Source organism: Delphinapterus leucas, chromosome 11, assembly GCF_059928025.1.
Source record: "Delphinapterus leucas isolate spDelLeu-1000000601 "Yukka" chromosome 11, BTC_Dleu_Yukka2, whole genome shotgun sequence".
In the NCBI taxonomy this organism is placed as follows: Eukaryota; Metazoa; Chordata; class Mammalia; order Artiodactyla; family Monodontidae; genus Delphinapterus; species Delphinapterus leucas.
The window spans coordinates 21398016-22483214 of NC_143139.1; the positions used below are offsets into that span (position 1 = coordinate 21398016).

A 1085199-nucleotide genomic window follows, 5' to 3' on the forward strand; every position below is an offset into this window, starting at 1 on the left:
AAGGTACTGTCCTGTATTCCACAATAAAGCTGCGTAATAAGCTTTACAATGCCCAGCTTCTACATTTTAACCACTTTTCAATGTGGAAGTATATAAATTATCTTTGGGTTTTGTTTGTTTGTTTGTTTGTTTGTTCTTTGCGGTACGCGGGCCTCTCACTGTCGTGGCCTCTCCCGTTGCGGAGCACAGCCTCCGGGCGCGCAGGCCCAGTGGGCATGGCTCACGGGCCCAGCCGCTCCGCGGCATGTGGGATCTTCCCGGACCGGGGCACGAACCCGCGTCCCCTGCATTGGCAGGCAGACTGTCAACAACTGCGCCACCAGGGAAGCCCTATCTTTGTATTTTTTACCAGTAGAAGTTCGATCTTGTTCATGAAATTATACATATGAATAATAGGATGTTATAAAAGCAAAGAGGAAATGAGAAGCATTAACTCAAAATGTAAATTATTCTATGTCCTAGTTTGGACTTTTAGAATTTTAATTTCCATCCTGTCTAACTCACATGCTGCCCATTCCATGTGTTTGTGCTTGCCTCCCTGAAGAAAGACCAGCGGAGTTCTATAAAATGGGCATAAACACGCTGGGCACATTCATGCTTTCTGCAGACATTCAGAGAGCCTCTGCTGTTGGCCAAACACCGGACTGAAGTTAATATGATTTGTTCTGCACCTCAGGGAGGTTTACAGTCTATTGACCACCATTAAAGGAGGGCTTCACCCCAGCGTGGGGTGTTGGCAAGCCCTGGAGAAGGGGATATAAACTGGAGAGGGCTGCCGGCACAGACAAGAAGATAGAAAGATGAAGAGGCTAGGAGGGCTAAAAGAGAAGGTAGCCATCGATCATTAAGGGCCTTGGTTGCCATGTAAGAGTCTAGACTTTATCCTTAGAGCCACAGAGGAGTTTTAAGCATGGAAAGGAAACGATCAGATTAGCATATTAGGAAGATCCTTCTGACTGGCATCATGAAGAGCTGCCTGAAGAAGGGTCAAGGCTAGAGGCAATGAGGACAGCTTATGAGGTCTGCGGGAGTCTGGGCCAGAGGTGGTGGTAACCTGGACTAAGTAGGCTGTTAGGGTTTATTCAGTAACAAGTTCTTACTGAGCACCTACCGTGCACCCGGAGAAGAGGAGAACCAAAGAGAGCATAGACATCTGAAGTAGACAGTAGCAAAAGGATATGATGTTTAAATGGTGGAGGAGGGAAAAAAGAATCCAAGAAACCCCAGGCGTTTGACAGCTCTCCGCAGCCTTAAATGAAACGGTGGAAACGGTGCCGTGGGTCTCGATGCGTAGTCACAGATACTCTGTTCTGTGTGCTGGGTGGCAAGAGATTGGGACAGGAGGAAGGGAAGGGAGAGGATAAAGACACAGAAAATATGTATTTGAGAGGTGGGCCTTCAAATGAGTCTCCCCCTTGTGACAGCCCCTGCAGGCTTTCCTGCAGGAAAACCATGGTTTTGGGGGAAAAGCTCTTTGCAGCACCAAATTTAGACACCCCAGTCTCTTAGTCTGGTGTGTTGGAATCCTGTTTTCCCCGCATTATACTTAACTTTGTGTTCTATTGTTGTATCTGCCACTTTCATTCATCTGCCATGGGTATGTGTCCACGATGACAGAAAGGTCTGACTGTGGTCCAGAATGAAAGGAAGCGAAGGGAGAACGGACAATACAGACGCATCTTCGTTTATGCCAAGCCAATATTTACAAGTTTCCTGCAACTGCCCAAAGCGAGAAAATCAAATAAGTGAATTGGAATACTTAGTGTCATGCTGTTTTTAAAGAACAAAGCAAATCACAGGCACTTCAAGCAAAGAGCACAATGAGCTAACATGCTGTGCAGCCACAAGCAGCAGGCAGGAGGAGGCTGGCGAGAGCAGGGAGCGTGCAGGGTGCACCAGGGGCCGCCCTCTCAGCCCAGAGGGCCGCAGCGTGGCAGTCGCTGAGCACCACCTGATGGCTTCCACACCATCCCCACCAAACCCCAAAGACTAGACCCGCACGGGCCACCTTGGGCTAAAACGGTCTCCCTTTGGGGCTTCCCTGGTGGCGCAGTGGTTGAGAGTCCGCCTGCCGATGCAGGGGACACGGGTTCGTGCCCTGGTCCGGGAAGATCCCACATGCCGCGGGGCGGCTGGGCCCGTGAGCCATGGCCGCTGAGCCTGCGCGTCCGGAGCCTGTGCTCTGCAGCGGGAGAGGCCACAACAGTGAGAGGCCTGCATGCCGCAAAAATAAAATAAAATAAAATTAAAAAGGTCTCTCTTTGATTGAGCCAAAATAGATTTCCTTATAATTTCCAACTTTCCTTAAGATCTCACAGAAGAAACAATTTTTCACCAATATGACAGCACTGCAGAAATTTGAAGGCATCTCTTATGCCATCTAGTGTTCTCTTTCCCGGGCTAAATATTCCCAGTTCTTTCAAATAAGTATAATTTCCAGTCTCCACACTTGAGAATGTGTCAGCTAGGACTGATCACAAAACTCCATCTGTGATTTAACCAGGTCAACGTGGAGGAACTTGATTCACTGTTATGAAGCCTAAAACTAAACTGGGTTGGGTGGGAGTGTGGGCAGTTGGTTAGTTTTTTGTGAACTCTGCCCCATTATTGAGTCATTGAGCTGATAGTTCGCTGAAATCCTGTCTTTTTCACATTTTCTGCTGTTAGTGAAATCGTTCCTAATTTGTAATGTGTGGAATTGAGTTTGGGAATGCATGTGCAGCATCCTAATTGATCAAAATACTTATCATCTCTGAACACTCTGAAAGTGTGTTTAATCCCAGAAGGAAGAGGTGAGCTTTAATGTCAGATCAATCATGAGGTTACTTTTGTGGAGGGCAGAGTCCTGCCGGAGCACATTGGAGGTGAGCAGGAAAATCAGGACAGGCTCCATGGAGGAAGTAGATTAGGCTCTGGAAGAGTTAGCAGGCTTTCACTCAGTTGTGTTTATTGAGTTTCTACTATATGGTGGTCACTGGAGATACAGCAGTGAACAAAAAAGACCAAAATCCCTCCTCACATGGAACTTGTATTCTAGAGGAAAAGACAGAGGAACAAAGGAGTAAAATATTTAGTCTTTTTGATTGTGATAAGATCAAAGGAGGAAAAAAAAAGCAGCAAAGAACGATAGGAAGTGCCAAAGGTTGAGAAAAGACTGCAAGTTTATGTAGGTGGCTCAGAAATCCTCTCTTAAAAGGTGACATGCCTGCAGACATGAAAAGGAGGTACCTGGGCCACGCAGCCCACGTTCGGCTCCTGTAAGCGGTGTCCCAGGTGCCCGAAGAGCCTGTGGAGTCCAGCTTTCTGTTTCCAAGCAACTGACTCGGAATATACAGTCCTTTTTTGGATGTGAGCTAACAACCCCTTCTCCCAATTATTTGTTCGGTCGATCCTCTCAAATCTAATAAAGTGAAGGGAGAAGATATTTTTAAATGTTTAAAATTCAAATTGAACTAACCTTAATCCTTCCCAAATTAAAATTAAATTCATAGACTTCTATGAATAGATTCAAACCCGACCTACCCTTTTTTCCAGATACTGGCTAAAGGAATACCTTTGATCTAAAGAAGCTTTGTTTTGTTAGACATCCTCTCCAAATTTAATGCAGCTTTATAACCTAAAGATATGTGTTTTTCGATGCAAGATCTTACACAAAAACAAGCTATTGTCAGGTACTCTACCATATAATGACCAGCCTATGTTTATGGAAGGCATCTGTAACTTGAGTCCATGGACTCATAGGAAAGGTTTCAGAGGTTCCTTGTACAGAGACTCCTAATATGGACATTTGGGAGGTCGTGGAAGAGTAGAGAGTACGCTGAGCTGGGGTAAGATGAGGAGGGAGTGATAGATGGGGCCATATCGTGAAAGACATTGAGTCTTATCAGGCAGGCAACGGAGAGCCAAACAGGGTCAAAGGAGCCTTAAGATTAGTTTGCTTTTTCGAGAGCTTACTCTGGCAATCTTGGAGTGATCGGGCTGCACTGGGAAGAGATTGGTCTTAGGGGAACCTCGTGGAAGGCAGTTGTAATAGACCTGCTTAACTATCTTCTGTGAAAACTGCCCTGAACATCCACCCCCTCCAAACTCTAATAAATAGCATTGACAGTTCTTCACCTTGTGTCACCATTTTGCCCTGAACATACGTCTAATACAGCCCATGAAAAAATCCCAGGTGGACATAAATGGAAAATCCCTAGACTCTGCAGTGCAAGGACAGATATGGAGAAATTGCTCAGATGATGGCACAGCAAAAATTTCAAGGCCTGGCATCTGGCTCAAGGCCCAGTCAAGTTGACCCATAAAATTAACCATCAGAGTGTGTGTGTGTGTATTTAGATTATACATATAATAGCAGCCAAATAAAAACCTTTCTTCTTAATACCACTGTGTACAAACTCTCCAGTATGTCTCAAGTAAACCACTGGAATCGCTATTGCTATTTGACCATATCTCTCTTGCCAAGGGCTCTGACACCAAATAAACGTATAAGATTTAAAGAAAACAGTGGCTCAATCCTTTACACAGTCCTCCCTAAGCAAACACTCTTGGAGAGCTCCCCTCTGCAGTGTGGTAAACGGAACTTCAAGTGAAGCTACCGAATAGAAGTTTAGGCAAATTCTTGAAAACCTGTTTGCTAGGAACCAGTTCTATCTAACCATAAATCTCTTGTTGCCGTGACTGTTTCTCCTTTTGTGACACAAGCAAATAAAGATAGAATGCTTCCAAACCAGATTTTCACTTCTTTTCGTTTGCTCTTGCCTCAAGATTATATCCTTGATTCTTCCAAGTCAACAAACAGTGGCATGTTTTTCAGGTCCATTTAGGGCACTGGGGAGCTGGTAGTCATCGTTCTGGAATTCCACTACTTCATGATATCTTTCACGGGGGTGGGATCCACTGGGAAAGGAGCTATTGAGAGGGTGGTGACTCAAGTTGTGTACTTGTCCTGTTGAGATGCTGGTAGAATCCACACTGATGTTTCCAGACAGCATTTGAATATGCAGGTGTGACGCTTGGGCAGGAAACAAAGCTGAAGGTGGACCTACAGAGACCATCTGCACTGAGGCATTTTCTCTTGAAGATGCGAGAGACCGCCCCCCCCCAAAAAAAAAACATACAAATATATTTTTAAAGGAAGAAGTAAGTTTCTCAAGGAGAAGTATACATTATTGCTATGCAGTATGGTCAGGACCAGCAGCCTCGGTGTTGCCTAGGAACTGTTTAGCAATGCAGAGTCTCCAGCCACACTCCAGACTCCCGTGAGTTAGAATTTGTATGTTAGTGAGATCCCCACGTTATTCACATGCACGTCTGCATTGGAGGAGTCCTGGAGTGCACCCAGGAGAGGGCCAAAGGCAGGAGCTGGAGGAACATCTGCATTTATGAGGCTGACAGACAGAAGAGGCTTGAAAGCAAGACCAGGAGAATCAGAAGCTGGAAACATCGAGAGAAAGGTCTAAGAGCAGGTGATAGAACACCAGTCTAGAAGAATTATACTTGGGTAAGAGGGTGATATGAGGACAAAGTTAACCAATGCCTTTTCGTTTTTAGTTTCTTTTGTTTTTGTCTTTAGCAACTCCAGATTTTCTAGAGAATATTAGCAGCATCACCTTTCTCTGCTCTTCTGGCCTCCATGCCCAGAAAGGATGAAAAGATCACCAAGTATCCAAATATCTGGGCTCTTCTTACCTTTTAGGGTGGCGAATTGCTTTTTGTAGGTGGGTGATTTAGGGGAAGTGAAGAGAATTTTGAGATGGGAGTAGACTGCCCTGAAAACAGTATGATTTAAAGGTAACAGGCCAACAAAACAAATAGACTGGCTTGGGCCTGAGGACCGAGGGTTGAATAGGGAGGAATAACCAACACCTGGAGATGGGCTCAGCCAAGACGGAGAGGCTGTGAGGTTTGTGAGCCTCAGGGCCATCTGCAGGGCTTCTGAGGCTTCAGGGCAGCTGGGACACACCCACGTAGAGGTGGGGAGGGCAAAGCTGCTAGCACAGCCTCCCACTTTCCATCGCTTCTCCCACAATGGGGACTGAGGACCAAGCCCTTCACCTCTTCCCCTGAATTTTGTGGTCCAGGGCTTCTTGTGCTGTCCAGAGGGGTGGAAAAAAGGAGGGTAGGGAAAATGCCAAAAATTGATATATACTGATATAATTAAGAAAAACAACAGGGGCTTCCCTGGTGGCGCAGTGGTTGAGAGTCCGCCTGCCGATGCAGGGGACACGGGTTCGTGCCCCGGTCCTGGAAGATCCCACATGCCGCGGAGCGGCTGGGCCCGTGAGCCATGGCCGCTGAGCCTGCGCGTCCGGAGCCTGTGCTCCGCAGCAGGAGAGGCCACAACAGTGAGAGGCCTGCATACCGCAAAAAAAGAAAAAGAACAAATGTGATATTTATTTAACTTTTACTGTTGTGGAGAAATTTATGTCTGTTTCATTTAGTTTACCCTCTATTGCCACCAGAGTTGCTTTTTTTCTGATAGACTTTATTGGAAGTGGTTTCTCACAGATTAGCAGTCAATAACTCCTAAAACAGGATGAGGATGCAGTCTCCCTACTCCGTGTGACTGGACAGAACCTCTCTGGCTAAAACTTACCCACTCCCACACCCTCACTGCAGGGTGTCCTTAGACATCAGGCTTCCCACTGTGCTTAAAGACTGACCCTGCATGAAGACCTCTCTGTCTCCAATCCTCACACCTTCCCTACTGGCTTTAGCTAAAAAACTTGACCTAACATACTCCCTTTCTTGTCCCCCCCATCAATTAAGTTCACCTATTATATGCTAATAGCATCCTTTACTTCCTATCACAGAAGTTATCATAATTAGATAGTGATTTGTCTGACTATTTAATATCTATCTTCTATAGATCATTTAATGTCTATCTTACTATCCTGTAAGCACCACAAGGGCAGGGACCGTGTCTCTTTTGTTACCCCTCTATTTCCAGTACCTATCACAGGCCCCGGCACATGAGATGCAGTCAATAAATATTAATGGAATGAAAAGATGAATGAATTTCATCTTGCATACGAGAGGATGAAGACTCGTTAGCCAAGTCAAATCACTAACAAGTGAAGTACAGAAGCGTGGATCTGTTCTCACTGGTTCCACTGCCTACCCATCCTCCACACCAGAAGGGACCTCATCTCCCTCTAGACTTCAGTGTCCTGGCAGAAGCACTGGTGCTGGACAAGGTGGTGAGGGGGAAGCAGGCACAGAGGTAGCTCTGGACTGGTCCCTTCTCACTTGCCCTTTCTCTGCTTGTTCACCAATTTCAGTATATACTCTATGAACATTAACTCGGCACCTACCGAAAATAGTCTGCCTGTTTGCAGAAGTCTTAGCATCTCTGGCCCAATGGCCTTAACCCTCATGTGGAAGGTCATAGAAATATCCAAAACCATGACCTCTCACTTCTCCTCCACCTTCATCTATATCATGGACTTGTTGACTGGGAAAAAAAAAAAAAGCACAACCTAAAATTTAAGAATTATGTTTTATTCGGTGAACTTTCAGAGGACTAAAGCCCAAGAGGCAGCCTCTCAGATAGCTCTCAGGGACAGCTCCCAAGAGGTCAGGGAGGAGCCAGGGTATATAGTTTTTGCAACAAAAACCCAGGTAGTTGGAACATCAAAAGGTTACTGTTAAGAAAACCAGACACCTCAAGTTAATGAATTTAGTACTTTTCTGTGTATGGGAAGGTGCAAGAGTTTGGGCTCATTGAAATCATTCCTGTGATACGCACCTGAACTATCTAGGGTGTATCCTGCTTTGTTCCATCCTGAATCCCCTCAGGGTGCACAGTCGTGGGCCGCCGCAGTGGCTGATAGCTTGATGGCTGCAACATCGTTCATTTACTGATATGGCAGGAGACATTCTTCATCCACGGACTCTGGTACACGAGCACTCAAGTAAATATATGGTACTAGTACAGTATTTCTCCAATGGACAGGATCACCTCTCATTCCTAATGCAGCAATTCCGTCTCTGTCCCAGATACCTGGATTATATAACCTGAGGCTGGTCCTTGATCCACCAAGCAAGCTCGAGGTCCATTTCCAAAGCCCAGGTGTCCTTTGCCTCAAATTCCTTTCTCTTGCCCAGAGCTACATTCCTCAACATGTCTACTCCCATCTGCTATATCTGCTTACCTCCCCCTCCCTCTTCCATGCCCACGGTTCCCTCTTATTAAAATATTTCATGGGAGTATGGGATTAGCAGAAGCAAACTATTATATATAGAATAGATGAACAACAAGGTCCTACTGTAGAGCACAGGGAACTATATTCAATATCCTATGATAAACCATAATGGAAAAGAATATAAAAAAGAATGCATATATCTGTATAACTGAACCACTTTGCTGTACAGCAGAAATTAACATAACATTGTAAATCAACTATATTTCAATGAAATAAAATAAAATATTTGTTCAAAGCTCCATTAGGCTTAATATCTCTAAGATAAAGAGAGTAAACACATTCTTGCCTAAATGGAAATTAGTTTAACTACACTTCTTCTCCTTATAATGTCATTGAAGCAAATTCTCAACGTTTGAATGGCTCGAAGTACTTTTTAATGATTCTTTTACTTGTTTGTTCTATTTATCACAACTCAGAGAAAATGCATTTTCCATACATTTTCCTTCACCTCTGTTGACCGTTTCTTGGGTTAAGAAAAAGCCTAACTTTCTCCAAACCAGCCTGCAGCACCGAGAACACATGTAGAAAGAGTGGGCAATTTTGCCTGCGGGGAGCACGTAGTTAAAGCCTGACACTGCGTCTTTCCTGTTCCAGTTGCTCCTGGAGTGTGATGATGGATCAGAGCCTGATTTAAGAGGGGCTCCCACCTTCCAGGCGGATGCAGTGCGCCGCAGCCGTGCTCTCCCTGCCTGTTCGCCGGCGCCCTCTGCAGGAGGACTCTGTGTTGGCTTTACTGTATCCAAAGTTCCCTCAAGTTAGGCTCCTGCAGTCTTCACACAACTGGAAGCTTGATCTTGTGACATTGTGAATATTAGCTGTATTTGCCCCACAAATTCCCATCTGTTTAAGGTTGGGGATTTGTTCTCATGCTGCAAAATTTCACTTAAAAAATTCCGTCTACACAGAAACTCTGATGCTTGGCAGGGATATTCATGTTCAGATTTTAATTTATTTTTAAAATCCCTTGGCATATAAAAATAATTACCTTCTTGTTTTCCCTTTGTTCTAGATCTCTACCCCAAGTCTATATTTTTATTTGCTCTTCCATACTGAAGAGGAAATATTTGGAGCAGGCTGAGCTGAAGACTAGAAAGGGTTGTAGTGAGAGAGAAATTAGGCTCTAGGCCTCACTTTCTGCAATTTACTGTGATGCCTTGAAAAGCCATCTCACTCCTCTGGACTCTGGCATTATCTTCTGTAAAATTAAAGGACTGACCAGAATGATTCCTATGATTTCTTCCAGCTCTGAAAATTAGTCACCTTATACTTACTCCTGGATTATGCTTCTCTGTCAATATTCATCACTTTTTAAAAAAGTCATATAATTACCTTTATCTCCTACCTTGTCTTTTGTGCCTTTTAATGGTCATATTTATGGCTCTGTTGCATTTGCTGTATTCTCTTTTTTTTTTTTTTTTTTTCAGTACGCGGGCCTCCCACTGCTCTCTCGTTGTGGAGCACAGGCTCCGGACGCGCAGGCTCAGCGGCCATGGCTCACGGGCCCAGCCGCTCCGCGGCATGTGGGATCTTCCCGGACGGGGGCACGAACCCGTGTCCCCTGCATCGGCAGGCAGACTCTCAACCACTGCGCCACCAGGGAAGCCCTTGCTGTATTCTCTTAAACAGAGATCAATGATTTTACGTAAAGATCTTTCAAGAAAAACAATGACACAGTCATTGTGGTCATCTTTTTAAATTTAAAAAAAAAAGGTTTTTTTTTTTCACCATCCCCTTTCCAAATTACATATTACTTAGCTGTTTCTTTACTCTGTAGATTCTTTAGTATCCAGCATCAGTCTCTGAACCAGGGATACTTGTTAATGATCTCTTATCATCCAACAATAAAAACATTTATTGAGCACCTAATATGAGTCAGACATTCTGCCAGGCTATGAATACAAAGACAGACTAACCCTGGACCCTGTAAATTAAGGCTAAGAGGAAATGACCCTGTATGTTTAGAGGTTAATGTGCTGCTACCTACTCTTCATTATTCCTGCTCTATCCCAAAACTCACTTCAAAGATATGACACTGGAACTACACACCCTGATGTGGACAGATAATCTAAGGCAGAGGAACACGATCTTCATACATAAAATATGGCTTCTGTCATATACATGTGGCAAATGAAAATTCTTACATGATTGCCACAGCTTCTTTATCTCTAAAATATGAAAGTTTTTTGTGTGGACTTAGGGCAGGGATTGGACTCCATGATTCTAAGATTCATTCTAATTCTTATGGGCCTGTGGTTTGGACTTATAGCTTAATTCTACAATGCTTTCAATAATTGATAAGAGGCAAGACTTTACTTCTTCATAAAGTCTAGCAGAAATGAAACCAAATCCGTGGAATCTTCCACTGTAGGAAAACCAAATACATATCTACAGTGATGGACTAATTGGTCAAGGTCACAAGATCAGTGGGATAAAAACTTACTCCATTGGGGCTTCCCTGGTGGTGCAGTGGTTGGGAGTCCGCCTGCGAATGCAGGGGACACGGGTTCGTGCCCCGGTCCGGGAAGATCCCAAATGCCGCGGAGCGGCTGGGTCCGTGAGCCATGACTGCTGAGCCTGTGCGTCTGGAGCCTGTGCTCCGCAATGGGAGAGGCCAGAGCAGTGAGAGGCCCGCGTACCGCTAATGGCTGGTTGTGAAGATCATTATCATCTTTCAAAAAAAAAAGGTGAAATAAACAAAGTTTAAGGGATCCATGGCCAAAATACCTGCACTACAAGAAATGTTAAAGGAAGTCCTTTGGGCAGAAAGAAAATGATACCAGTTGGAAATATGGATCTACACAAAGGAATAAAGAGCTCTACTTGGATACAAATTTCATTAGCTGGTATTCAGCCTCTACCATATGAGAGGCAGCAAATGAAGAAATGGTAGAAACACATAGAAGGTCTGGTAGAAACACGCTGATCATTCAGGGAAGAAAGAGCCGATAACTCTACACCCAGGGAAGAAAACAGGAGAAAGAAATTTCTTGGAGGAGGAGAAGAAATAATTTAAAAATTCTAACGGGCTAATGCCAATGTGTGTTGGACATCAAGGAAAAAAATCAAACCACATTCAAGATACCCTTTGAGAAGGTAGGAAACCAACTATGTCTTTAAGAGATTTTTGTCTAAATTGAGTAAGATAAAATTTCATTACTAGACTAGAAAAAATTTTAAAACTGGCCCTTCTACCGTTTCTTCATAATTTCGTGGCTATTGTTCTGATTTCCAAACCAGATGGGTCTTGGAAGGCAGGAACTTTGCCTTCCACCTCTGGACTCGCTCACTCCCAGCACGGGCTCTAAGCCTGGTACTCACAGAACAAGTGCATTTTGATTGAATCCTTGGTTTTATAAATTTTCAACTAAAATTCGGCCCTGTTACCAGGCACATTTAGACACATTTTGAAAGGTTACGCTGAAACAACACTATTACTAGTCTATTCCTTAATATTATGAAGTTTAAAAAATTAAAAGTTTGCCTCTTGTCACGATTATTTCTTTACAGCAAATATCCTTCTAGTCTTTTAGAGCATGCCCCATTAGATGTAGTAAACCTTCTCTCACAATCCCTATAATAATGATCTGTATCCTCACCTCAGAATGATGGCTCTGAATGAAACCATGGTACCACACCCCACCCCACCCCATCCCACCTTCCCCCCCATCCCCCCAGGCCAGGGCCCAAGCACGAGGCTCCAGCCACAGAATCCCACTTCAGCTGTCCCTGCCTGCAAGTAACTGTTGACTGGTGATTGTACACTAAGAAAAGTCTCTCCACATTCTCCCAAAGACCCTGAATTACACATTCCCATTTGGAAATAATGGAAGTCCAAACAAGCAAAACAGATTTGGGGTGTACATTTGTGTAACTGATTCAAGTTACAAGAGGCCAGATTCATGGGCCTGCAACCTGTACAAGGTCCTGAACTCAGAGGGGCCCTCCCTGTGCTTGGTTTAACGCTCTGCTGTCACTGTCATGAAATTCTTGATAATTTGATTTTTGACCTTGTGAACTGTAAGTGAAGTTAGATGCAACAGTGGAGCAAGCACATAAGCAGAGGAGATAAAACATGCGTGTCCATCATTCCTTAGCTCCCCATCTGCAGACAGCATTCTCCACGTCCCATGAACACAGAATTCCAGTGGGTCCACAACACCAGGGAGTTCAGTGACATTCAAAGCTAGTACAAGATAAGTGTGCTACATCTTTTTTTTTTTAAGTCTTTATTGAATCTGTTACAATATTGCTTCCGTTTTATGTTTTGGTTTTTTGGCCGCAAGGCATGTGGGGTCCTAGCTCCCCTCCCAGGGATTGAACCCGCATCCCCTGCATTGGAAGGTGAAGTCTTAACCACTGGACCTCCAGGGAAGTCCCCAAGTGTGCTACATCTATGATTGAGTAAATGGGGGCACTGAGAGTCCCGAGAGGCCATTCTTTCCTTTGGAACCATAACTTGCTCCTAATGCAAATAGAAGGCAAAGGTGTTTAAAAAACACAAATGACCAAGAAACCCTATCATATTCTTTCCTCCTCCTGTTACCTAGCCAAGCACTTATGCTGCATATTTTGACATAGAAGAAAAGGGAAAGATCGGGCAACCCATAGTCCCTTTTCCATTCAGTCCTTACTTACTCATCAGTAAGCCAAAGGTAGAGAGTGTTGGTTGAATGTGCATGAATCAGGAAGTGAAATAAAAACATTTGAAATACATTTTTTTTTTTACCATTTCCATTGTCCTGGGTAGAACAAAATACATAAGTGTGTATGAGCTACAAAATATGAATTGTATAGTTTCAGTAATTTCATAGTGTGAGTTAATTTGCACTTAATACAATTATATTTATTCTTATATTTGCACTTAAAATTTGCATTGCACAGCATAAAAATGAATGATAAAGTTCATTCAACTAATTAAAAATTTCAAACAAATTTACATTATTTACATTAAATAGCAAATAAAAACCACCATAACAAGTCAAGGAGAGGTTGAAAAAGAAAGGAAAAAGTATTTTGGTACATATTTTAGTACTTTTCAAGGCTCTCTTGTCCTGTTTTATAAACAAAGGATCCCACATTTTCATTTATCAGTGGGCCCTGCAAATTATGTAGCCAGCCCTGAAGTGGGAAGAGCAGAAAATGATGATGGGAACGTCAAACTCTAAGCAATGACAGGAAAACATTTAAACGACTTTTTCTTCAAACAATTACAAAAAAGTGTTATAACTACTCGTTCTAATAGAATGATATACTTGAAAAAGTTCTCAATTATCTGCATCATTTAAACACGGCACCTTTGTTTATTTCCTATGCATTTGGCAGTGGGCTTCTGGTTATTCCAACCCAGTGTGTGCAGTAACAAGGAGCCCTACACTAGGGGGCAGCAGCTACCGTCCATCAACCTTGTGAGGCTCCAACGCCGCAGGATTAGGGTAATTCCTTACTTGAAGAGACCCGGAGAAAATGAAGATACTCGCTACCGAAGAAGTTGGCTGTTTATATTAATTTGCCTTGCTGCATTGGATTTGAAAGCGTATGGGCCTCTTACTTCAAGGACTTAAAGTGTTTCTTTGCCAAAAAAAGAAATAATAGTAAACGTATTTTATTTGCTGGCACTCCCTGACTCATTTCTAAAGTGACAAAGTAACAATAGTTTGAAAGTTTTAAACTTAGTTTCTCTGTAAAGCCTAGCAGCCATTGGTCATTTTTATCTACTATGGATTTGATCAAAAGGAACAACTCATTTCACTGAGGCCACTTAGCAGCTGTCAAGTGATAATTTTGTAACTCATGAAGGGTGTGCAGATTTCAGAGGGAAACTGACAAGACAAGGGATTAGTTAAACCATTACAAAGTCCACACTCACTCAACTTGCCTTGAATCATTGAAGAATTAGAATGTCCTAAATAGAAACAAGAATCTAAAGTCCATATTTTTAAAGGAAATAATTTGCAAAGATGACTGTATTTGCCCGGATATGGAAAGTTATTCAGTTAGCCTGAAGTGAGAATGGCATTGCCCTACAGATGAGTTGGCTCAAACATATATATTGTATTCAATTGCTCCAACAAGATTTCCCAAATAAAAATTTTATAAAAAGTGGATTGAAAGTTCAATGAAGCAATATACTAGGAAACCACTGTTGGGTATTCCAGACTCTTTGGCAAGACAGTAAAAAAAAAGTATCCCAGCTTATTACAAACCTCCAGGGAGGTGCTTCTCAACAAAGGCGGTTCTACCCACGAGGGGCATTTGGAAATTTGCAGGGGTGTTTCCACTGGTCCCAGTGATCAGAGGCACCATGTAATACAGTGAAGAGCAGGGATGGTAAACCTTCCACAACTACAGAGCAGCTGCAAACAATGAAAAAGTATCATCACATGTGTCTCACAGCGTTTAATGCCTTGCCTTAAATTTACTGGTGAAAAAGTTGTGTATAATTTTATGAGCCTAGAAACTAAGTCTCTGAAGATCATGTCACCAACAACATCTTGGCTTGTGGAACTGAGTCCTCAATAAAATGCACCGGCAGGGGCTTCCCTGGTGGCGCAGTGGTTGAGAGTCTGCCTGCCTATGCAGGGGACACGGGTTCGTGCCCCGGCCCGGGAAGATCCCACATGCCGCGGAGCGGCTAGGCCCGTGAGCCATGGCCACTGAGCCTGCACGTCCGGAGCCTGTGTTCCACAGCGAGAGAAGCCACAACAGCGAGAGGCCCGCGTACCGCAAAAAAAAAAAAAAAAAAAAAAAAGCACTGGCAACAGTTTGTGTCAGTAACTCTTGATTCATGTTGATTCTATGTGTACATTTAAATATACCTTTTCAGTCTTCATTCATAATGTCAAATATAAGAAGAATCAACTTGCAGATTTTCCTACATCTCTTAAGTTCCAACATTTTATCAATGTAAGTATATGACTACTTCATTATGTTTTATAGTAGAGCTATATTTATGTATTTTCATATATATATTTCTTTCCTCTTATTTCTCCTTTATATTACAGTGAAGGTATTATATATTTTTTTAATTATGTGTATTATAGACTATATTTTCTATGGACTTTGTTTCAGGGTAGTAAAGGAGGATAACAAAATATTTGTCATAAAAAGGAGGCTTTGAGTCTCATAGGTTTGAGATCCAAGGCTCTAAGGGTTCCCCTTCCATGTGTAGCTACCTCACCATCCCTCCCTCCCTCCCCACCCTACCCTTGATGTTTTCACAGAAGGGAATAGTTAGTAACAAGAAATGGTTAGTAGCTAGCCCATGAACAGATTTTTTTCTGATTAATAATTTTTTAAACCAACACTTGTAAATTAAGCATTCTCATATGATATGATATAAATATAGTATTGTGAAAAGTACATATTAATTAATTAATTTTGTTCATTAAGTATTACTAAGTACCTACCAGGTGTTAAGACATTTTGCTGTTAAATAGATAGTGTCTAAATAGCAACAAAATCATTGCTACCCTAAAGAAAAGCTCTTTCTGGAAAAACAAAACAAAATTTAAAAAATGGATTTAAAAGGATATTACTATAGGTGACAAAACAACTGACTGGGTGAAATTTTCCTCTGGATATATTGGAAGCATTTAATTTGTATCCTATGCATATTAGGCAGGTTAGGTCTCAATAAGCCAAAATCAGAATAGACATGCAAGAAAAAAATAAGGATAAAACTTTAATAAGATTTCACATTAGGGGGATAAAGCAATTTTTAAGGGAAAAACTCATTAATAAAATGATGATACATTATTTTTGACACAAATATACATTTTTTAGAGTCAGAATTACATGACTGTAAAATTAGTCCAGTTTTTAAAGTTCTTTTATATGACTGGAATCAAATTCTTTATAGTAAATTTAGTGATAGAAAGAAGTAGTCTTCAGCAATTATTAGAGACAAATTAAATATTACTATGGGGATTTTTTTTTTTTTTTATCCCTCTGACTTGTTGCTAAAATCAGGTATGGACTAGCAAAGGGCAAAACAAGCCTAGGGAAGGGTGGCCGTGTGACTAGGAGCAAGTTGCTTAACCTCTGGGTTTCCTTATATGGTAGCACCTACCTCATAAATTTAATAAATTAGTACATGTTAGGTGCTTAGCAGAGTGCCCAGCATATATAGTAAGAGACACGTAGCAAATAGCCACTGTCATATCTCTTTTCCACACCAGAAACATGAAGATTGTTCGTGGGAACAATTGCCTAACTCAGGAAGAGCCATCGTGACCTGACTAGACTCAGGTGACTTGCCTAGCCGTTTAGGGCTCCAGATATGAGACGCCAATCAGTCTGAACGTAATTAAGGGTGTTTGACAGCCTGGGACTCCTAGGATGTTCCTGACTAAGCGATGTTCAATTGTGCTAGTTAGAAAAATGGAAGATCTGTGTGGATTTGAGATATTGGAGTGTGTCACCCAGCAACAGACTGAAGTTCCAAAGAAATTCTGAATTATCTCGTTAGTGAGGCAACTTCCTGTTAGGTGGCTATTGACTCTGACCACAGTGAACCCAAGAACTCATGATCCTCTGACCCAGAAAGACACTCACGTGAGAACTGATTAGATGGCAAGACACCAAGCAAACTAGTTTTACAACCTATCCAGTGGCTGCACGTTGCTCACATTGTCTGGGGCACAGGAAGGGCGGGGCCACTGCACCTCGAGTTCACGCGTGGGAATGGGCTGCACAGCCCTGTGCCGCGCTGTGGCCCCAGAAGGGGCCCAACGCAGCTGGGCTATGCAGGCCCATCATCCCCAACGGAGGCCACATCTGTCTTCCGTCCTTCCGGGCTTCCCACAGCAGTTCATGGCCACAGAGCTCACCCAGAAAGAAATGCAAATACAGGAGGTTTTAGATTATGTCATTTAATCCTCATAGCTATTCTAGCTCATTAAAATCATCCTTTTTACAGGCAAGGAAACAAAGAATTAGAGAAGTAACACCTAAGGTCATGATGCTGGTAAGTGAGACTCAAACCAGACTGCTTCACTTCAGAGTCCATGCTCTTGACCTCTATGCTAGACTGCCTCCTAAGAACCAACTACAACTAATGTTTGTTTAGCATTTGAACGTTCACGGAGCTCCAAACACTCGTGGACCTTATACCATCCCCATTTCTTTACATAGATAAGGAAACAGACAGAAAGACATGTAAGCGATTTTCCCAAGTTTATGCAGTTAGGTAGTGGAGCCAGGATTTGCACCCCAGGCTTTTTGAATCTCAGCAGAATTTACAATTCAAATGCTCAAATGGAACGGGGTGAGCTATGCTGAGCACCCAGCTTAAGGGGAAAGAGTTCTGAGGCCAAGACCGTAGCCTATTTTTGCCTTTGCTTTGCCTGTCCAGACAACACTTTTACATGGGTAGAATTACCTGATGATAACCTGTATCCTGATTACTGCATTTGTGCGTTCTAGATACATTACTTTTCTCTAGATGATATATAGGATTGGTATAATCTGGAAATGTCTTGTCTATTGAAGATGAGTATTGGAGAGAGCACTTTTAGATTTAAGCAATATCCTTAAAGTAACATGTCAGGAATACTCCGCTCCACATGGTAATCCTTCCAGGGTTAGTGAGCAAGTACTATCGGTCCAACATGCCAAGACTCAGAAGAAGGTCACAAGATGAGACTCTTCCACCGCACCCCCAGGACAAAAATCTCTGAATTCTGGGGTGGCGGGGGGAATGCCATTTTCAGACTCATTCACTACTGTGATCTAATAACCTACTGCTTACTATGGATTTCAGAAGGTCTGGTGAGGGGAGAGTTGCTGAATCCATAGGGGATTGTCCAGCATGAGAAAAGAAATAACCAGTAGCAATCTCTATTAAAGTTGACTCCCCTGAGCTGGTCTTGAGCCTCTGTGGTGCCTGGTCTCATAACACTGGCAGGCACCACAAGGAAGTTTTGTGAGCTCCATGAGGTCTGCAATCATAGGGACCTTAGTGTCTAAAGGAAAAAGAGAGTTATGAACATCAGTTACCTCATACCCATTTCACTACATTTTTCTCTCTACAGGGACTGAATATATTCATCTGGAAAACTATTTTTTCTCAGCTATAAAACATGATACAATGTTTCATCAGTTTATCCCTTTAGGCTCTATTGTAAAATGTATTTAACGTTATCTAGTTAATTTATTATCAATTTATAATAAATGTAGAGTATACTATTCTCTCAAGATAGAATTTCCTCAAAAAATATTTTCAAACCATGAAATAAAAGGTAATGCAATGCTTTTCTCAACTGCGTAATAAATTGTCAATACCACCCAATATTACCTATTTCCAATATTAGAGACATTAAAACTTTAGAAGGGCCATTCATTTTATGAATGAATGAGTGAATGGACGAATTAACTAATTTAAAAAAATATTTACTGAATGCTAGGCATGGGATATCCGGATTAATAATGAACCAAAACCCAATAGCCCACCTGGTCAATAGAATCAATATAATTTCATGAGCAGGAATGAGAAAGGTTAAGTACACCAGAAGTATTCTAAGTGAAGACATTTGGGGAAAATTCAAAGATAGAATTTAGGAGACATTGTTTTTGCCCTATTCTGGTTCAATTACTTTGTTCTCTGTGTGAGCTGGAGAGCACACGTTCTCCCAGTGTGAGAGGAAGGAGGTGACATACACTCCAAACCAACCACATGTGCTTTGGGCAGAAAGTATCAAGGTTAAGGCAAAACAACTACAGTTTATTGTTAACCTAGATCCAAACTGAAGGAAAAAGATTCCTGAAACATGCCTTGGATGCTTGATAACAGTGCTTTGGAGCTTGACAGATGTAAAGATGGGCAATTCACTTTTTACCTTTGCCAACGTACATATTCCCCAACAACCAGAAAGAAGAAATGACTAAAGCCACAAGTGTGGGGAGGGGAGTGAGTATTAAAATTCCAGAGGTCTTGCAGGCTGATGCTAAACCCTGTGAGGAAAACCAGCGCGTTAGGCTTCTTACCACAACGAACTTCCCAGAAAAGGAACGCTACTCTCCACAGGCAGGCGTCAGAGAGCTTGCTGGTTAGAAAGGAGTGGAGTCACACTGACCTTCAAAGTGGCCAGGACCATGGCACGCCAACTCATCAACCTGCTAACCCATCCCTCGAAACCGGGTAATCTGGGTTCCAGCCGGGTCAACTGTATGAGAAGAGGCCTTCATCAACAGGTAAAGGGGCCGCACAGCAAGGGTGATCCAAACGACCACTCTGATGAATGGGGCTGGGTAGTGGGCGACAATGGCCTGAGCACCTGATTTCGCAATGTCCTAAACTTCTCAGGACTCTAAAATTAGAATAAAGTTGATAAATTCACACATATCATCCTCATTTCTCTAGAGACAGATGCTACTTAAATTAGGTAGAAGTAAATGGAATGGCTAATATTTACCCTATTTGAAAAGTCATTTAAGGAAAAGTGTATTTAAGGATCCCCATTAGTTCTTAATTTGGGTTATAAATCTTGAGTAAGAAAATCTGCTCATCACATAGTATCCGTGGGTACATGAGGTCCACATGACTTAACAGCTGGTGATGTCAACCTTATCACCTAGTGAAGGTGGTGCTTGCCAGGGTTCTTCACTATAAAGTTACTATTCTTTCTTTCCATACTAACTTGGGACGTGAAGCCTAAGCCCAGTCCACACTCAAGGGGATGTTTCGTTCACTATTTATTTTGAAAACGTTTCAAGCTTCTAGAAAAGTTAACAAAAATAGTGTGATGAATTCCCATATACACTTCATCTAGATTCTCCCCAATAGCATTTTCCACGTATACTTTATCAATCTCTCTCTCTCTCTTGCTCCCTCTACAAATCTACGAATTAATACTATTTGTATTATTATTGTTTTGACTAAACCATTTCAGAGTAAGTCGTAGACAGCTTTATCCCAAGTACTTCCGCATGTATATCCTAAGAACAGGAGTTCTTTCATAACCACATTATAATGATCAATTTCAGGAAATTTTACATTAATACAATACTATTATCAAATATATAGTTCAGCATTTCTGCTTTTGTCTATGATGCAGTATCTGGTACTAACCCTCTTGCTTTAACTATAAAGCTAGGCAAAATGTCTAAGGCAAGTGTTTCAGACATTGGAGAAGCAGCAACACAGGACAGAGCCGGCAACGCAAGACTGCAATCAATCCCTGTAGGCAGGGAAACCTAAGAGGTGAGCCTCATGACTCCTGGCTGTCTGCCTGGGGAAATTCTCCTGACTGCAGTGTAGCAATCTGGAATCCAAGCAGAGAGCGGCAGTCCCTCTGAGCTAAGGAGGAGGAGATCAGGGGTTAGGGCAGCTGAACACTGGAATCTGCAAGGCAGGGCCTCAGAGAGACAGGAGCTGTGCAGTTTATATAAATATCATCATGAGTTCATTCTAATCCCTCTAACTCTGATCTAGTATCACAAGGCTTTCCCTAGTTTTCTAGTCCATACTTCTGGCTCTTTTTTAGAAACCCAGAGCAGACTGGCAAGCTAAGTCACCATTTGCATTGTCAAGTCTCTCAGCTGAAGAAGAGTGTGCCCGGGGTGAGGTGCCAAAAAGCGGGACATGGGGCAGCCATCAGTTGTGTGAACCCCTGAGAATGAATGATAGAAGCCCCAGAAAATAATGGATTTGTTGAGAGAGTGCACCAAACATAAGTAGAAATTTAGGGGGTACACAATAACATGTTTGTCTTCTAGAGCTCCAATTATTATATTATTTAACCAAAATTCCAAGGTAATTTAGTTGTAGTTTATTTTTTATTTAATTCAATAATTACTTCAACCCAGCTTCTTCATTTTTGAACTCTTTCTTTTGATTCATTTCTTTGTTGTCTGGTGTCCATCTTTCAGTAATTTTTTCAGGACGGGTTCATGGATTTGGTTTTCCTTGATTCAATGATTTTCAGCCTTAGCTGTATATTGTAATGACATTGGGAGCTTCTGAAAAACTGGCCATCCTCCCAGACCAATTCTATCAAGTTCTCTGGGGGTATGATCCATGCACGTTTTTAAAAAAATCCCTCAAGTCGTTCTGATGTGCAGACAAATATCTCCAATCTCAATTAAATTACATAAACAGGCTTTCTCAGAAAAAAGAAAAAAAAAAGAAGAAGACCAAAGAAAATTGCAAGCAAAGTTCAAAGAAGCAGCCTAGAAAACACCCGAAAATCTGGTCAAACGCAGATTCTGATTCAACAGCTATGGAATGGCAACTGAAATTCTGCGTTTCTAATAAGCTCCCAGATAATGCCAATGCTGTTGGTTCATTGGTTCTGGGTAGCTTCTGGGTAGCAATGGTACTCCTCTGTCTTCTGTAGTAAATATTGCTATGGAGGAATCTGGAGCTACCCGAACTTTTTAACCTTTTTTTCCCTTTTGTGTAGCTTGATTCTTATTCCTGGATCTCCATATGATTCTCTTCTTTGAAATTCAGATTTTGGTAGGTTACCTGTATTAACAAACAACAGAATGAAAATTCCCATATTACATTTGCTTCTGAATTTTGTTTTGTTTTGTTCTAGTGACCAAATCCACAGCAGTTCCAGCTCTTTCTGAGGATGTCCCATAGGATAGGCATGATGCCTGGCCTACAGAGTGGGTGAGATTCCTGCTTCCTCATTTGCACATTCATTCTTACAGTAAAATGCCCATCACTTGAGGTAATTGGAATAAGTTTGTTCCTTGCAACCAAAAGAAATTAATTAAAACAATTAGAAACCATAGACTTAAAGATATACAATATGAAACTAAAGATTGCACAGAATGTTGTGTCAAAAAGGCAACATGAATGCAAAATACAAAACAAGTACTCACAGTGATGGTCGGCAGAAGTGGGGCAGGGGCAGAGAAGTTTTCTTAATTTCAATGTGCTTCTAACAAATAATTAGACTAGACTGATTGACAGATAATAAATAAGAAAAATGTAGAAAAGTTATAGTGTCAAAAAGGAATTGAAGAGAGAATAAAGATTAAAATGTGATGCTAAAAGATTCTGGAAGATTTAAAACCAATTAAAAGCTGAAAACTGAGAAATAAGAAAATCTTAAAGGAATAGTAAGGCAAAATTTTAAACCAGGAGAATTATAAAAACTCATAAAACAGAAGTACAACATGGACTATAAAAGAAGCTGACTAAAGATGAGAACAAGAAAATAAAGTTTGAAAGGATACCAGAAGGTTAAAATAACTTGTTAAAATTAAAATAAGAGTGAAGTTATTTATGAAATAATTTTAAACAGATGAAATTCAAAAGAAGAAAAGGTTGAAGGTGAATAGGGTAATAAGGAAGATATAAAATAGAATATGAGAGTAGGATTAAAGTTAAGTATAATTAATTTACACAGACTTTAATATACCATCAAAATATTTTTTTAAAAGTTTAAAGGTTAGCGGAAAAGAAAATAGAAAAATGTCTCAAAATATACAAGGAATAAGAAAGCTTGGTGCCTATCGTCTTTCCCCAAGGGACAATCTGCTAACGCAGTGTGGTGTCCTCAGGTGGAACCTGAGGGGACAGACAACAATGTGACACCTTGGACGTGGAGGCTTCCCCATTGCTTCCCTCAGCAAGTGCCAGAGGCCAGCCTCACCAGCAGTAATCAGAGAAGACAAGTAGGAGGTATTAATACAGCAGACTCACAGCTGGATGGCACCGACCTGACCCAGGAGGAACTCCCTAGCCTGCCAGCCACATTCCCTCCTGGAATATCTCCTCCAAATTTAGCCCACTCTCAGAGTCAGGGGAAACTACTCTCTCTATATCAATAACCCATGAAGCATCAGGTGTCAACAGTTGTCTTATGTCTCTAGACAATTTTTAGGAACTGTGGTACAGCCCCCAGATTTAAAAAAAAAAAAGCGTTTATTCGATAAATGCTTATTGGGCATCTTGCCTGTCCCTGGCAGTGTACTAGACTCCAGGAGTACAATGATGAATGAGTAACAGAACTCCCTTAACAGAGATCCAGACCCACTGTGTGGAAAGGGTAGTGAAGTTTTAACAGTTATCAGTGGCACAGATAGAAGGACTGGCTCTGAGCAGAAGGGCTACATTTCCCTCTGCAGTGGCAGGAAGGGAAGTAAGGGTGTGGGAGGAGGGAGGTAGGAAGGGTGAAAGTTAGGGAGATGATGCCCCATGGTTTGAATTCTCCTGATGAAGTAGGGAGACTGGGGAGATAAGCAGAGGTCTTGAGGTAAGTGGGAGAGAGGTCTGGGAGGGTCATACAAGAAACTTGAGGAGCTAAGGACAAGTAAACAGTCACAGCAGCGAGGGCTAAGTGAGGCTGGAGGTGGTGCCCGTCTGAGCAGCAGCAGTGTTTGAGTGCCCAGGTGCGGGAGACACACCCAGTTTATTACAACATAATGTGAAGAGTCCCAGGCGTGACAGGGTAATTTATTGAGACATTGTTGGTGTCTGTTCTCATTGCATTTTTCCCTCCACCCGTTTTCAAGAATGACTTCAGGGCTACTTATATCAGGGAAGTTTGGAGTTAAATGCTTGAAGGAAACCTCACATCAGGCCTTTTTTTCCCCCCTTCTTTAAGCAGATGTCTCAAAGTGGGCTTCTCCAGGCTAATACTTTGACAGATATGCTTCATTTATAAGGAATAGTGTTTTGAGGTTTTTAAAAATAGTTGTCAACATTTTGAGAGTAGATTTCACATTAAAATCTAGACTTCAGCTTCTCCTGGAAAAATCCAACGACCTGGCAGTCCTGGGCTACCTTTTCACCTGGCTACAATTAGTTAGAGCTGCGTAATGTCTGCCCCTTTTAAGGGGGTACAACCTCCGATTCACTGTGGTCCCTATTATTCTCTGTGGTCTTATTCTTGGCCAACATCACTCATTTAGGTTAACTGCCTGGTCCCTGTAACCCTCTCCAAAGTTGGAGATTATGTTAGGAGGAAGGAGTACAGGCAGAAGCAATAAGGCAGTGGGGTCACAGGTCTGTAGTTCCTTTGATGTGGCAAAGGCCCAGACAGGAATGGGGACTCAACGGCCCCAAGGCCTGGCTCTTCCCGCCTCAGCAAAGACACCCATCCAGAAAGCTGCAAACTTGCATACTGACAATTATCTCAGACAGTCTGAGTATGAACAGGTCCTTTCCTTGTGAAAATCCCAGGTCCTTGTAAAATCCTAAGGAGGGTGGGAGCGGGACAGCCCACAATGCCTGAGATTATTTCCCACCAGCCCTTGGGGAGGTGGCTTGAAGTTAGACTTAATGAGAGAAATAAGGACATAATTTCTTACACACGCATGTTTGTGGAGTGAGAGTTTAAACAGCCAAGTGGAGATTTAAAGAAAGGGCTAAGAAAACACAAAGCAAAGGAGTGGGTGAGGTTACTTTTTGACTCAGAGAGTTTTGGAAATTTTCACAGAGGGGATGTAATTTGGGCTGAGTTTTGACAACTGAGTAGGAGACCTCCAAATAAGGTTATTCTACCCAAGGACAAACATTTGAGAGTGCAGAGCATACAGTATTCAGGAATTTGTGGTAGTTCAGTGCAACAAGCGCAGTCGATGCCCATCGTCTGGTTGGGGGCAGTAGGAGAAGGGACAGAGTAAAGGGAAGTGAAACTAGAAGGGAAGTTGAAGCTTTCATGCCTTCTTCATGTAATGGGTTGTTCCTAACTATTGTTTAGTGCACTACTGGTGTTTAAAAAGTTAACTGAGCTGGGAGTGTGGCCAATGCGTGGGAAAGGAAGACTGGACCACGACCACTGAGCAGGTTCTTGCAATAACCCAGGTGTGAGATGATAATGCTTGGAACTAGGACAATGATTGCGGGAATGGGGAGGAGAGTTTGGATTTCAACAGCTGTTTATTGAGTGCTTACTGTATGCCAGGCATTGTGCTAGGTGCTGAGCATACACTGATAAACAGATACTGGCTCTTGCCTTGAAGAAGCTTATTGCCTAAGGGACAAAGCTTACCACACCTGGCAGAGCCGGTGAAGAGCAGAAGCATCTGGGACCTTCAAGCCCTAGTCACATGTGTTATACATTCCATCAGGGGTTGAATTCAGTTGGTCCCACTGAGTTTCACACAGGTTCAGTGGCCATCTGAGAGCTGAGATACAATCTGTTTTGACACTTACTTCTTCTACAGGTTTGTTCTCTCTGACTCAGGGGATGGAGAAATGATCAGACTCTAATTTTAAATTTCAAAGAAGGTATCTCAGTTAAGTGAACAATTTCTTTTAACATAAGATGTAATCATTTGGACTAAGGTGAAAGTGATATTAACTCTATTGTTAGGGGAACTCTATTAATGCTTAAATACTGTATCTATAATTTTATTGCGACAATAAAATCCAATCAGTTTCCAAGTCACTCCGAGTCTTTTCCCATTTGCAGGTATCAGATGTTAACTGCCTTTGACTGCTTACCACTTGTTGATGTCTGTCACACAGGTGCTCAGTAAGTGTTGGTGAAATGAACTTTAACATGGAAGGGGATGCTTTGAGAGGCCAGTGTTGTGTTGTCTTTGGTGAGGTCATCAAGCAGAAGTGCTTGCCAGAGATTCATTCATTCATCCAGCAAATGTCTATTGAGAATCAATACATGTTTATTTTAAAAAGGCAAATAAATAAATATTTATTTATTGCCAGGTACCATTCTTGGCATTAGACAAATAGCTGTGAAAAAAGTCCCTATTCATCCTAATGAGACAGACAAGCAATAAACAAATATGTCTGTGTATTCATATACATCAGTATATACATAATGTCAGGAGTAATACCTGCTATGAAGAAAAAACAGATCAAAAATAATGATGGAGGGGTGGCATTTTATTTATTGCCTATGGGATGCTCACGGGGGGCCTCTCTGAAAAAGTGGCATTTGAGCAGAGATCTAAAAAAAGGTAGGGGTGGGCTTCCCTGGCGTTCCAGTGGTTAGGATGCTGTGCTTTTCACTGCAGGGGACGCAGTTTCGATCCCAGGTCTGGGAAATATGATCCCCGCATGCCCAGTGGTATGGCCAAAAAAAAAAAAAGGTGTGGGTGCAGTTGTAATCAGCTATCCCCCATCTGGGGACTGAGTGTTGCAGGCAGATGGATGAGCAAGTGCAAATATTCTGAGAAAGACCAAGCTTGTCCTGTTAGAAGAGGAGCAGGGAGGCTAGTATGGCTCCAGAGAGTTAAGGGAAGGGAGAGGGGACAGGAGAAAGCGATGAAAATTGATGCCTTTTGCCTGGCATCTTCCTAAGCTCCAAAGGAAAAAAAATCCAGTGCAGAGGGATATAAGTGCTAGCTGTCATAAATAATAATTGGTTAGCAAATGCCTGGGAACTTGGGAGGCGTTATTGCAAGTTTTGAGCACCATGATGGGTGATGAATTTGTATGGGTCACTGCTGTATCCCCAATGCCTGGCACATAGTAAGAGCTCGATATATATATTTGTTGACTAAATGTTGGAAGTCTACCTTTGCTTTTTCAACCTTCAGAGTGTTATTAATAACTAAGCTGTTTCGTACAAACAGTTTGGGTGGTAGCGAAGTGTTATTCAAACTCAACCTATAGGACATTATGCATACATATTCATTACAAGGCAAACAGCAAACAATGAATTCATTTTGTGCTTTGTGAACGTCTGTTAGCTCATACCAGTCTGTCTCCAGGGTGGCACTCACTGTGCCCTTTACGCTGGAGAGTTTACAACCACTCTAGGATGTCTTAGCAAATACTGGCACCTGACTTGTCCAAATATTACTGGCAACCCCCGAGATCGCTTTCCATCACATGACCCAAACTAAATCTGCAGAGGGGTAGCGGTGCTTCCCTATCTTTGTAACACTGCTGTGTGCACCCGGTTATCCAAAGGGTATCATGAACTCCAAATTCCTCCAAAGGAATTACTCATTTCAGATCCTTTATAAACATGCACGTTTCCAGACGTGTTACAAAATCAGCCTGTGATCACTTCAAAAAGCGAAAGTGTGCGACTTGATCATTTTTCCTAAGAGAAAGTGTTTCTACATATTTTTTTAAAAATATAACTTAAAAAACCCATCTCTCAGCCCCTGACTACATTAATTTCCTTCACTTTACGGCACCATGCAGAATCCATCAGGGCCATAAAATCACTTCTTTTCCTTTACACCTTCCCCGTTAAGTCCCAATATATTGATCACAGTTAACTAAATCCCCTAGTGCTTAACTAGTGGGAATTCAATTTGCAAAACTGAAATCAATGAAAGATACTTCACCACACCCACACCTACTGCCAGGGGTTTCTCTAGCAAGACAAGCCCAGGTCAGGCCAGGGTCTGGCCCGCTTCCCGGCGCCGCTGGGTGTGTCACGGTGTGTCACCCCCCCAGCCTGTCACTTCCCCCGGCTGCGGCCGGCCCAGGCTTGAAGTTCCCGCCCCAAGGCCCTCCGAGGCGGTTGTCGACCTTCCTCTAACCCGCGCCGGGAGGGCTGCTCGGAAACTGCTGTGTCAGAATGGTTCGAGGAGCACCGAGTCACAGCCGGCTTTAATTCGGGATGAATGACTACCTCGGGCCGGCCCGCTAGGACTCGGCGCGGCAGGGTGCGGCGCAGCTGTCGGGAGGGCGCGTCCCCGTCCCCGCCCCGCCCTGCCTTACCCTGCCCTGCCCTGGCTTACCCTGCCCTGCCCTGCCCTACCCTGCCCTACCCTGCCTTACCCTGCCCTACCCTGCCTTACCCTGCCCTACCCTGCCTTACCCTGCCCTACCCTGCTTTCGGCCGTAGGCCCTCGGCCCTCCACCTGGCCGCCCTCCACTCGGCAGCCCGCCAGCTCCCCGGAGCCCGTTTCAGGGTAAAGGCGGGGGCAGGGGCCAGTGCGCACGCGCAGAAGGCGGTGCGCCAGAGCCTCCCGGCCCCCGCCCCGCCCCCTCTCACGTGCCGCGCAGCGTGCGCCCAGGCATGTGCGGGCGCACGTGACAGCGCCGAGTCCGGCTCAAGCTCCCTCAGCCCGCGCCGCTGTACTTTGAACCCGGGCGTGGGAGGGGGCGAGGAGGGAGAGTGGGGAGGGAGGAAGGACAGCCGGGCGGGGACAGGAGGGGGAGGCCGGCCTCCCCGAGAATGATATCATCGGCAGATTTATCGCTAGGCAACCTAAGAATGCTTCTCTCTTTCCAATCCTAGAGCTCCTTGAAGATCTCCAGGCTGGTGACATTATTCCCCTCGGCTTTAATTCCCTCACTGTGAAGCGCTCAAGCGGCGATTTCAGAGCTAGGGTTGGTTTTCCAGTTTTTAGATGAGTACGCTTCAAACACAGAGCTCAGAACTAGATCCTTTATCGCGCCCACTTGTGTCTGCAGAGCTCTGCAGGGTGTGGGCATATAGTCAGGTTTCTTCACCTGTTCTGTCACGTGCGGGTCACACAGCTACGTTATAGAGATGCAGATAAGCCCTATTAACGCAATATATACTCGAAAACCAAACCCTGCTTGAGGTGTCACAGAAAGAGACGCTGGTATCTTTAAAATGTCCTATCAGAGGGAATTTTATAATTAAGTAACTGAGGTCTTCAGGAATTGGATCCAGGGTGAAGTACCCCTGTCAAAACTGGTTTTTGAAACACTGCTGAACCTGTAAAGCCGTATATGAAAGCGAAGTTTATTACCGAGTTATGTGGCGGATACTCAGTGTGTCCACTGCGAGGCATTTGATATTCTGTGTATACACATGAGCAAACACATATGTAAAAGACTTCAAATTGAAACCGTAGCTGAAGTTTACAACACCCTAAAAATACCCCATATAAAAACTGTAGCAAATCGCCCTCTTTCCTACTTCCTCAATTCTAAAGGTTCCCTCTGTCCAGATTCAAGGCTTGCTTTAATCCCTTCTTTCATGGCGAACCTTTAGAGTTCAATAGACCCACTAGGTACGGAGGGGTAGAGGCAGAGATGGAAAGCTCACCAGATCATGTGGGGACTTCCAAACCAAGGAGGACACATTTCTGGATGTCTCCAAATTGAGTGGACAGCAAAATTGTTTAGCTCTGTCTGTGGATGTTGAAAATTGTTTTTCCAGAATTTCTCCATCATAATTTTTGCATGCTCTATGCCATAATTTGGAAAGGCTACTACCGTGATTAATCTTCTGTTGTCCACCAAAAACATATACTCTGCCTCTTAAGACCGCGAATGGACTAGCTTAACTCAGTTCATGAGAAAACAGCCTATCGCCTTCCTAACTACTACACTATGGGTAATAATATAAACAGCAGTGGAATCAAAAACCAAAACATCTTGTTCCAATCTTGGTTCTGCTACTTACTGAGCTATGTAACCTTGGACTAGTGGCTTGCTTCAGCTTCCTCCCAGAGGTTTCAAAAAACAGGCTTTAGGATTCCTTGTTTCCCTCTAGGACTCCTATCTCTCATTTCCCCTTTGGGTACTGAGTGGAGAACATGAATCATCATGCCCCTACTTGAAGGAGAGGAAGTCACCGTTAGTGTTTTTTTTTTTTTTGTAAGACGGATGAGGTGAGACAGAGCTGCTTGTGAGGTACTGTTTTTTCCCCCTCTACTTCATTAGATATTATCATGCTCTGAATGCTATTCTTTGCAGTAGGAACTATCATGACCCCTCAATCCCACCTTATGGTCCAGATCCTCAGGAGGAGATGATGGTGAGAGTCAGTATGGCAGTCAAGTTATAAAGAGACTGAGAAGTTAGGAAGTACTTGCTCAGACCTCAAGTCAAATATAGCCAGTTAAACTGTCCTGGTGCTTAGCACAGGGCCAGAGTGTGCCAGAGCCTTCTCTTTGGAGATGGACTCAGCTACTTCTCAAGGTCTTCTCAAGGTCTTCTCTGGCCCACCCAGACGAAGTTAGCAACCTTCACCCCCAAGTATTGTAATCACCCCTGCGTGGCACATGTAATTTATTTTAGTGTGGGTCTGTCACCCCCAATAGACTTTGAGATCCTCAGAGATTGTTCATCTTTGATTAGCCAGCACTTACACAGCACCTCACATATAATAGGAGCGAAACAAATGCCAGAATCCCCATACCCACTATTTCTTCAAACTCTAGGCTCAAGGAGAAAGGAATGTGTTGCAGTCCACAGGGAGTCTGAAACCTCTCACCAAAGGATTGACAATGGCTGCGTCTAAATTCAGAGGCAGCGTCAGGGCCTACACGTCCTCCCTGCCAGTTCCCCAGAATGCTTTAGCTGGGCCTGCCACCCAAGATGTCCAAAACCCAGAGGCAGAGATAACACACCAGAAGCAGGGTCCAGAGTCATCCATGAATCAAAATGCAGTATCAGTTTTCACTGAAGGCCCTTGGTCCCCTATTCCTATCATCCTGAGAGAAAGAAGTGCTCATCAAATCAAACAATTTGCTTCTGCACGGGAATTTCCTTATTTTGAAGTTATTGTGGGATAAAACCATTTTTTGTGTGTAATAAAAATGATTAGAAATATATAAAGTGTCTGAAGGCTTTTGCATAAGTGTTCTGATATGGAACCTTGCTGAGAATGTGAAAGTTAAATGGAGAAAAGAAGTTGGCGGGATCAACATGTCACTGCCTCTACAAGCTCACACAATTTAGAGAAGTGCCCCTCAGGTACTCTGTTAGAACCTATTTATTCTAATTTTAGATGCATTTCAAATGGGTGTGGTTTTGGTTAAATGGTTTCCCAGCCCACAGTAAGTCAGAAGTGGCAAATCAGATAAGACTTAGGCAGGCGCTCTGACACATCAAGAAGTGATAGTTGGCAGCCTGACCCTGAGTAAAGAGACTGAAAAGCCTATAAAAACGGGTATAAGAACTCAAAAAGAATTCTGTGCGGGTGCCAGTACTCGCAGATGACGTGTGTAGTGCAAAAGTGATGTTTATAATCATGACCCTGAATTATTGAGAAAGGTTAACTTTCTCAGTAGGGTATTTTTTTCCTAAGACATGTGTAACATATTTTACTAAGCTTTTCACTAAAAATAAGTAATACAGGTAAACAATGTTGGCACCTGAACATAGAAGCTTCCGTTTTCTCAACCATTGTTTCATGGGGGCACATATCATTCCCTGAAGCCACATAAATTGGGCATCACTGAATTCAGGATTTTAAAACATCAACTTTTTACAAGGTTTAGTTTTACATTTGTTTGGAGTTTTGAATATAGAACCACTGAACAAGTGCAAGAAACTCAATTTAAGACAAGTGTCCGACTGTTTTCCTGGAGCATTTTTATTTTTATTTATTTAATTTTATTTTTATTTTTTGTCTGTGTTGGGTCTCTGTTGCTGCGAACGGGCTTTCTCTAGTTGCGGCGGGCGGGGGCTACTCTTCGCTGTGGTGCTCAGGCTTCTCACTGTGGTGGTTTCTCTTGTTGCGGAGCACGGGCTCTAGGCACGCGGGCTTCAGAAGTTGTGGCATGCGGGCTCAGTAGTTGTGGCACAGGGGCTTAGTTGCTCCGCGGCATGTGGGATCTTCCCGGCCCAGGGCTCGAACCCGTGTCCCCTGCATTGGCAGGAGGATTTTTAACCACTGCGCCACCATGGAGGTCCCTGGAGCATTTTTTTACAGTACATGCTGCACATGTTTTTTAGTATAAATCCCATCTTAATCACAGAAAATATGTGATAATTTTCCATGTCAATCCCCTATTAAATTCTATGAAAAACTGGAACTTACATTGGACTTAGGCATGCGCTGTATATTCATTTTGAATTTATTTAAAACAGCACAGTTAGAACAATGGGTGGGCCTAAATATGTTGATCTGAGGGTCCAACGGATTAAGGATTTTTGTTTAATGAAAAACATCAGATTGCTCTCTGAAATAAAATACTATGATCACAATAGTACAGACAGCTTTTAGCATTATAATGGGCTTAACTCGTTCATGAGGGCTCTGTTCATTTTTTTTTTTTCCCCCGGTACGCGGGCCTGTCACTGTTGTGGCCTCTCCCGTTGCGGAGCACAGGCTCCGGACGCGCAGGCTCAGCGGCCATGGCTCACGGGCCCAGCCGCTCCGCGGCATGTGAGATCTTCCCGGATCGGGTCATGAACCCGTGTCCCCTGCATCGGCAGGCGGACTCTCAACCACTGCACCACCAGGGAAGCCCGGCTCTGTTCATTTCTGTCTAAAGTAAAAGCCCCTAGTCTGTCCAGCCTTGTCTTCCCAGAACCTCAAATGGCAATCACCTCCCGTGAAGAGGTTCAGAATCGACCCGTGACATAGACGGGAACAGCCTGAGGCTTCTTTGACATACTTTTGATGGGCAATAACAAAATTTATGGCCTGTATGGCTAGTAACAGACAACTAAATGAAAAATAGTTTTCACAATGATAGGAACTAAAACTCCAGTCATACTTTAAAGAGCTATTAAAATGTAGTGTCTAGTGCCTTAAAAGTGTGCTTAGCTCTTTGTGGGAAGAAAGGATGTTTATCAGTTCAATATAAACTTTGCTAAGAGATATGTGTATGTAAAATTAATTCGTGTAATACTATACATGTAAAATATTATTGACTCAAGATTCATATTTGTCGTATATTGAAAAATCACATATAATACAAAGGGTTTAGGCTAAACTTGACCGCTCTAGGTATAGAATCCTCCTTAGCAAATTATGACGATTCCAGTCTTTTGGTTCATTAAAATAAATCAATGACCAAAATAACATTTTTCAGATGCAATCCGGACAATATTATTTTGCAGTTCTATCCTCACTAACTTTATCCTATTACTATGCTAGTATAGAGGCATCTGGACTAAACAACTAATCTATAAAATCTGGTCCAACCCTAAGGTTTTTTGTTTTATTATACCAAAATCATACAAATGCTAAAAAATTTTATTATCCTGACTTACTTTGCATCTTTTTTGGCTATGAAACACATGATTACAATATGACATTAACATGTAGCTCAAAATATTTTAAATGCTACTTTTTTCCATTATTCTGGTTTGGGCAGAACATTTTTCTAAAGTTCAGTAACTTACAATGCTCAAAAATCCTACATGGTTTTGTAATGTTAATTTTTATTGCCTTTTCCTGTGATTTATTCATGATGTTTCATGAATGCTGCCCAAATTCGGTTTATTTGGTTCAAGATGCTGCAACGGGAAGTAGGTCACTGACTGGGGGATACAACAGACCTGGCCTCTAGTGCTGGCTCCAGGTAGCTTTGTGGCCTTGGGAAGATATCTGATATCTCTGGGCTTCATTTCTCTCATATTTAAAAGGCAGGGGCTGGACAGCTGATCTCCGAGGTTCCTTCCGGCTCCACTTTCTATGACTTGCAGTTTGGTTGCCATAAAGTCAGCAGAGGGAGCACTTTTTCTACATCTCGTAAATTTTGACTTATTTCAACACCTTTCAAAAATCAAGGGGTTTGTGAAGAACATTATTGAAACTAAATATTGACAATCTTTTGCACAGTTGGTATCAAATCACAAATTTGATTATAAAGTTGAGAAAAGTCTAGACATAATTATTTCTGTTCCTTGAATTCCATGATAAAATCCCACAAAAGAATTATTTTATAAAGGCTAAGAAGCTAAAATATACCGAGAAATTAACCACCCCTAAGTGATAGAGTATCTATACGGGATCCAGTGAAAGAGAAGCACCAGACCACACAACAGAGGCTACCTGGTGTCAAAGATGAAAAGCTCCATCAGTCATAAAAACATTAGCAAACTGGGTCTAACATAAACCATGGAAGTGACTGGTAGGTTTTTCTTTTGCACTTTTCATGTAGATATATTGGGAACAACCAAGTAGACACAGCCAGAGCCTGGAGGCTTGCAAGAGATTGCAAATGTGTGATATCAAACCAGTGACAAATAAAGTTGTGTATCTGAGAACCTAAATGACTTTTATCCCTATATTCATAGATTATCTTAAAACTATCCGAGCATCCATTATGTCTTTTTAATTATTAGACAATCTCATAGCGTACGTATATTAAAGTTTTTATTCCTTAGTAAGAATTTTAAAATCACAAAATAGCGTGGCAATATTAATTTTAGGTAATAGAATTTGTGGAGTGCTGAAAATACTAGAATATAAAGATAATTTCTAGTTTATCTTCACATACTAAACTTTTCTAAACCAGCTAGTTCTTGCAGACAGTGTTTATTTATTTTTTTTAATAATTTAAGACAGCATAAGCTTGTACCAAGCATAAGCATTGTAACAAAAGTGCAACTTTTCAGCAAATCCTCCCCCAAAGATATTTTAACTCAAAATATCATTAGCACATATTTTCTCCCTACAAAAATAGCATGTCAGACATCATTAATTGGATGTATTAACAACTATGTACATAAGAGCCACCTTGTAGGCTAAGAGTTTAACGTTGTTTAAACACAGCGTTTGAGGCAAACAGTAGCAACAGCAGCAGCAAATGCACCAAACTGACTAAAAGACCCAGATATTTTCTTCACTCATAGTCAGACTGTTGTGTCTCACCCCTTACATAACATTCAAGTGAGATTTCTCACAGTGCTACCTTGGCAACAAACTAAAAATATCTAGACAAGGTCTTGGTTTAAGCCTTATTAAAAAAGCTTTCTTTGTGATTATCTGGTATCTGGTTTGGTCTCCAGAAAATACATAGACTTGGAGATAGGAAGGCCTCACAGGGCTTCGTTCCACATCTTTACAGCATTTCCAACCCAAACGGACCAGTTTAATGCTTTCCTCCTCCACTCTTGTGAATTAACAGAATATAGGATAAATCAGTTTGGACTTGTTTTTCTTTTTCTTTTTTTTTTCAAGTTCAGCGCACATTCTTTTTTTGTTTTTTAACACCAAAATGATACAAACTTAGAAACATGATGGATTAAATAATGACAGGGTGAAAACAGATGCACTCAATTTCATATATATATATATGAAATTAAGATGAGTTAATTGATTCACGGTCAATTTCTCAATAAAGTGCTAGCAAATGTACTGAGAATGACTCTGGCCTTCCTTATCCATCTCCTTCCCTGACTTAGTTCTGACGTTGGCCCAACTCCACATCTCCTTAAACAAGCGCAACTTACTAAGAGACACCATTCACACCACTTCAGAATAGGTTGCAACGTGAGCGACTGCATCCTCACCGCTTCCTCTTTGAAAAATATACGCCTCTTGAAAAGCTGAACATTATGAAATACTGAAGACTAAGTTGAATTCTAAAAGGTCCTCCTTCTATTTGTGGAAATCTTCCTAAAGCAAGCAGGACAGCTTTGAGACGCAGGCAGACAGCAGCTACCTGCGGTTCCACGTCAGCTCCTCCGCCACCTTTCCCCTACCCTGGTTCAGCGAGCTCACTCGCTGAGCAGACCCTTCTCACTTCCTCGAGAATTCGGTCCTATATTTTAAAAGACAATGGAACGTGGCCTAAAAGAAGGCAAAACTTATTACGGGGAGTTCTTTAAAGAAAAAAGAATACCTATGAGGTTCTTGTACAGCTGGTGGGAGAAGAAAGGGATGTTGGTGTGTGGAGGTTGGTGGGCGGTGAGGGATGAGCAAAACAGGAACTCCAAACGTACACAAAACACCTGTGGTTTTTTTGCTTGTTATGTTTTGTTTTCTTTTAAGCCCGTCGTGCATCTCTTACACTTCCTCCCTTGAAAACGTTAAGGGTGTTTTAACTTATGATTCCGCGTGAACCCGGGTCCCTTCTAAGCGGAGCAAGGATTCAGGGGGTTTCCTTTCCTGGCTGCGACGGATCTTCCTGAGAGGAGCTCTCCGGGTTCCCCGGCTCGCTGCGGCCGGCGAAGGGCAGGTGGGTGCGGCCGTGCGGGGGCGGGGGGTGCAGCGCCCCAGGGGGCGCCACCTCGTGCGGCAGGAGGGTCGCGGCAGCGGCGGCTGCCGCCTTCTCGGGAGGGGGCGACAACACGGAGGACAGGCAGGGGAAGGCGGCGGCGGCGGCAGCGGCGGCGGCGGCGGCGGCGGCCGGGGCGGGGATGCCGGGGTACAGTAGTGGGAACGGGGCGGCGGCCGCCGCCGGGTACAGGTACTTCTCCAGGCCGCTCTTGTCCAGGAAGGGCTGCACGTAGGCGGCGGCCGCCGAAGGCGAGAGGAAGTAGAAGGGCAGGCAGAAGGGGGCCGCGGCGGCCGCAGGCTGCGCGAAGGGCGCGCCCCCGCCTCCGCCGAACGCCACCAGCGAGCTGAGCAGGGCAGCGTCGGGTCTCAGCAGCGCGGCCGGGGCGGCCGGGTCGGGCCCCAAGAGCGCGGCGGCCGCCGCCGCCGCGCCGCCCCCCAGGCCGCCTCCGCTGCGGGAATCCAGCTTCATCCTCTTGGGCGCCGGCGAGTCCTCCCCGGGGGGCTCCTGCTTGATGGTGACGCGGCTTGTCCCCGCGCCTTTGCCCTTCTCGCGGTCCGGCCTCGCCTCGGCCTCGCCGCCGTAGCCGCTGTCGGTGTCCGTGTCGTTCTCGGCGGCGAGCTCGGCGCTGGGCTGAGTCCGCTGGATGACCGGCACGCAGTGGGCGAGGGGCTCCAGCTTCTGCCCGGCGCGCTCCAGGCAGGGGGCGGCCCCGGACCCGGCGGGGGTGGCGGCCGAGGGCACGCCGGTGCCTTTGCTCAGAGGAACCTGTTGAGTCAACAGCTGGGGGGTGGGCAAGAACTGGGTGGCCACGGCGTGCAAGTGGTTGATCAGCTGGACACACCGCGGCTCCCTGGGCGTCCAGCTCTCAAACCGGGCGAGGTATTGCAAGACTTCTTTGGCGCATGTTTGAAATCCCGAATGGAACGCATCCAAGTCGGACTGAATGGGCGATTTCAGAGATCGCTCCCCTAGGATGAGGAAGGGGTGAGGGGCGGGGGTGGGGAACAGAGGAATGGAGGCAAGAAGAAAAATACCGACGTTAAAACATCTGCTTATCACGTGGGCCCTGCATTGACTAAAGTGATCTCGGTTTTTCCTCCGTATTCGAGTGATATAAGCCACCGGTTGCCCAGAGGTGGGAGGAGTGGGGAGGGGGGGAGGCGCTCTACTCCCCGCTGAAAAACCGAAGTGGAGAGGGCGCAGCCGCCACTTTAAATACAAATCTGACTCCTCTGAGTTCGGCTGAAAGCCTTTAGGATGCTTCGGGAAATGGGCACTTTCCAGTGAAGGGAAAGTGTAAGCAATTTAACAAATGAAAGTGAGCCCGTGGGCCCCAGGAAGGAGGTGGGGCTGGGGGAAGAGTCCTAACACTGCTCCTCTGTGGGCTGCCCGGCTTCCTCGGGGTGGGCTGGCTTCCCTGAACTGACTTACCATTCTGTAAAGCAATTATCTTCTGATGCTGCTGCTCCGTTAAGGCTGTTAAAGCTTTTAAGTGTTTCAAAGTTAATTCCAAGACCACTGCTTTCTCCAGGTGCCCCAGAGTCTGCAGTGCAAAAAAAAAAGGGGGCACTTGGTGACTTAAAAACACACATTTGGCTTCACTGGCTCTCCAGTCAGCACAGCAACTTAAGCAAACACTTTGAAAGAAGTACTATTCCTATACTTCTTGAGCTTTCCACAATACAGTTTATAAATGATTTCTTGCCTTCAGTTGTGAACACCTACTCTTGAGTTTGCAGGAAACTCTACCCTCTATAGCACAGGTTGTAAGGAATCTGATATTTACATTTATTCTTATATCTCTGGGAGTAGTACCAGGCTATTAACACGCCCTTGGAGAGCGGCAAAGAATAAAAATCTGCATCTTACTGTCAACTTTAGATGTTCAGGCAGTAAGTCTTTCAGCTGAGCGATGCATTCATTAATTCGGTCTCTTCTTTTCTTTTCTATTAATCTGTGCGGTAATTTGTAGGTATCCTTAATATATGAGAGTCATGGAAGAGAGAAAACAATAAGCTAAACATTCATTTACTGGATATTACAATACCGCCGCCCCACCACCAAAAAAAAAAACTGTGAGAAACTATGCCCAAGACAACTCTTTCCTCTGGACTGTTCTGAAATGCAATTTAAATTCAGGTATGATGTTTAATCTCCCCTTGAGAGTATCCCGCAAACCACTTAAAATTCACAGTCGGGGAAGCTGGAATATATTTGCGGGCAGAGCTTCGCTGTGAAATCAATGGCCCTAATTAACTATCCAGACAGGTTATGAGGAACATCAGAAACTTACACTTACCTTGCTATCGTCTCGCTTCATGCTCCTTTTGGGCTTACACATATACAAAGAGGGATAATCCAGTCTGCAAAACAGAAATCAGCATCAGGCATCCATTCGGGGAGGGGCTCTGCCCTCGCCCGCTCCATACCACTTTCTGGAGAAGAAAAAAATCAAACTGAAGCCTAGACAGATATTCGCAAGGGTGCGTGCACCTTACCCTATAAAATCTCTATGTTCCAGTAACTGTCTCTCTTGCAAATGAGGAATTCCTTCGTCCATGTTCCACCGCTGTCCGTTTCCTCTGTTTCGATTTTTGGGGATCTGTTCTATAATCTGTGGGACGGTAGCTTTGGGAGATCTTGGGGGGATCTGTACGTCTCCAGTCTCTCTCTCTCTCTCCCTCTTCAGTGCAGTGTTGAAAGTGTGAAGCGGTTGGTCCCCTCCTCCCACCGTGCTCGCTCTCTCGCACACACACGCACACACACGCACGCACACTCGCGCCGGCCCCACTGCGCTGGTAGTTTGCTCTCACTCCGGGCAGTGTTTGGCCACAGGGCACGCGCGTCGCCGGCCAGACCAGCACCCAGCTCACGTGCGGAACGTACCATCCGCGGTCCAGCCCAGAGGGGGGCGGGGGAGGAGGGGCCGGGCCGGGAGGGGGCGTCTGGAGAAAGCTGCGAGGGAGGGCAAACGGCGGGAGGGGGCGGGGACACCTGATCAGGGCCACCGGAAAGGAAAAACAACTTCAGCCAAGCTATTCATCTTCCCGAGGGCGGTGCAGTCAGCTGGGGGAGTGTGTGTGTGTTGGGGGGGGGGCGCCGGGGGGTGCAGGGCAGCCAGGGCTTCCTCGGCTCGGAAGTGAGACTCCCTCAATCCGTCCGTCATTGCGGTTCAGGAACGTGAACGTGGCTTTTTGCTTTTCCACCGACTGTGCTATTGGTTTGGACCAGAAAAAGGAAAGAGAAAGGGAATTCGCGGTGGGTCAACTTCAGTCCCAAAGGACAATTTGGAGACTTGTTTGCTCACCGCTCGGTTGCCGGCGGGGACCCCTTAGCCCTGATTGGAGGTTGCCCCGAAAGGGGACAACTTGAAATCCGCTCCCTGAAGGATTTAAAATAAACTAAAATGTAGCCAGTGGGTCAGAATGTCGCAATCCAAGTGTCTTTCGGCCACACAGTGTCCCTGGGCCACCCAAACTTCCCGCAGCAGCCGGAATTGCGGTGCCACTAATCACAGCCGCAGATGACGACGTTTGGGGCCTCAGGCTCTCCCCGAGGAACGCGGCAGGGAGGGAGGGGTGAGGAAGGGGTGGCACGAGAGGGGCTACCGCGGAAAGCGATGCAGCATTATCACTCGCTGGCTAAACTCCGCCGCGCCCCGGGTGGCACTGCGTGCCTTCCCCGCCCCCCCCTCGTGTGATAAGCGACTCCGGGAGTGTGCAGAGCCCACGTTTACTACCGCTGGCACCTCCAAAGCCTCCTTCCTTAATCTTGTCTCAAACGGGTACCAGCACAGGGCCAGCAACGTGATCCGACCTGCAGCTGCTGCCACATCACTGCGCGGGGAACCGGTGCGCGCGCGCGCTCGCCCTGCAGCCGCGGCGCCCGGCGCGGGGAAAGCACAGGCCAGCAGCAGCCGGGCTACCTTTCCCCAGAGCCACCTTGGGAGCATGACTCACTGCTAGTGAGAGTTACCGGGAGGTGCCCGCAGTTGCGCACTGCCCCTGCTGCTTGGAACGGCGGACGGCAAGGGGCCTTGGAGGCCGGGGGAAAAGCGCGTCCTGCGGGACTCCCAGGTCTCCGGTCCCGCTGCCGCCGCTCGGGTCTGCCAGGGCGGGGATGGAGAGAATAGATATTAATCTCTCTATATACAGGTAGATAGATGGCAAACCAAACGTCTTTCCTTCCTGCATTCTCCCGGGTGATCCCCGAAACATTCTTTATTGCCAGTGGCGCGTGAACCAAGGGGAGAACTACGCCGAATGCACGCGCACCAGGGCGCAGCAGGGACTGGGGCCGTCGCTACGTGTCCCACGGCCCGCCCCGCCGAGCGCGGGTTCCGGGGACGGATCTGGGTCGCGGGAAGCGGCGGCTGGGAGGAGGTCACGTGTCTGCGGGAGTCGCGTCTCTTCCCAGCCTCCAGGAGCAGCCGGGGCCGCGGCAGCGCTGCTGCAGTCTCCCGAGTCCTGGGCGGAGACGCGCCGCGTCTGGCTTCGTGACTCCGGAGGCGGCGGCGGCGGCCCAAGCTCACCCCCGCGTGAGGAGACGCTCGCGGTCCGTCCACTTCATCTGCTTAGAGGGCCCTTTAAGGTCTCTCGACCTTCTCCAAGAGGGAGGCTTATTTGCACCAAATAGGCAATTTAATCATGATAATGCTTAAAAGAAAAAGTATTTTTTTAAATCCTAATTCTACTTTATACCTAGAGCCAGCCTCTCTCTTGTTTTCAAGTGATTAGGTGATTAATTCCCTTTGGTGGGGAGGACAATTTGTAGTCCTAAAAGCGGCATACCCCTGCAGTACTGTATCGTTTGGTCCTCTCGTTCTAAATTGACACCCCTACCCCAAAAAAAGCAGAGGAGGCGGGGGGGGGGGCCGAGGGATGTCGTCAAGGTGAATAATTAAAAAAAATGAAATACCAGCTCCCCTTATGGGTTTCTGACGGTTTGGAGAAGGAAGAGGGTGTAAATATAAGTATGGCTGGAGTATTTAGTGAAAATGAAGTGAAGATTGGATCACTGCATCTTGGCTTTGTCGGTAGAGCGGACCAGACGCAAGTCAGACAGCTCATCAGGGCAAACCTTAGGGGGCAAGTCTGGGGCAGACTCTAAGGCAATAGGAGAAATTGGGAAGGAAGTCTAGAAGATCAGAGGTGTTAATTTTGGATGTAAACTTCCCCTAATTCAAAGACAGAGGCCTTGCTGCAAATGAAGCCTTTCCTGTTACCACTCTTATCTCCCCTCTCCTCAAGTGTTCTGTTCCAACATTTCTGTTTTCTCTTTCACTCCTTTCTTTTTCTGACACCCAGCTCAAGCTGTAAGTGGAGTCTTTTCTAATGTTTGGTCTCCTTTGTTATCCTCAGTCCTTCTTTTCTTCTTCTTCCCTATTTCATGCCCACCTTTTTATTCTTGTTTCCCTTTTACTTTTCTTTTTTTTCACCTTATATTTTTCTCTTTCTACCTTTCCCCCCATTAAATGTCTGCTTTTCCTCTTTCCCTATAGCTTTCGTTCTCTTATTTGCTTTTTGTCTTTTTCAGTTTCTCACCTTGATCACTCTTCTTGCTATTCACTCCCCTTAAACTTGAGTCCTATTCTTTTCTTTCTCAGACTTTTGCCTTCTGTAACATCGAGGCTCTGAATGTCCCTTTGCTGCAAGGAGGATGTAACAATAGCTGACAAATATATAGCATTTAAGATTAGGGTCCAGACACCATTCTAAGGGCTTTTAATATAGTAACTCACGAATCCTTTCCACAATCTTATAAGGTAGATACTATTATTGTCTCCATTCCTCAGATGAGAAAATAGACACATAGGGAGATTACAAAATATGCCCATGGTCCCAGACCCAGGATTTAAGCACAGACAGTAGGCTCCAGTGTCTATGCCCTTCACTATTACCGCCTGATGTGAATAGTGAGGGCCGAGATCTAAATGTTAACTAGCTGTTTCAGGGATGTTTTTTAATTTACCAGTGTGACTGTGCACATTTGTTGTAGTGTGTATGTGTGTTCAAATGTACTGGAGCTCATGGCAGAGAAATAAAAAGGTATGAAAAAAAGAAGGGTGGCAGTGTTTTGTCAGTAATTCCATTGGCATCTAGCTCCAAATGTATTGGTTTAAACCCAAATATCTTAATTAATTGTTATAATTTCATACATATGGACAGATGGAAGTACAGTTTAGAAGAAGGCTAATGATGACCAGCAGTTCATTTCCACTGAGCAAACTAAGCCAAACTCCAATGTGAAGGCTCAGGTTAGTAATAGGAAAGTTCACCTGTGGTGAGGTTAGAAAGGGAAAAAAACTCCCCTGTCTAACAAAGGAACAGAAGACTAGAATGTCCTCTTTGGGTATGTTTAAAAATAGGTTGAGTCTTATCTTTTCAGGAAGGTTTAATACTGTCCTGCTGAAAGCCAAGGAGCTGCAAGATGAGCCCAAAACCCCTTTGAGCCTATAATTAAAGAATTCTGTGATGCTTTGATTTCAATTAAAGATACCCATCTTTCTCCTTTTAAGGGTTAGGCTGGGAGCTGCTTCCATTGCTTTCTTTTGGTTAAATAGGGAAATCACTACCTATAGAGACTCTAATTAAAGGAAACACCCCAGGTCCCACCCCTCTCCTCTCACCCCTGCCTAAGTATTCTAAGCCCGATACTCATTCTAGTCACCTTGTGACTTTGCAAGTTCTTATCGTGTTTGCTTGCAAAGTCTTGAATTTCCAACAGAAAGCGAACTCTCCTGGGAGCGTTAACGTTTCCATGGAGAAGAGGTTTTCTGCCTTTTTAGGGTTCTACAAGCCTTACCACTCTCCTGGAGAGGTGATTAGGGTGTTTGGGATAAACTACCTGTGCATCTCTAATGGCTTTAAAGGCCCTGGATCTGCCCAGGGGTGTGGCGCCTCCTGCCTGTACTGCTGTAAAGATGTACCATCAGGTGTGCAGATGCCTTTCTTCATCACCTCTGTTTTGGGTAGTGGACAAGAATTTAGTCATTCTACATTATTTTACATCAAAAACTTCATCAATCAGTGTAAGAAAATCTAAAAGAAAAAGTTTAGGGTTGATGCTAAAATCAAGGTGGGGACCATGGGGGGCAGGGACCAGAGTGGGATGATAGATCAGGGATGTGTGAAGCTCCTCGGAATCCCTCCTTTGGGCATGCACACTGCTGTCACTGTTAGTGTTTTCAGGCACACCGCTGGAGCAAGGTACATCGCCTCACAGGAGGATCTTAGGAGAAGAGAAACCCCACTGCTATTCACCAGAAGCCAAATATGACTTTAAACCATTGATAATGCTATTTGCTAAAGGCACCAGATTTAAAATCCCAGAATAGAAGGCTGGGTTTTCTAGTTGCATCTTCAGTAAATTAGCACAAGTAACCCTATTTATAATCCCTTCCTTCCTTTCTTTCTTTCTTTCTTTCCCTCCCTCCCTTCCTCCCTCCCTTCTTCCTTCCTTCCTGGCTGAGTTTTGTCCGGGTCTTTGTTGCTGCACATGGGCTTTCTCTAGTTGTGGTGAGCGGGGGCTACTCTTTGTTGTGGTGCGCAGGCTTCTCATTGTGGTGGCTTCTCTTGTTGTGGAGCACGGGCTCTAAGTGCACAGGCTTCAGTAGTTGTGGCACACGGGCTCAGTAGTTGTGACTCGTGGGCTCTAGAGCGCAGGCTCAGTAGTTGTGGCGCACGGGCTTAGTTGCTCTGCGGCATGTAGGATCTTCCTGGACCTGGGCTCAAACCCGTGTCCCCTGCATCGGCAGGTGGATCGTTAACCACTGTGCCACTAGGGAAGTACCCTGTTTAATTTGTAAAAGAACTTCAGGGGCTTCCCTGGTGGCGCAGTGGTTGAGAGTCCGCCTGCCGATGCAGGGGACACGGATTCGTGCCCCGGTCTGGGAAGATCCCACATGCCGCGGAGCGGCTGGGCCCGTGAGCCATGGCCGCTGAGCCTGCGCGTCTGGAGCCTGTGTTCCGCAACGGGAGAGGCCACAACGGTGAGAGGCCCGCGTACCGCAAAAAAAAAAAAAAAGAACTTCAGTCTTTCTGTAGACTATCAATGTGTTTTTGTGGTTGTAAACATACACATGAATCACATTTTATGTTTATGTAACATTGCTCAAGAAGTTTATACACTTATTAGTCTTTGCATAGCAACACAGAGCAGGTAATATTAAGTATAGGAAATGAATTTTATTACTGCTGAAATTATCTGTAGTTTTGTGAATATCATAAACACTCATGCATGTGGCCCCGAATTTAACATATGCGCAATGTTCCTGGAGTTCTTACATACAAAAGACAACTAGGGGAGAGCCAAGTCTAAGACCACTGTAGGGGGATCTCCCTGGCTCTCCTCTTCGTAAGTATTTGCCTGTTCCCTCCCATGCCCAGGTGCTTCTCATACTGATTGAGGTTGATCCAGAATGAGACCGAAAAGTAGAGAGAGAAGCAAATGACAAATCCACAAGGATTTCCACAAAGTGATCCCTGCCTTTTTCTGGGTTCTCCTGGCCTAGCTGTATAGTGGAAACAAGAGAGCCTGCATGAAGAGGGAGCCTTTTAACTCCTGTGTTTCCCTTGTCACTGCTGATGAAAATCCCTAGAAATGCTTCAGAGAGATGCATGTTTGCATTATTGTGAAACACAAATAGGAATAAGATGTACTAGACAGCCACTTACCTCACCTGCCCATTAGGGGCATGGTCCTTGAATCCATTTTCAGATGGTGTCCACCCAGTGCAGAGAGCTAGCTGTAATAGAGACTGTTGCTTTATAAAGGCAGCAAAAGACTAGATTTAACCTACACTTAGAACTATTGGTATAAATTTTATTCAATAGTTAAATTAAAACAAGAATTCATATATAATTACCCAAAAATTATTATGTTCCTGATATTAACTTATAATCCTCATTCACAAGGAAACTAATGGAAACCTACGCTAGGTGTGAGTATCAGTTAAGAACTGCATTTGAGCCAAAATAACAGCAGCTTAAACAAATTAGGAATTTCTTTTTTGGTCCCATAAAAGAAGTCTAGAGGAAAGGAGTCCAGGGGTAATGTGAAGTAGTAATAGTGCCATCACTATACCAGACTTATGCTCCATTCTACACCAGCTTCCATCCGTCCTCAAGATTGCCTCATAGTCATAAGATGGCTGCTGGAGCTCCTGCAGGGAAGGATAAAAGGGTGTCTACCAGCTGAGCAAGTCTCTTTTAAAGAGCTTTTCTTATAAGCTCTACCCAATGACTTCTGCTTTGCCCAATCCTATCACAAGGGACTAAAAATACAGGTTTTTATTTAAGGCTCCTCCAATAATGTAGGGAGTTCTTTAGTAAAGAGGGAGCAGAGAATGGATATTGGGTTGGCACTTGCCATCTCTATGGTGGTCCAACTAAAGGAAATAGCTTGTTCGGGTTCTCTTTTTTTTTTTCTTCAGTGCGTCGTTTTTTCTCCACTATGCCATATGTGTTGGCAGTGTCCCTTTATGTATGAGGGTATTTAATACCAATTTCAGAAAATTTTCAGTCTTTCCATCTGCAATTGCATGTGTTTAACTAACTCCTTAAGCCATGGTCTTTAACATCTGTATTTTTAAGTTCTAATAATTGCAGAAATCTGTTTAGGGAGGGAATTTAAAAGGCTTTGCTCTACTTCCTGTAGAATGCAAATTGCAGCTGCGTGTTTTCTGGGAAATGATTTTCTTCCTTTTAACGTAGTGGCATCTGTCCTCTAGCTATGCCTTCTGCCCCCGGCATTTGAATTGAAGAGAGCAACTTCCAGCAAAAATGCACCTTCTGATAGTTCCCACCTGAAGGGAGTTGGATTTTGCTCTTCATCTACTTCAAGACACGTTGATATGATATACAGTGGCTTTGGGGTCAGGAGATTAGGAGAAGAGCTTTGTGACTGTGTTGGGTTCTGGAGCAAATGAGGGAGGAGAGAAGAGGTATGTGAGTACGGTAGAATGGGAGCAGCGGAGCCACTCTCTAAGGCTGGAATTGGGAGGTGAATTCTGGAAGAGAATGCAGCTTTGGAACATTTTAGTGGGCAGGTATTAAGGCAGGTGTCTTACAAACATTAGTTAGTTCTCTCCATTCTTTGAATGAGGCACCACTAACTCCACTTTATAGATAGACAAACTCAGGTTTAGAGACTTCAGATAACTTGTCTTTGCTGTGTAGTAAGTAGCAAAGCCAGGCAATAGGGAACCGAGGCCTGAGGTGTGCTCCTGGGGTTGTCACCGGCAGGAGTCTAGGGTTCTAACAGCCACCTTCTCCCTTCAGCCCCCAAGGGGATCCCTCAGCCAAGACTTTCACCTCCCTTAGTAAAGCCCCTTCTCCAGGCTTTGGGAGCCATCACCAGAGGCTGTTTCGAGGAGTTGCTGAGAAATGAAGAAAGTGGTGAGAGGGGCCATTCTTGATCCCATTCTAGTTGTGGAGTGGTGTTCCTGACATTTGAGTGGGAATTCTGGGTGTATTCCCCCCACAGATAGACACATGGATAAAGGTTGTGGTTAGCCCACTGGATAAAGCTGCCCAGTGTCTTGGAATCTGCTATTCTATCTTCATCTGTTAAGCTGATGTTCACTGTACACTGTGAGGGGCATTAGGGATTCAATATGGAACCTTGTCTTCAACAACCTTAGACTCTGATGGATCATCATTTCTTAAAGAAGGGAGATCACTGAGGAAGCTGAGTAGTTATCCTAAAGCCTTCACATATTCCAAAGGCAGTACTCAGATACCTCCTCTTTGGTGCATTTGAGAATCCCTTACAGCTATGCTTCTCAAGAATGCACTTTAGAAATCATTCCAGAAGGTGTAGTCAGTGACCTCAGTCTATGGGTAAGCCTTGTCCTCCTGTAATCAAAACATCCCTGAATGGAAAGATGGCCGAGGAAAATACTGTCTGCCCCGCTCCCATAAGCTGTCGAGACCATCATTACCCTCCCCCAATTTGCCCTGACTTCCCGATGTTGGTGGGAACGCCCCCTTACCCACCCCCTCCAAGCATATACAACTTTATATGCTCTTGATCTGCTCTGTCTCTGATCCTGCCATCTCCCGTGACATATATTGTGATCTTCTCTTCTCATAGCTTAGTGCTTGAACTTTCTCTCTTTGGTATTTGAATCTAAACTTTGCCTTGTGGCTTTTAAACTGGTTTGCCTTCTTGGTGTTTCACATCCTCTGTAGTCTCCTGTAAGAAGCTCCTTCTCTATCCCAGTCACTCAGCCCTCACCCTGACCCTAGCTGCTTGGTCATTTCCCTAGCAGCCTCCTTTTAGAGGGAGATTTGGACAGAATTTAGCTTAACTGACTTCCTCTGCTCTAGAAGAGGAGCAGCTTTGAAAAAGATGATAAGCCATTACAATGGCCCTTAGCATCCAGCCAAAGGGCACATCTTCTTCACCATCATACTGTTGGCTTCCTTACTTCTTCTTTGGCCTCAGTGCTTCAATCTGGAAAGGAGCCCTGATAGGGCTGGCCACTTGGGGCAGCCTGATGTCCACACCCCTCCCAGCTACGTGGACTGTATGGCAAATTTAGCAAGATTGCTTGACCTTAAAACCAAAAACTTGGTGGTCATTTTTGAGCCCTTCATCTCCCTTCTTCCCCCCATCCAGTTAATAACAGTGTCCTGTAGATGCCACTTCTTAAATGTACATTAAATCCATCCTATTTTTTCCATCCTCACTGCCTGTACCCTAGACCAAGCCCCCATAATTTCTCACCCCCAGTACTGCGAGAACTTCTTAACCTCCTTTAACCCTTGAACAGTTGGGGTTTAGTAGGGAAAACAGAAACCATTCTAGATATTTCAAGTGGGAGGGATTTAACAGAGGGGATTAGAAGCATTTGTAACCTTTGGATACGTAAGCTAAGGCAATCAAGGTTGCGAAAACCAGCTACTAACTTCAAGGAAATCTTGCCAGCCAGATATTTTAGGGTAACCCGAATGCCATCGAGCTCAGCCGCCTGCCTTGCTGAAGAGGCCGAGTTTCAGGAGCTTGCCTGGAAGCCAGTGTGAACCTCACATCTGCACGCAGCCGCTGACACCGCGGGAGGAACGTGGTGTGTCTCTTCCACTTTCCACCTCTTGCACAAGGGCCTCTCATTGGCATCATCTGAACTCCCCTGTGGGCAAGGGAGAGTGCAAAATGTCATTCCCAACTTCCCACCTGTGAGGAGAGCCCATGGAGAAGGCAGTGGATCTGGGGTGGAGTTGACAACAGACATCTCACACCCATATCCACTGTGTAGGCATGCCTTCTCCCTCCACCACACCTAATTCAATTCCACACTGTGACCGGAGCCATCTTTCTGTCCATGTCATTCCCTTCATCAAAACCATTTGTTTCCCATTTCCATCAGGTTAAAATAATAAAAACTCTGAGTGGCCTGAGAGACACTTGCCTTTATACATCCTCTGTGTCATCTCTCATTTCTCTGCCTCTTTTCTATACTCCAGCATGCCTACTTCCTTTCAATTTTTCTTTTTTTAATGTACCCTGAACTTTCAGGTCCTTCACTAAGTTGTCCCAACTTCCCAACTGATTGGAATGCTTTTCCCCACGTCCCCAACTCCCTTCAACTCTCTTCCTCTTACTCATCCTTCAGGTGTCACCTGAACTGAAGCCTTGTTCCAGTAACAGGCTTGAAGGACAAGTCATCACCCAGCTACATAGCATCTGAAGGATCCTCATAGGTGCAGGAGGTGGAAAATGTAGTCTTGGTTCCTACCATCCCATCCTCCTGCTGGGACTTCCCCATACTGGTGTGGCTCTGATGGGCTGGGGCACCCTCACTGCACTTGGGGTGCTGCATATTTCTTTCTTGGCCTCACCAGGCACGTGAAGATCAGGAAGCAGGTAGCATAGAGGATTGAAAGGTGCTTCTGAGGTAGTGGGAACCCCAGGAGCCTGGCAGGGTCTTTAGTGGAGTGGTGGGCAGTTCTGCTGGGGTGTAGGGCCCATGCCTCTGGAATGGCTGTTGTCACTGTGCCAGGGTGGACATGTTCTGTGCCCAGAAGGCAGTAAACTCTGCCAGTGTGCTCCCTACAAGTCTTGGTAAGTTGGCGTTTCTGACTCACAGAATTTTACTTCCTTTCACAGTGTGCATGGGCAAGGCAGAGACGTCAGGGGCTGGAACTAGCCCAGCTGAATTCCACAGGTGCTCTGGAGATCGTGGGCTGCTGAAGTGACATCCAGGGCACGGCTCTGCGAGGCCAGAAGTGGGGAGGGGGTGCAAAGTTTGGCATGGCAGGCTGTGTTTACAGGTCTGCTGGGCTGAGTGGATCACAGGACGGCGTCCTGGGGCAGTGCCAGAGAGCTCCGTTACCAGGAGTGCAGAAAGAGACAATCTCTGGGCCAGGATGAAGGAGTCGAGCCTCAGACTGTGGAACAAAGTGGGAGGATGGGGAGCCAGTGAAGCAAACCCATCAGAATGCCAAGCTGGTAGGCACAGAGGAGACAAGAAGTGAGGGGTCAGTGCAGACAAAAGACAGCTGGAGCAAGTCACGGGAGGCAGGACCCCGGTCGGTATAAGATGCTGCTGATGCAGTGGGATTCTCCCCGGGGTGGTCAGTCATGCGCCCGAGAGTCTGGAAATAGGGGCAGGACCACTTCCACCCTCACATCCCCAAACCAACTTTGCATTTACTCACACTTGCAGAAACACAGAGGTCCCTTTTCCCTGATTATGTATTCAGACAGACAGCATGGATTTTCCTGGTCACGAGGTTGCAAAATAAAGACTACACCCATCAAACACAGCCCAGGGATGGCGAGCCGTCAGCAGGCCTGGGCCTGAGCTCACACCTGCTCAACAGTCCTGCATTGTCCTTGGTGATCCAGCCCATACACTTCTGAGCCTACTGTGATTTGGGATAGTAATGCTAATGATTTTTCTGGGATCTGTGGTGTTTTAATATTTTAGAAATTCTGCCTCAGACATACTGAGAGTAATGAAATAGACACATCACATATTTCTCTCCTGGTTCATATTATTTCATATTCCTGCTTACAGTGGCAGAGTGATGTGGGCTCTGGCTTTAAGACCAAGGAGACCTGCGTTCACATGTTGTTTTCCCCTGACTAGCTGACCTTGGGCAAGTTATTAATGCGTCAGTTTTCTCAAATGTAGCGCAGAGGTACCGATGCCTACCTCTGCCTGGCTTTTGTGCAGGCTGGTGACGATGTATTCAGAACCCCTACAGCATGGTAGGTGAGCAGTAAATGGTAGCTATTATTGTCCTCTTTTAGCTGCCTGGTTAAAATTATGGGTATCATAGAGTATGGTTTGAAAATAATTGCTAGATTAAGTAAAATATTTTAAGTTCAAGAGGTAAACCTATTGCTTTCAATTATCCTTTCCTTTCCTAATAGGTGAATAACAATAAAATAGAGGGCCAGACCTGTCACTGTGATTTTCCATTAATGAGATGTAGTTTTATTTCACGGGCTGGTTGAAAATAGGCAATACCGGCCACAACCTTATGATTTCAGAGTGCTCTTCTGAGAGGTCACACAGCTCCATATTTGTGCACGCATGTGGGGAGATGCTGTCAGCCCACGCTTTGTCATAAATTAAAGTCTTGTTCAGGTCTTAAATGAATGACATGCCTAAATTCAGTTTCAAGTTCTGTTCTCCGGCCATGGAAGATACAGTGACTGATTTCTTTTCTATGCCATCTACCCTAATAATATTAGCAAGCACTTTTGTAGCAGTGATTTGGTGCCGTGCTCTGTTTCAGTGTTTTACAAATATTAATTCATTTAATTGCTTAACGGTCCTTTGAGATGGGAACTGTGATGATGCCATTCAGAAAAGGGGGAAGCTGAGGCACACGATGCAGCAATTTGCCCACGTCACACAGCTAGTAAATGGCAGAGCCAGGGTTCCACCGTCAGTGCCCACAGTCTCTTGTTTTACAGCCTCTCTGCACAGCGGCCTCCCCCATATCCAGAGGAAAATGCAACATTTCTATTCACCATCCATGACTTTTGTTTAGAGAAGAGAGGTTCACGGTGCCAGAAGGAACATGGGCTTTGGAGTCTGAAACTCTGGGCAGAAGGTTAAACTTTGCCACCCCTTGTTTGCCTGACCGTGAAAGGCAACGCATCGAACTTCTGCAAACCCCAGCGTCCTCACTGTTTACAAAGTGGAGATATTATATACCTATTGTGAGTGTAACTAATATTATGTCTACCACATAGGAGATGCCCAAGAAGTATGTCCCTACCTTGTTTACTTAATATCTAAATATATCCAAATATGCAATTATTGGTGGTTTCTTTTCTCCTGAAAATTAAATTCTTGACTTCTTTTAACTTTTCAGCTTAAAAGTATAGGGTAAAATTGGATCACTCACTTAATAATGTAGAGCATCTATGTGGAAAGCATCTTCCACGTCGGTGCTGTTCAGTAGAACTTCTTGTGATGATGGAAATGTTCTGTAACCTGTGCCACCCCGTATGGTGGCCCCTGGCCTCACGTGGCGATTGAGCTTTGGAAATGTGGTTAGTTTAACTAAGGCACTGATTTTTCAATTTTATTTCATGTTAGCAAATCTAAATTTGAGTTTAAATAGCCAGATGTGGTTAGTGGGTATTGTATTGCCTAGTGAAAGTGCAGATGCTTTAATCAGGTCCAAATAGTTGATCAGCAGATAATTCTTTTAAGAAAGCCAAGTAAGTTTCTTTTTTTTAATTTGAATTTTATTTTATTTTTTATACAGCAGGTTCTTATTAGTTATCCACTTTATACATGTTGGCGTGTAGACGTCAATCCCAGTCTCCCAGTTCATCCCACCACCACCACCCCACCCCACCTACTTTCCCCCCTGGTGTCCATACGTTTGTTCTCTACATCTGTTTCTCGACCAAATAAGTTTCTTAACCTGTTATTTTTCTAAGGTGTCTAAGACCTCTGTGTAGGAAAGAAAAAATATCAATTATCAAGCACAAATTCAGGCAAATAAAGAGAAGATATAGCCCTCAGTCTCTAGGTTTTATGATATTTGACAGATCCATTCTAATTTTACTGGAACTCAAATGACATAACTTATCAACATTTTGATCATGAATTTGCTATGAATATTTTAGTCACTTCCCATAAATAGATAGTAATATAATAATTTTAATACTGCAAACACTACCATATGCCTATTGGGTCTGTATGTAAGCAGTGGTATGTTGGTAAACGATTAACTGGTTCTCTAGGGAAAATGTGTGCATACAAAATGTTTGTGTGTATGCGTATAGTTTATTGTACATTTTACTGTTATGAAGGATGTGAAGCAAAGACTATTCCTTTAAACTCCATGTAGCCAATTGATTCTCACTGAATGCTTTTATTGATTTTTGCCAAACTCTTTATCCCTTGCCAACCTTTGGTTGTAATTAATTCACAAGTGTAATTCCTACATGAATGTTTGTTGATTTTTTATTTGTTATGTTATGAGTTGCTATGTAAATGTTATATCATTATGCTCACGAGTAAGGTGAAAGTGAAACAATGAAGACATTTGTTAGAACCTCACTCACTCATATCCGTGACATGAACAACTTCTCTACTAAACCAGATAATTTTCACATTCTGGAAAAATATTTCCTGAAATTTCTGTGCTATTCACAATATGATGCCTATAGACATGACAGAATTTTAGGTTCAGTCTGAATGATTAACATTTTCTCCTTCACTTTCTTGAGTCTAACAATTGACAAAATAATAACCCAAGCCCTAATTTGTAGCCCTTGCCAATTTCCACGGCATACACATTCCCACCACTAGCAATTTCAAGCTACCAATGCAACATCACTGAACGTAGAGTTGGGAAGTTACAATAGACATAATTAATCTCAAGAGCATAGAGAATAGTAAAATGTAGTAAAACAATTAGGAAGTGATGAGTTTTGAGTATTACTTTCATTCTTTTTTTTTCCCTTTTTTAAAAATTAAAAAAAAATTTTATTTATTTTTTAACATCTTTATTGGAGTATAATTGCTTTACAATGGTGTTACTTTCATTCTCAATATGGTTTATTTAGTTATGTTTATATAACCGAATTTCTAATAATGGCTAGCCCAGAATTTCTCTTGCATTCATCAGCAGTCTGTTGAGGGGCCGCCCTGTGCCCGGACTAAGTGCTAGGGCTATAAATACGAGCAAGGCCTGCCCAGGATAGGCTCTTGCCCTCTTCTCTACCTACTTTTTCTCATCTAGGTGATCTCATCTAGGTGATTTCTCATCTAGATGATCTCATCTAGGCTCATGGCTTTAATATCGTCTTTATGTTGATGACTCCCAGATTTATGTTTCCACCTCCATTTTCAACTGCAAGCTCCAGACTCATAAATCCAGCTGCCTACTTGACGACTCCCCTTGGATACCTTAAACTAGTTATCTTAAACTTGACTATCTCAGCCTGAGACATCTTAATGTCCACCTTCTGCCCCAAATCCATCCACACTTCCTCTATTCTTCACAATTCTCAGTCAGTGACTCTACAGCACACTAGTTGATTGAGCCCCCAATTTAAGACACATCCTTGGCCCTTCACTTTCTTTCCTTTCTGTATCCAGTCCAACAGCAAGTCCTGTTTTTTTCTGTACCAAACTACTTCCTGAATGTGGACAGTCTTCACCATCTTCAGTGCTGTCAGCCTAGTCAGTTGCACTCTCTCCCCTTGGGACTAGGAAGAGACTCTCATTTACCTTCTTGTTCCACTTTTTCCCTTATCTAACTTTACACACACTATGAAGAATTAACTCTTAAAAATATAACGCAGGGCTTCCCTGGTGGCGCAGTGGTTGAGAGTCCGCCTGCCGATGCGGGGGGCGGCCTGTGCGTCCGGAGCCTGTGCCCCGCAACGGGAGAGGCCCGCGTACCGCACAAAAAAAAAAAAAAAAAGATGACTGGAGTGTATCATGTTGATACACTTGATCATTCTGAGTTCTCATGTAGTCATAATAGGGAAGTATTTATTGAATTCTTATGGTCACAGACATTCTGTCAAGAACTTTAATACCTATGGTTTCATTTAATCTTCATGATAACCTATGGGGTTGTCGTTATTATTATTCCCATTTCACAGATGGAGGATAGGAATCCCAGAGAGGTTAAGTTGCCCAAGATCACACAGTCACTAAAAGGCTAAGATTTAACGCTGGAAAGCCTGTCTCTATCTCTCTAGTGCCTTTCAGGTGACATTGTAGGAAATCCTGAGCCAAGGCAAGTAGGTACAGGAGGGGCACTTCAGAGACCTGCCAAAGGATTTTGCTAATTTAATTGTCCATAATCAGATATGCATTTTGAATGGTTAGAAATAAAAATCTGATATATTTGCACGTGAAACAAATAGTTGCGTTTTTGTTTTTGTTTTTTTGGATGTACCTTAAAACAAAGACTTGCTGATTGAAACAAATACTAGAATAAGATCAATTCATTTAGTAAGAGATTTAGGATGCAGAATTTTGCCATGGTATACAAGAGCACAAAAATCACATCCTGGCCACCTTGCTCTAAGGCAGGAACAAGTGAATATAATGGAGTAAAAGACCCAAAGAGGTTTTAGTGCCCAAATTATGTGAGCTTTAAGAGAGATTGTTACTGCAGCCCTAGTAGTAATAGCCAGTCCTCCTGGCTCTTTACTGTTTAACAGCAAGGTGGGGAATGGTCTTTGTTCCCACTGGCCTGTTAAAATTGTAACCTATAATGTATAAATTTTATCTCCCTCAGACTGTGAGCCTCTCAAGAACAGAGCTCAGTTTTCCCATTATTCTGTAACAAATACAAAACAAGAGCTAGCAATGAATAGGATACAACCTGTAGCAATTTTTGCAATATGAGGCAGGTATAAGCTCTAGGATGTAAGGGCTTTGCCATTTTTGTTTACCACTGACCTTCAAGGCAGATCTGGAACTCATTCTGGCCTCTGTTGGGACCATTTCAATTTAAGAGGTGTAAGGGACATTTATGCCGTGAAATTGTATCCACCAGGAATGATTCTTTGACATCAGTTGATTTAGTCATCGGCATAATTTTTCAAAATGCAGATTCACATTAACTTTAGTAGTAATAGGAGCCCTCCACCCTCCACACATAACTATTAATTTTTTAAAACATGCAGACAGTGAGTTAAGGCAAACTTACTGTTTGTAAATTTTTAATAACAATTTTATTGAGATATAATCACATGCTGTAAAACCGACCCATTTAAACTATACAGTTAGACTTTAGCATATTCACAGAATTGTGCAACCTTTACCATAATCAACTTTAGACCATTTTCATCACCCCAAAAAAAGAAACCCCTTGTCCATTATCAGTCACTCCCCATTTCCCCCCTCCTCTCTCCCTAGCCCTAATGCAGCCACCCATGTACTTTCTCTCTCCATGGATTTGCCTATTCTGGAAAACACACATAAATGGAAACATATAACATGTTGTCCTTTGCCACTGGCTTCTTTCACTTAACATAATGTTTTCAAGGTTCCTTGATGTTGTAGCATGTATAAATACTTCATTCCTTTTTATGGCTGAATAGCATTTCATCAAATGGATAAACCACATTTTATTTATCTATTTATCAGTTGATGGACATTTGGGCTATTTCCACTTTTGGCTATTATGAATCACCTGCTGTTAACATTCATGTAAAAGTTTTCTTTTTTAAACAACTTTATTGGAGTATAGTTGCTTAACAATGTTGTGTTAGTTTCTGCTGTAAAACAAAGTGAATCAGCTATACGTATACATATATCCCCATATCCCTTCCCTCTTGCGTATCTCTCCCACCCCTCTAGGTGGTCAAAAACACAGAGCTGATCACCCTGTGCGATGCAGCTGCTTCCCACTAACTATCTATCTTACATGTGGTAGTGTACATGTGTCCATGCCACTCTCTCACTTCGTCCCAGCTTCCCCTTCCCCTTCCCCGTGTCCTCAAGTCCATTCTCTAAGTCTGTGTCTTTATTCCTGTCCTACCCCTAAGTTCATCAGAGCCTTTTTTCTTTTTTTAGATTCCATATGGGTTAGCATACGGTATTTGTTTTTCTCTTTCTGACTTACTTCACTCTGTATGACAGATTCTAGGTCCATCCACTTCACTACAAATAACTGAATTTTGTTTCTTTTTATGGCTGAGTAATGTTCCATTGTATATATGTGCCACATCTTCTTTATCCATTCATCTGTCATTGGACGCTTAGGTTGCTTCCATGTCGTGGCTATTGTAAATAGTGCTGCAGTGAACATTGTGGTACATGGCTCTTTTTGAATTATGGCTTTCTCAGGGTATATGCCCAGTAGTGGGATTGCTGGGTCGTATGGTAGCTCTATTTTTAGTTTTTTAAGGAACCTCCATACTGTTCTCCATAGTGGCGGTATCAATTTACATTCCCACCAACAGTGCAAGAGGGTTCCCATTCCTCCACACCGTCTCCAGCATTTATTGTTTGTAGATTTTTTGATAATGGCCATTCTGACTGGTGTGAGGTGATATCTCATTGTAGTTTTGATTTGCAATCCTCTAATGATTAGTGATGTTGAGCATTCTTTCATGTGTTTGTTGGCAATCTGTATATCTTCTTTGCAGAAATGCCTATTTAGGTCTTCTGCCCATTATTGGATTGGGTTGTTTGTTTTTTTGATATTGAGCTGCATGAGCTGCTTGTAAATATTGGAGATTAATCCTTTGTCAGTTGCTTCATTTGCAAATATATTCTCCCATTCTGAGGCTTGTCGTTTTGTCTTGTTTATGGTTTCCTTTGCTGTAGAAAAGCTTTTAAGTTTCATTAGGTCCCATTTGTTTATTTTTGTTTTTATTTCCATTTCTTTAGGAGATGGGTCAAAAAGGATCTTGCTTGGATTTATGTCATAGAGTGTTCTGCTTATGTTTTTCTCTAAGAGTTCTATAGTGTCCTGCCTTACACTTAAGCCTTTAGTCCATTTTGAGTTTATTTTTGTGTTTGGTGTTAAGAAATGTTCTAATTTCATTCTTTTACATGTAGCTGTCCAGTTTTTCCAGCACCACTTATTGAAGAGGCTGTCTTTTCTCCATTGTATATTCATGCCTCCTTTATCAAAGATGAGGTGATCAGATGTGGGTGGGTTTATCTCTGGGCTTTCTATCCTGTTCCATTGATCTATCTTTCTGTTTTTGTGCCAGTACCATACTGTCTTGATTACTGTAGCTTTGTAGTATAGTCTGAAGTCCGGGAGCCTGATTCCTCCAGCTCCGCTTTTCTTTTGCAAGATTGCTTTGGCTATTAGGGGTCTTTTGTGTTTCTGTACAAATTGTGAAATTTTTCGTTCTAGTTCTGTGAAAAATGCCATTGGTAGTTTGATAGGGATTGCACTGAATCTGTAGATTGCTTTGGGTAGTATAGTCATTTTCACAATGTTGATTCTTCCAATCCAACAACATGGTATATCTCTCCATCTGTTTGTATCATATTTAATTTCATTTATAAGTGTCTTATAGTTTTCTGCATAGAGGTTTTTTGTCTCCTTAGGGAGGTTTATCCCTAGGTATTTTATTCTTTTTATTGCAGGGGTAAATGGGAGTGTTTCCTTAATTTCTCTTTCAGATTTTTCATCGTTAGTGTATAGGAATGCAAAGGATTTCTGTGCATTAAGTTTGTATCCTGCTACTTTACCAAATTCATTGATTAGCTCTAGTAGTTTTCTGGTAGCATCTTTAGAATTCTGTTTGTATAGTATCATATCATCTGCAAACAGTGACAGTTCTACTTCTTCTTTTCTGATTTGGTTTCCTTTTATTTCTTTTTCTTCTCTGATTGCCATGGCTAAAGCTTCCAGAACTATGTTGAATAATAGTGGTGAGAGGGGGCAACCTTGTCTTGTTCCTGATCTTAGAGGAAATGTTTCAGTTTTTCACCATTGAGAACAATATTGGCAGTGGGTTTGTTGTATATGGCCTTTATTATGTTGAGGTAGTTTCCTTCTATACCTACTTTCTGTAGAGTTTTTATCATAAATGGGTGTTGAATTTTGTCGAAAGCTTTTTCTGCATCTATTGAGATGATCATATGGTTTTTCTCCTTCAGTTTGTTAATATGGTGTAACCCATTGGTTGATTTGAGCATATTGAAGAATCCTTGCATTCCTGGGATAAATCCCACTTAATCATGGTGTGTGATCCTTTTAATGTGCTGTTGGATACTGTTTGCTCGGATTTTGTTGAGGATTTTTGCATCTATGTTCATCAGTGATATTGGCCTGTAGTTTTCTTTCTTTGTGACATCTTTGTCTGGTTTTGGTATCAGGGTGATGGTGGCCTCATAGAATGAGTTAGGGAGTATTCCTCCCTCTGCTATATTTTGGAAGAGTTTGAGAAGGATAGGTGTTAGCTCTTCTCTAAATGCTTGATAGAATTCACCTGTGAAGCCATCTGGTCCTGGGCTTTTGTTTGTTGGAAGAGTTTTAATCACAGTTTCAATTTCAATGCTTGTGATTGGTCTGTTTATATTTTCTATTTCTTCCTGGTTCAGTCTTGGAAGGTTGTGCTTTTCTAAGAGTCTGTCCATTTCTTCCAGGTTGTCCATTTTATTGGCATATTGTTGCTTGTAGTAATCTCTCACGATCCTTTGTATTTCTGCAGTCAGGTGTTACTTCTCCTTTTTCATTTCTAATTCTGTTGATTTGAGTCTTCTCCCTTTTTTTCTTGATGAGTCTGGCTAATGGTTTATCAATTTCGTTTATCTTCTCAAAGAACCTGCTTTTAGTTTTATTGATCTTTGCTATTGTTTCTTTCATTTCTTTTTCATTTATTTCTGACCTGATCTTTATGATTTCTTCTCTTCTGCTAACTTTGGGGTTTCTTTTTTTGTTGTTGTTGTTGTTTCTCTATTTGCTTTAGGTGTAAGATTAGGTGGTTTATTTGAGGTTTTTCTTGTTTCTTGAGGTAGGATTGTATTGCTATAAACTTCCATCTTAGAGCTGCTTTTGCTGCATCCCATAGGTTTGGGGTCATCGTGTTTTCATTGTCATTTGTTTCTAGGTATTTTTTGATTTCCTCTTTGATTTCTTCAGTGATCTCTTGGTTATTTAGTAGCATATTGTTTAGCCTCCAAGTGTTTGTATTTTTTACAGTTTTTTTCCTGTAATTGATATCCAGTCTCATAGTGTTTTGCACAGAAAAGATACTTGATATGATTTTAATTTTCTTAAATTTACCAGGGCTTGATTTGTGACCCAACATATGATCTATCCATGAGAATGTTCCATGAGAACTTGAGAGGCAAGTATATTCTATCGTTTTTGGTTGGAATGTCCTATAAATATCAATTAAGTCCATCTTGTCTAATGTGTCATTTGAAGCTTGTGTTTCCTTATTTATTTTCATTTTGGATGAATGGTCCATTGGTGAAAGTGGGATGTTTATGTCCCCTACTATTATTTTGTTACTGTTGATTTCCCCTTTTATGGCTGCTAGCATTTGCCTTATGTTTTAAGGTGCTACTACGTTGGGTGCATAAATATTACAGTTGTTATATCTTCTTCTTGGATTGATCCCTTGATCGTTATGTAGTGTCCTTCTTTGTCTCTTGTAATACTCTTTATTTTAAAGTCTATTTTGTCTGATATGAGAATTGCTACTCCAGCTTTCTTTTGATTTCCATTTGCATGGATTATCTTTTTCCATCCCTTCACTTTCAGTCTGTATGTGTCCCTAGGTCTGAAGTTGTTCTCTTGCAGACAGCATTTATCTGAGTCTTGTTTTTATATCCTTTCAGCTAGTCTATGTCTTTTGTTTGGAGCATTTAATCCACTTACATTTAAGGTAATTATCCATATGTATGTTCCTGTTACTATTTTCTTAATTGTTTTGGGTTTGTTACTGTAGGTCTTTTCCTTCCCTTGTGTTTCCTGCCTAGAGAAGTTCCTTTAGCATTTGTTGTAAAGCTGGTTTGGTGGTGCTGAATTCTCTTAATTTTTGCTTGTCTGTAAAGCATTTAATTTCTCCGTCGACTCTGAATGAGATCCTTGCTAGGTAGAGTAATCTGGTTGTAGTCTTTTTCCCTTTCATAACTTTAAATGTATCATGCCACTCCCTTCTGGCTTGCAGAGTTTCTGCTGAAAGATCTGCTGTTAACCTTATGGGGATTTCCTTGTATGTTACTTGTTGTTTTGCCCTTGCTGTTTTTAATATTTTTTCTTTGTATCTAATATTTGATAGTTTGTTTAATATGTGTCTTGGTGTGTTTCTCCTTGGATTTATCCTGTGTGGGACTCTGTTCTTCTTGGAGTTGACTGAATATTTCCATTCCCATATTAGGGAAGTTTTCAACTACAATCTCTTCAAATATTTTCTCAGTTCCTTTCTTTTTCTCTTCTTCTTCTGAGACCCCTATAATTTGAAAGTTGGTGCATTTAATGTTGTCCCAGAGGTCTCTGAGGCTCTCCTCAAGTCTTTTCATTCTTTTCTCTTTATTCTGCTCTGCAGTAGTTATTTCCACTATTTTATCTGCCAGATCACTTATCCGTTCTTCTGCCTCAGTTATTCTGCTATTGATTCCTTCTGGAGAATTTTTAATTTCATTTATTGTGTTGTTCATCATTGTTTGTTTGCTCCTTAGTTCTTCTAGTTCCTTGTTAAACTTTTCTTGTATTTTCTCCATTCTATTTCCAGGATTTTGGATCATCTTTACTATCTTTACTCTGAATTCTTTTTCAGGTAGACTGCCTATTTTTTCTTCATTTGTTTGGTCTGGTGGGTTTTTACATTGCTCCTTCATCTGCTATGTGCTTCTCTGTCTTCTCATTTTGCCTAACTTACTGTGTTTGGGGTGTCATTTTCGCAGGCTGCAGGTTCATAGTTCCCCTTGTTCTTGGTATCTGCCCCAGTGGGTAAGGTTGGTTCAGTTGGTTGTGTAGGCTTCCTGGTGGAGGGGACTGGTGCCTGTGTTCTGATGGATGAGTCTGGATATGTCTTTCTGATGGGTAGGACCATGTCTGGTGGTGTGTTTTGGGGTGTCTGTGAACTTATTATGATTTTAGGCAGCCTCTCTGCTAATGGGTGGGGTTGTGTTCCTGTCTTGCTAGTTGTTTGGCATGAGGTGTCCAGCACTGGAGCTTGCTGGTCATTGAGTCTGGTCATTGAGTCTTGCTGGGTCTTAGCATTGAGATGGAGATCTCTGGGAGAGCTCCTGCCGATTGATATTACATGGGGCCACAGGGTCTCTGGTGGACCAATGTCCTGAACTTGTCTCTCGCACCTCAGAGGCTCAGGCCTGACACCAGGCTGGAGCACCAAGACCTTGTCAGCCACACAGCTCAGAAGAAAAAGAGAGAAAAAAAATTTAAAAATTTAAAAATTAAAAATAATTATTAGCTTAAAATATAATAATTAAAAAAAGAGAGCAACCAAACCAATAAACAAATCCATGAATGATAACAAGCACTAAAAACTAAATTAAGATAAACATAAATATCAGAAGCAAATAAGTCACAGACAGCAAACCCCAAGTCTACAGCTGTTCCTAAAGTCCACCGCCTCAATTTTTGGATGATTCATTGTCTCTTCAGATATTCCACGGATGCAGGGTACATCAAGTTGCTAGTTGGGATTTAATCTGCTGCTCCTGAGGCTTCTGGGAGAGATTTCCCATTCTCTTCTTTGTTCGCACAGCTCCCAGGGTTCAGCTTTGGTTTTGGCCCTCTGCTTGTAGGTCACCTTCAGGCATCTTTCAGGAAGTCTGAGGTCTTCTGCCAGCATTCAGTTGGTGTTCTATAGGACTTGTTCCACTTGTAGATGTATTTTTGATGTATTTGTAGGGAGGAAGGTGATCTCCACGTCTTACTCCTCCACCACCTTGAAGGTCACATCTCATGTACAAGTTTTTGTGTAGACAAATGCTTCCAGTTCTCTTGGGTGTACACCTAGGAGTTGAATTGCTGGGTCATGTGGTAACTGAACTGCCAGACTGCTTTCCAAAATGGCCACATCATTCACTCCCACCAGAACTATATGAGGATCTTAATTTCTCCACATCATAAGGGATATTTTAATAAATGACATGATAAATGTCAAAGTGAAGCATGTGAAGTCATGATCTCTCTTAATTTACTGGCCATAAGCTCAGGTAACTTTAAATTCTTAAGACTTGATTGATTCAACCTGAAAAGTAGTATTTAAAATACATGTCTACTGGAGAACAGACTTGAGGATATGGGGAGGGGGAAGGGTGAGCTGTGACAGGGCGAGAGAGAGGCATGGACATATATACACTAACAAACGTAAGGTAGATAGCTAGTGGGAAGCAGCCGCATGGCACAGGGATATTGGCTCGGTGCTTTGTGACCGCCTGGAGGGGTGGGATAGGGAGGGTGAGAGGGAGGGAGACACAAGAGGGAAGAGATATGGGAACATATGTATATGTATAACTGATTCACTTTGTTATAAAGCAGAAACTAACACACCATTGTAAAGCAATTATACTCCAATAAAGATGTTAAAAAATAAAATAAAATACATGTCTATGTTGTATCTAAGAGAACTTTTTGGAGTTTAGAATACATCTTAATATTTATATAATGAAGTAAGAGCTTCACTTCATAAAGAGAAATGGCCAAGGATTATAAGATAATTAATAGATTTTATTTTGTAGTTTGGAATTCTATTACGTGAATTTCTTTTAAGGGAGGGACTCGAAGATCTCATCTGTTGATAACAACCCATAAATTAATATGGTCTACTTCTTAAGGGCCTGTATGATCTGGCCCTGGCTCCTTTTGCATTCTCCTACCATCCTTCTTTTTATTCGCTGAATGTCAGGTTATCTCTGTGGCTTTGTGTGTCTCAGCCTTACTTTGAGGAGTCACCAGGCTTCTTCCCCAGATTCTAATTGGGTGGAATGGCCTAGGTTTATGCTATCATGGAGTAAATAAAATAAGATACTGCCTAGTTTGTGTTTTTGTTTTGGGCACTGATGGGGAGGAAACCCTAAATCGTTCTGAATAAAATCAAGACAGTGAGTAATCCTGTTGAATGCTTTAGAACTGACTTTGTGAGATAAATATGAACACTGTGGGCTTGTGTGATGATAAAAAATAGACCAACGTGATGTGCTGCTTTGTAGAGTTTAGGTAAGTGAAAAATTGAGGGGTTGAAGCAAGCTATAGTTCCTCTACTTCTGGTTTTATGTTTTGGCATCTCATATTCTATAATATTTAAACTCAATTCCACCTTGTTTCAAGCATGGCTTTCTAAAACTGTGTCTACATGAAGTGAACACATGAACCCAAAGGATTGTAACACGGTGAATTTTTCTTTTTAAAAAAGCTTACTTTATCTCTCAGTTGTGCTCTTAGGTGACATTTGCATTCAGCATTGTCTTGAAAATAAATGAAGACTTTACAGGAATCACAGTGGACAAAATGCTGTGTCTGTCCATTCATTACTGGCTGATCTTAGTGCAATTACCATTCTCATCTGTATTGTTACACACTCAGACCTGCTGGGTGCCCCATGCAAATGCCTGAATTTTTTTTTAAATCAGAAATTCTCTTTGTTCCCCATCAAGCATTATTCCTGTTTAAGGTTTGCAATTAGAAAACCGTCAAGCTATCTTGTATTTTAAAGTACTGGTAGAGGTTGAATGCCCTTCTAGTTCTCCAAGGACCCAGTGCAGGGAGAAAATTAAAGACTCCTCTACTGCTCTCCTCATCCCTGCAGGGAAGGTGAGAAAGCACAGCTGCAGAAAGGTTAAGAAGCCTGTACCAGGTCCTTCAGCTGGTCTCATAATGTCCCACGGAGACACAGTTGGCACTGACCATCACTGCAGACCCCAGCTTTGGACCACGACTCCCCACAAAGAGAGAGAGGCCCCTTGTGCCTCACTGCACAGCTGGTCAAGTCCATGCTGATATGCCGTGTGGCTGACAGGGTCTTGGTGCTCTAGCTGCGTGTCAGGCCTGTGCCTCTGAGGTGGGAGAGCCAAGTTCAGGACATTGGTCCACCAGAGACCTCCTGGCTCCAAGTAATATCAAATGGTGAAAGCTCTCGCAGAGATCTCCATCCCAACACTAAGACCCAGATCCACTCAAAACTCAGCAAGCTACAGTGCTAGACACCTCATGCGAAACAACTAGCAAGACAGGAACACAACCCCACCCATTAGCAGAGAGGCTGCCTAAAATCATAATAAGTTCACAGACACCCCAAAACACACCACCGGACACAGTCATGCCCACCAGAAAGACAAGATCCAGCTTCATCTACCAGAACATAGGCACCAGTCCCCTCCACCAGGAAGCCTACACAACCAACTGAACCAACATTACCCACTGGGGGCAGACACCAAAAACAACGGGAACTATGAACCTGCAGCCTGTGAAAAGGAGACCCCAAACACAATAAGTTAATCAAGATGAGAAGACAGAGAAAAACACAGCAGATGAAACATAAACGTAAAAACCCACAGACGAAACAAATGAAGAGAAAATAGGCAGTCTACCTGAAAATGAATTCAGAATAATGATAGTAAAGATGATCCAAAATCTTGGAAATAGAATGGAGAAAATACAAGAAATGTTTAACAAGGAGCTAGAAGAACTAAAGAGCAAACAAACAATGATGAACAACACAATAAATGAAATTAAAAATTCTCTAGAGGGAATCAACAGCAGAATAACTGAGGCAGAAGAACGGATAAGTGACCTGGAAGATAAAATAGTGGAAATAACTTCCGCAGAGCAGAATAAAGAAGAAAGAATGAAAAGACTTGAGGACAGGCTCAGAGACCTCTGGGTCAACCATAAATGCACCAACATTTGAATTATAGGGGTCCCAGAAGAAAAAGAGGAAATAAAAGGGACTGAGAAAATATTTGAAGAGATTATAGTTGAAAACTTCCCTAATATGGGAAAGGAAGTAATCAGTCAAGTCCAGGATGCACAGAGAGTCCCATACAGGATAAATCCAAGGAGAAGCATGCCAAGACACATATTAATAAAACTATCAAATATTAAATACAAAGAAAAAATATTAAAAGCAGCAAGGGCAAAACAACAAGTAACATACAAGGAAATCCCCATAAGGTTAACAGCTGATCTTTCAGCAGAAATTCTGCAAGCTAGAAGGGAGTGGCAGGACATATTTAAAGTGATGAAAGGGAAAAAGCTACAACCAAGATTACTCTACCCAGCAAGGATCTCATTCAGATTTGACAGAGAAATTAAAAGCTTTACAGACAAGCAAAAGTTAAGAGAATTCAGCACAACCAAACCAGCTTTACAACAAATGCTAAAGGAACTTCTCTAGGCAGGAAACACAAGGGAAGGAAAAGACCTACAGTAACAAACCCAAAACAATTAAGAAAATGGTAATGGGAACATACATATCGATAACTACCTTAAAGGTAAATGGATTAAATGCTGCAACCAAAAGACATAGACTGGCTGAATGGATACAAACACAAAACCCATAAATATGGTAGGTATGAGAGACCAACTTCAGACCTAAGGACACATACAGACTGAAAGTGAAGGGATGGAAAATGATAATCCATGAAAATGGAAATCAAAAGAAAGCTGGAGTAGCATTCTCATACCAGAAAAAATAGACTTTAAAATAAAGACTATTACAAGAGACAAAGAAGGACACTACATATGATCAAGGGATCAATACAAGAAGAAGATATAACAATTGTAAATATTTATGCACCCCACATAGGAACACCTCAATACATAAGGCCAATGCTAGCAGCCATAAAAGGGGAAATCGACAGTAAAACAATCATAGTAGGGGACTTTAACACCCCACTTTCACCAATGGACAGATCATCCAAAATGAAAATAAATAAGGAAACACAAGCTTCAAATGATACATTAGACAAGATGGACTTAATTGATATTTATATGACATTCCAACCAAAAACAACAGAACATACTTTCTTCTCAAGTGCTCATGGAACATTCTCATGGATAGATCATATGTTGGATCACAAATCAAGCCTTGGTAAATTTAAGAAAATTGAAATCGTATCAAGTATCCTTTCCGACCAAAACACTATGAGACTGGATATCAATTACAGGAAAAAAAAAACTGTAAAAAATACAAACACATGGAGGCTAAACAATATGCTACTAAATAACCAAGATATCACTGAAGAAATCAAAGAGGAAATCAAAAAATACTTAGAAACAAATGACTATGAAAACACGATGACCCAAAACCTATGAGATGCAGCAAAAGCAGTTTTAAGAGGGAAGTTTATAGCAACACAATCCTACCTCAAGAAACAAGAAAAATCTCAAATAAACAACCTAATCTTACACCTAAAGCAATTAGAGGAAGAAGAACAAAAAAACCCTACTCAGCAGAAGGAAACAAATCATAAAGATCAGATCAGAGATAAATGAAAAAGAAATGAAAGAAGCAATAGCAAAGATCAATAAAACTAAAAGCTGGTTCTTTGAGAAGATAAACAAAATTGATAAACCATTAGCCAGACTCATCAAGAAAAAAAGGGAGGGGCTTCCCTGGTGGCGCAGTGGTTGAGAGTCCATCTGCCAATGCAGGGGACATGGGTTATGCCCTGGTCCAGGAAGATCCCACATGCCACAGAGTGGCTGGGCCCATGAGCTATGGCCGCTGAGCCTGCGCATCTGGAGCCTGTGCTCTGCAACAGGAGAGGCCAAAACAGTGAGAGGCCTGCGTACTGCAAAAAAAAAAAGAAAAAAAAAAAGGGAGAAGACTCAAATCAACAGAATTAGAAGTGAAAAAGAAGAAGTAGCAACTGACACTGCAGAAATGCAAAGGATCATGAGAGATTACTACAAGCAACTATATGACAATAAAATGGACAACCTGGAAGAAACAGACAGATTCTTAGAAAAGCACAACCTTCCAAGACTGAACCAGGAAGAAATAGAAAATACAAACAGACCAATCACAAGCATTGAAATTGAAACTGCGATTAAAAATCGTCCAAGAAACAAAGCCCAGGACTAGAGAGCTTCACAGGCGAATCCTATCAAACATTTAGAGAAAAGCTAACATCCATCCTTCTCAAACTCTTCCAAAATATAGCAGAGGGAGGAACACTCCCAAACTCATTCTACGAGGCCACCATCACCCTGATACCAAAACTAGACATGGATGTCACAAAGAAAGAAAACTACAGGCCAATATCACTGATGAACATAGATGCAAAAATCCTTAACAGAATACTGGCAAACAGAATCCAACAGCACATTAAAAGGATCATACACCATGATCAACTGGGGTTTATCCCAGGAATGCAAGGATTCTTCAGTATAAGCAAATCAATCAATGTGATACACTGTATTAATAAATTGAAGGAAAAAAACCATATGATCCTCTGAATGGATGCAGAAAAAGCTTTCGACAAAATTCAACACCCATTTTATGGTAAAAACCGTCTAGAAAGTAGGCGTAGAGGGAACTTACCAAACATAATAAAAACCATATAGGACAAACCCACAGCCAACATCATTCTCAATGATGAAAAACTGAAAGCACTTCCTCTAAGATCAGGAACAAGACATGGTTGTCCAGTCTCACCACTGTTATTCAAGATAGTTTTGGAAGTTTTAGCCACAGCAATCAGAGAAGAAAAATAAATAAATGGAATCCAAATCAAAAAAGAAGAAGTAGAACTGTCACTGTTTGCAGATGACATGATACTATACATAGAGAATCCTAAAGGTGCTACTAGAAAACTACTAGAACTAATCAATGAATTTGGTAATGTAGCAGGATACAAAATTAATGCACAGAAATCCCTTGTATTCCTATACAGTAATGATGAAAAATCTGAAAGAGAAATTAAAGAAACACTCCCATTTACCATTGCAACAAAAAGAATAAAATACCTAGGGATGAACCTACCTAAGGAGACAAAAGACCTGTATACAGAAAACTATAAGACACTGATGAAAGAAATTAAAGATGATACAAACAGATGGAAAGATATACTGTGTTCTTGGATTGGAAGAATCAACATTGTGAAAATGACTATACTACCCAAAGCAATCTACAGATTCAATGCAATCCTTATTAAACCACCAATGGCATTTTAACAGAACTAGAACAAAAAATTTCACAATTTGTGTGGAAACACAGAAGACACCGAGTAGGCAAAATAATCTAGAGAAAGAAAAACGGAGCTGGAGGAATCAGGCTCCCAGACTTGAGACTCTACTACAAAGCTATAGTAATCAAGACAGTATGGTACTGGCACAAAAACAGAAAGATAGATCAATGGAACAGGATAGAAAGCCCAGAGATAAACCCACGCACCTATGGTCACCTTATTTTTGATAAAGGAGGCAAGAATATACAATGGAGAAAAGACAGCCTCTTCAATAAGTGGTGCTGGGAAAACTGGACAGCTACATGTAAAAGAATGAAGTTAGAACACTCCCTAACACCATACACAAAAATAAACTCAAAATGGATTAAAGACCTAAGTGTAAGGTCAGACACTATAAAACTCTTTGGGGAAAACATAGGCAGAACACTCTGTGACATAAATCACAGCAAGATCCTTTTTGACACATCTCCTAGAGAAATGGAAATAAAAACAAAAGTAAACAAATGGGACCTAATGAAACTTAAAAGCTTTTGCACAGCAAAGGAGACCATAAACAAGACAAAAAGACCACCCTCAGAATGGGAGAAAATATTTGCAAATTAAGCAACTGACAAAGGATTAATCTCCAATATTTACAAGCAGCTCATGCAGCTCAATAATAAAAAAATAAACAACCCAATCAAAAATGGGCAGAAGACCCAAATAGACATTTCTCTGAAGGAGATATACAGATTGGCAACAAACACATGAAAGGATGCTCAACATCATTCATCATTAGAGAAATGCAAATCAAAACTACAATGAGGTATCCCCTCACACCAGTCAGAATGGCCATCATCAAAAAATCTACAAACAATAAATGCTGGAGAGGGTGTGGAGAAAAGGGAACCCTCCTGCACTGTTGGTGGGAAAGTAAATTGATACAGCCACTATGGAAAACAGTATTGAGGTTCGTTAAAAAACTAAAAATCGAACTGCCGTATGACCCAGGGATCCCACTACTGGGCATATACCCTGAGAAAACCGTAATTCCAAAATAGTCACGTACCATAATGTTCATTGCAGCACTTTTTACAGTAGCCAGGACATGGAAGCAACCTAAGTGTCCAATGACAGATGAATGGATAGAGAAGATGTGGCACATGTATACAATGGAATATTACTTAACTATAAACAGAAATGAAATTGAGTTATTTGTAGTGAGGTGGATGGACCTAGAGTCTGTCATGTAGAGTGAAGTAAGTCAGAAAGAGAAAAACAAATACCGTATGCTAACACATATATATGGAATCTAAATTTTAAAAAAGGTTCTGATGAACCTAATGGCAGGTCAGGAATAAAGATGCAGACGTAGAGAATGGACTTGAGGACATGGGGAAGTTGGAAAGGGTAAGCTGGGACGAAGTGAGAGAGTGGCATGGACATATTTACACTACCAAATGTGAAATAGATAGCTAGTGGGAAGCAGCCACATAGCACAAGGAGATCAGCTTTGTACATTGTGACCACCTAGACGGGTGGGATAGGGAGGGTGGGAGGGAGGGAGATGCAAGAGGGAGGAGATATGGGGATATATGTATATGTATAGCTGATTCACTTTGTTATAAAGCAGAAAGTGACACACCATTATAAAGAAATTATACTCCAATAAAATTTTAAATAAATAAAGTCGTGGTAGATTTTCTTTCTGGAACATTTATCTTTTGTGGAGAATCACTTAGTATAAATTGATGAATACAGGGCTTACTACTTTTAGTTGGTATATAAAAACTTTTAAAATTAGCTATAAACGTGATGCCGTTTATAAATTCCACCTCAAAAGTACTATTTCTGTTCGCTTGTGTTGCTGCATTCATAAGCATCCAGTAAAAGTTTACTCATCTGTAATTCTCAGGATTGGAAATCTTAATGCTTTCTATTTTTTATACATTTACTTTATGTGGTAATTAGTGACCAAATTGGTGATTCAGAGGCACTGGGACAATAGGGATTTTTAAAAAATCATCAAAGAAAGAACAAGTTTTGTTCCTAATGAATTCATTTTATTTTAGCATTAACAAAAAAGGCTTTGGAGAAGCCAAACATGAGACCTGAAGCCCAGCTTCATCATTTTCTATTTCTGACCTTGGGCAAGTTCTCTCATCTCTCAGCCTCATTTTCCTCTTCTCTCTTTTACTGATAATCACATATAGCTCATAAGTTTCTTGTGAGAATTAAGCAAGCCAACACATAATAGCTTGTCTGGCACATAATTTGTACTCAGTAAATATTGCCTCTTGCTATTGTCAACAACAGCAATGACAATAATAATAATACTTTGGAAATATGTGTTATTCTATGTGGGGCATGTGTTGTAATCTTTATTAACCAAATAATGTGATACCCTATGACTCAATTACTATACCTTTTATTCTGCAGGTTATATAGTAGCTATGCACGCAGGTACAGGCGTGCACGCGTGCGCGCGCGCGCACACACACACACACACACACACACACGTCCATACGTACTGCACCTGAAGTTTTTAAGGAGAGGTCCTAGAATTTAAATCCTCCTATATTGGGATACATATATTCTCAAGGTCAATACTGTCTCATGTCTTCTCAAATGTAGGAAGAAACATGGGCACATAACTATGCTATATGGTACACTGTCTCAAACTTGAAGACAATTCTAGCTGACTGAACAGTGTCTTAACCTAGGGCACCCATGGTTTATAGCTCCTTCTTTATTGTGTCAGGAGGGCTCAAGGCCAAGCTCGCATTAGCCCAAAGAAAGAAAGCACTTGGCAGAGAGCAAAATGTGGATTTGACTCTGGGGCAGCACACGGGTGCTGTGATTGTCCTACCCATCTGACACACAGTACGCTTCACACAAAGCACTGTGGCAACATCACAGAGCTAAATATTCTAACACTGAACAACACATTTCTGTGAAAGCTTTTGTTAATGTCTATATGACACTCTTCCCAAAATGTCACCCTCACATTTTAGTCTATTGACCAGTTATAGTTTTACATACTGATGCTATAAAACTGGTTTAATTATTTTTTCACTTAAGCTACTGATTTTACTTTTCCAGGAATGACTAAGTTGTTTCTTTCTCCTAGGCATAGAGTTTAAATCTGCTTCAAAAAGAACTTGTTTATGTGTCCTTTAAAAAAAAAAGTCAAGTGAAAAGTCATATTTTTTCTTTTTGCACATATCCCTGTACATTTTTAATTTGGAGAGTCATCTAAATCACTACAATCTACTTGCCTACTAAAAAAAAAGTATTCAGGGAGACCCTTGAGACCCCTGAGCCGAGGACACTTTGTAATAAATGAGCATAAGGCCCAGTGCTATGAATGCAAGTGGATTTTGGAAGGAGGCTTTTGTTTTTTCAGACCCTTCTTAAAACCTGGAAAGAGAGTCATCGTTGGGATTTGTGATGTATTCTGCATGAGGATAATTTTGCCTCTGGGAAAGTCAGAGTCAGGCCAAAATCACTCCTGGGATTCTCAAGTCTGAAGTCACTTGTTTGGCTCTGCTCACTAGAGAACTCAAGAATGCTATTCATTGGCCAGAATGGACAGTGGTTGAGAAATGATTTGCTGTAACAGTCATCTCCACAATTTGTTAAGATACAGAAATTCTTCTTCATTGATTTTCAAGACCTGGAAAGACAAATCTGGGTGGAGTTTTCAGGTGGGACTTGGAAATAAAGGGCTGGTATATGTTTAAAAATCTCCATGAGCGTTCTTTCTCTCAGAGAACTTTGAAGTGCCTGTTAGTCTTTTGAACAGGTTTTTTTGAAAAACAATCGTGCTACAATGCCAGCATGAGATCAGCTTTTGTTAAAATACCCAAGTGAAACCATCAAACTTTACCAAATCATTTTGGAGATGTAAGATGAGAGCAAGGAGCGAAAGTAAAGGAAATAAAGTGAATTCTGGTATATTCAGATTAGTATTGGCATTATTTTCCTATTTAGATTTCTTCTCAACCATGAAAACAATAGTCACATACATTGTGTTAATTTTTTTCTTGCTGTTACCCTGCATGACTGCTTCTTAAAATCCTCAGCTGAGTCTCTAAACTTCTGTTTGGAGGCACTTTTTCATATAAAGTTTCACTATCACAATTAAAAAATTCAACACATATTTATTAAATGCCTAGTGTGTATTGGGAGCTGTTCAAAGTTCTCAGGATACATCGGTGAACAGACAAATCTCCCTGCCCCCATGGACCTTGCAATTTAGCTCACACAGAGCATCTGACATATCTGTGCATGACAAGACCCAGACTTCAAAATGCTTAAAGGATCCCTGTGGCCCAAGCGGGTCTATTACAAATTGCTTGTAGTTTGTCTGCAAATTCAGTAACACATTACACTCAGACATGGAGAAAATAAATATTTTTTAAAATTTGTCTATACCTGATCTAATCTTCCTTATGTGCCCCTGCCCGGCAGAAAACGAAAATGAAATCAAAACAAAACAAAACAAAACAGCTAGATTTTTTTCTCCTCCAGTGCAACAATCTAACTGTTGTTTGTGGGTAATGCTTAGTCTCTAGACTGAAAGAAGAAGTGCTGCATCAGACAATACTTCTGGATACTGGAAGACTATTTTCTCAATATTTTGTGCTATTCATAATGCAATACTACCGATACAACACACTTTTAAGTCTAATTGGCATTACTAACATTTTCCCCATTATTTTCGTAAGTTTAGACAGTCAGCAAAACAGTAAGTCAAGATCTGATTACAGAATTTATGATTTCCATGGTGTAAATACTCTGACCGTGGTTGATTTCAAGCTACCAATGTGATGTCACTGAATGTAGAAAAGATGTGCAACAGCTCATCATTACGTACTATTTCCACCAAACAGATATGTAGCCATAGATGACTTCAAGATCCTAGATAAGTAAACATGTAGTAGAAACAAAACAATTAGGAAGTGATGAATTTTGAGAGTTTATTACCTTTTAAAAAGTTAATATAATTTAATTGTAAATTTATATAATTTAATTTTTAATAATGGCTATGTTTAACAACTGGCTTACAGAATTCCTAAAAATTTAACCATTGACTCTCACAAGTCACTATGTCAGGCCAAAACCATAGTAAATCATAAATAATCTCTTTAATTTCCTTATCACTCTCCTTCAATCCAACAGCACATCATATTGACTCTCCCTCTGAAACATACCTTGAATCGCTCCCTTCCCTGTTCCCATAACAGTTCTCATCACCGGCACGTCTCACCTGTGTTCCTGCAAAACCTCCTGACTGCTCTCTCTGCCACCACTTCTAACATACCTGCAGTCCATTCTCCTTACAGTCGCCAGTCATATTTCTTAAATGTACATCACATTGTATCAGTATCACTTCCTGTCTTCAACTCTTTAACATTTCCATGTTGTCCTTAGAAGAAAACCCAAGCTCTTATGACGCCCAGTAAGACCCTACATCATCTGGCTACAGCCTGCCTTACACCTTCATCTTGCCCATTTTCCTACTCAAGCACTACATTCCAGCCACACTGGCCTTTCTTTTTCTAAAACGTACTGATCTCAGGGCTTTGGCACTTGTTCCCTCTGCTGGGAATGCTCTTCCTTCACGACATTCCAGTCCTGGCTCCTTCTCATTAGGTTTCCGTGAAATAACTCTGTGGTGGTTAATTTTATGTGTCAACTTGACTGGACCATAGGATGCCCAGATATCTGGCTAAACATTATTTCTGGGTGTATATATGAGGGTTTTCCCAAAGAAATTAGCATCTGAATTAATTGACTGAGTAAAGTCAGTTGCCCTCCCCAATGTGAGTGGACATCATCCAGTCCATTGAGAGCCTGAATAGAATAAGAAGGCCAAAAAGGATTAACTTACTCTCTTCCTGGCCGCTGGAGCTGAGACATCAGGCTCCTCCTGCCTTTGGTGCTCTGGCTCTCAGGCCTTCAGACTCACACTAGAATCTCTGCTTCCCTGGTCGTTGAACTATAGTAGCACCGGCTTCCCTGAGTCTCCAGCTTGCAGGTGGTAGATTGTGAGATTTCTCAGCCTCCATAATCCTATAAGCCAATACTTTATAATAAATCTTTTTTTTTTGTTGTTGTTTTCTTTCTTTTTTCTGGCCGTGCTGCGCGGCATGTGGGGTCTTAGTTCCCCAACCAGGGATCGAACCCATGCCTCCTGTGATGGATGTGCAGAGTCTTAACCACTGGACCGCCAGGGAAGTCCTGATAATAAATAAATAAATAAATAAATAAACAAACATAAATATATTTATATATTTATATTATATCATTATAGTGTATAATATATTATTAATATATTGATATAATATTTATATATTTATATAAACATATTTTAATTTTATTTATATTTTATATATATATATATATATATATATATATATCTCCTGTTGGTTTCCTTTCTCTGGAGAACCCTGACTAATACAGATTTGGGTTCTGAATGGTTCTAGAGGAATAGCATTTTATGGATGAGTTTTCTGAGTTGGTTCTGGGGTTTCTGAAATTGGCCTTCTCATCTATTTAGATTTAAAGACCCTAATGACTTTATTTTCGATAGTAAAGAAAGCACTGGTAGTTAATGGAGTGGACTTTGTAATAGAGGTATGCAAAATACCTGCACTGGATCCTCCTAATCAACAACTTATAAGAAGCAAAGAGCTGAATGACTGTGTATGTAATGCTTTTGAACATTTTTGGAAAACTAACAAATATAATGACATTGATTGGCAGCTCCTAATGTCTTTGGACAAGTGGTAAAAGAAGAGGATGAGCTCAGGGATTTGAATTCCCAGCTCAAATGCTGTACAAATGACCCAAAAGCTTCTCTGTGTGCCTTTATGAGACCCTTAGAGATGCAGAGCTGAGATTGCTGAAAATCAAATGCAGAATATCATTCTGTAACTGGCTGAATTACAACGTACGTTGAACTTCCACCCTTGCAAGGTGTCTACCATAAAAGTAAGGGCATTGATTGGGAAAGAATTGGATCCTCTAAGCTGGGATGGGGACATGCGGGGAAACACTGATGAAGCTGGGAGAGACCCTAATGATGCCGGAGACATTGAGCTCCTGAATTCTGATTAGTCCCCTTTGCCAGTGGAAGAGATCTCCCCACTCCGAGCATAAGTGATCTGCCCACCCTGGTGGCAGTAACCTCCTCGCCCCCAGTAGAAGTGGCGTCCTCATCCCCACTGGCAACAGCATCCCCACCCCCAGTGGTATTGGCCTTTCTACTCCCATCTGAGGGGGTTAACCCTGTATTGCCTGAGAATTTGTAAAGGCCTCTTCTGAAGCAGCTGCCATGCAAGACAATGTTGCTTCTCCTCAGGACCCACCCCTACCACCTGCTTTGCTTCTAGACCTATAACTAGACTTGGGTCCCAGCAGGCCCCTAAAGGTTAGGTACAAAATGTGACCCACAGGGAAGTACACTGTAGTCCAAAAGAACTACTTGAGTTTTCTGATTTATACAGATAAAAACCCAGAGAACATGTGTTGGAATGGATACTGAGAATGTGGGATAATGGAGAAAGGAACACAAGGCTGCATCAGACTGAAATTATTGATACGGACTAAGCAGAGACTCTGCAATTAACGTTATAGCTCAGGAAGTTAGAAAGTTTGGTTGGTTGGCTGAACCATAGATGAAAAAGTGGCCCAAGTGAATGAATTGAAAATGCCCAACTTGCCTTGGTTTAAAGTAGAGGAAGGGATTGAAAGGCTTAGGGATACTGAAATGTTAGAGTGGATTTGTCATTTAAGACCCACTCACCCATACTGGGAGAATCCAGAAGACATACCTTTCACCAACGCCATGAGAAATCAATGTGTGAGGGGAACCCTGACATCTTTAAAGAGCCCTGTGATTGTTCTCTGCAGGCCAGTCCTCACAGTGACAGCTGTAGTCACTGACTTGGGAAACTGAAATGCAATGGGGTTTATTGGATCCCATGGTGGCCGGGGCCACGTGGTGGCACTCAACACCAATGGCAAGGTGAGCGTGGCCACTGTAATGAGTAGTAGAATCAAAGCAGAAATCAGAATAGACTGACTCATGCAGACCTATGGAGTTGGCTATGGTGTTGATCATGGTGTTTCTAGCAATCAATAGATAGGACGCCGACTAAATTCTTTTTTTATATGCAAGAAAGTTCTAGGTCAAGTGAACTGAAGTCTAACCTGAACAGGGTCATGGCCCTTTAGTCAAATCCCAGACTTGAGCCAGTTTACAGACCCAAAGCCTCTTGAATGAAACGGAGGCTGGTTTCCCTTGAGGAATGCTATGGACTGAATGTTTCTGTCCCACTCAAATTTGTATGTTGAATGCTAATCTCTAATGTAACGGTATTTTGAGATGGGGCCTTTGGGAGATAATTAGCCTTCATGAACGGGATTAGTGTCCTTACAAGATGAGATACAAGATAGTTTGCTCCCTCTCTTTCTGCTCCTCAACATGTGAGGATACAGAGAGAAGACAGCCATCTGCAAACCGTTGGAATGCCTCAGGAGACACAGGATTTTCTGACACCTTAATCTTGGACTTCCTAGACTCCAGAATTGTGAGAAATAGATGTTTGTTGTTTAAGCCACCCAGTCTATGGTATTCTTGTTATAGCAGCTCAAACTGACTAAGTCAAGGAAGGGCCCCAGTACACTACCCAAAATTTATTGTGTTAACCTTTCTCCTAGCCTTCCGCAAAAGGGCCCATGGCCTTTTACCAAGGTAACTGTGCATTGGGGAAAAGGAAATAATCAGACCTTTCAGGACCTGTTGGACATTGGCTCTCAACTGACACTAATTCCAGGAGACCCAAAAAGTTATTGTGGTCCTAGTCAGAATAGGGACAGATGAAGTTCAGGCGACCAGTGGATTTTTAGCTCAGGTCCTTCCCACAGTGGGAAATGACCTGAACTAGGGTCATTTCCCTAGTTCCACAATACATAATTGGAATAGATATACTCAGAGGTCGGCGGAATTCCCACATTGGTTCCCTGACCTGTGGAGTGGGAGCTATGATGGTGGGAAAGGCCATGTGCCGCTAAAACTAAGAACTAAAAACTCCCTCTATCTAGGAAAAAAGTAAGCTGAAAGCAGTACTTGGACTGAATGCCAAGATTAGTGCCACCATCAAGGACTTGAAGGATGCAAGAGTGTTAATTCCCACTACATCTCCATTCAATTCACCAATTTGGCCTGTGCAGAAGGCAGATGAAACTTGAGGAATGACAGTGGGTTGCTGTAAACTTAACCAGGTGGTGATGCCAATTGTAGCTGCTTAACCGGATGACGTTTCATTGCTTGAGCAAGTTACCACCTTCCCTTTGGCCTGGTACACAGCTACTGATCTGGCAAATGCCTTTTTCTCCACCCTTGTCCATAAGGTCCACCAAAAGCAGTTTACTTTCAGCTGGCAAGGTCAGCAATATACCTTCACTGTCCTACCTCAGGGATATATCAATTCTCCAGCCATACATCTTAATTTAATTTGGGTGAATCTGTATCACCTTTCTCTTCCACAAGATATCATACTGGTCCATTAAATTGAGGACATTATGTTGATTGGACCTAGTGAGCAAGAAGCAGCAGCTACTCTAAACTTATTAGTAAGACATTTGCATGCCAGAGGGTGGGAAATAAATCTGGCAAAAATTCAGGCGAATTTTTTCAGTGAAATTTCTAGGGGTCCAGCGGTGTGGGGCAGGTTGAGATATCCCTTCTAAGGTGAAGGATAAGTTGTTGCATCTGACCCCTCCTACAAGTGAAAAAGAGGCACAGCGCCTAGTGGCTCTCTTTGGATTTTGGAGACGACGTATTCCTGATCTGAGGTGTGTTACTGTGGCCCATTTACTGAGTGATCTGAAAAGCTGCTAGTTTTGAAGTGGGACCCGGAACAAGAGAAGACTCTGCCACTGGTCCAGGCTGCTATGCAAGCTGCTTGGGCCATATGATCCAGCAGATCCAGTGGTCCTTGCAGTGGCAGTGGCACATAGGGATGCTCTTTGGGGCATTTAGCAGCCGCTATAGGAGAATCATAGTGCGGGCCCTTTAGAGCAAAACCCTGCCATTCTCTGTAGATAATTACTCTCCTTTTGAAAAACAGTTGTTGACCTGCTCCTGGGTCTTAGTAGAGACTGAACATTTAGCCACGGGCCACCAAGTTACCAGGCAGCCTGAGCTGCCCATCGTGAACTGGGTGTTGTCTGACCCACCAAGCCATACAGCAGCACTCCATCCTCAAATGGAAGTTGAGTATCTCTGATCAGGCCCGAGCAGGCTCTGAAGACACAAGTAAGTTGCATGAAGAAGTGACCCAAATGCCCATGGTCCCCACTCCTGCTGCACTGGCTTCTCTCTCCCAGACTTTACCTGAGGCCTCATGGGGAGTTCCCTAAGATCGGTTCACAGAGGAAGAGAGAAGACTCAGGCCTGGTGTATCGTTGCATGGTTTTGCATGACATGCAGGCAGCACCAGAAAGTGGACAGCTGCGGCCCTACAGCCCCTTTCTGGGACATCCCTGAAGGACAGTGGTGAAGGGAAATCCTCTCAGGGGGCAGAACTTCAAGCGGTGCTTCTGGTTGTTACTTTGCTTGGTGCTTACAGAAGGCAAGGGGGATATGGAGTGAGTAGCGGAAGCAGGTAGTTATAAATACCCTGTGACCAGTCACAGAAATGAGGGCTGTTATTATAATGAGCATTTCCTCCTTAGTTAGTTATGAATATGTGTGTGTATCAAATATCTTCATTTGTTTTCCTCTCTTATTGCCTTATCGTGTAACATAAGATGTATTGATTTTATATCATAGTATTTAAGTACTGTTAATTTTACATCAGAGTATTTAAGTTATGAGAAATCAAGGAGAAGAGTCGACACCACTCAAGGCCTTTACCTCTTCTTCTGAGGAAGAGGTTAGAAAGTTTTAGTCCGTACTCAGGATAGGTTGATCATGTTAGGTGGAGTTATGACTTTGTTATTGTCTTTATTCGGAGATTAAGTATGGCTGAAGATGTGTGTGCGGCCAGATTGACAAGGGGTGGACTTGTTTCCGTGAAATCACTCTGTGATGGTTAATATTATGTGTCAACTTGACTGGACCGTAAGATGCCCAGATATCTGGTTAAACATCATCTCTGGCTGTGTCTGTGAGAGTGTTTCCGAAAGAGATTAGCATTTGAAATGGGTGGACTAAGTGAAGCAGATGGCCCTCCTCAGTGTGGGTGCCCCTCATCCAATCCTTTGAGGACCTGAATGGAATGAAAAGGCAGAGAAGTTCAGTCTTCACCTGACTCCTGGAGCTGGGACATGGATCTTCGCCTGATCCTTGGGTCCTGGTTTCAGGCCTTCAGACTTGGACTCACTCTCTGGCTCTCAGGCTTTGAACTACACCATTGGCTTTCTTGGGTCTCCAGCTTGCACAAGGCAGATGGTGAGGTTTCTCAGCCTTCATAATCACACGAGTCAATAGCTTATAATAGATCTTTCACTCTTTATCTTTCATCTCTCTCTCTATCTATCTATCTCCTGTATTGGTTTTACTTCTTTGGAGAGCTCTGACTAATATAATGTCCTAGGAGAGTCTTCCCTGGCGATTTTATCTAAAGTAGCCCCCACTCCCCATATCACCACTCTCTGTCACATTACCTCATTCCCATGAACTCAGGCAAATTACTTAGCCTTTTTATGCCTCAACTTTGTAATTTGTTAAATGGAAGGAACTGTAATACTTTCCTCACAGGGTGTTAATCTCTCTGAGTTTTCTAATCTGTAAACTAGGAATAAAAATGGTACCTATGAGGATTAACTGAGAAAGTGTATGGAAACATTTTAGCCCAGAATTCGGTAGCTACTGTGAGTTCAGTTACTAGAAGCTGTAGAGTGCTGTTCATTTGCATATTATCAGCAAGCAGATTAAGGGGCAGGGGTATGTCTAGAGCACAATAGAACTGGGTCCAATAACACAGAGTCATAGCAGATCCTGGGCCAGAATTGTGTTAGGAAGAAGTGGAGTTTGGGCCTGGAGATTGGGACACCATGACGGTAGGTGTGAGTGAGAAGGTTGCTCATGACAGAGAATGACAGAGAAAACCCAGGACTAGTTCAATTTTCATAGATGGAAAATTTTATTAGGAATGGTATCTGGATATCTATCAAAGTACTGGAGAATCTCTATTCTTCACTGAATATCTAATTTTAGAGGAAAAAAAAAAGCCAAACCATGTTCTAAGACCATTGAATGAGAACAACTTGGCAGTTGGCTGTTTTTAAATGAATGACTATTGTATTCATCACGTAAAGCCAGGCCACTGGACGACTTCTGTTCCTTCTAATATTGGGTAGGTCAAATAATAGAGAGTGAATCATGAGTTAAAGTCACTGGTTCAGATTGATCAAGGAGAGGTGAATCACTAAACAAGTGGGGAAAAATTAAAGAAAAATTAATTGTGAACACAGAAGAGGGCCACAGAAAAAGGGAATAGGAGCAGGTATCTGAAATAGAAGGACATGATTGGGGGTCGAGGGGAAAAATGAGAGAGAAGCAAGCCTTCAAAATGTAAAGATGACCCAGGCTTTATCCCTAAATGGCTATAGCATACAATTTTAAGACCTCAAAGGAAAAATACCTTAACATTTAAGAAAGTGTCTCCTGGCCCAGTAATAGACTGATGCCCCTTGAATGGTTTTGGAATAGGTGTGTAGGCAAGAGAATGATTTGGCAGAATGGGGAAGAGTTCATCTGAAAGAGGAAATCTGAGGTTAGAAGAACAGGAAAGCAGATCATTCATGAAGAATGTAAAGGAAAGAGCAAGGTTTAATAATGAATCAGGGGGACAACGATTAGAGCTAGCACTACTGTAGTAACCATGTACTTAACACACGTGGAGCCCACCATGGCAAGCTTTTTACGTGTACCACCGCACTGAATCACAACGACCCATAAGATAGGTCCTTGGTTAGCCCCATTTAACAGGGTAACTTGGTAACTTTGTGGAGATGGATCTGGGAGGCAGGAGATCTGAGTTTTACACCTACGGTCTCCGAGACAATAGCTCCTCCACAGCACCCAGAGAGCTGAGAGAAGATGATGGAGATTGGGAAAGGACCAGGAAGGGAGTTACAAAGAACTTTTTAAAAAATTTTATTTATTTATTTATTTATTTATTTATTTTTGGCTGTGTTGAGTCTTTGTTGCTGCGCACGGGCTTTCTCTAGTTGCGGTGAGTGGGGACTACTCTTCGTTGTGGAGCACAGGCTCTAGGTACGTGGGCTTCAGTAGTTGTAGCACGCAGGTTCAGCAGTTGTGGCTCATGGGCTCTAGAGCACAGGCTCAGTACTTGTGGCACATGGGCTTAGCTCCTCCGTGGCATATGGGATCTTCCCGGACCAGGGCTCGAACCTGTGTCCCCTGCATTGTTAGTTGGAGTCTTAACAACTGCACCACCAGGGAAGCCCCAAGAATTTTGATGCTAAAGAATTTTAGAATGAAAGTAAGACACAGCAAAGAAGAAAACATTCAATTCATACTTATTGATCACCCTGTGGACTCAGGAGCACATATACAATCTCCCTTCATCACCCAAGAACCCTTGAAATAGACATGATTTCCGTTTACACAGATGAGGGGATCGAAGTGCAGAGAAGTCACCGTTAATCACTGAGTTCTTAAATACCAGAGCCAGGATTAGAACCGCTGTCGGCAGCGTTAGAAAGCCCACAGTATTTCCATTCGAACAGCTGCCTTGGGAAAGGAAGTGCTGAGGCTGGGTGTGAGAGAGCAGAAATGGCATCTCCTTCGAATGGTGGGGCAAAAATGCAAATAAAGCATGACTAGAAAGACAAAAAAGGGAAATGAGAAAGGGAGGACCACAGGGTGATAATTAAGCTCACACCACCTGTTTTTCCTTTGGCCAAAGAGGTCTCTTTTCAAGGCTCTGAGTGACAAGCAAAGCAACCGAGTGGCTCAGAAGGGCCAACATGGGTCATTGCATGAAACGTTAAGAGTTGTTAGACATGTGATTTGGAGAAACCCCAAACTGTGACAAGAAAGATTCCAGACATTGGACATACTGACTGACATACTGCTGACTGCAACAGATGCTTCACAGAAAACAATAATTTTAAAAAGGGATAAACACAGAGGGGAGCTCAGGAAGACACACTCTGTAGAGGTGGTTGGCAGGAAGTGTGGTTACTGTATAGGATAGAGAGCCACATAGCTGGGGATGAAAAACAACCCTTCAAAGCTGGTAAGGTAGGTTTTATTATCACCATTTTGCATAGAAGGAAACTGTGGCCCACAGAGTTTGAGGGCTTGCCCGAGGTGCCTAAGTTTTAGACTAGATGTCAGAGTCTAAATCAAGTGCGCTTAATACTGAACCATTTGTAACTTAAAGAAATATGTTTCTAATGGTGAATTTGGAGATTCAGATAATGGGGGAAATATTCTTGAGCAGGACTCTTTACTTTCTGCTGTACCGGTAGCTCTTTTTAAAAAATGATCTGGTTCTTAATACAAACAACCTTGTTTTCCAGATGAAAATGACATTCAGCTCAGTCTCGTTAGTGCCGTTGTTTGGTTGTGGTAGTGTTTTCCAGGTGCAGATTCATATAGAACCTTAACCTTGTATGGGCTAATAATTAACAAAGGTGGACGCTGACTTCACAAAGTGATTGAGGATTTGACTGCAGGTCCTTTTGTTTGCAGCCGTCCAGGATACAGTGATCCTCTGGAAAGCAGTTCTTTGATGGCCAGCTAAATGTTATCCACAGAAGTAAACCCACAGCTGGGAAATACACCACGGTCACCCCCCACCTGCATCCCCTCCCCGACCCTGGAGTCTTTGTTTCACACTTAAGCATGTGTGAGTAAAATGGACTGAATTAACCCTGGCCCATTTAGAATAGAATCAACTCATTTTGGCCCACAAAACTTTATATTGGATATACTCACAATTATCAATGCTTGCTGACACTCTTGGCTGTGCAGATTACTATTTTTGCTCCTTCTTCAAGGAAATCTGGGAGAATGCCCAGCTTTCCTGCCCCAGTTTCTGTACTAGGATGAGTAGGAGACACTAGAAATTGTAGTCAAAGTGATCTTAAAGTTTACTGTTGAATGTTTCTAGACACTTCGTGCCTATATCCTACACCCCTGCTTTATTCCATTTGGATAAAATAAATATTCTCTGGTATCAACAAGATTAAGTGGCTCCTTGGCAGCATGGCAACTCCAAATCAGGGGACAAAAATCAATGCCTTGACCACTAGCCAGCCTCTTCATGAAGAATCAGCTATCTCCTGAGTCCAGATGGGTGATATGCTTGATTATTTCTCCTTTTGACACGGTTTGTTCAGGATTCAAAGTATTTTTACAGGAAAAAGCACGCAAATCTCATTATCTACCTTCAGAGCTGTGGTAGAGTCATCTTAAAGGGGTAGTTACTTTATCTTTTTTCTTTGCTCAAAGTCTCAAACCCAAGGCAACTAGAAATGGAGAATAAGTTTTGTTTTAGAAGGTAGAAAACATGTTTGTTTTAATATAACAAAAGACAGAAGTGGGATATTGATCAGTGTAGACTGATGTGGGAGAAGATTAAGTGCTAATATCCCTATTCACTGTTCAGTCTCTTCCTCACCTCGCTGTATTTCCTCCTTCCCTCCCTCCCTTTTGTTATTTCTTTCCTTCTCTCTCTTTTAACCTCTTTCCCTCCTTCCCTTCCCCTCTCTCTCCTTCTTCTCGCCTCCCTTCTTCCTTTCCCTCCTCTCACTCTGTCTCCTTTCTTCCTTTTGTTTTTAATTTTTCTGTATTTGTACATCCTTACCTATTTCCTGTCTGGACCTCCTCTTTCCCAGGACATGACCATGTATGAGGCCACCCTGTCCAGGTTCTGTAACTTCCTGGCCACATCTAACATCCCCAGGCAACAAACTGGTCAGGATGGAGACGGTTTAACAGCTTAATTGTAGCACCTTCAGGCTCTGAATGACAGAACTCCTTACCACCTGCATCACAGATCTGCAGGAAGTCCCTCTGACTATGCTCATTGACTCTGAAGGGCCCTGGCAATTCTTGTTGTAACCAGAAGAGGCAGATAAGGTCCTAGCTGAGGGAAGCTGGATGGAAGGTATCTAAACAAAGAGAGCTGAAGAGCCCCAGCAGGGAGGGCTGCTGCCAATGCAGACCATTAGGATCCCATTTAGTTTTAATGTCTAGGACACTCTGATTTGCTCACCGTCATGTAGTGGCCCCTTTAAAGCCAGGTGCTGTGAATCCCAGTTGAATGCTGTCGCAAGACTGTTCTCAAATTGTATGTATGTATATAATTTTATTTATGTAAGTATATGTAAAAGATACTCTGTGTACTTGAGCATAGGAGAGAGCTGGAGCTGTAGAAGCCAAAATGTTCAAAGTGATTATTAGTGGGACTTTCGCTGATTTGTATTATCTGGATTTCCCCCCACCTTATCTGTATTATCTAATTGTTCACAGTAAATGGTTTTACGTTGTTCTCATTTTTCTCATCTCATTTTGGGTAGTGGAGAAAAAGAGAACACAATACAAGCACCCACATTTTTGATCAATCATGAAATTAAAAAAAAAAAAAGATTGTTCTCATACCATGGGCATGACATTGACCACCCGCTCCTGCCAATATAGTGTATAGTACAAATGGACACTCATTTTATATTTCTCATTTTCCCCTGCCCCCCCAATGGTTTTCTACTTTCAAATTTATTTTTTATTTTCATTTCCAATTTATTTTTAAGTCAGTATACTTTGCAGACCCAAGTAATCACCGCCACCTAAACACAAATAACATCGGTGTTTTAGGTTGTAAGAGAAATGACTCTGCTATTCTACGATAACTACCAGAGCAAGCCCATCCTTACATCAAATGCTGTCAGTCATTCTGAGAAATCATGCAAGCAGCAGCACTCAGCGTAAACATACAGTGGTTTATTTTGTCTCCTTGATAAAAGAAAGGAATGTGTGAATTTTTCCTTTATAGGTACAACTCGTCGATGGCATCTCTTGGGCCATTTTTCTTCCTTCTTTCTAACCTGCTATCACGTTGGTTCCCCCTCACTTATCGGAGCCACTGCCACCTGTGGTCTTACTGCAAGAGCCTCGGGAAGGTCACTCTGCTTCTGCCCTTGCTTTCTTCAGCCTGTTCCCAAAACAGCAGTCTGAGTGAGCATTTTTAAGTAAAGTCACATCCTGTCACTCCTCTGCTTAAAACCTTGCCATGGCTCCTGTTTCACTCACAGTAAAATTCAAAGCATTGAGCAAGGTCTACAGAGCCCTTCATGAGATGTTTTCACCCCTCTTACCTCTAATCTCCTCTTTTTTCTCTTCTCTCACTCCCTTCCAGCCACGTGGCCTCCATACTGTTCCCGGAACCCCTCCAGTGCTTTGTGCCTTAAAACCCTTGCGTTAGCTCTTCCCTCAGCCTGGGACAGTCTTCCCCAATGACAGACATTGGGCTCACTCCCTCTCTTCTGCAAATCTTTACTCAAATCTTTGTTCTCAGCGAGGCCTGCCCTGACCTCTCTAATTCTGAAACTTAGCATGTGCCTCTCCACACCTGATCCTGTAACCCAGCAGGACACTCTGGGGCCTTCTCAGGACAGACCCCTCTTCCAAATCCTCTGCTTTAGCTCCTCTCTGGAGCACCTAGATAATAGTATCTGATGCACATTCTCTGTGTTGTTTTACAGATGCTAAAACCACCACCAAGTGGAACAAATTAACTGCTCGATGACCCTGAGCACATAGCCCCCAGACTGACTGGTGCCTAGGGATTGATAATGTGAACCTCTGTGACACCGCCCTGTTACCTCACCATCAGCCAATCAGAGAATTGTGCACGAGCTGATCGCATACCCTGGGGACTCCTCCTCCCTCACCTTGCCCTTAAAAATGCTTTCCTGAAAGCCATTGTGCAGTTCAGGTGTTTTGAGCACCAGCTGCCCTGGACTCCTTGTTTGGCGCCCTGCAATACATGCTACATGCTGCACTTTCCTTCACCACAACCCAAGTCAACAGATTGACTTTACTGTGCTCGGGCAAGTTTGGCTCAGCAACAATCCACCTTAACCGGCTCTACTTTTTCCTTTCTTTCTTGTCTTAATGTACCTTATGATTTAGTTATGTATTATATTTATTACTTACTTTTAGTGTCCCTCTAATAGCATGTAAACTGCACAAAGACAGGGATCTATATTTTGTTCAAGTGGCTAGAACAATATTTGTCATGTAGTAGGTACCCGGTACATATTGTGGAATGAACGAGTGAGCAAATGAATATTGTGGTGCACGTTAGTTTGTTCAAACCTTTGTCATCCTTCTGTGTAACATGTCACTGGCCAGTCCTTTTAGTCATCACCCCATTTGTCCTTTGGGTACCTGTTGCTCTCTCATTCGATCATCTTGCATGCAATGATGGTATCAAATTCTCCTTTTTTTTTTTTTTTTAAGTTGAGAAAAATCATTTCCACATTCACCCATGTAGTTGTGCTTTCTTTTTATCATTCATCCTGTTCCATAAGGCTTCAAGAGAGCTTCTCAGCCAGGTCCTGCTTTTAGGCAAGTGAAAATCCAATGAGTTTGCTGTTCTCAGTTGACTGCTGCAGCTGAATTCCTCCTGCTGTTAAACTTGTGGCTCCCTTGCTTTAACTGAAGCCCTGAATTTCTTCTTTGTTCTCTCCATACATGGAAAACTAGTCACCAGACATCTCTTCCCAAGAAGCCCTTCATGTAGCTGAAGAAAGTAAATCTAACCCTCAGCATTCTAGTCTACAGAACAATATCATTAATCTTTCTCCAGGGGACATAATTTTTTTTTCTGAAAACATGCCACTTTAACAAGTATATTTCACAATGATTTACTGACTACAACAGTTGACTAAAGCTCAGACTTCAGTGGTGAGCAAGGTTGCCTTTATGAGAAAACCACAGTATAACTTGTCTTAAAAGAGTTTTGTTTGGTTTAAACACTAAAATATTCATGGTAGGAGAAATCCCATTAAGATACAACTTTAGGGACTTCCCTGGCTGTCCAGTGGTTAAAACTCCACGCTCCCAATGCAGGGGACGCGGGTTCCATTTCTGGTTGGGGAATTAACATGCCGTGTGGCACGGGGAGGGGGAAAAAGAAAGATACAACTTCATAATGACCTGAAAGCTTGGGAAGATGAGTTAATATGTTATCTGAAAACAAGTTATACAGAATGACACCCAAATGAAGTTGGTAAGTGGGTAGGAGGAAGTTTAACTAGAGTGGACAAGAGAGGTTAGACAAAGAAGATTAACCAGAATCAAACAGTGTATGTTTCAATGTGTGTGGGGGCCTGGGGTGGGGAGGAGGGAGTGCTAACCAACAGAACAAGAAAGCATGAGGTCTGGGACCTTGGAACTTGGAATACAAATATAAACACAGCATCACAGCGTGAAGAACTTGAAAGCAATCTTTTCTTTCTTCCTTTCTTCCTTCCATCCTTCCTTCCTTCCTCCCTCCCTTCCTTCCTTCCTTCGTTTTCAAATTGAGGTATAATGACATATAACATTATATTAGTTTCAGGTGTACAACATAATGATTTGTCTAGTTTCCTTCTGTCACCATACAAAGTTACAAAATATGTAATACAATATTATTGACTCTAATCACCATGCTGCACTTTATATCCTGACTTTTTTTATGACTGGAAGTTTGTACCTCTTGACCCTTTCAACCACTTTGCCCACACTCCAACCTCCTCCCTGCTGGCAACCACCAGTTTTTTCTCTGTATCTATTATGAGTCTTGTTTGTTTTGATTGTTTGATTGTTTTGTATTTTTAGATTCCACATATAAGTGAAATCATATGGTATTTTTCTTTTGTTGTCCAACTTAGTGTAATGCCCTCAAGGTCCACCCATGTTGTTGGAAACGGCAAGGCTTCATTCTATTTTAGGGCTGAGTAATATTTAATTGTATATATATATACCACATCTTCTTTGTCCATTCATCTGTTGATGGACCCGTGGGTTGCTTCCATATCTTGGCTATTATAAATAGTGCTGTTATGAACATTGGGGTGCATGTATCTTTTCAAATTAGTGTTTTCATTTTCTTTGGCTATATACTTAGGAGTGGAATCGCTAGATCATATGGTACTCCTATTTTTAGTTTTTTGAGGAACCTCCATACTGTTTTCAGTAGTGGCTGCACTAATTTACATTCCCACCAATAGTGCACAAGGATTCTCTTTTCTCCACATCCTTGCCATTCTAACAGGTGTGATGTGGTATCTTATTGTGGTTTTGATTTGCATTTCCCTAATAATTAGTGATGTTGAACACCTTTTCATGTGTCTGTTGGCCATCTGTATGTCTTCTTTGGAAAAATGTCTATTCATACCCTCTATCCATTTTTTAATCACATTGTTTGTATTTTTGTTATTGAGTTGTATGAGTTCTTTATATATTTTGGATATTAACCCCTTATCACATATATGATTTGTAATGTTCTATATATATGTGTGTGTGTTTGTGTGTGTGTGTGTGGGGGGTATATATATAAAGTCCATCTGGTCTAATGTGTCATTTAAGGCCAATGTTTCCTTATTGATCTTCTGTTGGATGATCTATCTATTGATTAAGTAGAGTATTAAAGTCTCCTATTATTATTGTATTTTTGTGAATTTCTTTCTTTAGGTCTGTTAATATTTGCTTTATATATTTAGGTGATTTTATGCTGGGTGCATAAATATTTACAAATGTTATATCTTCTTGTTGGACTGACCCTTTATCATTTATATAGTGCCCATCTTTGTCTTTTATTACAATTTTTGTTTTAAAGTCTATTTTGTCTGAAATATGTAGAGCTACCCCAGCTTTTTTGGCTTCCTTTTGCATGAAACATCTTTTTCCAGAACTTCACTTTCTGTCTGTGTGTGTTCTTACATCTGAAGTGAATCTCTTTAGGCAGCATATTTTATTTTATTTTATTTTTATTTATGTATTTATTTATTTTGCGCTATGCGGGCCTCTCACTGTTGTGGCCTCTCCTGTTGTGGAGCACAGGCTCCGGACGCGCAGGCTCAGCACCCACGGCTCACAGGCCCAGCTGCTCCGCGGCATGTGGGATCTTCCCAGACCGGGGCACGAACCTGTGTCCCCTGCATCAGCAGGCGGACTCTCAACCACTGCGCCACCAGGGAAGCCCTAGGCAGCATATTTTAAACATTCAGCTACTCTATGTCTTTTAATTGGAGAATTTAGCCCATTTACATTTAAATTAATTATAGATAGGTCTATACTTATTACCATTTACATTTAAAGTAATTGTAGATAGCAATGTACTTATTGCCATTTTGTTAATTGTTTTCTGGCTGTTTTGTGGTTTCTCTGTTTCTTTCTTCTTCTCTTGTTCTCTTTCCTTGTGGTTTGATGGCTTTCTTTAGTGTTATGTTTAGATTCCATCCTCATTATTGTTTTTTGTATCTACTATAGGCTTTTGCTTTGTGGCTACCATGAGGCATATATATATATACCAGTTTAGTTTAAGTTGATATTATGTTACATTTGAGTACATTTTAAAAAATAAATTTATTTACTTTTTTGGGCTGCACTTGGTCTTCATTGCTGTGCGTGGGCTTTCTCTAGTTGCGGTGAGTGGGGGCTACTCCTTGTTTCAGTGTGCAGGCTTCTCATTGTGGTGGCTTCTCTTGTTGCGGAGCACGGGCCCTAGGTGCACGGGCTTCAGTAGTTGTAGCACACAGGCTCAGTAGTTGTGGCTCACAGGCTCAATAGTTGTGGCTTGTGAGCTAGAGCTCAGGCTCAGTAGTTGTGGCGAAGGGGCTTAGTTGCTCCATGGCATGTGGGACCTTCCTGGACCAGGGCTCGAACCCGTGTTCCCTGCATTGACAGGAGGATTCTTAACCACTACGCCACCAGGGAAGTCCCTTGAGTGCATTTTAGAACTCTACATTTTTACTCCTTCCCACATGTTATAAGTTTTTGATGTCACATTTTACATCTTTTTTATTTTGTGGACCCTTTAACTAATTATTGTAGTTATGGTTATTTTTACTACTTTTGTCTTTTAACCTTCGTACTCACTTTATAAGTGATTAGTCCACTACCTTTACTATATATTTACTTTTACTAGTGAGATTTTTCCTATCATATGTTTTCTTGTTACTAACTAATACCCTTTCTTTTCAGCTTAAAGAAGTTCCTTTAACATTTCTTGTAAGACCAGTTTAGTGGTGGTGAGCTCCTTTAGTTTTTGCTCATCTGGAGGACTTTTTTTTTTTTTTTTTTTTTTTTTTTGCGGTACGCGGGCCTCTCACTGTTGTGGCCTCTCCTGTTGTGGAGCACAGGCTCCGGACGCGCAGGCTCAGTGGCCATGGCTCATGGGCCCAGCCGCTCTGTGGCATGTGGGATCTTCCAGGACCGAGGCACGAACCCGTGTCCCCTGCATCAACAGGCAGACTCTCAACCACTGCGCCACCAGGGAAGCCCTGGAGGACTCTTTATCTCTCCTTCAGTTCTGAATGATAACCTTGCAGGGTAGAGTATTCTTGGCTGGAAGTTATTTTGCTTTCAGCACTTGAATATACCAAGCGACTCCCATCTGGTCTGCAAAGTCTCTGCTGAAAAATTTGGGGGTTCCCTCGTATGTAACAAGTTGTTTCTCTCTTGCTGCTTTTACGATTCTCTCTTTAACTTTTGACATTTTACCTATCATGTGTCTTGGTGAGGATCTCTTTGGGTTCAACTTTTTTGGAGCTCAGTGAGATTTCTGAATCTAGATATCTGTTTCCTTCTCCAGGTTAATGAAGTTTTCAGCCAATATTTCTTCAAATAGCTTTTCTGTCCCTTTTCTCTCTCTTCTCCTTCTGGGATCCTATAATACAAATATTGGTCTGCTTGATGTTGTCCCATAGGTCCCTTAAGGGGATTTAAAAAAATTCTCTTTTCTTCTTGATGCTGTGTTTGGGTGAGTTCCACTGCCCTGTCTTCCAGATCACTGATCCTTTCTCCAATTTCATCTGGTCTCTTCTGTTGAACTCTTCTAGTGTATTTTTCAGTTCAGTTATTATATTCTTCAGCTCTATGACTTCTGTTTGGTATTTTCTTATATTTTCTATCTCTTTGTTGACGTTCTCTCTGTGTTCACCCATTCTTCTCCCAAGATTGCTAAGTATCTTAATGACCATTACTTTGAACTCTTTATCAGGTAAATTACTTATCTCTATTTCACTAAGTTCCCCCACCCCCACCCCCCAGGATTTTGTCTTGTTCTTTCCTTTGGAACATATTCTTGACTCTCATTTTTCTTGACTCTCTGTTTATTTCTACGTATTAGGTGAAGCAGCTACCTCTTCCAGTCTTGAAGGAGTGGTCACAGGAACACTGGTGTTGTGTTTCAGTCTGCTGTCTGTGCAGTGCCCTGGGGTGGCAGCCTGCCAAGAATTGTCTCTCTGATTGCTTCAGTCCTGTGGGGCCCAGAAATGCAAGTTCCCTGGCCACCAGAGCCAGATGTTCAAGGGGTGTCCGCTATGTGAACTGCATGCCTTCTGGGTTTGGCAGGGCAGGGCTGTGGGGGAGTGCCAGGCCAAGCCCACCCGCAGGGCAAGGAAAGAAGTTTTTCTTGAGAGGGCAGGTTTAGACCTGAATGGACTGAGAATTCATTGTAGGGGGGCTAGTGAGACACAGTGTTGTTCTTAAGAAGGCATTCAATACCTTTTTTTGATAAATTATAATCAGTTGTTAAGGTAATCTAAAATGGCTCTGAAGCCCTCAGCCAGAGCTGGAGAAATGAGTGAATGTGGAGTACAAGAATAAGTGAGAAGAAGTTTTCTATTCATAGTGATAAGGCTTGAATATAAGTGGCAACTTCTTTTACTCTGTTAAAGATTTATACTTCTTTAATACTGATATGTTATATAGCATATAGCATATCTTATAACATTAATAAATCAATACCATTGCGCTTAACATTCTACAAAAAATATAATTGAACTCCACTGTGCTAAGCAGTACCACCACCAGGGTGAACAAAAACAGTCCCTGCTTTCAAGAAGCTTAGAGGACAGAGGAATATTCTCATCATAGTGTATATCATCTGGGCAGTTGTTTTAATAAAGAGTTGTGTTTTAAAAGAAATAAAAAACAGAAGTGGATTGCTTGTAGATAGCCTTAATTCTCAGGCCTGTACAAAGCCCACTCAACTGAAAGTCACATCAGCACCACATACCAAGGGTAGATACCTGAACTGCAGGCAGAGTGACTAAAAAAGAATTGATCGCCCTCTAGAGTAATGCTTCTCAAAGCCTTGTCCAGAGACTAACCTGCATATGAATCACGTTTCAAGCTTGTTTAAAATACAGATCCTTGAGACCCTTCTCAAGAGCTTACTATGCCATATTTGCAGTGTTGGGTGTTGGAGTCTTTGTTTTAAAGAATCTCCAGGTAGTTCTCAGGCATTGTTTCAGAATCATGCTGTTTGGGTTTAACACAGAGTGATTTTTACACATCTGAACTTATGACATGGTGACAAGCATCAAAATATTCTAAATTTATATTGGCTTATCTCCTAATGACACTCCATTATTAATTTAATTCAGTTCATTGTCAAATATGAGCCCGAGTTCTTTTCTAGCATTTGGAGACTTAACCAGTTCTTTCCTATATTGCATTTGTATTCTTGGTTGACGTTTATTGCTCTGTAGGTATATCCTTTTATATTTGTTCCTATTGGATTTCATCCTATGAAATGTCCCTACTAAGTTTCATCATTTTGATCTTTAAAAATATCTAATCAAAGCTATTTATTTTTTTAAAGCTATTTTGAAATTACCTCTTTTCTCTGTAGTATTTGTCACCAGTTCAATATGATTTACAACCAGTAACATATTTACTAAGCTCACATTTGATTTCTTCTTTTATTTGTAAAGATACAGATAAGCAAACCCCCTCCTAACTTCTCTTCAAACTGATTTCTGTGGAATACCACTCTACCCATTAATGATCCTCAGCCATGAGTAACTTTGGTCTTAACTTTTGTGACATTCCCATAAAGAGAAATGTTGTTTTCTTTATATGTAGTTTATGGCCTGGTTTATACAAACATCTCATTAAAAAATACTTAGAGCGTGGGGGGGTTTATATAAAGAAGAGTTCTTGAATGAGTATTTTTATTTGAAAGATTCTTAACTTCTAGTTGGAATAAGAATAAATACCTTCTTCATATCTTTAAGAAATAACTTAGAAAAACTCTGGAAGATAAGCCATCACAAATCTTTGGCCCCAAGTTCCAACTATAGAGAACTCTGGGGAAAGGGTTTCCTCTTTGTAAAGAGTTCACTGTCTTTCTTGGTCTGACCAAGTCCTTTGCCCCTCAGGACATCTTGTAAATCCGCCCCTCCTGGATTTTGAGAATAGTAACTGTCAAGCTGATATTTGAATGTACCAGGTTTTAACTGCTGCTGCTTTGTTATATGCGTCCTAATTAAATATTTTCAATTTTGTACTTATGGCCTGAAGCAATCTAATTATCCAGGATACAATTTAATAAATTGAAAAAACTATGTACTGTAATGAATGGGACTAACTGGCATTTTGCCTCACACAGTGGAATGTAAGCAGTAAATGCTTAATAACTTTTAATTTATGACCATGACAGTTAGCCCTAGAAGCAGGGAACGTGGTTTTCCTTTTCTCTGAATCACCATGCAATCAGAAAACAGGTACTTTTATGCTTCAGTTTCACAATCCAGAAAAGGAAATAGTTCTTGTTCATCATTATCAACCCAGGATAGAGAAAGAAATGCAGAGGGAATTTTAAGTTAATAATTGTCTTAGTGTTTGAAGGTGGCAGCTGGCCAGGTGTTCTCAGGTTCAACTGAAGAATTAGAATGAAATGTGTTTGAACTGGGAAGGTTAAGGTTAGATGCTGAAATTCTGGAATGCTCCTGCTGGACACCCTTTAACTAGGGCTTTTCTTGCTTCAGATGGCCACTGCAGAAGGTTGGACCAGATGATCTCTCATACAATCTCGTCGCTCTAAGTCAATTTCAAGAAAATGGTTACTGGCTAGAGGTCACAAACTGCAAGCATGGCTCTTTTGCATAGTCTCTTAATAATTATGTGGTCCAGGATGGAAACATTGACTATTTATTTAAATACCTAAACTTAGAAGTTTAACAACCGAGAAATATGGTTGAAGGTAGCCATCAAAATTACTAGTAAGGACCTGGCTGGTTGTGTATCCTTTGACTCAGTATCCCTGGACTCTAGAGCAAGGTATAGGCCATCTGGCCATATCCAGCCTGCTGCCTATTTTGTACAGCTTGTGGACTAAGAATGTTTTTTACAGTTTTTACATGGTTGAAGCAAAATTTTAAAATTCTAATATTTCATGACCCATTGAAAACTAAATAAATTCAAATTTCATTGCACATGTATAAAGTTTTATCTGAACACAGGCATGCTCATTCATTTATGTATTATTTGTGACTGCTTTTGCATTATATCAGCAGAGCTGAGTGGCTGAGAGAGACCATACGGCCTAAAAACCGAACAAATTTACTGTCTGGCCCTTTACAAGAAAAGTTTGCCTACTCCTGATCTAGAGAATCTATCCAGAAGAAGTGGCCCACAAAATGTGGAATACTCTTGTCATCATAGTGTTATCTATAATAGCAAAACTGAGAAAAAATGTAAATGTTCCCCAAGTATATAGAAATTACTAAGTAAATTGTGTCATATCCACTCAAAGGAAGGCAATGACTAACAATATTGAAAAATAAAATGGTTATGTTAATTAAAGTGGAAAAAGAATCAGAGCACCGACTTGTATAACACTGTATGATTATAGCCTTTAGTCATTCAATTAATTGAGTTACCCAACAAACATTTATTGGAGGCTAGAATATTATTGAGGTATATACATGAGAGGAAAAAAAACCTGGAAAGCATTTATATGTAGAAAAATTATATTTGTTGATTTATTTTTCTCATCTCTATTTTGGCTTTTTTCTGCATGATGTTTATGTTACTTACATATTAAAAACCTTATCAAAAAAGATTGGGAAAAGCATCAGAATACACAAAAGGACAATGAACAGCTCTCTATAAGACTAAGCTGCCTGGTGGGGTTTGCACAGGACCCTTGATATTGGTGTCTGTGGCTTGTTGTGCTCCAGCAACTTCTCAGTCTTTATCTCCTCATTTACCATATTTCTCTTCATTAAAGAAAAGAGCAGGCTTTCCTTTAAAAAATCTCTGCTTTCTACCCCCACCAACCCAAGGAGCCAATAGGCATGAAAGACTTTCCCTCCGTTCAAAAAAGATAAGCTTATTTACCAACAGTCGTACCATCTGAGCAAACTGCAAGTTTTGCTCTGAAGAGATTTAGTGGTATTCTGTGTTTTTCACGATGATCTAAGAACACACATGGGAGCAAGGGGAAGCGGGAGTTTTTCTGAAGTAGAAGTAGTTCTGGAATCTAGATACCAAACACCCTGCTCTTTCCCCTCTTTCCCCAGTGACGAACATAGCCATTAATTACATTACATTGCAGTCTTTAAGACAATAGTATCACCATTCCTCAACATTGCGGTTCAATATTTTGAGACAGTAAGAATGAAATGATAGCAAGGAAAACATATTCATAGGATTAAATTTGTGGCTGACAAAAAACACTGAAGAAAGAGACACTAAGAAATTATTATGCAATAAGGCATCCATAGAAAGACGAAGAAAAGAAGTTCAAAAAATGCCAGAATGATCCAAAGAGGAATCCATCTGACCAGTATCCTGAGGCAGTAGTGGACCACCCAGTGGGAGGAGGGGGCAAGCATGATGGATGGTTGCTCCATATGAATGAAATCACATTGACATTACAGACCGTCCTCTCTCCTTACCTCTGGATACAGTTCTTATGCTAGTCAGAGTCATCTGTGCGCGGATTGGAAAACTGAATTAAATCTAAGAAGCATTTATGGAGCACCAACAGCAGTGAGGTTAAGAAGTATCAGAAGATGATGTGTTCTGGGCAGCAAGAGGAAGGTGGTGTGGAGGGGTTGGACATCAAACTGCCATGGCTGTGATTCAGATGTGAGGACATGGTGACAGTAGAAAAGAGAAACAAGAGGAAACATGAGACGCATTTCCAAGGAAAAATCTGTATGACTTAGTGATTGATTAGATAGAGGACATTGTATAGAAGTTTCCCTGAGGGCGGAGTTTGTGCCCTAGACAAACCACAGTGGCTAACATGGTACCTGCCGTTCAAATGCGGTTTGAATGAAATGGGCTGAAGATGATTGTCAGGCTGGGAGAAATGTGGTACCATTAACAAGATTAAAAGGTAGGGCTTCCCTGGTGGCGCAGTGGTTGAGAGTCCGCCTGCCGATGCAGGGGACACGGGTTCGTGCCCCGGTCCGGGAAGATCCCACATGCCGCGGAGCGGCTGGGCCCGTGAGCCATGGCCGCTGAGCCTGCGCGTCCGGAGCCTGTGCTCCGCAACGGGAGAGGCCACAACAGTGAGAGGCCCGCGTACAGCAAAAAAAAAAAAAAAAGAAGAAAAGGTAAAGAAAGCAGGCTAGATTTTTTAAAAGAAAGATTCTGAGCCGAGTTTTAGAAAAAATAATTCAAGATAATGGTGAGTCATCCAACATCAAATGTCTCGTTAGCTGACTGGAATTAGGGAATTCTAGGGGAACTTTTGAAAAGTATTCCTATATTCAGCAAGCATTAGTTCTGAAACTCCTAAAGAATGGATTCTGCTTTCTACCAACAATTTTGGCTGTTTCAGCCCTTCGAAAGCAGTTGGAAAGCTCTCAGTTAATATGCAAATTCATGTTGTCCAATAATATTGCCTGGATTTGAGGTAATGACAATCACTCATAATGGGGGACATTTTTGAAACATATTAATTAGGCTTTCTCATATATTTTCTTTCCTATTTCTTCCAGAAGCACCCATTTGCCTTGAGAGGATTTAAGAATGTTATGGAAGGAATGAATGCGAAGGGCTTTCCTAGGGTTAGTATTTAGCCTCTGACATTAAAATAGGATTTTTAAAAAGACAATAGTCATTTAAGCCAGATTTTGCCCAGAAAGAAAGAACTTTCTAAATTTCTTTAACTATCAAGACTAAGCCATGATAATTCAAATCATAGACTTTCTTCCATAGTGCAGAGAGGATAGCTCTTCCCCCTTAAGAGAGTTAAGCTATGAGGATGGATGAGGGAGGAGAAAAGAGGATATGACACAGAGGAAGCAGAAAGGCTGAATCCTGCCCTTTCTGGTACAAGGGAAGGAAGACAAGAAGCTTGACGGATGTCAGATAATCAAACTCACTCCTATCTCCCACATGAGGTTGAAGGCTTAGTAAGTAAGGTTTTAGAAACACCCAGATAGGTATATGGAAGGTGAAGGACATTTGGACTGATGTCTTACTTTTCTGAGGTTAGTGTAGAAGAGGCTGTGGCCCCTAGAAAAAGCTCCATCCTGTGGCTTGATACACATCAAAGATGGCGTGAAGGAGATGGCATTGGGGTAGAGGACAACACGGGTCAAGAGGTGAGCAACTGCTTCCTCCTACTCACATATGTGACCTTAAAGGGGACTCTCCTTGAAGGGTCCCAGGGGTGCAGAAAGAGCCTATAGACCAGCAGAGGCTTAGGTACGGAGAGGGGCAGCTAAAGAGTTGAAGACTTACAGGCAAATAATCTGAACCAGATTCCAGTGTTGGGAACTAAGTTTTCACCTTCAAAAGTCAGACAGCACCTGTCACACCTCAGCAGTCACCAGTCCAAGGAGCAGTGCCCCCTGCATCTCCCCTAAGCTCCTCCTATAAGGTTGCAAAGCCTCAGCCCCCTTTTCTACACCCAGAAGCTTTCAAAGAGAAGAACAGAGGAGGGAGGCGACTTCTGAATGGCTGAGCACTTACTGAAGTCATCCAAGCAGAAGCTGAGTTCTCTGAAGAGACAGTGCAAATGTTTGGATAGCATTAACATCTGCAGATTAAACAAAATGTGTACCCACTGGCCACCCTCACACTCTCCAACCCCCCAAAGATGTGGGGACTTAAGAAATCTGAAAAGTTATAATGAAATAAAGAAACTGCATTTTTTGGCACATCTGAGTGTACACCATGTAAGTGAACGTTCAGTGCTACTACACATCATTAAAATTAGGAGTTAAATGAGGATTGACTGCAATAAAGTATTCTCAGTGTGACTCAATAAGTATAGGATAAAGCTGAACTAAGAAACTTGCCTTCAAAATGTATGGCATTATTTCCAATTGCTCTAAGTAAGAACTGTCCTAAGCCATTATCAGACCATCTTCCTCCAATGACCTTAAAGGAGACTTCAGAATATAGACCTCATTTGAGTTTTCATGTATTTACTAAGATCCAAACAAGTGGACTGATTACCACTAGTGAAATCCTTTCAAAGTAACAAAGTGCTATGAAAAATCTATACAAACATCCATGAATTGTATGGCTCACCTCTTATTCTCTAATCATCCATTGTCATTACTCTAATTTTCCCCTGTGGTCTATGATTTGCTAATTCCAAGTAAGCTAGAGGAAATTTGCTTGAGTTCAAAATCTGATATTTTATATTTTGAAATTCATTGAATAAATAGTCATTGAGCAAGATCTTCTTCCCAGTGAGGTATTTTTCCCCCTTTTTTACCCCACTTATTAGTCAAAGGGTGGAGATAGAGTGCCAGCTTTGCCCGTTCAGTGATAGATGTAATAATAAATGTAAAAGTGCTCATAATTTGTCAAGCATTATAAAGAAAATTACTTTACATAAATTATCATATTTCACCATCACAATAGCTTTACAAGTAGGAATTATTTTTATCCTTATTTTACAGATGAGGAAACTGAGATGTACTATCTTGCTCAAAAGTCAGACAGCTAGTAAGTGGCAGAGATACAAATCAAACCCATTCATTTAACTTGCTAGCTTTTCTTAACAATGCCACTGTATTCTAGCTTGGTTGCCCTACTTCTCTACCAGAACACTCTAGCTCATACTATTGTGGTATTTTGGTACAATGTGTTGGGCTTCGTTTATTTATTTATCCCACAGTGATTATTTCCTACTATATCCCCCTGTATTAGGCACTGGGTGGGGACCGAACCAAAGATGAGTTCACAGCTTAGTAAAGGATGTGAATTTGTCAACAACTATTATACAAAAGTTAGGACTAACTTGAGGCTCAAGGGATGAACTGTGGCAACAACACTGAAGCTGATTGAATTCTTCCTGGGGAGACCAAGGAAAACTTCCTGAGAAAGTGGAATCCCAAGTAGAGTCTGGAGGTCCTGGAGGTCCGTGAAGCCTTTTCAGGGGGGTTATAAACTCAAAACTATTTTCTTAATTATACTAAGATATTATTTGCCCTTTTTATCTGTACAGTGGAGTCTTCGCAGAGGCTACTTGATGTGTGCTATCACAACACAATGAGTGCAGAGCAGTTATAAGAACCCAGCTTTCTTCCATCAATCCAGAGATTTACAAATATTTAAAACAATGTCCCCATTTTCACTATGCTTTGTTTTGGAAATTATACTTATGTTTATTAAAATATGTATGTTACTATATGGGTGTTTATTTTGTTTTTAAATGGATTAATAAATAAATATTTTTAAAGATCTCAGTTTGCACTTTTAATACAGTAAATATCAATAGGTGTGATCCACTTAAACAAAATGTCTTTGGGCTTCTTAATAATTTTTAAGAGTATAAAGGTCAAGTGGGGTTTATCCCAGGAATGCAAGGATTCTACAATACACGGAAATCTATCAATGTGATAAACCATATTAACAAACTGAAGGAGAAAACCATATGATCATGTCAATAGATGCAGGAAAAGCTTTTGACAAAATTCAACACCCATTATGATAAAAACTCTCCAGAAAGTAGGCATAGAGGGAACTTACCTTAACATAATAAAGGCCATATATGACAAACCCACAGCCAACATCGTCCTCAATAGTGAAAAACTGAAACCATTTCCTCTAAAATCAGGAACAAGACAAGGTTGTCCACTCTCACCACTATTATTCAATATAGATTTGGAAGTTTTAGCCACAGCAATCAGAGAAGAAAAAGATATAAAAGGAATCCAAATCAGAAAAGAAGAAGTAAAGCTGTCACTGTTTGCTGATGACATGATACTATACAAAGAGAATCCTAAAGATGTTACCAGAAAACTACTAGAGCTAATCAATGAATTTGGTAAAGTAACAGGATACAAAATTAATGCACAGAAATATCTAGCATTCCTATACACTAATGATGGAAATTTGAAAGAGAAATTAAGGAAACACTCCCATTTACCATTGCAACAAAAAGAATAAAATACCTAGGAATAAACCTACCTAAGGAGGTAAAAACCTGTATGCAGAAAACTATAAGACACTGATGAAAGAAATCAAAGATGATACAAATAGATGGAGAGATATACCACGTTCTTGGATTGGAAGTATCAACATTGTGAAAATGACTATACTACCCAAAGCAATCTACAGATTCAATGCAATCCCTATCAAACTACCAATGGCATTTTTCACAGAAGTGGAACAAAAAATTTCATAATTTGTATGGAAACACAAAAGACCCCAAATAGCCAAAACAATCTTGTGAAAGAAAAGCGGAGCTGGAGGAATCAGGCTCCCAGACTTGAGACTCTACTACAAAGCTACAGTAATCAAGACAGTATGGTACTGGCACAAAAACAGAAATATAGATCAATGGAACAGGATGGAAGGCCCAGAGATAATCCCACACACCTATGGTCACCTTATTTTTGATAAAGGAGGCAAGAATATACAATGAAGAAAAGACAGCCTCTTCAATAAGTGGTGCTAGGAAAATTGGACAGCTACATGTAAAAGAATGAAATTCAAACATTCCCTAACACCATACACAAAAATAAACTCAAAATGGATTAAATACCTAAATGTAAGGCAGGACACTATAGAACTCTTAGAGGAAAACATAGGCAGAACACTCTATGACATATACCACAGCAAGATCCTTTTTGACCCACCTCCTAGAGAAATGGAAATAAAAATAAACAAATGGGACCTAATGAAACTTAAAAGCTTTTGCACAGTAAAGGAAACCATAAATAAGACTAAAAGACAACCCTCAGAATGGGAGAAATTATTTGCAAAGGAAGAAACTGACAAAGGATTAATTTCCAAAATTTATAAGCAGCTCAGGCAGATCAATATCAAAAAAACAAACAACCCAATCCAAAACTGGGCAGAAGACCTAAACAGACATTTCTCCAAAGAAGATATACAGATTGCCAACAAACACATGAAAGGATGCTCAACATCATTACTCATTAGAGAAATACAAATCAAAACTACAATGAGGTATCACCTCACACCAATCAGAATGGCCATCATCAAAAAATCTACAAACAATAAGTGCAAGGGTGTGGAGAAAAGGGAACCCTGTTGCACTGTTGGTGGGAATGTAAATTGATACAGCCACTATGGAGAACAGTATGGAGGTTCCTTAAAAAACTACAAATAGAACTACCATATGACCCAGCAATCCCACTACTGGACATATACCCTGAGAAAACCATACGTCAAAAAGTCATTTACCACAATGTTCATTGCAGCTCTATTTACAATAGCCAGGACATGGAAACAACCTAAGTATCCATCGACAGATGAATGGATAAAGAAGATATGGCACATATATACAATGGAATATTACTCAGCCATAAAAACAAACGAAATTGAGTTTTTTGTAGTGAGGTGGATGGGACCTACAGTCTGTCATACAGAGTGAAGTTAAGTCAGAAAGAGAAAAACAAATACCGTATGCTAACACATATATATGGAATCTAAAAAAAAAAAAGGTTCTGATGAACTTGGGGCAGGACAAGAATAAAGACGCAGATGGAGAGAATAGACTTGAGGACACGGGGATGGGGAAGGGTAAACTGGGACGAAGTGAGAGAGTGGCATGGACATATATATACTACCAAATGAAAAATAGGTAGCTAGTGGGAAGCAGCCACGTAGCACAGGGAGATCAGCTCTGTGCTTTGTGACCACCTAGAGGGGTTGGATAGGGAGGGTGGGAGGGAGGGAGACGCAAGAGGGAAGAGATATGGGAACATATGTATATGTATAACTGATTAACTTTTTTATAAAGCAGAAACTAACACACCATTGTAAAGCAATTTTACTCCAAAAAAGATGTTAAAAAAATTAAAAAAAAAAAAAAGAAAAGTCAGCAAGGTTCTATACTGATTAACTGCCACGACACTAGTTTGTCATTGTTTCATATTCAGGTTTAATATATGAGTTTATACCCTGGTATATGATTTCATAGATCTCATTTACAATGAGCATATACACTTAAATGTTTTCACCCTAAATTTATATTATATATTTGATTTAAAATTTTGGTAAATATAAATCTTAGGAATATTGCAAAAAAAAAAAAGAGTATAAAGGAATGCGGAAACGAAACGTTTGAGGACCACTGGTACAGAAGAAAGAATATTGAAGGTGGCATCAGAGGACTTCAGCTCAGCCTTTACCTCTGCCACTTATCACCTGGTGCATGGGGGGAGCCAACTAAATGTGCCAAGTCTTGGTTTCTCCCTGCTACAAGAAAGCAGCACCTCCTTCCTCACTAGTTATAGATCAAATAAGATAAAGTATGTGAAATTGCCCCAAATCCCAAGAGTCACTCATAATATTTGATGGGCAATAGATCCTTCTTATTTCAGTGTGAAGGCTATACACTCACTTTAGAATTTTTAAAATATGTGTGAAAATAATTCAAGAACATGATAAAATATCCAAATATTCCCGAAGGATTTTTGTGGGCAAAATATCTCCTGGTCTTTAGTCCATCACTCCCACTCTCCAGAGGTAAATACCTGCTCTTATCCCTTGCTGTTTCCAGTTCCAGGGGTAGTTCCCACCACAACTCTAAATAACAGGGTTACACCCCTACTTTGATTGGAAATGTTAGGCAGTATCTAAAAGGTCCCTGCTGTGAAAGATGGGGCTATAGCTCAGTGTATTGTGTTATCCCTAATTAGATGCTAATATAGCATTTTAAATATAAATAAGATAATTAGGGCTCTACTTGCTCCCCCACCTCTTTTCCCTCTTTTACTCCATTACCTTTTTAGACAGTCTCATGACTCTACCCGATGAAAGAAGGCACAACTTTCTTAGCCTTACCTCAATCTTTATCCTTCCCTTCTGCTTCCCTATTTCTGACAGTGTATACTTCACATTGTCAAAGCTGATAGCATTTTTGTCCTGTATCAAGTTATTCTTCCTACATTGTGTGTATTTATTGATTGAACTGTCACTGAACAGCTGAAGGTTTGGAGAAGGTTTCCAACCTAAAAGGCAAATGTGTTTTCAGCATATACTCAAAATATATCCTGATTTTTAATCATTAGTTGTAAGAAATCTACTTCCTTTACAGAGATCGCTCTCATTTTCTCTCTGAATCATCTGACCTCTTGTTCCAATCTGCTATTCTGGTAGCTTCCAATTCTTATTTTATGGACACAATATCTTCATTGACAGCCTGAGGATACTGATGAAAAACTTTTACTAGTCCTCTTCTGTTTCCCCAATTCTCCCTGTTCCTTTTGAGGGCTGTTCATTTTGATCCTTCTGTTTTGTGCTGTTGATTTTATCTACACATTCTGGGATCCTTGGTTGCCTGTTCATGCTTAGACAAAGAGATATGATATAATGACTGGCAGGTGACTTCCAACCTCCAGAACTGGGGAAACTTTACTCTGGGGCATGACCTGCTATCTAGGAATCTCAATTTATTTCATTTCTTTAGAAAAGAGCATGGGGGTAAATGTCAGTGTGGTGTGTAAGGGTGCAGCTCTGCATTGAAGAGTGGAGGTGGAGATAGGGATGAGTGCAGCTGTTCTCTAAAGAGATTTTTAACTAGGTCCCCAGTTTTCAGGTCCTCCTCTGAGCTTTGCCTTCTATTCCTGAAGATTCAGAGGCCAGAGCCTCCCTAGGGCTCTCCTGAGAACACTGACTCTGGAACCCTTCTTTTGGGGGATAATCAGGGATGCTCCTCCTGTCAACATGCTCCTTTCCTCTTCCCAATGTCCAGATATTTGTTGTTCTCCTTTGTATGCTGATGACTCCTTCCCTTCCTCTTTACTCTTATATCCTTATTCTTTTCTACTCCTCCTCCTCCTCCTCCTTCTCTTCTTCTCCTTCTTTTTCTTCTTCTTCTTCTCCTTCTTCTCCTTCTTCTCCTTCTCCTCCTTCCTCTTCTTCCTCTTCTTCCTCTCCTTCCTCTCCTTCTCCTTCTCCTTCTCCTTCTTCTTCTTCTTCTTCTCCTTCTTCTCCTTCTCCCCCTTGTCCTTCTCCTCTCCTTCTCCCTCTCCTCCTCCTCCTCCTCCTTCTTCTTCCTCTCCTTCTTCTCCTTCTTCTCTTCCTTTTCCTTCTCCTTCTCCTCCTCCTTTTTCTCCTCCTTCTCCTCCTCCTCCTCCTTCTTCTTCTTCTTCTCATTGTAGTTTTGATTTGCATTTCTCTAATAATTAGTGATGTTGAGCATCTTTTCATGTGTTTATTGGCTATGTGTATGTCTTCTTTGGAGAAATGTCTATTTAGGTCGTCCACCCATTTTTTTGAATTAGGTTGTTTGTTTTTTGATATTGAGCTGCATGAGCTGTTTGTATATTTTGGAGATTAATCCTTTGTCAGTTGCTTTGTTTGCAAATATTTTCTCCCATTCTGAGCATTGTCTTCATAGTATTTTTCTTAAAAAGCTATTTTAAGGATTGATGGACTAGCCATTATACCTTCAAATCTTATGTTTCAAGAAATGTGGAAGCTAAATCCTGGTACATTAAAATATATTGCCCTGATCATTTTTCTTATTTCTTTTTGTTATCATGTTGACTGTGGCCCATGTATGTGGATAATTAAGCTTAAATAGTGCCTTCAAGGATGAATGATGAAGTGGAGATTTATTTAATATCATAAAACTGGTAGATAAGGAAATTTTCATTTGCAACTATCAAAAACTCAAATGATATACGTGACACATATGATTTCTGTATTAAGTTCATAAATTTTTCTAGAACATCTGAAAACAAGGAAGGCAGAACTCTCATGGTTAAAAGTACCCTAGGGAGGAAATGGCCAGGGTTTCACTGGCCACCAACAAAGTAAACACACCTTGTTTACAACCAAGTAAAGATGAAGTAAAAATAAATCAGGAAACTTCCTCACAGTAGCCACAAAAAAATGTTAGACATTTGAAGGTCAAACTCACACTCCAGGGCATCATCACTAACTTATTTACACACCTGATCTTCAAATACTATCTTGGTTAAACATTGATTTTTCTTCAGGTTCTACTTAGACCACAAATACTGACCACATGCTTGGTTTTTTTCCCCATTTTTAACAGCTTTATTGAGGTTTGACTGACATATAATAAATTGCACATATTTAAAATGTACAATTTAATAAGTTTGGACATATGTATACACCCATAAAATCATCAGAATAAAAGTAGATATTCCTTCAAAAGAATTGAAGTTGTATGATTTAGATATTCTTTGGAAGTCACTTAATCCTCTATCATGGAAACACCATCCCCACCTTGCTTAAGTCAGATACTTGGGCACTTTTCTTTCCGCCCTCATACCCAGTTCTCTACCTTGTCCAAGCCACCGGGGTCTCTCTGCTGGGTGTTTGCAGCAGCCTTGCTGCCGATGTGCCTGCTTCCATTCTTCCCCTCCGTTAGTCCATTATCCACACTGCAGCCCCGTGATGCATTCAAAATGTAAATCTAAACACATTACTCTCCTGCTCAAATCTTGGCCAGGGCTTTACATTACCTTAAGAATAAAGTTCAAAATCCTTAGCGTGACTTTGCAAGGCTCTTCACATTGAACTTTATTCTTAAGGAAATAAGAATACAAGAACAGAGGGAGACAGAATCAAAGGAAGTTCAGAATATAAAATTAGCAAAGCTCAGTGACCGAATAGATAGAGGATTGTGGCAAGAATCCAATGAGGTGATTTAAGTAAAAGGGTTTCGTGAAACATAAAACGTTATTTCAATGCCATCATTATATTAGTATTATTCCTTTCTGTCTCTCAGTGAATCTTTGGCATTACTGAATACCAGAACTTCACTTTTAAGTGGCTTGCTGTTCCAGCCTAGGCTCATGAAAGCCTGGCACATGGGGTTGGTTGCTACGTGGCTCTGAACACTCAGATCAAAGCTGTACCACTGGGCACCTTTGCTCGCATCCCCAGTCATTAGAGGTGCTCAGCTTTGAGCAGTCATGCTGCCATGTGGGTACTCAGTCAGGGTCATCCCCGGGGAGGGACTGGAGGTAACAGAAGCCCCCCAGGGGTCAGCACCACCTGTTGCTTCCCCTGCCATCAAAGAGGGGAGGCAACAGGTGTTGCTTGTTTTTCCTCTTGGGTTCACCTGGAAGGACTAACTGGGGTCCTTGGGGCCTAGAAATCTTGAGGCAATGGGTTCTAATCACAAATCCTTTGGTTATAAGGAACAGAAATCCCAGAAACTGGGAACTAGAAAAATCAGGAGCTGGAGTTGGTCTCTCGCAGTCTTAAGTGACACATGGTCTCTCTCACGTCTGTTTCTGACTATATGTTCTGCTCTTCTGCTTCAACCAGCTCTCGACTTTAGTAACCGTACAAGACCCCACACGGCCCCATCCAATTCTCTATATATCATGTATATCAGGACTGGCTATCTCTGACATCCACTAATGACGGGACTAATGCTCATATCCCAATTCCAGACTTTCCAGAGAGGAATCTGATTGGTCCATATTGTCATTTGAACAAGACCCCAAGTCTCAGTTCACTGTTGGCCTATGGATCAAATCTCCTGTGTCAGCTATCTAGCAGTTGTCCAGTTACTTGAGGCCATGAAATGCAAGGTCACATGCTTTGATGCGCACTGAGGAGGGACTAAGAAAGAGGACTCCTGAAGAAATTGATGTGGTCAGGGCAACAGGTATCCCTAACACATGGGAAACAATAAAGTGTAGTTAAGAGCATGGAAAATATTTATTTGGCGCTTGCTGTGGTCCATGCTCTGTGCTGGGACTGCAGCAGTACACACGTAAGAGCTCAGACACTCACAGGCTGATAACTGAGGAGGGAACACAACGTGACATGAAAGACCAACCCTGACATGGGGACTTTCAAAGGAGAAGCAGGGGTAATCTAGGAAAGGGCTTGAGGGGCAGAGCTGACCAAGGCTGCAGGGTCAAGTCCAGCTACCTGGGAGATGGCTGGGGGAGAGGGGAGGAGAGTGTTCCCGGCATGGAGAACAGAGTGTTCAAAGGCCCAGCAGCAAAAAGGGAGCAGAGCTTGTGGAAGGGAAGGACCCTCGTGTGGCTGGAGACAAGACAGAGAAGAGACGGTGAGGGTAGAGCGGGCAGCAAGGGAGTCAGGCTAAGAGGTCTGCACTTTTATACTGAGGGTAATGCGAAGGGGTGGACGAGATTAAGCTTGTCACTTATGGACTGGATATCACTCGTACTGATGGATCGTCCTCCCCTGTTTTGCTGGGGACAGGAGCCAGGCACTATGACAGGGGGTGGGGGTGAGGGGTGGTACCATCAGGACACAGGAGGATTCAAAAGAGAGGCAAGCCTGTGTCAAGAAGAAGTCCCCTCAACTTCACAATTTTGCTTGTGGTCTCTGTATTCCTCAAACCATCACCAATAAACAAAAGCTCTGCATGGGCGTATTTTCAGTTTCTCATGACTGTACCCGTAACGGCATCAGAAACACTGGCTGTCTTGTGTATGGCCTTAGTTCCAAGTGCCTCCTAAGAGGCCTTACAAAATGGTGCCAGCAAACTACATGAAAGTCATCAAGAACCAACAAACTAAATCTCATGCCTCTTAGTTTAAGGCTACCTGTGGAAGGAGGCAACAGAGCCAATCCGTTTTCAGCTGTGTACACTCTGTATGTGTCACACACACACACACACACACACACACACACAGTGCTGCAGTCTCTCTGCTCAGGTCAGCACTTGGGTAATTGAAACCTTCAGATGGTTGGATCCTGGGTTTAGCCAGGCTTTTTTTTTTTTTTTTCTTTCAGTGCCATAGTCAAATATTAACTTCGGATACTGTCTTTCTGTTTGAAGAGGACTCAGTTGGTCCTGATGTGAGGAAGTGTGCCCTGTGTTACATTTTTGTTGGCACAGCAAAAGATCGCTCCCCCAACTGTTCTGTACCCTACCACAAGCCCTCTTGGAACCAGAGACGTTTGGCAATGAGAATGTGGTTGAAAAAAGTTGATGAATTTATGTTTCATCTTCTTTCTCCACTTCTTCTGGAGGTGTGAACAAATAATGAAACTACTAAAAAAAAAAAAAGGCAGCATGCAAGGAGGAGGCCACACAATTGGCCCTTGAAAATTCAGACTCTAGATCGTTAGCCATGAATCTGAGCTGGAGGTACTGAATATTCATTCACACGATCGTGCACAGAGCGGTGAGGTTTCTTTTCTTGACACAATGAACCGAGTGTCCCGACGCCTTTAGACACTAGGGTGTTTGCAGAACCTCGTCAGAGGCAACGACAAGGGAAGGGACTTTCTACTTCACCTCCAGGCCACCTCAGATAGCCCCATCATACAACATGACATACACAATCTCATGCTACAAAATATAAACTGCACCTCTAAACTTAAGAAATTCGATTCCTCCCATTTAACTGTCCCCTGGATGTTCTGGGTACACGGCATATTTTTCCCGGATCTAAAATTTAACTTTAAAGTTCACAGTTTAATAACTAAACAATTTTAGTCCAGAGAGATATTCTGGGGTGAAAGAAACACTACTTTAAGATACAAGAAAACTTGAAAGGTGTTTGAGATCTTTTGAGAGGAATAGAGAGGAAATTAGATTTTTTTTTTTTTTTGTCTTTTCATTTTCTCCTGAATCGTATAGCAGCTCATACAAGTAAGGGACTCAAATGTTGAGTTCAGCTCTAAGCTAAACATCTATCAAGGATTGTTTGCACACATAGAGCATCCTGATGGTAAGAATTAAAGTGGAGGGACATGCAGCAGAATTTATAGGTTTCGAAGGAAGGATTAAAAATTTCCAAGGGGCAAACAATCCCTATTGTCTGCCAGTTCTTTCACATGTACGCACTGATGTACCCACCATAATCCTTGCTGGTTTGGCTGTTCTCCAGGGAAGATACTGTTTGAAGACAAGAAGCAGGCTTAACAAAAACCAGAATGATTCTCTCACACTGCACAGAATCTCATGCAAGTTTTACTTTTGCTTAATGAGGATATATTTTCTTTCTCACTTTGGTCATATCGGTAAAAAAATGTGATCTTTGTGAAAATCTTTTTCCTTTCCTAGACTTTAATACTCATTTCTCCCCAGCCTTTTTATCCAAAGAAGCTGTTCTCATTATAGTTGGGGCAACTTTAATTTTATCCACTTCTTTGTTTATCCGAATTCTGTGTTACCTTCTATTTGAAGACATGATAGCAGCAAAAATTATGTTGTAAAACAAAAGTTATTATTTAAGACCAAAGTCCTACTCCAACATTCTTATTGTGGGAGGGAGATTGGTCAACAATGGTAGCCCTCTTGTCCTGTCTTATTGTTATAATTTTTTTCCCCAATGGTGGCTTAAAAAAGGGGTGTGGTGAAAATGCATTAAAAAAACCCCTACAGTTTCTCTTGGTTCTACAGGATAGTTTACACGAGTCAGTTAGGTAGGCAATCTGGCAGTCTTATCTAAAAATGTACAGCTGTGAAAACAGAGGCATCAATTAATTACAGATCAAAGTTTAGCTTTTTTTTTTGGTAAGGTGATCTGAGTCAAAGTTTTCCAGTGAGATACTGACCTGAAGGAAACTAATAACTAAACCTGGCACATTGATGCCCCTCATTGGAACAATATATAAGTGGAGGGTACATTGTGCAACTTAGAAATCAAAGACTGAGTTTTAAGAACGAGAACTTATGTGTAGAAATCGTGTCTCTTTCGAAATACTCACTTTGGAAGGCATTCCACTCACACGGTGTTACTGTTGCTAAGTATTTTTGTCAATTATGTTTATAGAATTGTGGTACATTATTTGTAATACTCTCTATGGAAGCTAATAGCATTCTTGAAGGATGGATTTAACTTTTGGGACAATCAACAGTTGTTTGGAGGTGAGTAAAGCATGTGGCAGCATGGGAGGACTCGAGCACTGAGAATGGGCTTTCTTGATTTTGAGTCCCAACACTGCCATCAACTAGTAGTGAGTCCGTGGGCAAGTGGCACGGCTGCTCGGAGGCTCATCTGTGAAAATGAGGAAGAAGAACCGTTCATTCATTCATTCATCAGAGGCTAATCGAGCATTCACTGGGGGGAGCAGATAATGGGAATGGAGGGATAAGGTGATTACCTCTGCCTTTACATTTCTGTCCCAAGTTGGTAATCAATCTTTAATAAAATAAAATTAGCAGGCCAGGTTTACACAAGCATTAAGTAATAAGGATGATTATCTTGGGCAGCTCTTAAATCATCTTTGATGAAATTTCCCAAAGAAAAATGCCAAGTGTTTGAGCAACTATAGCTTTACTAAGTAAAAGTTTAATTTCTCTTAATTGACAAAGTTGAAGGACCCAGGTCATTTCAGATGCATTAGCTGGTGCCTGGATTGATTGATTCATTTCATTTGGAATAATGGCTTACAATCCTACCTCTGCAGCAAGACTGTCTATAGCGCCTTTGAAAAGTGCAGATGCTATACGTCAACCCACTTCCTGAATTAGAATTCCTAGAGGAAAGTCTAGGTCACAGACATTTAAAAAGAGTATCATGGGTGATTCTGATACACAGTCAGGGATAAGAACCACTGGCTTATTGTAATCCCTCATACTTTCAGAAATTTTTCCCTTTACCTTAGTATATTATACTTCTCTCTCTCTTTTTTTTTTTTTCTTTTTGCGGTACGCGGGCCTCTCACTGTTGTGGCCTCTCCCGTTGCGGAGCACAGGCTCCGGACGCGTAGGCTCAGCGGCCATGGCTCACGGGCCCAGCCGCTCCGCGGCATGTGGGATCCTCCCGGACCGGGGCACGAACCCATGTCCCCTGCATCGGCAGGTGGACTCTCAACCACTGCGCCACCAGGGAAGCCCTTATCTCTTCTTTTCACAAACTTTCTTTTAAAAATATTATCTTAGCAGCATCTCATTATTGAAACTAAATTCAATTAATATATGAAGATTCAATCCAGAGAGAATTTCTCAATCTACCAAGTGTAATATCTTTTTAATTGAGCATCCATTATATACCTAATTCTCCATTGTTTAGGTGACTCTCAAATAAATCTAAGACCAAATCTCTACTGAAGTGAGTTTCTTTTGAAAACTAAGCGTTTTGGGGAGTGTTTGTTTTGTTTTGGTTACATCATAATGTAATGTGCCCGTTAGAGGACAACTGAAAAATAGGAAGAAGAGGAAAACATTATCCATGTCCCACTGCCCCCAAGCAACTGCTTTTAGCATCTTGATGAGTTTTTCTAGGTGCTAGTTTCATTCTTATTACATCTCAAGCAACTTCCTTCAATAAGCATTTCACATGCTTCCGCTACTCTCTCTAAACAGGATGCACAAGAAAATTTAATTATTTTTTATTTAAAATATGGATTGTTTAGGCTTTTAGGAACAGAACAAAAAATAATGCATGACATTGAAAAAATGCCCTTTCCCAAAATCTGCATGGTATACTACATGTTTATTACAGATTCCTTAGGGATAAAAAATATGACTAAGTAAAAAATAGATGTTGAAGAAAGTTGAAAATGATTGACTGGCATGGGGTTCATGAACTCCAGCAAGACCTTGGTTCTTCAGTATTCAGGGGAGTTGAGAGAGGGCTATCCTCCTAGGGGCCAGCAATATGGTTGTGTATTGAGAGTCAGCTCCTTTCGCCTTGTCCTGGTCTGATTATACCTTTACTACCCTGAGGTGGAGCAGCAAAAAAGTGAAATTAGGAAGGTTTGTCTCCAAGGACTAGGCACAGGGAAGGAGCTGTTGACTAGGTGACATTGGTGCTGTAAGTCTGAACCAGTAGGTCCAAGCTGACACACTCCAGAGTCACCCCATAGATAAAAACCCACAAGGCATGAATAATTACCCTGCTACGCCACATGCTTCCCAGGAATGCAGGCATATGACACTGATTGTGACACTCTCTAGTAGAGTCACGGTGCCTTCACGCCTTGCTGGACCTCACACACAATTCTGTCCTCGCACACGTAACACTTTATTACACTCCCCTGTTTATGTGTCTGTCTCCCTCCAGTTGGATGTGGGCTCCTTGAGAGCAGGAACCTGCTGCCTTTTTACCATCAGTGCCTGCTGGCTTACTTGGCCATCTTAGGCACTCATTAAATGTTTATTGAATGAACTCAAGAAAGAATGCTGTACAGGCACTCACTCCTGAGAAAAAGGTACCAAGAAGAAATAAAATGATAAAGTTACAGTCAGTCTTTGACAAAGGAATGTTCCTTGCTGCCTTAGGGGATGGCAAGAGTGTTAAGCTTAGCTTGGAGCGTGTCCTGGGCAGGTTTTCAGAGTGGGACTTAATCACAGGGGTACATCCCAAACGTACTAACTGCCTAGACTCCACCTAAAATATAACTAAGTCAGACATTAAAAACAAAAACATGTATCAAATAGTCTACAGGTGATTCTGACCTGCATCCCTGGCTTTAAAAGCTGTGCATACAAGTATCTGCTAACATACTACTTAATTTTATGATTACACTAATAAAAGAACAACAAAAATTCCAGGTATAATTAGCTAGTTGAGCATAATGCTCATACAAATACACCTAAGCTGAAAGTGGTGTGGATTATAAAATAGCACTTGGCATTTCCTTATATGCCACATTGCAAAAGTATTGTAAATAGAAACTTTATAAAATATCTATCCTGCCCTACAATGGCTTCATATCTTCTGATACAATTTGACAGGAAAAAAAACAAAACAAAACACTCACCACTCGTCACTCCTGTGTGGTTTTCTTAGACAACAGCAGGTCTATTGTTGCAGAGACAAGGATGCTCATGGCAGTGCTGAGATTCACCTGGGCGGGAGCATTGGTCAGGGTACCTTCAGTTTCAAGGGACAGAAATAATTAAACAAAAGGAATATCTGTTGACTTGTTTATTGATTTAACCCTTCAGCAAATACTGATTGAGCCCCTTGTGTAGGCCAAGAACGATAAGCTAGGATAACAGCTTAACAATTACTGATTACTTATCCATGCTAGGAAATGTCCTCCATGTTTTCATGAACTATTGTATTTATACTTCATAGAGACCTTCTGAGATAAGTACTTTTAATATTCACATTTCACAGATAGGAAATCAAGGCTTAGAGAGGTGAGGGAACATGTCCACATCATACAGCTGGTAAGAATTGGAGCCGGGACTGGAACTCAGGCAGACTGAGTCTGATGTTTGCACTCACGGACGCACTAAAAATGAGAGAGAATTTATAGAAAAATGGTAGGAGGAAAAGAACACAGCCTATAAAGATTTGTCTTAGGGCCAAAGATGACTTTAAAGGAGATGATGACTGGATATGGAACCAAATGCAGGGAGTTGTAAGTCTATGGAAACCTGCATATTATGAAAATGAAAGAAGATGTCAGTCTGGCTTGGAGTCAGACAGTGACTCACTTACTCTAAAGAGGAAGAGTAGTGGTCAAATTGAAAATCGTATAGTTTGCTTATAACACATAGGATATTTAAAATTACTTTATGGTGTTTTCAACGTTATTATTTAGAAAACCTGATTATAATTCATCCAAAGTGTCTCGGTTGAGTTATTCCTAAAGACAACTCTTAAAAGAGAAAGAAAAATGGACGAACAAAATATGCATTCAAGGATTTTAAAGATTTATTGTTTATATCAGAAATATCTGAATCCAGATGAATCTTGTGTGTAAATTGTATGACTATTTACGGTCTCTAAATATTTATTAAAGCCATGCAATGTTCTTTGCACTGTGCTGGGTACTGTGGAAACAGTGATGATTAAGAAAAGCAAGATGTCTGTCCTCACGGTGCTTATGGTCCAGATTCTACAAAGCATCTGTTCTCACTACCCTGGAACTTGGCAGGGGTATCTATGCACAAAGCACTTCTGCCCTTGTGATATTGTGATTTATAACAAAAGATACACATTTGGTCTCTGTCCCCATTTCTGGCACAGGCCTTCTAAAATCCTTGGAATTTCCTAAGTGAGGAAAGTGACAAAGGTGTCTTCTGTTATGCTAACGAGATGACTTTTGGAACACACCTAAGGATGTGGGCTGGCCGCCAGGAGAACCAGCCACGTGATTAGAGGGTTGGAATTCTCAGTCCCACCCTCCAGACACCCAGGGAGGAGAGAGCCTCCACCCCAGGCTGAACCAATCACCAATGATCATTGATTTAATCAATCATGCCTGTGTAATGAAGCCTCCATAAAAACCAAAAACAAAAAACTGAATTCGGAGAGCTTCCAGGTTGGTGAACCAGAACACTTCCACATGCCACCGTGCACAGCCCCAAGCTCCATGAGGACAGAAGCTCCTTTGTTTGGGACCTTGCCCTGTGTATCTCTTTCTCTGGCTGTTGATTCGTATCTGTTAACATCCTTTGTAATAAACAGGCAATTTAATGAGTAAAATAGTTTCCTGAGTCCTAAGTTAATCAAGACCAAGGAAAGGGTTGCAGAAACCTCTGATATATAACCAATGGGTCAGGAGCACAGATAACCATCTAGACTCGCGATCTATATCTGAAGTAGGGGCAGTCTTGTGGCACCAAGCCCTCAACACCTAGAATCTGATGCTGTCTCTGGGTAGACAGCGTCAGAATTGAGTTGAATTGTAGGACACCCAGCTGGTGTTGGAGGACTGCTTGGTGGTGTGGGGAGAAAACCCACACATCGGAATTGAGAGCATAGCCCTAAAGATGCATGTTTAACATATATGTTAACATGTTTAACGTGTATATTAGCACACATTTGCCCTTACCACACATGACTGCTTATGCGTGCAATGTATTAATGCCATGTTTCTATGCAATAAAAATCCAACTCATCAAGATATATGCAGTCAACTTGTGCAATTTTTGTGTGGTGTACCAATCATATCGCAATAAAGCTAAAAAATCCAAGTCATTCAGCTAAAATATAAACGGCAAGAGCAGAGAACTTAGAGCTCAGGTCTTGTAGCCTTCAAAAGGGATAGTGAGGGTAGGGGGAGATAAATTAGGAGTTTGGGATGAACATATACATACTATTGAATATAAAACAGATAAACAACAAGGACCTACTGTATAGCACAGGGAACTATAGTCAATATCCTGTAATAACCATTAATGGAGAAGAATCTGAAGAATATATATATATATATACATATATATATAAAACAGAATCACTTTGCTGTACACCTGAAACTAACAACATTGTAAATTAACTATACTTCAATTTTTTAAAATGGCTAAAAATGTGTAGCCTTGAGCAAGTCACTTAACCACTGAAAAAATTTCAACTTCATAGGGTTTTGGTTAGATTTAGAGAGTAATAATTTGAGTACTTTGTAACCTATAAAATATATGTATGTATGTGTGTATATATATATATATATATACAAATACACATTGCAGACATCATTTATTATTGTAATTTACAGAAAATCATGTTTTTGTTATTTTAGAGAAATTTTTCAGAAAATGATACAGTTTCATTAAATCTATACTTATGAGATATAGCAATAAAATGTGCTGTGGGATAGGCTATGGAAGTAGACTGGCTCTGTGGCTAAAATCTGCGTCATTTAGGAGAATGTTGGTACTATATTGGTTGTAGAGGAGGGCAGAGATATGAATTCCCTCAACTGCCTTCCTCACACACCTGCAAACGTAACTGTGTTTTATCTAATTTTACATTCTTTCTTTCTATCTCAGCCTGTGAAGGGACTTTCCTTCTGACTAATTCTGCCACCTCAAGGAATTTATCTGATCAATTGTCCAAAAAAAGAGAGGCACACTTTTCCTCAACTTTATATTATCCCTTTAGCTATAGCTTTTCCTCTTTCTTTCCCTTCACAGCTAAGCTTTTCCATAGATAATTTTCTCCCCCCTTCATCACCTCCCACTCACTCTTAAACTCACTGGAATCTTGAAACTCTACATGGATTGCTCTTGGCAAGGGCAACCAATGACCACCTTGCCACTAAAGTCTATGTACACTTTGTGTTTATCTTACTTGATTTCTCTGTGGAGTTCAAGGATAGGGTGAGTTTGAGGTACATTTGGGATATTCAAATGGAGTTGTACGTAGGTATTTACATCTGCAGATCTAGAGCTAAGGAAAGACGTCTGGATTCCTTAGATTTTGGAGTCTTTGATGAAGCCATGGAATGTGTAGCGTACATGCCCTTTCCCTATGCAATAAAAAATCCAATCATCAAGATATATACATTAAATTTGTGCAATTTTTTGTCTATCAGTCATATCTCAATGTGGTGATACCTAAATGTGGTGGTTTTAAAATATGCTTTTGATACTCTTTGATTTTTTAATACTCTTTCTTTCAATACACGGATCTTAATTCTTTTCCCCTTGAATGTGGGCTGGATTTAGTGACTCGCTTCTAAAGAATAGAGCGTGGCTCAAGTGTTGCTAAGTGACTTCTGAGGCTGCGTCATTAAAAGGATAGCTTTTGTCTTGTTCTCTCAATCTCTGAATCTCTTGTTCTTGTTGAAGTCAGCCACCATGTTGTGAGAACACTCAAACAACCCTGTGGAGAGGCCAATGCACGGAGAGGCCACATGGAAAGGAGCCAGCCTACCAGCCAGATGAGTGAGCCACCTTGAAAGCAAATCTTTCTGCCTCAGTCAAAACTTCAGATGGTTCCAGGCCCCAGTCTTTAAGTCTTTCAGCTGAGACCCCAGAAAATGTGAAGAAACAAATGATCCCTGCTATACCCTATTTGAATATTTGACCCACAGAAACTATGAAATAATAAAGAACTACCGTTATTCCAAACCACTAAGCTTTGGGTGATTTATTATACAGCAATAGATAATTAATACAGAGGAATCAGAATGGCAGGAGAGAAATGAAGAGAGTTTGGTAAGATAATTTAGATTAAAAAAAAGAAACTTTACTTTTTCTATTGTTAATAACTGATGGATATACAATGACGTCCTATATTTCTCCTCTTATTACATTTCAAAAATTGAGGTAGCGTTGCATACAATAATAGGCACAGATCTTAAGTGTTGTTCAATGAGTTTTTCACAGTGGTTTATACCACATAACCACCACCCAAAGCAAGATATATAAGACTTCCATCACTCCAGAGAATCCCATCCTGCTCCTTTCTGGTCAATTCTCTCATCCCAACTCTACAACCACTTTTTAAATTCAGTTATCATAGATTTTTACCTTTTTATTTTTACATAAATGGAATTATGCAGTATTTATTTTTTGTGTCTAATTTCTTTCACTCATTCAAGTCATTGACTATATCAATGGTTCATTCCTTCTTATTAGCAAGTAGTATTCACTGTATGAATATACCACAATTTTTTATCCATTCTTCTCCCTATATTTCTTAATTATAATAAGTTTAGTTATTTCTACCTTATCATATGCAGTGCACACATCGAAATTATATAGACAAAAATACATGTACAAACTGCATGTAGAAAAATTTGATATTATAAATAACATCATATAAATAGGTGGAATGCATTAGGAAAGGATTCATAGTTAGCATTGCTATGGACACTCTATAGAGTGAGAAAGTTATAAGCCCTATGTGACCCATAGAGAGTACACTGCACATATGACATTTAACTTGAAAAGTCAAATACAACTTTATAAATAAAGTTGTAAAATAACTTTTAGAATAACTTTATAAAAAAAGTTATTCTAAAATAACTGCCACACAAAGATCATAAATGGGTCAATTCTTTGGAGAAAAACTTGAGCCAAAAGAAATATTTAGAATTAATGATATATAAATAAAGAAAATACCAAAAAATTAGATTTTCTTTTATTTGTTGTACACACACATGTCAGCAATATCCCTAGAGTTATTTTAGATAGGGAGACCAATGGTGCTGCATATCATAAATGAGTTCTCAGTTGTTCTCTGTAGAATATTTGATACTTCCTTAAATCAAATCTGATTGAACATTTAAAATATATGTCATTACATATTAAAGAGACTTGACACAGACCTTGAAACTGTAATAATTTTTCCTATGAAATCTTTTTTGTTCTTGGTGAATCTAAGATCATGTGTTCAGAAATAAGTTGGTTTAGAGATTATTTCTAGTCGTATTCCCTAAGGACATCTTGTTAATGACACTAATTTTTTTCTCCAGTTCTGAATTTCTGAAGCATAAATACGTCCAAATAATGTTGAATTTGAAATGCAGCAAACACAGAAATACTAAGCTTATTTTTGTTATTTTCCTCACAGGATCAAAATAGTCTCAAACCTTATATTAACTACCCTCCTGTAATTTCTAAGTTACCATCTCTGTCAGTTTTGAGTTATAGGAGCAGCCAGTAGAGTATCTGAAAACACTTTGTTTCTACTTTGCCTTTTTTTCCCGGTAATATAAATATCTGAAGAGGTTATTGCTTAGCCTATAAAACAGAGACATTATAACTTATGAATGCTAAAAAAAATCCTGTTCATTTCTGTTAAACTATGTGATGAGCTGGAAATGGTGACTTTTTCTGTGGAAAGGACATATTAAAGGAAGACCTTTTTTGTTGTTGTCCTTAAAGACCCTTTGATACCATTTTAGCCTTGATTACTCTTCATCACTAACCTTCTGACAACTTTTGTCATCCTCTTCGTTGTTTCTACTTCCTCACATTAAGTAAGTGAAAATACCATCCTCATCACTATCACCCTGTGGTATTGCCAAAGACCAGACCCCCTCAGACACAGATTCACGCATGTGGTTGGGAATCTGAGCAGGTGTAAGGCTCCCCATACTACTACTGCCTTCCTTTGCTGGAAGCTGAAAATTGTAATCAGACTAGAAGGGTTACAATTTATCTGGGCTGTTGTTCACTGCTACTGGTTTCATTTGTAACTTGTCTCACCTAGGCAGTTAAAAGTAAGCCTTCATTATAAGAATTTATGTGCAACTGTAAGCCACACTAGTTCTGAAACTTAGAAGACAAACCTACAGGAATACCCTATTATTTTGTTTACCTATTCTAACTTAACGTCTAATTTAAGATATTGAGGGAAAAGCGAAGAATGTTTTATTCTTAACTAACTGACAGCCCAGCAGTATGGTCAGCAAATAGAGCTTGTATCTAGCTACAAATTATTAACAGAAATAACAGTCTCAGTCAACTATCACATACATTATGGTGGTGGATCAAAATATTTTTGTAAAGTACTCAAATAATCTTAGATTCAAGGCTAATAGCTAATTCTGGGATAGATGAAGTACTACCTATGATCATTAAATTGTTTAAAATCACAAACGATTTAAATCAGTCCATCCACTTATTTGCCTACAAGAAGTAATTAACAAAACAGGTAATCCACAAGAGTTTACATTTGGTTCCCCTCACTCATCCCTAACTAGGCGAGTGGCCCAATAATCTGGCTACTTAATGATTCTGCTACTCCATCTTTTCATCTTTAAAAGAAGAAACTATAATTACAACGAGTAACTGTCAAGAATGTAAAGTACCTAGCATGTGCTTGTTACAGAATAGATAGATACTCAGTAACTGGTAGCTATATTATTCGTAAGAACAAATAATTACTTCCATGTACTCAGCTTCCTAAAAATGTTTTCTTGGTTTATGTAGAAAAACCAAGTATTGTTCTTTTTTGTCATTTGGGTTGTTCTCAATCAGGCACAAGTCACATGGGTACCTTGATGTAACACCGGCTATTATTTGTCTGTTCTCACTAGAAATCCTAATGGTGTAATGGCCCCAAAGCTGACAATGACCTTTCCTCAGCCCCTCTGCTCCTCTTGTGAGAGTGAGCACTGTTTCTACTGCTTCTAGGGGGAGCGCTGGGATGTGCAGTTTGGTTTCTGCTTTTTAAGCTACTGCATTTGTTCCATGGACCATATTTTTCTCACTGATCCAGAAGGAAGGTATAAGGAAAACACTGAAGTTCATAAAATAAGAATATATTTCATACCTTCAAAGGTACCCAAGGAGAGCTGATGATCAGTTTCTAATTCTTTGGAGACAAAGCAGGGAGTTAGATTTTCTTTAAATTAGCTGATAGCAAACAATCTAGGAGTAGGCTTTATCCTAGCATCTTGGCAACATCATTTTTTTTTTAAATAAAGCTTTCTGAATGCTAAAATGGCCATACCAAAGTAGATATAAATACTCTAAAGTGATGGGGTCATTTCTGAGTGGTTTCACTGAAATTTGTTCTAAGTGCTACTGAGGAGAGGTATGTGGGAATAAGAATAATCGGTTTTATTGATTTGTTCGGTGACTTTTGGCAGGGACCAAATCTACCTTGAGCATCCTTATTTTCTAGCACACTGTAGGTGCATTAAAAATATATCAAACGTGGACTGAGTTAAATCCTCCACATCCAAAGTGTGTAATAATCCCCGTAGGCACCGTTGTGATTAGCGAAGACTGGCTAGGGACTTCATATAAACGATTAAAAGAGCTTTTAAAAGCAAATAGGGTCCATCGACAGATGAATGGATAAAGAAGATGTGGCACATATACACAATGGAATATTACTCAGCCATAAAAAAACGAAATTGAGTTATTTGTAGTGAGGTGGATGGACCTAGAGTCTGTCATACAGAGTGAGGTAAGTCAGAAAGAGAAAAACAAATACCGTATGCTAACACATATATATGGAATCTAAAAAAAAAGGTTCTGATGAACCTAGGGGCAGGACAGGAATAAAGACACAGACTTAGAGAATGGACTTGAGGACATGGGAAGGGGAAAGGGTAAGCTGGGACGAAGTGCGAGAGTAGCATTGACATATATACACTACCAAATATAAAACAGATACTTGTGGGAAGCAGCTGCATCGCACAGAGAGATCAGCTCGGTGCTTTGTGACCACCTAGCGGGGTGGGATAGGGAGGGTGGGAGGGAGACGCAAGAGGGAGGGGATATGGGGATATATGTATATATGTAGCTGATTCACTTTGTTATACAGCAAAAACTAACACACCATTGTAAAGCAGTTATACTCCAATAAAGATGTTAAAAAAAAATACATGTGAGAGAGTTCCCAATTAGCCCAGCACCTGTACAAATAGTAATTTCAAAAGCAAATACCTAATGGGAAAAATACCTTGATTTGTCAGCAGGATCGCAGAATTTAAAAAGAAAGAGCCCATGCCTTTTTTGGAAAATAAAGAACAATTTAACTTCTGGAACTTCACAGCTTGGAGCCTAGCAACGCCTCTTTCGGATTAAATTTTCTACTAATTAAACTCAAACGATTTAAACATTCATCACCTTGCACAGCACCTCTCAGAAAACAAAAACAAAACCGAAAAAATCCTGGGGTTTGGAGTGGGAGACATACAGCACACACACACACACACACACACACACACACACACACACACGCGCGCGCGCGTACACAGACGTGCGCGCACACATACACGCGCGCGCACACGCAGCCTGTCTATAGGGCGCTGGGGTTTAGGAGGCGCGGGGCCACTCTGCCCGAGCCGGAGGGCGCTGTGTCCCGCCCGGCGAGTTGGCAGTTGGCGACCCCCCTCGATTCCCCCGCCGCCGCGGGCTCCCCGTGGCCTTCGGAGGCTCGGCGAGTCGCTCCAAATGTTTGCCATATTTGTTCAGCCTCCGTAACTCGCCGAGCAGGGCCAGCGCGGCCCGCCCCGCGCCGCTCTCGCCGTCGCCCCCGCAGCCGCCATGGGCAGGGAGCGGCCGGGCCGCGGCGCGCGGAGCCAAGGGGGACCGCCGGCCGCCGACGCCGCGGGGCCTGAGGACATGGGGCCGAAGAGGGGCGCGGGGGCCCCCAAGGAGTGCGGGGAGGAGGAGGCCCGGACGTGCTGCGGCTGCCGGTTCCCGCTGCTGCTCGCGCTGCTGCAGCTGGCGCTGGGCGTCGCCGTGACCGTGGTGGGCTTTCTCATGGCCGGCATCAGCTCCTCCCTGCTAGTCAGAGACACTCCATTTTGGGCTGGGATCATTGTAAGCATCGAGTCTGTTTTGCCTGAGCGCGTTTGCCAGACAGGAATGCCACGCCGCATGGTCGAGTTACCACTAACCCACCTGCATGCGCCCTTCCCCGGCTCCACGCCTCTAACTCGCCCTCTGCTTGGTGACCGATGCCCGCAGCCCCGGGTCTGCTCAGGCCTGGCGCGGCGGGGCTCGTGTCCTTGTCCTGCTTGTGGCTCCGAACGCCTCCGCCTCCGACAGGCCTGACCCTCACGCGCTGGAGCTGGGGAGGGAGGCACAGGCTGCTTACTTTGGTCACACTGAACAGCCTCGATAACAACAGCAGATTCACTTCGGCTTTTTCTTTCTCCTCGCCCGCGGACCCCACCCTCCTCCCTACAGAAGTAGCAAAAAAGTGAATACGTTCATCCTGTAAAAGCAAGTTAGGAAAAATCCTGTACTTGGAGTGGCCACACTGGGTAGAATTGATTTTATTTTTTAAATCTGAGGTTCCGGTAGTAAGTTTATAAAACAGTGGTTGAAGGCAGGAAATGTGAATACAGCAAGCACAGCCTTAATCCACTGGAATCTAAAGTGGGATAAACCCAGGGTGCTGGCCGTGGCAGGAGCCTTATTTGGGACTCTGCTAATGGATGTACTGTTCAAAGCAGAACACTGCTCAGCTGTTGTGAGTTGAGTGTTTGGACACAGCATACTTGGCTTAATTAAACGGATTCTCTGATATGAAATGGGTGCCATTTATTGAGCACCTACTGTGGGTCCTGCTAGAGGCCTTACACGTATTATTTCTAATCCCCACATCAGCCTTCCATTTCTCAAATGAGAGAACCAAGGGCAAACCCACTGAAGGTCATGAGTTTCCAAAGTTGGCAAATCAACCAAGTTGATTCCTTTTAGCACCAGACTGCATCTGCGTTTTCCTCATTGAGCCATGCTGCTCCCACATTTAGTTTGTAATTTTATTATTATAGTGCCTCGGGCTTACTAAAATCTCTTTCACGTGCATTATTTCATTTGGTCCCTGAAACAACGCTTTGAGGTGGGAACTGTTATTCATCTGTGGACACGAGGAAGCAGGCTAAGAGAAGTTAAATGGCATTCTCAAAGCCCAGAGGTGAAAAGTGATGGAGTCAGGTGAGACCAGAATCGACACCTCTGGCTCCTAGTCTCACATTGCATCATTACTGCTATTACTGACCACAAGAACTGTACCTTATAAAACAACCCTCAAAATAATTTTGGATCAGGGACAGATGTTAAAAACACCTGATTAAGTATGCATTGATGCAGGTATTTTCTATTTAAGATTATTCGAACTCCAAATTCTTGCAGAGTAATTTAAAACTTTTAATTTGTGTACTGAGAATTCCCATGAAATTATCATGATTGGAGTTTTCTAAATCAAGTGATTTTAAAAATAGCTTTTCACTAAGATATACTGGGTATTTTAGTCACTTCAATGACTGTTAACGTACTCAGAGGGAAAAAAGGTCTGTTCTTCAAGGCTAGGTGAATTCAAAGAAGAAAGGAACGAAACTTCTCATTCAGTGGTTTTGAATATCATTTACAAATGTGTTTTCTAACCTTTCTTTATTTCAACTTTAAAAAGTCCAGTACGAAAAAAGCAAATTAGGTGGGGAAAATTTGTCTTAATGTTTAAGACGGGAACGTACAAACCTTGCAACTCTGAAGTTTCATGAGCTCCTTGTAGGAGCATCACATGCTCCTAATTGCCCTTGGCAGCTCCCTGGATATGGTGCAAAGAGCATTATCCGCAGCCAGTTCTCTGTTTGTTCCAGTTTTCTCGGTTATAATCTGGGATCCACTCGAAGTTTTCTTGTAGTGACATCTGTATTGATGATATCTGTAATCTTGTCTTTCAGCAGAGAGCATATGCAGGGCAGAGCAGTTAGTGGAGATGGCCTGAGACAAGAGAGGAGGGGCCCTAAGGAGTGGGCAAGGAGGATCTCATTCCAGCTGGGCCGGAGCTGCAGGCAACTTGTCCCCATCTCCCACAGACTCTGTGCTTGTTGTTCTCCTCAGGCTGTCTGTGGTTGGTCCTGGGGCGCTCTTCCAAGCTTTCAAGGAAGGGAAAAGGCAGGGAGGCCGGGTGGTGAAGTACAGAAGCGGAAACACTGCACCTGGTGTTGAGCTCCCGCCCGGGCATTATTCACTGAATAACTTGGGGCAAGTTACTTAACTTCTTTAGGCTTCTATGTCTTCGTTGATGAAATCAGAATGGTAATAATAATTCCTCTCCCTTAGGGTTGTCCTGCGGAATAAAGAAATGAATACATGTTCTGATACTTAGAACAATGCTGGCTCCCGGTAAGCGTTCAGTGAGTTCGCACTTTTTCTTAGCCATGAGTGGAGCAGTCACTGGTAGTGGCGCTCTTCGAAGTAGCAGTGGCTCTATTTTATCTCTAATCACGCAGAACAGTCACTTTGGACTTGCTCCATTTCCCAGACCAGTTTGAACCCTGAAGAAGCTATCAGTTCGGCCATCTCACCTTTCTCTGATCTGAGCCAAGTTACTGTTAGCAGTCTTAGCGGTATTAGACGAGTCCAGTACTTTCTGAATCTTTCTGGAGGATTATAAAAATTAACTTGGGGGAAAAGGGCCTCCTCAGGGTCATTTTTCCTAGGGACGTGGAATGATTCTGGTCTGGTATATCCCCCAGGGAATACTGGAAAGTTAGACCGAAACAGTACAGGTCAATCCCTGAGGCTGAGACAGAGTCAAACCTGTTTCCGGAATTTACGCTGAATTCAAGCAGGGCCCCCAGACTGAGGCACCCGCCCCATCGACAGTTTGACCGCTTCACTCTTCTATTTCTGTTTATACTGGTTGCCTCTGATCATGTGACACTTACTTCATTTTACAAGGCTTGCTATCGCATTACTTTGGGATTTGGGTATCACCATTCCCATGATAGAATCTAGGTATATGGATAAATTTACTTAGGCAACTTCTTCTTGACCAATATCTGGGTGGCTTGATGAATATTCAGTGAAATTCTAGTTATAAAAAAAGCCATTGGTAATCTCTAATCAGAGATTTATGTCCAGAGGAATTTTAGAAAAACAAATAGGTTATTTCTTACCTACCTGTAAATATGACTCCTCTCACCCTCCATCAGAGACATGACTGAAGTCTTTTTACTTCAATTACAAAAGATTCCCGTAAAGGAAAAAAAAAAAGAATGGAGCTGCTCTGGAGACCACGTAACCTGTAAAAGTGCCATTCTTCTCTCAAAATTCTTTCTACATGGCTTGAGGGTTGCAAGTCACTCCACAAGGACAGCACAAAGTGAAACAAGGTCTTTGAGGATGAACTTGGCTAGGGGCAAGGGATCCTAGGAAACAGAAGTTTGCACTTTATTCTGTTAATGGCTTGATTTAGCTGGGTGGAATAGACATTCAAGTTTGCGCGTCATTCCAGAATTCTTATTGATGAAAAAATGTGCAAGGATTGAAGAAATCTAAGAACTTTGGGGCCTTTACTTATCTCTTACTCAGATTAATACAATTTTGGTTTAGGTGAAGGATAACATGTTTGAACTTTGGCTTATTTTTTTCATTCGGCAACATTTGTTGGGGATGTCTGACGAGCTAGGCATTGGTCTAAAAATAATGAATCATATACAAGGAGGAGATCTCCAGAGACCCTGATGGACATGTGGCCTTATCTGACAGTAATGAATACTTCCGATTAAAAAATTTAACCTACGCAAATATTTTTAAAGTCCATTTACCTTTCAAAGTATTTCACTTACCGTGATTTATTTGCTTTGGCATTTCTCTCTGAAGTCAATTTAAGAGCAAACTCTTGCTTCTCTTCCCCAATGGGGATGTTTAGTGTTTGTTAGTTTCTTGGCCCTTGTAGGGAATATTCCCATGGAAAGTGGGAATTTATTTGCCTTATTGTTGCTTCTTTTAGTTTTCCTGACTCTTGCTCCATTGTTCCCATACCCCATCCCCCTGGAATAAAATCCCTGAGATATATACTACAGTAATCACATTAGAAAGTTTAAGGAAAGAGCTTAAAGGGAAGAATATTTCCTTTCCTTAATGTCATTCATAAAACTTATCATATGAATCTGTAATGATTTAAGAGTGCTGTCAGGAATTTCAATAACAGTTTTCATATGTTAACTTACTCTAAGGAATTCAAAATGCAGGTGTATTCGGATTTTTGAAATCTATTTTTAATCTTGACTTAACGGAAGGGAACATTGGGTGGTTATTTATTTTAAAAAAGAATACACCCTGAAATTCACAAGTAGATATATGACATATAGCAAGTTATTATCCGCAATTTATAAGTGGAGAGACTGCGACATGATGGTTTGCCTAAATGATCATGGTTATGAAGAAAAACTGGAAGTGAGAAAGATTTGGCACTGGGCTTTTGGATAGACCCTAAAACAAGTCAGGAAGCAAAACAATGATGTCAATTTTCTATGTATGTGTATTGACGTTTGAGAATTTAATCTGGAATTATATTTTTAGGAACACATTGCATAATAGTACATTATTTTTCATATTGGGGCTTTAATATGCTTCCGAAACTTAAAATTGCATCTCTAGAACCACTGGGAAATAATTTTGATTATAGCAACTCTCACAGGAGAGTTAGGGACTGAGGAGTGATAATCCCATGGGCTAACTCAGTCTCCACTGAGTACGTATAATAAGTAATGAGAGGATAATTATAGGTACATGAAGTTGTTGTAGTAAGTCTAGAAATGGAATGTAATTGGATTAATTTGGAAAAAAATTAATTTTAATAAGTGTATGAACACAAAAGGGAATATTCAAGAATTTGGTGACATGCTCTCTGAAAGAATTTTAGGAATACTGAATAAAGAATAAGTAAAGTTAATAATAAAACAACAGAAAAGGGCTTCCCAGGTGGCGCAGTGGTTGAGAATCTGCCTGCTGATGCAGGGGACACGGGTTCGTGCCCCGGTCCGGGAAGATCCCACATGCCGCGGAGCGGCTGGGCCCGTGAGCCGTGGCCGCTGAGCCTGCGCGTCCGGAGCCTGTGCTCCGCAACGGGAGAGGCCACAACAGTGAGAGGCCTGCGTACCGAAAAGAAAAAAAATTAAAGAATAAGTAAAGTTGGAAAAAAATCATGAGATGCTTAGAATCATTAGAGACTGTATTTTCACTTCTATTGCTAGCTTCATACTAAGCCAGATATGCAAAGGCCAAGGGAATGCTTATACAATGAGGAAATTATCCCTGAATTTCCTTTCTCCTTTTAAAAAAGGAGAAGGGACAGCTTCTGATATTTTTCAACCTGTATTATGGATATTTTCAATCTCTAGAAACTTTTAATATTGACAATTATCATTTTGGTTTTATTTTTTTATGGTAGAAATAGTAGTGCATAGAATTCAGGGATAATCAAATAAAAAGTAAATCAATTAATTCTCTTTAAGTATATTATGTGTCCACGGGGCCATTATTTATCCCTGACACATAACGGTATCCAGTGTGTTAAACCAAACTCTATTCCATATTCGCCATTATTAGAGTTTCTGTTTGAACTTATGTATATCCATTTTTAAACTATGGTTTGAGAAATGACATACAGTTGTATTTTCCAATATAGAAAAGTTTATTGATAATGTTGAAAAGAACTAAGAGGTAATAGTAAGGAGTGTGTTATTACTCTATTGTGGGCCCTTGGGTTCCAGAGATATTCAGAACATGTTGACTTAGCATTATTGAGATATTTTATTTCATGTTATAAAATGACTGCAGGATCTAAAAAAGAAAGAAGTCACATGACTTACTTTGCGTTCCCCTAACTTGAATAAATTAGGACAAATTAGGATTGATGTGGCTGAATGCTAGATGCCAATATTACCATCCTTACCTTCTACAAAGAAAGCAATGGCATAGGTTTCCCTAATATTTGGTCCAGTAGTTTTATAGATTGCCATTATGATGTCCACTTTCAGTTTGGTCTGAGGAAATGGATATTTTCTGGACTTTTTCTTCCCATTAACCTTGTCCATGACATTTCTATTAAGGGTGTTCTTTAACTGGGTCCACTTGCCTGTGTTGTACCCTGAAGGGTTGGCATCAACATTAAAGGATACACACAAGATAATGTGAAGAGCTCAGTGTGCATGTTTCTATGTTGCTGTAGGATAGGAATGGAATCTAGTCATTAAACTTTAATTAGATACCATTTCACTGCAAAGTACAGTTCAGTTTTAGGACTTAGATTCTGGCAAACTAGAGAAATGCTGCTCAGAAGAGCCCATTAAAATCCAGGGTTGGATTCAAGTCTAGGCTTATACAAGTCTAGGTTTATTACAATGAGTTCGTAAGCTGAAGGTGATCTTCTTTTAAAAAATGGATGTTGGGAACAGTATTTGTAGCATAAACTATATAAAAGCCTATTTCAGAGGCTTGTCCTCTTTCAGATGGTTTGGATGCTACCTCAGATCTCAGTGTATTGAGATAAAATTTGGCAGGAGTAACTGTTAGATGACTGAGCGAGGCAGCTGACTCGATCACCCTGGTAGATTTTAAAATTCATATGTGTACGCTTCCACATACAGCAATAACTAAAATACATTTTCCTTTCTGTCTTAGCCTGCTCCAGTACGGTGGGTTCTGGTGAGGGGCTCTCTTCCCGGCTTGCAGATGGCCACCTTCTCACTACGTGCTCACGTGGTCCTTCCTTGGTGCATGTGCCTGGAGAGAGGGAGGGATCTCGCTCTCTTCCTCTACTTCTAAGGTCACCAGTCTTGTAGGATTAGGACCTCCCCCTTACAGCCTCATTTAACCTTAATTACCTCCTAAAAGCCCTGTCTCCAAACACAGTCACATTGACGGTTAAGGCTTTAACATGTGAATTGGGGGAGGGTGTGCATAATTCAATCCATAGCCTTTTCAGTGAGGAATATCAATTTGTACAGCCACCTCAGTGATTCTTAAGTGTGTTTCTCAGCTAATTCAGGAAGGCCCTGTGGCTTTCATGGAACAGCTACAAGTCTGAATGTTTCCGATGAGGGTTCTGAACCAGTAAGCTGACACTTGGCAGTGCAGCGGGGTGGCGTGGCTCAGGCTCATGCCTGTAGTGAAACATATGGAGGAGGGTGTTTTCAATGCATTTACGGATTGCTTCTTTTGTCAAATTTCAGTAAAAATAAAATCAAGTAGATTTAGCCTGTGCCTACAATTCCAAGGGTAGCTTAGGCGTTTCATTTGTTGCCTTAGCTTTAAGGCTTAGGACCCGCCATTTAGGAAATCTCTGCCTTTCTTGGCTGCTTCTGGAGTGAGTCGCTATCAGGATCTAGCTACATGACACCTTGGCCTCTGAGGCAAGAAAATGAGGGTGGCTGACTGAGCCCTGCTGGTGGCGGATGCTCAGATTTTCAGCAATTAGGTGAGCCCTCTGGCCTCTGGGAGCAGTGATCTCAGGCTCGGTCTTTCTAGAACTCAAGGGAAGCCCGCTCTCAGGTCTCCTTTATAATACGCAGCTGATGCTTTCATTTCTGATGATGGTTCTGAAAATTAGATGAACACTCTTTGTTCTGTGGAATGGGTCAAAATAAAACCCTGAGGGTGCTCCCACCTGGGGCCTCATGCTGTCACAGCCTCCAGGACGAGCATGCAGCTCCTGGTGGATCTTCCTTAGGTACACTGTCAGAGCTTCTCGTTTGATCCTGTTTGTCCAGCTTAAAAACCCTAAAAATTCTAAGGGTCTCTGCTTTACTTTAACAAGCGCTGCACAAATCCAAACCATCCCAGAGGGGAAAACTAGAGAAGACTGAGTAGAACCATCCAATATGCCACCTTCTGGTCCAATCCGAGTCCAAAATGAGTAGCAAACAAAAGGCAAGGAAGGCCACGGTTCCAGACACATGCTGGAATATCGCTGGTTTGATTTTTGAGCATATTTAAAGTTGATGCTCTCTGATCTAAGGTTGCTAAGCAACATCCACTGCCTAACACAGTGATGAATGTGAGTGTTTCAGTGCTGTGTTTCCTCACCCTGGCAAAAGGCTGGTAAGTGACTGGCTGTTAGAAAGCAAATGGTTTGCTCACAAATAAGCATTCTCACGTCCTGCTGAAGAAGTTCGGTTGGGGCTGCTTCTGTTGCTGCAGAAATGAGCAACTGCCCCTGGCTGGGAGAGGCTGCGGAAACCTCGAGGATGCTGTTTTATCAGCATCCCACTCAACTGTTGTAGTGAAAGTGTTTGATTCAGCATTCACTGTAATGAGCCATTAAAATCCCATTAAGATACGTTGTTATCAAGACCTCTCTCTTGTGTGGAAGATAATGACAGGTGAGGAGAAAAGAGGGGGACTTGCTAGTGTGTTAACTAGACCCTAACTAGGGAGAGAATTTTCGTTTTATTGCTAGGGAAAAACATAACACTTACCAGCTTCCTTCTAAAGTATCAGGTGTGGCACACATATCAGGCCATTACCTGTGCCATTTAGCTGTGCCAGGACAGCTATAAAAGGGGCCTTTTCCAAGATAAGGGAAACAGCATTTCAGCCTTCATCCTTTCTGTTGGAGGGTGGAGAGTGCTCAGTTATGGAGATGAACACAGGGCGACTGTCCCCGCCTCAGTGAAGCGGTGGAGCGTCAGAGGCAGCAAAAGGGCAAACGAGGTCTCCGTAAGGTGGACACTTTATAATCAATGCAAAATAACTGCTTCATGACTGCATACTGATGGAAGACAGAATTCAACCATTTTAGTGCACGTTCAGTAAGTTTATGCATGTCTCTCGTGCGCTCGCTACTCAGATTCTGAAACAGAAGGATCAAACCCACGCAGGTTGGCTTTGTCGCATAATCTTTTCATGAAGAAGTGGTTTGGGATGCCTATGAAAGAGTTTCCATCTAAGTTAAGGGCTGTGAGACCAAACGTAATTTTAAAAATGAACATAGTGTGACCGTAACTATTGTGTTCGAGAACCCTCGGTAAATACTCATTCAGTCACCGAATCTAGTGCGTCACAAATTTTTCCACCTGGAGACCTCCCTGAAGCCTCGCTCCCCTTCTCCCCATCCTCACACACACATCACAAAAAGCTCAGTGTCTAGCTAACCCATGTTGCCATGGAAGGGAAGAGAGGAAATGCGGGAGAGGCTGCAGGCTGCCTGGGGACACTAACCTCATGATGAAAAGGACAAAAAACTTTTTAAAGAAGTAATGTTACTATATATTACTTAATGGTCCATTATATCCTTTGTGTATGTGTGTGGTTCTTTTGTTTTTTTGTTTTTTTTGGTAAAAAGTGCTCTTAATTAGAAAAGCCACTTGATAATATTTTTTAAAGATTGAACAGGATGGTTCTCTCATTTACACTCCTGTTATAATTGAATTTACATTGATTTACTGTATAATTTCTATATACTGTACCATTTCATCAATTCTATTTATTGTACTGTTTCAGATAGATGGACCCAGGAGTATTAACGTAGAATTATCTGCACAATCGTTTCTGAAGTGGGACCTAATTTGAGGACCTACTTAATTATGCCTGAATCATAAAATTCAGCCTATCTCTATACCTCTGGAGTAGGCTAAATCCACATTTATAAGAGTCCTTTCCCTCCTGAGAACTTCAAAACTTTTTAAGTGAAACAAATGAATTGTAGTAGTTTATTCTTCCCACAAATAGGTAGCATTCATGAGAAATGCTGAAACACAGTTTTGTTTCTCTTATATTCTTTGAAAATGGATTACTTTGCAAAAGTAGGTACTTATAGAACCTATTGATCATTAGTTTTTGATAAGTTACCACAAGAGTGAGTTAGGTGGTTGATGAGCAACAGAACAGAAGCCTATCAACGAAAGAGTACCTACTTGTAAAACAGAAACCTTTCACATCTAGCCATTCTCCCTGTGTCTTTCCATACGCCAAGTGCGTCACTCCCAGGAGCTGTGTCTGGGAGAGGGCACACACACACACACAACCAGCTACGATACAGTTGAAAAAACCAAGTGTTAACTTGGTGCCCTAAAGAAGGTGGCACAGACGAAGGTGTGATTAATCCTGTCTGGGGAGGATCAGAAAAGGCAAGGAGAGGGGGCCTGAAACTGCAGGAGGGGCTTCAACTTTGGAATAAAACACATGTGGGTAGAATCCCAGATCTACCATTTTGAAAAAATTTAGGTTATGATTTTTATTTTTATTTCTGTGTGAGTTTGAACAAGTATGGGCAATTCTATACAATCCTATGATTTTAATTATGAAAATTTCTAAGTATATTATAGCATAGACAGAATAATAAAGCAGCCTCAGGTTCATCAGGTTTTAATATTTTGTCATAATTGTTTTCATTTTTTTAAGAAAGAAAACATTGCAATATATTGAAGTCACCTGTTTCCTTTCTTAATCATACTCTCCTACCCCATCCTCCTTCTCCAGAGGTATCTACTATTCTGAATTTGATATCTGTCATGCCTATGAATGTTTTCATACTTTTTATATGTATATATCCATAACCAATAATTAATGTTGTTTTCAATATTTTAAATTTTATATAAATGGTAGCATAATATGTTTTTCAATATTGTTTTTGAGATTTATTTATAATAGTTCATGGATATCATTCATTCATTTTTGCTATACTATATTTCATTATAGGAATATACAACAATTAATTTATTCATTCTCCTGTTGATGAAAATTTAGGTTGTTTTCAAAAGATTATTTTTTTCTTGCAATTACAAACAGTGATACAATGGACATTCTATTCCATGGCTCTCTATGCATGTATTTCAAAGTTTTTAAAGGAATATTCCTAGGAATTGAAAGACTGGGTCTTAAGATATAGGCATTTTCAACTTATTAGATATCGCCAAATCTGTACCGCAAACCCAAAGTTGTACAAATCTACACTCCAGTAAGTCAGAATTTCCACTGATCTACATATATGCCAACTTTTGTTACTGTCAATTTTAATTTTTAAAAAAATATTTTATTTTTTTAATTAACAAGTTTTAATACAATTTTAAAAGGTTACTTTCCATTTACAGTTATTACAAAATACAGGCTCTATTCCCCGTGTTGTACAATACATCCTGGAGCCTATCTTACACCTAATAGTTTGGGCCTCCCAACCCCCTCCCATATTGTCCCTCGCCCCACACTGGTAACCACTAGTTTGTTCTATCTGTGACTCTGCTTCTTTTTGGTTATATTCATTAGTTTGTTGTATCTTTTAGATTCCACATATAAGTGATATCATACAGTATTTGTCCTTTGTCTTTCTCTGACTTATTTCACTTAGCATAATGCCCTTCAAGTCCATCCATGTTGCTGCAAGTGGCAAAATTTCATTATTTCTTATGGCCAAGTAGCAGGCAATTTTAGCCTTTGCTTATCTTATTTGTATGCAGTGATATCTTATTTTAATTTATATTTTTCTGATTACTGATGGAGTTGAACATATATGTTTATTGACCATTTAATTATGTTTTTGATCCTTTATTTATTCAACAGGTGTTTTCTATGAGTTGTTTTTCTCCTACTTATTGATTTATAAGATTTATTATCTTTGTTACTTAGCCTTTGTGGTTTTAGGTACTGCAAATATCTTCTCTTAGGTGGTATCATGTCTTTTACTTTTGTTTATGGTGGCTTTGTTGAGGAAAAGATTTAATTTTAATGTATTTACCTATATTAATCTTTTTATGGTATATGCTTAAAATATGGTATGGTATATGCTTTAAAATATGGTATATTTTAAAGAAATCTCCCCCTACTCCGAGGTCAGAAAGATATTTTTCTATATTGTTTTCTGAAATGTGGAAGGTTTGCTTTTGTATTTATATCTTTAATCTAAGTGGTCTACTTTTTGCATATGGATGTGAGATAATGTCCATATTTTATTTTTGGAGTGTTAATTGTCTTAGTACCATAAATAATCAGAACTTTCACACTGATCTGCTATTTCCATTTATCATCTATCAAGTTTCCATATTAGATTTGAGGAGTGTGTCTGTGATCCTCTTCAATCCCACTGTTTTGTCTGTCACTCTGCTGATATCACACTGTCTGTATTAAAATAGCACTATAATGCATCTTGTTATAAAGGTGATGCCATAAGCAGCTCACCTCCCCGACCCCCATCTTCCCCATACCCCCTGCACTGGAGGCGAAGTCTTAACCACTAGATCACCAGGGAAGAATATAAATTCTCATATTTTAGAATGGGCTTCTCAAGTTCCAAGAAAAATACTTTTGGTATTTTCATTCAGTTTGTACCTTCTATGCAAGCAAAGAATACCTCACCAGTTATTTGGGTTTTCTCTAATGTCCTTTTTGCTTATCTTTTGATTATTGATTTCAACTGAATTGCTTTGTGCTCAGTTCATGTGCTTTTCATACTATCAATTCTTTGATATTATATGAGACTTACTTTGTGATCTAGTATGTGACTAATTTTTATAAACATTCCATTTATGCTTGGAAAAAAAATGTGGATTCTCTCATTTTGAAATTTACAGTTCTGTATTCAATCTAAAAATCAAGCTTTTTAAACAGGTTGTTGAATTTTCTACATCCTTACTAATATTTTTCAGCTTGATCTAAAGATTACTGAGAGATGTGTATTCAGATTTCCCAACATTAGATGAATCTATTTCTCCTTGTTTTCTTCCCATTTTCATTAAACATTTTTAATCTACTTAATGACTACATACAAGATAATGATTATAAAATATTTCTTTAGTCTTAGAGTAATAGCTATTTTCTCCCATTAAAAAATATATATCATTCCATTGTCTCCTGACTTCAGTTATTGCTGCTAAGCAGTTTGGTAAATATCTAATTGTTTTTCCTTTATAGATAACATGCCTCTTTCCTCTGGTTGCTTTTCTGATTTTCTTTTTGTTTTTGAGGGTGCTGTAGTTTAGCTACAATGTGCCTACGTGTGGATTTGATTATATGTTTCCTGAATCTAAGATTTTTGTGTCTTTCATCAATTTTGAGAAAAATTCAGCCATTATTTATTTTTTCCAAGTATTGTTTCCCTCTTCTCTTTAGTCACTTTGCCTGGAACTGCTATCAGATGTATGTTTGGACATTCTTGTTTTATTTTCCTTATTTCTCAAGCTCTCTATTATGTTTCTTTTCTTTTTAAAAAAATATTTATTTTATTTATTTATTTGGTTGTGCTGGGTCTTAGTTGCGGCAGGCGGACTCCTTAGTTGCGGCTTGCCAGCTCCTCAGTTGTGGCATGTGAACTCTTATTTGTGGCATGCATGTGGGATCTAGTTCCCTGACCAGGGATCGAACCCGGGTCCCCTGCATTGAGAGCATGGAGTCTTAACAACTGTGCCACCAGGCAAGTCCCTTTATTATGTTTCATCTCCCTGTGTCTCTCTGTGCTGTATTTTAGGTTATTTCCTCAGATATACCTTCTAGTTTACTATTCCCCTTTTCAGTTGACTTTAATCTGCCTGTTACTTGTCCAGGAGTTTTTAATTCCAATGATTTTATTTTTCATTTCTAGAACTCCTATTTTGTTGTTATTGTTGGTTTTTTAATATATTCCTGGTATCTTCAAAAGTGCCCTGCTCTTTATTCGTGTTTTCAATTCCTTCTTTCACATCTGTTTATTTTGAATGTACTTTTTAATATGTTTAGTTATTTATTCAAATATGTTCACAGTAGATGGTTATGTAAAAAAATAGTTACAAATCACATATATAATATAAAATCATTTTGTAAACAAATAATATAGTTATATATTGAATGTACTTTTTTTTTTTTGGCGGTATGCAGGCCTCTCACTGCTGTGGCCTCTCCCGTTGCGGAGCACAGGCTCCGGACACGCAGGCTCAGCGGCCATGGCTCACGGGCCCAGCCGCTCCGCGGCATGTGGGATCTTCCCGAACCAGGGCACGAACCCGTGTCCCCTGCATTGGCAGGCGGACTCCCAACCACTGTGCCACCAGGGAAGCCCTGAATGTAGTTTTATAGGCTCTATTTGTTAGTTCTGCTATTTGAAATTCATGTGGCTTTAATTCTGAGAGAGAGAGAGAGAATGTGTGTGTGAACATGCATACAAACTTATATGCGTGTGAGTGCTGGCCTTCCCTAATGAATTTATTTTTCATATGTTTGCTATAATTAGTCTGTGAGTTCATTTTCTAAGAGCATTTATATGTGATAATTCGGTGTGGGCTATTTGAGGATGTAACCCTTCCAGATGGTTTGTCTTGCCAAGTGTCCCAATGGTATCATGATCCAAGAGCCACCTTTTCTTAAATTTACCTATTTATTAGGGAAAATTTCAAGCATACTCAAAAGTAGATAATATAGTACAATGAATGCCTATGGTCCCATCACTCAGCTTCAATAATTATTAAGTGATGATCAATGTTGCTTCACTTGTATATTCCTGTACTCCTTCCATACTCACACACCACACACTGGATTATTTTGAAGTAAATCCTGGATATTATATCATTTCATCTATAAATATTTCACTATGTAAGTCAAAAGATGAAGACTAAAAAATAATCAAAATAGCAATCACACCTTACAAGGGTACCCTTTTTGCATTACCCACTTTGTATACATTAGCTCATTTATTCCCTAAAACAGTGAAATAAGAAAAAAAAATGTACATCATTTTATAGAACACTGTCACTTAGAGAGGTTAAGAAACTTTCAAGTTGATCCAAAGAAGATTTTTTAAAGCATCAAGAGGTTCCATTTCTGCATAATATTAAGGACTAAATTATATGAAACCCTTCTCCCAAAAAACGCTTTCAAATGCACTGAGCTTCTATAGGCTAAGGGTGGAACCAAGCCCATGGCATAAATGTAGGCCCCTAAGTGGCTACAGCCTTAAACGGCTATGCCCTAAATGGCTACTAGAAAATAATCCACTGGCACTAAAATTTATCAAGAAACTTGTTCTGTCTCAGCTGATGAGGTGGGGTAGAGGTTTTGAGAGTTTTCTGCTACTTGCACAGTCCTGGCAACTATGAAGATGAGAAAGTAACATGAAAGTGACCCTGAAATAAAAAACAACTGTTTTTTTCAACAAAGAAATTGTAAGAGGGAGAGAGAGGGAAGGATGGAGGGAAGAAGAGAGAGAGAGAGAGACAGAGAGAGAGAAAGAGAGAGAGAGAGAGAGAGGAGAGAGAGAGAGGGAAGAGATAAAAGGTAAATCTTTGAGAAAAGGAGATATAAGAAATATATGAACCAATTGCAGTTCGTGGATCTTACTGGGATCCTTATTTTGACAAACTGTGAAGAAATATTCATGAGTTAATCATGAATATTTGAACTCTGATTTGAACCTATTAAGAATTTGATTTGTTTACGGTCTGCCTCTCCACTTTAAAGCATTGGTGCTATCAAGGCAGTGACTTTTGTCTCTTCTGTTAACTGTGGTATCTCCAGAGTCTCAAAGAGTTTCTGGCACATGGTAGGTACACAATGAAAACTTTTTAAATGAAGCGAATGAGATTATTTCTAAGATGTGAGAGAGGGCTACCTTTATATATATTACTCATTTCAGCTCAAATTTCAGGGTAAGTTGTATTGGCACAGTTTGAGGTCATATGAGATGGAAAAAATAATACCTACTACCATTCCAGGCACGTTACTTATGATCCTTAAATTATAAAGTATTATTTTTTCTCTTTTATACATGATGAGACTGAGTCTCAAAGGCTGTGTCCCATTCCCTCAGCTTGGACAGTGTCTGGAACTCAAAGACTGGTCTTCCCACCTCAGGACCAGGGCCTCCTGCCATCCCACACAGGAGAGGAGCAGATGGTGGAAAGTTATCCAAATTTCTGCAGTTCTCACTTCACGTATAGGGCTGTCCAGATTCCTCCAGAGAGGTGACCGGGGTGTATAATGGTTAAGAGCCAGCTCTGTACTTGGACACGTACAGCTTAGAGTTCTGTATTTGCTATGTAACCTCGAGCATAAAACCTTTCTGAGCTTAGTTTCATCATCTATAAAATGGGCTAATAACAGCGACTACGTCAAGGATTTTTATGAAGACCAAATGGGATAATTTACAAAGAGAGCTTAGTTTAATGCCTGGCACGTAAAACTGCTCAATATTAGCATTAAAATGTCAAACAATCTAGACTTGTTAATTCGTTTTTCTTACATAAATATAAAGACCACACCAAGTATCCATTGGTGCTAATAAAAAGTAGACTATGCGATATTTGTAACCAAGACAGTAGGTGTGTTATCAATTCTAAACCTGTTTAAGTTGGTAATACATTTCTGACCCCTGAAATATACTCTAAATTTGGCCTACTGTAATAAAGGTATGAGTGACTCTAATTGCAATAATAATTATGGTAGTAATCACTACCAGTTATTCTCCAGCTATTTGTTAAGGTATTATACTATACCCTTTACTTGCATTATCATTAATCCTTGAATTAACCATCAAAAGAAGGCCTTATTGTTTCCAATTCATAGATAAGGAAACCAAGGCTAAGAAGAATTAAATTGTTTTGTCCAAGAACATTTAGTTAGTAAAGCAGCAGTTCAAGCTTCAGGCTCTAAAGCCCACATTTTTCCCACTATGCCACACTGTCTCCTTGACTGTAGTTCTAGACTTGGTTTTAACAAAATTAAAGAAGCAGTAACCACCAGTTGAGTGAACTCTTACTTGATGTTTCATGCTTTTGAGAGTTATTTTTACCTTTCTTACCTCAGCTGATTAGAGTATTTTTTAATCCTATTATCTTGCTTTTACCTTAAAATGCGACTTAAAATAATAATAATTAATAATAATAATAAATGTGGGGAGGGATGACTTCAACATTCTACCATATTTAAATCCTATCTGATTAACACCAAACTTTTTTTGTCTTTAAAAAGTAATGCACAGCAGGGAAAAGACATCACAGTTGATTCAATGTCCCTTACATTACAGAAAGCATGAGAGATTTTGATGAGTGACCAGGAGGGAGGGATTTGAATGAGCTGCTGTGGGCTGCCCATTTTTACACCTGGCATAGCCTGGTCAGATGGCATTACCCATGGCAATCAATTTTCCTGTGCTTCAGTTTCTCTGCAAAGTGGGGCTTAAACTGTAAATTTCTAAAGAGCAATGACCATATCTTATTCTGCATATTCCTAGTGCTTACCACAATAAGTTGTTGAGCTCGACTCAGCTGGGGAGTGATACCTTCATGGGGCTGGCCGTGAATAACAAGATCTCAAAGATTACGTTGCTACAATTCTTACTCCATTTTCACAAATTAGGAAATGAGTACTAGGATTTCTCCCTGGCTCACTCCTCTGCACCTTTATACTGATTCTGTAGGCTGGTTTCAGGGATTCCAAACAACTAATAAAGAGTAATGTGCCAAACTTTACTCTTTAGTTACAAACTAATCCCATTTGGTAACCAGATGCTTCTAAAATAAGAGGAGGGACTCCAATGGGCAAACAGTGTGGTAGGGGTGCGAGGTGCCTAGGGCACCTCTGATGGGCTCGAAAGCTGATTGTGCACATCTCTTCCCAACCCTGTGCTCAGTGCCTTCACATCGGTAGCCTGAAAGCAGCACTGGTAGAAGTATTTATACCATGGAAAAGCAAGTGCTACAAATAGCAGCTCCCACCCCTACAGCTGGTTTTTAAACGTTTACCAGCACACCGATGGAGAGGTGGTCCACTTTTGGATGATTGCTTTGCTTTGGCTTGCAGTGGAGTGGGCTTTGCCTGTCAACAGTAGCAGAGTGCCACATCACACTAAGTGATGATTTAGAGATGCTCCCAAACCATCAACCACACTCGCTGAGGCCACGGGCTCTAGAATGAGGTCATATTTAAGAAGTGATGAAGATGAAGGATTTTTTCCCTCCAATTTTAAGGAACTTTGCTACAATAGCCATGACTATATTTATTTATGGGGAAACTATTATTGTTACATCCCATTATTACTTGTAGTAAACAACTCTTCTATAGGAAACTCCACTAGTCAGTGTAAAACTCCTAACTCCTAACCATTCAGATAAAACCCATACTAGGCGTCAGCATTTAGAAGACTATGTTTTTATTTATTTATTTATATTTTTTTATCTTCTTCTTTTTGTTACATCTTTATTGGAGTATAATTGCTTTACAATGGTGTGTTAGCTTCTGCTTTATAACAAAGTGAATCAGTTATACATATACATATGTTCCCATATCTCTTCCCTATTGCGTCTCCCTCCCTCCCACCCTCCATATCCCACCCCTCCAGGCGGTCACAAAGCACCGAGCTGATCTCCTTGTGCTATGTGGCTGCTTCCCACTAGCTATCTATTTTACGTTTGGTAGTGTATATAGGTCCATGCCACTCTCTCACTTTGTCACAGCTTACCCTTCCCCCTCCCCGTATCCTCAAGTCCATTCTCTAGTAGGTCTGTTTCTTTATTCCTGTCTTACCCCTAGGTTCTTCATGACCTTTTTTTTTTCTTAAATTCCATATATATGTGTTAGCCTACGGTATTTGTTTTTCTCTTTCAGACTTACTTCACTCTGCATGACAGACTCTAGGTCCATCTACCTCATTACAGATAGCTCAATTTCATTTCTTTTTGTGGCTGAGTAATATTCCATTGTATATATGTGCCATATCTTCTTTATCCATTCATCCGATGATGGACACTTAGGTTGCTTCCATGTCCTGGCTATTGTAAATAGAGCTGCAATGAACATTTTGGTACATGACTCTTTTTGAATTATGGTTTTCTCAGGGTATATGCCCAGTAGTGGGATTGCTGGGTCATATGGTAGTTCTATTTTTAGTTTTTTAAGGAACCTCCATACTGTTCTCCATAGTGGCTGTACCAATTCACATTCCCATAAGCAGTGCAAGAGTGTTCGCTTTTCTCCACACCCTCTCCAGCATTTATTATTTCTAGATTTTTTGATGATGGCCATTCCGACTGGTGTGAGATGATATCTCATTGTAGTTTTGATTTGCATTTCTCTAATAATTAATAATGTTGAGCATTCTTTCATGTGTTTGTTGGCAGTCTGTATATCTTCTTTGGAGAAATGTCTATTTAGGTCTTCTGCCCATTTTTGGATTGGGTTGTTTGTTTTTTTATTATTGAGCTGCATGAGCTGCTTGTAAATTTTGGAGATTAATCCTTTGTCAGTTGCTTCATTTGCAAATATTTTCTCCCATTCTGAGGGTTGTCGTTTTGTCTTGTTTATGGTTTCCTTTGCTGTAGAAAAGCTTTTAAGTGTCATTAGGTCCCATTTGTTTATTTTTGTTTTTATTTCCATTTCTTTAGGGGGTGGGTCAAAAGGATCTTGCTGTGATTTATGTCATAGAATGTTCTGCCTATGTTTTCCTCTAAGAGTTTGATAGTTTCTGGCCTTACATTTAGGTCTTTAGTCCATTTTGAGCTTATTTTTGTGTATGGTGTTAGGGAGTGATCTAATCTCATACTTTTACATGTACCTGTCCAGTTTACCCAGCACCACTTATTGAAGAGGCTGTCCTTTCTCCACTGTACATTCCTGCCTCCTTTATCAAAGATAAGGTGACCATGTGTGTGTGGGTTTATCTCTGGGCTTTCTATCCTGTTCTATTGATATATATTTCTGTTTTTGTGCCAGTACCATACTGTCTTGATTAATGTAGCTTTGTAGTATAGTCTGAAGTCAGGGAGCCTGATTCCTCCAGCTCCGTTTTTCGTTCTCAAGACTGCTGTGGCTCTTCGGGGTCTTTTGTGTTTCCATACAAATTGTGAAATTTTTTGTTCTAGTTCTGTGAAAAATGCCAGTGGTAGTTTGATAGGGATTGCACTGAATCTGTAGATTGCTTTGGGTAGTAGAGTCATTTTCACAATGTTGATTCTTCCAATGCAAGAACATGGTATATCTCTCCATCTATTTGTATCATTTTTAATTTCTTTCATCAGTGTCTTATAATTTTCTGCATACAGGTCTTTTGTCTCCTTAGGTAGGTTTCTTCCTAGATATTTTATTCTTTCTCTTGCAATGGTAAATGGGAGTGTTTTCTTGATTTCACTTTCAGATTTTTCATCATTAGTGTATAGGAATGCCAGAGATTTCTGTGCATTAATTTTGTATCCTGCTACTTTACTAAATTCATTGATTAGCTCTAGTAGTTTTCTGGTAGCATCTTTAGGGTTATCTATGTATAGTATCATGTCATCTGCAAACAGTGACAGCTTTACTTCTTCTTTTCCGATTGGTATTTCCTTTTCTTCTCTGATTGCTGTAGCGAAAACTTCCAAAAGTATGTTGAATAATACTAGTGAGAGTGGGCAACCTTGTCTTGTTCCTGATCTTAGTGGAAATGCTTTCAGTTTTTCACCATTGAGGACGATGTTGGCTGTGGGTTTGTCATATATGGCCTTTATTATGTTGAGGAATGTTCCCTCTATGCCTACTTTCTGGAGGGTTCTTATCATAAATGGGTGTTGAATTTTGTCGAAAGCTTTCTCTGCATCTATTGAGATGACCAAATTGTTTTTCTCCTTCATTTTGTTAATATGGTGTATCTCATTGGTTAATTTGTGTATATTGAAGAATCCTTGCATTCCTGGAATAAACCCCACTTGATCATGGTGTATGATCCTTTTAATGTGCTGTTGGATTCCGTTTGCTAGTATTTTGTTGAGGATTTTTGCATCTATGTTCATTAGTGATATTGGCCTGTAGTTTTCTTTCTTTGTGACATCCTTGTCTGGTTTTGGTACCAGGGTGATGGTGGTCTCATAGAATGAGTTTTGGAGTGTTCCTCCCTCTGCTATATTTTGGAAAAGTTTGAAAAGGATAAGTGTTAGCTCTTTTCTAAATGTTTGATAGAATTCACCTGTGAAGCCATCTGGTCCTGGGCTTTTGTTTGTTGGAAGATTTTTAATCACAGTTTCAATTTCAGTGCTTGTGATTGGTCTGTTCATATTTTCTATTTCTTCCTGATTCAGTCTTGGCAGGTTGTGCATTTCTAAGAATTTGTCCATTTCTTCCAGGTTGTCCATTTTATTGGCATAGAGTTGCTTGTAGTAATCTCTCATTGTCTTTTGTATTTCTGCAGTGTCAGTTGTTACTTCTCCTTCTTCATTTCTAATTCTATTGATTTGAGTCGTCTCCCTTTTTTTCTTGATGAGTCTGGCTAATGGTTTATCAATTTTGTTTATCTTCTCAAAGAACCAGCTTTTAGTTTTATTGATCTTTGCTATCATTTCCTTCATTTCTTTTTTATTTATTTCTGATCTGATCTTTATGATTTCTTTCCTTCTGCTAACTTTGGGGTTTTTTTGTTCTTCTTTCTCTAATTGCTTTAGGTGCAAGGCTTGGTTGTTTATTCGAGATGTTTCCTGTTTCTTAAGGTAGGACTGTATTGCTATAAACTTCCCTCTTAGAACTGCTTTTCCTGCATCCCATAGGTTTTGGGTCTTCATGTCTCCATTGTCATTTGTTTCTAGGTATTTTTTGATTTCCTCTTTGATTTCTTCAGTGATCACTTCGTTATTAAGTAGTGTATTGTTTAGCCTCCATGTGTTTTTATTTTTTACAGATCTTTTCCTGTAATTGATATCTAGTCTCATAGCATTGTGGACGGTAAAGATACTTGATACAATTTCAATTTTCTTAAATTTACCAAGGCTTGATTTGTGACCCAAGATATGATCTATCCTGGAGAATGTTCCATGAGCACTTGAGAAAAATGTGTATTCTGTTGTTTTTAGATGGAATGTCCTATAAATATCAATTAAGTACATCTTGTTTAATGTATCCTTTAAAGCTTGTATTTCCTGATTTATTTTCATTTTGGATGATCTGTCCATTGGTGAAAGTGGGGTGTTAAAGTCCCCTACTGTGAATGTGTTACTGTTGATTTCCCCTTTTATGGCTGTTGGTATTTGCCTTATGTATTGAGGTGCTCCTATGTTGGGTGCATAAATATTTACAATTTTTACATCTTCTTCTTGGATCGATCCCTTGATCATTATGTAGTGTCCTTATTTGTCTCTTCTAATAGTCTTTATTTTAAAGTCTCTTTTGTCTGATATGAGAATTGCTACTCCAGCTTTCTTTTGGTTTCCATTTGCATGGAATATCTTTTTCCATCCCCTCACTTTCAGTCCGTATGTGTCTCTAGGTCTGAAGTGGGTCTCTCCTAGACAGCATATATATGGGTCTTGTTTTTGTATCCATTCAGCCAGTCTGTGTCTTTTGGTGGGAGCATTTAATCCATTTACATTTAAGGTAATTATCAATATGTATGTTCCTATTCCCATTTTCTTAATTGTTTTGGCTTTGTTATTATAGGTCTTTTCCTTCTCTTGTGTTTCTTGCCTAGAGAAGATCCTTTAGCATTTGTTGTAAAGCTGGTTTGGTGGTGCTGAACTCTCTCAGCTTTTGCTTGTCTGTAAAGCTTTAAATTTCTCCATCAAATCTGAATGAGATCCTTGCTGAGTAGAGTAATCTTGGTTGTAGGTTTTTCTCCTTCATCACTTTAAATATGTCCTGTCAGTCCCTTCTGGCTTGCAGAGTTTCTGCTGAAAGATCAGCTGTTAAACTTACGGGAATTCCCTTGTGTGTTATTTGTTGTTTTTCCCTTGCTGCTTTTAATACTTTTTCTTTGTATTTAATTTTTGACAGTTTGATTAATATGTTTCTTGGCATGTTTCTCCTTAGATTTATCCTGTATGGGACTCTCTGTGCTTCCTGGACTTGATTAACTATTTCCTTTCCCATATTAGGGAAGTTTTCAACTATAATCTCTTCAAATATTTTCTCAGTCCCTTTCTTTTTCTCTTCTTCTTCTGCAACCCCTATAATTCAAATGTTGGTGCATTTAATGTTGTCCCAGAGGTCTCCGAGACTGTCCTCAGTTCTTTTCATTCTTTTTTCTTTATTCTGCTTTGCAGTAGTTATTTCCACTATTTTATCTTCCAGGTCACTTATCCATTCTTCTGCCTTAGTTATTCTGCTATTGATCCCTTCTAGAGTATGTTTAATTTCATTTATTGTGTTGTTCATCATTGCTTGTTTCATCTTTAGTTCTTCTAGGTCCTTGTTAAATATTTCTTTCATTTTGTCTATTCTATTTCCAAGATTTTGGATCATCTTTACTATCATTATTCTGAATTCTTTTTCAGGTAGACTGCCTACTTCCTCTTCATTTGTTAGGTCTGGTGGGTTTTTATCTTGCTCCTTCATCTGCTGTGTGTTTTTCTGTCTTCTCATCTTGCTTTTCTTACTGTGTTTGGGGTCTCCTTTTTGCAGGCTGCAGGTTTGTAGTTCCCTTTGTTTTTGGTGTCTGTCCCCAGTGGCTAAAGTTGCTTCAGTAGGTTGTGTAGGCTTCCTGGTGGAGGGGACTGGTGCCTATGTTCTGGTGGATGAGGCTGGATCTTGTCTTTCTGGTGGGCAGGTCCATGTCTGGTGGTGTGTTTTGGGGTGTCTGTGGACTTATTATGATTTTAGGCAGCCTCTCTGCTAATGGGTGGGGTTGTGTTCCTGTCTTGCTAGTTGTTTGGCATAGGGTGTCCAACACTGTAGCTTGCTGGTCGTTGAGTGAAGCTGGGTGCTGGTGTTGAGATGGAGATCTCTGGGACATTTTCGCTGTTTGATATTATGTGGAGCTGGGAGGTCTCTTGTGGACCAGTGTCCTGAAGTTGGCTCTCCCACCTCAGAGGCACAGCACTGACTCCTGGCTGCAGCACCAAGAACCTTTCATCCCCACAGCTCAGAATAAAAGTGAGAAAAAGAGAAAGAAAGAAAGAAAGAGGATAAAAGAAAATAAAATAAGGTAAAATAAAATAAAGTTATTAAAATAAAAAAATAATTATTAAGAAAAAAAATTTTTTAAGTTAAAAAAAAAAGAAAAAACGGATGGATAGAACCCTAGGACAAATGGTGAAAGCAAAGCTATGCAGACAAAATCTCTCACAGAAGCATACACATACACACACACAAAAAGAGGAAAAGTGGAAAAAAATAATAAATCTTGCTCTCGGAGTCCACCTCCTCAATTTAGGATGATTCGTTGTATATTCATGTATTCCACAGATGCAGGGTACATCAAGTTGATTGTGGAGATTTAGTCCGCTGCTCCTGAGGCTGCTGGGAGAGATTTCCCTTTCTCTTCTTTGTTCGCACAGCTCCCGGGGTTCAGCTTTGGATTTGGCCCCGCCTCTGCGTGTAGGTCGCTGGAGGGTGTCTGTTCTTCGCTCAGACAGGATGGAGTTAAAGGAGCCGCTGATTCGGGGGCTCTGGCTCACTAAGGCCAGGGGGAGGGAGGGGCACAGATGAGGGGCGAGCCTGCGGCGGCCTCTCAGCGTGACGTTGCACTAGCCTGAGGCCCGCCGTGCGTTCTCCCAGGGAAGTTGTCCCTGGATCCCGGGACCCTGGCAGTGGCGGGCTGCACAGGCTCCCGGGAGGGGAGGTGTGGAGAGTAACCTGTGCTCGCACACAGGCTTCTTGGTGGCGGCGGCAGCAGCCTTAGCGTCTCCTGCCCATCTCTGGGGTCCGCGCTGTTGGCCGCGGCTCGCGCCCATCTCTGGAGCTCCGTTAAGCAGCGCTCTTAATCACCTCTCCTCGCGTACCAGGAAACAAAGAGGGAAGAAAAAGTCTCTTGCCTCTTTGGCAGGTCCAGACTTTTCCCCGGACTCCCTCCCGGCTAGGCGTGGTGCAATAACCCCTTCATGCTGTGTTCACGCTGCTAGTCCTCTCCCTGTGCTCCAACTGAAGCCCGAGCCTCAGCTCCCAGCCCCTGCCCGCCCCGGCGGGTGAGCAGACAAGCCTCTTGGGTTGGTGAGTGCTGGTCGGTACCGATCCTCTGTGCGGGAATCTCTCCGCTTTGCCCTCCGCACCCCTGTTGCTATGCTCTCCGTGGCTCCGAAGCTTCTCCCCTCTGCCACCCGCAGTCTTCGCCCGAGAAGGGGCTTCTAGTATGTGGAAACCTTTCCTCCTTCACAGCTCCCTCCCACTGGTGCGGGTCCCGTCCCTATTCTTTTGTCTCTCTTTATTCTTTTTTCTTTTGCCCTACCGAGGTACGTGGGGAGTTTCTTGCCTTTTGGGAGGTCTGAGTTCTTCTGCCAGCATTCAGTAGGTGTTCTGTAGGAGTTGTTCCACGTGTAGATGTATTTCTGATGTATCTCTGGGGAGGAGGGTGATCTCCGTGTCTTACTCTTCCGCCACCTTCCGCCTCTCCAGAAGACTATGTTTTTAGCTTAGACTAGTGGTTCTCAAAGTGTGGCCTTATTTATTAGAAATGCAAATTCTCGGTCTCCACGCCAGACCTATTGGATCAGAAATTCTGGAGATAAGGGAGATTTCACCAAGCCCTCCAAGTAACTCTGAACCACTAGCTTAGACATTGTCTTGCCAGAGGCAGTGGCAATGAGAATCTAGTAAAAATGCTTGAGTTATGCTAAAATATTCTATCCCATCCTTCTGAAATCTTGATCCAATAAACATCCTTTAATAGATTCTCATGAAATATTCTTTTGTATATTATGTAAATCTCTGATAAACTATGTATTAATAAGCAATTCTCCTGAGTGAGACTGCATTCATTTGACATATTGCAATATATCTATCATTTGTTGAAAATTATGTCTAATACTCTACCTTAAATTCTATTAAATAGGTGAAAACCCATAGAAATTCTCTTAAGAAATATCCAGAGAAATATGTACAGTTCTGCTACATCTCTTGTTGTTCAATTGGCTGTGCAAATATGAGAGGAGAGTTCATCTTGTTACTATATTGACTGAAATAAAGTGCTTTAAATACACAGGTGAACATTGATTAACTAACAGAAATAGAGTCACATTTCAGGGACACAAACGAAAGGGGGGGATGGAAGGAGGAGAGAAACCTTGAAAGACATTTGACAGAGGAGGTTGTATTCTCCAGATAGCCCTGTCAAGCAGCTCTGTCAACAACAAAAGGAAGAAAACAAATAAATTGGAGGTTGTGTGAATGTCACAAGACCAGAATGTAAATATGACATGGAGCGAAGTAAATACCAATAATTCGCATTCTCACAAAATGTTTTAGGGTGATACCTTCTAGCTATGCCAAAATGAAAAGGAAAAAAAATGACATGTAGGTAAATCTCCAAGACCCGGGTCCATCCACCATTCACTTTTTATTCATAATAAGCCAATCCTCAAAAGGTACCACTGCAGGAATAACACAAAGTGTGACAAGACTCAGGACTCGTACATCTAGAAATGGATTTAACATTCAGAGAACATTTCAACTCTGCTTAACTTTCTAACTCTCAAGAGAGAATGCAGTCTTCACTCTGAGCAGTCAAAGAACATCTTTAGACAGAATGTGGAGTTTGCGACTTAGGTTTTCTCTTCTTGCTAAACAGATTGCAGAAACATGCATCCAAAAACAGGTTTAAAATTATGGGATTTTTTTTCACTAAAAAAATCTTTTCAAGCTTTTCTTATCAACATAATTATCCATCTGTACATGAACTAAATCTTCACAAGCTCTTCAGGGCTAGCTGCCCTTTCAGCACTAGTTTCCCCAGTGCCACCCAGGTCTTGTCTGGTTTTGTGTTCAGTGATACCACCTGTCTGCCCCTGGTCCAATGGGTGCCTTCTTGAAAATCTTATGTAACTGCCTTTTTCCTCTTCCATGGGTCTCACCTCACCATATCCAATGGAAGCCCTGGCCCAGAATCCAAGAATGTTGTTCCAGAGAGGCCTGGCGAGTATCACCACTCATTAACAAGAGCTCCTCCTTCCCCGCCCTGGGAAGCCAGAGCACCCTGTCTTCCTGGTGCGCCCACATCCTGCCCACTCAGAAAACAAGACCCTTAGTCTGGCATGAGAAATCTGGTTTCCTCCCCGTGGCCATAAAGCCTTCAGTTTTTGGATTTTTTTTAACATCTTTATTGGAGTATAATTGCCTTACAATGGTGTGTTAGTTTCTGCTTTATAACAAAGTGAATCAGTTATACGTATACATATATCCCCATACCTCCTCCCTCTTGCGTCTCCCTCCCACCCTCCCTATCCCACCCCTCTAGGTGGCCACAAAGCACTGAGCTGATCTCCTTGTGCTATGTGGCTGCTTCCCACTAGCTATCTATCTTACGTTTGGTAGTGTATATATGTCCATGCCACTCTCTCACTTTGTCCCAGCTTACCCTTCCCCCTCCCCGTATCCTCAAGTCCATTCTCTAGTAGGTCTGTGCCTTTATTCCTGTCTTACCCCTAGGTTCTTCATGACCTTTTTTTTTTTTTCTTAGATTCCATATATATGTGTTAGCCTATGGTATTTGTCTTTCTCTTTCTGACTTACTTCACTCTGTGTGACAGACTCTAGGTCCATCCACCTCACCACAAATATCTCAATTTCATTTCTTTTTATGGCTGAGTAATATTCCATTGTATATATGTGCCACATCTTCTTTATCCATTCATCCTATGGTGGACACTTAGGTTGCTTCCATGTCCTGGCTATTGTAAATAGAGCTGCAATGGACACTTTGGTACATGACTCTTTTTGAATTATGGTTTTCTCAGGGTATATGCCCAGTAGTGGGATTGCTGGGTCATATGGTAGTTCTATTTTTAGTTTTTTAAGGAACCTCCACACTGTTCTCCATAGTGGCTGTAACAATTTACATTCCCACCAACAGCGCAAGAGGGTTCCCTTTTCTCCACACCCTCTCCAGCATTTATTGTTTCTAGATTTTTTGATGATAAGCCTTCAGTTTTAAGTGTTCAATAAATACTACTCTTCTATAAAGTGCTTGCATTCTAAACTCCAATAAACCCTCTGATAAAGAAGTATTGTTCTAATATGCAAATCTGTAGGTAAGAAAATGAACTCCCCACCCCCTCCCAGAGCCGATTGAGCCCTATCAGAAGGCCAAGAAATTAAAAGATGTTGGATTGGGACTTCCCTGGTAGCGCAGTGGTTAAGACTCCTTGCTCCCAGTGCAGGGGGCCCGGTTTGATCCCTGGTCAGGGAACTAGATCCCACATGCATGCCGCAACTAAGAGTTTGCAAGCCACAACGAAGGAGCCCACCTGCCAAAACTAAGACCCGGCGCAACCAAATAAATAAATAATAAATATTAAAATAAAATAAAATATGTTGGATTGATCCAGGATTTATAGCAAATATCCTACACTAGGACCTAGAAGTGAAACTTTCAAAAATCCAGAAGGATGATCAGTTTCATAGTATTTAGACATGTCATGATGTACAACCAAAGTTATATGAAGTTTATGTGAGATGCTTTCTGCTCAAACTATTCAATGGTTCTTCATAACTGGGTAACTTCCTTGGCCTTTTTTTGTTTTGCCTAGACTGTTTCTGGGTGACCCAGCATTTCTGATGGTTTCCATTGCTTTAAGGGCTTATATTCAGCTAAGATCCCTTTCATGAGTTCTAGGTCCACGTGTCTGAGATTTCAGTTCAGGTGGGCATTATCGGTTTCCATTCCCATTCTGCTCTTCCTCTTGTATCTTGTGCCTTACTAAACGTGAACTCCATCCACCTGGCAGCTCAAGTCAGGTAGCTGAGCACCTTGCTTAATCCTCCCTCTCCTTCAACCCTCACACCTAATCAGTTCTTAGAGCCTTGGATTCTGCTTCCTTAACATCACTCAAACACACCTACTCTCGGTCCCTACTGCTACCTGAGCTCAGGCACTCATCATTTCTCCATAGATGGAGAACAGCCTCCCAGCTGGTCTTCCCTTCCCAATCCATTCTTCACAGCCGGAAAGACCATTCTAAAAGGCAACGTTGATCACATGATTCCCTTGCCTCAAATGTCCTAGATTGAAATAAAAGTTCCTTGTGACCTACTTCCTGCCCATCTCTACAAGCTCATCTTTGGCTTTTTCTTCTCCCATCCTCTGCACCAGAGCTCTGGGAGACCTCAATGTTTACTCTGCATTTCTCCATGCTTTTGTACCCACTAGTACTTACTCTACTCTTCCTAACATCCTTCTGCTTAATTTCTGCTTACCTTTCAAAATCCATCTTCCTCCAGGAAGTTTCTTCAAGTTGCCTTCAGGTTAATTACACCTTCAGTGTATTACAGCAGATACGGTCCTAAAATTTACATGGTACTGTAACTTCACTCTCCTCTCTTTCCCACTGAACTGAGAGCTCCTTGAAGGCTGAGACTGGTTTTTCAGTGCTCAGTTCCTGGAGCTGTTAAAAGAGTCTGGCCTCAAAAAGAGTTCTGTCGACTGACTAAGTGAAATACTCTAGAGTGAGGTTATATGTTCTTGTGCAACTTCTTGCTGGAAGCCAGGCTAAATTAAGGCTTCACAGAAGTAGACACTACTGAAGTAGAAAAATTTGTTCAAGGAAGGCAGAGTCAGATTTTTAAGATACTGGTCATTTAGGCTTGATTGTTGGAATGTGTCTCTCATGAAGACAAAGGGGAGAGTTTTGGCAATTGCCAACTTCACAATAGCCTCTAGGGACAAAGACAGTTATGTAGGAGAGAGCCTGACCCTATGCACCTGCAGACAGATGCTAATAAGTGAGCCCAGGCACGTACTTAGGGATCTAACCATCCCCACAAGCAAGTTTAGAAGCTTCCATTGGGTTTCTTGCCAATAAACAAAAAAGAAAAGGTCTTTCTTCCATTGTTTTAGTTCTTCAAATTCTTTTTTTTAAAGCATTTTAAAAATTTTACTTATTTATTTTCTTTATATTTTTGGCTGCTTCGGGTCTTAGTTGCAGCTCGAGGGGTCTTCGTTGAGACATGTGGGATCTTTTCGTTGCGGCGTGGACTCTGTTGTGGTGTGCAGGCTTCTCTCTAGTTGTGGCGGGCAGGTTTTCTCTCTCTAGTTGTGGCTCGTGGGTTCCAGAGTGTGTGGGCTCTGTAGTTTGTGGCACGTGGGCTCTCTCGTTGAGGCGCGCAAGCTCAGTAGTTGTGGTGTGCAGGCTTAGTTGCCCTGCAGCACGTGGGATCTTAGTTCCCTGACCAGGGATCGAACCCACATCCCCTGAATTGGAAGGTGGATTCTTTACCACTGGGGAGTCCCTAGCTCTGAAAATTCTTAATTTGAAAATACATAGTAAGCCATTACAGGCCTTATCAAACTTATACCTCAATTAGATATATTTTTTTAGGTATATTTTTAAAAGAGTTTTGAAAAGGAACTTCATCCCTGCCTTGGAAATATGGCCACGTTGTGGGTTACACAAACAACTTCAGTGTCATTACCTCCACATCTGCCCGTGCTCTGCTGAAAAGCTGTCTCTGTGGGTCCTATCTGCTTTGTTTTCTACCCAGCCCTCTCCAGCCCACGCTGTATCTGTTGAACTAGGAATGTCATCTCTGCTTTTAACCATCAGCCTGTCCTAATGGTGGAAAACCCTGAAAACAGCCTGTACTCAAGGAAGGCTTGGCTTTTGTCTTCACAGTCCAGTGGAAACCTAAACCTGCAACTTGGGAACCAGTGAGGGCACAAGCCACTTATTGATTTTGTAATCAAGGGGAGAATAGGATAGAGGTGCTACGTTAAAATGTTGTGTTGGCTTTGTAAATAAACAGCTCTACCACCCTAGCAGGTCCGAGGTTCAAAGCTGGCCCTGGGGATAGGAGTTATGAGTATCACCAAACCAGCCATCTAATGACTTGCTGGGTGACTCTCAGCCACCCTTCCAACATTGTCTCTAGGAATATTGTGCTTATCAGAAAATGCAATTCTGTTGCTTATGTTTTTCATCCTAAAGTAGAACTTAGCAACCTTTTAAGGTTTCCAAAGTTGAGTGTAAATAGGTATGCTTTGATTAGAAACTCTAAATCACAGTTTAAGAAACTCCAATGCACTAAAAAAAATCAAATCAAGTAGGTTTTATATACCACATCTTCTTTATCCATTCATCTGTCGCTGGACACTTAGGTTGCTTCCATGTCTTGGCCATTGTAAATAGTGCTGCTATGAACATTGGGGTGCGTGTATTTTTTCGAATTAGTGTTTTCTCTGGATATATATATATATATATATATATATATATATAATGGAACGTTATTCAGCCATAAAACGGAATGAAATAATGTCATTTGCAACAACATGGATGGACCTAGAGATTATCACATTAAGTGAAGTAAGTCAGACAGAGAAAGCGAAATATCATATGATATCACTTATATGTGGACTCTTAAAAATGATATAAATGAACTTATTTACAAACCAGAAATAGACTCACAGACATAGAAAACAAACTTATGGTTACCAGAGGGGATAGCGGGGGGTGGGGTGGTAGATAAACTAGGAGTTTGGGATTAGCAGATACACACTACTGTATATAAAGTAGGTAAACAACAAGGACCTATTGTATCACATAGGGAACTATATTCAATGTCTTGTAATAATCTATAATGGAAAAGAACCTAAATATATATATAAATAACCGAATCACTTTGCTGTACACCTGAAGCTAACGCAACATTGTAAATTAACTACACTTCGGTTTAAAAAACTGTTTTAAAAATTGAGTATGTTTTCCCTCAAAGTTGCCATGCCTCCTGCCAGCCTTCTTTGGGTCTGTTGCACCCCCCACCCCCACTCTTTCTGTCACTGACACTCAAGAACTTGGAGATGGCTTTCTATTTCTCCCACTCCAGTGTCCTCCCACTGGTCATGCAATAGCCAAGATGTATACATTTTACTTTTACTGCACCTTTCCTCTCACCTCTTTCTCTGACTTCGTCCACCACCCTCTGAGCTCTGGCTCACCTGATAGATTAATCTTGCTTAGATTAGTAAAATAAGATTCTGGTATTCTCACCGGCAACCCACCCAACACCACTGCTCATTTTCCAGAAACGTGTCTTGAATCATGTCATTCCCCTGCTCAGAAATGTTCAAGGGAACTCCACTACTTCCTAAATCAGTTCTACATCCCCAGACTTTCCACCTACATTTTCTGCTCTATATTTTATTATTTCAACTGTAGATACACGTTTGCTATTCTTTCCACACACAGTCCTGCATCCGCCTGCGCTCGTACTGTTTCACCCAAGCTACCTGGTTTGAGGGTGGGTTCCATCATTTACTAGCTTTGTGCTTCTGTTTCCTCACTTATAATGTGAGGATCATAATAGCACCTACTTCATAGGGTTTTGTGCTGATTACTTGAAGAAATCCATACAAAAGGCCTTAGAAGAGCCCAAGCACAAGGTAAGTATTCAGTAACTGGTAGTGATCATTATTATTATCATCATCCCTTTCAAGGACCATTTCAAATCCACCTCTTTAGAGAAGGCTTTTTTAATTGCCCAATTCAATGTTATTTTTTTCTTCTTTTTGTACTTCTCTGAATAGCATTTGACACAGAATGCCCTGCTGTAGAATAGTGTGTGCGCTTATCGTGGCCTGGCCTGGACCGTACAGTTACTGAGGTTGAGGAAATTTTGTTCATCATTGTATTCGCTGAAGGACCTTCTACAGCACCTGGCACATCAAAAGGACTTAATAAATACTGGCTAAATTGAAATAAATTGATTTTCCTATTTTTAAAACTCTGTTCCACAAGCTGAGAAAAAATAGCACATAAAGATAAGCAAATGAAATGAGCACCTTGATAACAAGGATGTTACTGGTGAAAGACACTGAGATTGATGTCATTAGAATGCACGGCTTTCCTTGATAACAACCTTTCCTCCCTGTTCTCCATTGCAGGTCTGCTTAGTGGCCTATCTTGGTTTGTTTATGCTTTGTGTCTCCTATCAAGTTGACGAACGGACTTGTATCCAGTTTGCCATGAAAGTAAGTTGTCGTTTTTCTTTCTCTTTTATCATCACATAGAAGGAAACACAAGTACAAAATTAAGGAGGACTTTTTAAGGGGTTGTATATCTGATTATTCTAGAAATTGCACTTTTAGACAGGCCAAAAAATGTTTTAGGAGGGCATTCATCCAGACCCCAAAGGTGATGCTGATTTTTTTTTTTTTAAGTCTTAATTTCCATGAACTGGATTGGCACAGAGCATATGAAGTGCCCTCCAATGCCCTTAAAAGGAGAATTGAAAACTCATCAGTTCAGCAAAACACTTGGCCAGGGAAAAAGTGTCTATATCAGTGCCCACTTCCCCATCTTGGGGGTTTTTTTTAGAATGTTTTAATAATGAAGCAGTCTAAGTGTATTTCCCTTGGTAGGTGGGATCACTGAGACAGAAAATGTACATTGGGTGCATCCAAATGACCTGTGCCAAGAATCTGAGGGCAAAGGCAGGAGGTTGGGGTATGCTTGGTTTAGCAAGTGTGTGTGCCTTTCCTGAGTGCCTTTTTTTTTTAGAGACACTGTGTTTGGTTGGAGCCAATTCAAGTACACAGCATTTTCACTGCACAGTAGAATCTGCTCCAAAGGGAAACACAGACACACCCTTTCAGAGTTTAGGGAGATAAACAGCCCACTCAGAAATCAGTTGGTAGAAATCAAATTCGTACACTTTCTTTCAACTCCTGTAGCAGAGAACAAAAAGCTTTCTGTAATGTTGGTTTGGTTTTGTTTTGGTTTGGGGGTCCAGTCACATTGTTTACTTTTCTTCTATAAGAAAACACATAAAAACTGGATACTCCTTTGTAAGATGTTAGTATATTCTAGTATATTGATATAAAAGCTACTGACATAAAAAAGCAATGTGCTCATATATACATACATATATATATTTAAGTCATGTCGTGAAAGAGTAATTAGTGAATAAAATATTCAAATTATTTTAACTAGCAAAAAGAAACTGGCTACACAAAATGTATGCTATGATCTTACGGAGATTAAATAAATAGCTCTTATATGCACAGAAAAAATAGTTTCTCTGAGTGGTGGGATTATACCTACATTGTGTAGTTTTTTTCTTCAATTTTGAGATGTTCTCCAATAGTTAGATGTAACTCTTCTAATTTAAAAATTTAATGGATGCTATTTTAAAAATTGATAGAGTTAGAATTTGGGTGGCTATGCCCCCCCACCCGCCTTGGAAATTTTACTTTTTCTGTCTGAGGGTGTCCCTTAAAAAGAAGGCCAGATAGAGCAGACATCAGTCCATGTTTACTTTTTTGGTAGAAGTCTGAACAAACTACAAGGCTTAGTGATGATTTTGTTTTTTAAAGCCTAGTAAGAAATGATCTGTTAAATTATGGGAATTTCATTCATTAGGTAAAAAGGGCTCTAAACTAGGTTCATCAGTTTCTGTGAAATGCTCTCATCCCCCTCTCCACCATGATCCCAGGAAACAGCAGAGGCAACAGCAACATCTTCTCAGAGGCCCTTAAAGCCATCTCAACGTCTGCATTTAAAATAAGGAGCAAGGACAAAAAAAATTAAAAAATAAAAAAGTCACTGCCAATGTCAGCCAGGTTGAGAATTCACCACTAGGAAGATCTCATTAACTATCTTTTTTTTTCACCTGTGACAGACATTGACAAACACAGAGGCACTTTTCTCTTCTTCTGAATGTGACCTTTAGTGATGCTTGCTGCCAGCTCTCTAAGGTGCCCACTATATTACCTTCAGGTCGAAAATGAGCTCCGTCAATCTCCAGGTTTTCCAAAGGCACAACAGGTTACAGCGGACTTCCCTTGTGCTCCTGACATCATTTGGGGGAGAAGGAATAAAATGCATCTTCATGAGGTGTTTCTCACTAGCAAAACCGCATTTTAGTGCTTACGTGTTGATACCCTGGACCAAGCTTTGATGGCGAATTTATTTCCTTCTGTTGAACGCCCAGATAGTCAGGACAAGCAATACAGGGGTGATGCCAGCGCTTTACTGCCGCCTGTGCTAGCGTGCGCGCGCGTCCACACACACACACACACACACACACACACACACGCCCCACACACTTCCCTTTTCCTTACAGACAGTGGCCACGGGGGCTTGTCTTTTCATCTCAAGCTAGCACAGTCTTCTCTGGCGGCCCTTTGGCAAGCCCTGTAAGCCGCCGGCGCCTTCCATCTTTCTCCCCGGGCCCTGCTCCCGAGTTCTGCTCCTGGGCTCGGCGGGCCATCCGGCCGCTGATTGGGCCTCCTGCCTATCCTCTGTTTTCTCGGGGCTCACCTTGATGATGTTCAGAAACGTGTCTGGTTCGTGTGCGTGCAAAAACACTCCGGGGCACATTCCCCACGAGGGCATTGCAGTCGCAATAGCCTCTGAACTTTGAAGCGGCGGCCGGGTACCAATTAGAGGCGGCGAGCGCGGGGCGCGCCCCCGGGCGCTGTGGTTACATAAGCGCCGGGGGCGCCCGCCTCCGCCCGCCTCCGCCCGCTGCGCAGTGCCGGCCGCCCGGACTGACACAGGCAAGACAGATGCGTCCCGAGCCCCGCTGGTATCAAAATATATTTGCTGGCCTTCCCAAGGTCATCGTAAACACTCTTATTGATAGTTATGCGTGCCGTGTACGTAACGCGAGCCACTTGATTTTAAATTACAGATTCTGACCCAGAAGCTTGTTGCTGTCAGCTGAGTTAAAAGCCGCGAAGGAAAAAATGCTACAGCGCTGCAGATGTAGCCCACAGGCTTTGGCCGATCAAGTCTATATTTATGTCTTGAAATGGATAAGAAACTTGATTCTGTGGCTCACTCTTGCTTACTTGGCCCGATGCTTTCCTGCAGTGGGAGAGGCAGAATCACAATGTGTGAGCTAATGCACCAATGAAAATGTATTCATATTTAAAGGAGCTGAGGGGCATGGCTTTTGTTTGCGCTCTTGAGGCTTCTAGAATATTTAATATGCTCAATTAAAATTGAGCAGCCTCTGTGCTTGTGTAAATGTTCACGCCCTTTCTACAGGCCAAGGATGTGTTGTTACTCTCACGTGACATAGAATAACACAAAGCCAGTATAGGGTTGATATCCTAAAAGTCCTGAGAACTGGCAGCTCTTTCCAGGTCTGCTAATGTGTTCATTTCAAGAATACTTAAATATTTAAACCAGGAAAGCCCAGTATCAATTATTTTGATCCTTAGAGTAATCTTGTGACTTAGGTGCTAGATGAAGAAACAAAGGTACCCATGGCATTGATTTAATTTGCCCAAGGTTCATAGTTATGGAGGGGAGAACCGGGATTCTAACTCAGGCTGTCTGCTCCCCAGTCCATGCCTGTAACCATCACCAGGCACTGCTGTGTACTTGGTAAAAGTCTTGGGCAAATCTTTTGCTCTTTGGGCCCAAAAGTTATCTTTTACAAAGAGACAGGGGCTTCCCTGGTGGCGCAGTGGTTGAAAGTCCGCCTGCCGATGCAGGGGACGCGGGTTCGTGTCCCGGTCCGGGAAGATCCGATATGCCGCGGAGTGGCTGGGCCCGTGAGCCATGGCCGCTGAGCCTGCGCGTCTGGAGCCTGTGCTCTGCAACGGGAGAGGCCACAACAGTGAGAGGCCCGCGTACCGCAAAAAAAAAAAAAAGAAGAGGAAAACTCTCATTTCAGCAAACGGATTTTTGTGATGGTTATGAGAGAATATTTTTTGCAGCTATTTGAATAATTTACAGATCGAGAATTAGGGATTATTGTCATTGTTTCAAGATAATGCCCCAGCGGATGTTATAGAAATTCTCTAAGGATGAATGTGTGGGAGAGAGTTATGACAGGACCTCCGTAGCCCCATCCACTGATGGCAATAAAGTGTATGAAGAAAACTCCAACTGGGGCCATTCTGCTAAGCAGATGACTCTCAGGTGAAATGTCATCCCTTAATTTGGGCCCTCCCTGCTGGTATAGTCACTCATGTCGCAGGCACTGGAAATGCAGCTGTCATGGGCAGGCACGCACGACACGGCCAGCACAATTTAATTTGGCCCTTGGCATCAAGAGTTTGAAGTCAGTCGTCAAGCCTGAATATTTCAAAACAACCCAGAATAATTCAAGTATTCTGTCCCAGTGGCCCCACAAAATAAATCCATACTTTTTTAGCCCAAGAACTACTTTTTTTTTTTGCAGAAAATATGGCCACTGAAAATTTGGCGACAGGCAGGACCAAGGTGATGCATTCAATAGCACAGATTAAATATTTCCTCTTAAATTTTTCAAATGGTTTGTTTCACTGTGTGTTTTTCTGGTTCCTTTCCTCCAAGGGAGGCTAAACGTGTTCAGTATAAGTTATCCTTGTTATGTCCCTGAGATAGATGTTTCCATAAACTGTTTCACAGATGAAGAAATGTGGGTTGTATTTGACAGTCCTTCGTATGATTTGAAAATGAAAAAGAGAGTGTGTGTGTAAGATATTTTTGATGAGAAGATCCGAAGAACCTCTGCACTCTTTGCTCGTGCAGCCATAGGAAGATGAAACGGCTTTAACCAGGTCCACTCTCTTCCTGTGTCCGCAGTGAAGCTTCCAAGCAAACCAGACACATGCTCAGGGCACCAACACACACACACACACACCAGTCAAGACAGAAAAAATAAAATTTTAAGTATTCTGTACTTAAGACTTGAAAACATTTGAAATTGTCCCTGTGTGCAAAATCACTCATCTGGAGGACTTATGCACACATATTTTATAATCTTGCATACATGTTTTTATTTTGAGTTGCAATTAGTTGGAGGCAGGCGGAGGGTATAATCTTTTCAGAGCAACTTTCATCTGAACTTGGACGTGACTAATCTTCCTTTGAGGAGTTCACATGCAGCAGAATTGCTCTATGAGCAACTTTTGACTATGGGAATGTAAATCTTGCACTAAGAACTGGGTTCAGTACACCATTCCCAACAGCTGCGGACTCTGTTCCTTATCTAGATCCTCAGTAGGTTGGGCCATTAAGAGCAAGGTTTTCAGTAGGGAAGTCCAATCACAAGATTTCTTGTTCTGTAAAATGGTTTATATTGTGGCCACGTCAACAAGCACCCACAATTTTTGATCAAAATATTTCAGGTGGGGGGCTTCCCTGGCGGTGCAGTGGTTGAGAGTCTGCCTGCCGACTCAGGGGACACGGGTTCGTGCCCCGGTCCGGGAAGATCCCACATGCCGTGGAGCGGCTGGGCCCGTGAGCCATGGCTGCTGAGCCTGAGCGTCCGGAGCCTGTGCTCTGCAACGGGAGAGGCCACAACAGTGAGAGGCCCACGTACCGTAAAAAAAAAAAAAAATTTCAGGTGTAGGGTAAATGTCTGAGCTGTTCAGGGATTCCATGGTTCTTTAGTAGCAGAGTTAGAACGTTAACCAGACTTTTCCATTCCAAGGCTAACACGTAAGCCAATGGTGTTCAGAACTTTGGTGGCTGAGGGACCACTTACAGTTTATTTTTATGCTCAGAAACTACATGGTTATAGGTGGACTTGGGATGAGACTTGTAGGTGATCAAGTCACCCACCTTCTGGAACCATAATTTTTTTTTCCCCCAGCAACCTCTCACTGGGGATCCTGGCCTTCCTGGACATAGTTTGGCAACCACTCCATTGAATATAGTCTTTTTCATTAACCCATGTTGCTAGTTGACCAATCATTGCCAATTTTGGCCAACACAGTGTTTACATTGAAGAAATTTGTTCTCTACTTCCTAGTCTTGTTTCAGTCTTTATAGCAGCAGTTGTTAAGGTCAAAACAAGCACAGTATGCCTTTCAGGGATGGCTCTTGTGTTTGGGAGTCATCTAAGCTGCCTGCTACATCCATATACAAACATCCCCAAATCAAGCTAATATTATTGGCTCAATTCATGAAAAACACCCGACATCTGTACGACAAATGAAAATACGATCAGAGTTTTTCAGATTGTGATCAGACTGCTCACTAACAGTCCATAACGAGCCGTTGCCATGTCTTGGGTACCATGTTTCTGAGGAGAGACAGGCCCTCCATCAGGGAATGGAGGGAGAGAAGGAATCTTGGGAGAGAAGAAGAAGAGCTTTTCTTTATTAGCTTTGCCAATAGTCATCCAACGTTCTCTATAACTGGAAAGGTTTTCTTCTGCTTTCTTGCAGCTCTTGTACTTTCTGCTGAGTGCCCTTGGCCTGACGGTCTGTGTGCTGGCCGTGGCGTTCGCCGCTCACCACTATGCACAACTCACACAGCTTACCTGTGGAACCACGCTCGACTCCTGCCAGTGCAAACTGCCCTCCTCCGAGCCCCTCAGCAGGACCTTTGTGTACCGGGATGTGACTGACTGTACCAGCATCACTGGCACTTTCAAGCTGTTCTTACTCATCCAGATGATTCTGAACTTGGTCTGCGGCCTTGTGTGCTTGTTGGCCTGCTTTGTGATGTGGAAACACAGGTACCAGGTCTTTTACGTGGGTGTCAGGGTGTGTTCCCTGACAACTTCCGAAGGTCAGCAGCAAAAGGTCTAACATTCTTGTTCAAAGGTGGGAGAGCAAACAGCACCCTAACTAGCTGAGATTTTGTTTTTAAAAGGAAAAAAAGAGAAAGAAAATGAAGAAACAATGAAATTTGACAATAACTAATATTCACTGTTCTAAATGAATATTTTTATATTTTTCAGGAAATGAAAGAGCATTTCTTCAGGTTTCCATAGTATTTTTTTTTTAATTCTTAAGATCTAAACTGACTTTGGGATATTAGAAGAACACGGTACAGGGAAAGAATGGTAGAGTTCTATCTTTAAAGTCTGGAGTCTATTCCTAATACTCATGTTACCTATTACTGATATAATCTTCTTTCCTGTTAGTCCAGTTCGATTTGGACAGTTTCAGACCCACTTGCTAAATTTTGTAGGATCTTCCTCCAGGCCTTTCCCCGCTCCCGCCGTGATCCTCACTATGACTCCGAGAAAAGCAGGGGGCAGGAGGAGGGGGAAAGCTGAGCAGCCAGTGTGTCTTTCTCTATTTTCCCTGGTAGAGATTGTCTTCAAGGCATGAAACAGCTTAAAAGAGCAGAGTAGAAAAGGAAGAGACTTTGCAAAAGGCTAAATAATTACAAACACCTGGGTTGGGGCCCCTGGCCTTTTTCCTCTGCTCCCCTATTTCGGATCTGTAAATAGATCACTTAGTGAATGCTTTGGGTGATTGCTTCGCAGTAATTGAAAGCTGGTGGTAGTTGTATTCTTAATGATATAGAAGGTTTAAAAATAATTACATTATGCTTCTATTCTGTCATCTAAAACAAATCATTAAAACTAATTTCTAGCTAATGGTTAATTATAATTATGCTCAGAAATCTATTTAATGAGCCCTGGCTGTACTTACGTGGCACTGTCGGTATTTGGAGAAATTACTATCACAAGAGAGAAGGCTTAAAGATTCTTTTTTCTGAAAGCCAAGCTTTACAAGGGAGAAAAAAAAATTTTTTTTTTATTAATAGCTCAGGTTAAAAATACTCATTTAAATGAAAATGAGAGCATTTGTAATGGGAAATGTTTATACAAATAGCACATTTGTGATACGTTGTAAAATATCTCTCTTGGCAGCTAAGTACTTTTGACGAAGATTGAGTAATGCTGAGGTGTCCCATTCATGAAATTATATTTGATATGTAATCTTATTATTGATTTGTATGCACAGTCAACTAGAGCCTTAAACTAATGTTTTCTGAGGTCATTATTTGAACATTTGGCCATTGACTTGGAGGGTTATTTTTGGTTTTGTTTTGAAGTGACTGCGACTTAAAAGAGCACAACTACTCTGGTGGGAGACTTTTCTCTCTAGTTATTGTTATCATTGAATTTGGAACAACATCAATGTTTTAAGGAAGGAGCTCAGAATGCAAATTCATGTAGCATAAATGTTACCAAAAACTTTCTCTATTAGTATGCTCTGTTGAAAGCAGAAATTCAAGATAATTGAGCTTAATTTGCTTATCCACATTGCCTATTGATATATTTTACTAATCATTAAACCCTACTCTAAAAAAATCATTTCCTTGTTTGCCTTAAGAGGTATATGAATAATTCCATCGATTGTGACAATAGTGTCGATTATTACATGATATGAATATCCAAATAAAAAGGGAAATGTTAAGTTAGTTGGAGGATTGTAAATATATTTTATGCCCTCCAGATAAAACACCTGATTAACAGATGTTAAAACCTTTTTATGTATTGACTTGCTTTAAAAATGGCCTTCCTCGGGCTTCCCTGGTGGCGCAGTGGTTGAGAGTCTGCCTGCTGATGCAGGGGACACGGGTTCGTGCCCCGGTCCGGGAAGATCCCACATGCCGTGGAGCGGCTAGGCCCGTGAGCCGTGGCCGCTGAGCCTGCGCGTCTGGAGCCTGTGCTCCGCAACGGGAGAGGCCACAACAGTGAGAGGCCCGCGTACCGCAAAAAAAAAAAAAAAAAGGCCTTCCTACACACTAGCTCAGGCCAAAAATGCACATCAGGGGCTTAATGGATGATTCTGGAGCAGTGGTTTAATACACAAAAATTACATCAACACACACCAAGCCTCCTGATGATGACCTAAAAAAATACTTTGTACCCTGTTAAAAAAATTCCAATAACTGAATCCATTTTGATTTTGACAGTTTCCTACAAAACAAAATGACTGATAATCTGTGGGCTCCTTTTTAAAGAGTGAGAAACCAGTGCTTTAATGCTAGTTACTATGAATAAGTCACCATTGGAATCACACCCTGAATACCTTAAACAATTTTTTATAGCAAACACTACAAATTTTTCTATCAGAAAATTAAATTCTACACAACACTAAGGTGCTCTATGCTTTACAAGCGATTCACAGGGTATTTCAAATGGTAGAGTAACTCTAGCTTATGTGCTTCCTTTTTCTAAATAATGCAACCGGTAAGAACTGACATGGTGATAAGCTTGGTAATAATCAGGAGATATATATATATATATGTGTGTGTGTGTGTGTATATTATATATACACACACACATATATATAATGTGTATATATATATATATATACACATTTTATATATATATAAAATGTGTATATATAATGGGGATTTTGCTATTGTGTGCTTGAATCATTCTTAAATCCCTAAAGAGAGAAAAAATTCATAAGTGAAGAAGAAACAAGAAATAAAATTTAAAAATTAAAAATGAAAGAAAGAAAAGATTTCTGTGCTGCAAACTCACTGTGTACTGATACATGTGAGAATTGTGTTGCATGAATAACAAACTGCTTTGGGCTGGATTTGAAGCATTTTGAGGTTGTGTTTTGCAAATATTGAAGTTACAGTAATGGCAACAGAAAAGGAACAGATACCGAGCTTTACATTTAGCAAAATGTTACATTTAAAATCTGACAAGGTGCCAAGATGGTGACTGTCTCTTCTAAACCATAAAACAGTAAGATTTGCACAATCCTCCTTCTCTTCCACCTCCTTCAGGAGAATTAAATGAATCAAGACTTTGGAAAGAAGGCAAACAGCCGGGACTTGGCAGCACTTGAAATAGGAGGAATACAGCAGCCTAAGTGTGCAGACTTTGTAACTGAGCCCACCCAGTCGGTCTGTGCCTTCACGTGACCACCATCTGTGCCTCCCTCCCTCCATCCAAATTTGTGCAGGCAGATCCTTGGAGCCATTCCTAAAAATATAGCTACACCAGGCCCTAGAAACTGTAGTCAAGTAACAGGCCTAACTTTTTTCCTTCCTTGAGTGAAACCTCCATAAGATCTCTTTTAAGGGACTTTCAGCTGCAGACATCAGTGTGTTCTGACAGCGAGAACCCGTTATGTGTTTTCTATTTGTATCCAGGACATTAGAATCTGTTCACATTCTCATACTTCCTCTCTTGCATGCAGTATATCTGGAATATGTTTATAGATTTGTTTAGTAAAGGGTGGGGTAGAGGATATCTGAGGGAGATTCCAGGGGACAGTGGTGGATCGGTTAATGATGATCAGAAATGAACTGAAAAGTTGCCCTGAAAAACTAATTGCATCCTATCATGAAGCATACCTTTACATTTTCTAGTGACTGTCGCTGAACCATTGCTGTGCAGCAATACACACAGCCTGTGAATCAGGCTGGCCCTCAGTTCTTACTGTACTCAAAGAACTTGATCATATTTTTAGATGTACGCTGTGTTTTCAGGGTAGTGTTACAAAGAGCTGATGGCCACATATATTGACTCACAGTGGAAACGTTCATTTGGATAAAGGTTCAGTGGTTCAGCCTGTGATCTGAATACCTTGATTGGTTTCTTCTAATTTTCTAGTATTTTATTATCTCAAACAATTATCCCCTTCGAAAATATTGGTCTGTACTTTGGTGTTGCAGTTTTCTTCTTCTGGCATTGAGGGTATAATGAGTAGAAAACAAAGTGTTTCCTACACGTTTGAGGTGGTTGTTTTTAAGGGGGTGTGTATACTGAAGATTTTCTCTGTTAATAAAATTTTCATAATCTCTGAAATCTCCTTGTTTGGATGTGTTTTAAGGTGATGGTACATTGCACATGAACTGGTCTACATAACATCTCTCAACTTAGTGTTTACAGAAAAAAATCTGGGTTTGGAATAGACAAGGACGAACATGCATTTGGACTCCTTTGTTCCAGGGGCTGTCTCTCTTTTGGTACATTGTCGAAGTCAAGGTTGTAAATGCTCCCCAGCCAGAGGGAGCCTGAGCTGGAAAGAAAATTTTTCAGAAGATGCTTTGAACGCTGATTTTACACCGATTAATATCAAGTAAAGCTTGGCCTAAAGAATGAGATACATGTCGAATGTTACATGCGCAGTCATATTCGACATTGAATTACATGGAAAAACAGCCTATTCCATTTCAAATCTGAAAACAAGGGCTCCTTCTTACCAACTCTGAGGCAATTTAAATAGTTGACTATACTGTAAAATGCAGTGGCTCTTTTTCTCTAATTTAGTTAGAAAAGCTTGTAGAGTGCCAAAGGAAAGGGATAACGATTTAGGTCACATGCTCTGAGCTGGACTTCCTATCCTTCGTCCTAAGGCTGCAGGTCCTAGAGTTGGAAATCTGACTGCCACTTTCTAGCTATGTGACTTTGGACAAACCGTTTAGTCTTCAGTTTCCTCATTTGTAAAGTGGAGAAAAGTGGAACTGCCTCACAGCCTCATGGGAAAGGTTAAATTAAATAGCACTTAGCAAAGTGGCTCATAGCAGTGGCTTGATAAATATTTGGTTTCCTCCTTCCAGCTGGGTTCTACATAGCCTTCTCATTGACGCCGGCTCCAGTCCCCACATCCAACTAGAAAAGTGTCTCTGCATTGCTATCCCCTTCTGGGACTTCCATTTTATAAGCCAGAAACTTTATCAAATGGGCCTCAATGAGAAATTCTGCTTTTAAAATAAGATAGTACCAATCTTTTTTTTTTTTTTTTCCTGTACGCGGGCCTCTCACTGTCGTGGCCTCTCCCGTTGCGGAGCACAGGCTCCGGACGCACAGGCTCAGCGGCCATGGCTCACGGGCCCAGCTGCTCCGCGGCACGTGGGATCTTCCCGGACCGGGGCACGAACCCGTGTCCCCTGCATCGGCAGGCGGACTCTCAACCACTGCGCCACCAGGGAAGCCCGAGATAGTACCAGTCTTGCTGACGATGTGCATGGAATCATGTGCTGGCCGGATCCTTATTTGTTGTTTTACACATCTGGATGTTTCTTGAATGTGGCCACCTTCTCTCAGCCCTTCTCTCAGGCAGAAGCAGAAGCTGAGACATTTCTCCTGATTTTCATAGCCCTTTGAATTTAATGTAACAGGAGCGTGTTTAACCCCAACTTTTAGAAGTGAAGCTTTATTGAGCTTTGGTACATTATCCGTCTACTGCATGTTAGGTTGTAACATACAATCCCTCATTTATTTAAAAACCAACCATCAAGCACCTTTAATATGCTTGACTCTGTGGATCACTGATTCTCATCCAAGAATCATAAAAGGGTTTACTTTTGAATATAGTCAGAAAATACCAGCTGGAACTTCATTCTCCAGGCTGGATAGGAAAACACTCATATGAATTTTTAAATTGGTGGCAAATTTAATTATTAAAACACTACAGACAGAAATCTACTCTTTCCCTTGACAGGGTCTATCTATCTTTGTAGTTCATGACAAATGGTTATAAATTATTTTTTCATTTGACAGATTCATCTTTAATAAGGTAGTATTTATGAAGTGCAGGACTAATATCAGCTATTGCACTTTTAAAATTCAGATTGTAAGCAAATGAAAATAAAACTAATACATGGGGATGATGCCAGCTTGGAGACAACAGTTCATTCTTCTATTTCTTTCCAACAGATATTTATATGTTTATTGATCCCTCCCAAAGCATGGGTTTTAGAGGAAGTCTTTTCTTGTTTGGAAAGGTCATCAGAAAGATCCTGTGGGATGTATACTCAGCTGTTATTCTTGGGGAAAAGCAGATACTAGGGCAAGAATCCAAATACACGATTTCAACTGAGACATGAAGCCTTTTGTTTAACAAGACCCTGTGATTGGGGCGAGGGGTGGGGGGATGTGGGGTGGGGAGGTCTGGAGATTCATTTATGGGACCTGTGCTGCGTCTTCCTCTTCCACATGGATCTTGCTGGAGAAGGAGGTAGGGGTTCCTGGGATGCTGCTGCCAGGAATTGTGGAGGAGGCTTGGACAGTGCCTGAGGAGGGGCTAAACAATGAGATGTCAGCGGGCACTTTGGGGTCTCTGAACCTGGACACTTTGGAGACATCTCTCTCTGGGTGGGGTGCACTGTCTACTCTGTTTGGCTTTCTACCCAGACCCTTCTCCCCAGAAACTCAGTGTGTTGTCTTTCTGACCAGGTGTCCTTGTAGAGAGCAAGAGGATGATTCTCAAGGACCACAGGAAGCAGTGGTACTTGTGACCAGAGAAGATGATTGTAATCTCATGAAACCCACCCCAGCTCTTCTCCCTACATCTTCCTAGGCATGTGTTTAATAGACTATTGGTACCCAGGGCGGGTGTGAAGGTGGTGTGCCAGCCAGAGCGAACTGTCAAGTAGAGGGACCAGAGTCTGAAAATTATGGGATTAAAGTTATCACTAGCCTCAATGGATTATTTTTACTTCTCTTTCAGTCAGGATAGAATTCACATATTCTTACAAAATAGGCAATGTTCCCACAGATACCTTTATGGGTAAGAGTAGACTTACAATTTTTTATTAAAACTTTTTTCTAGATTGCAACAAAAGTGACCAAAGGATGGTTATACAACTGAAAGGAGAGAGAGAGCTTATTTATTTTAATATAGAGAAGTTTAGAATGTGGGACATGGAGCTTGGCTACGTGGCCAGTGGCTGGGAACGTCCCCTCGGACCAACGTAGGGAGAAGTGACATCTTGAGTGTGTCTGGGGTTGGATGAGTGGACCACGAGGGAGAACCTGGATTCCATTTGGCCTAGCTTGGCTTAGAGTAAGAGCAACCATCCTGTTGCAACCCTCACACCCACCACTGCTAGATTTCCAAGCTGCCCAGACAGCTCTGGGTCAAGTGACCAAGAAGGCCACCTCCACTTCTGGGATGTATATCTCTCTCTTCCAGAGAAGAGACTGCTCTCCCCACCACCTCATTCCACAGCAAAACCTCCCCCTCCTTCATGCCCTGGCCCACGTCTATGAGACTCAACTAAGGTGTTGTTAACTCCTGTGCTGGGGGTGAACACCTTAAATACAGAGATCCCTGTAAGTATGGTTTTCATTTCCATAAGTGATTCCTGAAGATCAGAAAACGTCTCTGGTCCAGAGAAAGGAGGTGTGATGCCTGTGAGGGGAGCCTTGCCCAGGTGTCCTCCCAACCCAACCCTGTAGGCAGCCACCCACTCTGTCTGGGCAGAGGAAACAGAGTTTCAGGGCTGGTGGGACGTAGAGAACATTTGCCCTGGGCCTCGGCTCGGGCTGTGGCTTGGGCATCCGCGCGGGTCTGCGGAGGCTCGGGCCGTTGCTTACAGCTGAGCAGGCGGCAGCTGAGACTCGTGGAAGGGAAACCCGCAGAGTCTGCGGGAAGGGCTCTCTCCTCCCAGCATCTCAGAGGGCTCTTGATTGTGGAAAGCAGAATGGAGAGGCAAAGAGAAGAATCCATGCAGAACCTCGTTGCCGCCAGGGCCCGGCTCCATGAGCACCGCGGGTGACAACGCACCCAGGTTGACTGCGTTTGCTCGGACCTCCGGGCTCCTCTATTCATCCCACACAGAACACCCTCGGAGCCAGGCTTGGCTTCACGCTGCTGCCTGGAGAAAGATGTGTCAGGCAATAAGCAGGGAAAAAATGCTCACGTCTTATTGGAAAACGGCCCAAATTGTAACTTAACTGGGTGATTTTTTTTTTTTTTTTTCATTTCCAAAATGTGCTTTTCCCCCAGAGTCCTTGAGCAGAGACCTGCGGTTTTCTCTCTTGGGTTTTACAGTCTCTCTGTCTCAAGCCAAGAAACTTGGCTCTGCTCCCCTTGAATCAGAGTCCCGGCTGGTAGCTGAACCCAGGAAGCCCTGACCCCACGTCTCCCCCTGGAACCACCAGACCACACAGCCTCCTGTGCTCAACCCTTTGGCTGGGTGTCCCGCCTCCTCTTTGTTTGGAAAGAGATGTCTTACGTAACCGCCAGCTTACTAAATGCTCCATTGTCTTCCACTTGGGAGAGCTCAAAATAACCCATTAGTGGCTTATGACTTATCACAAAGATGGAATCTATCACCCACATAACCACACCCCCACAGAGCAAACCTCACCTGCCTTAGATCAATGATCACCAACGAGACTTCACAACTGTGGTCTTTGGGGAATTATAAGTTCAGGACAAGGTGCAGGAAATACAAAGCCTGGTTCATCTGTAGGTCATGGTTTTTTGCTCAAGCAGCACAAGAAAGTCATTTGTAATTCAAGGTCGAGACAGGTGTAAACAATTCTGCTCTGATGATTCTCTTACTAATCTGATTTTGATAAACAGCTGATGAAAATGGAAGGTGTCTCATCACCAGAGGAGAGATACCCAGGCAGTGAAATCAGTTTCTCTTATCTCACTGGGCAGGGATTTATTTCAGGGCTCCTATTAATAGCCCACCATGCCAAGAACTGTGATCACTGCCCTGGATGGCAAGAACCTTCTGAGCAGAATGATAGAAACCCATTGGGTAAGACCTTCTCCTCCATCTTTATTTTCTATGAATCTCTGGTTAGCCCTGCTGGGAATTCTAGTAATTAAGCTGGCACCCCTAGAAAAAAAATATACCTCAGGATTCAATTAAAAATGAGAAGAACCTCTGCATGGTGTGGCCAAGGAGCTTTCACTGCATAAGGCAGGAGTGTAGACCAGGACAAATAAAACACTCTGCGTTAGGTGATATTTCCATCTGGTTCTCCTGCCAGAGCAGCCCTGGGGAGAGGAGCTGGAGAGACAGGGGAGACAGCCTGCTTCAGCCTGCTCTCTCTTCCCCACGGACCTCACAGTCTTTCAAGGATCCCTCAAGGCTCTTACTCATCTTTTCCTGCGGCAGACATATTCTCACCTGGGACACGCTATGTGATTAGTTTCAGATGGAGGCACCTTTCTGTCCCTGCTCAGTGACATGTGAGCCCTCAGCCCAGCTTTCAGAAAGGATCCCTCCCTGAACTTGGTGGAGCCTCGTGAAGCATACGTGGGCAGCCTGGAGAGAAGAGGTGAGGGGTTGCTTCCCCCTGTGCCAGCTGCCCCCTGCCATTTCCTCAACGCCTCTGTATCAGGTACCAGTCTACCAAGTGCAGTGCACGGGTCTCTGGACAGCAGCAGCCAATCTAAGCATGTAAGTAATTCTGCTGTGCTGGGTCTCGTGTGCAAACATGGCTCCAGCTCTCATCACCTTCAGCTCACTGTGTTAGCAAAAGCTGAGAGTAGAAGGGGGCTTCCCTTCTGGCTTAACAAGAGTGATTTCCACAAGGATCTCTGCAGCCCAAGCTCCCACAAGTAGTGAGAACTACATGCCTACATTGCAGGGAAAAAATTTACGGCATGTAATTTGAAAGTCGCAACCAACCTTAAAATAATAAAAAATTTTGCTTCTTATGGTTTCTGATTTCCAGGAGACAAAGTGGAGTTCAAGTCCACCTCAAGTAAGAAAACCGGATAGTTTCCATTTTATCTGAACACAATCTGCATCCCAAAATGGGTGAGGGCTACTTTTACTGCAAGAGCTACTCATCATAGCTAATGGAAGTGTCATTACAAATCCATCTTCCTTTTTAATGTTACCTTGCTGTGTAGGAAGGATTTAGAATACATATTAGAATGACATTCCTAACTATGAATGTGTAAGATATGGAAGAAATTACCAAAGGAATTACTGTAGAATCCCAATCCCTCCAGAATATTAAATAATCTTATCTGAAGATTATTAATAAAATAGTACAGAATTCTTTTTCTAGAATGTCTTCATTCAAATCCTACCCCAAGTTTATAAGAAAAAAATTCCTTCAACTGTAAATCATGGGAATTTACCAAACCAAAAGATTTCTAATGTTGTCACGCTCCCTTTTTATTTGTCTCCTTGTCTCTTGTATCTCTAAAAATACTTCTGGCTTGGGGAATTTTGGAGACAGAGTCAAAAGTAGGGAAGTTAAGGGACAGGAGATAGGAGTAGATTTGAAATATCAAATTATTATTTTAAGGTAGCAATAAAAATAAAATTTAATGAAAAATATCCTTAAGCTTAGGCTACATATTTTAGCATATACATGAAAATAATATGCAAAAACACAGTCCTCTTTAACTAGATTTGGGAAATCCCAGAATGCTATTTTAAGGACTCTTTGAATTCAGTGTTTATATGCATTCAAGAGGCTATATATATATATATATATATATATACATTATGGTCATTAGGAGCATGGTTCTAGCCTGGATTTGAATTCCAGTGTGTGGCCTTGGGCAAGCCAGCTACCCTCTATGTGCTTCTCTGCCTCAGTTTCCTCATCTGAAGGGTAATTATAGGGCTTTTGTGAGGAATAAACTGATGAGTGATTGAATGAATGATTATCTGTAATAGATTTAGAACAGTGCCTATGGTCAATGCTGTGTAAGTGATGGTGATGATGTTGATGAGTATAAACTGCAACAAATTGAAATTCAGGGGTGCATCAGGACAGCAGGAAAACAGTGGTAGCACCTGTAATTCCTATAGCAAAGCACGGTGCAGAAACGTACAAATTAAGAGTTTCCATCTTCTGGAGCCTAAGTACGAAATAGTGATCCCTCTGCCCCTTGCAGACACTGGAAGTGCAATTCAGTTGATATTTTTGTGTTTATTTCCCAGCCATGATCTCTACTCAGTGGGCAGACTGGATTAGGGCTTTAAAGTCCTGGCACCTGGGAAGCCTGAGGTTCACTGACCTCACTGGATGACATACCAAGGCCAGAGCAAGACTTTTAGAGCCCAGAGCCATCCTGTGGGCCACTCCACTGCTCCCATAGATACAGGGGACCCCAGGTGATAAGAAATACCTCATGTAGCCTTTAAGGGAGAAAAAAGTCACAGAGAGCTTCCAACCATGGGCACTACCCACTGGGAAGGGCAACCCACCATCTCTGCTTTGGAGACACTGGTGGGTTTATGAATTAAGTGTTTGCACAGATACATTGACTTCTTTCTTCAAACCTAGCCGGCAGAATTGTTTTCTTCCTACCCATGCATCAGCTCTGAGTCCCTTCCCAGCTCCACACAGGGACAGGACCTTGGCTAAGCCCTAGTAGGGACCTCTGTGTGACAGTAAGATGGCTCATAGCAAACTGGGATCTTTGAACTTTTTGGATCCATGTCTAGATAGCCAAGGTCAGCCCTAGAATCCAAGAGATAAAATTTGCAGAGGACTTTTTCAAAGCTGTTCTTACCAGGCCACCTCGCCTGCCCCAGAGGCCCCAGGGGCTGGTGCCAGAAGCAGGCAGAGTTCTATAAATTGACATCTTGGGTACTGTGAAGAGCTAAGAGACATGAGACTTAGATTCACAGCATGCCTGTGCATTAAAAATAGAAATTATATACAGACATGAGCAAGCTACCCTGTTGGAGGGAGGTACCTTCCTTGCCTTTAGGAGAAATGTAGTGAGATTTCATCTGACCACCAGCAGACACTCCAAGCCACATCCATTACTCCAACAGTTGTAGAACTAGGACACAGCCAATACTACCCTTGACCTCAAACCACCTCCCCTTCTGCCCCAAGTTCACTCTCTTCCACCTGCTTTTCTTTCACGCAGAGTAAGACGCAACACAACGGGGCAGGGCTGGGAGTGGGGATAGGATATTTGCCTGCAGAGTTATGTATTCTTTCCTACTGTAACACAAAAGCAGTTCTGGATGAAAAAGAGTTGGAAGGTAAGAGTGAATAAACATGTGAGGGACTCAGAAACACCAGGATTTTTTATACTATGTTCTATGGAAACCTGGGATTTACTGAAGGTCCATGTACCCTTTTGCAAGAGGATTTAGGCTTCAGGTGGTTTTTTTTTAATGAAATTATCAGATTTTAAAATGTTTTTTAGAAATAGTATTTCTCTTTGACTCCCAGATTATACTCCCCTCCAAACTCTACATCCTTGCATTTTTCTCCAAGTGCAGTCAGGGCCCTTGACATACATCAAAAAGGAGAAATGTTTGTCTGCTCTCAAGTTCTAAATATTGTCTTGTTATTTACAGGATCAGTTATTTATTTCATTTGTTTTATTGTAATAAGGAAAAAATATGAAAAGGGAAAAGAAAATGTTTTACAATTTCTTTAGTTTACTCCCAAATCTTTCTCCTTAGCACTTACGTCTTATCTTAAAATCGTTGCGTTCATGAGGGAAGGAAGCCTCTCGTTCAACATATTTCCTTTTACAGAAAAGCAAACTGAGGCCAAATGAGGGTAAGGGATTTGCTCAAGTTTACTCGGCTCAATCTCTCTCTCTTTTTCTCTCTCTTTTTTTTTTTTTTTTTTTTTGCGATACGCGGGCAGCTCACTGTCGTGACCTCTCCCGTTGCAGAGCACAGGCTCCGGACGCGCAGGCTCAGCGGCCATGGCTCACAGGCCCAGCTGCTCCGTGGCATGTGGGATCCTCCCGGACCAGGGCACGAACCCGTGTCCCCTAGCATCGGCAGGCGGACTCTCAACCACTGCGCCACCAGGGAAGCCCTCTTTTTCTCTATTTAACATGTCTTGGCATAAGTTCCTATTTCCGTTTGGGGTTTTTTTTTTTCTTTACCCTTTGCCTTATTGGGACCTGCGATAACACACACTCTGACTTCAACAAATTGGAAATCCCTGCTCAATAAGTCCAAGGAGACTAAGCATGGTTTTGTATTTTTCTGGGACAGGGTGAAAACCCCACCTTCATTTTGCTAATATATTCCAGGACATTTCTTCTAAACTTCTTTTTAGAATCAAATGAAGTAATAAAAGTAATAAAAGAAAATAAAAGTTACTCATATGCTCCCAACCTCAATGACCCCGGGGGAGTGGAGGAAAGGAAAGGGTGATTCAGGGGCACCCAAGAGCCCCCTTAAAGAGGAGTAGCTCTGAGTGGCTGGGGAATACTGAGGGGGCAGACCAAGCAGCCCCTCTGGGATTGTGCACTTGGTACTGATTAGATGACGCTGGTGACTGGAATCCTTCAGGGAGCTGCTGTCAGCCTCAATTAAAGACACAGACTCCAGAGCCAGTCAGATTGCTAAAGGTCCAAGTCTAGGCTTTTCTACCGTTTACTAGCTACAGACACTTGGGACAAATTCCTCAACTACCCTGTGCCTACATTCCTTCCTCCATAAAATGGGAGTAATAACAGCACCTACCTCACAAGGTCATTGTGAAGCTTGCAAGAGTTTGTATCTGTAATGTGCTGGAAACAGTGCCTGGAACATTCTGAGGGCTCAGTCTATGCTTATTATTTTCATTACCTATTATGAACCCTGTTTCCCAGCCCAACTTTAAATCTGAAAACATAGGCCAGAGAGGGAAGAGGAGAGGATATGTTTTATTATGTTTAACGAGGTGCTCAGGAAAACAACGCAGTCATATCTGGATTGAACAAGGAGGAACCCTTTCTCCTATCCCTAAACCCAGCTTTAACCATCAAGGCACACTTGCTCACACTTAACATTCAAAGCAGACAGCAGTGTCCAAAACATGCTTTGTTAGAGAACTTTCTGGTAGGCTCCAAACTTTTAGATTAAAGTCTAGTCTCTGGTTGGTTTAGCAAGCCTCTCTGTATCTAATAGGCACCGGGTTTTCTCAATGTGGAATGAGATCTACAAAGGGAATGACAGTCCCACCGACCTCAAGTCTTCATACGTGGGGTTACTTTTAGACTGCTCCAAAGGTTCCTTGAAATAAGCAGTAGCTGCTTCTTCGGAGTCACCTTCCTGTGCCTTTGGTGACGTCCTTTTCAACGCTGGACTTGTGCCCTGGGGAGGTACCTGCTGGTACTTCTAAGATGCGCCAGGATTCCGGAGCCAGCCCTTCCAGATGCATGAAGGGGTTTGGTGTGCAAATAATGAGACATTTCTCTCCTTCATCAAATCATCAGTCTTTCCAGTGTTGTGTCAATCCTTTTGCCTTTAGTGGGGTTGCAGTGGACCTCTCAGGAAATATCACATAATATAAAAAAAAGTAAGGAGGGGAGGTAAAGAAAATTTCCAGTGGCAATTAATTGGCCTGACACCAGTAGATTCTGAAGGCCATTTTATGCTAGGAGGAAAAACAGTGATCTGGGAATCCCTGATGATGCTAATGGAACCATGCTGCTAGAGAACCTTCCGCTGCTTCTGCTTTTTCATCTATGTCTTGTGTACAACCACCAAGGCAAACACACAACATGCCCTATGACTGGAGAAGCTGGTGAATTGCGTAAACTCCTTCCAAAGCACTCGGGATTATCCCTCCCCACTGCATTTGACGGAGAAATCAAATATGCAACTTAAAGCTAAAAAACACTGGACTTTGGAGGCAGTAGGTAAAACAGAAACAAGCACCATCATCGGTCAATGCCACCAGAACAACTAGAAAGATGCGTCACCTGCTCAACGTGCAAAAATGACCCGGCTCCTGTTTATCTCCTGCCGACCAAGTGACTAATACGAAATCAGCCATGGGGAAGCCTGCCATGGCCTCCAAACAGGCTCCTCCGCTCAGTGCGGTGCCCTTGGCAACACAACAGAAGACTGGGGGAGCCGGGAGAGGCCTGACCAAGGAGAAGGAAAGAATGGCATGAAATACGATGCAGCTGCTGAACTTTCTTTTCATTAACTTTAAATTATATCAATTTCTAGACTTTTGGATACTGACGGAAGGGAGAAAAAAGGCTGAAAAGACAATCTGTCTGCTTTTAGCCTAACTCAAATTGAGCAACAATGAGAGTAATTCAGCCTCTGGGGCAGAAAGACAGGACCACCACTATCCTTGCTCGCTACCCTCCAATTTTATTTAGCTAGACGTTTCCATTCCAGCTCTCCTCCTCTGAGACAAGAAAAACACAGCTCCAGAAGGAGGCTGTCCCCACAGCTGGCTCCTCTGCCAGCCTTACCCCCACCCAGAGTGACTCAGCCGAGCAGCCACTTGCAGGGTGGGAACAGGGCAGGGAGCTTGTAATGTGGCTGTGGACGTGTGTGCCGTCTTTCCAGATGGCTTATTCTCGCTCTCCCAAAGCTCATCTACTAGAAGTGGCCAGTAGCGCCTGGATCATTAAATTATTTTTGTACGCCATATTCCAAGTGCCTTTTGGGGAAGAGGTGACCAAGAAGATACTTCTTGGCTATGCTAGGCCAGCTGAAATGGGGGTGGATGGATGGGAATGTGGTGGGTAGAAGGGTGGGTATCATCTCTTATCACCAAATCCCCAAGTGTTCAAGATCTTAGCACTCCAAGCCCATAACTGGTCTTCTGCCCTAAGGTGCCTTTTATTATAACTGGATCCATAGATCTTTGAATGCTCTGAGCTTTTCCAGAACACCTGTGCCTCTTGGTCACAGGATAAAAAACAAGGGCAAGAGGAAAAGGAAATGTAAAAGATTCAATTCTCCAATACGTGTTTATTGAATACTTACTTTTTGTTAGTCATAATTCTAAGAGTTGGATGTGTAGAGGTTAACAAAGCTTATATTCATGCAGGAGAAACAGACAATCAAAATATAAGCAAACAGCGGAGCGGCTAGGCCCATGAGCCATGGCTGCTGAGCCTGTGCTCCGCAACAGGAGAGGCCACAACAGTGAGAGGCCCGCGTACCGCAAAAAAAAAAAAAAAAAAAAAAAAAAAAAATATATATATATAAGCAAATAAATAGAACATTTTTGATAGCAGTAAGTATTATGAAGAACAGAGTCTTATGGGAGAGAGCAAAGGGGCAGGGTAACACTGAGATGGTAAGGGAAGACCGCTTTCAGGACATACCATATGATCTGGCACCTCAGTAATGAGAAGGAATGAAACACACAATGATCTAGGGGGAAAAGCATTCCAGGCAGAAGGAACAGCAAGAGTTCATGACCAGGAATGAGGTTAGGCCGCCAGAGAAAGAGAAAGAAGATGAAGGAAGCTTGATCAGAGTGTCAGAGGGGCAGGCTGCTACCAGATGGGGGTGAGGATGTAAGTTGGGGTCAGATCTCAAAGGTATTTGTAGGCCAGGGAAAAGAATTTGGGAGCCACTGGAGTGTCTGTAAGCAGTGCATTCACAGGAACTTTACCTCTCTGTTTCCCATTCCCACATATGACACACACACAGGGAAGCTACGTAGGGTAGAGACTGAGTTTAGATTATGAAAATGTTTTGCATATTTATAATTGGAGGTTACTTTAGATTTGATATTTAGAAGGATGAACACTTTCTCAGAAATGCAAGAGGAAGGACTAGGTTGGAAAATAAGGCAAATGTTTCCCTGAGGCCTTTTTATAAAATTAATACCTGAAATGGAATGGAGCCATCCACACACAAGTCATGGGGGACTTTAATCTTTCAATGACCACTCTTAAGATATTTTGTTATGACTAGAACTGGGACACAACAGGGAAGAGAAAGCTAGACGGCTCTCTCATTAAGTCCCCAGGGCTTACATATCCCTTAAGAGAAGGCACGACTTGGTTTAAGAAACCAATAACCGGTAATTTACAAGTGGCGTGGTTTATCCATATTTGCAGAGAGTACCAGGTCTCCGCCTGAGACCCAGACGAGAACCTTCAGCTTTACTCACTTGTTTAACCACGGTGATTTCTCTTTGTTCCAGGACATTGGCACCAAGCTGGAAGACCCAGTTAATGAAAGGACTTGAACAAGTACAGTAAATGTTTTGGGGTGCTGACCTATGAAACTCCTTCAAATATTCCTTTACTATGTTGCTTTCTTTCTTTCCTCCCTTCTTTTCCTTCCTCTTTCCTTTCTTTTTTTCTTCCCTCCTTCCTTCCTTCTTTCCTTCCTTCCTTCCTTCCTTCCTTTCTTTCTTTCTTTCTTTCTTTCTTTCTTTCTTTCTTTCTTTCTTTCTTTCTTTCTTTCTTTCTTTCTTTCTTCTTTCTTTCTTCCTCAAGAATTTTCAGGAAAGGAAAGGAAAATCTGAGAGAAAAGGGAGATGATTTTTATTACGAACTGTGATTATGTCTAATATGGCTAAAATTACATAATGCTATTCTTGTAAAAGGATGAAGTTTTAAACACCTAGTGATTAGAGGCATTTTCCAGACTACAAGTAAGCAGAGACTGCATGCCCACAGGATTTCTTGTTGTCTAAAGCAAATATGTACAAAAGTCAAACACATAACTTTTTACATAACAAAGTTAATGTCTGAAGAAAACCTATGATGGACTTGGGCAGAGTAGTTATTAACAAAGAATAAATGAATATATGAATTATTTGTAGATATATTTTTATTCAGTTCATCACATTAATCCTTTGTCAACTTAAAGACATAATGAAAGACAAAATATTTTAAGACAGTAAAAAAAGGACAGTGTACATAAAAGAGTAGGAAAAGCTACTCTAATTAAGCAAAATACTTAACTCTGAAAAATGTGGACACTTTCTGCCATCACATATTTTATTTTCACAGTGATTCGAAGCCCTAAATAAATTAGATTTTTAAATTTCATTTTTACCTCAGAGATAGTTCCTTCATTTGAATAGACATTGGAAGTTAACTCAATGACTAAAAATCTAAAGAAGTATGGGAGACTGAACATTGTACCCCCAATAGATATCCATGTTCTAATCCCTGGGTCCTATGAATGTTATCTTACATGGCAAAAAAGGACTTTGCAGATGTGATTAAGTGAAGGAACTTGAGATGGGGAGATTATCCTGGATTATCCAGGTGAGCCCTAAACATAATTACACGTATTTTTATAAGAGAGAGGCGGGGGGGGGTTGACACAGAGGAGGATAAGACAGTGTGAGGACTGAGGCAGAGGTTGGTGTGATGTGGCCACAAGCTAAGGAGTGCCAGCAACCACTGGAGCTGAAGGAGTCAAAGGATGGGTTCTTCCTGAGAGCCTCTGGAGGGAGCTGCAGCCTTGCCCATACCTTGGGTTTGGTAAAGTGAAACTGATTTGGACTTCTGGACTCCCAAACTGTGAGAGAATAAATCCTTATTGTTTTAAGCCACCCAGTTTGTGGTAATTTGTTACAGCAGCCATAGGAAACCAACGCAAAAAGGCATTCTGAATTAACACACACTGACATCTTAAAAGGAGTAAAAATAGCTGTGAGAGGGCAGGAGAATTTTTTTTTAATGAGGCAGCATTGAAAATTATCTGATTTCTGTATCAGAGGAGTAAAGCACAGTACTTATTTCATTGTTTAGTACACACAACTTCTTCAAAGAGAAATGGATAATATCTAGGTCATATTGGCTCGTATAACTTTAGTACTAACCATATAGAAAGCATTGATTCTTCACTTGTTGAAAAAGCTATAAACTCTTAAACATGTTTTATGTCAACATAATACACACACATAAGTTAAAAAAATCAAATGGTACAGAGAAGTTTAAGCTGAGAGCTAATTCTCTTCCTTGTGAAATTAAAAGGATTAAAAGGGAATTTTATGAATAACAGTATGCCAATAATTTCAACAACTTAGGTGAAGTGGGCAAATTCCTAGAAAGGTACAAATTACCAAAACTGACTCAGGAAGAAATAGAAAATTGAAATAGATCTACAATAAGTAAAGAAACTGAATTGGTAATTAAAAATCTTCCCGCAAAGAAAAGTTCAGGTCCAGAGAGTTTCACTGGTGAATTCTTTCTAGTATTTCCAGAAGTAATAACAATCCTTCAAAAAATCTTCCAGAAAGTAAATGTGGAAGCACTTCCCAACTCATTTTAGGAGGCCAGTATTACTCTGATACCAAAGTCAAACAAAGACATCACAGGAAAAGAAAACTACAGACCAATAACCTTTATAAATACAGACACAGTAATAATTAAGACAATTTTAGCTAATTGAATCCAGCAACATAAAAAGTGAAGACAAGGTAGGATTCATTCCAAGAATGTAAAGTTGGTTCAAGATCTGAAAATGAACCTAAAATATGAAGGACAAACACCACATGATCATCTCAATAGATACAGAAAAACATTTGACAAAACATCATATTCATTCATGATTAAAAACTCGCAACACACAAAGAATAAAAGGGAATTTCTCCAATCTGTGGATGTAGTGATGCTTTCTGAATCCTCTAAATTTACTGCAGTCATCTAATTGTGATAAATTTTATTATACACAAATTATACCTCAGTGTAGCTATTATAAAAAAACAAAAAATGTCTAAGGTGTTTAATTCTTATCAGTAGAAGCTGCTATAGGCCAAAAGTGTACCTTTACTATGTTCTCTGTGGAGCACAGCTCATTAAGATTGCTCAATCAATCTTTAGTAGTTTACTCAATTGAGATTTTAAAAACTAACCATGTTCCATAGTTATATAGTCATACAACCTACAGCCTGGCATTCAAGTTATTACATGTCTTTGCTACAACTTATTCTCTACTCTCTACTCTGTTTCCCTCAAAGCAGGTTTTTGTACCCATTTCTCATCTCTGAGCCTTTGCTCATGCTGTGCCTTTCATCCACTAGGTGGTACTTTTGGCACTTGTAGCTTCATTGCTAATCAAAAGACCTCAGGGTAGTTTGAAAGAGGAAAACGCATTATTTAAACAGGCCATTAGTTAGTTGGGTAGTCATAAGCTGAAGAGGGCCTTTATCAGGTATGCTTAGACAAATTTAACTCACACTCATAGGATAAATCTTTTTCTTTTCCTCAGCAAATGTTGAATATGAAGGATCTCATGTTTCAGAACTTTTCCAAAATGTGGGTTCCTTGAGCTGTATGCACACAAAAGCCAGTGGGCAGCTGCACTAGTAATGGGGCTTCATTCATTAATTCTTCAACCAGTATTTATTGAGCGACTGCTTTGTGCCAAGCGCTGTTCTCGATATTGGAAGTGCAGCAGTATACAAAACAAAGTTCCTGCCCTCGTGGGGTCTGCAGTTGGGAGAGAGATAACCACTAAACAAATAATTACTGATGCTTGGTCTGTAAGGGCTTTGGAAAACGCTGAAAAGCAGGAAAGGGAGAAATGGGAATGGTGGAGGTGGCAGTCACCATTGTACGCGGAGTGGACGCCCAAAGCTTTTCTACCAAAATGATATTTAGTACCTCTGTAGGAAGCAAGGGAGGGGGGGAAATCATGCAGCTCCCTTGGGACAAAGCAGCCCAGGCAGAGAGAAAACACAATATACAAGGGATTGTCGGCAGGAGTACTCTGGGTATATTCATGTAAGAGCAGGAAGGGCATGTGCGTGGGTATGGCACGGAGTGGAGGCAGGTACATGATGGAGATTAGTTCAGAGCAGTAGAGGTGGTGTGGCTTGTAGGGCATGAAGGGCCTTGCGGGGCATTTTAAGACCTTTGACTTTACTCTGAGTGAAACGGGAGCTACTGAAGGATTTTGAGCAAAGAAGTGATACTATCTGACTTCTGTTTTAAAGGGATTACTCTGGTTGCTCTATTGACATTGACTGTAGTAGGGCAGAGGCAGAAGCTGGGAGACCAGTTAAGACACTATTGCAATAATCCTGGCAAGGGGTGATGGTGGCTTAGATCAGGGTATGAGCAATGGGAGAGATGAGAAGAGACCATGTTTTGTACATATTTCTAAGGAAGAGACAACACGATTAGCTGCTGATTAGATACAGGGTGTGAAAGAAAGAGAAAAGCCAAAGATGATGATTTATTTTAATTATTTAACAGAAGTTTATGTAGTACTAATGATATGCCAGGCACTGTTCCACTTTCTTGAGAAATATTGACTCATTTAATCTTTGCCATAGGTTCATGAGATAAGTACTATTTATGTCCTCCTTTTCCTGCCTTCAAGGTTTTGGCTCTGAGAAGCTGGGAGGATAAAGCTGCCATTTACTGAAAGAGGGAAGACTTATGTGAAGAGCGGGTTCAAGTTGCTATGTTAAGGTTGAGAAGACTGAAACAACTGTGTGAAGATGCCAAGCGGGTGGTTGGTTATGCAGGACTGGAGTTAAGGAGAGTGATCTGGTCTGGAGACACACACTCAGTGTAAAGATGGTATTTAAAACCCCCAAACTTGATGACACCTCTAGGAGAGTAGAGATCCAGCGGAGAAGAGGACCAAGCACCGAGCTTGAGGGCATCCAGTATTAATGAGGACATCAGGATGAAGTATCAAAGAAGACCGAGCAATAGCTAAAAAGCTTGGCATCCTGGAAACCAAGTGAAGAGAGCAAAGGAGGAGAGGGTGAGAAACTGTGTTCAATGCCACAGCTTGGTCCAGGAAGAGGGAGCTGAGAATTTATTCATTGCTTACTTTGAAAAGAGCTATTTCACTGAGTGGTAGTGATGAAAGTTGTAGTGCAAATGGGCTCAAGAAAAAATAAGAGGAGGAGTATAGGAAATGATGAATAAACAGAACTCTTTTGAGACGTTTCCTATAAACAGGGATAGAGAAATATGGCAACAGTCAGAGAAGAGTATCGATAAAGTCAACAGAGGGTTTTTTGGGGGCGGGTTGACTGTTTTCTTTTGTTTTAAAGATGGGTGAAATTATGGCATAGTTGTATGCAGATGGAAACGGTCCAGTAGAAAAGGAAAAAATGTTGATACAGGAGAGAGGAGATTAAATGATGTTAGTGAGCTGATGAGAGAGGATGATAACGTACAGGGCTTGGATTAGATAGAAGCAGAGACAATTCATCTCTTGGTAAACAGAGGGAAGGCAGGATATATGGTGATAGATGCAATTATGTGGGGAGATGTGGTTGACATCTGTGGAAGTTCTTTTCTGATTGCTTCTCTTTTCTCAACGAAATAGGAAAAAAGTCATAAGCTCAAAGACAAGGACAGAAGAAGTACTGGAGCTTTGAGGAGAGCAAAGTTGTGAAATGAACATCTAGGAAAATGAGGACTATTATCCAAAACGTTAGCTCAACCACAGGTCAGCCCATCATTACAGTCCCATTACTGGAGTCTAGAAAAGTTTAATTTTCAAGAGGACCCTATGAAAATGCAAATACTTAGAAGCCCAAGTGCTGTTCAGCAGGCTTTCTTGTGTAACACATTCGTATCAGAAGGTGTCTGAGTTGTCAGACCGCTGGGAGTGAGATCCCTCAGGTCACGATGCTTTTACTCTCTTTTTCAAAAAGGAAATCTAAATTTTACTTCATTTTATTTTTCTTCAAGAAAAGTAAGTTGTTAACGTAGAACTGAGTGTAATTCATGTGAAAATCTTTGCAAGATTTAATATAATTAAATCCACATATTAGAAAAATAATTCCTCAACCCACTTGGCCCATTTTTTTTCCCCTGTAGAAATATGACATAAGTCCAGGCCTTTGGCAGGAATCAGAGTTGGGTAAGGAAAGACATTTGTTCTTAGAAAGGATGAAAGCAGCTTCCTACAGGAGGTAAGTTTTTCCAGACCAATAATTATAGTTAACGATTATGGGGGCCTTCTCTGTGTCTATCAAACCTAAATATATGTCATGTAGTTAATATCCCCTCCAAAATTAATAAATACTGAGAAGGAACATATTTAGTTGTCCTCTTTTGTACAACTGTGGCTAATAAATTTCTAGAATTGTCTTTTTAAAAAATGCACAGATTGGGCCACGTATAGGATGGCAAGAGAACGCTGTACATAAGGCACAGAGGCTCTGGCATATACTTTAATCTTGAGTGAGAACCCCAGTTCTACCCTAACTTTGTGTTGCCAGGGAAGCCTCTGATCCTCACTGAGCCAGTCTCTTTTTCATAAATCACGGGCTGATGAAGGTTATTGTAAAATCAAATGAAGCAACCTGTCAGAGTAAATGTGCAACACAATGTCTGGCACATAAATGGCTACAATTATTGTCTGTATGTTGCTAGATACTTAGGCAGTATCTTCCCCTGTACCTGAAGAAACATCTAGAGGATTTCTGTTTATACTCGATCCAAAGAAGCAGATACCACTAAAGAGAGGTAAGTAAATGGAGGAGGGTTGGAAATGTGCAGGCTACGTTTTGTTTGCTTGTTTGCTTGTTTTTCTTAGAAACATCTTTATTATAAGTGTTCTTTTAAGGGATAGATCTGGGACTAGATCTCACTTTTTAAAAAATTGAGATATGACTGACATATAACATTACATTAGTTTCAGGTACACAACATAATGATTTAATATATGCATGTATTGCAAAATGATGGTCACAATAATCTAGTTAACATCCATCACCACACAAAGTTAACAATTTCTTTTCTCTTATGATGAGAACTTTTAGAATCTATTCTCTTAACAACCTCCAAATATACCACACAGTATTATTGACCATAACCACCATGCTGTACATTACATCTCAAGAACTTATTTACTTATTTATCTTATGACGGGAAGTTTGTAGCTTTTGACCACGTTCATTTTGCCCACTCCCCATTCCTCACCTCTGGCAACCACCAATTTGTTCTTTGAATCCATGAATTCATTATTTGTTGTTTTTTTTTTAAGATTCCACATATAAGAGAGCTCATACAGTATTTGTCTTTCTTTGTCTGACTTATTTCATTTAGCATAATACCCTCAAGGTCCATCCATGACGTTGCAGATGGCAAGATTTCCTCCTTTTTTATGGCTGAATAATGTTCCATTGTGTGTGTGTGTTTCCATATCTTGACTATTGTAAATAAAGCTGCAGTGAACATGGGGGTGCAGATATATTTTGGGGTTAGACCTTTCATTTCCTTTGGATGAATATTCAGAAGTGGAATTACTAGATCATATGGTAGCTCTATTTTTAATTTTTTGAGGAAATAGCCTTTTCAGGCTATGTTTTTAATTGTCTCCTTGGTAATATAAACATGTCACGGACTGCTATATACTTTTTCATCTCTAGCTTGCTTAAGATTCTGGGAATTTTTAGCCAACTGAAGAGAAGGACATCTTCATTTTACCATAATATTTAAGAAATTCCAGAAGGGTGGGGACCATGTGTCTAACTGAACTCAGTGGGGCTACTTAATAACTCATTAAATGAAGAATAATAATCTAACAAAAATGTATGAATTTCCTGAGTAGTTGAGTTTCAAAGGACTGTGGCCACGAGCTCCATCTCATACTGGCGTGGCCCTGGGAAGTGAGTGGGTGGGCTGACGGCTGGCCGTGAACCTGGATTTACTGATATCCTCCAACACTGCATCCTTTGCTGGTATAGCTGTTTGAATCTTGCAGCTGTTTTGCTGTTGTGTGTATTTTCTTGTATATTCCAGTTTAAAATGAAGAGAACAGGATAAAATCTTTGGAGCCACATGTGGAGCCTCCATGGGCAGGGTGTCCTCAAGCTGGGGTGCTTATGGAGCAAGAGAACCAAGGTACTGTGTTCCACAAAAAGCCTGTCCTTCTGTGACCTCTGTGTATCAGTCAGCTCAGATTCCAGACAGTCTGGCCTATGGAAAAGGCTAGGGCCCCAGGACAGCCCTACCAGACAAAACCCCAGTTGATAACTCAAACTGTTATCCATTAACCTGACCAGGTGGGAAAGAGTCTGTGCCTGACACACTAGTTTACAGGCCACAGCCATAACTTTGACAACCAGCTGGAGTGTGGGGCTACTCCCACACTCGTCACAGGGCCCTCTTCCTTCCTGGCAGGTAACTATGTGCTCCTTTTCCGTTCTTCCAGAAGCCAGGCTGGGGTACTCGGTGAAATTTACAGGTGACGCTATTCAAGGGTTTTTAGCATCCTTATTTAGCTGTGGAACATCTTCTCACAACAAAATCTCACACCAAAGGCAAATATTTAAAACAGTTAATGCTGGAAGTATTTGGCATGAAGTGGAAGTAGATGATCCAAAGCTAGCTGTCTCCACCCCTCCCAAATCCATCACACACACACACACACACACACACACACACACACACACTCCTTGAGGCACCTCTAAAGAATTCCTAGGACTCTAAGCAGAGAAGTTTGAAAATCCCTGATGCTCTTAACTTCTCATTTTACAGATGAGAAAAGAGGTCTAGATCTGCCCTGTCCAATGTGGTAACCACTAGAAACGTGTGGCCACAGAGCTTTTTTTTTTTTTTTTTTTTTTTTTTTTGCGTTACGCGGGCCTCTCACTGTTGTGGCCTCTCCCGTTGCGGAGCACAGGCTCCAGAAGCGCAGGCTCCGGACGCGCAGGCTCAGCGGCCATGGCTCACGGGCCCAGCCGCTCCGCGGCATGTGGGATCCTCCCGGACCGGGGCACGAACCCGTGTCTCCTGCATCGGCAGGCAGACTCTCAACCACTGCGCCACCAGGGAAGCCCCCACAGAGCTTTTGAAATGGCTAGTCCAAGCTGAAGATGCTGTAAGCGCAACACACACACAAAATGCCAAGGACTTGGTACCAAAACAAAAGAATGTAAAATATCTCATTGATACATTTTTTAAATTGATGGTCTGTTAGTATGATATTTAAGATAGATTAGGTCCAATAAAATATATTAAAATGAATCTCAAGACTTCCCTGGTGGTCCAGTGGGTAAGACTCCACGCATCCAATGCAGGGAGCCCAAATTCGACCCCTGGTCGGGGAACTAGATCCCACATGCATGCCACAACTAAGGAGTCCGCATGCCACAAGTAAAGAGTCCAAATGCCACAACTAAAAGATCCCGCAGCTAAGACCCAGGTGCAGACAAAATAAATAAATAAATATTTTTTAAAAAATAAAATAGGGCTTCCCTGGTGGAGCAGTGGTTGAGAGTCCTCCTGCCGATGCAGGGGACGTGGGTTCGTGCCCCGGTCCGGGAAGAACCCACATGCCGCGGAGTGGCTGGGCCGGTGAGCCATGGTCGCTGAGCCTGCGCGTCTGGAGCCTGTGCTCCGCAACGGGAGAGGCCACAACAGTGAGAGGCCCACGTACCGCAAAAACAAAACAAACAAACAAAAAATAAAATGAATCTCACCTGCTTCATTTTACTTTTTTTTAATGTGACTACTAGAAAATTCAAAATTACACAACTGGCTCTCCCTTGTGGCTCATGTTATAACTCTGTTGGATAGCACTGATCCAGATTGTTCTGCCCAGATCATAGGAGACAGGTAGGGACTTGTGGTCCTCAGTGTTCTCTCCAAACCACCATTCTCACATTACTCATTTACATGGAGACATAGTGGATAGATAAGAGCTTAACATGACATCCCTGGGCAGTTTCATTTAATGTGATGGGGTGAGAGAACTTGCAGGCAAAGGTGAAGGTGGGGTAGGATTAGGCCCACGGATGGCCTTCCCAATCACATATATTTATCTGGCATCTAGGAGGAAATCTACCCAGGGAAGGAGCGTTGATTTAGAAACAAGAAGGCCTGGGTCTTAGCCCCTTTTATGATGATGCTCCCTTTTTGTGAAGATCACCAACCTTCTGGGTCTCATTTTCCTTATCTGAAAAGTGAGGGAGTAAGTTTTCAAGGCTCAAAGTCCTCTTCCTTCTCTGTAATTCTGTGATTTACAATTTATGTATTCACTTATATGCGTCCCTGCCAGCAAATAATTTTTGATGAGGTGTTCCCACATCTACTTCTCTTCCCTTCTTATTTTACTCCTCCTAAAAGCTAACTTCAGCCAAGAGAAGTTGGACTGAGAAGGTAAGACAACTCCAGGTCACTTCCTTTTACCCTTGACGCTGAGAGCAATGAGAGAATTGTTGTGCTCTCAGGAGGACCTGGAGGAGGAAAGGGCAAGGAATGGATGAAGGGGAGGCGGAGACTAAAGGATAGGGGAAATAAGAAGAGGAAGAAGCAGGTGAAGCAGGAAAAGAAAATGGGTATTAGAAATACGTATCTGCATGCACCCCTATGTTCATAGCAGCACTATTCACGATAGTCAAAACATGGAGACAACCTAAATGTCCGTCGACAGATGAATGGATAAAAGAAGATGTAGTATATGCATATATATGTATGTGTGTGTAGGTATATATATACACACACACACACACACTGGAATATTACTCAGCCATAAAAAGAATGAAAGAATGCCATTTGCAGCTATATGAATGGACCTAGAGATTATCATAGTAAGCGAAGTAAGTCAGAAAGAGAAAGACAAATACCATATGATATCACCTATATGTGGAACCTAAAATATGACACAGATGAACTTATCTATGAAACAGAAACATACTCACAGACATAGAGAACAGACTGGTGGTTGCCAAGGCGGAGGGGGAACAGGGGAGGGATGGATTGGGAGTTTGGGACCAGAAGATGCAAACAATTTTATAGAGAATGGATAAACAACAAGTTCCTAGCACAGGGAACTATATTCAATATGCTGTAATAAACCATAATGGAAAAGAAAAAAAATTTTTTTAAAGAAATAGGCATCTGAAGGGTTGATTAGCCATCTATCTGGACTCCTTGGTTTATCAACTCCAAGAATGCAGGGACCATGTCCTATTATTTGCGGGTGGAAGTGCTTGTCTTATACAATACCCGAGCACACTGCTACACACTGGACAGGAACCATGAAGTAGTCTCTTCATTTGGCTCGCCGAGTTTTTTACAGCTCTCCTTTTATGGCTGGCGCATCTAATGAACGCAGATGAAACACGTAGGTACGCAGGGTAGGAGAAGTCAAATTAAGCAACACATTTATTAAACTTTTTACCCTCCTTCCAAGCTCCTAGGAAGCAGAAAACACCCAGACATTGTTTTAAGTCAGGGAGTTTCCAGTTTTGCAACTGAACTCCCTGGACGAGGACCAGGCCTGCCGTCAGTGGGAGAGCACGGCATTCTCAGGGCTGGGTTGGAAGTTCCAAGTTTATGAGGTATCTATATTGGGATTTAGCTCTTACCTATGGGTCCAGGGTTGCATTTTTCCTCCTAAATACACTTCATCTCTGAACGGCAACACTTGCTAAGACATTGGTTTATGCTCTGTTTGCTTCTTAACGCTTCTCGAAATTTTGTCTCAAAGAAAACGATGAGGCTAGAAGCTTCTCTCAGGCCCCACCCACAGCTGCCAGCCCCAAGGGAAGAGCAGTATTAGGGGAAGTGGCTCTGGGGAACTGTCCTGAGACACTGGTGCCCTATTGTCCTCATCTTCATGTAGGCGTGGGCGGTGTGGAAGGGGGAAGAGATGGGGGCGGCTTTGAAAGGCAGCTAGGACTCATCCTTTCTTGCCCACTGCAGGGGCACTCACAGTGGAGGTGAGCTTTGCTGGGAGCCAGAGAGCATTTCATTAAAATAGACTTTTAAAAAGGAATAAAGGAAGGAAGGAAGAAGGCAAACCCAGAATGTTCAGTTAAAATATCAGATTTAGGGAATGTGAGAAAAGACTAAAACTGGAATAATTGAGACGGAGGTGGTGGGAGAGAGGGGGAGGGACTCAGTCGTTAATCCTTCGGGGTTTTTATCCTGTTCATGCTGGTGTCCAACCACTGCCTCTCAGAAGAGAGAACATAAAACTAGGCTCTAGCAAAGCAAACAGCCAGCTATCTCACCCTGTGTTATCAGGCAGGCTTCCTTCCTGATGGGTCCGCTAAGACCCTCTCAGACAGAGCCTAGGATTACTTTCCCTTGATATACACGAGGCACATGGATAAACCACTCCTTTGGCAGGTTCTTAACTGAGATGGGGCTGCTGGAGGGCCTGGCCGGGCTCCAGGTATAGGGGTTGTACAGCGGGGCTTGAGGAGAATGCCCCTGGGTTGAGCATACTCTGTTGAGACAGTCAGTACTGGTTAGAACATCCTGGAGAAGAAGGCCCACAGAACTGCATTTCCTCACTAGGGCCTTTGGAGACTCTTACACTTCTCTGTACCAGGGTGTATGAGCCTTCGTAATTTTTCTCAGAACGCTCAGGGACCCAGTTCCCACAGCTCCATTTATCCTCAGGACTGTAATGGGGGCAGGAAGCCCTCTCTCTCTATCTGCCTTAGCTTATCTTCCGAGAACCACCCATAAAAGGGACAGGCTGTATCTTCACATGGGCTTCCTTCTGCTTGTGTCTATGCCCTAATCGTCTCTTCTTATAAGGAAGCTGGTCATATTGGAGTGGGGCCCACCTATGACCTCAATTTAACTTAATTATCTCTTAAAAGGCCCTGTCTCAAATATAGTCACATCCTGCGATATTGGGGCAGGGGTGCGGGTGGGTTAGGATTTCAACATATCAATTTGGTGGTGGAGTGGGGACACATAATTCAGCCGATGGTGCCATGTCTACACCCTATATCGTATCAATCATAGTATACCATACTATGATACCATGTCTATACCATATATCATATCATAGTATACCATACTATGATACCATGTCTATGGCTGGGAACCTCAAGGCAGCCCCCCACTCATGGCGACACACCACATTTAGATAACCCAACAATGCCATTCCATCTCTATCTCTTACCAAATGCTCCACTTTTACTGGCCTTCCTGAGCTCTTTAGGCCAGTCTTCTCCAGCATCTCATTTCTCTGTGTGTCGGGGATGTTTCCTGGAACATTCCTCTTGAGGATGGCAGCCTTGCCTAGCTGGAGGCCACTGTGTTCCCTCACCCACCGCTCCTCCCCTGCAGGCCCTTCCCAGCTCCGCTCAAGCAGACAACCACACCCAGTTAAGGAGAACCGTGGTCTTGTCCAAGAAGCCAGGTATATACACCCGCAAGCCCCTCAGGGATGGCATTCCAAAAGATAGCTTTCCCTTCATCAGCTGGAACTTCCTGTGGTGTCTATAAGCAGGCCTTCTCTGCGTGTAGCAGGTTCCAGAAATGGATGTTCAGAATTTGTTTTGCTTCCCACCGCTCCTCAAAAGTCATTCCTTGGTAATGCAGGCTGGAAAGGAGGACAGGATTACTGGGCCTAGCGAAGATCCGTCTAACCCCTCTGTATCTTTCGAAGAGCAATTTAAAGTCACTTCTCTTCTCCCTGAACCAGAAAAACAACTGTCTCCTGTACTCTGAGCTTTGCAATTCAACTCTATTTTCTATGATCACAGTGCCGAGCTTATTACACTAAAACAGCCCTTGCGAATCATCTCCCTCAGATGATATTCCTGGGTGGTCCTTCTTGGTTGGTCCCTGGGCACAGGGGGCCCTAGCCATGCTTCCTCTTCTGTCCAGCGTGCCGGGCAGAATCTGCCACACAGACCTGAGCTCCAGCTTGTCAAGAGATAAGATCAGAGACACTGTGGCAGGGCCCTGTTTTGACAAGGCAGAAAATACTGGCTACGCCAACCATCAGGCCTACTGTGCAAAAAACAACCCCCGGCGGTACACCTTGGCTTTGCGGGCCCTCTCCCGGAGAGGTTTCTCCCCTCGTCAAGCCTGGGGTCATGGGGTGAGGAAAGAGTCACGTCCCTGCCAGCCAGGCTTCCGGTCAGAAGGGCTTCACTTTCAATTACCCAAGGGCAGCCATCCACAGCTGCTTATGTAACCGCCTGGCCCCTCCTTCTCAGATGGAGGGTGTGGAACCATTTGGTGTTTGCTGAATTAGTGAGTCATGGTCAGATTTAGGGAGTAGAAACAGTGAATTTCTTCCCTGCATTGCTTCACCCAGAACTTCTAGTAAAGAGGATGAGCAGTGAGTCAGCGGCTGGGGATGTCAGCCTTGGGAAGGGAAAGCACCCCGGAGGGCCCCGAAACGCAGGCTCCCGCCAGACTTGCACGTGGAGCTGCTGAAGGGACGTGGGGGCATTTGAAGCTCGGCTGGGCACTCTGGGAGGAGATTCACTGTTTATTTAGGCCTGTGGCTGACTTGAGAGGAGATTTCCTATCTCGGGCTGTTGTAGCCTTCTTCCAGGCCCCAGACATGAGGCTTCAAAATGAACAGAGCTTTCTCCAAACCTCATCTGAACCCTAAGAAATGAACCAAATCTGAGAGGTGGGGCGTATTTATATCAACTGAGAAGTTAAAAGCTTTGCTTTCAGCCAGAAAGAAATTAAGATATGCTATTGATTATCACATTCTGAGGTAAAACAAACAAGACCCTGAGGAAACGAAATTAAGCCCTGTAAGAAAATGGACCAAAAATTATTTGTCCCTCTTCGTGTTTCTAAGGAATCCAGTCAAACTTTGTAGAGTTTTCGCATCAGGAAATGATTTCTCGTGACCCCTCTCCCTGCTCCCTGAGATGTTTCTTACCACGCGCAGGAAGAAATCACAGCCTTTACTGGGCCTCTTTAGCAAGTCACAACCCAAATCTGCGTGCTTACACAGGGATCCCTTACAGAGTCGGTGGGTCTACCTTATGCTGTGGGGATGCGGCAGGAGCTTCAGGGCGTCTGGCTTGATGAATGATGTTGGGAACATTTTCCTCAGTGCACAAAGCTTCAGGAGGCTTCAAGCTCTGCCCTTGGGAAGTCACATGGCACAGAGGTCAAGGTCAAACTGCCTGGGCTTGAATCCCAACTCTGCTACCTACCACCAACCAGTTAAGTGGCTTTGATGTGCCATTAGCTTCTCTGCTGGGTTCCCTCATCTGTAAAATGGAGACAATGAGAGTCTCCACCTTATAGGGCGGTTGTGAGTTCTGAGGCAAAACTTCTAAGGTATTTTAAACATTCAGTAATGATAATGACAGTGATATTATCGTTACCATTATTATCTTGGTTATTTTGTTCCTCTCTAGTGACTTCTACCCCCAAACACAAGTAGAACTGCATGAGCAGACCTTACGCTGAAGCAGATCTGGGCTTTTTATAACTAGTACACTTTTTCTCTAGTATTTTCATCTGTAAAATGGGGGAAATAGTGCAGATTTATAGTGGAGATTCACTAGAATGAAGGATATAAAGGTTTTTAGCTTGGAAAGTACTCAATCCATGGTAGCTACTTTGGTTATTATTATTAAGTTCATGAACCTGAATCTCTGCTCAAATAAATTCCAGATTTCTTTATCCCACGTAAAAAAATGAAGTTCCAAGACCCAGATCACAGACATCCCTTTAGAGTATTTCTACATGTATTTATGATATAAAATTCCCAAAGGAGGCAAACCGGTAGAATTCCAATTTAACAGAAAGGTCAGAAGGGACCTAGTCTGATGTGTGGTCAAGAAAAGAAAAGGCGATGTTTTAGATTCTTTAAGAAGGGCTCTTTCGGTTGAGCTATATTGATTTGCTTCACGGTATTTTGACCACAGGAAGCAGATGACACACCTCCTTTGAGACTGGCTCTGAGTGCCCTAAGGACGGGGTTGGGGGGCGGCCACAAAAGTGACACCATGATCATCATGACCGTCAGCCCATACAGCTCCCACATTTATGGAGCGCTTCCTGTATGTCAGGCACAGTGCAAAGGATTTGTATCTCAGTTTTATTCTTAAGACGACCCTATTCTTTTAGGATTATTACCTCTATCTAAAGGACGAGAAAACGTTGCTCCTTAGAGAATTGCAATCTGCCCATGAGCCCACAGGTGTAAGCCCTGCAGCTGGGGTTAGAATCTAGGTTTCCAGCTTGGAAGCGCTGCCTGCCAGGCTATATTGCCATTACTGCTGGGGAGGGGATGCTACGTGGAACACCCCCAGCAGCTGTGGCGTATAAATCATCGGTCCTCACGTCCCTGCTGGTCAGCTGTCAGGTGACTTGCTGTCCAGGAAAGCTCGCAGCAGTCTGTGTTTGAGGGGGCACTGTAGCCGTTGATGACAGGCTGGAAGAGGCCGTTGCCATCCTTGGGCTCTTGGTGTAACTGAGACGAATTTGACAGACACGATCCAGTTCCACGGGAGAATGAAATGCCCCCACGGCACTGCCAAGTCATTCTGCGGAGTCAGGGAGAGCAGGAGGGGCGCTCCCTCCCCACCCAGCCTTTGGTGTGGTGGCCTCACATGAGGATGACCCACCCCCAGTGTTTTCACGCAGCTATCAGAGCTGCGAGAAGGGCAGAGCTGACGGCTTGGACAAGTTTCTTCTCTTGAAACAACGCTAATTTGTCCAGTTTTGTGGCTTTTTTATGTGGAACAACATTAGCTCATCCAAGCTTGTGGTTTATTTGAAAATGAAATTCCGGTAAATCTTTCGCACCATCTGGCAGTGTGGTGATTGGCCGTGAGTTACGAACAAGCCACGGAGCACACAAAGAAACAAAGCGAAGGAAACCCACCCCAAACAGAGAGGCTTTCTGTAATCTCTGCGCCCAAGCAACCCCACCAGGCTCCCAGGACCGGGCTGCCCCGTGAGCAGAGCTATAACCTGTCACTCTCAGGGTGGGGATGGCTTTCTCTCGATCTCTGAGGCCCAACGGAATGTCTCAGCTTCAGCTTTGGCCAGGGTCTTACATTCTTTCTATAGATTAGAAGGGGCCCTCTGAGAACACATACAGAGGATGTAGAAACCAACATGAGTGATCAGGAGAAAAGGAGTCTTCAGACATTGGCAGTTGACCCTTGGGCTGTGGGAAAATGACTAGGCCTGGGTCCCTGAGGGATGCAAAAGATGCTATTCTTACTTATATGTTTTCCACACCCACCAGTCCTGTCCCCACCTTCATTATATGTACAACAAATGTTTCCCCAGCACTGACTATATGCCTTGAACTGTCTTGGTCACAGGGGACCGAACTGTGAACAAGACAGACATGGCCCTGCCTTTAAAGAGCGTAGAGTCTAGTAGGATAGAAGGACTAGAAAACAATCGCATAAAATAATACTTTCAAATATAAGTGTTATGCAGGGAACAAATAAGGGGCTGAGAAGGAGAATCAATGCAGGAGACAAGGGATCGGGACCATTTTTAGCTGGATCTCTCCGGGAGGGCTCTCAGAGGAGGTGACGTGTAAGCTGAGACCCTCATGAGGAGATGTTGCTGGCTGTATAAGGTGTGGGAAAGCAGAGGGCGCTGGAGGAACTGAAGGGCCTGAGTAGGCAGTGAAAGAGAAGGAGGGATGCATGAGACAAGGATGGAGGCATAGGCAAGGGCTACATCCATAAGGCGTGAGAAGACATTTCCCCCTTTTGCATAGGGGCCACGTGAGAAGGCATGATCTAACTTACATGGAAAGAAGAGCATTTTTGTCACTCGGGAGAATGGACTGTAGGAGGACAAGAATGGGAGAGAAAAACCAGTTAGGAAGTTAGTTCAGTTGTCCAGGCAAGAGGTGATGGTGGCTTGGGCCAAAGGGATGGCAGTGAAAAGGGAGAGAAGAAAGAGATCTGAGGTAGAACCCATAGAAGTTGCCAATGGATTTGACATGGGTGGTGGGGAAGGGGAGAGATCCAGTAAGGATGCTCCTAGGTCTTTAGCTTGAGCAACTGGGTGGATACTGACACCATTTACTAAGATGAAAAGGCACAATGGGAGCACAATATTTGGGGGGAAAAATCAAGAAATCTGTTTTAACTATGTTAAGTTTGAGGCATCAGACATATCTAACTGGGGATACCAAGTAGATATTCTAGAGTTCAGCAAAGAAAACATATAAATTAAGCTGTCATGAGCACGAAGCTGGTAGAGCCCATGGGAATTGATGAACTGCCCTAGTAGATGAGGAGTAGAAAATTATTCCAGAAAAGAATATTTGGGGATTTCTTATGCCCTAGCCTGCAAGGGCCTCTGGGCAGGAATACACACAGAGGCTCTAAAGCCATTTCAGGAGAGGCCTCATGTACATATGTGTGGAGACCCCAGCCCCTTGTGTACAACCCCCAATCTCCACCACTCTCTCCATACACAGCACTTATTGTCCACTAGTCGGGGGTGAACCTGGGGAAAAGGCCCAAGGCTGGTCCTGAGAATGGGCCTTGGGCTGTTGGAAGGAATTCCGGAGCCCTGGAGAGTGGTCAGAAGGGACAGTATATGTGCTGGGTGGGACCTGTGGACGCTCACTCATCCGGGTAAGGCTCAGAGCAGGGACCTCTAGAGCACAGGATAGAGGCAGGGGCCCAGCTGCCGGATCTAAGGGTGGTTCTGTGCATGTTACATTCACGAGGTCATCAAGGCCGTTTCTCCAGGCAGCTGATGTAAAACCCTGGGAAGGGAGCCTACAGAACTTACACTGCCGGGGAGAGGCCATCCCTCAGGCTGGGCTCCCTGTGGGAGTTCCAACCCCTGAGCAATGTGCGGGGAGGTGAAGAGCAGCATGGCTTGGGCTGGCCGGTCCATTCCAGTCCCAGATCCAGCCAGGTGTTGACTAGCTGAAGAACAGAATCCATCCAGCGCCCCTGGATGCCAAGGGCTGGGAGTTAGCAAGAGCCAGCTAAGGGATGTGAGCCTTAGGACTGTCTTCCAGTTTTAGTGGGTTATGAAGGTGCCGGGCAAGACAGCTCATTTTCATTTTGTGAACTGGGTCAACATTTGGGGAGAGGCAGGGGTGCTGAGGATGAGATACACTTGCTCATTCACAGTGTGTCACCCGCTCACACCTCCAGTATTGGGACTGCTGACATCACGAGTTAATTCCCTGCTCTGTAGTAGAGGGCTAAGCGGCCTGCCTTTGACCCAGTTGGCTCAAGCCAAGATAGACTTGCAGGGAAGGCCCACCGGCATTCCCTTTTCAAAGACTCAAGGACTGGCAGCCCTCCCGTCAGTTCCAGGACTGGGGACCAGGCCTTATTTGCTGTCTGAATAATGAAATCCTTAGCATTCCTCATCTACTGAACAAATTCACAAGGGGCAGATGTCACATACAATAGGGCTATAAAAATAATACAGTTGCAGGACTCTTTCTAACTCATTTCTTTTACTCTTCACAGCAACCCCAGTATCCCTGTAGCCAAAAAGAGGTAAGGCTGTCAGGGAACGGTCCGGAGAGCCAAGAATGATATGTCTCATTCCAAAGTCCGGTGGTGGCACATTCTCTGGCCTTGGGCAAGTCATCCAATCTGTCTGCTCCTTCTTTGCAAAATGTGAAACAACCCAAAAAGGAGCAGGGAGAATTCATTAGTTTGGTAGAAAGGCCTGAGCAACTTGGTTCCTTCAGTGCAATAATGACCTCTTTCTATTTACAAGACGTTGGCTGCTCTCCGCATTTCACTTTTGATAGTCCAGAGAATTTGCAAGTAAATGGGAGCTCTCATCGGCAATCCGCAGAGCATTCTAAAAGCTTCTGGTTTGCAACCTCCAGAGAAAATGTCAGGGACTCTTCAGAGTGTTACTTAGAGTGGCTTTCAAAAAGACTTAAGACCATTTTGAAGCAAGTTTTATGTAGGAATGAAACTATGCTCTATTCCCTTTTTAAATTAAGGCAACTTGAAATTTGTTTCTTTGAATTGTGGCCTTGAATATGATATGTCCAGTTGCTGCAAAAGATGGACTCACATCTAGTGCATGGCTTTGCCTGTGTCACATTTAAATGCTTAACGAATGTTTCTGGCCAGAGAGATGGAGGCATGGATGGCTTAACCTTGGTTAGAAAATCACCTGCCGTTAAGTTTCACCCTTGCTCTGGAATTCTCAAGATTTGTGGTTTAGGATCCTCAGGCATACTTGATGTTAACTTACATCCTCTTCCTTCAGCAGAGTTCAAGTTTCGCTTGGATTGAGGTGAAACCAAAAGCAGATTCACTATGCTTCCTTGCAGCTGTGGGAAAACACTAAAAAGTACATTTTGTGTATGGCAAAAACCCTATGGTTATGGGTATGATTTACAGAAGAAGAAACGAAGGCTTGGAGACATTGAGCCTTTAATGTGGTCTTAACCCTAGGTAGCTACCTGTGATTTGAGAGCATTGAAAACCCCCCACCCCAAACTTTAGCCTGCCATCTTGTTTACAATTCTCCAAATGGTCATAGATTCTCTGTGTCAGCACAGGAAGTCTATGCCATTCACATTCACAGTATCTTCACAAGATCAGTTTTTCAGATTTGCTTCTGAGAGTCTGAACACAGTCAGGCCCAGAGAAGAGACTAGTTAAACCTTAGTGGTCACCAGTCTGTAGAGCAGCCCAGACCAGCCACTTCATAACAGAGGCCAGGGATGATCCAGAGGATTCCATGTGGATTCATAGGTACCATTTTCCCATTCCACCATGAGATCTAATGGACCTCTGATGGACTAAGTATTTAATGTAAGAGAGACCAAAGAGCTACCTAAGGAGACTGTTGAAATTTAATATCAGACTAAGTTTATTGCAGTGTCTAAAAGCCTTACTACCCAAAGTGTGGGCCCCAAATCGACAGCTTCAGCTGGGAGGCTCATTAGAAATGTAGAACTCAGGACGCCTTTCAGACCTCATGAATCAGAATCTGAATTTGAAGTAGATCCCTAGATAATTCCTTTGGATGCACATAAAAGTCTGAGATGCACTGGTCTAAAATACAGAATCCTTCTCTGTCCCTTCCCCATTGTCAAGTAACGGTGACTACAGCAACTACAGCACAATATGAAAATACCTTTAATCTACGCATCTCAGCATACCCTAAGTAAATCTGTAACCCTACCACAGTCGAACGGAAGCAAAGAGCAAACTGCAGAGAAAAGTGGGAACATCTGGCAGCCCTCTGAGTGAAAAGGAGCCGGTAAAACCTTGCTGGCAATCAGGTGTCAGTTCACATGTCACTTCTCTCTGTTGACAGCTGCTGTACTGAGTGCTGTGTTGAGAAGGATTCTGAGTCACCCCAAGAGTCAGTGGGAAAGACAGTCATGCCAGATTAGCTATGACTGTCATGGGTGAGGGATGGGAGAGTACCAGCCTACCTTTCCCAAGTTTGCCAGCTCTGAGGTAGGAGATGTGCTGAGAAGGACCAACTGGGAAAGAGCCTTTGATCCTATCTCTCAAAGGCTGCAGCTGGGGAAATTGTAAGTGCTTTCTGATTTTTTTTTTTTTTTGCTGAGCCCATGCAACTTGTGGGATCTTAGTTCCCCGACTGGGCCCCCAGCAGTGAAAGCACGGAGTCCTAACCACTGGACCGCCAGGGAATTCCTGCTTTCTGATTCTTAAAGAAAGTGTGTCAGTGGATCACATGGCCGTATAGCCAGCTTACCTCACCGTAGGAGAGGCCATGAGCCTCCTTCCTCAGGATCCCATTCATTTGGCTTCATTCTCATTAAGACGGGAGTGGCCAGGAGAAAGGGTTTTGCTAAGCACAGTAACAGAAGACCAAATTATCAGGACCAGGCTCACCTTGTTTGTGAAAATGTTGCTTTCTTAAGCTGTAGAAGCACTGCTTATACACAATTTAGATCTCTTATGAATTCAACCGGCAAAAATATTTTTTGCAAACTGTATTGTTTAAAAGAAATTCCATAGTTAATATTTTAAAGATCATACATCTTATTTCCTTCCCTTCTTTATGGCATTATGGTAAGAACACTGGACTGGGAGTTGAGAAGATGTGGCTTCCAACCCTGACCCTCCTTCGTACTACCTATGTCTACATGGAAGTTAATAAATCTCTCTAAGCCTTAGTCTCATTGGTGCCTGGTATATACTAAGCAATCAATAACTGTTTTTTAAAGAAATCAATCCAAGCTTCCACTATAACTTTTATTTCATACATATTATTGTTAATAGAGAGACTCTGATCTGTGGAATTTTCAGGGCGTCTGGCAGATGCTGGAGGTGGGAGGAGGACAAATCTTTGCTGCTAAAAATCATTCCTCGACTGTCTTGATTTCATGGCACAGACCCCCCTGGCAGCAAGAGACCCGGCCAGAAGACCCCCGGGAGGTCCCTGATTCCCTAAATAAATGTGGTCACGTTGAAGAATATTAAGAGAATCAAAAGCGCAACAAGAATTTGCTACAGTCTGCCCCTCCCAAATGGCTAAAAACAAACAAACAAAGAGACAAAACCAGGCTCCTTCAGATGGCCATGCCTGTGCTACATCTCCGGCCATCTGCCCCAGGAACGCAGATGAGGCTCTCCTGATCCATGAGGGGCTGGTCCTGGAGTCCCCAGACAGATTGTTTACTTCCTTATTTCCAGGGACCCATTCTAACATTCACAAGCAATTGCATCTGCTGGGGGTCTCCGGCAGTTACAACGGTCCCACCCCGGACAGCCAGAGAGCAGTAAGGTTAGCGGTCGAGGCCCACCACTTCTAGTGAACAGGGCAGGAGAGAGGGAGAAGGCTGAGATCCCGGACCTAGTCCCAGCTGCCAGCTCTACTTGGAGGCTGAGAGCAGGGGCAGCAGATGGGAGAGCGATGATCTCCTCCTGCTGCAGGTGATTCATAGGGCATCCGGGCACGCGGCCCACCTCCAACACCAGTGGGAGCAGATTTTATATGGATCCAAGAGCCTCTGCTGACACATGAGAACTGCATGAGGCTGGGAGGTGGCAGGGGAAGGTGGGATGGGGGGAGGTGAGTTCTCATGCCCGGGCCATCGTGGTGCCAAGCTCACGGCATCTTCTTGCTTTTCTTGCCCTCAGAGGCCTTGGTCCATTTCTCCATTAGCCTGCTTAAGGCAGCTGCGTGTACAGCCATATTTGCCTTTAACCTGTTCCAGCTGCATTCCCCACCTCACTTTCACAGGCACCCTCCATCTCTAACTCTTTTGGGGGTGACTTCTATACCTTCTCCACTGACATCCTCACCGAAGGAATCCCAAACCTTCTAGCAGGATGGAGCCACTTTCTCCCCCACAGAAAAGCAACTCTGGCCAGGTCCCCTGGCATCCTATTGCCTGTGAAGTTGTGTGAGGCTTGGGCTCCCTGCCTTAAGTGTGAGGACTCTTAGACTACAGGGAAATAGAGTAACTCAGGTGTTTGTCTTTTCCCCATGAGCGTCTCCAGTGGGATTCCATCTCTTTCCTCCTCTCCTTTCTCCTTGCCACAGAATGCCTTGGTCAGGATACTTGGCACTGGAGATTCATCACGTGCCAACCAGGAATTAAGGTGTCCTTTGTCCTCGGGAATCCAGATGCTTCCAGCATCTTCTGGAAGCTTCTGGAGAGAGTGGCTTCTGTCTCCATTGTCTGAGGGGTTTTCTCCCTTCTGGACACCTTGAAAGTGTTAAATCACTGTGCCCTTTCCTCTCTTGCTCCATCCTTCTCCCAGGGAAGGAAACTGAGAGTTCTCTCCTCATGTGATTTCTAGACATGGACGTAATCCTGAAGTCAACACTGGTTTACCAGAGCTTGTGTCTGTGGTGCCTGGTGTCCTTCCCTATCCGCCTGGTTGGGCATCACCACAGCAGGAGTCAGGAGCTGCTTCCCAGCTCCCAGCATGTGACCCACACATGCCCAGAAGCATGAGATGCAACATTAACCTTTTAGGGGATTTTCCAGAGCAAATGAGACAGTCCATGGAGTGTTATTTATGTCTCTTCTTCTACACTCCTGCTTTTGGAAGTAGCTATTTGGAATGGACAGAATAAAACAGAAGTCAAAGAACTGTCTATGCATCCTTTCCCAAGCTATAATTAAGGTGGAAGCTCATTTGTCATCCTGAGTAGTGGTGTAATCAAGCATATGACAGAGCAAGATTTTGGAACGTTTTTATCAGTTTTGGAACCACAGCTCTTCCGTGGGCAAATTTCCCTTCATGTCTCAGATTTCAGAGCATAGACTAACATTTCCCGCACAGACAGGCCATGACTCTGCTCTTCTGCTTCGGCTGACCACTGTTCACTGTAGCTGCATGCAAGGGATAGGAGTGGATGCATTCCAGCTTGCTGGGGTTTGGAACGGCACCTCTCATCCCCAGAGAAGGGATTCTCTGTGGGGCTGAGTTGGCAGCACTCGAGCCTGCCTTGTGGTCGGCACGTAGGCCATCAGAAGTCATCTGGGCGTCAACCTGCCAAGCTGAGGCCGTCCTGGGGCATAAGGATTGATTGCTAACAGAAGAAAGAAAAGAAGCCATTTCCCTAACACTGCTTTGCTGTCCACTGTCATAGAAAGGGACTCCACCGCTGCCCCAATCGGTTCACTATCTAATTCATCATGGCTCTGTCCCTCCCCAGCAGTTCAGGCCTGTCTGCTACCAGCGACAGGTGCCAAATCGGAGTGTGGAATTTTCCCAGTGGGCCCCAGGGTGTGTTGCTGCCAAGGCAACTGTGGTAGGCTTGAGGAGTAACGAGTGAACCACAAATCCCGAAAAGGAAGAAGAGGCCACCTTTTTGGTGTGGGCTGACTCAGGTACAGGCTGTCCCTTGAGGAAAGATGCGGGTTCTGAAGAACCCCTCCCCCATGCCAAGGCCGGACAAGGCCAGGGCGGGCCAGGCTGGGTCCCACAGAGCAGCTTCCCAGGACTGGTTTAATCAGACCAGGTGAGGACAGTGGACAGTGGCCGCCCGCTAAGGCCACAGCGGGCTCTGCCCAGGAGGAGTAGCAGAAAGCGTTGGGTTGCCAGAGAAGTCCTGAGACCTGTCATCAGTGAGCAAAAGCAGCAACAAGTGAGCATCCGGAGTGAGGTCTGGAGCTAAGTGGTGCTGGGGAACAAGCAGAGCTGTGTGCCACATAGGGGCAGGCCTGGTCTTCAAAAAAGCAGGAGCAAAGGCAGTGACAGCCAAGGAGGTAAGGTCAGAAGTCCAAGCCAAATGAGTAGAAACAGAGAAGCAAGCTCTTTGGGGCCAATCGGGAGCAAATATGCGTTGGCATCCTCTGATAGAGCCTGCTTCTCCTCATCCTTGAGAAGACAACTCCACCCATGACCAACATAGAACACCTAGACAGACAGAAGACCCGTAACCAGAGCTGCTCGCCTGCCTTCACTTGTTCTGGGCTCTGCAACCTTGGCTGCAATTCTGAGACCACATCCAAGGTCAGAAGGAATGAGTGACATGGTGTGATGGCTGCTGTGGGGACAGGAGGGGAGACTGAAGGCATACTGGCCATGGCCATGGTTTCTCCTTCCTGAGGTTTTGCTTCGTTAACTTCACGAGACAACTAAATATTTTGCCAAGAATGACTGAGACCATAATTTGAAATGAGACCATAGTTTTACATTTTACTTCACATTAATTTAAACAAAATTGTCCGCAGCAAATTAAGGACCTGGGGTGAGATTTGACATGAACGTCCAGATTTTCATCACTAATCCAATAAACAAAATCAGTGTACCTGATTATTTTTTTCTCACTGAGTTTTGATTCATCTACTTCTGTTGTTCCTCTTCTATGTACACACTTTTTGGATAGGATTAAGATTTTTCTGATTTGAACTTGGAATTGAAATTCCCACTAGGTTGAAACATTGATACCATGACACTCCCTATGTTCCAACATCAAACATCCATTGGCAGTAAAACTTGAGATTCTCCTTTCTAAACACTATTGAAGAGGCACAGAAGGGTTGTTCTAACCATGACCTCTTAGGGAGGTGGAACAAAGCTACTTTTGTTCCACTCTTTAAAGGGGAAGAGCTCTGAATGTCTAATATTTATATGGGATCTAAAATCTCAGAGTTTGGGCTGGTCATCTGGTAGGAAGAAAAGTAAACACTTATTGAGTAATCAGGTGTCAAGCACCATGCTGGTGCTTTTTCCTATAGATTGTGTCATTAAATCCTTAGAACAACCCAGAAAGGAGTCTTCACTTCCATTCTTATATATGAGTATAGGAAAGTTCAGAGAGATTAAGTGCTACAGGCTAATAACTGATAGACCTGACATTTAAATCTAGGTCTGATTCTAAACCCCATGGTGCTGCTGGATTCTATTCTCTTGGTGGGGGAATAATTTGAGCGACTTATTTCTTCAAACACATCATGCTATATAGCTTGAAATATTAGCTGCATTCATAATTACATAAGTAAACTGACTAATCACTTTGGAAAAGAGATTGATGTTCCATCTCCTAGTACCGTAGTTATTATTGTTTAATATTGTATCTATAACTTAAATGGGGCAGATGTTCCAACAAAATTTTTGATTCAGAGGCAGATTATTCTGCAAGGTTTATGGTATGTGATAAAAGGCAAAAATGTGCAACGTGAGCTGACCTCATCGATTCTTCCATTTTCATTTGGATGTTTTAAAAGTTTTCAGATAATCCATGGGCATTATGATTCTTGCCTAGGAATTGGGCTCATTTTCCTCTATCATTTCTTTTTTGTGTTCACCTGCTCATTCTCCCTCAGCTCTCCTGCAGATCTCCTGACTCTGGGATTTCCACTGTATAAGGAACTGCATTTTGAAGCATGAATAGTTCTGGTATATCTGATGGAAAGATCTCTGAGGTATACGAAAGTATGGGGACAAAGAATTTGTTGGCCTGCATCAAAATTGATTGTAAAGAGATGCTCAAAGCCCAGACCTGCCCACAGGAAACCTGGCTGCTGCAGCAAAGAGAAAAGAGAGAGGCAGCATTTGAGTCTGAAAACAGAGAAAATCTGAAGCTCTCAAGGAAGAGTCTTTAGAGAATATAAACTCGAACAACAACAAAAAATTACTTGGGATACAGGTGCTGTTTTTATCACTTAATTCTACTGAGAGTATGGATTTGAGATGAAAGAGAAAGAGCTAAGAGATCAGTGATTGCCTGTCCAGATAGTGTTGATGAACTAGATTTGGATTGGGGGCCCATTGGCTTAAGATACTGGAATACTGGGTTCTTGGCCACGGGTGGTTCACATTTCACAGCACAGAAAGAATGTGTCTGCCTAGAGGCTAGACTGACAGAACTAGAAGGTTTTTAACTCAGTAGAGTGGGGGAAGGAGAAACACAGATAAACCTGGGAAAACAGTTACCATGGAGGGTGGCAGGTAGAAACACGGAAAGGAGAAATCGAGAAGGAAAAGGCATGGTGAGTCACAAGTGTGATGGGGAACAGCCTTCCATATCAGCACACAGGGTGTGAGGAGTTCACAAGGGGAGCTGGAGATGATGATGCGGGGATCTGGTCCTCTGGCAGGGGGTCTGTGGAAATGTCAAAGCAAGGGCACAGCTTAGGTGGGGAGTAAGGCAAGAGGCCAGGAGGCAGCGAGGCAGAAACAGTTTGTGAATTTGATCCCAGAGTGGGTTGTAGTGACTGGGTTCAAGAAGTAGGCTGGATCTTTTCCAGGTTGCAAAGGGTTATTCAGACTGACTAATGTCTATGCTTAGGAGGTGATGAGTGGAGTTTAGCTTGTTAAAAGGCCTATGGCTGTGCCAAAAACACATCTTTGGGCTTAATTCATACACATTAATAAAACTGGGTAGAATTTCTTACTGAGTTATTTGTTCAACAAATATGAACCGAGTGCCTACTTTATTGGGGAGCTGAGGATAGAGCACTGAATGAAAGAGGCAAGAGCCCTTCAATGTTGGAGCTTAACTAAAAAATGGGAGGGAAAGAGACAAAACATAAACAGGATAGTAATTCAATTAATAAGAGTATTTCACATGGTGATTTGTACTATGAAAAAAGTGATAAGACTGAGAGACTGGGACTTCCCTGGTGGTGCAGTGGTTAAGACTTCACCTTCCAATGCAGGGGGTGTGGTTTGATCCCTGGTCGGGGAGCTAAGATCCCACATGCCTCGTGGCCATAAAACCAAAACATAAAACAGAAGCAGTGTTGTAACAGATTCAATAAGGACTTTAAAAATGGTCCATATCAAAAAAAATAAAAAGAAGAAGATTGAAAGACTGCCAGTGGAGATGTAGTGTGGTGGGCAGTCAGCCTGGATGGGGAGGTGGTCAGGGTAGCATCTCTGAGGATGTACTATTTGAATGAAGTCCTGAATTATGAGCTGGACCCACAACGTGAAGAAATGGACACAGAATGATCCAAGCAGAAGGAACCACATTCACAATGGCCCCGAAGGAGAACTCTACCTGGAAAGTTTCAAACAGAAAATAAGCCAGAGTAACTGGAGGATCGTAAGAGGTTGGAAAGGTGGACAGGGCCTGATCATGCAAATATTTGAGAGTAATGGTGAGGAATTTGGATTTCTATCTAAGTATAATAGGAAGCCGTTGGACCCCCATAAGACTATCAGTGGATTTCTCAGCAGAAACTTTGCAGGCCGGAAGAAAGTGGGATGACATATATGAAATATTGAAAGAAAAAATTTATAAACCAAGAATACTATACCTGGCAAAGTCGTTCTGCAGAAATGAAGGAAACATAAAGACTTTCCCAAACACACAAATGCTGAAGGAGTTCATCACCACTAGACCTGCCTTAAAAGAAATGCTAAAGACATTTTTCAAGCTGAAATGAAAGGATGCTAATCAACATTGTGAAAACATATGAATGTGCAAAACTTAACAGTGAAAGTAAATAGTCAAAGTTAGATTTTCTAATCTTGTAATGGTGATGTGCAAATCACTTACAATTCTAATTGAAAAGTTAAAAAAGAAACACATTAAAAATAAATATAACTATAGTAAGCTGTTAGTAGACACACAGTATAGAAATGATTTAAATTGTAACATCGGTAACCTAAAATGTGAGGGGAGGAAAAGTAAAAGCATAGCATTTCAGTACACTATCAAAGTTACATTGCTATCAGCTTAAAATAGGATTTTATAACTATATTTTATATAAATTTCACTATAACCAAAAAGGAGAAACCTGTAGTAGATACACAAAAGATTATGATAAGGGAATCAAGCATACTGCCACAAAAAGTCATCAAATCATAAAGGAAGAGAACAAGAAAAGAAGAAAGTAACAAAGGAACTACCAGTCAGAAAACAATGAACAAAATGGCAATAGTAAGTCCTTACCTATAAATAATTACTTTAAATGTAAATCAGTTAAATTATTTGATCAAAAGATATACAGTGGCTGAATAACTAAAAGGAAAGCAAAAAAACAACAATAAGATACAGCAATATGCTGCCTATACTTAGCCTTAAAGACACACTTAGGCTGAAATTGAAGAAAGGAAAAAGAGAGTCAAAGCAAACGATAACCAAAGGAAAGCAGAGGTAGCTATACCTATATGAGTCAAGATAGATTTTAAGCCAAAAATGGTCATGAGAGACAAAGAAGGTCATTATATTATGATAAAGGGGTCAATTCATCCATAAGATATAACAATTGTAAATATTTATGCACCCAACTTGAGCACCTAAATAGATAAAGCAAATGCTAACAGAAATAAAAGGGTAAATAAACAGCAATGCAATAATAGTTGGAGACTTTACTACCTCACTCTCAACAATGGACAGCTCACCCAGACTGTGAATAAATAAGGAAGCAGTGGGTTTGAACCGCACTATAGAGCAAATGTACATAACAGACATAAACAGAATATTTCATAAAATAGCAGAAGAATACACATTCTTCTCAAGCACACAGAGAACATTTTCGAGACTAGATCTTATATTAGGCCACAAAACAAGTCTTAACAAATTCAAGGAAATGATTTGGATGGATGGATGGGAGTGAACACAAAGTGTGAAAATCTTGGCATTACATATTACCTACATACCAGATAGCATCAACCACAAACAAAGCATAAAATATCAAGTAGACAGAATGACTTAACTAGTTGACATCAGCAAACCTCTGTCATTAGTCACTCCAGTGCTGGCACCATGGGTGTGTGAATGGAGTACCATGGTAGCATGGTTGGAGGCTATTCATGGACTCAATAACAGGGACTTCCACTCACCAAGGCTGATATAGATACTCCTACTGCCAAATGTCCAATCTGCTATCAACAGAAACCAATTCTAAGCCCACGATACGATCTCATCCCTCAAGGAATCAACCAGCCGCTTGATGGCCAGTTGATTACATTGGGTCCCCTCCACCTGGAAAGGAGAGTGGCATGTATTCTGGGTGTGGGTTTGTCTTTCCCAGGGCTTCAGCTTGCACTGCTATTGAAAAGATTATAGACTAATTGATCCATTGATTTGGGATCTTACATAACAATACATTGGATCTACAGACTCATTTTACAGCAGTGGTTCTCAAAGTGTAGTTCCTGGACCAGTAGCATCATCATCACCTGGGAACTTATTAGAAATGCAGTTTCTTGGATCCCACCCAAGAATTTAAATGAGACTGAGGTAGGGTCCAAAAGTCTGTCTTTTAAAGAGCCCTCCAAATGATTCTAGTGTACACTTATGTTTGAGAACTACTTTTTTCTTTCTTTTTGCGGTACACAGGCCTCTCACCGCCACGGCCCCTCCCACCGCGGAGCACAGGCTTCCGGACGCATAGGCCCAGCGGCCATGGCCCACGGGCCCAGCCGCTCCGCGGCACGCAGGATCCCCCCGGACCGGGGCACGAAGCCGCGCCCCCCGCATCGGCAGGCGGACTCCCAACCACTGCTCCACCAAGGAAGCCCCAGAACTACTTTTTTACTAGCAAAGAAGATGTGGCATTGGGCATCTGACCATAATATCTACTGGTTGTATCACATACTGTACCACCAAGAAGAAATGGTCTTTTGAAAGTACACTGCCTGCTTGGAGATACTACCTTGTGTAGGTATGCCATCCTCTGGGGTAGAGGATATACCCTCAGTCTTTCTCAATCAGAATTCCATGAGAGATTTAAGCCACACCCAAAATTATTGGACTATTTTCTCAATTTTGTCAAGGATGATCCATAGTTCTTAGGAGGAAAGTTAATTCATAATATATAGTGGATGCATTAGGGCATTAGGGCTTGATTATCATGGAGAATCCTTGTTAAGAAGAGCTGCCATAAATCAATGACCATTACATTGTGCTGTGCCTCCAGTAGGTAGAATAAATGGGTCTAGAAAATAAGGGGGAAAGTAGGAGTGGTCCTTCTTACCATCATTCCCAGTGACCCATTTGGGAAATGTGTGCTTCCTGTCCCTACAACTCTGGGCTCTGTGAGTCTAGAGGCCCTAGTTCCCAGAAGATATGCTCCAGCACAAAGAATGAGTAAACTGTGAAAGAGCAAAACATGTTATCTAGAAAAGGGTGGATTCAACTTAGGAGATGGTGAAGACTTAGGATAATAACTACACAACCTACATTGAGAACAATCTGGATAGTTTGAAACGGCAGGATGGGGGGCTTAAGAGACGGGTATCCAAACTCAATAGGGTAGATACTATAGATGATAACCTGACGGAGCATCCAGAAAAAATTAAGAATATGCAAATTATGAAAGTGAAATTTAAAAAAATTTTTTTAGCTAACAGTAGAGAAAATATGTATATAAAACAATTCAGGTAGAAATAAGTACTATGAAGGAAAAAGAGAGTTGGTGATGGAGAGTGCCCTCCTGGCTAAGTTGTTTAGGGAAGACCTGAACGAAGACATGAATAAAATGAAGGAGTAAATCATGAAGTTAAGAGGGTCAGGGGAGAAACACTCAAGGCAGGACAACAACAAATACAAATAAACAGAAAGGGCATTAGTATGTAGAAGGTCAGCGGGAGGCAGGAGGGGTGGATGCTGGGTATTTGAGGAGTAAAGAGCTGTATGAAAAAAGTCAACTTAGGAGAGTGACAAATCTACTACTAGAGAAATGATGTGGTGTGGCAAGCAGTGCTGTGTGCCCATTTGAGGTTTGTGGTCATGAATTTAAGTGAGACTACTCAGCATGGTTCTGTGATTTTTTTCCAGAAACGTTAAGATTTAAGGATGTGGGCCCAATATAGGATGTAATCAGGACCAGAGTTTAACCAGGTGAGTATGATGAAGGGAAAAAGAGGAAGAGATCTGAGATGCTTGTTCAGTTATTTTAATGATGGAATTTAAGCTCACTAAGGAGGGAAGTGGGGACATGAAGGGGGCTGATGGATAGTGAAACTTTTCTAGGCTCAATAGATTTAAAAAGATCTAACCCTATAGGAGGGGATGCAGTTTAGCTGCCTGTCAAGAAGTTGTACACCTCTGTAAACGTGTAGAAATGTATAAATTTGAGGATGGGAACGCCACACAGACATATGGGTGATTTCAAGAAGAACATACTCGGGCTCAGCTGGCTGAGAGGATACTTTCCTGACCCAGATCTCAACACAGCTTAGAAGGCTACTCTAACCAAGAGGGCACCTGCAGGGAATCTCATTTGGCTAAAAGCAGAGCATCTGACAATTCTTGTCTTACCCTACTGACAGAATCATCAGTCAGTAAGTGGAGGCAGAGACAGGGACAGCTTCTACTTTAACAAGGAAGAATGTCTTGGTGAAAGTGAAATTGATGAGAATTTAGAGAGAAAGCGGTATGATTCCCCTAACTGCTCTAAATGAGCTCAACTCTCCTGGCTCATGAGATCACTGAATTCAATATTGGTGATTTCTGTGGAACTGCGAAAAAATAAAATAATGTTGGCAATAGGTAAAGGTTCTGACTTCAAGAAAGAAGCTACCTTCTTTCTCTGCAAAATAGACAAAGAACTACCGGAGAAAGGGATAATTAGATGGAAACATGAATAGTTGCTGACCTTATCCAAAGGATGAAGATTAATCAGAAGATATTTCTGGTGGCAACTGACAGAAAGCAGGGGTGAAGGGTTAACATAAAGAGGCTATAATCTCCATCCCAAATGGCCCTCAAATGTTGTTACAGTGACTTAAATCTACTAATGGCAATAAATTGGTTTAAAAAAATCTATTTTTTAATTGTGTACTTATATGGACTAGCTTCAATATACCTTATTTCTAACCCTTAAAGCAACCCTTTAGTGGAATCCTTATACTTACCTAACTGTTGAGGAAACTGAGATTAGATAAAGTAATTGACTTTCCTGAAGTCTCATAGGATATGATACAGCCAAGATTCAAACCAGGTCAGTCTCTCTACAAAGATCGTTCCATTATGTCACTTGCATCTGAAAAACAGCTCTTGACTTACAGTGTGTGTCAGAGAGCTCTGCAGTGATGAAGACGTGGTTTTAGTTGACAGTAAGCCCATTTAGAACCAACAGCATGGTTCAGAGATCACAAAAACTAAAATGATTTTAGTTTACATAAACATGGGGTCAGAATCTTGAATGGTAACCACGTGTCTCAGCCATACCTATAGTGTTGTGTCCAACTGTGAGTACCGCCCTTGAAAAAGAGATATAGAGAAACCAGATTATATTTGTAAAGGGATGATCAATTTAATGGAAACTCAAAACCACGTTGAAGGCTCAGTGAAGAAACTCAGCACTTGGAAAAGGGAATACCTAGAAGTGATACAATACCTTTCCTTAAACACTTAAACACTTTCCTTAAACACGTGGGCTCCCTTGTGGAAGAGAAAACAGGCTTACTCTGTATGACATCCAAGTGATAGAACAAGGGCTAGTTGATACAAATCAGAGACTCAAAATAGGGGCTATGTGATATTAAGTTTCTCATCCTGGTATGTCTGCCAACTACTGAGCACAGATACTACGTGCTTCAAGCCTCAGATGTGTGATTGTGTTACATGATTTTTACATTCCCCATACAACCATAAGGTTCTATGATTCCATGACTTCTCATTTTTAAAAAGTCAAGTTTCTTTATACACACAACTATATGGTTTTATAATGCATGAATGCCATTGTGTCATACCTGCTGTTTTGGGTTTTTTTTTTTAAGTCTGACGTGTTTCTTTTCCTTTTTTAACCTTGGATTTCCCCTCTTATTCTCCCTACTCCACTCATTTCAGCAGCTCTGGACCTCTAGGGATTCAAATGTCAGCTCTGCCACTTACTAACTGTGCATGCTTGGACAAGTTACTCAACTTCTCTATGATAATACCTAGTTCATAGGGTTATTATGAGGATCAATGAGTTCATACATGTGAAGCACTTACAACTGTGCCTAGCATTTAGGAAGCACCAGATAAATCAGGGCCATTATTATTCCTCATGTAATTCTGTCCATGTCAACTGGCAGAGCGCTGATTGATTGTAATGGCTGTATAATATTCTATAATGTACTCAGTTCCTCTTCATTTCACGAGTGTTCTCTTTGTTCCAGTATTTTCCCCCTCATACAAATAGCACTGCAATATGTATTTATGTGTACTTATGTGTTTTGTATTGCTGCTTTTATTTCTATGAGATTAAAACAGGAGCGGATTGCTAGAATTGAGTCTACATGTATTTTTAATTTTAAGATGCCGCCATTTTGCCCTCACCAATAAGGCTGTAAGTCTTCATATTTCCTCCAGTAATGTATGAGTGCACTTTTCCATACATTCCCACCAACAGTAGGTAGTAGAGCTCTTTTTCACTTTTGCCAAAGTAATAGGTATTAGTAAAGTGATATTGCATTTTTTCTTTAATTTGCACTCCCATCATTTTAAGGAATTCGAACACAATTTCAGGTCGGTTAGCCATTTACTCATTTTTCTACTGGGTTGCTTGTATCTTTCTTGTCAACTTCTAAGAGCTATTTGTATAGCATATATATTAAGTCCTCATGAGTTCCCTTAAAACAACCTTGGTTCTAACCATGGGCACAACCATGTCCGGCTCACTTCTGCACTGTCATTTCTACCTGAATCTTCCCCCCTCTTCTTCTCTCCTGAGTACCTGAGTTGGAGATTGGTCTGGGAGGAAGTACAGCATCCCACAAGGACACAGTGGGGCTCCGATGCAGAACGCACAGTACCCCAGAGTTCATGAGACAGAAGGAACAAAGACTAAATGACGGGGTGAACAGGATGAGAGATTAATCTGCAGAGGCCAAAGACATAGGATCAAAGTCAGAATCTCAGACCCACAAGTGTGGAGCCAGAGAAATGAGACCAAAGTATAGGCAGGTCAAGGTGAAGGGGCAGTGGGGTGCGGTGGGCCATTTGCTTAAAACACCCATGAATGTTTGAAACTGTTTTTATGGACCGGCAGGAGTATAATGTGGTGGTAGGTGGACCTGATTTCAAATGCTCAGGCAGGGACAATTTTCTTGTTCAAAAATCTTTATTGTAGCCTTGGAGCCTAAATAAATATCAGAGTCCCTGGTACTTTAACTTGATCTTCAAGGTCTTCTAAAGTCTGATCTGACCTTTCCTTTCTCACTTTGCACCCTCTATTCCTTTATTGCTCTTCAAATTCCTTTCATTTCCTGGTTTTTGCCTGGAAGGTCTTTCTGTGGCCTCTCCTTCTGTACAATTCTATTCATTTTTAAAGGCTCTGTTTCTCTGAATACTGTCCTGACCACTCTGGCCTGATGTGAACTCTCCCCATTCTGAACTCTCACAGCAATTATTATCTGCCCACGCATTTAGCAATTGGTCATTGTCTCCTTGAGATCCTTTTGGAAACAAATCCCCCACCAATCCAGCTTAAGCAATAAGGAGATTTATTATCTCATGTAGCAGGAAGCCTTGAGTTAAGAGAGGCTCCGAGGTTGATTCAGGGACTCAAATACATCATTGGAGACCCAAATTTTCTCCACTCTGCCATCCCATGTCTGGTTTCTTCGTGGTCATAAGAGGGCTGCCAAATGCAGCTAGGGCTACACTCTCTTCTTTGCCCACATCTAGTGGCAGAGAATGGGAACCCTCTCCCCGAGCAGTGGCTATCAGTTTCCCTCAGTTGGCTTGAGCCAGCATTGGTCACATGTCCACTGTTGGACCAATAACAGTAGCACAGGGAATGTCACATTTTAATTGTCTTTACTAATTAGGACCTAAACCTGGTCTGGGGAGAAGGTCATCGTCCCCTCTAGCACCTGGGATGAGTGGATACTTGAATAAACTTGAGCTGCTGGTAGGAATCAAGAAGGGGAAGATGAATGCTGCATAGTTACAGGCTGTCCTGTGACAATGTTCATTTTCTTGAATTGACTACTTACCCCTTTTCATATTTTTTATATCTTTTCTCCCCAAGTAGATGGCAAACAGCTTGAGAGAAAGCTAATATCTTCCATACAGTAACCCCCAAATGACTCTCCTGTAGATGTCAGTAAATATTTATTGATTGGATTTGACTTCTCTGAGAGTCACTACATTCTCTACTTCATGAGCACAGAAGATGCAATGGAAATTTCTAAGTTTCAGATGATAAAATTAAAAATTATAAGGCTTTGGAGACCCTAAGCCCAGAAAGCTGGAGGTCTGTTTGGAATCATGTTGTGTTCCTTCTCTACCTCTGGCTCAGGACTGCATGTGTATTAGCATCAAACTCTGATCAAAAGCGTAAGACAAAGGAGACAGAAAATTCTGTAATGCAATAGATCTTTTTCTTTGATACTTGCACTTGAGTACAGTTCACTGCTGAGAACTACAAAGTTTGTCTCAGAGATAAAGCATGCATTTTATTATAGTCCTCTCAGGAAAGACAGTAATCACAAAATTGATATTTAAGATATTTCCTTCATTCGACATGTTTTTTGAATACTTATTACCAAGCTCTGTGCTAGGCCCAGGAAATAGAAAGTTGGATAAAAAATTATTCCTGCCCTCGACTTGCTCATTAGTAGACATGTTATCACTTCTTCAAATGTGGTAGCAGTTATTTCTGTGCAGTCACTGGGTTTAGACCTCAAACAATCACCTGAAGTGTCTGCTCTAGAAGTCAGTGTTTTGCTGTGGACACTTTGCTAATTTTGATGGTAAGAAGAAGTACAGTTTCAGACTCTGTTCAATGTCTAGCCTAAGGTGATTCACTTAGCTCAGCTTCTACGTCATTAAAATAGGAATTAATACTACTAGCCTACTTCTGGTACAAGCTGTGAAACCCATTACCCACGTGTGAGGCGTAATTCTGACAGCCTGAGCTTCAGAATATCATTAGCTAAAGTATAGTAAGATTGGTGACGCGGTTGTTAAGAGATTTCTGAATGAGTCAGGCCTCTGGCGTTAAATGTATTAATGAGTCATTTTCCTTGCCTAGCAGACACTGTGGCAGAAAGTGAAAGAAGAGGCCATTCAATGTCTGTTTTTTCAAAAGTGTGTTCTGACCCTCAATCCACTAAAGTAGATTTCAACATAGTTTCACGTTTTAGACCTAATACTTTTCACCAAAACATTCTTCTGTTTCCTCTCAGTTTGGAAAAAGCAAGTGAGGACTTTTCTTCAGGAATGGGGAAATTGGTTTTCACTTCCTTTCCAGGGTTTCTGATGATAAATTCCTAGTGGCTGGACATGGTAACTATTACCTTGCCCTGTGCAGCACCTAAAATTCAAATCTGATTATTCCAGCCTTTACTAAAATCTTCTTAATGACAAGGATGATGACAACTTGTTGACCTCACATTCATCTGCCTTATATGACTTTAGGAGCCTTCATTTCCAGTCCATGCCATCTTTCTACCTGCATAGCTATATCCCGAGTCTCTTCATGAGAAATTTCCCAACCAAGATCTCAAATTGGTCCTTTCATTTCTCTGTTGCAACCTCTGCATCTAGTCTCTCTTTCATTCACTCACAAGAACTAAAAGTCCTCCTCTACCCTTATGCTAGCTTCAATTACTTATTATTCTTTCTACAACACCAACACCTAGGAGCCCTTCTAACTCCTCTGGATGCTTCACTCAGCTTGGGCTCCATAGTCAACTATTATAACATTGCCCCCATCATCCTAGATGCCTTTACCCCTTTGGCATTTTTCCAAGTCCATCATGCCAACCCCAAGCTGTAGTCTACACCCACTATGTTCTCTGGAGCTACCTTTGTCAATCTGAGACCATGGAATAAAGATTCAAAATCTTATAGGATTTGTCTTCTGCATATTTACACTATAAACTTCACCTGAACTGTAGGGCAATTTAAAAATTCTGTCAGAAGACTTAAAACATTCCTCCCAGTTAACATTTCCAAATGCTCCATCTTCTTCAAATATCTAGCTACGCCATCCTTGATCTTCACAAATAAATTTGCCTTTTTAATTTATAGAAAATACTAATTCTGTTTCATAATTCTTCCTCTTCTTCCTTCTTCTCTCTCTCTCTCTCTCTCTCTCCCCTCTTGTGTGTGTGTGTGTGTGTGTGTGTGTGTGTGTGTGTGTGTCTGGACACATCTATCTATCAATCTATCTATCTAAAACACCTCATGATATCCATCTTGGCTCAGGTCTTGTGGTAGACTTGGAGATACATTGTCCAGATCCCCCTTGAAGGAATGATTTGCCGCCCAGCTGTGGGCAATGTGATCTGTAACAATCTTCAGTGTCAGCTCCTTCAGAGTCTGTTTCAGCTGCAGAGAGTTGCCTTGCCTGACCTCACGTCCTTATAAGAGTGGCCCACATCTGTAACTGAGGAAAGCAAAAACAAAGTCCCAGCTAGTTCACCCCCCCTGCAGGATGACTTATGAGCAATCCTAGCTCTTGGGCTCCCTACCACATTCAAATTTCTCTACCTAATCCTGCTCCTTTATACTTCCTTTATAGGCGTTCATCCCTAATGCATATCTTGATGCCAAACTCTGTCTCCATGTCTCTTTCTGGGGAAACCCAATCTAGGAGCGGTCCTATAACATAGGCGGAAATTAGGTTCTGACTGCTGGCTGGCAGTGAGGAGACCATTGATGGTGGAAGGTGAATCACAGCTCTTGGCACAAATTGGTTACAACATAAGCCTATGTTCTAATCCCCATGACGACTCCACTACAATCCCTACCTTGATACCACTAGGAGGATATTTAACCACCACAGTCTGTGCCAATAATTTTGGCCTTGAATCACTACTTTAATCTATATGGTTTACTTATTGGACAATATGGGCACTGGTTTTTGAATTATCTATAGTATCTGGCAGAATGTCAGGTCCATTGTGATTTGAAAAAGATCTGTTGAAATAATAAATGATTTAAGATAAGGGCTAAATGTGAAATAAGAAAACACTGACTTGGTGATCTTGCATTCCGCTTCCTTCTATTTACTGTGCCCTTTATGGCTTTCTTTTCTCCCTCCCAGGGCACCCAGTCAACATAATCCACTCTGGCTGCCCTAGTGTGAAACCTCAGTCAAAAGGTGAAACCCCACTCAAGAAATGAAAACCACTTTGGGAAATACCTATGTCTTTGATATTTTCTTCTTCATTCTTAGATATGACTTTTTTCCGTCCTCAAAAATGACTGTCCAGTGGTGCATTCCCATAAGGTCTTTGCTAGAAAACAGGCAAATCTGAAAAGCTACCTTGAAATAAGGTGCTAATGGCCTGTGATAGCTTAATAGAATCCTTTGGTTTACATAGCAACCTTGAATATGCAACTCATTCAGATTAAACATACTCTATTGAGTATCTTCCCTGTTAGATGACACAGGGTGTTGTCTTAGATGTTCCCACAAGTGTAATATCATTTAATGATTATAACAACCATGTAAGGTAGCATCCCTACTTTAAAAAGGAAAATCCAGAGCCTCTGAAAAGGTAATTTATTTGCTGAAAGTCAAAGAAAGCTGAGTTCTAACCGAAGGGGAGTGTCCTGTCCAGTCACTAATGGAGAGCATTCAGCTTCTCCAGAACACTGATGATGTTTATAGCCAGCGGAACTTGTGGCATCCGTTACACTGTCTGTCCTTAATCAGTCTATGCAGTAGCAAGGCCTAGATGAGCACCATGCTTTTGTCCAACATGAAGGAGGTAGAAGACCACTTTTCTATATGTTTCTACATTATTTGCAAAACTGCAATTCAATTGTATTTTCAAATAAATACAAACAAAACCTGTAGTTACTTTGTTATTCTATAGCTTCAGTCACAAGGAAACAGACTCTGGGAGCAGAATGGGTTCCAAATTCCCTCCTTTAAGGGAGTCAATAGGCAGAAGAAAAAGCTAAACAAGAAAGCTAAACAAGAGAGTCCTTTTCAAGACTGTAAGTGCATAGCAACATGTATACAACAGGTGGATATTATTGTGCTATCTTCTGCTTTGGAAAATGATTAATTACGACCTCTGATCCTTTTACGATACCTCAGACTTTTTGCATTAAGTTGCTTTGTAGTTAAGCTTTTGAAAGAAAACCTTGTTTGCTTGCTTTGTCCTTTGCTCATTATCATATGGAACTTGGTCAATTGTAAACCTTAGACTATTTAGAGTGTTAAAAATAAATATTTTTCCTAATTGCATACAAAATGTTAATTTTATTAGCTGTAAAAGAAAAAAATCGATAAATTGGACTTTATAAAGTTAAAACCTGCTTTTCAAAGAAAGAAAATAAAAGGCAAACTGGGAAAAATATTTTCAATACATGTATCTGGAAAATAACTTGAACCCAGAATAATAAAACTCCTGTAACTCAATAGTAAGAAGTAACACAAATAAATATGGGTGACATGTGAACAGAAAGTTCACAAAAAAAGATCTACGAGAGAGCTACAGATGGCAGCATAGGAAGTTCCTGAAGTCACCTCCTCCCACAAACACAACAAATCTACAACTACATACGGAATAATTCCCTCTGAAAAAGGTCTGAAAATTGAATGAACAGAGTTTCCACAACAAAGGGTAAAAGGACAGCACTGAGATGGATAGGAGAAACACAGATACAGAGGTATGATCATATCAAGGAAAAAAGACCACACCCCAGATGTGGTGTTCCACAATCAGAAGGATCATAAAGATACAGATCTTCTCTCTGAAGAATGAGGGATTTGGGCTCCACATCAGGGGCTCCAACCCTTAAATAATACACAGGGGAGATGAGGCCCCAAAACATCTGGTTTTGAAAATCAATGAGGAATATGTCTAGGAAAACTATAGAACTAAGGAGAACAAAAAATCCACTGGTAGAGGCTTATGTGTAGGCTCACTTGACCTGAAAACCAGCACAAAAATACCAGATTGAAAAGCTCATGGAAAATAGGTGAAGGAGACCCACTTACTTATCTTGAAGCATCTGCTAGAGAGGCAGGAAGCAGTTGGGATGCACCCTGAGAACTGAGATGCTGGAGGGAATCATCTTTGTGACCTCAGGCTACCTTGCTAATACTGGTGCTGGAGGGTACCATTTTGGAAATTTCTATCTAATCTGTCAGTTCCAGTGGGCATACCTCACCCCTGAAACTCAGCTGGGCCTCACAGCAGGCTGGGCAATAACCTCACCTCCAGCACGCAGCAGCCACTGTGGCCAGACCCCACAGCCATTTGAGTGTCAGCCTAACACACCAGCGCACAGCAGCTGCCACATCTAGGTTCTGCTGCTATTCTGGGAGCCAGCTGCACCCATCAGCACGCCATAGCAACAGCCACAACTAGATAGTGCACATACGGTCTCCATAGGGGACACCCTTTGAGCACCTGGCTCTGGTGGTCAGGGGGAATTGTGCTTCTGAGCTCCCCAAGACATCTCCTACATAAGGCCACTCCATCAAGAATGGGAGAGGTAGATGATTTACCTAATACACAGAAACAAACACAGAGAATTAGGCAAAATGAAGAGTCAGAGGAAAATGTTCTAATCAAAAGAAAAAGTCCAAAACCTCAGAAAAAGAACTGAAGAAACAGAGGTAAGCAGCCTACTTGATAAACAATTTAAAATAATGGTCACGCACATGTAGAGAATGGACTTGAGGACACGGCAAGGGGGAAGGGTAAGCTGGAAGGAAGTGAGAGAGTAGCACTGACATATATACACTATCAAATGTAAAATAGATAGCTAGTGGGAAGCAGCTGCATAGCACAGGGAGATGAGCTCGGTGCTTTGTGACCACCTAGAGGGGTGGGATAGGGAGGGTGGGAGGGAGATGCAAGAGGGAGGAGATATAGGGATATATGTATATGTATAGCTGATTCATTTTGTTATACAGAAGAAACTAACTAACACAACATTGTAAAGCAATTATGCTCTAATAAATCAATTATACTCCAAAAAAATAACAAAATAAAATAAAATAATGGTCATAAAGATGTTCACTGAACTTGGGAGAAAAATGTATGAAAACAGTGAGAACTTCAACACAGAGACAGAAAATATAAGAAAATACCAAACAGAAGTTATAACTGAACTGATCCTGTGGCTTGCAGGATCTTGGTTCATGAGCCAGGGGTCAGGCCAGAGCTCCTGTGGTGGGAGCTCCAAGTCCAAACCACTGGACTAACAGAGAACCTCAGACCCCAGGGAATATTCATCATAGTGAGGTCTCCCAGAGGTCCTCATCTTGGCACCAAGACCTGTCTCTACCCAAAAGCCTACAAACTCCAGTGCCGGAAGCCTTAGGCCAAACAACCAGTAAGACAGGAACACAATCCCACCCGTCAGGACAAAAAAAAAAAAAAAAAAAAAGTGGAACAACAAAAAAATATGTCACAGATGAAAGAGCAAGGTGAAAAACTAAAAGACCAAATAAATGAAGAGAAAATAGGCAACCTACCTGAAAAAGGATTCAGAGTAATGATAGTAAAAATGATCCAGAATCGCGGAAAAAGAATGGAGGTACAAATTGAGAAAATACAAGAAATGTTTAACAAAGATCTAGAAGAACTAAAGAACAAACAAACAGAGATGAACAATACAATAACTGAAATAAAAAATACATTAGAAGGAATCAGTAACATAATAACTGAGGCAGAAGAATGAATAAGTGAGCTGGAAGACAGAATGGTGGAAATAACTGCTGAGAAGCAGAATAAAGAAAAAAGAATTACAAGAATTGAAGACAATCTCAGAGACTTCTGGGGCAACACTAAATGCACCAACATTCGAATTATAGGGGTCCCAGAAGAAGAAGAGAAAAAGAAAGGGTCTGAGAACATATCTGAAAAGATTATAGTGGAAAATTTCCCTAACATTGAAAAGGAAATGGTCACCCAAGCCCAGGGAGCACAGAGAGGCCCATGCAGGATAAACCCCAGGAGAAACACACCAAGACACATATTAATGAAACTAACAAAAATTAAATTCAAAGAAAAAATATTAAAACAAGCAAAGGAAAAGGAAAAAATAACATACAAAGGCATCCCCATAAGGTTATCAGCTGATTTTTCAGCAGAAACTCTGTAGGCCAGAAGGAAGTGGCAAGACATATTTAAAGTGATAAAAGAGAAAAACATACAACCAAGATTACTCTACCCAGCAAGGATCTCATTCAGATTCAACAGAGAAATCAAGGGCTTTTCAGACAAGCAAAAGCTAAGAGAATTCAGCATCACCAAACCAGCTCTACAACAAATGTTAAAGGAACTTCTCTAGGCAGGAAACACAAGAGAAGAAAAAGACCCACAGAAACAAACCCAAAACAATTAAGAAAATGGTAATAGGATCATACATATTGATAATAACCTTGAAGGTAAATGGATTAAATGTTCCAACCAAAAGACACAGGCTGACTGAATGGATACAAAAACAAGACCCATATATATGCTGTCTACAAGAGACCCACTTCACTCCTAAGGACACGTACAGACTGAAAGTGAAGGGATGGAAAAAGATATTCCATGCAAATGGAAATCAAAAGAAAGCTGGAGTAGCAATACTTGTATCAGATAAAATAGACTTTAAAAAAAAGACTGTTACAAGAGATAAGGAAGGACACTACATAATGATCAAGGAATCAATCCAAGAAGAAGATATAACAAGTATAAATATCTATGCACCTAATATAGGAGAACTTCATTTTATAAGGCAAATGCTAACAACCATAAAAGGGGAAATCAACAGTAACACAATAATAGTAGGGGACTTTAACACCTCACTTACATCAATGGACAGATAATCTAAACAGAAAATAAAGAAGGAAGCACAAGCTTTAAATGACACAATAAACCAGATAGATTTAATTGGTATTTATAGAACATTCCACCTGAAAGTGGCAGAATACACTTTGTTCTCAAGTGCACATTGAACATTCTCCAGGAAAGATCACATCTTGGGTCACAAATCAAGCCTCGGAAAATTTAAGAAAATTGAAACCATATCAAGCATCTTTTCTGACCACAATACTATGAGTTTGGAAATGAATTTCAGGGAAAAAACTGTAAAAAAAAAAAAAAAAAAGACAACAAAAACACAAAGACCCAAAGCCTATGGAACACAGCAAAAGCAGCTCTAAGAGGGAAGTTTATAGCAATTCAATCTCACCTCAAGAAATAAGAAAAATCTCAAATAAACCTTATGCCTAAAGCAACTAGAGAAAGAAGAACAAAGAAAACCCAAAGTCAGTGGAAGGAAAGAAATCATAAAGATCAGAGCAGAAATAAATGAAATAGAAACGAAGAAAACAGTAACAAAGGTCAACAAAACTAAAAGCTGGTTCTTTGAGAAGATAAACAAAATTGATAAACCTTTAGCCAGACTCATCAAGAAAAAAAGGGAGAGGATGCAAATCAATAAAATTAGAAATGAAAAAGGAGAAACCACACTGACACCGCAGAAATACAAAGGATTATAAGAAACTGCTACAAACAACTATATGTCAATAAAATGGACAACCACGAAGAAATAGATAAATTCTTGGAAAAGTACAATTTTCCAAGACTGAACCAGGAAGAATTAGAAAATATAAACAGACCTATCACAAGTAATGAAATTGAAACTGTAATTAAAAATCTTCCAACAAACAAAAGTCCAGGACCAGATGGATTCACAGGGGAATTCTATCAAACATTTAGAGAAGAGCTAACACCTATCCTTCTCAAACTCTCCCAAAAAGTTGCAGAGGGAGGAACACTCCCAAATTCATTCTATGAGGCCACCATCACCCTGATACCAAAACCAGACAGAGATATCACAAAAAAAGAAAAATTACAGACCAATATCATTGATGAACATGGATGCAAAAATCCTGAACAAAATACAAGCAAACAGAATCTAACAACACATTAAAAGGATCATACACCATGATCAAGTGGGATTTATCCCAGGAATGCAAAGATTCTTCAATATATGAAAGTCAATCAATGTGATAAACCATATTAACAAATTAAGGAATAAATACCAGATGATCTCAATAGATGCAGAAAGGCTTTTGACAAAATTCAGCATCCATTTATGACAAAAACTCTCCAGAAAATGAGCATAGAGGGAACCTACCTCAACATAATAAAGGCCGTATATGACAAACCCACAGCAAACATCATAATGGTGAAAAACTGAAAGCATTTCAACTAAGATCAGGAACAAGAAAAGGGTATCCACTCTCACCACTCTTATTCAACATAGTTTTGGAAGTCCTAGCCACGGCAATCAGAGAAGAAAAAGAAATAAAATAAATACAAATTGGAAAAGAATAAGTCAATCTGTCACTGTTTGCAGATGACATGATTCTATACATAGAAAATCCTAAAGATGCCACTAGAAAACTACTAGAACTAATCAAAGAATTTGGTAAGGTTGCAGGATACAAAATTAATGCATAGAAATCTCTTGCATTCCCCTACACTAATAACGAAAAATCAGAAAGGGAAATTAAGGAAACAGTCCCATTTACCATAGCAACAAAAAGAATAAAATACCTAGGAGTAAACCTACCTAAGGAGGCAAAAGACTTGTACTCAGAAAACTATATATAAAACACTGATGAAAGAAATCAAAGATGACATAAACCAATGGAGAAATACACCATGTTCTTGGTTTGGAAGAATCAATATTGTGAAAATGACTATACTACCCAAAGCAATCTACAGATTCAGTGCAATCCCTATCGAACTACCAACGGTATTCTTCACAGAAGTAGAACAAAAAATTTTACGATTTGTATGGAAAAACAAAAGGCCCCGAATAGCCAAAGCAATCTAGAGAAAGAAAAACAGAGCTGGAGGAATCAGGCTCCCCGACTTCAAACTATACTACAAAGCTACAGTAATCAAGACAGTATGGTACTGGCACAAAAACAGAAATATAGACCAATGGAACAGCATAGAAAGCCCAGAGATAAACCCACGCGCCTATGGTTAACTAATCTATGATAAAGGAGGCAAGGATATACAATGGAGGAAAGACAGTCTCTTCAATAAGTGGTGCTGGGAAAACTGGACAGCTACACGTAAAAGAATGAAACTAAAACACTACCTAACACTATACACAAAAATAAACTTAAAATGGATTAAAGACCTAAATGTAAGACCAGACACTATAAAACTCTTAGAGGAAACCATAGGAAGAACACTCTTTGACATAAACCACAGCAAGATCTTTTTTGACTTACCTCCTAGAGTAATGAAAATAAAAACAAAAATAAACTAATGGGACCTAATTACCCTTAAAAGCTTTTTCACAGCAAAGGAAACCATCCATAAACAAGACACAGAGACAACCCTCAGAATGGGAGAAAATATTTGCAAATGAAGCAACGGACAAAGGATTAATCTCCAAAATACACATACAGCTCATGGAGCTCAATATCAATAAAATAAACAACCTAATCCAAAAATGGGCAGAAGACCTAAATAGACATTTCACCAAAGAAGACATACAGATGGCCAAGGGGCACATGAAAAGATGCTCAACATCACTAATTATTAGAGAAATGCAAATCAAAACTACAATGAGGTATCACCTCACACTGGTCAGAATGAAGGCCATAAAAATCTACAAACAATAAATGCTGGAGAGGGTGCAGAGAAAAGGGAACCCTTTTGCACTGTTGGTGGGAATGTAAATTGATACTGCCACTATGGAGAACAGTATGGAGATTCCTTAAAAAAATAAAAATAGAACTACCATGTGACCCAATTATCCCACTACTGGGCATATACCCTGAGAAAACCATAATTCAAAAGGATGCATTACCCCAATGTTCATTGCAGCACTATTTACAATAGCCAGGGCATGGAAACAACCTAAATGTCCAAAGATAGATGAATGGATAAAGAAGATGTGGTACATGTATACAATGGAACATTGCTCAGCCATAAAAAGGAATGAAATTGGGTCATTTTCATTGACCCAATGAATGGGATGTGGATGGGCCTAGAGTCTGTCATACAGAGTGAAGTAAGCCAGAAAGGGAAAAATAAATATCGTATATTAATGCACATATGTGGAATCTAGAAAAATGTACAGATGAACCTAGTTGTAGGGCAGTAATAGAGATGCAGATGTAGAGAATGGACATGTGGACACAGCGGAGAAGGGGAGGATGGAACGAATTGGGAGATTAAGTTTGACATAAATACACTACCATGTGTAAAATAGATAGGTAGTGGGAACATGCTGTATAGCACAGGGAGCTCAGGTCGGTGCTCTCTGACAAACTAGATGGGTGGGATGAGGGGGGTGGGAGAGAGATCCAAGAGGGAGGGGATATAAGTATACATATAGCTGATTCACTTCATTGTACAGTAGAAACTAACACAACATTGTAAAGCAATTTTACTCCAATAAAAAATAAAAAAAATTAAAAAGTGAAGACATCTTAAGGGACATTTCAGACATCAAATGGAGTAACATTCACATTATAGGGGTCCCACATGGAGATGAGAGTGAGAAAGTTCCAGAAAATTTTTTTGAATACTGTCTGAAAATGTCCCTAATTTGGGGAAGCAGAAATCCAGGTCCAGGAAGCCCAGAGATTTATAGAAAGATAAAGCCAAAGAGACACACATCAAGACACATTAAAATTAAATTATAATTAAAATGGTAAAAGTTAAGGATAAAGAAAGAATCCTAAAAGCCACAAGAAAACAACAACAACCACAACTCATTACATACAAGAGAAACCCCTATCAGATTTTTCAGCAGAAACCTTGCAGGTCAGAATGGAGTGGAATGACATATTCAAAGTGCTGAAAGTAAAAAACTTCCAACCAAGAATTCTCTACCCGGCAAGGTTATCATTTAGAATGGAAGGAAAGAATAAGAGTTTCCCAGATAAGCAAAAGTTTAAGGAGTTCACCAACACTAAACCAGCCCTATAAGAAATGTTAAAGGGACTTTTTTTAAAATAAAAAGAAATACCATTAATTAATATTAAGAAAAACCTGCAAAAGTAAAAATCCCACAGGAAAGGGTAAATATATAATAAAAGTAGTGGATCAATTACAAATGAAGGGCAAGCAAGACGAAGAGCAGAGGCTAAAGGAGGAGGAGGAGGAGGAGGAGGAGGAGGAGAAGCGCAAGGAAGAGGAGGAGGCAGACAAGGAAGATGAGGAGGACAAGGATGAAGATGAGAAAGAGGAAGAGGAGGAGGGAGATGCTGTCACTGGCCAGGCCAAGGATGAGCTGTAGGGGCCACATTGCCGCCTCTAGAGATGGACTGAGGCCTGAGTGCTCCTGCCGCAGAGCCGGCCGTGCCAAATAATGTCTCTATGAGACTGGAGAACTTTCATTTTTTTCCCAGGCGGGTTCCAATTTGGGGTGGATTTTGTTTTTGTTCTCCCCCTCCCTTTTTCTTTTTTTAAGCTTTTTTTTTTTTTTTTAAACTGGTGTTTTGTCTCTGATTCTCCTTCACCCTCACCCCTTGCCTTCATCTTTCTTGATTTGACATCTTTGTTTCTGCTGTCCCCTTATCTCCCCAGATCCCTTAGTTCCCCTCCAACTTGGGGACTCAGGGTGGGGTGTGGCATGGAAGAGAAGGCCCAGGCCCAAGATTCCATCTGCTCTCCTTCCTGGATCCCACAGGGGGGTAGGAGAAGAGGGTGGCATCACCAGCCCCCCAGCACTGAGAAAGAATGGGGATCCTAAGGCCTGAGCTCTGACCTCTCTCTCTCCTTTCTCCCCTGCCCCCAAAACTGGGCCAGTTCCGAGTGGGGCAGGGGGTTCTAGCTTGGCTCATACTGGGAATGTAAGAACTACAAACAAAATTTCTATTAAGTTTTGTGTCAAAAAAAAAAAAAAGCATGAAGCTTAAAAGACAAAAGTAGTAAAATTAACTAAACTTACAATAATCAGTTAAGGGTTATAAAATAAAAAGATACAGCATGTCATTAAAAGTTTAAAATGTGGGGCGGGGGAGTAAAAAGGTAAAAATTTGGGATGTGTTCAATTTAAGTTGCTACCAACTTAAAACAGACTGTTATTTACATAGAATGTTACATGTGAACCTCACAGTAGCCACAGGAAAAATTTAGTAAACACACAAAAGGAAATGAGAAAGAAATCTAAACACAGCCCTAAAGAAAACCACCAAAACACAAGGGAATAGAAAAAAGAGAAGAATAAAGGAGCAGAGAGGCACCACAAAAACAGCCAGAAAATAATTAATGTAATGGCAATAAGTACATATCTATCAACAATTACTTTAAATGTAAATAAATTAATTTGCCAATGAAAAGACATGGAGTGGCTGAATGGATGACAAAATAAGACCCATCTAAATGCTGCCCACAAGAGACTCATTTCAGAAGTAAGGATACACAATGACTGAAGGAAAAGATATTCCATGCAAATGGAAATGAAAAGAAAGCTGGAGTAACTATACTCATATCAGACAAAATAGACTTTAAAATAAAGACTAATAAATACAAAGAAGGGCATTATATAATGATAAAAGTGTCAACTTAGCAGATGATATAACATCTATACACGTACATGCACCAAACACTGGAGCACCAAGATATATAAAGCAAATTATTAACTATTTAAAAAGAGAAACTGAAAACAATACAATAATACTCAGAGACTTTAATACTACACTTACATCAGTGGATAGATAATCCAGGCAAAAAATCAATAAGGAAACACTGACCTGTTTTTTTTTTTTCTTTTTGTGGTACGCGGGCCTCTCACTGTCGTGGCCTCTCCCATTGTGGAGCACAGGCTCCGGACACACAGGATCCGGACGCGCAGGCTCAGTGGCCATGGCTCACGGGCCCAGCTGCTCCGCAGCATGTGGGATCTTCCTGGACTGGGGCACGAACCCGTGTCCCCTGCATCAGCAGGTGGACTCTCAACCACTGTGCCACCAGGGAAGCCCAAGGAAACACTGACCTTAAGTAACACATTAAACCAGATGAACTTAATAGATATAAACAGAACACTGCGTCCAAAAGCAGCAGAATACATATTCTTCTCAAGTTAACATGGAACATTCTCTAGGATAGATCATATACTAGGTCACAAAACAAGTCTCAATAAATTCAAGAAGACTGAAATCATATCAGGCATCTTCTCTGACCACAGTGATATGAAACTAGAAACCAAGCACAAGGAAAAAAGGGAAAAAACCACAAAAACATGGAGATTAAACCACATGCTACTGAATAACGAAAGGGTCATCAAAGAAAACAAAGGGGAAATCAAAAATACCTAGAGACAAATGTGAACAGAAATATAACATACCAAAACCTGTAGGATGTAGAAAAAGCAGTCTGAGAGGGGATGATCATAGCAACACAGGCCTACCTCAAGAAACAAGAAAAATCCCCCCAAAATGTCTAAATTTACACCTAAAGGAGCTAGAAAAAGAAGAACATATGAAGTCCCAGATCAGTAGAAGGAAACAAATAATAAAGATCAGAGAGGAAATAAATTAAATAGAGACTAAAAATTAAAAATAATCAATGAAACTAAGAGGTGGTTCTTTGAAAAGATAAACAAAAATGACAAGCCATTAACAAGACTAATCAAGAAAAAAGAGAGAAAACTCAAATAAATAAAATCATAACTGAAAGAGAAGAAATTTAAAATGATACCACAGAAATAAAAAGAATCATAAGAGACTACTGTGCACAATTATATGCCAATATACAGGACAACTTAGAAAAATGGATAATTTTCTAGAAACATGTAATCTTCCAAGGCTGAATCATGAAGAAATAGAAAATCTGAATAGGCCAATTACTAGTAAGGAGACTGAAACAGTAATCCAACAAATAAAAACCCAGAACCAGGGCTTCCCTGGTGGTGCAGTGGTTGAGAATCTGCCTGCCAATGCAGGGGACACGGGTTCGAGCCCTGGTCTGGGAAGATCCCACATGCCGCGGAGCAACTAGGCCCGTGTGCCACAACTACTGAGCCTGCGCGTCTGGAGCCTGTGCTCTGCAACAAGAGAGGCCGCGATAGTGAGAGGCCCGCGCACCGCGATGAAGAGTGGCCCCCACTCGCCGCAACTAGAGAAAGCCCTCACACAGAAACGAAGACCCAACACCACCATAAATAATAAATAAAAACAAAAAACAAAAAAAAAAAACCCAGAACCAGACAGCTTCTTTGGTGAATTCTACAAAATATTCAAAGAAGAATTAATACCTATCCTTCTAAACTCTTTCAAAAAACTGAGGAGAAGGGAAACAAAGCCAGCATTACCCTGATACCAAAACCAGACAAGGACACCACAAAAAAGAAAATTATAGGCCAATATCCTTGATGAACAAAGATGCAAAAATCCTCAACAAAATATTAGCAAACCAAATTTAACAATACATTTAACAGCTCGTACATCACCATCAAATCAGATTTATTCCAGTGCTGCAAGGATGGTTCCACATCTGTAAATCAACAAGTGTGATACATCACATTAACAAAATGAAGGATTAAAAATATGATCATCTCAGTAGATGCAGGAAAAGCATTTGACAAAATTCAACATCAATTTATGATAAAGTTGATACAGAGGGAATGTACTTCAACATGAGAAAGGCCAGATGTGACAAACTCTCAGCTAACATTATACTCAGTGGTGAAAAGTTGAAAACTTTTCCTCTAAAATCAGGAACAAGACAAATATACTCACTCTTGCCACTTTTTTAATCAACATAGTATTGGAAGTCCTAGCCACAGCAAGTAGGCAAAAAGAGAAATAAAAGGCATCCAAATTGGAAAGAAGAAGCAAAACCATCACTATTTGCAGATGACATGATACTATATATAGAAAACAACAACAAAAAAAACTGACAGAACTAGTAAATGAATTCTAGTAAAGTCACAGAATAAAAAACCAGTAGAGATCTGTGATGTTTCTATACACTAAAAATATACCATCAGAAAGAGAAATTAAGAAAACAATCCCAATTTCATCAAGGAGGTGAAGACCTTTACAATGAAAACCTTAAGACACTGTTGAAAGGAATGGAAGAAAATGCCAAAAACATGCAAAGATATTCTGTGCTTATAGACTGGAAGAATTAATATTGTTATAATGCCCATACAACCCAAAGCAATCTACAGATTCAATGCAATCCCTATCAAAATGCAAATGGCATTTCTCACAGAACTAGAAAAAATAATTCTAAAGTTTGTATGGCACCACAAAAGACTCTGAACAGCCAAAATAATCTTGAGAAAGGAGAACAAAGCTTGAGGTATAATGCTCCCTGATTTCACACTATACTACAAAGCTATAGTAATCAAAACAGAATGGTACTCGCACAAAAACAGACATATAGCTCAATGGAACAGAATTGAGAGCCCAGAAATAAACCCATATGTATATGGACAATTAATCTAATACAAAGGAGCAAAAAACATACAATGGAGAAAGGACAGTCTCTTCAATAAATGGTGTTGGGAACTCTGGATGGCCACATGCAAAAGAATAAAACTTTCCAGTATCTTACACTATACACAAAAATTAAATAAAAATGGATTAAAGGCTTGAATGTAAGACCCAAAACCATAAAATTCCTAGAAAAAGCATGGGCGGTAACCTCATGACGTTGGTTTTAGCCACGTTTTGTGGATCTCACCCTGAAGGCAAGGGAAACAAAAGCAAAACTAAACAAATGGGATAACATCAAACTAAAAATCTTCTGCACCATGAAGGAAACCTTATGTCCATTGCAGCATTACTTATAATAGCCAAGATAGGAAACAACCTAAGTGTCCACTGATGGATGAAAGGATAAAGAAGATATGGTATATCTATATACAATGAAAAGTGATCAGCCATAAAAAAGAATGAAATTCTGTCATTTGTGACAACATGGATGGATCTTGAGTGTAGTATGCTAAGTGAAATAAGTCAGATGAAGAAAGACAAATACCGTATGATTTCACTCATGTGGAATAATAAAAAAAACAAAACTAAACAAAACCAACTAACAAACAAAATAAAAAAGTAAATTCATAGATACAGAGAATAAGTTGGTGGTTACCAAAGGGGAAAGGGGTTGAGGTATGGGCAAAATGGATGAAGGGGGTCAATGTATGGTGATGGATGGTAACTAGATTTGTGGGGCTACTCACTCTGCAGTGTATACAGATGTTGAACTATAACGTTGTGCACCTGAAATATATAATAATAATTTTAAAAAAGATCTATAAATGGCCAATAAGTACATGAAAAGGTACTTATCAGTAGTCATTGGGGATATGAAAATTAATACCACAATGATATCTCATACCCACTAGAATGGCTAAAATTAAAAGGACTAAAACTTCCAAGTGTTGGTGAAAATGTAGAACAATGGGAACTCTTGGTGGTGGGAGTGCAAAATGGTACAGCAACTTGGAAAACAGTTTGGCAGTTTCTTATTTAAACACAAACTTATCAAACCATCCAGAAATTTCACTCCTAGGTATCTACTCAAGAGAAACAAAGTGCATGTCTATAAAAAGACCCATATTGAAATAATCACAGCAGTTTTATTTGTAAAAGCTTGTAAAACAACCCAAATTACCATCTACAGTTAAATGAGTAAATATATTGGAGCGTATTCATAAAATGGAATCTTAGCAATGGAAAGGAACACACTGATACAGACAATAACATGAATAAATCTCGAATACATTACCCTAAGTGACATCATCCAGGTACAAAAGATTATATACTGTATCGTTCCATTTCTACGAAATTTTAGAATTGGCAAAATTAATCTATGGTGATAGTAATCACATCAATGATTGTTGGAGAGTCATAAGGAGGGGAGAGAGATTGTAAAGTGGTACAGGGGAATTTTCCAAGGAGATGGAAATATCCTACATCTTGGTTGGGGAGGTTATTACACGATGTATATATTTATAAAAAGTCATCAAATTATATACTTACATATGTGAATAGTACAACTTATAACAAGATAAATTTGATTTTAAGTGGATAGGCACAGTATTAAATATGTTGTTATATGTATATGAATTTCATCAGAAATAATACACATAAAAATTTATGTTCGAAGACTGAGATTGTCATAGGGGATCAAAAGTCAAGACCCAACTATATAAGTGCCTATATGAAGCCCACATTAAATATAAAGACACATGCACACGCAGATGAAAAGTAAATGGATGGACAAAGATATACTACGCCAAAACTAATCAAAAGAAAGTGGGACTAGCCATACTAATTTCAGACAGAGCACACTTCAGAGCCAGGAAAGTCATCATGGGTAAAGAAAGACATTACATAATGATAAAGGTATCAGTTCTTCAAGAATAAAATCCCTAGTGTGTTCTGTGCTTAACAAGGAGAAATAGATGAGTCCACTAATATAGCTGGAGACCTCAAGAACCCTCTATTAGAAATGGATGGACCCAGCAGGCAGAAAATGAGTAAGGACATTCTTGACCTCAACAAACATCATCAATCAACTAGACATAATGGGCTTCTGTAGACTACATCATCCAACAACGGCAGAATACACATTCTTCTCAAGTTCACATGGAACATTGACCAAGACAGGGTCACATTCTGGGACATAAACAATACCTTAACAAATTTACAAGATTAGAAATCATACAAGCCTGTCATCAGACCACAATGGAATTAAACTAGAAATCAATAACTGAAAAACAGCTGAAAACTCCAAAATACTCCCTAATGATTAAACAACACATTTCTAAATAAAACATGTGTCAAAGAAGAAATCTTAAGGGAAATTTTAAAATATTTTTGACTAAATGAAAATGAAACCTCAATTTATCAAAATTTGTGGGATGCAGTGAAAGTGGTGCTTAGAGTGAAATTTATAGCATTGAATGCATATATTAGTAAAGAAAAAAGATCTAAAATTAACTGTCTAGGATTCCATCTTAGTAAGCTAGAAAAAGAAGAGGAAATTAAATCCAAAGAAGCAGAAGAAAAGAAATGGTAAAAAGTGAAGCAAAAATCAATGAAATTGAAAAATCAATAGAGAAAAACAATGAAATCAAAAGCCAGTTCTTTGAAAAGACGGATAAAATCAATAACCCTGTAGCCAGGCTAACTGAGAAAAAAAGAGAGAGGACACAAAAATGAAAAACAGAAATGCAAAAAGGACATCACCACAGATCCCATGGACCTTAAATGGATAATCAAAAATACCCTGGTGGCGCAGTGGTTGAGAGTCCGCCTGCCGATGCAGGGGACACGGGTTCGTGCCCCGGTCCGGGAAGATCCCACATGCCGTGGAGCGGCTGGGCCTGTGAGCCATGGCCGCTGAGCCTGCGCGTCCGGAGCCTGTGCTCCGCAAGGGGAGAGGCCACAACAGTGAGAGGCCCACGTACTGCAAAAAAAAAAAACCGTGAACAACTCTATGACCACAAGTTTGATAACCTAGATGAAATGGACCAATTCCTTGAAATGTACAATCTGCCAAAACTCACACAAGAAGAAATAGGCAATCTGAATAGTCTTCTATCTACTTAAAAAACTTTCTCTTACCCCTTGTGCAAGTGGTGCCAGCAACTAGAGGAACATCTGGGTTTCAATTCCCACTGTCTATGGCTAAGTATTGAATATCAGAACAAAGCACAATGTCCATGGAGGACCCTGAATTCATAGGCACCATTCCAGGGAGTAATCCAGGGAGAGCAAACCATTGGAAGCATGGACCCATTGTGAATCAGACGCAGTCATACCTCATACCGGCCCAATCATCTGTGAAGACTCAGTCTTACTAGGTTTGCTGACTTACGGGTCACCTGAATTTAATTCCCCTTAATGGATGAAGGATTAAGTAGACAAGAGGCCTCCATCTTAGGGCCAACCTGTGTCACCAGAGGTTTCCTTATGCTGATAAGGGTGTTCTGGTGCCTTACTAGGCAGCTTGGGTTTTATGTGTGAGTCATAATGAATCAGAATTTTGTCTTGATCCAGTTCAGCAGTTATGCCTCTGAGTCTGAGAGTTTCAGGTAGACACCTGGAGACACCCATCGCACAGCTGGACTGCAAATTATTTTGTGGAGGGAAACTCTACAAATCGTTCTCTGACTGGTTCCAAAAAGGAAAAGGAAAACAGGATTGTACAGCATTTAGTGTCATCAATTAGCAAAGTCATGGGGCTGAACCAGTCATTCCCAAACTGAATATCTACAAACTCAAGTGGCCTCTTTGAATTATTTGGGAATAATGGGCCTCAGGGAAGCAAGTGCTCTCAACCTTGTGATCTGAGCAAGGTTCAGGCACTGGAGGGGTTTTGGCTGAGTCACTGCTGGCTGCATGACCCCACACACATCACCTGACCTCCACATGCTTCAGCTGGCCCCAGCTGTAGAGATGAATAAACGCAGCCCGGAAGGCCCTGAGGGGCAGAGACAGCCTTCTGCACACTACTTCCCTGGGGCAGCTTCTGGGGGTACAGGTTAGATCCAATAGGGGCTGGGAGACCCTGAGAGGGAGTCCCAGTGTAGCCTCATCTAAAAGCCACCTCTGGAAAGGAGGCCCTTGCCTGCTCTGTAAGAGTGTATACTGGCTAAAAACTTTTTGAAGCCTTAAATCTATTCATACATTTTGACTGTATGATTTTCCTCCAGTGAATTTATTCTTAGAAAATAATCAGAGATGTACACAAACTTTAATGTTCAACAATGCTCATCACAACATTGTCTTTAATAATGGAAATTAAATGTTAAGCTGTAAAGCATTATTAAATAAAATACAGTACGTCTATATGTTGGAATAGTGGACAGCTATTCAAAAAATCACTATAGCAGAATAATTAATGACCTGGGAAAATGTCCACAATAAAATAGGTAAGTAGAAAAGGATTATGAAAAAACATGTGAATAATCCAACTTATTTAAAACTATACATACTGCCACACATAATAAATGGCTGGAAGGATATACACTAAATTGTTAACAGTTTAGTTTCTGGGCCTTAGAATTATGAGTCCCTTTTTTATTCATGATGTTTCCTGTAGGTTCCAAAATTTTCACAATGAACATGTGTTCTTTTTGCCATAAACATCAACTCCCTGAGTCTCTATTAACTGGGACTGTCGTGTACGGGGCCAACCTGCACGCATACCTATGGAGCAAATGAATACAGTGACGTGTCTGTGAACTGAGGCTTGAGCAATTCCAGCCCTGGAGCCTCTCCAGACTGGGAACAGAGTGGGATTTTTGTTTGAGGAGCCTGAGCCTGGAAGAATGATGACTCTGTGGGTGGTTTCACAGATCCTCAATGCACGTGGCTTCCAGCCCTGACTGCCTAAAATTTTGGCTTGATGACCAAAACTGAAGAGTGAGTTTGCCTAAGCAGGTAATTACCCCGCATAAGCCCATGGTTTACTCTGTATCCATTTAATATATATTAAGCAACACCTGATCCTGTTCACCAGGAAGTTATGTTCCAAAGGAAACCTTTCTTTCAAAGTTAAGCAAACATCCTTGGTCAGGGGCCTTAACAGCTGGGAATCATGCAGCTAACTTCTTAAGCATCAAATCTACACGAATGTCCTGAGTCACAATTCCACGGTTGGCTGGATGGTAAACTCATTGTGATGCACCTTGCGTGGGAACAAAACTTTTCAAATGGCACATCTTCCTTTGAGAAGAAAGCTGTCTCCTCCATGATTCATGCTGGGAAGAAAACAGGTAATTTATGGGACAATCAAAGCCCATGATCCATAGAGCTTTCAAGATGATATTCTGAAGCAACATCATCAGTCTTGATCACCTGTACCAAACCCAAGAGGCTGGGGCGGTAGATAACCTCACCATTCCTGATACCTGGCTTGGGATGTGTTGCTTAGGGCAGCAGTGAGCATGTGCTTTCCCTAAGCAAACTTGTTGAAGATGGCCCAGGGGCATGCCCAGTAAAGAGGGAAGGCAGTCGGAAGTATATTTTAACATTGTTATGGATAAATCACAGTGTGAAATAGGAGTAATATTATCTCCATTTCACGTAAAAGAAATCAAATAATCAATTAGAATACTAATTTATTTAGCATTTACTTTGTGTCGGGTACCGTTTTAGGCACTGGGGAAACAGCAGTGAACATAAACAGATAAAGTTCTTGCCCTCGAAAAGCTTACATTCTATTGAGAGGAAACATTAAACAGATATATAATATATTGAGTGATAATTGATATGAAGAAAAATCAGGCAGGGAAAGGGGAGAGAGATTGAGGGAGGTGCAACTCTAGATGGAGTAGTACCGAGGGGAGCCTTCTCTGATAAGCTGACATTTGAGGAGAGACACAAAGGCGGCGAGGAAGTGAGACATGTGAATCCTTGCAGGATGAATGTTTGAAGAAAAGAGAGAAAGTGCAAGGTCTTAAGGGGCGTGCATGTCATGATGTGTTAGAGGATCAAGAGAGATGACAGTGTAGCTGAAAGCCAAGGTGAGGACTTTGGCCTTTGCTCTGAATAAGAAGAGAAGCCATTGGAAGGTTCTCAGTGGAGGAATGACACGATCTGACTTACCTGAAAGTGAAGGGTGGGCATGGTCATGGATGGGAGCAGGGTAACCAATTAGGATGCTATTGCCGTCATCACAGTGATCATGGTTTGGACCAGGCTTGAAAGAATGAAGGTGTAAGAAGTGGAGCAATTTCAAAGGAAGATATGAAAGGACTGGCTGATTGCATGTGGGAGGCAAGAGGAAAAGATGAACAAAGGTAACTGATTGGCCCAAGCAGCTAGAGGAATGAAGCTATTTTCAGAGATTAAGAATGGGGTGGGAGGAATTCACAGGTAAGTTTTGGATATACAATGGTTTGTCATTATGCACAATAGCTATATTCTACAAAGTCATCGTGAACACTGAATTAATGAATACTGAACCCTTGCTCCTAGGGGAAATACAGAGTTGGCTTCCAGCGAGCTCCTGATTACAATATTTTTGTCAACTGATCAAAACATGACCTTGATTACAATCTTTTTGTCAACTGACCAATACATGACCTATGCTTCTGTTTAAAGACACCTCATGTTGTGCACCATGGTTCCCTTTCATTTCACACTATTCTCTGGCATCAACTCTATCTTAAATTGGAAACCACTCCCACTAAAGGCACTAAAATCTCTTATTTCCCATACTCAGTGATCTCTGTTCACTCATGGTTCTACCACAGCATTCGTTTTGCCAGTTGGTGCTGCATTTCATTATGTCCTTGTGTCTTTTGTCTCTTTATGTCCACAACACTCAACTCTCCAGTCTCCCTTCTGCTTCTCTGATCACTGCTGAAGTATATCCTTCTGGTCTCTCCCTTATATCTCTTTGGTTAAAGCCAGGGCACTTGTTTGTAACAGAAAATTAGTTAGTTGAATGGAAAGTGACAATAACATAGAAAGTCCAGGGAGATTGGAGGAATCAGCTGAAAAATGGGCAGGAATAGAAGAAAGCAATACAGTGAGACAACAGGCAAAATCAAATCCCTACACTTGCTCAAAAGGAGCTCCTATCACTGCTGCTGAACTTTGGATGCCACAGCTCAAGGTCACAATGCAGTTGGTGAAGATACAGGATACATTTGCTGCAGTCTTGACATGGCTGCCTTGGCTGACTTTGCAGCCAAAATTCTTTTATCCCTGTCACTTTGTTTCCTCTCCATCTTACAAATTCAGTGTTGCTGAGTTTGAATGCTCAAACCTAGATCAAGTCCCCTGACTCTAGGTGCAAAGGGGATGGGAAAGTGAGTTTCTGGATCTTTTGATTTCTAGAGTAAGTGGTAGCCTTTGCCTGATACCACGACTCACGTAGTAGAAAAGAGGATCATATTTTAGCTATTTAAAATGACATGTATCTACTTCAAAACTTCTTTAATTTCCTCAAGTTAAAAAAAAAGACACGTTACTTAATATATGTTGTTTATTCATTATCATTGAACTCATTGCCAACAGCATGATCACTCATTCCTGAATGAAGCTTATGTAACACAAGTATTTTCTCCATAGGGCTCATCACCACATTCTTGTGGAACGGAGCAATGCTAGGCAGTGCTTCGGCACAGTGCTTAGGAATCATTTTAAACAGTGAAATTACCAAGAGAAGTCCACAAGTTAAAAAAGTGTGGTATTAAAGAGATCACTAAAGGATGCTTATTTACATTGTGGGAGCTGATACAAGAAGCCAGAGTGTTGCCATGTGACCTTAGTTGGAACGTGCATGTTGGATGACTCAAATTTTTTGCAGCTTTGCACATGTCTACAAATGATTGAGAAGGCACCATGACTATTGATTTGGGGGGGTCACAAATAAATGTTAGCAAACAGACAAATTTGCAAATATGGAATCCTCGAACAATGAGGGCTGACTGAACTAAGATTAAGAGACCTATTGTTCATCCACGTGGCGATGTGAAAAAAGAGTTGGATTCTGGGGGATCCCAGGGGAAACACTGGGGCTGCAGGTATTGATTTGGGAGTCATTGCCATGTATTTAAATCTACATCTGTAGTTAGTGCGAGACTGAACAAAATCATCCAGGGAGCATAGAAAAAGGACAGAGAAGTTCCAGAGACTGATCCCTGGGGCAGTGAAGTAAGGAAGTGCCTGCAAAGAAGACTAAGGAAGAGTGGCCAAGTGGAGTAAGAAAAGAACCAAGAAAGAGTTGTGTTGCAGAATGAGGGAATCCAGGATGGGTCAAATGCTGCTGAACGTTGTGTCCCATGAGAGAACCTTTAGAATTGACCTTCAGATTAGGTAAGATGGAGGTCACCGGTGATTCTGATGAACAATTTCATTGGAATAGTAAAGATAAACGTCTGAATGGAATGGATCAAAGAGCAAGTGTACAATCCTTTCCAGTTTTTATGTGAATGAGAGAAAAGAAATAAGGTCAAAACTAGAGAAGGATGTAAGATCAAGGATTCTCTTTCAAGGGAGCAGTGTTGCTGAGGGGAATTAACCAATGGAGAGGGAATTGTCGATGATAAGAGAAGAGACAATCGCAGGTGGTCCTCTCTGTAATTGTAGTAACTCATTTAACATCACATTAACTGTATGTGATCAGTACTACTACCATCTTCATCTACGGATGAGAAAAATGAGGCACAGAAAGGCCAGAAACTTGCTCATGGTCACCCAGTGAATAAGAGGCAGAACCAGGATGCCAATCAGGGCCTTCTAGAATGGGGGCCCGTGCTTTCAGCTGTTGTGCTGTACTTCTGCAACTTTAGATTTCAGTCAGTTCACATGTGTTGATTACCTTGTATCTAGCAGCCACCAACCAAGGTTGAATGGGGAGAGGAAGAAAGAGTGAAGTCCCAGACTTCTGCCTCTCAGCTTCCTGCACTTTTGGAAACATCACGCTTCGTCCTCAGAGGTGAGCCAGGAAAATGCTGCTGCTGCAGTTTGAGGAAAACCCATGAAGTCTGGGTCAGTGCTCATACCTGATGCTTCTAGAACGTGTCTCACCTTTAAAAATGCTACGAGGTCAGTTTTGCAGCACACGGGAAATAAAATTCATTCCTTGGGGTCATTCCCAAATCAAGAATTTAATTAATCTTCTCACAAACTTCTCTGGCTCTTATTTTGGTCCCATATGAGAGGGTTCTGAGAAAACAGCTCAGCTCTTCCCCAAATGTATGCAGCTTGGCATCCCTTGGACCCTGTCTACTGCCGTTAAATAAATCACTTGTTGCTAAATAGAGCAATTTATTCCCCTGACAACAACATGGCCCTCTCGGTTTATTTTAAAATACATCAACTAACTTGCCACAACTGCCATTGCTTTTAACGTGTCTGACACACAGCCAATTTCGACAGCTCAACGAAAACGTCCTGTAACAAAAGAGAGAGGCGGCTGAGGAGTCGGTGTACAGGCACACCTTTGGAAAGACAGCAATGAAAAAGCTTTTTCAGGTGGTATTCAGGAAAAGGTCTTCCTGCCAGCAGCATGGGAAACAAATTAGATTACATGGAAATATCTCTTTCTATATATTCTCTTTATAATATTACCCCCTCCCACAGTGTTATTTTAGCTAATGGAACCTACCCTTTCTCCCAAGCTTTGTCACAAGAAATAACACCTGCCTAATGTCTTTTTTTTTTTTTTTTTTTTTTTGCGGTACGCGGGCCTCTCATTGTTGTGACCTCTCCCGTTGCGGAGCACAGGCTCCGGATGCGCAGGCTCAGCGGCCATGGCTCACGGGCCCAGCCGCTCTGTGGCATGTGGGATCTTCCCGGACCAGGGCACGAACCCGTGTCCCCTGCATCGGCAGGCGGACTCTCAACCACTGCGGCACCAGGGAAGCCCTGGCTAATATCTTTAATTTTTCATTTCCAAGAAAATATTTACTCAGGAATGTAATCGTGTTATTTTAACAAAGTAAAGAATTCTAGAATGTTAGATGTGTGTCATCCATATCTTCATTCCACAAATGAATAAATCCAGTGATTCAGTGCTACCATACTCTGGGCATTGTGACAAACAACAGAATCATAAGAATTAACAAGACCAGTTCTGACCTCAGTGGCTTTGCAATCTCATGAGGATGGTCTCTCTCTACAGGCGAAGGTAGAAGGAGGCGGTCCAGTTGTAGTTCCACAGCTAACTAACTGTGTGATCACTAACACAACTGACTTCAATTCCTCAAAATTGAAAGGACATTAAATATTACTTTGGAAGGATATTAAATACCTACCTTTAGGATTGCCGGGGGGATTAAAAGTAATACCATATGTTAAAGCATTGTAAAGCTTGATGCAAATCTTGGTTCTTCTTAGCTAAACTCAAAATACACTGTGATTATTGCATCTCCATCTATAGCGTTGAGGCAACTGATTCAGTTGCCAACCACCTACAATCCGTTACTAATGTTTTTATAGGGAAGCTATCTGGCATTGAAAATAAGGTGTTAGGAGATCACATTGATGATATTATTTTGCCTCAACAATCATAGAGCCTACTATAATATTCATCTGGATGCCTGGTAGTTTCCTCAAACTCGACAGGTCACAAACGTATTCACTGTGAAGAATTTCCGCCCCCCTTGCTAATGGACATCTACCCTCTCTCCCAAATTAGAATCTTGAGATAATCCTTAAGAACTCTCCCTCTACTGGTCTAAAATCCTGGCCCTGTAACTCAGTAATGTCTCTTGGGCTGTCCATGCTTCTTTGTAGACCACCAGCGCCCCGACACAGGCCTTCTCTTGGGTGGATACTTGCAGCAACCTAACTGAACTGGCCTTCCTGTTGATAACTTCTTCCTCTCCAATGCAGCCCTCACTCTGCCTCTAGTTACTTTTCTGAAACTAAACATGATCATGTTCTGCTTCCTGTAAAAGCTTTTGCCGGCCCCTCTCCCATTGCTCCTTAAGATAATAACATGCACAGTTTCATGGCCTGGCTCTTATTACTCCTCCTCCGTGACACACCAGCCACTGCAACTTTGGCCATTCCATGAACACAGTTCCTTTTCTCTTGTCTCTGTTTGCCTTCACGCTGCCTGAGATTTCAAATGCCTATTCTCCCTGAGCCCTTTCCTCGGCCACTTCTAACGTCCCATTCAGTTCTTCAATGCCATTTCCTCTGTGCAACCTCTTTCCACACTTTGGACATGGAAACTTCCATACTTTAACCCTAGCATTTACTACATTGTGTTGAAATATATGTTGGCCCATCTCACTCTGGAAGTGTGAGCTTCTCAAGAATAGTGGTTATATTTTGTCTTTGTATCTCCAGTGCCCAGCTCAGTGCTTGAAACAGTGTGTGACCTTGACAGATGTTTTATGGATAAATAAATGTAGGAAGAGGCAGAGCTTGTCTTCATTTTCTCCCATCCCTCAGGCATTTGTCCTAGATCTTCATCTTCTGAGAGCTGCCTAGCTTTCCTCCTGCCTCTGCCTCTCCTACTTCTACTTTAATTATTTAATGACACTGCTACATTTCCATCTCTCCTCCAGCATGGCTTGTCCTACATCTTCTGTTTGTTTTTCAGTGCACGGGATAGCCCGTGGGCTGAGAGGATGGATTTTAGAATCAGACTGTGTTGGTTCAGATCGTATAAGCTGTGGGATTTGGGGCAAATTGCTTAACTTCTTCATGCTTCAGTTTCCTCATCTTTAAACTAGAGATAATTAAAATATATCATAGCGTTACAGGAAGATTAAATAAGTTAAAACATGTGCAGCACGTAGTATCCTTTGGTGCACATTCAGGGAATGTTAGATGCTTCTAGTATTAGCTCAGCTGAGCGTGCTCCAACTGTGAACTCCTCTCCCTTCTCCTCCAAGCTCCTTCTTCTGGGCTCCATAGAACACCTCTCTTAGCTAACCTTTCCCCTCCCATGAGTTCTTTTTTACAGAGCATGTTCCACTTTATCTCCCATCCTCCATACACAGCATAATTATTTTCTTTAAAAAAATGTACAATTTTTATTTTGTTTTTATTTCTAAATTTATTTAAATTTATCTTTTATAATTATTTTTAATTTAAAGAAGTGATTACCGAGTCATGGACAGTTTAAATCAGATAGACAGTGGAGCCTGGACAATCACGGATGGGCATGGCCTTCACAGAATAGGCCATCACACTGTGTTGGATTGGCTGCCTGCATAGCTCATTCACTGAGCCAGCCCAGGGTCTTTAAAGGTGACACTAGAGGAACAAGATTGTGCGGGGCACAAAGTCAGCCTCAACTTCGTGGTATAGTACATCCAATATTTGTGTGTTTGTCTACATGCATGTCTACACATTGCTGGATTATTTTAAACCAAGAGAAGGCACATACCACAAGGTACAGGTCAAACCAATAGCACAATGTTGAAACTATTGAAAAGCAGGTAAATTGTCATGTGTTGGGTATCTTGAAGCCAGAAAACTGGGCCCTGCAACTATGAATTGAGTTTGAACTGGTGATAGAAATATGCTTCTCATTTAAACTTTCCTGAGCTTATACTTGTCTGTAATTCTTCATGTAACCAAATTAAGGAGGGGTTTCGGGGAGGGATGTAATAGGAGATTGGGGTTAGCAGATGTAGCTATTATACATAGAATGGATAAACAACAAAGTCCTACTGCATCGCACAGAGAACTATGTTCAATATCCTATGATAAACCATAATGGAAAAGAATATTAGAAAAAGAATATATATGTATAAGTGAATCACTCTGCTGTACAGCAGAAATTATCACAACATTATAAATCAACTATATTTCAGTTAAAAAAATTCAGATGCAGAGAAGCCTCTGGTGCCACATCCTTTTTAATTCAGCATTCAGTTGTATCTCTACCATGTGAAGGTTAACTTGAAAGGGAGGCCAGGACTTGGTTCCTTAGGGTGGCCCGTGCTACACTGAGCCTATTTGGTGCTACCCTCCTAGCTGCCCTCAATCAGCCATGCTGGAGGAAGGAGAACGCGGAGCTCCCTTTGGTAGAAGAAGACCATTTTCTGCATTCCCACTTTACTTCTCTTGCTTGAGCAGGTTGATATGCAAGCTAGCAGCCCAAATTGCAGTGCCTAGCAAGCAATTGTCGTAGAAGTGCATTCTTTCTACACTAATTCTAGATTCTCTAGATGCAGCACATTCTTTTTCATTCAATATATGTATTACTCCCGGCAACCTTCCTGTCCAGACTCACAACAGTTTTCCTCCACTGAGTAGACATGCCAAGATAAACCTTGCTTCTCGCCTGCCCCATTCTACTTCCTGTAGAGTTATATACAGGACGTTTACCTATAGAGGTAGAATGAGAAGATTTGATGGGAACAGAAGGGAGAAGGGGAAGGTTGACATGGGGACTGACTGACTCAGAGCATAGCTCTCATGTAAAAGGGGATGGTCACCCGTTTTCCAGATGAGAGCAGCCCATATCCAGGTGTAAGGACACAGTGTGAGAGCGAGTCAAAGTTTTCCCCTAGTTTCTTAGGTTAGGCTGTTCACAAACTGATTCTGAGAATGAAATGTCAAGGGAGTGGCCCAGATGCAGTTAGAAAAATTCCTTAATAGACTCTGCTTTGCTTTAATAATGGTATTATCTAGTTTATGTGTGATGATGGAATTTTGTTTCTAAATTGTATTATTAGGTACGGCATTACTCTCTAGCTTTTATGTTTACAAATACAAAGTTAGGGTGTATATGAGGCTCTGACAGTCTACTAACATATTTGATAGGAAATTCTGTACCTTTTTGAATCTCCCTCCTCCCTTGACTTCTGAAACATCATTCCTTTTTTGTTCTCACATTAGCTCTCTGAGTTTTCTCACTTTTTTTTGGCTTCCCTTGCTAGATGTTCTTTGGGGCTCTACCCTTGATCTTCTTCTCTTCTTAATGTCTATTCTCTGTCTTTCAGCATTTATTTACTTCTTTGGTTTCTCTGTCATGTTATGTCTTGATGACTCTTTCTTCTATCACTAGCCCTGACTTCTTTCATGGACTCTAGACCCTTATTTATATCCAACTGTCTAACAGATATTCCTTCCCAGATGTCTCTTAAAGAACTAAAACTCAGTATGTCCAAGAATACACTTATCTTTTACTCCCTCCCTATAGCCTACTCCTTCAGTATTCCCCAGCTCAATGAACAGCATCACTGTTTCCCCATTCATGCACTGGGAGTGTGGAGTCTTAACCACTGGACCACCAGGGAAGTCCCTCCAAGAATCATTCTGGATTCCTCCTTCTTGAGTACCCAGTTGGGCACCACGTTCTGTACATTCTCCCTTTTGAATATTTCTTGTATTCAACCAACCCGTCTTTCTATCCCCAATGCTTACTCTTTGAGATAAAACCCTCATCATATCTTGCCTGGACTTCTGCAATATTCCTTAAATATAATAGACACTAAATAAACATATGTTGAAGTAAATGAATATATAAATATAGAGATAGAAGTTATGAAAAACCTCAAGGTCTGTTTGATTTTTACATGAATGTTTGTCTTCTCTACCCTATATTTATGTAACTGAGCTCTTTAGAGCTAAACTTTACACTTCGCCCAGTTAAAGTTTATCACAATAGCTTTGTTCACTATTCTAGTTTTCTGACCGTATTGTTACTTTGTCATCCATCCTGTTTACTCTACTTCCCAACTTTATGTCATCTCCACATTTTATAATTTTGCTATTTTGTTATTCCAGACATTGGAATAAAGGTTGGTCAGGAAAAGGCCAAGGACAGAGATCTAACAAGAGGCCAAGGATACTTTACCCTAATCTCATGTTAGGTAAAATTGTAGAACTCTACTCTAACCAAGGACAAATTTTCTATTTTGTCCAAAGGAATATCATGCAACTTTTCTTAAATGTCTTGTTGAAATCAGTATAATCTGTGGCTATAGTATTTACTTAATCTACAATTCCAATGATCCTATACAATATAAATGAGTTTGGGAAAACTTGTTCCTAGAAAACACTTGCTGGATTTAATACAACTTTCATTTCTCTTAAAAAATGTTATTATACTATAAAAGCAACTTTTAAAACTATAAAAAGCTTAGAAAATAAAAAAGGAAAATACTGTATAATCCTATAGTTGTTTTAAAACAAATACCATTATAGTGTATTTTGTTTAAGTCTTTTTGAGAAACATGCTTTTCTATAGTTAATAGTGTACATGTAATTTGTAGGCATTTTTAAAGTTTATCCTGCCTGTTTTCCAATGTTGCCTCAGTTTACATACTTCCCATAGATTCATAACATTCCATCCTATGAATGAATCATAAATTTTAAAACACACCCAAAATTACTGGACCTTTGGATTACATTCAGTTTTTAAATGATAATTTGATTTTGCCTACATAGATTTTTCTTTATATTTTTCTTGCACACCTCCCAGAAGTTGTATATTTGGGTCAATTTTCTGGTGCCTAATACATATATCTGGATTAGTCAGGTAGGCTGGGTTATGCTACAGCAACAATCACACATATCCCAATCTCATTTATTTAACAAAAAACAAAAAACCCTTAAATTTCAATGGCTTAACACACAAAAGTTTATTTCTCACTCATATCAATTCTGTTGTGTGTATCAAGGATCTCCAGGGTAGTTCCCTTCAAAGCGGTGACTTGGGGATTCAGGCTGGTTCCATCCTGGCCTCCATGATCAATGTGGTGGGGAAAGAACTTGAGGTGGTACAGGGACCTTTTTTCTACCACCCCTGCTTGTCAACTGAACTCACAATCCACTGATCAGAACTAGTCATATCAGCCATATGCGAAAAAATGAAACGTGGGACCACTGTCTCACACTACACACAAAATTCAACTCAAAATGGATTAATGGCTTGGATGTAAGGTCTGAAACTATAAAACTCCTAGAAGAAAACAGAGGCAGTATGCACTTTGACACTGGTCTTAGCAATATCTTTCTAGATATATCTCCTCAGGCAAGAAAAACAAAAGCAAAAATAAACAAATGGGACTACATCAAACTAGAGAGCTTCTGCAGAGCAAAGAAAACCATCATCAAAATGAAAAGACAACTTACTGAATGGGAGAAGATATTTGCAGATCCTATATCTGATAAGGGGTTAAGATCCAAAATATATAAAGAACTCATATTAACTCAACAACAAAAAAACAAACAACCCAATTAAAAATGTTTCTAAAGAAATACAAATGGTCAACAGGCACATGAAAAGGTGTTCAACATCACTAGTTATCAGGGAAATGCAAATCAAAGCCACAATGAGATATCACGTCACACCTGTTAGAATGGCTATCATCAAAATACAAGGAATAATAAATGTTGGAAACAATGTGGAGGAAAGGGAACCCCGGTACACTGTTGGTGGGACTGTAAATTGGTGCAGCCACTATGGAAAACAGTATGGAGATTCCTCAATAAGTTAAGACTAGAGCTACCATATGATCCAGCCATCCTACTTCTGGGCATTTATCCAAAGAATATGAATACACTAATTTGAAAAGATATATGCACCCTTATGTTCATCATGGCATTATTTACAATAGCCAAGATATGGAAACAACCTAAGTGCCCATCAATGGATGAATGGATAAAGAATATGTGGTATGTATAGATACATAATGGAATACTAATGACCATAAAAAAGATGAAATCTTGCCATTTGTGACAACATAGATGGACCCTGAGGGTACTATACTAAGTGAAATAAGTCATATGGAGAAAGACAAATATAGTATGATTTTACTGATATGTGGAATATAAAAAACAAACAAACAGAATAAATGGGACAAACCAAACCAAACAAAAACAAACATGTAGATACAGAGAACAGAGTAGTGGTTACCAGAGGGGTGAAATGGGTAAAAGGGATCAACTGCATGGTGATGGACGGAAACTAAATTTTTGGTGGTGGGTAGGCTGTAGGGTATACAGAAATAGAAATATAATGTTGTACACATGAAACGTATATAATGTTATAACCAAAGTTACCTCAATAATAAATAAATCTAGGGAATTCCCTGGTGGTCCAGTGGTTAAGATTCCGTACTTCCACTGCAGAGGGCACGGGTTCGATCCCTCATCATGGAAGTAAGATCTTGCATGCCACACGGTGCGGCCAACAAACAAACAAACAGAAAAAACCTTTAAAAAAATACAAACCCTTAAAAAAATCTAAAAAAAAAAAAGAACTAGTCGTGTGTTTCCACCAAACCACAATGGGTGCTGGGAAATATGTCCTTTGTGTGTCCAGTACGAGGAGGAGCATCGTTATTGGTGAGCATTAAGTTCTACTCCAGTGGAGTGGCTTTGTACTCCATCAGTTTAGCTTAGCTGGAACTACGTTTCTCAGAATCTCCCCTCTCAGAGGATTATAGGTTAATTTTGACCACAGGAGATATTTTCATGAGATTTGGAAGGTGGGAGTGAAGCAACAGTCATTAAGTTCAGAAGGAGTAGGCAACAGGTACCACTGAAGCCTGATCTCCTGCTCACCATGCTGGTGTGGGCAGCAGCCAGTCCACAGTCTTCCATCTTCCAGTTCCCATCAGATCTCCTCTTCAGCTTCACTGAGTCCTGGGTCAGATGCACATGCCTCTCCATGGTGAAGAACACTAGCTTCTTTTTTATGTCACATGAGCTATGGAGTTTGGAGGTAGCAAAAGCTAGATGCGAATTTTGTTCCCATGGGTCCTAGTTTGTCCTTGCTCTTCCGTGCCTCACACCCAGCTTTTTCTCCTGACCACCAGCCCCACTGACTCACCATGACTTCAGACCTACCACCACTGACGCAGAAGCAGCAGCCTTCCGTCGAGTTCTTCGCCAGCTCTTCACTACAACTGCATGATGTCAAATCCTTAAAATCCTTAAAATCTTCTCAGTCCATGTCACCCAACCTGATTTTTCTTCTCCAATAAAACCCTAAATGATATAAAATACATTAATATTTTTTATGAAGCAGGGTCTAATTTTAAGGTAATGTGTTCACAAAATTTTTATTTGAATATACTGCTGAGAAGACCAGGATCACAAAAAATCATTTGATCCATGTTGAGAGGGAACAGGTTATGGGAGACAGAAAGGCAGATACAACTGTCCACAGTGAAGACAATTATAAAAACAAAACGAAAACCACAGTTATTAGAACAGGCAGCAGCCTCAGAAGGTTTTTCCTACACAAATAGATTTGAGGGAAGGAGAACTTTGGAAGGAAGTGCTGCAGTGGATTGTAGAGGGAATCTACACCTGTATCCACATTTCCACAGCTGTTAGGAGGGCAATTCTACCTGGAGCTGATTTTACCCCAAGGACCAGAGTGAAAACGGAACAGGCTAATCTAGGGGGAAATCCACATTGAAGTGTAAAGACCAGAATCTTCTGTTAGATTGAGTCAAACTGAGTTCAACAACTTCTCTCTGTTCTTATAAATTTTCTACTTTCATCAAGTTTGGTCTCTGTGTTTCTTTGTTTGCCATGTGACACGTTCCATGTGACATGCCAGCGCCTCTGCTGTCGGGGAAGGACATAGGAGAGGTTCAAGTACACAGATTTCTGGCCTGCAGTTGTGCTCTGAAGACTAGCCTTCCCAAGACTTCCTCAAAGCACTGCAGTTGACAGTCAAAGGCAGGGTGACTTTCAAATGTCCATCACACTCCCCTCCACGTGTATCCTCCCGCCCTTCGTGCTAGTTACTCTCACTGGAAGAGGAACACATTGTCCACTTTCCCTCCCGAAACCTTTCCTCGGATCCCAAACAAAACTTCTTGCCACACAGCTTCAAGGACACTAGAAATTGCCCATGTGAGCAGAGAATTCTCTTTGTGGTTTGCAGGTGATTCATGCAAGTCATTTTGATATCAGCTGTCCCATGCTCTGGGGGTTAAGAACCAGGAAATCCTGGATGGTCAAAAGGCCTGTAACCACAGAGCCCCTGCTGTGTATCACCAGGATGTAGATATACCAGTAGGTGTTGGCCAACTGGGAATTTGACCAACTCTCAGTAAGCACTGGACACAATGGTCCACCTGGATTAGCTCACCAGTGTGATTCAAGTCACCAAAATTTTTGTCCCCCATGTCTCGTTATGTAAAATAGCAATAATAATGACTTTCATACCAACGGATACATTATTCAGAAACGTTAAGAAATGAATAAAGCACTTAAAGTATCACATGCAAAAAAGCTAAACAAATTCAATTTTATTAATAATAATTTATGAGTTATACTTATCTGGCTTTGACATATATTAGAATCATGTTTTTTGAGGCAAATGTAGCATTCCTCTACTGCAGGAAAAAAAAAAAAGGCTACTGGTGAAATGAGAAGAACTGGTATGATAATTTTATAAATTAGTTCAAGTCTGTGGAAACACTTCAGTTCAGAGGTGACACCTGGATTTGTTTTCAGATTTCTCAAGTTTCACATGCATTTTAGCTCCTGTGCTCCATTTTGGTATAGTGTATTTTCTTCTACTAAATGGGGTAGCTTTATCAACAAACGAGTGACTAGAGGGCCTCAACTGGCCTCAGGCATTTTCTTCAAAGTGGAATTAGGTGTCAAATCTTGCAAATAGAAAGTTCCCCACATTAACAGATGCAAACTGTTACATATAGAATGGATAAACAACAAGGTCCTACTGTATAGCACAGGGCACTATATTCAGTATCCTGGGATAAACCATGATGGAAAAGAATATGAAAAATAACATATATATATATATATATATATATATATATATATATATAACTGAATCACTTTGCTGTACAGTAGAAATTAACACAAACATTGTAAATCAACTATACTTCACTAAAATAAATTTTTAAAAAAAGAAGCTCTCCACAGGCTCCCCTCTCCCTACATACAGTGTACCCCTCACACTTGCATACATTTTAGTCACTTGCCTGGTTCCTGTAGGCACCTGTGCTTGTCTTTAAGATGCCTGCTGCACCCCTTTTTGCAATGTATCATGTGTCAGGGCATCCTGGAACAGGTCTGTGGGTCAGAATATGCTGATTTCTTATTCTGTAAAGATTTAAGAACTGCTGGAGGGAACACACCTCTTATGGCTACTCCCCACAAAGCCCTGTTCTTTGCATGTTTAAGGGTTATCTCTTGAGCCCGTAATCTGTCACATCATTATACTTGTGCAATATTTACTTACTTATGCCCCAGTCTACTGGGTTCCTGGAGGGTAAGCCCCACTCATCCTATTATCTATCCTTTACTCCTTTCCCCTAATCATAGCAAAGTCCCAGTCTGCACCTTCCCTCCCCAAGTCTTCAGATCCCCAGCCTCTCCGCTCATTCGCAGCCCTGGGGCATCGGGGTACAGGGTGGGCCCTACTGCATGATTGCTTCTAATAAAACAACTATAAACTAAAAAGAGCAGCCAAAACAATGAGTTGCGAGCTGAGAATATGGAGAAAAGCAAACAATTAGTTCTGACTTGGATGAAATATCTTCCTGACTTATCAATAATCCACTAGAAACTGCGTCCTCATCACCAACAGAAAAATTTCAGTATGAAAGAAAATAAGCCCTGTCTAACTTTTTAAAGTTAGTTTAAATATGTTTTACAAGTATAAAATTTATTTATTTAGTTTTTTTTTAACATCTTTATTGGAGTATAATTGCTTTACAATATTTTTTAATATTATAATCTTAAAACATACTTGCATGAAACTTTTGGACCTCAGAATGGAACATGTAGGGGAATAAAATTCTTTTGAAATTAAAAATTATGTTCAGCGGAAACATACTTTTAAACCAATATGGGTTTTAATAACTAAATAGTAAAACATTTTCCTTAACAACAAAATCAAAGATGATTATATTTATTTTAATATTGCTATATAAATATGAGAATGTTAATTGATACTTGCCTAGGTCAAATATTCCAGTTGCATTAACAAACATACACAAAACAAACATAAATTTATAGCGAATGTCAAATTTCCACGTGATTATCTCCTCCATCATGAATTTCATAGCCTTGAAACTGCCTTTTTTTGTTTGCTTTTGTTTATTTTGCTTTATAGTCTTAAAGTATTTAGGCAGGAAAGAGAGAAACAGAACTGAGAAATATTTCAATTTTGACTAAATAAAAGTCTGGTTAGTTGTAATCGCTTTTGAATACTTCTCATAGGAGAAAACACACGGTGACCTGCCACTCCACAATGGTTGGAGAGGTGAAGCCATTTCTTGATGGCAGTACATACCCAATGGCTCATTCTCTATAAAAAAGTGTAAGGAAAGACTAGATGGTTCATCTGAAAGGCAGGTTGCTCTCATCTGTACAAATTAACTTATTTTCTTGATGCTGGAACATCCATCAGAAAAATTTTACTTTGTGTTAAACAGGGATAAGTTCTGACATTGGAACATAGCCAATGTTTTCCACCTTTCTCTTCTTTTCCCTACCCATGAAACTCTCTGCCTAATTAAAATACTTTAAAAGGTACTTTTCATCTAATACTGTTAATAACAATAATGGTCTTGGACTTTTAAAAAAATGGCTGCTTTGGTCTACTTCAGTTTTGGTGAAGCCATTTTCAAAAATCAAATATATGATGTAAAGTTTCAATGAAGCATTAGGATCGAATGGCACTGGAATTTCTCATACATTTACTGAATGCCTCCTAGGTTCAAAGTTCTGTGTTGCATACAGATATATATCCCAGTTTCTGAGTATCTTTGAATCATGATCCTTCAGCAACTGGTTAGGAAAAATACTATCAGATCAGAGTAAGGAATTCTTAACTTGGGGGGGTATTTGGAGGAGCGGGGGAGGTGTACCAGCAGATTCAGTTCAAAAATTCATTGCTCTGGGTTTCAACAGCTTTCCTCCAAGTCTACATTTTAATGGGGTGTGTGGAAAAAGGATTGGTTCAGGCATCCTTTATCATCTACCCAGACCATGATTTGAGAATTTTAGGAGCCAATAGCTTAAACTATATTAAAATAATCCCAAAGCTTTAAAAATGGTCACAGCAAACGCTGCCCTGAACTTAAACCTTGGTGGGTGATAACATGAGAGTTCAAAAATGCAATTTTTTGTTCTTTTGGGGGCAGCGACCAGGAAAGGTCAGCTTGCAGAGCACCTCCAAGAGTCTGGTGTCATGTGCCTGCTCTCTTGCCACGTGGCAGTTCTCCTAACACTTTCATGATCTGAATTTTGTCTTAACATTCTAAAAGCATAATCGCTAAGAATAATACAAGCATGGCAGGTTAATTTCTCCCTCCACAAATTCTGGTTGCATAATTTAACATACAAACAATTTGAGGAAGAGATTATTATCTCTTTACATTTTGAAAAGCTCTTCCTGATACAGTTTAAAATACGCAATTGAAACTCTGCATTTTCTTGAGTATTCAATATGTTTCTTGGATTTTTTTCCTAACTGCAAGAATAGGATAAATAAAACCACTCAGTTCTTAAGCACAGCAAACATGAATCAAATAGCTTTTACTCCATATCTATAAAAGGCAATGCCACCATCATAAGTTTCTCAATATTTCCTGTCACCTTTAAGCATGTTCATTTATTAATCTCAATGTATTTTAATAGCATACATATGTCCTTGGGGCTTACTGTCATCTTTTTTGTCCCCAAATCTTTTAAAAATCTTAGCCTCCACATGACTTTAAGCATGTTTTTAAACAAGTTTTATGAAAACCTCTTTCTGTACTCCATATTGACAGAGCCCCTCTGAATCTGGGAGAAGGAAATCACATTCCAGTCGCATTGTCAGCCCGAGGGGCATAAGCTCCAAAGCTCTAGTTCCTAGAGCTGTAAATCCATTGTGTTGCAGGTTATAAATAAGGAAATTGGCCTGTGACAGCTACGGTTTGGAAGCATTAACATTTTTGTTTGCAACTCTCAGTTTTAATCTTTTCAGTTATTTCCCTTAGCAAAACTTAGCCACCAAAATGACTTCCTGTATCACTGACCTATATGCCATCATTAAAAGAAAGAAATTCCAACCAACCATGACAAAGGTTGCAGTCAGCATTTAAGACAAAATGGACTCTTACAGATTCAGCCAAAGGTAGCTCTCTCCGCCCTGCATCTCCTTCCACCCCGCCTCCCCCTACCTTCTCCGTCCATTTGAGCAAGGACCTCTCTTTGCATTAAGAATGCGTGATGTGTGCTTTTTAGTGGCTGCATTTTAAGTTTGGTCTTCTCAACCATGAAAACACAGTTAGAAATTGTTCTCGGAGCTAAACCACTCAACATCTTGGCACTTGGTTGTTTTTAACTTTTCAACAATAGGCACTGTTCACTCCCCTCCATCTCAGTTCTTTATTCAGTGATCAGGCAGTACACTGATGAAAGGCTAGTCACGGCTGCCCCCATGGTATCAGTGCGGTGGCATGTGATGATTCACATGGGGTGTGTTTGATCCGAGAAAGCCCAGTCTCTGCTTATTCTTCCTTTGTTCTGTCATCTGGGGGAAAAGAGAGAATGCGTTGAGCTGATTTTCTCACTCATTCTCAGTGCTGGTGGGACACACAATGTTGGGTGAATATTTCCCAAGCACCTATAGTCTGTCCAGCATCATAGAAAATATATTTATCAAAAAAGAGAAAATATTTTTTAAAGTGAATTTCCCTAGGCAGAGAAACAGAGCAAACCACTCCCTGTGGTTAAGAAAGAGGAACTGTGGTTCTTTTAAAGCAGCCCTTCCTTGTAACACACATATAATCATCGCCATCACCTTAGTCATTTTAAAACCTACCACGGTTACTTTTGATATTATTTTTACTAATGCTAACAATTTTACACGACAAAGGGGTTGATTGTAGTGTTGAAATGACAGGTACTAATGACGATCTGCCTTTCTGATGAATTTAGTAATGGTTATGATGGCAGAAAATACGATTTTTCTAGGGCTCCCCTGGTGGCGCAGTAGTTGGGGGTCCGCCTGCCGGTGCGGGAGACGTGGGTTCGTGCCCCAGTCCGGGAGGATCCCACGTGCCGCGGAGCGGCTGGGCCCGTGAGCCATGGCCGCTGGGCCCGCGCGTCCGGAGCTTGTGCTCTGCAACGGGAGAGGCCACAACAGTGAGAGGCCCGCGCACCACTAAAGAAAAAAAAAAAAAAAAAAAAAGAATACGATTTTCTATAAAAAAAGTCCAAAGAGGTCCTTGTCTTTCGGCATCTGCTCCTTCCTTCCCCGTTCCGTAGAAGTGTCACACAAGATGGGGAGGTGTGATAAGTAGAAGTAGCCTCTGCTTGTAGAGGTTTGGTTCTTACAACACAACGTGGGGTGTTTTTTTTATGGGAATTTACCGTCCATCGTGGATAACAATCTTGCGCCCAGGAGTCTCCAGCCACCCCTCTCTCACAGTGGTGAACAATTTCACATGCCCCGCCCCCCCAGCTCCATCTGCCGAGCGCACCCACCTGCTCCTTGAGCTCCGCCAGCTGACCCGACAGCTGTCTGACCAGACTCATGGTCGATTCCAACTTCTCCTGCAGGTTCCGAATCTCATTTTGTTCACTGTCACCTTCATTGCTAACAAGGGACATAGCTCGCATCCGAGGAAACCAGTCCAAATTCTTCTCCTAAAAACAAATACATGTGCAGGAACAAGGGAATAAATATAGAAGAGCGCCTGAAGTTCTGTAAAGAATGTTTATAAGTGTTCATTATTACTATCATTTAAATCAAAGTTTCTTAGCACCCAAAGCAAAAGGTACTCTTTCTGGCCAGGGGTGGGGAGAGGTTGAGGGTGGGAATTAAATATTGCAACAAACTTCATAGGGGCTCCCAGGGAGGTCCCGGATAAAGTATTTAGAGCAGCGCCCTGAACGCTGTGGGCGATCAGTGAATCTTGATGAATGATGATGTAGGGTCTGGAGATGCTAAAAGAAATGTTTCAGTTCCAGCCACCCATGCTGGTTTACCTCCCACTTCCCCAAGACAGGCTCCCAGCTCTGCTCAGGGAAGAGGGAAGTGGAAGGGCATGGCCCTAGGTTACCCTGTCTGCTCTCTTTGGAAACATTTTATTACAGTGGGAGGGAGGTTTTAGAGTTAGACTTCCCCAGAGGGCAATAGCTGGTGCCACTTCTGTTTTTCCAGGCTGACTGAGGGTAGGGGTGTGAGTGCATATGTGTGTGTGTGTGTGTGTGTGTGTGTGTGTTCGTGTCCCCTCCATCGTGGTAAAGACAGATGGTTAACGAGATACCCACCTCTCTTGAAAACTCTGCCTGATTGCCTACCATCATAGAATCACTGTGAATTACTTACACCCTGTCTTTCAATCCTCAAAAGAGCTTGCAAGGTAAATCACTGTCCCATTTTACAGACGAGGAATCAAGCAGCCCCAGCAGTTTAATTACCCTCATCACAAGCTAGAAAATGGCAGAGTTAGGATTTGAAGGCAGGTGAGCCTTTCCACCACTGATTGGATATGTCAGTCTGTATCTCTACCTATTTCTCTAAGTCACCTTCTCCCAATATCCCTAGCAGTGACCTTCCTGCTTCAGATTCTTTCCACTCCAGAAAAGTCCACTGCAGTGGCTACAAAGACGTCTGCCTAGCTGATCCCTAGAACAAGGGTCCGCAGAGTACGTTCCTCCCCTAAGAGGAAAGGGGAAAGACCCAACCTATGTATCTCTGCACTTCTGCCTAAACCTCATCTGGCCCTTGGATTGGTTTTTTTTTTTTTTGGTAGTTGTTAGTCAGAGAATAACACGTTCTTTACAGCCCCCTACCCCCAATGGCAGTGAAAAGGGCTGATAAAGGATAGGATAAAACATATTAAAGAGATTTAAGCTGCATTTAAATAACTGTAGCCAATTAGCATTTCAAAGGAGAATGGTAACTTATGCGGAAGTGCAGAGTGACAGCCAGATTCATTCATTCAATCAATCCTTCAATATCTATTGCCAGGTATTTAGAGATGAAAATCAGGTAAGACAAAATGTCTGCTCTCAAGGAGCTTGTGGCTTAGGAGAGCCCTCCACAAAAAGTGAACTGGGCACTCTGCATATCAAAATCCCCTGGGGTTGCTTGTTAAAATAGCAGATTTCAACCCCACTGTCTCTTACGAAATTAGAACCTCTTAGGGGACCTGCATGATTCCTACGTGCACTAAAGTTTAAGAACTCTGATCTGTGGAGACATAGAAGATAAATGGTAACTGCTTGGGTAGTGGCAGGGTAGGGGGATGGAGTGAAGAGGAAAGATCTGAAATGGCTGGCATGAGGAATGGGAAGAGGAAGCCAAATAGGGGCCCATTAATTGCTTGCAGGGGCGGAGTGGGAGACCGTGCCTTTTTTTTTTTTTTTTTGCGGTACGCGGGCCTCTCACTGTTGTGGCCCCTCCCGTTGCGGAGCAAAGGCTCCAGACACGCAGGCTCAGCGGCCATGGCTCACGGGCCCAGCCGCTCCGCGGCATGTGGGATCTTCCCGGACCGGGGCACGAACCCGCGTCCCCTGCATCGGCAGGCGGACTCTCAACCACTGCGCCACCAGGGAAGCCCGGGAGACCGTGCCTTGTAATGACTCCGGCAAAGCCCACTGTTCACCAGCAGCCCAAGTGGGTGTGGAGTTGAGGCAGAGAGTTGGACTGATACAAGATGGTGTGTCCCCTGGAATGGGCCTCAGAAAGACAAAGGCATCGGGAAGCTAGGAATGTCAGCAGAGCAGTGGCTGGAGTGAGGCACACTAGCGTGTGGACTGGTAGGAGGGATGGAGAAGCACAGACCTGTGCTAAATGCTCTGTCAGCACGTAATCCTTTCGACGATCCAGTGGACTCCAGTTCTCTTATCTGTTTAGTATTTATATTATCTACCGTATTACCTATACCTGAATTTTACAAATGAAGAAACTGAGGCTGGCAAATAGTTTGGCTGGGATCCCCACCCAGACCTGTCTGCATCCAGGCCTCCTGGCAAGAAGGGAGACTGTGGACAGAAAGTGGAATAATATTTAAAATTCTGAAGGCAGCACAACTTCAGGAAATAAAAATTCTAGAGCGAGAGGGCCTGAAATCTGATAAAATACCAGGGAATTTGGGGAGTTAGTATTTCATGGGTACAGCGTTTTAGTTGGGGAAGATGAAAACTCTCTGGAGATGGACGGTGGTGATGGCTGCATAACAAGGTGAAGGTACTGAATGCCATAAAACTCTACACGTAAAATGGTTAAAATGGTAAAATTTTATGTTTTATGTATATTTTACTACAGATTAAAAAAATCACAATTTGCAGAGGAGAATCTTTTGGATGAATCATGCACGAAATCCGCGAATTCATCCTGAAGGAGGTCAGTAGAAGGGGTGGATGACACACAGGAGTGACCAGGGGGTATTAAAAGACAGTGATGGAAAGGCTTGAAGAATGGGTTTTCACATGACGGTGAAGATGTGATGATTTCTTGGCGATGGGGAGTTGAGTCAGCTGACCCTCTTCTGGGGCCCTTCGTACTGAGGGGGTAGGAAGATCGGCCGCTGCCACCAGTGGGCTAAAGGACAGGGGACTCCTCTCAGGAGAGCCAAGAAGGCAGCCTTGTAGGAGAGGAGAGTTGGTCTGTATCAGGACAGGGATTCCAGGGAGGCTGATGGAACAGAAGCGTTTGAGAACCTCAGACAACTGGGCCTGGGGTGAGAAGGTACCAGGAGACATGGTGATGGACCCAAGGTGGGGCTGGCGAAAACATCAGCTTTCAGAAAGTTTCCAAGAGAAAGAGAGACAAAACAGTTCTAATGCTTAGCAAAGAGAACATGGGTGAGACGGCGGAACTGCCTCTGAAGAAATGCTCCTGTAGGTGTTGCGGGGCCCAGGTCAGCCCATTCCACGGTCACTTGCTTTTGAGGAAACAATGGCAGTTCTCAGGGGACCACTGCCCCAGCTGGTTGGGCCACAGGACTCTTCCCTTACACATTCTTTCTTCACTTGTTCCTTTGTTCATCCATTCATTGACTAATTCTTACAGCGTTGACTATGTCTGTGCTAGGCACTGGGAAAACAATAGAGAGCCAAACCCAGTGCAGTTCTTGTGCTGGTGGAATTGACAGTCTAGGTGGAGAGTAAGACTTCAATCAAAGATGATGAAAACAAGTGACAAGCCGGGCTTAAGGGCTGGCTAGGAAAGCCACCCAGCTCCGCTGTCCTTTCTCCTAGTCCCTAAAAATCATTCTCTCTTCTAACCCTCTTTTGGTTTTTCTCATCTTTCTTCCTTTCACTGCCTGTATCTTTCTCTGTTTTTGTTTGTTTGCCTGGTTCTCAGCCTCTTCTCTCCTAGTTTTGTGCTTTTTGTTTCATTCCTCTCTTCCTCTGTATATCAACAGACCATAATCTGAAGCTAAAATATAACATGTCATTCAGAATTTTTTTTCAGTATTGAATGCTTTCTGGTTCCTTTTCTTAATTTTTAGGAACCTGACTTGAATGTTCTGCATCTCCCTAAAATGGCAAAAAATAAGCAACCTAAATGTATGGTCTTTTGTCCTCTTTTTACAAAAAAGCGCCACTCTTTTAAAAATAAATGTTCACAACTGATGTTCCTCCAAATTCGTGCAGAAAGCATATTCTTTGCACCAAAATTAACTCAAATCAAGAAGAGTTCTTAGAATAAATGCTGCACAGGCTTGTTCACTGAGAGTTGTTTCCAATGAAATACCCCAAGGTTCCTCTCTCTGCTCCAGTGTCAAAAAGAGCGGCTTCCATGGAAGGCTCAGCCTGAGCCCGGTGAGAAAGGAGAGCGCCGCACTTTAGTCTGAGCCAGAACTGCAGGACAGACACTCAGAACGGTGACTGGTTAACAGGACACCACTCCCTCACCGCGTCGACTTGTAATGTGTCCATCATCTAACAAAGCGGTTGGATTTGATTTGTTATTTCTCGGTTACTCACATATGCTACGTACATCTCGTGATCATGCTCGTGATTAGCAGAGTCCCATGACGACTTTGGTTAGTCAATATGACACCATTTCCTTATTTCATCAGGAATGAAAATGTTTAACCACAGGGTAATATAAAGTCAGGGAAGCTGCAGATTAAGTGTTAGATTCCGAGGTTACAGTGTATGATCCTAGCTACTTGGTGATGGGAAATCTAGAGCTTCTCAAGCCTTCTAAAATGCAAAGCCCAGAGATGAAGGGACTGAGAGCATGCCAGCCATAACCCTCTTGCTATCCCTAAATTCTAATAATAATGTGTCTTTCTCGATGACTAGAAGATAGACTTAAATGTGAAAACCTTTTAAATAGTCCTTTCAACAGTCAGATCAATTTGACTTATGTAATTTTGTAGTTATTCCATAAACAATTAGGTTGTCAGAGTCAGTCAGAGCTTAGCTGTGCTGTTTTCATATTTGGTTCTTAAATGTGATACCCCATTTGCAGGAAAGAGGCCATGCGATATAAAGGAAAGAGCATTGATCTAGGAGTCAGAACACCTGGGTTCTGGTTTTAGTTCAGCCAAAAACTAGCTATGTGATATAAGGATGGTGGGGAAGCCTTATTCTCTGAGTCCCAGTTTCCTCATCTGTAAAACCAGAATGTTACCCTGGGTGGTCTCTATGTCTCTTCCAGCTCATCATTCTGTGAGCTATGAATTCAAAGCTTTACAAACCAAATTGCTGAGACAAGCCCCAAGCTCGCCAAGTGAGCAAACAGAAACATAGCATTTAGGCTAGAAGCAACCTTGAAACCACATAACCCAAGCTCAGCATATTACAAACGCCCATTCTGAAACCTGGAAAGTTTAGGTTTCCTTGAGGTCTTATAACTGTTTCCCTGCACTTAGCTTCCACTTGTGGACAGGTTCTTCCATATTACGTAGTGGAAAAGCTCTTATATAATCTAGCCCTGCTGATGCTTAACTGGTGACAGGCTTGGGAAAATGTGAAGATTGTAAGGATTTCTCTCTGCATCAGAGCGAGATTGTGGGAGGAAAGTAGGAGAAAGTAGGAGGAGATTGATTTCAGTGAGCTCCACTAGGCACACATTACAAGTCACGTGGGATAATTTAGGAGTTTGGGATTAACAGATACACACTACTATATATAAAATAGATAAACAGCAAGGACCTACTGTATAGCACAGGGAACTATGTTCAGTGTCTTGTAACAAGCGATAATGGAAAAGAGTCTGAAAAAGAATATATGTATACATATATATATATATATATATATAACTGAATCACCTTGCTGTACACCTAAAATGTAAATCAACTATACTTCAATAAAAAAAGGTTTAAAAAAAGATTAAAAATAAGTCACCTGCATGTAAGCTAAAGAGAAAGCAAGCACTGTAGTTCTATAACACAGTAATAACCCATTTTTTGGCTGCCTGACAAGTGTCAGGCACTTCAGTCATGCTGTGGCCAATACCCAGAATCATTCCATAAGGTTGAGACTGTTACCATCTCCATTTTACAGATGACAACACTGAGGCAGGAAAAGGACTAGTTACTTGCCAAGGCCACATAGGGGCTATAAGTGGCTGGGCCAGGCTTTGGCCTCCACTCTGTGCGACGGGAAACCTCGTGCTCCCTTCACTGCACTGGACTATTTCTCCACGTCCAATGGAGATGTCAATGCTTAGCTTCTGAACTTGCCAGAGAAAACAGAGACTACAGGGAGAATATATTTTATAACTTGAACCCCCTTGATTACTTCTTCTGGGGTATGCTGAAGGTTTATTTACTGAAAATCAGAAATAAATGCTTTAGGTATTGTATCAGAAATGCAGACGCAGATACTGTGCAAATACATTGATCACTGCTTGACATTCACCGCAATTTTGCAGAGTGCTCTAAAAGACTGCTAATGAGGGGTATCACATTGAACATACCATGCATTGTATTGTGTTGTACTGGTATATCCATAAACCATTTAATATGTATCCACATTTCTGCTTCTAGACTCTCTATACTTAAAATATGCTGTTACAAGACCACTGGCAAAGGTTTTTCTTGGTTACCATCCTCTTCTAAGCCTTAAGCTTATATTTCATTTTCCATTCTAAAATCATATGCAAAGCCTCCTGGGCCGAGGAGTATAACCATTTCCCCAAAGCCTCATTGTAACCCACTGCATTCCTCTCTTTGCACTTTTGGTTTGAAGATGTCAGCGGAAATGGCTCTCAAAAGGAACACCAGCAATGCTAATACTACCTACTTACTGGGAGGTCCCCGAAGGAAAGACACAATTCCTGCTTTCCTGGAACTTCAGAACAAGGACAATATCTGGAACAGGGATTCTTTCTGAAGTCAAAGGAATCATATTGGTTAACGCGGAGTGCTTCATGTACCCCATCCCAGCCTCTGCTCAATGAAGGAGGGGCATGGCAGGCTTCACACCCTCAGACCAACGCGGCGGCCTTGCTGGCAGGTGAGACATTATCTCAAAAACTTAAGGGAGGGACTTCCCTGGCAGTCCAGTGGTTAAGAATCTGCCTTCCAATGCAGGGGATGCGAATTCAATCCCTGGTCAGGGAGCTAAGATCCCACATGCCGCGGGGCAACTAAGCCTGCGCGCCACAACTACCGGGCCCGCACATTGCAATGAAGAGCCCGTGTGCTGCAGTTGAAGAAAAAAAGATCCCGCATGCCGCAACTAAGACCCGATGCAGCCAAAAAAAGAAAAAAGAAACTTAAGGGACACCCACAACACTGGCATCTGGGCTTCTAGCTTTGCTCTTGGTGAACACCCGACCTGTATGTGACAAGCATTGCTCAGTTTGGACAACAAAAGGCTGATTCTCACAGGGGTTCGGATGCAGGCCCTGGGTTTTGAGGAAGAAAGGATGAGCTGGAAAACACACTCTTGTGTGATAAACACTGGGGACTGGAGGTGACAGAAAGGATCCAGCTGTGTCCTTTGAAATTAAAACGTTATTCCTGGATTGACAAATAAATGAAAGCCTTGGCAACTCATTCTAAAGAAAAGGGAGAGAAGAAGGGCAAATCTTGCTGCATTAGAAAAATAACACGTTCCAGGACTGGAAGATTCATTTGCCAGCCCTCACTTTTTTTAAAAAAAAATGTTTGTTTATTTATTTATTTATTTATTTATTTATTATTTATTGGCTGCGTTGGGTCTTAGTTGCAGTGCGTGGGATCTTTCCTTGCAGCACGTGGGCTTAGTTGCCCCGGGGCATGCGGGCTTTTAATTCCCTGACCAGGGATCCAACCGGAGTCCCCTGCATTGCAAGACAGATTCTTTTAACCACTGGACCACGAAGGGAAGTCCCTCAGCCCTTATTAACTGTATCTTCCTTCTGTCTCTCCCTGTTTATTCTGTATCTGTATCTTCCTTCTGCAACTGAGTTCCTGCAAATGCGGTAGGAGTACCATATTTGTGTGGATTGAGAAATTTAAAATATGTTAGTTATCCAAGGCAAATCTGTATTGAATGCTTTCGTAAAGTAACAAATCCCTTTAAAATGTCATTGTCAAACCTTGAAATATTTTACAAATCTAAGTGCTTGGGCATCAAGTTTGCATTATGCATGTGAAAGTAGGCTGAACCCTACGAAGCAGTGTATGAACTTCAAGGATCCTTGGACGGCTGAGCTGATCGCCAAAGGTTGGAGCCTGCCCCTTAGAGGCACCTAACAAATGCTCAAAAAGCAACAGCACCTGGCAGCACTGCGGTGCTCCTGCCTGGCCCCTTTCCACACCCCCACCTCCAGGGCATCGTTGCTGGGAAGGGGGCTGCTGGCTGGGGAGCCCTCCAGGGACAAGGCCCATTTAATCCAGTCACTGCTCCCAAGGGCAGAGAGAAAAACAGGTCCAGCAAAAGTGCCCATGAAGGAGGAAGTGCTGGGATGAGGACGACAGGGTACTGATCTCAGCAGGACCTCAGGCTGGCAGTCAAAAAGTTACAGCTGGGAGGGACTGGACGCTGGTCCAGTTTCACACACAGCACAGCCATGGGGGAAGTGGCTGCCCTGTTCCCAGCACGGGGCGTGCAGGAGGGCATCACAGCCTGGCAGGCTCAGCTTCTGCAGAGCTGAAAGCCGCCTTCTGTGGCTTCCTCACCTTAGGAGCCAGAGTGAAACAGGTGAGTGTGGGCCCCCCTCGGCTGAAGAGAGGATCAAAACAGTTCAACAAACACTTAAACAAGAGTGTCATAATGCTGGAGAGGGTGTGGAGAGAAGGGAGCCCTGTTGCACTGTTGGTGGGAATGTAAATTGATACAGCCACTATGGAGAACAGTATGGAGGTTCCTTAAAAAACTAAAAATAGAACTACCATACGACCCAGCAATCCCACTACTAGGCATATACCCTGAGAAAACCATAATTCAAAAAGAGTCATGTACCACAATGTTCACTGCAGCTCTATTTACAATAGCCAGGACATGGAAGCAACCTAAGTGTCCATCGACAGATGAATGGATAAAGAAGATGTGGCACATATATACAATGGAATATTACTCAGCCATAAAGAGAAATGAAATTGAGTTATTTGTAGTGAGGTGGATGGACCTAGAGTCTGTCATACAGAGTGAAGTAAGTCAGAAAGAGAAAAACAAATAACGTATGCTAACACATATGTATGGAATCTAAAAAAAAAAAAAAAATGGTGATGCCCCTGATGAACATAGGGGCAGGACAGGAATAAAGACACAGACGTAGAGAATGGACTTGAGGATACAGAGAGAGGGAAGGGTAAGCTGGGACAAAGTGAGAGAGCGGCATGGACATATATACACCACCAAATATAAAATAGATAGCTAGTGGGAAGCAGCCGCATCGCACAGGGAGCCATAGCTTTGTGATCACCAAGAGGGGTGGGATAGGGAGGGTGGAAGGGAGATGAAAGAGGGAGGGGATATGGGGATATATGTATACGTATAGCTGATTCACTTTGTTATACAGCAGAAACTAACACGACATTGTAAAGCAATTATACTCCGATAAAGATGTTAAAAAAAAAGTGTTGGGCTCTGGAGTTTCAGACTCATGGGTCGAGATTTCTGTCCTTCAACATTTCCAGACTGGCGCGGGAGCTGGTGCTGGTCAAGTCAGGCATTAATGTGGACCTCGGCCTGCTGCAATGGGCCAGAGGCACTGCATGCACTAGGCCAATAGAAAAGTCATTGCCTGAGTGTGGTCTGCGTGCCGGATGGGGGACCCCGGCTATTTGGGGGTTGAGAGAACTGTGATCTTCAAGTCCTACCTATTCCAGCAACCTGAAAATGCGCCGATTTTGAAAAGTAGGGCTCTCAGCAGTGACCTGGAGTAGGTGATGCACCCCTGGGGGCGAGCGGCGGCTCTCATCATGGGCAGCAGGTTGGCCTGTGGGCAGAGACCACAGCCCCGGAGCACCCACCTTGCTTCTTAGCCCTTCCCGCCTTCCCAACCCTCCCTCTTAGCAACACCCTGTATGTCCACGATGGGAGGGCAATGGCTGCACCCGGAAGTGAAACTGCTTATAGGTTCTCTTTTGGTCTCAGTCTTTTCACCCCTGACGCCGCAGCTAACCGTGTCCCCTGGGTGTCTACACAAAGCATCAGCTACATCATCAAGTGGAGGGGTTGATCTGCTCCCAGCCCACACGGCACCCAGGGAGGGAGCTGCACCGAGGAGAGAGAGTGGTCCATGGCTGGGGAGATCCCAAGAGCAGCTTAGGGCTGCTGGGAGCTACAGTCCTCTTGTCAATAACTAGCAGGATTGCTAGGCTGGTAACCAGGAACACTAAGGGGCAGAAGGTCTCTGGCTGTGGCAGCAGCTGTGATATGGGCTTGCTGGAGGCTATGGACCCCACCTTGAGCACCGACCAGGTTGGGGAATCACTCAGAGAGGAGGGGAGTGGAGGCCCGCAGCCAAAGATGCTTTGAGCCACCAGCCAGCTGATTCAAAGATACACAGCAGCCCCAGAGGCAGGGACCGAAACCCAGTCAAAGGTCTGATGATGCGGTGATAGGAGGTTTGTCTGCCACCTGGCTGTGAGCGATCAAGGAACCAAAGGGCCTGCCTGACATTCTCCCAGATCCCTATTGCCCCAGATCCCTATTGCCGTTTTTCCTGGAGAAGTGTTAAGTGGGAAGCACTCTGACCACAAAGGGAAAATAAGTAAGTAAAGCTTGTGTAACAGAGGAGATTGTCGGGAACGCCAGGCAGCTCCAGGGCCTCCTTAGAGCCAGTCATTTCCCTTCCTGTTTATGGTTTTCTTTTCCTGTCAGTTCATAATTCTACTTAATCTATATTTTTATTCTTGGGGCTATAACCCTTTCTTAATCTTATTATTTGTTAATTTCCATATTTACTCTCCTAAGTTTCTCTCTTGGCCTCGTTATCAAAGAACATAAATATTCTCTTCTGCAAATAATCTCAAGTATGAGCATTTGCAAGTCTCATTGGGATAGGAAAAAACTGGAGATTTCTTCATGGTGAGATTGGGGCAAAGTATTTTGAACAGAGTATTGAATACTCAAGTGGGCATCTGTCCAACTTCTGGCTGCCTAACCCCTGATGCCCTCCTGTGCTTGAGAAAACTGCCACTGGGGGTCGTGTGGAAGGCTGGGTCCATCGTCCTGCTGAGGAAGCTGAAAAGCCTGTCCTCTCTGTGGTAGGCAGAGCGCAGTCACTTGACCTTAGAGTGGCCCACCAGTTGCTCCTGCTTGAGATTTTGACATGGAACAAGGGCTACCAAGAAGCAGAATTCTTTTTGTTCACAGTGATTGAGACAGTGACCTCTGGTTGTGGTGATGCCACTGGTGCCAGGGCCGGCTTCCAGGACACAGCAGCAGAGGCAGTGGCACCTTCCCTCCAGCCAGCCTTGGCCCCAGGTGGGACTTTCTGGCCAGCTAGCTCACTTTGCTTGGATTCTGCCCAGCTGGGCCTGGTTGTCACTTTCCTCTTAATTCTGCACATCCCTTCCACAAATTCCTTTTCCCCCTAAGATAGCCAGGTGAGTTGCTGTTGTTTAAAGACTCCCCGACTGGGGCTTCGCTGGTGGCCCAGTGGTTGGGAGTCCGCCTGCCGATGCAGGGGACACAGGTTCGTGCCTTGGTCCGGGAAGATCCCACATGCCGTGGAGCGGTTGGGTCCGTGAGCCATGGCCGCTGAGCCTGCGCGTCTGGAGCCTGTGCTCCGCAACAAGAGAGGCGGCGATAGTGAGAGGCCCGTGCACCGCAAAAAAAAAAAAAAAAAGACTCCCCGACTGGTGCAAGTGTCAAGGGACTAAAGAGGCCAGGTGCTAATTTAACACTGGCCTATTTTGTCCAGCACAAAGGTGATAAAACTTTAAACTAGAATGACTAAGGTCCTTATCTAAGTCATACACAGATAACTAATTATCTAAGTCATACAGCTAACTAATTATTATATAACAATCATATTTAATACTATAATAATTATGGGATAATTATGACCATACCATAAATCAAATATCACAATCATATCATATCATAAATGTCATACATAATTAATATTATTAATTAATTATGGGGTCATCAATTACACAGAGGAGAAATTTGTGAGCTGTTTAGTTTATAAGCCCTTTAGAGGGCAGGATTTCTTTCTGATTTCTTCTTGCATCTTCCATTTCTATGTCGTTGGCACTTGATACATATCGTTGGTAAAATGGATGGGTGCTTAGGAGTTGTTATATACGGTAAACATGGTAACCTGAGTTTTTCAAGAAGACATATCATTACCATGAACAACTCCCCTTTCTTTTTTTTTTTTTTTTGGTACGCGGGCCTCTCACTGTTGTGGCCTCTCCCGTTGCGGAGCACAGGCTCCGGACGCGCAGGCTCAGCGGCCATGGCTCACGGGCCCAGCCGCTCTGCGGCACGTGGGATCTTCCCGGACTGGGGCACGAACCCGCGTCCCCTGCATCGGCAGGCGGACTGCCAACCACTGCGCCCCCCCTTCTTTTTGTTCTTTACTAATCCAAAGCAAAAAGACCTCCTTCCTTTCTTTCTTCAAGTATATGTAATGAACACCTATTACGTAGTCGATACTGTTCCAAGCTCTGGCTAAAGCAATGAACAGCTCAGAAAGGGTCCTTGCTCTTATAGAGCTTACAGTCTAAGAGAAGGTGAAGGAAGAGCGGGGATACGATAACAAATGACAATAAATGAAATAATTTCAGATAAGGCTACATACTATGAAGAAAACGGTGGTTTGAAACATTGTCTTTGGAGGAGAGGGGGCTACTGTAGATTGAATAGGCCATACAGGTTACTCTGAGGAGGTGATGCCTGGTTGATGAGAAGGAAATAGCTCTGCACTGAAGTGATGGGACAGAGCCTCAGGCAGAGGGAACAGTCAGGCAAAGGCCCCAAGGCTCGAAGTGAGGTTGGCATATTTGAAGAACAGAAAGGAGGTTGAACTGGAGTGTGGTACTAAGTGAGAGACAGAGTGGTAGGAGATGAGGTACCAGAAGCAGACCCAGTTATGGGGAGGACTGGAAGCAGTGGAGGCCAAGGAGGGTTCTGGCCCCCAGTGGAGGAATGGCTATTCCTGGTTTACAGCAAATGCATACACACATGTACACATAAAAATAAGATGAAACAGAACACTTTGGCTGCTGCATGAAGAACAGACATAGTAGACTCCCATTTGGAGACTTATCCTCCAGGATAAGCAGCCTGAAATCAGCCACGGCGGGAATATTTACACCGTGGAAATAGGCAATGCGACCATCAGGGCTTTCTCGTTAACCGCCAGAACTGGTCGTTAAACATTAGCACACCACTGGAGAATGTCCCTTTCTAATAGAGATGGAGGAAGCCTTAAAGATAGTTTAAATTTAACCACTAACCCGAGTCACAAATCAGATCATTGGCAGAACCAGGATGACAATGGAGGACTCCTGATACATCAAAGACATCCCTGACCTTAAAAGTCTCTTGACCCTAGAAGGTGTCACCAACTGAATTTTTACTATACGGGGTTCATGGGTTAATCTTTGTTCTGAATCTTGCAGTTATTCGGTATTTACGTTGTACTTTGGCTATAACTCTCCTCAATTATGAAAATGACAAGCATGTTTAGATCAAGATCAGCCTGTTCCTTATAATCAAAAAAAGTCAATAATGAAAACAAAAAAGGGCAATTTATATTTCAATACTATTGAAAAAATGCTGAATGGTGACACCAGCAGTAAAATGTAAATCAAAACATCTTTTTCTGATAGTTTGACAGGACGCTCCTGAAATTTCTCTCAAATATCATCATCGTATTCATTTCCACTGTAGGTGACCTATTAAGAGGAGAATTAAGAATAATACACCTATTTAAAAAAATCATAGTAAATTTATATAGAGAGCTCAAGGAAAGATTTATGTACACACACGTACAAAATGTCTATACAGAAAACACAGATCTAGAGAAAAAACATTCCAGAACTTTTTTTAACACCAGAGTCAAATGTAACACAATAACAAGTGGAATTAAAATCTGTTTTAGTAACTCCATCTGTTACTGTTTGAACTTCACTGCCTTTTATACCTCACATAGATGTATATGTATGTATATACACAGCACATACAGGTTTGTCTCGAACAAAAAATGAGTAAATCTTCTAAAAGACTACTTAAATTCCTTCTCTGGAACAACAACAACAAAAGAATGCTCTTCCCCCCCCCGCCCCGCCCCCCTTGAGAGGGCGGGGCGGGGGGGCGATGAATGGTCACCAAATCTCAAAATCTCACACAAAAATCAATGAAGGATCCAGCACGTGGTTATCGTCGCGGGGCCTTACCTGTAATAATCTGACTAGACTGAATTTGCAGTCAGCCAGCTCACCAGCTGATGTTCTTATACTAGCCCCTGACGTTAAGACATTTTATCAAATAGTTCCTTTAACTTGTTTGGTTTATCCTAAAGTCTTTTCCCTTGTCTTCAAAATACTACCCAAGCAGAGGAAAAGACTTGTTGGTCCTTAAAGCCTGTCTGTCCTGGGTTAGCAGCATCAACATCAAATGGGAAACAGAAATGCAAGTTCTTAGGCCACATCCCAGACCTGCAGAATCAGGAGCTGTAAGGTTGGGGCCCAGTAATCTGTGTTTAACAAGCCCTCTAGGTGATTCTGATGTATACTGAAGTCTGAGAACAACCAGTTTAAATAACTCAAGACCTAACCAGTGATATCTTAACATCGCTAACCTTTGGCTGAACCTTAAAGGAAATCCTTAACCGTACTCCTGTTATTAACTATACTCCTGTTACAAATCATCTAATTTGTAGGCTAAATAGGGACACATGTGAGCATGAAAGCAGTGCTATTAAAAATTCTGCACAGTATGGCTGATGTGCTTTGCCATGTGGCAGAAGCTAACACAACATTGTACAGCAACTATATTCCAATAAAAAAAAAATTTCTTTCTCCTAGCAATATTTTATAGTTTTTTTTTCCTTAACAGAGTTTGCACCTATAGTTGGTTAAATCTACTTGTAATTATTCCATGTTTTTAGCATTTAAAATTTTAATTTTCAACAGGTTTTGATTAATATATAGAAATATGATTATTTTGTGTATACTTCATAATTTTGAACCTCTTTAAATTCGCATATTAGTTCTAGTAACTCTTTATGGATTCCTTAGGATGCTGTAACAGCACAGTCTTATCATATGCAAATAAAAACATTCTGCTTTCCAAAAACAAATTTTTGCAGAGACAATGGCATAACCAGGATTGTTCCCGTCACAACTATGGTCCCTCTGGTTTCCATTAAAACCTGGACTATCATTTATAGTATCTGGACCAATTAGGAGAATGAAAGAGTTCCATATCTCTTTAGAAAGCCTATAGATTAGAAAATTGCATTTATGTACATAAATTGCTGAAAGGATGTTTGTATGTATTTTGGTCACTTGTAAATTGCCTATAAAAATGGGTTTTGACATATTTTTCATGGGAGTAGTCTATACCTGCTACTCTTATTTCATTATTTCCTATTCTCTCTTTTTCTCTTATAAAGTGGATGGATATTAATACTCCCCTGAAATTTGTCCTTGATTCCAACGACCTTCTCCTGAAAAAAATCCAGACTTTTTCCTTTAGTTTTTATTGTCACTGGTCTCTCTACCAGTCCCTGAATTGTTTCAAAAGTCTATCATGAGGAGCTGGGGCATGGTCACGATCAAGATCTGGAGTGGCTTTTCTTAGGTCAATCTCCCAAGGCAACAGAAATAAAAACAAAAATAAACAAATGGGACCTAATCAAACTTACAAGCTTTTGCACAACAAAGGAAACCATAAACAAAATGAAAAGACAACCTACGGAATGGGAGAAAATATTTGCAAATGATGCGACCCACAAGGGCTTACTCTCCAAAACATACAAACAGCTCATACAGCTCAACGACAAAAAAACAGACAACCCAACTGAAATATGGGTAGAAGACCTTAATATACATTTCTCCAAAGATGACATACAGATGGCCAGTAGGCAAATGAAAAGATGCTCAACATCACTCACTATTAGAGAAATGCAAATCAAAACCACAATGAGGTAGCACCTCACACTGGTCAGAATGGCCATCATTAAAAAGTCTACAAATAACAAATGCTGGAGAGGGTGTGGAGAAAAGGGAACCCTCTTGCACTGCTGGTGGGAATGTAAGTTGGTGCAGTCACTACGGAAAACAGTATGGAGGTCGCTCGGAAAACTAAAAATACGATTACCATATGATCCAGCAATCCCATTCCTGGGCATATATCCAGACAAAACTATAATTCAAAAAGATACATGCACCCCTATATTCACAGCAGCACTATTCACTATAGCCAAGACATGGAAACAACCTAAATGTCCATCAACAGATGAGTGGATAAAGATGTTGTACATATATACAATGGAACACTACTCAGTCATAAAAAGAATGAAATAATGCCATTTTCAGCAACATGGATGCAACTAGAGATTACCATACTAAGTGAAGTAAGTCAGAAAGAGAAAGACAAATACCAGACAATATCACTTATATCTGGAATCTGAAATATGGCACAAATGAACCTATCTACAAAACAGAAACAGACATAGAGAACAGACTTGTGGTTGCCAAGGGGGATGAGAAGAGAGAGAGGGATGGGAGTGGGAGTTTGGGGCTAATAGATGCAAACTATTACATTTAGAATGGATAAACCACAAGGTCCTACTGTATAGCACAGGGAACTATATCCAATCTTCTGGGATAAACCATAATGGAAAAGAATATTAAAAAAAGGATGTATATATACATCAACTATACTTCAATTAAAAAAATAAAGAATAAAAAAGGTCTGGAGTGGTTCTTTGGGGTTAGCACAATACAGAGACCTAAAAATAAATTCAAAATTGGACCAAGATGATTTGCCACATTGTACCAAAGAAATCTTACACTCAGGTCAAGCTTTTTCATTAGCGTCAACAAGCTAACATTTCTTCACTAAATTTTTCTGCATAGGACATCATGTGGATTGAGGGATGCTGAATAAAAAACTCTGAATTGAGTCCAAACCAATATGTTCTTCTGGCATAGGGGCAAGCAGGGTGTGATGTCAACATGGGACTGAACTCTAAGTTGGATGATAGCTTTGCAGAGCATAGTAGTGACCACTGTCTGGGACTTAGAACAACTGTAGGATGGTGCACAGATTGAAAAGAATTTTACCAAGGCTGCCAATGCATCAACAGCTGGCCGGCTGGGTCCAAAGATGATGTAGTCCTGAACACAAGGAGCCCAGCAGCCGTAGACGATGACACATAACTCTGCCAAGCAGCAGCTGTTAAATGTGAGAAGAAATGAGGTAATCTCAAGTGGGATGAACACGGGAGACTTCAAAAGACAAAGCAGAGGTATGGGCTGCCCAGGACACAAGTGAGGCTGGGAGAACAGTAGGGTGTACCGAAACCCCAGAGCATGGCGGCTCTTCTTGAATAATGACTCCTGGTTGATTATAATAATAAGATGCCAAGTCACAGAAGGCACAGCGTCTTGGTGAACAGGAATTGCAACCATAGGTCATAGAGCAGTTTGACACAAAGGCAATGTGGAAACAGTCGTTGAACGTGCAGTAGGTGTTGCCTTTCTAATTTCTGTGCAGCTTCACAAATAAACTCCCCATTTTTCCAACTGAGGCTGTTCGGGTTTTATGCGTTTTATCCATTTTTCTATTTTGGAAACATTTCCCTGATGATTTGCTTTTATGGAATGTCAATCTGACACACAAAACTTAAAGAAACTGAAACAGACGCTGAAGCAATGTGTACGTGTAAAACTCATTTCTGACACACGATGGAGCCAGTCGGTGTAACACTGTGATACCTGGTGATTGGCTGCTGCACACAGGTGCTCTGTGTTGATGAGAACTCCGATGCTGTCCGGAGACGTTTTATAACAAACACTGGCTGACTTTTAATTGCCTCCTCATTTAGGTGGTGCACATCTTAAGAGTTGAAACCGTGGATAAATCCATACGTATGTGGCCCCGCCCCCCCCGAGCAGTATAGGCAATTTCTGATCTCACATTTCTCCTCTGACTTGCTTCTACCCCCGTTACCTTCCTTCCCACCGCCAACTGACCACTCCCAAGCCTGTCACTCTCCTTGGCTGGGGCACTGCTGTACAATAACAAATAAGCCTAGTCTTTGCCTGGCTCCTAGGGGGAGACCGTGCGTCCTTGGAATTTCCCCAATGATCGAAATGTCTTTGTTATTCACAAACCCCCTGGATCACACCTGAGTTTATGCTAATGAGGTGACTCCCGGTGGGCCCCTATAAAGCTTCAAGACAGGGGCGAGGCACCAGAAAGACCAAGCACTCCTGAACAGAGGGTTGGGACTTTGAGCCAGCCTGACCTCCGGAAAGGAGAGAGAGGCTGCAGATCAAGTTCAAGTATGTGTCCATGATTCCATCACGCCCATGTAATGAAAGCCTAATAAAGCTCTGGGCATTGAGGCTTGTGGAACTTCCTGGTTGGTAAACACACTGATGTGCGGGGAAGGTAACGCACCCTATTCCGTGGGGAGAGGGCATGGAAGCTCTGTGTTCCCTCCCAGACTTTGTCCATATGTCTGTTTATTTTGCTGGCCCTCCTGATTTATAATAAAACTGTAATCGTAAGTACAGTGTTTTCTTGAGTGCTGTGAGTTTTTCTAGTGAGTTATTGAGCCGGAGGGGGCTCATGGGAATCCCTGAACTTATATGTAGGCTGTCGGAAGTGTGGGTGGCCTGGGGACACCCCAAGCGCAGTTGGCGTCTGAAATCTAGGCAGTCTTGTTGGGGATCATGCTCTCTAACTTATGGGGTTGCTGATAGTTTTGGGTGGTTAACGCCAGAACTGGATTGCAGTGCCCCTAGATGGGATAGCTGCTGTTAGAATAGGCACCACCCCTGTTCACCGCCTCTGGTTGTGGGCCGTGTGGCCATCAGTGGCTGCAGGTGGCCAGAGGGGCAGGGTGCCCTAGAAGCAATGGTGAAGAAGCTGCAGGACAAGCAGTGCAGGTAAACTGGGCTAGCTAGGCATCAGTTTTTGCTAACTTGTTGCTGGTCTGAGACATTATATATATATATTCGATTGGACTGTTTTAAAGGGAGCTGCAGAAGCACAGAATACACCCAGAAATGTGCAGTTATATACATACTTAGGATATGACCATGCAAGGCAGAAAGATTTATCCAGACTGTGTTTATGGGAAAAGAATAAAGTGAAAAGGATGCTGTTGGATTGCCATCTTAAGTTCTCTCTTTAGCCCCTACCTTCTGCCTGAGGGGTTAGGAGCAATTTGAAATCTACCAGCCTGTGAATGTTCTGTGAGTTGAACTATTTACCCTAGTATGTTCTACCCATTTCCTTGTCAGGAGTGAATTTTGTGTATGAGAGATAATTGATAATGTTGAACCAAAAAGTGAAAGCACTGATAAAGTGTTTAGAATAAATTTTCCTAGCATAAAATGTAAAATTCTTTCCCAGCCCAGGGGCCCTACATGATCTAGTCTCTGTCCCTCTCCCCTCCCACATCCTTGGCTGCCATCTGCCTTCCTCACTAGCTCTGGTCACGTGGCTGCCCTGCTGGTCCTCCCTCATGCCCAGCCCATTGCTGTCAGGGGCTAGCTTTTGCTGATCCCTGGAGCTTTTCATGGCTTTCTCACTCACTCTAGTAGAATGTACCTCCATCCCTCTCTACTCCTTTAGCTTACTTTGTTTTTCCTCACCAGTTTAATTAAGTCCCATTTGTTTATTTTTACTTTTATTTCTTTTGCCTTAGGAGACTGATCCAAGAAAATATTGCTACAATTAATGTCAAAGGGTGTTCTGCCTATATTCTTCTCTAGGAGTTTTATGATTTCAGGTCTTACATGTAGGTAAACCATTTTGAGTTTATTTTTGTATATGGTGTGAGGGGATGTTCTAATCTCATTGTTTTACATGTAGCTGTCCAGCTTTCCCAGCACCCCTTGTTGAAGAGATTGTCTTTTCTCCATTATATATTCTTACCTCCTTTGTTGTAGATTAATTGACCATAGGTGCATGGGTTTATTTCTGGGTGCTTTAATCTGTTCCATTGGTCTATGTGTCTGTTTTTATACTAATACCATGCTATTTTGGTTACTGAAGCTCTGTAGTATAGTCGGAGGTCTGGGAGGGTCACATCTCCAGCTTTGTTCTTTTTTCTCAGGACTGCTTTGGCAATTTGGGGTTTTGTGGTTCCATATAAATTTTAGGATTGTTTGTTCTAGTTCTGTGAAAAATGTCCTGGGTATTTTGATAGGAATTGCATTAAATCTGTAGATTGCTTTAGGTAGTATGGCCATTTTAATAATATAAACTCTTCCAACCCAAGAGTGTGGAATATCTTTCCATTTTTTGGAATCATCTTCAATTTCCTTCATCAATGTTTTATAGTTTTCAGAGTGTAGGTCTTTCACCTCTTTGATTAAGTTTATTCCTAGGTATTGTATTTTCTTTGGATGCATTTTTAAACAGGGTTGTTTTTTTTTTTAACTTTCTCTTTCTGATATTTCATTATTAGTGTATAGAAATGCAACATACTTCTGTATATTAATCTTGTGTCCTGCAACCTTGCTGAATTCATTTATTAGTTCTGATAGTTTGGGGATGGAGACTTTAGGGTTGTTTACACAGAGTATCATGTCATCTGCAAATAGTGACAGTTTTACCCTTTCCCTTCCAATTTGGATAGCTTTTATTTCTTTTTCTTGTCTGACTGCTGTGGCTAGGACTTTCAATACTACGTTAAATAGAAGCAGTGAGAGTGGGCATTCTTGTCTTGTTCCTGAATTTAGCAGGAAGGCTTTCAACTTTCCACCACTGAGCATTATGCTCAATGTGGGTCTGTTGTAAATGGCCTTTATCATGTTGAGAGATGTTCCCTCTATACCCACTTTGATGAGAGTTTTTATCATGAACGGATGTTGAATTTTGTCAAATGCTTTTTTTGTGTCTATTGAGATGGTCATGTGTTTTTCATCATTCCCTGACATGGCCTCCCTTATATAGTTATTTGTCTGTTTCCAGTAATAGAGTGTAAGTTCTAGGAGGGTGGGCATTGTTTCGCTTATTCTTAGAGCCTAGAATAGTGTTTCGCACACAGTAGGCTTTCACTAGATGCTAGCTGAACAAATGTAGAGGCTACAATGAAGGATGCAGAGGAAGAAAAGTCTTCTGCCACTGCTCTGACTTTTTCAAGCACCAGAGGTGAGGAATATTCAGGGAAAAGGTGAAGTGACTTGTTCTGTGCTGGGAAGGTGCAGACTTTGTGTTAGCACTAACCAACGTGAAACCACTCAAGACAGTCCCCAAGTGAGAGGATGCTTCGATGAGCAGGGAGCCAGTACAGCAGGCTGTGATGGAAAAGGCAGGGGTTCTGGAGGCAGTCCACTCTCTGCCTGAATCCCAGCTTTGCCTCCCATTAGGTGTGTGATCAGAGAAGATTACTGCTTAAGTTTCGCCCTCTAAAAATGGGGATAATAATACCTATCTTTCAGGATTTGTGTCAGGATTAAGAAATGATGTAGACGAACTGGTGCAATGATTTTGTCTTGTGGGGAACGAGAGATAATATCTATAACAAGTTTCTGGTGGGAGGAGAGTTGAATGGGAGCCAGGCAGGGCAGAGTAGGTGCAGGATGTGGGAGCATAAGGTTGGGGCAAAGCGGATGGGAGAGAGTGGGAGGACTGGTCTGTAACTGGCCTCATGAGATTATGACATCACTGAAATCAACAAATTTTCAGGGACAAGAACAAGGAGTCACCCTGACATTGAGTTTTAACGTTTTCCCATGTCAAATGCTATTTGGGAGTTTCAGCGGGTCTTCCCTCCACTCTGTCCCACCCCACTGTTCATAACCCTGTGGGAAAGAGGAGCCTGTTCATTTGTTCCAGATCCCCACATGCAGCTTTTGCTTATAGCTTCCCAGTTTTTAACATGTAAATTCCTCAAGTCACCATGGATTTCAAAATCTACTGCTTGAAAATCACTGACACACAGAGAAGAGGGAGGCCACCTCAGAGTGGTAGAATTCTTTTTTTGTTTCCGTTTCTTTGCAAGCCTGTGGTCGGGCTTCTCAGGGATGGTGCCACACAGTCAGAGACCACAGCATTGGTGTATCTGGACTGTGACTTTGAAAGAAAGTGATGAGGCTTTTTTCCAGGGTATTTTAGCCCTTCCACATTTTACAAAACACACTGTTAATTCTCTTCCACTTCCTCCTTCTTTGTCTAACCCAAGGGGGCACAGAGAACCCCTTCCACACATCAAGTTTATCTCTTCCCTCTCCCACTCTGACCTCCTTGTCACCTCTCTTCAAGGCTCACTGTTTTAGAGAAACAAGTGATGTTGACCTTTGGCTTTGCCTGGTCCCAAAGCCCAGGGTGATGCTATGAATTGTGTTAAAGAAGCCTTGCCCTTGGAGCCATATTTGGCTTTGCCTTAACTTTGTGCTTGAAAATTCGATTACAGGAGATGTCTGCACTTTGGCCCGGTCTGTGGTGTCAATATGCTGCCAGTGAATGCGTGCCTACTTAACTTCTGAGCTGACAAGGCTTTTTACTGCCCTAACAGGATTTAGTTGGATTTAAAATTTATCACCAGGAATGGAAAACTGATGGTTTTGGCTGTGTTAGTAGCCAAGACTTCCAAGGTCCTGCTGAACGCGAATTTATCCTTAGTTCCTCAGTAGATGTTCTGTTACATCTTATACATTTCACCAGGCAGATATGAATACATATTTTTCTTTCTATGATGATTTTAATGTAATTTGATTATGTCTTCATGTGACAGTTTTAAATACTTTTACATGACATTGTAGTTGTCCAAAGTTTAATAAATTAAACTTTGGGGTACTTATTTAGCATATAAAAGAATGTTACCAAATAGCCTCACATTTTTTTTTTTCAGCATCTTCATTGGAATATAACTGCTTTACAATGGTGTGTTAGTTTCTGCTTTATAACAAAGTAAATCAGCTATACATATACATATATCCCCATATCTCTTCCCTCTTGCGTCTCCCTCCCTCCCACCCTCCCTACTATCCCACCCCTCTAGGTGGTCACAAAGCACCGAGCTGATCTCCCTGTGCTATGCGGCTGCTTCCCACTAGCTATCTATTTTACGTTTGGTAGTGTATATATGTCCATGACACTCTCTCACTTTGTCCCAGCTTACCCTTCCCTCTCGCCGTATCCTCAAGTCCATTCTCTAGTAGGTCTGCGTCTTTATTCCCGTCCTGCCCCTAGGTTCTTCATGACCTTTTTTTTTTTTTAGATTCCATATACATGTGTTAGCATACGGTATTTGTTTTTCTCTTTCTGACTTAACTTCACTCTGTATGACAGACTCTAGGTCCATCCCCTTCACTACAAAAAACTCAATTTCGTTTCTTTTTATGGCTGAGTAATATTCCATTGTATATATGTGCCATATCTTCTTTATCCATTTATCTGTTGATGCATACTTAGGTTGCTTCCATGTCCTGGCTATTGTAAATAGAGCTGCAATGAACATTGTGGTAAATGACTCTTTTTGAAGTATGGTTTTCTCAGGGTATATGCCCAGTGGCGGGATTGCTGGGTCGTATGGTAGTTGTATTTTTAGTTTTTTAAGGAACCTCCATAACGTTCTCCATAGTGACTGTATCAATTTACATTCCCACCAACAGTGCAAGAGGGTTCCCTTTTCTCCACACCCTCTCCAGCATTTATTGATTGTAGATTTTTTGATGATGGTCATTCTGACTGGTGTGAGGTGATACCTCATTGTAGTTTTGATTTGCATTTCTCTAATGATTAGCGAAATTGAGCATCCTTTCATGTGTTTGTTGGCAGTCTGTATATCTTCTTTGGAGGAATGTCTGTTTAGGTCTTGTGCCCATTTTTGGACTGGATTGTTTGTTTTTCTGATATTGAGCTGCATGAGTTGCTTGTACATTTTGGAGATTAATCCTTTGTCAGTTCCTTCCTTTGCAAATATTTTCTTCCATTCTGAGGGTTGTCTTTTTTATGGTTTTATAGTCTTGTTTATGGTTTCCTTTGCTGTGAAAAAGCTTTTAAGTTTCATTAGGTCTCATTTGTTTATTTTTGTTTTTCCATTTCTCTAGGAGGTGGGTCAAAAAGGATCTTGCTGTGATTTATGTCATAGAGTGTTCTGCCTATGTTTTCCTCTACGAGTTTTATAGTGTCTGGCCTTACATTTAGGTCTTCAATCCATTTTGAGTTTATTTTTGTGTATGGTGTTAGGGAGTGTTCTAATTTCATTCTTTTACATGTACCTGTCCAGTTTTCCCAGCACCACTTATTGAAGAGGCTGTCTTTTCTCAGCCTCACATTTAATTGTGTTGTGTTGGGTTGGAAATTACATTGTCTATTAGAATTACAGCAACATCTATTCAACATTACTTATGGTATTTGGTTATGATTTATATCCTTGGCCATGGTTTATGTATCATATAAGATTTAGCATAATTTCCCTGCATTTCTGTTCCTCAGAGTAATCCTTGTACTCCTAGCCCCATTGCTTCATAACTCTTTTTTAATCTGCTGAAAAACGTGGGGAATGATTTGGCAATACAACTATATAATACAGATTGTATTGGTTTAGATTGTGCACAATGACCAACTACTGGAAAAAAATAATCTAGTCTAACCTAAGACACAGGTGTCTTTTAAGTTAATGTGATATATAAAAAACAGATTTACAAAACCAAACATATTAGATTATTTACTATTCATTTCATAAGGTTTCTTTCCTAAAGGAATAATCACAGGATTTCTTTAAGTATCAACTTCCCCAGGTACATTGGAAGTATGTTTCAATTTTCAACACAAAATACATTTATATGTAACCTTCCAATGAAGCATCTAGGGTAAAAAGTGATGGAAAGATTTTTTGATGTGTACCATGAGGTTAAGCAGCTAATTTAGCAAATTCTTATTTATATTGACAACCATTTTATTGCAAAGTCAAATTTTATAGGATGACAGCAGTTGACGCAATGCACAGTATAAGCTTTCTACCAGCCAAATCCCACGTTTAATACAGAGTCTCCTGTGCTATTCCCTGAGTCACAGCATCACCACCTTATTGCACAGAATCCCATTATAATAAATACACTTGTGACAACTGCAGCAAGGCAATGAGGTGTTTCTGATGTGCCCTGCTTCCAAGTGGCTTGGGATCCTGCAGCCAAAGGGCACTGCATTCCCTGGCTTCCGGCTTCAGTCAAAGTGCTGAAGTTCCATTAACAGGCTGGAGTCACATGCAGCTGCCTGGGATGGTGCACAGAGCAGGGTGCCTGCCACCTGGTCCAAGTTCATTGACAGCACTGTACAGGCTCTCCCTCAGAGCTGGTCACTGGCAATTTATCTCCAGCCTGAGCTGAAGATCAAACCCAGAGCTCCCAAGGATGTGTTCTTTATTAAAAATAAAACAATTTACATAGCGCTTCTGGAGCCTATGTTACGTCAACGTGACATTTTAGAAAACGTGTCTTTCCATGCTTTCCTGACATCACATGCACCTAACGACCACTTAGATTTTTCTCTGCCTATGCCTGGCATACAAGCCCAGCAAGCACTCAGATACTTGGGGCCGGATGTACACATGCGAGAATGTGGATAGATTTTTTTACTATCATCATGCCCTCCACCTGCTGCTTAGTCGCTGATTACTTATAATTACATTTTTATTTTGTCTGTCCTCAGACCCTTTTTCTCTACTACAGTGCTGTCAGGACTCCTTTAAACCATTGTAATAAGTTCCTCATCTGCTTAAACACAATCATTTTCTAACCTATCACATTGAAACTGCTTGGTCTCTTGCTATAACGTGAAAGCCTAACTGCTAGGCAGCTACCCAGCCGCACGTACGGGTATCTTCCCTTGTATCCTGGTCAGCACCTTCACTCTCCCTCATCACCTCTTTGTAATGTAGTTGAAAGAATGCTTAACTGGGGGTCAAAGATAGGGAACCTACTGGCAACCGATCTTGGATGAGTACTTTTGTTCTCTGATCCTCTCTTGGGAGAGGGATTCCTGAGTTGGCCTGGAAGGTTGGCCTAGTTATTGCAGCCCTAAGATTCTTGAAGCCTAAGTTTTATCATCTTAACTCCTACTTAGGATTGTGGGCAAAATATTGGTACTGATATGAAAGGAAAAGTGAAGGAGAAACCACTAAAAACATTATTAAAATCGGTATTACTTCAATCACATAATACTTTAAATAGTTCATTGCTTTAAATAGTTCACATAAACTCTGTGGAGGGCACCCCAAGACACAGGAGAGAAAACTAAGGTTCACAGCTGTCATTGCTTAAGCAGTGCCACACAGGTGATGAGAACTAGGATACAGGCTTTTGATTCCCAGGTCCCCAAATCCTTTCTCTGGAGATCATGAAGTATCAGAAGGCTTTTCATGATCTTATCTTAGAAGAGATCCTACAAATCGCTCTAAGTATGTAGATGCCTCTAAAATGCTTGAAGTCAGACTTAAAAAAACGAACTCATGATAAAAGAAATTTGTATTCTCAAAACTTAAGGATAAAATGTCTTCTAGAACAAAGAAAGACCCACTCTTAATTCGTCAATGGAATTAACACATCGAAAGGCAACTCTGTCAGTGGGGGGGAAGGTAGTTAGCTTGGGACAAAGCGGGCAGAAGTCGGCAGAACTGGCTTGCGTGCCTAGCACTCTCCTGGGGATATGTGCCTAGGCTCTGTGTGTTCCTCATGGAAGAGAAAATGAGAAGAGCAGTAATAATAATAACTCAGAATGAAAAATATAATGGTCCAAGTGCTGTCACATTTACATTCATTATTTCATGGCATTTAAAAGGAACTACACTGCCCTGGTTATTTTCCCTTCCTTGCTTTATTTTTCTCTGTAGCATCCATCACCATCTAGCATATTATGTTATTTATTCATGTTGTTGATTGCCTGCCATCAGAACGTAAACTTCATGAAGGTAGGGATTTTTGTCTGTTTTGTTTACTGCTGCTTCCCCAGTGCCTAAAATAATGCTCAGTTCATTATAATTACTTAATAAATACTTGGTAATGAATGAGCTTTCACAATAACCCTAAGGTAGGCACTAGTCTTATCTCATTTTACAGAGAAGCAAACTGTTAAACAGAGTGATTGTTTCCCAAGGTCACAGAGCGTGTAGGTGGTAAAGCCAGGACTTACCCGTGGGGTTCAAGTTCTCTTTTACACTCTAGGTTACAGCTGCATGCAATGACGAGGCTGTATCAGCTTATCTGACCCACTAAACATTCAAATCATGCATCCAACTAACTCCCTTTGCGCCAAACCTCTGCTCATTAAGCAACCTTCTGATTATAATCTGACTTCGCAGGACAAAAATACACCGACCGGCCAGCACACGTGTCTGTTCTGCTTGGAAATTATAATTTATCTTGTTAAATCAATGCATAAGCAGTCTGATGTCTCCACAGCTCTGTCTTTTGACTCTGATTAGCGTATTCCCACCCCAATCCATTCTGTGTGTCCTGATGATATCTAGGATCTGAGCCTGTGAAGTTTAGCACAGGATCTAGAACTTTGTCACCTGGGAAAGGGCCTGTTTGGAGCTCGGTCCCTGAGACACCATCTGCTGACCGGCTGTAGGTCAGCCTCCCCAGGTGGTGGCCCCATATCACTGCATTCCCATCTGATCCGGGATAAGGGATAAAGCATTTTCAGTAAAGCAGTATTCTAACTACAGTTATCCGATATAATTTGGGAATGACAGCAATGAGCAGTAATCGTGAAAGGACGCTTATTGGTATCACACTAAGAGTACAAAAGCAAGCCACAACTTTATTGCGGGGTTTCCTAGCAAGGTTAAACCGGAAACTCTAAGGAAGTCAGAGAATTTTCATGCTTGAACACAGAGGACTTGAGGAAAGGAAAATGAACCATGTCACTAGATAGAATGTAAATTAAATTTAAAGCTCAGTAATTCCTGTAGCCTGAGTAACTAACAATATTTTTAATATAAGAATAAGGCAGTGTACATTCCCCAAACATGCAGAAAATCAAGAAATGGCTCCTGCAACTTTAATTACATGAATCATTTTTTTATGAAACTGTTATATTTTTCTTGACATATTGTATCCCAGGACTTAAGACATGGGAATTCAGAGGTAAGAGATCAGAATTTTCATTAAGCACACATGACATCCCTGAAACGTAAGATTGTTCATGCTTGTTTACCATTATATATATAACTTTACAGTTTTAAATCCCAAAATAAATTTGCTCATCTGTGCATTTATTCTAGAAGGTGAGAAGCAGAAAAGAAGATGTTCTCTATGGAAAATAAGTTGTGAAAAATATATGCCTTCTACTTAAAGGAATAAAATGTTTTAATTAAAAGGCAAATCTGTCACCTCAAGAATTTAAATCGGATACTTCTTTTTTTTTTTCTTTTTGCAGTACGCGGGCCTCTCACCCTTGTGGCCTCTCCCGTTGCAGAGCACAGTCTCCGGACGCGCAGGCTCAGAGGCCATGGCTCACGGGCCCAGCCGCTCCGCGGCACGTGGGACCTTCCCAGATCGGGGCACGAACCCGTGTCCCCTGCATCGGCAGGCAGACTCCCAACCACTGTGCCACCAGGGAAGCCCTAAATCGGATACTTCTTAAAAAAACAATTCCATCTAATTAAGATGATGTCACGTGATGAGGGCAGCTAAGGGATGTAGGCACAAGAGTGAGTGTGCAAGAGGAAACCTTCGACAGACTCTGGCCCTATAGCTGCTGCCTGCACAGAAACCATTTCTGAGTTGAGTATTTTTAGGTAATATTGTATTACTCTTGCACATTGTCCAGTTTACCATGAAAACTATAAATTATATGAAACTAGAAAATAAAAATAATACAGAGGATTTCTTTAAAAAGATACAAGAGACATCTATTTTAAATTAATTAACAGCCCAATATCCTCTTTCTGCTTGCTGACCAGGTTTCAGTATTTATGCAACAAATATTTTCCTACATTAGTTGGACTCTTCAGGAAACAGTTTAGTCTGTTTTCCTTGTTCTCTTTGCAGACTTTAAAGACATTGCCCATGTGATGCAGAAACTGTAGTTTCTGCTGGTTTAATGGCTAATTACAGGAACAACGGGGAGATAGGAAAATCCAACTAGATTGCAAATTAAGTCATGAATGGCTATGTGAGCTGTAACTACAATTTCACACCCTGTTGCAACTGTTTCACACCCCGTTTTTAAATAAAGCCTCTGCTGAGACAATTCTTTTTGCTAATTTTAGTTTGATATTTCAATGTTTATTAGGTATCTGTTTTACAGAAAGTGCCTTAATGCTTATGTTGGATTACGCTTATACTGGGTTATGCTTACGTTTTTTCATCAGCAGGGATGTTTTTATCAGGATCCACTCAACTACAGTCCTATCTCTGCTCTATCTTCAAAATAAAATGCATTCTTCTGTTGTTGTTGGAATACCTCAAATACAATCTACCACGCTCTTCTCCAGTATTGTTTTAGAATATCTTTTAGGCTAAGAACACTAAAGAGAATGCAAGTTTCTATGAGAGTATTCTTCCTCCTCTTGTACAGCCCTATTTACATCCATGGCAGGAGGAAAGCACCCACTTATCTGGGGGGGGGTGTACTTTGTTTAAATGTTTCCTTTTGAGAAAAAACAATAAAAACAATCTATTGAGCAGTCACTTCTAAAAAGGATGCCCATATTAATAGTTGCCATAACCATAAGGAAAGAAAAGTCATTTTGACATTTTGCTCATTTTGGAAGAATACATTTTCTGGTTCTATAAAACCAACACTATGACTTCTTTTTCACAGTGAACAGAAAAGGGCATAAAATGACACTTCATCCTACAGAAAACCATATGACAATTTAAACTAGGACTGATTAAAAACAGTGATAGCTAACTGTGGGCTTTAAGGATTATTTGAAACCACAACTTCTCCCAAATTCCCAAGCTATAATGCAGTTCTTGATCTATTGAACTCTGTGGAGTAACTGTAGAGATGTCTATTATACATAGACGGGATGCACCCAATTTACAACCTTAGATATAGAGTTTTATATCTGAAGGCCCTCTGAGGCAATTGTGTAAAATTCTATATCAAGGATTGCTGGAAATATTGAAAGATTTCATAATGTAAAAACTGCATCAATGTCATTTAAATTGAACAAAATGGTTCTTTACTTTTCCATATACATTTTAACCATCTCCACAAACTTCTTCAATAAATACTGCATGAAAAAAGCATTTTGCACTTTGTCTCATAGATGCAATTTGCCAACCGGATTGATTTCTTTCTGTGTAGCTCACCTGACCTCTACATGTTATATATTTTCTCCTTTATTAAAGCTTCTACCACATTCGCATCCACAAAACTACTGAAAAAAAGAGAGATATGCAAAGATGAAGATAGGAAAGGATAAGATTTCACAAAGCAGGTTTGCAACCAAATATAGAAATCTGACAAAAACTCATAATGCAGATAAAGATTAATGAAACAACGATATTGTACGAAAAGAAGAAATCTGGCAAGTGAACCAAACTAAGACACATACCTGGAAAAAATTAAGAATGAGCAGTAGGGAACCACTTATGTGCTCTGAGAAGACAATGTCACTATGATTTGAACAGATCAAATAATGTGTGTATTGCCAGATGGAGAAATTGCATTCACATGTGTTAGCCCATGTTTCTATCACTGTTTCTATCTAGACAGTGCCCTTTCACTAATGATATAAACTAATCTCTCTTCCTTCTTAGGTAGTACTTTATCTGAGAAAGAGTAAGAGAGGCAAGAGATGCTGACGTGGGCACTAACCTCAATCTGACTCCACCTTCAGCTCCATTTTTGTTGCCATTTCTCTGCAGACTGGAACTGGCAACCTAATCATAACCAATGGAAGCATGCTTTTCAGTGACTGTTTATGTCTCACAAAGAAAATTTAATTGACACTGTAGGACTACTTGGTGACCATTTGAATTCGCAGGACCTTATAAGAAAGAGAGTGCCATTGCTTTTCTTCAAGGTTGGTGTATGATTCTCTGATCCACCTCTGGCTTCCATGTCTGCCCAGATTCGTGGCTTTGATTATAAAACCACAGAATATCAGGGTTCGAAGGGTCTTTTGATAGTTTAACTCAACTCCCTTGTTTTTCGTACAAGGGAGCAAGAGGTTAAGAAACATGGCCAAGCTCTCTCACGTCTCCTAGTCTCTAATTCAGTCTTCCATGTCCACAAGGTTTATTTTAGACTTGCTGGATCCTCTGATCTCAGGTTCTACTTGAATGTGTGCATACTGGAGAGTTATTAAGTATTGGGTGGGAGTAGTTTCCTCATTGTTAGAGGTCTTCAAACACAGTTTAAAGTGTTAAGGTAGATAATAGTTTTTTCTTTTCTTTTTTCACAGACGAGTACGTTGAGGCAGAGAGGTTAAGCAAATTGCCAAAAGTCACACAGCTAGGAAGCAGCCAAGCTGGGATGTGAACTCAGATAGTCTAATCCCTGTGTTCTTCTTACTATCCCATTTTGCTCACTAGCTATCGTCTGCATTCTTAGGAACCTAAGCTAAGCCACTAGAGATATATCGTTACTTATTTCTTATTCATTTGTTTGTTCACTCAGTCATCCATTCATTCAGCAAGTATTTACTGAGCACCTACTACGTGCCAGCCACTGCTCTGAGTCCTGATGATATAGTAATGAATAAAAAAAAGTTGTTGCCCTAATGCAGATTATGTTATGTATGTATGAGGAAGACATACAATTAAAAAGTAAATATGCAACATAATGTCAGATTGCAATAAGTGTTTGGGGGAGTCAATAAGAAGGGTAAGAGGATTAAGAATGATACAGACAGGAGAAGGGACCCCTTTTGAAAAGGTGACCAGAGGAAGACTCTCTGAGATGGCGATGTTTAAGCAGAAACACACAGGAAGTGAAAGAATAAGTAGAGTGCTGCGGGCCAAGAGAAAAACAAATGCAAAGGCCCTCAGGTAGAAACAGGCTTGGCGTATTGTGGGAAGAGCAAGCTCAGTGGGGCTGAAGACAATGAATGATTGAGGGGCAGGGGATGGCAGGTGTCAGAGTGTATAGGCCTGGGGAAGGAGTTTGAATTTTATTCTATGTACTTTAGAAAGCCAGCAGAGGGCTCTGAGCAGAGGAGTGACATATTCCGAATCACATTTTAAAAATCATCACCTTGTTCTCTGAGGAATAATCAGTAAAGGGGCAAGTATGGAAGCAGAAAGACTCGTTCAGTGGCACCTGCAGCCGTCTAAGTGAGAGTGGAAGGTTATTTGGACTAGAGTGCTAGAAGTTTTGGGAATAGTAGATTCGTATCTGTTTCACTGGATAGTGTAGATGCAGTACTTTGGTGGAGTGTATGCTGTGTATAAGAGAGATAGAGGAATGAGGAGTCCTAACTTCCAGTTAAGGTTTAAAACTCCTTTCCAATTAACTGCTTAAAAAAAAAAAAAAAGCAACAAATGCATGTGCAGAAAATGGGGAATACATCTGTATAATGTGATTGGTCTTTATCTCTTCTTCCAGACAGGGCGGTTCTAATCTAATAGAAGTGTATTTGTCATTCATGAGCCCCTTGGGTCACACCTCAGTGTCTGTTGAGTGATGAGATGACTCACGATGGGGCTTGGTTACCAGAAACACCAGCCATGTGATTTAGAGGGTCGGGGCTTTGAGTCAGCCCAGCCTCCAGGGAGGGGAAGGGGGATGGAGATTGAGTTCAATCATGTGACAAATGTCACAAAAAGTCAACTGTGCCTATCTACTGAAACCCCAACAAAAACTCTGGACACCACAGCTCAGTGAAGCTTCCTGGTTGGTGAACACATCTCTGTTCTAGAAGGAGGATGCACCCTGTTCCACAGAGGGAGGGCACAGAAGTGCTGTGTTTGAAACCCACCCAAATCTCATTTGGCTGTTTCCAATCTAAATCCTTTATAATAAAACTGTAATTGTAAGTATAGTGCGTCTCTGAGTTTTGTGTGTCACTCTAGTGAACTATCAAACATGAAGGGCTCATGGGAAACTCTGAATTTATGGTCAGAGTGCAGGTGGCCTGGGAACACCCAAAGTGCAGCTGGCATCTGAAGTCAGGGGAGCCTTGTTAGGGACAATGGCCCGTAACTTGTGGGGTCTGAGCTAACTCTGGGGGGTTACCACCAGAACTGTATTGCTATAACGACTGGTATCAGAATAGCACCCCAGGTCACCATGGCTGTACAAGACAGAACAGACCTGAGGAGAATGACTGTCCTAACGAAAAGGGAGGCCTTTAGTCTCACCAGCACTCGGTACTAAACAGTGAGCAAATTCATGTAACTATTACATGTTAACGCTGATTTACCATGCTAAAAGCTCTTAACATGTTCCTTTAGGTTATTTGAATGAAAATGTAGGATTTTCATTCAAATATCAATAGCTACACTAATAGTTTCAAATAAATCAATCTTTGTTATTACCGCCAGTTAGAAAACATGAATTTCACATATGAGTTCCATAACTCATGTTCAGTTTTGGTCAGCCTACTCTCCTGGACCCCAGTTTTGTTATCATCAGGAACCTCTGGATGGATGGCCCATTGTAATCATACATGGAATGAGGTGATAACCAAAATTACCGTTTCCCTGCATGATTTGGGGGAAAAAAAAGTATTCTTCTAGTCACCCAAATCTGAAACCTCAGTCTTCTTTTCCTTTCTCTTAAATCCATTGTCAGCTAATAGTTTTCTTCTTTTATGTGTCAGGTAGAATCAGAGAGTGAAAAATCAGGTCTGGAAGGGCCTCAGAGATCAGTGATTTAGTCACTTATTCAATAGATATTTGTTGAGAACCTTTTTATTCCAGAAGCCGTTCTGGGTACTGGGAAAACAGTGAGCAGCACAGTCAAGAGTCCAGTTCCCAGAGAAACAAAGACCAAAGAAAGTCAGCACATTCACAAGGCAAATCATTTCAGATAGTGGTGAGGACTTTGTAAAGATATAACCGGGTGCTCTTATCAAGGGCCTGGGGTCTTAGTGGTCTTGGCCAGGAATGAGGATCTTAGTTCCTGAAGATAAACATTCCAGGTGAAGGGAACAGCAGGAGACAAGGTTGGCAGAATTGGAAAGCTCAGGGGAAAAGTCAGGGAGGCTGGGCACAGGGAGAGAGGCAGGTGTGGGGGGGCAAGACCGGCCGGTTGCTGGGTGGTGGAACAGGACAACAGCCCATCCTCACTCTTGGTCCAATCTTCGTCCCACCACACCCTTCCTTTTTTTTTTTTTCTTTGCAGTACGCGGGCCTCTCACTGTTGTGGCCTCTCCCGTTGCGGAGCATAGGCTCAGGACGCACAGGCTCAGTGGCCATGGCTCACGGGCCCAGCCGCTCTGCGGCATGTGGGATCTTCCCGGACCGGGGCACGAACCCATGTCCCCTGCATCAGCAGGTGGACTCTCAACCACTGCGCCACCAGGGAAGCCCCACACCCTTCCTTTTTATTCCAGATTCCTTCCATCACATTTTCCATCAGAGCGATGGTCACTGGTTTTCCTTCCTCCAGCCTTTGCCCTTTCATTACATCCTACTATGAACTATATATGATACTCCATTAAAAAGAAACCCATTTAAAACAGTCATATAATTCCTCTACTTAAAAATTGCCAACGTCTCTCATTTGTTTGCAAGATCACGCGGAAACTCCTCATCCTGAACAATGAATTACTGCTACCATTTAGCCCAACCTAATCCGGGGATGGGTCCACCTAGGCTTTGATATCATTACTCGAATCTGCTTCTTTCCTTTACACACAACATTCTCTCCCTAACTTGCAGGAGAGCTCCTCATCTGTAGCTCATCAAACATTGCTACGTGGTGTTATCAACCAACCTTCATGACCACACATTATGCTCTCCGAATTAGGCCCAAGCTTCTGGATGGCTGGGAATTAATCCGTCCTTTATTTGTGCTCTCCTATATGATCTAACCCATTACAACAAACATGGTAGGCACCAAATATAAAAGTTGTTAAATAAATAATAATTTCTTGAGCCTTGAAATGCTATTCTGATCCTCACTCATATATATTTTAAATTTTCATGTAACATTTACTCTGCGTCAGATACTGTATAACTATTAACTTGTTTAGTCTTATAAAAATCCTAGCGGTAGGGATGATTACCCATTTTTCAGATGAAGAAACTGAGACATAAGAAGGTTAAAGTACCTGCATAAGCCCCCAAATCCGTGTCTAAACACCATGCCATGCTGTGTCTCTCTCACACACAGCCTCCTTCTAGTAACTCCCTTTGAACACTCCACTCTTATTTCATCCTTGGGTACTTGGGCACAAATGAGTTAGACACTAGAGGACAAAGTGAGGAAGGCATGACCTTCTTAAGCAACAATACATCTTATCATCCTCCAGTAAAATGAGTTATCTTGTTATATACCTGTTGGCACTATGTCTTTGTCTGCTAAAATGATATTTCAAACTGGGTTTAGTGCTTCCAAATGGTACTAGGCGCTCATTCAGGAAACAGGTATTCTCCGAGGCCCTGCGGCACAGGTGCAGCTGAGACAGTGGAAACTTCCCAACCCCCCACTGGAACCACAGTTGAGTTTTCTCTCAGAGGTGAGGCTCCAAGTCTTAGAGGAAAATTCATGGTCTGGTCCTAACCAGTGCTGTCCTCTGGGGAATCCCAGCAGCATGGATGTGTTATCATGTGGACAGCAGACCAACTACCATTTAACAGCCAGACTCCAGCCAGGGTTGGGGGAGGGATCAGGCCACACACAGTCCTCCCAGTGAATAAAACGGAAACAGTCAAATTCGGACCACTCCAAAATTCCTACCACAACTGCTTCCAGCTTGTAATAGAAAACAAACATTAACATACTCAAAATTTAGTATAAAGAAATATTTTAAATATTAGAGTTGTCAGAATTTTAGAACTAGGATGAAGAGACTTTGGAAACCACTTAGATTCTCATTGTGAATGAGGAGTTGATGTGCAGGGCAGTCAAGTCTCTTCTCAAAGTCACAGGTAGAACCAGGGCCAAGGGCCTTTATATCAAAGCATGGTACCCAGCTGGCTAGAGAAAATTCCTGGGTAATTATCTCTTTGTCAAGTTGTAAGTACCTCTGCAAATAAACCACCCCTGAATTTGGCTATTTTTGAATTTCAGATCCTGGTGAACTGGTGTTTTTTTTTTTTTAATGTCAGTTGTGTTTGAAATGCTAATCAATAATCTCACAGAATGACATAAACAATTTGAATTCTTTCTTAAGAGTTAATAATGACAGCAGGACACCAATGCAGAAGGATATTCTTTCTAAAGTGAAATGTGTGCTTTGTATTGGAACTTTTTCAAATGTTGGGAAAAAATTAAACAGGTAATTACATGACTGAAAAATGCTGTTGTTAGTTCTTCAGTTGAAGAAGCCTAAAATGTAGCCTTTGGAAATGAAACACACTTCCTTTGTGGCTCCCTCCACAGAGACAAGATAAGGGCAAAGCTTGCACCACCCCCCCAACCCCAGGGGGAACTTGAAGTAAGCTAGACAAAATCTGTTCTCCCAGCACTTTTTTTTTTTTTTTTTTTTTTTTGTGGTTCACGGGCCTCTCACTGCTGTGGCCTCTCCTGCTGCGGAGCACAGGCTCCGGACGCGCAGGCTCAGCGGCCATGGCTCACGGGCCCAGCCGCTCTGCGGCATGTGGGATCTTCCCGGACCGGGGCACGAACCCATGTCCCCTGCATCGGCAGGCGGACTCCCGACCACTGTGCCACCAGGGAAGCCCCTCCCAGCACTTTTGTTCTGACTCAGTGGCAGCTCCTGCGCTCCTTCCACAACAGCCCTGCCCCGTGTCCTCTCTGCGACTCTCCTGCTGGCGTCACACCATACCTCTTTGTGGCAAGATCTGTCCTAAAATCACTTGTCGAACTCAAATGGTTTCAATGGTTCAAGCCATTCAAATGTTTAAGTGAGCTCCTGACTTTCAGTTTAACAAAGGAACAAATGCAAAGGGACTTGAGTGTGAGTCAGGCCACAAGATAGGAAGGTCCTTCTGCCGGGCCTGTCCTGGTGGTAACACTCAGGTGACTTGTTTAGGGTCTGCCTTCTGCTCTAAACAGGAAACTCCGTGACAGGCCACGCCTGTCCTGCTCTCCTCTGCCCACCTTTCCAGGGGCTAACGCAGTGCCTAGGACACGGTAGGTAGTATTTATTGAACAAATGAAGTTGACCATTGCCTGACCTCTAAGAGAAACATGATGCTGAATCAGAAAAGGGTTTGAACATTAAAAGGCTTAAGAATGCTCTGAATCTGCAAAACAGTATTTAAATGTAGCCACATTATTTTAAGAGGCCAATACTTTAAGCAGAAGTGGAATGATCAAACATTTCTTGAGCAATGACCAGGAACCAGACACCAGGTTAGGCCCAAGGATGGAGGTGGTTTTGTTGAATACATACAGGGATCCTGGCAAAGAGGGGTAGGATCCCCATTTACAGGTGAGGAAACAAGACTCAGAGCTGGGGTGACTTACCTTAGTTGCTATTATTTCAAAACACCTTGATCTTGAAACCCCCTTAAAAGTAACTGATTCCACAAACAGGACATTACGTGACTCATCTTTGAAATACAAGTGCTAAATCATTTTTGTAAAATTCAGCAATTATTTTTCAGTAATTCCCTTAGATAAAACTAGTCCAAAATCCTATGGAAACTAGCTTGCCTGATAAACTTACCTAACACAAGAGTAGTGTTTCAGCTTAATTGCCATCTTGACTAATTACTCACGATGTGGCACAGGCTATGCTGGCCTATTAAAAACCATTAGACAGAAGCTGTGTGGCTTTACAGTATATAGTTCTCATTCCCACAACTTACATTTTGATGGCATCTGTTACTCTCTGGAAGAAAGCCAGAATTTCTGAGTAAAATGTATCAGTCCTAACAATGTGAACATTATTATTCCAGAAAGCCAACTGAGAATTGAACAAGATCTTACAGTAATGACTAGAACTTTGAAACAATTTTCATTGGCACAGTGGGAAGAAATCTTTTTATCAAGGCTATGAGAATCAGAGATGTGAGCATCCCTTTATAAGCTTCAAATAAATGCCTTAGGATGGGTCACCATTTCAGAGAGGCTTCTATAGATTGAACAAAGCCCAAATCACTTTGCTCTAAACATTTGGGTTTGCGGCATAATTCCACACTAAAACTTATTAATCAGTGTTGGGTTACAGGATATCCACATATTGACCAAAACACTTCTAGGTTCGCTGGCTGATGAAAAGTTAAAATCGTCTTTCGGAGCCCTCCTATGAAAATTGTTTTTCTCCTTTCTGGTTCTACTTTTTGATGAGTAAAATCTGGGTGGTAGGACCTACACATTATTATTCTCATTAGTTGTTATTATCAGTATTAAATAACAGTTACAGTTTCGTGTCCGTCTGTCTAAGAGCGTGTTTCTCTGATTTACTCACTCTGTATAGCTTCCCTTGGAGCACTTCATCCAAATCTGTGATTTCAGCTATCAAGTATACTCCAGTGGTATATAAATTTTATGATCATTTAACACATTTTTATTCAGTATCTACTATATACCAGCCACTGCTCTATGCTCTGGAAATCTTCCCCCTGTGGCAGTTGATCTTTTCTAACTCCTTGTGGGAATTGGAGACCCATCTATTCAGTTTCTTACTGGACATATGCACTTAGACACGCAAATTGTTCCTGTGCACGTGGACACTGATATCATCACATCTCCTCAGCTGGCCCTTGAGGAACTCCTAGGAGTTGGGTTGGGCCCCACTGCTCAACCCAGCACCCCCAACTATCTAAGGCCAGAGACTGAAACCTCTCTCCTCTTGCCTTCGGTGAGTCTTCTGCCTGAATCATTTCACACTTATCACTTCCTCTCAATCTGCAGTGGCATTTCATACCAGCTCTCATCACTGTTGCTAGGAAATGAAATCTTTCTACCCGTTTTTTTCTTTTTTTCCTTGCTCCAGGAAGGCCCCCTTGAATACGTCTCCTACACTGTTATGCAACATACTTTCTAAAGTGCACATCTGACCTTGTCTCTTTGGTTTAATATCTCTGAAGGGCTTCCCTTAGCTTTCGGGGTAAAGACTTGCGAGCACACAAGGACCTTGTGATCAGGCTCCTAGTTACATTTCCTCCTGGACAGCCTCACTCTCTCCCTAGACAGGCTGACCTGCTCCCTCCACCTGTTCCCTCCTCATTTACTGACTCACCCAAGCATCCAGGCCTGACCCTGTGAAGCCTCCCTGCCCAGGCTGTCTGCTCTGCAGCAGGCTCCACAGCTGCACTGGGCCATCACCACCCTTTATTTGATTTCTCTGCTGTATTTCACCAATGTTTCCTGAAGGAAGCTACGGTATTTGCCTCAACCTTGAATCCCTAGGCAGCCCAGTGCTTGGGGCACAGTAAGCACTCAGACTGTGAGCCTGCGTTTATTGGATGAACAAATCTTGAACTGATGGAAAAAGATTTATTGGTTTGCAGTTTTAAGGCATTCTGGATCATACCTCAACTATTGCAGCTTAAAAACTAAGGATTCTAATTCCTTAAAATACGTGTTGGAGAAGCAGAAAGAGATTTCCTCCTTCCAAAGGATGTCTTTTGGTTGGGGTTTGGGTTTTTTTGCCCTCCCTTTTCTCCAACACTGAACTTACATATATTTGACCTTAGTCGTTCTACTTGATTCTTCACTAGGAAATGGAATAGCTAAAGGTAAAATCATATACAAAGGCGCCAGAAAAATGTGTGTTTGGATCCTGGTTCAAGCCCTATTTACTGAGAACCTTGGATAAGTAATAAGCTTCTCTGAGCCTCAATTAACATAAAATGGGTATAATTAAATAGGATAACATGCAAAGCTGCTAGCACATAGTATATACACTGAATTAGTTTTCTTTCTTTTTCTCTGCTTACACTTTCCCTTAAAGATACACACTTCAGGGCTTCCCTGGTGGCGCAGTGGCTGAGAGTCCGCCTGCCGATGCAGGGGACACGGGTTCGTGCCCCGGTCCGGGAAGATCCCACATACCGCAGAGCGGCTGGGTCCGTGAGACATGGCCGCTGAGCCTGCGCGTCCAGAGCCTGTGCTCTGCAACGGGAGAGGCCACAACAGTGAGAGGCCCGCGTACCGAAAAAAAAAAAAAAAAAAAAAAAAAGATACACACTTCACCTGGAATATATTCCTCTCCATCCCTTCTGACAAAATCCTCATTTTTTAAGGTCCAACTCTCCTCCTAATCTCCTCTGTGTAGTTGTCCCTGGAGCCTTCAGCCAGAAAGGGCTGTCCTGTTACCTAGGTTCCAGTGCCTCAATGTCTTATTTACTTTGTTCAACAGATCTATGCTGAGTGTCTACTATGTGTTGGGCATTAATTTAGGGGCTGGGAATCAGCAGTGAATGAAACAGATGTGTAAATGCCTGAGTCGTAGTGGAGAGGAATAAACATGTCAATAAGTATAAAAACAATATTAGGTCAGATGAATATAAGTGCTCTAATGGGTAACAGGAAAGGAAGTAACGAGAATGGGGGTGTCAGGGAGGGGGCCAGGCATGGAGGGAGCTTGGGGACAACAACTGCAAACGGAAGGCATCCACACACCAAGGTACTGACCAGGGAAAAGTGTGGCATTTTCGATAAAAAGAAAAGGGCCAATGTGGTTGATCTGTCGTGGGCTGAGGAAGGTGGGATGGAATGGAATTGGTGAAGTAGGCTGAGGCCAGATGGCATAAGAGGGCCACGGGGAAGAGTCTAAATTTTATTCCAAGTACCACTGAAGGGTTTTAATAAATCAGGGGTGTACTGGTATAATTTGTTTTAAGATTTCTTCAGCTACTGTGTGTCTGAACGTCTATTATCTCTCTCATGGGAGTTCTGATTTGCACTATAGTTTCTGGTGAATATACCTGTCTTTTCTATCACACTGTGGTTCTGTAAGGGCAGTGATGATGTTTTATTCTTGTTTCCATCAGTGCCTCATGCATAGTCTCCCCAGTAAATGCTTGTCAAATTAAATGGAAATGTCCTGTTCCTTCTTTCTTGCCTGCAACTGTAATAATTGTCATTGTAACCCTTCTAATCTTTGCAGGAAACTTGTAGTTGCCAGCTAGATCTGAACGAGGACAGTTTTCATATTTGTATTCCTCTCAGGCCTTCCTGCCATTGTAGGCTTCTCCGCTGACTTCCTGTCTCCCAGCCAGGTTACTCCCAGCCCCGGCCTGCAGGGCGCGTTTGTGGTCCCTCTTCTGTAGAGCGTGAGGTTTGTGCTGGGCACCCGCCCTCACAGGAAGCATCGCTGCTAGCTTTACACGACTAACAGCGTCATCGCAGAACAACAGCACGCGCGCTGGCCACTTGCATGTGTCCTGCACGTAACCGACACAGCATCCCCTTCTGCTGGCTGTGTCCTCCCTAAGCCTCGGTTTCCTCATGTGTAGAATGGGGATAATAACATCAGACTGCCTCCCGGGGTTGATACAAGGCCTTTAAAGAGATCATGCACGTCAAACTGCACAGCATCCAGCAGATAGCACTCATCGAATGTCAATTTATATTAGTCGTAGTACTGTTTCTGTTTTTTAAAGATTTTTTTGATGTGGACCATTTTTTAAAAGTCTTTATTGAATCTGTTACAATATTGTTTCTGTTTTATGTTTTGTTTTTTTGGCCGAGAGGCATGTGGGATCTTAGCTCCCCGACCAGGGATCAAACCTGCATCCCCTGCATTGGAAGGCGAAGTCTTAACCACTGGACTGCCAGGGAAGTCCCATTAGTCATAGTACTGTTAGTATGCACGATTTGATTTAATCCTGGTAGCAACTCTGCAAGGGAAGTCTTGTTATATACAGGGTCAATATTCAGCTGGTTTGCATAGATATGCCTATACTAGTTGCTAAAACTGTTGCAGTATCTCCCAGTTGCCAAATTACCTGCTGTCCCAAGCCCTCTAAATCCCGCTCCCCGACTCCATGACCCTGCAGCCTTCTCTGCCCAGGTTCTTTCCCTGGGATTCCTACCTCCCCCTTCTCCCCACGATCTGGCAGCTAATGGGACAGGGTCTGGCACAGCAGGAGGCCTCCAGGTTCCAGACAATTCCCCTTATTCTATTCCGAGTGCTGACTGTCTCATTACACTTCCTTCATTGATGGGTAATGTGAAGTACAGAGGGAATAAGTCGTCCTCGATCTTATAAATGGGAATCCTAGGAAGTCACACTTCAGAATCCAATGCCCCGGTGCCTTCCTTGATGCTGAGCTTCTCCTTAGACACTGATTAGAAAAACTAACAAGAGCCACTTTAGCTTCTTGAACTTTGAGGACTATTACCCGGACACCAGCAGATTCAGTTTCTGATCAATTCAGGAAGCAGTCAATGACATCTGAGAGTCCCCGCCTCAAGTGCCTGTCCTCGACCTTATTCCCCACCCCACTTCCATCCGAATCTCATTTAAAACAATTTGGCCCAAATCCTTCCACCCTCACGTCCGGCGCTGAGGACAGTCTTTGAGATGAAGACTCCGTGTACAGCCACACCGTTAAATAGTCACCATTTCTATCTCTATTTTCAAAATAAGAAGAGAATTAGAAAGACGTTAACGTGCACAAATATGTGGTAACTCATGGATTATAGTACGAATACTAAATAGGAAATTAGGATAATGTATAGGATAGGTCCCACAACAAAAATGAAATCCAGAGTTGGGAATGGAAAAAGATCCCTCTTAAATTGAAGACACATGTCTGGATTTAAAATGTGGACAGTAGAGGTGGCATCTCCTTGAATGTAGACATCTCCTTCTTAATTGTACATTCTGAAGCTACAACCTCCCGCCCCCAGCTTGCCTTGAAATGTAAGCATTTTAAAAGTGTCTTATTATGTTCTAACGTCTTTAAAATAGGTTTTCAAGATTGAGCAGTTACATAATTGGCTTAATTAGATTCAATTACACAATTAGCATAAACTGGAAATAATAGGATCAGAACATATAATTTCATAATTATGGCACATGACAATAAGGCAGAAATTAAGTTGGCAAACAGTGCTAATGCAGGAGGGGTACATACAAATCTTAGAAGACTTGATGTCTTTCATGAGCCCCAATATATCCTCCCTCCAACAGTTACGGCTCAAAAATGCGGTTTAACTAAACGAGATTGATTTTGAGTTCCAGACACAGAAAACAACATCTGGAAAATTCTTAGCTCTTTTCCTTCCTTCTGGGTGACTCCATTTCTTTTCTATCTCATTAAAAGGACAATCCCTCTCTTTCTGAGGCCTTAATAGATTATGCAAGGAAGAATTCATTCTGAAGGGTGAATTATGCTGAACAACCCGCCAATGCGCATGCTTGCCCCTCTGCTAGGACAGCAGCTTCAGGGGCACTCCTGAGGATTTGTGCATATATGGGATGGGTCAGCCTTCAGAAATGCTGAGAGACGACAGAGGGATTAAATTACCTGTCTCTCAAATCAGCCATCCGACTTTTAATATTGCATTCATTATACTTGGTTCAGGTGGCCTAACATCCCTGCTGCGTCTTTATCTTCCGATTTTAAAAGAGGGGAAAGATGACATTTGCCTAATGAGAAATTCATGTTCTCAACTCCTGCAGCTATTTTGGTGTATCTTTCCGTAAATTATGTCCAACTACCAGAGGGCTAAGAATAAACCGTTCATTTGTTAATTCACTCATTATTTTATTTACTCATTGAATAAACGTTTTGAGCTTCCTGAGGGAAGAGATTACTTCTTATTTATCCTTACGTATCAAACCCACAGCACAGCTGCTAGCATATAAGAGGCACTCAGTGTCTATCGAACTGCTTTTAATATATATTATAGCTATCCTCTGCCCTGGTCTTACACAGAACAAAAGCTACTCTATTCCTGGTTGTGGCCTTCAAGAAACTTACAATTATTTTTTGTGTCACGACAATTATTATGTTAACAAAAACATGAGTTAATTGGTACAACCATTATGGAGAACAGTATGGAGCTTCCTTAAAAAACTAAAAGATAGAACTACCATATGATCTAGCAATCCCACTCCTGGGCATATATCCAGAGAAAACTATAATTTGAAAAGACACATGCACCCCAATGTTCATAGCAGCACTATTTACAATAGCCAGGACATGGAAGCAACCTAAATGCCCACCGACAGATGAATGAAGATGTGGTATGTATATATATGTGTGTGTGTGTGTGTGTGCACATGTGTGTGTATCTGTACACACACACACACACACACAATGGAATATTATTCAGTCATAAAAAGAATGAAATAATGCCATTTGCAGCAACATGGGTGGACCTAGAGATTGTCATACTGAGTGAAGTAAGTCAGACAAAGACAAATACCATGTGATATCACTTATATGTGGAATCTAAAAAAATGATACAAATGAACTTACAAAACATAAACAGACTCACAGACTTAGAAAACAAACTTATGGTTACCAGGGTGGAAGGGGAGGGGAGGGATAAATTGGGAGATTGGGATTGACGTAAACACACTACTATATATAAAATAGATAACTAATAAGGACCTACTGTATAGCACAGGGAACTCTACTCAATACTCTGTAATGGCCTATATGGGAACAGACTCTAAAAAAGAGGGGATATGTGTATATGTATAACTAACTCACTTTGCTGTACAGCAGAAACTAACACAACATTGTAAAGCAACTATACTCTAATAAAAATTTAAAAAACAACGCCCCTCCAAAAACATGAGTTAAATTGTCCCAGCTGACATCACTATGATGTCCACAAAGAATTTTTAGTCAAGAGTCAAATAAGTAGAAGAACTTAAAAGTGCCATGTGCTAAAATGAGAAACTGGTCCCCACAAAGCCATGGTCATGGGGCACGGTCAGCCAGGGTCTGGGTCGCAGCCCGGTACACCAGAACACGTGGGCAGTTCTCTGAACACACGTGTGGTACCTGTCCTTCCAGGTACCTCTGGTTTTGATGCCACTGTTTATCAAATTAAGTACTAAATATTCCCAAAGGTCCTGAACATACCTCAGCAAACGAACAACTGAAAATGTCTCCAAAGTGTTAGAGAAACCTCTAAAAGCCTTGGGCATTTTTTCTAATGATCTCTATTTTGTTTGTTCCTCTTCAATATCATCCTATGAGTAACGGGAGAGGCAAAGGGGCTTAGCGATGCTCACAGGCCATTACTAGCACAGGCTGCGGGACTTATCCTCTTAGACCCTTTCCTCCTAGTTTATTGGATTCTCTTTCATTACTTTTACTTTTCTGCATGATCCTTTCTTTTCTGTCTCTTACTTTCTGTCCCCAATAAATACTAGCTCAAAATATCAATTCTCTTATCAAAAATGAGAGTTTGTTTGCCAGAAGAAAATATATTCCCCAAATACCTTGATCTATTCACATCTCCCCTAACAATATCCCAGAAGGAGGTTTTGTGATAATTCAAAGACTCAGACAGTGGATAGTCCAACAGCTTGGTGTAGGGTTTGAAGGCAGGGGTGAGGAAGTTTTAAGCTTCTGTTAATATTTCAGGGTCTTGATCCTGTCACTAGAGGGATGTAGAGGCACAAATGTATTTCCTAAGATTCTAACCCCTAGAAGCTATATATTAACTTATTTAAAATGTATGTTTTAATGCACATTAGTATAAATATTCCTTATGGGACCTAGTAGTAAAGAATAAAGTTGAAGTATTGGAGGCGAAAAAATATACAGAGGGAGAAACGTCCCCAAACTTGTTATATTCTTGTTTTTCTCATTTCACCAGAAGACAGGAAACATTTTCTAAGGGCCTCTAGGTACAAACCAGGCTTAAAGTGTGTAGAATTCAGATGAGTTGTTTTGTGAACAAATATGAAGAACTTCCTTATTTTATTTTGCATAAATCCTTGAGGGTAAAAGCTACGTCAATTATGAAGAATTAAAAACTTCTTCTAAAGCTCTACTGGCTTAAGCACTTAAATCAACTTGGTAAATGCACCTATTTTTAAGGACCAAAAATTAAAGTGGTAGCAAACTGGAAGTTTTCCTACCAAACTGTTAAGAGTAGTTACCTCTGACCTGGAGGGAGAGAAAATGTAGTCTTTGAATTGAGCCACAGACATGCTTCAACTTGCCATGTGCTCTAAAATCTTCTCTCTCTAGGAGGGTCAAGATTAGGAGGCCATAATCTCCAAGGAGCCTGGAGTAACAGATTTTCCAAACTGGGTTCATCAACTACAGATTTTTAGAAGTTTTCCAAAAAGGCTATTTCAGTAAATGAACACTCTTACCGGCAAGTGACTTTTTGTTTCCATCCTTCCAAAGCTTAATATCTCTCTTTCTTCTCCTGCCCATTAAAATCCAGGACCAGTGCCTGTTCTCTTGGGTGTGCACTGCTTGGATGAGAATGAGACAGTTCATGTTGCAATAAGCTTGTGGGCTCTCCTCCCTCCTGTCCTGGTTCTGGAGAGAGTTCTGACAGGAGAGGATGGATAGACACACGGATCAGTATGTCTTAAAAATTCAAGCACGAGAGCCCGGCAAAATGCGGGTCTTAATGTGAAAGCTAAAGATGGGTCAGCGTCTCTGCAGCAGTCTTCTCTCACAGTGAAGTCACCTGGTGATTCCTTGTCACAGAATCCAGAGGCTTGGACCCGTCTCCTCTTTGCAGCAACTGATGCTCTGAACTCTGACACGGAAATACTCATCTCTTGGCTTCTAACACGCTCCATTGCCTGGTTCTTCTTCTACCCTTTTCAGTGTCTTCTTTTCTACTTATTTTACTTGTCTTTCTCTTTTTTCCTAAATGGGAGATTCCCCCAGGTTGTGTCTCTGGCTTTCTCTTCTCCTCTCTCTGCATTTCTCCCTTCTCCCACCTCTTGCTAACCTGAAGGCTTCAACTGTCATTCCATGTGGACGATGCCACTGAAAACTGTCAATTACTGAGTATCTACCATGAGCTGGACACTTTGAAAAAAATATTTTACTTTATTTATTTCCTTTATTTTTTTGGCTGTGTCGGGTCTTAGCTGCAGCATACGGGATCTTAGTTGAGGCACACGGGATCTTTGTTGAGGCACGTGCGATCTTTCATTGCTGCATGCAGGCTCTCTCGTTGAGGCGCACGAGCTCAGTAGTTGTGGTGCGCGGGCTTAGATGTCCCACGGCATGTGGGATCTTAGCTCCCCGACCAGGGATCGAACCCTCGTCCCCTGCATCGGAAGGTGGATTCTTTACCCCTGGACCACCAGGGAAGTCCCGAGCTGGACACTTTTTACATGTCATCTCACTGATCTCACACCAATTTTCTGCCTTTTAGGTGAGGAGGCAGAATCTCAGGGAGGTTTGAAGACTCACCCGAGACATCAAGACCACACAGCAGACGTGCTAGAGCCAGTGTTGGAGTTCAGATCTTTCTGGCTGTAAGGCCCACGCTGTTGTCACTACACCGGCCCTCCTAACCCATGACTCGGCCTCCGGTCTCATTTCAAAATCCACAAGTCCTCTTCTCTGACTGGTTTCTCCTCCTAACAGAGACTTTATGAAACCGTTCACCACCTTTCTCCCAATGACCCGGCTCACAGTGGCGGGAGTCTCTGTCTCATCTCGCGGTCCTCCCCTTGCCCCGCTTCTCCACACCCACCTCCTAATCTCACCAGCTGACAAATGCTACCTCTGACTTCATCTTTCCCTTCTCCCAACCAGCCGACACACCACTTCCTGAGCACTGTTCCCCAGGCCACATTCTTCCGTTAGGTAAAATCTTCGGTGGCTTCCCACTGCTGAGAGAAAATAATATCCAAATACCTACACTTCTTGCTCAAAAGTCCAATCTACTTTTTGGGTCATATCTCTCAGAACTTCCTGACACGTAAACTGTGTACCAGTGAAACCGGGCAACTAACTATCCCCTGAGTGTCTGAATGTCCCATTTCTATGCTTTTGTTCAGGTTGCTCCTTCTTATAGGAACTCACTCTGAATCCAGCAGACACTCCCCATCCGCACAAACTCTACCCCTTCTCATGTAATGCACACGCAGACACACACACACACACACACACACACACACACACACACACACCGATTCCCCTCCACCACCTTCCAGTTGGATGTCACTTTACATCTTTAAGCCTTCCCAGACTTCCATCTGTTCCACTCTTGGGGAACTTAGCCTGTTCTACTTTGGGTTTATTGCCCCCCTCCTCTTCTTAGTAAGCTCTAAATCCCTTGGCACAGAAGGGACATTTCAGACTCCTCAGCGTATTCCCTGCAATCTTTTAGTCCAAGGAACATAATGGATGCCTGCCAAATACATATTAATTCAATGTAGTCAAACTTCGGTAAAATCTAGCAGTGTGAGGTCACATTTTAAATGCAATGCTGTACATGATTCTCCCCTAGCAAGAAGAAACAAAATGTTTCACACAGTCTCTGAGCATCTTGAGATCAAGACTGTTTAAATGATGACTATGAGTGCATAGCCTCAAAATGATTACCTTTTTTCCTAATGTAGAAGGGAGAGAGGGCAGAAAAGGATTTGTGGAGAAAAAGAAACAATGTCAGGTTCTGCCCACTGTCATATGAAGAATGGAGAGAAAATAACTTATGGTAGAATGCACGTCAATAAGATAGGATGGCAAATGCTGAATGATAAAAATTCAATTTACATGTAGCTCTCCTGTGACACATAAATATTGTCAGGTAAGGTAAACTACTGCAATATTAACCTGTACTTAGTGAGATGTTAGCCTCTGAAAATGTTCTTTGGTTTTTCCCTATATTGTGTTTATGTCTTCCCAAGTGGATGATAAGTTCGCAGAGGGGAAGACATAGACCCACTGTTACCCGGCTCTTCTGACACTTTGGTGTTTACTAAATGTTATCCTTGGGATTGCGCATCAAAGAGGGTCATGACTCTTCTAAGGTCTCATTCTCAAAGAGTTATTAACACAATTTTGGAGGATGACTTTTGAGAAGATATCCAATATATGGCTATGTTTATACACAAGAATTTATATCAGATTCAATGATACTCACTCCCTAATTGTGTATCATGGATACAAGAAAGTTGTAACTTTGACTTCTCTTTAAGCCTGTTAGTTTTAATCTTCTATGAAGCAGAAGAAAGTTCAAATCATGGACAACCACGCCCTCTGTGCAATGCTACTGATCTTAAGGAGGAGTTACAAGCAACTGGATGCAGCAAGATCAGTGCAAATCCATCACCAACACCAGTCAATCTATCCAAAATGTGTGCTGACAAAAAGCCAGTGCTCTCCCATTGGGACTGAACGTTATCCTCTCCCCGAACACAATTTAATTGCTTAAATCCTTAATTTCTGCAACTCAAGGAATTTCTTAAAGTATGAATCTCCTTTTGCCAATGGCAAAGTTCCAGGTTTGGGGAATTGAGACATTAGTGATGACAGGAGGCATGAGGTCAGAGGATGACAGACAGGACTGAATTCACTGCACAGAGAATTCTCCAGGAAATACCATCTGCACACCTGAGGCTTAGGTTTGGTGTGTATAACTAAGAAGTCCACTAGGAACCAATGATTTAGCCGGGATAGGGGCTCTTCAATGACTGCCAGTCCTATTTAAAAGTTAACAAAATGATTGCTAGAAACTTTATGTTCTGGGAGAAAGGTAGGGTAGGAAAGGTGAAAGCAGACAAAATGCAACATAGTCACAGATGCAAACCCTCTTCTCACTCACCACAATCATTTGAGCCACGTAACTTTCAGGTCCGGTGTATTCAGTTGGGTCTTTCACCTTCACCAGGACTAGGAAGTACAAATAATGCCACATATTGTGTTCTGACTTGATGTGCTCCTCAAAAGAAACCGTTTTATTATCAAACTTGTCCCTCTCGAGTCCTGCAAATCACAGGAGACACAATGTGTGTAATTTAATCAGTACTCACTTCTTGGCATAAAAACAGAACATAATAATTATTGTGAAAAAACACTTTCTGAAAGACCATGACAATTTAAAATGTTATGATTAAAAACAACGTAGTATATAAGGACTGCAGAAAAAAAGTCAGACTTTTTAATTTCTTTCCTGTGGATCCTTAGAAATGCACAGTCCTATTATAGATGTAAAATTTGCAGACAATTTTAAATATAGCTGTATCAAAATTGTCAAATTAAACTGGACCGCAAGTCTAAGAAAAAGAAGTCAAAATGATTGTGCAAGAAAAATCACGCTTGCTAATCAGGACAGAAAGAAAGTGTCATTTTAACCAGAAACTTGGGTAAAAGGAGAAAAGGCAGCTAACAGTCATCTCTTCAAAACCACTTGTAATCAGTGAAGGGCAAACGAATGTCCACAGATATCTGGGCTCTGAGTGCAGTAAGGACTCACAGGCTCATTCCACCCCTTAGACTACTGTGTTCCAGGCATTTTGGGGAGGGGAAGGTCTGCTCAATTTCCAGGGCATATTTTTAGCCTCTGGAAGGACACGGAGCAGTAATCTCACTGGGTAGTAAGATTCTTTTCTCTCAAAGGTTGAAGCGCAGATGAAAGGAAATGAATGGGGATGAAGAAAAACATCTATGGAAAAATGAATTATACTGCCAAGTAAAATGGGATGTTGGGATTCAGTCTGGTTTTGCAGTTCAGATACTGGAGGAGAAATCTGGAAATTGAATTCCAAACCTGGCTACTCTTTTCCTAAACATATATACATATATTTTTTTTAAAAAAAAGGTCATTTGGCCATTTAGGCATGAAGAAGACCCTTTAAACAATAAGATGCAAAACAAAGTACGAAAGTACGATAAGTAAAAAACCTGTCCCCAATGAAGGCGTGACCCTTTAAATTATATTACTGGATATTTTTACGGGAAATACCATAAAGTTTGGCTGGCAGATGGCTATGCCTCATCTTGCTTGACCTATCAACAGCTCAGCATGCTTCAAATAAAATCCAATCCTCTCCCCCAAACCTGCTCCACCCATGTTCTCTTTTCATTCCATGACAACTCCGTTCTTCCAGTTTTCAAGCCAAAAGTCTAGGAGTCAACCCTGAATCCTCTCTCTCTCTCTCTCACACATGCCACATCCAATTCATGTTGAAATTCTTTTGGCTCTACCTTCAACATATACCCAGAATCTGATTGCTTCTCACCACCTCCATGGTTACCACTCTGGTCTGAGCCATGATCATGTCTCATCTGGATTACCCAAATAATCTCCAGACCCCTTGTTTCCACCTTTATTCTCTGTGGCCTATTCTCAACACAGCGGCCAGAGTGATTCTTTAAAAACCCGAGCAGGATGGTGTCCCTCCTCTGTTCCAAACACTGCGGTGGCTCACCTCCTCAGAATAAAGGTCAAAGTTCTTAGAGTGCCCTACAAGTAGGGTTGCCGGGGAAAATACAGGATGCCCAGCTAAGTTCAAAGTTTGGAAAAACATCGAATAATTGTTGAGTTTAACTACATCCCACGCAATATCTTTTTGCTAAGCCCTAAGTGATGTGGCCCTCCAGCCTCCCTAACTTTGTCTCCCTCTATCTTCTCCCTTGCTAACTCTCCTCCAGCCACAATAGCTTCCCTGCTGATCCTTGCACCCAGACCCCTGCCTCAGGGCCTTTGAACTGGCTGTCTCCTCTGCCCACAACCCTCTTCTCTCTGGTATCTCTTTGACTAACTCACTTACCTTCCAGTTTTTCTCAAATCTCACCTTCTCAATGCGGCTTAACTTGATCACTTTATTTAATCCTATAGCCTGTCTCTTCCGTTTTGCCGATAACTTTTGATCACTCTTTCCTTGTCCCCTTCCTTTTCCTAGAGTGCTTATCACCTCTTAACAGACTGAATATAGCCATATCAAAGGTGTTCTATTAAACTGGACCACAAGTCTCAATTACAGAGGTAAAAGTGATTGTGCAAGAAAAATCCAGCCTGCCAACTGGCACAGAAAAGAGGAATATCATTTTATCCAGGAACTTAGATATGAGCTTATTATGTTGATTATTTATTGCATGACCATGGGCAGATATATGTGTCTCTTTTCTTCACCAATGGTCCCAATAGCTTAGAATATTGCCTGGTACATAGTCGGCACGGAATAAAATATTAATTGAGTGAATTAAGAATAGGTCACTAAGAATATAACAGAACTGAAGAGATGCAGAAAGAGTAGGACATAAGCAGAAAGCAATGAGGCAGTAGAAGCTGTGGACTGGCAGAAACCAGGAGGTAGAGCAGCAAGTAGAGAGAAGCAATTAGAATAGGGAAGCCATTCTAGACAGAGAGAAAGGGGAAGCTGAGAAAAAAGTTGTTGGGTAATAGTGTATGGTGGGGCTGAGGGTCTTGCTTTAGTTTCATGAATAGCATCTGGCTCTCCACGATGGCTCTTTGCTTACTGCACCTGTTATCTTAAATTGCTCACGTATTGTTTCAATAAATTCTCATTACTTTAAGAAAAAAAAGAATATGTCACTCATAAAATATTGTTCCACTAGGATGGCTATAATCAAAAACAGATAATAGCAACGTGGATGACGACATGGATAACTTGGAAGCCTCCTACACTACTGATGGAAATGTAAGATAGTGTAACTTTACAAAATAGCTTGGCAGTTCTGCAAAAGGTTGAACACAGAGTTACCATGTGTACCAGCAATTCCACTCCTAGGTATATACACAAAAGAAAAACATATGTCCACACAAAAGCATGTACATGAATATCCAGCATTATTCATAATAGCCAAAAAGTAGAAACAACCCAAATGTTCATCAGCTGATAAAAAGATAAACAAAATACGGTATATCCATACAGTGGATATTTTTCTGCAATAAAAAGAAAGGAAGTGCTGATACATGCTATAACATGAACCTTGAAAACATACCAAGTGAAAGAAGCAAGTCACAGAAGACCACATATTTTACGATTCCATTTATATGAAATGTCCAGGATAGGCAAATCTATAGCAACAGAAAGTAGATCAATGGTTGCCTAGGGCTGAGGTGGATGGAAGGTTTGGTGGGAAGGAAGGGAGCAGTGATGGCTAAAGGATATGAGGTTTCTTTTGAGGGCAAATGAAAATGTTCTAAAATTGATTGTGATGATGGATGGAGAACTCTGAATATACTAAACTCACTGCATTATACACTTTAAGTGGGTGAATCATACAGTATGTGAATTGTACCTCAACAGAGTTATTACCAAAAAAAAAGGGAGAAAATTTTAAAGTAGCTTTCTCCTAGAATTCAATTCAAACAATTCCCTACCTGTTGCAAGATACATAGGACTATAAAGATAATGTCTACCATCAATTAACCTATAATATGGGAGAGGAAACAGACAACTTGTTTTATATTCTGAAGTGATACAATCTGCCAAGGAAACATAAAGGAGGACAAAATGAGTTCTGACCAGGTACCCTTTAAAAGGTTTCAAAGAGGCATAAAGCTTTAAATGTCTGGCCTATGAAACATGATCATGGCAAGTGGAGAAGAGACGAATGGTAAGAAAAGGTACTTAACTTTTATTGAGCACCTATTTATGCTGACAACTATAAAGATGTCCAAATATGCTATAATTACAATAATCCGAGCTGACCTTTTAGCATGTGAGGAAAGAGATTCAGAGGGATTCAATTAATTGCTCAAGTTAACACCTCTATTTAGTGGAAAAGTCAGCCAGTATTTAAATAAAAATATTCCTGACTCCAAAGCCATGTTCTTTTGCCTCTGGGCTGAGGAAATAGCACAGCAAAGCTAGAGATGAGAGTAAATGCCCTGTTTAGGGGACTGTCAGTTCCTCTGGTGTGGCCAGGAGGGAACACTCAGAAATTAAGATGAAATGGTACATTTGGCACAAACCATGAAAAGTATTAAACACAAAGCTAAGGAGTCTGTGCTTTATGCTGAAGATTTTTGAGTGAGCCTGGCATACTGGGAGCTGTGCTTTAAGTAACTCCCTGTGCCAGGATTTAGAGGAAGACTGTGAGAGAAGAGGCTAAGGGTAGGAGTCCAGGGGACTGGGACAGGGGAGGAGGGATATAAGGGAGGGAAACTGGTTGTCTTTCATCTTCACTGGGTCTTGCTCTCTAAGCTTGATCATCCATTCCCATGGTTTCAACCATCATCATGCTGATGAGTTCTCGATCTTTATCCCCAGTACTGACCCTTCTTCTCAACTTTAGATTCTACTTCCCGCTGCCTCCTGGATAACTTATGGGCATGTCAAACTCAACTCATCAAAGATTTGTTTCTTTAGCCCTTCTTCTTCCCCTCTGTTAATGAAATCCCTGTCCACCAGTGAACTTGAAGTCGCCCTCAGGCTCATGCACTGACTATCCACTCTGTGCACCTGTCTTGTAGTCACTCTGACTTTCTCACCATTCTCCAAACACACCAACTCCTCTGAAAACTCTACGCCCCCATCTAGTCTCTTTCCCACTTTACAAGAATTTCTTCTCCAAGAGCCAACTCAACCACTGCCACAGCTCTGACTCCCTTGGTTGGTCCTCTCTGTGTCTTTGCTATGAAAATTTGTCTGTTTCTATCTTAGGCTCTACTACTTTGTCTGATTTATTCTTGTATTACCGGCACCTGGCATAGTAGCTGGAAAACAGTAGGCATTCAACTAAAGTTCACAGAATAATTGAATGTATCAATAATAAAGATTGAAGAGGACTCTGGGGTAGAAACTGAAGAGGGCTTGATGTCCGATTAGAGGTACCAATTTAGGAGGAATCAAGGACTACTCGATATTCTGACTTGAATGACCAAGTTTAAGGTAATATCACTAAATCAAGAGGAAAAAAAATAGAAGGAAGAGATTTTAAAGGGAGGGTGTATTTGATTTTAGATGTGTTGAGTTTAAGATGCCTACGGAACAACCAATGTTGGGATGTTAGGTAGGAAGCTGGAAATTCCAAACAGCATTCAAGATATAACTCCACTAGTCCAAGGATAAATGACATAAAATGAACAATGAAAGCCAGAGCATCAGATGAGACAACCAAGGGAGAAAGAAAGGAAGGGTAAGAGGAGCTCTGTGTGCTCAATACAAACTTTTCAGGAAAAATGTTAAGACTACACTTATGTTGTGTTTCCCACCCAGTATGACTAAGGTAAGGGAACATACCCACTCACTAGCCAGGCATCCACATTCCTCTTCTCTGCTTTATTTTTCTCCATAGTCATCATTTGACATTCTATGTATGCTGGAAAATAAGTTCCATGATGGAAGTGTTTTTTGTCTGTTTTTGTTCACTGCAATACCCTAGCACTTAGTAGATGCTCAGTAAGTAACGGTTGAACAAATAGGTGAATGAATGACTTTCACGCATAAGTATAGACAATAAAGATAATAAAATAATGGGCAAAGTATAGAGAAGGGACTAATTACCAAGAGAAGAACCTAGATGGCCCCCCTCACAATTTAGCCTTTATATCCTATTATATCATCTAGAAAGATCTTTAATTCTAGGAACCTGACCCTCCTATGATAGGAGCTCTGAACTATCATCAAATCCTTTCTCCATTTTGTTATTTTGTCACACCTGGTCTGTTGACATCTCCTTTTCACTGGATTTTTCACCTCTAGTAATTCAAAATTAATAGTTAATGCAGACAACAGAGTCGATTTGTTTCCATGCTTACTGCTTCAGCTCTGTCATGTGCTCATCATCACCTCATCATGACCACCTTCTGGACCACTAGCAACTGTTTTCTGAATCCCAACTCTGAAACATCTGGTTCACTGTCTTCAGGGCTAGGAAAGTCCCATTTTCTCTCACTGCCTGTCACAGTACCCACCTCTTCTGTTGCTACTATGGGCATCCTCGGAATACTCCTGGGGCCAACTCCTACTGTGGAGAATCTCTCCTCTGTTATTTGATACTATATCTCCCTTTGGATCACAATTTAACACCGAACTCCTCCAGGGACCATTTCTAGATTAATTACAGCTATTTGATAGCCTATTAATACAACCCCCAAATATCCCGAATGTTTATTCTTGTAATTAAGATCTTCTAATATATATGGTATATATTAGATCTTATATGTGGTAAGTGATTCCAGGAATGAATGCATATCTAGATATACTTTATCACAACACTTCCCACATGTTTCTGCCCTTTGAGGGCAGAGAATAAAGAACCTTTATGTTACTGAGGTCACAGGGATTAGCAGCTAAAAGAGCTTGAAAACACTTTTCAATATTTAAGTAAGTTTCTATTTTATTTCAAATGTTCACACTAAATTTGTTCTACTTTACAAAGTATTTGTTCTAATATAAAAATACTATTTGAATTTGCTCTCAGGTTAATTCACCTCAATGGTCTCTCAAATTTGTTAATAAATGTGAAGCTTCTGAAAAATAGGCATGTTGATCTAATACCTTCTGATATATCACCCTATATCCCTGTGGACATGTGTGTGCCACAGAAACAATACCATACATGTGACAAAACTTGGGATAACTTGGAATTAGTGCATCTAACTTTTTTGTCTGCAGTATATAGCAATTTAGGACTTACTTGCTTTATCTTCCTTTTATAGGTTATAAGCCACATAAGTATAGAGACAATGTTAATTTGGAGGTGACTAATTGGATAGTCATTCATTAAGCAAATATTTATGAATGATCCCTAATACACACTATGGAAGCACAAAAATGGATAAGATGTAGATGTGGATCTCCTAAAGACGAGAAGTTATCATGTATTGAGAGCTTATTCTCAGTTAAGCATGGAGCTAAGAATTTTTAGATACAGGATTTCATTTATACCCACCACAACCCCAAAACATGGCATTATATTCCTCACTTTCAAGGTGAAAGGAAACTTGACCAAGACCACATAGCCAGGATGTGGAACCAGTGTAGACCCATGTCTACTTGATGGTAAAGTTCATATACTTTCTATAATATGATAAGGCATAGTATACAACAGAGTAGATGAGACAATGAAAAATATGTACAGTACTATATAGCTAATTGTGATCGACAAATTTAGGAGCAGATGTGTTTGCTTCTGGTTAGTGAGACCAGAGAAAGCTGAATTCATGGAACAACGGCTTTAGATCTGGGTCTCAGAGACAGGGCAGTAGTTCAACAGCTTAGGAGTTTGGGTATTCCAAACAGAAACACCATAACAGAGAACACATGAGAGAGAGTTAAAGGTGAGTAATGCAGTTGAACCAGAACCTGAGCTATAAATGGGAGAACAGTGGATGAAAAGGCAGGCAAAAAAGAAGGGGCCCAATTGTGGGGCAGCTTACGTGCCAGGAAAATCAGAATTTTAGAGTTATAGACTGTACAGTGTTATTGATAGGCTTTTGAGTAAGGAAATGAGTTCAAAGTGGAAAATTCTGTCTGGCAAATTCTGTCTGGCAGCACTGAACGGTCCACTTGGGGGGTATGAGCCAGGGTGAGCCTCAAAAACCAAGGTGTGGCCGTGGGAACATGTGGAAGGAAGCGAGACTGTGAAAGCAGATTCATTACCATGCAGTAACTAGTGCACCTGGAAGAGGAAAAAGGAGATGCTTAAAGTGATGGAGAAGTTCCCAGCCCAGTGGGGTATCATTAATTGCAATACAGAAGACAAGATAAGTTGCCAGGTTAGAGGAAGGAGATGGAAAGGCATGATGCACTGGTTTGCAGACATGGTAAAATTGGCTGCCAGGAAGTCATATCTTTTTAAATGTCAATCAACCATGGAAAATAAAGAACAAAAGCCTGCAGAGAGGTTGGAGCCCTGGCTGCATATTTGGCAATAATCTACATAAAGTGGTGTTAAAGAGAAGCGCAGAGGGAAGAGACAAGGAGTCTATGATAAAATCAGAACCTCTGGTCCAGGGGTTGGGAGAACGACTAGGGCCTTGTGATAGACCCAGAGAACGTGCAATCTGAGCTAGAAGAAAAGGTCAGCAGGAAGTTCATGATGAGATCTGAGACAAACATTTCAACTTGGTGATGAAGGTTATTGTGGTATTTTAAGGAATTTACAGGCTACAGGCTTTTTGATAACTGTGAAAAGCCAGAGAGAATTTTGACATTGAAGGGAAAGCTCAGAGGAGCAGAAATAGGGGTGAAGTGACACGCTTATTTTGCTGTTCATGTTTTCTTGTTGTTATAATAGCGGGGACAGGATCATGTCTTAGAATGAAGCTCAGTCTACCGATAGATTTTTCCAAAGAACTCATGTTTCGGAGGTAGTGTGCTGACATAACAGTTATTACGATTGTGAAGAAAAAGGCTTCCAGGAAGCAGTGTAAAGGCAAGACCATGAGACACAGGAAGATCTTCAAAGGTACTACCTTTCTTCCTCTGTGGGACTCACCCTTCTATATAATAACTCTCTTCCCCAAATCTCCCAATAATTGCACAACATCTTTCTGGCGCCATGTCAATCTTGTGTTCCTCCATCTAATCTAGACATATGAAGAGAAGACTCTTCTTTTTGTGTCATTTCCTTCCAGTAAGTCCCTCCCCAGCACTGTGCAATCTGGTATCTGCCCTTACCTTCCTGGAAACTCCTCTCTAAAACCTCCAAAACCTCCTAAACGAGAAATTCAAAGGCTCTGCTTCAGTTCATGCTACTGCTTTGACACAGCTGATAATCAATTCTTTTGTTCCCAAGGGTGTTTTCTCCCCTCACTTCCACGTGCCACACATGTCCGGTTGTCCTCACACCATTCGGACTGGAAAGGTTTTGTGAGTGTGTGATCCCCTTTCTCTTTCAACTTTTCAATGCTGACGTTTTCCATGTGAGCTCCCATCATCTCCTCCTCTCACTTGGAAGCCTTCCTCCACACTCCAGCTTTTTCTATGTCATACGGGCTGAGGATTCCCCGATACTGTCTCCTTCTCTGAGGCTCAGACCCATATGTTGACCTCTGTGCTGAGTGTATCCCACTGGGCTGTTCTGTACATACCTCAATTTCAGTACTTCCAAAGCCAAATTCAGTACATGCCTATGTAAAACTGTTTTTCTTCTTCTATTCTCAAACTCAGCTGTTGGTACAGCCATCCACCCAGGCACCCACGCTCTCTCATATCCATTCCAAACCAAACCATTGAGATTTAAAAATTCTGTCTCCCCAATATTTCTTAACTTTGTCCTCTAATCCTGAATACTGCCACCACCACCTCTCCCGGATCAAGGTTTTGTTACCTCTCATGGACTATGGCAATAACCTTCTCCCTAGTTACTATGGCAATAACCTTCTACCTAGTTACTCTGCCTCCAATATTGTCCCCTGATGAACAACTTCCCATAGCTGCCACAGTGCTCGAAAATAAAAATTAGACCCTGCACCCTCTACTTAAAATTCTTTCATTGTTCGCCATCTTCTATAAGTCCACAGGATGAAGTCCAAGCCTTCTAATATAAAAGGCCACATATGATCTGGCCAATCTCTTTTGCTGGCATTGCCCTGCTCTGAAACTTACACTCCAGAAACACTGAGCTGTTTACAGGAAATGAAGACTCTACTCATGCTGTTCACCCCTCCATGCCTCTCCTTCTGCTGGCCACTCTGCTTCTGCCCACTTGGATATGGCTCTCTCCCTTCCATCTTTTTTTTTTTTTGGCCGTGCCATGTGGCATGCAGGATATTAGTTCCCCAACCAGGGATCGAACCCGTGCCCCCTGCATTGGCAGCGTGGAGTCTTAACCACTGGACTACCAGGCAAGTCCCTCCATTCCATCTTTTACCATCAGCTCCACCACCATTTTTTCTAAGAAACCTTTCTTGACTCTTCCTTGGCTGCCCCCTACCACAACCCAATGAGACATTAACAACCCGTAAACTTCTCCATCATTTCCCTTAATGCATTAGATAGCACTGATATTTACTGTGTCTGAATTCCACAACAGATTGTGGACACCCCGAAGGGCATGTCTAATTTGTGTTTGTTTCCTTGGAATAGAGCTCATGATCACAGGTTAATATCTGGCATACTCCCACCTGTTGGAGGGATGCCGGAAAGGCTTGGAAGAACCATTCAGGGAAATGAGACAGTTGATAAAAGGTGAACCAAGGAAGGAAGGGGATTTATTGCGGGTCCAGTTTAAGTTATATAGAATAAACATCGTAGTGAGGCCCTTATGTTTGTTTCGTGACTTTTATCAAAAAGATTCTTCAGCTTGACGTGGAAAAATAGATGGTGAGTATCACCAGGAGTCGGTGATTATTCAAGGAGGGGGAAGGATCCTAGGGCGACTAAGCCAGCTACAGAGACGACTAAAGCCAGAAAGGGCTAAGGTCTATGAAGCAGAGGATAGAGCCAAAGGAAATAATGAGGACAAAGAGAAGGTTGGCTGGGCCTGAGAGAGCTAACGATAGAAGAAGAGGAGGACAGGGTGTGAGAGAGAGAGGGAGGGAGGGAGAGAGTGGCAGAAATTGAGAGAAACCACAGTTCAGAATCAAAACCGAAGTGCTGCCAGTGAGTAGAAGTTCAAGCTGCTGCATATTGGATCCATAACCTAACAAAATACAATAAAAATCATTCTATTGTTTAATCAATACGTTATTGTGATTAAAAATCTGTTTGCCAGTTGGTGGAACCTTTTGGTATTTTGTAACACATACTATAGTCAGAGAATCACACAAATTGCAGAAATAATGGCGAGTTAGCTTTGGGATGTAATTCTTCTGCTTTTTCTGGAAGCAGAGTATCCCAGTCCAACGCTCAGTTACATAATCTGAATTTTGTCCAGCTTTCATTCTGAAATAATTTTTCCCAAAGCATGGCAAACAAAAATCATTCTAGTCCCTCCTTTCTACTGGGCAGTTTCTTCCTCTATTATTATAGTATCTGGAGAACACTTACCACAGATGAAGCAGGTTGTCTTTAGAATTTCTTCTTTTTTCTGTTTTTCACTTCTGAGATCCGCAAAAGTATCAATGATAACCCCAAAAATCAAGTTAAGAACGATAATGATGACAATGAAATAAAAAAGAAGGTCATACACCACTCGGGCAGCAAACAAGGGTTCCTGAAACAAAAAATTTTAAAACATTAAAAAAAAGCCCATCGTGTATATATACATATACACACATTTTCGAGGCATGTTGATTGAGCATATCGTCTAGCAGAAAGTATATATTCAGTCATTGTTTGCTAAATATGAATAGTATTCCAAGTTGGAAAAATAAGACCCACTTTCTATCTTCGTTTTCTTTTTTTTTTGTTTGTTTTTGTTTTTTTCGGTACGCGGGCCTCTCACTTCTGTGGCCTCTCCCATTGCGAAGCACAGGCTCCGGACGCGCAGGCTCAGCGGCCATGGCTCAAGGGCCCAGCCGCTCTGCGGCATGTGGGATCCTCCCGGACCGGGGCACAAACCCGTGTCCCCTGAATCGGCAGGCAGACTCTCAACCACTGCGCCACCAGGGAAGCCCCAATCTTCGTTTTCTTTAAGTGTTGTGAGGAAAACTTTCCAGTCTGTTCCCAGACCCCTTCCATTCCCTAGGACTTGCACTTTTCCTCTCCAAGGGAGGGACTTACTGTGTATTAAAAATCACTTTACATGTCATTGTACTAAATGCATTTTGGTACAGTGGGCCCCTATCCCAGAAGCTGCACAAAAGGTAGACAAATACCAGTCCCGAAGGTCAGAGATCAGAGATTCGAGGAGGATCTAATGATCCGTCCATTTCTGGAGTCGATTTTGTTCTTGGCCTTATAGAGTTAAGTACATTCAACTCAGGCTTATTTCTACGTGACAAATGGTATTAAAATACACATTAGAGATCAGATAGCCTAGATGTTTCATAGATGAGGAAACATGAGATGAACGGACAATGTGATACGGCTGGCCTGTTGGAGGACTGAGATTATTCAAGCTCCCAGCGTGGCCCTTGAGACCTTGTAGCCAATGAGAAATTTTTCAGCCTTGCCATTTGAATATACGAAATCCTGTTAGAATTTGTTCAGATTTGATATTCCTCATCGATAAATAATAGAGGCTGTTCCTATTCAGAGGCAAAGAGTAAATCTTCATGCCCGAGAAACCTGATAGACAAAAGGCAGCCTGGTTTCTGTTATTTACGTAACAATCAACTCCTCCATAAAGACTATAGTCGAAATATATATAGTCGAATATAACTCTGTCCACAGTTCAAAGGTGTACAGAGTTCATGACCCTACTAACATACATAGATTTCTAGGACATTAGCTGTTTCTATGTAATCCCAGTATACAACGAATTGGTTTCAATGGCCACCGTGATACTGTTAAAGCAAACAACATAACATACAGTACCCTGAAAACAAAAACCATATTGTAAATGCTGTTAAGAAAGGTTAAAACAAGATCATGTGCTTCTTGAAAAACCATTTTTCTCCAGCTTTTACTTCTTTTGAGGGTCTTCTCAGCACATCTCCCACGCCGCCGCCGTTCCTGAGGCCCTGGTTCAGGACAGTCACAATGCACATAAGGAGGGTGTCACACGTTCTTTCAATTCCATCTTCATATTCCTCAGCAGCTACAAAAACAAACAAGTCAAACAGTACAGCAACCTCATGCTTTTAAAACACACTCTTACGTACTGTCAAAGATCTATTTCTTTATAACTGTGTCAGGACACAGTTTTCTGAAGGGATATAACACATTATTTTCCAAGCGGCAGCCCGTAAAGCCCGTGACTGACACAGACTCATAAAGCACGCATATAATATCCCCAAATCATTTTTTCTTCCATCGGTGGAAAATGACAGAATGAAAAGGACAGAATATAAGAAAGCTAGCATTCATTGCGCATTGTCGTGATGTGGGGAGATTTCAGTGAGACCTTCTGAAAACACAGTTAACTCACCCAGGAAGCAAAAGTATTGGGGCGGGGGGGAAGAGCTTGTACAAGGAAGCTAGGTGAACCCAGCTTTAAATTCTATTCTGTTCCAGAACTGGGACTTGGGCAAGTTACTTAATCTCAACGTCCTCATCTGTAAAATGGGTGGGGGGGGTCTGTTTAAGGGTTAAACCCTTCAGAGGGTTATTTAAGGATTATATTTAAGGTACGTAAAACACTTTGTACAGAGATTGGCATACCCATAGTAAGTTAAGGGCTCACAAATTGGGGCAAATGCTATTTCATTTCTTTAGTAAGTGTCTAAGCTTTCTGAATGACCAGCATGGAGCTACAGATAAGAAGCACGATGCATTTATGTAAACAATTTATTTCATGTAAATAATTTATTTTATGTGAATGTGTTTATGTGAAAATATTTAGGGACAAACGGAGAGAGATAAAAAAGTATCATGTGCAGAAAAATTCCTAGTCTTATTTCGTTTAAAGATAAAGTTACCAAATATGGTAGTAATCTCTCAGTCATTTAAAATAATAAAAAATTCACACCAAATTGGATACTAGAATCAGGATTTCCTAAATTAAGTAAGCAGAAATGTACTTTTCTTGTTACAAGATTAAAGAACCATAGTGGCACTGAATTTTGGAATGGTGTAGCCAGTCTGCATGTCACGGTGTGAATGTAAAAACAACCACCACCAAAGGAAAAAGAAAGAGAACCCTTCTATTGATAATTTTGTGTACCTGATCCACTACAAATAGCCTGTCTGGTACTTTGTTATGAAAAGGTTGATTTTCTTCTTGTAAGCTGACTTCAACATCACATGGACGAGGGATCGGCATTTTCCCTTTATTCAGAGCTGCTTCTTTCTAAAACACACTCCTCAAGAAGAGGGCGGAAGTCAGAGATGGGCAAGCATCAAATGCAGCATCAAAGATACCAGCAGAGTCTGTGCTGGACCACTTCCCGTAGAGGTGAGCACCAAGGCACATTCTGACTTAGAAAGTAGAAGAAATAAAACCGCGTTTGGAGACAGGAGAAATGAGGAAGAAGTAAAGCTTGTGGTGCCAGCTGTCAGAACAGCAGAAGAGGCAAGAAAGGCAGAGAAGACAGTGAGAAAGCGCAGTCTGCACAGTGCTTGGTTAGGTCCCCGACACCTGGTGGTGGTGCTGGCTAGGAAGAATGCGAAGAAAATAGTCGGAAATGTGTATGAGAGTTAAAGGAATTTTTGAAGAGATATATGGTTTTCCAGCAATGCAGTCACGTGCAGTATGTCTATATACTACTTTGCCACGGTTAGATGTTCAATCAATCTTCTATCCAGTGGCAGGATCTGCATTCGTTTATTTAATCAGCAACCCCCTGGTCATATGACACCAATGTTTACTAAAGACTGATTAAGTGCCAGATTAATCGGTTGATGGAAGCTACAGGAAAGCGCTCCCATCTCTCCCCACTAGTTCAGAAGTGAGGTTCTTTGCTCTTTAATAAGAGGTGAGCTAGTAAAATCCACACACAATTCACATGATTAGCCATTGTGAAATAAAATAGATCGGCTGCAAATACATAAAGAGAATTGGCTTTCTGTGTGACAATGTAAACAGCGGGAGAGTGCCCAGGTCAGGGTCAATGTCAGCCATAGTCCAGTCCACTCACTCCATAACTAGTGCTTGGGCATGCCAGTTTTACACAGTAGCCTCTAGGAGCTTGGTTAATAAGGTTTTACCTTTGTGAGATGGATCTACTCATAATATGTTAAGCCAAGTTCCCAGGCCTTCAGGCTGAGAGCCAGGCCCTGAGTCACGATGAATTCACCTAAATAAATGCCACCCTGTGGAGACCTATCTACATAACCAGCTCTCCCCATGCCAAACCTGCTTCATTTCAATATATCAAGAGCCCTTGCATTAGGTGCTAGAAATACAAGTGGGAAGATGAAAGTGCTGCAGCCCCCAGGAAACTTATGGTCCCCTAGGAAATGTGGGTAGCAGATGAACAAAGGCAGTGCAGTACCATGGGTACTAAGGAGGCAGGATGGATGAGCATCTCATGGGCTGGGGTGTCGGGGGTAGCATCCTAAAGGAGGGGGCACCTGGGCTGAATATTGAAAGAGGGCATGGTTGGCCAGTAAGATCAGTGAAGACATTCCAGGCAGATAAAATGGGATGAGCGAAGGCAAACAGGCATGAAAACACATGTGGAGTGTCTGGGGAATGGCAGGTGGATTGGGATGCCAGGGCCTCTGGGATATGCAGATGAGTGCGGGAGCTGTAAGAAGAGAAGTAGGTAGGGCCAGATTATGGAGAGAATCATACACCAAGCCGAAGGGTTTAAACTTTACCCTGAAAGCTATGGGGAGTCACTGGAGAATTTTAAACAGAAGAAAGGTGATTTAGCATCCAGTTGGCAAAGCAGTATGAGATAAAACATGAACTTAAATAACAAGACAAATTAACACACGATAAAAGCCATAAGAGCGGTGCAAAGAGATCAGAATAGAGAGAGAACTTTTAATACTAAGGATAATGAGAGGGGAGTCCCTCAATGGACTAAGACAGCAGTAGATAGGCATTTCACATGGCACGGGCAGAGAGCCCCGGAGTTAAAAAAATTGCTTATATGATGAAGAGCCAATAATACCAGTATGTAGAGGAGTGTAAGATATGGCTGGAGATAAACTGGCAGCTCTCTGAAAAGCTCTAGGGAGTTTGGATTTTAGTTGGCACGTAATGGAGCATCGTGGACACCTTGAGTTGTGGGTAGGGAAGGACATATTCAAAGCAGTGATTTCTGACAAGTAGCCTAGTGGTGATATAGTGGGTAAATTGAGGAGGAGAGAATAATTGGAGGTAGAAAGACCACTTAGGAGGCAGTTGCAATAATTCAGGCATGATGTGCTATGAGCCTCAACCAGAGTAATGGCTGTGAGAATGGAAAGGATGAAAGATCGGGAGCTGACGGGACTTGGTATGAAGGAGACGGCAACGTGAAGTATCAGACTGAAGCTTCCAGCCAGCGGTGACCTGGGAAAGGATGGTCTCACTAAACCACAGAAACAGACCATCTGGAAGGAAGAACTGGATGCCGGGGCTTTGATAAAGACAAGGGAAGAATCTCAGATGATTTTTACGTTTATCGGACAAGAAGACTTTTAAAAGGCTAGAGAGGACAAGAGCTGGGAGAGTACTGTGATCCAGAATTAAGGAAGACAATAATTTAAAGATGAAGAGAGTACCAAAAAACATCAGATACAGAAGGGTCAAAGGCAATGAGAAACAAGAAAAGGTCACTGGATTTAACAATTAGGTCATCAGGAAAAGCACAGGAAGATGTCACAGGAAGATGGCAAATAGTTTAAGAGAAGATGGTTGATTCAGAAATTGAAGGAGAGAGTGTAGGTCAATTGTTTTATAGAAGAATTTAGTACTGAAAGGAAGGAGATTAAGAGGATATTAGTTTGGAGGGATAAGAGAATGCAGAAGAAGGTTCAGTTAGGACCCAAGAGTGTATATAAGAAGAAAGAGAACAGATGGTAGCAAGGAAAAGATTTCAGGTGCAAGAATAATGATCTAGCTAATGGTGGCAAGGGGGTAAGGATGAAAACAGAGGTGGTTATAAAAGAAGTGAGAGGACACGTCCTTGTTTACATGCAAAAAGGAAGAATTAGTGGAAATAGACTTTAATGTGAAGACATTTTAAAAGAACTAAGTATATTCATGTAAAGAACTTAGAACATTGCTTGGCATATATTTAGGGGTGTAATAAATTCCAAGTATCATAATTAGCATTATTATTGATAGATGGCTGTCAAATCTCAAGCAAAGTTATAGTTTTAATATAACCAACAAATTCTATACTTAAACAATATGAGGTTAAATTATCCTCATTTTCAGTTTAGGAGTATTAGAAAGGATTTTTTCTTAGTTCATAATAGGGGTGTCTCATATGAGGAAAGGAATAAAAATATATTCTATTGACTCTGAAATACTTCCCCCGATCTGAGGTGTTAGTCTATAAATATTTCTGGACATGCATAAATAAAAGTATTTATTAATGCCATTTTTTTCTGCTTTAACAATTAAATAATTCCTTTTTTAATGGTTTCTTAGAAGCAATAGATTGTCATTGAGACATATTTGAAATTCTGAGTACAACTGAGAACCTCTTGTTTCTTGGCCTTAACCTTTAATCACAATCACCTCAATATGGAATTGCTGATTTTAAAAAACGTTAGGAAAAAAAAATTAAAAACATGGGGCACCCAGTAGGAAGTCAAAGGTAGTGTGACATAAAGACTGACCGGTTCTGCTATACCTCAATCTTTTTTACTAAAGTAAAATACCAAAATATATTCAATTTGAATAACTCATAAATGTCGGACATCTGTAAACCTCTTTTTTCCTGTACATTCAAATGATTTTTACTTAGAAAATAATTGCAAGTAATTTTTTTGCCTCAAAAACTCCTTACTTTTCTAGAAAATCAGTTTTGGGTTTTTTTTTTTAGGAGAACATTTTTGTCTAGGAAGTCAGGGAGGTCTGCAGCAAATGAAATAAAAGATTTCTGTTTTTTTATTCAACTGCAGTCAGTTGCCAGTTGCCATGAGAATTCGCTGCCTCTGGGAGGATGACTCTACCCGCACCTATGGAGCCTCCGCAGCAGCTGGCTGCTCAGCCTTCCACTCCCCGAGGCTTGTTATCATGCTACTGCGCGTGTCTGGGCCTTCTGTAATGCGGACCTGCTGTCCACTAGGTAACAAACCAAGGCCTTCACAAATGCACGCTAGGGCTTGCAAATTCAAATTTCATCCTGGGGCTTCCCTGGTGGCGCAGTGGTTGAGAATCCGCCTGCCAATGCAGGGGACACGGGTTCGAGCCCTGGTCCGGGAAGATCCCACATGCCATGGAGCAACTAAGCCCGTGTGCCACAACTATGGAGCCTGTGCTCTAGAGTCCAAGAGCCACAACTACTGAGCCCGCGTACCACAACTACTGAAGCCTGTGAGCCTAGAGCCCGTGCTCAGCAACAAGAGAAGCCACCGCAATGAGAAGCCCGCACACCACAATAAAGAGTAGCCCCCGCTCACCCGCACGCAGCAACGAAGACCCAACGCAGCCAAAAAATAAAATGTAAATAAAAAAAAAATTTCATCCTGGTCTTAGACACAGCAAAGTTATTTTTACATCTAAGCGACACAAGCTGCCCCACAAACACCAGGTTCTGGCTTTCGTTCTACTTTTGCAGTTAGACACACGTGGCCAAGATTTAAAGGTGGCAGGGGTTACAAGGTCAGATCCGCAGAGTTTTCAATCAAATGGATTTTATCGTTTACCATGTCAAATGTAAGAAGGTCACAGAAGAAAGAGCAGATTAATACAGGCTTTCCTGTAGCTTTTAATACTGATTTACAAATGATCCCTAATCGTGAAAAGCTACTGCCACCATCTCTGGATCCCACCAGTGTCTCTGTCACACCTCCAGTGCTGAAATCCCTCCAGGGTTCTTTCCTCCTTACTCTGGGAGCTTTCCCTGCAAAATCATACCCACAGCTCCCAGTTCAGGTCAGCCTAAAAAAAAAAAAAAAAAAATGCAGACTTTGCCCCTGGGGCAATACAACTGGAAGAATTGTCCCCTTTTGTCCATAGAGAAAAGGGAAGTTCTGTTCTTTGTGTAATGTATTAGGCGAAAATGACGGGTGATAGCAGTATTATGGGAAGTCTTTAATGCGTTTGCATTCGGAGGTATAAACCAATATCCAAACAGACCCTGTGACAGAACAGACTTTCTCAGCCTCAACACTGTAGACATTTGGGGCTGAATAATTCTTGGTTGGGGGGGAGTTGTCCTCTGCATTGTGAGATGTTTAGCAGCATCCCTGGCCCCTACTCGTTTGCTAGATGCTAGTAAAACTCCTCCCAGAATTATGACAACCAAAAATGTCTCCAGACATTGTCAAATGTCTGGGGAAGAGAGGAGAGAATCAACTCCAGTTGATAAATACATAATAGAGAAGATTTACTTTTTTTTAAGAAATTGCCTTCAGGAGACAATACGCATAACGAACATCTATCCAAGCATTCTATGAGGAAGGCAATATTAGGCAGAATTTTAACCATCTCTAGATTTTGGTTAGGAAAGAAATAATTTATAGAGATTAATCCTTTAATTAGGAGGCAATAAAATTTAGAAGGTTGGAGCACAGGCCTTGGAATCAGAGATCTAGATTTACTAGCTGTGAACATTAATGTCTCTGTCCTTCAGTGTTTTTACCTATAATATGAGGATATTTAGCAGAATCTATCTATCCTTGGACATGCTTCAGGGCCTTCACTCATGCTGTTCCCTGAGCTCAGAACGGCTCTTCTTTCTCTTGGCCTTTCACCCTCCAAGTCTCAGTTTAAATAATCCCTCCCCAGAAGGGCCTCTCTGTTTATCTACAGCTAGGCTCTCTTGTGATTACCTATCATAGCACCATTTGCAGTAACGTATTTTGTAACTTTTTATGCTTCCCTCACTATTTTATAGTTTCATAATGTCCAGGATTATTTCTTTATTCAACACTGTCTTGAATATGGTGGCTGGCCCACAGTAGAGGCTCAACAAATATTGCTGTATGAATGAATGAATACACAGAGTTTTTATAATTATTAATAGCATCATCGTCATCATCATTGAGGATCTGTACTGATCTGACTTAACTAAATTCCTATTTTACAAAAACACTCACTTCATTCTGTTAAATGTTAAGATCAAAATGTCACCATGAGTAAGACTGTATGAAACAATGACACTAGAATACCTGGTTGAGCATCTACAACAATGCCTGGGAAATTGTATAAAGCCTAAGCTTTGCAGACTTGCACAGGGTTGGGCGGCAACATCCTGGGATGTGTCCATACGTGTATGACCGAGAGGATCTCATTCTCGGAGAGGGGGCTTCAGCAGCTCCCTCACTGTACCTGGATGAGCACTGCTGGCTCAGCTGCTGTGCTGGGCCCCTGGGTTGGCCGCCTTTATAGACTCCGGCAGGAGGAACACTAGCTTTGTTTTTGGTTCACTGGCAAACCAATATTTTGCTCTTAAAATCAAACCACTGTTACAGTGTTATTTGTTTTTTTTTGCGGTACGAGGGCTTCTCACTGTTGAGGCCTCTCCCGTTGCGGAGCACAGGCTTCCGGACGCGCAGGCCCAGCGGCCATGGCTCACGGGCCCAGCCGCTCCGCGGCATGTGGGATCTTCCCAGACCGGGGCACGAACCCGTGTCCCCTGCATCGGCAGGCGGACTCTCAACCACTGCGCCACCAGGGAAGCCCAGTGTATTTTGTTTTTTAAAAAAAGGAAATAATGCTTAGAAGAGCAAGGCAGAAATAGGGTTACTCTACTTGGGACCATGTTGTTAAAATGCTCATGCTAACAAGAAAGTAAATTTTTTAACATACTCTTTTTCATACTCTGTCACAGAGAAAGAATGTTGAATTAAAAAAGAGATAAGTACTTATAACAATAAATTGATGCTCACGGTGGCCAACAGATCCTAAGAGCTATTTAAATCTAGCCAGCTACTTAAACTATGTCTGTTTTTGAAATAGCTCTCTGTGATTTTTTGAATTGTGGAAAATGGGAAGAGTAAAACGTCTGCAGATCTGAAGTTGAGATTATGACAAATTCTGCAAACTGCTGACAAATGAGATTGATCTGCTCCCCCAGATAAGATACGTCATTAAAGGGATAGTGTGGGAAGGAGTCAGGATCAAGAGAAGCCAGTATGGGTTCAGACGAACTTCACATTGGGAATATTGGCAAACATTATGCATCTGGGCTTTGGCAAGGAGGCTTTGAGAAGGAGCCTCATGAGATATTTTTTAAAAGAAGGAGGAACATGGGATAAATGGTAGTTTATTTAAGGCAGATTTCTTTGTGGGTGAATAATTCACAAAACATGACTATGTTAATCTGAAAGCACGTTTCTGGTGGCCACACACCAAAGGACTCTGTCCTTAGCACTGTCCCCATGCAGCATTTCTAGCACCTTTAATGAAAATCTTTTGAGGTTGGCAAAATTTTTTTTTCTGTTAAGAGCCAGATGGTAAATATTTTAGGCTTCGTGGGTCACATACAGTCTCCATTGCATCTTTTTCATTAAAGAAAAAAAAAAAACTTAAAAAAAAGCTGCAACCATTCTTAGCCCGAGGGGTGTACAGAAACAGGTGACAATTCATATTTCCCCACGGCCCAGGTTTGCCAACCCGTGTTCTAGAGCTTACCAAACTTGAGGATGACGTGAGAGAGAACGAATATTCTGCTTAATAGAATCAGGATCCATAAAGATACCATGAGCCTCATGGCACGTGAGCACTGGAAGGGACCTGAAACCTAGAGATCATCTGTCAAGAAGTCCCTCCTCTATTCACAGGACAAACTGGGACAACCTGGGATTATGGGTTGGCAGAAAGATATAGACATAAATGCATGGTTTTATACTTGAAATCCCAAACTCCCAATTATGTGAGCACAGAGTAGCCATTATGGCTTGACAGCCGAACCAGTGAAGAACGGCATTTTAGCCAAGAGTCAGTCAAATATGGGTCAAGCGTGTGGTGTGACTGCAAACTGCACCATCCTAAACATGGTCACACCACTCAACCTCTTGCCTTGGAGTGTTACTTGAAGAGTCATCGCTGTAATATGTGAGGAAGCTGAAGAAATTGGAGGTATATAAGCCAGGGGATGCATGTAATGGGATTTTAGAAACTTCAGAGCACAGCAAAGCTACACAAGTAGAGAAGGAGCTGGTTTGTGGTTTATAGGCCTGAACTGGGTACCCAGGAGGTCAGGGGGGAAAGAAGTCTGAGTGGCAGCTGTTCACAGTGCCTGAGCTGCTGGGACGCGGAAATGGAACATATGCATGTGTTTAATTCTCCCTTTAAGTCATAGAGCATTTAGTCAGTAGAAGAGACTGTCTGTTTTGTTGGACTTCAAGCAACAGTCCAGCATCTTAAGGCAAAAGGCAACTTGGGGAAAAAGGCTCTATCATTATGACCAAGCAATGTGCTTCCAGATGGAAGTGGGGAAATCCATCCTTACGCTGTGCTTAACTCTTGCTTCGCTCATTTTCTCTGAGTCTGACTTTGCCCTCTGTAGACATAACAGAGACTAAATCTATTCCTCTTTTATATACAGAGCTCTTGAAATATCTAAATGCTCCCTAAATCTTTGCTGCTTCTGGAAACAGATCACTAATTCCTTCTACGGTTCATTAAATTTCCCACATGCCATAGTTTCCAAATTCCTGCCACATCCTTCGAGAACAGATTAGAGTTTAAAAAATTCTTTCTATATGCATGGTTCCATTTGTTCCTTTGGAGGCAGGGAAAGTATCATATGCCCTATCTATCTATCTATCTATCTGCCTACCTATGTACCTAGATAGATCTCCCTCTCTCCCTCCCTCCCTCCCTTCCTTCCTTCCTCCCTCTCTTTCAGGACAAGCCATCTGAACAAGGTCCAGGAAATTTGCATAACATATGCAAGACATAGACCTAGAAAGTGGCAGGTCAGGGATTATAACCAAGCTTTTTGAGTTCTAAACCCATGCTTTTCCATTCTTTGTTAAAGGATGGATTCTTCTGTTAAAGGCAATATATTCTTAGTTAAAGGCTATACAGTGGAAAGGGTCTTGCTTAGTGTGGTGTGGTTTTGCAATATGGTGACAGAATTTTTAGCAGCATGTACCACAGGGTAAATTTGATAAATTCTCATGATTACAAATAACGCAAGGAACAGGGTGAGGATACAAAATGACGGATATGAGAATCCTTTCTCTAGTTTGAAACTTTTAGGTTCTTTTACCCTCCATTCTTCTCTTTCAACTCACCATGAAATTTTTAGAGCAACTCTCTAACCTATAATAACTTTAATCAAATAAACATAACTTCAGAAGTATCGAGTTCATGCTGTCCTGAAGCCCTTTTTACAGACCTGTATTTGAAGCTGGTATTGTGGGTGAGCAGTTGTCCTTTTCACATGTTCCCAGGATTGAAGTTAAAGTCATAGCAGAAACTGCATTGCTACCTGAGAACACACAATGGAGACATGGTATAGAGACAAATATGCCAGTGACAAGAAATGAGCAGACACATTACAAAGACACATAAATAAAAGGTGCTATTACTCCAAATTAGCTGTGTTCCTAAAGTTTTTGGTTAAGTTAGTGTAGAATTCCGAACACAGTCTTGCCTACTGAATCAATTTTATAAATAGAGAATAGGTTCATGGGCCAACCCACTAAAAGCCTTTTCTATCTTTCTAAAGTGGCTGAGATAAACTACTAATAATACTGCAGGCCCTAACCACCATGTGTAACAATGTTCCCATGGCCAAATGCATTCAGGGCTCTGGCTTGGAAATGCCAGAAACATGTTCCCGCAGTGTAGCTGGTAACCCTGAGCTCTCAGCCACTGGTGCCCATGGCTGAGGTAGAGCAAGCAGGAGGTGGCATCTCTTAACGGTAAACTGTGGGTTCCCGGGAACAGGCCATCAAACATCTCAGGGAAGCAAGAATCTTCTGCCAGATCCCTGTTCAGAATCTTTTCTTCCTTAGTCCCCAAGGATCCATCTTTACCCCCTGTCTCCCTGGCCCCGATAGAAAAGTAAATAGTAACCTTCTTATCTGTGTAAAACAAGTTTCATATAACAAATTTTGTTGTTAGTAACAAATACAACACGAAGAGGTTCGTTCCTCTCAAACCTGTTTTTCACATGGAGCCACCAAGGAAAGTCCAGAAGGTGGAGGGAGAGGATTAAGTTCATTTTTATATACTGAGGAAATACTCACGTGCATTTCAGGGCAGCACCCACCAAGGTTAGCCTGATTGTTTGATGAGGCGAAGGCAGAAGTGGGGAATGGTGGCTGGAGTTTGGACGTGTGATGAGGAGAGAGACCAGGCCTGGAGTTGCCACCAACACAAGCCCTGGAGCTGAGAGAGCTCAGGTCCATGAGGAAGGGAAGCCGCAAACTTTACCTCCCCGCACCCTGACTGGGGCAGCATGGCAGAAAGGACAGGTATATCACGGGGTGGAGTGAGCTCCCCAGGAGCCATTCCCTTAATTAATATTTACTGACTTCGTGCTAAGCTCTGAGGACTCGGAGTCAGGGCCTTGGAGAACCCACAATCAATTAGGGAATACAGAGAGGTACAGACATAATTATAGTTGAATGGAGGGAGTGGGGTACACGTAAAGTGAGGTAGTGCGTTCAGAGACGGAGACGTGAATTCTAGAAAGGAAAAATCAAAGGTTTTTGGAGAAGGATCCATCTAGAGGAGACAGGATTTACACACAGGAAGATGAGGTAGAGGGTAAAGGGGGCAATTCCAGGTACAATCCTATGACGAAAGGTACAGAGGCCAGCAAAGGCACAGACAAGGCAGAGATTCTAGGCTAACGATTTTAAACCAAGCATCCCACAGCCAGCCCAGGGCCCAGCAAAGTTTTCAAACCCGTAAGACCGTAAGACACAGAATCAGAACCGTGGTAGGAATGAGTGACTTGCACAAGCAGAAGAGAGGCTGAGCGGGGGGAAGCCACCTGGGAAGTTTCTGCCATTTTCTGGGGAGAGGAAATGAGGGTAGAAACAGGAGGGCAGCACTGAGGATGGGGAATAGGGGGCAGTGGGAGAGACACTGGAACCTCCGCTTGTCAACACTACCTTCCCGCCAACTCCTTGGGCTTGTCTAAGACATGGATTCCCCTGAACACCGTCAAGTGCAGGCTCCTGCATCTACAGAGTCAGATTCCACTGGTGTCAGAGGTGGGATATGCATTGTCCTAAACTCCCAAGGCCATCTGCAAATTATTGGTCCTCTGCTCTCATATCCATCTGTGGTGCACCTGCCATTCAGCTCTAGAACCTCAACCTTCTCTCTTTGTTCACTGATTTCTTCACATTCACTGAAGAACTGTGTACCCAATTTCACTTGCTCCCTAGATGTGCTATGTTTGATAATTTCACTCAACTTTGGGAGAAAATAGTTTTCAATAATTGAAAGAATAAACTTTATGCTACATATCCACAGACGTAATATATAGTATTAGGAATTAAATTTAAAATGTTATGAAAATATGAGTGCTTCTTCCAGGGCATGGTACCACATACACTCTCTATGAAACAAAAACTCTCAGTCTATGAAGAATCAAGAGTTTAACTTTGTTAGCTGTTCTTGTATGCCATATTTTTATAGTATTTACAAATGCTTTCTCTTGTTTAACAACTTTTTATATAAATATTTTTAGTGAAGATCTTGACATTTTAGTTTTCGTGCTTCCTATTTTGTAAAAGACAGGAAAGAAGACTTTTTTATATTTCTAAAGAAAATATTTTCATAATATAATGACGCTAACTTACTTTTTTTTATTGGAGTATAGTTGCTTTACAATATTGCGTTAGTTTATACTGTACAGAAAAGTGAATCAGCTATATGTACACATGTATCCCCTCTTTTTTGGATTTCCTTCTCATTTAGGTCACCACAGAGCACGGGGTAGAGTTCCCTGTGCTATACAGTAGGTTCTCATTAGTTATCTATTTTATACATAGTATCAATAGTATATATATGTCAATCCCAATCTCCCAATTCATCCCCCACCCCCATCCCCCTTGGTATCCATACGTTTGTTCTCGACACCTGTGTCTCTATTTCAGCTTTGTAAATAAGATTACCTGTACCAATTTTTTCAGATTCCACATATATGCGTTAATATACAATATTTGTTTTTCTCTTTCTGACCTACTTCACTCTGTATGACAGTCTCTAGGTCCATCTATATCTCTACAAATGACCCCATTTCATTCCTTTTTATGGATGAGTAATATTCTATTGTATGTATGTACCACATCTTCTTTATCCATTCCTCCGGACACTAATTTACTTTTTAAACAACACAATTAAAATTATTTACTACAAGATTCATAAAACAATAACGACTGTACACGTTTGAATTCAGAAATTGTGATGCTTCAGTGTCAGACTTACTCTGTACTGAATAACTCAATGTGATCATGCCCAGTAAATAATTAAGACAAAGAATTTTGAGAACAGATAGCTTATGATTCACAGATAGTTTAGTACAAGTGGAGTTTCGGGGGTATTTATATACATGAGCTTTTCCTCCAAATACTTACACCTATAAAGCTCTAGACAAAGTAACATTTAAGGGAGAAAAAGAAAGGCCATAACAGAAAATATACCATGTGTCTGTGAATAAAGACTACTACCTAGGTCTGAAATTCAGTCTCAAGTTTAATAACTTTCCATCTATGTATATGATGTTTCTATTCCGTGCCTTGATTACTTAGACTAAATAATAGATCTAAATGCCACTTAATTGTCCCATATTCTAAAAGCACCACTAATTAAATCCTACTTTTAAATTTGATGGTTTGAAGAAAGAGAGAGTCGTTTTGTGGTTTCCCTTCTCTGCAACCCATGGGCGGTGGAATCAGCAAAGTGCAGGACTGCGATGTCCGTGCAGCAAAACAGGAGAGGAGGAAAGAGACTTAAGAACAAAACTTAACCAAAACAACAAAATGTAGGAAAGGGGGAAAGAAGAAACCATCAGGGAGCATAATAAATAAAATGTCCAAAGTGAGATGGAAAGAATCACCCCTCATACCACAAGAATCACAGTGAGTATAAATGGGTGATGTCTAACCAGTCAGACAATAAAAATAAATATCATACAGAAATTCTGACAGTCACATATTCACGGACAGAGCCCCTTAATGACAATATTTTGAGCATTTTTCTATAGCATATTTTCTGACTATCTGATGGTTTCCAAATCAAAGCATTTATGCTTTTCAACTATTCAAGTATAATATAATGTACTGTGAGCAAACATGTATGAAATAATGGTTGTGAATGATGCTGGAAGTTCTTGGGGGAGACAACCCCCAAGAGAAAGAATCCCAAAGCTATTACCCTGCACTGAAATTGTCAACTGTCCCCGGGAGTACAGTCAACACTGTTGAAACTTCTGTACTGAGACTGAGCTCAGGTGACGTTTCTTGTATGAAGATTTTCCTATGCACACTGTCAGCTAACATACAGCATAGGGGTATTTCACACTCATGAGCTCTTAGTGAACAAGAAAATGTTTTCAAAGGAATGGAAGAAAACATTGCCTCCATCATCATTCATCTGTGATCCTCTTAGCAAGAGATGTACCAGTCAGAGCCGCCATCAGAGCAAGCTCATTTAGTGGTAACAGCAATACCTGTAAGGGGAGTTCTGTTTTTCAGCCTATCCACCTCCATAGTGAAGTCATCCTTCAGAAAAAGGAATCCAATAATGGAAAACAGGTAGACAAGGATGAGGGCGAGGACTGCAGTTAGAATAATGGAGCGGCCATTCCGTGTGACACTTTTTATGACATTGAGCAGAGTCTCTTCTCTATATACTAAATCAAAAAGCTACAAAACCAAAGAGAACAGAAACAAGGAAAAAAATGCAATGAAGCAAAGGGTGAATAAATACAAAGGTAATCACAAATATAAACGCAGGCCATTTTAATTTACCTGTGAGAGAATAACAGTATAAATAGCAACTTAAAAATGAACCAAAATATGTATTTCTCCTCCAGTTTGAATGTGTTAATAAACTGTTTTTCAATAAAGATAACTCTAACACAATATATAATGTGCGTATGTTGGTTTCATAACCAATGTAATATCAATTTTTTAAGACATGGTAATAGCATAGCTTCAAATTTGAATTTAGAAAAATTGTAATACGATACATAATCAACTTAGCTACTTATTCCCTATTTTTAGCCTTTCTGATATTCTGTAGTTGCTTCTAGAATATGTAAAATGGCTAACATGAGAATGCTGAATTAGGGAACTAAGTGATGAATAATTGAAGGATTCATTCAACGGATTGTTTAACCAAGGGATTAGAGGTGAAATGACATGCATTCAATTTTATGAGCCCACTAAAATAGAAAAGGTATGAAATTTAAAAATATTTGAGAAATGCAAACATCTTTCTTACTAAACAGGTAGATTGAGGGCAAAACCTATTACTTTAGTATATGCTTTTGGGAACAGAAGTATAAACAGAAATATAATTCACAAGTGTTAATTCACTTCCTCTATGGATAATGGGTTATTATCCATTTTGTGTTTAGTAGTAGACAATCCATATGCACTGGTCAAGAACCTAGGTATGTGTTTGCTATCTGCAGTCAACTTGAAGAACAATTTTATTTATTGCTATATTTAAAGTTGAAATTATACATTCGCAATTACATGTTTCATTATTAAAAGTTGGTTAAAAGCAATATTAACATTTACTTTAATGAAGGCATAAGTATCAGTTTAGAAATGAATAGTATTTTTGATATTAGAATAACTGGGGTTTGTTTTCTGCTATCTATGGGGAGTGATTAAAATTTCTGAGCTGGTTGAAATGATTAATACCAGTGTCGCTCATCCCTTCAGAAACACCAGGGCCTTGTACTCTGTTTTTCAGAGCTTTGAGGCTTATACAGTTACTTTCCAATTTAACTATAGTCTTGCAAATAATTGCCGTAAATATATTAACTTGTTTGCTCACCTTAGGACACTGATGTTTTTTGATGGTCAAACACAAAAACATATGTTTAACTATTTTGCTATCTGTTTATCTCCTGGAGGGAGATACAACCTTTAGAAGCAAATTCCTTATTCTTCCCTAAAGACAAATTAAGTAATGCAAGTTCAGCTTCCAAATTACTGACCTGGCTTATTTCACTTATTTAAGCATTTAGTTGACAGAAAGGAGATCTTCCCTCAGCTGAACAGTGGCTTAAAGAAAAGGTCTGGAAATGGTTCCAGATCATTTCTGGATAGTTTATGAAAGTTTATAGTTTTCAGAAGCCCATAGGATACTTGATGAAAATGCATATTCCTGGGCCCTATTCCATACCCATGGAATCAGAATCTTGAGAATGCAAAGGTATTGATGTTGGACAGGTGAACGGTTCCTTCCGTTTATTTCTCAAAGGAAAATCTAGAGTGTGGTTTCTATTACCGGTTAAAGGATTGGCATTTGTGGACACAACTGGGAATGCAAATTCATATATTTTTTTTAAAACATAAAAATATTTAAAAAATACATTTAAATACCATTTTGACATTATGTCCATTAAGATTTTCTTCTAGTCCTCTAAACATGAAAATGGAATATATCCTTTTTATAACCAACCCAATGAAAACAAATTAGCATAAGTGTTGTATGATTTGAAAAAGGTGAGAGAAAAATGCAACTGGAAATTAAGGTTAACATAAATTAAAAGTAACATTACTATCAATAACTCATACAATAATTCAAACACACCTTTATTTTGTCAAAAACCTTTCCTTAAATAACAAAGATTTACATGTATCATTTCACATGTTTTTCATATTATTTCTTTAATGGGTCTTGATATTACTAGGCTCTCATATTACCCCTATCCATTTTATAGACAAGGAGGTTGAAGCAAAAAACATTATAATAAATATTACATATTTATTACAGTCAGGGAAAAGAGCTGGGTATAATAGACCTTTACCTATCATGGGCAGATTTTAAAAAATGCAATTTTTGTGGTGAATTAGAGCAAAGAAGGAACTCATTAGGATCCTTGGATCAGAAAAAGAAGTCTACTTTTGATGGCCGAATACTAATCTAACTTAACTGGCTGAAGACTAATCTAACTTAGCTGCCTGGAGGATAATTTTGTATCCTTATGTTGATAAGGGACAAATCCGCTCTTCACTGTGGCTCTTTCAAGTGTTTTAGGGTAAACAGAAAATTAGTTTCTTACTTAATCTTCCTACATGGGTGAGCTAGGTCACAGGGAAGCAGGAGGCAATGAATTTGCCCCTCATGACCCAAGCAAACCAGGTCAGCATAATATTTTTAGATCTTCAGCTTGTTTTCAGGGATTATTTTATTGGGTAGTGTTCCGCTCTGCATACCAACTGTGAGCTGAAGATATGAATAAATTGTTCCTCTGGCATCATGATGCTAACCTGGTAATGCTCTAAGTTTCAAAGCATTGCCATATACTTGTATTGACTCCTCTCCTGGTTTATAGCTACAGAACATATATGTGGGAAGGAAAACCAATAACCAGCAAAAAACCAAAACCAAAACCAAAATGCAGCTTTAGAAGAAATCTGAAAATCCACTTAATGAATAGATATATGTAAATAAGCTTAACAACAACAACATATTAAATCTAAAACTATAAGACTGCCCTTAAAACAACTCCTCATCTTTTTGCTAAGTTGGCTTTCCCCTTCATTTTATTTATATGCCATTCTAAAGATACACAAAATATTTGCTGTTATAAATAAATACAATGAATTCAGTACCAAGAAAGTATATCCCTTTCCTTGTTGAAGAATCTCTAAGGGAAATATGACTTGGCTGAAACCCAAAGCAGCCTGCTATACAAAGCCTGGGTCAAGAGGTGGGTCTCAGAGAGAAAATAAAGAATTGTACCACCTATGTCGTTTCTCAGAGAAAAAGACTAAAAATAATAATAATGCATGATTTTCCTAGGCAAGTCTAAAAATAACATAATTTGTCCTAAATGCCAGACTCTGCTTAAAAAAAAAAAATCAAAGGAAGAAGCATAAGAAGCAGCAGCATTATGTATTTTTTTCAGCAGTGACTATCCACATAGAGATGTACTCACCAGGAAGCTATAGAAGAATTCGTGAACAAAGAGGCCCAGCATGCAAACCAGGACATACGCTACGTGGTAGAGAAAGGCCATATCCAGGATGACCGCTCGGTACCCTCGGGTGAACGTGCCACGATTTCCGACAAAACTCACCAGAAATACTATTTTATTACAAAGCTAAAGGGAGGAAAAGATTCGATTTTACTGTCTTATTTGTTCTGAAACTCACAAAAACAGCATGTCATTGACAAAACCTATTATTCACAAAGTCTGTGGTTTTCTTTTATGATTTCTCATTTTGTAATTTTTCAGCACTGCTTACAAATCTGCATGTAAACACCATAGAGACAAACCCTGTATTCTTTGCAGTTCCAGGAAAAGAGAGGAAGAGTGATTAAGAGCCGCAGTTCTGCAATCAAGACAGACGTGAATTTAAATGCTAGTTCTCCCACTACTATTATCTGACCTAGGCCATGCAACTGTAGGCCTTGGTTGTTTCTTCTCAAAAATTGGAATAAAGGAATTCCCACCTCATAGAACTCTTCAAGGAATTAAATAATTCATAATGAATATGAAGCCCTTAGTACAATGACTCTTGAAATATTACTCATTATATTTTCCATATTAAAAGTAATAATGCAATGTTTTTATTATTATACTATAAATGAAATAGAAAAATATATTTTCAGAAAACCTCCAGAGATTTGTCCTCGATTTTTTTATCCTGGGCTTTCTCTACTGAATATTATTTTAAACAAGTAGGCCATTAAAAATTATTTTTGTATTTAATTTACTCTACATTCATAAAAAATATAAATATACTTCTCTACCTAGATTAAAATAAATATAATACTTGGATGTATCTTCTAAGTCCTATGTATGGTAATGATTCAGTAAACGTTTTGGAGTGTTTATTATGCTTGGTACCATGCAGAGCAGGGGTCCCCAATCCCCAGGCTGTGGACTGGTACCAGTCTGCGGACTGTTAGGAACCGGGTGGCACAGCAGGAGGTGAGCGGCAGGCCAGCGAGGGAAGCTTCATCTGTCGCTCCCCGTAGCTCCCCATCACTCCCATTACCGCCTGAACCATTCCCCCCAACCCCGGTCCGTGGAAAAAGTGTCTTCCACAAAACCGGTCCCTGGTGCCAAAAAGGTTGGGGACCGCTGATGTAGAGTATTCAAATTAAAAATACATTTAAATACAGAAATTTAAGTATAGAAATTTAAATACAGAATACAGAAATTTATACTGAGGTTCTTTGGCAATGGTATCATATTTGTTTTTATATGTCCAAACCTAACTTTGGGAAGACGGCTTGCTCTTTGCAACATCACAGATTTTTTTCCATGTATATGAAAGAAACTGCCTTATGGAATGATTTTAAATAACATAAGAAGGAGCACAACACTTTGGGCAGAAGTAAAATTTGAGAGGTTGGAAAAACCTTTTCCTTCCACTTTCTGAAATCCAAATCAATACAGATAAAATGAGAAATGGTTTATCATTGCACGTTGCGAAGATAACCAAACCAAGTCAACAACATAGCAATTAAAAACTTCAAACCTTTCCTAAGTTTGCCCCATGTTAATTAAATATCCTCTCAATAATAGATATTATCAATTTCATCATCTTGTTAACTTGAATAATGTTAAATAGAAAGTCTTACTTCACTATTTAGTGTTACATCATCATACCTTTACATTACTATTAAATATAGCTACTGTATTAATGGATGTCTTTATGTTTACTATCCAAAAGCAAGTTTAATTCACTCACCCATATCATCAATATGAAATAGAAATAAGAAGTTCTATAAAAATAAAATTAAAAATTAAAATTATGACTTTTCAGAAGGATGAATTATATGTTGAAGACAAGTTGTTTAAATGTTGTGTATTTGAGTCATAAAAAAATTATGCAGGAAAACTATAAGTCCTATATACTTATAGGAAAAGGGATACATTGAATTCAGGTTCTCAAGAGCAACATAGTTCAATTCTCAAATAATGCAAAAGCAAGGACACACTTCTGCCTAAAAGGGCCTCTGCCATTCTTGCACGAAAAAGAAAGATTCGCCTTATTTGTTTCAGGTTAATTTTTTTGAACCTTGACCTAAAGCTTCATATTGATGAATGTGCTCCTTTTCTCTTGATGGAGCCAATGCTGGTAGTGGCAGCCACCTATTTCTGCAGAGATCAGAAACAAGGAGACTGTCTTTTAATTTTGAAGTATTCATACCATGAAGAAATAAGTGTAAGTATAAATGATTTGGGTAGGAAAGAACTTGAACGCTGGTTTTTCCTGATGCATGACCTGGAAATTTGCAAATTAGTTTTATTGAGCATTTTCCATGAAAGCTGGGAATATTTATGGAAATGAAGAAGTTACAAAAACATTCTCCCATTTCATGTCATGACTTACTTGACATTGTGTAACCAGTCCTTCGTTTGTCAATACCATTACGTAGGCGATCATTGCTTCTGTGGCAAGCGTTCATGTGGGCAACAATAAAGGGGGGGTGTGGGAACTGAGCAAGGTGGTTAAAAGGCCATCTTCTGAACTGGTGTTGGAAGGACCCTCGAGTCAGCACACAAATACCGATATAAATGATCACAACCGTCCCTTATATTTTTTTCTTTCTCCATCTATTCTTCAAAGCTGCCCTTGATATATTTTTCATTGAGAATGGGATAAATTGTGTGAAGGTTGGGGGAAAAAGTGGCAGGTTGGGGAGGGAAACGGCAGCAATGTAAGCTCTCTGTACAGCCTTTTAAAAGTGACACATCATCCAAATGATGGTCTTCCAAAACAGAAAAATGAATGTTCGTTTGTTAATCAATGTATACTAAAACAAATTCATTAATTTTAACTAGGTAAATTAATTATACAGTATAGTAATATTTTCATAGATACTTTATATTTCATTGATATGCCTTTGCAGGACTTTTTTTAAACAGTGCAGTATAGTGGGAAGACCCTGGCTTAGAAGTTGGGCCATCAGGGTTCCAATCTTGGCTCTGCCACTAATTACTTAGGTAAATCCTCCTGGTGTCTATAGGATGTATACACTCATTTCTAAAATGAAATGACTAGAAGGGAGTAAGCCTTAAGGTGCCTCACAGCTCTAGAATTCTATGTGGTGTCCCTTAAAGTTTGCTATTTTATGTGATCACAGAAATTTATAGCTGCCTTTATATAATCCTTTTTGTCTTATTTGGTTCTATGTCCCTGATCAATAATCCTATCCCCATCTTACATTGTTCCTATTTATTTTCCAACAATAATTATAGCAAAAAATATTGTCTACTATTTATTAAAAAGTAAAATTGAATCTATTGTCTTAAACTGCAGTTTAACTATATTACTATATATTCCTCAACCTTCTTACTAAAAAATCAGATTATCTGATTCAAAAATCTCCATTTCAGTGACGTTACATCTTGGGCAGGATAAGGTTCTACAGTCAAGGCGTGAGGCAAAATTGTCATGTAGTCAAAGTCACCCAAGAAATCTTTTAAATTGCCAGCAAAACAGTACAGTAAACGAGGGTGGCGTAAACTGTAGTGTCTCTTACTAAATTCAACACATGCTAGTATTCTCCCAGCACTGGGGCAGTTTTCTGTTTCTGCAACTGAATATCAGAAGTGGGAGCATCAGTGACTGTGTTATATGAAAAACAGGGAGTGTATGCCTGTGTGTGTGTGAGAAAGAAAGGACGAGAATATGAATGTTTTGACGCAATACATTTCACAGGTGTTTATCGTATTATTTATTATAAAAATCTAAACAATAAGAATTAATGAAATGGTTAAATAAATTATATAACAGCCATATAACTGGTTAATACTATCATTATTAAAATGAGATTTACAAATAAGTTTGATGGTTTGAAAACATATTAAGTGATCCCAAACTGATAAGATGTGTTTATATTTGCCAAAATAATGTTAATTTTCATTAGCAATAACTAAAAATGTAACGTAGAGGTGGGAAGAAAACTGCACTGGGTTATAAGATATGCTTTTATAACAAAGAACATTTGAATTTTTAAAAACAACTCAAATATTGAGGTAACCCCCATGACAAGACAGAGGAGCAAGCTGCAAGCTAAATACAAATTTTTTAGAAACTAGCAAAGATGATAAAGATGAAGCATCATAAGAAGCAGAAACTGAGAATACTAAGTGCTCAGAATATATAGATTGAGGTTTTTTCCTCCCACTTGATTCCTTTACCAAAAAAAGGACTTGCTATATTTGCTTAACACTGTTAAAGACACTGAGTCAGAAACAAACAAGTCCCTGTGAACCAAAATACAAACACGTTTACGATCATGACAGCAATGTTTCACAATTAAATCCGACTTCACGTATTAGGTACCAGTAAACGGCAGCCTTTATTGCTATCATTTTCATACTATTGTTCTTTTCTAAATCTTCATACTAATCTTCTGAACTGATCTTCTCAACAACCCGATGAGGACAGACTAGGCTTTAATATCTTCATTTCACTGATGACAAGAACGGAATTCAGAGGCTTGCTATTTACCTAAGGTCTGGAATTCTGATGCTCATTAAGGCTTAACTCTCAGGTAGACAATTTTTCCCTGTTTCTGATACCTATAACTTTAGCAATTATAGTTCCACCTGTCACACAATGCAAAGTTTTAAGTGTAAATTAAGTTAATAAATACGTTAAAATCTAAGGGAAAAACATGATTGAGTTATGTTTTCTTTTTTTTCCTACCTCCTAGGAAATGGTAAACCATAGACAGTTCTGTAATGAGCCTGTTATGTTAAACGTTAAGGTAAATGATATTTGCTAAAATGTTTTTATTAATCTGTACAGTATCAAAACTATAGGTAAAAACTCTTCTATCAATATCTATCATAACAAAATTACAATTATTCCATTCAATTTGTCCCAAATCAAAGCTAATACTTTCTTTGGTCAAAATGCCCTGGACAGGCAGATCATAATGTATCATTTGGGGACTGTGCAAACGAGTGTTTTATGCTGTGAAGGCTATTAGACTACCCACAGATTCACGTAGTTAATAAGAAAATTATATCTCCATGTAGATTTCTTCTCAGGAAGAAATTAAAGTATAACACTTGCTGCTCTTAAGAAGTTATTTTTTTAAATTAAATTAAATTAATTTATTTTACACAGCAGGTTCTTATTAGTAATCCATTTTATACATATTAGTGTATACATGTCAATCCCAATCTCCCAATTCATCCCACCACCACCCCCCACCCCGCTTTGCCCTCTTGGTGTCCATACATTTGTTCTCTATATCTGTGTCTCTATTTTTGCCTTGCAAACCAGTTGATCTGTACCATTTTTCTAGATTCCACATATATGCATTAATATACAATATTTGTTTTTCTCTTTCTGACTTAACTTCACTCTGTTTGACAGTCTCTAGGTCCATCTATGTCTCTAAAAATGACCCAGTATCATTCCTTTTTATGGCTGAGAAATATTCCATTGTATATATGTACCATATTTTCTTTATCCATTCATCTGTCATGGGCATTCAGGTTGCTTCTATGACCTGGCTATTGTAAACAGTGCTGCAATGAATACTGGGGTGCATGTGTCTTTTTGAATTATGGTCTTCTCAGGGTATATGCCCAGTAGTGGGATTGCTGGGTCGTATGGTAGCTCTATTTTTAGCTTCTTAAGGAACCTCCATACTGTTCTTCATAGTGGCTGTATCAGTTTCATTCCCACCAACAGCACAAGAGGGTTCCCTTTTCTCCACACCCTCTCCAGCATTAATTGTTTGTAGATTTTCTTAGGATGCCCATTCTAACTGGTGTGAAGTGATACCGCATTGTAGTTTTGATTTGCATTTCTCTAATAATTAGTGATGTTGAGCAGCTTTTCATGTGCTTCTTGGCCATCTGTATGTCTTCTTTGGAGAAATGCCTATTTAGGTCTTGGGCCATTTTTTGATCGGGTTGTTTGTTTTTTTAATATTGAGCTGCATGAGCTGTTTATATTTTTTGGAGATTAATCCTTTGTCCGTTGCTTTGTTTGCAAATATTTTCTCCCATTCTGAGGGTTGTCTTTTCGTCTTGTTTATGGTTTCCTTTGCTGTGTAAAAGCTTTTAAGTTTCGTTAGGTCCCATTTGTTTATTTTTGTTTTTATTTCCATTACTCTAGGAGGTGGGTCAAAAAAGATCTTGCTGTGATTTATGTCAAAGAGTGTTCTTCCTATGGTTTCCTCTAAGAGTTTTATAGTGTCCAGTCTTACATTTAGGTCTTTAATTCATTTTGAGTTTATTTTTGTGTATGGTGTTACAGAATGTTCTAATTTCACTCTTTTACATATAGCTGTCCAGTTTTCCAGGCACCACTTATTGAAGAGGCTGTCTTCTCCATTGTGTATCCTTGCCTCCTTTGTCATAGATTAGTTGACCATAGGTGCATGGGTTTAACTCTGGGCTATCTATCTTGTTCCATTGATCTATATTTCTGTTTTTGTGCCAGTACCATATTGTCTTGATGACTGTAGCTTTATCGTGTAGTCTGAAGTCAGGGAATCTGATTCCTCCAGCTCTGCTTTTTTCCCTCAAGATTGCTTTGGCTGTTCGGGGCCTTTTGTGTCTCCATACAAATTTTAAGATTTTTTGTTCTAGTTCTGTAAAAAATGCCATTGGTAATTTGATAGGGATTGCATTGAATCTGTAGATTGCTTTGGGTAGTATAGTATAGTCATTTTCACAATATTGATTCTTCCAGTCCACGAAATGGTATATCTCTCCAACTGTTTGTCATCTTTGATATCTTTCATCAGTGTATTATGTTTTTCTGAGTATAGGTCTTTTACCCCTTAGGTAGGTTTATTCCTAGGTATTTTATTCTTTTTGTTGCAGTGGTGAATGGGACTGTTTCCTTAATTTCTCTTTCTGATCTTTCGTTTTTAGAGTATAGGAATGCAAGAGATTTCTGTGCATTAATTTTGTATCCTGAAACTTTACCAAATTCATTGATTAGCTCTAGTAGTTTTCTGATGGCATCTTTAGGATTAGTTATGTATAGTATCATGTCATCTGCAAACAGTTACAGTTTTACTTCTTTTCCAACTTGGATTCCTTTTATTTTTTTTTTTTTCTCTGATTACTTTGGCTAGGACTTCCAAAACTATGTTGAATAAGAGTGGCAATAGTGGACATCCTTGTCTTGTTCTTGATCTTAGTGGAAATGCTTTCAGTTTTCACCATTGAGAATGACGTTGGCTGTGGGATTGTCGCATATGGCCTTTATTATGTTGAGGTAGGAGGTTCCCTCTATCCCACTTTCTGGAGAGTGTTTATCATAAGTGGGTGTTGAATTTTGTCAAAAGCCTTTTCTGCATCTATTGAGATGATCACATGGTTTTCATTCTTCAATTTGTTAATATGGTGTATCACATTGATTGATTTCCGTATATTGAAGAATCTTTGCATACCTGGGATAAATCCCACTTGATCATGGTGTATGATCCTTTTAATGTGTTGTTGGATTCTGTTTGCTAGTATTTTGTTGAGGATTTTTGCATCTACATTCATCAGTGACATTGGTCTGTAATTTTCTTTTTTTGTAGTATCTTTGTCCGGTTTTAGTATCAGGGTGATGGTGCCTTGTAGAAAGAGTTTGGGAGTGTTCCTTCCTCTGCAATTTTTTGGAAGAGTTTGAGAAGGATGGGTGTTAGCTGTTCTCTAAATGTTTGATAGAATTCACCTGTGAAGCCATCTGGTCCTGGACTTCTGTTTGCATCTGAGAAGAAAGTGTAATCTGCTGTTTTCAGATGGAATGTCCTATAAATATCAATTAAATCTATATGGTCTATTGTGTCATTTAAAGCTTGTGTTTCCTTATTAATATTCTGTCTGGATGATCTGTCCATTGGTGTAAGTGAGGTGTTAAAGTCCCCCACTATTATTGCGTTACTGTTGATTTCCTCTTTTATAGCTGTTAGCATTTATTTGCCTTATGCATTGAGGTGCTCCTATGTTGGGTACGTATATATTTATAATTGTTATATCTTCTTCTTGGATTGATCCCTTGATCATTATGTAGTGTCCTTCCTTGTCTCTTGTAACAGTCTTTATTTTAAAGTCTATTTTATCTGATACGAGTATTGCTACTCCAGATTTCTTTTGATTTCCATTTGCATGGAAAATCTTCTTCCATCCCCTCAGTTTCAGTCTGTATGTGTCCCTAGGTCTGAAGTGGGTCTCTTGTAGACAGCATATACATGGGTCTTGCTTTTGCATCCATTCAGCGAGCCTGTGTCTTTTGGTTGGAGCATTTAATCCATTCACGTGTAAGGTAATTATTGATATGTATGTTCCTATGACTATTTTCTTAATTGTTTTAGGTTTGTTTTTGTAGGTCCTTTTCTTCTCTTGTGTTTCCCACTTAGAGAAGTTCCTTTAGCGTTTTTTGTAGAGCCGGTTTGGTGGTGCTGAATTCTCTTAGCTTTTGCTTGTCTGTAAAGCTTTTGATTTCTCCATCGAATCTGAATGAGATCCTAGCTGGGTAGAGTAATCTTTGTTGTAGATTCTTCCCTTTCATCACTTTAAATATATCATGCCACTCCCTTCTGGCTTGTATATTTTCTGCTGGGAAGTCAGCTGTTAACATTATGGGAGTTCCCTTGTATGTAATTTGTCATTTTTCCCTTTTTGCTTTTAATAATTTGTCTTTAATTTTTGTCAATTTGATTACTATGTGTCTCGGCATGGTTCTCCTTGGGTTTATGCTGCCTGGGACTCTCTGTGCTTCCTGGACCTGGGTGGCTATTTCATTTCTGATATTAGGGAAGTTTTCAACTATGATCTCTTCAAATATTTTCTCAGGTTCTGTATCTCTCTCTTCTCCTTCTGGAACCCCAATAATGCGAATGTTGGTGCATTGAATGTTGGTGCATTTAATGTTGTCCCAGAGGTCTCTTAGGCTGTCTTCATGTCTTTTCATTCTTTTTTCTCTACTCTGTTCCATGGCAGTGATTTCCATTGTTCTGTCTTCCAGGTCACTTATCCATTCTTCTGCCTCAGTTATTCTGCTGTTGATTCCCTTCTAGTGCATTTTTCATTTCAGTTATTGTATTGTTCATCTCTGTTTGTTTGTTCTTTAATTCTTCTAGGTGTTTGTTCTTTAATTCTTCTAGGTGTTTGTTCTTTAATTCTTCTAGGTCTTTGTTAAACATTTCTTGCATCTTCTCAATCTTTGCCTTCATTTTTTTTCTTACGTCCTGGATCGTCTTCACTATCATTATTCTGAATTCTTTTTCGGGAAGGTTGCCTATCTCCACTTCATTTAATTGGTTTTCTGGTGTTTTATCTTTTTCTTTCATCTGGTGTATATTCCTCTGCCTTTTCATTTTGTCTGTCTTTCTGTGAATGTAGTTTTCATTCCACAGGCTGCAGGATTGTAGCTCTTCTTGCTTCTGCTGTCTGCCCTCTGGTGATGAATAGTCATTACTTATAGTGGAACTATTCTCACCAAACCAGGCAGAAGTTATCTTTTTATCCTGTCCCATGAGGGGCAAAAGAAAAATTCTCCCAATGTTTTTGGCTTTTCCAATAGATTTTAAAATGTTATTCCGTACCTCTTTATATATCCTTAAAGCTTCTGGATGGCAAGAACCACAAATCCTCTATTATTATCATTGTCTATTAGATAACAGAGACCCAATAAATGCTGTTATTTTGGTCTAATTCTATCTAGCTATTATTTCATTTATCAAATTTGGATTTTCTCACTTGGATTAATGTCTTATTGAGGATCAGTTATCAGTTTAGAAATATTATTTGTTTCTTCAAATAATTGGGTTCAATAGTCAATGTATTTTTTAAAGAAAAAATAATAAGCTGGATGCAGTAATAGGCTTAGAAAAAATCAGATAAATTCATGAAGATTCCTTAATTCACTCGGTTGGAAATTTCACAAAATTAGCTTATTTCCAAAGCACCAAAAGTACTAGTTCAGTTCATGTAAACAATTTTTGAATGTTTAAGTGCTAGGCATTAAGGTGGAGAAAAATGGGGTAGGGAGTGAGTGAGGTAGACAGGATTATATCTATGAATGTGACAACCCCTGCCCTCAAGAAACTTACAGAATAACATATTTGGTACTTTACAGAATTCTTTACTGATAGAGCCCTTTGTATGTATAGTACACTTCCCTTTATTCACAATGATTGAGGAATAATTGGTAATTTGGTGACCTGAATGTAATCATTTAATATATATAAACATATAAATATATCTGTCACATATATATATGTATATATATATGTATCCATCACATATATATGTATATATCTGTCATATATATCATGTCCAGTTTTTGAAGAATTATAATATTATAATGTATAATATTATATGTAATACTATAATAGGGGTCAGAAACATAGATTTGGCCATACTAGCTTGTTTTTATAGTTCTCAAAAGTTTGGTTGATTATTTCATTTATTCATTTTCAATATATATTTGCCACCTGTTTTTTATGTGCAAGGCACTGTAAATGTATAAGAATACAAAGATAATCTTTCACTCATTCATTAGTTAATTTAATTAAGAAATATTTGTTGAATACCAATGATGTTCCAGACATTGAATGATCAATCATTAGTCTTATGAACTGTATAATGTAGTAGGGGAGATACCAGATACAGATATACAGACACCAAAATATAGGATATTATGTTAGAAACCCAGTAAAAAATATAGAAAGTGCTTAGCTATTGAGCAGACATATTAGCAAGACTTATTTACCTGCCACATGTTCTTTCATCAACCTGGTAATTTACCATTTCCTAATATCCCTTTTTAGCTGTGCCATACAAAAAGTTGTCTAGTCCCTTTAAAATTTTATCTCTTGGGCAAAATTACTGCTATTTGCAATAGTAGTCTGGCTTACTTATTCTAAACTTACTTAGCTCAAGTTGTGAAATGTATGCTCTTGTTCTAATATTTCAAAATTAAAAAAAAAATTAGTGGAAAAAAAAATCTCATCTATGCCTTTCACAAGTTAATAGGTTTTGTTCTCATAAAAAGAGTCCAACTTCATATTTTCTCTTACAGCAACCCTTTTCTTTTGGTCATTTTATAAAAGGTATTATTCACTTCTAAAATTCTGCTGAATATAATTTAATCTTTCTCGGATGATTTAGAAGTTACTTTAGGATGTTAACAGTGGCTCAGAGTTAATTTTGTCAATAGCTGCCCATATAGGATGCCAAAGGCATTAAAACTGAATTGGATTAAATTGACTGCAGAACTGGGTCATGCCCCAAATGCTACCATCTTAAATATATCAAATTTTCACTTGCCTTTTTTTTTTTTTTTTTTTTTTTTTGCGGTACGCGGGCCCCTCACTGTTGCGGCCCCTCCCGCCGCGGAGCACAGGCTCCAGACGCGCAGGCCCAGCGGCCATGGCCCACGGGCCGAGCCGCTCCGCGGCATGCGGGATCCTCCCGGACCGGGGCACGAACCCAACCACTGAGCCACCAACCCAACCACTGAGCCACCAGGGAAGCCCCTCACTTGCCATTTTTCCTTTCTCTCAAAAGTCAATAAAAAAGGTACAAGTTAAACTCTGATTAACTCGGACTCACAAGGAATTAGAATTTACTGTATATACAGAGTTAAAGCACAGAGTTACATTTTTATATTTAGTACACTTTTAATTAATCCAGAACAGTAGAAAGCTAAGTAGAGTACTTACATTAGCTGCACCAAGAAGTATTAACGTAGGCCCAAGACCTATTGTATATATTGATCTGAGCATTACTGACACAAGAAATGGCCGAATACCCACAGGCTTGGAGAAGAAAAACAGCATAGATGTGCAGACTGCAACTGCTATCCAAAGCAGAACTGAGAACAACGGTGAAAGTGTACCTGTAAAATGTGCAAGGAGTTTATTTTTACTAAGAACAAAACTAGAACATGTTAAAATATTTGCCAGTCTACTTTATATAATACAGCAAGATAAGCCCTAAAACAGTGAATTTCAAAATAACCCACTCTACACACTGTATACTTAGAGGAAATGTCTTTGTACACATTACTCATTATTACATTTCCAGAAAGTTTGTGATGAATCCCAGGCTGCTTAAATACTCACTAGTCAACGCTCCTTTCATTAAGTCTGAGACTTGTTCATCTTTCTCTCCTACGGGAGTTACATGCTAAATACTTTGGATAGAGGTATCTCACTTGGGAGTCTTAATTCAAAATTTATGATTAATGACCACTAAATGTTCAGCTAAATCATATGGAATCAGGCAGTGAACTCATACCTTGTCCTGTTTTATTATTATCAAGTTTTTATATTATAGATTCCTCTAAAGAATTCAGAATGTAGAATATCCAGTCTTTAATGAAAGAGACCTAAGCTTTAACTGTTAAAACATACAACTGTATTTATGTGTATGAATACATATGTATATGTGTGTATTTAAAAGCCAAATCAACATCTAAAAAAAATGTTCAGCGATTTACGTCATCAGAAAACAGAAGTTCCAAATGTTTCAAAACTAAACTCCATTATGACAAAACTTTCTTTAGAAATGGCCCTAAAACGGGTTCAAAAATACATTTCCTTTTTAAAAAAGGACAATTCATTGACGTTTGCTCTGACATGGGGATTCAAAGACTCCCCTCTGAAGGTCATGTGGTGCTATATTTGCAGAAGTAAATTAAAGGGCAACACTCTTGGGCGGATTAGACCTCAGACGCGTGTCTTTAGGCTGATGAAGTCAGAGGGGAAAGAATAAAATAGAGATTTTCCACTAGTGATTTCTCTGGGCCACACCTCTTTTTATTATTTATAAAATTCACTTCTGAATGCAAACACCACGAGTGCTCTGATGTGCAGAGTTTCTGTATTATCATGGACACCATGGAATTATCTGGATTCGGTCAGTGAATTCTGTACAGGCCTTTAGTTCATAGTGAGTGCTAATGGATCCAAAGTAGGCAGGAAGATCCTGTCAGTCATTAAAAAACAAACAAAACAAAAGTCAGATAATGAGCAGCATTGGCTTAGACAGGTTTACTCTTGCAAGGTTGTTCTTATGTTATCTCTCAAAGCAAGCAGTGATGAAAGAGGATTGGGAGGAGAGATCTGATCTGCCCCCTTACCAGATTTATGATCTGATAAGAGTACTTTGAAGATGGTGGGAAAAAAAGGGGTAAGTTGCTTGCTCTGGAAATTACCTTCCATTCCTGGCCTCTGGCAACACGAACAAAATGGGTACCCAACTCATGTTTATTAAGACGCTGGCTTGTGAGCCCTCTATGTCTACCAAAACATAGCCTGACCACCAGCTGCCCGGGTTTCACAGATCTGAAAGAGCCACGGAGAGGATGATGCCTTCAACCTTCTCTCATGCTTACTGGGGTGCCATCAGAAAGTGAGCTCTGTCAGCGTGAGGACCACCTCTGGGCCTGTCCCAGTGCCTGGCGGGCAGTAACAAATAAATATTTGCTGACGAGATGAATAAACAGAAACATAACCCGTGAGCTCGTTTTGAGTAAGTAACTAAGTCTCCAGTTATAAATTCCCCAAGTTGTGGAGCTTCACTGTTAAGTTTACCAAAGCTGCCAACATCTTTGCGCAACTCTCAGCCACTCACTGGACTCTCCAGTATAATTCATAAGCAATGGCTTGGTGTGACATGCTTATTTTAAGAGTCTCAGCTTTGGCACTGATCGTCACACCGTGCGCTGTCACTAATGCCTGATCATCTAACCACATCTTGACCACTCTTTCCCAGACAGTATCTGGCTTGCTGAGATTTCCCCTTGATTAAATATGAAATTATAACCATGAACTTACAGCTGGGTATTTGATCCCTTTGTAGAGAGAACTCAAATGGTGTCTAGCCTAGTACCTTGCACAAAGTTTAGTGTTAAATACGTGTTCGTGAATAGTAAATAAATTTACAAGTTACTTAAAATGGCTATTAATTTACAGTTTTGTCATTTGACAGTTGACAATAATTTGTAATCATATTCTATATGAATGATCACACTGTTTTCTAGCTGAAGATTTGATGCTAAAAGAATAAACTGAAACTCTCTGACAAACTTTAGAGAAGACAGTACAGACTGTCAAAGCCAGTTTTTATCCATTAAGGGTCGAAAGGGGGGACTGTCTTCTTAATAGTTTATATTAATTTTCTATAATGAGCATGTATTACTTTTGTAACAGAAAACATTTTTAGAATTCCCTCTATATATTATTAAGCGTTAGAAAGTATAAAGTTTGTCCTTCATAAAAAAAATTCAAATAGAAAAATTGGAGACCTCAAGGCAATTCACCTCTCCTATCTACCTCAACTGACTCGTTTATACGTTTACTTAGAGAGCTTGCTGCTATTACTCCCCTCTCTTCATTGCTCTGCCTCTTGCAGAGCCTCAGAATTTCCTGTTTCCCCCACCTCAGTCCAGCTAAAGTAGACCGGATAAATCTATGGGTTCTTTACTATTGTGCCTCACTCCTTTCTTCATCCCTTAACTAGACTTTAAGTTCCTTGAGGACAAGGACAACCTTCCCAACCTTTGTATCTCTAGGGCCTAACACAGTGCCTGGCACCCAGCCACACTCCATCAATGGTTGTTATTAAGATGAATGCATTAAAACCACCCTGAAGAACTTATTTTCTTTAACACAAAGCACTTGAGGGAAAAAAGAATGACACCCCAAATTCGAACACAATATTCTTAAAAAATCACATGCTATCTGGATATAAGAAATTCCCATGGCAGCACTTTTCTCTGCTAACGGTCTGCCTTTGCCAAACTGGGCAGGGATGGTTGACATGGCAACGCTCAACTTCTGAGTGGACATCTCGGAGATTCTCTAGCATCAACAGCTGTGGCTTCAGCCACAACCAGCATAGCATCATTCCTCAACTTTGGCACAAGTTTCTTTTTTAGAGAAGCACATGTTAAACCTATAAACCAATCAACCAAACGTGGAAACCCAGACCAAAACCTACAGCCACAAAATAAGCCCTGGATTCCTGAAGAAATTCAGAGCTCTGCAAAGCCTGGCAATGAAAGGAGATTATCTGCAGTAGGGGTTGGGAGGGTGGGTGCCTTCTAAGCTGATCCTCTGAGAATCACCTTCCCCACTAAGTATCTCCCTTTAATTATTGTTCACTACTACCCTGGTTGCAGGGTGACACCATTCTCTCAGTTAATATTACAACCCAAGTGTGAACCAGAGATCTGGGCACAGCTGATTGCCAGTAGCTCATGTGTGGTCAGGCTGGAAAATACCCTTGGAGAAAGCATACTCAGCCCATTCCCCGTGCCACGTCAGCCACAGTGACTCCGGAGCAGTTTGCATTAGGATCTGGGGTTGGGAAAGGTGGCCCATTTTGACCACAGGTCTTTTTTCGGCCCAAGATTCACTAGGTGATTTTTGTGATCAACTTCTACACCCAGAAACCAGGAACCTCAGAGTTGGATGGAGTCTTCATATTTACTTATTTTATTCTTTTTTAACTTTTTATTTCAAAACTTTCTGACAACGTTACAGTTGCAAATACAATACAAAATTCCCATATACCCTTTACCTAGATTCCCCAAATACCTTACATAATCACATTACCATGATCAATATCTGGAAATTAACATGATATACCACTTTAATCTATGCACCTTATTCAAAGTGCATGGATTGCCCAAATAATGTCTTTTTTCTGAACCAGGATCACACATTCTTTTTAGCTGTCATGTCTCTTTAGTCTCTTAATTCCTCAATATCTCTTTGACTTTCATAAGCTTCAAGAGTATGGGCCAATTATTTTGCAGAATGTTCCTCATTCTGGATTTGCCTGAAATTTCCTCAGTTTACGCATTTTTGGCAAATGATGCCATGTCCTTGTCAGCACATCATGTCAAGAGGCACTCGATGTTGCTGTGTCTCATTACTGGTGACATTAACATTGATCACATAATTAAAGTGATTTCCCCACTTTAAAGTCACTCTTGTTTCTTTTATAATAAGTGTATTATGGAGAAATATACTTTGACTATGTCAGTGTCCTGTTTCTCATTATACTTTTCCATCTAACGCTCGCCTGTTAATTTTAGCATCCACTGATGATTCTTACTACCATATGATGTTCGCCAAATGGTGACATTCTGTTTCCATTATTCCTTCTACACTGATTAATTGGAATACTTTCTCTTCTATCAATATGGACTGCTGGATTCTTATTTTATTCTATGGGTTATTACATATTACTGTCAATATTTTTTCCTCAAAATTTCCACTGATGTGGCCACTGGGAGACCTTTCAAGTTGAATCCTGTGTTCTCTGACATGTTCCCATCATTTTTTTTAGCACTTTTTGGAAGGAATCTTTTTTTGTTTGTTTGTTTGTTTTGGTTTTTTTTTTTTTTGCAGTACGCGGGCCTCTCACTGTTGTGGCCTCTCCCGTTGCGGAGCACAGGCTCCGGACGGGCAGGCTCAGCGGCCATGGCGCACAGGTCCAGCCACTCCGTGGCATGTGGGATCTTCCCGGACTGGGGCACGAACCCGTGTCCCCTGCATTGGCAGGAGGACTCTCAACCACTGCGCCACCAGGGAAGCCCTGGGAGGAATCTTATGATCAACGAATTCATCTTTAAATTGCCTCAAAGTGCTCCAGCCATGGAGTCATCTGGCCTGTGCTTGACAAAATCCAGGGATAGAGACTTGCACGTCCAGCACAGAATTTACCTTCTCCAGCCAGTTCTGATGGCCAAGTGTGCTAGTCAGTCTTAACTTTGCTTCCTCAACCTTCCTAGCTATGCATAGCGTGTAACTGAAGGTTGGAGGCTCAGCTAATCCTGACCAAAACTGTAACCTTATTCATGGAGCTGTAATTAAATAACCCATCTGGAACTGTAATCAGATTATGCGAAAAATCTGCGGATTCCACATTGCCAAAATGGCAGGTAGGTCACGCCTTCCCTTCCCTCTCAGGGCCACACCCACAGCCAGATGCCTAAGAGTGAGCCTCCATCTTGGTTACTACCGTTAACGTCTATTCAGTCCCTTTTGAAGAGTAAAGTCTGCGTCTGCACCTATGATGACACAGCATGTTTTCCTGCCTTGTTTGTGTTGGTCCTATTTCTTTCTGAGGCTGCAGCCTCATTCCCAATTCTACTATGTATGTGGTTTCAAGTTCTTGTTCAAGGACCAGTTGTGGTAGCAACACCTTGGGAACTTGTTAAAAGAATACACAGTTCCAGACTCTACTCCCGAATTATTGGGCAAATCTTCCTAAGCCTCTAAGTCTTTATCCATGAGGATGAAGTACTTACTTTATGGATTGTCAGGAAGATTAAATGAAGTTATGTATGTGACGCGCTTAGCATTTTGCCTGAGCCTATCTAAACGGTAAACAATAACAGCTGCTCTTATCCTCATCAGTTTTACTATCATAATTGTTATTAGTCAGGCAAATAAGAAAAAATGTAGCAGGTGTTCTACTTTATCCTGCTGAGTAAAGAGTAGATGTCCAGAGTGGTGGCAGTGCCCATCTCCATGATATTTCACGTACAACTGGTGGCAGCGGAGGCTGTATACTTCGGTTCTGGTGGTCTCGTAAGGGATATCATGGAATGGAACTCAGGGAAGATGATGTCCTGTATAAAGGGGCACCTGCTACCTACACACTCCCAACCTAACCATCCCCGGAGAAAAGTCCTAGATTGTAAACAAAAGCGTTAACCTTCTACTCTGAGATCTGCCATTCTTCAGCTTCTCTGGGCTTCCATCTCTGTATGTGTCAAATGATGACTGGATATTAGATGATTCCAGAACTGCTTCCACATCTAAGGCGTTATGCTTCTATTAACCGGGACACTACGATCTACTCTCAGCACTCCTTGTGCACATGATACTAATTTATCATTTCCGGCTGGACTTCTCCCCGTAACAAGAGTTACGTTCTTCTACGCCAAGAGGGCTATCATCACTAAAGGAGACTAAACACAATGAAGAGAAAGCTGTTTCCACTTCCTGCTGTATTTGCAACTTCCCTACACAGGGCGGCCAAATATTTGCTATGTTTTCGTTGCTATTTAACTCACACATCCACTCCACTGCCAAATATTCTTCTTTTATTAGCACTGGCGTACCTTCTAAAAGAGTCAAACTTTTTATGACCACTCAGATTATACCCAAAGGCTAGAACTTTGATATCTGCTGTCTGTACGGATCTTTGAAATAATAAATTACCAGCACACTCCCATTTCCCTTCCTGCTCACCTCCAGTTCATCTGAAATAGGCTTAAACACCTGTTGCTCGTGTCATACCATCCTTTTCACTGAGCTTCCCATTGTAGTACTATTATTTATCTTGTAACAACAAACAACATCGACAGCTAAGCTTTACGGCACGCTCACCAGCCGCTATTCTAACCGCTGTACCTATAGCATCTCATTAGATTCTCATATAATCCTATGAACAGATGAGATACAAAAGCACCTTGTGGTGATTGTTTGCTGGCATCTCCCATCTTGTCCTTCAAGCCATTCTTTCAACACCCATTCCAAAGTTATTGACCGGACTGTATCCCAAGCCTGTGACATACTTTCCCATATGCACTTTTGCCAGATTTAAACAAAACTTAATTCCCACAGTCCCACCCTTTAGCATACCTCTCCTATTATTTCCCATTTCACTTAACATGGGATAATTTCTCCTGTCCTTGCTTTTGCAAAACCTCATGTATTGTTCGTTTAATAAAATTAACTTCATAGTCAATATCCTTTATGTTCTATTATCATATTCGGTCTTACCCTGTACATTTAAAAACTTCTTTTCAGATTACTTGCCTGCTCCTTGTAGAAACCTCAGACAACACGGAAAGCAAAGAGAAGAGAGTAAACTAGAGATTCTACTTATTTATCTCAGTCAACATTTTGGCATACATCCCTCTCATTTTCCCCATATATTTATGTAATTGAAACAATACAGTATAAAAATGCTTTCAGTCACAAAAATTATGTACAAATAATTTTTTCATTGCCTTATTTGTCAATATATAATATAGCTCTACTAGCTCTTCTGTATATGAGCTTTTTGAAAAACATTTATATTGACCATCGTTTTTTGCCTACTCTCCTTGCCATCATTCTCTATTTCCAATGAATCTGTTCAACAAGATTGTAATTGTTGTAATTGGGAAGGTCTAGATAGTTAGGGCATGCATCAAGAGTATTGTTTCAGACTCAGAAATACTTATCATTTAAAGACAGACAAGCACTTGCCTTCATCTCCATCATCCCCAAATGGGTAGAAGAGAGCCACAGCTAAGTTGATGAACACAGCCAGGTTGAAGGAGATGCTCCCCCAGAGAGAAATGTGCCTTGAGAACCAGAACAGGGCAGGATTACCTAGCGGGAAAGAAGCACAGTGGAACAGAACAGAAAATGAATTTTGATTTCAACACAGGAGCCCTACTGAAATAACATTTTACTGAATGCATTTTTGTAAACTACTATAAAACTACGACTTATTTTAGAACATTTATAATCGATACCAAAAAGGAGTTTTCTATTTGATTCCTTCTTTCTCCTTTAGCCAGTTTACATCTAAGCCATTGTAGAAGGATGAGTAATTCTGCAATTGCTAAAGGTGGTCAGGAAAGATGATTCTATATGAATTCTATTTAATTTATCCCTAGAACAGATTAGGGGGGAAGAGAGTTTAGCAGCCGCCTGGGGCCCCTTTTAATGGAATGGTATACATTGCTGTGTAATTTAGTAATATTGATAAATTGGTCTCACTCCCGTGTCTCGAAGTAAAATAAAACTCCCCACCCCTTGCACAGATTTATCTCTGGTGAAAACTCCAAATCACAGTCACAGCTACCTGGAACTCTGAAACTTAACAGCACGGCATAGAACTGTTTACTGGGAACTAGTGATTTATAACACTAAGTTTTAAACCTTTAGGCTTCCCGGGAACTTGTTGGGTTTGCAACAGCAGAAGTAAATGAAAGATACAACAAGAACTACCAATAAGTGAGAGAGGCTTTGCTGAATATTTTCAGAAATAGGATTCTGTATCTGTCGTCAGAAATGAATTAGCAGATGCATCTACTGAACACAACTGACATTTACATAAACCAAAACTCAGTTGTTTTCACCTCTCCTAAAGAACTGAACAGATACGTCATGCATGTAAGTTTGACACATGACTTATTCGAGTCTTGTCCATTCTCTAACTCTTAATAGCTTAACATCAGATTTAAAGTACTGGAGTCGACTGAGGGGGAAAGACATCTCAATTTTCAAATAGAAATTGTAAGCTTTTCAAATTATGTTCTGTGAATTCCAATCTCAAGTCTGTTCCTTACTTATAAACTACACTTCCCTTCAGCACTTCTTGTTTTTCTTCTCTTGGGATGGAGCATTCCAGCACTGGAGTAGGCTATGATTAGCCACGGGATTTAGTTGACTAATGGGTCATAAATTGTAAACATCTGCCTCTCCATCGTTCCTGAATTAGGAGTCCTCATTTTAAAAAGCAGAATATTGAGACAAAATCAGATGTTGATGCATACATTTGTAATAACAAATCCGTCAAATGAATTAGATCTGTCTGTAACCTGATCATAGCTGCTCTTCCAAATTTTGAAAGTAAACTGTATGTTGGAAATTATTTTAAGATTTTTTAAAACGTATTTATTTATTTATTTGTCTGCACCGGGTCTCAGTTGCGGCATGGCAGGATCTTTCAGTTGGGGCATGTGGGCTCCTTTAGTTGCAGCATGAGGGCTCTTAGTTGCAGCACGCAGGATCTAGTTCCCTGACCAGGGATTGAACCTGGGCCCCCTGCATTGGGAGGGTGGAGTCTTAACCACTGGACCACCAGGGAAGTCCCAAGATTTGTTTTTTGATAAATGACAAAACATTTATCTAAAAAAGCACAGATCCTACAAGCACTGGCTCATTATTCAATTTACTTGTTGTCAAGAACAAAAAGTATGCTTATCAAACTGAGTTTTCATATGTATTCTGGATACCCAAAATTTTCTCTGAATTCCATAAGGTTCTACATGGTAAAATGCTAAGGGAGAGTAATTTCTATATTTTTTCAAATATTCTGCTAAGAAGTGTGACAACGCATGCTACAATCTTTATCCAAAGATGCTATGTCTCAAGTTCAACCAAGTTCATAAACCACAATCACTGAAGTTCCTAGGAAACTAAAATGATGAAGCACTGTTGAGTAGAGGTATTGAGAACATATGCCTGCCTATCTGGAAAACCTTCCCAAAAGTCAGAAAAGACTTAATCAAGAGTTTTCCCCTATCAATTTTTGTTAAAAACTCATGATATTTCTCATCTGGGAAAATAAACTTTATTTTAAACTTGAAAATTTTTCAATTTTTTGTAAACTTTTTATTTTATATTGGAGCATAGTTGATTAACAACGTTGTGTTAGTTTCAGGTGTTCAGCAAAGTGATTCAATTATCCATATACATGTATCTATTCTTTTCCAAATTCTTTCCCCATTTAGGTTGTTACATAATATTTCCAAATAGACTGGAGACCTGAGAAATAAGTAATGGTAACTGTATTATGGTAACTTTTAACTGTGACATTGTAACCGTGCCCTATGTGAATGCAAGTGTCACACAATTTTTACTTTGATTTGCTGAGGTACAGATATGTTGAAAGATAGAATGACTCTCAGAAGAAAATATTAAACAATCTACTCAATCATAAGATCAGAAACACAAGAGGACAAAAGTGCTGGTGCCGACATCTCTCCACCCCATTCACTGACTGTTAAGGCCAGTCAGGGCCTATTCACGCACTTCAAACTTGCAGCTGTTCCAAGGCTGAAACATACAGCTGCAATCTTGGATGTCATAATATTTATAAAACTATAGGATCAGCACTAAAAGATGATCTAATTAGTCAGAGCTTTCTGTTTTCCTTAAGCCACAGGTGTCTTGGCTTCAGTTGCAGACTGAGCTTACAATCTTAAGCCTATAAACGATTTCAGTAACATCAGATGGCAAGAAATTAAGAACCAATTGAAACGAATACTGTCAGTTATCCTGAAGTACCAAGGTATCTATCATTATGCTCAAAATGAACCATTTCAGTTTACTGTACTTACTCCTGATTTTCTTCTGCCACTTCATCTCATTGTAGAGATCTTCCGTTTGCTGGAAAAAGTCATTCACTTTACTTCCTTGTTCATCCCTTTCCGTGGTATTGAACACACGGCACTTGGATTCTCGCGTGAGGTATTCACATATATTGGGGACAGGAAACACTATTTGTTCCATTGTCCTATCATGCCGAACAATCTGAAAACATTAATTTGCATTTCTTTAAGGCTTTGGATGGTCTTAAACTATTTTCTGTTTTTTTTTTTTTTTTTTTGCTTTACGCGGGCCTCTCACTGTTGTGGCCTCACCCGTTGCAGAGCACAGGCTCCGGACGCGCAGGCTCAGCGGCCATGGCTCACGGGCCCAGCCGCTCCGCGGCATGTAGGATCTTCCCGGACCGGGGCACGAACACGTGTCCCCTGTATCGGCAGGCGGACTCTCAACCACTGCGCCACCGGGGAAGCCCTATTTTCTGTTTTTAGCATGACTTTATTAATGATACTTTAGGACTTCAGTTATGAAAAAAATGTACCAACTTGAAGTATCTGAAATAGTCCTTTACATTTTTCTCTTTAAATGAGAGAAATTAACTGGACTAACGTATTATAAGTATTATATTTTGTTATAAATAACAAAAGAAAATCTTTATTCTTTCTGGATTAGCATTAAACTCTTGCCACGCATTTTTATGTTCATGAAGTACATCAGAGAACTAAGAGGGTCTTAACTGGCAAGTGACTGGTTATGTAATCTTAAGCACAGCACTTGGTATATTTTTAACCTGCTGTTAGCCTGTTCTTCCTAAAAAGGGCTGTTGGGGAACAAATGACATATACAACATGATGTGCCTGAGTTCTACAGAGAAAAATGCGTCATGTCATTAAAATGTGGCAAGACATATTTTTGTAGGTATAACTTCCATTCAAGCATATACCCAGATGTGAATAGTCATTATTTTGTACTTCTCTTATTTGGTATTTGTAAGAATTTAACTTTAAACAACAACAACAGCAAAACCCAGGGTAAATGTTTTCATACAGCTTTCCTATGTCACAAGGGTTTGTGTAGACTAAGTCTCAAGCTTCATATTTATGTACTCTACCTAGCCCTCAAGAATGAATCACAGGATTGGTTTAAGGCAAAAGAGTCATTCTATTTCCCTTTGACTGGTATGGTGAGGAGCAAATAGCCTAGCTCTGGGAAATGAGGCATAAGGAGAAATATCCTGGGGTTGCAAGGTGCTCCCAGGAAAGATTTTGCTTCCTGAAAAGGCAGAAAGCCACATGAGACAGATAAAATAACAACAAAAAATCAAATACACAACACAAAAGCTCTTTTTTGCTGTACCGTCTTTCTTCCTGCCTAGAACAAAAGGTGGTGATGATACTTAAAACTTTGGCAGCCATTTTGCAACCATGAAGTGACATATCACCAGCATAAAAAGGAAGACTTAGCAGAAGAGATGGAAAAGGTCTGAGTGTTTGACATCACTGAGTCATTTAATCAATTATAGAACTACTGGTACCTCCAGACTTCCCATTATGCGGGATAATCAAACATTTTTATTGTTTAAAAAATTGTCAGTCTGGTATTCTTTTACTTGTAACTGAAGCTACCTTAAATGATATGTTATATACACAGACCACATACTAGAATACTATCATAAAACAAAGAAGAAATTTGTAGTGGTAAATAAAATTCTTGAACATAGGCTAAAAAAATCAATTGTACAAAAGAAGAATTGGACCTCTTTGGTATGGTAAGCAACCATGTGTGGGGAAAAAAAGGTTTACTTGATCCAACAATGTCAAACATTTTTAAAAAAACTCAGGGTGCATTTAAGAAATAATGTTCTGATTACTATAAGCCAAGCTTTTCAGCCCCTTTAGGACACGTTATGTTTGATCTTGGTTGTTACATTTTACAAGGGGCATTGACAGACTGGAGGGATTACTGAAAGAGATGGGAATGCGTTAACTGTAAAAAGCCAAAAATGTATACTTTTTAAAATATACTTATTCAACAAATGCTTATTCAGTCCTTAGGCGAGGAGTCCTGGGAAATTCAAAGTGAAAAAACAACATGAATCCCTATCTATAAAAGCTTGTATTGCTTACTAATCACAATGGTTCTTCAAATGTTAGAGGTAAGCCTGTCGTGTTGACAGGGTAGCAAATATTCGGAACAGTAGGCAAACATAAAAGTGGGCTAGAGTGCATGTTTTATCAAAAAATAACTTTCTAATTATTGGAGTTATTCCAAATTGGATGTTTCCTCCGGAAGTGGTAAGATCACTATCACAGGAAGAATTTAAAGCAGAAACAGGATCCTTATAAAGCAATTCCTCCTTGGATAGGTGAACAGACTAGGTAACCCACAAGGTCCTTCCTACTTCCCAGGGTCTTTGAGTCTATAACATATAGAGAAACTATTATTTTCAACAATACTCATTATTATGGTTAGGCTCCAAGAACAGTGTTCAGTTTTGGAAATAAAAGGATGATCAAGGCTAGCTTCTGCCTCAAATAGGGAACAAGTTACCCAGAAGAAGCTAACAGTATTCCAACATGACACATTAACAGAATGATCAAACTGCCGTGGGAGCATACTGGGATGAAATTAATGAATGCCTGAAGGAAGGAGGGCATGAGGATTGGTCAAAGGGAAGAATTTAGATCATCAACTCAGACTACTCCTTTGAACCCTTAACTTCTATATCCAACTTAATGCATTCCTCAAAGTCACCTCAAATTCAATTTATCCAAGAATCAACAAATGATCTTCCTGTACATTTTAACTGCCAAAGCTAGGATCTCCATGCATAACACCAATTTCTGTCCATTTATTCAAACCAGAAGCCCCAGGGGCATCCTTTTCCCCAGTATTTCCCTCACCTTACATGTGCAATCCAACATCAATCATCAAGCCGTTTACATGTGTATGTGTGTGTGTGTTATAATATATGTGTGTCTACTTTCTCCAATCAAGTCGTCTTCAGTACAACCATTTCTCCCTTTTCTATCTTCCTATTTCGTCTACCTGCATTCTTTGCCTCATTCCCTTTTCCAATCCCTTTTCCAAACAGCAACTTCAGTAATCTTTTGAAGAGAGTCATTCCCCTTCCTATGTTCTTTCACCTTCCCTTCATTTAATTCTACCTGAAATCCCATGCCCAAATTTTAGTAGAGAGAAACCTCTACTTATTCTTTTAATATATACTTTATGACAACCTTCTCTGTGAAATCCATCCTGAAACTCCCCAGGCACAGTTAATTACGATTTTCTCTAAATTTCATTGGCCTTTGTTTATACAATTACTACACAGAATGACCTTCTCTATGTGTATGTAATTGGTAAAGAGTAAAGGCTCAGTAAACATTTACCAAATATATGTATTTACAGCTAAATCTCTCCTCACTGCTGGGAACCAATAGAAGTCCAACTTCAATAACCACCTCTGTCTCTCACACACAAGTATTAACCCAACCTCTACCTCTGGCCCACCTGCTATTCTACCTGCCCATTCTGTCTACCATTCCTGATAGCCTCTTCTAATCACTGGCTTTGTACTCTGGCCTCTGGGACCTTCTGCAGAACCTTGGTGGTTTGATGATTTATTCGTATCAATTCCTCCGGCTTGCTGACTTCGCCAGCTTCCCAGTTCCTAAGCACCTGATGCAGGGAGCAATGTTTTTGCTGCTGGTCCAGCTCACGCACTGCACTAAGTCAAGTCTACCACCAAAGCTATTGATGCTTATGAACATGAGCGAGGGATTCATTTCGAGACACAAAGTAATGATTCTCATTATTGCAGAGGTTTGGCAACAGTAAACAAGGAGGTACAGTGATTATGTACCCTGAGAGTTAATAGCAGTGACGCCATCATGCTCTCTGCTGAAAACTAAAACTATCTCTGCCAAAATGAATGCATGTGTGAATGTAAATTACGAGTGACAGGCGTCAACTACCCTGCTCACTTCTGCCTGATTAGCTCTGCCAACCAGTGTCAAAATGATACCATAGCTAGTAAACGACAGCCAGATGGGTCTCACAACGCAAAATGATTAAGGCCATGTTGACCCACACCTCCTGAACTGCCACCAGCCCTTCAATAAGGTCTCATTTACGGGGGTGGGACTGAATCGCTGCAAAGTGAAATGGACACTGTTAAACCATTTCAAGCTCATGCTATCAATATGAAAACTTTACTAGTGCCTTCTGTTTTTCCCACCCTTCTGAACACTTTCTTACACAGAGATCTCTACTTTAATAAGCTTTCCATAGTTTTTAAAAAGAAACCATTTCTTGAATGATAATATCCACTGTAATAATCCTGTCTCTAAAATATCACTGCTCTGCAATGATTTCTTCCAGGACCAAAACAAAAAAACAACCTTATTAATTATAAAAGAGAATTTGCATATATTTCTGGTCAAAAAATAAAGACAACTTTGAAAGAGGTGCACATGAATTTCTCACAAGTGACTGCTCACATCTCTTCTTTTGGTATATATACTTTTACAGTTTACATCACTCAACTCGACTTCGTTGTTCTAGGAAACAATCATGAAAATGGTCTGAAAGAGAAAGTAAACATATCTTTTCACAGTGGGTCCCATTCAAGAAACAATATAGATGGTTACCTCGATCTGTGCAGTGTGGTTGGCATAATACTTTAAGGCTTCATCTCCGTCATCTGGATCGGATCCTGGTTTGAGCATCTGCTGTAGGAGTTTGTTGTGGCGTGCCAACTAGAGGGGAAAAGAGGGAAGCAACGCGTTAGGACTGTTTTTTCCCCTGTCCTGGGGACAAACTTTGAAAATACTTTGTCCACTTTATACAAAGCTTCACAGTTCTGGGGCTAATGGCAATTAATTCCATTTCAGGAAAGCATGTCTACTTGAAAGGCATAAATAACAACGTCACTATAGCAATCTTATATTTTTATTTGGCGATATAGGTTCTTAGCATGAGAAGACTGTGTCTTGCCCAGGGCAGGTATTCACTTACTAATTGTTGACTAAATACACATCTTCAATAATGTATAATTGTGCCAGGAAGAAGAAAAGCCCACAGTGATATATAATGGATACTCGTAATAAATAACTTGATGAACACTGTGATAGTTCAGTGGGTAGTGGTACCAATATAAATGGAAGCTTCTTATAGACACATAAATAGGTATCTATGTTTCCTACAGCATCTAATCAAAGCTCTACAATTAGCAGTTTGTACTAAAATCCTATGCTTCTACATGTTCATATGTCAATATTGGTGCTTTATGAGTACAGATCTCAGTTTTATTGTAACTGAAACCGAACATTTAAAACACAAAACTTTCACCATAAATTATCTTAACCTGCTGTTGATAGAAGTAATCTTTCTCACTTGAATGTCTATAGCACTTGTTGGTCAGTTCTCTCACTTTGTAGATAACTAATACCTATTGCCTTCAGATATCTCTTTTATGGTTGTCTCGAACAATCTCGAAAACCTCATAATGTCTTTAACCTTTCAGATTTTCTATTAAGCCTCAAGTTCCCTGAGGGCTTCTAGTAACAAAGAATCTGCCATATAATTCTTTTATTGCTAGTACCATTCCTATCTCTTACTCTGTGCCAGGTACTATCCTAAACATTTAAGTACATGAACGCATTTAATCCTATTAAGAAATCCTGGGGTAAGCACTCTTATCATTTTACAGATAGAAAAACTGAGGCACAGAGCATTTAAGGAAATTGTCTGTGAGAATGCAGCTTTCCAGCTAATAACAGAACCAGTACTGAACCCAAGCTGTATGGTTGCAGAGTCAATACTCTTATCAACGTTAAAGAACAATAAATAAGTCTTTGTATTACTCGTGAAATGTTACTGTTAATTGTAAGTATACAGAATGGAGATAAATTTTAAACAATAATCCAGAACCTATAAAACTAAAAGTAAATAAACAGCATCCCTGTTAGTGATGATTTGGTAAGTTATTCATTCCATTGATGTCGCTCAGTTTTGAAACTATTATTTTAGAATTGGCTTTCAGGGATATTTACAAATCACTCAAGAAAGCCATTTCTTGTTTTATATTTACATTTTATTTTTGACTGAAATGTGAATTATACAGATTTTATTACAAACCACAGTCATAAAACTTGTTGTGACTTGTAGGTGTTTCTAAAAATCTAAATGAGTTTCAAAGGATAAAACTATGGTAATCATTTAGGCACATTAGCATATGTTTTAAGAAATGGCCAGTTCTTGAAAGCATGGACTGGCATGATTTGTGTACGGATTGGATCTGGGGCATGAGAGAAAGAGAGGAGTTCAGGGTGACTCCAAAATTATTCAGCAACTGAAAGTTTAGAAATGCCACTTACTAAGGAAAAATGCAGGAGGAGCATATTCAGGGGGTGAGTATCTGGACTCTGGTTTTAGACACATAAAGCTTTAGACGTCATCTAAAGGGAGATGGCGAGCAGGCTGTTGATGTTTGTCAGGAATTCTGGGCAGAGGCTGGAACTGGAGCTAAATGTCAGGGGTCATCGGTATATGATTGATATTTGAAACCATGAACTTTAGTGAGATCACCTAAAGTAAGCTTAGACAGAGAAAGGAGATCTAAGGAACTCTGACAGAGGCTAGAAAGATGAGAGGCATTAGCAAGGCAGACTGAGAAAGTTGGGCCAGTGAAGTAGGAGCAAAACCAGTGAAATCAGGTGTCCTGGCAGCCAAATGAAGAAAGAACTTTAAAAAATGGAGGCAGCGATCGTCTGCATCAAATCAGATGAGGACTGAGAAGTGGTCACTTGTTTACCAACTTGGAAGTCATGGTAACCTTGACAACAGCAGGTCAGGCAATGGTGGGCACCAACGCCTAGCTGTAGTGAGTTTAAATAAGAATGAGAGGAGCAGAAGTATAAACGATGAGTGTAGGCAGATCTTGAAGAGCGTTGCTCTAAGGGGGGAGGCAAGATATAGGGTGGTAGCTAGAGAAAGGGACAGGGTAAAAGGGAGGATTTTTTTTAAGATGGCAATTATAGCGTCATGTTTGTTTGAGAGAGATGGAACATTTGCTAAAGCAATGTCTTGACTAGGTGAGAATGGAATGATCTAGTATAGAAGTGGAAGAACTTGCCTCAGATAGAAACAAGTTCAGCCACAGTGACAGCAGAGAATACGGGTGGGCAGTTGTGGTGGATACACAGAGTAGTTCTTTTCTGGTTACTTTTATTTTCTCAGTGGAGTAAAAAGCTGACAAGGAAGATGAAAGAGGTTTGGGAATTTGAGGAAGAGAAGGTATGGAACAGTTGGCTAGGGAAAGTGAATGGACTTGGAAAATGGGATTGTCGGGAAACCCCAAGGGTCCCCCTTCTGCTATGGTCAAAGTGAGGGCAATAGCATCTTTGTGTTTTTCTCCCTTGATGTTCATTTGTCAGGGTCCAGATATCGAGTAAGCAGAGTTGTAATTAATGAGATTGTGGTTTTGCTGGGTGAGGTCAACAACGTACAATGGGACCATGGAATCCAAGCTGAATAAGGAAGGAAAGGAAGTCAGGAGGGACAATGAAAAGGTGACAGGATCAACGAATTGTAGCTTCTAACGTGGTTTTAAAATGTGTTGGGAGTTAGGTGGGAGAAGGAAGTCCTAGTTAGGGAGGGCTAGTCAGAGTGAGATACTCGGAATGGAGCTTACTGACAGAGTGCAAGGAGCAGTGATCACCAAGGTACCAGGTTTCAGGAGTGTCTATCATCTCATTGCTTCTCACACCTCCACACCACCCTGGTCCCAGTCACCATCTTCTCTTGCCTGGAATTCTGCAATAGCCTTGTACCTGGTCTCCTGGCTCTACCCTTGTCTTCCGGAGTCACCTTAACCCAGGAGCTGGTGTCAGGTTTTTGATCAGGTGATGCCTCTTTTCTGCCCCAAACCCTCGGGTGGCTGTCACCTCATTTAGAGCCAGAGCCCCGTCCTCACCGTGGCCAAGAAGGACGACAGAATCTGGCCCCGCTCCCTTTCTGGATCCTCTCCTGCTACCCTCCCCACAGTCCCAGCCCCACTGGGCTCCTGCCTGTTCCTTCAACCCGAGAATCACGTTCCCATCTCAGGGATTTCGCAGTTGCGGTTCCCTTGGCCTGGATTCTCTTCCTCTGGATCCCCGCATGGCTTGCTCCCTAACCCTACTTCAGGACTCCTTCCAAATATTGTCTTAGCAATAACCATGCTTTCAGAGACCAACTCCCTCACCTTCCCCAAAACATCTAACTCCATTTCCTGCTTTATTTTTCTCCATGGCACACACTACAACATACCATATTTTATCATTGATCTATTAGTTATCTCCCCCCTGAAGAAAGTAAGCGTATGTTCTTAGAGGACATGGGTTTTCATCTGGTTTGTTCACTGCTGTTCACTGTTCCAAGGCTTAGAACAGTGTCTGGCACACATTAGATGCTCAATACATACTTGTTTAATCGACTGAATGTAAGTCTTTAAATCTTAAATTATGGAGAGCTTCCCAAGGTGAGACATTAATTCGAATAATTTCTTTTAAATTTATTTATTAAAACATTTTATTTCTTTTTTCTTCCCTTTTTTCTTTTTCAACTGATGTATAGTTAATTTACAATGTTGTGTTAGTTTCAAGTGTACAAAAAAGAGACTGTTAATACGTGTGTGTATATATTACATATGTATATATATATATTCTTTTTCAGATTCTTTTCCATCGTAAGTTATTACAAGATATTGAGTAGAGTTCCCTGTGCTATGCGGTAGGTCCCTGTAGTTTATCTGTTTTATATATAGTAGTTGTATCTGTTAATCCCAATCTCCTCATTTATCTCCACTCGCCCCCCTCCCCACCCTCTTTGGTAACCATAAGTTTGTTTTCTATGTCTGTGAGTCTATCTTTGTTTTGTAAATAAATTCATTTGTAAAAAAAAAAAAAAAGCTTTTACCTCTTTATAGTCACTTTATAGTGTCAAAATTGAAATAATTATTTTAAGAAACCACTAATACTATTTTATGTGATATAATTCATAGTACAAATCTATACAAGTAATTTTCATTTCATCCTGCTCAACAGAAACATGATAGGGCCTCTCCCTTTCCTTCAGTCTTAATGAAATGATCCTACATTTGTCTTGGTTGATTGCAGATAAGGGGCACTCTAAAAGGCACTTTAAAAAATGCCTAGGCCTCCCTTCGCATGTTCAAACATTTAAAATAATATTTTCATTCATGATTATATAAGTAATCTATACAAATCTTGGAAAATTTGAAATATATAATTTTTTAAAATAAAAAAAAATAGAAGTAATTGTACCATTTTTTTCTCCCTGGATGTCTTTTATATTCTTTGTAACTGATGGCCTTTCTTGACTAAAGTCACCTAGTTTCTTTTTCCTTGTTCTGTGTTCAGAGAGTGCCCTGTACATATCTAGATAGTATAATTTCTCATACTGTATCTTAGTAACTATTATTACTCTCCAACAGGCTGTGACATGCTTGAGGAAAAGTGCCTGGTCTTACTCACCTCTACATTCTCAGAGTCAAAAACAGAACTTGGTACATCAAATTGATAAAAATAAATATTTGTCGAATCAGTAAAGAAATGGGTTAATTAATGACATTCATTATGCACTTAAGTGAGCAAGGACCCATAAATCTCAGTATATTATCTCTCTGTTTTCTCCTCGATAAAAGAGAAAAAAGGCCAAAGAAACCTGATTAGATATCAGATGATGATAAAATTCCCAGTGTTTACAGAAATAAAATAATATTTTTTCTTGTCTCATAGTTATTCATGTACTTATATCCCTTCTGCTAGATTGTAAACTATTTGGAGAGGAAGGGACTGGATACTCAAAAACTGCTGAATTGAATTGAACCCTTTATGAAGCAAGGATAGCATTCCTATTATACAGACAAAATACAAAAGAAGTAGAGTATCTCACTGATTCTGAAATGTGTGAAAATGACTGGTATCAGTATAGAGCTCTCTTGGTCCAAATTTAGAGTTTACTAAAAAGCACAGTACAAATTCTCAGAGACCATTTAACATATGCCCAACTGTTTTCTAAAGAAAGATTTAGTCCACTATTTATGCAACTCTATAAAAAATACCATGTAGAATGGCCACACTGCCAACCAGAGATATCAGTTTTTCCTTAGAGATGGGGTCTTCACTCTGGCCACATTTTGTCCGCTATACCTGCCATGTACCTTTTTATATGACATAAAAAAAGAAAAACAACCCCAGCACCCAAAGATGCAATGGCATCATTTAGTATTACATGCTTTGGAAACTAAAGGTGAAAACACTCGACAAGTTTCTGGACAAGTATAGCACATCTGTCAAGAGCCATCATAGTAAGAAATCTAATTTAAATCCTAATGAAAAACTGGAAAACAGCTAATTAAAATAATCAAGGATAGCCATATTACAATAGCCAACTGTACTTGACAGAGACCCTTACCACAGTACTCGAAATCTGCTGATGTCACAACACAACACAGTCTGGAAAACCAACCAGCAATCAGTATTAGTAATAACGAGAATCTGAACATGGGCAACAGTACTGAATGCCAAAAGGGATAATGTCATAGGTGGGGAATCTCTGGGTTATAGAAAAACTGGTAATACACAACAATCTTTTTAAGGCAAAATAGCAATTGTCTTATATATGATGTGGGTTTGCATTTGTCATCCCTGCTTAGGAAGGGATGCCAAAATGATTTTACCAATAAACAACTCTCATTAGCTCATTATTACAAACAGAAAAACTAGCCCCGAGATAATCTGTTGTCTATCATAACAGAAAAAATTTAAAACAAAATGCAATGTAATCATGGGCAGATATATGCATATATATAAGTGAGGAAGGGATCGAAAGCTGTGGTGGATAGTCAGCCTTATAAAAGAATCAAGACATCCCTAAGAAGCAAAGGACTACCAAGAAGGGCTAGCGATTCTTTCACTATATGTTGAAAAGAAAAGTGAAAATCATGTACCTCATTATTAATTATGGCATACTTGTAATTTAGTTAAATACATACACAACACGGAATAGAAATTAACATATGTATATGTATATACACATACTTATGTATATACACAAACCTTATACATAAACACGTATAACCTACAGCAGGGTCTTTGACTAACATTGTTCCATTTTTAAAATCCAAGACTGGGAAATAAAGATGACAGACTTGGGCTTTTCATTTTTAGCAGCATCCCTTATTAAACCATTTCACATTTGTCTTCTTATCATTAGGATTTTAGTGTTCATTTCAGTTTGGGTCCAAGTAAGGTTGGAGTAAAAAAACCAAGCAATTGCACTTGAACATTATTCAATGATAATTATTCTTTGGAACCTCTCATCTGTGAATTTTTCATGTAAGCTCCACTTTTATTAATTGGTAAAACTGACATGGCTGCCAGCTTTCCAAAGATCACAAAGTGAGCCACAGCCTGAAGTCAGAATAATTGCCTTTATCTGCTTACGTTTGGTACACTGCTTTTACACCAAACACTCTTCTTGTTTGAAGCAGAGAGAAATCAGCAAAAGAGGATATAAACAAAGGTTTTCACCTATTCTAACAGGCTTAAAATACACAAGTCTTGTATTTTTAAGACATCTATTTTTCTCTGATTTTGTGATTCTGTTATGTGCAAAGCATAGAACTATTGTGGGATTATAGAGATAAGTAGACACTTTCTTCTTTCAAGCAACGTACTTTCTAGTTGGAGGAATTAAAACAACTACAGAAATGTAATTAAAAGAGGGAAAACAAGGGCAGAAATACAAGGAATCACATTTGGTTGGTGGTACTAGGAAAGGAGTCATGTAAGAAATTCATCCGATAAAGGTTTTAAAGAATAGAGAAAATGATAAAGGGGAAGGAGGATGGCATGAGGAAGCCATTCTAATGTAGAGCAGGATCTGCATGAACCAAGTCATAGAGGATGGATAGCAGGAGATGGGACTAGAATATGGAGTCACACTAAATGCCCATGTGAGGAGTCTGAATAGAGAATACTTCTGTGGGTTGAATTGTGTCCACCAAAAAGATATGTTCAATTTCTAACCCCCGGACCTGTGAAACTGACCTTATTTGGAAATAAGGTCTTTGCAGGTATAATGAAATCAAGATGAGGTCATACTGGATATTGGTGGGTCCTAATCCAATGACTAGTGCCCTTATAAGAAGAAGGAAATTTGGATACACACACACACACACACACACACACACACACACACACGGAGAATGCCAACTGATGACAGGAGAGATGGGAGTGATACAAGCCAAGGAATACCAAGGATTGCCAGCAACCACCAGAAACTAAGATGAAGCAGGGAAGGATCCTACCCTAGAGCATTCAGAGAGAGCTTGGCCCTGCCAACACTATTTTTTTTTTTTTCTGCCAACACTTTGATTTAGAACTTCTAGCCCCCAAAACTGTGAGAGAATAAAAACCTGCTGTTTTAAGCTATCAAGTTTGTGGTAATTTGTTACAGCAGCCCAAGGAAGCTGTCTTAGTCTGTTCAGGCTGTGCTAACAAAAATATCATAGACTGGGTGGCTTATAAACAGAAACTTATTTCTCACATTTCTGGATGCTAGGAAGTCCAAGATCAAAGCACCAGCAGATTCAATGTTTAAGCAGAGCTCACTTCCTCACAGTCAGATGTCTTCTCATTATAACCTTACTGGTGGAAAAGGCAAGGGATCTCTCTCAGGCCTCTTTCATAAGGGCACTAATCCATTCAGAAGAGCTCCACCATCATGATCTAATCACCTCCCAAAGGCCCCACCTCCTAATACCTCCTAATACCATCACATTAGGCATTAGGATTCAACATATGAATTTTGGGGAGACATAAACATTCAATCTATAGCAAAAGCTAATACAAACCATAAAGAAATTTTTCTATTAACTGTGGCAAGATAAACTGAGATCCTTACCTATTCTTTTTGCTTCTATTGGAAAAGGAATTGGGGTATTAGAGAGAATTCATTTGGGAAAGGTGCCATCTGTCCAGAGCTACTCTCAGGACTGTGAGGTCCTTTATAAAGAAAATAGATCAAAGAAGAAATAACTCTTCTTCTAGCATGTGGTTGCCAGAATTATTATTCTTTTAGGAGTAGGGTCAAAGCCATGTTCAGAAGAAGAAAAGGTTTACTAACATGAGGCAGTTCAGCCCTGTGGTCTCGACAAGAAGACAGTCACCATGGCAGGCGGTGTTTGCACTAAGATACTTTAGAAGAGAATCAGCTTCAGGCCCCCCAGTAGACAGGAGCACCCCCTTCCCACTTCAGGCAGCAGAATGCAGGCTGCAGGAAACCCCCATTAATATTCAGCTCATGTCTGAGGTTAAGTAGTGAAGGACTCCTTTCCCAAGGAGGAAATGGTGCCCTTTCCCAAAGAAGGGAGGTGATAATATTAGAGAGTTGGAGGAGGGGTCAGATGAGGATGAGAGGAAGTGCGAAGAGTATTATAGATGGACTATGGGAAGCAGAGGAAAGTACTGATTCACCGCCAACCAGTGTAATGGAATGGATTAGCTGGGAAAAGTAACGGATCTCAGTCTTTCTAAAAAAGTCAGTTAAAAAATCCCTTTTTCTCTTTCTCAGGCTTCCCTGTTCCTTAGTCAAACACAGCTATCCATATTATCTTGAGCAGAATTTGGACTGTAACCAGAATGAGAGAGAAAAAAGGCAATATTCATTTTTCTGGATTTCCAAATAGGCTCTTGAGAATCCCAACAGAAAGCCCCAAAGAAAGCGTGACCAATCGGGAAGCTGGCAAAGGACAGAAGAGAGAACAGAGGGGGTGTTCATTCTGAGAAATACGGTTTGGCACCCTGGGAAAGAGAAGGGGCAAACTCCTGAGCACCTTGCCAGGCAGCTGTGGAGAATTCATAAACCACCAGCCCAAAGGACCCCAGACCCGAAGGAAAGCATGAGATCTCAAGACTGTTTTCTCTCATCCCTGCCACATACACACAACCACAGGGAAGTAAGGAACTGGTCCCTTCCCTCCCCCTGCAGGACTGAAGGAGGGACCCTGGAAAGCCAGCATTACCCTACATTAGAGCATCGTTATCCAAGGAGTTTAAAAAACATAGCTTTTACTTAACTAATATCTAAAATAAATTCTTTATGGTTCTTAGGGATCAGTTTATTATTTCCATTTTACAACGGTGGCCAAACTAAGATAAAGATACATGCAAAATGACAAGAAATTTGTGAAAATTTTTAAAACTCCAAATTTCCAGATGATCTAGACTCCTATTCATGAGGGTCTGTCCGAAATTATAGTAAAATCAATAAAAGACCTTTAATGGTTATAATAAATATGATAGCTCAACCCTGAAGCAGGGCAAAGAAGGAGAGGGGGCAAAAAAGGCAAGAAACAATGCATTTTTAAATGACTGAAAGTAGTAAGTTTTCTAGGTACTAAGGTTGTGACAGAAAGCATTACAAATTGTTGTGATGAAGAATCTAGCTTTCCTACTGATGGCTAATATTCATGGTAATACAAAGGTTCTCAGAATGTGGTCCAGGGCCAGCGACATCAGCATCACCTGAGCACTCATGAGAAATGTAGCTTCTTAGGTCCCACCTCACCTTCAGGACCAGAAACTCTGGGGGTGAGGCCCAGCAACCTGGTTTAACCAACCCTCTAGGAGATTCCAATCCTCCTAACAGAATCCTGGTCCTTAATATGTTTTATCACCATGACCAACTTATATTCTTGACAGGAAGTCCCCTTTTTTGTAATCTAAAATTAAACATAAAAGAAACAACTTTTTTAAAAGAAGTTTTTTCCTTTAAAAACCTATAAGAAAAATGTAGACATTTATTAAATACTCTTAATAACCGTAGTTTACTGAATCCATTTTTCAAAAAAAATTGAAATTGGGATCAGACATATCAAAAGTATTCCATTTAACTAAAAGAAAACTGGTCACTTATCTCATGGCCCAATTTCTGAGCTCACTTTGCTCTTTTAAAAAGATTTCTGTGCTCACTATTTACAATAGCCAGGACATGGAAGCAACCTAAATGTCTACTGACAAAGGAATGGATAAAGAAGATGTGGCACAGATATACGATGGAATATTACTCAGCCATTAAGAAAGAAATAATGCCATTTGCAGCAACAAGGATGGACCTAAAGATTGTGATACTGAGTGAGGTAAGTCAGACAGAGAAGGACTAATATCGTATATTATCACTTACATGTGGAATCTAAAAAAATGTACAAATGAACTTATTTACAGAACAGAAATAGAGTTACAGATGTAGAAAACAATCTTATGGTTACCGGGGAGGAATGAGTGGGGAGGGATAAATTGGGAGATTGGGATTGACATACACGCACTACTGTGTATAAAGTAGATAACTAATAAGGGCCTACTGTACAGCACAGGGAACTCTACTCAATACTCTGTAATGACCTATATGGGAAAAGAATCTAAAATAGAGTGGATATATGTACACATAGAACTGATTCACTTTGCCGTACAGCAGAAAGTAACACACACTGTAGATCAACTATACTCTAATAAAAATTTTAAAAAATAAATAAAAAGACTTCTATACTAAAATCCCATTCAAATAAAAAAAAGTTTATTAGAAGGTTTACATAATTATACTATATAATAAATATATTAGTTTATAAGTGTATTTTCATGAATAGATGAACAAAATTACCTTCTAAAATAAGCTTTTCCCTACAATTATTTGTCATATTTATTCTTTAGTTTCATTTCTTCAACTAACTAAGGTAGGTCACACTTTCTCCTACCTTAATACTTAGAAGCTATATATGTTAGTATTTTATTAAGAATTTATCATTTTAAGGGAAAATACCTGCCATTTTACATTGTTTCATGCAAACTTTAGCAAAGTATAAATCTGAACTGCTTCTGATGTCAATGTAAGAATGTACATCAGTATTTTCTGAATGACTAAAAACTACATGAAAATAAACTGTATGTTAAGTAGGTCATCTTCTCTGAAATCTGTATTTTACAAAAATATTCTATATTAATCATTTTGGCAGTCCTAGTCAAAATAAATAAAATATTTCATGGTGAAGAGCAAGGAAAAAAAACCGAATTGTACATGTTTAGTGAGCTTACCCGAAATGCAGATAAACATTAATATGACAAAGAAGGCAGCAGCTGGTGTCTAGGAAACCCCAAAATGATGTACATTAGGGTTTTTGCTTTTGTTTTGTAGAATTGATGACAGACATTTCTTCAGACTCTATTTCCTTTTGATGTAAATAAAGACACGTCCTTTTTTTTTTTTTTTTGCGGCACGCGGGCCTCTCCCGTTGCAGAGCACAGCCTCCGGACGCTTAGGCTCAGCGGCCATGGCTCACGGGCCCAGCCGCTCCGCGGCATGTGGGATCTTCCACGACCGGGGAACGAACCCATGTCCCCTGCATCGGCAGGCGGACTCTCAACCACTGCGCCACCAGGGAAGCCCAAGACGCGTCTTTGAAATTTGTGGGTCTTACTATTCCCATAGAGGAAGTAATGCATTTCTTCAGACCCAGAGATAAGAGGATAATAATACTTTAGTATTATTATCTAGAAATAATAATAGAAATAAACCATCTAGAAATAAATTTGCTGGATATTTACAATCATGTCCCCTCCTTAGTGATTTTTCAAATGTGGCTTGGGAAACACTAGCAGAACAGAAGGATCCTTCTCCATGACAATTAAAATAATGAAATGTGAGTGTGAATTATTATTTATTTGATGTTAGTGTATCTCCCTCACCTAGAATATAAGTCCTAGGAGGACAGGAATTTTGCTTTGTTCACAGTTGTGTCCTGTGTAACTAGAACACTGTTCAGCATGGAACAGCTCCTTAATAAATATTTATTGGATGGATGGAGAGCTGGATGGATGGGTGGATGGCAGACATAGAGAGTTTTTGTTCAATTTTTAATGGTAAATGTGTTTACTTTTCCAAAAGAGATTGATTTTTAGAAAATATTGAATTACAATTTGTGTATATGAAAGATGTTCTAATTCCTTTCTGGAATAAAGCAGTCATTTACTTACAACATAAAGAAATTAGGAATTATAGCATTGCTTATCTCTTCAAAAGTATTCTGATTCTTTCATTGTTTCTAGTGATCTTTTTTTCCCCCCCAAGGAAAGCACCAAGAGGTGAAGAAAGCCATCGTTTTGAGGGTTTGCATATTAAAGTAGGTCTTATGGTTGGCTGGGAAAACTTAGAGAATTCTTGCTCTCACAGTAATTGTTGGAGTAAGTGGGATTATTATTCACACTAAGGGACTATCTCTGGCTCTGTCCCTGACCTTTCATGGGAACACGTACACATCCCTTGACCTTTTTATGTCTGATTTACCTGGCTGTGAAATAACAAAAATACATACAATACCATATCAAAGAGAATTACTGGAGGGTCTGTGCTTCTAATGCCCCTGACATTCCTCAACCAACCAGACTTAGTGAAGAGCACAGTATTACTATTCTACTCTCCTTTATGATAAACCTCTTCTAAGAATGAGCCAGTTGCTTTTCTCTTGCTCTTAGTCTTGACAAAGCCATTTGAAAGTGGCCTAATTAAAGGCTTGGAATCCTAATGATGATTTTCACAACAGTTCTCACCCTGCCAGTGTGCTCAGGAATCCAATCTGAAGTGCACAGACGAGCCAGATGTAAAATCAGGGGTGGAGTGTGGGGAGATGAGAGGAAGCACTGCGAGATCATTTTCAGGAACTTCAAGCTCAGTTGCTTGAAAGCGTTTCAACCTCCGGTTTCTGCAGCTTTCTATTTCTGAGTTACATCAGGCTGAGAAATACCATGCTAGTGCCATCTCTATGTTTAACTATCTAACCAACAGCTGCTTAAAAAAAAGGTCAGCTTTTGTTAGATAGAGCGCTCCTCAAAAGTGAGAGAATTATTGCTCAAGTGAACTGCCTTTCAAAGGCAAACCTAATGAAGGAGGAAATGAGGGGGCAAGGTGAATTTCAGCTCTAAGTCAGGATTCAGATCAGTTGAATCAAACTGAAAAGAGACAGAATTGCAAACAGATGTCTTCTGTTACTTGTTCATTCTGTGACACCCAACACCTTTTCAATGTTATCTAGTCACTGAGAAGTTAAATTACCCAGGTTGCAAATGAGAAGACAAAGAGAAGGCATGCAAAGAAAAGAGAGAAAAGGAGGAAAGAAAGTTTAGAGACAAACTCATTTAGGGAGATTTGCTCTCCTTTCTTAAAAAATACACAGCTAACTGGTAGACATCTAAAGAAACACGCATTGAACACAAACATATAGATACTGTGGACAAAGCTACTGCCTGCATTTTAAGCTTCTTTGGTACTACGTGACGAGGTCATGAATTATCCATAAATATTGTTAGATCCATAGAGCACGTTATATGCAATTTTAACATAACGTAAAGACCCACTTATCCCAATCCAAAACAACAAAAACAAAATTCTCTTCATCAGGTAAGCGATCATGAGCTAAGTACTATGGTTGGTGTACGCCTTGTGTGTTCATTCTAAAATACTTCAGGAAACTGCAGTGTGTGCCCAGTAATTCTCTAAGCATAGGGATTACAATAGTGAACAAAACAGACAAAAGTCCTGCCCTTATGGAGTGGACTTTCTGGTCATGAGGGAGACATACACAAACAAATCTATGGTCTACCCAAAGGGGAAAGTGCTAAGGAGAAAATAAAGCAGAGGATGGAGGAATGAGCACTAGGGGGGATGGAGGCTGCCATTTCAAATGAAACGGTCAGAACACTAACAGAAATTTAAAAGGCAGAAGAAACAGTAAATTCAACGACATAAAGCAGGATTATGTTTGCTGGCTTCAAAGCACAGCCATGAGACCAGTGTGGCTTAAGTTGGGGAGGAAGAGGGCGGCTGGAGATATACGTAGAGGGGGCACAGGGGTCAGGTCATACTGAGAAGCTTATGAAGCCCGTGCCAAGATTTGACTTTTGTTTAGAAACTAGAAGTATCAGAAAGTTGTAAGCAGAGAGGTGGCATAATCTGCGTTGCATTTTTAAGGGTTCAGTGCAGCTGCTGTTAGAGAAGACATTGAAGGATGCAAGGGTGAATGGAGCGGGGAGGACAGTTAGACGCTTATTAGAATAAGCCAGGTGAGAGATGATGGTGATTTGGACTAGGTGGTAGTGAAGGATGTCGACAGATTCTGGAATATAAAGTACAAGAGGAAGGATGCTGGTAGAAACGGCTGGAGAGTGGGATTGCACAGTGCTTAGCATCAGGGGCTCAGAACAGACCCTGTCCAATAACAGTACTTTATTCATATTTATCTCAGAGAGTTATGGTGATGATTACGTGAGAGCCAGCACTTAGTACTTGATAACTATGAGCCAACTTCTTTTTTTTTTTTTTTAAGTAATCAGGCACGTGATCATCAAAGGTCTCCCAAGCCCTGTTCCTGAGTGCGTGCCCTGTTCTACTGAAAGCAATTGAAAAGTCTGGTCAGGAGACAGACACGAGCAGTTGGCATTTTAAAACAATCCCTTTGGCATCCCTGTGGAAAGTGGATTAAAAAGGGACTTGACTGGAGGCAAAGAGAAAGGAAGCTGCTGCAGTAGCTATTCAGGCAGAAGGAGGAAACGGGCAGGAAGAGGAAGAAGACCGGGCAGGTCTGAGGGTTGCCCAGAGGGCAGAACTGGTGGGCCTTGCGGTCTGCGTGGGGTGGAGCAAGGGTCAAGATGAATGCCGGCTTACTAGCTGGGTAACTGCTTAGAGGACCGTGCCACTCACGGAGAAAAGGACCTCAGCGGAGCTCCGGGGAGAGGCTGGTGATGATTTTCAGACTGTTTTCCCTGCGCCACAGTAAACGCAGACGGCAACACACAAGAAAGGAGAAGGTCAGGGCCCTCAGGAGAAGCCAGAAGGGTCTGGCTGCCTGTCACCACCTGCAGCCTCGGCACTGATCTTTTCTTGATATGCGTGTTTAATTGATTACTTTGGAAAACGTCTCCCTTCATTTGTGTCAGTGTTGAACGTGTGGGAGCGATCAACTTCAAAAACGGGTTAAATACGCACTTCTAGAATCAGGGATGCAGTCCATAAAATAGGGGGTGATGGAGGATGTCAAGAAAAACTTGCCCAAAGAAAGTGTTTCCTGTTAATACTGTATGGACAAATGTTTGTTTATTCCTTTTGGAGTTCATTTGTGGGCCCTCTTGCAGCATCCACTTAGGATCTGAACACGGCAGCTGTCTGAATTCGAGCCCTCCCCAACCCTAATGAGCTTCAGGAAGGCTGATGTGCTTCTCCTTCCTGCTTCTGTCTCAGGAATCTGAGCGCGAAGGCCTTGCTGCACCTCCTGAGCCTGCTGACATTTAATTAGCACCATTGCTGTGATCCCATAGCGTGCGTTACCAGATGGGAACCGTGGAGCATCACGTGGGGTGGGTACCGGCTGAAACAAATCCCTTGTCTGGCAGCTAAAGATCTGCTTGTGCAATCAGGAACCTTTATTTCCTATTAGCCCTTTACTGGTAGTGCTTTTGGGTAATGTGCTAAGAGCAGAGACAAACATACATGAGGAGGCTGCGGAAATCTTGGATGGACATTTTAAACAAAACACACACACGCAGACACGCACGTCTTCTGAAGAGCAACTGCAGTGTATTAAGGGTATAAACGAAGTTGCTCAGTGACAGCGAGACAATTTGAGTTGCAATGCCACCAGTGTTTATCTCATCCTCCTTCCCCTCTAAGATTTAGAACTGATATTTCACTTTCATGCTGCTGAGGATACACTGACTAAGCTGTTTTGATTCACTGCTTCTCTAACACGCACCTGGAGTGAATCTCCTTTTTAGGTATTAATCCCACAGCCTCCTCTGCTCTCTGCTGTCTGTTTAGGGCCCCCACTGCTCAGTATGGATTGCTCTTAGTGAGACTGTTGGTAACCTGCTAAGTGCCAAGTCCTGGGGTTGGGTTTAGGGCTGCACCTTGTGTATGGAGTTCCTTGGAGTTCCTTGGAGTCCCTGGTCCCCGGCTCCTTTGTGAGTCTCTCTCATCTTGCTTTCATGTCCCATTCGCTCAGATCTCTCATTCTCAACCTATACGTTTCTCTTTCTCCTCCTTTCCTTTAAAGTGTTCCATTCTCGATCTTTTTCCTCCTCTCATTCCAATTGCTTTTCCTGAGAAATTTCATTTACACCCAGCACTTCCAATAGCATCACCATACTAATGTCTCTGTCCATCCATGTTCCAAGCCCAGCTCTCGTTCCTGAGAATCAAGTGCCTATAATCAACACCAGGTTAAACACCTCTGACCCAATATCCCATAAATTCCTCAAACACCAGAGGTCTAGAACCAAGCTTCTTCTCCCCCCATTCCACCTCCCAGCCTTCTCTATCTCCAGTCTTGTGAAATGCATCATCATCTAACCAGCCACTGACTCTACCCCTGGCAGTTATCCAAGACTCTCCCACATTCCGGTTCTCCTCATGCCATTCCCAGAAATGAAGTGGAGTTTGCGTTTATATGATGGTGATGGCTTCTCATTTCTCCAGGGATAAAGGGCAAACCCCTTAGGAGGCTCTACATGCCCTGACCTGACCCTGCCAACCTCTGCAGCCTCAACTCTGGCCCTCTCCCACTTTGTGCCCCAGCCACTCTGGCCTTCTCTTTTGGTTTGGTCCTTAGGAATTTTACATATAAATCAGTGAGAGTCTCAGGATTCTCACACTGCTGTAGGGGGTCAAAGAATACATGCCCAGGGAGGACAGAGTTATGGTTTTTGCTTGTTTTGATGCGAGTTTTTTAAAAAGAGTCTTCCTGTTGATAAAGAGCTCAGATTAATTCCTTTAATTTCACATAAAAGAAAATTAGGTGATAATCAGATTAGTTTGATAGCAGGAAGGTAGAAAGTTCAAAAGAGGCTGGATCTGGGTCAGGTGACCAGCCCCGGGGACAGTTAGGGAAGGAAGCTGATGAGGGCAAACCTCTGGAGCTGCTTCTTTGAAACTGTGGCCTACGGACAACTTGAATAAAAATACCCAGGATGTACGGTAAGAAGCAATTTGGGGTTCCACCCCAGACCTATTCAATCAAAGTATCTGGGGACGGGGTGCAGGAGTTTGATGCCCACTACAATGTCAGAACCACTGCTTTGACCTCCACTTTAATACACAGCGTTTCCTTAGTTACGTACCAGATGGAAGCAGAATGTTACCTTTTCCCCAGCGAAGTTTCTTTATTCTGACCTCTAACCTCCACCCCTAGATCTGTGTCATTTCAAGTACTTGTGCCTTCATGTTCCCCTCTTCTGCTTCTGTTCTACTCGATTCATTCACACTCCTGTTTCATACCTGATTCATTCATACTCTCAATCTGACGATTCAACCTACACTGCCTGGTCAGAGCCCACTGTCATTTAGGATCAGGCTTCCACTGTTCGCAGAAGACTGAAATCACAGAATCATAGCAATGGAAAGAAAGAACCTCCAGTGAGTTCGTTTTCACCCAGGCAGACACTCTAAGTGTACGTCTCTCGGTTGTGTGTGTACGCATGTGTGTTACACTCATATACAAAGTGAATTGAATGTTATAAATATAAACACGAAAGATACTTGCAAATAAATGACTTACCAATTCTGACTCATAAAGGTTTTTCAAATGTGAGAAACTTCTGATTGTGACGATTCTAAAAATCATCTAAAGCAAGGGTCAGCAAATGATGGCGTGTGGGTCAAATCTGGCCTACCACCTGTTTTCTTAGATGAAGTTTCATTTTAACATGGCCATGCTCATTTCTTTACGTATTGTCTATGGCTGGTTTGGCACTAGAATGGCAAGTTAAATGTTTGCAGCAGAGACTGTATAACTGAAAAAGCCTAAAATATTTACTACGCGGCCCTTTGCAAAAAGTTACCTATAAAAGTGAAAAGTAAAACACACTTGAAAATATTTTGCAGATCTCATACAGCTGACAAAATGTTAGATATAGATAGATAAGAAAAAAGATATATTTTGAACCAAACCATTTTATATCTCTAGAAGTGATATTATTTCATTGATAACACGAATCCCAACAAGGGACTTTCCAGAACTTTCCCCTACTTATAATTTCAAATAACTGCTTGGTTGTGATGTAGATGGGGGACTTTTTTGGTCTGGCTGAGGATAACTATTTCAGTTTCTGAAACCTGACTTTTTAGTTCAACAGTTTATCTTCAAGCATTATTTTGTCACTATGGTGTCTCACTTTTCTGTGCCTCTGTAAGTAATTCTGAAACTCCAAATGCACCAACAGGCACAAAACATAAAGGCTGAGCAAGCTCATTACATTACTAGTAAGACGCACATACCCACAAAAGGCTATTAAATCAGAAATATTTTTATTTTAGTATTTTCATACACAACCTTAATATTCTACCACTGGATCTACTGACCAAGAGTAAAGTGGATCCCTATGTCCTGCCATCCCATCCCATCTCATACTTCTACAATGTATCATTGGAATAAAGTGTCAGCTATATAGTTAACCTTTCTTCACTTACGTTTGAGCTGGAAAAACAAGTTAACCAATAAACATAGGCAGATGCATGCAAGCACACACACAAACACATACATCCAGAATACTACTTGTCCTCTGAAATAAGTGTTTTCATATTGGCTTACATGTTTACTAATTATATTTTCTCTTTTTAAAATTAAAAAAAATTTTTTAACATCTTTATTGGAGTATAACTGCTTTACAATGGTGTGTTAGTTTCTGCTGTATAACAGAGTGAATCAGCTATATGTATACATATATCCCCATATCTCCTCCCTCTTGCATCTCCCTCCCACCCTCCCTATCTCACCCCTCTAGGTGGTCACAGAGCACCGAGCTGATCTCCCTGTGCTGTGCGGCTGCTTCCCACTAGCTATCTGTTTTACATCTGGTAGTGTATATATGTCCATGCTACTCTCTCTCTTCATCCCAGCTTACCCTTCCCCTCCCCGTGTCCTCAAGTCCATTCTCTACATCTGCATCTTTATTCCTGTCCTGGCCCTAGGTTCATCAGAACCTTTTTTTTTTTTAGATTCCATATATATGTGTTAGCATATGGTATTCGTTTTTCTCTTTCTGACTTACTTCACTCTGTATGACAGACTCTAGGTCCATCCACCTCACTACAAATAACTCAGTTTCGTTTCTTTTTATGGCTTAGTAATATTCCATTGTATATATGTGCCACATCTTCTTTATCCATTCATCTGTCGATGGACACTTAGGTGGCTTCCACGTCCTGGCTATTGTAAATAGAGCTGCAATGAACATTGTGGTACGTGACTCTTTTTGAAGTATGGTTTTCTCAGGGTATATGCCCAGTAGTGGGACTGCTGAGTCGTATGGTAGTTCTATTTTCTCTTGGGTTCCTTTTTAACTGACCTACCTTTAAATACTTGCTTAGTAATGTCAGGTTATAAATTAGTGCACGAATAGAAGTATAATCATTAAAAGATCTTTTGAAGACTTGTAATAATGCTTTTGAGTTGGTGGATATCTTTTTTATTTTTGCACTACGCGGGCCTCTCACTGTTGTGGCCTCTCCCGTTGCGGACGTGCAGGCTCAGCGGCCATGGCTCACGGGCCCAGCCGCTCCGCGGCATGTGGTATCTTCCCGGACCGGGGCACGAACCCGTGTCCCCTGCATCAGCAGGCGGACTCTCAACCACTGCACCACCTGGGAAGCCCTATGCTATATTTCAATAAATATTTTGACTGAATTGTTTTTTGGCACTTAAAACCCTCCAGAATTTGGTAAGATGTGTCCCTCCATTCTCCCTCCACATCTGCACCACGCTGCTTTCCATATCCCTTGTCGTGGTGTCCCAGAGTTCCTCACCTCCATACGCATATCATGATGACTATTACCTCTTCCTCTGCTCTTTCCTTCCCTGTGATGGAAATGCCTTCCTCTTTTCTCTGCTTATCTAAATCTTATCAATACATAAGGTTCATCTAAAATGTTAGCCCCTCCACAAAGCCCTCTATAGCAACACCAATATTAACCTATTTCCTTTCTAGTGATCTAGGGCGCCTGTTAACTGTAATAGTCACTCATTTACTTACTCAATCAGTCAAAAGTATTTACTGTATCAAACACAGTCCTTTGCACTAGGCAACACATTAATGAATAAAACACAACTCCTGTCTTTGCTGAACTTGGAGTCTAGTGGTAACAAACAAGTAAACAGGCCACAGTAATTCAGTGATATATGTTCTGTGATCAGAGTAAGCACAGTGTGTGATGGGAGCACACAGCACAGGCATCAACCCAGCCTTGGGTTAGAGTAATGAGAAGAAACTAAGGTTCTGGAGTCACAGGGTCTGGGTCTGTATCTAAGTTGAAAAGACTGTGGGAGAATCAAGAGTTTCATTACAAATATGTAAAGTGTGAGAGGCCTAAAAAGGCATTCAAATGCAGATCTCAAACAAGCAGCTGCACATACCAGTCTGGTGTTCAGAGGAGAGGCTCACGCTGACGATACAAATTGGGAATTTATTATGGTACAGCTGGAGTTTAAAGTCACGTGACTGAGTGAGATCATCTAGGGAGGGAGTGTCGACTGAGAGGACGAGAGAGCCATGGAATGGGTCCTAGAACACTCTGATTAGAAGACTTCTGATAGAAGCAGGAGAGGAATGGGAACCAGTGACAGAAACTGAGAAGAAGGGGCTGGAGAGGAAGCAGAAAGCAGAAAATCAATCGTGCTGCATGAAAGCTAAGTATTTCAAGAAGAGAGCAGCCGACTGTGTGAGATATTAGTGACAGGACAAATAATGATGGAGTCTGAGGACAAGCTGTTCGATTTATCCAGGTGGCGGTCACTGGTGACCTCGTTACGAGCTGTTCTGGTGGCATGGTCAGGATGAAAGGCTGGCAGGGATGAATTTAAGAGAGAATAGAAAGAGGAAATGGAGGTAGCGATTGTATACTTTTGATCGTTTTGCTAAAAAAGGGAGCAGAGCTATGGGTCAATGGCCTAGGGGTTTTTTAGAGAAGCTGATTTGCCTGCTTGAACGCTGAGCAAATGATCGAGTACGGGGGAAAGTTATATCTCTGTTCCTCTAACTCTCTCTCTCCCTCTCTGTCTCAGCCACACACTCATTTTCCCATGCACACCCCTAACCTGAGATCCCAGAGCATCCCAGGGACACATCTTCCACAGGGCTGCTGAGCTGTGATTGTCTTTATGTCTCCCGGTAATAAAAGGTAAATTCCATGAGGGTAGAGACTATTTCTCATTTTCACACCCTCGGGATTCCCCATCTGTGGCACAATTGATGTCTGCAGCATACCTGTCCCAAAAGGAACAGGCAATGTGATCTCAAGGAGGATGACATCCCCACAAGAATACAGGCTCATTGAGCAAGGGATTTAGATCTGTTTGCTGAGAACACAGCCAGGTTATAGTATGTGATCAATAAATTTACACTGAATGAAGAACGAACTGAGAATGAATTTAGCTGAGGAAGGTCATGAAAATAAATCTGATTAGCCTTAACACTGATGGAGCACTTCTGATGCACCAGGCTCTGTCCAGGTGCTGGATTGTGTATGTAGGAATATTTGTGGAGACAACTGTCTATATAGCATCATGTTAAAATTTTTATTGAAAATTCAATTGCCTTTTATTATTACAGAGTATGCACGGCAACAGGATACAGCTTTTTTTTTAAAATCTAGTATCTGACAGACATTTTTAAATTACTAAGTTGTATTAATCTAAACCTCTATCACATCACCAGTAATTAATACTACTAGTGAGGGTTCCCTCAGTAAATTCCTATTAGCCTTAGGTACAAAGAAGTGTTGTGCTTCACTAATAATCAGTATGGGTTTGTTTTTTTTGGGGGGGGATTGGGTTTTGGGTGGGGTTTTTTTGCATTATATATGTATCATGTAACTTAAATATTTCTTTTTTTGCCTTGGTTGCCAAGAAACACAGAATAATTAATGCTCAAAGTAACATTAGTTTGTAATAACCTATTTTATTACATCAAACTGCCTTGTGATAGCAACACAGAAAAATATCTTTCTTGTAGGGGGAAAATAGCTGAACCTGATTTTTCTATTTCTTTCAAAAAAGAAAACCTGCAGTTATGTTAAGTTTTCAGGCAAAGTTCCTTCAGTTGCTTACATTTCTACATATCTATTTGCCAAGATTTGCAGGTTTTTCACGTAGCTAGGCAATTAGGATAAGCCTATTTTTTGCGATTTGATAAAATAATCTCTTGATATATTTTTTTTTTTTTTGCGGTACGCGGACCTCTCACTGTTGTGGCCTCTCCCATTGCGGAGCAAAGGCTCCGGACGCGCAGGCTCAGCGGCCATGGCTCAAGGGCCCAGCCGCTCCGCGGCATGTGGGATCTTCCTGGACGGGGGCACGAACCCACATCCCCTGCATCGGCAGGCGGACTCTAAACCACTGCGCCACCAGGGAAGCCCTATCTCTTGATATTTAAACAAGTTTTTTTCCAACTAAATTCACATATTGTAAAGTTTCTACATTATGAAAGTCTCTCTATGAAGTGACCTTACATACCTATTTTCAGAATGACTGTTGTATCATACACACTTCATGTTTATTTACATTCAACTCAATTATAATTCAGAAGTGTAGATCATTATTTATCCCTGAGGACTAAAAACAGCTATGTTCATTTTTTTTCTGGTACGTTCTGCAGAACAGTTTAGAAAACATTGTTTACCATGCTGTCCTCTGCCCTTGTATACATTTATCTGAGAATTAAATACCAGTAATAAGTTGGTCATAAATGAATAGTATAGGTATGACTTGTATTGCCCATTATTTTATTTATTTTTTTTTTTTCTGTATGCGGGCCTCTCATTGTTGTGGCCTCTCCCGTTGCGGAGCACAGGCTCCGGACGCACAGGCTCAGCCCATTATTTTTTACTCTTGGTTACCAAGAAGCTCAGAGCTACCACTGATAAACAGTGAGGATATTGGCAGAGACCGTTAGCACACTTAGATTTTTTTCCTTCTCAAGGCTTTGATCTTGTATTCTAACAGTCTAATTTTACAAGTGCATTTCTCATTCAATCTCAAATTCCTTTTATAAGTAGGTAAGGTATAAATAAATACATAAATATCCAGTAGCTGGTTAGTTACTTTGTTATGTTATTTAAAACATAATCTATTCCAGTAAAAGAGCCATCAGGGTCCAACTACTCTCTAGTTGGTGTCCAATAGGTCTCTGAAAGTTTGCTCTGCAAACATAGCTCATGGATACTCATCATATGTTTTTAGAGAAAGCTGAAGTCAGAGAAGTTGAGTGATGTAATCGGCTAATGGAGAAAGTACAGGGTTCAGGGTGAATAAGAGTTAAGCTGCTTGTACTATATTCTAGCCAGCAAATTGCTGAGCTACAAGTGCCTCTGTGAGCTGAAAACCCAGCTGTGTTTTCTACTCTCTGCACTACAAGCAATAATAAAGATGAAGAAATTGTTAGTTAAAACCCTTCAAAGATATGAAAGATGGAAGTTATGTATCCAATTACAAGCTCATCCTTCTATTTCTACAAATAAAGTAAATGAAGCAATGCTGATTACTACATATTAGCGTAAGAAAATAGAAGCGGCAAAGAGGTGAAGCAGCCTAAGTCTCTAAGGAAAACATTTTAAGTAGTTCGAGCAATACATACATTTCATATGGCTTCAGTATAAATTAAAATTTAGCTACTTGGAGTAATGTATACGCATATCCCTTAAAATGAATATAGCTCAAGCAACAGCAGCTATGAGACCAAAATTCTAAGAAAAAAACCCCAGATTAATGAGGACTATCAAGCTATCTAGCAAGTTCTGTCAGCATGACAGAAAGCATCCCAGTCCTTGAAACAGGATGGCAGTTCCTACCATCCTCTCCCCTGAAAGGAAAGAAAGAGATATTGGCTTTGGCTGGGGACAGGGTAACAAACCAAAGGTCTAAAATATGCTAGGAGATGTATGTATTTCCCTGCATGGAAAAAAAATATATAGATGCAGCCCTGCCTGGTATCTCTAGCTCTCCTAATAGATTTTGAATTCAATGAATACAGTTGAAATCAGAGCAGACCTAAGGAGGAGCTGAAGACACCGTGAAGGCCTCTTATGTTGCTAGAATTCAGACTGATGCTCTAATAATTATGTCGCTCAGAAATAAATATAAATCTACCAAACATGAAATGTTAAGCAGAAAAATATTTGCTTCCACTGAACTTGGCTTCAAGATCCTCACAGCAAACTAACAATCAGAAGTCCAATTTTGATCCATTTCCTGGACTATATTTTTTTATTGCTCCCACTCACCACGAATCTGAGAGGTCATATAAATGGCTGTAATCCCAAGATTCTCTGTTGCTTGTTGAAAGATATGTAGGTGCCTATTTGAGGATTTAAATACCTAAGCATTTTTCCCTGTGATATTTTTCTTTGTGGGAAGTTTTTTTGTTTTGTTTTGTTTTTTAATGAGGCCTTATGGGTACCCAGATTTTGTGAATCTGCTGCTAATTATGTAGCCTAGACTTATATACATGAAATAAAGAACAACTCTAGAATTATACACAGCATAAGCTAGTGTGAAAGAATGTATGCAGTTTGGGGTGAACATAATAGATATAAGAACTCAAAATAAAGAAAGATCATTGTTGACTGGAAATGGGGTAAGTAGGTTTCAATTTGAAGTTTAAAGGAACTAAGGTAATACTAAACGAATTTTAAGAACAGGAGGAGATATTAGTTCAGCAGAAAGGTGGCATCATGAATGAAAATAAGAAAAGTTCCTGACGAGGGAAGATATCACAGGGTCCTATCTATGTAGGGTTTGCTGACGTGATTGGCAAAGAATAAACTACAAAATTAAAAAGAAAGTCCATAGCAGTTGAATAAGATCCTTGACTGCCAGAATGCTAATATCAATTTTGTAGGATTCTATAAATCTTCCAGAGTACCTGCATTATATAAAAATATTCTCAGCACACATGCATTTTTACAAGAAATTATTCCCCCAAACTCTTCTTGAGTATCTACCATAGCTAGGTATGTACTTGACACAGGAACAGAAAAAGATAACTGTCTGTGCACAAGGATTTACACTCCAGTGGGGAAAAATAGCATTAATTTTATGATATTTGATGATAATGATGATAACAGTAAAATATTTTTATTCAGTTTTTTATTATAATACTTAAATTATAAAATACTAAATTTTTAAAGTGTATCATGTCCTACTCATTCATTCACTCATTCATGCAATATTTGTTAAATGCCTACAATCAGGGTCATTACAGTTATCAAAGATGTTGACTCAATTCAAATGATTGTAATTCATTTCATATAAACACATAAGTAGATACCATACAAAATCCTTACCAATATTCCCCAAAGAAGTTCCTTTCTCTAAAATATCTATGGTGCATGAGTCATTGCCTCTGCCTGGAATGTTCTCCCCCTTCCCCCTATTCTTCACGATTTAGTTCAAGTGTCACCTCTTCCATGAATTCTCTCCTGACTCCTCAGGGAAGCGTGTCTTGCGCACACCTCCATTTTAACCTAAGTACATTCAGTTATAATGATTAATCTGTCTCCCTCTCTCCCCTCCAACACACACTCAATTGTGAGCTTTTTGATGGCATCTTTATTCATTTTCTATCTTAGCAACTGAAGCAATGCTTGACATAAGAGGTGCTCAATAAATGTTCTTGAATGACTATCTTATAATAAATGAGCCTCAGGTGCAGTGTTTGTGAGTATTATAGTGTTCAAGTGCTGGTGGCTGGTTGAAGGTCCAGCTATTTATTCCTGTAAACATGCCAAGCTCACTGCCACTTTCCAGCCATCTGTGGGATGCTCCCCCACACTCTGCCCCATCATATACCGCTGACTTTTGCTTTTTCACTTAGATCTAACTTCAGTTTCACCTTCCCAGAGAAAACCCTCTTGATCAGCCAATCTACAACAGTGCCTCCCGAGTGTCTTTCATCACACCCTCTTCTCATTCACTGCAGAGCCTGTGTCACTATCTACCATCTCTGGTTCGTCTATTTGTCACTCTGCTCCCAGTCAGAATGTAAATGTCCTGACAGCTGATCTCTTGTTGGTCTCCTTCACTACTGTATCCTAGTATCTAGTACAGTGCCTGACACCTGGTAAAGCACTCAAAAGTCCATGCAATTGAATAAAAAAGGAATGAGAACTTTAGATCCTTTACTCTACAAGTGGCAAACTATGGCTCCTGAGCTGCATTTTGCCTGCTGGGTGAGTTTTGCTTCGACTGCTCACTGTTTTACAAATTTTTGAATGAGTTGCCAATTTTAAAAAATTAGGAGCTTTCACATTTTTTAAATTTCAAAATTCGGACTTTTTGAAATAGTGAAAGAAGAAGAAATTCAGAGCCTGCAAGCCCAGTTGGAAAGTCAGAAGAGGTAAGCAACATCTTTACCATATCACCCCATCAACCCAGCCTCACCTGCCCCTGTATCACTCATTTTTGTTTGGCCCTGAAGGTGGTTTGGATTTTGACCCTGATCTCTTCCAGTAAAGGTCGCACATGCCCTACACCACACTCACATAACTACTACAAACCCTTCCCCCATGGACCGCTGTTACTACTAAACCTTGGACTATGTCTTTAGAGATAAATTAACACAAGAACTCACCTTTTTATTATTCCTGCATTATGACACGGAAAAATTACATAGTTAAAAGCAAAAACTGAATTCATTATACACTAGAAGAAAATCTAGGTAAGTGTTTAACAGACCTCAAGGTGGTGGAAGAAAACTATCATTAAAACATTAAAAAGCAAATGAACCAGGATGAAGTAGATGTAACTACTATGACTAAGATTTATTAACCTTAACTAAAGTTCACTAAGACAAAAATGAACCCCAACTGAAGAATGGGTAAACACAATTTCAAGTAATTCAGAGAATAAATAGAAATGACCAAATAACATATTAAAAGACAGTCCAGGGCTTCCCTGGTGGCGCCGTGGTTGAGAGTCCGCCTGCCAATGCAGGGGACACGGGTTCGTGCCCCGGTCTGGGAAGATCTCACATGCCACGGAGCGGCTGGGCCCGTGAGCCATGGCCGCTGAGCCTGCGCGTCCGGAGCCTGTGCTCCGCAATGGGAGAGGCCACAACAGTGAGAGGCCCGCCTACCGCAAAACAAACAAACAAAAAAAGCCAGTCCATTTTATTAGTAATCCAAAAGATGTGAATTAAAATGAGATCCCTTTTCATCTATCTCATTAATTCATTCAGCAAACATGTGTTGAGTGGTCACTATGTTCCTGACACTATCAACTTGGTGAAGCTTTTTTTAAATGGTAATAATTCTAAGATTCAGTAAGATGACTACCATCACACTGTGAAAAACAATTTTATAATGTGTATCAAGAACCATAAAATAGTTACTACCCTGCAACCTAGTAATTAAACTTCTTGGAATTTATCCTAGGCAAATAGTCAGTGTAGCAGACAAGGATTAATGTATGAGGATGTTAATCATAGAGTAATTTATAATATCAAAAACATTAGAAACCTAAATGTCTAACAATAAAGAGTGATTAAATAAATTATGGTACATTCAAACGATGAACAATTATGCAGACATTAAAATTACGTTTTCAAAGACTATTTAATGACATGGGAAATGCTGATGAAAAAATTTAAAGCCTATATTTAAAAAATAATTTCATATATCCAATGAAAGGGATCCATTCTTTCTCGCCTGAAGAGCCAGGAGTTATTTTTGCCTTCCACAGGCTTGCTATATAATATTTCTCCCCATCTTGAAAAGCACATAACACTTCTCCCTATACTTAATTCTAGTAGGCATTGAAATAAAGGGTGTCACTGCAGCATTATTCACAATAGCCAAGATATGGAAACAATGTAGCTGTCTGTCAATGGATAAGTGGATAAAGAAGATGTGGTATAGATATACAATGGAATCTTATTCAGCCATGAGAAAGGAGATCCTTCTGTTTGCAAAAACCTGGATGAAACTTGAGGGCCTTACGCTTAGTGAAATAAGTCAGACAGAGAAAGACAAATCCTGTATAATATCACTTAGATGTGCTATCTAAAAATGACAAACTCAGAGAAAGAGCGTAGAGCGGTGGTCACCAGGGTTTGGGAGGTGGGGGAAAGAGGGAGAGATATGGGGGTCAAAGGGTACAAACTACCAGTTATAAGATTAATAAATTCTGAGGATCTAATGTACAGCCCAGTGATTATAGCTAATGATAGTGTATCATAAACTTGAATGTTGCCAAGAGAGGAGATCTTAAATGTTCTCACCACAAAAGAAAAATGATATTATGTTACTGGATTGGGTGTTAACTCATGCTATTGTGGTAATCATTTTGCAACATATAAATGTATCAAATCAACATGTTGTAACACCTTAAACTGATACAATATTATATGTCAATTATATCTCAGCACAACTGAGGAAGAAATGAAGCTAAACTAAACGTCTTGGAAAAACAGAAATCGCTACATGGAATCAAAGAAACAATATGACTTATATGTTAAACTTAACCTAAAGTACTGAGCAATGTTCTAGATTGCAGGCAGCAACTGTTCTATAGAAAGACAGGAATAAAGAGAAGGAACAGGAAGAAAGCAGAATGTAAAAGATCAAAACTAGAGCAGACAGAGGAGACAGAGACGCATGAGAAGGGCATGTGGAGGACAGAAAGTCTAAAACGGACACACAGCTGAGTTTTAAGGAAATTCTCTGCACGACACTATGGTACTAGAACTTAAGAAATTCCCTTTTTTGATGTATTTATAGTTCTATGTAGATCAGACAAGACACTTACAAGAAGCATTATTTTTTTCTTGTAACACCAACCACAGGAAGGGCCGAAAGGATGTCATGGTGGAAAAAGCAGAACTGCCTCACTACCATGAAAAGAATAACAACAAAAATTGAAAGTCTGAGGGCACCAAAATAAACTGTCTGTACAAAAGATGATTATAGTAAAACAAGGAGGAAGTTGAACCTCAGTTTTGGAATTACTGAACTGTGCAAAGGCAGAAATCAATCTGCATGGTCATTAGCATGCTGGAGCCAAACGATTCTGCATTCACAATGAAAACAGCCAAACCTGGATGCAAGAAAACACTTGGAGCACAGCTACATGGCTACTTCTGAAGCAGTGTTCACAACCACTGTCTTTGGCATTTGTGTCTCAGTATGGGGCCTATTTGGACAACAGGTTCATAACGAACTCAGCAACCATCTTTGGCCTCCTAAGAAACCAGCACGATATCCTGGCCTGGAGAAAGCCAAAGGAGTCATTTGTGGAAAGATCAAAAGAGCACAGCGGGCTCTCTTCTGGGTGAAAACTGAATTTTTCATTAAAATTGGTGGGAGGAGTCACCTCACAGAGAACACATTTATAAAGTGGCAAGGCAACAACTTCCTGTGTCGCTGTAAGAAAGTGAGCAGACCTTTGCTTAACTATACTGCTGGTTACATATACTGTTGCATATATTTTGCCATCCCTGTCCTTTCCTTGAGTTCCTAGAAGGGACTCCTATGGACTCTCGTTCCATGTTTACAGTCTTACCATTTAACCACAAGCCCTTAAGTATGCAGCAATTCCGAATCTCCTTCTTCCCCTCGCTCAGTCTGACATTCTCTCTCTTCCTGAAGACTGGCTTTATTTATGTATCTCTATATTGTACCATCCCAGCTCTGCAAACTACCACTTTTCTAACATTTTGGTTTTCAGAAATTCAGAAACCTCTAGATAACCATTCAGACCATTTTCACATCCACTGTTTCATCTCTTCATTTCAGTAAGTTGTTTTTAACCCTTTGTTACTTTTTTTTAACTGCTTCTGAATTCCCACTCCTTGGACAATTCCACCATCATCGTTGAATTTAATCTGTTATCTCCTAACAGTTTCATAAACTCAAATCCATCAAGATCATTGACCTTATGCTGTCTTCATTTTAAACTTCTTTCACATTTTATATCGTTATCTTTCAATCCATGACTAGCACTTGCATCCTTTATCCTTATTCTCCACTCTTCTCGACCTTCACCTTAACCTGTTTTTAAAAATCTGTATTCTCTACTCTTATACTTAATCCGCTTAAAACTGGACTGACCTAACATAGGTCTTTTCTTGACGTTGATTTTTTTATTGTTACTCATATTATAACTAGTAACATGAAACTGCATTTTTAAACGTTTTCTTCATGGGTATGAGGTGATCTGGCTCCAACATCTACTCCTCTATTTGTTCTAGGTCTGACTTGGCTGGTCTGGTTGTTCATTTCCCACTTAAAAGACACAGGGTCAGGTCTTGCTTGTGTAGCTGGGATAACCTTTCCAGACAGAGCAAGACTAGCTTTCAGTAAAAGGACATGGGTGGCTGTATTCCCTGACTTCCTTCTTCTAAAATTTATTACTGCTCATTCTGCCCTTCTCTTTTTTGCTGTTTTCCTTCCACAACGCTACAGCTTCTGAAATAACTCCTTGATCATGTACCCATGCTGTGTCACTGTATTTCTATATTAATTCTAGAAACCAATATGATTTTAATTCTCAGTTCGTGCTTTTTTTTTCTCTCTACTCTCATTCAGACTCTGGACAGTCCGTCTCTAGCTTGATTCAATTCCTGTCACCCAATTTCTTTCTCCCTTCCTTCCTTCCTCCCTTCCTTTCTTTCTCTTTCTTTTCTTTCCTTCCTTCTCTCTTTCTTTCTTCCTTTTCTTTTCTTTCTCTTTCTTTCTTTTTCTTTTCCTTTCTCTCTTTCCCTCCCTCTCTTTCTTCCTTTCCTTCCTTCCTTTTTTCTTTCTCTCTCTCTCTCTCTCCCTCCCTCCCTCTCTCTCTCTCCCTCTCTCTCGCTTTCTCTCTCTCTGTCACTTTCTTTTCCACATCCTAAATCTCTGTGTTCTACTTCCTTCAGTGTGCCCTTCATCTTAACTTTCAGTTCCTCAATAACTAAAATTCTCTCTTGTCTTCCTAGCTATAACCCATGTGCCCTCACCTTTTTCTTCTATATGTGCATTTCGCTATACTGTGAGAGACCTAAAAATCTTCTCAATGGTGCAACTGTATTACAAAATGATACCAGCTTCTTGTATTAGTATCTTTTAGAATTTGACTCCTTCCCTGAATTTTTTTTTTTTTTTTTTTTTCCGGTACGTGGGCCTCTCACTGCTGTGGCCTCTCCCGTTGCGGAGCACAGGCTCCGGACGCACAGGCTCCAGACGCGCAGGCCCAGCGGCCATGGCTCACGGGCCCAGGCGCTCCGCGGCATGTGGGATCTTCCCAGACTGGGGCACGAACCCGTGTCCCCTGCATCGGCAGGCGGACTCTCAACCACCGCGCTACCAGGGAAGCCCTCCTTCCCTGAATTTTTTGTAAAAATTATATTCAAGGTTACATACATTAGGGAGTTATACAAAGGACAGAAGGGCAATAACTGTCTAAAAGAGGAAACTTTTTAACACCTTAAGCTCACAGAGTGCTGTATGTCTATTACATCTCAATAAAAGTGGAAAAATTTAAAAACTAAAAAGATTAATCTACTCAGAGTCTTACTTATAGCTACCAATGTTTGTTCAATTATCTGGTAAGATGTACAGGGAAGCAGGAAAAGGAAGAGATTGTCAGTGGGAGAAAATGACTAGAAAGAGAGATTGGGAACGTCTAGAAGTCTGGACTTCATCCTGTAAGAAAATAAGAGCTATATGGATAAAATCAAATGGGCATATGTCATTTCAATTTTTTAACTTCTAAAAACTCTGCATTAGAAGATGCAAATTTAAAGCTGATCTTCAGGTTAATGAAATTAAATTTATCAAATAAAATTTATCAAGCACCTGTTTTCACAAGTTACTATAAAATAGAAATGGTTTTCCTTCAAAAGACTGTAAATTTAGCCTTATATTTATTAGAAGCCCAACAAAACCCAGTTAGAGGCTGTCACTTTAGAGCTTCTGCAGGAAACACGCCAACCTACAATTCAAAGAGGCCAGAAGCCTGTTTTGATCTGAATGCAATCCCTTACTTCATATCATACTCTCTATCTTCTCAGTAGCCTCTTTCCTCTCTCCTTCAAGACTTCCACCTGCTGCCGTGGTTTACCTATTCCTCAGGCTCTGACATGGGATTGTCTCCTCCCTGCTGGCCCAGTTTTTGGTACCAAGTATCGTTTTCTTGTGGACCAGCCCCTAGCACAGCCCTGGTGGCCACATCAGGCACTCTGGGAGCTTTGTCTTTTCCTTGACCCAGAGCAAGGAAGGCAAGTGCTGAAAAAATGGAGGGACCAGTACTTGAAAATATGATAGCAAGCATTGACACAAGACATGATTGATAAGATTAGCAAAACAATATAAAGATATAAAATGTGACACCTGATGGGCCAGAATATAGATATTGTGTCCAACATCTTTTGGGGAAACACCATCATCTCCGCCCTCATCATCCCCATGATCGCATTCCAATCCTTGGTTATAGGCATTCTTCACCACATCCACCTATCAAAAAACAAAGGGGAACAAGAAGGCTTGAAATGCCACAAACAACATGCATTTACATCATCTATGAGGTGTAATTAAAACTTGGAATGCTTCCTAAGACTTGAAAAGTATAAAAGAATTCTAAATGAAAACAGCCTAGGAAACCATCTGTATTTAAATGAATATGGAAGTATTTTCCTACAATATTCCCTGTTTTCTTTGCAAAATTTGGCTTTGGTTTTTTAATGCTGACTGTGCCAGAGTTCCCATCAACTGGGAGATGTTGGAACCCTGATAAACATCCATTATTTATTAAGGGCCCACTAATAACAAGAACACATGGTGCTAGACACCGTTCTCTGCCCTGAGGACCCAACAGTGGATACAACAGAGTATCTGCCCTCAGGGAACTTACTGTCAGCAAATCAAGAGGCCAACACAACTGTGAGACACTCAGCCAGCACAGGGCAGGGGCACTAACTCAGGCAAAAAGTTGAGGGTAGGTCACAAGGAGGAAGTAGATGATGGGATAAAAATGTTGTAGGCAAAGGAAATGGTATTTTCAAAGGGCTATTGTGCAGAGATATTATCGAATGAATATATAACTCACTGCTCCATTTAAGCATAAGAATAAGGAACGCCTTGCTCCTCTTAGCCCACTGCCTTCCATGGATGGAGTTTTTTGTTTTTGTTTTTTGCAGGTCCTATGCTCTCATTAAATGTATGTTAAATCAAACTGCATCTTATCTTTCTCTTTATCTGCCTTCTTTGAATCCATCCCTTACTATTAAAGAGAGCAAAAGAGTGCCTTCACAGGTTTCCCCATAGCACCAACAATGGTGTTTATAAGACTGGGACTTAGTCATTGGGGCGCTGGCTTATATGGTTCGAGAATGTTCTCAATGCTTTTGAAACCCAATGATTTTAAAGCATGGTGATATTTCTTCATAATTTCCATGTCACAAGTGAGGAGGAAAATGTAACTTCTACAATAGGAAGACACACTAATGATCTCTGTGGAATTCCCAGCAGGTCTCCACACAGTTTCCTCTAGGCTGAGTACTGTGTAACATTTTATTAATAAGAACAATTACCAAAGATATTTATTTTGTTTTTATTTTCAGAAAGAGGTATAAGTCAAATTTTTGAGGGGTACAAACATTTTTATATACCTTCCTCACCTATATTCCAATACAAAAACTAAAGCAAAATTTTTTTCTGGCAAAAATTAATTTGCAGACAGTTTAGGCAAGTGTGAAAATCTAGTTAAGAAAAGCACTTAAAGTGGATAAAGCCAATGAAGAAATAAGGACCCAAATCACACAGGCCTTCGCTATCATGGGGCTTCTGAGGTACTTGTAATAGCAGGTCTTGATGTGCCATCGTGCCTTGGTAGAGCAGTGAAAGCCAGCAGACATTTCCCCTGACATGCATACTATAAATTGTCCCTTTTAGGTTACACATTATTAACACAGCTTTCAAAAGTTTTCTTACCAGTTCTCTGGGTCTCATGTTAAATAGAATTCTTTCTGCATTCTCACTGTCATGTCTACTTTCCATGATGGCCAGCAAAAGCTTGGAGGCATTGTTCTAGAGATACAGATTGAGTTGATACACATGAAAGGTCTATTTCATGGATTAAAGATCCCCTCAATTTGTTTTAACTGAGATTATCAGGACTATTTTTTTTTAAATCAAGCAGAATTTTAAACTGCTAATTTAGCTTGGCTTATTAACATTTTAAAATAGAGTATTTTACTTTACTGTTAACACTAAATAAAAATAATGAATATGAGAGATATGTTACAAAGGATATTTTAAATATTGGTGAAAAGGAATTTTAAACACAAAATTGAGTTTATATATAAAATGCATTAAAATCTAATCATATCTTCCTTGACTATTTCCTAAATAGGCATTTCTATGATGAAACTTTAACAAGACACCAGTATCAACGACACATTCCACAAAAATGGCATATAATTTACAAAGAATTTAGCATAATTGTTTTAACACGAAACATTAACACACACTAGCAAATCAAAATTTTAAATAAATTTGAGCAATAATTAGTGAAAATTAATCTATAAAATTCTAAATTCATGAGTTAGAAACAAAATATTTATTGATAACAGTTTACTAGTCTCCCTACATGGTAGCATATATGCAACATTTTTACCATCTGGGTTGTAGAAGAATAATATTTTCTATTTCTGTTTAATAGAGAATAAAAACAGCTTACGCTGTCTTTGGTGTTTTCTAATTTAGTTTATAAATATATTGTCTCAAACATGCTTACATACTGAAATCAAAAACGTTTCTGATACAGCCAATTTATTATCCAAAACGGGTACAACATAGTTATACACCATCTTGCAACACAAATCTTCAACATTTGGAATGATGTTTCTTTTTTTTTTTTTTAAGTCTTTATTGAATTTGTTACAATATTTGGCCGCAAGGCATGTGGGATCTTAGCTCCCCAACCAGGGATCAAACCCACACCCCCTACACTGGAAGGTGAAGTCTTAACCACTGGACCGCCAGGAAAGTCCCTGGAATGATGTTTCTTTATACTGTGTTTTCAATAGCACTGCCCTAGAATTGTGGCAAACTGCAAGATGATAAACACGACCTGGGAGTGTTTTTGTAATATTCACTTAGATAAAAATCTCAACCTCCACACACGCAGAGCCAAATGGCTCTAAGATGCTTCTTAGTGACTCAAAATTAACATCTTATGGGATGAAAACTTAAATTGAATCAGCTGTTTGGTGATGCAGGCATTCACAATACAAATTTTGTTAAAGTTGTGCAAATTAATTACACTGGATATTTTTAATACCAAATTCTACCCAACTATTTTTCTTTCAGAAATACAGCCTATTGATTAAATGGCTAATATTAGTAACGATGACGATAATGTGATGGTGATGATGATACCAACGTCACTAACCCATCCTAAAAAGATGTTAGGATTTTGTGGGAAAGGTAGCATTATTTTTTCTGTTCCATTTTCAATTTTTACAGATTTGTACTAATCCTAAAATTCCTTTTTTATAACCTAGCATCCCATATAAACAACATACCTAAAAAAATAAGGCTCCAGTGTTAGTGGAGAGCTTAGATCCTTAGAGCAATATTAATTGACCCCATAGAATTGAAAACTAAAACCCTGGCAACGCTAACAGTACTCTCTAATGAACCTCACTCAGCAGGCCCAATACATAATAGCTTAAAAATACATCCAATTTCAGAATGCTATTGGCAATACGGTATTTTTTCTGACCAATCTTTTTCATACTATGTTGGAGGAACAGAAATCTTGTAAATGACTTACTGAAATTTGAATCAGTTTGAAAGTACAAGAGCCTATATATGCTTAGAAATCAAATTCATGTGTGTTAATAGAGGATTTTCTTCCAAAGGAAGCTGGAGTCCTTAGAAGAAAAACAAAAAACAAAAAACCAACAATAATAACAAAAAAACCTACCTATTTATAAATTTAGCACTTTATAGTCCCAGATCAGTTATGAAATATAAATTAAAAGGGACAAGATATATGTATCAGAAAATTCATAAAATGGTATAGTAAATTAGTAAAGTTAAATATACTTAAAATTATAACTGGTTAAGTATAAATTTAAGGGTGGATGGTATAAAATAAAACCTTAACATTTTTAATATGGAATCTCTATAATGTTCTGGAGAATTTATAATTAAAAGCATACTACCTATACCTTCTAAAATTTGCCGATATACTATACCATTCTGTCTTACAAACATTGTTCTCATATTGGCCATTATGTACAAAGCCTCATGGATTGTTTAGAAATGTACACTCACCTCTTTCTTTAAGTAGAAAACTATGAATATTTCAAGTCAAATTCATTCATTTTGTATTTTATACATACCTTGATCTATCCAACTGTCATATTTTGAAAAGGTATATATAAATTATGCCTAGAAACATAAATGAAATTTTAAATGACCCTTTTTCAAAAAAGATTTCCATTTGAATAGCCGAGAGTATCTTTGTACTGTTAAGTCATACCCCATCATTTAATTTAGGGTTTTTTACATAGGTCTGGATTTGTAAATAATCTGTATGCCTATACTTTGACAAATCCTTCAGTATTTTCCCCATTAAGTTATGTCAATTAAGAGTGAGACTTAGGGACTTCCCTGGAGGACCAGTGGTTAGATTTAGACTCTGTACTTTCACTGCTGAGGGCCCAGGTTCAATCCTAGTAGTTGAGGAACTAAGATCCCACAAGCCTTGTGGCATGGCCAAAAAAAAAAAAAGAGAGAGAGAGATTTAAAGGTATAGTCTCTAGGTAAATAAAGGATTTTAAAAGCCTGTTTCTTTATGAATTATGGTTAAAAATGAATTCAAGATATAATAATTTTTTTCTAGTAATTCAAATTAAGCTGTCTGTTATATAGGCCTAGGCTGTTTTTACTAAGTGAAGCATGAAGCTAATTAGGAAAAGGACACACGTTCAATCTACATAAGGATCACCTTCTTTCTAATCTATGAAGATAAATATCCAAAGATTATATATATTGCAAATGAAAATAGTTAACTCATCTCTTTGTTTGCTTATTAAGAGCCATTAGCACAATCTCCACATAAGTAGGATATATATTTAATATATATTCCATTATATATCTAAATCTATATTTAGAAACATAATTATAGAAATATCATTTCTATTCTTCTTGGCCATAAATTTACCCATTAAAAAGTTAAACTTTATTCTCTCTATGATATTGGATCGACCTGTCTTTACAGAAAAATTTTATTTAACCAATGATTTTTAAACCTGTTTAACACTAAACATATGTAGTCTTTAATAATTCATCTCAATTGAATAGCATGCCTTTATATTTGGGATTATATAGTTTCTTGTGTATATTCATTTATCTGTTTCTACTTGAACAAAAAGTTGAAGAAATTTTTTTCAAAACGCCATTGTGCTCCTGACCTCTGATAAATGGAACTGCTGGGAAGTATGCGCATGGTTTAAGTTGAAGCACCTCCTCAAAGGGAGTGTGAAAATGGCTTAGCTTATTTGGGGAAAAAAATAAGATTCTAATATATAATAAAAGAAAACAACTTTTAGAAAGTAGAGAGACATAAAACTAAAATGCAGCCCTCCTCTGACATAGTCTCATTAATCGTGACTTGCTAGATAGAATTCTGTAGCCAAGACGAATTAAAAATATATGGGATAGTGAATGTTCAGAACCTTTTGCTCCTCTATATAATGAAAAATAGAAAACAAAAGCAGTAAAACAAAGTGGCTGCTTAAAAAAACTTCCAGTAAAGTACCCTCCAACTAACATTACCTCAAATCTTATTTGACACTTTATCAGGAATTTAGTGCTCACGGTGCTTTTACTATCCCTTTCTGCCAATTCATTAGTTGAAAATACGATAATACCTTGCTTTTTACAAGACCTACTTGAAGATTTAGAGTCAACTCTGAAAGGCAGTTTTATATAGAGAATGTCACTTCCCCCCCCCCCAAATAGTGGATTTACTCTACCTTTAGTTGGAGCACCAGGTCCATTCGATATTTACCAAGAGGGTTTATGTCATTTAGAATCAAAGCAATGATGATATCAATCCCATTAGATTCATGAGTAGCAATACATGTCTAGGAAAAAAAAATGTTTGTAAAATGACACTATTTACGACATAAGTGCACTAGAAGCCATGACATAAAATTACAGAATCACCTTAGCTTTTCGACTTTTAAAATATAATTAAAATTTAACTTTGAGATTAAGTCTAAGATAACTCAAAGGTTTAACTTTAACTTATTCTTTTGCATAGAGTCTATTAGTTGATTAGTATTAGTTAAATGGCTTTGTATGAAGAACATAGAGATAGACATTGTATGCAACAGGTATCTTTTCAATGAACCATTTTAATAGAATTTCAAAAAACAATGGATAAGTAAAACACTCAGTCAATAAATTTTAATACGGCCTTCATTAGAGGAATTCTTTAAATTTAGAATCTTAAGATCTGATCTATCCAGGCTAAGAGAATATTCCTATTTATAAAAGGAATGTGCCCCTTATGCCCAAGGTTTGTAAGTAAACTTTATTGGAAATGATGTAGCAACTTCATTTATCTGCTACTTAATGCTAAATGAGTAACAAGTGATGCTGTTGATCATTGTGGCAGCAGACAGGGTATACAGGCACCTCCTGACGTTCTGGAGACATCTTGTCAATTATGGTGGTTGAGGGGAAAGGTCAAAAGATTCCTTAAACTTAAGTGATTCACAGAGGAACCTGACTTGAGAAAATCTTATAAAATATCCTGAGAGGGGCCTCCCTGGTGGTGCAGTGGTTGAGAGTCTGCCTGCTGATGCTGGGGGCACGGGTTCGTGACCCGGTCTGGGAAGATCCCACATGCCGCGGAGCGGCTGGGCCCATGAGCCATGGCTGCTGGGCCTGCGCGTCCAGAGCCTGTGCTCCACAACGGGAGAGGCCACAACAGTGAGAGGCCCGCGTGTACTGCAAAAAAAAAAAAAAAAAAAAAATCCTGAGAGATAAATGTCAGTATTTTGAAGGTTAGGGTCTACGGTGCTAGGACTCCTCATTTAATTCATTTTATAGGACTTGAAAATCAGGAACTTGTGGGTTTGAGTTTGTGGAGCTACATCTTACCACACAGCACCCACTGTCAAGGTGTCTGAAAAATTGAAACCCACGTAAGATAAATGAGAAAGAGTAAAATCAAAGTGACTCTGAAAGGACTGTTATTTTTCAGAATGGGCTTCATTTCTCCCTTCATATAAGGAAATTTTTACTCCCCTGACACCCAAAAGAGGTGTTTTCCATCCGTCTTCTACATCTCCTGAGGTTCTTCTGATTGTTAAAATGTTTGCTAAACTCAGAGGGAATCAATTTGCAGATTGTGTCTGGAATTTGCTAGCCACTTTCTTTCTTTCCACACACTTCCAGAGAACGGGGTTCATAGTAAGTATATTTCCAGGGTATATGGGATTCACGCTATTTTATTATTAATTTCTACTTCTAGAGCTTACCTGATTTAGTAAAAAACCAAGAGTGGAGAATACCTGTTTTCTGTTATAGATATACATGATTTTAACCAACAACAAAACCAAATCTTTGAATTTGCATGTATTTCCTTAACTTTAAATCAACAGTTAGGTTTTCTTGTATCGTTGCCCTAGGAGAGGGAAATATAACACAGAGCAAAATCCACAAACTCTCTCACCATGTCATGTGCATATTACAGGGGGGAGAAGAAGTATGCCCCTAACAAATTATTTATGTCAATAATTGCGTTTTTGTTCTACATACCTATGCATTTACATGTATGTGTGTGTGCATTTTTGTACATATACATCATATAATTCACAATAGAAAAGCAAATTACTTTTTTCACTTTTCTATATTAAGCACTGATATTTGGTCTCAATGGCTTCTTTAAAATTAATAACCAGAAATGTCTGTGACTTGAAAACTCTTCCTTCCAGGGTGGATCCATGCTTGTGATGGTAGCCCTGTAGCAACCTGTGTAGATGTGAACAGTCAGTAAATTCCAGGGTGCCCCCCACTTTACTAGTCCAAGTGTTCTACTCTCTACTCCTTCTATGTGACTGTGATATCCAAGAAAATGGAATCAGAGACAAACACTCTGGAAAAAGGAGTCGAAACTTTGCCCTGGAAAATGTAATACAGTTAAAAGCGCACTGTAAACTAAACCACAAGTCCTCAGTTTTTTGTTTGTTTGTTTGTTTGTTTTTGCGGTACGCGGGCCTCTCACTGTTGTGGCCTCTCCCGTTGCGGAGCACAGGCTCCGGACGCGCAGGCTCAGTGTCCATGGCTCACAGGCCCAGCTGCTCCGCGGCATGAGGGATCTTCCCGGACCGGGACACGAACCCGTGTCCCCTGCATCGGCAGGCGGACTCTCAACCACTGCGCCACCAGGGAGGCCCAAGTCCTCAGTTTTAAGAATGGCCCTACAACGTACAGATTCGGTTACTCTGAGACTCTGGAACAGCACTTGATTTCTGAGTCAGAACCTATTCATCAGCAAAATGGAAGCACTATTACATATTTCGTAAGCTTATTGTGAATATGAAGGAGATAATATACACAACCCACTGCAGTGGAGCCGAAGAAACCAATGGGAGTTGATGCCACAAATCCTAGAAAGATTGACTAAAGATGAAAACTGATCAATGATGAAAAAAACGTATTTAACGTTTTTTGATAACTCTGATTTTTATCTGGAATATTTTCATGGGAATTTCCTTTTAGGGTGAAATTAAATTAAAATATGGCATAATATTTGTTAGTCCATAATTCAGTCTTTGTATGTTTTGTTAGGAAGGTAAAACTATCTGGCAAAGCAAGAAGAAAGATCTTTTACATGCACACAAAGCTTGGCTCCTTCACCAAGCTGATCCTTTTGCTGACTGGTCAGAATACTTGTGCGTGAAGGACTGCTTTCACAGTTACCTGATTTTCATGGCATGGGCCCTGGCAATACTCAGTCAAGCTCTCCAGCGTCTGGTTGACCAGCACTACATTCTTCTCATTGATGTAGAGACCCAAGAGGCCCAGGCCACCCGTCGTACTTCCACAAATGCAGTCCAAAAACTGAAGGGTCTCACAAACAAGGTTGTAATTTGTTTTGTTGTTTTGATTCCTCAAGAAATTCTAAAGGCAAAAGAAAGCATACCTGAAGCATTAAAAAAAAAAAATCACTGTGCTAATTGTTTTTAGTTCTCTCCATAGGAGTGTTTTTCTAACTCGAGAGGATCCCCGTGGTAATGTGGAATGGAATGGCTATTTATATGGAAGCATTTACATTTATTAAATTTCTCCTGGGTTTAAGAAATAAAAGATGCATTTTTTCCCAAGCATCTATATTTATCAGTATGGTTCATAACGAATATTTCTCAACATCATTGTCTTAAAACTATACACAAAGGACAAAAACAATAGGTAGTAGGAAAAGGAGAAGGAAAAAGAATCTGGAAAGAAATTCATTAGGAAAAGAAGAAATCAAATATTCAACTAAATGATCCCTTATAAACAGTGTAGCTTCAAACAGTAAATGATGCAACCATTACGGAGGGCAACTTGGAAGCACCTGTCAATATTTTCAGTTAACATACGACTGCAAAGAGGTTCACAGCATACTGCTTATAACAGCCCAAACTGGAAACCACACCATACCCATCACAATGTGACTGATTTAATAAATAAATGTACATCCAAACACTGGAATATATTGAAGCTATAACAATGAGGTACTTCAATATGTACTGATATAAACATAATCTAGTAATAAGTAATTTAGTAATAAGATATATTACTAAATGATAAAAGTAAGTGGAAGACCATTATATTGTGTGTGTATTTTTTAAAGGTTTACATGTACAGATCAGTATGCTTATATGTGCATAAAAATTTCTGGAAGGAAACACAACCTGTTAGAGTGATTTTGAGACCTTGCCCGCTTGCTGACAGATGCGGTCCAGTAGCTGGAGCAGCCGGGGACCCACAGGAACTGAATCGGCAGCCAGCGGCGGACCCTCTCTAGAACCAAGTCTATCGAGAGATTATGCATTCTGTCCAGTCAATGCCATGGATAAGCATCCCCACGGTCTCAGTGCTCCTGCTAGAGGTGAGAGATTACAGCAAACTATATGACAGCATAGAGGAGTTTCCATACGTATTGCTGAGGGAATAAGAATCTTATCGATCTTCTTTAAAGAACGAACTTCTGCAGAGGGCAGACAGCAGAAGCAAGAACTGTAATCCTGCAGCCTGTGGAACAAAAACCACATTCACAGAAAGAGAGACAAGATGAAAAGGCAGAGGGCTATGTACCAGATGAAGGAACAAGATAAAACCCCAGAAAAACAACTAAATGAAGACAGATAGGCAACCTTCCAGAAAAAGAATTCAGAATAACAATAGTGAACATGATCCAGGACCTCGGAAAAGGAATGGAGGCAAAGATCGAGAAGATGAAAGAAATGTTTAACAAAGACCCAGAAGAATGAAGGAACAAACAAACAGAGATGAACAATACAATAACTGAAATGAAAACTACACTAGAAGGAATAAATAGCAGAATAACTGAGGCAGAAGAACGGATAAGTGACCTGGACGACAGAATGGTGGAATTCACTGTTGCAGAACGGAATAAAGAAAAAAGAATGAAAAGAAATGAAGACAGCCTAAGAGACCTCTGGGACAACATTAAATGCAACAACATTTGCATTATAGGGGTCCAGAAGGAGAAGAGAGAAAGGACCCGAGAAAATATTTGAAGAGGTTATAGTCTAAAACTTCCCTAACATGGGAAAGAAAGTAGCCACCCAAATCCAGGAAGCGCAGAGAGTCCCATACAGGATAAACCCAAGGAGAAACACGCTGAGACACATACTAATCAAATTGGCAAAAATTAAAGACAAAGAAAAATTATCAAAAGCAGCAAGGGAAAAATGACAAATAACATACAAGGGAATTCCTTTGAGATTAACAGTTGATTTCTCAGCAGAAACTCTACAAGCCAGAAGGCCGTGACATAATATACTTAAAGTGATGAAAGGGAAGAACCTACAACCAAGATTACTCTACCAGGCAAGGATCTAATTCAGATTCGATGGAGAAATCAAAAGCTTTACAGACAAGCAAAAGCTAAGAGAATTGAGCACCACCAAACCGGCTCTACAAAAAACACTAAAGGAACTTCTCTAAGTGGGAAACACAAGAGAAGAAAAGGACCTACAAAAACAAACCCAAAACAATTAAGAAAATGGTCATAGGAACATACATATCGATAATAACCCTAAATGTGAATGGATTAAATGCTCCAACCAAAAGACACAGGCTTGCTGAATGGATGCAAAAACAAGACCCATATATATGCTGTCTACAAGAGACCCACTTCAGACCTAGGGACACATACAGACTGAAAGTGAGGGGATGGAAAAAGATATTTCATGCAAATGGAAATCAAAAGAAAGCTGGAGTAGCAATACTCATATCAGATAAAATAGGCTTTAAAATAAAGAATGTTACAAGAGACAACGAAGGACACTACATAATGATCAGGGGATCAATCCAAGAAGAAGATATAACAATTATAAATATATATGCACCAAACATAGGAGAACCTAAATACGTAAGGCAACTGCTAACAGCTGTAAAAGAGGAAATCGACAGTAACACAATAATAGGGGGGACTTTAACACCTCACTTACACCAATGGACAGATCATCCAAAATGAAAATAAATAAGGAAACAGAAGGTTTAAGTGACACAATAGACCAGATAGATTTAATTGATATTTATAGGACATTCCATCCAAAAACAGCAGATGACACTTTCTTCTCAAGTGTGCACAGTACATTCTCCAGGATAGATCACATCTTGGGTCACAAATCAAGCCTCAGTAACTTTAAGAAAATGGAAATCATATCAAGCATCTTTTTTGACTACAACACTATGAGATTAGAAATCAATTACAGGGAAAAAAAGTAAAAAACACAAACACATGGAGGCTAAACAATACGTTATTAAATAACCAAGAGATCACTGAAGAAATCAAAGAGGAAATCAAAAAATACCTAGAGACAAATGACAATGAAAACAGAACAATCCAAAACCTATGGGATGTAGCAAAAGCAGTTCTAAGAGGCAAGTTTATAGCTATACAAGTCTACCTCAAGAAACAACTCAAATAAACAATCTAACGTTACACTTAAAAGAACTAGAGAAAGAAGAACAAACAAAACTCAAAGTTAGCAGAAGGAAAGAAATCATAAAGATCAGAGCAGAAATAAATGAAATAGAAACAAAGAAAACAATAGCAAAGATCAATAAAACTGAAAGCTGGTTCTTTGAGAAGACAAGCAAAACTGATAAAACATTAGCCAGACTCATCAAGAAAAAGAGAGGACTCAAATCAATAAAATTAGAAATGAAAAAGGAGAAGTTACAACAGACACTGCAGAAATACAAAGCATCCTAAGAGACCACTACAAGCAACTCTATGCCAATAAAATGGACAACCTGGAAGAAATGGACAAATTCTTAGAAAGGTATAACCTCCCAAGGCTGAATGAGGAAGAAGTAGAAAATATGAACAGACCAATAACAAGCAATGAAATTGAAACTGTGATAAAAAATCTTCCAAGAAACAAAAGTCCAGGACCAGATGGCTTCACAGGTGAATTCTATCAAACATTTAGAGAAAAGCTAACACCCGTCCTTCTCAAACTCTTCCAAAAAATTGCAGAAGAAGGAACATGCCCAAACTCATTCTATGAGGCCACCATCACCCTGATGCCAAAACCAGACAAAGATACTACAAAAAAAGAAAATTACAGATCAATATCACTCATGAATATAGATGCAAAAATCCTCAACAAAATACTAGCAACAGAATCCAACAACACATTAAAATGATCATGCACCATGACCAAGTGGGGTTATCCCAAGGATGCAAGGACTCTTCAATATATGCAAATCAATTAATGTGATACACCATATTAACAAATTGAAGAATAAAAACCATATGATCATCTCAAGAGATGCAGAAAAAGCTTTTGACAAAATTTAACACCCAGTTATGATAAAAACTCTCCAGAAAGTGGACATAGAGAGAACCTACCTCAACATAATAAACGCCATATATGACAAACCCACAGCAAACATCATTCTCCATGGTGAAAAACTGAAAGCATTTCCTCTAAGATCAGGAACAAGACAAGGATGTCCACTCTTGCCACTATTATTCAACATAGTTTTGGAAGTCCTAGTCACAGCAATCAGAGAAGAAAAAGAAATAAAAGGAATACAAATTGGAAAAGAATAAGTAAGACTGTCACTGTTTGCAGATGACATGACATGATTTGTATGGAGACACAAAAGATCCCAAATAGCCAAAGCAGTCTTGAGGGAAAAAAACGGAGCTGGAGGAATCAGGCTCCCTGACTTCAGACTATACTATAAAGCTACAGTAATCAAGACAATATGGTACTGGCACAAAAACAGAATCATAGATCAATGGAACAAGATAGAAAGCCCAGAGATAAACCCATGCACCTATGGTCAACTAATCTATGACAAAGGAGACAAGGATATACAATGGAGAAAAGAGAGTCTCTTCAATAAGTGGTGCTGGGAAAACTGGACAGCTACATGAAAAGAATCAAATTAGAACACTCCCTAACACCATACACAAAAATAAACTTAAAATGGATTCGAGACCTAAATGTAAGACTGGACACTATAAAACTCGTAGAGGAAGACATAGGAAGAACACACTTTGACATAAATCACAGCAAGATCTTTTTCGATCCACCTCCTAGAGTAATGGAAATAAAAACAAAAGTAAACAAATGGGACCTAATGAAACTTGAAAGCTTTTGCAGAGCAAAGGAAACCATAAACAAGATATAAAGACAGCCCCCACAATGGGAGAAAATATTTGCAAACGAATCAATGGACAAAGGATTAATCTCCAAAATATATAAACAGCTCATGCAGCTCAATATTAAAAAAACAAACAACCCAATCTAAAAATGGGCAGAAGACCTAAATAGACATTTCTCCAAAGAAGACATTCAGGTGGCCAAGAAGCACATGAAAAGCTGCTCAACATCACTAATTATTAGAGAAATGCAAATCAAAACTACAATGAGGTAACACCAGTTAGAATGGACATCATCAGAAAATCTACAAACAACAAATGTGGAGAGAGTGTGGAGAAAAGGGAACCCTCTTGCACTGTTGGTGGGAATGTAAATTGATACAGCCACTATGGAGAACAGTATGGAGGTTCCTTAAGAAACTAAAAATAGAATTACCATAGGACCCAGCAATCCTACTACTGGGCATATACCCAGAGGAAACCATAATTCAAAATGACACATGCACCCCAGTGTTCATTGCAGCACTATTTACAATAGGCAGGTCATGGAAGCAACCTAAATGCCCATTGACAGACGAATGGATAAAGAAGATGTGGTACATATATACAATGGAATATTACTCAGCCATAAAAAGAAATGAAATTGGGTCATTTGTTGAGACGTGGATGGATCTAGATACTGTCATACAGAGTAAAGTAAGTCAGAAAGAGAAAAACAAATATCGCATATTAACGCATATATGTGGAACCTAGAGAAATGGTACAGATGAACCGGTTTGCAGGGCAGAAGTTGAGACACAGATGTAGAGAACAAACGTATGGACACCAAGGGGGGAAAGCTGCGGGGGGATGGGGGTGGTGGTGTGATGAATTGGGAGATTGGGATTGACATGTATACACTGATGTGTATAAAATTGATGACTTATAAGAACCTGCTGTATAAACAAACAAAATAAGTGATTTCATGGGGGAATAAACCTGGTGAAAGGGTAAGCAAAGATGGAAACTTTTATTTTATTTTAATTTATTACTTATTTTCACTAATTTAATTTACTATTTAATTCATTTGAATTCATTTCTACCATTTATTCTATTTCCTTTTAGTTTGCATTTGTGATTTTTTTCCCAATTTTTTGTATTGTGGCAAAATATACATAAAATTTACTCTTAACCATTTTTAAGTGTACACAGACGGGTGGTATTAAACATATGCATAATGTTTAGCTACCATGTCCATCATCCATTTCTATAACTCCTTTCATCTTTGTAAAACTAAAACTCTACACCTGTTAACAACTCCCCATTCTCCCTCTCCCTAGCCCTTGACAACCACCCTTCTACTTTCTGTCTTCATTATTTTGACTACTCTATCTCATACAAGTGGGATCACACAGGATTTGTCTTTTTGTGTGTCTTATTTCACTTAGCATAATGCCCACAGGTTCATACACGTTGTAGCGCGTGTCAGAACTTCCTTCCTTGTTAAGGCTGAATGATATTATATTTTTCGTATACACCTCATTTTGTGTATCCATTCATCTGTTAATGGACACTGGGGCTGCTTCTATATATTAACTATTGTGAATAATTCTAACACGTATTTGTAATAAAACAAAACTCTTTTATAAAGTAGCATTTTCCAAATTGTTTGATCCCACATTCCTATCAGTAAGATGTTTGATCAGATACTACGTATCCACTTCCCACATGGACAGACCACATGGGTCAGGATAAGTGCACAGGCACATATTCAATATCTTCCCTCTGCAAATAAAGCTTCTGGTCTTTTCTTGCTGACAGCTCTGCAGCAGCTCTCTCCAAGTTGTGGTGGGGTGGTCCACAAGAGTCATGGCTTCCACCATTCATTAATTCCTGAGGGTCTCATCTCCTTGGAGGATATTCAATCCAATTAATATGAATCTACCCTCTCTTACCAATTCAGAGCACCTGCACTTTAGATGCTTACTAGAGAACACAGCTTCAAACTCTGCTGTCGCTCTAATACTGGAGTTGTGCTCTTAGAAATGATGTCACCATTCATGTGGTTTTTCTATGGTGACATAAGCAGCATGTACAAATGATGCCCAAAACAAAGGGGCCAAAATTCCTAGGCACACCTAAGTTCATCTATTTGACAACAAAAAATGTACCAAAGAAGATGTAAGGCCAGGATTATATTAATTTACAAAGGTATCAACCTTCACTGCTGTAAAAAATCCTCTTCCCCAAGTAAATCAATGAAGTTAGAACGCTCCCTCACACCATACACAAAAATCAATTCAAAATGGCTTAGAGACTTAAATATAAGACATAATACCATAAAACTCCTAGAAGAGAACATAGGGAAAATATTCTCTGACATAAATTGTAGCAATATTTTCTTAGGTCAGTCTTCCTAGGTAAAAGAAATAAAAGCAAAAATAAACAAATGTGATCTAATAAAACTTATAAGCTTTTGCACAGCAAAGGAAACCATCAACAAAACGAAAAGACAACCTACAGACTGGGAGAAAATATTTGCAAATGATGCAACCGACAAGAGATTAATTTCCAAAATATATAAACAGCTCATACAACTCACTATCAAAAAAGCAAACAACTCAGTTGAAAAATGGGCAGAAGACCTAAAGAGACATTTCTCCAAAGAAGACATACAGATGGCCAACAAGCATATGAAAAGATGCTCAACACTGCTAATTATTAGAGAAATTCAAATCCAAACTACCTCACACCAGTCAGAATGGCTATCATCAAAAAGTCTACAAATAATAAATGCTGGAGAGGGTGTGAAGAAAAGGGAACCCTCCTACACTATTGGTGGGAATGTAAATTGGTGCAGCCACTATAGAAAAGTGTGGATGGTCCTTAAAAAATAAACATAGAGTTACCATATGATCCAGCAATCCCGCTCCTTGGCATATACCCAGAAAAGACAAAAACTCTTAATTCAAAAAGATACACTTACCCTTATATTCACAGCAGCATTATTTACAATAGCCAAGACATGGAAGCGATCGAAGTGTCCATCAACAGACACATGGATAAAGAAGATGTAACACACACACACACACACACACACACACACACACACTGGAATATTACTCAGCCATAAAAAGGATTGAAACAATGCTATTTGCAGCAACATGGATTGATCTAGAGAGATACCACTTATATGTGGAATCTAAAAAAATAGTACCAATGAACTTATTTACAAAACAGAAAAAGACTCACAGACAGAAAACAAACATATGGTTACCAAAGGGGAAGGGGGAAGGAGGAGGGAAAAATTAGGAGTATGGGATTAACAGATTCACACTACCATATATAAAGTAGATAAATAATAGGGATTTACTCTATAGCACAGGGAACTATTCCATATCTCATAATAAGGTATGATGGAAAAGAATTTTAAAAAGGAAATATATATATATATATGAATCATTTTGCTGTACTCCTGAAACTAAAACAATATTGTAAATCAACCACACTTCAAAAGCAAAAAAAAAAAAAAAAAAACCTCTTCTATATTAACTCTGTTTCTAATGAAGACATACAAAGATACTCTGTATCCTCACTCAAGAAATATGAACTGAGTTGGGAATGATGAAAGCCTCCACAGTCTTATAAAACCATGAAACACACTGATGAGGCAAATGGGACCTTACTTAACAAATCCCGGAGTCCTAAGGTTAGATGATATCCACTGAGGCTAAAGAGATGTGAGTTGAAAATGCAAAGAATGATACCGTAGGAGCCTGATTTTTTTTCATGCATAAAGGAATTTTCCTCTCATTTTTCTTCACTTAGATACCAAAGTTTCTTCCATTTCAGAAGAGCACTATTGTTTTTATTGTTTCTCCCAAACTCTCTCCAAAACTACTTGTTAGTTTTATTTGAATTTAATTACCTATAATCATAGGCTGTATGCTCGGCTTTCACACAAAATAGAACAAATACCTGCAGTTCCCGGTTGTGATTCTCACAGAGTAACTGAAGAAATCTCAGAATTGGCTGCATGATGGCAATGGCAGGACTCATTGTTACTTCCTCTGCAGACTTTTCCTCAGCGTTTCCCGCTTCTGATCCTGTGCAAATGATGTCTATTTCTGGATCCATTTCTCTTCTGTACGCACAGTATGCTTTGGATGTTGCCGAAGAAGCTTCTGTTAATTGCCCTTTCATTCCCTCTTTTAAATGTAATGATGAATCTCTCACTGAAAATAAAGCAGTATTCTTATATTTATGAATTAACTTCCTTTTGCTAATTAAAAAAAAAGACAGTTATCCAAATTCTCTAACAATTGAATTTAAAATCACCTGACAAGAGGTGCAAGAATTTCCCAAAAAGAATCCGGGAGGTAGCAACTAAAAAATTAACTTTGCACTGGGATATTAAAAAAAAGATCTTAATGCTTAGCCAATTTTAGAGGGGCTCCTGTCTTTGTGATAAATATAAAATGTCAGAGTTCCTGAATACGAGAAGGCTGGAAAATAGGGCAAACTTCAAAAATGTTAATATTTAGATGATTTGTATTTACTACACTGATGACTTCATTATTCCAAATACCAAAAATCTTTCATAGAGTTTACTGCTGTAATTCCTGTTCTTACAGTTTAAATTTCATGACCATTCAGAAGGTTTGGGCAGTTGTTCTTTACCATAAATTTCACACTGAAATCAAACATTTTCATGTCACTTGTTGCTTTGCACTGATAACTCCTTGCTTGAGCTTGGCCCTACAGAGCTCTTTCAAGGTCAACCCCATGACCACAAAAATTCAAGGATGGAGTTCTAGTCACAGCTGGAATAATTAGACTAAGACAAGTGGGATAAAAAACATAAGAGAGATCTAAAAACTGTGTTACCCCTCTTTTCTCTCACTCTATTCTCCCCAATACTCAACTATTTCTTTACCTCTCATTCGTGGGCCAGATGTCATCAATTCGTTGTCATCATCCCTTTTTTTGTTACCTAAGTCTATGGTATTAACTGTCACTGTTGATCTTATCTCTTTCTGAGCAGCCTTCATTCGGTCATAGAGAACTTTGAAGAATTTTTCTGACTTTTTTTGTTCATGCAACTGCTGGTAGAAGGAATACTGCAAGAAAACATATTTTAAGACATCTATACCCAAGGGGAGAAAATAATGTTTTTATGTTTGAAATAAACATAAGCATTATGGATAAAAGTCTATATTTAATGTGCTGCCCATGATTATTTCATAAACTGACAGCTTTGCTAGTCTCCTGTACTATTTACTGTGTCCTAATAATAGCTTGTATTTGCTTAGCACTTTCCACTAAAATCCAACATAATTTCATGTTATTGAATTCATCTTTACTGATTATTTGTTTTAAAATTGTACAAAGGTACTGTAAGAAGGGGTATGCAAAGAGCGCTTTGATTTTTATATTATTATGAAGTCATGTTTTGATTCAACACATATTTACTGAGGGCCTACTATGTGCCGGGTCCCGTGCTATGAAGGGATAGAACAACTACATGAAGGGGAGACAACTACAGTCTCTGCCCTTGTGACTTTGTAATCTAGCATGGAAAACAACCACTAATCTGATGGTAAATGTGAGTCTATAAAGAGTTATTTTTCTCTTTGTCTAAATTATAGTACATTTAATTTAGAATGTGTTACCATGGCAGCCTCACTCACAGGAACCCACTGATAAGTAGGCACTAAATTCTTTTGGTACTTTACTAGATACGTTGCTTTGCATGGGGTCTAGGGCAAGCCCACCATAAAATGTATAAAGTGAATTCTGCTTTAGAGTAAATAATGATGTAGAAAGGATTCAACACCCGAAGTATGATAAAACATGTCTCACGGAGAGGTGGAAATACTGAAACTTGAGAATATCTGCCCTAATCATGGTCTGCTTAATGACTTCAGGAAGTAACCGAAGAGGTAGGAGATGGGAAAGGTGGTACACTCCAGAGAAGTCAGGATTCACACTGGGTGGGGAAATTGTAAGTTATTAAGACTAAAACCTTGGAATAGATGCAACACAAACAAGAGAAAGTAAAAAAAAATTAATAAAGATAATAATTCCAGGAACTGTGCTGATAAAAAAGAGTTATATAACCTTGATGAAAGACAACGGGAAGAAAACATCTGAAGAAATAATGACTTCCAGATCAACTAGAATTGACCATAATCCAATACATCTAAACAGTCAATTTTGGGGAGTTTGGCTCCTGCAGATAGGCTTTCCTGAAAGAATGCCTGAAACCATGACTCATAGGTCCTGGAACTTATAGGTGAGACTCTAATGACATCAGGGCTTGAAATGGATGCCTGTCCTGCAATTTGTGATGTGGGCGATGCATATTCTCCAAATGTTTCATGAAGTCTTACAAGTTGGCTTCATACCTACAAGGGGGAAGCTCTAAGCAGAGGGCTAGCAGCAACTCAAGAAAGCAGGCCCAAAAGCCACAGTAACCATAGCAACCACAGTGAAACAGTCAAGCTGGTTTTGTTAATTCAAAGGATAAATTCAGCATTCAGAGACCTCTGTGGTCTCATAAATTAAGCTGATGCTTGAACCCTAATATTTTCAATATAATGGGGTTAGAAGGTAGAGAGGGATTCCTATATATTAATGAGGAAGTTATAGAACTTTGTGGTTCTATGAAAACAAAGTTTTATAATTTATGTTGTTCCTTGACATATATTATCTCATTGATTCTTTCAGTGCAACTGTGTGATGAACACGGTATTCTTATTTCCATTTTGTAGATCAATAAAATATGGTTTGGTGAATGTAAACAACTTGCCCAATATTATATAAGTAGTAAGTGGGTAGAGCTAGGATTTAAATCCAGATTCTCTGACTCTAAATCACTAAATTTATAAAATAACCCCTTAAGCTCAAAATATCAGATGATTTACACAGACTTTTAAAAACCAGGGCTCTATAAAGCTGGACAGTATGATTTTAATAAGATAAACAGTATGCTTTTTATATGTGTATATAATCTCAACAGGTAGCATAACGATCTACCTCACAAAAGAGGTGGGCTTTGACTGGGGAAGCACCTCCATGAGCTTCAGCGTATAAGAGGAAACTCTAAGGTTTTTGGGGGGAGCCACGGGTGATAGATAAACAGATCTATGTGACAGAGGAAGGACTTTCCCCCAAGAAGACTAGACTAGACTAGAGACTAGAAATGAGAGGACAGAGAAGAGAAATGAAGTGAGGAACCAGAGAGATGAAGTAAGACCAGGGTGTGACTCAGGGTGATCAGCCAGTGAAACTTCCTAGGAGTGAGGCGGTAGAAGGATATTTTCGAAAGGAGATGTTTGTAGTGGTTAACAGCACAGACTCTGGAGCCAGTCTGCATGGGTTCCAATCCTAGCTTGATCTCTAACTAGCTATGTGAGTTTAGGTATATCTCAGATTCTTCTTTGTCAAGATGAGATAGGACACAAGTTCCTGCACAGGTTGTTTGTGAGGATTAACCAAGTTATTACACAGAAAGCACCAAGAATAGCACTCGGTGGAGGTATTATTTTCATTGTTGCTATTATTAGCGTGCAATTTGAAATTGTAATCTAACCACCTCCTCTATCCTCCCCCTCAACCATTCTCTAATAAAGTATATTAAACATATAAATTGATTTATGTAGCTAGGAGGATAGAAATTAAGGAAGAGGATCAGATTCCTACCTCAGTACTACAGAAGCTGCCAAGTGCCAAGACAGCCCATGAACTAAGAAGAAAGCAAGACATTAGTGGCCAGCGAGACTATGAGAATGTAACCCCTCCTGGATTTTGGCAGAAGTCTTGGTGAGGGCAAGGATTCAAGTTGACCTCAACTAGACCTCTTAGGGCCGGGAGCACACAGTTGACATCTGGGTTACACAATGATGTAGATAAGTGAGAAACACGAATAGGGTAAGGCTGGTAAATGAGACTGTCATAACCCATCTTAAAAGAAGGTTTTCTTATACAAAAATCATTGAATGCTATCCACATCAACAAATATTTGTTGAATGGCTATAAAGCACCATAGATATAAAGAACAAGACATGATCCCCTACTTTAAAGAAGATGACATTTAACTGGAGAGACAGGATGTCATATAAATAACAACCAAACAAAGCTGCACAGGCAAAGTGTCAAGTGAGCATCAAAGAAACAAATGCTATGGGAGCTCAGATAAAGGACTGGTCCCAAAGGCCCCAACCAGACAGGGAAGACTTTGTGAATGAGGTAGAATTTGATTCGGACCGCTCATTCATAGAGTCATTCACTCCTGAACATTTATTGAATCCCTAGGCTGGGCCAGCCATGGTGCCAGACACAAGGGATGCAAAGATGGAAAACATGTGGTCTCAACCTCTAAGGAATCATGGCCTGATGAACTCCTGCAGGATAGAGCAGAAGCATACAGTACCTAGTGGACAATTCTGCCCAGTGGGACATAGGATCAGAAAAGGCTTCCAAAAGAAGTTCATGGGTTGAGTCCTTGAAGAGGAGAAAGTGACATGAGAAACGGCACAACACATCTAAGGAACTACAAGAGCTTAGTATAGCTGGTGCACAAGAGAGAGGACGGGGGAGGGGAGAGATGGAATAAGAAAGAAAAGATGGAAAACTTGAAGAGATTAGATCACGAAGGATCTTATGAACTACGGTAGAGTTTGCCTTTACAGGGAAAGTGACTGATTTTAAGCAGGAGAATAACGTGTGTTTTGGAGAGATATCTTTAGAGGTAACATGATTTTTTTTTTTAGCGTTTAATTAGATGTGGCTTCTACTTGCCATGAAGAGGGAAAATGGATTCTGGATTTTCCAATTAGTTGTAAGGGTCGTTTCCTTCCTGACCAAGGCAAACCTAGAAATATCAGATCAGTGAGCAGCAGGGCTGGGAGGATGATGCCTGTTCCCTGGGAACACTTCCCAGCTCCAGGGATCGCACAGTGAGCGAGCTCTGCCTTTAAGTGGGGGGAGTCCAGACACAACTTGGCAGGAATTTCAAAGTGAAACACATGCCTTCTAGAAGCAGTGGTCTGATCCTGCATGCAAGTGAGCACACCGCTCACTGGAGCAGAGCACTGAATAGATGAACGATGACTCTCAAGTCACCCCTCCTGAGGTGGATGAGCAAACAGAATGAAGAAAGAAGACATGGTTCTTCGCTCCCCACACCAGTGAAAGCAGGGAGAGGCAACAGGGTAACGAGCACTGAGAGATTTGGGGCAAAAGGGAAAGGTAGAGTTCTGAGCTTCTGAAAAAGTATGTGAGATGGGTGGGGAATGTTATGGGAACTTGTTTTAATGCCAAATACTGTGCGAGGAGTTTATATATATTACCTCATTTAATTAATGCACTTAATTCTTTTTCTTCTACATTTAATTCTTTGATGAGTCAAAATGTTGTCCTGATTTGCTGAAAGTAAGCCTAAAATTTCCCTAAGCAAACCAGAATTTCTGGTATCATGTTAGAAATGATGCTGCAAAGGAGGGCTCTGCTTCACCGAATAATTTGTGGAGCTCTGTAGTTACTACAGCAAATCAAATAAATATATAAGGAAAATGTGGTTGTTTTTGGGTGGGGGAACAGTCATGAGAAGCTTAATGAAAAAACATTACTTTCCCTGGGTTTCTATAACAAGTAAATAAGAAATACAAAATAACAAAATGTAACAAATGGTCATGATGGTAAGCAAGTACCTGAGTTTGTGTATTTCCTCCTTCAAGCAAGGCAATGCCAAGTAAAATGCCTTCCGAAAAAATTCTGTCATTTTTGGTGCTCATTATAACATCGATGACAAGTTCAGATGCACCTTCTTTATCCAGTAGACACTGAATATCTGACATGGATATCCCCATCTTATCTGAATCTTGTCCAGAAAAGCTTCCTGTGATTAGGAAAAACAAATAAAAAAACCTTTGTCAGAAGGCAAAATTAATTCAAATGTTCAAATCCACTGTTTTATGAACCCAAAATTGTGCAAAGGTTTTTGGGCCTCTCACTGTTGTGGCCTCTCCCGTTGTGGAGCACGGGCTCCGGACGCGCAGGCTCAGCGGCCATGGCTCACGGGCCCAGCCGCTCCACGGCACGTGGGATCTTCCTGGACCGGGGCACGAACCCGCGTCCCCTGTATCGGCAGGCGGACTCTCAACCACTGCGCCACCAGGGAAGCCCCTGTGCAAAGGTTTTTAATAGTGCTTTTAAAATTTATTTTTCCAGTTTTATTGAGATATAACATCATATGTCAATGATACATAACACTGTGTACGTTTAAGGTGTACAACATAATGCTTTGATATATGATATATTGCAAAATGATCACGACAATAAGATTAATTAAATTCATCATCTCATAAAGTTAATTTATTTTCCTTGTGATGAAAACTTTTAGGATCTATTCTCTTGGCAACTTTCAAATATGCAGTACAGTATTGTTAGCTATAGTCATCGTGTTGTATATTACATCTCCTGGATTTATTTATTTTAGAGCTGGAAGTTTGTTCCTTTTGACCCCTTTCCCTTGATTCCCCTACTCCCCACTCCCTGCCTCGGGCAAGCACAAATCTGATGCCTGTGTCTGGGAGTTTGGTGTTTTTAGATTACATATGTAAGCGACAGCAAAGATAGCCTGTCTTTGTCTGACTTAGTTCACTTTAGCATAACGCCCTTGAGGTCCATCCTAGTTGGCGCAAATGGCAGGATCTTCTTATTTTTGCTGTGGCTGATCATAGTGCTCTTTAAATGATTTTTATATTTGTGCTATGTTAAGTAAAATACTAGAGTAGCACTGCATGCAGACACGCTCTAAAAATCCGAAAATGAGGAAAAAATGATGTCTTGCCTCCTCCTTGTGCAGATTTGCAGTAGGCTCCAGAGAGGTGTCCGTTCATACAGACACCATAATTGCCTCTAAAGTACCGATTCAGGAGTATTTTTCTTAACGTAGTACCCTAATAAAAAGGATTAGAAAAGTGTAAGTTATTGTTTCTTTTTCTAGCAAAAGAAAAAATATCAATACATTAAAGTGCCACTTAAAATGCATTTTATCAATGATTTGAGACATGGAAAAAGTAACTTTATACTGCATAATATTTTCTGAGGCAAAAATTTGCAAATGTTTCCCAAGAAAATAACAATAGTTTTGCTTCTCCCAGAAATAAAGAATAAAATATAGTATTTTCAATGGACTATACTAGGAAAATCACAAACACTATACGTTTTAAATTGTTTCAAAAGTGTTGGTAAGAATATTTATGGTGGCTAAAGAAAACACAGATTAATAAATACCCTAAGAACTGGAAAGAGAAAGCCTTAGTTAGAGGGGCTCAGTAAAAAGAGCTAGAAAAGTGCTGGGTATACAGCAGGTGCTCAAAATATTAAGCTTGATCAGACAAAGAGAATTATATTTAAACTCCAAGTGCTCTATTCTGAAGACAGTGGGCAAAAGACAGTGTATCAAACATGTAATTCAAAAATTCCTAAATCTTCAATTTTGTATGGATTACAAGACATTTTTTAAATGATATATTTTGCAATATAGTTGCTTGCATGTACATAAGAAATATAGACAACTCTAAATCTTCCAGTTCACTGGTTATTATTTTAAGAGACGAGAGTAATTTTTAAAGTATTATTTAAAGGCTGTATGTTTAAACTATTTAAATTAACACCACAACTGCCAAGGTAAGGAAACTGTGGCCCAAGAGCTTATGTAATTGGCTACAGATCGTGCAGCTAACAGGTGACAGAGTAAGACCTGAACTCAACTCTTGATGGCAAAACCCAGCCACTTCCCCGTGCTGCATTGCGCGCTCCCTCCCCAGCATGCCTGCCTTTTATGCTGAGACAGGTGGCTTTCATTGCTCCTTCTCTCTCTCATGCTTTGGTTGTCCTTGTTTCTCCAGCCTTGTTTCACGTTTTGTCCTCAGCTCTTCTCCCCTCAGCTTCCTTCTCCCCTCAGCTTCCTTCTCCCCATCAGCAACTTCATCTGACCCTTGCTTGCACAATCACCTGTGCAGGTCTCACTGCCAAGTGTGTTTCCTTCAGCTTTGACCTTGTTTTCCTGAGCCTCTCATCCTGTTTCCACTTACATTTCCTTATCTACATCCGGAGATTCTGGTGGCACCGCAAACTCAACTTTTCAGAAGGGAATATTCCTTCTCTCTTAAACCGGTTTTCCTCTCAAACTGAAGAAATTCAATTTATTTCAAGGAGATCACATCGTTCTGGTCTTTTAGGCTCCAAACTTAAGGGATCATCTATTAGCCACCACCCCCAACTTGACAATGATTTGTGAAATCCTGCCTACTCTACTTTTTCAACAGTTACTCCCAAAAGTGTCTTCACACATTATATTATAACCAAACTGAACTATGTGATGATTCCTCGACCACAGTTTTCTAAGTCTTTCTCTTTGTTCACATCATATTCTCTGTCTGAAAAGCTCTTCTTCTTCTTGTTTATGGACATGTCCTATCTCCCCTCCATTCTACCAATATTCATTAGGTACCAAGTGTGTTTAGGCACTATCTTAGGTGAATAAGATATAACCCTCTCCTCAAAGAATTTGCAATACCATCGGTTCCATAATAGAGATGTATACTAAGCCCAACGGAAGCGCTTAAGGGGAAACAGCTGATTCGGAAGAGGCTTTACATGGCAAACCTCCCCTGCTAACCCAGACGATCATCCCAGCAAAGCTGTCTCGTGCACAGTGTGGAACAAATATGTATGTCCTAAATGCCACAGTGCCAAGAATCTCAACAGGCGCCCAGAGCCTTATAGCAACTTTCATTTATTGACACTTAAATTTTTTAGAACACAGACATTTATTATTGTACCCTATTTCATGTTTTCTTCCTCTAAGACTTTTTCATGTGGGGTGTTGTGAGTAAAGGTGATGATCAGTCTTGGAAGAGATAGTGAGGTGTTAAGAGCTTATTCTACCAGTGAAGAGAACTCAACTCGCCCCTGTCAAACCAAAGTGGGGCACTTAGAGAAGACGTAAGAAATGAAAACTTCTTTTTTTCTTTTAAAAGAAAGCCTTTGGAGTAAATTAACTTCATCCGGCCAAAGAAGCATCCTTCCAACAGGGGAGGAAAAACAAAATAAGACATTTCTTTGGAATCAAATGGGCTTTTACTGTGTATCTCATTACAGCAGAAGGAGATGCTACAAGAGACCTTTTTAGACCCATCAATTATAAGGCTGAGGTTGTATGTTGGAAGAAAGACATGAGAACACATTGACTGAAGTACTTAATTTCTTTAAAGGGCACCTCAGTTTGCTGCACTAATCACGGTTCTCACCTCTACACATGAATGGATTGCTTCTCACTCTAACCTGGTAACATACAGTCGGCCCCGCTGTAATAAGTAAAACTGCCAAACGTGAAAACACAGGACTGTTTTTCTTGAAATGGTACAAGTCAGTGTCACTGTCTGGAAGAGAACCTGTTGTGAGTGGAACCCCAGGTCCATGTGAATGAGCTCCCTTTTTATTCTCTGTAAGAGCCTTTTAACCACATTAATCCGAAAACTCAACCAAGAGATAGAAAAGCAATAGTTTAAAGGATAAGTATTATAGAAAGCTACATTTTACCCTCTGTTTTTAAAAATGCTCTTTATACTACTAGAAGAATAAAGCTGTTCAAAACCAATCAGACAGTGGAAGTGTTTCATATCACATTAAAATGAGCACCGTACTTGGCATCATTGCTAAATTCTTTTCAGGCAGATGAAATCACAGGTGCTTATCAGATTCATAAACAACTAAATCAAATGAGCAACACTCTTCTTATCTACTTCCGGCCTAGTTAGAAGCATATATTTTCTAACTATATGACATTCAGAATGCCACCGGAAGGAGACGGGGGCTCCCCATATCTCTGTTCTCAACTCTGGAGCCACACTGCCAGCATTTCAATTCCCTCTATGCCACATACTAACTGGAATATCTTAAGTTACTTCACTACCCTGTGTCCAGTCCCATAATTGTCAAACGGAATGATCATAACACTTACTCTCAGAGGGCTTCAGTGATGAGTAAATAGGGGGAAATATGTAAAGTACTTAGAACAGCACATAGTAAATGCTATATAAGTTGTGTATAATTGATGCTGTTGTTGCTAGTATTAATATTATTCAGATCACAGAACAGTTTACAGTTGACAAGGTGATTTTGTACATACTTTCTCACTTTATACCAAACCGTCCCCACATACTAAGAAAATGGCAAAAATAATAAATGATAAACTACTTGAAAATCTTTAGTTATCCACTATTTTCATCAGTCCTTGGAATTATATACTTGTGAGCTAATGGACCCGGGGCTCACAATGGACCTTCCAACTTCAACTAGGTGGAAAAAATTCTACGTTGGTTCAAACTCCATAGTTTTCAAAAAAGGCAAACTTTGGTGCTAAACATGAATGAAGAATGGGCAGAGATGGAGCAGGATTCTGTTCTGTTTGTCTTAATCGTCCTCATTTAAGATTGGAAAACTTTAGATATTGCCACATCACTAGTTTAGCAGAACTGATTCCTGTTGTCAAATACTGAGTTCTATCTTGAGGCATGGGAGGCAAGTGTTACATCCAAACCTGTCTTGGCCTTACAGCGGTGACAGCTCAGAGGCAAGTCATTTACACAAATTCCTTTAACTCAAATAAAAGTAATTGTAGAGCCATGGTCAGAAATTCTGGTGCCAGGGTTATAAACAATAGTCTCGGAGCTATAATTGCCATGGCAGAAATTTGGGAAAGAACTAAAAACATATTTTGAAAAGAATTCTACAACAATTGAGAAGTTCAACTTCTGTACTCGTTCTTCAATTCCAAAATGAATTTCTGACTGGGCTTCCCAAGAAGGTGTCTTTGTTAGATTAGGCCAACTAGCAAGGAATGTCCTTCCCAGTCTTTTCAATATCAGAGTCAATTCCAGGCCACAAGACACAGCTTTTAGCCAATGTCTTCATGTGAACACATCCCAGATGTACTAAATGTAATGTAGCCAACATAACTAACAACCACCTTCTGAAATTACAACAAAACATCTCCATAAAAAGAGAAGTCACACTGACAGTTTGTGAAAATCCTAGATGATGGGTTTTTCCTGGCTATTTCCTGTTGCATCAACTCCAATGGATCAAAAATTAAGAAGCTCAGGACTTCCCTGGTGGTGCAGTGGTTAAGAATCTGCCTGCCAATGCAGGGGACATGGGTTCGAGCCCTGGAATGGGAATATCCCACATGTCACGGAGCAACTAAGCCCATGTGCCATAACTACTGAGCCTGCTCTCTAGAGCCCGCAAGCCACAACTACTAAGCCCACGTGCCACAACTACTGAAGCCCACATGCCTAGAGCCTGTGTTCCGCAACAAGAAAAGCTACTGCTCGCCACAACTAGAGAAAGCCCGCACACAGCAACGAAGACCCAATGCAGCGAAAAATAAATAAATTAACTAATTAATTAACAGAAAATTAAGAAGTCAGAAATGATTGCCTTTCATGGATAGAAAGGATAACAAAAATGTATTAGTCTTAGAAAGGACTAAAGGTTTTCTTTGATTTTCAAAGAAGCACAGTCCTGTTTGCCTTAACGGGAGTTAATAGCATTAGGAGTGAAGAGTTCAAGGACGTGATGTTTGAGGTACTGATTCCACCTCTGTTCCTGTTCCCTTGGAAGTATCATACACTAAAGTAATATTTTTTCCACCGTGTGCAATATCATCAAGACATCATCAAAGTGTGTCACCACAACCAGAATCTTAGAAAACTAAGCCCTCAACTAGAAATTCAAAAGGTAATGAACATTGCAAACTGAAGATACTTAATTTAGGGTTTTCCCTCCAAGACTAACAGTTAGCTGCTAATCAGCTTGGATAAGATCTGTAAGGAGGTGATTGTATGTATCTGTAGTCTCCACACAATCTTATTTTAACATTAAACTTGGTATGAGTCTAACTGGCGTTCCCCTAACCTTTTCATTAATGATAGCCTGTCTGATTAGATACTTTTCCTCATTTGAATTCCCAGGGGTTAAAAAGGTATGTATCTAATTTCAAATAAATTATTGCAACAGCTGTATCCTAGTGGAATTACATTAGATCCGTCATTATAATCAACTCCATCTTTAAGGAACTCCTTTGAGGAAATGTGGCCAATCTCCTATAATCCAACTGGCTAATGGTTTGTATTTCTTGGTCACTGACTCCAAGGAACGTAAGCCAATTCTTTCCCCTGATGATTTTCCCCACTTTCTTAAGATAAGAAACATAAACTTCAATAGGAGTAGTTATTATATACATTCACAAGATGCTCTTCATCAATCCAATGACACAATCATGATAATTTTGAAAAACATACAGATGTTTCAATAATTCTGAAAAGAATTCTGAAATTCTTTTTTTGTAAAGGAGGTTACAAAAAAAAAAAGAATGTGGAAAAAATTTAAACCAATTATTCATACGCCACAAGGGCAATCTACTGCCATCTCCTTTCTTCCCTTTTTCTAATTCAGTGTAAAGACATTATATTTCTACCATGTGTCAGGAACTAGGAAAGGGGGTGCAAAAAGCAAGCATATGCTAAAAGAACTTTCAAATATGTAGAGGACATATGGCACTGTTTTTCAACATAAATAATCCTTACTAGACCATTTGATTCCATTTGTGAAATTTAAACATTTACACAGTGAATGAGGATACTTAAAACATTTGATGACGATACTGGAGATAAGAGCGACTTAAAGTCATCATTCTGGGTTTATCAAATATCCCAGCCTCTAGACAAACAAGGTTGCTGAGAAGGCTTTTCTTAGAGGATGAGTTTGTGCCCTCTAACTAGTGAGAAGTAAAGGAAACTATTTATCTTCTCTGGGGTTTAATAAAAGCCTCTCAGTATTGGGTTTCCAGGGAGCATATGGACTGACATGAAACTCAACAAAATCATACACCTCACCCATTTTAATATAGGGTCTGCTTAAATTCAGAGGTTGAGAACTTATGCAAACCTTCATCCATAGTACTGGAGAATGGATCTTTCTGCTTGTAAATGGATCTTTCTGAGTAAGCAGTCTTCATCTCATCTCCAGAACATAAAGTCGAGAGAAGAGTAACTAATCAGACAATGAGCAGATGAGCCTTAGACACCATTTCCCTATTGAAGCAAAACTCCTTGACTCACACATCATAAACCACTACCTCATAAAATTACACTCAAATGGCAGTGCACACAACCACTAAAGTTCAGCCCATAATCCGCTGGTTCACGGTATAGAAACTACTTGTTACTGAGAAAAATGGAATCAATACGCTGCCAATGCAAGCATGCACACTCACACCAAAGGCCAGGAAAAATGGAATTTCAATGGTTTGAAAAATGGTTAATTTCAAAGCTTCTGCACAGGCTTTGTGTACCTGAAGGATGATATGGAGAGGTATAGAGCAAAAAAGATTCAGCTTATGGGAGGTCTCAGAGAACATAAGAGGACAAAGCAAGAAGGGGAGGAGATGGAAATAAATGAGAGAATTGACCTTGATCTGAATAATAATGTGAAGTACAATTGGAGAGTTTCCCTCCTGGACAACGGGAAGAGTGATATCTGTTTTAGATCCTCAAGTGCTGTGATTCCTCTTATATTTCCACAATCATTTGGTAAAGACTGATACATAGGTACAACTTTGCAAGATGGAGTAACAGTGGTAAGGAACAATATATAAAGTATTGAAATTCAACCTGTATCTCACACAATCCACAAAAATCAATTCCAGGTAGGTTCAAGATTTAAATGTGAAGGACAAAAGTGTAACACTTTCAGAGGTATATGGAGGAGAGTATATTTATGATACAGGGGTAGGGGAGGGTTTTTTAAACAATAAATTAAAACTGCAAACTATAAAAGACTACAGTAAAATTGAGAGCTTCCATTAATTAAAACACATCATTAAAACCACAAACTGGGAAAAGATATTATATATGTGTGTGTGTGTGTGTGTGTGTGTGTGTATAGTGTTTAAGGAATTCCTGCACACTAGAAAAAAAGCATACATCATCCAAAAGAAAACGAGCAAAAGGCTCAAACAGGCACGTCATGGAAGAGAAAAGCCAAGTAGCCAATAAACATAAGAAAATAGATAATCAACCTCACAAGTAATTAGAGAAATGAAAACTTAAACTGCAGTAAGAGATTTCTCACCTACACAACTGGAAAAAATTTTAAATTCTTTCAACATCAAGCTTTTACAAAGATGTGAGCAAACAGAACACTGATAGCTGGGCAAATTGGTACAGCTACTTTGAAAAACAATTTGACATTCTTAGTAAAGCTAAAGATGTACAAACAAACAAACAAACAAAAAAAAACAAGACAAAAACAAAACAAAACAAAAAGAAAAAAAGACAGAGAGGTAAGACCAGCACACTCCAGCCCTATATTCACCTTCCTGTTTCTATATTCACCTTCCTGTTTCAGTGTAGTTCATGAGCTCCAAGCTGGGAATCTACCACCTACAGCCAAGAGGGTCTTGGCCCACGGGGCAGTGAGAGGAGCACAGGACTTGTAAGAGTTATCAAGAGAACAGCATGGTAGAATACCCACCCCCTTACAGAAAGAGAGAGAGAGAAACCTAATCCCTTTTCCCAAAAATACTAGAAAGAAATTATCCTTGAAAGGGAAGGAGAAAACTAGCACTTGCATTACTTATCAATCAATGCAAATATTTTGACAAAGGAAGTATGAAGCCAAATTTTAATAAGTTCAGAATATATTTAGAATTTCCTCAGATAGAAGTATCTACAGAGTCAATGGAATGAAGAGGAGCTCTGCATAGCACAACTTCAAGGGAAGCTCTTGAGAATTAAATGAGATGATATCTATCTGCACACAGTTTAACACATAATCATGTGATTTACGAAAGGGCTCAGCATTGGAAAGCTGTGCACTTAGTGAAAATGATAATGTTTTAGAGACCAAGCACAGCAACGAAGACCCAATGCAGCCAAAAATAAAATAAATAAAAAATTAAAAAAAAAAAAAAAGCGGCTTGCTCCTTTAAAAAACAAAATGGATTCACAGTGCAAAATGTTGGCAAGGATTATGGAGCAATGGAAATTTTCATACACTGTTGATGAGTGTAAATTGGCGACACCACTTAAAAAAAAATTGGTTTGATCTGAGTTCTACCACTGGCTTTGTGATCTCAAGAATTTTACTTAGCTGCCCTCAGACTCAGTTTCCCCATCTTTGTGTAATAATATCCACACTGCAGGACTATTTTAAGAAAAAGAAATTGTTTATGGAAAGCTTTATGTTCTTAGCCCATAAGTACTAAATAAACAGCTACTGTAATATTTTGTTTAATGTTTTAAAAAATAAGCTTCATTTGAGAAAGACTTGCGCAAGTGGCATATATAGGATATGACAATGCCCAGTGCCATGAAGACACCCACAGCTTTAAGTTCTGACATAAATATCCAATTCCAACTTCCTATAAATTTTTAAGAGAAGGCAAATGAAAAACAGCATTCATTTCATAGAAGATCACTTTGAAGCCAACTTGATCAGTATGCTATGGTTTCATAAAAATAACACATACACATGCATAAGTTTCAAGCATCCCTAGTGCGTGTACAAAGCAGAACTCTTCAGAAGCCAATTTAGATCAACTTTTCTTAAAGTAGTGTTAAGTGGGAAGACCAAAGGTCCAATGTTCTCTTAGAAAAGAGCAATATTTCTTCCTAATATTTGTTTTTAACATAAGAAATGTAAGAAAAAATATTAAAAACATTTATAAAATTATCACACAATGTCCATTAGGAAATACTGTGCTTCCTAACTAGGCTCCCCATATGCACTTGGTGCCCCCCCCAATTCATTCTCTGTCATTCAGAGGGTTGTGAAACAACAGAGAACTATAACTGAATATATATGGATACATAAAATGCTTACAAATCAATGAGAAAAAAATCTGGTGGAAAAGTAGACGAGAGAACTGAACTGGCATTTCTTATAAGAAACACATATGGCCAATAAACATGAAAACATGCTTACCTTTTATTAGTAATTAGGGAGTATTAATTAAGATTATGCTGAAAAAGAATATATATATAACTGAATCACTGCGCTATACACCTGAAACTAACACAACATTTTAAATCAACTATAATTAAAAAAAGAAAGACTACCATAAGCCACCATCTTACACCCACTAGATTGGCAAAAATTAAGAAGTCTGACAATACGAAGTGCTGGAGGGGATGTGGACCAATTGTAGGAATGAAAATTGGTACAACCACTTTAGAAAACATGTTCTCACCCAGCAATTACATTCCCAAGGAAACATGTGCTCCAGGAGACACATAGTACCACATCCTAGACATTTATATAAGCATTGACAGCAAAACAAACAGGCAAAAAATAAACCAAAACACTGGAATCAATCCAAATATCCACTGACAGGAAAAACGGATCAGTAAATTGTAGTATATTCCCAGAGGGTAATAATATCTTTGGTAAATATAAAAAAAACTTGAGCCTCAGCAACACACAACCACCTTGATGAATCTCAGAAACATGATCTTGAGAGAAAAAAAAAAAGTCCTAGAAGACACGTAGTGTGGTATTAAAACTGAGATGTCCTAGTTGCCTCTGCCTCTGGAAGGGGAGGCCAAAACACATAGGTAGATACAAGCTATTCTTCAGTTGGCTGGGGGATTCATGGGTCTTCATTATATTGGTATGCTTCATAATTTTAAATGATGTTGTATATATTATTTCATATAAATTCAATATTATATTTAAGCATCATGATGGTTGCTTCCTGCATATCATGTTCTGTGGCTTTTGAACACTGACCCAAACCCATAGCATGGTTTAGGTAAGGACTCATGATCCAACATCTACAAATCTTGAACCATTGTCATCCTTGTTCTCTGAATCAATCTATATCTTCCTCCTGCCACACAGGCCTTTCAGTGTCTCATCATGTCTCCTCTTCCTCAAGGCATTAGCAGACGAGGTTTCCTTTGGCCAGCCATGCTTTCTGTGTACCCCCATCCCCAAGTACTCCCAGCTTTGCTTAGTTAACTCCTACTCAACCTTTAGGTCTGAGCTCAACCATATCAGAGTCATTCTCTCTAACCTTACTAAGCTAGTTCTCATTCAGTCCTCTCATAATATCCTGCACTTCATTCACCAAGTATTTTAGTTTTATAGCTATTTTATATCAGTGTTTGAATGATTTCTGTCTCCTTCTACTAGATTATAAGCACCACAAGCACAGGGACTGTGCTTTTTTTCCCCTTTTTGGCTGCCCAGCAAACAACTCCAACACCTAGTGCAAAACCTGGCACATTAAGTACTTAATAAATACTTTTGAATGAATGTCTAAACCAATGATTCTGAATGAGAGATCACTATCTACCAAAAAAGATTTGTACTGAGTGCCACCTATTTAAGGACTGCAATATATGGTATCTATCATGCCTTACAACTTGGGCAGATATTTGAGATATATTTAATGTTACTTGCATATTAAATGTTTTTAGTGTACAAACTCATTAACTATAGTTTTATGGCTGAAAGAAGGAAGTTATGTTGGAATCCAACAAGCAAAATGTTAGAATACCAAAAAGAAAAAGTAAACAATTCTAACATTCAGTCTGAAAAATTGGAAGGTAAAATATTAATCAGTGATTGTGATATGGCCTAATGCAAGAGAATACGCTAATATGCCGAAAGTCTAGTCTAAGTTCTTCCCTGTCACCATATGTCTAATGAAATAGGATGTTCATACTTTACTGAAAAACACAGAAACCACCTTGACGCTGTGCATCACTGCAAGGATCTGACTGAGCAACGTAATTCTTAATATTACATAAATGTATCACCTTGGAAGATACAAAGTTACTATTTTCTTTTAAAAATATTATGTTTGGGTGTGCCATAATTTATAACAAAAGATAAAATTAATTCTATTTTATCTCATTTTCCCCTCATCAAATGAAAATCATGTTTTTCTTTAGTGTTTTCTTTAGTGACAATAAAAAATTATGTAGGTCTAATGTTGAGGATTTCTTGCATCAAATTGTCATGAGATGATATATTTTGCCTACTGTTATATAAGCAAGTATCTTCTTATACCTCCCAACTGTGTTCTATATGTTAACCATAATTTTCAAAGAATTCCACAATGAAAAACTGTGAGACAATGATTTAGAACTAGTAGAATCTAGGAATTCCATAAATGTTCGACAACATTTCAAAGCACCAATACAATTATTACCCAAAGAAAACAAGATCTCAATCCAAACCAACCTAAAGATGCCTGAGTTGATTAAAAGACAAAGTGTCAAATGCCTACCTTAGGAAGAGGCTTTTGCAGAAAGTCTTTGACTAGGCTTATTACAGTCTCGTGAACACTATTTTGAAAGTCATTTTGATCCCCTCTGGCATACACCATGGCAGATACTTCACTACTTTACACATCCTCAACTGTAACTGGAATCCAGGGCACTAAGGAAGTAACACTTTATGTCTAATAACATGCAAAGCACATTTGCTGGTATGGAAGTAGAGCTGCTTGGTAGCGCTGGGGTGAGAGCTTTCTGCATTATAAACATTTTCACAGGCTTGTGAACCACCTGTCTAGTTAGCTTTGGAAAGGAACAAAACAACGTTCTCAGACTGAAAAGAAAACACAATCTTGAAAAACTTTGATTTGAGGGAAACAAGCTACTTTCAGTTAGTAAATTAAAGAATACAGGAAAAAGAAGAATTTCAGTGAACTACAGGTTGCTAATTTCATACTCCCAAACTGGGTAATAATAAGTTGATGACTCTCCCTCTCTTCTTTATCTGTGTGTGTGTGTGTGTGTGTGTGTGTGTGTGTGTGTGAGTGTGTGTAATATATCACTTTTATACTTCTGGATATTAATATGTGTAAAAAGGTATTTATCAAATCTTTGAAGTATGAAAAGCCTTGTTTTCTCCTGTGGGTATTGGTAGCATAGATGAGTGGGTCCCCTCCCCCCCAAAAAAGTGCACTAGCACATCTCCTATTACATTTCAATGATTCTAACAAAATTCTAAAATTTTCCCCAAATTTTAACATTCCTGAATCACAGGTCACTCTAAAATTAATGGTTTATCATAGCTCAACTGGCAACATTCTTTTCTTTTTTTCCAGTGATACAACTGATGGCGTATTAGAACTGATGAGATATATATCACATTGAATGAAAAAATAAGAATATCGGGGCTTCCCTGGTAGCGCAGTGGTTGAGAGTCCGCCTGCCGATGCAGGGGACACGGGTTCGTGCCCCGGTCCGGGAAGATCCGCATGCCGCGGAGCGGCTAGGCCCGTGAGCCATGGCCGCTGAGCCTGCGTGTCCGGAGCCTGTGCTCCGCAACGGGAGAGGCCACAGCAGTGAGAGGCCCGCGTACCGCAAAAAAAAAAAAAAAAAGAATATCTTTTAATCTGGCATTGGAACTCAACAAAGCTTCACAGTATCTGGTACTACTATCACACCCATTTTTCACATAAAGCAAGATGAAATTATACCAGAGATTTAAATAAACTATTTGTCTTTAGTGTTTTCCCTTTCTTACTGCTACATGTTGTGTATAATACTTCAGTTCACCACTATCTTACGTTTTGATGTCACATGCTCTGAACTGGGCCTACATTAAAATCAGTAAACAAAATGACAATATTGACAGAGACAAGAGGTATATTTTACTTACAAATGAAGAGCCATGGAAAAGTAAATAAATAAGAGAGATGCATTTAACTAATTTATGAAGCACAGACAATATGAAATTGCTGTCCTTTAAAATATTCACCCTTAGGTACCACTTTACCCCCACTAGGATGGCTAAAATAAAAAGAGACAGACAATAACGACACTGTTAATGTGGAAAAATTGGGACTCTTATACATTGATGACCATAATAAAATGGTGCTATCATTCTGGAAAACTGTTTTGCAGTTCCTAAAAATTAAACATAGAGTTTGCATATGACCCCTTTTGCATAGGGATATGCAAAAGAAAAATAAAAACATACGTCCATACAAACACTTGTACGTGAATGTTAATAACAGCATTATTCATAATAGCTAAAAAGTAGGGACAACCCAAATGTCCATCAATGATAAATGGGTAGACAGAATGTGATCTATCCATATGATGGAATATTATTTGGCAATAAAGAGGTAATGAAGTACTGATACAAGTTACAACATGGATGAGCCTTGAAAACATTATGCTAAGTGAAAGAAGGCGGTTATATAAGACCACATATATTATGATTGCATTTATATGAAACATCTAGAAGAGGTAAATCCACTGAGACAGAAAGTAGATTAGTGGTTGACAGGAGGTGGGGGAGGGAATGGAGAGTGACTGCTAATGGGCATGAGGTTTCTTTTGCAGGTAATGAAAATGTTCTAAAATTAGACAGTGGGTGTTGTTTGCAAATCTGTGAATATGCTAAAAACCACTGAACTGTATACTTCACCAGGGTGAATTTTAGGATGTGTGACTATTTCAATAAAGCTGTTAAAAAAATAAAATATATCCATTAGATTACAGAAATTCACTCTTTAAATGATTTTAAAATCCGCATCTTAAAGAAAATAATGTCGGTTCTGTCCAACTTTTTGCTAAGCTGCTGAGCCATTACTGCTATTTGCCACAAAGCTCTCGCATTTAAGTGCATCTGTACGACAGATGTATTATAATGGCACATGTTTTGAATGTTACATCTGTTAGTAAAATGTAGAGCGGCTCAAACTGCTAATTAAATATAAAACTGTATGTGTCAATTAGGAGCCAATTTCTTTTCAAAACTGTCTAATGTTTAAGGCACAATAAATTGAACTAGTAACTAAGACTGTTTGTGTCTTGACCTGTGTGGAAAGGCAGTCCAGTGCACTGAATACAGGCTGGACAGTTTCCATGGATACCTCACACTACTTGAGGTGGAGAAACTAAAATTTAAAAACAACCTCAAGAAAATTATGCTTCACAAAATCTATTAGTTTAAAGAAATACTAATTTTCCTGAAGAAAGATGCTAGAATTTGTTTTGTTGATAAGTGGATAAGGTTTTGCGGGGGGTGAGCGGGGGCAAGGTTTTTAAAAGGATAGTTTTTAAGTTGCATTAGAATTCATAGTAGTGGGAGAGCCATATTCAAAAGGCATCTATCATCAAAAGGTTTACAGCAAACCTCTAGAGTTTTAAAGATATTTAGCTTTTACAGAAACCAAATATATCGAATTATTCCAGCTGAGTTTAGTTAATCTGGCCACTGCGTACTAATATGCTGATCTTTCCAAATAAATGTACACTGTGATTACAACCAGGTTATTACCCCACCCACCATCCTTTTGTTCCTTCCCATGGAATATGACTACACACTTTCCAGATGCAGCATGAAAGCCACAATGTTATTCAACAACCACTGCAGAATTAAACAAAACAAAGCATGAGAAGAACACATGTAGCTTTCATAAGAAAAGGAGACGTTCCCCACTCCACTGTGCTGAGAAGACCTGACCATACACCTCTTTGTTCACACCTTTAAAGGTTAGAGAAGAAGAATGAGAAAGTCATAGCATCAGCTTTTTCCATGTCCCCAAATCACTTTCCCTATTAGGCAACCAAGTCAGGATTCATTCCCAGAACTCAAGAGAGAACCAGCGTGCATGAAAATATGGTTGTTTTCCTTGGACCACTTAGTCCTGTCATTACGTGAGATCCAGCATGAGTGAGGGGAAAGAACACAAACTGTTTTAATAAAGGAGACAAACGAATCAGTAAATTTTAATCAAATTAAACCAATATTTGATATATATCAGGACAATTTCACAAATATCTCATTCGATGCTGACAGCAAACTGACATAACACCTCACTTAGCAGCAAGAGTCAACTCACTGCATATGCTTGTCCCAAATATTTTTGGAAAGTATGCATTCGTTTTAATTTTATGTTAAAATAGAGACATTTTGAAAAATTAGAAAACATTCACTAAAAATGTTGGGGGCAGAAGTTGATAGTAAAAGAACACAAAAAGAACTCTACCCAGAAAAACACTCATATTAAATAGAACTCGGCTTGAATCAAGTTTTCTTGACTGTTGCCAACTCTCTTCACCTATTTCTTGTTCTCTATCATCTTGATTCCCCCCAATTCTTCCTGTTTTCTCAGTTTCCTTTCACCTGAGCTATAACCAGTTCCTTCCTTGCAGTCCCTTTTGCTTCTGGGTGTCTAATTTTTTTAAAGGGAGGCGAGATCTGTACTAAGTATCGTCCCATCCAAGGTGCAGCAGCCTTTGAATCTGTTGTTCCCTCCACCCTGTGCTATGCCAATGCTCCTACCGCCTTCATCAACACCTTGCCATCCTTCTGGTCTCAGCTTAAACGTCACTTTCTTGGAAACACCATTTTCTGGATACCCCTCCCCTCGCCAAACTTGTATCCTCCAGTTACACACTCTTACAGCACTTGGGACTTTTTGCTCAGAGTCATTAAGTAAAGAAAAAAAATTAATTAATCCCTGCCCAACTATTTCTTTGGTACCTGACTTTCTCACTAAACTCTAAACTCTGAAGATGTAACAGAGATTGTTCATCAACGTATCTTCAGGGGTTAGCAGACATTCAGTAATTTTTTTGTAAGTATATACTGTATATATATATATACACCGCTCTATATTTTTTTGTTAGTATTGCCATGATGCTAACATTTCAGCCCTTTGAAAAAAGAATATTAGTTTAGCTGTTCCTTTTGGAAAACATAGAACGTTTTAAAAACATCCAGTGTTAAACACACCAGCAGCTATCCCTGCCCTGTGAGTCTGACATTACCAACACAAGAGAGGAAAAGACAAACTCTCTGGTTTACTGCTAGGAGAGGAAGAGGCTGGCCCGCTCTTCACCAATCCTCTCCCTTTTCCTCTGGACACACAACTCGATTACGTTGCCCAGCCTTCCTCTCAGTCTGGTGGGGTCATGTGATGAGTCTGAGCCCGCTGAAGGGGAGCAGAAGGGACAGGGATGCGGCCCACGTGGGAGCCCTGCATCCTCTCCTCTATTGTAGCCTGAGGCAAAAAGGCACAGCCGCCTAGGAAGATGCAGAGCCCGGAGAAGGAAGGAACCTAGGGCTCTGGATTGCTGGGAAGCTGCCTGGCCAGGACACTCACCTTAGGATACTAACTTTCATGATGAGAAAACAGAAACAAACTTTTATTACACTAAGCTACGGAGGTTTTCGGGTTTATCTGTTCATTAGCTAGTGCTACCTTCAACAACATAGGCCAGCGTGGGTTGGCCTGAATGGAGAGCTGCTGGTCTGGTTCCTGGCAGCTCCAGCTGTGACTCTTCCTATGGTATTTTGTCCAGACCCACCTCTGTCTGGAGAAACTCTGAGCACAAGCTAGTCATGAAGCTGCCATGAAAAGTCATCTGGGAATAAAATTTCATCCACACGAGAGCGTTTACAGGTTTTCCTTAGCTTACCACAGTATTCCCTCTTTCCAGCATCTTTGCCTTCTCTCTCTTACCCAATTTTTCCATTGTCTCCAACTCCCCATTACTACGATTCATACACACACACTCTCTTTCTTTCTCTCTCTCTTTCCCATGTGGCTGACCCTGAATACAGGGAAATACAGAAGGAAAATCAACTGACTTCAGGCCGCATGCCTATCACCAACTGTTTCAAACTCTCTACCATTCAGCTATGTTTCCACCAACTTTGTCAATTGTCTGTTTTCATTTGTCTCGTCTTTGAACCTCTGAAAACATATCCCTTCCACAGTGATAACTTAAGGCTTAATAAGCCTCTGAAAGTATTAGAAATCCCTCAGTTAAATACGCATTCCAAGAACAATATGATACTTCCAAACAATATGAAGCAAGATTTATTTTTTTAATTATTTTACCAACTATGGAAGAAGTATGAGCTAAATTTCTTAGCATAATCAGTTCTCATGTAAAAACTTCCAGTTAACTTCATTTTTTAAAAAGAGAGACAGGAAAAAAGCAAGAGTGAGGGAACGGAAATAGGGACAAATGAATTGATGAATGGTACCAGCTGGAATTTGTATCAATTAGTTTGATACACAAAGAATAAAGTGATTATTGCTATTTCTTCTAATGAAGTCCAAAAAAATGATTTACAGGAATATTTACTACAGTCATGATGTTTCTGGGTTTGAAATAAATCCATACAAAAAATATTCTTCTGTACGGGATCAATCAAGTTCCAGCCTGGCTAGAAGTGATGATAATTATTGGAAAGTAAATTGTTACGTTTTTGTCTGACTGCCTGTTACCTTGGCACGTGGTATTATTTCCAATTCTGTCTGTAAATAATAGTACATCAAGCCACCTTGGGTGACTTATATAACCAGCTACTATCACTTGAAAATTGTCAGCTCCAGTAACTTGCTACTGCATGCGTAGTTACACTGTTGGAACACTGATTTCAGTTCATTTATTTTCTGTTGTGGAGAACTGTATTTTACAAGGGAAATTAATTCTAAAGCTTCACCTTTAATCTTAATTCAAGCCATTTAAGTTTGGTAACTAACAACAACCAAAAAGGGAAAAGACTTAATGAACAGCTGACCTTAATTTTTCTTATTTTAATTTATCAATTAAAACTAGCATTTAAACTATGACTACTCTTCAGACAAAATGTAATTATCCACTGCTGTTTGTATTTATAACAACAGACTAAAAAAATTATCCTTCAAACAGAACAGAATCTGGGTTATTTCACATCAACTAAAAGTTAGACAGTAGAAAATTATTCTCCTAAACTCTGGACAGTTTAACAAACACACAAAGTAATTTCTACCTCAGTACTCACTAACATATTTTGCACTATCAAAAAAAAAAACAAGACACCTAAAAAACGGTGAAAAACAGGGTCCATAAAATCTTACTCAAATTGGGCCAATTTGGTCCGGTAGCAGCAAAGAGAAGAAGAAAAAGAGCTTACAAATTAAAAAAAGGGAAACTCTAGGGGAAAAGAACCACACACAAAAAAACAGAAGCTTCATATCAATTATTAATGAAAATAATTTTCCTGGACTATCAAAATACTAGCACCAAGTTCCAATACTAAAAGATCTTTTTAAGGAAATGAAAGTCAAGAAAAAGAAAAGCAGCATCTCTCTCATTTTCTACAGTGACTTTCTGGGAGCAGTCTGAACATTATTTTGAATAGCACCTGTTTTAAGTACTATATTACCTGTGTAAACCATCAAAGTCCAATAGTAAAATGCTATTCTGTAAAAGCACATAGACTTCCAGTATGTGTTGTACTAATTAATTTAACATCATTATACTTCTGTGGAAATCAACAAAAACAACAATGAATAAAATGAAACCCTGAAAACTCCATTTTCAGCAAAAGGAAGAGATAGATATAATCCAAAGACTATAAAGGACATAGAAAGGCTGTCCATATTAGCTGCTGTCTGGCAGAAGCCATGCATGATAAAGTGTCAGGAAGAAGCATTAAGAGTGGTAAGATGGCCCTGCAGCAGAGCCAAAAAGGGAAGGCAAAAATATACCCCCTGAAGTTATGAACCAACCCCCCCCGCCCCCCGCCCCACATACAAAAGCTACATTCCACATTGCATCACTAGATGTCAGGATGAGGGTGAGGAAAAGCAATGTGAGAGGTGCAGAGTAACTAGAGTCGCCATATTTATAGGATCATTCTGTCTTTGTGGTGGCAGAAAAGGAAAGTGCTTTTGGACCTTTAACACCTCCTGTAAAGTACTTGGTTGTATCAACAGAAAGAATATATAAAAAGGGACATGAAAGGATAGAAAAGGTGAAATGCAGTAGCAAAACTTATCAATAAATGTCACTCTTATGAATTATACATGCAAATTAAAACTGTTACCAAAATATTTCAATATGCATTTTTTTAAAGTTATGATGAAATCACCTCTATAAAAGAACACAGCAGAGCAAAAAGATAAGAATTCAGAAAAGAGATTGTGGAAAAGATAGTAGGAGATGAAACTAAGAAAATATTTCTTCAGAAATGAATAAATGATTGGAAGGGACACTACAGAAAACAGAGAGACACAGAAGACAGATATACGAAAAACAAATAAAATGGACATTAAGTAATTTCTTCAAAAGTTAAAAGAGAAAGTGGAAAAAAAAAGAAGATAGGGAATGAAAACAATGTACACATAATTGGAGGTATGAGGAAGAAAACCAAAGAAATGGAAGAGAGCAAATACTTAAAAAGATATAACATAATAGAATTCTCCTAAATGCAAAGAAAAATTTAAGAGTATATCATTGATAACAAACAAGAAAACTAGGGATTAGTTTTAAAAATCTGAAAACAAGATCCCCTGCATCTGGTAAATAATAAATTCTCCTTAAACTTTTGGGCCAGAGAGAAAATTCCAACTAAACTGCAGAATTTCTAGACAACAACAATGAATAAATTCCTATATAGAGACAGATGCTATAGGATATAGGAAAAGCAGTGCCAAGAGAAAAATCCATAGCCCTAAACAGTTGCAGCAATAAAAGTAGATTAAATGTCATACTCAAAAATAAAAAAGAGCAAAAATTTAAGCCAGATAAAATTTTAAATATAGAAGTACAATGTAATGAGTTAGAAAAGTAAATAGCACTAATAAATAAATTTTTTAAAACTTACCCTTTGGGAAAAAATGAGAAAGATTAACCATCTGACATAGTAAAGAAAGGAAAAAAATGCTAAAACACTAAGTAATACACTGCAAAGGAGAAATAACCAAACAGAAAAAAATTAAATGATCATAAGATTTTCTACGATCAATATAATTTTTCATCTCCATATAAAAGTTTTCTTCAAAATCTGAATAAAATAAATAACTTTCTAGTAAAATATAATTCAACAAAGTTGAACCAAAATGAAACAAAAAAAACTAAAGGTCCATTTCCAACGAAGAAATAGAGAAAACTGTCAAAGAGCTAAATACCCAAAAAGCACCAACTCCAGATAGTTTCACAGGGAAACTCTACCAAACATTAAAGAGATCATTCTAATGCTATCTGTTTCAGGAGAGGAAAACTAGAACGACTTCCAAATTCTTCTTATGAAACAGTAAAACTGATATAAAAACCCAAGGAATAGTGACAGATAATAACAAATACCTATAATCTTTTTCCCGTGAGGAGCACAGGCTCCGGATGCGCAGGCTCAGCGGCCATGGCTCATGGGCCCAGCCACTCCGCGGCATGTGGGATCTTCCTGGACCGGGGCACGAACCCACGTCCCCTGCAACGGCAGGCGGACTCTCAACCACTGCACCACCAGGGAAGCCCCCTATAATCTTTTTATAAGTATCATTGGGTGTGTGTGTGTGTGTGTCTGTTAACAATTCTATGACCCAGTGGACTCTGTTCCAGGAATACAAAGATGGCTCAATATTAGAAATATTAAGAAATCTATTAACAACACAGGTAGTTAAAAGAAATATATCTAATATATTAAGTATAAAAAGAAAAGTCACATGGTTGGTCATGCCCTATAGATGCTGAAAAGCCATTTAACAAAATTCAACAACATTTCTGATTTTAAAAAATAAGCTCAATAAATGGATAATTCCTTTAACAAAGTAATATATTTAGCATACCCCAAATCCAACATCATGCTTAATGGGAAATATTAGAAGCATTCCCAATAAAGCCAGAAAGAGACAAAGATGTTCACTATTACCGTCAATATTTAACACAGTGCTGAATGTACCAAAACAATTAGCAGAGAGAAATGATTTTAGAGATAGAAAGAAAATTTGGAAACGATCAGTATTTGCAGACGATGTCATTTGCTCCTGAGGACACCGAAGACAATAAAATTTGAAACTACTGAAAAGAGAGAATTCATTAAGGTAATGAGATATTAAAACATGATGAAGCCCTTTATGTATGGATACAGCAAAATCAACAAGATATACTGTTAAGTAAAAAGACCAAGATGCCAAAAAGTGGTATGAGAAGTAATATGATAACAAAGATAAGAATATGTACTTGTGGGCTTCCCTGGTGGCACAGTGGTTGAGAGTCCGCCTGCCGATGCAGGCGACACAGGTTTGTGCCCCGGTCTGAGAGGATCCCACGTGACGTGAAGCGGCTGGGCCCGTGAGCCATGGCCGCAGAGCCTGTGCTCCGCAACGGGAGGGGCCACGGCAGTGGGGGGCCCGCGGACGGCAAAAAAAAAAAAAAAAAAAAAGAATATGTACTTGTGACAAAGGATTAACCTCCAAAATTTACAAGCAGCTCATGCAGCTCAATATCAAAAAAACAAACAACCCAATCCAAAAATGGGCAGAAGATCTAAATAGACATTTCTCCAAAGAAGATACACGGATTGCCAACAAACACATGAAAGAATGCTCAACATCATTAATCATTAGACAAACGCAAATCAAAACTACAATGAGGTATCACCTCACACCAGTCAGAATGGCCATCATCAAAAAATCTACAAACAATAAATGCTGGAGAGGGTGTGGAGAAAAGGGAACCCTCTTGCACTGTTGGTGGGAATGTGAATTGATACAGCCACTATGGAGAACAGTATGGAGGTTCCTTAAAAAACTAAAAATAGAACTACCATATGACCCAGCAATCCCACTACTGGGCATATACCCTGAGAAAACCATAATTCAAAAAGAGTCATGTACCAAAATGTTCATTGCAGCTCCATTTACAATAGCCAGGACATGGAAGCAACCTACGTGTCCATCGACAGATGAATGGATAAAGAAGATGTGGCACATATATACAATGGAATATCACTCAGCCATAAAAAGACACAAAATTGAGTTATTTGTAGTGAGGTGGATGGACCTAGAGTCTGTCATACAGAATGAAGTAAGTCAGAAAGAGAAAAACAAATACCATATGCTAACACACATATATGGAATCTAAAAAAAAAAAATGCTCATGAAGAACCTAGGGGCAGGATGGGAATAAAGACACAGCTACTAGAGAATGGACTTGAGGATACAGGGAGGGGGAAGGGTAAACTGGGACAAAGTGAGAGAGCGGCATGGACATATATACACTACCAAATGTAAAATAGATAGCTAGTGGGAAGCAGCCACATAGCACAGGGAGATCAGCTTGGTGCCGTGTCCCCTGCATCGGCAGGCGGACTCTCAACCACTGCGCCACCAGGGAAGCCCTCAAATAATTTTTAATTGAGAGCGTTTTCTTAAATTACTTAAAGTCGAGAGTGCCGGTTTTTAAGCTATTGCTTCTCAGCTCCAAACTGTCCCTTGAGGTGCGGGTGCTAGGATTTTATAAATCTCTTTTCTGCTTTGCTGGCTGGATCCAAATGAGGATCTGCCAGTAGGAGGCAGGAGAGGGAGAGAGTGCAGGACTGAAGGAAGAAGCTTGTTCTTTCCTGTCGGCTTCCTGCGGGCTTCCGGTGGACTTCCCGGTTCTACTTCTTGTTCTTGGGAGTGGCTTTCAAGCCACACATTATTCTGGCAGGGGTGATTTCTGTCCATAGCTACACCTAACCCAGCGTGTAGCTTTTCCATCATGCCTTTCCCCCAAACACATCTGCTCCTGGCCTTTGTCACATGCCTCAGAAGTCTGATCCAGCCATACCGGTCCCCTCTGCTAAGTTTTTACGTCTGATTCTAATCTCTTCCCTTTGCTCCAGCCCTAGGGGTGACAGCTGCTTCTTAAAGTTCCTTTCTATATCACACTTTAGCGTTTCTCTTTTAGCCTTTCATTTCTTCAATTCCTAATTAGCGATTCTTTATTTTAAACAATCTGTTAAAATAACTTGTGTCTTTTGCTTTTTCCTGACTGAAACCTGATTAATACACCAAACAAATCTTTAAAAAAAAATTTTAAGCACATACTACCTATGAATTTGCTTAGATATTTGTGGGAATGGATCTTCTATAGGCTGATATAACTTTGAAAAACTATACAGAACAAGTCAGGAACTGGGGAGAAGTCATTTATGAAAGAAATATAATTTCTTTTTAGAGTACCTGAATAAATTATTTCCTGGACCAAACATCATCACATTAATATAACAATATGAGTCACTGTGAAAGAAAGTACACTAGACACCCAGATTCTGCCCTTAAGTAGCTTCCTTTCTATGGTGTAAATCCTCAAAAAGAGACTCCACCTAACCAGCCTGCATAAGGCTGATTTCATTTATTTTATGACCTAAAGACATTTTTGCTAGACGGTGCATTTTCAACAGTTACGAAAAACTGAAAATATATGGTTCATTTGTAAAGAAAAGTTTATTTGCTCATGACTGAAGTTCAGAAAACCATATCACACTTCATTATTTACTTTCATAAGTACAACACATGAAAAATTATTTCTATTTATAATGTAATGCTAGTATTACGTAAATACTAAAATGTAAGTTAAAAAATGCCTACATAGCTGCCAATCATGTAGTTGGCAAATGCGTTATGACAGCTGCACTACTAAGAATGTGTTTCTAGAAAGTATATGTTCTGCAAAGTTGTCTGTACCCTGACTATTAACTTAGCACTGTCAAAAGTTTTCAGATTTGTTGCAGGCATTCAGAGCCCCCTTCCAAGTCTATCCAAAGCCCAAGCCATGATGCTTGGTCATGAAGCATGTAGGTTCACAGGCTTAATTTGGCCTTAGCAAACATCTCCCTTTAAAACAAACATTTGTGGTACAAAACAAGATGATCTTTGCAAAAAGATAGGGTGGGGCTGTGGGGTGGCCTTAAGGTGGGGAGTGAGATGAAGAAAGGAAAGATGCTCATGGAGTCCCGGCCCCAGGAGTGATGGATCACACATCCTCTTTTAAAGATGGAAACAAGAAAGGGAAAAAAAAGAATCATGGTAGGGTAAGGGATGCGCTAGTCCCTTTTTATTGTTTTTCAAAGATGCAGCAGCAAGTTACATCCACTGATGATGACGAGCCATCCCTCCAACACCAACTCATTAAACCAACTCTGAATTCCCTCGTTAACAAAGTTACACCAGCTAGCATCAATTTAAGACCTGGAGGCTAGCTGGCCTTTTGATAGCAGATGCCATTTATTGAATTACGTTTCTCACTGTACTCTTTTGAATATTATAACATACTACTACGTTAGCCACAAAATAATTTAGGTCCATTTTGGAAAGATACAGTTTCTATTAAAATTTTACCAAGAAACAAAAAAAGAATGAACTATGTTTTACAATTTGGTCTGAATATATATATACATATATATACATACATATATAAATACACACACATATCAGAAGGATGAATAGAAAAACATATTTTTGAAGTAAAGCATAAATAGAGATGTTCTACTGCTATCTCTATAGCTCAGAATATTAAACGTGAAGTAGCTACCAACTCTTATCTTGCATCAGAATCACCTGGGAAGCTATTTTAAAATGACAGAATCCCAGACCTTCACTCTAGGCATAATAAAACAGAATTTCCTTGAAATATGGGCCAGCCTGGCACCAGTCCATGGAACAGCATTTGGGGACCATTAATACATAGAGGGATGAGAATGCTTACGAGCTGTTTTGGAAGCCCTATGCAGTCACTCCTTGCGGTGTCACCCGGGACAGCTCATTGTAACTCTGTATGCATCGATTTTCCCTTTAGTTAATAAAAACAATAGTAATAATACCTACTGCAGATAGCTAGAAAAATTAAACCAGTGAGAAAAACCTATGCATGTTAAATCTCACAAAATTCAGATAATCTATCAAAAAAGAAAAATGGTTAAAATCTGGGTTTTACTACGACATGTTAGAAAACAACCTACTCGTGAATATCCACTTACACTAAAGGCAGGATATAAGGTTACACTGAGCAAATTCGTGTCCTAAGGATTTCAAAGGATAGGAGAGAAATACAAGCCTTTTTCAATAGGGGAAAAAACTACGACAACAGTGGTGGTTTTGCTGCAGTTCAAGACGACCTTACCTTAAATCACAAAGGAACTGTACTCTTTTTTTTTTTTTTTTTTTGTGGCCTCTCCCGTTGCGGAGCACAGGCTCTGGACGCGCAGGCTCAGTCGGCCATGGCCCACGGGCCCAGCCGCTCCGCGGCATGTGGGATCCTCCCAAACCAGGGCACGAACCCGTGTCCCCTGCATCGGTAGGCGGACTCTCAACCACTGCGCCACCAGGGAAGCCCAGGAACCATATTCTTAATCCCTGTTGATATAACAAAACGGAAGCTCTCTGCATAGCGTTTCGGCACCCTAGGTTTCAATTCAGTGTCCCAAACAACTCTAATGAACTTTAACTTCTCACCAGGGGTTTTGGTTGACACCTTAAAGCCCATCTGGAGGAAAATGGGGGTATAAGAACCTGGGAAAGTCAAGCTCACATCACTGATTTTTGTGATTTCCCAGTGGCCCTTTAAGTCCTTAGTATGATAATAATCCTCAACTTTATTCCAAGTTTTCAATTTCTTAACATCTACTGTTATCTTCCCTCCTCCATCCCAGATCTTCTTTTGTGAAAAGATATCAAGAAGTTTCAGCCAAACAATACGGGGTTAATTTCAGATGGCTCCCAACTTCTTAAATTGGTCGGCTACAATTTCACAAAGAAAGTAAACCTGCTCAGTATAAAAAGGTCATGGAACTCACAATTAAAAATTTTTTCCAATGAAAGTTCCTTCCCCCAACCAAATTATCACTCTATCAATTTCTTTATTCTCATTCACAGATCATGGCATTAAAAAACAAAACAAAACAAAAAAACACCACATAGGCAGCTTTTAGGCAGATCCCCCAAAACAATGGCAAAATCTATTTTTTAAAAAGAAAATCTATGGCTAAGTGTCTGTAAGAAAATATTTTTTTTCTAGTCTTGAGGGTTGGGTTTTTTCCCCCCATTATTTATACAGGTTACATAATGCTTAAATTCTGCTCTTCTGTGGCACAATGATATATGTGTGTGTGTGTATATATATATATATATATATATATATATATAATGCAACTATCCTTGCTGGAATTATAATTGCAGTTTCTCAATTTATGTGGGGTTAATCAACCCATTTGCTTTCTAGTGGAGAGCAGTAAAAGCTTATCTCATGCAGACTCACGGATCATTCAAAGCAATCTAATTGAATTTCAGGGCCAAGAGCATTGCACAACACGTGATGTGTCTCCAGTGGAGCACAGTGCCAGACACTGCAGGCGTTACATAATCCCGTGCTGTCGCTGGCAGAGGATGCCTTCCTAGCCGCCTCGTGGCTTGGCAGTCCATGTCTCCTCCAATCATGCCCTGCAGCTTTAATCTGCACAGGCTGTTCACATGGACAGTCACATGTTTTGAGACTTTCATAGCAGTTAATAAAACAGGGACCATTTCCCTACTGGTAGAAAGAGTTCATTAAAACCAGTCACACAGCACATAAGATTAAGGATAGGAAAGAAGACACATACAACACTGCAGCTTCTAAGCAAGCGGGAGGAAATATCAAATATTCCACTTTTCATATAATTAAGTGTGAATAATAATAAGTGTGAAATAATAATAGTCTCTGCCCATGGTTTCTGCTAATATTTGGTCTTTGACCCTGGTTCCCGACAAGAAGCTCCTAAAATCCTTGTAATTTCCTGAGTAATAGGAGTGTCTGACACAGAGCTCCTAAATCCCTTGGAACTGCCTGGGTGACAGGAGCATCCTTTGTTCTAAGTCACCAGAAAGACCAAGTTGCGATCAGAAGTCTGGAACTTTCAGCCCTGACCTGCGTTCTCCAGAGAGGGGAGAGGGGCTGGAAATGGAGTTAACAATCGATCATGCCTACATGATGAAGCTTCCATAAAAATCCCTAAAGTACAGTGTTGAGGGAGCTTCCGGGTTGGTGAACTCGTGGAGGTGCTGGGAGAGGGCAGGGAAGCACCACACCCCTTCCCACATATTTGTCCTACACATCTCTTCCATCTGGCTGTTTCTGAGTTGTATCCTTTTAAAATAAATTTGTAATTCAGTAAGTAAACTGTTTTTCATGAGTTCTGTGAGCCACTCTAGCAAATTATCAAACCTGAGGAGAGGGTCATGGGAATCTCGGATTTATAGCCGGTCAGTCAGAAGCACAGGTAAAAACCTGGACTTTGCTTTGGCGTCTGAAGAAGGAAAGCAGTTCTTGTGGGACTGAGTCCTTAATCTGTGGAATCTGATGCTGCCTCTAGGTAAACAGTAGTCTTGTCTCTGGTAGTCAGAATTGAATTAAATTGTAAGACACCTAGCTGGTGGTGGAAAATTAGTCAATGGGGGGAGGGAGGGAGGGAGGGAGGGACTTATACATTTGGTGGCCAGAAATGAAGTAAGAGAGTCAAGGAAAGTATAGTCAGCCCTTATCTGCAGATTCTGCATCTGTGAATTCAACCAACCTAAGATCGAAAATACCTGGGGAAAAAAGATTCCAGAAAGTTCCAAAAGGCAAAACTTAAATTTGCCACAGGCTGGCAACTATTTACATAGCATTTACATTATATTTACAACTAGCTGCACAGAGTATAACCAATTGTCAAACATGAGCTGGTTATTCCTGAAAATGAGCTACAGGGGCTCCTATAAATTCCCAGCCTCATGTACTCCTTTTTCCAAGGATTGATTAGAATATGCACAATTTTAAAATATTAAGTATACCTAGTTTTCAAGTAATGTTATTTGATTTGAAAATACTGAGCTAGCATATAAACCTAGACATTTAACCCTTGCCTTCTTTCCATTTTACTGATAATGTTGCACCCTAATGTTAAAAGAATTCTAAAACTGAGAGTGAAATATAATACATACTAAACAAAGAAAACCCCCCAAACAAAGAACAACTAACCCATATTTAGTTTAAAAATTTTTAAAACAGGCACATGGTGATGTCCGCAGATTTTTTTTTTTTAACAAAAGAGATCAGTTTAGTCTATAGCAGGGCTATCTAACAGAACTTTCTGTGATGGTGGAAATGTTAGATGGAGAGGAAAAAAAAATGAAAACAAAGGAAACAGGAAAATGAAAACAAAGTACACAAACCATATTTTTTCTGGTTCCCAGATGTGTCTATAGCTCCACCAAATATTAAAATATTATTGAAATAAGTAATGTAATACCACAGTAGCTAAAATTAAGTGGACTATCAATTGTTAAAAAGTGTCACAAGACAACAGAACTGTGAATAAAATGTGACTATGTTACTGTAACTAGATTTAGAAAAAATTTGTTGATTTCATGTGACCTGAATAAATATTTATAACTATGAAGTGAGAACTCAAAAGATATATGGGATAAAATAAAACAGTAATTTATTTTATATAATTTAAAGCTCTACATTTGACAAATTCTCAAAGTGGGATAAATCATTTGTGAGATGCTGACACCTACTGATGAGTTGTGACATTGCAGCCCAGCTTTATAGGTTCTTGGTTCATTTATCATCTTCGCGAAGAGACAGAAAGAGGAAATTTCAAGATTTCAGTGCAAAATACGAGTATCGCTACCACGAGGAGAGTATGTACATGGAAGAGAAGGAATGGCAAAGAAGAGACATTCATGTTCCTGCCAAGCTTTCCAGTCCTTTCTAATCCTAAAGCTTCCAAAGTCCAAGTCTTCAAGCTCTTCATTGCATGATAACTCCCCTTGAAGAGTTTTTATTTGGGGATTTATGACAGACATATAAATTCCATCCTTTTCTAGTTGAAAGAGTCATAGAAATACATTTCATAAGCTCTCAGATAGACAACTACAATCCTCTCCTACATGACTTCTCTGCCTACAGCATTTCTCACCAATGGTATCACTGCAGGGTTAACTTTAATAGAGTCACTCCCTGATCAAAAATATTCTTTCGGTAGCTTCAAGTTGATTGACTGCAAAGTGAATTCTATTCCCACAGATTTAGCTTTAAGACCTTCTATAAGTTAGTTTTACTTTCCAATTTATATCCAAGTACAATTAAAATAAAACTGTACCATATAAACAGTATTACTCCCAAAAAGAACAGTGCTCTGCATAATTTGTTCACAAACCACATTCTAACTATTTTGCACTTTCCTCACACTCTCACTCAAGCTGGAATGCCCCTCTCTTTCTCCTCTGCTTATATGAGCTGCATTCTTTTTTTTTTTTAAACATCTTTATTGGAGTATAGTTGCTTTACAATGGTGTGTTAGTTTCTGCTTTATAACAAAGTGAATCAGCTATACATATACATATATCCCCATATCTCCTCCCTCTGGCATCTCCCCTCCCTCCCATCCTCCCTATCCCACCCCTCTAAGTGGTCACAAAGGACCGAACTGATCTCCCTGTGCTATGCGGTTGCATTCTCAATAATTTTACAAATGTTTACTGAGTAATCCAAGACACTTTGACATGCACTGCAGATACAGTAATAAACACAAAAGATTCTTATCCTCATGGAGTTATAGGGTTATAGAGGGAGACAGATAATAAACAAACAATAAAAGAATGGAACTAGACATTCACATTTTCTAAAATGTGCTATGAAAAAAATGAATGGGATAATATAATGGAAGACAACTGAGGGAAGTTATTTTAGATGGGGTCATCAAAAAAAGGCATTTGAGGTAAGAATGTGACATGTGAGCTGAGACCTAAAGGATAAAAGGGAACAGGTACACAAACAGCCAAAGGAACAGCATTCCAGGCAGAAGGAATAGCAAATGCAAAGCCTCTAAATGGAAAGAGATTATTTTGTTTGCGGAACAGACAAGATATTATGTGGCTACATTATAGTAACGTAAGGGAACAAGATTAAAAAGATGGCACAAGCTAGATCATGTAGGGCCTTATTTATTCTGGTAAGAAATGTGACTTTTAAAGAACAATAGAAAAACATCAAAGGATTTTAGCAGGAGAATGACATCATCTTACTTATGATTTACAACTATTATTCTATGGAAAGAATGGACTGGAGGTTACAAACAATGGAAGCAGGGAGATGAATTAGGACATCATGGGGTAGTCCAGGCAGGAGATGATGATGTCTTAGGTCAGGATAATGAGTCCAGACCAGGGAGGTGCAAGGCAGACAGACAGCTGAGTGTGTTCAAGAAACATTATAGGTAGAATCAGCGGCACTTGCTGATGCATTTGCTGTGTGGATGAGAGGAAAGAGGGATCAAGAATGTCACTGAAGGTTTTGATTGAGCAGCTTGGTAGATGGTGATGCTACTTACTAATAAGTGGTATGCAGGGTGAGAAGGGTACCAACGACTTGGTCCTTGGGATATCAGACGACCAGCTAAAATTCTACCTCCTTCCTGAAATTTCCTAGGACCAAAAATCTCATAATAATCTACTCCTGCAAAGTTAACAGTAACACTCATTTTTTAGTGTCTCAAACTTTATGAATAATTTCTAGGAAATGGCTTGTAGCCATCCCAAACCTGTCAAAAATGTCTTTGGTGCATGACTTAACATTCTGCCTCTAACACCTATATAATTCACTTAGCAGGAAGCACAGGCTTGATGCACGTTATTTCCTTTTCACATGTACTTGCCTGGCATGCATTCTACATTAGAGCACAAACTTCTTGTGGGCAGATAATTGATACTTTCTGATGCCTCAGAACTTGGTAGTACTGTACTTTGTAGGAAGCAGGCTTTTGAAAGTGTCTGTTGTTGATGATGAAGAGTATAACGGCTAACAGTAGCATCACATCCTGAGAATTCTAGTAAACAGTGTCCAACCAATCAGAATGGTTCTGATATAGCTGAATGCTCAGCATTTAGAGCAATGGAAATCAAATGAATACCTTTCAATTCAGGTTTGCCGGTAAACTTACTGAGAAAATCAGTTCCAAATATTCATTTTAGAGACATTTTCTTTAGTCAGTCTAGACTAAAACATACCTATGTTAGGGGTTCTCAGGCTCACAGAGAAAAGAAAAGATTCAGCATCAGTGAAACTGGCAATTATGCACAGCCTAGCAGTAGCGTAGACTGAGGTCCCAATACTGATGGCAAGTTATTAATCAATATGTTTCTGTGAAAAAAAGTTAAGACCTAGTGCTCCCATTGTATAAAGCAAGGAGTATACACATACAGTATTTCTTATAGAATTGTGAACATAGCATGGATGAAGGCAATTAAAATTTGTTATGTAATTAAATAAAACTCCCAAAGGAGAAAAGTCAGTGGGGAACTTCCTTTTTCCGTACCTCATGTGTCCTGGGCGGAGGAACTCCTAAGAGCGACACTTTGACCTCTCTCTGCCGACTTACTCACTTCCCCCCTAAAAAGGGGAAGTATCTTATCCGATTGGTGAGTTGGAAAGGCGGAATAGGAAGATGCTTAGCAAAGCTTCTCCTGAGTTCTTCCTGACCACAAAAGCAGGTGAATTCTGGGCTGCTCTCTGCCATACTCTAAAGAAGCTTGCCCTTTTGAAAGGGAAATCTGGGGTTGTTATTAGGTTGGGGCAAAATATTAGCAAACATATCCACAGATTGAAAGCATGTTTTCCAGTTGGATATTCCAGCTAGTAAGCTGATACTCTGATCTCAATCTGAGTGACTCTAATGTCTCTCAATAGTTACAAATCCTGGGAGAATGATGCTATTTAAGGGCCCCTCTCAAACACTAACACTAACAGATAGTTTGAATTAGAACCACACAGGGTGCTGAATTTTCATTTGCGGCTACAGAGCTAAACATAAAATCCAATACCCGGGCTTCCCTGGTGGCGCAGTGGTTGAGAGTCCGCCTGCCGATGCAGGGGACGCGGGTTCGTGCCCAGGTCCGGGAAGATCCCACATGCCGCGGAGCATCTGGGCCCGTGAGCCATGGCCGCTGAGCCTGCGCGTCTGGATCCTGTGCTCCGCAACGGGAGGCCACAGAAGTGAGAGGCCCGCGTACCGCAAAAAAACAAAAAACTCCGATACCCTTAGATCATCTAGGAACACTGCATCTAATCCCAGGAAAACAGCATCTATCTAATTATCCTCTCCCATATTCTTCCTTAGTCACTTGTTATAACAATACCCAGCCTTATGAAAACCTGAAGGGGGAAGATGACTGGAATAACATTTCTTCGCAGGTCACTGAAATCTATCCAGTATATCTAGTATATTTGGTAAAATAAATCAATTATAGCAAATTGTTTTTATCTTAAATATCCTTAAGAGTAAGAGAAAAGATAAATGTCTGGGAGCTGAGCAAGTTCACTTCTGTACGTCGTTCCCTAGTAATGCCATCAACATTCATCGGACTTCCCTAATGTACCTCATTGTGTTCTGCCCGCTGAAGTATCTAAAGCAAATGTGCAGTACAGACAAGTGTAATACACTACAGCATTACGTGAGTAAGACATTTCAATAAACGTACTGAACATAACAGCAGGGAGCCATAAGATCAGAAAAAAGATTTTCACATTAAAGTCTGTAATGTACTTCTAAACGTTCATTTACTACACAGTGGTCGTGTATATTAAACTGGACTGAAAAACTAAACTTAGAGAAATTCAGCAGTGGACAGGTATAAATAGTAGTTTTTAAAAATGCTCCTGGGTTTTTTTTAGTCCTTTTAGCTTTGTGATACATCCATAAAAATGCTTTGATGATGGTTGTGCTTATATAGCTCAGACTGGCTCTCCACTTCCAGAATAATGTACCTTAGTCTAGTTTTTAATTATAGGCAATATTTTCTCACATACACCTTTGGTTTTCTACTACCATGTTCTATGTCTGATGTTTACTGCTTTACATACATGTATAAATGTCTACCTGAATGATCCAAGAAAAGTCCCTTCTCTTGTGCAGTTAGTGAAGTAACCATTTAGAATCCCATGGGAGAGATCACAACAAAAATCAAAACAAAAATGATCAAAAATCTTAATTTAGCTATACAGTCACTTGTTTACAAACAGAAGAAATTATTGCGTGAATGTGTCTTGAAGTATTTTTCTGATACTACTTACCTTACATTTGTTAGAATGAGAGACTTGATTTTAAATATACAAAAAGAAAAACTTTACACCTAAGAAAATAAAGTGGCACTGCTTTAAACTATCAGGAAAATGTTCTATAAACCAGGAGATTTACAAAAGTAATACTATGACTTGAGTCATTTTCTTTCTTAAAATAAGGAGAACCTATCACTTCCTCCCACATACAAGCACAAGGAATAAGGCATTGAGGCTAGGCTAAAAGTAGTGCTCCTGGTTGTGTTATGTTTTTTAAAATTTACTTCATCTGGGCTTCCCTGGTGGCGCGGTGGTTGAGAATCCACCTGCCAGTGCAGGGGACATGGGTTCGAGCCCCGGTCCAGGAAGATCCCACATGCCGCAGATCAACTAAGCCTGTGTGCCACGACTACTGAGCCTGCGCTCTAGAGCCTGTGAGCCACAACTACTGAGCCCATACACCACAACTACTGAAGCCCATCAGCCCTAGAGCCCATGTGCCACAACTACTGAGTCCGTGAGCCACGACTACTGAGCCTGCGCTCTAGAGCCCGTGAGCCACAACCACTGAGCCTGCGTGCCACAACTACTGAAGCCCATGCGCCTAGAGCCCACACTCTGCAACAAGAGAAGCCCCCGCAATGAGAGGCCCACGCACCGCAATGAAGAGTAGCCCCCGCTCACCGCAACTAGAGAAAACCCACAAGCAGCAATGAAGACCCAACGCAGCCAAAAATAAATAAAATAAAATAAATAAATTTATATAAAAAAAACTTGCTTTATCTTTATGTGAGTATTAGAAATAACCATTTAAAAAACTGATCACTTATCAAAATAAATAAAATTGTGCATGTGTGGTTTACAAATAGTAGGAAACCGGTCCTCTAGAAAAGGTATATTTTTCAATGAAGGATTTTAAGTGTGTATTTTTTATGAGAGGACCAGAATGATAAATTGCTAAAATGATATTCCAGAATAATTCTTTAATTTAATTTGGAGCAAACAGAGAAACTCCAAGGATCATATCTGAAACTTCCAATTCTTTGTGATTGTGCTGAAACACTGTCAAAAGTGCCCAAGAAAAAAACTGGACTATGGTTTTGAAAGTCAGGCCAAGGCTAAGGACTATCACAAACATTAAATTCTATCAAATTTAAAAATTTTCCCATTTTGTGTTTTCAGAACCAGTCAGATCTATATAGTGATTCAACTTTATGCTCAAACATCTATCCATGTACTTCCCAGCATCACTGGAATTTTTATGCCAATCAACGGTTTTCTTTCAACATTAATCCAAGATATGAAACAAGAGGAAAGCAAAATCCTTTTCCTACGTTTCTTCGTTGGTTTCGACTGATTTAAATAATGTTTAAAAATAACTTCCTAAATCTCTGCTCGTAGATGCCAGCAATCTGCTCAGTCCATTCTGGCTGCCCTCGACCAAATGGGCAAAAGAGAAGCGTACACAGAAAACGTTTATACACGTCTTATCTATGAGTAGAGTAAAGTCCGGGGTGGTAATACAGGCTGATCACGTCACCCAAAAGTTCATAGTTGGAGTCCTAACTCCCATTACCTTAGAATAGGACCATACTTGGAGGTTCGGGCTTTAAAAAGGTGAGTGAATTAAAACACGGTCGCTAGGGTGGGCCCTAATCCAATATGACTGGTATCTTTTATATGAAGAGGAGATTTGGAGACAGACACGTGTACAGAGGGAAGGCCATGTAAAGATGTGAGGGAGAAGACGGTCATCTACAAGCAAGGAGAGAGGTCTGGAAGAGATCTTTCCCTCACAGCCCTTAGAAAGAAACAACTTCTCGAACACCGTGATCTCTGGACGTCTCGCGTCCAGAACTCTGAAAAAATTAATTTCTGTTGTTTACCAGTCTGTGGTACTTTGTTATGACAGCCCAAGAAAATGAATGCAGGTAGCATCGTGTCAATCCTTAGTATTTTACCACAGAGTATAATGCAGCTTGTGGCACGTTCTCAGGAGGTGTGGTCATCTGACTAAAACAGTACAAGTGAGGCCAGGCTTTTCTCCAAATAATCCTCTCTCTGGTGCCTAATCCCTGACCCAGAGGAACACCGCTCAGCACCCATCCCTCAGCTGCGTGGAATCACTGGCCGCCGTGGCAGAGGCCTCCCTGGGGCAGGCCCTTCATCTACCCCTCAACTTCCTGGAGTAGATGGAATAGGTGCCAAGTTGTTTGAGATTTTGTTTTCTCCCTAAAATACAAGCACAGCAGACATATTCAGTATGCTCTTTCCAGAAAGTATCCCCGGCAAGAATCAGCAGGATGGTATGCAACCGTGTGAATCTTGTTTTACTTTCAGGAGACTTCAGAGGTTGAGGAGAGCTGACTCTTGCCAACAGACCTCAGAGGGAACTGTGCCTGATCTCAACTGTGAGATACATTCCCAGACCCTGACACACCCCGTAGGACTGCAAAATGTAAAAATCTCTTCTACTCTAATTTTTACATGATTCTAGATAGAGCTGAAGAAATAACTTCATCGCACATCAGTGAGTTACTATATTTTCCAATTTATTAACTCTGCTTTAATAATAGAGTATTCTGGCTTAAAAAATGAGAGAAAGAAATACTCTTATGAAAACCTGAGAACGCAGTATTCTTCGCAAGCTCTTGTAATGAGATCTTGCAAGCTATTTTTAAAAACAGATTAAATTCAATGTTGAACAGGTAGTTTACTAAGGAAGAGAAGATCCCACAGCACTGTGAACAAATAGGTTCCCCTTAAACTGAGTCTCCTGCTGTGTCTGGCATACTGGCTTAACACACAGGTAACTCTTTGGTGATAGGCCTTAAGATCAGGTATCTGTATGGAGGCTTTTCATTCTTATGATTAAAACATGTTTTATTCAGTATGGAGGTTCCTCAAAAAACTAAAAATAGAGTTGCCATGTGATCCAGCAAGCCCACTCCTGGGCATATATCTGGAGAAAACCATAATTCAAAAAGATACATGCACCCCAATGTTCATAGCAACACTGTTCACAATAGCTAAGACATGAAAACAACCTAAATATCCCTCGACAGATGAATGGATAAAGAAGATGTGGTACATATACATTGGGTTGGCCAAATAGCCCGCTCAGGTTTTTCTGTAACATCTTACAAAAAACCCGAATGAACTTTTTGGCCAACCCAAGACAATGGAATTCTACTCAGCCATAACAAAGAATGAAATCATGCCATTTGCAGCAACATGGATGGACCCAGAGATGATCATACTAAGTGAAGTCGGTCAGAAAGAGAAAGACAAATGTCATATGATATCACTTATATGTGGAATCTAAAATATGACACAAATGAACTTATCTACGAAACAGAAACAAACTCACAGACATAGAGAACAGACTTGTGGTTGCCAAGGGGGAGGGGGTGGTAGGGGAGGGATCGAGTGGGAGTTTGGGGTGAGCAGATGCAAACTATTATATATAGAATGGATAAACAACAAGGTTCTACTGTAGAGCACAGGGAACTATATTCTATATCCTGTGATAAACCATAATGGAAAAGAATATTAAGAAAAGAATGTCTGTATGTGGATAACTGAGTCACTTTGCTGTACAGCAGAAATTAACACAACATTGTAAATCAACTCTACTCCAATAAAATTTTTAAAAATGTTTTATTAATTGAGGAATAAATGAAACAACTTAAAATGGACTGATTACTGATCCCCAGAGTTAATAGTACAATACATCAGAAACTATCATGCGTAATAAAAATGAGCCTAAAAGCTGCATGGCGCATGCACACTGCTTTCCACTCGTTACTTAGAGCATGGTCGAGGCCACCCAGGCCCAGGAAAAACTTGATCAACAGTCATTAGATAAGGCCCTAGGGTGGAAGTTGTGCCCACTGTATCTTCCATCACAGCCTTGTCAATTATCTTCTCATGCAAAGGTATGATTAAAAATTAAGACCATTAGTGAACATCTTGAATACGATATTTGTAGCCCAGTTCATGATCATGATCTGGTTCTCAAGTTCATAGTTTCAGACAAAGAAGGTGTAGTTACCAACCTTGGGACTCGGTCAAATGCCTGGGGGATTTGAGTTTCAATGTCTTCCTGAGGGGCTTTCAAGGGCTGAAGTGAAAGACTACTTTTCGCAAAACTAATGCGGAAGTGTTATTCCAATGGCAATACATTTAGTTAAGTAAAGGAAAAGGAGGGAGAATTTAAATGTTAAAAAAAAAAAAAAGCATGTAAGTTACTGAATTAGAACTTTTAGCCCTTGATTTTAAAGTAGGAATTTTTCATAAGAAAAACCTTTTTTTTGTTGTTATATTGTGACACAATTATTTAAAGATGGTGCATATAAAGAAGAAAAGAATCCAAAAAGAACTTAGATGTCAGTCAAGATTTCAAAGATTAATATTTATGAAAACGATTGGCAAACAACAGTCTATGATCCAAGAGCAAAAAATGTTACAGCAGATGTCTTGTCAAAAGGCTACAGACTACAAGAAGTAGCAAACTCTTGTCCATATGTTTTCTCAGCCTGAGAAAAGATATCCTCAGCCATTTCAATTCTGGAGAACACGGAGTGCCTGTGTATATAGTGAAGTAGAAGCTTTTCTGTCAGGGAACTTTGAGCCAAGAATTCTGGTTTCACTTGGAAAGACGTGGCATATACAGTTAGGTGGAGCATGAATAGAAAATCAGGCAAACAACTTAAATAATCTAAATTACTCAATCTGTCAAGAAGCAGAAATTGCAGAAGAAACTGGAGTGGTCATCGGTTGTTTTGGCCTTCCTGGCACCCTTCCCCTACCTTTTGGCAACAGTACTCCAATTCTCTCCTGGGGAACCACTCTCCAGTCTTCCATGCTGTTTTGTGAGGACTGCTCGTTAGCGGCCCGCCTTAAACAGCTGCTCAACAGTTGGGCTTGTGACTCTGAAATCTTGGGTTAACAGGCAGAGGAAGGGAGCAAGCTGGGCAATTGGGAAATTAGAGGGGTCAGTGGTTCTGATTAAGTCAAAGGACAGTCATAATGGGTGTAGTTAAATAAGCAAGCTGAATGGGAGAGAGGAAAGGGCAGCCAACAGGATGTCTGAATTCATTATTGTGGGGAAAAAGCGGTTCCTGGTGATAAAAACTCCCAAAATGTTGCCAAAGAAGTCAGTGATGGGTGTGGAGGGGAGAAGGTCAGTGCAAATGCAGAGGTCAAGGGCCTGAGAGGCCAGAGTGTTGGATGCACGGCCCACGTGGACTGAAGCTGCCCCGGTGACGGCAGGTCTCGGGGTGGGGACACAGAATGGGAGCCAGGTTCCAAAGTCTCAGAGAGCTGAGAGGGAGGGACTGGAATGCTGGCAGAGCCAGGGTGATCGAGTCAGAGGGCCTCAGATTTTAAAAGACAGCAGAGGAATTGGTCTAGAAATAACCAGGAGAAAAGAGCATGAAGACAAAGCCTCTTCGCCCAGTGGGTATGAGAGAAAAGCTCTAATCCACAGAGCTGCTGACAAAGAGGGGTGGCCTCAGGGAGAGTGACTCTTCATTTAAAGTAAGAAAGTGGGGGATGGACTGCGAGTTTGGGGTTAGCAGATGCAAGCTATTATATAGAGAATGGATAAACAACAAGGTCCTACTGTAGAGCACAGGGAACTATCTTCAGTATCCTGGGATAAACCATAATGGAAAAGAATATAAAATAGAATGTATGTATATATATATATATATATATATATATATATATATATATATATATATAAAACAGAATCACTTTGCTGAACAGCAGAAATTAACACAACATTGTAAATCAACTATACATCAATCAATCAATAAATAAAAGAATTTTAAGAAAAGAAGGTGGAGGGAACACATAGAGGAGAAGATAATGACATAGGAACACCTTCTGAGAGGGACAGAGTGGAGAGGAAGAGCCTGGGAGACCGAGGAGGAGAGAAATATTAAGGTCAGGGCAAGGAGATGGGCAATGCCATGGAGAAAGCAGCGGGACCAGGACTGGAGGAAGGGCTTAGTGGTTACACTTTGTGCCCTGAATGGCAAAAGCGTATGGAATTGACAGGTCTCTTTCAAGAGAGTGGGCAATTGGCCAACAGCCAGAGGTCTTATCTAACGCTGCCAAGGGGACAGGGAATCTCAGCCGACTCTACATATGGTACAGCCCGTTTGTTGAATGAATAAACGACTGCATGCACCATGGTGGAAAATGATGAGAAGCCTAAAGAAAGCATCCTTCTCAAAGGTACGCCCAAGTGTGAGATTACTGCTGGTTACCACATACCTTCTGGCAAGCACATCTCGGGTTACTATATGAACATACTCTGGCATTTTGAGAGAAAGGGAAATGGACTCAATACCTGGGATGGAAATTTACAAGTACATGTCTCTGAGTTAGAATCATCAATATCATTTCATCTATCTGATATTAATTACAAGCATTCGATTTGATTTTAACTGTCACATGCCCTCACTTAGATTTTTTTGTGCCACCAACTCATTAAACCAAGCTGCCAGGATGTGTTCATTAACACATCATGTCTGTTTTCCCTACTCTGTGGCTGCAGAGCTAGTATAGTCTGTAATTTGAGTTTTAATTAAAAACTCAGCCAAAGGCTAAGAACAACTGAGAAAAGATAAACCTAACATCGCACTGAGCAATCTGCAAATATTCAAAATGTTGTACGCTGTTCTGGTGTAAGTAACCAAGATTTATCCAAAAATGCTTGAGGGTTTCAAGTACCAGATGGAATGTGCAAAAACCGAGCCTACCCTGAAGAAATCAGCAAATAGTAGCTGTTCAAAATCATTAAACACAAGAAGAAGTATCTTAAGGTGGTTTGTGTTACTTGAAACAAGAAAATAGTTTTCCTCTGACAGCTATGAGTGACGTTCTTGTGGCTTTGTAAGTTGATACCAGACTAGAATGAAAGGCAGCCTCCCGCAGTGATTGCAAACATGGGCTCTGGAGCCAGGAGGCCTGAGTTTTCATCTTAGCTCCACCATTTTTTTGCTGTGTGACCTCGGACAAGTTCCGTAACCTTTCTGTGCCGCAGTTTCCTCAGTGTGTTGTTACGGAGGTTAAAGGAATTAACGCTGTAAAGCATTTATACAAGCACCTGGCTTTTACTATACAGTAAACACCACAGAAGTTATAGCTATTGCTATTATTTAGAGTATGTACCCAAAAAGGAATGAGAATACATTTCCTTTTAAAATTTCTTTTTCAAGATTGTTTGAACCTTCAGGTTTCTAGAGGCAGTAAAAGAACTGAAAGTCTGAAAGAGGTGGTTTCAGAAGGTGAAATCAAATTTAAATGATCATTTACAGAGTAGATCATATACAGAGTAGAATCAGAACACCTTGATTCATCCCTAGCTCTGCCACTTATGAATCATGATTGTTACCAGATCATTCCACACTCTGGGCCTCAGTTTTCTTATCTATAAAATGGAGATTAAAAAATATTTTCCTACCTCAGAGAGTTATTGTGAGGCTCCAAATGCCCACAGACACACTGTTACTTTGCAAATGGCTTCTTTAGAGATGCACAATCAACAATAGTTAAGTAACAGCAAGGACAATAATGTGGTTTTAGTGCCTCATATACTAGGTCGGGTATCTCCTCTGTGAGGACCTGTTCAAATACTAGTCCAGAGATGAAGGTATCGGATGGAAAAAGTAAAATGTCTCAGGCCCGATCTGCTTCAAGCCTTTACATCCCTCTTCCTCGTTACAGTGGTAACAGCAGAACGGTTGCAAACACCAATTCTGTCCCGTGGCAGGAGATCCTAGTGCTGCTTGAGACCAACAGTTAGTGGCCTCTACAGCTACTTACACTAGTTAGCGTGACAAACTCAGTGACCGGTTCAGCAGGGGCTCTGCAGAGCCCCAGTTGCTCTCAGGTTCTCCTGGCTACACAGTGGGCTCTTCCCCCTTCTAGTGTGGCCTAAGTTCCTTGCTTGTTCTTCCCAGTCCCTTCTCGGGGAGCGGGGCCCTTCCTGGGAGAGAAGCCCAGTGGCCGGAACCTTCCTCCCATTTGCTTGCCTCCAGATCCAGTCGTCCTCCCTTTGCCGCAGCTTCCCTGAGCTGAGCACCCACGTTACTATGTCTGGGGATTCCCCAGTTCTTTCCCTTCCAAACCAGAGAGCAAGCAGACACTATACAGCCCATCAGACAAAGCATTTGCTGCAAGATAATCCCCTTCCCCAGGGCTCAATGCTGTATGTAGCTCTCCCTGCAGCTGGCCCAACTCTGCAGGTGTGCCAAGTACCAAGAAACCTACCATGTCCTGGGTTACAAAGAGACGCAAAGTAGAACTGAAGTGATACTTCTAGAACCCACTTCTTGGATATGACTAGTGAAGGGCAATGTGCTGTACTAGCAGACAGTCGCTAACATTTATTGCTACTATGTATAAATTAGTCCACAAACACTTATTGAGCAATGATTGTGTGCAGGGCACAGTGCCAGCCACGGGGAACACTGCAGCGAATAAGATTGCCCATCTCTGCCCTCAATAGTACAACACTTATGGCGTGTGGAGTGGGACTGGAGAGAAAATACAGAACTAGACCTTTACAGAATCTCAGCTCTGAAAGGCCTTCTGTGCGTTTCTTCAGCGTATGTATCAGACCCATCCTCAAGGAGTTTCTAATTTATTTAAAATAACAACACACACCAAAGAAATCCTTCAGAAGGCAGGATAATAAAAGGTCTTGTGAGTGTACTAACAAGACAGACATGATTTTATAAGTGCTGAAATGATTACAAACTAGAATAATATGGAGCTAAAAGAAACTAATCGTGAATGCATCCTGAAAAAGAGTTTAGGTTAGATTTAGGTAGAAATAATTAACATGATAGTTTAGTAATATATTAATTTTAGTGTTTTTTCTTTTATTCTTTTTTCTTTTCTTATACTTTTTTTTTACTTTTTATATTATCCATGTTTATTTTTTAATCACAATACCATTTTTCACCTACAATCATTAACTACCAAGTGTCTTACTGGAGGCAATAAATAGTTGGCTAATTTTTGAGTATTCATAATATTTTCAACATGATCTTTTAGTCACTGATCTCTACAGAATCAAAGCATATCTCAAAAATCATTGAGGCAGTGATGTTATTATGTCAGATTTTTAAGTGGGAGAGTAAAGGCAAGATGTAATTAAGAACTTTATAATTTTTGTAATAATGAGGTTACAATGACTTTAGTAAATCTGATAAACGCATCACTTTGAATGGCCTAACAAGCGACCAAGCCAGCTCAGCAACTAAAGAGTAAATTTCTAAACGTAATTATTTCCTTTGTGCCCACCTGAATGGTCAAAGTCTTTTTGCCCAGATAAAAATATAAAATAAAAATTCCAAAGTGGAAGAGTATACCAATTATATTTCTAAAACAGATCTCTTACTGTAAGGAGACATCAACATAATTTCATATTTCCAACCATTTAGTTACCTAGTTAAAACACAATACACACATATACGCACACACTCACGCATTCACAATACAGGAATGGTAGTAGAAAAGGTTTGCAACAGCACTTATTGTATCTAGTTTAAAAAAAGAAAAACATTAGCACATACGGGAAAAACTATACTCACCTCTAAAATGTATTTTTTTAAAAATTCTACAAAATGCAGCTGATGCTAAAACTGAAATTAATTTTCCCTTAGCAAAACAGTTATTATCAAATTCTTAAGCTACAGTGCACTCTGTACAACAATTCTAGTTAAATCTGTTTATCTGCCTCCTAAAAAGTGAAATGAGTATATGCATAGAAGGTGAATGATTCCGCACAGACTCTTACAATAAGAGGAGCTTGATACAATTTACAAATTTGCAAGAATGTGATTACTGTCGGGACTGAGAAGTCTGCGTATTTGATGAAGGAGTTAAGTTCCTTGGTATATATCTGACATTCTTTTTGCTGCTCCTCAAAATCAGAAATAAAAGATTAACTACAATGATTTTTTCCTGCTGAGGAAAACAATAAAATCTAGTTAACTCAGCTGACAGTAAGTTTTTGAGTTAAAAGATGGAAGATATTTTAAAAATAACTCAAGGCATCATTTCTTAAAGATCTTTATTCCGTATCAATCCACATACCAACTTTCAAATCAAGAAGCCTCTGTCTGCCTGCACTGTTCAATGTGTAAATATCACCTACCCCACCTGGGCATTCATAAAGATCACAGCTCTCAATCAGATGCTATGCTGTTTGCTGAATGCCACATTTCCACAAGGGGCTATCTACCATGTCATCTTATAAATCATTGTTTAGAAATTTTATATATAATATTCAGGCTACTAGCAACTCAGACCATGATCACAGGGTGGGTCTTGGGGAGCTCGGATATTGATCTGTAGGTTTGTAAAAATAAATCTTAAAAATCTGTACAGCTCTTGCATCATGTTGTTCCCTCACAGCTCAGTCTAAAATCTTCAAGCCTTTCCTTAGCAGCTCACTGAATAAATGGCTTAGGCTTTCCAGTACTCATGCACACAAATTTTATCAAGAACAAAACTAAAGAACTTTTCATTTTATTTAGTTGAATATCTGAGAAAACAGAAGAGGTGTGATTGTAAGTCGTATCATCTGTTTGGCTCTAACATGCGAGTTAAGACCTCAGGAGCCAAAATGTTTGGGTGGGATACCAGCTCTCTTCACCTACTAGATGTGTGACCTCAAACTCTATACCTCAGTTCCTTCATCAGTAAAAGAGAGATATAATACTACCTATGACAAAGAGTTAAAGATTAAATAATATAAAGAGGAAGAGTGTCTAATTTTCAGGAAGCTCCCAATAAATGCTAGCTATCATTACTTTATAAACACCAGAGCATAAAACTACACGAGAGTAGAGGTGATTTCTAGATCCCTTTGCAATAATATTCCAAGGATATATGGCTCTTCAAACCTGAACATTTTAAGAATATTGAACTTGACTAAACATCTTTGTCATCCTGTAGATTACATGTATTGTCAGTGTAACTTACGAGTAGACAGGAATATATTCACAGGGGAAATTATGATTGGCATTCTAAATAGGTCAACTTCTTTGACTGCAATGTAAGGAAAGAGACCGTAAATCACCAGTTCCACAGGCTACCAGGGAATATTTTCAGTACTCATTATCTTTTCTAATTCTACAGTACAGAAACTACGAATTTTATATATTCAGGATCAGATCTTATAGACATCTTTACTATTTATGATTTATATGTTTCTCCCTTTTTATGAGAGGGAATAGTTTGTAATGCTCTATAAATCTTAATAGAATTAATATACTGAAGAGTGTAAGGTGAAGAAAATTGACCCCCCCCCCAAAAAAAATCCTTAAAACCAAACCAATCCATTGAACCAAGTCCTTCCTATTTCCTGCTCCACCTTCCACCAGCCCACCTCTATCCAATCCACCCAGCTCCTTCTATCTCCTGACCACCTCAGGTGAACCCTTACTCAGACCTGGACCTAAAATACCTCGAAGTACACAAACCTAAGGTGTGATGCTATAATTAAGCCACACTGTGGAGCAGCACACACATTCTAACAGGTCTTTCTATTTTGTGGTAGAGAGTCACAGAAATAAGAGTAAAACAGCATGGCGCTGAGGATGGAGAACATTAGAAATCATACTGCCTTAAAGCCATTTTAAAAACATTCCTTCTCTTCTCTTTCCCCGCCCACATTTTCCAACATACATTTTTTTTTAAAATGCAAATAAACATGCCTGCTGTTGTTACCTTAAAGGAGCCTGTCAAACAGAACCCATCCCAAAGGAACACTGAGCGTCCAAGGTACAGTTATAGATATCCTTTGTAACTTTTTGCTTTTCTACCAGAATCGCCTAAACAAACAAAACTTTATAAAATTTTTATAAAACTTAGCTAACTTTCCCCCTTTGGGACTTTCAGTATACAATTTTCATGTTTTAACCTTCAATAAAAATAAGTACTGTAACTTATAACAAACGGTACAGAGGTGATCACTGGATTTCACACAGACATGCCTAATAGAAAATTCAATTTTCATTTACTTATACTACTCTTTGCAATCTTCAAGATATTGCCACCCACATCTTCTCTCTCATCATTTTGGTGCAAAGGAACACGAAAGCAAGGAAGAATATTAAGTAAAATTAATCTAGGAATTGTAATCAAAGGGATTACAAATTGTAAATGTTTTTAAGGTAGACTAAATACCAGATAAAATGTAGTTACATAATGATTTTCCTTAATATATCATACATAGAAGGCTAATAAAATCAGAAAACTCAGTCTCAAAGTCGCAAATTGCTTTAAGGACATCTGTTTCAACCATGAAGCAAACTTGCTTCATTGCTCTATTTTTAAATTTGCACCAGCTATACACAGACACACACACATACACACACACACAACTTCCAGTATCAGAGACCAAATAAACAAAAATGAAAATGGAGATTTTCTTTTAAGGTAAGATTTTAAATTTAAATAAGTGAAGTCTCAAATGTAGTATTTGGATAGCTTGTGTGAAAAACCCTGGTGTGAGTTTTCTGTTTTAGTTCTGAGATATCTCTTGGGAATGCTTTGATACACAGACAGAAGAAATCCAGTTGATTAAGTGTTAGACAACCAGGTATTAGGTAATGTATGTAACAATGCAATTCATTTCTCTTGAGTCCCTCCACATTACAAACCTGGAGATAACACTGCCTGCTCTATATACTTCCTAGAACTGTTGAAAGGTAGCAAAATATTTTAAAATACTTTGGAAACAGCAAAGTGCTATACATTCAAAGCATTTTTTGTCATATTCATTCACATGTAAACTGCCCTACATTTTAATCAGCCACAGGTAAGCTCTCCATCTACATTCTACATGCCATTTCTCAGTGTCAGTAAAAGGATCATTGTGATAGACTGGATAATGGCCCTCCCCAAAGATGTCTATGCCCTAACCAACCAGAACCTGAGAATGTTACCTTACACAGCAAGTGAATTTTGCAGATGTGATTCAGTTAAGGATCTTTTGATGGGGAGATTATACTGAATTATCTAGGTGGTTCCTATGTAATCACAAGTGTCCTCATAAGAGGGAGCCAGGAGGGTCAGAGTAAGAGAAGGGGATGTGACAATGGAGTCTGTGTGTGTGTGTGTCTGTGTGTGTGTGTGTGTGTGTGTGTGTGTGTGTGAGAGAGAGAGAGAGAGAGAGAGAGAGAGAGAGAGAGTGGGGGGAGGGGGAGTTGAAGATACTACTGCTGCTGGCTTTGAAGATGGAGGGAGAAGCCATGAGCCAAGGAGCACAGGAGGCCTCTAGAAGCTAAAAAAGGCAAAGAAACGAATTTTCTCCTAGAGTCTACAGAAAGAACGCAATCGACACCTTGATTTTAAACTTCAACCTCCAAAGCTGTAAGATAATAAACATGTGGGTTGTAAACCACTAACTTTCTGATAAATAGGAAACTAATATGATCATGAAAGCACAACCACCTGTTATCCCAGGACTGATATTCACAATTTTTTTCTGAGAATACACGATAAGTTGTAAAATAATAGCTTTGACCAGTTTCTGAATCTGTTTCCCAAGCCCATTTCCCCCAGACTGGCGAGTCCTTTAGGTCCCCTCCACTGGCACGGATAACGGAACACCAGCTGTGTAAGATGGGCCAACTGACAACATGTAGAGATCGTCCAGGCCTGTCTCTTTCCCAGCATAGGTATTTGAATCATTCTGGATCTAATATGCTTTTTTAAAAAATTTCTTGGGGGAAAAACGTCTTCTCCTTCCACTGGTAGAAATGCTTCTCATTCTAAAACATTTAGAATGAAAAAGTTGTCTAAGATGTAGAATTCTTTCAGCTAAAAATTTTTTTCTTACTCTGTCTTTAGTAAACATGGAAATTAAGAAATGATACTTAAAAGTCTCTTTCAGGTTTTTCTTTCTAAGTTAATGACTACACTTCCATATTCTTTAATATTTTCTTAGAGGTTTTCTAAACCTTTATCTATTTTGGATATTATATTCTGCTATGTTCCGCCTGCCTATGACTTAAAATCTGGACCTCTAAACATGCTGGACTTTCTTAATAGTGATATACACCATTTGTAAAAGTTGGCTGTGATCTAATAAATAAGATTAGGCAGAGAGGAAGGAGTTCCAGTTTAAGCCCTGGTTCTGACACTGCCGTGTGACCTTGAGCAAATCACATAACCTCTCTGGTCTCAGTGACGTCATCTATAAAACAACGAACTTGAACTAAAACACCCAGATGCAGTGTCTTAAAAGAGAGGTACAAAGTATTTTGCTAATTCTATTGAGAAAGTAGTCACCTCTGGCAAAAACAATTGATAAGTACTCCTCATTAGCTCCTTCACAAAGATAACACTAGGGATACTGAGGCTTGTTTGGACTTTAACAATCCTGATTCCGGATGTAGCAAGCCTCAGTGCAGGGAAAGCCTGAGGGACACTGCAGGCACACTGAGTGGCACAGATTTTGAGAGGCTAATGGATGAGGAAGGGTGGGGGGAAGCATAGGGGGCACCATGGAGAGCCTGGAACACCAAGGCAGTGCAGAGCCCCTGAAGGTTCCTGAAAGGCTCTCGTGATCTCTGCAGATTGTGACCGGAGTCCACTAGCATGTGAAATGTACCCCGTGGTGGCCCTTAGCAAGCCATGCCATTCGCCACCTTCTCCCCAGTGCCCAGGCACAAGAACCAGCGCTTAATAGTTGCTCACAGGGTGTGTTGAGCTGAGTGAATGAGCCCGAATAGCCTTTCTCAGTCTGACCCTTTCCCTGAGGACTGTGTCCTAAGGGTGCCATGCATATTATGCGTGATGGGAATGGTGTCCTTGGAGTTATGGAAACAGCAGCCCTGCCTCCCTTCAGGAGGTCTCAGGGAGCTGGGCTATTGGAGTTTTCTAGACAAGAGGAAATGAAAGGCTGAACTAGTGACAGCCCTGGGAATGGAAAGGAGAAACAGTTGCCAGCATGATTTATTTTAGGGTGGTTTGGGAGATGTGCTGAAATACTCTTGACCAGTCAGAGTAAAATGTTACTTGATTTCTTCCCTATTTTCCTTTAGAGAAATTCAATAATAATCTAGTGTATAAAATTGGAAGGCTTATTATGTATATCCTGAAAAGCACAAGTTACTTTTCATAAACCTCACTCTTCTGTCAAAAATTCATATGATCCCATTTTTCTACCTTTAGGATCTAGTACGTCAGCCAAAATCAAACCATCTACAGCAATATTTTGAGGAACCAAAGAAAAACAACAAAAAGTCCCAAGGAACTCTATGTACCATTTTTTTAAAGGATACCATATACTCAAACTTATAAGCATATTTCTTGAGTCCTATGTCACAGAAACATTTGCTAAAACTGCACTGACCACCTCACCTGTATTTTGATGTTTCTCAAATATAGATTAAATGAACTAACACAAAGCTGAAGTCATTTTGATTACTGAAGAAACATCTGATTCAGGTGCTGTATTTTAAAGCTATGCCCCTTCTATTAATATCCAAGATTCCACTGTATTTCTTTTCTACAAGAATACTTTTTTAAAAAAAAACCCTACCACTACAATCTTTTTGGAAGTAGATAGCATATACATAAATGAATAAATAAAAATAAAATCCTTCCAATTTTAAACACAGCAGACGATCAGTATTTACAGAAACAAACCAAAAAGATTATTAAGGAGCATGGTACAAATTACGTTTGATACCTAGCATAAAAGTAAAGGGTAAAGGTAGCTAGCTAAAAAACCTACACTAGATATATATTTTATATTTAAGTGTATCAACTTGGGTATTAAACATGCTGCTAGCTAACTCTTAATGAGCAACTGAGCTGTCATTTTTAATAGCAGACTGACAATTATTACCTATAAGTTGATATTCCCTGAAAAGTCATCTGTGCAATACTTACATTAATACAGTTAAGAATAGAAACTTACAGTTGCATTTATTTTAAAAAGTATTATTTTATAATACTTGGCATAATATTATAGAAAATGACATGAACATATATTTACAATGAAAAATCAACATATTCCAAAATGCAGAGACCATTTCAATACGCAGCAGAACTTTATACAGAATCTTAATAACGCATCTCAGTTGCTCATTGTTAAAAAAATTTACTTGGTCTGTTGATGTTATATGAGAAAAATATACATAATCAAGATAAAATATGATAAAAAATAAACCAAATACTTGGGCCATTCTAATCTTAGTTCCTTCTCAAATCAAAGCAGACATGAGAGTTGAATAGCATAAAAACTCAAATTATCTAATTCATCTAAGTACGTGACACCATTAATACGTAATGCAAGGAATTATATAATAGCCTATTGTAATTCATTCATTATAATATTCTAGAAATTCTATTTTGTTTTCAAATACTAAGAAAAAATTTTAAATACCTCTTCCACAAAGCTGTCTTTCTTCTCTAGCATTTCTCGTAAAGTTTGAAGAATTTTAATGCACAATTTTTCTTCTTTCTCCATCAGTTTCTTTGTATGATTGATCAACCTTAAAATAAAACATTAAACTTTAATAGGACAGTGGTTTCTCTTCAAGCTATATACTAACATCATACGCTAGAGGAAAAAAAATCACACTATTATTTGAGAGTATAAAGCAAACCAGATACATGTTGTCGAAGTTTTAAAATTATACTTCAGCTTATAAGCTTTGTATTATAAAACCTTTGTTTTATAGTCAGTTTATCCCAGTGCACATGGATATCTGCAGTATATTACATTTTATTATATTATGTCATACTATATTATTTTCTATGTACTATATCACATTAACTGTATAGTAGAGTAGCAGTACACAACTTTGGAACCCTAGCATTAATGGGCTGCTTTCCAGTTTCCATTAATAATAATTGTTATTTTTCACTGCTTGGGCTTGGTAGAAACAGGCAGTTTTTGTGATTAGAATAAAAAAAAAAAAAGTAACATCAACACAGTCTACCCAGTTACTATTTTTGCTATAATTTGGGCAAAGACTCTAATTAATTTTACAGTGGTGACTTCTGCACTGGTGCTCTGTCAAGAGAAAAGTTTGCAGATCACAGTTCTATAACTCTCCAAAAATTCAGAATCAAGTAAGACGTTCAGAATCCGAATTTACAGCTTAGCACATATAGCTCACGTTGTTAAAAAGCTGGTTCTCAAAATGACCCTGTGAGATGTGTCCTCCTAGAAAAACAAAACAATGTAGAATATAACGGAATGATCTGATTTCAGTGACATAACAGAAGTCCTGAGGGACAGAGCCCTGAGGAAAAGTGAGCTTTCGCTAGATAATATCCAGGAGTGCTTATCAGCTCTCAGGGTGAAGTATGAGGACCTCCCCTGGATTTTCTCCATTCATCCTCACAGCAAGCTAATGTAATAGTTTCTATTATCAGGCTAATTTTGCTCATGAGAAAACAGAGCCCCAAAGAGAGAAAGTGACTTGCCTCTGGTTACACAGTTGTTCAGTGGTGGGATCTGGAAATAGACCCCAGGACCATCTGACTTTAGAGCCAAAATTCTGAAGCACCAATTTGTGGAGACAGGACCCTTCACTGATGAAGAGTCCTGACACACGCTAGGTTGTACACAGCTGCCTCGAATGTGACACGGTAAGTGCTATAGCAGAGGCAGTGGCAAATGCCATAAACTGGACAAAGAGACAATTATATTCTGTTGGGGGAGCTGCTTAGGGCTGATCAGAGAAGGTTTCGGTGACAAGGTAACACTTAACTATACAGATTTCACCTGGCAGGGAAGAGTGCAGAGAAAAGGCATCCTCGCAAAGGAAATGAACAAAGGGCAGATGCAGAAAGCTGATGGCATGTCCAGGGAAGAAGTACTCCAACTGCCAGCTGACACTTAAAGACGTGGAAGAGGAGAGTGTAAGAGGTGCAGCCTGAAAAGACGGATCTGGGGATATCGTGCTAAAGAGTCTGGAATTTACGCTGTAGAAAATGGGGAACCACTGTGTTAAAGGACTTGTATGGCCCTGCCTACCTGTGACAAAGATACATCAGATGGAGGTGGGCACAAGGGCACAGAAGAGTGAGAACAAGCAAGAGATGAACAGGGCATGTGATGGGGTAAGGATACCAAAAGCAATATTGAAACAAAATAGCCAAGACCTGGCAAACGATGACATACAGAAAGTGGAAGAAGAGAGGGAAGGGAGATCACAGATGCCTGAAATGGGTGAGTTGGGTCAGTAGATGGAATATGATACTTTTAAATGACACCTATTTCACACTGTGAAGGAATAGTGATTTCCTTTTAGACATGTTACATCTGGGCAGGGTGCTATATGTCCATGTGGTCAGGCACAATTATTGTTCTAAAGTTCTCCTGACAAGAAAAAAAAAAAACCTGCCTCTCTAAAACCTCAGCTATTTAGTCTTTTTTTCCCCACACGATATAGTCTTTAAAGATATGAAAATCATTTGATGGACACTGTAAATTTCTTTTGATTTTTTTTCTCTCTTAGGCTATTTCCATTTTCTTTAACTTTTCTTTAGATAAAATATTTAATTCACTAACCATCTGAAAATATCAGTGGGAATGAATGAACACTTGCTCGGGATTTACACAGGTATTCGTCTATCATATAATGTTTGGTTGAGTTAGATCAGGTGACTTTCAAATACTTTTTTCTATGAACCCCACCATGCAAATACATGTCTGTGAGTGCATTTGTAAAACTAATGCAAAAGTTACCTTTACTCTATAAGATGCACTCTGATATTCTGTATTCTTTCCTAATTCATTTTTTAAAATTAACAGTTGCCTCTTCTCCACAAGTCACATACCACAGTTTGGGAAACACTGAGCTTCTTCCTTCATAAGAGAGGAGTGAGTGCTGATATGAATGAACTATAAGCAGCCACCATAAAAGCTAACACCCACAATGACCTCTTCTCTTCTTTCTTACTCTATGTGAAATCTGGTCCTTTCCTGGGGTTTAGCCCTCGCATTCTCCTGCAGACCCATCTGACTCAACAAGTTCCAGGAATTAAATTCATTTGAGGAAGTCAGGAGGCCCACTTAAGGTCTACAGCAATTAATGAAGTTGGACTCTAATTTTAATAGATATCTTTGCAAATAAAACTCTTGGTTCTTCCCAGAATTAAGGAAGGAGTAAGTAAACAGATATCCCTGAGCCTCTGGCCATACTACAATCACACACATACAAAAGAACAAAAATCTTTTCTCTAACCACTACACTATGTGTGACACCCTCTTCCTCCACCTGGGTGTAGGACCTGTGATATATTCCCGTTATCATATCACTCTGCTTCTGCCCTTTGAATTTACCTAATATTGCAACAGATTTGCTTCATCTTCAGCACAGGTCAATATTTTCTTGATATCCTGAGTTACTTCATATTACCTTCTTACAGACCTATATCTTTACGTTCTAGACGAGTGCTGTCCAACAGAACTTTTTCTGTGATAATTAAAATATCCTGTATCTGGGCTGCCTTAGTTGTTGGCCACTAACTACATATGTCTATTGAGTACTTAAAATGTGGCAAATGTAACTGAGGAACTAAATATTTTATTTTTATTTAATTAATTTAAACGTTCATTTAAGTAGCCATGGATAGTTAGCAGCTACTGTATTGACACTCTGATTCTTGACACTCAATCAGCAAACTCTTGTTCTAAAGGGCCAAACAGTAAATATTAATAGTTTAGGCTCTGTAGGCCATGCAGACTAGGCAACTAGTGGGTTCTTCTACAATAGTATGAAAGCCGCCATAGATGACAATATGTAAATAAATGTGTGTGGCTGTGTTTCAACAAAACTTTATTTGCAAAAACGATCAACGACCTGTGAGCCAGAGTTTGCCAATCACTTGTCTAAACTATCAAGTCTCTGGGGTATAGCTATAGTATCATATGAATATACTGGAGTTAAAATTCTCAGGGTTATTACCCACTTTTTAGCCTATATTCTATACATTGATACCTATTCATGGGAGGTTAAGTATATTTGTCAAAGACCCTATTTTTATACTAGGCAATATCTCTACTTAATTTTTTTTCCCAATGGCTTCCACCATCATCAGTTTTGCAGACACTCTGGACCTCTTCATCTAAAAATTCTTATTAGAAGTCTGGCTAATGTCCAGACAAACCCATTCTTCCCAGGCCCCTTAAGATATAGCGATCAAGGGGCTTTCCTGGTGGCGCAGTGGTTAAGAGTCCGCCTGCTGATGCAGGGGACACGGGTTTGTGCCCCGGTCCGGGAAGACCCCACATGCCGCAGAGCGGCTAGGCCCATGAGCCATGGCCGCTGAGCCTGCGTGTCCGGAGCCTGTGCTCCGCAACGGGAGAGGCCACAGCAGTGAGAGGCCCGCATACCGCAAAAAAAAAAAGATATAGTGATCAAAAGCCAAGAATCCGTGATTCTGGCCATAATACAGAAACCCACCTATTCTTCAACATGACCCCTGCAGTCAGTTCTTTGCACCCCATACCTTGTTTTCTCTCCCCGAATCCCAGCTTTAACTGGTAAAAGAAAGAACATACTTCTTGTGTCTCCACAACCTTCAATTTCGCCCTCAGTATGTCAACAGAGGAGGCTTTGAGACCATTTCAGTTGTATCCTCAACCGTACAGGGAACAGGCTGTGATGGATAATGGTCAAGAGGGTTGGAAGCCTCTTCTGACTCTCCATCCAGATACTCTCCCCAAGGTGACCAAGCACCTCTGACTGGCCATCTTGAGTCTACATGTAATTACTTGCGCAAATCACTCAGCCAAGGGTCCTCAACATTAAGGTCTGTCTTTTCTTTCTGGAACTACTTACACTTTTTCTCACAACTGCTTTTATTTCCTTAAGAATTGTTCCTTTACCATTAAAATGAAAATATGCTACGATTGACACATCTACTCTAATAGACCGGACAATACTGAGAGAAATACGTAAATGAGAAAGCTACAGATGAGGATCATCAAGGCATCATGGGAGGTGCTGGGTGGAGACTTAACAGCTCTTCCCCCAAGCACGCCTGGGCCCCAGCTTTCTCATCTCTAAAATGAGGCTCAACCTCGCAGAGCACTTGTGCAGATTAGATAACACACACAGGATAACAATGCACATAGGAAGGCCTCAATAAATGCTACTACCCTTTCCTTCCTCTCTCTGCTAATGAAAATCAGTGACTTTAAACAGGAATCTTTTAAAACTTCATACCATACAGTTATAGAAAGGAATCAGAACCAAGATACTCTTTTATGTGATATTTTGTGCCCAATAATGACATTTCATTTTCAGCAAATATTAATAAATATAAGTTGAACGTCACCAAAACAGAATTTCGGTTGAATCAGACTAATTTTTTGGAGGTATATTTTAACACGGATTTTAGACCTTTTACATGCCCTGTGAACTGTCATCAGGCATCAGCAGAGTAAAAAGCAGGGACGTCAGAGGCCAGCTCAGTGTAGCAGCACCTGCAGCATCTCAGGCTGTACGCACTTACTTGGACATGAAAGCACCGCATCTTATTCTTGCATCGCTCCCCTCAGGAAACAGTAGCTCTGGACTGTACAGCACATCAACCAACACAGAGAATTCAGCCTGCATCATCGGGCTGAACTGTTGCTCCAAGGACGCCACTACATCCTAAGGAATAAAGCACAAGAGAGACCATGTAAAGACCTAACTCGGATTTCATCCTTTGAAGATAGGACAACCTTAAGAATACTAACCAGGAATGAGATGTGGGAATTTCAGAGAAGAGGGACCCTACTTCCCACGGTACCAAATGTCTGTGCTTTAAGTATAGGCTGGTTTTCCGTATGAAAACTGTTTGAGTCTCCTTTCCCATTTATACTATAAGGGAGGGGTGGGTAGCTATATGATTTCTAAGGATATACAGACAAGATGATAAGTCAGTAAAGCCACCGTTACAAGCACTGCAGTGTTTAAGATTGCAATAGAGACGATGCAGGTATTCATCAAATTGGGGTATGCTCAGCAAACAGCTAAAAAAGACTTCATATATGTCATTGGTCATCCGGAACTAACCATTTCTTCCAACGGGAAAATTCCTTGACGTATTATCTGAACCAGCAGTAGTACTGTACAAGGGTTCAATGGCACTTAATAGTATTTCAAATTATATTTTTTGATAGACACTATTGGTCACCTGCCAATAGCCTTTCCTCATCCTCTTCCTTGCTAACAGAATCTCCATGTTATTTCTCAGTCAGGTAACAACATTCTCAAGGAGATGAGCTCCCTCAGCCTAAAGACAAGATTGATTAGTTTAAGCCAGTCATGGTCATTCCATTTCCCCTGCCAGTAATTGATTAGGAATGATTATGTGACATAGTCCTGGCCAGTAAGACATCTGGTGAAGTCTGCTGAGTGTGGGGCTGTGTATAGAGGGAGGACGGGGCAGATTCTTTAGGAACTACCTATGATAGTAGAATCTACAGTATACTTGATACTACAGTATACTTGAGATAGTAGCTATCTCAAGACAGCTCGAGAGTGTGAAAATCCAAAATACGAGGCAGCCCTCTTATGACCTTTGGAGACCAGCCTTATGCTGAAAGGCAACAGACCAATGGTGTTAAGGCCTGGACCTATCAAGCAACTGAACTAAACACCTCAGGAAGAGCCCCAAATCCAGATCCCTTGCTATGCGAAAGATATAGTTTTTTATTGTTTAAGCCACGTTTAGCTGAATATTGTGTTAATTATAGCTAAAAGCATCTGACATGTTTCTAAAACGGACTACAAGCAATGATAATTTACTGAACATTCTTTAATGATTAAAGCATCCCCTCTTTGTTTTTAAGATAACTAAGTTAGAAAATAAACCAAAAAAACTCGCATAAAGCAATACTTTATTCACTCATACCTGTGGCATATTTTGTTAAGCAGGAGACTGACTGCCGATTGCTTATTTTTACTCTCAGCTATAGCAACATGCTTTTTTTTTTTTTTAATTGGTTGCACCAGGTCTTAGGTGCAGCAGGCGGGCTCCTTAGTCGCGGCAGGCAGGCTCCTTAGTTGTGGCATGCGAACTCTTAGTTTCTGCACGCACATGGGATCTAGTTCCATGACCAGGTATTGAACCCAGGCCCCCTGCATTGGGAGCACGGAGTCTTAACCATTGTGCCACCAGGGACGTCTGACAACATGTGTTTTTATGTTATTTTCTTCCTGGTAGTCTCTTGATTTCTTATGGCTAGATCTCACGGGTTAACTTGTTTAACTCTTTCCTCTCTTTGTAGCAAAAGTGATCATTTCTACTTCAATTACTCTAAATAAGCTTTCTGAGAAATTCCTCATGACAGCTAGGAGAGACTACTAGAGAGGAAATCACATAAATGGGAAACTAGATATTATACAAAGGTGGGAAAAGAATATGCTTATCCAATGTGGCCATATTTAATAAAACATCACTAACACATACCTATCTTTCAGATTACCTCTCTTCTTCCTTTCATTTACTAAACAAATTGTGCCCAGGCTTCTATGATGTGAATTCTGTCTTTATCTCCTATTTTGATCATGGGCCAACTATGTGATCTCTGATTCATTATTTCTCCACGTGAAAACCCAAGATAATGATACTAGCAATTACATGGGATTAAAAGTAGATACATAAAACAGCCTCTACGATGTCTTGTAATAACGTATAATGGAAAAGAGTCTGAAAAAGAATCATCGTTGAATGCCTGAAGCTAACACAACATTGTAAATTAACTATACTTCAATTTTTTTAAATGGTTAAAAAAAAACCAGGCTCTAACACATATTGACCACTTAGTATTCCTGAATAAATGTTAGTAATTATTGAGTACCAGTTAGCTGCAATCATCACCCTGTTGCCAGACCTAGTGGTTCCTTTTCTGACCTCATGTCACCCAACCACTGCTAAGCATTTTATACACTTGTCCCTACTCTGTCAAACACTTTCTGTGCTTGGCTCCTGTAACATCGCACTCACCTTATTTTCCACCTACGTCCTGACCACTCCTTTACCAGCTCCTGGTAGCTCCTGGTCCTTTTTCTTCTATATCTACAGTTTCTTGTGAGGAATCTCACGCAATTCCATGGTTTTAATATCATACGTATGCTGAAAATCCCCCCATTTATATTTCCTGTATGGACATCTTTCCAAACCACTTCAGACTCATATATCCAGCAGCCTATTTGACACACTCACAGAGATACTGACATAGACATCCAACACTTAACATTCTCCATACAGAACGCCTGATTCCAACTCTCCCATTCTTCCCTATCTTAGCAAATGATCCAATCATATCATACCCAGGCTCATCCTTGATTTCTCTTTCCAACATCCCACATCTCATCCATCCATCCACCAAGTCCCACTGGCCCTAGGGGACCAACTATATCCAAAGTTCATCTACTTATCTTCATTGCTGCTGCTATCCCCTTAAGCCAAGCCACCAACACCTTTTGCCTGCTTCCATGTCTGGACCCTATAATCCATTCACCATTCAAAATCCACAGTGTTTTTTAAAAGGTAAACCAAGTCATGCCTATACTCTGCTAAAAATCTCCAATGATTTTCCATCACATTTAGAATAAATCCAAATGCTTTACCATGGAAGTCTCTACATGAATTGGCTCCTTATTTCATAATACTCTCTTCCTTTGCTCACTCCTGCCCCAATGGGCTTCTCTTGGTTCTTCAAACCCACATCCTCGTTCCTGCCTTAACATCTCTGCATTTACTCTTCCCTCCCCATAAAGCTCTCTATCCTCCTATCTTTGAACAGATTATTCCTCTTCATTATTTGGGTCTCAACTCACTGTCTCCTTAATAGAGAGGAGCTCCCTCACTGCAGGATCACTCTCCCAGCGATTCTCCATCATATTGTTATACTGATTTATTTTATTCATAGCAGTTTTAATTCTCTAACATCCTATCACTTACTTAATGCATCAGAATGCATTTTCTATGAGGGCACAGACCTCATGGTTCTATCTCCAGTACTTAACACAGTGGCTGGAACGGAGTTTTCATCAAATATATATTTATCCAGTGAATGCCAATGACTGTGCTAAAAAGAAGTTTAAAGCACGCCCTCCTTATTTCTCCCCTGAAATGTCTACCCCTCTGGCTCTCATGAACCTGACTTCCCTCCTTCCTGACAGTGTCTTTTTTTCCTCATTTATTTGGCCATTCTGCCACTTCCGGCCGCTCACAAAATGTTCTTTGTTTTTCCTATCACTATGCTCTCTATTTCAGCAATACCAACCACTATCCTCACTCCAACTATTATCTCCAAATACAGACTTACCTTCCAGTACATTCAGTAGCCTATAAACCTAATTCACTGTATGTTCAATGATCATAGCCCACATCCTTTTACCGGATCCTCTCCTTCCCTCTTACAATGAAGAGTCTATAACACCACCCAGTCTCCAATCATCAGTGCCTCTTAAACACCCCTCATGTCCCCTCTCTGTCTCCATCCAAAAACCACCCTGCCTTAATTATTGTATATAACACCTATTTTTTCATTTCATTGATACCACCACCTGGCTGATATGTTTAGTAATTTCTTATTAATCTGCCTTCCTCTAGTCTCTTCCCGATATTTCTATCCTGCAAGCCAATAACTGCTTACTCATTTATAATGACATTTTCCTCAAAACATTTAATGACTTATAACCTTCAAGTTTTCAGACTGAGTCTAACTTGTTTTTTGTTTTTTTTTTCCCCTTCGGCTTTGCCACGTGGCATGCAGGATCTTAGTTCCCCGACCAGGAATCAAACCTGTGGCCCTGTGGCCCCTGCAGTGGAAGCACGGAATCTTAACCACTGGACCGCCAGGGAAGCCCCTAACTTGTCTTTATAATCACGTATAATGCTCATCTATCAAAACTCTGAACCTTCACCATTTAATCTACTCATTACCTCTTACAATATTTATTCCAGTTCATGTCTTGACCATTCTTCACGCCAAGAACCTTCCTCAAGCCATACCCCAGATCATCCCATGAAATCTTCCACTAATTATGTGAGAGGAAAGATATCTGTTATGGGCTGAATTGTGTCCCTCTCAAAACTCATATGATAAAGCCCTAACCCTGGTACTTCAATGTGACTATATTTGGAGTTAGGGCCTTTAAAGGGGTAATTCAGTTAAAATGAATTCATATGGATGGCCTCTAGTCCAAAATGCCCGGTGTCCTTATAAGAAGAGATTAGGGCACAGATGTGTATGTGCACAGAGGGAAGACCATATGAGGACACAGTGACAAGTAGGCCATCTGCAAGCCAAGGAGAGAGGCCTCAGAAGAAAACAACCTGCTAACACCTTGATCTTGAATTTCTAGCTCCAGAACTGTGAGAAAATAAATTTCTGTTGGTTAAACCACCCAGTCTGTGGTATTTTGTGATGGCAGTCCAAGCAGACTAATACAACGTCTCTCTTCACTCAGTGTCCCAGAATGTCCAGGCCAAAAACAGGAGTGGGACACTATGCAAATAAATTGGGAGTAAACGTGCTCACACCATTCTCACCAAAGGAGTATAAAAGGATACTTAGAGATGAATTGAAGCAAGGTTGTGAATCTTTATTACATGAGTCTTTACAGTAAATTATTTTACCTAATGTACTGAAGTTATTAAGACCCATTACTCTACTATCAGAGCACATTAAATAATACATACTCACCAAAAACAACTCACCACAACTTCTACCTAGAAGCTATGCTTTTTAAAAGGGTGGTGTTGGTAGGACATTGTAAAGTAAAGTCTGGTCCCCAACTAGAATTTGATATTTTTAACCATATTTTATTTATGTGACTACATATATTAAAAATTATAATTTAGAAAATATTAATGCCATTTCATGCTCTTATTGTACCTGTAACTTTTCAATAATATTTCTATAATCCCAAGAAGGCCCTCCAAGAGCTTCCTTAAAGCGTGGTCCAGAGCGAGCTGACAGTCTCCAACCCATGGCCGCTCTCTGCACCATATTGGAATGACTCTTCATAAAAAGAGTATTAACTTGGCCGTCCAGATCCACTGGAATGGCAATTCCACGATTCTTTGCTGAAAAAGAAAGATTTAAAATATTTTCCTCTTTATTTGACTAAAGCTACTTGCATGCTATCAAAATAATTTTATAAAGACAGAACAAAGAAAAAAGAAAAAAATAAGATAAATAAATTCTGGGATGTAATGTAAAGCATATAGTTAGCCATAGTGTATTATATATTTGAAAGTTACTAAGAGAATAGATCTTAAATGTTCTCATCACAAGAAAAAAATTGTAACTATGTGAGATGATGATTGCTAACTAAATTTATTGTAGTAATCATTTCACAATATATACATATATCAATGACAATATTATATGTCAATTATATCTCAATAAAATTGGGGGGAAAAAGAAAATGTCAAACCTTCAAATTCTGTCAAATTATTTTATATAATGGCAAAAGTTTTTAACTTGAAAGTATCTCAATTCTTAAGACTAATTATTAAAGTGGGCTCATTAAACATTCAAGAATTTATGTGATTTCTTGATGGTTAATGTTTGAAATGCACTTCACAAAGCACCAATATGGCAAAACACTGTATACCAACCATGTAAATTTGTACCTTCCAAGATGCAAAGGAAAATTAAAAAGCAGACAGAAAACACATGATAAAATCCTGCCAGTCCATTTTATTACTATAATTCACGTGTATGTGTCTGTGCACAAACATGCACAAATGCACAAAACTGCATGTGGTAAAACATCTGAGAGAAGAAATAAAAAATTGACAAGTATAAAAATATCTGCATTGGAAGACAGTACACAGTACCTGTCCTTCTTTCCTCCCAGGATCCACTGAAATTTGTATTTTAATACACTTATATCACAATACTGAAAAATAAGAGTGCTTGCCGTAAGGAAAACAGAAATGTTGAGGCATTTCTGCAAGCAGCATGAAGATGGGATTTGTCCGTCAGAGAAAGCAGAAAGAAGAAATTGCTCTACAAGACATAAGAATTAGAACAGGCCTTCCTAGGTTCCCAGACACACACAAAGTGGTCACAGGGGATGGGAAAGTCATCTGGCAACTCAAGAAGGAATAGCATCTGAATATCTGGGAAGTGAAGGCCTTCATCCCTCTGACTAGCATAACAGAGCAGCTGGCAGCACATGCTGCCAGAGGATACAGTTAAAGACATGCAGAAATGTTCTCTCAACAAACACGAATACCTGCCTGGAGAGAATGCCAAAGGAAGGGGCTAAGAATTGACAGAGAAGCAGAACAGAGCTTGAAGAAACTGCGAAGTCCTCATCAAATAAGCAGTAGCACAGCCGGGAGAGAGAGGGCAGCTCAAAGAAGAAGAGAAAATATACAAAAGATCCCAAGCCCGGACGAGAGCCCTCCTTATTTTAACCCTTGTTAGTATTCCCAGCTTGCCTTCTGCTTCACACACACACACACACACACACACACACACACACACACACACACTCCAAGAAAGCCTGTGTATCATTTATTCAGCCCCTCATCCAGAGCTCAGGGTAAGCCCTGTCATTTACATGAGAAAGCTAGTAGAGAAACAGAGCCTCAAAACTGCAGTGGAGTAATAGTCCACTGTATATATGTGCCACATCTTCTTTATCCATTCATCCAATGTTGGACGCTTAGGTTGTTTCCTTCTCTGGGCTATTGTAAATAGAGCTGCAATGAACATTTTGGTACATGACTCTTTTTGAATTTTGGTTTTCTCAGGGTATATGCCCAGTAGTGGGATTGCTGGGTCATATGGTAGTTCTATTTGTAGTTTTTTAAGGAACCTCCATACTGTTCTCCATAGTGGCTGTACCAATTCACATTCCCACCAGCAGTGCAAGAGTGTTCTCTTTTCTCCACACCCTCTCCAGCATTTATTGTTTCTAGATTTTTTGATGATGGCCATTCTGACTGGTGTTAGATGATATCTCATTGTAGTTTTGATTTGCATTTCTCTAATGATTAATGATGTTGAGCATTCTTTCATGTGTTTGTTGGCAGTCTGTATATCTTCTTTGGAGAAATGTCCATTTAGGTCTTCTGCCCATTTTTGGATTGGGTTGTTTGTTTTTTTGTTATTGAGCTGCATGAGCTGCTTGTAAATTTTGGAGATTAATCCTTTGTCAGTTGCTTCATTTGCAAATATTTTCTCCCATTCTGAGGGTTGTCTTTTGCTCTTGTTTATGGTTCCCTTTGCTGTGCAAAATCTTTGAAGTTTCATTAGGTCCCATGTGTTTATTTTTGTTTTTATTTCCATTTCTCTAGGAGGTGGGTCAAAAAGGATCTTGCTGTGATTTATAAAAAATAAATAAATTTTTAAAATTCAAAAATGAATAAATAAAAAAATTACTTAATTAATTAATAATTTTTAAAAAAGAACGAGGTTGGAAGACTGTCAAAACAGCACACAGATCACACACTCAAGCCCCGGAAGAGGGGGAAGTGCCTTAAGTCCCCCACTTCGGATGACATCTCCCTGCCTCACAAGTCTCAGTCCGACTGGGCTAGCTTTGGCAAGGGGACGGAGCTGGATCAGGAGCCGCTGCTGCCATATCTGGATCAAGTTCCAGTTTTGGTCTATTATCCAACACCTAGCCAGACTCGCCTAGCAACTCAGCTGAGAGGAACAGAATAGGATAGCTCAAAAGAATGGGCCTCATACAGCATCAGCCTAAAGGAGTTTATGACCCTGGAAGAAATGGATCAGAAAAAAGGATCGGGGGGGACTTCCCTGGTGCTGCACTGGCTAAAGACTCTGCACTCCCAATGCAGGGGGCCCGGGTTCGTTCTCTGGTCATGGAACTAGATCCCACACGCATGCCGCAACTAAAGAGTTTGCATGCCACAACTAAGAAGTCCACCGGCTGCAACTAAGACCCAGCGCAACCAAAAAAAAAAAATCAATCAATAAAATAAAACAAATATTATATAAAAAAAAAAAAAACTGCAGTGGAAGCCCACGCCAGTCATTATAGATCTTTATGACACACCGCCAAGAATCACAGGGAAAACCAAGAACATTAAGAATAACTAGCCCCAGTGAAAACAGATGATTTAGGGAAGCACAAAAAATATTTAAATAATTGTAATTATTGTCCTCAGAAAATGTGAGCATATAGTGCCTCCAAAACATTAGGAAAAAAAGAAAGAAAGAAATCTTGGAAATTAAAATATGATTGAGCAAATAAACGTTTCAAAATTGGCTGAAAAAGAAAAAAATAGGAATAAGGACCAAGCTGATAATCTGGGAAAGTTAAGGAATCTTGTAGAGCATAAAAGAGTCAAAGGGGGGACTTGCCTGGTGGTGCAGTGGTAAAGAGTCCGCCTGCAAATGCAGGGGACTGGGGTTCGAGCCCTGGTCTGGGAGGATCCCACATGCCACAGAGCAACTGAGTCCGTGTGCCACGGCTGCTGGGCCTGCGCTCTAGAGCCGCTAAGCCACAACTACTGAGCCCGCGCGCCACAACTACTGAAGTCTGCATGCCTAGAGCCCATGCTCCACAACAAAGAGAAGCCACCGCAATGAGAAGCCTACGCACAGCAATGAAGAGAAGATCCCACTTGCTGCAACTAGAGAAAGCCCACGTGCAGCAACGAGGACCCAACGCAGCCCAAAAATTAATTAATTAATTAATTTAAAAGAGTCAAAGGGAAAATAAAACAGAGAATATGAAATAGGGAGGGTCATCCAGGAAGTCAAATAACTAATAAATGTAAGCTCTAGAAAAAATATCAGAGACAATGAAAAGGAAGAAATGATTAAGAAAAGATAGAGGACAATTAGTCACCTTGAGCTGAAGAAAGATGTTAAGTCCTTAAACTGAGAAGGTCTACTGTGTGTGTTTAATAGGATTAAATAAGCATATTGGCCATATTCTAGTAAACATCTATAATGTTATTATGGATTGAATTGTGCCTCCCAAAAATATATGTTGAAGTCCTAATCCCAAGGAAAACAACAACAGTGGGCAGTACTATTTCTGCCGGTGAAAATTCTCTGAAGCTCAGAGATACTTAAAAACTTCTCTGAAAACAGATAATTTTAGCTACCAACACAAAAAGTTCCCAATTTAAACAAGGGCTCAAGCTGAAGTGTTAAGGAAATAATAACAGCTCTAAGGCAACCCTAACAATCAACTGCACCACTGCCCAAATTTCCGTAGTGAATGTTTTCCTAATATTCATTATAAATTTCCCTTTCCAAAGCATACAATGTCTCTGTTTCTGTCCATCACACACAGCAAAGCAACTGCACTCCTGTCCCATCTGAAGGACCGACAGCCTTGAAAAGTCCAGGCTGCACATATTTTTATAAATACTTAATCCCGCACCATGATCAAATCCCAGCAAGACTTTCATCCTTTTATGGCTGTTTCACTTATAAACTGGGTTTGCTCTAAACATTCAAAAGTCAAACAGAAGACAATACTTCTTATATGTTATTTTTTAAGCAACAGAAAATAACGAAAATTCTAAAACTGAAAGTTGCTCAAAACTTATTACAACAAAGTTTCCGCTCATGTTTAAACAAAGTTGGGGGAGTGGACTTACCTCCCCTTTAGGAAACAGGTACGTTAGATACAACTAACCAACAAGTGAGCATTTGTTGCTATGAACGTCACTTACACAAAGACGTGCTCAAGGAGTATTCTAATGATATCAGTGGGAATGGAATCCAATGGTAGCACCTCTGTTATTCCTAGCAGTGCAGCCCTCCTATCAGTGTGGTCAGGGAAGTCTCATCCCTGCACCCCTACCTCATGCATCTATGAGCTGCTGCCACTATTCCACTACGGCCAGCAGCAGGGACAAACCAGAATGAGAAGACTCCACCATCCCAAAGTTTATTGAAAGGGTTTTTTTGGTCTCCCAAACTGTACCACTCTAGGTGGTATTTTCTAGTCTCTTGTCTTAGCACAGATTGCACGATATAAATTAACTGGCTAAAGTAAACCCTACTTTCTCATGTCCAAAGGTAAACTCTAGCCAAAGGCTAAATCACAATTTCTAGGCAATAAAAGAAAATTAACTATGCAACTGGGGAAAGGATTTGAGTTAAAATAACTCAGCTGTGTAGATAATGACGAAACTTTTTCAAGCAATTGTAAAAATATTAATACCATTAAAGACATGGCCTGAAATAGATTCTCTGTACTGTCAAAATATTATAAAGATTAATTTGAAAGCAAAGTTGACAGTGTTGGGCTTCCCTGGTGGCGCAGTGGTTGAGAATCTGCCTGCTAATGCAGGGGACACGGGTTCGAGCCCGGTCTGGGAGGATCCCACATGCCACGGAGCAACTAGACCCGTGAGCCACAACTACTGAGCCTGCGCATCTGGAGCCTGTGCTCCGCAGCAAGAGAGGCCGCGATAGTGAGAGGCCCGTGCACCGCGATGAAGAGTGGCCCCCGCTTGCCACAACTACAGAAAGCCCTCGCACAGAAACGAAGACCCAACACAGCTAAAAATAAAAAATAAAATAAAAAAATAAAAAAGTTGACAGTGCTAATTTAGCTTTCTATATATTGTTTAAAAATTAAAGCAGAAGGTTGTGACTAGGAAAAGAAAGGAATTAATTCATGATCTCACTTACAAGGCCATTAATAACTAGAATAATATTTTTCAAATGCAACCAAAAATATGATTCAAACTTAGCTTCTTTTTATTTAGCTAGAAAAAATTCTGATATAAATAGTATATTGCAATGTGAACTAGGACGAATTCTTGGGGTTAACGGTTATCCCACCTCCCTGCCCCCAATAAGGAAAAACTAATGAATTTACCAACAGTCAGTTATTCTTCGGGCACGTAGCATTAACTCCAACTTCTTTGTTTTAGTGGTCACATTAAAGTTTAAGATGTTTAAAAAATAAATGTTCCTGTTTCACTCCTAAGTTGGACTGCAGCTAAGATACTATCTTGTTAAGGGTATTTTGCCAGAGAATAAGCATATGGAGTTTTTTAAAAACTAATAAGAGAGAGGATGGGTTGTTATTAATGCATTCACCTTTTACAGAGCTCTGCGCAGCGACAGTTCTCTAAAATGCACTATCTTTATTCACAGGTATTGTGACTATTGGGCTAACCAACTAATTAGGCTTACAAATCCTGAAAATTCTCTAGATAAGACAAGACTTTGCAGTGATTTTAAGATGTAATTGAAATCTATTTCTAATTATTATTCATTAAGTCTTGCATATTGTGTGGAATTTTTAAATTAGACAAAATTACTGGTGGTAACCGCCAGACCAAAAATCTCTGAGAACACACATACTGCAGCGGTAAGCGCCATGGAAAAAAATGCTTAGATAGATAAACTGACAGGCAGGGGGAAAAGGCAACAGAAAGCATGAGCAGTCATTATAACGCTTCATTTATTGTCAAGCACTCCTGTACAGGTCCGCAAGAGCAAGGACAGCTGGTGCACAAGGAAGGTATAATGGGGTGGGCAGAGAGTAGTACCTTTTCTGAATCATGTCAAAATATCCAGGATAAATCTGTACTGAAACACTAGTGTTCTTAAATACAAAGAACACTAAGAACACAAAATGTATCTTTCTTGTTTGGTACTCAAACTATACTTAATTAACCCCTAAATTGAATAAATAAAACAATTGTATTACAAGTGTTAAACAGGATGTGGAGAAAAGGGAATCCTTTTGCACTGTTGGTGGGTATATAAATCGGTGCAGCCACTATGAAAAACAACAGGTTGGAGGTTTCTTAAAAATTAAAAATAGAACTACCATATAATCCACTTATTCTACTTCTGGGTATTTATCCAAAGAAAACGAGGGCACTAACCCCAAAAGATATACACACCCCCATGTTCAGTGCAGCATTATTTACAATAGCCAAGATATGGAAACAACCTAAGTGTTCATCAATTAATGAATGGATAAAGAAGATATCTTTTATATATATATAAAACATATATACACACATACAGTGGAATACTATTCAGCCATAAAAAAGAAGGAAATCTTGCCATTTGGAACAACATGGATGGATCTTGAGGTTATTATGCTAAATGAAATAAATCAGACAGAGAAAGACAAATACCACATGATTTCACTTATCCATGGAATCTAAAAATCGAAACAAATGAACAAACAAATCAAAACAAAACTCATGGATACAGAGAACAGATCAGTCGTTATCAGAGGAGAAGGGAGTTAGGAGGTGGGTGAAAAGAGTGAAGGGGGCCAACTGCATGGTGACGGATAGAAACTATACTTATTGTGATGATCACTTTGTAGTGTATACAAATATCAAATTATTACGTTGCATACTTGAAACTAATATATTGTTCTATATCAATTTTACCTCAGTAAAAAAAATATATAATTTTATGGTTGTGCAAGAACTAGTATTGGCACACGTGACTAGTCATCTGGAAAAAATTACGTTAATTCCATATCTTATACCTTACAACTAAATATATTCCAGATAACTCAAAATTGTAAACAGTCACACCAAAAACAGAAACAGACAGAGAAACTAAAAACATGAAAATTCTCAATGGGAATTAAGAAACAGCATCTTATACTGATCAAGGCCACTCTGAAGATGAAAGAAAACCTAAAATGCCTAAAAGAAAATAAATTTCTGGGCTTCCCTGGTGGTGCAGTGGTAAGAATCCGCCTGCCAATGCAGGGGACACGGGTTTGAGCCCTGGTTCGGGAAGATCCCACATGCCGCGGAGCAACTAAGCCCGTGCGCCACAACTACTGAGCCTCTGCTCTACAGCCCGCAAGCCACAACTACTGAGCCCCCGTGCTACAACTACTGAAGCCCATGCGCCCTACAGCCCATGCTCCACAACAAGAGAAGCCACTGCAATGAGAAGCCCATGCACCACAACGAAGAGTAGACCCTGCTCGCTGCAACTAGAGAAAGCCAGCGTGCAGCAATGAAGACCCAATGCAGCCAAAAATAAATGAATAAAATAAATGTTTATAAAAAAAAGAAAAGAAATTCCTGCATGCCAAAAAATATTGAAATGACAAATGAAAAATTGAGAAAAAATATTGGCCACTTATAGGCAAAGAGCTCATTTTCTTAAGAAATAAAGGGCTATCCAAACTATCGAGAAAAACAAAGCCTTCAGGAAAAGTGAGCAAAACACAAAAAGTGACAGTTCACAGAAAATACCAATGAATCAATCATATGGAAAGGTTTTGTTTTCCCTCACTCATAAGAGGAGAAACACACGTTAAAACTATAACAATACTTTTATTTATAATATTTGCAAATATGTAAGAATTTGATAACACAGCACATTATCAAGGAGAAAGATACTCTCCTACATTGCTTGTGGCATATAAATTGAACAACCTCTACAGAGGGCGGTATCTGTCAAAATTAGAATACCCAGAAATTCTACCTTTAGGTGTTTACCTTATTCTTCCTCATGAGCAAAATGACTGGAAACAACATAAATAACCAACAGTGGGGTTAAATAAATTAGAATATAGGCACACAATAGGATATTACGCAGCCAATGACAAGAACAGGATATTCACTCATTTCTTTGTATTCACCCAGGTATTTTGTTCATACAATAAATATTCACTGAGTACCTACCATGCTCTAGGCACAGTGTCAGGCTCTAGAAATTTGTAACAGATAAGGTACTTAGTTTTATTCTGCTTTGTGATTTTTATACATGTTACATCTACCCCCAATGTACTAGAAATTCATTGAGGGCAGGAAATATGGTTTGACAGACTGCAGTTCCCTTACAACTAGAATAATGCCTTTCAGATAATGATGGTTCTTTATAAATAGTTCAATTAATAAATAAGTGAAAACCTTTATAAGATTTTGCCCTATCTTCTGACTCATTCATATTTAATTTTTTTAAAGTAATAATGGAGGGACTTCCCTGGTGGTCCAGTGGTTAAGACTGTGCGCTTCCACTGCAGGGGGCATGGGTTCGATCCCTGGTTGGGGAACTAAGATCCCACATGCCATGCAGCGCAGCCATAAATTAATTAATTAATAATGGAGTTTTTATATTTCCATTATTACTTTAAAACCATAATTACAGGGATGTATTATGTCAAACTCTTTATACAATCAGCCATAACATCTAGATAGATGAAAATAGACATGTTTGTTTTAATAAAGACTGAATTTCTCTTCTCAAAGAATTAATGATTTATACACATTCGAATTCGGGGGGGAAACAACTGGCTTGAAGATTGATGTTCATTATTCAAACCATTTGTAAAAGATATTTTACAGAATTTCCATGTGGAAAAAATGATTATGTTTCCAACAAAGTACCCAATATTAATCCCCCTAAATCATTTGAAGATTATGAAACACATGGAACAAAATTCTTTTTTAACTGAAGTAACATGGGAGTAATCCTTGGATGCTTTTTCTTGAAGTACTTCTAACACGTGCTATTGTATTTTATATAAATGAATAAACTGAGGAACAGTAACTGACCAAGGGCATTAACATCTTGATCAATATTTCGTACCTTAAAGGTATAAAACAATGTTTATTTAAACCTATTTGTGATAGTAGAGCATCACAAATGCCTGCTAACATGTCAGTCTAGAATGGGTTCACACCTGCCTGTGTGACCTAGCAAGCTGTCTAACCTTGCTAACTTCATGTCTGCATCTGTAAAATGGGGCTGAGGATTATGTCCACATCATAGGGTTTACCACAATGTCTATCACTAATAAATGCTCTCTACTCCCAGCCAGGTAAGTGCTAATTTAGTAAATACTTTTGCTGTTTTAACTACCTTTTGTGTCCAATGTACAAATATGGAAGAGAGTGAAATACTTTTGATGATAGATGAGTTGAACCAATGTACTTGAGAGCACTTTACAAACTGAAAACTGTTATATAAATGTAACTATAATAGATAATATAATAGCTATTCGTATGTATAGGAGTATGTTTACCAATTTGTAAATGCACTGAAAATTTGCTTTATAAAAGCTAAGTATTCTCCCGACTTGTAATATTTTTCTTAAATATGTATATTCTTTGTTTTATAACTATAAATTCTTACATATTTGAATTATAATAATGCCCTTTTTTATTCTTAAAGAGTTGCTGAAACACGAAAATGACCTTGCACCTGAGTTATAAAATTTCAGACAGCTCCCTACCAGCAAGTCAGACTGCCATAGTTCTAGTTTATATGTCAGGGCTTCCTAAGATATGACTTCTGGGACAACCTGGAAGAGCATAACTTCACACTCAGAGGAACCTGGATTTCAAATCCAACTCAACTACTTGTTAATCGGGCAAGTTCTTTAACCTTTCTATTCCTAAATTTCACGATCTGCGAAATATCTAGCTCATGAATTACTGTCAGTCAACAACACTCATAAACTGGCTTCATCAGAACCAGACACTTTTGGGCAGTAGTGATCAGTGAATAAAGCAAAGTCCCTGCTTTCATAGTTTATGCTCCAATGGGAGAAGCTGACAACAAAGAAGCAAACAAACAAGGTGCTTTCAAATAGTGCTAAGACAGTAAGATAGGATGGGGGGAGCTGCAACACTTCACTGAGCACTGAACTTTTGAACACGTGGCCATCTGGGAGATAAGGATCCAAATAGTGGGAACAGCACACACAAATGCCCTACGATGAGAAAAAGGCTTGTAGATGAGAGACAGAATGAAGGCCAGTGTGGGTGAAGTGAGGGTAGGGAAATGGGGGAAAGTAGTAGTAGATGAAGCTCAGAGGATGAAGGGCTTTCTAAGTCATGATACGGTATAGGAATCTTCAGTGAAATGGAGAGTTTTACATAGGTGAAAGATATGGTTTGATTTACATTTTAAGATCACTCTAATTATTGTGTAGGGAATGGATTGTAGTGAGACTGGGGAGGTGGGGAGTTCAGTAAGGAGACTCTTCTGTAATCCATGTCAGATTATGGTGTATTTGGACAAGGGTGCCCCACGAGAGAACACACAAAAAAGGTATATTTTAGAAGCGGAACCAGTAGAACTTGCTATTGTATTTAATGCAAGTGAACAAAAGGGAAGAATCATATGTGACTCCCAAGGTTTTAAGATTACTAACTGTAAAATAGTTATTCTTTACAATGGGACAAAAATCTGCCTCTTGCAGCTACCATATGTTAATTATAATCCTATTCCTGGGAACCTGTAAAAGAAGTCCATTCACACCTTGAAATGTTGGAAAATAATTATGTTCCCCCTCGGATTTCTTTTCTTTGTCTAAATATTTCAAATGTTTTCAATCACTACACAAATAAGATGGGTTTAGATCCCTTTACTACTATGGATGCTCACTTCTGAATGTCTCTCATTTTGGTTATGTGTTTTTCCATAAAAAGCATCCATCAACAAATAAAAAAAGATGTGCCCTACCCATTGCATAGCAGAATTTGCTTTTCACCTTTTTTATCCTAGACAATAGCTTTTATTAATGTCTTTTTGACAGATACTTCATAGTCATTGCCCCTCAAAATCTAGTAGATTAATACCTATGACGATGTAAGCTAGGATACAGTAAAGACCGTAAGAAAAGTATAAACGGCCAAATGAGGGTGAGTTCAGATCTGGACCTGGGAGTCAGAAATGGCTTTTATGGAGGAATTTGGACAAAGAATTTTTTTGAGTAATGGAAAAGATGCTGAGAGATGGCAATGGTGGAAACTGGAGAAAGAAAGTTATAGCGTGAGCAATGCCTGGGGCATAATAGTTCAGTTTGCTGGGTGGGGATGAGAAGCAGTGAGCAAGGTCAAAAGAGGAGGTAGGGCTGTGGAGGCCACAAACATTGCAACGAGGAATCCATCCTTAGTTTGTTAGACAAAGGTATGCTGCTGAAGGCTGAGGACTTTGTTGTTGATGTTTTTAAACCAACAAGAGAATTTCACTTCAAGAAGATTATTCTGGTAGCAGATTTAAGTGAAGAAAGACAGAAGGAAAGAACATTGAATGCCTACAGTGGTCCAAAAAGGAAGCAAAGTGGGGTCAAACTAGGCCATTATGGAGGAGAAGGCGGGGGAAGTACAAATGCGGGGGATAGCGGGAATGGAATCTCCATAGCTTCCGAACTGTTCAGGTGGAAACAACAAACAAGGAAGCGGAAGAAAACAGGCTTGCCATTTGCAGCAACATGCACAGACCTAGAGATTATCATACCAAGTGAAGTAAGTCAGACAGGGAAAGACAAGTATCATTTGATATCACTTATATGTGGAATCTAAAATATGATACAAATGAACTTATTTACAAAACAGAAACAGACTCACAGACAGAGAAAACAAACTTATGTTTAGCAAAGGGGAAAGGGGTAACAGAGGGATAAATTAGGAGTTTGGGATTAACAGATACACAGTACTATATATAAAATAGATAACCAACAAGATCCTACTATATAGTACAGAGAACTATATTCAATATCCTATAATAAACCAGAATGGAAAAGAATATGAAAAAGAATATGTATATTTATGTATAGCTGAATCACTTTGCTATATACCTGAAACATTGTAAATCAACTATACTTCAATTAAAAAAAAATGTTCACAAAGATAAAACAGATTTTATACCAATACATCACTCTTCCAAACCTACCCTGATTGTAGACTTAGATATAATTATTTTTTAGACTTCCTTTCACATATGTCTTTTAGCATACAAAGAGACTAAAATTTCCTGTTAAATCATAAACAGTCGAGGAACTGGTAGAAAATGGAATGAAAGAATCTTTAGCCTGATCCAGTTTCAGTGACTGTTTTAAACCCCCAAAGCTCTGCCGTCCTGCTCTGCAAGAGCTGATGTGAGTACACAGGGAACACCACTGAAGCAGCAACTTGCAACTCGGAAGGAAAGCACAGCATGGAATCTCACTTGTGGCTCAAAGCTCTTCGCCTCTCAACTTGTAAGTGGTGTGAACAGCATGCCCTCTGTGCCCCGGGTAGGGCCAACTGGTGTCTTCCCTCAATGCATTTGCTAAGTACTGAGGGAGCAAGAGCAGGAGGAAAAAAGAGGAGAAAAAAAGGGGAGGAGAGGGGCTTCCCTGGTGGCGCAGTGGTTAAGAGTCCGCCTGCCGATGCAGGGGACGAGGGTTCGTGCCCCGGTCTGGGAAGATCCCACATGCCGCGGAGCGGCTGCGCCCGTGAGCCATGGCCGCTGAGCCTGCGCGTCCAGAGCCTGTGCCCCGCAACGGGAGCGGCCACAGCAGCGAGAGCCCCGCATACCGCAAAAAAAGAAAAAAAAAGGGAAGGAGAAAGAAGAGCAGGGGAGAGAAAGCAGGAAGGAGATGAGGAAGAGGGGGGGACTGCCTTCAAATGCAGCAAACACAACGTATTCCTATGTAAAGTAAATAGCATCATCACATTTCTTTGCTTTTCCTTCAGATTTTAGTTTTTGATGCTTAGTATATTTCCCAGCTGATTTGGTCCAAATGAAGATGCTTTTAGTACTATTTTATCATAACTTGAAAAGTATATTATTAAGAACTCAGAAGTTACAGGAAAGCAAGAACAACAGAACCAGACTGACTTATAATTCCACCAGCCAGAGATACCAGTGTTATTTCTTTATTGATATCCTGCCGGACATTATGCTATGTGCAACTTTTTTTTTTTTTTTTTTTTTTTGCGGTACGTGGGCCTCTCACTGTTGTGGCCTCTCCCGTTGCGGAGCACAGGCTCTGGACGCGCAGGCTCAGCGGCCATGGCTCACGGGCCCAGCCGCTCCGCAGCATGTGGGATCTTCCCGGACCGGGGCACGAACCCGCGTGCCCTGCATGGGCAGGCGGACTCTCAACCACTGCGCCACCAGGGAAGCCCTATGTGCAACTTTTAAAAATAAAATTTAGGTTCTCTTCTGTGTCCTTCTTTATTTTATGGCAACGCATATGGTGGCCTCTTCCTTTATCTCTTCCCTTCCCTTCCTGAACTATTCTGTCCTAAAACCTGGAGGAGGAGCAGAGCAAAGTCAAGTGACAGCGCTGGACAAGGAGCGCTAGGGGCCGAGGTGGTCCAGAGCACTCGAGCCCAGAAAGGAGTGGAAGGCATGTGCACAGGAGGCTGCCGGGAGTGGAGAATTAGACTTGAGTCGGGTGAGGAGGGCGTCCACGGCAGGGGACAGCCTGGCGCCACGTCAAAGGTGATAAGGGTATTCATGCAAACGAGTGACCCAGCACAGAGTCAGAGGCCACCCGGGAAGAGAGGCCGCCCCTCAGAGCAGCAGGGTGACATGGACCAGTGGGAACTGCAGGAAGGTGGCAAAGGCCAAGCTGCCAGAGGATGCATCTTTGTGGGGCGTGGCCCTACATGGGGTGCCTAAGCCCAAGTGGGCCGTGACGAGGGGAGGGTGTGTGCAAAGGAGGGGTCTCGGATGTAAAGCATTAAAATTATAATTTTGAGGAGAACTGGCATCCTTACAAGTTGAATTTTGAAATCCAGAAATAGTATAACTCTCAATTTATTAAAATCTTTCGTATCCCTCAAAATAGCAATATAATTTTATTCTCGTGTTTCTTAAGTTTTCTCTTAAGTAGTTACTATTTCTATTGCTGTTGTGACATATCTTTTTCACATTTTTTCTCCCTTTTGGATATATAGAAAATCTACCAAGTTTAATACTTATTTATAATTAATCACCTAGATGAACTCTATTAATCTCTTAGTTCTAATAATTTTCAATTGATCCTCTTGGGTTATAACTGCTTTTGAATGTACTCAAATTAAAATTGAGCATCATTAAATTTTGTTAATATTAAGTTACTTAAACCAAATTGCAGATGGGGAGAAAAGACTAAAAATATTTTACGTGGTCATTAATTAGTTAAACCATTTATTCATTTATCAAATATTTACTGAGCACATACCATAACCCTGGCCAAGTCACCTAATCTAGATAATTCTGTTTCCTCAACCGTAAAATGTAAATAATCAAGGAGCCTACCTAAGGATTAAATGAGATAATACGTGTGAATTGCTTAGCATTGCAAATGGTGCACTGACAAATGTCAGCAGTGATGATGACCACGATAATGAAACACACTATAAGCTGCCCTTCCCAATGCCTGCAGAACCACCTATAGTTGAGAGAATGATCCAGCTCCTCTGTTTGTTTTTTGAAGTCCAGCCCAGTCTATATTTCTCTTCCCTCCTCCTTTCTGACAGCCCTAATTAACTTTATTAAAAAAAAAAGAGGACTCTATGAGAAATTCTTCCTACAATGTACTAACCTTCCCTTAGCTGTTATCCCCTTGCATTCCATTTTATTTGGAATTTCTGAAGCCTTTTATGCATAACAGAGCCTCAATGAATACTGATGAATTTCACACAAAATTAGAAAACCAAAAAGTCCTCCTGCCACATGAAGATGTTAATAAATCAGGCTACTTAACAGACAAGACAATTCCATAATGAAATCTGAGATAATTAAACTAAACTCATTTGTGTAATATCTTACTGAGCTATATTAAAGCACCATATACAATATTAAATTTAAAGTTAGAAATATAATTAAAAATAAATAAATATATTTTAAAATATTTAAAAAGAAGAAATATAACAATTATATTCCCCTCCCAAAAAGGATACAATTTCAGAGTCATTTGCTGATCATTGGTCTTCAGCTTTACAGAAACCACACCTGCTCTCTTTTTAAGTTGAAAACTGAAAAACTACTTGTATTGCCTATTAGCCAAAAGCCTGATTTCTTTCACAAAATGTGAAAATAAGTAAAATCCGACACTCTGACTTACCCACTTCAGCCAAAGTTCTGATACAGGACTCCACCGAGGCTTTCTGAGCCGGATTTGGCCAGGTGCAATTGTAAATTCTGAAGGCAGACTGAAGCAGCTGAATGAAAACTGGCTGATGTGTCTGAGAACAGAAAGAAAAGAGGCAAACAGGTCACTAAACCATTAACACTCCTGATGCAGTATCTATGCATTATCAAAAAAGGCCCACCAAAATAAAATACTGTCTTGCCTTTTAAGTTTCAGTGCTACTTAATGAACATCTCATTCAACAAATATTTATTTTGTACCCATCTCATGAGAGGCACCACACCAGACACTATAGAAAACTGATTATTTTAACTGTATTCTTAATCAGGAAAATATGGCATTTCTTGAAGCCAATGACATGGATTTAAGTATATTTTTACAATCTCTGGTTTATTTCCGAGTATAAATAGAGCAGGCATTTTGGGTTTGTTTGTTTCACTGATCATATGTTTTGGTTTCCTATGATCAGCAAGTAGAGGAGACAACAATTTTGACCTACAAAAACAATTTTACATGATTCTAATAGTTCATTCAAAATTTTCCCTAAAAAAAGTATAACTGAATTAATATTTTTATAAGAGCAATCACTGTAGAATATTTGGCAACGAAAATCACCAATAATCCTAACATGGAGAGATAATCAGTATCAACATTTTTAAGATAATTACTTCCTGAGTTTTCTTATGTATATATGCACATATATTCTTTACACGCACAAACCTGGATGATACTATGATGCAATTTTGTGGCCTGTTTCACTTTACATTGCTTCATGATCATTTTCCTTAGGCATCAATTTTTCTTTTAAAACATGATTTTTAATTGCTATATAATAAGCCATCTACAGATATACCATAATTTATTTAGCTATTCCCCTGTTTGTGGACATTTAAGGTTGATGTCAATTTTTAAGTATTATAAACACTTCAATGAAAATCTTAGTATATAAATCCCTGCGAATTCTTTCGGGATTTACTAAACTGGAATTATTGAGTCAAAATGTCTATCCATTTAAAGAATCATTACCAGTTATTTCGACACTTGGCAGTCAATCTACAGATGTGAAAGTTCCTATTTTGCTTAGAGGGAGAGCAAAAATAATTCAGTTTGAAGATGGAGCCTCTTTATTTAAAATAAAGTTTGGGAAACTCAGAAAGCAGCATAATAGTATATAATAGGAAAGAAGAGTGATCTTGAGAAGTGTAGGAAAGGACTTCCAGGCGTATTAAAGTTTTCTACACTCAAATAAGGTACAGAAATTGTGTGACAGACTTCTTTTGTACTTGTTTGTTTATATTACCTGCAGGCTGGTACTGTTGTCTGAAAAGGGAGAATTAAAAAAGCCGCTCACAACGTTCATGATTGACTCAGTAACACACTTCTCCAAAAAGGTGTCTGCGTGCTTCCTGTCTGTAGTTGTGTTGCAAACCTGGAGAGAAAAACAAAACAACTCAATGTGTTCTATCACATCTTTGAATTATAAGTCAATACTGGAACCTTCTGAAAATTGTCATGAAATGGTTGTTCATGCCATTTCTTCTGCTTTTGAAAGTTGCTTTGAATAAAAACATTTCTGGGACTTCTCTGGTGGTCCAGTGGTAAAGAATCTGCCTTCCAATGCAGGGGAGATGGGTTCGATCCCTGGTCGGGGAACTAAGATCCCACATGCCGTGGGGCAACTAAGCCCGTGTGCTGCAGCTACTGAGCCCACGTGCTCTGGAGCCCGCACGCCACAACCAGAGAAGAGAAAACCTGCATGCCACAACTAGAGAGAAGCCTGTGCACCAAAATGAAGAGCCCCGTACCGCAATGAAAGATCCCGTATGCCACAACTAAGACCCAATGCAGCCAATAAGTAACTAAATAAATATACTTAAAAAAATTTCTGCCTGAAATCCATTCAAAGTTTATCATTCTGTAGTAGTTTCACCTTTAAGTTTGGTTGCCATTTCATCCTTGGGCCAGAATTCTTTCACAGACCCCAGCCCCTTCTTCCAGATATGCTTCTCCCTCCTCCTGCACACAACCTTCTCCCTCCATCCTCAAGCCTAGCTTTGCTGGAAAATACTTTTCCACTTGATGTGAGGAAATCAAAGAGGAAACTCATTATAAGTACGAGAAAGTGGTGAAGGTGGTTAATGGTAGCTCATATCTCTCTATACATTTTCACCTCTAATACCTGGCTCAGATTAGAGAATGCAAACAGAAAATATTTGGAGAGGAAAACAGAAAGATAAGAAAAGGTCGGGCTTCCCTGGTAGCGCAGTGGTTGAGAGTCTGCCTGCCGATGCAGGGGACATGGCTTCGTGCCCCAGTCCGGGAAGATCCCACATGCCGCGGGGCGGCTAGGCCCGTGAGCCATGGCCGCTGAGCCTGCGCGTCCGGAGCCTGTGCTCCGCAACGAGAGAGACCACAGCAGTGAGAGGCCCGCGTACCGCAATAAATAAATAAATAAATAAATAAATAAATAAATAAATAAATAAAATAAAAAATAAAAGGTCAAACCTTGCCAACAATTTTGACTTGTTCATCCCCAGATTATCTGGGAAGCACAGAGGGTGTGTTCGTGCCTTCTTCTCAGAGTTGGCTAAGCAAGAAGACAGGACACTAGAGTAAAGGGAACATCAGCAAAGAACATGGGCTCTGACCTTTATGTAGGATTAAATGAGGCTGTAATTGGTCATTCTGCTAAACAAACTGTAAATTTCCAAACATGTCAGGGTTGACAAATTGCAAAAGCTAAGATACACGATTAAAACCGAATGAAAAAAAGTTGGGTGGTGAAAAAAAAACAGCATGGAGATAAAAAAAGAAGTGAGTGGGGGAGAACATAGGGTGCGAGGAAGGACTCAAGAACTGGGCAGAGTAAGAATGTTTAAATATCCACAAGATTACAGTGAGTCAGTATGGTGGCCAGATGTTCCAGATGTTCTTAGACAGTTTGAATTTTTATGTAAGTTTTTTATTCTTTTCAATAGGTGATTAATCAAGAGTAAGGAAACGTAATTTAATCTGATATTGCTTTAAAACCCTGCACACAAATAAATTCACCAAAAACTCCCTCCTCAAACCATGTGTCCCAAATGGTCTGTTTTGCTTCTAAGTCGCTTGCCATCAGGGGCAGCTCACTTTTTCCCCATCTATTAAATGACACCTACCTGACAGGGGTGTTATCAGAACTAAAAAGTTTTTAGTGTGTCTAATCCCATAGTTACTGTAGGGAATGATGCAATTAAAGAAAATAAATTATGTCAAGTTATGTCATCTTTTAGTTATTGTTTCAGCACATAACATAATGCGTGGTAAATACAAAATGTTCAATAAATGTGAAAAGAATGAACCAATTAATTTTTTTAAATGAAAGAATAAGAGAGAATAAGAAAGGACTCATTTTATCTTAGTTTAACTAAGGGTTAGACTCTATTTGTGGAATATCAAACCTCAGGTTAAAATTTAATGTGGTCCCAGATCTAATATAAAATTGATTTTCCCATGTTGGATATTAAGTAGGATTTATTTCATTTAGTATCTTTCAGCACTGGCTTTTATGGTGAATTTTTCTGATACATAGGATAAAAATATATTAAAGTTGAGTAAGTAGTTGAACAATTCTACCACAACCAGCCCAGAGAAGCTTCTTCCTCATCCAGTGACATTTCACACAATTGAATGGGGCTTTCTGGAGCTACTATAGAATCACACTACATTACCTGCAACTGATCATTTGCTAAAGAACCCCACAGATTTGCTTTGGTCAGTGGATTAATTAATAAAAGTTATCTATAATACTTCTAGATGAAGGCTGTCCTCAAAATCCTGGTCGTGGAAATTCTGGGTTGACACAACTGTGTGGAACCTATTCCTCAATTCATTTGTACAAGAAATTCAAATAATGTTCAAGATACTTTTTATGCCTCAGATGAATGACAACTTTTTCACCTTTAGAGCCTGTATCTTACACTGTAATATTATGGACAGGCAAGAGATAAGGAAACCACTTTTTTAATTAAAGTCCTTAAAAATTTTTCGGGAAATAAGGAACCTAATTATTAGCAATATTTCTTTATCTTGTCTTTTATTTATTTTTACTGTTTCTTCCCAATAAAGATTAGAAATGGCCCAAATAAAATTACATCATATTAAATTAATTTTTATGTGTAATACATATATTTTTAAAGTTTCTGTTTGCAGATATTATTCACATACCATTATTTCCTATCAAACATTCCCATGTACCATCATTATTTAAACACTTATTTCAAAACGCTATATTTATTCCATTACTCTAATGCACCATCATGCTTTAATCCATTTTTGGAATGAGTTTAGTTAGGTATACGTAGATAAAAAGTACAAATCATTTTCTTATTTTCTTAGCTATTTCTTTCCTGCGAGTCTTATGTGATTCCCCCCCGCCCCCCGATTATTGTTATTATACAGGATTATGCAAAATTATTATTTTTACTTTCAGATTTTGGGGGTATATTTCACCAAAAGAGGAATCACCAGATGAGGTTTCATAGACAGTTCTGTACTACTTGCTGGGCTCATCCTCTAAAACAATAAATTTACAATGATATCAACAACCTATCTCTGCATACACAGGATGTTCCTTCATTACCATCAACTAGCTCTAGCTTTCGGGCTCTGGTTAGGTTCAGCTGATGCGACGCACTGGCAGAAGATCACAGAGTGGAAGAGAAAGAAGTCAGGTACCTACTCTGCCTCTGCCTCTACCTGCATCCCCATCTCCATTCTCCTCGTTGAGGCTTCAGCAGTGTCTGTGTCTCTGGGTATAGCGTCTGCTGGAGCCCTTCTGCAATGTCTCCAAGTCCTCTCTGGGCTCTGGTAACACTGGTGCCACCCTTGCCCCTTCAGGCCTGGGGTGGCAATAGTTTTGCATTGTTACCAATTCCTGGATGCTTCCCTGTCACTCCTGGTTCCTTTAACCCTTCCCACACCTCTTGGAGTGTGCCATCTATTTGCTGCTAGAACTGTTAATCTCTGTAAATTATAATTACTTTTGCCAGTTTAATGATACCTAAAAGTTATTTCATCTGGCATTTCTGACATTGCTAACAAGGCAGGGCATTTTTCACATAATAATTTCATGTCTATATTTTGTCATGTAGAGATGATTCAAACCCTCTAAGCCACTTTAAAATGAAACATGGAAATGACTGTATATTATATATCAGTAAACGTATTTCACATAATAAACTTTTCAGCAGTCATTTCACATGTATTTTCACATTCTGACTCTTTAGAATATTCCTTTCATTACATTTCATGGTGTAAAATAATTTTTAGCATTCAGGCACTGTTTTTTTATATTTGGGTCATTATATAAAGAAGGAAAAATCCCTTCCACAAAAGAAAAGAATATTCTGTACATTTTTGTTCTAGCTTTTTTTGGGAGTCCTTCTCCCATCTCCATCCACATCTTGACTCCTACTTAACTTTTAAAGCTATCTGAATTTGCTGCTGTAGGTGACCTGATTTATGCATTCTGATTAGTTTTTTTCCATACTGATATCCAATTGTCCTCCAAACATTGATTTAATAGTAATTTCTTGCCTCACTCTCAGGTTACCTGAATTTTATCTTATAGTGTATCACTAATCACTGTTTAAATCTCTCCTCATATCTCTGGTATGCTCCATGTATCATTATTTTTTAAGTATTTTAATTCAATACTATAAGAATGAAACGATTTTCAATTTGTAATGTGTTTTACACTGGAAAAACGAGTCTACCTTCATTGTCCTTTCCAAGAAAAAAAAATCACCTTTTGAAATATCTGTCCTTTTCTGCTTCCAGATGAATTTTACTGTGCACCTATAAAACTTCATGGACTATCACTTAGGGACATAAATTGTTAAATTAAAACTATTAGGCTAGGAGTTAGAACGGTGAACCAAACAAAACAAAGTCCCTACTCTACTGAAACTCTGATTCAAATCAAAAGAGACACACAATATACAAATTAACAAACATATAAGTGGTAAAAATAGAGCAAATAAATAGACTTTCAGAAAAATAAAGAGCAAGTAGTGCAGGCAATACAGCAAGAGGAGTAGGTACGGAGAAGGATTACTATTTTACCTAAATTGCCTGGAGAACTTCTCTGTATAAGGTAACATTTTAACAAAGAACTGAAGGAAGTGAAGAAATAGCCATGGAGGTTTCTGGGGGAAGAGCAAGGAAAAATCTGTCTCCACCATTAGAATATAAGCCCCTAGACAACAGGAGCTGCTCTGTCTTGCTCGCCACTGCACATGCAGTACCTTAGCACATAGTAGGTATTTAAAATTATTGGTTGAACAAATAAACATTAAGCGTAATTTCTAGATATAATTATTTCTGAGATTTCTCCCCTTGTATATATGATGTCCCTTCTCTCTTCTGCTCTAAAAGTGACTGTTACTCTTCCAAAGACGACAGATTGGGTTAAATAAGTTATCATACATACACTGGAGCAGCCCTGTCCAAGAGGACTTTCGGCAATGATGGAAATCTTCTATATCTGGGATGTCCAAGATAGTAACCACTAGACATGTGCTTATTCAGCACTTGAAATGGTTTTTTAAATTTTATTTTATCTAATTAAATTTAAATTTAAATGTGGCAAGTTGCTACCCTACCGGATAGGGCAGCTCTCGCCAGTAATATACTTTTGATCATACAGACCACGGAATACAAATCTTAAAAATCATTTTTTTATTCCTCATAGGCAGTAAAAATGTTCTTATAAATATCTGAGGTGATATCTCATATTTATTTTAATTTGCATTCCTTTATTTATGAGGCCAAAACTTTTCCAAACATTCGCTTTTAATATCTCCTTTTTATGTGAGTCATCTGTGCCTACACTTTCTTAGAGTTTTAAATTCATTTTTTAAAAGGTAATATATATTGATGTTAAGAAAAATATTAACTGTAGGAACCCTGTAAAAAATAGAAAAATACAAAATGGAAAACAAAAATTATCCATAATCTCAAAATCCAAACAAAACCATGGTTAACACCTTGGAATCTTTTCTTCTAATCTTTTTGCTCCTATATATTTTACATAATGGAAATAATTCTGGATAAGCGGTTTTTTATTCCCCTTTTAATATTCATCACTCAATCATTAGCACTTCTCATATCATTAAAAATCTTCAGGGTTCCCCTGGTGGCACAGTGGTTGAGAGTCCGCCTGCCAATGCAGGGGACACGGGTTCGTGCCCCGGTCCGGGAAGATCCCACATGCCGCGGAGTGGCTGGGCCCGTGAGTCATGGCCGCTGAGCCTGCGCGTCCGGAGCCTGTGCTCCGCGACGGGAGAGGCCACAGCAGTGAGGGGCCCACGTACAGCAAAAAAAAAAAAAAAAAACTTCAAAAAATAATCAGTGATACTATAACTTCAATCTTTTAGATATATCATAATTTGTTGAACCATTTATTATTAAATATGTAAACTATTTCCTACTGTATTTTATTATAAATGTTGAACTTCCTTGCCCATAAATCCTTGATATCATTTCTAATTATTTCCTAAGGACAGATTCTTGGAAGGTAAATTACTTGACACATTAAAAAGGTATGAAGGCTTTTTTAAATGTGCTACCAAAATGCTTTTCAAAAAGACAGCATAAATTTACTCTCATCAGCAAGGTATGTGAACCAACATTTAATATTATCGTTTTACTTTTATCTTTTTAGTCTTAAACTTTGACAGTTAGAAATTAGATCTTATTTTCCTTTTCATTTTCTTAAAATTATTAACAGTTGACTATTTTCTCAGGGATTTACTTTTATGTCCTCCTCTATAAACCATGAATGCCTGAATTCGCCTCATTTTATCATTAGATTGTTATAGTGCTTTTCTTATCTATCTATCTATCTATTTATATGCTCTTTGTATAAAGGTTATTAGCCTTTTTTTAATGTAACTTTTTCTATTTTGATGTTCTTTTATTTTTATGATGTTTTTATATACTTAAGTTTTAAATTTTCAAATAGTGAAATGTTTTTTCCTTAGCTAATTTCATCTATTGCTCTTATGCTTAAAAATAACTCTCTCATCCAAAGACAGACAAATATCCACCCACACTTCCAACCATTTTTATCATTTCACATTTATCTCTAAAATCTATTGCAATTTACGCTAATGTATGATGTGAGGACATGAACTGAGTTCATTTCACCCCAAATAGCCAGGGTCTTCAAATGTCATTTTGATTTAGTTCAAATCAACAGTTTTTATTGAATGCCCATATTCCATGCCAAGGACATTCTGTGTACCTGGGATCCATCAGTGAACAACAAAACATATAAAAGTCACAACCCTAATGGAGTTTATTATTTTTAATTTAATAATCCAGGGGTAGGCAAACTATCATGGGTCAAATCTAGCCATATCTATTTATTTATATATTGTCTATGACTCCTTTCCCTTTAGTAATTGTTATAAGAGCTGTGATAGTAGCCTGAAAAACTATCAAGATCTGCACAGAAAAAGTTTGCTGACCACCGGAAATAACCCATCACTTCCCTACTAATAGGTGATAATTTCTTTATTATATCTTAATATCTTACATAAGTAAAAATCTTTTTCTGGCTATTTATTCCATTCCATTGACAGGCCCACTTAATTCTATGCTAAAACCACACCATTTGTTTTCAAATTCACTTTTTAAATATTTTTAACTTCAGATGATATTTATTTATTTATTCCACAAATACTGGGAATTCCCCGGTTGGGACTCAGCGCTTTCACTGCCATGGCCCGGGTTCAGTCCCTGGTCGGGAAACTGGGATCCCGCGGGCCACATGTTGCAGCCTAAATAAATACATAAATAATAACACAAATACTGAGTATCTACTATGTGTGAGACGCTGTTCTAGGTCAGCTATGCAGCAGTGAACCAAACAGACAAAATCTCTGCCTTTCTTTTGTTTCAGCAGAAACAAGCACAAATACATATAAAAACATCAGGTGGGGATAAAATGAAGCAAATGAAAGAGGGACGGAAGGAAGACATTGTTACTTTACACCAGGTAGTCAGCCAAGGCCTCTCTGAAGATTTTAGGCAAGGGCCTGAAAGAAGTCACGAGAATGGAGGGTACCTGGGGGGATGAGAGCATCCCAGGCAGATGCAAAGATGCTGAGATGAGAGTGTGTTTGCCATATCTGAGGAGCAGCAAGAGGCCACCAGATGAAGAAGAGAGCTAGGTAGGGGGAGAACAAGAGCACACTGGGAAGTAAGGGCGGGGATGGGGGTGTTTGTTGGACAGGGGAAAGCCCAATCATGTAGTGGTTTTACCCTGTGAGGAATCTGAGCAGAGGAGTGACCTGAATCAAAGTTCTTCCTCTTTTTTAATCATTATAGCTGCTGTATAGAGAATAGATGATGAAGGGAGGGGGCAAGAGTAGAAGCAGGGAAAACAGGTTATAAAGCTACTGAAGTTATGCAGATGAGAGTTAACGGTACCTTGTTGCAGGGTGGCAGTGATCAAAGTATTCAGAGGTAGTCAGATTTTGAATATTTTAAGGTTAATGCTTGCAGAATTTGCTAAAGGATTAAACTGAAGAGCAAGAAAATAAGAGTTACAGATGACACCAAGATTTTTATGCCTGAATGCCTAGACTGAATGATGGAATTGCCGTTTACTGAGATACAAATGACTTGAGAAGGAATTAATTTTAGTGGGCCATGAAAGTGAATGAAGAGTTTGAGGTTCAATAGCCAACTGGAGATGTCTCGTGGGCAGCGAGATATGTGAGACTATCAGGGGAAGGGCCCAAGCTTCAACCAGCGTGGGATTAAAGTTAGGAGAGTGGATGAGATCAGCAAGCAAGTGACTGTAGACAGAGAAGGGAGCAAGTCTAAGGTTTAAGCCTGGCACATTTCAATATTTAGAAGCTGGGAAGATTTGGAGGAAACAGCAAAGGAGATTGAAAGGGAGTGGCCAGTGAGGTGGGAGCAGGGCTGATATCCTGGGGGCCAAGTGAGGACAGGTTTCAAGAAGGAATCAATCAACTATGATAAACGCTGAAATTGACTTGAAGGGCAGGACAGGGGCCAACCAATCATCAATCGAGAAGAGCCAAACAAGTGCTCATCCCACCTGGGCACCATCAGTATAATTCAGCATGAAAACTGAGGAGAAAAACAGAATTACAACTGAGGGAAAGGTGCTACACACAAAATAATATTTACAGAATATTTACACTCTTCACTTGGCTGCAACGTTAGCTAATAAGGGCATATTCAAAGAAGGCTTTAGAATGAGACTTTTCGATGGCTCGTTCAACTTCAGAAAGTGAAGAAAATAATGGAATCAACTCATCAAGGAAAGAAAACCTATACAATCCTATCAAATTAGAGAACCTAGAAAGTGTGTTTCAGAGTACATATAAATTTATCTTTACTCCCATTTCCTACCTATTTGGTAAGCTAAACACAGGGAGAGAATGCTCAAGTGATCTCTTTGGAAATGAAATACTCTGATTTGTCTTGTTTAGCAATGACTGATGGGGCAATGACATGACAATGTGTTAGGTGTGTCTCTAAGTTATCCCTCGGTCTAATTTCATCTGCCAGCACATCACTTAGGGTATTGCTGGCCATTACAGAATCTTGAAATTGATAGCAAAATTGAGAACATCTTCAAAAGAAAAGGGAGTCTGACACTGAACACTGCCCCCCCTCCAAATGCTTTCTAATGATGACTCAAATCCCCTGACTTTGCAACAACAATCAGTTATGAAGGCAAGGGAAAGCATTTCTGCCCTACAAACACCAATTTTAGCTGCACTGGCACGGAGATCAAAGTGGGCTGCCATTAAATGCTCTAAAGGACAGTAGAGCAACTTTTCATGTATCTAACAGCCTTGCTGCCTATCTAAATCTGGTATATTTACAGGACATGGATGCAGTCTCTGTCAGAAAATCAGAATAGAGTAAGGACGTGAAACAATCCAGTGCAAATAAACAAATAAAAAGAAATAAAATTAATAAAAATTAAAAATAAACAAATTTAGTTCACTAAAAAGAGTCTTTCAGAAAGCTTTTCTTATATGGGTCTTACCAAGATAACAGACAAGGGGGTACAAACAGGAAAATAAAAGATACTAATTAAGGGGACTCTTTAGAGAGCTCTACCAAGAGCAAACAAAAAGAACTTGGTGGTGCCGACTCCTGAGAAACATGAGGAGAGAGGTGGAAGGTGGTACGACCTATTAACAGTTCATTTGCCTGCTAAAAAGGATTGCTTTCCAAATGTCTACTAAAATGATCATCTGCCTCGTGCTGGCTGGACCCTGCCTGAAGCACTGGGTTCCATCGCGAATGCCATATGTTGAAAACACTGACAAATTAGAAAGAAGTCGAAACTGTACTGAAAACAAGGAGCCCAGAAGCCTTAACAGAAGAGGAACCACTGAAAGTCGTGGAGAAAATAATGGGAGACATGAGGACTGTCATGACCCATTTGAGAAGCTATTGTGGAAAGAGCCCTGAAATAGGCTGCCACAGACCTCCCAGCTCTGTTACTAGCCAGGCGAGTCACTCCATGCTAGCAAATTAATCTCTCTGGAACTCGGGAGCAAAATTAGGAGGTCAGCCTAGATGATCTTAAGTTCCTTTAAGTTGAATAATTTTACCATTTCAAACTAGATCATCAGCGAGGAGAATAGTAAACACCCACATTCTTCCTGAATGGAATCATTCTATGCTGCTATAGAAGGAAAGGATAAGTAAAAATTATAATAGATAAAAACCTGGGGCCCTGAACCAAGATGGTGGAGTAGAAGGACGTGCTCTCACTCCCTCTTGTGAGAACACAAGAATCACAACTAGCTGCTGGACAATCATCAACAGGAAGACACGGGAACTCACCAAAAAAGATACCCCACATCCAAAGGCAAAGGAGAAGCCACAGTGAGATGGGAGGAGGGGTGCAATCACATAAAATCAAATCCCATAACTGCTGGGCAGGTGACTCACAGACTGGAGAGCACTTATACCACATAAGTCCACCCACTGGAGTGAAGGTTCTGAGCCCCACAACAGGCTCCCCAACCTGGGGGTCTGGCAACGGGAGGAGGAATTCCTAGAGAATCAGACTTTAAGGGCTAGTGGGATTTGACTGCAGCACTTCGACAGGACTGGGGGAAACACAGCCTCCACTCTTGGAGGGGACAGACAAAGTAGTGTTCGCATCAGGACCCAGGGGAAGGAGCAGTGACCCCAGGGGAGGCTGAACCGTACCTACCTGCTAGTGTTGGAGGGTCTCCTGCACAGGCGGGGGGTGGCTGTGTCTCACAGTGAGGACAAGGACACTGGCAGCAGAAGTTCTGGGAAGTACTCCTTGGCGTGAGCCCTCCAAGAACCCACCATTAGCCCCACCAGAGAGCTCGGGTAGGTTCCAGTGTTGGGTGGCCTCAGGCCAAACAACCAACAGGGAGGGAACTCAGCCCAACCCATCAGCAGACAAGCAAATTAAAGTTTTACTGAGATCTGCCCACCACAGAAACAGCCAGCACTACCCACCACAGGTGCCTCACATCAGGAAACATGCACAAGCCTTTTAGATGGCCTCATGCACCAGAGGGCAGACAGCAGAAGCAAGAAGAACTACAATCCTGCAGCCTGTGGAGAGAAACCAAATTACAGAAAGATAGACAAGATGAAAAGGCAGAGGGCTATGTACCAGATGAAGGAACAAGATAAAACCCCAGAAAAACAACTAAATGAGGTGGAGATAGGCAACATTCCAGAAAAAGAATTCACAATAATGATAGTAAAGATGATCCAGGACCTCGGAAAAAGAATGGAGGCAAATATCAAGAAAATGCAAGAAATGTGTAACAAAGACATAGAAGAATTAAAGAACAAACAAACAGAGAGGAACAACACAATAACTGAAATGAAAAATACACTAGAAGGAATCAATAGCAGAATAACTGAGGCAGAAGAACAGATAAGTGACCTGGAAGACAGAATGGTGGAATTCACTGCTGCGGAACAGAATAAAGAAAAAAGAATGAAAAGAAATGAAGAAAGCCTAAGAGACCTCTGGGACAACAGTAAACGCAACAACATTTGCATTATAGGGGTCCCAGAAGGAGAAAGGACCAGAGAAAATATTTGAAGAGATTACAGTCGAAAACATCCCTAACATGGGAAAGGAAAGAGCAACACAAGTCCAGGAAATGCAGCAAGTCCCATACAGGATAAACCCAAGGAGAAATATACCAAGACACACAGTAATCAAATTGGCAAATATTAAAGACAAAGAAAAATTATTGAAAGCAGCAAGGGAAAAACAACAAATAACATACAAGGGAATTCCCATAAGGTTAACAACTGATTTCTCAGCAGAAACTCTACAGCCAGAAGGGAGTGGCATGATATACTTAAAGTGATGAAAGGGAAGAAACTACAACCAAGATTACTCTACCCGGCAAGGGTCTCATTCAGAAATCAAAAGCTTTACAGAAAACCAAAGGCTAAGAGAATTCAGCACCACCAAACCAGCTCTAAAAGAACCGCTACAGGAACTTCTCTAAGTGGCAAACACAACAGAAGAAAAGGACCTACAAAAACAAACCCAAAACAATTAAGTAAATGGTCATAGGAACATACATATCGATAATTTCCTTAAACGTGAATGGATTAAATGCTCCAACCAAAAGGCACAGGCTTGCTGAAGGGATACAAAAACAAGACCCATCTATATGCTGTCTACAGGAGACCCAATTCAGACCTAGGGACACATACAGACTGAAAGTGAGGGGATGGAAAAAGATATTCCATGCAAATGGAAATCAAAAGAAAGCTGGAGTAGGAATACTCATATCAGATAAAATAAACTTTAAAATAAAGAATGTTACAAGAGACAAGGAAGGACACATAATGATCAAGGGATCAATCCAAGAAGAAGATATAACAATTATAAATATATATGCACCCAACATAGGAGCACCTCAATACATAAGGCAACTGCTAACAGCTCTAAAAGAGGAAATCGACAGTAGCACAATAGTAGTGGGGGACTTTAACATCTCACTTACACCAACGGACAGATCATCCAAAATGAAAATAAATAAGGAAACAGAAGCTTTAAATGAGACAACAAACCAGATAGACTTAACTGATATTTATAGGACATCCCATCCAAAACAGCAGATTACACTTTCTTCCCAAATGTGCATGGAACATTCTCCAGGATAGATCACATCTTGGGTCACAAATCAAGCCTCAGTAAATTTAAGAAAATGGAAATCATATCAAGCATCTTTTCTGATTACAACACTATGAGATTAGAAAACAACTACAAGGAAAAAAACATAAAAAACACAAACACATGGAGGCTAAACAATACGTTACTAAATAACCAAGAGATCACTGAAGAAATCAAAGAGGAAATCAAAAAATACCTAGAGACATATGACAATGAAAACACGATGATCCAAAATCTATGGGATGCAGCAAGAGTAGTTCTAAGAGGGATGTTTATAGCGATACAAGCGTACCTCAAGAAACAAGAAAAATCTCAAATAAACAATCTAAACTTACACCTAAAGGAACTAGAGAAAGAAGAACAAACAAAACCCAAAGTTAGCAGAAGGAAAGAAATCATAAAGATCAGATCAGAAATAAATGAAATGGAAACAAAGAAAACAAGAGCAAAGACCAATAAAACTAAAAGCTGGTTCTTTGAGAAGATAAGCAAAATTGATAAACCATTTGCCAGACTCATCAAGAAAAAGAGGGAGAGGACTCAAATGAATAAAATTAGAAATGAAAAAGGTGAAGTTATAAAAGACAACGCAGAAATACAAAGCATCCGAAGAGACTACTACAAGCAACTCTATGCCAATAAAATGGACAACCTGGAAGAAATGGACAAATTCTTAGAAAGGTATAACCTTCCAAGACTAACACGAAGAAATAGAAAATATGAACAGACCAATCACAAGTAACGAAATTGAAACTGTGATTAAAAATCTTTCAACAAACAAAAGCCCAGGACCAGTTGGCTTCACAGGTGAAGTCTATCAAACATTTAGAGAAGAGCTAACACACATCCTTCTCAAACTCTTCCAAAAAATTGCAGAGGAAGGAGCACTCCCAAACTCATTCTATGAGGCCACTATCACCCTGATACCAAAAGCAGACAAAGATACTACAAAAACAGAAAATTACAGACCAATATCACTGATCAATATAGATGAAAAAGTCCTCAATAAAATACCAGCAAACAGAATCCAACAACACTTTAAAAAGATCATACACCATGATCAAGTGGGATTTATCCCAGGGATGCAAGGATCCTTCAATATACACAAATCAATCAATGTGATACACCATATTAACAAACTGAAGAATAAAAACCATATGATCATCTCAATAGATGCAGAAAAAGCTTTTGACAAAATTCAACACCGACTTATGATAAAAACTGTCCAGAAAGTGGGCATAGAGGGAAACTACCTCAACATAATAAAGGCCATATACGACAAACCCACAGCAAACGTGATTCTCAATGGTGAAAAATTGAAAGCATTTCCTCTAAGATCAGGAAAAAGACAAGGATGTCCACTCTCACCACTATTATTCAACATAGTTTTGGAAGTCCTAGCCACGGCAATCAGAGAAGAAAAAGAAATAAAAGGAACACAAATTGGAAAAGAGGAAATAAAACTGTCACTGTTTGCAGATAACATGATACTATACATAGAGAATCCTAAAGATGCCACTAGAAAAATACTAGAGCTAATCAATGGTAAAGTTGCAGGATACAAAATTAATGCACAGAAATCTCTTGCATTCCTATACACTAATGATGAAAAATCTGAAAGAGAAACACTCCCATTTACCATTGCAACAAAAAGAATAAAATACCTAGGAATAAACCTACCTAGGGAGACAAAATACCTGTATGCAGAAAACTATAAGACACTGATGAAAGAAATTAAAGATGATACCAAGAGATGGAGAGATATACCATGTTCTTGGATTGGAAGAATCAATATTGTGAAAATGACTATACTACCCAAAGCAATCTACAGATTCAATGCAATCCCTATCAAATTACCAATGGCATTTTTTACGGAACTAGAACAAAAAATCTTAAAATTTGTATGGAGACACAAAAGACCCCTAATAGCCAAAGCAGTCTTGAGGGAAAAAAACAGAGCTGGAGGAATCAGACTCCCTGACTTCAGACTATACTACAAAGCCACAGTAATCAAGACAATATGGTACTGGCACAAACACAGAATCATAGATCAATGGAACAAGACAGAAAGCCCAGAGATAAACCCACGCACCTATGGTCAACTAATCTATGATAAAGGAGGCAAGGATATACAATGGAGAAAAGACAGTCTCTTCAATAAGTGGTGCTGGGAAAATTGGACAGCTACAGGTAAAAGAATGAAATTAGAACACTCCCTAACACGATACACAAAAGTAAACTCAAAATGGATTAGACACCTAAATGTAAGACCAGACAGTATAAAACTCTTAGAGGAATACATAGGAAGAACACTCTTTGCCATAAATCATAGCAAGATCTTTTTTGATCCACCTCCTAGAGTAATGGAAATAAAAACCAAAATAAAAAAATGGGACCTAATGAAACTTAAAACCTTTTTCACAGCAAAGGAAACCATAAACAAGACGAAAAGACAACCCTCAGAATGGGAGAAAATATTTGCAAATGAAGGAACTGACAAAGGATTAATCTCCAAAATATATAAACAGCTCATGCAGCTCAATATTAAAAAAAACAAACAACCCAATCCAAAAATGGGCAGAAGACCTAAATAGACATTTCTGTAAAGAAGACATACAGATGGCCAAGAAGCACATGAAAAGCTGCTCAACATCACTAATTATTAGAGAAATGCAAATCAAAACTACAATGAGGTATCACCTCACACCAGATAGAATGGGCATCATCAGAAAATCTACAAACAACAAATGCTGGAGTGGGTGTGGAGAAAAGGGAACCCTCTTGCACTGTTGGTGGGAATGTAAATTGTTACAGCCGCTATAGAGAGCAGTATGGAGGTTCGTTAAAAAACTAAAAATAGAATTACCATATGATCCAGCAATCCCACTACTGGGCATACACCCAGAGAAAACCATAATTGAAAAAGACACATGCACCCCAATGTTCACTGCAGCACTATTTACAATAGGCAGGTCATGGAAACAACCTAAATGCCCATCGACAGATGAATGGATAAAGAAGATGTGGTACATATATACAATGGAATATTACTGAGCCATAAAAAGGAACGAAATTGGATCATTTGTTGAGACATGGATGGATGGATCTAGAGACTGTTATACAGAGTGAAGTAAGTCAGAAAGAGCAAAACAAATATCGTATATTAATGCATATATGTGGAACCTAGAAAAATAGTACAGATGAACCGGTTTGCAGTGCAGAAATTTGAGACACAGATGTATAGAACAAACGTATGGACACCAATGGTGGAAAGCAGCAGGGGGGTGGGGATGGTGGTGTGATGAATTGGGCAATTGGGACTGACATGTATACAGTGATGTGTATAAAATTGATGACTAATAAGAACCTGCTGTATAAGAAAATGAATAAAATAAAAATTAAACAAAATCTGGCTCAGTTTTGGTTTCTAACAATTCAAGTTGCGCAGTAATGAAATCAGTTGTCTCACAAAAAAGTAATGAGATCATTATAAATGGAAATATACAGGCAGGTGCTAGAAACTGTGAACTGTAGGACTGCCAGTCTCTTTCAACCCTAAGATCCTACGATTCTTTAGGTCCAATTTACCAAATACCTTTCCTCCAGATTACCTTCACCGTGTCTCACTGATGTAAATCAGTTGCTCCAGGATTTCATAACTTTGTTGTAATATCCGAATTTAGTCCATCTCTACATCAAGTCACTATTGTGTGTGTCCAGCTTCACGAACATGGTTTCTGGCTCTTGCCTGCGTAAGATGGTCCTCCTTTAGGTTATCCTCAACATTATTATGGGGTCTTGGGGAAGCTACTTGAAATTGCTTTAAAGGCTACATATAACCTTGTAATACCAGTGATGTTAACCATGACAGGGATAAAGTGGATGATGGCACCAACTCTCTAAGTGCCGAGCATGTGCTAAGAGCTCTATACATATTATCTCACTGAATCCTCCCAGTAACGCCATAAGGAATGTGTTATTTACTTTTTTTTTTTTTTTTAGCGGAACGCGGGCCTCTCACTGCTGCGGCCCCTCCTGCTGCGAAACACAGGCTCCGGACGCGCAGGCTCAGCGGCCATGGCTCACGGGCCTAGCCGCTCCGCGGCATGTGGGATCTTCCCGGACCGGGGCACGAACCCGCGTCCCCTGCATCGGCAGGCGGACTCTCAACCACTGCGCCACCAGGGAAGCCCAGGAATGTGTTATTATTGTATGTATTTGACAAATAAGGAAACTCAGGGTCAGAAGGCTAAGTACCTTGCCCAGGATAACTGAGCTAGTAAGAGACAGAATCTAAACTTGAACTCTGGTCTGGCTAATGACTCTAAAATGCCTATTGCTAACTACCTTGCTCTACTTCAGTAATTCTCAAAGTGTGGTCGCTGGACCAGCAGCTTCAGCATCACCTGAAAACTTGTTAAAAATGCCAAGTCTCACATCTACTGAATCAGAAACTATGGGAGTGAGGCCCAGCAACATGTGTTCTAACAAATCCTGCAGAAAATTCTGCTGCTCACTAAAGTTTGAGAGCTATTGTTCTACTGAACTGAAAATTCACCTCAAAGGCCACATTCCACTTTTTTAACCATATTTTTTTTGTATTTGAATTTGAAAGTGTGTGGTGGCTCCTTAATCTGTCTTCACGGGGAGAAAGATAAATCCCAAATATGGAAAAGTCAGGTTTCCTGTCCTTTCCCTGAAGTAGGAAGGGTGAGTCCTTGTCATTCTCGGTGAGGGGATAAGAGAGTTGCTGCTTTAAAATATAAATCAGAGGGAAGCAAGAAGGAAAGAAAAAAAATGCTTCTGCAGTATAGTTAAGCTGTTGTGGTTAGATATAATGATTGAATAGACCAAGAAAACTTTAAATTCCCTTAAAGCCTTTATATACTAATAACACTATGTCTACTTAAATATTGAATAGCTAAAATAAAAATCCTCCCTACATGCATACTTTTAAAAAAAAAGAATATATACCCTTTAGCCTTATGAATAAACACATCAATGGAAAGACTGTTTCCAAGGTAGCATAATCAATGACAGTTATCATCAAGCCTTCTTTGGTTTAAAAATAAAAATCCTTTCAGCTTTGCAGGTCATGATGCCTAGAATGCGACCTTGGTCTTTTCAAGCTTATCTTTAGTCCAGAGCACTGTGCAACTCTGCAAATCAGTCTGTAATCTCTTTAATGTCTTCCTGCACGTGCAGTTTTAAAACTCAGCCATCAGCATATAAACCATCCTTTACTCCAAGGCCTCTGGAGATAACTTGTGGCCAGTCACTTACAAGGGCTTTCACAAGGTCACAGGGGTAAATATGAGTGGTATGTTGAGTCCTGTGTAAAACAGGATGCAGGTCTACCTGAGGAAGGTAGCGAGTGGCTTTTAAGGTCTACAGAAATGAGGTAAAACAGGATTGCCTTGCTTCACACATGTGTGAACACAGCAGAGCTCACTCATACTACCCCATACCAAAGGCGAAGTAAGTACATTCCACCTGCGAGCCTTGACTAAATAAAAGAGCTCCTAGACTGGAATATGTGATTTATTCTATTATCTAAGATTGCTCTTGGATGTCTGGATCTACAGCTAATGTTTTATTATATCCCTTTAGCCTTCCTTCCTTCCAGAAAGAATTGTAGGAAGGCAGTGAGCTAACGGATAGCAATCGGCAACCATCCACGTGGACTTCACTAACCCCTCTCCTCCAATACATCTAAGTGAGGCCCCTGTAAACGACCAGCACTCAGGAATGTAGGAAGCCAAAGGACTGGGACAGGCCACCATAAGTCATATAAGTCTAAGGAGTTAGCTATACACTATCTTCTATTAGTGAAACTCATACTTGAACATTATGTCCCATAATTTTAATGGGAAAACTGGAGAAGATCGTCCCCCCACAAAATAACTAAAATAATACACCCTGGACATTATCATTCGGCAGGCAAAAAGGGGCTAAGATATACTAACTCAAATTAAGTGCTATCTATCAAAGATTCCTTCCTTCCTTTCTTCGTTCATTCATGTACTCAATATTAACAGAGCAAAAACATATGCTAGACAGTACCTGGAAAATGCCAGCCAGCTCCACGTGTCCTCCCCAACCCCCCAAAAAGCCGAACATGAGAAAATGGACTCAAAGTAAAAAGACTGTATTCTGACTGACATGAGTGAAAGCAGCAGACGATTCAATTACTGGAGCACACTCCCAAAGAAAATGTGGAATAGGCAACAGTGGGCAGCGCTGGGTCCTAAATCGTCTGCAAGTACCTACCTGCCCGAAAGCAGTATCCAAGACCTCGTGAGATCTCTTCCATCTCTGGTTTATAATTGCATTCATGATACAAGGTCGAATACAAATTGACGTCTGCCAAATATCATCTCTAACCGATGTAAAAAGGCTACTAAAATTCCATTTATTAACAGGCCAATATGGTCAGTTGTAAAAGTGAAAATGAACACCTTGCGGCCATATACACTGTACTGGCATTCTGAGTACATTAACTCATTAAATCTCACAGTCTTATGAAACTCAGTCACAACTTTTTGAATGTAACAGATGACATCTAAACATTCGGTTTAATTCTAAGTTTTCATCCAGATGCTTGATACTGTTTAGTCAAAATATATATCAATAACCTTACTAAACATGAAGTAGTATTTAATGATCAACGTGTAACTTACCCTTGCCATATCCACCAAGAAGTTCTCAAATAATTTCCAAATGTGGTTACTTGTGTAGATTTCTTTCATTTCCACTTCAGTGTCAACATAACAGTGATTAACAAAATTCACATAAGCAATTTTAACCTGTGCAAGTTTCAAATAGAAAAGAGAGTGAGTTTTTTCTTTATTCTTCATCTTCAAATATCTATTATGAATGGTTATGTGAAACTGTGTTATTTCCTATAGTAAATTATAGTATACTTTGGGTGTACCCAGACAGCATTCCCATCTCCTTTCTTTTACTAAAACACTCCACCCCCTGACCCAGGGTAAACACATGACCTAGTATTCCATTCCCCTGGGCCCAGTGATTGGTGTGAGAATGTGAACTTCATGTAAACCAAGTCTAACATATTTCAGACACTAGGAGTCAAAAGTACTCTCTTTCCCTCTCTGCCTCCCTCTCTTCCCTCCTCTCCCCCTCACCTCCCCACCTCCCCTCCCCTTCTCTGTCTCTGTCATTCATTCATTCATATTCTCTCGTTCTCTCTCTCGCTCTCTTTCCCCCTCTCTCATTGTCAAAATGGAACAAGGTCAACCTGGACTCCAAGACCCATCTTCTCCAGGTGTGTGGAGGAAAATTATGCTCAGATAAAGAGAATGAGGCAAAACCACAAAGGAAAAGGTAACAAGAGATAGAAGGAATTCTGACATTGTTTGAATCTCTTGAATCATATGAACAACTATTCTTCAAATTCCCAAATACAAGAGCCAATAAAATTTCCATTTAAAATTTAAACTAGTTTAAATTGGGTTTCTGTCACTTGCAACCAAGAGAGATCTAATACAATGCTTCAATATGTTGACTAAATAATACTTTGTTGCCGTTCAAAAGCATTTAAATTACTATTTCTGAGAAGAAGCAGGCTCACAGTTTACCAAAAAAAAAAAAAAAAATTGAATTATTTTAAGATGTAGTAAAGTTCCTTTCCAGATTTAGCCAAGTTCCTCATAAAAGACTGGCATGAGTCTCACCAACATATACCATTTCTAAAGTGCACAGGGCAATAGTTTTTGTTTTTCCTTTTCTTTCCCCTTCTTCTCTTTTCTCATCACTTCTTTTCTTTCCTCTCTCTCTCTCTGTATAAGAATGTGATGAATGCTATAAATTTCCCCAGAAAAATGCACACACATAAAAAAATCATGTAAACAATTTCAGAGGGTTCACAGAATCCGAGTTAGAACCATAAGGAATACAGGGCCAGCTTTCATGCCCTTAGTACTTATCTCTACCTGACTGAGGTCTGAAGCAAATCTTCAATGGCAGGGTGCCTGTGTCACGGAGACATCAGAGCCATTTGGTGCATTATCATAATCACCTTGACAGAAGTTAATATGCATTCAGTGCTTGCTACATGCCAAACGCCTTCAGCAGTCTGTATGTAATATCTTAATTTAATCCTCCACCAATCCCATCAGGTACATACTATAATTATTTCGCTTCAAAATTGTGTAAATTGAAGATTAGAAGGTTAAGTACCCTGTTGGAATCAGTCACACAGCTAGAAAGTAATGGATCCAAGATTCTGACTCATTCTTTAAACCATTCATTCATTCATTCAAAACATACTTATTAAATGTAGGTTCAGGTTCAGACAATATAATGGTGACTACAAACAGACCCAGGTGTTACTCTCATTTAGCTTATAATCTTGGTAAAGAATGTGAAGGCTACAGGTATTTTTAACTAATAAAATTCAAATATCAAATTTCAAATTATAGGCTCTTATAGACTCTACTATGGGAAGCCAGGAGGGTCTTCCTTAAAGAAGTAATGCTTGAATCAAGATCTGAAGGATGAAGAGGGGTGAAGTAGGTGAATATAAGAGGTTAGAGTGCTATGTCCGAGAGAACTGCATGGCCAGAATCAGGACCTCAAATAAAGACAGAACCCACGGATTTAATCGCTACACTATGCTTCCTTTCTTTGTCATCTTATTTCAAACCAATCAAGTCATGAAGTACCCTTGGTTTGAGGTATCAACAATTCCACAAAATTTCATAAAAATATACTTTCAAGTCCATCACTGTGTAGGACTATTTGGAAGTAGAGAAGTTAACCTAACCGGATGCCTTTTTAAGCTACTGTGATTTAAAATGTTTGGATTTAGTGTATCACATGTTTATAAACTTTGCAACAATACACCACAATGGTAGAAAAGAAAAACATTATTGCAATGCACGTTCCTGGAAGCCTCGTTAATCTTGTTGGCAGACAACCAGCTTCTAATGAGTTTCTTCCCTGCCGTCACGCCAGACAAGAACGGAGGGTAAAAGATGATGTGTGAATAAAGCAAAATGTGTCCATATTTCCAAGAATGCATCTACTCCATAAAGCAAAGGTAAACCTAGAGAATCTGATAGTGATCCTGCAGTGCCATCCTAGCCTCTCCTATAGATGACTGTGAATTATTTATGAAGCATCTGTTTTATGCTCAGGAACATACTAGAGGTTACAAGTCAATTTTTCAGTTTGATCACAATGCCATACCTAGAAATTCCTATAGTAGCTTCTAGTAAACTAATAGCGGCTATACTTTAAAAAGGTTTATCCTTTTTCATAGTTCCTTGTAGAACAAAAGAGTAAACTCTTTATGCTCTTTTAAATGTTCCTAATTGTATAGCTAAGTACAATTCCTTCACTAAATACATTATCTCATTATAAATAATAGTAGAAGGACTTCCGGCACTTATTAAAAATTACTAATAATTCTATAACCACTAAGCTTTTGCCAGGCTTACCTCAGGGATGCAGTCGTCATGGGTCACCACCCTCACTATGTCGTCCAGGGGCAGAAGGGAATTGCACTTGATTTCAGTGTAGACATTTTTCCCCTCTGTGCATGCTGCCAGCAACTCCACAAGGGTGATGTGGTAGGCTAAGGGGCCACTCTCGTCCCCTCGGTCCCTCTCTGAACACATCATATGGAGAAGGATGGGAAATGATGCTCTATCATTGTAAAATACCAGCACATCTTCACCCCCATTTATCAACTGAAATGATAACAAGAGAGTCGACATAGCAGTCCAAATGTTCATCCTTGCAGTTATTTCCAAAGGCTTGGTCTATCTGGAAATACGTGCATCTCTTTGTAAAAACATAGATAACACTGCAAATGCAGAACTACACCAAGGCAGGATGGTAAAAAAGATTCTAGGCATGTGTCAAGTGATTAATTATGAATGTTATCAAAACCAGTCGGAGAGACATGGAAGAGGTGGAGAGGGGCAAGAATTAAGGACACAGATGACAGTAAACTGTTCAGTGAGTCACCCACTGAAATTAAACCTGCAAAATATTCCAATGAAGTTACTTCCTTCTACTTCAAATGGCAGACTCCATTGCCAAGCATGAGAAATCTCGTAAGTCTAATTTTACTATAGAATAAAATACCCCCATCTCCTTCAATAGTGACAGAATAAGTAAGCAAGTACACTGAACCAAATGCAACTCTACGAGAATTTGGAGATTCCACGTGTCATGGATGTCGGGAGAGGATGGAGGTAAAAGCAGAGATGGGAGAAATGAAGAGAAAAAGACAACTTTTAAAAAAGAGAGAGAGAGACAAAGAATGAATATGTAGGGGCTTTTAGGACATAAATTTTCCTCCCTGTTTTGTTTATATAACTTCAGTGGAGAATTCCAGCAGGTGGTAATTTTATTGCTCAATCACCGTAATGCCTTGTCTATTTTGGGGGGAAACTGTATTATTATTTTATTGAGGAACCCACTTTGACTGTCGTGAAGCTCAGGCTGAGTTAACAGTGATGAGTTCTGGAGGTAACTACACCCCATTCCAGACTTCATAACCACTGTCTTCTCTCTCTACCTCAACTGAAAACCCAGACTCAAGAGGTCTCAATCCCTGCCCTCCAATTTCTGGAAGATGCCAAGGCCAACTATGTAAGAGGTTTTGGCAGAGAAGACTTTTGTCTTCCCAGAAGGCAAACCCTCTACTTTGCTTTATGAGGCAGATAGCAACCCCAAACCACAGACAGGTCAGGAGCTGCGCAGGCCTCAATCCTTGTTGTCTATTACAGTACCAATGTTCTGAAGCCAATGTGAAATATTTTGGTGGAGAACACAGATTATGTAATTTTTCTCTCTATTTTATTTGAATTGATAAGACAATTAATTGGCTTACACTGAAAGTTTTGTTGAAAGTGAATGTATATGGGTCAAAAATTTATATATTAACATAATATTATAAATACTTCTTTACACACAGAAATGCTTCACCTAATAAATGCCATAGGATGGCTTAACTATGCGCTGCTTTCCCATTTTAAGTCTTTCCATGATTTTCCAAAATCAAATTAATTCTCACATTTCTAGGCAATGAAGGGCTAATGTTAATGTAAATACAGATAAGAGGTAAATTTTACAAGTTTAAAATGCTCCTTAAATGTTAATAACAATAATTTACATTTAAAATTCAAGGCTTCCAGCTGAATTAACTTTAACATTTCTATGGAGCAAGAGGGACTCACATTGTACCAATACAGAAACTACTCCCACTCTCAAATTTAAGGTACATCATTATGAAAATCCCCCCAAATCAATATAATCTACTATATAACTTGTTTATAGCCATGTTTGAAAGCTGCCTAATCCATACAGGCCTTTAGAGAACCATTAGGTCACAGAGCAATGATTTACCCAAACAGGCTCAAAGTATTCTCCAAAGTATCACTTGGTTCCCAGTGAGTAACTCATTCATTGTATAAATCTTGCTCAATGACAAACAACATAATGAAAAGGGCAAAATAAATGAAGTACTTCATCCATTTGCTTTTCTCAAATTTTTAACTTACTCTAAATAGTTAAGTTTCCATATATAATGAATCACTGATGGATAATTTCTATTCATTAGTTTCATTCCCTTCAAAGCCCCCTGTAAATAGTAACAAAGAACACCCATTCTATGTTTCAGGAACCGAGTAATAAGGGCACTTGAAAAGCAGAGTTTAATCCATTTTTGTTACATACTGAAACTTAAAAATATAAAATTTAATCACTTTCATTCTAAATAATCTATAACTTTTCATAGGATTTTACCCATTATTTAAAATACACAAATTCATTAAGAATCAAAAAAAAAATAAACTCCTAGAAAATTATAACATCAACTTATGACTCGTTACTTCCCTAGGTCTAAGCAAAATGCATTTGTGCTTAAGTAGTCGTACTTAATTTATTTTCCAAACCTATGTTGCTGGGGGATTGTTTGTCACTCTAAATTAACAGAAAACCCATATTTGAGCATATTGTTTATGTGAAGCTGATAAAATACAAACTGAGAACATACCTCGGTCATCACCATATCCTGGCATTTCTTCACATATTTACCATCTGCTTTGACAATCGTCTGCAGAAACCTCAGGTACTCCACGTGGCGGCCGTGTGTCTCAATGCAGTGCACGAAGTGCTGGATAACCCTCTCGCTAATTTCATTGCACAGATGATAATTGTTCATGAAGATGTGCCGCATGGTTTCTGCTTCAAGGAGCTACACACAGAGGAATGTGCCCTTGTAACTCTGACAAGATCAATTTTCTATTCTACAGTACTTAGACCAATTGCACAGCTTGTGATCAGTTTCCTATTTTATGCAAAACTGTAGTGAGTTTTCTGTGCAAGTCTTCTACAAAGTGTATTGAGATTATTCAGCACTTAAAAAAAAAAACTGAGCTCACAAAGGAATTTAGTTGGAAAACGGAGCTTATTATAAAGGTCAACAAGTTGGCAACAGTATTCTTGAGATTAATTTATGTATTATTCAAAAGTAGCTGTTCCTTAGTATTCGCTGACACATGTTTTACAGAGCAGATTTAACTCCACCTTTGAGTTTTCCAGATGTAACTTACTCATGGCATCAAAGAGTTAGTCTTTGTCCTACCACATCTTTTTCCTAACATTAAACTATGTACATATAAATGAAGTTGTCATCTGCAGGTAAGATCTGTGTAATTTTTCACATTTCTTTAAATGTTCCCTTAATGGAAATAAAAGATATTCACTTTTAGGAGGAGAACCCCCTACAAGTTAAAAAATGTGGTGATGAAGATGAATAAAATTCTATCCATCAATGTTGCTAAAACGAATGAGATGGACACTTTACTATAAATATTAGAAGTCACTCAAATACTTACACCAGGGGTTAAGAACAAATTCAGATGTTTATGGAGGAGAACTTGATTCTGTGGATTTCCCCGACAGAAATTCTGCAGGAATGTATGGGCCAGATTCATTACTTCATTCATCTTTTCATCATTCTAGAAGTTAAAGAGTAGCCCGTGATACAGAGAAACACACAGAAGTAAAAATATTATCAAAGAATATATTTTTTCGCACATGCATTTTTTCCTCCATGCCACTATTTTATGCTCCCCTTTCTGTGTCTACACCTCTCCCGGTTACCCCGTCCCATCCACCCTCCCCATTTTGTAGATGTCTCTCCCCTTCTCTTAATTCTCCTCCTATCTGTTCTGCTCCACTCTTTCCTCCCGCTTTTTGTTTCACGGTCCATCTCTCATTCTCCCCAACTTTCCTGCTTGTCCACTACAATTTCCCATCTCCGTACAAAGCTGTCTCTTCTCCCCTGCCTCTGTCCCCCACACCCCCGTTGTCCCCCCTTCCTCTCTCTCTGGCCCCCTCATTCTCCTGGGTTCTGCTCCCTTCTGTCCCGCACCCTCCAATCCCTCTCTTTCCTCCGCTCTCTTGGATTTCCCATCTTTCCCAGTGTTTCCATGTACCTGGATCTTCCTGTTCCTTTTGTTTTCTGTTTCTCCTCCTTCCCCACCATCTCTATCCCCCTCTTTCTCCAACTCCTCCCTTTCTACTTTTCCAGGAGGCATCTATCCCTCCTCCCCTGGCCCCTTCTGGTCCTTCTCTCCTGCTCTCACTCCCTTGTCCTCCTGCTTTGCCCCCACTCTTTCTTCTCTCCACTCACTTGCCCTCTTTTCTCCACTCTGTAAATTTCTCTCTGTATATATAGTTCTGACCTTACCTCTAGTCTCTCCTCTCCCCTCTCTGTGCACCCTCCTTTTGCGACTTACTTTGTCTATTTTTTCCATCTCATTCTTTTCCTTTTTCTCTTCGCTTTCTGACCTCCTCTTTTCCCCTCTCTCTTTGTCCCCCTCTTTCTTAACACACACACTCTTAAGTTGTTTCCTTATTCACTGTCGTTTTCCAAAGTCCTACAATAAGGTACTTCACTGCTAATAAGAATCTCAATAAGAAACCTAAGTCTCAAAACTCACAAAGAATGCGAAGTTCTCTTTTTAAAAGTGGTCTTTTAACAGTATCACTGAAACAACCTAAAATTTTTCTGGGTAGGTCATGTGGTCAGCGTCAGATATACAAAATGGACTCATGTTTTGAGTAATAGTTTATATTCAATGAATTTAATGTTTTCTTTTTTCCTAACCTGAGAGTCTATATTTTATGCCATCTATAACTAAATAAACTGCCTCGGATCATTAATAGACTCACTTCCTCACACTGAAAATAGGGATGAACTAACCAGACTAATAAATATGTCCAGAAAACTCCATTCCTATCTTGAAAATAGGAAGTTTTTATTTCAAAATCTACTAACATTTTCCTTTATGTGTGTAATCCAGGGATAGTGAAAAGACATCAAAGGAACTTTAGCCACAGGAACACCCAATTCCCACAGAAAAGCCAGCCACACAGAAGGACATCAGGGCCAGTTCTACTGGAATTGGTGTTTCTTTGAAACTGTCGTCTTATGCTTTTTTTTGTTTGTTCCTGAACAACCTAGGTATCAAAACTGAGCAAACCCCAATGGCATTTTCCCAGAAATAATTCTAACATTTATATGGAACCACAAAAGACCCTGAATAGTCAAAACAATCTTGAGAAAGAAGAACAAAGCTGGAGATATCATGCTCCCTGATATCAAACTATATTACAAAGCTACAGTGATCAAAATAGTATGATACTGGCACAAAAACAGACACATATATCAACAGAACAGAACAGAGAGCCCAGAGATAAGCCCAAGAACTACGGTCAATTAACCAAGGAATGAGCTCTGAGAGAGAGGATGCCACATTGTATGTGATTTTCAGTGATATGTAGAAAAATTCTTCAACCTTTTATTTAAGCTTTAGGTGATGCAAGTAAAAATCACTTGATTTAGACATTCTGGGCTGGTGAAGAGTGGTAGAAATGCATCAGGAAGGAATGACAAAGGAGGCAAAAATACACAATGGGGAAAAGGCAGCTTCTTCAATAAACAGTGTTGGGAAAACTGGACAGCTCCATGCAAAAGAATCAAACTGGACTACTTTCTCATACCATATACAAAAGTAGACTTAAAGTGGATTAAGGACTTAGATCTAAGACCTGAAACCATAAAACTCCTAGAAGAAAATATGAGAAGTACACTTTTTGACATCGGTCTCAGCAATACTTTTTGGATATGTCTCCTCAGGCAAGGGAAACAAAAGCAAAAATAAACAAATGGGACCTAATCAAACTAAAAAATTCTTGCACAGCAAAGGAAACCATCAACAAAACAAAAAGGCAACCTATTGAATGGGAGAAGACATTTGCAAATGACATATCCAATAAGGGATTAATATACAAAATATACCAAAAAACTCATATGACTGAACATCAAAAAAAAAACAACCTGATTTAAAAAATGGGCATAGGAACTGAATAGACATTTTTTCAAAGAAGACATACAGATGGCCAACAGACACATGAAAAGATGCTCAACATCAATAATCATCAAGGAAGTGCAAATCAAAACCACAGTGAGATATCACCTCACACCTGTCAGAAAGGCTATTATCAAAAACAAATAACAAGTGTTGGTGAGAATGTGGAGAAAAGGGAACCCGTATGCACTCTTAGCGGAAATGTAAATTGGTGTAGCCACTACAGAAGACAGTATATAACATTTCATCAAAAATTAAAAATAGAACTATCATATGATCCAGCAATTCCACTTCTAGTACTTTTCTGAAGAAAACAAAAACACTAATTCAAAAAGATATGTGCACCCATATGTTCACTACAGCATTATTTACAATAGTCAAGATACAAAAGCAAACTAAGTGTCCACTGACAGATGAATGGAATAAGAAGAAGTGATATACATATACAATGGAATAATACTCAGCCATAAGGGAATGGAATCTTGCCATTTGTGACAACATGGATGGACATAGAGGGTATTATGCTAAGTGAAATAAATCATACAGAGACAGGTACTGTATGATTTCACTTATATGTGGAATCTAAAAGAGAAAACAAATGAACAAACATAACAAAACAGAAACAGACTCATAGATACAGAGAACAAACTAGTGGTTGCCGGCATCAGGGGGAATGAGTGAAGTAGGTGGGGGAGATTGAGAGGTACAAACTTTCAGTTATAAAATAAACAAGTCACAGGGATGTAATATACAGCATACGGAATATAGTCAATAATATTGTAATAACTTTGTATGGTCACATCATTTTGTGATGTATAGACGTATCAAATCACTCTGTTGTACACCAGAAACTAACATAATATTGTAAGTGAATTATACTTCAATAAAAATATGATTAATAATAAAACAGCAAACCCAAAACACAAAGTAGTAGTAAAATATTCAACACTACAGTTATACTAAATAGTAGAAAAAGGGACTTGATCACATGTCCAATGCCCATGTTACAATATCAAAGATATAATAATTTGGAAAATACCTTTTTTAAGGTTTAATACCTTTTCCTGCTTTTCAGTAATTCTTTCATTGCATTATCTAACCTAGTTTGAATTATACCACCTTATGAATTTACATATTAAAACGTAACTAAGTCAGACAGGGGGCAATCCAGTATGAGAAGTGAAAAGTCCAAGTGGGGAGGGTATCCACAGAGAGGGGCCTGGCATGGCACATTGGTGCCCAAGAGAGATGAAGAGGGCATCCACCCTTGTGGAGGGGTCAGAGCCTGAGTGAGGTGCAGAGGGCATTCATAAGGAGGAATGGGCAGCAGTGGTGATGGAAGATGAGATGGAGTAAGAGAATAACTATATTCACACACACATATATTCTCTAGATTTGTCTACTTAAAGGGCCTGGAGGGGCAAACCTCCACAGCAATAAGTACATTTAGTTCTCAGGATTTTTCTCCCAAATACCATTCTCCCCCAAATGGAACTGGGGCTTCCTGAATAAATGGCTAATTCCAGAGGTGGAACAAGAAAAATGCAAGGGAGCCTGGAATATTTTAATGTGCAACAAAGCAAGGAACTACTCGAAGAATGATGGGACCATGTTAGAGGACAGGTCAGCTGGCCTGAAAGGGCTCCATTGGCCAAATCTGGGACAATCAAAATAAACAGTGCTAGAAACCAAATATAACCTATTGAATAGGACGAGCATCTGTAAGTCCATACTGATAAAAATAAATAAATGAATAAATTGAAAGTTTGATAAAAAAATGGAATGTTTACTTAGTTTCAAAGAACCATGCCACAAAATATTTGTTACAAAGGGAAACTGAGTACTTCACAGTGATAATCCTGGCAGACACCACCTTAATCAATTGACCCAAGTAAACATCACCGGTCATGGGGCAAATCAAAATCGCATGCTGCCTGATAGGAAGTGGTGGGAAAAACTTAAGTGTTACTTCTGTTACGTTCCTGCCAAAGATGCATAACTGAATCGAATCACGAGGAAACATCAAATGACCCAAATTAAGGGACAGTCTTCAAAATAGCTGGTCTGTCTCCAAAAGTGTCAACGTCAAAGAGTTCCAGCATGAGGAGATTAAAATGCACATAACACCAAACAGCTCCTGTTTCTGAAGTGGATCTTTTTGTCAAACAGGACATGATTGAGATGATGGGAGAAATGTGAATGGCATGTGAGGATTAGGTAGCAGTAGAGTGGGATGCTCTTTCCCGATCTGGAAGGTTGTTACTTGGTTATACTTGTAGGGAATATACACTAAAGGGCTCAGGGGTGGTAGGGCATCAGGTTGGCAACTTACCTGCAAATAGTTCAAGGAAAAAGATTCTTTGTAACCTTGCTATATTGAAATTGTATCAAAATTTAAAAAGGAAAACAGTACCTAAGAACTTACCTTTTCATAGGGTATCTGCAGCAGGTCTAACACCACTGAATGGGCTCCCATATTTTTCAGTAATCGTTGATGTTGATTCCGACACTTTTTATTCTGTATACAGAGTTTACTTAGCCTAATCAAAATCTTTCCAAAGAAGAAGAAAAGCATTAAATATAATAAATGAACAAAACTTCTTTGCCATGCCAGTATAAACTCACATAGAAATATTTCACATCTGACCTCCTTTACAATCCGGTAGTTGTTGCTCTTATTGCTGTCAATCTGAGGTTTCTTTGTTCCATCTTGCACTGGACTTAAAATGTTTGAGTCCTAAAATAAACACAAAGATGTATGTTATGCCCTATATATCTTTGTAATAAATTTATTTATTTTGTAATAAATAAGAAATACTTCTGGTAATTATTTTGTGATGAATTAACTATTCAACTTAAATGTTTCCTTGGTATTTTTTATCCCATAAAAAGCTCCTTGGCTTAAATGAGTCATGAAAATGACCACTTCCCAACAACAACCAATTACAAGATCTATGGCATTGCTAATAATTAATGAATTAAGTTTAAAAGGAAAGGGTATTACAAGTAACATTATCAGTCTATTTCCTTATGCTAAATGTATCAGACATATCATGACTTTATATTGCCTATAGGAAAAGGAATAGTAAAAATCCAGGGCATAGGAGGCATAATTTTATTATTAGGGATGAACTTCAGGGAAAAAAAAAAAAGACTGAAGGAGCATATCATAACATGACATGTTAAAACACTTCAGGGATGGGAGGAAAAAGCACCTTAACCCAAGAATTCTCTGACAGGTTACCATGACATCCTTAAGAGTCATGACTGGGGGCCAACCAACCATGTACAGAATCATGAAAATGAAAAAAAATTTTTCTTTATTTAAAAATAATATTTTAAATTACTAAATTAATAAAGCTTATTAAGAGGACTTGAAACACCAAAAGCATTTCATTATAACAACCATTATCTGTAGCAGTACAATAAAAAAACAAATACAGGGAGATACATATTTTAAATATCAACTATTGGAGTCACCATATGAAAATAAAACATCACTTACAAACAATTTAATACCTGAACATTTATTAAGACTTAATACATTTCTGGTACTAGGCAATGGTGAATAGATATAAAAGAAATAGAAGATATGGTCCTTCCTACAAGAAAATTACAGTTTACCTAAGGAAACAGGGAGAAATATGAAAATAAAGATTTGAACTGAGCAGAATTCACTATTCAAAGAGAGAGACAGAGGCTAGTTACAGCTTTAGACAGCTTTATGAAGGAGGGGAAATTTAAGCTAAGGTCTTGAAAGATGAAAACTACTTAGTTAAGTATGAGGGGGTGTGGAAGGGCAGGGGTACACTTGTTAGGCGAAGAAGTCACCTTAGCCAAAGGCACTGTAGAAAGAAAAGCACAAGTGTGTAGAAAATGACAAGAACTGACAAAGCATGTTACAAAAGTGGACCATTAGATGGAGTGGGGCCTGACCACCTCCCTGATTTACAACAGGTACAAAATTGCACTTGGGATGAATGTCAAGTTCAACGTGGGTTAAAAAACACCCTAAAGTCCTGACTACATTGAAGGTGTTGGACTCACAGTTAAAGGGGACTCCAATCTAAGCTCAGGAAAAAGTAAAAACTATATGAAGCCAATTGATAAATTTTATTTGTCCCTGTTTTTCCTACTGTGTTCCATGAAAAATCACAAAATTAATGCAAACCAAGAAAGAAAAATATATACATTTTCCTTGCTAGTCAAAGAATTCTGATGGAAGGCTTCAAGCAGGCGAGTGACTTGGCCCATGCGGTGCCATCACCACTGCTCAGTAAGCTCCGTGTTCCTCTTTGACTTCTCTCCAGGCAAACATTGTCCAAGACGGAGGCTCCCAATCTGAACTCCATTTAGCAAGTAACTCTTCTCCCATTTTACTGAGCATAAGGAAATTCCCCTACATGACATTGCCTCTTCTCCATCTGAAAATGTCCAGTATCATCTACAAAACCGTCTACCTTCCCTGCTATGTCTCAGAGAAAAAGAATTTTTGAAGCACGGAGTTTTAAATTCCATCTCCCCCTGCCTCTTCTCTCTGCTTCATCTCTGTTTCTTGTGCACGAACAGTTTCTACCCTCTACTGATTCTTTCTTAACTCTCTGAAAATATGGCCAAGTTGAGGCCAACCAAGCACTTTCTGTGATATCGCCCATTCTGGGAAGTAGTCTTGCATCTCAGATTACTACCCCCACTAAATTCCTCAAAAGAATAATCTACTGTATTAAAATTCTTTTATGTGTCAATGACTCAATTACTAAAACTGTCTTTGGCATCTGATTCTATGGCTCACTACCACTTCCTTTAAATCTCACTTTGTTTTACTATGACAGGATACTCTCCAAAATTTTCTGACCACCTTATCTCTTTCACTCAATGGAACTGGAACTGCAAAAAGTAAAGAATAAAAACACTGCAAGTATTCAAACTGTTACTGTTTCCTTCCAGGGTTGTGTCACCTATGCTAATAAATCCTAGGAAAGAAATGAAAGCAATCCAACCTCCACCCCAGGTAAATAAAAGAGAAAAAAGAATGGGAGATATTGTCTACAAGACAATAAACACTAAGTGAATCTGAAAAAGTTGTAGAAGAAAATGTAAAACTATATATGTAAGTGAAGTCAGTGTAGAAGAGGGAAGGGGCCCAAGTGGCTCACGTAAATATAAACTGTTTAGATGGAAGAGGCTGGAGGTCAGAGCATGAGACAAACAGCGTTTCTATTTGATACCAAAAATAATTTATTGATGAGAAATAGAAATTGCAAAGCTAGAAATATAATTAAATTTCCTTTTTCTGATCACAAAGGTGAAGGCTGAATTTTAAAAGGCCATATTCATTTTTTTTCTGGAAGAGAAGAAATATTAAAGAAAACCACCCTTGTATTCCAAGCCAGGATTAAGATGCTACCAAGTCTAAAGACTGACAAAGCTCCTAAGGTGGAAAGGAGATCTTTCTGACATATGTCAACTTAAAAAAAATCAGTCAGAAATACAGGCAAAGTTTTGGCAGATATATGTAAGTCTATTTTTCAAACAATGGCCTGCAAAAAAAGCAACTGCCTTGTTTTAAGAAAAGTAATCTCAGGGAAGATGTACTACATTACAAAAAGTTATGTTCTCTAGTTCTGCCCAAGGGAGGATATAGACAATGCTAAACTTTCTAAGTATGGGAATGATGAAGAAAACTTATTTTAATTTAAAATTGCCAGCAGTCAACAAAAGGAGGCAATGCTGGAGAATTCAACAAACGGCCCCCTTTAGTTTCAGAAAATAATTCAATGTAATTAAACTGAACAAAAATATTAACCCACAGAACATCTGGAAGATCCCAAAACAGAGATTGGGGGAATTTAAGAAATATGTAAACTATATAACTACAGTGAGGTTTTGTTTTCTTATGTTGATGCCAAAATTCTCTAAGTAAAGATGTTCTGAGAGTTCTCCTCCAGAAAGGGAAGAAATTAATTATATTTTTTATATCCTATGCAAATTTGGCCCTACATCAGTGCCCAAATCTACAAAGCCGTGGCTTTATCCTAATGACAAAATATTAGTTATGTGTAAAATGTAGAATTATAATTTATTCAGAGTCCCAGAGCTGAGCAGACGCAGGAAAAAAAGAAATGTGTAACACTGAGAACAATGCCATGCTTATAGTAAATATCCATATTAGCCTTTTGACAGCAGTGATGAAGAATAAATATGGAACTCCAAAAATACTTGCACTTTATTGTAATTGTTTCCAATCATCTGGAGGAACTTGAATTTACTTCCTCTAGTGGAATATGGGAACCACTTAGTTAAGTGATTTTATTGAGGTGGCTAGATTTTTAATTGCACAGTATATACTGTAACATAAAGCAATACATTCAGAAACAACATAGCAAGGAGAGTCTAGAAGGGTCTAGAAATTTAGGGAAGAGTCTAGAAATTAGATGGTTGCATGGATCTAGACAGACTCAGAGTGAATACCTAAACAAATAGTGGTTCTGAACACAGCGTTGCTCTCAAATTTATTTGGCATCAGGCATGGAAACGCCTTTTAGATCAACAGCAAAAATGATATAAGAAAATAATATTGTATGAACCATATGGTGAACTAAACATGGGCACAAATTAATGAGGATCTGGCTCCTTAACTTAAACAAGGGCAATCATTTTATTTAAAAAAAGAACTTTCCAAATCCTACAATGTAGAACTTCCTGCATCTACTACAGCTGTGATTAAAATAGCTCAGTGCATATTTACAATAGCCAGGACATGGAACCAACCTAAATGTCCATCGACAGATGAATGGATGAAGATGTGGCACATATATACAATATACAATGGAATACTACTCAGCCATAAAAAGAAACGAAATTGAGTTATTTGTAGTGAGGTGGACGGACCTAGAGTCTGTCATACAGAGTGAAGTAAGTCAAAAACAAATAACATATGCTAACGCATACATATGGAATCTAAAAAAAAAAGTGGTACTGATGAACCTAGTTGCAGGGCAGGAATAAAGAGGCAGACATAGAAAATGGTCTTGAGGACATGGGGTGGGGGGGTGAAGCTGGGGCGAAGTGAGAGTAGCATCGACATATACACACTACCGAATGTAAAACAGTTGGCTGGTGGGAAGCAACAGCACAGCACAGGGAGATCGGCTCAGTGCTTTGCGATGACCTAGAGGGGTGGGATAGGGAGGGTGGGAGGGAGGCTCAAGAGGGAGGGGATATGGGGACATGTGTATGCATATGGCTGATTCGCTTTGTTGTGTAACAGAAACTAACACAGTATTGTGAAGCAATTATACTCCAATAAAGGTCTGTTAAAAAAAAATAGCTCAGTGCATGTCTTCTCTTTGTCCCCATCCCAGTGAAGTGACAGGTGTCCTTCCCCAGCAAATGTCATCAAGTCAGCAAGACTGCAAAGCGTTCTGCTCACCGTCTGGATTCCCAGCCTTCTCTTCCTGTATCCACTATTTAACTGAATCAGTGGCATCATTTACCAATCACCCTCCTCCCAACTTCAGACGTCAAATGCCATCCTTTTCCCTTCCCACCTCCCTCCGAAACACACACAAAAAATCTAATACTCAGTCTTTTATACTTGACTGACCAACCATATGATAATTTAGTTGAAGCTCTTCCTAGTAAATAGCACCTCCTTCAGACAACTGAATGATAGCCTCACTGTGGGAGAATGAGGTACTTTCTCTCCCTCCCACCTAAGACTAACATCACATACCACCCATTCAGGATGATATCCAGGGGGATGCAGGAACCCTAACATCAGCCTAGATCTAATTATCTGACCTTGTCTGTAAAGCTAATTCAGACCATCATGGGGTCATGGTCGTTTCTGCTTCCCTGGCTGGCACCTAAGGCTGCTTGAAGGCTTGGTCCAAGATCCACAGTGCAGGGGAGAGGCTGTGTCCACCAACACTGGCCGATAACGCCCCTCCAGATTTCCCTCACCCTAGGCACAAATCCCTGCCCTTCTAGAGGGTAAATGCGTATTCTTAGTCTTACTCCAAACCTGTTTTCCTTTCCTTTGTCCTAAGACAAATACAAACATGGCATTTTCAGATTCATTTGATGCCATTTTAATGAGTATTTGATGACGTTTAATCAGATGTCCCAGAAAATACCCCAAATCTCTTTGACTATCTATATCTCTGATAAATAAGTAACCAAAAAAGGATGTACCACTGGAGTGCATTCTCTTTGCTTAAAGACATATTCCAGAAAAAGGAATGTACTGATGATAGGTATGTTCGATGTAAACTAATAGCTGCTCTCCTAGGGGTACAACAGGAACCCACTATAGCACAGCAATGTACAGTACTTTTTTCTATAATACTTTCTATAATACTTTATTCATATTATATAATACTTTTTAATTCGCTCCTCACCAGTATTATATGAAATTAGAAAGGATAGGCAACCCTTTAGTCAGCAGGGTGGCAAAGGTTAACAAAGCACTGTGCAGGAAATGAAAACAGCGATATAAATAGAGCCCTTACAGACTATGTCTGCTACCTGATGTCATGTGAAGAAAGCATTCTTAGTCACAGTCACCTCAGAGCACACCCCAATGAGACTGAGAGAGGGGGCCGTATGTATAGAAGGTGAGAGGAAGAAATCAGCACCACCACCTCTTCGACTCCCTCTTCAGCAAGCAATCATTAAGGAAACGCTGCTGCCTGGCCCAATGACACAGGTGGCTCCGATTTGAATGAATCAACTTCTATAATTTCCTTGCAAGCCACTCGTTGAGGAAAAAAACATATAGGAAGTTCAAATCCACGCTACCAACTTATATGAAATTGAGAACAAATGGCAAAGTGAAAAACTGAATAAAATAGTAACTGTCCTCTATAACATGAAAGGAAATAATAAGTTTGTGCTAAAACGGCATTAATTTTAAATGTAGGCCAGAAGACCAGAGGGAAAAAGATTCTTATCCTGGAAATAACTGGAAGAAACAAACTCAGGAGATACAAGCATTACCTTTAAGAACTTGCATTACAACCAAATAGAATGAGAGTGTGTGTAAGTAGCATTTGGCTCAAAGCCAAAAATTAGTTTTCGGATGCACGTCTTGTGAAAGGACTTTGACACTCATGTGTAGCAATCACCTTCAGCAACATCAGCTCAGACATAAAGGACAGAGATATGTAATGTGATATAAACGAGTAAAATAAATACACAAGGAGGTTGAGGGCAAAAACAGAAAGTGGAGACAAGAAAACAAATTCCGTAAAAGGAACATTCCAGAAAGCACTCTCCCAAATGAATGGATACAAGTTCTCCATGTAGCTATCACAGTGTCCCTCACTGGTCAGATCCTGTAGGGATATTCTGTCTGAAACTCATGTAGTCTTTCTGAACCAAGCAGTGAAGGTTAGACATTCTACCAGTTACTTTTGCCAAGAGTCAATCAGAAGTTCTGCTGAAGAAACCAAGTCTATATAGAACGATTTCCCTGCTGTGCAGAATCAAAGTACTAACACTTGGGAAAGCACCATTTTCTTTCAAGATATCTTTCTAGAGGGATCAGCCTCCTTACCTGTTTGCTTCATCAAAGAAAAAAGATCAGAAGTGGTTGGCAAAGAATGGAAACTGGGTTTTGCTTTTAAAGAGTAATGAGATGTGGAGGTAAGAGAAAAACCATCAGACAGCGAAGGAGTGCTGAGAGAGAAGCAGAGAAAAAGCAAAAGAGGGAAGGAGAGGGGGAAGGAGGGAAGGAAGGAAGGAATTCATTCTCTCAGTAAGATAAATCAGCAAACTAAAATTCAAATACCTGTGAGGAAAGTTAATGCTAAGAAAGACAACAACAAAAAAATCAGTAATGAGATTATATCATTCCCAGTGAAATGCAAACAATCAAATAATCTGAAAGGACTTTGAAATATAAGTACGTTTAAAATAATCATAGAGATAAAGTGAGGAACAACATCTCTCACCCCAGGTGGACGCCTCTGTGGTTACCGCGGCTCAGGATGACCCCATAGCATCACTCGGCGGGGATAAGGGAGAGCTCTACTGGGAAAGGGGGAACTACAAGCCAAGGGCCAGCAGAGAAGAGAAGGCGTGTGCGCCCCAGCCTTCCATCACCCCCCGGGGAGGTACGGCTGCTCTGCTTAACACCAGTCTGGGTCTACACTTCTGAGTAACCACCCGTGCCCCTACCTCGTAGCAACTTCTCACCAGGCAAGTTTGAGAGTAACGGGTCAATGGATGTACACAAAACGTCTTGGGCACCAGGCAGTCTGGATTCAGGTACCTGTTGTTTGTAGGAATTGACCAGGTACACGAGCTATGAGGCCCACAGAAATGAGAATGCTCCTGCTGAGGGGCAGAAGCCTTAGGTCCCATGAGAAGCCAAATTAGTGCACAGCCTCTTAGGAGAGAAGATGTTGCCCTGCCCCTCACACCACCGCATCTCACCCTGCAAACAGACAGCCAGTTGGTTGCCCAGGCAACCCAGAGTGAGCCCCCAGGGACACTTCCCGGTTAATTCTGCCCCATACATCACACACCCGTTAAAAGAACAAAAAGTTATGAAGTGAAAACAGGCAGATATGAATCTAGAATGCATAGATATGAAAAAGAATCAATCAGAAACCCCGAAAAGGAAAAAAATAGTCCTTGAAGTAAAAACTAGATAGATGGTTTAAACATCAGGCATCAGTGATGACTATAATTTCTTTTTAAAGGAGCAGGCGACCACATATAGGTAGGTAGCTAGATGCAGAGACAAATAAATATAGATATGCAGACACAGAAGCACAATCACTGTGAAGAAAAATTAACAACAACCAAAATATTTAACACGGGTGGGAACTTTGTGTCCTGTGGTGCCCATGCGGCCTGCTTCTCACCTCTTAAGAGGTGAATGAGCATAACGGGCAATCCTGACTTAACCCACTCGGGTATGGCTTCCTGAGTTAATCCCTCCCCTTCCTATATTTAGAAGTCAACACAACATATTTGAATGTGAGGCGCTAGTAACACTACTGAGACAGTCAACTCGTTACACCCTAGCCATCAAGCTTTCAGCACCAATGGTATAATCTTTTCATGTCGTGGAAGGCAAGATAATAAAGGGAAACCCTGGAAGATACACTAGGTAATAAAGCTCATAGGTACTAGGGACACCATGGGCTTACTAGAAGACCAAATCCACCCGTCCTCCCCCTGCTTCTACGAGATCGACTTCAATAATGGGATAATTTTGGCTTCGCTGAGATTTGTTAGTGTTAGTAAATGGATCATCAATTCACATTTATTGCCCCAAGTACACAGAGTTTACCACTGAGGGGAAAAAAGCACTTTTATGTCATCGGAAACATTTCTGATTACTAAAATGAAGACTTACTTTAATGCTATCTGGTCTTCTGATATCTGAGCAGGCACAAAGACCATTATGAGCTGTTTTAAAACAATGCCAATCATCCTGTGTTTAGAGCCTTTGTAAAGATCTACTGAACAACAAAGGATTATTATCTGATTGGCCTGCCAGAGTACATGCTGCCTGCTACTGGCTGTTTCCATTGATGTGATATATTTCATTCTGTTTACAATAAACTGTCACTACCTCTGGCAGTTGATTCATCGTATAATGTAGATTATTTGGCCGCGTACAATTAGTAACTTTGTAGTTTCTCACTTTTTCTCATTATATTAATCTATTATAAATGTACCATTCTCCTGGCTTCTCAATGCACCTACTTGTGTACATTTCTACTGCTGCTTCCCTAGTTCCTGCTTACCTAACCTCATACCTGAACTTGGGCAAGAGGCCCTTAACTGGTCCCCTCCTTTAGCCTCTTGTGCTGCTGAACCATCCTTCCCCCAAATCTTCAAAGGCTCCCAATGTCCCAGGCACTTCAAACACCAATCACTTATTCCTGTTGAATTTCTGCTTCTCTTGTGATCACTCTTGAATCACTAACAAAATCCTCCCAATCTTTCAAAACACTGAAGCCTTCTCCAAGTAGCCAGTCCCACACTGACCTCTCCCTTTTCTGTGCTACAACAGTTCAATATTCAATCATACATTTGTCATACTGTTTTATGTGTGTTAATCTGTGTGTTCATTCTTTGAGGACAAGAGCCATAGCTCAAATATTAGATTTGATTCTAGATAACAAACTTTAAGAAGGGAAATGAGAAATTCAGGTGCGTACAAAGGCAAGGAAGCATGATGGTGAAGGGATGAAATTGTACTTTAAGCAGAATATTCAAAAAAAGGGTTGTTCTCTGGAGAAAAATGACAGCAAATCAAGTAGAGTAGGTTCAGATATGGTCCACAGTGCCTCAATACTAACATTAGTAAACAGACATTACAAGGATAAATATATGAGCTCAAAATAGAGTTTTCTACTTTTAAGAACCGTCAGAAATAGAAAATGTTGAAGTAGAAGTGCAGAGGAACCCCTCTGACTACACAACATTCTGAAGTGATAGATAAAATATTTAAACTATCTCTTTTTGGTAAAGAGGAAGCAAACGGAGGCCGGAAACCAGAAAAATACATGAAATTTCCAAGCAGTAATCAAGCACTGACTCATTTGTTGGCCCTGAGGGCATCAGCCCAAGCTGAGAACCAACAACTGAGTTTTAACTTGTCTCACACACACAAAACAGAAAAGAAGCAAAGCCTGAATCCCAAGAAGATGGAAGGTCTGACCAGAAACCTGCCTCAGGACCAGGAATACCTAAAGGAGACACCCACAGTGACGAGCCAGGGAAAAACGTGGCCCATAGAAGAACAAAGGGGTACCTGTCTTGGCTTGGCTTGGTCAAAGCCAAAAAAGGGAGAAAACTCTGTTGAGCTCCTATATACAAAGACAAGCCCACTTTCACTCAAGATTTGGGGATAGAATTCCCACTAATAAAAGGGCTCCAAAAGTTCCAAGCCAAAAACTTTGTCTAACATGTTTACAAAATGTCGTATCTCAAAGTGTCTCAATGAGGCAAATGAAATCTTCTCTGGATTAAACACAAACTTCAGAGGAATTCACATATTCCAAAGAATTTAAGTTCATAATACATTTTTTTAATTACTATCTAAGTAAACACATTCCCAAGGACTTCTGCAAGAATAGCACACTTAAAACTGCAAATGGTCTTCCTATTAGAAAACCACTAGATCCTAGATACAGAACCTATTTTAAGTGCATTTCTGGGCTCACTGGAAATGAAGGACAACTCTGAAAGACCCCACCCACCATCTACAATGGAAAAAAAGTAAACTGAAACCAGATCAGAGAGTTCCAAGCTTCAGGGCAACATGGTAAGTTTCCCTGAAGGCAAATGCCAGTAGTACCAGGCCTGCAACCCAGAAAGACAAGCCAGCTCTAAGCAAGTGTCAAATCCGAGTAGGTAAAGCCGAGACTCCTGCCTTTAGACCCGTGTGTGGGAAGGGAGCAATGTGGTCTCAGGCTCACAGCGCCCCCTGGCCATAGGCCAAGGTAATCACAAATACTCTAAGGAGGAAAACATACCGTCTTTCAAATCCTTAAATCCAAAAGATGTGAGCTCAAAACCTAGACCCGAATGTTTACAGCAGCTTTACTCATCATGGCCCCAAACTGGAAACAATCAAGAGGTCTTTCAATAGGTGAATTAGGATAAACAAACTATAGTACATCCAGACAATGGAGTATTATTTAGCAATAAAAAGAAATGTGCTAGTGAGTTACAAAAGGACATAGAAAAACCTCAAATGCATATTGCTAAATGAAAGAAGGCAGTCTGAAAAAGCTAGATATGGTACAATTCCACCTATATTCTGGAGAAGGCAAAACTATACATGAGACAGTAAAAAGATCAGGGGTTCCTGAGGGGTTCCCAGGGGCTCAGGGATTCACAAGAGAGGGACAAATAGGTGGAGCAGAGAGGAATTTTAGGGCAATGAAACTATTCTATATGATACTGTACATAGCATTACACATTTGTCAAAACCCACAGAATCATACAGCACAAACAGCAAAACCTAAAGTAAACTATGAACTTCAATTAATAATAATGTATCAATACTGGCTCATCAACTGCAATGTACCACATTAATTAATGTAAGATGTTAATAATAGAAAACTGAAGGGAGGGGAGGAGAGGATATAAGGGCATTGTACCTTCTGTGCAATTTTTCTCTAAACCTAAAACTGCTCTAAAAACAAAGTCTATCAATAAAAGATATGAGCTCATAATCAAAGATGACCAAATATATAATGAAACATGGAATTAGTATTACATACAGGCTATTAAATAGCCATATGGAATCACAAAAATTAGCAAGCAACAAAAGATGATCAAAAATGACCAAAAAGGTTTATCTAGTCAAATTACAGGTGTGAAAAAGTATAATGGCTGAAATTAAAAGTCAAGAGGCAAAGTGAACTGCAAATAAGACATGCCTGAAGAGCGACTCAGACGACTCTACGAAACTATTCAAATTCAGCATAAAGTCACAGGTATGGAAAATATAAAAAGGAAACTAATAGATATGGAGGCAATAATAAGGTTTAACAAACATTTAATCAGTTTTAAAATCAGAATTAAAGCACCACTATTCAACACACAGCAAACTTCTCAACAGTAGCAACGGCAGCCAGAAGACATGGAACAATATCATCAGAAGTGGGAGAAAATAAATCTCAACTGATAAAAGGTTTTTGTTTCCCGTTAAAAATAATTGAAAATTTATAGGCATCAAATAAAATAGCCTTAAAACATATAGAGATTAATAGAACTATAGGGGAAACTGATAAACCTACCATTATAGTGGGAAATGTCAACAAATCTCTCTCAATTTTTGATACATCAAGAAAACAAAAATATTTGTGATTAGATAGATGATTTAAATACAATAAACTAGATTTACTAATCACATATAAGGAAACTTACACGCATTCACATTCTTCTTGAGCCCACATTAAATATTTCTAAAACCTGAAGATATAATAGACCAAAAATTGCCTCAACAAATTTTGGATAACTGATACCATCAAAACCACATTCTCTTGCTACAAGTTAATTAAGAATTCAATAACCAAAAAATGGGCAAATTTTGAGAATGCATTTGGAAATTTAAAAACTGATTTCCAAGAAACTATACTGGGCCAAAGAAGAAATCATAATGAAATTATTTAAATATCTAATATTGAACAGTAATAAAAATACCATTTGTCAAAATCTGTGGGATGCAGCTCCTTAGAAGGAAATTATATCATTAAATTTTTTAAAAGTCTGAAAAGTATGTCAACATAAAAGGCTATAGTATAGTAGGATAAATATAATGAAATAGCAAACAAACACAGGAGCTCAACAAAGCCAAAAATAGACTCATTAAACGGATGAATAAAGTATATCCAGCTCTGGTGAGATTGTACCTGACATTATACATTTGTCAAAACCCACAGAACTGAACAACACAAAGAGTGAAATCTAAAGGGAAAAAGAAGAAGAGAATGAAAAAGGGGTATGAGCTACAGATATAGCAGATACTTAAAAAGATAACGAGGGACTCCCCTGGTGGTGCAGTGGTCAGGAGCCCGCCTGCCAATGCAGGGGACACGGGTTTGATCCCTGCTCCAGGAAGATCCCACATGCCGCAGAGCAACTAAGCCCATGCGCCACAACTACTGAAGCCTGCACGCCTAGAGCCTGTGCTCTGCAACGAGAAGGCACTACAATGAGAAGCCCACACACGGTAACCAAGAGTAGCCCCCGCTCACTGCAACTACAGAAAGCCTGCACGCAGCAAAGAAGACACAATGCAGCCAAAAATAAATAAATAAATAAATTTATTTTTAAAAAAAGATAATGAAATAAGATGAATAAATTTGAAAACTAAAGTATATAGCCAGAAAAGTATACAAGCTGACCCAACATAGAAAATTTTAATGAATTTATAAACTTTAAAAATTAATTACTAGTTAAAGTCTTCCCACAAACTAAATCCAAGGCCCAGGCAGATTTAGAAAAGTTCTACCAAACATTCACAGAAGAGATAAAGAAAGGGGAAGATTGTGTAACTCACTTTGTTACAGAATTAGTTTAACCTTGATACCAACAACTGACAGGAACAGTACAAGAAAGGAAAATTAGAGGCCAACCTCACTGACAACAAAGATGTAAAATCCTGAACAAAATACTAGCAAACTGGATGTAGTACTGTAAAAAATATCACCAAGATACACTTATTCTAGAATGCAAGGTTACTATGGTAGCAGCTCTATTTATGATTCATGTTATCAAAATTAGCAGATTATAATTAAAGAAAAATAACAATCTTGACAGATGCATAAACTGCATTTAATAGAAGTCAACAACCATAGTAAAAATTAGCAAACGAAAAACAGAAAAGAATTTCCTCAATTGGTAAAAGGTATCTACAAAAAAAAAAGTACCATAAAACTATATTCAATAGTGAAATATTAAAATTATTCCCTTTAAAATCAGAAGCAAAACAAGGATACCCATTATCACCACATCTATTCACCATTGTACTGCAAAACCTTACCAACACAATAAAGTAAGAAAAAAATAAATAATAGATGAAAAGATAGTGTTCAAGTTTGAATTATAGCATCACCATGACTTTATGTCAAAAATATTTTTAACCTTAGGTAGCTATACATGAATTGGTAGGACCTAACTACCTGCGCACACAGAATTTAGCTTAACCTAAACTGGAAGAGGAAGTTAAATGTCCAATAAACATATAAAAACATGCTCAACCTCATAATAATCCAGCAAAATGAAAATCACAACAGGGATAATATACCAAACACACCCAATTATCAAAAATGGAAAAGTGAGGGCTTCCCTGGTGGCACAGTGGTTGAGAGTCCGCCTGCCAATGCGGGGGACACGGGTTCGTGCCCCGGTCCTGGAGGATCCCACATGCCGCGGAGCGGCTGGGCCTGTGGGCCGTGGCCGCTGGGCCTGCGCGTCCGGAGCCTGTGCTTTACGGTGGGAGAGGCCGCAGTGGTGAGAGGCCCGTGTACCAAAAAAAAAAAAAGGATGGGGAACCACAGAAACTCTTATACACCCTGGAGGGAGTATCATTTGGTCTTTGGAAAACAACTGGCATTATTTGGTAAAAGTAAACATACCAGATATTAACACCTAAATATATATCCTGAAGGGGCGCTTAAACATGTGCATCAGGTGACATTAAAAAGTTTTTTAAGCTCCTTTTGGTAGCAAATTTTAAAACTGTAGCAAATTTTCTTTAAAACTTTCTTCTAAAACTTTTAGATATGTAAAGAACATAAAATGTCCATCAACAGTTTACTAGATAAACATGTGCATAAAATGTAATAATGTATATTAGAGAAAATGAATAAAGTCATTGCTATACAACAACAAAGATGGAGGACAAAACATATCTAAAACAGACTAAGTGAAATACTTTTCATTTTGTTAAATGTTTTAAAAATATAGATATACATGGTAAAACAGTTAAGAAAAGCAAGGAAATTATTAACATGAACTCATGATAATGGTTTCCTCTGGGATATAGGGATGGACCACAGAGACTTCTTATTGGTACTATTCTATTTCTTAAGCAATACATTAATTTCAACAGAATGTTCTACCTCGGGAGGTATTGAATTTCCCATCACAGAAGTTTGTTTTATTTTAAGGAATATCTCACTTAGGTGACCTATTTAGAGAGAGAACAAATACTACACAGGAAATAGACTTGATAACCCTACAAGTATCTTTTAATTTAACAAGTATCTTTTAAGATTTCATAATTCTATATGCATCATAGTAAACAGCACACTGTGTTCCACATGAAAACCAATAATAATTATAACAAGCATTCACTGACTGTGGACTTCTGGCAGACACCGACATCCTTTCTTCCTTCTTGCCAGCAGATTTTGATTTCGTTTATCCTTCCCCCACGTAACTCAGGGGAGAGTCTCCTAGCCTGCAGAGCATCTTTTATTTAGTCTAAGCTAATCTTATAGTCCATTGGTTTAGAGGTATACATGTGGTCCTGCTTTGGCCAAGGAGGCATGAGATAGAATCTACTAAGGGGCGCCTGGGAAAGGTTTACTTGCTCCTAAACAGGAGACTTAGAAAAGCACAGACATTCTTTTGTGACAGTGTTGTGATGTCTAGGATGCTGCTGTCGTGATGCAATCATGAGAAAGATCAGTCTCAGAAGTGGTCCATGATGATTGCATTGAGACAATAAATTAATTAAAACTGGAGCCTCACTTCTTGACTTGTTAGTAGATAATATGTCACCTTGTTGTTTATATTTTCCCACTGAAGCCATATTAACTGACACACCACATGCACAGAGTTTGCTCGTTTAACCTTCACAGTAATCGTACGAGCTAAGTACCATTATTAAGTCCATTGAACAGACAATGAAAATAAAACTGAAAGAATTAAAATAAGTTACCCAAAGTCATACATACAGTTAGTGACTGTATACAGCTTTAGACTCTAAAACCTATACTCTTAATACACTATCCATTCAAGGCCATCTTCCTGTGGCTATGAGGGCTGAAAAGAAAATCCCAATAGATCTGAGGGTTCTGTTATCTGGCCACAAGCTTCTAAGGTATGCGTCAGCGGTGGTGGCGCAGCAGTGCTGGCATTAGCCGAAGCAGCTTCTTCACCTCTGAATCATTGCTATGATTGCTTGACACTGAAATCAATAGTCCAGTGGCAGCCTCTAAACTGTATTCCTCCAGACTGTTCAAAAATTTAATTCCTTGTATTAAATCACTTCCTGCTTTAAGTACCCAAAATTATTACCATTTGCTGAACTGATAAATCCTGAAGTCAACAAATAAATAAATACATTTCAGCTTCACTGACTTGTATTCGTCTGAAGTCCCTAGAAAAATAGTTTTATAGCCCACATGTAATGCATTTTTATCTTTAATAAGATGACTATCCTCAGATGACTTATTCATCTTCTTTCTCACATCAATACAAACTGTTTATTAAACTGCTATGAGGATGCCATTGATATACACTATAAAAGAGGTTCTTTCTCCACTTTCCCTCATGACTGGGAACTTAAACTGCAGACCAGTGACTAACATCCTTCATGGAACATCTCACCCCTACTCTTCGGTGGTTTTTGGGGGCAAACTTTTACAAACGCATACTGCATTTTGCTGAGGTTTAGAGCTGTTCTATATTAAAATAAAAGAATTAAATGTTCTGAAAGGGGAAGCAACATTACATTTATCCTCTAGAATATTTACAAAATATGTATTTGTAAAAGAAAGAGGTATTCTAACTTCGTGAAAGCGTAATACATCTCTAAATAACAAAGTATTATATCAGAAAGTGCAATTTTACATTAAAGAGCCTGGAACTTATCATCAAAAAGACCTGAGTTAAAATCACATAGAGCTTCTTGACAATGAGAAAACACTTGGGTTTTCTCAATTTCAGTTGGTTCATGCTCAGAAACGTGATGTTTATAACTATCTCCAAAGTTTGTCGTAACATTTTAAAAGATATACCATGCATGACAGTGTCGGCTACAGGAGTTGGTGTACAGCAAATACTAAATAAATGTCGAAATTCCTCTCATTTCTTAAATATACCATGGAAGAACTCTATTTTAACCAAAAAAATAAATAAGTAAAAGCTTTAGAAATTCTACATTCTACTAACTTACAACATAAAATCACAGAAACAGTTCCTAAAGAATTAAGTCAAAACTGTTGTGCAGATCAGTGATAATTAGTCCTGAGACAAGTAGAAAGTAGTTACCCACCGCTGAATTTCCCTTTGGAACTTTTTAACATTTTGATGACTCTAATTACCTCCCCCTCCCACTAATTACCTCTGCTCATCACCCTGCACTACAAAATATTTTAGGTATTCCAAGAAACAGAAGACTCGGGGTAGGTAAACCTCTCTAAATAGTAACAGTTTATAATCCTGCAGATTAAAATAAGAGCTAAGGAGGACCTTCAAGATGGCAGAGAAGTAAGACACGGAGATCACCTTCCTCCCCACAAATACCTCAGAAATACATCTACATGTGGAACAACTCCTACAGAACACCTGCTGAATGCTGGCAGAAGACCTCAGACCTCCCAAAAGGCAAGAAACTCCCCCACGTACCTGGGTAGGGCAAAAGAAAAAACAGAGACAAAAGAATAGGGACAGAAGCTGCACCTCTGGGAGTGAGCTGTGAAGGAGGAAAAGCTTCCACACACTAGGAAGTCCCTTCACTGGCGGAGACAGGGGGTGGGTGGAGGGGAAGCTTCGAAGCCACAGAGGAGAGCACAGCCACAGGGGTGTGGAGGGCAAAGCAGAGAGATTCCCACACAGAGGATCGCCGCCAACCAGCACGCACCAGCCTAAGATGCTTGTCTGCTCACACCACCGGGGCGGGTGGGGCCTGAGAGCTGAGGCTCAGGCTTTGGAGCTCAGATCCCAGAAAGAGGGCTGGGGTTGGCTGTGTGAACACAGCCTGAAAGGGGCTAGTGCGCCACAGATAGCCGGGAGTCCGGAAAAAAGTCTAGAACTGCCTAAGAGGCAAGAGACCACTATTTCAGGGTGCACGAGGAGAAGGGATTCAGAGCACCACCTAAAAAGCTCCGGAGACGGGCATGAGACGTTGCTATCAGCTTGGACCCTAGAGATGGGCATGGAACGCTAACACTGCTGCTGCAGCCACCAAGAAGCCTGTGTGCAAGCACAGGTCACTACACACAGCTCCCCTCCTGGGAGCCTGTACAGCCCGCCACTGCCAGGGTCCCGTGATCCAGGGACCTCTTCCCCAGGAGAACACACAGCGCGCCTCAGGGTGTTGCAATGTGACACTGGCCTCTGCCACCACAGCCTCGCCCCACATTCTGTAGCCCTCTCTCCTGAGTGAGCCTGAGTGAGCCAGAGCCCCCTAATCAGCCACTCCTTTAACCCCGTCCTGTCTGGGTGGAGATGTACACGCAGAGGCGGGGCCAATTCCAAAGCTGAACCCCAGGAGCTGTGCGAACAAAGAAGAGAAAGGGAAATCTCTCCCAGAAGCCTCAAGAGCAGTGGATTAAATCTCCACAATCAACTTGATGTACCTGCATCTGTGGAACACCTGAATAGACAACGAATCATCCCAAAACTGAGGTGGTGGACTTTGGGAGCAACTGTAGACTTGGGGTTTGCTGTCTGCGACAGACTATTTTCTGATTTACATGCTTATCTTAGTTTAGTTTTTAGTGCTTCTTATCATTGGTGGATTTGTTCTTGATTTCACTGCTCTCTTCTTTTTTTGTTTTAAGTACTTCTTTTATTTTTTATTTTAATAATATGTTTTTTTATTTTTTATTTTAATAAATTTATTTTATTTTATTTTTCTTCATTTATATTTTTTCTCCCTTTTCTCCTGAGCTGTGTGGGTGATGGGCTCTTGGTGCTCCGCTTGGGTGTCAGGCCTGAGCCTCTGAGGTGGGAGAGATGAGTTCAGGACATTGGACCACCAGAGACCTCCTGGATCCTGTAATATCAATCTGGAGAGCTCTTCCAGAGGTCTCCGTCTCAATGCTAAGACCCAGCTCCACTCAACAACCAGCAAGCTACAGTGCTGGATACCCCATGCCACACAAGTACCAAGACAGGAACGCAACCCTACCCATTAGCACAGAGGCTACCTAAAATCATACTAGGTTCATAGACACCCCAAAACACACCATTGGACATTGTCTTGCCCACCAGAAAAAGAGGATCCAGACTCATCCACAAGAAAACAGCCACCAGGCTCCTCCACCAGGAAGCCTACACAACCCATGGAACCTACCTTACCCACTGGGGACAGACAGCAAAAAAAACGGCAACTATGAACCTGCAGCCTGTGAAAGCGAGACCCCAAACACAGTGAGTTGAGCAAAATGATAAGACAGAGAAATATCAGGCAGATGAAGAAGCAAGGTAAAAACCCACCAGACCAAACAAATGAAGAGGAAATAGGAAGTCTACCTGAAAAAGAATTCAGAATAATGATAGTAAAGATGATCCAAAACCTTAGAAATAGAATAGAGAAAATACAAGAAACACTTAACAAGGACCTAGCAGAAATAAAGAGCAAACAGACAGTGATGAACAACACAATAAATGAAATTAAAAATTCTCTAGAAGGAATCAATAGCAGAATAACTGAGGCCGAAGAACAGAAAAGTGACCTGGAAGATAAAATAGTGGAAATAACTACCACAGAGCAGAATAAAGAAAAAACAATGAAAATAATTGAGGACAGTCTCAGAGACCTCTGGGAAAAACATTAAATGCATGAACATTCGAATTATAGAGGTCCCAGAAGAAGAAGAGGAAAAAAAAGGGACTGAGAAAATATTTGAAGAGATTATACTTGAAAACTTCCCTAATATGGGAAAGGAAATAGTCAGTCAAGTCCAGGAACCGCAGAGAGTCCCATACAGGATAAATGCAATGAGAAACACGGCAAGACACATATTAATCAAACTATCAAAAATTAAATACAAAGAAAAAATACTAAAAGCGGTAACAGAAAAACAACAAATAAACTACAAGGGAATCCCCATAAGGTTAACAGCTGATCTTTCAGCAGGAACTCTGCAACCCAGAAGGGAGTGGCAGGACATATTTAAAGTGATGAAAGGGAAAAAATTACAACCAAGATTACTCTACCCAGAAAGGATCTCATTCAGATTCGACAGAGAAATTAAAACCTTTAAAGACAAGCAAAAGCTAAGAGAATTCAGCACCACCAAACGAGCTTTACAGCAAATGCTAAAGGAACTTCTCTACGCAGGAAACACAATAGAAGGAAGAGATCTATAATAACAAGCCCAAAACAACTAAGAAAATGGAAAGAGGAATATACATATCAATAACCAACTAAAATATAAATGGGTAAAATACTCCAACCAAAAGATATACACTGGCTGAATGGATACAAAAACAAGACCCTTATATATGCTGTCTACAACAGGCCCACTTCAGACCTAGGGACATGCACAGACTGAAAGTGAAGGGATGGTAAAAGATATTCCATGCAAATGGAAATCAAAACAAAGCTGGAGTAGCAATTCTCATATCAGACAAAATAGACTTTAAAATAAAGACTATCACAAGAGACAAAGAAGAACACTACATAATGATCAAGGGATCAATCCAAGAAGAAGATATAACAATTATAAATATTTATGCATCAAACATAGGAGCACCTCAATACATAAGGCAACTGCTAACAGCCATAAAAGGGGAAATCGACAGTAACACAATAATAGTAGGGGGCTTTTAAACCCCTCTTTCACCAATGGACAGATCAACCAAAATGAAAATAAATAAGGAAACACAAGCTTTAAATGACACGTTAAACAAGACGGACTTAATTGATACTTATAGGACATTCCATCCAAAAACAACAGAATAAACTTTCCTCTCAAGTGTTCATGGAACATTCTCCAGGATAGATCATATCTTAGGTCACAAATCAAGCCTTTGTAAATTTAAGAAAACTGACATCTTATCAAGTATCTTTTCCAACCACAATGCTATGAGACTAGATATCAATTACAGGGAAAAAACTGTACCGACACAAGCCTCTTAGACAGCCTCATCCAACAGAGGGCAGACAGCAGAAGCAAGAATTAAAATCCTGCAGCCTGTGGAACAAAAACCACATTCACAGAAAGAGAGACAAGATGAAAAGGCAGAGGGCTATGTACCAGATGAAGGAACAAGATAAAACCCCAGAAAAACAACTAAATGAAGTGGACATAGGCAACCTTCCAGAAAAAGAATTCAGAATAATGATACTGAACATGATCCAGGACCTCAGAAAAAAAATGGAGGCAGATATCAAGAAGATGCAAGAAATGTTTAACAAAGACCCAGAAGAATTAAAGAACAAACAAACAGAGATGAACAATACAATAACTGAAATGAAAAACACACTAGAAAGAATCAATAACAGAATAACGGAGGCAGAAGAACCGATAAGTGACCTGGCAGACAGAATGGTGGAATTCACTGCTATGGAACAGAGTAAAGAAAAAAGAATGAAAAGAAATGAAGACAGCCTAAGAGACCTCTGGGACAACATTAAACGCAACAAAATTCGCAATATAGGGGTCCCAGAAGAAGAGAGAGAAAAAGGACCAGAGAAAATATTTGAAGAGATTGTAGTCGAAAACATCCCTAACATGGGAAAGGAAATAGCCACCCAAGTCCAGGAAGCACAGAGTCTCATACAGGATAAACCCAAGGAGAAACACGCCGAGACATATAGTACTCAAATTGGCAAAAATTAAAAACAAAAACTATTGAAAGCAAAAGGGAAAAATGACAAATAACATACAAGGGAACTCCCATAAGGTTAACAGCTGATTTCTCATCAGCAGATATTCTACAAGCTGGAAGGGAGTGGCATAATATACTTAAAGTGATGAAAGGGAGAAACTACATCCAAGATTACTCTAACCAGCAAGGATCTCACTCAGATTCGATGAAGAAATCAAAACCTTTACAGACAAGCAAAAGCTAAGAGAATTCAGCACCACCAAAGCCGCTCTACAACAAATGCTAAAGGAACTTCTCTAAGTGGCAAACACAACAGAAGAAAAGGACCTACAAAAACAAACCCAAAACAATTAAGAAAATGGTCATAGGAACATACATATCAATAATTACCTTAAACGTGAATGGATTAAATGCTCCAACCAAAAGATGCAGGCTTACTGAATGGATACAAAAACAGGACCCATATATATGCTGTCTACAACAAACCCAGGTCAGATGTAGGGACACATACAGACTGAAAGTGAGGGGATAGAGAAAGATATTCCATGCAAATGGAAATCAAAAGAAAGCTGGAGGAGCAATATTCATATCAGATAAAAGAGACTTTAAAATAAAGAATGTTACAAGAGACAAGGAAGGACACAACATAATGATCAAGGGGTCAATCCAAGAAGAAGATATAACAATTATAAATATATATGCACCCAACATAGGAGCACCTCAATACATAAGGCAACTGCTCACAGCTCTAAAAGAGGAAATCGACAGTAACACAGTAATAGTGGGAGACTTTAACACCTCACATACACCAATGGACAGATCATCCAAACAGAAAATTAATAAGGAAACAGAAGCTTTAAATGAGACAACAGACCAGATAGATTTAACTGATATTTATAGGACATTCCATCCAAAAACAGCAGATTACACTTTCTTCTCAAGTGTGCACGGAACATTCTGCAGGACAGATCACATATTGGGTCACAAATCAAGCCTCTGTAAATTTAAGAAAATGGAAATCATATCAAGCATCTTTTCTGACAACAACACTATGAGATTAGAAATCAATTACAGGGAAAAAAAACATAAAAAACACAAACACATGGAGGCTAAACAATACGTTACTGAATAACCAAGAGATCACTGAAGAAATCAAAAAATACCTGAGACAAATGACAATGAAAACACGATGATCGAAAACCTATGGGATTCAGCAAAAGAAGTTCTAAGAGGGAAGTTTATGGCATACAAGTCTACCTCAAGAAACAAGACAAATCTCAAATAAACAATCTAACTGTACACCTAAAGGAACTAGAGAAAGAAGAACAAACAAAACCCAAAGTTAGCAGAAGGAAAGATATCATAAATATCAGATCAGAAATAAATGAAACAGAAACAGAGAAAACAATAGCAGAGATAATAAAACTAAATCCTGGTTCTTTGATAAGATAAACAAAATTGATAAACCATTAGCCAGACTCATCAAGAAAAAGAGGGAGAGGACTCAAATGAATAATATTAGAAATGAAAAAGGAGAAATTACAAAAAACGCCATAGAAATACAAAGCATCCTAACAGACTACTACAAGCAACTCTATGCCCCAAAAATGGACAACCTGGAAGAAATGGACAAATTCTTAGGAACGTATAACCTTCAAAGACTGAACCAGGAAGAAATAGAAAATATGAACACACCAATCACAAGAAATGAAATTGAAACTGTGATAAAAATCTTCCAACAAACAAAAGTCCAGGACCAGATGGATTCACAGGTGAATTCTATCAAACATTTAGAGAAGAGCTAACACACATCCTTCTCAAACTCTTCCAAAAAATTGCAGAGGAAGGAACACTCCCAAAATCATTCTATGAGGCCACCATCACCCTGATACCAAAACCAGACAAAGATACTACAAAAAAAGAAAATTACAGACCAATATCACTCATGAATATAGATGAAAAAAGACTCAACAAAATACTAGCAAACAGAATCCAACAACACATTAAAAGGATCATACACCATGATCAACTGGGATTTATCCCAGGGATGCAAGGATCCGTCCATATACGCAAATCAATCAATGTGATACACCATATTAACAAATTGAAGAATAAAAACCATATGATCACCTCAATAGATGCAGAAAAAGCTTTTGACAAAATTCAAAACACATTTATGATAAAAACCCTCCAGAAAGTGGGCATAGAGGGAACCTACCTCAACATAATAAGGCCATATACGACAAACCCACAGCAAACATCATTCTCCATGGTGAAAAACTGAAAGCATTTTCTCTAAGATCAGGAATAAGACAAGGATATCCACCCTCACCACTATTATTTGGCATAGTTTTGGAAGTCCTAGCCACAGCAATCAGAGAAGAAAAAGAAATAAAAGGAACACAAATTGGAAAAGAAGAAGTAAAACTGTCACTGTTTGCAGATGACATGATACTATAAATAGAGGATCCTAAAACTGCCACCAGAAAACTACTAGAGATAAGCAATGAATTTGGTCAAGTTGCAGGATACAAAATTAATGCACAGAAATCTCTTGCATTCCTATACACTAATGATGAAAAATCTGAAAGAGAAATTAAGGAAACACTCCCATTTACAACTGCAACAAAAATAATATAATACCTAGCAATAAACCTATCTAGGGAGACTAAAGACCTGTATGCAGAAAACTATAATACACTGATGAAAGAAATTAAAAATGATACCAACAGATGGAGAGATATACCATGTTTTTGGACTGGAACAATCAACATTGTGAAAATGACTATACTACCCAAAGCAATCTACAGATTCAATGCAATCCCTATAAAACTACCATTGGCATTTTTCACAGAACTAGAACAAAAAATGTCACAATTTGTATGGAAACACAAAAGACCCCAAATAGCCAAAGCAATCTTGAGAAAGAAAAACGGAGCTGGAGGAATCAGGCTCTGGGACCTCAGGCTATAGTTCAAAGCTACAGTAATCGGGCCAGTATGGTACCGCCACAAAAACAGAAGTATAGATCAATGGAACAGGATAGAAAACCCAGAGATAAATCAGCACACGTATGGTCACCTTATCTTTAATAAAGGAGGCAAGAATATACAATGGAGTAAAGGCAGCCTCTTCAATAAGTGGTGCTGGGAAAATTGGACAGCTACATGTAAAAGAATCAAGTTAGAACACTCCTTAACACCATACACAAAAATAAACTCAAAATGGATTACAGACCTAAATGTAAGCCCAGACACTATAAAACTCTTAGAGGAAAACATAGGCAGAACATTCTATGACATAAATCACAGCAAAATCCTTTTTGACCCACCTCCTACAAAAATGGAAATAAAAACAAAAATAAAGAAATGGGACCTAATGAAACTTCAAAGCTTTTACACAGCAAAGGAAACCATAAACGAGACCAAAAGACAACCCTCAGAATGGGAGGAAATATTTGCAAATGAAGCAACTGACAATGGATTAGTCTCCAAAATTTACCAGCAGCTCATGAAGCTCAATATCAAAAAAACAAACAACCCAATCCAAAAATGAGCAGAAGACCTAAACAGACATTTCTCCAAAGAAGATATACAGACTGCCAACAGCACATGAAAGAATGCTCAACGTCTTTAATCATTAGAGAAATGCAAATCAAAACTACAATGAGATATCATCTCACACCAGTCAGAATGGCCATCATCACACAATCTACAAACGATAAATGCTGGAGAGGGTGTGGAAAAAAGGAACCCTCTTGAACTGCTGGTGGGAATGTAAACTGACACAGCCACTATGCAGAATAGTATGCAGGTTTCTTCAAAAACTAAAAATAGAACTACCATACATCTCTGCAATCCCAATACCTGGCATACACCCTGAGAAAACCATAACTCAAAAAGAGTCATGTACCACAATGTTCACTGCAGGTCTATTTACAATATCCAGGACGTGGAAGCAACCTAAGTGTCCATCGACAGATGAATGGATAAAGAAGATGTGGCATATATATACAATGGAATATTACTCAGCCATAGAAAGAAACCAAATTGGGTTATTTGTAGTGAGGTGGTTGGACCTAGAGTCTGTCACACAGAGTGAAGTAAGTCAGAAAGAGAAATACAAATACTGTACGTTAACACCTATATATGGAACCTAAAAAAAAAAAAAAGGTTCTGAAGAACCTAGGGGCAGGACAGGAATAAAGACGCAGATGCAGAGAATGGGCCTGAGGACATGAGGAGGGGGAAGGATAGCTGGGACAAAGTGAGAGAGTGTCATGGACATATATACACTACCAAATGTAAGGTAGATAGCTAGTGGGAAGCAGCCACATAGCACGGGGAGATCAGCTTGGTGCTTTGTGACCACCTAGAGGGGTGGGATAGGGAGGGTGGGAGGGAGACGCAAGAGGGAGGGGATATGGGGATTATGTATACATATAGCTGATTCACTTTGTTATACAGCAGCAACTAAGACAACAATGTAAAACAATTATACTCCAATAAAGATGTTAAATAAAATAAAATAAAATAACAACTAAATAAAACACTAGAGAGGTATTTAAGAAACTCAATACATTATCTTTATACTGTTGGCACTAGTCTACTAAAACACTGCTTAAAAATTTTTATGGTTTATTTAGTATTTAGTGAAATCTGAAAACAGCAACTAATTAACCTACTGAAAATTAAAACCAATATAACAGAGGATTTATGATCAGTGTCTTACTATTCTGTAGATGAAACAGATTTGGGGGATTTTCATGTTGGTAATAAAGCATATTGTCCATCCATTGGGTATTTTTACATATTTATAAGGTTATTCAATAATAAAAGGAATGATTTATAGGTTGCCAATAAAAAGCCACCATGAATGGTAGAAACAAAAATTCCCCTCTCTGTACAGGTCTCAGCTTAGGACCTATTCCTCTTTTTCTCCACCTCACTCCCTCCTATTGTCCTGATTCCTGGCTTATAGGATTTACAGTGGGAAGGAGGAAGAGTGAAAAAGTAGTCAGATGAGGTAACAAGTGAGAGCAATTGACAAGAATTAACCAAAGTACAAATTTATGCAGATATTTGACTTGGCAAATGGAAATTTTATGCTGATTTAAAAGATATTGTTTGGATTACTTCAAAATAGATCTTGAAAACAGACCTCAATTGGCTCCTCACCACCTTTTACTTGATTTTCAACCATTTCTCCATTCTCATAGCTGCTGCTCTTCTCAACCCATAACTCAGATTTTTCTACAGTTAGTCGAAGCTGGTCTAGGTCTGCCTTGATTTGCTTGTAGTTATCTACGTCCTGATTGGACACCAGTAACTGTACCTGGAAACAGAATTGCAATCCTTAGTTTACTTAACTTACTTATGGAATTTCCTTTATTCCTATTTCATTTATGTCAAAAATCCCGTCTTTTTAACATATTTGCCCCTCAGTTGAAGTTTAGTATTTCTAGAATATTTATGAATATTTTATATATATTTATATATATTTTACATATTTTAGATGTATATTGATCATGAAAATTCCCCTGAAAGTATCTGTGAACTCTACTCAATATATTCACATGCTATGAAGAATTATACATATAAAAAAGTGAGCCCTAGCAAAGCTTTTCAAAGTGTTAAAGAGTAATTTAAAATGAGATACCCTAACTCTAATTTTACTGCTAAAGTTAATTTTTCTGAGACTCTCTCTATTTGAAAAGAGGTAGAAGCATAAAAACAAGTGGAAGAAAACAGTGGTACAGTCTAAACCTAAATTTATATGTATTGTGTGACATTTACAAATATATGAATAATTATCTGTATTTATATAATTACTCTTTTAATTATTTCATATTGTAACATACCCTTGTAAAACTTCCTAATGAAGATCAATGCTCTATTAAATAAATATTAGTGAAATACATGTAAGCCCTGAGATATTTCTCATTAATAGTCTCAAGATTGATATCATTCAAAGACAACAAAGAAAAAGATTAGATCCATCACAATTCCTTTCTTTTGGATTTCTACATTTTTTCAATCACGACATTTATTTCAGTGCATTACCCAAATTTATCAGTAAAATCTGGGGTCAAAATAACAGCACTGGCAACAAAATTCCTAATATGGTTTTATCTCCCAGTGCCCTCCTAAATTTTAGCGCCTGTCATTTACATTAAAGATATTAACTGAAAAATCACTTGTGGGGATCTCTTTCTAAAATAGATCAAGTCTTGGCCTAAGACAAGGCCATATCTATCTTTAAACATAGAAAGTGTCCTCAGGAAAAGCTGCGCAGTCTCATTAACTCTGCAACCATGAAGTCAGGTTGGATGTTATAAACAATATTTTCAGAGCCTCTGCTATGGAACTACTGAGGGCTACTGAATCTCACCTGCTTAAATGCCTGTAAAACTTCCGCTCTCTGGCTGAAGTGCTTGAACAGCAGCTGCAGGGCTCCTGATAGCAAAGGAGGGTAGTCATGCATGATCAGATGAATGAGGACCCGTAAAAATGTCCTGCCTCCTTCATCATCAAGTTGAACTGGATTTTTTTCCTTTCTATAAAACCAAAAATTATTCTAAAATAACTTATATTTACATAAAATTTAGTCAGAAGTGGTTAAAATTGTGTGTACATCCTCAGTTATCACCCACCCACCCCGCCAAAAAAAACTGGAAAGTATAAAGGAAGAAATTTTTACTCTTTTTTGGCCTCGGGTAACTAGTGAGGAAACAAAACATAGAGAAAACTTGTGTTTGTCCATGACAGTAGGGGTGACCTAAGTCCCAGTTTGTCCAAGGCTGAGGGGGTTCCCAAGATAGGCGACTTTGAGTAATTGCACTGGGAAAGTAGCAGGCAAACCGGGATGATTTGGTCATCTAGGCAAAGACAAAAGATAGACTCTGAATCAATCCTGAAGCGTTTATTGAGAAGACATACTTGGCTGGATGTACATCAAGGACTGAACTTCCCCAGAGTCCAAAAACCTCTCCACGACAGGTGGTGAGGCATGGGGAAGGCAGTGCTCGTGCACACAGGCACACAGGCATCACCAGAGCAACTCTGCGAGTTTGGTGTATCCGGACTCTGAGCAAGATTCCCCTGATAAAATGTCCATTTATTTTAAGATGAAAATCATACACTGGTTTATTCTCTCTTCTCGGGAATAATGAAATACTTGAATAGGAAAACACAGCAACAATAACAACAGCAAAAACTGGCAAAACAATATAAAAACAAACTTAAACCAAATGTTCACTAGAGATAAAAATCCTTTTGGGTTCCCCTGATTCCTCATTCTTGTCTTTCTTTCTAACCAAAGAAAATGCAGTGCCTTAGTACAGAAATTTGTTTAGGTACTCATGGCAAATCTATGATAAAAATGAATGCCAGAAACTCAATAATTTGTAGCTCAGACATTTTACGGTTTTGACTTTTCTTTTTGACTATTACTTTCATTTATGGGAAAAAAAGAAACAACCTAAAAACAGTGAGTAGCAGGGCACCTGACAGCAAAGGAGAGTAGTCATGTCAGAGATGTTTCATTTTCTTTAATCATGGATATTTCCAATTGGCAGAAAATAGCGTTATTTCTCACTTATAAAGTTAATGATAACGTTGAAAGAAGTTACTTTCTTGCCTCCAATTTCTCAGATTTGGGGAAGCAACGTTTTGCAAGAGGCAGCAATATTCATACCAGGAAACTTAAAGGGCGTTCATGTGCTGTCATTATTTGAGGAAAGAAAAGCAAAGAATTCAGGGGAAAGTTCAATACACTGAACTCATGTCTCCTGTCTTTTTTTTACCTGACCTAAAGAAAAGCTATGCTTTCTCTTCTACAGTAAATTAGCAGCTTCATTTATGGCAGAAATTATGTTGGCAACGATAAAGGATCTAAAATTAAATAGATATAGCGAAGTGAACAATAAAGTGTCAATAAAATTCTAAGTAAAATCTTATTTACAAGAAAAAGACACATAAATGTTACTGTACCTTCCAGCAAACATAGTTTCTGCCTGAGCTGCAATTTCATCTATGTCAGGAACAATAGCTGCAAAGACAAATGGTAAAATCCATTCTTTATCATTTTATAATTAGGAGTCCCAATATTTATGATAATATTAGCTTACCTAAAAATGCTTTTGTCTTAATTTCTTTATGCCACCAAAAGTCAATTAACACTTTAAAAAGTCTCAATACAGTTCCCCTTATCGGTCAATATTTTAAATTGAAGTTTACATTTTAAAATATATATTGTTATAGTCAAAGATACATTTAAAAGATCAGAAAGAACCATTTACAAACTTTCCACATCTGTATAAGTATGTATGTGTGTGTGTGTGTATATATATATATATATATATATATATATATATATCAACTACACATACACCTATATACACACATTTAATTTAAATGGGTAATGACATGGAAGAATAATATTTTTTAAAGAATCACAGTATACCTATAAGGAACCTTGTTACTACATGGTACTTCCAAACATGATCTTTTAACCTAAGCTTACTTCTATAAATCCGTCCCTTCTTCTTCTGGGACAGGATATTTGATTTCTTTTTTTTTGAATGTGAACCAATCATGATTCTTCACTCATCCCCAACAATAACATTTTGAAAATATCTACGATAAGTACACAATTTATTTCTCACCTCCAAAAGTATGAAAAGAAAACAGAGCAAGACATAAAAAGGCAAAAAGAATTCTTCCCAGAATGCTTCCTCTAATGAATACAACCAATTTAAGAGATCAGGTAAATCAGAGAGAACTGGTTTTCTGGGGATGCCCCTAGACTTTCCCTCCCACACTTTTACTGACACTTAGAGCTCCTGTTTCCAGAAGTCTGGCTTCTGAAAGCCAATAATTCTTATGCTAGTGTCAATGCAACTGCCAGCAAGACTTTCTGGTTCTGCCCTAACATTCCTGGAAATAGCCCTTTGGAGTCCTACAATTCTGGGAAGCATAAAAAAACCAACACTGTTGCAAATGTTCCAGGGAGACTTCTAGCTCAGGACAGCTTAACCCCTTCCGTAGAGGCATGCTGCCTTTGGATGGTACCGATGAGTCGGACAGCAGGACATTTGGTTGAGCATCTACATTAACTACACACTTATAATCATTGACTCATTCCTATCAAATCGATTGATGCAGAAAGAAGAGGAGGCTTCCTGATGTTTTCACAGTGGTTGTGGTTAAAAGAAAGTATCATATCTGTGTACAAATCCTGCCCCAGCAAAAGAATTCTGTTAACTGGCTAATTCTTCAATACAACATAGTTTCCAACTTGCCATGACTGGCCTGATCTATCCAGAAAAACGGTAATTTAATATACCTTAGGTTTCATAAGGTACTTTCCAGAGTCACAAAATTTTTACAATAAATTTTATGCTCTTATGTCATTATGCTCCCACACTCACAGAGTGGCTTCATTCTTACACATTTTAAATGTGAAAAACTGAAATATACTACCAATTTACAACCATGCAAGGAAATAAAGAACGAACGCATGCATACACACACACAATAAAGCCAACACCCACATCCAGACCATTGTGGGGAATGCCATGTCTTTTTTCTTGAGCGGGGTGATTCCTACAAAATACCTTTCCTCCTGAGAGCAGCATTTCGCACTATTCTTTGATCCAAGTCAAAAAAAGAAAACCAAAAAACCTTGGATTTTCACCAAAAGAGCATAATGCGTAAAAGATTCAGACTCTGAAACTAAAAGCTGGTTCTTTGAGAAGATAAACAAAATTGATAAACCATTAGCCAGACTCATCAAGAAAAAAAGAGAGAAGGCTCAAATCAATAGAATTAGAAATGAAAAAGGAGATGTAACAACTGACACTGCAGAAATACAAAGGATCATGAGAGATTACTACAAGCAACTCTATGCCAATAAAATGGACAACCAGGAAGAAATGGACAAATTCTTAGAAAAGCACAACCTTCCAAGACTGAACCAGGAAGAAACAGAAAATATAAACAGACCACTCAAAAGCACTGAAATTGAGACTGTAATTAAAAATCTTCCAACAAACAAAAGCCCAGGACCAAATGGCTTCACAGGCAAATTCTATCAAACATTTAGAGAAGAGCTAACACCTATCCTTCTCAAACTCTTCCAAAATATAGCAGAGCGAGGAACACTCCCTGACTCATTCTATGAGGCCACCATCACCCTGATACCAAAATCAGACAAAGCTATCACAAAGAAAGAAAACTACAGGCCAATATCACTGATGAACATAGATGCAAAAATCCTCAACAAAATACTAGCAAACAGAATCCAACAGCACATTAAAAGGATCATACACCATGATCAAGTGGGGTTTATCCCAGGGATGCAAGGATCCTTCAATATATACAAATCAGTCAATGTGATAAACCATACTAACAAACTGAAGGAGAAAAAACATATGATCATCTCTATAGATGCAGAAAAAGCTTTTGACAAAATTCAGCACACATTTATGATAAAAACCCTCCAGAAAGTAGGCATAGAGGGAACTTACCTCAACAAAATAAAGGCCATATGTGACAAACCCACAGCCAACATCATTCTCAATGGTGAAAAACTGAAACCATTTCCACTAAGATCAGGAACAAGACACGGTTGCCCACTCTCACCATTCTTATTCAACACAGTTTTGGAAGTTTTAGCCACAGCAATCAGAGAAGAAAAAGAAATAAAAGGAGTCCAAATCATAAAACAAGAAGAAAAGCTGTCACTATTCACAGATGACATGATACTATACATAGAGAATCCTAAAGATGCTACCAGAAAACTACTAGAGTTAATCAAAGAATTTGGTAAAGTAGCAGGATACAAAATTAATGCACAGAAATCTCTTGCATTCCTATACACTAATGATGAAAAATCTGAAAGAGAAATTTAGGAAATGCTCCCATGCAACAAAAAAAATAAAATACCTAGGAAAAAATCTACCTAAGGAAACAAAAGACCTGTATGCAGAAAACTTTAAGACACTGATGAAAGAAATTAAAGATGATACCAACAGATGGAGAGATATACCATGTTCTTGGATTGGAAGAATCAACATTGTGAAAATGACTATAGTACCCAAAGCAATCTACAGATTCAATGCAATCCCTATAAAACTACCACTGGCATTTTTCACAAAACTAAACAAAAAATGTCACAATTTGTATGGAAACACAAAAGACTCCGAACAGCCAAAGCAATCTTGAGAAAGAAAAATGGAGCTGGAGGAATCAGACTCCCAGATTTCAGACTATACTACAAAGCTACAGTAATCAAGACAATATGGTACTGGCACAAAAACGGAAATATAGATCAATGGAACAGGATAGAAAGCCCAGAAATAAACCCATGCACATATGGTCAGCTTATCTTTGATAAAGGAGGTAAGAATATACAATGGAGAAAAGACAGCCTCTTCAATAAGTTGTGCTGGGAAAACTGGACAGCTACATGTAAAAGAATGAAATTAGAACACTCCTAACACCATACACAAAAATAAACTCAAAATGGATTAAAGACCTAAATGTAAGGCCAGACACTATAAAACACTTAGAGGAAAACATAGGCAGAACATTCTATGACATAAATCACAGCAAGATCCTTTTTGACCCACCTCCAGAGAAATGGAAATAAAAATAAACAAATGGGAACTAATGAAACTTCAAAGCTTTTGCACAGCAAAGGAAACCATAAACAAGACCAAAAGACAACCCTCAGAATGGGAGAAAATATTTGCAAATGAAGCAACTGACAAAGGATTAATCTCCAAAATTTACAAGCAGCTCACACAGCTCAATATCAAAAAAACAAACAACCCAATCCAAAAATGGGCAGAAGACCTAAATAGACATTTCTCCAAAGAAGATATACAGATTGCCAACAAGCACATGAAAGAATGTTCAACATCATTAATCATTAGAGAAATGCAAATCAAAACTACAATGAGATATCATCTCACACCAATCAGAACCATCATCAAAAAATCTACAAACAACAAATGCTGGAGAGGGTGTGGAGAAAAGGGAACCCCCTTGCACTGTTGGTGGGAATGTAAATTGATACAGCCACTATGGAGAACAGTATGGAGGCTCCTTAAAAAACTAAAAATAGAACTACCATACAACCCTGCAATTCCACTACTGGACATATACCCTGAGAAAACCATAATTCAAAAAGAGTTATGTACCACAGTGTTCATTGCAGCTCTATTTACAATAGCCAGGACATGGAAGCAGCCGTAGTGTCCATTGACAGATGAATGGATAAAGAAGATGTGGCACATATATCCAATAGAATATTACTCAGTCATAAAAAGAAATGAAATTGATTTATTTGTAGTGAGGTGGATGGACCTAGAGTCTGTCATACAGAGTGAAGTAAGTCAGAAAGAGAAAAACAAATACTAACACATATATATGGAATCTAAAAAAAAAAAAAATGGTCATGAAGAATCTAGGGGTAGGACGGGAATAAAGATGCAGACCTACTAGAGAATGGACTTGAGGACATGGGGAGCTGGAAGGGGAAGTGAGAAAGTGGCATGGACATATATACACTACCAAACGTAAGGTAGATAGCTAGTGGGAAGCTGCCGCATAGCAAAGGGAGATCAGCTCGGTGCTTTGTGACCACATAGAGGGGTGGGATAGGGAGGGTGGGGGGGAGGGAGGCGCAAGAGGGAGGGGATATCGGGATATATGTATATGTATAGCTGATTCCCTTTTTATAAAACAGAAACTAATACATCATTGTAAAGCAATCATACTCCAACAAAGATGTTAAAAAAACAAACAAACAAAAAACAACACAGTACCTGGACTTCACAGAGTTGTGAAGATTACCAGAAAAACTGCATCCAAAGGACTGAGCACCAGTAGCAGCAAACAATCCTCGCTGCCATTCTAGGCAAGTTATTTAATTTCTATCTCAGTTCCTTCATTTTATTGGTGGAGATTATTTTGACATTTTTGTCTCATAGGAATACTTCTTGTTTTAAAACATAAAAGGAACTTTCAGGTTCTCAGGAAAACACCATCCAAAGAGGAAATATTGTCACAGAGGAGATACCTGATGGCAGCAATGTATCGGGAGAGCCATTGGTAGACGTTTCAGCATTTCCATTGTTCTCCCCAAATTCCTTCTTATATATTGACAGCATATATGAGATCCTATAATCCAGTCTGACACTCAGGATAAACTACAAGAAACATTAAAAACAACGTAAGTTTCTTTCATCAGCATGGTGTTTAAAAATTCATTACAGGACACCAAGAGCCACAGTACTATCAACATGTCACATGAACTAGTTAGAAACTTTATTGGTAAACTCTTATCACTTCTGTTGCTTACATGATAATCAGTCATAACACTAAGAAAAGTGATGCATTTCCATTAGCCAATGTCAGTAAAATCCCTGAACAGTTTTTGGAAAGAAGAAAACCTGACTCTCCATGATTACTCTCAGAATATTCCAGGTAGAGGTATCTCCTGGGTCTGGATGAAGAGGTAACGATGACATAATTTCCCAAGCACTTTGCAGAGTTTTCACCGGCTCTGCAAGGGAAGTAATGGAGCTGTGACCCTCATTCAGGCACAGAAAGGCAAGATTTCAGCTGCAATAGTGTGGATTCTGGCTACACCACAATGAATCCTGGATCTAGGCTACAAAGGGACAGCTTAGGTAATAGCATCTAATATACCAGGGATGTGCCTCCTTAGTGCCTGTTTTTCCTTGGGTCTGTGTTTTTCTCCTTGTTCTCCTTAATGGACGTATTGACAGAAACTAAGTGTCAATAAGGTTCCCATCTGTGCTCGGCACTGAGAAGAATGCAAATGCCTGAAGCCCAGAGTCCTCAAGATGCCAGTGATTGAGTTGGGAAAACAAGATACAGCATTGTTAAAATAATTAGGAAATTAAGGAGGGCTACCTCACATGGTATAGAATGCAGTGGAGATCAGAGAAGGAAAAAGTATGTGCCACCGACATGAGTGGAGACGGGAAACAACAGAGAGCTGTACTTATACAGGGTGACCTTCCATCCCAGTTTGCCTGGGAGAGGCCTGGGTTGGCCTTCGCTCCCAGTATAATTATTATCTGTGTCCCCTACACTCTCTTAAGAGACTCTCATTGTTCCAGCAAACAGTAATGGTCAGGCAAGTTTCGAGAAAACTTGGTATTTGGTGGTATCATCTCCCCCTAGCTCTAGCTACGCCGCCATCATATCAGACCCCTCCCCCGCGCCCCCCTCCTGCTGCCCCCTTTCTCTCACTCTCTGTTCCACTCTTCTCAGTCCTGACAGCACAGGCTGGAATGCCTGCAGTTTCTCTTGCCTCCGCACATTCATTTCCATTGTTCACTTTACCTTGAATATTCTTCTCCTCCACCCCATAATAACCAGCTTTTGAGATATCCTCCAAGGTCCTATTTAAATCCCTTTTGAAATGAAGCTTTCCCTAGCTCCCCAGTCCGAATCAATTTTTCTCCTCTTTGCTCACCCAACACATTATTTACACCTACAGGTCCAAAGTTGAATCAACCTCCCTCCCTCCCTCCCTCTCTCTCTCTCTCTCTCTCACTCTCGCTCTCTCTCCCTCTCCCTTTCCCCCTTCTCCTCCTCTGCTAGAACTTTATGCTCCTCCTGGGCAGCAACCATGCTCTATGTTAGCTATGTTCCATCAAGTTCAACAAACTTGTTGAGCCAGCTACTGAGGAAGCTGCCAAGGGTACAGAAAAGGTACCAAGGATATAAAACCTGCCTTTGAAGAGCATATAATCCAGGAGGAAAAGTAAACACCAGAGAGACTCTTTTATTAATATGCAGTGAGCACTGTAACACATATTGGCTGAACTGATTCCAGTTAATATGGGGATTTTCAAAGCAGGAGACAGATTGTGGGAGAAGAGGGCTGAGAAAGAGCCAGTGGATTTGGCAGCCCTGAGCAGAGGGTGGGAGCAGAAGCTAGACTGTGGGTGCATAAAAAGAAGGGTGTTTTTTAAACGAACTTATGCAAAGAACAAATTATTAAAACATGAATTAATGAAACATTTATTAGCTTTTAGTTGAAGATTAGTGTTCAATGAATTCTATTTTATAAATAGAGCCAAAATTCAAATTACCATCCTCTACTATATTTAATTATGAAAAAGAATGGAAGGTAGAAGAGAAGGGGGCAAAGGGAAGAATAAAAAGAAAGTCAGAGAAAGAGAGCTGAGAAAGAGCTGAAGACAGATAGAGGGGGAGAATAAGAGAGAAATAAAAAGACTAAAAGAAATACAAGAAATGATGGGGAAAAGAAAGGAAGAGCCTGAGAGGAGGAAGAGATGGCAGAAAGCAGGAAACTTGCTTAAGGAACGTGGCTACAAAGAAATTCTTGAAGGGAAGTTCTAAGAAAGAAACATTCAAGAGCAGCACATGGGAACGCAGACACAGCCCATCAGACTCAGACACGGAGGCACAAAAATCAGAGCAAGAACAGAGGTTCAACAAGAAATACATAAAGAACCCCAAAGAGGCAGCAAAAGCAAGTCAGCCCTAGCCTGCCCTGCCATAGTATCTCCATCTCATCGTTTTTTAGCTGTTAGGGACTGTTTTGTAAATGCTGCTTTTCTGAACTGTCATTGGGCTAAAATGAGGACATGTATTTCAGAGGCTCTCCCATGAGGAGAAGGAGGCTAAGCTGGAGGCCCATTACCCACAGGTCAGGTGCTCAACACCTTCCACAGGTTAAGAACAGCACAACTGAGTGACTTCTCCGGGTCACGAACACAGGGTTGGGAGGGCTGCCAATATTTCTCGGGATTCAGCCTTTGGAATTCCGGGAGGAACTGTGAAATCTTTTATGATTATAATCTAATTACTTTAAATAAAAATGTACAGACCCTTCCAGGACTACTAACCCACTTCTGGTAGCTCAGTCTACATTAAATTATGATGAAAGACTTAGTAAACTGTTTCCAGAATTTTAATAGATCCTCAAAAACTCCAGACTCCATTCTTCGAATCTGGAATAAATGCTATAATTAAAGAATCATAAAACTACTTTCCAAACTTAAAAAAAAAAAGCTAAGAATTCATAGCTACAGTAATGGGGAATTTATCCACTAAACCACTGGTCGTGAAATAGTAATTTACCCCCTTTAAATTCATAGAGATAGGTATTAGACTAGGTTAATTTTAAATATATATATATTATTCCTAGCCTCTTAGAAACAAAATCATCAAGAGAGATAGTCACTTACATAAAATATTAAAAACAATTATTAACATTTTTGTCAATAAAAATAAAATTTTATTTGAGTTTCTTACTACGATAAATCTGTATACATAGAATCATATGTCTAATTCAATTAAAAATAGAAAAACAGTTGGAATTCAATCTTAACTTTGCCTACTCTGAAATCCTTCTTAAATAAAGGTAAAATTTAATCAGGGTCAATGCTAAATGAGAAAATACATATGAAAGAAGTTATGTCAACCTCAAAGCGCTCCGCATTTGTTAGGTACCATCATTAATATATTATATTTAGTGAGAATTCACACATGTAATTAATATGTTAAATAGTGTCAGTGTGAGATTTCTTACCAGGCTTATCATTAATGTAAAAGGGATAAAATTAGATCAATACCACTTCAGAATATTTACACAATGATCTGGAACAAAATGTGTAAGAAGTTAAACCAATAGGCACAGTTAGGTGTTTGCCACTTCCCTTCCATTAGGCCCTGTACCTGTAAAATCTCAATAATCTTCAGCTTGGTGTCCATGACAGTGACATCCTCGTGCTCGGCGGGGCTCCCCTGCTTGCTGGGATGCAGGCTGGGCTGGATGTCAGGCACACTCATGGGGAAGATGGAACCTCTGCTGAGCACCATCTGGGTCATCAATTCTCCCACCCCATGGATGGTTCTCATGACATTGTTTCCTGGCACAAGAAAAGTCCTTAAGTCAACACACACGCCACCTTGGGAGACAGCTGTTATATCCAGTTGGCCACAACCAGGCTGAAAATGTGGCAGGAAGAGTACTAAGGCTGGGAATGAATAGCCTCGCTCCAGCTATTTCCTTGCAGATAAAGTTAAAATAGTGCAGACACATTTCAAAATGACAGATTTTAGAATTGAAAGTTTACTTTTCTCAGAAAGTGCTTTCAAATGACACACTGCAGGTGAGCTGTCGGTAGCTCTAACAATATCTTAATCAGGTCCTTCTAGAGCACAGTAAGTCCTACCAACTACCGCACCAATAGGCACTAACTCTTACAGTAATGAGGAAGAAAGGTTATCAATCTCTACAATAAAGGGCGTTGCAAGTGAGGATACAAAGACTATATGAAAACATTTAAATTAGTGTCCTAACCCTACCCTCAAACCAAGGACTTTTTAGCTTTGCTTTCGTAATGCTTGTGAAAAGAGCTTAGGAGGAGGATTTTTACAGCTTCATTTTAAGAAAAGCTCTTATCTAGAGAGGAAGCACCATTTTATCCATTCCTGCATCAATTTGAATAGAAAATTGTAATCCAAAATCCACAAAAAGCAGCTACGTTTGAGATAATCAGGGAAACAAATTATTGACAAATGATCACTTTCAACGAGGTGTTACTCCTTTTCTGTGTCTTCTCTTGAGTTTGGCTTCTCATTTAATTTGTCCTCCAATAAAACTGCCCACGCACTCATTCCTCACACTGACCACAAGCAGTTGTACCAAAGGATCCTCCTGCCACTGTTATGATTTACCCTCTCCAGCTTAACTGCTGTTTCTCACTTCTAAATCCCTACAACAAGCAACAAGGATTTGCAAGAACAACTGTCTACTTTCTCTTCAGAACAGTGGTCTTTGCTTCGTGGGTGTTCGTGGAGCTTTGCCTCAAGCAAAGGCCTAAGAATCTGGCAAAGAATTTTCCTTTCTCCCAGTCTCTCAGGGTGTAAACCAAGAGAAAGGGAAATGGAAATAAGATGGGATGAGATAAAACTCTCAGCTCTAAGCAAAGAGCATAAACTGTGGGAATACCTACAGGATTGAAAGGCAAACAAATAAAGAAAAGGAAAATACGTAAAGGATGACTTCACGGTCCCATGCGCAGACCACAGTTACCATGGAGCCAGTGGTAACCAATATTATTTGTACATTGTGAAAGGTGAAATGCCTTTTAAAATTCATTATCTTATCCATAGATGAAATTAGTATATGTACAAGAGGGTGGTACTGAAATAGTACATTTTTGAGTAGGCAATGAAGGAACATTTTTTCTAGAGTGGCACCTTCCAGGCAGAAATTAATTTGGGTTTTCATTCTGAGAATCTAGGAACTTTTATTACACTGCTGCTTGCATAAGCCAAAAAAAAAGGGATAAGAAAAAAATATATGAAAGATAATTTACAAGTTTAGACAGGGTTGAGACAAAGGATTTGAGATGGCCCCATTTTCTAACAGAAAAACCTGTAATGAGGCAGAATGCTTCATTGTCTACGGTTCTCATACAATCATAACAGTTGAGTATTTCCGAATCCCCCCATAGATTGCAGGATACAATCTGGTTGTTGGCAATAGTTTTGGGTCATCAATGTTCAACCAGTACATTTATCCGAGCCTGGATTCTAGTATGTATATGTGCTAGCCTCCAAGAGATGCTTTCTCACCACCAACACAGAACAGGCTCCTCTGTTATTCTTATACTTGATTCACACAAAAGTCCTTGGCACCCAGTGTCTGCATCTTATTTAGATTTGCATGGAAAATATCATTTAATCTAAATGATTGTTACATACAAAACATTCACTCAGACAATTCTTTCCCCCAAACATAGATCTTGTCACCAAGAAATTAAAATCTAGAGGCCAGAAACATAATAATATATAACACATGTTGTCAATGAAATGGGAGGGTTCATTCCAGTGATACCACATCCTTAGATGCCTGTGGCACGTGGTTGCCACACAACTTGCCTAACATCTCCATATATGGCCAACTCTGAGTTTGCAAATTAAAAGATGCTACATTTTCGGGCTTCCCTGGTGGCACAGTGGTTGAGAGTCCGCCTGCCGATGCAGGGGACACGGGTTCGTGCCCCAGTCCGGGAAGATCCCACATGCCGCGGAGCGGCTGGGCCCGTGAGCCATGGCCGCTGAGCCTGCACATCTGGAGCCTGTGCTCCGCAACGGGAGAGGCCACACAGTGAGAGGCCCGCGTACCACAAAGAAAAAAAAAAAAGATGCTACATTTTCTAGAGTTGCTTGGTGGTGATGAGCAGTGCTTCAATTAGGAACTACTACAGCTTGGAAAACATAAGTCAAACACCACATAAATAACAGAGCGTGCAAGGCTCCTGGTATCCATTTCTCCACAGAAAAATTTCTAATTCTAGACTGCTGAGACAAGTCAAAGGTGATCGGTCTTCAGCAATGCAAAAGAAGAAATCTATTTCTCTTCTCAACCATAATTAGTTAATACTACTGAAAAGTTTTCAGTGAAAGGGCTACTGTATCATAATATAAATCCTCTGGATAAATTCAGGTTTTCTATGTCTTTTATATTAACTCAACAACTAGAATTTGGATTTATGTATAAAGTATATTGAAATGGTGTGAAAAATGGAGTCATCTTTGTTAGGTAAAAGTACAGAGGAAAGAATTGCTTAGAAACAAAAGCAGATAGACTGTCCAGGTTCTTCCATTATATGATTGTATAGATATTTTTACTAATCCTAATTCCCTCAAGAGAAAAACCCCAAAGTAAGACAAGTACAGTAAATGCATACTAGCAATGGTAACTGGGAACGGGTTGAGCGTTCACTGCTTTATTTCTTTGATGGTTCCAGTGAGCCAAGTTTCCATTACCAATTCCAGAGACGTGAAAAGCAATAAGGAATTTACATAACACTAAAGCTGTGCTGACGGTGATTTAATTCTTCCTTATTCCAAAGTCATTTTACTGCCAGTAATCATACTATAGGCTTCAACAATCATTAAGAGTTATGTGGATTTATAGACAGTATAAGAGATTTAACAGAATCTTACATGATTGAAATTTACCTTACTTCCACTTCCCTTGGTGTTTTATTTAAAGTCATCTTTATCTGTTACCTCTTTCTATTAGAAATACTTTTCTCCTATGAACACATAAGAATAAAAAGGATAATCTGAATTTTCCAATTGTTTAGATTTCAGATAGACACTTCTGAAATCTTCTAAACATTTATAAGAGATAATAGACATATTTGATAAGAGTTCTGAGAATAATTGTTCACAGCAATTTTCTCGTTTAGTGACTACCAAAGGCAGTTCTCAATGCTTTATAGTAATAGGAGCCAAAAAATGGATAACCCCAAAACCATTCTTATTTCCCTGAAACGTATTTTTATAGTTGGACTTGGAAAAATATATCTGCTGCTATTATAATTCATTTGAAACAGAATGATGTTAAACCATAAAGACATGTTTCAGGACGTCTTCCTACTTCCCCTCCCTGCTCAGCAGCTCCTTATAAACTTTCACTTGCTGGAAAATGCCTACACTCTCTAGAACTAGAGCAGTTTTTTCTATTTTGAACATTCTCTGGAGCAGTGCTTCCTCCCAGCGGTTAGGGTCTGGGTTATAAAAGGACTTTTCTGATGCAAAAAACCCAAAAACATTAACACAAGATCAAAACCTTAGTTAAGCTAGTGATATAAGCAGAGTAATAGGGAACATGGTATCAACCTGGACTAAAAGAAAGATCAAGATTTAACACCCTAGAAGACAATAAATAACCAGCACTCCCAGTTCAAAGTCAGATCACAGTATTTTGGAGAACTACATATCCAGTCCATGAACTTCTTTTTTTTTTTTCCCCCAATGATATTTTATTTTTTTAATTTATTTTATTGAAATATAGTTGATTTACAATGTTGTGTTAGTTTCTGGTGTACAGCCAAGTGACTCTGTTATACATAAATATACATATTCTTTTTCATATTCTTTCCCATTATGGTTTATTACAGGATACTGAATATAGTTCCCGGTGCTATACAGTAGGACCTTGTTGTTTATCCATTGTATATATAATAGTTTGCATCTACCAATCCCATCCCTCCCCTACCCTCCCTTCCCCTTGGCAACCACAAATCTGTTCTCTATGTCTGTTAGTCTGTTTCTGTTTCGCAGATAAGTTCGTGTCATATTTTAGATTCTACGTATAAGTGATATCATATGGTATTTGTCTTTCTCTTTCTGACTTACTTCACTTAGTATGATAATCTCTAGGTCCATCCATGTTGATGCAAACAGCATTATTTCATTTTTTTTATGGGTGACTAATATTCCATTGCATATATGTACCATATCTTCTTTATCCATTCAGGCAAACAGAGTTTTTAATCTATGAGCTGGAGCTGGAGGGAACTTGGTATTCATCTGCCTGGAGGTCTCTTACCCAGATGGTCACTTGGCTCACTCCCTCAAAATCCTTTCTGATTTCTGGTTTAATGTCCCCTCCTCAGATCTCTTCCGGCCACCCTCTCTAAAGAAGAATTGCCATCACTCTGGATCCTGCTTTACATTTCAGTCATGGCATTATCACTATCTCACACCATATTTTATATTTGTTTATGTGGTTATTGTATCCTCCCTCAAAAAAGAACATAAACTCCATGAAGACATGGATTCTATCTAGTTTTTGCTCTATCTCCAACACCAGGAATAGTGCCTGACATATAGCAGCCATTCCATACATGCTTGTTAGATTACTGCACAAATAAAAAAAAAGTTGGATAAAGAAAAAAATTATTAAAAATGATAATTTGGGATTTCCCTGGTGGTGCAGTGGTTAAGAATCCACCTACCAAGGGACTTCCCTGGTGGAGCAGTGATTAAGAATCCACCTTCCAATGCAGGGGACATGGGTTCAATCCCTGGTCCAGGAAGATCCCACATGCCGTGGAGCAACTAAGCCCATGTGCCACCACAACTGAGCCTGTGGACCACAACTACTGAAGCCCGCATGCCTAGGGCCCATGCTCCATAAGAGAAGCCACCACAGTGAGAAGCCTGCACACCACAACGAAGCATAGTCCCCGCTTGCTGCAACTAGAGAAAGCCCGTGCGCAGCAACGAAGACCCAACGCAGCCAAAAATTAATTAATTAATTAATTAAAAAAAAAAAAGAATCCGCCTGCCAATGCAGGGAACACAGGTTCGATACCTGGTCCACGAAGATCCCACATGCTGCGGGGCAACTGAGCCCGTGCACCACAACTACTGAGCCTGAGTGCTAGAGCCCGGGAGCCACAACTACTGAGCCCACGCACCACAACTAGTGAAGCCCATGTGCCTAGAACCCGTGCTCCACAACAAGAGAAGCCACCGTAATGAGAAGCCCATGCACTGCAACAAAGAGTAGCCCCCACTCGCCGCAACTAGAGAAAACCCACACACAGCAACAAAGACCCAATGCAGTCCAAAAAATAATAATTATTTTTATAAGGCTTATATAAAAAATTAGATATTAGTACACTAAGGGTAAGTTTCATCAAGGTGAGTTTTGGCTTGCTTTCTTTTATACTTTCTTAATTTTCTAATTTTTTTCTAAAAGCATATATAATTTCATGTTACTTAAAAACGTATTTGTTAAAAAGAAAAACATGTTTAATACAATAGATAACAATGAGATAAGGAAAATCATGGAATCTGACTTTATCAAGGGCATATCACATCCCATGTACTTTGCTAGGCCACATACACTGTTCACAGCAGGTAGGGAGGTGGGGAACCCATCTCATTTTACACAGCCAGAAAGTGGCAGAGCCTCAGATTCAGGTCAACTAATGTCAATGTGCATCTTTTCCCCACACCATGTTGCTTCACTAAAGGCTATCACCTTCCAAGTTTCCAAAGATTGTATACTAGAACTCAGAAACCTACCAAATGCAGAAAGAAAATATCCTAGTTAAAACTGTGTACTGAAAACATAGAATTACTATTAATCATATCATGAATCTGCTCACATTATTCTCAAGTGATTTTATCCACCAGTTATTGTTATATAATGAACCAACACTACTCGTGGCATTATGTTTATATGACACAATTTAATTTTAAGGGCAGCCCCTGTTCAGAAACTATTTATTAGGTAACCAATGTTCATCTGGCTCTTATATTAAGGATATCGAGGATGGGAGGACACAAGAGAAGTAGAGAGTTTATAATAGAGCTAAGAAAACAGAAATCATGTCTCCCCCCTCCCCAATTGAAGACCAAATACAAAGCAAATAAGATAGTAATAGTATAGCGTGGACGGTATACAAAATTACTTAGGATATTTATTTTAATTGGGAAAATTATCTTAGGGTGAGGAGAGTGAAAGGCAGCTTCACTGAAGAGATACAATTTTGAACTAGGCTTTGAATGGTGTAAAGGATTTAGATTACTGTGATCTTTCTCAAATCACTTTGCCATCCGATGCTCAGAACCTTAATCCTAATAAAATAGGTCCCAATTCCTTGTGAGAATAAAATTATATAATGTGTGCAAAAAAATCATGAAGAATGAAAAATACCATATAATTGTATTACCTCAAAATGAAAAATGGAGGACACATGCATGTTTTCACTACAGCCATGAAAAACAGCTCTTCTCTATTTCATTATGTTCTATTATAGTGGTCGCCACCTTAGTAATGAGCCTGTGGTCCATCACATAATCATAGCTCATTACCTCTTACACTATGACATGGTTGACACAAAATATCACCTCTGAAAGGAGAAGTCTTGCAGAGGAATGATTTATAAAGAATACTCAATGGCCAGAGTAGATGATATGACACCTAATTTTCTTCATTCTGAATAAACACTCGTTGAACACAGTATGTTGATAAGCCATTTACAGACTCCAACTTTCCAAGACCTTAGAGACAGAACAGGGCTTCCCTGGTGGTGCAGTGGTTAAGATTAAGAATCCGCCTGCCGATGCAGGGGACATGGGTTCGAGCCCTGGTCTGGGAAGAACCCAAATGCCATGGAGCAACTAAGCCCATGTGCCACAACTACTGAGTCTGCGCTCTAGAGCCCACAAGCCACAGCTACTGAAACCCACGTGCCTAGAGCCCGTGCTCCACAACAAAGAGAAGCCACTGCGATGAGAAGCCCGCGCACCACAACGAAGAGTAGCCCCCATTCACTGCAACTAGGGAAAGCCTGTGCACAGCAGCAAAGACACGACGCAGCCAAAAATAAATAAAAATAAAATAAATACATTTATAAAAAAGAAGAAACAGAACAAAGCAAAACCTACTAGAAACATGTTACTAAAGTATAGTAATGTTATTAGCCATCTTTTTCTGAATATCAAGTAGACTGCTTAAAGGAAAATTATTTCCCATCCCACACCCTAAAGAAGTGTTATTCAAAGGATAAATTGAAAAAGCAATTCATACAAAACACTGGTTAAGTTCTACATCTTATTTTGGATTTCATCACTGTCAAATACTGACAAAGTCATTTCAGTATTCCAAACCTCAAGATTTCATTTTAATTTGCCAAACTGATCTTTAATTCTTAACAGCTGGTAATGCAAGCAATAAGTGGACTTACATACTATTTTTATAATTGAGATGTAAATTAAATACAGTGCAATACGCAGATCTTAAATGAAAGATTTTAGTAGTTTGGACAAGAAGGACCCATATAAACCACAGGGTATCCAGATAGTCAGACATTTCCGTTACCCCAGAAAGCTCTTTTGTGCCCTTTCCCAGTTATTGAGCTCTACATTCCCCCTCACCACCACCACCGAAAACAACCACTCCTCTGATATATCATACTATAGAGATATACACTGAATAGTGTACAGTTTCATAGGTATATGACTTTAGTTAACTGATTATGGCCAAAGAGTACTATTAAATCAATCACTGTTAAAGTACAGAAGGGCCTCTAGTTCCTTGCTGATCTGTTGTTTCCTCACCCACATAAGTATTTTTGTCAGTGACAGGTGAAGTCAGAAAGAGCATGTTTTGCAGATGCAAAGACAACATGAAACAATGAAGGATAACTAATATAGTCAATGACTCCATCAAATCCCAAAACTACACGGACAGGTTGAAAACTGATGGATTAAAATCAATAAAACCAAGAGCTGGTTCTTTGAACGGGTAAACAAAATTGACCAACCTCTGGCCAGGCTCACCAAAAAGAAAAGAGAGAGGACCCAAATAAACAAAATAAGAAATGAAAAAGGAGAAATCTCAGTTGACACTGCAGAAATACAGAAAACCATAAGAGAATACTATGAATAATTAATTATATGCCAACAAATTTGACAACCTAGAAGAAATGGACAACTTTCTAGAAACATACAGCCCATCAAAACTGAATCAAGAAGAAATAGATGATATGAACAGACCGATCACTAGAAGTGAAACAGAATCTGTAATTAAAAAAAAAAAACTCCCTACAAACAAAAGTCTAGGACCAGATGGCTTCACAGGCGAATTCTACCAAACATACAAAGAAGAACTTACACTGAGCCTTCTCAAATTCTTCCAAAAGATTGATGAGGAGGAAAGACTCCCAAAGATATTCTGTGAAGCCACCATCACCCTGATACCAAAACCAGACAAAGACACCACCAAAAAAAGAAAATTAAAGGCCAATATCTTTGATGAATATAGATGAAAAAATTCTCAACAAAATATTAGCAAACCGAATCCAGCAATACATAAAAAAGATCATAGGCCACGACCAAGTGGGATTCATCCCAAGTTCACAAGGAGGGTTCAATATGTGCAAATCAATCTATGCATTAACAAAAGAAAACTAATGGGTTAAATCCAACAAAGTAAAATCAAAATATAAAATGCCCTGCCATTTAGGTCCAAATAAAACCAACTCAAGTATGTGATGGGAAAATGTGATGTTAACAGAGCACAAACTAGAACTTTAGTTTCATTCAAGTTCAGTAGAAATCAATACTATGTCATCATTACCAAAAACACTCATTTTCATCTAGACTGTATTACAAAAGTAAAGTGTTTATTATGAATGAGAAAATAACTTTTCTTGCCATATCAGTGATCAAAAATATTAGAAACATAAGAGGAACTGTTAAAGAAACTGCCGGTGATGACACAGAGAGGAGGAGATATTCAGGTGACATGCCGGCCATCTGCAAACATAGAAAGAACTGATATGTGAAAGTGAGGCTAGATTTCCACATGGCTCCAGGGAACAAAAGTAAGGCTTCTTGTTGGAAGTGAGAGGGAGGTATATTTAGGATAACCTAACAAAAGAGACAATATTTGGAGCTGTTGTAAATAAGAAAGGCCTACCTTTTGCAGCAGTAAAATCTTGGTCACTCAGGTGTTCCAAAAGATCCTAGATGACCATTTGCTACAGGTACTATGAAGATCTGAAGTTCATATAGACGATTTCTACAGTCCCTTTACATGCTAACATTCTACAGATCTATGATTGGGTTCTAATAAGGTGCCTTACTGTAGGTCACTCGTGGATGCTCTTGACCAGAAATTGAGGAACCTACCCCAGTGTATTAACACCTTGAGGCATTAGATTCTGAGGGTCAAACAGTATTTACAATTGGATGAAATAACTGAGTAGAAAGAAGGCGAGGACAACCTGGTCCTCTTTAATCATTCTCATTATTTGTGAGGTCATCTAGGTATTGATTCTGTCCTATTAACTCAATTTGGTAATGTCAGTAGCTATTCCTGGCTGCCAGGAATCATTTACACCACTCCTACAGAACTCTAGAGGTTTCGGAGTCACTTTATAGCTTACGGAATAAGAATAAACTCCACACTAAACTGTGGAAGGTGCTTCATCCATTGTGTGGCTGATACCTTTGGGAAACCAAAACCCAAAGTACTATAGACAATGCCTTTGTTTCCAACACATCCCAGAGAAATACAGATGAACCTACAGAGTCTTCTGCCTCTACTGAGTTAAATTAATTACGAAGTATAACAAAAATATTTTTATGTATCATAAATTTATGTGAGAAACCCCTGACTGAGAGAACTAGAAGGCAGTTATAGAGTTGCTTCCTGACTTAGTGTAATATGGAAGTTATGCATACATCATACCCATTAAATCCTCCTGAAATTTATGAACCTACACAGTTAGCAAGGGAATATTTGAACCATATTATTCTGTTAAGATGGTGCACCAAACCTAAATGCTCACAGACGAATGGATTAAAAAGATGTGGTATACATATATTCAACCAAATACTACTCAGCCATAAAAAAAGAATGAAATAATGCCATTTGCATCAGTGTGGATGGACCTAGAGATTATCGTACTAAGTGAAGTAAGTCAGAAAGAGAAAGACAAATAACATATGATATCACTTACATGTGGAATCTAAAATATGATACAAATGAATTTATTTACAATACTGAAACAGACTCACAGACATAGAAAACACACTTATGGTTACCAAAGGGGAAAGCCAGGGTCGGGGGAGGAGGGATAAATTAGGAGTTTGGGATTAGCAGATGCAAACTATTATATATAAAACCGATAAACAACAAGTTCCTACTGTGTAGAACAAGGAACTAATTATATTCAATATCTACCTGTAATAAACCATAATGGAAAAGAATATAAAAAAGAATATATTACATATATGTGTGTGTGTATGTGTGTGTATACACATTTATAACTGAATCACTTTGCTGTACACCAGAAACTAACAAAACACTGTAAATCAACTATACATCAATTATAAAAAAGAGATGGTGCAGAGATCGTGAAAAGGTATAACATTAATCACTAAAATTGTAGAAACAAAATACCAGGAAGTATTTTAACATGAACTGGCATTTGTCACGTTATCTCCCATTCACTGGAAGTTTTGAAAGCCAAATTAAAAGTTCTTAAGTAATAAAAGAAAAACAATTATAAATCTGAGATGTCATGATCTAGAAAATATTCTTATCATTCAAATACATATTTATATAAAACATGTAGTTTACATACATTTCATCAAATGTATGTCACTCAGTAAATACTTCTGAAAGCCAAGTATGCATGTTATGTTAGGCATGGTACAAGTCAGCTATGGAAACAGAAACAGAATGTATTTTCATAGCTTTTCTCCCCACTTCTGGCTCTCTCAGTCAATAATTTTGAATCTTTATTATTGAATTTTCTAGGTAGTAATTCTAAGAGTCATGGAGCCTTTCATAAGTCTACTAGGAAAAACAGACATAAAAAATTTCAACACTAACAAAAAAAAGTCACCAACATACATTTGGAATATTAGGGTCTCTAAATATTTTTGTCCTTCAAATGCATGTTTATATAAGGCATGGCACATACATTCATCCTAGTGATAAGCGAGTTATGAAAGTATATATGAAATACAGGAGTAGCTCATAGCAAAGTGTCCTGGAGGATAAAATTGTTTCGTATTACTGGGGAAACAGCAAGAGACAGAACTAGAGACGTCTAATGCAGATTATGAAGACCCGTGGGCACCAACTTAGGGAACTGGGTTGTTACTCTCTAAGAGATGATGATAACTAGTAAGAGGTAGAGGATGTGATTCAGAAGGATCCTTACGTGGGAATGTGGAGAAAAAGCCAAAAACAGCGTCAGGGAGACCAGCAGGGAGTGAAAAGGAACATCCAACTTCAAGATATTTAAGTGGTAACAGTTTTAAGACTTGTGTTTCAAACTTTGCTTCTGAGACAATCCCAACAACGGTTCACGAAGGCGAGATTCTTGGCTTAAATTTTTTTTTTGGATCTGACTTGTGAAGTCACCTCAAATTAAATCAAAACTCTTTAATAAACACCCACTGTTTCGTGTTAAACTTTCTTGGGAAACTTGGAAAAAGTAGAAAGCAGAGTCCCTGCAGATGAAGAAGTCATCTGTACAGAAAGTAGTGTAACAGCCGAAAGCACATCCACGGCAGGGCTGTTGGTTTTTGTGAAGAACTAGAGAAAAAGAAAAAGAAAGCTGAATTCAAAATGTGGCTCAGCAAGCTACAGGCTGTATGGTCTCAGGGCAAGTGTTTACCCTCTGTAAGAGCACATTTCCTGGGCACAATGTGGCCATAATACCTACTTGCTGGATTGTGACAAGGATTACAGATAAAAATATGCAAGATTTTGATGTGTTCCAGGCATTAAATATAAATAATAGATTCCCTTCTGATGTAATCCTCTGTCAAATGTGTGGCCTAGCAAATGGTGGACACTCACTATTAACTATATAATAGACATATTACATAGTTATTCTCTGCCTATTTTTATACCTTCATTTGATTTTTTAAAGGGACATGATCTAGCATAGATCATATGTTTGAGAACCTCTTGATACAGAGAGAGAAGACTAAGCCCAGAGGGGGAAAACAAGGCCTCCCAGGCACCATTGATAACTAAGAGAAAACCTGACAGTTATAGGCACTTTTTCTAAAACTTCTAAAAGCTAAAGGAGGAAAAAAATATATAACAAAAGTGTAAAAGACATTATACATTAAGCCAGAAAGGACTTAGAGGTGCAGTCAGCACAGCACAAAGCTGGTAAGAGAACCAGACTCAGAAGATCAGAATATCACAGAAATCTTCCTTCACATCCGAAGAAAAGGATTCCATAAAACACCTGCTGCCCGGAGTAGATTTCTGATGCCAGTGATTCTGGGGCACTTGGAAGTAGGTAGCCTCTAGAAATTTTTTTCATCTCTAGAACTTTGTTGTGCATTTAAATGTCTTAATGTTGTTTTTATTTGTCTCCCTAATCTCTATCTTCTATAAGATCTGAATCATTTTTATTTTTCTTCCTAATCTGTTATTTCCTATGAGATCTTAATCTTGACCTACAGTTTTTCCAGTCTTGGTACTTTTCTGGAAAATATCTGTAGTGGATGCTGTGACAGTCCTGCCCAGATTCCCTTTCAGGAAGGAAGGACTATTGCCTCAGCTGCTGGCAGTGCCACTTGGGGGACAGCCCTCAAAAGTCAGCCCTCTGGGGACTGGCTGGTCTGAAAACAGCTGCTTCAAGCAAGACCACACCCCATTCCAGGGCAGCCCACGGGGGCATAAAAACTCAGCCCCCTCACTCCAATGAGCGAGAACTCTGAAAGGACACCCCAACTTCACACCACCCAGAGGCTCCCCACTAAGACCACAACACAACCCAATTTCTCGCTTGGCCCAGGCCTGCTTCTTTCCCTTCCATTCCACCAGTGTTGATGCTAAGAGCTCTCCCTAATAAGCCTCCGGCGTGCTAATCTCTGTTCAGAGTCTGCTTCCTGGGGAACAAACCTGCACTAAGGACCTCCAGAGACCCTGGGCAGTTGCTGTCAGGAGACGAATCTCAAGGCATGATGAGAACACACTCATCTGACACAGGGCACACACACAGAGGACAAGAGAAACCTATCACTGTGGATAGGATTGCACACGTGTCCCGGCCGCCTCTTTGAGGCTCCAGCTCCCTCTACTAGAAGCATATGATGTGAATGGGGAGAAGGTGTAGGCAGAAGGGAGAAGAAGCAGGTGTGAGGAACGAGACCCAGAGTGGATGAGACAGATCTGCCTGAAGGCGAGGGATAGGCTGGAAGCAGAGATGAGGCAGGACCATCAAAAAGAAGCATCGCGAGGGGCAGAATGGTGGTGGGAAAAATTAAGTCCAGAAGTCCAGGAAAGAGATGTTCAGATGATGACTGGTCACTGTGGCATCTTCCTCCGGCAAGCCAACCAGCCTGACACTTCTGAGCACTGTGAGCTGTGCTGTGAACTTATGTCGTTTATACCGACCTGGAAGGAGCTCAGTCTGATGAAACACTGACAGGAGCTGGAGGGACATTAGAGAGAGTCCTTAAAATGAAGCTGCCTGGACCTTTGCTACCTGCTGTTCGGTGATGGTCACTGTACTAAACCTCTTTTCTGTTCTTTCTCATCCTCCAACTCCACATATACACGTCCTCGGAGTCCCAACTTGCACACAGGTAAGCCTTTCTTGCTTGCTTACTTGCTTTTTTTTTTTTTTTTTTTTTTTTTTTGCGGTACGCGGGACTCTCACTGCTGTGGCCTCTCCCGTTGCGGAGCACAGGCTCCGGACGCGCAGGCTCAGTGGCCATGGCTCAAGGGCCCAGCCGCTCCGCGGCATGTGGGATCTTCCCGGACCGGGTCACGAACCCGCGTCCCCTGCATCGGCAGGCGGACTCTCAACCACTGTGCCACCGGGGAAGCCCTTGCTTGATTTTTTTGATACACTCGATATTTTAAGTGAACTAAGGTTCCTGGTTTCAAGGCATTGTAGCTGGTGTCTTTACAAAGAGCAATCACAGCTCTTAACCAGCAGTCATGCTTCATGGATATTTGCTAAAAGGAGTCTTTTGCAACACACATTAAAAAGAATACCATTGAGTGAGCGAATGAGAATTACATACTAATCTTCGAAGAATCACAGCTTTGAACTGAAAGAGACTGTAAAGATCACATTTAGATTAACCTCCTGATTTTATAAAGGAAGAAACTATTTTCTGGCAGACTTTTTGCTGCAAATATTTTCTTCCTTTCCCACCCATATAACACTATTAAAAAATGTTTCTGCTCCACCTTCCATCTCAATTTCCCTTCTCCTTTTAAAAAGCAACTATTTTGCCAGGAAAAGCATTTCAAGGTGGATCATGTGAAGTCCCAGCCAAGGCAAAAAAAAAAAAAAAAGTTAAATTGAAGAAGCAGCTGGTTCTTTGCCACTAGATGGGGAGTTAGCACACCCTCACTCTCCTCCCCCAATCTTCTGGGGCAAGGGGTACTACTGGACATTTGTGTATCCAAGGTGCCTCTACTACCCTCCCTCCTTATCTCTTCTCTACCCTGGGTTGGGCCCACAGGGCTACATGAGTCACCAGTGCAGCTGGAATCCTTTTAGGGCAGGAGGATAATTTCAGGCTGCTGTGGTTACCTGTATTTTATTCTCTAAGACCAAAGGCACTTCAGCTCCCACCCTGAAACCTCAAAGGAAAGGAAATCCTAAAAGTAAATGGAATTTCCATCGATTTTTTTTTTGGTGATTTCCCTTCTTCAATATTATAACATATATGCCAAAAAAAGAGATTATCTGGTTACCGACTGGGAACAGGCCGACCTTTCAGGGCTTGACTACAGAAACTCCCAAGAACTTGGAGCTGCGAAAAAGCAAAATGGTAGAAGATGAAAAGAAACTATTTGGTTCTTATTTGACCTTTTGGCAGTTTTCTGATCTATTGTCTTTTCAAACTGCGGTGAGTTCAAGGGTTGGGGGGCAATTGTGAGAAGAAATGACAGTGGTGACCTAGACACCCGAATGAGCCCAAGTCTTACTCAATGGTTAGACTTTATTGCTCCATTTTGGAGGTTTAAATTTGAACCCCAGTTCCATTCAAACAACAAACAGATAAATGAAAGGATATTGACAGGATAACTAAATAACAAATTAGACTTAAGCTATTTCCAGACTGTGTCAAGTTCTATACTCTGCTCAAATGGAGATGATACTCTCACCTTTCTGAGTTAACACGTTATGTTGCTCTTAGGAGAATGTATAAGTACGATTCACATTTGTCCCAACCATTTAAATGACTCTCTAGTAGAACAAAATACACCCACGCACCTGCAATAAGTGATCTTAATTAATCACATTAGTATAGGCATACCTCAGAAATACTGCAGGTTCAGTTCCAGACCACCACGGCAAATCATATATCGCAATAAAAATAAGTCTCAGGAAGATTTTTTGGTTTCCCAGTGCATATAAAAGTTATGTTTACACCATGGTTTAGTCTATTAAATGTACAACAGCATTATGTGTAAAAAAAAAATGTATACACCTTAACTTAAAAAATATTTTAATGCTAAAAATTGCTCACCATCTGGATTATTTTCTTTTAGGATCAAAGAAGGTGAGTGTCTACCCGTGTTCAAACATTGCATGACATGCCTGTCCTAATAACAGTTGAGTCTTTTCACAGAGTGTATTCAAAATAACATGTCATTTGATAAATTCATAAATGTAAGAATAAATGAATGAAATTACCTTAATCATAAAAAAAAATGCTAACCATCATCTGAGCCCTCACTGAATTACGATCTGTTGGCTGGTGGAGGCTCTTGCCTCAGTGTTGATGGCTGCTGACTGATCAGGGCGGGGCTTGGTGGCAGTTCAGGTGGTCGCGGCAGTTTCTCAAAATAAGACAACAATGAAGTCTGCTGCATCGATCTTCTTTTCATGAACAATTTCTCTGTAGCTGTTTGACAGTATTTTAACCACAGTAGAACTTCTTTCAAATGTGGAGTCAATCCTCTCAAACCCTGCCACTGCTTTACCAACGCAGTTTATGTAATATTCTAAATCCTTTGTTGTCATCCCAACAATCCTCACAGCATCTTCACCAGGAGCAGATTCCATCTCAAGAAGCCACTTTCTTCTCTCATAAGAAACAACTCATCAATTGTTCAAGTTTTAACTTGAGATTACAGCAATTCAGTGACATCTTCAGGCTCCACTTCTAATTCTAGTTCTCTTGCTACTTATACCACATCTGCAGTCACTTCCTCCACTGAAGTTTTGAACCCCTCACAGTCATCCCTGAGGGCTGGAATCAACTTCTTCCAAACTCCTGTTAATGTTGATATTCTGACCTCTTCTCACGAATCACAAATGTTCTTAATGACATTTAGAATAAGAAGTCTTTCCAGAAGGTTTTCTATTTACTCTGCCCAGGTCCATCAGAAGAATCACTACCTAAGGCAGCTATAGTCTTATAAAATGTATTTCTTAAATAATAAGACTTGAAAGTCAAAATTATTCCCTGATCCATGGGCTGCAGAACGGATGCTGCGTTAGCAGGCAGGGAAACAACATTAATCTGGTTGTATGTCTCCATCAGAGCTCTTGCGTGACCAGGTGCACTGTCAATGAGCAGTAATATTTTGGAAGAAATCTTTTCGTCTGAGCAGTAGGTTTCAACAGTGGGCTTAAAATATTCAGTAAACCATGTTGTAAGCAGATGTGCTGTCATCCAGGGTTTGTTGTTGCGCTTATAGAGTACAGGCAAAGTAGAGTTAGCATAATTCTGAAGGGCCCTAGGATTTTCAGAAGGGTAAATGAGCACTGGCTTCAACTCAAAGTCACCAGCTGCTTTAGCCCGCAACAAGAGTTAGCCTGTCTTTTGAAGCTTTGAAGACAGGCATTGACTTCTCCTCTCTAGCTATGAAAGTCCTAGATGGCAACTTCTTCAAATAGAAGGCTGCTTTGTCTACACTGAAAATCTGTTGTTTAGTGTAGCCACCTTCATGAATTATCTGAGCTAGGTCTTCTGGATAATTTGCTGCAGCTTCTACCTTAGCACTTGCTGCTTAACCTTGCACTTTGATGTTATGGACATGGTTTCTTCCCTTAAACCCCATGAACCAACCTCTGCTAGCTTCAAACTTTTCTCCTGCGGTTTCCTCACCTCTCTCAGCCTTCAGAGAATTGAAGACAGTTAGGGTTTTGCTCTGGATTAGGCTTTGGCTTAAAGAAATGTTGTGGCTGCTTTGATCTTCTCTCCAGATCACTACAATTTTCTCCATATCAGCAATAAGGCTGTTTCCCTTTCTTACCATTCATATGTTCACTGGAGTAGCACTTTTAACTTCCTTCAAGAACCTTCCTTTTGCATTCACTGCTTGGCTAACTGGTGCAAGAGGCCTAGCTTTTAGTGTATCTTGGCTTTCAACATGCCTTCCTCACTAAGCTTAATCATTTCTAGCTTTTGATGTAAAGTGAGAGCCGTGCAACTCTTCCTTTCACTTGAACACATAGAGGCCACTGTATGGTTATTAACTGGCCTAATTTCAATATTGATGTGTCTCAGGGAATAGGGGTGCCCAAGGAGAGAAGGAGAGACGGGGAACGGCAGGTTGGTGGAGCGGTCAGAACACACACAACATTTATTGATTAAGTTGGCCGGCTTATGTGGACATGGCTAGCGGTGGCCAAAAACAATTACAAGAGCAACATCAAAGATCACAGATTATCATGACAAACATATTAATAATGAAAAAGTTTGAAATATTCTGAGAATTACCAAAATGTGACACAGAGACACAAAGTGAACAAATGCTGTTGGGAAAATGGCTCCAGCAGACTTGCTGGACTCAGGGGTGACACAAACCTTCCGTTTGTGAAAAATGCAATATCTGTGAAACGCAATAAAGCTAAGTGCAATAAAAGAAGGTATGCCTGTAGTAGTATCAATCCTTGATTGTGTATCCTTCAGTAAGCATAAAGAGAGACGCATAATTTTTTAAATGAAATGTACTTTCACAAATATATTGACAATATCCAGTTTATCAGCCTGTATATGGCATTTGCTTTTAACTTCTAAACATGACAAAGAAGAGCACTGCTTGACATAATCCTTCGATCCAAAAGATCAATTACACTGAATGGTGCCTGTGAATTCTAAATCACTGAGAGTAAATGACAGGTATTAGGCAAAGCACACTGACTGAACAACATAGCCTGCTGGGAGGGAATACACTTGTTTGAAAACAGTATTTCTTTTCTTAAGTGAGTACATAGTGAATGAAAAGTTGATAGTTGATAGCTCTGAAGACGAGAAGCTTCTGCCTCACTACAGTAAAGGCCAGGGCAGTGCCAGCTCCTTTTGTCTCCGTGTGAGTGTGCCTGGATAATTTTCTGAATGGACCACCTCTAGGGCACGAAAATGAGAAGCTGCTTCTGAACCTATCAATTTCTGCTGAGCATGCCAACTAAAAAGCCACCATGACGGTGAACAGACACAACCTGGGAGCTAGACTCAGACTCCCAACCAGCTCTAGGATGAGGACAACTCCCAGTGACGCGAAGGGCTGCACTGTAACCAAGGACCCAGAAGAGGAAAACTTCTGTAATTGCCACTTTCCAAGGCAGCCATCCCCATTGCCTCAAACACCAATCACTGGCATCTAAGCCTACAGGATTTCCCAGAAAAACATATGAATGCTGTGTGCACACCCTATTTAAGACAGGCGCCACTGAGGCCGGCATGGAATTGAACTCCGGGAACCGTAAGCCTTCACCTTCTCCACACACCTCTCTCTTCTTCCACTCCCCTGGGTCTGACCTGCCAAACAATGACCAGACACATTTCTCTGAATGTCCAACCCCAACTGTGCTGGAGCAGAATTCTTAAGTGGTAAGTCGATCAAAAGGATAAAAAAAGACATAGTTCTATTGCACAGAATTTTCCAGACACAGTATGAGAAAAGAAAGCTGTTATCATTTACTTGAAAGAGCTGGCCTGTCCAGCAACAGTGCTTATAAAATTACCTCCTATTCTTAAAAAATTGTATTTTGCAAATGACTGGCAATAAAAATAAAGTTTCACTAAAATTAAGACAATATAATCAAACACTTTTAATATACAAGAGCCAAGATGGTGCTACACCGGGTATTATACTGTGGCAATATTGCTACAGCTCCCTGACTCGTCCTTTAGAATAACAATTCTTTTTTCTCCAGGTACTTCCCGTAATCTGGGATTTCCTCTCTGGCATCAGCCTCAGTCTCACCCTGTACCACAGGAATTTTTCCCAGGCCTGACAATCCTGTCTCCACATATGGAAGTTCCAGAAATGTGTTCTCTCTTGCTTCTTTTGCTAAGAATTTATAGAGTCTAATAGGGCTTTTTTAGGAATTTATAGCTTAAGAGAACTCAGCTATAATAACACATCTCCTAGAAGAGTTGCAAGATAATGCTGTAAGTTTGAAATGTCATCTTACATATAATAAATCATTTTCTTACTTGGCTAATTATTTAAGTCATTAATTTTTCTGTTTTGAAATACTTTCGAATTTATGGAAAGAGTTACAAGAATAGTACAAAGAACATCCATAACACCCTCTGCCCACATTTACCAGATTCACAAATTCTGCCACATTTACATCCTCTCTCTCTCTGTACACACACACACACACACACACACACAATCTTTCCTGCACTCTTTGAGAGTTAGTTCCAAACATCATGACCTTTTTAACTCTCAATTCTTCAGCACGTATTTGCTAAAAACAAGTACATCCTCTTACATAACTACAGTACAGTACAATTATAAAATTCAGGAAATCTGATACAACACTACAACCTAATGTACAATCCATATTCAAATTTTACCAATTGTGCCAATAATGTCTTCTGTAGATAATCATTTTCCTGATCCAAAACCACATATTATATGTAGTTGTCATGTCTCTTTTATCTCCTTTATTCTGAAACAGTTTCTCAAACTTTCTCTTTCATAACACTGACATTTTCGAAATGGTCAAGCCAGCTGTTCTATAAAATACCCCCCTCAATTTGTACCTGTCTGATATTTCTTCATAATTAGATGGTGATTATGCATTTTCGTCAGGAATACTAAATAGGCAACGTTGTGTCCTTCTCAGTACGTCACATCTAGAGGCACATGATGTTGCTTTGTCCCAATTTTATTATTTTTTATTTTAAAAATTTATTTTCAACTCTGTATTTTGTTTACTTACCTTAAAGAATACCTATAAGACAGAGCCCCTACAGAAGTGTTAACTTCAAAAAAATTTACGGACCAAAATTCTAACCTCAGTAACAATTTTTCTAAAATATTAGTTCATCAGACCAATAAATAATTGAGTGGTGCAAAAGACAGGAAGACTAATTCCTTGCACTTTAATTCTTCGCAATGCTACTGACTTACTCATGAATCTTACGCAAATTAATTAATCTCCCTGATTATGGTTTTCTATATTGGTACTTTTTACAAAACAGTGTGGAATCCAGGCACAATTCCATTACATTCGCGTATTGGCAATATTTATGAGCAAACAATGTATCCCTGCGAGGTACATTCTTTCTTTTCTGTTTTATGTAATGTAAATAAAGCCACATATTCACTTTTTCAAATGTACCTCAAGGCAACATTGACAAAAGTATAGTACTTTTTCTTTTTTGTCTTGCAAGTATAGTTAGGCTCCAAAGAAATCTAAAGAGTGTTTTACTATAAAAGCATTGTCCTCCCATATGTGTGCAAGAGAATGATATTAAATAAACATTTAGTGCTAGTAAAAGCAAAAATGATTCCTTGAGAAGGGCTTTTAGAGTTGAGAGAAATGAAGAAAGCTCACTCTAACAAATTCTCTTAGAGGTATCTTGTATAGTATAATCATCACTGTTATCAAATCGTGCTTAACAACAAACTACATTTTCTCACAGTTTACATTATGTATCCAATAATAGGAATGTATAAAAGAAATAATTTACCCTCTGATTTGCAAATATCAAGAGAAGGGATCTTAAACTATAGTCCTTAAATTCAAATTAATTTCAATGCCCCAAGAACCAGAATAACAGATTTCTAGGGTATTTACTACTAAACATATTCTTTTAAATTCCAAAAATCTAGGCAAAATCCACAAACCCTTTCCACAGATTAGGAAAATGCCTTTCCCCAAATAAAGAGACACCATTCTACACACCACACGAGTCGAGTGTCAAAAGGAAGAGACCTCTGAGCCTCGGTTCATGCAGGACACATACAGGTATTTCTTACAACACAGCAAGAAGTTTCTTAGAGAATTATAATGGGCTGATAAAAACTATCATGAATCACCATTTATACTGGAATAGAATTATGGTGTTTTATATTTAACTAATGGAGTAACACTGTGTGTCATGGTTAAGCACAAGTCACTCTACATGGAAAGTAGTCCATGGAAAACCACTCAGCACATACAGTACTCAATGAACAGCAGCTATCTAGGAAATATATCATATAAGCCAACAAACAATTACAATTACTTTTCATTTGGCCTCCAAGACAACATATTCTCCTGGTTTTCCTCTTTACCCACTGGTTCTCTGTCCCAGACTCTTTTGCAGGGGCCTGCTCTATCTTGGTGTTCAATGTTGGTGCATCCAGGATTCAGTCTTTAGATGTCATTTCTTCCCAATCAACAAGCACTCCTTAAGTGATCGTATTCATGTCTCCTATGCACCAATTCTCACATTCATATTTCTACCCTGACAATACCCTAAGTTCATCCACATATCCAACTGTCACCATAACATCCCCAACTGGATGCCTAACAGTCATTTCCCACCTGATGTCCCAAACAGAAATCCCGATTGTCCCTACAACCCTACTTATCCACTAGTCTTTCTCACCTCAATAAATAGTACCACATTCATCCAACTGCTTTCAAAACCCAGGAATAATCTTTGACTCTCTTCTTTCTTTCCCATTTCACATCCAAGTCCTATGAGTCAGGACAGTACCATTCCAAATTCATCCACTTCTACCACTTCTATTCTAGTCCAACACCATCTTCCAATCCTGCCATAGCCTCCTTTCTATGGTCTTTCTAACATTTATATCCACATACATGTTCACTACTGTCCACTCAGCAGCCAAAGTTATCAAATCATATTGATCCCTTCTCAAAACCCTCTGAAGTTGCCCATCAAACTTAGAGCACAATTCAAATTCAAGGGTCTACAAATCTGTACAGTCTGAGCTTCTCCGGCCTTTTCTCCTGTATTCTCCCTTCCCTCACTTTGCCTCAGCCAAAATGGCCTTCCTGCTGCTCCTCACACATAACAAGCTGACTCTGCCTCAGGGCCGTCTTCCTTGATGCATGTAGGTCTCTGCTCAGACATCAGAGAGGTTGTTCAATGCAAATAAAAACTAGCTAGAAATGCAAACCAAAACTACAGTGAGGTATCACCTCACACCAGTCAGAATGGCCATCACCATAAAGTCTACATATAATAAATGCTGGAGAGGGTGTGGAGAAAAGGGGACCCTCCTGCACTGCTGGTGGGAATGTAAATTGATACAGCCACTATGGAGAACAGTATGGAAGTTCCTTAAAAAACTAAGAATAGAGCTACCATATGATCCTGCAATCCCATTCCTGGGCATATATCCAGAGAAAACCATAATTCGAAAAGATACATGCACCCCAATGTTCATAGCAGCACTATTTACAACAGCCAGACATGGAAGCAACCTAAATGTCCAGCAACAGATGACTGGATAAAGAAGATATGGTACATATATACAAGGGAATATTACTCAGACATAAAAAAGAATGTAATATTGCCATTTGCAGCAACATGGATGGACCTAGAAATTATCATACTAAGTGAAGTAAGTCAGACAAAGGCAAATATCATATGATATCACTTATATGTGGAATCTAAAAAATGATACAAATGAACTTATATACAAACAGAAATAGTTACAGATGTAGAAAATAAACTTATGGTTACCAGGGAGTAAGGGGGGAAGGGATAAATTGGAAGATTAGGATTGACATATACACATTACTATATATAAAATAGACAACCAACAAGGTCCTACTATACACCACAAGGAACTATATTCAATATTTCACAATAAGCTATAAGGGAAAAGAATCTGAAAAAAAATAGATATATATATATGTATAACGGAAACACTTTGCTGTACACCTGAAACTAACACAACATTGTAAATCAACTATACTTCAATTGAAAAAAAATCTACTCTAGCTAAAAATAACTGCCCGTCCCTTCTCCATCATGCTCCATATTGTCCTACTTGATTTTTGTCCATAGTATTATGCAATGTAATAGTGTATATTCATTTGTTTATTATCTGACTGTCTCCCCCAATAGGGAGAGGTGAGGGATTATGCCTATTTATTGTCTGTCCCCCCTAGGGCTAAGGACTCTATCTTGTTCGTCATTTTTTTTTCCAGTGTCTAGAATAATGTCTGGCATGCAATAGTTGCTCAATAAATTCTTATTGAAAAATTAATCGTTCTCAGAGAGTTGAAAGAATGATTAAGGTATCCAGAGGTGAATGGAGTTCATGAGAAAATATGAGAATTATAAAATATTGAAAAGAGTAGAAAACGTGTCTTAGAGGGCAGACACACACAGGACAGTGGAGAGTATGTACAAGATATCAGCAAATTTTCAGAGGAATAAAATACTCTGTAGGGTATAACTCTGAAAGCAGACTATAAGCACTGAGAACAAAAGTTGAAATCAATTTCTAAGTTTTTAAAGAATGGTCTGGTGTAAAGTAAACTGGGTATCGTAAAAAGCATCATACCAGGAAGCATCTTTCCCTTCCTTTTTTCTCCATTTGCTTTCATAGTGCCTCCCTGTCCCCCCCTCACCACTCTGTCTGAATATATACTATATATAATAGTTTCATTTTTCTATGTCTTAAGTCTTGGAGATTACCATCCTACATAACTTCACCATGTAGAATTCAGGTTATCTTTTAGTTACAGAATGTTTTCTTGGATTGGAATTTTAAATCTCAGGTCTGTTCCATTGTTTTGCTTTTCTTTTTCAGGGACTCCAATTATTCATATGATGGCTCTTCTTTGCCTTTCTTCCATTTCAACCACTTTCTCACTGACCATTTTTACTTGTTTCTTTAAATCCTTAACATTCTTCTCATCACTGTTCTCCTGCCTTTCTTCAATGGTGCTTACTATACTTTCATTCAAAGGTATTCTTCCTTTGATACCTTGTAATTCGATCTGTTATTTCTAAAAATAATAATAATAAAGTCTTTTTCTTTTCTGAGTCCAATCAACTTTCATTTCATTTCCCACTGGTTTGTTGGTCCATTTCTAACCTTAGTTCTTGGATTTATGATTCAAGGTGTATTTCATACATTCATGCTTCATGTTTGAAGATATTTAATTCAGTTTAGAGTATCATTGACAATTTTCTTCTCTTTCATGGTTGATGTTCAGAGAGAAATTTCCATCAACTGAAATGTTTTGATCTTACAGTCCTTTCATAGAGATGAAGATTGATTACATTTCTGCATTTCATGGACAAGGTGACAACATGAACTGGTTTACAAGATCTTCAGTTCAGGAGCACCCTCTTCTGTCTGAGTCATGAAGTGCAGTTTCTTTAAAGTCTGGCTTTTGTTGGGGGGCAGTGGAGGAAGTTATATTTTCTTCAATTTTTTTTAATAGATCATTATTGGAGTATAATTGCTTCACAATACTGTGTTAGTTTCTTTTATCTGGTATTCTAGATTTCCCCACCTTGTTTCTTTTTGCCTTCATCAACAAGACTCCAAAGGGTGCCTCTTCCTTACTTTTAACCTTGTTCATCCCTAGAAGCATTGCTTTCCCACAACTGCTACCTGTGTACTTTCAAGTTCCTTCCTCCTTACTCAGTGCTCTTATCTACCTGGAATCTCTTTCAATATTTTCACCCTTAGGATAGACAGACTTTCTTTTTCTAAGGGTGGTTTTCTTTTTTCTTTTCTTTCTTTTTTTTTTTTTTTTTGGCCACACCATGCGGCTTGATGGATCTTAGTTCCCTGACCAGGGATTGAACCTAGGCCCCCGGAAGTGGAAGCAAGAAGTCCTAACCACTGGACCACCAAGGAATTCTAAGGGTGATTTTCGCACAATCCCTTCCTGTCTCTTCCACATGGTTTTTCCAGAACTCCCTAACTGTCCACAGAGGCTCTCAGTAGGAACAGTGAGACAGTGCCACTAAAAACTGATGTTGCTTTTCCACTTATAATAACTGAAGTTCGGACTGTCCTCTGTCCTCTAGTTCTGCTGAAGGTGAGGGATTTATGGGGTATAATTTGCTTTTTATTGGTCTGTACAGATTTTTGGCAGATGTAGAAGGAATTGAGATTTAGACATCACAATTAATTACTTCAGCTACTTGTTCGTTTATCATTCCTAGTCATATATTTCTTCCCTATGTCCGAAGTTAGATTTCTGGCTTTACCGTTTAATCCTGTAGTGGATACTATAGTGGATACATTATGCTCCACCCGCATCACCTCTTAGAGCTGAGGTATCTATTTCCTCAGTTGCTGGGCATGATGACTGCTGTCTTCTCAAAGCCGTGCTTCCCACTAAGAGTGACCCTTGTCCAGGGGGACTGCCTTACCCAAAGCTACACACCCCCTCTGTGATGAAGCCAGCAGTCAAGGCTGGCTAATGCGAGGATATAAAGCTCAGGCCCTTTGCCTTAATTTGTGACCACTTTGAATGGCCAACTCAGCTCCAGAGCTCCCTGTAGGATCAGCAATGACCTCAATTGTAACCTCACTGTGGCTCAGCTTCTCTGTCTGCCCAATCCTACCTTCCCCACTTCCTTAAAGCTGTATACCTTAAATGCACTCTTCAATATACATTCTGCAAACAATTCTATACCACACGGTATTTTCAGAGCATCCTACTTAAAGACAATCACCATCTGAAAAAAATTTTATTGAGTTATGAGATGGGCACTGTTATAAGTGCTTTGAATATGTTGTACACATTCACTTAATTCTCACATGGAGACTGTGGGGAAGATACTGTTATTTTCAACATCATATCTCAGATAAGAAAAGAAAGTCTTGGGGAAGATAAGTACCTTGCCTAAGTTAATAAATGGTCAAGGCAGGATTTGAACATAGGCACTCTGACTCAAAAGAGCATGCTCTCTTGCCCACTTTACTGTACTGCCTCTTGTGCTAGCCTTGCGCTCTGCTTCTCTGGTGTGACCCTGAGTGTGCCCATTCTCTGCATTTTTTATGCCATGCTATGAAGCGTAGCCAGCACATGACACACACCACGATGATCACAAGTATTAAGATTTTTTAACACATAATACTTCACTAGTGGATTGACCTTAACATGAGCTGCTGAAGGTGGAATTCATTGATCTTATGAAGTTGTCTTTTAAAGCTTTTCATTAAAAACAGAGAAGAATGTTTGTATATCCAGCCTCTGGTCACTCAGTCCTATCACAGGATGACATTCCATTTGCACACATATATTAGCAGGTACATGTTAACAACCACTTCTCTATAGATTTGTTTTCTATCTCGCCTCAAAGAAATACCAAAAAGATTATAACTTTTCTCCAAAGTTCTTACCTCCATCTTGAAATTTGCTTAATCTTTCAAAATATGATGACATGGGGGCCTGAACGATGTCAAGGATAGCCAGAAGTGTTCTTGTTAGCCTTAATAATTCACTGAAACTATAAAATCCAAAGTATATAAGATTCCGAGCCAAGTGGACCACCTTAATTTTAAAAAGGCGGGGAGAAGGTGAAAAAGAAAAGAAAAACATTAGGAACGGAAATTAGCATTGACTTTTTATTATCTAAGTTAGTGCACGTATTTCTAACCTTTCTAATTCTTTAATACCTAGGAATTGAAATACCTGTGAAAGCAACCACTGAACTCCAATTTAGTCAAGTTTAGAATTAAATCCAAATAAGACCAGTTCATCAACCCCATCAAAGGCCCATGTGACAAGAAGATGAGGTATCTTGTCAACAGCCATCAAGGAAGGGACAAGACAAGATTTTAGTTGTATCAGGGTGGTTAAAAGAGGTTTACATTAGAATGATTTACCTCTTATTTAAACATTAACTTACGTCCGTAGGATACCACTTAATAAATAGTTACTTTAATGAATTACTTTAATAAATGAATATTATCCAAGAAATCTGTCTAGAAATATATGTTCCTTATGCCACTGTGTGGTCTCCTGGATACTGCAGGACATACTAGGTGTGAGAGCCAGCTTCCAAGATGGCGCCCAATGTAGGGTCTCCTTCCACATTGCCCCAGGGTTAGTCAGTGTCTCCAACGGCATACAGCAGAAATGATGACACGACAATCCTAAGATTAGGTTATAGGAGATTGCAACTTCCATCTTGGGCTCTCTCTTTCTCTCTCTCTAATGGTTGCTCTGGGGGAAGCCAGGTGCTATACTGTAAGGACACAGAGGCAGCCTATGGAAAGGCCCACACGGCAAGAAGATGAGGTGTCTAGACAATAGCCAGCAAGGAAGTGTAGCTGCCAGCAACCACACAAGTGATCTTAGAAGCAGATCATCTAACCCCAGATGACTGCAACCCCAATCGACAGCTTGTGAGGCCCTGACCTCATGAGAGACCCTGACCTACAACCATCCAACTAATAAGCCCTCTCAGATTCCTGACCCACAGAAACTGCAACCCCAATCGACAGCCTGTGAGATCCTGACCTCAAGAGAGACCCTGACCTAGAACTACCCAACTAATAAGCCCTCCCAGATTCCTGACCCATGGAAACTGTGAGATAATACATGCTTGTTGCTTTGGGCTGCTAAGTTTGGGGGTAACCTGTTACACACCAGTAGGCACCTAATACCCCAGATATCATGTAATGGCATCTTTTCTCTAGTTTTTTCCCTATGTCCCCAAAGTGATATTATAACTGGTGGTATTTCAATTCAGTTTAATAAGGCTAAAAACATTACCTTCATGGAGATGAAAAAACTGTATCCAACCATTTTATAAATATGCAAAGCTGTCTTTGTTCATTAAATGCAATAAAGCTTACACAATAAATGAAACTAGAAAAACCAGAGTATCTAACAGGTAATTATAAACAAAATATTTAGTATTCTATATCAGGTATAATTAAAGCATCAAATCTATCCTTTAATCAGTGGCAGAGGGAATCATATGTTCATGAATTTAACTACCTAATTACTAAAACATCCTAAATATTAGAGGGAAAAAGATCTTTGATGTTCAATGTATCTAATTTTAGACAGCATAAATTGAATAACCTCACGGATTGTTTTAAAAAATTACCTCAAATGTCAGTTTGTTTTTTTCTTTATCTCCAAAAGGAAAAGGCTGATTTACAACCTCTTTCAAGTATTCTTCAACAAATTCCATTGTCAGTGCAAATTTCCTCTTCATATCATTTCTGGAAGAGTCTGTTATAGAATCATATCTATGAAGACAGAAAGAATTTAAAGGAAGTTAAATTGATTCTAATCATTTAAAATAGGAAAATATATATATTTTGACCTCTTGACTTCTAAGCTTGGGTAAATAAATGAACCTTTCTACACTTTGTACCCTCATCTATAAAATGGAGCTATTTTGAAATGAGTTGATACATGTAAAGCATTTAAATCAGAGTCTACCATTGTTACTCCTTTTATTAATTGTTACTCCTTTTATTAACATGATTTCTGTTTATTGGTTTCCAGAATAACTTTTCTATTATCAAGAGCTGTCATTTTACTTTACAAAAAGAGTATCTTGTTTGCATTTGGAAAATTAACAATCCAAGTCTGAATAAAGAAATGCCTTTCGTTATATTTCATTTCAAAACTGAAGACATTTGGGGGAGGGACGGATTGGCAGTTTGGGATTAGTAGATGCAAACTATTATATATAAAATGGATAAACAACTAGGTCCTACTGTATAGCACAAGGAACCACACTCTATATTCCGTGATAAATCATAATGGAAAAGAAGATGTAAAAGAATGTATACCTATGTATAACCAAATCACTTTGCTGTACAGTAGAAATTAACACAACACTGTAAATCAACTATACTTCAATAAAATAAATTTTTAAAAAATGGAAGACATAATCAAAATCATTGAGCTCATCTGCTGAATTTAAAGTCTTCAAGAAATTTTTCCAGAGCAGAAGCAAGAAGAACTGTAATCCTGCAGCCTGTGGAACAAAAACCACATTCACAGAAAGATAGACAAGATGAAAAGGCAGAGGGCTATGTACCAGATGAAGGAACAAGATAAAACCCCAGAAAAACAACTAAATGAAGTGGAGATAGGCAACCTTCCAGAAAAAGAATTCAGAATAATGATGGTGACGATGATCCAGGACCTCGGAAAAAGAATGGAGGCAAAGATCCAGAAGATGCAAGAAATGTGTAACAAAGACATAGAAGAATTAAAGAACAAACAAATAGAGGTGAACAATACACTAACTGAAATGAAAAATACACTAGAAGGAATCAATAGCAGAAAAACTCAGGCAGAAGAAAGCATAAGTGACCTGGAAGGCAGAATGTTGGAATTCACTGCTGCAGAACAGAATAAAGACAAAAGAACGAAAAGAAATGAAGAAAGCCTAAGAGACCGCTGGGACAATATTAAACGCAACAACATTTGCATTATAGGGGTCCAGAAGGAGAGGAGAGAGAGAAAGGACCGGAGAAAATATTTGAAGAGATGCTAGTAGAAAACATCCCTAACATGGGAAAGAAAACAGCAACCCAAGTCCAGGAAACGCAGCAAGTCCCATACAGGACAAACCCAAGGAGAAACACGCCAAGACACATAGTAATCAAATTGGCAAAAATTAAAGACAAAGAAAAATTATTGAAAGCAGCAAGGGAAAAATGACAAATAACATACAAGGGAATTCCCATAAGGTTAACAACTGATTTCTCAGCAGAAACTCTACAGCCAGAAGGCAGTGGCATGATATACTTAAAGTGATGAAAGGGAAGAACCTACAACCAAGATTACTCTACCCAGCAAGGATCTCATTCAGATTCGATGAAGAAATCAAAAGCTTTACAGACAAGCAAAAGCTAAGAGAATTCAGCACCACCAAACCAGCTCTACAAAAAATGCTACAGGAACTGCTCTAAGTGGGAAACACATGAGAAGAAAAGAACCTACAAAACCAAACCCAAAACAATTAAGAAAATGGGAATAGGAACAAACATATCGATAATTACCTTAAACGTGAATGGATTAAATGCTCCAACCAAAAGACACAAGCTAGCTGAATGGATACAAAAACAAGACCCATATATATGCCGTCTACAAGAGACCCACTTCAGACCTAGGGACACATACCGACTGAAAGTGAGGGGATGGAAAAAGACATTCCATGCAAAAGGAGATCAAAAGAAAGCAGGAGTAGCAATACTCATATCAGACAAAATAGACTTTAAAATAAAGAATGCCACAAGACACAAGGAAGGACACTACATAATGATGAAGGGATCAATCCAAGAATAAGATATAACAATTATAAATATATATGCATCCAACATAGGAGCACCTCAATACATAAGGCAACTGTTAACAGCTATTAAAGAGGAAATCGACAGTAACACGATAATAGTGGGGGACTTTAACACCTCACTTACACCAATGGACGGATCATCCAAACAGAAAATAAATGAGGAAAAAAAAGCTTTAAATGACACAAAAGACCAGATAGACTTAATTTATATTTATAGGACATTCGATCCAAAAACAGGAGATTACACTTCTTCTCAAGTGTGCACGGAACATTCTCCAGGATAGATCTCATCTTGGGTCACAAATCAAGCCTCAGTACATTTAAGAAAATGGAAATTATATCAAGCAACTTTACTGACCATAACTCTATGAGATTAGAATCAATTACAGGGAAAAAACCATAAAAAACACAAACACATGGAGGCTAAACAAAACGTTACTAAATAACCAAGAGATCACTAAATAAATCAAAGAGGAAATCAAAAAATACCTAGAGACGAATGACAATGAAAACATGATGATCCAAAATCTATGGGATGCAGCAAAAGCAGTACTAAGACGTAAGTTTATAGCTATACAAGCCTACCTCAAGAAAAAAGAAAAATCTCAAACACCCTAACGTTACACCTAAAGGAACTAGAGAAAGAAGAACAAACAAACCCCAAAGTTAGCAGGAGGAAAGAAGTCATAAAGGTCAGAGCAGAAATAAATGAAATAGAAGCAAAGAAAACAACAGCAAAGATCAATAAAACTAAAACCTGGTTCTTTGAGAAGATAAACAAAATTGATAAACCATTAGACAGACTCACCCAAAAAAAGAGGGAGAGGACTCAAATCAATAAAATTACAAATGAAAATGGAGAAGTTATAAAAGACACCACACAAATACAAAGCATCCTAAGAGACTACTACAAGCAACTCTATGCCAATAAAATGGACAACCTGGAAGAAATGGACAAATTCTTAGAAAGGTACAACCTCCCAAGACTGAACCAGGAAGAAACAGAAAATATGAACAGACCAATCACAAGTAATGAATTGAAACTGTGATTAAAAATCTTCCAACAAACAAAAGTCCAGGACCGGATGGCTTCACAGGTGAAGTCTATCAAACATTTAGAGAAGAGCTAACACACAACCTTCTCAAACTCTTCCAAATAATTGCAGAGGAAGGAACACTCCCAAAATCATTCTATGAGGCCACCATCACCCTGATACCAAAACCAGACAAAGATACTACAAAAAAAGAAAATTACAGACCAATATCACTGATGAATATAGATGAAAAAATCCTCAACAAAATCCTAGCAAACAGAATCCAACGACACATTGAAAGGATCATACACCATCATCAGGTGGGATTTATCCCAGGGATGCAGGGATTCTTCAGTATACGCAAATCAATCACTGATATATACTATATTAACAAACTGAAGAATAAAAACCATATGATCACCTCAATAGATGCAGAAAAAGCTTTGCACAAAATGCAACATCCATTTATGATAAAAACTCTCCAGAAAGTGGGCATAGAGGGAACCTACCTCAACATAATAAAGGCCATATACAACAAACCCACAGCAAACATAATTCTCCATGGTGAAAAACTGAAAGCATTTCCTCTAAGATCAGGAAGAAGACAAGGATGTCCACTCTCACCACTAATATTCAACATAGTTTTGGAAGTTCTAGCCACGGCAATCAGAGAAGGAAAAGAAATAAAAGGAATACAAACTGGAAAAGAAGTAAGACTGTCACTGTTTGCAGATGACATGATATTATACATAGAGAATCCTAAAGATGCCACCAGAAAACTACTAGAGCTAATCAATGAATTTGGTCAAGCTGCAGGACACAATATTAGTGCACAAAAATCTCTTGCATTCCTATACAATAATGATGAAAAATCTGAAAGTGAAATTAAGGAAACACTCCCATTTGCCATTGCAACAAAAAGAATAAAATACCTAGGAATAAACCTACCTAGGGAGACAAAAGAACTGTATGCAGAAAACTATAAGACACTGATGAAGGAAATTAAAGATGATACCAACAGATGGAGAGATATATACCATGTTCTTGGATTGGAAGAATCATTATTGTGAAAATGACTATACTATCCAAAGCAATCTAAAGATTCAATGCAATCCCTATCAAATTTCCAATGGCCTTTTTTATGGAACGAGAACAAAAAAAAAAACTTAAAATTTGTATGGAGACACAAAAGACCGCGAATAGCCAAAGCAGTCTTGAGGGAAAAAAATGGAGCTGGAGGAATCAGACTCCCTGACTTCAGACTATACTACAAAGCTACAGTAATCTAGACAATATGGTACTGGCACAAAAACAGAAATATAGATCAATGGAACAAGATAGAAAGCCCAGAGATAAACCCACACAACTATGGTCAACCAATCTATGACAAAGGAGGCAAGGATATACAACGGAGAAAAGACAGTCTCTTCAATAAGTGGTACTGGGAAAACTGGACAGGTACATGTAAAAGAATGAAATTAGAACACTCCCTAACACCATACACAAAAATAAACTCAAAATGGATTAGAGACCTAAATGTAAGACCGGGCACTATAAAACTCTTAGAGGAAAACATAGGAAGAACACTCTTTGCCATAAATCACAGCAAGATCTTTTTTGATCCACCTCCTAGAGTAATGGAAATAAAAATAAACAAATGGGACCTAATGAAACTTCAAAGTTTTGCACAGCAAAGGAAACCATAAACAAGACCAAAAGACAACCCTCAGAATGGGAGAGAATATTTGCAAACGAATCAACAGACAAAGGATTAATCTCCAAAATATATAAACAGCTCATGCAGCTCAATATTAAAAAAACAACCCAATCCAAAAATGGGCAGAAGACCTAAATAGACATTTCTCCAAAGAAGACATACAGATGGCCAAGAAGCACATGAAAAGCTGCTCAACATCACTAATTATTAGAGAAATGCAAATCAAAACTACAATGAGGTATCACCTCACACCAGTTAGGATGGGCATCATCAGAAAATCTACAAACAACAAATGCTGGAGGGGGTGTGGAGAAAAGGGAACCCTCTTGCACTGTTGGTGGGAATGCAAATTGATACAGCCACTATGGAGAACAGTATGGAGGTTCCTTAAAAAACTAAAAATAGAATTACCATATTATCCTGCAATCCCACTACTGGGCATATACCCTGAGAAAACCATAATTCAAAAAGACACATGCACCCCAATGTTCATTACAGCACTATTTACAATAGCCAGGTCATGGAAGCAACGTAAATGCACATCGACAGACAAATAGATAAAGAAGTGGTACATATATACAATGGAATATTACTGAGCCATAAACAGGAACGAAATTGGGTCATTTGTTGAGACGTGAATGGATCTAGAGACTGACATACAGAGTGAAGTAAATCAGAAAGAGAGAAACAAGTATCATATATTAACGCATTATGTGGAACCTAGAAAAATGGTACACATGAACCGGTTTGCGGGGCAGAAGTTGAGACACAGATGTAGAGAACAAACGTATGGACACCAAGGGGGGAAAACCGCGGCGGGGTGGGGAAGGTGGTGTGCTGAATTGGGCGATTGGGATTGACATGTATACACTGATGTGGATAAAACTGATGACTAATAAGAACCTGCTGTATAAAAAAATAAATAAAATTTAAAATTTTTTTTTAAAAAAGAAAATTTTCCAAACATACTCATGAATCGTGATCTTTGTGGGGATTTCTGTCCAGAGCCTGGCATAGCGAACAGGCACCACAGACTCCTGGGGATCCCGGTCAACATGCATGTGCAGCATAAGGCGACAAAAAGATGCTCGGAGGTCAAAGGGCAGGCTCTCATCTGACATACACCGCAGGATCAAATCAACAGAGAGCTGCGTAGAAATCTGGTTTATGGCCAGATACTGGCGATCCAAGCACATCCTTGCAAAGAGATTTAGCTGGTACCTTAAAAATATTAAACATATTACATTATTTGTCTTATCTGGATAAAATTCATAAATATTAGTATCAATCAGCATCTACTTTTATGATTCCAATATTTCCCAGTGTAGGTGATAACTGGTGTAAAACTCTTCTGGTAGTAGGTTAAGTGATCAAATGACAACACACAGGGCTTCCCTGGTGGCGCAGTGGTTGGGGGTCCGCCTGCCGATGCAGGGGACATGGGTTTGTGCTCCAGTCCGGGAGGATCCCACGAGCCGCGGGGAGGCTGGGCCCGTGAGCCATGGCCGCTGAGCCTGTGCGTCCGGAGCCTGTGCTCCGTGATGGGAGGGGCCACAGCAGTGAGAGGCCCGCATACCGCAAAAAAAAAAAAAAAAATGACAACACACAGATGAAATCACCTCTATGCCCATTCAGTTGCAACTTCTCTTACTTGTTCTAGCAACATATATCTGGTGGAGAGTGTCATTAGGCTCTCAGTTCTCGGTTTCCTAGGTCTGCAAATACACTAAGCCTGTAGGCTATGGACAACAGCTCACATGAAACCATGTTTCTCTGCCTTTCCCAGGCTCACTCAGCTCCAGGCTCTGGTATCTACACTCCAAGGGTAGACCCACTCAGTTCCCAAACCAAATGTGATCAATCCAAAGGCATCAGTACACTTGGATTCATCAGCCTCCGAGATCCAGAAAGTAGCCTTTGGCCTTGTAGCTGTAGCTACAGAAACCAGGAAACACAGTGAATTCTCTGCCTTTCTCAGATTCCTGTCTTTTGGGCCCAAAGTTGCCCAAGGGCTTCTGCCTTGGGTTTCCAAGCCTTAGACTCAAAAATGCCAGCTAGTCTCTTGCTCCCAATATACTGACCACCAGCAACTACCACTGAAATTTCGACTGCCATATGCCCCCGCTGAACTTTCACAGCTAAAGACACCAGATTCTCTGAAGCCCTAGGTCTCCACATAATCACAAGTGGTATATATATAACTACCAGCTAACTTTCTCTGAGGCCACCCCTACAATCGGATCAGCTTCCCCAACCCCAATTTCACCTCCCTCTCAACTCAATTACCTAGGTCCCAACATGTCTCTCATCTGCACCCACACCAGTCAACAAGAGGAAAAAATCCTTTGCTGCACAACAGTTCCAAACTAGCGGAAAACTAGAAAATTGCAAGTGGTATATGTGGAAAACACAGATGTTTACATTTACTGTGAATATTTGAAATAATACTAAATATTTCAGCTGCCCTAGTTCTGACACAACTTCTTAAATTTCTTCTTCATAGATACCGAACTTTTATAGATGTCAGAGAATCATCTCTCAATGAATATGTGAGACTAAGAACTACCATTCTCTACAATACTTAACCTGTAGTAGGTAAGAACGTCTAAATCAGCCTTGGTGCCTTCTTTTGCTTCCTGAGCAAGGTGCCTGATAGCTTTGCCATGAGGTTCCTTGTTGCTGTCAATCCAGTAGAGCCAAACTTCTTCGTCATCAATGTCATCTGAAAGGATGGCGCTCTCCATGAGGTTGTCTCCTTGCATTGAGACCAGCCTTGAAATAAATAACACACACAAAATCTATGAACAAGCTCATTCAGAAACATGATAAGGAACTGTACTGCTTACAAATAATGAACAGAATAGGATGTCTCCATCCTCTGGGCTTACTTAGTTTGAATGAGAATATCTGCATTGCCTGGGCTCAACATAAATTTGCAGATGAGTTCTTGAGTTACAGGTATAGCCGTGGTATTAGACACGCAGAGATCTGATAAATAATCCAAAAACCTGACAAGAGAAAAAATTAAATTGATCATTAACAAAAAGCATCTTGCAAAATCATACCCCCAAATATACTTTGAGATATAATGAAACTGACTTTCTAGATATATTCTTAATATTATTTCCATGCAACATTTTTCTAATGTGTTGCTTATCTACTGCACCATTAGAAACAAATTAAATATCCAGTTATTTGTATTTAGGACAAATCTTGTTTCCAAAAATGATATGTTTGCTTTTATTTATTTGGTGATATTCGTCCCACAGCACTGTGACTTGTTATATTTACAATATCAAAATAAAGCCAGATCAAAGCTAATGTTGTGCTGAGTAAAACAGACATACAGCACATACTTAATCAACGTGAATATGGCCTGGTCAAGTCCAAGGCCCAATTCTACCTTCTAACACTTATTTCCTTGCTAATTAAGAAAATTTTGTCAATCTGCTTGACATTTCTGCATTCATTTCTCCCAGATAAGGCAGCATGGTATAAGAGACAGGGTACTTGACACAGAGTCAGAAACTCTAAATTCTGTTCCTAGTTGGTCTCTAGGCTTCTATTTTCTCATCTCTAAAATGTGGATAATATTATACGACCAGTGTACTTCATGAGAATGTGCAAGGGTTTAAATGAGGCAATGTATTGAATTGAATGAAATATGAATATATTTTGAAAAACTATGGGGTACTATAAAAACACAAGTTATCAGAGTGAAAATCAATTACACTTAAATACGTCTATAAAGGGTTTTGATCTCCTATGAGATAATAACTGTTTATGGTACATAATTATTATAGCAATAAGCCCAACACTGTTTTGTTCATGAAACAATTCGAACTTTAAAAAAAGTTCTAAAAATAAAGCAAAAAGCCACAGTCCCCACAAGAAAAGAATACTGCATGAACCACTTCAAACCTTGGCTCCCGATTTCTCCTGAGTAAACTAACAAATGTTTCTATTTCTTTTGCTGTGATGTGTTTCTCTAGTAGTTTTCTGTTGTTGTGCAACAAAGCTGTGATGGTATCTTCTGCCAAAATATCATAGCCAATCTGGGACTGCATGACACAGAAATTCTTAGCAATATATTCCTACAAAGGAGAAAGACTGTCAGAATGCACTGACAAAGAGCTCAGAAATAACAGATTCTATTAGGGTCAGCAACATTGATTAATTTATTCATAACAGAAAACTCGCTAAAAATTATTGTTAAAGAAGAGCAAATAAATAATTCTTTAGTAAATAGGATATCTGAGGAAGTAAATGGAAATCTATTCGCATATACCTCATTCAAATTATAACAGAAAATTACGTGCCTAGTAATAATTTTTCATACGGGTGTTTACACTCTTACAAGTGAGAAAAACAAAAATAAACTGAGTTAAAATGACAATTTTTTATGACATGTTAAGTAATGATTTCACCAGTATAACAGACACCTTTCTTCGAACACTCACTAAGAGCTATAACCTAGGATTCTGGCATAATTATAGAAACAAAAATGACTCTTTGACATTTGGTTCATGAAGCATGAGCTCTATACCGTTACATGACAATCCCAGGTGAACTTAGCTGATTTCTTTTTTGTACATATACCACAATGACCTATTAAATCTCTTTAAAATAATGATAAAATTTCACAGCACTTTTTGTCTTTAAAAAGCTATCCAATAAGATAATGTGATTGATCACTTTATTGATCAGATCCATTCATCCAAGACATATTTCTGGAAAGCCATTCCAGGTAGTTTGCAAGACTAGGGATGCGGCAGTAAGACAGATAAGCTCCCATAGAGCTTACATCCTAGTGAGAAGGGGCAGTCAATGAGGTAGCAAATAGGATCATTTTACATGTTGAGAAGTGAAATGAAACAAACAGAGGGATGGGAAAAGGTGACAACTTGAGATGGGGTAGACTCCTGAAGAGGGGACATTTGACCTATGATAGAAATGATGGAAATGATAAAAAAAAGGAGGCAGCCATGGGGAGAGAAGCCATCGAGCAGTGGGAGTACCAAGTGGAAGGCTCTATAATGGTGGAACCGAGTCTTCAGAGTTCTGTAAACACAAGGTGGCCATTGTGGCTGGAGTACAGCGAGTGAGCAGAAAGCAAGAGCTGACGTGGGAGGTGAGGCCCTTGCGAGCCACGCTGAACACAGAAACATTCATTCTTAGAGCAAGAGAAAGCCACTGGCGAGCTTCCCTCATGCATGATTCCATCTGCTCCTTCTTCCCACCACCTCGCCTCTCTTCCAAGCCACGTCTCAGCCAACCACACAGCACTGGTAAGCTTAACCCCGTCCACAACCCAAAGTTTTCACTTCAATTTCTTGGAGATTCTCCTTGGGAATTTTTTCTATGATGGGAAAATTTATTGATTAGAAAGTGTTTTTGCCTTAAGATTTACTGGAACCTACCTGTTCCTTGAAAATGCTACTGGTTGCACAAATCTCATTATATTCTAGGCAGCAATTCTGTGGCCTTTTTCAAAATGATGGTTTTGTATATTGGGTACCAGTTAAGTAAAGTAAATGTCTTCTATTAGTGTATCATTTTAAAGATATGTATTAATTTATACACTTGTATGACTATTGTAATCAGACCCCGATGTTTGATAAATAGATCAAGATGTCAGTAAATAATCAAACAAAATTAGAGGTGTCTCCAAATTCTATAAATAACAATAAACAGAAACTCAACATGAAAGACTTGGGTTAGTACTAAATCACAAAAGAATTCCCTATTAGGACTCTATAAAATATAGGTGAGGATAAAGGAGAAGAAGGAATTATGCAAAAAGTAGAAAGTCTTTCTGCTCATGCTCTATTTTTTTTATTATTATTATTTATTTTTGGCTCCATTGGGTCTTCATTGTTGCACACCGGCTTTCTCTAGTTGCAGTGAGCAGGGGCTACTCTTCATTGCGGTGTGTGGGCTTCTCATTGCAGTGGCTTCTCTTGTTGCGGAGCGTGGGCTCTAGGCACGCGGGCTTCAGTACTTGTGGCATGTGGGCTCAGTAGTTGTGGCTCACGGGCTCTAGAGCGCAGGCTCAGTAGTTGTGGCTCACAGGCTTAGTTGCTTCGCGGCATGTGGGATCTTCCTGGACCAGGGCTCAAACCCGTGTCCGCTGCATTGGCAGGTGGATTCTTAACCACTGTGCCACCAAGGAAGTCACTCCTCAGGACACCAGGCATGCGAGTCCCCAGCTTAGACAAGGAGGAGTGAGAAAGAACTTTGTGCCAGACCTCGAGGGACTGGGAAAAGACACCAATTGAGACATGCTGCCTGGACAATCTACTAGGTACTAGCAGAACAGCCAAACCAAGGATATCCAGTGCTGAAGCACAGGGCAGTGCTGTGGAAAGCGGGTCCACAGGACCCTCCCAAAGACTGAGTGTAACGGAGGACACACACATTAGGGGGTCCCATAGTTCTGAGGGTACCAGGTAAACTCTGTAGACCTATTGATTTTTTCAGTTAATTCAATCTCTCTCATAGACTATTGCATGTAGTGGGGAGTGGAGGCCTATCTAGCAAAGTAGATCTTTCTAGACCCAAGAAGGGAAATGAGGCCACAGAGTGACCGCCAGTCCCACCCCCGTCCCTGGCCTCTGCTGAATAACGTGACCCTGGTATCTGGGGCTTCTTGGAAGCTGACTCTCTGAGTGCTGTCTGTCATTTGACGCTCTGGAACTTAATTTTCCTTCCAATAAAACAACATAACTCTACCTACATTACCTTGCCATCTTAAAGGAATGCAATGAAGTTGGGAAAAATAATTCCAATGACAAGCATTTTCAATTGGGAGGAAAAATGTTTATAACTAGGATTATATTAAAAAGCATTTAAGAATCTGTTTATATTGTCTGCTTCCTCACTCTTGTCCTTGTCAAATTATTTATCTTCTGGTTAATCTGTTTTACATATTCTTTTTAGACTTTTTCTTAATCTTTAAACTGAATTTCAAAAAAAATGTATTTTCACACTTTTTTTTAAAGCTTTTTTTTTTTTCTTGCCAAATAACTTTTAGACTACTTTAGAGGCAGTACCACGATTATTAAGAGCCTGGGTTTGAATACTGGCTCCAGTCAAAACTGTGTATTCTTTGGCAATTTATTTAACCTCTCTGTGCCTCAGTTCTTCATCTTAACCCAGTATTAACCAAGTTATGTTGTGAAAAGTGCTTAGAACTGAGCCTGGTAAAATGTTAGCACTCACTAAATACTACTAACTATTCCCAAATAACCTGCAGCCTCCAGGCCTGACAACCTAGCCCCGCCATGGCTCAGCTCTACCTGCCTTCCCAGCTTTCTCTTACAGCATCCTCCCCCATGCACCAAACTCATCAGTGAAGTTTACAAACTATATACTCATCTCTCCAACTGGCTAAGAGAAACATGGGACACTAATGTACCAACGATAATTAACTGAAAGCAATGTTATATTCAGCAAATGTGTATTATTGAGCACATTGCAAAATATTATATATTTTTTAAGACAAAACTGAGACTTAAAAGGAAACTTCACTTGAAGTTGGGAACTTTTAGCTATATCCTTGAACACACCTGGGTTCCCTGTCCTCCACAGTTAGGAATGTCTTGGGATGAAAGTGCCCTTTCTGGATCCATCATTCTCTTTTCAGAAATATCTCTTCACTAAAATGCTTGTTCCCATACAATTTCTGAAAATGATTTTCATCCAACCCAAATGCTTCTTCTCCAAGTGCTCTTCCTGGGTTCCCCCAGCTGAGCTCCTCTCTCTCCTGAATTCCCACAATGCTCTCCTATCTCTCCTGTCCCCTCTATGCCTCTAACTTATGTTTCAGATGTACATGTCATACCTTTTCCACCAGACAATGAATTCTTTGGCCTACACACAGCGATTTGGTACCGCACATGCTCCTAGAAATGCCAAAAAATGTCTCATTCATCTTTACATAACATATCCAGCATGGCTCCTGCCCAGCAGGAGCTAATACCATGCACATACAAGGACTTAGACATCCTCCCTTGACAATTCTAACTTTACGTGGAAGAATAAATACATATGTCAGCTCAATTACATTTTAGGTCATTTTTGTGTGTTGCCGATATAAAACATTGCATTGCAAAGCAGAATTTCCCGTTCCTATTTAAATGTCTTAGAACAGTAACCAAAGAACTTTGCCCATACTTTAGATGTTAAACAGAGGTAAAAAGGAGAGCCACCCTCCACCTGATTTTTCCGGTAGTCCTGCTGTGAATGTCTCAGCACACGGTAGCACAGCCTCAGCATGTACTTGTAGGGGGCATATCTTTGATCCCCCAGATCTTCAAGTCTCAGCATTGAGCCTTCTCCGGCTTTCTCCTTAAAGGGTGCTTTCAGAATCCCAAATACCTAACAGGAAAAAAAAACAACCGCTTATTCTGATGAATGGAGGTGCACGTTTTGCAACATTGCAATAAACAGTGTGTTTATTACACACTGACTGGAAAACACTTTTGTAATATTTGAATAGAATTAACATAAAGTAAAAATAAAAAAGATTTTCTTAGGATACAAGACCAACTTATTAAGGGACAGAAAAATACTGCTAAAAGGATTCCCTAAGTTGAATGACAAAAACAATATTTAAATAAAATGCTTAATTTTGTTTAGAAATTCTATTTTATTAAAATAAAAATATAAAGATGTTAGGTTGTACCAAGTTACATGAACATATTCAGATGAACTAAAATATAGTTTGATTTCGATAGGCTTTATAATTCTTTCTATTATTTTCTATAACTTTCTAAAATCAAAATAATATAAGGAAAATATTTACTTTTCATCTGAAACTGACATCAAAAAACTGCCTCCAAATATTGCTTTTAAACCTCTTCATAAAAGAATTAATTTATTGTTTCTATACATAAAGATGCGGCCAAATCAATGAATGCATAAGCATTCAAAATAAATAAGGAGCCATATGGGCAGCCAGTGATACCCAGTGACTCAGATTCTTCTTGTAAGAAGATTAGCAGTGGGAAGTATTTAAAAATCACTAAGGAACATAATTCTTTTAGGCAGCAAGACAGCAGGTAGGATCACCTGGAGATGAACTGGTAGGATGAGCAAATTGTTTATGAAAGAGCACCTAGGCAAAGATATGAGGAGTCATACAAGAAAGCGAAACGGAATAGAATTATCCTTTGTAGTTCATGAAATATAACATGAATTAAAGTTTCTTCAGTAATTCTATATTCACTAAACCTTGAATTTTATTATTTATAATACTAAAGTAAAATGTTTGACATATGTTGGTTGGAATAATATTAATAAATCATTCAAGGCCCTAAAAGTCCTTGAAATCAAATGTTTTATACAAAAGAAATGCTAATGTCAGAAAAGGCTTTGTCTCATTAGATTTACAACCTTTACTTTCTTTGAGGAAAATGTTGATTTTATATACTCAGACAATCAGCTATAGAATATTAATTGACAATATGTCTACTGTCTTCCTTTCCCAACTCCACAAGAACATGTATTTCAACAACATAAGTTTTATTTAAGTATCTTCCTTCAGTCCACAATTAATGCAGAAGCCCATTACTTTATATAACAATTATCAGAATAAAAGAATGCATGAATGTAGGCATGTCCAAATGTGCATATTATTAAGGAGTAAATTAATTTACTGGCATGTTATGAACAATTTCAGGAAGACATAGCATAGAAGCAGCTCTAGACTTTCAGGGCAAAAACCAGAATACTGTATAGAGCACTTGAGAGCTGATGAATAGGCTGCCCTACTTTTCGAAGGAAGAAAGGGAAAAAAGTAGGAAGCAAATGGAGATGGCAGCTTTCAAGTTCCCCTGGAAACTGTACTTAAAAAAGCATTATAGCATATTTTCTGGAGACAGTCTGACCACGGAGGTTTTTAAAGGTCGGTGATAGGCTGTCTCCAAGATGGCCCCCAATGATCCCTGCCTCCTGGAATTATACTCGTATGGAATACTGTCTTCTTGACTGTGGGCTGGATTTATGGACTCACTTCTAACTAAGAAACAAGGTAGAAATGATGAGATGTTACTTCTAAGATTAGGTTACAAGAAAACTATGGCCTCCATCTGAAGGCCCTCTCTTGCCCTGTCCTGGATCTCTCACTTCTAAGGAAAGCAAACTGCCGGCTCTTGAGGCAGCCCTGTACGGAGGCCCATGCCAGTGACCTGGGAAGTGAATCCTCTCCCATTTGAGCGTCGAGGTGACTGCAGTCCAGCCAGCACCTTGATTGCAGCCTGTGAAACACCCTGAGCAAGAACTGTCCACCCCCAGATTCCTAGTCTGCAGAAACAGTAAGTATCTGCTTTGAGACACTAAGTTTTGGGGTAACTTGTTACACATCAATAGATAACCGATACAAGAACTTTCCTGACACTATAATTCAAAAAGATCAAATATGAAAAATTAGTACATGGAAACATTCACCTGTGCCAATATGTTTTGTTCCCTCATTAATTTCTGACGTTCTCGGTTTGGCTTGGTGATTACCACATCCAGAACGTCTTGTCCATTGTTAGGTACATCAGCAACAAAGAAGATAAGGTCTTCCAATAATTTGGTCACAAACCTATCATAAAACGAAAAGGAAACATTATGGTGTGTTTAATTTTGGAAATATATTTAAATAAACACTAAGAACTAAAACACTAGGGAAGTGAAAGTATTTTATAATAATTATTTAATTAACAAAATACCTAATGCAGTTAATATTTACTTAAATCTTTATGAAGAGCATACCTTTTTCAGTTACTCCAACCCGACCCCACCTCCACCTCTAATCAAATATCTGGAAACACAACTATGAAATAAAACCCTGTGAGTCCCAAAAACAGATGTGTTGAGAGCATTTCACCTATCCACAGATGCTCTTCCATGACTGATTACCAAAGAAGAGTATTTCTGCTTTAAGGGAGAACAGCTAAACTAAATTCCTTTTTTAAAATTATTTATTTATTTATTTACTTTTCTTATTAGTCATCCATTTTATACACATCAGTTTATACATATCAACCCCTATTGCCCAATTCATCACACCACCACCCCCACTCCCCCACCGCTTTCCCCACTTGGTGTCCATATGTTTGTTTTCTACATCTGTGTCTCTATTTCTGCCCTGCAAACTGGTTCATCTGTACCATTTTTCTAGGTTCCACATATATGCATTAATATACGATGTTTGTTTTTCTCTTTCTGACTTACTTCACGCTGTATGACAGTCTCTAGATCCATCCACGTCTCTACAAATGACCTAATTTGTTCCTTTTTATGGCTGAGTAATATTCCATTGTATATATGTACCACATCTTCTTTATCCAATCGTCTGTTGATGGGCATTTACATTGCTTCCATGACCTGGCTATTGTAAATAGGGCTACAATGAACATTTTGGGGTGCATGTGTCTTTATGAATTATGGTTTTTTCTGCGTATATGCCCAGTAGTGGGATGGTTGGGTCATACAGTAATTCTATTTTTAGTTCTTTAAGGAACCTGCATATGGTTCTCCATAGTGGCTGTATCAATTTACATTCCCACCAACAGTGCAAGAGGGTTCCCTTTTTTCGACACCCCCTCCAGCATTTGTTGTTTGTAGATTTTCTGATGATGCCCATTTTAACTGGTGTGAGGTGATACCTCATTGTAGTTTTGATTTGCATTTCTCTAATTATTAGTGATGTTGAGCAGCTTTTCATGTGCTTCTTGGCCATCTGTATGTCTTCTTTGGAGAAATGTCTATTTAGGTCTTCTGCCCATTTTTCAATAGAGTTGTTAGTCATTTTAATATTGAGCTCCATGAGCTGTTTATATATTTTGGAGATTAATCCCTTGTCCAATGATTCATTTGCAAATATTTTCTCCCATTCTAAGGGTTGTGTTTTCTTCTTGTTTATGTTTTCTTTTCTGTGAAAAAGCTTTGAAGTTTCATTAGGTCCATTTGTTTATTTTTGTTTTTATTTCCATTACTATAGGAGGTGGATCAAAAAAGGTCTTGCGCTGATTTATCTCAAAGAGTGTTCTATGTTTTCCTCTAAGAGTTTTATAGTGCCCAGTCTTACATTTAGGTCTCTAATCCATTTTGAGTTTATTTCTGTGTATGGTGTTAGGGAGTGTTCTAATTTCATTCTTTTACATGTACCTGTCCAGTTTTCCCAACACCACTTATTGAAGAGGCTGTCTTTTCTCCATTGTAAATGCTTGTCTCCTTTGTCATAGATTAGTTGACCATAGGTGTGTGGGTTTATCTCTGGGCGTTCTATCTTGTTGCATTGATCTATGTTTCTGTTTTTGTGCCAGTACCATATTGTATTGATTACTGTAGCTTTGTAGTATAGTCTGAAGTCAGGGAGACTGATTCCTCCAGCTCCGTTTTTTCCCTCAAGACTGCTTTGGCTATTAGCAGTCTTTTGTGTCTCCATACAATTTTTATGATGATTTGTTCTAGTTCCGTAAAAAATGCCAATGGTAGTTTTATAGGGATTGCATTGAATCTGTAGATTGCTTTGGGGAGTATAGTCATTTTCACAATAATGATTCTTCCAATCCAAGAACATGGCATATCTCTCCATCTGTTGGTATCATCCTTAATTTCTTTCAGGAGTGTCTTATACTTTTCTGCATACAGCTCTTCTGTCTCCCTGGGTAGGTTTACTCCTAGGTATTTTATTCTTTTTGTTACAGTGGTAAGTGGGAGTGTTTCCTACATTTCTATTTCAGATTTTTCATCATTAGTGTATAGGAATGTAAGAGATTTCTGTGCATTAATTTTGTACCCTGCAACTTGACCAAATTCATTGATGAGCTCTAGTGGTTCTCTGGTGGCATCTTTAGGATTCTCTATGTATAATATCATGTCAACTGCAAAGTGACAGTATTACTTCTTTTCCAATTTGTATTCCTTTTATTTCTTTCTCTTCTCTGATTGCCGTGGCTAGGACTTCCAAAACTATGTTGAATAATAGGGGTGAGAGGGGACATCCTTGTCTTGTTCCTGATCTTAGAGGAAATGCTTTCAGTTTTTCACCATGGAGAAAGATGCTTGCTGTGGGTTTGTCATATATGGCCTTTATTATGTTGAGGTAGGTTCCCTCTACGCACACTCTCTGGAGAGATCTTATCATAAATGGGTGTTGAATTTCGTCAAAAGCTTTTTCTGCATCTATTGAGGTGATCATATGGTTTTTATTCTTCAATTTGTTAATATGGTGTATCACATTGATTAATTTGTGTATATTGAAGAATCCTTGCATCCCTGGGATAAATCCCACTTGATCATGGTGCATGATCCTTTTAATGTGTTGTTGGATTCTGTTTGCTAGTATTTTGTTGAGGATTTTTTCATCTATATGCATCAGTGATATTGGTCTGTAATTTTCCTTTTTTGTAGTATCTTTGTCTGGTTTTGGTATGAGGGTGATGATGGCCTCATAGAATGAGTTTGGGAGTGTTCCTTCCTCTGCAATTTTTTGGAAGAGTTTGAGAAGGATGGGTGTTAGCTCTTCTCTAAATGTTTGATAGACTTCACCTGTGAAGCCATCTGGTGATTTAATCACCGTTTCAATTTCATTACTTCTGATTGGTCTGTTCATATTTTCTATTTCTTCCTCATTCAGTCTTGAAAGGTTATACCTTTCTAAGAATTTGTCCATTTCTTCCAGGTTGTCCATTTTATTGGCATAGAGTTGCTTGTAATAGTCTCTTAAGATGCTCTGTATTTCTGCAGTGTCTGTTGTAACTTCTCCTTTTGCATTTGTAATTTTATTTATTTGAGTCCCCTCCCTCTTTTTCTTGATGAGTCTGGCTAATGGTTTATCAATTTTGTTTACCTTCTCAAAGAACCAGCTTTTAGTTTTATTGATCTTTGTTATTATTTTCTTTGTTTCTATTTCATTTATTTCTTCTCTGATCTTTATGATTTATTTCCTTCTGCTAACATTGGGTTTTGTTTGTTCTTCTTTCTCTAGTTCCTTTAGGTGTAATGTTAGATTTATTTGATATTTTTCTTGTTTCTTGAGGTAGGGTTGTGTAGCTATAAACTTCCCTCTTACAGCTGCTTTTGCTGCATCCCATAGGTTTTGGATCTTCATGCTTTCATTGTCATTTGTCTCTAGGTATTTTTTGATTTCCTCTCTGACTTCTTCAGTGATCTCTTGGTTATTCAGTAATGTATTTTTTAGCCTCCATGCGTTTGTGTTTTTTACAGATTTTTATCCCTGTAATTGATTTCTAATTTCATAGCGTTGTGTTCAGAAAAGATGTTTCATATGATTTGAATTTTCTTAAATTTACTTGATTTGTGACCCAAGATGTGATCTATCCTGGAGAATGTTCTGTGCGCACTTGAGAAGAAAGTGTAATCTCCTATTTTTGGAAAGAATGTCCTATAAATATCAATTAAATCTATCTGGTCTTTTTGTCATTTAAAGCTTCTGTTTCCTTATTTATTTTCATTTTGCATGATATGTCCATTGGTGTAAGTGAGATGTTAAAGTCCCCCACTATTATTGTTTTACTGTCGATTTCCTCTTTTATAGCTGTTAGCAGTTGCTTTATGTATGGAGGTGCTCCTATGTTGGGTGCATATATATTTATAATTGTTATATCTTCTTCTTGCATTGATCCCTTGATAATTACGTAGTATCCTTCCTTGTCTCTTGTAACATTCTTTATTTTAAAGTCTATTTTATCTGATATGAGTAATGCTACTCCCGCTTTCTTTTGATCTCCTTTTGCATGGAATGTCTTTTTCCATCCCCTCACTTTCAGTCGGTATGTGTCCCTAGGTCTGAAGTGGGTCTCTTGTAGACAGCATATATATATATATGGGTCTTGTTTTTGTATCCATTCAGCATGCCTGTGTCTTTTGGTTGGTGCATTTAATGCATTCACATTTAAGGTAATTATCTATATGTATGTTCCTATTACCATTTTCTTAATTGTTTTGGGTTTGGTTTTGTAGGTTCTTTTCTTCTCTTGTGTTTCCCACTTAGAGAAGTTCCTTTAGCATTTTCTGTAGAGCTGGTTTGGTGGTGCTGAATTCTCTTAGCTTTTGCTTGTCTGTAAAGCTTTTGATTTCTCCATTGAATCTGAATGAGATCCTTGCCCGGTAGAGTAATCTTGGTAGTAGGTTTTTCCCTTTCATCACTTTAAGTATATCATGCCACTCCCTTCTGGCTTGTAGAGTTTCTGCTGAGAAATCAGCTGTTAACCTTATGAGAGTTCCCTTGTATGTTATTTGTCATTTTTCCCTTGCTGCTTTCAATAATTTTTGTCTCTAATTTTTGCCAATTTGATTACTATGTGTCTCGGTGTGTTTCTCCTTGGGTTTATCCTGTATGGGAGTCTCTGTGCTTCCTGGAATTGGGTGGCTACTTTCTTTCCCATGTTAGGGAAGTTTTCAACTACAATTTCTTCAAATATTTTCTCTGGTCCTTTCTCTCTCTCTTCCCCTTCTGGGATCCCTATAATGCGAATGTTGTTGCAATTAATGTTGTCCTAGAGGTCTCTTAGGCTGTCTTCATTTCTTTTCATTCTTTATTCTGTTCCGCAGCAGTGAATTCCACCATTCTGTCGTCCAGGTCACTTATCCGTTCTTCTGCCTCAGTTATTCTGCTACTGATTCCTTCTAGTGTAGTTTTCATTCCAGTTATTGTATTGTTCATCTCTGTTTGTTCTTTAACTCTTCTAAATCTTGGTTAAACATTTCTTGCATCTTCTGGATCTCTGCCTCCATTCTTTTTCCGAGGTACGGGATCATCATCACTATCATTGTTCTGAATTCTTTTTCTGGAAGGTTGCCTATCTCCACTTCATTTAGTTGTTTTTCTGGGGTTTTATCTTGTTCCTTCATCTGATACATAGCTCTCTGCCTTTTCATCTTGTCTCTCTTTCTGTGAATGTGGTTTTTGTTCCACAGGCTTCAGGATTGTAGTTCTTCCTTTTTATGTATTTTCCTTTGTGCTTTGTCTAGTTTCACATGCTCACAGGGGGCATTGTGCAGAGACCTCACATGCGGTGCTTCAGATTGTGAAAAGGCAGCACCGGCACTTCAATATGGCAGTGGTGGGATGCCTGCGGAGACTCTGCGTGGGACACGGCTCTGAGATCTAAACTAAATTCTTAATTTAGATTCTTTTCTTTTTCACTATTAACTTAGACTACATTTCTTTTTTTTTTTTTTTAGCATCTTTATTGGAGCATAATTGCTTTACAATCGTGTGTTAGTTTCTGCTGTGTAACAAAGTGAATCAGCTATACATATACATATATCCCCATATCTCCTTCCTGTTGCATCCCCTCCCACCCTCCCTATCCCACCCCTCTAGGTGGTCACAAAGCACCGAGCTAATCTCCCTGTGCTATGTGGCTGCTTCCCACTAGCTATCTATTTCACATTTGGTACTGTATATATGTCCATGCCACTCTCTCACTTCACCCCAGCTTACCCTTCCCCCTCCTCATGTCCTCAAGTCCATTTTCTTTTTTGTTGTTGTTGTTTCTGCTTTATAACAAAGTGAATCAGTTATACATATACATATGTTCCCATATCTCTTCCCTCTTGCGTCTCCCTCCCTCCCACCCTCCCTATCCCACCCCTCCAGGCAGTCACAAAGCACCGAGCCGATATCCCTGTGCTATGCGGCTGCTTCCCACTAGCTATCTACCTTACGTTTGGTAGTGTATATATGTCCATGCCTCTCTCTCACTTCGTCACAGCTTACCCTTCCCCCTCCCCATATCCTCAAGTCCATTCTCTAGTAGGTCTGTGTCTTTATTCCTGTCTTACCCCTAGGTTCTTCATGACATTTTTTTTCTTAAATTCCATATATATGTGTTAGCATACGGTATTTGTCTTTCTCTTTCTGACTTACTTCACTCTGTATGACAGACTCTAGGTCTATCCACCTCATTACAAATAGCTCAATTTCGTTTCTTTTTATGGCTGAGTAATATTCCATTGTATATATGTGCCACATCTTCTTTATCCATTCATCCGATGATGGACACTTAGGTTGCTTCCATCTCCGGGCTATTGTAAACAGAGCTGCAATGAACATTTTGGTACATGACTCTTTTTGAATTATGGTTTTCTCAGGGTATATGCCCAATAGTGGGATTGCTGGGTCATATGGTAGTTCTATTTGTAGGGTTTTAAGGAACCTCCATACTGTTCTCCATAGTAGCTGAACCAATTCACATTCCCACCAGCAGTGCAAGAGTGTTCCCTTTTCTCCACACCCTCTCCAGCATTTATTGTTTCCAGATTTTTTTGATGATGGCCATTCTGACTGGTGTGAGATGATATCTCATTGTAGTTTTGATTTGCATTTCTCTAATGATTAATGATGTTGAGCATTCTTTCATGTGTTTGTTGGCAGTGTGTATATCTTCTTTGGAGAAATGTCTATTTAGGTCTTCTGCCCATTTTTGGAATGGGTTGTTTGTTTTTTTGTTATTGAGCTGCATACAAATTTTGGAGATTAATCCTTTGTCAGTTGCTTCATTTCCAAATATTTTCTCCCATTCTGAGGGTTGGCTTTTGGTCTTGTTTATGGCTTCTTTTGCTGTGCAAAAGCTTTGAAGTTTCATTAGGTCCCATTTGTTTATTTTTGTTTTTATTTCCATTTCTCTAGGAGGAGGGTCAAAAAGGATCTTGCTGTGATTTGTGTCATAGAGTATTCTGCCTATGTTTTCCTCTAAGAGTTTGATAGTTTCTGGCCTTACATTTAGGTCGTTAATCCATTGTGAGTTTATTTTTGTGTATGGTGTTAGGGAGTGATCTAACCTCATACTTTTACATGTACCTGTCCAGTTTTCCCAGCACCACTTATTCTCAAGTCCATTTTCTACTTCTGCGTCTTTACTCCTGTCCTGTCCCTATGTTCTTCAGAACTTTTTTTTTTTCCATATATATGTGTTAGCATATGTTATTTGTTTTTCTCTTTCTGACTTACTTCACTCTGTATTACAGACTCTAGGTCCATCCACCTCACTACAAATAACTCAATTTCATCTCTTTTTAGGCCTGAGTAATATTCCATTGTATTTATGTGCCACATCTTCTTCATCCATTCATCTGTCAATGGACACATAGGTTGCTTCCATGTCCTGGTTATTGTTAATTGAGCTGCAATGAACATTGTGGTACATGACTCTTTTTGAATTATGGTTTTTTCAGGGTATATGCCCAGTAGTGGGATTGCTGGGTCGTATGGTAGTTCTATTTTTATCAATCTACATCTCTTAATGTTCACTACATTTCAATTTCTCCCTGTACAAAAGAGGAAAAACTTAATTGAACTTCATAGAAAGACAAGAGTAAGCAATCAGATGCTCTAAATTGTTCTGAAAGTATTACCTGATCTATAAAAATCATAATATTCTAAAATCATACACTAATGTTCACCTTTAAATTCTACATTTCAGTTATTATTTTAACAATTACTTGAACTTCAGTGGCATCTAGTACCTAAAGTGCCTGGAAAACAGTTCCCCCCTTAGCCTTCTTCTTCCTCCTTCCTGGGATTTTTCATTTTCTATATGAAGTTTTTTATGATCCCAGGTAGTAGTCCACCAGGGAGTTGCGCCGTATGTGAATTTTTGGATACAACAAAAGCTATCCAACAAATATTTAAATATGTTTTATTCAAGAAGATGTGGTATATATATACACAATAGAATATTACTCAGCCATAAAAAAGAATGAAATAATGCCATTTGCAGCCACATGGATGGACCTGGAGATTATCATATTAAGTGAAGTAAGTCAGACAGAGAAAGACAAATACCATATGATATCACTTACATGTGGAATCTAAAATATGACACAAATGAACTTATTTACAACTTATTTATAGAAACAGACTCAGAGACATAGAAAACAGACTTACGGTTATCAAATGCGAAAGGGGGTGGAGGATGGATAAATTAGGAGTTTGGGATTAGCAGACACAAACTACTATATATAAAATAGATAAACAACAAGGTCTTATTGTATAGCGCAGGGAACGATATTCAGTATCCTGTAATAAACTGGAATGGAAAAGAATATGAAGAAGAATATGTATATTTATGTATAACTGAATCACTTTGCTGTACACTAGAAACATAACATTGTAAATCTACTATACTTCAATAAATAAATAAGCTTTATCCACATACGTTAGCATAATTATTCACCGTTATTATCATGATCAATCATGATAACATCAATAAGAAAACTACAATTTAAGAGATTCAGCGACTCTAGCAAAGTATGGAATGTATTCAGTTAGGAAGCATCTTGATCTTATCTCCAGATTTACCTCCTGCAATGGAAGGGAGTTAAGTGGACACATCCATAATCCAGAATTTAGCCACCACATCCAAATTTCAGCACACTTCCAAGGATCATAAACTCCACCCCCAAATTCCAGAGATATTATGTTCTCTTGTCTCTTAAAGGAACCTTAAAAATGTGGTGATCCCTGTTTGGGCCCTAGCTGTACAGTGAGTGGTAGGAGGAAAGAGAGGAAGCACAGACAGGACTGGACATACCCACCTGTGATCTCAATGGCTAAAGCCTTAAATTACCATAAGACATGAACTCTCAGCCCTCAATATCAGATCTGGCTCCAGACTTGTTGAGGCAAGCCAGGTAGAGGCAACCATAAAACTAATAAAAAAGATGAGTGAATGTAGAGAGAGGATAAGCAAAAATCGCCCATCCAAGAAGAGCCTGCATATTTAAATTCCAAAGCACATGAGAAAAACTGACATTAAGAAAGCCAACCATCATACTAAAAAATCAGGAGGCCAATTCGTTGCCAACAAAATTCAAGTAACAGAACAATTTCAAAATAACTTTTAAATAAGTGTTTCCAACCCTCAAAGAGACAAAGAAAATAACTATATACCAAAAAAGACAACATATATAAAAGAGGGCATATACAAATGAAGAAAAGATGGCTATGCAAAAGAATCAATAGAAATCTGAGAAATAAAATTATAATCATTTAAATAAAAATATAATTCATGAAGGTAAACTATTATACACACATTCTAAGAAAAAGTAGTGACTTACAATATAGACAGTATTGAAAAAAATCGATCCAGAAAGCAACAGATTCTAAAAGGCAAATTATAAAAGGAAATTTAAAAGATAAAAAAGATGAATTAAGAGGATCCAACATACACCTAATAGGAGTTCCAGAAGAGAGATAAGAGGAGAAGACAAAGAAGTAATACCTGAAAGAAAATGGCTGAAAATTTTCCAGAATTGAAGGAAGACTTAAGTATTCTGATCAAAAGCATACCCTAAATGTCAAGTGGGAAAAACAAAAATAAAAGTTACTTGTAAACACATTGTAGTGAAATTTTAGGACATCAAAGGAAAAAAAAAACAGAAAATTATCAGAAAGTAAAGAAAAATGCCAATAAAGAATAACAATTCTTAATGGCAACAAGAGATAATAGAAAATAATTAAATTACAACTTTAAAATACTAAAAAAAAAAGAACTGTCAAGCTAGCATTCCATACATAAAGTATCACTTAAGAGGGGAGGAAAAATAAAGACATTCTCACATACATGAAGATTAATAAGATTTATAACCTCTTTGAATAGACTAAAGAACAAATTTCAGCAAGAAGAAAAGTGAACCCAGAGAGGAGTGAGATGCAAGAAATAAAAGCAAGCAGAACAAGAGGTAAAATACATTAAGAAATATAATTAATAATTAAAAGAAATTTTTAGGAACTGGATTTTCAGTAATAAAAAGTGATACATCATAATTTACGTGACACAAGTAATTTAAAGAATAAACACAGAACTATGGTTTTAGACAACTATTCCAAAAAAAGATGGGAGGTAGAATGTCAGTGTACAATTAAAGCATTCTGAGGCATTTTTCTACCATGAGAGAAAGAAATATTTAATATCTTCAAGTTTTGTAAGAAAGAATATATAGTTGAAATGTATGACAAGAACATAAGGGCACTTGCGAAAGAACAGAAATATGATCTATAGCTTTTAAACCAGTAGAAGAAAAGGAAAAATCGGGAGAAAATAAAAACTTCATCAATCTAACAGAAAGCAAGAAAGAAGTGGAGGAAAAGAAAAAAAAAAGCTACACTAAAGAAAGAAAATAACAAAATAAGATACCCATAGGTATTAAGTCCAAACACATTATTTATCAAATGCAAAGTAATTAAACTTTAGCAAATTCAAATAGACTACCAGATTAGATTTTAAAAATCCAGCTCTCAGCCGCTCACAAGAGACATTAACAAAACAAAATGACCGGGAAATCTGAAACAAATGGATATTGAAAAAAAGACATCTAGTCAAACACTAAACAAAAGTTAGCTGTTGTCAAGATAGTAGCATCAGGCAAATAAAAATTCAAGGGGAGATGATGCTGCTATAGGAAAATATTAACTTTGAATCAGGACATCTGATCTGGTGATCACATGTTGGATGACCCCTGCTCTAGATCCTGAAATCCTATCACGAGGAATTCGAACCAGTGCTCAAGCCCCCAAATTGCAGAAAGACTTGGCTGGGGTCTGGGCTGTTCACCACTGCATTGGCACTGTGGGTACACACGCTGCAGCGCCCAGTGCCTGGCATGGACCAGGAGTTCAGTAACACTGAAAACAAATGGACACTGAACTGTAAAAGCAGCAGACGAACCCCACCTCTTTTTCTGTACCCTCAGAGGTAAAACGTGGTGCATGACTCACCTCCTCCAGCTCTGAACAGATTTACCCCCCTCCATCCTCTCTCCTCTCCCACCCCAATGTGTTCCCAATACTGTCTATTTTGTTGGTGCAGCTATGCAGAAGAAAATTCCACGAAAAAAATATCTGAGGTTGAGGATCTTGGAGCAGAACACAGGAGCTGTGCCTCTGGAGCCCACTCCTGGGGTGAATGAAAGGGGAGCGGAGGTGGGGGAGGAAGGGTTGGAACAATACAGGCATTTTCAGACAGATCTCCTATATTCTAACATGTTCCCTTTGACCTTGTAACATTCTTCGTGGTTTTGAGTAAAAGAATCTCTAATAATAACTTCATTCTCTGGGAAGGGGAGGGAGTCAGAGTTGTGTGGAATTTTCAGAAAGAATTTTATATCAAATTCTAAAACTGAGAAAATAATATAAACACATTCAACTAAGCCTATAAGCTCCCCTGTACTGACAGGCAGCTTTGAATGAGTTTTGATGGCAGGTGGCTTTTTGGAAATTACTAAATGAAGATCAATCGTTGCAACTTCCTATTTCTCAGGCAAGACCTTCTTTTTGCTATGATGTTTTTCACTCTAAAATAGCAGGGGAATAAAAATGCACAATCCCTGGTCAGTCCTGGTCCACCACCTTCCTGAGAAAACATCTCGAGAGGTTAAGATTCTCTCCGGCAGTAACTGAAGAAGAGTTACAGTCGGCAATGGCGGAGTGCTCATAATCAATCTTTATTTGTCCTTTTCTTCAAGGAACACCTTAATACTTAGCAAGGGAGACTTTTTAGCGAGGCTGAGGAAATTTCTGTGCGTATGTGACAATGACAGAGACAAAGAAACAGATTCATCAAAAGCAGAGTTAATAGCTAAATAACAGACATAAAAAAAGTGGTATCTACACATGGGATTCCATTGCCTGTCACAATTTAGTTCTGATATTTAATTATCTGTCGTCCAGAACAGGGGAGCAGCTGCTTCAGCTTGTGGCCTTTATTCATTTCACCCGACGGGGTTGGAGGTCGATTGCATACACAAGAGTGGTTTTCAAATGCAGGTTTGTTAGGGGGGAAACAGAGGTAAGAACAGAGGAAGCTGAGAAATAACTATTCCACTGGTTTGCATATTTATGACTTTTTCTATTGACAGGGCTGGAAGGAAGCAACTTGGATTTTTCTGTTCCTTTGTATTGTGAGACAGAGATGTAAAAGTTCATAAAACATATGTGTTTCATTATGGAATGCTTACCATGTGAACCTTATCAAGCCACCACGCAGAGTAGGAAGTGGAACATTGAAAAAGTCTCCTCAAATCCCTCCCCCCGAGAACACCATCCTGATTTCTGTGACAATTCTTTCCTTGTGTTTCTTTATAGTTCTGCCAATTTCTTAAACACCAAAGAGTTCAATTTTGCTTGATTTTGGACTTTACAAGTAATCTTAGGCTGAATACATTTGTGTCTTGTTCTCACTCAATCTAAAGTTTATTAGATTTATCCATGTAGTTGTACATAGATGTAGGTCATGTATTTTCATTGTTATATATGTATTCCACCATATGACGATACCGAAACTGTATTCAACTGGTGATGGACATTTAACAGTTTTCAGTTTGGGGTTATTTAGACTAAGGCTGAACATTCTTAAATGTGTCCTGGTGCACACATATAGAAACATCTTTTGGACAGATGTTCAAGAATGTTCAGCCTAGGAGCAGAATTGGTAAGTCATGGACTACTTGCTTCTGTGTGTGTGTTGTGTGTGTGTGTGTGTGTGTGTGTGTGTGTGATTGTGTGTGCGCAGGCGCACGCGTGCATGTGTGTTAGGAACACATGAGATCTACCGTTTTAAATTTTTATGTGCATATACAGTATTGTTAACTACAGGAACAATGTTGTACAGCCGATCTTCATCTCATATAAATGAAACTTCATACCCGTTAAACAGAAACTCCTCATTTCTCCCTCCCCCCAGCCCCTGGCAACCACCAGTCTAGTCTCTGTTTCTATGAGTTATTTTACAACGTTATTAACAACAGCCAAATATGGAAACTAAATGTCCATCAATGGATGAATGCATAAAGAAAATGCAATATACACCTATGATAGAATATTATTCAACTTTTTTTTCAGTTTTTCTATAATCTATTTTATCATCATCCGAAGATTACATATGCAGTTAAGAAAATGAACCAAATCATGCAGTCGGCCGTTCTCTCGGTTCTGACTCCCCACAGCTGTGATATTAGGAGAACCAGAATGTGGAGGTCAATACTTTAATGTCAGCAATCTGCACCCTCCCTCTCCATCTGTACCCACCTATTTCATTCAGCATCTTGACAGTTTGCACAAGAAAACTGTCCTAAGAATATTATTCAACTTTAAAAAATAAGGAAATCCTGTCACATGTGACAATGTGGATAAAATTGGAGGACATTATGCTTAGTGAAATGAGCCAGTCACAGAAGGACAAACACTACGTGATTCCACTTACATGAGGAGAGGCTGCTTCTTTAACTTCGCTCATTACTGTCAAACTATGTCCCAAAGTGCTTATACCAATTATCATCTCACCAGCTGTGTATGAGAGTTCCAACGTATGAATGCCTGGGAAATTGGTAAATAGCTTTTTCTTGTTCAAATTGAAAGGTATATAGCAGACCATGAAGTGGAGAAATACAGACAATGCTTGTGCTCTGGTGTGTTGGAAACCTATGGATTTTAAAACCATACATGATTAAATCCCCCACTTACTGTGTGACCTTACCTAATTTGCTTAACCTTTCAATTTTCCTTTATGTAAGATGGGAGTAATGTCCATCTCAGGGCTGTTTGAAGGACTAGAGAAATATATTTATGGTGCCTAACATGGTACCAACATAAATTAGGGATGAAATGATTGATAGCTATCAGTATCATTCTCTGTCTCACTTATTTCCAAAACCAGAGTTGAAGAATCAAAGATCCAGTTTCTCTGAGGCAGTTACAAGGGCAGAGAGGTACACTTTGCAGATTGTTTGCTGGTATTATATAACATGCTTGTTTCGTGGTACTTGTGCAGAGAAATGTATCTTGAATAAGTAAGAAGAGAAAAACATAAAACCTCTTTTAGGACCTTTAGAACTCCCAACTCAAATATCAAATCAAGTGCAGCAAAAGGCATCTCTTACGAAACATTTAAAAGGAAGGACCAGAAAGTAACTAAAAACAACTGTGTTCAAGCCAAGCTAAAATGGAAAAAGTAAATATTCCACCAGATTTTAATGTCACCATTTTCATTCACTCACCGGGATCTGCTCATTCAGAAGCAGGTGTGCTGCTATGGAGACCATTCTACATATTCCCTTAGAGTCATTCATTTACCTGAGGTCTACTGCAAGAGTTGACAACTGACTCTATGATTTAAAAGTCATTTTAAAAGTCACTAACCTCCTTTCATTCTGAGTTATTGTGCCGTTTTCCAGCTTTTTAACTGTGGTCGCCAGCACTTTATTTGCGTCATTGGCGAAGTCTAAGTCTCGGACCTCAGACAGCGGGACAGACACAATGGCAAAAGCTTCTTTATCTTCTTTTGTTTGGCAAGTTCCAATCTGCAATGTGTTTTTCCACTAAGATTAGTTGTTTTACTAAATAACTATGCAATATTCTTCAACTACTAACACGTCTTAGTACTGTTTAAGAGATATAAAACAGGAGTAGAGAATCCAAACACAGTAATTCCTACATGCATCATCCACTATGAAAGGCTGTAGGGACACAGATTTCCCGTGCCCATTTCCTGCCTTATTTTCAAAGCCCGACTAGAAATGTATCCCTTTCACACATGTTCTTTGCTTCAGTTTCAACAGAGGAGAGGAAATGCCCTCCTAGAATCTTCTTCCCGTTCTATATGCTACTCCCACTCTTTTGGTATCTCTGCTACATCTTCCTGAATCACAGCCCGGCTGCAGTCTAGCCTCTAAGTTCAGCTACCTAAAGCAACTGGTAGGCACGAGTGCCTGATGAAATTAATTGCAATAATCTCTAATACTGGTGAAGCTCAAGTGTAAGAACATGTCAGTCACCCCCTAATCCTATTCACACAACATCTGGCTGAAAAGTAAACCATTCTCAGCAACATTTACCTTCAACATAACAGGCCTCTCTTCATCTGTGTCTATGGGGATGCTAGTACTGGTTACCCACGTGTTTGTACATAAATGTCTCAACCGAACGTATGAATTCCTAAAAGCAAAATAGTATTAAAAACACAGATTATAAAAAAGTAGCACACTTACATATCAACATATTTACCAGTTTCATACATGATATGAATATAAATATATTTTTAGACTTAGTAACTGACTCAAGTGCAGATCAGTCTGGTTTAAGGGGAATATCTGAACTATAGGCTATTTCAAAGCATGCAGTATTATTACATAAACCAGTGGTTCTCAAAATCTGGTCCCTGGACCAGCAACATCAGCATCACCTAAGAACTAGTTAGAAATGCAAATTCTGAGGCTTCATCCCAGTCCACTGAATCAGAAGCTCCGAGGGTGAGATCCAACAGGATTTTACCAGCCTTTCCAGGCAATTCTGATGCCTACTAGAGTAAGAAGCACTGACCGTGTAACCATCTGAGTTAAAACTGCTGTCTGATTGCAGTCCCTTTTGTGGTTTAATCATCCATGCGTAAAAGTACGTAGTGCAGTGGGTCCGCACTAATCGCAGATTCCCTACCTGTGAATTTGCGTACATAGTGCAGCGGGTCCGCACTAATCGCAGATTCCATACCTGTGAATTTGCGTACATAGTGCAGTGGGTCCGCACTAATCGCAGATTCCATACCTGTGAATTTGCGTACATAGTGCAGTGGGTCCGCACTAGTCGCAGATTCCATACCTGTGAATTTGCGTACGTAGTGCAGTGGGTCCGCACTAATCGCAGATTCCATACCTGTGAATTTGCGTACGTAGTGCAGTGGGTCCGCACTAATCGCAGATTCCATACCTGTGAATTTGCGTACGTAGTGCAGTGGGTCCGCACTAATCGCAGATTCCATACCTGTGAATTTGCGTACGTAGTGCAGTGGGTCCGCACTAATCGCAGATTCCATACCTGTGAATTTGCGTACGTAGTGCAGTGGGTCCGCACTAATCGCAGATTCCATACCTGTGAATTTGCGTACGTAGTGCAGTGGGTCCGCACTAATCGCAGATTCCATACCTGTGAATTTGCGTACGTAGTGCAGTGGGTCCGCACTAATCGCAGATTCCACACCTGTGAATTTGCGTACGTAGTGCAGTGGATCCGCACTAATCGCAGATTCCACACCTGTGAATTTGCGTACGTAGTGCAGTGGGTCCGCACTAATCGCAGATTCCACACCTGTGAATTTGCGTACGTAGTGCAGTGGGTCCGCACTAATCGCAGATTCCACACCTGTGAATTTGCGTACGTAGTGCAGTGGGTCCGCACTAATCGCAGATTCCATACCTGTGAATTTGCGTACGTAGTGCAGTGGGTCCGCACTAATCGCAGATTCCATACCTGTGAATTTGCGTACATAGTGCAGTGGATCCGCACTAATCGCAGATTCCATACCTGTGAATTTGCCCACTCACAAAAATTTATCCGTAACCCCAAAATCAATACTTGGGCCACTTTGGAAGTCATTCTCAGACATACACGGAGTGGCAAAAAAATTTGATTCCCTGCCACTCACATTCCCAGTGAGGCTGAACAACACGATGCTCTTCCTTCTTGTTTCTGCTCTCATACTGTCAACAAGTGTCTTTCTGTGGTCTGTCTGGCGCCATGTTTTTCACTATCTATTGTTAGTGAATTCATTGTTTAAAACAGTCCTAAGCATAGTGCTGAAGTGCTGTCTTGTGTTGCTATAGAGCAAGACTGTGATGTGCATTACGGAGAAAATAACTCATGTAAGAGATGCTTCATTCAGTCATGAGTTATAGTGATGATGGCAGTGAATTCAACGCTATGGAAACAATATATATTAAATAAGGTGTCTTTAAACAAAAACACATATAAAATAAGGTTGAGTATTGATTGATTGACAAAAATATTGTGCCCAGAGGCTTGCAGGAACCTAACTCTGCATTTCCCTTAGAAGCAATGGGTCAGTATTTGCTAATTCATGTTCCAGAAATAATAAGAATCAACTATATGTGAACTGAGAGAGAGTGCATAAGAAAGGACAGCTAGAGCTTCATCCAGCTCAAATATTATCATTTTTTGGTGAATCTATTATCATTATTTCTTTAACAAAATGGATAAAGTATCTATTAAAAGAAAACCACTGAGGTAAGTTCTCTGCCTTCAAGTTGCTGAAAGTTCAGTAGGAAAGATAAGATAAATAAGTCATATAACATGAGGCAGAAAGCATTAAGGCCAATAAGAGAAAATCAAATAAAACGCCAAGGACTTCAGGGAAAGAGATTCATTCTCAAACATCATGATTCTTCTCATTCATAAAAGTAGATAAAATAGAGACTGAGTTAATGCACTGAATAAAATGTCTTACAAGCAATTTTTGTTAGCAGTAGCTAGAGAATGGGTAACTGACCATTTTGGTGAATGCAGTGGTAGTCCCACACCTGGTCCCTCTCGTGGTGTTTCTAAAAGAGACCCCCGCAAAGATCCACCTTGTGGACTATCAGGTAAAATAAAAGAACATATTCTAGAGGAAGTAATACCCACAGGACTAAAAAAAATGCCGCCAGAAAGTATAGAGTCTGCTCTTCCAGGGGAAAGCACTGTGAAACACGGTATGTTTGTAATAGATGTTCTGTTGCCCTGCACAGCGGTGCCTGCTATAACGCTATCACACTTGGAACGAAATATTAGAATGCTTTAGCAAGACGTGAACAAAGTTTCAAATAAATTAAGTGCAAAAAAAGAAAAAGAGATTGCTTCAAAAATCTAAAACAGCAAAGGTCCAATCCTTGTCCAAATAATCAGCAAAGGTCCAATCCTGAAATACCTCTGTATTACCACTTATCTTCTGCATGGAATTATACAGGAGATGTCACTTGGACTCAGTTATCTTCCTCATTGTATTGATATTTTAAGCATCTGGAAAGTGGGGCCATAGCTTATTCAGCTCTGTGTCGTTCCCCCTATTCTTACTCCTGGACCTTCTATAGCTGCTTATGGAGTCAACCTAGATGGCTGGGTTCCAAGCTAAAGAGACTATACTTGAGCATAATAACCCGCAATTTCCAAGAATTTTGGAAATGAGTAACTCTTTAGGACCCACACCACTTAAATCCATTGTTAAAATCTCGATATAATCTGAATGTCTAAGCTATGAAGGCACAGTAGCATAGCGGTTAAGAGTACAGATTTTGAGTTCACACAATCCAGGATCAAATTCCACTTCATGAGCTTGACAAGGATCAATCAACCTAATCACACTGAGCCAGTGGTTCCCCAACTTGGCTACACGTTAGAATCACCTGGAGAGCTTTTACAACCCTATTGCCCAAGCTGCACCACACACCATTTAAATCAGGATGTCTGGGAGTAAGAGGAGGCATCAGTACTTTTTAAAGATCCCCAGATATTCCAACGCGCACTGAAGACTGGGAACCCCTGCTCCAAGCCCTTGATACTTAAAAGTCTAGTCCACAAATCAGGAGCATCAGCATTATCTGAGGGTCTGTTAGCAATGCAGACCTCAGACCCCACCCTAGACCAAGCAGATCAGAATCTGAGCTGCCATTAGATCCCCAGGTGGTTCAGTACACATTAAAGTGTGAGAAGCACTACAGAGTGTAAAGTTTGAGAAGGATTTGACCCCGCATTGGAATCACCTGGGTACTGATTTTTAAAAGTAAAGCCTGCATCCTGCCCCCAAGACTCTGATTTCACTGGTCTTGGTGTGGCCAGAGCATGGAGAGGGCTCAATGCTGCCCAGGTGATTCCAGTTTAGAGCCAACTTGAAAAGCACTGCTCTAAGTCCTTAGTTCCTGATCTGTAAGAGTTGCTGCCAGCATTAAATAAGACATTTATAAAGAAGCTGACATAGTGCTTAGCACACAGCCAGCACTTCAGAGTTATAATAGTAGTCATTATTAAGTGTTAATTAGTGTTAGCTTTAAAACAATTAATGACAAATGAATCTATGTTAATACAAAATTCTGTTCGATACTGAGAAGGGCTTCAGCAGTTCTGAAACAGGAATAGATGAAACCTTCCACATAAAGTGAGGCTCAGGGGCTTGTCTTGGGTCTAGTCACATTAGAGTAAGATCTTTCTATCATTTCCCTAAGCAAACTTTCTTGGTTAGAGTTCAAGAAGGACTCTATTCTTGCTGAGTTAAAATCTAAAATGCATAGTCAGAGTAAGGATTTATTAAGATGCAATACTCAGAAGAGAAGGTCAAAGACCTGCATCAGGCCAAACCTTCAGAGGGTATTTCTTTACAGGCTTCTATTGGTACAACAGAGCGAGAGATGGCTCATATAAGGCCAAGATTCAGCTACATTTCTCCCATCCAAGTATAAACCAGGTCCGACTCTGCTTAGCTTCCAAGATCAGACAAGACTGGGCACATTCAGGGTGGTATGGCCGTGTACTGAGCTACATTGCTCATGAATGAGAACAGCCATGAAACAGCCGAGGAAGTCCAAGGAGCAGTGTTTCTTGGCAGTGTTAGTACAGCAACTTTTTACCTCCCCTGAAAGTAACCTACACAATAATGTCTGCATTTTGAGCAGGTACCTTCAGCCTAACCACTGCCACCTGCCCAAGGCCGAGACAATCATGCTGTACCAAGGACAATTTAGAACCATTCCACTAGACCTGAATATATGGGCAAAACTCCCCTACGCATCTAGAGATCACATCAGAGTGCTATTGTTGGAAAGTAGACAGCTCTAGGCAAAACAAAAAAACCTTAACTAAAATAATCAAATCGAAGTGAAAGAGTGTAAAATACTCTCTTACATTAAGTTCTGACTCCCTCATTAACAATCTCCTTTCCCCTCCCTCACCGGGGGCCGACTGGTCTCTTAGCTGGTCCTTCAGGACACCTAGTAAATCTCAAGATTCTTCCACTTTGTGTTCCTGCTGCTTGAAAGACTTCTCCCGTACGGAGAGGATCTGACCCTTCAAATCATTCAGATCTTTTCTTGAATGTCCTAAATCGGGAGGTCTCATAATAGAACTCCCCATACTCTTCAATTTTTCTTCAAAGCGTTCTTATTACCTGACCTTATATTTTATGTTTATTTGTTTATTGCCTCCCACTCCCATCTGAATTTAAGTTCATAAACAGTTTGCTCATGGTTTTCTTCCCAATGCCAAGGGCAATGCCTGGAATGGAACTGATGTTCAATAAAGGTTTGTTGACGGAAGGACTTCCCTGGTGGTCCAGTGCTTAAGAATCCACCTTCCAATGCAGGGGACGCGGGTTTGATCCCTGGTCAGGGAACTAAGATCCCACATGCGGTGAGGCAACTAAGCCCACATGCCGCAACTACTGAGCCCACGCTCTGCAGCCCCTGCCACAACTAGAGAGAAGCCCGTGGGCCGCAACAAGGAGCCCCGTGCACCACAAGAAGGAGCCCGTGCACCACAACAAAAGATCCCACATGCCACAACAAAGATCCGGAGTGCTGCAGCTAAGAACCAACACAGCCAAATAAATAAAATAATTTTTTTTAAAAAGATTTGTTGACTGAATGACTAAATAAATGAACAAGTGGATGATGAGTGAATGAAATGTTTAATTTGACATAATAAAAATAAATGCCATGACTATTAATGGAAATGCTTCTAGATCATTTTTTATTTTAGTAACCACAGGCCACATAAGTAATAAGAATAAATGATTCTTATGAATTTTTCAGAATTTCTTTTCTCCTGCACATTTGAATTATTTTTAAGAATAAAACAAACTATGTTAATCTACTCACAAAAGAGGAATGATTTTTTTTAACTCTTGTTCTTCACTTATGCTTGCTCTCTTTATATCACAAAAATTATACTAAGATTATGATTTTTATTCCTTACCTGCCAGTAAAATTATTCAGAGAAACACTATTGTTTAACCATATTTTTTTTTACCTTGGGACCAGGCAGTCCGCTCTCTGAAGAGTTGTGGCATCCAGTTCAAAAAGGGATGCAATGTCATTTCCATGTGGGACTGAGACCAAAGTGTACATGATCTTCTCCCCTGCCTGGCGTTTCTTCTTTGCAGTTGGAAGATCTCCATCTCTCTGTTGAGGAAGTACAAGGTTTTTTACTTTTATATGTTTCTTACTAAACTCTCCAATTAATTGGAAGATCAGTTTTAAATTTGCATTTATTTCTTCATTGGATTATAGTGATGTCCAGTTCACATCATCCAGAAAAAGCAGATCGGGCCTGGGAGCCTTTCAGGTGATTATTATTAACAGTGATAAGTCACACATTCCAGAGGGATGATTTGACCTGGGCAAATTATCAAGGCACTAAGAGTCACAATAGTTTTGATCCCTTCCCTGGTATTAAACCTATTATCACAGTAGTAATTTTGACCATTCCACATTTAAAACAAACACAGAGAAGAAGTAGTGTGTTGAATCATCTAGAGTTCGTAAATTAAAGAGTAAGCATGGAAATGTTTCAGAGTTCCTGCCTAACTCCCAAAAATCATTGGGATATTAACTTGGAGGGAGGGGGAATCAACAGCAACATTCCCATTCAGTTCATCAGCTCATTCCATTAGATCCCAGAACATACTATAATGGCATATAAAGTGAAATCAAATGGAACAGAAGCCTTCAGATGATGTGAAACTCAGTCAATATTTCTAGCACACTCCTACCATTTTAAGCAAAAAACAACACAAGACTGACGGTTATGTATTTTCACTCGAACTTCCCCAAGTTCCAGCGTCCCATGGAAGAATCTGATGTATAAGAAAACCAAAACATGATACAGCAAATGTAATACAAGCTTGGTAGTAAAGTACATAAATATAATTACTTATATATAATTATTAAATCAAATTAAATTTGAAAATGAGAGAGAAAAACTGTCATTGTACCATCACAGGTAGTTGAAAGAAAATAGGTGGGAAGGGATGCTCAAAGGCAAATGAAAGCCATCCATATCCAAAGACAAGCATTTCTTTAAAGGCTGCCATGACAGTGAAATACTACACCTGGTCATTCCAAAACATTCACTTGAAGCTCCATCCCAAGACTGTGAAAATCATTTTCCTTGGGTCAGTGAACCCTTGCAGTTTCATGCTGGTGTCTTCTGTAAATGGTGCACAAATTGGTAGCACCAGTTAACTGTGAATGGGCAGAGGAACTGCCAGTGTTCTTAAGAAGGAACAGGACTGCTATCTGCTAAATCTCACATAGGCCAGCAGTATCTGGTAGCTCTTGTCATCTCTGATTTATATGTTTTCTGCAGAGATCTAAGCTCAGACTTATATGAAGACAGGGGTCTGGAAAACTCTCCCCAGGTGGTTTAACCCCCATAACAGTTGTTTCTTACCAGCAAATGTGAACTGTGTTCATTCATCAGAAAGAGGTATACTTAACTTACTATACACTAGAAGTGAGTGTAGGGAAATAGGAGAGAAGGAAATGCAAGAGCAGTAAGTAAACCCCACTTCTGAATTGATATAAAAGTTCTCACAATACCAAAACCATTCCCTTGACTGTTCTCACTAATCTTACCACAAAAGTTTAAGAGAGAGGAAGATGAGCATTATTTCCTTTAAATAAAGACATGAGTGCAGTTACCTACAGGAGATGAAGGATGAGGGAAGAAGCGAAGGAAAGAGGATGGAGAGCGGGGAGGACCAGAGTAGAAAAAGAGGGAGGGAAGAAGAGGGAGAGAGGAAGGAGGGAGAGGAAGCGGAGAGGAGGGAATAAAAAGGGAAAAAGGAGGGGGGAAGAGGAAGGCAAGGGGAGCAGTGGGTGCTATAGTGAATGCTCAACCCCATATTCAACTAGCCACGCCTCAGTCCAAATTAACCAAAGCCAGCGGCCTGGTCTGCAGCCCTTAAGCACTGAATTAGTCACTCCTCAAAGGGCAGGCATGAACTCACGGTTAAGAACCTCCTTCCCTGGTGGCACAGTGGTTAAGAATCCGCCTGCCAATGCAGGGGACACGGGTTCGAGCCCTGGTCCGGGAAGATCCCGCATGTCGCGGAGCAACTAAGCCTGTGCGCCATAACTACTGAGCCTGTGCTCTAGAGCCCGCGAGCCACAACTACTGAGACCGCATGCCACAACTACCGAAGCCCGCACGCCCAGAGCCCGTGCTCCACAACATGAGAAGCCACCGCAATGAGAAGCCCGCCCACCGCAACAAAGAGTAGCCCCCGCTCGCCACAACTGGAGAAAGCCCGTGCGCAGCAACAAAGACCCAATGCAGCCAAAAATAAACAAATAAAATAAATAAATTTTTTTTTTTAAAAAAAGAACCTTCTATAGGTCTTCTGAAAAAATTCTCATGGGTCAGGAGACCCATTTCACAGTGATTCACAGTGATCTGCGTTGAGGGCATGGAAGTCTGTGAACTAAAGACAACAGTCTTTGAAGGGCAAAAACACCATCACATCCTGAGAGAGGAAAACCTAAATGTCTTTAAATAACCCAATAAGAGTAGTCTGGCCAGACAAATAAGTCGGGAAAGAAGGCTGCCTGGGTAACATAACAGCTTAGGCTCATGGAATATCAAGCTTGGGAGGGATCTTTATAGATCATCTGTGAGCTAAAAAGACTTCTTCCAAATAAGTCTCTGGCAGCAGCTAGTCTAGTGAAATACTATAACTTGTAATTTACTCCTTTGGGTCTTGAAAACATTAGTCTTTAATTATTCCCTACTGAAATTTAGACAGCCTTTGTACAGTTTTGTTTATTTCCTATATTTCAACTCTCACAGTGGGTTGGGAGAAAGAGTCTAAAGAAAGAGAAATAGCTGGAACGAGAAAGTAGGAATGAGGGAGGGAGAAAGAAAGGGAAATGAGTGTGGACACTAGAAGAAAAATAGCAGTGTACAAGAAAAATATGACACCAAAGGCAATCTCCATGAAAGAAATAATTGATAAACTGGTTTTCATGAAAACGGGTTTCTTCTGCTCTGTGAAAGACACTCTCAAAAGAATGAGAAGATGAACCACAGACTTGGAGAAAACTATTGCAAAAGACATATCTGATAAAGAACTGGTGTCCAAAATATACAAAGAACTCTTAAAATTCAATAATAATAAAACAAATAATCCAATTTTTAAATGGGCAAAAGACCTGAACAGACACTTCACCGAAGATGACATACAGGTGGTAAATATATACATGAAAAGATGCTCAACATCAAATGTCATTAGGGAATAGCAAATTCTCTAATGAGATATCACTCAAAACAATGAGATACCATATACACCTATTAGAATGGCCAAAATCCAAAACACTGACAACACCAAATGCTGACGAGGATGTGGAGCAACATGAACTCTCATTCATTGCTGGTGGGAACGCAAAATGGTACAGCCACCATGGAAGACAGTTTAGTGGTTTTACACAAAACAAAACACATTCCATACCATATGATTCAGCAATCATGCTCCTTGTTATTTACCCAAATGAACTGAAAAGCTATGTCCACAGAAAAACTTGCACCGCAGCATTATTCATAACTACCAAAACTTAGAAGCAACCAAGAAATCTTTCAGTAGGTGAGTAGGTAAATAAACTGTGGGACATCCAAACAATGGAATGCTATTCAGCACTAAAAATAAATGAGCCATCAAGTTATGAAAAGACACAAAGAAACCTTAAATGCATCTTGAAAGAAGCCAGTGTGAAAAAGCTACACACTGTGTGATTCCAAATATGATATTTGGAAAAAGCAAACTTATGGACACAATAAAAATATACTGTGAATATACTGCCAGGGATTGGGGGAGGGAGGGATGAATAGGAAAAACACAGAGGAGTTTAAAGGCAGTGTAACTATTCTGTATGATCCTATAATGGTGGATACATATCATTATACTTTTGTCAAACTGATAGAATGTACAACACTGAGAGAGAACCCTAATGTAAATTATGAACTTTGGGTGATAATGATGTGTCAAGGCAGGTTTACCAGTGTAACAAATGTACCCCTCTGGTGAGGAATGTTGATAGTAGGCTGTACTTGTGTGCTGGCAGGGGTATGTGGGAACCCTCTGTACCTTCCACTGGATTTTGCTATGCATCTAAAACTCTCTTTAAAAAGTGTCTATTAAAAAAAAATAGTCAGAGAAAATATTTTTAAATTATATATCTGATAAGGGACTTGTATCCAGAATATATAAAGAACACTTACAACTGAATAGCTGTAAAGACAAATAACCCAATTAAAAATTGAGAAGGGACTTTGCTGGTGGTGCAGTGGTTAAGAATCTGCCTGCCAATGCAGGGGACATGGGTTCGATTCCTGGTCCGGGAAGATCCCACATGCCACGGAGCAACTAATCCTACGCACCACCACTACTGAGCCTGCGCTCCAGAGCCCAAGAGCCACAACTACACAGCCTGTGTGCCACAACTACTGAAGCCCGTGCTCCACAACAAGAGAAGCCACCACAATGAGAAGCCCGTGCACCACAACTAAGAGTAGCCCCCACTCGCCGCAACTAGAGAAAGCCCACACACAGCAACAAAGACCCAACACAGCCATAAATAAATAAATAAATAGATAGATAGATAGATAGATAGATAAAAATTGAGGAAAGGATGTGACGACATTTCTCCATAGAAGACATACAAATGGCCAAGAAGCACATGCAAAGGTGCTCAATATCATTACTAATTAGGAAAATGTACTAGGATAGTTATAGTCAAAGACACAGACAATAACAAGCGTTAAGATGTGGAGAAATTGTAACACTCATATATTGCTAGAGGAACACAAAATGGTATAGCCACTTAGGAAGAGTTGGGCAGTTCCTCAAAATGTTAAACATATAACCAGCAATTCTAATTCTAGGTATCTACCCGAGAGAAATGAAAGTATATGACCCCACAGAAACTTGCACTGAATGTTCATAGCAGCTTTACTTATAAAAGCCAGAAAGTAGAAATAACCATCATCCAAATGATGGATAAACAAAATGTGGTACATGCACCAAATGGAATATTATTTGGCCATGAAAGGAATGAAGTACAGACACATGGTACAACCTGCATGCACCTTAAAAACATTATGCTAAGTGAAAGAAGCCATGAAAGAAAGGCCATATATTGCATGATTCCACCGATGAAATGTCCAGAAAAGGCAAACTCATAGAGACAGTAGATCTAGGTTGCCAGGGGCTGCTAGTGGATACAGGCTTTCTTTTGGGGGCGGTAAAAATGTTCTAAAATTAGATAGTGGTTATGGTTTTACAACTCTGTGAATATACTAAAAACCACTGATCTGTAATTCTAAACATGAGAATTCTTATGGTATGTAAACTATATCTCAATAAAGCTACTGAAGGAAGGGAGGAAAGAAAAGAAAAGAGAGGGGGGAGGGCGGAAAGATGGGAGAGACGGGGAGACAGAGGGGGACGGAGGGAAGGAACAAACGAATGAACAAACTAACTAAAACAATGAAAAAAAAGTGTGCTGTTGCATTGATCTCTGCCATGCAGCTCAACATGAAAATCCAAGTGTTATACTAAGATAGGGATAGCAAAGGCACAGTCTTCCATGAAGGCTCTGGAATGTAATGGTGACACAGGAATCACACTTCTGCCTGACCCCAAACAACTGAGTCAGGAAGGTCTTAAGAAGATCTACACAATCTTCTTACATAGGGCCCAGGAGAATACCACGTGCAGCTATGAACTCCTTCCCTATGGTAAAAATGGTGGTGACGTCTGAAATTGAGGATGATAATCACTATGATGAGGAAGAAGGCAGAGAAAGAGGAAGGGAGAGATTTAAGAAGAGGAAGTGCTAATTCTAAAAGAAAGAAAAGGAAGTTTGCTGTTTATTACATCTTAACATGAAAACTTGGGGGGAAACAGACGAGGAGAGTTACAGTCACAAAGAAATATTATGAAAGAGCTCTTTTCTGGATTTGGCAATGCTACTGCAGCCAAAAGAAAGAGCCACCAACATAATGAGTGTTATTAATACATGTGAGGGAAGATTGCCTCAGAATGTAAGAATGCAGAAATAATGGACGAGATCAGTCAGTTGTAGAAAAAAACTCAAAGGATTTTTGTGAATATGTAGGCACAGGGATTTGAGCACAAGTGGTTTAAATGGAGTATTAGAAAGGCACAATTAAAAAATGATTTTAGCTAAGGAAAATAAAATCTAATCAATTACGTTGAACCATATTTGAAGAAAGGCTTTATTAACAGAAGATAAGCATGTAACCTAAACAAACAGAGAGTCAATGAACAAGAATTTGACAGTTTCTCTCACCGCAGGCTAGGGTAGATGAAACAAATTAGTATTCCAGTTTTCCTGGAGCAATTCCATATCCCTGAAAGGCATGTGTGTCATCTAATTTCCTGAGCTCTCCACGCCAATCTTCTAATCATAATTTAGCTTTTGATATAGATTTTCCTTCAGGGAAAATGCACTAACTGACCCAAGGATTTAGATCTACTTAGCAACTGACAGTTGGCACTGTGGTTTATACATCAGTCATTTGTGAATTCATTTCGTGGAATCAATCCTCCTGTATGCACTGTCCTTTTCCCCCTTTTGAAAGGCTAATAAAATGAATTTTCTAGACTTATAAAAGGCGAGCAGATTCAGGTTCCAAGAGATTGCCCTCCTACCCCATCCCCCTTGGTAATATCTCCCCGTGGGATCCTGATAAGAATAGTCAAAAGACCTCTCTATTTTGACACTCTTACAGTGAAAAATAAAAATCTTTTCCATAGAGAAACCTCACTTATTAGGGCTAGCTAAAAGAGGTCACTCTAAGTTACTCATACTATTTAAGAGCTGTGGTTTAATTTTAATTACCTAGGATAAGTGGAATGTACCCCCAAATAATTTGCTTAGGTCTTTGAGGAAAAAAGCTTTAATGAATAGATAAGTTCCATTTATAAATCGCATAACAGTTGTTTATGTGTGAATAAGAGCTTCTAACACATTTAGAAGTTTTTTAAAACAGTGCTATAGTCTTAAGCATTCTGCTATTAATCTCTTGTACTCTGTTAATTTGCTTAACAAGCTGTCATAGCAGTTTGACAGTAAACTTCAGGCCAGCCCCTTGGAATTTTTTAAATAAAATATGAATAATGAGTTATAAGCATACAGTTTTTAAATAAATGGATCAAGCTTCAATATCAAGAAAATTAATATTATATTTCTACAATATGAAGGCAGTTCTGTTCAAAATCGTGTGCTTGTGGCTTTTGTTTACAAACCCACATCTCTTTTTAAGTAAGAAAAAAGACCCCAAAACACTAGTTCTCTGCAGAGAATTACAGAAGCACACTGCCCTCCCTCTTTGCATCATGAAAAGACATTAAGGTACAACAGAGCTTAAACAGGGGTGAAATTTAACAGCATCTCAGTCTCCAAAACACTCTCAATTTAGGGAATGAAGGGCTGCAGAATGTTAACCTAGTCTGCTGGGCTTTTAGAAAACTAGCATTTTCACTTGGAAGGAAAGGCACACAGCCTCGCAGATTATACAAATTGAAAATCCCGTATGAGAAGCCAGAGGATGCTAATGGCTCGCCAGCTTCTCTAGCTCCTGGGGGCCCTGCCCGCGGCGCACAGCAGGGAGCCTCCTGTTACACCTTCTCTGTTGCCTCATTTGTGAGTCATCGCATTTTCAGCAGAGACATCACGTAGCAATTCTGCTGTGAAGAGCCAGAGACATTCGGTAAGAAACAATGTCTGCGTTTTCAGGGCCGATTCAGACCTGTGGCCACGGCAGCATAACTTTGTGTAGGCATCTGTGTTTTGGTCCAGACCCTCTGGGGCTCTCACTGCAGACTTTATGGAACAGACGCAACCCTGCCATTTAAAGCTGCAAACCCTTCTTCTCTTGCCACGGTTCCTTGACAATCGGGTGCTCTCAAACTAATTCCCAATATGACCCTTTTTTCTTTCTTTTCCTTATCATCTTACCACTGATGAATACATAGTAAAACACAAAGAAATGTGCGGGTCTTCTTTCAGGATCTGGTACCCTCCCCCAAAAGAAAAATTCTACAGAACAGAATTTTCAAGTCTAGTTCAGCAAAGTTTCACGCTTCCTAGAACATTTCTGTTTAACGTATGTTTTTGCACAAAGACGGATGGTTCTCAAAGGGAGAGAGTTTGGCTCCCCAGAGACGTTTGGCAACTTCCAGAAACACTTTTAGTTGCCACAACTCGGGCGGGGGATGGGGGATGGAGAACAGGGAGACCACTCCTGGTCTCTAGTGAGTAGAGTCCAGAGATGCTGCTAAACATCCTACAATGCAGAGAACAGCCCGACCACAACCAAGAATGATCCGGCCCGAATATCAGTATATCAGTATTGCTGAGGCTGAAGATCCCCAGCACGGACAAAAGACAACCCCTGGAAAGATCACATTCCACAAAAATAAGGTAATGTTAAAACGGGTGGTGAAATTCCAGAAAAATCTCCTTCAAAGAGCCATTTGAAAAGATGCCAGTTTTCACGGAGAAAAAAAACTAACGACTTTCAGGTTCCCAGCTGGGCTTGATACAGTTCCAATATTTACAGGGTCCCTGTGGATGCTGTACATTTGTAAGATTGGAAATAATAGACTTCTTTGTAGAATAAATACAGCTATTTGGGTCTTAATGGGAGCTCTGACACACTCCGCCTCATTTCAGCAGTATTATCCATTAACCTCTGAAACTTCAAAAATGGAAGGCAACATTTGATAAAGGTTTCTAAATTACAGGAAAAATATTAACTGGATATTAAATAGACAACATAGGGAAAATTAGGAAAGAAAATAATTAGCATGGTCACAGGGAACTCAGTGTTACTGGAACCCAGATCTGAGGTGAGATAGCATTGTTTTGGGAAACTGATTTCATTTTTCACAGGCTACACTCTAAACGCTCCTCTGTTTTCTTTTTTAGACAGAAACATCATCATTGCTAGATGGTAAATGGCGTATAAAATGAGAAGCCATACTGTTAGCTTTACTGTTCCATATTCTCAGTTTTATTTACTTTCAAGCTAGGGGTTTTAGAGAGAAGGAAATCAGATGTCTCCAGTCGGATGTGTCTCTGAGATGACAGATGAGATCCAGTCATAAAATTCTACAGCAAAAGCAATCCCACCTATGTTGTATGCAATTAAAGTATTGCTAGTAACACTGCTTAAACAGAAGAGTCCTCTTTCTCACCGTTAGAGGAGGATAAAGAAACTGTACTTCGGAACACAAAGGAAAAATATTTAGCAAGTCTAATCAAAAGCTTGATTAACACAGAGTAAACTTCACCATGGATTTATTACTTATTTATATGCTCTGTGCTGCTCCATAACCCTTCATTCACTGTATTCTCCCACTCAGCTCTGCCCAGAATGATCGGTAGCATCTCCAAAGGGTATGTAGCCAAAAGGAGATGAGCCAGAGATTTAATTCAATTGCACAATTTGAAGCTTTGATATGATGACCTTTGAATAGAAACAACTTACATTTTTAGCCTACTAACATCTTTTATTCAGAGAGTTTCCCATTTGTCTGCTGGCATTTTATCCCCATGGCATGCAGGTGAGAGATGTAGGGCAAACGTCCTCATCCTATCAGACAGGTGAAGAAAATGAGTCTCAGGAAAGCTACCTGACTTGTCCAAGGCTACACAAGTTCATGGTGGTGCTACAGTAGAGCTCCGCTGTCTCGAAAGCACGCTCAAGAAGTCACATAGAATATCACAGAAATGAACCTTGACAAAGAGAAAAGCAGTCCCCGACATCCGACAGCTGGCCTGGTGGATGAGCCAGGCCTTGGTGTTGCTAGGAGCTGACCTGACACTCAAGCTGGGCCATGGTGTTCTCCTGGTGAACATGGACAATTTCACAAAACAGCAACACCAGACAAGGTCACTTCATGACTGGAATGGATCAAGACGAAACAACACCACTCCCTGACCATATCTGAACACCGACAGACTGTGAACGTTGTTCAAGCCACAAAAAATGACTGTCCTCTAGCAAATATGAGCGACTGCTGCTTCTTTAGCAATTACAGACCTAGCCTGCCCTACCGACAGATAAAATGTATTAAGATACCTCCTCTTCCTAACAGCATTCCCGTCCACAGCAAAGCCCCACTTCTTTAAATCTTCCCCAAAATCAATCGCACAAGCCCAATTCCTATAAGATGTTTTTTCTAACACCTTCTTACTCAGAAGCAGCACGGTTCCCCATAGTGTGTGTGCAGTGGGTTATAAACGCCACTTGTATGGGTATTTTCCTGGTGGTCTCTGGCCGGAGACCATTGAGACCATCGACAAGCTTATAGGAAGAACCAAAGAAACTATGATTCACACTTTGCTTTTTAAACATGGCTACTGATAGCATTTTCCTAAATCATAGGAAGGTAAGGACCCAACAGTCCTGCTACAGCTATTTGAAAACCAGGGGGAGAAAAGCCCACACAGACGGATAAAACTGAATCATAAATAAAAGATCCAATGGATCTAACAAACCTACTTCTATATTTAAAGACATTCTGACACAAATTAAAGTTTTCACCTGGGTCAGTGACCTGATACTTCGCTTATTTCTATTGTAAACATGATAATCATATGGAGAGAGGAGTCAAACAGGGTTGACTCAGGTCCAGAAATTCTTATTTGATCCATCTGCCCCATATCCTCCTAAAACGTAAATCTGTGCGCCGATGTAAAACAGTAGTCATTTTAATGAAACGTTCCAACAGTTTCTATCAAAGAGCAGAATTTGGGGTGATGCAGTAATAATACCTACCCATTCCAAAAGGGATGGCAAAATTCCTAACAAAACTGTATTATAGACTGATAGACTGTGTCTATTTTATATCAAAATATCTGGCTAAATTGCTTTTAAAGAAGTCCAGCCCTGCTGAGAGTCACACACAGAAAAGGCAGTAGACACCATGGGGCAGTGTACAGTAGCTGCAGAAGTAATCAAAAATATTGATATAACAACAATAATAAAAATGATTGATAATAGCAAACACCAAAAAAAATCCAGCGCATCATCCAGGCTTTATTTGGATCACATCAAAATATCCTGAATTTCTGAATTTTTTAATAAGTTTCAGGTGTACAGCATTAACAATTCGACATCTTATATACTACAAAGTGGTCACCACCACAAGTCTAGTTGCCATCCATCACCATACAGTTTCACCCATAACCCACCCCCATCCCCAATGGTAACTCCCTTCCCCTATGAATTTTTTATTGAATTAAATCATGTTGTCATTGTTAAGTCATATTCTTTCCAAATTATGATGAGATGAGCAGGATAAATAATAATAAGTATTTAAAATGAAAACTGGGTTTAAAATAAGATTGCGAATTTTTTTTGAGTAGCACACCGTAGATTATTAGAAATTAGAATTATCTAGTTACTGAACACTTCAATTTCTCCCCATAAATAGAAACCAAATTATTTTGAATTGAAAAGGATTGTTCTGCTGTCCTATTTTAATATTATGCCACAATTCCATTCCTCCTTCCTAATTTCTATGAACTTCTGAAAACTAAACCTAGACCCACCATACCTCCCAAATCCAGCTGCCTTCAGCAGTCTATCATAAGTGGCCTCCAAGTTGCTGGAAATCTCCCTAAACACCCACTTCTGGTCATCTTCTTATAATCTAAGCCAAATCATCATTTACTTTTTATCTTCGATCCACAGCCTCTACTTGGAGAATCTCTCTCAGAGCCCTAGTCTTCAAATTTTCTACTAACTTTTCAATGTGTTCATATAAAATATAAATAATATGCTTGTATTTGACGGGGAAAAAAACAATTCTACTCACCACATTTTTTCCTTCATTTTGGGCATCTCGATAATCAGGGTTAAGCTAAAAACAAAAAACAAAGCTAGTTTTGAATTGCTATTAAAAGCACATTAACAAGACCAGTGATCTTTAATTCCAGTACACTATTGTACATTTAACTAAATTTAACATAAAAAGAGGCTAAGAAAGAAACGGTTAGTAAATACCTTCAAACCCTAGTGCAGGAGACAAGAGTTAAAATGCCAAATTTATGGCCTTTGTTTGTATCAAACAGTTGACATTTTTGAACAAGTGAGAGCTGACAGTCTCACCACCTCTTAAGAAGCATTCAAGAGAGTTCATTTTGCCCACCACAAAATCTGCTATTGACCAATAATGCAGACACCGATTTCTAAAAATAGACCAAAGGAAAGTTTTAACAATGATTCAAGATCATGCTCCACACGTGCTATACACACAAGAAAAGAAAGTCAAGCAAAAGAGGATCTATATATCCGCTATGTCAGCTAATGCATGACGACTATTTAAACTAACAAACAAGAACACATGTCTCAAACAGATGGAGAGATAGAGAACAGTATGGAGGTTCCTTAAAAAACTAAAAATAGAACTACCATACGACCCTGCAATCCCACTACTGGGCATATACCCTGAGAAAACCATAATTCAAAAAGAGGTAATTCATAATACCACAATGTTCACTGCAGCTCTATTTACAATAGCCAGGACATGGAAGCCACCTAAGTGTCCATCGACAGATGAATGGATAAAGAAGATGTGGCACATATATACAATGGAATATTACTCAGACATAAAAAGAAATGAAATTGAGTTATTTGTAGTGAGGTGGATGGACCTAGAGTCTCTCATACAGAGTGAAGTAAGTCAGAAAGAAAAACAAATACCATATGCTAACATACATATATGGAATCTAAAAGAAAAAAAGGTTCTGAAGAACCTAGGGGCAGGACAGGAATAAAGACGCAGACACAGAGAATGGACTTGAGGACACGGGGAGGGGGAAGGGTAACCTGACACGAAGTGAGAGAGTGGCATGGACATATATACACTACCAAATGTAAAATAGATAGTTAGTGGGAAGCAGCCACACAGCCCAGGGAGATCAGCTCGGTGCTTTGTGACCACCTAGAGGGGTGGGATAGGGAGGGTGAGAGGGAGACACAAGAGGGAGGGGATAAGGGAATATATGTATACGTATAGCTGATTCACTTTGTTATACAGCAGAAACTAACACAACAATGTAAAGCAATTATACTCCAATAAAGATGTTAAAAAAAATAAAGAACACATGTCTCTGGGTTGGACTGTGGAGTTTAGGGGTCATTCCAATGAGAAAGCATGAGCTCTGCACACGCTGCCTGTTGGCCCACATATTTCCAGCTGCTTAGCATCCGTAACTCCTGACTCCCACCTGAATACACAGTTTCAAAAAGATGTCCTCGCTGATCATTTGTAAAGCATCTGGTTTAGAAGGTGTTTTCTCAAAATAACAAGTTGTCCAATTGAATGTAATCCTATTAATGTCAATTGGTTGGTGTATACAATACACAACCCCAGGTAATTAAAGTCACCACTTAAGATGTAAGGCTGGGAGTCTTTCTCAGCATTACACTTGGCTAGTAGCTCTGAGGAATGCCCCTCCCAACTTATCACTAAATATTAATGACGGTACTGAAAATGATCAAAAACAAAGCAAAACACTCTCCATCTCATTGAAGACTAAGGCTGAAAACCATCTGAACCCCCAATCATCAATGAATTGACAGTAATTATAAAGCCGACAGTGCTGGGGGAGAGGCAATAACTCCCCACTTGTCATGTCATGGCAAACCTCAACCTGACTTCAAGCTAGTGGCCGGGTGAACACAGTTCAGAAGATACTTGGTGCGGTTCCACTATGTGCCCCCAACCCAGAGACCCCGAGTATTCACCAACCAAAGACCTATACAGAAGTGCTTCTCCATCACTGAGAAGCTGCTGTGAGATGGAGCAGAAAATTGTTTCCCCCATCCTCCCCCCCCACTGTCCACTACCTCTGTCTGTCTTCTCATGGCCAGAGAGATACAGCAAAGCTCAGAAAGCAAATGGGCAGAAAGAAGAGAAAGAACTGTAGCTGCTGTGGGCTGGAATGTCGCTGTGCGATAAAGGAAAAATAGCAGAGGGGCCGGGGAGAGAAGCAGCCTCAAGAGAGTCCAGGGACGCAGACTTGACACCTGCTGGAACTGGGAAGTACATCAGGACCCTGCAGGCTGCCCTGCAGCTGAAGATTTAGCAAGAGGACTGAGAAAAAAAGAAATGGAACAAAAAGACCGTCCACTCAACCGTTCTGCTTCTGCATGGAGCTCACTCGTCTGAGGACAATAAGGGAGGAAAGCAGGAAAAAAACAACATGGGACTGCTTAAAAAGTATGTTTAAATGGGGGGGAATTCTTTCTCAGAGTCTTTCTGAATATTATCTATGGTATGATACAAAATAACTTTTCAGGAAATGGTTTGGCATATTCAAGAAAGTGCAAGTAAACATTGCCTCCATATGAAGACAGCAGAAGATGAACTGAAAAATATAATATAAAAATAATCAGATAAATAATAAAATAATATAACAAATAATCACAATATAAAAAGAAGTTAAATTAAGGAGGATCTCAATAACAATGAGAACATAAATACAAAATTAAAGTCCATGTCAGCAGCAGGAACAAGCATAGTTGACATTACTGGAAATGAGTGATGCACAGGATAAAAATGGAACAGCTATCTTTCACCATAGAGGAAAGGTGTAAAGAAATGAAAATTAGGAAAAAGGAAATAGTCACGGAGGACCAGAGATTGGGGTATCAACTAATGAGCAACCAGGATACTAGAAGGAAGAGAAAATCAGTGGAATACAAGCAATAATCAAAGATTATGGAAAATAAAGCTCTCCTCAGCTAAAGAAAGAACTGTGTATGCGGAGGTAACCCTGATTTCCAGGAAGATCAACTAAAACAGGCACATTCATTTGAGGATGATGGGAAAGGTGGGGGGAACAATGGTAGGGACATAAAATAGGGCCAGAAATTAGGCTTAGACAAAATGCATATCATGTAACAGGAGAATGGATGAACAAAATATGGCGTATTCAAACAATGGAGTACTAGTCAGCAATAAAATGACGGGCTGCCGATGCACACAACAAGGGTAGGTCTCAGAAATATATACCATGGAATATTAGTCAGCCATAAAGAAGAAGGAAATCCTGTCATTTGCAACAACATGGATCGACCTTGAGGGCGTCATGTTAAGTGAAATAAGTCAGCCAGAGATAGGCAAATACTGTATGATCTCAGTTATATGTGGAATCTAAAACAAACAAACAAACAGAAAACGAACTTATAGAAACAGAGATCAGATTTGTGGTTACCAGAGGCAGGGGTGGGAGTGGAAGAGATCGGGGAAGGGGGTCAAAAGGCACAAACTTCCAGTTATAGGAAAATAAGTCCTGGTAATGGGATGGCGCACGGTGACTACATTTAATAATACTGAATTGCATGTCTGAAAGTTGCTAAGAGAGTAGATCTTAAAAGTTCTCATCACAAGAAAAAAAATTTATAACTATGTGTGGTGATGGATGTTATCAAGATTTACTGTGGTAATCATGTCAATATAGATATATGTCATATATACATCTCAAGTCATTATGTTGTACACCTGAAACTAATACAATGTTATATGTCAATTACATCTCGATTGTAAAGTGAAAGAAGCCAGACATGGTATGACTCCATTTATAGGAAATCTAAGAACAGACAAAACTAAACTGTGGTTAAACAAATAGTTAAACAAATCAGAAAGTGAGTGGGAGAGGAGTGGCTGGAAGGCAGAACCAAGTCCAAGAGCCACTGGACAGCAGTCTTTCAATTTTCAGAGCAGACAGACAACGGGGGTGGGGGAGGGATGATAAAACAGGAATCCAGTTACAAGTTGCCTGTTGGTGCTAGGCCAGCAATTGGGGAGATCTGAGGCTGAATTTTATTTTTCTATGGAGATGCATACCTCAGGCTCCTTAAATTCCCTTGAATTATGAATAAACGAATCAGTCCCAAAACAGTATTATTCCTGCTTTTGGAATCCAACAGTGAAAGGTAGAAAGTGAAAAGACAGTGACTTAACTGGCCTCCTGTCTACTGATTCATCAAACTCAAAAAGACACACTTTTACTCAGTAGTAATGAAAGGTCAGCATAGTGCACAGAAGGGGTTTATTTAGCTCTTTTAGTCAAGGATCACTGTTTTAGGGAATTCCCTGGCGGTCCACTGGTTAGGAATTGGCGCTTTCACTGCCAGGGCCCAGGTTCGATCCCTTGTCGGGGAACTAGGATTCCCACATGCCGTGTGGTGCAGCCAAATAAAAATAAAATAAAATGACTTAAAAAAAAAAAAGGATCACTGTGTTATATTCTTTTGTTTTCAGTTTGAAGAATTCAGACTTTTCTTTTTAAATTAAAAGATACATACTAAAATTATAGCTAAATTATATTCAAAAGATATGTAACATGTTTAACCAGGATATACCTATGGTCAAAGCTTTTATTCAGTAAGCACTTAGACTAGTTGGTTAAAGACACTGTAAAGTATATTAACTTCATGCTGGAAGCCATGACATATCCATAACTATAATGTGTACAGAAACAGGAATTAACGTACCTAAGTCAAACAGGAGTCATGTATGCCCTTTAAGACATAGGTCATATTCTACCTTAAAGACAATGTTACTTTCTAAAATTGTCTTCACACATTTCACCCTCTTAGGATCACCCAGTTCAGCTCCTGAGGGATGTGTGTGGAACCAGATTCCAGACTCTGGTCTGGAAGGAAATGCCATGGGCCTTAGGAAAGGTCGCCTAACCTCCATGGAACTCAGGGTCCTCATCTAAAGAGAAAAGCCTATGACTAAAGCCTAATCATACTAATTACATGTCATTAAATTTTATATATTCATGTCTTTGGCAACAATACTAAAGACGGTGCCGATCAGTTAGATTTCGCCTCATCTTGTGTCTCACAGGCTGCAATGTGGCCTTTTTTATATAAAATTATTATTTCAGGGACTTCCCTTGTGGTCCAGTGGTTAAGAATCCGCCTGCCAATGCCGGGGACGTGGGTTCGATCCCTGGTCGGGGAACTAAGATCCCAAGTGCTGCGGGGCAATAAGCCCGCGGGCCACAACTAGAGAGAAGCCCGGGCACCGCGATGAAAGATCCCGCGTGCCGCAACTAAGACCTGACGCAGCCAAATAGATAAATTTTTTTAAAAAATATTAAAAAATAAATAAGATTATTGCTTCAGTAAATTCATTAAAGTGATAATAATAATAATGAGAAGGAGGAGAAAAACAGGAAGACGAGGAAGGAGAAAGAGGAAGAGGAAGCACCCAAACAAATCTATGGCTACATAAATTCACCAAAATTAACCAAAGGCCAAGTAAATATACACTTTAATATATGTTTCACTTATACTGCTGATTTCCTACTCTAACCATAATAACCACAGTAATTAAGTAATTAGACTAAGGATGAATCCAAAAAACACATTTCTAAAGATGGGGGAAAAAAAGACATAGTGATGTGGAGGTTCCTGAATCTTTTAGGGCTTTAAAGGAAACGTTTCCTTATGTTAAAAAATAAGTTATAAATCTGGCATTGGAGAGAGAGAGATCTAATATGCTACTCAATCATTTACTCAATAAATCTTAATAGAACATCTATAATGGACAAAGCATGGTGGCATACGGTATTTTAGCAAAGACAAAGAGAATATGGTCCCTGACCACAAGACCTTACAATCTAGGAGGGAAGAGAAGACATAAATACAGTTAGCGGTAATACAAAATAGAATGTGACAAGAGATATAAGACAGGAATGCATAATTTATAAATAATATAGGTCAGAAGAAGGAGGGATCTGTGGTGGGCAAATTTGTTGAAGAATTATTCATGGAGAAGGTAGCATATGAGCGAAGCCTTGAAGGATAGGTAGAATTATTCAATATGACTGGGAGAGAAGGAAAGATTATCTATATAAAATTGATTCTCAACAAGGACCTACTAGATAGCACAGGGAACTCTGCTCAATACTCTGTAATAACCTATATGGGAAAACAATCTGAAAAAGAATAGGTATATGTATAACTAAATCACTTTGCTGTACACCTGAAACTAACACAACATTGTAAATCAGCTTCACTCCAACATAAAATAAAAGTTAAAAAAGAAAATAAAAACTAAAACTGAAAAAAAAAAAAAACAGAAGAAGAAGGAAGAAGGGGTAAAGAGAACAGGCAGTGCAGGCGGAGCCAATGCCAAATAGGTGAGAAAATGAGCCTTGATGAGAGAAGACCCATAAATGTCATTTACGGAATACTTTTTATATGCTTTTAAAGTTCATTCATTTCCCCATACAATTACCCTATTAGAAGGGACCCTTAGCCCCATTTTCCAGAGGAGGCATCAAGTGAAGTACCCCATGCAAAGTCACACTGCTGGCGAGCGGCAGGGTTATTCAGAAGCACAGGTCTGAGGGCTCCAAAGCTACATCTTTTAGTTCTGATAGCATATAACTTCCCTCCCACCTCCATAACGAGTACTGGTGTGATCCAAGGTAGGAAGAGGCCGGGCCAACGGGGCTTTTTGCCACAGGCTAAAGTGTTTGCATCTTCAGAAAGATTTTGAATATCACTGGGAAAATGTCTGCAGAAACAGTGCATTAAAAATCCTCACTTGGCCATAATTAGTAGGAGACAGAGACAGATGATGAAAGAAGCAAAGTAACCAAGTGTGGGGTTCACGTAAGAGGTGGCAGAGCCCCAACGATATCAATGCTGAAATGGAAAGGAAAAAGCAGATGCGAAAGATTTTGCAGAGACAGAGTCAGGAGAACCTGAATGCATAAACTGAGAGAGAAAAACACGTTTATCGTGACTCCCAAGTTTTTAACCCAGAGCTAAGAAAATTCACTCTCTGTGGGAAAACAGTTCCACCTTAGATATGATATTGAGTTTCAATGGCAGTGGGATACCCGAGATCGAAGTCACGACCCACTGCAGCCACGGGAGTGAGTGACAGAGAAGAGAAAGAGCTAACAGCCACCACTAAGCTCTGAAGGGAGTCCTCATTTAAGAGGCCAAAGAGGACCAGAATGAAGTCAGGTAGAGAGTGTGACTAAGTCAGAATAGAAAAGCGGCAGAGAGAGAGAGAGTGATATCATGAACACCTAGAGAGAGAAAGTCATGGTTGTACCACCTATCAAATTAAAGACAGCTGCAACTGTCCCTCTAACAATAGCAAGAAGCAGACCACAAGTTGTAAGTCCATAATTTTTGTTCATTTTCGTAAAAAAAAAAAAGTTACGTTTTTATAATGAAATGTCTTTTGATCAATTTTTATTATATATACCATTGAAGTTATAAAACCATCACATGTGGGTTTGTAAATAATTCCATGTTCCTCTTTTCAATGACCAGGCATTTCAGAGCCAACCTATTATGCTGTTAGGTCTAGAAAAGAAAAGAAGGGAAAAATAACCTTTACTGGATGCTTATATGTGCCAGGCATCATTTCTATTTTGATATATATTTATACATGTGTATAGGGTCTGGTATGTATATTCCTCTATTATATATAAATATTGTACATGTATGTATATATATGTGTGATATATGTGTGTGTGTATAGAGAGAGAGAGAGAGAAAGAGAGAGTGAGAGAGTCCCTTTTCATATACTATGGCTGGTACATTTGATAGAGAACTAAACATTGGAATATTTAAAACTACAGCCCTAATATGCATAAGATTCTATGCTAATGTACAGGTTCTTGAGTACAAAATTTTTACCTAATTAATTAAAGCCAAAGACTACTGTATAGTTAGGAAATAAGTGTTTACTGCCATCTGGTGGAAGTCCGGACTATCTACAAACAAATAAGCGAGCAGTCTTTAGAAGGGCAATTATAAAATCTTTAACAAAATTATTTTGCACTAGTCCCTCCATCTTGTTTTGGAAAGGATCCTCAAAAGTTATTGCTTGAATAATATCCAAAGAAAGAAAATGCAGCAGATCAGAAATTATGATATTTGATTTATCATTCTCTCCATGGCTGTAGAAGAACTATTTACTAAGGCTCCCATATTATCCTATTCAAAATATGATCAATTTACTTTCTGCCCCACAGACATGGTTGTGAACTCTCCTGAACCAATAAGGTGAGACAAGAAAAAGGTCTATAGCAAAATGGCGCAGAGTGTGCTGACATTAAAAGCAAAACCGTCCTGTATATTAAAAGCAAAAATACATGACTGTTTACTTTCCCCTCACGTCACCTAATTTCTTGTATGGCCCACAGAAACTGACACTATAGGAAGACAGCCTAATAGTACAATACTGTAATGGATTCTCCGATGCAGCCACAAATGCCCTGATTACCTAATTCATAATTAAATACTTTGTTCCACATTTTGTCCATGAGTTTCTAGCACTGCACATTACTCAAAAATAAACCTTGAATTCCCTGAGACAATACTGTTGGAGATATTCAAATTGAATAAGGGTCCATTTCTAAATGTTGGTTCACTTTAGTAACTTAGAGAATAAAATCTAAACAGTGTTATATCACTGTCCTAATTCCTAGATGTTTTCCACAATTCACACACATATACACACACAAAATATGGTGCTATTCTTGAATAGCTTGCAATTTATGTGCTTTGTCTCTATAGTTAGACTACAGAATCTTCATCATACGAATGGTCTAATTTTATTTAGTTAGTTTCCCTTCATTTCTAAACAAACAATAAGCTTATTACATTTTTCTGAATAACTTAGCCACCCAGTAAGTACTGGTTAAATAGAATATCATGTTAAGGGAGTGTAAGTAAAAATTTTAGGTGTTTTTTCTCACATATGCTTACACTTAAGGCTGCAGCCCTTTAAACTTACTGTGAGATTTATCATGGTCTTCTATAGATGTTAATAATGTAAACATTACACAAAACCAGTTATCTCAGATGTTTATGTATGCTGGAAACAATTGCAAAAGAGACGTCCTAGTGATGAGTTAATCTAATTCTCCTCTAGATTGCAAATTCTTAAAGAACAAGGACAAAATGTTAATCATCTTTGTTTTTTCCACAATAACAAAGTAGTGCTTCCACCTAGTAGACTGTCAATAAAAGGTTGTGTAATTTCAGTATAACGGAGATCAGGGTTTCTCAACATCGGCACTATTGGCATTTGGGGCCAGATAATTCTTTGTTGTGGGGTGTGTCCTGCACATTACAGGGAGTTTAGCTGCATCCCTAGCCTCTACCCACTAGATGCCTGCAGCCACCTCTCCCCAACAGTGACAATAAAAATGTCTCCAGACATTGCCAAATATCCCCTGGGGACAAGATCACCCTCAGCTGAGAACCACTGGTACGGATGAAGTAAGTGTAGCATTCAGCCTGGATACTATCATTAATCTTGCTTTTTAACTTCAGACAAAATAAATCACCTCTTTGAGTCTGGGTTTCCTTTTCTGTAAAGTGAAATGATTGGATGTGTACCTCATTGTCTCTATCTCTATGATTCATTCATTAGACTATCCAATATTTCCTGAATGTAAATTAAATATCAGACACTGTTCTAGGCACAAGGTAGCCAGTGGTGAGCCTCTCAACTTTTTTCCCCATTAAGTTATCTGATTGACAAAGAAATGTCAGTTCTGGAAAATAAAAATAATAAAAATAAATTTTAAAATAATAATAATAAACACTACTACATAATTTCTGTCTCCTTCCTCCCAGTGGAAGTGAAGGGACTTAACACTTGCTGAATACCTTTTATGTACAAGGTGCTTAAAATTCACAAGATATTCTTTAATTCCAAAAAATCCCATGTAATATATATTATCACCTTTTTTACACACAAGGGAACTGAAATTCAGAGAGGTTAACTATTTGCTTAAAGGCAGAGAGACTGTGAGTGGTCTACCTGGGACTTTTCTTCCCACTACTCTAGGCCCTCTTTTTTTTTTTTTTTTTTTTTTTTATTTGTATGCCATTTAATGTTTGTTTATCTAGGCCCTCTTTGCCACACTGGCCAATATAAACACCATAAACTCAAAGGCAATTCAAGAATTACATCATCCAATTTACCAGGGGTGCCTCAAGCACATTAAATTAATATTTTAAATTATAAATCGGTGTGCTGAGAGTGGAAAAGACACCACCAAATCCTGCCCTGTGATAGGTCCTTCCCTTTAATATAAAAACAACTCATCCACCTTACTTTTTCTAAAACTACTTCATAAAAGTCTGTCTAATTGGACTCTTACTCTCCTTTTATTAATATTTCTCCCCCTTCGCAGTCATTATATGAAAACTCAGTCGGCAATTCTTTCTGCTTCCTGACTTCCTCATCCCTTCCCCCACCCCCTGCATTCCGGTTTCCATTAAAAATGCTCTCAGTGAAGTCACAGATGACCCCATTCTTGCCAAATATTGTAAAGACATTTTGTTCCTGACCTTTTAGGTAGCATCCCCCCTCGATGAAACTCTTATCTTCCCTTGCCTGGCATCTGTGACTCAGCCCATTTGATTTTCCAGTTGCTTCTATGACTTCTCAGGCTGCCAGTCTTTCTAACTTTACTTAATTTTAAGAATATTAAGTTTAATTTAAATAACCAGTGTGTGGCTGGTGACTACCACATTGGACAGTGCCACTCTGGAGTGGTCTGCTTTGAACACAAATTATTTAGAACACTGTTCTTTAAGTTACACATAAAATCTATTCTCCTTGGGGCTTCCCTGGTGGCGCAGTGGTTGAGAGTACGCCTGCCGATGCAGGGGACGCGGGTTCGTGCCCCGGTCCGGGAAGATTCCATGTGCCATGGAGCGGCTGGGCCCGTGAGCCATGGCCGCTGGGCCTGCACGTCCGGAGCCTGTGCTCCGCAACGGGAGAGGCCACGACAGTGAGAGGCCCGCGTACCGCAAAAAAAAAAAAAAATCCATTCTCCTTGGCTTAATATCCATGGCCAGAAAAAAAACAGCTGCCCTACATTTCTGGCCCCAGCACTCCCTTCCCACCTTCTAGCACCACTTCTAACCTCACACACATCTTACGTGTGATACATGAATTATCCATAGGAAATGTAAGATGCCACATACCTCCTCTTCCTCATTGCCTGAACACGCTTCCCACTCTTCCCCAACTGCCTTACTCGTCCACCAAGCTGCTGCCCTTCCTTGTACCTCCCTGGCCCCCTCTACCAAAGGTGTGTTGCTCTTGAGTGCCTCCCGATCACCAAAAGAATTTTAATCCTAATTTCTATTCTTTTATAGGACATCTAGTAGACTTCTCTAATTCTTATTTTAGACAAGATTCTCTTACCTTACTGCTTAATTTTTCAAAGGGTTACTTTTCCAAAACAGTTACTTCAAAACATTTATGGTACAAACAGCCCACAAATTGCGAAGCTCTATTTCATTTAGTCAAACAGACTCATTAAAATTGAGTCAGATATTTATAAAAGTAAGAACAATCTCTACTTACCATATTATAAAATTAATCATGCCATCATCCCTTCTTGGATGCTTACCATGGTCACACATGATGCCAAGCACTTCACCTCATTTCATTCTCTTAATAGTCTTATTATACAAATATTGCAATTATCCCCATTTTCCAGAGGAGGAAATGGGAGTTTAGAGAGATTAATTTGCCCAAATATGGCTCCAAATGCCTCTCAGATACAAATCCCGAAATTTTCTTCTTCCCATTCTCTAAGCTTAGAGAAGCCTGAATAGCTTCTTCATATTCATTCATTCAAAAATTATTTACCAAATGCTTTCGAAGCACCAGGCACTGTCATAGGTGCTGGAAACACAGTGGTGATGTTACAAAAAAAAATAAAATTTACGATAAGTGAGATCGTGGGAAGTACTATAAAGAAAATCATCACAGATTAACATGATGGAGATAGTAATAGGGTTGAGTTCCAGCTTAGACTGGGGTCAGCATGTTTATACAAATTTTTAGTAATACTACAAATTCCAACACCAAATTCTGGTTTAGAATCCCAGAAGAAACTCTAAATTGAAAAACAGAGTTGAGGAGAGTAGAATGAATGGACATTTTCATACATCTGCAAACATATTTTCTATACACTACCATATATAAAATAGATAAACAACAGGATTTACTGTATAGCACAGGGAACTATATTCAATATCTTGTAATAATCTATAATGGAAAAGAATTGAAAAAAGAATATAAGTAGATACATATATATATGTACGTATAACTGAATCATTTTGCTGTACACATGAAACTAACAATATTGTAAATCAACTATACCTCAATTACAAAAAAGATTTAAGAAAAACTAAATTTAAAAAAAAAATCAAATATTTTCAAAATTAGTTTTAAACCAGATAACCAAACTTTAATTAAATCATTGCTAAAACATCTGTACTACTGTATCTACCTACCCTTCATTCTGATTGTCAACATGCATTTAGTGGAGAAAGAAAAGACCCTTCTAAGTTTTTACCATTTTTATTGACAGTTTTAGGACAGTGCAGTATCTCAAGGAAAAAACCCTTTCCTCTCCAATGGTTTGAACAATGAAAGCCACCCACCAGTAAAAGAATAGCCACAGAAGATCAACCAGAAACTATCTAGACTACACCACATCGACTATGCGCTGATCACGGCTCCAACGCAGACATTCTGAAAGAGTGAAGCTAAACAGCAAATCTCAGGACGCATCCCACACAGATGCAAATCAGATACCCCCTTCCAGATGCCCTTACAGCAAACTAACCACACAGCTCTGTTGCTGTGGCTGCTGCTGTTTTCATTTTCAAGACAAAAATTATTTTAAGGTTTTAACTAATATTTACATTTTGAGAACAACTGACATGCCAATCCAGAACACGACAGGCAATAATGAAATGTGCATAATAACTGTTTCTTCAAATACAACATCTTCTGTATTGCCTGTTCCACTATTTGAGAATCAGAGATTTAACAGCACTATATCCATTCATCTTACCTCTGCAGCTAAATAGTTCCCGGTTGCAAGATGTTTAAATCTGAACAAGCTGTTCCATTGTCCTGCACCTCCACGGCATGGGTCATGATGAACTACCTACAGACAAAAAGAGAAACAAAAATAATGGCTAAAAGACATGCATGTTCCTGGCCAGCAAATGCCAACAGTTTACATGGGGTGCCCGCCTGTTCATACTAAACTTGTCAGATCTAATATACGTTTCAGGAGGACAATGTGGCAGAAAAACAAAATTCCCCATAAATGAGTAATTACACAGTTAACTCACTGGGCTGCATGATTCTCACAGCTGCAAACACAGATGCCTTACTTCAAAAGACATGTTTCCCGGGCCAAAACTGTAAATACTGTGGGGTTTCCCCACATTTGTGATTCATTCATTCAACAGATTATGAATGAATCTGTTGCCTACCATGTGTCAGGTGCTCTTCTAGGCAGTAGGGACCGCAGTAATGAATAAGACCAGAGCTTTCAATGAATAAGATTTGGCAAGTGCCAGGAGGAACTAAGTAGAGCACATGATTGGGTAACCTACAGTAGGCTACTTTCTATCGATACTGCAATCAGCATGGACACTCTGGTGGATAAGAATGAGACAGTCATGCAGAGAGACTGGAAGAGATCATTCCAGGCAGAGAGAACCATAAACGCCAAGGCCTGGAGGTCTGGATTAACTTACTTCCTGGCCCTTTCCATGTGTTGCCTGTTTACTAACACCATGTCCTTTGATACCTGTCCGAGAAACCTGTCTTGCCCCAGATGCTAAGCCACTAGGCTCACTGAGAATGAAAGTGGGTCTGCAGCTGTCACTTACGACAGGTGGCTCGGTGTTGTAGCAAAGCTCAGGTTTTCCAGTCCAAAGACGACTGTTCATGAGTCCCAGCTCCACCAGTTACTACGGTATGATCACAGCAAGTAACACCTTCAAGCCTGCTTCTTCATGTACCAAGTGGGTTTAATTCATAGAATTGTTGTGAAGATTAAATATCATAACACATATTAGAGTGCTCACATAAGTTCCCACTATTCTCCAACAGATTAATACTCTTTGCCTCCTTCTTCTCGTTCATACTGTTTGCCTCCAACCCCAGCATCAAATTCTGGGTGCTAACGTACAGGACTTTCTAATGCCTTTTGCTAGACTCCAGCTCCTATGTCTTCTGCTACTCCAAAAGCTCAATGAGGTAATGATGAAAATACTTCAAAGTGGGTGAAGTCTTACAAAAATGCTCCCCCTGCAGCCAAACACCTGCCCATCCTTCAAAGCTCAGTTCTCACATCGACCTTCTACCACCAATCCTTTGCTAATCCCACCAGCTACTGTGACCTTGTCAACGTTTGAACTCTTACTCCTTTGCAAGAGGCATAGATATCTTTAAAAATCTGATCATATCTAGTGGTTGTCTCACATACACACATACGCACACACACCTTTTGTATACCACTGCTAGAGGTTAACAAATAACTTGAAGCTCACCATGAATCACAGACTAAGAACTCCTGTCCTATACACTAGCGGGTCTAGCAACAGTAGTACAGCTCCCTAGGGGATAATTTGCAGATAGGGAAGGGAGGGTGTTTTCATTTATCACAATGATTTTGGAGGGATGCTAGTGGCAATGAATGGGCAGTAGCCAAGACATTAAATATCCTGCAATTCACAGGAGAGTTCAGCATAGGCTAGATATTGTGTACGACACTCAGGAGCATCCCTGCCCTTCAAAGTGCTCCCCTGTAGCACAGGGGCGGGAAGCAGAGGAAAGTGAAAGAGAGGATCCTCTTAGGCCTCCAGTAAAGGTGGTGGCAGCTGTCTTGTGCAGGCTCCCACAGGGAGGAGTGGCTTCTGGCACTGCCAGATCTTCAGATAAGACCACATTCCCCACCCCACTTTCTCCCACCCAGTCCTTCCAACAACGTTGAAACCTAATTTCCTGTATTAAATACCTCTCTGCTTGAAACACCTGCTGCTCAGGCTTCCTGGCTGAAGCCTGGCTGATGCAGCACACAATACGGAAATGTCCCATAGTACTGCAGAAATAAACCTACCACAAATATAAACTGGTAATGCTTTACCATGAAATCATACTAGAAAGCTTTTACATCAAGTTATATGAAAAGGCGAATAATTTTAGAGAAATCCACTATGGAGAAGGAAGCTTACATGAATCCAAGACATTGTCTCAAAATTACTGAATAATCTATTCACTCTCTCCATTCGGACTGCTCAATGGGACGCAGCATTTCCAACCACACATTTTGTTGGAAAGGATTTCAGTGCAGAGGTGCAATTACAGCAAAAGCTATAAAACTAATGGTAAATATATAAGAGGAGAGATTCAAAACTCCTTTTAACAGACTTAGAACCAAACATTAAATAGATAGAGACACGTGAAATGCAGGGAACTCACTGTGTAGGGAAGTTGCTATCTGACTTTTTCATCACTGTATTTTGCTAATAAAGTTTTAAAATAATATTTCACATTATTGCTATCCCTATATTTTGAAAATCTTGGAAGCACAGTGATAAGGAAATGTGTATTTTAATTATGTATTTATCTTCTAGTTGTCTGTTATCTTTCTCTTACCCTGATAAGAGAAGTTGTGGGGTAGGCTTCTGGGAAGAATATCATGTAGTTTTGGTGGTGGCTGTTTTCCCCAGACCTTCTCAATTCCCTTCACTTATTGAAGGATATGGCCTCCAAATATACTGAAGGATATGGTCTCTTCTGAATGCTAGAGACTGAAAGTATGCCTCAACATGAGTGGGGTTTCAAGATAAAAGCTATGCTTTTGTGCTATTTCATCTCTATTCTAAACCATGTCATAACTTAGAGAATTATTTTGACGCTTCATTTATAATTAAGGCTCAGCTCATTTGCATAAACATGATATTTCCTCATTTTCTCTGTTTCAATAGTTTGGAATTTGCCTCATTATCCCTATTTCAATTATAGTGATTTTTTTTTAAATCATGTACAAATAAGCCTATTCTGTTATTACTTCACCTTATACTAGATATTATCCGATGGCACACATTTACCTCTGCTCTTTCATTTTCCTGTACTTGTATAGAATGTCTTCTGATCCTCTTCTTCTACTTCTCTCAAATCCAAATGTATCCATCAAAGAAAGATATAAATATTTTGTCTTCTAAAGTAGGTACTTACATGTTGAAATACATATTGTTTTATATAAATTATTTTTCTTTTGTTTCTCCTTTATATTAGAATTTGGGCATTTTATTAACTTTTAATCATGAGACTATAAAATATATTAAATATGAATTTCATTTTCATACATAAAGGAAGTATAACAAAATATATGCTGTAAAAGAGGTGTGATGGGGCTTCCCTGGTGGCGCAGTGGTTGAGAGGCCGCCTGCCGATGCAGGGGACATGGGTTCGTGCCCCGGTCCGGGAAGATCCCACATGCCGCGGAGCGGCTGGGCCCGTGAGCCACGGCCGCTGAGCCTGCGCGTCCGGAGCCTGTGCTCCGCAACCGGAGAGGCCGCAACAGTGAGAGGCCCGCGTACCGCAAAAAAAAAAAAAAAAAAAAAAAACAAGATGGAACTTATCAGGTTGTTTGTAGTTAACTACGTATATCTTATCTCTTCCATGGTACAGAAAGGTCCTTTAAAGAAAAATCCATACCTTACATTTTCTTACTCTATCATATTGGCACCCTGAAGCAAATACCTCTTAAAGGACGATGAATTCTTAACTATGGGTCTCCTCGCTCCAATAGAAATGGCATCCCCAGAAGACACGGAGGTTCTTTTCAGTGACTGTGCCCTTCAGATCCTCACTTACAGTGAGTCCTCCTCACTGCATTTCAACCCCAGTACCATTCGAGGCACAAGGCCTATAGCCTGACCGGTCTTAACAACACTTCACGATGGCATTTTAAAAAGCTAAATCATATATATGCCCTTATTAAATGACAGAGAGAGAGATGCCCCTGAGAAGATAGATAAAGGAAGTATAGCAACATTTCAAACCAGTCACAGCAGTAAAGAGGTACAAGTGGCTTCACCAAAATTACTGTTTTATGGGTCTATCACAAATGATGCTTATGACAATAAACCAGCCAGCCTAGTGACCTTGTCTTATTGATATAAGTATTTATTAAAAGCCAGAAGATATTTACATACCTCTATTTCCCAGAGTGCTTTCGAACTGGTAGCAGAAGTGGCTGATTGACGCAAAGTTGTACGAAGGAAAATGTGCTGTTTTTTCTCATATTCATCACAAGTCAGAAACTTCTCTTGTTCCGCATGAAACAATCGAACAACGTCACCCTAGAGAAACAGGTCAAGAAAACTATATTTCCAACAAAAGTTTGAACAAATAGACATAAGAAGTGGGTGTCTCTCTATAGTTTTGATACTCTGGGACTTCTGCTAACGCTTGGCTTTTAATGAGTATGCATAAATATACGTTTCCAAATACAGGAGGGAAAACTCAATGTGAGTTTTAAGGTTTATAGTCACATTCTAAACTTCAAACCTCAGTGAGTACACAGGTTTTGCATCTAGAAGCTCAGTAAGACTACCTTCAATTCTTCCAGTAAATGTCTAGGTAGCACATACTTACCCCTTTTAGTACATCCTCTCGATAGGAACTATATTTCATGAATAGAGTGATTTTCCAGCTAGTGTTGCAATTAACAGCATTCACCTATTAATGAAGAAACATTAAGTTATAAGACTGCAGGTTCAATTTTATACCAGAAATTAATACTTCAACTGGTAATTGAAGTACTTCTAGTTGAAGTATTCCTTCAACTAGAAGGAGCAGAAAGAACAACTTGGGTATGTATGTCAAAAAATATCTTCAAAGGACCATCTGAAATCTACATGTACCTCAGGAATAGTAACTAGCATAACTGGGCTTATGCTTATGAAAACAATGAAACTATGGGACTTTTTTTTCCCTCTCATGAGAAAATCAACAAATTCATTTCCTTTCCTCCTGAACTTACCTCTTTACACCCTGGATTATCGAGAAGCTCTATGTTGCTGGCATGTAGTGGCTGTCCTGCATTCACGGGCATCAAAACAACTTTATCTCCAACAACAATCTGGGAATCAGAAATAAGCTGCAATTGAGGCAGTGCATGGGTCTGTGGTGCTATACCTGAAGCTAAAAATAACTGCACAGAAGTCCTCGTCATTGACCTAACATTTGACCCATTTATCCTTCATATAAATTTTAATTCTTTTTCTCTTCGAGGTAAAATATCTTCTGATAAGTGATTATATAATCACGTCCCACAGTGCCTATCAGTCTGGATTCATAAAGCTGGTGTAGATAGTTTTTTTTTTTTGGCCACATCACACAGCATGCAGGATCTTAGTTCCCCGACCAGGGATCGAACCCACAACCCTTGCAGTGGAAGCGTGGAGTCTCAACCACTGGACTGCCAGGGAAGTCCCTAGATCCTTTTCTTATTGGTCTCCTATTTCAGTTAGAGCTTTCTTAATGTCAATAAATAGGTCAGCATCCCTCCACACCAGGTCTGATGCCATGTATACAGGAGATACAAAGAGTGAATGCACCCACCACAAATAAACCAATCTGCCTAAATATTAGAATCACTTTAAGTGCACGTAGGAAATCTTATACATTTGTATTATGTCCAGAATTAAAAACAAATCTATTATATTTGATCTTCCCTATAGTCTCAGAAGTTTATTAAACAGTCTAATGTCATCTGGATTCAGAGAATGCAGAATCCAGTATGACCCTGTAGGAATACATTTACAGTTTGGGCCTTGCGCAAATGGTTCACTTTTGTCTTAAACATCCAACACTAATATTGCTCCTTAAACCTGGTGCTCATTTTCTTATCTCACTTTTTTTATTGGAGTACAGGTGCTTTACAATGTTGTGTTAGTTACTGCTGTATAATGAAGTGCATCAGCTATATGTATACATATATCCCCTCCTTCTTGGACCTCCCTCCCTCCACCCCCCATCTCACCCATCTAGGTCATCACAGAGCACCGAGCTGAGCTCCCTGTGCTATATAGCAGGTTCCCACTAGCTATCTATTTTACACATGGTAGTGTGTTTATGTCAAACCTAATCTCACAATTCACCCCACCCTCCCCTTCCCCCCACTGTGTGTACATGTCCATTCTTTACATCTGCATCTTTATTCCTGCCCTGCAAATAGGTTCGTGCTCATTTTTAGATAAAAATTAAAATCAGTTATGGGAAAAGTGCTCTAAAGAAGTAAGTCTAAGTTGATTTTTTATTTATGCTATCATTAACAATGTCTGCTTAATCTTCAAGTATTTTTATTCATATCTCAAATCGTGGGGAAATGAAGTTGTGCTTTCTTAATGATAATGACGAACAGTTATTTTATAGTTATTCAAGTTACTTTTGTTGTTAGGTTCTGCTAGACTTATTACTGTAGTTACCTACACTCTCCTTCAGAGAATTGCTCACCACCATCTCAGAAATGAAAACCAACACCTTCCCTCTGCATATTTCATATCAACTGAATATTAGAATAGATTAGTAGACAACTGAAAAACAAATTAGGACTCAGACAGTAAAAACAGACAGGACTTCTTCTCCCTGGATCTGAACCTAGACCAAGATTTTAAGGAACACAATTTCACACTTTTAATAACCTTTAATAAATTATACACAGGAGTCTACATTCACCTATAGTACTGTTGGCACAAACTATATCTGAAGATTCAAATGTGATAGAGAAGCCTCAAGCTCATTAATGGAGCAACAGAAGGTTATCCTTTAGTTTGCAGGAATAGCTTCTGTTATTTACAGGACTGGTCTCTATTCACCATCCTGCCTTTCAAGTCCATAATCAGGCAGATACTGTGACTCAAAATATCCATCACAGAAACTCTTTATATGTCCAGATAAGGAAAAATCATAAAGAAACTGTGTTGAGTGAGAGGATGAGGGGGCAGAACTGGCCTATATTTGTATAAAAAAGGGAAAGAGAGTAGGAGTGTACGCATAAGAAATTCTCCCAGTGGTTAACTGTGAAAGAGAGAACTGGGAATTGAGGACATGAAAAAAAAGATAAGAGAGAGACTTTTCCCGATATATCTTTATATTGTTTTCTATCTTTGAACCATGAATTGTTGCCTGTTTTAAACAATTAAATTATAAACAAAAAATAAAAGTCACATGACATAGACATATTTTCAACATCCCCTCGAAAAACAAAAACATGTGTCATTGCACATGACACCAAGGCAGCTCCAAGTCTCAGAATCATGTAGAAGCCTGAGTAGTCTTCCATACCATAAACACTGGGACTTGATACCACATTCTGCCAGGGCTATATCTGGTCTTCCAATTTCTTAAAGAACAATTCGATTTGGTTCACTGTCATTCTTATCTGTACCATACAAATATTAGCCAGTAAGTTGCTAAATATAATGACATATTTTAGCTATTTCTTTCCAATTAAAAGAATACTTTTGATTGCACCTATATTCACTGCTCTAAGTCTTACTGTTTATTATAGCTGTCTGTATGCTTTGGGCCAATCCCAAAGTTAGTTTTACCTCAAAACACCACCTGTAAAGTCTTATATAATTTTAAGAGACTAGCCATATAGCCAAAATGTCACCAACTCCAAGGATTCATAAGAATGGTATTCATAAGGAGAATCTAGCATTAATTCACTAATTTCCAGGTCCTAGGTCTTGTTCTTGACAACAGTTACTTTGACTACCCACGCTGAATAAAACTTACAAATGAAATGGACAAGATGCTAATCATAAGATATAAAAAGAACAGTAAGAAGTGCCAGGAATAACACAAAAGTGTGTAATAAATAGTCTCTATTTTCAAGGAATTCACATCTACTTAGATAACTTGATAAATATGGAACTTGGTAATATTTTCAGACGAGTACAGGCATGGAGCCTGATCCACTGATAGGGTCAGATGCCTTCTGAGAAGTCACATATTTAAAGCAGAACTTGAATTTTCTGCCATATCACATTCACCCTAGTGCACAAACATTTAAAAAAACTGCAATTCCAAAATCATGTCTGTTGATTCTATGTTAACAGCCATGTAAGGTTCACGTTGGGATTTTACCGAAAATGAAGAGCAATTTAATGCCACTGGCAGCTACCCTTCTTTTGAAGTGGCACCTGATGTGGTGAAAAGAACATTGCAATAGAAATCGAAACACCAGGGATCGAGTCCACCTTCACCAGAATGCCAAGGGGTCTAGTTTTGCAAAACAGCAAAAGCTACTTGCTATTTAAGGAGACTCTTTCCCTAAGGGTTGGTTTTTTTTCTTGATTGAAAGAATATCTGGCCTTTTCTCCCCTTTAAAATCTACCACCAATGTAAAGAACTAAGGCCTTCTTAGATCAAAGTTTTAAATGAAAAATTAACTACTCAATCATGGGAAGATAAATGAAAATGAAATATTTATGAACTCTGCTCAAGGCTGTCCCCAGTGACTTTCTAACTGAGCAACAGCAAGTGAGGACTTCTATACTGCTGAGGGATCCATGGATCTATTTTCTCCCAAAACTATCCACCCCAAAATTCTATAAGATAAATGACAAAGGTGTCCTTAGACGGTAGAAACAACTGATTTTTGAGGATACGAGCATTTTTCTCCCCACACTATCACCAGCCTCATTTTTACATTTCATTTTGGTCACTGAGCATCTTGTGGATACTTATAACCTAAATCGCAACTTAACTAGTTGCTAAATAGTAAAACAGAAATCTTCAAAGTCCTTTAAACCTTGCAATTCACTCCTCTAAGTTTAATATGTTTTTAAAGAAAATCAACAGTAATTAAACCACCTGTTAGGAAATAACGGTGTTTCCAATTGCCTTCAATAAAATACAGTAGGCTTGTATTTTAGAAAAATGCTACCTATTCCTGGCAAAGAAAATGACCATTACGATACAATTATTTACATGGCAAATATAGGGCTGTGGATATGCTTATGCTTTCACAGCAACCTTAATCACACATAAAAGCTACACAGTGGCGAGCAAAAACAGTGAGCTATTTCAGCAAAAAGCAGTGTGTAAGGTTGCTTTAGCCATGCTTTATAGAGCACACCTATATAAGGAGGATCTCTACATTGCACTTAACAATTACATTGTCCATTTTAACCAAGATGGAATGTTTGGGTGGTAGGTTGTTCCCCACCCCACAACCCAATACAACTAATTATTTGAAATAGTTCATTACATTCAACTCTCTTTGAGCCTGTAAAGGCATTTGGGAGCAGGGAAAGGAACAGATAGAACGAAAAACTAGACAGAATGAATTAATAAAATCCACAGCCAGGCTCAGGCCCCAATTTATCCAATCATTTCATCACATTCCTTTAGAGCTTGAGTTCAGGTTTTATTTGTTTTGATGTTTTGTTTTGAAATTCACTGACCACCTGCCAACAGGGACCGTACTCAGTGGGAGTGAGGCGGGGTGGGGGGGCAGCGCTGGAGAAGGGAACGAGCATTACAAAACAGGGCATCCAAACACACAGGTTGTTCATAAACTGCATAACCAGTCCCTGAATAATTGAGAGTTGATTGTAATTAACTACCTACTGAAATTAAAATATATGTCATGCTCACAGCATACATCACTTGATGCCAAAAGGAAAAAAAAAATAAAGAGAGAACTTATTTTTAAGAAATCCAACACAAGATTTAAAATGCATTACATTTCTACATGCCATGCTTCTCCCAAACCTTACCTAAGGAGGATATCATCAGATAACTTATTAACCAAATTAAACCATGAAGCTTGCATCCTGTGGAATTGAATTTGGACTTCAAAATTCACTGGAAAAAATAGATTCACTACAACAGAAGACATTTCTAAGACAAGAAACAGCCAATACATTTTAATGATTTTTTTTTGGGCGGGGGGGTACGCGGGCCTCTCACTGCCGTGGGCTCTCCTGTTGCGGAGCACAGGCCCCAGACGCGCAGGCTCAGCGGCCATGGCTCATGGGCCCAGCCGCTCCGCAGCATGCGGGATCCTCCCGGACCAGGGTATGAACCCGTGTCCCCTGCATCGGCAGGCGGACTCTCAACCACTGCGCCACCAGAGAAGCCCCAATACATTTTAAAATGTCATCACAGTATTTATTGAGAGAACTGTCAGAATAATTACACTTTTATATTGCTTTGAATTTTTATGTTAATTTTTTTAATCTCAACTATTTTTCTTGATCACCTGACCCAATATCTGTAAAGTCGTCTATTTATGAAAGTTATTCCGTATTGGGGGTCAACCAGAACTTATTAAGCATCTTCCATGTTCCAGGGACTGTCACCTGCTACTTCATTTATTACACACAAAAGTATCTAACTATTGACCCTGTTGAATCATTGCACATAATTTTATTTTCTCTGCTCTATAAAGTAGCAGGAAAGTATTTTAGCAACTACTAGAATTCACATGCTACAACACGCTCGCATTCCACAACGTATTTAAGTATTGTCGTCAATGAGCTACTGCCAATCTATAGCTCCTCATTCATTACACATCTATTAAGATGTACAGACTGCAAACAACTGGCTACAGAGGCTGTAAATGACATATTGTCATGATTTGCTGTGTTGCTCTATTAATTCAAAGGAATAGACTCCATCTTCTGCAACACAGCTCTTTTTCCTTACAGCCATGCTCCCTCCTGAATAGGCCGAGAAGCAAACTCTGCCTCTCTCCCTTAAAAGTCTCAGCCAATATTAACGTTCTTAAATTCTTTCACACAAATTCTGGCTGGAAGATGTTTTTAAATTAATCTGATCTTTGTCTTTTTATGATTCCTGAGCACAATTTGTACTATAAAAAAATGCTTTCAACCTATTAAAGAAATTAACATAAAAATAATATGTTGAAGATTGAAAACTATATCTGTTTTCTTTGCACTTTCTGGATTCTCCACTACTAAGAACTACTGTCTTTAAGAATGTGCTGCTTTTCTCTTAATCTTATAGTTACATACATTGTCACCCTCGCTTCTCAGCTTCCAGAAGGGATGAATATAAAACCAAGACCCTTCATTTCCTGCAGCATCCAAGGACACGCGCATGGCATTCTTCTCCAGTAAAGCGGGTAATCTCTTGTTGACAGTCAGATACTTGTTGCTTTTTATATGCAGTAGCTGTAGAAGAAAGATATGGATTACCGCCTTTATTCTTTGATCTCCTCTGCTAATTGCATATATGTGTTTATACTTATATCATGTGCCCACATAACACGGCTCGGGATAGAGTTTAAACAAAGTTCTTTCCAGACTCCATAGTCACCATCTTTCCAAGCCGACTTTCTTTGGGTTCCTCCTCACCTCCATCCCCAATTCTGTTTCATAATGAAGTGAGCACATAAGGAAAACAAACCAGGGGACACTTCTGAATGATTTTCATCTACTGATAAATAATAGGATAAACCCAAGCTTTCCAAAGGAGACCAGGAGGTCCCCCCAAACTACATTCTTTCTCAATCCCTGCCTGGCCACAAAAACAGAACATATTAAAGAATAACCGAGGACCTGTAATAATGCACCAACCCACTTAGTATTATTAACCACCCCTGCATGCAGACAGCCCTCACCCCTGGGGGCGGAGACAGCCTTCCCATTCTAAATAAACTCTGCCACTTCCATAAGAGGACACAATCCCACCCCTTCTCAGATGAGGGCAGAAGCACCACTGTTCGGGTTACTGGATTCCATGGGCAAAACCTTTCCAAGACATTACTGAGTAGGAAAACTAAAACAAATAACCTTCCTATTATTACAATCATTTCAAAAAAGAATGGTCGTTTTAATATCCACAATATAAGAAGGAAGTTATCTCAGAAACCAGTGAAAACCCTCATGGGCCAACCCCACTCCTTTTGGAATCCACCGTGTTAGAGAACGTGGCTCAGCCCCTAACTCACCACGCAAACATTCGCGAGTCAGGTTCTTGACAAGAAACATGAGCTCTGCTCGCTGGCACTTAGTATGAATCAAAACTTGGTTAAGAGAAACTCTAGTTATGGAGTACTGCCCAAGGGACATGCAGCCACAGGTATCACACAATCTATCATTAGATTAGCTCATACGTCCAGGGAGCCGCAGACCCAGGGCTCTCCTCTTGTACCATCAGAGAACCGCTTTGCCAGTCCTGTGCTCTGACACTTTGCCATTGGCCGATAACAAAACATCAGGGGATGTTATTTTTTGAAACAGCTCTATGAAACACCTCATTGTAGTATTTACAGTAAGGAAGTTGTTAAGGCCATATTAAACATATTAAACAGTGTCCTCTTTATGAGAGCTCATTGGAGAAACAGTTCGCTGGTCTTCTTCCGGGGAATGTTTGTGCTTCCAAACTTCTGACTTAGCTCTCTGTACGGACCTTCTATGTGAATGCTGTAATATTTCACACTGCCCTTATAGCTATTCAAGCAACAAAAAGGCTTCGAGCCAAAGTTTATCAGCCTTTACAGCATGGATTTTATAAACATGCCTCACCCTTGACTTCATTTTATTCATGCAATCATTCTTTTCCCTTTGAGCCAGTTGCCTTATTTATTTCTATTAATATTTTATCTTATATGGAATGTATTTTTGAAAATGCCTTACATTCTTTTTGGAACAAGGTGGGGCATTCACAACTACCCAAGTAAAAAGCTAAAAGATCTAAGTGAAGCACAAGAAAGAAATGCTGCTGAGATAAATCAGTCTGTATACTAATTGAAATGGAAGAGCTAATAACTCAAGGACAGTTCTCATCTACAAGTACAATTTGAAAACTTTCTTCCCTACAAAATGAAAACATAAAGCTTCATTTGTTACAGGTTAGTCCCATTAATTCTAAAGGACTCTTTTGTTACAGGCTTTCCCCATTTTCTTCCTTTTGATTTAATAACTTGTGCATACATCTGGATAAGCTCACTTCTTTATGTGTATGCACCAGATTTATTCATACAGAATCGTGTGCTGAATATCAACAGAAAATATCACACTGTATAATTCCCACCAAAGAACAAGCCACTGTATCCCCCAATTTTAAGGCAGGTTGGCATTCCTACCAAATGCAAATTAACCATAAAATATTCACCCCTTTTAAGCAAAAGTAAATAGACACTTACTTGTATAACATTACTATATTTCACAATTTCTCCCAACAGCTTCTTATTCTCTGATTCATTTTGTTTTTGTTCCAGTTCTGCAGCATGCTATAAATTGATTATCAAATATTTAGTGTGGAAGCATAGAAAACAGAGCACAATAATTGACAAAGAAATAAGGTTTATTTTAGGAACAAAGAATACAACCAAGACTAAAATAGGCGGGTTGCTTTACTCTTGGTGCTTCAGGAGAAGAGGGGCAATAATTAAATACATGATGAAAATGTGCCATAAAAATCTCTCAGTTTAATGCTGAAATGTAGCCCAAAATATATTGAGATGCTTTTATGTTGGAAATTTCAGAAAAGTACTAGGCACTTTGGTCTTATAAAATTATTTTCAGAAGGAATATTGCTAGAGAAACCAAACATAGTAGGTAAATTTCAAAAGCCTCAAAATTCAGTTTCAATTCGAAAGTAACAGGAATTTTAATGACACAAAATAAGTTCTATTAAATTTACACAGAGCCCAGATCAGAAACAACAGACTTTCAATGTTTTTCCAATAGTCTTTCAAAAAAATTAGGTACTATGTCAAGTAAAATATAACTGGATTTGGTATTCCTGCAGAGATTCTGGACTGGTTTTCAGTGTGATGTGAATATCTGAATTAGTGTGGCACACCTGAATAAACAGCAGAAATGCACTACCGACACTCCAGGAAATCAGGAGCCACACCCTGTAACTTAAAAGTCCTTTCCACCTTTAATGTGTTGCCACATCTATTCTGAATCTCAGTGTATTGAGCGAAATCATTAAGCTACAGAATAGATCTTTTGTTACTGCTGTACTTGTTCTAGCCTAAACCAGACAGATGGAAGGCTGGCCCTTACCTGTAATTTCTTCAGCAAGGCTGCCTCTGTGTGGTTCCCTTGTTTAACTTGCTTGGCTTTCCAATATTGTTTCTGAGCAGAATATCGGTTCATAGGGCACACCTTAAAGAGGCAGTCTATGACAAACCAACAAACAAAAACACTGTAACTAAGGAGACCAGCATTTCTTAGATTTCCCTTATAGCCTAGCATTGGAATCTCGGAATCCCTGAGTATAAATAACATTTAAACATCATCTAGCCCATACTCCAGTCAACTGCTAAATTATCCCTATAACATCCTTTTTAAATAATCATTTAGCCTGTTAGAATACCACCTTTTTCATTAATTTATAGGAAATCACAGCTAGCGTGATTTATAAAGAAATCAAACCAATGTAATCATTATAAAGCACTTCTTAATTATAATGAGGTGCCTGGACTTAGAAAGTCAATAAAATGAGATTAGTGCCTTTCACTGCCTTATGTGACCTTGCACAATTAATTACTTATTCATGGTATGTATCTTTGACAGCCAAAGTGATGGAAGAAGTAGAAACAATCACAGTAATCAAGCAGTCGCATTTCAGTCATCTATTCCCCAAGCTTCCACATACCTGGGGTGAACATGGTGTAGACATCTGAGACGCAGTATGTTATAAGGGAAAAACAAAGCAAAACAACAAAAAAAACAAAAAAACTAAATCAAGATTATAGTCCTAACTCTACTACTAAATATCAAGTCAGGAAATCATAGTGGAATAATATAGTTAGTGATATCTCTAAGTCAAAAAACAAATTTTTTTTCTGTTAATGAGGAAAATGAAAGTTTGACTAAACAAAGGCCTTCATATGCTAATGATTCTGTACATTTGTGGAATGGATAACACACAATCTAGAATAAAGGTCAATTCCGAATATTCTATAATAAAGGAGTATTGACATAGAAGATCTAAACATTATTTTCATTTTTCTCACAAAAAATTGTAAGAATTCTATGTAACAAATTTACCTTGTTTTGATCGATGTGTTAATATTTACAATCATTCCCATTTTTCAAGCATGTTTCACAAAAATAAAATACAGTCAGCTCAAACATACATTTTAGCCACATTCTTGACTATATTATATGTGCACTCATTCTTTTATTCTCTTTAAAATTAATTATAAAATTAAATGAGACGACTCTTTTCATATCTCACTTTTTTATGGTTCTAATGGCACACATGACCAAGAAATATGACCATAAATTTTTTAAGGAATTTTTCAAAGTCAGAAGAAATAATGACTTTTTTCCTGTAGCTTGTAATTATAAACACAAGTTCTATTGATTACCTCCCACCTACACATACAAAGCTATAGAAAACATTATTAACTTCTGGTCTAAAAGTTACTTATGTGGATGAGTAAAGATTTTATAACCAACAGAAAAGACACCTTCTAACCGCTGAAAGTTGGTTGAGAGACTGTTAGAATTACAGTAGGTTACAGGAATCATCACTTAGAACAACGGTGTGAAAACCAAATAACTGGACCTGAAAACTGTTTTTCTTGACAACATATTTAATTGGCCCTAGAAAATATCTCCTATATATTAGTATCTACAAAGAGAATACACAATTTTTTCAAGCACACATATAGAGGTTGTTTACAGATAGCTCCAAAAGAGTACTCCCAATTTAATACAGCAGGCTATTTAGGCTGTCCTATATCAGGCAAGTGGCCAAACTCTACATTGTTTAGTGCAGCAAAAACACGAGTCCATATTCAAGTAGAACTGAACTCTATCATCTGCAGTCTCTACTTCTGACTTCCTTTAACTATGAAAAGAGAAAAAAAATGTGTTCTTCTCCATTACTTCAAATTCCTAATTAACTTCATTAGGAAATGGTCTTTTTTTTTTTTTTTTTTTCTGCTGCGTTGGGTCTTCGTTGCTGCACGTGGCTTTCTCTAGTTGTGGCGAGCGGGGGCTACTCTTTGTTGAGGTGCGTGGGCTTCTCATTGCGGTGGCTTCTCTTGTGGCAGAGCACAGGCTCTAGGCACGCAGGCTTCAGTAGTTGTGGCACGCGGGTTCAGTAGCGGCTCACCAGCTCTAGAGCGCGAGCTTCAGTAGTTGTGGCGCACAGGCTTAGAAGCTCCGCGGCGTGTGGGATCTTCCCAGACCAGGGCTGGAATCCGTGTCCCCTGCACTGGCAGGCGGATTCTTAAGCACTGCGCCACCAGGGAAGCCCAGGAAATGGTCTTTTGACAAAGAAAATATTTGTCCTAAATTCTAGACCAACCAGTAGCACTCCTAACTAGTGGTATCCTTAGGTAACTAGGAAAGAAACTGGGTGTTGTGATCCTCGTCATCATAGCTAAAGTGATTGTGAAGCGAAGTTAAGCATCCAGCCAACTAAGGTTTACTGCCTAGGTTGTGCCTCTGGGCGCTGTAAGGCTCAGACCCTGTCCTCAGAAGCTCTCAGTCTAGCGGGTGAAACAGGCTGAAGTGTTTCAGTGGGGCTCTGGGGAAGGTGCTGTGTGGTTCAGAGATGAATGCGACCTTTCACATTCTTTAGGGGAGGCCAGAAAAGTCTTCCAAAAAAGAAGGCACAAGTCAAGTGTTAAAGAACCCATACTAATTCAGCACATTCGCGAGAGGGTTCAAATGCTCAGAGGGGAGGGGCGTCCCAACCAGAGCCCATGGCCGGTACAAGGGCAGCGAAGGAGAATGCCCAGGGACCTGCCAACCGTGCCGAAAAACGACAGCCCCAGCTGCGAAATGAAATCGGTGAGGCTGGCTGAAATCAGCCTCTGCAGAGTGCCACGTTCTAGGTTAGAAGTATGCACTTCATCCCAGGGAAAACGCGAACTCTTATACAGGGTTTTCAGCTCTTACAGCACGTGAAGGTTGGTGTGAACACGAGGCAAGAAACCCAGCACAAAAGCCAACTGCCAGTGTGACGGGAGACAGGGAGGATCTGAATCTGGGCGTATGGGAGTTCTAGGGTAGCTGTAGATTTAAACACAAAGCAGCAGAACCAACAGGCTTGGTCTTATCTCTTAGTGTGGGGTGGGGAAGGGCGAGGGAGAGAGAGAATGAGGATGGCCAAACAGGCTTCCATCCACTCCCTCTGAGACACTAAGGCTTAGATTTCCACAGCCCTTTCCATTTTCAGGGCCTCAGCTGTATGGTTCTCCTCAGCAACACTCCCCAGGAGGCAACTCATTTTGTAAATAGCCCCGATCTGTTTCTGCGTGGCAACTAATATCACAGGACTATTTTGGTTGACAGGAGGGCACCTAGGGCATGCAGATGTCTGTAAAAATGCTTGTGGTGGTGGTGATTGTGACAGGTGTGTGTGTGTGTGTGTAATTCTCTCTCTGCCTCCTTTGGAAAACCTTTTAAAAAATCTACTGGTCTTGGACTAGTCGTGTATTTTGTCTGATTCTAAATTTACTACATAATAAATGCATTAATAATACCTGCCACGCCTAATTCATAGGGCTGCTCAGGTGCGCAAAAAAGAGAATCTGTGAAACTGAAAGAGAATCTGTGAACTTGAAAGGCATATTATAAATGTTAAATGTAAGGTATTATTATCAATATTGCTTCATTCATTCAGCGATAGCTTCACTGAGAGGTGACTAAACCCTTACAGAGCTCTCAGCAAAGAGCTTCAATAAGTAGAATTCTTGGATTAAACCCAAACATAACCCGAAAGTGCCCAATTCGTGACAAAGTGTTCGCCCCTTTGTTTTAAGATACCACGATGTGTTTTTTTATACAGCTCTCGAATTCCCTGAAACAGCATGGCAGGGAGCAGAGAGTGAAATCTCCATTACCTTGTAATGTCTTTTAAAATATGCAGAAGCAATCACTAGCACCAGCATGGATGCAGCCTTTGACGAAAAGCCTGTGTTTCTCTGGCATGCAGGAACCCAGAGCTATTCATACTCCTCACCCTGCTTCTAGAACTAGCTCTCTAGAATCCCTTAGTCAGCTCATTCTCTAAAGTTAGAGATGTATAAACTGCTAGGAAAAAAGGTCTTGGGGGGTTTTCTAATTAGAAACCTGCTCAGTGTCATTTATTAACTAGGTAACAACAATCTTTTCAGCATTTCAAGACTCAAAGAATAATAAAAAAGGCAAGATTTGCTTCATAGAGCAAACACCAAAAGCACAAAGAGAAGGAAGTAATTTGAGTTAAATTTTTTAAAAGCTTAACCTTAAGAACTAAGGCCAGCAACTTCACAGAATTACATAAGTTTAGGAAATGTTAGAAATTCCACAAAATGGGCTATGTTCAGCCGGGCAACATGCTAGAAACAATGTCTCAGAATTATTGTAAAAAAACTGTTTTTTTACAACCGTGGAAGGAAACCAAGCCTCCCAGAAGTGCTCGTGTTAAACTAAAAGATCTGCTGGCATCTTTAACCTGCGAATAAATGCTAGTGGAGGGAAGAAATATGAAAGCCATTCAAATGGTGTGGAGCACATAATCCGTGGTATATAACACCCTGTGAATCAAAGAACTAACCTTCTCACGCGATTCCACGTACGTCTGGAAGGAACCCAGTCTAAACCTCCACTCACAATACCTCACTAAATAGTTCTGCAACGTTTTGCTTTGTATGTATACAAGTACTTCCTAAAATATTTGTATCTAAGGCAGCTTCTGCACCCCAGAAATTGACTTTAGGACTCCATTCTGGGCTATTATATAGGATGTTCAAGTTACGTAGCGGCCAGCAATTTCCTTTGGTAATGGTGGAAAGAAAACTTTGTTTCATTTCTCCTCCCTCCAAAAGATGTTGTAAGGTTTTTTTTTAATTTTTTTGATGTGGACTATTTTTAAAGTCTTTATTTAATGTGTTACACTATTGCTTCTGTTTTTGTGTTTTTGGTTGTATGGACCCAAGCCATGTGGGATCTTAGCTCCCTGACCAGGGATCGAACCCGCACCCCTGCTTTGGAAGGCAAAGTCTTAACTACCGGACCGCTAGGGAATTCCCCCAGATGTGTATACGATTTAAATGAGGCAAGACATAATTAAACCATCAGCAAATGCCTGTCACAAAGCAGGCTCTTTCATGGTAGCCTGTAAAATTACCTCATACTGATTACAGGGAACGTGGTTGTCAAGGGCTTTATTGTCTCCACATGGAGAAAGGTGAGGAGGGAGGAGCTTTCCTTTTTCTCTTTTTCATATAAACAGGATGGAGCAGAATTCCATGAAGACAACATCCCAATGATAAACTGGAAAGTGGTAACAAAACTCTCCCTAGGGTCAGGGACAGGCAGACAAGGGGCCACTAGACACCAGCAATTAGAATTCAGAGTTGGTCAGGGGAGAGGTACACATTCATTAGCCAAAAATATAACTGTAGCTCTCTTTTTGTTTTTCATTTTCTCTAAGAAATGCATCCTGAAATACAGTGTGTGTATAGAACTCTTTATGTTTAGAGTGTGTTTTTAAAAGGAGTCTGTTTTGTTTATGCATGGAAATTTCAAACCAAACATCTACTCCTTTGGTCATAGTCAAAAGCAAGTACAGAGAGGGTATGTAAGAGGCAAAGTGTCCTCTAGAATGTTACAAAGGCTAAAGAAAATTTATTGCAGTTGTTAGCAAACATTAAAATTTATCACAATATATGGCTGGACGACCATGAATTATTACAGGATAACTTCCTCTAAGCAAGAGTCAGCTATTTTACTACTCAAGAGGGAGAGAAACGGCCTTTTGTAATTACAGGCTTGTAGACTACGAAGATGTTAGAACTCGAAGGGGCCCGAGATAAAATCCAACCTTCCCCTTCTCTGAGATAAACAAGCAAAACCTCAGAGTGAGTTGCCTTAGTCACTCACAACAGACTCTCTAGATTAAAATAATTTATAAATATGAACAAGTTCAACCACACATAGGATGCTTGAAAGCCCTGACAAGTGACTGCCTGGCCCCTTGGTGGCAGGGATGTTAATACCATACTTTGTAAGGACCTACTGTATAGCACAGGGAACTCTACTCAATGCTCTTTACTGGCTTATATGGGAAAAGAATCTTAAAAAGAGTGGATATATGTATATGTATAACTCCTTCACCTTGCTGTACACCTGAAGCTAACACAGACTGTAAATCAACTATACTCCAAAAAACATTTTTAAGTACAAATAAAAAAAAATTTTTAAATACCATACTTGGTTTGCTCATTACAGATTACTGCCATGGAGTGCTTTATGAACTATATAGAGTACTATATATTGATAATAAAGATCACTTGATCCTCACAACACCCTTGAGATTTAGCCGGGATTATTTTCTCCATATTCCAGAGAAGGAAACTGAGACTCTTCTTAAGTCCACACAGTTGGTAAGGAAATGAGCTGGAATTTGAACTGAGATCCTCTGATATATGTCTTTATCTAACTACATCCATAGATACATAAATATCTGATATCTAGATAGGTAGATAGATATAAAAGAGTTGTAATACTTCAAAAGAAACATTTATGTTTTCTCATGGGAAATATGCCACATGTGCATATACAATTAATGGTAAGACATCAATAGGAATGTTATAAAATCTTAGTCTCAAAAACATTAATTATCTGACTCCTAGATTAATTGCTAAATACTCAGAAACAAATGAAACTTTCTATTCTGCTTCCGTTGGAGTGAGGCAGAAAAACGAAATCCAAATGCACCAATGCTAATTTTCATTCTTGTCAAGTTGTAAATTTTAGCATTAAGCAAACCATTACATTAGACATAAGTAGAAATCGCTATCAGAACATCATAATGTATAATTTTTCAATTAATTTTTCCCATCCTCAAATTATCATATTAACAGTGATAATCAAAAAAAAGCGTAATAAGCAGACTGATTCCAAAATCAAAATACAAGTCTCCAAATCCCATTACACAAATATTAAGTCTGAAAGAAAAAAAATGCAAGTAAATTTATATATACATAAATGTGTGTGTCTATACATATAGACACATACGTACACAATACTTACATATATAATATATTTTATATATGTTTACTTGTATTTTCATTTATAAGTATATAATATACTGCCATAGTGTCTCCTACGTATCAGGGGTGGTCACATTCCATCACTTAATTCTTCTAAAAACCCTCTGAGGTAACCATTAGCTTGATAAATGAAGAAAGAAAAACTCTAAACGTTTTAAAGATCTATCCTAAAGTCTCAAAACTAGTTTTAAGACTTAATCCAGATCAATCTCTGTCCAAAGCCCATCTTCGTAATTTCATAGAAGACACTCCATATTTATGAAATTAAAACATAAAAAAATACATGTACTTCACATCCATTAGGACAGTTAATTTTTTTTAAAAGAGCAGAAAATAACAGGAGTTGGAGTGAATGTGGAGAAACTGGAACCCTTGTGCATTGTTGGTGGGGATATAAAATGATGCAGCCGCTATGAAAAACAGTATGGCAACTGCTCAAAAAATAAGGTTTGATCATAAGATTACCATATGATCCAGCAATTCCACTGCTGAGTATACAACAGAATTGAAAGTTGAGTCTCTTATGTTCATAGCAGCATTATTCACAATAGACAAAAAGTAGAAGCAATACAAATGTCCATCAAGAGATGAATGGATAAACAAAACGTGGTATACATTTACAAGGGAATATTATTCAGCCATAAAAAGAATAAAAATTCTGATACATGCTAAAAAAGTGCATTTAGGTACATTCACTGAAATTAAAACACACAACATGATAGTCTAGCTTTCCCTGGTTTCATACTTCTAGAGACCTGAATTTCTCCTATAAGGGCCCCAAAATGTATGAAAAAGAGACTATCCAAGTATCTGTAACTATGACTTAATAGAAGTAACAAAGCAGCAAGTTAGAAACAGTGGGCAGGGAATTTTATGGCCTCAAGGCCTCCACTTGGAAAGTCCTAATTTTCGAATAGCTGAACAACTAAATTCTTAAGACAGGTAAATTCACTATATAGAGATAGGCTTTTTAAACCAGTTTTAGCATTGCAATAATAACTCCTGGCCTAAATTTTTTTTTAAGTCAAACACAGGATATTTTATGCCATGTTACAGTTATGTAATGGAGACTTATGTAATATTTAGATTGAAGAATTGCTCACTGTTCATTGTCTAGTTACTAAATTAATTGCAATTCTCATCTGGAAGAACCAAAACAAAATCAGTTTGTTGTGCTAGGTCCTCTGTGACCAGATATTTACCCATAAGAACAAAAAAAGATCATAAAGTCCTAATCATCATTATTACTGTAGATTTATGCCCAAGTGAGACTAGCTTTTTGTTGCTTATTATAACCATAAAGCATCTATCTCTATAAATAATTTAGCAGTCAATGGACAATAACTTTAGAGAAGTGTTTTAAAAACTGTAATTGTGACAACCAGGTTTCAAGTCAATTTATTTGGTTCAATCAGCCATTTATGAATGGAATGGAATGGAATGGAGTGGAATAGAATTGAATGGAACAGGAAGGGAAGGGAAGAGAAGTAGAGGACACTGCAATAGCAAGTAATCTTTTCAAGAAACTTGTTCCTGAGGGCCTACTGTAGAGCACAGGGAACTCTGCTCAATATTCTGTAATAACCTAAATGGGAAAAGAATTTAAAAAAGAATAGATATATGTATAACTGAATCACTTCACTGTACACTGAAACTAACACAACATTGTTAATCAACTATGCTGCAATATAAAATAAAAAAATTTTTTAAACTCTGAAAAAAAAAAGAAACTTGTTTCTGGGGTGTGTGTGTGTGTGTGTGTGTGTGTGTGTGTACATGCTGGATTACAATGTGAAATGTACAGTATTCCATACTGAGAGTTGCAATAAAAAGTGTCTGAGGACTTCTCTGGTGGCACAGTAGTTAGGAATCCGCCTACCAATTCAGAGGACAGGGGGTCGAGCCCTGGTTCAGGAAGACCTCACATGCCGCGGAGCAACTAAGCCCGTGCGCCACAACTACTGAGCCTGCTCTCTAGAGCCCACGAGCCACAACTACTGAGCCCATGTGCCATAACTACTGAAGCCCGCGTGCCTACAGCCCATGCTCCGCAACAAGAGAAGCCCCGCACCACAACAAAGAGTAGCCCCCGCTCACCGCAACTAGAGAAAGCCCGCGCACAGCAACGAAGACCTAACACAGCCATAAATAAATAAATTTATTTTTTTTTAAAGTGTTTGAAAGTCACTATTCTAGAGGGCTATACATGTATATAGGTTAGGGTTAAGGGAACCGAAATATTTTAAAAAAACAAATAAATATAAAGAGAAGAGAAGAGGAGAGGAGGAGAGGGGGAGGGGGAGGGAGGAGAGGAAGCAAGGACAGGAAGGAGGGAAGAAAGGAATGGAAGGAGGGAGGGAGGAAGGAATCCTGTGGTCAAGAGGAGAGAAAACTGAGACTACTAAGGGACCTTCTTTTTGCTCTATAATTACTTTTGAAGTCCAGCTTTTACTTTGAAATAAAAACTATCCTTTTATTAACTGCCCCGTCAAATTTTTATATAGCCAATTACAATGAAACAGAAGATGCCCTTTTAAATATATCTTCCTCCTTTTCACCCCCACTCTAGTTAACTTCTACCTTTACTCCTGTACCTATCCATCAAATGGTATCTTTCATTAGTTAATATGTTTGCATGTAACTCTACGTTCACAACCTATTATCTGGTATATGGAAGATGCTCAGAATCTGCAGGGGAAACACCTGCCAAGTTGCCTGAGAAACAATCATTAGATTTCTGTTCTTTCTGCTCCGAAAGGTTTTAGTCTTTTTTGTATCCTGTTAAAATGCAAAAACCTGAGAAGGGAACACACTAAGATCCTGGTTCTCAGTTTAAAACTGGAGATGGGTTGGTGCTGCAGATCTGGGGAAAGCACCTTTTACATTACCAATGCCTGGGAAGGATGTGAGGAAAGGAGTGCATCAAATTTTCCGATGGCGCAGACTGGGGAGGAATAACTAATTTGACAGACAAAAATCTAGATTTTAAATAATCTCTACAGGACAAACATCAACACAATTAAACTTCAAACAAACATAGAGTTCTGCATCTAAATTCAGAAAAATTCAACTGCTTCGGTATCTGATAGACTTGAATTCAACTTCATATAATTATTGTGACCATACAGCCCTGTGTGCCCAGGACAATTCTGGTTTATGCCTGTTACCTGTGCCTAATTATTAATTGTGTCCTTTTTCCACTCTCAAAAGTGTCCTGGTTTAGATGAGACCTGGTTTAGGTGAGTATATGCTCACCCCAAATATAATAAATGAATACCGTGATGTGGCAGCTGGAAAACTGATGGAGCCATTTTAGACTTACTCATGGCAGAATGGAGCCCCAACCAGAGAAGCAGGGACACATCCAGAATATTAGGCTCAATTATAGACACCTTGGGACTTCCCTGGCAGTCCAGTTGTTAAGACTCCGTGCTTCCAATGCAGGGGAGCAGGTTTGATCCCTGGTTGGGGAACTAAGATCCCACATGCCATGTGGCCAAACAAAAAAAAAAGTTATAGATGTCTAGAATGTTGGGCTCAATTATAGCTGCCACATTTTAAGTGGCATCCTGACAAAATAGCCTGTATCCAAAGTTGGGCAAATGGGAAAGCAGGCATAATATAGAAATCACGTTGTTTGAAGAACAATGGTTCGAACTGGAAAACACTGTCCAACACAGGAAAGAAACAGTAGGCGTAATCTTACTTTATAAAGCTGAAGGTCTACATGTAAAAAGGGGGAGACATTTTTTTTCTATACTAATTCACTATCAATTAGTTCAATGTAAGGAAAATCTTGCCAGCAATTGGAAATGTCCAAAAAATACAAATTAATCACAGACAGGTGAACTTTTACAACAGTGTTCAGGCAGAGGCAGATGAGAAATGCTGTAGAAGGGATCTTGCATTGGGAAGACGGCCCCTTCCAAATACTACTTACTACCTTCTGTTTTATGACGGGAATTGTGGCAGAGATGATTGGCATGAAAGGGTAGAGCTCATGTCTAGTATTTACTGATAAAAAGCTCAGACGGCTCACCTGCCCCAGCTGTGTTTATCACATTGTGGATGGGTCTGGAATCTCACTATTACAAGGACCAGAAAATTGCAGCCTTGGATCTTATAAGCCTTCTACTATTAAATACCTGTCAGTACTAGGTTAAAATACTCAAAGTTAAAGCACTACATAAATATCCATTATTATTACTTCCAACTTTACATTCCAGATGAGCAAATACAGTTGTGTTTATTATATCTCAGAGTTTCAGAAGCATGATGCTTGTTGTGATGTTCTATCACTTAAGTTTTTTAATTTCATAAGATACTCCCAGATGAAAAGAAGATGAACAGAAAACTAAAGTTTAAAGAATGATAACCAAGAAAGACCCTGTCCCCAAAAAACACACCACACACACACACACACACACACACACTCTAATAGCATCTAACACTGAATGATCAAGCACTATGATAAGAGCTCCACGTGGATTCTTTAATCTTCACAGAAAAATAAGAGGCAGGTCCTACTATCATTCCCATTTTACAGACGGTGAAACTGGAGGTTGAAGGTTAGGTTCTGCCCAGGGTCACAGAGTTAAACAAGTGGCGGAGCTGGGATTCAAACACACACCACTAACTTCGGGGTCTGTGCTTTTATACACTGAAGGTGGAAAGGACACACATAACCCAGCTATGTTGCACGTTTGGAAGTAAGGGCAGTAGATATTGAAGAAGTGGGAAGTGGCAGAAAGTAGGCTGGACATGAGCCTGCTTTTCAGAAGAAGGAAACTGAAAGATGGGGTGACAGAGAAGTTGCTGCAGAAAACAGGGCAGGGGAAATCAAAGCATGAGGAGGTATTTTCTTCTCCCTGTAATTTTTTGTCGTCTCCTTCCACTTTTCCTCTTCCCTCCACAACTGTAAAATTTTGTTGTCCTCTTCCTTCACTTCCTAGGTTCTCTCTCATTCCATCTCTCTTTTCAGTTTTGTCTAGTTCTTTCTTTTCTCCTAATCATTTTCTTCCTTTCATTTTACTCTTTCCCTAATCTCTTCTCTGAACTTTGTCTTTACTTTTCTTTTTTCTTTCTTTCTCTTCCTTACATGATTACAAAGTTGTGCTTAAGAGGTATTATGATTTTCCTTGGATAAGATTATACCTTTTGTATTTCAAATAAAATACAGATGAATTGGACATTTTCTTATCAAAACTCAACTTAAAATTAACTTGCAAAAGCAAAACATATATCTAACAAGGGCTTGGATCCAGAATATAGAAAGTATTTTTGATATGCAATAAAGGAACACATACAACCCAACAGATATGAACAGACACTTCACCAAAGAAAGATACACGGAAGGCCAGTAAGCACAGGAAAAGATGCTCAACATCGCTGGTCATTAAGGAAATGCAAATTAAAACCACAGTCACATACCACTACACACCCCCTAGAAAGGCTAAAATAAAAAAGAATGACAACATCACAGTGGTGAAGATGTGGGGCAACTGGAAGCCTCGCACATGGCACATACATACATGTATACATACCCTCATTCATGGTACGAAGCAAATGGTTCAGCAACTTGAGAAAACGTTTTGGTAATTTCTTGAAAAGTTAAACATATACTGAATATATGATTCAGCAATCCCCATTCCTAGGTATTTACTCAAGAGAATTAAAACACACAAAGCCTCGTACAAAAATGTTCATATCAACAATCATTCATAATAGCCACAAAAAAAGGGAAACAACCCACCTCCAAATGTGGTAGTATATCTATACAACGGAATGCTACTGAGCCAAGAAAGAGGACTGAACTACTGATACACACAAGAGCATGAATAAATCTCAAAAACATATACTAAGGAAAAGAAGCCAGACACAAAAAACTATACACCATGCGATGCCACTTATATAAAATTCTAGAAAAGTCAAACCTAGAGCATCCACAAGAAAGTCAGTGGTTCACCTGGCACTGGGCTGGGGACAAGGATTGACTGCAAAGGGGCAAGAAGAATTTTTTTTTGCGGGGAGGGCGGGACGGTGATAGAAGTATGATTATAGTGTTGGCTGCACAACTGTTACCAAAACTCATTGAACTGAGCACTTAAAATGGGTGAATGTGATTGTATGTAAGTTATTGTGCAACAAAACATCAATAGATTTGTAGACAGCCCTCAACTGCTTACTTTTCTATGGATCAGTGGTGTCCCATAAATATTCTTAAGATAAAAGATAAACCTTGGACTTCCCTGGGGGCGCAGTGGTTAAGTATCCACCTGCCAATGCAGGGGACACGGGTTCCATCCCTGGTCCAGGAAGATCCCACATGCCGCGGAGCAACTAAGCCTGCGAGCCACAAATACTGAGCTCGCGTACCACAACTACTGAAGCCCGCCTGCCCTAGGGCCCGTGTGCCACAACTACTGAACCCATGTGCCACAACTACTGAAACCCGTGCACCTAGAGCCCATGCTCCACAACAAGAGAAGCCACCACAGTGAGGAGCCCGTGCACCACAACCAAGAGTAGCCCCTGCTCACCACAACTAGAGAAAGCCGCACGCAGCAATGAAGAGCCAACGCAGCCAGAAAAACAAATAAATTAATTAATTAAATAAAAATATTTTTTTTAAAAAAAGATAAACTTTGAGGACATAATAAGGACTTGTTTTTGTTGTTTGGGTTGTGGTTTGCTTGGTCTGGGAGGAAGAGTTAGACGGGGTGACTTGTCGGCTACATAACAGGCTCTAGCTGCCTGCCCTGCACCTGGAGGCTCTCACACATACTTGGCAGTTGACTGATAAGACACACCCAGGGGTGCACCTGGGACATCTGGTTAAACCTAGCGAGACACATTTTCCTAAACATGCCACACAATAAAATTGAGGCTTATTCCAAACTTTAATTTTAATTTGGAGGAAAGAACAGCCTGGAATACCTTGTCCCACCTGAAAGTGAGTGACACAGACTGAGTCACATCAAAAGGACTTGAAGAGGGATGAGGCTTGTTGTGAAGTTCTCAAATACTACAGAACTGAAAGAATGAGGACTTCACAACAAGCCTCATCCTTGAACAAGAATGAGGCTACCTGTGCATAAAGATTAATGACTAAATTGGATTAAAGCACATCAAATACATTAAAGTCCATGAGTTCATAGTTATAAGAAAAATACTTATTAGTACTCTTTGGAGGTCAGGGTACCAACTCATTACTCTAAATACGAGGAAGTAAAGGAAACTAAGCATTAAAAAAGAAAGACAAGAAAAGAGGAAGGTAAAACAGCACATATGCAGCATATACACAGAAGCATGTCTGTGCTACCCTGCAAAGTGGAAGAAGCAAGCTGCACCACACTGCATAATGTGATCTCAGGGTTGTAAAAACAAACAAATCTACACCATGCTTGACAAAAACTCCAGGACGATAAACTAGTAAACTTCAGGAATGGAAATGGGCATTGCAGAGCAGGGAAAATTATTTTCATTTTGTGCTTTTTATTACTTTTATAAAAATTTTAAGCCAATAATGTTTTTTAAAAATTTTTTTTCATTTTCCAAGAAAAAGATCTAACTTACTATGGACTATTTAATTGGCCACTTCATTTAGTCCACACACGTTCTTTTCCATGGAACTCTGTGATTGAGTGGCACCCAATTATTCATCCATGAAGAAAATGTGAGACAGGAAACTCTTCCAGGCTGAGGAGGGGAAGGCTCCTGGTGAGGAAGGAAGCTGGAGGCGTGCACACCCAGCTCCGAGGCCAGCGGCACCTGCGGCCAGGGCAATGCCTTCTCAGCCTGGGAGGGTCCAGTTCAACTGCAATGTATCCTTTTTAATCTCCAGTTAAGGAGCTGAACAGGAGTGGTGAAGAATACAATTAGAAAAGTTCTCAAATGCTAGCAGAACTGAAAGAATGAGGACTTCACAACAATAACAGTGACTTTGTAAGTGCTAGTAATTCTTACCCCTTCTGTCAAAGAGATCAGGATCTCTGTATTAGCCAGTGTTATATCTGTGACTATATGGTCCTTCCTATGTGAACATCAGTTGACAATGACAGCTTGGAATAGAAGATCTTAAAGAGTAAGGGGAAGGCTGAAGAGGACTGATATTTTTAAGGTATTACAAAATTGAGAAGTTTCTTTTTTTAATACTTTATTTTATTTCATTTCATTTCATTTGGCCATGCCATGAGGCATGCGGGATCTTAGTTCCCCAGCCAGGGACTGAACCTGTGCCCCCAGCGGTGGAAGGGTGAAGTCTTAACCACTGGACAGCCAGGGAATTCCCCAAAATTGAGAAGATCCTTAACCTAGGAACCAAGAACACACAGTTGGATGGGATTCATGGAGGTTCATAAATCCCACAAAGGTGTAAGATAAATTTTGTGTGTGTGTGTGTGTGTGTGTGTGTGTGTGTGTGTGTGTGTGCATTTTCTATGGGAGGGCCTATAGCTTTTATCAGATTCTAAGAGGGATCTAGGCCCCTCAAAACCCGTAGTGACCACTACTGTAAGGTAATGCACCATTATAAATTATCTTAGGCTCTCAAGCTGGTAACTGTACAAACATAGTGAGCCGTAGGCAGGCATGAGCTAAGCTCTGCTTTGTTAATCAACAGGAGAAAAAGTATATAAGGAAGGAGAGGATTGTTACAAGATGCTTTTCAGAGAGATTAAACAGAAGAAAAGTCAGTCCTAAATGTGTGCCCAGGCAGGGAAGGACTCCTGCAGCAGGTTGGCAAGAAGCCAAGGGCATGTCCAGCACCAACGTGAATAAGCACGCTGGAATGATGCAGAAAGACAGATAAAGAAGGATGGCCTAGCAACCTCACTTCTGTGTATTTACCCAGGAGAAATGAGTGCTTTTTCCACCAAAAGACATATAAAGAATGTTCACAGCAGTATTATTCACCTTAGCCTCAAACTGGAAACAACCCACATGTCCATCAATCGGAGATAGATAAATTGCGGCATGTTCATAGAATAAAATCCAAAAAAGTAATGAAAAAGAATGAACTGCTGCAACATGCAACAACAAAAATGAATTAATTACACAGACATAATGTTGATCAGAAGAAACCAGCCACACAAGGATGTGCTTTTCACTCCTAGGTCTATACTCAAGAGAATTGAAAACGTGTGTCCCACACAAAAAACTGTACGTGAATGTTTATAGCAACATTATTCATACCAGCCTAAAATGGGAAGCAACCCAAATTTCCATCAACTGAGGACAGATAAACAAAATATCGTATATTCCCACAATTGGGATATTATTCAGGAGTAAAAAGGAATGATTTCCTGATTCATGATACAACATGAATAAACCTTGAAAATATTATACTAAGTGAAAGAAGCCAGTCACAAAAGGCCACATGTTATATGTTTCCATTTATATGAAATGTCCAGAATACACAAGTCCATAGGGACAGGAAATAGATTCGTGGTTGCCAGGGGTAGAAGTGGGGGAGATGGGGGAGTGACTACTAATAGCTACATCTTTTGGGGATGTTGAAAAGTTCTGGAATTAGAGAGTGGTGATAGTTGCACAAATTTGTAAATATACTAAATAACACTGAATTGTTCGCTTTAAAATATAAATTTTTATGGTATATACATTATATCTCAATTTGAAAACTTAATTAAAAAATACTGTGGGGCTTCCCTGGTGGCGCAGTGGTTGAGAGTCTGCCTGCCGATGCAGGGGACACGGGTTCGTGCCCTGGTCTGGGAAGAGCTCACATGCCACAGAGCAGCTGGGCCCGTAAGCCATGGCCACTGAGCCTGTGCGTCTGGAGCCTGTGCCCCGTAACGGGAGAGGCCACAACAGTGAGAGTCCCGCGTACCGCAAAAAAAAGAAAGAAAAGAAAAGAAAAAATATGAAAAGCAGCAAGGGAAAAACAACAAATAACACACAAGGGAATCCCCATAAGTTTAACAGCTAATCTTTCAGCAGGAACTCTGCAACCCAGAAAGGAGTGGCAGGACATGTTTAAAGTGATGGAGGAGAAAAACCTACAACCAAGATCACTCTACCCAGCAAGGATCTCATTCAGATTTGATGGAGAAATTAAAACCTTTACAGACAAGCAAACGCTAAGAGAATTCAGCACCACCAAACCAGCATTACAACAAATGCTAAAGGAATTTCTCTAGGCAGGAAACACAAGAGAAGGAAAAGACCTCCAATAACAAACCCAAAACAATTAAGAAAATGGTCATAGGAACATACATATAGGTAATTACCTTAAATGTAAATGGATTAAACGCTCCAACCAAAAGACATAGACTGGCTGAATGTATACAAAAACAAGACCCGTATATACGCTGTCTAAAAGAGACCCACTTCAAACTTAGGGACACATACAGACTGAAAATGAGGGGATGGAAAAATATATTCCATGCAAATGGAAATCAAAAGAAAGCTGGAGTAGCAATACTCATATCAGATAAAATAGACTTTAAAATAAAGAATGTTACAAGAGACAAAGAAGGAGACTACATAATGATCAAGGGATCAACCCAAGAAGAAGAAGATATAACAATTGTAAATATTTAGGCACCCAACACAGGAGCACCTCACTACATAAGGCAAATACTAACAGTCATAAAAGGGGAAATCGACAGTAACACAGTCATAGTAGGGAACTTTTAACACCCCACTTTCACCAATGGACAGAACATACAAAATGAAAATAAATAAGGAAACACAAGCTTTAAATGATACATTAAACAAGATGGACTTAATTGGTATTTATAAGACATTCCATCCAAAAACAACAGAATACACATTCCTCTCAAGTGTTCATGGAACATTCTCCAGGATAGATCATATCTTGGGTCACAAATCAAGCCTTGGTAAATTTAAGAAAATTGAAATCATATCAATTATTTTTTCCAACCACAACGCTATGAGACTAGATATCAATTACAGGAAAAAAAACTGTAAAAAATACAAACACTTGGAGGCTAAACAGTACACTACTTAATAACCAAGAGATCACTGCAGAAATCAAAGAGGAAATCAAAAAATACCTAGAAACAAATGACAGTGAAAACACGATGACCCAAAACCTATGGGATGCAGCAAAAGCAGTTCTAAGAGAGAAGTCTACAGCAATACAATCCTACCTCAAGAAACAAGAAGCATCTCAAATAAACCCAACTTTACACCTAAAGCAATAAGAGAGAGAAGAACAAAAAAAAACCCAAAGTTAGCAGAAGGAAAGAAATCATAAAGATCAGATCAGAAATAAATGAAAAAGAAATAAAGGAAACGATAGCAAAGGTCAATAAAACTAAAATCTGGTTCTTTGAGAAGATAAACAAAATTGATGAACCATTAGTCAGACTCATCAAGAAAAAAAGGGAGAAGACTCAAATTAGAAATGAAGAAGGAGAAGTAACAACTGACACTACAGAAATACAAAGGATCATGAGAAATTACTACAAGCAACTCTATGCCAATAAAACCGACAACCTGGAAGAAATGGACAAATACTTAGAATGCACAACCTTCCAAGACTGAGCCAGAAAGAAATAGAAAATATGAACAGACCAATCACAAGCACTGAAATGGAAACTGTGATTAAAAATCTTCCAACAAGGGCTTCCCTGGTGGCGCAGTGGTTGAGAGTCCGCCTGCCGATGCAGGGGACACGGGTTCGTGCCCTGGTATGGGAGGATCCCACGTGCCGCGGAGTGGCTGGGCCCGTGAGCCATGGCTGCTGAGCCTGCGCGTCCGGAGCCTGTGCTCTGCAGCGGGCAAGACCACAGCAATGAGAGGCCTGTGTACCGCAAAAAAAAAAAAAAAAAAAAAAAAAAAAAAAAATCTTAGAAAAATCTTCCAACAAGAGCCCAGGACCAAATGGCTTCACAGGCGAATTCTATCAAACATTTAGAGAAGAGCTAACACCTATCCTTCTCAAACTCTTCCAAAATATAGCAGAGGGAAGAACGCTCCCAAACTCATTCTACGAGGCCACCATCACCTTGATACCAAAACCAGACAAGGATGTCACAAAGAAAGAAAACAACAGGCCAATATCACTGATGAACATAGATGCAAAAACCCTCAACAAAATACTAGCAAACAGAATCCAACAGCACATTAAAAGGATCATACGCCATGATCAAGTGGGGTTTATTCTAGGAATGCAAGGATTCTTCAATATACGCAAATCAATCAATGTGATACACCATATTAACAAACTGAAGGAGAAAAACAATGTGATCATCTCAATAGATGCAGAGAAAGCTTTCAACAAAATTCAACACCCATTTATGATAAAAACCCTGCAGAAAGTAAGCACAGAGGGAAATTACCGCAACATAATAAAGGCCATAGATGACAAACCCACAGCCAACATCATCCTCAATGATGAAAAACTGATACCATTTCCACTAAGATCAGGAACGAGACAAGGTTGCCCACTCTCACCACTCTTATTCAACATAGTTTTGGAAGTTTTAGCCACAGCAATCAGAGAAGAAAAAGAAATAAAAGGAGTCCAAATCAGAAGAGAAGAAGTAAAGCTGTCAGTGTTTGCAGATGACATGATACTACACATAGAGAATCCTAAAGATGCTAGCAGAAAACTACTAGAACTAATCAATGAATTTGGTAAAGTAGCAGGATACAAAATTAATGTACAGAAATCTCTTGCATTCCTATACACTAATGATGAAAAATCTGAAAGTGAAATTAAGAAAACACTCCCATTTACCATTGAAACAAAAAGAATAAAATATCTAGAAATAAACCTACCTAAGGAGACAAAAGACCTGTATGCAGAAAATTATAAGACACTGATGAAAGAAATTAAAGGTGATACAAAGAGATGGAGAGATATACCATGTTCTTGGAATGGAAGAATCAACATTGTGAAAATGACTCCACTACCCAAAGCAATCAACAGATTCAATGCAATCACTATCAAACTGCCACTGGCATTTTTCACAGAACTAGAACAAAAAATTTCGCAATTTGTATGGAAACACAAAAGACCCTGAATAGCCAAAGCAATCTTTTGAAAGAAAAACGGAGCTGGAGGAATCAGGCTCCCTGACTTCAGACTATACAAAGCTACTGTAATCAAGACAGTATGATACTGGCACAAAAGCAGAAATACAGATCAATGGAAAAGAATAGAAAGCCCAGAGATAAACCCATGCACATATGGTCACCTTATCTTTGATAAAGGAGGCAAAAATATACAGTGGAGAAAAGACAGCCTCTCCAATAAGTGGTGCCGGGAGAACTGGACAGCTACATGTAAAAGAATCAAATTAGAACACTCCCTAATACCATTCACAAAAATAAACTCAAAATGGATTAAAGACCTAAGTGTAAGGCCAGACACTATCAAACTCTTTGAGGAAAACATAGGCAGAACACTCTATGACATGTGTTCATAAGATCCTTTTTGACCCACCTCCTAGAGAAATGGAAAGAAAAAGAAAAAGAAACAAATGGGACCTAATGAAACTTAAAAGCTTTTGCACAGCAAAGGAAACCATAAACAAGATGAAAATACAACCCTCAGAATGGGAGAAAATATTTGCAAATGAAGCAACTGACAAAGAATTAATCTCCAAAATTTACAAGCAGCTCATGAAGCTCAATATCAAAAAAACAAACAACCCAATCCAAAAATGGGCAGAAGACCTAAAAAGACATCTCTCCAAAGAAGATATACAGATTGCCAACAAACACATGAAAGAATGCTCAACATCATTAAACATTAGAGAAATGCAAATCAAAACTACAATGAGATATCATCTCACACCAGTCAGAATGGCCATCATCAAAAAATCTACGAACAATAAATGCTGGAGAGGGTGTGTAGAAAGGGAACCCTCTTGCACTGTTTGTGGGAACGTAAATTGATACAGCCACTATGGAGAACAGTATGGAGGTTCCTTAAAAAACTAAAAATAGAACTACCATATGACCCAGCAATCCCACTACTGGGCATATACCCTGAGAAAACCATAATTCAAAAAGAGTCTTGTACCAAAACGTTCATTACAGCTCTATTTACAATAGCCAGAAAATGAAAGCAACCTAAGTGTCCAACTACAGATGAATGGATAAAGAAGATGTAGCATATATATACAATGGAATATTACTCAGCCATAAAAAGAAACGAAATTGAGTTATTTGTAGTGAGGTGGATGGACCTAGAGTCTGTCATATGGAGTGAAGTAAGTCAGAAAGAGAAAGACAAATACCGTATGCTAACACATATATATGGAAGTTAAAAGGAAAAAATGGTCATGAAGAACCTAGGGGCAAGACGGGAATAAAGACACAGACCTACTAGAGAATGGACTTGAGGATATGGAGAGAGGGAAGGGTAAGCTGGGACAAAGTGAGAGAGTGGCATGGACATATATACACTACCAAACGTAAAATAGACAGCTAGTGGGAAGCAGCCGCATAGCAACAGGAGATCAGCTCGGTGCATTGTGACCACCTAGAGGGGTGGGATAGGGAGGGTGGGAGGGAGGGAGACACAAGACTGTAGAGATATGGGGACATATGTATATGTGTAACTGATGCACTTTGTTATAAAGCAGAAACTAACACACCATTTTAAAGCAATTATACTCCAATAAAGATGGTTTAAAAAAAAAAACAAGGATTAATAAAAACAAAAAAAAATAATAAAAGAATAAAAACCCTAGAGCCATCTTTGACTCCCATCTCTTGTACCTCATGTCCAAAATAATAAAACCCCTATAGGTTCTCTTTTTTTTAACCCACTGGAATAGATACAATTTTATTTTTTATTTATTTTTGTTGTTGTTGAAGTATAGTTGATTTATGACATTGTGTTAGTTTCAGGTGTACAGCAAAGTGATTCAGTTAACATATATATATATTGATACATCTATTCTGTTCCAGATTCTTTTCCCTTATAGGTTTTTACAAAATATTGAGTAGAGTTCCCTGTGCTATACAGTAGGTCCTTGTTGGTTATCTATTTTATACATAGTAGTGTGTGTGTGTGTTAATCCCAAACTCCTAATTTATCCCTCCCCCCCTTTCCCTTTAGTAACCATAAATTTGTTTTCTATGTCTGTTTTGCATATAAATTCATTTGTATCATCTTTTATATTCTACTCATAAGCAATGTCACATGATATTTGTCTTTCTCGGTCTGACTTACTGTGCTTAGCATGATAATCTCTAGGTCCATCCATGTTGCTGCAAATGGCATTATTTCCTTTTCTAACACCATACACAAAAATAAACCCGAAGTCGATTAAAGACCTAAATGTAAGACCAGATACTATAAATCTCCCAGAGGGAAACAGGCAGAACACCCTTTGACATGAACTGCACCAATATCCATTTTGCATCCGTCTCCTAGAGTAATGGAAATAAAAACAAAAACAGACAAATGGGACCCAATTAAACTTAAAAGTTTTTGCACAGCAAAGGAAACCATAAACAAAACAAAAAGAAACCTACAGTATAGGGTTTTTTGGGGTTTTGGGGTTTTTTTTTTTTTTTTTAGATGTTGGGGGTAGGAGTTTATTAATTTATTTATTTTGGCTGTGTTGGGTCTTCGTTTCTGTGCAAGGGCTTTCTCTAGTTGTGGCAAGCGGGGTCCACTCTTCATCGCGGTGCCTGGGCCTCGCACTCTCGCGGCCTCTCTTGTTGCGGAGCACGGGCTCCAGACTCGCAGGCTCAGTAGTTGCGGCCCACGGGCCTAGTTGCTCCGCAGCATGTGGGATCCTCCCAGACCAGGGCTCGAACCCGTGTCCCCTGCATTAGCAGGCAGATTCTCAACCACTGCGCCACCAGGGAAGCCCCTACAGTATACGTTTTACCTTTAAAATATATCTAGAATCTGCTTTCTTACCAACTCATCGATCTGATCCAAACCACCACAATCTCTCTCCTGGCTACAGCAACACCTTCCTAGCAAACCTCCCTCTTTCTGCCCCTCTGACTGTTGAGTCTCCACAAGGCAGGGGGAGTGAATCCACTGAAACACAAGTCAGGTCCCACAGTCTCTGCTCAAAACCCTCCAGTGGCTCCAGTCTTTCGCCTCCACCATCCCCAAGGACTGTCCTGACTTCACCTGCCACCCCCCAGGCCACTCCCGAGGTCCCCGCCAGCCAACCTACCTGCTTGCTACTGCTGGCACTTAACCAGGACACCTCCACCTCAGAGCCTTTGGCCTTGCTGCTCCCTCTGCCTTTGCCTTTTCCCCAGAATTTCTGCATGGTCAACTCTGACTCCCACCTTAGGCCTCTGCTTAAATATCAGTGAAGCCTCCCCTGGCCCTGTAAAAATAGCACCCCTTTTCCAGCCTGCATTCTAGGCTGCCCTGCTTTATTTTTCCACCTAGCGTGTCACCACCTGATAAATGCCTGGCACTTAGTAGGTGCTCAATGAATGCTTCCTGAATAAATGAACACACACCCATGAATAAAGGAGTGAAAGAAATGAATAAAAATTACTGATATTAATCCCTGGATGTTGAATAAAATCCCACAACCTTTGGTACAATCTGAATTTTTTTATCATAAGTATGGATTAATTGGACCATAAACGAAAGACATAAGGCACAACCACAGGAGCCTGCAATTTAACTGGATCCTACCCATGATGTGCCTAAAAAGTAAAACAAAAACAAGAAAGCACAAAGAAGTGTGTTGTCTTTTCCTGAAAGTGGTTGCTATGATCTTTTAAAAGGAAAATGTGAGCACAGAGGAAATAAATTTGCAGGCAAAATGTTATTATTCATTTAGAGATTGCCCGGAGACGTTCTCTGTTAAAAAGTTAGGCAAATGATGGCAGGTGCCACTTCTTTGAGCTAAAATGTTTTTGTGAAAGTGAGAGATCCTTCCCAGGTAGCAGTATCATAAATGTTCTCACAGGTCACAGAGGCCCATCCTGCCCACAGGTTAGTTGTAGCTTTGCCGGAACGGGCAGGCTTTGATGTGATGCAGGAACGGCAAACAACAGACCTCCCGTGCTCCTCGCCTGCCAGATGAAAACATGGTAACAGAAAAGAGACCGGGTGCTTTTGCCTTTTATCCTTGAACAAACACAGACATAAAGCAGCTGTGACTTCGCTAAGCGCAAGCTGGTCCAGCAGAGGCGCGGTTTTGATTGCACTTCTAATGATGACACGTAGTGATGCTCCCATTCTGTGTGACTGAATCCAGGCAAAGGACAGCAGCAACCCTCTGAGCCACAGACATAAAAGTTTATTTGAGGCATAAATTCTGGATGCTCTAACAATACGGTAAGTGGTACAGGATTATTTTTCAATAGTCCAAACGGCAACGTTGAACTATCAGCTCGTTAGAACGACTGCTACCGAGAAAGCTGACTCACACTGTTTGCAGTGCCCTTGAACTCCTTCCCATAGCCACAGCCTCACGAAAGGAGAAGAAATGCCTTAACAAAATCCTCACTTAGAGAAGTCTATAGGGGAATCACAATTTCACCACACAAAAATTAAGAAACGTTTGGTTTAAAAGAGAGAGAGAGAAATGTGCTTGTCATAATGTTATTTTGTGTAACACAATTCTCAAAAAGTGGCTCTACCTAATGTATACAAAGAGAATTACACCAGAGTGGTTATTCATAACTCAAATTTTAGTCCTTACTGACAACAGAGACTGGCATAGCAGATGTTCAATAAGTACCAATTTAACTGAAATTTAATTCTAAAACATAAACTTCATTCTTCCAAGAAGCTATCCTGACTACAGCAACTCATAAGAAATCCCCTTCTCAGATCCCTCCAATACTTACTATCCAACGGTGATTATAAACAGCTTTGTTGTTCTTTATTTTATACAAAGAGGCTTATCTCCCCCAACTGACCTCCCAACTCCCTCAAATTCAGAGACTGAGCATTAAATTTCTTTTGAATAACCCAACAGCACCTAACCAGGGGGACACAGAGTGGGATTAAATATAAAACATCTCACCCCATTTATCCCAAGGGAGCACAAACAGCTCGAAATGTAACATTCCTGCAAACCACACAACATGCACACACACACACACACACACACACACACACACACACATACACGTTCTTGCATGGCTTTTCATGAGCTGCTTCTTTGAAGGCCCAGTAAAATCTGCATGCAAATGGAGGCCACCTAGAGAATGAGCCCATTCTATTTCGCCCCATGTCCCACATTTACTGAGCTAGAGAAGACAGGGCTAGTGTTCTCTGTGGTGTGCAGGAAGCACTGGATGTGAGTTTGAATAGGAAATGAGCAGAAACAACCTGACAATTTGCCACTCTAAACCGTGAACACTTCTTTCCTCAGCTACTGCTCGGTCCTACTTGGTGTGGCCTGACTCCTGGGACATCAGGTCTGATGACTCACGTCTTTTTCAAAGGAGTCTATGGGAGATTTCATCCAGAGGCTCACATCACCCCTGGTTTGCTGAGAGCATCACTAATTTAATCTGGCAACACTGTTTTCTTTATTAGTGAAGTACATGTGGGCCACTTACGACTAATTTATACTCACCAATAAGATCCACATAAAGAAAAGTAGAGGATTATCAAAGTAATTCAGTCAAAGTGGGCATTTCAAAACAGTGCACTGTTGTGTATACACGTCTTTTCCTCCAAAGATTTCAAGTGTTCTCTTATCATTTGTGTGTGTGTGTGTGTGTGTGTAAGAGTGTTATTTTGTTTAGTTGCTTAATTAACTTGAGCCTAATTCTCTTAACTAGCTATGTAAGAATGACTGTAAAAGTGAGACAAACGTGCTTCCAGACTCCCTTTCAAATTCACAAAAATCCTTTTTCTTCCTAATATCCAAATAAATCAAAAGTGAGCAATTGCCCAGGTCAGCGTAAAGCTGTCTGAAGAGGTAACCAATCTTCCAAGTTTCTCTACACTGGTTAAGGACTACTCAGTCCAGTTTCAAAGGCCATATTCTTTTATCTGGACTTTGAGTTAGTACCTAAATAGGAACATGTTTAAAATTTCAAAGAAAAATTATTCAAGAAATCTGCCTTTATTTATTTATTTTGTTCTCAATTCTACAATTTACTCAGCTCCCAGCTCAGAGCTCTGGAAATACCCACCGTCACTTGAAATCACTCTCCTCACTTAATTGGTAGCATTGTTACCCTTGCAATTCTTGGCTCCTTATTGATGCCATTATCCATTTTTGAGAGTAGTTATCATCAACCAGGTGTGTATAACAAGGAATCATATAAAACTACCACTTCGGTAGATTTAAAAACTCAAATATTGGTAATTTCATACAGTGCAAACATAATGTATGATTAAAAACATCTTCAGGGCTTCCCTGGTGGCGCAGTGGTTGAGAGTCCGCCCGCCGATGCAGAGGACGCGGGTTCGTGCCCCGGTCTGGGAAGATCCCACGTGCCGCGGAGCGGCTGGGCCCGTGAGCCATGGCCGCTGAGCCTGCGCGTCCGGAGCCTGTGCTCCGCAACGGTAGAGGCCACAACAGTGAAAGGCCCGCGTACGGCAAAAAAAAAAAAAAATCTTCCACTCCTCTCGTCTTAATATTACACATTCAAATATAAATTTTTGTCTAATCGAATTCCATACGGTTTTCCTGATATGTCTCTTGTTCTATTTTTACAGCTACCATTCTCTATTTGCACAACTTCACCAAAGCTCACAGCTCGTCACCTCTCAGCAAGACAACTGTAACTATGTCCTTGCTTGAGTCTCCATCACAAATATCTTCCCTTCCAATCCAGTCTTGAGACCATTGTGTCAATTTCTTCCAACACTGTGCCTTTTATTTATTTTTTTTTTTTTGCGGTACGCGGGCCTCTCACTGCTGTGGCATCTCCCGCTGCGGAGCACAGGCTTCAGACGTGCAGACTCAGCGGCCATGGCTCACGGGCCCAGCTGCTCCGCGGCATGTAGGATCTTCTCGGACCAGGGCACGAACCCGCGTCCCCTGCATCGGCAGGCGGACTCTCAACCACTGCACCACCAGGGAAGCCCCAACACTGCTTTTTAACATAGTTTCCTGTTTAAGAATTCTTCTGCATCAAATGCAAATTTATTTACCTCATCTTGAGTGTCCTCCACCAAGTCACCTATCTCATTACTTCATTAACCTTTTCTCACTATTGTTCAACAGATTCTCTTTCTCAGACCAAAAAAAAAAAAAACTCCCTGCCCCAAACCCATAGCTTGTTTTTCCTTCCTAAGAGACCTATGTGTGTTGTTTTATCATCTAAATAATTCAGCCTAGGGACTTCTCTGGCAGTCCATTGGTTAGGACTCCATGCTTCCACTGCAGGGAGTCCGGGTTTGATCCCTGGTCGGGGAACTAAGATCCCACATGCCATGCGGTGTGGCCAAATTAAAAAAAAAAAAATTCGGCTTATCAACTTCCCACCAAGTCAAGTCCCTTCTAACTTCAAAACCCTGAAGAATCACTTTCTCCAGGAAGGCTTCCCTAACTAATTTTGTTAACACTCAACTAATATAATATTACCAAAAAAAAAAAAATTCATTCTTTCTCACTGTTTTTACAATTGCTCCTCCCTGAATTTCAAACATGTATCTCTAACTCATCTTCTCACAAAGGTTCAGTGCCATGATTTCCCAGTTGTCTGCAGAACGTGTCCACTGGGTGTCCCATTTTCCACATGAGATGAGACCTTCCTTTTAGTATTTTTTTTAACATCTTTATTGGAGTATAATTGCTTTACAATGGTGTGCTAGTTTCTGCTTTATAACAAAGTGAATCAGCTATGCATATACATATATCCCCATATCCCCTCCCTCTTGCGTCTCCCTCCCACCCTCCCCATCCCACCCCTCTAGGTGGTCACAAAGCACTGAGCTGACCTCCCTGTGCTATGTGGCTGCTTCCCAGTAGCTATCTATTTTACGTTTGGTAGTGTATATATGTCCATGCCACTCTCTCACTTTGTCCCAGCTTACCCTTCCCCCTCCCCGTGTCCTCATGTCCATTCTCTACAACTGTGCCTTTTAGTCTTAATGGGAATTACAATGATCATTTCTTGATATTTAAATAAATTTGTTTTTAAATTGTGAAACAGTAGATGGGATTCTAAAATACCACGTCCTTCAGGAAACCCATGGGTGATGAGTCACTAGAGAAGAAGATTATAAGGAACATGAAATATAAATTTTAAAGTCCTTCAGCACAAAGATGGCAATTTATGCCACAAGAATAAATGAAATTTTAAAATGGAAGTAAAAGAATTGAGAAGGGAAAAGAGCAAAACCTAAGGAAATCTATACCTTTAGATACGTGTTGAATGACTAAACCAAGTGAAATTCATTACTGGGATTTGACTGTATGGTACCATACAGTACTCAAAAGTATTCCCTGGATTCCCTACTAAGTTCTTATGGGTTATCAGTCCTACTCTTCAGTAAGTCCAATATGGAAACTGAAGGACGAAACCGAACTCACGAAGGTTGGCACTGACTTGTAAACGTCCAGGTCAGAAAATTAAAAATAGACTGTTACCCAAAGTAGCAATCATTCAGACATATTACTCATATAAACTTCTAAGGGTAAAGTCACTGCTTAGTCTACAGTGTAAAATGTCAAGCATTTGTGGAAAAATCTGAATTGTAGCCACATTTAAGTCGTAACTGAATTTCTAAGTGTCATCATACAGTTTCAATCCCTGGTTTTTTTTTTATTCCTGGAGAAACAATGAAATGCTGATATTTTCCACTACATTCACCACATGCTCCTGATTCTATGAGAAGAAATAAAGACTTTTGTTTTCAAGTCTTGTGTCAGGGTTGTTAACATTTCAACTCTAAGGATCACAACCAAATATTATGTTCATTTTAGGAAACCAAGCCTATAGATCTCGGGTAATGCAAAAGTTAACTTGTTCATTAGTTACTTATGTGATCAATTCCCATAAATGTCACTAATGTCAAAATAAATACCAAAAAACTCTTTTTCTTTCTTATGACGTAAGCCCTCTACCTATGATTCCCTAAATAATCTAGTAACTTTAAATACTATGTCTCAGGGACACAGTTATAGGATTATCTGAAAGTGAAAAGGACATGTATGATTTACTAATCATGTACGGTTTTTTCCCCCAGCACTGTTAGAATAACCTTCACAATTGGTAATTAATATTTGCTGAGTGTCCAACAGGGGTGAAGCATGGAGCCAGAACTGGAAAAAAAAAAACAAAAAAAAAAAACCACAAGACAGGGAGCAAAAGTCTTGAGTAAACCATTAGGAGAACAATAAATTATTCTGCTCCTCCTTGAGAGCCTGAGGAAGAATAAGAAGACCTATTTCTAATTCCTGTTATGAATTTGAGGGTAACCTTACATAATAGCAGCACATTTCGTTCCAAATTGAAAGAACTTTTTCTCAGTTTAGAAAACGTTCACCATGATATCAAGCTTCAGGTCGCAGATGTAGACTTCCAAGTTCAATACCCAATAAATTCTTGATTTTCATTCTGCAATCTGAGTAGTAAGTCATGAGACCCCTCTCTTCTTGTAACAGATGGGATAAACGAGAGACTAACAGCTCATCAGAAGGCCACCATCTCTCGGCTGTGCAGTGCCAAGGAGGTGACCTTCATTCAAGAGGTCTTCCCCCACAGAGGTCCTCTATACTTGCTGGTGACTGATTAACAGGGGGACCATGTCCTTTATTCTAAACCAGGGCACCTTTAAAAGTTAAAAGAACCACTGCAATGACACTGGGACAATGGATAAAAACCAGGATTGACTCGTAAACTTGGACACCTCATTATAACAAATTAGCCTAAACAGATCCTCTCTCTCTGTACACGAGACTCAGGGGAAAGTCAGCAGAAACACACAGAGTGAAACTAGGAAGCTAATATCCCAAGGCAGAAGAGAAGGAAGTGCATATCATGAATGAACACAAGAGGTGACATAGAGAGAAATGGCATCAGGAAAAGTAGCTGACATTTCAGACACTGCGAACAACCTGAGATGCCTTAGTGCAATTCCATGAGATCGCTACCATTACCCCCGAATTTACACAAGAGTTAAGTGAGGATATCTGCCCAAGATCGGGTAACTAGTTAACGCCACTCAGGCAATGAAAACAGCTGAGTCATCGTAATGGCAAAAATAGCAGTGCAGTAGGTTCCCCCAAAGATATGCACATTCTCAGGGAGTTTCTAAACAGTCTACTAGGGCATGGAAGGATGTGAGGATGCTTGAGCTAGAATCCTTAGAAAAACACCCTCTTCAGGATGTAGAAGATGGGAAGTAAGGATATGAGATGACTGCTATGACTCTCCTATTCGAGAATTTGTAGAAAGTCAAAGATAGCTTTCAGAGCGTTAAGAATAATTGCTTACGCCTTAGTTAGAATTCCAAAGAACAATAATAGTCAACAATATTTGATTCTAAAAAAACTACCCAAATCAAGAGTCCAGGGTGAGTACCTCTCCTCCCGCCTCCTCTTCCCTGCACATGGCTGGCTCTTCCATTTCCATCTCTTTTGTCACCTGGGGGCATGGCTACCTCATCCTGTCTTCCCTCCCACCACTCCCACCCTCCATCTCCCCCTTCTCATCTCTCTTCATTAACTAGACAGAGTATAGAAAAGCATATTTTAAGTATCCATTTAATATACACTGATGTCTCCTTTTCTCAGTGTTAAAAGATTAGTGGAACAAGAAAACTGAGAAATAACCAAATACTACCTAGTACATAATAGATGATTATTAATGTTAACCCTGCCCTCTTTGTTGTTTGCTTTTGCCTTGTAATTAGCCTTTACTTGATTAATTTTGTGAGGATTAATATCCCTTAAGGAAGAAAAAAAGATTCCCCACCTTAACACTAGCCTTTCCCCATAACACTGAGCCAAAATGGCTCTAAAAAATTCCAACTCTGCAATGTTTCTGTTAAAAGGCACAAGTCCAGAATATGAAGCCTCTTATTAGGAAAGAGAACGTCCATGTCTACAGATGAGACACAGAAAGAGAAGCCCCAGGTAGGACATGGCACCTGATTCAGTAGCCTGAAACCCTACTGAGTTTCATTTGCCACCAAGGTATTTATTTCACCTGCTACAACTCACACGCCCATCTCTCAACGGTCCATGGCTTCCCCTTTTGAACTGGGCACATGGACGGAAAGAGGGATTTGTCTATATTCTCCTTAATGCAAAGGAAATGAGCCAACATTTTCTTTTAACTTTTCTTATTAAATCCCAAAGGAAATATAAAATGAAGTATTTACAAAACATACGGCTTTTCAAACAAGCTATTAATCCTCTATGGACCGCATCCGACCCCCTGTGACCAAAGTCAAGAGATCGAACTTAAATGTTCTGGGCATCAATGGCCATTTGCACCATGAGGGCAGAAACAGTGTCTGTATTAATTACTTTAAGATCTCCAGTGCCTATCAAAGTACCTAATATATACATGTATCAACACATCACCTTGTACACTTTAAATCTACATAATTTTATTAGTCAATTAACCTCCATAAAGCTGGGGAAAAAATTCTTATAACTTTTTAAAGTATCTAGCACATAAAGAGTCTTCATTAAATACTTTAGAAATAAATGAATGATACACACATATAAATTCTCCCCTTGCAAAAGAAACACCCCTCCCCAGAATTAGGTGATGGGCCATAACCATTGTAAGAACTAACAGATAAGAATTTCCTTCTCTTCGGAACAAGACAGTTATTCTTTCAAAATTCTCTCATAGGAATCTAACTTGTGTTGCATTTGGAAACAAATTCAAATAACTAGGGTTTTTCTTCTTAGTCCATGTAAATCAAACCACAGTAGCAAATCCAGGTATGCACTAAAATATATTATTCATTTCATCACAGCATAGCTCTTTTGCAAAAGAACAGAAAGAGTAGTTTGTTAACTGTCTGCCTTCCCTCAACAGCTGCTATTTAAATTGCAAGGTATCGTTCTGTTGTAAACTATATCTCACCTAAGGAAATTACACAAGCTTTGCAAACACCAAGCAAATCTAGACAAATTAAATACAAAATTACTAATACTATGAGCTGGCACGCACAAACCACCTAAGGAAAATGAGAAAGATTCCTTCAAAGACTAAAGAGTACTTAGAGGTGGCAGAGCAGGACTAAACGACAGAGTGATAAAACACTGAAGGAGCAGATTTGGGCAAGGCCAGAAACAAGGTATGTGACCGCCACACCGTCTTTTCTAGAGCTGCAGTGACTCGTGTTGACACCTCCACTAAGCCCAAGCAAAGTCTGAACTAAAGAAAGTCATAGCGATATGGAGGTCACCAGAATCAAACATGATTGCGTTGGAACAATAAAGATGAAATTAAAAACAACCCTCAAAAGATCTGTGGTTGCCAAGGAAGAAGGGGTGTGAAGGAGGGATGGAGTGGGAGTTTGGGTGTAGCACATGCAAACTAATATATAGAGAATGGATAAACAACAAGGTCCTAGCCCAGGGAACTACTATATTCAATAGCCTGTGATAAACCATAATGGAAAAGTATGTAAAAAAGGATGTTTGTATATGTATAACTGAATCAGAATATGTATAACAGCAGAAATTAACACAACATTGTAAATCAACTATACTTCAATTAAAATATATACTTTTTAAATTTTCAATTAAGATATATACATATATATATATGTGTGAGGAAAAGGTGAAGGAAAGAAGGGAAATTTAACTGTATCTTACCATCTGTATCTCTGATTCCTTATAATATAGGGAATGGAATGGGGGTTAGGAAGAAAACAACCCTTAGTGATCCTACCTTGAGCCAGTAACTGTGCTAGTTACTTTACACAAATTAATTTTCAAAGAACCCCAGGATGTCTATATCACCATCACTTTACAGTGTGTACACTGAGACAGAGTGGGATTAAGTAACCCCTCAAAGTCACATTCCTAGTAAGTGGCAGAGGCAGGGTCTAAATCTCAATCAGTCAGACTCCATTATACCCAGTGCAGGAAAAAAGAAGCTCCCAGTAAGCCAACCAAGAATTGAATGCCAACACTGTGGTTCCAGGAGAGAAGTAAGCCCTAATGCCTAAGGAATTCACTATAGATAACAAATCAACTTCTCTCCTACCATGTAATAGAATGGACTGGTTACGTGCCATCCTTTGGAGAACTTAGAAGAGTCCCTCAAATTATTGTCCATGCTCTGTAGTAAATGAGGATTCCTGGCAAGAAGGGCCAGAATGGAGCATCTGCTGTTTCCCAGCAATGCCACTCCTAGGGAAATAACCTAGCAGGAATGTGCCATGGGCCTTTGGTCATCCAGTGAAGCCCACGTACCCCTTCTGAGAAAAATATTTTATTACCTACATTCGTAATTGAAGGCAATAAACTAATAAAAAATAGTGAAACTCATGAAAAAAGGTGAGTGAAAAAAATGGATGCAATTTTTTTCCATCCAACTTCATGGACCCAGAAAACAATGAGACATGTATATTTAATTTAGGGATACATACATATATCATAAATGATAAAACTAAAGAAAGGGATAGGTTAACACAAAAGTCAGGACAGTAGTTATCTCTGCAGGGGAAGAAAGGTCGGGAGATGAAGTAGGGGCACAGAGGGTGCTTCCAAAGTACTTGCAGGTTCTAGTTTTAAGCTGGCCGATCAGCATTCGTGTTGCTGTTGTTTTAACAGTACTATTATTGGGGAGTTTCTTTTCCACTTCCATCGCTTCTTTCTGGTGATGGGAACTTGAACAATCAAACTATGGCATTTCTCACCCCTTTGCTTCCCCCCACCCAGGGAAATGAAGGGGCTTACCTGATTCCCTGAATGCTGCCTATTACTGGGTAAAGACTTCCACTTGATTCTAGGCTCACAATCAGCACACACAACTTGGCCCAAATGCCTAAAGCCAAATCTTCATACCTAGCCTATATCTTATAAAAGGTGAAATTTTAGTATCCAACTTCCCCACCTCCCCTCAATTTGTCCTTAATGAAAAAGAGAAGGGCTACTTCAAGACTTACTATAAAACTGTAGTAATCAAGACAATGTGCTATTGATGAAAACAGAAAAACAGATCAATGGAACAGAATAGAGAGCCCAGAAGTAGACTCCCATAATTATAGTCAACAGATCTTTGACAAAGGAGCAAAAGCAACACAATGGAGAAAAGATGGTCTTTTCAACAAATGGTGCTGGAACAACTGGACAGCCACATGCCAAAAAAAGTAAAGGCCTTATACTCTTCACAAAAATGAACTCAAAATGGACCATAGACCTAGACGTAAAATGCAAAACTATAAAACTCCTAGCAAATGACATAGAAGAAAACCTAGATGACCTTGGGTATGGCAACGACTTTTTAGATACAACACCAAAGGCTCAATCCATGAAAGAAATGATTGATAAGCTGGACTTCTTTAAAATTAAAAACTGGGACTTCTCTGATGGTCCAGTGGTTAAGACTCTGCCTTCCAATGCAGGGGGTGCAGGTTCGATCCCTGGTCGGGGATCTAAGATCCCACATGCCTTGGGGCCAAAAAATCAAAACATAAAAAAAAGATGCAGTATTGTAACAAATTCGATAAAGACTTTAAAAATGGTCCACATCAAAAAAAATCTTTTAAAAAAACTAAATTAAATGAAATACTTCTGCTCTGCAAAAGACACTGTCAAGAGAATGAGAAAACAAACTACAGACTGAGAGAAAATATTTGCCAAAAAACTTATCCTATAAAGGATTATTATCCAGAATACACAAGGAACACTTAAAACTCAACAATAAGAAAATAAGTGACCCAATTAAAAACCAGGCAAAAGATCTAAACAGATGCTTAGCCAAAGAAGATATAGAGATGGCATATAAACAATTGAAACGGTGCTCAACATTATGCCATTAAGAAATTGCAAATTAAAACAATGAGATACAATTATACACCTGTGAGAATGCCCAAAACTCAAAACACTAACACCATCAAATACTGGCAAGGATGTGGAACAGGAATTCTCATTCATTGTTGGTGAGAATGCAAAATAGTACATCAACTTTGAAAGACTATTTGGTGGTTTCTTATAAAACTAAACATAATCTTAACATCTGATCCAGCAATCCTGCTCCTTGGTATGTTCCCAAATGAGCTGAAAATTTACGTCCACACAAAACCTGCACCGTCTACAGCAGCTTTATTCATAATCCCCCAAATTCAGAAGCAACAAAATGTCCTTCAGCAGGTGAATGGATAAATACACTGTGGGACATCCAGATGACAGAATATAATAATATTCTAAAAAGAAATATTTTAAGAAGAAATGCTCTATCAAAGCCATGAAAAGATAATAAGGAGGAACAGTAAATGCACAGACTAAGTAAAAGAAGCCAGTCTGAAAAGGCTACATAATGTATGATTCCAAATATATGACATTCTGGAAAAGGCAAAACTACGGTGAGAGTAAAAGGATCAGAGGTTAGAATGGGAGAACATATTTGTAAAACATATAACTGATAAGAGATTAATATCCAAAATGTATAAGGAACTCAGACAACTCAACAGCAAAATAACAAACAATCCAATTTAAAAATGGACAGAGAATTTGACACCAATAGCAAAGGTAACAAAAGCAAAAATAAACAAGTGGGACTACATCAAACTAAAAAGCATCTGAATAGCAAAGGAAGCCACCAACAAAATGAAAAAGCAACCTACTAAATGGGAGAAAATATTTGCAAATCATATATCTGATAAGGGGCTAATATTCAAAATATATAAAGAACTCATACAACTTTATGGCAAAAACCCAAACAATATGATTACAAAATGGACAGAAGATCCGAATAGACATTTTTCCAAAGAAGACATACAGACGGCCAACAGGTACATGAAAAGGTGTTCAACATCACTAATCATCAGGGAAATGCAAATATAAACCACAATGAGATATTAGAATGGCTGTCATCAAAAAGATAACAGATAAGATGTGCTGGTGAGGATGTAGAGAAAAAGGAACCTTTGTGCACTGTTGGTAGAAACGTCAAGTGGTGCAGCTACTATGGAAAACAGTTTGGAGATTCCTCAAAAACTTAAAAATAGAACTACTATAAATGATCCAGCAATCCCACTTCTGGGTATATACGTGAAGGAAATGAAATCACTATCTCAAAGAAGTACCTGCACTCCCATGTTTATTGCATTATTATTTAAAATAGCTAACACATGGAAACAATCTAAGTGTCCACCAATGGAAGAATGGATAATGAAAATGGAATATATACCACATACAATGGAATATTATTGGAATGAAATATTAATGGAACATATACATTGGAATATTATTCAGCCATAAAAAAGGAAAACTCTTGTCATTTATGACAGCATGGATGGAACTTGAGGGCATTATGCTAAGTGAAATAAGTCAGGCAAAGAAAGACAAATACTGTATGATTCCACTTACGTGGAATCTAAAAAAAAAAAAAAACACAAACTCACAGAAACACAACAGATTGATGGTTGCCAGAGGTGGGGGGTTGATGAGGCGGGGGCAGGGGGGGGATGTGAAGGTGGTCAAAAGGTACAAACTTCCAGTTAAAAGATAAATAAGTTCTGGTGATGTAACATACAGCATAGTGACGGTAGTTAACAACATTGTGTGGTATATTTGAAAGTTGCTAAGAGAGTAGATCTTAAAAGTTCTTATCACAAGAAAAAAAATTGCAACTATGTGTGGTAACAGATGTTAACTGAACTTACTGTAGTAGTTGTTTCACAATATATACATATATCAAATCATCTTAAACTAGTGCAATATTGTATGTCAATTATACCTCAACAAACTGGAAAAAAGGGCTCAGGGGTTGACAGGGGTCGGGGGGAAGGAGGAATGAATAGGTGGAGCGCACATATGCAGTGAAACTACTCTATGTGTCACTCTAACAGTGGATATATATCATTATACATTCGTCAACTGCTATAGAATGTACACAACCAAGAGTGAACCTTAGCGTAAACGGTGAACTTTGGATGAAATGATGTCTCTACATAAGTTCATCAATTGTAACAAATGCCTTACTCTGGTGGCAGATGTTGATATGGAAAATCTCTGTACTTTGCCATCAATTTTGCTGTGATGCTAAAACTGCTCTTAAAAATAAGTGTCTGGGCTTCCCTGGTGGCGCAGTGGTTGAGAGTCCGCCTGCCGATGCAGGGGACGCGGGTTCGTGCCCAGGTCCGGGAAGAACCCACATGCCGCAGAGCGGCTGGGCCCGTGAGCCATTGGCCGCTAAGCCTGCGCGTCCGGAGCCTGTGCTCCGCAACAGGAGAGGCCACAACAGTGAGAGGGCCACGTACCGCAAAAAATAAAAAAAATAAGTGTCTAATAAAAAAAGAGCAAGGCTAGTTTGGGGCTCTGCCCAGTTAATTCTAGATTAGCCAACCTAATATTGGCAGTTTTCATCTTTCCTCTTCCCTTTTTCCTCCTCCATCAAGTGGCATTTATCAAGTAAGAGAAGAGTGACCTTTGCCCCCTCTCCTTCTTACTCCTAGGGATTTTTGTTTCCTCTGTAAAATGATCCTGACACCTTATCTGCCCTTCCATGAGAAAGCAGAAGGACTGATAATGGACTCTGAATTTGTGGATTGTGGTGACACTTTGAACAAAGTAGAATCTGCACCAAATAGCAACTCCCAATGTTCTAGGATGACTAAAAGTATATGTTGCTCTTATTTTTTAATAATACTTACAATTTTAAAGGAAAATATTTCAAAACATAAAGTAACATATCCTCTTCAAATCTTATTAATAAATAAAAGGTTATATAGTAACAACAGAGGTAGGTACATTATTTTCTTTTGTTTTTAATCTTTCTTAGTTATGAACTACTTCAAATATACAGAAAAGCCTAACAAAAAATAAAATTTTCCAGACTCATTTGTTGGACATTTAATGAGTACCTAGTATGTGCCAAACACTAAGGTATTTGCTGTGGATGAAGAAATAAACAAGAAGGTTATACTCAGGACTTCCCTGGTGGCGCAGTGGTTAAGCATCTGCCTGCCAATGCAGGGGACAGGGGTTCGAGCCCTGATCCGGGAAGATCCCACATGCCGCGGAGCAACTAAGCCTGTGCGCCACAACTACTGAGCCTGCGCTCTAGAACCCGCGAGGCACAACTACTGAGCCCGCGCACCTAGAGCCCGTGCTCTGCAACAAGAGAAGCCACCGCAATGAGGAGCCCGCGCAACACAATTAAGAGTAGCCCCCGCCCGCCGCAACTAGAGAGAAAGCCCGCGCAGCAACAAAGACCCAACACAGCCAAAAATAAATAATTTTTTTTTTTAATGGTTATACTCTGTCCCTTCGTAGAGCTTTTACTTTCATAGGGGAAATGTATACTCATGAACGTGTAGCAAATGTGCACATATTTCTTTTTAATGGCATTGATATTTCATGGTTCACTTAGCCTAAATACATTAAAATATTCCTAATATTTTTATTGTTTTTCTTTTCTAGCTATTTTGAGGAACACAGCTTTAAAAAAAAATAGTTCTGCAAGTTCTTTGTCCACTTTTTTGGCTACACTAAGACTCAACTGAAACAAAGGCTTTGATAAGATTACCAGGCCCTTCCATCTAGATCTTCTGTCAGATAGGACAGTAAGGAAAGTCTAACTGACATAACCTGGAACATTTCTTTGTCTAAGTGGAACTTAAGCAATACCCTAGAATTTTGTGTGAAAACCCCCAAAAATAGTATTTTCTGTGGGACATACAAAACAACTAAAGGTACCTTCATTTGCATTGAACTACAGCCATCCTATTTTGATTCAACAGCCTATGTTAATTATATACTTTATAAGTTAGTAATAGATTTTATAAGTTCGTTCATCGTTGAACTTGTATCTTCATGAGTTCGTAGAGATGGAACTTTATTATTTAACATTTAAGATCAGAATTCTTTGCTTGCTGGTTATTTTATATTTTCCTCCATCAGCCAAAGCCTTGTAAAATAGGCTTGGTTCATCTGACAGCTCTCCAGAAAGTCTTTGCCAATTTATAGTTTCTCCTTGAGTGTAAGAGCACCTATTTCCACACAGCCTCTCTTTTTTTAAGAGGGGGAAGTACATAGCCTCTCTAGAGCTTACAATTTTCACATATTTTGGCTGATTGGACAATCATAATGGTACATCAAGTTGTTTCAACTTGTAACTATGAGTTTTAACATGTATCACATGTTGGCTACATAATATTTTGCTTTTTCAAAGCAGTTTTATTAAGATATAATTTATATAGCATTAAGTTCACCCCTTTAAAGTGTACAATTCAATGGTTTTAAAAATATTCAGAGCGGTGTGCAAATATCACCATACACTAATTTTAGAACATTTTCATTACCTCAAAAAGAAATTTTGTACTCACAACCCACCCCCCCATATCCTCTTCCTTCACCCCTAGGCATCACTAATCTAATTTGTGTCTCTGTATGTTTGTCTATTCTGGATATTTCATATAAATGTAATCATACAATATGGAGTCTCTTGTGACTGGCTTATTTCACTTAGCATAATGGTTTCAAGGTTCATCCATGCTGTAGCATGTATTAGTACTTCATTACTTTGTATGGCTAAATAATGTTCCACTGTAGGGATATATCATGTTGTGTTTATCCATTCATCAGTTGATGGACATTGGGGATTTTTCCACTTTGGGCTATTATAAATAATCCTGCTATGAACATCTGTATACAAGTTTTAGTGTGGACATATGTTTTCATCTCTTTTAAGTATATACCGAGTGAGGGATCTGCTGGGTCAAATAATAACTTTATCTTTTTGAGGAACTCCTGGATTGTTTTCCAAAATCACACATCATTTTACATTCCCACCAGCAGTGTATGAAGGTTCCAATATCTCCACATCTTCAACACCACTTGTTATTATCCATCTTTTTGAGCATAGCAATCCTAGCAAGTGTGAAGTGATATTTATTGTGGATTTTATTTGCATTTCCCTAATGACTACTGATATTTAGCATCTTTCCATGCTCTTAATTGACCACTTTATATCTTCTTTTTTTTGAGAAATATCTATTCAGATCCCTTGCCCATTTTTCAATTAGGTCATTTGTCTTTTTATTGTTTTTTTAATACATTTATTTTATTTATTTATTTATTTTGGCTGCCTTGGGTCTTCGTTGCTGCGTGGGGGCTTTCTCTAGTTGCAGAAAGCAGGGGCTACTCTTCACTGCAGTGCACAGGGTTCTCATTTCGTTGGCTTCTCTTTGTCGTGGAGCTCAGGCTATAGGCACGCGGGCTTCAGTAGTTGTGGCTCACGAGCTCTAGAGCATAGTTGTGGTGCACAGGCTTAGTTGCTCTGCGGCATGTGGGATCTTCCCGGACCAGGGCTCGAACCCGAGTCCCCTGCATTGGCAGGCAGACTCTCAAACACTGTGCCACCAGGGAAGTCCCTGTCTTTTTATTATTGAGTTGTAAGAGCTCTTTATATATTCTAGATACAAGATATCTAGACATATGATTTGCAAATATTTTCTCCCAGACCATGGGTTGCCTTTACACTTCCTTGATGTTGTCCTTTGAAACACAAAAGTTTTTATCAATAATTTTGATTAAGTCCAGTCTATCCATTTTTTTCTTTTGTTACTTGTGCTTCTGGTGCCATATCTAAGACATCATTACATAACACAAGATCACGAAGATTTACTCCTATATTTGCCTCTAATAGTCTTAGTGGTTTTTCTGTTTGTTTTTTGTTGTTGCTGTTTTGGGGTTTTTTTTGCGGTACGCGGGCCTCTCACTGTTGTGGCCTCTCCCGTTGCGGAGCACAGGCTCCGGACGCACAGGCTCAGCGGCCATGGCTCACGGGCCCAGCTGCTCCACGGCATGTGGGATCTTCCCGGACCGGGGCACGAACCCGTGTCCCCTGCATCGGCAGGCGGACTCTCAACCACTGCGCCACCAGGGGAGACCAGTCTTACGGTTTTAACTCTTACATTTAAGCCTATAATCCTCTTTGAGTTAATTTTTGTGTGTGGTCTTTTCACTTTTAAATGTCCAAAGATTTCCTGCTACTTATAAAGACAGGAAAAAAGATAAAAGTGAAGCACCAAAGGACAACCTATGCATTATAGCTAGAAAACTCAAACCCCTAAAAACTTTAGCAAGTAGAATATATGTGTGTGTAATATGTATTTTTAATTATTATTATTTTTCCTCCTATTACGGGCCTAGTTTTTAGCCCTTCCAGTGGCGAAGGGCAGGCAAAGCTGCAGATCAACAAGTATTTCTTTCTTCACTTTCCTCTTCTTGCTGCTACAAGCTTTCTTGTCCTTTCTTTGACACCGCTGAAGCAGCCAGGCCTCCTTCTGAGCCTGGAGTCTGTTAAAGATCTTCACATGGGGCAGTAGGTATTTCAGGACAAGTTAAAACGACTTCTTGAATTTGAGTCTTCCTTCTGATAAGAGCAGTACTGGCTGCCAGTACTCCCCCCTCTGCCTGGAATTCCCACCGGCCTCTGCCACCTCCAGACATTCAGCCCAGCTTCACATAGGCAGCCAAGAAATAAAAAAATTCTGAGCCTGAGACAGAAAACGACCTCAATATGAAACAACTCAAATTGTTTTCTAGTGGCTTTAAAAAAGTATGTGTTTATACGTCTGTGTATATAAAAAAAAACTTGGTTTTTTTTCTGAATATAAAACTGATATATGATCACTGAAAAACAATTTGGAAAATCTAAAGAATACAAAGAAAAAATAAAGTCCCACCTCTTTTCATGTCCCAAAGTTAACAATGTTTATCATTTTGATGTATATCCTTAGAGAAAAAGGCAGACAGACAGTTACCAAAATATACACTTATACATGCATATATATTTTAGATAACTGAAAATGTATTGTATGTACAGTTTCATGTAAAGCTCTTTTTCCACTTCACATTTTCTCTTTTTTTACAGTTGTATTGAGATACAATTTACATACAGCACTTTATAAGTTTAAGGTGTACGGCATAATGATTTGACTTACATACATCATTAAATGATTTTCACAACAGGTTTAGTGAACATCCATCACCTCATATAGATACAACTTTAAAGAACAGGAAAAAAACTATTTTTTTCCCTCCTGCTCAGAACTCTTAGGATTTACTCTCTTAACAGCTTTCATATATAACACACAGCAGGGTTCATTATCTTTATCATGTTGTACATTACATCCCTAGGGCTTACTTATCTTATAACTGGAAGTTTGTGCCTTTTGACTGCCTTTCTCCAATCTACCCTCTCTCCCTGCCTCCCCTGCACCTCTGAAACCACAAATCTGTTACCTTTTTCTATCAGTTGGTTTGTTTGTTTGTTTTTGAAGTATAATTAACCTACAACACTATGTTAGTTCTTGTTATACAACACAGTGACTGGATATTTCTATACATTTCATACAAAGATAATTACATTGTTATTGACTATATTCCCTACACTGGTACATTTCATACCCACGCCTCAATTATTTTGAAAATGGAAGTCTGTACTGCTTAATCTCCCTCCTCTATTTCTTTCCTCCCCACACCCCTCCCACTCCGACAACCACCTGTTTGTTCTCTGTATCTACGAATCTACAACTCAGTTTCTATTTTGTTACGTTTGTTCATTTGTTTTGTTTTTTAGATTCCACACATAAGTGAAATGGTACGGTATTTGTCTTTGTCTGACTTGTTTCACCTAGCAAAAGACTCTCTAGGTCCATCTCTGTTGTCGTAAATGGCAAGATTTCATTTTTAATTATGGCTGAGTAATATCCCATTGTACATGTAAACACTAATTTGTAAAGATAGATGCACCCCTCTGTTCATCAGAGCATTATTTACAACAGCCAAGATTTGGAAGTAACCTAAGTGACCACCAACAGAATAAATTAACAGATAAAGAGATGTGGTATATGTACACACACACATATATATATATATATATACACATATTTTATAGCTATTAAACATTATTTGAAAACATTAAATTCCCACTTAGGACTCATGGTGTATACATCCTTTCCCTCCTTTTGTATATTTAAGTTTCCTTCGTCATGAAAAATACTATGATAAACACTGCATCTCAAACATTTCTCAAATTTTTATGCAGTTCTACAATCTTTATACTTAATTCAATCATTCACATATAGTCATCAAAGGCCCATCCTGCTATAGGCACAATGCTATGGATACAAAGCTGAACTAGAAAAGCTCATGGAAAGTAGCTATTTCTCCTGTCCCCTCATTTTGTCCTGCCTCCTTGGTATACCTGCTGGCTTCCTGACTTCTAATTACTTTTCCTGACCACAGTTCTCACCTATTCCCTGCCTGTTCACTGCTTTTAACACATGCCTTTTCCTATAGCTCAGTTAAGCTGATTCCTAACTCTTGCTACTTGACTGTTTCTCTAGTAAGCTGTTCTCAAATTTTTGGTCTCAAGACCTCATTACACCCTTAAAAAATTACTAAGGACCCCTAAGAGATTTTCTTTTGTGGGCTGTTTCTATGGATGTTAACTGTATAACAGATTAAAACTGAGAAATTTGCAACACCATAAAACATAAGCACATGTTTCATTAGCCAACAGAGAGATGACAGCATCACACTTCACAGAGTCTCTGGAAAACTCCACTGTACAATCAAGAAAAAATGAGAGTAGAAAAGGTAAATAACAAGTTACTGTCATTATGAAAATAATTTGATCTTGTAGACCCTCTCAAAAGGGTCTTGAAGACCCCCAAGCTAGAGAACTATGTCTAGGTCTTTGTCCTACGACAAACTCACACTTTGCATTGACCATCTCTTATGGCCTATGACCACCATGGTGGGGCTGTCTTTGGCTTGCTTGGTTACTATATAACCATCCCAGTGTGGCTCACAGGGCACAGGTAATAAATGCTCCTGATTGCCTTGTTTCCTCTGCAAAAAAGTGATCAGTTTCCAAGTCCTAAAGGTTTTACTCAACTAAGTCAATGTTTCTAGGATATTTACCTTCTAGGCTATTTAAGTGATGAGACCTTGAATTCCAGGCTGTTTAATAAATCTTATGTAGGAGGGCAAGCAAGGGACAGGCAGAGCATCCAAAGAAGCCACTAGATCATGCTACCTATCTCTTGTGTTAGGTGAAAATAGGGAACGCGCTTGCTCTCCTGGCTTATCTACGTGGAAGCCAACTAGTGAAGGTACCTGCCTTTACTTTTATTAGCAATGCTGGCCAAATATATATTTTGAAAAAACAAGGGTGAGAAAGAAATAGGAATTAAAGAACTTTCACTGTTATTGCTTTAAGTCAAAATATCCGTTACACTCAATCAGTTGCTCTTTGCTTTGTTTGTGCGTTTGCCCACTGGACAGCCACACTGTTTTTTTAACATGACATTTCCGGTATTGGACTTTTTTCTTTTGTGTTGTAACGTTACAAAACCTAACTCCCAACCTAACCACCTACTTAACTTTGTTTTAACTCCTTTCCTTCCAGTATTTATCCACATGGAGGTTTTAATTATGCAGATACAATCAGAATACAAGTTGCGTAACTATGAAGCTTTCTAGAACAATCATAGCTCGACTTGTGCTTCACGCAGTACATCTAAGTGGAACTAGAAGGACAAATTCTGCAGCCCTATTTCTCAACAGAGCTGAAACTTCTGTCGTTTAGAAAGTGCTAGCTTAAGAAGCATTTTTAGGCTACCTATGCCTATGATTCCAAGACAGGACACATTATCTTCCGGTTCTTCATGGACCTGGAGAGCCTCTGGAAGTTTAATTTTAACCGGCTCTAAGTTACCCAGAGGAAGATTCACACACACACACACACACACCACCACCACCACCACCACCACCACCACCAGCCACCAATCACAGTCATAGAGCAAAACATTAGAAAAGTAATGAGACTCCGTGAACTCCTGGGGACACATCACTTTCACTATCAGGGCATAAATCTCTTTGCAGGGGTCCCCAGCTAACAAAGGACAATAAGGCTTGAGAAGAACAAGGTGAGAGGGTGGTGCGTGACCAGCTGAGGGTGGATCTCTACTCGAGGGCTGCTTTGTTCAGTTTTTACCTCTTGTTCTTCAGAAGGCCAAGTTTACAAACTACTTCCAAGCATTTGTAAAACAAACATTGCCACCCACCAGCAGTTCGATGTATTCTGAAATTGCTGTATTTACCTTGAAAACCACAAAATGTAAACAAGGGCACCTGATCAGAGAAGATCTTTAAACTGCTCATTCACTAAATTAACACCTGAGAAGAAAAGGCAGTTGACTTGGACTTGAATACACAATGTACAAATCAATCTTTTATCTTAGGGGTAGCTTGAATAAGTTAATGATTAGTAAGCTTTATGGAGATGCACGGAGACTTTCATAAATAAAACATATTAATATATTTAATACTCAAAAGAGTAAAACAAGTAAGGCCCACCTACTGTAAGCTATAGAAGCATAATCTTAATTCACACATACTTTCACTGAAAATAACAAATATGTGTAAGACACTCTCTCTCCCACTGGCGATACTTTATGCTATACAGCATGTGAAAACTGGGGTGACTGACTTTTTAATATGTCTTTTTAAAAATATTTATTTATTTTTGGCTGCTCTGGGTCTTTGTTGCAGCACATGGGATCTTCACTGTGGCATGCAGGATCTTTAGTTGCGGCATGTGGACCCTTAGTTGCAGCATGCGGGATCTAGTTCCCCAACCAGGGATCGAACCCGGGCCCCCTGAATTGGGAGCACAGAGTCTTACCCACTGGAGCAGCGGGGAAGTCCCTTAATATGTCTTTTAATATGCCTAATACATGACAAAATACGAGAAGATAGGGAAATAGTTTATTTAAAAATAGCTACTATTTAGTGGGAAGCAGTCACATAGCACAGGAAGATCAACTCGGTGCTTTGTGTCCACCTAGAGGGGTGGGATAGGGAGGGTGGGAGGGAGACGCAAGAGGGAGGAGATATGGGGATATATGTATATGTATAGCTGATTCACTTTGTTATGCAGCAGAAACTAACAAACCATTGTAAAGCAATTATACCCCAATAAAGATGTTAAAAAAAAAGGAAAATAGCTACTATATAATACACTGAAGAGTTTTTAAGTGAGCCATAGTTTTAGTTTTACAGACAGCCTGTGCTTCTTACCACAATGTGTTTCTGAAAACTATATTACAAAAGCAATGCATTTCTCATAGGAAATTCCACTGGAATAATATAACGGATTACTTTCCTAGGGAATACAAAGATAAAAATGGATATAGCATAGGTAGAAATACTCTAACCCTCCATATATTTAGAAGAACGAACATCTTGTAAAAGTGATTAAAATGTGCTTTGTTATACTTTCATAAGGATCATTCTTTTCCCCAAAATTACTACTGTATCATGTAAATATCTGAAGACCTCACCAAGGACCCTCCCATGTATGAGGACCCAGAGAGGCAAAGAGTCCTGAATGGATAAAGTTTTTCTCCATCTTCCCACACAGCTAGACTTAGAAGTTAAAAAAAGTCACAGAAGTGTAGAGTGGGGAGACTTCATTATTCTTCAGTGAAGTCAAGAGATTATTTTGGGGTCAAGTGAACTTCTAACCACCTCAGGGCTATTTTTCCTCTCCGGACTATTCTACCTTGAGTTAGCTAAATTCACCCCTCCTGCCTCAGCCTTTTCCAGAATGCTATATAAATGGAGTCATACGTTATGCAGCCCTTTGAGACTGGCTTCTTTCACCTAGTATCACGTTTTTGAGATTCATCGCTGTTGTTGGGTGTATCCATGGTTCATTCCTTTTTACTGCAGAGTGGTATTCCACTGCATGTATTGTTTATCCATTCAGCAATTGAAAGATATTTGTTAACTGTTTCCAGTTTTTGCTGTAAACACTGAGGAACAGATCTTTGTGTGAACTTAAGTTTTCATTGCTTTTGGTAAATATTTAAGAGTGAGATTTAGGGCTCATATGGTATGTGTATATTTCACTTTATAAGAAACTGCCAAACTCTTTTCCAAAATGGCTGTAGCATTTGGTACACCACCAGCAACATATGAGAGTCCTAGTTGATCTGCATCCTTGTCAACACTTGATATTGTCAGCATTTTTATTTCAGCCATTTTTGTAGAGGTACTTCATTGTGGCTCTTGATATTGCTGTTTTTAGGGCGGCACCTTAAATGTTGGTGTTCCCAGGGATTCCATCTAGGGTACTCTTTTCTTCTCACTCTCACAGTTTTAAATTCTATCTACATGCTATTAAATTTGAAATCTGTATTTTCCATCTGGATTTCTCTCCTGAGCCTCCAAATTAACATATCAGGAAATCTCTTAGATATTCTCCTCTGGCAGAAAGGATGCCAGAACCAAGTTCATTACTGTGGTAAACTGCAAACAGCCATAAATTCTTCTCATCCCTGTATGCATGTCCCTTTGCAGGTGACTTTGCAGGTACTCCCATCAAAAGACGAAGTCAATTTCTCCACTTTTTGCCTCTGAACTTAGCCATATAACATTAGCAAATGTGACACAGAGGTTTGAATAGCACTTGAGCATTGGGGGGTTGCGCTTTCTTGCTGTTCTCACGCTCTCCTTAGGGAAGAATGTGAGCTAGCCTGCCAAATAGTGAGAGACACATGGCCCGGCCACCCCAATCAACAACCTATCCACAGGCAGATACGTGAATGAAGCCAACCCAGACCATCCAGCTGCCAACTGACCCCAGATACATGAGCAAATTCATCAGAGATCAGCCAAGTCAGCTCAGAAGAAAAGAACCTACAAGCAAACCCACAGATTCATAAGTTAAGTAAATGAATGCTCAGAAAGCCACTCAGTTTGGGGGGTTTTGTTACATAATAATACAGAGCTAATATAATTATCCTCCCCTATCAAGTAGTTTGTTTTATATTCCATATCTCAATAAGTGCTACTAATACCTACCACATTGCCCAAATCCGACACCTGGGGGAATTCTAGGATGCGTCCTCTCCCTCACCTCGACCTTCCACCACACTCCCACATACAAGTAGTCATCAATTCCTAATATAGTTAAATTTCTAGCTACTTAGTCCCTTATCATATTCTGAACTTTTTTAACAGTCTCTTAGTTGACATCCCATCCTACATTTTCCGTCTCTCCATATAAGAAAATCGTCTTTCAAAATTTCAATTCTGATCATGTCATAGCCCAGCTTAAAAGTCTTTAATTGTGCTCCACTATCTTTGACATAAAAATTAACTGCCTCAGCATACAAGACCATTGGGCATCTGGACTCTCCTCCAAGCTCACCTCTGCCACTCTTCCACATTCTCCTCAGCTTTTAACATTCCTAAAAGCCACAACCACAAATGGGTCATGCTACTCCACACCCCTGTGCCTATTTCTCCCCAACCCTCTCCTTTCCACCGGATTAACAACTGCCCATTCTTCCATAGCTCCAGCTCACCTCCACGCTTCTTCTAAACTCCCAAGGCAATTATAATCCTCTTCTCTTACTTCCACAGCCCTTTGGGACTTAAGACAGTGTAATTAGTGGTTAAGTGTCTGGATTTCAACCAATCCTTTGCTTCTTACTAGTTATATGACCTTGGTCAAGTTACTTAACTTCATTGTATTGTACCTCAATTTCCTCAATAGAATGGGATGTGGCAGAGAATGTTACCCTTCCCTCCACCCTCCAGTATCCATTCTCTTCTTCCTTTAGATGACAGAACTCCTGAATTCTAGGTAGGCACATGGCCAGCCCACTAACCATCACATTCCTCAGCCTCCTTGCAGCAGATGTAACTATGTGTATGAGTTTCCCGTGGCTGCCGTAACAAATCACCAAACTTGGTGGCTTAAAACAACAGACATTTATTCTCCTGTAGTTCTCAAAGACCGAAGTCCAAAGTCAAGGTGTCAGCAGGGCCGTGTTTCCTCTGAAGGCTCTAGGAGAGAATCCTCTCTTGCCTCTTCCAGCTTCTGGTGGCTCCTGGTGTTCCTTGGCTTGCGGCCACATAACTCCATTCTCTGTCTCTGTCTTCACAAGGTCTCTCCTCTATGTGTGTGTCTCCCCCTCTTTTGTCTCTTATAAGGTCATTTGTCATTGGATTTGGGGCCCACCTGGGTAATCAAGGGTGATCTCATTTCAAGATCCTTAACTTAGTTACATTTGCAAAGTCTCTTTTTCCTATGAAAGTAACATTCACAGCGTCTAGGTGTTAGGACATGGACTTATCTTTCGGCAGACAGCCATTCAACCCAATATATTATGTGACTATGACATATGAGTAGGAGTAATATATGCAATTCCAGAAGTCCTCCTTAAAGAAGAAGCTACTTGCTCTGGATTCCTCTTGCTCCCTTTCTACTGACTGAGAAGTAGTAACTATTGAAGCAACTTTGGAAACCACATGTTGAAGAGAGTAGAGTGGCAAGATGGTTCTGGATTACTCATCTAGGCGCTATTAAGTGAAATATACTTCTATCTTATATAAGCCATTGGTTTTTGTTGTTGTTGTTTTAGTTCTGTTACAGCGCCTTATCTAGCACATGCAGTTAATAATAATATCTTAATAAAAATACATACCACTGGGCTTCCCTGGTGGCGCAGTGGTTGAGAGTCCGCCTGCCGGTGCAGGGGACACGGGTTCGTGCCCCGGTCCGGGAAGGTCCCACATGCCGCGGAGCGGCTGGGCCCGTGAGCCATGGCCACTGAGCCTGCACGTCCGGAGCCTGTGCTCCGCAGCAGGAGAGGCCACGACAGTGAGAGGCCCGCGTACCGCAAAAAAAAAAAAAAATACATACCACTTAGGGTTGCATAAGGATTAAATGGATTAATAGAATGTAAAGCATTGCAGACATCACCTGACATATAGTAAGGACTAAATAAATGTCAGTGATTAGCCTCAGTGGTAACAGAGTAGCCCTGGTCACATTTAGTTATCATTGCTTTACTTGTCTATCTCCTGCAGAAGACCAAATTTATTGGGGTAATGGCTTGGCACTTTCATCTCAGTATTGTACTTGAAAAACTACCAAACATTCTGTTACTGTTTAAAAGGGAAATGCAATTTAACTCTGAGTACCAATCATTACCCTAGGAGCTACTTTCATGAAAAGGTGAATACTAGGCCTGAAAAGCCTAGATGTCCCTTCCCTGCAAGCACCAATCTTTCAAGTTACATGTCAATTGCTATCTTAATTAAGCAGCTTTTCTCACCTCTCAAAACAGGAAATTAAAATCTCCATCCTCCCACCATACCTTTACCACAACTTTTTATTTAGCCCTTATCATTGTCTACCTTGGGTTGCAATTATTTATAAACATATCTTATCTCCCTCAGTAGATTATAAATTCCTTGAGAGCAGCATTCGTTTCTGATTCATTTGAACCTTAGTAACTAGTTCACACACTGCACTGCACTGAGTGGATAACCAATAAATCTCTACTAAATTTATCAAGATCTTACAGTGTGAAAACACGAGCTTCAAATAAGCCTGCCTCGCCACCTACCAGCTGTGAGACCTTGAGCATGTTAACTTTACTTCTCTACAGTGTGGTTTCCAAATTTGTAAAATGGGGCTATTAAGAATTAAGTAAGGTAACATGGATAAAGGTCATCAAAAGCACTCAAAGTTAAGAATTCCAATATTTAGGACTTTCTATTCTTAGAAAGAGCCATCTTGGTTATGAAGTTAAAGTGTTCACAGACAAAAGGCATTTATTCAGTACTTGCCAAAAATTTAGACACATATTTAATTTCATACACAATATTAGAAGGGAGATTTTAACACACGAGCCCCCAGCTCAGGAAAATTGGCCCGTGGATACACGATCAGTAAGCAAGGGAGTTGTTCTAACACCACTAAACCACGTACATCACAAGTGTTGATTTTCTGCCCATTACTTTTCACTCTTCAAGGAGAACATTAAACTTCACAAGTCAAAGCCACAAATCAATCAAAGTTCATACAGCACATATATATTTTAGATATTCAATTAATTGTATGAGGGCAGCCCTAAACAGCAGTTGATTAGATTTCCAAAGTAGTCTTATTTGACCATTCATAGCCACAGCAAACCCCCTCCAATAGAGACTAAGGTATTTTAAAGTACGAGCCCTTTTACAACCCTGACTAGCTTCAACAGAAGAAGCAAAGAAGCAAAGCAATCTGTTTTCATTTCATCCTTTGGGCCTTCTCTGAAACCTCACTGAAAAGAATAAACTTATTACCCCATTTCCACTGCCACTTAAGAGTTTAATAATAAGCTGTGGAAGGTTCTTAATATGATTACCACAAATACACAGAATCAACACAACAGTAACATTGAACTGGAGAGTTTTAAAGACATTTGTTAATAAATTTTGTAACTTCTGGCTTGGAAATCCACTGCAATTTTCTAAACTTCTCTGAGTAGCAGCAAACCACAAAACACTACAACCTAAAAGAACTTCACTTAACGCATGTAGAAGTTTTCCTCTTCTGCTATTCACACTACAGATTTATATGTTAGAATGCACATTTAACACCAATGAGCTGAAATTCAGACACCCAGAATACAAAACTGTAATACTGTAACAGGTCTATACATTGCTTTCTCATGAATGAAGTAATCAGCTAACAACTATGTTACATGCTGGGTAGTAGTAAGACCTCCAAAAAAAGCATGTGACAAAAAAACTGAAATTATATTGCCTTTAAGGATTATAATTTTTTTCTAGAAAAACATTTATTTATTAATTCAACAAAAATTAAGTCAGCCCCAGTGATATTGAAAACACTGTTCTTGATCTTGGGAATTCAACAGAACATAGTCTTGCCCTCAAACACTTGGCGGTCTAATTGCAGGTCTTTCAACTAAAGAAACGAGTGCAAATTCTGAGCACGCACAGTACTGTGACCGCGTCCTCGGGCCCAAGTTCACTGACACCACAGTGGATCCCAGCCTGTGGGCAGGTTCCAAGCTCAAGCTCCCGCATCTCTCCTCTTGTCCTCATGAGGGCTTCCCTGACACTTGAAGAACTTGCTCAGCTGCAAGCAGCAGCAATCCAGATGTGTGTGTGGGAGGGGGTGACAACTCAACCCACAGAGGATGGAAGCTGGTCCCAGCCTTTCCGCCCTTGGGTAGGAGATTCTGAAGCACGTTCCTCCTGGTTTCTCCGAGGGCCCTGCAGGACTGAGTTCCAGCTGCCACAGTGGCGGGCCTTATTCACACTTTACTGACTTTCATTCCATGAGGCTGACTCTCCTTCACTCCCTCACTCACGCTTCCCAGGACCACCTCCCAAGGTAATTCCCTCCATCCGCATCTTCCAGGGTCGAATGTGTAGATGCTCCAACTATCACAGTCCTAATCTATTTCTCTTCAGATATATCCAATCACACTAGAAGAACACATGAAAGGAGAGTATCACATATATCCCTTTTTTTTTTTTTTTTTGCGGTACGCGGGCCTCTCACTGCTGCGGCCTCTCCCGTTGCGGAGCACAGGCTCCGGACGCGCAGGCTCAGCAGCCATGGCTCACGAGCCCAGCTGCTCCACGGCATGTGGGATCCTCCCAGACCGGGCCACAAACCCGTGTCCCCTGCATCGGCAGGCGGACTCTCAACCACTATGCCACCAGGGAAGCCCACATATATCCCTTTTATCCACTTAAATTTCAAGATGTCATGAGGCTGGGCATTTGAATAAATAACGTGGATGAGAGTTAAGATCGAAAAAGAGAGAAAGAGGAAGCTTGGCAGGTTAGAACAATGACCAATGCTAAAAAGATGAAAGTAGCCAATTCTCCACTTGGTTCCAAAATACCAATTATGCAGCACAGGAGGAGGGAAACAAGGGTCCAGAGATGCGAATGAAAAAGCCTCAGGAGTCTGGGTTGACTAACAGTTGCAGGCGAGTTAGGGAGTCCTACTCAGGACTCTTGGGCTGCAAGTGTGGCATCCAAAAAAGAGGGAGAGTCTCATCAGACTGCACCCAAATGTACTATGTTCAGTTCTTTCTACACCGCTAAGAATTAATTTGACAAACAGGAGCCTAACCAGAAACCAAACACAGCAGTGTGATGAAGACTAGAGAAATCACTGAAGAATCTGTAGCTGGCAACAGGTGAAAGAATTTTTTTTAATTAAGACCGTAGAAGAAAACGATCTACAGGAATATAATCGTTCCAAATAAATACTTAAAGCTCCACTGTGTGGAAGAGGGATTAGATGGAATTTATGTGGCTTTACTGGACCAACAGGTAGAATTTACCGGAGGGCATTATTCAATAGACGGTATGGTATAGTGGTTAAAAACAAACAGCTCTGGAGTCAGACAAACTTGTTTTGACTCTCAATTCTACCACTAATAAGCTCAGCGACCTTAAAACGGTTGTATACTTTCTTTATACTGAACTGTCCAACTGCAAAATTGGGATAGCAACAATTTCTACTTTATAGGGTTATTGTGATGACTAAACATTAATGCACAGGAAGCCCTGAGCCCAGTGTAGCATGTATTAAATGCTCGATAAATGGTAGTAACTTCAAATCTGAAACAGTTTCAGTCTTCATCCCAAAAAATTTACACTAACATCAAATCTGAAGAAATACAATAAAGCAATTGTTAAGCTGTTAGAGGAAGTATTTATAATTGCCTCATACCGTAGGACTACCGTGCTAGACAAGACTGACATGTTCAACTACATAAAAAGTCAAAGCTACTACCTAGCTGGATGGCTTTTTCACAGATGCTTTTAAGTGTATAACCTCCATGAGTAGAGGCAAAAGGTAAGAGTGCCAGCCTTCAAGACAACTTCCCGGAATTATATGCAGAGAAGGAACTGAGTTAAAGAAATGGTCTTGTCAGTGTTCTCCCAAGTCCCTGAAACTCACTACCTGCTTTCGTGTGGCACCGCACAGCAGAGAGAGACTCTGTTTTAGCTCCTGAAGCATTCTAACTTATTGCCTCAGAATGACTTTTTGCTTTCCAGAAGCAGCCACTTGGTAGGGTTAGCGGATTAGGAAACAGTCACGTGTCAAATGACCACAGAGTCTCAGAGTTGGAAATTTCAAGACCAAATGGCCCAAGGCTGTGAACTATCTAATCAACCAAGAAAAGGAGCTGTCTCCGCTTTCCTCAGCCCTCCTGGGGAGTGGCCCCCGGGGTTCTGCATTACTTCTGTGTTTTATCACCCTGATGGTAATAAAAGGACACACAAACCTCCCTTGTTTTGATTTAGATCAGTTTCTCCTCCTAATAGAAAATGCACACGTATTAATACACACAAACTTTTGGAAAAATCTACACCAGGGTTTTCTAGAGAACAGGGGGAGACGTACGTGCATAAAAGAACTAGGAGAAAAAAAAGAAAAATGAAAAGAATATAAAGTCAACAAAAATAACTGCTATAATTTAGTGTGGGGGAAGAGGGTTAAATTGTATATCAAAAAACAGGACCAGTGATGAATCGTGTTGATAATATGTGCCCCTGTACAAGGCAAGGAGAAGGGCAGTTAACCTAAGTGCCATTCCTTCTCAAAACCTAAGCCCCCTCTAATCATGACAAAAACATCAGACAGACCGAAACCAAGGGACATTCTACAAAATACCTGGCCAGTACCCTTCAAAAGTATCAAGGTCATAAAAAAAAAACAAGGAAAGACTAAGAAAGTGCCACAGGCCAGAGGAGACTAAGGAGCCATGATGACTAACGGCGCGTGGGATCCTGGATGGGATGATGGGGAAAGGACAATGGAAAACTGGTGACATGCGAAGGAAGCCCGGAATTTAGTCAATAGGAATGTACAAATGGTAATTTCTTGGTTTTGACAAATGTACCATGGTTATGTAAGATGCTAACACAGGGGAAACTGGATGGAAGGGAAGTCTCTATACTACCTTTACGACTCCTCTTACATCTAACTGTATTCCAGGGACCTCCCTGGTGGTCCAGTGGGTAAGACTGCACACTCCCAATGCAGGGGGCCTAGGTTCGATCCCTGGTCGGGAAACTAGATCCCACATGCATGCCACAACTAAGAAGCCCGCATGCCTCAAATAAGACCCAGCGCAGCCACAATAAATAAATTAAATAAATAAATATTTATACATAAATAAAAATGTATTCCAAAGTTTAAAGTTGATCTTTAAAAATGAGAGAATATTTGATCATGAAAAGAATTTTGCACTCACTTAAGAGAAAGCCAATGTGCTTCGGTTAATACTATTCCGATTGGGTGGTTTCTACTGAAAATAGCTCTCCATCCGCCAGGTTTTAAATAACCCTTGGGAAGTTGTTTGTTTGTTAAAACTTCATTTCCTCTGTTCACGAGAGGCAGTGTGACAGGGTCAAAGGAGCACTTCTCGTACAATTTTGTGTATTGAGGAGACATGTTAACCTCTTTCAAACTCTGGCTCCTCATTCAAAAAAGTGGGGAACTGTACTAGATTTACTTTTAATTGGCTAAAGCTCTAAGATTTTATGATTCACTTGAACAAATCATAAAGTGAGTATGAAAAATAAAAATCTTTTCAAATTAATTTCAGAACATCATTTGGCTAAGGCAAGAGGAACTGAGGTGCAGCTGAACTATAGTTTCTGATACACTATAGCTTCTCCACATTATCTGAAAAGTAACAAGAAAGGAGGGTGCTCTGGAAACCTAGCAGAGGAGTCTGGAAATGCAGGAGCAGTGATCTTGGAAGGCAAATCTATGAAAAAGTGATGGCTTTTACAGCCAAAGGGAACAGGAGAAATACACTCAGGAAGAGAAGAGTGAACCTGCAAAAACACAAGGTATGAGAAAGGGTACAGCATTTGGGAAAACAAGGTTTGCTTATGGCTGCCGAGCAGTGTGAAGGTCAGGGCAGAGACAAGCCCATCTCAGGAAATCCTCCTCCGGGGCTCCGTCAGGATGGGCTTCCAAGAATCAGAGAAGAGTCGGAGCTTTAAGATAAAAGGGAACCTTGAATCTCCAACTGGAAAATACCCTCCTTCTCCAATGATGAGTGGAGTGAGACAAATGGCTTAGTCTTAAACTAGAGGTAGAAAATGAGAGCAAACTAGCAAGGACAATGACCTAAAGTATTAGATTACAGGAAAAGCCAGCCTTCCAGGGGCAGACGGAGCACCTGAGTGATTCATACTTTGAACCAGTGCCCGCTGAATCATATGACACCAAGTATCTGTGTATTATTACCTACTGGGTACAGAGCTGTTACCACAGAGTTCCCTCAGATACAGTAAACTATCTAAAAGAAAAAAGGCAGCCACAAAACCTGAAGGTTTATCTTTGACAGATTAACCTCCCCTGACTGACAGAGGAATAAGGCTACCCAAGCTCGTGGCCGTGTAGCGTGAAGCACCCCTGGGAACCAAGTTGTTTCACATGATCCCAGGGAAAGTTTGGGTCTCCCACCCACAAGCATCTAATGGCTGTTTTTTTTTTTTTTGGATGTCTACTATGGGCAAACCTCTGTGCCTGGGAAACACACACAAAAAATAAATAAAATCCTTCCCTTGAAGAGGTTATAATGCAAGAGCAGAGTCAAATATGTTTAAAGGAAATACATTATGCCTATTAGAAGTTAGCTACCATTTGTATAATGACTTAAAACACTTTTACATTTATTCTCTGGAAAGATTCCAAGCCTCCCGAAGCCTTGTGTGGTAAGATTATTCTTGTTTTTATACAGCCCTGGCCTCAGCAGCCAATGACAGATGTCCTCTGAGACGCTAAGTGGCTGGGTGACCTACTTAAGATGACACAGCCAGCGAAAGTGCAGTTAAAACCCGGACCCCAAGCTTTTTTCTGTTACAAATGCTGATTTGTTGTCCCAGTTCGCTTTTAAAACTTTTTATCTTGATCATCCTACAGTTCACAAAGAAGTGTCTGTGGATCTCGATTTGCTTATCATCCCTACTCTGAACTCAGTGTGTCTCTTCCACCTGAGGAACAGTGGTTTTCTACAATTTAGGAAGGTTCTCGCCCGCCCGTATCTCTTTACATGTTGCCTCATTCTCATGCGCTCCAGCCTCTCCTTCTAGAATTCGATTAGATGCTGCTGGATCTTCTCAGTCCCTCCTCCAAGCTTTTAATGACTTGTTCAAACTTTCCTCTGCACTGCATTCTGGGTAATTTCCTCAGCTCTCTTTTCTACAACACTGTCTCCTCATTTTTATATAATAGCTAGTTCATGCTCTTTAGAACCTATATCTTCCTTTTCATATTGCCCATTCTTCCATTAGGCTCCTCTAGCCTCTTCTGTCTCTGAAACCATTTCCACACACTTACTGCACAGTGTCTGGCAAGGTGTCCCGGAGCACTTCGCATCTTGTTTGCCACGACTGCTGACTCTCCTTCATGTAGTTCTACTGTGAGTCCATCCTCGGTGGGAACTGTGTATAGTTGAGAACACCTCACGTGCCCAGGGCTGGGGGAGTGTCCCCACTGAGCACTGTTATGGGTGCTTCTAATGGGTGGTGTATCTCCCACAGCCTTCTTTCTGCTAATTTCTCCACCTGGGGAGACATCTGGATCACTTATTCAAAGTGACCAATTTCGGGACTTCCCTCGTGGTGCAGTGGTTAAGAATCCACCTGCCAGTGCAGGGGACACGGGTTCGAGCCCTGGTCCGGGAAGATCCCACATGCTGCAGAGCAACTAAGCCCATGCGCCACAACTAGTGAGCCTGCGCTCTAGAGCCCATGAGCCACAACTACTGAGCCCGCACGCCACAACTACTGAAGCCCGTGCACCTAGAGCCCGTGCTCTGCAACAAGAGAGGCCACCGCAATGAGAAGCTTATGTACCGCAATGAAAAGTAGCCCCCGCTTGCTGCAACTAGAGAAAGCCCACGTGCAGCAACAAAGACCCAACACAGCCAAAAATTAATTAATTAATTAATTTTTTTTTAAGTGACCAATTCCACTCAAAGGACATTTACTGTCCTCGTCACTCTCTCTGCAAGATGAAAATGCAATATTCTTGCATATTATTATAAGAACTGTGTAGAAAGTGCCTATCACAGAAAGTGAAACATGGGAAACATATACCAAACATTAGGCATCTCCCTTCCCCACTGCAGGGAGAGCACATCCTGAGTTGGGTCTGGGGCTCTAGCAAATCCCTTTGACTCTCTCTCTAGATCTGTATCCCTTATTAAACCTGCTTTTCATCATTGTGAGGAGGAATGCTTACACAGTATGTTCAAAATGAATGCTGTTTTTAAATTATTATTATAAGTATACACAAACTATGAAATTGATTTGCACAAGCTCTTAATTACTGGTTTTAGTTGTCTATGATTCTCTGCAAGTTCCATTAATCCTTCTCTTGTAACAGTTATAATCAGTCTCCTACTATGAACAATTTCTCAGTTGACAGTATGATGCTGTCTCTAAAATTATACCTACAAGGGAGTTCTAAGACAATTGGTAGTTATTAGATACCAGCCAAAGGGACATTTTAAAAGCTAAGCTAACACATCAGCGTCACCATCCTGGAGATTTTACAAAGATAAATTAAAGAGTTGATAATGAAACACTAACATTTATAGTACAACTCACACGGAAATATATAAACACATATTATTCGGCTGTATTTACTGGTTTGAAAAGTGGCCTCTCACAGTTAATTACCAAGATTTCCTTTCAACACACAGACTATTGTCCAGCAAAACAAAACTTGAAACTATTCTTTCAGTATCAACCCTTCAACGTGTAAAAGAAGAAAAATGATGGGGATATTTTTGAAAGAATTTTCAGTGGACATATTTCTATTTGAAAGTTTCACGCTGAATAAAGTTCTAACATTCCTTATTTTAAGACACAAAAGTATCCCCAGTTGGATCACATAATATAAAGTAAGCATCTCTTTCTTACCTCGGAACTTCTTGGGAGGGTTGGCGAGGTCCCCCGCCTCTGGGTGCACCACACATCTGTCATCCACTAGCCTGGAAGGAAAAGCATGTTCACATGTTGACACCGTCATATTCACAAAGCACTGACTGCACGTGGATACCGCATAAATATTTACAGAGTTTTAATACCATTCTTCACTCAGAAATGTTTGAAGAGTCATGGATTTGTAAAAGGATTTGGTTACGAGGACATGAATTAAAGCAGGGTTTATGAAACACAAAATTAAGAAACATTGTTAAGTGGTAGGAAACTGGTTAGAGAAATCATGATGTAGACAATCCACGGAACACTGTAGAGCTAGTTACAATTCTATTCTTTAAATGCACTGGCCTGCAAAATGTGTATAATATGTTGTGAAAATCAGTGGGAACCAATCAATAAGGTACTGTATACATTTAAACACACACACACACACACACACACACACACACACCCCTCTACACAGACACATATGATGAGGATTGGAACAGAGGCACCAAAACTAACAGTGGTCAGACTGCTCATAGGTTTTTGTTTTTGTTTTTGTTTTGCCGTACGCGGGCCTCTCACTGTTGTGGCCTCTCCCGTTGCGGAGCACAGTCTCCGGACGCGCAGGCTCAGCGGCCATGGCTCACGGGCCCAGCCGCTCCGCGGCATGTGGGATCTTCCCGGACCGAGGCACGAACCCGCGTCCCCTGCATCGGCAGGCGGACTCTCAACCACTGCGCCACCACGGAAGCCCTGCCCATAGGTTTTATGTTCTTGTGTGTGTGCGTGTGTGTTGTTTTGTTTTGCTTTTATAAGGAATGTGTAAGCTTATGAGATCAGGCTTACAGAATGACCACACAGTGCGGTAAAGAGCACTCCTCCTGTGTTCAACCCTGGCTCGGTCACTTTCCAGCCAGGTGACTTTGAGCCTCCTTCTTTACACCTGCAAAACAAGGATAAGAGTACCCACCCCACAGCATTGTTAGGAGGATTAAATGATTTAACATCTGTAAAGTACCTAGTACAGTTTCCGGCATAGAGTAAGCCCTTATACAAGTGCTTAAAAGATAAATAAAATCAGGGACTTTCCCTGCCTTATTCCTCACCATACTGTCTGCCTCTAGAAAGGTGCCTACACATAGTGAGTACTCAGCAAACATTACTCAAATGAATAAAGTACCTATCTAGTTACAAAAACGTACCCCTATTAAAATATACACGAGAAGCCAATTTCTAGGACAATTCCCAGAGAAGCTGAATCGCTGACCTGAGAGCCAGGAGGCGTGAATCTCCTGCTCAGAGTAATATCTGACTAGCAAAAGACTCACTAATGTTCATTTTTTCCATTGATTAAGTGTTGGAAGTAACTGGGGTTTTCTCCAGAATATTGTGACAATGCCTGTGAATTAGTTCCAAATTTGTGAGCTCGTTTGAAGAGAGATGCCCCAGTTGTGACTTTGTTTTTTAAAAAAAAAAACATATTAATCGGACTCACTAGTATGCATTAACTCCAGCAAAAAGTAAACCCCGATTCGTGACCAACTGTCCCCTTGAACTAGGATGATTGATTACACAAATCAAGATGAAACTTTTAGTTCTTGGGTTACAAAAGCATCCACTTCCTAAATCACCGGATTTTTCTATGAGATCCAATTTCCACAAAAAAAAATGCTAATTTGATCAAGCAATATGCTTCTTTCTTTGATTTTTTTAATATACTTCATTCACACTGGCTTACTAAAATGTGCTTTTACAGGAGCTGCCAAGCATGCAAGAAATTCCTTTTAAGAGTCTTTAAAATTGTTTTCTTAGAAACAGGAAGTCACATTGGGTCAAGAGAAAGCAAACCCAAACCTCCACAATATCCGATCAGGCTGTAACACTGAACGGGAAAGCCTCAGAGTCCTGAGAACGTCAAAACGTAATATTTAAATTTTAAAAAATGCTGTGAGGGAAAGGTCAGCTTTTCTAATTAGTTAGGACACGTTGAGAATTCAAAACATAACAATAAAAAAAAAAAAAAAAAAAACAGGGGTGCGGAGGGCAAAGCGACGAGAGATGCCCACACAGAGGATCGGTGCCGACCGGCACTCACCAGCCCGAGAGGCTTGTCTGCTCACCCGCCGGGGCGGGAGCTGAGGCTCGGTCTTCGGTCGGAGCGCAGGGAGAGGACTGGGGTTGGACGCGTGAACACAGCCTGCAGGGGGTTAGTGCACCACGGCTAGCCGGGAGGGAGTCCGGGGAAAAGTCTGGACCTGCTGAAGAGACAAGAGACTTTTTCTTGCCTCTTTGTTTCCTGGTGCGCAAGGAGAGGGGATTAAGAGCGCTGCTTAAAGGAGCTCGAGAGACGGGCGCGAGCCGCGGCCATCAGCACGGACCTCAGAGACGGGCATGAGACGCTAATGCTGCTGCTGCCGCCACCAAGAAGCCTGTGTGCGAGCACAGGTCACTATCCACACCTCCCTTCCGGGGAGCCTGTGCAGGCCGCCACTGCCAGGGTCCCGGGATCCAGGGTCAACTCCTCCGGGAGAACGCACGGCGCGCCTCAGGCTGGTGCAACGTCCCGCTGGCCTCTGCCGCCGCAGGCTCGCCCCGCATCCGTACCCCTCCCTCGCCCCCTGCCTGAGTGAGCCAGAGACCCCGAATCAGCGGCTCGTTTAACCCCGTCCTATCTGAGCGAAGAACAGACGCCCTCCGGCGACCTACACGCAAAGGCGGGGCCAAATCCAAACCTGAACCCCGGGAGCTGTGAGAACAAAGAAGAGAAAGGGAAATCTCTCCCAACAGCCTCAGGAGCAGCGGATTAAAGCTCCACAATCAACTTGATGTACCTGCATCTGTGGAATACCTGAATAGACAACGAATCATCCCAAATTGAGGAGGTGGACTTTGAGAGCAAGATTTATGATTTTTTCCCCTTTTCCTCTTTTTGTGAGTGTGTATGTGTATGCTTCTGTGTGAGATTTTGTCTGTATAGCTTTGCTTTCACCATTTGTCCTAGGGTTCTATCCGTCCGTTTTTTGGTTTGTTTATTTTGTTTTTACTTTTCTAAAACAATTTTTTCTTAATAATTATTTTTTATTTTAATAACTTTATTTTATTTTATCTTACTATACTTTCTTTTCTTTTATCCTCTTTCTTTCTTTCTACTTTTTCTCCCTTTTATTCTGAGCCATGTGGATGAAAGGCTCTTGGTGCTGCAGCCAGGAGTCAGTGCTGTGCCCCTGAGGTGGGAGAGCCAACTTCAGACACTGGTCCACAAGAGACCTCCCAGCTCCGCGTAATATCAAATGGCGAAAATCTCCCAGAGATCTCCATCTCAACACCAACACCCAGCTTAACTCAACGACGAGAAAGCCACAGTGCTGGACATCCTATGCCAAACAACTAGCAAGACAGGAACACGACCCCACCCATTAGCAGAGAGGCTGCCTAACATCATACTAAGTCCACAGACACCCCAAAACACACCACCAGACGTGGACCTGCCCACCAGAAAGACAAGATCCAGCCTCAACCACCAGAACACAGGCACAAGTCCCCTCCACCAGGAAGCCTACACAACCAACTTTAGCCACTGGGGACAGACACCAAAAACAACCTGCAGCCTGCAAAAAGGAGACCCCAAACACAGTAAGATAAACAAAATGAGAAGACAGAGAAACACACAGCAGATGAAGGAGCAAGATAAAAACCCACCAGACCTAACAAATGAAGAGGAAATAGGCAGTCTACCTGAAAAAGAATTCAGAATAATGATAGTAAAGATGATCCAAAATCGTGGAAACAGAATAGAGAAAATGCAAGAAACATTTAACAAGGACCTAGAAGAACTAAAGACGAAACAAGCAACGATGAACACAATAAATGAAATTAAAAATACTCTAGAAGGGATGAATAGCAGAATAACTGAGGCAGAAGAACGGATAGTGACCTGGAAGATAAAATAGTGGAAATAACTACTGCAGAGCAGAATAAAGAAAAAAGAATGAAAAGAACTGAGGACAATCTCAGAGACCTCTGGGACAACATTAAACGCATCAACATTCGAATTATAGGGGTTCCAGAAGAAGAAGAGAAAAAGAAAGGGACGGAGAAGATATTTGAAGAGATTATAGTTGAAAACTTCCCTAATATGGGAAAGGAAATATTTAATCAAGTCCAGGAAGCACAGAGAGTCCCATACAGGGTAAATCCAAGGAGAAACACGCCAGGACACATATTAATCAAACTGTCAAAAATTAAATACAAAGAAAACATATTAATAGCAGCAAGGGGGCTTCGCTGGTGGCGCAGTGGTTGGGAGTCCGCCTGCCGATGCAGGGGACGCAGGTTCGTGCCCCAGTCCGGGAGGATCCCACATGCCGCAGAGCGGCTGGGCCCGTGAGCCGTGGCCGCTGGGCCTGTGTGTCTGGAACCTGTGCTCTGCGGGGGGAGAGGCCACAGCAGTGAGAGGCCTGCAAAAAAAAAAAGAAAAAAAGCACCAAGGGAAAAACAACAAATAACACACAAGGGAATCCCCATAAGGTTAACAGCTGATCTTTCAGCAGAAACTCTGCAAGCCAGAAGGGACTGGCAAGACATATTTAAAGTGATGAAAGGGAAGAACCTACAACCAAGATTACTCTACCCAGCAAGGATCTCATTAACATTTGATGGAGAAATTAAAACCTTTACAGACAAGCAAAAGCTGAGAGAGTTCAGCACCACCAAACCAGCATTACAACAAATGCTAAAGGATCTTCTCTAGGCAAGAAACACAAGAGAAGGAAAAGACCTACAATAACAAACCCAAAACAATTAAAAAAATGGGAATAGGAACATACATGTTGATAATTACCTTAAATGTAAATGGATTAAATGCTCCCACCAAAAGACACGGACAGGCTGAATGGATACAAAAACAAGACCCATATATATGCTGTCTGCAAGAGACCCACTTCAGACCTAGAGACATATACAGACTGAAAGTGAGGGGATGGAAAAAGATATTCCATGCAAATGGAAACCAAAAGACAGCTGGAGTAGCAATTCTCACATCAGACAAAATAGACTTAAAAATAAAGACTGTTAGAAGAGACAAAGAAGGACACTACATAATGATCAAGGGATCGATCCAAGAAGAAGATATAACAATTATAAATATTTATGCACCCAACATAGGAGCACCTCAACATAAGACAAATACTAACAGCCGTAAAAGGGGAAATCGACAGTAACACATTCATAGTAGGCGACTTTAACACCCCACTTTCACCAATGGACAGATCATCCAAAATGAAAATAAATAAGGAAACACAAGCTTTAAATGATACATTAACAAGATGGACTTAATTGATATTTATAGGACATTCCATCCAAAAATAACAGAATACACGTTTTTCTCAAATGCTCATGGAACATTCTCCAGGATAGATCATATCTTGGGTCACAAATCAAGCCTTGGTAAATTTAAGACAATTGAAATTGTATCAAGTATCTTTTCTGACCACAATGCTATGAGACTAGATATCAACTACCAGAAAAGATGTGTAAAAAATACAAACACATAGAGGCTAAACAATACACTACTTAATAATGAAGTGATCACTGAAGAAATCAAAGAGGAAATCAAAACATACCTAGAAACAAATGACAATGGAGACACGACAACCCAAAATCTATGGGATGCAGCAAAAGCAGTTCTAAGAGGGAAGTTTATAGCAATACAATCCTACCTTAAGAAACAGGAAACATCTCGAATAAACAACCTAAACTTGCACCTAAAGCAATTAGAGAAAGAAGAACAAAAACCCCCAAAGTTAGCAGAAGGAAAGAAATCATAAAGATCAGATCAGAAATAAATGAAAAAGAAATAAAGGAAATGATAGCAAAGATCAATAAAACTAAAAGCTGGTTCTTTGAGAAGATAAACAAAATTGATAAACCATTAGCCAGACTCATCAAGAAAAAAAGGGAGAAGACTCAAATCAATAGAATTAGAAATGAAAAAGGAGAAGTAACAACTGACACTGCAGAAATACAAAAGAACATGAGAGATTACTACAAGCAACTCTATGCCAATAAAATGGACAACCGGGAAGAAATGGACAAATTCTTAGAAATGCACAGCCTGCCAAGAATGAATCAGGAAGTAATAGAAAATATGAACACACCAATCACAAGCACTGAAATGGAAACTGTGATTAAAAATCTTCCAACAAACAAAAGCCCAGGACCAAATGGCTTCACAGGCGAATTCTATCAAACATTTAGAGAAGAGCTAACACCTATCCTTCTCAAACTCTTCCAAAATATAGCAGAGGGAGGAACACTCCCAAACTCATTCTACGAAGCCACCATCACCCTGATACCAAAACCAGACAAGGATGTCACAAAGAAAGAAAACTACAGGCCAATATCACTGATGAACATAGATGCAAATATCCTCAACAAACTACTAGCAAACAGAATCCAACAGCACATTAAAAGGATCATACACCATGATCAAGTGGGGTTTATTCCAGGAATGCAAGGTTTCTTCAATATACGCAAATCAATCAATGTGATACACCATATTAACAAATTGAAGGAGAAAAACCATACGGTCATCTCAATAGATGCACAAAAAGCTTTTGACAAAATTCAACACCCATTTATGATAAAAACCCTCCAGAAACTAGGCACAGAGGGAACTTTCCTCAACATAATAAAGGCCATAGATGACAAACCCACAGCCAACGTCGTCCTCAATGGTGAAAAACTGAAAGCATTTCCACTAAGATCAGGAACAAGACAAGTTTGCCCACTCTCACCACTCTTATTCAACATAGCTTTGGAAGTTTTAGCCACAGCAATCAGAGAAGAAAAGGAAATAAGAGGAATCCAAATTGGAAAAGAAGAAGTAAAACTGTCACTGTTTGCAGATGACATGATACTATACATAGAGAATCCTAAAGATGTTACCAGAAATCTACTAGAGTTAATCAATGAATTTGGTAAAGTAGCAGGAAACAAAATTAATGCACAGAAAATCTGGCATTCCTATACACTAATGATGAAAAATCTGAAAGTGAAATCAAGAAAACACTCCCATTTACCATTGCAACAAAAAGAATAAAATATCTAGGAATAAACCTACCTAAGGAGACAAAAGACCTGTATGCAGAAAATTATAAGACACTGATGAAAGAGATTAAAGGTGATACAAATAGATGGAGAGATATACCATGTTCTTGGATTGGAAGAATCAACATTGTGAAAATGACTCTACTACCCAAAGCAATCTACAGATTCAGTGCAATCCCTATCAAACTACCACTGGCATTTTTCACAGAACTAGAACAAAAAATTTCACAATTTGTATGGAAAAACAAAAGACCCCGAATAGCCAAAGCAATCTTGAGAACGAAAAATGGAGCTGGAGGAATCAGACTCCCTGACTTCAGACTATACTACAAAGCTACAGTAATCAAGACAATATGGTACTGGCACAAAAAGAGAAATATAGATCAATGGAACAGGATAGAAAGCCCAGAGTTAAACCCATGCACATATGGTCACCTTATCTTTGATAAAGGATGCAGGAATGTACAGTGGAGAAAGGACAGCCTCTTCTATAAGTGGTGCTGGGAAAACTGGACAGCTACATGTAAAAGAATCAAATTAGAACACTCCCTAATACCATTCACAAAAATAAACTCAAAATGGAATTAAAGACCTAAATGTAAGGCCAGAAACTATCAAACTCTTAGAGGAAAACATAGGCAGAACACTCTGACATAAATCACAGCAAGATCCTTTTTGACCCTCTCCTAGAGAAATAATAAAAACAAAGATAAACAAATGGGACCTAATAAAACTTCAAAGCTTTTGCACAGCAAAGGAAACCATAAATAAGACCAAAAGCCAACCCTCAGAATGGGAGAAAATATTTGGAAATGAAGCAACTGACAAAGAATTAATCTCCAAAATTTACATGCAGCTCAATAACAAAAAAACAAACAACCCAATCCAAAAATGGGCAGAAGACCTAAATAGACATTTCTCCAAAGAAGATATACAGACTGCCAACAAACACATGACAGAATGCTCAACATCATTAATCATTAGAGAAATGCAAATCAAAACTACAATGAGATATCATTTCACACCGTTCAGAATGGCCATCATAAAAAAATCTGCAAACAATAAATGCTGGAGAGGGTGTGGAGAAAAGGGAACACTCTTGCACTGCTGATGGGAATGTGAATTGGTACAGCCACTATGGAGAACAGTATGGAGGTTCCTTAAAAAACTAAAAATAGAACTACCATATGACCCAGCCATCCCACTACTGGGCATATACCCTGAAAAAACCATAATTCACAAAGAGTCATGTACCAAAATGTTCATTGCAGCTCTATTTACAATAGCCAGGAGATGGAAACAACCTAAGTGTCCATCATCAGATGAATGGATAAAGAAGATGTGGCACATATATACAATGGATATACAATATACAATATTACTCAGCCATAAAAAGAAACGAAATTGAGTTATTTGTAGTGAGGTGGATGGACCTAGAGTCTGTCATACAGAGTGAAGTAAGTCAGAAAGAGAAAGACAAATACCGTATGCTAACACATATATATGGAATCTAAGAAAAAAAAATGTCATGAAGAACCTAGGGGTAAGACAGGAATAAAGACACAGACCTACTAGAGAATGGACTTGAAGATATGGGGAGGGGGAAGGGTAAGCTGGGACAAAGTGAGAGAGTGGCATGGACATATATACACTACCAAACGTAAAATAGATAGCTACTGGGAAGCAGCCACATAGCACAGGGAGATCAGCTCTGTGCTTTGTGACCACCTAGAGGGGTGGGATAGGGAGGGTGGGAGGGAGGGAGACGCAAGAGGGAAGAGATATGGGAACATATGTATATGTATAACTGATTCACTCTGTTATAAAGCAGAAACTAGCACACCACTGTAAAGCAATTATACTGCAATAAAGATGTAAAAAAACAAAAAAAAAATATAGTCTCATTTAGAGTGCATAAAAATTATATTAAAAGCGCCATGGGTATTTTACATATTCTTAGTGCCTGCCAATCCCACAGAAATGCAGGCTCCCCTAGAATGCCCCGAAGAGCCCTCACCTGCATGGGCTAGCCACCAAGAGGAATGGGAAAAACTAAAGCCATCAATCTGTTCACAGTGCATTTGTGTAAACATTTATGCCTATCCTCAAATATCTGATAGCCCAGAGAAAAACACAGTAATTAAGTGTGCCTTCACTTCTAAGAATCTGTCCTGTCCCTTATAAACAAAGGTCTGTGAAAATTACAAAGAAAGTCATCTCATCATGCAGACTTAAAGAACTGGAGCTGAGTTTAGAGAGAATGGAAGAAAGGGAAGGTTAGGATTAAATGGGTGAGAAAAGAAACAAGGAGTGTGAATCTGTTATAAAAACATATATGATCACTGATGCTAAATGTCAAACAGGATTTTACTGCACAACTTCTACAATATCTACAAGAGCATCTTCTTGAATACCTCCAGGGCCAGAGTATTCACCACTTACCACCTTTCTGCCAGTACTAATATTAGAAATCTGTTTTATAGGTCTTTTTCCCATCCCAGTACTTACATTTTCTTATGACCGCTTGCTTAATTGTCTGATCTTCCAATAAATTGTAACTCCATAAAGTCAGAAACTAAATCCAACTTGTTTACCATTACAACCTTGGCATCCACTAGAATGTGTTATAGTAGCCACTTAATAAACATTTGTTAAATAAATCAACAAAAAAATGAGACTTGCTTTCCCAAATATCTTTCCCTTTTTGATCTCAGTTCTTTCTTCTGGAACTACATAGACTAAGTTCTCTTTTTCTGGAATGAACAAGACTATTTCTCTCCAGTTCTTCCTCATATGGATATTTACCAAGGAACTCAACATCCTCTCATATACGCAAGTGTCAACATCTCCCTTAGATGTGATTCTGGAAGCTATTCACATGAGTCCAGATGTGCCCCCAACAAGTGCAGGGGTCAGGGGACCGTTACCTCTTTCTTTCTGACACTAAGCTTACAGTTATGCAACCTAGGATTGCAGTAGCTTCCGTGGCAGTCAAACCCACCTCTGACATTCACTGGGCTTACAGCTAAACAATTCCAGGTTTTTTTCGTGTGTACTACTGATAAGCCAGGCTTCCCCATCCACCACTGGGGCAGTTAACTTTTACAACTTAGGAATAAGAATTGACAATTGAATAGGGACATATATAAAGATCAACCTTTGGCCTAAGAACAGAAATCCTCTGAAAACCATCTATTCCATCCCTAAGTCATTTAAATACCCTCTCATGATTACCGCCCATTTTTCTCACTGATAAACAGTGTTTCCCAAATTCGGCTCATTGGCTGAATCATATATATATATAGGAGGTAATAATAAGAAGTTTCTTTGGTCCAGATCTAACAAACCAAAATTTCTGGGGATAAGGTCTAAGAATCTGTATTTTTTAAAGGCTCTCCAAACTTTCTTGAATGGATTAGGAGTACCTGCTTTCCCAGAGTACCCAAGGCTCTCCTCTATAAGACAACTTACCACACTCCATCAAGATTTCTTATATAAGCATATTTCACTAGCACCAAAAATTATAAGTTCCAAGAGAGTCAGTGCATTCCTGTTCTGCTCACCATAATATGCCCAAATCTAAGTATTAGGCCTCAAACATGGAAGATGCTAAATAATTATTAATTGAGTGAATGACTGAGTCATTTTTTGAATAAGTGAGTAAATCAATCATGGTATTTTTGGTAGATCACAAAAACATTAAAAAAAAAAAACTGGAACTAACAAATGGTTACCTAATCGTAGATAGAAGAAAGGGTAGGAAATATTCCCCATCCAGACATGTCTCCGAAAGTTACCAAAAATGTCAAATCCTGAGAAAGGTCAAGATAGCCTGCTCTAAATAACAATATCTTATATAGCACCTTTCAACCCAATCTATCAGTGCACTTTAATGGGCTAAATTAAATGCAGCTAATGGGGTGCATTTATTTTCCCCTGTCTGAATCAGCAACTAAGCCAAATAGGCAATTCTAAGCGATAGCTTAAAATTCTCAACCTGTCACTGAAACTCAACTAACATAAAATCTGTTTTCCTTCATATCTATCTTTTCTTCATAAGGTCATAGCTGTAAATTATTTGGTCACTGCAATTGACAAGAAAAAAATCATTCAACAATTAGACCTTCCAAGGTATCTATAAGGAGATTTCATTAGCTCCTTTGAAGATTTCATACATAAATATAAATCACAAATATATGTGAATCAAATTTTAACTGGACAGGTATGCCCCCTAGAGAAATCTTGCAAATGTGCATATGGAGACATGTACAAGAGTGATAGCAAACACTGGAAACACCCAAATGTCCATCAGTAATAATAGCATGGATAAATTATGACAAATGAATAATTTCATACAAAAGATAACTACTTTTTAATAGATAGCTAGTGGGAAGCAGCCACAAAGCACAGGGAGATCAGCTCAGTGCTTTGTGTCCTCCTAGAGGGGTGGGATAGGGAGGGTGGGAGGGAGACGCAAGAGGGTGGGGATATATGTATATGTACAGCTGATGCACTTTGTTGTACAGCAGAAACTAACACAACATTGTAAAGCAATTATACTCCAATTTTTTTTTATTTTAAAATTTTACTTCTCTAAAAATATGGTTATCGTGCTTTGTACACAACAGCACATTTACTAGATAATACTCATTCCAGAATCATTGTCTAAACCAAACAAATAAATGGGGGTATATGGGCACATAAGGCAGATGACACACAGTTTTAAAATAATTTTCAGAGCCAGAATTGGTAAGTTGGGCAGAAAAGCTGTAAATCAATCCTTATATGGATACATGAAAATTATATGCAAACTAGAAAACGAGCATATGTTTTAAATAAATCAGGTTAGATTTAATCAGGCACTACAATGAATGGAAATTGATTATATTCCTTTTGATTCCAAATTTCCACTTTATTGGAAAATCTAGTAACCATTACAGCTTCTAGCTGAGGGACAAGAGGACAGACAGTCCTTTAACATCCAATAAAGATGTTAAAAAGAAAGATAACTATTTTTTAAAGTGAATAAATTGCAGCTGCATGCAACAGCACTGAAAATCTCACAGACATAAAGTTGAGCTAAAAAAAAGGAAGTCCCAAATGTTATATAATTCCATTTATATAGACAGCATAAGTAGGCAAAACTAAACAGCATATATTTTAGGAACACACATGGAGTGTAAATAAATTATTGTATAAAAATTCATGGCTTTCAGATTTGTAAGTAGATTTCCAAAAGAAAGCAAATTATTCTTTGGTCTCCAGTCTTGCGTTATTCCACCAACTGCCAAGAAAATGTCATGAGATAGGTAAAATATGCTAGTCATATATTTTTCCTCATGAAGCCATAAATGGTATTTCTACCTTGAATACTTTTTAAAAGTAAGTGTGCTATCTTCCTGATATATGCCTACCACATATATCTGATATTTGTACAATTAAGTGATATAATTCATTTCTAATATTGATACAATGGCACTGAAGCATATTTAAATAAAATGAATTTGAGGGGAGAGAGAAGGTGGGGAGCCCACAGTGGGTATTATTAAAAAGTATTGGTAAGAAAGGGGGCTAATATTGTGGCTAGGTTCATAAGTAGGGTGGAATTGCCTTTACAGCCCTTTCAGGACTGTCACAAATCACTTTATCCCTAACTCTAGGATTTTTACCCTGCTGGCCATATGAATTTCTCCCTTAGCTGCAATCTTCTGACTTCTTAGCAAAACTGTCCATCCACTGCACACAACCCTACCACCCACCATCACCACAACCCTGGCACATCAGTCAAGCCTCTCCTTCACCTTCATCTAGAAGTAGTACTAGAGTAGAAGGAAAAAAAAAAAAATTGAGCTCTCTAATCCTTGGTCTGCCACTCCATAACCAGCTGTGTTTATGCTAGCCACTTAACCTCTCTGTGCCTCATTATCTAAATGCGGCAGCTGTGATCTCACAAATTCCTTCTATTTCTGTGCTTTTTCATTTCTCTGATCCTGTATTATAATCAAGTTTGGCTTCTGGTATCATCTTCCAACAGGAAATTCTGACTTTATAATATTTTATACATTGTAGTTGGAAAGTTTAACTGTTTAGAATCAATTTTTTTAAGTTTATTCATTATTTTATCATTCCAAGCAAAGTGCTGGTATGTGATTTTTGTTCCATTCATTCACCGTAGTGACCATAGTCTTAGAACACAGTATTTTAGCATCTTAAGGTGTTGCCATTTAGTAATAGGGACCTTTTTTTACTGACCAGTACTCAAGCTGCCTAAGTAAGGAGCCAACCTCCAGGCCTGTAGATTCTTGTTTGTAAGCCAATTAATCTGGCTCATAATTCAGAGCATCTTAACAGGAAATGCTAGGTTCTACAAATGTCCAGTTCCATACCTTAGGTCTGATAGGTCCTGTGGACACACCCCTGCACAAGGCCATAAACAATTCTAATCACACAAAGAGGGAAGTAATTTCATTGTAAAACTTTCTGCCAAAAAGTGTTCTAACTTGTAAATGCAAAACAGATGCAACACAGAAAATTCACTCATAGCTGTAACTCATATTTTGTCTCTGATGACAAGTAGAGTTAAATTCCCTTTTGCCATTGGAAATATGAGATTTTTAAAAGTTAAACCAATAAGGTTTAACATTATCTTCTCTTTTTAGATTTCTTATTTCAATAATATATCTTTATTAGAACAAATATCTTAAGTTTAAATATTAAAAGTATGCTTAATTCCATGTGCAAGTTTTTCAACCATGCACAGGTTTGTTGCTGCTAATACTTCTAAAATTGGTTTCTTCCAAAGCTGAAATTGTGCTTGCTCTTTAGGTATCTAAAATGCTTCCAGTTGTTCTTCCATGAAAGATAAAACTAATCTAAACCACATATAAATGACTCAAAGACCTTTAAACAAAATGGGTATCATGAGGACTACAAACGGAACGCTGTCACTCACATGTTAACTTTTTTTAGAAATCACCGCAAGAAGCCATCATTTTGTGAAACAATTTTTTTATTTTATTTATTTATACAGCAGGTTCTTATTAGTTATCTATTTTATACATATTAGTGTATATATGTCAATCCCAATCTCCCAATTCATCCCACCACCACTACCATCACCACCCCCCCTCTTTCCCCCCTTGGTGTCCACACATTTCTTCGATACATTTGCGACTGTATTATATTCAGAGTATGGATGCTAGTGAAACTTGGGGGAAAAAAGACTAAGAGTTACACATTGCCTTTCAAAGAGAAGCATGTATATCTGATCATGACTTCAGAAAGGATTTGCCTGTATATTTTGAAAGCTTAAAGTCCTAATCCAGCCAAAGAAAGCAATCTGATTTTTTCTTCTAGGATTTTCCTTCTCCATCTAATAACTTCCTTTCCTTGATCCTCTCTACCCTGCCTGCTCAACTTCTTTGAACCCAACGCTATTGCAAGTCAGTATGTGCAGTATTTTGTTCTAGCTGGTCCATTACTGTTCTCGTGAAAGTCAAAGCACTTGTAAAGTGTCTTTCTCAGGATATGAATGGGCATCTATACCAGCTGAGATCACTTATTTAGTGATGGCTAAGGTGACCTTAACTACTACCAGTTCTCAATTATCTGCAGAGAGCTAGAAAATCAATGGCACTGGTAAAAGTGACACACTAGGCAAAGTTCAAGTCCAGAACTTTGCTACTACTACTACTACCGCCACCAGACTGTCATTCCTATCTGAGCTTTTGCCACATGGTTGGCACCAACTTTCTCAGGAAAAAAGTCTGTAAAATGGGGAACTCACCTAGGTACACTCTCTTATTCCAAGAATAGACACCTCCCTGGCCCCAGGTTTCTGCCTGGCTTTGGTCACTTCCTCACGTTTCCACATAGTTGCTTTTTATATTTTGTCCAGAATTTATAGTAGTTATACTGAAGATTAAATTCAAGAAATATAAGTTCAAATATTTTACAAATTACTAATAAGACAACGCAACAAACTGCTATGCATGTATCAGCAAAAACAACAATAAACATATTGTTAATTACCAACTAAAAATATAACTATTATGAATGTTTAAAGACATTAAAGATAATTTTCTTAAAAGAGCAAAGAGTAAGAGCCCATCAAAAATGGGCAGACAGATTTGATAAAGAATTTCTAGAAATGAAAAATAATTGTTTAAGTAGGTGCATTTAAGACAGTAAATTTGACACAGCTAATTAATAATCTCTAGAGCCCACGAGCCACAACTACTGAAGGCCGTGCACCTAGAGCCCGTGCTCCACAACAAGAGAAGCCCCTGCTCACCGCAACCAGAGAAAGCCCGCGTGCAGCAACGAAGACCCAACGCAGCCAAAAATTAATTAATTAATTAATTTTTAAGAAAAAAGAAATGGGAAGGAAAAAACTGTTAAACATGTAAATAAATTTAAATAAATGTTGTTGGTATAAAAGAATAATAATGACTAACGTGAGTCTTTAAACGTACAGCACTACATACCAGACATCTGCATATAAGTAGAAAGGGAGTGATCAGAGTTAAATAGTTCCATGGCTCTGAATTGTACAGGAATGAGTTAAAATATCAATTAACTTTATACTTTGCTGAGTGTACAAAGTATAATTTTAAAAGAAAATACTGAAACAACAGAAATAGTATATAAATACAAAGCCAACAGAGAAAGATGAATGGAACAAGAAGAAAAATAGGAAAAACTTCAGTCGATCCAAAAAGAATTAAGAGAGAAGAAAAATCAGGGCAAGTCATGATTAATATAAAGGCACAAAGTAAGAGGGTAGGAATAAGTCAATATTAATCATAATACATTTAATTTTTAACATCACTTCAAAGCCAGATTTAAAGAAAAAAAAAGAGATTTCCAGACTGGATGAAAAAATCCAACCATATGCTATTGACTAGAGCCATACCTATAACATATGGACAGAAAAAAGCACAACAAAGAAATACTGATCAAAAGAAAGTTATGGTAGCAGTGATAATATCAGAAAAATAGACGTTAAGGCAAAAAAAAAAAACATTATTCAGGACAAATAAGGCCATTAAATAGAAGTGTTTCAGTTCTCTAAGAATATATAACAACTCTAAATTTAAATGTAACAGCCCCAAATTATGCAAAACAAAATTTATAGAACTAGAAGGAGAAATTAACAAAGACATTATCAGAGTAGGAGATTTCAACACACTTCTCAATTACTGATAGGGCAAACAGATAAAATGCAGTAAGGATACACGCTTTGAAACCCATAATTAACAAGCCTAATCTAACGGACATATATAAAACATATAACCTCTCATGGAAATGTATAAAACTCAACAACTGGAGAAAATATTTTCTTTTTGAGCATATACAGAACATTAATACACCAGTTCCCTCAATTCTTTTCAGATTATATGGTTTCCTTATCCCTACTATATTTCTAAAATATAGCTTAAATTCACAAGGTTTTAAGAAATTCTCTTGGCTCACGTTGCACTTATGTTTAGCTTAAAACCCCATACTCATCCATCCTCTAGAGGCTAAGGGTCTCCTTCTATGATCCCACCATATTTGATATACACCCTTTCAAGCTGTTATCTACTGTATGATACCTTTAGCTCCATGTCTCTAATAAAAACAGTGAGCTCCTTGGGGACTGCAGCAGTATATTTTTAATCTTCATATTCTCAATACCTAGCACAGTGACTGGCATGTAGTCAGTACATAAAAATAATTGTTGAATGAATGAACTTCCATACTTCAATGGACCACAGAGGTAAAGAAAACAAATCGCAAAAGACAAAATGAGGCTGATGAAGATGCAGCAGGAAGAACCTAGGAAGAAAAGATGAATTAAGTACGTAATAATGATAAGACTGTTCCTCCCTGGCTCATGCCCTCAGCAAGCCATAAAGTAACATTTAACTATATATTCTAGAAGTGAATGGCTAAAAGAGACCTCAAAAAATAATCCAGTCAGTAGGAGCTCCTAGGCAGAACAGAACATAATTTAGCCAGAAACATTTCTTTCCTTTGAAATTGTCAGAGTACAATGCAATCGGCGATTAGTTTTATAGCTGTAAGGACCTGCCTTCTCCCTGTTCTTTTAAGTATGCTGCCTTCTTCAAAAAGAGATGAATATGAGAACCAAATACCACTTCCTGGCTAATGAGACACAAAAGAGAAACGTACCTAGGAGGAAACAGTTGGCAAGAGAAGCTCCCCGGCCAGAAAAACTTCTGGCAACTATAGACCAATTTCCACAATTATTAGCATGAGAAACGAGACTTTTTTTTCCAGGAAGTTGGAAGGTATAAAATTTACCTCATTAAAGCTACAAGCAGATGACTGAGTCAATAAGAACTGGGACATTTCTAAGATCTACCAGAAAAGGGGAGAGGTAAAAACTCTTGTTAAAAAACAAAACAAAACAAAAAAACTTCACACTCTCACATAATTCCCTCGGAGACATAGCTTCCAACATTTAATTAACCGTGGCTAAATGTGTATAAGTATGGGTTTAAAAACACAGATGTCATTCTAAAGTCACACCTATAATTGGTATGGATGGAATCAATGGGCATAAAACCCTCTTTTAAGTCATTTCTGTGCACAAAGAGAATAATCCCAGACTTAATTTGTGTTATTGGCAAGGGTCTAATTGTAGCTGAAATGACATATATACCCTCTTCTGCAGTGTTTTAATTAAGGAACAGAGCCTTCTCTTTCTGGGATGAAGTGAATGAATCCTTACCCGAAAATAATGAAGCAACACACATGATCTCTAAAAGCAGAGCCAACTGAGGGTAAAATCAAAGGTAAACAAAAACAAGCAGAAAAGTCTGATAACTGAAAAGAGCCGCACATATATATGCTAAATTAAATTATTTCTCTTGCTTCCAGATTGGGCAAAATTTTTTTCCAACCCCTGGAAAAAGCAGAAATAGTACTACTATTAAAGTAGAATTTGTAATCAATCCTAGGTAATGAATGTGTCTATTGATATAAATGCATGCAGATCCCTAATCCTCCAGACAGCGATCATCAAACCACAAATAAAAGAGACATATTGGCTTCTACTAGATTAGGACAAAAATGGGATAATATAAATTTAACAATACACGTTTCCTTTTAAGATTCTAGTATCACAACTGTATCTACTCCATATAAATGTGTGATGTTGGGAAGTTATTTCTCCGGCCTACCTATAAAATTGAGATAACTCTAGTACTAACTTCATAGAGCTGGTCTGAAAAACAACTGATTTGACGGTGCAAAATGCCCAGTACAAAGTTAACATTCAATAAAGGTTAGCCATCATCATCATCAATGTTATTTATTATAAATGCCCAGCACAAAGTACATTCTCAATAATTATTAGGGTTCATCATTTTCATCCCTGTTATCTATTATTACCACTTAATTCTTGAAAGAAGTTCAGCAGTAAGGTAATCATTTCAGAAAAAATGAAATCTCTTCATGAGGAAATTCATTCATTCGACAAACACTGACTGCACAGCTATGATGTGCCAGGCATTGTTCTAAGAGCAAACAAAACCAACACTCTGGCTGGGAGTAGTAAGAAGGAGACAAGAAACAATAAACATAATAAATCCATAAATTACATAGTGTGCTAAGGGATAAGTGCTATCTAAAAAAAAGGAAACATAAAACATAGCAAAAGACATAAAGGAGGTGAGGGAGCTACCTAAGAGAACTGCATTCCAGGCAGAAGGAACAGCCAGTGCAAAGACCCTACGGTGGGAGCATGTTTGCAGTGCTTGAGCACGTGCAAGGAAGCCAATACACCTGACGGGAGTGAGAAGAAGATGAGCGATTGGAAAGGTCAGAAAAGCCAGGGAATGGAAGGCCAGATCCTACAGGACCTCCTACGTATAGTAATGACTCTGGCATTTAGTATGCATGAGATAGTGCGTGCCCCTGAAAGGCTTGGAGCAGAGAAAAGTCAACATGATCTGGCTTCTATGTAAAAAGCTCCCTCTGCTTTGCTGAGCTGAGAATAGTCAGGGAGACAGAGGTAGGGAGCTCACTGTGGAAATGAGCACAGGAACCCAGGTGAGAAAAGTGAGGGTCCATACGTGTCTCATGCAAACTATCAATATCCTAACGAAGAAGAAGAGGAGATATGTCAGGAGAGATGTGAATACCTATTGTCTCTTTAAGGGCCATTATATTGGTTTTCAGGTAGCATTTTACACATTATTTATAACTAATATCAGTATAATATATATATTTACCATAGAGTGTTACAGCAATTAGTGTTGTAGCAATATAGTATTTACCATAAATAAGTACTTCAGAATCAAAAAAACCAGACAACGTCTGACACAGAGTAAATACTTCATGATCACTTACTTAATTCTGTAAATTAACTTATTCAACTTCTTGGTGGAAAATGTTCTTCAAACATGATTTTTAATAGGAAAAAATCTGATTTAGACCTGCTGCTCATGAAGCACACCGTTAAACACTGTTGCATGCTGTTACACATTAATTTACATTTGCTCATCCTTTCATTAAACACAGACAACTGGCACACTAGGTTCCAACTGAGTCTCTAAACTAAGGGACTCAGGGAAAAAAAAAGTCTAAAGGTGTGGAAAAATTCCAAATAAGTTCGCATTGACTTACTAAACATGAAAAGAAGTTCAGGATGAGGATCCGAACATACTAAAAATCTAAGTTTCAAAAGTTAGCACTGGGGCTTCCCTGGTGGCACAGTGGTTGAGAGTCCGCCTGCCGATGCAGGGGACATGGGTTCGTGCCCCGGTCCGGGAGAATCCCACGTGCCGCGGAGCGGCTGGGCCCGTGAGCCATGGCCGCTGGGCCTGCGCATCCGGAGCCTGTGCTCCGCAGCGGGAGAGGCCACAACGGTGAGAGGCCCGCGTACCGCAAAAAAAAAAAAAAAGTTAGCACTGCATCGAGGATTTAATAGTCTCCTGCTCAGCACGGGTTCACAATGAACCAAAAGAAAATTAAGAACATTATGCATTTCAAAATTAAACCATCTTAACTTATCAAAATACATCTTAAGATTTTAAATGCATATGAATCTTCCTCAGCAAGTTATTCTCAAACTTGCATGATAATTACAGAAAGAAAACATTCCTCTTCTCCTTAAAAAAAAAATGCATTATTGGAAAGTCAATGTTGAACAGAATATATGTCAAAGAAAGAATCATTGAAATTATAATTGAAGCAACTTAAATGTCCATTGACGGATGAATGGATAAAGAAGATGTAGTACATATATACAATGGAATACTACTCAGCCATAAAAAAAGAATGAAATAATGCCACCTGCAGGACATGGATGGACCTAGAGTTGTCATACTGAGTGAAGTAAGTCAGACAGAGAAAGGCAAACATTGTATGATATCACTTCTATGTGGAGTCTAAAAGAAAATGGTACAAATGAACTTATTTACAAAACAGAAGTAGAGTCACAGATGTAGAAAACAAACTTACGGTTACCAAGGGGGGGAGGGATAAATTGGGAGATTGGGACTGACATATACACACTACTAGATATAAAATAGATAACTAATAAGAACCTACTATATAGCACAGGGAACGCTACTCAATACCCTATATGGGAAAAGAATCTAAAAAAGAATGGATATATGTATAACTGATTCACTTTGCTGTACAGCACAAACTAACACAACATTGTAAATCAACTATACTCCAATAAAAATTAATTTTAAAAAAGAAATTATAATTGAAATAAGTATATAGAATAGTATTTCAAACAATACCCTCATATTCTAAAGCATTTCCTTCCCCACCCAGAGCCAACTGCACTGCTTCCATTTGTGAGCCCTGTCAAGCACAGTGTGGCACCAGAGGGCCAATAAGAAGCCAAAGCTAGAACACGATGTCACGTACCGCAAATCCAAATCACTGCCTCTGCAATCTGAAGACAGAAGCTCTCTCTGATTTATAACAGGTTTCACAAGGTTCCTATTAATGCTCGCCTAGTTAATGTTGGTATTTATTCTCTTCATTCTTAAAAATTCTGCAAGAAAGATAGGAGTCTTTCCTCTGAGGACGTAAGTGCGTTTGGTGATATCATCCAGAAAACCAGTTGCTCAGTAAGGGACCCATTGACATCCTAAGACCACAATATCAACCTTAGATTGAACTAATTATATATAATAGGTGCTTCAGACATATGTTACTTTTTATTCTGCCACTTACCCTTTTAGGAACTTCCATTTCCCACTTAAAACTCTTAGGACAGCTTAAGAACCAAAAGGACCCCTTTGCCACCCAAGGGAGGGTAAGAGACCTAGGCTGGGGTCTTCCCTGGTGGCGCAGTGGTTGAGAATCTGCCTGCTAATGCAGGGGACACGGGTTCGAGCCCCGGTCTGGGAGGGTCCCACATGCCGCGGAGCAACTAGGCCCGTGAGCCACAACTACTGAGCCTGCGCGCCTGGAGCCTGTGCTCCGCAACGAGAGGCCGCGATAGCGAGAGGCCCGCGCGCCGTGATGAAGAGTGGCCCCTGCTTGCCACAACTAGAGAAAGCCCTCGCACGCCACAACTAGAGAAAGCCCTCGCACAGAAACGAAGACCCAACACAGCAAAAAATAAAAATAAAAATATATTTAAGAAAAAAAAAGAAGAGACCTAGGCTGGCGCTTCTTTCTCCCATCCCCCCAGACACAGTACTTGGTCCAGAGAGTGTACACAACCCCAGCAGGGCCAAAGTGCCTTTACAGACGCAGATATGAACAATGAATGAATGGGAAAGGGAGCGGTCTTAATCTCCTTCTAGGATCAAGCATTGTGAGGGAAAGTGTATGCCTAACACTGCCAGGAATCATTTTTCCCCACCATGGGTGGCAAAAGTCTACCAGAGAAAACAGCCTAGAAGGAGGAAAAAAGTGAAGAAAAAGACAAAATCCTGGTCTCATCAACTGAACCCCTGATTCTAGCTGTACCTGAAGCTAGCACCTCCTCTTGGACTTCCCGGAAATGCATACCAAAAAGCCTCTATTTTGTTTAAACACATTGGGTTTCTGTTCCTTGCAAAAGAAATAAATGTAGCCATGAAGGTCACACAGCTGGTAAAGAACTGATAAAGGAAGTATAAGCAACCAGAAAATCCAGACTAGCCACATAACCAAAAATAAAATACGTTCATTTTGTCCTTGAGTCATTCATTCAACAAATATCCATTGAGTGCTGATTGCGAGCCAGGCATGGTCCTAGGCACTGGGGAAACAGCAGAGTACAAGACAGACCAAACCCAGAGCTTATGTCTTCATGTAAGGACCATTATTACATGTTAGTACAAGTGCTCCCAAGCTTGGGTGGGAGTGGATTTTAGGGAGTTTTGAACACCCTCAATATATGTAAAATCTTATGTTTGTATATATTCATGGGAAGTTGCAACATAAATTTTCTTTTAGTCTCAAAGGGGAAGATGACCCCCCAAAAGATTAAGAAAAACTCTCTGAACATAAGCATACCTTAGGATCAAGATGTTTTAAAGTTCTTACGGAAATTCTCATATCTTAACCTTAGCCTAGTTTTGTTGAAAGAAGACACACTCTATCCAGCAGGCATTTCACAGAAATATCACTCTCCTTGAAAATATATCATGAGGCTAATTCCTTTTTCTGTGGAAACACAACTAACAGCTAGTAACTGGTTGCCCCAACCCCTAATAAGCTGGAGAGTATCTCAAAAATTAGCACCTCAGTTAAGGGCTGTATGGAACAGAGGATAAAATAGATCCTCTCAAGATAACATAGTCTCATATTCCTGGGAAGCTGTTCATGGCTAACATATAGCTCGATAACTTTTTTTAAAGCTGATGGGAAGCAAAAGAGTTACACATCTCTTTTTAAAAGGAAGATTCCATCCCCTCTGCCCACATTGTTTTAAAGGGCCCTGCTTACAAATATTGTTATCATTAATAACCAGGGTTTTTTTCTTCTCCCTTAGCAACATAATTTGTATTTGGAAGTTTCCATGTGGTAAATGAATACCATACTAAAGAGCAATCAAGTTGCAACAAGCAAAAATCACAGGGGAAATTACCATTATAGAAGTTTCTCTTGAAGTTCTAGGCCTCATCTTTAGAATTTTAAGTATGAGGAAAATCATTTTCCAAAGACAAGCTCAAGGAAGGTTATCATCTTCTGCATTCTGCCCTTCATCTGAATGGATGGGAATATTCTGCCCTACTTTCTAACTCCTTTTATAGACAGGCTGTCTATGTTTCACACTTGCATTTCCTGGACCCAAAAGAAAAGGTATCTCCTTTAATCTGCAAAATGGTTTTCTTCTAACTGATACTGATCAGATTCCTATCTGATAAAAAGACAAAAAAAAAAAAAAAACACAAAAAACAGGAACCAGGGTCACTGCTTTCCCTTATTCAAAAAGAAGTCTTTAGAGATGTTTAAAGAGCAGCTGATTCGTTACAATTATTTTCTCACCAAAACTGTCCCTAAGAATTGGGAGATTGGGATTGACATATATACACTAATATGTATAAAATGGATAACTAATAAGAACCTGCTGTATAAAAAAATAAAGTTCTAAAATAAATTTAAAAAAAAAAAAGAATGTGATCTGGTGGCTTTCACTTTGGCTGCTCCTACATCTAAGCTAGCAAAAGCAGATTCCTTTTCAAGGCAAAACAACTCATTTCTCAACCTCCTGCCATCCTATGGAATGAAACTGAAGACCAAGAAATCAAATGGACACAATGAATTTTTTTATCCTGCCCAAATAATTCACTGATTCATATTCACGAGGGACCCGCTACTTTCACTCTTCTCCAAAAGAGGTCTCCCAGGGACAAGCAACAATTGACATTTTGGTAAGATTTCCCAGTTTCCTCCAAGATGGTACAACTCTCTTTCCCCCCTGGAGAGGTAAGAGAAAAACAATGTCTCCAGCAACCACTTTGCTCCATAATAAAACCAACTACAGTCTTTAGGTAACCCACACTCCCCTTAGTACCCTATCTATATCTGTCTCTCTCATTCTTTCCCTTTCATAATGTCAAGCTTTAAACAGGTATTAAGTACAATTTATTCAAAGTATTTTTTAAACTGTCTTTTAGAGCTACCGTCTTTAGGGCTCAATTGCCAAACTGATGATTTGAAACCAAACTTCTGATCAAGAAGAAAAAGACAAACCTCCATGGTTACCCTATCTTATTGGACATCCTCTAAGAAACAAACGTAGATCTAGTAACAAAATCTCTCCCACAAACCAATACAACTTTCAGCTTTTTTGTTTTAAGTTTTTAGCTTTGCACATTAAGTCACAAACCATTCATAACAACAAATTACATGGAAAAAGTACATCCACTAGGAGACAAAGCGATTCTGCACCTGTGTTGGCTCTGGATTGTACACTAAGGGCTTTGTCACGGGAAGGACTCATCCCTGCAGATGTTGACAACTGCTGCCAGGAGGAGTAGAAATTACCCGAAATCATAAAGAATAAAAAACCTTCACCATCGCACTTGGCCCTTGTTTTCGTCCTGTCTGAAGAAAGTCTATGAAAAAGGCACATGATTCACTCTGGACCAAGATATAGTATTACCAGTAGAAGCACCCCATTCCCTTTTTAGTTTCCTCTCTCAAAGTAATTCTATGGATAGTCCCTACAGTAAAGGGTCCCCCAAAAGCCTTATAGTTTTTCCCCTGGAGAGTCCTATATTTTGGTGTTAAATCAGTGAAATGACATCTCTTCAGTTACCTGCTGAATTCAAATTCTAAACCACTGAATGCTCTCTGAATGTAAAGAAGCCGTACAGTAGGGACTTGCTGCTTCCCCGGCGCCCACCCTTTCTAATTCTTCCCTTCTCTTCAGCACAGCACCACAGGGATGTTCAGTCCTCCTTTCTTTTCACAAACCAATCAAAAGCCTCTTCCCTGACTGTCGAAAATCTAAATTCCAAGAACTTGGCAGTACAGGGGTTGTTACTAGGCCAGACTCATAAGTATTCCATCCATGGCCTAAAGAATTGCTAAGCAGCTAAAGTTTTCTCTAAAGAGCCTGTAATTTAAAAACAGGAACAGTAAGGATGTGATAGGAAATGCTTTATTTTCCCTCACTTAATGTTACATTTCCTTTCATTTATGAATACCTTGATGTAGACACATAACTATGCTTAGTATTTCACCCTTTAAACTTCCCTGAACACTGCAATTTTAAGAAATAGCTTGACTATATTTCTTTTTAAAAATCAACAAATCTTAAATCGATGTCTCATCTCTTCTCTCATGTTTCAAGGTTAAAAAAAAATAATAAGGCAGGCTACCTTAATGTCACTCCAAATATCATGACGGATCTGTTGAATTGTAATTAGATGATATTTGGACTGTAGTTTTAAAACCACTGCCTAAAACAGTGGTTTATCCAAAATATCCAAGATATTTAATTATGTATATAACTAGTATAAATTATTTCTCTTTTCCAAATATGTTTCTTTATCAATAAACACAAAATAAATCAAGAAAATACTGAGTTATGTAACTAATTCAACATTTTCTTTTTATTTGCATCACCGGTACAGGGGAGACATTTTCCTGTCTTTACAGTTATAGCAAATCTGGAAAAATAAGCCACTGATATTAAAATGTGTAATATGATTCAACTGTTGCTAATAAATAGGTTTAGGTGACCTCTTTATGACTTTATCAATTTTGAAACCCAAAGAATAAATTTAAAAAAGGAGGTGAAAGAGCTGTATATTGAAAACTACAAGACATTAATGAAAGAAATTGAAGACACAAATAAATAGAAAGATATTCTGTGCTCATGGATTGGAAAAATTAATATTGTTAAAATGTCCATACTACCCAAAGCAATATACAGTTTCAGTGTAATCCTTATCAAAATTCCAATGGTATTTTTCACAAAAGTAGAACAAACGATCTGAAAATTTATATGGGACTACAAAAACAAAAAAAAAACCCTGAATAACCAAAGCAAACTTGAGAAAGAACAAAGCTGGAGGCATCACACTCCCTGATTTCAAACTCTATTACAAAGCTATAGTAATTAAAACGGTATGGTATTGGGGGGAAAAAACAGACACATAGATCAACAGAACAGCATACAGAGTCCAGAAATAAACCCACACATATATGGTCAATTAATTTATGACAAAGGAGCCAAGAATATACAATGGGGAAAGGATAGTCTCTGCAATAAATGGTGTTGTGAAAATTGGACAGCCACATGCAAAAGAATGAAACTGGACCACTTTCTTACACCATACACACAAATTAATTCAAAATGGATTAAAGACTTAACGTAAGACCTGGAACCATAAAACTCCTAGAAGAAAACAAAGGCAGTAAGCTCCTATTTGAAATCACTCTTGACAATGATTTTTTGAATCTGACACCAAAAGTAAAAGCAACAAAAACAAAAGTAAACAAGCAGAACTACGTCAAACTAAAAAGCTTCTAAGCAGAAACTAACACACCATTGTAAAGCAATTATACTCCAAAAAAGATGTTTAAAAAAAAATAAAAAGAATACACAAGCCTTCCAATACTATTTTGAACTGGAATATCAATGATAAAGGAAGATGTGTTGAAGTATGGCAGAGGTACAAAACACTGCAGCGTATGCATGGCACACTTTCAGAGTGGGTACACTTTAATGAAAGGTTTTGGAGAAATGTACTGTAAACCAAAGAAATCATGGCTCTATTGTGACTTGGGATGGAAACTACATAAGAAGTTTTAAATAAAACTTGAAAGAAAAAAAAAAAGCTTCTACACAGCAAAGGAAACTATCAACAAATGAAAGGTAACCTACTGAATAGGAGAAAATATTTGCAAATCATATATGTAGGGGTTAATATCCAAAGTATACAAAGAACTCATACAACTCAATAGCAAAAAAAAAAAAAAAAAAATTCAATTTTTAAATGGGCAATAGACCCAAATAGACTTATTTCCAAATAAGACATTCAGATGGCCAACAGGTACATGAAAAGATGCTCAGTATCACTCATTATCTGGGAAATACAAATCAAAACCACAATAAGATATCACCTCTCAACTTTTAGAATGGCTATTATCAAAAAGACAAAGAAATAACAAGTGTTGGCAAGGATGTAGAGAAAAGGGAACCCTCATGCACTGCTGTTGGGAATGTAAATTGGTGCAATCACTATGGAAAACATTATGGAGATTCCTTAAAAATTAAAAATATAACTACTGTACATGATCCAGATATTCCACTTCTGGGTATATATCTGAAGAAAACAAAAACACTAATTTGAAAAGATATATAAACCCCATTTCATTGCAGCATTATTTACCATAGCCAAGATATGGAAACAACCTAAGTGTCCATTGATAGATGAACAGAAAAACTGTGGAATATACCACATAAAATGGAATATTATCGAAACAAAATATTAATGAATATATACAATAGGATATTATTCAGCCATAAAAAAGAAAGGAAATCTTTCATTTGTGACAACATGAATGGACCTTAAGGGCCTTATGCTAAGTGACATAAGTCAGACAGAAAAGGACAAATGTCATATGATGTCGCTTATATGTGGATTCTTTAAAAAAAAAAAAAAGCTCACAGATAGAACAGATTGGTAGTTGCAAGAGGTGGGGGGTAGGAAGTGGGAGAAATGTGTGAACTTTTTTAGTTTCAATAAACTGAATTTTTAAAATTTTTAAACTCTAATACTAACTTTTTAAATATCCAGCATGTACCAGTAGAGCTTTCCAAATACTCACACAAGTATAGCATCATTTCCTACTCCCAAAGGACCACTGAGAATCAGAAGACAAGTATTAATAGTACTCCCAATTTAAAGATGGGGAACTGAATTCAGAGATTAAATGATTTGTCCAAGTTCTCAACCTCTTCAGGGTAGACTAGAATTCAAATCTAAGCACTTAAACAGCTCTTTCCAAAATCCATATTGCCTTTAAAAACTCATTATCAAACATCTTTTTATTCAATGGTTTGACTTCAACCTTGAAATTAAATATGAGTTTTAGACAGTCATTTCATAACCAACCAGTTTGTTCAATAGTTCAAGATGGACCCAAGTTTTAAATATTTAAGATATGACCAAAAAAAAAAGTTGAAGACACTGACTCTTAAGAGTTAGAAAAATTTACTGTGTGTTTTCTAAATATTATATAAATATGTAAATGTTACATACATTTCAAATATTAACACATTAATTAGGAATTATAATTCAAATCTAACTCTGGCACAGTAAATATTTGTTTTACGGAAGGAATTTTTAATTAAAAGCATTTTAGCTACAAAATTTTCCAATTTTGATATCGGAATTAATAATTTTTCAATTTTAAATTTTGTGTTTTAAATCCTGCTTATATTACAGCCTGCTTTGTACACATCTCCATCATAATAATTAATTCTTGTACACTGTGTACACAGAAGGGGCCACAATCATTCCATAAAGTGGATAAGCTACTTGCGTCTAAACAAAGGCTATTGAAACTAAAAGCAAATACGTTCACAATCAAATTTACTGTGAGAAGAGGCTCAAATCATATACCTTCATGGATGAGATTCATTTATCGAAGGAGGTTTATTCATATACTTATGAATAGTGTACACATTTTGAAAAAGTTTGTTTCCTAAGCTCCTCTCCCTTTTTTATTTTGCATCAACATTACAATAAAATGCTGCCTTCCCTTTCTGACCCTTCACCACGACCCTCACCCCTGATATCCTCAGAATGCTTTCCTTCAGGAGCTGATGCTAAAAGAAAAGTTTAGACCAGACCAGACTAACGAGGCTTTACTGCGGCATGTAAAGTACTTAGACAATTCTACTTTGCATCAGGCAGTAGGCTCCGCCTGAAACAGTGTTAGTATAAAGCCCAAAACTAGTAAACTGGAAAGAGAATAGCCTTATATAAGTACCAAAAATAATTAAGGGCTTCATATTTTAAAACCTGACATAGGACATAGGAAACATGGCTTGTGAAGGCCATGGGGTGATCCTATCTGGCTACAACGGACACGTGTTGTCTTTGCCTTTCCAGCATCCAATGCCTTCCTTCTGGCAACTGAGCCCTGAAAGAAGAATGGAGAAGGGCTCTTCTTCTTCCACTCAGAGCATGATGACGTCACCTCCGTCATCAGAGCATCCCCCCCTCTGGCCACAGTGTTTGGCTGAAGATGAGACTATGAGCCTAGTCACAAAAGTAGAACAGACAAACAATGCAGCACTTTTAGAGTTTGAGGAAATGAGGCACTCTCTCTTCAGCTCTGGATGTAAGAGGATGGGATACGCTAAGGCTGAAGCTGCTAGCAGCCATGCTGCCACCAAAGGCGGAAGGCCTGCCTGAGGATGGGACTAATACTGATGACAAAACAGAATCAGGGATAAAGAGAGAGAGTCTATAACAATGTTATGCATAGACTTTTCAGCTACCTCAACCAGAAAGTTCTCTTCTTTGCTTACAATTGTTCTAATTGGGTTTTCTGTTTCTTGCAACCAAAAAAATCCTGGTTAATAAATGGTCTTCAGATTGACTAATTCACTGTCATAACAAGGAATGTGGCACTTTTCTCCCATGCATTAGTAGTTAGTCCAATATGACTACAAATAACAAACTGGCATAAACTGCACCATAAGGAATTTATGTTAACTGAAAGGAAACAGCTTCTCAGAGAGAAATTTTCTAACAAGAGTTTGCAAAGAAAGTTTTTTTAAGTGTTTTTTAATGCTTTAATTTTTAAGAGTTCTTCGATAGTTTGTGTACATATACACGCTAAGATTTAGAAAATAGTAAAATCTCCTTTTATGGCATAACCAAAAGAAGGCTACAGCCTGGATAATTTTTGTTCATTAGGTATATCTAAGAGGCAGGAGTAAGATACACTCTCTATGCCTTTCATATCCCTAGGATTTTGTCTAAAATTCATTAGCATTCTAAAGAGAAGTAACCATTATCATTTGATCAGTCACTGTTTAAAATTTGACAAGACTGTCCTAGACCAATTTGTTTATTTGTCAACTGATTCATTATCCAAGTTAGATAAATGTTTTTGCTAATCCCTCTAACAGTCACTGAAGTTTAGCAGGCATTCTTGGCCCATAGGAAACTTGTGCAAAACATCCATTCTAATGGCTCCAAAGCAAACATTTGCTTTGTCTCAATAAATAAAACAAAACTGTTTCCTTTTACCACTATGTTTCAGTAGAGAAGAAATGTTAGCAACTGAAATAACATGTTGGCTTTAAAATTTAACAAGACTTGAAAATTCTAGTCAAGGAAGATATGGTATATATATATATACACCAAGCAATTCTAAGGTTATTACTAATGCTGATACACTTCGGGTGTTTGCATTACATCAAAAAGATAGCATGCATCAAACCACTAAGAGAAGATAATTATAAGTGCCTGCAGTTTAGTAGTATGCATTATCAAAGTAAGGAAGGGAAAAAAAAGGTCCAAAAACAAAATAAACAATAGATAAGGCAGAGTGCCTTTGAATAACCTACTAAACAAATACCAGCTGAGAAACTGGTTTACTGCAAATTTTTATAAACATAATACAGCAGAACTTTTAAATCAATGCAATATGAACTTGGCCAAGCCTCCAAAGAGACTCCTGCTGATTTTTCAGATATAATAACAATAGTAGTAGTAATAATAATAATAATGGTTTCCACCTATTTAACACTTAGGTGCCTAAGGGCCTGATGCTTACTAAGTGTTTTACATATTTTAACTGCCATTAGTCATCATGGCAATACTACAAACCAGGCAATAATCCCACCTTACAGATAAGGAAATTGAGGTTCTCAATATTAAGTAACTTCCAAAGATCATATCATGAGAAGGAGTAAAGCCATAATTTGAAACCAGGTTTGTCTGAATCAAACACTCATCCTCTTAACCATCATGCTAAAATATTCATTTGTTCAGTATATTTCTTGAATACCTGTTATGTGACAGACACTGTGCAAGATATTGAGGACATACCTGTACACAACACAGTTGCTGCCCTTACAGAGTTTAAAGTCTAGTGGGAGAAACATACATAATCCAATAATCTTATAAATCTTATAAATAGAAGTACAATTAAAACTACAACTGGGATAAATTTTCTGAAGGAAACAAATATGGTGCTGTATGAGCATATATGTAGCAAAGGGAGCTCACACAGTCAGGGAGATCAGGAAAAGCTCACTGCAGAAGTGTCACAGAGGAATCTAAAATATGGCAAAAATGAACCTGTCTACAAAACAGAAACAGACTCACAGACATAGAGAACAGACATGTGGTTGCCAAGGGGAAGGGGGTGGGGGAGGGAAGGACTGGGAGTGTGGGATGAGCAGATGTAAACTATTATATATAGGATGGATAAACAACAAGGTCCTACTGTATAGCACAGGGAGCTATATTCAATATCCTGTGATAAACCATAATGGAAAAGGATATTAAGAAAAGAATGTCTGTATGTGGATAACTGAGTCACTTTGCCGTTCAGCAGAGATTGCCACAACATTGTACATCAACTCGACTTCAATAAAAATTAAAATAAAAAAGAAGTATCACAGAGCTGAAATCTGAATGATAAACAGGCATTAATTAGGTGAAAGGCGTAGGGGGTTAAGAGGGGAAACCAATCGAAAGAGGAAACAAACATGTGAAAAGGCCCTATGGTAAGAGGGAGCTCAGAATGTTTGTGCAACTAAAAAGGGGGGAAAAAAGCCCTTATGCCTGAAACAGAGCCAGAGGATGGAAATATGGTACAAGACAAGGCTTGTACCTCTTCCCAGAACCATGGAAAGCCTGAAGTCATACCGGGCGTAATGACATTCTAACCAACTGTAAGCAAATGAAGGGGAAACTTCTTTCAAGACTATATGTTCCATTTTTTAAAGTAATAAAGCAACAATGACTATTTTAATTCATAAATCTTTTGGGGTCTAAAGGCAAACACTAAACAAAGATACTGCCCTTTCAATGATTCTGATGACAAGCTACTCTTCATTCCCAACTCCAGCTGCTGGATTCAGGCTGCCTTCATGTATCACCTGATTCCTCCCATGCCTGCCATTTGCAGCCTTCTTCTATTTCTCTTTACCACCGTCTGATCTTCCTAGAGCAAAAGCTGATTATTTCATTCTTCTACTTAACAATCCATCAATGGCCTCACACTGCCTAATGGGGAATACATGATCTGGTCCTTGTCTGCCCATCTAGTTTCATCTTCTGTTCGAATACAGTAGAGTCAGGATTTGAGGTTGTCCAGAGAACAGGTTCATTTCTTGATATTCTATTATTCCTGAAGTATTGGCCTCATCCACATGGTTCAAGGTGGCTTCTTCCCTGCCACATTACAAATAGCTGAATGGGGACTGGATAGGGAGGAAAGGAAGGAGGAGAGTAAACCTCTCCTTTAAGAACCTAACCACAAATTATAGTCTGAGGCCACACCTGGCTACAAGGGAGGCTAGGGAACGTGGTCTTTATTCTGAGCATCCACAAACTCAACTACTTCTATTAGTATGGAAGAGGGAAAAATTAATTTGGGGGAATAACTAGCAATCTCTGATACAGAAATAAAAATTAATATACATTTTTTGCTAAATTAAATACAGTTCAAACTAAATGATTCAGTTGATATTAAGTTTATTATAACTTCTATTTTGAAAAAAAATGTGCAATACAAATGTTGATCTACTCTTTAGAAAATGTTAATGGTATAAATTTATGGATATCTTGTTGCCAAAGTAATTACTGCCTCTCAAGACTTGTACATGTCAGTTTACTTAAACAATTCTTTATTCAGATTCTCCAGTAATTAACAAAGTGTTTTTCGACTTGCAATTTGATAATTTTTAAGAGCCAGTTCTGAGAGATTCTTTAGCAGCCAAGACTTCAGAAATAAGTACTTGGTTTCACCCTGACAGATACAATGACTTCATTTGTACTGACCAGGAAAGGAGACTCATTCTTGACATGGATTTAGAATTGGAACTCAATTACTAAATCATGTCCTGCCAGGTAAATAGGGAAGAAAGGTAAATAAAGGCCCTTTATCATTTGTTATTAATCCTAGCAATGGATTAATTTAGTAAAGTTTTAGATAACTAACACTTTCATCAACGAGTCTTGATTTGATTTAAAATGTCATAGTATTTACCATTCCTAGAGAGTCCTCAATACAACAAAATTCCGTCCTTTACCTTCCCTGCCTATTTTAACAAACCAAGGCTGAAATTACCCTCTTTGAAAACATGGCTGAAACCAAAAATCTACTTGAAATGCAAGTGTTTTAAGTAGTTATGTCCCTGATACTAGCAATGACATTGAACACTTTAGCCGAACACAAGTAACTAGTCCTTAAATCATCAACTCACTTTGGATCCCTAACGTAACTGTGTTTGGTGATTTGGGTGAGATTTTTTTAAGTCACTGTCTTTACTTGGTATGATATACTTCAAAAGGATTAATCTGGATGTTATAGAAATGAAGCAGAACTCTGATAACATTTTGTATCTTTCATCTCAAAATTATTTTCTAAAGATATTATGTTTTTAAACATCATAGTGGATGTTAGAACTAGAGGGAATAGAACGACCTTGTTTTGCTTTTTTAAATTATTATTGTGTAATTTTTACATATCTATATTTTTCACTTTATTTCTCTGTCCTATATGCAGATATGCTCTCAGAGAAGTTCTCATTTGTACACTGATACCAGTGAGGATTCCAAGAATAAGAGTACAACACCGAAGAATTTCAAGTTCTTAAAGAGAATGACCAAACATGTCTTTTAGAGTAAGACTGAGGCAAAGCACATTAAAACAGACTTAGTCAATAGAAAGAATATAAAGTAATGAAAAATAAAAATACCGTTCATTTGTTCTCCTCAACCTATATTTAAATGCCTATCCCTTTCCAGACACTTACTCCTAAATTTCAAAAATAAAAATGACAAGTTGTTGTATGCCCTCTTCTATTTTTCTAAAGTTCTATAAATTCCCCAATTCCTTTCTGATTCCAAATTGGCAAATTATTTCCAACTAAACTTTTCTGCTGATAGCTGTTAAAGTATAAAATATTTCCCTGGATGTATTATATATTATCCACTAAGAGAAAGGGCTGATAGAAATTAAGAAATGGTCTCACAAAATGCTTACAAATTCAACTCTTTGCACACATTAAAAACAAAATTGAACTTTCATAAATATTAACTTTAATGTGCCTATAACATACAAATCATTAAATAAGGCTACATATATTACTTTTTCCAGGCTGTAAGTTTTATCACACTTTGGACTAGGTAGGTGCAGAGTATATGACCCAAGAGATTATAAAAGTACCTAGTATAGCAAGATTTAATGGCACTATAAAGCCAGTGACAACCTTCATCCATTTTAAAAGAATTACCCATATGAATTCTCAAAATATTTAATAAGAACAATTACACTGACTTTACAATTACTTTGACATTTTTCCAGAAAGGGACTGATATTAACAGCTACTTAAAGATTTGGGAATATGCATATCTTAATTCAACAAATACTCATTCAATAAATATTTATGGAGTCAAGCACTTGAGATGCTCAGTGACAAAACAAAAGATCTCTGCCTTCAAAGAGCTTACATTCTACCAGTGTAGACAGATGATAAACAATGAACACAATAAATAGTAAATTATACTGTGTGTAATAAGATGGTATGTAAAAAAAGGTAAAGCACGGTAAGGAGAACAGGAAAGGCTGAGGCAAAATGTTAAATACGTTACTATATGACCCAGCAATTCCCCTGCTTAGGTATATACCCAAAGGAATTAAGAACATATGTCCACATAGAACCTTGTACACAAATATTCATCACAGCATTTTTCATAATAGTCAAAAAATAGAAACAACACAAATGATAATCAACTGATGAACTGTGATGAAACACAATGTGCTGTATCCTTACAATGGGATATTATTCAGCAATAAAAAGGAATGGAGTACTGATACATGTTACAATGTGGATGATCCTTGGAAACATTATGCTTAGTAAATTAATAAGCCAGACACAAAAGGACCGATATTGTATGAGGCCCCTAGAATAGGTAAATTCATAGACAGAAACTAGACTAGGGATCACGATGGATGGTGGGGGAGACGATGGGGAGTTATTGTCAAAAGGATAAAGAGTTTGTTTGGGATGATGAAAAAGTTTTGAAAATGGGTAATGGTGATGGTTGCCCAATATTGTGAGTGCACTTAACGCCACTGAATTTTACACTGAAAAATGAATAAGATGGTACAGTTTATGTTATGTATATTATCATAATTTATTTTAAAAGGTGCTAAGAAGTTACTATTAAATTACCTACTAAGCGGCAACACCTCAGCTCATGCCCAGGTCCTCTGTGCTTTCCTTCTGCCCTACCACAATGCCCCAGAAGCAGGCAAAACTCGGAGCCCTGCTCACAGGGATCTCCCTGGTAGTCAGATCTGGCCTCGCGACTTTCTTTTATGGACATAAGTGAATAATCCAAGAGGGGCCAAATTCTATCACTCTGTATTTTCAATGTTAAGAAGAGAGATACTGGGCTTCCCTGGTGGCTCAGTGGTTGAGAATCCACCTGCCAATGCAGGGGACACGGGTTCGAGCCCTGGTCTGGGAAGATCCCACATGCCACGGAGCAGCTAGGCCCGTGAGCCACAGCTACCGAGCCTGTGCTCTAGAGCCTGTGCTCCACAACAAGAGAGCCCGCGATAGTGAGAGGCCCGCGCACCGCGATGAAGAGTGGCCCCCGCTTGCCGCAACTAGAGGAAAGCCCTCGCACAGAAACGAAGACCCAACACAGCCAAAAGTAAATAAATAAATAAAATTTAAAAATAATAATAAAAAGAAGAGAGATACAGAGTATAGGAAATTGCTGTATCCTAGTCATGTAAGTGGCAGGACCCAGAGAGAAGGTTCTGCTACTGAGATGCCCACAGCAGCACTGGGTTTTGCCTTTCTTAATGCTCAGTTGTTGAGCTCATCATTCAATTTCTTGGAGCTCCTCCAGTATCTTTATACTAATAAATTTCCTTCTTTCCTTAAGCTGGCCAAAGATGGTTTCTGTTCCTTACAAACAACGGAACCTTAGTTCTAATACTCAACTCTTAAGCTTTATCCATATGGGCAAAGGGATATGCAAATGTCCTTTGCTTTCCAAATCTCTGGAGCTTTTGTGACAACACAGTAAGGACTGGGATAGCAAGGGATACCTATAGATTGTTTTTCAAGAGTTCCAAGACAATTCAGTACGAGGCTTTCAAATAATTTAACTAAAGGTGAGTTGGAGAGCAATTTATTCTCTGAAATTTTTACAAATAATACTTCTATTTGCCGCTAGAAAGTTAATCAAGAATTTTTTAATCCAGTTTCTTTTTGCTGGGTTTTTGTTTGTTTGTTTGAGCTCTTATATTTAGCTCTGCTGATCCATAAATTCCTTACACAATTTGCAGAATCCTCTTTAAACAGGAGATATACGGACAGCAGTAGTGTCTGCTCCTAGTGGCTATTTCATAATCAGTCATTACCACAAGGTCTTGGAGAGCTAGATATCTAGGAATTAATTAAAAACCTAAAAGTTTTTTCTAAGACTCCACTGAGGAATTTTTTGGATAACTAACATATAAAAGTCCAGCATTTTGTAATTTTCACAGAGATTTTTATGATGACATTTTAACAATGACTTAAACACTTTAATAGAAAGAACCTCAGTAACGTGTGCTTGAATTAAGAATTTAGATACGAATATAGATTATGCTTTGTTTACTTCCTAAGTCTTTCCCGGCATTCATGGGACTCTATCTATGGCCTCTATCGCTTGTTAAACACCAAAAGGAAATGAGGGCATGGTGTACTGCACACATACCAGAAGGGTATTCTATGCCAAGTGGGGGAGAGAGAGCGAGAGTGTGTGTGTGTGTGTGTGTGTGTGTGTGCGTGTGTGCGTGTGTGTGTGTGTGTTGAATAGTCACAGGCACTATGAGACAAAAAAATTTAGAACTATTTTATTACAGATGGAAAGTTGTCCTTAATGCCAAAGCTTCCAGGGATCTAGAAGACTATTGAAGTTCATGATTAATGAAGAAAAACTACGAAACACTGGGGCTAAGGAAAAATAAAGGGGAAAGGAGTGAAAACAGAATATGCAAAGGAGCTGGAAACATTGTAAAATTCTCCCCCAAAATTGCCAAGTTTCTGGGCTTTATATCCTGCCCTCTTTATCTCTGGTCTCAGTAAACTCAGCACACATGACAAGGATTGAAGGCAGTCCAAATAAACTCAGAGGGTCTGAATCAAACTTAAAGCTCTCACATTTGATAAATAAGCATAAAATATGTTTTTTGATGATTTCTTCTATCTTTGCATATCTCAATAATATCAAATTGTTTCCTTCCTTTTTTGGAGCTATTAAAATGAACAATAAAACTTCACCAATTTTTTTAGTAAAAGAAAAAAGTACCAACAATATATATGATCAAATTATGGGTATAGATTTGAGACAAATATCCATCTTAATGATCCTCCAAAGTTCAGCTACATACCACCTCCTCCTTGAAGTCCTCCTCGGGTCATACCAGCCAGAGGAAGAATCCTCCTCTGTTTCCCTATGAATACTGTTTTTAATCATCTTTATTTGAAAAGAATTGCTTTATGTTGCAGTTATTCAATACCAATCTTATCTCCATTACTAAATAATGACTACATTGATTTCACAAATATTTTTTAAATGCCTACCATTTACCAGGAATTGTGTGAGGTGCTGAGCATACAAGGATTATAAAGTCAGAGTCAGTTCCTGATCTTGTGGCATTTACAACTGTGAGAGCAAAACTATCAAATGCCTTTAGTTTCCCATAGATTCTAGTCAAGTGTCATACCACAGATTTCTCAAAGGAAGTTTGAGTTTTTGAGATAATAATTTAAAATAGCACAATATCTGGCATCTCTTCATACTGTATCCCTAACACATAGTCAGGGCTCATTAAATATGCATCAGGTGAACCAATGATTCAGTCTGCAGCATCCTCCAGCATAAACCACATCACCAGGAAAGGTCCATAGACTGGATTCATGATGCGGACACATTTTCAATTTTATGATTAAATTTTTTTCTGAATAAACTGATAATTTATTCTTAATTCAGGGTTGGAGTTCTATAGGTTTGTGTCAGAATAAACTATAAAGTAGCATTATTAACCAATCATTGATTTGAATTTTGAGAGGGCTAATCCATCCATTTCAAAGATATTCAGTAAAGGGCTTCCCTGGTGGCCCAGTGGTTGAGTCCGCCTACCGATGCTGGGGACACGGGTTCGTGCCCCGGTCCAGGAAGATCCCACATACCGCAGAGTGGCTGGGCCCATGAGCCATGGCCGCTAAGCCTGTGCGTCCAGAGCCTGTGCTCCGCAACGGGAGAGGCCACAACAGTGAGAGGCCCGCGTACCGCAAAAAAAAAAAAAAAAAAAGGAGTAAAATTCAATCTATTGTTATGCTAGAAATTTGTCATAGAAGACCACTGTTACTTCCTTTGTATTTATATATGAAGATACACCTTGTGCCTGGAATTTAAGTTTTAAAGTTTGAATTTAACTTTAAAGTTTTAAAGTAATCTGTCTATATTCTGTAAGTTATATACACGCTATCTATACAAGAACAGTTCCAAAGGGGAAACATGACTGTGAAAAGTGCTACCTACGCAAAAAAAAAAAAATTTAAGCAAAAAACCTCTGTTAAATCTAGAATGAGGCCAAGCAATTGCTTCTGAATTCTCTTTCTATCAAAGCCAAGGATCAGGGGTACTTAAGGAAGGATGGTTGTTTACCTGACTGAGCGGGTCTAAAAGCTGCAGTGTTGTTTATAGAATGACTTAAGTTTAAGAAATGGTGGACCTTTCAGCTTAAAATAGACTTTATGTTCACCACTTCAGAAACTGTCTTTGTACTCCAGCTGATTTAAAGTTCCATAACATGATACTACTAACCCTTAGACTTTCCAGAACAACTCAGTATTCAAGATTATACTGTCTTCTTCCTCCCCACTAAACACACATGCAAATACCCAATAGATTTTTAGACACTTTTATCACACTAACATATGCCGTAGCCAAAACAAAGCTAAGTTCATATACCTAGTTATAGCAGAAAATAATGCTGTTACTTGGAGGGGTTCTGTTTAGAAGAGGCTAAAGATAAATTACAAATTATGCAAATATAAAAGTTGGCTATAACCATTCCTTGCTTCATCTATGACTCTCTACTGATCAAACAGTCCTGCTAAGGGGAAGATTTTTCAAACCATGATAAGAATAGCAAAATTCAATAAGAAAAATAATAATAAATCAAATCTGCAACCATTTAAATATTAAAACTTTAAGCAGAAAAAAGATCAGGAAGGGAAATTCAAAGGACTATAATTGGTAAAAATAAAACATAAGTCTTATTCATCCATCTAAGGAATTAAGTCAGAATTATAAACTGTGTGACCCACCATCCCCCTACCTGATGTCTACTGTTGTACATGGAAACAAAGGAATTAAAAAGCGCATTGAATTGGCCACAATCAAGTAGTAATTAAGAATAAGGGCCCTGATCTTTTCCCACTCTGGTAAAACACTATCATGATACTTGGCAGTCACTGCACCAATGGGGGGTCACCTGAGTGTTTTCTCAGACCTTAATTAGTGGGTGCTGATTCTTAGTAGATCCCAAAAAGAAACCGCAAGTCAAAGGCAACAATCACTTAAACATATGTATACAGACGTGCATAAACACACACACACACACACACACACGTGCACACTTGTCATTCACTAACCTCTCAACCACATGGAGAACAGACAATGAAACAACTGTACACTTTCTATTGATTCTACTGTCCCGCCCGTCCTGGGAATTCTGCCATGCTCACTCCCACTGTGTGGTACCTGACCACTGGTCAAGTTGATATACCCAAAATATGAAGTGTCAGAAGTGTCAATGACCAGGGAAGTAAATCTTAGTATAAAGAAATGGAGGAAGGGGGAAGGGACAATTAACACTGCATTTGATACAAATCAAAACTACAATGAGGTAGCACCTCACACCAGTCAGAATGGCCATCATTAAAAAGTCTACAAATAACAAATGCTGGAGAGGGTATGGAGCAAAGGGAACCCTCCTACACTGTTGATGGGAATGTAAGTTGGTGCAGCTGCTATGGAGAACAGTGTGGAGCTTCCTCAGAAAACTAAAAAATAGAACTACCACATGATCCAGCAATCCTACTCCTGGGCATATAGCCAGACAGAACTCTAGTTCAAAAAGATACATGCACCCCTATGTTCATAGCAGCATTCTTCACAATAGCCAAGACATGGAAACAACCTATGTGTCCGTCGACAGATGAATGGATAAAGAAGATGTGGTATATATATACAATGGAATATTACTCAGCCATAAAAAAAGAATGAAATAATGCCATTTGCAGCATCATGGATGCAACTAGAGATTATCATACTAAGTAAATTCGAAAGAGAAAGACAAATACCATGTGATATCACTTATAAGTGGAATCTAAAATATGACAGAAATGAACAGAAACAGACTCACAGACATAGAGAACAGACTGGTGGTTGCCAAGGGGGAGGGAGTTGGGGGAGGAACGGAGTGGGAGGTTGGGGTGAGCAGATGTACCTTTTATACATAGAATGGATAAACAACAAGGTCCTACTGTATAGCGCAGAGAACTATATTCAGTATCCTGTGATGAACCACAATGGAAAAGAATATGAAAAAAAAGAATGTATATATATGTATAACTGAATCACTTCACTGTATAGCAGAAATTAATGTAACATTGTAAATCAACTATACTTCAATTTAAAAAAAGAAAAAGAAAAAACAAAAGTAACACCGCATCTAAAATTGTACAACATATCCCAAAAGTCCTCCCTTCTTTTTTTTTTTTTTTTTTTTTTTGCGGTATGCGGGCCTCTCACTGTTGTGGCCTCTCCCTTTGCGGAGCACAGGCTCCAGACACGCAGGCTCAGCGGCCATGGCTCACGGGCCCAGCCACTCCGCGGCATGTGGGATCTTCCCGGACCGGGGCACGAACCCGTGTCCCCTGCATCGGCAGGCGGACTCTCAACCACTGTACCACCAGGGAAGCCCCCTCCCTTCTCTTTTAAAAGAAAAATAAAAACCATAACCCTAAAATGTACAGTACAAAAAAAAATTGTTTATTTAAAATATATTCACCATCTTCATCCAACAGGATTTAAAGTAGTTTTCCTTAAGTCAAGATAAGTGTTTCCTAAATAGATCTTTAGATGAAAAATTAAGTTAGAAAACATAAACCAGGCCCCTTTTGCAACAATACAAGCTGGGAGAACAATACTCTACCTCATTTAGCAATAACTCAGGGTTCAGAAACGTCAGGTAAATCCTGGTTAAAGGATAACTGGGGAAAAAAGGGAAATGCAAGTCTTTGCAACCGGAGCAGTCTAATTCCTCAGACTGAGATATCAAACTTAAAAGCTAGGTCACAGAGCCTACAAAAAGCTTCCTACATTTCCAGTTGGAAGGGCCTCTAAAAGGGCCTACTAAACTCTAATAGAGTGAAACTGTGATTTTTTTCAGGTGAAAAATTCATGACCTTATTACAAAAATTCCCAAAAGCCAATAACAACAACGTGCATCCTGCCAAACAAATTTATACACGAGATACTAAAATCAGACAAAATTTATCTGCAGAAAAATAAATATGTATGAATTACCTGTAATGCTGTAAACTCCATTCTCACAAACTATCTCCTAAGGTGAATTTGAAAAACCATCATGCAACCAAAAGCGTCAAATAGATAAACAGCAAAGATAGAAATCAGAAACTTGCAGCCTCGTTTTTAGCTCTTCCGTTGAGTTTTTAATATTACAGTGGAACGAACTATGCTGGCTAAATAGATACAATGCCAGTGTCTCCAATGGAGCTCTCTGATTCACTTTAACAATTCACACAACTTTGAAGAAACTTAAGGCCCACAAAAATATAAGCATAATGTGGATTTTCCTAGCAACTCTCTAAAAAAAATGGGCTCTTTCCTTTCTGTCTCTTTCATTCACTTTTATAATACCCCAGGGGCAGGGGCATCATATACTCTTTCTCTTGCTCTCCACAAAGACATGCTGACACGAAAAGAGAATAAATGATATGAACAAGGTCATAATTAGCAACAGACCTTGGACAACTGACCTCCAACTATAGAAGAGCAAAGAAATTCAACTTGAAGTATGTACTCTGTCTTTGATAGAAAAGGTGTATAATGAGCCTATAAAAGTATAATGAAAAACTATAATGCTGCTTTGATTTCATGGTCCTAAAACACACTTGTAAAGTAAAACATCTACCAGTTGTCATCTAAGCTAACAAAGTAGGTGATGCTACTTTGCCTAGATAACATTTCATGTGGCATGAACATAGGCTCCTGCCAGCTTTGTAACTACTAAAACTCTCAGGCCAACGTAGTTCCATGAGTTAAAGAAAAAGAATATCTACTCAGAGCACCAAGCTTCACCAGCGGCAGCATTTCCAACGATCCGTCCTCACCTTAGAATCGAGCTGCACAGAGGTCTTGTCATATTAACCTCAACAAGAATCAGTTTGTCAACAGAAAAATAATACTGCACAAACACACTCTAAGGCAACTCAACTTCCAAAACACCAGCAAGAAATGTTGAACATGAATAAATATTTTATACAAACATACGCTACATTAAAGCTTCTTTTTCTCAAGATGATGTGTAACCAACGAAACACACACTTGGCTGAGCGTCTGGAGACAGGGTTATAGTTCCAGCTTTTGGCATTAATGTCCTTCCTCTGCTTCACAGGTAAGTCACTTCATTTCTCTTCCCCTAGGTTTCTCTCTCTCCAAAATGAGCAGGACAGACTCCACAACTGCTAAAGTATGTAGTGACCGAAACACACACCTTTGCTGAATAAGACACTACAAAAACATGGCTTTTTATTTCACTAGCTTTTATACTCTATTCCTAATCCTTTTTATTATGTTGTCCACGACTGTAACTGTCACTCACAGCCACCTAGGTAGTGACAATTACAACCGCTAACCCTTAACGCAAGTGCTCACACGCCACGTACTGTGCTAAGCACCTTATGTTAACTCACTTCTTCCTCAGCACAATCCTACGAGGCAGTAACCGTGAGTGAGGAAACTGAGATGCAATTATGTGACCTGCCCAGGGCCATAAGGTTCACAGGCAGAGAAGCCGGGATTTGACCCCAAGCCCTTCCTGATCAACCACCAGGCTAAACACACCTCGAGAGTCTACAGAGGGGAAGGGTGAGGTGAAGCAGAGTCCATCTGCAAAATGTTGCGGGAAGCCCAAACACTGACCTTGTACTAAGAACTCTCTGGGAAACAAACGGCAGCTTATGATTTACAAACCCAGCACAAAAGCACCTGTCACGGCTATTCTTTTCTTCCATGCTTCAGTTTCACTTAACATGGATCTTAAAGGGATTAAGTTAAACCTACCTCCCTTCTTTCACCCATTGAGGGAGATGCACAAATAACAGAAACTGGGGAAGTTCTGGCGACGTCCACGTCCCCTGTGGGGTAGACACCACTCCATTAATGGCATGGCACAAAGCCACCGTCCAGGGACACTGCATGTTAAGTCATGTGCCCTAAAACCTAACAGCAGAAAAAACTGACCAGTCCGAAGTGGAAACACCAGTTTCTCAGCCTGAACTCTCTAAGACTGGGGAGTCTAGCTACTGAGACCAGGCGGTAACAACAACAACAAAATGTACGCATCAAAATACAGTGCAGTCAGTGTGCGTTTAGACTGCGAGCTGGTATTTACAATCAGGACAGAGAGAAAATACTAGTAATCAAGGAAGTCCTCTTTAACCATCTAGCACACGGTTATGTTTATATATCTATATCCCCCATTCGTAAATCAACTCCAATCTCAAGAGCCCTGCACTTGGCCGAGTCCCTGGAGAGGTTGAGCATTTCAGTGGGCCAAGGCCCGGGGAGGGGAGAAATCAGGTGTGAGTTCTAGAACCCAGGAGGCCGTCGGAGCCCCCAGGCTGCCCCCGAGGCGGGGCGAGTCCCCGTTTGGCAAGGCCAAAAGGAAATCACTTCAGCTAAGTGGGACGGTGAGCTCCTCCCGCAGGGAAAAGCCACACTCCCGCTCGCCACATCGCCTGAGTTTCATGTCCAAGGCCACGGACTTTTATTGACTGGTTTTACAAACCCGGCCCTGAAGGACAAGGGCTTGAGAGCGGTGGCGAGCAAAGATGGGGAAGAGGAGGCATTTTGTTTCACAGGGGAAAAAAAAATTTTTTTAATCAAAACAACCCACGGAGAAGCCAACGAAGACTTCTTTACCGGGCCTGTCTCCGGGCTTTTGAATCACTTCCTCCTTTTCAGATGCGTCTCTGACCTTGAGATTACGAAGTTGCAAAGAAAGTCTTGCCTCTATGGGCAGCTTCCTGCGAGCGAGCGAGCCGAGCGCACGGCGCTGTCCGCGGGCGCAGAGCCTGCCCTGCCTCCCGGCCACCCCAGGCGGGAGCGGGCGCCGGGGCACGCGGCGGCGCCACGAGGGACTGGGATGGGTTCCTAGGGGCCCTAGCGCCAGCGCTCCCCAGCCCGCGCCCCGGCTTACCCCAGCGTGTTGATGAAGCCGTTGACCGAGCCCTCCGCGTACAGGGACACGATGTCCCCTATGTAGAGGAAGCTGGACATTTTATCGGACATGCTGCTTCATGCTCCGAAGAATACGTCCCTCCTCTTCTCTGCGCCCTCGCCGCCCTCTCCGGGGAGCCGCCGCGGCAGAGGAACGGAGCGCCCGCCTGTAGCGCCCAGAGCGGCGGCGGCGGGCACGGCCCGAGGGATCAAGTGTCAGGCTCAGCCCTGCCCCGCGCCTGGCGAGCAGCCAGGAGCGGCGCTGCAGCTCCGGACACCCCGCGACGTGCGCCGCCCGGACGCCCGGAGAGCCACAGCCGCCGCCGCCTCCCCGGCAAGTTTCCTGTTCCTTTTAGAAGTTTTCTCTCCAACACCTTTTGCTCCTCCTCCTCCCTCCTCCGCTCCCCCCTCTGCCTACCCTCCCCGCTCCGCACTCAGCCGCAGCGGTCCCCGCAGCCCGGCCAGAGCTGGTGCTTATAGAGCCCCTCGGTTCCCTCGGGGGAATTTTTGGACCAGGTGGTGGTGCCCATTGGGCGAAGGGGAGGAGAGGAGCCGGGGGACGAGAGGGCGGAGGCCAATCAGGCGGCGGCGGCCTGGGGCGGAGCCGGGCCGGGGCGGGGCGACCAGGGTAGGGGGTGGGGCCCGGCCACCCGGGGAGCAGTGGCGCGCGCTCACCGAACGCGGGGGTGGTGCTAGAGGGGCGGCGGGATCCCCGAACCGGGAAGCGGTCTCCGGAGAGCCGCCCAGGAGAGGCTAGACTTGGGGTGCGACAGTTCCTGCCTGGGAAAGCGAAGGATGGCGGGGCCGAGACCCAGTCCCTTGTCTTAAAGGGGGCGGGGAGGATTGAGAATTGGCTATAGGGCGCGCGCGCAGGACCGGAGCGGAGTGAGCCGGCGATACGCCTGGAGATGAAAAGGAGGAGCCGGAGCGGCGTGGGTGCGTGGGGTGAATAATTTGCTGACACAGGGAGAGGAAGGAAGGTGTTGAAGCAAAGGAAAAAGTAGAACATTTTTTAAAATACACAATAAAGAAAGAAAATAAAAAGGAGAAGGAGGGGGAAGGGAGGGAAGGGGGAGGGTCTGTCTCTACTTGGACTATGTAGTTTAGGTTTTGTCTCGAGTATAGGGCGTTAGTGAAACTTGACCCGTCAGCAGATGTCCAGGTGGACATGAGGTAAAAGTCACTTGGCCGGGCCAGCAATTTTTTTAGCCAACCATAGGCGGTGAACCTTCTCCTAAGCCTCCTGGTCTCTTAATCCCGCGCCCCCTGCTCTTAACCCGGAGCCCAGGTTTAACTTTCTACTTCCGGAAGTGCGCTGTCACAGTCTTCATTGACCGTCTTGGTTTGTTTACTTTTAAAGCTTCTGACTCTTAAAGCTCCAACGGTCATAAATGAAACTGGCAGCGGGACACGTTTCCACACCTTCTCCGTTGCTTTTGTAACCCTCATCATTTTACAAGACTTTTGTCCTACCCTTCCGGAAGACCTGGAGAAGGCAGACTTGGACAGCAGTTACGACACTAGCCACCCAAAGAATTGTGACCTAAGTAATCCCCCTAGGGCAAGGTTTGCTGAAAGGTGGAGGAACCCAGGGCGTGCACAGAGGTGTGTGCCAAATTGTGCAACTGACCAAAATGTAAATTTACAGTTCGAGGCTGTCTTACAGTTTGAAGATGGTTTGGGTTGAGACTTATAATCCCATAATGGAATAGGAAGGAATAAGCTTAATGTTCAGACACCTGTGTTTAGAAAGCCTGCAGGATAGAGGAGAATAAAGTGTTAGACCCAGAATCCAGGAAATGCCAGCACAAAGCCTGAATGTACTGAGATAAACTGGACCCAGTCATTGTCCTACCATGCAGCTGACAGATCTCTCTTTACTTCTGGGTTCTCCTTTGGAAATGGTTACTTAGCAACTTAGAAATGCCTGTTACATGATAGAAGCCCTCTTCTGTCTACATGATACATGATATTACTGTTGGGAGCCTCCAAGACATTGGACGAGCTATTTAAAAGCTTGAGATGGAGCGAGATGAAGACCCTGAAAATGGAGGTTTCTGTTTATCCAAGAGATCTATGGATTACATTCTATGGTTTCCCATGTTGCACAGTCCTGTACCATACATCCAAATGGATGCTCCACAATTATTAGCCAGTCATGAATGTTTTTCTTTGTTTCCTCTAGGTACAAACTATCAGTGAACAAGACATTACAAAACAAGTGGGTGATTGTTTATGCTAATGAACAGGTACAAACTTCAAACCACATACCCAAGACCAATGGGTTTCTTCCTCCTCACCTTGTCCTCACAAGTCACCACCCACTGAAGTGTCCTATATAGTCTGAGGCCTGGATCTGGTCACACTGCTGCGTTAACATGGCAAAGATAGTCAGCCAACCACCAAAGGTTTAGGCTCTCCTTCCATGGCAGCCAAGCCTCCTTAAAAGGGTCTTCCCAGCCTTACCTATTCTGGCAACTCTGCCTTTATTTGCTCAGCTCAGAAACCTTGGAATCGTTTTTTTTGTTTGTTTGTTTTTGCGGTACGTGGGCCTCTCACTGTCGTGGCCTCTCCCATCGTGGAGCACAGGCTCCGGACGCGCAGGCTCAGAGGCCATGGCTCACGGGCCCAGCCGCTCTGGCATGTGGGATCTTCCCGGACCGGGGCACGAACCCGTATCCCCTGTATCGGCAGGCGGACTCTTAACCACTGCGCCACCAGGGAAGCCCTTGGAATCGTTTTTGACTCCTCTCTCACACCCCACATTCAGTCCGTCAGCAAATCCTGTCAGCTCTACCTTCACAGTATAAACAACATCCTACCACCCTGGTCCATGCTTCCATCATCTCTCTCCTGGGTCGTAACAGACTCCTCACTGATCTCCCCACTTCCAACTTTGCACCTTTATGATCTATTCTCAACCAAGAAGCGAGACATTTGCTGTTAAAATAGAAGTTAGATCAAGTCTCTGCTCAAAACACTGCAACGACTTCCCATCTCAGAATGAATTCTGAAGTCACTTCCATGGCCTATATGGCCCTATTTAATGTGCCCCCTGAGCCGACGTATTGTAGTACGTCTGTGCAGGTACGCATGTGTGAGTGGCACTTACACGTTAGTGAGCAGTGAGCAGTACGCACCTGCACCACTGTTCTTAGAGCCCCCCACTGCCCCTCTGACTTCATCTCCTGCCACTGACTTGACCTTCTCATTCCAACCACCTTGGCCTCCTTGCTCGCCCTCATATATGCCAAGTCTGCTCCCTGTTGAGGGCACTTAACTTACTGTTCCCTCTGCCTGGTGTGTTCTTCCCATGTGTATCTGCAAGACTCAGTCCCTCTCTTGCTTCAGATCTCTGCTCTGATGTCACCCTGTCATGAGGCCTTCCCTGACGATGCTATATAAAATACTGTCAGCCCCATTTGCTATCTCCCTACTCTATTTTTCTTTTTTTTTAAAATAAATTTACTTATTTATGTTTGGCTGCATTGGGTCTTCGTTGCTGCACGCGGCTCTCTGTAGGCAGTGAGTTGCGGAGCATGGGCTCTAGGCACGCGGGCTTCGGTAGTTGTGGCACGCAGGCTCAGTAGTTGTGCCTCGCAGGCTCTAGAGCACAGGCTCAATAGTTGCGGCACACGGGCTTAGTTGCTCCTCGTCATGTGGGATCTTCCCGGACCAGGGCTCGAACCCATGTTCCCTGCATTGGCAGGCAGATTCTTAACCACTGAGCCCCCAGGGCAGTCCCTCTATTTATTTTTCTTAGATTTTTTTATCATAGCATGTTATACATTTATTTGCTTATTTATTTGTCCTGTCTCCTCCCAGTAGAATATAGGTTCCATGATGGCAGAGAATTTGTATGTTTTCATCACTGCTTTATTCCACTCTATAAAAGAGTTCTTGGCACTACGATGTGCCTATTAATAAATATATGTTGAGTGAGTGGGGGAAAAAAATCACCTAGTGCGACATCTTTGTGGAGTCTCAGGACCTCTGTGAAGCTTGCTCCCTCCAAGAGTAACCATATTTCAATTGGGATGCACGTTCACCCTAATCTCAGATCCCCAAACTTTCTTCATGTTCTATCATTATCTTCTCTCTGAAACTAATTGTGGGACAGAGACCTCCCCATTTACACCTAATCCTAATTCTAACTCACTCTACACTACCTGTCAATAAGTACCATTAACCCACTGTGATTTAGCTAAATCCCACATGAGAGGAGAATGAAGGAAAAGGGAGAGTCCTGAATTTACTGAGACTAAAGCTGCAATGACTGAGAAAACCTGAAGTTACTGAATTTATCCAGAACTGGCCAGGTTAAGTTTGCCATCAGTAGAGATGGGCACTTAAAACAGATTAAATTATCAAAAAATAGTTTGGCCCCACACCATGTACAAAAATTAACTCAAAATGGACCGAAGACCTAAATATAAAACTTTTATAAGAAAACATAGAGGTAAGTGTTCATAATATTGAATTTAGCAATGGTCTCTTAAATATGACATCAAAGCCATAAGCAACAAAAAAAAGATAAATTTGACTTCACCGAAGTTAAAAATTTTTGTGCTTCAAAGGACACTATAAAAAAAGTGAAAATACAATATACAGAATGGGAGGGAATATTTGCAAATCATGTATCTGATAAGGAACTTGTATCTAGAATATTTTTGAAAAACTCTTACAACTCAACAATAAGAAGACAAATAACTTTTTAAATGAGTAAAGGATGTGAATAGTCATTTCTCCAAAGAAGATATACAAATGGCCAATAAGCACGCAAAAAGATGCTCAACATCATTAATCATCAAGGAAACACAAATTAATACAACAATGAGATTTCATTTCACATCACATTCACTGGGATGGCTACAATAAAAATGACAGATAATAACAAGTGCTGGCAAAGATATGGGAAAACTGGAACCCTCTACTGCTGGTAGAAATATAAAATTGTACAACACTTTCGAAAAGAGTTTGCCAGTCCCTGAACAAGGTGAATGTAGACTCGCCATTTGACCCAGCAATTCCATCTCTTGTATATATCCAAGAGAAATGAAAACATAGGTATACAGGAAAACTTGTACAAAAATGTTCATAGTAGCTTTATTCATAGTAGCCAATGTCCATCAACTGATGAATGGATAAATGCATAGTGGAATATTACTTGGTCATAAAAAGGAATGAACTATTGATTCATGCTGCAGCATAGATGAACCTTGAAAACATTATACTAAGTAAAAGAAACCAGTCACAAAAGATCACATATTATATGATTCCATTCATATAAAATGTCCAGAATAGGCAAATCCTTGTAGATAAAAAGTCAATTAGTGGTTACCTAGGGCCCGTAGTGGGTAAGTAAAGGACACAGGGTTTCTTTTCGGGGTGATGAGAAAGTATGCTTCAAACTTACACCTCTGTTCAGCATATATTTCCCTTTAACTTGACCTATGTGTTCTTGGTTCCACCTGACACCTACTTCAAGCAAGGGTAACCTCATACCTAGCTGCCGAGAAGGGGGAAAGTGTGCTAGGGTACCACTAAAAAGAATTCAGGGACTTCCCTGGTGGTCCAGTGGTTAAGACTTCACTTTTCAATGCAGGGGATGCAGGTTCAATCCCTGGTCAGGGAACTAAGATCCCACATGCCTCTCGGCCAAAACACCAAAACATAAAACAGAAGCAATATTGTAAAAAGTTCAATGAAGACTTTAAAAATGGTCCAAAAAAAAAAAAGAGAGAGAGACTTTTAAAAATAAATAAATTTTTTTTAAATAAAAAGAATTCAGTGAAGCTGTAGGTGGGGTAAAACACATTACTTAATTCCTCACTAATCGTCTGAGTCACAAACTCAAAAATGTCCCATCTTCCAATGAAAATCACTTTTGTCATCATGTAGCATCAGCAACCTCTTAAGAATCCAGGCACAAAGTCTTAGAGTTACTCTTTATTCTTTCCTCTACCTATTTCTTTCTTTTATCTCAAGAATGTCTCCTCTTTACCTTCTCCACTATCCTTGCTCTGTTCTATATCGTTGCCTACTCACTGGTCTCCTACCTTCCAGTCTCCCACACTCACCATCCTCAAAGCAAGCCAGGACAGTCTCCTTACAAAGTTGATCTGATCAAAACTGTTCAGACTTACAATGACACCCCCCTGTCTGCAGAAGAAAGTTCAAAGTCTTTAACCTGCTAGTGTGGATATTAGATATTGTGAACATCAGTCCATCTAAATGGATTTCCACTACGATGTCCTAGCATTCCACACTGACCATGACCTGGTCTCCTCCTTTGATATCCTTAGTTTCTACTCTTCCACTCCTCATATCCTCGTGGAAAGCCAGACTTCCCACATATAATCTGACAATTTTAGTCTCCATGCTTTTGAGTGTGATGGTCCCTCTGCCAGAAATTCCCCTTCCTCCTTTCCTTCTCCTGCTTCTACATGCCCAAGCTCCATTTCCCCAGTGAAGCTTCCCAGATACTGCCAGGGCAAAGTTCTCCTTCCTACTGAATCCCCATCTCCATATTCATGATGGAGAGTTCTGTGGATTTGCTCCCTAGCAAATATACCTTAGTCGTTTATACGGCTTGCTGTGAAATTTTGAACTAAAAAAAAATGCTGTGACTTGCCTGTAGGTTCAGGCTGGAAGAAGAGTAGATGATGATATAGGGAAGAAGGTAGAAGGACAATCTCATAGTCATCCTCAACTGCTGTTGTGAGGTAGATCCCAGAGAGCCGTCCACTTTTCCCCCATGTCTAACAGCCTGAATGGGGTTAACTCCACCCCCGAACTCCGAGCATGGGTCCTCACTGGTCTAAACCAGGGCTTCTCAAACTTTAGTGTAAGAACCATCTTAAAACACAGCTCCCTGGGCCCCGTCTGATGAGATTTTTGACTTAGCAGGTCTAGAGTGGGGCTTACTAGCATTTCTGAAGGGGGTGGTTTTGTGTGGGCAAGGGTTGGGGGAGTTGGGGGTGAAACAGACCTTGGTTAGTGGGAACGCTTTGCTGAGAAAATGACTTGTTTTTCATTTTTATTTCGAAATAATCTCAAACTTACAAAAAAGTTACAAAAGAGTAACTTTTTACAAAGAGTACATCACTTTGACCCAAATTCATCAGTTTTTATAATTTGCTATGTTTGTTTCATCATTGTCTTTCTCTACAAACACACACATACACACATACAATTTATGTTTAGAACCATCTGACTATAGGTTGCATAATCATGCCCCTTTACCTAATACTTCGTGTATTCCTAAGAACAAAGATATTCTCTTCTATATCCATAGTACAGCTGTCCAGCTCGGAAAATTTAACATTGATCTAAAACTTTAATCTACTGTCCATATTCCAATGTTGTCAATTGTCCAAATAGTATCCTTTATAGCATTTTTTTCCTCCAGGACAGAATCCCATCCAGGATCACATATGGCATTTAGTTGTCATATCTCTTCAGTCTCTTTTGATCTGTACCAGTTCCTCAGCCATCCTTTGTCTTTAATGACATTGATGTTTTTGAAGAATCGAGCCATTTACTTATAGGATAGTCCTCAATTTGGGTTTGTCTTGCATTTCTTCATAATTAGATTAGGTTAAGCATTTCCAGCTAGAATAATACACAAGTGATGAACTGTACTTCCCCAGGTAACCTTGACTTCAGGCACACAGTGTCCATCTGCCCCCTCATTTATGACATTAGTTTTGATCACTGTCAAAGTGTTGTCTAGTGGAGAAGAGTTTAGCAGTAATCCCAAACCAGCTGTCTTTTCAATGTTTGTTCCACAAGAAGCACTCTCTTAGTTTGAGAAAACTCCAGAAATGTAGGCCAATCTCAAAGGAGCAGCAAGTCTGATTTTCCTGCCAAAAATGGTGTCCAACCCATCTCCTGACCTTTGACCTCTCTGTTTCCAAAGCTGGAGTTTGACATCAGTCTACTGTGTTTCCCTACCTGCCGGGGACAAATACCAAGCTCCCCCAGTGGTGCCTTCGAAGTTCTTCCCACTAAACTAGATATGAGAGCCAATCATCCCATCCACACCCTCTCCCCTAACACACGCACACGCACACACACACACACACACACACACACACACACGGGTCTTGCCCACGCACTGGGGGTGAGGTAAGACTCACAACACAGCAGCAGCTCACTCCAAAGCACTTCAAAACAATCTCTCATCTCCAACAGCCCAACTCAAATGTTTCCCTTCATGATTTGCATCTATTCAGTGCCTCCACTGAAACTCACAATCTAACATCCTATTAAAATATTCTTCGAATCTATCTGATAGCCACAAATCTTAGAGCTATTTACACTATCTGCCCTTAAATTACTCGAGTACTTCCATCCTTGCTTACTTCAATTTGCAACGATTCTTCCCCAAATATAATTTCATGTTCTCAGCTAGATATCAGGACAGTATTCATCAATCATAACTATACCAGAATACTTAATACAAGCATCACATAGACCTGGTTTAAATTACTAACTCACTAATTTACCCTCTGCCAATCTTTATGCAAATATTCAACCTCTGATGCCTCGTTTTCCTTATCTGTAAAATGAGGACAATAGTACCTACCTCCTAAGGGCCTTGTGAGATTTAAATTAGAAAACACACTTGAAGGGTTTGGCACGGTACCTGGCACAAAGTAAGTGCTCAATCATGTTAGCTATTTTTATGATTGTCATTATTTGATCGAAAAGCAATATTAAAGGTCATAAGAAAACCAAGCATCAGAGATGCTGTGACCTGTGCAAGAGGACACATTAGTGACTGAGCCAGCACCAGACCTGTCTCCAGAGTCTGAGTCGTAGCTCCTTCATTTACACTTCAGTCCCTTCAGTAAACAGTCGTAAATGCCTGATAACCCCTTTCAGGGATATTGGAGTTTTTTAATTTCTGTAAAAGAAAGAAATCTAATTTTTAACAGGGAAATGTCAGGCATAATAAAGAAAAGAAAACAAGTTTTGAGACAAAAGAAACAAAAGTGGCTAAATTCCCAACCTGGTGCTGTAAAACCATCCCAAAGCGCCCCGTGGGAACTCTGCCTTCCACAAGCTGACAGTTTTTATCTCTTCACGGAAGGGGGCAGATAAAACCCACGGAGAAAACTGCCATCTAACACCAGAGAAAACTGTCAGGCTTGCGGTCCCTGGCATGATAACAGGGAAGACGTAATGCAGAACTTTGACTATCCTTCACCTCTTACAGACTTCCGGTACCATAAAAAGTGCAGCTGGGGCAGTTAAGGTCCTACAATGCAAACCAAGAGCAATTTCTCAGCTTATAATTCCATTTCCCAGATCCCCGGGGATTTCTGGGTTGCTCTTAAAGGCTTACTTCAGGAATATTAACCTTGTCTTAATGAATGGAAACAGGCTACTAAGGCCAAACTCGTCAACTGGTAAATGCCAATGAGAATGAAAGATCTGGATCTGAGAACAAGTTTGGTAGAGGGGTAAGAGATGGAGGAAAGTAATATATACTAAAAACATATATCTGAGTCCCTGTGCTGAGCACTTTTCATATATTGATATTATCTGAGAACCTCCAGGAGGTAATTGATATTATCAATCCCATTTAACAGCTGAAGAAACTTGAGTCTTAGAGAGGTTAAGGAACCTACCCAAGGTCACCCAAGTAATAAGATACATGGGAGAAAGGAAAAAATAGCACCATAACTCGGATAAGGGCAAAAACAGGGAGAATAAACCCAACGAGAACTTCCTGAAGTCTTTTATCTGACCTCTTGACCCTTCCCCAAATTTGCCTTGGTTTCCTCTCATTTGTGTACATGGTATGAATTGTTGTACAGTTGTCTCTCAGTATCTGTAGGGGATTGGTTCCTGGAGCCACCTTGGATGCCAAAATCCCCCGAGCATATAAAATGGTTGGTACAGCCGGCCCTCCCTATCCATGGGCTTTGCATCTGAGGATTCGACCAACACCCAGGCACTCACACATCCATGTAAAGTTGTACCATGTTGGCATACCATGGTTGGCTGAAAATTTTAGTTTAGTTCTAGGATATCACATGATATCTTAGGGTGAAAATAAATTCAGGGGAATATGTGGTTTTTCAATATAAAAACTCAAAAATGGAATTAATCTTTAAAATTCTATGAGTAAGGGCTTTCTTAGCTTAGAAATACATATGCATTAATGTAAAAACATAAAGCAAAATGTCAAGTAGATTTGATTCCTATAGCTATAAATTTTTATGTCAAAATTCTAATAAACAGAACTTAAAAGAAAACAACCAAATGGGTAAACTCTGTGCAACAAATGTTATGGGCAAAGGGTTGGGTGTAAGCAAGAATAAAAATAATATAATAGTGAAATATCATTTCGCATATATCAGACTAGCAAAAAAATTTTTTATTATAATAACCAATGCTGAGAGTAAGACAGCCAATCTCATATCTGTACAACCATTTTAAACAACAATATGGATCTATGGAGTATATCCTAAGGAAAAACCCTATATATGAAAAATACTCAAAATTATGTTTGTCATGGTATTAATAATAATAATAAACACTGGAAACAAAGCAAATATTGAACAATAGCAAATTAATGATGTAGAAAGGAGTAGCTAACATGATATGTACGAATGATTCTTATTAAGACTATGTAATAATATATAAAAAGATTTATATCATGACTTAAAAGTAGGATAAAAGTTCTGTAATGAGTTTGGTCACTAAAATATCAGGGAAAAACAACATACTAGAAAAAAAAGATTTGTATGATAAAACTATGGCTAATCTTCTCTACTTTCCTAATGTTTTAGAGAGTTTATATTATTTTTAAATGACAAAAAAACACAGCAATAAGTGACATTTGGTTTTAAACGGGAAAACTTCTAAAGAAGAAACTATGAGAAAGATTTTTCAAAGTCTCAGCTGACATAGTAGAGTGAAAACAGAGCAGGAGAAATTGGAACCAACAGATTCAGTCATGCAGAAGACATGCTTAGGAAACTGCCTTTTGATTCTGGTGTTTTGATTAATCTTTTCTTATTAATGCATATTTTTAAGAAGTATTTATCACAGTCTTTACAGTGAAATTACAAGCAGAGGACATACAGCTTCACAGCATTTCAGTAATTCAGTTTAGGCTGGCCCAGTGTCTCCTGGCATCTTTCAGAACATCTCAGTAGACAAAGATGCTAAGTGGAAATTCAAGAAGCCTGTAGAATTCGAATCCACCCTTCCTGGCAAAAAACAGATTTAAGACTGGAATGTAGTTCTCCATGGCAACCTTATCAGTGTTTGGGGTCTGGTTATTTCTGGGTACCATGTTCCAGGAAAGTGTTGCAACTAAACCTGTTACCATTTTTGCCTCGGGCTAAGCAAGGATTTGGCCATGCTCACCATTACAATCTCTGCTTATCAAACTGGAGCAGGCTTGATATTGAATAAGCCTTGCAATAAGTGACATAAAAATATTGATAGAGAGATAAAATTCTAAACTCTTTTCAGTAAGAGATTTTGATGGATATTCAAATACATGGGCCAAAACTCAGCTCCCCAAAACTCTCCCAAATCAGATTGCATCTACTCTTAAGAATGCCTAAAGGCTCCTGTATAAATTGAATCCAGTATTTTTCCTATTGAAGTAGGTTTACACTAGAAAAAAAATTTCCTTCAAATACTGCAACCATCACAGCTGCTTCACACAGACTTTCATTTCCCTGAATGGATGGACACCTGCCTCAGACGTCATTTCCTACCCATGTTTGTGTGGGACTAAGATAACATAACACCAGGTTTTGAATACGTGCTCACTTCCTCGTAGTCTGTCTTTTCACAGTAGAATTTCTGAGAGAAGGTGTAAATGGCAGTGGGTGGAACTAGAGGATGGGCAGGGAACCTGGTAGAACCTTTAAGAAAACTTGATAGCAGCATCTGTTCTGTTTGCTTCTGAAGAACATGCAATTTCTTCATTCCCACAGCATTTGGAATACTCTCCCCTAGAGTCATTCCATAATGGTCCATGTCTCTGATATTAAGATTTCTTAACATATGCCATCTCCCCCAACATGGGCATACACAACACCATATAAAGTTGCATGATATTGGTTTTTTGGCAGCTACATTACAAATCTACATTAACTTTACTTTGCATCCTTAGAGTTTAAAAATCATTTGTTTTCAAAACAGAAATAGAGTCACAGATGTAGAAAACAAACTTACTGTTACCAGGGAGGACGGGGGCGAGGGATAAATTGGGAGATTGGGATTGACATACACACACTACTATATATAAAATAAATAACTAATAAGGACCCACTGTATAGCACAGGAAACTCTACTCAATACTCTGTAATGACCTATTTGGAAAAAGAATCTCAAAAAGAGTGGTTATATGTACATGTATAACGGAATCACTTTGCTGTACAGCAGAAATTAACACAACATTGTAAATCAACTATACCCCAATAATATAAATTTTTTTAAAAAGGGAAAAGAAATCGTTTGTTTTTAGTCATTAGTATTTTCTTCCAGCTTAATGTTTGTCTAACTTTTTTTCACAGATTTTCTTACTGTCGGCGTATTCTTGGACCAAAAGACAGGGATATGGAAAGAGAGGAGAGTGCTCATTCTGTCTGCTCTCACGACTGCTGCAACACAGCCCACCAAGCCACATGGCATCATACATCAGGCACTATTCATGTTTATTCCTGATACAGCTTTTGACCTTTCCCAAGAGTCCTGTTAAAGTTTGCGTCAGGTTAGATGCTTTCAGGTTGCTCCACTTCTGTATATCCATCCACTCCTTCCACTAGCCTGATGGAAGTCTCAGCCTTCTTTTTTTTCCCAAACTGAGTCTCCCTGTGTTCTTTTCCTCCATGGCCAGGTCAATTTGCACACAGGCTTTGGAAACATAAAACTGTGTGTCATTCACCTGACAATGTTCTTATGAAGCAAATAGACATAAACGTTTTAAATGCTTTAAATGTAACAGTTTATTCAAAGTTAATGGGACATACTGGCAGTCATTTTACTCATTCAGCAAATATTCATGGAGCACCTACTGTGTGCCAGTACCTATGCTCCGTGGTAGTTATACAAGAGTGATAAGAAATTGTTTCTGCCCTCAAGGAGTCTGATCTAAATATCCTTTAGAAAATGCCAGCTTATTTTCGTAAGTCATGTAAAATTGGATAGGCATTAAAGAAAAAAATTGATATTAAATATTTTATGAATTATACAGTCCAGTTCCATCTTGCTTGAAGATTGAGTTCTAAAATCAGAATTAATTTGAAAATTGAATAAAGTGAAAAAAAAATTACCCTTTGAGCATTTGAATCTCTTCAAGAACTGTCATGAGCTCACACTCCCAAAGGTCCGATGCTGCTGAAACAAAGGAGAACAATTCCCCTCTCCTGCTATCCCCAGGAGCTACACAAAGCGAGAGGCAGCAAAATCTCCTCCACCACTAAAATTGTTATTTTCCTCTTTTTTTTCTGAACAAAATATTAAAGTCTAAATTAAATTTGGCTATATTTCAACATCACAATAAGGATTAAACTCCTGAATATGAAGTGTACAGTATGGGGGAATACCTTCAATAACTATGTAATATCTTTGTATAGTGACATATGGTAACTAGACTCATCATGGTGATCAGTTTGAAGTGTATAGAAATGTAGAATCACTATGTTGTGTAACAGAAACTAACATAGTTTTGTAAGTCAATTATATTTCAAAAACGAACACATTCATAGAAATAGAGATCAGAGTCGTGGCTACCAGAGGTGGGAGTGAGGTGTAGGGGGACTGGATGAAGGCAAACTTCCAGTTATGGGATAAATAAGTACCAGGGATGTAAAGTACAACATGATAAATATAACTAACACTGATGTATGTTATATATAAAAGTTGTTAAGAGAGTAATTTCTGAGCATTCTCAACACAACCACCACCAATTTTTTTTTTCTATTTCTTTAATTTTGTGCCATATGAGATGACGGATGTTCACTAAAGTTACTGTGATAATCACTTCACGATGAAGGTAAATCAAATCATTATGCTGTACACCTGAAATGTGTACTGTATGCCAATTATATCTCAATAAAACTGGAAGAAAAAACGATTAAGCTCCTGAAATTTTTGGATGGACACTTTCCTCTGATAGGGATGTATTGTTGTGTATATTATTAAGAAAGCATCTGGTGGGGAATGAGAGTTTAGAAAACTGGTGCTCTGATGGGAAAAAAAAAAAATGAAACCGTATACTGTCACCCATGAACAATAAGTATATAATGACACATGTCCTTCAAAGAATACATATTAAAAAATTCCAAAATTTTATATTTATAAGATAATTATTATAAAGAGACTCTCAAGGATAAAAAAAGGCAGTTTTGAGTGGTTTGTGTGATAAATGATGTGAAATATTTTCACATTAAAAATATATTAAAATATTAGCTCAATAAAGTTCATCCTCTGTGTGCATAGTATTTTCTTTTTTTTTTTCTGTTCCATTAATTTTTAAAAATTTTTACTGGAGTATAGTTGATTTACAATGTTGTGTTAGGTTCAGGTGTACAGCAAAGTAAATCAGTTACACATATACATATATCCACTCCTTTTTTAAGATTCTTTTCCCTTATAGGCCATTACAGAGTATTGAGTAGAGTTCCCTGTGCTGTACAGTAGGTCCTTGCTGTTTATCTATTTTATATATAGTAGTGTGTATATGTCAGTCCCAATCTCCCAATTTATCCCTCCCGCCTCATCTCCTGGCAAGCATAAGTTTTTTTTCTACATCAGTGACTCTACTTCTGTTTTGTAAATAAGTTCATTTGTACCGTTTTTTTAGATTCCACATATAAGTGATATCATATGATATTTGCCTTTCTGTGTCTGACTTACTTCACTCAGTATGACTATCTCTAGGTCCATCCAAGTTGCTGCAAATGGCATTATTTTGTTCTTTTTTATGGCTGAGCAATATTCCATTGTATATATGTACCACTTCTTTATCCATTCCTCTGTTGATGGACAGTTAGGTTGCTTCCACGTCCTAGCTATTGTAAATAGCGCTGCAATGAGCATTGGGGTGCATGTATCTTTTCGGATTATGGTTTTCCTGGTGTATATGCCTAGGAGTGAGATTGCTGGGTCATATGGTAGTTCTATTATTAGTTTTTTAAGGTACCTCCATACTGTTCTCCATAGTGCTGTACCAATTTACATTCCCACCAACAGTGTAGGAGGGTTCCCTTTTCTCCATACCCTCTCCAGCATTTATTGTTTATAGATTTTTTGATGATGGCCATTCTGATCGGTGTGAGGTGATACCTCATTGTAATTTTGATTTGCATTTCTCTAATAATTAGTGATGTTGAGCATCTTTTCATGTGCTTTTTGGCCATCTGTATGTCTTCTTTGGAGAAATGTCTATTTAGGTCTTCCACCCATTTTTGGATTGGGTTGTTTGTTTTTTTGATGTTGAGCTGCATGAGCTGTTTGTAGATTTTAGAGATTAATCCCTTGTCGGTTGCTTCATTTACAAATGTTTTCTCCCATTCTGAGGGTTGTCTTTTTGTCTTGTTTATGGTTTCCTTTGCTGTGCAAAAGCTTTGAAGTTTCATTAGGTCCCATTTGTTTGTTTTTATTTCCATTACTCTAGGAAGTGGATCAAAAAAGATCTTGCTGTGATTTATGTCAAAGAGTGTTCTATGTTTTCCTCTAAGAGTTTTATAGTGTCTGGTCTTACATTTAGGTCTTTAATCCATTTTGAGTTTATTTTTGTGTATGGTGTTAAAGAGTGTTCTAATTTCATTCTTTTACATGCAGCTGTCCCATAGTATTTTCTACTTATAAAAATCAAACACATTCTATTATTTGTTTCCATAATTTATCCCAAATTGAAATATTCATAATGTTTTCTGTCTGTATGAGTGAATTTCTTATAATCAAGTATTATTTTGGTAGTATATCTTTAACAGCATAATGACACTTACAAATGTGTTTTATCAATTTGAAAGAAGACGAAACTAGGAATTTTTTAAAGTTACACAAAACATATGGAAAGAGAAGGAAAAGAAAGCAAAGGGAATGGAAGGAAAAGGAATGGAGAGGGTCGAAGGGCAGAGGAGGGGCAGAGAAGCAAAGGAACAATAAAGATAAATATCCCCCTACCCCTGCAATGCGATGCAGAACAAGGTAGCCAGGCTGGGCCAGCAAGAACCAGCCTTCCTAGGATCAGCTTTCTTATTAGGATGTATCTATTCTCTGTTTGGATTTTAGAATGTCAGTGCCACAGATGCTTTCACTGAATGTTTTTCAAAGAATAAAAAGATGCATTTTGACTGAAAATAATTGCCTCCCATGTGTAATAATTAAACGGCTAAACACTTACCAATATTGAGAATTTCTGATTTTGCCCTCAAGCTTTTTATTTCTTCTAGGATATAGCTTGTTCCCAAACAACTAATTTTAACAAAAAAATTTGCATATTAATTTTGATCAAAACTATAATATATTTTGGATTCATGTCACATTTGCAAAAATTGCAGTTGAGGGCACATAGCTGACTGCACTTAGGCCTTTTCTAGGTTCGTATGTATTAATGTGGAAAATAAAGACATGTTTGCAAAGCCAAAGCAAAGCAGGAAATTGTGGTAATCACAAATCAACAAATATCACATACCATCAGCTACCTATTATTCACTGGCAATTTTCAATGAATCTGGACCAGCATCTCTCTGAAGGTCAGGAAGGACATCACAATCCCTCCTCAATAACATGGTCTGCTTATAAAATAGATTTAACTGTCTAAGTATTAATATTTAATATGAAATCTCACAACAGAATTCTCTTGGCCTAACCATTTGTACAAGGACTGCTTAAAACAACTTTATCACTTAACATATATTTTAACAGTTTTAACAATTTTCAGAATTACTTCTGTATCTAGTTGAGCTGTACTCAAATAGACACAGTGAACAAAAGGAGAACGTTTTTAAAAATTATGTCTGAAAATAGGGAAGGTATTTGTAAATGTGAAAAAACTGCGATGTATATTAATAGATTACCAGAACTTGTTTCTTTGGTAACATTTTCGGGAAAATAAGTTGCATTTTCTCTTTTTTTATCACTCCCTCAAGTTGTAATGAAAAGTACCAAACAGCTTCCAGACACATACTTCGTTTGCCCACTTTTAGATTTTTCATCTTTATTCAGAGTTAGAGAAATTCTCAAATTGGATTTATTAGCAGAAAATGCATCTATTCTCCACGTGGTATAATCCCAAAGACTGTATTATTAAATTTTATGTAATCTGAAGAAAATCACAATATAAATTTGTGGAAATTGTGTAAGGACTCAATCTATATGCCTGGCATGTATTTAACAAGTCACCATTAACCTTAAAATGAAAGTCCTCTTATTTCACTGTAACACTTGCATATTCCAGAATAGGAAATTCCTTATTCATCAGCTTTTCAACATAATGCATACTCCAAGATGGATTATAGGAACAGAGGGTGTGCCTGAGAGGAGTGAAAGGAATCAATGACTGCGAACTTTATATCATTCAATCTGATCATGAGAAATGACTGAATCATCAATATTAATTAATCTTAATATCCCTAAGATAGCAGTAATAAGGTGACTATTTCCATATATCTCTTTCAGTTAATATTTTTAAATTTCTTAAGATATTATAGGTGAAGGAGTTAAAACATTTGTGGGTGTTTCTGATGATGTTTACTAACAATGCAAAATGAGGCAGAGACCTAAAGGAATACTCTAGATAATTCACACTATAATGAAATACCCAAATACTTGAGTTTAAGCTTAGGTGTCTGTTTTTGCTCTCTGTTTTGTTTTGAGCTCAGTTTTCCTATTGATTTTGCAAACAGAACACTCCCAGACTTGATAACATCTCCACACCTAGATGAATATCATCTTTTTCTCATTTTACAAGTGACAAAAGCTAGGGACTAAATAAATCAGGTGACTCATCCATAAATCAGGAATTAAATCATAACCTTCTCATTCTCATCTCATTATAGTATCATATTAGAATCTTTTTCTTTATTAATCCTAATAACAGAAACTATGCCTAATTTTTAAAGTACTATACAAATAAATCATGCTTATAGTAGTAAAATAGAAAATAAGATTAACAATAGAAAAAGATAGTCCTAGTCAAACCATTTGGAAACTAGCGTTTCTCACTAAACAATAAATCATTATCATACTTCCATTAGGAGTAAATTTTTATTTGCCTTGTTTCTCAAATGCTTATTTCAATTATAAAAAAAATTGAATTTACCTACAGTTTATCATACTAAGTGAAGTAAGTCAGAAAGAGAAAGACAAATACCATGTGATGTCACTTATATGTGGAATCTAAAATATGGCACAAATGAAGTTATATACAAAACAGAAAGACTCACAGACAGAAAACAAACTTACGGTTACCAAAGGGGAAAGGGGGTTGGGAAGGGATAAATTAGGAGTTTGGGATTAACATATACAAACCACTATATATAAAATAGATAAATAACAAGGCCTTACTGTATAGCACAGGGAACTATATTCAATATCCTGTAGTAAGCCATAATGGGAAAGAATATGCAAAAGAATATATATGTGTATAACTGAATCACTTTGCTATACACCAGAAACTGACACAACATTTTAAATCAATTATACAGTCAAGAAAAATCAACACCCATTCATGAAAAAAACTCTCCAGAAAGTGAGCATAGAGGGAAACTACTCCAACATAATAAAGGCCATAAATAACAAACCAACAGCAAACACTATTCTCAGTGGTGAAAATCAGGAACAAGACAAGGTTGCCCACTCTCACCACTATTATACAACATGGTTTTGGAAGTCCTAGCCACAGCAATCAGAGGAGAAAAAGAAATAAAAGGAATCCAAATCAGAAAAGAAGAAGTAAAACTGTCACTGTTTGCAGATGACATGATACTATACATAGAAAATCCTAAAGATGCCACTAGAAAACTACTAGAGCTAATCAATGAATTTAGTAAAGTTGCAGGAAACAAAACTAATACACAGAAATCTCTTGCATTCCTATACACTAACAACAAAATATCAGAAACAGAAATTAAGGAAACAGTCCCATTTTCTATTGCAACAAAAAGAATAAAATACCTAGGAATAAACCTACCTAAGGAGGCAAAAGACCTGTATGCAGAAAACCATAAGATGCTGATGAAACAAATCAAAGATGACACAAACCATATGGCGAGATATACCATGTTCTTGGATTGGAAGAATCAATATTGTGAAAATGACTATACTACCCAAAGCAATCAACAGACTCAATGCAATTCCTATCAAACTGCCAATGGCATTTTTCACAGAACTAGAACAAAAAATTTTACAATTTGTGTGGAAACACAAAAGACCCCGAATAGCCAAAGCAATCTTGAGAAAGAAAAATGGAGCTGGAGGAATCAGGCTCCCAGACTTCAGAATATACTCCAAAACTACAGTAATCTAGACAATATGGTGGTGGCACAAAAACAGAAAAACAGACCAATGCAACAGGATAGAAAGCCCAGAGATAAACCCACGCACCTATGGTCACCTAATTTTTTTTTTTTTTTTGCTGTACGCGGGCCTCTCACTGTTGTGACCTCTCCCGTTGCGGAGCACAGGCTCCGGACGCGCAGGCTCAGCGGCCATGGCTCACGAGCCTAGCCGCTCCGCGGCATGTGGGATCATCCCAGACCGGGGCACGAACCCGCGTCCCCTGCATCAGCAGGCGGACTCTCAACCACTGCGCCACGAGGGAAGCCCTGGTCACCTAATTTTTGACCAAAGAGGCAAAAATATACAATAGAGAAAAGACAGCCTCTTCAATAAATGGTGCTGGGAAAACTGGACAGCTACATGTAGAAAAATGAAATTAGAACACTCCCTAACACCGTACACAAAAATAAACTCAAGATGGATTACAGACGTAAATGTAAGGCCAGACACTGTAAAACTCTAGGAGGAAAACATAGACAGAACACTCTCTGACATAAATCGCAGCAAGTTCTTTTTTGACCCACCTCCTAGAGTAATGAAAATAAAAACAAAAATAAACAAATGGGACCTAATGAAACAAAAGCTTTTGCACAGCAAAGGAAACCATAATCAAGACGAAAAGATGACCCTCAGAATGGGAGAAAATATTTGCAAACAAAGCAACTGACAAAGGATTAATCTCTAAAATCTACAAACAGCTCATACAGCTCAACATCAAAAAAACAAACAACCCAATCAACAAATGGGTAGAAGACCTAAATAGACATTTCTCCAAAGAAGATATACAGATGGTCAAAATGCACATGAAAAGATGCTCAACATCACTAATTATTAGAGAAATGCAAATCAAAAGTACAATGAGGTATCACCTCACACCGGTCAGAATGGCCATCATCAAAATATCTACAAACAACCAGTGCTGGGGAGGGTGTGGAGAAAAGGGAACCCTCTTGCACTGTTGATGGGAATGTAAATTATACAGCCACTATGGAGAACAGTATGGAGGTTCCTCAAAAAACTAATAATAGAACTACCATATGACCCAGCAATCCCACTACTAGGCATATACCCAGAGAAAACCATAATTCAAAAAGACACATGCACCCCAATGTTCATTGCAGCACTGTTTACAATAGCCAGGCCATGGAAGCAGCCTAGATGTCCATCAACAGAGGAATGGAGAAAGAAGATGTGGTACATATATCCAATGGAATGTTGGTCAGCCATGAAAAGGAATATAATTGTGTCATTTGTAGAGATGTGGATGGACCTGGAGACTGTCCTACAGAGTGAAGTAAGTCAGAAAGAGAAAAACAAATATTGTATATTAACACATATATGTGGAATCTAGAAAAAATGGTGTAGATGAACTTAATTGCCAAGCAGAAATAAAGACACAGACGTAAAGGAAAAAAGTATGGATACTAAGCGGGAAAGGGGTGGGTGGGAGGAATTGGGAGATTGGGACTGACACATATACACTATTGATACTATGTATAAAATGGACAACTGATGGGAACATATTGTATACCACAGGGAACTCTACTTAATACACCGTAGTGTCCTAAATGGAGGGGATACATGTATATGTATGGCTGAGTCATTCTGCTATGCAGTGGAAGCTGACACAGCATTGCAAAGCAATTATACTCCAATGAAAATTAATTTAAAAAAAATTATACTCTAATAAAAAGATTTAATTTAAAGATGGCACAATCTATACAAATACTTTCCAATTTTAGAAAATTAGTTATCATTATTAGCAATTAAAATTTCTTGATAAACTATATGCATGAAATTGTTACCTTCACTATCAGCATTACCTTTATAAAAGTATTTTTTGCTTTGATATTTTAAATGAGTAACAGGTACCACATTCATTTTGCAGCTATTAAACAGATACATTTTATTTCCCCCCCTAAAATCAGGTTTCAGTGCAGCCTTCATCTCAGAGACCAAGCCCTGGAGCTTTATGGTACTAGGCCTAGGATGGCCTGTTTTGGATTTGTTGATCAAGACAATAAGTTAGAAATTCAGACTGGTGAAGAAGGAATTTACTAAATTTTTTATCTCCCTTTCAACGAAGAGCACCTGCCACAGAGTAGGGAAAATGTCTTTGGTGCCATTAATGGACTGAGTTGTGAGGATAAGGAGGAAGGTAGGAGAATGTGATAGAGGAGAAACAGAGAGATGCAGTATTTTATAGACTCTAAGAGAACATTGATTGTAAGATGCACCATTATACCATCAAGAAAGAAAAAATTCTGCTAATTTAACTAGGACATGATACGAGTTCTAAGATCCAGTTTCAAAGATGCATATGAAGGGGGTGGAGAATGTTTCTTAGAATGCATGAAGTATGGTAAAAAAAATTTAAAAAAAAGACAAGAAAGGAGGCAAGGGACGTGGGGCGAGATGCTCTGATCTCCTCGCTCTGGGGCTTTAGAGACAGGAGGATGGAGGGCTCCTAGGCTAGTTTGAGGGCAGTGCTGAGGGCAGAGAAGGGGTCTTGCCCTGCTTCCAGTTAGACTTCCAAAAGCAGGTTGCCTCTCAGGCAATTCCCACACTAACCAGAGAGGCAGAGTGCCACATCAGAAAAAAACTGGTGAGTCAGTGTAATTGTGCAGAGAGGGAAGTTTGATAGCGGATCCCCAAAGTTTGCTTTCACTCCCATGTGGTAGAGGTGAGCACCAAAGAGCTCATCCGAGAGTTAGAATGTGAAGTCACATGAACTGAGACCCAGTGGGGCTGCCACAGTGCCACTGCAGCACATCCTTCCCCACTCTGGTGAAAGGCTAGATAATCCATAATCAACAAGGCCAGTGGCCAGATAGGAGACAGCGCAGAAACTCAGAGGGGAGCATAGCGAGCAAGGTAATGCCAAGTCAGTGAAAGAGAATTACTGGGCTCAGATCAATCTCAGTGACCAGACCATGAGTGACACCAGCTTAGAACTCAGCCAAGAATGTCAGTAGAGTGAGCAGCAGCCTGGCAGACAGAGACGTTGCCACAGAGAAGAGAGAAGCCAGAGCACAGGGCAGGGACACCATTCCCCCACGACCACAAGGTCACAAAACCACATCCTGCCAGGTGAAATCCAAAAGACCAAACATTTCACCCCAAAGAGATTAGATATTTACCTAAAGAGATTGCTTAAATTTATGTAACTAGATCAACACTTAGAGCAGACCAAAGTCAGTTCTTTTCCAGTCACCCAGCTGGTGGGGCCTTCATGAGGATCAGATCCATTTTAGACAATGCAGTTTTAGTTTTCTTTCTAGTTTTATTGAGATATAATTGACATATAACTTTGCATACGTTTGTGGTATACAAATTGTTGATTTGATACAGTGAAGTTTTAGACAAATGAAGGAACCACATTTCCTCTGCTCCTCTGACTTGCAGAGTAAGTATGTGACCCAAAAAGTATGACTTCTTATTATTCAATATATGGTATTTGATTATGTCAAACTCTGCTGTTTCTAAGAGTATACAGAGAAATAAAGAATATTCTCCATGAACCTTCCTTGCAGTCTCCAGCCAGAAGAAATCCCTCCTCATTCTAAATTTTCATAGCACATTCATTCTTAAAATGTGGCTGCTAGACCATCAGCATCAGTGTCACTGGGAATTTGTTAGAAATGCAAATCATTGGGCCCCATGCCAGACCCAGTATATGAGAAACTCTGAGGGAGTGGGGCCCAGCAATCTGTATATTAACAAATCATTTAACAAGTATTCAGATGCTTGATAAAATTTGAAAACCATGGTCATAACATTTTGTGCTTCCTTTATGAGATCTATTACATTCCGGCATTACTGTTTTAGTTTTACTGCTCTTGGTGCCCAGGTTTGAATATTCTATGTCATTGGATATTAATATACATTAATCAGCCTTTTCGCAGTCATCTATAGCAGGGGTCCCCAACCCCCTGTTAGGAACTCGGCTGCACAGCAGGAGGTGAGTGGCAGGAAAGCAAGCGAAGCTTCATCTGTATTTACAGCCGCTCCCCATCGCTCGCATTGCCACCTGAGCTCCGCGTCCTGTCAGATCCGCGGCGGCATTAGATTCTCATAGGAGCGGGAACCCTGCTGTGAACTGCACATGCGAGGGATCTAGGTTGTGCGCTCCTTATGAGAATCTAATGCCTGATGATCTGAGGGGGAGCTGAGGCGGTGATGCTAGCGCTGGGGAGCGGCTGCAAATACAGATTATCCTTAGCAGAGAGGTCTGACTGCACAGAGACCATAATAAATCAATTGTACGCAGACTCATATCAAAACCGTATCAGTGAGTGGCAAGTGAAAACAAGCTCAGGGCTCCCGCTGATTCTGCATTATGGTGAGTTGTATAATTATTTCATTATATATTACAATGTAATAATAATAGAAATCAAGTGCACAATAAATGTAATGTGCTTGAATCATCCCGAAACCATCCGCCTCCCCCCACCCCAGGGTCCATGGAAAAATTGTCTTCCACGAAACGGGTCCCTGGTGCCAAAAAGGTTGGGGACCGCTGATCTATAGACCCCTGAGTCATCTTTCTCAATTCCTTGCAGATTTACCTCCTGGCTCACTATTACTGTTGCCAACACTTCAATCATAGCTCATAATACTTTCAGCATCTATATAAATGATCTTTCTCGCATCCTGGTCTCTAACTTAATCAACCCCAATTTTTCCTCTCTGCTTCAGCTGCTCACTCTATGAGCATGTCATCGATCCTATGGTTACCAATAATTACAAACCGTAACATCAGTCTCAAGCAGCTTACTTTCTTACTACCATCTGCTTCCCGTCTTTCTAACTACAGTAACTCCAACATCTTTCAGCCTGCTGAAATCCCACTGATCCACCACTATTACATGGGAAGCCGCTTCTCACAGGCCCTATTCTCCTTCCTTACTCAGTTGGATTAGAGTCCATCGTCATCATCACGCACGACTATTTCAACTCTCTTTGTCCTCTCTCTTTGTATTATTCACCTAGACAACTCCTACTCTGGCTAAATCCAATATCCAGCTTGCTGCACACCTGCACCGCGAACTAATATTACTAGAGAAAAATGTAAACCTACACTCACCAGTCCCATTCTAATGAGGCCCCATTCTACTGGACCTCAAGGGAGTGCGGCAGTCATAACACATTCGCTTAATCCAGTCCCTCTCCCACTCCTCTAGATGACTGCTCACACCTTCTCCTCCCTCCTCAAATGCCGCAGCTACTCCCCAGTTCTAACTCTCATCCTGCTGATAGCGTATTTCCTAGTTCACTGAGGAAATCGAAGCAAATGAAACAGAACTTCCACAAGCACCTGACAAGGCACCTCTGCCATTTCCTGCGCCCTCTACTCTGTTGTTGTGAACTCACCCAGACTCCAGCTAATCCCCTTACAGAAAATCTCCTGTGCATAGTTGCTGTCTCCAATTTGTCTCCTCCCATTCTCTTTTGAACTTTTTGGCTTTGCCCCCATGAATCCACTGAAACTACTCTTGTCAACAACACCTGTGACCTCCATGATCCTAAATCAATGGTCCTCTGTCTTCATCTTACTTGTCCTATCATCAGCATTTTACACAGTGGTTGACTCCCTCTTCTTTGATACATTTTCTTCAGTTGGCTTCGAGGATACCAACCACCCTCTCTTGGTTTTCCTTGTACTTCACTGACTACTTTCTCACTCTTCTTTGCTGGTGCCTCAGTATATCCCCAGCGTTTAAACAAAGGCATGCCCCAGTACTTAGACATTGGACCTCTTCTCTTCTGAGTCTACCTTCACTCACAAATTTACCACTCCAACTTTAATTCCAATGTCTATATCTAACTGCCTAGATATTTATACTTGTTTGTCTAATAGACAACTTTCAGTCCTACCAGTCAGCAGCATTTGAAACAAGACGGCTCTGTCTGCTGTGTGAAGAAAAGATTCAAGGAGAGCAAGAAATGATGCAGGGACACTAGTGAGAAAGTTTAACGTAGTAGCCCAGGTGAAAAATAATATTGATGCAAACTCTAGTGGGGGTGGTAGAGATGAAGAGAAGTGGACTTATTTAAAATTATCTGAAAGTTTGAATCGAAAGATGTGAGGATGGATCGGATGGAGGTGGGGAGAAATCAAAAAATTTTTGTAAAAAGACACTATCTTCTCATGTTCACAGTCACCACAAACTGTCAGAAAAATGAACCAAATTGTCCTGTGGGAAGCTGTGTCATAAGGGTAGTAGAATGGTATTATCTTTCTAAGACCAGTCATTTCTTAACAATCTCTTTTTTTGTTGTTCTTGTTTTTTTTCTTCCAGTTTTATTGATATTATAATTGACATACAGCACTATATAGGTTTAAGGTGTACAGCATAGTGATTTGACTTACATATATCATGAAATAATGATTACGATAATTTTAGTGAACATCCGTTATCTCATATAGATACAAAATTAAAGAAAGAGAAAAAACTTTTTCCTTGTGACAAGAACTCTTAGGATTTACTCTTAACAACTTTCATTTATAATGTACAGAAGTCTTACTTATCTTTGTCATGCTGTACATTACATCACTAGTACTTATTTAACCTGAAACTGGAAGTTTGTACCTTTTGACCACCTTTATCCAGTTCGCCCTCCCCCCAACACCTGCCTCTGGTAACCACAGATCTGATCTCTTTTTCTGTGAATTTGTTTTGTTCGTTTGTTTGCTTTTGTCTGTTTTTGAACTATAATTGACCAACAACACTATGTTAATTCCTGGTACACAACATAGCGATTCAATATTTCTATACATTTCAAAATGATCACCATGATAAGTCTAGTTACAGTATGTCACTATACAAAGATATTACATAGTTATTGACTATATTCCCACACTGTATATTTCATACCTGTGACTCATTTATTTTCCAACTGGAACTTTGTACCTCTTAATCTCACTCACCTATTTCTTTCCTCTCCCAACTGCCTTCCCCTCTGGCAACCACCTGTTTGTTCTCACTACCTATAGTTCAATTTCTGTTTTGTTGTTTGTTCATTTGTTTTGTTTTTAGGTTCCACATATACGTGAAATCATATAGTATTTGTCTTTCTCTATCTAACTTATTTCACTAAGCATTAATACCCTCTAGGTCCATCCATGTTGCTGCAAATGGCAATATTACATTCTTTTTTATGGCTGAGTAATATTCCATTGTCTATATATACTACTTCTTTATCCATTCATCTCTTAATGGCCCCTTATGTTGGTTTCATATCTTGGCTATTGAAAATAATACTGCAATGAACATAAGCATCCATATATCTTTTCTGATTAGTGTTTGTTTTCTTCTGATATATACTCAGAAGTGCAATTGCCGCATGATATGGTAGTTCTATTTTGAGTTTTTTGAGGAATCTCCATACTGTTTTTTCTATAGTGGCTGCACCAATTTACATTCCCACCAATAGTGCACGAAGGTTTCCTTTTCTCCACACCCTTGCTATCTCTTGTTATTTGCTTTTTTTGTTTGTTTGTTTGTTTTTTGCGATACGCGGGCCTCTCACTGCTGTGGCCTCTCCCGTTGTGGAGCACAGGCTCCGGACGCGTAGGCTCAGCGGCCGTGGCTCACGGGCCCAGCCGCTCCGCGGCACGTGGGATCCTCCCAGACTGGGGCACGAACCCGTGTCCCCTGCATCGGCAGGCGGACTCTCAACCACTGCGCCACCAGGGAAGTCCTGCATTGTTTTTGATGACAGCCATTCTGACAGCTGTGAGGTGATATCTCATTGTGGTTTTGACTTGCATTTCCCTGATGATTAATGATGTTGAGCATCTTTTCATGTGCCCATTGGCCATCTGTATGTCTTCTTTGGAAAAATGTTTATCCAGGTCCTCTGCCCATTTTTTAATACATCTGCCTCCAAACTTAAAAGTTTACTGTGTATGACAAGGAAAAATGCAGTAAATGCTTGTGGATTGATTGTCTCAATGTCACCAGCTGAATGCAACCAAATTTTAGGTGGCTTAGCAGGAATTCTGAAATCATTTTATTTTTCTCTTTTTATGGAAACAAAAATAAGCCTCACTATCCTTTATTGCTCATAAGTGGTCAGTTCTCTACCATGACATCCCCTGATTCTTCACAAACATAGAACTTAGCCTTTCTTTTACCTTCATCAAAAATTGCTTTTAGGGCTTCCCTGGTGGCGCAGTAGTTGCGAAACCTCCCGCCGATGCAGGGGACGCGGGTTCGTGACCCGGACCGGGAGGATCCCACATGCCGCGGAGCGGCTGGGCCCGTGAGCCATGGCCGCTGAGCCTGCGCGTCCGGAGCCTGTGCTCCACAACGGGAGAGGCCACAGCAGTGAGGGGCCCGCGTACCGCAAAAAAAAAAAAAAAAAAAAAAAATTGCTTTTAATTTTAAAAAGGAAGGAGGAACATTTCTTTCATTGAAACAGAAGGAAAGAGGAAGAAAATGGGTGCAGAAATAGGTATGTTCATAGTAGTGTTCATGGGATAATCAGAGAGCATGACTCAATGCCTTTTTTTCTCAATGAAGTGGGATGAGGAGAGAGGAGAAGTGGGAGAAAGTGAGAAGTTTAAAATAGAGAGGAAAACATGTTAAATAATCAAAAAGAGAGGGGAACTTATTAGAAAAATTCTTATTTGTAAGATGGAAAATGAATAGATTAATACAAATAACACTTGCTGTGAAAGGGTGTTAGGATACTGCTGGGTAGAAATAAATTTTGTATTTCTGTGTTCAGAAGAAAAGGGTCCATTTAAAGTTTAAGCATTAAGGAAATCATATGCTGTGTAAATAAATAAATGTAAACTTTTATCTTAAAATGATAAGATTTTAGGTTTATAACTGAAACAAGTAGCTACCTATTTGCCTGTGATGAAAATAATACAGAAAAAAAATTAATCAGCAGGAATTCTGTTAACCGTCACTTAAGCAAAACCATTTCCTTTCTTTGAAATCCAGCTGGAAATGTTCACAGGGCAAAAAGTTTGTTGCAAACTCAGGGTACAAACACTCATTACAGGACAAACAAAGGAAATTATTCCACCGTAAATCTGTCAGTCATCAAAACAGCCCATTCAGACCATTACAAAGGCTTTATTTGCTCACTGGCTCTTGTGCTCTGGCTGTATTTCTCTCTCCTTTCCTCAAGAAGGGACAGAATTTAGTCATTGGAATCATGGAACTTGAAATATGGGAGGGGCATTGAAATTTATCTGGCTCGGTACTCTCCATATGTTTGCACTGCTTTTATATAAATCACAGAGAGTCCATACATGAGAGTCTCCAGTGAAAGAAAACTCAGTAGCTCTCAAGGGAACCCGTTCCAGATCGAACGGCTCTTCCTTCCATTGAACTGAAATGTTTCCCTGATGTGGCCAGCTCTTTCCTTAGTTTGTCCCATTAAAAATTTTCATAACAACTCTAATGCTTATTCCATATGCTATTGTCACAAAGAGGGAAGATAGCTATGCTATACTCCCCAACCCTCTTTCTCCAGTAGACATCTCCAATTTCTTATTCTAGCTCCTCATTCTTATATCCTTTCACAATATGTCTTTGATTGTACCCCTGTTTGACTGTATTTTAATGTATGGTATCGGGAGCTGAACTTAATTTTCTACATATTCTCTGGTAAGGAAGAGTAGAGTAAAACTATAACCTCTTTCATTTGAAGTATTATTTTTATAGTTTGCTATATTATCAATGTATTTATTAAATATGATCAAAATAAACTTTTATTCAAAATATTAATGTCTCCAATGATCTCATAACTTTTGGCAATAACATCATTGCAAAAGGCTGAATAATGGTTCTCCAAGGATGTCCACATCCTAAACCCGGGAGCCTGTGAATGTGTTACCTTACATGGCAAAAAGGACTTTGCAGATACAATTAAGTTAAGGATCTTGAAAAGGGGAAATTATCCTGGATTACCTTGGTGGGCCCAATGTAATCACAATAAGGAGGCAGGAGGACCAGAGTCAGAGAAGGAGGTGTGACAACAGAAGTAGTGATCCGAGTGATGCGGGGCCAGAGGCCAAGCAATGTGGGCAGCTTATAGAAGTTGGAAAAGGCATGAAACAAATTCTTCCCTAGAGCCCCCAGAAGAAATGCAGCATCGCTAAACCATTTTAGACTTCTGACATCTACAACTGGAAGAGAATAAATTTGTGTCCCTTTAAGCCACTAAATTTGTGATAATTTTTATATAGCAGCAACAGAGAAGCTAACGTACTCATATTCAGCTTAAGCAACATAGGCTTTGCTTATATATATTGTAACAAATCTCCATATCACATGTATATGGTTGATTTTCTGGATGAAAGAACAGAACCTTAACAATCATCTACATCAATTTTATTCTGCTTGCTTCATCTCATCCCTTCAACTATCAGGAAATTACTAAAACCTAATTCTGATATCCAAGTTTTATGGAATCTACTGATGTTTTTATGAGCCTTTCTTTCTGTATCATTAATCAAATCACCGATAAAATGTGTAATAGCGGAGGACAAAGGGGAAAACCAAGAAAGATGTACCTCCCTCCAGATTCTGGAAACCATTGTTTAACAATGACCTGGTACTTCATTCAACCTATATTTTTCAATTGTATCCAAAAGAATATCATGAGACTTTCACAAAGGCCTTGAACTGGTCCACACTTCCCTGATTGTAATGTTATCAAAGAAGGAGATGCAGTCAGTCCAATGAACTTGCTCCCTGTGAATCTGTGCTGGTTTCTGGTGACCATAGCTTTCTTTTCTAGGTGCTCATAAATCCCTACTTTACTAATATAATCTAGAATTTTGGAGCAATGATGCATTCATAGGCTTCAGTCTGATTAGTATAAATGCTTAATAAATTCATTTACAATATTTAAAAAGTATCAGAATATCTGTACATGGCTTACCTTTACAAATTATATTGACTAACTTTAACTCTCTTTCTTGCAGATTTTCTAAAATATTAGGATACCAATTATGACCTAGAAAATAACAATTATCAATATGGTGTCCAGGTACTTCTTAATGACATTTTTATCCCGCTGAGAATGAAAGGAAACCAAGAAAAGAATTTATAGAATAGTAGAAAAATATCTTAATGTTCTGTATTTTGTTTGATTTGTTTTAGAACAAAAGATTTAGAGACCTAGACTTTTATTAAATCAGTCCAAAATTCAATATTCAGAAGATCCTGTTTACATCACTAGTTTGGGATAGTAAAGTAACAACAGTAATAGATAACAACTATTGGTGTTTACTAAATACAGACATTATTGACTCAGTCCTTATAAAAACTCTAAGAGATAGATACTATTATTATCCCTTTTTACAGATTAAGAAACTGAGGTTTCAGATAGTTTAGTAACTTGCTTCAGGTCACGTAACTAGTTGATTGTAGAACTAGGACCTGAAAACTAAAAATCTGAAATTAGAAACTGATTTCTTAATCAATGTGCCCTGCTGCATTGTAAAATGGTGTTTTGACTGAATAAATGTTTCCTTTTACTTTTTATTTTGAAAATTTTCAAACATACAGAGGAGACATTCCATAGATTAACAGTTGTTAGAATTTTGTCACTTTTGGTTCAGCTTTTTAAATTTTTAAACCAACGTAGAGTAAAACTAACCCATGTATCAAGTCATAAAATCACCACCACAATCAGGATATAGAATTCTTTACTTACCTCCCCAAAATTCCCTCATGGTATCCCTTTGCAGTCATATCCTCCCCCTGCCTGTAACTCCTGGCAACCACCAATTTGTTCTCTATCACTACAAATTTGTCTTTTCAAGAATGTCATATAAATGCAATTATATAATATTAGCCTATTAAGGCTAGCATCTTGTAACACAGCATAATTTCTTTTAGATTTATCCAGATTGTTGCATGACTAGCATTTCAGTATACGAATGCAGTAATCTGTTTATCCATTTACTTGTTGAAGGACATTTGTGTTGTTTCCAGTTTGGGGCAATTATGAAATTATATTCTATTATGATATAATAATGTTAATTAATATTTTGTTAAATTTTATTTATTTAATTGATCTTTAATTATTATGATATAAACATTCATGTACAGGTTTTGTGTGAATGTTAGTTTTCATTTCTCTAGGGTATATGCCCATTAGAGGTATTGCTGTGTCATATAGTAACCATATGTTTAACTTTATAAGAAACTGTCAACTGGTTTTCCAGAGTGGTGATACTATGTTAAATTCTCACCAGCAATTTAGAGTTCTAGTTGCTCCACATCTTTGAAAGCACTTGCTACTATCAGCATCTTTTGTTTTAGCCATTCTAATACGTGTTTAGTGGTTTCTCATTGCAGCCTTAATTTTCACTTCCCTAATGACTAAAGATGTTGAGCATTTCTCATGTGCTTATTTGCCTTCCATACACCCTCTTAAGTGAAGTGTCTATTCAAGTCTTTTATCCTTTTGGGGTGGAGGGCTATTTGTTTCCTCATTATTAATTTTGAAAGTTCTTTATCATTTTCTGGATAAATGTCCTTTATCGAATATGTGACTTACAAAAATTTCCCTGTCTGTACTTTGTCTTTTCATTCTCTTCCTAATATCTTTCACAGAGCAAAAGTTTTACATTTTAATGAAGTCTAATTGACAAAGTTTTTCTTCTAAAGATTGTGCCTTTGGGGACTTCCCTGGTGGCACAGTTAAGAATCCCCTGCCAATGCAGGGGACACGGCTTTGATCCCTGGTCCGGGAAGATCCCACATGCTGCAGAGCAACTAAGCCTGTGTGTCACAACTACTGAGCCCACTTGCCACAGCTACTGAAGTTCGCCAGCCTAGAGCCCGTGCTCCGCAATGAGAAGCCACTACCATGAGAAGCCCGCGCACAGCAACAAAGAGTAGCCCCCGCTCGCCGCAACTAGGGAAAGCCCACGTGCAGCAATGAAGACCCAATGCAGCCAAAAATAAACAAATAAAATATAAATAAATTTATAAAAATAAATCAATAAAGATTGTGCCTTTGGGTTTTATATCTAGAAACTCTTTGTCTCCTCTTCTGTTCCTCGTGCCTGAACTAGAGGCTTCTGGGGCTCTCTCTGTCCACAGTCATGTCCACTTCCATGTTTCAGATGGTCTCGAATCCATGCTGCTCAATGTTAGAATTTTTTAAATATGTAAATTCACTGCCATTTTCATGTTACTTCAAATTCTGTTCTTATTGCCCAATCTGCCTGTCCTAGTTATTTTTCAGAGTCCTCAGATAGCTGCTCCATGCCTGTTTTTCAGGTTTTATAGCTGCACACAGTTGGAGAGACAGGGAGTAGCACGCTTAATCCATCTATCCTGGAACCAGAAACATGACACCAATTTTTTTTAACATCTAACTCTCAGTGGGTCCATGGACGTTTGTTCCCTCCTTCTCCTTCTTACCCATCCCCAGCAACTGGAGTTTTAGTTACAGAGGAGATTGGAGAAGTGGCAGCAGGACAATGGTAGCAGCTGCCCCTGGCTGAGGTATGGGGCTGCTTTTCCACGTGCCTGTCCCCAGTCTTTTTTGTTGTTGTTAATATTTATTTTAAGATAAATTATAGACATCATGACATATCACCCATAAACGCTTCAATATAAGCATCTATAAAGGACATTTTTTTTCTACACAACTGCAATACCATCATCACACCTAATAAAATTAACGATAATTCCCTAAGGCCTAGACCACATTCAAATTTTTCCAATTGTCCCCACTATGCAACTGACCAAATCTTAATATTTTAAAAGATTATAATAACACTGTAGAGCTAATCTTAGCTAGCATGTATTCAGGAAAGGCCATAATCTCCTTCATGTACAGTCAAACACAATTACAACCTCCATATGTCAATCATTTTTTTAACTGAAGTAGAGTTGATTTACAATATTATATTAGTTTCAGGTGAACACAGTGATTCAATATTTTTATAGTTTAAACTCCACTTAAAGTTATTACAAAACAGTGGCTATATTTCCACCTGCTGTACAATATATCCTTGCTGCTTATTTATTTTATACATAGTAGTTTTTATCTCTTAAACCCCACCCCTATATTGCCCCTCCCTCTTTCCCTTTCCCCTCTGTTAACCCCTAGTTTGTTCTCTATTTTTATGTCTGTTTTTGTTCTGTTATACTCATTCTTTTGTTTTATTTTTAGATTCCACATATTAATGACATCATACAGTATTTGTCTTTCTCTCTCTGACTTATTTCACTAAGCATAATATACTCTGGGTCCATCCACATTGTTGCAAATGGCAGGATTTTATTCTTTTTTTGGCTGAGCAATATTCCACTGCATATGCATATATATACCACATCTTCTTTATCCATTCGTCTGTTGATGGACACTTAGGTTGCTTCTATACCTTGGCAATTGTAAATAATGCTGCTATGAACATTGGGGTGCATGTATCCTTTTGAATTAGTGTCTTCATTTTCTTTGGATATATTCTCAGGAGTGGAATTGATGGAGCATATGATAATTCTATTTTGAGTTTCTTGAGGAACTTGTATACTGATTTCCATAGTGACTGCACCAATTTTCATTCCCACCAACAGTGTACAAGGGTTTGCTTTTCTTCACATCCTAGCCAACATTTGTTATTTTTGTAGTTTTTGATGATAACCATTCTGACAGATGTGAGGTGATACCTCACTGTGGTTTTGATTTGCATTTCTCTGATGACTAGCAATGTTGAGCATCTTTTCATGTGTCTGTTGGCCATCTGTATGTCTTCTTTGGAAAAACTTGTCTATTCAGGTTTTCTGCCCATTTTTTAATTAGGTTGTTTGGTTTTTTGATATTGAGTTGTATGCGCTGTTTATAGATTTTGGATATTAACCCCTTATTGGTCATATCCTTTGCAAACACTCTCTCCCATTCCATAGATTGTCTTTTCATATTGTTGGTGGATTCCTTTGCTGTGCAAAAGCTTTTAAGTTTAATTATGTCCCACTCGTTTATTTTTGCTTTTCTTTCTTTTGCCTTAGGAGACAGATCTAAAAAATGTTGCTATGCTTTATGTCAAAGAACGTTCTGCCTGTGTTTTCTTCTAGGAGTCTTATGGTTTCCAGCCTTACACTTAGGTCTTTAATCCATTTTGAGTTTGTTTTTATATATGGTGTTAAAAAATTGTTCTAATTTTATTCTTTTACATGTAGCTGTCCGGTTTTCCCAGCACCACTTATAGGAGAGCCTGTCTTTTCTCCATTGTATATTCTTGCCTCCTTTTGATCATAGGTGCAGGGGTTTATTTCTGGGCTCTCTATTCTGTTCCATTGATCTATGTGTCTGTTTTTGTGCCAGTATCATACTGTTTTGATTACTGTAACTTTGTAGTATAGTCTGAAGTCAGGGCATGAGATACCTCCAGCTTTGTTCTTTTTCCTCAAGATTGCCTTGCATTTTAAAGATAAGTCTAATCTTAAAATCTTTCTCACATGATGCTCCCCCTTACTGGCATTTTGACCTCTAGTAAGCATATGGAACATAGGAAAACACAAATAATTTGCATAATTTTTCACAGATAATCAAGGCATGAACCATATTTTGGTCTGAATCTATTATTAGTGAAAATTCATTGTATGTTGAGTTAGAAATAATTCTTTATTGTGGTGTGTTTTAATCTACCAGTCACGGCCCATTAATGGGTTGTGAAATCAATTTACTGGATCTGAACCAGCATCTTTAAAAAAAAATAGAATAGAATAGAAACATTCAGGACACATATCACATAGCAAAGGTAAGTGTTGTCTTATGATATTTTGTTTCAGTTCTTTGTATGTAAATATGTGTGTTTTGAGTTGCAACAGAAATGTATTTCTAATGGTAAGTTGTGGTCAAGAACTTTGAAAGCTGCAACTTTACAGCCAATCTAAAGAGGGCTGGGAACTTATAGGGCTAGCCCCTTTTCCAATATCTATAGAGAATGCTCGAATCCAGGACACCCGATCTTTCTTTTTCGCTGTATCTCTGGTTGACATGAGATTTCCTACAAGTTCAAATATCTGGAGAGTGGGGTGATCAGCAGTGCACTCACCAACTTGCTGAGCTTCCCCTCATACTATGCTCAGAATACTGTGGAATCAGATGGTGTGACCTCAGAGAGAACATAAGGGACACAGACAGGAGTCAGGACACAGAGCAGGAAAGTGAAGAGGACACATGTACGGACTGTTAGGCCATTAGTTACATTTGTAAGTCACCATACATAAAGAGGAAAGATGAGAAGTAGTCAAACCATTTCTATAGTGTAAACCACCAGAGTATGCAGAGACACTTCAGCTTAGTGGCTGAGTGCTTAGACACTGGAAACTGACCCTCTGCGATCTAAATTCTGTTCTCAGAAACAGACTCACAGACATAGAAAACAAACTTATGGTTACCAAAGGGGGCAGAAAGTTGCGGGACAGAGGGATAAATTAGGAGTTTGGGATGAACATATACACACTACCATATTTTATAGTAGATAATCAACAAGGACCTACTATGTAAGTCAGGGAACTGACCTACAGTTCCCTACAGGGAACTCTACTCAATATTCCGTAATAACCTACATGGGAAAAGAATACGTAAAAGAATGGATATATGTATATGTATAACTGAATCACTTTGCTGTACACCTGAAACTAACACAACACCATAAATCAACCATACCCCAATATAAAACAAAAATTAAATTAAAAAAAAATCCTGTTCTCTTCTTACTAGTTGTGTGTCCTTGGGAACATTAACCTCTCTGACTCTTGTTTTTGTCATCTGTAAACTGGGAGATATTAACACGTGGTTGTTGTGAGGATGAAATATGTTAACACATGTAAAGAACTTACACAGCTTCTGGCAAATAGTAAAGATTCAACAAAAGTAACTTATTTTTTGAGGGGTTTATAGAGATGAAAGGGAGAGTAAGGAGCAATAAGAAAATGACTAGAAAAAGCAAAATACAATGATTTTCACAATATAATTACAATATTCTTATTAGATAGGATTCAATACCAAGACAGTCCTGAAACCACTTATATTTTATTCTCTGCTAAATATGTCAGTTTCTCATCACACTGACTTCATTGAATTTGCCTTTGTCGGACTCATGACATGCAGAGATAAATGAAAAATTAGCACTGAACTGAGAAATGCAAATGTTGATTTTCTAGTATTAGTGTCTTTTATCTAATCTAAAATGTCCCTACTTTAAAATTTCTCCCTTAGGTGTGTCTCTTACAATTGGAAACATCCATCCCCTATGCTGGGTGTCATCTCCTTAGAGACATTGGTTATTTAGGGCAGGGAGGGCCCAGGCAGTTAGAGCAAGGAGAGTGCAGGAAGGATTGGGGACTGCAGGGCTGGGAAGACAGCTATCTGTTAAGGATGGGCTGGGGCCTGGGGACATGTCGTTCCCAAGGATCATTCCCAGATCCCAGTGAAGGGTGCCTGGGTGAACGGAAAGGGTGGACATGCCTTAGGCTTGCCCGCCTTACTAGCAGATACACAAGTCCTATGCTATTGTAAATTACAGCCTATAGATTAGCTGTTATACCACCATTAAGGATAACTTTGCCTTTCCGCTGTTCTGCTGTAAGTCGAGGACAGTTAACAGGTTGACAATGATGATATATTGTCATAGCTCAACAGACAGATGTTCCTTTCTCTACCTCCTAAACTATGATAGTAAAGTAGATGCACAGCATACCTTATATATTTCTCCAGTCCATTAGACAAATCACAGATAAGTCTGGTTGGAAAACAATGTAGATCACACCGGTTACAAACCAGAATCATGGCCACTTGCTGTATGTATCAGTTATAAACAAATATCCTTGGGTCTAAGCAGTATTTTAAATGTGAACCATTTCTAGGATTCTTAAGGACATTACCCAACCCTATCTTCTATTTTATAATTTGGATGCTGCTTTAGTTTTTACTTTCAAATGCGGGGGTATAAGTTCCCAGCCCTTTGAAGGGTTGGATGCATACACATTAGACTATCTTTTTGACTATCCTTTCCTGAAATCATTGTTCAGATGGAGTCCCCTCTCACAAGTTTTTATGACCCCTAGGGCCCCATGCCCCATGCCACAGCATCCTAAGAAACCTAGAGTCCAGAGGAAAGAAAGATGGGGAGTGCCTTTTTCATGTCTATTTGACTACTTATATATGTGTCTAGTATTTATGGCTTGAAACAAACCAGCTGTATAATAAATATTATTAATAATCCGCTTTTAGAAATAGCTAAATTCTAGAAAGAATAACAATGAAGGCAATTATATTCCATCTTTATGATAAATAAAGATTGCTTACCTAAAGCCCAACTTCCACATTTCAAATAGCTTAATAGAATTTTGCAAGAACAATTTTTGAACAACTAGTAGGAGAGAAAAATGTCTAGTAGGAAAGAGTATTCTCTGGGTCTATAACATTTGGTTTGGTTATAAGCTGAGTACATTTGATTTACTTTTCACAGAGTTCTATCATAGAACTGTTGGGTCTGTAAAGACTGCTTTTCTTTCTCAAATTATAGCGATAATGCCAAGCCATAGTACCCCATTACACGCTACACAACTTTGTTGCTAAATTACATAAGAAAAGCCAGTATTTTTCTTACACTTTTGTGCCTCTAAATGCATCATCCTGGGCCTCTTCCCTCTTTCCCAGCTTCATCCTTTTTCTTCATAGAAACCATTGTCTGGCTCCATTAAAGGTGCACTTCAGCTTGCTGCCGAATTTTACCAAGGAGAAAACAAAAACTTAATTAGAAATAAAATAAACACTAGGGCTTCCCTGGTGGCACAGTGGTTGGGAGTCCGCCTGCCGATTCAGGGGACACGGGTTCGTGCCCCGGTCCGGGAAGATCCCACGTGCCGCGGAACGGCTGGGCCCGTGAGCCATGGCCACTGAGCCTGCGCGTCCGGAGCCTGTGCTCCGCAACGGGAGAGGCCACAACAGTGAGAGGCCCGCGTAACGCAAAAAATAAAATAAAATAAAATAAAAAATAAACACTAAAAGGCTATCATTAGAGCTTCACTGCTTTAATCTAAAAAGGACTTATTCTAATCATTTCATTTCTCTTGAATTCTCTTTTTCACAAAACAGTGCTTTTCTGTACCTCCTTTCACAGGAAATGTCTCCACGCGATGCATGTATTTTCTACCAGTTGTTCTGCCACCAGCAGGTTCAACCCAGGTGGGTAGTTTTTTGGTTTTTTTTTTTTTTGCATAAGTTGTTCACATTGAGTACATACTGACTTCTCTCACCCAGAAACCACAAGTCTCAGTTTCTCCTCAGCTGAGGCAAAATGATTCTCCCCAACTTCTCAGCAGTTTTCCAGCAAACTTACTAAATATTTCATGATCTTTCTGTTTCATAAACTTGACCACGTTAGCTATCATTAACCCGCTGAATTGGCCAAGGCCTACCAGTGTCACCCAAACCTGTCATGAAGTAATTTCTGCTCGGGGTCTACCGTGTACAAGGACATTTTAAACAGATGAATGGAGCCCGAGAGCATTTTTGGAACCCATAAGATGCTATGTTAAGTGTGGGAAAACTCCTCAATGCTACAGCAGACATGACAGCCTCAGTTCAGAATCTAGTGCCTCCACTTCCTAATTCTGCGACTTTGGGCACACTGTTCAACCTCTCTGCGCTTCACTTTCTTCATGGACTTGTTTTTCTCTGTCCTTGTGCCCTGTACTGAGCTCCATGGTGACTGGTACGTCAAGCCTGTATCACCCAGATGCCCCTGACCTCAGGCTTCTAGTTGTTTCAGCCAATAGGAAATCAGAAGGAGGAAGAGCCCTAGTTTCCCCAACACCTCACCAACCCCCAAGACGTTCACTTCCCCTGCTTCTCCCAACCCCACACCACTGGGGCTCTGGCCTCATCCCTCCATGACTGCCATCGGCCCCTTAGAGCAGCTCTTCCTCGAATGGCTCTTCATCAGGCTCTAACTACACCATTTTCTCACCTGCCATTTTGGTCTAGGAGTAAGAACAGCTTCCTGCTATGGCTAGTCTCCTGTGAGCCTCCATATTCCTGATTGATTCCCTTAAATCTCCCTACACATCTGCAAATAGTACCTTCTTTGAATTCTCTTCAGAATTCCATCTCTGCGTACCTCCTATTTCTTGCTGCAGGCTTGACTAACATACCTCATAGGACTGTTGTAAGGATTTAATAAATTAATACGTATAAAGTACTGAGAGCAGTACAGGGCACAGATTAAATACTATATGATTAGCTGTTGTTATCACTAAGGCTGCCCTCTCTTCCTTTCCTATCAGTCCTGGACGACACAGAACTCTGGTTGCCAAAATAAACAGGGGTCCTACCTCTAGAAAGCCGTGGGTGTCTGGAGGGCCTCCTGCTAACCTCCCTCCATGAGGACATTAGCACAGGCTTGGATGGTGAAGCTAGCGGGAAACTGACTCAGATACAGATGGGAAATCAACAAGCTGGGGCAGGTGGGAGTGGGAGGGGAGTCAGGGAGTCTCAACAAGTAAACGGGCAGAGGCTGAAGAGCTCAGTCCTTCTGGCAAGATTTGGGCTCCAGGAATGGAAAATTCGAGGAGTCTTTGGTTGACAGGATACCTAGAGGGTATGGCAGAGTGCAGAGGAGTATAAAATGCCCGAGACAAACTTCCTCTACTTCACAACTTGGCCAAGGCCCAGCCTGGCTGTTTTCCAAGTTTTTGAAGACCAGGTGGATTTAAGTGTTGAGGACGAATAAGATCTTATCTAAAAGAGTGCCAGCTGGCAGAGTTCACGTTCACATATTTATCCTGGTGAAATCTTGTTGGGGCAGGAACAAAGATCATTCTTTATTAACAGGACTGAGGATGTAAATAGAGGATTAAGAGGCTGTATACGGCAGTGGCTGAAAATCAGCTCTACCAACTTTTTAACTGGGCAGCACCTGGCAAGTCACTCAGGCTCTCAAAGTCTCAAAATTTTAGTCTGTAAAAATGTTAATGACAGATTCTACCTGAAAGTGCTCATGAGAACTAAATAAAGAAATTCAGGTGCTGTGCTTCACACAGCTCCTGAGACGTAGTAAGTGCTCTGAGGTGTTTGCTTTCGTAATTCTCAACATTATCATGATCTCCATCACGGTTCTTAACAGTCATCTGGTAAAAATCTTGCAGGCACAAATTAATGAAAGGGTAACAAGCCTTGTGAGGATATTATAAAGGAAATGGAAGTTACACTGTATGATGGTATTAAGTCAACCAACTTATTTTTTCTCCTTTTGTCATAATAGCAGATGCACAAAATCCAGACATGGGAAAATTGCAATCATTAGCCAAACCTCAGGATGCACCTGCTCTTTAGCATAGTGATTTAAAAGTCAAGTTCTAGGGACTTCCCTGGTGGTGCAGTGGTTAAGAATCCGCCTGCCAGTGCAGGGGACACGGGTTTGATCCCTGGTCCGGGAAGATCCTTCATGCCGCAGAGCAACTAGGTCCGTGCACCGCAACTACTGAGCCTGTGCTCTAGAGCCCACGAGCCACAACTACTGAGCCCATGCGCCACAACTACTGAAGCCTGCCAGCCCTAGAGCCCGCGTGCCACAATTACTGAGCCCGCATGCTGCAGCTACTGAAGCCCACCCGCCTAGAACCCGTGCTCCGCAACAAGAGAAGCCACCACAATGAGAAGCCTGCGCACCACAACAAAGAGAAGACCCCGCTCACTGCAACTAGAGAAAGCCTGCGTGCAGCAACGAAGACCCAACGCAGACAAAAAATTAATTAATTAATTAAATTTAATTTAAAAAAATAAAATAAAAGTCAAGTTCTAGCCTTTCTGTCCGTGGACGCCACCAAGTAAGCATCGTTAAAGTCTCCCCCCACCCCGCCACGACTGAGGTCATGTCTAAGTCAAAGTCTCCCAAAGAGCCTGAACAGCTGTGGAAGCTCTTCATCGGAGGTTTGAGCTTTGAAAGAGAGTCTGGGGAGCCATTGTGAGCAGCGGGGAGCGCTCACAGACTGTGTGGTAACGAGGGATCCAAACACCAGGCGCTCCAGAGGCTTCCGGTTTGTCACGTATGCCACTGTGGAGGAGGTGGATGCGGCCATGAATGCAAGGCCACACGAGGCGGATGGAAGAGTGGTGGAACCAAAGAGGGCCGTCTCGAGAGAAGATTCTCAGAGACCCGGTGCCCACTTCACTGTGAAAAAGATTTTTGTTGGTGGCATTAAAGAAGACACTGAAGAACATCACCTAAGAGATTGTTTTGAACAGTATGGGAAAATTGAAGTGATTGAAATCGTGACTGACTGAGGCAGTGGCAAAAAGAGAGGCTTTGCTTTCGTAACCTTTGATGACCATGACTCCACAGACAAGACTGCCATTCAGAAATACCACACTGTGAATGGCCTCAACTGTGAAGTAAGGAAAGCCCTATCTAAGCAAGAGATGGCTAGTGCCTCATCCAGCCAAAGAGGTCGAAGTGGTTCTGGAAACTTTGGTGGTGGTCGCGGAGGTGGGTTTGGTGGGAATGACACCTTTGGTCGTGGAGGAAACTTCAGTGGTCGAGATGCCTTTGGTGGCAGCCACGGTGGTGGGGGATATGGTGGCAGCGGGATGGCTATAATGGATTTGGTAACGATGGAAGCAATTTTGGAGGTGGCAGAAGCTGCATTGATTTTGGCAATTACAACAATCAATCTTCAAATTTTGGACCCATGAATGGAGGAAACTTTGGAGGCAGAAGATCTGGCCCCTATGGTGGCGGAGGCCAACACTTTGCCAAACCACGAAACCAAGGCGGCTATGGCTGTTCCAGCAGCAGCAGCAATAGCTATGGCAGTGGCAGAAGGTTTTAATTACTGCCAGGAAACAAAGCTTAGCAGGAGAAGAGAGCCAGAGAAGTGACAGGGAAGCTACAGGTTATAACAGATTTGTGAGCTCAGCCAAGGACAGTGGTGGCAGGGCCTAGCTGCTACAGAGAAGATATGGTTTAGACAACACTCATGTGTATGGGCAATAAAAAACTCAAGGACTGTATTATTGTATAACACGTTATTTCAGTCTCTGTTCTGTGGAAAGTGTAAAGCGTTCCAACGAAGGGTTTTAATGTAGTTTTTTGGGTTTGTTTTGTTCTTGTACCCAGGCTGTTGATTGCTAAATGTAATAGTCTGATCATGATGCTGAATAAACGTGTCTTTTTAAAAAAGAAAATAAAAGTTAAGTTCTAGAATCAGGCCCATCTGAGTTCAAATTCCAGCTCTGCCACTTAAGAGCTTTTTGGCCTTTGGGAAACTCACTTTATCTCATTAAGCTTCAGTTTTCTCATCTGTAAAATGAAAGGAGTAATAGTTCCTACCTCCTAGAATAGTTATGGGTATTGAGATGATGCAGCAAACGTTGGCTCTCACTAGTTTACTTCCAGCAGATGAAAGGTGTCAGAATTCAAATGCTAAATAAAATAGAAGACATCCCTAAGAACATTTGGGGGCTTTCACAATAAAAATTCTGCCATATTGGCAGGACAATTGACTGGAAAGGGGTATGAGGGTATTGTGGAGGGAGGTGATAAAAATGTTAAGTTCTTGTTTTGGGTGGTAGTTAAATGAGTGTATAGAATTGTCAAAAACTCATTGAATTGAACACAAGATCTGTTCATTTTACCATATAAAAATTATACTTCACTTAAAAGAGAAAGACAGTTATGAACTCTGCTCTGGATCTAAGATTTTATCTCAGCCAACTCTCTATGTGAAGCCTGGAAAGTATCACTGATAACATTTATTTAGAGAAGAGGTGAGGAGGTACTGTTGTCCATAAGTCACTATTTCTGCTCTAAACTACTTGTTCACTAGAAGCCGGTAAGGGCAATGGGGAGGCCCTAGTCGTGAGCGTCGTTCATCAGATCCATGAGAATAGTGACTCTAGGGCTTATCTTCACTGATCTTACTTAAGGCTTCCATCTAGAGCTGACTAGATAAATGGCTAGGGCAGTCACACCCATCCAACGACCTATTTGTAAATATCACAAAAGGTTCATTAACAGTGTCTACAGTCTTGCTATACAGGAGTAAGGCATGCATAACTGATGAAAGAAAGGGTGAACATATGAGTGGATAGATGAATGAATGAACAAATAAGAATTTACTGAATGGTTGTCATGAATCACCTTGATTATTTAACATGATTTAATTACCACAGAAAGATTGTGAAGTAGAGGTTATTATCTCCACTTTACAAATGGGAAACTCTATGCTCAGAAAGTAAAGCGATTGATGAAGTTCTACAGCCAGATCATAGCAGAGATAGACTCCATATAATCTAATTGTATTCTAAGTAATTTCTGTTTGTTGCATATAATATTTTTTAAGAGCTCCTATGTATTATATGAGAGCATGTATGCATCATTCAGTCATTCATCAAGAGGTTTATTCTGTTTCAGATGCCATTCCAGTCTGTGTTTCAGATCTCTGTTAGGGAATTAATCAGTAGAAAGTTATGAGGTAGGATACAGTTTTGAAGTACTTGCCAATGCTTTCCTCTATTATTTTCTCTACTTCTTCATTCTTACCATCTTCCAAACAGCAGATAGGTTACTTGAATTCTATTACCTTCAGGGAGAATAAGTTAACAGAAAACAGAAAATAATGAGCTTCTTTTGGATTTTGAGTCTCCAAACTACAGGTCCCAAGGGCAATGGCAAATGCGCAGGGCGTAAATAAGATGTAGAAATCTACTCGGTAATTTAGAGGAAGGGCTGCCTCACAAAGATCTCCTGGGGCAGGAAGCCGTCATAACACAGATGCTAATATGGCCCTGGGATGGGCCTGCCCCCTCCCCTTCTCCCTCACCCATTCAAGTGTCAGGTGGGAAGGAGGCATTACCAAAGCTCCAGACAGGTTTGTGGATTCCCAGATCAAAGGGAAAGAGCAAGAATAACCTAGCAGAGAAATGACTGTGAGGTGAGTCCAGCAGATAGATACTGAGGGTATGGTCCCTGTGGGAGCTGGAGTGGCAGGAGGTCTTTTACGTTCCTGGCGTTGGCTGTCGCAGTGATGCCAGAATGGACAAATGGTGACCAGAGGTCAGACTCAACCTGGTACTCCCACCCCCAACCTCTTGTCACTTGAACATCCTCCAGATATTCAATGCAACTCTGGGAAGTGTGGGAGGAAACCCCTGAATTGACAGAGATTCATTTCTGCTGCATTGGAAGAATGCTCAAAACAGAAATTAGGTTATAGAAAAACAGGCTTCTGGGGACTTCCCCAGTGGCCCAGTGGTTAAGACTCCACACTTCCCCAGTGGCCCAGTGGTTAAGACTCCACACTTCCACTGCAGATGCGGGTTCGATCTTGGTTCTAGGAACTAAGATCGCACATGCCACAGGATGCGGCCAGTAAAGAAAGAAAGAAAAGAAGACTTCTGTGCTCCCTTCTATAGCTCAGCTGGTAGAGCAGAGGCCTGTAGAAAAACAGACTTCTTGCACGGTTCAGTTTGCTGACTGGCATTCATTTTGCTGCAGTTGTATCTGTATTAGATAGTCATACTTCAGATAGAGTGGAGAAGGGAACAGTACTTGAAGCTTACAAACAGAAATCTAGGGGAAAAAAAATTCATTAAAGACAAATTGTCCCTTTCAACTTGGCCCCTGTGTTTAATGCTGTCATACTCAGAGGACTTCCCTGGTGCCACAGTGGTTAAGAATCTGCCTGCCAATGCAGGGGACATGGGTTCGATCCCTGGTCGGGGAAGATCTCACATGCCGCAGAGCAACTAAGCCCGTGTGCCACAATTACTGAAGCCCGCACACCTAGAGCCCGTGCTCCTAAACAAGAGAAGCCACCACAATGAGAAGCCCACGCACCACAGCGAAGAGTTGCCCCCCACTCACTGCAACTATAGAGAAAGCCCGCACACAGCAAAGAAGAGCCAACACAGCCAAAAATTTTAAGAAAATAAAAATAAAAATAAATGTTATCATATTCACTGAGGTCATCCTATTTTGTGTGTATAGCCCCATGTTTATCTTTGCTTGAAAATTCCTGGACCTTATTCCTCATGAGTTACGTGATCTTCTGCTTACTCCCCTCGGAGTCTCTAATTATATTAAACTTTTGTCCTGGAACTTGTTTATTTTGAAGCAGAAGCTGTTAAGATAGGAGTCACTTATTCGTGCAAAAAATCCTCCTGTCCAACATGAACTAGAATATTCTTTTCATGATTCTTCTCTGTGTGCTCTACACTCCATAGCAGCTCCTTATTCTTACTTATGTAGTAATATCTAGTCTCTCATACGTCACCTCTCAGGGATGAGCCAGGGATGACCATCCAGATAAGGCAAAAACAAACCGCGTGAGGGGCGGGACCTCCAAGCCAATTTCCTTGAAAAAATGTTGCCATTTAAACCTCTGGAGACTCAGTGGCCCAACCCGACAGCTGGGTGGGTGGGAAGGTGGTAGAAGGTAGTGGAAGTAAAGAAACCAATTACAACTCTATTTCAGCGGTCCAGGAAATAGTTAATGGTGTTTTGGACTAAGATGTAATGTTGAGACATACTTGATTTAGGAATATACTATATTTTGAAAGTAGAACCGACAGGATTTGGATGTAGGGTATGAGGTAAAGAAAAGGGTCAGGTCTGATGCCCATGCAGGCCACACTTACCTGGAATTTCACATGAATGGATAAAATGTGCCTGAAGGTGAGTTTAAAAACTGAAACTCACTAACTAGAAGCCAAAGAGGAAAAAGAAAAAGGAAACTTGAATGAATTTTTTTTTAACTTAGTGAAAAGTGAACTTTTCATGGACTCAACAACAACAAAAACCTCCATCTAATCAACTAATCAAGTGACTTAAACTACCATTAAAGATCCATGTAAAGCATGAAGTTGCACCTGATTGAAAAGGTATCGCGTTGGCCAAAAAAGTCGGCTCAGGTTTCTCGTAACAGCTTCCGAAAATCCCGAACGAACTTTTTGGCCAACCCAATATATGCAAAACCGAAGTCCCCAAGTTAGTATTGAAAGTCAGCTGATTTTCCTGCTCCATAAGGAGAGTTCAAAATGCAATCACCTCTCTTTGTGACCACCTAGAGGGCTGGGATAGGGAGGTTGGGTGGGAGACACAAGAGGGAGGGGATATGGGGATATACGTATAGCTGATTCACTTTGTTACACAGCAGAAACTAACACACCATCGTAAAGCAGTTTTACTCCAGTAAAGATGTTAAAAAAGAAAAAAAATGCAATCACCTGATTGTAGTCAGCTAGGGTCCCTGGTGGTAAATAGAAAAAGTACCTCTGGGCGGATGTATACTCAGTGGCCTGTGCTAATTTTGCCCTGAGCAAATGCGAGGTGAGCCGAGTTATCTCTTTTATGTTATAGCTCTCCTTTCACTTGATGCCTAACTCACTTCCACCAAGACTATCACCAGCATCCAGGGCTCCCATGCAGCACCCCATCTAAAGTCTATATCCTAAGAAATAACATTGCATTTTCCTGGGACTCTTTATATATATATATATATCTCTTTACTGGAGTAAAATTCCTTTACAGTATTGTGTTAGTTTCTGCTGTACAACAAAGTGAATCAGCCATACGTATACATACATCCCCGTAATCCCTCCCTCTTGAGCCTCCCTCCCACCCTCTCCTGGGACTCTTGAAAACATCCTTTTATGTCTCATTTGTTAAAACAACTCTTTGTGACAATGTGCAGCGAAGGGTCAAGTACTTGAAATTTGCCTTCTCAATAATGTAATGTTTTTAAACTAAATACAGATTTTTTTTCTCATGAAGAGAGAATAGTGTAAAAATTTCAGATAGGACTAGTGATGAGAAAGGCATACCGATCAGAAGAATATTGTTGAAGATATGAAAAAAATAGAGATTTCTCATCACACCAGGCTATCCTGGTAAGCATGGTGTCCACGATATTCCCTATTTAACACTAGGCTTTTCCACTCCAACACTCCCTTCACCTGCTCCCCCTCAGGGCGAAGGGTGGTTGCCCCAGTCTCCTGACCTAGAGAAAACAGTGCATGGGGAGTGGGCCAGATGGCCGGGGCCCAAGGGGAAATACGGCTGTTTTGGCTTCTCCAGGCAAGATGCGGAGGACAGCTCGGAGACCTGGAGTCAGGCTTTCACTGCAAAACGATACAGGAAGGGTCACTTATATCTTGCAACAGTCACCATGGAGACAGGGAGATGAGCTCGGTGCTTTGTGACCATCTACAGGGGTGGGATAGGGAGGGTGGGAGGGAGAGGCCAGAGGGAGGGGATATGGGGATGTATCTTTACATATAGCTGATTCACTTTGTTATGCAGCAGAAACTAACACACCATTGTAAAGCCGTTATACTCCAATAAAGATGTTAAAAAAAAAACAAAAAAACTTAACTATCAACTTCACTTTTGTGCCCAGAGCTCAAGCAGAGAGAACAGGGAGAAGCCAGGTGCTAACAAGTAGCAACGAACAAATTAGAAGGCGCATACGGAAGGGGGCGCTGGTGAGTACGCCAGCTCTCAGGTTTGATATCTGAAAAAGGAGAGAAAATGGTCTTAATGCCCCAATGGGAGTGCTAAGCTTTATCTATTATTCCTGAGAAAACTTTAACACATACTAGTGCTAGAGCCATTCCTGTTCATTTAAGAGCCTGTGTGTTAATGGGCTTTTTATTCTGTAATATCTGATTCACTTATGTGGCTGCGTTATAAGGGGCTGTGCTCAGAGCTCCCAACCAAGATGCAAAATATTTTTTTCAAACAAAACTTTTTCTTAAGAGCAGTTTTAGGTCCACAGCAAAATTGAGTGGAAGGTACTGCGATTTCCCATATACTCCCTGCCGGCACAGATTCACGGCCTCCCCCGTTATCAACAAAAGGGGTACATTTGTTACACTGATGAACCAACATTGACACATCATAATCACCCCAAGTCCATGGTTTACGTTACGGGTCACTCTTGGTGTTGTATATTCTATGGGTTTGGAGAAATGTATAATGACATGCATCCATTATTATAATGTCATACAGAGTATTTTCACTGCCCTAAAAAATTGCTTTACATAGGGATTTAATTTTTAAAATAAAGCTATTTTTGTACACATAGAAAAATACTAAAATTTGATTTTTTAGTTCTAAACTAAAAATTTTCTTCACTTCCTTTTCCCACTCTTGTCTAAGAATTACACATGCCAGGCAAATGTTCCAATGTTTTGTTTATTAAACAGCCTTTCTTGATATAATATATTTGAAAGTTTAACCTTCTCTGAAAGGTTAAAAAAAGGTCAAATAATTATTATATTTTCTTCATTATTCATTGCTCCCTTTCCCACCCCACCCTCCATGTCTCTTTTATAGGGACATAGTTTCTAGATACCATTTTATATGCTGCGTTGTGACGTAGTACAATTTTGACTGAAAAGGTCCATGCGGACCCATAAGAGTGAACACAGAGGTGGTTAGGTAGCAGCTTCTACCACCGGTATCCCGGTCCTCATTAAACTTTGGTAATGGAATCGTCCCTTGTCTCATCTGCCCTCCATTCAAGGACTGTGCACTGTAGGAATGGGGTTGTTTTGCTCCCTGTTGTATCTCTAGCACTTATAACAATGCCAGAGACCACAGTGGACACACAATAAATATTTTTTTAAATTATGGAATAAGCTGCTGTTTTGTGAAATCTTTGACTCAGGGATTCCTAACTGCTTACCTGTCTCTTTGAGACCAGCTTTCTAGATTGCCTACTTGAACAGGACTTGGAGGAACAGGGGTGGTCTCATCTCTGGCCACTCACTCTCCCTACAGTGAGAGCCACATTCAGCTAACTGCTTTCCGAGAGATAGTGGAAGTTTCTATGTATAGTCTGCAGTAAATCAAAGAAATGACAGCATTTTTAAGCTGAAAGAAATCTTGGGTCTCTGTGGGCTACAGGAAGCAGTAGCTGAGTATGGAGTTTCCTTCCTTTTGTTATCTGGTTGAGGAACTCTTAAGACAACAGCAGGTTTCGCTGTGTCCTGTAGAGGTAGAAACAGGGATACAGCCATTTGCCTTTTTCTAGGAACATGGTGTTTACCAACTTGCTATTGGCATTAAGAGTAGTCTGTTCATGTAAATTTCCAAAGTGAACTATTTTTCAGAATTGTTCTCAGAAAGCAATACCTGTTTCTGACCTCAGGGCAACTGAGAAAGTCAAAAGAAAAAAGAGAAGGCAAGGAGGAATGCTTTCCTGGGTGTCATCACAACACACCTGGCTATATCCATCCGTGGGAATTCACACTTTCAGACCCAGTATCAAGTATGAACCACTCCCAGTGTGGATCTTGCACGTAAAATAGTATAATTTGTTTATTAATATTAAATTACTAGGAGGGATTCCATCCAAGTCTCTTTTAAAACGTACATTTTACTTTTTCAAGTCAATAATACAGGTCTTGAGTACAGTAAATTCTGAAAGTTGGCAAGTGTCAGGTACTATGTGCCATGGATGTTACAAAAACTAGAACTACGGCCCCATTTACATTGTAATAATTCTCATTTGCTCTTTCTGCTAAGCTTGATCCAAATTGCGTGGCTTTGTAGTCACTGGCATTTTGTGTCAAAAAAGAAATTCTGGGGGCTTCCCTGGTGGCGCAGTGGTTAAGAATCCGCCTGCCAATGCAGGGGACACGGGTTCGAGCCCTGGTCCGGGAAGACCCCACATGCCGCAGAGCAACTAAGCCCGTGCGCCACAACTACTGAGCCCACGCGCCACAACTACTGAAGCCTGTGCACCTAGAGCCCGTGCTCCACAACAAGAGAAGCCACTGCAATGAGAAACCCACGCACCACAACGAAGAGTAGCCCCCGCTCGCTGCAACTAGAGAAAGCCCGCACGCAGCAACGAAGACCCAACGCAGCCAAAAATAAAAATAAAATAGTTATTAAAAAAAAAAAGAAAAGAAATTCTGGTGCCAAAATAAATTGCATTCAACTTGGAATTTTATAAGATTATTCCATTTCCAGCAGTATGGCAGATTACACGCCCTAAATGACTCTCGCAATAGAAACAAAGTGATGGATAAAAATAGGAAGAAAGTAAGAAATATTCAGATCTTCTAACCAAGTAAGAGCCCTCTCTGACAGAAATTAACAGTCTGACTTTCACAGGGACTTATAGCCTGAATTGTGATTTATAATTTGTCGCTGTGATAAAAACAAAACAAAACAAAACAAAATTTAAGATGACAATTTTATTCAAAGTGGTGATATTGTCTCCTAAATGGTTGGCAGAAAAGAGTAAAATCCAGGACTCAAAAATTCCCATACAGAAAGATCCAAGGAAAAGGAGTAACTCACAGCTGAATATCACAACGCACGAGGAAGCTAGGCACCATGAAAAAGAGACAGCAGAAACAACAGGGGAAGAAGATCCCCAAAGGCTTCTGATGTGGGAATGATTAGACACAGAATATAAAATAACTATATTTAATATGTTTAAATAAATAAAAATGAAAACTCAAAATATGAGTAAAGAACAACAGACTTGGGAGAGACCTTCAAGATGGCGGAGGAGTGAGACGCGGAGATCACCTTCCTCCCCACAAATACATCAGAAATACATCTACACGTGGAACAACTCCTACAGAACACCTACTGAACGCTGGCAGAAGTCCTCAGACCTCCCAAAAGGCAAGAAACTCCCCACGTACCTGGGTAGGGCAAAAGAAAAAAGAATAAACAGAGACAAAAGGATAGGGAGGGGACCTGCACCAGTGGGAGGGAGCTGAGAAGGAGGAAAGGTTTCCACACACTAGAAGCCCCTTCGCGGTCAGAGACTGAGGGTGGCAGAGGGGGGGAGCTTCGGAGCCGCGGAGGAGAGCGCAGCAACAGGGGTGCGGAGGGCAAAGCGGAGAGATTCCCGCACAGAGGATCGGTGCCGACCAGCACTCACCAGCCCGAGAGGTTTGTCTCCTCACCCGCCGGGGCGGGCAGGGGCTGGGAGCTGAGGCTCGGGCTTCGGTCGGAGCACAGGGAGAGGACTGGGGTTGGCGGCGTGAACACAGCCTGCAGGGGGTTAGTGCGCCACGGCTAGCCGGGAGGCAGTCCGGGGAAAAGTCTGGACCTGCAGAAGAGGCAAGAGACTTCTTCTTCCCTCTTTGTTTCCTGGTGCGCAAGGAGAGGTGATTAAGAGCGCTGCTTAAAGGAACTCCAGAGATGGCCGTGAGCTTCGGCTATCAGCGCGGACCCCAGAGACAGGCATGAGACGCTAAGGCTGCTGCTGCCGCCACCAAAAAGCCTGTGTGCAAGCACAGGTCACTCTCCACACCTCTCTTCCGGGAGCCTGTGCAGCCCGCCACTGCCAGGGTCCCGGGATCCAGGGACAACTTCCCCGGGAGAACGCACGGCGCGCCTCAGGCTGGTGCAACGTTATGCCGGCCTCTGCCGCCGCAGGCCCGCCCCGCACTCCGTGCCCCTCCCTCCCCCCGGCCTGAGTGAGCCAGAGCCCCTTAATCAGCTGCTCCTTTAACCCCGTCCTGTCTGGACGGGAACAGACGCACTCAGGTGACCTACACGCAGAGGCGGGGCCAAATCCAAAGCTGAGCCCCTGGAGCTGTGAGAACAAAGAAGAGAAAGGGAAATCTCTCCCAGCAGCCCCAGGAGCAGTGGATTAAATCTCCACAATCAACTTGATGTACCCTGCATCTGTGGAATACCTGAATAGACAACGAATCATCCCAAAATAGAGGCAGTGAACTTTGGGAGCAACTGTAGACTTGGGGTTTGCTGTACGCAACTGACTGGTTTCTGGTTTTATGTTTATCTTAGTTTAGTATTTAGAGTTTATGATCACTGGTAGATTAGTTTATTGATTTGGTTGCTCTCTTTTTTTTTTTATATACATACATATATATTTTTTTCCTTTTTCTTTTTTTATGAGTGTGTATGTGTATGCTTCTTTGTGTGATTTTCTCTGTGAAGCTTTCCTTTCACCATTTGTCCTAGGGTTCTGTCTGTCCGTATTTTTGTTTTTTTAATATAGTTTTTAGCACTTGTTATAATTGGTGGATTTGTTTTCTGGTTTGGTTGCTCTCTTCTTTCATTCTTTCTTTTTTCTTTTTTTTATTACTTTTTATATTTAAAAATTTTTTTTATTTTTTAGTTCAATAACTTTCTTTCTTTTTATTTTAGTTTTTTCTTTCTTTCTTTCTCGCTTTTCTTCTGAGCCGTGTGGCTGACAGGGTCTTGGTGCTCCAGCTCAGTGTCAGGCCTGTGCCTCTGAGGTGGGAGAGCCAAGTTCAGGACATTGGTCCACCAGAGATGTCCCAGTTCCATGTAATATCAAATGGCGAAAATATCCCAGAGATCTCCATCTCAACGCCAAGACCCAAGTCCACTCAACAACCAGCAAGCTACAATGCTGGACACCCTATGCCAAACAACTAGGAAGACAGGAACACAACCACACCTATTAGCAGAAAGGCTGCCTAAAATCATAATAAGGTCACAGACACCCCAAAACACACCACTGGATGTGGACCTGCCCACTAGAAAGACAAGATCCAGCCTCATCTACCAGAACACAGGCACTTCCTCCACCAGGAAGCCTACACAACACACTGAATGAACCTTAGCCACTGGGAGCACACACCAAAAACAATGAGAACTACGAACCTGTAGCCTGCAAAAAGGAGACCCCAAACACAGTAAGTTAAGAAAAATGAGAAGACAGAGAAACACACAGCAGATGAAGGAGCAAGGTAAAAACCCACCAGACCAAACAAATGAAGAAGAAATAGGCAGTCGCCCTGAAAAAGAATTCAGAGTAATGAGAGTAAAGATGACACAAAATCTTGGAAATAGAATGGAGAAAATACAAGAAACATTTAACAAGGACTAGAAGAACTAAAGAGCAAACAAACAATGATGAACAACACAGTAAATGAAATTAAAAATTCTCTAGAAGGAATCAATAGCAGAATAACAAAGGCAGAAGAATGGATAAGTGACCTGGAAGATAAAATACTGGAAATAACTAGCGCAGGGCAGAATAAAGAAAAAAGAATGAAAAGAACTGAGGACAGTCTCAGAGACCTCTGGGACAACATTAAATGCACCAACATTCCAATTATAGGGGTCCCAGAAGAAGAAGAGAAAAAAGAAAGGTTCTGAGAAAATATTTGAAGAGATTATAGTTGAAAACTTCCCTAATATTGGAAAGGAAATAGTCAGTCAAATCCAGGAAGCACAGAGAGTCCCATACACGATAAATCCAAGAAGAAACATGACAAGACACATATTAATCAAACTATCAAAATTTAAATACAAAGAAAAAAAATTAAACGCAGCAAGGGAAAAGCAACAAATAACATACAAGGGAATCCCCATAAAGTTAACAGCTGATCTCTCAGCAGAAACTCTGCCAGCCAGAAGGGACTGGCAAGACATATTTAAAGTGATGAAAGGGAAGAACCTACAACCAAGATTGCTCTACCCAGCAAGGATCTCATTAAGATTTGAGGGAGAAATTAAAACCTTACAAACAAGCAAAAGCTGAGAGAGTTCAGCACCACCAAACCAGCTTTACAACTAAGGCTAAAGGAACTTCTCTAGGCAGGAAACACAAGAGAAGGAAAAGACCTCCAGTAACAAACCCAAAACAATTAAGAAAATGGTAATAGGAACATACATATTGATAACTGCCTTAAATGTAAATGCATTAAATGCTCCCGCCAAAAGATATAGACTGGCAGAATGGATAAAAAACAAGGCCCATATATATTCTGTCTACAAGAGACCCACTTCAGACCTAGGGACACATACAGACTGAAAGTGAGGGGATGGAAAAAGATATTCCATGCAAATGGAAATCAAAAGAAAGCTGGAGTAGCAATACTCATATCAGATAAAATAGGCTTTAAAATAAAGAATGTTACAAGAGACAAAGAAGGATACTACATAATGATCAAGGGATCAATCCAAGAAGAAGATATAACAATTGTAAATATTTATGCACCCAACATAGGAGCACCTCAATACATCAGGCAAATACTAACAGCCATAAAGGGGAAATCAATAGTAACAAAATAATAGCAGGGGAATTTAACACCCCACTTTCACCAATGGACAGATCATCCAAAATGAAAATAAATAAGGAAACACAAGCTTTAAATGATACATTAAACAAGATGGACTTAATACATATTTATAAGACATTCCATCCAAAAACAACAGAATACACTTTCTTCTCAAGTGCTCATGGAACATTCTCCACAATAGATCATATCTTGGGTCACAAATTGGGCCTCGGTAAATTTAAGAAAATTGAAATCATATCAAGTATCTTTTCTGACTACAATGCTATGAGACTAGATATCAGTTACAGGAAAAAAATCTGTAAAAAATACAAACACTTGGAGGCTAAATAACACACTACTTAATAACCAAGAGATCACTGCAGAAATCAAAGAGGAAATCAAAAAATACCTAGAAACAAATGACAGTGAAAACACGATGACCCAAAACCTATGGGATGCAGCAAAAGCAGTTCTAAGAGAGAAGTCTACAGCAATACAATCCTACCTCAAGAAACAAGAAACAACTCAAGGGCTTCCCTGGTGGCGCAGTGGCTGAGAGTCCACCTGCTGATGCAGGGGACACAGGTTCGTGCCCCGGTCCGGGAAGATCCCACATGCCGCGGAGCGGCTGGGCCCGTGAGCCATGGCCGCTGAGCCTGCGCGTCCGGAGCCTGTGCTCCGCAACGGGAGAGGGCACAACAGTGAGAGGTCCACGTACCACAAAAAAATATATATTAAAAAAAAGAAAAAAAGAAACAACTCAAATAAACAACCTAACCTTACACCTAAAGGAATTAGAGAAAGAAAAACAAAAAAATCTCAAAGTTATCAGAAGGAAAGAAGTCAGAAAAATCAGATAAGAAATAAATGAAAAAGAAATAAAGGACACAATAGCAAAGATCAATAAAACTAAAAGCTGTTTCTTTGAGAAGATAAACAAAATTGATAAACCATTAGCCAGACTCATCAAGAAAAAAAGGGAGAAGACTCAAATCAACAGAATTAGAAATAAAAATGGAGAAGTAACAACTGACACTGCAGAAATACAAAGGATCATGAGCAATTACTGCAAGGAACCCTATGCCAATAAAATGGACAACCTGGAAGAAATGGTCAAATTCTTAGAAAAGCACAACTTTCCGAGACTGAACCATGAAGAAAGAGAAAATATAAACAGCCCAGTCACAGCACTAAAATTGAGACTGTGATTAAAAATCTTCCAACAAACCAAAGCCCAGGACCTAATGGCTTCACAGGCGAATTCTATCAAATATTTAGAGAAGAGCTAATATCTATGCTTCTCAAACTCCTCCAAAGTAAAATAGAGGGAGGAACACTCCCAAGCTCATTCTATGAGGCCACCATCACTCTGATACCAAAACCAGATAAAGATGTCACAAAGAAAGAAAATTACAGGCCACGATCACTGAAGAACGTAGATGCAAAAATCCTCAACAAACTACTAGCAAACAGAATCCAACAGCACATTAAAAGGATCATACACGATGAGCAAGTGGGGTTTACCCCAGGAATGCAAGGATTCTTCAATATACGCAAATCAATCAATGTGATAAACCATATTAAAAAATTGAAGGAGAAAAACCATATGATCATCTCAATAGATGCAGAAAAAGCTTTTGACAAAATTCAACACCCATTTATGATAAAAACCCTCCAGAAAGTAGGCATAGAGTGAATTTATCTCAACATAATAAAGACCATAGATGACAAACCCAAAGCCAACATCATTCTCAATGGTGAAAAACTGAAACCTTTTCCCCTAAGATCGGGAACAAGACAAGGTTGTCCACTATCACTAGTATTATTCAATATAGTTTTGGAAGTTTTATCCAAAGCAGTCAGGGAAGAAAAAGAAATAAAAGGAATCCAAATAGGAAAAGAAGAAGTAAAGCTGTCGCTGTTTGCAGATGACATGATACTATACATAGTCTCCTAAAGGTGCTACCAGAAAACTACTAGAGCTAATCAATGAATCTGGTAAAGTAGCAGGACACTAAATTAATGCACAGAAATCTCTTGCATTCGTATACACTAATGATGAAAAATCTGAAAAAGAAATTAAGCAAACACTCCCATTTACCATTGCAACAGAAAGAATAAAATACCTAGGAAAAAACCTATCTAAGGAGAAAAAAGACCTGTATGCAGAAAACTATAAGACACTGATGAAAGAAATTAAAGATAATACAAATAGATGGAGAGATATACCATGTTCTTGGATTGGAAGAATCAACATTGTGAAAATGACTCTACTACCCAAAGCAATCTACAGATTCAGTGCAATCTCTATCAAACTACCAATGGCATTTTTCACAGAACTAGAACAAAAACTTTCACAATTTGTATGGAAACACAAAAGACCCCGAATAGCCAATGCAATCTTGTGAAAGAAAAACGGAGCTGGAATCAGGCTCCTGGACTTCAGACTATATTACAGAGCTACAGTAATCAAGACAGTATGGTACTGGCACAAAAAGAGAAATATAGATCAATGGAACAGGATAGAAAGCCCAGAGACAAACCCACGCACATATGGTCAGCTTATCTTTGATAAAGGAGGCAAGAATATACAGTGGAGAAAAGACAGTCTCTTCAATAAGTGGCGCCGGGAGAACTGGGCAGCTACATGTAAAAGAATGAAATTAGAACACTCCCTAACACCATACACACAAAAAAACTCAAAATGGATTGAAGACCTAAATATAAGGCCAGGCACTATAAAACTCTTAGAGGAAAACACAGGAAGAACACTCTTTGACATAAATCACAGCAAGATCCTTTTTGACCCATCTCCTAGAGAAATGGAAATAAAAACAAAAATAAACAAATGGGACCTTAAAAACTTAAAAGCTTTTGCACAGCAAAGGAAACCATAAACAAGATGAAAAGACAACCCTCAGAATGGGAGAAAATATTTGCAAATGAAGCCACTGACAAAGGATTAATCTCCAAAATGTACAAGCAGCTCATGTAGCTCAATATCAAAAAAACAAACAACCCAATCCAAAAATGAGCAGAAGACCTAAATAGACATTTCTCCAAAGAAGATATACAGATTGCCAACAAACACATGAAAGGATGCTCAACATCACTAATCATTAGAGAAATGCAAATCAAAACTTCCATGAGGTATCACCTCACACTAGTCAGAATGGCCATCATCAAAAAATCTACAAACAATAAACGCTGGAGAGGGTGTGGAGAAAAGGGAACCTAGTTGCACTATTTGTGGGAAAGTAAATTGATACAGCCACTATGGAGAACAGTATGGATGTTCCTTAAAAAACTAAAAATAGAACCAGCATACGACCCAGCAATCCCCCTACTGGGCATATACCCTGAGAAAACCATAATTCAAAAAGAGTCATAAACCACAACGTTCATTGCAGCTCTATTTACAATAGCCAGGACATGGAAGCAACCTATGTATCCATCAACAGCTGAATGGATAAAGAAGATGTGGCACATATATACAATGGAATATTACTCAGCCATAAAAAGACACGAAATTGAGTTATTTGCAGTGAGGTGGATGGACATAAAGAGTGTCATACAGAGTGAAGTAAGTCAGAAAGAGAAAAACAAATACCGTATGCTAACACATATATATGGAAGCTAAAAGAAAAAAAAAAGGTTCTGAAGCACGTAGGGGCAGGACAGGGATAAAGACGCAGATGTAGAGAATGGACTTGAGGACACGGGGAGGGGAAAAGGTAAGCTGGGACAAAGTGAGACAGTGGCATGGACATATATACACTACCAAACGTAAAACAGATAGCTAGTGGGAAGCAGCCACATAGCACAGGGAGATCAGCTCGGTGCTTTGTGACCACTTAGACGGGTGGGAGAGGGAGGGTGGGATGGAGATACAAGAAGGAGGAGACATGGGGATATATGTATATATATAGCTGATTCACTTTGTTATAAAACAGAAATTAACACACCAATGTAAAGCAATTAGACTCCAATAAAGATGTTTACACACCCAAAAAGAAGAACAACAGACTCAAAAGATGAACAAACAGATTTTAAAGAGAACCAAACAACTGACATGTACACAGTGCTATATTTAAAATACATAACCAACAAGGACCTAGTGTATAGCACAAAGTCTGCTCAATACTGTGTAATAACCTAAATGGGAAAAGAATTTGAAAAAGAAGAGATACATGTATATGTATAACTGTATCAATTTGCTGTACACCCGAAACTGAGACAGCCTTGTTAATCAACTATACTCCATTATGAAATTAAAATGTTTTAAATAAAATAAAATGCATGAGCAAAACATAAATAAATAGAACCAAACAGAATTTCTAGAAGTCAACAATTGAATTAATAAAATATCCGTGGACAGGAATAATTGGTTAGCTACAGCTGAGAAGAGAATTTGAGAACTGGAAGAAAGACACAAAGACGTTCAGGAAATATCCCAGACAGAAATGAAAAGTATGAAATAGAAGTTAAAAGACATGGAGTGTAGAGTGAGGTCTAACTACCATTCCAAAATGAGGTAATAGAATAGGTTATAAATAATATTTGTCAGGATAATGGCTGGTAATTTCCAGAATGGTTAAAAGACACAGATCCAGGAAAACCAAACCAAATGAAAACAAAAACAAAAAGCAGGATGGAAAAAAATTCCATACCTAACCACAACCGCAAAACACCAATAGACAAAAAGCCTTCAACAGCCCACAGGGAGAAGACACAGCACCCACAATGGAATAACAATGAGGCTGACAACTGACTTCTCAACAGTAGTGAGACAAGCCAGAGGTAGTAGAATATCTTCAATAGACTGAGATAAAACAATTGACAATCTATTACCTTTAAGAAAATAATTTTTAGATAAATAAAAACTGAGAGACTTTACCACCAATGAGCTCACTAAAGGAATATTAAAGGAAGGACTCTGTTACTAAAGAAATGGTGATCAAAGACATTGGTAATATATGGGTAAAATAAAGCAACATCGATGGTTTATAATAATTGGCTACATTGATTGTCACATAATAAAAATCAATGGGAATAATTGACCCAAAAGACCATTATAGTAGCTCATAAATAGTGAGGGGGTGATCAGAATTAAAACACTCTAAGGTCTTTGCAATTTTTGGAAGGCAAAAATATTGAACAACTATAAACTCTGACAAGCATTCACATTAAAATAATCTGAGGGACTTCCTGGTGGCACAGTGGTTAAGAATCCGCCTGCCAATGCAGGGAACACGGGTGTGATCCCTGGTCCAGGACGATCCCTCATGCTGTGGAGCAACTAAGCCCGTGTGCCACAACTACTGAGCCTGCGCTCTAGAGCCTGTGAGTCACAACTACTGAGCCCGTGTGCCACAACTTCTGAAGGCCTTGTGCCTAGAGCCTGTGCTCCGCAACAAAGAGAAGCCACCGCAATGAGAAGCCCGTGCACGGCAACAAAGAGCAGCCCCCGCTCACCGCAACCAGAGAAAGCCCGCGCGCAGCAACAAAGACCTAACACAGCCAAAAATAAAATAAATTAATAAAATAAAATAATCTGAATAACCACCAAAATAAAAGACACAGAGCTTATTATTTCCAAGTTAATATATGTGAAAGACTCAAATAAGAGGAGGAAGGGAAAACTCAATGAATTTGAAAGACAGCAATAATAAAGAGGGGAGGCAGAAAAGGCAGCACAAAGAGAAAGGACATAATAAGACTTATTTCTACAATCCTAATATTTTAATAACCACAATAAAGGAAAATGTATTAAATTTTCCCACTAAATAAAAAAGCAAATGTCAGTCTGGATTTTTTTAAAACCCACTGGTACTTATAGAACGTTTGAAAATCAAACTGATAATCAATGAAATAAATCATTTAGTGTTTGTGTTTTCCCTGAATTTTCTTGTTTTAGAATCAGGCTACAGTGAAGTGGCCCCCGTAGTCACTGTAAATAAGCAGTTACTAGGCAACCGCTGCACACAGCATATCTAACCATGCGCTGCTGAGGTTCTGAGCAGGAAAAGAAGCAACCTCGAATGTTTTTAAGATCAAAACTTTATGAATTTTCTAGCCACAGTTTTTTGAGTTGTATGATTTTTAGATCTTGCACATGAAATATACTTTTCTTTTGGAAAAGTATCTTAAAATCAAGATTTTAAGAATGAGATCATTCTCTATTGTTTACTTCTTCGATCATCCCGTTCATCAACAAAAGGAACACAGAATCTAAAACTCTGGCAAAGTTATTCTATTATTTATATTCTAATTGTTATCACTTGTTGCAGAGAATAGAGTCCATTAAGTTCCTACCTATTTAAATGAACGGGACTTCCCTGGTGGCACAGTGGTTAAGAATCCTCCTGCCAATGGAGGGGACACAGGTATGAGCCCCGGTTCGGGAAGATCCCACATGCCATGGAGCAACTAAGCCCGTACGCCACAACTACGGAGCCTGCGCTCTAGAGCCTGCGCGCCACAACTACTGAAGCCCGTGCGCCTAGCGCCCGTGCTCCGCAACAAGAGAAGCCACTGCAATGAGAAGCCGGCCCACAGCAATGAAGAGAAGCCCCTGTTCGCCGCAACTAGAGAAAGCCCGCACGCAGCAACGAAGACCCAACACAGCCATAAATAAATAAATAAATAAATAAATTTTAAACTAAATAAATAAATGAATGAACAGTAGCTTTCTGACGGACTCAATCACATATTCTCAAGCTCTCCAGTAAATCTGTTTCAGGGTTTCTTTAACAGTGTGTGTCATGAAATGGAATTTGAAGTGCTCAGTCTGTTCGACACTCTGGAGTCACTGAAGTGCTTCCAAGTAAGACAGCCAAGTCAGCAAGGGTAGTTATTTCTGTTAATTCTCTTATGATTGCCACAGGGAGAAGGATTCACTTTAGTAAGTTCTTGAGGCCTATTACTACAAAATCATAAAAGGTGAAGAATCAAAAGAGACCATAGGGAACTTCTGGTCTGACCCTCTCTAATTGAACAACTGCAAAATCTGAGACCATGGGAAAGGAAGTGAGGCTCCCAAAGTGTACTAGCTGATTCATTGTGAAAGGGACAAGAACCCTTTGACTCCCTCCAATTCAAAGAGCTTTCCATTCACTCCCCCACTTTCCATTGATCATTTCTGTTGATAAAGCCTTGAATGCCTAATACGCAGAGTACAAACTGTTGAGTGGAGGGACTTCTGGTTTTCAGGACTCATCAGAATGAGGGATTCTAACTTTCTTGGGTCATTGATTCCCAGTGAAACAGCTGGCAGTTTGTCCGGGTCCACATTCCCTTTCTGTGACATACGTGCATTCCCTCCTGGCACCACCATCCTATTCACAGGGAGTTCAAAGGGTGGACCCCGGCAGGTGTGGGAAACCTGCAGGGGTGGCAGTCATGCTCATACAATCAGCTACTTTCCCAAAGGCAGCTTCAAATGTTGCTAGTGCTTTGCCACATTTCCCCCCAGTCATTTTTTAGTGAAATTGTCTTTTTATATTTAGACAAGATGAAACCCTTCCTTGATGTTTACTTTTACTCTCTTCATGTGAAAGGATGATGGAGATATTAAAGAGGGTCTAAGATAAGTAACTAAAAAGCCTAAAGGACAGGAAGTGGTTTCTTTGCAGGAGTCGAATGAGCTGGGGATGTTTACCTAAGAAGAGACAGCTAAGTGATGATTTAAGTGCAGAAAAATACGTTAAGGAGGAATTGTCTCATTAAAAAGCAAAGTGCTAATCCTTAAGGTAACTTCAAATTCGGGGTTCTGAAATGTTATATTGCCACTAGAAATAATAACAAACTGTATATTTGATAAATTCTATATTTATGTGATTAGCTCTATCAGTGTGTTTTTCAGTGTCTGTGGCATTTTGTAACTATATTAGCAATGTATGAGAGTTCCAGTTTTCCCACATCATTGCCAGCATTTGATACTGTCAACTTAAAAAAAATTAATCATTTTGGTAATTATGTGCTTTTTATATCCTAAGAATTCTTTGTCTAATCCAAGGTCATAAAGCTTTCCCCCAAGTTTTCTTCTAGAAGTTTTATAAGTTTAACTCTTATATTTAGATATAACCTTGATTTTTCAAACTAAAATTAAGTTCAAGGCACAAGCCAGGGAATGGGCTTAGGAATGCTTTGGCCAAAAAAAAAAAGAAAAGGAAAGCATGGGCAACAGTTATTTAAGTGAGTAGTATTTTATTTTGTTTTTGCAATTTACAAGTAAAACCAATAATCATTTCAATATTTCTCAACATTCTGTGTGTAATACACACAAACAGGAATTGTGGGCAGGGAAGAATCTCAAGAAGTAGTAGACCCACTGACTTTTTCCTAATGTGTTTCCATTTATGTAAAGGGATGAGTCATGAGAATTTAAATAATAGAAAATGTTTTTAAAGCAGCACACATTTCACTGAGAAACATAAGGTATAGACCAGTGATTCTCAACAGGGAAGGAGCCATATCCTTCTATGGAGACATATCAGAATCACTGGGGAGGCTCTTTCAAATTATACATGTCCCCCATACCTATGTGCTGAAATTCTGGCAAAAACCCTCCCTTTTCCCACTGAGAATAATGCATATTGAGGCACTGTTACAAAAGGGCATATTTTAACTCTCAGATAAGTTGCTTTGGGAAAAGCTGTGGATCACTGTTCTAAGTGCTTTGGGAGTTGTCTACTGAAGATTCATGGATGCTTTTAAACTGGGTCTTAAAGCATAGGGTTTGGATAGACAAAGAGGGCAAAGATCATTTCAGGTTTGATAATTGGTAGAGAGACAGGAAAATGACCAGGAGTTGTTTACTTTCCCCTGGATCACAGGTTAATGCAGGGAGATACGTCTGGAAGGATAGATTAGGGTTAAATTGTGGAATATAAACTCCATAAACGTAGGGGCTTTACCTATCCAGTTCACTTCTGTATGCCCGGCACCCACAATAGTACCTTGCACATTAAACAGGCCCTCGTGAATGTTGAATTAATGAAGTCTTGACTGTCAAATTAAAAATTTAGGACATTATCTTCCAGCATCTAGACAGTGGAGAATAACTGAAGAGAGTCATAGAGACATAAGCCTAGAGCTCCAGCAAGAGATCAAGACGAAGCTATAGGTATGAGAAGCTAAGGTATAGAGAGAAGGCAAAAGTCAAGAACCAACATCCTGGAAACATGCAAAGAGAGGGTAAGACTAAAGAAAATAAGAGAGAAGGGCTGTTAGATAATAAAAACAACGAACATAAAATGTCACTTCATAATTTACAGACTCTTCCATATGCATGATAACAGGTAAGATAGGCATAGCTTCTCCCATTTTACATAGACTTCAGTGGTGGAATAGTAATAATAAAACATTACCAACCTAAATATAAGAAAAGAACAAAGCCAGTCACAGAAACTAAAAGTAATGTTAAGAATAAGGGGTGAATCAGTCTGGACAATAAGGAAACTGGAAACACAGTATGTTTGAACAGGGAAGGTTTTATGTAAAGAATTATTAACTTAAAGTAGGAGAGTAGCTAAAAAAAGATGTAAAGAAGACTCCAAGGGTACCTAGGGCTGCTGGAGAGTGCCTAAGGAAGAGAAAACTTGGGGGAAGGCCCACTCTCCAATAGTAAGGTTTAGATCTCTTTAGAGAAAAGGATGGTTGCCACCCATGGGATGGCAGGGAAGTTTACTGGGTTGTCAGATGCGGAGCTGGTCCACAGTCACCAGGCAGCAGGAGACAACCTTGCAGGGTACAGATGCACCGACGCTGGTGGGAGGATGCACAGACAGGGTCTGGGTGCCGCTGCTGACACGAGGTCTGGAACACACCAGCGTCCAGGCAGGAGGGTCATGGTTAGTGGCCAACTGGGCCTGGGCTGGACTGCAAGGTCACCAAGGGACAGTGTGAGGCTGGTGCAGAGCGCACTGGATATCCGCTTCCACATACAGCCTTGCTGAGCCCTACAGCAGGAGCTACCGAAAGCAAAACAGCGCCCGGAAACCAGACGCCTCCTTCTTCCTGCAGTGTCTCTCCAGTGCCCTCTACTGGCCAAGCTTAACATCGTGTTCAACATAAAGAAGAAATGCTACAGACACTAGTCCATTGGGAGCTGAAAAGGAATACATTGCAACTAGGGCCGTGGGTTATTCCACATTTTCCGGTGTGCCTGCCTGTACATGACTGGGCTGTTCTATAACAAGTTCCAGAAACGAGAGGAGGCTGGGCGCGGGGTGCTGGGAGAGGATTGAGGTGGGGTGGGGAGGGGAAGGCGTAATGATGAAGCGGCAGGTTAACACGCAACCCTAGAGAAAAGAGAGATTTTATGTCCCAGCACGTCCATGGAAAACCCCAGAAAACAGTAAAAGCCAAGACTGGGTCTCCTCCCCGAACCTGGGCTTTCCCCACAGCAAGAGGCACTGAGGATTTTTTTTTTTTTTTTTTTTTTGTGGTACGTGGGCCTCTCACTGTTGTGGCCTCTCCCGTTGCGGAGCACAGGCTCCGGACGCGCAGGCTCAGCGGCCATGGCTCACGGGCCCAGCCGCTCTGCGGCACGTGGGATCTTCCCAGACCGGGGCACGAACCCGTGTCCCCTGCATCGGCAGGCGGACTCTCAACCACTGCGCCACCAGGGAAGCCCGGCACTGAGGATTTTGACCTACCAGCCCCGAGTTATTTGCTCACCTCTCTGGCCAGAGAAATGGGTGACTACGATTGGGAGCTACATCATTTGGTCATGAGGTAGGCGAGGGAAATTTTCCCAAAGGCAGGTTGTTATGACCAAAAGAGGGACAGGGATGCTGAGAAACCTCTGATGTCTATTATGGGGGCACAGATGAAAATGGGAATAAGGCTATCTTTGCGGAAGGCTTTTTATTGCTGTATTGTATTTGTTTTTACTGTCTTATTACATTAACTCATCCTTTTATGAGCACCGTATTAATCTCTAGGTACCGCTGGATGGAGATCACTAAAGGAGCCATGCAAGGCAGACTCTATGTCAAAATGCATCAGTGGTCTCCCTCTCTCACTTGTGCTTTCACCACAGAGCAGTGATGTTTTGAGATAGTGGGAATCTGTAATTCTCCATTGATGCAAATGATATGTGAAAACAAAAGGATTCTAAACCCTAAATATTGCTCTGAAGATAGATAAGAAATAATCGGTTGAGCAGTTTGCGGTTCAGTAAGGTGATATCCAGTTACCCAAGTGGAGCTAACTATACAGAAGCCATGGATACCAGTAAGAAACGCACGGGAGCGGACCTCGCCAGCACCCGTCAGTCCCTGGACTGGATCCGAAGAGTTTCAGCAATACCATATCTTGCGCTGGTGCTGACCTCTGTCTCCATGCATGGGCTGGCTGTGACAACTCACTATTCATGTGCAGAGACCCGAGTTCTTCACAGCGTGCCAGACACAGCTGCTCTCATTGGAAAATTATTCTATTATCCAGTTTCTCCATATGCCTTCCAAGGGAAAATAAGTCAGTTTCAGGTAAGCATCTAAGTATCTCTAACCAATCTGTTCAGCACCGTGTTTTGTAGATATTAAAAATAAACAGGGTTCAAGATTTCCAAGTAGTCCCTGTAACCCTGTAATAGTTTATATGTAGGTGTCTCAGGGCACTGTCCAAGAAAATGAAAGTACTTTTAAAGGCTTACAAATAATGAGTTACTGTAAGGAACCTAGTCTGAGAGGAAAAGCAATCCAATATATGAATTTAATAGAATTTAGCATTTTTAGACACGAGCCTTAATTGTCAATCATATTAAATAGTTCCTAGGCTTTGTAAACTTCTTTTAATGAAATACTTGACCCAGTATTTTAATGAGTTTAATGATTATTCTGTGATTTCTACTCAAAGTTTATGTTTTTCAAAAGAACTTTATGAACCTGAGAAGAAAGAAGTATATTCTTAGCATTTAAAAAAAAACTGGTTTATGATTAAACTTGAAATGTATACCTCAACAGAGATCTTTAACTCTTGTTATCAGTGCTCTGGCACAGGGACAGAGCAAACAAATGTAAAACCTCTTCCTAAAGGCAAGTTCAGACTCTATTTCATGTGTAATTGAACAGGTTACAGGGGTTCGTTCATAACGTCAAACTGCCAAGATGGCTGGAATATAATCCTTCTATCAAGACCTTGCAAGGACTGCCCTTAGAAGATGAAGGAAGAGATTACCAAATCATGGTGCTAGTGTCTGGGGATTTCTGTTTCCAGCAAACATGAACAGCCTCCATCACCTTTACCCTTCATGTGCTGGATAGGGATGAAGTAAAGGAAGCAAGCTTGATTCCTTCTCCAAGTGGGTAAGTGTCTGCATTAAAAAAGTACCAGGACACCTGGGTGTGGTGCTCAGCCTATGAGTTTAGTCAGAAGAGCAAGGGCAGGATAGGAAGAAGCAAAACCTTGCACTGGAGGAAGAATAAGGAACAGAAAACCATCACAAAAGGGAGAAGTAGACACATTTCACAGTGCTGCTAATAAACAGGCTCTTAGAGCAAAGCTTATTATGGTAATTCCTTGAATTGGAAAACAACCTCCCCAAATAAATGAACTCTTGGGAACTAAGTTTTTATTTCTCATACCATTTTATTTTACACTCATGGACCACGCACTAACTGAGAACAGTCCTTTTCTCTTTTCCTCCTTCAAAAAGCAGCATCTGAATACACATACGCCTGGTAAGCATAGAATACATTGGAATATTATGGTAACAGTAAGGGAGGAAAACTGGGAGACTGGGCAACAAGGATGACGGGCTAAAAAAGGAACACAGTGTATTTTACATGATTTTCATTTTTGTGCCTTGTGAATCTTATATTGTGTTCATGTATTATCTGTTTTAAAATCGATTAAAAGGTAATTCTATATGGTTTAACAATTCACATTTTGAGTATTTTTTATTTTCCTTAAGTTATTTTCCAATATGGAAATTACCATCTTGTTTGCTATCCCTCTTAATCTAAAATTTTGAAGTTTTTCTCTAGAAAGTTGCTTTTTAACTTCTAGAATAATTTTTATGCAAAACTATGAAACCTAGAGTTCAGGCCAATAATAACCAACTCTTACACAGTAACTCACAATTTATAAGGTGTTTTCCCATGTATCATTGCATCTTTTTTCATCTTTTTTTTCATTTACCTATGCATTCATTCATTAAGAATTTAGTGAGTGTCTACTATATGCCAGATCCCTGAGCTGGGCGTAGGAGATAATATGAATAAATTGCTGCTGAGGAACTTGCTCCAGTAGGGTGTGTGGAAATGTAATTTAAAAATGGTAATATGGTGCAAAGAATGCATTACATATATCTTATATATGTAAGATATAGAGGCTAAATTCGTAGATTAACTCACCTTGGGGGAGGATGTTGGCAAAACTTTTTGGATGAGGTAATGTCCATGATGGATATTTAAAGTTGAAGTCAGCTAGCCAAAACAGGAGGAAAGGCACTATAGGCTCAAAGAAGGACCTGTTGAATGGTTACAAAAACATTAAACAGAATGTTATGTTTGGGAAACCACACAAAATTTGGCATTGCTGAAACACAGGGTGAGCTGGGTAGTGGCGGGACATGAAGCTGGAGAAGTTAGCAGAGGCTGGATCTCGAAAAGCCTTATGGGCTCCGTGGCACATTTGAAAGTCTTAGAGATGAAGGGAAGAAATGGAAGCCTTAACAATGCATTCAAAACAGAATCTAATCATTTCACCCTAAAAGTTAATCCTGTTTTCATTTTCTTAAAAGAACTAAATTTTTTTTTTTTATACTTTTTGGTTTAGCATACCTGTTCATTTCAACAGTAAACTAGGGCTATACTGTGCTCACATCCTTTCTGGATCTGTGAGAGTTATTACTTGGGTTTCCATTCAGCAAAGCCACGAGCTTCTAGAGACATTGGCCTCACAACCCCAACTATGGACTAAAGTCAAATCATGGGCTATTACTTAAAAGAGCGCATTTAGTAATTGCAGGGACTACTAACCAGTACTTCCATTTAAGAGGAGGTCCACTGTTGGTCTTGATGCAAAAGATGTGAGATAAAGTACAAGAGAGCAAAGCAAAAGGAAGGATGCAAGGAAAAGAGGGATACAGAAGGATGAAAGAAAAAAAGAATGCAAGGAAGGAAAGGACACAAGGTAGGATGAAAGGAAGGACACAAGGAAGAACACAAGGATGGGAAGGATAGGAAAGGTCACAGGGAAAAGACGAGAAGGGACAGAAAGGAACAGGACAGGCGCAGTAAGAGTGAAAGTCTTATTGTGTGCCAGGTAATAACTTGCGAAGTGCATATATCAATTAATATTCAAAATAGCTCTGCAAGGGAAATTTTTACACCCATTCTCTATTCGAAGAAACAGAAGCTCAGATCAGTTAAATAACTCAGAACTTTCTAACTCCAAAACAACTTTCCCACTGAAATTCTTACCTTCTGATCAAAGTCAGAACACCTGAATTAGGATCAGGTATTTACTCTGTGCCTTTGGACATTTTTCTTAGCACTTTGAATCTCAGCTTCTTCAACTATAAATTAGGGATTATAATAACTGTCTTCCCTATCCTCCTAGTTATTGGAGGTAACAATAAACGATGTATGAGAGAATGCTATATATACCCAGAAGGCCTACATAAAAATAAGGGATTGCTAATAAAGCAATAATCCATGCTGTATTGTTCTTTTCAATCTTCAGTATTAGGGCTCACGGAGGCTCAAAGGAGTTTTCCACCATCATAGCTGAAATTACTCTTAAAGCAGCTGCCGAAACTCTTGGTGTTCAAGACCGTCTCTTTTTGGTACACACACTGGCAGACTATTTCCACTTGGATCCTTCTTTGGTGACCATGAGCACATTCAGAAGCAAGGTAAACAAGCATCTCTGGAACCTTCCAGTGTTGGCTGAAGATCCTAGGCAAGTCATTCCTTTACAAGGTCACTCTGTACAATTCCACTGGTCTATGGAATATGTTTCTACAGCACTGCGAGAGCTAATGCAAGTTTTTCAACAGCATGCTTCCTCTAAGTATCTTGCCCAAATCTTAGGATATAAGATTGAAGGTTGGAGATTACTTCAAAAATCTCAAAGAAGACCCAGGCAGTTAAGGGCTATCCCAGTCCCAACAGTGGGGCCAAATGAAATGATGAGAAAACCAAACAACCCTTTCTCTGTTTCATTACCCACCTTAGTGTCTCCTTGGATCCCTAAAGATGAGGCCCCTTCAATTTCTGGCTTATTTGCTGCCTTAAGACAGATCACTCCTATCCTCCATCCTGCCTTTATTCCAGGTACTCCAAGGTATACAAAGATGACAAGGCCACTGCATACAGTAGCATCACAGAATTCATGAAAGGAAATGTCCTTGACAACAAACCTTGAATATTCTTTTGCTTTTCCTGAGGTCCTTCCTTCTATGGTATTAACAGCTACTTCATTCACAGATTCTGACTTCCTTCAGAGTAGAACTTCTACAGTATCAGTGTTGTTAGAAAAACTAGACTTGACAGAGTGGGAGATAAGGGGGCACACCCCAATCCACGGAACAAAAATACAAAAGCATCCTGTTTTATCTGACCTTGTCTCAGAGTCAGTTAGTCAACCTTGGTATTCACGAGCCTTTCTTGCGTCATCCAAGTACTCTCATTTTCCTGGGTCCTCAGTCTCTGAGGAGGTGATACAGGATGTGGCCACACCTTCCAAGGGACTATCTTCAATGACAACATTCCTCTGCAGATGGAGTGGCTCTCACCCAGTCTACCTGGGAAGGTTTGTACAGTCACCTAACAGTCTCCTGATACCTGCAGCCTCAGCGAGGGAGATATTGGCAGTCTCGCATTTTCCCCTTGAGTTCAGCCAGTTGCCCCTGTCAAGCTGGCTGAGGCAGAAGCATCTTCATGAGCATGGTCATGTGTCTGAGACTCCTGAAGTTTCTCAGTGGACTCATTCGTTCCCCACTCCTACAGAGACAGTTTCACCTCTTGGCATGAGCGTAAATACCAAATTTGCATGGGATAGTACATTTGACTCAACTCTTTTGCTGTGGGAAACTGCTCATTTCTCCAGCAACCACTCAGAGGAAGACTCGTCATCTGATGTGATTTTGAAAACTCGACCTTATTCTAAGGAGACCTCATCATTTACTCATTTACCTGATTTATTGGATTCATCCCTTTCTGAGCTGCCCAAATTTGCAAATGCATTTGAGTTACCTGAAAGCATGGGCTCAAAGACTATAATGCATTTTCTTAGTGACTGGTATTCAGGCATAGAACATTTAGCTTTTAGCAAATTCTCAAGAACTAGCCAAACTTCACCAGGCGACACAATGTTTAACCTGGATCCTACTGGAATGGTGGTAAGTCACCCACGTACCACCCAAAACTTATTGACAAGATATGGGACTATTTCTGACGTTAACAACATGCAAGGTAAGATTGTGGTAGTTGCTTAGTTTTCTATTTGCTGTATTTTTCAGTGAATCTTTATACTAACAAGTAGTAACCAAATAATGTTGGTTAAAATATTCAGATTAAAATAGTGTTAAGATTAAAATACAGTGCCTAATGTTAGCTGTGATGACGTTATGAGTGCTGGATTTTCTTCTGTCTATATTTTCTGTATTTTCCAATATTTCTACAAGGAGCATAGTGATTTTCAGGAGGAAAAATTTTTAAGAAAATATTATGTAAGAAAAGTCAACAACAAAATGCAGTACCCATTTTATGCCCTCTACACATTAAATACAATTCAGATTTATCAAAGATTCACAAATGTGGAAGGAACTTCAAGCCATCACTTAGACCATACTCTGTCTAGTTACTATTATTCCTTAATTATCTCAGAAAGACACTGATAATCTGTTGCAACCTTATGGTTCATCATAATTAGAAAAAGGCTTGCTAACAAATTCAATCTCTTTTGGTAAAATTAAGACCATCTTCTCTCTCACCATATACTCTAAACACAGGCAGTACTGTGATTAAGAATTCAGTATCTATAGTCAGACAAGGGTTCAAAATCTAGCTCTATAACATACTATTTGTGTGACCTTGAGTAGCTACTTAATTTTATTATTTTATTTTCGTCATTTATAAATTGAGGATAATCATTATCCCAATACGTTTGTCATGAAGGTAAAATGAAATATGTACTTAGTGCAGTGCCTGGCATTGGGTGAATGTTCTTTAAATGCAACCTGTTATCATGTCTGCCCAGCTTCTCTTTTCTGAACTAGGTAACTCATATCGGAGTGATTCTCTTAGAACTTGTTTCATATTGAAGCATACTTGTATGGTAACTTCCATGGAAAATTGCATGGATGATTTTTAATTCTGGGGGATTTCCTATGTTTCAATTAAACATCTAATTTAAATTGAGGCTCACCATTTTATCTGGATTCACTACAGAGTTTCCAGAGACATCATTTAGACAAGGTACAACCAGTTTGTCTCTCACTAAATATGAACTGCTTCACGCAACAAAGAGTCTGAAGACATGTGCTCTCCATCCTGAATCTCAGAAACCCGAGGACATGTCACCCCCAGGTAAGCAATTCTATCACCAAGGAGGGAAAGCTGATGGAACTTGAGCCTGTTTGAAACTTATCTCCCTGGTAGTTAGAACATACACCGTTAGTCAATCCCATGAAATATGCAACAGTGCTCAGATCTCCCTTCAAAATAGTCTTTCCTTCATCAAGTAATTGTCCCATCCTGTCTTCTAGATTCACTGCTTTTTCCTAGTATGACACTCTTCTTTCCAACTTAGTGCGACTCACAATATCTAAAGCCACCTGCCTTTGTTATATGGCAGCATATTGCCATTTTTGCGATAGTCACCTACCTCATCGTCTCTCTCAGACAACACCAAACCTTTTCTGTGCAGAGCTTGAATTGTTTTCTAGGTGCCTTGGGATTTAAATGTGTTCTTTGAAATTAGAGCACTAGTTCATTACTATGTTTCTGTTCAATTATACAACCGTTACGTCCTGAACTTTAAAAAATGTCCCTCTTGAGCTTTTTAACATAGACATACAGACACACACACGCACAAACACACACACACAATCAGTTTAGAAATTTGAGCCCACTGCCAAAATATTGTTTTTCTGAAGCCCTCTAACCCAGACTTAGTTACTTGATACTACTAATGAGCTAATCTCAAGATCTTCTTCCATACTATAATTTAAGGCTGAGAGGATTAGGAAATTTGGAAACTAACAACCTCTGTGAATATGTAGAAGTAGCATCAAAGCTATAATGCAAACTCTACCAGTTGATGATAAGACAGAAGATAAAGAAGGTCAGAGAAGAGGGAGAGGGAAGTGAGAGAAAGAAAACCAAAAGAGAAAGTGCAGACAGAGCTTAAGACGGATGAACCTGACCCTTGAGTAGATGGAGGAAGTGTCCCCAAATCAAAGGCTAAAAACAGAGATGAAAGAAGTCAGTCTCTTTCACTCCTTCCTGGAATTACTTATGTGGTACCCAAATACAGGATGTCTGTGATTTCCCACATTCCTATGCAAATCAGGTCCAAAAATGGATATGGGGGGGAAATAAGTCAACCACCAAGACAACCTTAAACATCTAAATAAGAATGGTTTTTGTTGAAATTTGGTTCTTGTTTGCTCCTTCTAGGTCAACCCAACACATCTCCAACAGTTGTTAATCCAATTCAACTGATAACAGCAACTGTCGGGCACAGACTCCATTTCCCAATCCATCCTGACACATTTTATGATCAGGAAGATGGCAGCTCAACTCATGTGACACTTGCAATAAAATCAGTAGATGCATATCCTTCAGGCTCAGAAAGCTGGCTGCAATTTAATTTGACTCATCAAATACTATATGGATATCCCCTAGAACCGGACTTTCAGTATTCCCCTCAGGACTTTATTCTTCGTGCCACAGATTCTGGGGGCCTGGCTGCTCAGATGCTTTTCACCATTGAACTGAAGCTGCCCAGAAGTACACCCTGCCACACTTACACTCTGTGCACTAAAAACAGTTTCTACTCATTTATCAAGAAGAGAGAGAGGATTAGTTTGTTTTTTGCTGAACTCACTGACTATCTAAACTCCAGTAGCCCTGAACAAATTGTATTAACCACCCTGAGACCAGGGTCTACTATTATATCCTGGTATAACAGAACCTTATGTGAAGTCAACGGCAGTTCTCTGAAAAGGTGTCCTAATAGAAAAATTCAGGAAGTGATGTTTAAACGAAGAAGGCCTGATGGGAATGTCCATCCAGATTTTGCATATGCTATGTCACCGGAATACAAAATTGGCACAATTGAGAACATCACATATGGTGGAATCTGCCTTATTCTGGAGCCAGATAATGGGTCGTTAATTGAAAACAGCATTCTTGCCTCATCTAACGTAGAAAATACCCACTGGATTAGAAATCTTATTTTGGCTTTGTTGGTAAGTATGTGTATACTGATTGTGGCAATAGCAGCAAGTGTAGCTTACCACTTCTGTAGGAACTATAAGACTTTTCTTATTCCTCAGTCCCTGGTGTTTCAAGGGAGAACCTTAATAAGTAATTCAGGCCAAGAAATGTATGTGCTAAGGCCGAGAAAGCCCCCTATCCTGGAGTGTGAGGTTCCACCCTCACCTGGATTATGGAGAGGGACACCGTTGTCTTCTCAACATCAACCTTACAGAGAAAACGTGACCTCTGCCACAGACACAAGAGTTGTCAATCTTCCAGCCTTCAAAACGTCAACTCCCATTCCATGATGAAATGGATCTCACTAGCCAGAGGAGAAGTGAGTAATACTATCAGAAATCCAAATGTATCAACAACTGTATGAGAAACAGGGATAACTGATCTAGAAAGCAGGTAAAATAAACAATTGCTGAGTCAAATTGTAAAAAGATAAGCAATAAGTAATTCATCCTCCATGTTAACTGTATTAACATACTACCAATTAATTCTAATCACTTATTTCTCCTTAGAAGCCTGATGGTCAATTATAAATTTATGTCACCCAGACCACCACTACCATAAACAAATCATGTAATGAATCATCCATTATGGAAAGAAATTGCATCACTGGCAACAGCATTTCCAAATGTAAAAAAATGCCGTAAACTGCCGGCCCAAGATACTCATCACAACCTTCAGTATGAAGGCATAAATAATATAACTATAAATAACAAATTCTGCAATAGGTTAAGGTTTGACTGTGTATAGGAAAGAATGATTAAATGTTTACCTCTCCATTGTATTTTTTTTTTTTTTTTTTTTTTTGCGGTACGCGGGCCTCTCACTGTTGTGGCCTCTCCCGTTGCGGAGCACAGGCTCAGCAGCCATGGCTCACGGACCCAGCCGCTCCGCGGCATGTGGGATCTGCCCGGACCAGGGCACGAACCCGTTTCCCCTGCATCGGCAGGCGGACTCTCAACCACTGCGCCACCAGGGAAGCCCCCTCTCCATTGTATTTTTAAAGTTTTTGTCCAGTTTTATTGCGATATAGTTGACATACAGCACTGTATAAGCAATGATTTCACTTACATACATCATTCAATGATTACCATGATTTAAAGAACATCCATCATCTCATATAGATACATTAAATAAATAGAAACAAATATGTGTCATTGTGATGAGAACTCTTAGGGTTTACTCTCCTAGCAACTTCCATATATAACACACAGCAGTGTTCATTATCTTTATCATGTTGTACGTTACATCCCTAGTACTTCTTTATCTTACAACTGGAAGTTTGTACCTCTTGACCGCCTTCATCTATCCCCCCTCTGGTAGCCACAAATCTAATCTCTTTTTCTATGAGTTTGTTTATCAGTTTGTTTTTGAAGTATAATTGACCTACAACTCTAGGTTAGTTCCTGGTGCACAACATAATGATTCAATATTTCTATAAATTTCAAAATGATCATGAGAAGTCTACTTGTCATCTGTCACCATACAAAGATATTACGTAGTTACTGACTATATTCCTCACACTGTACATTTCACACCCTTCACTCATTTATTTTGTAACTCAAAGTTTGTACCTCCTAATCTCCCTTACCTCTTTCTCTCCTCCCCCTACCCAGCTCCCTTCTGGCAACCACGTGTTTGTTCTCTGAATCTATAACTCTGTTTCTATTTGATTTTGTTTGCTCATTGGTTTTGTTTTTAGATTCCACATATAAGTGAGATTGTACAGTATTTGTCTTTCTCTGACTTAATTTCACCTAGCATAATACCCTAGAGGTCCATTCTTGTTGTCACAAATGGCAAGATTTCATTCTTTCTTATGTGAGTAATATTCTATTGTGTGTGTGTGCATATGGGTGTGTATATATATATATGCCACATATTCTTTTTCCATTCATCTATTATGGGTCTCTAGGTGGCTTTTATATCTTGGCTATTGAAAATAATGCTGCAATGAACATAGGGGTGCATATATCTTTTCTAATTAGTATTTTCATTTTCTTTGGATAAATGCCCAGGAGTGGAAGTACTGGATCATATGGTAGTTCTATTTTTAGCTTTTGTGGAATCTCCATACTGTTTTCCACAGTGTCTGCACCAATTTACAATCTCACCACAGGGCACAAGGGTTCTATTTTCTTCACATCCTTGCCAACACTTGTTATTTGTTGACTTTTTGATAATACCTATTCTGACAGGTCTGAGATGATATCTCATTGTGGTTTTGGTTTTCATTTCCCTGATGATTAGTGATGTTGAACATCTTTTCATGTGCCTGTTAGCCATCTGTATGTCTGCTTTGCAGAAATGTTTATTCAGGTCATCTGCCCATTTTTAAAATTGGGTTGTTTGGTTTTTGGATGTTGAGTTGTATAAGTTGTTTGTATATTTTGGATATTAACCCCTTGTCAGATATATCATTTAGAAATATCTTCTCTCATTCAGTAGGCAGCCTTTCATTTTGTTGTTAGTTTCTTTTGCTGGGCAAAAGCTTTTTAGTTTGATGTAGTTTAATTTATTTATTTTTGCTTTTGTTGTCCAGCCTGAGGAGACATATCCAAAAAATACTGCTAAGACTGATGTCAGAGAGAATACTGCCAATATTTTCTTCTAAAAGTTTTATGGTTTCAGGTCTTACATTTGAGCCTTTAATCCATTTTAAGTTGATTTTTGTATATGGTGTGAGAAAGTAGTCCAGTTTGATTCTTTTGCATGTAGCTTTCCAGTTTTCCCAAAACCATTTATTGAAGAGGCTGTCTTTTCCCCATTGTATATTCTTGCCCCCTTTGTCATAGATCAATTGCCCATATAAGTGTGAGTTCATTTCTCAGCTCTTTATTCTGTTCCATTGATCTATGTTTCTGTTTTTGTGCCAGTACCATGCCGTTTGATGACTGTAGCTTTGTAGTATAGTTTTATGTCAGGGATGTGATACATCTGTTCCGTTCTTTTTTTTCTTAAGATTGTTTTGGCTATTCAGGATCTGTTGTGTTTCCATACTAATTTTAGAATTATTTGTTCTAGTTTTGTGAATGCCACTGGTATTTTGATAGGGATTGCATTGAATCTGTAGACTGTCCTGGTTAGTATGGTTATTTTAACAATGCTAATTCTTCCCCGAAGACTGAATCAGGAAGAAATAGAAAATATGAATGAACCACTTATCAGGAATGAAGTTGAATCAGTAATTTTAAAACTCCTAACAAACAAAAGCCCTGGACCAGATGGCTTCACAAATTCTACTACACATTTAGAGAAGAGTTAACACCCATCCTTCTCAAACTATTCCCGAAAATTGTAGAAAAAGGAATGCTTCCAAACTCAGTCTACAAGGCCAGCATCACCCTGGTACTAAAACCAGACAAAGATATCACACACACTAAAAGAAAATTATAGGTCATTATCACTGATAAACATAGATGCAAAAATCTTCAACAAAATATTAGCAAACTGAATTCAGCAATATATTAAAAGGATCATACTCCATGATCAACTGGGATTTATCCCAGGGATGCAGGGATGGTTCAATATCCACAAATCAATCAATGTTATACACGACATTAACAAATTGAAGAATAAAAATCATACGAGCATCTCAATAGATGCAGAAAAAGCTTTTGACAAAATTAAACATCTATTTATGATTTAAAACTCTCCAGGAAGTGGGCATAGAGGGAACCTACCTCAACATAATAAAGGCCGTAGATGACGAACCCACAGTTAACATCACACTCAATAGTGGAAAGCTGAAAGCATTTCCTCTAAGAGCAGGAACAAGACAAGGATGCCCACTCTCACAGAGAAGTCCTAGCCATAGCAATCAGACAACTAAAAGAAATACAAGCATCCAAATTGGAAAGGAAGACATAAAACTGTCACTCTGTGCCTTTGACATGATACTATACATAGAGAATTTTAAAGATTCTAGCAAAAAAACTACTAGAACTCATCAATGAATGCAGGATACAAAATTAATATAAAGAAATCTGATGTGTTTCTGTACACTAACAACAAACTATCAGAAAGAGAAATTAAGAATACAATCCCATTTACAATAACAACCAAAAGAATAAAATACCTGAGAATTGGGAGTTCCCTGGTGGTCTAGTGGTTAGGGTTCAGTGATTTCGCTGCTGTGGCCCAGCTTCAATCCCTGGTGGGGGAACTGAGATCCCTTAAGCCACAAGGAGGTACGGCCTAAAAAAAAAAAAAGCCTGTCAATAAATCTAACTAAGGAGGTAAAAAACCTGTACTCAGAAAACTATAAGACACTGATGAAAGAAATTGAAGATGACACAAATAGACATACTGTGCTCATGGATTGGAAGAATTGATATTGTTAAAATGACTTCTCCATTGTATTCTTACCTTTGACTCACAAACAAGCACCTCATACTGATCTTTTAAAAGACTGACAAAAGGGCTTCCCTGGTGGCGCAGTGGTTGAGAGTCCGCCTGCCAATGCAGGGGGTGTGGGTTCGTGCCCTGGTCCGGGAAGATCCTACATGCCGCAGAGCTGCTGGGCCCGTGAGCCATGGCTGCTGAGCCTGTGCTCCACAACGGGAGAGGCCACAACAGTGAGAGGCCCGCCTACCGCAAAAAAAAAAAAAAGACTGACAAAAAATAACAACAAACCTTCCTTTGATTCTATTCTTTTATTGAGCTACCATAACAGGCAAGGGTGCTTTGGTCACTACACTTCTGAAAGAGCTGACTGATATCCTCTACTTCTAACTTCATTCAAGTAACATTTTAATCACTACAATTTAGTTTCTACTCCCGCTGCTCCATGGCAATGGCTTTTTGGAAGTAATCGCCAGCATCTTGGTTGGCATATCTGTTCGTTGGCCTTGTTTAAGTCTTCAGGCTTCTGAACACCTCTGCAACTTTTGTGGCGCTTCTTCATTCTGACCTCTCTGACCTTTATTTTTCCTTCTCTTCTACCCCTTAAAACATATTCCCAAGGACTGTCCTTGAACTTGGTATGTACATAAATTTAATGTGATGTCTACTTTTAAATAGGACAATATTTTCTCTCTTCTTTTAATATTCTCATCTAAATAGTTATGACCCCATTCCTTACTAAGAAAGAAATTACAGGGGCATTTTAATCCAAAATGTTTTCTCCTTTGAAGCTTTTCATTTTCAGTTGATTCAGAGCAGTGATGGAATTAAATTTAAAATGTTACAAATAAGACAATCCTAATCAGACATTAAGTTTACACATTTCACTAGGAGGAACTTGTTTCAATATACACAACCTGCTAAATTTAGTTTCTACTGAATAGTTAGACAGGGTATAAAAACAAATCTATAAATTGAACCATATGAAATGGCCAATATTCAATTTTGTTTTGAATATAAAAATGGCAATTTTGTATGGTTCAGTCTAATATGTTCATTTTAATCATGGAAATAGATCTGAATGAAATTAAACCTAATAAGTGTAAATTCAGATCCTGGAGATCTCAAAATTAAGTCTAGTGCTTCAAATCTTTACAATAATATGGAAATTTCTAGATTTGCTCATATGAGCAGTACCTCCATAACAAAGTTAGCATCTGGACACTTTTGTTCTCTACACGTTGTGCAATTATACTGGTGACTTTAATTGAAATATTCCAGAAATAACAAAGCAAATAACACAGTGCCTCATAAAACAAGTTGGCCAAAGTACTGTAGATTGTTTTGCCCTCAATTAAGGGCACCTTAGTACTGTAAAGTCAGGAATACAAGTGCAGTATTCAAGAATTCAAACACTTGGTGACCTTCCTCTAAAACTAAGCTGTGTATTTTTCAGTCTTATTCTTAATACTTGCATGATATACCAGTGTCAATCCATATATTAATAAGTCTATGTATTAATGAGGTTTGCACATGTCCACACAGTGATTTTGAACAATCTCCATATAAACTGGAATTTTTGGAGTAAAATATCACAGTATTTATGACTGTAATAGTTTGTCAAACAAGCCATGCAATTATCAGAGGATTGTGAAAATTTTGCCTTATACTATGATTACAAAAATAAAAGAGCTTTTAGTCAGTAGACTCTTTCCCCCCAGCTTTATTAAGATACAATTGACATATAACATAGTGTAAGTTTAAGGTGTATACTTGATACACTGCACTTTTATATTGCAAAATGATTACCACCATAGGGTTAGCTGTCACCTCCATCACGTCATGTAATTACCATTTCTTTTTTGTGGTGGGAACATTTAAGATCTACTCTCTTAGAAACTTTCTAATATATAATACAGTAATACTAACTAGAATCACAATGCTGTGCTTAGATCCCCAGAACTGATTTGACTTATAACTGGATTCTGTATCCTATGACCGACATCTCCCTGTTTCCCCCACCCCCAAGCTCCTGGTAACCACCATTCCACTCTTGCTGAGTTTGATTTGGTAGATTACATATATAAGTGATATCATACAGTAATTGTCTTTCTCTGACTTATTTCACTTAGCATAATACACTCAAGGTCCATTCATGTTATTGCAAATGGCAGGATTTCCTTCTTTCTTATGGCTGAATAATATTCTATTATATATATATACATATTATATATATATATATAATACAATAACAATTTCTTTATCCATTCATTTGTTGAAGGAAACTTAGGTTGTTTCTTGGCAATTATGCATAAAACTGCAATAAACGTGGGAGTTCGGGTACATTTTCAATATCCTGTTTCCTTTCCTTTGGATATATACCCAGCAGTGGGATTGCTGAATTATAAGGTTGTTCTATTTTTAATGTTTTGAGGAACCTCAATAATGTTTTCCATAGTGGCTGTACAATTTACATTCCCACTAGCAGAGCACAAGGGCTCCCTTTTCTCCACATCTTCATCAGCATTTGTTATCTTTTTGATGATAGCCATCCTAACAGATATGAACTGATGTCTCATTGTGGTTTTGATTTGTATTGCCCTGATGGTTAGTGATGTTGAGCACATTTTCATGAACCTGTTGGCCATTTGTATATCTTCTTTGGAAAAAATGTCTTTCAGTCCCTCTTCTGCTGTTGAGCTGTATGAGTTCTTTATATATTTTGGATATTAACCCCTTATCAGATATATAATTTGCAAAATTTTCTCCCATTCCAAAGGTAAGGTTGCCTTTTCATTTTGTTGATTGTTTCTTTTGCTGTGCAGAGGCTTTTTAGCTTGATGTAGTCTCACTTATTAATTTTTGCTTTTGGTGTCATATCCAAAAAATCATTGTTAGGAACTTTTCCCCCTATATCTTCTTCTAGGAGTTTTATGGTTTCAGGTCTTGTGTTTAAGTTTTAAATCCATTTCAAGTTAATTTTTATGAGCTAGGGATCCAGTTTCACATGTGGTTATCCAGTTTTCCCAACACCATTTATTGAAGAGACTATCCTTTCCCCATTGAGTATTCTTGGCTCTCTTTTCAAATATCAGTTGACCATATATGCAAGGGTCTATTTCTGGGCTCTTAATTCTGTTCCATTTGTCTATGTGTCTATTTTTATACCAGCACCATACTGTTTGATTACTGTAGCTTTGTATTTAGTTTAAAATCAGGGAGTGTGATGCCTCCACCTTTGTTCTTTCTCAGGATTGCTTTGTGTTTCCATACAAATTTTAGGGCTTTTTTTTTTATTTCTGTAAAAATGCCGTTGGAATTTTGATAGGGATTGCATTGAATCTATAGATGGCTGTTGGTAGTATGGCTATCTTAACAATATCAGTTCTTCTGATCCATGAACATGGGGTATCTTTCCATTTGTTTGTGTCTTCTTCAATTTTTTTCATCAGTGTCATAGCTTTCAGTGTGTAGATCTTTCACCTCCTTGGTCAAATTTACTCTTAAGTACTGATACTTTACTTTTTTAATGCTATGGTAAATGGAATTTCTATTATTTCTTTTTCAGATATTTCATTGTTAGTGTACAGAAATGCAACTGAATTCTATATGTTGATGTTGTATCCTACAACTTTACTGAATTTTTGATTAGTTCTATCAGTTTTTCTTGTGGCATCTTTAGGATTTTTCTATATGTAAGATTATGTAATCTGCAAACAAAGTCAATTATACCTCTTGCTTTCCAATTTACATGCCTTTTCTTTCTTTTTCTTGCCTGATTACTCTGACTAGGACTTCTAGTACTGTACTGAATAAGAGTGGTAAGAGTGGGCACCCTTGTCTTGTTCCTGATCTTAGAGGAAAAGTTTTCAACCTGTCGTCAATGAGTATGCTGTGAACTGTGAGCATTTCATATACGGCCTTTATTATGTTGAGATGTTACCTCTATACCCAATTAGTTGAGTGTTTTTATCACAAAAGAATGTTGTATTTTATCAAATGTTTCTGTTGCATCTATTGAGGTGATTATATGGTTTTTATCTTCTATTCGACTAATATGGCACATCACATTTACTGATTTTCATATGTTGAACCATCTTTGCATCGCAGGGATAAGTCCACCTTAATCATTGTACACTTTTTAATTTGCTGTTGAATTTTGTTTACTAACATTTTGTTGAAAAATTTGCATCTATATCCATAAGATCTAGTTTTATTTTCTTGTAGTATTCTTATCTGGATTTGGTATCAGGGTAATGCTGGCCTCATAGAATGCGTTTGAAAGTGTTTCCTCTCCAGTTTTTTGGAAGAGTTGGAGAAGTGTTCGCATTACTACTTTAAAAGTTTGGTAGAATTCACCAGTGAAACCATCTGGTCCTGGGCTTTTCCTTTTGGGAATTTTTTTTATTATTGATTCAATCTCCTTACTCATGATTGGTCTGCTCAGATCTTCTATTTCTTCATGATTCAGTCTGGGTAGGTTGTATGCTTCTAGGAATTTACTCATTTTTTTCTGGGTTATACAATTTGTTGGCGTATAATTGCTCATAGTAGTCTCATCATCTTTTGTATTTCTGTATTATCAATTATAATGTCTCCTCTTTCGTTTATAATTTTGTCTTCTTTTTTCCTTAGTCTAGCTAAAGATTTGTCAATTTTATCTTTTTAATAAATCCAGCTCTTAGTTTTTATTGACCTCTTCTATTGTTTTTCCAGCCTCTATTTCATTTTCCTATGCTCTGATCTTTGTTGCTTCATTCCTTCTGCTAACTTTGGGCTTAGTTTGTTTCTTCTTTTTCTAGTTTCATGAGGTGTTAAATTAGGTTGTTTACTTCAGATCTTTATTTTTTTCCCAAATGTAGGTGTTTATTGCTACAAACTTCCCTCTTTTGCAGCATACCATATGTTTTGATATGCTGTATTTCCATTTTTGTTTCAAGATGTTTTAAAATTTCTCTTTGATTTCTTCTTTGACCCATTGACTGTTCAAGAGTGTTAATTTCCACATTTTTGTGAATTTTAAAGTTTTCCTCTTGTTAGTGACTTCTAGTTTCATACCATTGTGGGCACAAAAGATACTTAGTATGATTTCAACCTTCTTAAATTTGCTAAGACTTGTTTTGTGACCTATATGAACTATCCTGGAGAATACTGTGTGTACTTGAGAAGAATTGAGTATTTTGTTGATGTTGGATGGAATGTTTTGTATGTCTCCTAGGTTCATTTGGTCTAAGTAATGTTGGTTACAGTCCAATTTTTTTTTTTGGTTTTATATCTGGATTATTTATCCATTGTTGAAATTAGGGTACTGAAGTCCCCTACTATTATTGTATTGTTACAATATGATAATATTTATCCTTTCAGATCAGTTAGCATTTTCTGAATATATTAAGGTGCTCAATTATGGATGCATATATATGATTCTTGTATCTTCTTAATGAATTGACCCCTTTACCATTATATAACGACCTTCTCTGTCTGTTATCATTTTTGGCTTTAAGTCTATGTTGTCTGATCTAAGTATAGCTACCCTGCTCTCTTTCGGTTTCCACTTTCATGGAATATGTTTTTCCTCTCTTCATTTTGAGCCAATGTGTGTCCTTAAAGCTGAAGTGAGTCTCTTGTAGGCAGCATATAGTTGCCTACATAATCCATCCAGCCACTATATGTCTTTTAATTGGAGAATTCAATCTATTTACATTTGGAGTACTTATTGATAGGTGAGGACTTAGTAATGTCATCTTTTTTCCTGGCTGTTTTGTATTTCTTGCGTTCCTTTCTTCTTCTCTTGCTACCTTCCTCTGTGAACTGATGATTTTCTGAAGTGGTATGCTTCAGAAAGCTCTTTATGTTTTGTGAATCTACTGTAGATTGTTGCTTTGTGGTTACCATGAGGCTTACATAAAATATCTTATACATATATCAGTCTATTTTACACTGGTAATAACTTAACTTCAATCACATACAAAAACTCTACACTTTTACTACCCCCTTCAAGCTTTTGATGTCACAGTTTACCTCTTTTATATTGTATATTCATTAACAAATTATTGTAGCTATAGTTATTTTTAACACTCTTGTCCTTTAACCTTTACACTAGAGTTAAGTGGTTAATACTCCACAATATTATAGTATTATTCTGAATTTGACCATACACTTACCTTTACCACTACATGTTCATGTTTCTATGTTACTAATTATTGTCATTTCATTTCAACTCGAAGAATTCTTTCAGCATTTCTCATAAGGCAGGTCTAGCAGTGATAATTCCCTCAGCTTTTGTCTGGGAAAGTTCTTTCTCTCTCCTTCATTTCTGAACAGCTTTGCCATATAAAATACTCGTTTGGCAGCTTTTTCCTTTCAGCAATTTGGATATATCATCCCACTCTCTCGGCCTATAAGGTCTCTCTGAGAAATCCACTGATAATCTTTTGGGGGTTCCCTTATAAGTTACTAGCTTTTCCCCCCTTGCTGCTTTTAAGAGTCTCTGTCTTTGATTTTTGACACTTGTATTACAGTGTATTTTGGAAAGGAGCTTTTTAAGTTAATTTTGTTTGATGACATATGAACTACATGTACTTGGATATCCGAATCTCCCCCCAGGTTTGGGAAGTTCTGTCATTATTTCTTTTTTTAAAAAATTTGTTTATTTTTGGCTGTGTTGGGTCTTCGTCGCTGCGCGCGGGCCCTCTCCAGCTGCAGCGAGTAGGGGCCACCCCTCGCCGTGGTGTGTGGGCCTCTCATCGTGGTGGCCCCTCCTGTTGCGGAGCATGGGCTCCAGAGCGCAGGCTCAGTAGTTGCAGCTCGCGGGCTCCAGAGCGCAGGCTCAGCAGTTGCGGCTCACAGGCCCAGCCGCTCCGCGGCATGTGGGATCTTCCCAGACCAGGGATCGAACCTGCGCCCTCTGCACTGGCAGGCGGACTCCCAACCACTGCACCACCAGGGAAGCCCTGTCGCTATTTCTTTAAGTAAGTTTTCTGCCCCCTTCCTGCTCTCTTCTTCTGGAACTCCAGTAATTCACCAACTGGCTCTTTTGAGGGTAGCCCATAGAACACTTAGGCTTGTTTCACTCCTTTTCATTCCTTTTTCTTTGTACTCCTCTGACTGGATAATTTCAAAGCTATGTCTTCTGTTTCACAGATTCTTTCTTCTGATTGATCCATTCTGTTTTTGCTGCTCTCTAGTACATTTTCTATTTCATTTCATTCATTGTATTCTTTATCTCAGGAATTTGTATGGTTTATGACTTCCTTGTATTAAACTTCTCATTTTGTTCATGTATTTTTGTCCCTGATTTTGTTGAATTGTCTTTGTTTTCTTGTAGCTTATTGTGTTTCCTGGTCAACAGCTATTTTAAATTCTTTATTGAGTAAATTGCAGATCTCCATGTTTTGGGGTTGTCACTGGAAGATTGTGATCCTTTTGGTGGTGTCATGTTACCTTGATTTTTCATGTTTCTTGAAGTTTTGTATTGCTTTTTTTGCTTTTGAAGTAGCAGTCACCTCCTCTAGTCTTTACTAACTGCCTGTAGGAGAGAGATACCTTCTGTCAGCCCTGCGAGGTGTTCAGAGGCTATCTCAGACCTTCTGTGAATACACCTGCTCCACGCTCCTTTCTCCCTCTTGTGGAAAAATTCTTAAGCTTATCTGCCTTCTCTGGATTCTACAATACAGCAGGCCAAGTGCTGACAGCGTCTCTTTGTTTTCCCAAAGGTGGCTAAACCTCAAGTTTGTAGTTTCACCCTTGCCTGCAATTTCAATCCAGCTTTCTGCATGTGCTCACTAGCTGTCTGTCAAAGCTCACTCTCACTGCTGCCATCAGCAGTGCACAAAGGGAGCTGGCCACAGCGTGGTAGGGGTCTCTGGGTGAGGCATGCAGAGCACTGAGTGTTGTCCATGGGCTAGCTGGGCAGACCCAAGGTGAGGTGTTCCCAGCAGCTGGTGGATGGGCTTCTTGATAGAGTCTACAACACAGTAAGATTCACATCCCTTTAATGCCCTCTGAGAATCCTATCTGCCACTCTCCCAGCATCTTCCCACCCCCTCCCACCAAGCCCCTTGTCTTGTAGCTCACAGTTCAGTACTCTGGATGGGGCAATAAAGAAATGAGCCCCCTTGGCAATGTTCCATACAGCTGGGGAAGTTGGGTGCTCGCTCACACACTCTCACTTTCCCCCACAGGAGAAATCATGGGCTGAGCTCTCTTTTGGCCCTAAGCTGTGTCATCACCTTGGAGGAAGGGTAATGTGGGTAAAGTCAAGCTATTTCTCTTATCTACTCCAGTGCTTCCAGATGCATATTTTTTTTTACTCCAATGGTGTGCTGAAACCTCTCACCTAGAAACCTGGAGTTCCACAAGGCTCTCATGTCCATGGATGAGTGCCTAAGATAGTGTTTTCCAGGGGTTCCCAGACTGTGGCTGAGAGGGTATGGAGCCTCTTCATGGGCTACTGCAGGGTCCACAGCTGAGACCAAGGTTTGTCTGCCTATTTATCCAACACACAGGTGGGTGACACCCTTCCCAGGTCACTTGGCATTGGATGCTGGATGCCACAGCTCCCTCAAAGGCACTTTTGTCCATGGATGGATGTCAAGTTGTTGTTGGGGAGCAAGCGGACAAAAATGAGGGACATCTTTTGCTACCATGATACTGATATCAGAATTTTATAACTGAAAGGGCACTTGTTCTCTCTAGGGTAACTTTCATTCCCACAATCATTAAGTCTGGAAGGGTAATAATTTGTTTTTAATTTAAATTTTGTCCACTTATCTTGACTAGTAAATCCTCAATATGGATCCTGTTTTAGAAGAGCCAACAACTACCAGTCATTTTTCTATTTCTGTCCTAAAACAGTCACTTCCACCAAAAGGCTGTAGAATGTATCTCAAGATAAGACCAAGAATATATAGCTTGATGCTCTGTGGGAGGTGGAGGAGGAGCTCAATTTTAGGTGCTCAAAAGGCATCTAGTTAAGCACATAGAATGAGTCTGCTGGACAATCTTAACCACCAACAATATATGGAATAATATAGAAAACTACTTGTACAGTAGTTCAAAATGTAGCCACAGAAACATTCTACCAGTTGGTAGAACACAATAACAGCAGTATATATGCAAAAATAATACTTAAAAATGGAGACTGAAATGTAGATAAGACTGTCAACAAGCATGGCCTTAGCACATGGGAAAGGAGGAAGCACAAACTGAGAGTAAAAAAAGGGTCTTTGAAATGGTTTATAAAGAAAAGATTTTTGAATCAAGAACTACAGCAGGGACTCCTACTTGGTACAAGCTGAATGGGTATCAAGGATAAGACACAAAAGGTCAGAACTCAACCACAAGTAAATATGATCCAATAATTGAGTACTGGGTTACAGCTCCTGAAATCTTGCAAGTCTAGGCGCTAATAAGGCCTGGTCATGCTTTTGAGTAGTGTATATCTAAACACAGTGGTAAGGAATAAAAATGGCTCTAGCTTAGGGGAGAGGGCAGATGCAAGGGCTAAGAATGATACAGGAGTTGATAAAGGAGAACAATGTATATTTCACTGGATTGAAAGCCTGCTGAACCCTTATTTAACCACCAGTTATTTTTTTTTAAATAAAAAATACTGAATCTCTATATTTAAAAAAAGAGCTTTTCCTCTTCTCTAATAGATACTCAAGGAAAAATGACAAGCCTAGAATTAGCATTTAACATTGAAAAAACATGTTTCTTGCAACATGTTATGAGCTTCCAGAAGCAGCACAGGAAGAAGACTCACCAAATATACACCATATAACCATGACATTTCTGAGAGATGAGGAGACCAAGATTCTTTTCTGGGATTAAAACAAGTAACACAGTAACTTTTCTTTCTTCCAAGTCTGCGAAGCAATCTCCTTCATGCTTCTCTTGCAACATGAAAAGTTAATGAACAATAAGTTTTTAGCATAAAAAGTATATATAACATCATCCAATATGGGTAAACATAAATTTACCCCAACTACCTGAAAACTCTGCTTTTAAGTAGGCAACACACACACAAAACAACTTAAATTAAAATACAAAATAAATAAACAGAAAAATTATTTCTTGGAAAAGCACTGCATATGCTGCAGGTTCATAGGCAATATTTTATATTAAACATAAATCTCACCCAAATTCTGTTAAAATTTCTTACAATTGTCAGCCATTATATGAATATTATCTTTTTCCTAAAGGAATACTCCGATATTTTGCATTTCAGATATTTTAAGAGTTTTATTTGGCAAAGAGAAGCCTAAGAATTTTTTAAAAAACATTTCCAGAGGGAACACCCTTTACCATAAAATAAATTTGTTTAATTTGGGAGGACAAATGTATATTTCTGACATATGTGCTAATTTTACAATTAATACAAAAAAGATAAAGTTAGTTGAAATATTTTAAAAATGTAAAAACCAGTCCAGGCAACATAACTATACAATCTTGCTGTAAAAGTTCTTATATCAAATTCCATCCAAAATATTTATGCAATATACTAAATTCAGTTGCTCAAGTCACTCTTCACTGACGGCTGGCTTTTCCATTTTCTGTTGTCTCCATTCTGAAAAATAGGAGGAAAAAATAAGTTGGTAAAAGTAACTAAAATTAACTACTCCTTATCTAACTATTAAATGAAATTAAAATTTAATATAGTCATAGAAGAGAAGAATGTAAGCACTTTAGAAAATGACTAAAATTAGGGTTCCCCCTGGTTAGTTTAACTTCCTTATTTTGCAAATGAGTGAAAATTGAGGCAGGCCCAGAGAGATTACATGACTACCCCAAGCTTTCATTTCAAAGGCCCCTGGTTTTTTTCCACTATACTGCTCCAAGCAAAACTAAGGAAAAAAATCTCTTCCATTTTGACAAGGATTTATTTCCTCTTCCACTAAAGAAATTCCTTTATCAATACATTTTTAAGAGAATTTCTTCCAAAAAAGATTAAAATAACCATTTAAATTATTTTAGATTTATTCTAATAAATCTTCAATTATTTTTAGATTTTAGATTTATTCAATTAAAATCAATATTCCTAATACTGTATTACTTACTAGGAAAATATTTTCTCCCTTGTTATTTTATACAAGTCAGTGTTGCATACTATGTTTTCTCTACAATTTTTCCCTCTATGATGTTTAATGAACATTCATGGTTACAATCAATAATATCAAGTCTTTTACAAGTACCAAGAATCAAAGAAGGTAATTTTTTTTCTCTTCATAAGTAACATGTATGAGTCCATAATATTATAAGTAATAAGATAAAAGTTATTATAAGTAATAAAAAAATTGCTGACCACAACAAACAAGCAGCGTTTGTTTTTCTAAACTTACTATAAGGCAATTAACAAAACTAATTTCTACAATAATGAATACAAACCCATTTTCCTCTTTAAGATGTTGATATAACTCAGCTCTGTTATTAACAGAGTTCAAACGTCCAGCAAATTCCTGATGTTTTCTGGAATTGGCAGTATTGATTCTATTACTCCATAAGGATAATAAGGACACTGGCCCTGGTGTAATATTTGAAAGAGAACAAAGGTAGAATAATTCATTACTTCAAAATTTACAAACTTAACAAATTTACCCCTTAGTCTATTGTTCACTTTATATAATTTAAGCAATATCATCTTCCCTTTATTCTAAAATTTGTATGTGTTTAGGGGTCCCCAAGACTAACTACTAGAGGTTCAGTGATTTGCTGGAAGGACTCAAATGACTAAACATAAAGTTACAGTCACAGCTAGGAATCATTACAACAGTATAGTAAGGACACATAGCCAAACCAGTGTGGGGAAAAGGCACAGTAGTCAAAAGACGAGTGGAATCCATTTGCAGGCTTTCCATGCTCTCTCCCTCCCATGAGGGTTCACACAAGAGTACATACTCCCTCCAGCAGCAAAAATGCAGCGATGTGTGTACAATATTTCTGCCACAAAAGCACATTTAAGATTCCAGAGTTCAAGGTTTTTCTGGGGGCTGGTCACGTAGGCATTCCCTGCCTAACTACAACTACCAAAATTCCAGACTCCCAGAAGGAAAGCAGGTGTTCAGTTCAGATATAAGGCAAAATAACTTTATCATTTGGGGAATGTTTCAAAAGCCATATTCCCAGATGTCAGCCAAGGGCCAAACTTGAAAGCAGGCTTTTCTAATAATAATAGCCTCAGGCCTGCTATAGTTAACTCTTTTCTGCACAATAGAAAAGGCAAAAAACATTCTCTAACACCATATACAAAAATAAACTCAAAATGGATTAAAGACCTAAATGTAAGACCATTAACCATAAAACTCCTAGAGGAAAACATAGGTAGAATACTCTTTGACATAAATCATAGCAATTATTTTTTTCTGATCTGATTCCTAAAGCAGAAATAAACAAATGGAACCTAATTAAACTTAGAAGCTTTTGCACAGCAAAGGAAACCATCAACAAAACAAAAACACAACCTACCAAATGGGATAAAATATTTGCAAATGATATGACTGATAAGGGGTTAACATCCAAAATATAAAAACAGCCCTTACAACTCAACATCGAAACAAACAAACAAACAACTTGATTTAAAAATGGGCAAAAGACCCGAATAGGCATTTTTCCAAAGAGGAAATGCAGATGGCCAACAGGCACATGAAAAGATGCTCAAATCAGTAATAATCAGGGAAATGAAAATCAAAACCACAGTGAGATATCACCTCACACCTGTGAGAATGGCTACTGTCAAAAAGAACACAGATAACAAACGCTGGCAAGGATATGGAGAAAAGGGAACCCTTGTGCACTGTTGGTGGGAATGTAAATTGGTGCATCCACTGTGGAAAACAGTATGGAGGTTTCTCAAAAAACTAAAAATAGAACTACCATATGACCCAGCAATTCCACTCCTGGGTATATATCCAAAAAAAACCCAAAAACACTAATTCAAAAAGATACATGCACCCCAATGTTCATAGCAACATTATTTACAATTGTCAAAATATGGAAGCAACCTAAGTGTCCATCAACAGATGAATAAAGATGTGGTGTGTGTGTGTGTGTGTGTGTGTGTATGTATGTATACATATATACACATACATACAATGGGAGACTACTCAGCCACAAAAAGGAATGAAATTTTGCCAGATGCCACAACACAGATGGACTTGGAGGGTATTATGCTAAGTGAAAGAAGTCAGACGGAGAAAGACAAATACTGTATGATATCACTTATATGTGGAATCTCAAAAATACAACAAACTAGTGAATATAACAAAAAAGAAGCAGACTCACAGATAGAGAAAACAAACTAGTAATTACCAGTGGGGAGAAGAAAGGGGGAAGGGTTACCAGTGGGAGGAGGGAAGGGGGGAGGGGGTTAAGAGGTATAAACTATTACGCATAAAATTAGCTACAAGGATATATTGTACAACACTGGGAATACAGCTAATATTTTATAATAACTATAAATGGAGCATAACATTTAAAAATTGTGAACCACTATACTGTACATCTGTAACATATAATATTGTACATCAACTATACTTCAATAAAAATAAATAAATAGAATTATAGCACTCCTAAAAGAAAACATAGAAATAAATCTTTGTGACTTTGGGTTAGCAAAGATTTCTCACATATAACACCAAAAGCACATCATAAAAGAAAAAAATTTATATATTGAACTTCATCAAAATTAGAAACTTCTGCTCTGCAAAAGTCGCTCTCAGGAGAGGGACAATCCACAGACTTGGAGAAAACATTTGCAAATCACATATCCAACATAAGATTTGTACCCAGAATAAATTAAAAATTCTCAAAATTCAACAATAACCCCCCCCCAAACAACCCAATTTAAAAATGAGCAAAATATCTGAATGGACCTTCATCAAAGAAGATATACAGTTGGCAAATAAGCAAATGAAATGACACTCGCCATCATTAGTCATGAGAGAAAATATAAATTAAAACCACAAGGAAATACTACTACATACTTATTAGGAGAGAAAAAAAATCATGACAATACCAAGTGCTTTCAAGGGTGCAGAACAACCAGAACTCTCACTAACTGCTGGTGGGAATGCACATGCACAGCCACTTGGAAAAGTGAGTTGGCACTTTCTAATAAAGTCAGTCATGTACAGTGGAATAAAAAAAAAAAACTAATGATAAACACACAACACAGATGAATCACAAATGCATTATGTTCTATGAAATAAGCCAACCTCAAAAGGCAGCACACTCTATGATTTTATTTATATGACATTCTGAGAAAGGCACAATCATAGAGGGAAAAAGACACATCCATGGTTATGAGGGATTGGGGGCAGGGCAGTGTAGGACGAGCACAACTGTTCTATATCTGACTGTGGTAGGGGCTGTTACACAACTGTATACAAGGTCTAAACTCACAGACTGTGCACCAGAGAGAGTTTATATTACTGCATATAAATTTTCCATAATAACAAAATTAGAAACATTTTTTCTTATTATAAAACTAATACATACATATTCATTAGATAAAATGTAGAAAACAGCAAAACATATAAAGAGGGGATAAATCACCCATAATACTACTGCTCTAACAACTATACATATTTTTTTTAATGCCAATCTATAGCAATAAAATTACATTTTGGCTTTTCTATTATTGCATTACACAAAGAGAGGTGAACAGATTCTCATCACATCTATAGGGCATGTTTGGAATAGCCCAACCTTCCATGCAGACTACACAGCAAGCACAAAATTCACTTTGGAGAGTCCTAGGAAGTTATTTTCCAAAGCAGATGAAACAGAGGTACAATAAAAGACCCATATCAAATTGCTGATCAGGAGAGACATATGACTTAGGTTGTAAAATAGAATGAAAAAAGAAACAAAAATACCAGTCTTGAATGGAAAGTTACAAGGGCAGGCAGTGATTTGCAATCAAGTTACTTCTCATACAGGCCACTCTATATAGTGTTTCCAGGGTGAAAAGCTTCAGGGATCTAGTTAATTGAATTATAGCTGATATTTCATCTAAGTGACACGCTCTAGTGCATATGTGTATAAAAATTCCTTTTAAAACAAAGTGGACATCATGGTATATATGGCTGTGTAACCTGCATTTTAAATTTAACTTATTATACATTAATTCATTAATTTTTTCATTTAACAAATAGTAATTGAACTTCTACCATGAACCAGGGACTGTAGTGAGTGCTAATGAAAATTTACAACAGTAAATTTTTAAAAGCCCCTGCCTTTGAAATGTTTCAGCCGAATAGCAGAGGCAACATATCAATCAATAATGTCAATGCAGTACTCTTTTAAGTGCTACCATAGTATTAATCAAGGGACGCAATGGAAACACAAAGAAGTACCTGACTTAATTGTGAAAGGAAGTCCTCAGGGAAGTCTTTTCTGAAAAAGTAGTTATTTAAGTTAAAATCTGAATGATATACATTAGCAAGAGGAAAGAGTGGGTATTTGTGAAAATAGTTATTCTGGGGCTTTATAAATTCCACCCTATGGACACACCATCATTTAAGTCATTCTCTTGCTAATTCATGTTTCAGTGGCTTGCAACTTTTTGCTACTATAAATAATAATTTTTAGAGTTCTATTTTCCAAACAGTGTTGAAGCATTGCTTAGATTAAACCTAAATTAACCTCATCCTAATCAGCAGTGGCATGTGAGTAACAGAATAATTTACCAATAGACATTTAAATCCCACTATTTTCCAGGTACCCTGGGCAAATGCCTAAAAGACAAATATGATAAGATCTTACCTCTAATTTCAAAGAAATCAGTGAACTGGACAATATTAACATGTATTACAATATATACTACAACAATAGTATATAAAAAAACAAACAATCCCACCTTCTCCCTAGGATGAGCTGCCAATAATTGTAACTAGCTCTGAGGTCTTATGTAAAGGCACAGTGGTAAGAACTCAGTCCTTTGTCATACCATTTCCCATTTACCCTGAAAGAACTGAATTTAGTTTACCTTCAAGATAACTAAAGCCTGCGGTGATTTCAGGCACTCCCAAACCCGAATCCTATCTTTGACTGCTAGAATTCCTCAAGAGGAAATTCAGCTTTTCAGCGTATAAGTAAGACATAAAAGGCATTACAATAAAAATATTGTTTGTAATACCTTTACTGAAACCCATTCACAAGACATTTTAATTTATCAATAAATGGGGATAGTAGATCCTTCCCTAAGTTCAGTAACAGCTTAGAGAAAAGAGTCTGTCCTCAATAACCTAGCACTTAGTATAGTGTTAGGAACATACACAGATTCAAGATTATGTAATTAAAATTTCTTAAACCACAGACTTTATAGTAAAAGTGTTTATCTTCCAAAGGCTTCATTAATAAAGCTATGACACTACGTTTCCTTTAAAACTGACAAATGGGACTTCCCTGGTGGCACAGTGGCTAAGAATCTGCCTGCCAATGCAGGGGACATGGGTTCAAGCCCTGGTCTGGGAAGATCCCACATGCCGCGGAGCAACTAAGCCCATGTGCCACAACCACTGAGCCTGCGCTCTAAAGCCCGGGAGCAACAGCTACTGAGCCTGTGTGCCACAACTGCTGAGGCCCACGCACCTAGAGCCCATGCTCCACAACAAGAGAAGACACTGCAATGGGAAGCCTGCACACTTCAACAAAGAGCGGCCCCCGCTCACCGCAACTAGAGAAAGCCCATGCACAGCAACGAAGACCCAACGCAGCCAAAAATAAATTAAAATTAAAAAAAAAAAAAGCTGACAAATGTATTTACTGCCTATATTTTCCAAGGCTGTGAACAAAGGGTCTCCTAAACAACATCAGGAGCAGTGAGTAGCTCTTCCTCACACACAACATAAAAGGATACTGTACAACAGAACTAAACTGGAAAACTTTTTACAAACATAGTTACCGCAGTTCTACCTTACCTTTTGATTTTTCTACTGGTGGAGTTTCATCCGTCTCAACAAGAGGCTTTTTATTTGGAGGTTCTGGGGAATCAGGTGAATCTTTGATAATCTCAGCTTCAGCCAACTCTTCTTTTCCACGTTCTAAGATTCCTTTTAATCTTTGAGAGAGACAAATAATAAAAACGTAAAAAGTTTAAATTCTTAGAAATCTGAATGGTTCAATAATTTAACTAGACTTTACATACCAATCAATAAAAGATACCTGGCTCTCACAACATAAGCCTAGGAACAAATCAGAAGCTATACCTCAATTTAAAATCAGGTAAGAGAAGTTAACAAATTTAAACACAAGTCTCCCTTTTCCTCCCTATAATGCAGTAATTCAGTAACGTAGTCAGCTGTAAAAAGGGGCTAAAATTATAAAAGAAAATGAAGAAGAATTTATAAAGGTAAAATTTTAAAGGTCAGAAATAATGTGATCTCTGTTGCAACAAAAAGAATAAAATACCTAGGAATAAACCTACCTAGGGAGACAAAAGACGTATATGCAGAAAACTGTAAGACACTGATGAAAGAAATTAAAGATGATACAAACAGATGGAGAGATATACCATGTTCTTGGATTGGAAGAATCTATATTGTGAAAATGACTATACTACCCAAAGCAATCTACAGATTCAATGCAATCCCTATCAAATTACCAATGGCATTTTTTACAGAACTAGAACAAAAAATCTTAAAATTTGTATGGAGACACAAAAGACCCCGGATAGTCAAAGCAGTATTGATGGAAAAAAACAGAGCTGGAGGAATCAGACTCCCTGACTTCAGACTATACTACAAAGCTACAGTAATCAAGACAATATGGTACTGGCACAAAAACAGAAATATAGATCAATGGAACAGGATAGAAAGCCAAGAGATAAACCCACGCACCTATGGTCAACTAATCTATGACAAATGAGGCAAGGATATACGATAGAGAAAAGACAGTCTCTTCAATAAGTGGTGCTGGGGAAACTGGACAGCTACATGTAAAAGAATGAAATTAGAACACTCCCTAACACCATACACAAAAATAAACTCAAAATGGATTAGAAACCTAAATATAAGACTGGACACTATAAAATCTTAAAGGAAAACATAGGAAGAACACTCTTTGACATAAACCACAGCAAGATCTTTTTTGATCCACCTTCTAGAGTAATGGAAATAAAAACAAAAATAAACAAATGGGACCTAATGAAACTTCAAAGCTTTTGCAAAGCAAACTACAAACAAGATGAAAAGACAACCCTCAGAATGGAGAAAATATTTGCAAATGAATCAAGAGACAAAGGATTAATCTCCAAAATATATAAATAGCTCATGCAGCTCAATATTAAAAAAACAAACAACCCAATCCAAAAATGGGCAGAAGACCTAAATAGACATTTCTCCAAAGAAGACATACAGATGGCCAAGAAGCACATGAAAAGCTGCTCAGCATCACTAATTATTAGAGAAATGCAAATCAAAAGTACAATGAGGTATCACCTCACACCAGTTAGAATGGGCATCATCAGAAAATCTACAAACAACAAATGCTGGAGAGGGTGTGGAGATAAGGGAACCCTCTTGCACTGTTGGTGGGAATGTAAATTGATACAGCCACTATGGAGAACAGTATGGAGGTTCCTTAAAAAACTAAAAGTAGAACTACCATACAACCCCGCAATCCCACTACTGGGTATATATCCAGAGAAAACCATAATTCAAAAAGACACATGCACCCCAATGTTCATTACAGCACTATTTACAATAGCCAGGTCATGGAAGCAACCTAAATGTCCAATGACAAAGGAATGGATAAAGATGTGGTACATATATACAATGGAATATTACTCAGCCATAAAAGGAACGAAATTTGTAGAGATGTGGATGGATCTAGAGACTGTCATACAGAGTGAAGTAAGTCAGAAAGAGAAAAACAAATATCATATATTAATGCATATATGTGGAATCTAGAAAAATGGTACAGATGAACTGGTTTGCAGGGCAGAAATTGAGACACAGATGCAGAGAACAAATGTATGGACACCAAGGGGGGAAAGTGGCAGGGGGGTGTTGGTGGTGTGATGAATTGGGAGATTGGGATTGACATATATACACTAAACTATTAGGTAACTAATAAGAACCTGCTGTATAAAAAATAAAGTAAAATTCAAAAAAAAAAACAAATAAAGTGATCTTTGGAAGATACTTTACAATTTTAATTTCTAAAGATATAGACAAAATACTATTTCAAATTACAAATAAGATTCAGACATCTACTAGCATTTGTTCCCAAGTTTATGTACTGTGGAAATGTACTTATGTTCCTTAAGGTAGGAACTTAACTCCAAGCTTATTTTGAATTTCATATACTTGAAGATCAGTGGGATCTGAATGAGAATATTCGTTCCCCCCTCTTCTTAAAGCAAGACAATTCTGTTTCAGAAACTCAGCAGCACTAAGGAAGAAGTGAACCTCTAAGGCCAAAAGGAATAAAAGTGTCTTATTTATGAATGAAATAATACACTTTCCAGAATTAGCTTCAAACTATTCGGGTGGGGGAGTTGGAGGGTGGTAGTGGTGAGGGGAATGGATGTGAATATATATGAAATGAGATCTGCCATGAATTGATTAACTTTTAAAAGTAGATAATAGGTAACTCTTTATTCTACTCTTGGATTAAGTTTCAAATTTTCCATAGTAAGTTCTGTTTTTAAGGACTGACTACATTGCCATTGTAATAGTTACCTGGTTCTCTGCCTGATTTCTGGCAAGGAGGTAGAAGATAAAGCCAACTACTGATAATATGTCATGATATTTTTATTTATAGACCTTTATTACTTTTAACGTTTTTTTCCAAATTTAACCCGGACATCACTATATAAATCATGAACTGAGGAAAAGAGTGTACTATTGAGGAAGGTTTTCAGAATAGGACTATGATTTTTCATGCTTTCAGGGGTTTCCTATGCCTATTTTTATAATAGCATCTTCCACACTTTGCTGTAAATTGCTCATTTACTTGCCTACCTCTACACAACACTGTACATTCTTCCAGGGCAGGGATCGTATGCCAAATGCCTGGCACATCATAGGCATTTAATAAGTATTCACTGAATAAAGAAATAAAACTATGCCTTTGATGTTCATAACACATAAAAGCAACTACTGATACCAAAAATCATGTATTATGACTTTCAGAAGTTAATTAGGAAAAGAATTAAACACTATCTTTGCCCCAATAGTAAAATAAAATCATACCTCTTTAAGCCCAAGAAAGACCTTCCAGACATGAAGAATGATAAAATAATAGTTATAAAATACAATAAACACATATTAAATGAAGTACTAATAAATAAGGTCTGAATGTTCAAATGTGCTACATGTAGAATGGATTATGCCAAAAGGCACCACAGTGCTATGTTAATTTAATTAAGAAATCACCTCTCTGAATCTTGCCAAGATTTCTCCTGTTCATAATCTTTCACTGCTTTCTCTGACTTGTCCTCTTTGTCCTCCCTTTTTCTTCCTCGTTTCTTTCGTTCTTCTTCTTCTGGGGGTTTGCTCCTACATGCCATTAGACATTCCAAGACTCTTTGATGTTTCTCTGAGTTGTTGATATGGGCTCTGACAAGCGTTTCTAATTCATTCCACATGATACGGTACTGTTCATCTCTAAAAGTAAAGATTTAAAATAATGTTCTTACAAAATACTCTTTAAATAATATCCAAGTGTCACCTGTTACTGATAAAGTTAAAAGAAATAATTAAACATGGGTTTCCTTTCCCTTCCAACGGTGCAATTCTAAGTGATAATGTATCTAATTCTGCTTTTTTATATCATTTCATCTTAATCATATGTATGTGTATATACACACTCCCAAACATATAATTTTACATATGGAATAAGTTAGCTCAAAAAAACAGTAAGCATCAAGAAAATGTTATATACGAGAAAGAAAGAAAAAAACCCTACCTTTTAGGGCCTTTTCCTCTTGTACCAACTGTGGAAATAGGTAGAGGATCATTTTTTCTTTCCATATCAACTAAGTTGTATATTGTTTTTTGACAGTTTAACACATCTTCTTCTGTCAAAGATTCTTTCACAATAACACTGGCTAATGGAACTACCTGTTAGATTTAAAAAAAAAAAGAAAGAAAGAAAGAAAAAGAAAATCTGTCTGAAAAGTAAGTATTGAAGCATCTAGACAGTACTTGAATTGATTTTAAACATCACCATGGAGAGCTAATCTATAACCATCACTTCCATTTTCTATTACTAATTCTTTAACTGTAGCAAACTCTTATATTTCATTCTTTGCTTGATAAATGTTATTTGTAAAGAATATATAACTAATCTAGAAGAAAAACTGAAACTATTTAACACTTACCGCTTGCATGTTAAAGATGGTGGTCTGTGAAATAATCATAGGCCAGTAACGGGTGTGTTTTTCTAACTGATCTTTTGCTCGTTCCAAAGGGATCTCAAGACTTCCATCGATTTTATATCTGGGGTCTAGAAAAGGAGTTAATCTGTTTTCCCTCATAAATTCACCAAAATCCTAATGATAACCAAATAAGATAAAATTAGAAACTATTTTCTAATGTTTCAGTACGGATTACATGTAACAGTCTGTTCCCCTGAGGTCTTCTGTCCTGTGATATGCAACAAAGCATTTTCTCTGACAGCCCGCCCTCCACACACTAATTTCTTCCTTTCTTTTTGAACATGAAACCTATCAGCCTTTACTCAACAGAGATGAAGAAAGCTTCAAACATTAATACATTCATGGTTCTTTCCACTTCTTAAAAACACTCATTTTTCTTCACTTCTATAATTTAACTCTTTTCTATTATATGCAGATAAAAGAATAAGTTCATCACATTAGAATACCATTTTGCTTACTTAAAAATTACCTTAATACAACATCAAAATGTTAACAGTGGTTATCTTTGAATGATGGAATTACAGGTAATTGATAGTCTTTGTTTTTGCTTTTTTTATAAAAAGAATCTACATTTTCTACAATGAATACTTACTAGCTTTCTCCTTATTTAAAAAATTATGTAAAAATAAAAATGAAAAGCCTAATCAAAAACAATTACAGTACAAAACACTTTGTGGTTTACAAAGTATATTCATATACATCATTCACATTTAATTTTTATAACCACCTTAAAAAGTAGACAGCCATGAAATATCAAAGAGGGGTGGAAGAGTGAAAAATTCAAATCAGAACAATACAATTTCTACTAAAAATAGATAAAATTTCCTTGTATGCACCTCTCAATCATATAAAAATTTATAGTGTTATTTCAAAGTAGCAGAATCCAAACTTTCAAATGTTTATGCTTGGCACTTAAGTTACTAGAAATAAAATTCCACCTAAAATATTAGTTCGAATCAACTTCCATTCTCGCCTATAATTCCAGTGTGTGTCAATGCTATTCAGATACTTCTCAGCATACACTGAGTATGTAAGGAAGACAACATAGTGATATAAACAGCTCTTTTGAGCAAGTACTGCAGGAAATTCACCTAATTAAAACAATAATAAAAAACCAACTTCTCTAAACTTTTTGCCACAGATCTTAGCATATAATAGGTACTCTATGTACTTGCTGAATGACAGACTCAAAATTTATAGATATTAGAGTCTTACTGTAATCCGGTAGTCTGTAACTCTTCCTCCACACCCTTCACTAATTGAAGGCGGATCTTCTAGAATGGATCGAGAACTGCTAAGGACGTGCAAAAAAATCTCTCCTCCATGGCTACTAAGCATATGACTAATGACTTTGGAACCTGACTTTCGTGGTTGTTCCAATAAAACAGAACGACCTGTCAAAAACAAGATTACTCTATCAGTAATGAAATCCCAAGGGCTCTTAGTTCTTCCCTTAAGATTTATGTCTAGATTTTTCATTTTATTTATTGCTCTTCATATTTTAACCAGCATTGCTAATTGAGTGTATCTGCATATCGAGTCCTAAAAATCTGCATTCTAGCCTTAGCTTTCTCTTTGCTTCTCCAAGCTTACATAGTTACACAGTTTTCCAAAGTAAGTACAGTGGTCTCTGGTATAATGTTTGGTTATATTATTCATTCAATTACAAGTTCATACAAAATTTTTCTCCTGGACATCAAGAAGAAAAGTGGGACAACTCTTATATAACCCTTAGGTTATCAAAGCTACAAACCATTTGGGGGAGAAAGCAAGTCTCAATTCACTTCTACAATACCTCCTTATTGGCACTGTTATTTTAACTACTTGCTACTTTACATGACCAAATGTTATTTAATCTGAACATTACATAATCTGATAATCAAACTGTGCTTAATATAACAATGAAATTAACCTTATGATAAAGGCAGAGTAACTCTTTACAACAGTGGTTCCAAAACCTAGTTATTATAAGAATCATCAGAGGAGCCATCAGAATTTAGATTTAGCAAATGGAATTCAATAATTTTTTTTTAAATTTTTTACACAAGGAAACATCGGATTTAAAGTCATATCTATAAGAATAATATGGTATATTATTGAAAATAAGATGTTTATTTATAATAAAGATATAGTGTTTAAAGAGAAATAATTCCATATATATTTTGTAATTTAAAATTCAATAGGCCAAGATAAACAAGTCTATATTATTCTACCTTCCAAAAAAAATTAACTTAGACTCTAGATGTCAAATTTTTAAAATAAAAATTCTAAAAAATATATTAAGTAAATTTACTTATCTACAATAGTGTGAAAGACAAAGTCAACTTATTAGTAAAACTGTTAAAGGGTATTTACCATTATATAAATTTAAAACAGCTTTGGGAAATAAAATGGTTAGACTATATTGAAAAAAACAGCTTTTCGAGAATTCACATTTTCACATATTCTCACTAATGATTTCACTTGTCATAATCTCAGTCAAAACAATTAAATGATGAAAGTTACCATTTAGAAGAAAATTAGTAAGGCAGGAGGAAGGTCTACTATTCACATCTACGGGTGAAATTCGATAAGCGCCAGTGCAATAGTGTAATTCTGAAATAGAAGAAAACACTGATTTGAAAGAATATAAAGAAATATTTCCACAATTAAAAGAGGAAAAACAAGCAAAAACAAAAGCTTGTTCCTTGATCCTCTAAAACAATGAAAAACAAAAATTCAAAAAGAAACAAATAATCCCTACACAATACTTAAAGAATCTTTTGATTATTATTTTCTCTTTCAATTATTTTTAAATACCTACCAATGTTATTTGTCCTTGGTGTGCACCACTTTAATGTTATTGTTTCTTTAAATGAGCCTTCTCTACTGCTTCCACTTAAGTGGTTATCACCTTTAAAAATAAGTTAGAGAAATAATAACATTACTAAATAATCACAAACTTCAAATGTTTGACAAGATTTCCAAGAGTTTAAGGTCTATAAGAGAAAATATCTCTGAGAGAACATCTTTGTTTAGAAAGTCTCCTAGAAAAATACCAAATTGACTTTGGATATCAGTTATTATTAAAATAAGTACTTTGTTTTCCTCCAAATTTCTCATTAATTAATTTAATCATTTCAGTCACTACACTAAAAATAACAGCAAATTTTTAAAAATTTTAAGAATCTACAACTGCTACCCTCTGACACCATTAAATGATAAAATAACATGGTTATGTAGAAAGCTTCAGGAACCTAAAATGCACAACTCATTGTACTGAATCCCAATAAATTTATTAGAAGAAACATAAAATGAGGAATCTATAAGGTAAATATATAAGAAGATGTAACAGTGAGCACTTTTTGCCTTAATGGAGTTCAGAGTAAACAGATGTTAAAATAATAATGAACACTGAAGTCTTAAACCCTCAAGGTCATCCAAGAGGGTTGGAATCAACTTCTTCCAAACTCATGTTAACGTTGATATTTTGACCTCTTACCATAAAAAACAAATGTTCTTAACAGCATCCAAAATGGTGAATCCTTTCCAGAAGGTTTTCAACTTTCTTTGCCAAGATCCATCAGAGGAATCACTACCTATGGCAGTATAGCTTTATGAAATATATTTCTTAAATAGTAAGACCTGAAAGTCAAAATGACGCCTTGATCCATGTGCTGTGGAAAGGATGTTGTGTTGGCAGGCAAGAAAACAACATTAATCTCATTGTATGTCTCCATCAGAGCTCTTGAGTGACCAGGTGTACTGTCAATGAGCAGTAATATTTTGAAAGAAACCTTTCTTTCTGAGCAGTAGGCTAAATCGTAGGCTTAAAATAATGAGTAAACCATGTTGTCAACAGATGTGCTGTTATCCAGGCTTTGTTGTTGTACTGATAGAGCACAGGTGGAGTAGATTTAGTGTAATTCTTAAGGGTCCTAGGATTTTCAGAAGGGTAAATAAGCTCTGGCTTCAATTTAAAGTTACCAGCTGCATTAGCCCCTAATAAGAGTGTCACCCTGTCCTTTCAAGTCAGGCACTGACTTCTCCTCTCTAGCCATCAAAGTCCTAGATGACATCTTCTTCCAATAGAAGGCTGTTTCATCTACACTGAAAATCTGTTTAGTGCAGCCACCTTCATGAATTATCTGACCTAGATCTTCTGGATAACTTGCTGCAGCTTCTATATCAGTACTCGCTGCTTCACCTTGCACTTGTATATTATGGAGACAGTTTCTTTCCTTAAACATCATGAACCATCCTCTGCTGGCTTCAAACTTTTCTTCTGTACCTTCCTCACCTCTTTCAGCCTTCACAGAATTGAAGAGAGGTAGGGCCTTGTTGTGGATGAGGCTTTGGCTTGAGGGAATGTTGTGGCTGGTTTGATCTTCTACCCAGACCACTATAACTTCCTCCATATCAGCAATAAGGCTGTTTCACTCCCTTATCATTTGTGTGTTCACTGAAGTAGCACTTTTAATTTCCTTCAAGAATTTTTCCTTTGCATTCACAACTTGGCTAACTGTTTGGTGCAAGAGGCCTCGCTTTCAGTCTATCCTGGCTTTTCGACATGCCATCCTCACTAAGCTTAATCATTTCTAACTTTTGATTTAAAGTGAGAGACATTTCACAGCAAAGGAAACCATAAACAAAATGAAAAGACAACCAACAGAATGGGAGAAAATATTTGCAAATAATGCGACCCAACAAGGGATTAGTCTCCAAAATTTACAAACAGCTCATGCAGCTCAATATCAAAAAAAAAACAACCCAATCAAAAAATGGGCAGAAGACCTAGAGACATTTCTCCAAAGAAGACATAGCTTCAGCTGGCCAACAGGCATATGAAAAGATGCTCAACATCACTAATTACTAGAAAAATGCAAATCAAAACTGCAATGAGATATCACCTCACATTGGTCAGAATGGCCATCATCAAAAAATCTGCAAACAATAAATGCTGGAGAGGGTGTGGAGAAAAGGAAACCCTCTTGCACTGTTGGTAGAAATGTAAATTGATACAGCCACTATGGAGAACAGTATGCAGGTTCCTTAAAGAACTAAAAATAGAGCTACCATATGATCCAGCAATTCCACTCTTGGGCACATATCCAGAGAAAACCATGGTTCGAAAGGATAAACGCACCCCAATGTTCACTGCAGCACTGTTTACAATAGCCAAGACATGAAAGCAACCTAAATGTCCAGTGACAGAAGAATGGATAAAGAAGATGTGGTACATATACACCATGGAATATTACTCAGCCATTAAAAAGAATGAAATAATGCCATTTGCAGCAACGTGGATGGACATGGAGATTACCAAACTAAGTGAAGTGAGACAGAGAAAAACGAATATCATATGATATCACTTATATGTGGAATCTAAAAAAATGATACAAATGAACTTATTTACAAAACAGAAACAGACTCACAGACTTAGAGAATGAACTTATGGTTACCAGGGGGGAAGGGAGAGGGGGAGGGATAGATTGGGAGTTTGGGATTGACATGTACACACTGCTATATTTAAAATAAAATGCCTTTCCATGAAAAAAAAAATAGAGTGAGAGATGTGCAGCTCTTCCTTTCTTAGAGGCCACGGTAGAGTTATTAACTGGACTAATTTCAATATTGTTGTGTCCCAGGGAATAGGGAGGCCCAAGGAGAGGGAAAGAGATGGGGAATAACCAGTCAGTGGAGCAGTGAGAACACACACAACATTTATGGAATAAGTTCTCTGTCTTATATGGGTACAGTTTGTGGAACCCCAAAACAATTTACAAGAGCAACATCAAAGATCATTGATCACAGATCACCATAACAAAAATAATGATGAAAAAGTTTGACATACTGCGAGAATTACCAAAATGTGACACAGAGACATGAAGTGAGCAAGTGCTATTGAAAAAATGTCGCCAAAGATTTGCTCAACCCAGGTTGCCACAAACATTCAATTTGTAAAAGAACGCAACATCCATGAAGCACAATAAAGCAAAGCATGATAAAATGAGGTATGTCTGTATTTGTTCCATTAGCCTAGTCTTTCCCAAAGTAAATTCAATAGAACACTAGTTCCATGGCCATTAATGGGTGATATTGTCAGCTAAGTTTGGAACGGGATGAACTAAAGTCAATCAGGTTTATTTACTCAAGAACTTCTCAAAGCTGTTAGTATGCTTTCATATGTTAGATCTTACAAAATAGTATTTTCCAACGTCTCTTACTTACCACTTTTCAGAAAATCTACATGTGCATCTTTGTGATGAAGTAGCTCCACATCGTAATTGGCAGATGTGTTAGCATGTTGTTCTTCCTTAAAGCAAAATTTAAAATAACTTGGTTTTGTTTTTAAAACAATGAAGTAATTATTCATTTTGCTTAAAGTGAGATCAAATATACCCAACAATAATTAGCTATAATAAGGGGATAGTTTGCTCAGTAATTAATCTATTTAAAGATGCAATAACTTTCCACAGCAATATAAGCTATTTTAAAAAACTACTGGCTACATATCAGTAATAAAGTAGTGATTTTTCTTATGTTATGTCAGAATTAACATAGATGGTTCATCTAGAAATTTTAGAAATTTTTTTACTCTGAATGCATTGTCCTGCCAATACTTTTTATACACAAATATGATGTAATTGAAATAGTTTACTCAATGTAAAATAGTTGATTGAAGGAGGAAATAGCATCTTTAAATACCTATAGTAAATTAGCAAGCACCAATTATATAAAATAGCAAATACAGACTAATGAACAAGTTTAGTAACTTGTCCTCACTAAACAGTAAATAGAAACTTCAGTATTATCTATTTACAAGAAAAAGACAAAGACTGAGGAGTCACACCAGTAGCACACAAATATGGTCAAATTTAAAAAGCAAGGTATCTGTCACCCTCAGAGTATTTTTCTTATAACTCATGAAATTATATTAAAATACGTCTATCATGCTATTTTAGTTGTTCACTGCTGCCTCACCTAAACTGTTCTACTGGTTAAGGCTATAATTTCTATTAAAGAGCCAGCCAGTGGTATAAGGAGGAAATTAATAATGAAAAGATTACATTTCTCATGCAATTTAGTTTTCATCATATGGCAAAAAAAATGAAACTGGACTTATAAGAAAGCTAATTTAAATTTTTAGATATACTGGCTACTTTATATTTGTAAATATAATCAATACAATTAAATGTAACTCCCCTCAGTAAAAATTCATTTGAAGCTTTCTATGGCCCAGACATTGTGCTGGTCTTAGACAACTGAATAACATAATGAAAATGACAAGACAGTAACAGATTCCTAAGAAAATCCATTAGTAAAATCATAAGACTCATATGTTTTTCAGCTAGAATCATAAACTTGTTTAAAACTATAAACTATTTTTCCCTAGTTAGACCTATTAGTTACAAACACCTTTATACTGGGTAGGCAAGAACAAAAATATAAGAAAGAAAAGATCCACTAGAACACACAAAGTGAGTAAAATCTAATAACAACTGTCAGGAAAAGAATCACAGAAAAAGTAATCATTTCAGATAGAAATTATATTTTGATGAAAGTAATGAGAACAAAATTAAAAACAAAAAAGCTGATACAGAATATTCTTATTAGGAAAAAAAAAATACAGCACTTTGTTCTGTGATCCTTTCTTGTTGCTTTTCATTATTTACTAACCTGGTCAAAGACACTGAATGTGTGCTAGCAAAACAGAAAATATGATATGGGAAGAAAAAGTTAAGGTTCATTAAAATAAATAATACATATCAAATATTTAAAAAGCAAAGCAGAGCTTTCAAAACAGCAAGAAAAAGAACTGCCTACCTTCATTGGAATATTTGTAATAGTAGTTGAAGCCAAGTCGAAATGCTGCTGTACTAAAATATTTAATTTGGTAGCAAGATGCCGTCCTGCACGAACACTATGAACTTCGCTGGTTAAAACGGGGGACAACTATAGAAAGGTATGAAAAAAAAAACCCACAAAACTTTAAACATTTTAACTTAGTGCTAAATATTTTACTTCAACCCATGAAAATTAAGTACTTTTACTTGTGAGAATTTAGGGGGGAAAAGGTCCATAAATTAACCATAATCATTATTTTAGTAATACATTTTTATACATTCACTCATTCAATGATAGGTATTAAAGAGAACTTACTGTATAAATTGCCAGGAGCTGTGTGAGCTACTGGAGGATACAGCAGTGAACAGGCAAAATCCCTGTCCTCTTGAAACTTAGCATAGAATAGTCTTTGATTTAAATATATATTTTAATTTATAATTTTTACTTCTATTTATCTATATGCAAAATTGATTTGAAGTGTCCCACAGAAATACTATAGAAAAAATAATTAATTTTGTGGAGAGGACAAACCTCTGCAGATACTACTACTTATTATGAAGAATGAAAATCACTACAATCATCATATTTTGTCACCAAGAAATGTATAAGGCAGCCAAAAGTTACTTATAACAAGGCAACAAAATTTTACTCATTCCAGGGTAATAGTATTTATTGTAAGTAAATTATTTACTTATCTCAAAGTAAAGCCAATATAATGTTATGTCACTAAGAGTCAGAAAAAAGTTAACAAAAAATGGGCTTACACTGGAAACCACATAAAACACAATGATAGAGATAATGACCTAAAAAAGAAATCAGCTATATAAAAAAACATTATCTAAGTTAATACTTCACATTTATATTAAGTAATGCTAACTAAAAAAAACAAAAATAAGAACATACACATTTAATATAGTTATACAAACACACATATCTCTATTTCTAAACACAGACCACCAATGGAGAATATTATGTGATGTGAATCCATTTAACAATCAACAGACTCATCTCTTCCTTTAAAAGTGTTCAAATTTATTTGAAAAGTAAAACCAAGGTTGGAAATTAGTCTTTTACCCCTCTGGATAGGTAAAGTTAATTTCTTTGTTATAGGAGTGTATTTTGATTAAAGAGTGTATTGTTTTCCTAATGAGAAGAAAAACAGTTCTACAGAGTAAGAAGTCATTAAAGCAATTGAAATCCATTACAGTAACTGAAATTTGAGGAACAATACAAATTGTGTATGGTTTGAGAACACAGTTATTTAAAATAAACATCAACAGGCAAACAAAACAAAATGCTTTCAAAATCTACAATTATAACATAAAGAACTAATCTAGGTACTTTGCCATACAGGTTGCTTTCAAAACTCTAAATATTTTTGTATCAGAAAATGTTGGCAACCTGATCATTCTTATGCTAAACCTTCTCAGCATTTATTATTAATAATTAACAGTGATCTCTTCTTCCATTACTTCTGTACTTACCTCTTTTTTAGGACGATCAGATACAAGGCTGTCTTCACCAACTGGGTAGGTATGGATCAAGACTAGCTCACACTTCTGAATCTGCATGAGACTTAAAGAGAAACTTTTCACTTAGAATATAAGACTATATACTACATAAAGAATTCAGGCAGGTAAACTATAAAAAGTTTTATATACTAAAACAGTGTGTCTCTATAATCAGATACCACGGTTAACATAAAAGCTAAATATTCAGAAAGACTGTATAACTGCTGTACTTGTATGAACATTTAATAAATAATTTATATGAGTTTAATTCAAATGCAAAAATGATCATTTTGTGTATTCGAAGGATAAAATAAAGAGAAAACTCTTATACTCTGGTATAATTTTCAATAAACTGCCACAGAGAAAATGAATATATTGTGTATTAATTTCCCTTTTACTATTATTTTTCAAGAACAAATTATATTACCTATAATTGGTTATTTCCAAGAATACAGAATTTGTAATACTAAAAAGTTACCCCCAACTTTTTATTTTATTTATTTTTTGCCCCCTCCATTTTATTTCTTTTTTTAAATTGAGGTACAGCTGATGTACAATAATAAAAGTTTCAGACATACGACAGTGATTCACAATTTTTAAAGGTTATACTCCATTTATAGTTACTATAAAATACTGGCTATATTCCCCATGTTGTACAATATATCCTTATAGCTTATTTATTTTATACATGGTAGTTTGTATCTCTTAATCCTTACCCCTATCTTGCCCCTCTCCCCTTCCCTCTCTCCACTGGTAACTACTAGTTTGTTCTCTATATCTGTGAGCCAACTTCTTATTTTAAAATTTCCAAACCTACAGAAAAATTGAAAGGAAAGTACTATTCAATGAACACCCATATATCCTTAACATAGATTAGCTAATTAGCTGTTAGCTACATTTGTTTTCACTATAAATGCCTAAATAGAGGTACATTCTTTTTTTTTTTTACTAAGTCATTTGAGAGTAGTTGCAGAGGAAATGATACTTCATTCCTAAATACCTCAGCATGTTTCCTTCTCCTAGTGAGAATAATCCTACTTGATGATAATAACAGTACTCCACCTAGAAAATTAACAGTAGCTCGATCTAATATAGACTCCTCACAGCAATTGTCCCAAACATAACTTTAGTGGCTTTTTTCTTTTTAAAAAGTTCAGACAATATAATTAGTTATGTTTTGATTTGGTACATACTGAATAATGCCACCAATGATTTGCTCATTTTATAGATTTGTAATACAGAGTATGAGAACAAGCCATCAAAAAATATGCATTATAAATTCATGTGTTATTTTATCCTTCTGCTCACCTTTCCTGTGAGCAAAAAGTAAAATTTTAAACTTAAAGGGAAAATGGGACAAGAAGTTTCTGATCGAACATACATTTTTGACTAATTTGTAGAGCCAGTAGAGAATTCAAGGGAATGGTACCAATTACCATTAAAATTATTGGAATAATTATAATGAAATAAATATGACTATAAAATGGAATATTTATTCCATTTATGGATTATACTCACTGATCTGAATTTGCAGCAAGCTTGTTATGTTCATGAATTGTTTCCTGGACACAGTCCTCAAGCATTCGCACATGACTATCACTATGGCATAAAAAAGATAAAACCAACTTAAATAAATAAATAGTAAGAGAAAAAATTAAACACACTATTCAGCTGTAGTATCTTGTTACAGGCACTTAAAATTACTTCAATAAGGACTGTCTGTAGTGTGCTCATTCACAATACCAAACAACCAATTGAATGAAAAACTAGTGAGGAAAAAAAGTCAAATCGACCTACGTGATAACAATCTGAACAGTTTTCAATAAGATGAACTGGATATTTTAGAACTGGATAAACACAGTTTCGATATTAGAAAGGCCACATGTGATATCCTTAAATGCTAACATGTTGCCCCTGCTTTTTTTAAATAAAAACTACAATAGGATATTAAAATTCCCTCAGTGAAAGAATTACTGTGATTAATGTCTCACCTTTTTGCATTAGTAATGCAAATTATTCGTCCTCTATTTCCAACACGTTCTGCATTCTCCATTAGTAGAGTACGAGCCTCATGTTGGTATTCGGTAATTTTACAAAGGGTTTCCACTGCTGCAACAAGACCATGCAGAATACTGCAGCATTCTGGATCTGCCCGTGGATTAGGAGGCCCAACAGCAGCTAACGCTGCCATCAGCTAAGTAAAAGGGAAAACAATCATGTTGACAAGAATAAGCACAAGTCAGACAAAGGCATCACAAGAAAATGAAACTACAGACCAATGTATCTTATAACTATGGATACAAATATCCTCAACAAAATACTAGCAAACTGAATCCAGAACATATAAAAAGAATTATATACCATGACCAAGTTGGACTTATCCCAGGAACACAAAGTTGATTTAACGTCTAAAAATTAATTAATGCAAACGATATCAATGGAATTTTAAAAAATCACATGATCATCCCCATAAATACAGAAAAAGCATTTGACAAAAATCTAAAACCCTTTCATGATAAAAAACACTCAACAAACTAGAAACAGAAGGGAACTTCCTCAAGCAGATATAAGGCACCTATGAAAAACCTATACATAATATCATGCTTAATAGTGAAACCTAGATGTGTTCCCTCTAAGATCAGAAACAGAAGGATATCCACTCTCACCACTTCAATTCAATACTAAACTAGAGCTTCTAGCCCAAGCATTAGGAAAGAAAAAGAAATAAAAGGAATTCAGATTGGAAAGGAAGAAGTAAAACTATCTCTATGTTGCAGATGACATGATCTTGTATGTAGAAAATCCTAAGGAATCCATTAGAAATTTTTTAGAAATAATAAGCAAGTTAAGCAAGGTTGCAGGATACATGATCAACAGACAAAAACCAATTGTATTGCTGTACATTTGCAAAGAACAAGCCAAAAATGAAATTAAGAAAACAATTCCATTTATAATAGCACCAAAAAGAATAAAATGCTTAGGAATAAATTTAACAAAGGAAATGCAGATTTTATACTCTGAGAACTATGAAATACTGTTGAAAGAAATTAAAGATCTAAATGAATAGAAAACATCCTATGTTCATGGACTGGAATACTTACTATTGTTAAGATGACAACATTACCCCAACTGAACTACAGATTAAACATAATCCCTGTCAGAATCCCAGCTGACTTCTTTGTATTGATAGAAACTGATAAGGTGATTCTAAAATTCATATGGAATTACAAGGGATACAGAATAGCTAAAACACTCTTAAAAAAGAACAAAGTGTGAGGACTTTGCTTTATATATGCATAAAGATACGCTGGAAGGACCCATTAAAAACTAATAGTGGTGGGGATAAATAGTGATGTGCTGGTAAACCAGCTCTCCAAAGGGAAAAAAAAAACCTAATTTGTAGTGTTTGCCAATATCTATGGTTAAGTACTCCCATGATCGCTACTTTCAAGCTTTCACTGAATGTAAAGTTGATAGGAGATGCACACACTCAGCTCTTCCAAGTTGGTATAACCAGGCTCTAGCACACCACTAACTGGAACAGGGATGAATGGGAAATTTTTCAAGGCTTAGCTTTTACTTACACACACACACATATGTATACATGCAAGTATATACGTAAAATTTATTTTTAAACTACATAGGTATTACCTATTCATAAAAAGTGATCAAAAATGAAAGAAAAAATACTGTATATATAGGACTATAAAAAGTCCCTGGTACATAGGAGAAAAAATAAAAAGCTTTTTAGGACAGGGGTGTTGTGGTCCTGGGAAAGCAGCAGAAAGCTTAACTTCTGGAGTCAGGTAACTATGGACTGAAATGCTGGCTCTGACTTTTAATATTGTGTGACCCTGGTTTATCTCTCCTAGCTTTTTTCCTAATCTGAAAGTGAAACTAATAATAGAACCTGTGCCACATTAGTATGATACTTTCAAACTTTAATTTACCCAACAAAAACAAGACCAAAACTCCTGAAATCTGATAAATTTTTTGTAATAAGATCCACAATGTAGAGGATAGAGTCACGTGCTGTAACAGAAAGAGTCCTGGACCCAGGTATGCAAGTCAAACTACCTCTGGCACCTGTGGGCTTCAGTTCCTTCACCTGCACAAAGAAGGAGTCAAAGCAAAAGATGTCTACAGTCTTTCCAGCCCAAACATTCTTCAATCAATCTACTTCAATTGCTTCTCATGATCAGTCACAATAACTAGAGAAAGGTGTGACACAGATAACCAAAGCTAAACATTAAATGTGTTTACACAGACAAGATTATAATTTATACAAAATGTCAATTACTTTATATCATCTTAAACATTAGGGATTTGTTATATAGTTGCCTTCACACCTGGAGCTTCCCCTTCTGTTCATAATCTAAAAGCAATGCATGTGATATAATATGCCTTCACCTTCAGAAAGCAGAAGGAAGCAGTAATTCTCGTATCATCAGTATAGCTCCCATTATTAAATGCATACCTCTTACTGCACTGCAGAGGTGCAGTAACGAAAATCTATTCAAATTTGTACTTATTTTTATTTATACACAACTAGAGAAGCTTCAGTCTTCTTTCACAGTACCTCTTGAAAGAACAAAGCAGAATACATGCTATTTCAAAAAGATAGTACAGGGGGAATGTACGGAATCCTTAATATTTTTTCAAGCAATGAAAGAATAAAGAACATTTTGGAGTGATATAAATGCAAAGCCAAGCCAATAAAAGTCCCCCTTCAGTGAGTTACCTCAAAAGAAAAAAAGGTTAGATATGTTTACATATTATAATATTAATCACAACATTTTAAGACCAAACATCGTAAGAAGCACATTTTCATTAAAACACATTTGCATGGGATTATTTCCACTAAAGGGCATCCATTAACAGAAAAATTTTAACATGAAATAGTTCAAATAATGTATTCAAATATTTCACTAATGCCTGTCTCTCATGTTCATATTCATCAGTGAAGGACCTAATAGACTGAAGTCTTCTATCCACCTAAAGGACAGAAAAGAACGTAATCTACCACGAATTCAATAGCTTTAGACACATGTTTAAAAAGCATAAACTTGATGAATTGAGCATGGGTTTATTTCTGCTCCCTCAAACTCCACTAAAACTGTAGTAAAGGAATTTAATTTAAAAAAGCAAACACCAGGGCTTCCCTGGTGGCGCTGTGGTTGAGAGTCCGCCTGCCGATGCGGGGGACACGGGTTCGTGCCCCAGTCTGGGAAGATCCCACATGCCGCGGAGCGGCTGGGTCCGTGAGCCATGGCTGCTGAGCCTGTGCGTCCGGAGCCTGTGCTCCGCAACGGGAGAGGCCACCAACAGTGAGAGGCCCGTGTACCGCATTAAAAAAAAAAAAAAAAAAGGAAACACCAAAGGGGGTAAAAAAAAAACAAACCCCATAAACCCACAAAGATGAAGAGAATGGAGGAGGAGACAAGAGAACAATCAAGAGATGTCAGCAAGAATGTATGAAAATGGATGGAGGAATGGTAATGGACTTAGCAAGACTGAATAAACTGAAATCTAAGCGCCTACAGAGGGAAAAGGCAAGATGATATGCCTTTCAGAATCCAGGAGAAGTTCAGGAACTGGAGGCATCAAGTACCACATAAAGCAAGGATGAGGCAAGATACTGAAAACTGAATGACTTGAAGCCAGTATAAGGAACAACTTGACTCCCGATCTTACTCACATCCTGCCCATGCAAGTGACTCTCTCTTCCTGACCCCCCCAGATACAGAATCACAGTACTTAGAGGAAATGAACCAGAGAGGTACCAAGCATGGATACCACAAAGCACAGCGGAGTGTCAGGGGAAGACACTAGACCAATGCTGCCCAAAAGAACTTTCTCTGATGATGGAAAAGTTCTATAACTGTGCTGTACAGTAGCCACTATCCACATGTGGCCTACTGAGCGTTTGAAACGTGGCTAGTGCTACAGAGAAACTGGATTTTTTATTGCATTTAATTTTAATTAATTTAAATTTAAATAGTAGCTATTTGATAGCTAATAGTAGCTACATATGGCTAGTAGCTAATATATTGGACAGCACAGTACTAGGCCAAAAACAGAAAGACTGAGTGAAAGTTCACCTACTGGATGATAGAACCTACCCTCTCCCCTGGCTCCCAGAAGGCTGACAACCAAGTTTATAGCATGCAGGTGGAAGAGTGGGAGATCTTCTCTGGAGAACCTGAGAAGTCTCGGAGGGACAATCTGTCTATTCTGACATCTGGAGGCCTCCCAGGGAAAACAACTAGATTACATAAATCACGATGAAGGCCAGTCAGCAATACCTACTCATGCAGATCTTCTAACCTAAATAAGGTTGCATAGCTAAATATCAGTAGGCATTTAAGAAAAGCCTCAACATGAAAAGAACACTGAAAACACAAGGAGATCAAAAGAAAACTTCAAATAAACTAATACCTTTGGATTAAAAAATTACACCCATAAAACAAGAAAAGGATACGACAAAAATGGACATAATTAGAGCGTAAGTAAAAGTTCTTGGAAATTAAAAATAAGATCAAATAAAGAGTTCCATATAAGGATTAAAAGGAAATAGGTAAAAGGCCCAGAAGGAACAACAATGGGAGGATCAGTGAGAAAAAGAATAAGGAATTTAATCCAGGAGGTCCAACATCCCATTCATAGGGATTCCAGAAAAACACAGAACACAAAGACAAGAACATTATCAAAGAAACAACAGGGGAAATTTTCCTGAAGAATATAAAGCCTAGCACAATGAATGAGAAAGGACCAACGCCAAGGCCAATCATTGAGAAATTTCAGAACATAAAGGGGGAAAGAAAAGATTCTAAAAGGTTTCAGAGAGAAATTATGAAGAAAAATGATACTGGACTTCACAGTAACACTGGGAGTTATAAAACAGTGGGGTAAGGCCCTCAGAATTTTGAGGAGAAAATTATTTCCAATCTGACATTTTTATACCTCAAGTATCAATAAACTGTAAGGTAAGTTACAAGAATTCTGGAAGTTATATTTTACCAAAACAAGAGATTACACACACACACACACACACAAAAAGCAAGGAGGATGACAGTAGTGTACCACGCGTAGAAAGCAACCAGTTCAAAGTGCAGCCCAAGACTGCATTCCAAGAAGTTTTTCAAGGGGGGAAAAAAAATCAAACTACTAAAATTCTAATACATTAATGATAAGTATATTGAGAAGTTTCACAGACACATGAGGAAAAGCAGCAATAGATTCTCAGAAAACCAAGCATATTAAAGGGGAAAAAAAGGAAATGATAAATTCCAGGAACACCAAAAAGTTGTACAACAAAGGAAATAACACAGAAGTCAAATCATTGTGCTGTAGACCTTAAACTTATACAGTGCTGTATGTCAACTATATGTCAATAAAACCTTAATAAAACACAAAACAAAGGAAATAATCGCATATGCCACTTGGCTTAGCAGTGGATAACACTTTATGTAGACATTATAACGTAAACATGAAATTTTGAATTAACCAAAACTTCTGATATAATATTGAGAAAATCAGGGAAGGGAAGAAGGCAGTGAGAGTGGCATGGGTGAGAGGAAGTATAAAAGGTAAATCCTCATCGACAGTAATGATAAATGAGGTTTAAATTGAGAACTCTGTAAATAGCAGTAAAAACATCTTATTTAGAAATATGAAGTAAATACTAGATGAGCTAAAGAGTTGAAAGCTTGCTTCTAGAAAGTGGGGAAAGACTGGAAGACAGACAGCTGGTTTTCTTTTAGTATTAGTTGGTGTTTTAAAACTATGTGCAAATACTATACCTATTTAAAAAATTAATTATATTTTAAGAAAGTATTATCAGGTCCAGATAATTTTCAAAAATGGCCACAGCTCAAAATCTAAGCATACCTCCTGCAAATTTTGGTCTTCTTGAGTCCAAGAATTTAAAACATGTGCTCCAGAGTCACTCACAATGAAATTCACCTAATAGAGTTCAAAGAAATAATTAGTATTCAACTCCAAGTCTTCTCAATCACATCATATTTAAAACATTTATTTTATTATAAATACCTTTTAATATAGTATATATAACATAAACATAAATAGAGAGTGCAGTCTCTAGCTCTGGTTTGCTGACTGATTCATTCACTCATTTTATAGTTACCGAGTGCCTAGTACAGGCCAGGTGCTATTCTCAGCACTAGGGATATGGGAATACAGTGATGAATACAACAGTTCTGTTGCTCACAATGTGAGGAAAGCCGGGGTTCCGGGGTGTGGTAAGACAGAGCGTAGTGCAGGGAGAATACAAACAAAAATAAATGAACAACATAATTTCAGAGAGTGATAAATGCGATGAAACAGAAGTTGTTTAGCTTCTTTAGGTTGGGTGATCAGAGAAGGGTTCTCTACAGAAGTGGCAATTGAGGGAAATCCAAAATGACCAAAAGAAACCAGCCAGGGAAAGAGCTGGAGGTAGAGAATTCCGGGTACAGCAAACAGCAAATGCAAAGACCTCTAGGTGCACACCCTCAAAAGGGTGAAGGTCAGAGAGGTAGGAGATAAGGTCAGAAAAACAAGCAGTGGCCATATAACCTAGAGCATTGAAAGCTAAAAGAATGGATTTGCACTTTATTCTAAATTTTAAAGTAAAGGGACTTCCCTGGTGGCGCAGTGGTTAAGAATCTGCCTGCCAGTGCAGGAGACAAGGGTTCGATCCCTGGTCCGCAAAGACCCCACATGCTGCGGAGCAACTGAGCCCGTGTGCCACAACTACTGAGCCTTTGTGCCACAACTACTGAAGCCCGCGTGCCTAGAGCCCATGCTTCACAACAAGAGAAGCCACCGCAATGAGAAGCTCGCACACGGCAACAAAGAGTAGCCCCTGCTTGCCACAACTAGAGAAAGCCCGTGCACAGCAAAGACCCAACACAGCCATAAATAAATAAATAAATAAATAAATAAAAAGCATCCTAATTCTTCCATTGTATCTGTCAAATTTCTTTAAAAAATTTTTTAAAGTAAAATGCAAACAAAATATATCAGGTAAGATGATAACAGTAAGGATACATTAGAAAATATATCAAATGAGGGCTATGTTCCCTTTTGGGAGGAGGGTGAGATTACTTCTTTCCCCTGGACTATATTATCTAATTCATGATCTTTTTTCTTATTATCCATGTAATACTCATTTTGCCTCCCCAGTAAGTTTGATAAGCAGCCTTTTCTCCTAAGACTTACCTGACAGGAACATATTTTACTGGCCACTTTACCCACATTACCTCATTGAAATCTTACAACAATCATAGTTATGCTTACATGGGAGGAAACTGAGGCTTGGAGAGATGAAGCAAAATGATCAAGGTCACATTGCTGGTAGCTTAATGATGCCAGGACCTGAACTGAAACCTGTGTGCTAAATCACTACATTATGCTTCCTCTCATATATACTTTTTTACCTTACATGATACACAATTTACAGAGGGACTAAAACAATTTATATTTTAATTTGGAACATATCTGAATGTATAATATATATTAGCCTCTCTGTGTTCAGCCTTACTGTTACTGTTGTGCCTGTGCTGGTCTATGAACAGGCTAGGTCCCAACCTATGCTGCTCCAACTGAGACAGAAAGCAAAGCATCCACTTGTGGCTTAACCAAATGACTTTCCCAAAATAAAACAGTTGGGATTCTGAAAACTGAAGATAATTTTCACACTTGGAGTTTCTATCAATCTTCAATTTCTCTTCTTACTGATAAAAACAATTTCCCCTTAGCATTCTTAAGAGCATTCTTTACAATACGGCCAAATCCTGCAGCAATTTAGGACACTTTCACTAAAATTGTAAGCAGCCAGGTTCAAATTCTGGCTCTTCCTCTAACTAGCTACATGACTCAGGGCAAATTGCTTCTCTCTACCTCAGTTTCTGCGTCTCCAACAAGGCAGTAATAAACAAGGCTGATATTCAGATGGAACATACCAACACATTCTGACAAAGTGCTTTCAGCCAACATCCCTTCTGCTTGGGCTGACAACAGTTCTCAGTGGTCAGCGTCTGTTCCATTCTGGTTTTATACACTTTGAATACTGTCCCAGTAATTACAGTAGCTACCTCATAGGACTGCTGTTAAGACTTAAAGGAGTTAATATGAAGCACACGTTAAGTGCTCCATAATTGTTAGCTGTTATTATTGTTGTTGGCCCCAATTAAATACATATATTAACCCCAAAGGGGAGTTCTATATACTACACTTTTAAAGTAGTAAATAAAGTTGTAAGTCAAATCTAAAGCAAAGTCATACATAAAAAGTGTAAAAAGCAGTCAAGTACATCCCCCAAATCATGATTTTACTTGTACTTCACACTCACCAGCTTTTTGAAAGGAAATATATCATACATTATTCTACAATATTCCATGGAAGATTCTACTGAGCAAGTCCACAATGATTTAGATATAGGGGCCAAAGGGATGATTCCTTGGGTCCTATTCTTCACCAGCATATCAAACTCGACATGCTGTCTGCATGATTCTGCCATGTAAGGGCAGTGATCCACAACAAATACTGTTTTATGAGATTCAGAAAAAATCTTCATTTTGTTTTAACCTGTAAGGGATAAAATATATTAGCCAAACACCTTATACATAACATTTAATATCTTAAATTATTGCTAACGAATGTGTCTTTTCCTCAAGATTTGATAGGGAACATGAATAATCAGTAGTCAAACAAATTTATCGAACAAAGGACAAGATTTAACGAGGTCATGACCAGAAAGTAACAATTCAAGGGATGAGCTACACCATATTCACCTGTCATTCTACCAGACACAGGCAGATTACAATACATGCAGATATTTTTTGCTTTTGGAATGAACTTAAATTTGCCAGAAGAAAACATTTTTACAAATAATCGTATTGGTTTCCCTTACATAATACCAAACAAAATAAACGACAAACACCCTTCAAACACACTTTTGATGATCCTTGCTAATTGACATCAATCAAATATAAACCCCTAAAGTAATATAAGTCAGCATTTGGGGGCTTCCCTCCAAAAAAATCTCAAGACTTCTGAAAAAGGGTGGGGATTGGGGAGAAAGAATGAACTGGAAAGAGTGACAACAAAAGGTAAGCTCAAAACATAACAAACATCTCCTAAGATAACTGCATATCTGGTCTTCGCATTAGGATAAGGACCTCAAATTCACACTCTCCACCTTAGCTTCTGAAACACCACGGTAATTCATCATGTAGAACAGAAAAACTTAGGTGCTACCATCACATGGTGGGAAGGAGGAACTTTTGAAACTTTTTCTTGTAAGAACTCCCTTGCTTCGCTAATAAAATCTTATACTGAATAGACAATCCACCTTCGAAAAGCACAGGGTAAACACAGCAGAAGTGTTCATTAAAACGAACCGACTTTTTACAATCCAGCTATTTTCTTCTCCTGCTTTCCAATGCATTTCCCCTTCATGCAAAACTCTTGAGAAACCTAGACACACTGGGGTGGGGGGGGGAGTACAAGGTGAGTGGATAAGGAAGACCTCAGGATCGAGGTTCGCTTACTTTCGTGCCTGGTCCTGCAGTGAAAACGAACAGAGGCTATGCACCACAGCCTCTCTGGAAAAGGCTGCTGGCTGGGTGGGGAGGGTCAGCGCTCAGTCAGGAGTGTCTGGTACCAAAGACAGGGGACTATGCTTTCCCCGCTCATCTCCTAACACACCGGTCCTTCTCAGGCTTCCTAAATGCAGGAGCGCGCGCCTGCGCGTGAACACAAACACTCACACACTCGGACTGGCGCGTGCGCAAAGCACTCTTCTGCAGCCCCGCCAAGCTGCCCTTCCCCCTCTGCGGGCCAGACGCCCAGGTCTCTAACAGGAAGAGGGCGGAGCCAAGAAAAAAAATGCCTCCGACCCTCAAGATTTTCTACCCCCTAATTTTCCAGTCACCCATTGGGAAAATTGATCCGGGCGACCTGAGAGCCTCCCCAACAGCGAAGTACCAACCACAGCACCGGCTAACGGTGCTACGGTCCCCTAAGCGCAAGGCCCGCCCACCAGATCTCCCCTTCTCAGTCTCTCCACCCAGGCCCGTTTCCCCTAGCAAAATTCGCGAGACTTTGCGAGAGGCCGAGAGAAAGCTTGAGCGTGGATTAGTGGGGAGGCCCGCCCCTACCTCTCGCGCATGTCAGCTAGAGGCCTCAAAAAAAATCGCTGGGCTCTGCCCCCACAGTTACGCGAGGAAGGAAATCTCGCGAGGTTGAAGCGCTCTGAGAGCGCTGGTCGGAGGCGGTGAACGGAGGTTTTCCGTTGGCAAGTGATGGGGCTGAGCCTCTCTGATTCCCCCAGGCCGCCCCTGCACTGCCTCTGCTTGGTTCTGCGTCTGCTCGCTGAAGAAGCTGAACAGGCAAGAGGAGTCTCTTTCCCTGGGTGCATAGGTCCCCGTTGGCCGAGGCTTGAGTCCTAACCGCCACAGCTGACGGCTGCGAGGGATTGAGACCAGAGTAAGTGGAATCAATCCAGGGACCAGAGCGGGCATAGGGAGTCGGAAGCTTCCTTCCCCGATGGTGCTTTGCACCACCTCTTGAACTACCGGCTGCCAGTTACTGGGCGCGGTACTTCCTCTCCTTGTTCAGCTCTGAGCACCTCTTTCCGGAACTGAGGTGCGGAAAGTTCGATCAAAAGCCTTGGCCCTAACCCTATGGACACACCTTCCCTCTCTGTTTCCTGCCTAACCCACCTGGGAGCTCACCGTTTGTGGGGCGGGGTTGGGGGGTGGTTGGCAGGGATGCAAAAAGGGGTCCTTTTCAGTTTTCAATTTACCTCTTTGCATATGACATGGAGAACCATTCCCTCTTTCTTGAAACTGCCCTCCAAGAAATATTACTCTTTTCCTGGTACTCTTCACGGATAACCATACTGTCTGGAAACTGCCCTCTGAAGAATCCTACTCTTTTCTTGGTTTTCTTCCTGCCTTTTTTATGTATCCCATCTCAGATAATGGTACCGGTGTCCATCCTGCTGTCCAAACTAGGAACCTAAGGCTCATCCTTGACTGTGTATTTCCACTTACACTACACGATGCTATTTCTTTTTGTTTCACCAGATGATTTCTCCACCATCATCCTTCCCTAGAGTTACCATTCTGAAATACAAATCTGTTCATATCAATACTTTCTTTAAGCTTTTTGAATAACCGTATTGCTGACAGAATTAAGTCCTAATTGTTAAGCATATCACTTAGGACCTTATACTGTCTGTTCCAATACATTCCATTCTACCTTTTCTGTCTTATTTTGCCTCTCCTCCAAATACTTCAATACCCAGTCATGCCAGACTGCTGGATGTTTCTCCAAACATGCAAGCACCTTCACAACTCTGTGCCTTTGTATGTGTTGTACCACCTGTCTTGAATGCTTACTCTTCCTTTTTTATTTAAACCAACTTTCAAGATCCAATTCATAGACCATTGTCTTCTCAGGCTCCCACAGATGATATTGATAGTACCACCACGGTGTTCCCAAAGCACTTGAGACGGTACTTCTGCAGTATTTCTTAGGTTGTATAACATTATTTGTTCCAGTGTCTCTTGCACTAATTTGAGCTTGAGCCTGGGATCCCGTCTTATTCATCTTTGTAACAAAAGTTAGACCAATGCTTGGCACATAGCAGGTGTTATAGCTCTGAAGATTCACCATAGGAGTAGGAATCCTTAGCATCCTTAAAAGTGTAGAATTTTAGAGCCAGAGGAACCTTGTATATTAGCTTAAAGAACCCTGGCCTGTTTTGAATATGAGGAACCCTGTACCAACCAATACACAAGTAATTGTACTTTTAGTATCTGTTAGTTGAGGTTGTGCATAGTGGCAAAAAGACTATTATGCTTTTAAATGCTTTTGTATTTTATTATTACTAGTCTCTATTAAAAATAGTGGGCTATTTATGTGAGAGAAATATTTAGACTACAGACCATGCTTGGTATATGTACATCCATGCAGCCCTTCCAATGATTCCTTGCCCATAGGTTAGAAATAACTGGTTTAGATTAAGTTAGGTCCTTCTTGAATTGTCATACCTGTTTGAACATACAGGTGTATGCAACTTATATTTAGCCACAATTCCAAGGTAACGTATAATTAAAAAAAGAAATTCTCCTGTGTCCTTACTTTCAGATTGTTTCTTATAACTTTAAAAATTCATTTTCTTCATAAAGCACCTTCATAAAACTCCAAACGTGTTCATTCCATCATTTTCAAGGACAGTGAAAATTTTTTGTGCTTTCAGATACAGTGCTATGTCTGTATAAGATGCTTTTAAAAAATATGTAATTTATAATTTACATGTTTTCTTTCTTGATCTCTTTATAAGTTTCTAAGAAAGCCATAACTAGGACTTTTTATATTTCCATATGTGTCAGTTAATATTGTCTACTAATTAACTTTAGAGGCACCTGCCTGAACAATAAAAATTTTTAAACTAGATTGTTGACATTGATAGACACATCTGTGGTATGTCAGTGGTCACAGTATTTCTGTGTAGTTTCAGCTATAGGGTAATGGATTTGTGGATAAAGGGGAAAGAAGACTGGTTTGAATTCCTTTAAATTCTTCTTAACCAAAATCTAAAACTAACAGCTGGCAGTTTCTGTCTTGGGTGGGTGGTGGTTTCTCTTTCATCGGCAGCACAATGTTCTGAACCCTCTGCCAGGAGTCTGACTGCGAATGTCTTTGGGCGGTAAAGTGGGTGAGAATGTGGCTAATGTGGAGGGCGGGGAACTGCTTTAAAAAATTTTACCTGTAATATGAACCTACCTACAGAAGATAATGTAAGTAAGTACACTAGTTAAGTGTGACTAGTTAAGACATGCTCTCTAAAAAATAGATAAAATTGAGAATATCTTTTTTTTTTTTTTAACTGGAGTCTTTTAAATTTAAAACTTGTTAGAGAATGTGGAAAACGATCTTCCTCCCACTCCAGTTACCAGCCAAACAGTGCAGGGGGAAAAGCACAATGGTTTTCAAAAAAGGTGGCAAAGTAAAGCCATATTATAAAATATTTTAAACTTTTCTGTGGTTTTACATACAGGAAATGAACATGCAGATTCATAGAAACTTTGTGTCACTGTTTTTCTGAAATGCTAATAAAGGTATGCTTTTAATTACCTGCTATTTATAATTCCTTTCCCTGAACAGGTATGTTTTTATAGTTACAAAAGAAATTTCAAATGTAGTTCATTTTGATAGTAGTATTTCATTATGCAATGTAGAGAATGTTTTTTAAAGTGGATGTTAATTCTAGTTTCAGAAAGTCTAATTGGTCTCCTTAAAAAACAAAATTCAACTGAGTAAACTTTAAAAATCTTATTGGCTTTGTTCAACGACTCATGAATCAGGCTGCATCCCATCTAGCAGAAAGGAGTTCCAAGGAGCTGTACAAAATGAAAGACTTTTATAGGAGAAGGGACAAGGAAGTTATACTAACAAAAAGCAGATTGGTTGGGACAAGATCACTTTCCTTTAGGGGACGGCAGGGGCCTGTCAGACAAATTACCTCACAGTGATTCCTGATCGACAGATTTAAGGTTCCATTTCTGGAAGAGGCCAAAACTGTAAGTTAAGTCTTGGTTTGGTGATGTGGGGCTTAGCATAAGTGACATGGCATTTAGGGGCCTGTTTTCTTGTTTTTAACAGTCTTATAATTAACTGTGATGGCTGGTTAAAATAGGTACTAGGCTTTTATTGGTTATGCAGAAAAATATTAAATATTTGTTATTTTTTCATCTTCATTTACACTTCCATTTATTTTCTTTTGCTGGTTTGAAATGCAATTTATATAATACTTTGGAAGTCTCATCGGTCGAGTAGGGTCAAGGAGTTTGCTTTGTTTTTCCACCCAGGAGACCAGGATAGTCTTTATATAGGTAAAAGCAAACAGGGCCCTGGAGAGCCATCTTGGCTCATGAATATCCACTAGACTGGGGGTCAGAAGTTCTATTTCTGGTACTAGCTTGGCTCCTTCCTTGCTACATGGTGCTGTCAGTCAGCTCCTTACCTTTGAAATCCTGAGTCTGTTTCCTCATTGGTAAAATGGAAAAAACAGTTATCCCAATGAGCAAGATTCAGTATAAGGCTGTATTACTTAGGCTCAGAAAGCTACCAACAGTTGGAATTAATTAAAATTATTACCTAGCAGTTTGATTTTACTCTGGAGTCCTCTAGAGGTCCATTTAGATTGAATTAGGTTGGAGAAAAGGCTAACACACTTTTGAAGAAGGAAAAGATGACTTGCCATATCAGATAGCAAGAGTTATTTTACAACTGTAACAGTTGAGGCAGCGTATTGATGTAAAGATAGATAATAGATACAGAGGTAGAATAGAGAGCTCAGAAACATACCCATACATTTATTGAAAAAACATACAACAGGTGTGGCATTACAATTCAGTGGGGGAAGAACGTACTATCCAATAAATGGGAACTGGCGCAACTAGTTGTCCACGTGAGAAAAGGAAAATATAATTAGATATCTTCCTTATACCACACATGCAAATAAACAGCAGATGAATTAAAGACAAAGGCAGAACCTTGGGGACAGATAATTTTTTTTTTAAGTTTTAAAATTAACGTATTATGCCCTTTTTTGCAATATAGTTCTATTCATTTTAACATGTGTACAGATTCCACCGCAATCAGGATACAGAACTATCCATTATTTCAGAATACTCTTTTGTGCCACACCCTTCTCCCCCACCCCTGTGCCCACTCCCACTCCCAGCTCCTGACAACCACTGATCTCTTATGTACCCTCTTATCTACCGCTGTGGTTTTGTCCTTTGGGCGGTGCCAGGTAAATGGAAGCAGTATGTAACCTTTGAGATTGTCTTCTTTCACTCAGTCAGCATAATATTTTTGAGATTCACCTATGTTGTTGCCTTATCAGTGCTTCATTCAATATTATTGCTGAGTAGTATTTCATTGTATGGATGGTATGTACTGCAGTTTATCCACTCATTTCTCTACAGTAAATACCCAGAATTGGTATTCCTGGGTCATATGGTAGAATACATTTAACTTTTCAGAAACTGCTAAACCATTTTCCAAAATAACCGTGTTATTTTGCATTCTCACCAGCACTGTGTGAGAGTTCCGTGCCAGCACCTGGTATGTCAATACTTTCTATTTTATCCATTTTAATAGGGGTGTAGTAGAGCTCATCATGGATTTAATTGCTTTTCTTTAATGGCTAATGATGTTGAATATGTTTTCATGTGCTTTTTTTGCCATCCATATATTTTTTTGGTTAAGTGTTAAAGTCTTTTGCTCATTTTAAAAAATTAGATTATTACCTTATTGTTAGTTTTGAGAGGTTTTTATGTATTCTGAATACAAGTCCTGTGTCAGATATGTGATTTGTATCTTCTCCTAGTCTATAGCTTGTCTTTTCAGACTGTCTTAACAGTGTTTCCCAGAGCAAAAGTTTCTAATTTTGATGACGTCCAGTTTATTGAATTTTCCTTTTTTGAATCAAGCTTTTGGTATCATGTCTAAAAAGTGTTTGCTTAACCCCAGGTCACAAAGATTTTCTCCCGTTTTTTCTTCTAGAAGCGTTACCATTTTTCATTTTACATTTAGATCTGTGGTCCATTTGGAGTTAATTTTTGTGAAAATTGTAAGAATTACTTCAGGGTTAACATGTTGGCATGCAGATGTCCAGTCTCCCAGCACCATTTGCTGAAAAGACTATCCTTTCTCCTTTGACTTGCCTTTGCACCTTCTTCAAAAATCAGTTGGTCGTGTTTCTGTGGGCTTATTTCTGGACTCTGTTCTGTTTTATCTGACTGGCTCTGCCAATACCATGCCATCTTAACTGCTATAGCTTTATAGTAAGTCTTAAAATTTAGAAGTGTGATTTCTCCAATTTTGTTTTCAAAATTATTTTGACTATTTGGTTGAATTTGCCATTGAAACCACTTGAGTCTAGAGATTTTTGGCAGAAGATTTTTAACTACGAATGTTTTTAATAGTTGTAGGACTATAGAATAGTTACAGGTATTTAATAGTTATAGCTATGATAATTATTACTAATAGTTGCATCTTGTATGACTTTATGTAGTTTGTGGTTTTTGAAGAATTTGTCCATTTCATCCAATTCATGTGTATGAAATTTATTATTGTATTCACTTATCCTATTAATGAATTAGGAGTCTGCAGTGATATCCCTTCTTTCATTCCTGACATTGGTAATTTATGTCTTCTCTCTTTTTTTTCTTGGTCAGTTACGCTAGAGGTTTATCAACTTTTTTTTGCTTTTACAAAGAACTAGTTTTTGGTTTCATTGTTTTTTTTTCTGTTGTTTTCCTGTTTTCAATTTCATTAATTTCTGCTCTTGTATTATTTCCTTCTTTCTGTTTAGTTTGTGTTTATTTTGCTTTTCTTTTCCTTATTTCATAAGGTTGAGGCTTAGATAATTGATTTGATATCTTTCTAGTTTTCTTATATAAGCATTTAGTGTATGAATTTCCTGCTTTACATGCATGCCAAAATTTTGATATCTTGTATTTAGATCAAGATATTTTCTAGGGCTTCCCTGGTGGCGCAGTGGTTGAGAGTCCGCCTGCCGATGCAGGGGACACGGGTTCGTGCCCTGGTCCGGGAAGATCCCACATGCCGCGGAGCGGCTGGGCCCGTGAGCCATGGCCGCTGAGCCTGGGCGTCCGGAGCCTGTGCTCCGCAACGGGAGAGGCCACAACAGTGAGAGGCCCACGTACCGCAAAAAAATTTTTTTCTAATTTCCAAAAAGACTTTCTTTTTGTCTCATGGATTACTTATGTGTGTTGTTTAATTTCCAAATATTTAGAGATTTTCTTGTTGTCTCTTTGTTATTTATTTTAGTTTAATTCCATTATGTTCAGAGAACATAATTTGTATGACTGCAGTTCTTTTAAATTTGTTAAGGTTTGTTTTTTGATCCAGGATATACTCTATCCTAGTGAATGTCCCATGTGTACTTAAAAATAATGTGTATTCTTCTGTTGTTGGTTATAGTGTTTTATAAATTATCAATTCAGTCTACTTAGTTGATGGAGTTTGTTCATTTCTTCTATATCGTTGCTGATTTTCTGTGTACTAGTTCCATCAGTTACTGAGAAAAAAGTGTTGAAGATTTCAGCAGTAAGTGAGGATATGTCTATTTATTTTTTTCAGTTTTTTATTTGATTTTGAAGCTCTCTAGTTAGGTACATATACATTTAGGATTCTTATGTGTTCTTGGTGAGTTGGCCCTTTTATCAACTATGTATTGCCCCTCTTTTATCCCTGGTAATTTTCTTTTCTCTGAAGTCTAATTCATCTAGTATATTTTTAAAAATATATTTATTTCTTTAATTTTGGCTGCGTTGGGTCTTTGTTGCTGTGCGCAGGTTTTCTCTAGCTGCAGCGAGCGGGGGCTACTTTTCGTTGAGGTGTGCGGGCTTCTCTTGTTGTGTAGCACGGGCTCTAGGTGTGCGGGCTTCAGTAGTTGTGGCATGCAGGCTCAGTAATTGTGGCTCACGGGCTCTAGAGCACAGGCTCAGTAGTTGTGGCACATGGGCTTAGTTGCTCCGCAGCACGTGGGATCTTCCCGGACCAGGGCTTGAACCCGTGTCCCCTGCATTGGCAGGTGGATTCTTAACCATTGTGCCACCAGGGAAGTCCCTCATCTAGTATTAATATAGCCACCAGCTCTCTTTTTAAAATATACCTTTATTGAGATACAATTTCACATACCATAATAGTCCATCATTTAATATGTACAATTTGATGGTTTTTTTGTATATTCACAGAGTTGTGCAACCATCACCACAATCAATTTTAGAATATTTTCTTCACTCCAAAAATCTATGCCCATTAAGTCACTACCCATTCCCCTTACCTTCCCCCTCTCCCTTTGACCCTAGACAAATCACTAATCTACTTTCTGCCTATATGAACATGCATCTTGTGGACATTTCATGTAAATGGAATCAAAATATGTGCTCCTTTGTGACCGGCTTCTTTCACTTAGCATAATTTTTCAAGTTTCATCCATTTTGTAGCTTATGTCAGTACATCATTCCTCTTTTTTTTGGGTCAAAAAATACTCACTGTATCACATTTTATTTATTCATTTTTCAGTTGTTGGACATTTGGGCTATTTCTACTTTGGAACTATTATGAATAGCGTTGCTATGAACATTCATGTACAATTTTCTGCAAGGACATGTTTTCATTTTCTAGGTGTGTACCTAGGAGGGGAATTGCTAGATAATGTGCTTAACCTTTTGAGGAACTGCCAGACTGGTTTCCAAAGTGGCTGCACCATTTTACATTCCAACCAGCAGTCCATGAAAGCTCCAAATTCTCTACATCCTAGCCAACACTTACTATCTTTTTTATTATATAGCCAGCCTAGTAGATATGAAGTAGAATCCTGTTATTTTGATTTGCAGTTCCCTGATGGCTAATCATGTTGAGCACCTTTTCGTGTACTTATTATTACTACACTGGTGTTATTTTGATTGGAGTTTATATAGAAAGTGTCTCTTTCCATCCTTTTACTTTTAACCTACCTATATCATATTTGAAGTGAGTTTCGTGTAGACAACATATAATTGGGTCCTGTGGGGTTTTTTTTGCTGTACGCGGGCCTCTCACCGTTGGTACCTCTCCCATTGCAGAGCACAGGCTATGGACGCGCAGGCTCAGCGGCCATGGCTCACGGGCCCAGCCACTCCACGGCATGTGGGATCTTCCCGGACCGGGGCACGAACGGCTGTCAACCACTGCACCACCGGGGAAGCCCCTGGGTCCTGTTTTAAATCCTAATTAAAGAGTTAGATTATCAGACTGCATGTTCTAATGTGTTTAGAACATTTATATTTAGTGTAGTTATTAATATGTTTGTATTTAGATCCACCATCTTATTTGTTTTCTGTTTGTACCCTCAGTGTTTTGTTCTTTCCTTTCCCCTTTTCTCCTTCTTTTGGGTTATTAAAACTTTTTATTCATTTTAATTCATCTGTTATGATTTTGACTCTTATCTCCATACTGCTTTTTTTTAGGGATTTCTCTAGTATTACAACATATATGTTTGTTTACAATTGACATTTTATCATTTCAACATTAACCCTCCCCGTTAATGTTGTAGTTATATATTACATCTACATAAATTGAAAATTCCATCACAAAAGTTATAGCTTTTATTTTCAAATATCAGACATTTTAAAGCACTCAAAAAGAGAATAGTCTATTATTTTTATCAAGATATTTATGATTTCTCTTGCTCTTCCTTTATTCCTGATACTCTAAGTTTCCTTCTGCTATCATTTTGCTTCCCTCTGAAGAATTTCCTTTAGAACAAATCTAGAAATGGATTCTGTTTTTCTTCCTCTGAGAATGATTTTTATTTTACCTTCATATATGAAGGATATTTTCACTGGATATAGAATTATGGGTTGAGAGTTCCGTTCTTCAGTGCTTTTAACTGGCCTTCCTGATTTCTGATGAAAAATCTATAGTCATTCAAAATATTGGTTCTCTGTAAGTAATACGTTATTTTTCTCTGGCTGCTTTCAGGATTTTTTCTTTGTCTTTCATTTTCAGAAATTTGATTATGATGTGTCTGAGCTTGGACCTTCTTGGATTTATCCTGTTTTGGGTTTGCTGAGGACTGAGAATGATACAAGCAGAAAGATTTCTGAGAAAGAGGCAAAGTGTTGCATAATTTAAATTCATGAATAACTGATCCAGTTAAATGTTTCTATTTTACCTGATTGACAAGTTAGAATATTCTTGGAAGGACACAAAATATAATAGTATATTAACCATTGTGAGTATTATGGCTTTTCAGTAGGGGACTTTAAAAATCCATCTGTAACATAAATAAATATACTATTATTAATACATTACTTGTATATTTAGGAATGTTATGTAGTCCTAAACCATAGAGAGAGGCAACCCTATAAAATCCACTTGGAGATGTTCAAAACGTCCTTTAGGAATGGTTTTAGTCCTCGCTTCACCTTTACAGTTCTTCCGGATACATTTATTTACAAATAAGGTGTGTACTGGACCATATCCTCCGCCATCCAAGCAATTTTCCCATCAGTGTTTAATATTGTGGCTAATCTTTTTCTACTGGAATGAGTTAGTGTTCATTCGCGGTTTTGTCTGGTGCTATCAGGTAGCCATCCTGATTATGTCAGCTCTTATACTCATGGATTTTATAACCTGATCATCCCATGTTTCTTTCTGGAATTTGGCAGGCCAGATTTTGTGTGTCTGTGATGGAATCTTTGACTTCTCCATGGATTTCTTAAGATTTTATTGTTTTACGTGAAACCCTTGCATAGGACTTTTAGTAAAAGTAATGTTTTTATAACTATGTACTTTAAAGTAGTTCAATAGTATCTGTAATATACGATACTAGCTTTAGAATCTTTTTTTTTTTTACTGTGCATCTCTACCTTATTATTTTAGGTAGCATCAAGCCATCAGGTAGTTAATATATTTGTTGTTTTTTAAAGGATATCTGAGGAACTTCCTTGCAGCCTTTAAAGAAGTGAATTATTCCAAAAACAATTCAGCTATTAGTGTATATATTTGCTCTTTCATTTTAACGAGTTGCTCTATCTTAGAAGGCCACAGTTAAGTCATTTGATCAGTTTGGCTTCTGGTAAGAAATTGAATTTTATCAGCATGACTGAAGTGCCTGTTACGTATCAAGCCTGATGCACGTCACTTTTCATGTTTGATGTAAAACCTGTTAACAAACAGTAAAGTCGGGATTTGGTGCTAGAGAAGTCAAAGGCTTTGCTTTGGGCTTGGACACTCCTTGAATCATGGGAACACAGTCACGAGATTTTCTTCCAGTAGGTATGATTGTTGGAGTGAGTTTTGTACCAGAAGATGGTAATATGAAGTGGAGAAAGTAAAAACATTTCATAATTATTCCACTAGTAGATGATTTTAGGGTGCTTTCATTTAGCAGTTGAGATTTACTACATATGGGAACATCAGGTATAAAGACCTAGTATAAACTCTGAAGGTGCTTGACTAATTTAGTTGAGGCCTGTGATTGCTCTGAGGCAAGGAGGGTGAGCCTTAGCTACTGAATCAAAGCATAGGATTTAATAGGCAGTGGGTCTTTGGTGCCATGTTGTCAAGTTGATACCCCCAGAACACAGCTTAACTTTTTCATATTCCTTTTTTTAAAAAAAATATTTATTTATTTATTATTTATTTGGCTATGCAGGGTCTTTGTTTCAGCACACAGGGTCTTTGTTGCAGCATGCGGGATCTTTAGTTGTGGCATTGCAGGATCTGGTTCCCTGACCAGGGATTGAACCTGGGCCCCCTGCATTGGGAGCATGAAGTCTTAACCACTGGACCACCAGGGAAGTCCCAACTTTTCCGTATTTCAAAAAGAAAGATTCATGATTATCTGGAAAGATTCCATCTAGTTTCAGGGCTCTGTAGATTCCTTCGCCCAGAGAATTCTGGGAGCATGGCTTTTGGGGAGAGGGCAACTTATTGAATTACACACAGTATAGGTATTCTCATGTCTAGATCACCTATCATCTGATCATATATAGGAACTTTAGTGCATTTTATTTGGAAACGCATCCTATCTATTGTTTGTAGATGTCATGTTGTTACAAAGCATAAAGAGGTATTCTTCTCATAGTAGTCCCAACAGTATCATTTAACAATATCCTAGGTTGGAACCTAGGACTGTCAGAGGTTCCTCATACTTGACTTGTTCTATTAAATCAAGATAAACTTTACTTCTCTAAGATCTTTTATAACTTTCTCTAGACTTTTTTTTAATTTCTTTCACCATCTATTACAACCAGTTATTTTTACTATAAGACAAATATTTTTTTCTCTTTTTAATTTTTTTTTCCCACAAATAACTTTAAAATTTTACTGTGAAGAATCTGCTGTTCTATAGTAGTGGGATTGATGGGAGATATGGAGATATAGTAACTCCCACATAAATAGGAAAGCCATACTATTACCTATCTATAATTTTATTTTTTTATTATTTTTTTTTTGCGGTATGCGGGCCTCTCACTGTTGTGGCCTCTCCCGTTGCGGAGCACAGGCTCTGGACGCGCAGGCTCAGCGGCCATGGCTCACGGGCCCAGCCGCTCCGCGGCATGTGGGATCTTCCCGGACCGGGGCACAAACCCATGTCCCCTGCATCGGCAGGCGGACTCTCAACCACTGCGCCACCAGGGAAGCCCCTATCTATAATTTTAGATTATTCCCCTTGGAAGTTTAGAGGAAGGGCAAGGCATTATTGGAGACTAATGTCTCCCTTGGAGCAGCATCTTAGATAGATTTTGAATGGCTGTCCTTTTGTGTTTTAGCCAGTACGAGCCATTGGTTCCTTTAATTGCCCTTTTGCTTGTATTTTGAAGTACGCTTATCTAAATCTCCTAGATATTAGAGGACAAATCTTTTGGTTGTTTTATCTAGAGAGACAGAAATTATATTAGTTTCCAGCTTAATTCTTAAAGCTCTCTGGAAATGTCTAGTCATGAATATTTTCTAGATTGGCAGTTTTACATTTTAATTTATTTTGATTAAATCTTTTTATTCAGCTTTAAACCTGTTTATAATAACAGGACAGTATACCCTTTGCTTCAGCTGTTGGGTACAACCAAGAATACTGTTGAACGTTTTTTCATCTTTATTTAGTTTACAATTTGGAATCTTTGCTATATAACCTTAAATGAAAGCCTGCTAAAATGGCCTGATGTGTTTTCTTTCCTTCTTTTAAAATGTTACGTAGTTGGGTTATTTAAATCTCTTTTGTACTTACTGCATTTTTCTCTATCTGAGGGGCTAATAATTAACTGAACTATAGTCCAGTGCAGTAGGATCTAACTGTCCTACATTCTGTAGCAAATTTCTGTCTTCCTAAACTTGATGAAAATCCTTCATTATAGCCCTTAACTTGGTTCTTTACCTGAGTTTTAATTTAATATCTATAGACCTGGCTTCTGGCCTAGTAATTTTACAGTGTAATTTTATTTTTTGAGAAAATCTTGAAGAAAGGGTAGCTTATATAGAAAGTAAGGTGACACTTAGTAGAAAGAGAACAATTCAAGAATGATGTTTCAGAAGGTTAAAGTTTTTGAGAGACATTATTTGAAGATTAAAATTTTGTTTTGAGGTCTCAGCATACCAGTTGAAGAAACTACAATAACTATTGGCTGCTTCATGTTTTGCCTCCTAATTTTTTGAGTTCCTTTTATGTATATTAATTATTGATTTTAACCCCTCAGAAGTTTCCCACAATGGCCAGTGTTGTTCTAAGTTAAAACTTTCTTTGCCATTCACTAAGGAAGGTGCAAGAGTTAGGATTATAATGCAATTTTATATAAGAAGCCAAAGTTCCTCCAGAAGGAGGTTGACACTTGAGCATAGCATGACACAGAGAGGCCACTTTGGCTGGTCAGTAGTGTGCATTTGTGAATGGTGTCTCAGGTCACCTGACCAAGCAGAGGCTAGGAAGGGTCTATGGTCAGAGACCTGACAGTCATTGACTGCAGAATAAAGACTAATAAAGTGACCTTCTTCACAAATGACAAATGACTTGATAGGGTTTGCCCTTATGAAGAGCACAATTTCTGTATAACATAAAATATATCCATTGGATGTGTACTTTTTTTCCCCACTATAAATTCAGGGTGTTTTAAATACATTCTGATTATGTCTGCAAATCATACATGTATGATCGCACACACACATATGTGTGTGTGTATATATATATATATATGTAATTATATAATTATATATATTTATACGCATTGTATTTTTTGAATATTATAAATTCACTTTTGAGTTTGTTCTACCTTAACAGAATCAAAACCACAGATGTTCTTAGATGTTTTTTCTTCCGAGACAGTGAGCAATCCAGTAACAAATGTAGCTTAAGCATATCTGTGTTAATGTGAAACTAAAATAAGATGCTATGCCAGCTTTGTTTTGAATCTTGATTTTCATTTTTAATTATACATATTCCTTTAGAAATGAGTTGCACAATTGAGAAGGCACTTGCTGATGCTAAAGCCCTTGTTGAAAGACTGAGAGATCACGACGATGCAGCAGAATCTCTGATTGAGCAAACCACAGCTCTCAACAAGCGAGTAGAAGCTATGAAGCAGGTTTGATGTTTTTCCTTGCTGATTCCATTTTAAAGAAGCAGTCATTGATATTTATGTGTTGCTTGAATTGTAAACTTCTGCTTAATTAGTATTTTATTATTTTTTAATGTTCTCTAAAATTTAAAAGTAGCTTGACTTGTGTGTTTCAGTTTACTTTAGATTAAAATGTAATTTTGTCAAGTTCAACTGGCATGTATATATGTATATATTCTAAAACATATAGACTTGATCACTTTCCTGACAGTGATGCACATTTGAGTTTGGAAAATATATGAATTTTTTAGGTCTAGATACATTTGACAAAGACCAGATAATATCTTTCACTATATAATTGACACATATTTTGCTCTGTCTCCTATTTTTATAATGTAGGAATATTTTTCTTTATAAGAGTATTTAGGTGACACTATTTAACAATAAAATAGTTCTTGAAAATGATGCAAAGCAATATCTGGTTTCCATCTTTTGCAGTTACTGCATTTGTACTTGCTACCTTATTTTTCATTTAATGCTGCCAGTTAAAGAAGAAATAAAAAGGGCTTCACTTCTTGTTATCCTTACTGTTGTATATAAGAACTTTCCAGTGAGCTACTATTTTAAGCCCTCTTTTGATAAAGAGTTTCAACTCTAAGAGAATTATAAAATCTCTGATATTATGATGGAAATCACTGGAGGAAAATATATATTCATAGCTTACACTCTAGAAATGCATCATCCCTTTTGTAAAAGGAAGCAACCCAGGGTTACTGCTTTTAACAAAGCTGCTGAAAATAGTGAAGGAAGTTTACTTATTTTGTTTTGCAACTCTGTTGCCCTAAACACATTACATACATCCCTGTCTACCTTGATTCATGCATTCCAGTGAACATATATATCTGGTATTGAGTTGTAAAAAAGGGGGGTTGACAACCAGAGTTAAGAACCATACCATAAAGTTTACCCTTTTGAAGAGTGCAGGTCATTGGATTTTAGTATATTCACATGCTGTGCAACCATAATTACTATCTAGTTTGAGAACGCTTCATTACCCCAAAAGCCCATATCCATTAGTAGCTACTCCCTAGGTCTCCCTTTCCCTGGCCGCTGGAAACTACAAATCTGTCTGTCTCTGTGGATTTGCCTATTTTAGACATTTCATATGAATGGAATCATACAATATGTGGCTTTCTGTGACTTTTTTTAACGTAATGTTTTCAGGTTTCATCGATGTTGTAGCATGTATCAGTACCTGATTCCTTTTTATTGCTAAATAATATTCATTGTAAGGATACAGCACATTGTGTTTATCTGTTCATTGGTTGATGGACTTTTGGATTGTTTCATTTTTTGGCTATTATGTATAATACTGCTATGAATAGTTGTTTGTAAGTTTCTATGTGGACATATGTTTTCAATTTTCTTGGGTATATACCTAGTTCAATTAGAATGGATGGGTCTTAAAAATCTATATTTAACGTTTAGAGCATCTGCCTGACTGTTTTCCAGAGCAGGCATATCATTTTACATTCCCATGAACAGTATATGGGAGTGATTTCTCCACATCCTCTCCAACACTTGTTATTACTTGCTTTTTGATTAAGCTCATCCTAGTCGTTGTGAAGTGGTATCTCCTTGTTACACTGAATTGTATTTCCTGAATGACTAATGATGTTAAGCATCTTTCATGTGTTTATTTTCTTTAGAGAAATGTCTCTTCAAATCCTTCACCTATTTTTTTCCAGCTTTACTGAGATATACTTGACATACAACATTGTGTAACTTAAGGTGTACAATATATATTGATATATGTATATTTTGTGAAAAGATTACCTACCACAATGAGGTTAGTTAATACCTCCATCACCTCACATAATTACCGTTCGTGTGTGTGTGTATACATTTAAGATGTATTCTCTTGGCAACTTGCAAGTATATAATACAATATTGTTAACTCTAGACACCATGATGTACATTACATCCTCAGAACTTACTTGTTTGCCCATTTTTAAATTGAGTTATTTTTCCTTTTATTGTTGAGTTGTAAGGGTTCTTTATCAAACATACATATATGTGTGTGTGTGTGTGTGTGTGTGTATCAGATACATATTTTCAAATATTTTCTCTTACATTTTAATAAAAATCTTTTCATTAGTATCAAGAAGAAATTCAAGAACTTAATGAAGTTGCAAGACATCGGCCACGGTCCACATTAGTTATGGGTATCCAGCAAGAAAACAGACAAATCAGAGAATTGCAACAAGAGAACAAAGGCAAGCTATATTATCACTGTGTATAGCAAATCAAAAGAGAACTTTAATCTGCAACTGTACTATCAACTTGGGACCAATTACTATTTTTTAAAATGGGAAAAAAGGGAACTCCCTAGTGGTCCGGCAGTTATGACTCTGCACTTTCACTGCCGTGGGCCCGGGTTCAGTACCTGCTTGGGGAACTAAGATTCCACAAGCTGTGTGGCATGGTCAATAAATAAATTAATTAAATAAAATGGGAAAATAGCCAGTTAAAGTTACTTTTTGACATTTCTAGTCCATTATGCCTAAATTGTAGTTATTGCTCTTTTTTTTAAAACATCTTCATTGGAGTAAAATTGCTTTGCAATGTTAGTTTCTGCTGTATAACAGTGAATGTGTTAGTTTCTGCTGTATAACAGTGAATCAGCTATACGTATATGTATAACCTCATATCCCCTCCCTCTTGCATCTCACTCCCATCCTCCCTATCCCACCCCTCTAGGTGGTCACAAAGCACTGAGCTCATCTCCCTCTGCTATGCAGCTGCTTCCTACTAGCTATCTATTTTGCTTTTGGTAGTGTATATATGTCATTGCCACTCTCTCACTTCATCCCAGCTTACCCTTCCCCCTCCCCATGTCCTCAAGTCCATCCTCTACGTCTGCGTCTTTATTCCTGTCCTGCCCCTAGGTTAGTTGGAACCATTTTTTTTTTTTTTTTTTTTTAGATTCCATACATATCTGTTAGGATACGGTATTTGTTTTTCTCTTTCTGACTTACTTCACTCTGTATGACAGACTCTAGGTCCATCCACCTCACTACAAATAGCTCAGTATCGTTTCTTTTTATGGCTGAGTAACATTGCATTGTATATATGTGCCACATCTTCTTTATCCATTCCTCTGTTGATGGACATCTAGGCTGCTTCCATTGTATGGCTATTGTAAACAGTGCTGCAATGAACATTGGGGTGCATGTGTCTTTTTGAATTATGGTTTTCTCTGGGTATATGCCTAGTAGTGGGATTGCTGGGTCATATGGTAGTTCTATTTTTAGTTTTTTAAGGAACCTCCATACTGTTCTCCATAGTGGCTGTATCAATTTACATTCCCACCAACAGTGCAAGAGGGTTCCTTTTCTCCAAACCCTCTCCAGCATTTATTGTTTGTAGATTTTTTGACGATGGCCATTCTGACTGGTGAGAGGTGATAGCATCCTTTCATGTGTTTGTTGGCAATCTGTATATCTTCTTTGGAGAAATGCCTATTTAGGCCTTCTGCCCATTTTTGGATTGGGTTGTTTATTTTTTTAATATTGAGCTGTGTGAACTGCTTGTACATTTTGGAGATTAATCCTTTGTCAGTTGCTTCATTTGCAAATATTTTCTCCCATTCTGAGGGTTTTCTTTTCATCTTGTTTGTAGCTTCCTTTGCTGTGCAAAAACTCTTAAGTTTCATTAGGTCCCGTTTGTTTATTTTTGGTTTTATTTCCATTACTCTAGGAGGTGGATCAAAAAAGATCTTGCTGTGATTTATGTCAAAGATTTTTCTTCCTATGTTTTCCTCTAAGAGTTTTATAGTGTCCGGTCTTACATTTAGGTCTCTAGTCCATTTTGAGTTTATTTTTGTGTATGGTGTTAGGGAGTGTTCTAATTTCATTCTTTTACATGTAGCTGTCCAGTTATCCCAGCATCACTTATTGAAGAGACTGTCTTTTCACCATTGTACATTCTTGCCTCCTTTATCAAAGATAAGGTGACCATATGTGCGTGGGTTTACCTCTTGGCTTTCTATCCTGTTCCATTGATCTATATTTCTCTTTTTGTGCCAGTACCATACTGTCTTCATTACTGTAGCTTTGTAGTATAGTCTGAAGTCCGGGAGCCTGATTGCTCCAGCTCCATTTTTCTTTCTCAAGATTGCTTTGGCTATTTGGGGTCTTTTGAGTTTCCATACAAATTGTGAAATTTTTTGTTCTAGTTCTGTGAAAAATGCCTTTGGTAGTTTGGTAGGGATTGCTTTGAATCTGTAGATAGCTTTGGGTAGTATGGTCATTTTCACAATGTTGATTCTTCCAATCCAGGAACATGGTATATCTTTCCATCTGTATCGTCTTTAATTTCTTTCATCAGTGTCTTATAGTCTTCTGCATACAGGTCTTTTGTCTCCTTAGGTAGGTTTAGTCCTAGGTATTTTATTCTTTTTGTTGCAGTGGTGAATGGGAGTGTTTCCCTAATTTCTGTTTCAGATTTTTCGTCATTAGTGTATAGGAATGTAAGAGATTTCTGTGCATTAACTTTGTATCCTGCTACTTTATCACATTCATTGATTAGCTCTAGTAGTTTTCTGGTAGCATCTTTAGGATTCTCTCTGTATAATGTCATGTCATCTGCAAACTGTGACAGTTTTACTTCTTTTCTGATTTGGATTCCTTTTTCTTGTCTGATTGCTGTGGCTAAAACTTGTAAAACTATGTTGAATAATAGTGGTGAGAGTGAGCAACCTTGTCTTGTTCCTGATCTTAGTGGAAATGGTTTCAGTTTTCACCACTGAGAACGATATTGGCTGTGGGGTTGTCATATATGGCCTTTATTATGTTGAGGTAGGTTCCCTCTATGCCTACTTTCTGGAGAGTTTTTTTCATAAATGGGTGTTGAATTTTGTCAAAAGCTTTTTCTGCATCTATTGAGATGATCATATGGTTTTTCTCCTTCAATTTGTTAATATGGTATATCACATTGAAGAAGAATATATTCTTCTTCAATTTTTCTTCAGAATATATATTGAAGAATCCTTACATTCCTGGGATAAACCCCACTTGATCATGGTGTATGATCCTTTTAATATGCTGTTGGATTCTGTTTGCTAGTATTTGTTGAGGACTTTTGCATCTATGTTCATCAGTGATATTGGCCTATAGTTTTTTTTGTGACATCTTTGTCTGGTTTGGGTATTAGGGTGATGCTGGCTTTGTAGAATGAGTTTAGGAGTGTTCCTCCCTCTGCTATATTTTGGAAGAGTTTGAGAAGGATGGGTGTTAGCTCTTCTCTAAATGTTGGATAGAATTCGCCTGTGAAGCCATCTGGTCCTGGGCTTTTGTTTGTTGGAAGATTTTTAATCAGAGTTTCAATTTCAGTGCTTGTGATCGGTCTGTTTATATTTTCTATTTCTTCCTGGTTCAGTCTCGGAAGGTTGTGCTTTTTTAAGCATTTGTCCATTTCTTCCAGGTTGTCCATTTTATTGGCATAGAGTTGCTTGTAGTAATCTCTCATGATCCTTTGTATTTCTGCAGTGTCAGTTGTTACTTCTCCGTTTTCATTTCTAATTTTGTTGCTTTGTCTCCCTTTTTTTCTTGATGAGTCTGGCTAATGGTTTATCAATTTTATTTATCTTCTTTACGAACCAGCTTTTAGTTATATTGATCTTGCTATTGTTTCCTTCATTTCTTTTTCATTTATTTCTGATATGATCCGTATGATTTCTTTCCTTCTGCCAACTTTGGGCGTTTTCTTGTTCTTCTTTCTCTAATTGCTTTTGTTGTAAGGTTAGGTTGTTTATTTGAGATTTTTCTTGTTTCTTGAGGTAGGATTGTATTGCTGCAAACTTCCCACTTAGAACTGGTTTTGCTGCATCCCTAGGTTTTTGGTCATCGTATTTTCATTGTCATTTGTTTCTAGGTAATTTTTAATTTCCTCTTTGATTTCTTTAGGGATCTGTTGGTTATTTATAGTGTATTGTTTGGCCCCCATGTGTTTGTATTTTTTACAGTTTTTTCCTGTAATCAATATGTAGTCTCATAGTGTTATGGTCAGAAAAGATACTTGATATGACTTCAGTTTTCTTAAATTTACCAAGGCTTCATTTGTGACCCTAGATATGGTTTGTACTGGAGAATGTTCCATGAACACTTGAGAAGAACATGTATTCTGTTGTTTTTGGATGGAATGTCCTATAAATATCAATTAAGTCCATCTTGTTTAATGTGTCATTTAAAGCTTGTGTTTCCTTATTTATTTTCATTTTGGATTATCTGTGCATTGGTTAAAGTGGGGTGTTAAAGTCCCCTACTATTACTGTGTTACTGTCGATTTCCCCTTTTATGGCTGTTAGCATTTGCCTGATGTATTGAGGTGCTCCTATGTTGGGTGCATAAATATTTATAATTGTTATATCTTCTTCTTGGATCGATCCCTTGATCATTATGTAGTGTCCTTCTTTGTCTCTTCTAACAGTCTTTATTTTTAAGTCTATTTTGTCTGATGTGAGAATTGCTACTCCAGCTGTCTTTTGGTTTGCATTTGCATGGAATATCTTTTTCCATCCCCTCACTTTCAGTCTGTATGTGTCCCTAGGTCTGAAGTGGGTCTCTTGTAGACAGCATATATATGGGTCTTGTTTTTGTATACATTCAGCCAGTGTATGTCTTTTGGTTGGAGCATTTACATTTAAGGTAATTATCGATATGTATGTTCCTAATCCCATTTTCTTAATTGTTTTGGGTTTTTTATTGGAGGTCTTTTCCTTCTCTTGTGTTTCCTGCCTAGAGAAGTTCCTTTAGCATTTGTTGTAAAGCTGGTTTGGTGGTGCTGAATTCTCTTAGCTTTTGCTTGTCTGTAAAGGTTTTAAGTTCTCCTTCGAATCTGAATGAGATCCTTGCCGAGTAGAGTAATCTTGATTGTAGGTTTTTCCCTTTCATCAGTTTAAGTATGTCCTACTGCTCCCTTCTGGCTTGCAGGGTTTCTGCTGAAGGATCAGCTGTTAACCTTATGGGGATTCCCTTGTATGTTATTTGTTGCTTTTCCCTTGTTGCTTTTAATATTTTTTCTTTGTATTTAATTTTTGATAGTTTGATTGATATGTGTCTTGGCGTGTTTCTTCTTGGATTTATCCTGTATGGGACTCTCTGCACTTCCTGGTCTTGATTATTTCCTTTCCTATGTTAGGAAAGTTTTCAGCTATAGTCTCTTCAAATCTTTTCTCAGATCCTTTCTTTTTCTCTTTTGCTTCTGGGACCCCTATAATTTGAATGTTGGTGTGTTTAATGTTGTCCCAGAGAGGTCTCTGAGATTGTCCTCAATTCTTTTCATCCTTTTTTCTTTATTCTGCTCTGCGGTAGTTATTTCCACTATTTTATTTTCCGGGTCACTTATCCGTTCTCCTGTCTTATTCTGCTATTGATTCCTTCTAGAGAATTTTTAATTTCATTTATTGTTTTGTTCATCATTGTTTGTTTGCTCTTTAGTTCTTCTAGTCCTTGTTAAATGTTTCTTGTATTTTCTCCATTCTGTTTCCAAGATTTTGGATCATGTTTACTATCATAACTCTGAATTCTTTTTCAGGTAGACTGCCTCGTTCCTCTTCATTTGTTTGGTCTGGTGGGTTTTTACCTTGCTCCTTCTGCTGCATATTTCTCTGTCTTCTCATTTTGTTTAACTTTGGGGTCTCCTTTTTGCAGGCTGCAGGTTCATAGTTCCCGTTGTTTCTGGTGTCTGCCCCCTGTGGGTGAGGTTGGTTCAGTGGTTGTGTAGGCTTCCTGGTGGAGGGGACTGGTTCCTGTGTTCTGGTGGGTGGGGCTGGATCTTATCTTTCTGGTGGGCAGGGGCACGTCCGGTGGTGTGTTTTGGGATGTCTGTGAACTTAGTATGATTTTAGGCAGCCTCTCTGCTAATGGTTGGGCTGTGTTCCTGTCTTGGTAGTCGTTTGGCATGGGGCGTGCAGCACTGGAGCTTGCTGGCTGTTGGGTGGAGCTGGGTCTTAGTGTTGAGTTTGGAGATCTCTGGGAGAGCTCTTGCCAATTGATATTACGTGTGGCTGGGAGGTCTCTGGTGGTCCAGTGTCCTGAACTCAGCTCTCCCAGCTGAACTCAGCTCTCCCACCTGACACCAGGACCGAGCTCCAAGACCCTGTCAACCACACGGCTGCTGTATTATTTAGGGTTCCACTAGGAAACAGCATGCTTAGCTGGAACTTTGAGGAAAAAGCAGTGAAGGAACTATTTCAGGAATGTGGAAGGAAACAACAAGGAATGTTGAGGCACCCACAGACTAGCAGCCATACCTACACATTTCCTGACTCACTCCATCTTCATTTCTTCTCCATTCTTGCTGCTATCACACATCTATTTTTTGTTTCTGCTGGGTCACACGTCACTCTTTTTACAGTTGAATTTTATTAAATTGGAGAAATATTTTCTCCTTTGCAGAGTCTCAGTTTCTCCATCCACATGATGGAATGGATAATATCCTCGTCTCAGATTTGGATGAGGATTAAGATAGCATATTTTTAATGGACCTGACACTCTACATCTCCCCCCTTGTGTCAGCCAGTACTCTCAGTACTGAGTAATAAAACTTTTTTAGCTTAGCTATGAAAGGCAATTTCATTTGTGCTGTGTGACTCAGGGGTGGAAGACAGAGGTGCACGGGGCTAGCCGGAAGCCAGGCAGAAGTCTGAAGTCAGATTGCTCCTATGTGAAGTTAGTTGGAGCCCATGCAGAAGCAGAACCACAGACGGCTGAGGGCAGAAGGCTCTGATGTGGTGATTAAGAGGCGTGTGATCAAGGTAGCTCCCCAGATAGAGAGGATATTTATTGCTCTTTATCCTGTCCTACATATGAATGTCTACCTTACTTGGATCTTAAGACTCTCACCCTCAGTATCCAGTTTGCACCATTGTCATTACCTATGAAATAACTCCGTTTCATTCTCGGCAGTCCCACCACTTTGGCCCACAACTTAGGTGTTCATAGTCTCTTGCCTGAACTGTCCTCATTGGTCTCCCTGATTTCAGTGTCTTTTCCCTCCAGTCCATCTTCAACACAGGCATCAGATTGATTTTTCAAAAATATATCTGCTTATGTTATTCTTTTGCTTGAGAACCTTCACTGTGTACTATTTGCTTATCCATCGTCCTTCAAAGTCGACTCCAAGCCTTCTTTTTTGTATTCTTCCCATACTTCTCTTCTCCGTGAAACCTTTGCTCTTGTAACCCTGAACGATTTCCCAAACACACCATCCAGTTTCATGCCTCCCTGCTTAGAATGCCCTGTCATTTATTTTTCATTTCAAGGAATGCAAGTTGATCTCAATACTATACTTCTGTGAAGCTTTCACCAATTTTTCCTCACAGACTTTCTATATGTATTTGGATAGAGCACCACTCTACACTTACCACATTGTATTTTAATTATTTATGTTTTGTTTTCTCCACTAGACTCTGAGCTTTATGGCCTTTTGGTATTCCTAATATAGAGCATGATCTGATACTTAAGTCCTATTCAGTAAATATTTGTTAAAATTATTTCTCTTAAAATGGTCATTTTGAGAACTAATAAAGGACTCCATTTGGTATCCTTTATTTCTTTCTTTTTTTCTTTTTTTTTTTTTTGCTGTACGCGGGCCTCTTACTGTTGTGGCCTCTCCTGTTGCGGAGCACAGGCTCTGGACGCACAGGCTCAGCAGCCATGGCTCATGGGCCCAGCCGCTCTGTGGCATGTGGAATCTTCCCGGACCGGGGCACGAACCCGTGTCCCCTGCATCGGCAGGTGGACTCTCAACCACTGCGCCACTAGGGAAGCCCCAGTATCCTTTATTTCTATGTGGCTAGATTTTTGTACGTCATATTTTCTTTTTAAAATACCCCCTTTATAAATTGCTTTTTTGATTAATGTGGAAGAGAATACTTTGTACATCCTGAACTCAAGTTTGAATAAAATATACTGTTGTTTTTGATAGAATTACGTACATCCCTGGAAGAACATCAGTCTGCCTTGGAACTTATAATGAGCAAGTATCGAGAGCAAATGTTTAGATTGCTAATGGCTAGCAAAAAAGATGATCCAGGGATAATAATGAAGTTAAAAGAGCAGCACACCAAGGTAATCCTTTCTGTAAATATAATTTGAAATAGAAAAGGACAATTGGTTAACTTGTGTTCAGATTTTTAAAAAAATCATAGGAATCTTACTTACATGATATTGAATACTTCTCTTTTTGTCATTTTCCTCTCCTTATTTTTTTCATGTTACGTGTCATTTTCTGTTTGATTTACTCTTCTAACTCCCATTCTTCCCTAGTAGCTTTAATATATATTAAAAAATAAACTTTATTTGGGAAATAAAGGTAAGTCTGTTCAATTCAAAATTATTTTTATAAGGTTATCTGCTTGTAAGAAATACTTCTTTTAATTTGTGTATTGATATCTCTTGCAAAAATGAAAATTAAATGGTTAAAACTTTTTTAAAAATCTGAAAACAGCTAAAGGTAGATTTGTTTTTCTTAAGACTATTTTCTGAATGAGGTTAATTCATCCAGACTATAGATACTCCTGATTATTAATGGAAGTGCCATGGTGGGGGGGAGAGGAAATATATATATCAAATATATGTATATACTTATGTATATATAAAATATATTGCCTCCCCACCCCCTCCTCCATCACATACACTTAATATCATTTCTAGAGACAGAGCTGAACTAATAGAAATTAGTGTTTTTCCTGCTGTTCATCATACTCATTCTGATCCCTGTGTTTACTAGCACCTGTTTTGAAAACAGGTAGAATAGTCCTTTTCCGTTTATGTTTTATTTTAAACTGATTTTTAACTGCTGGTGTGAAATAAAAATATTAGAATAGATTGTGACTACTAGGCCATTATCTGTATTGGATAATGGTGAACTAACTATTAGTTATAACTAATATTATTTAAGAAATATTCATATAACATTTTTATCTTTCTCGATTATTGAAACACTTTTTAGATTCCTTAAAATGTTATATTTCTTCCATCTTGGTGCTTGTAGGTATTTTAAAATTATTAATTCTATTAAAATTAAATACCTAGTGAATTGCTTTAATATGTAAATTCAACTCTACATATTAAGGAAGTTAGTAATCGACAGCGTTTGTGTCAAATAGTAAAACAGTAAAAATAAATGTGGCTTTAATATTATCTAATTTATGTTATTCATCTCCTATCCAAAAGGAAACCTTGGATAGTTAAATGGCAATCTTTTGACTATAAACTGTATCTGTTGTTAATGAGATCATTATAAAAAGTTTAATTTTAAATATATAATTTAAGAGGTTTTTTTAAGGTACAAATATGAACTGACTTAAAATTATTGGTAAGATAAGTATAATCTTGAGGCATTCCAAAAGGCCCTTATGTTTAACAACTTAGATTTTTTAAGATCTAAAGAGAATGCTCTGGCAAACTAGTGCTTAAGAATAAGATACTGAAGCTGGCTAGTCTCTTGTGGTAGCAGCTATGTCAGAAGCAAATGTTTTCTAAAACACATTAGATTTTACCACTCATCACAGCTGTTTTATTAATTAGCAAAGTTAAACATTTCTTAAGATAGCTGTAAATCATCCTTTTTCAATTATGTCAATTGAATTCTTCATCTAAGTGCTGATTCTTGCCTTCCATGAAATGACAGTTCTTGTTATTAATTCTAACTAATACATATTAATGTTTGTGATTTTGATTTTTCCCAAAAAGGAGACACTTTGATTCAAACAGATATTTATTAACACTTGCACTGGCTTAGTTATTATTAATAATAAGATGAATGAATAAGTTTATTACTCTACCATAGAAGCTTTCAGTGTATTGGGAAATACAGACACAAACATGATTATCTAATATAAGGTAGGATGTGATGAATCCTAAAATAGAGATCTGAATTATTACTGGAATACTAGAGGAAGCAAGATTAGTTCTCATGAGGAGAATCTGGGAAAGTGGCAAGGAAAGGTAGCAAACCCATCTAAATCTAGCCTTGAATTAATTATTGGGGTCAACAAGCAGAAGTGGGTGAGCAGAGAAACGTGTGTGATAAATATGAGCTTCCAAGATATGTTTAGGTACTAGTGCTCTGATATGCCTAAGCACAAAAATAATTTTATAACACATTTAGGGCTAATAAACAAAGTTACACGTAACAGCATTTTGGAGTAAGAGAACCTTTTGAGACTAGTGCAACATAGAATTTTGTCCTCAACCTGGAAGTTTTTGAGCACACATTTAAAAACCAATAAAAAGTTTAAGGAGAACTCATTTTCATTCAAATACCCATTTTTACATTATTTTTGAACTGCTACCTTTTTGGAAATCTTAAAAAAACAAACATTTCAAACAGTTGGCTAACACGCATGAACTAACACTCATTCAGTTTTTAAATTACGGATAATATCCGTATTAACATTATAATGACTCTGTACTACAGATTGACATGGTGCATCGTAACAACTCCGAAGGATTCTTCCTTGATGCATCTCGACACATCCTTGAAGCACCTCAACATGGACTGCAGAGGAGGCACTTGGAAGCAAATCAGAATGTACACTAAATAAAACAGTCAGCTTTTGGGGTGTGGATGGAAGGGGGGTCCATTTAAAAAGTTCTTTTACATTGAATTCTCCTCCCAAATTAAATCAGCAAATAAATGAAATTGCTTTTAAAAACGCTGTGCTTTTCATAGCCTTGCAAAAATACTCAGTGTAGAAACTTTAAGTCTGTCATCAATTCTCTGTGTATTGTATTATACATAGCCTGTTAGATAATTGCAGGCTTTAAAGGTTCTTTGGGCCAGCCTTTCATGTTATTGTTCTTGTTAGCTATAGATGCAAAATTTTAGTAAGCTTCAAACGGTCATCCTCTTGCTGGACATCAAAGATGTTTTCTTGGTAATAATTTTAATCTGATTTTCTAAAAATTTTGTTCAATCAAACTATTAAATGAACTGTTTTAATTCAGATTTTCGATAGTTATAGTCCTTTAGTTTGAGTTCACAGTAAAATTGCCTTTGTTTAGGTGTTATTAAGTATAGTAGTATACCCTCTCCATTGTGTCTATTGTGTTTTAACTGCCTTTTCTTCTTGAAAGGCATTTCAAGACAGTGCAAGGTTTATGTTGCTAGCACTCCTTGCCTTTAAGACAGTTTTGAAAGCACAGGTCTTGCCTTCTTGTGCCTATTAAGAGATCCATGACACTTCCCTGAAGATTTTATTGTAATAAGTGAACCACCCAGGAGCCAGACCTATAAAAATACACTTCTGTTTGAAGTATTGGGGTTTTTTTCTTACGATGATTTTATTAAAACAGACTGTCCTGAAAAAATTAGTAGTTTCTTGTCTTCTTTCGTTTTAAAGGCAAGTAATTATCTGCTTCCTTGTAGTCGTTTAACCTAGGTCAGTGCCATAAGACACCAAATCATAAACTGAGAAAGCTGTTGGTATTCAAAATTTTTACTCATTACCCTTATTCAGTTTGCTGCTGCAGTTATCTATACTTAACTTGCGTTTAAACATTAAGCTCCCTTTACAGTGGGAGGGATTGTAATCATTTTTTTTAAACTACTACAGAGTGTTTTTAAACTACGACAGATGTTTGTCTTGATATCATTCTTGCTATCATAATCTAATCCAGAGCTGTCCAATAGAACTTTCTGCAGTGATGGAAATGTTCTTTATGCTGTTCAATATGGAAGCCAGCAGCCACATGTGGCTATTAAGTACTTGATGTGTGACTAGTGCGACCTGAGGGGCTGAATTGTTAATTTCTTAAAATTGTATTTGACTTCAAGTAATTTAAATTTAAATAGTGCCATACTGGACAGCGTAATCTTTTATTTTGACTTCTTCCTGCGTACTAGCTTTTTATAGATTGTGTTAAAATAATATAAGGATCTGTATTTTTGTTGGTTAAGAAGATATTAAATGTGTGGTTTGCTAAAGATATTCCTATTCTCTATTATATTCCTTCCATAGTTTACTAGTTTTGTAGGTTTTGGGGGGTCTTGTTCAAATACTTTTTACAGAGTATATACAACTATTTAAGAGACAGTGTTTATTTGGGGAGCTATTAACTTTTATATTTAAGTTTTGTCCTTAGTATAACAAAATGACCCTCAATTGCTAGTGAACAATGGTCTATAGAAGTTGTTCATTTAAAAAAGTATTATTCTCATGTTTGTTGATTATAAACCTTTTGTCTGTCTGTTTCATTGACTGTAAGCTCCTTGAAATCAGGGAACATTTCTTAACAGGCTTCATATTCCTGTCACCTAGCACAGTGCCTGGCTCATCATAGGTATGCAAAAAAGAATAAGAGAATGAGATTGGAAGAAATTTATGCTACTTGCTGTGCCAAACAAATGTGGATGTCTATTTTATACTAAAATTATATTTTGAACAGTTTGCAAAGGCCATTTAATATTCAATACTTTAAAGAAGAACTCTGTTCATTTTACTCAATACTTATTATCTATTATGTACCTAACATTAAATAGTAGGCAAATATAAGCAATGTACAGTTCCTGCTCTCAATGAGGATTATAATCTAGAAAAGGTTCTGGATTGAATTGAGATGAATTTTTAGGCATGGAAAATACAGAAAATATTTTTAAATCATGACTTCAGTGAGGAAAAGAGATTGAATGCTTATCTTTCCCATTACTTTGGTCAATGGGGTATGTAGGTGCAGAAAAGAAAAAGTTGCTGATCATTTGTGGTGAGAGGAACGTGAAATGAGTATTTTTCCTGTTTATGGGTTTAGATATACTGTGCTGCTTATCCTTAATCCTAGTCCTAACAGAAATCTGACTTCAAAAGCACATTCATGGTCAGTCAACTTTCTTGTAAATATGTTTGATATATTACATTTATGTTAAATGGCAATGTAAAGATACTACATTCATATTAAGTGGCAATGCAGATTTTATAAAAAGGGGAGGATCCAAAAATTTTTAAAAAGTATTTCACTGATTCACAACTTCCATCTCTTTTTTTTCAGGAATTACAAGCACATGTTGACCAGATAACTGAAATGGCAGCAGTAATGAGGAAAGCCATTGAAATCGACGAGCAACAGGGTTGCAGGGAACAGGAACGAATATTTCAACTTGAGGTAAGTTTTAAATTGCACATGTAGGTGAAAACTGTCCATACAAAGATTTATGTCAGAAAATATATCCCACTTTAAAATATATACTTTCTGGGGACTTCCCTGGCGGTCCAGTGGTTAAGACTTCACCTTCCATGCAGGGGGTGCGGGTTTGATCCCTAGTCAGGGAGCTAAGATCCCACATGCCTCGTGGCCAAAAGAACCAAAACATAAAAAAAACAGAAGCAATATTGTAACAAATTCAATAAAGACTTTAAAAATGGTCCCCCAAAAATCTTAAAAAAATAATACACGTATGTATATGTATATATATACACACACACTTTCTGGGATACTAGTAATGTTCTTTTTCCTAATCTGGATACTGGTTATATGGGTGTATAATGCAAGACCATTTATATAGTAATGCAAGAGTCTAGGATCAATAGTAAACTTATACCAGTAATTGAGAAAATTGATTTTTTTTTTATCCTGTGTCTCTTCTGTTATTAGGTGAATATACTTCTTCAGCTTAGTAATTTTTTTTAATATCTTTATTTTATTAGAGGTCACAGTGATGCAGGGAGAAATGTTTTCAGTCCACAAATCATATTCTTTGGCCACTTGTATTTTTCTGGGGAATAGAAAAGCTTTTATCGCATCTGTTCTTTATTTTGTGGTAGCAAAAGCACAAGTCATTGTTGAATAACTGAGATCAGTAGAGTAGACCTTTATACTTTTAAAACCTTTCTTTTGAAATCATGGTGGAGAAATTGGTTATAGAGGGCCAAAAATGATTTCTCTAAGTGTACAAAGTTCTCTCATTCTTTATAACAAAGGTAAGCAAACTTTTTCAGTAAAAGGCCAGATAGTAAATCTTTTAAGCTTTGCAAACAGGCAGTCTCTGTTGTAGCTACTCACCTCTGGCATTGTTATGAAAAAGCAGCTATACACACAAAAAATAAGATTGGACTCAACTGTGTTCCAGTAAAGTTTAATTTACAATAACAGGCCTCACTCAAGCCAGGCCATAGTTTGCTGATCTCTGCTTTATTTATACCATTGAAACTTAGAAAGTAAGACCAAAAGACAAAGCAGTAGAGAATAAATTATGAGAGTTATTTGTAAATGTCCAAAAATTTCTTGCAGTAACGAATCTAGAAAAAGGCAAAGGCAAAGTTGTTTACCAGTGCTAGATTTGGTCACTTAACTTTCCTTCTAAGAAATATCACAATCTATTCAGCCAGCCCTGCTGCTGTTAAATTCCAGTGAGGGAAGCAAACCAGGGCTTGCCCTGCATTCCATGCTATCATGGAAATAATCAAATTACTAAAGTACTGAGAGCTTTTAGCCCCAGGGTGTTATTCAGACTTTCTGAGTTTACACAAATATAAATCTAGGTGTTATTTTCTTACTGTGATTTTCTATACTGTGATTATAAAATAAGGCTGTTTCTGAGGTTCTGTCTACAGTTACAGCTGCATAAATAAAAAGGCTTTTCAGTGGTGGAAGACATTGAATACATGATTCCTACCTCTTTAAAAAAGTGTCCCGTGGATTCAAGTTGTCAGCTTCAGCTGCATCTATCATTTAATACATTTCTGCCAATTACAGTACTTGCTTTTTATTTATCATACCTTCATAAGTTTGGCTTTTCTTAAGATATGTTTGTACTCTTGTAGCCACCTTGGTGACTGCTTCTTTGTTTTTGTGCTTTCTTGTAGCAAGAAAATAAAGGCTTGAGAGAGATCCTTCAAATAACTCGAGAATCATTTTTGAATCTTAGAAAAGATGATGTGTCAGAAAGTACATCTTTATCAGCATTAGTGACCAATAGTGACCTGAGTCTGAGGAAGAGCTGAAGAGCTTTTAAGTCTGTGAATGAATTAACAGAAAAATCCATCTCAAGCTGCCCTTTGTTTTATTTTTTATAATATGTACAGTGCACTGGCAATGACATTTTTAAAAGACAGCAACAAGAAAATGCATAGTCAATGGTCAGAGACATTATTCCAAACTATAATTGAAAAATAGAAACTAAGCCTTTGTTAATTGGTGAACAAGTTAAAGATTTTCACAGTGACTGCTGAATGTATCAAGAGCTTTCAGCAGTGCTGCTGGCTTTCTGGTTGACACTTGGATAAACATGAATATGCCCAACAAGTGTCTGGGAATTAATAGAAACATCCCAATTTTAAAATACAAATTTTGCCACAGTATTGTGAATGGAAAATCGTCATACTAAATTATATCCTCCCTGTATGGTGAAAGTTAGCAAGTAGCTTATGTACCGTGAGACTTCAGCTTTAATGATTGCCTATCTACCTTCTCATTAATTTAAATTTTTGTCAAAGAAAGTTCAGTTTGAAAGACTTAGGAATGTTTTACATGCACCATAAATAAAAGAGGTAATTTAATTTTAGCTAATTTATCCTAATTAACACTGACTAACAGTTGTCCATGATTTGCTTAAGTATATGAAATATTTCAGGAATGAAAGAGAAGGAATACTACTTTCTAAGAAAGAAGAGCTTATAAGAGACGTATTTAGTAGGTTAAACTACTTCTTTGAAAGAATAAGTTTTGGTTCTAAATCAGTAATGAAGATGAGATTTTTCTCTTCTCTGGTTGATCTTTAAGGATATTATGTAGTTCATTTAGCTAACAGTTGAAATGTTTGATATAGCAAGATAAGTATGGTAATTTCAAAGTAAATTGGGAATTCCTCTGCCTCAAAACCTTTTTTTTTTCCTTAAGTAATTACGCTTAAGACATATAGAAACAGTAAGTTAAAATTTTAAAAAAAATTTTTTTTCTAGATCTATTCTTAAGTTCCATCTGGTTCTCATAACCTACAAGATGTTTCTTGTAACCTTTCAGTCAAAGGGCTAGGGGGTGGTGAGGGGGAAATCTGGATTGATAAGTATTTGTTTTATTTTTTACAGAATATATATCCAGTATATAAATTTTTAAAAGCTGCTAGAAATAGAAATGTGCTTTAACATCAGTTGAAATCTAAATTTTTCATGTTTTGTCGTGATTATAGAAGAAAAGGTAAGAGTGTCAAATATGATTATTAAATACACTGTACTCACATTAAATGTATATTTAAAATAGCACAATAGAAAATCCGACTTTGGAGTATATAATTTGTTAAAGTAATACTTACGTGGTAACTTTTATGTATAATTTCATATATTGGTAAAATTCAAAACTACTTTTCACTTCGGAACTTTTTATCTTAAGTTTGGGGAAAGTGGGGTTGATGGGACTGATTGAATAGAAAAGGGCTAATGGCCCAAACATTAAATAGATTTCTTTTCTCATTCAGAGGCCTTAATTGTTATTTGGTAAACAAGTGACAGTTTTTATTTTTAAACTTTTCTGTTGGTTTTGGGGAAAGTATCCTTTAATTTGATGGCACATTCATTCATAGAGTTTTTATCCCAAGTCAGAATTGAAATAAGCTACACAATTGAGAGTAAGTCTGAGGCAATTCATTGGGGCAGCTCTATTATAAAACATTACTTGATAAATAATTATTTTTGTAAACAGATAAGTTGAGTTAATTTATTCTTGGTCTTCTTACTTGGATATTATTTTAAGAACTTGGTGTTTAAAGACATTTATGTTATTATATAGCAAGTGTTCTAGCCCATACTTTTTTTTTTTAAGCAGAACCTTAAAATTTATGTCTGAGAATATGTACTACTAGGAACCTATTTTATCAATAAAGATGAGCGATTAAAATTGGTATGGTCTCCAAGTTTATTTTTTCTTACCAGAAACTTAGTACTTAGCAACAGCTTCTATCTGTATTTCTTAGGAATTGGCCAGCAACTTATTGCTGACTTGGCAGACCTTTTGATCATCTGTGGTGGGTTGTGTCCCCCAGAAGTATGCCCAGGTCCTAACCTGTTGTACGTGTGAATGAGAGCATATTTGCAGATAGAGTCTTTGCAGATTTAAGGATCTCAGGATAAGATCATCCTGGATTTAGTATGGGCCCCAAATCCAATGACTGTTGTCCTTATAGGAAAGGGGGAGATTTGAATCACACAAGGAGAAAGTCATGTGAAGACAGAGGCAGAGGGTTATGCAAATCAAGGAGCCCTAAGGTTTATGAGGTGCCATCAGAAGCTAGGAGAGATGCATGGAATGACCTCGGCTCCCTCAGAGCCTCCAGAAGGGACCAACCCTGCTTGATTTCAGACTTCTGGCCTGTCAAACCAAAGGCTGACGTGAGAGCAAGTGAATGAATTTCTCAAATACTAACTTCCCCTAGAATATGTTCATTTTAAGACCTACCTCAGTGATTATAAGGTTTTTGTTCCTAGCTCATGCAGACTCTAGCATATACAGAATACAAGAAGTGAAAACCATCTCTATTCAGTAGAAAGAAAATCACTGGTATCTATCATTGAAGGGATTCAGGAGGGAGAGCTGGTTTGGAAGAAAGGTTGAGTAGCTCTACTTGTGGAATGGGAAGTTGTCCTCTGTTGGAAAAACCTTCCGACGTTAATAAGCAAAATGAGAGAGTGCATTTTTTGTTTTCTTTTTCAGAGAAAGGGCTTCAATCCCATCCCTGAAATTAGTCCCCTAAAATAACGGTCCCCAACCTTTTTTGGCACCAGGGACCGGTTTCGTGGAAGACAGTTTTTCCACGGACGGCGGGGGTGTCGGGTGGGGGGATGGTGTCAGGATGATTCAAGCGCATTACATTTATTGTGCACTTTATTTCTAGTCTTATTACATTGTAATATATAATGAGATAATTATACAACTCACATCATGCAGAATCAGTGGGAGCCCTGAGCTTGTTTTCCTGCAACTAGATGGTCCCATCTGGGGGGGATGGGAGACAGTGACACCCAAGTGTGCTGCTTATGTTCAGTCTACTCCGTGATCTCACTTTGGTCGCCGTCACTGCAGAAAACCCTGCTTCATAAAGATAGGATGTTGGAAATGGAAGCAGGCCTTTTGGTGCTTTTGTGGCAATCTCAGGATATTCCACCTTGACTTCAATCCAGAACGTATGGAGATTTGAAGTTGTCTCACATATACCTTTAAGGCCACCGTCATTTGCGATCTCAAGCAGTTGATCCTCTTCTAGCACGGACAAAGTCAATTCACCTGGCTTATTCACAAATGGGTCGCAGATCCATTCCTTCCCAGTTCGGGCTTTTGTGATTAAGAAGTCATGCTCAAACTCTTTTGAAAGCTGAGACAGGTGATCATGCCCCAGCTGGGAGAAAGAAGGCCCTGGCTCAGTCTCTTTCAAAATCTCTGCTAATGTTTGAAACATGTCAAAAATCCCAATGTTCACTTGTCGCCCCCATAATTCCAGTTTGGCTTTGAAGGCAGCCACTTTATCTGCCGACTTGAACACAGTTGTCGTTCTCCCCTGAAATGGCAGATTGAGTTCGTTGAGCAGGTTGAATATGTCACACAAGTAAGCAAGCTTTGCGACCCCATTCTGTGTCACTGAAATGTGCTGCCAGTGGTGACTTTTTCTAAAAGAAATCTCTGGAGCGGCTCTTGTAAAAAAAACTCTGGCCAGTGATCTACCTCTAGAAAGCCATCTCACTTCTGTGTACCGGAGAAGACGTGTGTGCTCTGCACCCATCTCCTCACAGAGCTGCGTGAACAGATGTGGGTTAAGGGCATGTACTTTAATGTGGTTGATAATTTTAATCACATCCTGCAAAACACTGTTAAGTTCAGGTGACATTTTTCGGCTAGCCAGCATTTCCCTACGGATGACACAGTGCGTAGACTCACATTCAGAAGCGACCTCTTTGACCTGAGTAGTGAAACCAGAAAGCCATCCAGTCACGGCAGCCGCTCCGTCTGTGCATATACCGACACAAAGTGACCAATTCAGTTTTCCTGATATGTAATCAATCGTTCAAAGACTTGAATAGTTCTGCAGCTGTGGTGTTGGCTGGCAACAAAAGTGCACGTAACATATCCTCATGCACATCCTCCTGAAAAATATATCGCACAAAAGCGAGTATTGTTGCCTTGTTTTCAACATCGGTAGACTCGTCAGCCTGGAGTACCACGGTGACTCATTAATCCTCTCTAACAACTGCTCCTCAGTATCCTCTGCTGTTTCATCAATTCGTCTAATTATGGTGCTAGCCTCTCCTAAAAGTTCATGACAAATGTCCTTAGCAGCAGGCAGGATCAACTCTTCACCAATACTAAGGGCTTCTCAGCTTTAGCAATGCGGTTAGCCACTAAGACTGATGCTGTCAGTGCAGACACGTTTGATGAAGTGGTGGCCTTCAATAATTGCTTCTGTTCTTTGTGTTCACGGTTCGTTTTTGAGAAACTCCAAAGGCTTGTCTTTTAATGCAGGGTGCTTGGTCTCCATGTGGTGAAGCCGTTTTGAAGGTTCCATGGCTTCGTTGGATAGCTGGTTGCCACATATTATACAAAGCGGGCTTGGAGAATGTGAATCACCTGTTGCAGTGAACCCGTGATTTAAGTAGGACTCTTGGTATTTTCTTTTAAATGCAGCTTTCTTTCTTTTTGTTGGCAGTCTTGGAGCCTTCTGCTGTCTCATCATTGTGTCTTTCCCCTTTTCAAAGAAGCTCTCCAGCGACGTTTGGTTTTTACTCATTTTGGCGAGGGTTAGCTTGTGGGCTTACCAAAACTGTGACTGAGAGAAGTGCGCAGTGTGGGAAAGAGGCACGGATGGAAGTAGTAAATAAAATAATGGGTGGGCCACGCACGGACTAAAATACGTGTCGGATTCTGACTTAAAGCCTGCCCCCAGATGCAGCTTAATTGTCACTTGCCACTCACTGATAGGGTTCTGAAATGAGTCTGCAAGCAATTGATTTATTGTGGTCTCTGTGCAGTCAGACCTCTCTGTTAATGCTAACCTGTATTTGCAGCCGCTCCCCAGCGCTAGCATCACCGCCTCAGCTCCACCTCAGATCATCAGGCATTAGATTCTCATAAGGAGCGCACAACCTAGATCCCTCACACGCGCAGTTCACAGTAGGGTTCCCGCTCCTATGAGAATCTAACGCCGCCGCGGATCTGACAGGAGGCGGAGCTCAGGCGGTAATGCGAGCGATGGGGAGCGGCTGTAAATAGAGATGAAGCTGCGCTTGCTTACCCGCTGCTCACCTCCTGCTGTGCGGCCCGGTTCCTAACAGGCCATGGACTGGTACCAGTCCGTGGCCCAGGGCTTGGGTACCCCTGCCCTAGAACCTTAGGCCCGGCCCTAATGATACATATATTTTAGTCATTTTAAGGAATTTTGATACACGGATGGTCTCCAAATGAGACAGCTAGTTTACTTTAAAAAGTTGAGAACTGGTTCAATTCCTGAAAACACAGCCCATGGAGAATGGGGGAGCCAAGGCAAGCTTAGTAATGTGTCTCGCTTGCTTATTGCAGCTGCATTCATCTTCTTATCCTCTAGCCCTTTCCTCAAAGCTCCCAGATCATCCATCCTGCACCATGAGTGCAGGCAGGCCAAGCACATTCAAGCTAGTCTGGGAGAGAGAATCCATTACAGGAGGAGCCATGAGAACCTCATGTGAGACAGAATAGGCCTTTTCACCCTTAAGGACTTCAAAAAGAAAAAAATTGTGGCCATTCTTTAACCTCCTTCCAGGGGAAGGCATTCACCCTTAGGGGCAGTAGAGTCAGGTATATTATTATACTCGTATATATAGACTCTGGAATAGAAAGAATGATTCTGAGGGCCACAGCTTGTGGATCACTCAAGTTCTGACCTACCTGCCAGGGAATGATTGTTAAATTCTAGAGTCTTGGAAGGAATGGGAAAAGAAAGGTAAATAAAGAGGTAAGGTGTGCTCTGTGCAGTTCTGTAGTACAGTTAAAATTTAATGAGGAAGAGAAGACTGACAATAAAAACGGAACTACCATATAATCCAGCAATCGCACTTCTGTATATCCAAAAAAAACCAAAAACAGGATATTGAAAATTTATCTGTACTCCCAAGTTTACTTCAGCTGCAGCATTATTCACAATAGCCAAGATAGGGAAACAATCTAAGTGTCCTTCAACGGATGAATGGATAAAGATGTTGCATTTGTATACAACTGAATATTATTCAGCCATGGGAAAGAAGGAATTTCCGCCATTTGTGACAACATGGATGGACGATGAGAGCGTTATGCTTAGTGAGATAAGTCAGCAGAGAAAGACAAACACTATGATATCACTCATCCATGTGATCTAATAACGCCAAACTCCTACTAACAGAGGGCGGAATGGTAGCTACCAGGGGCTGCGGGTAGGGGAACTGGGGAGATGTTTAAAGGTATGTACTTACAACTAGAAGATAAATACATTCTGGAGATCTAATGTCCAGCATAGTGATTATAGTCAACAGTATTGTATTATAAACTTCAAAGTTGCTAATAAACTAAATCTTAGCTGTTCTCACCACAAAAAAAAGAAATAATTATGTGACATGATAAGAGATGTTAGTTAATGCTGTGATGATAATCATAATATATAAATGTATTAAATCAACACGTGGTACACCTTCAACTTATAGAATGTTGATATGTCAATTACTACTCGATTTTAAAGAAAACAAAACAAAACCTGACAATGTCCTGGTCTGGATCAACTGCTCAAAATGTCTGAAGCTGAGAATAGGAGAGCTGATTCCCACCAAGCACCAAAATGAAGGGCTATAATGACTGGTGGGCATACAAGTGAGACTCCACTGGGGCACCTCCCAAGTGAGAAGGGAAGGCCTCCAGGCTTTTGTTGGTGCTTTTCCTCCACTACATGGAATGCACTGAGCCTCCTTCTGGTCCTGCTCTTCCTCCAAATCTCCACTTAAGTGTCACTTCCTGGGCTTCCCTGGTGGCGCAGTGGTTGAGAGTCCACCTGCCGATGCAGAGGACACGGGTTCGTGCCCTGGTCCGGGAAGATCCCACATGCCACGGAGCGGCTGGGCCCGTGAGCCATGGCCGCTGAGCCTGCGTGTCCGGAGCCTGTGCTCTGCAACGGGAGAGGCCACAGCAGGGAGAGGCCCGCGTACCGCAAAAAAAAAAAAAACGCAAAAAAAAAAAAAAAAAAAAAGTCACTTCCTCAAGGAATTCTTCCCTGGCATCTCAGATTCCACCCCCAATTCCACTGTAGATTTTCATTGCATATTGTTACTTCTTCTGTAACTATTTTAGTATCTGTCTCACTTATCACACTCTAAGCCCTGAAGCAGGGACCAGGCCTGTATTGTTTGTCATCTTCTTCTAGGCCCCAAGGCAATGCCTGGCATTTAGGAACTCAACAAAATATTGAGTGAATGGGTGAAGGTGAGATCGAAATCAGACTATTATCATTCACTGTATTACGGTTATTAAAATTCTGCCCCTGGTGCTGATGTAGCTTCATACAGGACTGCCAGCCTCCCCCATGTAATGATTACGGCGTAGTCCCTGGTAAGCCCAAGTTTCCACTAAACTTGAGCCCCTCTTTACCTCAATTTCATAAAGAGTGGTCCTTGCAAACGTAGTGGCCAAAGTACCCAGGTGTCTTTCAATCAACCATCAGGATAAAAGGACTTGTAAAGTGTACTAGTCTGCTAGGGCCGCCATAACAAAATACCACAGACTGGGTGGCTTAACAACAGAATCTTTCTCACAGTTCTGGAGGCTGGAAGTCCAAGATCAAGGCTGATTTCTTCTGAGGCCTCTCTCCTCTGCTGGCAGATGGCCACCTTCTCACTGTGTCCTCACACGTACTTTGCCCCAGGGTCTCTGTATGTTCTAATCTTTTTGTAAAGACACTACTGAGATTAGATAAGGGCTCACCCTAATGGCCTCATTTTAACTTAATTATCTCTTTAATAAAGCCCTCTCTCCAAATATAGTCACATATTGAAGTACTGGGAGGTGAGGGCTTCAACGTATGAATTGGGAGGGGGGAACACAACTCAGCCCATATCAAAAAGGAAAACACAGGTAGCCTCCCTCCCAAGAAGGGCTGTAGCACAATGGGAAAGCCTCCACCCAGTTCTCAGGAGATTAGCCAAGAATTCTGGGGTTTTAATGAAGGTTAATAACAGGTATCAAGTACATCATCAAGGAGTGAACTTTATACCAAAAAATTCTTTACAAATGCTGCTGTGGAGAAATACGGATATTGGAAATTTTAAGTATCTATCATGTACTTTGTAATGAACAGGAAATGGTCCACGACCACAGAGAATTAACTTGGAAAAACATGTTTTCACTGTGTAAAATTAATAACTCCCCAAAAGTAGAGATCATGGCAATATTAGGAGCATAGGCGCTTCCTACCAATTCACCAGCAGAAAACTGAAAATAATCAATGAATTACATTTTCATTATGATAGAGTATAAAGCACATTTGGATAGGGAATTCTCAAATTTTGGTCTGGGCACTATTATTTGATAACTGTGACTTCATATAATTTACTCCTTGGTTAAGAATTTCCTCAGGTATAAAATAACATGATAACATGTTAAGATCAGTTAACATTATCTCTGAAGTTCACTCCTGGTCTAATATTCTAGCAATTTCTTTGTTAGCATCAGTTTTCTATCCCAATTTATATAGAACTCAACTGGTCTATAGCACCAGTTAGCTGCTGTGGTTTGGCAACCTAGTAGCTAATCTACAATAGGCTAATCAGAACCAAAACATTTAAATAGTAGAGCCAAGTTTCCAGCAACACTATTTTTCTTGTTTGACACAACTGAAGTACTAAAGACACCAACACAAACTAATGCATTAAAGACATCAGCTTTCCTTTTAACAAAAGATATAACTTTTTTTTTTTTTTTTTTTTTTTTTTTTTGCGGTACGCGGGCCTCCCACTGTTGTGGCCTCTCCCGTTGCGGAGCACAGGCTCCGGGCACGCAGGCTCAGCGGCCATGGCTCACGGACCCAGCCGCTCCGCGGCATGTGGGATCTTCCCGGACCGGGGCACAAACCCGCGTCCCCTGCATCGGCAGGCGGACTCTCAACCACTGCGCCACCAGGGAAGCCCCAAAGGATATAACTTTTAACACATTATCCCATATTTTGTTCATTTCCTATCATTCCATTTATACTTAAACTGATTTTTTTTAATAAAGAATGGTTTGTCCAGATTAAATAATTTTGTTTTTATAGCTGTGAAACCGTCCTCTCATGTCTTGTTACTTTGGTACAAAAATACAGTTGGTAAAAAATTTTACAGGAATTTTATAATAATGAGACTTCTTAGCATTTTTTCAAAATAGGTATTTATTATTAAAAAATTATACGAACTGACTTATTACTCACAAAAAAAAAATTATCATGAAAAATTTTAAACAATACGTCTCCCCTCTCCAAGAAAGTGTGTTTTGTCTTTATACTCTTTACTGTCAGTGCATTTTGATGGTATAGGAAAAAATTCACACATATTCCATATAACTTTGTTAGAATTTACAACAATACAGCAGAATCCAGAATCCCTACAGCGAATTATTAAGAAAACACATTTTTTCTTCAAGTTTAAGTGTTTTTGAGGTTATATAAACAGTGAAGATTACAAAATAAATAGTAAACAAACACCTGTGTATAATTTTTCAATGCAAGAAATGATTAGTCATACATTTTTCATTTTGTTTCAACCTTACCGGAACACTTTTAAGAGCGAAAGTTGAAAATTTTCCAGTTACCCGAAACTTCAGAAACCTACTGTCCATTGAAAACCTCTGAAAAGCAGCATCGTTTAAACAGCGGTTAACTTACAAATGGGAATGCAACAACCACAACCGACCTCAAGGCCACTCAGGCACGTCAGAGTCCCCAGCTCTAAATGCAAGGCAGAACCTCCTCGGCAGAGGCTCTGACAGTTAAAAGGCCGTGAGGAGAAGGGATGCAGCCCAGGGCATCGGGCGCTTTCTCGTGGTGGAACAAAGTCAAAACTGAAGGGACTCTCCTTACAGAGTCCAAGTCACTGAAAGCAGCTCTATTAAACACCTGAGTCCTTTCTGACGCCCTCCTCAGCGCTTTACAACACGGACAGGACAAACAAAGGCTTCATGCACAGATTTTCTGAAACTGTGCCAATGCTCTAACAACTAATTTAGCAGAAAGAACTACAAAATGCAAATTTTTTAAAGGTTTCCCTATTAATGGGATTATGGATGAAGCTAGGAGCCAATCTGTCTCCTAAAAATAAAACAATTCATACGTCATCGAATGCAGTTTCAATTAGAGATCAGCTGTCAACACTATTTTAAAAGGTCTTGAAAGAAAAACAAAAAGGCCATTTTTTAATCTGGAATATAAATAAATCATCCATATAAAAGCTCTATTATCTATATAAATGGAGCTACTTTCAAATAATTGGAATAATTTAGCTATTTAAAATACCATTTTAAGCAATAAAAGGCAAAGACGAGGGGTACCTACTAAACTATATACTTAAAAAATGATCGATACAGTAAATATGTATTTTACCATAAACAAAAGAAGGGTACTTTTTGATAATATATAATACTAAGAAAGATGCAACTAAGTAATCAGACTGCTATTAGTAAGAAAATAAGTTAGTTTTCCCTGTTTTGTACTCTGAAGTTCAAAGGCCCAGTTTCAAATTCCCAAAGCTCCAAACACAGTGACAAATAAAAGTTCAATCCAACCCTTAAATTAAACCACTCTCCGTGCCCTGGCCCCCGAGTTTGGACAGACTCAGGTGACAGAATTGTTCAAGGTGTTATAAAAAAAAAAACAAAAACGCCAGGGCTTTACAAGAGAACCACTGTTTTCAAGTTCCTTTTTTTTTTTTAAGTGTATCTATTTAGTGGAATAAGTTGACATATATTTATAAACCAAAAGGTAATTCCTTACGTATTTTATAATAAGGAAGAACCTCCCTACCACCAACTTTTTGGCCATCTTTCTCCCTCTCACTTAGAATTACTGTCATCTCCCTGGTATACCCTTACCCTGTATCAATAAGGAGACCACAATACTGTACAAAGCACGGACACAGAAGCTGGTTTCTTAGCAGACTTGCCCCAGAGACTGCTGAAGCAGCAAGGCAGCAACACCCAATCTGAGGCAGTACCTGGGTTGTACTTCAAGATTGCACTGACCAAGCCCTCCGCATCTACAGAAGCAGGGGCGTTCTTTCACCAGCTGGCTGTTCCTTCTGAAAGAGCTCTTTGATCTGGGCTAATCGGCCGTAGAGCCTCTCTCTCAGTGGAGGGATGTGGTAGCTGGGGTCCAAGATGTTCGTCACTCTGCGCTCACGCTCTCGCTTCCATAACTTGTATGGGTGGGGAGGGAAAAACGGTTGCCCTCTTTCTCTTCGAATCTGTAACGTAATTCCACTTACAGCCAGCATGCCCCATACTGCCAGGATAATAAAGTCTAAAGAATGGTAGAGAAGCACAGTTTGAACTCTTGTATTTTAAAACCTAACACAGATCGAAGACAACATTTCATAGCCTCAATCTGTATCATCTTTTCTCAGTTAATATTAGACTTTCTGGTAAGTTTGTCCAAACATACGTGTATTTCCTCACCAGCCAAGGAATAAGTGAGGAAGCTATGGTCTTACATTTTAAAATAGGAGTTTCCAATTACCGGCATTTGAAAGTCCAGACAGGTTGTAAAGGAATCAGTTGTTTGGATCCTTGGCATTCCAATATTTTATGACTAGTGCCCACAGACACAGCTGTTTGTTGTTTGCTGTGTTTCTCCAGAGGTGGGGGGGGGGGGAAAGGCAGTGATCTCACAAATGTACATCATTGGAACGTCATGATGCTCTTTTTTGCCATCCCACCCTATATGGGACCCCACCCCACTCATATAGAATGGATACAGAAGTGCATGAAAAGATTCAACAAATTGTACTGAGCTTCTAGCAGAAGACTTGGCAAAATACTGTCAAACTTCCAAGACATGTGGATTTCAAGGTCTTTACCATCAACCTCTTAAAGAATGAGGGCAGGTTCAGGATAGCAGAGGGAAAGAAGTGCCCTTAAATATTCATAACAATCACAATGGTGCTTATATATCTTCAATTCTAAGACCTGCTTTTCCATCCTCGCTATTCTAACATTTCTGAAACCAACATATCTTATAATCTTTGTGAACATTTAATTTAGTAGTCATATTTTTCAAAAAGTTAATGGAAAATCTTTAATGGGTAGACTCTTACAATTGAGGAAAAATACAGCTACTGATTGAAAACCACTTTCACTTTGATTAGCAAATTACGTGCTTCTTTATAGGAGGAAAACAAGGGAATAGCTTAAAAATATCAGGTTGTCGTTCTCACCCCTCACCCCACCCCAACTCAAAAGGTGCCAAACAGCTTTATTCTCAGCATTTTTCTTACAACTGGGAATTGACCAGATAAACTTTAGTAATCCTGGCTTAGAAATTTCTTAATAAAGTTCATTTACTAGATATTTAGAAGTATGGCTTTCAGCCACCTTACAAATTTAAATTCTTCATTCCTATGATCGTAAGTTATTAACACAGGGCTCTTATAGCATTTGGATGGTGTGAATTTCCACCTTTTGTCCAGTTAACCTTCTTTCAATCTTTCAATCTGGTTACCAAGAGTTCTTGTTAGCACAGGTGGGCCAGTATTCCTATCTGACTATCACTTGGTTCTTGGATTTAGAGTCTTACCATTCGTTTGAAAAGGCACATTTATGAAAGCTCTGCGGAAATCCACGTGGAGCACTCTCTTCAGTACATTCAAAGTGATGTAGGAAAGGCTTGTGTACAAGTAACTGTCAACGGCCAAGACCACCGAATAGGAGCCAATGAATCCACAACTCAGTATGTTCAGCTGTGGAAGAGCAGAAGCGTTTAGGCGGCACCTCTGGTAGAACAATAATAGTTTTTAACTAATCACTTCTCCCTCAGAGCATGTGAAGAGAGACCAAGTCTTACAGCTGAATAAAGGTTACCTGAAAATATAAACTGAAAACAATCTTCAACACCTACAGTTGGTAAAACAGTTTCCCTCATCATAGAAAATATCTTCCCTGTGAAAGAACTTCAACAATAAATTCTAATTAGATTAAGAACCATTCTTCTGGAGAGACGGCTGAAATGAACAATCCGGCAGATTATTGCATTACTGTAAGCCCTACGTTCTCTGCTTCTGCTGTTAAAGGAGGGATGACCTGCACCACTTGATGGAAAAAACATCGTAACTAGGTAATGGTAACTAGAACTTCTCTTGCTTTCATAGTAACAAGGCTATTTAAAAGCCAATCATCTGGGGCTTCCCTGGTGGCACAGTGGTTGAGAGTCCGCCTGCTGATGCAGGGGACGCGGGTTCGTGCCCCGGTCCGGGAAGATCCCACATGCCGCGGAGCAGCTGGGCCCATGAGACATGGCCGCTGAGCCTGCGCGTCTGGAGCCTGTGCTCCGCAACGGGAGAGGCCACAACAGTGAGAGGCCCGTGTACCGCAAAAAAAAAAAAAAAAAAAAAATCAGTCATCTGATACAGATAATCAGACAGCTCTCTCTGGTGAATAAAAATGCAAAACAACTGAAGGCCCAGGACAATAGGATGAATAAACTGACCGGATGACACTTACTATTCTTAGGCAGCCCATGAAAACCACTGGAATGAGAATAGCTATACAAGAGAAGGTCACCCAGAACACTGAGTCATCACGGAAAATCTTTAGGTTTCCTGGAAAAGCAAAAAGAAATCAAGAGTAAACAACAGGTTCACCAAGTTAAATTTCATTTTCTCAACGTGTGAACATAGACGCACATCGAAGATTTAATTTAACAACCAGGGAATATGTCGGCAATTAGATATGAACTGACTTTTTTCATTTAACTGTCAATACAATCCCCTTTGAAGGGAGTGTCCTAAGAAGGTAGAGGGGTGGGAGGAAAATCAAGCAGGTAAATGCTCTGCATTTATTACCAGGATAATTTAGAAGAGGCTGGACTAGTCCAAGCTCTTCCATTTACCAGCTGTGATGCTGGGCCTCAGTTTCCTAACCCATAAGATGAGATGGTTGAACTACTTCATCCCCAAGCTTCAAATCGTCCCTTCTAGCTACAAATTTCTATGATTCCATGATTTTGTACTGCAAAGTAAAAAATGTAAGTGGCATTCAGAGTTAACCATATGAACTCCCATATAAGCAGCAAAATCGATTTAATAGGGTTTTAAAAAAATATATATATATATATATATATATATGAATTTGCACCCACTCTTATTAAGGAGACACTCACCCTAAATGTCCTTAAGCAATGAGATAGTTCATACATTAACTACCAAAAATAAGATAGTTCAATACATCAACTACAGACAATTCTAACCCATCATCCCTCCATCCTCTAAGCATTAACAAAAAGGGAGGAAGCTCATTAAGTAGTATTTGATTTAGCACTTCTAGAGTAGAGCTCTGAATCTGCATTTTCAACAGACATCCCTGGGAACCTGTCATTTAGTCAAATCTAAACAATGCTACTTTCCAGGTAGATAAAAAGCTACCTGTGGTGGGGGGGGGTGGGGCGGGCTGTGGAAATGAACTCGGCTATAGGTTTGCTAAAATCAGAACAAAGGGTCTTGGAATGGTCAGTAAACACACAGGTCACCAATTCTCTCTGATCTTAAAAGAAAGAATCTTTAGAGAGCCAACTGCACTCAATGTCCTGTGTTCTCAAGAGCTGACGGCCTCAAGAGACAGGCATTCTTTTTTTTTTTGAGACAGCTATTCTTATAGCTAACATTTTCATCGCCTTTAATCTGATATTATTATATAAGAACTAAACATTGTCACAAGAAGGAAATAGCCTAATACTTTTTTTTTTTTTTTTTTTTTTTTTGGTGGTACGCGGGCCTCTCACTGTTGTGACCTCTCCCGTTGCGGAGCACAGGCTCCGGACGCGCAGGCTCAGCGGCCATGGCTCACGGGCCCAGCCGCTCTGCGGCATGTGCGATCCTCCCGGACCGGGGCACGAACCCGTGTCCCCTGCATCGGCAGGCGGACTCTCAACCACTGCGCCACCAGGGAAGCCCGCCTAATACTTTTGAATGTAGATACTCCCTTTTTTTTCTTAATTGAAATATAGTTGATTTACAATGTTGTGTTAGTTTCAGGTGTATAGCAAAAGTGATTCAGTTATACACACACACATACACATATATATATTCTTTTTTGGATTCTTTTCCATTATAGGTTATTACAAGATATTGAATATAGTTCCCATGGTATATAGTAGGGCCTTGTTGTTTATCTATTTTAAATATAGTAGTGTGTAGATACTCCTTTTTTTTGCATTTTTGACAACAAACAAGAAATGTTAAGTTATTGTACAACTGCAAAATGAAGGGAAACAGAATGGGGCACCCCAAAATGTGCCCCTTTGGCATGAGCTGAAAGGCAATCAAGACCCAGCAGATTCAGAAAACCTTTTCTTTCCCTTAACTGCCTAAAAGAATTTAGATCAGGGGCCTGGCCCAGAACGAAAGCAATTACCAGAGATAACTTTTAATCTGAAAGACTTACCTGCATGGCAAACACCTGCTCTTCTTATAATGTTCCTGTAAACTGCCCTCCTCCCCTTTGAAGCCCCAGACTCCATTCCATTTCTTAGCTCGGGATGGCAGATAAGCCTCAACTGCTTGACCGCCTTTGAGGCCTATATTTGTATGGGACTCCAGTGGCACGAAATTAAATCTGTTTTTCTCCTATTGATCTGTCTTATGTCAATTTAATTATTAGAGCAGCCAAAGAACACAGAAGGGTAGAAGGAAAATTTTTCCTCCCCTACAAAAGGAAGTTAACTTACAAGCTAACTAGATTTTAAAAATTGATAGAAATTGAATAACTTAAAAAAATCCCCAGAACCATCCCTTTGCTACTGTCCTAGGATGACTACAAGTAGGTACTTCGGGAATACTCGGGGTTTGGCAAAGGGTGGGAGCAGAGGTTAGGGGTAAAGAGAAGACAGGGGACAAAGCACCAGGCTCCTCAGCTCAGCTGCCATCAGAGCAGCACCAAGTTTATCTGTGGGGTGTATCAGGCTTCTGCTTAAAATTCACTTGAAGAAAGAGTTCCAGGGTTTAACAAATGAAAAACGAAAACCACTATTCTGCCATATATAAAGAATCCCCTTTACCTCCCTTAATTTCAACTAACAGAAACACACACCCACACTGCCCTTATCATGACAAATAGATACAAAGCTACCTCCAAAAACATTCTAGAATTATCTATACAGAGCGCCTTTGAGGAGAGAGGGATTCTTACTGGTACTGACCCTCCCCAAAGTGCCACATTATCAGTGCAAATTTCCAGAACTCTAAGGAGAGGCCCCAAATCCCTGACGAGGGGATATGTGTACTAGAGAGCTGAATTGAACTCTTTAAACAGTGAACTGAACACACATGACATGAGTTACACATCTCCTACCCAGTGGAGTGAAGAAAGTCACTGATGAGACGAGGAACCCCAGCACTAGTCCAACACACAGCATGCAGAGCACAAGGATTCCAAATCGCCACCAAGCAGCTACCAAGAAAATCCCACCGACACTTCCGGCAACGGCTGTCAGAACCAGGCGGACTGCACAGGGAGAGAGGATGAACAGTTAGATCAGAGGAAGCTTTTCCAACCGCACCCTTAGACACACTATACCATTACCAGTGCCAGCCTAGCCTTTCTCTGGGTCAGGCACCGAAGGCGCATCAGTGGTGCAGTGAAACCGGCATGGGGAGGCCCTCTCTAGGGAGGGCCCGGTCTGAGGCTGGAAACCAGCCGGGGAGCTAAACCTCCAAGGACTAGTGACAGGCATGGCTTCGTACAACCTATAATTGGGGCAGAGGAAGGAGGGGTGACAAGCATTCTGTTCAATGTGACAAGGAAGGAGGGGCTGTGTTTGTTTTAAGGTAAAGAAAATCTTAACACTCTGATTGCTGTAAATGTCATATGGTCAATATACCACACAGCTGGAACACAGGTTTATAATCAATATGGCCCTTCATTTCCCTCAGTACCAAGGAATTCACCATGTAGATTAAAAACCCGGGAGAGATGGTCTGAGGAGTAGTTTAGAAAAGATGTGTAGAGCACAGGTGGCCAGTTATTTTACACACATAAGAGGATATCACACACAATACTGGTCAAACTGTAGAAGGAAAGGTGGGTGTAAACGGTGCCTTCCTTTTGGAACACTCAATCAAACGATATTATTTTCACTTACCATCATACTTAATAGGTGTCAGTCTTGTAATCAGTATATAAAAGAAGAATCCCATGAAGATAAAGCCTATAAAGAATAGTTCTAGTAGCAAACGACCAAGGAAGGAAAAAAAACAAAAGCTACAGTTAGTAAATGCAATTTAAATGTCTAATCTACAAATACATGCTTCAGTTCCCAGAATTTACACATGAGGGCATTCAGAGAAGAGAAATAATTATCTAAAAGGCAGGAAAGATTCAGAAGTCACTGGGAGTAAATATTATCATTAAATGGGTACAAATTCAAGTATTAACTATTGGATACATTTTCTTGTATATAGGTCAATTTCAATTGGTCAGTTAATTGTTAATTTCATAGCTCATTTTAATATATTTATACTTCCTACTTAAAACAAAAATAGTACTTCTGTCATTGTGTCTGATCTGAAATTACACACTAGATTTCAATTCATTACATGAGCAAGAATACAATTTGAAAGGTTAAAAAAAAAATATTCCAAAGCAAAATGTGACTTTTATGTCTTCTTTTAAGTCATCCTTTCCTGTTTAGGATGAACATCAACCATTGTCTTTATCTATAAAAAACCTAGTAATATCTTTGGGACCTTGCATACAGCTTAACAATTAAATTCTGTATTATAGAATCATTCTACACTTTGAGAAATTAAATATTCTTCACAATATTCTCTTCTCAATCAACAAAAAGAGTATAGTAATGGAGGGAAAGGAGTTGCTGCTTCAAACAATTTATTAAAGCAAGTTTGAAGAGTTTTATAAGATCAAGATTATGTTTACTATCCCCTTGATGCTCATTATACTGCCTGTTAATGAATTATATAAGGTTTTGTTTTTTTGTTTTTTTTTTAGTAACTGCAAACATTATATAAAAGTCAGCCCAGGGCTTCCCTGGTGACGTAGTGGTTGAGAGTCCGCCTGCCGACGCGGGGGACACGGGTTCGTGCCCCGGTCTGGGAAGATCCCACATGCCGCGGAGCGGGTGGGCCCGTGAGCCACGGCCGCTGGGCCTGCGCGTCTGGAGCCTGTGCTCCACAGCGGGAGAGGCCACAGCAGTGAGAGGCCCGCGTACCGCAAAAAAAAAAAAAAAAAAAGTCAGCCCGATGAATTCAAATCAATTCAATGAGCACAATTCATATTCTACTTCCTCACTGGGTTTCACCGAGCAGACTGTGGAGTTCCCATTTGCTGTCTGAACCTCCCAGGGTTGTGCAGACATTTCGACCTCCCTGTACTGTACACTGCAGCCTGATTTATACGAAACCATGTCGATCACCACCACCAAAATCCACATATATTTTTACATAGACGTCCTGATTTCTAATTAGTAATCTTTGGTCAACTAGTCAATCTAGCAATTGAAGTTTTGATGCACAAATCAAATTTTATTCCCCTCTTAATAAGAGAAGGTTGCATTCCATTGCTGAGAAAAGAGAAAAAATCAAAATGCATTGTAATTCAGTAGAATCTTTACTAAAAGACCCCAGCTACAAATCGATAAAGATAGTGGAGGTAGCCAGTTGCTTACTCTCCTTACAGGTCATAAATTCCCCAGCAGCATTTCAGAAAAAAGACCACAAGGCATGTAAATAGCAACTATATTAGACAAAATACCTGTTTTCCAGAATCTGTGTCCAAAGAAACAGATGAAGAGACCAAGCAGGGCAAAAAGAGTGAAGAACACTTTGGTAGATACTCTTCCTAAAAATAATGAAAACTGAGTGCATAATACATCGAATTTGATACTTTGAATCAATATAGAACAAAGCTTCATGAAAAAAAGCAAAGTGAACTGACAATAATTTATTCCATACGCGTATTACTTATTTTAAAAACATCTTTGCCACCCCTAATGACTTACTCTATGTGGGCAGTGAATACCAATGGTCGCTGGTGTCACAAAAAGAGAGGTCAGACAACACTGCTTCCTGATGAAGGTCTGCAATGCTACTCACGACACATTTGGGGGAGGGGATGGGGGAGAAGTGGGAAAGGAGGAGGAGAGAGACCATGCCTAAAACAAATAACTGTTTCTTCACAAATAAACTACAAGAAAAAAAGGAGGGTCGGGGGAGGGAGAACGATGGCTTAAAGGGGATTTAAGACACACATCAACTAAAAACAATGTGCAGACCTCATCTGAAACCTGATTCAAACAAACAAAACTGTGAAAAACAATTAAGAAGCCTGGGAAAATGTAAACACTGGCTGTTAATCTGATGCTATTAAGGAATTATCTTCAATATTTTTCATTGAGACTTGTGCTAATGATACTGTGGCCATATATTTTTAAAAACAGCACTTATCTTTAAGATATACATATTGTACTAAAATTTCGTAAGCAAAATGACCATTAGGGACCCACTCTAAAAGAATCCAGTGAAGGAGGGGGCCACAGGGACGCAGGTGGGTGTATAACTGCAACAGGATAACGGCCATGAATCAAAATTGCTAAGGCGGGATAATGATATATGGAGGCTCACTGAAGTTTTCCATCACAAAAGATTTTAACCAAAACTCACATTAAATTAAAGAAGATGTATTATTCTATAAGTAACACATGAACAAATTACTACCAATCTTCTCAATTATACATGTTGCTTTGGATAAACATGTAGTGTAATAACTAATGATGAAGCACAATATGCTCCCTGATGCCGAAGAATCCAAACCCTGTGATCCTCAATCGGCACAAACTTAAATAGAAAAAACAGGATTCGAAAGACAAGCCCTATTGAAGGGAAAAACAGATCCACTAAATTCACCACCATCATGACACCTTTGAGATAAACACAAGAAAGTCTTCCCCGAACTAAAAACAAAAACAAAGCACCTACGCAAACTCATGTGAAGTGTTACAAACTGACCACAAGTAAAAACACATAAAAGGGGCTTCCCTGGTGGCGCAGTGGTTGAGAATCTGCCTGCCAGTGCAGGGGACACGGGTTCGAGCCCTGGTCTGGGAGGATCCCACATGCCACGGAGCAACTAGGCCCGTGAGCCACAACTACTGAGCCTGCGCGCCTGGAGCCTGTGCTCTGCAACAAGAGAGGCCGTGATAGTGAGAGGCCTGCGCACCGCGATGAAGAGTGGCCCCCGCTTGCCACAACTAGAGAAAGCCCTCGCACAGAAACAAAGACCCAACACAGCAAAAATAAATTAATTAATTAAAAACAAAAGTACCAATGCCACCGTGGATGTGAGGATTAAATCAGTCAATGCTTTAAAAAAAAAACAAACACATACACATACACACATAAAATACTTGAGTGTTCAGATGGATACCATGAAGACCTACATTTAGATAAGGAACACAAGACAGAAGACCACCATTTGCAGGGCATAAAATATACCTACATATCAGTTTCTCTGAGAATGAAGAGCTCAAAAGAAAGATGAAATGAGAGTTACTGCAACATCCTGCTTATTTCAGACCTGCGGCTGACAGCAGTTCTACGATTCAATCCTTAGAGCAAAAACATGCAGTTCAGTGGGATAATTTTTTTCAAGTGAAAATCTAGCGGAAGTTTCCAGCAAGTGGTGCAGTCACCAAAGACAGCAACCCAAGAAAAACTGGCACACACAGTTAGATATGTTCCTCCAGGACATTAGACAGCAGAGAGGAACTAAGTAGAATCTCGGATCACAGTACCAGGAAGGAAGGAGAGAAAAAGTTAAACATAGAAGTAAAGCCCAAGAGGAGAGATTTCATAAGTAGAATCTAGAGACAACACAAGGTACGAATTCTGGGGAAAATGAAGACAAAGGGGTGAGTGGGAGGGGAAGACACAGGGGAGCCAGTGTTTAGTGTTTTTAATCATGACGGAATCACTATAGCTATGACAGAGGCCAAGGTTTTAATTAAAAGGCAATGTGGGGCTTCCCTGGTGGTGAGGTGGTTGAGAGTCCGCCTGCTAATGCAGGAGACACAGGTTCGAGCCCTGGCCTGGGAAGATCCCACATGCCGCGGAGCAACTGGGCCCGTGAGCCACAACTACTGAGCCTGCGCATCTGGAGCCTGTGCTCCGCGCAACAAGGGAGGCCGCGACAGTGAGAGGCACGCGCACCGCGATGAAGAGTGGCCCCCCGCTCGCCGCAACTAGAGAAAGCCCTCACGCAGAAACGAAGACCCAACACAGCCAAAAATAAATAAATAAATTTAAAAAAATTAAAAAAGAAAAAGAAAGGCAACGTGGGTCCATCCGCCCTACTCCAAGCTCAGGAAAGGCATCCTAGTGTCCATTGAGCTCGAAGACAAAAGCCACAGAACCCAACTCTGAGCTGGAGGAACAGTAGGATGGGACCTTTCCCTCCCCTCCGCCTAATGTGGAAAGACAGGTCCCAGGGCTCACTCTCATTAGGAGGGGCCCTGGTGCAAAGAGTTTGAGGGAAAGGAAACGGAGGAACCCAGACAAGATACAGCCCATCAGTCAACAACGCAGAACTTATATCTGCCTGGTCTCTTGCATTGTATCTCTCAAGGATCTTGTGCGTGGCAGTGGAAGACTGGGCAGGATACAGAAGACAGCAAACATTAAACCCTGGCTTGAACCCAACCGACAGACTTCATTCTTTAGAGCAAAACTCCTTGAAAGAGTTGTTTGAACTCTTTCCAATTTCTTTCCTATTTGTTCTTGAACATACTCGAGTCAGGCTACCCTGAAATGCTCTCACTGGCACCTGTGGCCTCCATGTTGCTAAATCCAATGGTCATTTTCCAGTCTCTTTCTCAGCTGCCCTGTCAGCAGCCTCTGACCCAGGTGATCACTGTCTCTTCCTCTAAACACTTTCTTCTCTTAGCTACAAAAAACACTTTCCTTTTACCAATCTGGTTGCTCCTTCTCAGTCTCCTTGGTGAGATCTTCTTCAATTTCCTGATCTCAATAATCATTGGAGCACGCAGGGCTCAGTCCTTAGACCCCCTCCCTCTGCTACAGCTATAAACATAAAAGGAATGATAAACATGGAAAAATGCCATTTGGCAACCGGCTGGTAATAAATGTTTCAGGCAAAGCTCACCAGATGCTAAAGCCAGCAGTGAAGAGTTTGAGAAACGACTATTTACCTGTACTCAAAGTATCTCCCCAAAAGATACTTAAAGGGGAAAATAGTTACTACACAGAGGAGAAACCTGGCCGACACTCCTAACCAAGTAATCAGGGTTACTACCGCCAGTAACGGAAAACACAGCTATCAGGTGCCTCTAGAGAAGGACACATCATCACTTCTTTTGTTTACCTACAAACATTCATAATCTGAACTTAGTCACAAGGAAACATCAGATAAACCCAAACTGAGGATGTTCTACAAAAATAAATAAGCTGTACTCCTCAAAAAGGTAAAGGTTTTGAAAGACAAAAACAGACTAAGAAATTGTGCCAGATGCAGGAAGATAAAAGAGACAGTTTAATGCAACACGTGATCATGAAGTGGACCCTCGACCAGAAAATACATTTTTCTTCTGGTTATAAGGGACATTGGTGGAGTAACTAGTGAAATTTGATAACATCTGTAGGTTAAATAACAGTACTATATCAATGTTACTTTTGTGATTTGATAGTTTTACTAGTTACATAAGGAAATAAATAGAAACATTTAAGGGCCAAAGGGTCTCTAGGTCTGCAACTTGCTCTCAAATGCTTCAGGAAAAAAATGTATATATATGTGTACATAGAGAGAAAGAATAAAAAGCAAACAGCGTAACGTGGTAACTAACATCTGAGGACCATTGGTGAAGACTATGCAGAATTCTCTGAACCATTTCTGCATCTTTTCTGTGAAACTGTTTCAAAATAAGATGCTAAACACACATAAACAGAAAGATCTTACAGCAGCCCCACTGCCAGCGCCCTCTCTCTCCTGGACACTATGATGATCAATCTCCCTATTTCTGCTCTTGCCCTTGATTTTTCTCAAACAAAACAAAACAAAGCGGCCAGAGTGATCCCATTGAAACACGAATCAGCACCATCTGCTCAAGCTCTCCAATGCCTTTTCATTGCTCTCAGAATAAAAGCTATAGTCCAAACTGGGACCTGCGAGGCCGCCCGCTCCAGCAGCCACACGAGGCAGGCTCGCAGCTGAGGGCCTCTGCGCTGGCTGTCCCCTCGGCCTGGCACCCCCCGCCACTGCCCCCCCCCCCCCGTGACACGTCCATGGCTCCCTGCCTCGCCCTGGGTCTTTATCCTAATGCTACCTGTTCAGCAAGGACTTCCCGAGCCATGCTTTCTCAAATTCTCTCGCCCTCACTGGTTATCTCCCTTTCCCACTTAATTCTTGCTTCTTTACCCTCGTTATGTATCTCACATACGATATATTTCACAAATGTATCTTGTGAAAGATACATTTTCCCACTAAGATGCAGGCTGCAGGAGGGCTAGTATTTTGTCTGTTTTGTCCACTGCTCTATCCCAGTGCCTAGAACAGAGAGTGGAGTAACTGGACGGGCTCAGGAGGCATGTGCTGAATGCATGAATGAATGAGACAAAAGCACTTCTAAATATCCTTAAGTTCTGTACTAGTTGATAAAGATCCGCAAAGCCAAAGAAGAATTTTCACAGTTGAAATCCACATACTCACCAAGGGAAGAACAATTATCCTCCCCTGCCTCAAAGCTGCAAGCGTACGTGTGAGCAGGGACGTAAGCTGCAGACGTATTTAGAAATGGATCCCTAACGATGACGTTGTAAATGACACCTTGTCCCCGGAGGGAGGAGAAAGAAACACTTGTCTTATCATCAGCTGTTAGGGTAACCACCTGAAGCCAAAAATAATGCATGATTAGTGTTTAGATTAAAAAAAGCAAACCCCTTTTCTCCACAGCCTCTCCAGCATTTATTGTTTGTAGATTTTTTGATGGTGGCCATTGTGACCAGTGTGAGGTGGTATCTCACTGCAGCTCTGATCTGCATTTCTCTAATAATTAGTGATGTTGAGCATCTTTTCATGTGCCTCTTGGCCATCGGCATGTCTTCTTGCACTGTTGGTGGGAAAGTAAATCGATACAGCTACTATGGAGAACAGTATGGAGGTTCCTTAAAAAACTAAAAACAGAACTACCATATGACCCAGCAATCCTACTACTGGACATATACACTGAGAAAACCATAATTCAAAAGACTCATGCACCCCAATGTTCATTGCAGCATTATTTACAATAGCCAGGATATGGAGGCAACCTAAATGTCCATCAACAGATGAATGGATAAAGAAGATGTGGTACATATATACAATGGAATATTACTCAGCCATAAAAAGGAACGGAATTGGGTCATTTGTAGAGATGTGGATGGACCTAGAGTCTGTCATACAGAGTGAAGTAAGTCAGAAAGAGAAAAACAAATATCTCATATTAATGCATATATGTGGAATCTAGAAAAATGGTATAGATGATCTTATTTGTAAAGCAGAAATAGAGACACAGATGTAGAAAACAAACATATGGATACCAAGGGGGAAGGGGGGGGATGAATTGGGAGATTGGGATTGACATATATACACTACTGATGCTGTGTATAAAATAGATAACTAATGAGAACCTACTGTATAGCACAGGGAACTCTACTCTATGCTCTGTGGTGACCTAAATGAGAAGGAAATCCAAAAAAGAGGGGATATATGTATACGTATAGCTGATTCACTTTGCTGTAAAGTAGAAACCAACACAACACTGTAAAGCAACTATACTCCAATAAAAATTAATTTAAAAAAAACCCCACAAGCTTTTCTATTATAACCCCACCTACTTGTGCTATTAAATTCTAATATGAAAGTACAATTCTTGTTTAAAATATACACTAGCCCATTTGGCTTTTTTAAAACAATTTATTAAAGTATAGTCGATTTACAAAGTTGTGTTAATTTCTGCTGTACAGCAGTGATTCAGTTAAACATACATATATATATATATATATGTTCTTTTTCATATTCTTTTCCACTATGGTTTATCACAGGATATTGAATATAGCTCCCTGTGCTATCCATCCTACATATAAATAGTTTGCCAACCCATTTGACTTTGTCAAGAGATTGTCCTGCACAGTCTGTACGTGTTGATATGAACAAGCTCTTACACAAAATGTGTCTAAAGATTTTGTATATGTTAATAATTTAAGTAAAATGTGATATAAATAAATGATTTAAGTAAAATGCACTAGTTAGGACAAAGAAAGGAATTTTTGTCTCGTCTGCTAGACTGTAAATGACGTAAGGGCGGGAACCTTATTGATCCTGCTCACTAGTGTCCCCTCAGTAATTAGCACAGAGTAAGTGTCCAAAAAACGTGAGTGGTCACTGCGAGCTACAGAGCTGACGTAGGCCGTGTGGGTTAACGTCTCACAGAGAGCAGCCACTTACCTTTGTCCTTAGCAGGCTCTGAAATAAGAAAAATCACATACAGCTGTGCTGCCCTGTAGCCCTTCACTTCAAAAATTCCCTTTCAAAGGTTGTTTGTTAAATAGGGGATAAATATAATAGGAGAAACAAAGGCCCCACGTAGCCCTAATACACAGATATGTTCCTACTAACAGAAGGGAGAAAACGAAATGTCTGAGTTTCAGGAGTAAATAATTAGGAGCCTCTTAGAAAACTTCTACTGTTTAAATATAGTGCTTAGCCTTCAAAACTATGTTTTCTGGGGCTTCCCTGGTGGCGCAGTGGTTGAGAGTCCGCCTGCTGATGCAGGGGACACGGGTTCGTGCCCCGGTCCAGGAAGATCCCACATGCCGCGGAGCGGCTGGGCCCGTGAGCCATGGCCGCTGAGCCTGTGCGTCCGGAGCCTGTGCTCCTCAACGGGAGAGGCCACAACAGTGAGAGGCCCACATATCGCAAAAAAATATATATATGTGTGTGTTCTGGGCAAAAGATTGGTCAAGTCCAACAGAATGTTAAGAATAATACAATGAAAACGTTATACACCCCACTTAGATTCAACAGCTGTTCTTACTTTAGCGGATTTGCTTCTCTGTCCCTCCCTCCTGATCCTCCCCACCCCACATATATATATAGTTTTTGGCTGAACCATTTTAAAGTAAGTTACAGGAATCATGACATTTCACTTCTAAATACTTCAGCATGCATGTCCTAACACAGTGTTTCTCAGACTTAATAGCCTATGAATCACTGGGGAGCTTGTTAAAATTCAGATTCTGATATTGCTGGTCAGAGGAGGTACCTGAGATTCTGCTTTTCTAAGACTCTCTCAGGTGATGCAACGCTATGCATTCATCCACCACACTTTGAATAGCAAGGTACTAAGTACAAGGATATTCTCCTATGTGCTCACAATACCTTAGCTCACCTAAGAAAATTAATAATTTCTTATTATCTAATACACGGTCCATATTCAAATTTTCCCAAATGTCTTTTATAGCTTTTCTATCCCTTAACCAAGATCCAACCAAGTTTCACGTATGATGTTTATCTCCAATTTCTGCAATCCAGAATCACCTTTGAAAGATTAAGGAAGTTATTTTACAGATCACTCCACAATCTGAATTTATCAGATTGTGCTCAAGATGTCTAACTTGTACTTTGATCCTATGCACTTCTTGTAAACAGGAACTCCTATAAACAGGAACTCAAGTTAAACCTGTTTTGCTAGAATATTCCATAGGCTATGGCGATAAAATCAGCCTACATTCACATGAGCACATAATGCAGGTTCACCTACTATCAGCAAAGCTAACTCTGACCACATGGATAAGGTAGAGACCATCGGATCACTCCACTCTGAAAGTAGTTTTCCCTTTGCAATAAGAATTAATCTGAGGGTGCTATTTAGGTATCCTGGGAATATCCTTCCCCCCAACACTCTTTCACCTGGTGATCCTTGCCTGAATTATTTCACTAAGGGTCAGAAAATGGAGATTTTCTAATTCTATTATTCCTTCTACATTTACTAGCTGGCATTCTTCTGTAAAGCAGAACTTTCTCTTATCAACCGGGAGTGAATTACAGATCCTCCTTTTAAAAAGGCAGGGTAAATTCCTTCCCTTTATTAATTTTCAGAGTAAAATTTTGTGTACGTTGCTCCAACGGTAGCAACTGAGCATTTTTCCTTTTTCTTTTTTTAGTATCAGTATGGACGTGTTTTTGTTTATTCAAGGCATAATCAATCACGTTCTCTTTGATGACTGAATTGTCCCAGAGATGGCCAGTGTGAGCCTCTTCAAACAGGCTCCAGGGACTTCCGTGGTGGTCCAGTGGCTAAGACTTCGCCTTCCAATGCGGGGGATGCGGGTTCAATCCCTGGTCAGGGAGCTAAGATCCCACATGCCTCGCGGCCATAAAACCAAAACATAAAACAGAAGCAATATTGTAGCAAATTCAATAAAGACTTTAAAAATGGTCCACATCAAAAAAAATCCAAAGAAAACAAAAACCAACCAGAAAAAGCAGGCTCCAGAGTCTTCTTGATATGCCCTCATTAGTCGTTGAGGGTTTCCTTGAATTCTGGCACGCGATATTCTAGCTCTTAACCAAAAGTTAAGAAGTAAACTAAAAAGACCCTGTTATAAGAATTCTTACATTCTTCATAAGAATAAAAATGGTCTTCAAAATTTCCTATGTACAAAGGCAAACTTTGCCAATAGAGCTTCCTAATTGGTGAATAAGCACAATGAGTTTTCTTGTACAAGCCTCCCTCTTAGCATGGGGAAATAACATGCTAGGTGACACAGCAACAAAATCAGATCTTACTCTGCAACAGGCTGAGCGCCTAGGTTAATCACAGACACCCAGTTTCAATTGCTTCTTTCTATGTAATCTGATAATCTACAACCTTCTAGGAAGATCTTAGTAGTCTAGAAAAACTTTACCCACCAACCACTAGATTGACAGATGACCTTGTTTATTAGACCAATATCAGGCACCCTTTAAGACATAAAGATAAAATCCTGCCCTCCACAAATCTAGAGCATGAGTCTCAAATTTTAATTTGCATAGGCATCACCTGGGGATCATAAAGACAGATGCTGATTCCATAGCTCTGGGGTGGAGCCTAAGAGTCTGCAACTCTAACAAACTCCCAGATGATGCCAAGGCTGCTGGCCTGTCCCCACCCCTGGAGTCACAAGAGTTTTCAGGGGTTTCAAAAGCTCGAAGAAAACTTTTGCTGCAAGTTAGAAACTTTGCATTTGGGTTTAAATATTAAAGGTAACGTATATATCCTTAAACAGTTTCACATTATTTTTTCTCAAAACACTATAACCTTTAGACTTGCCAAATTTTTTTAATCTAATAGTTATGGGAGCACATAGAAAATTACCACCCACTTCCATCCATAGCTCAAGATTAACAGTCATAGATGTGGCTGCAACTAAAATATAACAAAATTTACATGCATCTCCTCAAAAGCCAACGTTACTTAGGGATATCACTAGCAATGACTCCCAAGGTGATAATGAAATAGAGAAAAAGTGAGAATCCCAGAAAAACCAAGAAAACAGTTTAAAAGAAAAAAAAAGCTCCTGGTAGCTTCTCCCCTTCTCAACTCTTACAAAGGTGTCACAGTCTGGCTACACAAATTATGAGAGTCAGATTTACCTTGAGAGCATTGGCCTGCACCTGAGGCACCTCAGCCATCCTCTGCAGGTGCCTTAGCAATGCCTCTTCAGTGAGGTCGTTCTCCGGCAAAAAATACTGATAGACGTCATACTGTAACCTCCACCTGGAGTCCTGGCCCGTCTTGACGTCACACGGCGGAGCATCTGCGCCTCTAAAGTCAACCAACAAAACTGAGCATCAGTCTCTTGTGCTGCAAGTCTCATCTATAAAAAGGAACCAAAAGCTGGAACTTCAAACTTCTGCAACAACGATTCCAAGTTTGGCACCACCAAGAAAGGAGAGGCAGTATGTATGGTTACATAACCAGATGTATCAGTCAGGTTGAGTCAACTGCCCGCTTTGCTACTCGTTGGCTGTGTGTATGTGGGCAAGTCACTTAATCTCAACAACCCTTAGGGGGCCTTTCTGTAAAATAAGAACAGCAGCCCCTTCTTCATAAAATTAGGATTAAATGACAACACACAGCACTTAGCAGGACCATGGATGATACACAGGGAGCATTTCAAATGTTAGCTATCATTACTATTAAAGTAGAAACTAGGGCAGAATGTTAATTAAAATAATAAAATGCTTACAAAAAATATGAGTGTTTCATGCCTCCAGAATGTTTTCTATATTTAAAACTCTTTACAAAAACTAAGATGTACTTCTAAGCTCATAATAAAGGCTCAACATCTGGCTCTTCCTAAGAATGAAGGGAAACAACATTAACTGTAAATGACAGCTCGAGTATTAGTAACAAAGCTTAAATTACTTCCATTCCAAAAAAAAAAATTAAGCAATTCAATTTTGCTAAAGAGAAACTATGGATTTTGAGAGAATTTACTCAGTCTACACAACAGCGAGCAATGCACGTCCTAAAAGGAGTTTTAGGAGTCGGGAGACAGACATACCTCGCATGACCTAGGTTTGCTGGAGCAAATTTGATAGTTGTTTCAAAGAAATTATACTCCAGGTAAATGTTGGAATCGATATCTAAATCAAACTCCAAATTACAACCACCAGGGATAGGATCTGGATGGAAAACAAGTAAGTTACTTAACATAGAATTCTTATATATTCAAACCACACTCGGAAAAACAGAACCCCACCCCTTATAAGAACTCCCAATATAGAAGTTAAATAGACAGCTTCTGGTTTTGTACTACCTCATGGACTAAGGGTAAAGTTAACTGATGTTACGGGCTGTGGAACAGGGATTAGAAGACCTTTTCTGTAAAGGGCCAGAGAGTAAATATTTTAGAGGCTTTTCAGACTCGATGGTCTCTGTGGCAACTACTCAACCCTGCTCTTGTGGCAGGAAAGCAGCCACAGATGATACGGAATCGAATGGGCTGTGTTCTTTTGTTTTTTTTTTTAAGTATTGGATTTTTAGTTGCTTTTCTTTTTTTTTTTAATATTTATTTATTTATTTGGCTGTGCCAGGTCTTAGTTGCAGCACATGGTATATTAGTTGCAGCGTGCAGGATCTAGTTCCCTGACCAGGGATAGAACCTGGGCCCCCTGCCTTGGGAGCACAGAGTCTTAACCACTGGGCCACCAGGGAAGTCCCTGGGCTATGTTCTAATAAGACTTTATGTACAAAACAGGCAACGAGCTGGATTTGTCTTGCACTCTGGAGTTTGCCAATCTCTGCACTAGAGTTAAAAAGGTCAGAAGAGGCAGAGATTCTTAAGCTGGCGTCCAAGAGTGGGTTTCAGGGGCTCCATGAACACCTTGAAATTGTATGCCAAATGTTGAATGTGTGCCTTTCCTACATAGAGAAGTTTTTATTAGATTTTAGTATACAGAAGAAGGGTGTCCACTTTTCACACGACTCTTTCAACAGGGAGGAAGACGGTGTCATCCTCATTGCTGGAAGTCTTTGTGTATATATAAAAGAGTAAAAATTTAAAAATCTCAAGAACCCCAAGACCACGTATTAGAATAGCATATGTATAATTAAACAGAAAATAAATTTGGGGTATTTAAGTTACATTAATAATGTGGTTAAGGGCTTCCCTGGTGGCGCAGTGGTTGAGAGTCTGCCTGCCGATGCAGGGGACACAGGTTCGTGCCCCGGTCCGGGAGGATCCCACATGCCGTGGAGCGGCTGGGCCCGTGAGCCATGGCCACTGAGCCTGCGCGTCCAGAGCCTGTGCTCCGCAACGGGAGAGGCCACAACAGTGAGAGGCCCACGTACCGCAAAAAAATAATAATAATAATAATGTGGTTAAAACAGCTCTTCTTTTCTTATTAGAAATCCTATTCATAACCTTTAAGCAAGACAACACTTAAAGAAGTCACTTGACATTAGTTCAATTCCATGCAAAGAACTGTATACAGCAGACTCAAGTGGAGAAGCTAGGAACAAGGTAAACCAATTTAAAGGTTTTTAAGATCTCAACTTCATACACTCATCCAATCATTCCCAGAGTTGGTTCTTAGTTTCCATAAACTGCTGGAACTCTGCAGATTTGTAATGGAGATACCCAGTGTGCACTGTTTCAATATTCTGTGGAATCTTTCTCAGAATTCTATGCTCTTCTTTCACACTCTCCTTTCCCTGCATTTACAAATATTTACCACACCTGAGAAAAACATGTGTCTTGTAACTGACACTCCACTGTTCATAAATTTTCTTGTGCACTGACCCTGAGGAAAGCTTGAAATCTATCATTTTCCAATCAGGTAATTACCCTTCTGCTACATAACACTGTCTTTCTTCAACTCCAATCACTTTTTGGCTTCTACCTCCTTTACTAGTTATTGCAACCTCTCCTTCCCTTTACTACCAAACTTTAAAAGAATGTAAATTTCCTCACCTCACCTTCACTCCTCAATCACTATAATCTAGTTTTCACCCTCACTGTGCCACTAAAATGACTCTCATTAAAGGCCACCACTGACTCTGGGTTGTGCTACCATATGGACACTTTCAGTCACTCTCTTGATCTCTCTGCAAAGTACTATTTACCACTCCTTACTTAACGCAGGATGTCCAGGCTCTCCTCTTACCTTCCTGTCTACTCCTTAGTCTTACAATTATTCTTCAGCAGTTAGCATCCCCCAGAAACAGTCTGGCACGTGGTAGGCACTAGGAAGTTATCTGCTATTATTTTTCCCCCCTAAATCTCTAAGTTCATGCCTCGACAATCTCACTCACTTCCATGGCTTTTACTAACAACTATTCAGTTGGATATCTAACCTCACACCTCCACTCCAGGCCCTTATTTTAAACTGCCTACTATACATTTCCATCCAGATGTCCTATAAGGGTCTCAGATTCAATGTGTCCCAAACTGAAGTCACCATCTACCTCATCCCAACCCCCTGAAACATCCAGCACCACAAAAATCCTATCTCCATGCCTATTTTGCAACACCACCTCCCAGCTGCCCAAATGGGAAGCCCATGCTCCCCACTTTTACAATCCATAACCACTGGTCATTGTGTCTTGTCAATTCTACCTTCTGAATATCTCAAACCCAGCTCCTCCTCTCCAGTCCCCCTAGGGGCCTTTGTTCGCATCTTCATTTCTCACTATGAGTCCTGAAAGCTGTGCTGTCTTGACTCTGCTATGCCCTCTCCAACCCACTCCTCACACTGCTTCTAGAGTTAACTTTCTAAGAGATGAAATGCATCAGATCATTCCTCTGCTTAAAAACTCGCTATGGGGCTTCCCTGGTGGCACAGTGGTTGAGAGTCCGCCTGCCGATGCAGGGGACACGGGTTCGTGCCCCGGTCTGGGAAGATCCCACGTGCCGCGGAGCGGCTGGGCCCGTGAGCCATGGCCTGTACGTCCGGAGCCTGTGCTCCGCGACGGGAGAGGCCACAACAACAGTGAGAGGCCCGCATACCGCAAAAAAAAAAAAAAAAAAAAAAAAAAACTCGCTATGTTCCTCAGCATAGAGGGCAAACCTCACATTGTACACCAGGCCCTTCACACCCTGGCTCCAGCCACACCCACTGTTCACCATCCTCCAAACACCCCATTCTTCTTCCAGTCTTCCTCGGCCTCCGATAACCAACTAATGTGTGAAGGACCATGCCTTGTCTTTCTGTTACAGCTTCTCCAAGGGCTCCTTAAATGTTTTCCAAATGAATAAATGTGTTCTCCTATTTCCTACCTGGGCTTTCAGTCATCATACTAATTCTCTGACTCCCCTGCTGTTAATACCTTTCTGACTCAAGGTATTGTACTTATAATAAACACTTTTAATAGGATTATAGTTTTCCCTAAATTTTCACACACAAGTCCCGCATTCTGGAGAGTAACGGGGAGTCGACAATAGAAAGGTTACCGCTTTCCGAGTAGGAGAGTGGAATGGCCACATTTTGGACAGGCTCAGGGTCTGAAGTCTCCAAGTGCCAAGTGCATATACTCTGCTCTGGTCTAAGAATGAAAACCAGTCCTTTGTCAGTGCCTGTTCCCGAGGCATTGGGAAGGAGAGTCTGCAATAAGGAAAGAAGAGTCATCATGAATCGGGAGTTGAGCAGAGTGCTTAAATTTTGGAGTGGATCTACTGTGCATGCCCTACTCCAAAGCTTCTCAAAGCAAAAAGGAATAAAAACAGATCTTCCTTAGATGATTAAAGAATTCTTTTCACCTCTATGTGCACGTGACCACACATACATGTGAAGGAACTATTTAAAATATACGTCTTTGATCAGGAATAGCAGATACACAGAAAAATCCCCAAGCTTTTCAATCCTCTCAGTTAGGATCTACTATGTCAAGTACTAAGACTACTGGATTAAGGACTACTGTGTGAATGACAAAACTAAAACAATTTAGTAATGAGTCTGATGTCCTTTATTCAAGGGAGAACAACCCATGGATTGGGGGAGGACAGTGCCTCACCAGCTGTGGAGTCCTGTTCCTAAGGGATGTGGGGCATGAACTAGTTTTTTAGAGCATTAGAAGGGCATGCTTGGTTAGGTCAGGATTTCCATAAAAGTCGAGAGGGTCCTGTTTTCTAGGCTAAGCTGAGCTGGAAGATTGTGGTCAGTGTAAGTTAGGTTTCCTTGACAGGGGTTCCCTGTAAGTGCAGGCTGACTTAGGTTTAGATTTGTGACATGGACCAAGCCATTGGGGCAGCCTCCATTTGTGGTCCCGATATACAAATTAACTTGACCACTACCAAGACAAAAATATAAGCTCTGCCCCCAAAGAGTTCAGTTCTTGGAAAGCTTTTTTTAAAAACTGAGTTGTAATTAACATATTGTAAATTACACATAAAGTATACTAACGGTAGGTTTTGGTAAATGTAGGCACCTTTGACACCATCACCACAACCAAGACAGTGAACACACAGATCACCTTCTTTGTGCCCTGTTCTAACCCTTCCTCACACCCCAGCCACTCTCCCATCCCCTGCCCCCATCTGCTGGGAAAGCTTTTTGAATAACAAAGTACTAAGTTAAGAGGTAGTAGATTCAGAGTGTTTTCTTAAAGCTAAGGAAATAGAAAGAAAAAAGTGCCAGATGGGTTTCAATTTGACAAGCGTAAAAGAGAATGACCCAAATACTAAGTGAGGAACTACAGGGTCAGCAGTTTCAAAGAAATAACTGCTGGGCTTCCCTGGTGGTGCAGTGGTTGAGAGTCCGCCTGCCGATGTAGGGGACACGGGTTCGTGCCCCGGTCCGGGAGGATCCCACATGCCACGGAGAGGCTGGGCCCGTGAGCCATGGCCGCTGAGCCTGCGCGTCCGGAGTCTGTGCTCCGCAACGGGAGAGGCCACAACAGTGAGAGGCCCGGGTACCGCAAAAAAAAAAAAACTAACTGCCAAGATGACCCAGAAACTCCAAAGTGCCACACTTCATCAGGAAGTTACAACAGAAAGTTCTCTTCACAGACTCACTTCTAGAGCTATGTGCAGTTCTGGTTATCATCTTCTCCACAGTATAAATACAGTGAGAACTAAAGGCAGCCCAAGAAAGGAGCACGATTATAATTAAGGATATCTAAGATCCTTTCTGCATGAAGACCGAGGCCCAAGATGCTGTTCATCCAGGCAATTTTCGTCACATTAGTAATGCTGGCCTCCCTTTATCTAACCTCAGTTTCCTCAAATGTAAAAATAGGCATTAGAACTACTTGGCTGAACTGTTACGAGAATTAAATTAACTACGTGGAAAACCAAATGCAAGGGTTCCTAACTAGGAGCCCCAGAGGCCCAGTGAGTTTCCAGAGGTCCCCATGAAATTATACAGATGTAGTCATACATGTTGCCAGGTAGAGAGTCCTGAGATTTCAGCAAATTCCAAGTCTATGGCCCCAGGAGCTTAAGGATCACTGGCCTAGCACACAGTGGGCATGCAATAAATATAAATGCCTTTTTTCTCCATCCTTTCTCTTCCTTCAAATGTTGTCTTTGGTATGATATTATTAAGAAGGAAATTGTCTCTGTGCCATTTTACTATGTATCCTATGTAAGGGGCTGAATAGAAAGTTTCCATTTGAATTTAGTGCCAGAAAAAATCTTCGCTTCCCCTCAAGAACTGGCATGTTTCTTCCTTCTAAGAAAGTTATGAAATTTAACATGCTTTGATCTCTGCTCTGGTTGCAAAGAACTCAGGCAAAATCAATATATGGGTCATAAAAACAAAACAAAACATATATATATATATATATATATATGGGTCATAGACACTGTTATCTCTTCAATTAACATAACTTACTCCTTCCTCTTTTCCTTGATCAAACCCTTCCATTTCTAGTCTATTAGATCACCACACACAACTTCAAAACCTTCGTGGCAGAGACAGGAAAGCAGGAACAAAAAATACCGAACACTTAGTTTGAAAGATACTGTGACCAATGCCCATAAGATATATAGGAATTGGACTAAGACAGCTCTGTTTAGCAAATACCACAATGTTAGAAGGTAGGCTTAGGACACATAAAAACTCAGCACAACTTTATACAGAGTGAAATTCATTTATTTGTCTAGGGGGTCATATAGACTAAATATAAATAGATTTGTAAAAGGTTAACATAAATGGCAGAGCCTTAATAGCTTAAGCTGACCCAGGACATTTGAAAAACTTCCCAGAGCTGAGGTTGAGGTTCAGGGGTGTAGTGATGATCTCCGTAACAGGGTCCTAAATGCTGCTGGAAGCAAAGCACTGCACTGGTTAAAACTGAGTGTTAGGATTCTTTTGTTTCCATGAGACTCCAAAGAATAAAGCTGATCCTACAGGAGTCTTAATAAACTTCAACACTAAATGGCTGAATGACAAAGCAAACCCATTAAAATGTACTCTCAGGTAAAAATCACTGAGGACACACTAGGGTAAGAAAAAGAAAAGGTGGGAAGTATGAGGAAAGCTTAACTGCAGACAGGAGACATTTGGTACAAGCCACCCTCCCCCAAACTCAGGAGCATCACCCTTCTTTAGGTCAGAGGTCACCACTCAAGAAAGGCCTGTGATACTCACCTCTTAGCCAGTCTAAACCACTAACTTGACAGGACCCAATCTTGATTATTTTTTTAAAAAATTTAAGACATACACTTCTCCACAAATTTATCACCCTTTGTTAAGATGGTATAGGGGCCCCAAATTCTAACCACCTCTTTGAATTACTCATTACTGCGTTCTCCCACGTATACACACATTGTACGTGTAAATAAACTCTTTTTTTCCCCCTCCTGTTAAAAAAAGAAAACAAATTTAAGACATAAAGTGGCATCAAATTCTAATGCTCGGGACTTCCCTGGTAGCTCAGTGGTTAAGAATCCGCCTGCCAATGCAGGGGACATGGGTTCGATCCTTGGTCCGGGAAGATCCCACATGCCACGGAGCAACTAAGCCTGTGCACCACAACTATTGAGCCTGTGCTCTAGAGCCTGTGAGCCACAACTACTGACCCACACGCTGCAGCTACTGAAGCCCGTGCGCCTAGAGCCCATGCCCCACAATAAGAGAAGCCACTGCAATGAGAAGCCCGCGCGCAGCAACGAAGACCCAATGCAGCCAAAAAAAAACCCAACAATGTGTCTTTAAAAAAAAAAAAAAAAACTCTACCGCTCATGCTAAATACAAGACCCCAAAATGTGGAAATGACTTTTATGAAAGTAACTCTTTGTACTTACCTCAGAAAATGAAACTGTTGTATTCTGATACTGTGAATGTATTTGGAAAATAAGAAAAGTGACATTGCTGGAAATATGACGCAAAATAGCTTCCTCTGGAGAGGGCTTCTTGAGCTCCAAGTATCTAAATCTCCCCACAGAAAATTCAAGAAGACCTACAAGGAGAGAAACGTTTCATTGTAACACTTATATCTCTAACAGCGATTTGTACAAACTGCATACTTAAACACAAATGCATGGCTAATTTAATCCTCAGAAAAACCCTTGAGATAAATATTATTATTACTGCTCCTATTTCACTGATGAGAACAATGAAGCTCAAAGGGGTGAAGCTGCCCACCCAGGGTGCCTCAGCTACAAAGGGTGGAACTGAGAACCTAAAGGGAAGAAAGGTATTTCAAAAGATGTGAGGGCTTCCCTGGTGGCGCAGTGGTTGAGAGTCCGCCTGCCGATGCAGGGGACACAGGTTCGTGCCCCGGTCTGGGAAGATCCCACATGCTGCGGAGCGGCTGGGCCCGTGAGCCGTGGCCGCTGAGCCTGTGCGTCCGGAGCCTGTGCTCCGCAACGGGAGAGGCCACGGCAGTGAGAGGCCCGCGTACCGAAAAAAAAAAAAAAGATGTTAAAAATAGGCCGTTCAAGGTGCCTGGCTCCCAGAGCCCAGGAAAATCCCCCTTCTGGTCGCAGCAATAACAACTCTATTCAGAACAGAGTCCCTGAATTTAAGGATTAACAACCCTGGTGAGTTACTAACAATCGTAAATGCACTGGTACTAAAGATTATTACAATCTAGTGAATTCTGAAGTCAGCCCAGCTAGAGAGACACATCTGGCTTCAATTTTACCCCACCATTTACTAGCTGTGTGATCTCAGGCAAGTTACTTAATTCCTTTAAACCTCAATTTCTTCATCTGTCAAATGGGACTGAAGTACTCAGCTTGCAAAGGAAGGTGTCATCATCACAGGCAAAAATGTCTATTGAGTGTCCACACCAGGAACTTCATGAATCATAGGGCTTCTGGAAGAAGGAGCTTTTCGTTTGTTTAAGGATCAAATTCGGAGTCCACATAAAAGATAGGCTCTAACAAGTTCTCCAACACCTCACCTAGGCTTTCCCATTTGTCCACTTGCCTGCACTGTCTGCTTGTGTCTCACTCACTCACTGTGTCTTAGCTCCCAGCTGCTCACCAGTTCTTTCCTTTTCTAACCTAATTCTCAAGGGATCCACTAAATAGGCTGCTTTGACTTCTGTGTGGTTCTGGGTTCCCATCTCACCCCCTGCCCTAGAGTCAGTATGTCTTTGCATAAACAGCAGAGGAGCCTGCAAGCATTACATAAGCAGTCTTGGGGGCTGGAACCTCAAAATAGAAAAAAAGATTTCAATTTAATAGAGATGAAAAGTAGGTGATGAGGTAAAGATTTATATTCACCAGAGTCCCACAGTGGAAGGATCATGTTTTATTTTAGAAGGAAATTTGAGTCAGTGGGAGCTAAAAGAAAACACCCCAGACACGAACTCATTCTCATGTACCGTTTCCTAAGAAGGCTAATTTTTTCAGCACTTTTTGTTGTTCTTGTATTTAACACAAGTACTCCATTTGGATGATTAAAAAAAAGACTATCAAGAAAGGCTAACCAAGAAAGCCAAACAGAACATACAAACATTGCTAGAACTAAAATAAAGGTTACTCTCTATAAAATTTCCCCAAACTCCATGATGTTATTATATTATCTTCATAACTTTTTAATTGATTATAGAAAAAAAGGTTATTTGTGGTTCTAATTTAATTTCTAAAAATCCTGAGAAAATTTTAATAGTTGTAACAATGACAAATGAAGGTGGTGTATTTTCTATTTATGTAACTGGAAAGGCATTTCACCTTGTATGTGGAACAAAACTCCAGCCTGAATAGAGGTAAAAATATTAGGAAGTGGCTAACAGAATCTAGGGAAGTCTGGAAAACGTGGGGAGCTTTCTGGGGTTTTTTTTTTTGTTTTTAAAGGGGAACAAGGAACATTTTAATATTCCAGGTCTTCCCAGCATCAGGATTACTTTATTAGGAAACCAAATTATACATAAAATTAAGTGGACCTCGGTAAATGGCCCTAAAAACTTTTCATGTATTGCACTTTAACTTTGGTCCCATCCATTCTCCACCTTCCAACTCTTAAAACTATCCACAAATTCCAGTCTAAGAGCAGTCTCAGTTTGTTTTCCTAGGAATTAATTGGATTTCCATCCTTTAACTGTCCAAAGCACTCAGCTCACTTACTGGCCTGCCTTTTCGAGTTACATTTTCAGTTTTTCTGTTTTTTCAGTCCGTCCCCATCCCATTTTCTCTATTTGACAAATACTTATTTAAGTACTTATGGACTAGTCGCTCTGCCTATTATTGAATACTGTGACCAGAACTGATGTAAGTAAATTCATAAAGGTTATAATCACTTAACTTACACTTAAATTTGCCCTTAAGCCTATCTTAGAAATTTTTGATGATCTTTACATCTGTCTCCCATTACATGGGCCTTGAATCAAAATACTACCCAGAACATTTATAAGCCCTGGAAGAGACTGAAGCTATCAGTTAGTGAAGCGTTGGTTTTCTTAACGTTTCCTTAATCTATCACACAAGGGTGAAGATAAATCACAACTCAGAAATACTTGGAGAACCAAAACGTTCAGTGATTTAAAAGACAGTAAGGAAAGACAGGACCATAGAAATTAAAATATACTACTAAACAACTGGTAACTTAACAAAATAAGTAGGGGTAATAAAAGTAGGTATTCCTGGGAATGTATGTTAAGTGCCTTTTCTTTCTTTTTTTTAAATTTATTTTTATTTTATTTATTTTTGGCTGCATTGGGTCTTCGTTGCTGCGCGCAGGTTTCTCTCTAGTTGCGGAGAGCGAGGGTTACGCTGCGTTGTGGTGCGCGGGCTTCTCATTGCGGTGGCTTCTCTTGTTGCAGAGCACGGGCTCTAGGCGCGTGGGCTTCAGTAGTTGTGGCACACGGGCTCAGCAATTGTGGCTCACGGGCTCTAGAGCACAGGCTCAGTAGTTGTGGTGCACGGGCTTAGTTGCTCCACGGCATGTGGGATCTTCCCGGACCAGGGCTCGAACCCGTGTCCCCTGCATTAGCAGGCAGATTTTTAATCACTGTACCACCAGGGAAGCCCTAAGTGCCTTTTCTTTACACATTTCATTGTTTATCAGATTTCTATAGCAATAATGAGGCGTTCTTACCAGAAATGAAATGCACAATTTGAAAAAAACCTCCTTCCTTGATGGCACTCAAAACACAGGTTCTACCTCAACTCTTCATGTGAAATTTATAAAACAGGGACACAATCTAGACAAAACGGTGACACTCTCCACACTCAACAGGTGTCACCTGTTTTGTTTTTCCCTTAAAATGGTAATATTGTTCCAGATCATACATAAGCCATATTTTAAAAGGCAAGAACTGTAGAGAAAGTTAATTCCTCCAGCAAGTACACTGTACAGAAATAATCACTATTAACAGTTTGGTATACACCTTTCAGGATTTAGGCAGATATCAGCATGAGCATCTCTATGTAGATGGAAAAAGAAAGACACAAATATGTTTGGTATAGCCATTTCATAGATCTTAGATATCTTTCCACATCAACAGATAATTCTAGCTTTATCATTTTAAAAGCTATATAATATCCCATTCTAGGTAAACATGATTATTCAACCAATCCCTTACTAATGAACATATAGGCTGTTACTATCCCAGCATGAATAAGAAATAAGAAATAAAATAGTCTATTTTGTGAAAGAATACTCTAGAAAAAACATATACATATGTGTGTGTGTACATATATATGCCAAGCAATAAACCTATTTGAGAAGGTTTTTGCTGTGATAGTGTAGCAGATCACCTTTGATTTAAAATAGTTAAAATAACTAAGAAGTCTTGTTCTCATTAAGAAAATCAGAAATGAAAACAGCTTCTGTGAGAATATAAAATGATCAGGACCAAAACACTAAGTGACAGTCTCTGCTTCCGACTTCTTCGAGAAGAGCACCTGCCATTTCAGAAACAGATTTCCGAAAGCTTCCGAAAGGAAGGTGATGCCTACTAACCCTCTTTCCCCAGCCAAATGCCTGTGACAAGAACTAGAAAGAAGCCAGACAACAAAGGGGAGAGACACTGTATACATTATTTTTAAAAAACTGGTCACTTGATGAAGTAGGTAGGGCTATTAAAAACAGGTACCTATGTGGTGTATTTTAAATAATGTTTTCTTTTCTTTACACATTTCCTATTTTTCATATTTTCTGTAGTGCTTATGAGGTGTCCTTCTTAGAAAGGAATTCTAATACAGTGGTCATTCACCTTGGTTGTACGTTACAATTATCTGAAGGTGCTTTTTAAAAGATATTGTTGCCTGGGCCCCTCTCCAACCAGTTAAATCAAAATTCCTGGGGTTAGGGTTCAAGTATCAATTACAAAACAAATATTCTTTAAAATAACATTCAGGGACTTACCTGGTGGTCCAGTGGGTAAGACTCCGTGCTCCTACTGCAGGGGGCCCCCAGGTTCTATCCCTGGTCAGGGAACTAGATCTCACATGCATGCCGCAACTAAGAGTTTGCATGCCGCAATTTAAAAAAAAAAAAAAAAATCCCGCATGCCGCAAAGAAGATCCTGCATGCTGCAACTAAGACCAGTCGCAGCCTAAATTAATTAATTAATTAAATTTTTAAAAAAATGCCTACAAAGAAGTGCACAAAGTTTACACTGCCAGATCAAGAAACAGCATTCTAACCTCTTAGAGGTCACCTGGTGGCCTCTTCCAATCACTACCTCTTCCCTCCTCCCCAGAGGTAACCATGATCCTAACTTTTAACACCACAGATGGGCATTTTTTTTTTGAAATTTAATTAAATGGAATCATACAGCATGAATTCTTTTGTGTCTAGCTTTTTAAAAATCAACAATTTATTTGTGAGATTCATCCCAGCTGCTATCGTAACTGTTACTCATTCACTTTCACTGCTGTATGCTTCATGAAATAAATATACCACCATTTATTTATCTATTCTACTGTTAACGAACATTTGGACTATTTCTAGTTTGCAGTAATTATAAATAACTCCATTCGGACAATTTTTTGTATGTGTCTTTTGGTGCACATGTACACATTTCTATTGGGTACAACCTGTGAGTAGAATTATCAGGTAACAGGGTATACTTATGTTCAATTTTAGTAGATACTCCTGAACAGTTATCCAACATGGTTTTGCCAATTTAGACCTCTATCAGCTTGTGAGGAAGTATTCCAGTTACACTATACTCTCACCAACACTTGGTAAGAACATTTTGTTTTACCTATTGGTTATTTAAATATCCTCTTTGTGAAAGGGTCTGTTAAGCCTTTTGCCCATTTTAAAAACTGGATTATCTGTACTTATTGAATTTTAGGAACTCTTTAGTCATCACTGATATGAGTATTCTGTCAGATATGTGTTACAAATATCTTCTCCCACTCTTATAGCTTGTCTTTTCACTCTCGATACCTTTAGATTAACAGAAGTTTCAATTTTAATGTAGTCCAATTTCTCAAGTTTTTCCTTTATGATTTTAAAGAACTCTTTGCCAACACATTCCAAGATCAGGAAGATACATTCCCCATATTAATGTCTAGAACTTTGTTCTACCTTTCACATTTAAGTCTAAAATCAACCTGAAACTGATTTTTATGTATGGTGTGAGGCGGGATGGTCAAGGTTCATTTTCCCATATGAATATCCTGTTGACATAGCAACCTTTATTGAAAGTAGTTTCCTTACTGCTCAGCAATTCCACCTTTCACATAAGTCAAGTGACATATGTGAGGGTTTATTGCTGGACTCTTTAACTGTGTACCATTGGTCTATTTGCCTATCCTAACACCAATATTACACTGTCTTAATTTCTGCCCCAAATTGTTCTTCCTCCTCAAGACTGTCTTGAGTATTTTTGGCCCTTTTTCATTTCCATATAAATTTCAGAAAGCAGCTTGTCAATTTCCACAAAAAAAACCCTGCTGGGATTTGATTGAGATGGCACTGAATGTATTAATTTAGGCAGAAATGATACCTTTATAACAGAATTTTTCTAATCTACGAATTTGAGATATCCCTCTATTTATTTTCTTAATTTATCTCAAGAATGTTGTATAGTTTTCTCTATAGAGATTGTAACATATCCCATTATAATTATCCCTAAATATTTAATATTTCTTGATGGTATTATAAATTTACTTTTTATTTTCTATTTCAATTTCTAGCTGTCTCTTCACCAACATGCCTTTTTTTCAAGGCTCCAGGTGATTCTAATGTCCAGCCAAGGCGTGAGAACTCCTAACACAACGTTTGATGAATTAGGGAAGGAAAGCTATATTTTTTCCTATTCTTAGTTCTCTTTATCTAACTTTTGTGTGAAAATCCTCTGGCAATCCAAGAGCCATTTCACAATTTTTATAGAATACTGTATATTAAACAAACCAGTTACGGTTTGAGTCCTGACTTGCAGGGCCCTTTCATATTTGATGTTCCGGAGCCTCACACAGTGCCAGGCACCTGGTTGGCACACAGTAAATGTTTGGTAAATGACAGTTGAATTTTGTGACCTCAGACAAGTAATTATTTCCTATGGGCCTCAGTTCCCTCATGGTAAAATGCAGTTAACTGTGCTGCATACATCACGTGGCTGCTGAAAGTATCAAATGGGAAAAAAATTGTAAACTGTCAACACTACACAATAAAATATCATTATTAGTTTCTGTTAGCTTTCCAATGTTTCAGAGGCTCATGTCCTTATCAAAAAAAAAAAAAAAATGCAGGCAGTCAGTATGGTCCTCCTACAAATAAACTAGTGGGAAGAAGAGGTCTAACAGGTATAAAACTCCCAGCACATCCATCATGAACAGCGAGTTGAGAAAGTGACTTCCACAGACTGACAAGGAAATATACTGAAAGTCAAAACAACTTTAACAGTCTAGCCTGGCAGAAACTGCATTTCATTTCTACTCATAAAAACAGACATGGCAAAGGAAGACACAAATACAAAAATATGTCCTGAAGAGGTTAACAGGAACTTAACTGCACTTCTAAGTCATCTGGAAAAGGATGCATCAGAAACATTTTTTGAGGGATAATTAGATCTTATGACTTGAGGAGTGGACAGGAAAGACAGCACATCAAGGATATTACAGGGCAGGGCTTCCCTGGTGGCGCAGTGGTTAAGAATCCGCCTGCCAATGCAGGGGACACGGGTTCGAGCCCTGGTCCAGGAAGATCCCACGTGCTGCGGAGCAAGTAAGCCCGTGTGTGGCTCTACTGAGCTTGCGCTCTAGAGCCCGCGAGCCACAACTACTGAGCCCACGTGCCACAACTACTGAAGCCCGCACACCTAGAGTCCGTGCTCCGCAACAAGAGAAGACACCACAATGAGAAGCCCATGCTCCACAACGAAGAGTAGCTCCCGCTCACGGCAACTAGAGAAAGCCCGCGTGCGGCAACGAAGACCCAATGCAGCCGAAAATAAATAAATTTAACAAAAAAAAAGAAGGCTATTACAGGGCAAATGGCTAACACGAGACTGAGCACTTAAGCTGTAGTTCTCCTCTGCTTTCTCTGGCAAAAATGTTTCTTGTCATCTAACGTACAGCAGGGGACCCTTTTCTATTTTTCATACCCTTCCTCCATTCCTACCCAGAGTCACTCTTTCCTTCCAATAATTCCATTCTAAAAAGAGCTGCCCAATCCCAATATGTTCCTTTTCTTTCTCAATCAGATCCTAAACTTGCAACCTTCAAATTTTCCACCTCTTCCTTTTTACTATTTACTGAAATGTACCTCCACTGTTTCTGCTTTAACTCAACAGAAAAATTCTAGGACAGATTTGTCAACGGTTAGTCTTCATAATTCTCTTCAGATGGAATATTAAAAACAAAAACCGTTCAGCTACTTGAGCGGGCCAGCATTCAACTGCCCCTCCCAATTTCTCATTGATACTTTCTTATGAATTTTCATTAGCCCTAAAAGGTGAAAGGAAACACAAAAATGCACACACTTTTGAGAGAAAGAGAACACCTGCAACTAACTACACAAGTGGCCTGCTACCTTCCTTAAGCATTATGGATAGCACAAACTGGAGAAGGTTCAAATAGCACTCTGCTCAACTCCAATCACTAGGTAAGTTCCTGTGAGTTACCAGATATGAACCTGAATCAATAACGAAAGGTGTTCACGGTAGCAGGGAACCGGGACTCCAAGAGAAGGGAAAACTGTTTAGATGTATGGTTCATCTCCTGCTGGTCGCAGAAAGCACCATCCTCAGACATTCTAGAACTCGATCTGCCACCTTCAAAGATTCACTTAGCTTCTAAGCCACTAGTCAAGGTGTTTAGCTCTTTCTGCTAGAGATGGGTAAATCCTCCTAACTTACAGCAGCTACTCAATTTCGAGTTTGTATACTCATCAGAATCCTCAAACAGAAATCCAGACATTTTCCAGGAGGACCATGCAAGTCTGGAACTAAGTCTTCCTTAATTTCCACTCTGATCTTTATCTGACAGATGTGGAGAATATCAGCTTTCATTAACCCTCAGCAGTCAAGTTACCACCTGCTGTCCCTCTTCTGCACAGAACAGCAATACTGATGCAAGGCCAGAAGAATAACGTGGCTGAGGAAATAACAGTGCTGTAATCGCAGAGGGGAGAAACAGTGTCTGAAAAACATTAACTTCTCACATTCCTCCTCTCGTCTGATCATCTGCCAAGTCAATCTCTCAGATTCTTCACCTTGGAAGAATGGAAATAGCCATATGAGGGAGGGAGAAGAGACTCTACTTTGAGGAATGAGAATTCAGAGAAGAACTAAGTGTAAAGCACCACACTAAGTAAAACATTCTCACTGGAGGGCAGCTTTGTAGAAGTGGAAGACCATGAAATTGACAGCAAGACACACGGGTTCATCTGCTGTCTGTGCCCCTCTTAGCTGTTTACTTGTGTAGTGAGCATCGTCTTGGGCCTCAGGTTCATCCTCCACCAGTGAGGACAATAATTATCTAACAAGGTGGTAAGGATTAAATAACACTGCCATGAAAAGCACCTGGCACATACTGCGCGCAGTGAATGTTAGCGCCCTGTTATAAATAAGGCTATTTTTTCTGCAGAACTATAACCGCCCTTTTCAGCTTTGGCCTTAAATTCTAGGCAAAAATTCTAGGATTCAGTTTGCACAAGTGCTTTTCAAAGATACGCATTCAGAAACAGAATCACATTATTCAGAAAATATTATGTTTCAGAACTCCAACTAGTCTCTTAAGCTCAAAACAAAACCAAGTATGTTCTCGACCCCATGGAAAAGCACATGATTATCAGCTTCATACAATTAACGCTTTTTACAGTTTATATTAACAAACCACCAACTATTGCTAAAATCCATTCACCAAGCACATGACCTATGGTCTAAAGTCCCATTCTGGGTTCACTTTTCCTCTGAAACTCCGTAGAGCATAACCAGTTTGAAAAGCACCTAGATTTTGGAGTACAAAAACCCGCTGCACCTTGGCTGCATCAAGCCTCGCAGTCCAGACGCTCAGACCAGCCACTTGGGAGCAAAGAGGTGTTTTAATGTGTTAAATAAAACCTACAAACATGGCTGCACCCTAAGGGAGAGAATAATGTGTCTGAACAAGAGAGTTTCCTATCTCTTCCCATTCCCCCCAGCCTAAATTAGGAGGTTGACATTAAGGCCTCCTTAGCAATGGGACTTGCCTTCTGCAGGAAAGGACCTCGATCCATTCCTGCCGTTTCTGAACTCACCGTCTCCCCCGCTGCGCGGACAGACCCCGGGGTGGACTCTGACCTTGCAAGAAATGCAAGACCAAGTTTGGGTTGCAGCAGTCAGGCGCCCCCGACCTTACCCTCGCTGGAGTTCCCGACGGTCTCGGCTCCGGCGGCCGCCGCCGGTTCCGACGCCAACACAGCCAGGAGCAGCAGCCGAAGGAGCTCCATTGCTGCCCCAACCGGGCGCCGCCACCTAGCCCGCGCTATCCCGGGGCGCCCGCGTCCGGCGCCATCGCTCGCTAGGTGCACGCGCAGCACACCTGCCAGCCCCGCAGAGCCCGCGCGCCCCCCGCCCCGGCAGAGGGCTCCAGTTCCGGCAATCAGCCCCGCTGCGCGGCCCCACGCCTCCTCCAGCCCCTCACGTCACGGCGACGGCGCCCCCCGGGGCGAGGGCGGGGACGGGAGCGGAGGGGCGTGCCCGGGCGGCGCTCGCCTCCTCCCGGCCGGCGGCGCTGCGGGCACCCTTGCGCCGAGGGCTGCGGCGACCCCAGGAAGTTCTGGGTTGTAACCTGTACTTCTCACTTTGGTATCTTTCGCACTTACGAAAACTACCGTTCGAGTGAAAAATAACCCTTTCTGTTGCGGCCTAACGTCTCCAGGCTCCAGTTTCCCGCGTTTCCTTTGCAAACGGAAAAAAAACAGGAATCTGGTGCTCAAAACGCTGGAGTTGATCGTTTCTCCCTGTCGCAATTGCCTTAGCTCCTCAGGGAGATGTTGGTATGAAAATACGGGGGCAGTGCTGTTTCTGTGGTGGTTATTGCGCTGGTGATGAGCGCCACAATTAAAAATGTTTCGTTTTCTCTAAGTGAAATTATCCTCGAAGACTCAAGACCTTCATCTGAACTTCCTCTCTCAAATTTTATACGTGAGGGCTGTTTAAAGGACCGTAGTCCATGTGACAGATGGCTCGTGAGACGATTGTGGAATTAGGTTTATAGGTAAACCTATAAATATAGGTTTATTTATTTGGGGAAGATTGCCCTGCTTTATTTTTCCTGCTCTTTAACTTTTTCAGTTATCTACTTTAATAAGCAACTATGTTGAAAATTCCATATGTGGTTAATCCACTACTAAACTAAAAACCTATAGCAATCACCATAATATTAATAGGCACAACTCTTTTACTGTCCTTCCTCTGCCTGGCCCAAATGTTCACACCTGCGGTAGTACTATTTATTCCTATGGTGTTTATTCACTGTCCTACATACCCTCTTTCCACTAACTCTCAATAGATGAAACCCCGGGACGATGATAGCAGCGATTATAAGGGTAGCATTTGGACCCGTGGATGGATTATTCAGTAAATTGTGTCTGATAACTGATTAGCTGCACTGTACTGGGGAGGGAGGATTACAACTCTATCTCACATTGTCACAATGAAATCCCAAAGTAATAAATAAAATTAAAATCTTAAAAGAGCTAGAAGAAATACACGTTTAAAAAAAAAAGTTGATCGCAGAATGATGGAACTGTCTTTTTTTTTCTTTTAAGAGTTTATTTGAGCAAAAATCTATTGGAATCTGGCAGCGCCAAACCAGAAGTGATCAGAATTATTCAGTGGAGGAACTTTCTAAGCAAAAAAGCGAAGGAGGAAACCATAAAGGAAAAGATTGGTAGATTTGGCTACTTAAAAATTTTAATAAAGTCAATAAACACCATAAACAATAAACCATATGAAAAGTCAAGTTGATGACCAAAAGTAAAAGTTAGCAAACGACATGAATAGGGAATTAAAAAAACAAAAAAATAGAAGAAAGGAAACACAAATGGCCAGTAAACACATGAAAAAATGTTCAAATTCACTAGTAACAAACAAAATCAAATTAAGAAACTAAGCTGTAAATATTTTAAAAGAACAAGAACTTCGAGTGTGGGTGAAAGAGCTGAGAAGACATTCTAAGATCTAACTAGTGAGAGTGTAATTTCATACAACTTTTTATGGCATGAGCTGTATTAGAAATCTTAAAAATACTCAGCTTTGGTGTGATAATTGCACTTTTGGATTTAAGCATGTAAATATGTATAAAAATTATATATATATATTAGTGCACAAAACTGTTCAAGATGTTATTTACAATAGCAAAAAAACTAAAACAACCTAAATGCCCAACAATAAGTTAATTAAATAACCTGTAACGCAGCCATATAATAGAATACCTTGTAGCCCTTCAAAAATCATTTTTTAAAAGGCAACTGATTGATCAGGAAGTGTTTATGAAAAGGCAAGTTAAAAAGCAATATATATATATGTATATAGTATAAGCTTTATTTTGTTTTCTTTCTAATATGCATTCATGTTTATATGCATAGAAAGGTTGAAAGAACATTATCAAAATGTTTAAAAGAGTTTATCTCCAGGTGATTGGATTAAGAATGATTTTCTCTGCACATTTCTGCTCTTTGTAAAATTTCTACATTGAATGTGTATGGCTTTTGAATAAGAAAATAAAAAATTTTTTAAAGTATACTGCTAAAGGTTTTCTGGTAAAAGCATTCAGGATTTAACAGTCCATCTTCCTGAATATGACACATAATGTTTTTCATGATGTAGCGCCTGTCCAGCTCTCCAGGTTCTTGCTGCAACTCAACTCCTCTATGCTGGCCATGCTGAATTAATTTCACTTCCCTGAACTAACCCCATTCCCTCTCTTCCACACTTTAGCATTGCAGTTCCCTGTGCCTGCAGTGGACAGCTGATGACAGATGTGTCAGTAAGCAGCAGAGGGCCTCATTACCTTGGCTCCAAAATACTGTAACAGCTTGGGAAGAATATTGGCTGGGGTTCCTTGCTCATGTCAGAGTTCCACTGGCAACCTGTGAAGCAAATGGGCCCAGCAGCTTTGCAGATGAGTTTTTATTCCTAAGAATTGAAAGGAAACACAAAAACTGACAAGATTCCCAAATCCAAGATATAGATAACTCGAGCCTTAAGGACTGCTTCAAGTCTAGAAAAAGAAGGCAGGCAACCTATCCTAGATTTTTGACAAAACCCAAGACACCGTGGATGGAGATGGGAATAGAGCTCCAGGGGAAAGGCAGGAAAGGTGCTCTGTGAAGCTTGCCCATGTATTCTATCTCATTCTAACCTCACCTTTGCTCTGTATTGTTTTTTTGAATTTTATTTATTTTTTTTATACAGCAGGTTCTTATTAGTTATCCATTTTATTGCTCTGTATTTTTTAACACTTGTTCTTCCTGCGGGTTACATTCTTTGGACTGTGTTCATTAAATTAAATTCAATAAATGTTTATTTAGTAACATATGGAAATCATTATGCTAGGAAATTCATTCATTTAGTCCATAAATATGCATTCAGAGTCTTCTGTCAGGCTAAATGCTAGGTGCTAGGCATTGGAAATATGGAAACAATTAAAATATGTTTCCTGCCCACAAGTAGCTCATGGTGGTGAGTAAATTAGAGTCATGTATGGATAATTAAACCTCAATGTGTTAAGTGGAATAACAAGTACAAGGAACAATTCTGAAGATTGGGAGCAACTAACTTACTCCAGGGTTTCAGGAAAGGTTTTATCAAGAAAGAAACATTTAAAATGAGGTTTAAAGCTGAGTGGATGATCAACAGGGGAACAAAATCGAGGTAGGGATGGAAGTGTGGGCTTTTCATACAAGGAAGAGAGAATTAATGCATCTTATATGATGTGCATAGGAGTACGAAACAGCAGAGCATCTGTAGGGAATTGCAAAGAATCTAATGTAGCAAATGCTTCTTTACAGTATTTCAGCACAGTGCTTGGAACAGTTTAGATGTTTAATAAATTGTGACTGAGTAGGTAATAAAGGTAGTTAAGGGTCTAGAATGTCAAGTTAAAGAACTGTTAAAGAGTTTTTTTTCCTGAAAAAATAGGGAGTCACTACAGATTAAAAAAATCAAAGTACTTACTACAAGATTGGCTATGAGTTGATAAAAAATCAAAGCTGGGTGATGGGTACATGAGTGTTCACCATACTATTCTCTCTACTTTTGTGTATGTTTGAAACTTTTAATAATATAAAGTTTAAAAGGACATACTTACCAAAATTGTGTTTCAAAGATAAGAGATACATAATACTGAGTTCCTCCTCTTAAAACCATATAATCCAGTAGGGGATTCAAGAAAAGCAAATTAAAAAGCATATGAAAAAAATGTCGGGGCTTCTTCCCTGGTGGCGCAGTGGTTGAGAGTCCGCCTGCCGATGCAGGGGACACGGGTTCGTGCCCCGGTGCGGGAAGATCCCACATGCCGCAGAGCGGCTGGGCCCGTGAGCCATGGCCGCTGAGCCTGCGCGTCCGGAGCCTGTGCTCCGCAACGGGAGAGGCCACAACAGTGAGAGGCCCGCGTACCGCAAAAAAAAAAAAAAAAAAAAAAAAAAAGTCAAAATCATGAGAGAGAAGGGGTCCATGTGGAATCTAGTAATTCATAAAATTTACATTAAAAGTAAAAAGTAAAACTTTAAAAGATCGACTGTGAATTAAATAACAGCAAAGAAATTGTTTTGATAAAGGTAAAGAATTGAGTGGTTATCAATTGGAGGCAATTTTGCCCCACACTTGCTAAGAGTCATCTGGGAATATCTGGAGATATTTTGTGTTGTCACGACTGGGTGGGGGGGCGTTGCTACTCTCATCTCGTGAGTAGAGGACAGGGATGCTGGCAAACATCCTACAATGCACAGGACAGCACCTCAGAACAGAGAATGTAATCAGCCTCAAACGTCAATAGAGCCACTGTTGAGGCATCCTGAGCTACACATATAAGACTGCATTTTGCAGGTGGATTATTACCTGAAGTCCACAGCTTCAAGAGGTTCATAAACCCCTGAAAATGTATGCAAAATTTTGAGAGCCTGGTCTGGGGAAAGGTCCACAGTTTTCATCTGATTCTTTAGGGGTCCATGGCCAGAAGAGGCTTAAGAAGCACAGGAAAAACAAAAGTTTTCAGGGGCTGTGGCTGAATAATCTGAAGTGATTATTTCACTCAGAAAACTATTGCACGAGGAGGCGGGAATCTGTTTCCTAGAGCCAGATTATGGTCAACCTTGAAATCCAAGCAGAAATGGCTGAACATCAACCTGAAGTCTCTGTGGAGCTACTGAAAACTGTAAGGAACGTAACGACAGGACAACAGGATGGAAGTTGGGTTGTAATAGGAGTTGCTTCAGAGTGGTTCTACCCCGTGCCCAAATTCTCTTCAATCAGGCTACAAAACTTAGTATTCTCCCTTCACGGGTGCTGTCATTCATCCCTCTGTATCCAGCCAGGCACCAATCCGTGTGAATTTTTCCTTCAAAACTAGCCTTGTCTTCTCTTCTCAGACTCAACACCCTAGTCTAGGCCCAACTCACCTCATTCTTGAATAACTGCAGACCCCTCCTCCTTGTGAGCCCCTGGCTTATTCATCTTTGCAAACCCAGCACCCACATAACTTTCTGGTACGTGGCAGACATTCAGTAAAGAACACTCTCAGCTGGGGGTGAGAAGAGAGGGTCACAAGCTTACCCCATATTACAGTTAAAACAAATTAGAATTCTCTCAATAATCCCATTAAGGGGGGAGGTGCCTCACCTGTAGAGGTTCCCAATTAGGTCCCAGCAGTTTTGTCGATTGTTTGGAGGTGGGGTCGTGTGGTGGTGAAGCAGAAGTGGAGCTTCCCAGCTAGGGCTGGAGTAGATCCCACAAGCCAAGTTCCCAACGGAGAGTTTTCTCCACCCTCCCCCAACCCCAGGAGGGTAATCAGGGATAATCAGCCTGAGGAGGAGGGTCCGTGAGTTTGTCTGAAGTCCACAAAGCAGTCATTAGCTGATTCCAGCCTCATTTCTTTCCAGACTATCCCCAGGCTCTAACTTTCCTTAAATACCAAGTTTTGACCAACACTCTTCACACTGAAACCCTCAATAGGTCCCAAGTCTAAGCCTAAATTGCACAGCTTATCTTTTTTAAAACTGAACATACCGCACCTACGCACCTGGCTTATTTTCCAGGAACCTCCTCTTTTCCCACTACCTTCTCCTCTTTCCCACTGTGAAACTTCCACTCTCTTCTCCACCAGCCCTGCTCTGTTCCTTACCGAGTTTCTCGCAGTCACACAAACAAGAGATGCTGGTTACACCTTACCTTTTACCTTACCGTCTTCCTCCTCTCACTTTTGCCCACAAGACCTGTTTTCCATAATCTTCCAACACGGTAATTACAGCTCAGTTTAGTACTAGTTTTGGACACTTTCCACCTCACGTGTGTCAGCTGCCCCAGCACACCCACATTTAAGTACGTATCCAGGCGTTCCGCACCCAAAAGCAACGGAGGGCCACCCGAACACAGCCCGTCCTGATTACTTGCTGAATTTTAATTTGGATTTCTTGACACTCAAGTCGGTACCGTGATTCCCAAGTATTCTTTAGTTGTTTGCTGCGTATGTTTTGTGGTCCATGTCAAGTATTCAAGGCGATGTTTATAAATGGATACAAGGGAGGATAGGGAAAATTACTTTTAAAAACCGCATAATACAACAATCTCTGTAAAGTGTTTAACACCTAAAAGCCACGCGAAAGTATGTTGCCCCCCGCAAACAATGTCGGCCCTGTACAGTCCCCGCGTTACTGAACGTGCGCAGAGCTGAGTCGCCCCAGGTGGAGGTAGTCCATATAAAGTAGGCCTCCGGAAAGTCCCGCCCACTCCGCGCAGTCCCGCCCACTCCGCGCCGGGCGTGGAGTAAGGCTTGACTCCACCCCTCCAAGAACGCAGCCCCGTGATTGGCCATGACGCATCCTAGAGCTGCCCAATTGCGTACGAGCAGCTACTCTCGCGTCTTTTTGTTTGCGGGAGGAACATGGCGGATCGGCTCACGCAGTTGCAGGACGCCGTGAACTCGGTGAGTAATTGCACGCGATTAATCTCCGTCGTCTTCTTTCCCGAGGGAAAGCAAGGCAGAAAAAGAGGTCCGAGGGACAAAACTCGGAAGTGGGGAGTGGACTGAGGCCGGGCTTCAGCATCAAGCGCTGGGGTTTGGAGGGAGGCGGCGCCGCGGTCTGGAAGGTCTTAGGCCGGCGGCGGGGCTTTGCGGGAGCCAGCGGCCTCTTAGCCTGCGAAGTGGAGGATCTCACTCCACTCCGTGACAGGACTGCGTGGACTGTCACGCTTCACGGCCTTATCATGTTCTCTCGGAAAGGTTTTATTTGCTTGTCAGTGGTGCTTATGGGAGTGCTCCTCTTTGGCCGGGAGGGGAGAGGAAGCGGAAGCTTTTATCCCCTTATCAATTTTAACCCACGGAGGGCAATTCTTGTTCTTAATGATTGGATTTTTGCCATTAGATGTTAGCCGAGAATATTCCTTCGCCAAAATTTTCAGGTTGGGGCGGGAGTGATAGTAAAGTGAAAAGTTTTGTTTCATCTTAGTTGGTTCCTATAGACCAAGGGTTCCATCTCTTGGCCGCGCCCCCAGCATGTCAGTTTAGGGAAAACCGACGTCTTTATGATAGTCAATCTTCTGACCTTCGTATGTCTTTATTTAAGGTTTTTAAAATGCCTGCCAGTGGGTCTACTCCCTATGAAAAGTCAGGTGTTGTGAGTAGACCCCCTTACTTTGATCCTTCTGATTATTTTTCCTGTTATGTGTACGTAGAAAGTATATGCAAGCCAAAGAATTCATATACTTATTACCATTAAGAGCTAACTTGTTTACATTTCTGTTATTCTATTTATAATTTGATGTCCCAGGTGAGATGTTGACTGGAAAATCCAAGTACCTGGTCTCTTGCCAGTTTTTTCTCAGCGGAAGCTAATAAGTTGGTATTCCTGTTATTAGTCTGTGCACTTGAAGAGTGTGAATCTGCTCACAAGAAACTGATCTACTTTGTGTGTGAGGGCCAGCCCCTAAATGTTGATGAATTCACCAAGGTAAATTCTACCTTTGGTGACTTGCCTGGGCTGCCAACCAGTCTCCCTCAGGGAGATACTCCTTTGAGGCTTTACAAAATCAAATTGTAATGATGCAGCTGGATACAAATGTTATTTTAGGGGAAATGTTGTGTATTCATACATGTCTCAGCCAGAAGGATCGTAAGGAAAAGTGAATATGACCCTTAACTCCATGGTAGGCAGGCTGATCATTGGATTTTGGAGAAAAACCTCTAGGTTAACTGGTATGGGTGCCTGGTATCCATGATGGGTGCACCACCATGGTTACAGAGAAATACTCCTTGAGGAGTTTACAGTCTGATTAGAAAGATGTCATATACTCAAGAGACATTTAAATAATGCAAAGGCAGTATGTGGTTAGGAGTTGTAATGAATTGAGTGTTTTCAGCTGTAAGTGCTGAAGTAACGTGAACTGTTGAGTGATATTAATTAAAATAGAGGGAATCTTATTAGCATTTATCTGAATTGTAATTATTTGTGAAGTTATTAAAATAAAATTTATTTTACCCACTGAGAACTCCATGAGAGCAGAAACTGTCTTGTTCACTGTATCAGTGTGTTTATACAGTTATATACAATGCTTGTCATAGAGTTGATTTTTGATAAGTATTTGTTGAATAAATGGATTTTGAGAGCTTCATAAGGACAGAGCAAATAGCCAGTGTGTTGAATATTTGTGTGTGTTTTCTGTCTTCTTCATAACAATGCTATAATGTGAGAATGTTCCCAATTTAAAAATTAAAAGAAACTTGAGTTACCAGAACCAGAATTAGAATCCACGTTTGTACAGCTTCAGAGCAGTAACTGCCACTCTATTACCTTTGCAAAATGTGAGCAAAAGCAGTGTAGTCAGGAATGAATTATCACCAGTCAGGCATATGTGAAGGAGGAGTAGATAATGAACAAGTAGCGTTGACTTAGATTATTGAAAGCTTTGAAATAGCCTGAAGACTTGGAGATTTATCTTGAAGACCATGCTGGGGCAAACTCAGAATTTTTGAGCAGAGTAAAATAACATAGAAAATAATAAGAACTAGGAACTTCCCTGGTGGCACAGTGGTTAAGAATTTGCCTGCCAATGCAGGGGACACGGGTTCGATCCCTGGTCTGGGAAGATCCCACATGCTGTGGAGCAGCTAAGCCTGTGTGTCACAACCCCTGAGCCTGTGCTCTAGAGACGGCGAGCCACAACTACTGAGCCCGTGAGCCACAACTACTGAAGCCCCTGCACCTAGAGCCTGTGCTCTGCAACAAGAGAAGCCACCCCAGTGAGAAGCCCGTGCACCACAACAAAGAGTAGCCCCCGCTCGCCACAACTAGAGAAAGCCGGCTTGCAGCAACAAAGACCCAAAGCAGCCAAAAATAAATAATTTAAAAAAAGAAAATAAGAACTAGAAATTAATAAGGAGTCTGTTGTAAACAATTCTTGTGTGAAGTTGAACTAACAGCAGCAGTGATGGTAGAAGGAAAAGGGAAAGATTTGTAGTAGTATTAGCAGGATTTGAAGATGAAAGTTGAGTCTGAAGTTAGACTGGTTCACTAGGAGATTCTCAATAGAAATTAGATATTAAACAAAGGAAACAGTTGACTTTGAGTTCTGTCATTCAAATAATGGCAGTGAATGTTAGTGGAAATGCTGATTCACTGATTGGAGGTAAGGAATTGAGGTTTGAGAGGTCGGGACTATGGAGAGAAGTTGGTGGGAAGACTAGGAATCTTAGGTTTGGAGATGGTAATGTTATGGAGCCAGGTTTGTTTGCTGGACTTGGAGCAGGCCAAACACTGAGACACTGAGTTTCGCAGCAGAGAAGGGGTTTATTTATTCAGGAGGCAGCGGAGTGAGGAGACAGGAGAACAAATCTCAGATTGCTTTCCAGAAGGCAAGAGGCTTGAGATTTTATGGGATAAAGAAGCAGGGTGTTCTCAGGCCTGGGGAAGGGTGGGTGGAGGTAGGGAAAAGGTGAGGTAATTGGTGTTGTGCACGGGACCAGTTTTAGGGTTGGTGGTCCCAACTATTCTTAGCTGGTCTGAACTGGGCAGGGGCCCACTCCAAATCTTCCAAATTTCTGGAAAACAACTTAAGCCCCTGTTACTACAGTGATGCACGCATCAGCAGCATTATCTGTAGGGGTGGTAAGAAGTCTGGTGCGGTGTGACATGGGCTACGTGAAGCTTGGAGGGTGTGCAATTAGGGAAAGAAAAAAAAACCTAAAGCAGTCTTAATCATTAAAGGCAGGTTACAAGCAGAGGGGTTTCTAACAAGCTGTTCCCTTATCTGCTGTTCTGTAAGACGTACTCCAGTATTTTTGTTACTGTGACAGCTTCCATTAACCCCATGGGACACGGTTTCAGTAAGGACTTGGTATTCTCAATCTTCAAAACTGATTAAGGAATACTTTCAGAGCCCTGGGAGTTCACAGCTTGAGTCCTGGAGAAAAACATTTCAGAATACTTAAGGTGCAGTCTTTTCCCCACTTTTATTCTTGTAACTACTCTAGTTTGAGAAAAGGGGTCACATTTTAAAATTTACCCTGGGGCCATTCTTAGATATTTGCCTATCACATTTGCTCTTTTCCACCACTACTTCCCCAAAAGTCTTTACTTGTGCTTGCAGTAAGTATTGGCATATATTTCTCTAGTCATTCTGTTACCGTGGGAAGAAAAGAAAGATTATTTTGTATTTCTTTGATTGAAACCAGACGTAGTTTCTTTGCATGATTAAAACATTTAATCATTGTTAGTAACTGGTTTATGTTATCCAGAATTACTCCTTTCTGTTTTATTTTCTTGCTCAGAGACCATTATAATAGGAACATTGTTGCTGCCGTCACCAATAAAATCGGTAAAACAGATAAATCCTTTCTAACTTTGCCACCTTTCCTTTGGCCTCAAGCTTGCAGATCAGTTTTGTAATGCCATTGGAGTGTTGCAGCAGTGTGGTCCTCCTGCCTCTTTTAGTAATATTCAGACAGCCATTAACAAAGATCAGCCAGCTAATCCTACAGAAGGTAAATAGATTTTCTTGGCTTCTCTTAGTTTGACTCTCACATTACCTGTAATCCCTTAAAATTAGATTTATTGAAAAATTCAACTTATTTATGGCTTTCTAAAAATGTTATTGTTTGAGAATATTACTACAAGTTTGTCATAAAAGAAATGAATTTGTTATAGTCAATTTATGTAACACCTCATAATTCTTTTCTTGTCAAATAACAGACGTTTTACTTGTTTAGAGGAGAATTGTATGAATTTAGCTGAATTTTACTTGAGGGACCTTAATAAGAAAGGCATCCCATTTATAGATTCCTTTATTCAAGTGACCACTGTATTGTCCTAATAAATGAAATGATATACATTATGCTTACATTCCAATTTGAGTTAATATTAAAGCTAATTCTCAAACATAATAGAATTGATGTGTTAAAATTACACTTCAATCATTAGGAGCCTGCTACAGAAAAAGTTATGAAGTTTTCTGTTTTCATAAAGTTTAATTTCTCTTTCTGAAAACTTGAGATTCTCTAATATCCTAAATGAGTACCATCTTTCTCTAGAATATGCCCAGCTTTTTGCAGCGTTGATTGCACGAACAGCAAAAGACATTGATGTTTTGATAGATTCCTTACCCAGTGAAGAATCTACAGCTGCTTTACAGGTAAAAATATCTTTTCCTTTGAGAATTTTGTGAGTAGAGAATTTTGAATTAAAGAGGTAGATTTAGTGCCTTTTGTTACAATTTTCAAAGTTAATCTAAATTTTAAAGTGGGAATTTTACTGTAAACTACTGTAGTCTGTTAAAGACTGAGCTGAATGTGTATAATTGTCCAATTTTGAGCTTAAAGAAAACTTGCCATTTTCCTCAGTTTGCTTCTTTTCCTTGAAAAGAGTGAGAGGAGGGGCACATTCTGGGTGTGGAGTAGAATAGTAGTGTCCAAAAGCAGTGTGGAAGGGCGTCTCATGTAGCCATCCAGAGATCTCCAATCGAAAAGTCATCTTTTAAGTTAATTTATTCAGAGAAGACTCTGATCTTAGGATTTCTGCCACTGAAAGTTTTATCTGATCTTAGGATTTCTGCAGCTGAAAACTCTATCACAATGGTTGGGTAGTCATCAGATTTAAAAGTAAATACTTTTACTGCAGGTTCTTTCCGCCTCAACTTTCATTAATCTCCAAGTTTTTCATTTCTCAGAACATTCTTAAATTTGTGTCTTATAAAGGCTGCAAGCTTGTATAAGCTGGAAGAAGAAAATCACGAAGCTGCTACGTGTCTGGAGGATGTTGTTTATCGAGGGGACATGCTTCTGGAAAAGATACAGAGCGCACTTGCTGATATTGCACAGTCCCAGCTGAAGACAAGAAGCGGCACCCATAGCCAGTGTCTTCCAGACTCATAGCACAGTGTATATATACCATGCGTGTGGCTGAGAAAAGAACTGTTTCAATGCCATTGAGAATTCTGCATCAGATTTAGATGGAAGCCTTACCAACAGTTACAGAAACATTAAGCACTATGACACATGTTATCTTCTTAGCTATTTTAAATAGTCTTCTGTTTTCACTCTTAATAATAAGCTTGTAAAATCGTGATTGAACCAGCTTTAAACTGTCATTATGCCATTTTTTTTATTGTTATCTCGGTTAAATTATTGCAGATATTGCATTAATGGTCATAATATAATTAAACAGATGTACTGTAAAATTCTATTGTGATGTAATTTGTCTTTATTTTTGTCATATTTCTACAGTCTTTACAAATCAAAACATCCCTCAAGCCAGAGGAGAGGTGGTAAATGCAGAGATAGTGGACTTTTGAATTTAGGTTGATATCCTTCTGCCTCTTTTATTTATTTATTTATTTTTTTTTGCGGTACGCGGGCCTCTCACTGTTGTGGCCTCTCCCGTTGTGGAGCACAGGCTCCGGACGCACAGGCTCAGCGGCCATGGCTCACGGGCCCAGCCACTCCGCGGCATGTGGGATCCTCCCGGACCGGGGCACAAACCCATGTCCCCTGCATCAGCAGGCGGACGCTCAACCACTGCGCCACCAGGGAAGCCCCGGGAAGCCCCCAGAATTTTAACTAAGTTTCCAACTGGGATGTCTGTGGAAATGGACAAGTTATTTCTAAAATTTATATGGAAGTACAAAGTGTCAATAGAAATCAGTATTCTCATTAGAAAATATAGAATGACAGCTTGCTTTAATAAGACAGCATGTATTAGTGCAGGGATAGATAAATAGGCCAATGGAAGAGAATAGAGAGATCTAACAAATCCACGCAGATCGGAAAACTTGATTTGTGACGGAGATGATGTGAATCACTGGGGAAATAATAGAAATTGTGCTGGATATTGGTTATATATATGCTATATATTAAATTCAGTGCCTATGGGGTTTCTTTTTGGGGTGATGAAAATGTTCTGGAATTAGTGGACGTTGTTGCACAACTGAGTTTACTGAAAAACACTGAAATACATACTTTAAAAGAGTGACTTATGGTATGCTAATTATTTCCCAATAAAGCCGTTATAAAAAAGGAAAAAGAAAAAAAAAATTTCATGCCAGGTGAAGGGCAAATATCTAAAATTTTTAGAAGACATTCTTAGGAAAATATGCATAGCTTCAGGATAGGAAAGGCTTTTTTAAAGTAGATATAAAAATTTCACATCATAAAGGAAAAGAATTCAAAAATTACGATAAACAATACGTGTCAGACACTGCTTCAAACTTACATATATTAACTAATTTAGAAAAGGTTAATAAATTTAAATGCATTAAAATTTAGGTCTTCTGTTCATGAAAGTACTCCAAAAAGAGTAAAAATGCAAGCTCAGCCTTGCAGCAGGTATTTACAGTACTTGGAACTGGACAAAGGGTTAGTATCTAAAATATGTAAAACCCTTCTATGAATCAAAAAAAAAAGAAAAAAGCAACCCATTAGGAAAATCACAAAATAGTCATTTCACAGCAGAGGAATGGCCAATAAAGGTGCACAAGTGCTCAGCCTCATTGGTAATCTGAGAGATTTGAATCTGGCTTTCTAGGTGTTCAAGAAGGTTCACTTTTCCAGGCAGGAGGACAAAACTTACTTCTTATTTTTTTAATTAACACTTTGCTAGCTTGATTTATACATTTTATAATTTGGATATATGGTCCCTAGGCTTCCAAGTATTCTTGGCCAGGGCTATATATGTTCAGGGCAGGCCTATACATGTATGTTTATATAACTTAAAAATAGATTCCAAAGACAAAATTCAGGGCACTGATTACCTCTCTGGTGGAAAGAAGGGGATGCTATTGGGAAGAGGGTCTTTTAAGGTAAGTGTAATAATATTCTTGAACAGGAAGGAATATATTTAATAAAACTCAATATTTCATGTAAACTGTGTTTAAGGGTCATGTTTTCAATGATAAGGTTTAAGGCAGCACATTTTAAAAAATTTTTTGTTGGAGTATAGTTGATTTACAATGTTGTGTTAGTTTCAGGTGTGCAGCAAAGTGAATCAGTTATACATTTACATATATCCACTCTTAGATTCTTTTCCCATATAGGCCATTACAGAGTATTGAGTGGAGTTCCCTGTGCTATATAGTAGGTTCTTATTAGTTATCTGTTTTATATATAGTAGTGTGTATATGTCAATCCTAATCTCCCAATTTATCCCTCTCCCCTTCCCCCCCGGTAACTGTAAGCTTGTTTTGTATGTATGTGGGTATATTTCTGTTTTGTATATAGATTCATTTGTATCATTTTTTAAAATTAATTAATTTATTTTTGACTGCATTGGGTCTTCGTTGCTGCACGCAGGCTTTCTCTAGTTGTGGCGAGTGGGGGCTTCTCATTGTGGTGGGCAGGCTTATTGCGGTGGAGCACGGGCTCTAGGCGCGTGGGCTCCAGTAGTTGTGGCACATGGGCTGCTCAGTAGTTGTGGCTCGTGGGCTTTAGAGCACAGGCTCAGTAGTTGTGGCACACGGGCTTAGTTGCTCTGCAGCATGTGGGATCTTCCCGGACCAGGGACCGAACCCGTGTCCCCTGCGTTGGCAGGCGGATTCTTAACCACTGCGCCACCAGGGAAGTCTCTATCATTTTTTTAAAAATTCCACATATAAGTGATGTCACACAATATTTGCCTCTCTCTGACTTCACTTAATATGATAATCTCTAGGTCCATCCACAAATGGCATTATTTTGTTCTTTTTACGGCTAACATTCCATTATATATATATATTTATTTATATTTATATTTATATATATAGGGTTGGCCAAAAAGTCCGTTTGGGTTTTTCCATAACATCTTAAATATATACCACAACTGCTTTATGTTTATCTGTCAATGGACATTTAGGTTGCTTCCATGTCTTGGCTATTGTAAATAGTAAGGCAACACATTTTTAAGCAGCATAATGCTTCACTTGTGTTTGATTTCAGCAGAACTGGTTTGCTGTTAGCCAGTTATAGATATTGGTGGAAGAGGCCTTTCGATCTTCCTCCACAGGACTGACTCCCACTGTCTCCCCAACTCCTCAGAAGTTCAACAGTGAGTAGAATTTAGGAAGATGAACTGCCTGCCGCCGTGTCCTTGCTCTGCATCCTTGTCCCTGCCTATTGAGGGTTGCATTTTTTTTTCTTCCAATTGCCTGAGAAAGGCCTCAGATGGAGCGAAGGCACTGATGCTGCAGGTTGGGGCTTCTGAGACCAAACAAGTATCCATCTTTCACCACGAGAGGGCCGTTTGACCCTGAACTTTGGTTCCATTCAGGAAGTGGCTGTTCTGTGACCTAGAGGGGTATGTGGAGACTAGCTGTCATGCCAGGTTACGATTCCCCTGGAATCCACTCAAACTAGTGTTATGATTCTGATTTGAACTAGTGTCCTCCTGGAGCCAGTAACTTGATTCTGAGACCAAATGTCCACTCTCAGCTGAAAATAAAAGGACAGGCACACACCTTCATGGCTCTTCATACAGAGGTTGTTAAGTCCTAGCATGGGCCACAGAGGAAGCTCAATGAACACTTTCTCTGGATGGTAAATTATCTTTTACATCCACCTTCACACATGTGGGTATGTGTTGGACAGGCCACACATCAGAAACCTGCCCTATGTGGAGAGAAGTGATTAATAGTATAGGCGCATGTGCCACCCTGCTTGCGCTGCCACTAATTAGCTGTATGACCTTGGGCAGGTTACCCATGTCTCAACACAACTGAAAAATAGCGGAAATATTACTCATTTCCTCATGGGGTTGTTATGAAGGGTAAATGAGTATACGTGTGCAGTAGTCTAGCATCATCCTCCTAGACATGTGTTTTATTTTTTATTGAACGATAGTTATTTACAATGTTGTGTTCATTACTGTGGTACAGCAAAGTGAGTCAGTTATACATATATACATTCCTTTTTACAAAATATTCTTTTCCATTATGGTTTATCATAGGATATTGAATATAGTTCTCTGTGCTAGACAGTAGGACCTTGTTGTTTATCCATTCTATATATAAAAGCTTACATCTGCTAACCCCAACCTCCCACTCCAGCCCTCCCCCCAAGCCCCTCCCCCTTGGCAACCACAAGTCTGTTCTCTATGTCTGTGATTCTGTTTCTGTTTCATAGATAGGTTCATATGCTGGACGTGTGTTTTTTTAGGGCCTAGACTATTGAATTAAGTAGGGCTGTGATGGTGATAATGGTGCCTGAATCTTTCGGGTCTTTAAGGGTGGCTTCAATCTCTGCCATAGTTCCAGGCAATAGTTTTTTCTTTACAGTATTTATAATAAAATTTTATAAATTTGTTTTGAATTTTTACAGCATTTACAAATACTTGCAATATTTGTCTTTTATTTCCAATATTGCCAATGCAATATTGTTTTTTATTTACTATTTTGACCAAGGCAGAGTGGGAGGGACAGTTTCAGAGCTTCCACTTGCCTTTGTCCACTTCCATAGCTCTTATGCCAGGGGTTAAGTAACTCATGTGGAGTGGTTGCTAACTGTGAAGTTTAGGGGCTGGGGAAATGGTCACTGGGTAAGTCATGGAACCAGTGGACCTATTATGCGTGGGATCTTGGCCCAGGGCACCATTTATTGTTTATTATTACCTTCCCCAACAAAGGGGCCATGATAATGCTTTGGATTCTCATGTGTTAATGTCAAATCAGACCCTTTAGCTAACACTCCTCAAAATGCCTTGGTATTTCTCTTTTCCTTGTATACAGTTACCTGGGTAAACGGCCATGGGTCCCTTGGGAGTAGGCCTGGGAGAATTATCATAAACACTTGCTATGGTATTGTAGAGTCTTTCTTGTGGGGATCCTCATGAGAACAATGGGTTCTAAATCTGACAAGGGTCTCAGGATTGGAAATAGGGAAGAGATTGTGACTTTTCATTGGGACAGCGGCTCTCTGGTGTTTAACCATCATCCATCCTTGGTTTCATTGGATTGTATTGATTGAGCAGTACTGCCCATCTCTCCTGCCCTTGGGGACTCGTGTTCTCTTAACACATTCCATAGTTCTCTGAAGTCAGGGTCCCCATTGCTAGCCACTCTGACTTTGCTATTTATTACTATGATTGAGCCCATCTTGTGCATCTGATAAGCATTACCACCTGACCCCTATTTGGGATCCTTTCATTTCTACTACTATCAGGTAGCCCAATTTAATGCCAGCATCTTCTGCCATCGGCCTTAGCCAGTGGTGTGCTAGGGCAGGATGGCTCTTATCAGTTCTTACGAGACCCAGTAGTGACATTTTTAGGAATTTTATGAACTAGTTGTTAAACACAAGATGTTAAATGTTATATGACAAGAGAGTGGTCTGAAAAGTGGTCAGTAAAGTGTCCCTTGTCCAACTTTATTTTTTTGTCCCCTTGGTTCTGTACACTGGTGTCATGTCCTGCTCTTGCATATATTTTCTCAGCTCCTCCCATAACGCCTTAGCTAGGTCCTGCAGCACCTTATCCTTCTCAGCAGACCCAGAACCTCCTCAGCTGTGTTAGACTGTGACTGATCCTAGTTTCTTATCTGGTAGCCAGGCTATGAGGTGGCGGTATATCCCGGCCAGAGGTGTGTGGGTATGGCATTCGTCTTGCAAAGCAGAGGATTCCGCATCATGTTCAAGGAAGTGAGTAGAGCTAGCCTTTAATGGGGAGGAGCTAGCCTTGTTCAGTCCCAGATGAATCTGGTGGTTCAAGATGTTTGAGTGCTGTCACCAAGAAGGCCCCATTCTAAGTCGGAGTGTCACACTCCTTCCCAATCAATGCCCTGACGTTGGTGAAGCTGACTTGCCTGGGTTGAGAATCAAATATTTCTGGAGGCTCACTTCTCTTATAATTAAAGACTGAATGTGATCTTCAGCTTTTTCTGCCTTCAGGCTATAAGAGCTGAGTGTCTGCTGTCAAGGACACCTTCTGGCTTTCACACTTTGCCTTAAATTGGTGATTAATACCTCTAGTCTCTCATCCCCACCCCACCCCACCCCAATGCGTTGATTGTAGCACCTAACAATAACCATCATATTCCAGTCCTTTGTTTTTACAAATTTCTTCAGGTACAATTGATAACAATAAACTGCATGTGTGTTGGGGGGTGTAGTGTACAATTTGATAAGTCTGATGTACACATACACTCATGAAACCATTATCAAGGCCAAGATAACAAACATTTCCAAGAACCCCTAAGGTTTCCTCCTGCCCCTTCTTAATTTATCCCTCCGTCCACCCCCATCCTCAGGGAAATTCTGATCTGCTTTTTGTCACTATAGATTAGTTTGTATTTTCTAGAATTTTATATAAATGCAATCATACAGTGTGTACTCTTTTTTTGTCTGGCTTCTTTCACTAAGGGTAATGATTTTGAGATTTACACATGTCATTGAGTTTATCAGTAATTTATTCCTTTTTATTATTGAAGAGTATTCCATTTAATGGATGTGCCAAATATGTTTATCCTTTCACCTGTTTATGGATAGTTGGGCTGTTTCCAGGTTTGGGATATTATGAATACAGCTATTCTATACAAGTCTTTTTATGAACTTGTTTTAATTTTTCTTTAATAAATATCTAGGCGTGGAACATCTGGGGTATTTATTAGTTATATATTTAACTTTTTAAGAAACTGCCAAACTCTTCTCCAAAGTTTACCATTTTACTTTCTCATTGGCAGTGGATGAGAGTTCCAGTTGTTCCACACCTTCACCAACACTCATAACAGTCTGTTAACTTTAGCCACTCCAGGAGGTGTGTAGGGGTAACTCCCCAAAGTTTTCCTCATGTCCCTTTGAAATTCCTTCCTCCATCCCCTCCCTGCTCCTGCTTTCTGACCCCAGGCAACCACTAGCCTGCTTTTTGTCACTGTAGATTAGTTTGTATTTTCTAGAATTTTATATAAAAGGAATCATACGGTATGTACTTTGTGTGGTTTCTTTCGCTCAGCATAATGATTTTGAGGTTCATCCATGCAGTATGTATGAATAGTTCATTCCTTTTTACTGCTGAGTCTTACTCCATTGTATGGATGTACCACAGTTTATCAATACACCTGTTGATGGCCATTTAGATTGTTTCCAATTTTTGTCCAACGCAAATAAAGTTCTTTATAAACATTTAGGTATAAGTGTTTATATGGACATATGCTTTTATTTCTCTTGGGTAGATACCTAGGAATAGAATGATTGGATCATATGATAGGTGTATATTTAACATTTTTTAAGAATCTGCAAAACGGTTTTCAAAGTGGTTGTATGGAAATAAGAATGAGAAACAAAATAAAGCACACACAGAAAAAACACATTTAATATGTCATTTCAAGAGAAGGGGAATATTTAACACTGAGTGAGAATATGTATCTTCAGTTTGAAAGAAACTCTTCTAATGTAAAAGACGTTTTGACAACAGATGTTTGGAAATACTCCCATTATTACAGGATTTTTTTTGGCCAAAAATGATATTCATCCTCTATGAAGCTCTCCTATCTAAACACTTAAAATATCTCTGAAACAAAACTATCTGATCTGTTTTAAAATTTTCCAAAAAGTTAGTTTTGAACCAATTTGTTTATGGAAATGCAAAAACTTTCACTGTTTGGAAGAACAATTTATTGACATCTGGGAAGATGGAAATTTACTACTTAGATGTTAAAAAAAAAGCTTTATATAACAGGTGGATGAACTGATTTAGTAAATGCAGCTAACATTTCGATTTGAATCCATAATTCTTTGTAGGATCTTTTTCAGCTGTGAGAGCCATTAACACCAAATATTGGAATAAACTAAACTTATAACCAGAACTTTGTATCACTTTATCCCATAGTACCAAGCCAAATTTTATAGAAACAAAACTCTTCAATTACATTTCTCTCACTAAAATTTCTTTGGTGAAGGCAAAGAAATGTCTTATAAAACATAAAATAAAATACTATATTGAAGAATAGTTTTAAATTTTTATCTCATCTTTTCAAAATTTCTGTCTTTGGAAGTATGACTTATAATAACTGAAATATATTAGTACAGCACTACGTATAGTTTGTAAAGAAATAAATACGCATATATCAGGGATGTCAACTCAACATTTGTTGGGTTGGGGTGTGCAATAAAAAATTGGGGGATCATAAACCTCTATGATAACAAAGCAACCCATATACTCAATTAAATATCAGGTCATCTCAATAGAAACATTTAGAATATTTTTCTAGGGCCGTCTTTCAAGAAGAAAACCCTAGAAAGTGGTTTTAGAATATCCACATTTAAATCCAGGTATTGATGTGCTATGCTATAGAAAACAGTTCTTAAAGTATGGCTCATGGATACCCAGGTCTGTGAAGTCAAAAGTATTTTCATAATAATGCTGAGATATTACTTGCTTTTTCTGCTGTGTTGGCATTGTACTGATGGGACAAAAGCCATGGTGGGTACAACTTCTGGAGCCTTGCCATGAGTCAAGGCACTGGAAACAAACTCATCATAAACTGTCATTCTTTACTGTCATACACTCACATGGGGGAAAAAGCCTATTCATTTAAGAATGCCCCTGATGAAACAGTAAAAATTAATTTTATTAAATCTTGACCCTTGAATGTACATCTTTTTATTATCCTGTGTGACAAACTATGACGAATACATATAGCACTTCTGCTGCATATCCATGTATAACGGTTGTATGAAGGAGAAAGAACTTAGTTTTTTGACTTGTGAGCTACACTAGCTGCTTGTTTTCAGGGGACATCATTGACTAATGACTGAGAGACAAACTATTCGGACTCAGGTAACTTGGGAGATAATTGTCTCAGAAATATTATAAACCAGGTAATCTTGTCGCTTCAAGGAGCACAACTGACAGTATTTGTTGCCAACGATAAAATATGAGTTTTCAAGCAAAAATTAGAATTTTGGAAAACTTGTATCCTCCTCATGAGTTCAACAGCTTCCCAATACTTAAAGATTTTTCTAATATCTTTCTGATGAAATCAGTGATGAGGTTACCAATTGTGATTTTTAAAGTATTGTTTAATAATATGTGTCAATATAGGGAAGATCTAAATAGCTCAGCAAACCATTTCCCCCCAAATGGCCATTACTTGATGTTATAAAATAATTCACCAGTAAAATATCCATTTAAATGCAATGGATTTTAATGTAATGCAATAAGAAAGCTCATTGATAATGATTTTGGATTCCACACTGCAACTGACTTTCAGTAAACTGACTTGATTCTCAGGGCTGGATCAAAGAAGAATATCCACAGTGATCTGAAAAGACTATTAAAATACGCTTCCCTGTTCAAATTGCACATCCATATTTTTTTCACATACTTCAATCAAAACAATATCATAATAGATTGAACACAGAAGCAGATATGATAATCCATTATTTGCAAAATCCTTCTGTTCTCACTAGTTTGTTTTGGAAAATATAATTAAATTCCATAAAAATCTACATTATTTATATTTACATATATTGGGCTCATTATTTTATTGTAGAATATATTAATACAGGCATACCTCATTTTATTGTGCTTTGCTTTATTGCACTTCAGACACTTTTTTTTTTAACAAATTGAAGGTTTGTGGCAACCCTGCATCTAGTAAGTCTATCAGCACCATTTTTCCAATAGGATTTGCTCACTTCCTTTCTGTGTCACATTTTGGTACCTCTCGCAATATTTCAAAAAAAAATTTGTTAGTAATATATTTATTAAGGTGATCTATGATCAGTGATCTTTGGTGCTACTACTGTTGATCGTTTTGGGGCATCACAAACTGTGCACACCCAAGACAGCAAAGTTAATCTATTAAAGTTGTGTGTGTTCTGACTGCTCCCCTGAGCAGCCAGCCATTCCCTGTCTCTCCTCCTCTCCTTGGGCCTCCCTATTCCCTGAGTCACAATAATAGTATTGAAATCAGGCCAGCTAGTAACCTTACAATGGCTTCTGAGTGTTCACATGAAAGGAAGAGTTGCATGTCTCTCGCTTTAAATCAAAAGCTAGAAATGATTAAGCATAGTGAGGAAGGCATGTTGAAAGACAAGATAGGCTGAAAACTAGGCCTCTTGAGCCAAACAGTTAGCCAAGTTTTGAACACAAAGGAAGAGTTCTTGAAGAAAATTAAAAGTGCTACTCCAGTGAACACATAAGAGAGAGAAACAGCCTTATTGCTGATATGGTGAAAGTTGTAGCGGTCTGGATAGAAGATCAAACCAGCCACAACATTCCCTTAAGCCAAAGCCCCATCCACAGCAAGGCCCTAACTCTTTTTAATTCTGTGAAGGCTGAGAGAGGTAAGGAAACTGCAGAAGAAAAGTTTGAAGCTAGCAGAGGTTGGTTCATGAAGTTTAAGGAAAGAAGCCTTTTCCATAACATAAAAGTGCAAGGAGAAGCAGCAAGTGCTGATGTAGAAGCTGCAGCAAGTTATCCAGAAGATGTAGCTCAGATAATTCATGAAGGTGGCTACACTAAACAACAGATTGTCAAACAATTTGTAGATGAAACAGCCTTCTATTGGAAGCAGATGCCATCTAGGGCTTTCATAGCTAAAGAGGAGAAGTCAATGCCTGGCTTCAATGCCTCAAAGGACAGGCTGACTCTGTTGTTAGGGGCGAATGCAGCTGGCGAGTTTAAGTGGAAGCTAAGTTATTTACCATCCGGAAAATCCTAAGGCCCTTCAAAATTATGCTAAATCAACTCTGCCTGTGCTTTATAAATAGAACAACACAGCCTGGATGACACACAGCACATCTGTTTACAGCATGGTTTACGGAGGAATTTCAGCCCACTGTTGAGACATACTGCTCAGAAAAAAATGATTCAAACTATTACTGCTCATTGACAGTGCACCTGGTCACCCAAGACGTCTGATGCAGGTGTACAAAGAGATTAATGTTTTCATGCATGCTAATACGACATCGATTCTGCAGCCCATTGATCAAGGAGTAATTTTGAATTTCAAGTCTTATTCTTTAAGAAATAAATTTCGTAAGGCAGTAGCTGCCATAGATAGTGATTTCTCTGATGGATTTGGGCAAAGTAAATTGAAATCTGGAAATAACTCACCATTCTAGATGCCATTAAGAACACTTGAGATTCATGGGAAGAGGTCAAAATATCGACATTCGCAAGAGTTTGGAAGAAGTTGATTCCAGCCTCATGGATAATGTTAAGGAGTTCAAGACTTCAGTGAAGGAAGTAACTGCAAATGTGGTAGAAACAGCAAGAGAACTAGAATTAGAAGTGGAGCCTGAAGAGGTGACTGAATTGCTGCAACTTCATGATAAAACTGGAATGGATGAGGGGTTGCTTCTTATGGATGATCCAAGAGAGTAGTTACTTGAGATGAAATCTACTCCTGTTGAAGATGTTGTGAAAATTATTGAAATGATAACAAAGGACAATTATATAAAGCAGCAGCAGGGTTTGAGAGGATTGACTCCAATTTTGAAAAGAGTTCTATGGGTAAAATGCTGTCAAACAGCACTGCGTGCTACAGAGACATGTTTGTGAAAGGAAACTTCATTGTCTTATTTTAAGAAACTGCCACAGCCATCCTAACCTTCAGCAACCACCGTCCTGATCAGTCAGCAGCCATCAACACTGAGGCAAGAATCTCCACCAGCAAAAAGATTATGCCTCACTGAAGGCTCAGATGATGGTTAGCATTTTTTAGCAATAACGTATTTTTAAATTAAGGTGGGTACTTTTTTTTTTAGACAAAATGCGACTACAGTGTAGTGTAAGCATAACTTTTATATGCAGTGGGAAACCAAAAAATTCACGTGACTTGCTTTATTGCAAGATTCGCTTTACGGTGATAGAACAGAAGCCACAAAATCTCTGAGGTATGCCTGAACTTGAACAATTTCCCATTTATTAGATATCATCCAACCCAAAATTCTTTGGAGTTCTTGATAATTTTTAAGAGTATAAAGGGGTCTTGAGACTAAAACGTTTGAGAACTGCTACCTCAAAATAAAATAAGACAGCATGGTACCTTTACTTTGCTAAGATTGTTTAAGGGTCTGGGTGAGAGGAGAAGACGCTTACATCAAATAGTGACGCAGCAGATGTAACAATTAGTGGTTATATTTTTTTCTTCTTACTCTTTCCTCTTTGGCTGAGGTCTGTGACAGCTTGGTATTTTATCTTAGTTGTTTTGTTTTGGCAAGAAGAATTCTGACATTATGGAGGACGCTCATAAGTCACATAACCATGCTGAGCGTGACAATGAAGCATTTCCTTGTCAGTTATCCAGACTGTTTACATTGATCTTATTTATTTCTCAGGCCCAGGATTGGCTAAAGTTGGAAGAGTCCCCTGAAATTATACTTTTCTTCCACCAGAGCTAAAAATTTAAGAAAATCCTTAGACACCAGGGTCATATCTGTGATCTTGAAATTATTGTTCTCAACCGACAGTGAAGAAATTGTTTATTAGAAACAAGTGCTTTTCAAAGAAAAAATCCAATAAGAGATTGAATATACACTTTAATTTTAGAAGAGTTAAGCTCCTTCCTGATGTAGTCTGCTCTCTCAGACAGCGGCTTTTTCTAAATGCTTCAGCAAATAACGCAAAACAGTACGGTAAATCCCTATCCTTCCTAAGAGCGCTGCTGGAAGAGATTTCTCCCTAACCCTGGCTAAGGCTCTCTTTATTTATTAGGGGGATTAAACCTAATTCCCTTGATTTGTACTTATTCTTTCTAACAATGGTTTATACATAGGAATTCAGAGAGGCTTTTTCAGATTTGAGATGCAAGTTCAATGTCAGCCTTTTTTTTTTTTTTTTCTGGTTTGGCTAAATCACAACAAAGGAATACTTGCCAATAAAGCATGCTATGCAGAATCCAGGACTTATATGGTGACTCAGCATTGTATTTTACTCCCATGATTTTGTTGGAAATTAGATGCAGCTACTGAGAATACCAGAAGCATTGGCTTTGGGTTCAGTAGATGTAAGTTGAGCTTATGAAAAATAGGATCTTACTATGCAGTCTCTTGATTACTGCTGAAAGAACTGTGCAGTCTCCTGACCATTGTTGCAAGAACTTCTTGATTGAATTGACACATCACCTTTGAACAACTTTTTACTATTTAGAAGGCATAAGACATAATGGTTTAGTACATAGGCTCTGGGTTTGAACCCTGGCCATACCACTTACAAGTCATGTGACCTTGATTAAGTCACATCACCGCTCTGTGTCTCAGATCCCGAATCTATAACATAAAAAGTATAATGACCTACCTCATTGGATTATGTGGTTGATATGAACAATAAATGTCAAGTATTTAGTCTGTTATGAAGTGACCAATAAATGTTATTTATAGGGCTTCCGTGGTGGCGCAGTGGTTGAGAGTCCACCTGCCGATGCAGGGGACACGGGTTCGTGCCCCGGTCCAGGAAGATCCCACATGCCACAGAGCGGATGGGCCCGTGAGCCATGGCCGCTGAGCCTGCGCGTCTGGAGCCTGTGCTCTGCAACGGGAGAGGCCACAGCAGTGAGAGGCCCGCGTACTGCAAAAAAAAAAAAAAAAAAAAAAGTTATTTATAATTGGTTTTCTTTTATTTCTTGAACCTCACATATCTCTGTGGTTATTGTGGGGTAGATATCACTATTTCCAAGGGTAAACTGAGGATCAACAGTTAATTGTCAATTGACCCAGAGCCTGCCTGTGGCAGGCCCTCTGATTCCAGTACTCCAGGGCACTTCCCAATGCTCCGTCCTAAATCTTGTAAGTACAGGAATCAGAATCATAAAAGCTTGATCTCTTACATAATCTTAGACCTCATTTAATAAATTCGGAGGATTTATAGAATTCAGATAAGTATATAAACTTGAACTTTGAACATTTGTGAACAAAGCATACGTTAATTATTGGATTTATTTAATTTTCTGTTGACTATATATTGTTTTATTACTTTCACATGAAACTAAGATCTATCTTTCTTCAGTAGATATTTATGGACCCAAACTTTAGGAACATTGGCTCACACTTGACATGGTAGTTTTTCAAAAAGAGCAGGGACCATCTTAACATTGTACAGGGTCCAGCACAGTGTCTTGAACAATTGAACATAGTAGGGGAGGTCAGTTACTTATTCATTCATGATGCAAATGGTTATTGCACCCGCACTGTGTGCAGGGACTGCCCTGGGATATAGCAATGAATAAGCCAGACCAGGTCTTTACTCTTTTTTTTTTTTTTTTTAATCAGGTCTTTATTCTTAAAGAGATCACAGGGCTTCCCTGGTGGTGCAGTGGTTAAGAATCCTCCTGCCAACGCAGGGGACATGGGTTTGATCCCTGTGGGATCTGGGAAGATCCCACATGCCGTGGAGCAGCTAAGCCCGTGTGCCACAACTACTGAGCCTGCTCTCTAGAGCCTGCGAGCCACATCTACTGAGCCCGTGTGCCACAACTACTGAAGCCCACGCGCCTAGAGCCTGAGCTCTGCAACTATAGAAGCCACTGCAGTGAGAAGCCCGCGCACCGCAACAGAGTAGCCCCCGCTTGCTGCAACTAGAGAAAGCCCACGCATAGCAACAAAGACCCAGTGCAGCCACAAAAAAAAAATGTTCATCCCAGGGATATCTTTAAAGAGATCACATAATGGAGGGAGGAGATGAACAATCAACAAATAAATACATCAAAATGGTAATTTCAGATAGCGTACATAGGACTTAAGAAGACAGTAAGACAGGGTAATGGGATGCAGGCTGATGGAGAGAGATGGTGAGGAGGGTGGAGAAGTCTCAGATAAAGTTGTCTGGGAAGACCTATCCGTGGGGAGCAGCAATTTGAGCTTAGACTTTGATCATTAAAGAGAACCAGCTGAGCAAAGAGCCAGGGCTCAGGTGGGGAACAAGCTTGGCCTGTTATAGGGATAGAAAGGACTCATTATGAATAATGAAACTCAAAATCCTTATGAGGTCTCTTTGGTCCATATAAGAAAAATACAAGCTTCAGATCACCAATTGCTTTAGTCACCTTCGTTTACCTTCTAGAAAAAAGAATATAGGAGTGGCTGAGGTACACCTTTCCTTTGAAGTACTTTGAAGGGCAAAATTGGTTTCAACTTGTTGACTCATTACAGTTCTGAAATGTGTATGGTTTTTCTTCAGCAGATATTTGAGAACCAAAACTTATACTTAGGAGCATTGGTTCATCTGTGAGGCGTTAGTTTCTCTTAGTAATCTTCACCAAGAACATGGAATTCTGTATCCCTATTTATAAATCTGATCTTTAAGCACACATGATTATTCACGCTCAAGAAAATATAAAATCTTACTTTATCTCCACTTTTAATTCTTCCCATTTTTTCCCTCACTCACTGTAAATAGGCAAAGTACTTATTTATAGAAAAACAACAACCAGAAAACAGAAGAAAGGTAGAGAGGATTTGGGCTGTTTGCCTTTCCTAAACTATGTCACGCAGAATGCTGTAGTCATAAAAGATGTTATGTTTGCTGTGGGGGGGGAAATTACTGTGTTTGTATCTTTCAGTGTCTAGTCAGAATGATAGAAACAACTTGGGTATTTTTCTTTTTAATAAATTTATTTATTTATTTTTGGCTGTGTTGGGTCTTTGTTGCTGCGTGCGGGCTTCCTCTAGCTTCAGTGAGCAGGGGCTACTCTTTGTTGCGGTGCTCAGGTTTCTCGCTGCGGTGACTTCTCTTGCTGCGGAGCACCAGCTCTAGGCGCACGGGCTTTAGTAGTTGTGGCACACGGGCTCAGTAGTTGTGGCGCAAGGGCTTAGTTGCTCCATGGCATGTGGGATCTTCCCGGACCAGGGCTCGAACCCATGTCCCCTGCATTGGCAGGCAGATTCTTAACCACTGTGCCGCCAGAGAAGTCCCACAATTTGGGTATTTCTAACCTTTAGCCTTTGATATAGAGAATTGTTTGCAAAAGTGTTAGAAGGGCTGAAGGGGCCAAAAGGTGAAAGGATGCTACTCAGATATCAGTAAGTCCAGGAAGCTGCCAAACTCTAAGGCGAGAGGAGAGAAAGGGAAAGGGTGCTGCCCAGGTCCCCCGAGTGCTGTGCTGCTGGGGCTTTGAGAGCACCGCTGCTGCACTGCCACTGTTGGAACCAGAGCAGATGCTGCTTCACAGGAAGCCAGAGGTCCCTGTGATGGTTCAGGATTCTGGAAGCCACAGTCCCGTTTTTGCTGAAAGATGTTGCTGTTGCTGGAGCTGCTAATTGTCTTCTGGCGCTGTTGCTATGACTGTGACACTATTACAGCAATCTGTGTGGCCTGTGATGGCCTGCCACCGCTGCTGCCCCAGCCAGAGCAGAAGAAGGAAAGTAAGGGCTCTTCTGCGCTTCCTGCTTTGTAACCTCTTGCCAGGACCTCCCGTGCCAGAACCTAATCAGATCCAGCAGATGAGAGAGTCTGGGAGATGTAGTTTTCAGGCTTCCGGCCCCTGAGATGCAAAAAAGAGGTGAAGGCCAATATGAAGTTGGAGGCCAATAGTCAGATAACTAGAACAATAGTCTAGTAAGAATGGTCAAAGCTGAGTTAAAATTAAACACATTTCTTTACTTCAAGATTTCCCCAAACCTTTAATATGCTACTGTGCTTTGAAAATTTTCAAAAGGGAGTTAGTTTGTAGTGCTTCTCAATGTTATATGGTAAGTTTCCCCCCATAGAACACAGTTTGAACATCTCATAGGACCTCAGACTAGGATAAAAACAGGGACAAACAAAAATGCTATTGCTGTTAGATTATAATGAGGACATAGGATGGTAGATTATATAAAAGATGCTTTCCTCGTATAAATTACAAAAACTGCAGAGGGACAGGTTAGAGTGGTAATGTAAGAATTCAAATATACCAACACCCTGAAAACTAATTATGTTAAAGGAATGACGCTGACAAATCCTTATATTTCTTGGATATTTTTGTAAAGGTCAGTTCTTGTTTTGGTAACCCAGTACATGGACACCTTCTTTGTTTGGGAGAATCACAAGGGGAGAAATAAGAAACAAAGAGCTCTGATTGACAGCATGGAAACTGAAAGGGAATGATAGTCTTTCTGGTTAATTAATAGTTGATTCTGGTAATGTCAGTCCAGTCACTGTATATATAGAGACACCGTTGAGTTCGGAGGCATGAGAGTAAATGTGCAGAGGGAGCAGATGCCAGCAGCACAGCTGTGACTCTCAAGCAGGGCCAGTGCCAATAGGGCATCCTGCACAGATGGCTCTTTTGGCAGGATCTTGGCTGTGCTTTGTTCACCTATGTTCCTGCCCAAGTCTGTTTATCCAGACTTCTTGCCTATTGTGCAACTTTCAGCCCCTCCAAAAATCATTTTTCTCCTTAACCAAACTAGATTTATTTTCTTTGTTTGCAACCAAGACCTCTAACTGAAACATTCTTAGAAAGTAGAGAAAGTCAAAGGGAAACCCAATATTCTAATTTTTTCCCTACCAATAAGAAAGAAAAGACTGGTTATATGGGAAAAAAATTACTATGAAATAGTTACATCCTAACAGAATGGATAGGTTTAGAAAAGCAGATTTACAAAAATTCAGAGAAATACCATATGTAATAGGAAAAAAGGAGAACATTCTAAAATAGTATTTGACTTGGACTTCCCTGGTGGTCCAGTGGTAAAGAATCTGTCTTACAATGCAGGGGACACAGGTTCGATCCATGGTCGGCGAACCAAGATCCCACATGCCGCAGTGCAACTAAGCTCCTGGACCACAACTACTGAGCTCATGCGCCTCGACGAGAGAGTCTGCGTGCAGCAAACTACAGAGTCCAGGCCCCCTGGAGCCCACACCACAACTAGAGAGAAACCCAAGCAGACCGTGCCCTGTAACGAGAAAGGTCCCGCATGTCTCAACAAAGATCCCCTGTGCCGCAACTAAGACCCGACACAGCCAAAAAAGAAAAAAAAAAGAACAAAAATATCTGACTGCATAAATGTGAAAAATTCCAAAGGACAAAAAATTGGAGAAACATATGAAGACACTAGGATGGTTGCAAAGATTAAAGTCCAGAATAAATGTAAGTTTGTGAATATTCTTAATAAAAATGGAAAGACTTTCAAGGCATGATCTGGACAAGAACAAGAGAAGGGTAAGCCAGCATCCTGGGAAGGATGCTGTAAGGTTAGATGAGGGCAGAACTCATGGACCAGGTGATCTCCATGGTCCCGACCATACATAGAACTTTATGATAATCAGTTTACTCAATTTCTACCTTTGCTTCAGCTTCTCTAGCAAGAAGGATTGCCTTCAGTGTCCAAACGTCAGGACAATTAGCCTAAATAAAAACGTTCATCTAATTAAGACAGGTGAGATAATGAGAGAACCCAGTCACATTTTAAAATGAAACCATTAATTTTAAAAGACTTATATATGCTCATTGTAAGAATGTGCGCCAAAACTGCCAGCAGCTATGTCATGTAAAAAATATCCTTCCTGGGCTTCCCTGGTGGCGCAGTGGTTGAGAGCCCGCCTGCCGATGCAGGGGACACGAGTTCGTGCCCCGGTCCGGGAAGATCCCACATGCCGCGGAGCGGCTGGGCCCGTGAGCCATGGCCTCTGAGCCTGCGCGTCCGGAGCCTGTGCTCCTCAAGGGGAGAGGCCACAACAGGGAGAGGCCCGCGTATGGCAAAAAAAAAAAAAAAAAAATCCTTCCTGAAGTAGGATAGGATGAAGCCAAGAAGCCAAATAAATTGGAGATACGGACAAAGAGAGAGTCCTGGGGACTCAAGTCCATTAGATTACAACTCCATCCCTGCCCTTTTCAATCACATGAACACATAATTCCACTTTTTTTGCTTAACTGAGTTTCAGTTGTTTTTTTTTTTCCTTTTTAGTAAAAAGGCCAGAATGATAATAAATTCATAGGTGATGATTCTGATGCTCGATCAGTCAAGTTACAAGCAGTAAGCAAGAGATCCAGGCTTCTGAGATCTCTCTGAGTCACAAACCTATTTCTCTTTCCATTTGCCTCTATTGATCAGTAGTTCTCAATCTATTCTTTACTGAAAGGTACCAGGGTCCTGCAGGAGAATCTCCCATGTAGAGTTTATTACTGCACCTAATTACTTGCTCCTCTCCCTGTAAGAAGGGCCTACACCTTTGTAGTGCTTCCCTGTGGAAGAGTAGACATTTGCTCCTACAATGCCCACCATGCGGTATTCTTAGGTTCAACTCAGCATTCAGACGCACAAAACTACCATCGACCACTTTGGCATCGGAGTCACTCAGAAGAACACAGGAGAGGAACCACAGTTTGCCAGCAGGGCGCCATCAGGTGTTCCTCTTCTGTTGGGACATCAAGTCACACAGCTGCCTAGGGACAGCTCAAGTGCAAGAAGATGAGATCTACCTGGGGCAGGTGCAGGAACCACTCCTACCCCACAGGAGCCAATATGTCCTTTAATAGCTTCAGAGCCATAACTTCTAGCATCCCCACAAGGACACGCCCAGTGAAAACAGTCACCACACTCAGGAAAGCTAAAAGCTACACAGCCTCCACCAGGGGCCTATTGTGCATTTATAGTTCCTCCCAGTACAGATGCAACTTCCAATCCGAGATCATTTTTATTATAAGCAAAGCTGTTGAGGAACACTGTTAACATATTACTCTCAACTGGTTCCAGGGGAACAGAGTTAGTGAGATTAAAGGTTGAATTCTTACACAGCGGGGAAAAGATTTTGTTCACCCTTTATCCAAACTGCCCCATTGATAATGGGTTTGACCACTTGACTTTGCTTTTAGACACAAGTGGAGGTGATTTATGCCTCCTCCCAGCAGCCACTGTCTGGTTCCACTCTTACCCTCTTTCCTCTGCCAGGAGACAAGGAGAGGGGCATCCCACCTTTGGCCCAGGCCTCCAAATGAAGAAGATATTTGGAGCAGAGCCATGGAACAGAGCTGCAGCAGATCCTCGGCTACCAGGAAACCTCTAAGATAGGTAAATGTTCTAAGTCATTGCTAACTGGAGAGTTGCTTGTTATTGTAGAATAACCTGTTTGTGATTAATACAACCCCTTTGGAAAGATGTAGGGTGGGTTTATCGCTCTCTGACCAGGATTCCTTAAGGAGAGCTTGCCAGCTAAGCCAGCTAGTTTTTTGATTCTGGCAATAATCCCCAGCTCAAGAGGCTGATGGAAAGTTTCCCCTTTTTGCATAGTCTGTCTGTTAGGGCAGTTCAAGTAATGTCTGAAGAATACCATGTATGTAGATTGTACCCTTTATTGTTCTACTTCATCTTCCTCTTTGTACCCGTCAGGGTCTAGTCAAGAGACAGAAACTACACAGTTATTTGACAAAGAGAATTTAACATAATGAACTGTCAATTAGGTATACGGCTGTCAACTTGGTAACCATAAAGGTATAAAGAGAAATCGAATGTATTGTCGAGGTAGCAACTACAGGAAACGGTTAATTACCTTCAGGATTGAGGAAACAATGTCAAGAGGTAAGAATTATTATTAAAATGTAGAAACTTAGAGGAGGGGCCCTGTGGAGCTGAAACTCAGACTTCTGAGGAAGAGGGTGCTGCTCAGGGGGCGCTGGTGTCTCTGGGTTTGGAGGAGGTGCCTCACTGAGCTGGGACCCACCTCTGAGGAAGGGTCTGGTGCCAGGTGTCCTTGAGGGGGCACGAGACAACTAGTCCTGCAAGTGCTGGGAGAACTGCACACAGGATTTAACTGCTGCTACGGGGAAGAAGTGTTAATGGAGTACCACTGGCAAGAACACAGCCACCAGGAGGGTCACAGGCAGGAGCAAGTCCCTTGTTCCTCCTCCAGCCCTTCGGGCTCCCTCTAGCGCCCCCTATTGTCAGAGCCTAACAAGGAGCCCACTAGCAAAGCCGAGATGTGTGGTCAGCACACGGGACTCCTGGCCGAGGGGGTGAGTGAGGGCAGAAGTCCAACCCGTGCTGTTCTTGACAAGCGCTTGTGTGAAGCTATGTCAGCCTGGGGAAGAGTAATCTTTTTCTAATTTGCATACAGGTGCCATGTCGACTAGTACACACATTGCTGATTCAAGCAACAGCAGTCAAATCTTCCTTCCATCTTCTAATTGGCTGTGAAAAGCATGTATCTCTTTTGTTTGTTTTGTTTTGTTTTTGCCAAACTAATTTTTAAATTGAAGTATAGTTGATTTACAATGTTGTGTTAATTTCTGCTGTACAGCAAAGTGATTCAGTTATACATATATATACATTCTTTTTTAAAATCTTCTTTTCCACTACGGTTTATCCTAGGATATTGAATATAGTTCCCTGTGCTATACAGTAGCACCTTGTTGTTTATCCATTCTGTATATGAAAGCTTACATCTACTAACCCCAACACCCCACTCCATCCCTCCCCCAATCCCCTTCCTCTTGGCACCAGTCTGTTCTCTTTGTGCGTGATTCTGTGTGGTACATACATACAATGGAATACTACTCAGTCACAAAAAAGGACAAAATAATGCCATTTGCAGCAACATGGATGCAACTAGAGATTATCATACTAAGTGAAGTAAGTCAGAAAGAGAAAGACAAATATCATATGATATCACTTATATGTGGAATCTAAAATATGACACAAGTGAATCTATGAAACAGAAACAGAAAAGCATGTATTTTTATTGTAACATTCCAGGCATACTTAAACGGCATCAACATGCAACTTTTTGCAGTCATACAGATATATAGCCCTCCCTGGGATAATATCAAAGATTTGTGCAGATTTGTTTGAATTCAGTTCCCCGTTCTCACATCTTTTTTCACCGTGGGTACTGCTTTTGGTTGACAGTATAAGTTCAGTATAAGTTCTTTTTTTTTTAACTGCTTTATTGGAGTATAATTGCCTTACAATGTTGTGTTAGTTTCTGCTGTATACCACAGTGAATCAGCTATACATATACATATATCCCCATATCCCCTCCCTCTTGCGCCTCCCTCCCACCCTCCCTATCCCACCCCTCTAGGTGGTCACAAAACACCGAGCTGATCTCCCTGTGCTATGTAGCTGCTTCCCACTAGCTATCTATTTTCCATTTTCCCTTCCCTTCTTTTAAGCTGGAGTTCCAGCTGTGCACCCAGAGCAAGTCATTACTGCATCCATAGGACTCTTTCTTATTTTTCTCTCTTTCTTATTTGTCTTTTCACTGGAGTTGTGTAGTGAGCTACTTTGTTCTTGTCCTTTCTCTTTTAGCCATCCTTACCATATCCTATAAATGGTTTGACATTTTAAATAAATGCTTTAAATGAAGGCTTAGAAGAAATTATTTTCAAATGTGTTGATCACACAAAAGTAGGAGGTTTAGCTAAAATGACAGATTATGAAATTAGGATTCCTAGTGATTTCTGTGGACTGAAATGCTGTGCTGATAGCAAAAAGATAAAATCTATGAGATAAAGGAAAAACCCAGCAGAATTTAAAATAAGGATAAGGGATAATTAGAGTAAGATAACAGAAATGAAGACAAACCTTTACTTAAAAAAAAAAAAAGAAAGAAAAGAACAACCAAATGAAAAGTAACCAAATATATTTGGAGTTTTAGGAAAATTTTGATGTAAGAAATATTTTAGGAAAATTTTGATGTAAGAAATATCTTCTTTACAATGATTCAAAATGCATAATAAAGCAATGATTGGAAATAAAAATTATCTAATATACTCCATTCAATGAAACCTAAGTGAGGAGTAATTTGATCTAGAGTCACAGATTTCCAAAGGGGGCAAAAAAGAATACATTTTGAATCTACTAAAGCAATTATCTATGGAATAGGTTTGCAAATAAGAACCCATGAAGCATCTTTTTTTAATATACAGAAAATATTTCAAGAGGGTAATTCATTTGACAGAGAAGCAAAATGATGAAAAATTGCTGGAGATTTTTAAAACTCTTTTTTTCTCACTTAGATAATTTATGGGAATAGCCAGAGCGGGGGGCACCGTGTAAAATGTATCGCTTAGATGAGTGATGGTAAATATTTCCTCTCAGTTGAGAAGGAATACTTTTGGTGGGGAAAGGGTCAAGATTAAATTTTCTTCTACTTACCTTTAGAATTAATAAATAGGCTGTTTGCTTGGCTTACAGCAATGCCATTATGAAAATAAATTAAATCTTGTGTTGTCAGTCCAGTCAAGTTTGGTCTTGATGTTGTTTTGGTTTGTTTCCTGTGAGAAACCTGGCTGTCCCTCTGGTCTTGGTGAGGTTCCTGCTGTTTGGGTTCTAAGATTGTGTTCTTTATTTTTCAGAAAGTGAACCTTATTTCGTAATTATACCTCCATTAGTGTGATTACTTGATTAATATCTGAATGCCCCATTAGATGTTCAGCTCTATAAGAGCAGGGACTCTATCTGTGCTCACCATGACGTTCCCAGAGCCTAACCCAGGGAATGACACATAGTAAGGGCTCAATTAATACTTGTTGAATAAATACATAAATGGATGAAGGAAAAACATTAAATGTAAGTAATTAGAGTGTATTCCTGGGAGTAGCAGGGAGGAGGTGGCAGTAGAAAATTTTAGAGTTAAGTGTTTAGGCACTGTAAAAGAATATCTTTAAGATACTTCTTGTAGATGTAACAGCAGGAGATGAAAAGCCAATACATTTAAGGGAAACAGCATATCAGAAAAAAATATGAAAAACTCTCAGCTTTCCAGAAAATCTGATAAATTCCTTATATAGATTTTAATACTTTATATATATATAGTATTAAACTATATACATATAGTTTAATACTTTCTGCTCTGAGCTATATTTGAGTGTTGTTCTAAAACAGCGTTCTCTTTTTATATGGCATATAAAGGCTATCTGTTTTCTTGAGTAAAATATTTTCCTAACCTAGTGTCACTGGTTAATAAACTGTCTTTGTACTGTAGGATCTGGAATAGAAAGACTCATTCAAACTTTAAGTAAATAGAGAAATTAGACTACAAGAAAAGAGGCTTTCCCTTAATTTTTTTTTTTAAACCTCTTTGTAGTTTTCTGGGATTTTCTACTGAATCTTGGTTGGTAGATTTTCTAAGTAAGATTTTTGACACCTTTTATTCAATACTTCTAAATAAGAAAAAAAATACTCCTTTTCCACCATCTTATAGCTCTGGGGAAAAATACTATAAGATTTCCACTGTGGGTGAAGAAAATTTTTATTCACTCTAAAAAATCAGGGTTATCTTCTTTTCAGAACTTTTTTTTTCCTAAATCTGAGAACGCATTCAAGGGAAACAAAGGTGGAAAGTTTTCAACAATCCAGTGGGGAATTCCTCTTAGAGACAAAAGAAGTAAAATAGCTAGAGAGGATGGTTGCATGGAATTAGCAAGATTGAAATAAATATTTCTAGCGGATGAAAGAAGTATGTGAATTAGTGGGTTAACAGTTGATTTAATGAGAGACAAATCGGTTTCTCAGTTTTGTGGGAGAACAAAGATCAACTGACTTCCCTCAAATTTAAATGTATTGATTTATCAGTTCTCCAACATACTGATTCACTGTGGCTTTTAGGTTTATGGTTCTTAGTATGAGAAAGAAAGGTAATTCCCTTTGTAGTTTTTTATTTTTATTTTTTAAAGAAGAAAAAAGCTGTAGTTGGCATTTTTGCAAGGATTTTACTGAAGAATCTGTTGAACACTTTAAAAGTTGATTAAAGGAAGAAATACAAGGGTCACAGATGAGTGGAAAAAAATTACAACTGAGCTTGAGGAGAAACAAAGTCACACTTCAAGAAGGGCAAAATCAGAAGTGTTGCAGTGCAATCTCCCTAATGCTAAGATGGTACATTTACACATTTTAAAAATTGAAGTATAGTTGATTTACAATGTTGTGTTAATTTCTGCTGTACAGCAAAGTGATTCAGTTATACATATATATGTGTACATTCTTTTTTGAATATTCTTTTCCGTATGGTTTATCACAGGATATTGAATATAGATCCCTGTGCTATACAGTAGGACCTTGTTGTTTATCCATTCTATATACAATAGCTTACAGCTGTTAACCTCAACCTCCCACTCCAGCCCTCCCTCCCCCTTGGCAACCAGCAGTCTGTTCTCTATGTCTGTGATTCTTTTTAAAGTTTTTTTTTTTTTTTGCCACCCTGTATGGCATGCAGAACTTTCCAAACCAGGGATCGATCCCGTGCCCCCTGGAGTGGAAGGGTGGAATCTTAACCACTGGACCACCAGAGAGGTCCCTATGTCTGTGATTCTGTTTCTTAGATAGGTTCATTTGTGTCATATTTTAGATTCCACATATAATTGATATCATATGGTATTTGTCCTTCTCTTTCTGACTTACTTCACTTAGTATGATAATCTTTAGTTGCATCCATGTTTCTGCAAATGGCATTATTTCATTCTTTTTTATGGCTGAGTAGTATTCCATTGTATATATGTACCACATCCTCTTTATCCATTCATCTGTTGATGGACATATAGGTTGTTTCTATGTCTTGGCTATTGTGAATAGTGCTGCTATGAACATAGGGGTGCATGTATCTTTTTGAATTATAGTTTCATCTGGATATATGCCCGGAAGTGGGATTGCTGGATCATATGGTAATTCTATTTTTAGTTTTCTGAGTTACCTCCATATTGCTTTGTATAGTTGCTGCAACAACTTACATTCCTACCAACAGTGTAGGAGGGTTTCCTTTTCTCCACACCCTCTCCAGCATTTGTTATTTGTAGACTTTTTAATGATGGCCATTCTAACCAGTGTGCGGTGTTACCTCATTGTAGTTTTGATTTGCATTTCTCTAATAATTAGCAACGTTTGAGCATCTTTTCATGTGTCTATCAGCCATCTGTATTTCTTCTTTGGAGAAATGTCTATTTAGATCTTCTGCTCATTTTTTGATTGGGTTGTTTGTTTTTTGTTGTTGTTGAGTTGTATGAGCTGTTTGTATATTTTGGGAATTAAGCTCTTATCAGTCTCATCATTTGCAAATATTTTCTCCTGTTCTGTAAGTTGTCTTTTCATTTTGTTTATGGTTTTCTTTGCTGTGCAAAAGCTTGTAAGTTTGATTAGGGCCCAAATGTTTATTTTTGTTTTTATTTCTATTGCCTTGGAATACTGACCTAAGAAAACATTGGTACAATTTATATCACAGAATGTTTTGCCTATGATCTCTTCTAAGAGTTTTATGGTGTCATGTCTTATGTTTAGGTCTTTAAGCCGTTTTTATTTTTGTGTATGGTGTGAGAGTGTGTTCTAACATCATTGATTTACATGTGGCTGTCCAACCTTCCCAGCACCACTTGTTGAAGAGACTGTCTTTTTCCCTTTGTACATTCTTTCCTCCTTTGTCAAAGATTAATTGACTGTGGGTATGTGGGTTTATTTCTGGGCTCCCTATTCTGTTCCATAAGATGGTATATTTAATTTTTCTCTCTGATTCTTGGAAAATGTATCCAGTTAAGTATTCATCTATCTTGACTCATAAGTAATGCTAGAAACTTTTTATTTCTGTTATTTGATAAACTCAGGAAACAACTAAAATTATTGTATTCACAGAATATCTACTTCAGTTCTCAAATTTAGTGTAATAAGTTGTTTTAAATGTTTGCTTACACAAAATAAACCAACATCAAACATTAATTATCCACAACTAAAGTAAGATAAAAGTGAGAACAAATGATTAAAAGATCCACACTAATAAATTCAAGATTGTTTAAAATACCTTTTAGTGTCTTAGCATATCTAAAAACAATGGGATAAAAAAAAAATCTTACTAAATTTGAGGTTTATGGGAATTCCCTGGCCGGCCAGTGGTTAGGACTCAGTGCTTTCACTGCTGGGGCCAGGGTTTGACCCCTGGTCAGGGAACTAAGATCCTGCAAGCCGTGTTGTGCTGCCAAAAAATAAAATAAATAAATAAATAAATAAATAAATGTCCAGTTTATGGAAGCTGTTATTGAATTAAATTAGAGGAATTTAATATATTTCTCCACTTTCCTTAGAGATTCCCATGGAGAGAAAATAAATTTCCACAATCATAAACTATATTTTTATTATTAATTTTTAGTTTCCCTTTATTAATAAGTAATTAAGATTCTTGGAGATAATTTAGATGATCCAGATTTTCAAAAAGAAGAAAATAAAAAAACATCCATCATTTCATCACCAAAAAATAACCATTACAAACATTTTGTTGTCTGTCTGTTCAGACTCTTTTTGGCCTTTGTATATGATGCATATTGTTTCAATTAAAAAATGGAATCATAATACATATTATTTTTATGTAACCTACTTTTTTTCACTTAAACATATTGAAAATAGATTATGTCACTTAAATATCTGAAGTTTTAGCAATTTGTATATTGTTGGACATCTAGTTTGTTTATAATCTGTGATAAAGATATTTATTAGATACTTTATTTATATAAAAGGCATTAAAAATTACTAACAATTTCTTCTACTGGATTTATGGGATAGAAATCCTTCTGATTTTGGAGAGAAAAAGTAAAAATCAGGATTAAACTTTATTAGATAAAATTTTATTTAACAACACTCATATAATACCTACTCCTACTATTCTAAGTACTTTAGAAAGATTAAATCACTTAATCCTCCTAATAACTCTATGAGGTACATACTGTTACTATCCCCATTTTACAGATGGGAAAATGAAGCACAGAGAGCTTAGCCAACTTGCCCAATGTTATACAGGTAGTAAGTGGTAGAGCTAGCCTAGCATAAGGGTCCATGCTCTTAGCCATTCCCTTACAAGGCTTCTCTCTGTTGTTGTTTTCCTGGGGTATCTGAGAAATGGGATTTGAGATGTTAATGGGACAGCACGGGAGTATCCGAGAAAGAGAATTTGGTGAGCATGAGAAGGTTCTGGGAATGGAGAGGGTCTTGCGTAATCATTTTGAAATTAAGGGAACCTAGAACTTCTTAGATCAGGAACAGAAGGCCAGGCATCAATTATTTTATTAAGACCAAAAATGGAAAACCTTATCTGAAGAAATCTGTATCACCCTCTCTTCAAATCTTTTGTGATTTTATAACGCGGCTTTCCAAAACATAATTATTATGCAGAACGTAATTATTTCCTCTTCCTTTCTTCATTTTGCTGTGAAGTAAATTGAATTAATATAATTTACTTAATGAGAAAAGATTTTTAAACTGCATTTACAGATATAGGCTCTCTTAAATGCCCCAAAACTTCTTATCTTGGCTTTAATATAATTAAATTTGGGAAATCCTGTTCTCATAAAGAAATGACAACATAATACTGCTAGTCTACCATCAAACTTAGTGAATATAAAGATTACTTTAAAAGCAGACTATCCTAAAAGCAACTTCTAAACAGGCAACTAAAACCAGCAAAAGACCTGGCTTACTGTGACAGTGAAACATATTAGGAGCAAGTAAGGAAATGCTCCAAGAACAGAACTATTCAGAAGTCTCTGGAATTGCATGGAAGGCAAATTTAGCAAGGGAGATTAGTTGTTCTGAAGATGAACAAAGGCCCGTCGGATCCTCACTGAGGCTGTCCTTCTTTTGGGGAGGTTTGTGCAGCTCCTTTTCACTGTTACAGTTACTGGGCCTGGAGTTCTCATTAATGTTTAAAACTGTTGGTGCAACGTGTAAAATTTAATTCTGACCCAGTTAATAAGCCCTGCCAGTGGTGAGGTAAGAGGAAGAGAGGAATGTAACCAGACAATGGAACAAAAGGGAGGGAGCGCTAACGGAACAGACGACCCACGGGAGTAAGGCTTATCGCATTTCATCATCACATCGTATCATATTTTAGAGCTAGTTCAGACCACTTACGCTAAATCAGAGGTAACTACAGGAAAACTAAATTTGCTGAACTGAAAACATTATTTTGCTGGATTCCAGTGCAAGTTTTATTCCTTTGGAAAGACTTAGTTTCCATAATATCTCACAGCAACCCTTCTTTATCACCCAAGAGGATTGTTCTGGAGCTCACCATGCTGCTAACAGTGCCCCAGGGAGGTCTGATTCTCCACTGCACAGCTGAGAAGGGGAGGAGTCTGTGGTAGAACCAGAGAAAGTTCTACCACAAAAACTTGTCTCCAAAGACAATTTCTCCCTCTTGTAGTAGTCACCCCACCAGCAACATGGTTCAGGAAGCTTAACGTAAGGAACCAGACTCTTTCTACGTAGTCTAAAAGTCTAAAAGTGACAACAAAAATAACTCTAAATAAATCAGACTTAAGTTTGATCAGTGTAGCCTAAAGGGGCCAAAAGACATAGTTTGATCACATGGTAAACATGACAAAGATCCAAGCTTGGAGAAACTGTGGGATTGTTATTGCTTGGTTGCACTATTCGAGGATTCTGCCACTAAATTTAAGACAGTTGAAGCAACCTATTCTGAACATTGACCTAGATTTATTCTATAAGTGGCCTCAAAACTACAGGAAACTCTGGGAACTGGCAAACTGAAATCAAGGTATGGGAAGATACTCAAGAACAGCTCCAGGCAAATATTTTCAAAGATGCTGTTACTTTGTTTCAGAAAAAGTAAAATTATCCTTCCATCCATTCATTCATTCAACCAATCATTCAGCAAGTATTTATTAAGTGGTACCAGGAGCATCCAGAGGTGAGTGAGGCAGGTCCCAGCCTTGTGGTCTTTAGAGTCCATTGGGGGAAGCCCAATTCCATCAGAGACATGCCCTTCCTGTGTGACCATTTGTATTATGCAGGGCTTGGGTTCTGACTTCTATTTTATTTTTGCGGCACGCGGGCCTCTCACTGTTGTGGCCTCTCCCATTGCAGAGCACAGGCTCCGGATGCGCAGGGTCAGTGGCCATGGCTCACAGGCCTAGCCGCTCCGCGGCATGTGGGATCTTCCCGGACCGGGGCACGAACCCGTGTCCCCTGCATCGGCAGGCGGACTGTCAACCACTGCGCCACCAGGGAAGCCCCTGACTTCTATTTTTAACTTAGGCTTTCAATAACTGGACTTGGAGTCAACAGAATACAGTAGCAGCTACCATTTATTACTACTTACTAGGTGCCTTACATATGTGATCTCATTTAAATCCTGACAACAGGCAGGCCTGAAGTAGCCTATAGGGGGCCTTGTGCAAATTAGAAATAGGTACTGCAGCATGGTAGATGCTACCCAGGGATCTGAGGCCAAGTGGGATGTCAGCCCCTTCTTACCTCCTCCACTAGGTACGTTTGTGCAGTTCACAGGCTGCACACCTGTACTTGGCAGGCCTCTCAAGAAGCTAGTTAAAGTATCATCAACCTTGTTTCACAGAGAAGGACACTGAGGTTACGAGAAATTAAATAGCTTTCGCAAAGTCATACACTTAGTAAGTGGCAGAGCCTTGATTCAGAGCCACATTTATCTGGTTCTGAAAGCCTGCTGGCCTTCTGCTACTTCGATTTGCCTTCTTGTTCTTTCGCTAAGGCTTACCAAATCTCCCACTGTGGAGGCAACATAACAAAATTCTCAAGAGCCTATTAACTTCCCATGCATGTTCTCCATGTGGTCTTGGAAGTCTTTCCCTTTGATTCTCTCTTACTAACAATGTTAATGGTAATAGCGAAATAATTTTCATTATTGATGGTGTAATTTAAATCCAGGACACTTAAGCAAACAATACAAATATTATTTTTAAGCACTATATAAAGCTTGTGGGTAGGGGTAATATACATTTAAAAGTTAACATGTGAATGTATACAAAGACAATTTCATGATTTTTTTAAGTGGCCTGACCTTTGAGAGGATTTACCTGCACCTCTGTCTTTCAAGGCCACCCCTGAATGGGAATTATCAGTCCGTTATCAACCCGAACTAACTTCACCCAGCTCATCCGTCTGTGAACCAAGCTTGGGTTTTTCTTCCTCTGCTGGCTGGTCGTTGGGAAACCACCATGAGGCCATAGGCGTGAACTGAGGAAGTGAAGTCAGTCAGGGCAACGGCAGGGTGATCCCAGGGGTTGGGGTCATTTTCCATGCAGTTTATTTGGGCCTCTGTGCCTATTCAAGCACTGTCTCCAGGGTACCACTTATCTCTTTCAGCAGCACATTGCTGCTGGGTCCGCCTAACTTAGAACCTGGGGATCTGAGAGCATCCAGCTCATGATGACCAATTCTGGACACAGGGTCACATGATGTCCCATGGTGAGGTACTCAGACTATATATCAGGGCCTGGTAGTCTGCCAGGAGCTGCATTTTGAATGAGGCATAGTTCTCTGCAGCAAATGGCATGGCATCATTTGAGAGCCCTAGAGGTCTGTGTTGTGATCCTCCTACTGGGAGTTGCCAAAGAACTCACGTGGCATCTTTTCTTCCACTGGTACTCCTGCTACCATGGGATCTGCGGGGTATATGACCCAAGCCGCAAGGTTGCTTTTATTACTGGACCTGCTACAAAGCCTTCTCTTGCTCTGGGCTCCACTTCAAAGCTAGCAACCTTCCTATAAATGGATTGAAAGAGTGTATCTCAGTGTGGAATAGCCTGCAAGCAAATGATAAACAGGCCTGACAAGGGACTTCCCTGGTGGTCCAGTGGGTGAGACTCTGCTTTCCCAATGCAGGGTCCCAGGTTCAATCCCTGGTTGGGGATCTAGATCCCACATGCATGCTGTAACTAAAATATCCCGCGTGCCACAACTAAGACCCGGAGCAGCCAGAATAAAAAAATAAATTAAAAAAAAAAGAGGCCTGACAAGTGGTGTCCTTTTTTATAGATTGGAAGTGAAAGATGCAGTAACCTACCTTGTACTTGGGAGGGGATAGCCCTGCATGACCGATGCTAATCTGGCAGGCCTCTGGATCTTTCTAGGGTTGGCTTCTCACCCTCTGGAATTCTGTATGTCTCATCAAGGCATCAGGGGAACATGGCACATTTTGCTCATTAACATGTTTCCTCAAAATGATGGACCAATGTAATTTTTGTGAAATGCCCAAATAGTATGGATCCTTATAAGAGAAAATGGGAGAATTAACATAGTGCCTGGGCAATCCTGTGAATATATACTGTTGTCATTCCATGCCAATGAAAACTGTTTTCAGTCCTTCTTTTTGAATGATATGGAAAATAATATGCTTACCAGATCAAATGAACACTACATACTTGAGGCTCTGTTAATCTTCTTTAGTAAAGGTCCCACATCCAGCCCAGCATCTGCAATTGGGGCTACTCCTTTGTTACAGTTAAGTAATGCATGATCATCCACCATCTGGTTTTCATAGATGCCAGAATAAGTAAATGGGAGCTACCATCCCTGCATCCTTTAAAGCTTTGAAGATGGCTCTAATCTCTTCCATGCTCCTCTGAGATATGACTTGGTTTTTTTATTTACTATCTTGGCTGGATGGGGAGGTGGGTAGTTTCAGAGGATCCCACTTGACTTTTTCTTCTACAATGAGGCTCTTACTCTAAAAGAAACACAAGATAAGACGTGCGTCTCATCACATTCTAATTAAGAAGAGAGTCATGACTGGAAGAACAAGGCATTTCAATCCCTAAACCTTCACAAAGCTATACATATGGTGTACCTCTCATGCCCTAAGGCTCATTCTCTCGTTTCATCTCGTTTACCTCAGTTACACTCTGGCACCTCACTTTAGCTGCCTTTCATAGCTCTGGCTTTCTGTCCAGAGGTGTCTCTGCTCTGCAGTGGGTCACCTGCAGCAACCTTCTTAGCTTTTCTGTCAAATGTGCCAACCTGGAAACAGGAGGGGCTTAACACCCTTGACCAGTGGGGAAGGGACCACAGAGAAGTCCTCCTGTCTTATGTCCCTCAGGCAGACAACGGGGAGGTCCATTCCATCTGACTCTTTAGAGAGAGTTCTAGAGAGAACACCTCAGTTGCCCACAGTGGTGATCAGCTTTATACCACATCATACCCTTGATTTCACTTTCCTTCCATCCTGTTTCACTCTGGCACATTCCCACTCCTGCTCCCTATAGGATCGCTGACCAAGACAGCATCACTGTGTGCAAGCTCTTGTTTCAGGATCTACTATGTGAGCTCAGTGTGGCACTATGAAACATAAGATTTATTCATGTTGAGATTGGTTCAAGATGGCGAACTAGAAGGACATGCCCTCACTCCCTCTTGCGAGAGCACCAGAATCACAACTAACTGCTGAACAATCATCAAAAGGAGGAAACTGAAACTCACCAAAAAAGATACCCCACATCCAAAGACAAAGGAGAAGCCACAATGAGATGGTAGGAGGGGTGCAATCACAATAAAATAAAATCCCACAACTGCTGGGTGGGTGACTCACAAACTGGAGAGCACTTATATCACAGAAATCCACCCACTGGAATGAAGGTCCTGAGCCCCATATCAAGCTTCTCAACTTGGGGGTCCGGCAATGGGAGGAGGAATTCCTAGAGAATCCGACTTTGAAGGCTAGCGGGATGTGATTGGAGGACTTCAACAGGACTGGGGGACACAGAGACTCTACCCTTAGAGGGCACACACAAAGCAGTGTGCACATTGGGACCCACGGGAAGGAGCAGTGACCCCATAGGAGACTGGACCAGACCTACCTGCTAGTGTTGGAGGATCTCCTGCAGAGGCGGGGGGTGGCTGTGTCTCACTGTGAGGACAAGGACATTGGCAGCAGAAGTTTTGGGAAGTGCTCCTTGGCGTGAGCCCTCCCGGAGTCCACCATTAGCCACAGCAAAGAACCCGGGTAGGCCCCAGTGTTGGGTTGCCTCAGGCCAAACAACCAACAGGGAAGGAACTCAGCCCAACCCATCAGCAGACAAGCAGATTAAAGTTTCACTGAGATCTACCCACCAGAGAAACAGCCAGCACTACCCACCACAGGTCCCTCCCATCAGGAAACTTGCACAAGCCTCTTAGATAGTCTCATCCACCAGAGGGCAGACCGCAGAAGCAGGAAGAACTACAATCCTGCAGCCTGTGGAACAAAAACCACATTCACAGAAGGATAGACAAGATGAAAAGGCAGAGTGCTATGTACCAGATGAAGGAACAAGATAAAACCTCAGAAAAACAACTAAATGAACTGGAGATAGGCTACCTTCCAGAAAAAGAATTCAGAATAATGACAGTGATGATGATCCAGGACCTCGGAAAAAGAATGGAGGCAAAGATAGAGAAGATGCAACAAATGTTTAACAAAGACCTAGAAGAATTAAAGAGCAAACAAACAGAGATGAACAATAAAATAACTGAAATGAAAACTACACTAGAAGGAATCAATAGCAGAATAACTGAGGCAGAAGAACGGATAAGTGACCTGTAAGACAGAGTGGTGGAATTCACTGCTGCGGGACAGAATAAAGAAAAAAGAATGAAAAGAAATGAAGATAGCATAAGAGACCTCTGGGACAACATTAAACACAACAACATTTGCATTATAGCAGTCCCAGAGGAGAAGAGACAGAGAAAGGACCTGAGAAAAGATTTGAAGAGATTATAGTTGAAAATTTCCCTAACATGGAAAAGGAAATAGCCACCCAAGTCCAGGAAGTGCAGAGAGTCCCAGGCAGGATAAACCCAAGGAGAAGCATGCTGAGACACATAGTAATCAAATTGGCAAAAATTAAAGACAAAGAAAAATTATTGAAAGCAGCAAGGGTTTTCCAACAAATAACATACAAGGGAACTCCCATAAGGTTAACAGCTGATTTCTCAGCAGAAACTCTACAGGCCAGAAAGGAGTGGCATGACATATTTAAAATGATGAAAGGGAAGAACCTACAACCAAGATTACTCTAGCCGGCAAGGATCTCATTCAGATTCGATGGAGGAATCAAAAGCTTTACAGAGAAGCAAAAGATAAGAGAATTCAGCACCACCAAACCAGCTCTACAACAAACGCTAAAGGAACTTCTCTAAGTGGGAAACACAAGAGAAGAAAAGAACCTACAAAAACAAACCCAAAGCAATAAAGAAAATGGTCATAGGAACATACATATCGATAATTACCTTAAATGTGAATGGATTAAATGCTCCAACCAAAAGACACAGGCTCACAGAATGGATACAAAAACAAGACCTGTATATATGCTGTCTACAAGAGACCCACTTCAGACCTAGGGACACATTCAGACTGAAAGTGAGGGCATGGAAAAAGATATTGCATGCAAATGGAAATCAAAATAAAGTTGGAGTAGCAATTTTCACATCATAAAAAATAGATTTTGAAATAAAGACTATTACAAGAGACAAAGAAGGACACTACATAATGATCAGGGGATCAATCCAAGAAGAAGATATGACGATTATAAATATATATGCACCCAACATAGGAACACCTCAACACATAAGGCAACTGCTAACAGCTATAAAAGAGGAAATCAACAGTAGCACAATAATAGTGGGGGACTTTAACACCTCACTTACACCAATGGACAGATCATCCAAACAGAAAATTAATACGGAAGCAGAAGCTTTAAATGACACAATAGACCAGATAGATTTAATTGATATTTACAGGACATTCCATCCAAAAACAGCAGATTACACGTTCTTCTCAAGTGCACACGGAACATTCTCCAGGATAGATCACATCTTGGGTCACAAATCAAGCCTCAGTAAATATAAGAAAATTGAAATCATACAAGCATCATTTCTGACCACAATGCTATAAGATTAGAAATCAATTACAGGGAAAAAAACGTAAACAACACAAACACATGGAGGCTAAACAACACGTTACTAAATAACCAAGAGATCACTGAAGAAATCAAAAACTACCTAGAGACAAATGACAATCAAAACACGACAATCCAAAACCAATGGGTTGTGGCAAAAGCAGTACTAAGAGGGAAGTTTATAGCAATACAAGCCTACCTCAAGAAAGAAGAAAAATCTCAAATAAACAATCTAACCTTACACCTAAAAGAATTAGAGAAAGAAGAACAAACAAAACCCAAAGTGAGCAGAAGGAAAGAAATCATAAAGATCAGAGCAGAAATAAATGAAATAGAAACAAAGAAAACAAGAGCAAAGATCAATAAAACTAAAACCTGGTTCTTTGAGAAGACAAAACAAATTCATAAACCATTAACCAGAATCATCAAGAAAAAGAGGGAGAGGACTCAAATCAATAAAATTAGAAATGAAAAAGGAGAGGTTACAACAGACACCAAAGAAATACAAAGCATCCTAAGAGACTACTACAAGCAACTTGATGCCAATAAAATGGACAACCTGGAAGAAATGGGCAAATTCTTAGAAAGGTATAACCTTCCAGGACTGAACCAGGAAGAAATAGAAAATATGAAGAGACCAATCACAAGTAATGAAATTACAACTGTCATTAAAAATCTTCCAACAAACAAAAGTCCAGGACCAGATGGCTTCACAGGTGAATTCTATCAAACATTTAGAGAAGAGCTAACACCCATTCTTCTCAAACTCTTCCAAAAAATTGCAGAGGAAGGAACACTCCCAAACTCATTGTATGAGGCCACCATCACCCTGATACCAAAACCAGACAAAGATACTACAACAAAAGAAAATTACAGACCAATATCACTGATGAATATAGATACAAAAATCCTCAACAAAATACTAGCACACAGAATCCAACTACACATTAAAAGGATCATACACCATAATGAAGTGGGATTTATCCCAGAGATGCAAAGATTCTTCAATATATGCAAATCAATCAAGGTGATACACCATTTTAACAAATTGAAGAATAAAAACCGTATGATCATCTCAATAGATGCAGAAAAAGCTTTTGACAAAATTCCACACCGATTTATGATAAAAACTCTCCAGAAAGTAGGCATATAGGGAACCTATCTCAACATAATGAAGGCCAAATATGGCAAACCCACAGGAAACATCATTCTCAATGGTGAAAAACTGAAAGCATTTCCTCTAAGATCAGGAGCAATACAAGGTTGCCCACTCTCACCACTATTATTCAACATAGTTTTGGAAGTGCTAGACATGGCAATCAGAGAAGAAAAAGAAATAAAAGGAATACAAATTGGAAAAGAAGTAAAACTGTCACTGTTTGCAGATGACATGGTACTATACATAGAGAATCCTAAAGATACCACCAAAAAACTACTAGAGCTAATCGATGAATTTGGTAAAGTAGCAGGATACAAAATTAATGCACAGAAATCTCTGGCATTCCTATACACAATTAAGGAAACACTCCCATTTACCATTGCAACAAAAAGAATAAAATACCTAGGAATAAACCTACCTAGGGAGACAAAAGACCTGTATACAGAAAACTAAAGGACACTGGTGAAAGAAATTAAAGATGCTACAAACAGATGGAGAGATATACCATGTTCTTGGATTGGAAGAATCAATATTGTGAAAATGACTATACTACCCAAAGTAATTTACAGATTCAATGCAATCCCTATCAAATTACCAATGGCATTTTTTATGGACTAGAACAAAAAATCTTAAAATTTGTATGGAGACACAAAAGACCCCGAATAGCAAAAGCAGTCTTGAGGGAAAAAAACGGAGCTGGAGGAATCAGACTCCCTGACTTCAGACTATACTACAAAGCTACAGTAATCAAGACAATATGGCACTGGCACAAAAATAGAAATATAGATCAATGAAACAAGATAGAAAGCCCAGAGGTGAACCCACATACCTATGGTCAACTAATCTATGACAAAGGAGGCAAGGATATACAATGGAGAAAAGACAGTCTCTTCAACAAGTGGTGTTGGGAAAACTGGACAGCTACATGTAGAAGAATGAAATTAGAGCACTCCCTAACACCATACACAAAAATAAACTCAAAATGGATTAGAGACCTAAATGTAAGACCAGACACTATAAAACTCTTAGAGGAAAACATAGGAAGAACTCTCTTTGACATAAATCACAGCAAGATCTTTTTTGATCCACCTCCTAGATTAATGGAAATAAAACCAAAAATAAACAAACGGGACCTAATGAAACTTAAGAGCTTTTGCATAGCAAAGGAGGCTACAAACAAGATGAAAAGAAAACCCTCAGAATGGGATAAAATATTTGCAAACGAATCAACAGACAAAGGATCAATCTCCAAAATATATAAACAGCTCATGCAGCTTAATATTAAAAACCAAACAACCCAATCCAAAAATGGGCAGGAGACCTAAATAGACATTTCTCCAAAGAAGACATACAGATGACCAAGAAGCACATGAAAAGCTGCTCAGCATACTAATTATTAGAGGAATGCAAATCAAAACTACAATGAGGTATCACCTCCCACCAGTTAAAATGAGCATTATCAGAAAACCTACAAACAACAAATGCTGGAGAGGGTGTGGAGTAAAGGGAACCCTCTTGCACTGTTGGTGTGAATGTAAATTGATACAGCTACTATGGAGGACAGTATGGGGGTTCCTTAGAAAACTAAAAATAGATTTACCATATGACCCAGCAATCCCACTACTGGGCATATACCCAGAGAAAACCATAATTCAAAAAGACATATGCACCCCAATGTTCATTGCAACACTATTTACAATAGCCATTTCATGGAATCAACCTAAATGCCCATCGACAGACAAATGGATAAAGAAGATGTGGTACATGTATACAATGGAATATTACTCAGCCATAAAAAACGAAATTGTGTCATTTGTAGAGATGTGGATGAATCTGGAGACTGTCATACAGAGTGAAGTAAGTCAGAAAGGGAAAAAATATCGTATATTAACTCATATATGTGGAACCTAGAAAAATGGTACAGATTAACCAGTTTCCAGAGCAGAAATTGAGACACAGATATAGAGAACAGAAGTATGGACACAAAGGCAGGAAAGTGGGGCAGGGTGGTGGTGGTGGGATGAATTTGGAGATTGGTGTTGACATATATACAGTAATATGTATAAAATGGATAACTAGTAAGAAACTGCTGTATAAATAAATTAATTTAATTAAATTAAAAAATTAAAAAAACCCGCAGTGTGATACCACATTATACCTGTTAGAATGGCTAAAATTTAAAAGACTGACCATGTTATGTGTTGGGGGAAGTTTTGGAGGAAATGAAACTCATATGGGCTGCTGGGAATGTACAATGATACAACAACTTTGAAAATAGTTTGGCAGTTTCTCAAAAAGTTGAAGAAACAGCTGCCATATGACCCAGTCATTCCATTCCTAGGTATTTATCCAAAAGAAAAGAAAGCATATGTTCATGAAAAGACTTGTACATGAATGTTAATGGAAGGTTTATTTTGAATAGCCTCAAATTTGAAACAACCTTAATGTCTATCAAAAAATGAATGGTTAAACTGTGATGAATATGTTCATTATCTTGATGATGGTGATGCTTTCCAGTTGTACACATATGCCAAGACTTGTCAAATTGTACATTTTAAATATGTGCAGTTTATTGCATACCAATTGTATATCAGTAAAGTTCTTTAAAAAGAAAATGGTTAATTCATGTTATTATAGAAAGTCAAAACATACATGTAGACACTTAGAAGAAAAACTCATGCAAGACCTACTACCCAAGCGTAAGCTTTCTAGATTGTTGTTTATGCATATACTTTTTTGAAAAATGGGACAAGATTTTTTTAACTTATTCTCATTCTATGTATTGTAATCATTTTTTGTGTGCCTGCTCATGCATGGTATTCTATCACACAGTGTGACTGCAACTAATTCAACATTGTCTCACATTTGGACTTCAAATTTGTTTCCCAGCTCTGTGATTCTAAAGCAGTGCTATGATTTACATCCTTGAAGCTATTTAAGAAGCAGCAATAGGTATGGTATCACTTATACGTGGAATCTTAAAAAAACAAAAAGCCAATTTCATAGAAACAGAAAATAGAATGGTGGTTGCCAGGGGTTGAGGGGAGGGGGGAAATGGGGAGATATAGGTCAAAGGGCACAAACTTTCAGTTATAGAAGAACAAGTTCTGAGTATCTAATGTACAGCATGGCAACTACAGCTAATAATAAGGTATTGTATACCTAAAGTTGCTGAGAATAGATCTTAAGCATCCTCACCACACACACAGAGTTAACTATGTGAGGTGATGTATGTGTTAATTATCTTGCTCTTGGTAATTATTTCATTATATTTATAAAATAAAATATTTATATATATAAAATCATCACGTCATACGCTTTAAATATACATGACTATTTTTGCCAATTATTCCTCAGTAAAGTTTGGAAAAGCAAGATCACTAGATAGAGACCATACCTTTGGAAATTAAGAGGTCTATAGGTCAAAGAAGAAACAGAGAAAAAAAAAGTAGCAGTATATCATAGTGGTTGAAATTTTGTACAAGCTTAGGACTCAAGCTGATTGATTTAAATCCGGGTACTCTATTAGTTATATAATTTTTTAAAAATATGAATAGTAAAATTTATTTTAAAAATTAAAAAGGTGTGATATACACAGAGATATGCATACGGTATATGCATAATGAAAGAGGTACCCAACACATGTTCCTAGGAGTTGGACCTGGGAAGGCTGTTATGTAAAGAGGAACTTTCACTTCTTTAGGTTAGGAGAAACTTTCATTTATTTTCCTAGACATATAGCTTTCTTTAAACTTTTTTTGTGCAAACTACTTGTACTACAAAATAAATCACAGAAACATAATGTACAACACAGGGACTATAGTCAATAATATAATAATTTTGTGTGATGTGTAATCTAGAAAAATATTGAATCATTATGTAATACCCCTGAAACTAGTATTACATTGTAAGTCAAATATGCTTCAATTAAAAAAATTAAATTTTTCTTGTAAAACGTAACATAGATAAATAAAAATGAACAAACCTTGAAGTAGAGGTGGATTTAATCTCAAACCAACCTTAAGTACCACCACTTAAATCAAGAAATACAAAATTGCTAAACTCTGTAATCTCCCCCTGTTCTCCCTCTTCCTTACTACTCCTCTCTGTTGCAAAGTTAAAAACTATCATGACTTTTATTGTCACTACATTCATGCTTTTCTGTAGAGTTTGCCACCCATGCATGAATTTTCACACGTTGTAGTATTGTCCTGCCTGTTTGTGAACTTCATATAAATAGAATAACCCAATATGAATTCTGTTGTGCTGACTTCTTTTCTTCAATGTAAAATTCATCCATATTGCAGGATGTGGAAATTTTTTTAAATTTACCTTTTTTTTTTTTTTTTGGTGAGAACATTTAAGTTCTACTCTCTCAGCAAATCTCAATTTTATAGTACAGTGTTATCAACTATAGTCACTGTGTTATACGTTAGATCCTCAGACTGTTACCAAACCAAACTTGGGTCTCCTCATCTGATGAGCAGCAAAGCCAATCTACTGCAACAGATTTTGGTGAGGGAAAGTACAGTGTTTATTGCAGGGCCAAGCAAGGAGAATGGGAAGCTCATGTTCTAAAGGCCCAAACTCCCTGATGGCTTTCAGGGAAGGTTTTTTTTTTTTTTTTTTTTTAACATCTTTATTGGAGTATAATAAAGTATAATAACATTGCTTTACAATGTTGTGTTAGTTTCTGCTGTATAAAAAAGTGAATTAGCTATATGTATACATATATCCCCATATCCCTTCCCTCTTGCATCTCCCTCCCACCCTCCCTATCCCACCCCTCTAGGTGGTCACGAAGCCCAGAGATGATCTCCCTGTGCTGTGTGGCTGCTTCCCACTAGCTATCTATTTTACATTTGGTAGTGTATATATGTCAATGCCACTCTCTCACTTCGTCCCATCTTACCCTTCCCCATCCCTGTGTCCTCAAGTCCATTCTCTACGTCTGAGTCTTTATTCCTCTCCTACCCCTAGGTTCTTCAGAACCTTTTTTTTTTTGTTTTTAGATTCCATATATATGTGTTAGCATATGGTACTTGTTTTTCTCTTTCTGACTTACTTCACTCTTTATGACAGTCTCTACATCCATCCACGTCTCAACAAATGACCGAATTTCATTTCTTTTTATGGCTGAGTAATATTCCATTGTAAATATGTACCACACCTTCTTTATCCATTTGTCTGTTGATGGGCATTTAGGTTGCTTCCATGACCTGGCTATTGTAAGTAGTGCTGCAATTAACATTGTGGTACATGTTTCTTTTTGAATTATGGTTTTCTCAGGGTATATGCCCAGTAGTGGGATTGCTGGTCATATGGTAGTTCTATTTTTAGTTTTTTAAGGAACATCCATACTGTTCTCCATAGTGGCTGTATCAATTTACCTTCCCACAAATAGTGCAAAAAGGTTCCCTTTTCTCCACACCCTCTCCAGCATTTATTGTTTGTAGATTTTTTGATGATGGCCATTCTGACTGGTGTGAGGAGATACCTCATGGTAGTTTTAATTTGTATTTCTCTAATGATTAGTGATGGTAAGCATCCTTTCATGTGTTTGTTGGGCATCTGTATGTCTTCTTTGGAGAAATGTCTCTTTAGGTCTTCTGCCCAGTTTTGGATTTGGTTGTTCGTTTTTTTGGTATTGAGCTGCATGAGCTGCTTGTACATTTTTGAGATTAATCCTTTGTCAGTTGATTCATTTGCAGAAATTTTCTCCCATTCTGAGGGTTGTCTTTTCATCTTCTTTATGGTTTCCTTTGCTGTGCAAAAGCTTGTGGGGTTCATTAGGTCCCATTTGTTTATTTTTGTTTTTATTTCCATTTCTGTAGGAGGTGGGTCTAAAAAGATCTTGCTGTGATTTATGTCATAGAGTGTTCTGCCTATGTTTTCCTCTAAGAGTTTTATAGTGTCTGGCCTCACACTTAGGTCTTTAATCCATTTTGAGTTTATTTCTGTATACGATATTAGGGAGTGTTCTAATTTCATTTTCTTACGTGTAGCTGTCCAGTTGCCCCAGCACCACTTATTGAAGAGACTGTCTTTTCTCCATTGTATACTCTTGCCTCCTTTATCAAAGGTAAGGTGGGGGCTTCCCTGGTGGAGCAGTGGTTGAGAGTCAGCCTGCCAATGCAGGGGACACAGATTCGTGCCCCGTTCCAGGAAGATCCCACATGCCGCGGAGTGGCTAGGCCCGTGAGCCATGGCCGCTGAGACTGTGCGTCTGGAGCCTGTGCTCTGCAATGGGAGAGGCCACAACAGTGAGAGGCCTGCGTACTGCAAAAAAAAAAATAATAATAAGATAAGGTGCATGGGATAAGGGATAAGGATATGTGCATGGGTTTATCCTGTTCCATTGATCTATATTTCTGCTTTTGTGCCAGTACCATACTGTCTTGATTACTATAGCTTTGTATTATAATCTGAAGTCAGGGAGGCTGATTCCTCCAGCTCTGTTTTTCTTTCTCAAGATTGCTTTGGCTATTCAGGGTATTTTGTGTTTCCATACAAATTCTGAAAATTTTTGTTCTAGTTCTGTGAGAAATGCCATTGGTAGTTTGATAGGGATTGCACTGAATCTGTAGATTGCTTTGGGTAGTAGAGTCATTTTCACAATGTTGATTCTTCCAATCCAAGAACATGGTATATCTCTCCATCTGTTTGTAGCATCTTTAATTTCTTTCATCAGTGTCCTTTAGTTTTCTGCATACAGGTTTTTTGTCTCCTTAAGTAGGTTTATTCCTAGGTATTTTATTCTTTTTGTTGCAATGGTAAACGGGAGTGTTTCCTTAATTTCTCTTCCAGATTTTGCATCGTTAGTGTATAGGAATGCCAGAGATTTCTGTGCATTAATTTTGTATCCTGCTACTTTACCAAATTCATTGATTAGCTCTAGTAGTTTTCTGGTAGCATCTTTAGGACTCTCTACGTATAGTATCATGTCATCTGCAAACAATGACAGTTTTACTTCTTCTTTTCTGATTTGGATTCCTTTTATTTCTTTTTCTTCTCTGATTGATGTCACCAAAATTCTCAAAACTATGTTGAATAATAGTGGCGAGAGCGGGCAACCTTGTCTTGTTTCTGATCTTAGTGGAAATGGTTTCAGTTTTTCACCATTGAGGACGATGTTGGATGTGGGTTTGTCATACATGGCCTTTATTATGTTGAGGTAAGCTCCCTCTATGCCTACTTTCTGGAGGATTTTTATCATAAATGGGTGTTGAATTTTGTCAAAAGCTTTTTCTGCATCTATTGAGATGATCATATGGTTTTTATTCTTCAATTTGTTAATATGGTGTATCACATTTATTGATTTGCATATATATGGAAGAATCCTTGCATTCCTGGGATAAACCCCACTTGATCATGATGTTTCATCCTTTTAATGTGCTGTTGGATTCTGTTTGCTAGTATTTTGTTGAGGATTTTTAAATCTATGTTCATCAGAGATATTGGCCTATAGTTTTCTTTTTTTGTGATGTCTTTGTCTGGGTTTGGTATCAGGGTGATGGTGGCCTCGTAGAATGAGTTTGGGAGTGTTCTTCCCTCTTCTATATTTTGGAAGAGTTTGAGAAGGATAGGTGTTTTTTCTTCTCTAAATATTGGATAGAATTGATAGAATTCTCCTGTGAAGCCATCTAGTCCTGGCCTTTTGTGTGTTGTAAGATTTTTAATCACAGTTTGAATTTCAGTGCTTGTGATTGATCTGTTCATATTTTCTGCTTCTTCCTGGTTCAGTCTCAAAGGGTTGTGCTTTTCTAAGAATTTGTCCATTTCTTCCAGGTTGTCCATTTTCTTGGCATATAGTTGCTTGTAGTAAACTCTCATGATCCTTTGTATTTCTGCAGTGTCAGTTGTTACTTCTCCTTTTTCATTTCTAATTCTACCAATTTGAGTCTTCTCCCTTTTTTTCATGAGTCTGGCTAATGGTTTATCAATTTTATTTATCTTCTCAAAGAACCAGCTTTTAGTTTTATTGATATTTGCTATTGTTTCCTTAATTTCTTTTTCATTCATTTCTGATCTGATCTTTGTTATTTCTTTCCTTCTGCTAACTTGGGCGGTTTTTTGTTCTTCTTTCTCTAATTGCTTTAGGTGTAAGGTTAGGTTGTTTATTTGAGAGTTTTCTTGTTTCTTGAGGTAGGATTATATTGCTATAAACTTCCGTCTTAGAACTGCTTTTGCTGCATCCCATAGGTTTTGGGTCATCGTGTTTTCATTATCATTTGTTTTTAGGTATTTTTTTTATTTCCTCTTTGGTTTCTTCAGTGATCTCTTGGTTATTTAGTTGCGTATTGTTTAGCCTCCATGTGTTTGTATTTTTTACAGTTTTTTTCCTGTAATTTATATCCAGTCTCATAACATCATGGTTGGAAAAGATATTTGGTATGATTTCAATTTTCTTAAATTTATCAAGGCTTGATTTGTGACCCAAGATATGATCTATCCTGGAGAATATTCCATGAGCACTTGAGAAGAAAGTGTATTCTGTTGTTTTTGGATGGAATGTCCTATAAATATCAATTAAATCTATCTGATCTATTGTGTCATTTAAAGCTCTGTTTCCTTATTTATTTTCATTTTGGATGATCTGTCCATTGGTGAAAGTGGGGTGTTAAAGTCCCCTACTATGATTGTGTTACTGTCGATTTCCCCTTTTATGGCTGTTAGAACTTGCCTTATGTATTGAGGTGCTCCTATGTTGGGCACATAAATATTTGCAGTTGTTATATTTTCTTCTTGGATTGATCCCTTGATCATTATGTGGTGTCCTTCTTTGTCTCTTGTAATAGTCTTTATTTTAAAGTCTGTTTTGTCTCATATGAGAATTGCTATTCCAGCTTTCTTTTGATTTCCATTTGCATGCAATATCTTTTTCCATCCCCTCACTTTCAGTCTGTATGTGTCCCTAGGTCTGAAGTGGGTCTCTTGTAGACAGCATATATACAGGTCTTGTTTTTGTATCTATTCTGCCAGTGTATGTCTTTTAGTTGCAGCATTTAATTCATTTACACTTAAGGTAATTATCGATATGTATGTTCCTATTCCCATTTTCTTAATTGTTTTGGGTTTGTTATTGGAGGTCTTTTCCTTCTCTTGTGTTTCATGCCTAGAGAAGTTCCTTTAGCAATTGTTGTAAAGCTGGTTTGGTGGTGTTGAATTGTCTTAGCTTTCTCTTGTCTGTGAAAGTTTTAATTTCTCCATCAAATCTGAATGAGATCCTTACTGGGTAGAGTAATCTTGGTTGTAGGTTTTTCTCTTTCATCACTTTAAGTATGTCCTGCCACTCCCTTCTGGCTTGCAGAGTTTCTGCTGAAAGATCAGCTGTTAACCTTATGGGGATTCCCTTGTATGTTATTTGTTGTTTTTCCCTTGCTGCTTTTAATGTTTTTTCTTTGTATTTAATTTTTGATAGCTTGATTAATATGTGTCTTGGCATGTTTCTCCTTGGATTTATCCTGTACGGGACTCTCTTTGCTTCCTGGACTTGATTGACTATTTCCTTTCCCATATTAGGGAAGTTTTGAACTGTAATCTCTTCAAATATTTTCTCAGACACTTTCTTTTTCTCTTCTTCTTCTGGGATCCCTATAATTGGAATGTTTGTGCATTTAATGTTGTTCCAGATGTCTCTGAGACTGTCTTCAATTCTTTTCATTCTGTTTTCTTTATTCTGTTCTGCAGCAGTGAACTCCACCATTCTGTCTTCCAGGTCATTTATCCGTTCTTCTGCCTCAGTTATTCTGCTATTGCTTCCTTCTAGAGAATTTTTAATTTCGTCTATTGTGTTGTTCATCCTTGTTTGTTTGCTTTTTAGTTCTTCTAGGTCCTTGCTAAACATTTCTTGTATTTTCTCCATTCTATTTCCAAGATTTTGGATCATCTTTACTATCATTACTCTGAATTCTTTTTCAGGTAGACTGCCTATTTCCTCTTCATTTGTTTGGTCTGGTTGCTCCTTCATCTGCTGCATATTTCTCTGTCTTCTCATTTTGCTTAACTTACTGTGTTTTGGGTCTCCTTTTTGCTGGCTGCAGGTTCATAGTTCCCATTGTTTTTGGTGTCTGCCCCCAGTGGGTGAGGTTGGTTCAGTGGATTGTGTAGGCTTCCTGGTGGAGGGGACAGGTGCCTGTGTTCTGGTGGATAAGGCTGGATCTTGTCTTTCTGGTGGGCAGGACCACGTCTGGTGGTGTGTTTTTGGGTGTCTGTGAACTTATTGTGATTTTAGGCAGCCTCTCTGCTAGTGGGTGGGTTTGTGTTCCTGTCTTGCTAGTTTTGGGCATGGGGTGTCTATCACTGGAGCTAGCTGGTCGTGAGTGGAGCTGGGTCTTAGTGTTGAGGTGGAGATCTCTGGGAGAGCTCTCGCCAATTGATATTACATGGGGTCCAGTGTCCTGAACTTGGCTCTCCCACCTCAGAGGCTCTGGCCTGACACCTGGCTGGAGCACCAAGACCCTGTCAGCCACACAGCTCAGAAGAAAAGGGAGAAAAAAAAGAAAGAAAAAACAATAAATAAAGTAAAATAAAGTTATTAAAATAAAAAAATAGAAAAATATTATTAAAATAAAAAAATATTTTAAAAAAGAGAGCAACCAAACAAATCCACCAATGATAACAAGCACTAAAAACTATACTACGATAAACATAAAAAGCAGAAGCTAGTCTGTCGCATACAGCAAACCCCAAGTATACAGTTGTTTCCAAAGTCTACCACCTTGATTTTGAGATAATTCCTTGTCTATTCAGGTATTCCAGAGATGCAGGGTACATCAAGTTAACTGTGTAGATTTAATCCACTGCTCCTGAGGCTGCTGGGAGAGATTTCCCTTTCTCTTCTTTGTTGGAATAGCTCCTGGGGTTCAGCCTTGGATTTGGCCCCGCCTCTGTCCGTAGGTCACCTGAGGGCGTCTGTTCCCGCCCAGACAGGACGGGGTTAAAGGAGCAGCTGATTAAGGGGCTCTGGCTCACTCAGGCCGGGGGGACGGAGGGGCACGGAGTGCAGGGCGAGCCTGCGGCGGCAGAGGCCAGCGTGACGTTGCACTAGCCTCAGGTGCGCCGTGCGTTCTCCCGGGGAAGTTGTCCCTGGATCCCGGGACCCTGGCAGTGGCGGCCTGCACAGGCTCCCGGGAGGGGAGGTGTGGAGAGTGGCCTGTGCTCGCACACAGGCTTCTTGGTGGCTGCAGCAGCAGCCTTAGCGTCTCATGCCCGTCTCTGGGGTCTGCGCTGATAGCCGCGGCTCATGCCCATCTCTGGAGCTCGTTTAGGTGGTGCTCTGAATCCCCTGTCCTTGCACACCCCAAAGCAATGGTCTCTTGCCCCTTCGGCAGCTCCAGACTTTTTCCCGGACTCCCTCCCATCTAGCTGTGGCGCACTAGCCCCTTCAGGCTGTGTTCACGCCGCCAACCCCAGTCCTCTCCCTGGGATCCGACCTCCGAAGCCCGAGCCTCAGCTCCCAGCCCCCGCCCACCCCGGCGGGTGAGCAGACAAGCCTCTCGGGCTGGTGAGTGCCGGTCGGCACTCTGTGCGGGAACCTCTCCGCTTTGCCCTCCGCACCCGTTGCTGCGCTCTCCTCCGTGGCTCCGAAGCTTCCCCCTCCGCCACCCGCAGTCTCCGCCTGCGAAGGGGCTTCTAGTGTGTGGAGACCTTTCCTCCTGCACGGCTTCTTCCCACTGGTGCAGGTCCCGTCCCTATTCTTTTGTCTCTGTTTATTCTTTTTTCTTTTGCCCTACCCAAGTACGTGGGGAGTTTTTTGCCTTTTGGGAGGTCTGAGGTCTTCTGCCAGTGTTCAGTAGGTGTTCTGTAGGAGTTGTTCCACATGTAGATTTTTTTTGTGTGTGTGTGGTCCGCGGGCCTCTCACTGTTGTGGCCTCTCCCGTTGCGGAGCACAGGCTCCGGACGTGCAGGCTCAGCGGCCATGGCTCACGGGCCCAGCTGCTCCGTGGCATGTGGGATCCTCCCGGACCGGGGCACGAACCCGTGTCCCCTGCATCGGCAGGCGGACTCCCAATCACCGCGCCACCAGGGAAGCCCTAGGTATACTTTTCATGTATTTGTGGGGAGGAAGCTGATGTCTACGTCTTACTCCTCCACCATCTTGAAGGTCCTCCATTATATAATTTTTTACAAGTTGCTCAACTTCTCTAAGCCTCAGTCTCCTTGTGTAAAAGTGTAATAATAATAGTAGGTAATAATAATGTCATACATAATAGGATTGCTATAAGCATTCTAAATTAATTTGTGCAAAGCACTTAGAAGAGTGCCTGGTGCATAATAATTGTTCAGTAACATTTAGCCCTTATTATTGATTATTTCATTAGTATTAATTCCTAGGAGTAGAATTGTTTTTTCAAAAGGTATGCATTTTTGAGGTTTTGTTATAAATTGCCAAATTTAAGCTTAGAATTAATATTCACAAATCAACATTCATACTGTCATTAACATCAATGATATTTTGGGAATTCCCTGGTGGAACAGTGGTTAGGGCTCCACGCTCTCACTGCTGAGGGCCTGGGTTCAATCCCTGTTTGGGGAACTAAGATCCCACGAGCCGCATGGCCCCCCCCCCAAAAAAAATCAGTGGTATTTCCATGGGTGCAAATATGTGTATTGTTTTTAATACAAGAGGCTAAATTTAAATATTCTTTAAAATATTTTTTACTTGGAAATAATGCCAGGAGTCATCTGGTTCCATTTTTTATCAGCAAGGATAGGGCAGTTTATGTTGTGGTAACAAGCAATCCCATAATCTCAGTAATTTAAAACAACACAGATTATTTCTCACTCATGCTACAAGTCCAACGTTAGTGTAGTGAGGTAGGAAGGAGGGTGTCTAATCCTTGTATGTCATGGACTCTGGCTCACAGGGGTGCCATGACGCTTCCATGATCTATAAGGCGGGAAAAAGAGAAAGTAGCAATACATGCACTGGCTCTTAAAGCTCCTGCCTGATGTGATGCATGTTAGTTCTGCTCATATTTTCTTCTTCAAGTAAGACATGTAGTCACACCTAACTTCAGCAGGCATAGAGAGTTACGGTTCTACTCTGCACGCAGGAGAAGAGTATCAGGCTATTCGTGAGCAACTTAATGACTAGCACAGACTTCCTTGTTTTCAAATTTATTTTCATTTTTTAAATGTAAATGTTATTTATTTTTAGAAATAGGTGATACATTCACAGGGTTCAAAATTCAAAAGCTATAAAATGTTATAGAGTGAAAAAGTCTGTATCCTTCGATCTTTCTCTTTCCCTGGGAGCCAACCAGTGTTAACAATTTTCTTGGGTTTCTTCCAGAAATATTCTCTATATATACCTTATTAGCAAATACTTGTGTGTGTGTGTATTCTCTGTTTGCCCTCAGATTCATTATCTACCTTTCATGGATCTGCTCTGTGGTCAGGGAGTTGACCTGTAGGCAAATAGCACCCAGGTTGCCTTATCCTCTGACTTAGAGCTGAGTCTGGTCAATGTGAGGCATCAGTAGATTGAAGGGCAGGAGAGGAAAAAGGTTGGGTTATTCCCCACGACCACCACCACTGACCTTTTCTTCTTCTGAGCTACTGTTGGGGCAGTGGCTGAATCCCTTTACCGTTGCGGCTCTTGCTGGGAGTGCCTCCTCTGGGTCTTTATCTCACACAGGCTCTGATAACACCCTTCCGTCTTCTTGCCCCATGAGACTTAGGGATGATGGTGGCTTCCTGCCACTGATGGTCCCTGGGGGCCTCAGCATCCTTCTCTTTTTTAAAAACAGCTTTGTTGAGGTGTAATTCACATACGATACAATTCACTCACTTAAAGTGTAAAATTCTTTTTTTGGATATTCACAGATTCGTCAGCCTCTCTTTGTGTTTCCTTAACCTTGATCACACCCTTCAATAAATTTTCTTCAGATTTTTTTCTCTATTTTTTTTTGCGGGGGTGGCTGTGTCAGGTCGTTGAAGCATGCAGGATCTTTCGTTCCAGTGCTCAAGCTTCTGTGACTTGCACGCTCCAGAGCGCATGGGGTCTGTAGCTTGTGGCACACGGGATGTCTCGTTGAGGCGTGTGAGCTCAATAGTTGTGGTGCGTGGGCTTAGTTGCTCTGCGGCATGTGGGATCTTAGTTCCCCGACCAGGGATCGAACCCGTGTCCCCTGCATTGGAAGACGGATTCTTTACTACTGGACCACCAGGGAAGTCCCAAATTTTCTTCAGATTTTCATCTAAGTGTGTTTTCTGTTTCCCTGTGGAAACTATCTAATTGTATACCTGGCGGTATGCTGGTGCCAGCTCATACCAACTCATCAGAGCCGATTGTTAAATTTTCAGGAGTTTTGTGTGCTGGCTATCAAACACAGCCACTATTTTAAAATAAATAAAAGAAACTTACAATTAAATAAATTATAACAGATAATACATACTAAAATTTCATCACTTCCTAATTATTTTACTACATTTCTCTATTATATGTGTGTTGTGAGATTATTTGCACCTACTGTATCTGAAAGGTGTAAATGCTGTATAATGACGTTCATGCAGGTGCGTGCATCTCTTTGCAACTCTGTATTCAGTGATGTCACATTTGTAGCTTGAAATTGGCCATAGTGGGAGTATTTCCACCACAGAAATCAGAATATGATACAATCAGTACTTAATTTTTTGTTTCAGTGATTGTCTAGACTTAAGAAAATGATGGTAAATATGTTAATAATACAAATTAAACCTAAATGTTTGTCACTGTGAATATAATAAAAAATTAAAGAAATATTCTTCCAATATTTGAAATTATTATCCAGTCCGGCAAAGAAGTCACTCACAGCACTGAGGAACCAGTGAAGCCCCAGAATACACCTTCATTGTTTCCCTTTCACTTTACTTGTCAACCATCATTCATGGAACTACACTTGGGGAGCTGGTAGTTGAACATTTACCAGCACACCATGGTATAAACACACACACACACCCCAACTATCATTCCATATCACTAACAGAGCTTCTTCAGTCTTTTTAGGTTTACATTGTATATACCTTGTTGATGGATAGTTAGGCTGTAGTATTTCACTGTTACAAAACAAAGCTGCAGTGAATCACCTATGAATCATCTGTAAATGCATTTGTAATTTCAATAGTTATTTCAAAATTGCTGTCTATGAAAATCACCATCCATTGCTACGCCTACCAGTAACACACAAGAATGTCTGTTTTCCCACACCCTCAGCAGTACAGTGTGCTGTCAAATGCTTTGTATTTTGCTGTACCATTATTATTATTGCTCATTAATAATCCATCTAAGATTTTTTTAAACGCAGTTTTTAGCTAATACCATGCATCAATTATTGCATTTAATAATAATTGCAATTCTATTTTAAATGATAGCCTTGAAGTGATTTGTTTGAGAACTGGTAACATTTATTCTTAGAGATACAATTCAATATTTTGACTCTTCCACTTCAAAAGGGATATGGGAGTATTTTTCTAGTAGACACAGGAAAAAGTGAAAGAGAAATGTCACTTTACAAAAGAAATGTCCATATAAATGAAGTGATTGCATGGCAGTGCTTGACCATCTTGTACTACAGTCCCCTGGGCTCCAAGCTGCAGAGCTCCCCTGGGGCAGTGGAGGAGAGAGCCAGGCAAAGGTGGAATTGTTTCTGCTAAGGTGAAATCAGACCCACTGTCAAGGTCCTAAGGGATTTTGAGCACAGCCTCCACTTATCCACACACAGTTATAAGCTAGGTTTGAGCAGGAAAATGTGCATTCATATACTTTCACTTCCTCGGCATCTCTCCCTTTCCTATCCCCTTTTCCACTTCAAAAAGAAATAAAGTCTTCTGAACCTGTAACTGATAAAGCCTGGGCTGGAAGAAAGTGCATAAAGTTTGAGACCTGACCGACAATGTTTCCTTGTTCACATGGCTTATGGGTCATCATCCTTCCCTTCATAAACAGGTGCTAGTAACTGACATCAAAAGTCTCTTTCTATCCCCTAAATTTGCTGGAGTCAGGTTCAGTCTTTGACTCCCAGCTGACTGTGCAGTAGCTCTGTAACACTTGGAAGTTACTTGACCTTTTGGCCTTCAGTTTCCTCATCTTTAAAATGGAGATAATAACAGTTCCCCTCATATGGTTACTGTGAGGAAATGAGATAATCCATATAAGATACACAGCCAGGGCTTTACATATACATGCTATTGCTTAATACATGTTATCCGTTATTTTATAGAAACATATACATTGTATGCACCCTTATTAAGCAGTAGAAATTCAGTCATTCACAGATTTTTTCTGTTGCCTTTATGAAATCCTGAGCTAAAGAACTTAACTAGATATTCCTATACAGAGATCATTGTTGAAGTAGATCTTGACTGAATGGAGCAGATGAAAGCAGAAAAACTGTGCTCTTCACAACCAGTATCATGAGCTTTATTTCTGTCTGGATTGGCTACATGATACATTTGAGTTGATCCAGTCTTAATCTTAAGCAACCATTTATTTTGCTGAACAAAATTAGAGCTTATGTGCATTTATTATAACATATATCCAGGCCCTATTTAATCTCCTAGGAGAAGAAATTTACCAAATGATACCCTGGTGTTCTAGAAGGGCTTACTCAACTTAATGGAGGATGCCCTTTATTCACACAGAGTAGATTAGACATGTTCGTTCTTTCTGATGATTCTGCATTGGAATTTAGCTGACCTGGGAGTTGGTTGTGCATAAAAAAGCATGGAACACACCTTTCTTTTGGCCACAGTTAAATTATATACAGAGAGTGTGGAAAAGAGTTTTGCCAAGAAAGTCCAATATGGCCTAACATACATTGAGTGCGTGGCAGAGTTTGTGTCTCTCTCTCTTCTGTTGCAAGTAGCAAAGCAACTGACCTGATTATAAGACTGATTTTTGAAAAATAGATTCAGTTCAAACGGAGAAGTATTTCTTGAGAATGTAATTATCTTCAAGGCACTGTGCTGGGTGGTGTGAATAATAATAAAACAAAGAAGGTAATATCTCTGCTCTCAAGAAATCACCATCTACAGGAACAGACAAATAAGTGTGGAACAGACAGTAACAAAATGTGGTAAGAGCTCCACTAGTAGTATGCAAAAATGTTACGTGGTAAGGAAGCCACTAATTCCACTGGGGTGGCAGGGAGGAAGCTGCTAAGGAAGACTTTGTAGAAGTGGCACTTGAATGGGATCTTAGAGGATCTATAAGATTTTTGGAGGCAGCGGGTAGAGAAACAGAGAAGCAACATGACCCGAGGCAGAGAAGCTCCATGCTGGGAGATGAAGGTCAGAAGATTTGCTAATCCAGGTAATAAAGGAGGCAACAGTCTTCCTAGAGTGTGTGGACTCTATCCTGAAAGCAACAGCAAAAATGGAAGGTTCTCAGTTGCGGCAGTGACCTGTCCAGGTTTGGTCTGGAGAAGGTTGTTGCAGAAGCAGTGATTGAGATCGGGGAAGAGGGGAGATGAGCTTGCCAAGGGGGCCTGTGGTCAGAGAGGAGGCTGGAATGATAGCTCTGGAGAACATCTAAGGGTGAGCTGTAGAAGAGAAACAAGTGAAGAAGCCTTGGAAGAAGTGATCTTCAGAATCAAGAGAATCATGAGACATATAAGGAAGCAAAGAAAGGGGCGAGGAAGAAGAGTTGATCTACGTGTCAACCACAGCGCACAGTTCCAGTGGGAAGGAAACTTAAAAGAATCCATTGGATGGGGCAACTAGACTATTTTTAGCAACCCTTCTGAGACCAGTTTCAACAGAATGAGCAGAGTGGAAACCAGATACTGTGCCAGACATGGAAAAAATATTTATATCATACAGGAAATTTAAAGATAGGCAGGAGCTGATGTTGCCTCCCTCAAGGAGGGGTGAGTTTAAGAGCAACCGATGGAAATGATGAGACATAGGAGCCCCAGAAGTCCCAAGCCCAAAACCAGACAGACGAGAAACATTTGCAGAATGAAGTCAGCCTCCCTCCTCGGATGATATCACTTTGTTCCTCAGATGTTTCACCCAGACGGCATGAGTCAACCTCTTTATTTGGGCATAGGAGAGCTACCTTTTGTGCTATGTGCCAGTTCAGAAGTGTGTGCTAGTCTGGTTTAACTCTGCCAAATTATTTTCAGCTATGACCTCACCACCAGTCCATGGTAGGTAATCTTTAGTATCTCACAGCCTGAATTCCAGGACACTCAATTTTATGTAATGTAATCTTCATTGGGTTTTCCCCCCTTGCATTTGGAAGACACCAGGTTTATTTTTTACAAGTACATTCATAGCCAATGTAAAAAAAGCAAAAGTAGAAATGTCAGAAGCCACCATAAATAGATCCAAGAGATTATGTAGATTACTGGACATGACTAGAATAATAGGAGTAACCTCCACGAATTCAGTGCCTATTATTTGCCAGACAGTTTTCATAGATTGTTTCTAGTTCTCACTATAGTCCAAAAATATAGCTATGATTTTCAGCTGAAAAAAATTAAGGAACTTGCCTATGTTCACTCAGGCAGCAAATGGAAGAATAGGGACTCAAAACTACACCTGACCCCGAAACCCTGCTCTTCCATCACACTCCAAAATGTCATGGTGTCCATAATTGTAAAAGAAAAGTGAGCCACGTCAGATCAGGTATGTTCACAAGTGATGGCTTAGACATTGATTTCTAGAAGCTCTTATAAGATAGATGTAAACTGCCCATCTAACTTTTATTCAGACAAAAGTATTACAAGTTGCCTGTAGTTGACCAAACTTAATAGTGAGTGACTCTCTATCTTGGATGGGGGATCAGAGGAGAAGGCAAGAAGGGAGAGAAGACAAGAGGATTACATAACAGGAACTATGCCTGGAGGGAAATTCAACATTAAAGAAAAGCTGGAGATGGGTTCTCTTAAGATCTTGAGAAGGTATAACTTTTCTGAAATTCTAAACTACAGTGATTCTTTCTTTGGCTAAATTATAGTGAGATCACTCATCAGAATTTTATTTGTTTTATACTAAACTCATTACTGTGACCAACAAGCAAACCTGTGATATTTATTTAGGAAGGAAAAGGGAACTAACATTTGGTCAGTGCCTGGTGCAGAGTAGTTGTAAATGTGAATGAATGTCTACTTTGCTTTGGACACTGTGCCATGTGTCTTTGTGCCATGGGGGTTAAATCGAAATGAACGAGAGGGACATTGATTTGGGTTTTTCAGGCTGGAATGCTGAGTGATCAAGTGTTTGGTATTTGATACTATTACAGGGCTATTTCCAAATGAAGCACACAAAAAGGAATTGTTTGGGGAAGGTCATAGGGACATCAGTGTCTTATAGATTTGTTGTGTCTAAAGATTCCACGGAACAGTGAAGGAGAAGCTAAAGGAAGGGGAGCAGGGAGGATGCTGCTTCTGGACGCTGGTACCCAGCACAGCGCCTGGCACGTGGGAGGCAATCAACAAACGTTTGTTGTGCTGTCCCTCACTTTATAATCAGTGTAAGTCATGTCCTCAATTCAGCTTCCTGGGGTCACATTTTCCTTTGTATCCAAATAACACCATCTTTCAAATTCTCACCCTCCTTGATGACAGTGAAATTCTCAAGAGGAGGGACCAGCTTCCTGTTGCTGAGCATTTTTCCCAACACCAGCAAGGTACTTGGCATATGGCAGGTATTTGAGGAATGTTGTTGGCTGGGTGAATGAAGCCTGCATCATTAAAGATTTTGTGAGCAGACATTTCTGAGGACAGCCAGGTAGTCCTGGTTTTCGTTGTCATCTCAGGTCGAGACTGCTGATCAACCCGCTGTGTGGCAGTTGCCTCTCTGGGCTGCTGTGATCTCCTCAACCACTTTGCTTAATCATGGACTCGACTACTCTGAGCCACCTCCTGGAACAACTCCTAAGAGGCTTTGAGGTTTAACAAATTTAACTCAATTCTTTTTAAACCATTTTACTGAAATATAGTTGACCTGTAAATAGCTGTACTTATTTAATGTATACAAGTCAGTGAGTTTGGGGTTAAGTACGCACGCATGAAGTCACCACCATGAAGGCCGTAAACATACACATCACCTCCCAAAGCTGCCTCCTTACTCCTTTAACTTTAGCAGAAAGTCAGCCCTCTGCTTGGAATACAGTGGGTACCCAGGAACAAATTTAGTGTGTTCAGTAAAGATAAAAGGCTGCTCAAGTCGATGGAAACAGCAACTGAAAGGGACAACTCAGGTTGTCACATAGTGATCAGAGGCAATGTCTAACAGTTACATGAGTAGAAAAATTCACTTAAGTGCCGTTTGCTAGACCGTCTTTGGGGAGGGGATAAAGCCTTCCATACTGAACAGCCTGTGAGTAAACACTTGATCCATTTTCTTGGAAACTGGCAATACCTTCTACTTCCATTGGCATCAGGGACTCTTTGCCTTGTTTTAGCTAGATCTTTCCCAATTCTGTCTTCAGAAGAGTTAGTTACTAAAAGATCCCTAACCATCACTTTTTTCAGGTGACTGAAGAGAGCGGGAACACTTGTGTTCATAATAACAAAATAGTCGTTGCCCTTCCACGTGTTCATAGGGCGCCCCTTTGCAGAATAGGTCCTCAGCAGTGTGAGAGGGGCTCTTTTCCATCTAGCTTTGGCCAAGACATACGACCTGGGGGGCCACAAAATACTCCACATCTCGACGGGAGTTTTGTAGCAGTTCTTTGGCACAGTTGCCTTCTGCCACATTGTCGGATCTTAAGCACAGACATCCATCCTCCAGGGCTGACTGCACGGGCTCCACCCCGTCCGTGTCCACGGCGCAGAGCCTGTAGGCGAACGCGATGGCTTTCTCTGGCCATGCTGCGGCCTCTCGGCTGCCACAGTCCGCAAGCGCTAGCGGCTCCAGGATCTGGCCCACCTCCCTGGGTGGGTGGGGGGGCGGGGATAAGGCGGAGGGTGTGGGTCACGTGTGGTGCCCACACCACCTCCCGCCGCCCTTCAGCACCCGCCTAGACGCTCTGGCCTCTACCCGGGGACCCGCCTTGGAGGTGAAGCCCCGGCACCCGCCCACCGAGGCCCGAAGACCCACCCACACCTAACTCAATTCTTGAGGATGACAGAAGGGATTGATGACACTGGAAGCAAAGTTAAAATTATATACTAAATAACATTGTTCCAAGACTCTGCAGACCATGCTTCTCAGGCGGTCCCGGCAGTTTTCCTTCTTCTTTAGTCCCTGGATGACATCAAGTTACTGGGGTACGTTTCCTCCCACTGATAACAGTTCCAGCTGACTCCGCTGTGGGTTGAATATTTTCCCCTCCTCCGCAATTCATGTCTACCCAGAACCTGTGAATATGACATTATTTGGAGTAGGGTTTTGCAGATGTGATCAATTTAAGATGAGGTCCTGGGCTTCCCTGGTGGCGCAGTGGTTGAGAGTCCGCCTGCTGATGCAGGGGCACGGGTTCGTGCCCCGGTCCGGGAAGATCCCACATGCCGCGGAGCGGCTGGGCCCGTGAGCCATGGCCGCTGAGCCTGCGCCTCTGGAGCCTGTGCTCCGCAACGGGAGAGGCCACAACAGTGAGAGGCCAGCGTACTGCAAAAACAAACAAACAAACAAAGACAAACAAAAAAAGATGAGGTCCTATTGGGTTAGGGTAGGGCCTCCTAAATCCAATGACCAGTATCTATAAAAAGAGGGAAATTTTTATTAAAAATATTTATTTTTTAGTAAAAACAGACACAGAGGAGATACAGGGGAGAAGGCTATGTGAAAACTGTGGCAGAGATTAAAGTCATGCTGCCGCAAGCCAAGGGGAACACCAAGGATTGCTGGCAACCACCAAAAGCTATGAAGAAGCAAAGAAGAACCCTTCCCTACAGTCTTTGGAGGGAACATGGCCCTGCTAACAACTTGATTTTGGACTTCTAGCCTTCAGAACTGTGAGAGACTAAATTTCCGTTGTTCCAGCTTGTCGTAATTTATGATGGCAGCCTTAGGAAACAAAAAAACTGTGTCTGCTTCCTGAAATCCAGGACTCTGACATCTGTCCTGGCTCCAGTCAGAAGTGGGCAGAGAAGAAAAAAACCAGTTCACATCAAAGAATCTCCCTAAGATTACTTCCCATCCCCACTGTCACTGAGAAAGTTTTTAGTGTATTTCATAGGGAAGTTCAGCTAGTTTTTCTCAATCCCTCCTTGTCAGACCAGGCTGGGAGTGAGGGGTGGCTTACCTTTGTAGGCCCCCTGCTCAGAGAGCCTTCCCTTGGCATCAAATCTGAAGTAGCCCCCCCTGCCGCCACACTCTCTAGCACATTACTGGGCTATATATTCTTCATAGCAATACCTGAAATTATCTTATTCACTCAATTTTTTAATTGACTGAAATCATACCCCTCCCCCAGAAATTTAACGTCTATGAGAACAGACCTCGTGTCTTTGTCTCAAGGCCAAATCTGAAGTTCTCAGAACAATGCCTGAAACATAGCAAGTGTTCAAAAAAATTTATTGACTGACTGAATGAATAACATTGCCAAATGCATAATAATGTCAATTCCCAACTTAGAGATCTTCACTCAAGAGAGGAACTCTACATGTCTCCTAGAAGGTGGATAGTAATAAAGGGTGGGGGTCATTTATGTTAATAGGCTATAAAAGGAAGACTAGGAGAGATGGTTTATTACAAACACATGAATAGAGCGGATTCTAAAGAATCTCCTTCCTCCTAAAAGTGAAGAGTGGGCCTACAGACATCCAAATGTATCTTGGCTTTAAGGCAAAAGGATGCTGCGTTCTGTAGCAGGCACGTGAAAGTCGTCAAATGATGTGCTAAATATATGCAAATAATTAAAGTGAATTATTAACATTCAGACCTTACATGATGTTGAATTTACTATTGTCCAGGATTTTTTCTTCTTTTTCTTGCAGGTCAGAATTTTTAAAGCAGTTCTGAAGAGAGGGGAGTTTTTATCCTACTGGAGCCTTACAGCATGGAATATCTTATCAGCTCTTAGAGCTATGTATGCTGGAGTGCTTCAAAGAGACGGAAATAAGATGGCTAGCACTTTTAGTTGACAAGGCTGGATGCATTAGACAGATGACCTTTCATAAGAAGTCCATTCCTTGAGTTAGAAAACACAGCCAATCCCCACCCAACCTGAATAAGATATGTTGGTCAGAGGCACATGAGCACAAGCATGCCTTTATATTTCACTTTAATAAATTCCTGCTTATTGCACCAAAAGGCAACCTGATATGTTTTTGCACAAGTCTTTGAAAAAGTATATCTTCCTAATGAAAAGTGATTATTGTATCGCTGAAAACTGGGAAACCACATACACCAAATATGTGTATTTTTCCACAGCATTTTATGATGTTGAGAAATCATCCTAACTAATCACCCAGGCATATTATCAAAAATTGAGCAAGGGAAAATCGAAATATGAAGTTAAGCGAAAGAAAGCAATACGATTAACAAAGGAGGAAAAGTCAGTCAAAGACCGATTTCAGTCAATTCACTGGCCGTGTCTGTGGTGGTAGATTTCAATGGATAAGTTGAACAGACAGATTTGTGTGTCTGAGGCTTTAGGGAGGTATCGGTTTGGGAGACTTGGCATTCAGGTATCTGTTACAACTGTAAGAGTGTGTGAGGTCTGCCAGGGAGGACGCGTAGAGCAAAAAGAGAAGAGAGCTAGTGGGAAAATGAGAGAATATCGAGACCTATGGAGTGGGCAGTGGTTAGGAAGGTGGCCAAGAAGAAAGGATTAGAAGGGCTTAAGAAGCCTCAGGAAAATATGGTGTCACCAAAGCCAAGGGTTGAGAATTTTAAGGAAGAAGTAGTCTCCAGCAATACATTCAGCAGAAAGATCCACTAAAATAAGGACAAATGTAATCAATGGATTTCTCAATAGAAAGTCACTGACTGCTCTTGAAAATCATGTTTTAGCGGAATGGTTGGGACAGAGCTATGATGCAACTGTGAACTGAAGGGGAGGCTGAGGAAGTGAAGCCTTCCAGTAAGTGTAGACAACTTTCAAAAGTCTGATGGGTAGAGGAGAAAAGAGATGGCAGAAGAGGTAGGGGCAGGTGGAGGGGTAAAGGAATCTTTGGGGATTTTTAATAGAAAAAGATCATTTTCCCTTCCATTCTGAGCAAAGAAACTCAAGCAACACTATCTAAGGCAGTGCCTCTTTTAACTGTTCCAGTTGCATTGTTTTCTTTCTGTTAAAAATCCTTCTGGTAAACTAAACAAAAAAATAACAAACACACAAAATAGAGTCTTTCTTTCATTGGATCCCATTTGACAGGTAAGGAAAGCAAATATTCTGATTGTGTTCTATTACTGAAAGATGTGTATAAATAGGTGTACTAATTCAGCAAGTCTTCGTACAACTATTGAGTATCCTCAGGTTTTTAACTTAGGATTTGTTTTCCTGATTCTAAAAGCTATAGGCGCTCACTGGAAACACACACACACACACACACTCACACACACTCACACACACACACACACACTCCAGAAAAGAAGTAAGAAGGAAAACACTGCTTTTTAAAAACTGTAAATGTGAAACTCTGCTAGAAATTCCAATTGTCTGTTCAGGCGGAAATTTCAGTTGTCTGTTCAGGAAAGGTAGATGTACTTACGATCTGACATGTGCATGTTTATGACTGTTGGAGTCTTTCTGTTTGTTTTTGAGTCTTAGTTTTTAATGTAAACAAGATAATACTCAGAATGGGTATAAGTTTGGTGGAAATATAAACTGTTATTACCTTTCTGTATCAGGACCTTTAAAAATTACTATCCTTTAACCCAGTAATTCTAAGAATTTAGCTAGTGAAATGATTAGAAGTTGTCATAAATGTTTAAGTACAAGACTCATAATTGAATCTTGGAAAAACAATCTAAAATCCAATAATGTAAAATCATTAATAAGTATGGTAAATCCATGTGATACAACCAGTAAACTCAGATTTTTTTCAAGAATATTTAATGACCTGGGAGAATGTTTGTGGTACAATACAAATTCAGGTTGTAGTTTTTCGGTATGTTCTGAATGTTGTAAAAAGAAAACACACACACATTAGTATATAAATGTTTAAAAATTGTCTTGAAATAAGATATATTAAAAAATTCAGTAAGATGCTAATAGTTCTGTATCCAGGTGGTTCTGTTATGGCTGACTTGTATTTTCCTATTATACACTTTTCTGCAGTCCTAAATTTTCTACAATGACATGCACTGTTTTTAATAATCAGGAAAAAATTAATAATAAAAATGACGTATCTGGGGTTGAATTTGTGAATTCTAATAACTGTGTACCAAAACCCATTAGGTTCAATGTCACTCAAACCAAGTGTACTTGAAGCTTTCTAAAAAACTTGGAGTTCTGAAATGGTACGTCATTCTGTGAATGATGCTTTCCTTGGGAGCAAATCAGCAATACTCCCAGTGTTTGGCAAGCAGCCTTTATAGGGAACAACTTTAGGAAATTTAGATAGTCCTGCTGAAAATGGTAGTGTAGGGACTTCCCTGGTGGTGCAGCGTTTAAGAATCTGCCTGCCAATGCAGGGTACATGGATTTGATCCCTGGTCTGGGAAGATCCCACATGCCGCGGAGCAACTAAGCCCGTGCGCCACAACTACTGAGTCTGCACCCTAGAGCCCGTGTGCCTAGAGCCCGTGCTCTGCAACAAGGGAAACCACCGCAGTGAGAAGCCCGCACACTGCAACGAAGAGTAGCTCCTGCTCGCCGCAACTAGAGAAAGCCCACACGCAGCAGCGAAGACCCAACGTAGCCAAAAATAATAACTTAATTAATTAATTTAATTTAATTCCAAAAAAGGTAGTGTATTGGTATTTAAATTAGTCACACAATGGTTGATTAAAATGAAATTATTAAGGAATATGTTTGCAGTTACCCCAGAGCCAGCGATAAATCAGGCACAGTGGTAACTTGTTCTTGCTAATGCTGACATTTTTTCCTTCTATGGGCAGAATGCTCATGAGTCTGGATATGCATGAAAAACAGCATGAATTTCCTTAGAATCAGAACCACTCCCTATGTGTCATTACTTTCTTTAATCCTTTAAGTTTGGGTAGAAATTTTTTCCCCAGGGCTTTGTTTAGAAATCTAGAAAGAGAATGTATTTGTATGTCTTTGTGTTTCTTGTTTTTGAGCCACACTGTCCAGGAGAAAACAAAGGACAGTTTTACTGGAGCCCCTTTATGTACAAGGCACGGTCCTGGGTGCCAAGCCAAGGTGCCATTCCTCACCCCCAAAGCCTGGGATCCAATCTCACCTGGTGCAGGTGTGTCAGTCCTTAACCTTAAAGAAAGCCTGGGCAGCGCACAACTTGCTTTGATTCAACATACCTTTTCATGGTGGGAAACCAGTTCCTGACATTTCTGGAAGCACCGCCTTCTATGAGCTGGTTAGAAATTACATCCATCCCAAGCTTGAGGCTACTTCTTAGCACTTTCTCACAGACTGTCCTACCCTTGAGGACGTCCAGGGACTTTCACCACCTCACCAATTCTACATCACCCGCGCCAGTAGCTGCCATGCTGCCCTATTCTATCAGTTTCCTATGGCTGCTATAACAAATTCCAACCAACTTGAGAGCTTAAAAACAGCACAGATTTATTCTCTCATAGTTCTGGAGGCCAGAGGTCCAAAATTGGTTTCAGTGGGCTAAGCCAAGGTGTCAGCAGGGCTGTTCATTTCTGGAGGCTCTTGGGGAGAATCTGTTTCCTTGCCTTTTCCAGCTCCTAGAGCTGTATCCTTTTTTTTTGGCTGCTTTGGGTCTTTTTTTTTTAATTGATTGTGTTTTTTTAATTTATTTAATTTTTATTTATTTTTATTTTTGGCTCCATTGGGTCTTCATTGCTGCGCGCAGGCTTTCTCTAGTTGCGGCTTCTCATTGTGATGGCTTCTCTTGTTGTGGAGCACGGGTTCTAGGTGTGTGGGCTTCAGTAGTTGCAGCATGTGGGCTCAGTAGTTGTGGCACACGGGCTTAGTTGCTCCATGGCATGTGGGAATCTTCCCGGACCAGGGCTCGAACCCGTGTCCCCTGCATTGGCAGGCAGGTTCTTAACCACTGTGCCACCAGGGAAGCCCCCGCATTGGGTCTTAGTTGCAGCACATGGGATCTTCATTGAGGCATGTGGGATCTTTCCTTGTGGCGTGGTCTCTTCGTTGAGGCAGTTGGGTTTCTCTCTAGTTGTGGTGCACGGGGTTTTCTCTTCCCTAATTGTGGTGCATGGGCTCCAGGGCGCGTGGGCCCTGTAGTTTGCGGCACGCGGGCTCTCTTATTGAAGTGTGCGAGCTCAGTAGTTGTGGCGCGCAGGCTTAGTTGCCCCGCGGCATGTGGGATCTTAGTTCCCTGACCAGGGATCAAACGTGTGTCCCCTGCATTGGAAGGCGGATCCTTTATCACTGGACCATCAAGCAAGTCCCTTCTTGCATTTCTTGGCTCATGGACCTTTCCTTCATCTTCAAAGCCAGGAGCATAGCATCTTTATTTTTTTAAAAAAGATTTTTTTGATGTGGACCATTTTTAAAGTCTTTATTGAATTTATTACAATATTGCTTCTGTTTTCTGTTTTGGTTTTTTGGCCGCAAGGCATGTGGGATCTTAGCTCCCCAAGCAGGGATCGAACATGCACCCACTGCATTGGAAGGCAAAGTCTTAACCACTGGATCGCCAGGGAAGTCCCAGCATAGCATCTTTTTAAAAATTTATTTATTTTTTTTATTTTGCTGTCACTTTGTACCAGTTTTTTTTTTACATCTTTATTGGAGTATAATTGCTTTACAATGGTGTGTCGGTTTCTGCTTTATGACAAAGTGAATCAGTCATACATATACATATGTTCCCATATCTCTTCCCTCTTGCGTCTCCCTCCCTCCCACCCTCCCCATCCCACCCCTCCAGGCGGTCACAAAGCACCGAGCTGATCTCCCTGTGCCATGCGGCTGCCTCCCACCAGCTATCTACCTTACGTTTGGTAGTGTACATATGTCCATGCCTCTCTCTCGCTTTGTCACAGCTTACCCTTCCCCCTCCCCACATCCTCAAGTCCATTCTCTAGTAGGTCTGTGTCTTTATTCCTGTCTTACCCCTAGGTTCTTCATGACATTTTTTTTCTTAAATTCCATATATATGTGTTAGCATACGGTATTTGTCTTTCTCTTTCTGACTTACTTCACTCTGTATGACAGACTCTAGGTCTATCCACCTCATTACAAATAGCTCAATTTCATTTCTATTTATGCTAGCATAGCATCTTTAAATCTCAATCTTCCTCTACTTCCATCTTCACATTGCCTTCAGGCATTGCCTTCACTTGGATAATCCAGGACAATCTCCCCATCTCAAGATCCCCAGTCTCATCACATCTGCAAAATCCCTTTAGCCATATAATGCAGCAGCCATAGGTTCCAGAGATTAGGACATGGACATCCTAATGGTCCTGGGGAGGAGGCGGTGGGGACAGAAGGGCACCGTTCAGCCCCCCACACCATTTGATGCTGGCCAGCTGCTACTACCTTAGGCACCCTGAATTAAACATACCGGTGCTCCTCAGGAGTGCCTTGTCATATGTAACACCTATGTGAGGTGGCATTTTTATCCTATGTTAAGAGGGCATGAGAGCTGAGTGTCAAACTGTTTAGCAGGCTCTAGAGTCAGACTGGATTTCAATCCTGGTCTCTGTCCGTTAACCGCTTACAAGCTATGTGACCCTGGGAGAGTTCCTTGACTTCTTTAAATCTCAGTTTCCTTGTCTGTAAAATGACATCTGTCTTCTGGGTTATTGTGACATTTAAAGGAGACAGTCCTTGTAAAATAATTAGTACAGGGTCCAGCATAGAGAAAAATATTCAATAATTATTCGTTCTTATTAGTATTATTAGTCTATCTTCCTTACTTTACAGATAAAAATAAGAGGCTTAGAAATATTAAGTGATTTTTTTTTTTTTTTTTTTTTGCGGTACGCGGGCCTCTCACTGCTGTGGCCTCTCCCGTTGCGGAGCACAGGCTCCGGACACGCAGGCTCAGCGGCCATGGCTCACGGGCCCAGCAGCTCCGCGGCATGTGGGATCCTCCTGGACTGGGGCACGAACCCATGTCCCCTGCATCGGCAGGGGTACTCCCAACCACTACACCACCAGGGAAGCCCTAAGTGATTTATTTTTGCCTCACAGCCTCAGTCTCAGAATCTATAGACAGGGTGAAAACAAATGTGACACTGGAGTTATTTGTACCCAGTTGAGAAATCCCCTTCCCTTACCTGCCCGAATACTGCCACTGTCACCTGGCTGACGCCGTGCCTGACACCACTGCACGAGGGCTTCTGAACTGCTGGCCACCATTTCACCTTCGGTTCTCCTTGCCTGCGAGGTGGTTCCTATTTTATCCTGCTGCTGTCCCCACACAGGCCCTCGAACCTGTCGTGGAAATACTTGCTGTAGTCACTATTTTTATTAATGTTCCGCTATAAAATCTCATTGCTACTGCCTGCTGAATTTGGATGTCTAATTTGTATTTCAAAATTAACATGTCCAAGACCAAAATTTTTTATTGAAGCATAGTTGATTTACAATATTGTGTTAGTTTCAGGTGTACAGCAAAGTGATTCAGTTACATATATGTTTTTTTCAGATTATTTTCCATTGTAAGATGTTGAATGTAGCTCCCTGTGCTATACAGTAAATCCTTGCTGCTTATCTATTTTATGTATAGTAATTGTATCTGTTAATCCCATACTCCTAACTTATCCCTCCCCCCACCTTTGTTTGTTATCTATGTCTGTGAGTCTGTTTCTGTTTTGTATATAGATTCATTTGTATTATTTTTTAGATTCCACATATAAGTGATATCACGTGATATTTGTCTTTCTCTGTCCGACTTACTTCACTGAGTATGACAATCTCTAGGTCCATCCATGTTGTTGCAAATAGCATTATTTCTTTCTTTTTTACGACTGAGTAATATTCCATTACATATATATATATATATATATATATATATATATATCTCACATCTTCTTAACCAGTCAAGACCAAACTTTTCAACACCTCCCCTCCCCCAATGGCTCCTTCCTGAATGACGCTCACCTCAGTGAATGGTGATACCATTCTCCCAAGTTGCTCAGAACAAATACTTCCATGCTTCCTCTTTCTCTCACACCTTGTGACCAACCTGACAACAAGGCTATTATAACGTCTCCCTTCAAATACAGTGTCTTCTTACTACCCAGGCTAAGGCACCATCATCTCATATCTAGATGATTGTCACCCAGCAACTCTCCATGCTCTCATTCTCACCCTCGCAATCCTTCTACACATAAGTCAGATAATGTCACTTCACCGTTCAACTCTCTCCAGTGGTTTATGGCTAATCTTAAACAAAATCCAAAGTCCTCATCACGCCTACCAGACTCTGTATGATCTGGCCCCTGCCTACTTCTCTGATCTCATTTCCTACCCTTTTTCCTTACACCTCTTGAGTCACACTTGCCTTCCTGCTCTCTTGGGAGCTCCCCAAGCATGTGCCTGCCTCAGGACATTTGCATATGCTATTTCCTTTGCCTAGAATACTCTTCTCCCTAGATAGCCACACTATTTGTGTCCTCGCTCCATTCAAATCTTTGTCAAATACCATCTCCTCATAAAGGCCTTTCCTTACTATCCTATGTAAAAAAAGCATCCCATCACTTCATTTTCTTTAGAGTGCTTATTATTACATGCCACTGTATTATATACTGTGTTGCTTATTGGTTTATTACCTGTCACTCCACTAGAATAGAAGCTGCATGTTCACTTGGTTTGTTTGTTTTTTCCCTCCTCCCTCTTAGAATCATGCTTGAAACCCTTTTTTTTTTTAACTTTCTATGAAAATATGGGTCAAAGAATCACACATTCCAGATATGCTCCTGTTATCTCTTTGCTTCATGGGTCAGTTTATTTTTTTTTCAGACACCGAGTCCTTTTAGAGGTGATGATGTCATCCCTCAGTTTTTTCTGCAAACAGTTTATGTTCTTTGCTATTTCTTAGGACTATTTACAATTTCCTGTTGGATAGGATTTTGTCCTGTTGGAATTCTATTTACAATGATTTTCCCGTTAGTTTAAAATCTCACATAGACACACACAGAGTCTTTCTTTCCCACCATTCACCCATTTTTCGACTGTTTATTAGCTTCGGTTTCAGAGGCATTGTAGAGTGTATGACCTTCTAGCTCTGTCTCACTGATTGCGATGCTTATGCTACAAAGAAAAAAAGCCCTAAAAGGTCAAGTAACCACAGGAGAGCAGAACTTCAGTGTATATGGTATGGGAAGTCAGGCGCTCAGAACAAAGGTGGCTGCTGTGCTGGGTTGCGGTGGGCAGGGCTCCCTCTGTCTCTAGGATGGCTCTCCCGAGGTTGCAGTTTGCTGCAGCTGCAGTATTTTGGGAGAGTGGAAGTCAGGAGTAGGCAGGATGGGGGCAGTAACTGGGAGGTGGGCCATCAGCAATCCCTATCCTGTCCTGGCGCAAGTGGTACTAGGGTATCTTAATTTCTTCTTTTTCTTTTCTTCTTCTTTTTTTCTTAAGCCTACAACCTAGATATCTGTTTGTTGTCTTTCTTTTTTTTTTTTTTTGCGGTACACGGGCCTCTCACTGTTGTGGCCTCTCCCATTCCGGAGCACAGGCTCTGGACGCGCAGGCTCAGCGGCCATGCCTCATGGGCCCAGCCGCTCCGCGGCATGTGGGTTCTTCCCGGACCGGGGCTCGAACCCATGTCCCCTGCATCAGCAGGCGGACTCTCAACCACTGCGCCACCAGGGAAGCCCATCTGTTTGTTTATTAATTCAACATGTGGCTCTTGAGCAATATCTTTCAGTCAGGCACATCGATGAATGTCTTGTTTCCCAAAACCATATAAGAGCACTCTAGGACCCCATGTATTTAATTACATCTTCCTGCATTCATCCTATAGTTGAAGAAACTTTGTGTACAAGATTGTATTTATTAAGTAACAATGTTTCTGTTTTCCATTGTTACAAATCACTTTCATATAGAATTCTCAAATGATACCTCTAATTGGCATGATATACCCAGAGAGATTAACTTAGTTGATATAATTTAAATCAAACGCTAAGCAAATTGATACTTCCGTCTCAGCAGTCTTTCAGTTGGAGATTTTGTGATTTTATTTGTCTCTTGAAACATGGAAAATAGCTCAGAGATTTCCAATTTGCTTCTCCTTAGCAATTTCTCCCTTTTCTTTCTCTCTTTCCTCTCTCTGCTCCTCGCCTTTCCTCTCCTTGAAACTCATACTGTCTTACTAGCTCTCTTCTGTAAAGTAGAAGAAGATGCTGGCATGAGAATACATTCTTTAAAGAGCAAAGTGTATAACTGCAACAGAAAATCTGGGGCTGCTCAGGAAAAAAGGGGCAGTGTGGCCAGGGTGCCTCATTTGTTTGTTTTGTTTTATTTTATTTTTTTATTGAAGTATAGTTGATTTACAGTGCTGTGCCGGTCTCTACAGTACAGCAAAATGACTCAGTTATATTGGTTTGGCCAAAAAGTTCGTTCGGGTTTTTCTGTAACATCTTACATCTTCCAGAAAAACCCGAACGAACTTTTTGGCTAACCCAAAACATAGATATATATATACATTCTGGGCTGCCTCGTTGAGCTTTACTCTGCAAGGCTGGCCATGACTAGTCTCCTTCCTTCTTCTCAATGCCAGTCTGACCATTGCAAGGACATAAGAGGTGGAGGGGGTGAGAAATACTGCTGGGATGTAAGTCTGCCAAGTCTCAGAGTCTGTCTCTGCTTTCCCAAGCCTCTTCTGTAGAGAGGCCCTGGTTCTTTCTTTTACTCATATTCTGTGCCTACTATGTGCCAAGTATTGGTGCTGTGCAAACAGTGATAATAAAAATAAAAACAGGAAGAAACACAAGTCATTGAAGGAATTGCAAGTGTCATGAGCGTTACCCCAAAGCATATTGCGGATACCATGGAAGCACACAGTGAGGGGCTGATCTGCTTCCCTTTACCTGTAGGTTCAGCCCTGCCTACAATATGAGCCCTTGCCCATCAGTTGGTGAACCTTCAGGATTAGAAAATGACCTAGAAAACCAGGCGCCTTGGACATCCATGTGGACCCACCAGATGTCAGCCTTCCCCAGTCATCTGCCAGGTCAGCCCAGTAAGTTTGGGTGGATCTCCATTCCACTGTCCTGCAGTCTAGTACTTTGCTGGTGTTTGGATCCTTTCACCTTCTTAGCTCTTTCCAGATCCCTCTCCTATAAGACTAAATCCTTTCTCTCATATCTTCAGCCACTGACTAGGTTCTGCTAGGACTGGAATGTTCTCCATCCACCTGACTTTGATTCTAGCCTGTCACTGGGACTCACGCTGTCATTCCCTCCCCTCCAGACTGGACCAACTTGCCCAAACTCAACCCAAGCTGGCCCTGAACCACAGATGGTTTCCAGAGCTGGTTTGGTTGTCCCCTCTGTCCTTATTCTTCTGACTCCTTGTTTCTCTCTCAATCCTGTTTCATTTTGCTGTGACCCAACAGGCTCTGTGGCTAAGTCTGAGCTGGGACATTATTACCCAGAGTGCCCTGGGTTGGTTGATAATTGAACACCTATTGATTTGTCCTTTCTCCTTGTATGCTGTGTAAGTATTGACCATTCATTCAACAAAAATTTTCTGAGAGTCCACCATCCACCAAGAACTATTCTGAGCACTGAGGAAACGCCAGTGAATTAAACAAGATCCCTGTCCTTCTAACCATGTCCATCCTGTATGTGCTCTCTGCGAACATCGATCTTTAAAATCAAACACACTCTGACATGAGATCAGTGGGTCTTCCACTTAATGACAAGGCACACTGTACTTCCAACCCCCCCCCAGTTTTCCCAGATGATGGAGCCAAGTATTGCCTTAATTCCATGCCTCTCCCTTCCTCCGTCGAAAATGAATTCCCGGGACTTCCCTGGTGGTCCAGTGGCTAAGACTTTGCACTTCCACTTCAGGGAGCATGGGTTTGATCCCAGGCTGGGGAGCTAAGATCCTGCATGCCATGCAGCGTGGCCAAAAAAAAAAAGAAAATGAATTCCCATTTGGACCATTTCCAAACCACCCTGCTGTAAGCATGACATCAGCTCACAAATCGCTACACCAAGTTTATAAACTACCACTGATAAACGAGGTTAAGACTTGGAAATCAAATATTTGCCCTTTGAGACCTGCAGACTAGACAACACAAATTGCTCATTGCTGACAAAGAGATTGCAAGCTAATACATCTCATTTTGGAGGCTTTAACCATGCTATTTAAGGGAACACAAATTGACTTTTGCTCGGATTAAAATCTATTATAATAACATGGATCATGTTTGATAAATATTCCCTTATTTCTCCTTCTAATAGGAATAGTAATTTGATGATACACACACACACACACACACACACACACACGTTCTATATGGGGTGTGTATAGCCGTGAATGTATGTGTAATTGTCTATGCAGTTTCTTTAGCTGTTTTCTTCTATGCTTTTCTCTCTTCCCAGCTTCAGAGTTTTCCTATTGACTATAATAATTACTGAACAAACAAAAATATTACTTAGCTATCAAGAGCAATTACTACTAAGAAAAACTTTTAAAATCATGCCCTAGGACTGAACACTTTCCTTGAGCCTTGAGACAAATGTTGCCCCACGTGCTGGCCAGGTAGCAAACCAGATGAGGTCAGGATGGTTGTCCTGATTCTTCCAGCAAGCAGAGGATGTGCCAGTGATGTGAGGCAGAGCAGGGCAGGCATCAGATGGGTGGAGTGGGTAAGTGGCCATGTGGTGTGATGTGAGAGATTCCCACAAAAGGTACTGGATTGAGAAAGTCCTTCTCTTCTACAGGCACAGCTGTGATTATTAGAATTCATGTGGGGTGAGCCTCACCATTCTTACTCTTCTTGTATCTGCCAACATATTCTTCAAACAGGAGATAAATCCAAGGAGGAGGCCTCTGTCCTCAGGTCCCTGGCCACTGGTTTGGAGCTAAGCATTGTCATAACCTGTTCTAGATCCCAGACAACTGTCCCTGGCCTCCATAGATAGAATCCCTCTTCATTCTTCCATTCTTGCTTTCACAAACATTTAGCATTGCCTTCTAAGAGCAAGGCACCACATGAGACTCTGAAAACACAAAACCAAACAACGTAGATGTCCCTTCGCTTCCGTGCTGTGCACGGGCTTCTCATTGTGGCGGCTTCTCTTGTTGCAGAGCACAGGCTCTAGGCGCGTGGGCTTCAGCAGTTGTGGCTCACAGGCTTTAGAGTGAAGGCTCAGTAGCTGTGGCACATGGGCTTAGTTGCTGCACGGCATGTGGGATCTTCCCGGGCCAGGGCTTGAACCAGTGTCCCCTGCATTGGCAGGCAGATTCTTAACCACTGCATCACCAGGGAAGTCCCAAATTTACATCATTCTTTTTAAGAGCTATAGAGTAGTCCAGGGATGCATGTAACCACAACTACTTAAATAGCCCCTACGGAGGAACATTAAAGTTGTTTCTCATTTTTCAAAATGGTAAAGTCTGAATACATCTTTTCAAATGTGTGTAATAATCTCTTTGGATTAAAGTCCCACGTGCAGAATTGTTGCATCAAAGAGTATATACATCTTATTCTTTGATACTTCTTGTCAGATTGCCCTCTGGGAAAGTTGTACTATTTTACATGCCCACAAAAAAAAAGCACGAAGTACACGTTTCTTCCAACCTCGTCAATTTGTGAGTTTCAGCAATTAAAAATTTGCCAATCTAACAGTGAAAATTATCTTGTTATTGTTTCAACTTGCCTTTTTTTTTTTTTTGCGGTACTCGGGCCTCTCACTGTTGTGGCCTCTCCCGTTGCGGAGCACAGGCTCCGGATGCGCAGGCTCAGCGGCCATGGCTCACGGGCCCAGCCGCTCCGTGGCATGTGGGATCTTCCCGGCACGAACCCGTGTCCCCTGCATCGGCAGGCAGGCTCTCAGCCACTGCGCCACCAGGGAAGCCCTCAACTTGCCTTTTTGAATATTAGTGAAGTTGAACATGTTTTCATATATTTATTGTCCATTTGCATTTTAATTACCTGTTTGTGACTTTTGCCCATTTTTTTCTGTTGAAGTTTTAATTTTTCGTGCTTTGTATGAGCTCTTTTAATATTATGAATAGAAAGCCTTTGCCTCACATTACCCTTATTATTTTCCTGATTGTCACTTATGTTTCAAACTTATATGTGATTTAAAAATTTTTGCCACACAGAAGTTTCCAATTGTTTGTACTCAACATTATTTACTTATTGTTTTTCCTATTTTAAAGTTATTTTTATGTTTAAAATGTTTACATTAAATCTTTGGCCTGTCTGTATTTATTTAGATGCAGTGGAGTAATGAGCTAGTATCTTTACCCCTAATTACAAGTCAATTTACCCAACATTTTAAAATGATCCGTTCTTGGGACTTCCCTGGCAGTCCAGTGGTTAAGACTCCATGCTTCCAATGCAGCGGACGCAGGTTCCATCCCTGGTCAGGGAACTAGGATCCCACATGCCTCGCAGCATGGCCAAAAAATAAAATGATCCATTATTTTCTTCAATGGTTTGAATATCACTTTTTGTCACATACTCACATAACTAGGGCCCAGTTCTTTCCCATCTCCCTGCCCCCTGTGGCTCTGTGCTAGCGTCAGAGTATGAGACCCAGCCCAGCCCCTAATTCATACACAGACTTGGTGACTGGCATCTCAGATGGAGTCCAGGAAGTGGGGGAAGAGGGTGGAATGGAGGCGGCGTTGCAGCAACGCTTGGAGAACAAGACTCTGACTCATGCAGTGACTGGAAAATTGATGGGCGGCTCCTTCGAAAGACAAAAATAAATGGGGCTCTAACAGCACAGTGGCAGACTGCCTGGGCACTTATTCTCTGGACTGCAGTGCTGGGATGATGGCTCCTCTATTCTGGCCGTTGCTTCAGGCACTGGCCCGATGCCCATTTGCAGCAGAACTGCACCGTGATCGCCCAGGTTCATGGTGCTCAGGACCTCCAGGGTGAATGCCGATCTCCAACTGGTATCAGAAGGCACACCCAGATTCTGGTGTCCCCTACACCCAGACCCTGACCTTGATCATTTTCCCTCCCTCTCTTTCTGCTTCAGGGTGCCAGTGCCTGTCTTTTGCACACCCACCTTAAATGGACTGACTGCTCCCTCTTTGGGGACAATGGGGGTGTGACTTCTCTTTGAAGAGGGGCTACCCTACAACTTTGAGTACAACCTTATATTGGGTTGGCCAAAAAGTTCGTTCGAGTTCTTTAAGCTGTTACAGGAAAAGCCGAACGAACTTTTTGGCCAACCCAATTAAAAAATGGCATTCTTAAGTCCTCACATTACCTCTTCTAAGTATAGCTTCCTTAAATCCTTACACAAGCACCCCCTTCAAAGGGGAGTTATTCTTCATGTTTCAAAGGTAAAAATAAAGAAGCCAAAAATGCTTTTTAACATTTATTTTATTGAAGTATAGTTGATTTACAATGTTGTGTTCATTTCTGCTGTCCAGCAAAGTGATTCAGTTATTCATGAATAACTTTTTTTTCATATTCTTTTCCATTATGGTTTATCATAGGATTTTTTTTTTTTTTTTTTTTTGCGGTACATGGGCCTCTCACTGTTGTGGCCTCTCCCGCTGCGGAGCACAGGCTCCGGACGCACAGGCTCAGTGGCCATGGCTCACTGGCCCAGCCGCTCTGCGGCATGTGGGATCTTCCTGGACCGGAGCACGAACCCGTGTCCCCTGCATCGGCAGGCGAACTCTCAACCACTGCGCCACCAGGGAAGCCCTATCATAGGATATTGAATATAGGTCCCTGTTCTGTACAGTAGGACCTTGTTTTCTATCCATTCTCTATATAATAGTTTGCATCTGCTCATCCCACACTCCCAGTCCATCCCTCCCCTCCCTCCTCCCCCTTGGCAACCACAGGTCTGTTCTCTATGTCTGTGAGTCTGTTTTTGTTTTGTAGATAAGCTCATTTGTGTCACATTTTAGCTTCCACATATAAGTGATATCATATGGTATTTGAAGGAGATAAAAAAGTTTCATCTCTGTCAAGGCATTCTGCTGTGTAAATTCTTGATTAATTAATTGATTAATTAATTAATTCTTGACTTTTTTCAAGTATGTTTATTGATAGATACAAGTATATAAAATCAGGACATGAACATGACTTGATAAATTAAGTAGGACCAATTCAAATTCTCACCATTTGTTTCACACCCAGAAAGACCACTTCAAGGGCATTTACGATCTCTCAAAACTGATCAGTTTTGTGCAAGTAAACCATGTTTCTTTTTAAAAGACTTGTGCGCTTGCCCAGGCTCAAGGATATTAAAATCTAGCATATAAAGCTCATTACTAGAGGTAGAAATACAGGCAATATACTATTATGGCAACAACCATCAATTACAGTTAAGAATTTTTCTGTAACAACAAAATGGATAATCAAATATTGCAACAACTCAAGTATTACTGAGCAAAGTGCATTTCTACAGTATTCAGTTTTGCTATTCAGTTTTCTAACTTAAAACAGCCTACGATAACTGGCAGCAAAGAAGGTCCTTGCAATAGACTGCCTCTGCTTGAGAACTTATGATGTAATTATTACATGCTGCTAATATGCAATAATTACATCTTTGTAAGTGGGAGAGACAAGCATGCACAGACCCTCATCATTGCTGCTCCTTGAATCACTCCAGGAGCCTCAGAAGCTAATGCTGCTTTTGCTGTTGCTCCGCCCATGGAGTTTGCTGCTGGCCTCTCCGCTCCCAGAGATGTCCCTATGGCTCCGGTACCGGAAGTGGGCTGTCCATCCCTAGAGTCCTTTGAATTCAGCCATTGTTGCCATTCCTGCTACTGTCTTCCATCACCAAGCCCAAGCTACCACTGAGCCTTCACTTTTACTGATGCTGGAAGTCTCGCTTTTGGAGAAGGGATAGCCTGCCTACCTCACCTCCTTCTGGGTGGGCCAGGGCTGCCAGAGATGCTCGTGCAGGTGGGACCCTGCCCAAGGGTGCCTGGCTGAGGGGTACGTGGAAGCTGAAATTCAACACTCAACACAGGAGTCCTGGCAGGGTGCTAGGGAGGTGGGTGGGCGCTGGGTCTCCCTCGACAAAGGTGTGCCTTTCTGATTTAGACAAAGACACTGCATGGGCTGGCAGCAGTCCTGGTCAGGGATTGGAGAAAGCTTAAGGCAGTCCGTAGTTACAGTCTTTCATATTAGGAAAACAGACCAGACCCCTCCCAGTATGCTCCATTTCAGGTGCTACACATGTTAGGTGCTTCTTGTCAGTTTCTCTCAAAGCCCTTTGATGGGAAGCCTACTGTCACTGACTATAGTTAAACATTTCACCTCTCCCTGCCTTTAGCTGAGGCTACTATGATGAAAGTCTCTTCTCTGAGGTCAAGTATCCAGGGTGAGTCTCTTCACTAGCCCTGTTTTGTCTTTCCAGAATCTTAGGGATTTGTTTGTAAATAGGACAGCGCATGCCCTCAAAAAAAAGCAAAGAACATTGATGGAGTTGTTAACCCAATAACCTTCCAGCCCCCTTCTCCTAGGATCTGTCTCTCCTCCACCCTCTCTTCCTCTTTACCCTCATGGCTAGGTCAAGAGTATCATTTTCTTATATGACACATCTCCTGTTAGGTTTGATCCAATCTGGGCCCAAAGAATTTCCCTGGGGTTTTTCTAACTAAAATTGAGACACTGTCCCTCTTTAGGAATAGAGCTGTAAGATTTGAAAGAGAGGGGAAAAAGGAGATGTGTAAGGTTAGGTTTCCTCCTGGTAGAGTAGATTGATCTACTGAGATTGAGGGTAGCATGTGGAGAGAAGCAGAGATTCCAAATGGAGAAGCAGAGAGTTCTGGTAGCTTTCCAGTCCCTGGTTTCATTGTTTCAGAAGCTCTGCTGCATCCCATTTTCCCCCATCATTTGGTTATTTACCTCCTTGGATTTTGTGAACCAGCAACCCCTGCTGCCCATCCCCTTCTCTTAGGCAAATTCAAGCTGTGTTTCTATCATCTTGCAACCAATACCTTTATTTACACAAAGGCAAATAAAGTACTTAGAGATGCTTTGTTTTTCAAGTTAGTTTCTACTGGGTCTGAACTATAAATATTACTTCACACAGACGAAAACCAGAGGCCTATTGGATCACCTGTCACTTGGATTGCTAAATGGGATTCATTATCTGCTGAAGTTTAACAGTAAAGAGTTAAGAAAATAAAGTCCAGAAGGGTGTTCCAGTTCACAATAATGTTAATTTCCTGAGAACATTGCTTGACCCCAGACAAGCCATTTACTTTTTCAAGAGAATTGTTTTGTCTTGTGTTTTTTTTAAACAACAGAGCGCTATTGTATAGTAGGCATTCTTGAGATGACTTCCTTTTTGTACACATATATGAACAAATGAAACAGAGATATAAGCAGAAAAAACAGGATTGAAAACGTGTATGCATGAAGCATAGTATGAAGAATCTCTGCTGAGGGTTTGCCCATGGTTTCATAAGATCAGTGTATTGTAAACCTATTTTTCATGTTTGTCTTAGTGACATTCATTCAATCGCCATTTATCAATACCTGATTTGGGAAAACTCCATGGAGGCTGCAGGGTTGGACAAAAGGTTCCTTACCACAGGGTGTTGATAACCCGAGTCTGGAAGTACACTCATGAAAAGAAATTAATGCAAGGGCAATTGAAATAGATGTTGTGACAGAGAGAATGAAGTATTCTGGAGGCTTTGGGGGAGGAGAGACTAACTCCCGCTGGGGTGGACACAAATGGCAGGTTCCTATTATCCAAGTTCAGAGAAAATTATCTACGAATCTAAAATGTCAGGTCATTATCTTTCAGTGATAATTAGACACTTTCTAGACATTTTGGCTGTAGATGAATTTCCTACAGGGCCCTTAGCTGACACCTGACACTTCCCGAACTGAGATTCTATTTTATGATGAATATTCCTCTTCACAATTCTAATGCTTGCAGATTTTATAAGGTGAGAGGGAAAACAGTGAGTGGTTTAATGGATTAAGTCCAAAGGGCACATCTCTTTTCTTACTAAAAATGGATAAGGATTAGCAAGACTTTTTAAGTAAAGGGCCAGATAATAAATATTTTCAGCTTTGCAGGCTTTATATTTCTGTCACAACTACCTAACACTGTTGTTTTAGAGTGAAAACAGCCATAGACAGTACATAAATGACAAACATGACTGTGTCCCAATAAAACTTTATTTACAAAAACAGGTAGAGGGCTGAATTTAGCTCACAGGCTGTCGTCTGCTGACATTTGAACTAAAAGAAAGAGGAAAGGTTATGAGCATTTAATAAAAAGAATCTACTAACACTGTGTTGTGCATTGTGGAGAAATATGAAAATGCAAAATGTACAGTCTCAAGTTCGTACCGTGGAGAGAATCTGTAAGCAGATAAACAGAATACGATGTGAAATGCGGTGTCCTCAGTGAGGACCAAATATTTCTGGCTTAGAAAGGCTGGAAGGTATAGGATCAGCTCATCTGGAAAGAGGGAAAGGGATTGTAGGCAGGAGGAGCCATGTGAGAAAATGAACAGAGACAGGGAGCACAAGGGGGGAAGAGGGGACACCGAGAAGTAAAGTCTGATACGTAGCTGTGGGCCTCACCTCGTTTCCTGTCTTTGCCTTTCTCAGAGCTGCACAGCTGGGTGCCTACTCTAGGATTAGTCTCCCTCAGCACATAGCTTAGCAACTGTAGCCTCACCAAGGTGGCTTGGAATAAAGTCATCCTCCTGGGACCCAGCGTCTGGTGGTATCAGCACCGGTCTCCTGCAGTCGTGCCCTCTGAGATTCCTTCACCACAGCATTTTCCATGCCTTGTGTTTTCTTTTTCTTTCATAGACATTCAGTTTTGTCTAGTTTCTCCTCCTCCCTGACTGGTACCCAAGTGCCTCTTTAGGACTAGGACCTTGGCACACAGACAAGTACCTCCCAGCCTTTCCTTCCAGGAGCTGGATCTCGCTCCCCAAACTCTGCTCAGAGCTGTTAAGTCTGCTGTATCAGGGCAGATATCCAGATAATTGACCAGTGTCCCTTCTGACTTCCCAGTTATACTAGCCCAGTCTCTGCTCATGAGGTCATCATATCCAAGCTGGGTTTGCCCACTGAATATTGAACTTTTCTTTCTTTTTTTTTTTTTTTTTTTGCAGTACGCGGGCATCTCACTGTTGTGGCCTCTCCAGTTGCGGACCACAGACAGGCTCCAGACGCACAGGCCCAGCGGCCGTGGCTCACGGGCCCAGCTGCTCCACGGCACGTGGGATCCTCCCGGACCGGGGCACGAACCCGTGTCCCCTGCGTTGGCAGGCGGACTCTCAACCACTGCGCCACCAGGGAAACCCTGCTCTTTTCTTTAGCCAAGTCTTTCCCTGGCCTCTCTGTCCAGGCCAAAGAAGCCAGTCTTCATCCGTTCTGGCTTATTGTGTTTTCTTGTGGGCCTTCTGTTGCAGGGACTTCCCTTACCCTGTGCCTGAGCCCACCTGAGCTAGTGCACTGTCACAAGCCTCAGCTTGAAATGGGCCGTGCTGAGACAACGGCAGCTTTCGAGCCATCCTTTGATCCCCTTGTTGCCAGTCCGCAGTCAAGATTCCCATTTGTCCAGTTAAAAAAGATAAAAAGTCTCCATTGATGGGATGCAAGCAGATTTTATCTACAGTTATTGGTAGAGGCCCTCTGGAGCTGTTTTGAGAAGGACTGTGGGGATGCATTTGGCCTTGATGAGAAGAAGTAACATGATTAATTAGCAATAAATCCAGTTTACCTACCTGAGATCCAGTCCCCATCGAAGAACTACCTGGAGAGAAACTATAGGGTTGTCAGCCTCTGCTTTAAGACCTTTGTCACCAGATCTCGTGGAAGGATGGCAACAGGCATGGATACCTGAGAGATGTTCCTAGATGAAGAGGAAAGTGCCCATCTCTGTTCACTTGGATCCTATCCACTGTCATGCTCTTGCCAACTCCAAATACCCACCATCTACCTGCTCTGCTAGATATTTGACAGATGTCGGATATTTGGAGTACTGTGTTCTGGAGCATTTAGAGACCACATTCAGACTTTTCAGAAAAGGTCACCATGATGGATTAGCAATGTCTGCCATGGGCCGGGAGGAAGGATGGGGAGAATAATGGCATGCATGCCACATATTTCCATCCCTGATCTAGACCAAGAGGGTGGTACCCTGAGTTGCATATGTTGGGAGAGGGGCAGGATGCTGCAGCAGGGCCTCAGGGAGCGCTGGCAGCATCCGCTGTGTGGTCTCAGGACCTCTTTGTGAATCACGAGCCCCTCAACCAGACCATAAGAGTATTTACCTCCTGAGAGCCTGCAGAAGGTCCCTGGGATTATCGGTTGAGATCATCTTGAAAAATAGTCTAGGGAGATCAATTCTAATAACAAGATTAATCCTCCTCTCTTAGCACTTTTATTCCAGGTGGGCCTAAATGCCTTTTGTAGCCTAGCATAACCAGCCTGAAAAGACTCTGGATTGATATTCTCCCAATGTCACCTACATCTCATAGGTATCCTTGCTTAGGTGACTACCTTGAAATCTCAAAACTGCTAAAGCAAAGGGGTACAATGTGAAAAACCCAGTCATCACTGAGAGAGGCCATAGTCCACAGGATGGTCCAGGGCAGCGGTCCCCAACCTTTTTGGCACCAAGGACTGGTTTCATGGAAGAAAATTTTTCCACTGACCCGGAGTGGGGGTGGGGTGAGGGGATGGTTTCAGGATGATTCAAGGGCATTATATTTATTGCGCACTTTATTTCTATTATGATTACATTGTAATATATAATGAAATAATTATACAACTCACCATAATGCAGAATCAGTGGGAGCCCTGAGCTTGTTTTCAGTTGCCACTCACTGATAGGGTTTTTTTTTTTTACATTAATATTTGTATTTTTTATTTTGTTCAGAAGTCTATTCAAAATTATTAATTATTTAGAAAATCACATCACCAGTGACAATTGTATGTGGTATCAGTCTGTATTTATAGTTGTCATATTCATGGTGATCCATGTATAGGTCCAAACATTTTGACTGCTTCAAGTAGCCATGCTCCAGTTACATTAACATTTTTATATCCTGTGGAACACTAGGCTTTTTTTTTTTTACATCTTTATTGGAGTATAATTGCTTTACAATGGTGTGTTAGTTTCTGCTGTATAACAAAGTGAATCAGTTATACATATACATATATTCCCATATCTCTTCCCTCCTGCATCTCCCTCCCTCCCACCCTCCCTATCCCACCCCTCTAGGTGGTCACAAAGCACCGAGCTGTGACCTCCCTGTGCTATACGGCTGCTTCCCACTAGCTATCTATTTTACGTTTGGTAGTGTATATATGTCCATGCCACTCTCTCACTTCCTATCTTTTTAATCAAAATAGCCATGAAGAAAGTAACTCTTTAAGCTTGGTAGTTTATAGTGGAGTAGATGGATTCTGATCCTTGCAGGTGAGACGTTTCTAAAGAATGAAAATGTTAGCTTTCAGGTGGACAGAAAGGAAGGAAGTCTGTAAAAAGAAAAATGTGGCAGTTGGTGGGCAACAAACATAACCTTTGCCTAGTTCATTGATTACTAGGGTCCACTCTGTTGGTCACTGTTGCTGATTAATTGTAACGGCTCTCTTGCTAAGCCATCCTGTTTATTCCAAGAAGATAAAATCCCGTGTGTAATGTGAGCAATCTCCCCTTCACATTTCAATTTTCAGTGAAATAATTCAATCACAGGATTAAAAATAATCAAATAATAATGGTTTATATTGAAAGGCAATAGCTCCCTGCCCCACTCCACCAAAACCCAAGAGGAACCTTTTAAAATAATATATACATATATTTAACTATTTGTAATTTATCAATGTTAAACATGGTATGTTGACATCCTATTACAATGGATGATGAAACAGCTCACTTCCCCATACCTTCCTCTATTTCCCCTCTGCTTTCCTTTTAATATAATTACATCACCATTTTTGTTCCTATACTTGTTACCTTAAAATTAATTATTAAAACCCAGAGTTAAGTACTATAAAAGCAGTGAGGTAGAAGACATTTTACATAGGGAGGTGGACCCAAAGATTTAGGCTATAAAATTAATGTGACTGGGCTTCCCTGGTGGCGCAGTGGTTGAGAGTCCGCCTGCCGATGCAGGGGACACGGGTTCGTGCCCCGGTCCGGGAGGATCCCACATGCTGCGGAGTGGCTAGGCCCGTGAGCCATGGCCACTGAGCCTGCACGTCCGGAGCCTGTGCTCCACAACGGGAGAGGCCGCAACAGTGAGAGGCCTGCGTACCGCAAAAAAAAAAAAAAAAATTAATGTGACAAATTATATTAGCATTCAATTATCTTTAACATCCAGTTTGAGCTAAATGCCTCTCTTTGTATTCACCTCTCAAGGGAAACTTCAGATACACAATGGAATTTATTGTACTGCTAAAAATAAAATCATTTTAATATTAGAATTGTAGTAGATGAGGAACCCTAGGAAAACTAAAACTGGCTAGTTACTCTAGGGAACAGGGAGAGGAAACATGGGTTAAAAACTGGGGGATTAAGCAACAGAAGAAAACAGAAGGCTCAACATGGCAGCGACTCTGCTCATAGACTGCTCTGCTTCCGATTAGATGCCCATGTTGTTGGGTATGACAACGTGTCCTGTCAAATAAAAATGTTAAGCTTGCCAGCCTAACAAATTAAAAACTCTCAGTTAATTTTGTATTTCAGATAAACAATGAATAATTTCTCAGTATAAGAATGTCCCATGCAGTACTTTATATGGCAATCCTGAGAAGTATATTTACCAACCTCCCTTGTAGATAGCGGTGGTCAATGAGATGTCAGAAGCCCTTGGGTGAAGCATCTACAGAAGTTCTTAAAAGTGGACTGACTTACCTACAGGCACACACTTCTTTTCTCTCCCTCTTTCTTTCTGCCTGGAATGTTAATTTTTATATTTTTTATTTTTACAGCTACTGTCTAGTAATCAGGAGGAAACCTTGAGTGTGGAATCCACCACTGTGGACAGGATTACAGAATGGGAAAGGAGACTGGTGAACATTGACGAGGTCACAGAACAACTCTACAGCCTGGATTTATTTTACATGGGGAAAAAAATATTTCTTACTTGTGTAAGCTAATTATTTTAGTTTTCTATTTTACATAAATGAACCTAATACTAAGCCAAACATTTTATGGTCATGTTCTATTAGCAAAAGGTCAGAACCATTGTCAAAGCAGCCATCTCTACCCAAGCCATGTAGAAGAAGGGATGAGCAGAGGACAGAGTTGCAGATAATTAACAAAGACCCATATGGATAAGTAACTGGCATCAGAGAGGTCTAGAAACAGGCACGAAAGACCTGGTCAAAAAGGCTGGAATTCAGAGCAAGAAAACTTAACTCTTGTGGAAAATGGGGTGGAAGGCAAAGACTTCCTCCTAGAGGGACGTGATTGTGAAGTCAGATCAATTTTGTTTGTTTGTTTATTTTTGCAGTACGCGGGCCTCTCACTGTGTGGCCCCTCCCGTTGCGGAGCACAGGCTCTGGATGCGCAGGCTCAGCGGCCATGGCTCACGGGCCCAACTGCTCCACGGCATGTGGGATCCTCCCGGACCGGGGCACGAACCCGCGTCCCCTGCATCGGCAGGCGGGCTCTCAACCACTGCGCCACCAGGGAAGCCTTACATCGATTTTGACTCAAGCCTACCTTGAGTGACATGCTGACTTCTATTGTCCTTACCAGAGACCAGGTCTGGCTTCTGCAGGGAGAAAAACAGGTAAATTGGTCTCAGCTGCACAGGTCAGTGAACAAAGTTGCAGCCAATGTTTCTATTAGCTAATGAGGGCTTATGATATGACAGGCAGTGTTCTAAATGTCTTTTGTGTCTTGGATTACGTAGTTGTCATAACAGTGCTATGAAGAAAGCACTTTAATTGTAAGAGTTCATTTATAACTGAAAGTCCAACAGTGTTCCATCACAGTTCAGAGAACCAAACACTGGATACTTTGCTGCCTTATATCCCCAAATCCCCACCCCCAGTGCTCTTTTTTTTTTCTTCTTTAATCATATATCTGCCCACATTTTTTTTTCTCATTTTTTGACAATCTAAAGCAGTTCTTTTTTTTTTCTCCTTTCCCTTTTTCCTTCTTTCCGCGGTACGCGGGCCTCTCACCGCTGTGGCCCCTCCCGCCGCGGAGCACAGGCTCCAGACGCGCAGGCTCAGCGGCCATGGCTCCCAGTGCTCTTTTTGACTTGCCTTTCTCTGGAAAACTCCATGGTGGTCCTCGATTTCAGTTATTCCACTTTCAACTAACCCACTCTCAGTGTTAGTCAGCCAGCTACCCAGGTAAGAATCTGTAAGTGGAACAAAACATGAACTCCCCCCTACCCCAGCCGGAGATTTGGTGCTGGTAAACCTAGATTTTTACATGCATCTCCCTATATAAGTGGAGAAATTGAAGTTAGTCCAACTCTTTTTTCTTGTTTTTTTTAAAATTTATTTATTTGGCTGAGCTGGGTCTTAGTTGTGGCATGTGGAATCTTCATTGCAGCATGAGGAATCTTTTTAGCTGCGGTATGAGGGATCTTTATTTGCGACGTGTGAACTCTTAGTTGCGGCATGTGGGATCTAGTTCCCTGACCAGGGATTGAACCTGGGTCCCCTGCACTGGGAGCGCAGAGTCTTAGCCACTGGACCACTAGGGAAGTCCCAGTCCAACTCTTATCTTAATGCATAAAATAATCCATTAGTTTGATTTTGAACATGTAAGAGGAAAATTTATTATTAATAATCCTTCACTGACTCCTAATGAAAATGGATCCGCATTAACTAGAGGATCAATCTAAGAGCTTTTGACATACTAGGAGGCGGGAGTAATAGTAACAAATGGTTGCTGTGCAAATTTGGAACAAGAGGCTGGGGCAGAGCTTAAGTGTTTGGTGAAAGAGAGAGTTGGGGGGGGGTGGGGGAAGATCCAAGACCCCAGGGATAGCTCCAGTTTAATGCTAGAGGGAGAAAGTGGTTTCAAGCCAAATACAGAGATTTGGAAGAAGAGATATAGCTAGTGGACTCTCTCCCTCCCTCCCTCCCTTTCTTCCTTCTCTCCTTCCTTTTTTTTTTCTTTTTGTGGGAAGCTGTGCACTATTCCGCAGTGGAATTTTCAGAAAAAATTGAGTCACTAACATTATTGTTAAATGGAGTCTTGTTCAGGGGAAACAAAGAAGAGGATGAGTGTGCTGTGTTGGCATAAGGGTTGGAGACATGAAGAAAAAGCAGCTTTGCCGAAAATCAGCTTATCCGTTTAATCACACACACACAGAAGTTAAGGAAATATTTTTAAGAGATTGGTTTGAAGAGACACCAAATGAGAAGCTTCTCTTGCGCCCACAGAAACCTTAATACAACCCAGGCAGTACTTCTTGTACGTTCCTCTGTAACAGTTGCGCACTAAATATGTCTGAGGATTTTATTGGTGGTACTGAGTTTGATGGCATTGTTATTTCTGTTAAACAGTAGTGTGTGTAATTTTTAGGATAGTTTAATGGCATCTTGTCCTTAACATTTGATAAAAGTGAGTAGAAAGCAGAAAAATTAGTGCTGATAACTTGTAAAAAGTATAAAGCCATCAACTGAATACAATTGAGAAATGAGATCTAGGAAATAGAGATCTAACATAAGAAAATAACAAAATAAAGTTCATGGATGTCATCCTGTGCCCAAAAACCAGTCAGAATTGGAGCTGAGATTAGGGGAGGGCTTTAGGGAAAAATGGATTTGATTGAATAAACTGATGTGTCTGGCATTTGGAAAATTATCATTGCTACACGTACAACAAATTGATAGAAAAAATTAAGGATTATAAATATTGGAAATTAAGCATATGAACAAATGAGGCAGTGGTTAACTGTAGGAAAAATAAAAAGATAGAACCCCCCCCAAAAGAACATTGCTTATTTCAATAGTCAACAATTACATAGTTATAATAATACTATCGAGTTATCCTGAAATTGTGACCAAACTCTATAGAGTAGGGAAAGTAGAGTTAAAGTTTTATCCTCCATCAAAAGAAGTTAGTAGATTTCTGAAATTAGTCAAGAAATATAATAATAATATTATAATGTAAGCATATTATTTAGAAACACACCAAAAGAAATAGAGAAAAAGTGAAGGGTGGCCTGTTATGACAGGTACTGGGGATTGGCGAATGGTGGAGCAGGAACTGCTGTTTTCGTTGCAAGCCTTTTGTTCACTGTTTGCTTTAAGTGCACCTGTGTTGTTTTGATAAGATTTAATTAATTCATTAAACAGATTTTTTTAGAGGACTGCACATTACTGTTTCTTCTACATCTTTTATTTACGTTTTGAGAAGTTACAACTATCCTATACTGGTTTGCTGCCCTTTGACATGTAAAATACATGATATTGACAGGTACCTTGATTGAACACCTAAAGATGTTTCAACTGTGGGGAGTCAGATAGTAAATATTTCAAGACCTACCTGTGGAGGGCTCTGCAGTCGAGCAGCCCACCCGTCGCTAGCTAACTTTAATTTCTGCAACTGCCTGAGGATGTGTGCCCTTGTGTTCTGACTCTAGCTGTTCGGTTTGGATACTTCTGTTAGATCCAAAGTCCAGTATTTCTTCAGTTCTGAGTACTTTGCCTTGGTTCTGTGAAAGACTGTATCCTTCTTTGCTCTGTCAAAGCTAAGTTTACCTTCTCATCTTTCTGGAAACCTGTTCTATTCAATTTTTTTTTCAAACTCTACTTTTAAAAAGACATAATTTATTAATGCATCCAGGAAGCATTTTTAAAGCCACTACTATAGGTCCAATCTTACACTGCAACCTGGAGACCTAGAAGAAGGGTATCTGGTTCCATCTAGCAGAAGACATGAAGTTTCTTAGGTTGCAGTTTGGATTCCTTTATTTCTTTTTTTATTGAAATATAGTTGATTTACAATGTTGCATTAGTTTCTGGTATACAGCAAAGTGATTCAGATATATATATGTATATATATATATATATTCTTTTGGGTTTGGATTTCTTTTAGGGGATTAGGGTGCCACTAACGCTCTTCTCTTCTAGGAACACAAGTGAAAAGATCACTAGGCAAGAGAAAAGGATAGACCACTCTCTTAATCCAGGCAGCAGCCACACATGCCCCCAGATGCAAGGCTGTGATGAACTGCAGCGTCAGAGACTGAAGTTTGAGTCCGGCTGAAGCTGTACTGCGGTTTCCTCCTTTGCACACTACTAGCAGACTCGCTACCTGAGTGTTCAGGCACGTGGCTGGGAAACACAGGCAGGGCCTTCAGAACAGCCCCTGGGTCACTTACCCAAATGGCAGACAAACAGCAAGGACCACAAGTTCCTTTTTAAGACGTAGGCTCCAGGCCCTGCCCACGTGTGCTTGCCACTCCGACAGAAAGTCAAGTCAGATCTGGGCTCAGAAGCAAATGAAAGGACAGGGCAGTCATGAGCACTGACCTTTAGCCTTGAAAACAGGTCCCCCACCAGTGAAACTAGCCCAACGAGTGTTCCCAACTCTGACCAATCATCCCAGTCACTCCCATGAGGAGAAACAAAGAAAGGAGTGAAGCGAGAGAGGACAGAAGTGTAGTGAGTTTCCTTCTCCTCTGGGATAAGGCAAACACATGAGGTGAAAGGAGGTCCCTCCCTCTTCAACAGTTTTCCTTACCTGTGTGTCTTCTATTCTTAGAAATAATTAGAAGCACAAAGATCTACAAGTGTCTCAGGGTTCAATTCGATCATAATTAAACACGTTTCCTGAAATGTGAAAATACCAGTGAAGCATGTTTCCTTCATAATAAATACATAAATGTGGCCACCCACAAAATGGGTGAATGGCCCTCAGCGTATTCTGGGTCCCAGTTTTCTGGGTCCCATAGTCACATCACAAAGTACCATTGGGTTGGTACAAGGATTGAATGAGTTAAAATGTATAAAGTTTGTAAACAGTGCCTGACATAACAGACAGCGTTATTATTATTACTATTAATTTATGTTTTATATCATATTACAGTCATTATCTCATGTGATTTTCACAACACCCTGTGAAAAAGGTTAAGACAAGCCATATTACCACCTTTGCCGATGAAGTTATTCAGTACACGAGGTCTGCAATTCAGATTTTCTGCTACCAAAGCACAGGTGGCTGCCTGGTTTTCCTTATTCAGAAATTTGAAGGTTGCATATCTTGCCTTGTCATTGGGAACTGTCAGATGATGACAAGGTAGAACTTTGGACTTCTCCTACTCCACTAGGAAAAGAGTTGCTTGGCTTAAATTATGTGCAGCATTTCGCTTTGCAGTTTCCTGGGTAAATCAATATGGGTATTACACAATTGATAAACATTTGCTTGCTGTCTTGCACACAAAATATTTCGTATGCTGATTGTTTTTTGTTTTTGTTTTGCGGTACGCGGGCCTCTCACTGTTGTGGCCTCTCTCATTGCGGAGCACAGGCTCTGGACGCACAGGCTCAGCGGCCGTGGCTCACGGGCCCAGCTGCTTCGCGGCACGTGGGATTTTCCCGGAATGGGGCACGAACCCATGTCCCCTGCATTGGCAGGCGGACTCTCAACCACTGCACCACCAGGGAGCCCTACTGATTGTTTTATTCCTCATGACTTAAACTGTTACAGGAGAATGTGAGGGTAAACCTATGTCACTCCCGATCCCCTCACTGAAGGAGGCTGATTTAGCTCATTTGGCTGGATAGGTGGGTATCACCATGCCCCTCCTCTTCTTAAGCACATATTTTAGATTTATATAGATAAAATGTGTGTATAAAAGATATCTGCATGTGTGCATGTTAAAAATGTGTATATAAAGGACATCTGCACATTTGCATGTATGTACACACACACAGCTAATGAGGACCACGCTCCATACATGCTCTGTAACCTACTGGTGTGGCTTAACAACATGGTTAATATCAAGACCATTTCCTATGTCCTATGAATTAGCTAGATTTGCATTCCACTGTAAAGCCTGCATATCAAGTCTTAAACAAGTAAGGGGGTTATTTGTGACACAAAATAAGAAACCCAGAGATACACAGTCCAAGGCTGGTATGATCCCTTCACAACGCCTTCTAGGACCCAGGCTCTTTCCAGCTTTCTACTCTGCCATCCTTAGTATGTGGTTTTAGACCTTGGGCTTGTTACCTCATTGTCACAAGATAGCTGCTCCACCCTTTAAAATGCTTCTGTAACCCAGGCAAAAAGAAGAGAAAAAGCAAAGAGCAAAAGGTGTGTGTCAGTTGAAACTGCTTCTGACGACAGTACTTTTCTAGACTCCCACCTAGCCACTTCCACTTACATCTCACTGGTCAGAACTGTGTCATGTGTCTGCCCAAAGCCACAAAGGAAGCTGGCTGTCACCAGTTATGTTCTTCAGGAAGTATCAATAGATGCTGAGATAGTGAGGAGTGAGAAAGGTTTAATGTGAAAGAAGCAGGAAGCCAAACTGGGCAGGGGGAGCCAGCATTCACTGATGCAAACCTGACAGTCTCTGCCAGCCCAGTGAGAGTAAGGGTTGCCCGCTAGGGGAATCCTGTGTTGGGTGGAAATGGCTAGGTCTTTGTATTACCATCTTACTTAGTTATTGGCTGGGGGCTGCCTTGAGGAGAGCAGGATCTCAGCTTGAAAGCTGACAGGAGCTCATAACTGGAGACAGTCAGCTAACCACACTCTTTGACATGGGTAGCAAATCCTTTCCAGAAGCAAGGGGATTTGACTGGTACATCCCCACGTATGCCACTCTGGAAAATGGAGGTTTCCAGCTGGACATGTTGCCCTCCTAAAGAAATTTGGAGTTCTGTTAATAAGAAAGAAGAAAGCATATTGTATAGGCCACTGTTGTGTCAGATATACTTTGTTAAGTTTCCTTCTCAAGTGACAAGAACAACTTTACCAGATAAAGCGGACTCTATGTTGAACAAACTTCTACGAGTAAGTGTATCCCATGGTGGAAGGTACCAGGAAACAGAAATGTCATCTTAATAGGGAGCATCCTGTAGGTCATCTTCCAGTGCCATCAAGCTGCCTCTGGTTTGGTAATTCAAAAGGAAATGGGGTTAGCTTCCAGGTGAAATGATGGACTCGGGTAATGGTAGAAATCAGTGAACATGAGTGTTGCTTTTTGTCCTTACTCCTAACTTTGTGCTCTTCTAAAAGTCACTGACATAATTACAATTTTCCCTTTAGGCTTATAAAGATTTGGCTCATTGATATTTCGTTGGTAAACTGGGGAGAGACCAATTATTCGATCCTCTCTCCAGGGGTTGGATAACGTAGAGGCTCTTTGGTTGATGCCAAGTCTCATTCATAAAGGGAATTCTCCAGGAGAAACTGAAACAAATGAGTAAGTGAGCTTCAGGAGCTAAGGTTTGTTCATTTAGGGTGTTTATTGCTCTCTGTTTTACTGAAGTAGTTTCCCCTAATCTGAATATTTCTAATACGATCAAGGAAAGTCCTGGTCTCTAGCAGTAGGAAATACATTTCACTTTCTTCAGATACATTCAGGAGTAATTGTAAAGTTTAGAAAGGAACCCTGAGTCTCTCTCTGTGTAGATATCTGGGCCTGTGCTTTGAGTATGGAGCTGGCTGGTTGATTAATTCTGAAAGACTTAGTGGTGTGCCTACAAAAAAAGCCTCAAAATATGGAAATGTGACACAATGGAGAATACATTTGGGTCTTAGCTAATCTTAGAAAACTGGTGAATTGACTGTAGAAAATAGAGAGAAAAGTATGGGAATGATTAAAATTACTCCTAATATCACCAACTAGAAGTAATCAATGTCATCTATTCTTTCAATCTTTCAAAACATTTACACAATATGTTTTTTTTAGATAAAATGTGTACCTGTGTAAAAATGTGTATAAGTTGGGACACTGTGCCCTGTTGTTATGCTTAACAACACACCATGAACACTTTGTCACGTCATTTTCTTCAACAACACACTTTTCAAAGGCTGCATCGTGTTCCTTTGGATACATGTATCATAATTTATTCAACTAATCCCTTATTATTGAATATTTCCATTCTTTCCGGTTTCGCGTTATTATAAATAATTCTGTCGTGAATAACCCTGTAACTCTCTCACACCCCTGATTATTTCCTAAGGGTAAATACATAGAAGAATAAGAACTTTGGGTATAGATGTCCCTTATTTCTGCCTGTGCAGAATTCTTTCCCCTTTTCAGATGACAGAACTGATCTCACACTCTACTTATAAACTGCCTTTCAGGAATTGCTTCTCCCCGACCTGTTGGAACTTTCTGTCACATGGCTGGGATTAATCAGAGTGTCCTGTTTCCGACCACTCCGGACACAGTGACTGGCCCAGGAGTGGTATAAAAGATCTAAGCAGGGTCAATTAGGGGGAATTTTTCCAAGTCTGCTAATGATACTTGGATAAAAACATCTCTTTTCTTCTGAAATTATGGGCACCAAGGACTGTTTAAGATTGAAACTGACAAAAGTCAACTTTGCCACAATGATGCCAGCACAGAAGAAAGCAGAGCTGAGAGGTAGAGAGAGAAGGGAGATTCCTGATGATATCATTTGAGTTCCTCGTTCCAGCCATGCCAGAAGCAAGATGCTGCCCGAGACTTTTCCAATTACTTGACCTAATAACTTCCCCTTTTTTCTTAAAATAGTTTGAGCTTTCTGTCTTTAGGCAACCAAGACTTTTGCCTAATATGGATAGTCTAAGATTTCGGTGCATGTTTCCAAAATACCTCCCAGAACGGTATTGCCGAATATACTTGTGGAATATGTGGAATTTTGAATTGAATTATAGTTGATATTGCTACAGTGGGTCAGGGTAGAATTATAGTATGAAACAGTCTTGTCTCTTCTTTTCATACCCCCACCCCATCCTGACTAAAGGAGAGCATCCCAGTCAAACCATCACACTTGTATGAGTAAAGGTGGGGACTGTAGTGAGTACAGATCAAGCTAGGGTTATATAATGCCCATACATCAGACTGAGTAAAAATTCTTACTGTCAGGTCCATGTACTCCTTAGCCAAGTACATAGTGAGTCTCTAACACTTTTACTTTCTTTCCACCCTCAGAAGTGAAAGTGAAGAGAGGTATTAAAATGTGGCCGTTCCAAGAAAGGAGTTAAATTATTCAGGAGCTCAATTTCAAGTCAGCAAGTCAAGGACGAGTATTTTCGGCTTCCCTGGTGGCGCAGTAGTTGAGAGTCCGCCTGCCGATGCAGGGGACACGGGTTCGTGCCCCGGTCCGGGAGGATCCCACATGCCGCGGAGCAGCTGCGCCCGTGAGCCATGGCCGCTAGTGAGAGGCCCGTGTACCGCAAAAAAATATATATATATACATTTTAAGGAGCAACTATGTGACTGGACTAGGTCACAGAGTTTCAGAGCCAGATTAAAGAGGCAGGCCAGTGGGCAGCTGTGGAAGGAGGTGGGTGGGGAAGGGTGATTTTAAAAGGATGTTAAAATAACATTGGCAAAAACAAATCAACTCCAACATTTCACTGGAATGAACTGGAAAGCAGTGTCCTTTAATGCTGGCTTATCTATCAACTCCTTATATAGCTAAGAAAATGAAAATTGGTTCCAGTCTCACTGAGGTAGACACTCCCCTCAAAAGGAGATGAAAACAGCACTGTTTATTAGTAGCAGTCCATCTAACTTGGATATTTTTGAGATGCATGTGTGCACTAGTGGTCAGCTGAAATTCCTGAATCAGTTAATGTACGACCTAGGGCTATTTTTTGAGAGTGGGTGGTTTGTTTTACTAACCCTTTCATATGCCTCTCAAAATGTTTTCTGGTTCATAGAATTACAAACAAACAAAACTCAAGAGAGAAGAGAGCTTCAGAAAAATAGGAAGTGACTGTTAAAATTTTTTTTAGAACATTTCCTGTTCTTCAGCTAGTGGAAGTGAATTGGTAGTAAATATGTTTCTAAATACATTTTTTTTTTACTGATTAAAAAAAGTTTATCCATATCCTGACCAAATCAATGTTGAACAAACGTTTGTAAATATTTGCTTGTAGGGGCTACTTGACTTGGCCCAGGACTTCCAGGAGGTTGGGAGAGAGGAGTAAGATAAAACAGCAAAGGTATATATATATTTTTTAAGTTCTGAGGTTGCTCCACTAAGGAGCTGTCTCTCTGGAGACTAGCTGGGTAGCCAGGGTTGCAAAAGAGCGAACCTGAGGACCAGACAATTCCACATTAGAAATTTTGGAAGCATTGTACAAGGTCCTGAGAACAAGATGGTATCTCCAGCCATCCATGGCTGTTTGGGCAAAGAAAGCACTTAGGGGAAACAATAGCCAAAAATCAGACAAAATATCTGAAAAATTGGTGAAGTAAGTATCTTATTCACCCACTATTTCATCCCTTCGCTATCCTTCCGAGTGACTTGACCTAAACACAAGCTTCATCTGAATTGCAGCTCTGCTCAATCCAGTCTGGGGAATCAGGGAAAACTGTGTCTGCCCACAAACCCTTTCCCCCAACTCTGCTGCTCCACTGGAAGTAACCGAAACAAAACACAGGTGTAACAAAACTTAAAAGAGCATAAGTGGTCTATGTAGAAAGTCTGAAAGAATAGAGAAAAAAATCTTCTGGAACTAATAAGCTATTATAGCAAGGTTGTTGGATATAAGGTTAATATACAAAAGTCAGTCAACTTCCTATCCCAGGAATAAGCAAGTAAAAATTGAAATAAAATACACAATACTATTTCCACTAGTACTCCCCAAAAGAAATACTAAAGAAATACTTGGGTATAAATCTAACAACATATATACAATATCTATTTGAGGAAAACTACAAAACTCTGATGAAATAAAGGGGGAGGTATTCTATGTTCATGGATAGGAAGACCAAATCTGGTCAAGATGTCAGTTCTTCCCAACTTGATCTGTAGATTCAAGGCAATCTCAAAAATCCCAGCAAGTTACTTTGACAAAGAAGCAAAGGCAATATGATGGAGGAAATATAGCTTTTTCAAGAGACGGTACTGGAACAACTGGACATTCAGATGCAAACAATGAATCTAGACACTGACCTTACACCCTTCACAAAAATTAACTCAAAGTGGTTCACAGATAATTGTAAAATGCAAAACTATAAAACTCCTAGAAGATACCACAGGAGGAGAAATTGAGATGACCTTGGGTGTGGAAATGACTTTTTAAATACAATACCAAAGGCGTTATCTGTGAAAGAAATAATTGATGTTAGACTTCATTAAAATTAAAAACCTCTGCTCTGTGAAAGACACTGTCAAGATAGTGAGAAGACAGGGCTTTCCTGGTGGCACAGTGGTTAAGAATCCGCCTGCCAATGCAGGGGACACAGGTTCGAGCCCTGGTCCAGGAAGATCCCACATGCCATGGAGCAACTAAGTCTGTGCGCCACAACTACTGAGCCTGCACTCTAGAGCCCACGAGCCACAACTACTGAGCCTGCACGCCAGAACTACTGAAGCCCACGCACCTAGAGCCTGCGCTCTGCAACAAGAGAAGCCACCGCAATGAGAAGCCCATGCACCGCAATGAAGACCCAACGCAGCCAAAAATAAATAAAATAAAATATTTAAAAAAGGAAATGCATGGTGTTAAAAAAATTTTTTTTAAAAGATAATGAGAAGACATAAGATGGGAGAAAACATTTGCAAAAGACATATCTGAGAAAGGACTTGTACAAAATATACAAAGAACTCAACAATAAGAAAAACTCAACAGTAAAAAATAAACAACCTGAATTAAAAAATCAATGAAAGACTTGAACAGACACTTTACCAAAGAAGATATACAGATGGAAAATAAGCATATGAAAGAATGCTCAACACCATATGTCATTAAGAAAGGAAGCAACCAAGATGTTCTTCGGTCAGTGAATGGATAAATAAACTGTGGTACATCCAGACAATGAATGTTATTGTTGCTAAAAAGAAATGGTCTATTAAGCCAAAAAAGATGTGGAGAAACCTCAAATGCATATGACTAAGAAGCCAGTCTGAAAAGACTACAAACTGTATGATTCCTACAATATGACATTCTGGACATATAAAAAGATCAGTGGTTGCCAGGGGTTACAGGGTAGGGATAGATGAATAGGCAGAGCATAGATGAATTTTAGGGCAGTGAAACTATTTTGTATGATACCGTAATGGTGGATTACGTTCATCATTCATTGTTTTAAAACCCAAAGAACATGCAATACCAAGAGCGAACTCTAGTGTAAACTAGAGACCTGGGTAATAATGATGTGTCAATTGAGTTCATCAATTGTAACAAATGTACCACTCTGGTGCTGGATGTTGAAAGTGATGGGGGTTGTGTCTGTGAGGGGAACTCTTTGTACCTCCACTCAGTTTTGCTGTGACCCTAAAACTGCTCTAAAAAATAAAGTTCATTTTTGAAAGACTATAAGTGATGAGTCAGTGAGAGGGATAATAGTGTTGAGTAGCAGAGGCTAGTTTTCTCTGACACTGCTGAGGAAAGTTTGCTTTCTTCCCTGACATCCTGTATTCCCCCGCTCCATCCCTACCTTCACCCATTTAAGGATTCAGTCACTTTGTCTTTCCTCCATGTGCCCATTTTATCAGTCGGATCAAATATTAATATTCCTATGTTTCAGGGTGGGTACACTTTACAGCCTAAGCCATAGGTAGACTGTGCTAAGTCTCCGGATGACGGACTCATCCTTAGCTGAGCACAGTCCTATGTGTCGGATTCCTACCTGTTTGTTCCCAAACTTTCCTGTTCCCTCCCATCCTTGCTTCTATCTCTAGCTCCCTGGTGCTCTGGATCCAGAACCCTTGGGCCCACAGTACAGCAGATATGCTGGTCTAGACTGGCCTGGCCTGGCCATTGCCAGCCCCCAGCTTCTGAGTTTCTTTTGCCTTCACAAACACCCAGACATCTAAGCTTGGCCATTTGGGTAGGAGTGGGGCTACAAGGGAGATATCTAATACTTTTTTTTTCCCGCCAACTACTTGCACTTCAGAGGGCTTTACCGACTCCTTAGGTGAGCTGATCTGTAGAGTTTCCCAGTGGACATGCCACAGGTTACAGGTGAGATGTTGATGGTTTTTAATTTTTATAGTCTTTAAAAATTTTAAACCATTTAAGCATTAAAAATTTTACAGCATTTGAAATTATTTTTGCATTTTTGTAGATAATAATGGTATCAGACAAAGAAAATATAGTGTTTTCACCAAGCCTCATAGAGTATATTTCCAATCCCCTCCAGTTTATGGATGGTGTCTGATGAGTTGAATTCCTAGCCTGGAAGTCAACACACCTGAGTTTAATCTCAGTCACTCTCAGTTACTTCATACCTTAGCTTCCTCATATATAAAAAGAAAGGAGGGGGACTAGATGATGTCAAGTCTCTTCCAGCTTTAAAATTTTATGATTTCTGTACTTTAAATACAAATACAGTTGGTGATGGTTTAAGCCAGCACGGTTTTCTCCTGTATCATATTTCTCTCCAAGTGAAACCTAAAAGCCTGAAAAAGTTTCCTGTAAATGGCCACATTTCAGAATTCATCAACTCCCAAAGTAAATTGTCTATGGATCAGAAATTCTCATCTTGAAAAGGGGCAAGTCCTAACTTGTCCACATGTTCTTTCCACTCAAATGCAGACACTGTTTTTGTGGAAATAGTAGGGAAATTTGGCCAGCCAGAGGCCCCAGTCCACGGGGATTGAAAGGTCTCCCGAGGCAACCACTCCCAAAGGCGGGTTGAGTTTCTGGGTACCGTTTCCTGTCTGAACAAACAGCCCCTCCCAAGCCCTTGAGGCTGAGCTGGTTCAGGGACTACCATTTGGGATCAAGTCGACTATAGGGGCCAGTAAGCCTTGGACAAAAATAAGTGTGAAGAAAGTGGTCCCTGGGTTTGACTCCATGGCAGACCCAGGAATAATGTGGCTTTTCAGTCTGTTGATAAATAACCTGTACCTGTGCCAAACCTGGAACTCGTGCCAAACCTGGAACTCATGCCCAGGTCTATCTTGGTTCTAACATGTCAATGTGACACAGCCAGGACTGGCCATGGGGTAACAGGAGCCAGGACTCTGTTGGTTGAAGTCTGGCTCTTGGCCACATGGGGAGGTTGTTTGTCTTGGAGTTCTCCACGTTAGTTGCCTTTTAAACTATCCCCTCACCTCCCTTTCTGAAGCTGTTTACTCTCCTGGCAGGTGGAGCCCTCTGGCCATCACAGCAGCCCACCGTGCTGCCTCTGTGTTCAGACAGCAACCAAGGTTGGAAAGGATTCGATTGATTCAAACACGTTTGCAGCAAATGAGAATTTAAGATGTCATTCCTCTCAAGAGAAATTTTACTGAACGGGGGACTCTAAAAGATTGTAAAGCCTTGGACAAAATTTCTGATAACGGAATTTCATACCTGTAGGAGGGAGAAATTCGGGTGGAGCAATTTTCTATTGCCCTCTAATCATACTCCGTTTGTAATTTAAGGAAACACTAATTTAATGCCAACTATGTGCAGATACTGTTCTATCTACATTACAAATGTCAACTCATTTACGCCTTACAGCCATATGAGGTAGGTACTTTTATTATCCCCATTTTCTAGGTAAGGAAACTGAAGAACAGGGGTAATATAATTTTCCAAATGTCACACAGTTGATAAATGACAAAGCTGGGATTCAAATTCAGGCAGTCTCCTTCTAGAAGCCGTGCTTGTAACCACGGTGCTATTCTGCTTCCTCTGTCTCACGCTTCCCCCAAATCCATCCTAAAATCTGAAAGTCAATGACAATTATTTCTATTTTTGTGTTGAGTTAAATATCTTTCAGTGGAAAGGCACATAATGTGCCATGATTACCTTTATTTTCTTCTACCACCTTTTCCCCCTATAGTTTCAAATTACCTTCCATTTTTTTTCTCTCATTCTTTGGCTTGATCCTTAACATTTTCCATTATTTCAATCACACCATCAAGCCCATGAAATCCTCCTTTTCCTATATTCCTCCGTTGTCCTGCTCCGTTCATCCTCTTGCTCTAAACCCTTCAATGACTTATGGGCACAGTGAACAGGGCGGAGAAGGCCCTTGTGATCTAGCCCCTGCTTACCTCTCTCACATCATCTACCACACCTTGTGTCACTCCCACCATTCTGGCTACAGTTACCTTCTTACCACTCTTCAAACACACAAAGCTCATTTCTACCTCTGGGGCCTTGCACTTCCTGTTTCTTCTTCGTGAAGTAATTTTCCCCCAGCTTTTCCTATGACCCAGTTCTTCATTTCTTTCAAGCCTCCCCTTAAGTGCCACCCCTCAGAGGGGCTTTCCTTGTCCACCTTGCCTGAATGAGCAACACCTCTTCTTTCCCTGCTTTCTTTTTCATCATAGCATTGATCACTTCCTAAAATTAGCTTATATACATATTTGTTTACCTCTTTTGTCTCCCGTGTCTGAACGGAAGCATTATGATGACTTTGTTGATCACTGATGAATTCCCAGCACATAGAAGAGTGCCTAGGAGATAGTAGGTGCATAGTCAGTATTTGCTGGATAAATGAAGGAGTTTCTGTCTTAAACCTGCTAAATAGATGCCATGCTGGTACTTGCCTTCATCACTTCCTTGATTGGTCCTATGGATCTCTGTTTCCATTTTGCTGGAGACAGTATTCAAATACTTCCTAAGAAAGGATGCATTGGGAGTAAAATTTCCAAACTCTTACATATTTGTAAAGTCTGTATTTGGTCTTCAGCCAAACTGGTAGTTAGGCTGGACATAGAATTCTAGGTGGAAACTCTTTTTCTCTTAGAATTTTGACAGCACTACCTCTGCTGAGAAGTCTGAGGCATGCCTTTGATGACAGGTGTGTGTGTGTGTGTGTGTGTGTGTGTGAAATTTCTTTCTAGAAGCTTTTAAGATTTTATCTTTATACATTCCCAGTGATGTATCTGGGTTTTTACTTTTCCTTTTTGTTTTTTTCCTACTCATCCTGCTCTGCAATCAATGGGCTTTTGCAATGTGAAGACATTTTGTTTCTCCATTTAGCTTTTCTATTATGTTGTTGTTCTTTCCTTCTGAAACGCTTTGTAGTCAGTTGAGACTTTCTGGAATGATCTCTCATTTCTTGACTTTCTCTCCTATTTTTTACCTTAATGTCTTTTTTATTCTATATTCTAAATGTATTTGCCAAATCTCCTTGTTTTATCTTCCAAGTTTTTAAATGTTTTTGGCAGTTGTATTTTCAAATCCCAAGAGTGAGGTTTGTTCCCTTACTTTTCCTTTTCTATGGCATCTTCTTCATATTTTAGGAATACATCACTTCTATTTCTCTGAGGATTTTATCTGCATTTTTTCAAAGTTCTATCCTACTCCCTGCATTAGCTGTTTTGTCCAGGGCCACTCTTTCTATTTACTTGTCTTGATCTTTCCCTTTAATGTTGTAAGCTTTCATTAAATGCTTAGTTATCTCTTCAGATGTAAGAATGAGA

The 1085199-nt window shown here is 39.7% G+C and overlaps 8 protein-coding genes, 1 long non-coding RNA gene and 1 pseudogene across 26 annotated transcripts; 5 read left to right on the forward strand and 5 right to left on the reverse strand.

Annotated features, from left to right (window-relative positions):
- Window positions 1–34711: 34711 nt before the first annotated feature.
- On the forward strand, window positions 34712–164811 carry SSPN (sarcospan). Of its 3 annotated transcripts, none has more exons than XM_022577814.3 (3): window positions 35532–35933; window positions 155005–155091; window positions 161233–164811. In XM_022577814.3, exons 2-3 carry the CDS (start codon window positions 155035–155037, stop codon window positions 161596–161598), a joined length of 423 nt encoding a protein of 140 aa, XP_022433522.1. In that variant the 5' UTR covers window positions 35532–35933; window positions 155005–155034; the 3' UTR covers window positions 161599–164811. The 3 variants fall into 3 exon arrangements, 2 of the variants coding, with proteins under 2 accessions (XP_022433522.1, XP_022433520.1); XM_022577812.3 differs by lacking the exon at window positions 35532–35933 and adding an exon at window positions 121718–122369; XR_002645174.3 differs by lacking the exons at window positions 155005–155091; window positions 161233–164811 and adding an exon at window positions 116928–117920 and having other exon boundaries at window positions 34712–35933.
- Window positions 35563–38827, reverse strand: BHLHE41 (basic helix-loop-helix family member e41). Its single transcript, XM_022577811.3, has 5 exons — window positions 38474–38827; window positions 38275–38338; window positions 37845–37952; window positions 37407–37518; window positions 35563–36943 (listed from the first exon to the last, which is right to left on the reverse strand). Exons 1-5 carry the CDS (start codon window positions 38533–38535, stop codon window positions 35847–35849), a joined length of 1443 nt encoding a protein of 480 aa, XP_022433519.2. The 5' UTR covers window positions 38536–38827; the 3' UTR covers window positions 35563–35846.
- An 84914-nt stretch (window positions 164812–249725) lies between the features above and the next one.
- Window positions 249726–812635, reverse strand: ITPR2 (inositol 1,4,5-trisphosphate receptor type 2). 4 transcript variants are annotated; one of them, XM_089919972.1, is made up of 57 exons: window positions 812557–812635; window positions 729565–729635; window positions 670722–670837; window positions 669851–669937; window positions 667716–667874; window positions 661706–661804; window positions 661318–661401; window positions 660876–661022; window positions 656708–656803; window positions 643636–643680; window positions 631758–631909; window positions 625808–625907; window positions 625113–625273; window positions 610403–610544; window positions 608171–608332; window positions 603875–604047; window positions 602842–602961; window positions 602540–602725; window positions 600923–601174; window positions 594992–595136; window positions 593274–593424; window positions 566090–566283; window positions 562428–562557; window positions 557333–557390; window positions 555732–555897; window positions 554502–554675; window positions 527716–527805; window positions 527494–527619; window positions 522528–522650; window positions 521684–521884; window positions 519117–519368; window positions 516333–516458; window positions 496720–496848; window positions 495393–495513; window positions 479504–479694; window positions 474118–474260; window positions 469028–469136; window positions 419502–419610; window positions 418360–418547; window positions 413583–413766; window positions 412625–412881; window positions 403732–403932; window positions 400773–400883; window positions 396715–396810; window positions 395116–395238; window positions 362307–362414; window positions 357669–357861; window positions 354802–354927; window positions 347245–347420; window positions 335528–335692; window positions 332075–332270; window positions 327779–327871; window positions 317348–317478; window positions 315825–315990; window positions 304739–304899; window positions 254960–255121; window positions 249726–254003 (listed from the first exon to the last, which is right to left on the reverse strand). In XM_089919972.1, the coding sequence occupies exons 1-57, from the start codon at window positions 812610–812612 to the stop codon at window positions 253917–253919; spliced, it is 8070 nt and encodes a 2689-aa protein (XP_089776098.1). In that variant the 5' UTR covers window positions 812613–812635; the 3' UTR covers window positions 249726–253916. The 4 variants fall into 4 exon arrangements, 3 of the variants coding, with proteins under 3 accessions (XP_089776098.1, XP_022433524.2, XP_022433525.2); XM_022577816.2 differs by lacking the exon at window positions 812557–812635 and adding an exon at window positions 774382–774777; XM_022577817.3 differs by lacking the exons at window positions 643636–643680; window positions 812557–812635 and adding an exon at window positions 774382–774777.
- A 3186-nt stretch (window positions 812636–815821) lies between these two features.
- LOC111176531 (heterogeneous nuclear ribonucleoprotein A1-like) lies at window positions 815822–818008 on the forward strand (annotated as a pseudogene).
- Window positions 818009–829150: 11142 nt separating this feature from the next.
- On the reverse strand, window positions 829151–895618 carry INTS13 (integrator complex subunit 13). 5 transcript variants are annotated; one of them, XR_016394806.1, is made up of 18 exons: window positions 895057–895615; window positions 893856–894091; window positions 891392–891466; window positions 885493–885695; window positions 885020–885100; window positions 883475–883565; window positions 881970–882098; window positions 880374–880458; window positions 876967–877056; window positions 876669–876776; window positions 875379–875557; window positions 874107–874277; window positions 873692–873846; window positions 873160–873390; window positions 869701–869840; window positions 864167–864302; window positions 862545–863348; window positions 851931–852634 (listed from the first exon to the last, which is right to left on the reverse strand). XR_016394806.1 is itself a non-coding variant. In XM_089919975.1 (17 exons), exons 2-17 carry the CDS (start codon window positions 894078–894080, stop codon window positions 863309–863311), a joined length of 2139 nt encoding a protein of 712 aa, XP_089776101.1. In that variant the 5' UTR covers window positions 894081–894091; window positions 895057–895615; the 3' UTR covers window positions 829156–863308. The 5 variants fall into 5 exon arrangements, 4 of the variants coding, with proteins under 4 accessions (XP_089776102.1, XP_089776103.1, XP_089776101.1 ...); XM_089919975.1 differs by having other exon boundaries at window positions 829156–863348; XM_022577818.3 differs by having other exon boundaries at window positions 829161–863348; window positions 876669–876758; window positions 895057–895601.
- LOC149747968 (uncharacterized) lies at window positions 839184–852236 on the forward strand. 2 transcript variants are annotated; one of them, XM_089919973.1, is made up of 5 exons: window positions 839184–840475; window positions 841061–841294; window positions 843678–845410; window positions 846389–846526; window positions 847619–852236. In XM_089919973.1, exons 3-5 carry the CDS (start codon window positions 844339–844341, stop codon window positions 848728–848730), a joined length of 2322 nt encoding a protein of 773 aa, XP_089776099.1. In that variant the 5' UTR covers window positions 839184–840475; window positions 841061–841294; window positions 843678–844338; the 3' UTR covers window positions 848731–852236. The 2 variants fall into 2 exon arrangements, with proteins under 2 accessions (XP_089776099.1, XP_089776100.1); XM_089919974.1 differs by having other exon boundaries at window positions 841061–845410.
- A 99-nt stretch (window positions 895619–895717) lies between the features above and the next one.
- Window positions 895718–928551, forward strand: FGFR1OP2 (FGFR1 oncogene partner 2). 6 transcript variants are annotated; one of them, XM_089919980.1, is made up of 8 exons: window positions 895718–895993; window positions 900620–900649; window positions 909545–909681; window positions 911813–911930; window positions 919645–919787; window positions 922141–922254; window positions 924708–924821; window positions 926522–928551. In XM_089919980.1, exons 3-8 carry the CDS (start codon window positions 909547–909549, stop codon window positions 926657–926659), a joined length of 762 nt encoding a protein of 253 aa, XP_089776106.1. In that variant the 5' UTR covers window positions 895718–895993; window positions 900620–900649; window positions 909545–909546; the 3' UTR covers window positions 926660–928551. The 6 variants fall into 6 exon arrangements, 5 of the variants coding, with proteins under 5 accessions (XP_089776106.1, XP_089776104.1, XP_022433527.1 ...); XM_089919978.1 differs by lacking the exon at window positions 900620–900649 and adding an exon at window positions 905108–905212 and having other exon boundaries at window positions 895719–895993; XM_022577819.3 differs by lacking the exon at window positions 900620–900649 and having other exon boundaries at window positions 895721–895993.
- An 8969-nt stretch (window positions 928552–937520) lies between these two features.
- TM7SF3 (transmembrane 7 superfamily member 3) lies at window positions 937521–973825 on the reverse strand. The gene is made up of 12 exons (XM_022577823.3): window positions 973604–973825; window positions 963662–963816; window positions 959867–960017; window positions 956477–956597; window positions 955563–955734; window positions 950598–950775; window positions 945633–945719; window positions 944005–944085; window positions 943215–943367; window positions 940371–940468; window positions 939448–939610; window positions 937521–938175 (listed from the first exon to the last, which is right to left on the reverse strand). Exons 1-12 carry the CDS (start codon window positions 973692–973694, stop codon window positions 937913–937915), a joined length of 1713 nt encoding a protein of 570 aa, XP_022433531.1. The 5' UTR covers window positions 973695–973825; the 3' UTR covers window positions 937521–937912.
- Window positions 973826–980285: 6460 nt separating this feature from the next.
- Window positions 980286–986139, forward strand: MED21 (mediator complex subunit 21). 2 transcript variants are annotated; one of them, XM_089919981.1, is made up of 5 exons: window positions 980336–980392; window positions 981033–981083; window positions 984331–984445; window positions 984992–985092; window positions 985655–986139. In XM_089919981.1, the coding sequence occupies exons 1-5, from the start codon at window positions 980351–980353 to the stop codon at window positions 985829–985831; spliced, it is 486 nt and encodes a 161-aa protein (XP_089776107.1). In that variant the 5' UTR covers window positions 980336–980350; the 3' UTR covers window positions 985832–986139. The 2 variants fall into 2 exon arrangements, with proteins under 2 accessions (XP_022433533.1, XP_089776107.1); XM_022577825.3 differs by lacking the exon at window positions 981033–981083 and having other exon boundaries at window positions 980286–980392.
- A 13333-nt stretch (window positions 986140–999472) lies between these two features.
- Window positions 999473–1020754, reverse strand: LOC111176867 (uncharacterized). Of its 2 annotated transcripts, none has more exons than XR_002645179.3 (4): window positions 1019386–1020754; window positions 1017932–1018259; window positions 1017597–1017800; window positions 999473–1002339 (listed from the first exon to the last, which is right to left on the reverse strand). It is a non-coding gene; the product is annotated as an uncharacterized LOC111176867 (long non-coding RNA). The 2 variants fall into 2 exon arrangements; XR_002645178.3 differs by lacking the exon at window positions 999473–1002339 and adding an exon at window positions 1007272–1013960 and having other exon boundaries at window positions 1019386–1020751.
- Between the last annotated feature and the right edge of the window lie 64445 nt (window positions 1020755–1085199).

Coding starts and splice junctions, on each gene's coding strand:
- BHLHE41 (XM_022577811.3), bottom strand. CDS start 38,535: ATGGACGAAGGAATTCCTCATTTGCAAGAGAGACAGTTACTGGAACAT. Junction 38,339..38,473: donor GAACATAGAGATTTTATAGG/GTAAGGTGCACG, acceptor TCTGTTTTGCAG/ACTGGATTATCCCTCTTTGT. Junction 37,519..37,844: donor CTGAACATCTAAAGTTGACA/GTAAGATGCAGA, acceptor TTTGCACTGCAG/ACTCTGGGGCACCTGGAGAA.
- SSPN (XM_022577812.3), top strand. CDS start 122,091: ATGGGCAGGGAGCGGCCGGGCCGCGGCGCGCGGAGCCAAGGGGGACCG. Junction 122,370..155,004: donor CATTTTGGGCTGGGATCATT/GTAAGCATCGAG, acceptor TCTCCATTGCAG/GTCTGCTTAGTGGCCTATCT. Junction 155,092..161,232: donor GTATCCAGTTTGCCATGAAA/GTAAGTTGTCGT, acceptor GCTTTCTTGCAG/CTCTTGTACTTTCTGCTGAG.
- ITPR2 (XM_022577816.2), bottom strand. CDS start 774,473: ATGTCCGATAAAATGTCCAGCTTCCTCTACATAGGGGACATCGTGTCC. Junction 521,885..522,527: donor ATTTGTTCTTAACCCCTGGT/GTAAGTATTTGA, acceptor CTCTGTGTGTAG/CTCCTTGAAGCAGAAACCAT. Junction 400,884..403,731: donor GCCCATGCCATGAAAATCAG/GTAACTGTGAAA, acceptor TTTTTTTCCTAG/ACATGTATTGCTACTCATGA.
- LOC149747968 (XM_089919974.1), top strand. CDS start 844,339: ATGTCCTTGACAACAAACCTTGAATATTCTTTTGCTTTTCCTGAGGTC. Junction 845,411..846,388: donor TGACGTTAACAACATGCAAG/GTAAGATTGTGG, acceptor GATTCACTACAG/AGTTTCCAGAGACATCATTT. Junction 846,527..847,618: donor CGAGGACATGTCACCCCCAG/GTAAGCAATTCT, acceptor TGCTCCTTCTAG/GTCAACCCAACACATCTCCA.
- INTS13 (XM_089919975.1), bottom strand. CDS start 894,080: ATGAAGATTTTTTCTGAATCTCATAAAACAGTATTTGTTGTGGATCAC. Junction 873,391..873,691: donor AGAGGAAAAGGCCCTAAAAG/GTAGGGTTTTTT, acceptor CTTTACTTTTAG/AGATGAACAGTACCGTATCA. Junction 869,841..873,159: donor TCTTGGCAAGATTCAGAGAG/GTGATTTCTTAA, acceptor TCTCTCTCAAAG/ATTAAAAGGAATCTTAGAAC.
- FGFR1OP2 (XM_089919980.1), top strand. CDS start 909,547: ATGAGTTGCACAATTGAGAAGGCACTTGCTGATGCTAAAGCCCTTGTT. Junction 911,931..919,644: donor ATTGCAACAAGAGAACAAAG/GCAAGCTATATT, acceptor TGTTTTTGATAG/AATTACGTACATCCCTGGAA. Junction 922,255..924,707: donor ACTTGGAAGCAAATCAGAAT/GTACACTAAATA, acceptor CTTTTTTTTCAG/GAATTACAAGCACATGTTGA.
- TM7SF3 (XM_022577823.3), bottom strand. CDS start 973,694: ATGGAGCTCCTTCGGCTGCTGCTCCTGGCTGTGTTGGCGTCGGAACCG. Junction 950,776..955,562: donor TGCAGGCCAATGCTCTCAAG/GTAAATCTGACT, acceptor TTTTGGCTTCAG/GTGGTTACCCTAACAGCTGA. Junction 938,176..939,447: donor TGTGCCTTTTCAAACGAATG/GTAAGACTCTAA, acceptor ACCATTCTTTAG/ACTTTATTATCCTGGCAGTA.
- MED21 (XM_089919981.1), top strand. CDS start 980,351: ATGGCGGATCGGCTCACGCAGTTGCAGGACGCCGTGAACTCG. Junction 980,393..981,032: donor TGCAGGACGCCGTGAACTCG/GTGAGTAATTGC, acceptor TCTTTATTTAAG/GTTTTTAAAATGCCTGCCAG. Junction 985,093..985,654: donor AATCTACAGCTGCTTTACAG/GTAAAAATATCT, acceptor TGTCTTATAAAG/GCTGCAAGCTTGTATAAGCT.